At 37.7% G+C, this 1153433-nt stretch overlaps 8 protein-coding genes, 6 long non-coding RNA genes, 1 other non-coding gene and 2 pseudogenes across 37 annotated transcripts; 8 read left to right on the top strand and 9 right to left on the bottom strand.

Moving 5' to 3' along the window:
- Positions 1-116656: 116656 nt before the first annotated feature.
- Positions 116657-244869, bottom strand: MIB1 (MIB E3 ubiquitin protein ligase 1). The gene is made up of 21 exons (XM_011288075.4): positions 243921-244869; positions 222747-222918; positions 220820-220949; positions 218999-219103; positions 216109-216175; positions 214134-214338; positions 204807-204990; positions 195889-196033; positions 194222-194355; positions 190433-190540; positions 174260-174457; positions 172051-172202; positions 149498-149630; positions 146062-146148; positions 144289-144450; positions 142050-142231; positions 139696-139888; positions 135890-135968; positions 129948-130061; positions 127429-127529; positions 116657-123269 (listed from the first exon to the last, which is right to left on the bottom strand). The coding sequence occupies exons 1-21, from the start codon at positions 244147-244149 to the stop codon at positions 123129-123131; spliced, it is 3021 nt and encodes a 1006-aa protein (XP_011286377.2). The 5' UTR covers positions 244150-244869; the 3' UTR covers positions 116657-123128.
- On the top strand, positions 159132-165165 carry LOC102901775. Of its 2 annotated transcripts, XR_006587985.1 has the most exons (3): positions 159406-160295; positions 161422-161656; positions 163562-165165. It is a non-coding gene; the product is annotated as an uncharacterized LOC102901775 (long non-coding RNA). The 2 variants fall into 2 exon arrangements; XR_006587984.1 differs by having other exon boundaries at positions 159132-160295; positions 161422-165165.
- A 29312-nt stretch (positions 244870-274181) lies between the features above and the next one.
- ABHD3 (abhydrolase domain containing 3, phospholipase) lies at positions 274182-312780 on the top strand. 2 transcript variants are annotated; one of them, XM_011288076.3, is made up of 9 exons: positions 274183-274475; positions 275019-275182; positions 276463-276645; positions 288935-288980; positions 302183-302295; positions 306410-306583; positions 308113-308161; positions 308241-308406; positions 311922-312780. In XM_011288076.3, the coding sequence occupies exons 1-9, from the start codon at positions 274314-274316 to the stop codon at positions 312098-312100; spliced, it is 1236 nt and encodes a 411-aa protein (XP_011286378.2). In that variant the 5' UTR covers positions 274183-274313; the 3' UTR covers positions 312101-312780. The 2 variants fall into 2 exon arrangements, with proteins under 2 accessions (XP_044897684.1, XP_011286378.2); XM_045041749.1 differs by lacking the exon at positions 276463-276645 and having other exon boundaries at positions 274182-274475.
- LOC111557390 lies at positions 296939-297086 on the bottom strand. The gene has a single exon (XR_002737439.1). It is a non-coding gene; the product is annotated as a small nucleolar RNA SNORA62/SNORA6 family (small nucleolar RNA).
- A 2351-nt stretch (positions 312781-315131) lies between the features above and the next one.
- LOC123381248 lies at positions 315132-328021 on the bottom strand. The gene is made up of 3 exons (XR_006588073.1): positions 327213-328021; positions 327044-327138; positions 315132-315522 (listed from the first exon to the last, which is right to left on the bottom strand). It is a non-coding gene; the product is annotated as an uncharacterized LOC123381248 (long non-coding RNA).
- Positions 328022-329599: 1578 nt separating this feature from the next.
- LOC111557306 lies at positions 329600-332387 on the top strand. Its single transcript, XR_002737291.2, has 2 exons — positions 329600-330584; positions 331268-332387. It is a non-coding gene; the product is annotated as an uncharacterized LOC111557306 (long non-coding RNA).
- A 9654-nt stretch (positions 332388-342041) lies between these two features.
- SNRPD1 (small nuclear ribonucleoprotein D1 polypeptide) lies at positions 342042-355594 on the bottom strand. 3 transcript variants are annotated; one of them, XM_019815062.3, is made up of 4 exons: positions 355437-355594; positions 347538-347614; positions 345122-345190; positions 342042-342215 (listed from the first exon to the last, which is right to left on the bottom strand). In XM_019815062.3, the coding sequence occupies exons 1-4, from the start codon at positions 355448-355450 to the stop codon at positions 342139-342141; spliced, it is 237 nt and encodes a 78-aa protein (XP_019670621.1). In that variant the 5' UTR covers positions 355451-355594; the 3' UTR covers positions 342042-342138. The 3 variants fall into 3 exon arrangements, with proteins under 3 accessions (XP_019670621.1, XP_003995111.1, XP_006938870.1); XM_003995062.5 differs by having other exon boundaries at positions 345122-345313; positions 355437-355593; XM_006938808.5 differs by lacking the exon at positions 355437-355594 and adding an exon at positions 355130-355307 and having other exon boundaries at positions 345122-345313.
- A 5855-nt stretch (positions 355595-361449) lies between these two features.
- On the top strand, positions 361450-437165 carry ESCO1 (establishment of sister chromatid cohesion N-acetyltransferase 1). 5 transcript variants are annotated; one of them, XM_011288077.3, is made up of 13 exons: positions 361450-361578; positions 384629-384746; positions 387838-388107; positions 397754-397856; positions 398094-400228; positions 404738-404852; positions 407376-407436; positions 408733-408847; positions 411955-412086; positions 425549-425638; positions 428713-428856; positions 430639-430826; positions 435954-437165. In XM_011288077.3, exons 5-13 carry the CDS (start codon positions 398678-398680, stop codon positions 436099-436101), a joined length of 2544 nt encoding a protein of 847 aa, XP_011286379.2. In that variant the 5' UTR covers positions 361450-361578; positions 384629-384746; positions 387838-388107; positions 397754-397856; positions 398094-398677; the 3' UTR covers positions 436102-437165. The 5 variants fall into 5 exon arrangements, 4 of the variants coding, with proteins under 4 accessions (XP_011286379.2, XP_003995110.3, XP_019670618.2 ...); XM_019815059.3 differs by lacking the exon at positions 361450-361578 and adding an exon at positions 361789-361807; XM_003995061.5 differs by lacking the exon at positions 387838-388107.
- Positions 437166-440510: 3345 nt separating this feature from the next.
- On the bottom strand, positions 440511-728478 carry GREB1L (GREB1 like retinoic acid receptor coactivator). 12 transcript variants are annotated; one of them, XM_045041740.1, is made up of 36 exons: positions 728341-728478; positions 678108-678180; positions 622743-622845; positions 603310-603417; positions 589274-589433; positions 588866-589063; positions 579341-579517; positions 573694-573870; positions 570797-570919; positions 532492-532620; positions 529023-529139; positions 528304-528423; positions 527139-527276; positions 525319-525504; positions 521101-521427; positions 519929-520057; positions 519211-519345; positions 516820-517017; positions 493729-493909; positions 491085-491277; positions 475832-475965; positions 472594-472933; positions 467063-467178; positions 466226-466470; positions 462651-463234; positions 462356-462458; positions 459359-459514; positions 458947-459086; positions 456639-456800; positions 456281-456488; positions 450194-450359; positions 449055-449282; positions 447780-447921; positions 446744-446944; positions 444834-444972; positions 440511-443267 (listed from the first exon to the last, which is right to left on the bottom strand). In XM_045041740.1, exons 5-36 carry the CDS (start codon positions 589428-589430, stop codon positions 443104-443106), a joined length of 5913 nt encoding a protein of 1970 aa, XP_044897675.1. In that variant the 5' UTR covers positions 589431-589433; positions 603310-603417; positions 622743-622845; positions 678108-678180; positions 728341-728478; the 3' UTR covers positions 440511-443103. The 12 variants fall into 12 exon arrangements, with proteins under 12 accessions (XP_044897675.1, XP_044897678.1, XP_044897677.1 ...); XM_045041743.1 differs by lacking the exon at positions 678108-678180 and adding an exon at positions 605652-605932 and having other exon boundaries at positions 728341-728424; XM_045041742.1 differs by lacking the exons at positions 622743-622845; positions 678108-678180; positions 728341-728478 and adding exons at positions 604413-604435; positions 605652-605932; positions 607739-608075.
- LOC109493350 lies at positions 482284-485262 on the bottom strand (annotated as a pseudogene).
- A 13664-nt stretch (positions 728479-742142) lies between the features above and the next one.
- Positions 742143-797775, bottom strand: LOC109493348. The gene is made up of 5 exons (XR_002737289.2): positions 797716-797775; positions 787924-788048; positions 786411-786491; positions 772390-772598; positions 742143-742302 (listed from the first exon to the last, which is right to left on the bottom strand). It is a non-coding gene; the product is annotated as an uncharacterized LOC109493348 (long non-coding RNA).
- On the top strand, positions 783526-784051 carry LOC101092799 (annotated as a pseudogene).
- Positions 797776-806727: 8952 nt separating the features above from the next.
- On the top strand, positions 806728-831578 carry LOC109493349. Its single transcript, XR_006587981.1, has 6 exons — positions 806728-807153; positions 818653-818761; positions 829397-829561; positions 830152-830753; positions 830830-831039; positions 831520-831578. It is a non-coding gene; the product is annotated as an uncharacterized LOC109493349 (long non-coding RNA).
- Positions 831579-836759: 5181 nt separating this feature from the next.
- On the top strand, positions 836760-995208 carry ROCK1 (Rho associated coiled-coil containing protein kinase 1). 3 transcript variants are annotated; one of them, XM_023241802.2, is made up of 33 exons: positions 836760-836887; positions 874251-874332; positions 893320-893420; positions 894127-894264; positions 896915-897090; positions 897942-898026; positions 899270-899414; positions 899749-899887; positions 903244-903335; positions 914367-914526; positions 918066-918126; positions 923436-923521; positions 925527-925575; positions 930669-930804; positions 932170-932261; positions 932375-932621; positions 951129-951235; positions 952736-952886; positions 957286-957446; positions 959034-959218; positions 960775-960844; positions 964387-964481; positions 972563-972728; positions 973951-974044; positions 974491-974579; positions 977510-977698; positions 978549-978708; positions 985276-985346; positions 985547-985635; positions 990847-990925; positions 991080-991341; positions 992264-992471; positions 993667-995208. In XM_023241802.2, the coding sequence occupies exons 1-33, from the start codon at positions 836795-836797 to the stop codon at positions 993671-993673; spliced, it is 4065 nt and encodes a 1354-aa protein (XP_023097570.1). In that variant the 5' UTR covers positions 836760-836794; the 3' UTR covers positions 993674-995208. The 3 variants fall into 3 exon arrangements, with proteins under 3 accessions (XP_023097570.1, XP_023097569.1, XP_011286381.3); XM_023241801.2 differs by having other exon boundaries at positions 923433-923521; positions 993670-995208; XM_011288079.4 differs by having other exon boundaries at positions 923433-923521.
- Positions 892620-970571, bottom strand: LOC102901124. The gene is made up of 4 exons (XR_441562.5): positions 970183-970571; positions 926798-926825; positions 920403-920532; positions 892620-893576 (listed from the first exon to the last, which is right to left on the bottom strand). It is a non-coding gene; the product is annotated as an uncharacterized LOC102901124 (long non-coding RNA).
- A 30712-nt stretch (positions 995209-1025920) lies between the features above and the next one.
- On the top strand, positions 1025921-1078829 carry USP14 (ubiquitin specific peptidase 14). 2 transcript variants are annotated; one of them, XM_045041739.1, is made up of 16 exons: positions 1025921-1026001; positions 1034615-1034760; positions 1037887-1037919; positions 1050667-1050771; positions 1051487-1051590; positions 1060372-1060430; positions 1064218-1064348; positions 1065277-1065357; positions 1065730-1065815; positions 1067405-1067519; positions 1070940-1071005; positions 1071154-1071246; positions 1072833-1072961; positions 1076872-1076932; positions 1077324-1077431; positions 1078077-1078829. In XM_045041739.1, the coding sequence occupies exons 2-16, from the start codon at positions 1034677-1034679 to the stop codon at positions 1078226-1078228; spliced, it is 1407 nt and encodes a 468-aa protein (XP_044897674.1). In that variant the 5' UTR covers positions 1025921-1026001; positions 1034615-1034676; the 3' UTR covers positions 1078229-1078829. The 2 variants fall into 2 exon arrangements, with proteins under 2 accessions (XP_044897674.1, XP_003995106.1); XM_003995057.6 differs by lacking the exon at positions 1025921-1026001 and adding an exon at positions 1029216-1029380.
- On the bottom strand, positions 1078541-1133946 carry THOC1 (THO complex 1). Its single transcript, XM_011288080.4, has 21 exons — positions 1133802-1133946; positions 1131304-1131377; positions 1131148-1131208; positions 1129870-1129936; positions 1125882-1126000; positions 1124701-1124749; positions 1124198-1124293; positions 1116395-1116477; positions 1113525-1113598; positions 1104874-1104982; positions 1102610-1102741; positions 1093615-1093715; positions 1092103-1092169; positions 1091854-1091904; positions 1091692-1091762; positions 1090743-1090838; positions 1090107-1090172; positions 1086078-1086161; positions 1083021-1083168; positions 1082213-1082288; positions 1078541-1081478 (listed from the first exon to the last, which is right to left on the bottom strand). Exons 1-21 carry the CDS (start codon positions 1133853-1133855, stop codon positions 1081183-1081185), a joined length of 1974 nt encoding a protein of 657 aa, XP_011286382.1. The 5' UTR covers positions 1133856-1133946; the 3' UTR covers positions 1078541-1081182.
- Between the last annotated feature and the right edge of the window lie 19487 nt (positions 1133947-1153433).

Raw genomic sequence — 1153433 nt, 5'->3', positions numbered from 1 at the left:
TCTTGATAGAGGACAGGAAAACAAGAAGGCTGGCTTGCCCCAGCAGAGGTTTTCAAGTATCCATTTGGAAAATACGTGAAGTATTTCCAGAGGAGTCTGCCTGTCCGTTCCAAGTCCTATAGGACCCATGGTTAACACGGGGTACACTTCAGATTTTACTTTTCTGAGCCTTCGAACAAATAAGAGAAGATCCTACAAAGAACCTGTTAATAAATACTTTTTGGTAGTTTAAGGAGCTATTTTTGTCTTTTCCTTTAAAAAATGTGTTTTCCCAGAATGAATGAAAAAGAAACACAAAGCGTTATATACCAAAGGAGGGAACTAAATACAGCGTCTTCGCCCTTCCAACGTTTAATGTCGGCAAAGTTTATACACTTTCCATATTGGATTGTGAGATACCCGATTTACCTAAATTGTTTACACTCTCCAAATGTCCAGAAAGCACAGCAAACCAAATAAGAAATGCTAACAAAAAGCAAGAAACGGTCCTGGTGCCTTTACTTCATCTGTCATACCACCATCTTCCACCCATGTCCATCCCCAACCCTGGCTTCACTGGAAGAGACAAAGAGGGGTCTGGGCGTCGGATGAGATTCTGCCTTTATAACAGAGCAAATAGAGAAACACCTCCACCATCTGGGTCCTACCCAGAGACGTAATTGAGGTGCTTGTGCGATGCCCAGGTTCCCATTGGCCTCAGCAAACACTGCCTTATTCATCACCATGCTCGTGTGAGCAAAGGGAACAGAACCACTAGGATCCTCTGTTCCACGGGTGGAAAAACAAACAGAGTGGCAAGGAGCTGTGGCAAAGGTCACACCCACAGTTGGAAGCCCAAACTAGTGCCAGAGGGGCAGACTGCTATGGGCCCCGGGCGCATCCAGCATTTTCACTGTGAACATCTTTGCCACAAGCATTTTCACACCAAACATTTTTGCCACCTAACTAATTGGCTATGAGGCAGTTTTGCCGTAAGAGATAAAATCACGAAAAATAAAAGAGGGATATTCATCAAAATGGGCATAATGGAACATGAAAAATGAATAACAAAAGCAAAAAGACTTTATTGCAAAATACAAAATATTTTAATGCACTTAAAATGTGTGTAAATTCATGGTAATACTGCTCAAATAACCGATTTTATTTTGTGGATTGTACCTAAGCACGGTCTTCGACGTCTTTCATTCATTCATAATGTTACACATTTTTTGCTTGCTGATTTCTCTCTTCATTGGGCATCTTTCTCTCTCTCTTTTTTTTTTTCACTAAAATTTCTTCCCTCTTGGAGCATCTGGGTGGCTCAGTTGGTTGAGCATTGGACTCTTGATTTCAGCTTGTGTCGTGATCTCACGGTCGTGGAATGGAGCCCCACATCAGGCTCAGCACTGAATGTGGAGCCTGCATAAGATTCTCAATTTCTCTCTCTCTCTCTCTCTCTCTCCCTCTGCCCCTCTCCCTGGCTTGCATGTGCTCTCTCTCTCTAAAAATAAAAAATAAAATAAAAATAAATAAATAAATAAATAAATGAAATTTCTTCCCTCATCAAGGGAAGTATCAGTTTCCAATATCAGGATGCTTATTTATAAGTGAGCTTTGTATGGCGTTGTGAAAGCTTCCTACACTATCGTTTGTTCTTGGCATATTGTCACATGTTCATTAATGATTGCAAAGTTCGGTGGGAAATGTGCATTCAAACCTCTCTGCCACGGTATAGATCATGACGGTGGCTAAGATTTATATAAAAGTGGGAGTGTTGTGCCAATGGAGAGATGACACCCAACCGTCAGCCAGTTGATGAAACCAACAAACTGTCAAACCAAACGGTTAACCGTTTTTTTTTTTTTTTTCTATCTTTTATGGCAAAGTTGCATTACAGCCAATTCGTTATATGGCGAAAACATTTGTGGCAAAGATGCTTACGGCAAAACTCCCTAGAACCAGGTCTGGAACCCCAGGGAAGCTGGAACTGAAATGAGCGGTTGCTAGCAGCATGAACTCCTGTTACAAGTCCACACCTTGGGATTCATTGCTTGCTCCATTCCCTCAGTGATAAGGCAGCCCCGTTTCAGAGTGCCCATTAACCCAAAAGTACAGAAGGAAGAGAGGGAGGGAGAGAGGCACACTGGCATTTTTCTGCAAGCCTTTTAAATTTTCTCATGCCACAGGAAGCAAACATTTTGTGTAATTTTCCAGTGGCCTTGATTAAACACGTTTGTAATTCAATACAACTGTAGCTTGAAGAAATTAAAGGCCATGCCAGTCTTATCAAATGTTTGGTCCCAGCTAGAGATCCAGAAAGATTAAGCACTCAAGACGTGCCCAGCTTACTTCTGTGGAGTCTATTCTTTCAGAGTGTCCCCTCCTTTGTTTAGTACGCAAGGCCATTTATAATCTGTCCCTGATCTACCTTTCTCACTGTCCCCGTCACTTCCTGCTTACACATATCACTCATGCCAGCCATCCTCTGGTACAAGCCACAGACCTTCTGTGCAGCCTTCTGACCATTTCCAGCTCTCTCTCACATTCTCTGCTTATCTATATCTGGCTCCTTCTTCAGAATCTAACAGACACACTCCATCTTGAAGAAAACTTCCTTCACCATCTAGTCCTCTGAACTCCAAACATTTGTCCCAGTCCAGGTCAGGTCATTCGTGTAGGAATACATTCGGGCAGCACCCCTTGCCAGCCAGTGACTTGGGTGTGTCCTCGGCCTCTCTGAGCCCCTTCCTCCTTAACATGAAATCACATACCCTTCTCAATGGAGTTTTGTGAAGATGAAGCAAGGCGGTCTATGAAGGTGCCCGGTGCAGTGTCTGGAACACTGGTGGGCCCCTCGTGAACGCATTTTCCCACTGCCTGCGCCAGGCACAGCACTAGGCACAGGGAGAATGTGTGCCTGACGTTGCATATGGGCAATGAGTGGACTTGTGTAAATTTGAGCAAATTTTTAAATTTCTCTGTGTCTCACTGTCCTCATCTTGAAAACGGGGCGGTTGATAACATTTCCACGACAGCCTGTATTATAACCTTAAAGGAGTTAGTAGCCAGAAAGGGCTTAGAATGTTGCCTGGGGAGTAGTGAATGTTCAGTAAGTCTTAGCCATAATGCAGATGCAGGCAGAGGGAGTAGCATGGTGAACAAGACAGATGTGGATTCTGTCTTCATAGAGCGAGTAGAAGATAAGACACAAATACATTTGTGCTACAATACAACCCATTTGGTATTTGACATATGTTATCTTGAGTTGTTAGTTATCTATTTACATGTATGTCTTGTCCCCTATCAAGATGGCAAATTTATTGAGGGAGGAGGGCCTGGATCCAATTCTGCCACATCCCCTATGCTGTCCAGAGTGTCATGTATATGGCAGGCATTCGATAATATTTATTGCTAATTACCTAAAAGATTGATCTTTCCTCTGCAATAAAAACTTTATTATGAAGATCCTATTCATCAGTGAGGATCTATGGCTTTCTCTCTTAGTGTGTTCAAAGCAACGTGTGAAAAATTAACACATAATTACTCTCCTGTGGACCCCAGGACCTCCGAGTCTCTCCCACCTATAAATTCATCATCATGGGGTTGACACACCTAGAGCTCAGACACCATCAACCTGCAGTTAAAGCTGGTCACTGGTCCTCCAAACGGCATTTTTCCAATGAAGCAACAACAATAACAACACATTATCCCGCTTAACCCTGACAATACCCTATGAGGCAGGGACTGTTACCATCCACATTTAATAGGCGGGGAAATTGAAGCTTATAGAGCCAAGGTTATTTGCCCACAGCCACACGTGAGTGGTGGAGCTGAGATCTGAACCCAGGCAGTCTGGGGAGCATGCACCCCTATGCCAGACTGCCTGGGCTGGTGACAAAAAGACAGCTTGGCCTCTTCTAACAAGAAGGCGGCAACAGATAAGAACCAACGGCAAGCCCCCAAGGGAGGATCTTTATGGTGGAGACTTCTTTTCTCACAGCCATGGTCACAGGTGGCCATTTTCCCATGGGGCTTATGGCAGCTGGGCTGTTCCTACTGGTCTGGGAATCCTGTCCACGTCTCTTGCTTGGGGCCCCCACACAAAGCCCTCACCAAGAGTCCCAACCGGGGCCTCCCACCTAGGGCTCCCCACCCAGGGCCCTCACCAAGGTCCCCCACCCAGAGTTCCCCACCCAAGGCCTCCTATCCAGGACCCCCTTCCAAGGCCTCCCACCCACAGCCCCTCAGCCAGGGCCCCCCGCTCAGGGCCCTCTGGAACAGAAACAGTGATCCACCTCTTCCTTCCTTCCCTTTGTACCGTCTCTTCTTGGTAATTTTTTTTTTTTTAATTTATGATTTTCAGCCCAGCCGGTTGTTAGCCTGCTGTGTTTGGAAATGGTAGATGATTAAACCTCCCGACCAGGTGTAAATGCAACCTTTGTCATCCTGGAGGCTGGGAGAATTACCTTGTTGGGCTGCAACCTACCTCTGGCTCCAAACTTTCTGCCCTAGCAAGACCCTCTTACGGGCCAAGGTCTATGAGGCTCAGGTCTCCCAACTGATTTCCCTGCTCTGAGCCCAGTTCAGAAGCGAGACATTTCAGATGTACCACATAGCCACAAAAACACTGAAGAGAGCCAAAATTCAGGGGAAACATCAAGCCTTCGCTCTCTCTCTCTCTCTCTCTCTCTATCTCTCTTTAGGGAATTTTTGCCAGGTAAATAATAAAAATATGTAATCATTGACTAGGTCTTTATACCTGACCGAAGATACGTTTGTATTTCTGTTGCCGGTAAATATTCCCACCAGTCCCTTAGCCTCGGTAGCCACCCTGTGGCCCTCAGAGTCCTCTTGTCCACTCGTCCACTCAGATGTGGCTTCTGGCTTGAGTCCTAGGGAGCTACGGACAGATAGAGGGGCCAGAACAAGCCCCAAAGCAGCAGCTGAGGAGGCCACTCCTAGAAATGGGCTTACGAGCTCCCCTGCTCAAGGAAGCCCCTACAGTTAGCCGCAGGCCTTGGTTGTGGCCCTTGACGGGGAGAGACCAAGCCAGGATTCCCCTGCCATGCCATTGCTAAACCCACAACAGGAGTTCTGGACCTGTGTGCGTTAAGGGCATCGGTGGCCCCGTGCTCCTGCAGAATCAGCCAGAAGCTTTGTGTTGACTTTTTCAGGCCGAGTTCTCACCAACAGACATGGGCTTCAGGAAGGTTACTGCTGAACAAATAGCATGTAGTGAGTGCGTTTTCCATGCACGTTCCCAACGTGCTGAGCTTGGCTACTGCTCAAGGTGAGCCAAAGACAGCCAAACCTGTTCCCAGGCCGCTTTACTTTGTCAAAGTCCTCTTTCAGGAGCCTGGGGGCTGTCACTGGATTTCAGTATCATTTGGGCAGAGAAGTAAAATTCTACTTGGGAGTTCTCTAAGGGCAGTAAATAAATGTTTGTCAAAGACAGAATGAATAAATCAATAAATCAATTAACATGTGTTTAGTGAGCCGTCACCTTGAGCCTGGCCCCGAGTAACTCCCTGTGGAAGATTTGCCGACCCTCCAGTGGCAGCAGACAGATTGCAGGACAAAACCAACATCCACGGGATCACTCGAAGCCGCCCTACGACACACGACTACTCCTGCACTTAGAAATTTGCTTTCACTTTGTTCTAGTTCGGTCTTTGCAATTTACATTACAGGTCATGAAAGTCTTTGAATTTTGCAAAGGCTTTTGGTTGAAACCAATAGCATGTTAACCAGCAGCAGGGTTGTGATGTTCTGTAGCAACGGCAGGCATGTTCAGTGTGCAAGCAAAGCAGGAGATAAGAGAATGGGTTGGAGTGGCCTGTCGGTGAGCCTGGGTCACAGATGCAGGAAAGGAGACAGGATGGTCTCAGGCAGCACGGGGAGCAGCGAGAGGGAGGCTATCTGAGACTGCAGACAGCCCCAACACTGCGGTGAAGGGTTTTTCTCAGCGGGGGAGAAGGAGTCAATCCTAGAGATATCTTGAAGAAGCAAAGCCAGAACAGAGACAGAATGGCGATGGGCAGGACTTCCAAGACAGCGGGCAGGGGAAGGAGGTTGGCACACTGACTCTGTCCTGAGAGATGGGGTGGGGGTATGAACACAGTCAGGAGACATGGGAAGGGGTGACGACAAGCAGGAATGGGACCCTCACCGGAGGTCTACTGAAATCTCGGCCCCTGCTGTCCTCTGAGAGGCAGAAGACTGCCACACTCCACTGCTTTTGGCCTCAGGATCTCCTTTTCTCTTTGTTCTCAAATTAGCCTCATTTTAGCCCAGATTTATCTCCTACTCAGCCTTTCCTCCTCTTCTAATGACTGATTATTCATGTTTGAGGAAGAGATGATGTCGCTGAAAAAAAAGATACACTGATGAGATTTGTTCTCAACATGGAAAAGGCAGCCTCAGACACCATGGAGAGGTTGGTCTCTGAAAGTTTCGAGAATCCGTCTCCAAAAGGCCACTCCTCAGAGCACACCAGGTTTTTATACAGGTGATGTTTGAATGAAAAGATAGATAAGGGTGTTCTAAAAAAGGAAAGAAGGAGAAAAGAAATCACCTGAGGTGGTATTAGGAAGGAATGTGGGGCATCCATGGCAAGTAAGGGAGTGGCCATGATATAGGCTTGGCACAGTCCCCAAGAATGACTTCTGCCTGTAAAGTCCTTGTACTGGGTAGGAAGTAGATTAGGAACAACAGATACCAGCCTTGTAGTGGCTGATTGGATGGATGGATGGATGGATGATTGATGGACGGAGTGATTTTAACATTCATATATTGATTCAGGCGTATTTGTGCCAAGTACTGTGCTAGGGTAGGGGCACCCTTCAAGAAAAAGAAAACACAGTCACTGTGCTTTGGGGACCCAAAGTTTATGTGAAGAAACACAAGGACAAATAATCCCAACAATGTTAACTGTCCTGTAAAAAATGGTATGGTAACAAGGGACTGATTCTTCCTGGAGAAGGTGGGAAAATTCTGTGGATGAGGAGACATTTGAACAGAATCAAGGAGAGTAATAGTATGCATGTCGGTGTGCATACATGCACACACACACAAACGCACATATAAACACACACATATGCACATGCATAAGCATGCACACACACACAACACACACATATATACACATATAAACATACAACAAAGATTCACGCACATAAACACATGCATATGCACATAAACCCACACATGCATAAACACACCTACACACACAAATGCACACACACATATACACACACACACAGCAAAGATACATGTAGAACCCACCAAGTCAAGGGATTTTGGAAGCACAATGCAGGCCATAGGCTCGGTATGCGCAAAAGCAGGAGGGTATGACAGAGTCTGTGATGTTCTCAGAGAAATCAGAAAAGTTGTCAGAGGCTGGAACACGGTGTGTGATGGGAGAAAGTCAGGGAGGAGACAGGTGGTCCTGTGATGCCATTAACTGACATCAGGTACACAGGGGAAGAAACTTGTTGGCAAAATAATGAATCCTGTTTGGGACAGGCTTTTCCGTCACCACCTGTCTCCTCATCCTCCTCCCAAAGCAGCTGGAAAGACCCTTCCGAAGCCTTATCATTTGATCTACCACATTTTCCAGAGAGCAAAATGGACAATTGAGCATGAAACAGGATTGATCTCACCAGAGAGTTTCAGATGCCAGCATTTTAATTTACAGCCAGCCTTCACTTTGGGAAAGGACTGCAAAGTGGTCAGTAGTCAGTCCTGTCCTAAAAGGTAGCACTCCTAAGTCTTTTGTTTAAAATTATTAAGACACTCTGGCAAAGGGACAAGCTGACATTCTAATACATGCTATACATTTGACACGTGATGGTGGACATTAAACAAATGCTTATCAGATGAATGACTGTAATGACTTTGTGCCAGGCCCCGTGCAATATGCTACAAGGGAAGTACAGTCCCTGCCATCAAGCACTTCGCAGTCTAGTGAGGAGGACAGGTGTGTAAACAAATTGTTACAGTGAGATTGCTGCCATCTAGGAAAAAAAACAGACACAAAATAAGAGCTCTTTATTGCTGAGGTACAAGGGGCAAGAGGACGTGTGTCCCAAGACTTCAGCAGGGCCCAGGGTGCCAAGCTGAAGAGTCTGATCTTTATCAGGGAGGCAACACGGAGCCACAAAAGAGTTTTAAGCAGAGGAGTGACATTATCAAGACTGCATTCTGGAACGGTCACTTTGGTGGCTGCGCAGGCAATAGCTTAGCTAAAGAAGACTGGGGAGAAGATAGGCCAACAGGGAGGAGGTTATTTCATATGTACAGATGATAGACGTTGACTTTCTGAACCAAGGAGACACCAGGAGGGGACAAAAAGGAAGGCACACATTTGGGAGGTGTTTGGAAGGTAGGCACAATGGAGATTTGTGATGGATCTGATACAGGAGGTAAAGGAGAGGGTGTGTCAAGGGCCCCCCTGGTTTCCTGTTTGGGTAACCAGGTGGTTGGTAAAATACTACCAAGAGAGGAGATCAAGACAAAAGGCAATTTGAAGTGGGAAGGTGAGGATAAGAGGGAGAAGAAAGAATTCCAAATTGGACACGATGAGTTTGAGGAGCTGAGGGCCATGTCCATGTACATGGAGGGCCAGGGAAGTACCTGGGTATTCAAGACATCAGAAACAAAACAGGGCCAGTGGGACCCACTCACTGCATGACCTTGAGCCTCAGAGTCTTCATCTGAACAATGAAACAGCACACTTGTATGTGGCTCCAGGGAGCATGAAAAGTGCATCCCTGGGGTGCCAGTGGATGGCTACAAATGAGTGTTCGTTCACATCAGAGGGAGTGTTCCAGACCCATCAAAACTTTCTTGCACTGTGCCACATAGAAGAGTGTTTTCAACCATAACTTTCATGAGAAAGAGCCTCAAATGCCTGTTCCCAGGCCCCCAGAGTAGGCCTGAAGATAACACATCACTCAGGATGGCTCTGATGCCATCACTGGATCCCGATCTGGCCCCCAGAACCCCAAACATTGCTCACTCTCAGGTGCCATTTTTAATGAGCCCCTGAAAGGTGCCCTGTGTGGGAGTCCTCCCTCTCAGCATTCTCCAGGTAACAGCCTTCAGCAAGAGGAACGGTGGTGGGTGGGCTCAGGCTGACTTCTGTGGAGCCATAGCCTTTCAGCAGCCACTTCCAGGCCTCATGCCCTCTGGACTCAGGCAGAAATAATTCACATTCTTTACTGAATTATTAAGTATCAGACATCATAAGATATCTTCATGTTTCAACAAATAAAGCTGACACAATGGAATATCCATAAACAAAACAAAAACAAACAGACAAAAACTCAACCCATATCCATCCATCCCTTGCATCATATACAAAAGTTAACTTGATGTTTTTTAAATTATTTTATTTTATTTTATTTTATTATTTTGAGAGAGAGAGAGAGAGTACAAGTGGGGGAGAAGGGCAAAGGGGAGAGAGAGAGAGAGAGAGAGAGAGAGAGAGAGAGAGAGAACTTCAAGCAGGTTCTATGCTCAGCTTGGAGCCTGATACGGGGCTTGATCCTACAACCACAGGATTATGAGCTGAGCTGAAACCAAGAGCCATATGCTCAACCTATTGAGCCACCCAGATCCTCCCAAAAATTATTTTGAAAAGGATCATAAACCTAACTATAAAACCTTAAACTATAAAATTTCTAAAAGAAAACATAGTTGAAAATCCTGATGACTTGGGGTTACGCAAAAATTTCTTAGGCAGGACACTAAAAACGCTAACGATTTTTTTTTTTTTTAGGTCATCAGTTGAAACTTATCAAAATTTAAAATGCCCTTTCTTCCAAAGATGTGATTACGAAAATTAAAAGACAAGTTACGGACTGGGAGAAAATATTTGGAAAAGACATAGCTGATAATAAGAAAAAAAGTAACTTAATTTAAAAATGGGCAAAATATGTGAACAGTTTACCAAAGAAGATAGGTAAATAAACACATTAAAAGATGTTCAACATCAATAGTCATTAAGGAAATGCAAGTTAAAACCACAATGAGATAGCACCGCACACCTATTCAAATCGCTATACCAAAAAAAAAAAAAAAGAGAGAGAGAGAGAGAGAGAGAAAGAAAGAAAGAGAGAAAGGAAAAAACAAGGAAAGGAGGAAGGGGGGGAGTGAGGGAGGAAGGAAGTGAAGGAAGGAAGGAAGGAAGGAAGGAAGGAAGGAAGGAAGGGAGGGAGGAAGGGAAGGAGGATACACAAAATTAATGTAAAAACATGTACAGGTATTCACAACAGTAAAAAGCTAGAAATAATTTATTCAACTAGCGAATGGGTAAAAAACCTATGGCACATGAATGCTTACTTCCAGACCCCTTCCATCCCTACTGCTTAGCAGTAAAGAGGAACAAAATATGGATGCATGCAGCAAAATGATGAGTCTCAGATGCATTATGCTAAGTGAAAGAAATTGGACTCAGAAGACGACACACCACAAGATTCCATCTATGAACCATCTGGAAAAGACAAAACTACAGGACAGAACACAGATCAATAGTTGACCGGAGCTGGGGGTGGGGGTTTGATGACAAAAAGGCACAAAGGAACATTTAAGACTGATAGCGATGTCCTATATCCTTGGCTGTGGCGGTGGTTACACAGCTGTGTGTATGTATCAGACTTCATGGAACCACCTCTGAAATGGATGGATTTTATTGTAATGTAAAATAGATCTCAATAAACCTGACTTAAAGGGGTTGGATATGACAAAAAGTACATTTCTGGGATTTCCTCTTTCACGTCCAAGATAATGTGTTTATGTACATTCCTCACCAAACTCCCCAACATGATGTGGAACAGAGTTTGTTGTTGTTGTTGTTGTTTTTATTATTTTTAAGTTTATTTATTTTGAGAGAGCATGAGTGGGGGAGGGGTAGAGAGAGGGAGAGAGAATTCCAAGCAGGCTCCGTGCTGACACAGCACAGATCCTGACATGGGGCTGGAACCCACAAACTGTGAGATCATGACCTAAGCTGAACTCAAGAGTCAGACACTCAGTCGACTAAGCCACCCAGGCGCCCCGATTTGGAACAGAGTTTTATGCTTCTCTTCCCACAACAGGATGGACAAACTGAGAATGGAAGTGTAATAGCTGAACTCCAGCAGCTTGTTTCTCCTCGGTTTGTGCTTCACTTCAGCCAAACATTTTATGAAACTTCACATTTGTGTGTGTACGTACACACTTCCGACCACAAGGATTTGGACCCAACATCCTAGAGGGGTCTTCCTAGCTCCACTTGTGCACTGCTGTTGGAAATGTAAATGGATACAGGCTTTGTGGATGGCAATCTGTATTAAAAGTGCTAAAAAGGCTCACTTTTTTTTTCACCCTGAAGTTCCACTTTATCCTAGGGAATTAATCAGACAAGTAAGTATATAGGAAATAATAGTAATAGCTGTAAACAGTGGCAACTTACAAGGGTGATAGTTCATAATAGTTCATAGTTCATATCAAAATGCCTAGAAACACAGACTCAAGCTAAACTGGCTGGTTTGAATGCAACTTTGCCACTGTGTGACTTTGAGACAAGTTACTAAACTTCTCTGTGCCACAGTTTCATCATCTGTGAAATGGGGGTAATAATAGTACCTATATCTTAGGGTTGTTAAATGAGATAACATATGTAAAGGCCCATAGTAACCTTTCTAAAATATTAGCTGCTATTATGAGCTGAATTGTGTTCCTCAAAATTCATATATTGAAATCCTAACTCCGAGAACCTCAGAATGTGAGTATATTTGTGGATAGGGTCTTTAAAGAAGTAGTTAAGTGAGGGGCACCTGGGTGGCTCAGTCAGTTAAGTGTCCGACTTTGGTTCAGGTCATGCTCTCACGGTTTTTGAGTTCAAGCTCCGCATCAGGCTCTGTGCTAACAGCTTAGAGCCTGGAACCTGCTTTGGATTCTGTGTCTCCCTCTTTCTGCCCCTCCCCTGCTCACTCTCTGTCTTGCTCCAAAATAAATAAATATTTTAAAAATTAAAAAAAAAAAGAAGTAGTTAAGTGAAAATGAGGATATTAGGGTGGACCCTAATCCCATATGACTGGTGTCCTTACAAGAAGAGGAAATGTGAACACACACAGGAACAGAAGGAAGGCCACATGAAGACAGGAGAAGGCAGCCACTTATAAGCCAAAAAAGAGAGGCCTCTGGAGAAATCAGCCCTGCAGACACCTTCATCTCAGACATCCAGCCTCCAGAACTTGCCAGAAGAAAGAAATTCCTGCTGTTTACACCACCCAGTCTGTGGCACTTTGCTACAGCAACCCTAGCAAGCAAATGCAGCTTTTAAATCACCAAATAGGGGAACTGGTTAAGTACATTTACAACATCATATGATGATCTGCTATGCAGCCACTACCCACAATGCTCTTGGTTTATATTTACTGATCTATAAAATACTATTCACGTGAGGGAAAACTGGCTATACAATAGTATGTATAGAACAACACTTTTTTTTGTTTATATATGTGTGTGAATGTATAAGTAAATATGGGAAGCTTCATTATCTTTGAGAGGGAAAATCTCATGGCATTTCTTTTCTTTTTGCTTATTTGCAGTTGCTAATTTTCTATTATGAGCAAAGATTGCTTATACATTACAAGGAAAAATATAGGTACTTTTGGAGCCAATCACGCTGGAGCTGGCCCCAGCTGACATCATTCAACAGGCACCCCAGACAGGATGGAGGAATGTAGGAGTCAATGGGTCCGTGTCCAACTTCAGGTTGGAAGGGTGTGGGCAGGTCACCCCCACTGGAAAAACCCAAATCAATTCTGGAGAATTCGAGGTGCCTGTGTGGCTCAGTTGATTGAGCGTCCGACTTCGGCTCAGGTCATGATCTCCTGGTTTGCAAGTTCTAGCCCCACGTCGGGCTCTGTGCTGACAGCTCAGAGCCTGGAGCCTGCTTCGGATTCTGTGTCTTTCTCTCTCTCCACCCCTCCCCTGCTCATTCTCTCTCTCTCTCTCTCTCTCTCAAAAATAAACATTAACATATTTTTTTTAATTCTGGAGAATTCATTTCTGACCAAAGATTCCAGCACAGATTCAAAATAGAGCTCCCCACCATTCGTTCACTGCCCAGCTCCTCCCTCCCCCATTCCTGTCTTTCTGGAAAGCCCATGAGTTATAAACACAGTGTGCCAGGCTCCAGGGGCCAGGATCAGCCTGTAAGACATTTAGATTTGCCCCTGGGATTAATGACTTCAAGAAGCCTTTGCCAGGAACTCTTCAAAGTTGAAAACAGAAGCCCTGGAGCATTAAATATAAATAAATACTTAGTCGATTGGTTTCTTCCTTGCTTTTCAAAGGGCAATTTACTTCCTGGATTATCATTACAGTAGTCTGCTCTCTCCGGAAACCAAGATTATTCAAGGGCCACAGCTCAGGGTTGGGGAAAAAGAAAAAAAAAAAAAAAATCTAAAGATCACCTTGTTATATAGTTCTGCTGTGTGCTGTATTTCCTTGTAGTTAGTTGGTCTGCATCTGGAAAGGCAGAAGAAAAAGCATTATTGTGGTGTGTGCCCCACCTCAGGCATATTGTTTCTGACTACAGACGTGTATTTGTCTCCCTTCGAGGTATATTAACTCCATTTGAGGGAGGTTAAAAAATACTGCCCAGTTTCTCTATGTTAACAAGAAAGCAGGTGTCTGTCCCTGCAGCTCAGGTGGAGATTCAATTCAACAAACATTCAATGAGCTTCTAGAATGTGCCCGAAACTGTGTGGAGGCCACAGAGAGTGCTATGATTTAAGACCTGGTGCCCATTGTCAGAAAATCTGCCATCCATCATGAAAACTTGAATGACAGTACAAGGCCAAGGAGATAGTTATCACAACAGCATGGGTTTTTAACTGAGGCCAACAGACGGCCCCCTGGTCTGTGACCTGCAGATGCAGCTGCCAAAGTGCGCATGTGTGTGCCTAGAGACTTGCCCCCAGGAAGAGGGCCAGACAGTTCTTGCTTCTCACAGGGCTGTGGGACCCACAAGATAAGAGACTTCAGGAATAAAGGGGAGATGCACTCTGACACCTTCCCTTGCACCCTGCATCATTTTGTGGTGAGGTGGTGACCCTGAGACAGGATCGAGGGAGTGTGACCGTTCAATTCCGTTTCGGGAAGGGTTCTTCCATATTCTGAGAGACCCCCTCACATTATCACCTCCCCACAGGCAATCTTGGAGCTGACAACGTTAGGTCTTGTCCTCCTGGAAAAGCACCCATATTCATGTTGACAGATTTTGGGGTGTCTTCAAAAGTGTTCCAGACTTTGCATCACTTCCGCTGCTGTGAAAAGCCTCATCGCCTACCTTGCATCTGGTATTTCTCATGGGATTCTGACCCACGTGAAAAACCTGTTCCCAAAATCACAGAAGGGATAATTCACATAATCACATAATTCTAAGGTGTTTTTTCTTACCCCAAAGAACGTTCCTGAAAACTCTAAGTAAACTTTGCAGAGTGATACCAGAATTACCCTAACCATCTCACAGCTGCACTTTCCCAACCCTAAAGGGAGGTGCTGGTGACAGATTGGTTCTGTGATCTCATCGGCTAGAACGGGAGACAAACCACCCCAATGTTCATTTGGGGGCTTTGGACAAAGGAGAATTCTTGACCTTGAAAGTGTTGAAAAAACTGGCCTTCCCATCTCATCAATTCTGTTTTTCATTCTCCTTCCAGCAAACAAATACCTTTTATTTGGAGATTTTCCATATGCTATTTAATTTACTTAGAATGCCTTTTCTCTTTTTGATGACTATCAGCCACGTTTCCTTCAAAATCTGGTTCAGAATGTTCCCTCTTCACAAACACTCCAGTCAAACCCAGCCACCTCTGATCACTCCACTGCTTACATTCCTTGAAGGCCCGCTAGCACCAAATCCACCGTAGACAGCGATTCGGCAGGCCGTTCATGCGACGCACACATTATGTGCCACACACTGAAATGAGGAATTCCATTTAAATTCTACATCGATCCTGCAAAGTACAGTTATTTTTTTTAAGCTTATTTATTTTGAGAGGCAGGGAGGGGCAGAGAGAGAGGGAGAGACAGAGAACCCCAAGCAGAGATCAAGCCTTCTCAGAGCTTGGGCTCACCTAGCCCACTCTCAACCCCACGAGTTAGGGGATCAGCTTTTGGTGAACCATCCAGATGGAACCCATAATTTTTTTCTTTCTAGTTCATGTTAGCATATAGTAGCATTCCCTTTTTTTTTTTTTTTTTTTTTTTTTTTGAGGATTGTTGACACACAGTGTTCTGTTAGTTTCAGGTGATATCCCTCTTCTGTGCATGTAACTTGCCTGCTTCCCTTGGTAAGTGATAACATCCGCTTCCAAATCCCCAGGCTAGACCCATCTCTAGGCCCCAGGGGTCAGTCTCATGGGGATCTGGTCCAGACTCCTCACCATCATCACACCCAATGTCAGGTTCAGCAAGCTTGTCCTAAAATGTGCTTCCCCACCCCCAGTAATCTTTATTTTGGTAAAAGGCTTCACCCAGTCACCCCTTAGTGTTGGGGGGAGGCAGCCTCCACAGCTCTACACCCCCTCCCTTCTATTCCCCATATGCCCTCTGCCCACCCCTTCCCTGCACTCTCACCTCTGCCACCTTGGCTGAGGCTCTCAGCCCCTCTCCCCTCTCAACAGTGAGCCTGCCTTCCTCCCTGGTATTGGCTCTCAGAAGTAAGTCCAGACTCCTTAGTTTGGCAAAATTTTTTAAATAAAATAAAATTAAAAAGTCTCCAGGGCACACCTGGGTAGCTTAGTTGGTTAAGCAGCTGACTTCAGCTCAGATCATGATCTCAGGATTTGTGAGTTCGAGTCCCACAGTGGGCTGTCTGCTGTCAGTGCAGAGCCCACTTTGGATCTTCTGTCTCCTTCTCTCTCTGCCCCTTCCCCACTCATGTGTGTGCTCTCTCTTTCTCTCTCTCAAAAATAAACATTAAAAAAAATTTTTTAAGTCTCCATGACCCAACAACCCTGCTCAGACTTGAGATGCAGCATTTCAACAGAGTAGAAACAGGGAATTAAACTAAACTAGGAGGCTATCAGGGAAAAAGACTCACAAGTGTGCTGTGTTAAGGATGAAAAAATATAAGCTTATGCAGAACAAAATAAGAATAACTTGACTTAATGGCTATTCCCAAAAAACAACCACCCTAGGGTTTCTGACAACTGTAAATCCAATATGTGACAACAAGATGCTGTCACCATCCACAAAAATGCCGCTCCCTGGTCCTGCTCTGTGGGTGATACATTTTAAAGTGGAATGTTGGCCTCCTGGAGTTTTCCCAGAGGAGGATGGCTAAAGGCAGTGAGATTCTGCAGACCTAGCCAGGTACAGAAGTGTTCATTTGTTTGACTTTCATTCAATGAAATTGAGATGTGTCCTTGACCATCATAGGCCATGCTTTAAATCACAAAAGTAAGTTATGAAACCTAATAGAGCTTCAAGATCACTCTCTTCCCCCAAGACTCTAGATCCCCCTTACCCTGTTCCACATTTCCCCATTTTCAACAGCATTTATCTCTTTCTGACATACTATGTAATTTCCTTGTTTATTATGTTTTTTATTGTCTGTCTTCTCCTGCTAGTTCATCACCTCCAAAAAGGCAGAGATCTTGGTTGGCTTTATTCAGGGATGGCTCCCACGTGCCTGCAATAGTACCTGGCACATAGCAGGCACTCAATAGATAAAGGATAGAGATAGTGTGTGTGTGTATATATATATATATATATATATACTATATATGTATATATGTATATATATATGTATGTGTATATATATATATGTGTATACATATATATATACTATATATGTATACTATATATACATATATGTATATTATATGTATATATATAGTATATATATGTATATATATACTATATATATATATACTATATATACATATATATGTGTGTATATATATATATACACTACATAAATGATAGTCTAGTGGAGGCTTACATGGAATTCTGCCCATCAATTTTGTTTCTCTCCCTTTCAGCAAAATTGGAAAGTGTGCCTTCTATGTTTCCACCCAAACTGCTAATTTAATGTGCCTCCTATATTTTCACCCAAGTTGTTGGAAAGTGTGGGACTATAGGTATGCTGATGCATATGCCCCAAGACTGTGTACAAGGATATTCATGGTCACAGGGTCAGACAGAACAAAAGATTACCTGCCCCTGTCAACCGATAGAGCTCTGATATGCTCATGTAATAGACTATCATACAGGTTTGTTTTTTTCCCCCAAGTGATATGAAGGTACTTATTTATCAGATCTATGGGTACTGGTTTAACCTGATCTCCAAGATATATTATTAGATAAACAAAATGGATTTCTTTTTTTTTTTTTTTATGGCTGATTAAATCCTGCCTTTTGCAACAATATGGATGGATCTTGAGGGCGTTATGCTAAGTGAAAAAAGTCAGGTGGAGAAAGACAAATACCATATGATATCACTTATGTGTAGAATCTAAAAAAGTAGGGCTCCTAGAAACAGAGAATAAAATGATGGTACCAGGAGTTGGGGGATGAAGGAAACAAGAAGATGGTGGTCAAAAGTTACAAACCCAGTTACAAAGTGAATACGTTCTGGAGGTCTAATGCACAGCATGCTGACTATAGTTAACAATACTTTAATACTTTAATGTTGTATTATATACTTTAAAGTTGCTAAGAGAGTAGATCCTTTTTTTTATGCTAAGAGAGTAGATCTTAAATACTTTCACCACACACATGTGAGCTCACACACACACAAAAAGGTAATTATGTGAGGTGATAGAGATGTTAATTATCCTCACTGAGATAATCATTTCACAATTTATATGTGTATCAAATCATCACGTTGTACCCCATAAACCTACATGACATTATATGTCAGTTATATTTCAAGAAAGCTGGGGGAGGGTGCAAAGTGCATAACAGCATTTATTATCCTTCTGTGCCTTTTGTAATCTGAAAAAATTATTATATCAGCCTTGCCCCTGCTTTTGCTTTTTGCTTTGGTTTCTTTGCTTGGATTTTGGTGGTTGCATTAGTATTTATTTTATGGGTTTGTTTAGGAATAATTGAAGAGCCAAATATTAATCAAGCCCCACAGTATGTCAAGCAGGTGCTAGAACATTTAAATATGCTATTTCCTTTAATCCTAGGACGTAGTGATCACTATTTCTATTTCACAGTTGAAGAAATTGAGACTCAGTGGCTTGCCCAGGATCACATAGCTCCTGGATTCTGCTGGACCTCTCCCCTCCATCCCCACACCTCTGTCAGGGCACAGTCTGCCCATGCATTTCTCTGCATCTCATCCCAGTACACAGACTATGCCACGGGCCACTCCACTGGAGCATCATGGTCTTCAAGGCACTCTGTCTTCCTGGCTTGTAGGAGCCTGGTGCAGCCTGGCAGGCTCCTCCTCCCCCCTCCTCCCCCTATTGCAACCCCCCCCCCCCCCCCCCCCCGCAGAGATGTGGAATGAGGAGGCATTGCCACAGCCCAGTCCGAGAGCAGAAGTCTGGCAGTTTTGTCTCTCACCTGCCCAGGAAACAGAACCTTGCAGACATGCAAGTCTGCCCAACTGGGAGAACGGCCACCAGCCCTGCTATGACATGCAGGAGACCTGGTGCCTGCTCCTCCCACCAGCCTGCCTACCAGCAGTTGGGTTGCCTCGCCTACTTCAGGGCTACAGGGAGGAGAGAAGCCTCATGCCATCAGGGCAGCCTCAATATCAAGATGAGCTCTGTTATGTCTAAGGCAGAAGGCTGGAATTTAGTTAATTTTATCATTTTTAGGTAATACAACTGTTTTAATGAAAAGAGGTGACCTTGGGGCTGGTGGCGTCACAGATAAGGAGTGTGGACAGCAGCAGATGGGTGACCTTGTTCTGCTTATTAACGGCTTTCCTTCCCCTTTGCTCTTCCTTACCCCCTCCCTTGATTTCATTTTCTCGTCCAAGGTTTTAACACCAGGAGAGGAAGGAATAATTAGCACAGCCAAGCCTTGGGAAAATGCTGCTTCAGGGCAATCCACATGTGCTCCGCCAGATCCACGGCCTTCAAGCAGGGCCAGGCTCCCACAGGAGGAACGAGGCAGCCGGCCTGGCTCCCCCAGGGGCAGAGGATAAGGCCGTCTGCTGGGCCAGGCCGGCTGTCTGGGCTGAGGCACTCCGGGAAGTGTTAACCCAGGTGGCTCAGGAAGTGAGGGAGCACTGCTAATTCTCAGCTGTGCTAATTCAGTCTCATTGACAAACATTTATTGAGCGCCTGTTAGGCTAGGATTCGTAGTTAGGAGCAGGGGATTCAGAGAGAAGCGGCATCTGTCCCACCAGCCACCAAAGAACCAACCTGTGATTGTTTGGGTTGGTGGAGCCCAACGGGTGACCTGCCTAGGGATTGAAAGGAAATTACTGGAATAGACTAAGGCGAGAAATGAACCCAAGAACTGAGCCCAGAGCTGTCACTTGGCCCCGGGAAGCCCGCTCAGAAAATGGGAAGGAGCCACACCAGGCGAGGACAAGGAGAGGCTTGGAGGGTCCAAGGAAGTTCTACGTTGTAAATATTCCATCCCACTACCCCCTTAAGGACGTCTGTACTTCTCATCTTGTAGGTGCTAATTTGTGGCTTGAAAATATGTTTTCCTGAGATAAATGTCATGTGATAGGGTGTGCGTGAGTGTGTATGTGTGTGTGCTGTTAATGTGCTTGAACAGCTACTGCCTCTAACCAGTCCTGTCTCTGACTTACACCCTGAGATGTTCATTCACCACACACTTCCATGAATTCTACACATCTAATTGGAAAACCACTGTGTAAGGTTTTGACATATTTAAAACATGAGACAACTTCACTGGCTTATCCATAAGGAGATGATATGATGTACTCTAAATATCGTTCTCCAAAAACAATCTATCCCATGTGTAAATAACTTTTCAAGTCAATGTTGGGGTAAATCCCTGGAAGTTTTCAAATAGGGAAGTTTTATTTGTTTGGCATTATTAGTTTACATTCTGTTCCACATGAGTGCCTGCACAAAAACTGTTTTAGCTGAAATATGCCTTCTCGGAGCATGCTGTCTCTTCTCTGCCTTCTAAAATAGAGTGTGCTGAACATTTTCTCCATGGCTCAGGGTATTATTAATTATATAATGATAGCACTTGAACATTGTACAATACAATGCCTCCACGTGCTATTGAAGTGCATTGGGCGGTTTCCCTTTACACTGACACTGTTATTTATTATTTTTTAAATGTAAGCTTGTGTTCTTAATAATTTTTTTCCTCTTTCCCTCGATGTTAGGCTGTAACTGTTAAAAATTGCTTTTAGCATTCCAAATGTATATAGCACCCACTTTGTTGCCGATACTGATACCGATGACAGCAATGCTAACGTAAATAGCTATTTATTAGGCGGTTACCATGTACCTGGCACTGTGCTAAGCACTTCGGGAATATTTCTTCATTTAATCCTTGCAAGACTTGTATGAAGTATACTATTATTATCCAACATTTACAGATGAGGACACAGGCTTAGAGAGAGAAATTAACTTGCCCTTCTTCACACAGCTAGAGGCAATAGGGGAAGTTACACTGTCCAAATTCAGAGCTCATGCTGTTTACCACATTGCTATACTGACTCCTGCTGTGGCTTGGTCTACAAGCCAATTAAAATCAGTTACAAATATTTCTGGGGTGCCTGAGTGGCTCAGTCATTGGAGCATCTGACTTCAGCTTGGGTCATGATCTTGGGGTTCGTGGGTTTGAGCCCTGTCTCTGGCTCTGTGCTGACAGCTCAGAGCCTGGAGCCTGCTTTCAATTCTGTGTGTATCTCTCTCTCTGCCCCTTCCCTGCTCACACTGTCTCTGTCTCTGTCTCTGTCTCTCTCTTAAAAATAAATAGGGGCTCCTGGGTGGCTCAGTTAGTTAAGCGTCTGACTTCAGCTCAGGTCATGATCTCACAGTTCATAGGTTCAAGCCCCACGTCGGGCTCTGTGCTGACAGCTCAGAGCCTGGAGCCTGCTTCAGATTCTGTGTCTCCCTCTCTGCTCCTCCTGTGCTCACACTCTGTCTCTCTCTCTTTCTCAAAAATAAACATTTTAAAAAATTTTTTTAATAAAAATAAAAACAAATAAACATTAAAATAATTTTTAATTAAAAAAATCATTTATAAATATTTCTAAACTAAGAGTTCCTAGGCTCTAAGTGAGAATCTATGATATTCTCCAATTTGTAAAATCCCTGAGACTTCATAGATGTCCTTTCTTTTCTGATGTCTTTGTCCTTAAGCATAGTTCAAACAGCTAAAATTGCTAACAAATTGAAGCTGGCTAACTAAGGTGTTTTGTTTTGTTTTGTTTTTCTGGAATAACACCTTGTTTCTCTATTGCACAAATCCTAGAATTTGTTCAGAAACAGACATGTTGAACACCTTATTTATCTTTCCAACTTCTCTGAGATATGTTCTTGTTAGTTGGCATTGTTATGGCGGCTTTACAACTTTCAAAATGAAGTTAGGAACACCAAACACCAAAATGAGAATCCACAAGAATCGTGAATGTACACGCTCACCCCAACATTTCCTTGACCCATTGTCCCAAACTGTAGGACCACTTGGTCCCCAGAAGCCCCAGATCTGCTCAGATACCATTAGGCAAATATTTGCTCTCCTTTTCTGTTCTTTTCCACGTTTTTCCATTGCTTCCACGTTGCTTGTTGACGTGGGAGGCCCCACTCCAGGTGCCGAAGACAGCTTTCTTCCCTTCCGTTCCTTCATGCGTGTAGCTACTATAGAATCAGAGCGGGTGCAGACTTGGTGTCTGCGATGACTTTATCTCTTCACCTTCTCAGCAAATGGCTATTCATTCTATTCTTCCAGTTTCTCAGGCCAGAAGCCCTTAAAGCATTCCTGACTCCTCTCCTCCTCATACGTCACATCCAGTCCATCAAAAAATCCTGTCAACCCTACCCCTCAAAATACATCCAGAATCTGATTCCTTCTCACCCACCCCTGCTCACCACCTGGTCCCAGGCCATCCTCACCCTTCTACGTTGTGGCAGTGCCCTCCCAGGTAGCTCCCTGCTCCCAGCTGTGCCCCCGGTAGCCAGTTAAGTCAGACTGTGTCACTTTTGTGCTCAAAACCTGCCCATGGCCCCAGCTAACGCAGAAGAACACCCAAAGGCCCTTTGAAGGCCCGCCCCTGCCCACCCTCGTCTCCCCCACCCACTCTGTCACCCTCCCCTCTCCTGTCACAGTGGCCTCCTTTAGGGAACAGTTGTATATGTGTCCTTCCGGAGTTCAGGTTTTCGTTTTTGTTTTTTTAATCTCAAGCTTTCGACCTGAAAATGAACGCTGTAATACTGGAAAGAGGTGCCCAGTGGTCCTCAGAAGCCTTGGCGCCTGCTTGACTTTCCTCACGTGCCCAGCAAGGGGGCCTGAGCAGCCCCACCCCGGGGAACTGGACGGTGCCCCCCCACACCCCAAGCAAGCAGGTGTGCTCCACCCGCCAGCGCCCGCCCCTCCCCTGCAGGCCACAGCAAACACTGGTGGCGACAGTCAGGGCACACTTTCTTTTTCTGTTTGCTGTAGGTGGCAGACTGCCCAGGGCCGGCCCAGCACTGGCATTTCAGGGAGAAATTCCTGACTGAAGAGACACCTAGAGAACACGAGAGACGTGGAAATCCCTACAGGTTGCAACAGTTGTCCTTCAAAGCAGGCTGGAAACAGGGGAGGTTAACAGGAAGGCTTGAGGGCTAGTTCAGGCCCAAGCAAAGCCAAACCAGAGAGCTGGGCATCTGAAGGCAGGACTCCTTCATAGGCCAGCCCCTCCTAAGGGTCAGCTTCTGGGTGCCCACGCAGCCAAGGCCAAGTTCTTTCTCCTGCTTCACCACTGCTCGGCGTCCAGGGTCAGGAAGGGGTCAGCCAGCCGGCAGACAGGTTCTCCTCCAGTTTTCTCTCAGCGGCATCACACGGCACCTGCACACAGTAGATGTCCTGTGCGTGCCCGGCTGGGAAAGCAGTGAGTCAAAGCCAGCCCACTTCCTGCCCCCCTATTCTGACCCCCTTTTCTTTTGATTAGGAACCCAGAGGTCCCGCCCCTGTTGTTCTTAAGACCCATTCCTCAGGCTATACAAACGACTGTAATACTTCCCCTTCCGCCTTCCCGTCCTTTTGGAGGGACAAAGGGGCCCTGCTCCCAGAAACACTGTCTCCTGGAGTCGGGAGAATTCCTGGAATGGGCAGGGACCTCGCCTGAAAAAGAGAAAGGAGAACTGTAGGTAAAGGCAGAGGGGAGCAAGGGGGCAGATCAAAGAGAGCCTGGCCAGGGTCAGGAGAAGGGAGTGCTGGCAGGGAGACAAATGGGGCTCCCCGAGGGGTCAGCGGAGGGACAGGCGTGCCTACACTCAAATGCACAGTGACAGCGCAAGAGCTCTTCAGGGAAAGACAGTCATTGCAGAGACAATAGATGGAAAAGATAAGAGAAGGTGTAAATTAATGGAGAAAAGGGCCGGCCAGAGATAAGGGGATCTCCCTCTAATTAAAAACGTACAGCCTCCCCATCTCCAGGGTTGGTGGTGTCCCAGACTGTCCTGTGTCTGAGCTGGGGTGGGAGCTGAGGTAAAGGAGGGCAGAAATCGGGCCAGTTAATGATTAGCTCCTCGCTGAGGGCTTAGAAGCTGACTCAGCTTCGTCCACAGACAGGAGGAGTGAACCATCCAAAATTACCAGAGATGAAGTGAGCGACTCACCCAACTCTGGAAGAGCCCGGGGGAACCTCAGACCCCGCACAGGATCTTCACTTCTGAGGCTGGCCAGGACAAGTCTGTCTCTGATACTTCAGGCTTTTGTCATTGTTGGTTGGTTGGTTTCAATTCTGGTTCTAAGATTCTAAGCTCTGCCTCAAATACTGATTGAATTTGAACTTGATCTTGCCGGTTCCACACCCAAAAGGGGTGCTCAGTGGCAATTTCCGGCAAGATTCATCTGCTTATGGTCAGAGCTAATTAACTAGCAGAATGGGAGAGACGGTAGATTCTAGAGCCAGGCTGCCTGAGGTCACGTCCTGCCTTGTCCACTCACTAGCTGTATGACTTAGTACAAGATCCCTGACCTCTCAGAGGGTCCAGTGTGTGCTGGGCACCGAGTAAGCACTCAACAAATGCTAGCTGCCATCATCAGCATCATTTTAATCAGTACCATCTTTCTCCCCCAACCTGGAAGCAACGCCCTGATATAACTGCAAACCCCACTTCCCGTCTGAGCAGGCCACGGCCCTCCCGCTCCCTCAGCATGGATGCCTGTGGACATATCCTAGCATGGACAGTTCAGAGGATGAGACAAAGAAACCAGGAACTCAGATGTAAGTTGTGGGGGCAGGAGGAGGTGACTACGACACCAGGAATACTGTCTGTAAATTCCTGCATCTTCCCTCTCTCCTCACATCCAGTCCTTCACCAATCCAGTCTAGTGTACCTGCACAATCAACCCTGACTCCGTCCACTTCTCTCCACGTGCACGGCTCCCCGCTCCAGTCAAGGCCACCATCATCCTCCACCTAGACTGCTGCACTAGCCCTCTGACTGTCCCCCCGACTCTGACTCCTACCTGCACCCCCTAACCTGTTTTACACACAGCATGTACAGTGATGTTTTAAAAGCTATGACTGCAGAAACCACATCACTCTCCTGCGAGAGCCCCTAGCCCATCCCCGCCCACCCTCAATGGCTTCCCACTGCACTCCAGATAAAATCTCAAGTTCTTACTGGCCTAAAAGACCCTGTATGACTGGCCTCTGCCCACCTGTACAATCTCATTCAGCGCCACGCTCCTCCTTGTCTACCAGGCTCCAACTTCACTGGCTTCCTTTCAGCTCTTCAAACACCCTTTCCTCCTCTTCAAAGGCCCAACTCTTTTTCAGGTCTTAGGGTCAATGGCATTTCTTGAGAAAAGCCTTCCCTGCCTACCCTCTCTAAATACCTCCCCAACTCCTCCCTCTGACTCTCTTTCACAGCATCTTGCTCATTTTGTTCACTGTGTTTGATTCTGTAATTAGATATTTGGTTTTTCCTTTTTGTTTCGGTCATGGTGCTGTACCTATGTGAAAAAAGAGGCCTTGTGTGAACAATGAAGAAAGGAGGAATGGGAATAATTACATCTCCGGTATTAGAGATCCTGGCAGGAAGGAAGAGAAAGGAAGGAGACAGGGAAATAAAGCCATCAATTTTCAAAATTTTTATTCCAAGATGGCAGCGTAAAGACATTTCCATTCTCTGCTCTTTTCAAAATATATATTTTTTAATCCTAAAACACTGAAAACAAGAGACAAACACAAAATTAGAAATCCAATGCAAGTAAAAGATGTTTAACTTCAAACAAAAATATAAGAAGAACAAAACTGATGGACAAATGGTGAGTGACTCAGCACAAAGGAAGAAGGTCAAACACAAGTATTTTTTAGAGTGTGGCGTATGGGGTAGGCATCAGCAATCCCATTAATTTTGCAAAACCCCAGAAATGTTCAGATATTAGAGGCAGAAGTTGATATAGAGGATAAGGATAAGAGAGTATACTGAAAACAGAGGGATTGCTTGAAAGTCTGTGTCAGAAGCAGTCACTTCCTCACCTCTATACTGCAGTCAGGCAACTACTTCTGACCATCACCATTCCTTGACCCTGCATGTCCCCATAGTGAAACTACAGAGTCAATCTCTAGAGAAGTCAAACAGAGGAGCTTCTATCTAGGAAGTTCTACTTCCAAATACAAGAAATTCCAGAAATATATTAAAAAAGAAATTAGTTGTGTTATGGGCTGAATTGTGTCCCTTCGGAATCAATATGTTGAAATCTCAACTCCCAGTATTTCAAAATGACACCATTAGGGTGGGGCTCTAATCCAATATGACTGGTGTTCTCTATCAATGCCTTGATCTCAAACTTCTAGCCCCCAGAACTATGAGAAATACATTTTTATTGTTTAAGCTATCCAGCCTGTGGTATTTTCTTATGGCAGCCCTAACACACTAATACAGGGAGGCAGGTAATTATCCAAAAGAAAAGAACATAAGAAAACTTGAGGGCACCTGGCTGGCTCAGTTGGTAGAGCATACAAATCTTGATCTCGGGGTCATGAATTCAAGCCCACATTGGGTGTAGAGGAAGGAAAGGGTGTATTAGGTGTATTAGAAGGAAATAAGAGGAGCAGAGGGAAGGGAAGGGGAGGGGAGGGTAGAGGAAAGGGGGAGGGGAGGGGAGGGGAAAGGAGGGGAGGGGAAACTTGAAGGACAAACTAAGTCTCTGGATCCAAGCACAAAGAATGAAGACAAAGACACAGAGTCACCAAATATCACAAATGAATAGAATATTCTAAAAGCTTCCAGAAAGGAACTATATGTCATATTTAAGGGGTCATATGTGAGAATGGAATCAATTTTTTCAACACCATCATTGGATGCTAGAAGATAATGAGATAGTATCCTCAAAATTCTGAGTACAAATTATTTTCTACTTGGAATTTTATACCCAAACAGAAATCAAGTATGAAAGTAGAATAAAGACATATTTTTAGATATTTAAAGAAATTGAAAAAAACTGTACTCCCTAAACACTTTTTCAGGGAGGTACTAGAGAATATGTTCCACAAAAATGAAGTAAGTCAAAAGAGAATAAAACCTGGATCCGGCAAGCAGGGAATCCAGCAGAAAAGAGAAGAAATGAAATTCCTAAGATGACAGCAAAGAGGAGTTACATGACATCAGCTGTATAACCACAGGCCAACCAAGCAACCATTTCAGAGAGGTTGCCCGGCGACCTGTCATTGGCACAAATGTAAGTGCCAATGAGAGGCACTTAAATTTAAAAGTAAAGGAGCTACTGATGGGTGAAGGAAACTTCTCCATTAAAGAAAACTAAGTAGATAAAATAAATCGACCATTATTATCTCCAGGAAAAACAAAATTTAAACAGGAAAGGAAATATGATCAGAGTACAGAATTTGGTTTGGCCATAAATAAGATTTATAAATCTGTAATAATTAAAATTTGATTATGAGTGTAATCAGTATTGGGATATAATTATATTCTCAGAATAATAGAGGGAGAGAGGAATTTAAATGAGCTATTATTCCATAAGAGAAAGCCAGTGGTTTATGTCTAAAATTGATTGATCAAATATACCCATATTATTTTGAAATATGAATATAGGAGGCATCCTTCCATTTGACCACAATTGAATAATAAGTTTTGGACTTACTCTATAAATTTAAGCAGCTATGAAACTAAACAAAATATGTGAAGCAACTCTTTTTAGGCATCATACAAGAGCACAAGGTTGTGGTCATTGAGAGACGGGAAACACACAAAGAGAGCTCCACATCCATCCTAGTTTCCTGCTGGGAGTAACTCCCAAACCAAGGCAAAGGGAGGTAGAGCCAAATAGAAAGGAACAGTGTTCCTGAGTGAAAGAAAAAAAATTGATTTCAGGGCTACAAAGCCAACTCAAATTTGCATGGAAGGGTAATAGAGAGGAGGCAACTATGAAAAGAAGTTTCATAAATCTGCATGGGGGTCTCCCCGAGTCTTCAGCTAAATATTGTCATACATGCAGAGGAGATTCTGTGAAGTATAGCAGACAACATTTCTGGGAATATGTGAGGTGAACAGAGAGATTCTGGAGATTGGACAATGTTGGGAGAATTGGAGTTCTAACAAGCTGGACTGGAGAGGTCTTACTGAATATCCCAAGCATTCAGCTGAGACTACAGAAAGACCACTCTTGGAAAAAATGCGTGCTCTAGCTTAAGGCTTGGTTAGACCTACCCTAACAGAAACTTAAAATAAGCTTTCATATAATCCAACTGATTCCCCAGAAAAGTAACTACGTTCTAGAACAAAATTCAATGCATTTAAAAAGAAAACAACAGGGGCGCCTGGGTGGCGCAGTCGGTTGAGCATCCGACTTCAGCCAGGTCACGATCTCGCGGTCCGTGAGTTCGAGCCCCGCGTCAGGCTCTGGGCTGATGGCTCAGAGCCTGGAGCTTGTTTCTGATTCTGTGTCTCCCTCTCTCTCTGCCCCTCCCCCGTTCATGCTCTGTCTCTCTCTGTCCCCCCCCCCAAAAAATAAATAAACTTTGAAAAAAAAATTAAAAAAAAAAAAAAAAGAAAACAACAAATCTAGACTACCATAGAGTTCACCATGTCCAGTAAACTATCATGAAACATTAGACATGTGAAGAAGCAGAAGCAGGAAAGCATGACACCTAATCTGGGAGAGTCTATAGAAACAAACTCAGAGGTGACACAGATGTTGTAATTGGCAGGCAAATGCCTTAAAACAGTTATTATAAGTATGTTTAAACATTATAAACACAAAGATGGACACAATGATTGAACAGATAAGGGAAATCACTGCAGAAAAATTAAAAGTATGAAAAATAACCAATCAAAAATTCTAGAACTGAAATTAGTATCAATTTCAAAATGGAAACTTCACTGGAATACAGTGACAGAACAAATACAGAACACAGAGGAGAAAAAAAGACTAAAAAAACTGAACAAATCCTCAGTGACCTGTAGGACAATATCAAGTGATCTTACATATAGGTAATTGGAGTCTCAGCTGTAGAAGAGAGATCAAGACAGAAAAAATTTTGAATATGGAATGGCCAAAAACTTCCTAACTTTGATGAAAATACCAACCTACATATTCAAGAATCTTTACAAACCCCAACTGGGATAAAAAAAAAAGAAAATCACATGTAAGCACATCATGATCAACGTGCTGTAAACTGAAGATAAAGAGAAAATCTTAAAGGCAGCTGGGGGGTAGAATAGAATGGTACATGATAAACAAGGGAACAACAATTTATCATAAGAAATAAGGTGGGGAAAAAAAGAAAAAGAAATAAGGTGAGCCAGGAGACAATGAAATGGCATAAACTGCTCTTTATGACAAAGCCTAACAACTCAGAATTTTATATCCAGTGAAAATATCCTTGGGGCACTTGGGTAGCTCAGTCAGTTAAGCATCCGACTCTTAATTTCAGCCCAAGTCATGAAATCACTATTTGTGAATTCAAGCCCTGCATTGGGCTCTTCGCTGATGGTGCAGAGCCTGCTTTTTCAATTCTGTCTCTCTTTCTCTCTGCCCCTTGTGCTCTCTCTCTAAAAAAATAAATAAATAAACTTAAAAAAAAATATCCTTTTAAAGGATTGGTAAAATGAAGATATTTTCAGACAAACAAAAACTGAGAAAATTCATGACTAGCAGATTTATACTACAAGAAATATAAAAAGTTCTTCAGGTTGAAGGGAAATGATATCAGATGAAAACAATCTAGACTGAGGGATGAAAAGCTCTGAAAGTAGTAAATATAAAAGATTTTTATGTATATAAATATAAAATACTTTTTTCTTCATTTTTAAATTTCTTTAAAAGATAATTGGCCATTTAGTGCAAAAATAATGACAATGTCATGTGAATTTACAGCATATATAGAAGTAAAATATATGCCATTATATGCAGCAGATGTATGGTAAATAGCAACTGTATTATGTGGGTGTACCATGATCTATTTAACCAGATCCTTATCAATGGACATCCAGATTTTTTTGAAATTTTGCCATTTTAAATAATCCTACAAAGAATAGCCTCACACATGTGAATGTCCTTATAATTAATATTCTACAATTCTTACATTATACATGAGGTGGTACAATATTAATTAAAGGTACACATAAGTTAATGTTGCATAACAACCCCACTTTAAAAAAATAAAGATATAGCTAAAAAATCCAATGGAGGAGACAAAATGGGATTTTAGAATATATTTTAGTATTCCAAAAGAAGTAAGGAAAGAAGGATAAGAATAACAAAGAGGGGTGCCTCAGTAGTTCAGTTGGTTAAGCATCTGACTCTTGGTTTCATCTCAAGTCATGATCCTATAGTTGGTGGCATTGAGCCCCACATCAGGCTCTGCACTGACAGCACAGAGCCTGTTTAGGACTCTCTCCTCCCCTCTCTCTCTGTCCCTCTTACGCCTCAAAATAAATAGATAAACTTCAAAAAAAAGGAAAAGAAGAATAAAGAAAAGGGGCGCCTGGGTGGCGCAGTCGGTTAAGTGTCCGACTTCAGCCAGGTCACGATCTCGCGGTCCGTGAGTTCGAGCCCCACGTCAGGCTCTGGGCTGATGGCTCGGAGCCTGGAGCCTGTTTCCGATTCTGTGTCTCCCTCTCTCTCTGCTCCTCCCCTGTTCATGCTCTGTCTCTCTCTGTCCCAAAAATAAATAAAAACGTTGAAAAAAAAATTAAAAAAAAATAAAATTAAAAAAATAATAAAATAAAATAAAAGAATAAATGGGACAATTGGAAACAATAGCAAAATGTTAGGCTTAAACCCAGCCAAATCAATAATTACATTAAATGTAAATAGGCTTAACACTACAGTTAAAAGGCAGATATTAACAAACTGGATAGAAAAAGCAAGACTAACGGCATGCTGTTTACAAAATAGATATAAAATATAGAAACACAATGCAATTACCAGAAGAAAGAGAATAAAAAGTATAAAGTAGTTGCCTCAGAGAAGGGAGCAAGGAAAAGAAAAACCTACTGGCTTTTAGCATAAACTCTTTTAACACTATTTGTGCACTTAAACGATTTGCTTGTAATGCCTTGAAAAATAGTTTTAGAAACTGAAGGAATTGTTCTGAAAGCACTTTACAAGTTGGATCTTACCCTTTATGATTTTGGAGTGCATTTTGAAATTGCAGTGAGGTACAAAAACAGAGGAATAAAACCATTCTACCCAGAAAGGCAGATGAATCATGATTATGATGTTATTTGTTCATATTTCTAGGCAGAGAGGTGGAAGTACACCTTAACATAATGAGTTCACCAGAAGCACATAACCCCCCAAAACAGAAACCAGGAGTGTTCTTCTCCAGTTCCTCATGCCAGCAGGAATCCAATGGGGTCCAGACTGTAATCATAGGTGTTCATACTTAAGCCTAGCTACTCTAGTGGTGGTCAAGTCTTACAGACATTAGAGTATAGTTTTTGAATATCCATTACATGCAAGATCCTGGTCTAGGCATTACATAAGGGACACAAAATATGAGACATAGTCCTACTCTTTTCTCTTAGTGATGGAGCACAAAAATTCCTTTGCCAGTCATTAGATGATGCAGTAGATTGTTATATTAATGGCCCCCAAAGAATCATGCATCCCTGTGTCTGTATCTTTGTATGAGCTCCTTCTACATTGACTCTATGCTTGGATATGTGGTTTGCTTTGGCCAGTGGGACATTGGCAAACATAATATAAACAGAGGACTGAAAGGTACTCGTGCATTGAGATTTACACTCTCTTTCTTGCTGCTTTTGGAACACAGTAACTTATGAAGAAGCTCAAGATAGCCTGCTGGGGATACACAATCCAATCATCAACGAGCACTAACCATCAGACATAAGACTGAGGTTATTTTAACAACCTAGCTCCAGCCAAGCTGGTGAGTCAGCCTAGGTGAGACCAGCCACAGAACTGTCCCACTGGACCTAGCAAAACTTGCTGATGCACAGAATCGTGAGTAAATAAAATGGTGCCTGTGTTATATGAATAAATTTGGCAGGTTGGTGATGCCACAACAGTTAACTGATACAACTGTGATTGATGATCTTACTGTCACAGGAACAGAACAGCAGGCCTTGAAGCCCCATCTTTTCTCTTAAAAGATTCTAATTTCATATAAACTGAGCCATATGTGATTTCCAAAGGAGTTTGAAATCCAGGCTATTTTCCGTCAACACCTAACATGACCTGAATAGTAGGATTCAGTCCCAGACTTTTAAATCTCTATTTTAAAATTTAATTTAATTTTTGAATGGTAATGCATGAACATGTTGATAAATCTAGCAATTCTACTTTGAAGTTCAATCAGAGAAACAGAATCATTAGGATACACACACACACACACACACACACACACACACACACAGAGATTTGTTATATCTAATTGCAGGAGCTAGTTAAGTAATCTCTGTAGGCTATTGTCTTCACATCAGTTGCTACAGTTTGAAGTCCACAGGAAGATGGAGGTAAAGTGGGGAGAGCAAGGACAAGCATGAACCCACAAGGTTGTGCCAAAATCCATGAGGAGTAAGGGGTACCAGGGTGGCTCAGGTGGTTAAGTGTCCAACTCTTGGTTTCAACTCAGGCCATGATCTCACTGTTTGTGGGTTTAAGCCCCATGTCAGGCTCTGTGCTGTCAGTGCAGAGCCTGCTTGGCATTCTCTCTCTCCCTCTCTCTCTGTCCCTTCCCTGCTCTGTGTCTCAAAATAAATAAAGATTTACAAAATAAAAAGTACATTAAAAAATTAAAACATAAATTAAGGAAAAAAAACAACCCATGAGGATGTACTGAAATATGTATCAATTCTCACTGCCTCTGATGTTGATGTCCTGCAGGAGAGGCCAGTGCCCTCATCATACAACTAAACACAGAATTCAGAATTGGCCCAGAAGTCAGAAATGCTGAAAAAGGATCCACAGGAAGGGGAGCCATTGTGGACCTCACTGCGGCTTCACTCTAACAAGGGCGGCCACAGAGAAGCAACAACATACTGAGATACAAAATAGCTTCTACTTCACTTACACCATCCAAAGTTCACACAGTAATCTCTTTCAGGGCCTCCTCATACTGGAACGTACAAGAAAGAAAATTCTGGCAGATACAGTTCAGCCTAGCCATGCTGACACATAACAAAGCCGCCACCCATACAAAAAATTCACACTGAAAAATGTCCCCCTACTCCCCTTCTCTCTCAGTTCCCCTCCCCACCAAACAACCAGTTATCAGTCTCAGTTTCTTGTGTTTCCTTCCTGAAATATTCTATGCACATGTAAATATACACATATATCTAGTACTTGGTGCATTTTACACAAAAGATCATATACTATACACATTGATCAACACCTTCCTTTTTTTTTTTTTTTTAACTAAATGAGATACCTTGGAAATTTTTCCATAGCAACATAGGAATATTTGCCCTTTTTTCCTTTAGCAACTGCATACTGTACTGTGAGGGTATAGCATGATCTGTTTAACTAGACCCTTATCAATGAACATCCAGATTTTGTTGAAATTTGCTATTTTAAATAATCCTACAAAGAATAACCTCACAGATGTGTAAGTGTCTTTATAATTAATGTTCCTTGTCAACCTGGTATGGTACCAACCCAAGCAGGCCAGAATGAGAGACTAACGGGGCCAAACAGTACATATGGGCTGCAGCTACAATGAAGTGCCTTTCCCATACTCAGCCCACTTTAAGGTCCATCATTTGTAAATTCACTTTACACCTTCTGTGCATTTCTGACTTTTTCTGTCTCTGTCCTTGCAAGATCCTCTGCACCTTGAGCTACTGCTGAGATCGTTGTGTGAAGATCCTATAATCTAACCAGCAACTTAATATTGATGGGGTCACCCTCTAAAATGCTCATCAGTGGGGCACCTGGGTATCTCAGTCAGTTAAGTGTCTGACTCTTGATTTCTGCTTTGTCATGGTCTCACAGTTCGCGTGTTTAAGCCCCAAGTCAGGCTTGCATGAGTCTACTTAGGATTCTCTCTCCGCCTCCTCCTCCCCTCCTCTGCTCACTCGTACTCTCTCGTGCATGCATGCTCTCTCTGTCTCAAAAATTTAAAAATGAAGTAAAAACTTAAAAAATAAACTAAGATGCTCATCAGTGAAAATGCTCTTAATGATATAGATAAAATTATCAAAAACAAAGTAACATGGAAATCTACTGACAGATAAAACAAGTGGTTGACAAAGCTGAAAAATCATTTATTGTTCCACCATCTTAATGTTCCATTTTCCAATGGCAGAAATTGCAACCATCAGGTGGAAGACAGGCTGTTTGAGCAAAGAAACTTGAGACCCACAAAGAAAGAAATTGCCCAGTTTCTTTTCCTAAGAACACTTTCATTGATTTTTTTCCATTATTGAGTGTTTGCTTAAAGGCCCTTTCACCCTTCGTCCCCAAGGGTTTTATAAATATCACATTTGCTTCATTCATACTTTAAAGATCTGGCTTCTCTAGAGAGGAAATATTTTTCTTTTAGGAGTCATTGTTTTAAAACATAAGCATAGACTGTCTTGACTCATAGCATAATGGAGCGGAGGGGATAAGACATGTGCACAAAAGAAGAAAACTGGGCCGCTTGTAATAGTACATCTCAAAGCAGTTTGTTATGTTGTCCTAATAAAATCCCTCAAAGAGGGCACCTGGTTGGCTCAGTCAGTTACACATCTAACTTCCGCTCAAGTCATGATCTCACGGTTGGTGAGTTCGAGTCCTACATTGGGTGAGCACGAGACCCACTTTGGGTGAACACAAGCCCCGCTTCAGGTGAGCCCTGCTTCTCTCTCTCTCTCTCTCTCTCTCTCTCTCTCTCTCTCTCTCTCCCTCTTCTCTCTCTGCACCTCACTCACTTGCACCCTCTCTCCCTCTCTCCTTCAAAAAAAAAGAAAATCCCTCAAAGAGCAGTGAGAAATTGATGAGGGCAACCTATCTGTCCTGGAGCTTCCACCTGACCTCTTTCAGCCTTTTCTGATCCTCCAGATTCCTTCCATCCCCAACAGGCTGTGGCTTTAGGAGGCATTTACTGGACAGCATGGTAGAAGGTCCAGATTGCAGAGTCAAGATTTTTAGCCAGAAAGGAGAGCAGTCTCAAGAAATAGTGTGAAGTCCTTTCAGCCAGAACAAAATATAGTTGCATGAAAATAGGGAGAATGGATTGAAGTTGGATTGGAGAATCCCTGAAATGCCAGGTTTGCAAAAAGAGTGTAGTTATCTGTGCAAACATAGGCCCCAAAAGTGGCTCAATGGAAAATGCCTGATTAGGAAATATTAAGAACCATTTTATAAATGGATACACGCAAATCTGGATGAGGAATATTAGAACTGGTTCTTGAGAGTGGCGGGTTTCCAGGTCTGTGCTGAAGTGATCTAGTGAGCAGAGCTACTTAACAGAGCTCAAAAGATTTACAAACACATTTGGGGCTCAGCAGAGCCAAAAACCAGCGGTGCTCCCCAGTCCCAGGCTTGGGCTCCTTCATGGAAAGACTGCAACAAAACTGAACCCTTGGCTCCTGGCCATGTAATGAATCAACTAGAGTGAGAAAGCCTCATGAGCTGATTCCAAACAAGCTCCCCCTGGGGCCTCTAGACTGGCTCCTAATTAATAGGCTCTTGGCCCACAAGCAAGAGTAAAAATGTTTGCAACAATAAAAGGAAGACAGCACTCACAAGGGGGGAGGGGCTAACAAAGAAAGCAGAGGGGAAAATTACGATGGGAAGATGGATCCAGGTCTAAAGTTAGCTGGCTGAGCGATAACTCAAACCTTTATTTATTTGTTCAAGTCAGATGTGAATAACTACATAAATTTGATTCCTAGTTTGGAAATTCAGTCTACACAGCAGAATATGAGAAAACAACAATGTTGATAGGATTCAAAAATACAGACAAATCTCCATCAATTAATATTTTGGGAGTCTCATCTTAATGCATTCCTGGTGTAGGGACTGGGAGAGTCCACACAGAGGAAGGGGACACATGGTTGAGATTGAGAAGTGAGAAGTCCTGCCCTGGAAAGATGGCTTCTGAGCCCTAGAACTCTAAGATTTCCAAAGTTCGGAAGTCTTCTCTTTGCTTTTAGAGATGCAAGACAACAGACCAAAGAAGGCTTGGAGCTGTTGTCCAAAGTGCTGGCAGATTAGAAGTGAGGAAGCCAAGAGCAAGGAAGACAAGAGACTAATTTAGAATAATCAGGAATAAGACTTCAGAAAGTTTAGACTCTTCCATTTGTTTTTCCATTTGATGTGTTTTCCTGTTGCCCATCTTTTAGCATAAATTTTAGCTTCTCCAGCCTGATAACGCCCCTCATGTTCCAGAAAAAGTTGTAATAAGGAATGTTAGTCTTCAGAGACAGCAGTACAGTCAGTACAGACAGCAGCTCAGACTTCTGTCAACAATTGGCTGGTGTTCTTAAAATGTTTAAGTTGGGTTTTTGGAATCTATAACACTTCTTGTAATAGAAATAGTGTTACAAATGGAAATTAGGTCCTTGCACTAGATCATAAAGCTTATTTAATAAAGTTCCTAAATATCATGTGCTCATTTGCAGTGAAAAATATATAATATTGGAAATGACTTTTTGGCAAATGATGATGTTTTAACTATAGGTTACACTTGAAGTAAAATTACAAAGGCTACCCTGGGAAATTAACTTGTAAGAGTGTTTTTGAGGCAAAAGGTGTTCTGAATTCCATCTTACAACTTGGAACTTGGGAGAAAGTTACACACACACACACACATATACACACACCATGTGTGGCAGCAGAACATACCCACTCAGAGAATACTTCTTGTTCTGGGTGATTCCAGTAAGAAAAAAAAGCTGGTGGTTCTCATTTGTAGGATATTTCTATGTCAGGGTTTTTCAATTTAAAAAAAAAAGCCTATTTAATTTTTTAATTGGTAACATTCATATCTTTTTTACATTTCCTCCTAAATTCTATACCATTGGCATGTCAGCTAGGCTGACCCTTCTATCAGGAAAGATGCTGGGAGCCGTGCCTCTCAAGAGCTAGGTCCTGTTCCCCATTGAGTTCCTTACCAGCTGTGTGACTTTGAACGGGCAACCTCACTTCCCTGGGCCTTAATTCATTTAAATTAAAAATGAAGACAGCAACATCTGGTATCTCGTGCCTGTAGAGCTGCAGTGAGCACCAAATGAAATAACAATACTACCTTCTTTTTGTGTAATACTTTGACTTTTTTAACATGTTCACATGTTTTATTCTCGGGCTAACTCTGGAGAAAAAAATAACTCTTTAGATTTTAACATCCTCCATGAGGCCAAAATAGGAAAAAAATATGGAATAGTCCCAGGGCACTTGGTAACTCACACAGCCAACCACCACACCTCTGCCTTTTCCCACCGTTTATGCCCTAATATAAGCTGGTATCAAGAAAAACACTATTTTTTGTTTCTTCTTCACTCCTAGTGAACGTTCATAAAGGTTCTCCAATTTTTTATTGTGGGGAGCATTATGTAGCATATTATTCTCATTCAAGCACCTTTACAAATAAGTTTCCCTACATCTCCAGCAACACTCACAGGTTCTAACCCAGTTATACCCATCCAGGTATTATATGTGTTTAATGCATTCCTGTTGAAGAGCCCCTCTCCCTTCTGCCTGGTGACAACATACAGGATTGCCCTAATATCCATGATACATTAATTTCTTGCCTGAGTTTCTTTGTGGCCACTCTCAACTCACACTTCGATGGAGACGCACCAACTGCACAAAGAAGCCATGACTCAAACAGCAGTCAGTGAGACTAAACTCAACAGTGTAGCCACTTAGTTAATCATAAATCATCTTTATTTTCTCCTACTTCTTAGAACCAGAGTTCGCCCTTCCAAAGAAAGTCCACGTCCTTCCTTTGAGTAATGGGTTTGACAACCTCAACTCAAACACAAGCCTGCCCGGTGCACAGACTTATCAGAGCTGCTTGGAATGGACAAGGGAAGGTGCAGAGGGAGAGAACAATGGTGCCCTGACTGGAGAGGCAGGCGTTATCAGCCTGCCATCGGAACAGAGCCTGCACTTGTTTTTCTTTCTGTTGAGTGTGCGAGCTGGTTCCAGTGTACGGTACCAGGCAGTGTAAAAGGCTGCTGCTGGGCCTCTCTGTTTGTGAGAGCTGTTGACATAAGGTGGGGTCCAAGTGATATAGGTTAATTCCTGCCCTATTTTTCTGATAGCCATAAATGAAAGAAACCCTCTTGGGCAGGCCACTGTGCCCAGAGCTCGGGAGTTCCGTCTCTTTGGAGATGTTGTACATCCTAAGAAGAACGGTGGAATAATGTGCAAGGCCACCGGAGAGAGCACATTACAAAGAAAAGTTGCTTTCGTGAAGCATCACATACAACTGGTATCAAGGAGAAAAGGAAATAAGAACTTAAGAATGACTACAGAACTTGAACCTATGGCCCTCTGGCCAAACCATCTTCCAGTCATGAGCCCTACCAGACAGACTAAGGAAGGGCCTGACACCCACTCTTGACCTTAGCTTTAAGGCCAGAGTATGGCTTAAAATACTCCCCATTCCCCATAGTAATTCACATGACTGGTGGATTTGGGATGGATCCTCCTAGAAGTTATTTGGATTTTTCTGTGTTTAGCCTCTCTGGGAGTAATAAGTAATCCAGCTCAATTAAAGATGTTTACAGCCCACTTCACCCAATTCAGGGCCCTTTGGCATATATCTTAGTAACTAATCTTATTCCTAGCCTAAACTTCTTTTTCCTACCTCAACAATCTATTCTCTTACAGTTCAGTTGTGTATTTGTCAGCTACCTGAAATTCTGATTGGAAAGTGGTGAACCATAAGTCAAAAATATAATACTTCTAGAAAGGAGCTCTAGTGCCCTTCCAGGATGGGATTTCAGACCTTTTTTTTTTTTTTTTTTTTTTTTACCAAGTTCTTTTTTTAACGTTTATTTATTTTTGAGAGAGACAGAGCACGCGTGGGGGAGGGGCAGGGAGGGAGGGAGACACAGAATCCAAAGTAGGCTCCAGGCTCTGAGCTGTCAGCACAGAGCCCTATGTGGGGCTTGAACCCATGAACCTCCAAATCATGAACTGAGCCGAAGTAGGACTTAACCAACTGAGCCACCCAGGCACCCCCCGGATTTCAGGCAACCTTAGGGAACTTTTTTTCCAAACTGAAGACATGATGGAGGGCTTGGAAGTGGAACTAGGTTTTAGTGACTTTGGGAGCTTGGGGGGGGGTCTAATTTCCTTGAGGTACAAATACACATCCTAATTCCAGCTTTTTTCTGAGCTAGCTTGGGCTTTGGTCTCAGGCTGAAATCCCAGCTCCTTCACTTACAAACTTGTTGGACAAGCACTGAAGCTCTCTGAGCCTTAGTTGTGCCCTTGTGCACATGTAGTTCACATCCACAAAGATCCATGCACATTAATGAGTTCATGCATGTGACTGCCCTGGCCCAGCACACAGTGCGTCAGCGGGTGTTCCTCTCCTGCTTCCTTTCTTCTGTCTTCAAACTACTCTCTTCCTCATCCCACAGCAATGCTTTCTTTAGATGCTTTCTTTAAAATTTGGGTATCCCCTGCTTTTGGAAAGTTCATGTTATGTCACTTTGCTTTTATGAAAGACCTACATTAGTATTGCTTCTGCTAACCAAAAGAAATCCAGAGGATTTTCACTTTTACAAAAAAAGGCAAAAGCAAAAATAGCGTTCAGAGTTTATTTTGCAGGAAGCCGTTATAAGGCAGCGTGCACCCCAAACCTTGAGCAGTAGCGAGAGCAGCCCCGCCAGCCTTCTCCCAAACCACACTCAGCATCTCAGCATCTCAGCATCTCAGCATCAGGCTGTCGTGGCTTTGAACCGTCTGTGACCACCCGTGTTTCATCTTTTATTTAGTGCCTCCATTAGCAAGATGTGTCGTAAGGTATCAGGAAAGCCTAAGAGAGGTTGTTTTTTTTGGTTAAGGGAACACCCTCAGTTTTTCCCACGTAAATTAATGGCAATTGCTCCTTCACTTTACGCCATTTCAGCTGACAAAAGCTTTCATAGAAACGTTCTACCTTCGGGGATCGGGGGAAACCAGTATATCAGAGAATCAGGCCAGAAAACAAACCTCACATATGTTGCCACCAAATGGAAAGAATAGCTCGTGCTTTGGTTTTTCAGCATGGTGGCTAATGCAGTGGTTAAGGGAACCATTTGTGAAGCCAGCAGTTTTGTGTTCAGATTTCAGCTCCATTTATAAGCTCTGGGCCTTGTGCCAATTCCTAATCTCCCTAGGCCTCAGTTTCTTTTCTTTTTTTTTAATTTTTGTTATACATTTGTTTACTTTTGATAGAGAGAGACAGAGCACAAGTGGGGGAAGGGTCAGAGAGAGAAGGAGACACAGAATCTGAAACAGGCTCCAGGCTCCGAGCTGTCAGCACAGAGCCCGACGCAGAGCTCGAACCCACAAACCGCGAGATCATGACCTGAGCCGAAGTCAGACGCTTAACCGACTGAGCCACCCAGGCGCCCCAGGCCTCAGTTTCTTCATCTACAAACTGGGGGTAGTGCTGTGCTCATCATATGTGTTTTTAAAAATCAATGAGATAATCCAAATGAAATAATGATTTAACATGCTTGATACATAACAAGCACCCAGTTAATGGTAGCTATGGCCAATACCTATTACATCATCATTATTGTGGTGGTGATTATTGTTGATTTTATTATAGTTATTGTTACCATTATCCAGATTGGTATCAACAAGACATTAATCCAACTTCTTGAATCTCAAACTTGCAGTTTTAATATTTATTGATAGCAGCAGTATTAATAATGACCCCCCCTCTCTACCTCCTGTGGGTCATCAGCTGTGATGAAAGTATGGATTATTACTGAATTAGGATGAGGCCTGCACTAGGCACTTTCCATGCATGAACTCATTGAATCCTCATAACAGCCTATGAACTCAAGTACTTTTATTTTCCCATTTCACAGCCAAGAAGAAAAGGTGTACTGAGATGACTTCACCTAGATCACCCTGAAGTGGCACACGTGAGAAGTCCTGAAACTAGCTGGGCTTCAGGAACAAAAAGGGTCAGAACAACGACGACCCCTAAAATGATCCCTGCCAGCTCCAGCATCTATTTTCTAAACTGATCATAATTTTGCTTTATTACCATCTGCTGTATATGTGAATATATCCTATTGGACCAAGTCTAACTCATAAAGTTGTTGTGACTTTTATAAAAGTTTTTGCTCTAGCAAATTCTATGTATGTGGATTCATTGTCGCTTGTGTCTCTCCTCCCTTTGCTCCCAAAGCCTGTAGGAAACTGCTCCTCCACCTCAAGATCCTCACCTCTTTTCCAACAGTCCAGGACCGGCCACCCCCCACCCCCTCCCCACTCCCAGAACTGCCGCATTCCACCTGCCACCAAATCCTAAAGGCTATTTCTCTGAATGTTATCAGGACCCAATTCCAACCAGCAATACCGCTCTGAGACAAAGTCACTTCAAAAAGGCTGCAAAGAACACTACAAATCAAGAACTCATGCAAATGCGGCTTTTATCCTTTCCAAATAGATCCATACACTGATTCTTCCTTGAGAACACAGACTCCTGAAAGTTAACATGCCTGTGAATTATCAGGAAATCTTGTCAAATGCAGATCTGATTCGTGGGTCTGGGTTGGGGCCTGAGATTCTGCATTTCTACAAGCTCCCGGGGATGCTGCAGGTCCAGGCTGGGCCCTGACCACACACCTTATCTTGACTATGCCTCTCAACATCCCTTCAAGGAAGTCATGTGACTCACATCTTACAGATGAGAAATGGGCTAAGAGAGGTTAAAAGACAGACCCAAGGTCCCAGAGCAAGTGAGTAGTGAGGGAGGGATCTGAAACTAGCCAGATCTCTCTGACTCCATACAACAAAAAAGAAAAAGGAAAAATCACACACACACACACATACACACACACACACACACACAGAACTGTGTATATATATATGTGTGTGTGTGTATAATGATATTGAAGATATTTAATTGTCCATCTCATTTCAATAACATGAACACTCATAAATGACAGAAGAAAACTTTCAGTCAGGCACATTGTCAGAGCTTAGTAAAAATTAAATCTGTAGGTGTGAGTAGGAATGTATGGAGACCTGTTACATGGGAAGCCTGTTCCTTTCATTATGAGCAGGTCTCATGGAGGCCTTTCCAGAAGTTTTGCCTTGAGAATCCATACTTTGCTTATGTTACTGATTAAACTTATTGGCTCTAACACCTTCTTTTCCTCTAGCAATGCAATCCCATAGAGAACCTCGCAAATTAATTAATTAGGGCATTTCCTAATTAATTTGAATTATGAGAATGAGTGTGAATAATAGGGATCATTCACAGTGAGTCATTGCCATCTCATAAAGTAGGAGGAGGATGTTGTTAAGTCAGCAAGAAAGGGGGTGGAGCCTTTGCTTCCCCAAGGGGGAAAACCCTGTGCAGCAGCCACAAACTGGTCCAAAATGGATGCCTTCAAGGGCCCTGTAATTTAGTTGGAATATGTGTATGGGGTGGGAGGGAAGAATAGAGAGCTACAAATTAAACAGAAAATGCAGAGGACAAAGCAGCAAATACACAAAAGGTTAGCAGAGACCAGATGCCACAGGAGCCCAGAGGGTCAGCCCCTAGGAAGTGGACAGCAAGGCACGGTGGACAGGGCCCACGTTGCCAGCCATGAAGGAAGGATGGGATTTGGGGGGGATGGCATTTCAGACAGAGGCCCAGGGAACAGGGGAGGGGATCCAGGGTATTCTCAGGAAGGAGAGGAGTTGGGGAGTGGGACCCCCTGCCCAGGAGACAGAGTAGAGAAATCTGAGTGGCCCCCCTACCAAGGGGTGCGCTGATTACCTTGGGGTCTTTGCAAGCCAGGCCAGAGTGTGGTTGCCACACAGGAGGGACATGACTATGGAGAGGCAGCAGGCAGAAAAATAAGTATCTGCAGTCAGGAAAAGTGGCTATGGACCCCAGGCTTCACCATTTAACAGGTAAAAAAAATGGGAAGAATCACACCTATTTGAGCTTTAAGTACTTTCATCTGTAACTTGGGCATAATACTTGTTTTTCATAGTATTCTTTCTGCAAGCCCTGGTTTAAAATAATAATAATAATAAATAAAAGAACTAGGTGAAGGGGATGCTAATGGCACAAAGCAGTGGGTGATGGGCAGCTGGGCACCTGCCAGACTCTGAAACACTGGTCATTCTCAACTTGGTGATTCACATCCTGGTCCCAAGGTTAGTCAAGGGCACACTAGGTCAATGGCCCCATGTCCAGGATATCCCCAAGGGGTAGGGCGGGAAGAGGAGATAGAATAGTCTAGGACTGGGGCGCCTGGGTGGCGCAGTCGGTTAAGCGTCCGGCTTCAGCCAGGTCACGATCTCGCGGTCCGTGAGTTCGAGCCCCGCGTCAGGCTCTGGGCTGATGGCTCGGAGCCTGGAGCCTGTTTCCCAGTCTGTGTCTCCCTCTCTCTCTGCCCCTCCCCCGTTCATGCTCTGTCTCTCTCTGTCCCAAAAATAAATAAAAACGTTGAAAAAAAAAAAAAAAGAATAGTCTAGGACTTTCGTAGGGGGTCACAAGCTCTCCAGTGACAAGTTTGTCCCAGGGTATTCCTTGGACCCTGCCCGGAATAGGAGGGGAAGGAACCAAGTTCAAACGGGGCTGAAGAGGCAGAGATGCCAGCACCTCTCCCCAGGCACCCGGCCATTGTTCTCTGTCCAGGGCCTTCCAGAAGGGGCCCGGAGAAACACAACAGGCAGAGGGACCAGCTCCTATGGGCTGGACATTTCTTTGTGAAACATAAGTCAGGGGTCCAAGTGAAGGAAATTCAGTGTGTCTTTTTTGCTAACAGATTAGATGAACAAATAGCACAAGGTCTCCCAGAACAATGAGCCTAAAACATGGCCAGGCTAAAAAGGACGTGAGTGAGCCTGGGGCTCCTGCTCCTTAAGTACAAGGACCAAAGGCCACTTGGGTGGAAGTTCTGTGACCTAGCTGGGAGTGACCTGAAGGGGCTCAGTCCTACTCCTTCTGGGTGGATTTCAAAAGCTGCTCCAGGTTTCCAGGCTCAGAGGACTGTGAGCCTTCAATGAGTCATTATTCAGTAAGAAGTCAGATGCTGTTTAGAAAACAAACATTTCCTGCATATCTGTCCAAGTGGGACACGTTTGCATAATTACCCTACTTATCATCACAACAGCCCTGTCATGTAGGTATTTTTAATCCCCATTTTACAAATGAAGATATTAAGGCTCTCCATTCCAGGGTTCCATCCCCACTTTCCCTCATGCCCAGCCCACCATTTTTCCCAAGATGCTGCAGTCAAAGCTTTCTTGCTTCCTTTTTTTCATAGCCACAGGCAACATTTAGGAACTTGTACTGGCGTGTCCATTCCTGCTGTGTTAGCCCATCAGGACACACCTACCATTACCTCTTTGAACTGTCCCCTGTGCTATCCCCAAGGAGAAATATTACTGCTAATAGAAATACTGGCACATGACCACTACGCTAATAAAAATGGCTTTCATTTATTGAGTATCTACTGTGCTCAGCACATGAGTTTAGATATATGATCTCACTGAATTCTATAATTCTGATTATAGATACTGAAACATAGAAAGATAAGCCCACTTGCCCAACGTCATGCAGGTAGTAAGTGGTAAAAGTGGGAGTGCAACCCAGGAAACTTGAATCCAGAGCATGCACTTCTTTTTATGTTTGTTTATTTTTAAGAGAGAGAGAAAAAGCGCATTTGCGAGCGGGGGAGGGGCAGAGAGAGACAGAGAATCCTAAGCCGGCTCTGCACCCAGAGCCGAGCCCAATGTCGGGCTCAAAGTCTTGAACCATGAGATCATGACCTGAGCAGAGGTCAGAAGCTTAACTGACTGAGCCCCCCAGGCGCCCCAGAGCATGCACTTTTAAGCACACCCCAACCTGTCCTCCCCATTTCCTGTCTTGATCATTTTGGAAATGCTCATAAATGACAGAATGACATTCTGAAAATGATCAAAACAGGGAATAAACATGCGACAGATTAACTTGCCCCAGGGCCTTTCCTGGGAATGGGTTTCATCATCTGCCCAGTTGCTTTGGACCAGGTATCTGAGTCATCTTGATTCAGTATGTTTTTACATATCAGCATTATTTTCTGGTAACTATGAAACAGGCAGTGTCTCACTTACAGTAACCAGTGATTATTCCATGCAACAGAATTTGAATCTATTAAAATGGTGATTATTCTTCCTGAGCTGTAGCCATTAGTCTCCATTCAGGCTTTAGCCTTGAAACACATCATGCTAAATCTAATTCTCTGCTGACAAGCATCCGTTCTGTGAACAAGTGAACTATCCAGCCTAAATAAATAGAAACTTTTATGACTAGCCACATTGTTTTCACTTCTAAACAAACCTACAGGAAAGAATGCCCATTACCAACATATTTGTCAATTGTAAATTGCCATCATTAAAACCAACAAAGTTGAAACCTTTCAAATGTTTGGAATTTAGAATTTGGGGAGTCAAGATGGGGGTTGCGAGAGGAGGTAGCAATTTTTAAGAGTACAGAAGGAACCTCCATCTAAACTAAGAAAAAAAATTTTAACCTTTAAGGATCCATGTATACTTTAGTGAGAACAGCAGGATGCAAAATAAAATTTTTCTAGGGGCGTCTGGGCGGCTCAGTCGGTTAAGCGGCCGACTTCAGCTCAAGTCACAATTTCACGGTTTGTGGGCTCCAGTCCCGCATCAGGCTCTGTGCTGACAGCTCAGAGCCTGGACCCTGCTTCGGATTCTGTGTCTCCCTCTCTCTTTGCTCTTCTCCCATTCATGCTCTGTCTCTCTCTCAGAAATAAATAAACATTAAAATTTTTTTATTAAATAAATAAATAATAACATTATTATTCTAAAATGTATTGGCATGACATTTTTCACAGAAGGTGGGAGGAAAGAAATGGAAACTGACAGGCTTCCTAATCACCAGCTCAGATCCCTATATGGACAGTGGGGAGCGCGTTCCCACTGTCGGTGTGATTCCGGAGGCACATGGCTCAAAGCCAACAATGGTTCTCTACAGCAGCTCTCAGGGTCAGCCCCTCCTATGTCCCCAAGACTCACCCTCCACATCCTCTACAAAATGCACAGATTGATAAAAAGACACTGTCTGACCCTCCAGCACTCTCCTGCCAGCCTCGCCATGTTTACTTTTATTCATATTGTAAATATTCCCTTTACTTAGCTGAGACCTTTCATTTTAAAGTGTTTGAAGCCAGGCAGCCTTCCGGTGTCAAAGACCCGAAGTGCCAGAAGAAGCTACCAGCTTCCCCTGAAACAAGCGTGGTCATGGTTTGACTTTGCAAAGTTCTTTGACTCATAGTTTAAGAAGCCCTCCAAGCCTAGGAGCATGGAGTTGCCAAATAGAATAAAAACAGTGACTGTTCTGTGCTGTGACACTGCTGTTTGCTCTGTGGTTCGTTGTGCCCATGAAATGGTTGATACCCTCCACCTAGAGCAACAAAAGTCGCTGACCTTAAAGTCTGCACAAAACCAAGCTGCTCAGGACACACATAGAGCTCTTTTCTCTGAAAGCAATGTTTTAACGTATTCATCAACACACCGTCATGAATTTTTTTTAGCTTTGCAAAGCTTTTTTCATTTTATAGAGACGTCACGTTAACAGTGAAAGGGCTTCGCACTCTGTAAGGTGTTGCTTCACTAAACCCCTTACAAAATACTTAATTATAACTCCATTTGAAGGGGGTATAAGGGGCAAGCTCAAAAACCAACAGCCATCTTTAAAAAAAGAGAAAGATGACAAGGCTTTGGTCCACAAACAATCAGAAGATCAGCACGTTTTACAGATATTAACATTTCCATCCTTCCCTTAATGCTTGTTTATTTAGCTGAAGGCCTATACGTGTGATGTTCGTTAACATATCAAATGAGGGTTGTTTGTTTTTTAACTTGCATGGTGATGAATTCTATATTTTCATTCTTTGGGTGGAGGAATGGTGTTGTTTGAGGATGGTGTGGCGGAAAGAGGAAGGGTTTTGAAAACAGAAGGACTTGTCAACTTAATTCAAATTGTGGTTTGACCATTTCAGTCTCCATGGTCTGGGCAAGTTAATTTCACCCCTCTGAGCCACAGTCCATTTTTCTGCAAATTGATGCCACAGGGTTATAGTGGTGATGAAATAACATATGTTGGGGCCCACAGTGCTTCTTGTGGTAAGCATCCCTAATAAGTGGTCACACCTGGTTTTGGAGTCTCCCCATCACCCGCAAGAATCTGGTTCACGTGAGAGGCCTGATCACTCAGGGTGGTGCGGCCAGGCCCAGCATTGCAGACATTCCTTCTATTATTCCCAAATTCTTCTCATTTTTTAACACTCTCTGTCCTTTTCCCCAGGTCGAAAGAAGGGGTATGATCTCTACAATAAAAAAACAGACTTATTTTTTTCCATCAGCCTGTTGAATACTCCCTACTTGCCCCTCTGTGTCCCCCCAAAATGATGCAATAAACACCCCCAAGGAACTCCTCACCAACATTCTTATCTTTCTTGGATGAAACCGGGTTGGTCATTACAATTTTTGCAGGATAAAAAAAAACAGTAAGATCTGAAAACAAACAAATACCTATGTATTTGTGCTGTCCTTGGATTGTTATGGTTAAAAGGAGATTGGTAGTTTTAAGTTACATATTCCTTGTATTCTATCCACCTATCAAGTGCTAGCTTTGATATTTTATAGACTATGTGGTCTGACCTATTGACCTGGGTCCTGATGTGCCCATGGTCAAGCCGGAAGGGCCACCCTTCCCACTGGCTTTGCAATCAGGAGGCTGACAACCACCCAGCCGGCCACCCGTCAAAGTCCCTGCTGGTGACTCTCTCCCCCAGCAAGCTGCCTCCCTTCCCCCACTTTCCCAAATATCTTGGGCATCTCAAACAAACCAATTACACTCAGGTTGTTTAAACAAACAGCAGCACAATTCCCTGGCCCAGAGCCCCAGCTGAGGGATTCTCTCAGGTCCACTCTCACCACCTCTACCCCCCGCCCCAAACCTCTTTCAGGCAAGAGTAGCCCGAGCAGAGACAATGACTCTGCGTTAACAGTGGGCACTTTTGCGCGTCTAAATGTTTACAGACACTTGGTAAAGTGTCCCAGGCCAAGTTTCCAAAGGACAATACCTCCACACCGCGTTTGTTTAAGCAGGCAATCCCAGATAAGAGGGGGGTTGTCTCCCCTCTTCAAAAGCTAAGAATGCAAGACAGAGACTGGAGGCCATGCTGTGGGAGGTTGGGGCAAATTCCACTGGAACAGGGAATACCTGAGTCTCTCTCTCTATTTCTACTCTCCCTTCAAAAAATAGACTTACCCTACAGAGAATGGAAATCAGGGCATTGGGAGGATTTTTTAAAAGTATTTCCCAAATAAGACAACTAGGACAGGAAAGGTACAGTTTTCAATTCTGCAGCCGGGCTGACCTACAAGGTACATGGGTCCCTGCGGGACTCACTAGACCTCCCCCACTGGGCAGCCCATAACATGTGAAATCCCAGTCAATGCCCCATACCGCACACTTCCTGTTGGCCTGTAGAATAGAAAAAGAACCCATCATTCCTGTGTCCCAGGCTCTCCCGGCCCTTTCTGCAAGGGCTGCCCCCAAACCTATAGGGACCAGCTTGCAGTTGGATGAGTACTGTCTACAATTCATTTCCTCACCCAACAAATATTTCTAGATTACCTACTGAGACCAAATGCATAACAGTACAGAGGTGGGGAACAAAGGTGAAGTCTAGACTCTCACGTATGATAGAAAGTGAAACCCACCTTCAGAGAGGAGCAAACAAAGCTGCTGGGAGTTCAGAGAAGAGACAACTTCTGGTTGAGAAACAGTAAGCTGAGTGGAGAAAGCTTCACAAGGGAGGGGCTGCAGGAGTCCATTCGGAGCAGCTGCTGTCAGTGCAGATGGGAGTCAGCTCAGCAGTCTGGCTGTGGACAGGCTCTTCCCCACACAGTTGTACTTCTTGCTCCTTCATCCATTAAAAGAGAAGTTCTTATATTTTCTGAGTCACAGAGAATCTCAACTCCCTCCAGAAAAATGAACATGTGCCAAAATACAGCACACAATTTCCAAGGATGCCCAGATTTCTCCAGGAACCTCAGATTAAGAATCCTTACAATCGAGGGGTGCCTGGGTAGCTCAGTCGGTTAAGCGTCTGACTTGGTTTCAGCTCAGGTTCGTGATCTCACGGTTTGTGAATTCAAGCCCCGCTTCGGGCTCTGTGCTGACACTGCAGAGCCTGCTTGGGATTCTCTCTGTCTCCCTCTCTCTCTCTCTACCTCCCCCATGCACAAGCGCTCTCTCTCACTGAAAAAAAATAAACTTTAAAAAAAAAGAACCCTTATAATTGAATGTTGGTATTGACAGATTCATTTTTGACAGGAGTATTGAAAGGAAAACAAAATCTCCATTTATCTATCCTTTACATTTTCGTTCTTTTTTTTTTTTTTTTTTTTTTTAGTTAAACAATAGATGTGGTCTATAAAACCCTAAACAAGAAAAGAAAGGGCCTCTTCCCTTTCCATATCGTTTGAAAAGCCCATTGTTCTGAAGAGCGACACCTTGGGAGAAACCAGAGAGCCACCCCGACTTGAGGCTGTCATATTTCTCATACAAAAGCCTCTCTGACCTTTCGTACCTTCTTTGGGTTGCGAATCCTGAAGCAAGCTTTTCCAAAGCCCAAAAAACTGATGCTCTGAAAGTGAGTTTCACAAAGGAATCTAAATCAAACTTTAGCGTTTCTCTGCTGCAAAATCTGAGAGCCATGAATCCAGGTGGCTGACTTCCATTCCATCAAAATGGGGGAGCATGTGGCTCCTAGCCTTGCTCAGATCTGCACACCAAACATACTGTGTGCATGAAAAAAGTCAATAATTGGAGGAGTGGATGAGAGGTTTTATGACAGAACAAATGGGATACTTTATACTACATTTCCTTCCAGAACACTGCATGTAACTAAAAGAGATGTTTTAAAGATTAATTTGATTTACTACTTAAAATATACATACAAGGCAAGCCCATAATTTAAAGATATTAGATTCCAAATCCTGATAACACTGAAAACTACCTTTAACATTTTTTTATTTTTTTAAGTTTATTTATTTTGAGAGAGAGAGAGAGAGAGAGACAGTATGAGTGGGGGAGGGGAGAGAGACTCTCAAGCAGGCTCCACACCCTCAACACAGGTCCCAACGCAATACATGGCTCAAACTCACAAACCATGAGAACTATGAGATCATGACCTGAGCTGAAATCAAGAGTCAGATGCTTAACCAACTGAGCCACCCAAGCACCCTTAATTTAACGTTTAAGATAATTGTACATTCACATGCAGTTGTAAGAAATTGTAGAGAGATCTTGTGGACCCTCTACCCAATTTCCCTGACTGATAACATCTTACGAAACCATAGCGCAATCTCACAACCTGAATATTGACATTACTACAGTGAAGAAACTGAACAGATCTATCACCAGGATCACTCCTGTTGTTCATTTAACCACATGTGCTTGTCTTCTATCCCATCACCTCCTAAATGCCTGGTAATTACTAATCTCTTCTCCATGTCTATAATTTTGTCATTTCAAGCATGTTATTTAAATGGAATCATACAGTATATAACCTTTTGACTTTTTGGCTCTTTTTCAGCATAATGTCCTTCAGACCCATCCAAGTTGTTAGGTGTATCAGTCATCTGTTTCTTTTAATTATATTCCATGGTATGGATGTACCACAGTTTGTTCAATCATTCACATGTTGAAGGACATCGGGGTTGTTTCCAGGTTTGTGCTATTAGGAGTAAAGCCACTATTAGGGCATCTGGTTGGCTCAGTTGGTTAAACAACTGACTCTTGATTTCAGCTGTGGCTCAGGTCATGATCTCATGGTGGTTCATGAGTTTGAGCCCCTGTCAGGCTCCATGGTGCTCGGAGCCTGCTTGGGATTCTCTCTCTCCTCTCTCTCTACCTCTCCCCTGCTTGTGCACCTGCTCTCTCTCCCAAAATAAATAAACATTTTTTTAAAAATAAACATTTTTGGAGGCTCCTGGGTGGCTCAGTCAGGTAAGTGTCCAACTTTGCCTCAGGTCACGATCTTGCCTTTCCTGAGTTCGAGTTCGAACGTCTCATCAGGCTCTGTGCTGACAGCTCAGAGCCTGGAGCCTGCTTCAGATTCTTTGTCTCCCTCTTTCTGCCCTCCTCCGCTCACACCCTGTCTCTCTCAAGAATAAATAAACATTAAAAAAAATCTTTTAAAAATAAACATTTTTGTAAAAAAGGAATAAAGCCACTATAATCATCCACATATAGAGTTTTGTGTGAACATCAGGGTTGTTGTTGTTGTTAATGTTTATTTATTTATTTTGAGAGAGAGAGAACATGCACACACTCATTCATGCACATGAACGAGGAGGGGGATGGGAGGGGGCAGGGAGAGGGGCAGAGAGAGAGGGAGAAATAAACCCAGGCAGGGGATTCTCCTCCCTGACAGCACAGAGCCTGACCAACCATGAGATTATGACCTGAGCTGAAATCAACAGTCTGACACTTAAATGGGTGAGCCACCCATTTAAACCGAATATCAGTTTTCATTTCTCTGGGATGAATGCCCGGGAATGTAATTGTCAGGTCACATCATAGTTGCATATTTAGTTTTTTAAGAAACTTACAAACTGTGGGGCACCTGGGTGGCTTACTTGGTTGACTGTCTGACTTCAGTTCAGGTCATGATTTCACGGTTCTTGAGTTTGAGTCCCACTTGGGGCTCACTGTTGTCAGCACCACAGCCCTTTTTGGAACCTATCTCCCTCTCTCTGTCCCTCCCCTGCTTGCACACACACTCTCTCTCTCAAAAATAAATAAACCTTTAAACATGGGGGGAGGGGCACTTGGGTGGCTCAATCGTTAAGCATCTGACTTTGGCACAGGTCATGATCTCATGGTTCATGAGCTCAAGCCCCACATTGGGTGAGCACAGTCCTGCTTTGGGTGAACTTGAACCCCACTTTGGGTGAGCCCTCTCTCTCTCTCTCTCTCTCCCCTCGCTCATTTATGCCCTCCCTTTCAAAAAAAATTATTTTTAATAAATAAATAAATACAAACTGTTTCTGATTTCCAGAGCAGCTGTACCATATTACATTCCTGCCAGCTACATTTGCTGGTCTGCATGTCTTCACCAGCAGAAATAGTGTGGACACTACCTTTCATTTATCCATTCCAATAAGTATCTAGTGACATCTTATTGCGTTTTTAATTTGCATTTCCTCAATGGCTAATGAGTGATATTAACCTCTTTGCATGTGCTTATTTGCCATCTATGTGTCCTCTTCACTGAAATGCCCATTTTCTAATTGGATTGTTTGGTGTACTTACTGTTGAGTTTTTAGGGTTCTTTATATATTCTAGATACTAGTCCTTTGTCAGATATGTGCTTTGCAAATATTTTATCCCAAACCCTAATTTATTTCTTCATCCTCTTCATATGCTCTTTCATAGAGTGAAAGTTTTCAATTTTAATGGAGCACATCTTATCATTTTTTTAACAGATCGTGTTTTTGGTGTCAAGTCTAAGAACTCTTTGCCTAGCACTAGATCTTGAAGATTTTCTTCTGTACTTTTGCCTAAAATTTTTATTTTGTGAAATCTATGATCAATTTTGACTTAATTTTTGTATAATGTGTGAGACTTAGGTTGAGGTTCATTTTTTTTGCCTATGCAGTAGGCAAACCTTCAGACTTTTTATTGGATAAGGCTATTTTCCAAAGTAAGCAACTGATTCCTGGATTTGAAAGTCTTTTTCATCTGCAGTCTTAAAAACAAACAAAAAAAAATGTCATCAGCTCTAAACACATTGTTTGATGTTACCTCTTCCTGTACCAGTGAGACTGTCCTCCACATGAGAGAATTGGTGGATAAAATAGCATGACCCATGGAAAGGCAGGGGTCTTTACTTCACTAAATATCAACTAAGGAGGGTTATAATGCATACCCCCATTTTCACCTATGAATCTTAAAGAGCCAAGCCCAGGCAAAAAGAAAGTTTAGGATCTTCTCTAAAATAGTTCCCAGTTGGTAAGGGTTGTAAAGCTGAGGAAATATTTTCCAGGAAACCTGGTAAGATCAAGAAGAGGGACAGGGACAGAAAGAGTTCTCCATTCCTTCAATGGCGTTTCTAATTTTGATGACCACAATTTTGTAACAGTGATCTATTAATTCACAGTGAGCTTTGAAAATTCCTCGATTGATTCTGCAGCCCAGGTGAGCCAGCTCCACAGTGCATCCTGTGATCAGTATTTCCAAAAGAACTTGTTTGTTAACTCCAATAAAAAACAGAAGCCTGTGTCCATACCCTTTACTGGATTATTCAGAGTGGGATGGGTGCTGATTCATTTCCAAAGGCTCTGATGAGCAGGCCAGGGATGTTTTCCCAGTGGAGACCCACCCCTCAGCCCCCAGCCCCTCCTTCTCCTCCCCTCCCAGGATAAACACAAAGCAGAGACCAAGCTCCCAGCAGGATGACCTATAAGTGACCCTTGGACTGACCTAACACTCTGGTCACTCTCACCGACAGATTTGTTTATCTTGGAACCTCGGAGCCTCTGCACCCAAAAGCTTCAACTCTAGACTCCAAGTCCTCCCAAGTGAGCTGTCAGTCACAGCTTAAGTGCGTGTGGGACAGTTCACATGATAGCCCGAGTTTATTTACCAAAATCTGATGTTTATGCTGTCCAGCAACGAGTAGGGGCCATGGGCTGCTGCATTTAGTAATTGGGGAGCCAGCTAAATGTCTCCATCAGGCATTAGCTCTTACACTAAAGAATTATCAGTGGACTCTGACAGGGCATCTCCCCTTCAGAGATTAAACATCCCAGGGTGATCCAAATTTGGCATCTCCAAGGGAGGGGTCTGTGGTTAGGCCATTCCCCTAGAGCTTATTTTGCTGAAACATGAAGGGCAGAGCCACAACTGGGATGAGGGAGGAGTTTGGGCCACTCACCCTGGTTCATCACATTGGGTTTGTCTGATGGGACGACAAGGAAAGTTTACACGTGCTAGTGATACCTTGATATTTACCTAAAAAAGATATAGATGCTGTCTCTTGTTTGGGCACTGGATGGAGTGATCAACAAATTCAAAGTCAAAGACAGGTGGAAAAATTTTACTAAATTACTTTTTAATAGATTTTATTTTCCCAGATACGATCACTTAAGGAACCCCAACTGACACATAGAATCTGCGCTGCTGGTCATATTTCAGTGGTAATCAATCCCAAAGGGATTGAGTCTATTCAGAGGATTGCACTCACTCTTACTCAAGCCCACCCATACACAGTTTCTCTCCGGGTGCTATTTTCCAATGGTTAATAAGGCAAACGTGGAGAAATGAGGCCTCCTCTTTTGGAGAAACGAGGCCAAACCAAGAAAGATGACAAGGGTGATTACAGAAATGGGCTTTTTCCCCTCCTAGCAGAACATTTCATTTAGATCTGAATTGTCAAGGAATGCTTTTATTTGGAAGACCAGATGAGGAGAGGGAGAACAGTCCCTTCAGAGGGCAGTGCAGAAAGAGGGCTCTCCTCCCCTTTTATCCCATTAAGCCCTGCTGGTCAGTGACTGAGAAGGCCCCTCTATTATCAGCCTTGGCTTAAATAAACCTTCTGCCTCTGCACCCAGCCGCCCCCCTCCAAGCTGCAGGCCCATCCATCACTGTCACCTTTGCAGAGCGGCTGCCATGACAGTTCATGATCATTAACCAGCTCTGGTGTGCTTTGTGTTAAAGTTAAGACACATCAAACACAGAAACTCCGCAGTTCCTTAAAGTTACAGGAGACGTAGATGCGTTAGGGCAGACATCAGCCAAACTTGACACACAGCTTTGACAAAAGGTGAAAATGAGGCCTGGGTAAAAGTGCCTCAGTATCCCTTCTCATTTCCCACCCCCCACACACTCTGGCGTATGGGAAACTGTGAGCAAAAGACACAGGGACTTTTGAAACCATCGTTCCTGGTTGCCTTGTGAAGTGCCTCTTCTGTCAGGGTGCCTCCCCAATCCCCACAGCAGAAAGCCTGCTCCCAGAGAGAACACGCACAGGAAATTATCTCCCTGCTGTCCTTGGCACACTTATCTTCTGAGCCATTTCATAAACTTCTAACCCATGGGCTCGAATCCCTGAAGGCAATGTCGGGTAAACGGTGACTCTCTATTTCTTAAAAGGTTGTAATATATAAAGAACAGGGTGCACGAAAGACGTCTGTGTATTTGGGTGATCCTGCTTACATTTCATGATTTCTCTCTGGTCCCACTGTTTAATTAAGACATTTGCTTTTCTTATCATGACTTTTCTGCAACAAGGCCCAGCTTAGGGAAATGACCTTGAGAGGAAGTTTGAGAAGGCAAGGGAGCTGGCTCTGCCAGCCAGTATTTAAAAATTAAATAACAAAGAGAAATAAACAAGCAGCCCACAACCACCCAGCCATCAATGTGAAGGAATATGCATGTAATTCCTCTATGCCTTTCTTCATTCAAATGACATTTCTTCGGGGTCTCCTATGTGCCCCAGGGTTACAAGGAGCAAAAAAAGAGGGTTATAACTCTTAAGGAGCTTCGAGTCTATGAAGACAGACAAATATAATATCTACAGTGGAGATAGGCACTGGGGGAACTGAGAATGAAGAGGGTATCAGGACAGGATGCATCAAGAAGGACTTCCAGGGGGTGTGGCCAGCTGGCTGGGTCTTGAGGTATGAACAGAACAACAGAGAAGGGGGGGTATAACAGCACGCAAAAAGGTACAAAATTAATGATTGGTAGCATTTATTAAGCCCGTACTAAAATCCAGGCAGTACGCCCAGCGTGCTGTGCTATAGATCTGCACAGCAGCCATTGGCCACAGGCCGCTATTGAGCACTAGAAATTAGACTGGCGAACTGAGATGTGTCATAAGACTAAAATACACAGAGGATTTCAATAACAAAGTATGAAGAAAAGAATGTAGCATATCTCAGTAATAATTTCATATTGATTACATGTTGAAATGATAGTATGTTGGATAAAGTGGGTTAAATAAGATATATCATTAAAATTAACTTCACCTGTTCTTGTTTCTTTAAAGAGGCTACTGGAAAAAACAATTACATACATGACTCACATTTGTGGTTCATCTTCTCTTTCTATTGTAGATGGACTGTCTTTAATCTTCCCAACAACCGTGTGAGTTCTGTGCCCTGATGAAGTTCACTAATGTGCCTGCAGCACACAGCTGGTGAGTAGCAGGAAAGAGGTTTTCAAGGGTTCAGCACACATGGGCAGTGCTGGGGGGCTGGAGCATACCATGTGGGCCTAGAAGGGGAAGCGGAGGGAGTGAGAACCAACACAGCAAAGCAATTTCATTTGATATATTTGTGTGTGTTGTTGTTTAAAAATTCAAAAATATAAAGGAACAAAGTGACATGCAAGGATCCCTCAACCCCAACCCATTTGCCACCATTTTCTTCGTTTCCTTGAGTGGTACTCAAGGCATAACATTGATATATATTTGTATTATAGGGGCACCTGTGCGGCTTAGTCAGTTAAGCGTCTGACTTCGGCTCATGATTCATGAGTTCGAGCCCCACATTGGGCCCTGCTCTCAGCACAGAGCCCGCCTCAGATCTTCTCTCTCCCTCTCTCTCTGCCCCTCCCCTACTCATGTTCTTTCTCTCTCTCTCTCTCTCTCTCTCTCTCTCAAAAGTAAATAAACATTAAAAAATATAAACACATAACAAGCATATTTATACACACATATTTTGTATATGCATGTATATAAAATCTTCTGTCTTGTACAAATGGTATGGCTCCTCTTTTAGCTCTTTTGTGTACAGGGCTAATAAGATTTTGCTAAGGAAATTTCCTTAGCTTTAAAAACACTTTTTTGGGGCGCCTGGGTGGCTCAGTCGGTTAGACATCCAACTTCGACTCTGGTCATGATCTCCATGGCTCATAGGTTCAAGCCCTGCATTGCGCTCTCTGCTGACAGCTTGTTCAGAGCCTGGAGCCTGCTTTGGTTTCTGTGTCTCTTTCTCTCTCTGCCCTTCCCCCACTTGCACTCTGTCTCTCAAAAATAATAAATAAATGTAAAAAAAAATTTTTAATAAGAAAAATAAAAGCTTTTTTTTTGAATGTTTATTTATTGTTGAAGGAGAGAGAAAGCATGAGCAGGGGAGGCACAGAGAGAAAGGGAGACACAGAATCCAAGGTGGGCTCCAGGCTCTGAGCTGTCAGTACAGAGCCCGACGCTGGGCTCGAACTCACAAACTGCGAGATCATGACCTGAGCCAACGTCAGATACTTAACTGACTGAGCCACCCAGCTGCCCCAAAATAAAAACACTTTTGAAGCGACTTATTATATAGTGTCTGGGACCCCTCTGAGCTCAAAAATCCTTTGACTTTGGAGTATAATTTTATCATTTGGTCCTGCTCTTCCACCATATTATTGGTCACCAGTCTGATTCATTTGATGTGAAATTCTCCGCCAAGAACAAGGCCCTTCATTGCAGCATTGCTCCTATGGGAAAATAGGATTTCGCTTACAATAAGTCACTCTCAAATACAGAACAGTTCCCTTGAACATAAAATGTTCAGTTGCATAGCATTTTTGCCAAATGTATTAATGAATACAATGGAAATTGGACATTTAAACAAAATTATTTTTTCACTTAAAGAGAAGAATTAGTCTTCCATTTTACCCTGTGTATTGGTACGTTCAAATCCCAGCCCGAGTTTTTTAAGGGTTCAGGGGCCTTAGGTGAACTGTTTAACCTCTCCATGTTCATTTTCTCATTGAAAACATAGACAGAATAGTATCTACCTCATAGGATTAGGAAGAATAAGTGAAATAGTGTGTCTAAAGGTGCTTAGTTTAGCTCCCTGAATATAATAAACACTAAATAAATCTGATTTACTATAATTATTATTACTGCATAACTTGCATCTTGTGAACTATGACCTTTAAATTACTTTTTTAATGTTTTATTTATTTTTAAGAGAGAGCAAGAGTGCAAGCGGGGAAGGGGCAGAGAGGGAGACAGAGGATCCGAAGCAGGCTTTGCACTGACAGTAGTTACCGAGCTCGATGCAGGGCTCAAACCCATGAACCGTGAGGTCATGACCTGAGCCAAAGGCATCCGCTCAATCAACTGAGCCACTCAGGTGCCCCTAACCTTTAAATTATAATAGTATGATGTTATAGTTGTATACTTATAGTAATATAGTATCGTAAAATATAGTAGTGTAAAAATTAATTGTATTATCAAGCTTAAATTCTTAATGTTATTCTAAATGGTCGCTACTCTATGGGAGTATTCTAGCATCATGTTTGGCTTTTATGCTCATACAGGTGATATTTAATATATCAGATCAATGCTTAATAAATATACTAAAGGGTATACACAGCTTTTCCATGCCATTCAAAGTCCTCACGCACAGCATCTCCTTAATTAAAACATCATACCTAAGACCAGATCAATTCTGGACACTGTTTACAACTAGAGAAACCACAGCTACAGATCTATGGACATAATTTAAATCTTCAACAAGCTCCTCACCTAGACTTAGGAAAGTAGTCCTCGGATCCTGGTTCTAGTTTGTAAGTACCTCTAAAACAGCCTTCATGTGGCTCGCGGTGCTCCAGGGCAGAGCCTGGAGTAATTCAGGAAGTGAGCTGTGAGCCACAGCAGGCCAATGGTCCAGGCACGCCCTGAGAAGCCACCGCACAGCTCAGTGGCCTGTATGTCAACCTTGCCAAGAGTTATGTGGTGCAAAGTGGCTTACATAACTACTTCCTGACTTTGGGTATTATTATGTTTTTATTTACCAGCAGGGAAAAAATTACTATATTTTCTATTCACTGTATTTCTAAAGGACAAAACTAGAGCAAAGAACCAACTGCCCCAGGTTGGAGACTCCCAAGATATAGGGGCGGTGGGTCAATGTCACCCCTGCTTTCACACCACAAGGCTGTGCTAGGAGACTGGGTCTGGGAGGGGCTAAGACCTTGCTAAGGTCCAGGTGGGGGCTACTGGACAGCAGTTAGGCAGCACTAAGGATGTTTGCCCCAAAGTATTAATAAAATACTCCCCCAAGAGAGGCGTCATTCTGGTAAGCAAGACAGAACAACCTTGATAAAACTGTAAAAAGTGGGGCAAGGGGAAAGATCCTTTTCTATTCTGCCGTCACACTGCAAACACGGCCAAACAAATAAATATGAGTTTCAGGTGGAACATTGCAGGTGGCTTGAAACCAAACCCTGAGAAGTCTGTATCCAAAAGGAGAGACATCAAGTTTCTGAGTGACAAGGCTTTTATTGACACTGCGATGTTCTATTTTGAGGTCTCCCCCAGGGCCATTGTTTATGGAGTTGTACTTTCCGTGGACTTGTGTGAGTTTGCACCTTTCCTCCCAATGGGATTTTCACAAGTCCTAACAGCATCCCCCTGAGGCAGGTGAAGAGAAGTGCTCACACTGCTTCCCAGCACGAAGGCTCTGCTGGCGACCACAGGGACAGTGGGAAGGCAAAGGGGAGACACTGCTTCTACGATTGCCAGAGGGAATCACAAGCCTCCACCCGTTACCAGTTGGGACATGGAAGGGAGAGGTCAAAGGTCAGGAGGTGAGCGTTACCTCCCCAGTGTCCCCCCACACCCAGAACCATTCCTCCCACTGGACCAGCTCAGGGAAAACAAAGGAAGCCATAAAAAAACTTGGCTTTGTAACATAGCCAATCACACGCACTATAACACACTTTTGGTGGACCCGGAAAATAAATATAACCATTTTGGAGGCAATTTGGCAGGGGCTACCAAAATGTGAATAGGTGTTTCTTTTGAGTCAGCAGTTCTAGAAACTCACTCTACCAGCATACTTACCAGAGTATATGAAAATATTCCCCATGGCATTTATATTTACTGTAGTTTCTTTTTGTAAAAGTAAAAACTAAAAACAATCTAAATACTTATCAATAAAAGGATATACTTAAATAAATTATGGTGCCTATAAATCTATGCAGTCGTTACATGGATTGAAATTAACCTATACAGAAAGACATGGAAAGATAGTTGAGATTGTTCTAAAAAACACATTCAAGACTAATAAATCATACTCTGCCACTCCTGCTGTTACGTCATTTGCATGATAATAGAAGGCAAGGATGCCTGAAGCAAAAAGAAATGAGTCTTCTAGAGTGGAATGTGTGGATATCCCGGGGCTACAAGAGAAGCCTTAGTGGAGACAGATATTCCCATGGGAGGCAGAAGTCACCCAGTGGAGGGAGCCCATGTTCTGCTGACCCCTAAGGGAGGCTTCTTTGGTTGCTTGTGGGGTAAGGGAGCAAGGGTACCTCAGGAGAATAGTATCAGATTATGAATGAAGCCTAATCCTGTTTCATAACACTCTCTTCATTGCCTCATGCACCTGCTATTATTTGGTTAGTTTTTTTTTTTTAAATGTTTCTTTATTTTTGAGAGAGAGAACCCGATGTGGGGCTCGAACTCTTGAACCACGAGATCACGACCTGAACCAAAGTCGGATGCTCAACCGAGTGAGCCACCCAGGTGCCCCTGGTTAGTTATTTTTGATTTTTTTTTTATAAGCACCCTCCAAACCATAATCCAAAATAAATCAAGCAACTCGATGATAACTCTCATTTAACCAGATGACACGATTCTAGCCCCTTTACCTGCCCACCTGCACCCCTATCCACCATGCCCTCACTCTCCCGAAGAGTTGTATTGACTATGTATATTTTAAAGTATATACATTTATTTTAGTTTTTAATTACAAAAAAAGGAGTATTATGCTGTTTGTAATCTTTTGGAACTTACTGCTTCACTTACTATATGCTAAGATTCATTCACATTGGTATATTTGGTTCATACATTTGACTGCTGTACAATATTTGTCTACTCTCCTGGTGTTTCTAGGTTTTTGCTGTTGTAAACAGTACTGTTTGAGCATTCTTGTGCATTCCTGTTATTGTCATTGTTGTTTTATGTAAGAATCACTCCTTGGTATATACCATGGAGTGGAACTGCCTAGTCATAAAGTTTGTAAATGTCCCACGTTAGGAAATAATGCCAATCAAATTTTCAAAGTGGTTGTACCAATTTACACTCCCACTGGCCATGTATTAGAGATCCTTTCTCGAGATCTGCATCTTTCCGACATTTGGTTTTGTGAGATTTTCTATTTTTGCCAATTGAAACGATGTAAAATGTCCCATTTTACAGGTGTCACAGTGGACTTGATTTGCATTTTGCTGATTGCTGGGAATACTGGATCTCTCTCTCTCTCTTTTTATTGAGAGAGAGAGGGCACAAGTGAACAAAGGCAGAGAGAAAGAGAGAGACAAAGAATCCCACAAGGGGCAGAGAGAGAGAGAAGTGGGGCTCGATCTCACGAACCTTGAGATGATGGCCTGAGCCGAAGTCAGATGCCTAGCTGATTGAGCCACCCAGGCGCTTGGATGTCACTTTCATGTGTATGCCGACCACATGTATTTTCGTTTCTGTGAACTTCCCGGTTGTGTCTTTTGCATTCAAAGACACCAAGTCTTTGATTGGATTGTTTGTGGTCTAAGTAAATCTTGTTGGTGCCTGAAATGGGAATTCCAGGGGCAACATTTTTGAATGAAACTCGTTTTCCCCTTCCAAGAGACAGGGCCAGAGGGACACTCAGAATCCTAAGAAGCTGGTTTTGACAGAGTTCAGCTGAAGTCTGAGCATGAAATCCTAAACAGCCGGAGACAAAGGAGGTGAGTGGGGCTGGGAGGCTAGGCCAGCTACGTCAAATTCTTCCCCTTTCCTGCCTCACTACCTACAGCCGCTGCAACCCCCGGCACCCTGTGCCAGGGGCTTCCCTGCACTTTCCACAGCACCCTGCCAGGAGCCCTCAGCACCTACATGTTTGGTGTCGCTGCCGGTGGGAGCAGAACAGCAAGTTCAGATTTTTACCCAAGTCATTTGGCAACCAAAGCAATAGCTTCAGCGCGGCTCTCCAGCCATTAGGAAATGGATTTCCAGAGGTTTCTGAGTAGCAAGGGGAAGCACAACATACACAGACACAAATTTTCCAATCCATACACAGGAAACGGCAGATCCAGTTCTGTTAAGAAAAATAGATTGAAATTTAAGAGGAGATAAGAAAATAGGAAGCACAAAGCTCATTCCAGCTCTGCTCCAGACCGAGTCATTTTAAGCATCACAAATCACCCGCTGCAGCTCGTCCACACTGCCAGGAGCCCCGCAAAGCCGCCTGCGCAGCGGCTCTCGTTCGGATCACAAGGGGTCGACCAGCTGGCATCTTTGTTTAGTTATCAATTAATTTCCTCCTTATGACCGCCCAGGTCTGCCTCCTCATCCCAGTCCTGCAGACTCCCGTTCTCATTCCTCCCTGTTTTGCCAACACCTGACATCAGCCTCAGCCTGTCTTCTCTGGCCACAGGCGAGGTGAGGTCAGGGTGACCTGCCCTTGACTCAGTTCCTGTGCACTGTGTCAAAGAAGTCAAATGTTTCCTCTCACATACACACACAGTTACTATATGAGATAATGGTGGGAGTCCTTGCACAATGTGTACTTCTACGAAATCATTGCGTTGTATACTTTATTTATTTATTTCCTTTTAAAGATTTTATTTTTAAGTAATTTCTACACCCAACATGGGGCTGGAACCCACAACCCCGAGATCAAGGGTCACACTGCTCCACCGACGGAGCCAGGCAGGCGCCCAGTGTTGTATACCTTAAAAATATTACAGTTTCATTTGTTAATCATACCTCAATAAAGCTGAAAAGAAAATAAAAACCGAACAAAACAATGACAGCTTGGGAAGGACATGAGCTACCGAGAGGCAAAGGGAAGGTGAGGCTCAAATTGACGATGAAGGCTTTGGTTTTAAATAGAAATCATAAAAGAAAATACTTCGAGGAGTAGGGGAGGGGAGGGTGTGTGTGTGTGTGTGCACGCATGTTGTTTTTATTGTGGTAAAATATACATGACGTGGAATTTACCCTATTAACAATTTTAAGGATACAGTTCCGTGGCATTAAGTACATTCGCAGTGTTGTGCAGCCATTACTGCCATCCATCTCCAGAACTTTCTCATCATCCCAAACCGAAATTCTGTACCCATTAAACACTAACTCTCCACTCTCCCCTCCCCACAGCCCTGGGGAACCACCATTGCACTTTCTGTCTCTAGGAATCGGACTAATCTAGGTACTTCATGTCAGTGCAATCAGACAATATCTGTCATTTTGTGCCTGGCTTCTTTCACTTAGCAGAACGTTTCCCAGATTCATCTATGTTGTAGCATGCAGCAGAATTTCATTCTTTTTTAAGGCTGGATGATATTTCTTTGTACCTATATACCGTATCTTGTTTATCCACTCATCTGTTGATGGACCTTTGGTTTGTTCCCACCTTTGGCTAATTGTGAACAACACTGCTATGAACATCGTGTACAAGTATCTGTTTGATAAGCAGTTTTGAAACATTTAAAATCGTGTTTTCCTCCAATGCACAAACTACTGAGTACCTAAGTAAAAACTGACCACCAGACTAAGTTGCCCCACTGCAATGAGATCAGTTTTAAGATAGGAACCAAAGGACTGTGCACAGCCTGGGTTCTGCACAGTTCCTATAACGCTCAGCACCAGGGGATACATCCAATCAATATGGACCGCTGGGGACACAGGGTGTCACACGGGTGCCTGCTGAGTACTAGACCTCACAAGGGTCAGTGAGGCTCAGGTTATCAGTTCTTGCCACGGCCCTGCCTTATCAAAGGGTTATTTAGCCCTCGTTTTGATTAGTCAAGTACTTTATAATCATTTACTAATAGATCTTTTCCATCATCAACAGCCATCACCCAATATGTGGACATAGAGTATGTAGGGAAGGAGCCAATTTCAGTGGGGTTTATATGCAAATATGGATGAAATCACAGAGACCAAACCTGCTTTGTCCTTGGGAAATAGTGTTTCCATTTAGCCAAGCATAAATATTAAATTTGCTCTTTGGTTAGTGAAGGTGTAGTCGTGAGGCTGGCATGTGGTCATTGTACCTGATCATGGTATTAAGAACCCACTATCCAAAAGGATGGCATTAAGAGCCATGAGCCTGCACTGACTTTTCCCTATGCCCTCCCCAAAACTTCTTAGTTTAGAGCTTCTTTTGGTAAGAAGGCAGTAGAGTGAGGAGAACAACCCCATAAGAGCAGTTCCTCACTTGCTGAGCAACCTGCCCCAATGACCTCATACTATCATCTTCTCACTCACTAATGCCAATTATGGGGCTTTCAAATCGCCTTCAAAACTGCAATCTTCCCAGTGTTTTACTGCTCATTGGCATACGCAATTATACAGAGTTCTGAATCTATTTTCTAAAATGAGCACATGTTATATTTAAAATGAAATGAATGTAATACATTTTATCTGAATCATTATTAACATATAAAAATGACTTGTTGGGGCGCCTGGGTGGCTCAGTCGGTTGAGCGGCTGACTTCAGCTCAGGTCATGATCTCGCGGTCCGTGAGTTCAAGCCCCGTGTCAGGCTCTGTGCTGACGGCTCAGAGCCTGGAGCCTGTTTCAGATTCTGTGTCTCCCTCTCTCTGACCCTCCCCCGTTCATGCTCTGTCTCACTCTGTCTCAAAAATAAATAAAAATGTTTAAAAAATAAAAAAAATAAAAATGACTTGCATTGGTAATCATATTCATTTTTATGCCGCGTATATTACATTATGCATTTTATATGTATAAGATATTTCACAAACTTAAGAATTACTTTGCAGGTACTAGCTCTACTTATATTGTTATTTTTCCATTTTTTGGCTACAATATTCCCAATACACATTTCCATATCATACATGGAACTAGTGAATTTTCCTATGAATTCTATTTATACATTTCTGGCCTAAGGATTAGGATACCAGAAGGTAGCAAGCAGGTGCCAGAAAGTTCACTTATACAAAAATTATGAGATATTTTTCCACTATCTGAAATGGAAACTGAAAAGACAATAAAAGATAGTTACTTTGTAACCACGAATCTGCATTTTGCAGATTATGATCAGCTAAACTTTAATGACTTTATTCAATACATTCATTTGTTCATTAAGCAACTACTCAATGCCTTTTATGCATGAGGCAAGTTACCAAGATGAGTAAGAGCCCTGCCCCAAGGAACCTCACTGTCAAGTGATTCTATACACCAGCAGTTGGCAAACTTGGGCCCATGGTTCCAAATCCACCTCACATCTTGCTTTTGTAAATAAAGTTTTATTGGAACACAGGCACACCCATTGGTTTATGTATTATCTGTGATTGCTTTCATGCTATGACGCAAGGTCAAGTAGCTGCAAAAAAGACCATATGACCCATAAACATAAAATAATTACCATTTAGCCTTTTACAGAAAAAGTTTGCTAACTCCTGCTCTTGAAAGGACCAAAGTAACCTTAAATTTTGGAAAGTTCTGAGAAGACTTGGCCCCATTCCCAAATGCTCTGAAAACTCCAAGAAAATGCTCTTGCTACTCAAAGTGCTATCCACAGACCCACAGCATCAGCATCATCTAAGTACTTAGAAATGCAGAATCCCAGGTCCCACCCTGGAGCTACGGAATCAGAATCTGCAATTGAACAACATTTCCAGGGGATTCATATATACATTAGAGTTTGAGAAGCACGGTTCATGTTAGACAGGGTTCTCCAGAGAAATAGAACCAATAGGATGTGTGTGTGTGTATAGAGAGAGAGAGAGATTTATTGTAAGAAATTGGATCAAGTGATAGTGGGGGCTGGCAAGTCTAAAATCTGCAGAGCAGGAGGGCAGGCCAGAAATTCCTGCAGGAGTTGATGTTACAGTCTTGAGTGGAAGGCAGTCTGGAAACAAGATTCTTCTTTTTCTGGGGACATCAATCTTTTCTCTTTAGGGCTTCAACTGATTGGATGAGGCCCACCCCCATTATGGAGGAAATCTTTATTCTAAGTCTACTGATTCAAACATTAGTCACCCCTAAAGAATATCTTTGCAGCAATATCTGGACTGGTGTTTGACCAAATAATTCGACTCCATGGTCTAACCAAGTTGATACATAAAATTAACCATCATGCGTTTCTAGGTAGAAAACAGAGAATTTGAACCTCACTGCGTTATAGGTGGGAAACTTAGATGTCAGGGAAGAATAGGGGTAGATCTGTGACCCATATGTAGAATTGGTGAAAGTAGGTCTTTTGTCACCATCAAATACCCTCTCTTAGAATCTACCTCAGGCATACATGTCTCCTCCTAGGCCCCTACCAGGTCCCTCACATGTTAGAAAGAGATTAACACTGTATATACACACGCAGGGACTTAAAGAAGTAATTAGAGTTATATGAGATCATACAGGTGGGACCCTGATTTGATAGGACTAGTGTCCTTATAAGAGGAAGAGACACCAGGATGTTGGCACACAGAGAAAACCCCATGTGAGGACACAGAAAGAAGACAGCTGTCTACAAGCTAAGGAGCAAGTTCTTACCAGAAACCAAACCCTGCCAACATCTTGATCTTGGACTTCCGGTCTCCAAAAACTGAGAGAAAATAAATTACTGTTATTTAAACTACCCAATCCAGGGCATGTTGTTATAGAAACCCTAGTAGCCTAATATTCTACTTAAAGTGTGGTCCATGGACCAGCAGCATCAGGATCACCTGATAGCTTATTAGAAATACGGAATCTCAGACTCCATCCCAGACCGTTGGAACCAGACTCTGCATTTTCACAAGATCCGCAGGTGCTCTGAGGACCCCTGTTCTGGAGCACAGGATCCTTTCAGGAGGATGGGGACATTTGTAAGGGATTTCTAAGAGAAGGGATAAGGGATATAGGAGAGGTGTGTGGTGGGGTGGAGAAGTTAGGAGGCTTTGCCTGGGGGCCTCTGTCTCCTCTGGGAGATCAAACATCAGTAGATGATGCTGGAGAGAACCCTAGAATCAAAATACCCAGCCCAGAGGGCTTGTCTCTTTCTGACCCTAATGATTAGAATCAGCTTTTCAGAGCTGGAGGTGATCCTTCAGAAACTATGCAGTTCATATCCTTGAGGGGACACTATTCTTGAAGTCCGCTTCATGGAGATAAGAATGTGGCCTCCTCACTCCTAATCGAAAGCATGTTGCTACTGTTGAATCAGCATGAAAATTCTAGCAAATAATTACAATTCTAATAGCCCATGGGCAGAGTTGGTTTTTGTTGTTGTTGTTGTTGTTTGTGTGTGTGTGTGTGTGTGTGTGTGTGTGTGTGGTTTTGTTGTGGTGGTGGTGGTGGTGGTGGTTTCTAAATGCAGAGAAGCCAGTCCTGAGTTGGTCTTAGGGAAGCAGAGAAATCAGTCTGAGTCTCACGGACCTGAGGGGTGAACACACACTCTAATATCAACCACATGTTCTTTGCATGTCTGATAGGGATCCTGCACTTCTCACTGCAAGTTTTCTACTAAAGGTTACCATATGCCATAGGAATGTATCACCACCACGAATTGGCCATATAAGCGTAGAGCTTTAAATTACTGCACAGTCAGAGTGAGTTAATCTATGCCTTGATTATCTGTGTGTCTGGCTATCTAAAGACGTCCCTGGCGTGGAGCTGTAACTCATGACTGACTTGCTAATTTGAAATATAGATGCATGCCTCCCTTCCTATCCCCCTCCTTGCTTGGCGTGCACACACACACACACACATTCACACACTTCGATGTACATTACAACGGAATTTGCAAATGGATTGAATGTATTCTCAGATCTGTCCTCCATTAATTCCTATAGATATATTGCTGCCTGGGAATTACCATGCAGCTGAAAGTCAGAGAGGAAGCTTGTAGAAGGGAAAAGGGGGTGGAGAAGATGGTGGAGAAAGACAGATGAGAAGTAGGTGAAAATTAAGTAGCTGTTGCTTCAGTTGAAAACTTCAGCTGGACTGAAAGAAAGTTCTAGAGTGAGCGGCTCTACAGTCAAGTCTCAGCTTCACCTCTCCGTGAGTGAGAGAACCTAGGCAAGCCATTTAACCCCTGGGTCTCAGTTCACTCACCTGCAAAAATGGGAATAAGACTTTTCTTGTAGAATTCTTTCGAAAATTAAATGAGAAGATACAGAAAATGCACGTGGTAAGTTTTCAGTGTTGATTTTTTCTTTCTTTCTACCCTTCTACTGAAACTGAGATGTTTTCCACATACGATGCTGGCAAGGTGAGATTCTTTACACCTGCCCAGTGAAAGGAGCAAGTATGGACAGACACGATAAGATGTCTCAGGGACTTTGATTGCTTTGCCCTGATTGCTCTATTTAGCTGCTCAGTATTTTTCACGTTATCAGGAAACATAATTACCACAAGTAAACAAAGGAGATTTGTTAATAAAAAATAAAAGTGAAACAACAATAATATAATTGTTCCTTGTATACTGAAAATGTACGTGATCTTTGTAGCTGAATGTTTCATATACTTTGAATTTTTTTTTAATGTTTATCCAGAATGTTTCATGTACTTTGAATGGACATCTCAAGGTCTAGCTATTTCTGTTGACATAAATTTAGAAGGTAGGGGTGCCTGGGTGGCTCAGTCAGTTGAACATCCAACTTCAGCTCAGGTCATGATCTCACGGTCCGTGAGTTCAAGCCCCGCATCGGGCTCTGTGCTGACAGCTCAGAGCCTGGAGCCTGCTTCAGATTCTGTGTCTCCCTCTCTCTCTGCCCCTCCGCTACTCACACTTTCTCTCTGTCTCAAAAGTAAATAGACATTAAAAAATAATAATAAAAAAAAATTTAGAAGGTAGCACCTGCAGGTAACTTTAGAGTCAGTAGGAGATATTTTTTCTTAATATTTTCTTAATATTTTTCTTAATATTTTTTCTTAATATTTTTCTTAATATTTTTAGAGTGTCCTTGGCAAATAGGGCCTCTCCAAGTAGAGCAGGTTAAAATTTCCTCCATTATTTCAAGTGTCAAAGACACTTATATGAGAAATAAAGTCCCTCCCTGCGTGAGGGGATCATGCTGGCTCTTGGTCAGCTTTGTGGCTCTCTGAGTGGAGAATGAGTAGTCTAACTGGACCAAGAATGATGGCCAAAGCTGTCTGATTTGTCAGCTCATCCCTGGACTTCAGGACTTCGGAATCCCAGAGCCTCTCTCTCTCTGAGGAGCTGGAGTCAATAAAGACCCCAATTGAAATATACACATGCCTCTTTCCATCTACTTCTGCCAACTTGTTCCCTAAATCACCAGAAAATAAAAATAATACTATTTATTGGACCCTTAACTACATGCTGGAAATATGTGTTAACTCATTCAACCCTCAACCTTATGAGGTAGAAAATACTGTGTTTGTTACACAGGTTAAAAATTGAGACTCAGAGGGGTGCGTGGGCATGTGCGCGTTCTCTCTCTCTCTCTCTAAAAAAAAAAAAAAAAAAAAAAAGTAAACTCAGAGAAGTTAATTAACTTGCCCAAGCGCAGCCTGCTCCCCAGAACCATTTCCTCGGCTCCTTAGAGTTTTAATTTATACCTGTTTTACAAATTCATTATATTTCCTTGGTGTCTCCTTTTCCTTCAGATAAGAAGACATCCAGGATGCTTTTCAAAATAATATCCACATCTTCACCTAAATCAGAAATGACTACCCTCTTTAAGCTAAGGAACTTTAGTGATCTGTTCTATTTTGTAAACATTCTTGGATTTTTTTGGTACCTACATTTCATCTTCTTTCTTTCACTTCCCCAATCTCACAAAGCTGCCTCTGAGGCCACCATCTGCTATGAATTCACTCATTTGTTTGAATGTCCGCTGAGGGTCTACTCTGAGTCAGGCACTGTGTTCTTCCCTGGAAAGACAAATATTAACCAGTTCCCACTCTCAAGGTGCTCCCAATCTAGTGGGGACAGCAGTCATGCAAACAGACAATTTCAATGGAGTTTTATACGCTTGGAGCCACTATCATATGCTTTTATACACTCTTACACAGTTATGGTCCAAACTGGAGAAACACAGAGGATCCAGAAATGACATCAACTTGGAAGCATTAGCGAGTGGTTAACATTTCAGTTGGTTCATAATGGTTGAAAAGATGATGGCCAGCTATCAAGGTAGAGAGCAAGCATTTTAGTAGGAGGCATGATGAGAAGGCATGATAGGATCTGGAGTATTTCAGGGATCACCTGTGTGACTTTGGGACATGGGGAGCAGAAATGCATAGGTGATGGGGGAGGTGTTGTCCAGGCTGGGTATGGCAGGCCTTGTGTCCCTTGCTCAGCTCTATACTGTGAGCAAAGAGGTGCCACAGAGGTTTTACAAGGGGAGTAACATGATGAGATTCTTCTCTCTTTTTAAAATTTTTTTAAATGTTTATTTATTTCTGAGATAGAGAGATAGAGCACAGGCAGGGGAGGGGCAGAGAGAGGGAGACAAGAATTCCAAGCAGGCTCCACGCTGTCAGCACAGAGCCCCATGCAGGACTTGAACGCACAAATTGTGAGATCACAACCTGAGCCAAAATCAAGAGTCAGAGGCTTAACCAACTGAGCTACCCAGGCACCTTGAGATTCTTCTTTTAGGAAGATCCCCTGGTAGCCCTGAGAGCTATTGCCAAGAAGAGAGAAAGTGATGAGAGGGAAATTGAAGGCATGGTGATACAGTCATCCAGATGCAGGATGGGCTTGCTGAAAGGGGATGGAGGTGGGGGACATGTTTGAAGACATTTCTGAGTTAGCATCGGCAGGATGGAGTGTAGCCTGAATATGAAGGATTCAGGAGTCAAATTCAGGCCAACTCTGACATGTCTTACTTAGGAGTCTAGTGGATGGTGACAATATTGAATGAAATAAGGCATCTATTATAGGAAGAGTAGGTTTGGAGGGTTAGGGAATGGGGTATGGAGTGTGAAATAGAAAAGAAAAAAAAATAGGTACTGATGCCTGGGTCCTCCTCCCAGAGATTCTGGTGTAATTTGTCTGGGGGATAGCCTACATATTAGGATATTTTATTTCATCTTCCTAGGTGATTCTAACAAGAAACCAAGTTGAGAAGCACTGTTATGAAGACTGAAAAAGACAAGACAGAATTCTCAGAAACACCACAACTTAAAAGGCAAGTAGAATAGCACACCTGTCCATTTGTAAGGTGTTGATCAAATTCACTATGTGATTCCAAACTCAGCCCCAAGTTCCAGGTAAGATGGAGTAAGCATGCTCCACCCTGTCTCTCCCACTGAAAGCAGCCATAAACCCAGGGAGAATGCATGACCAGCAATTTGAGAACTCTGTGAGGTAAATAGTATCGGATGGATTGGAAGGGGAGACCAGAGGACAAAGTACCTCTGAATCCATGCTGAGTTTACCATATTGTTGGCTTTGGTGTTGCCCAGTCTAAACTTAAGATATCCTGAAACTGGAAATGGGCTCCAGAGAAACATTCTGGTTCTGGCTTAAGGAACAGGAAAGTGGTCTCCTAATGCTCCAAAGAATGGGAGAAAGTCCCTGTTTTCTTTCTGGTTTTTCTTCTACATGGAAGACTGAAAAGGGGACCCCAGGAACCAGAAAGTACTGGGACATGGTAGAGGGCAAAGACATTGGGAAAGAGACCTTATAAAATTGTTGATAAATCCCCTAAGTGGCACATGTATGAATCTGACCCTGAAGAGTATACCAATAGCTTCTAGATGGAACTATAAACTGAGATAGACCACCATCCACATCCCATACTGGCCACCAGGTGGCACACATGCAAGACAGATCTGAATAGCACTGCAAAGATTTTAAAAGCGGAATTGACTGTGGAAACCACAGCCCACAGAAGGCTGGTTGGAACTTACAATTGCTTTAAATTGTAAATTGCTTTTAATTTCTTACCAAAGTAAATAAATCCACATTTTTCATTGGATATAAATAAGACCCAGAGACTTGTAATATTCACAATGTCCAGAATCCAGTACAGAATTACTTGACATGAAGAACCAGAAAAATCTCAAGTTGCACGCTGAGATGATGCTGATGTTGGAATTACCTGTAGAAGACTTTAAAGCAGCTATTACACAAGTGACCTAACAAGTAGGGTCAAATTTCCTTTAAATTAATGGAAGATAGTCCCAGCAAAGAAGAGGAAAATATCAAGACCATCAAACAGAGTTTTTAGAACTAAAAATACAATAACTGAAACTTTTTTAAAAGATTTTAGTTTTAAGTCATCTCTACACCCAACATGGCACTCAAACCTACAACCTAGATCAAGAGTCACATGCTCTACTGACTGAGCCAGCCAGGCACTACCAGTCACTAAAATTCTAAAACTCACTCATGGGCTCAATGGCAGAATGGAGATGACAGAGGAAAGAGTCAGTGAATGTGAAGACAGATCGATAGAAATTCTGCAGTCTAAACAACAGAAAGAATAAAGATTTGGGGCAAAAATGAACAAGCCTCAGGAATGTGTGTGACAACATCAAAAGGCCTAACATTTGTTGAAATCTCACAGCCAAATGGAGAAAAACAACATATCACTTATAAGGAGCAATGACCCAAATAACTGCAGACACCTTTTCAGAAATGGAAACCAGAAGGAAGCAAAATAGCATTTTAACAATACTGAAAGGAAGGAATTGTCAACCCACAATTCTATATCCAGCTAAATATATGTCAGGAATGCAGGTATAACAAATAGAGTAGAATTTGTTGCCTACGGACCTTTTCTAAAAGTACATTCTTCAAATAGAAGAGCCATGATACCAGGTGGAAACTTGGTATTTCATCAGGAATGAAGGAAGAATAACAGATATGGTGAATGTATGGGTAAATATAAGAGAATTTCTTCTCTCAAGTTTTTAAAACTGGAACATGGTTGAAAACCAAAGGTATAACATTGTTTGACATTATATATGTAGGTGTAATATAGAAAACAACTATAAAATGAAGTCAAGAGAGGATAGGCACAATGAGGAGGCAGTTTCCACATTCCACTTGAAGTGGTAAAATACCATGAAAAGGTAAGGATGTATTTTGTAATTCCTAGAGCAACCTAGAACAAAAGATATTGTTTAAAGAGATACAGGGGCGCCTAGGTGGCTCAGTTGGTTAAGCATCTGACTTCAGCTCAGGCCATGATCTCACAGTCCATGAGTTCGAGGCCCGCATCGGGCTCTGTGCGACAGCTCAGAGCCTGGAGCCTGCTTCAGATTCTGTGTCTCCCTCTCTCTCTGCCCCTCCCCTGCTCATGCTCTGTCTCTCTCTGTCTCAAAAATAAATAAAAACATTAAAAAATTAAAAAAAAATAAAGAGATATAGCAGAACACACACACACAATAAATAAAATATAATACTAAAATGATTCAAATAACCCAAAGGAAAACATGAGATGGGAAAAAGAAGAACAAAAAACAGAGGGAAAAAAAAACCCAGAAAATAAATGATAGGCTTAAACCCAAACATATAACTACATTAAATGCAGTCTAAACAAAGCAATTGAAAGATATTGGCAGAATGGATTTTTTAAATCTGTTTTATAATAAAGTCACTTAAAATAGTATAGGAAGATTGAAAGCAAAAGGATGTAGCACTAATCTATCCCAGAAAAATGAAAACTCAGGTCCACAAAAAAACCTGTATGCAAATGGTTATAGCAGGGTTATTTATAATAGCCCCAAACTGGAAACAACCCAAAGGTTTTTCAACCAGTGAATGGTTACAAAACTATGGTACATCCATACCTTGGAATACTACTTAGCAATAAAAGGAATGAGCTACTGGCACAGCTTAAATAATGGAAATTTATTGTCTCCCAACTCTGAAGACTACAATGATGTAGATAAGTCTCAAGGGAATTATGTTGACTGAATAAAGCCCATCTCTAAAGGTTACATACTGTATGATTCCATTTATATAGCACTCTTGAAATGACAAAATTATAGAGTTGGAGATAGACTAGTAGTAGCCAGGGGTTAGGGAGTGGGATGGGAAGGAGGTGGCTGGGTCTAAGCCTAGCACAAAGGGTTTTTGTGGTGGTGGTCACATGCCTCTACATATGATAAAATTCCACAGAACTAAATACAAACACACACACACACACACACACACACACACACACACACACGACTGCATATAAAACTGGTAAAATCTGAAAAAGGTCAATGGATGATATTGACATCAATTTTCCAGTTAAGTAACATTGTAAGATGTTACCATTGGGTGGAACTGTGCTAAATTTATCAGTTTACTAGGCTGCTGTAACAAATTTCCACAGACTGGGCAGCTTAAATAATGGAAATTTATTGTCTCCTAGCTTTGAAGACTAGAAGTCCAAAATCAAGTTGAAAACAAGGTTGATTTCTTCTGAGGGCTATGAGGGCAAATCTGTTCTAGGTCTCGCTCTGTAGCTTATAGATGGCTGTCTTCTGTCTGTGTCTTTGTATCATCTTCCCTGTATATGTATCTCTGTGTTCACATTTTCCCCTTTTATGAGGACACCAGTCATACTGGATGAAGGACCACTCTAATGACCTCACTTTAACTTGATTACCTCTACAAAGACCCTATTTCCAAATCCTTATGTTCTAAGGTTCTGGGGGGTAGGACTTCAGCTTATGAATTTTGTAGGGAACACAGCTCAACTCATTATGGGTATACATACCTTTTTTTTTTTTTTTTTACTATTTCTTACAACTGTATCTGAATCTACAATTATTTCAAAATAAATAAGATAAAAACAGAGAGGGAGGCAAACCATAAGAGACTCTTAAATACAGAGAACAAACTGAGGGTTGCTGGAGAGGAGGTGCGTGAGGGGATGGGCTAAATGAGCGATGGGCATTAAGGAGGGCACTTGTTGGGATGAGCACTGGGTGTTATATGTAAGTGACAAATCACTGGGTTCTACTCCTGAAACCAATACTATACTGTATGTTAACTAACTTGAATTTAAACAAATAAATTTAAATAAATAAATAGGTATTGAAAAAAGAGAAAAGATGAAAAGAATTATAGTCCTACAAAACATTCTCTGATCATAATGAAATTAGACTAGAAATCAATGAAAGGAAAATATCTAAATACTCTGAAATTCAGTATCCTACTTCTACATAATTTTTTGGTCAAAGAGGTAGTTTCAGGGAAAAAAATATTTTGAAATGCGTGATAAGAAAAAATACAGCATGTCAAAATTTGTGGGATGCAGCTAAAGCAGTGCTTTGAGAGAAATGTGCAGCATTAAATGTTTATATGAAACATCTAAGCTGTGGGATATCACCAGATGTTAAAATATTGAAGATATAGAAAGACTCTATAGTATGTGTTATTAGATGTAAAACAGTGAAAAATCATATACAGTATGCTACTTTTAATGGGAAAGAGAGAAAAGTAGATTAAGTCACATCTGCTTGTTCCTGCTTAAAGAAACACTGGTAGGTTGGGGCGCCTGGGTGGCGCAGTCGGTTAAGCGTCCGACTTCAGCCAGGTCACAATCTCGCGGTCTGTGAGTTCGAGCCCCGCGTCCGGCTCTGGGCTGATGGCTCAGAGCCTGGAGCCAGTTTCCGATTCTGTCTCCCTCTCCCTCTCTCTCTGCCCCTCCCCCGTTCATGCTCTGTCTCTCTCTGTCCCAAAAATAAATAAACGTTGAAAAAAAGAAAAAAGAAAAAAAAAAAAAGAAACACTGGTAGGATGTGCAACAAGCTAATTAAAGTAGTTACCTATGTGGGTGGAGGAAAACGGAGCACATAGGGCAGAGGTAGGGAGTAAGATTTTTCTTTTTTTTTTTTTAATTTTTTTAAAATGTTTATTTATTTTTGAGACAGAGAGAGACAGAGCATGAACCGGGGAGGGTCAGAGAGAGAGGGAGACACAGAATCTGAAACAGGCTCAAGGCTCTGAGCTGTCAGCACAGAGCCCGAAGCGGGGTCGAACCCACCAACTGTGAGATCATGACCTGAGCTGAAGTCGGATGCTTAACTGACTGAGCCACCCAGGCACCCCAGATTTTTCAATGCATACCTTGTTTACTGCTTTCCACTTAAAAAAAAATGAGGTGAAATTCATATAACATGAAATCAACCACTATAAAGTGCACAACTCAGTGGCATTTAGTACATTCACAATATTGTCCAACACCACCTTTACCAAGTTCCAAAACATTTCATCACCCCCAAAAGAAAATCCTGTACCCATTCAGCAGTCATTCCCCATTCCCCCTTGTCCCCAGACCCTGGTAACCACCAAGCTGCTTCTATCCTCATGGAGTTCCCTATTCTGGGTATTTCATATAGATGGAATCATACAACATTTGTTTTGTGTGTGTGTCTAGCTTCTTTAATTTAGCATAATGTTTCCAAGCTTCATCCACATGTGGCAAGCATCAATACTTAATTCCTGTCTGTAACTGAATAGTATTCCATTGTATGTATATACTACATTTTGTTTATTTGTTTATCTGTTGATGGATCTTTTGTATATTGTGAACAATGCTACTATGAACATTCTTGTGCAAGTTTCTGTTTGAGTCTCTGCTCTCAATTCTTTTGGATATATAACTAGAAGAGGAATTGCTGGATCATATGCAATTCTATGTTTAACTTTTTGAGGAAACACCAAACCACCGTTTTCCACGGTGGCTGCACCATTTTACATCCTCATGGCAGTATACAGGGGTTCCAATTTCTCCACATATTTATCAAGATTGGGGCACCTGGGTGGCTCAGTTAGTTAAGCATCCAACTCTTGATTTCAGCTCAGGTCATGATCTCATAATTTGTGGGATGGAGCCCTATGTCAAGCTCTGTGCTGACAGCACGGAGCCTGCTTGGGATTCTCTCTCTCCTTCACTTCCTGCCCCTCCCTCACTCATTTTCTTTCTCTCTCTCAAATAAAAATAAACTTTTAAAAAGCCATTTATTTTAGCTGTATATTTTAGCCATCCTAGTGGTTTGTAAAGTGGTATCTCTCGGTTTTGATTTGCATTTTCCTAATAACTAATAATGTTGAGCATTTTTTCATGTGCCCATTGGTCATCTGTATATATTTCCTTGGTATTGTTTTCTTTTTGTGAACATACTACCTATTAGAAACAAAAAGTAGGGGTGCCTGGGTGGCTCAGTCGGTTAAGCATCTGACTTCAGCTCAGGTCATGATCTCACAGTTTGTGAGTTCGAACCCCGCATCAGGCTCTGTGCTGACAACTCAGAGCCTGGAGCCTGCTTCAGATTCTGTGTCTGCCTCTCTCTCTGCCCCTCCCCCACTCACACTCTGTCTCTCTGTCTCAAAAATAAATAAACATTAAAAAATAAAAAGGAAACAAAAAGTAAATCAGTTTTAAAGGTAAAAGGCAGAAGAGAAGGACAAACTAGACCACTATGGTAGACAGAATAATAGTCCCCAAAGATGTCCACATTCTAATTCCTGAAACTTGTAAATACGTCACTTTACCTGGCAAAAAGGAGCTCGCGGATGTGATTTGGTTAAGGATCTTACAATGGGGAGATTATCCTGGATTCTTGGGGTGGGATGATGTAATTACAAGGGACCTAATGAGGAGTGAGGCAGGAGGTCAGAGACAGAAAAGGAGATATGGTGATGCAAGCAGAGGTCAGAAAAAGACAGAGACAGAGAGACTTGAGGATGCTACACTGGGGTCATTGAAGATGGAGGAAGGGGGCCACAAGCCACGGAACGCAGGCAGCTTCTAGAAGTGGAAAAGGCAAGGAAACCGATTCTCTTCTGGAGTCTCCAGAAGGAATGCAGCCTGCCAACACACAAATTTTAAGACTTCTAACTACCAGAATTATAAGACAATATATTTGTGTTGTTTTAAGCCACTGAGTTTATGGTAATTTACTACAGCAGCCACAGGAAACTAGTACAACCACAAATGTCCTGCTCCTTCCAGAACAAAGTATCTCCTGAGCTTCCTCAACAATGTTTCACTGTCAGGAAACACAGCTGAGTCTCATGTGTCTGCTAAATCCCCGAGGGAAAAAATGAACCACAGAGGGCAAAGTTGCATTGTCCTATGAGGTGTGAAAGATGTCCGTAACAAAGCAACCCAAGATCTGTCTCCTACACATCTCCAGAGGGAACACTGAGCCCTAAGTCTTGTTGGATAACGTACATGACAGAAAGGACTCGAAAGTCTCATAAAAACTGTAAGAGATCATTACCCTTCACGGAGATTGAGCAAGACCCTCAGAAACCAAAGCCAGTGGACTCCTTTTCTATGCCCACCGGCAGTGTTATTACCTTCAGGTGGCAGCTGCAAGGCCAAGAAGTTTAAAAGCTTCCCTCCCTTTCATTCCACCTCCCTTCCCCTTTCCCAGAGCTCAGCTGTAACTGGCAGCACCTGCCCACCCACAGGTCATTCATCAGCTGAAATGTCTGCATGTGGTTTTGCTTCGTGTCCATCCTCTTCCAAAGCCCCAAATATGCTTCATATCTAATGCATGTAATATGTTCACTTCATGGAGTTGGCCCACAGAGGGTAACTCCACGTGATAAAAGGCCAATATCAGGTTGGGTGGCTGGTCCAAATAGCTGATGGCCTATAAATTTTTTCCAGCTCTTTCTGCTTCAGATGGATGAGGATACCACCATTACTATCACCACCTTCATAGAAAAGACAGTTTTGGATCTAGGCCAGCTACGACATAAAAATCCACTTAAAACTCATTGAAGAAGCACTTAAAGAATGTGCGTCTATGGCTAGGGGATGGGCCCGAATAAAACAATGTAATATTTCTTAGAAACCAAAAGGAAAGGGTTACTATTTATTGGGGGGGGGGGGGACTACTCAGTATCAGTCATAAGGAAACATTCTCCAGAATGTGGAATTTTGTTATTTAATAAGAACAATAACAATATTTATTAGGCACCTGCTGCACTAATCCTGTGACTGTCTCCACAGCATGAATTCCACACACCACCCCCTTCCAGACAGTATGTTTGGGTGGGATTTACCCACCCCCAGCTCAAGGTGGGAGCCCTGATTGGTTAGAGCCAATTCCTTATTTCATCACCTCTGACACAGTGATTGGTTCAGGGTTAAGCACCCAATGCAGACCTCAGCCAATCAACACTTGGCATTTCACAGCCATGGGTTTAGAGTATGGCAGCACATAAGGAAATGTAGCTTCATTAGAAGGAAGCCCAGAATTTCTGGTCCCCAGTTGAGGGAGAAACATTCTTTCTTTCTGTGATGGGGAAGCATGCAGTCCTGTACAGTGAGGGTCGCCATCTTGCAAGAAGGATGGAGGCAGTCTAATGTAAAGCCAGTATCTTGAAGGGCCGTGGCGATATGATTGGGTAACTAGATCAAAACAACTCTGAAGCCTGCCCTCTGAGTTTTCAATGACATGAAGCCATAAACTCTCTTTTATTTAGGCCAGTGTGTGTTAGGGTTTTCTCTGCTTCCAACTGACCTCATCTTAATTAATGCACTCACTCACTGTGTGTCAGGCACTTGAGTAAGGGGCTTTCACACATTCTGTCTCAATTCATCCTCAACATGGCCCAGTGATGGAGGTTTTATCATCCCCTTTTTCCAGATGTCAGGTGTTGTATGTAACTTCCAACTATTTTTTTTTTTACTTTTAATTTAATTTTTTTTTTAATTTACATCCAAATTAGTATATAGTGCCACAATGATTTCAGGAGTAGATTCCTTAGTGTCCCTTACCCATTTAGCCCATCCCCCCTCTCACAACCCCTCCAGTAACCCTCTGTTTGTTCTCCATGAGTCTCATGTTTTGTCCCCCTCCCTGTTTTTATTTTTGTTTCCCTTCCCTTATATTCATCTGTTTTGTCTCTTAAAGTCCTCATATGAGTGAAGTCATATGATATTTGTCTTTCTCTGACTAATTTCACTTAGCATAGTTTCTAAGTAGTGCAATTGCTGGGTCGTAGGGTAGTTCTATTTTTAGTTTTTTGAGGAATCTCCATACTGTTTTCCAGAGTGGCTGCACCAGCTTGCATTCCCATATAACTTCAAACTATTGATGAAGGGTGAAGGCAGTCAGGATTTTATCTCAGATCGTCTGTCCATTCAGACTTCTTTTTTTTTTTTTTTTTTAGGTGTTTCTCTCTTTTTTTTTTTTTAAGTTTATTTACTTTGACAGAGAGAGAGAGAGAGAGAGAGAGAGAGTAAGCAAGGGAGAGGATCTAAAGCAGGCTCCACACTGCAGCAGAGAGCCTGATACAGGGCTCGAACTCACACACTGAGAGATCATGACTTGAGCCGAAGTCAGACACCTAACTGACTGAGCCACCCAGGATCCCCTCATCACTCAGACTTCTGCTTTCCACCATGTTCTCTTGGCTCCTACTGTAATACCTGTGGGCACCGTATTTCGAGGAGACTCCCCAGCACCACCCTCTGCAATAACTCTACAGATAAGTCCTAGGAGAGATTGTTTCTACTGTCATTTAAGCTGTTATATATCATATCTGGCATCCTGTTTTAGTAGTTGGGTATTTCTTACAAGTGTTGATAATTCACTACACAAAATAGCAATTAATAAATCCCTCATTATAGAGGCACAGCAGGAAGATCTTTAACTCCAGATCCCCTTAACTTAAGCAGAACTTAACTCCAAGATCTCAAAAGTAAACCTCTAATATGAATGTTTCTAGCTCTATTTTTTTTTAAAGATTTATTTTTAAGTAATCTCTACACCCAATGTGGGGCCCAAACTTACAACCCAAGATCAAGAGTTGCATGTGCCACCAACTGAGCCAGCCAGGTGCCCCTCTCTAGTAAATATAAACCTGCTACATAAGAAGTCGCTTAAAATTGTTTTCCATTTGAAAATTGGGAGTTCGTGGGGCGCCTGGGTGGCGCAGTCGGTTAAGCGTCCGACTTCAGCCAGGTCACGATCTCGCGGTCCGTGAGTTCGAGCCCCGCGTCAGGCTCTGGGCTGATGGCTCGGAGCCTGGAGCCTGTTTCCGATTCTGTGTCTCCCTCTCTCTCTGCCCCTCCCCCGTTCATGCTCTGTCTCTCTCTGTCCCCCCAAAAATAAATAAACGTTGAAAAAAAATTATAAAAAAAAAAAAAAAGAAAAGAAAATTGGGAGTTCGTGACATGAATCTACTTCCAGTTCAGAAAGGTCTGTGAGTAGGATCAGACTTGGAGACAAATAACTTGAACAGAAGCTAAGGGCTCTGTTCTTTGCAATATGGGGCTGAAATCATACCTCAGTAATGATGAAACTAGCACTTCTTCCAATGGGGCTGATCCTGTCCTTGGATTGTTTAGCCACAGTTCCCAAAAGAAAAACAGATAAACTAAAACTTCTCACTGCAAAATGCACATACGTGCGTATAATTCTCTGAACGATAGCAAAGGAGGTTTTCAGCCTGCTCAGAAAGAAAAGGCTTCAGAGGACATTGATCCAAACCTTAGATCTACAACAAGCCCCACTCCCAGTTTCTACTTGGCCATCACCGCCGATAAGAAATGTGCCATGCTTCATGAGGCCCAACCCAATTTCAGACATTTTTATCTGATCCAAAGTGCCCTGTATGTTGAACCCAAATCTGTGTCTCCCCAGGAAGCAGTCTCTAAGTTAGACAGACTTGAGTTCAAATGACTGTTCTACCAATTCCTCCTGGGTGACCTTGGGCTGTTTCTCAATGCTTCCAAACTCCAGGCTCCCTAGCCATAAAAATGGAGATGGTAATTCCTACCTCCGACCATCAACATAAGGTTTTAAAGGGATAATACATATAAAATGCATGGCAACTATTCCTGGCCCAGTAAACCTCAACAAGTGACAGCTACTATGAGCGATCATGGAGCGCATGCCTGAGACTGAGTAGGCCTGCCAGTTGTAGTGAAAAAAATATATATATACAGAAAACCTTGGTGCGCCTGTGTAACTCAGTCAGTTAAGCATCTGACTCGTGATTTCAGCTTGGGTCATGATCTCGCGGTTTTTGAGTTCAAGTCCCATTAGGACCCAGCCTTGACATTTGAGGCAGAAGTGGATGACAACAGGCAGACTGAGGAGCGGGTAACGGAGGCCAGAGGCCCCTGGAGACGGGACGTATCTGTGATTTTCCCCAGGTTGTGGGTGTGGGTGTCAGATCCGAGTGTCAGGTCTCCTCTGTGGATCAGCTGGAATAATGAACGAGCTGACACCTTGGACCAGGGTGACAGTTCTTCAGAGGAAATGGAGGAGGCAGCCTGCCTCCCGTAGGAAGGAGCCTGGGTGACAGACACCTTTCAGAATTACCAGCACCAATGTGTGCTCACAACCACCTTTCCCAGAGAAGGCATCCAGCCCCGGAATTGGAAGGCTGGAGAGAGGCTAGGAAACTGGAGGCCCCTCATGAATTATTAGCTGGAAAGGCACGCCACTCCCCAGCCCTTCCCCGTCAGACACTGGCCCCATTGTTGACGAGCAATTTAGCAGTTACTCTAAAGTGGCTAAAATTTGGCACATCCTCCAAGGCCTTTCCTGGTCAGATCAGGTGACCATTTCCCTGAGCCCTGTAGAGAAAGAAAGGATTACCTGCCACCTCCCCACCCCCTCAGAGGCAGGTGAGAGAAAATCCATTTAACTGACCAGCCGCTGTCAGTTTACAAATAAAACATAAACTATAAAAGCCGCCTTTGTTCAACTGAGGCAGCCATCCTGGCGGGGAGGTTAGATTAGCAATTTGTCCTTTGTCAGAGGATTAGTAGAGCCTCATTGTTTTAATGTTTATTTATCAATTTGCATCTTCTAGCAGTTTCCGCCCAACTCAAGGCCCCAACTCCCCTGTGTCCCTGCTCATTTTACTTCAGCTGCCAAGGGGCTAACAAAGCCCTCACACCCTAACACGAAACTCCTTTACTTTACTTTTCTTTCTGCTCAGGTTCAAACTCCTTGGCCTTCTCCGGGCTGCAGAGCGGAAGTTACAGCCCTGGCAAAAGGGAAAAGATGATTCATCCAGACAGAGGGATCCTTCTCGTCACCTGTAAATGTGCCATCCCCAGCACAGGACTTTGCACGCCACCAATTCTGGGGATTACAGAGTCCCAGTTTTGATGCCAGTCGTCCTCAGGTGGTTGGACAGGTCTCACCACACCTGGGGGTTTCCTTTAGATTTGGCCAGGGTTCTGGGGGATCTGGGAGGGGTGGGGATGACCTCTGTGAAGCCAACAATACGCTGCACTGAGCTATCTGCAGAAGCTGACCAATTATTACCACATTCCTACCAAAAGAGGATTAAGTATGAAGCACCTAATGGTGCACGATTCTCTATAGGTAGAACTAGACCATCCCAATACCTTCTCACCTAGAATATTTTGGTCTGGACTTTAGCGTACCCCTTTGCTTTAAAAAAAAATAAAATAAGTTTTGGGTCACTTGGGTGGCTCAGTCAGTGAAACATCCAACTCTTGGTTTCAGCTCAGGTCATGATCTCACGGTTCATGGGGTTGAGCCCTGTGTCAGGCTCTATGCTGACAGCACAGAGCCTGCTTGAAATTCTCTCTCTCTCTCTCTCTCTCTCTCTGACCCTCCCCTGCTCTCCCTCTCTCTCTCTTTCTCTCAAAATAAATAAATAAACTTAAAAAAAAAAGATTTGTTAAAAAAATAAGTTTTTAAGCTCTACTTTTTTTTTTCAAAGCTGCAAAATTGTTTTTCCCAATGAATTGTTATGTAGGCCCAAACTGCATGAAATAAAATAAGCAAACTGTTCTCTCACGTTGGCCACCCCGAGGTATCTCAGAGGAGTGTGTTCATTTTGCAGGACACAGTTTGAAACTTCTGGATTAAATAAAGGGAGTCTATATGTTTTCCTCTGGCTCTCCCAAATCAGGCTGTGCCCTTTCCTTATCCATTTACCCAACCTGCCATGTGTCCCACCAGATACTAACCCTGGCCCTCCGTTCTATCCTCTTTCTTGCATTTTCTAAGCATCACCAGACATTCTGGAAAGATTTCTTTAACATTTTCATCATGTCACCTCTCCACCTTTGGTAAGACATTCAAAGCCCTTGACAACTTGGCCTTCATTTATATTTTAGTTTTATCCTTCGCAGACCCTTAAACAAAACCTTCAGCTCCTGCTAGTCTTAACGGCTATCCTTAAGCACAGCTTGCCAAGACCCACCTCCTTACCCTGGTGCAGGCTGATCTTCACACTGAGGACGCCAGCTTGTCCATTTGCAGCCAGACCTAGAACCACGTCAACCTTTAAAGTCCCACCCACCAAGTCTTCAAACTTTTCTGTCTGTGGCATCTTCCACAGACACTCCGTGTGCTGGTGCATGGCATAGTGTGTGTGTGTGTGTGTGTGTGTGTGTGTGTGTGTGTTGGGGACTTGAGATTGTGAGCTCATATTCTATGGGGCTTTGCCTGTGAATCCTGTGCAGCCAGGGATGACAGTACATTTCACCACATCCATTTTGCATTTGCTTCTACCAGGTGCCCCAGGAGTAATATCACTGAAGCACTATTTTTGCATTAGTCAGTTGGCTTGGGGTGGGGGCACTCCTGGACCACATCAGTAGCATGAGTTTAAACCCCAAACCCCTGTGAGGCATCTATAGTTACAAATTCTCACAGGACACATTTTATTCCACCTATTCTAAGCCAAGCTCCTCCTTGTCTTTCTTTGCTGGTGGGTTAATTTCTCTCTTCAATTCAATCATTTCATTGAAAGTATGGCCCCTGAGTGTCCCAGATTTATGCAGGTCCCCTCCAATCTTTGGGTAACAAAAGCCACACCTCTAGGTTAAGAAGACCACAAATCCTGTCTCAGGAGAACCCAAACATTAACTCAAATGCCAACCAGGTTGTTTTTTCAGTTTCCTCTGGTTTTTTGTTTTGTTTTGCTTTGTTTTGTTTTGTTTGGAACTTGGGGGTTTTCTTTACATTTTATGAGTTCATTTATGCAATTTAAAATATTGGGTTTTTTTAAATCCAGAATTTTCAAGTGTTTTACAGTGAGAAGGGGGCAGAGTTCAGGCTATTAAGTTTGTGATATGTATGTGATTGTTTCTTCAATCACAGTGTACATTCCCACGTGTGTTTCTTTGTATCACACACATAGCCTCTAAAACTGTGCCAAGCACATAGCAAATTAACAACAAATGTTTGACAAATTAATGAATCAATGAATGGCATTTTTGCTCTTTCATGGAGAAAAGGCACTGCTTTAGAGTCATGAGGATCGATCCTGACTCTTCCACTAACCAGCTATATAACTTTGGACAGATCGCTTCTCTGAACCTGATTCTCCTGTGCAAACTCGAGACAATGCCCACCCTACACGAGAGTAGGGAGGATTATTACGTATTTCGTTCAGTGCCTGCCTAGCACTCAGTTATCATGTGGGTCTGCAGGACGCTCACTGAATGTTTTCTACTTAGTGATAAAGGGTTAGTCTGATAATAATAATAAAAAAAAACAACCTTCTGTTATTCATTATGAAAGTCTCATCAACACTTGCAGCTCTAGATTGGAACCAAAGAAACAAATACTTAGGAATGTCTACCAAGAGCCATAACACATTTTCTAATTCCCTCGAAAGCCTGATCAATCAAAGTGGTTTTCTTCTCAGAAAACTTCAGAGAAGTTAAAACAACTTTCTGGGGTTTCTTAGTATGGCAGAAAGAAACATTTAAGCCTAGATCTATCTGACTCGTGTCAGTTACCATAAGCTGATTAGATTGTAGAAGGATGAGTATCACATATTCTGCAACAGCTTGATTAACTGGTCATAGGAGCAATTTAGAAATAAAGACCAAAGTTAAGCACCCAATCTCCTCTGCCATCCAAAGTCTCCACCAACCCCAGACAGCCTAACCATCACAAATGCCCACCTCCCTGAGCCATCCAGCCATCCTGAAGACCTCCAAAGCTGTGACTGAGATGTCGTCTCAGCTTCCACTTTTCTCCAAGATGTCGTCAAGGTATTTTGCCACCTGTGACGGGAGAATAAAGGTCATGGAAGATGAGAAAAATAGGGGTCTGTATTTCCCTCCGAATCCAGACTAAAAAAGAATCACATTAGTATGAGAAGAAGTAGTAGCAAACTGGTTAAGGGCAAGGCTGCAGATGCAGTCAGCTGTGGATTTGAATTCTGTCTCTACCACCTATTAGCAATTGATCCAAGTAAATTAGTGACCCTTAGTTTCCTTGCCTATAAAATGGGTATAAGGATATTCATCTCAGAAGGTCACTGTAAGGAATTAAATAAAATAACATGTGAGGGGCCCCTGGGTGGCTCCATCAGTTAAACATCCCCCTCTTGATATTGGCTGAGGTCATGATCTCATGATAATGAGATAGAGCCCTGCATGAGACTCTGCACTAAGTGTGGAGCCTGCTTGGAATTCTCTCTCTGCCCCTCCCCCGCATGGCTCTCTCTCTTTCTCTCTCTCTCTCTCTCAAAAAATAAACTTAAAAATAAAACCAAATAAATAAATAACATGTGAGATTCTCTTACTACTACCTGACACTTAGCAAGCATTCAATAAATGGTCGCTATACCACCAACAATAACAGAAATTTTAAGAACTTTGCATACATTACTGGGTGTTGTATGTAAGTGATGAATCACTGGGTTCTACTTCTGAAACCAATGCTACACTGTATGTTAACTAACTTGAATTTAAATTAAAAAAAAATTTTTAAATAAAATACTTTTATCAGCCAAATGGCATCTTTAAAAAAAAGAGCTTTGCATGCATTAACTTATAATTCTCCTATGAAATAGAAACCCTTATTCTGGTTTTACAAATGAAAAACTGAGGCACAGAGTGGTCAGACTACTTGCCTAAGTTCACACAACTAGGAAGCAACACAGACAGAATGTAAACAGACTAGGTAGTCTGCCCACAGAGTCCATACTACACTATTCTGCCTACAGAACCTAGTATGCTTCTTGCCATTATCATTATCATTATCAACGTCAATACCATTAAATGGTAGTGACACGGGGAATGCAGAGACCAATATAGGCAGGCAAACAAAACAAGAGCTCTAAGTTCATCTGCTAGGGGGTCCTCAGACTAAGCCAGGAGATCATCGTAGTGGGGGTGAAAATCTGGGCACACCCAACCAAGCTTACCCAGAGAGTTCAAAGCCTCTGAAGCTAGGAGGACACCTACTTGCCCACAAATGAGATCTATGCTCCAAAAGAAAATGAAACAGTTCCACGCTTTGGGGAGACTGCTGAACAGTCCCCAAGTCCTTGTGAACAAATGTATGTTAGGTGTTACGTTAAGCACCGTGTGAGGTTTCCAAACATGTATGGCCAGGAGCTTAAACCTTAGAAGGAAACATGCCAACACCCATTAAAGTCAGTGCTTGGAGAAAATCTCTTGGTGAACATTGGATTTGGCTGACCTTGAGGTTGAAGCAGTCGTGGACAAGTAAGAATGTTCAGGTCAAGGAGCACCTGGGTGGCTCAGCTGGTTAAGCATCAGACTTCAGCTCAGGTCATGATCTCCCATGTGGAGCTTTGTGCTGATAGCTCAGAGCCTGGAGCCTGCTTCCGATTCCGTGTCTCCCTCTCTCTCTGCCGTTCCCACTCTTGTGCACACTCTCTGTCTCTCAAAAATACATAAACATTTTTTTTTTAATGTTCAAAAGGACCCCTTTTGAACAGCCATCTCACTGGCTTCATTAAAAAAAACTGGTTCACAGAGTGGTCTACTCAAGGCGGCTGTGGCAAGAGATTACCCGCAAGCCATTCTGGGTCAGCCGAGTCACCTGGTCTGAAACAAACCAAATTTCTCACTTCCTTAAGAACATCACTGGGAAACACCAGGGTGAAAGGTTGATTTGGAAATAGCTGAGTTTCTGGCCCTGGAATTTTTCTGACAAGATGGATTCAGGAAAAATAAATTAATCTGTGCAGCAGGGTCAGCTGTGGAATTGTGAAAGAATGCTGGCCTTCACTGCAGGAAGGGAAAGTGCTCGCAAGCCCTTCAATGAGGGTGCAGGGCTCCAGGAAACGCTGTGTCCTGGCCTCTGCCCCACCCCCTCCACCGTGGGTAATTAAACTGGGATGGGGGGGGGGGGGAAGGAGGCCCTTCAGCTTTCTCTTCTGTGCTGCTCTGGACAGTGAATACTCTTGTTTACTCTCACAGAGAAATCTTGGTCTTATCTTAATGTAGAAAGAATTAAGGTTGGAGAGATTTTGTTTCAATGGAACTGAACCCAGATGCATCTTGGGAAATTCTAAATTCAACTTGGAGAAAATAGATTAAAATTATACTTGACTAAAGCAAGAACGTTAAACACTTTGAGAACAACTGCTCCAGTAGTCATTTGGTTTTTAAGTACATAATCATTTTATATTTCTTATAAACATCTATGTGTAATCAATATTTTTACTTTCCCTGCAAAATGTAAAGAATCTTAGAACTCTCCCCAATCCTTTCTCCCGTACGTTGATAGCAGTAAAGATTTTACTGATAGACTGTTTAATATATTATGCAACACAACAAAACCTTTCTGGAATTAATTAAAAGTTTTACTTCTTTGTTCACCAGCATTTTCTGTATCATAAGATATAATAATACAGACTATTAAAGGTACACTACTACATGAGTGGTTTTCTTTTTTAGATTCACTTCTAATTTAACAAAATTACTTCCTTGAATCTTTTTTTTTCAAAATGGGCTCATGGGTAGGACACAGGTATTTGCATTGTCTTAGTCCCTCTGTTAAGTTTTGATTATTTTAAAAATAAACTTTACTTTTTAGAACAGTCTTAGGTTTACAAAAATCATGAAGATATTACAGTTTCCTTATATCCTGCACCCAGTTTCCCCTATTATTAACATCTTACATTAATATGATAACGTTTGTTGGGAGCCTGGTTGGCTCAGCGTCCAACTTCAGCTCAGGTCGTGATGTCGCAGTTTATGGGTTCAAGCCCCACATCAGGCTCTGAGCTATCAGCACAGAGCCTGGAGCCTGCTTCCGATTGTCTCCCTCTCACTCTGTCCCTCCCCCGCTTGCGCTCTGTCTCTCTCTCAAAAATAAATAAACATTAAAAATAATTTTTTAATATGATAACATTTGTTATAATTAGTCAGCGAATATTGATACATTATTAATAACTAAACTCCATACGTATTCAGATTTCCTTAGTTTTTTTTTTTTTAATGTTTATTATTTTGAGAGAGAGTGTGTGTGCATGTGGGGGAGGAGCAGAGAGAGAGGGAGAATCCCATTCAGGCTCCACACTCAGTGCAGAGCCCAACCTGGGGCTCAATCTCATGACTGTGAGATCATGACGTGAGCTGAAATCAAGAGTCCCATACTTAACTGACTGAGCCACCCAAGCAACCTCAGGTTTCCTTAGTTTTAACTGATGTCCTTTCCTCCCCCACCCCAAAAAACGCAAGAAAATTAAAACAAACAAAGTAGTAATTTAGAGTCTAAGAACTAACCTCCTTTCCCTTTCATTTTAATTGAGAAAGAACCTAGGAAATGTGGGAAATGTTCATGCTTAACCAAAGTATTTCTCTATGTTAGAATTATATTTTTGTTTATTTAGTACTGGGTTCTTAATATGTGGTTTATCCAAACCCAACAGCAAGAAACAGACAGCATGTTCAGGGAAAATGAAAATCAGCTGCTTGCTCTGGAGTTAAGATGTCCTTGGAACCATTTACTAAGCCTTTCAGCCAGGCTGCTGTGAGCAGGATGATCACAATTCCTGAAGCAAAACCCAGGACCATCATCTGGAAGGGGGACGGAAGAATGGAACAATAAGTAATTTTCCTACCAGTTACATCTACATTTTCCCCTGGAATCTTCAGTAGAAACCAGAAACCCCAGAGAAAAGAAAGGAAACCCAGAAAGAACAATGAAGGACGTTCTAAGCTAAGAGTTGAGAGAGACTAACTCATTTCCTTTGGAAAAGTCGTTAGTTTGCAAGACAGAAAATAATCCCTAAAATGCACCAGAATGGCTAATTTAATGGGATTAAAGAAAAAAGATGGCCTATTGATTTATCTTTCAAATTTAATAAATTACCCGGGTCAGATTATTCAACATGCTCCTGAACTAAAGAGTCAGGGTTGAGTGGATACAAAGTTGGATATGAATATGCGGGCTCCTTTTGAAAGGTTCTCTCAGCTCGCTAAATGTTCTGCTCCCCCAGGGAAGAAAGGACTGGACACCACACACCCACGACCCAAGATTTTCCCTAACGTACAGCACAACTCAATGCGAATGCCAGAATGGAACTGACAAAATGTTGAAATTGGGCAGACACACCTCGTTGTTTCATATATATACATTAAAAGAATTTTTTGTAACGTTTATTTATTTTTGAGAGACAGAGCATGGGGCGGGGGGCGGGGGGTGTGGGCAGAGAGAGAGGGAGACACAGAATCTGCCTGCTCCCAGCTGTCCGCACAGAGTCCGATGTGGGGCTTGAACCTACCAATTGTGAGATCATGACCTGAGCTGAAGTGGAATGCTTAACCAACTGAGCTTAACCAACTGAGCCACCCAGGCACCTTCATTGGTTCTTTTATTTAAACAAGGATCATTATTTTCATTGAGAGAAAATTTGCATGCATTAAAATTGACCCTTCTTAGTGCACAGTTCTGTAACTTTCGTCAAATGTATCATGTAATCATATTACTTCTTCTACAATCAAAATATAGAACAGTTCCATCAGTCCAAAATACTTCCGCAGACCCTTTTGTACACAAACACTCCCTGTCCTCAGCCATCACAGCCATTGAGCTGTTTCCTGTTCATACAATTTTATCTTTCCCAGAAAGTCATAAAAATGAAATCATATGGTACATAACTTTTAAGCCCTGGCTTTTTATACTCAGCATAATGCACTTGAGATTCATCTATAGTAGTGTGTATATCAGGAGTTCATTTCTTTTTCTTGCTGAGTAGTTTTCCATGGGATGGATAATCCTTCGCTAGTTGAAGTACATTTGGGTTTTTTTTTTTCCAGTTGGGGGCAAACATTTACATAAAGGTTTTTGTGTGAACATAAGCTTTCACTTCATCTGTTAAATACCTGGAAGTGTGGTCGCTGAGTTGTACAGTAAACCTAAGTGTCACTTGATGAGAACTATGAAACCGTTTTTCCAAAGTGGCTGCACCAGTTTGCGTTCCCCCCAACATTGCATGAAAGTTCCAGTTGCTTCCCATCCTCACCAGCAGTTGGTACTGTCAGGGCTTTGGTTTGGTTTTCTAATTTTAGCCATTCTAATAGCTGTGATACTTCTTTGTGGCGTTAATTTACTAATGATGATGAACATCTTTTCATGTGCTCATTTGCCATCATAGATCTTCGGTAAAGAGTCCAAATCTTTTGCCTATTTTTTAAATTGGTTTGTTCATTTTCTTATCATTGAGTTTTGAGACTCTTTACGTATTCTGGATACAAATCTTTTATCAGACATGTGATTTGCAAAGATTTTTTCCCAGTCTGCGGCTTGTCTTTTCACTCTCCTAACTGTGTTAAACAAGGATCTTTTTACTTCAAGTTACATTAGGTTATGAAACAGCGTGAGCAATCAGTCATAAAAGGGTGTGTGGTTTGTGTTTGCTTTACTACATTCATGATAGAAACTAGAAGACTCAGTTGTCTTTCTCCTGTCACATCCTAGGAATATGCCCTGCTACATAGTGGACACTCAGTAGAGCTGTACTGAGTGAACGATGAATGAAGTGTGGCGTAACCGGGGAGCACAACAGCAGATGCAGGTGGAGGGGAAGGCAGGGACCAGAACTTACTTAACTACCAGGCTCAGAATTTTATTTTTTTTTCATTTTTGTTTTTTAAAATTTGTTCCAATGTGTATTTATTTTTGAGAGAGAGGGAGAGACACAGAGTGAGAGTGGGGGAGGGTCAGAGAGAGAGAGAGATAGACACAGAATCTGAAGCAGGCTCCAGGCTCTGAGCTGTCAGCACAGAGCCTGAAGTGAGGCTCCAACCCACAGACTGCGAGATCATGACCTGAGCCAAAGTCGGAGGCTAAACCCTAAACCGACTGAGCCACCCAGGCGCCCCCAGGCTAAGAATTTTGAACCTTAGCCTGTGGGCAGTTGGCAAGCACCAAAGGATTCCAAACAAGGATGTAATGGAATGGAATTTGCATTTTTGGAACTCTCATACTGGAGGCAGCATAGAAAATGGATAGTAAGAGGAGTGACACCAACAGGGAGACTAATGAGAAGACCTTTGAAATTTTCCAGGCAGGAGAGGGTGAATACCTAAGATACAGACTTAGCAGAAGGGACAGAAGGCAAGGGGCAGATACGTGAGATATTAAATCGACAGGATATAATTTTGTCCCAACAGCCTGTGAATTTGAAAAGCTCTGACCTATACTGTTATGAGAAAGAATGCAGCAATTTGTGGGGGACCCAATGTGCATCATATAATTTTTCCTCCTCGAGCCCATGCAAACTTATACACACCTCCTCCTAATTAGCTCCCCAGCCAAGTCTCTTTTCTAAACAACAACAACAAAAAAGTGTCCACTTGCTTTTTCTACTTCCTCACCTCCATTTTATGCCTTTTGAACTTGATGTGTGAATGAATCACAATTTACTTTGAATCAGAAACCCAAGTACATTCTACTAGGATAACAATATTATTGAAATTAAGTAGGTCATTTCAACACGAATGTATGAAACAAGTAATCCCCTCTTTGTGTGCTGCCTAATCAAATCCTGTATGTCACTTCTCTCTGATCTGTTCAGTCAACAACTGTCCAAATGCACACAAACATTGACATTTCAAGTGTCAGGACTCAGGGCATATAGAGTCGGGATGTTGCCTTGCAGACATCTAGTTTCAGCGGACTCTCCAAGAAAGCAACAGAAGATGTCAGGAGGTGGGTATTGCCCATAAATTATCATCTGGTATGACAGTAGGAAATCTTTAGGGAGACAATGATTATATTCCTAATTTAAGGGCTTTTGAGACAATGCCTTTGGCACTAGTCTTTCCTGCCAGCTATTGTTGATGGCCTGGTTCACTGTCAAGATAACAACACCTGGAGGTTCGACTGCTGGCACTGCTATTCATAACTCTGAAAAGTTACTTAATCCCCTGGTCCCAGCGTCACCATCTACAGATGAGATTGGACTAGAGCTAGATCATCTTTAAGGTTCCTGATTAAACAAGATTTTGGTTATAAACCTAACTTTAGGAGGAAACATCCTCATTTATAACCATTGACCTTAGTGAATTAGGGCAATAAATGTCTTTCTGAAGATTTAAAAGAGTGAATGCTCCTTTATTGTATCAATGGGGCAAATCAATACTTTTGTTGCTCCACTTACTACAGTTAATCGTCTGGAACAAAGAGGAAAAAATCTGGTGTCTGTTAACAAAGTCCCCGTTTTAAAAGAAATATCCAAATGTATATTTGCATGTCAGCCACAACTAAATATTTTGCTACCTAAAAGTCAAACAAAAGAACCCTAATTACTCTTAAATTCTCTTCAGCCATCATTCCACCCCATTACTTATTGAATGAAATTTCCAAAATCCCCTCTAAACGAAACTTCAACACACACACACACACACACACACACACACACACACACACAGAACTCAGAGTAGTATGAACTATGCAACTTTTTTCCTCATGATACTCTCCAATTAAGAATTGCTTATAGGGTCTGTTCAACTTCCAGACTATAGAAATGTGATTTCAAGAGACATAATCTTTAGACCAAAATCCCATTATAACTATATCTACAGTTATGTAGATGTAGATAGTTAGGTATAGTGATATACAGATATAGTTATGTAGACTTTGTAATAATAAGATTTCACCAGTACTCAACAGACAAAATCCAGGACCTGAACATTTATTTGACCTTAAGATGACATGCAGAAAAAAATTTTAGAGTTATCTGTGTCATATGGAGACACAAAGCTTTAAACATTTTTATAGATTTGTATCTGTTCACTTCTTCTCCCTTTATTATTTTCAGGTTTCCAACATTTCTTTAAAAATTTTTCCCAGTTCCAAAATTACATAAGTATTCTAAATTTTCTCATTATATTTTTATTTGTTTACATTTAAGTATTGTATCTGGAGCTTGTTTCTGTAGGCAACGTAACAAAGGAATAATACTTTTTGTCCCATATGGAAACTGCTACTTATGCCAGTATTATTTATGAAATAAATCATCTTGGGGCACCTGGCTGGCTCAGTCGGTGGAGCATGCAACTCTCTCTCTCTTTCTTTTTTATTTGAGAAAGAGAGAGAGCATGCACAAGTGGGGGACTGAGGCAGAGGGAGAGAGAAAGCATCTTAAGCAGACTCCATGCTCAACATGGAGCCCAACATAGGGCTCAGTCTCATGATTCTGGGATCACAAACTGAGCTGAAATCAAGAGTCAAACACTCAACCAACTGAGCCACCCAGGTGCCCCGAGCATATGACTCTTGATCTTGGGGTTGTCAGTTCAGACCCCCACGTTGGATGTAGAGATTACTTAAAAATAAAATCATAAAGAAATAAATAAATCATCTTTTCCTCACTGAATTTAAATATTACTTCTACGATATGTCAGATTGCTATATTTGTTGGACTATTTCTGGACTCCATCTATTGCATCTAACAGATCCAAGGATATTTGTTGCAGTGTTGTTTATATTTACAAAACCTGGGGGAAAAATCGCATGTCTGTCAGCAGAAGAATTGACTAATAAGTGATGGAATATCCATATCACAGAATAGTATTTACCTAGGAAAAAGTGAATTAATTTATAAATATCTGGACAGATTGCTATGAATACTATGCTTTCTTTTAAAACAACAGGTTGAGAATAATTATTTGATAGATAGAAACTTCTATAACAATATATTTGGGGAAAAAAGTGTTTCTATCAATTATTTCAGAGACTGATGATGAATAAATGAAGAATATGAAGTTTAGAGGTGTCTGAACTGCTTAATTTGTTGAAATAAGCAGGCGTACACTTTAAGTATATACATACATACCATAAACAAAATGTTACATATTTTGTTTTAAGTAAAACGTTAAAATAAAGCTTCATATTTCATTCATCTCCAAAGAGGTTAGCGGCAATAGCGCACACTGCCCCACGTTAGAATAGCAATATTCTCTGTGAATAATATTCTGTGTGAACAATATTCTCTGTGAGGTAGCACAGATGTCCTACTGGAATGAGGTACCGATAAAAACAGATCTGGACTGACGCCATGGCTAAGATACTACCAACTTAGGAAATTGGCTTTACCCAGTGCTGCTTATTTCTAAGAATAAAGAATTCCTGAAGCAGAGTTGCCTGGTAGAGATCATTCCTGAAAAAGGAACAATCAACAGTGGTTTTATGGTGCTCTATGCCATGGAGTTTACTATTCCCCTCTCCCTAATTCTTACAAAGAGGGACTTGTCCCATGGTCTGGTCTTCATACTTTACGCCAAACACATTACCAAAAACAGCAGCTATTTTCAGGTGTACACAAACTCACAAGCACAAATAGATACTTGAGAAGAACTTCTTTAATTGACAAATAGTAAGCTAAATAATATATACCAGGTAAAGCAGAATTGAAAAGAAAAACAGATGAAGAATTTAAAATGTGCATTATACCTATACATAAGGAAATAGTGGATTATATTAGAGCCATAAAATAAGAATTTAGTATCATAACATGAAGACGGCAGAAAAGTTAAATATAAAATACATAAAAATTGCAATAAGGAGCACAGTAGATAGAAAAAAATAACAGAAGAAAGAATTAGCAAAATTAAGTAGAGGAACTTTCCCAGTAGGCAACAGGAAAGGATAAAGACACATTTCAAGAAAGGTTAAGAAATTTCGCTTATTATTATTTGAGAGAGAGAGAGAGAGTGCACATGAGTGGGGGAGAGGGACAGAGGGGGAGAGGGAGAGAATCCCAAGCAGGCTCCCCACTCAGCACAGAGCACGATGTGGGGCTCCATCCCACAACCCTGGGATCATGACCTGGGCCAAAATCAAGAGTGGGATGCTCAACCGACTAAGCTACCCAGGTGCCCCAAGAAAAGTTAAAAGAGATTTAAAAGATAAAATATATGTCAATGTCTAATAAGAGGCCCAGAAGGAGAGAAGTTGTTTTAATGAAAAACAGGAAATATGTGAAGAAATAATGAAGATAAATACAGTAGAACTTAAAAAAAAATTAACTCACCAATTAAAAGACTCTAGGAGTAGATTTTAAAAATCAGGTTTAAAAATATGTTGGCTACAAGAGAGCTACTTAAAACAAAAAGACCCAGATATGTTGAAAAATAAAAAAAAAAAATAGATAAACACACGCTAAGAAAGTATGAACCAAGAAAAAAATGATGTAACCGTCTCATGCAAATATTGCATGACTCCACTTATATGAGGTATCTAAAATAGTCAAACTCATTGAAACAGAGTAAAATGGTGCTGACCAAGGGCTAGTGGGGAGAGAGATATCAGAAGCTATTGATAAATGGGTATAGAGTTTCAGATTTGCAAAATGAGAAATTCTGGAAATTGGTTGCACCACTGTCTGATATACTTAATATTACTGAGCTGTATATTTAAAAATGGTTAAGATAGTAAATATTATGGTATGTGTATTTTACCACAATTTAAAATAAAAATTTTAAAAAGCAACGGCACTTTTTTTTAATTAAAAAAATTTTTTTCAACGTTTATGTTTGAGAGAGGGGGGGACAGAGCGCCAGCAGGAGAGGGGTAGAGAGAAAGGGAGACACAGAATCTGAAACAGGCCCCAGGCTCTCAGCTGGCAGTACAGAGCCCAATGTGGGTCTCGAACCCATGAACCCGAGATCATGAACTGAGCCAAAGTCTCCCAACCAACTAAGCCACCCAGGTGCCCCTGGAACTTTTTGAACAGAGAGCAGGGAAGGGGGGGGGGGCAGGGCCTGAAGAGTTAAATCACTTCTTATCCTCGATTCTGCAATTCTGCCTCAGTGTTAATAAATAGAAAGTATATTGAATGAGCCACGGAGACAGTCCACATGCAAGGTGGGGGTCAACATCTGGCTCAGCATAGAGCAGTAACAAACCCACACAGTACAAAAGCTCTTCTAAGCAGGGACTATTTCTTATGCTTGTTTTATGCTCCCTGCGGCTCTGATTATGGATACACAATTATGGGTGAGTAAAGGTAATATGGGCAAGTTTGCTTTTTTTTTTTTTTAACAGAAGGAAAAAACTCATAGAAAGGGGGACTATGTAAAACATATTTGGTTAGAAATCTCTTATTAAAAAAAACGCTAAAGCAAATATCTTTCTTGTTATAATGATCCAGGAATACAAAAGGACACAAAATTAAAAGCACACAATGGCTTATTGGTGCACCTGAACCAAAGGTAGTGACGTTTATTGAATTATTAAAGAAGCACTTATGATAACCTACGGTATCAGAGACGGTGTTGTGTCTGTGAAGCCTCATGTGTTGTTCGCAGGGGAGCTGCCCTCCTTGCTGGCAAAAATGGATTTGACTACACAGATGAGCTTGTTCTCAAGTGCTACATTTAACAAAAGAACACGTATTTATTCCCAAAATTTTGTTAAAACAAAAACAAAAACAAACACCTTCGCATTTCCATTCCCGCCAGGGAATAGAGTTTTAATGAACACACGAAGCAACTAGGTGACATCTTTATCAGCCCTCATAAACCTTGATTGAACACACAGCGATAAGGCCTTGTTTAAACTATCCTCCTGATAACAGGCCTGGAGTCGGCACCGGCCTTAGCAACCAGCCTGGAAGAGAGGCCTCCCCCAAACCGAGTTCAGGCCGCTAGACCTAGGGAAGCTGCAAAAGTCCAAAAGCTCCAGGCAGCTGGCTTATTTGGGGGTGACAGTAGGGTGGTGAGTAGGCGGGTGCAGGCTGGTCCCCCTGGTTTTCTTGGAAGGTGATTCTCCCAAACCGGCTTTGGCACCTGGGGGTGAAGAGGAGGCTGGAGAGAAAAGGGTGCTTTAAGCCCTTAGTGACCTTTAGCACTTACATCTGCAAACCCAGAGGATTCCAGAGGGGCGGTTTTAAAGGTTTTGGGAATGGCCAGCTCTGGTTTTCTTTCCACCGGCGCCATAAATGAGTGAAAGGTACAGACATCTGAAAAGAGCTGGGAGCCACGGGACTTTTCTAATAAGCTGTAAGTCTGATTCCTACAGCCCTTTTCTTTTATGCTCTAGCACCTCTGATCACTCACTAGCTACTTGGAATCCCATCCGCTGGCCCTCCAGCCTTCCCAGGCCAGAGTCCGCAGCGACCCCGACAGGCTGCGGCAGCCAGCGCTATTGATGGGAGAAGCGGTGTTCTATGAAGCGGAAGGCCTGCCCAGCAGCCTCACCCACAGGACCTTCAGCACCCCACCCCCCAAGCAGGCTGAAGGCCCCCTTCAAAGGCATCAGTGGAAAACACTCTGCATCTCAGGATCCAGGGCACCTGGCTCTAGCCCCAGCCCTCTCCGACTAACTGGAAGTCCTTGGGTACAGCTTATAATTTCTGGAGTCAGTTGGACTGAAAAGTCTTTCAGAAACCTCAGGCCTATAATTAAATGATTCCATTTAAAAGCATTTTCCATATTTCCCTAAGCTCCCTCTCCCCCACTTTTTTGATAATATTTAATCACCACAATGGATTATCTTACAGGTCAGGACGAAGTATACGGTAGCTCATTTCCTACAACACTAAGATACCAATTTTCACAATAGGCTCCAGTACATGGATACTAGTAAAATTTCCCCTCTTCTCCCTCCCACTCCCCGCCATTAGACTTGTCGCCAATGAGGGCAACGTCAGACCCTGAAGATGCCTTCCTGAGGGTCAGTAACTAGAGCTTTGGCAGAACAGTAGTGGAAGGAAGTTGTACCAGCTGGTAAATTCCACTGTCCTATGGAAAACACCTGGCCTGTATGTGTTCGGGGACTTGTATCTTCAGATGGGTTTGCAAAGGAACTCAAGCTCTACTGACCCAGGAGGTCAATAGGAAGAAACTGGTTTAATACAGGAAACTGGTTTAACACATTATCTTTGGAGCTATACCTGCACATGTTCCTTGGCAGCAATTTCTCTCGAACATTTACATGGAATTTTATATTTGTGAAGTGGTTTCCTGTTACTTTGTCATAAATCTACATTCCCCACAACAAACAGTATGGTTAATATTATTTGTGATTTTTTTTTCTATGAAGAAGGGATTTTATGCACAGGGAGAGAGAACAAGCAAGGAACGTGACAAAACTAGTAAATACTGAGGAAAATATTTTGGTTTTATGTGTGATAATCTTACACACATCAGTACACTGAATATATTTTCCAAACTCAAAAGGAGCTCATGAGATGTGATGACCACGGATGTGCTTCTGAGGGGATGAGGCAGAGGAGCTGAAACCCCCAACTGTCTGAGGAAGTCTCAGGTAGTCACCAAACCTGCAGGAGATCCTGGGATGAGTCCCACAAAGCAGACACAGGGGCAGTCAGCACACACATGTACTGAACCATCATGATATTCATGCATCACAAGGGGGGAAAAAGTAGATGGCAACAGAGTACCAATTAATCTAATATTATTTCCTTATACACCTCCTTGCATTCAGAGAGCCAGCCTTTTTTTTTTTTTAATGTTTTATTTTTTGAGAGAGAGAGAGAGAGCATGAGTAGAGGAGGTGCAGAGAGGGGGACAGAGGATCTGAAGCAGGCTCTGTGCTGACAGGCTGACAGCAGCCAGCCTGACGTGGGGCTCAAACTCACAAACTGCGAGATCATGACCTGAGCCAAAGTCAGACACTCAACCGACAGAGCTACCGAGGTGCCTCTGCCTGCCTTTAAAAAAAAAAAGTGTTGGGGCGCCTGGGTGGCGCAGTCGATTAAGCGTCCGACTTCAGCCAGGTCACCATCTTGTGGTCCGTGAGTTCGAGCCCCGCTCGGGCTCTGGGCTGATGGCTCAGAGCCTGGAGCCTGTTTCCGATTCTGTGTCTCCCTCTCTCTCTGCCCCTCCCCCGTTCATGCTCTGTCTTTCTCTGTCCCAAAAATAAATAAAACGTTGAAAAAAAAAATTTTTTTTAATTAAAAAAAAATGTTTATTTATTTTGAGAGAGAGAGAGCACGAGTGGGTGAGGGGTAGAGGGAGAGGAAGAGAGAGAGAATCTCAAGCAAGCTCCATGTTCAGCATGGAGCTCAACACCAGGCTCGATCTCACAACTGTGAGATTATAATCTGAGCCGAAATGAAGAGCCAGATATTCGACTAACTGAGCCACCCACATGCCCTGTGAGCCTGCCTTTTCTTTTTTTTTTTTTTTTTTTTTTTTGACACAATTTCTAGATTTAGGGTGTTGATATAATTTTTCATCTAAACCAGGAATTTGAAAAGGGGACCATATTAATAATTACAAGTGGCATCAGCTAGGACAGGCCAAGGCAAGCAGGACATCTAGTCACCCTGTGTACACACCCGCGACACCAGTCCTATCCCTTAGAAGCCATGCCGCCCACAGCTCAACTGAGATTTTTTCATATTTTCCTCTTCTCTGTGAAAATGTAATATGTCAAGGTCAGGACTATTGTAGTTTTTATTTACTCCTTCCTTCAGCATATATTACTGATCTCCTACTATGTGGGAGGCAATGTGGTATCTGCTGGTCCCCTCAAGGAACTGATAGCACAGTGATGCATAGGTCAAGGTTAGAGCCCTGGCTTCACCTTATATACAGCACCTAGCATCTCTGAGTTTCAAGTGTCCTACTCCATCCGTTGGTGATAATAAAGTGACTACCACATAAGATTGTCATGAGGGTTAAATGAGTCCATGCATGTTAAGTGCCGGGCACAGAGGAAGCAGTATGTAAGGTTACTGTAATCAACAAAAGCACCTATTTCTGACTTAACCACTTCATTTATAATGAGTTTTCTCACCATAGATGTAGCTCAGTCCACAAAATACTCATTCATTCAGCTCGCTAAATGGCCACCAGATGCAGGACACCAGGGAAGATGCAATAAAGCATAAACAATGTAAAGCTCTGCGTCTTGGGAATTTTCCAGTGAATGGAGAAGACGTTCACAACTGGAAATGAAAAGAACCACATGAGTATATTTTTAAAAATCTGTGCTTTGTAATTCTGACTACACATTAGACTCATATGAAAAGCTCTTGAGAAGAAGCAGGGACTCAACCACTTCACTAAATGAGCTGCTCGAGGGGTGAAGCAAATAATGCTGAATCTTAATAAAAGAAGTGTTTCACCTGCCAGTGATTGGTGCGTGAGTAAGCTGTGAAGCCTTTGCAATATTCAGTAATAGACTATCAGTTAAGATCTCCCGAGTGTTTACTGTGTGCCAGGCATTGTACCAAGAGTTCCCTGGGTTGATTTGGGCCAAGACGGCCTTGTGGAGGAAGAGCTCAGTCTGGAACTGTGAAAGATAGTGGCATTCAGACAGAGAGAAAGAAGCACAGCTTTTTGTGATGCAAAGGAGAGAGTTTTGGTACTGCAGGTGGAGTGTGCATTTTTGCATTGGGGACAAACAGAAAAATAAACAAATTTAAAAGTAAAATAAGCGATTTTTATTTTATCTGTACACATGTCCTCTGTAGGTATTACTGTAGGTGTTACCGAAAGAGAACATTCATCCAAAAATCTTAAACTGCAAAAGGTATGGCTTACAGAGGCATAAACCAGAGGCCAATCTATATTCTGTCTTCACGGGGCTTTGTGTAACTGACTGTATGTATTCATAACACAGCTATAGGGAGACTCCATGAAAACAAAACAAGAGTAAATCTGAGTAAATTCTTTCCACTTTGCCCTTCCTATCTCCTGACCTCTGCTCTGTTCCCTACAAAACCAGTGGTGAGTTCTCAGGGATCAGCCTGGAAGCAGCACTTTGGAATCTTAAATTTGACTTTTGGATAAACAAAAATAAAAGAATCAGCAATCAGAGAGAGAGACAGAGACAGAGACAGAGACAGAGACAGAGAGACAGAGGGAGAGAAATTATTAGATTTTAAGTTATAAAAGTAAAATAAAGGCATGGCCTCGTGCAATGCAGACTCTCTCTCTAAGAGGAGTTGTATGAACTGGGGTGTTAGTTAGAAATGGAACAACTGTGAGAAAGCCAAGATTACACAGGCAGGAAATAAACCCTTCATGTCACACCATACGATTTTCAAGATAAAAATTCCTTATTGAGCCTTATTCCAGAAAAACCCAAATCCCCCTCCGCACCCTGAACACAAGGCTAGATTACACAGGTAGGCCTTTCTTGATTTGTGAGACAACAACTTTCCAGGCTCCTGCAATGTGTAAGACCCTATTCAAGGCAAGGGGCAGAGGGGAGGAGGGGAGCACAGGCCTCCCTGTGAGACAGTCTTAATTAAGGATTGGCATTTCTTCTGCGGCAGTCTGCTTTTTGTTTTCTATCATCTCACTTCGATTAAAGTATTTGGGGTAATCCTCAGGCAGTACAAGCCTTCATTTATTGCGAAAAGTCTATACTAATTCATAGATCGGCCTGAAGCCTCTACTAATAACCTGACACTGGAATTTTGTATCATGGACTACAATGTCTCTACGTGATCCTCCTGTAAGCAGCCTTATGAATTAACCATTACCAGCATCACCGTTTTACCTATAGGAAGACTGAGGGTCGGAACTTAAGTGGATAACTGAAGGCTATCAGTAAGTGTGGCACCAAGTTTCCATTGTAAATCCCACTTCTTATTCAACCCATTTGGGGGAGTATTCAATTTTCTCATGTGCCTTGGAGTGAGCAAGATGGAGAGAGAAGCCACGTTTCAGAAAGTTCCTTTTGTTACCATTTGTTGACTTCTACTGACATCTGTAACACCAGCACTCACAACTCAGGGGCATCTGAAAACTCTATCTGTGTGTTCATGCTTTCATGCTGTCCCTTCCTAGTGTGGAGGATTGTGTTGGCCCTGCTAGCTAATACTTAGTAACTCAAGCCGCCCAGGGTGGACCCTACAGAAGTGATCCCTCACCTCTCTCCACACAACGATGAATTGTCCCAGAAGTGCAGTAGACCAACTTCAGGAGCCAAAAGAACAAAATACAGCAAATTTAGTAATCCTGCAACAATCACAAAAAAAGCAAACTTCAAGTATTATCAAGGGCCTGGCCCAAGCGTGGAGACACTCCAGACTCTTTGGTGTGTTGGGATTCCCATTGAGACCTTCAGCCGTCCTCGCTGGCTTTTCAGTCTGTAATGTCTTACAGATTTCAGGGCTGGCCTCTGACAGCTCTGACATATCTGAACTAAGGCTAACCTCAGCCAGTTACTTGAAAGCCTGATAAGTTATACTGTACCTGTCAAAGCCTTTCTCCTCCGAGACTGTCTCTCCTTCTCCAATGGGACAACCAAAAAAACAAAAAAAAAAGGAAGAGGAAGAAGAAAATGTATCCTCCTCATTTGACTAGAATAAGGTCCTCAGCATAAATTGCTGTTATATTTTCCAAATCCTAATTCATAACCAAAAGAAAACATAGACCACTTAGTTGAAGGGAAAACATATCAACTCAATCTCCTCTGACTTTATAAGACTTGTTGGCCTCTCTTGGAATAAAATTCTAGATTTGAGCTGGGTAGGAGAGAGCTGAAGCAATGTCCACATTGTCAAGAAATAGAGACATATCAATTTGCCCCTTCAAAACTTCAACAAGTCTCTTTCTACCGTTCCCCAGAGTGGAAGTCATTCCTGCATATTGTCACTCTCTGTCACCCATGAGAGATAACCTGGAACGCTCACCCCAGGCCCCAACACCATTTTCGCGCTCGTGCCCATTGTTAGCCCCTGAGTCAGGGTCTCATAAGGAATGCAGAAAGTATCATGGCGAATCTTTCTGGGAGGGCCCTGGAAGAAAGATCCCACGTCTCCATCCATCTGTCCGCAGTTCTGACTAGTGAGGAGGTTTTACTTTAGGTTATAGAACAATTGAGGATCTAAGGACTTAACCCTTACAACAAGCATTCGTTAGATCAGCAAAGACTTGGAAAAGGAATACGTCACAAAAAAACTGAACTCATGAACGATTTCTCCTCTTTGCTAACTATTTGCTGTCATAAAGGCCTTCAAAAGATACTTTCTTTTTGTCACAATTCCTCACCTATAAAAAGAAGGGAAGTGTATACGTTTCTTTCAAGAGTACTGAAACAGGAAGGAATATATATAAGATCCACAATATAAGAATTGCATAAATGTCAAATAACAAATGATACTGTCAATGATTTATTTCTCAGCAAATAAAATTACTCCAGACAGGCAAATACAATTAGAAAAAGAAACTTGCAAAGAGGGCTTTCAGGTTAGGTCAGCACAAATATACTGACATGCCAGGGACATGGCGCTGTGGAAGACTTCCCTGCCCTCTGGAAGCTTTAACTCAAAGTCCCTCATTTTCATAATAATTTCTTATGTTTCTTATATGAATATAGTCTTATTTTAAAACTTCAACAGAAAAGTTTTTTAAAGCATCCCGTTTTGTCTCCTCCCACCCCTGTTCCTGCCCCCATTCCCCGCCCCCCAGCCCTATCTCTCTTCCAGAATGTAACTGCTGTTAGCTATTTGCTGTGTGACCTGCTGGGCCACGTTCAGGGCGTTTGCATGCATGTGTGTGTATATAGTACCAGGCTTTTAAATACACAGTTTATTACTCAAGGATTAAGGTATTGACCCGAGGCACTTAAATATTAATGTGAACCTCTGGATAACAATTTAATCTCTGCAGCTGGCGTGTGCCCTTTTTTTACACAGAAGCTAACTCCAGGGTAATTACAAAAGAAATCAGCATTATAGTTAACTCTCAATTATCCGGGGACTCGTTTTCTGGCCTGGGAACTCTTGAGGCCTCACTGCTTTTGCAAGCCTATTCGAGGGTCCACATCTTGACTATTTTATCTCTCATCAGCATCTCACCCAGAAAGCAAACGGGCTAGATTCAAGACTCCAGGTATAACAGTCGTTCCTTGTTATCCCTTTCATCGGTGCATTCAAAAGCAGAGAATTTGGGAATTATTTTTTCTCTGATTGTCTAAAATAAGATTTAGGTTTATCTGCAAATTCTACTTACTCACACCCCACAGCGTCTTTCTCCGCTGCCCACAGACACCACAGATAATCAAGGTTTGGCTTTGGCTGAGATTTATAGGGGAACATAGCTGGATTTCCCTCTCTGCCCTGGTCTGCTAATGTCCAGTTGGCTGATGTTCAGGGCAAGATGCCAGGCCTATATTTTGGGGAAGGATCATCCACAGAGATAGGGACGGATGTGATTTGGCAGCTGTGTGAGATCTGGCATGTGATTTTACGTGCTGTGGTGTTATGTTTCTTAAACTCAGTACATGCACTTAGAAGGCTGTTCATCATCATCATCACAGAATATCCAGGCAGCACCTACTTGGCACCAGAGGCCTCCGAATGTCTTTTTAAAATAATATTTTCGTGAGAGGCCCAGGAAATGCATAATGGAGTGGCACTGCTTGGTACTAACATGTTATGCTGATACTGGCATTTTATGGGAAATTAGGATATTTTCCCGTCTCTGCAATCAGAAAGAATTCTGGGGAAAAAACACATAAGATGCATTTTTATAATCGTTTTAAATGTATTCAGTGAAGACAATGGTAGGCACATATTTTGAAATAAAACAATATTGGGGCGCCTGGGTGGCTCAGTCGGTTGAGCATCCGACTTCGGCTCAGGTCGTGATCTCGCGGTCTGTGAGTTTGAGCCCCGCGTCGGGCTCTGTGCTGACAGCTCAGAGCCTGGAGTCTGTTTCAGATTCTGTGTCTCCCTCTCTCTGACCCTCCCCGTTCATGCTCTGTCTCTCCCTGTCTCAAAAATAAATAAACGTTAAAAAAATTTTTTTAAAGAAATAAAACAGTATTTCTAATAAAAACGAAGACAAAAAAGAAACTACTATTAGAACGTAGTCTTCAGTCTTTGCCTTTCTCACTTTCTTGTATAACTCACAGATGAGGAAGAACAGTTTTTACCTTCTCTTCTGAGCCAAGCTATCTTGCCTGCTGCTTGCAAAGCCTTCCAGGAATATTTTCCACTCGAGATCGGGATTTCTGATTTGTGATGATAGCTTCTGGCAGCAGGTTTTGGGAAGAGGCATCTCCATACTGTATACTGAAACCCCAGTGCTTCACGCAGCCAAATATGTTATTATCTTGCTGTCATCAGAACAGATGCCCGTGTATCACTCAAGAGAATAACGGGGTCCCTTATATTTTTAAAAGGATCCGACTGGGTTCAGTTTTGCAGGAAGAAGTCAACAAAAATCGAGCAAATGTGGCCCCTTGTCCCTGAAGATCATCAAGTAGCTCAACACATCAAGATACATCGACAGAGTATATGGTTCATCTTCTGATTTTGGACAAGATGTTTGGTTAAGAAAAGTCAAAAGGAACATGGTTCTATCAGGAAATTGCCTTGCAGGGGGCTGAATTTCCTCCTGTGTCAAAAGAAGAGGGCAGGCACATGACCTCGAGGCCAGTTCTCAGGCTGCCAGCGGGGTTTTCCCTCGTTGGCCTTTTTCCCAGCAATAAAGTTATTAGAAGATTAGGAGGGGAGAAGTGAGTGAAATGAGAGGTCAGTGTGTTTTCGAGAAGATAGTTCGCTTTACCCAGTATCTTGTCCTCATGCAGAGAGCAGCCCCGCTCACGGGGCCACTTTGAGGAAAGAAACAAGGCTGGCATAACCACTCGAGGTGTGGGTTTGTAGCATTTTAACCAGCTGGTAACTATTTTCCCTCTTCTCCATCAATATCTAAGTTACTAAGAAGATAATTTCTTTAACTAAAAAAATAAATAATGAGAGGTATTTCTCACACTGTTGTAAGGATGAAATGAGACACTAATCTTTGCTAAATATGGTGATTGGCTATAGGGAATGATCAATAAATGTTACTTAGCTATCAGTTGCATTGGTGACAGCTCCTTTTTGTATATTCCCTTTAATTTATGAAGCAATTTCAAAGGCTATTTCACTTAACCAAATCTTTCAACACATATTTAATGAATGCCTACTATGATGTGCCAGACACTTTTCTGAACACTAAGAATCCAAAAGTGACCAGGAGAGTCAAAGGCCCTGCCCTCAGAATTTATGTTCTGGATCGGGGAGAAAAACAGGAAACAAGAAAATATGATAGGGTGAGGGAACCAGGTAGGGATAGGGATCTGTTATACGACGACGTAGAGTCAGCTAGAAAGGCTTCTCCAGTAAGGAGACATTTGAGAAGATGCCTAAAAGAGGTGGGGGTGGAGGTGGGGGTGAGCCCTGTAGATATCCATGAGAAGGGCATTCTAGAGGGAGGGAGCAGCAAATGCAAAGGCCCTGGCGGTAGAAAGGTGTTTGGAACATTCAGTAAAGAGAAAGGAGTCCCAAGTGGTGTAGCCAGCGGATGGGGGTGGGGTTAGTGATGAGAGGGAGGATGCAGTGGGGCTGTTAGCATGGAATAATTCTGTTGTTTTTTATCTGAGTGAGATGCAAAGCTTTGGGAGGGCCCAAAGCACTAAAGACATTTAATCTGATTAAAAAGATCACTCTAGCAGTATTGTGAAGAACCGACTGAAATGGAGCAGCAGCAGAGGCCAGACAGATTAAGACTATTGTCATAATCCCAACAAGACGAGGTGGCTTTGTCCAGGTTAGCAGTAGGAGCAGGAAGGAGCAGTCAGATTCAATCATCAGGATTTGCTGACAGGTCAGAATTAAGGAAGGAGAAACAGAAAGAAATGAATCAAGGATAACCGACGCTGAGCTTTTGGATCTGGCAGTGGGAAGGTAGAGTTGTGTTTTATCAAGATGGTAAAGACATTTACTCAAAATTGTCAGACAGATATCAATATGCCCATTATATACTAGATAGATAGATAGATAGATAGATAGATAGATAGATAGATAGATATAGTGTGTGTGTATGTGTGTGTGTTTATCACTCTTCTTTATCCATTCACCCATCAGTGGACACTTGGGTCGCTTCCATATCTTGGCTATTGTAAATAATGCTGCAATGAACCTGGGGGTGAGTACTTTTTGAATTAGTGTTTTCATTTTCTTCAGATAAATATCCCAAGGGGAATTGCCGGATCCTGTAGTAGATCTATTTTCAATTTTTACAGGAATCTCCATCCGGTTTTCCATAGTGGATGCACCAATTGACAGGGACAGGATTTGGGAGACAGAGAAGAGAAACTGCACACAGAAAACTGAACTCCAACAGTCACCCAGAATCCTTGCATATATAAATTCCACAGCACCCCCCACCCCCCGCCCACCCCGCAGACATCGTGCGTTCTGTTAATGTCCTCAATTTCCAGAGGAGGAGAACAAGGCCGCAGGGAGGCAAGGGGACTCAGCCAAGGCCTCCCACAGCCTGTGAGGGCAGAAGCAGCACTGAAACCAGGTCAGAATAAGATTCAAGTCTGCGTTTCCTACATTGCCTCTCAGGACAAGTGAAGGTCAGAGGTGCCAGCATGTAGCATGAGTGCCTGCATTATGGGGTTCTGGTGTGGATCTGGGTTCCAGTGCCCTTGAACCTGGATACCTCACAAAGTAAGACATTGGGGGTACGAGTGGGCGGTTGGTAGCTAGATTTGGACTACCATCTTGTCAAAAGTCAAAATTTCTAACCAGTTTACTGGAGAAGAAAGGTTCCTTCAAATATGAGCTGCAGAGTATCTGAGAGCCCATTAGCAAAGTTGGGGGGAACTCCGTCTGAATTTCTTCAGGAGATAACTCTACCTTCTCCATCCAGTTAGGGAGTCTCCAGTCCAGCTCGGAGGCAGCTGCCAAGAGGTTTGGTCCTCAGAGAGGAGACAGAACTCCATCAATCAAATAAGTATTTATTCAGTGCTGACATACCCAGAGCTGTGATAGGCCAGGAAGGAACCCTGGTCCCTGTCACCATTTTGTTTATAATCTGGCTAAACAGAGATGGACTTTCGCAAAATGCTTTGTAAGCAATCCACTAAGATTTAACTGAAGGCTAGCCCAGAATGGGTACTTAACAAATATTTGTTGCAGGAATTGTTTGTTAAAACGTGTAGGAGATCAGATGGAGGAGAGGTCCGGGGGGCCTCAGAACTGCTGGGAAGTCTTCGTGACTCAGGGCCGGAATGTGGGATGTGTGCTGGAGAGAGAAGGTTTTAAACCAAGGCAAAAGTATGAGCAAAGCTTTTATCACCACTGAGTCTTGGGAAAAGTGGATGATTGACACAGGAGGCTGTATAATCTTCAGTCTCAGTGTACACTCTCTTCTGTTGTGCTGTGGATGTCCCCTGATCATTCTTACTGATACAAAGACCCAGGCCCTCCCCCCACAAATGCACTTTGTCCAAAGCAGAGACTGCAATACTAGGGGGTATGGAGAAATCGTGTGACTTGCCTGTCTACCACTGGAGAAGTCCTGTCACTGAATGAAGGTATTCTTGTCGGTACGGGGCTGCAATCATTTCTTTGCTGTGTGCTTTGAGCAGTCTATGAGACTGGGGCGTGGCTGAGTTTTCTAAGGAGGTATACAGGGGGATATACCCTAAAGTCAGAGAAGCTGACGCTGCAGGGCTCTCACTTAGGCAGGCCCCTTCCAACGACTGGGAAGCGTCCAACGGTGTGTTCATTGGGTCATGTTGTTTGTAAAATAGGCAAAAATAATACATTTTCACTGCAATCAGGTTAAGACCACTTTCTGCTTCCATTTCCACCTTTATTTTGTCTCTCTGCTTTGGGTGGCCATGGGGTTTTTGAGATGAGGGAGATGAGGATACATTAAAGACACATTTATTTAGGGTGCCTGGGTAGCTCAGTCGGTGAATTGTCCAACTTTGGCTCAAGTCATGATCTCAGGGCTGGCGAGTTCAAACCCCATGCTGGACTCTGTGCTGACAGCTCAGAGCCTGGAGCCTGCTTCAGATTCTGTGTCTCCCTCTCTCTCTGACCCTCCCCCACTTGTGCTCTGTCTGTCTCTCTCTCTCAACTATAAATAAACATTAAAAATCATTTTTTTTTAAGATGTTTATTTGGCATTTAGTTGGATACGTTGATGTGACTTGCAGTTACCTCTGTGTGTACTTAAGTTCTTGCAAAGTTGTCCTGGAATAGACATGGCTTCTAGGAGCATTCCCATCTCTCTGGCTGCCTCATACGAGCTGTGATGCACAGGGGCAGGACCAAAGGGGTATCACAATATGCTTGTGTCCTGCGGTGCCCGGCACCTGAAGTACATGGGGTGTGCAGGAGAAAATAGTTTGAAACAAATACAGCCAGAAGCTGGCTTGTGACAAATTCTTCCAGTCATCACACACATAAATGGAAAGGCAAAGAACACCTAGTCAAAATGGACGTTCTCTCCTGTCAAGACATGAGGGGAGAGCATTAGATATGTCAGGCAGTTCCTTCATGAAAATATGCCTTTTCCCCTAGATTTGGAGACGTTTGTAGTCTTTTTTCTAATTGATTTGTTGTGATTTATTTTCTCATTCTAAATAAAAATTTACTTTCATGTTTACATTTTTATTTACTGTTTTTCTAAAGAGGGTGCCCTAAATTATGGAAGTTCCACAGCCCCACAAGATCTTGAGCCATCTCTTCAATGTCCATATTGGCTTATACACCTGAAAATTACTCTTGCAGAACCATCAAAAACACTGATTTCTGTTTCTCTGGCAGAGAGGCAGGACATCACAATGATCGTAGGCAAGGACTCAGGCCAGACTGCCAGGGTTCAAATGTAACATAAAGCATAAACCAGAACGCCTTAGAAGGCACTTCCTAAGTGTTAAGGATATTGTTACTGCTTTACACCAGTCATCTCTTGTTGTAAATAGTTATTCAGATACCAGAATTACAAGACATAACATTTTAAGAAATAATTTGTACTCATACTTTATAATTAGTTATATAATCGTATTTTAGCAAGTTTTAACAAAAACATCACTTTAAACTAAAAGTAGAGAATGAATGGAGTCCCTTTGTGCCCATTGCATTTGTTTCACACCACATGGTAGCGTGAGGATAGAGTTCAGGTGTCAGATGACTCAGCTTGGAAAAAGCAGCATGATAAGGAAGAGAATATATGAAGGTCAGAGGTCTCTTCAATAAAGGGATGGTCCTTACTGCTCCACTGCTGAGCCGCGGAGCGGTTAGTGGCAGCAACAGGTCTTCAATTCACTAAGAGGATTTTACTGACCTCTTGTGGGAAAGAGAGGTTGCTGCACCCAGTGGTGACCCCAGTTTAGGGACCTTGTTTTACCGGAATTCTTCAGGGAAAAATTCAAGGAGCAGGTAGGTGAGGTATGCTACTAACTGCCCAGGTTCTTCTCATTCAACTTGAAATCCTCATTTCCAGTTCCTTCTCATATCAATTTTTTTCTGACACACTTCAGAGCTCTCATAGGAGGCAGGTGTTGCTGTCAGAAACATGGCCTTTGGTTGTTTAAAAAAAGGAAGAAAGGAAGGAAGGAAGGGAGGGAAAGACACAGGGAGGGAGGAAGGGAGAAAAGAAAAGAAAAAAACAATTTTGGGTTTTTTTGTGAGTTTTTTAAGTTTATTTATTTATTTTGAAAGAGAGAGACAGTGTGAGTGGGGAGGGGCAGAGAGAGAGGGAGAGAGAGAGAATCCCAAGCAGGCTCTGTGTGGCCAGCACAGAATCCCACCTGGGGCTTGAACTCACGAAACCGTGAGATCATGACCTGAGCTGAAACTAAGAGTCTGATGCGTAACCAACTGAGCCACCAAGGTGCCCCAGAGAAAACCAATTTTGGATCCTAACACAGCTACAAACTAAATGAAAAACTGTGAGAAATTTGTTTAATCTCTCTGAGCTCCCCATCCTCAGAGGTAAAATGAAACTAAAAGTGTTAGTGGTTAAATCAGACGATGTATATAAAGTGCCCGTGCATGGCACACATAGGTGCTAAATGAATGCTTATGTTGCTATCATTAAACGTAATGATGTCATATTTACTCATTATCCTGGACTTGTAGACAGTTCCCTGACACTACTTTACAGAACATCTTTTAAAAAGAGAGAGAGAATAGAATTTTCTCTTCAATGAGCAATTCTCTTAGTTGAAGCCAGGTTTGACACAATCTCTGACCATACACACAGATAAAAAAGACATTTTGTCCAGGATGCTTTCTTTCCCTTGTGCAAGCAAAATTCCACAGGAGGGAGGGGTTTGGAGGGGCACAGAGAACACCACTTCTCCTCCCCAGTGGAGCCAGCAGGACAGTTCTGGGCTCTGGTGTGTGTCTTCATTTATCTTCCCATAGGAAATGCCTAAGATCCCACTCAGAAGTAAATGCTCTTTGCTATGACTGGAAGGAAACAATCCTTATTTTCCCAACCTGCAGTTTTAGGTTCCTAATGTTTGGAGTAAAAAGCCCTCAGCATTCTTCAGAGGATGGGTTCTCCCAAGCAGGGAAGTAGTAAGATGGAAAGAAGGAACTTTGGATAAGCACTTAAGCTGACTTGCTTTTGCCCCACAGAGGGTACCTAGAGCTGGGCAACACCTCCTCACTCTTCTTTCCCTTTCTTTCCAGAGGAGGGGAGATGGGGGCTGAAGGATCACAGACACAAACTGGAGAGACTGGGTTAGAGGGAACCAATCAGTCTGGCTTGGAATAACTTGGCCAAGACCCTGGAAGGATCCTCACAACTTTCCGGACAACCTGGACCTTCCAACTCATCAAGCAGGGTAGCCCAGAATCGTGACTTTATAGACCACTCTCCCAAGGTGCCTAAGCTCTGGAATGATAAGCTCCTCTTCTTTTCTTTGTGTCTCTCTACAGAGGAATAGGGAAAAAAAGGTGTATAAAGTATTAAAAGTCATTATTAAAATATGAGGTTAGGTGGAGACTTCATACACAGTATGCATATTTGTGTTTTAAAAAAGAAACAGGGTGTCAATATATTCTATGTATTTCCTAATATTAAGATAAAAACAATGGAGAATAAACCATATTATTTACATGGGGAATGGAGGTTGGAAGGGACAGAGATGGAAGGCAGACTTCTTTGAATATATAATGTTTGGTTGAGCTCACTTTGGAATAGTGTACATATTTTACATAATTTAAAATCAAATTCAATAAAGGAATGAATAAAGCAATTCCTAATATCCAAAAGTAAAAGTAAACCTGTGTACCCAGTTGGCAGCATAACTACACAGAATGAGCTATTCCAGCAGGCTTAAAAAACACAGTTATTTGAGGGGCACCTGGGTGGCTCAGTTGGTTAAATGTTCGACTTCAGCTCGGATCATGATCTCACAGTCCTTGAGTTCAAGCCCCATGTCAGGCTCTGTGCTGACAGCTCAGAGCCTGGAGCCTGCTTCAGATTCTGTGTCTCCCTCTCTCTCTGACCCTCCCCTGCTCATGCTCTCTCTCTGTCTCAAAAATAAATAAGAACACTTTTTTAAATTAGCTTTAAAAAAACACAGTAATTTGAGTAAACATCCCTAGTGAGATACACACTAATAACAATTTCATAAAAAATTTTAACTGTTTTCAGAAGCCATATTGTTGGTGATAACATTGTTTCTGTGCAATAAAAAAATACATTTTTTAATGGTTGAAAAGAGATGTAGATATAAGATCAGTGAGGATAAATAGCCAGTAGTCCCAAATTGGAAGTTTGTTCGAACTCATGGTATATTTTTTTTCTTAAAAATGTTTCTAGCTCTTCCCATTGAAAAGGCCAAGAAACAAAGCTTTTGCCAGTATCACACTTGTCTTGATAACTTTAGCTTTATTGTAAGCCTTGTAACCAAGTAGTGTTTGTTCTATGACTTTGTTCTTCCTCAATATAGTGTTGGCTATTCTGGGTCTTTTGTCTTTCCATATAAAAGCTTCAGGATCAGTTTATAGCAAGGTTGCAAGATACAAATATACAAAAATTAACTTTTTTATATATCAACAATGAAAACTCAGAATTTGAAATTAAAAACAATATTATTTACATTAGCACCAAAACCTCTGAAATCCTTGGGTATGTATTATATAAAAAAATATGTACAAGAACCAAATGAGGAAAACTACAAAACCCTCATCAAAGAAATAAAAAATCTAAATAAATGGAGAGATATTCTATCTTAATAAAGACTCAATATTGTTAAGATGTCAGTTCTTCCCAATTGATCTATAGACTCAATGAAGTTTCAATCAAAATTCCAGCAAGTTATTTTATGGACATCAACATTTGCTTATTAGTTCCACAAGTTTTCTTGTCGATTCTTTGGCAATTTCTACATAAACAATCCTATCATCTGCAAATACAGTTTTGCTTTTTCCTTTCCTACATGTATACCTTTTATTTTCTTTATTTGTCTTGAGGTATTCACTGGGACTTTAGTATAATGCTAAATATGAGTGGTAAAGAGGCGATATCCTTTCCTCATTCCCAACTTTACAGGGAAAGCATCTAGTTTCTCACCATTAAGTGTGATGTTAGCTGTAGTATTTTTATAGGAGCTCTTTTATCATATTGAGTTTCTTCTCTACTCCTATTTTACTGAAATTTTTCATCATACGTTTTCTTTTATATCACAAATTGGGATTTTGTCCAATACTTTTTCTCATTCTACTGTTAGGGTGACTTTTTCCTCTAGCATATTGATGTGATGGATTTCATCAATTTTTGAATGTTAAATGAGATTTGTATACCTGGAATAAATTCCAATTGGTAGCAGTGTATAATTCTTTTTATATTTTATTGGATTCAATTTGCTAACATTGTGTTGCAAATTTTTAAATCTTATGTTCATGAGAGATATTGGGCTATGGTGTTCCTTTCTTGTAATGTCTTTGGTAATTAATTAAGGTAATGTTGGCTCTGCTTCTATTTTCTGGAAGAGATTGTAGAGTTGGTATAATTTCTCTTTTAAATGCTTGGTAGAACTCACCAGTGAATCCATCTGGGCCTGCTGCTTTTTGTTTTGAAAGGTAATTAATGCTTCGATTTCTTTAACAGAAACAGGTATATGCAGATTATTTCTCCTTGTGTGAGTTTTGGTATATTTTGTCTTAAGGAATTGTTCCATTTCATTTATCAAGTTTGCGGGCATTGAGTTATTATCCTTTTAATGTCCATGGGATTTGTAGTGATGGCACATCTTTCATTCCTAATATTAGTAATTTGTGGGGCGCCTGGGTGGCTCCGTCAGCTGAGTGTCCAACTCTTGGTTTTGACCCAGGTCACAATCTCCCATTTTGTGGGTTCGGGCCCTGAGTTGGGCTCTGTACTGACAGCGCTGACCCTGTTTGGGATTCTCTCACACTCCTCTCTCTGTGCCTCCCCGGCTTGTGCTCTCTCAAAATAAATAAGCCTAAAAAAATACCCCTAATATTAGTAATTTGCATCTTCTCTTTTTCTTAGATAATCTGGCTAGAGGTTTATTAATTTTATTGATTGATCTTTTCAAAGAATTAGCTTTTGGTTTTGATTTTTCTGTTGATTTTCTATTTCCAATTTCATTGATTTTTGTTTTCTTATTTCTTCTGGTTACTTTGGATTTAATTTGCTTTTCTTTTTCTAGTTTCCTAAGGTGGAAGCTTAGATGAACAATTTTATATCTTTTTCTAATGTATACAATTTTACAAGTTGCTTTGTAAGAGCTGCTTTCATGGCATCCCACAAATTCTGACAAGTTGTGTTTTCAAAACATTTTTATAATTTCTCTTGACACTTCTTTGACCCATGTCATTTAGAAGTGTATTGTTTAGGGGCGCCTGGGTGGCTCAGTCAGTTAAGCACCGACTTCGGCTCAGGTCATGATCTCGCGGTCCGTGAGTTCGAGCCCCGCGTCAGGCTCTGTGCTGACAGCTCAGAGCCTGGAGCCTGTTTCAGATTCTGTGTCTCCCTCTCTCCCTGACCCTCCCCTGTTCATGCTCTGTCTCTCTCTGTCTCAAAAATAAATAAACGTTAAATTAAAAAAAAAAAAAAAAAAAAAAGAAGTGTATTGTTTAATCTCCAAAAACTTTGGGATTTTCTGACTAGTATTCTGTCCAATCTCTGGCTTCCAGAACTGTAAGATCATAAGTTTCTGTTGTTTTAAGCCACTACACTCATGGTCATTTTTTTCCGGCAGCAATAGGAAACCACTATGATACTCTTGTACTATACTTGTATACTGACAGCATATAAACTTTTTGAATCTCAAGTCTTTTTTTCAGTACGGGTTGGCCATGGTCAGAGCTCTCTTATTTGGTTGCTTCCCTATTTCCCTATTAAATCAGGGTTAGCATCCCCTGTAAAAGCTTTTTCCAATCTGTATGTCAATGTTCCACTCAAGATGTTAATTGGTGTTCTGTAGGAAGGAAGAAAAGAACAGGAAGGGAGGGTAATACTCTTAAATATAAGAAAAGTAAAGAATGTTTATTTGACTTGAAAATTGGCCTTTCAGAAAGCTGCCATATTTGAGAATGCAAGGACCTGATATAAATAAGGTACCTAAAGCATGAATACACACATTTGATTAGAGCATTAGTGCAGAGGCAGCATTACCTAACAGTCTCATTGATATGTCACCAACTCAGTGATCAATGGCCTCTGTTCTGGATCTTGTCTTATCCTCTCATATTATGCTTATAAGGGGTGTGTGTGTGTGTGTGTGTGTGTGTGTGTGTGTGTGTGTGTGTATTTAACAAAATGAGTATCAACTAGTTTTGTTTAAAAGAAAAAAAAACCTATTTGCCAAATGATCGCTCTTCAGCAATTAACTTATCTGAAATAACTTCTGGTGTTCTACTTTAATCCATGCATTCATTCTATCTTACAAACTATCACTACTCTGTAATGCACCATTTAAAAGTTTTCACTGTCAGTACGTTTGGGAAATGCTACACTGTAAAACTAACAAATAATTTGAATTTCTGTGAAAGATGAATGACTATCAATGATAAAAAATATAAATCAGATTTTCTAAAATGTCTTTATTTTAAAAACCTATACAGTTTCAATTTAATAAAAAATATTGCCATGAAATATCTAATTATACAGCAACAGAAATACAGTTAGAGGTTATCCAAAAATAAATTCACAATTTTAGAGTTGGAATACAGATTTTTTTTCAAATAAACAGTTAAAAGATTTTGTTTCAGATGGTTTTCCTCTTGAACATGCCAGATACACATACTGAATTTCTGAACTAGAACCAGACAACCTCTCAATAACAAATAACTGCTTCTATTAACTTGAAAAATAAAATAACTCCAAACCATTCAAATTACTGATTTAGTCACAAAACACTAAGAAAGCCAAATAAATCATTGCTTTAAAATGTATATCTTTAGAACATGAAATCTACATCTGAATTTTGAAAAGGAATAAACTCTGTATAGAAAAAGTTGAGTCTTCCTGACTGGCTGACTTATTTTCTATCAAATTTATCCTATTCAGACTACTTTCACAATATCCTGAAAGAGTGTGAGGTGTTAAAATATGAAAAGCTTCTTTGGCCCTGTAGATAGAGGTACCTTAAATGTAAACAATTGCAGTGAGAGCCTTCCAGATGTGGGCACCTATGTCTTATGAATTGAGTTGGAGATGTATGTCCTTGTTTCTCAAAGACATGATAATTTCCTTTCCAATAACAGATTTGATACATTGAGATATGTCTTCAAATACCTTAAAAATTAAAATTCATACATACTTCTAAAAAGAATACTTCAAAAGATCAGAGAAAAGCATTATAGAATGATATTACATCATAAGTTTTATTAATGGTAAATGTTTGCATTAATTTTTAAAAGCTTAGTTCTTGCTAAGCATTTTTTTTTAACAAAAGCTAATAATAAGCAAGAATCATTTGCCATACAGAAACTCTATTCACGAGCAAGACTTTAATCAAGTGGGAGCTAAAAAACACTGGGAAAAACACAAAGCAAAAACACTGCTATGCGTCGATTAAATTGCTTTCTATCACACTGAATATATGGTATTTAGAATGACAAGCATACTGAAATTAACAGAAAAACAACTTTGTGGATTCAGGCTAAATAAGACTAGCATTAAGAAGAACATGCAATCCATTATTTCCCTTAAAAAAGTTGTTTTTTAAACCGAATCACGTGAACAAAAGTTCTTTTTTTCATTTGAGGGGAAGACAATCTGTGTTTACCAAACAGATCCTCTTTTCATTTTAAAACAGCAAACTGTATGAACCCTTGCTCTTCTTCCCAGATGCTACTTATACATGACTTTGCATAATGACTTACAGAATTATTTTTCTAGTAACAGTGTCATGGCCATAAATAATCAGTTTTTTAAAAAACAAATATCAAGTGCAAATCTAGAAAACTCCCTTTAAAGAATTACCCAAAGCCAGCACACATGCAGTATTGCTATCACACAAGCTAAGCAATACGCCGTATAAATGTGTGTGATGATACACGCACGCTAAAGACAGCCTTCTATAAAGTTTTAGTAGTGTTGCCAAGTTAATAATTCTTTCAAGGCACTGAAGAATTATGTAGATGGATTTTCCAAAATATAATTAACAATTGCTTAAACTTGTTACAAAGCCCTGAGTCAGAACTTTCAATAGCTTCCTGAAATTATAGATTTCAGACAAAATGGCATATTTGTTTCTTTTATAGAAAATTACAAGACCATTTTGCATTGTGTAGGAAAGAAGTCATGTTTATGAAACAAAGTCATGTAGACCACACAGGAGAAGTAAAACAGCCAGTAATATTATCTTTCTCACACATTTTGTACACGTCAATTACAACCAGTAATTATGGATTTTACGCACCAAAGTGACGTGACAGGTCACCCTTCCTGTACCTACTTGCTTCAATCTTCAACAAAATAAGAATCTCAATTTGAACCTCGGGTTCCCCTCTCCGCCTTAGTCACAAATAAGAATAAGAGCTGGAAAAGCAATACTCTGACAGAAAAGGAGGTAGAAAATGCTGATGTAGCAACTTACAATTTTAATTCATCAGCTCCCCTAACTCGTTCATATTTTTATATTCTAATTTCATCCACTACTAACCATTTACCAGTAAACTGAGTCTCAATCTAAAGGCTTCCCCCTCATTGTAGCAAAGCAATGTACAAATGAGACATCATTAAATAGTTTTTCCTCAAATTTAATGTTTTAAAGAAGTACAACTATGATTATTAATACTGCTATAGATAGATATATATATATATGTTAAAGTTCCAAGGCTATTATATGATTATCAAGTAGTATCAGTATGCATTCCTATCATTAATATTCAAGCAAATAAAATTAGGTTGAGTTTTTGAGAGAAAAAAACTATTTTGAGACCGTTACAAGGAGACTTAAAGACAACTGACATTTTCGACAAGGCACACATAGTCTGTGAAAATCTATTACCTTCCCAAATTCAGAGCTAACCTAATTCTAATGTTTAAAATGTGTTTCTCCCCTCCAGCTCCAAATGAAATAACAAACCCTTCCAATTAACAGACATTTAAAATCAACTCAATTATGATTTATAACAGTTGGGAGGAAGGGAAGAAATTCTGTCATCCCTCAAATTTTAAGGAACTTAGTATTAACCGTGACTTTAAATCTTGCAAACACAAACAATTAAGATAATTAAGGTTGTTCCTTGATTTATATTTAACCATAATGCTATTCCACTGGGGGGGGGGGGGGCTGGTGAAGAGAAAAGGGAATTATTGTTCAATGGGTATAGAGTTTCAATCCTGCAAGTGAGAAAGTTCTCCCAGATAGCCGTTTAACAACAATGTGAATATAGTTAACACTACTGACCTGTACACTTAAAAGATGGTGCAGATGGTAAATTTCATGTTATGTGTTTTTACCACAATTAAAAAAAATGTAAAAAAAATTCTATTCCAAATATCCAATTTTTACACAAATTATTACTATAACATTTTAGACACTCTGAGAGGATAGGCGCTTTTCCTTTGGCCTTTTTTTAAAGCCAGATGTATTAAACTGTATAGTTTACAAAGCAATTGTAAATTAAATGACACTAAAAACTGATTAAGAGACCTTTTTTATATTGTTCAATCAAATATACTCTCTCTGTTTACCGCTTTGATGAAATCTACATGACTTTCTTAAACCCCTTTTTTTTTTCTAAACTCAGATACTGACTTTTCTTGCTTGCTTGCTTGCTTGCAACTCCTTACTGTCTTCCTATCCTACCCCATCACTAAGGGTCCAAAATTCATAATAAACAAAGGAGAGCAACTGGGCAACACATAACAAGATTGTGTATTTCTACTATGTAAAAATGACCCAGCAAGTTTATACATTTGAGTTGGACTAGTCCTAAGCAGCATGCATTTCAACATGCTAAAATTTAGTTCCTACAGGCTAAAGCCATCAAAGATACAAATTTAAGAATGCTATTTTCAATATTATCAATTAATGTTACAGCTGGTCAATTTGCAATGTTTAAAATTACAAACACTTTGTCCAAACATGATTTGGTCAGCTAAGCACTGTCTAATATCATACCCTACACTAATACAAAGTGATCTTCACTTGAAAAGCCTTCTTGCTCCCAGAAAAATTCAATACATTAGTAATATAAGCAGTAAGAATGTTAAATTATGTGAACAAAAATGACTAGAATAGCACCATCTGGTAAGTTGTGTGTGTGTTTTGGGCAACAAAGCTGACAATCTTAGAGTAAAGGCGAAAATGTAGGAGAAAGGGGATACAGAGAGGGAATCCAAATGCTACTTTAAGACAACTCTTCTGAAACATTAGGAAGAAATGTTATCAGTACCTTTGGATCCCTTCTTGACTACCGAGTTCTTCAAATGTACAACTGCTGCATGATAGACTCAGTGTGTGCTAAATGCTGACCATTTTTCAATGTTGTATATCTAGCCCCTGAGGCCCAATAAATACATTTTTGAATGAATGTCTGCTGTGTTTTTTTTAAATGATTCTAGGAAAAGTAAAAGCTCTTCTGAGGCACAAGATGACGAGCTGATGAGAAGGAAACATACCTAATTGGGAAAGTACTGCTGAGAGACACTTAAGAGGTAGCAATTTCAGAGTTAGAAGACAGTCACTTAAACAACTCTGTTCTTAACCTTATTCTTGCTCACAAGCACGAAACAAATTTAAAATAATTTTTCAGGTGCTTGAAAACATGAAGAGAGAAACATTTTCTACTCATTAAACAAATTTCAGAGTGGTACAAATATAGAAAATGCACAAATACACAACACTATAATCACAGTGACCTTATATGACTTTTGTAATAGTTTATGTTATTGTATTTTTAATTTAGAAGAAATAAACTAGTCTGGAAAATGAAATTGCCCTTTAGGGATGTAAGTTTAAGCACAGCAAGCTCAAAAGACAAAAAAGATGTAAGTAGAGCTCTAGACAGAATTCACTAGCTGGCCAAACTGTGCATGAGTCAGCCAGGTGTTCCCTCCTCTCCAGCTGACCTAGTGGAAAAGAGATGGGCAGCCTATGGCATGGAAGGAAAAAAATCCCGACTGTTGCTATTTTCAAATCTGAAAGAAAATAAGTCTGTTTCTTTATGTGACATCATGTCAGATGCTCTTTTTATAACTTTGAAATATGGCTTAAAAAAATAGCCTCAGTGGCCCTTTATTAGATAACTGAATCCATACAAATTTTCAAATTCAAAACTTATAAAAATTTTACTATTCTAAATGCTAAATTACTTAGCTAAACACAGATACGGAATCACCAAGACTACAAAATCAGCCAGCAAAGCTCACCACTGTTTTCACCAGGACTTGCAAAAGCAGCAGCCATTAAATTGCCAGGAATATTCTTAAATTTAGTTGCCGAAATGAAAGAAACAGAAAGGAAGAAAGAAAGAAAAAGAAAGAAAGGGAAGAAAGGAGGGAGGGAAGGCAGGCAGGCAGGCAAGAAGGAAGGAAGGAAGGAATAACCAGAATCAAAAGAAAAAAAGAAAAGAAAAAGCTACAAGATAACTATCCTTAGGAGTAAGCTTATACACAGTATATAGTAGACACCATTGTAAACAGGTGATATTTTTATAATCTAGCAGCAATGACCTCAAAACACTTATTTATATGTATATTCATCCTAGACAGAGTAACACTACTCATTCAAAGGGCAGAAAATGATTAGATGCTCTAGAATCAAAAGTTTGAGTTAAAGGAAAAACTGCAGATAATCAGGCATATTTCTGTAAATGTCCTGGTCACTCTTTCTAAAGTATTTATTATTAGGTTACTTACTATGTCTTGGATACAGTTGGCAATTTAAATAATATCCTCATTTGTAGATAGAGAGTGTTTTCTTTATAACAAGTCTTAGCAACTGAAAGAAAATGGAAGGAGGGCTTACGATGTAGGTAGAACCAGTAACACTGTCAGAATCAACAGGAACAAAAAAAAGATTGTTGCCTTGAGACAATGCACTACCCTTCTCAGATCACTGGGGTACTACTCAGTACATGAGAAAAGCAACATGCAACCTCAGAGCCCAAATAGGGCAGTATCATTTCACTGGTCAGGTCAAGCCTGGATAAGTGACCACAGGGAAAACTGAGGTACACTTTTCATACACTTTTTTTTTTTTAAAGGCTGGCTAAACAGAACAGTGTATAAATTAATACAGGAAAGGCAACTGTTAATGGTCAGTTAAAAGGTACTCTTTCATTGGCCACTTTCCCCCACCTCAGTTCCCCACTGTGACTGCTTCTTCTTCCTTTTCATGTCAATCATTCTGAACCTGGCAATTTGATTCAAGTTTAACAATTTTCTTTTTAAGTCTATAAATTAAGCTAAATGCAAAGTCACTACTCTCTCATTCCATGCTTCCATTTACTCTAAGAATTCAGAAACAATCATTTGCATAACTTTTTATCTTAAAAAGATAATCCTCTCTTCAGATAATCTTATCTTCAATATTAACTATGTAAAACTCATATTATAATTTTGTCATTTAATATATGCGGCATAATGGTTTGACTTGCCCTGTTCACTTGATGCATGACTTTTCTGAGTACCTGTGTCAACTGTGTAAAATCACAATAAACTGAAGGACAGCTGATCATAAGGATCTACATTTCTTGAGGTCTAACAAATTTACAAACTATAAGAAAAATGCAATAAAAACAAAAATAACAGGACATTCTTAAAGGACTTTCCCCTTAGAAGTGACAAGTAAATTACCTATGAATTATATGGATTTGATGTTTCAAATTAAAAGAAACAAAAACAAAAACCACAACTTCAAACACTGTCTTATAGAGGTTTTTTTTTTTTGTTCTGATACATTTACAGTCTAATTACACTCTAGGAAAGAAACTATGATATTAAAAATTAGTTCATTAGAACATCCAACTAGCTTAACAGCTTCACTAAGAGCTCATGACCAAATACTTTAGCTAACAAAACACACTGAGTTTCTTAATTAATACAAAAGAATCCTTCGCTCAATAGCCTTGCGACAAATAGGACATTCACTCATTCGGTCTCCACAGAGCTGACACGTTCCATGGCCACAGAGGAAAATCATATTCTTCAAACGATCCAAACATACAGGGCACATGGTCTGGAATGGGAGATAACAAGGTAATAAATGCTGAGACATTTTATATTTTGACATTGTATATAACAACTTTGTAACATTTTCTTTTGTTGTTTTAATCTTTTGTTGCTTTAAAATGTTCGAGAAATTTTTTTTAATTTAAAAATTTTTAAATAGTTAAAGTTATCCCTTTATATAAAACAGAAATATCAGTTGTACTGTCATGTATAAAAGACACTTCATTAAATAAATACTATATAAAACAAAAAATGCAAATGTCAAAATCTAACAGGAAATGAATGAAAAATAGCCCCATTCAGTCTCATTCAGATTCCCCAACTCTGTGTACTATGCTGTTCTTGTATGAAAGTAACACAATACATCAGGCCTATGGGGGAGGGGGAGCAGTGTACAGATGTCCCTAAAGACACGTGCCACACACTATGATAATATCTCAGCCCTATTATCACTATCACTTTAAAAACGAGCAAACTGGGGCTTCGTGGGGCTAAACACCTCCCCACCACAGGCCATAATGTAAACTGGATCATATGGCCCCAGAGCTCTTGCTTTGAAACATCCTTCACTGGATTACTATTAATGTAGATCCCCTTCAATTAAAAACAATTAGCCTTACTTACATATTAACAAATGTAACTTCATGAACTCAGAAAAATTTAGAAGTACATTAGGTATACTTTGGTGAAAACACTCTAGAAAATCACATAATTTTTCACAAAAACACATTTTACGTTTTATTTTCAGAAAAACATTTTTTACCTTACTATACCACAATACTTCATATTATGAAGTCATTTCTATGTTATTTGGGAAAAGTATCCATGGAAAAGTATCCTAAATAACATAGAAATGACATAATCAAAAAGAATTTCTAGACTAATAAACTAGGCCTAAGGCCTATACGAAAATGTAATGATCAACTCTGACAATGATCACTGTGGCAGGGAGGGGGAAGGAACTACAAATCTAATTGTTAGCCCCACCCTTCCAAAGCAAATTTTCACATGTATCTATCTTAAAGCTTGAGAGACAAAGCTGTAGAAAATTGTATATACTTTTTTATTTTAAAAAGCCAAACCAGGGGCGCCTGGGTGGCTCAGTCAGTTAAGCTTCCGACTTTGGCTCAAGTCATGATCTCACAGTCTGTGAGTTCGAGCCCCGCGTTGGGCTCTGTGCTGACAGCTCAGAGCCTGGAGCCTGCTTCAGATTCTGTCTCCCTCTCTCTCTGTCCCTCCCCTGCTCATGCTCTGTTTGTCTCAAAAATAAATAGAAACATAAAAAAATTTAAAAAGCCAAACCAGCCTTTTAGTACCATTAAAATGGTTTCTTTCCCATTAAATTTCCAGGAGTTCTATGCAGTCAATTAGTAACTTCAGTTACTTTGAGATTAATATATTCTTAATAGCACGTGAAATTACACTGGAGTAAGAGAAAGATTGGAGATTTAAATTTTAAAAAGAGTTATTCAGATGCTTTGTCTTGGTTACCTCGACAAAAGTCAAGGACCAAGGTCCCTGCAAGAAATCCCATCAGTCCTCAGAATGAATTTTGTTACAACTGTTTAAATATATTTTTGTGATGAAATCTGGTCATGAATATTATTTAAGGGGGAAGAAACTTCTTTGGAGTGCTGAACTTGGGATAAAAGTAGAGCTGGATTATTTATTTATTTATTTTAGGTTTATTTGAGAGAGACAGAGGCAGAATGAGTGGGGGAGGAGCAGAGAGAGAGGGAGAATCCCAAGTGGGCTCCATGCTGCCAGCACAGAGCCCCACTTGGGGCTCGTACTCACGAAACTGTGAGATCATGACCTGAGCCAAAACCAAGAGTGGAATGCTTAACTGACTGAGCCACCCAGGCGCCCTAAGCTGAATTATTTTTTCAGGACCCATAATAGGGTTCAAAATTATCATTATTCACAATTAATTTTAATTCACAAATAGGAGATGAAATGCTTTTCAGAGAAGACTTGTTTAAAAATCAGTTTTACCTTTCTATAAGGGTCTTATGGGAAAGAAAATGAGATGCTAAGGAGCTTTAAGATTTAAAAAAAATTTTTTTTAATGTTTATTTTTGAGAGACAGAGAGTGAGCAGGGAAGGGGCAGAGAGAGCAGGAGACACAGAACCTGAAGCAGCTCCAGGCTCTGAGCTGTCAGCACAGAGCCTAACATGGGGCTCGAACTCACAAACCGTGAGGTCATGACCTGTGAAGTCAGACACTTAAGTGACTGAGCCTCCCAGGTGCCCCGGAGCTTTAAAAGATTTTTGAAACATTCTATTTTATATTAGAATGAGCTAAATATGTTCCTATTTTTATGTTGCTACATAAGAACTGGTAAATCCATGTTTATCTTTACTCAGTCACCATATAACAAGTATTACTAGGTACTAGATTTCGAAACAAAAGCTAGCCAAGTCATAGAGTTTTAATCTTTTCGGATGGGTGCTTAAATTCCTAATAAATACATATGCTTAATTCTTTAATAACTATCTACTATATTACTCTATCACAAGGGTCATTAGTTATCCTATTTATTGACTATATTACTTATAAACTCAGGTAGAAAAGACAAGTGATGACTAACAACTGCATGGCAACACTGATGTGATACCCAAACTAAAGAAATAACACCCTATGCTTCTCAATCTTTTGAATCAGATTTAATTGCTGGGTCAAATGATAAGGTGGGAAGGGAAAAAAGCAGACTTTCTTACTTACCATATATGTAACAAGTTTTAACTAGCTTCTTTATTTTACTGTTGCTGCTATGAAATATTGAGTAGATAAGAGAGGACGTCTGTTGGTATGTATAAGATATAAAGAACAATATAAACCACCACCCAGCTTAAAGCATGGAGTGCTACCCTTTCTTTTGAAGCCCCTCCATATATCTTCCCAAATCCTTTCCATCTACCCATCACTGAAACCCACTATTCTAAATACTGCATTTATCTTTCCCTTGCTTTCTGTTATGGTGTGCGTGACAGATTGAGAGTGAAAGAGAACATATATATTTTTCCTTTCTACTGAAGTATCACACTTATATAGAAATGTGCACAAATCATAAATGTACCATTTGATAAAAGTTCACAAATTGATCAAATGCACATAATGGGCACTTTATATCTCTCTATACAGAAACTTCCCTTGTGCCCCACCTTCCAGCCATCCCAGCCAAGAAAACCACTACCCTTGGTTTTAAACACCATCTGTACAATTTTTTCCAAATTTGCACTTCAAAATAATATCCTGCTTAGTTAATATTACAGTGACAAACTTTTCCAAAGTGTTTTTACTAATTTGTACTCCCGTATTCTAATACTGTGTACTGATCATTTCTTTCTTTTTCTTTTTTTTAAGCAGGCTTCACTCCCAGTGTGAAGTCCAACACAGGGCTTTAACTTACAACTGTGAGCTCGAGGCCAGAGCTGAGATCAAGAGTCATTCGCTTAACTGACTGAGACTCCCAGATGCCCCTATACTGACAATTTCTAACACAGAGTTTTCTACTCAGTCTGGTAGGGAGACAGGCACCTCACTGTAGTTTTCTTTTCTGTAATTTTCCTTTCTTCTACTTCCTCTTCTTTTTTTAATGTAAGCTCTATGCCCAAAGTGGGGCCTGAACTCACAACCCCAAGATCAAGAGTCACATGCTCTACTGACTAAGCCAGCCAGGCACCCCAATTTTCATTTCTTGATTACTAGTCTGGTTGAGCATTACTGGTCATCTGTTTGTTTCTTATTTTGGAAAAGGCCTGATTAAATCTTTTAATCATATTACGTTTTACAAACTATTCAAATACTATAAATGATACCCTAATGTGAATCCTACTTACTATGTAAAACACCAACAGCTTTATTTTTTTTTTTAATTATTTTTTTAAACGTTTATTTATTTTTGGGACAGAGAGAGACAGAGCATGAACAGGGGAGGGACAGGGAGAGAGGGAGACACAGAATCGGAAACAGGCTCCAGGCTCTGAGCCAACAGCCCAGAGCCCGACGCGGGGCTCGAACTCAGGGACCGCGAGATCGTGACCTGGCTGAAGTCAGACGCTTAACCGACTGCGCCACCCAGGCGCCCCATCCAACAGCTTTATAGAAAAATATTAAATGCCATCCTTAGAATCATCATTTACCATGAAGAGATCATCATTACCTGCTCCTTAATGTCCTGTAACTGCTGTTGCAACTTTTGCACATCTGCATTGACATTGGTATTATCCTTGTCCTTTTGTAACACAGGAATATTTCCACTTGCTATAATACAAATAAAATATTTTAATGTTATGACTGTTTTGACATAGCAATGATTTTTTTTTATTTCTAAAATTATTACTACTTTATTAAAAACCAGACTATTACTAGAATCCCCTTAAAATTTTTTTTTCACTCATGGACAACCAATACAGTAGTGACATTCACGTTATACTCCTTCATTTATAATCTTTAAAAAGAAACAGGTTTGCACATTATTTTCTAATTCTATTTAACTCAGCTAGACAACAAACTACACACAGACTTCTGAGTTCTCCGAGGCGCTTCTACTTGCTTCCTTTGGCAAGCTCACAAACACATTCTATGCTTGTTTTCTCTATTCCTGCATTTTACAAAGCCAAGATGGGAGGCAGCACAGCACTTTAGCCAGTTTGGGCAGCAATAATCATAAAGTCTCTTAGATGATGTTTAGGAGAACACACAAAAACCTAACCTCCTTCCTTTCTTCCCGGCCCTCCTTGTTACTGATTGGAGATGAGGAATTCCATGAAAGAAAAGATGTGATCAGTGGGTCTACTAAACGGAGGGAGCTTTTTTTTTTTTTTTTTTTTTTTTTGAGAGAGAGAGTGAGAGAAAGGGAGAGAACAAGCAGAGGAGAGGCAGAGGGAGAGAGAAAATTCAAGTAGGCTGCACGCCCAGTGTGGAGCCCGATGTGGGGCTCAATCTCACAACCCTGAGATCATGACCTGAGCCGAAATCAAGAGTTAAACCTTTAAATGAATGAGGCACCCAGGCGCCCCTAGAGGGAAATTTTTTATTGCACTTTTCCTACTCTTTAGACTTTTACTCTTTTACTCTAGTTAACTTGTTTCTGGGATTTTAATTCTGCTCTATCAGTGATAAAGACAAAGAGCCCTGAGCAGAATTGGCTACACTAATGTTCTTCCTCGTGCATACATAGAACAAAGAAATCAAAGGTACCATTCCAAGCTTCTATCTAGTGCAAAGATGAAAAATATTTTTATACAGCTATAGTACTGAAAAGGTTGAAAGTAGGGGGCGCCTGTGTGGCTCAGTCAGTTAAGGTTCTGACTCTTGGTTTCAGCTCAGGTCATGATCTCGATGTTTCATGGGTTTGAGCCCCCACACTGGGCTCTATGCTGGCAGCATGGAGCCTGCTTGGAATTCTCTCTCTTTCCCTCTCTCTTCCCCTCCCCCACTCACACCGTCTCTGTCTGTCTCATAATAAATAAATAAACTTTAAAAAAGAAAAGAAAAGAAAAGTGCTGGAGAGGATGCGGAGAAATGGGAACCCTCTTGCACTGTTGGTGGGAATGCAAACTGGTGCAGCCACTCTGGAAAACAGTGTGGAGGTTCCTCAAAAAAATTAAAAATAGATCTACCCTATGACCCAGCAATAGCACTGCTAGGAATTTACCCAAAGGATACAGGAGTGCTGATGCATAGGGGCACTTGTACCCCAATGTTTATAGCAGCACTTTCAACAACAGTCAAATTATGCAAAGAGCCTAAATGTCCATCAACTGATGAATGGATAAAGAAGATGTGGTTTATATATACAATGGAATACTACTTGGCAATGAGAAAGAATGAAATATGGCCTTTTGTAGCAACGTGGATGGAACTGAAGAGTGTTATGCTAAGTGAAATAAGTCATAGAGAGAAAGATACCGTATGTTCACTCTTATGTGGATCCTGAGAAACTTAACAGAAGACCATTGGGGAGGGGAAGGGGAAAAAAATAGTTACAGAGAGGGAAGGAGCCAAACTATAAGAGACTCTTAAAAACTGAGAATAAACTGAGGGTTGATGGGGTGTGGGGGAGAGGGGAAAGTGGGTGATGGGCACTGAAGAGGGCACCTGTTGGGATGAGCACTGAGTGTTGTATGGAAACCAATTTGACAATAAATTATATATAAAAAAATAAATTAAAAAAAAAATTTTAAAAGGTTGAAAGTAAATAATTTTTCATCTTTCCACTTCTTTACTGAGTTACATTTCAGTTTATCTACAGTTACTCTGTCCCGAATAAATGCTATTCTATAAAATACTGACATGCACTAGGTGAAATCTGCTACACCCAAGAATGAGATGTTAACACTTATATAACTGAAAAAATAATTTGTAATATGCTAATTCACCAAGATACTCTAAATTTAATGTTAAAAAAAAGCAAATTTTCTTTAAGCAAGAACACAACAATTTTCTTTATATTACACATGGAGGTTTCTTAAAAAACAAATGCTCAAAGTTCTATAATCATACTGCAAGCTAGAAAAACACAATCTCAAGTTTCCTGTGATAAGAACAAAACCCTATCTGTTCCTCTGTAGACTGAGGTCACGTACCTTGTGCTTCACAAGCCAACATTCTACTACACATGAGAAGAGATGTTCATGAAAGTCCCAACAAGACAGCGAAGTAAAAAAATACACTTACAGATGTCATCAGTGGCATCTTCTGAACTTTTCCCTCCACAACACATAATGAAAGGCACTCTTCGTTCAACTACTGCCCGGCACTGCACACACTTCTTCATCAGGCTAGCACAGTCTGGAAAACAGCAATAGGATACTTCTTACAAGAGACAACATGATAAGAGGGTTGGCCTTTTTTGTTCATTTTTAAATTTCACACTAAGATGGGGCACCTGGGTGGCTCAGTCAGTTAAGCTTCTGATGTCGGCTCAGGTCATGATCTTGCGGTTTGTGGGTTCGAGCCCCACGTCAGGCTCTGTGCTGACAGCTCAGAGCCTGGAGCCTGCTTCGATTCTGTGTCTCCCTCTCTCTGCCCCTCCCCTGCTCACGTACGCTCTCTCCCTCTCTCTCTCTCTCTCTCAAAAATAAACAAACTTAAAAAAAATTTAAGTTTCACATTAAGATAAACATTAAACAAGTTCTATGAATACACAATTCTATCTTCTTAAAATGTTATCATCTTACAAATGTATATTCTCTAGAGGCAGCCTCTAGAAGAGAGCACCCCTTGTCATGAAAATAATGACATTTTCTAGTAATATATTAGAATAAATTGTCAAAGTTGTTTTTCTGGGTTTTTAACTTTTTTTTTTTTTTTTTTGAGAGAGAGAGAGGGCATGTGTGAGCAGGGACAGGGCAGAGAGAGAGAGAGAAAGAGAGAGAAAATCCTAAGCAGGCTCTCTGCACTGTCAGAATCCCAAAGTGGGGCTTAATCTCACGACTGTGAGATCATGACCAGAGCTGAAATCAAGAGTCAGACAGACGTTCAACAGACTGAACCACCCAGTCACCACCCCCCTTTTTTTCCCACCTGCAAATAAGCACAATTTTATTTATCCCTTTTCAATATGTACACCTTTTATTTTTTTTTCATTTTTTATTTTTTTTCATGCCTTGTGCCCTAGCTAGTTTTTTTTTTTCAACATAATACTTAATTTTATTTTTTTTTAATTTACATCCAAGTTAGTTAGCATATAGTGAAACAATGATTTCAGGAGTAGATTCCTTAGTGCCCCTTACCCATTTAGCCCATCCTCCCTCCCACAACCCCTCCAGTAACCCCTAGTTTGTTCTCCATATTTATGAGTCTCTTCTGTTTTGTCCCCCTCCCTGTTTTTATATTATTTTTGTTTCCCTTCCCTTATGTTCATCTGTTTTGTCTCTTAAAGTCCTCATATCAGTAAAGTCATATGATATTTGTCTTTCTCTAATTTCACTTAGCATAATACCCTCCAGTTCCATCCACGTAGCTGCAAATGGCAAGATTTCATTCTTTTTGATTGCCGAGTAATACTCCATTGAATATATATACCACATCTTCTTTATCCATTCATCCATCGATGGACATTTGGGCTCTTTCCATACTTTGGCTATTGTTGATAGTGCTGCTATAAACATGGGGGTGCATGTGTCCCTTTGAAACAGCACACCTGTATTTCTTGGATAAATACCTAGTAGTGCAATTGCTGGGTTGTAGGGTAGTTCTATTTTTAGTTTTTTGAGGAACCTCCATACTGTTTTCCAGAGTGGCTGCACCAGCTTGCAGTCCCACCAACAAAGCAAAAGAGTCCCTCTTTCTCCACATCCTTGCCAACATCTGTTGTTGCCTGAGTTGTTAATGTTAGCCATTCTGACAGGTGTGAAGTGGTATCTCATCGTGGCTTTGATTTGCATTTCCCTGATGATGAGTGATATGGAGCATTTTTTCATCTGTCAGTTGGCCATCTGGATGTCTTCTTTGGAGAAGTGTCTATTCATGTCTTTTGCCCATTTCTTCACTGGATTATTTGTTTTTTGGGTGTTGAGTTTGATAAGTTCTTTATAGATTTTCAATACTAACCCTTTATCAGATATGTTGTTTGCAAATATCTTCTCCCATTCTGTCGGTTGCCTTTTAGTTTTGCTGACTGTTTCCTTCACTGTGCAAAATTTTTTTATTTTGATGAGGTCCCAGTAGTTCATTTTTGCTTTTGTTTCCCTTGCCTCCAGAGATGTGTTGAGTAAGAAGTTGCTGCGGCCAAGATCAAAGAGGTTTTTGCCTGCTTTCTCCTCGAGGATTTTGATGGCTTCCTGTCTTACATTGAGGTCTTTCATCCATTTTGAGTTTATTTTTGTGTTTGGTGTAAGAAAGTGGTCCAGGATGCTGTCCAGGTTGCTGTCCAGTTTTCCCAGCACCAGTTGCTGAAGAGACTGTCTTTATTTCCATTGGATATTCTTTCCTGCTTTGTCAAAGATTAGTTGGCCATACGTTTGTGGGTCCATTTCTGGGTTCTCTATTCTGTTCCATTGATCTGAATGTCTCTTCTTCTGTCAGTACCATACTATCTTGGTGATTATAGCTTTGTAATACAGATTGAAGTCTGGGACTGTGATGCCTCCTGCTTTGGTTTTCTTTTTCAAGATTGCTTTGGCTATTTGGGGTCTTTTCTGGTTCCATACAAATGTTAGGATTATTTGTTCTAGCTCTGTGAAGAATGATAGTGTCATGTTGATAAGGATTGCACTGAATATGTAGATTGCTTTGGGTAGTATCGACATTTTAACAATATTTGTTCTTACTATTCAAGAGCATGGAATCTTTTTGCATTTTTTGTGTGTCTTCTTCAATTTCTTTCGTAAGCTTTCTATAGTTTTCAGTGTATAGATTTTTCACCTCTTTGGTTAGATTTATTCCTAGGTATCTTATGGTTTTTGGTGCAACTGTAAATGGGATCAATTCCTTGATTTCTCTTCCTGTCGCTTCACTGTTTGGTGTATAGGAATGCAACCAATTTCTGTGCATTGATTTTATAACCTGCAACTATGCTGAATTCCTGAATCAGTTCTAACAGTGTTCTGGTGGAATCTTTTGGGTTTTCCATATAGAGTATCACGTCATCTGTGAAGAGTGAAAGTTTGACCTCCTCCTGGCTGATCTGGATGCCTTTTCTTTGTGTTGTGTGATTGCAGAGGCTAAGACTTCCAATACTATGTTGAACAAAAGTGGCGAGAGTGGACATCCCTGTCTTGTTCCTGACCTTAGGGGGAAAGCTCTCAGTTTTTCCAAGTTGAGGATGATATTAGCGTTGGGTAATTCATATATGGCTTTTATGATCTCAAAGTATGATCCCTCTATCCCTACTTTCTTGAGGGTTTTTATCAAGAAAGGATTCTGTATTTTGTCAAATGCTTTCTCTGCATCTGTTGAGAGAGTCATATGGTTCTTGTCCTTTCTTTTATTGATGTGATGAATCATGTTAATTGTTTTGCAGATATTGAACCAGCCCTGCATCCCAGGTATAAATCCCACTTGGTCATGATGAATAATTTTTTTAATGTATTGTTGGATCCAGTTGGCTAATACCTTGTTGAAGATTTTTGCATCCATGTTCATCAGGGAAATTGGTCTATAGTTCTCCTTTTTAGTAGGGCCCCCCTTTTTTTTTTAAATAAAAAATACTTCAAGATCTTAAGGCTTGAGAATAAAGAAGGAAGATACTTTTTATAAGTTTTAACTAATATAGAATTATAAGGTTGCTCACATAATTTTCTAAATGTACTTTCTATTGTAAACAGTTTGTCTCTAAAATTCCTAAAATATGTTGAACAATTCTCTTCCTTCTCTATCAAATTGATGTCATTTATTATGGAATTGTTTAGTAACTACTTGTTTAATGTAGTAGCCATGAAAATATCAAAAATATATCATAATGGGCTTTCTTATGTTATGTATCAGAGGAATGCTCTCCCATCCCAAGAGGAAATACCTAGGCAAAATTACAGGTCGTGGATTGTTAATTCTATATCTAAAGTTATTAACTAATTACAAAATAACATCCTGCAATATACCCTTCCTCATTAGCATGTATTATCAACGTATACTCCATATCTTAGTCTATGTACCAAGTGTCTTTATCGTCTCAAAAACAGGGGGGACAAAAAAAAACCCAGGAAAATTGTGACAGGTATCCAGGGATAATTTATGTAGACAAGATGGGGCGTACGCTCCTAATGGTGCTTGCACTGGTGGACAGAGAAGGATTATCAAGACCAATCTCATGTCAAGGCCCAGACAGAGCTGGGTCTGATGCTGGCCTATGCACGATGCACTAGGTAGGAGCAAATGCTAATAGAAATCTGGTTTGGGATTTGTCTTCAATCTGAGAGCACATTTTTTCCTTAAATTTAGTCGATTAAACTAATTAATTAATTTGATATGTAACAATTATTTGAAATTCTTTTAAGTTAGACTGTTATACTGTTTCTACAAAATCTTTCTTACTCCCCCCCAAAATGGATACAATCTCTCCTTCCTCTGGTCTGTCAAGGCATTTACACTCTTCAAGGCTTCAATACAATCTACTTCTTAGGGTTGTTGTGAAGATAAGTGAGGAAGTATTCTAAAAGAAATTAAAATGTCTGGTACCAGTCAAGAGCTTAATAAAAGTTAGCTATTCCTCTTGTTATAAAAGTTAGCTGTTACACTTGTTACATCTGAATACAAAGACAATGTAAGAACGTTGGGAAACTCCTGGGGAAAACACCACAATAAGGCCTGAGAATCTGTATTATCAACTACTCATTATAACCAGCTTTCAAGTCTCTTCTGTAGGTATCACTTTGTTCTATCACATGGGTCAGTAAACTACAGCCTACAGGCCAAACCCAACCAGGTCCCTGTTTTTATAAATAAAATTTTAAGGAAGAACAATCCCGCCTATTTATTTACATGCTGTCTATGGTTGTTTTTGCACTACAATGGCAGAGTTGAGCAATAGGAAAGAGTTAAGTACTTACTACGGAAACCATGTGGCCTATAGAGTCAAAAATATGATTTGACCCTTTACGGAAAAGGTTTGCTAGCCCCTAGACTATGAAAACTTAAGTAACCTGAGCTCTTTTTACTTAAGACAGAAATCTCTTTCCACAAGCCCTCTGACAGTTGATAACAGCCATTATACTAGTCTTTGGAAAACAAAACCAATTACTTGAGGCAGAATGTTATAGGAGGAAACCTTGATCCTTTATTTAGTTAATTCGCTGCCTATCAGAATGAAAAAAACCACCAAGGTTTAAAACAAATCTATGTCAACTAAATTAATCTATCATATAATCTGTGTATTACTTAAATATTACACTGAAAATCAATACCTATTGACTAAACTATTTTATAATAGGAAACACCATGCTTTACTTTGAGCTCATTTAAGTAAAGTATAAGTTGTTAAACTTGTTTAAAATCCTTCACTGACAAATGAAACCAGCAAAGGGAAGAGGAGAATGTTGAACAGTGCATGAATTTGAAAAGAACAAGAGGGGGATATAAAAAGGAAGGGACTCTGAGATAGTATGTTTAAAAGATATTTTAAAACATCATGAACTTTCAATATATCCTCCAAAACAGCTCTTTTAACATAACGACTAAGAAAGGTTAAGAAGGCCAGACAGTATAGCCCCAAATAGTTGCTGTGGGTGATTCAGTAGTGGGGGAAAAAAGTATGCAGGAGAGGCAATATTAAGGTGAAAACAAATGAAGATGTGCTAATTTTATATGTGAAAAGGCCTAGACTAAATGTTTCAAAATTCATTTTTGGAAATAAATTTCTATTGTGTGTGATAAGAGATCATTTTGTGCTGATACAAATGAAATCAAAATGTGAGCTGGTAGAACATAGCCTGTTCTGCCTTCTCTAACCTCAGAGCAAGGAGGGACATAGGTGACATTGTACATAGTACCGAGGAAGAGATGGAAGGTACTAGAAAGGCTGACCAATGTTTTTGCTCATGGGTTATATATATATAAAAACAAAACAAAACAAAACAAAAAACCAAAAAACAAACAAACAAAAAAAACCTCAAAGCTATACTTTGTTTCATTTTCTAGTTCTATAAAAACACCAAGGAAGTTCTGTACAGGCTACTTACTCTCACAAGCACACATGTGTCCACAAGGTTGAAAAAGAACAGCTGCTTTCTTGTCAGAGCATACCACACATTCTTCAATCTACAAAAAAAGAGGTTACAGCATAAGTGTGAACATGTACAGATAAATCTTGTAACTCTAACAGTTTCTTTTGTATCCAAGTGTATTTCCTCTATAAGGAAACACTCTTAGCACAGTGAAACTTCACACACTCTACTTCTCTGTCCCTGACTCTCTGGGTTGCTCATTTTTTCACCTTTATAAACTCTGGCCCTTCATAGGTTCTATTTCCATGTTAGTCTTCCTACCTATCCTAAAGAATGATAAAGAAAACTCCATTTCCTCTGTGGTCAGAAAGACCAGAATAGACTTTAATTCTCTTTTATTCAAAAATTACTTTGAAAGAAAAATAAAAAGAACAAATAAAGGAGTATAAAAATAAATCTAAGATAAGCTAGATTTCTAATATTAATAAAAAACCAGCCAGATTAGCAGACTGCTAGGGCCCAAGGGGAATTTTTCTATTTATCCACATCCAAGGAACTCTACCCAACATATCCTTTTCTGGGACCTAGTCAGTTCTCCCATGCTGGTGGGAGTCCATGGCTTTGGCCTGTTCTTTCTCTATAATCTCTAAAGGCACAAGTCTTCCACTATCTATTCATAATATTCCTTAATTTTACCTTCTCTTCATCTCCACTTCATCTGAGTTTTGAGTGTGTAACTATTTCTCAACCTTGGCTCTTGGTTTTTTTCAACCCCATCCCACCCCACTGCCCTTGCATTTTTCACTTGTTCTCCCCCCTTCTGACACACATTCACATTTACCCGTATCTTGTGACACTAATATTACTGCCCCAAAATGATGACCACCACTCATCTATAATTTCACCTAACTAACCAAATTTTGCATGTGCTCTCTCTATGGACTTTCCCAATGTGTACCTTGTTATGTACATAGAATTTCTAGAGTTGAATTAATAGGAGAAAGCAGTAAGATATGATTGGTTGGGACCTTTATATTTCTGGATTCAAATTCCAGTCCCAATAAGAACAAATTACCTAACACTGTTGAGCCAAAGTTTTTTTTTTTTTAAATCTAAATGATAAAGAACAAACCCTTCTTCACAGGGTGGTTAAACCAGATATTATGTATGGAGTGTTTAGTTAAAAAAATCTTTGTAGCCTTAACATTTTTCCCCCTTTGGATTTTTTTCCTCAGGTTACATTCCCAGGAATGAAATTACTAAATCAAAGCATGTTTATTGCAAAGGTTCACAAATACTGTCAGCATGGTCTCTCAAAAACATGAACCCATTTATTCAGCCTCCAGCAGTGTTTAAAAGAGTGTGCATTTTCCACTGTCCAGGATAGCATTTTTTGAATTTTATTTATGCTAATTTGATAGGAATGATTAATGGTAATTCATAATTTTTTATTTATATTTCCTTAACTGCTAAGGAGATAAAGCTTATTTACTCCCCCTTTCTCCAAATATTAGTTTTATAATTTGTTTTATCTTTAATGAAGATGTTCATTACTCTTTAACCACTTGGGGTCACTATTTCTTTATATTCAAAGCTCTGTCGCTAACCTGGCAAATCTGGTGGGTATGTTACTTTTTGTACTTTTCTGCAGGTTTGAAAATTTTATAACTTGAAAGTCAAACTGAAAGCCTACTGATTCTTGGAATTCAGAAATGGTCTAGAAAGGTATGACAGCACATTCCTCCCTCTCTACCTGCTCCATCAATTTTCCCTTTGTAGACACTCTTGTCTGTGTATCATCACATGGGGGAAAGAGCAGGGACTTAAGAATCATGAGACCTGCATTTGATTCTTTGAGTACACTTCTTTGAGCTTCAATTTTTCCAACTGTGAATCCTAGAGTTAGACAACCAGTAAGGGTTATTCAGTATCTGGGACTCCACTTCTGGCAACCTGGGGCTCTGAACTCTGAACTTTACATCTCTCTCAAAGCACCTACAACATCCTATATGGCAAAGTAGATTTTAATCTAAGTTTACCAGCACATTACCAGTTTTTAGCAGCTAATTATCATATTCATCTCTGTCCTGACTACAAAACATGTGCTCAATAAAGATTTGTTAAAATAAGGCTTAATCCAACACAAAAAGTTTCAGGCCCAACAACAGAATGCATAGATTAATCTAAAAAATAAGAGAATGGCTTGAATTTTTACCCTTTCAGATTCTTTCCCAAACTGTTGCTTAGTGAGCAGGTAACTAAAGCAAATTATAAATACCAAGTAGAATGATCTGCATTAATCTATTAAGCAGGGATGACCTAGATAGAATGCATATAAAATGCCAACACAGCACCTGCAGTTACGAGACTGTCTACACTTAACAGACAGTTAAGTGTTGTTAGTTCATCCTTCCCACCTTTACAAAGAGACTAAGCAGCTATACACACCTTACTACTCCAAAATCCTCTATTCAAAAATAACTTCCTTGTGCCAAAAATTTTACCAAAGATTTGTTCATTTGGATCACAGAAAACATCTAGTTTTAGAAGGCTCCCTATGAAAATGTACAAAGCACCAGCAATGTAACACCTTTTAAGTCATTGCCAGCTAATTCATTATAAGAATTAGTGCCAGCTCCTTTCTAATTAATGAAGGTTAATGAACAGCTTAAGAAACATCAAGGGAATAATGAAGAGAATAAAAAGAGAACAAAAAAAAGAGTATAAACTTTATAAATGAAACCAAAGAAAACCAAGAGATCTTTTGGTTTAAGCTACTCACCTTAAGAGAAATCATTTGTAAAAAACTTAAATCTCATTTTAACACACACACATGGAAAAACTAACAAGGAAAATCAATTATTTCAGTACAACCAAAATGGGTAAGACAATATAGTTATGATAGAGCACTAAGTTACACAGAAAAAGAATGAAACCAGAAACCTAGAAACGAGTAATACTTCTCAAAAAGTAGAGTCAGACAAGATAAAAAGTTCAGAGTGGATACAGAATTTGGCCCTTGCTAACAGCAAGATGACAGACAGACTTTATTTGCCTCTTGGTGGGACACAATACAAAGTGAGTACCACCATCTGTGAGAATTTCTTGCCAAAAATGTTTAAGCTGACCCTAATCAAGCTGTTAGATCTAACTTCCAGTTTACAGGAAACACAGAGGATAAAGAAACAAATTACACAACACTCTGATAAAACAATCAAATCCAGAATGTGTGACATTCTACAAAAAACAAACAAACAAACAAACAAACAACTGGTGTTTTATGAAGATGAATGCAAGAGAGTCCGTGTACTCAAAAAAGGTGCAATATATAATAACTACAATGAAAAATGGGATTAAGTACAGCTTTAGGTTATAAAAGCAAAATAGATTGATTTTTAACTTCTATAGTTTCTATATACAAAGAAGGAAACTCAAAATTGTTTTCTTGATAAATATATAAATTATACATTCTTAAATTTAAATCATCCTTTTTTTTTTTTTAAATGTTTATTTTTGAGACACAGAAAGAGCATGAACAGAGGAGGGGCAGAGAGAGAGGGAGACACAGAATCCAAAGCAGGCTCCAGACTCTGAGCTGTCAGCACAGAGCCTGATGCAGTGCTCAAACCCACGAACCGTGAAATCATAACCTGAGCCAAAGTCAGACACTTAACCTACTGAGCCACCCAGGCACCTCAAATTTAAATCATTCTTAGAACAAAGTTTAACAGACATATGGCATCATATAATCTTATTTATCATAATTTATAATCTCAAAGAACTTCATAAAATGATAAAATACTGTATTAAAAATATATTACCTTTGTCCTTGACTGAACTTGTTCTTTACAGATGAGGCATTTCTTGACTCGTGGAGAACACAAAGAACAGGTAGCAATATGTCCACATGGGCCAAAAAGAGTATCTCTCTTCATATCTGAGCACACCATGCACTCTTCTAAGGTTTCAGAATCATTACTAATCATGGAAGGACTTCGAGAACCCACTTGACCACTAATAAAAGAAAATACTTCTCATCAATCCTATCAGAATATTTATATTACAACTTCATTAAAATATTTTTAAAACATCTAGAGCATCATTCGTATACATAAAAACAGCTTTAGTTATATTAAAAAATTAAGCTTTAACATCTGTATATGAAACACTGCACACCATATTTTTCCATTTGTATACATCTCTGCATCTTTACAGGCTTCTGATACTATTTAAATTTCAAATTGAACAAATAGCGCACCCAATGGAAAAGGGTGAATCTTCTTCTAACAAAGAAACCAAAAACACTAGCTACAAAAAATTTAACATAAACAGTTTCACTCAGAATCTGTTACCTATAAAGAACCAGCAGAGAAGGGCATAGGAATAAAACACAAATTCTAGTTAGAGCCCACATTAGTTATCCTAACTACAGACAGAATGAAGCATCATTAGAGTCCACAACTGACAGGGCACTGTGGAAAATACGTCACTGCAGCTGCTGTTTTGACATTTCTTTAAATGTATCCTTAAGGGGCATAAAATTCTACTATGGAAAGACAGAACACATCTATAAATAATTGGATACAAGACACAGAAATACATATATATGACCAACTACAGCTATACAAAAGGGATACTCTGTTTCTACCATAATCTTCAGAAACTCATGAACATCCATACACACACACATACATACACACACACACACACACACACACACACACACTGGTTCCATCTTAGACCCCAGCATTAAAGTTACTACTACAGGAATTATAGCGCTTTATATCTATATTTTGAGATATGCTCTGTCCTGCTGTAATAGAATTTTATGTTCCTCAAGGACACACTTAAAGAAATGTATATACCTCATATGAATTTCTCCATTAACAGCTCAATGTATAGATTCCAAAGAGATGTCATTTCGTCTCCACACCCAAATTAAAAGAGAGGCAAGAGAACACAAAGTTAAGGGAAAACTACCAAAATGTTGAATGGCCAGAACCAGGTATAAACGGCAGTAATAGCTGCACAGCATTGTTGGGATAAAAAAAGGAACAAAATATACATACCTCTTTATATGTCTACAATATTTCATAATAAGAAAAGCAATTGTGTTATAAATAATTAAAATTACTGACATATTTTACTTTTAGAAAAAAAAAAAAGTGTGAAATCATTTTTAGAGAAAACCCCATCAGGAATCGGTTCCTTCATGTGTTCATTCTTTCAATCCTTCAGTGATACTTAGTGAGTGAGTGTCTGTCAGGCACTGTACAAGGTGCTAGAATTATTACAGACTTTGTGTGACATACACCCTACTGGTGAGCATGTACACTGCCTCTCTTATAAAAGTCTACCGAGCACCTGGGTGGCTCAGCTGGTTAAGTGTCTGACTCTGGATTTCGGCTCAGGTCATGATCTCATGGTTTTTGAGATCAAGCCCTGCATCGGGCTCTCCACTGACAGTGCAGAACCTGCTTAGGATTCTCTCACTCTCTCTCTCTCTCTCTGCCCCTTCCCCATTCGCATTTGTGCTCTTTCTCTCTCCCTCTCTCTCTCTCTCTCTCTCTCTCTCTCTCTCAGAATACATAAACATTTTTTTTAAGTCTATTAAAAATTTCAGGGCACTTGGGTGGCTGAGTCAGTTAAGTGTCCAACTCTTGATTTCCGCTCAGGTCATGATCTCATGGTTTGTGGGTTCAAGCCCCACACTGGGCTTTGCACTGACAGCATGAAGCCTGCTTGGGATTCTGTCTCCCTCTCTCTCTGCCCCTCCCTTGCTTGCTCTCTCTCTCTCTCTTTCAAAATAAATAAACATTTAAAAAAATAAAAGTCTATTACAATTTTGAATACATCTAACATTAATCACAGCAATTTCACTAGTACTTCTTCCTATAGATGAATTCCTCTAATGTATAGGAGCACTAGAAGATCAGGCTGGTTTAGAAAAGTTTCTTAGCACTTATTATGCATAAAGCATCATATTTAGTAATGCAGAGAATAGGATACTAAGTAAGAGACACAGTGTCTGGAAAAAAATTTTTAAGGAAGAAAGCATCAACACAAGGAAGATGAGCAAAGACCAAGACAGTCTCAAGTAATCAAGTCCTCCATTATGAAACCACATGGTGCTTTACAAAGAACAGTAAGTTTTATGACACAAAATGATACAAACCTGACTTTTTCCTTATGACACTTTGCCAGTGCTTTGCAGAGGCTTGGATCAGGACAGAGATCAAGCGGCGATTGACCTTTCTTATTTCGAATGCTAAGGTCAGCACCATTGGCAGCCAAAAAACAGGCAATAGATGCTGCACTCTTCTTCTCCGCCCCCTGGGTACCAAGTCCCATTATTAACTGAAATCAAATGAAAAGAGTCATTATTTTCCCCTTAAGAATCTGTTATCAGTTCTCACCCCTAAATGTGTGTGTGCACGTCTGAGTGTATATTATATAAAAATTATATAAAAATGTCTGGAAAGAACTCACAGCCTACACAAGTATGGTGGGCATTTATGAGCTGCAGTCCTAACATCCATTCCCCTTCACTCCAGTTTTCTCAGGAATATAGTATGAGGAATGATCCACTCTTTAGTTTTACAGGTGGACCAAAGAAGGCTGAGACCAGTCAGATATCCACTTCATCTAGGTAATTAGTTCAGGGATGACAAATCAGATCAATTAAGGTCAATAAAACTCAAGACCAGGACTTCTGATTCAAGATATTGAGGAAACAGTACTCTCATTTCTTTTTTTTTTAATTTTTTTCTTATGTTTTATATTTGAGAGAGAGGCAGAGAGCAAGTAGGGGAGGGGCAGAGAGACAGAGACAGAATCCAAAGCAGGCTCCAGGCTCTGAGCTGTCAGCACAGAGCCCTACGTGGGGCTCGAACTCACAAACCGTGAGACGGTGACCTGAGCTGAAGTCAGACACTTAACCGACTGAGCCACCCAGGCGCTCCAACAGTACTCTCCTTTGTACTCAATTTAGCTCTGGAGCTGTTAGCAACTGACATGAAATAGTAAGAGGAGAGACAACAGAGAAAAGAACCAACACCAAGGAAGTGAGCCAAGAAAAGGAGAAGGCAATTAATCAGGTTTTGATTTCATCTGAGCTACTGACTCAAACATGTTATCAAATATCTGTAGAGCATCTGTAACAGACCAAGTACTATTTTTAGCACTTTCCATGAATTAACTCATTTAATCTTTGTAACAACCTTATTTTGGAGTTAATTATTTCACTCCCTCCTTTTTACAGTGAGAAAAAGGAGGTACACAAAGGTTAGAGAATTTAGCTGTGGACATAGAGAAAGGTGGCAATTCTACAACACTTTGGTCTCAGACCCCCTTTGCAGTCTTAAAAATGATTCTAAAGTTTATATGGAATGGTCAAAGACTTAGAATAAGTCAAACAACTTTGAAAAAGAAGAAAAAAGTTGGGAAGACTTATACTACCTGAGTTGAATGTTTACAGTAATTAAGACAATAGGGTTGGCATTACATACCTAAAGACACAGATCAACAGAACAGAATACAGGATCTAGAAAGACTTCACATAATATGGTTTATCGATTTGGGACAAACGCACAGCAGGCAATTCAGTAGAAAAAGACAATCTTTTCAACAAATGGTGGTGGAATAACTGGAACATCCACAAGGAAAAAAATGAACCTTGATCCATACCTAATACTATATATAAAAATTAACTCAAAATGAATGGTAGTGCTAAATGTAACAGCTGAAACGTTATAAACTTCTAGTACAAAAGGGGAGAAAACCTTAGTGTCCTTGGGTTTGGCAAAGATTTTTCAGATAGGATACTACACAAAAAGCACAAACAATGACAGAAAAATTTATAAATTAGATCTCATCAAAATTAAGAACTTCTGCTCTTGCAAAAACACTATTAAAAGAATGAAAAGACAAGTCACAGACCGGGAAGAAATATGTGCAAATCCCATAAACTGATAGGGAACTTGAATTCAGACTCTCAAAACTCAACAGTAACAAAACAGCTCAACAAAAGAATGCACAAAAGATGGGAACAGACACTTCATCAAATATATGTTAAGTACAAGCAAATGAAAAGATGTTCAATATCAGGCAGTGGTCATTAGGGAAATGCAAATCAAAATCCCAGCATAGCACTACACACTCAACATGAATGGCTAAAGTTAAAAAAGAACAACCAAACAACTTTCAACTTTCACTAAGAATTTGAAGCAATGTAGTTAGAATTAGCTATTGCTTAGTTCATACACTATATTTCTACATATGCAGTTCTGAAAAAATATTTCATCAGATTAAATTAGCCATAAATTTAAGATCTTGCATTAAAAGATACTTCCAAAAAAAAAAAAAAAAAAAAAAGATTCTTCCAGTAGTACTGAATTAAAGATTAATTTACTCACTGTGTTTTTGGATGGCTCCCATGCAGCATCAACCTTCCCCACATCCTGCATATCTTGGAGTTGACGTAGCTGAGACAAGGTATGGTGCCTCAGAGCTTCGTGCAAAGGAGTATCCCCATCTTTATCCTGAATATCTAATTTGGCACCTGCACGGACCAAAAGCTAAAAGAGAAAGACATCTCATTTGCTAAGGTCTGTCTGGCCCACAAGAAATTACAACATATCTAAATAACAGTGACAGAGCCCTGGACCTACCTGAAGGGGTTTGCCACTAAAGCCAATTATTTTTATGTTTTCGCTTGCTACTCTCAAAACTCCTGTGTCTCCTTTACAAATAGTGATGAGCTCTGGTTACTCAAATATATCGAATCAGAGAAAACAGAAAGAAATGAGAACCAATTCACAGACTCCAAGATCAAGATAACTGGGAGAAATTGAAGACTTTTTTTCTCTTTTTCTTTCCTTCCTTCCTTCTCCTTTCTTCCTTTCTGCCTTCTCCTTCTTTCTCCTTCCTTCTTCCTTCCAGATTTTATTTTTTAAAGTAATCTTTAAAGTAATCTTCATAATAAATGTGAAGTGTTCACTAAACTACAACCTCTGATATAAAATGCATAATTGATATAGTTCAGTAGATGTTTTAAGTAGCAAATATAACTTTGTTGTTAAGGCTTTGCTTATGGTACTTTTTAACGATTTTCCTAATTCTTTCTACAAATGCTGTCAGAGTTTTAGAAAAACACCATAATCAATCTCAAGCATATGGTCTTACCTGTCTTGGCAAACGGCCATTTTTTGGTGGTGTTTTGTTTTTTGGGTTTTTTTTAATTTGTTCCCAGAAGTTTACATGAGATGTCACTCTCTGACAGTGTTTCTCAAATTTGAACATGCGTGAGAATTACCTGGTGGGCTTGTTAAAGCACAGAATGCTAGTTCCCACCCCTGCAGTTTCTGATTTACTCGGTCTGAGGAGCCCAAGAATTTTCTACCAAGGTCCCAGGTGATGCCGATGCTGCTGGCTCAGCTTCTAAGCTTTAAGAATCACTGCTCTACGGGGCACCTGGGTGGCGCAGTCGGTTAAGCGTCCGACTTCAGCCAGGTCACGATCTCACGGTCCCTGAGTTTGAGCCCCACGTCGGGCTCTGGGCTGATGGCTCAGAGCCTGGAGTCTGTTTCCGATTATGTGTCTCCCTCTCTCTCTGCCCCTCCCCCGTTCATGCTCTGTCTCTCTCCGTTCCAAAAATAAATAAACGTTGAAAAAAAAAAAAATTTAAAAAAAAAGAATCACTGCTCTACAAAAAAATTTTAAACTGATAATCTTTCAAATATTTTGTCTGGAATATCAGGTTAGTCAAATATGTATACATTTGTGGCAAACGTCCAGCCTAAGTTTTTAATTATAGTTCACTCTCAATTATACAACCCTGGGATCAGGACCCTAGCCAAAATCAAGAGTCAGACACTCAAACAACTGAGCTATCCAGGAGCCCCAGGAATGTACTTTTTAAAAAACTAATTTATATATTACTTTGAAATTCTCTGATTTAATATTTTGGCAACAAAATAGTCTGGCAACAAAATTACATAACAGACTTTGAATATCAGTTTTAAGATTTTCCCCATTATAAATTAAAACTCTCTGCCCAGTATTAGCCAAAACTCATAATTTGTTCATCTAACTATGCCTTCTGAAAAATCTATGTATCATTTTCAAGACCTTCTAGAAATCTATCTGGTAAAACACACTTGTAAGATTCTTGTTAGTAAATACTTTACCCTCACAATCTGGGTGTGCTGTCGTTCAACAGCAAGGTGAAGGGCAGTTTGCTGGTTCACATTCTGGATATCGAGGTTCGCATTACCCTGAACAAGAAGAACAAAGTTTATATACTCAACATTTGACAATCGTAAGCAACACTAAAACTATAACTCTTCATGAGAAATAAATAACACAAACACTGCTGACCACTTTCCTCTCTTCTAGCTACTGCAACAGTGTTCTCATAACAGTTGCTGGTAATACAGGAAGAACCAGATGGGGCAGCATCTTTCAGAGGCAGAAAAGCAAGCTTACAGTAATTATTTTTACTATAGTGACTCCATCCAGGAACAGTTAAATAACAAAGTTCAATACAGAGCTCAAACACAGCTCCTTCTCAAGCTCCATTATACGGCAACAGAGACAATTAGCTCCTTTCAACTGTAAATAGTATTTCCTAAAACGTTCTATTAATGAATCGTCATATTGGATTTAGATTTAAACTAATGACCTAATAAGGTCATGTACCCTTGCTGCATAACTGAGCTCTTATTCAGTGAAAAGGAACTTCACTTGAGGATGAGAAGACAATGTTTAATTAGTATATAAAAATACTTATTAAAGGGAAAGCAGAAAGCCCTACCAGGGTCCTGGGGTAGTCAAAGCCCTATATGAGAACAGCTGATGCCAAGGACAGAGGAAAGGAGCAAAAGTCCAGAACTTACTGGCACCAGGGGACCTAGAGCTTCAGGAACTTAAGCAAGCATTCCACCATCTCACACTCATTTCCTTGCTTCTAACATGGTGACAGTACAACCTACTACACAGGGTCAATGGGATTATGGGGTTCAGGGTGGGCTGCCCCTAAGTAACGCCACTTTGGCATACTAATTATTTTGAATTAAAGTTACTTAAACAGCTAGCCCAAGGACACTCAGACCTTCCTTTGTCTCCTGAAAGCAAGAAATAAATTCCCCATGTGAAGGCTATCTTCCTTGACCCTGGAGGGTAGAAGGCATCCTTATTGTCAGAGATAGGGAATTAAGGGCCAAGAATGGACTATATAAATAAACTTTGTTACTTCATTTATTTATTTGCTACCCCAAGCCCAAACCCCTTTGTGAATTCTCCACAAGTAACTGTTTGTGTAAAAGGTACAAAGGCTGCCTGCTTTGGTCACTTAGGAGAGTCTCATATCTGAGCTCCCATGTATGCAATATTGAACATGTTTTTCTCCTGTGGTTATGTCTCATGTCAGTTTAATTATTAGACCGGCCAAAGAAACGGGAAAGAAAAATTTTCTTTCCATCCGTAAGGATTAAGAAAAATAACATGTAAATTGCCTAACACAATGTCTTATATACTAATAATTTTAAAAATGGAACTAAGCAAAGGGCTACAGATTCAAAAGATACACTTTATCATTCTGTTTAGCCCTCTGATTACAACTCTGAAACCCACCTGTGCCCTTGCTTGGGTAGAGCTCAAACTCTACTAATACTATGACATTCTAGAAGATGGGAGTTTCTGATTTGTTTTTATTAGTTATGTTTCTCTGAGTGTAATTACAAGGAACTTGATCTTAGCTTGTTTTCTTATCATGCCTTGTTCTCATATAAATGCAGAAAGTGAGGGATTTTCTTTTTAAGTTTCCTAAACTTTCCATCATTAGATTTTCCTAGTATTAACCATATTCGTTGTATGAATGTACCATAATTCATTTATCTAGACACTAGCTGATGAACATCTGACTTGGTTCCAGTTAGAGGTTATTACAAATAAAGCTGCTACAAATGTTTAGTACAAGTATTTGCATGGAAATATGTCCTGAGTTCTCTTGGGTACATACCTAAAAGGGGGATTGCTGGGTTGTATAGTGAATACATGTTTAACTTTATTAAGAACTGCCAAATTGTTTTCAAAGTGGCTGCTTTGAAAAACACCAGCAATGTATGTGAATTCTAACTGTTCCACATCCTAACCAACATTTTGTTTTGTTGGCATTTTTAGTTTTAGCCATTTTCATTGGTGATCAGTATTTCATTGTGGTCACAATTTCTAATCCCCTCGTGATCTACGGTAATTTAAGCTAAATTGCAGGATATATGGTCCACATACAGAAAATACTTGTATTTCTGTATATTTGCAATATACAGTTAGAGACTGAAATTTTAAACAACTTACAATAGCATGAAAAAATTACTTAAAGATAAATCTAAAAAAAAAAAAGATAATTCTAAAATGTGCAGAACCAAATTGCCATGACTTTCTAATAGAAATAATCCAATTCTAAAATTTATATGGAAATTCAAAAGATCTTAAAGTAATTCTAAGAAAGAAGAACAAAGTTGGAGGGTTAACTAACTGATTTTAAGACTTACTAAAAAACAACAATTACCAAGACAGTGTAATGGTCAGTTATCTGTATCTTGAATTGAAAAGGAAATTATCCCAATTAACAATACTTTTATGGGCAGTAACTTCAATATTTAATAACCAAGGCTTACTAGTCAATGGTTCTGTAATAGTACCGTACGGTGACAGATGGTAGCTACGCTTGCGGTAAGCACAGCACAACAAGTAGCATTCAAGTTGTCAAACCACAGCATCATACACCTGAAGCAGATGCAACACCGAGTGCCAACTACACTTCAAAAAAGTAAGAATAAAGGTTTAAAATGGCAACTATTTCTTTATCTTAGCTTCTATAGTTCATGCAGTGTCTATCTTCTGATGTGGTACTTAATTATACACAATGAACTATTCGCTAAATTTGTCTGCTATTTCATCTTCTTCAGTAGCCTGTAAGCTCCTTGAAATCAGAGATCGTAAGTAATTCTTTGGTAACTTCAACGCTTCTATATGACATATGCTTGACTGAGATATTTAAAAGTTTTGCTGGAAAACCTAAAACATCATAAAACTACACGAACTAAGTTCCCCAAAAATCCAATACCATAAGAATGTAGCATTATGTTATCTCAGAGATGAATGGAATGACTGAAGTGAACCCGTACTGCTATCCAGTCAGTTTCCAGGAATCCAGCAGGAGTCATGAACTGAACCGCCAGATCCTGGCTGCAGTCTTGTTACTAGATGGCAACTGGCCACACTAGCTTTGATATCAACATGATGGTTCTTGGTCCTTGTACAACAGTGGTAGTGATTCTGGGGAATCTCTGTTCGTTGATACCTATTTCACTGGACTAATCCAGAACACTGTGGGAGGGAATACAAGGGGCTAAGGGAACCCCCCCAACCCTTACACACATATACACACCACCTCCCTCCATTTAAGAACCCATGTTAGGCAGAAGAATGAAAACGCACCATATCTGAATTTGCATCATCATGGGGTTTTACTGTAACCTACCAAGAGGTAGCTGATGAAGTAATAAGTACATAAATGGTAATGGTCCAAATTGTTAAAAATTATTGCACAGCTTTTCCTACCTGATGTACCAACAGTTCAGCCACTTCTACATGATTGTTAAGGGCAGCCAGATGCAAGGCAGTATAACCATCATCTTTCTTCTCATCCACAATCCATGGTCTTGGTAATTTAGACAGTAAAACACGCATTGCACTGAAAGTCAAATTTACATGATTTTGGTATTTATACAATCTGATATTTAAATTATTTTCTTTAAAAAATTATTCAAAAGAAACTTGAAGTCAAATAAAACTATTCTTCTTTAAAGAAAATTATGCCCTCAAAGACAAATGAAGTATCTTTTTTCTAAATCTCAAATATACAGCTTTTTCATGCTTTAAGAGGTAAAGAAACTATCACCATTTGGGGGACAGAATCAAAACAGAATGGGAGTGTTACAAGGGGAGAATATTATGAAAGGGAAGAAAAAAAAAAAAACCAAAGGGGTTTTTTTAAAAAAAGACAAACTTCATGTAACTGGCAGATTATCATGAATTGCAGCTAAAAATCTGATATATGGCATTTAGCAGTGATAAGTCTAGTTATATCAAAACATACAAAATAAATGGTAATTATAATTTAATATTTAAAATTTAAGTACCAATAACAAAATATTTCTAGAGTAAAAAAGTTATCTTAAAGACCATCAAAGAGTAAAGTATTAAAGAGCAAGAGAAGTAATTATCAAGAAGGGATGCTTCTTCATAAAATAAACTAATGGGAGAGGCACCTGGGTGGCTCAGTCAGTTAAGCGTCTGACTCCTGATTTTGGCTCAGGTCATGATCTCCTGGTTCCTAAGTTCAAGCCCCACATCAGGCTCCACACTGACAGCACGGAGCCTGCTTGGGATTCTCTCTCTCTGCCCCTCCCCCACTCACATGCATGCTCGCACATGCACTCTCTCTCAAAAATAAATAAACTTTTAAAAAGTGTATAAAAAATTAAACTTTTTTGACTACATTAAAATAAAAAGCTTTTGCACATCAAAGAGAACCATCAACAAAACAAAAAGGCCACTGACTCAATGGGAGAAAATACTTGCAAATGATATAGGTGATGAAGGGTTAATATCCAAAATACACAAAGAATTTACACAACTAAACACCAAAAAAAAAAACAAAAAAAAAACAAAAAAAAAAAACACACAAACAATCTGATTAAAAAATGGGCAGAGGAACTGAATACACATTTTTCCAAAGAAGACACAGAGATAGCCAACAGACACATGAAAAGATACTCAATATCATTAATCATCAGGGATATGTAAATCAAAACCACAATAAGATATCACTTTACACTTGTTAGAATGGCTAAAATAAGAGACAAGAAATAATGTGTTAGCGAGGAGGTGGAGGAAAAGGAACCCTACTATACTGCTGGTGGAAATATAAGTTGGTATAGCCACTGTAGAAAACAGTATGGAGGTTCCTCAAAAAACTAAAACTAAAAATATCATATGATCCAATAATTCTACTACCAGATATTTACCCAAAGAAAAGTTATATGCACTCCTGTTTACTGCATCATTATTGACAATAGCCAAGATATGGAAGCAATCCAGGTGTCCACTGATAAACGAACAGATAGAGAAGATGTGGTACATATATACAATGGAATATTACCCAGCATAAAAAGGATGAGCTCTTGCCATCTGTGACATCAGGAATGAACCTAGAGGATGCTACACTAAGTTAAATACATTAGAGAATGTGATTTAACTTACATGTGGAATCTAAAAAGCAAATGAATAAACAAACAAACAGCAGAATCAGACCTACGAATACAGAGAACAAACTGATGGTTGAAACAAACTGATGGTTGCCAGAAGAGAAGGGGACATGGGGTTGGGAAGTGGGAGATCTGGGCTTACAGTTATGGGATGAATGAGTCATAGAATGAAAGGTACAGCATAGACAATAGAGTCAATAATTAACAGCACCGTATGGGGACAGATGGTATCTTCACTTGTGGTGAACACAGCATAATGTATAGAGATGCTAAATCACCTGACAGTCATGTAACACTGTGTTTCATCTACACTCAAATAAAAAAAAAATTTAAAGAAATGATGTGTCGTAAAGAAAAACCTAGCCCACTCCCAAAAAAGAAAAGTAAAATTAGAAGTAACTTTTCTTGGGGCACCACGGGCTCAGTCGGTTCAGTGTCCAACTCCCGATTTCAGCTCCAGTCATGATCCCAGGGTTGTGGGATCAAGTCCCCTGCTGGGCTCTGTGCTGAGCATAGAGCCTGCTTAAGATTCTCTCTCTGCCCCTCTGCCCCACTCACACATGTGCACACACACTCTCTCTCAAAATTAAAAAAAAAAAAGTGATTTACTATATGGTAGTAACTTTTTTTTTAATGTTTGTTTATTTTGAGAGAGACAGAGAGTACACTTGCTTGTGTGTAAGTGAGAGAGAGGCAGAGAAAGAGAGACAGAGAGAATCTCAAGCAGGCTCTGCGCTGTCAATCCCACTAACCTTGAGATCACTGCCTGAGCTGAAATCAAAAATGGGATGCTTAAACAACTGAGCTACCCAGGTGCCTGCCAGTAATTTTTCTTAACAGAAAGATTTTATGTAGAAAACTCATAATTTGGAAAAACCCTCCCCTAATATATTTAGCCATTATTTTGTTTAAGACTGAGAAAATAACTGCTGCTATACAGTGCTGGACTTGGCATGGACACCATTGACACACACATTAGACTACAGATCTTTCCCCCTCCTAACAAAGAAAGTAAAAACAGAAACACTTTTAAAATTGTGCCAACAGAATATTAAAGGGCAAGAGATGATAGTAAGATACATATCGGGATAGTTCTTCCCAAGATGATATACATTAAAGATAAAAATCTGAAATACAAAAATGTTACAAACATACAGAAAAACAGGCTGAAGATACAGAATAAGAGTGTGTATAAAGGAAACTATAAGTCTCTAAAATAATGAGAATAAACCCTAACATGACCCAGGATATGTTTCCTTAATAGTAGCCATCTTTAGGGGTTCCTGGGGGGCTCAGTCAGTAAAGTGTCCAATTTCGGTTCAGGTCATTATCTCACGGCTTGTGAGTTCGAGTCCTGCATTGGGCTCCGTGCTGACAGCTCAGAGCCTGGAGCCTGCTTCAGATTTTGTGTCTCCTTCTTCTCTGCTCCTCCCCAACTCATGCATGCACACGCTCTCTCTCTCTCTCTCAAGAATAAATGAAACATTAAAAAAAAATTTTTTTTTTTTTTTTTAAAGGTAGCCGTCTTTGAATCCCATGTAGGAAGCCCAAGAAATCTCAGGACAGGCTGACAGGCTCTGGAGGATCCAAGATCTTCTAAAATTGTATTTAAATTTGGAAGTTTATAGCTCTTATCAGATTTTAAAACAGGTTTATAACCCAAAGTACATTGAGAATCATAGCTTAAAGACAGCTTTCAGTGGTTGTTACTGAAGTTGTATCATTGCTAAGGGGCGACAGAATTCTTTGGAAATCTATGGAAAACTATGGACTTCCTTCCAGAGAAATGCACATATATACATCTATCTACCTACAATTTTGAGAGAGTCTACAAACCCCTAAATCCCACTCACAAACCTCATACAAAGCTAAGGTTTCCTGCTGTCATTTGTTTACAGTAACTGTAAGGATTACGGGGGTGCCTGGGTGGCTCAGTTGGTTAAGCATCCAACTCTTGATTTCGGTTCAAGTCATGATCCCACAATTCATGAATTCAAGCCCTGCATCGGCTTTGTGCAGACAGCTCAGAGCCTTCTTGGGATTCTGCTTCCCTCTCTCTCTGCCCCTCCCCTGCTTGTGCTTTCTCTAAATAAATAAATAAACATTAAACATAAATCAATCAATCAATCAATCAATAAATAAATAATCCAACCTTCCTGATTTGGTGGATTAAAATAAGATACTACAACTCTCAACAATAGCCAAATTATGGAAAGAGCCTAAATGTTCATCAAGTGATGAATGGATAAAGAAATTGTGGTTTATATACACAATGGAGTATTACGTGGCAATGAGAAAGAATGAAATATGGTCCTATGCAGCAACATGGATGGAACTGGAGAGTGTTATGCTAAGTGAAATAAGCCATACAGAGAAAGACAGATACCATATGTTTTCACTCTTATGTGGATCCTGAGAAACTTGGCAGAAACCCATGGGGGAGGGGAAGGAAAAAAAAAAAAAAAAAAGAGGTTAGAGTGGGAGAGAGCCAAAGCATAAGGGACTCTTAAAAACTGAGAACAAACTGAGGGTTGAGGGGGGATGGGAGGGAGGGAGGGGGGGTGGGAGGGAGGGGAGGCTGGGTGGGTGATGGGTATTGAGGAGGGCACCTTTTGGGATGAGCACTGGGTGTTGTATGGAAACCAATTTGACAATAAATTTCATATACTGAAATAAATAAATAAATAAATAAATAAACCAGAAAAAAATAAAATAAAATAAAATAAGATACTACATACTGGGGCACCTGGCTGGCTCAGTTGGTAGAGTATGTGACTCTTGATCTCAGGGTTGTGAGTTCGAGCCCCACACTGGGTATAGAAATTACTTAAAAACAAACTCTTAAAAAAAAAAACAGATATTATGTAACTTTGACTCAGATTCTTAACTGGGAAAAGTACTGGTACCACATTATACTACTGAATGTTTAGATCTGGCATAATCATGATGCTAATACCAAACATCTAGTATGCTACACACATGACCATGTGAGAAACGGAATTTAAAAGGTTTTAGGATTCTTTTAGAGAGTTAAGAAGATACAAGTATAACGTGGGGGGAAAAAATTTTATTAAAAACAATACGTAATCATAAGACAATGTAAACACTTACTGATTTAAACAAAAGTTGTGATAGGACTATGTTGAGAGACATGAGGATAATAGACAATGTCAAGAGTTTTAAATCTTCTTTTTCCATGACATGAAATCAGCAGACAATGTCTACAATTGATAATTTAAGAAAACTGCAGGATCGGGGCGCCTGGGTGGCTCAGCTGGTTGAGCGTCCGACTTCGGTTCAGGTCATGATCTCATGGTTTGCGGGTTCGAGTCCGGCGTCGGACTCTGCGCTGGCAGCTCAGAGCCTGCAGCCTGCTTCCGATTCTGTGTCTCCCTCTCTCTGCCCCTCCCCCATTCACGCTCTGTCTCTCTCAAAATTAAACATTAAAAAAAAGAAAAAAAGAAAAAAAAAGAAAACTGCAGGATAAGCTGGAAGTTATTGGGTGGGGCGTAGACAAAGGGATGAAGAAGGATAAAGCAGAACACAGTTCCCTTTCATTATAAGCTTTGTAGTAGTATTTGACTTAACTACACATATACATTAGTTTGATTTTAAAAAGTCAAAACACTAAAATAATATTTAGGCTTACTATATTAAAATATTTTGTATTTTCTACCTTAGTTCTTATAGTCAATATATATAAATACGACATTAAGTTTTGCATTCCAAGGTGTGGTTTATGCTAATCTCATCAAGGTTTTTTTGGTTTGTTTTTAATGTTTAAGAGAGAGACAGAGTGCAAGCAAGGGAGGGGCAGAGAGAGAGGGAGACACAGAATTCCAAGCAGGCTCCAGGCTTTGAACTGTCAGCACAGAGCCCGAAGTGGGCTCAAACTCACAAACTGTGAGATCATGACCTGAGCCAAAGTCAGAAGCTTAACTAACTGAGCTACCCAGGTGCCCCTAATGAGGTTTATTTTTTTTCAAGTCACATTATTGACTAGATCTCCTTGAGAAGATGGTTCTTATGACACCATGTTTCCCACTGACTTGTATTCCTGTTTCAGAAGTACCTTCCCATATTATACTTCCAAAAACTCAAAGGAGAGAAAGGGAAAGAGGAGCAGTCCCTTCTCTGGGCATAAGCTATCCACTGAGATGGAACCATCACTAACTTGTTCTCCCAGGCTTGCACTTCCTCAGTGAAAGAACTGGAGAAAGCTGAAGTCTCTAAGAAATAAGAGCCAATGGCTCAGAAAAGTAGCGTGGTACTCAAACAGAAAGAGATACGTATTCTTGAAAGCCCACTGCCTCTCTCTCCTCCCTCACTCCCTTGTGTCTTTTTGCTTTTTCCTCTCAGTACAAAATGTATAACTGAACTGTGAGAACAAAAGAAGTTAAAAGTGCCAAAAATATTCCAGTCCCTTCTAGATCACATTCTACAAAGTAAACCAAATCCTAGTATTAAAATGCAAAATTTAGACTTTCAGAGAACAGTTTTCACTTCAGAACAAACCCATTCTCTGTTAATTAGTCCCACTTAAGTGGGGTGGACAATCTGAGGAGCCTACAATACAGCCAGGAAGGCCACTGCAGGTGTCCCCTGCAGCACTGTAGTTAATGAAGAGGAGACTTACACTACAATCACTGAGGTCCACAGAGCGGCAGAGATAAGAGTGTTACCAGTTCAATCCATCAGTAATTTTATTGGGGCACCTGGGTGGTTCAGTCAGTTAAGCATCCAGGCTCTTGGTTTCGGCTCAGGTCATGATCTCATGGTTGGGGAGTTCGAGCCCCATGTCAGGCTCCGTGCTGATTCTCTCTCTCCTTATCTCTCTGCCACCGCCCACAGATAAATAAACAAACTTAAAAAAATAATTTTATTGAGTCAACAGACTCTCACCTGTGGAGCACAGTATATGAGATTTGGAGGTATTTTTCCTGATGCCCAAACACTCTTCTTTACTTCTCAATCTGGTTGTTTTCCAAGAGGTTAAGGACATGGATGGTTTAAAGATAAGATCTTACGACCAGTTAAGCAGGCATTTGTGAATAGTGCCAAAGAAGCATTAAGTTCCGGAACAACTAATAGTGGTGCCTAGCATAATCCCTGGCACATGGTAATACTCAAACGTTTGCTGAATGATGAACAAATGAGTTCTAAGAAGTAGAGGGGACAAGCAGCTGTCCACATTGGTATGTAGCAGTCAAATGGCACTGGGTCCATTTTTAGGGCCTGCCATGCCTTACAATCTTTCTTCAGAGATAGGCGAACATTTTTCCAAACAAACAAAAGTAGCTAACCTATGGAGGCTTTACATGTTAATATTATTTAATGTAAAAAGACATTAGAGTAGCACTATAGCACATACTAGGTGTTCAATAAATGCTAAGTTAATGAACAACTCCTCAAATAATAAAACCAGTTGGTCCAGAATTCATAAAAGGAACCTACTAAAAAAGTTGATTGATCCCCAGCAGAAGTTCTTCAGGGCGAACTAAAAGCAGATTAGTACGTGACATTCTAAACATATTTTTGTTCATTACCCATCCCTATCTGAATGGATGCAGACAAGAAACCTAGGAGGATATATACCAAAATGCTACCCATGGGAATCACTTTAAAAAATTAGTATCGCTGGTTTTTATTTTCTCTTATCTAGCTGTAAGTAGAGGAAAGAACTACAGTGAATAGACATTACTTAGATGTTTTCAATTATTTTGGGGGGGTGGGCTTTTATTTTTTCCCCACAAACTCTTATTTTATGTATGCCACAATTAAAAGCTTCATTAATTTAACTTAATTTCATTAAGCAGGAATTTGGTACTGTAGTAAAATTTAGCTCAAAATGAGAAAGAGATATGTAACAATGCAGGCTGCATAAGAGTTGTATAGCTAAGTACTCAATCATTAAACACAACCAAAATTATCTCTTAAATGACCAGTTATTTCTCCTTCTATGTTTTAAGCCAGGGAAACCCGTTTTACTTAGCTTTTTATCTCCTTTGTATGCCTAATGTAAGGAGCTCAAAGTTTTGTTGAATGGAACAGAAGAAACAATCAAATGAATAATCATTTTCTGAATATAACAGAGACAAGGATATTAGTAACCTATTAAATTTTGGGTATACTCTCAAGTCCCCAAAAGTGGTAATTCATTAGAAATTACTTCATGATTACAAATCAGAGCAATAGCATGGCATGGTGGTAAAGAGCTCAAAGTTTGAAGCCAAACTATCTGGGTTCAAATTCTGGCAACTAGCAAGCTGAATGGATGATGACTTAAGTAGGTTACTTAACTTCTATGCCTCAGTTTCCTCATGTATAAAGTGTGAGAAAAATCACAAATCCTGTCTCAAAGAAGTTGTTATGAAAATTTGAAAGGGGTTAGAAGAGTTCCCAGCACTACAGGTGTTTGCTTAAAAAAAAAAAAAAAAAAAAAAGCTTTCACTGCTACAAAATGGTTAGAAAAAAATGAGGCAATTTAGAAACCTGAAAATTAACCTATCTTAAACTGAGACACGTATATCATCTTCTCTCAAGATGTGTAAAAGTATTCCAATATCTACAAAAACTGACTCTTTAAAATTACCAAATGTCTACAGAAGCATTCTTAATGTCACTATTTTATTTTTATTTTCTTAATATGAAATTTATTGTCAAATTGGTTTCCATACAATACCCAGTGCTCATCCCAACAGGTACCCTCCTCCATGCCCATCACCCACTTTCCCCTCCCTCCCACCCCCCATCAGCCCTCCGTTTATTCTCAGTTTTTAAGAGTGTCTTATGGTTTGCCTCCTTCCCTCTCTGTAACTTTTAACAGAATACCATGGGGGAGGGGAAGTGGGGAAAAAAATGTCACTATTTTAAAATAGCCATCCAAAATAATTCACCTGCTAAGGTATTAAATGCTAAAGACAAAAAGAATGTCAAGAACAAAATTTCCTTGTAGGAGGACGAGCTTAAAAAACTGGTAATAGTTTTTCTTGATTCTTAACTGAATAAATACTTAACAGAATATTATTTGAATTAGGAATAAGATATAGGTTTTGTTTAGGGAAGAACAAGGTTTCTCTTGGGCATTTTTAGGTTTGTAAAATCTTAAATTATATCTCTACAAGTTCATTAGATTTGATGTATAATATTTTTTCCCTCCTTGGTTAAAAAAATAAATTTCAACATTAAAATTTATTGTGAATATGCCATTAAAATTTAGAGCAAAAGTACTTTTCCTTTGAAGCATACACTGTGCGGCAATATTACAGATTAGGTTAATGACTATTTTATAATCTCTGATATGTAGAAATGATCATGCCTAAATGTTATTTCAGGAAATTTTAGAGGAATGGCAACGTCGACAGGAGGGGAGAAAAAAACACTTCACATTTGAAAATGAGATAGAATTAATAAAATGCATTTTAATAGTTCTATAGGTAAATATAATTTCAATATAAAAGTACACAATAACTCAAAAACATTCCAGACTATTTCTCATCTAAGCACTACAAAAAATTAACTAAAATTGACACTGAATTAAAAGTTTTAAGTAGCATTTTTCCAAGATTTCTTTTACACACTACTCTTTTCTTCCTTAATAATCTCTCTCCACCTTTAATATGTAAGTTCTACTTACCATTTCTACATATTTTCCATTCAAATATTATTCATTAAATGTAAAAAGCATGTGTAGCAACAACTAGCTCTAAAGATAACCCTGCAAAATCTCTTTAGGCCTTTAGTTATGTAAAATATCATCTTCCACAATATTTTTTACCAACAAAAAATTAGGTTATGAAATATATTTTGGCAGCAGAGGGATTTTACTTGTTCCAGATCTGTCTAAAGACTGTCTTGCAACTAGCCAGAGTAATATTTTTCCTCTTTCCTTTTTTCTCTTCAGTGCTTCTAAGTATAGTGACAGCCGCATCAGGCTTTCCTAGACTCAGCGCAAGCTCAGTGAAAATCTGGGAAATGTAAGTAGAAACATGAGAGACCGCTTTATTTGGCAGTGCTTTAAAAAAAAAAAAAAAAAAGGCAGAACAAATGGCAAAGCAGTGTTTGGACCGCAGGATGAACAATCAATAGGCAGAAAGCAAGATAGAGGCTTCCTCAGCTTTTGGATCGACAATCGACAGCTGAGAGACTATTTTTTGCTATGGTTGACTAAATATGGTCAGGGAAGAGAGAGGCACAAGAGAGCCTGTTTGCCTGGGAGTGCATGTTTCAAATGCTTAGCTGCCTATAAAGCTGTAACAGTTTAGCCCGTGGCCACTGAGGGAAGAATATAAGTTAACCTCTGTAGTGACCATGTGGAAGTCCTGACCTTGCTTGCAGACTTGACCTCTGGATATGACAAGGTGGCTTCAATACAGATCTACCAATTAATCTTGGAAACTAAAAACCAAAAAAAAAAAAAAAACCAAAAACAAAAAACAAACAAACAAACAAAAAACTTCACAGCAAGAAAGATACAGAATATTTCCTGCGAAGTCAGAAGAACCCAATGTATTCTGGTGGGCAAAGGAAAATAGGGTGAATGTTTAGTTACTTGGGGGGAGTGAGGTGTGTTTTGGTTTTGGTTTTTTGTCTTTTTTAGATTATAAAATTAACTTCTTCTGCAACTTTCTCCCCTCTTCTGAAGCATTTCATCTGAAAAATAAGCAAGGTTCATTTTCTTGGCCGTTACAGCAACCTTCCTTGGTTGCTTAACTTTCTGTACAGCAGATACAAGGTACTCCTATCTGTGCAATACTGGTAATATGACATTGCAAATCAAATGGCCAACTGCGATTCAATTTTATTGCAGTTTTGTTTTTTGGTTTTTTTTTAAGGTAAAGGCAAGGGAGAGGAAAAAGACAGCTTATTTTTTTGTTTGTTCGTTCATTTGTTTTTCAAATGTATCTTAAAAGGTGAGGTTCTGCATTCACTGATACAGCCCCCTTACTTCTCTCGGCTCCTGAAAAGAAGTGCTGAATCAGCGAACAGAGTGAAGGAACAATCAAGATGAAATGGCTGCTGCTGATGTGACTCTTTAGGTCACCATCTCTCTTCCTCCTGCAAATGCTGCATGGCACTAAGCTTACCAGGTAACAGAGCATGATGAGGTCTGCACTTTTAAGGATGCTTATGACTTTCTGCATGCTTACCTATTATTGGCTCAATACATGTTTCTATTGTTAAATTCTATCTGGGCATTGCCTAACTTCACAGTTCAAGTAGATAGTTTATGTAGTATAAAAAGAAATGTTGTTCAAATATCTTGACAGATAATTCTTGATCTCAAAAATGTACAAATCCATTACTATCACCTACATTACTAAAGATTGAGTCTTTCTTGTTTCAGATTAAACGATGATTTTGCATCCTTAGTAAATCCTGCTTGCAAAGTAGGCTACCCTTTAAAAACTACTAACTATTTCAAGGTTTAGTGAACCAAGAGACTTGGTAGATCACAAAATAGTTTTTAATGCTCACTTTGGGTTGGTCACAAAAATAAATCAGACCGTGCATGGTAAATTCTACTGCTGCGTTGCTGAAACTGCTACGGAGCAGGGCCATTTACTGCTGTGCTCTGACGTGCTCTCCAGGAGCTGCACTCGCTCTTTATCACAGGCTGCAGAAATTCTGTTTTCCCTGCATTCCCCAAATATGAACATTTCTTATGGTGTTCTTTACCACAATAATTAAAAGCAACTTACCAACCATAATGTCTTTTTAAGCTAAATGATGAAGCTCAAACCCAAGTGCTCACAGGCTAAGCACTAAGAACCTTTCAGTTCTTTTAAAAGTGAGACTTTAGAAAAGTTGACTGTTCCGGTAGTTTTCCTTTATATTAAAAAAAAAATTGAAGAATCAAAAGAATCAAACTCATCAAAATTAGATATTTATACATCTATTCAAATGGGTATTCAATTCAAAGCACCAAAACGCAAAATTCAGGGAAGTAACTAACAAAGGAATGACAAAGAAGTTTTCAAATAATCAAGAATTCTTATCTGTGACCTTAAAAAAAAAACTAACAAAAAATCATCACCTTTAAAAATTCAGTTCATTCACACTCTAAAAAGTTCTAGTTTTCTCCCTATTCTTTCAACTTTAGAGTCAATCAGAAGAAGTACTAATTGGTTAACTGGTTAAGTTTCAATAGTATCTAGTTTGTAATATCCAGTTTGTAAAAGAATTTGCACTGAATTCATTACTATCTACTTGTAGGATCTAGAAGCAAACTACAAAATAAGAAGAAATTCTCTCTGAAGACTATGAAGAAACATTAGGCTGATCTTCCCAATTTCTGAAGTATACTCTGTAAAAACTCCACTGATTCTATGAATCTCTGGCAAAAACAACCAGACCAGGACAAAGTTCAACAGATAACTGGTTAGTGTTTAGACATGTCTATGTCTACCAAGAACAAGGAACCATAAAAGGCACTAATGCTATGATTCAGGTAAATCTGTTATAGTTTAGTCTTTGATAGTCTCTGCAAATGATCTATTATTGCTCTGTATCAGTAAGCTCAATGTTTTACTAACAAATGGGAAAATAAAACATTTCATGTTTTTACAGCTAACAACTTAGTGAAACCTACTCAGAGTACATACTTCTTTATGTACCCATATGAACATACAATGCTATGGAATGTAAAGAAGTATGTATTTTTGGTAGGCAATAAACTGCCAAGAGGGAACTAAACTGCAGCTAAAAGAAGCCTTTGCTTCTTTCTATGTGAATGACCTTCATACGGTAAATTAACCTAGTATCAAAGAGATGACCTTTGACAATACTAACACCATAAAAATGTACCTACTACTTTTAGATGGAAACAAAATGCTGCTAAGATTTCTATTTTGTGAAGAAAAAAGAGTTTGAGGGAGATTTTAAATTATCATAAAACTCCTTTTAAATCTTTTAGGTTTAAAATATACTACCTTTTACATTTTTAAATTAAGTATGCACATGATAAAAATTTGAATACAGAAAAGAAACCAGTATTACTAGCAAAATGAATGAGGGATACATACACATGACCCAGTTTCTGTCTCCACAATTCGACCTTAACTGAAGTATATCATATCACATTAGTAGGATCAACTGATTTGTTAAGAAAAATAAGATATGACAAAAGCTTAACTCCATTACATTTCAACAACTGCTCTTCATATTTTGATTAATTTATAGTCTGCTAATATTAGAGGAATTTCTGAAGCAAGTTTTGTTATTTTAGGCTTTCTTTTTTTAAAACTACACAGTCATAATTCTAAAAGACTATCTTTTAAGTAACACATTCTACTCTCAAAAAAAAAAAAAAGTGGTGGTGTTAATCACCAAGTTAATCAGGTCCTTAACCCAGTCTTCACTTTAAATGCTAAATTATTGCTTAGAATAAATTAAAATATAAAATTTATGCAGGAAAAATGACATATCCTGGGCCACAGTTGTAAGTTAACAGGGCAAATTGGTAATAGATTGCCAAATATTTAAAAGAAATTAATTTATTATCTATACTATCCTTGAACTTGCTTTCTCCAAAGCAAATGAAAACACTATAGTTAAGAAATCAATTTACACAGAATAATCATCTTTTACTGGTACTATGCAACCGCAATTCAATTTTTACCAACATGATAGGCCCACTATTTATACTATGTTGGAGATATCAAAATACTTTTTTCGTATTTTACACAAAATTTATTTTATACAACTATTAATAAAAATCATAAAGCTGCTGGCAATACTTTATAAGCAGTACCTGTTTCAAGCTACTATGATAGACTTAGAAAAAAAAACCTAATATTTATATTCATGTATTCTAATCATTTCTTACTAAAAGTTATAATTTCAGACATATATGAAAAGCAAAATGATGTTTAAAATTTATACATGTCACAAGTTGAACAGAAATGGCTATGAGGTTTTAACTACGGTTAACTACAGTTAACTACTGAAAATATGTATGTCAAAAATACAGGTTCCTCTATAAAACTATTCAAAGGGTATTACTATACTCATGCTTTATAATGAACGATAATATTCATTATTCTATAGGTATACAAGTTTTTAATAATTATTTTGAAACAGCCCAGTGACTAAGACTCTCATTGCTATAATATTAAGAGTACGTAATCCTTAGGAAAAAAATGACAGCACCTGTTATTCACTTTAAAAAGTATGATTATATACTGATTCTAGTGCTTACAAGTTTAACTTAACATATCTAAGAGTATTTTCAATCACTCTAAAATGTCACATCCATCACTTAGATCAGCTGTTCATTTTTAACTGAGTACATAGTAAACTCTGGGCATCTGCTGACACTGGTGTAACTCAAACATTTCAACTGTCTCTCTGACAGGGATAACAGATGCTGACATTATCAAATGCCATGGCCTCTCCTTGCCCCGATATGGCCAGTATATGAAACTGCACTGCCATCCAAAAGCACACTTGAGCAACTGGATCTGCTAACCAGCTCCCATATAACCAGTAAAAATAGAAGTCAGTTTTATTGCTATCTTCAGCACTTAAGTCTACGCAATTTAACACCTGTTTCATTTCTATTAGAATAAATGGAAAGAGTCGTAGTTACATTAATTTCACCAGCAGCATGATACTTAACAACCAACAGATGCACAATATACGTAATATGAGAATTGTTTAAATATTGCCTGAATTAGTGTTGACCTTCTCCCAGTTTAGTTCAAAACATTAACTGTTTCTTTACTCTGCATTTCACTGAAAGTACTTAACTCATTACTTTATAGGCCAACTATAATTTCTCAAACTTTTATTTTTGCAAGTATATTTCAGAGGATATCCCCTCCCTGATTCTGAAATGCAACACTGAAATCACATTATAGCAAAAATCTGCTCTACTGACTTTTAAAGTATTACTTACCTGATTTTAATATTCAAGTTCACTGATTATAGCTGTACACCAAAAGTCAGTGTATTATTAAGCTGATAATGGAAGTAACTAGGCAATCTGTACGCAAAATGATAGAGAATTCCGCAGGGGAAACAGACTTGAAAAGGGTTACATTACTAACCTAGGATTAGTAACACTACATAAGCAAAAACAAAGAAAAAAGCTGGCATGCATGGTAGTGCCTTTCAACACAAGTCCAAGCAATACAGTGAATACACATGTGATCTATTTATAAACCAAAGGGCAGAGGTACTTTCTTAAGGCCACTCATATTCCTCCATCCCTTCCCTGTCAGCAACTTGCTATTAGTCCTCAAGTATAATACTGAAGGAGCCACAGTAGAAAGGTATGACTTTAGTGCTCTTCCCTATTAGCTTATTCACTTGGTTCAGTGCCTACAAACAGAAAATAGTACTCTGAAATACATCAAGGTCTATTTGTTCCTTTAAATGCTGTTGGTTTTAAAAACAGGTTATTGTCCACACTTAAGAATTACACAAAGGTGTACACTGATAATCCCTTAATACAACAACAAAACATGAAAGGGCAAAGACTTCTGTTCCATTCGAGTAGGAAGTAGGAAAAGTGCCTTCAAAATAGAAAAGTTCACATGTAATGACTGAACTACTACTGATAGGAGAATCTCTAACATTTGTAGAATGTCCATAACCATAATTATACAAATAAAAAACAGCTCTGCTGTTTTGTATCCCAAACTAGCAACACTGCAATGCTTTGCTAGAGCTGGTAAAATGGAACCAAATCGCCTCTTCAATGGATTTGGTCCCCTTCAACCAGCTGTAGCTATGCATTGATTACTACAGGACAGCCAACGTTTCACTGATAAATATCAATCACATGTAAATGAATTTCAGCTTATTTACATTATTTGGATTGTGGTTTCAATCAAATAATTTGTTACTGTTAATTCCCCTTGGAAGAACCATAGTGGTTAACAATGTTTATAAAATGTTTTATGAAAAATGTGTGGACAACTTAAGGATTGCAAATAAAATAATTTTATTTATTTATCCTCTCTTGGTGTCAAATTTCTTATCCTTCAGAAAAGAAACGGTAATGAAATGTAGCCTATGCTTCATGATAAAAGAAATGAAACTTCCTTCAAAGGAAGAAAAGAATTGGGAAGGTCACTCAAAACCTAACTGAAACTATAATGGGACACTACAGTGTGGTTCTCATGGACATGCACATATTCTAAATTAAAGAAAAATATAACATTAAATATAATAATACTCTAGAAATGTTGGGTCACTATCTTCCATAGGATTAGCATTTAATTTTACTGCTATTTACCTGAATATTGTTCAGTTAGGTGAAAAAGGAGATGACACTGCAGAGTATCTTGTGCAGAGACTGAAACAGTATCTAGCTCTTCCAACCCCAAAACAGAAGTTTTTAACCCTCAGAAAAGAAAGAAAATGCCAAGTATCATGTCTTTTTACTGTGTAGATATTCCAACTCTACATACTGGTTTCCTTAGTTGTAAAATGAGGATCTCTTCTAATAATAACATCTTATGACTCTCCTCACTCTTCTTTGTCCTTCACAAAAAAATACACATACAAGCCTCCCTCTCTCAGTGGAGAGAAAATGAAGAGAAAAATGACAAGTTATCCAACATCTCTTTGTTTTTCTTACTGACCACAATACAACCATAGATAATGTCATGTTCCTTAATACATGGAAACAAACATTTCAGGAGTTAATCAAGGGTTACTGATGTCCAAGTAGTAGTTTAAAACTCTACATGTTCACACAATCCTCAAGAGACTACTCCACTATTTCAAAGTGAAGACCATCCCTTAAAAGAATGGAGGCAAAGTGTGTGTGTGTGTCTGTAAATATATATATAAATATAAATTTTATCACTTCATTCAAGTTATTAGGCCTTCCTGCTCATATCAATCACATTTCAATTAGTCCATTAAATATATTTATGTATTACAAGGCACACAGTGTTTGAGACTGGATGCATAGCACATATAAGAGAAAATGGACACACTATAAGTATAGTCTCATTTAATAATACTCTCAGCTACATTTTATATAGCACCCAGAATATTCAAATTTTATTAAAAAAGAAAAATATTCAACACAAAGATATGGATTGGATTATCAAATCTTTATATATTCAACACAATATCATTCATTTATCACACCTGATTTCAGAATTTAAAAAGTTAAATGAAGGCATCATAATATTCTAGAGGGAAAATTATGAGTTGTTCACATATTCAGTAAGCCTTTCAGTAAGCCTTCAGTATGTGCCTTTGTTAGAATAAGCAGTAAGAAATGCCTGTGAAATTACCTTAGCACTAACCTGAAAACACAAGATTATTACATCATGTGGTCCATTTATATTTTACTGTTATTTCTCACACTCAATTTATATTAAAGAAAAATGTGTAAATAACATTATGTAAGGTAACTTCATAATACTATTAACAGTGCCTCCAAAATATCAATCTGGTATCAGTATCTCCAAAACACTTGGCTGGTTTTTGGCCAGCTCTGCAGAGACTATTGCTAATTTATTCTCATGCCTGAGAAAGAGCTCTAAAAACTTAAAGGAAGCTAAAAATGCAACACCTTCACAGAAAGTACCTAAGTAACGTGCTGATTAATACTAATTCAAAGAAATTTAGTTTTCATTTTCAACAACAGAAATGATTTCTGCTCTTCATTTAAATCTGAAATTTCGCCTGTATATAAGAAAAGATAATATGGCTAAACTCTATGGAAACTATCTCTATAATAATCAAAAATAAAAAAGCAGCATTGTTTTTAGTTAAGATTCCTGAAATTAAAAAAATACTATATTAAGACACATTGGAACTGCTATTCTACACTGCTCCAAATTTTATAAACCAGGATACTATAATATTCAGTGTCTCAGAGTAAAAACTTATATGGTCTCCCACAATTCTGAAAGAAAAGAAATGGCTTTATAACTCTCTTAATGTCTTTATATCAGTTACTGTTACATCATGAGGAAACATCAAGATTAGCTTTGAAATCTAGAATCTACATTGATCTGAAACTTTGAAATCCAGATTTTGTATTCTCCAAAATATATGACATCTAGACATATTTTTGATAACCAGGAATATCACACTTTATTTTTAAAAATCACTACCAATAATTAACTCTACTATATTATTAGCTAATTGCTGAAAAATTATTACTGCTTACTAAAGGCAAAGCTAAGGAATAGAATGCGACTTAAATCCCACATGTATATACACGCACATATAAATTTTGAAAACTTTTCCATACTATTAACCATAATAAATTGAAATAATTATCTGTGCTGGTATTAGGCTATATTCACAATGATGTAAATATTTTACTGTAGAACTAATATATACTAGTAAAAGAAAAACCTCAGAATTAGCTAAGAATTATACTAACTAAAGTACCATCCGTTGCAATTAAAATTGACTATACATGAAATCCAACAATTAAGCCAAGTATACGAAGAAGTATAACTATAATATAAAACAAAGATCACAAAGAAAAAAAATGTTATAATTCAAAGTAAGAGATTCATCAAGATATATAAATTATAAAACACAAGAAAGGGGGAAATGTTGACACATGCTAATCACATCTAATATTTTATTCAAAAATGCTAATTTCATCAGGTTCTGGAAATAATAATTTACTATAATCTGGTTTCCTCAAATAAATGTAAAGGCCAAAGACTTTTAAGATTTCTTTTTTAATGTTTGTTTTGAGACAGAAAGAGGGAGACACAGAATCTGAAGCAGGCTCCAGGCTCTGAGCTGTCAGCATAGAGCCTGATGCGGGGCTCAAACTCACAAATCATGAGATCATGGCCTAAGCCAAAGTCAGATGCTTAACTGACTGAAACACCCAGGCACCTGAAGGCCAAAGACTTTAGATAAAAATTCTAAGTACAACAGAAATGGCTCATCTGTCTTCTGATATCACTGACCAGTGCAAGGAAGAAAAGCAAATTTTAAGAATAAAAAATTTGATATGAAAAGCCTCAAAACAACCTCAGTTGTTTTTGCAATTTCAATTTCAATTTGCAATTTCAACTGATATATAAGTTGTGTCATCTTCTGATACTCTTCAGTGTCCAATTAAAATCACACTCTCTGGGGGGCGCGTAGGTGGCTCCGTCAGTTAAATGTCTGACTCTTAATTTCAGCTTAGGTCACAATTTCACAGTCCTGAGATGGAGCCCCATGTGGGGTTCTGTGTTAGGCATGGAGCCTGCTTAAGATTCTCTCTCTCCATCTTCCACTCCCTGCGACCCCTCCTTAAAAAAAAAGGAATCATACTCTTTATCTGGCAATCTAGAGTCACAACTGCATGAAATATCTTGAAGAAATAAGAATTTAAAAAGTCACGTAGTTCTAACTAAAGCATCACTTTACTGCAGAATAACAATGGCTTTTTTCCCTTTTATTAAATGTCACCTGACACCAATCATTTGGTTGGAAGAGTCACTGTACAAATTTTCAGCGGAACTCTCAAAATTTATACAAGAACTGAAGAAATGTTAAGTAGGATACTCTCTCTTTCTTGTATAGGCTTATTAGCACTATTAAATATACTACCCTACCCCCAGTAGAGTGAAATAATTCAAAATACTTAAAAGTCCCTCATTTCCTAAACACTTCAATTTTCAGTTTATCTTAAACTTTATGATTTAACCTATTGGGATGAGCACTGGGTGTTGTATGGAAACCAATTTGACAATAAGTTATATATATATAAAAACTTTATGATTTAATATAACCTAAATATCCTCAATAAAATCTCTTTTCAACCATTTTAATCTGAAATAATTGTTGTTTGACCTCTAACAGTTTCTCTACAGAATCTGTAACTAATCATATTAACATCTTGTGATATCTAGCGCTGTCATGGTTGTCAAATTAAGACTAACATTTATTAACTCCCTATCATAGTCAAAGCACTGTGGGAGATACACAGATGAATAGGCATGCTCACAATTTTAACAGAAACACAGAAATACCACACTAATAGACATAAAGTGAAATAAAATAAGAACAAAGAACAAGTTAGTGTAGGGCAAATAGAAAATAATTTCAATGATGTGATCTAGGAGCTCTGAAGGAAAAGATGCTTAAGATCAAGACAAAGGATAAGGGCACTCTCACTAAGGGAAATGCTTAAATAAATGAGGAAAGTAGACAAAATATTTTAGAAAAAGAGCATAGCATAATGTAGCTGAAGGGCAAGGTGGAAAAGGGGATTTAGTGGGAGATGAAGTTAGAAAGACAGGCTTAGGACACATCACAAATGAGTGTGAAGGCAAAGTTCAAGGTATATAAATTTTCTTCTATGTACAATAGGAAACAAATGAAGATTTGGGAACAGGGAAGGGGAGCCATTATGTCTTTAGAATGGTAAGTTGGCAATTAGATAAAAGTTCAATCAGAGATAAGACTGAAATCAGAGAAAACAATTAGAAAGATATTGTAATAGTTCAAGTAAAAGTGGTGAGTACTTAATTAGATCAGCAAAAATGGGAATAGGAAGAATGGAATAGATTGGAAAGCTGGGTACAATAAATGGAATTTTGAGAACTGAAGTTGAGAATTATTGACAGTGTAGTCAATGACAACCCTAAGCAAAGAGGCAGGAAGGGGGGTGATGTATTAATACATTCTTAGTTAAATCATTCTCTGTCCATGTGTTTCAGTCTTGCCTCATATACAGACCATAATACAGAAGTAACATAAGGTGGGTAAGACCTATGATTCTTAAGTCAGATTCTTGCTCAACTTCTAGCTACTCCACTAGTCACTATATCTTGAATAAATAATTTCATCTCTTTATAAGCTTCATATTCTTTATCTACAAAGAGAAGATATTAACACCTGCCTCAAAAAGCTGTTGAAAGGATTAAAGGAGATAATGCATGTAAACCACTTAGTGGAGGCCTTGCCTATGGTAAGTACTATCATCATCATCTTCTATTTAAAAGGCAGGGAAGGGGCGCCTGGGTGGCACAGTCGGTTAAGCGTCCGACTTCAGCCAGGTCACGATCTCGCGGTCCGTGGGTTCGAGCCCCGCGTCAGGCTATGGGCTGATGGCTCAGAGCCTGGAGCCTGTTTCCGATTCTGTGTCTCCCTCTCTCTCTGCCCCTCCCCCGTTCATGCTCTGTCTCTCTCTGTCCCAAAAATAAACGTCGAAAAAAAATTTTTTTTAATAAATAAATAAATAAATAAATAAATAAATAAATAAATAAATGGCAGGGAACATACCAGTTTGTCTCCTTCACAATGCCAAAGTACAAAGTGTTCAAATATTCGTAATTTGAAAAATCAAAACATAACATAAAATATGGTCATTTGCTTCATCCTACATTATATACCCCTCGTTAAGAGTACCAACAGGCAATAGCAATAAAATCCTCTTGTTCTCTGTGCTCACCCTCTAGTGGTGATTCTAAGAAACCAAAAAATAACAAAAACTAGAAGGAAACACAATATAAAAATACCATATGGAACCAAAGGATAAGAATTCATGGGGATGTAATATAGTTAGTAATACTGTATTGTGTATTTCAAAGTTGCTAAGTGAGTAAATCTTAAAAGTTCTTATCACAGGAAAAAAACATTTGTAACCACATGTGGTGAAGGATCTTAACCAGACTTATCGTGATAATCATTTCATAATATATACAGATTTCAAACTATTATGTTGTACAACTGAAACTAAAAATGTTATATGTCCATTATATCTCAACTTTAAAAAAGAATTTAGGATAGATTAAAGTGTCAAAATAAACTTGAAAGTGAACAGCTCCCTCAGTCAAGAAATGCAGGCTTAATTCAACTATAAACAGAGGACCTCTAATACCAAATTTTCTAAAATGCTTTTCGTGGTTAAGATGTTCCCCAAAATTTATTCATAGAAAGCTCTAGATTAAGCAAAACTAAGCTTTTTCCTATTCTCTGAGACAGTGCAGATCCTTCATGAGTTCTGTGACTTCCCAGAAGTTTTTTTTCAAACTATAACCAGCAAATACTTTTTTTTGGCAGACTGCCCATCACTATTGTTACAACAGCTGGGAATATCCTCACCAGAAGCATATATATTTATGTTATTAATATGGAGTTAGGTACTTAACAGTTATCTAGCCACATGTTAAAAATAATCATGCAAATGGATAAAAGGAGATGAGAGGACACATTGAGAACGATCTTAAAGAGACATAACTCTCAAGATGGAATGCATTTTAATTAAATCTTTAGATATAAGTATTCTTGATACTTTATATCCATACTTAATATATATTTCAGTAATCATTTCATAATATTTGTATTAATTTCTGTTTGTTTTTAGAAGGGGGGGTGCAAGTGAGCAAGGGGCAGAGAGAAAGAGAGAGAGAGAGAGAGAATCCCCCAAGGGGTGGAAGGGAGGAGGGGGGGGAAGGAAGAGGGAAGAAGGAAGGGGAAGAGAGGGAGAGAGGGAGAGCGGGAGAGCGAGAGAGCGAGAGAGCGAGAGAGCGAGAGAGCGAGAGAGCGAGAGAGCGAGAGAGCGAGAGAGCGAGAGAGCGAGAGCGAGAAGCAGGGCTCACCCAGGCCTCCTGTTTTTACCTGAAGCAGGGCTCGAGCTCACCCAATATGGGACTCAAACTCACCAACTGTGAGATCATGATCTGAGCCAAAGTCAGATGCTTAATGCTTGAGCCACCCAGGCAGTCCTTGCATTAGTTTAACAACCAAAATATAATATAATATTAATAGTGAAGACATAATTTCTACAGACCTTAAAATGATTTATAAAATACTAAAATAAGTCATTATTTCCTCATCAGTATCGGAAAAAGAGAACTAGCACTAGAAAAATATTTTTAAACTGCTAGAGTAAAAAGTGAGATCTTTTACCTGGGATTTCCTCTTAGTGCTGCATGGTGCAGAGCATTAAATCCATTATTGTTTGTAATGGTAACATCTGCTCCAGCTTCTAGAAGAACTGCCAGGATGTCATCACGTTTCTTACTTATTGCATCATGAAGAGGGGTATCACCTTCAGAATCCTTTTTTTAATTTAAAGAGACTTTCATCAGTTCTTGAACCAAACATCATATGTAATACTAATATATATACTGAACTACTAAACAGAAGCCATATCCAAAAACCATCAACAAAACATCCTATGTTAAATTTTAAGATGCAGGCAAGAGATATGAGCCTCATTATATTAAATAAATTCATACTCAATCTAAACACAATGAACACGTAGCCTACCAAAAAAAAAGGAAAAATAATCACGTTCAAGTATGATTCAGCTAATTATAAAAAGTGAGGTGAAAAAGCTGCCCTCAAAATTCATTAGTTTAAAATAGCCGGCTATACCCACTCCTACCAGTAATTGTTATGCCTGAAATTTCAAAACAAACTTACACCAGTCTTGGGGCCCTATAGAAATGAATTAAAAATCAGTAGTTCTCGATCTTGGCTGCACATTTAGAATCTATAGGGGAGCTCTTAAAAAGATACCAGGCTGTTCTCCAGACCAACTAAACCAGAATTTCTGGGAGTGAGACCCAAGCATTAGTTTTTCAGAGCTCCCCAGCTGTATATATTGTGTAGTCATGGGTGAAAATCATTAATCTAAATGTTTGCAAGGGGCAGAAAAGCAGTTAGTTAATCAAAACAGAAACAAATGTAAAAGAAAATTTAGCAGTCTCAGTCTTCCTCTTTTTTTCAAGCTACTTGTTTCATTAATCAACTTACTTAGCAGTAAGTTATTATTCATTTTCAGTTATCTGCATAAATGGGTAATTTAGACCGCATTCATCTCATAGTTCCATAAATGTTAAGTCATACCTATGGCATGTACCACGGTTGCTACATCCAGCCTGCCACCTGTTTTTGTCAATAGTTTTATTGGAACACGGCCACACACAGTCATTTATGTATTATCAATGGCTGCTTTCACGCTATAATTGGAGCACTGGATAGTCATTATAGAAACTATATGAAAGCCTAAATTATCATCTGGCCCTTTATAGAAAAAGTTGGCCAATCCCAGACATATACTCATGTACCCTCATAACAGATTCCTAACCCAAGTTCAATCCAACCGTCTACTTTCTGTCCTCCGATGCAGTGGCACTAAAAATTCATACTCAACTTCAGCTAGGCTCTTCACATGGTTGGAATAAGCTTCTACAGGCCCTGCTATGTCATACCTTCTGGTCCCCACAGTAGCTATTCCAAATATTCTATCACTCTTCTCAATTACCTTTTCTATACCTACTACTGGCCATTCACTCTCAACAGATGACTTTGCCTCCCATTTCAGACCAAATAAAATCAATAGGTATAAATTATCTCTCCTTCAACAGATTAACACTCTCTACTTCCTCCATCCTCCAATTCTGCCATCCACTTAGAGGGTCTAAGTTCCAAACCCTGTCAGTTCCAAAATGCTGTGCCTCAGATATATCAGTCTCTGATAACCATCTAGCTGAACAAAATCTCCAATTCTTTCAATTCTCAAACTTCCAGTCCCATACTCCTGTTTTTCCTCTTCATTACTTCTCTGACACTTATCCAATCTAATCCATCTGGTTGCTAAAACTGTGGAAGGAATCATCTCTTAGGTGATTCTTGCCTCAAAAATTAGGTCCTACTGTAAATTAACCCTAAAACCCTGTATATTTTCCAAAACAGAAAATCTTCCTGAACTAATGACTAGACTAAGACTCTAAGATAAATTAAGCTACAATTAAAATAATTCAGATAGTTATAAAGCATCATGAAATGTAGCCTATTACACTTCCTTAAGCTGCAGAAGCTCATCGTTATGATCAATAAAATTAAATCAATTCATTAGCTGATATATTTGCAAGAAGTCCCCATCCTCACCTTCTAATATAAAATTAATCTACGGACACTTTCTTTAAAAAGGCTTTTCTAAGAAGGAATAGCTGTCAATTTTATCATATTCTATGCCTTTGGGATCATTTCCTATGACCAAACATACACAATGAACTGGTAACAAAGGAATGCTTACCAGAGAACTTAGTACTTCGCTTTAACAGAATCCTAGCAATGCCTGCAGAATATTCTTCATGAAAGACTTTACCTGGAGACTAGGATGACAGCCGAAGTCCAATAAAGTCTTCACAACCTGAAGATGGCCCTTATTAACAGCAATATGAAGTGGTGTCTGTCGGCGCTTGTTGCGAGCATTCAAATCAGCACTGCCCCGGTGCAGTACTTCTATAACAGCACCTTCATCTCCAAAAGCTGCGTGGTGAACAGCTCGATCTCCATCTTTATCCTAAACATCATCATTGAAATCTGAATTAGTGAGTGAATTATTTTAGAAATAATAATAATACCTGAAGCTATAATAATTCATCAAGAACCAGATTAATGTGAGAAAAGGTTACAAAGAACAGAGCCAACAAAATAACTAGCAAGTCACTTGAACAGTGATTAACTCCAAACAGAAATGATGAACCTGGATCAATACACTATTTCACATATATAGTGGACCAATACTTTTATCAGAAGTTAACAGTGATGATGGTAAGCCAACATTAGGAAAATGTTAAATGATGAGACAACCATTTATAAACGTTTTTTCCATTCAAAAAATTTTACAAAGGCTTTTTAATGACATAAAAATTATATAAATATTAGTTGAGCAATTTAAAAAAGACAGGATGCCAAATTGAGATCTCAATTAACTTTGAGAGAAATATATCAATATATTAACATTGGTTATCTCTGGCTAGTGAGGATACATTCTTCTGTATATTCAAGAACACAAAAAATTTAAGTACTACCTGAAAAGATAAAAAAAATGACACACAAATCAGCATAACTTGACATATCCAAAACCCAAAATTATTTCAGAAAAATCCAGGAGGTATGCCTTACCTTTTTTTAAGTTCATTTATTTATTTGGCGGGGGTGGGGTGGGGAGGTATGCACAAGCAGGGTAGGGGCAGAGAGAGAAGGAGGGAGAGAACCCCAAGCAAGCTCTGCTAAATCAGCACAGAGTCCCACGTGGGGCCCAATCTCATGAATGGCGAGATCATGACCTGAGCCAAAATCAAGAGTTGATGCTTAACTGACTGAGCCACCCAGGTACCCCTAAAGTCTTACCTTTTATAACAGGCATATTTCTGGAGATGAGAGGCAGAGAAAGACCCAATTACTTATTTTTTCAAATATAAGAAACAACTTTTTAAAAAGGAAAAAAATGTCCAGACTGTACCATGAAGATAATATACATAGTCTACACTAAAAAAGAAGTCCCATCACTTTGCTCGATCCAGATGGAGATATGTATTATAAGGATACTATCTTTATTTCAGACATCTCAAATTCTGACACTCAGAAGTAAGCACGCTCTGAGACTTTCTCCAGAGCAATGATTCCCAACCCACAGTCCTTCCCTCTCATGGAGTCCAGTTTTAGCAAGTGGTTTGAAAATCCATATGGTACTCAGCATTATTTGAACTACTTTTCACAGATTTAAATTAAAAACAAAACAACAGGGGCGCCTGGGTGGCTCAGTCGGTTAAGCGGCCGACTTCGGCTCAGGTCATGATCTCACGGTCCGTGAGTTCGAGCCCCGCGTCGGGCTCTGTGCTGACAGCTCAGAGCCTGGAGCCTGTTTCAGATTCTGTGTCTCCCTCTCTCTGACCCTCCCCCGTTCATGCTCTGTCTCTCTCTGTCTCAAAAATAAACGTTAAAAAAAATTTTTTTAAAATAAATAAAAATTAAAAACAAAAAAACAAAACAACAGTTCAAAACAGTTGCTGAATTCAAAATAGTTTTTAGCCTTAGAATATTCTCAGATAAAAGTAAAACCGCTAATATAGGGGTTCACAACAATTTGACAACCTCCCTTGCAAAGGTAGGAAACTATAACTCAGCAGTACTTCTACCTTACTAATATGCCAACTAAGCCAAACTAGTTGTTACCTGTCAACCTTGAGCATAAAGGAACTAGCACGCTACCACGTGAAAGATTTGACTCAACTCATGTGTCTCTGAGCATTATATTTAAGCAACCCAGAGAAATCAGCTTTTTACAAAAGAAAATTCTAGATTTGTGTGTGTGTGTGTGTGTGTGTGTGTGTGTGTGTGTGTGTGAGACAAAGAGATGAAACCTCTCTAGTAGCATTATGTTTCAGAATCTTAGATTTAAGCTCTTCCTTCCCTGTAATTTGTTTAGATTTATTTTTTGTTATAATTTTTAAGGCAATCTAAGTGGTTCTTCTGTTAAAAATAACATCAATCCACTAACACTCGCCAAATAAAAACAGGAACTATTTATGAAATGTACCATATGTTTATGATTGTTAGAAAGCTGTTACTGAAACACTGTTATGCAGGTCCTGTCAACAATTTATTTACACAAAAAAAAAAAACCACTAAAAAATTAAAAACTCTTATATGTCAAAAGGATATATACATAAGAGAAACTTCAAGATTCTGGAAAATATATACAGTAGAAAACAATTACTTTGTTTTTCTTCAAAATAAAAAACCTCAGCTGCATAAAAACTTGAATAGGTTTTGTTGCTTTCTTCTGAATCCATTTGTAGTATCCAAATACACCTAATAGAAGCTCATTATTATGTCTCCCATCCTGGCACCAAATGAGATGTTGAGGGACAGGATCACAGCTGATCTCAATAAGGCTACCTGAAAGGATTTGTGCAGGGGCCTCAAATTAAACCTGATCTTGGGTCTTTCTACCCTCTTATCCCCCTCTTTCCTCTGAACTTTGCAAAATCTGCTCTCATTCCCTAGGTTAGCTGACAGAACCACAAACCATATGGTCAACAAAATCAGTATGTGTAAGTTATGCTCACCTACTTCCTCTCCCTGAGACACAAAATATACAAACACAAAATTCTATGCTTGTTACTCTTCAATTTACATTCAGATCTCTTCTCTCTTCTCTAGTCCTACCACGAATTAATTTAGGTCTTGATTCTCAGTCACCTAACTTATTGCCACAGCTTACCCTGCCTCCACTTTATTTTACCCCAATCTATTCTGCGCGCTCTCTTGCTCCCTCTCTCTCTCTCGCTCTCTCTCTCTCTCACACACACACACACACACAAATTCCCTCTGTAAAGTATAACATCTATGTTTAAAACTCTAATGTAACCCTACTATATAAATAACAAACCTCTTTTAAAACCTATTTCTGTGGACCATATCATATTCATCTGCTGCCATCATTGCTTCACATATAAAACTCTAACTTAACAACTTATTTGACCCCCTATGTTCATATACTTCACCCCAGATATCAATGCGTTGATTCCTCACCTTGTTAGCTTGAGAACAGATACCCTTTACAATTCAGCTCAGACAACCTCTCCCTCCCCTATGAAACATCCCCTCTCACAAAATCGTATTATCACTCTGTAGTATAATTATTTGTTTTCAAGTACATCATTTTTAAAATGTTTATTTTTATTTTTGAGAGAGAGTGAGAGTGCAAGCAAGGGGAGGAACAGAGAGAGAGAGAGAGAGAGAGAGAGAGAGAGAGAATCCCAAGAGGGCTCTGTGCTGCCAGCATAGAGCCTGATGCAGGGCTTGAACCATGAGATCATGATCTGAGCAGAAACCAAGAGTTGGTGCTTAACCAACTGAACCACTTAGGAACCCCTCCAAGTACATTATTCTTATTTGTGAGTTTCTTTTGGGCTACAACTGTATCTTTGTCATCTTTATCCCCAGGATGCACCACAGTACCTACTAGCTAGTAAGAACCAAAATGGGTACAGAGTTGAATCTTTAATATGCCTTAATTACAATCATGGGTTTTTTGGTTTTATTTTTTTCAAGAGACAGAGCATGTGCACACGTGAGGGGTAGGGGCAGAGCGAGAGTGGCAGTGGTGGGGGAGAAGGGGAGCGGGCGTAAGAGAGAGATCCTAAGCAGGCTCCAAGCTCAGCATGGATCCTGATGCGGGGCTTAATCTCACAAACATGAGATCATGACCTGAGCCAAAATCAAGAGTTGGACACTTAATTGACTGACCCACCAAGGCATCCCTACAATCATGTTTTTTTTTTTTTTAAGTTCATTTATTCATTTCGAGAGAGAGCAAGCATGAGCAGGGGATGGGCAAAGAGAGAAAGAATCCTAAGCAGGCTTTGTACTGTCAGTGCAGAGCCCAATGTGGGGCTTGAACCCACAAACCGTGAGAGCATGACCTAAGCTGAAACCAAGAGTCAGATGCTTAACCAACTGAGCCACACAGGTGCCCCTACAATCATGTTTTTTAAATGATTTTTTTTACTGTAAAATACAAGTAACATAAAATTTATCATCTTAACCATCTTTAAGTGTAAAATTCAGTGATATTAAACATATTCATATTGTTATGCACCCATCACCACCATCCATCTCCAGAACTCATCTTGTAAAACTAAAACTATACCTTTTACACAATAATTCTCCATTGTCCCTCTTCCCAACCCCTGGAAACCATTATTCTACTTTCTGTCTCTATGATTTTTGACTAGTCCAGGTACTTCACATAAATGGAAGCATACAGTATTTGTATTTTGCAATTGTCTTATTTCATTTAGCATCATGTCCTCAAGGTTCATCCACATTGTAGCATGAGGCAAAATTACCTTTCTTTTTAAGTAAATAATACTCCATTGTATGTATATACCACATTTTGTTTAGCCATTCATAAATCAAGAATACTTAGGTTGCTTCCAATTTTTAGCTACTTTGAATAATGATATGAACACTGTTCTTTCAATTCTTGTGGGTATATACCCAGAGATGGAATTGTTGGATCATACGGTAATTCTATTTTTAACAAATCACCATACTGTTTTCCACAGCAGCCATACAATTTTACATCCTCACCAACCTCCCCAAAGGGTTCCAATTTCTCCACATCCTCACATATTTTCTGTTTGGCTTTTTTTCTTTTTTTTTTTTTTTTTTTATAGTAGCCACCTGACTAGCTAGCTGTGAGGTGGTATCTCATTATGCTTTTGATTTACATTTCCCTAATGATTTGTGATGTTTAGCATCTTTTCAGGTGCTTATGAGCCATCCATATATGTTATTTGGAAAATGTCTATTCAAGTCCTTTGCCCAGTTTTGAATCAGGTTTTGTTATTGTTGTTAAGTTTTAAGTATTCTCCATATCCTGGACATCGACCCATTATCAGACATACAATTTGCCAGTATTGTCCCATATTCTGTAGGTTGCCTTTTCATGGTTGATAGTGTCCTTTGGTGCACAGAATTTTTCAATTTTCATGGAAGTCCAATTTGCCTATTTCTTCTTTTGCTGCATGTGCCAACAAATCACTGCCAAATCCAATGTTGTGAGCTTTCCCCAATGTTTTCTTCTAAGAGTTTTATACTTTTAGCTTTTGCATTTAAGTCTTTGACCTACTGAGTTAATTTCTGTAGATGATTTGAGGTAAGGGTCCACCTTCATTCTTTTGTACATAGATATCCTGTTTTCCCAGCACCATCTATTGAAAAGACTGTCCTTTCCTCACTGAATACTCTTGGCGCCCTTGTCAAAAATTATTTGACCATGTATGCAAGGATTAATGGACTCTTTATTCTGTTCCACTGAGTTATAGATCTGTCTTTATGCCAGTACCAAACTGTTTTGAGTATTGTACCTTTGCAGTAAATTTTGAAATCAGGAAGAATGAGTCTCCCAGATTTTTTATTCCTTTTCAAGATGGTTTTGGCTATCTCAGGGTATCTTGAGATGACATACTGAACTATAGAATGGATTTTTCCATTTCTGGAAAAAAAAATCACTAATATTTTGACAAGGTTTGCATTGAACATGTGGATTAGTTTGGACAGTACTGACATCATTATATAAATTCTTCCAATCCATGAACATGAAATAGGTTTCTATTTGCATATGTCTTCTATAATTTCTTTCAGCAGTATTTTGTAGTTTTCATTGTACAAGTCTTTCACCTCTTTGGTTAAATTAACTCCTAATTATTTTTGTTGCTATTGTAAATGGAGTTGTTTTCTTAATATCCCCTACTGATTGTTGATGGTTAGTGTACAGAAATACAGCTAGCTTTTGTACATTGACTTTGTATCCTGACACTTTGCTGAATATCTTAATTAGTTCTAAAAGTTTTTTGTGCGGAACTTTAGGGTTTTCTAGATAAAAGGATCACATAATCTGCAGAGATAATTTTACTTCTTCCTTTCCAAGGTCGATGCCTTTTATTTCTTTTTCATGCCTAATTACTCTGGCTAGGACTTCCAGTACCATGTTGAATGTGAGTGGAAAAGTCAGTATCCTTACCTTTTTCCTGATCCCAGAGGACAAATTTTCAGTTTTTCATATATGGTTTTTATTATGTCAAGGTTGTTTCCTTCCATTCCTAGTTTGCTGGGGGTTTTTTAATCATAAAAGGGTACTGAATTTAATCAAATGCTTCTACATCAATTGAGATGGTCACATGGTTTTCTCCCTTCATTCTGTTAATGTGATGCTATCACATTGATCGATTTTTGTATGCTAAACTTTCCTTAGTCCAAGAATAAATCCCACTTGGTCATGGTGTATAATCCTTTTAATATGCTGAATTTGGTTTGTTAGTATTTTGTTGAGGAACTTTATATCATTCTTCACAAAGGATATTGGTTTGTAGTTTTCTTATAGTAACTTTGTCTGGCTATGACATCAGGGTAAAGCAGGCTTCACAGAATGAGTTAGGAAGTGTTCTCTCCTCTGACATTTTTGAAAAATCTGAGAACAACTGGTATTAGCTCTTTAAATGTTTGGTAGAGTTCATCAGTGAATCAATCAGTTCCAGGGCTTTTCTTTGTCAGGGTATTTTTTTAAATTACTGATTCAATCTTCTTACTAGCTATAGGTCTATTCAGATTTCCTGTATCTTCATGATTCAGTCTTAGGTTTTGTGTTTCTAGGTATTTGTCCAGTTCATCTAGGTTATCCCATTTGTTGGCATACAACTCTTTAAAGTACTCACTTATACACCTTTCCATTTCTTTGGAATGGTAATGTCCCCACTTTCATTTCTGATTTTAGTACTCAGAGTCTTTTTTTAGTGTTTATTTTTGTTTACTATTTTGTTATTATTATTGTTTATTTATTAATGTTTATTTTAAGAGTGCATATACAAGCAGGGGAGGAGCAGAGAGAGAGAGGCAGAAAGAGTATCCCAAGCAGGTTCCATGCTGTGGAGCTCAATCTCACAACCCTGAGATCAGGACCTGAGCTGAAATCAAGAGTCGGACACTTAACAGACTGAACTACCCAGGCTCCCTGAAATTTTTTTTTTTTTTACTGTTTATTTATTTTTGAGAGAGAGACAAAGCCTTAGTTGGGAAGAAGCAGAGAAAGAGGGAGACACAGAATCTGAAGCAGGCTCCAGGCTCTGAGCTGTCAGCATAGAGCCCAACGTGGGGCTCAAACCCACAAACTGCAAGATCATGACCTGAGCCAAAGTCAGACACTTCTGACTGAGCCACCCAGGCACCCCTATCTGATCTATCTTTTAAATGTACCCATGTATAGCTATAAACTTCTCTTTCATACTGCTTTCACTACATCTCAGAGGTTTTAGTTATGTTCTGCTTTTGTTTTCATTCATCTCTAAGTATTGTCTTATTTCCCTTGCAATTTCTTTGATCCATTCATTGCTTAATTTTAATTTCCACAAATTTGTGAATTTTCCAGTTTTTCCTCTGTTATTGATTTGAAACTTCATCACATTGTGGTCAGAGAAGATACTCTGTAAGACATCTACCTTTTTAAATCTACTGAGCCTTAATATGCAACTTAACGTATGGTCTGTCCTGAAGAACGTACAAGGTGCACTTGCAAAGAATGTGCACGCTGTTGTTAAGTGGAGTGTTCCATAGATGTCTATTAGCTCTATCTGGCTTTATTGTGTTGTTCTATCCATTACTGACAGTAGGATACTGAAGTCTCAAGGTACTATTGTAAAAACGTTTATTTCTCCCGTCACTTCTGTCAATTTTTTTCATCTATTTGTTTGGTCTATTATTAAGTATATAAATATTTATAATTGTCATATCTTCTTGCTGTATTGAACTTTTAAAAAATAATGCCCATCTCTGTCTTTTATAACCTTCATGACTTAAATTCTATTCTGTCTAAAATTAGTGGAGCTACTCCTGCTCTCTTTTGGTTACTATTTGCATTAATATCTTTCTCCATCCTTTCACTTTAAACTTATGTATCTATGCACCTAAACTGAGTCTCTTATACAGAGAATATATTACATCATTTTTAATCCATTCTGCCAGTCTCTGTCTTTTATACTTTAATCCACCTACATTTGAAGTGATTATTGATAAGGAATAACTTACTGTTGTCATCTTCCTATATATTTTCTAGATACCATACAGCTTTTGTTGCCTCATTTTCCAAATTAATGTCCTCTTTTATATTTAATTGTTATTTTGAAGTGAAACATTTTAATTCCCTTCTCAGTTCCTTTCATGTATATTCTATATCTATTTTCTTTAGTCACCATGGGGGTTATATTTAACTTCCTAAAGTTATAATACTAATTTCAAATTTATACCAGCCTAACTTCAATAACCTACAAAAACTCATTAACAGGTCCATTCACAACACTTTCAGTTACTATCACCACAAAATTACAACTTTGTACATTGTGTGCCCAAAAATATAATTTTTTTAAATCCATCAGTTCTTAAATTATGCAGAAAACAAAATATAGATTTACAAACCAAAATTACAATAATACTAGATTTTAGACTAATAATTTTTTCATGTATTAGTCTCTTAAACCATGTGGGAAACAAAAGAAAGAATTATAGACAATATATTGTTAAAATAATGCTATCTTTTATAAATGCCTACATATTTTACCTTTACAGTGATTTTATTTCTTCTTATGGCTTCAAGTTACTACCTAAAACAACTCATTTCACCCTGCAGGACTCCTTTTGGGATTTCTTGCAAGGCAGGCATAGTGGTAACAAACTCCCTCAGTTTTAGGGAATGTCTTAATTTCTCTGCCATTTTTGAAGGAGAGTTTTACCAGACACAGGATTTTGGGTTGATGGTGTGTGTGTGTGTGTGTGTGTTCTTTTTAGCACCTTGAATACATCAGTCCACTATCTTCTGGACTCCAAAGTTTCTGATGAGAAATCTGAAAATCTTATGAGGATTCCTTATACGTGACAAGTCACCTCTGTTGCTGCTTTCAAGATTCTTTGGCCTTGGATCTTGAAGTTTGATGATATTGTGTGTGTCTCAGCATAGGTCTCTTTGAGTTCATCCTACTTGGAATTCACTGTGCTTCTTGGATGTTTGTAATCAGGTCTTTCATCAAATTTGGGAAGTTTTGGGCCACAGTTTCTTCAAATAATCTCTCAGCTCCTCCTTCCCTCCCTCCCCCCCCCCCCCCCCCCCCCCCCCCCGCCAATCTCTTCTCCTCAAACTCCCACAGCGCATATCATGGTCCACCTGATAGTGTCCCACAGGTCCCTAAGGCTCTGTTCATTTTTTCTTCAATCTTTTTTCCTTCTACTCCTCAGACTCCATAATTTTCATTGTCTTATCTTCCAGTTCACTGGGTCTTTCTTCTGTCTGGTTAAATCTGTCTTTGTATATCTCCATGAATTTTTCACTTCAGTTATCGTACTTTTCAACTTTAGAATTTCTTCTTGATTTCTTTTTAGGTTATCTTTGTGTTCACTGTTATTTCCATTTTGTTCATACATCATTTTCTTGACTTTCTTCTCATCTTCAGTTAGTTCTTGGAGCATCTTTAAGATAACTGTTTTAGAGTCTTTGTCTAGTAAGCCTATTTGGTTTTATCGCAAGCAGTTTCTGTTGCCTTATTTTTCTTCCTTTAAATGGATCATACTTTCCTATTTCTTTGTATGCCTTGTGATTTTTTTTGTTGAAATCTGGACATTTGATTCTAATAACACAGTAACTCTTAAAATCAGATGCTTCCCCTTTTGCAGGGTTTTTTCTGGGTTTTTTTTTTTTTTCCTGTTTTGTTTTTAATTGTTTTAGGCTTTCTTTGTGCTTATAGCCTAAGGTATAAAAAAGGTCTTTTCTGAACCTGCAACTTTCCTTGGGCATGTGCAGTGACCTTCTAGTTTCTCACAGTAGTTGCTTTTGGATGTCCTAGTCTTTAATGCCAGGCTCCCAGAAGGAGAAAAAGAAAAAAAGGGGGGGCGGGGGGAAGAGGGGGAGGGAGTACCAATCTTCAAATCTTCTGGAAGTCACTTCAGCAAAGGGGGAATGGCTTACAACAATGGGAGGGTACAACAACGGCGGCCCACCTCTGTGTCTCCACCTCCATGATCAGAAGCAGCAATCAGTGATCAGAACACAGATCCTGATGTTTGTAGAAAAGAGTCCTTGTTGCCCACCCTGGCTCCTGCAAGTTGATCTAGGAACATAAACACGGCTGCCTGCCACTGGGCTAAAGGTTGGCATATAGGTAGTTCCTGCTGAATTAAGAGCTAAAATTGACAACACTGACCACAATTAACCTCCAACCCTTCCCCTGGAAGTAGCAAGATTTCAACAGAATCCAGAGTTCTAAAATAGTTACATCAGAAAGAATTCTACAAGTACTGTTGTTATCTAGGTGGGGCGATGAATTTCTACTACTTCCTACATCACTATATTCCCAGAATCCTCTCAGTAACTACCATGATTTTTAACATCAATGAAATTAAACATTTCCTGAATATACTGATACTTTCGGTAAATTAGTTAAACTATTTTATTATCCCCAGATATAATTAATAGTATTTTACTTCATCTTTTTTTCCTAAAACTCATTCAATTCATCAAGATGCTGGTATTCTGATCATGCTAAAACTTCAACACAATTGTTTGGAAGTGGTGTATTCTGGTTGATTCATTCAGTGAGTATTTAATGGGTTCCTACTACAAGCTCAGTATTGTTCTGGATAGTGGTGATACAACAATGGACAAAATAAAGTTCCTACCCTCATAGAGTTTACATTCTAGTGGGGGAGATAGAATATTATCAACAAAATGAGTAAATAAAATGTAAATTTGAGGTAGTAAAAGGGCCATAGGGAAAATACTGGAGGGAAGAAGGATTAGATGACAGCCAAGGGATGGCCTCCCAGCCAAAGAATAGCTGAAGACGTGAGAGAGAGAAAGCTGTGAGGATATTTGGGGGAAGAAGTGTGAAGACTAGGATGGTAACAGCAGAAAGGATAAAAAAATGTTCAAATTCTGGATATATTTTGAAGAGCCAACAGGATTTACTGATGGTAATTACTCATTACCAGACAAGTAATATGAAAAAACAAAAGAGAAATCAGCGAGGATTCTTAAAACTCAACCTGAGCAACTAAAGGAATTTACAGATAAGGGAAGGCTAAAACTCTAGTGTGTCCCCTTGTAAAGCTTGACCTTTTTGTTTGGGCAATCTCAGATTTTGGCCTGCCTTCCTGTAAAAGCCAACTTAAAGACTGTTTTCTAAGTCTTACAAATCTAATCTTTTGTTGACATGCCACATTTTTAATAGTACCAGTTTTGTGGGCGTAGTGTGGAATAAGGAGGTAGGGAAGCCTCCATTCATAATCTAAATCAACATGGATCCTTCAGGAACTATGTATACCAATTCCTAGAGCCACTTTGAAGATTATTATCCTGAGCCCTAACTTGTTTTTAAGAAAAGAATTTCCTTAAACTGCCCAGTCTTGAAGCCCACTTGCCCTTTCCTTCTCAGTTTTACATTTACATAAACTGTTACTACAGTTTTGGTTTTTTTTTAACTTATTTACTTATTTTGAGAGAGAGAAAGGGCATGCACGTGCGTGGGGGAGGAGCAGAAAGACAGGGAGAGAGAGAATCCCAAGCAGGATCCACAGTGTCAGCGCTAAGCCCAAGGCAGGGCTTGATCCCACAAACCATGAGATCATGGTTCAAAACGATCTGAAACTGAGCCAAAATCAAGAGTTGGACACTTAACTGACTGAGCCACCCAGGTGCCCCTACAGTTTTGTTTTCATTACTAGACAAGCAGAATCGGACAGAATTAGTATCTACTTCTTGAGAAACTATACTGTCTACCTTCTGCCAGTTGGAAAGAAACAGTCAAACAAAGGCAATAATAACATCATAAATTCCTTTGGTGGTGATGTATACTATAAATAGTATCTTAATTATTTCCCTTACTCCACACCCCAACCCTTTGAGTTATTATCATAGATAAGGAAACTGAAGCTTATACCAATTAAAGTTTTCACCCAATATCTCTTTAGACAGCAACAATACCATTAAAACTTGGGTTTCCTGATAAAATTTAGTATTGTTCTTCTTCAGAATAGTTTTCATTAATCTTAAATGATAAAACCACCCCAAGTTTCCTGACAACTGCAGTATATATTTGTACTGCATTTGAAAACTAATTGTAAATGACACACTTTTTAGAACTGGTCTTCCATTCAATCCTTCACACCTTTAATATTATACTTCATCAGTGGAAAAAAAATACTTAGTCCCTGCAGGATCCAAAATTAGCTCCCTTATAAAAACATACCTAAGATGTCACAGTCCTCAGTGCCTTTACCTATACATTAAGGAGGTAACAGAATGTAATCCTACTGTACTTAGTAGGTTATGACCTACATGGAGACAACTTTTCAAAATAGCTGAGTTTTCCCTAAGAAAAAGAAATAGGAAAGAAATATAATCTTATCACATATCAGAAAGGTACAATATATATGAAATAATTAAGTGGTTACTTTTTCAAATTTTTATTTAAATTCTGGTTTGTTAACATATGGTGTAACATTGGCTTCAGGAGTATAATTTAGTGTAATGATAGCTTAAATCAACTGAAAAACAAAAAGCAACAGTCATCTATACTAGGGACTAGCAAACTTTTCTGTAAAGGCCCAGAAAGTATTTTAGATTTTACAAATCACACAGTATCTTGTCACAACTATTCAACTCTGCAGTTGCAATATGAAAGCAGCCATGCACAATAAATAAATGAATGAATGAATGAATGTGCTGTGTTCCAGTAATACTTAACAACATAAATGGAGGGCTGGATTTGGCCTGCAGGCTATAGTTTGCAACCCACTCACTTCCTAATACCCATGAAAAAAATGAAAGGTTACAGAATGAGATGACTAAAGAACAAAATATATTACTCTCTTTATTCTTCAGCTAACCTCAAAAGTTTTAATAAAATTAGTTTTTTAAAAACATTGTGGGCTCAGTCGATTAAGCATCCAACTTTGGTTCAGGTCATGATCTCATGGTTCATGAGTTTGAGCCCCGTATCGGGCTCTGTGCTGACAGCTCAGAGCCTGGAGCCTGCTTCGGATTCTGTGTCTGCCTCTCTCTCTCTCTGCCCTCCCCCACTCACACTCTCTCAAAAATAAAATGAACATTGAAAAAATAAAAATAAAAAATACTGTTAATTATTATTGCTTTTACACTTGGTAAAGGTATAATGAAGTTTAAAGCACTTATCTTTTAGGATACATACCAAAATATTTACAGATAAAATAATATATCTAGATCTGCTTCAGTATAATTCAGTAGGGGGAGCAGAGCGGGAACAGGGTACAGATAAATCAAAACTGGCCGTGAAAAACAACTGAAGTGAGGTAATGGGAACACAGGATTCATTATACTATTCTTTTATAAATATCTAAAATTTCCAATAAAAAAAGTTAATAATGACTAATGATGAACCACAAATTTAAGTGCATTTGTAAAATTAACTATTTTCTCCATCTTTTAAACCAGGGTTTCTCAATTTTGGACCTATTTACCTTTTGGGCCAGATAGTTCTTTGTTATGGGAGCTGTCCTATGTGCTATGGGATATTCAGTAGCATCCTTAGTTTCTACCCACTAGATGCCAGTAGTACCCAAACCACCACACCTCCTACCAGTTATGACAATCAAAAATGGTCCCAGACATTTCCAAATGTCCCCCATAGGACAAAAATGCCCCCACTTGAAAACCACTGTTGTAAAAAAAAATAAAATAAAATAACACTGCTGCTTCTAATAGAGTCTTAAATTCTAGAAAAATGAGACTTTGAGGATGTTTTTAGTCTTAGACGATGAATTGGCATTTATATTTTAACCCAATTTTTAAATTTGGTTTTTGTTTGCAATTGGTAAACTGTTATTAATTCACCTTCCTCACACTATTTTATAGAAATACATATAGAAATAATTTATAGAATCACATCTGCCTGCAATGGTTTTTAAAACAGAAAATGCACAAAATGGAAATCCAAATGAGGACGTATGGTTGAAGTCCAGATGTATCCCACTGATCTGGTGACATAGTTTTCAAACTCTCAAAGAAATTATTTGTAAACACTTAGCTTACTGAGCCACACTCCAATCTCATCAGGTTTAAGTATCAACTAACCATTTGTTGTATATTTGAGTTCAATAGAGGAACAGTGCCAACTTTGTTCCCAGTCCCACAACTGCACTCCCATTGTACACAACACCTAATGTGAACAAGAAGTCTTTAGAAACACAAATGGCTAGATAGTCCCACGTTGTCAGGTGTATTAATTAAATTCTGAATCAGAAAGCACACTTTATAAAAAACGAGGCAAAAAAATTTGGTTTGGGGCCTCTTGCCTTATTAGCTATAATCAGAAAGGCCTTGGTTTCTTAGTAGTTGTTGCTACTGTAGTTTCTGGATTCATTAAATTAAAAAATGGGATACTGAACTCAGAGAATTTCATTCTATCTCTCCAAGCCATGACACAATAAAGTAACTATCTCCCATTTACAAAACACTAAATTTAAATTGTCTTTCTTTCATTACCAAAAAAAAACCCCTGTGATACCGTGTTCCTAAATTCACAACTAAGAAAGAAGTGACTTAAAAATTGCTACTGTAAAAGCAAAATCAAATCATATAATCTCATTCATAAAAACATGACAATAATGAAACTATCATATAGTTCATAAACATCTACATGCTAATTTAAAATTCATGGGGCACCTGGGTGGCTCAGTCAGTTGAGCGAACAACTCATGATCTCGTGGTCCGTGAGTTCGAGCCCCATGTCAGGATCTGTGCTGACAGCTCAGAGCCTGGAGCCTGTTTCAGATTCTGTGGCTCCCTCTCTCTGACCCTCCCCCATTCATGCTCTGTCTCTCTGTGTCTCAAAAATAAATAAACGTTAAAAAAAAATTTTTTTATAAATAAATAAAATAAAATTCAAGTTCTTTTTAGACAACAGAAAATTACAGTATCAAAAATCACTTATTTACAACTACAACACCAATGATTCTTCATAGTTAGCTGTCAACTGTAAAAAAAACAGTAGCTGTCAAAATACATTCAATCTGAGAAAAATGCAAAAATAACTTAAGACTTCTCTTTTGAAATATGTGTCTTTAAAATGTTTTAATTAGTAAAAATAGGCTCGTCTACTAATTTAGCCCTCAGAAATCCAAGTCCTTATTAAGCTTCCTCAAATGGGAATATCATTTGGACAAAATTACAACATTCTACCTAGTCTAAATTTGATAGAATTGTACTTATTCCTAAATAATCTTCCACTAGACTAAAACAGATGTGATTTTAACATTTTTTCAATAATGAGGTTATAGTTAACTATAACAAAGGAAGCCATCCTTCACACCATATATAGATTCTCAACTAAAATTCCAATGATAGTAAAAAATATTCATTTCCTTTTTAAAAGAATATACTCTAAATTAATTTAAGCATACACACACACACACACACACACACACATAGTGATAAACACGCCGTGTAAAATTTTCAAAGATCCACATTAAAATCAAGAAACAATAAGACTAAACAAGTTCTAAATTACTGATTCCCTTATGAAAGGGAAAACAAAAAGCAAAGAAAGGCCTCTGAGTGTCACAGATCAGTAAAAATCTTGACCTACATGATCTATACATTCCCCTTCCCTCAACTTCCTCAGTATGATTTTTGGATGAATCCAATTCAGCCCCCAGCAGCATGGTGGTCCTACCATAGTAAAGGAAAACTCAATTCCTATCTTCACTTATGGTTATGGCTACAATATTGAAGAATCAAAAGAAAAACAAGAAATGCTTCATGTTATCTCTTGTCAAATTTTTCTTTTCAATCAGAAGAGCCTTAGGTGAAGATTAAACTTTAGGAATGAAAGCAATCCATCTTATAATATAGAAGTATAATTTCTAGGACATTAATTTTTACTTATGTTTCAAACAGTTTAATTACCTCTGCTTCTACATCCACATTTTGCTTCAAAAGTAACTTCAAAATGTCAACATGTCCATTCTGACTAGCAGCTTGCATAGCTGTGTGACCAGCACATTGTCCATTTACCTATACAAAAAAGAAAGGATGAAGGAATGTCACCAAGAGCCAATATATAATGTAGGTTTAAATCTAGCACATTGTAGGATTCTTTGAAAATAATTTAGGTTGGTTTTCCATATATCCTAGCACAGACCACCAGAAACTCTTCTGTAATTTAGAAGTGAGGCAGGCATTTTTTTGTTTGTTTGTTTTAAAGGTTAAAGTTCTACTGTTCAAAGAGCTATGAAAGAACTATTTTAGCCAATCTGAAAAGTTAAAAAAAGAAAGTAAGGGAGGGAGAAATGTCGTTTTAGTTTTGTATATTCACTTCTATTTGAATTAAAAAGCTCAGAGTATGTTTCAATGAAAAAAAAAAAATGAGGTGAATAAAAACTTTCAGAAAAGATGGCCTACTATATAAATAAATTCAATTTGACAAAGATACTGAATACTAACTATAAGCAAACTATCATGAGGAATACATAAATGAATTAGCAAGGTAGCCATATACAACTATTATATTATAAAGCAATAATTTCCAATCTTTTCTTCACTTCAGATGTTGAATAAATGCATAATTTCCCAATGACATACCCAAGGCTAAGTACAATTCCTTAATCCCACCCCATCCGCTCCCATCCATAAAACCATAAAAGATGGTTAAAAATGGTAGCCTGGTCACATGTTTATATCACATTTCTCCTCAGACTACACTAAAAAGACAGTAAAAAAATTAAAAACACAAAAAGACATAAAGACAAAGAGAAAGGAAGAGCTAACATCAGAAAACAATAAAAAGCAACACATTTTTGAAAGAGAGAAAGCAGACAGAAGTTCTGACTTTACAGACAAAAGAAACACAAAACCTAGGAACTTCAGACAAAGTCAAAGCCTGCAAAAACAAGCACATCACAGGGCTAAGAAGAAAAACCCCAGGCAGATGTCTGATGTGCAATGGCCACACTCCAGACCCTCTCCTCAAACTCAATGACAGAGCATTAGTTGCCATGCAAATAGACCCTAGACAGAAAAATGGTTTCTTCCCTTAAACAACTGAATAGCCATGAAGAACAGACCTCTACACGATAGCATTCAGAGACCCCAAAAGCTCCACATGCATAATCACCATAATGCAAAGGCAGTCACTAAGTTCTATCCAAGCAAAGAGAGCACCAAGTAGCTTAATGTCTTATTCAGAGATGAATGGACAAGCAAAGATCAGAGATTTGAGGAAGACCTCAAATTAAAAAAATAACTTAAAAAAACACATCTTTCTCCTATGTTATCATCTCTCAGAAGATGAAATGAATACATACCTGACATAACTAAGTGTCTTGGAAGATTAGTCAATTAGAAGTTTGGAAAAGACTTAACTATAACAATATAGATTACAAACAAATGAAAAAAACTTTATGTGTGAAGTTAAGAGGGACTGACTGGGAAAAACTACAAGTGAACTTTCTGGAATAAAGGAAAAGTCCTAGATCTTATTAGGGGTGTGAATTACATGGATGTTTGCATTTGTCAAAACTTTTCCATGTATTTCACAATATGTAAATTACACCTCAATTTTTTAAATAAAAAAAAATTATGAACATCAAGGAAAGCAAACAATTGTATAGGAAAATACAATCTAGAATCAGTCACAGCTCAGATATGAATGTCATTTAAATAATAACATGCACAGTCGATTTTAATCTTAACAAAGTTACAACACAACCTAACCACATAAAGAAACTGGGAGGAGCGTGTATGTGTGTGAAGGGAATGGGCTGGAAAGAAAGCTGAAACCTCATTTTCACAGTGAAGTATTGAAAGATAACTCCCCAACCATAAAAATCAAGAAAAAACAATAGATGTTACTGGAAGATATGGAGGCAAAATATATGAAGAAAATCAGCTGAGGGGCGCCTGGGTGGCGCAGTCGGTTAAGCGTCCGACTTCAGCCAGGTCACGATCTCGCGGTCCGTGAGTTCGAGCCCCGCGTCGGGCTCTGGGCTGATGGCTCGGAGCCTGGAGCCTGTTTCCGATTCTGTGTCTCCCTCTCTCTCTGCCCCTCGCCCGTTCATGCTCTGTCTCTCTCTGTCTCAAAAATAAATAAACGTTGAAAAAAAAATTAAAAAAAAAAAAAAAAAAAAAGAAAATCAGCTGAAAGACGTGAAAACAGCTGCCCCTAAAGGATGGGAAAACAGAGTTGAGAAGGAAATGATTTTTGTAACAAACCCTGTAGAACTATTTTTTCCCTTTAAATTTTTAGAATGTATATTGTTTTTTTAAAAAAAAAAACTAAATTAGTAATTAAATGAAGAAAAAATTAAGTATAATAAAATATAAATCTGCTTGGCTGAATATAAAAAAAATCTATCAAACACAAAAATCATTTGATACTTTAAACTTTGATAATTTACATAATTTTGATAATTTAAATAAATTATTTGTGATATCTGACAATAAAGAAGTCACTGTGCTGGGGCGCCTGGGTGGCTCAATCAGTTGAGCATCCAACTTCGGCTCAGGTCATCATTTCGCAGTTCCTGAGTTCAAGCCCTGCATCAGGCTCTGTGCTTGGTGTGGAGCCTGCTTGGGATTCTCTCTTTCCCTCTCTCTGCCCCTTCCCCACTTGCGCGTGCACGCACACGCGCTCTCTCTAGCTCTCTCTCTTTCTCTAAATAAACTTAAAAAAAAAAAAGGAATCACTGTGTTGTGCTGCTGCAACTGACATCTCCCTAATAAACATGAAATGCCACATGAGCTCCTGGGAATATGATGTTTATATCTTACAATTATAGATCAGATCTTCAAACTGTCTAGCATACTTAAATACAAAGGCAACAAACAGTGTCACAGAACAGTGACAATGACTCAAAGTGCCACTCCAACCACAATCTGGGCCAACATTGAACACTGTATTGGTGCTGACATGGGAGCAATGGCAAAGCCAATGAATGACTAAACTAGAGCCCAAATGGCCCACTTAAAATATGGTTTATGTGAATGGTAAAATACAATAAACTACTAAGATTTACAAAATGTATGACCTCTACTTCATCTGCATTCTAAACTGTAAGTCAATTCTCACAGGAAAAAAGTTTAAATGTTTTGAAAAGAGGGATAGAAAACTGCTTATAAAATTTACTACAATATATTTTAAAAACATGGTAAGATGACATCTCCATGAGAAGAATTCACTGAATTTCCCAAAAGGACACTAACCACTTAAAAACCTAAATGTAAAAATTATCAATTATAGGGGCGCCTGGATGGCTCAGTCGTTTAAGGGTCCGACTTCAGCTCAGGTCATGATCTCATGGTTTGTTGAGTTCAAGCCCCACATCAGGCTCTGTGCTGACAGCTCAGAGCCTGGAGCCTGTTTCAGATTCTGTGTCTCCCTCTCTCTCTGCCCGTCCCCTGCTCCTGCTCTTTCTCTATCTCTCAAAAATAAATAAATGTTAAAAAAAAATTGTTTTTTAATTATCAATCATAAATTTAGGAGGTCACAATGTTAAAATAAGAAAATGTCAAGATCTTTTAGAAAAGTACACTGAAGAATGATGTCCAGTGTCTTTAAAATACCTCAGAGAAAAAAGGAAGAAGGAATAGATGAAGCGCAGTTGGAAATTAATGGACTTAAATGAAATTACTGAACTCTAATGTTCATTATACTATTCTATTTTTGTGTATGCTTCAAATAATTTTTAAAATGCTCACATCCACATCTGGTCTTTTTAGCAAATCTTCCACTTTAGCAACATCTCCATTGGCAGCAGCCTTAACTAATTCTTCATTGAGGTCACCAGATTCTTGGGTTTCAAATAATTTCTTCAAGAGTTGGGAGAGTCTTTCTGTAAAGCATCAAATAAAGCTGCTAACATAGGAGGATCTCAAAGCTTAACTACTAACAGACAAGCATTACCCATACATCTAGAACACATACTTTTCCTTTTTTAATATTTCTATCATCAATGTTATTTTTGTACGCTACTACAGATAGTACCCAGGCAAGTTATAATTACTACCATAGAAAGCTGCATTAAATTCCAACCCATAAGTATTCCCAGCTTTCTCCAATTCATGTATTTCAAGTTATAACTTCAGAAAAAGTAGAGAGTTAGAGACAAGTAACAATTCAAGATTTAGAAGCCATACCAAAGATAATCACAAATAAAAACACTACAATGGGAGTATTATAACAATACAAACTTTCTTTCAGGTTTTAAGCATATCACATCAATTCTCAGATCTCAATGCTACAGACCTTAGAATAAATCAACAAATGAATGATTATGATTCAGAAGCAACGTACTCTCTATAATATTTGGGGAAACGTTTTAGGGACAAACCAATTTTCAGTTGAAAATGGTCATCTAAGTGCCAACAACATACATATTGGTATTGACTAACAAAAATGAACTAGGGGCATATTTATACAGACTCACTGTCATAAGATATTTTTTCTAAACAGCATTAATCAGTAGAGACATTACCCAGTACCATCCCTTAATTCTTAGATCTACTTAGTAAAAAGCAAAGAAATCACCAAGTGGACCACCACCAAGTACACATGATTTGAGTAGGATATTAACCATCCCTCGCTCTTTCAATTTGTAGTAGCCAGTTGGCTGTAATGCCACCTAACCAAAAGGTAAAAATAACACCACCTAATTTAAACTTTAAGTACACTAGCAAATTACAACAGGAAAGAAAAGACAGCAGTAGAGGAAGTAGAAAGCAGTACAAAATAAAACTGGAGGTCGCCCAATGTTTTCCTTTACTTTCTTATAATTTATAGTTATGGTTCTATCTTCTTTTCTGAATGCTAATACACAGTAATTTGTTTTAAAATGAATTGAGGTTATGTATATAAAGCTGGAGCACAGGAAGGAAAGACTTTGGGCATGAGTCTACCCGAGCATCCAGCTTATTCACATTTCAAAATGGTTTTCTACTTATTGTGGCATGTATAATAACTCTTATTAAACAGTAAGAAAGAAATATGGCCGATATGTAAAAATATCCAGGAAGAAAGCCATCAGCTAGCAATAACATTGAAAATAAAAAGAGAATAAAACAGTCTAAGAAAGCGATAAGTTCTGACTAAAGGGTACAATATTGAATTAACCCTTGATATAATATCCAAGAAAAAGCACCTACTTATGGAAATTTTCCAGGGCATACCTCAGCCAAAACAAAAACTGTTCACCATATGAAAAAAAGAAAAACAAAACAAAACAAAAAACACCTGTAGTGAAAATGCAGAAGTTAGTTGACATTCAAGTGAGGTTATCTATGACATTATCTGTACATGAGAACTGAGGAATTAGCAAAGGTTCTAATGTAAACCATATTACTTTTAAAGAAACACGATACAAACATACCACCAGATGCATTGCTAATGGCTGATCCAGCAGATGCCACCTTGGAAACTGCTGCTGGATTGTATGTCCAAGATGTTCCACAAACTTCCACCTTTAAATCACTGTCTGAATAAATCTGCTGTACTCGGCCAACTTTACCTAAAGTCTTAAAAAAAAAAAAAAAAAAAAAAATTAGTTCATGTTGTCAAGTCTAAAGTACGTACCGTAAAAATAGATCACCAGTTCTTACACGTTTAAAGTATTAATTTTTATTTTTTACTAAAGAAAAAACATTTAAAGGACAATCATTTTCAAATGGGTTATTTAAAAACTTTAAAGAGCATCCCTAAAAAACATTTTAATAAACAGGGCATCTGGGTGGCTCAGTCAGTTTAGTGTCCGACTTTGGCTCAGGTCATGATCTCATGGTTAGTGAGTTGGAGCCCTGCATGGGGATCACTGTTATCTGTGCTGAGCCTGCTTCGGATCCTCTGTCCCCCTCTCACTCTGCCCCTCCCCTCCTCACACTCACTCTGTCTCTCACTCTCAAAAATAAACATTAAAAAAAATTTTTAATAAACAAAACTACCATACTTCCACAAGAATATAAAAACAAGGGGGTCTGAGTGGCTGACTCAGTTGAGCATCCAACGCTTGATTTCAGCTCACATCATGATCTCATGGTCATGGGATCAAGCCCAGCACTGGGCTCCATGCTGACAGTTCGGAGCCTGTTTGGGATTCTCTCCCTCTTCTCTGCCCCTCCACCGCTCGTGCATGCACACGCTCTCTCTCTCTCTCTCTCTCTCTCTCAAAATAAACTTAAAAAAAAAAAAGAATATAAAATCAAAAATATCATGACAGTCTATCAATTATAAAAGTTCACAAAATTTTGCTTTTTGATATTCAACCTTTTAATCCCATAATCTTATGTTACATCTTGAGAATTTGTAAATTAAATAGTCTAAAATCCATCATTAATGTAGCCTAAAAAAAAAAACCTGATTTCTAAAACAAATTACTTACACCAAAATGGGATCAGTACTGATTCCAAGACAGAAGTAGGTAGAAATAACATGCTTATTAAATATACAGGGAAAGGGGCATTTGGGTTCAGAACACAATCAGCGGCAACTCTTACCATGTGGCAGATAGTATTCCAAGAGCTTTATACATATTGACTTACCTAATACATAAAATCCTGAAAATTAAGTACTATTAGCTCCATTTCAAACTCCAGTCCAAAACCCATTCTCTTCAACACAAGAGAATAGCAAATTACAATACTAGAAAATTAGTTTAGAATATTGACAATATCTGACTACTTCCTAACACAGAGTAAACTGCCCTTGATTGAGTGCTTTATTTTTTGATCTCTCCACAGCATTGGACCCTAGCTTCTTGAAACTATTCCTTTGATTTCTGAATGACAGTCTAACCTTTCTGCCTATTCCTTCTCTTTCTTCACTCACTGGCTCCTTGTCCATTTTCAGATCCCTAAATCTATTCATTCTTCCCCAAATTTTATTCCTTAGTTTTTTACTCTTCCTCCTTAAAAATGTAATCTACTCTGACAACTATCACCTTATTTCCAAAGACTCCAAAATATAATTCTATAGCCCCATTTATTCCTCTCTCTGCCCTCCAACACACACCAATTTTAACTTCTCATTACACATTTCCTCTTGGAATTTTCCATCCTCTCAAACTCTATGAGGCTGCATTCCTTGTTTTCCCCCTTAACCGCTTATTATAGAAAGTCTCAAACATACATAAGAAGACAATAGTATATTGAATCCCTGTATACCCATCAACTCTTAACAATTTTCAGCTCATGGCCAATCTTATTCTCCCCTACCTATTGTTAACTCCCTGTACTATTCATCACATAAACTTTTAAAAAAAACAAACCTGATACTACTACCAACCCTGCCAAAATTATCAACTCTGTAATAAAATAAAATACCAGTGTTCAAATTTCCAATTGCTTCATAAATGATAAAATTCTTCAGTATACTTAAATCAAGTTCCAATAAAGTCCAAAATAAAGTCCAATAAAGTCAGTATGCTTAAATCAAGTTCCAATAAAGTCCAAAAATATATGTATACATATATTTTTCTTTGCCAATTATTTGTTGAAGAAACAGGGTCAACTGTCCTATAAAGTTTCTTACAATCTGAATTTTGCTAATTGGTATAATTTAATAAATTCATCTTTCTCTGTATTTAATAAGAAACACTTCAAATTGGCTGCTAGATCCTTTTAACATGACCTAGAAATCTTTGATAGCTTCCTTGCTACCTGGTATGAGACTCATCTTGTTCACTTCCAAAGAGCTAGAATTAGCCATTTCTCCAAAGACTGGTTTCTATACAGAGGGAAAGGCTATTTCAAGACTGTAATCTGGGGGCACCTGGGTGGCTCAGTCGGTTAAGCGTCTGACGTCAGCTCAGGTCACGATCTCACGGTCCGTGAGTTCGAGCCCCGTGTCGGGCTCTGGGCTGATGGCTCAGAGCCTGGAGCCTGCTTCCGATTCTGTGTCTCCCTCTCTCTCTGTCCCTCCCCCATTCATGCTCTGTCTCTCTCTGTCTCAAAAATAAATAAACGTTAAAAAAAAATAAAAAAAAAAAAGACTGTAATCTGGGCACTAAGGTTGGTATTGTTATTAGAATGGTTACTGTTTCTAGGTCTTTTCATGGACAAAGCTAGGAAATAGTGGGGGGAAAGGGGAGGAGATGTTTTGTTTTAATGATAAAATAAATCATAAGTTCAAACATTCTTCCAATTCAAATTCAAGACTACGGGGTTTTTACTTAGCCTCTTCTATGTTACATTCATATCTCCTTTTCCCACTCTGATCATTCTGGTTCTCAAAGTCACTGGGGATAACAGAATTAAAATTATCATATAACTACTCATTTGTTTTGTTTTTTTGTCACATCACACATAAAACAATCTCAGGATAATAATATTAGCACTACCACAGAAAACAAGATCAATGAAAATTGTTAAAAATCCCTTTTTATAGGCAGTTCTTTAGTGTATATTCTTCCTAAAAAGATATAAAGACAAACAACTGTGTTAAAAATCACCTGTACTTTTCTCTGTACAGTTATGTCAACAGGAAACACATTTAGGTTCATTTATTTCATTTTATTTTCTACTTTCAGGAACTTCCTTTTTGAATTTAATTTTGCTTAATAATTGTATAAAAGATATATGTGGTTTTAAATCAAATCTATAAAACAAGATATATTCAAAGATGTCTCCTATCTACCTTTCTCCCTACACCATATTCCTTTTTTTAGATATGAAACATGTTTTTTTAACTTCACGGTTAATCCCTCCATTGTTTGCTTTTTGTCACATGAACTCTGCATTGTCCTAATTAGTTATATTTACAATAATACTAGTATTTTATACATATATATATATATATATATATATATATAAAACCTTAGTCCCTCTTCAAAAAAAAAAAAGAGAGACAGAGTGAGTCAATTGGTTCCCTAGTATGTACAACATTGAAATTAGTCATTCATGTTCTTACCCTTACCTTCTTTCTCCCTAATATTTTGGTTTAGAAAGACAAATATATGATTTCATTCATATATGTAATTTAAGAAACACAACAGATGAACATAGGGAAAAGGAAGGAAAAATAAGATAAAAACACAGAGGGAGGCAAACCATAATAGATTCTAAAATACAGAGAACTGAGGGGTACCAGAGGGGAGATGGGGGAAGGGGGATGGGCTAAATGGGTGATGGGCATTAAGGAGGGCACTTGTTGGGAGGCGCCTGGGTGGCCCAATCAGTAAGGCGTCCAACTTCAGCTCAGGTCATGATCTCATGGTTTGTGAGTTCTAGCCCCACATCGGGCTCTGTGCTAACAGCTCAAAGCCTGGAGTCTGCTTCAAATTCTGTTTCCTTCTCTCTCTGCCCCTCTCCCACTCATGCTCGCGCTCTCTCTCTCTCTCTCAAAAATAAAAACATTAAAAAAAAAAAAATTTAAAGGGGCATTAAGGAATCTACTCCTGAAATCATTGCTTCACTATATACTAATTTGGATGTAAATTATAAAAAATAAAAAACAAAGTTAAATTATTAAAAAAAAAAAAAAGAAAAAAAAAGGAAGGCACTTGTTGGGATGAGCACTGGGTGTTATTTGCAAATGATGAATCACTGGGTTCTATTCCTGAAACCAAGATGATACGGTATGTTCACTAACTTAAATTTAAATTTAAAAAAAAAAACATATATATATATATACATATATATATGTATATATATGTGTGTGTGTGTGTGTGTATATATATATATGTATATATATATATATATATATATATATATATATATATATATATATATATAGGTTTAAAATAGTAGTATTTAGTTCCACATAATAACTAAAAGGCAATCGAGCAGCTTGCTAAACTTTCCATATATGCTCTCTCCATTCCCACCCCATTTTTTGAGTTATACTCTATAAAGTTACATTTTATCTGTGTTGTTAGAGCATAAAACCATTATACAGACTCTACCTCTTCCTTTAACCATCATTTAATCTTAGTTCAACAAATAAATACATATTTAATGATCACTATCAGCTTTCAGTTGATATCTCTCATGTTGATTGTCTGAAACATTTTTCAGGAGATTAATCAGAAAAAGCTAATGGGAACAAGATTCTATAAACTCTTACATGTTCATAGCAACTTGTAGCTTTTATACTTGAAAGTCAGTTGGTTATATATAAAACTCTTAGCTTACATTTTTGTTCCTTGAGTACCTTAAATAAATGTTATTTCGCTGAGATCACAAAGCACAGAGATGTTTTTTTCCTTAACAATAATCTGATTTTCTTTTCTTTGTAAGTAAAACTTGACCTTTTTCCCTAGATACCCAAAGAATTGTTTTCTTTTCTTGAAGATTCAATTATTTACCAGAAAATGGCTCAGTGTTTGGGGTTCTCAGTTTTCCCAGCTATACAATGTATCCTTTTAATATTTAACTTTAAAGTTTTTAATTCAGGGGCATTTTTCCTGGAATTACAAATTTTAGTAGCTTTATAGTCCATTGCTTTGGCTTTTGTTTTTCCTTTTTTGCAAGGACTCCTAATACACATATATTAGGTAATCTATATTTGTCACTTTCCCTGAAATACTTTTTACCTTTTTTTATTTAAAAAATTTTCTTCCTGGGGCGCCTGGGTGGCGCAGTCGGTTAAGCGTCCGACTTCAGCCAGGTCACGATCTCGCGGTCCGTGAGTTCGAGCCCCGCGTCGGGCTCTGGGCTGATGGCTCAGAGCCTGGAGCCTGTCTCCGATTCTGTGTCTCCCTCTCTCTCTGCCCCTCCCCCATTCATGCTCTGTCTCTCTCTGTCCCAAAAATAAATAAATGTTGAAAAAAAAATTTTTTTTAAATAAAAAATAAAAAATAAAAATTTTCTTCCTTTTTACCTTGTTTCTCTTAAAGGCATTATGTTATATTTATTTGATGTGTTGCATCAAGCTTACTCCTCATTTCTGAAATTATCTTTCCTTTTCAATTCTTTCCTAAGTTCTATCACCTCATTTCTAATTATGATCCATTTCAGAGTGCCTGGGTGGCTCAGTCAGTTCAGTGTCTGACTCTTGATTTCAGCTCAGGTCATGATCTATGGTTCATGGGATCTAGCCCCGCCTCAGGCTCCATGCTTACAGCTCACAGAGCCTACTTGGGATTCTCTCTCTCTCCTCTCTCTCTCTCTCTGCACCTCCTCTCCACTCGTACCCTTTCTCTCTCTCAAAATAAATCAATAAACATTAAAAAAGTATGTAAGTTCTTTAAAAATAAATAAAAATTAAAAAATAATTATGATCCATTTCACTCATCTTTTATCATTTTAATTTGTTAGCTCATTTTGAATCATTAGATTTTAGTTTTCTGTGGTATCTTCTACTGTACTTTCGTTTGTCTGTAGAGAAGTTATGCTATTCCTTATTGTCTTTTTTCAACAATAATTTTGTATGGGGATTTGATTATGATCGCTTCAAACTTTTATCCTTCCTCTGTCCCTACTGTCTCTATCCTACTCAATTTAGTTTCTATTCCCAGCACCTTCTCCTTAATGGAGGGCTCTGCCCAGAAAGGGAGCTATGGCTGATTCACTCTGAGAGTTTACAGATTCAGGCTGCTCAAGCCCCTTCAAACTTTGGCATGGACCTATTACCCTCACCCCAAAATGAGGTCTGCAAAAGCCCTCCCAGGTTTAGCTGTTGTTTCCACATTCATCTACTATACTAGCCAATGAATACTTGTTAGCTATATTGGAGCTCCCTTGTTCTTGGGTCCATCTGATCCCCATTAATTCTCTCTGCTGCCAGACAAACAGATATAGACCCAGTAGCTGTCAGTGTTTTCTCACTACTCATTCATATTTTAGGGTTCAATTGGCTACTCTGTCACCTGGTTTTAATACAGATGCTTGCGCCTTTTTTTTTTTTGGTTATGCTAATCTAGTTGTTGACTATTTTTATCAAGACAATTTAGGAAAATTAAAATTCTACACCATCACCAGTGGAACCCAAGAATTCCCCTCTAGCTATAACCTACAGGTTTTGCTTATATGAAAGCTTACTATGGGAGATAGAGCACTTAGGCTTTGAAGTAAAACAGATTTGAGTTCAAACTTCAGTTCAGAAACTTAGCTCTGATTCCTCATCTTTAAAATAAAGATGCCAGGGCGCCTGGGTGGCTCAGTCGGTTGAGCGTCCGACTTCAGCTCAGGTCACGATCTCATGGTTCGTGAGTTCGAGCCCCGTGTCAGGCTCTGGGCTGATGGCTTGGAGCCTGCTTCCGATTCTGTGTCTCCCTCTCTCTCTGCCCCTCCCCCATTCATGCTCTGTCTCTCTCTGTCTCAAAAATAAACATTAAAAAAAAAAAATTTTTTTTTAAAAAAAGAAAAAGAAAAAAAAATAAAATAAAGATGCCATACAACCATCTGCTTATAATGCTCCTATGACAAAGTCTGTGTATGTGTTTGTGTGTGTACACATATCTGTGTGTGCACGTGTGTGTGTGTGTGTGTGTGTGTGTGTGTATATAATTTAGCACAGTGCTCAGAATAACTAGGCACACAAAAGACATACACTGCTATATATAAGCTGTCACTGCTAAGGGGAAAAACAAAAACATTTTGACTATAAAAAATCTTAAATAATATATGTATCTCATATAAAACATGTCAAAAGATTCCATTTAACTAACATAGGCTTAAAGTACATCAATACATTTTTTAACCAATGTTACTATCAAAAGCAAACAAAAGGCACATGGGTGGGTCAGTCAGTTGGGCAGCTGACTCTTGATTTCAGCTCAGGTCATGATCTCACGGTTTTGAGATCCAGACCTTCACTGGGCTCCTCACTGAGCATGGAGCCTGCTTGAGATTCTCTGTTTCCCTCTCTCTCTCTGCCCGTCCCCCACTAGTGCACATGCATGTACACTCTGTCTAAAAATAAACTTTAATAAAAGCAAACAAAAGATCATATGGAACTTAGTTTTTTGACACCAGAATTCTAAAATACAGCTCCTGCAACACAGACAATTATCACTTAGTCACTACCTACCTAAAACAATAAAAAAATGATGTCAGCAGCATCTGCAAACTATGAAATGTCTTGGAATGAAAACACCATAACAATAGATTTCTTTGTGTCTTGTTCACTACTAAATCTTTGAAGCCTAATAGGTACATTGTTTGTGCTAAAATATCTGCCAAGGGAGCAAGGCAGAAAGGAAGGATGGACTGATGGAAGGGCAGCACAACATGAAGGACAGGGAGGGGGTAATGGACAGGATGGGAGGAGGCAGAGGGCTAGACGAGATAGGAGATGGTGCTGGCCAGGACAGAGCACTAGACAATACAGGATAGGGGGATGAGACATGAAGAGAGATGGGAGGGGGGGTACACAGTAAAGGAAGGAAGCACTGAATGGGATGGGACTCGGGTGGGGGGTGGGGTGGCCAGGATAGGACAAATTTTGTGACTGGATGAGAAAGGAGTAGGGGTAGCAAAGTGGAGGGCTAAACACGAGGACACAGCAAAGTGGAAGGAAATGGGATATAGGGCAAGAAAGTATGGGGGGCAGCAGAACAGAACGGGTAGTAGTACAGAAGGAAGGGACAGAAGGTAAGAGCGAGGGACAGATGGAGAAAGAGGATGGATGCAAAAAGGGCAGAACAAACAAATTTTTCTGTTATTCCTGAACATTTGGTGAAAAATGTGTCGAATGAATAAGTTAAAAATTACACCATAACTCTTTGGGAGCAAAGGCAGCTCAGAAGGCACACATTCAGAGTTGCTCTTTCATACTCTAAGTTTTAGAGAGGCAGGCCCCCAACTAAGGCAAGCAGTGGTGGTCCAGCACTGCTAGCAACTGGATGAGCATCTCTCTCTCATTCTGGGATTAAGTATCAGGGAAGTCCCTGTTACCTTCCACCTACGTTACATTCTCCAGTAACAGCTCTTTAAAACACTACTAACTGTAGCCTTACATGGACCTTCCTGGGCTAATTTAACTGGAACAAATTAGACAATAAAAGACGTAAGTATGCCTAGCAGCCAATGAAAACAGAGAGAGGCACAGAGTGCAACTGAGGGAGGGACAGAGAGAGGGAGACACAGAATCTGAAGCAGGCTCCAGGCTCTGAGCTGTCAGCACAAAGCCCAATTTGGGGCTCAAACCCATGAACCGCAAGATCATGACCTCAGCTAAAGTTGGACGCTTAAACTGACTGAGCCACCCAGGTGCCCCCAAGTACAATTCTTGAAGAATTATGCTAATTTAGTTTCCAAACTTCAAATATTTTTTAAATCTACACACGTATAATGTAATTCCTAGTCTAAAACTGTTTTATTATTCCTAGTCTGAAACTATTTTAGATATACTTACTGGGAGCATAGCTTCAGCCCATTCTCCATGTCCTCTCTGTAGAAGTTTGATTCTTTCCAGATCATAACAAACTTGTACAAGATCACCCACTTGAAACTGTGAGGTACCTCCTTCTGCACCTTGAGCAGCATCCCCACTCCGGACAATGTTTGCTTTAGTGAGAACGGCAGGATTGAAGGTCCACCTAAAAATCAAAGCCAAAACTCAAAATAGGTAACTTTACTTAATTTTAACACAACATTCTTAAACATTGCAGGGCAAAAAAATTTTCTAACACATGAGCACAGTAAAGCAATCCTTTGCAATTATGTCCTGAACAATTTATTTTCCCTTTTATAATTACACATATTTAAGGAAAGACTTACCTGTAATCTCACACCCTAATACGATCCTTGTCTAGTTTCCCCTTACGTTTTAAAAATTGTTATAAAATACACTACTGTTAAATATTAAAACCTTTCAGAAACATATAAAGTGAAAGTGAAATTTCCATTTCACACAAACACACCTGGATCCCCATCCCCTATCCCATCCCCAAACCACTGTAAATATTCACTGTGTTGTCAACTATATACTTCAATTAAAAAAATCTAATGAAACTGGGACACAAACACTCCATTGTGTATCCCTGTGATCTTCTATTAGTGCACTGATAACTTCTAACATACAGAGTTGCTTCCTTTTTCATAAACAGATTTTATATATTTTATATTTATATGTATGTATATATACATATATACACATATGTACATATATATAAATAAAATTCTGGGACTTCTTTTTTCTCAGAGAATGTACTTTGGAAGATTTATTTTCAATGTCACAGAAATAGACCTACTTATTTCAATTCATGGCTACAGCAGTCCATTACATGGTTATACATTAATGCATTTAACCATTCTCCTACTATCTTTTAAAGTATTTCCAAATTTTCACTATTACAAACAATACTATAAAGAACATCATCGTATGTACATCTTTGTGCAAACAGGGTCAGTATTTCATTAGTGATTCTTAAAAAGCCACCTAATCACCATATGTATTTGTTTACAATTCCGACAGAGCCAAATTGGCTCTAGAGAGTGTACTATTTCTCCATACCATTAATAATCTCATGGATAAAAACAATATCTAGTTTTAATTTGTCATACATGGGTATTTCACATGACTGCAATCACTGCTACACATTCTTCTCTGCTACACATAAGCATTTTTCTTTTTTTTTTTCTTTTTTTTTTTAAAGTTTATTTTGTTTTGAGAGAGAGACAGAGTGCGATCGGGAGAGGGGCAGAGAGAGGAGACAACACAGAATCCGAAGTAAGCTCCAGGTTCTGAGCTGTCAGCACAGAGCCCAACGTGGGGCTCGAACTCACAAACCATGAGTTCATGACCTGTGTCAAAGTTGGACACTTTAACCGACTGAGCCACCCAGGCGCCCCCATTAAGCATTTTTCAATGCTGTTACCATTTCTGTTCCCCCAGTCCTATCTATCACTCCAAAGAAAAAAGGTTCCCTGAATAAGCTTTTACAATATGGCACTATTATATCCTCCTCTATTTAATTTAAATGAGAGGTCTTAACATATAAAAACCTGTTACTAACTTCCTGTAACCATGGAAATAAACTCTTCTTTCTAAAGCAACCACAAAGAGAAAGAAGTGTCTCTGACCAGTTAAGAATAAAAATCAGATATGCAAAGATTTCTTTCTAGGGGTGCCTGCGTGGCTCAGTCAGTTAAGCATCTGACTTCGGCTCAGGTCATGATCTTGCAGTGAGTTCGAGCCCCATGTCAGGCTCTGCACTGACAGCTCAGAGCATGGAGTCTGCTTCAGATTCTGTATCTCCCTGTCTCTCTCTGCCCTTCCCCTACTCACATTCTATCTCTCTTTCAAGAATAAAGATTTTTTAAAAACTAGTTTTTTAAGATTTCTTTCTAGCCTTACAATCAGTGCTTTTTTACCTTGCTCCCAATATTCCAAAATTTATTTGACCTATTACAGTGCTTGAAACACGGCAGTACTTACTCGAGTTGTTCCCTCTGCCTACAGCGCCTCCCTCCCTGGTGAAAACTGAGTCCATCTTTTAAGTTTACTCCAAAGGTAATTTTTTCTCTGAAGTTTTCTCTGATTTGCCTACCTGAAATGACCACTCTTTTTTTGTACCTTCAGAATACCCTGAATACCCACCTATCGCAATTACATTTTAATGCAGTTATTTGTGGTTTTATCCATCCAAACTAAAAAGGAAACCCATGCAAAGCAAGGGACCATGTCTTAATTGTCTTTGAAATCCCAGTGCTAATCACAGGGCTAATACAGGATAAGTACTTAATAAATCCTTGTTAAAAAAAACAGAACAGAAAAAAAGGTTATTTTCTAGAATTCATATTGTTACTGTTAACACTACTGCCCAAGTTCTGACCAAGAAAGAATTTGGCAAGTAATAATGCCAATTTAGCTTAACATTTCCAAACAACAAACAAGATAACACAAAATGTTAGTAAAAAGTAACACTAAATGTCAGTATGTACTAAACTGAACTTAAGATTTTCTCCTCTTTTTATTAAGAGCTTTGAGATAAAATTCACATTCCATACAGTTCCCTCATTTCAAGTGTTTAACTGGGTGGCTTTAGTACATTTATAGCCTTGTACCACCAAGCACTATCTAATTTCATTTTCATCACCATAGAAAAATACTCCATGACAAGTAGCAGTCAATCCACGTTCACCCCTCTCCCTGGTCCTCAATAATTAGTAAGATACTACATACTTGGTTATTCTGCATATTTTACAGAAATCACATAATACGTGACCTTTTGTGACTGGCTTCTTTCCAGCATAACATTTTCAAGATTTATCTATTTGCAGCATATGTCAGTATTCTGTTCTCCATTCCTTTTTATGGCTGAATAAGATTCCACTGTATGGATACATCATATTTTGTTTATCCATTCATCAGATGATAGACATTTGGGATGTTTCAAATTTTGGCTGTTATTAAGAATGCATCCACAAACATTCATGTACAGGTTTTCGTGTGGACACACTTTCAATTCTTTTTTTTTTTTTAATTTTTTTTAACGTTTATTCATTTTTGAGAGACAGAGAGACACAGACCATGAGTGGGGAAGGGGCAGAGAGAGAGGGAGACACAGAATCCGAAACAGGCTCAAGGCTCCGAGCTGTCAGCACAGAGCCCAACGCAGGGCTCAAGCCCATGAACTGCGAGATCATGACCTGAGCCGAAGTCAGATGCTCAACTGACTGAGCCACCCAGGCGCCCCTCAATTCTCTTGAGTGTAAACCTAAGAGTGGACCAGCTGAGTCATATGCTAACTATATTTTCAAAGCATCAAGACCAGTTCACATTCCTATTATCAGTGTACGAGGCTTTGGTTCTAATTTCTCCACACCCTCACCAACACTTGTAATTATATACTATTTTATTCTAGTATGTGATTTTGAATTACATTTCCCTACATTTACATTCCTCATTGTGATTCTGAATTACATTTCCCTACTAATTGCTAATAATGTTAAGCATCTTTCCGTAGGTATTAACTCCTAACTTCTACTGTGACTGTATTTGGAGACAGAGCCTTTAAGGAAATAACTAAAATTAAATGAGGTCAGAAAGGTGGGATGCTAATCCACCAAGACTGATGTCTTCATAAGAAAAGGAACAGATTGAGGAGATGTCATTCTCTGAGCATGCACAGAAAAAAGGCCATGGGAGAACATAGTGAGAAGGTAACCAACTATAAGCCAGGAAGTGGTCTCAACAGAAACCAACCCTAATGGAAACTTGAACTTGGACTTCCAGCCTCCAGAGCTGTAAGAAAATGAATTTCTGTTGTTTAAAAATCCTTTGTCCATATTTTAAATGGGTTAGTTGTCTTTTGTTGTTGAATTATAAGAGTTCTTTATATATTCTAGATACAAGTCCCAAGTCTGGCATATGATTTGCAAATATTTTCTCCCACTCAAAGCTTCCTTCAAAACACAATTTTTTAATTTTGATGATGTCCAATTTATTCACTTTTTCTTTGGTCCTTCTGCCTTGGGGGTCGTATGTAAGAAACCACTATCTAATCCAAGGTCACACAGTCTTATATTTTAGGATTTAAAAGTACATTTCATCGGGGCACCTGGGTGGGTCAATGGTTAAGCACCCAACCTTGGCTCAGGTCATGATCTCGAAGTTCTTGAGTTCAAGCCCTGCAGCGGGCTCTGGGCTGACAGCTCAGAGCCTGGAGCCTGCTTTGGATTCTGTGTCTCCCTCTCTCTCTGCCCCTCCCCCACTTGTGCACACTCACTCTTGCTCTCTCTCAAAAATAAACAAACGTTAAAAATGCATTTCATCGGAGCGCCTGGGTGGCTCAGTCGGTTAAGCGTCCGACGTCAGCTCAGGTCGTGATCTCGTGGTCCGTGAGTTTGAGCCCCGCGCTGAGCTCTGTGCTGACAGCTCAGAGCCTGGAGCCTGTTTCAGATTCTGTGTCTCCCTCTCTCTGACCCTCCCCCATTCACGCTCTGTCTCTCTCTGTCTCAAAAATAAATAAATGTTAAAAAAAAAAAAAAATACATTTCATTGGGGCACCTGGTTGGCTCAGTCAGTTAAGCATCCAACTCTTAATTTTGGCTCAGGTCATGATCTCATAATAGTGAGACCAAGCCCCACACTGGGTTCCGCACTGGGTGTGGAGCCTGCTTAAGATTTTCCCTCCCTCCCTCTCTCATTCCTGCCCCTCACCACTCACACTCTCTCTCAAAAAATTAAAAGGAAATAAAAAGTATATTTTCATAGGGTTATATCTACTGTAGATAGTGATTCCGCCAATGAACTGGGAAAAGTAAACTGAAAACCTTTGGGAGTGGATTCACCATTACAGATGTCATTGAGAACATTTGTGATTCATGGGAAAAGGTCAAAATATCAACTACTGTTGATCCTGTATATCCTGTATATCCTGTATATCCAACTACAGGAGTTTGGACGAAGTTGATTTGAATGTTTATGGATGACCCTGAGGGGTTCAAGACTTCAGTGGAGGAAGTAACTGCAGATTACTAGAATTAGGAGTGGACTAGAATTAAGAGTGGAGACTGAAGATATAACTCAATTACCATAACCCCATACTAAAACTTTTGAACAGATGAGGAGTTGCTTCTTACGGATGAGCAAAGAAAGTGGTTTCTTGAGAAGGAATTAATTCCAGGCAAAGATAGGGTGAAGACTGTTGAAATGAAAACAAGGATTTAGAATACTGCATAAACTTGGTTGATAGAGCAGAGGTAGGCTGTCAGAAGACTGACTCCAGTTCTGTTAAGAAGTTCTATTGTGAGTAAAATGCTATCCAACAGCACTGCATGCCACAGAGAAATCATTCATGAAAGGAAGAGTCAATCAAAGCAGCAAACATCACTGTTGTCACCAGAAATTGCCACAGCCACCCCAACTTTCAACAACCACCACTCTGATCAGGCAGCAGCCATCAACATTAATGTTGGCAGTAAAAAGTTTTCAACTCGCAAAAGAGCTCAGATTATAGTTAGCGTTTTTGGACAATATTTACAGTATAACTGCACATTTAATAGACTACAGTATTGTGTAAACATAATTTGTATACACAATGGGAAACAAAAACTTCATTTGACTCTCCTTATTACAGAGGTCTGGACCGAACCTGCAATATCTCCAAGGTATGCCTATATATATTGTCAGCATCATTTACTGAAAAGACTATTCTTTCCCCACTGAACTGTACTGAATCCTTGTCAAAAATTAAATGACTTTAAATGCAAGGGCTTATTCTCAGACTCTCAGTTCTGTTCCATTGATCTATACGTCCATCTTATGTCAATAATAGGCTGTCTTGATTACTATACCTTTATCATAAATTTTGAAATTAGGAAGTGTGAGTCCTCCAATTTTGTTTTTCTTTTTAAAATTGCTTTGGCTATTCTGGGTTACTTGAATTTCCATATGAACTACAGAAATAGATTGTCAATTTGTATAAAAAAGGTACTAGGGTTTTGATACAGATTGCATTAAATTTGTTGATTAGTTTGGGGGAAAACTGGCATCTGTTATAGGCTGAATTATGTCATCCAAAAAATATGTTGAACTCCTAATCCCCAATACCTCTGAATGGGACCATATTTAGAAACAGGGGTCATTGCAGATTTAATCCAGTTAAAATGAAGTCATACTGGATTAGAGTGGGCCCTAAATCCAATGATTAGTGTCCTTATAAGAAGGTCATGTGAAATCAGCTTTGGTCATTTTCTCTGTAAAAGATTTTAGAATTATCATGAGCTCAATTAACTTACTTCTATGTTTCCTCAGGGTTCTTTCCTCATGGATGGTTAAGCTGCACCAAAATAAAATATTGGGCTGGAGGACTGATCATATGGCTCTCAGTCTCAAACAGTCGATTTGAATGCATTTAAAATAAAATGTGTACCCCCCCCCTGCAAAAAAAGGAGGCCACGTGAAGACACAGGGACACACAGACTCACAGAGGAGAAGGCCATGTGAAGACAGAGGCAGAGAAATGAATGATGCATCTACAAGCCAAGGAACACCAAGGATTGCCAACAACCCCCAGAAGTTAAGAGAAGCATAGAACAGATTCTCCCTCAGAGCCTACACAAGGAACCAATCTCCCTAACACCTTGATTTTGGACTTCTAGCTTTCCAAAACTGTGAAAGAATAAGGTGCCATGGTTTGAGTCACCCAGTTTGTGGTAATTTGTTATGGCAACCCTAGGAAACTAATACACAATCTGAACAATATCAGATCTTCTGGTCCATAAATCTGAGATGTCTTTCCATTTATTTAGGTCTTCCTTAATTTCCTTCAACAATGTTTTGTAGTCTTCAGTGTACAAGTCTTGCAATTTTTTTTTTTAAATAATCTATACATCCAACATGGGGCTCAAACTCATGACCCCAAAATCAAGAGCTGCATGCTCTACAAACTGAGCCAGCAAGGCTCCCCAAGTCTTGCACTTCTTGGGCTGAACTGATTCTTAGGTATTTTATTCTTTGTGATGCTACTGTAAATGAAACTTTTCTTAATTTCATTTTCAAATTGCTCATTGCTAGTATACAAAAATACAATTGACTTTTCTACATTGATCTTGTATCTCTCAACTTTGCAGAACTCACTTATTAGTCCTAACAGTTTTCTGTGGATTCCTTAGGTTTTTCTATTCACAAGATCATGTCACCTATGAACAAAGACGGTTTAACTCCTTTTCTCTTACTTCTTCCTTTTATTTCTTTTTCTTGCCTAATTGCCCTGGCTAGACCCTCTAGAACAATGCTGAATAAAAGTGGGGAGGGCAGACATTTTTATTTTGTTCCTGATCTTAGGGGAAAAGCATTCAGTCTCTCACCAGTTGGGTATGATGTTAGCTGTGGGTTTATTTTATTCATTTTGTGTGTGTGTGTGTGTGTGTGTGTGTGTGTGTGTGTGTGTGTGTATGTGTGTGTGTGTATGAGAGGGAGAGAGAGAGAAAGAAAGAGAAGAGAAAGAGAGAGAGGGAGGGAGAGAGAGACAGAGAGAGAGAGAGAGAGCGAGCACACACAGGGAAGGAGAAAGAGAAGGAGAGAGACAGAATCCTAAGCAGGCTCTGCACTGTCGGTGTGGACCCCAATGCAGGGCTTGAACTCACCAAACACAAGATCATGACCTGAGCCAAAATCAAGAGCTGGATGTTTAGGGGCGCATGGGTGGCTCAGTCGGTTAAGCGTCCGACTTCGGCTCAGGTCATGATCTCACAGTCCCTGAGTTCGAGCCCCACGTCGGGCTCTGTGCTGACAGCTCAGAGCCTGGAGCCTGCTTCAGATTCTGTGTCTCCCTCTCTCTCTGACCCTCCCCCGTTCATGCTCTTTCTCTGTCTCAAAAATAAATAAACATTAAAAAAAAATTTTAGAATAAAAAAATAAAAAAAAGAAAGAGCTGGATGCTTAAATGACTGAGCCACCCAGGCACCCTAGGCTGTGGGTTTTCATAGATGTCCTTTACCAGCAAAGAAGTTCCCTTCCGTTACTACTTTATTTAGTGTTTTTATCATGAAAGGGACTTGGATTTTGTCAAACGCTATTTCTGTACCTCCTGGTATGACCACGTGTATCCTTCAGATTTGAACACAATTAGAGCTAATTCTATACACTGGGAAACAACTTAATGTTAATTTTCTTCATCCTATATATGACCCCTCCCCTAAGGAACCTCAACAAGTTTGTTTCTTTATGCATATATCAGTAACAAAGCTTTGACAATTGTTCAATTTGACTACTGCTTTTTCTTTAAAATACTATAAACGGGTGCATGGGTGATTCAGTGGGTGGGTTGAGCATCCAACTCTTGATTTCAGCTCAGGGTCATGGGAATGAGCCCCGTGTTGGGGTTCTTGGGATTCTCTCTCTCTCTCTCTCTCTCTCTCTCTCTCTCCACCCCTCCCCTGCTCTGTCTTTCTCTCTCCCTCTGCCCTCTCCCCTGCTCATGCACATTCTCTCTCTGTAAAATAAAAAATAAATAATTTTTTTAAAAAATAAAATAAAATACTATAAACATGCCAGTAAATTGAATATACTTTAGCCCCTAAGAGCAAATAAATCAAAGGCTCCAAGAAACTCACAACCTAGATGTAAAATAAATAACTATTTTCATATATAACAGGAGACCTACACATATGAATAGCATGTACATATACCAGGGATTGTGGAATAAGAGAGGAGGTTCCCAAAACATATAAGCTCAGTATTTACAGGATGCAGGAGTTAATCCAGGCAAAGAGGCAGAAAAGGAGAAAAGGGTATTCTGCATGGAAGAAGTAGTATGTACAAAGGTAGAGAGTGAAGAAATGCATGTAATTCTATGTTGCTAATAAGGACTGGTGTATTCACACGTCTGTGGCAAGAAAAAGCTATGGTACCAAGAGATGACTGGAGATATGGGCCAGAGTTCTAATTTTATTCTCATTCAGGGCAAACTGATATGGTCTATTATGAACAGAGAACTTTTTAGCTGTATTTGACCTAATACCAATACAATGTATTCTCCTCCTCCAGAAAAAAAAAGTGCACAGAACATTGTATCATAAGCATATTCATATAAATTCACATACATACCACACACACATTTATCATTTGTTCCGCTCCACTTTACCAACATATTCTGGATTTTTAGCTACTATCTTAAGAGCTAGCTTAAAGGAGTCTTTGATTATAGCACATTATTTGCTTTCTCTAAGGTTCTTTCTTCTATATACTAACTTTATTTGCCATTACTAAAAATCAAGAAATATCACCAACCTATTGCCACTTGGATACTGTACTACAATGTCATGATCTTCATCAATGCCACAAACAGTTCCAGTTGTAGTTAAAGTCTCAAACATGCCATCAGTCCATCCTCCATGACCGTGCTGCAAAGACTGTACAATTTCTAGGTCAAGATCTATATTCACCAGGTCACCAATCTGCAATCCACCAGGATTCCTGTTGCCATTCTGCTCACCTGTAATTGCAGAGGGAGTTGACAAAGGTAAAGGAAAACCCCTGCAATAGCATGCAACTGTATTATTTTTAAACAAGAGCAAGCTCTAGATATTTTAGTTTTAGTTACCCTCCAATTTTAAAATGTTTTGAGAATATATTGTAAGTATCAAATTCTGGAGCTAGGGAGCTTCAAAAATAAGAAGAAAAAAAACAATCAGACTCACAAATTGAAATAATGTGATGATTCATAACAACAACCGAACAATAACCCTATATCAAAGTACAAAGTTCTGGGTTTTTAAAATGTTCACTTTTCTGCCTGGATGACTTGTTCACTATTCCTGCAATAACTACAATTAGACAGTTATTGAGGTTCAGTAACAAACTACAGCCACCATAACCAGCTAGAGAATATGAAAGAGAATCTTAAAATTATTTTCTTCTCTGAAGTGCTTGGTACTATTTTTTTACCAAATGGCCCTTTTGATTTTTTTTCCTAAAGAGCATCTTTAGATATTTAAAAGCCCATTCCCTATATTATTCTCAAAGCTAGGTCTGGGATAGGGGCACCTGGGTGGCTCAGTCAATTAAGTGTCTGACTCTTGATTTAGGCTCAGGTCATGATCTCACAATTTATGGGTTCCCACCCCGCACTGGGCTCTAAGCACTGACAATGTGGAGCCTGCCTGGGAATCTGTCTCTCTCCCTCTCTCTGCCCCTCCCCTGCTCGCTCACTCTCAAAATAAATAAATTTTAAAATTAAAAAAGAAAAAAAGAAAAAAAAACCTAGCTCTGGGATAAAGGATTCATGATCATAAAACACTATGATGAGGGATCCAAAAAATATGTTGATTCTATACTTCTCTTGTGAAAGCAAGATCCAAAAGAAGGAAATTTCTGAAACATGGAAAAGGAATGATCTTGTCAAAATATAAGTACTTCTTCTACATTCCTTAAAAAAAAAAAGAAAAAGAAAATCAGGGTATGCTGCAAAAAAATAACACTTTTTGGCCAGAAGGGAAATCAAATGATTTTAAAAAAGGAACACAGAGCTCACATGAAAAGGCAAACATTCACAGACTAAAACCTTAATCTGAATACTGTGGTAAATGTTTACTGTGGCCACAATAAAGAATCTATAAAATAAAGAATTTGGTTTCCTTATCCCTTACTTTAATGGCACATGAAAAATTATATTTATTATATAACCTTAATCTTCAAACTATTTTTGTATTAAGAAGGCAATTTTAGGGGTGCCTGGGTGGCTCAGTCTGTTGAGCATCAGACTCTTGGTTTCAGCTCAGGTCATGATCTCATGGTTCGTGGATTAGAGGCCCAAGTCTGACTCCATGCTGACAGCTTGGAGCCTGCCTGGGATTCTCTCTCTCTCTCTTTCTCTTGCTCTGCCCCCTCCCCCCCTCAAATAAATAAAACTTTTTTTTTAAGGCAATTTTATAAAACTTCTAAGGAATTTATAAGCATTAAATTGTCAGATTCTATTCTCAATATGTAAGACATACTGATAATCTAACACAAAATTTTTCAACACTACGTTTATAACTAAAAGACAAAGTTTCAAATATGACATATAAATGGTATACCAATTTTTAAGACATGACAACATTTTCAGTCTAAATAAATTGATAAAAAAGAACAAATGCTTTAAAAAACAAAATAAAACCCAAAAAGTATCCCTTAAATAACTTTTTTTTAAAGTCCCATTTAAAGATTTCTGATTCCAAGAACCCTGACCTGCTAGTTAGTAATTTTCTCCAGTCTGCTGACTCACCTAGCACAGGGCAGTGATCTCTGTAGAAAGAACCTCCTTTGGCATCCTGGACACACTTGAGATCAGACTAAGAAGAAGAAAAAAAACCAGAAAAATCATGCTTGAAAACTTCAAGTATAGCTCAGTACCTAAAATAGGCAAAAATGTTCATTCAGAACATACCCTCAGCAAAAGTTAAGAGTAGCTCTAGGTTAACAGTAACACTAAACACTGCTTTCAAAAGCACTCATCAAAAATTAAAAGCCTGATCTCCAGATAGGCCATACTTTATTTACTTTTAGCTTTCCTTTAAAGTTCAAAATGAAAATGCCTAGATCTTCACCACTAAAATATTTTCAACACCACATATAGGCCCTCAACAAATACCTAGTATTTAAAATGTAACTAACACATTCTATTTTAAAAATACTTTTACAAAAAAGAACTCAATTCACTTACTCTTTTCAACCAATTTTATGACATATACAAGCCAGGTATTAACTCATTTAGTAAAGAAAAGTATCCAAAACTAAACAACCAGAAAAAAGAAAAGGATAGGACCAAATTTAGTCTTTTGGTTCCCGGCCAGGTAATTTTCCATTTACATAAACTTTAGTCCTTACTTCATAAATTGATTAACTCAAGTTCCTTCCCACTTAGTTTTTATAAGAAAACATACTATTATTTAAATATCTGAATGGGGAGGCAGTGATATAATCAAAAGTACAGAAAACATGAACTTAGAAGAACCTTGAAAGTTACTAGGAAAATTTAGATTTAAAAGTATCTAATAGTTCCTAACATACACATACACATACACATACACACACACACACACACACACACACACACAGACTCTCTTTTACAGCCTCCTTTCCCACCAGAGCATCACATTTAGCTCAGTCTCAGCCAAAGAGACATGGGTCAAATTATTTTAATGTGATACTTTAACCCAGCAATCCCACTTCTAGGAATCTATCCTAAAGAAATATACCCATAAATGTGCAAAGATATGTCTAAGGATGTTTACTGAAACAATGCTTACAACAATTAAAAAAAAAAATCTTGCAATAATTTTAAAAAATGGAGGTACCACCAACAGAAACCTCATTAAATAATGGCCTAATCATACAGAGAAGTACTACTCAACCATCAAAAAGGATCAATCTATATATACACTACTCATTAAATACCTCTGCACATACATCCTGTAAGGCTTCATCTGAAGCAAGTTAATAATCAGTCAGAATTCCCAGAAAAATCCACAATTTAAAAACAGGAGAAGGCATAAAAATACTAATAATACTAATACTAATGAAAAACTGATAACTAATGCAATATACAAGTATTAAAATTGGTAAATGAAGTATTTGCTTAGAGTCTATATTGCTGGCTTTTAAAAATAAATGGAATAAATTAAAGGCAAACAGACAGTGGGATATTTTTCCCCTCCTACCAAGGGCATATAAGAGTTGGGAAAAAATCCAATTTAAATTCTTTGAGGAGGAATGTATTCAAGATGGAAAAGATATGATAGGCATTAATGTTTTGGCATTAATATAGTTAGTTGTACTTCATAAATTAAATAGCCGAGGTCAACATTTAAACAGTTTTCCAGGAAATGCAGAAATATAGGGCAATCCATTGAATAAACCACTATTATTCTCCTAAGCACTTAAGTAATTTAAAGTGCTTCTAAGTCAATCATTTTCAATTACCAATACTACTCTTTAAAAAAGGAGGGGTGCCTGGGTGGCTCACTCGGTTAAGTGCCTGACTTGATTTCAGCTCAAGTCTTGATCTCAGGGTCATGAGTTCAAGCCCTGCATTAGGCCCCACGCTGGGCTTGGAGCCTACTTAAAAAAAAAATAAATAACCAGAATAAAAATTTTAAAAATAAATAAAAATAGAGGGGGAAAATCTCTTTAAAAACAACTTTAACATCTACTGTAATTTATACTTTTATTAGCTACTAGAGCCAGAATACAAACATCCCATAAAAACCTCATTATAATATTATACTCTGTGTCCATGCCAAGGAGCAGCCTTACAGATGATTCTAAATTTTTTTGAGATCGATTTTAATAAATAAGCCCCTAACTTGGATTCCTAAGGGATCAGCTCTACACAATCAATATATAGTAAGTTACCCAAATATTCACTGAGGGCAAAATCATATTTACTATTTTTTTCTTTCTTTTTTTTTTTTAAATTTAAATTTTAGTTAGTTAACAAACAGTGCAAAATTGGTGTCTGGAGTAGAATTCAGTGATTTATCACTTTCATACAATACCTAGTGCTCATCACAAGTGCCCTTCTTAATGACCATCACCCATTTATCCCATCCCCCTACTCATCTTCCTCTATCAACCCTCAGTTTGCTCTCTATTGTTAAGAGTCTCTTATGGTTTGTTTCCCTCTCTTCTCTTTCCACTTCCCGCCCCCCACTTTATGCTCTTCTGTTTCATTTCTTAAATCCACATATGAGTTACATCACGTGGTATCTGCCTTTCTCTGATTGACTTGTTTCGCTAAGCATTAAACATTCTAGCTGTATCCACTTTTTTGCAAATGGCAAGATTTTATTCTTTTTGATGGCTGAGTGATATTCCATTGTGTATATGTGTGTGTGTGTGTGTATACACACCACATCTTCTTTATCCATTCATTAGTCGATGGACAAGTGGGCATATTTACTATTACATACTTTAAGCAAGTGTACTAAAAATGTAGTTTTATTAAATCCTCACTTTACAGATTTTTCTCCTGTTGCATATTTTTATATGGCTATATTCTGACAATTCAGATGGCTATATTCTGACAAAAGCATATGACAGAAAAAAATACAATAAGGGCTATTTTTATTTTCATCTATCTAATATTTTTATCTTTTGTGATTCTTACTACTCACCATGCCCTCAAAGCCAACTCTGTAAAGGTTCTTAGCACCATTATCCCAGAGAACATATGCTGCACTATGTGGGCTTGATGCGCTCCAGTCCTGGATTTCCGTTACCTAAGGGAATTGTTGCAGAAAACAATTTTTAAAAGGGGAGGGGAGAAGTTAGTTCAGTTAATTATATTTAAAATCTTAAATACCATTTCAGCTATCATCCTCTGTAACAGGATCATGAAAAATACTATTTTGTCAACTAGGTCAATTCTAACATATAACTGAATTATAATTAGAGACATTTTTCCAGGAATTATAAGGTAATTCCAAAAATCATTGTAGAAATACTGAATTGGGAGGCTTGGTGATTATAGTAACAGATCATCAGAAAATACACAATTCAATATAAAATGTTAGATTTATATTCTTAAAGGGTTCCTTTTAAGAACAGTGTATTATTTTAAATCCATTATTCCTTACAAAATTTAAAATCTTTGGCCAGATCCTCAGAATGATTCAAGATAAACCGGCTCTCTAGGGGCACCTGGGTGGCTCAGTCGGTTAAGCATCTGACTTTGGCTCAGGTCATGATCTCGTGGTTTGTGAGTTCAAGCCCTGCATTGGGCTCTGTGCTGACAGCTCGGAGCCTGAATCCTGCTTCAGATTCTGTGTCTCCCTCTCTCTCTGCCCCTCCCCCACTCATGCTTGCTCCTGCTCTCTCTCTCTCTCTCTCTCTCAAAACTAAACATTAAAAAAAATTTTTTAAAGAGAGTTTTCAGATGACCAAGACTTTTAAGTTTATTTATTTATTTTGAGAGAGAGCGAGCATCTCTCTCTCTCTCTCTCTCACACACACACACACACACACACACACACACACACACACACACGAGCAAGAGAGGGGCAGAGAGAGAGAGAGGGAGACAGAGAATCTCAAGCAGGATCCACACTGTCAGTGCAGAGCCTGTTGCCGGGCTCAAGCCCACAAACTGTGAAATCATGACATGAGCCAAAATCAAGAGTTCTGATGCTCTTAAGAACGGAGCCATCCAGGTGCTCCAATGACAAAGACTTTAAAATCATCATTCACCAATGCTAAAAACAATTTTTTCAAGAAGGTAACAGTAGAATGAACGGATAGTGACTGACATCTAAGTCTCATACGTGAAATGTTACTCATTTCAGTACATCTAGCATCTAGCATAACACCAAACAATACATGTTCAAGATTAGTTGACTGACTGAATCAATGAATGAATAATCAGCAAAAGCAACATAAAATCCAAAATAAATGAAACCAACAACCCACTTACCCCAATATCTCTGGCTATCCCACCCCAATTAAACAGGCTATACAAAATTCTGCTCAGAATAACTGCTATAATTTGATTCCTGGACAATTTACCTGAGAAGGGCAACAGAGTTAAGTATACTGGATAACAAAAGTAGCTGCCTAGAAACAGGCCTTCAAGGGAATGAAATATAAAACAAGTAAATTCAAGTGAAATGTTAGTAACAAGATGTCAAAAGCATGACATACTGTTTAAGAAGGACTGGCCCAAACAGGATCCTCAGAAAAGCATTCTGGGCAACAAAATGGCAATATGAAGCCTAAAAGTGGAAAGGTAAAATCTACCCAACAACCTTCTCCATGAATGTCAATATTTACAACCGAGCAGGAACAATCTTTTTTCTTCCGGGAAAAAAAAGAAATGAAGATTTTAAAAAACTGTTAGTGACACAGGAAAAAATGGGCCAAGAAATTCAATTATAATAATAAAAATCTTCTGAACATACAATATTCTAGAATAACATGATGAATTAATAAAAAAGTTTCACCTTTCCCCTACGTCCATTTCCTCCATCCTGATCTTCCCACTGCCAGTCCACTCCTCGTACCACTCTGGCACCTGCAAAGATCCCTCTGGCTGTAATCTTCTTAGATTTTCTACGAGACTCTAACAGAACCCTAAAAATAAAATTATTTTTAAGTTATACAGAAATAGGCTAAAAAAAAAAGAAATAGGTTAACAGCAATTTATTTTTAAAAATAAAATTATAAAAAAGGTTACTTTAAAAATATAAAAGAGTTTTCTCTGTTCTAGTTAATACTTAATAGCATGATACATAAATACCTTTACATTCCACAGGTTATGATGATGATGACAGTAGTTAGAATAGTGATAATATCTAATATTTACTGAGCTTTTACCATAAGTGTAAAAGTCTGTTACACTCCTTAAGAGAAAGGTATTGTTATTTTATCCATTTCACAAATGAGGAAATAGAGTCTCAAAGAGGTAAGTGATTTACCCAAGGTCACAAAAGCTAAATAGTAATGGAATCAACATATGAATCCAGTCCAACCACTTCAGAGTATCACTATTTCCTTCACCACTTAAGAAGAGACAAATTCAAATCTCTAAAACCATCAGGAAAGTAACCTAAATTAAGGCCAAAGAAAGACAACAAACACCACAACAATGACAAATGCCAACTGGCACTTGACCCCACGCTCAGGAAGACAATAGGGAGTGGCAGGGACTTCGGTGAACTGAAGACCATGATTTGCCTAAAGGGTGCAGGTGGTACTCTGCTTCAGCCAACTGTTGCTGACCAGAGTTAAATGAATAAATGCAGGCCCACTGCTGACATTAGGGGTTAGGGGTTAGGGGTTAGGGATTTGGGTGTGTGTGGGGGGGGGGGGGTGTTCAAAAATTTAGAGCACAGTATGGACCAAGTAAAATACATCCATGGCCTGGATTTGACCTGACACTAACTTGCCTCCAAAGTATTAAATCCTTACAGCAGACTACAGGCCTTGAAAAAATTCTATACTCAAACAATCTGGACCAGCTTGGCTCTCCAAGACCATCTATCCCTTATTCTTCTATATCCTTCTTATTCATAAAATCAAAAAGGTTTGGGGTTTCTCTTTTGTTTTTCTACTTTTATCTCATTATTCTACTTATTTTTACAATGTCTTTATTGTACCCTAACTTTAAAAATTATAAACAAAAGTCAAAAATAAACAACTTGTTCAAAACCACTCAGTTAATAAATAGCAGGCCAAGGATTTGAACTGGGACAGGCTAATACCCAAATCCATTTTTCTACTACTGCTGCCTCCCTATGACTGGCTAGATTCTTGCTCCTATACACTATTCACATCTATGTAAAAAGACTCAATCACCTGAAATTCTGTACCACTTCGTGATATTCCTCTCTCTCTTTGCTAAAACACTTTAATGCTAATAATCTCTACATACAGTCCAAAACATCACATGATAATCATGTTGGTCAAATAATCCCTTAGTTTATGAACTCCTTAGGAATACTGTGTCTTCGTTTTCTTCAAATTCACATAAGCACAGTAGCTGCCACAAGTCTTAATAAATGCCTGTTGACTCAATCAATGGGCCCTAGTGTTCTTTTGGTAGTGATTAACAGAATAGAATGCACAGTGAGAAGAAAATAATCAGCCTTCTGGGCTGCCCTTGCATTTCCAAATATTGAGGGGTGCCAAGTCTCCATGCTAGAGATGAACAGCCCAGATTACCTTGGAAAAATATGTACAGCTCCATCTTCACAGAGCTCTTTTCTCACTATATGGCAGGCCTGCTCCACAACTAGCCTGTTATCTCCTACCTCTGGTACTAAACCAGCTGTCAGACACTATTTTTAAATCCTACTTTTAAGGCTCAATAGTATAAAAAGTTGAATACAAACAAGGAATTGCAACTGAAAAAAAAACTGTTTACTCTACCGCTCACTTCCTGGTGTAGTAATTCTATAAAAGCGATGTCTTAAATGATGTTTATCTCCATGATAACAAACAGTGCACAAATCATAATTTGTACATTCTGCACATTTCCATCGAATGCCAATGATTGGTTGCTGGCGGCAGGTATCACACATGGTTCCATCATGCTTGATGCCTATTAAAACATGGATACATGGTTACATTAACTGCAAGTATTATTCACTTGAATACTGCTCCCTGGGGGAAAAATAAGAACGGAGCATTTTACAAAGTTTCTCAATAAAGTAGGAAATAATATTTTAAATATACCACATATGTTTTCAAGACAACATATTTCAAGTATTTTAATCAATACAAATTATAGACTACACATTTTCTATCACTTCTTTCTTCATTAGTAAGAGCACTTCTTAGTAGCACATTCTATGCTGTCAAACTGAAACTTAGGTTCAATCTAGTGACAGAAAGAAGAATCATTTACCACCAAGATGTTTCAGACTTCAAACATTCAGATTCTTTTCAGGAATTTCAACCTACTCTCCACGCAAACAATTACTCCAAAAGAAGAAACAAGTTTATCCCCATGATTCACAGAGACAAACTATCAATTAACTTAAGCATTTATCCCTAGGCATTGACAAGCTCCCCACCCCAAACAAACTTCAGAAAACCATTACCAAGTAAATTTCCCAGTTTAAAAGGAAACAACATACTATAATTGAGTTTGCTGTTTGTTTTCCTTACAGAACAAGAAGTAATAAATTCTAGAAAAAGGAAATAAGCACTTGGCAATATGACCTCTACTAAAAATGTTCACATGAATGACACAGACGTTAGAACTATGAAAGGTACCACTATAAAGTAATGAAAATAACTAACATTTGAGAGTAACAAGACTGGGGATAATGTTCCTTTACTATTCTGTTATTCTTAGATCGCTTGATAAGTAAGTTAAAACTAGAAGCTTTTTAAACAATGTGTGGCCTGTGAACATCAGTGTCACTACTTTACAGTAGGAATGGTCAGGCCCAACACTGAACAGCAAGGGCTGTATTGTCCATTGAACGTGGACACTCTTCAAGATTCGAGTTCTGGCTTTCACCAGCTATCTTTGTGCCCTTGAAAAAGTCATTTTAACTGAAGTATTTACATATAAAATTATAGTATTTATTTCAAAATAATGGGGGGGGCAGGGAAGTAATGGGGGGTTTGGATGAAACAAGATCACTCATGTTGAAATTGGGTAACAGGAGGAGGTTCATTATATAATTCTCTATTTTGTGAAGTTTAGAAATTTCCCAAAATTAAATAAAAGGAGTCACTTTAGTTCTCAGAACTTCAGTTCCCTTTGGAGGAGGCATTATGTTTTTTAATGGTTAAGGATGTTCTAAGAATCAAATAAGAATGTGCTGTAGATGCAAGAATTAGAGCACAAAAGTAGTAAAGTTAAAACTAAACTCCAGAAGAACATACTATTGCTGCTTCCTGATAAGGGGGGGAAACCCGTATAATTCATTTTCTATATTCATGTTTAAAGTCCCATAAGGTAACCAGATTCTAAATAAAGAGCCAAACCTGAAGATAAACCTGTGCCTGAGGTGAGATGGTTAATAAAGAAGGGGTGGGAGGAAGAATAGAAGGAAGCTGGGATGCCTCATGAACTACAAAAGAACATGACACCCAATACCAAGTATGTTTGGTGTGCAATCCTTCCACAATCTCCTGCTACTCAAATGCTTGACTGCAGGGACAAGCAAGACAGCAGACATCAGTACCTTTTGATTCATTCAGTAACTATTTTACTGCTACTGCGGGCAGGCCCTCTGCTGCTTTCAAATATCACTCTAGGTGTAGTACGGAGAAGAGAATGGAAGAAAATTAAAGTAGCTAAAGAAAAGGAGTCAAATCATAAGAAGTTTCCACAACAGTTGAGAAGAAAATAATAGTTTAAGTAGGGATAAAGCTAGTAGAATTGGAGAGAAAATGGAAGCCAGAAGAGGTTTAGGACTTGGTGGCTGCAGGTTAGAAAACAAAAGATGTAAAAAGTAACTGAAAAAAGTATAAATGAGATCATTCAAAAGAAAACAAATAGGTAAGAGATATTTAGGAACAAACAGTGCAACAAACTGACATTTAGAACTGTTCTACTTAAAAAGAGAGAGAGAGAGAGAGAGAGAGAGAGAGAGAGAGAGAGAGAGAGAACCATGAACAAAAAAATAAATAAGCACATACTAATTTAAGATTGTAAGTCCAGGGGCGCCTGGGTGGCTCAGTCAGTTAAGCGTCCGACTTCGGCTCAGGTCATGATCTCGCGGTCCAGGAGTTCGAGCCCCGCGTCGGGCTCTGGGCTGATGGCTCAGAGCCCGGAGCCTGTTTCAGATTCTGTGTCTCCCTCTCTCTCTCTCTAACCCTCCCGCGTTCATGCTCTGTCTCTCTCTGTCTCAAAAATAAATAAACGTTAAAAAAAATTTTTTTTTAATTGTAAGTCCAGGCCTCCATTGATAGACACTCATCTAAGAAACAAAATGAAAAAAGAATGAGGACAAGTTTCCTGGAAGTGGTGGATAATGGACCTTTCACAGGAAGAAAGAAGAAAATCTCAGAAGAGCACAATGTGTGTTCAACAAACCAGGAGCAACTTCATTTTTTTGGCAGGAATCTGAAATACTGTCAGAGACAGAGATGAATTATAGTCAGGCTGGGAAATAACCACATAAGACATGATTTCTGATTTGCAGACTTAAATTGTTGCATTAATGGTAAAAACAAGGGTATGTGATTTAAGAAACTAGTTCTCTAACTTACTAGCTAGGTAATGTTCAGAATTAATTTAAACTACTCTGGGATCAATATTCTCATCTATAAGTTGAGAAAATACTTCCTTTCATAGGTGTTATGAGCTGAATGTGTTCCCCACCCCCAAAAATTCATGTGTTGAAGCCCTAACTCTCAAGATGCTGATATTTGGAGATGAAGTCTATAGGAGATAAGTAGGTTTAGAAGAGGAAATGAGGGTGGGGTCTCCACAATGAGATCAGTGTCCTTAAAAGAAGAGAAAGAGGCTAAGAGGTCTCCCTCTGCTGTATGAGCACATAGCCAGAAGGCAGCAAGCCAGGAAGACAGTCTCCAACAGGGTACTGAAATCAGCCAGCACCTGGATCTTGGACTGCCCAACCAATAAATAAATTCCTGTTGTTAAACCACATACTCTGTGGTAGTTTGCTATGGCAGCCCAAGCAGACAAAAACAATAATGGAAAGGGTCCTTATGAAGCAAAAGTGATATATAGAGGTAAAAACACTGAAAGATTTTAAAGCAAATTGCAAATAAAAAGAATTATACTGCACTTAATTTTTTTTTTTAACGTTTATTCATTTTTGAGACAGAGAGAGAGCATGAACGGGGGAGGGTCAGAGAGAGGGAGACACAGAATCTAAAACAGGCTCCAGGCTCTGAGCTGTCAGCACAGAGCCTGACGCGGGGCTCGAACTCACGGACCGCGAGCTCATGACCTGAGCTGAAGTCGGCCGCTTAACCGACTGAGCCACCCAGGCGCCCCTATACTGCACTTAATTTAATCTTAATATAGATTTGTTAAATGTACTATTTATCTATTTAAATAATTTGGTGATCAAAATCATCATATATCCCAAGCAAATTTGGCAACTTATGCAGAAAATCAAAGAACTTTTAGGGGCACCTGGGCAGCTCAGTTGGCTGAGCTTCTGACTCTTAATTTGGGCTCAGGTCATGATCCCAGCAGGTTGTGAGATCCCAGTATGTTGTCAGGCTCTGGGCTGAGTATGGAGCCTGCTTCAGACTGTGTCTCTGGGGGCGCCTGGGTGGCTCAGTCGGTTAAGCGGCCGACTTCGCTCAGGTCATGATCTCGCGGTTCGTGAGTTCGAGCCCCACGTCAGGCTCTGTGCTGATAGCTCGGAGCCTGGAGCCTGTTTCCGATTCTGTGGCTCCCTCTCTCTGACCCTCCCCCATTCATGCTCTGTCTCTCTCTGTCTCAAAAATAAATAAACATTAAAAAAAAATTTTTTTTTAAAAAGACTGTGTCTCTGTATCTCTCTGTCTCTCAAAAAACAAAACAAAAAACTTTTAAATTCTCAATTTCCCAGAGACTACACATACAAAACATTCAATTGTTCACACATGGAGACTGCTTAAGATTCTCTCTCTCTCCTTCTGCCCTTCCCCTGCTCATGCAAGTGAATGCTCTCTCAAAAAAAAGTTACATCCAAAGATACTAAGTTGTTTGTAAATACAAACAAAACTTAACCTATGTCAAAAATAGGGACTATGTATAAACTATGATAATCTATAAAGTGAAATTCTATGCAGTTATTAAACCATGTTGTAGAAGAAATATTACTGATATGGGAAAATACATTTTTTTAAAAACCCATTATTATTTTATAAAACAGTTTGCAAAGAACTGCAATATACCATCACAAAATACATAAAACACACACGTACAGAAAAACTAGAAAGATAGTCCCCAAAATGTACTGGTGGATTTACCCTTTGTGGGTTTCCAAATTTTCTATGCTGAGTGTGTATTAATTCTTTTAGCTAAGTGAATAGGGGCATTTAATATGAGAATATCACCAGAGATGTTGATGTATGTCACCTATAATTAAAAAGTAAAAATAAAAACATGATATTTATAGCAAATATTTACAGAAACCAACTTTCATATAGTTACTCTAGTAATAGAGTATGTAACTGCTACTTAGAAGTTTTTATTTCTCATAACCCTTATACTAACTGAGCTATTTTATGCTTATGTAAAGAAAACATACTTCATCTGTACACTCCTCACTGGCACATGCCCACAGTCACAGTCTAATCTGTCTTACCACAGGAAAGCACCGTGCCAAAACAACATAATCAATATCAAATGTCATACGTGCCTACTCAATGGTGAAGCTTCTGAACAGGTCTAATATAGGTGTCCTATCTCATCACAGAAAGTAAAATGCATTAAACTAATCAGAATCCACTATGCATTTAGAGGTTTATCCTTAACTATACAGCTCTTCAAATGAGAGTTGATGAAAGAAAGGCATAGGGAAAACGTATCCCAACTTCCCCATCTGATCAAAAAAAGAAAAGTCCAGTTTTTAGCTATTCTCCTACTGATATATTTTCATCTCTAAGTTCATTTTCCACAAAGCACAATGATAACATTCATGAGCTCATAATCTAAGTATAGGCTTTCTTTAAAAGGACCCATTTAAACACACAATGATAACTGGTAAAAAAAAAAAAAAAAAAACAACCCTACAATTCATGGTTTTAAAGAATACTTCAGGAAAACCATTAATGCACACAAAAGCACATCCAAATCCTTTTTGGTTCCCACAGTTCAAATGCCAACAAAGCTACTGAACAGCTGTGAAACAGACTAAGCCTGAGAATTGGAGAAAGTAAACAAAGCAGCCCACTCCACCATCAAAATGCACACTACAGAATTTTTAATGAGAATACAATTAATTAACCTTAGAACAAAAGCTGATATTTAGAGAAAACACAAAACAGGAGACCAACATTTTACTGATCTCTTACTTCAGCAGCTTTTTGTTTCCCCTTACTTTATCCACCCAATTCATTCCCATCTAAAACATTCCCTTCCAGTACAAACCTTCTTAGCCTTGGCAAGTGTTATTCCTTAAAATGTTCATTTCATAAAACTTAATTCCCTAACTAAACCTATTAGTCGTTTTTCTCCTTCCTATACAATATCATATTACCCTAGAGACTTAATGCTCTTTTCCTTTGCTACGCTTTATGAAGACATCTGCCACCGTTAAATGAACCACCTGATGATAGCTTTTGACTCATTCTACCAATACTCAAATGACCATCTGCTCTACATTTTAATGGCAGCTCGCCTAAATTCAAAAACTTAGAGAATTTACATAGCCTTAAGCTTTTTGTTAGAAAATTTTATGAGAGCAATAAAACATGCTAGTCAAGATCAATGACCACAGTTCTTAAGAGAGCCAATGAAAACGGCTCAAAATCACAAAGCACTGATTTGTTTAAATAAAATGTTAAATTTCTAGTGAGAAAAAAGTGACCAAGAGAACTAGAATTCTCACTACAAACAATTCACTCTACCAAACACTTCAACATGGAACAAGAATATCTAAATTATCATTTTGTATAATAGCAAAGGAAAAAAGTAAACAATATAACTATTCATTAACAAGAGAATAGAAACATATATTAAGTATACAATGGAATACCTAAAATTAATGTTCCTCATACGATTCAATATGAATGAATCCTTCAACCATAATGCTGAATTTTTTAATTATACAATACAAAATGTTACAAATAAAGTACTATATTTGCTTACATAAAAACACAGCACAAATGTTAAGAAAAAAAACATGAAAATGATAACAAATTTATAGATAATGGTTACCTTAGAAAAGGAGGGAAGGGAATGAAAATTGGACAGAAGTATACAGGATGTTTCAAATATATTAGTAATGTTTTGTTTCTAGATAGGTTCACAAGTATTTATTACTCATTAATCTCCCTGGATATCTTATATATTAAGTGATAAATTTTAAAACAATTTTAAAATTAAAAAAATCCTAATTAGACTAAAATGGTACCTAGTTAACCCTCTAAATTTGTTCCCTAATTGAAAGATTTCACCTAACATAAAAAAGTATTTACAAATCATTAACCGTTATTTAAATGTAATTACTTATTGTGGCAGAACTGTTTGTTGATGTCATTTAACCAGTCAAGAAATCCTATTTCTGAGTTAAGGATTCATTCAACTTTAACCCCAAATCAATGTGACAAAAACATTACAGAGATTAAAGAGGGCTAGCCACCTACAGTATGCATCCTATTCTCCCTGAAACTTTAAACTACTTAGTGGTTTAGAAATTGTCAACAATAATTAAAATTCCTAATGAGGGTAAGGCCTTTGTGACCTGCCAGCTGGTTGCTGTATTCTACATTCCTTTCTCTTGAGAAATACTAAATTAATGAAAATAAGATTGTTATTATTAATAATACTAGCCACTGTTCATTACCACATCAAGCTAATGAGACTTACACACATTTTAGTTTAACCTTCCCAACCATACTAAAAGGCAGGCATTATGATCCCCATTTATAAACGAAGATATTGAGGCTCAGAAGTAACCTATGTGAAGTCACACAACATTAGCAAATGCCAGGCTCAAATTCAAACCTAGGTGGGTGTGAGTACAAAGCTTGGCCCTGTTAAGCTCTTCACTCCACCAGGGTTTTTTCTCCATCTGATCTTATTTAAATAATTACATATCTAGAGCATCATGTTCCCCATTTAACCCACTAGATTCAAAATACTATGTTATCAAAAACCTATTCTAATATTCAAATAAATCTTAAAGAGATACACTTTAAAAATTGAGATTACTTTTTAATTTCACCAATGTAGTAGAGTGAAACATCACTACTTCCTAACCAACTCTTGGTACACACTAAGAAAATGTCCTTGAAGGCATTTCACCCAAAATCTCCCACTTCTTCGTCGTATCTTTCTGTTGGACAAGTTCTTCTCTCATCTATTTTTGCATCCTCTACTACTCTGCTGTATTACAAGTTTGCATAATAAAATTACAATCATGCCCCATACAGTCCAAAGAAAAGAAACAAGTTATCAAATTAGGCATACAATTGGGAATTTTAGTAGTATGTTTGTTATTTTTAAGCACTTGTTGCATAGAGGTAGAATGTGAATGAAGTCAAACAAAATTAAGAATTTTATCACTTTTTTTCCTGCTACCTGGTAGAAATTCACTATTTCATTTTAGAAGCAAAACATCTGTCTGTGTACCTTGACCTACTCCAACTTCATTTTACAAGTGAAGAACTAAGGCTCAAAAAGACTAATGTTATAAAGTTGAAAAAGTAAAGAAGTAAGACTGACAAACCCAGATTTGAATCTCCACCATGAACTTATTACTTGTGAAATCCTGGGCAAGTTAGTTCATTTCTCATAGCCTATTTTCTCATCAGTAAAATAAAGGCTATCAAATAATATTTTTTCAGGATTAAATGAAATAAAGTTTATAAAACACTTAGCACAGTGCCTGACACATAACTGGAGCTCATGAAATGTTAGTCCACTCCGTAGTTAACAGTCTCACTTGATAAAATATAGAATGAACAAATCCCTTAATTTCCCTACTAAGCTAGAGCATTTTCCACTACTGTATGAAAAGAGACTGGAAAAGGGGGTGAGCAAAACACCATAATGTTAGCTATGGCAATTCTAAGCTGTTATGATTTATTATCATTAGCCCTGCAAAACCTTTAAATATCAAATAATGACCTTTTTTTTTAAAATATAAAAACATTTCTATCCCATTGTTTGTCTTTTTAGAAACAAAATTATCATCAAGAAGATAAATATAGGGGTGCCTGGGTGGCTCAGTCAGTTAAGTGTCCAACTTCAGCTCCGGTCATGATCTCACAGTTTGTCAGTTTGACCCCACATCAGGCTCTGTGCTGACAGCTCAGAGCCTGGAGCCTGCTTCGGATTCTGTGCCTCCCTCTCTCTCTCTGTCCCTTCCCTGCTTGCATGCTCTCTGTCTCCCTCTCAAAAATGAACATTAAAAAAAGAAGAAGAAGATAAATCTACCCTGGAAAAAAATCAAATACTCATATCATGAGTATGTTTACAGAATATGAACTAATTCTAACCAAAGCAACTATCTACAAAGGGAAATACGCTTAAAAAAAAAATACTCCGAAACAACAAATGAATGTCTGGTCTATCTGCTGTGTTCCCCTACCTCCTGAACTAATTTAAATCCCCAAGATCTTAGTTGTGTTCTATAAATTCATTTATAAGCAAGCTGTATAGAATTCAGAACCCATTTTCTTTCCCAAAGTTTTAAATGTACCAGACTATTTCACAAGAACCTGTTTACACAGAACTATGGGCATACAAAGGTAAAAACTGTTAATTAAAATTGATAAAAACTCTCAACAAAGTGGGTTTAGAGGGAATACATCTCAACACAATAAAGGCCACATATGATAAACCCATAGCTAACATCATACTCAATGGTGAAAAGCTGAATGCTTTTCCTCTAAGATCAGGAACAAGACAAAAATCTACTCTTTCCACTTTTATTCAACACAGTACTGAAAGTCATAGCTGCAGCAATCAGACAAGAAAAAGACATAAAAGGCACCAACACTGGTAATGAAGAAGTACAACTGTCATTATTTGCAGATGTCATACCATTTATAGAAAACCTTAATGATACCACGAGAAAACTATTAGGATAATAAATGAATTCAGTAAAATTGCAGGATGCAAAATTAATATACAGAAACCTATTATACTAATAACACTAATAATGAAGTAGTAGAAAGATAAATTAAGAAAGCAATCCCACTTACAATTGTATCAAAAGGGATGAAATACCTGCAAATAAATTTAATCAAGGAGGTGAAAGACCTCTACTGTGAAAACTGTAAGATATTGATGAAAGAAACTGAAAATGATAGAAACAAATGGAAAGAAATACCATGCTCATAGACTGGAAGAATTAATATTGTTAAAATGTCTATACTACCCAAAGTAATCAACAGATTTAATGTAATCCTTAACCAAAATACCGACAGCATTTTTCAGAGGTAGAACAAATAATCCTAAAATCTGTATGGAACCACAGAAGATCCCAGATAGCCAGAGCAATCTTGAGAAAGAAGAAACAAAACTACAAGTATCACAATCCCAGACTTCAAGCCACACTACAAAGTTATAGTAATCAAAACAGTATAGTACTGGTATGAAAACAGACAAGATCGATGGAACATAATAGAAAATCAAGAAATAAACTCACACTTATATGGTCAATTAATCTACTACAAAAGACACCAAGAATATACAACAGAGAAAAGAAAAAGTCTCTTGAATAAATGGTGCTAGGAAAACTGAACAGCTACATGCAAAAGAATGAAACTGGACAACTTTCTTACACCATACATGAAAATAAATTCAAACTAGATTAAAAATCTAAATATAAGACCCCAAACCATTAGAATTTGTGGAAGAAAATGCAACATTTTTCTGTATTTGTCTTCTCAGGCAAAGGAAACATAAGCAAAAATAAACATCACACTAAATAAAAGGCTTTTACAGCAAAGAAAACCATCAACAAAATGAAAAGGCAACCTATGAATGAGAGAAGATATTTGCAAATGATACATCCAGTAAAGGGTTAATATCCAAACTATATAAAAAATACATCAAACTTAACATCAAAACAATACAATAAAAAAATAGGCAGAGGACCTAAAGAGACATTTTTCAAAAGAAGGCATACAGATGGTCAACAGACACATGAAAAGATGCTCAGCATCACTAATCATCCAGAAATGCAAATCAAAACAACAATCACACCAGTCAGAACGGCTAGTACCGAAAAGATAGGAAATAACAAGTGCTGGCAAGGATGTGATGAAAAGGGACTCTCATGCACTGTTGGTGGGAATGTAAGCTGGTGCAACCAGAATGGAAAACAGTATGGAGGTTCCTCAAAAAATTAAAACTAGAATTACCATATGATCCAGTAATTCCACTGTTGGGTATTACCCAAAGATGGCTCCTGGATGGCTCAGTAGGTTAAGCATCCAATTCTTGGTTTCAGCTCAATCACGATCTCATGTTTTGTGGGTTTGAGACCTGCATCAGGTTCTCCAATGGCAGCATGGAGCCAGCCTCGGATTCTCTCTCTCTCTCCCTCTCTGTCCCTCCCTGACTCATGCTGTGTCTCTCTCAAAATGAATAAACTTAAAAAAAAATTATTTGGGGCACCTGGGTGGCTCAGTCAGTTAAGCATCCGACTTCGGCTCAGGTCATGATCTTGTGGTTTGTGAGTTCAAGCCCCCTGTCCGGCTTTGCGCTGACAGCTCAAAGCCTTGAACCCAGTTCAGTTTCTGTGTCTCCCTTTCTCTCTGCCCCTCACCCGCTCATGCTCTGTCTCTCCCTCTCCTGCAAAAATAAACATTAAAAAACTAAATAAATAAAATTATTTTAAAAAGAAAAATGCAAACACTTACTAATACAAAAAGATACATGCACCCTTATTTTTACTGCAGCATTATTTACAATAGCCAATATATAGAAGCAACCTACATGTCTAATGATAGATGAATGTATAAACGTGATGTGGTAGATATGTACAATCAAAAACTACTAGGCCATAAAAAAGAATAAAGTCGCCATTCACAACAACATGGATGGATCTAGAGGGTATTATGCCAAGTGAAATAAGTCAGACCAAAAAAAGACAAATATCGTATGATCTCATTTATATATGAAACCTAAAAAAAAAAAAAAAAAAAGAATAAAAAACAACAACATAAAAGGGACACACACTCATACAGAACTAGTGGTTGCCAGAGGGAGAGGGGTAGGGGGATAGGCAAAATAGGTGAAGGGGTTTAAGAGGTACAAATTTCCAGTTATAAAATAAATAACTTAGAGATGAAAAGTACAGTATAGGGAATATAGTCAATAATGCAGTAATAACTTCGTATGATGACAATAACTACACTCACCATGGTGAGCATGAGTAACTACAGAATTGGTGAATCACTGTTGTACACCTGAAACTGATATAACACTATGTCAACTATATTTCAATTTAAAAAAAATAAAAATAAAGGAGCACCTGGGTGGCTCAGTTGGTTAAGCATCTGACTTTGACTCAGGTCATGATCTCGAAGTTCGTGGGTTTGAGCTCCACATCAGGCTCTGTGATGACAGCTCAGAGCCTGGAATCTGCTTCGGATTCTATGTCTCCCTGTCTCTGACTCTCCCCCACTCACGCTCTCTCACTCTCAATATTAAAGTAAAACATTAAAAAATAAATAAAAATCGTTGCTATGTTCCTAGTTCCAATGGAGGCAATGTTCTATCACTGTAATCCAGATAAAATGGTAGAAGAGGCAAGCTAAATGATGTAGGGACATATGAAAATGTGTGAGTAAAGAAATGAGTTTTAAGAAGGAGAAATGTTCTTGGGGCTCCTGGGTAGCTCAGTCAGTTAAGCCTCTGACTTTGGCTCAGGTCATGATCTTGCAGTTTGTGGGTTCGAGCCCCACATCGGGCTCTGTGCAGACAACTCAGAGCCTGGAGCCTGCTTCGGATTCTGTGTCTCCCTCTCTCTCTGACCCTCCCCTGCTCACACTCTGTCTCTGTCTCTCTCTGAAAAGTACATAAACATAAAAAATTAAAAAAAAAAAAAAAGGAGAAATGTTCTTAAAAACAAAAACAAAAAAAAAGGCCATTTTCCCATAGATACTTAAAATGCATAAGCTCTTGCTAGGTGACTTAGAGCAATGGTTTCCACAGTGAGGTACATGCTCAGGGTATATAGAACAAGATTCTGTGAAATGCAAGAGAAAATCGAAATCCACAATGTCTTATCTATAATGCCAAACTCCAAGTGTTTTTGTAAGTTAGCAGCAAACTCAGTTAGTCATAAACCCTGATCTGAACAAACAAGAGGCTATATATAGATGTAGTCTTTATCATCCCTGTAGTATAATTATTCATATGCTTCCCTGAAGAAATGTTAATTTATTTGATTACATGGTACTGCTGTGGACCTCAAAGTGGATGTTATGTACTATGTTGCACACATACCATATTATAGTTCTAAAATCCAGAAGTATACACTTGGTCCCAAGCATTCTGAAAAAAAGGGGGGGGGGGTTGGATTTCCACTGAAACTTTTATATTTATTTTTTCTCTAAAAATATTAAGATTGAGATTAAGTTTCACTAATTGTAAATCACTGAGCTGACACCAGCACCCTCAGGGAGTCCACACAAAAACTCACAACTCACACAGAGAACACAGGTGTCCTGGAGGTGAGGGGGTTTGAGAGCAACTGGTCCTAACAATGTTGCTCACCTCTGGCACATTAAGACATGCTGCAACTGTTTTGTGCCTACTTAAGCAGATTTGTCGAATGTATGCTAGTAACATAAAACAGTATGCTGTTGATTATCTTGAGACAAAGGGCTTAAAAGGCAAAATTAAGAATGAGTTCCATATTTTTCATTTACAAAATAAATAAATGAAAAATAAATGCTTCAAAATTGCACACCTTTTCTGTGATGAAAAGTAGGTGTTAGTGGTATGCTCCTTATAAGACTTTTTTTTTAACTACATCTATTTAATGTGTCCCAGGTAAAGATGACATGAGAAAATAAATGCTGTCCAAAAGAAACTAGAATAAGCAAAGTGAAAACTGGTGTTTAGAGAGGTTTCAAAACATCATTATATGGTCTTTAATACCAATGACGCATATCATGAATAAATTTTTATACCCACATCCTTAAAATAATATTTCACTTCATTTTAAATTCAGTAAATTCAGAATTCACTGATTCAAAATATAAAAGTAACACACCTTCTAATTCATATGTAAGAAATGACTAGCATCAGAAAAAACAAAATTACTAGCTAAATTTCAATTAAAAACTTTAACTGGTAAATGGAATAGAAAAATAAAATTGAGATTTAATGAAGATACTGTATTAGTTACAGTCCAGTAAGGAGACATAAACTACACCAATCCACCACTTCTAGAAATAGGGAAACAATGAAAAAAAATGGGATTACTAAAGGAGGGATTCTATAGGGGTAGGATCCAGACCTTTATAAAGGGGTTGTGACTGGCTGGTGCTGGTGTCACTGAGTGGGGACACACTGATGATGTTTCTGGTTATATTGGAAGTAACCTGGAATCAAATACTGATACTGAAATCCTGCTAGATGAGATGATGCCAAAAGAAAGCAAGAAAAACAAAACAGCAAGTTCCTTCTCCCACTTTAGCCTTCCAGTCTCCTTTGAGCGCCCCCTATTGGCAGAGCCAGCAAGGATCCAGCTGGCAAAAAAAATACATGCAGAAGCCATCCCAGCCTCACAGGGTAGAATACAGAGAGTGGGTTTGAAGCCAAGACATAAAAGCTTAAAAACCAGTATAATATACTCAGAAATGCACTTCATCGCTTCGGATTATCTATCTTTATGAGGTATCCTAAAAGCTAAAGCATCTAGCAAAATCAAGAATGGGATCAAACTGAATTTAGAATCAGACCTGATTTACTAATATATTAAACTAAGATTTTCTAAAACAATGAAGAAAAACCATACTGCTCTCCTTTTTAAAAACATTTTTTTAATTTTTTTTTTAACGTTTTATTTATTTTTGAGACAGAGAGAGACAGAGCATGAACGGGGGAGGGGCAGAGAGAGAGGGAGACACAGAATCCGAAGCAGGCTCCAGGCTCTGAGCCATCAGCCCAGAGCCTGATGCGGGGCTCAAACTCACGGACCGCAAGATCGTGATCTGAGCTGAAGTCGGACGCTTAACGACTGAGCCACCCAGGCGCCCCTAAAAACATTTTTTAAGTTTATTTTTATTTATTTTGAGAGAGAGATAGAGAGCAAGCAGGGGAGGGTCAGAAAGCAGGGGAGACAGAATCCCAAACAGGCTCTGCACTGTCAACACAGAGCCCGATGCAGGGTTCGAACCCACAAACCGGGAGATCATGACCTGAGCCCAAGTCAAGAGTCTGACGCTTAACAGACTGAGCCACCCAGGTGCCCCTTGCTCTCATTTAAAAAACAAAACAAAACAAAACAAAAAATTCTGAATATAAGCAAAATACCAAAATACCATGCTGAAGGCTGGATCCTTTCAGCCTAAGTGTTTATTTACCTTTTTTCCACATATATTTTTCCATAATTTTCAGTATTTAAATTTTACATATGAAGCACAGTATTATCTACAGTAATTCTTTGTGGTTTTTGGTTTTTTATATGTAATTTTGAGTCTGGTGTCTTTTTTTTAAGTTTTTTTTTTTTTAATTTATTGAGAGTGTACATGCACACACAAGCAGGTGAGAGGCAGAGAGAGAAAGGGAAAGAGAGAGAAAAGGAGAGAGAGAAAGGGAGAGAGAGAAAGGGAGAGGGAGAGAGAAAGGGAGGGAGAGAGAAAGGGAGGGAGAGAGAAAGGGAGGGAGAGAGAAAGGGAGGGGGAGAGAAAGGGAGGGGGAGAGAGAGAAAGGGAGGGGGAGAGAGAGAGAAAGGGAGGGGGAGAGAGAGAGAAAGGGAGGGGGAGAGAGAGAGAAAGGGAGGGGGAGAGAGAGAGAAAGGGAGGGGGAGAGAGAGAGAAAGGGAGGGGGAGAGAGAGAGAAAGGGAGGGGGAGAGAGAGAGAAAGGGAGGGGGAGAGAGAGAGAAAGGGAGGGGGAGAGAGAGAGAAAGGGAGGGGGAGAGAGTGAAAGGGAGGGGGAGAGAGTGAAAGGGAGGGGGAGAGAGAGGGAGAGAGAATCCCAAACTGACAGCACAGAGCCCCACTCCAGCTCAATCTCACGAACAGTGAGATCAAGACATGAGCTGAAATAAGGGTCAGACACTTATCCAACTGAGCCACCCAGGCACCCCTACAGTAATTCTTTGAAACCTACTTTTTTTTACTCAACATATAATTGGTAAATATACACTAATTTTTTTCATTTTAACTAATATTTTACTGTATGAGACTCATGTAACATTATATACAAATTACATATAAACTTTTAGTAGTTACCAAATTATTGGTTTTATAAATACTACAATGAATTTCTCTATACATAACCTCTTTACAGATTTGTGCCTGAGGATCTCATGGACATACACTTAAAAGATTTTCTCAGTTGCAGGATATGTGCGTTTGTAAAGTTTACAAGACTGCCAAATTGCTTCTCAAAGTGGTTGTATCTATTTTCTGTCCCACCAATAACCTGAGAGTTCTGATTTCCCCATATTCTTTATCAATACATACTACTTTTAGACTTTAAATTTTTGTCAGTCTGACTGGGGTGAGGTGAAAGATATCTTTTCTTAATTTACATTTCCAGGTTAGTTGAGTCAGCTATATAAATAGTTATTAGTTCTTTACTATTTACATCAAATCAAACTTTTAAAGCTAGAAGAAAATTTTTATTTAAATTGATCTAATCCATATATCTCATACATAAAGAAAAAAGTCAGCTAGCTGTCTTCTAACTTCTAACTGAAAATTTTCTCCCACACCTGGTAATGCAATTATCTATGTTGCCCCTAACCAATAAAACAAAAGTAGCTTTACATATATGAAGTAACTTTTCAGTAATTTGAATTTTGGGTAAGATCTGATAGTTTAGATATGACAATGTCATATCTCTGTCAACAGCAAAGCTTGGCTTCAACAGTATAGAATGACTGGAACTTTGAGCTGCTGTTTGGAACAAAGAAAACTCAAAACATTAAGAACCTTGATAAAGTGAAAAAATAGAAGAATAAAGACCGACAAGCTGGAGAATTTGACAGTTCATATGCAGCTCAATTACTATATGCAATGAGTGATCCTGGATTGGATCCTGGACCAGAAAAAAGACATTAGTAGGACAACTGATGAAATCTTAATAAGGTCTGTAGATTAGTTAATAGTATAATATTAATGTTATTTTTCTGGTTTCAGTAATTGTACTTTGTAAGCTGTTAACATCTGAAGAAGATGAGCAAGGGCAAAAAGGAAGTCTTTTTACTAATTTTATTATTTTTGTAAACCTGAAATTATTTCAAAAAGGTTAAATTTATTTTTAACTATTATGTAAATAAATATCAAGTACAATATAAATGTAATATTTAATAAATCTCAAGAATATAATAAAGTACCAACAGATATTAATTGTTAAATATTTTGAAGAAAAAAGAGAAAAAAAATTGAAAGTAGTATTATAGTCCTGGGGCAAAATTAGATCTAAGAACTTGTGATCTGTTCAATCCTTTAAGGAAAACAAAATAAAAGTGAAGAAATTAAATCATAGAAATTAAAATATTTCAACAGCACTGCATAAGAAGGCTAGCTATCCTGTATCTAGAAATGCTTTTTTTTAATTTTTTTTTTCTTAATGTTTTTATTTTTGAGACAGAGAGAGACAGAGCATGAGCAGGGAAGGGGCAGAGAGAGAGGGAGACACAGAATCGGAAGCAGGCTCCAGGCTCTGAGCCATCAGCACAGAGCCCGATGTGGGGCTCGAGCCCACAGACTGTGAGATCATGACCTGAGCTGAAGTCGGACGCTCAACCGACTGAGCCACCCAGGCGTCCCTAGAAATGCTTTTAAAATGTCTGCTAAAATAATCAGATGAACAAGATGAATTGTTACATATTACAAATTAAATGTATAAAGTCATGTAAATTAAACTGAGATTTTAAAAAAATTACCTCTAAAAACACCTGCTTTTATAAAAGATAATGAAACTATTTATGACAGATATACTCCATACCACAAAACACACAGACAACATTAACATCCCTTCAAAAACTGCTGTAGTATAGGATTTGTTACACTTTACCCTGGAAAGATATTTAAATTTCCCCATAAACCTGCAATTACTGATACCAAGATGCCTCCAAATTATTTAGTTGTGGTCAAACTTTAGCTTGAACTAGCATGATAAAATTTTAAGAGTGTGCAGAAACAGGTACATGCCTCATACAGTGTTGTTGAGAGTATAAAGTGGTAAAATGTCTTTAGACAGCAGTTAACGAACATCTATCAAAATGTTAAGTATGTGTACCCCTTGATCTAGCAATTCCACATTAGAAGTACTCAGCACTGGGGTGCCTGGGTGGCTTAGCCAGTTGAGTGTCCAATTTCGGCTCAGGTCATGATCTCTCAGTTCGCTGAGTTCAAGCCCTGCGTCCTGCTCTATGGCTGACAGCTCAGAGCCTGGAGCCTGCTTCAGGTTCTGTGTCTCCCTCTCTCTCTTCCCCTCCCCCACTCCCTCCCTCCCTCCCTCTCTCTCTCAAAAGTAAATAAACATTAAAAAAATGTTTTTTAAATTAAAAAAAGTACTCAGTACATATGCATAGGATTTATTCATTGCATCATTGTAAATAAGACCTGAAACAATATAAATGCCCATCAATAAAACACATTACATAAATTATTACATCCAGTCAACTGGTATACTATGCAGTTATGAAAGAATAAGGTAGACCTATATGTGCTAATAACATGGAACAATTCCCAATATGTACTATTAAGTGAAAGAAACAAAAATGCAGAAGAGAATATAGTGTACTACCATTTGTACCTTTAAAAGGCAGTAGATTTACAGTATATTAATAAATATGCTTGCAATAAATAGAGTATTATGTAAGAATACACAAGAAGGTGATATCAATAGCTATCCCTTTTTGTACTGTTGAATCTTTTCTTTGGGGCATGCATATTCATTCTTCTCAATGTTTAAAAAGCCAGCTAAGAAACACAATTTTATGAATTATCTGTTCAAAAAAACTGAGTTGGCCTGTGTTAGTTTCCTTTTTGTTGCTGCTAATAATAAATATAAACCCATTTCAGATTTGTTAAGCTTTGTCAAACTCAATCATCAAGCCGTAGAAGTAGCTTACTTATAAATTAACTCAAAATGTATTAAAGACTTTAGCATTAAGACATGAAACCATAAAACTCCTAGAAGAACACATAGGAAGTAAGCTCTTTAACAATGATTTTGGCAAAGAATTTGTTGGACTTGATGCCAAAAGCAACGAAAGCAAAAATGAACAAGTGAGAATACATCAAACTAAAAAGCCACTACACAGCAAAGGAAACAATCAACGAAAGGAAAGAGCAACTTACTGAATGGGAGAAAATACTTGCAAGTAATACATATAAGGGATTAATATCTAAAATACATAAAGAACCCGCACAATTCAACAGCAAAAAAAAAAAAAAAAATCTGATTAAAACATAGACAGAGAGGGTGCCTGGCTGGCTCAGTCGGGTTAAGTGTCTAACTTCAGCTCAGGTCATGATCTCACAGTTCGTGAGAACGAGCCCGGGTTGGGCTCTGCACTGATAGCACTGATAGCACAGAGCCCACTTGGGATTCTCTCTCTCTCTCCCTCTCTCCCTCTCTCTCTCTCTCTCTGCCCCTCCCCTGCTCACGCTCTCTTACTCAAAATAAATAAACTTAAAAAAAAAAATGGACAGGGGCGCCTGGGTGGCTCAGTCGGTTGAGCGTCCGACTTCGGCTCAGGTCATGATCTCGCGGTTCGTGAGTTCAAGCCCCACGTCGGGCTCTGTGCTGACAGCTCAGAGCCTGGAGCCTGTTTCAGATTCTGTGTCTCCCTCTCTCTCTGACTCTCCCCCATTCATGCTCTGTCTCTCTCTCTCTCAAAAATAAATAAACGTTAAAAAAAATTAAAAAAAAAAATGGACAGAGGATCTAAAGAGGCATTTTTTCAAAGACATACAGATGGCCAACAAGACACATGAAAAAATACTCAACATCACTAATCATCACAAAAATGCATATCAAAACCACAAATGAGGTATCACCTCACATTTGTTAGAACAGCTACTATCAAAAAGACAAGAAATAACAAGCATTGGCAAGGATATGGACAAAAACAAGGATGTTCTCTGTTAGTGGGAACATAAATGTGTGTAGCCAATATGGAAAAGTGCCTCAAAAGATTAAAAATAGAACTACTATAGGATCCAGCAATACTTCTGGGTAACTAATGGAAGAAAATGAAAACACTAATTCAAAATGATATATGCATTCCCATGTTCACTGCAACATTATTTACAATAGCCAAGACAAGGAAACAACCTAAATGTCCATCAATGGATGAAAGGATAAAGAAAATGTGCCATATATATATATGCCATATATGCATATATGGCATATATATATATGGCACATTTTCTTTATCCTTTACTTTCTTACATTTCTTTCCCTTTTATACACACACACACACACACACACACATATATATATATATATATATATATATATATATATATATATATATATATATATAATGAAACTACCTCTTGGTAGTTACCAGAGGTGAGTGAGAGTGGGTGAAATGGGTGATGGGTGTCAAAAGGTACAAACTTTCAGTCATAAAATAAATAAGTCATGGGATGTAAAGTGTACTTTACATGATGACTACAAGTAATAACACTGTAGTGAATATTTGAAACTTGCTAAGAGAGTAAATCTTACAAGTTCCCATTACAAAGGAAAAAAAATTTTACAACTATGGATGGTGACAGAGGTTAACTAAACTTACTGGGATGATCGTTTTGCAATATGTACAAATATCGAATCATTATGTATACATGTAAAACTAGTATGTCAATGATACCTCAATTTTTTTAAAGTAGCTTCTTTATGCATTCTGAAAAGTAACAAATTTTAAATTTGAATTATTTTCAACTAAATAGATATCATGGACAAATCTATAAATATAGCCTTGATTAAAATAATCCAATAAAATAAAGTTCAGTTTACCCCATTTCATAAAAATTCTAGAGTCAATAACAGATCCCTGAAATTCTGTGAATCAAACTGACTCCTGTGAATGGGTAAGTCTCTGACATAACCTTACACACAAAAAAATCTGGCGTCTAATCCACTTGGAAAAAGTCTTTAACACAAAGAAATGGTTCAGCAGCTTAGACTGTTTTTCCCTCTACTGGTAATGAACCAATTGAGGTGAAAAATCATTCTACAAAGTCCCAATTAACATCTGGCTACTTAATTCCAAGTCTGTCTTTCTATGTGTTACAGGAGGCCATACATACAAATGTACGTACGTTACGTACGTACATACATACATACATACATACATACATACATACATAATTGGCATTTCAACAATCCGAGGTACCAGAATCCCCTCGGCAATTGTAACCCGCCAACTAAAGACCATATGGCTAGGCAAGCCTCTCTTCAGACAGTTATCACTCGGTGGCTGATTAATTTCAATGGCTTATTAGACAGGCCTCTCCAGACCCTTTCCCTAGAGAAGGAGGAGGAGGGGAACGGTCTGTTGTTTTCCCGGTGCTTTGTGCCCTCCAGGCTTGAAAGCATCCTGGTGACGGTGCAGCCATCATTTCCCGTGGGGGCAGCGGTGTCTTTTCGGCAAGTTTTTGTTTACGAGGTACTGAACCCAAAATCCCTTTGGCTCTCTCCCTTTCCATCTCGGGCTTCTCCCAGGCGTCCCGACGCCCACCGGGCCTCGCCCGTTCCCCGCACGCGCGCAGACCCTGGGCCAGGGGCCAAGACTTACCCGTGGGCGCGCTATCCAGGATGCGCAGGTCGTAGGCCCCAGAGCAGCGGTAGTTGGCGGCGGTGCCGTTGTCCCACACCACCACCACCTCCTCGGGGCTCTCGAAGCTCCGGACCGTGCCCACATGGCCCTCGCCGCCGTCCTGCTTCCCCCACTTCCAGTCCGGGCCGCGCACCACCCGGGCCCCGACCCCTTCCACCATCACCCGGTTATTCCGGGAGTTACTCATCGGGGCCCGGGCGGTGGGCTCTGCCGCCGCCGCCGCCGCCGCCGCCGGTGGGCCCGTGAGGGAGTTGGGCCCGGGCCGGACTCTCGGCGCCGGCGGGAGCGGCAGCGAGCCCCGGGGGACGTGGGAATAACTCACGGGGGCGGCGGCGCGGTCCCCGACAAGCCCACAGCCGCTCTCCAGCCGTCGCCGCCGCCGCCGCGCCCCCCGCTCGGACTGGAGGCCGGACCGCAGCGGCTCAGAGGCGGCGGCGGCGGGCGGGCAGAGGGGAGGGGGCCGTGGGCGGGGACTCCCCCGCTTCCTCCGGGCTCCCCGGCCGGGCTACAGCGACGGCCGCCAGGAAACCACGCTCTCCCCCGGCCGGGAGCGCGGGGAGCGCAGGGGGCCGGGGGAGGCTAGCCCGGGGGGGACGGCGAGGGCAGCGGGGAGCAAGCTTAACTGTCGGCCTTTTTTCTCCCCCAGCCCCTCGATCCGGGGTGGGCGCCCGAGTGCCGGCGCCGTCTCCTCCCCCGTGGGCAGCGGTGGTACCTCCCAGCGTCCGGCGAGCGCCCGGGCCCACGGGCCCCCTTCTCTGTGCCCCCGCGCACGCCGCCGCGCTCCGCCCCGCCACAGAGTCCCCGCCGGGCGAGAGCGGCTCCACATCCGGATACTGACGCACTCAAGACTGGAACAACCCCTTCTCTCACTAGGAGGGGAATCCTCAGCAACAGTAGGGCGGAAAGGGTTTTGGAGAGTCGCGCGACTGGGGAAAGAAAGGAGAAGAAAATCGATCCCTAAGCGTCTCTCCAGGGCCCGATGAGAGTGCGCATGCGCCTGGCCCAAAAAAAAAAAAAAAAAAAAAAAAAGGGGGGGGGGGGCTAGACGGCCAGACCAGCCAGAGGCGCTGGGAGGGGCGGTAAATGGGGTTGTGGCCTACGGGTGGTGAGGCGCGCCCCATTGGTTGTGAGAAAAGGGGCGGAGCAAGAAATCCGTCCCACTGACCTGGAGGTGGGCTGGAGGAAATCGGAACCGAGATTGGGATCCGACCCGGGCGCTGAAACTGGGTAGCTATGAAGAGGTCAGTCTTAATTTTTAAATTCTAGTGTACCTCGGTGTAGAGTATGTGTTTGGGATTCCGTGTTGTTTTAGTCTTTTTTTAACAGGGTCGGAAATAGAATAGATTATAGCACAGATTAAGGGCGACCTGTATTTTTGTATGTGTAAATTGCAAACATTTCAAACCAGAGTGGGTGATTAAGGATGTACTTTTTGGGGGGGGAGGGGGGAGCGGGACAGAGGAAGAGAGAGACTCTTGCGAGGGGTGGGGCTCGATTCCTGAACCCTGGGATGAAATCAAAAGTCAGATGCTCAACAGGCTGAGTCACCCCAGCAACCCTAGGGATGTATTTTAACCATTCGGTAGAATGGTACCGAATGTGAGCAATGTACAAAGTCCTTTGGAAGGTGTGTCTTGTCTTCAAGTGGAGTCAGGGTGCTAAGTAGACTCCAAACAGTACAAGCTCCTGGGAGAGTTTACATGCACCTTGCCCATTGATAACTCCCATCATTCAGTCCCTGAATGCAAAAGACAACCTTGAAAGGAAAATAAGAGGACTGACTGTAAGAGTGGTTTCTGGCTATTACTTAAATAACATTATGGTGTGTAGGATTTTTGGGGCCCCTGGATGGCTCAGTTGGTTGAACATCCGACTTTGGCTCATGTCATGATCTCGCGGTCTGTGAGTTCGAACCCGCGTCGGGCTCTGTGCTGACAGCTCAGAGCCTGGAGCCTGCTGCTTCAATTCTGTGTCTCCCTCTCTCTCTGCCCCTCCCCCGTTAATGCTCTGTCTCTCTCTCTCTCTCTCTCTCAAAAATAAATAAACATTAAAAATAATAAAAAAAATAAAACTCTTGTTTTTCAGCCCAGCATAGAGGCATTGTTAGCGTAAATTATTGCTTTTCCTGAGAGTCATGGGAGCGGGAATACTCCCGCAGAATCAAATAATCAAAATCAAGTGGGCAGAAAGGGAGTGTAAAATGTGACCAATTAATTATCATGTAATCAAATAAAATATTCTTAATTTTTCACGTAAATAAAACTGAGGAAAATACAAATATGGAGTCCCAAAGTTCAAATAGAGCTAATTTGAGAGACTAAACAAAAGTTAAAATATTTGTTCAGAATAGGCCAACCAATTTCTAGTCCATTTCAAAATATTTTGACCCCAGAAATTTTATTTTTTAATGCTTATTTTTAAGAGAGAGAGAGAGAGAAAGAGTATGAGTGAGGGAGAAGCAGAGAGAGAGAGGGAGACACAGAATACAAAGCAGGCTCCAGGCTCTGAGCTGTCAGCACAGAGCCCAACAAGGGGCTCAATTTCAAGGACCACAGAGCCACCCAGGAGCCCAACCCCAGAAATTGTAGACATGCTATTGCCAGAGCTACTTAACTGCAGCTGTTCAATTAAGGGCACTATTAATTATTCCTGCCTACCAACTCTTCCTTCTCTCTCTGGGATCTTTTCTGGTTTCATTCTTTTCATGATGACCAGTTAGATTAATCATTTAAATTAATAAATTGATAAAACAACTTTGGAAAAAATATAGCTACGATACAAGTTATACTTATGGTTGACTTTGTAAAGTAAGTTGATTAAAGGCCAATTTGTAATAGTGCAACCTTACATTTTACATCAAGCACAGTATATTAATAATGGCTTTCCACATATTTAATTGTATTTACCTCACTGTGGAGTTTTATACTTATTAAGACATAATAATCTAATATTTAGAAAGACTTTTGTTATTGATACCAAAGATTAGTTATAATAACTTAGAATTTTATTTGCCCTTAAAATGAAAAAGATCTTAAGGAATGATCTAGCCTAGTGGTTTTCTTTTCTCTTCTCCCTAACTACTCCACAGACCCTATGTTCCTATCCTGTGCATTTGATCTATAAAGGGAGCTAGGTAGTGATACAATATAGCAAGGCTAGAGCTCACCTGTAGTTTTCCCTTCCTCTTACTTTGCAGGCCTCTACAGGAATTCATCAAAACCTCTGCAGTATAAGTAAGCATAAGTATGAAACCTCAAATTAGCCCATTCCCCATATTTGATAAGAAGAAAATGAGGCCAGTGGAGCGCCTGGGTGGCTCAGCGGACTTTGGCTCTGGTCGCCATCTCACCACTCATGGCTCTCAGCTGTCAGTGCCAAGCCTGCTTCAGTTCCTGTCCCCCTCTCTCTCTACCCCTCCCCAGCTGGTGCTTCCTCTCTGTCTCAAAAATAAATAAAAACATCAAAAAAAGTTTTTTTAATTAAAAATAATTTTTAAAAAAAGAAGAAGAAAATGAAGCCAGGACTGATTAAGTAGAAACTTGTCCAGTATTACAGAGGAAGTTAAGACATACAACTAAAACTATAATCTAATACTGAATGTATTTCTCTTTTTAATGAGGGAATTTTTTTCGTTTTTTTTTTAATGTTTATTTATTTATTTTGAGAGAGAGAGGCAAAGACAGAGGGAGAGAGAGAATCCCAAGCAGGATGCATAGTTCATAGATCATAGTTCATGAGATCATGACCTGAGCCGAAATCAAGAGTCAGTCACTTAACTGACTGAGCCACCCAGGAACCCTGTAGTATTTCTTTATGTTAAACACTGTCTTATCCATCCATCCTCTTATTAAATACATTGTGACTTTACAACACCATCATCTTGCTAATACTATTTCAAGATTACTCAATGCAGTTTGCCAATAGTCTCTAAATGGTTTTGATTATACATCCTTTTGGTTCAAAATTTTTGAACATGCACTTCTGATATATGTACTTATTTGTGTATAAATTATATATGTACTACCATGTTGTATGTGTAATATAATTTACTTAATTGAAATTACAGACATACCTCAGGGATATTGCGGGTTTGGTTCCAGACCACCAAATTAAGCAAGTATTGCAGTGAAGTGAGATAAATGAATTTTCGGCTTCCCCATGCATATAAAAGTTATGTTTATACTATACTGTAGACTTTTAAGTGTGCAATAGCATTATGTCTAAAAAAAGTACATACCTTGGGGCGCCTGGGTGGCGCAGTCGGTTAAGCGTCCGACTTCAGCCAGGTCACGATCTCGCGGTCTGTGAGTTCGAGCCCCGCGTCGGGCTCTGGGCTGATGGCTCGGAGCCTGGAGTCTGCTTCCGATTCTGTGTCTCCCTCTCTCTCTGCCCCTTCCCCGTTCATGCTCTGTCTCTTTCTGTCCCAAAAATAAAATAAACGTTGAAAAAAAAAATTAAAAAAAAAAAAAAAAGTACATACCTTAATTTAAAAAGTACTTTATTGCTAAAAAAAAAAAAATGCTCACCATCATCTGAGCTCTCAGGGAGTTGTAATCTTTTTGCTGGTGGAGGGTCTGGTCTCCATACTGAAATCTGCTGACTGATCAGGGTGGTGGTTGCTGAAGGTTCAGGTGGCTGTGGCAATTTCTTTTTTTTTTTTTTAATCTTTTTTAAGTTTATTTATAAGAGGTAGAGACAGCGCGAGTCGGGGAGGGGCAGAGAGAGAGGGAGACACAGAATCCAAAGCAGGCTCCAGGCTCCTAGCTGTCAGCACAGAGCCCATTTGGGGCTCTGGGGCTCAAAACCACGAAGTATTAGATCATCACCTGAGCGGAAGTCAGCTGCTAAACCTACTGAGTCACCTAGGCGCCTTGTGGCAATTTCTTAAAAGAAGACAACAATGAAGTTTTATGTATCTACTGACTCTTCTCTTTCACAAATGATTTCTCTGTAGCATGCAATTATGTTTGATAGCGTTTTACCCACTGAAGTTCTTTCAGAATTAGTCAATCCTCTCAAACTCTGCAGCTGCTTTGTCAATTCAAGTTGATGTAATATTCTAAATCCTTTTTTTTTGTCATTACAACAATCTTCACAGCATCTTCACCAGAAATAGATAGAAAATTCTAGTTCTCTTGCTATTTCTACCACATTTGCAGTGACTTCCTCCACTGAAGTCTGGAACTCCTCAAAGTCATCCATGAGGGTTGGAATCAGCTTCTTCTAAACTCCTGTCCATGTTGATATTTTGACCTCTTCCCATGAATTACAAATGGCATTCAGAATGGTGAATGTTTTCCAGAAGGTTTTCAACATACTTTGACCAAATCTATCAGGGTTATCACTATCTATGACAGATATAGCTTTATGAAACATATTTTTAATCATAAAACTTGAAAGTCTAAATTTTTCCTTGATCCATGAGCAACAAGATCGATGTTATGTTAGCAGGCACAAAAACAATATTAATCTCATTGTACATCTCCATCAGAGCCCTTGTATAACCATGTGCATTGTCAATGAGCAGCAATATTTTGAAAGGAATTTTTTTTCTGAGCAGTCAGCCTCAACAGTAGCCTTAAAATACTCAGTAAACCATGTTGTAAACAGATATGCTGTCATCCAGCCTTTGTTGTTCCATTTATACAGCACAGACAGAGTAGATTTAGAATCATTCTTCAGGGAGCTAGGATATTCAGAATGGTAAATGAGTATTGGCTTCAACTTAAAGTCTCCAGCTACATTAGCACATAACAAGAAAGTCAACCTTTCCTTTGAAGCTTTGAGGCTGAGCGTTGACCTCTGAATGAAAAGTCTGAATAGCATCTTCTTCCAATAGAAGGCTATTTTGTCTATATTGAAAATCTGTTGTTTAGTGTAGCCACCTTCAGTAATGATCTTACGAAGATCTGAACAACTTGCTGCAGCTTCCACAACAGCACTTACAACTTCACCTTGCACTTTGATGTCATGGAGACAGCTTCTCTCCTTAAACCTCATGAGACACCTTATGCTATCTTCAATTTTTTTTTTTTTCTGCAACTTCCTCACCTCTCTCAGCCTTCATAAAATTGAAGAGAGTCAGGACTTTGCTTAGGATTAGTCTTCAGTTTAAGGGAATATTGTGGGTGGCTTGATCTTCTATCCAGACCACAAAAACTTTCTCCATATCAGCAATAAAGTGGTTACACTTTCTTATCATTTATGTGTTCACTGGGTTAGCACCTTTAATTTCTTTCAGAAACTTTTCCTTTACATTCACAATTTGGCTAACTGGTGAAAAAAGCCTAGCTTTCAGCCTATCTCAGCTTTCCACCTGCCTTCCTCACTAAGATGAATCATTTCTAGCTTTTGATTTAAGTGAGAGGTATGTGACTCTTCCTTTCACTTGAACACTTAGAGGCCATTGTAGGGTAATTAACTGGCCTAATTTCAATATTGTTGTGTCTGGGGGGGAATACGGAGGCACCTAGTAGAGGGAGAGAAATGGAGGAACAGCTAGTCAGTGGAACAGTCAGAACACACACATCATTTATCGATTAAGTCCACTATCTATTTGGGTGTGGTCCATGTGGTAACATCAAAGGTCACTGATCACAGATTACCATAACACACAATAATGATGAGAAAGCTTGAAATATTGTGGGAAGTTCCAAAATGTGACACAGAGACATGAAGTGAGCAAATGATATTGGAAAAATGGCACCAAGGGACTTGCCCAGCATAGGTTGCCACAAACCTTCAATTGAAAAAAACAAAAAAACAAAAAAAAAGCATTATCTGTGAGGTGTAAAAAAGCGAAGTGCAATAAAACGAGGTATGCCTGTGTATGGGTATAAGATATATAATATATGGAAAATTTTTGCCTACTTTCTTTCCTCACTCCAATAGATCATCTTCTGTATCCCTAGATGTAAATTTTTTTAATGTTTTTATTTTATTTTTGAGACAGTGTGCGGGGGGGGGGGGGGGGGGCGGGGAGGGACAGCAAGCAAGGGAAACAGAGGATCTGAAGTGGGCTCTGTGCTGACAGCAAACAACCCAATATTCAAGAACTGCGAGAGCATGACCTGAAGTCAGATGCTTAACCAACTGAGCCACCTAGGCACCCCCACCCCCCGATATGTTTAAATTGGTATTCCTCAAAGTAGACACATTCCACTTTGGAGACCACTGTGTCATATATGTGTCTGCCATGTTTAGAACACAGTTATTTTGCATATATGTTTGTTTATCTGCCCATTTGTTCAGAAATACTTAGGGCCATTCAAAACTAGTAAGAATTTTATTCCAACCGTAAGTAAGATATAATAAGTAAATCCTTGCCCCAGAAATAAAGTGGTTTCATTATTCACCTATTATTCTACTACTATGAACGAATTTCTGGCTGCTTTACAAAGCCTACAAATATGTACAATATTTGGAGAGTAACTTTACTAGAGTAACACTGTCTGCTATAACAACTAGACCCAAAACTTATAAAGACTCTAATACAGTTAAGTTTTATTTCCCATTCAGGGGTGCCTGGGTGGCTCAGTCAGTTAAGCATCCAACTTCGGCTCAGGTCATGGTCTCACAGTTCGTGGGTTCGAGCCCCGCATCAGACTCTCAGCTGACAGCTTAGAGCCTGGAGCCTGCTTCAGATTCTGTGTTTCCCTGTCTCTCTCTTCCCCTCCCCCACGTGTACGGGCTCTCTCTCTCAAAAATAAATAAATATATTTTTAAAAAGTTTTATTTCCCATTCATGTAATAGTTTAACATTATCCTCCATGTGCTGATTTGGGGACTCGTGCTGCTGTTCCATGATCACCCTAAGGTTATCTCTGTATAGCTGAAGGAAGCAGGGAAAAGTGCAGAGAGGGTCATACTCACCTCTCAAAAGTTTTGGCCCCAAAATGGCACATATTACTCAGTTACATTCCATCATCTAGAATTCAGCCACATCTAATCAAAGGCGGGGGGAGTGGGGACTGTAGCCTAGCTGTGTATCCAAGAAGAAAAGTGTATCAGTATCCACTTAGGAAAACATAAATCACTCCAAATATTCAAACGGTAGGAATTTAATACAGCAAATTGTTTGCAAAAGTGTCAGAAAGGCTGCAGAAGCAAAGAGAAATTAATGACTATGGGAAAACATGACCTGCCTCCATAGGATTAAAGGAGAAAAAGAGAAAATGATATTACCTAGGACCTATAATCACTGTGCCCTTGAGCAGCTGATGTTGGAACTTCTGCTGTTTCACAGTAAGCCAGGAACCCACACTCACACTGAAGCTGCAGGAGACCAGCTACCCAATGTTGCCTACCACTGTCAAAGTCAGAGCTCCATGAGTGCAGGCAGGGCACACACTACTGCCGCAGCCTCTGGAATCACCCTGCCTGAGTAGGAACCCAGAAGCTGCAGGAAGCTCCAATAGAATCAAACAAAAAATGGCTTCTCCTCTCATCAGTTGGTCTGTCATTAGTCTCCCACAAATAACAGGAATATTCTACTCTTCTGGGGACTCAGCACCATTCTCACGGTTCCTCCATATTTAAACTTCACATAACAAAGAAATAACCATTGTGCATCTGCCTGGGAGAATGCAACTATGCCACTTAAAATGAAGACACATTCACCTTCTCTCTCTCCCATAAACAAAAGTCACAAAAGTCCTATTCATTACCACATACATATCTGGAAGATATTAATTCCGTTTCTGATTCAGCCACAATCTCTCCTGGATGCCCAATAACCTACTTTAAAGTTAACAACCACCAACAAAACTGACAGATGTTTTGCTAGACTGACCAAGAAAAAAAGAAGACTCAAACAACCACCAACACTCCATATATAAAATAATAGGAGAAAGGAGAAGGAGGAGTACAACTGATACTATGCATAATAAGTGCTCCATGTTGTATTATGTTCTCCAAAAGGATGTGTAGAAGTCCTAACTCGTGAAAAAAGACTCTTTGTAGATGCAGTCAAGTTAAGATGAAGCCATACTGGAAAAGATTGGGTCCTAAATCTAGTGACTGGTGTCCTTAAAAGAGAAGGGAGAAGTAAATTTGGACACAGACATAAGAAGGCCATAAGATAAAGAAGGCCAGATTTGAAGGGGTGCCCTATAGGACAAGAATGCCAAGGATTGGGATGCCTGGGTGCCTCAGTCAGTTGGGGAGCTCTTGATTTGAGCTCAGGTCATGATCTCATAGTTTCCTAGGTTCGAGCCCCACTTTGGGCTCCATGCTAACCACATCGAGCCTGCTTGAGATTCTCCCTCTCTCTCTGCCCCTCCCCTACTTGCACTCTCTCTCTGTCTCTTTCAAAATAAATAAAGAAACTTAAAAAAAAAAAAAAAGAATGCCAAAGATTGCCAGCAAACACAAGAACTAGAAAGAAGCAAAGAAGTCTTCCATGGAGACTTCAAACAGAAAGCATGGCCTTGCCAACACCTTGATTTTGGATTTCTAGCCTCCACAACTGTGAAGGAATTTCAGTTGTTTTAATCTACCAAATTTGTGGTAATTTCTTACAGCACTCCTAGAAAACTAACAGAAATAGAAAGAAAATAAGCATAGCTCTTACTGTCCTCATTTCTGTTACTGGTCATAAGGCCATAGTTGATATTTATAACTCTCTCTTTTCAATACAGAGCCAATATTTACTTTTCCCTCACCCAGCACATCAACTGATTGGAGTCCCATACCTGCCAGGTGGTCCAAACCTTTATTCCTGAAAGACTTTATTCTCAGTCCTTAGTGGGTTGTTGTAGTGTGATAGTTAATTTTGTGTGTCAACTTGACTGGGCTACAGATTACCAGACATTTGAGCAAACATTACTCTAAGTATATCTGTAAGATGTTTCTGCATGAGATTAACATTTGAATAGGTTATGAGATTAACATTTGAATAGGTAAACTCTAGGTAAAATATAGCAGATTGCTCACCCTAATGTTGGTGGGCCTTATCCAGTCAATGGAAGACCTAAATATAACAAAAAATCTGAATAAGAGAGCACTCTTCCTCCTCCCATTACTTGAGCTAGAACATTGTTTTGTTTTTCTGGCCTTTGGACTCGGCCTGAAACATCAGCTCTTCTTGAGTCTTCAATCTGTGTGCTTTGAGAATAGAATTTACATCATCATTTCTCCTGGTTCTCAGGCCTTTGGACTCAAACTTACACATCAGTTCTCTTGGGTCTCCATCTTGCCAACTGGAGATCTTAGGACATCTCCATAATTGTGTGAGCCAAATCCTTATGATAATTCCCTTTATACACACACACACACACACACACACACACACACACACACCCTGATGGTTTTGTTTGTCTGGGGAACCCTAACTAATGCATATAGTCTACCATTAAATTTTACTAGAACAATACTAAAATGAGCCCCATAGAATTTCCAGATTGCAAACACAGTCCTTTCTTAACCTTTTCTGTATCAGGAATCCCATTTCCACCTAATAATTGGGACCAATCACTCAATCAATACAGTAATTCTTTTCTTTGCCTGTTGGTTTAATAGCTTGAGAAATTTAGAATGTTCGTGGGGCCCCTGGGTGGCTCAGTTGGTTAAGTGTCCGACTTCAGCTCAAGCCATGATCTCACGGTTTGTGAGTTCGAGCCCTGTGTCGGGCTCTGTGCTGACAGCTCAGAGCCTGGAGCCTGCTTCAGATTCAGTGTCTTCCTCTCTCTCTGCCCTCCCCTGCTCACACTCTGTCTCTCTCTCTCAAAAATAAGCATTAAAAAATTTTTTAAATAAAAAATTTAAAAATTAAAAAAAATAAAATGTTCAAATGGCAGCCCCAACTACCAATTCACTGGAATTATTATCTCTATTGTCTGATGGAAACATTCCTCACTTGGAAAATACTTGCATTAAACTAGTAAAATATAAAGTTGTAAAGATAGAAATCAAAAAGCTTTCGTATGTCAACCACCCTTTGATTCCTGAATCTATCAATTCTGACTATGGGAATACCATATATTGGTCACCTGTTCAAAGCCTATATTTCAGTTGGTATTTCCTGGTCAGGAATTTAGTTTCAACCACAATTCAGGAGCAAACAGGAGCTATTTCTCAAAGGGAAAATAGTTATTGGTAGAAGAGGGGGGCATAATTTTCCTCTAAAATCCTAGAGTTTTGCACTGGGATTCTACTATTCGGCATTTGACTGGATCCATATAGTATATGTGTCACAGATATTAATAACATTGTCTGTCCTGGGTCATATGGCCCACATGGGCAGAGAAGCTTGCCCTGCAGCCTAGGCCTATTGCAGAATCTTCTCTTGCTTCGGGACCTACTTGAAACTGGTTTAAGGGACCGAGCAATACAAATGTGATATATCTTGCCTGTAAAATCCAAACAGGCCCAAGTGTTTTATTTCTTTCTTAGCACCTAAAGGTGCAGTTTGCCTCTTATTTCAGAAAGGATATTCTGATATGGTCCGTTACTACTGGACTCCTGGCAACTTCACCAAAGTGGTAAGACCTAAATTTTCTGGAAGAATATTTCCCATCCACTGGCATACATGTGTCTTACTACTACATCTAGGGTTCTTGACACTTCTAGCCCACCAAATCAAATCAATGTAATGTTACAATTGTAATGAAGCCTCTGCAAAGGATGACAGAGAACAGGAGACTTTACATAGCCCCAAGGAAAGACACTGAAAGTATGCTGCTGCTACTTCTAGGTGAAAACAATATGTTTGTGATGCTTTTTGTCAAGTGTTACTGAGAAAAAAGCACTTGCCAGACCAACAACTGCAAAAGCTAGAGCTGCATGTTGATATGCTCCATTAAAGAGGCCACATATAAAACATAAAAATAAAGAGGACACATCTACAACAGTAGCTATAATTTAGTCACTACCTGATTGCATTTACAATAACGTGTGTTTATAAAAATACACAAAAGCCATCATCCTTTACAGGCTAAATAGCAGGTTAAATAGGAAAGTGATAGGAATCACTATCTCTGTATCTTTCAAGTCTCTGATGTAGCTCTAATCTCTGCAATCCTTCCAGGAATGTGGTAATGCTTTTGGTTTATTTGTTGTGGTAAGAAAAGGCAGTTACAGAACTTCCATCAAGACTTTTTTTTTATCATTTATTTATTTTTGAGAGACAGAGAAAAACAGAGCATGAGCAGGGGAAGGGCAGAGAGAGAGGGAGACACAGAATCCGAAGCAGGCTCCAGGCTCTGAGCTGTCAACACAGACCCCGACACGGGGCTCAAACTCACAAACCATGAGATCATGACCTGAGCCGAAATCGGACACTTAACCAACTAGCCACTCAGGCACCTCTCCATTAAGAATTTTTACTATTATGTTTCACTCCATAGATCAGAGAGCCAATATGCATATTCTTCCGGTTGCCAGGTATGTCTGTTCCAACTACGCATTCAGAAATCATACAGTGTACTAGAGCCAAAACTGGATTAACCATGAGACCTTCATGACAACCACTCTGACCAATGGATTTTAATGGCTTGAGTGCCCACAGAGATTGGCATACTCATAGCTAATACATAGGAACTTCTAAAAGGGAAATTTCCTTTCTCTCATGCCTCTTAACTCTGGAAAATGTCAGCTGGTTCCTTTCGTGGAGGAAAAAAAGGGGGAGGAAGAGTTATAGGATAAAGTTTTAGCTGTGTCAGAGTCTATTCTCATGAAGACCCAACCTCCTCTTCATTCAAGGTCCTGGCTTCTATTCCTACACTGAATAAAAGTCTATGGCTCATGTGGTGACTCAAGGCAGGCCTCTGTCTACTAGAACTAGAGTTTTTCTGATTGTATAGATCAAAAATTACTTAAGTAAGATGCCCATCTATTTAATTCACCATGATTAATTGCCACTACCAAAGACCTATGTAAGTTAAAACATTCTGATTTCCGCTCTAGTCCTATTGCCCTTTTCAGTAACTGTATTCACCTAGTCTCTGATGGTTAAGCACTGACACCTGGCCTCTATTACTCTGGCATGAAATCCAGGAACCCATTCAATGGTGGACTCTCCTACCATCATCTGTGATATGCAGACAGCAGCTTGCAATGAGCTTTTTAATGATGCTGGTGATCCCCTCCTCAGAGCAGTTCTCAATGTCTTAGTGAAGAGTGTCCTCTGGGACAACTTTTCCTACTCCTGAAGCTTTTGGGTTCCTTCCTTGAAATTATACCAAGGAAAGTGACATCTAAACCTACTGAAAGTAAGCCATCATTCAGTCCATTTTTCAGTCATCCAAACTGCTGCTTGAGCTACACATTGTATCTGAAAACTCTGGTAAATGTTCCCCTGTTGATCATTTCAGCCCAGTCCAATGTTAAGTTCTGTTCAAAATCAGCACTTACAGAATTCATTCCCAAACATATTCTCATGTCTCTGACAATATAAATTTCCAAATTCTTGCATTTCGGGTGGGGGAGGTTATAATCTATCTTCTCCCAGATCAGACAAGGAACTGCTTGCGATGATTCACTACAGTGTCTTCGATCAAGGAGAAGCTAGTCTCCTCAGACATGGAAAGAAGGAGTGTTTTGGGTTGGCAAAGAAGTCTCAGGGGAATGAAATACTACTCTTCCATGAAAAAAGAACAAACTTATTGCACACAACAATTTGGATGGATCTCAAAGTGTTACATACTGTATAATTCCATTTATACAACTATTTTTGCAACTTATATGAGCCTTAAACTATCTTAAAATAAGAAAGAAAGAAAGAAAGAAAGAAAGAAAGAAAGAAAGAAAGAAAGAAAGAAAGAAAGAAAAGAGAGAAGAGAAGAGAAGAGAAGAGAAGAGAAGAGAAGAGAAGAGAAGAGAAGAGAAAAAGAAAGACTGGGAAGGAAGGAGACCCTAAGGTGGACATAGAGGTTCAAGTTTCTCAGATTTATCTGAATTCACCCAAATGCCTGCATTCTAAGTCTCAGAGCACCACTTTCTCCCAGTCTATGCCCCAGCTTTTGCATAGAGGAGATTCTGGGCCCTCAGTGATATCATTGCATGAGTTAACCAACCCTGATGCTTCCTTGCTTCTCTGCTGCTAGACTTGTTTTATGTAAAATAATATCCTCTTGTTTAGTTACCTTTGCTACTTGAAGCTGAGAGAAGTCCTGATTCAAACTCTTGACTCATAATTAGATATTTTTAATATATCCCAAATGCATAGGTTTGAGAAGTGCCAAAAGTTGGTGTCAAAGGAGTCACAGCAAACACCTGTGGCCAAACTTGTCAGAAATGCAAGCATATTGGAGGCCATAATCTTAGACGTGTGTGACAGTCTGGCTCTCGAAGGCACTCTGCACAGAAGTAGGGACAGTATCAGCCCCCCTATACCCCTTGCCTGTCAGAATCTATCTGGGAACTTGCATCATCAAGAAGTGACAAGCTTGTGTCTGCCCCACAAATTTGTACCAGCATCTCAGATCCCAACCAACAAATAGCACTTCTTTTCCTTGTCCTCCCAAATTAGATTCACCAACAGTAAGAACTTGAGTGATACAACAAGACTTGTGAAATCTTAGATTTGTTTTTTGTTTTTTACCATGAAGACTTTATAGAACGATTTTTCCCTTCTTGTTGGCATGTGGTCAGACACTCAACATACAAATTTCAGCAATTCCTCATGTTACCATAAACCTTGTGAATGCTCCCAGTCATTCCATCACAGAAAAAAAATGCGAATTGGCAGAGACCAATTATAATTCCTAGTGCCAAACTATACAAACTTACTTTCATCTATAACTTCTCTACTTCCAAGATCTGCCACACTTAACAACATTTCACTGAAATATTGTATCAAGAAGATGAAAAAGTTCTAGAGATGGATGGTAGTGATGGTTGCATACCAGTCTGAATGTAGTTAATGCCACTGAACTGCACACTTAAAAATGGTTAAAATTATAAATTTTATGTTATGTTTGGCCACCAAAAAAAAACAATAATTACAATCTAATTCAGCAATTCCATATATATATATATACATATATATATATATATATATATATATATATATCCCCCAAAGAAATGGGGAGAGGCTGTGGGGAGTTGGGCAAAATGGGTAAAGGAGAGTGGAAGATACAGACTTGCAGTTACAGAATGAATACGTCATGGGAAGAAAAGGCATAACATAAGGAATAGTCGATGATATTGCAATAGCAATGTATGGGGACACATGTGGTGTACACTTATGGTGACATAACATAATATATAAAATTGTGAAATCACTATGTTTTATACCTGATTGTAATGTAACATTGGGTCACAGGTAACATTTGTGCCAACTATACACAGATAACAAAAGAAAGAAAGAGGGGCGCTTGGGTGGCTTAGTCAGTTGAGTGTCTTGACTTCCACTCAGGTCAGGGTCCCGCGGTTCATGATTTCAAGCCCCACATCAGGCTCACTGCTGTCAGTGCAGAGCCGGCTTTGGATCCTCTGTTCCCCTTCTCTCCCCTCCCCCGCCCATGTTCTCTCTGTCTCAAAAATAAATAAACATTAAAAAAAAAACAGGGGTGCCTGGGTGGCTCAGTCGGTTAAGCGTCTGATTTTGGCTCAGGTCATGATCTCTCAGTTTAGGAGTTCGAGCCCCACATTGCGCTCTGTGCTGACAGCTCAGAGCTTGGAGCATGCTTCAGATTCTGTGTCTCCCTCTCTCTCTGCCCCTCCCCTGCTTGTGCTCTGTCTCTCTCTCTCAAAAGTAAATATTAAAAAAAAAATTTTTTTAAAGAAAGAAAGAAATTGGAAGCAGGCACTCAAATAGATATTTGTATGACAATGTTCATTATAGCATTATTCACAATAGCCAAAAAGTGGAAACAATGCAAGTGTTCATCAACAGATGAATGGATAAACAAAATATGATATATATGCACAATGGAATGTTATTTTGCCTTAAAAAGAAGTGAAGTTCTGATGCTACAACATGGATGAATCTTGAAGGCATTACAATAAGTTTATGCTGGACAGAAAAGGATAAATGTTGTATGGTTCCACTTATACTAGGTACCTATACTAGGTATAGGTAGACAGCAAGTAGATTAGAGATTAAAGTGGGGGTTGATGGGAAGGCAATGAGGAAATATTGCTCAATGATTACAGAGTTTCTGTTTGGGGTAATAAAAAAAGTTCTGAAATAAAAGTGGTGATGGTTGTATAACATTGTGAATGTAATTAATATCACTGAATTTTCTACTTAAAAATGGTTAAATTGACAAATTTTGTTATATGCATTCTGCAACATATGATACATATAACAAAATACCACACATATTTACTACATAAATAAATATGTATTTATTTATAGATTTTTAAAAAATTTATAATACAATACCCTAAAAACCATTGAATTGTACATTTTAAGCAGGTGAATTGTATAGCATGCAAACTATAACTCAGTAAAGCTATTTTTAAAAACAAGACAGAGGGGCACCTGGGTGGCTCCGCTGATTAAATGTCCGACTTCAGCTCAGGTCATGATCTCATGGTCCCTGGGTTCGAGTCCCGCGTTGGACTCTGTACTTACAGCTCAGAGCCTGGAGCCTGCTTCAGATTCCGTGTCTCCCTCTCTCTGTCTGCCCCTCTCCCACTTGCACTCTGTCTCTCTCTCCCTCAAAGATGAATTAACATTAAAAAAATAATTAAAATAAAAACAAGACAGAAAAAAAAACAAGACCGAGATAGCCAAATGGATTAAAAAGTAAGTTAAAAAAAAAACACATAAAAGATTCACTTAATTTTTTTATGTTTATTTATGGGGGGGAGGGCAGGCAGAGAGAGAGGGAGACAGAGAATCAATCCCAAGCAGGCTCTATGCTGTCAGTGTAGAGCCAGATGCGAGGCTCAACTTACAAATCAGAGACCATGACCTGAGCCAAAATCAAGAGTCAGACACTTAACCAACTGAGCTACCTAGGAACCCCAGCAAGAGATTCACTTTAGCATCAAAGACACAAATAAGTTGAAAGTAAAGGATGGAAAAATACATTCCAAGTGTACAAGTTCCCTATGACAAATCACCACACACTAAGTAGCTGAAAACAATGGAAACTCATTCTCTTGCAGTTCTAGAGACCAGAAGTCCAAAATAAAGGTGTCAGTCAGGTTAACTCCTTCTGGAGGTTGAGGGAGAACTCATCCCATGCCTCTCTCCTAGCTTCTGGTTGCTGCTGGCATCCTTGGCATTCTATAGCTTATAGGTACATTACTCCAATCCCCACCTCCGTCTTCACATGGCCTTCTTCTGTGTGTGTGTCTTTCAAATATCCCTTTTCTTTCTCTTACAAGGACGCCTACCATTGGATTTAAGACCCAACCTAAGACCAAGATGATCTCATCTCAAACTTAATTATGTCCATTAACTTAATTACATCTGCAGCAAAGACCCTATTTCCAAATAGGTATCAGAGTTAGGACTTAAATATATCTTTCTGTAGTCACTATTCAACCCCCTACAATATGCAGATAATAATCAAAGGAAAGCTGGGACAGCTAGACTAAAAGCAGACTAAATAAACTTTAAGTAAAAAATAATTACAAAAAACAAAGAATATATTGATAAGAAGGTCAATCCATCAAGATGTCACAACAGTTATAAACATATATCCACTTAACAACAAAGTCCCAAAATATATGAGACAAAAACTGGCAGAATTGAGAGATAAATAGACAATTCTACAATAATAGTTGAAGATTTCAATATGCAATTTCAGTAATGGATAGAACAACCACACAGAAGATCAATAAAGAAACAGAAGATTAAAACAACACTATAAGCCAACTAGACCTAATTGACATATATGGAACACCACACCCAACAACAATATACATTCTTCTCAACCGCACTGGAAATTTCTCCAGAATAGACCACATACCAGTCCACAAAGCAAGTCTCAATGAATTTTAAAAGACTGAAATCATACAAAGTATGTTATCTGCTACAATGAAATAAAGCTAGAAATCAATCACAGAAGGAAACTTGGAAAATTCACAAATATGTGGAAACAAAACAACACACTCTTAACTTGTGGGTCAAAGAACAAATTAAAAGAGAGATAAGAAGATAATTTCAAATGAATGAAAACAAAAACACAGCATACTCAAACTCATGCAATACATCAAAAGTAGTGCTCAGAGAGAAATTTGTAGCTGAAAATGCTTACATTAAAAAAAAGAAGAGCAATTCCTATCAAAATAACACCAGCATTCTTCACAGAGCTAGAACAAACAATCCTAAAATTTGTATGGAACCAGAAAAGATCCCAAATAGCCAAAGCAATCTTGAAAAAGAAAACCAAAACTGGAGGCATCACAATCCCAGACTTCAAGCTGTATTACAAAACTGAAATCATCAAGACAGTATGGTACTGGCACAAAAACAGACACTCAGATCAATGGAACAGAATAGAGATCCCAGAAATGGACCCACAAATGTATGGCCAACTAATCTTTGACAAAGCAGGAAAGAATATCCAATGGAATAAAGACAGTCTCTTCAGCAAATAGTGCTGGGAAAACTGGACAGCGACATGCAGAAAAATGAACCTGGACCACCTCACAAAAATAAACTTAAAATGGATGAAAGACCTAAATGCAAGACAGGAAGCCATCAAAATCCTAGAGAAGAAATCAAGCAAAAATCTTTTTGATCTTGGCCTCAGCAACTTCTCACTCAACATGTCTCCAGAGGCAAGGGAAACAAAAGCAAAATTGAACTATTGGGACCTCATCACAGTAAAAATCTTCCGCATAGCAAAGGAAACAATCAGCAAAATGAAAAGGCAACCAACGGAATGGGAGAAGATATTTGCAAATGACATATCAGATAAAGGGTTAGTATCGAAAATCTATAAAGAACTTATCAAACTCAACACCCAAAAAATGAATAATCCAGTCAAGAAATGGGCAAAAGACATGAATAGACACTTTTCCAAAGAAAACATCCAGATGGCCAACCAACACATGAAAAGATGCTCACCATCACTCATCATCAGGGAAATACAAATCAAAACCACAATGAGATGTCACCTCACACCTGTCAGAATGGCTATCATTAACAATTCAGGCAATAACCGAGGATGCAGAGAAAGAGGATCTTTTTTGCACTGCTGGTGGGAATGCAAACTGGTGTGGCCATTCTGGAAAACAATATGGAGGTTGCTCAAAAAACTAAAAATAGAACTACCCTACAACCCAGCAATTGCACTACTAGGTATTTATCTAAGGGATACAGGTGTGCTGTTTCGAAGGAACACATGCACCCCAATGTTTATAGCAGCACTATCAACAATAGCCAAAGTATGGAAAGAGTCTAAATGTCTAAATGTAGAGTCTAAATGTCTAAATGTCCATTGATGGATGAATGGATAAAGAAGATGTGATATCTATATATCTATATATCTATATATCTATATATCTATATATCTATATATCTATATATCTATATATCTATATATCTATATATCTATATATCTATATATCTATATATCTATATATCTATCTATATATATACACACACACAATGGAGTATTACTCAGCAATCAAAAAGAATGAAATCTTGCCATTTGCAACTATGTGGATGGAAATGGAGGGTATTGTGCTAAGTGAAATTAGTCAGTCAGAGAAAGACAAATACCATATGACTTCACTCATATGAGGAATTTAGGATACAAACAGATGAACATAAGGGAAGGGATGCAAAAATAATATGAAAACAGGGAGGGGGACAAAACATAAAAGACTCTTAAATATAGAGAACTAATAGAGGGTTACTGGAAGGGTTGTGGGAGGGGATTATAGGGGCACCCGGATGAACTTTGGCTCAGGTCATGATCCTGCAGTTCATGGGTTTGAGCCCTGTGTTGGGCTCTGTGCTGACAGTTCAGAGCCTGGAGCCTCCTTCGGATTACGTGTCTCCCTCTCTCTCTGCCCCTCCTGCACTCATGCTCTGTCTGTCTGTCTGTCTCTCTCCCTCTCTCCCTCCATCCCTCTCTCTCTCTCAAAAATAAATAAACATTAAAAAACCTTTTTAAAGATTATTATATAAAAAACACTATGAAGGGGCACTTGGGTGGCTCAGTTGGTTGAGCATCTGACTTCGGCTCATGATCTCACAGTTGGTGAGTTCAAGCCCCACATCAAGCTCTCTGCTGTCAGCATAGAGCCTGATTTAGAGCCTGCTTAAGAGCGTCTGTCCCCACCCCACCCCTGCCTCTCCCCCACTGTCTCTCTCTCTCCCTCTCTCTCTCAAAATAAACTTAAAAAAAAAATTACTGTGAACAATTGTAAACCAACAAATTAGATAATATAACTGAAATAGACAAACTTCTAGAAAAATACATACTATCAAAAGGCGCCTGGGTGGCTCAGTTGGTTAAGCAACCGACTTCGGGTCGGGTCATGATCTCACAGTTTGTGAGTTCGAGCCCCACACGGGCTCTGTGCTGACAGCTCAGAGCCTGGAGCCTACTTCAGATTCTGTGTCTCCCCCTCTCTCTGTCCCTCCCCTGCTCATGCTCTGTGTCTCTCTGTCTCTCAATAATAAATAAACGTTAAAAAATTTTTTTTAAACTGACTGAAGAACAAACACAAAAATTGAACAGACCTATAACAAGAGATTGAATCAGTAATCAAAAACCTTCCCCCTAACAAAGCCTAGGACCATAAGCTTTCATTGGTGAACTCTACCAAATGTTTAAAGAATTAATACCAATGCTTCTCAAACTCCTCCAAAGTATAAAAGTGAAAGAAGCACTTCCTGACTCATTCTATGACACCAGCGTTACCCTGATACCAAAGCCAGACAAAAACAACCCAAAGGGAAACTAGAGACAGCATACCTTATGAATATAGATGAGAAAAATCCTCAACAAAATACGAGCAAACCTAACCCAGCAGCACAGTAAGAGGATTATACCTCATGACTGAGTGGGATATATTCCAGAATGCAAGGGTGCTTCAGCATATGAAAATCAATCAGTGTACTATACCACATTACCAGAATAAAGGGGGAAAAATAACACATGTTCATCTCACTTAATACAGAAAAAGTATTTGAAAATATCTAACACCTTTTCGTGATGAAAATCCTGAACAAACTAAGAGCAAAAAGGAATTTCCTCAACATAATAAAGGGGATTTACAAAAAATCCAAAGCTAATACACTCAATAGCCATGGCTTTAGCTTTATCTGAAGTTCAGGGTCCTGTACCAAGTTCATATGGTTATTTGGAGAATTCATTTTCTTGCAGCTGTAGAACTTGTGGAGGATTGCTTCTTCTTATTTTTATTTGTTTTATTTTTCTTTGAGAGAGACAGAGAGAGACAGAGAGAGAGAGAGAGAGAGAGAGAGCATGTGCATGTGAGGGAGGGGCAGAAGAAGAAAGAGAGAATTCTTTTTTTTTTTTTTAACTCAAGTTAGTTAACATATAGTGTAGGATTGGTTTCAGGAGTAGAATTTAGTGACTCATCACTTACATGTAACACCCAGTACTCATCCCAGCAAGTGCCCTCCTTAATGTCCATCACTCATTTAACCCACCCCCCCACACACCTTCCCTCCAGCAGCCCTCAGTTTGTTCTCTGTATTCAAGAGTCCCTTATGGTTTGCCTCTCTCTCCATTTTTACCTTATTTTATTTTTTTCTTCCCTTCCCCTATGTTCATCTGTTTTGTTTCTTAAATTCCACGAGTGAAGTCATATAATATTTGTCTTTCTGACTTATTTTGCTTAGCATAACACACTCCAGTTCCATCCATATTGTTGCAAATGGCAAGATTTCATTCTTTTTGATCGCTGAGTAATATTCCAGTGTGTGTGTGTGTGTGTGTGTGTGTGTGTGTGTGTGTGTATGTATCTATACCACATCTTCTTTATCCATTCATCAGTCAGTGGACATTTGGGCTCTTTCCATAATTTGACTATTGTTGATAGTACTGTTATAAACATTGTGGTGCATTTTTGTATCCTTTGGATAAATACCTAGTAGTGCAATTGCTGGGCCATAGGATAGTTCTATTTTTAATTTCATACTGGAAACTTCATACTGTTTTCCAGAGTGGCTGTGCCAGTTTGCATTCCCACTAACAGTACAAAATGTTCCCCTTTCTCTGCATCCTCACTGAATCTGTTGATTCCTGAGTTGTTCATTTTAGTCTTTTTGGCAGGTATGAGGTGGTATCTCATTGTGGGTTGGATTTGTATTTCCCTAATGATGAGTGATGTTGAACATCTTCATGTGTCTGTTAGCCATCTGGATGTCTTCTTTGGAAAAGTGTCTATTTGTATCTTCTGGTCATTTCTTCACTGGATTATTTGTTTTTTGGGGGTGTTAGGTTTGATAAGTTCTTTACAGGTTTTGGATACTAATCCTTTATCCAACATGTCATTTGCAAACATCTTCTCCCATTCCATCGGTTACCTTTTAGTTTTGTTGATTGTTTCCTTCACTGCGCAGAAGCTTTTTATCTTGCTGAGGTCCCAATAGTTCATTTTTGCTTTTGTTTCCATTGCCTCCAGAGACATGTCTAGTAAGAAGTTGTTGTGGCCAAGATCAAAGCGGTTGCTGCCTATTTTCTCCTCTAGAATTTTGATGGTTTCCTGTCTCATATTTAGGTCTTGTAAATGGGATTGATTCCTCGATTTTTCTTTCTGCTGCTTATTATTGATGTATAGAAATGCAACCGATTTCTGTACATTGATTTTATATCCTGTGACTTTGCTGAATGCGTATATCAGTTCTAGCAGTTTTTTGGTGGAGTCTTTCAAGTTTTCCACATAGAGTATCATGTTGTCTGTGAAGAGTGAAAGCTTGACTTCTTCCTTTCTAATTTGTATGCATTGTCTGATTGCTGAGGCTAGGACTTTCCGTATTATATTGAACAACAGTGGTGAGAGTGGACATCCCTGTTGTGTTCCTGACCTTAGGGGAAAAGCTCTAAGTTTTTCCCCACTGAGGATGATATTAGCTGTGGGTTTTTGTATATGGCATTTTTTTAACATTTATTTATTTTTGAGACAGAGAGAGACAGAACATGAACAGGGGAGGGTCAGAGAAAGGGAGACACAGAATCCGAAACAGGCTCCAGGCTCTGAGCTGTCAGCACAGAGCCCGACGTGGGGCTCGAACTCACGGCCGTGAGATCATGACCTGAGCTGAAGTCGGCAGCTTAACTGACTGAGCCACCCAGGCACCCCTGTATATGGCATTTTTGATGTTGAGGGATGTTCCTTCAATTCCTACTTTCTTGAGGGTTTTTATAAAGAAAGGATGCTGTATTTTGTCAAATACCTTTTCTAAATCTATTGAGAGAATCATGTGGTTTGTATCCTTTCCTTTATTAATATGGTATATCACATTGGTTTTCAGATACTGAACCACCCCTGTAGCCCAGGAATAAATCCCACTTGATCATGGTGAATAATTCTTTTAATGTATTGTTGGGCTTGATGTCCTAATATCTTGTGGAGAATTTTTGCATCCATGTTCATCAGGGAAATTGGTCTATAGTTCTCCTTTTTAGTGAGGTCTTTGTCTGCTTTTGAAATCAAGGTACTGCTGGCCTCATAGAATGAGTTTGGAAGTTTCCCTTTCATTTCTTTCTTTCTTTTTCTTTTCTTTCCTTTTTTCTTTTTTTTTTTTTTTTTTTTTTTTTTTTTTGGTAACAACTTCAAAAGAATAAGTATTAACTCTTCTTTAAATGTTTGGTAGAATTCCCATGGGAAGCCATCTGGCCCTGGACTCTTGTTTGTTGGGTGATTTTTGATACTGATTCAATTTCTTTACTGGTTATGGGTCTGTTCAAATTTTCTATTTCTTCCTGTTTCAGTTTTCAGTTTATATGTTTCTAGGAATTTATCCATTTCTTCCAGATTGTCCAATTTGTTGGCATATAATTGCTCATAATATTCTCTTATTATTGTTTGTATTTCTGCAGTGTTGGTTGTGATCTCTCCTCTTTCATTCATGATTTTATTTATTTGGGTCCTTTCCTTTTTCTTTTTGACAAATCTGGCTGGGGTTTATCAATGTTAATTCTTTCAAAGAACCAACTCCTAATTTTATTGACCTGTTCTATTTTTTTTTTATTTCAATATCCTTGATTTCTGTTCTAATCTTTATTATTTCCCTTTTTCTGCTACTTTGGGGCTTTATTTGCTATTCTTTTTCCAGTTCCTTTAGGTGTAAGGTTAAGTCGTATATTTGAGATATTTCTTGAAGGAGAGAGAGAATCTTTAAAATTTTTTTTTAACGTTTATTTATTTTTGAGACAGAGAGAGACAGAGCATGAACGGGGGTGGGACAGAGAGAGAGGGAGACACAGAATCAGAAGCAGGCTCCAGGCTCTGAGCCATCAGCCCAGAGCCTGACGCGGGGCTCGAACTCACGGACTGCGAGATCATGACCTAAGCTGAAGTTGGACACTTAACCGACTGAGCCACCCAGGCGCTCCAAAGGAGAGAGAGAATCTTAAGCAGGCTCCACACTCAGCACAGAGGCTGACACAGGGCTCAATCTCAGGAGTGTGAGATCATGACCTGAGCTAAAATCAAGAGTCAAACACTTAACTAACTGAGCCATCCAGATACCTCAGACGCTTGCTTCTTAAAGGCCAGAAGAAGAAAGAGTCTCTGACTTCCTCCATGTCTGACCATTGGACTTTCTTTTAAAAGGCTCTCCTGATTAGATCAGGCCTACCCAAGAAATCTCCCTTTGTATTAACTCAGAGTCTACTAACTAGGGCCTTTCATTACATCTTCAAAATCACTTCATCTTTACTATGTAATGTAACATAATCCAGAAATGATATCCCATCATATTGATATGTCCCACGCACACTCAAATGTAGGGGATTATATAAGGGTGTGTACATCAGGGGGAGGAATCTTGAGAAGAGGACATCTCAGAATTCTGCCTACCATAGACTGTGACCTTTGATGAGGTAGAAAAGGGCATTGCCTTCACCTGTGTTTGGATCTCATTCCCATGCCACTCCCCGCCTGACTCCCACACACCTTTTCAAGGACTGTAGCCCATTAGTCACACCAGTGTGTATATACAGGTAAGTTTGGAGGTATACAACCAACTATTCTCTTTTCCATTTTGTTGTTGTTGTTCCTTAATGAGTTGTCTTAAGAACTGATTTTAGCATATTCTTGCAGCACTTTCACATGACCACTCCATACCTGTCTACTATGGGTACGTTTACTTGTAAATGAGTTATTTGGGAATGAACAGGGGAGCGTGTTTGCACAGATGTCAAGGTGGCCAAAAATATTTCTCTTTTCAGCTACATATAATGAGAGGGCTGCCTCTTTGCATGAAGAGGAATTAAATACTGTTAAGATAATTTTGATCTCATACATTTCAGTTGGAACCCATATGATGGTTTCTTTTTCTTTCTTTCTATCTGTCTGTCACTCTATATTACACAAAATAAGTTTTTGGCTTCTCCCTGGGGAAGGAGGAAGAGGAAGCATCAACTTTATGTTCCTCCAGTTATGTTAGTCTGTAAATTAATCCTCTCCACAGTGAGATGTTCCCAAATGACTCCAGTTACCTTGGAGGAAGCAGGTTAATTTATCTCCCTATTATGGCTACTACTTGGCTGCCATACCCTGAATCTAATAAACACAATTTAACCTTGAGGGAAGGTATAGGCAGATTTTTGCTCAAGACTCCAGTTGATAAGTGTAAACAGTACAGATTGGAAGTGGGGTCTCAGGACCACAAACTCATCTGCCCCCTTGACCACTTCTGAAGCCTTCTAAGAATTCAACTTGTTTCTTCCCCAGGCATCCACCAGGACCCCCACATGTACATTTCTCCTTTCCAACATGACTTTCTGCCAGCTACTAGAGCTCTTTCTTATTTAAATTACTTTTCTCATCCTGAAGTCCCTGGCCTCAGTTCCTAGGGTATATTATAGTCTCCTCCACCCTGCCCCCCAAATCAATCAGTTGGAAATCAGATGGCTAGTGCTAAGGTTGGGCTGTGTAGGGTTAGGGATTATTAATGCTAAAGATAGGGCTAGAGTAAGTATAATAATAAATATCAGAATTGAGGAGTTGGGGTCACAGTGGTTTACTAATAAATAATTTAGAGACATTCACAATTTTTTATAACAATCCATAGAGAACTATAATATTTATTTTAATTGTATATAATCTAAAATTTATGTTTCATTAAGTATGTATCTTATGGTTTTCAGTTCTGGCATTCTCTATAAGTATAAGCCATTTCTGTTGCTAATTTGTAATAGAATTGAGGAGGTTAAGGGAATAGGGTATTTCCTATTACAGATAGAATTTTGCTTTATCCAAAAATTAAAGAAAAACTTAAGTTACGAGGTTTAATTCCTCCTAAAAACCCTCAGGGAGTCCACATAAAAGAGCTCATATTTTTTCTTAACTCATCTTTAGCTTATTGTAAATACAGATGAATAGATACAAAAACAACTCTAGATACAGATACAGATACAGATATACACACACATGTGTTAGTATACATAGACATATTACCTAGCTCAGTCAGCTACCAGGGCCTACACACTAGAGCTCTTTCTAGTGTGTAGTATCTAGTATCTAGAGGCTACTCCAGTAGCAATGACCACACCCAGTGCCTGTATCTTGATTTCTAAATGCCATTCCTCAATAAAAAAAAACCCAGGGCATATTGCACACAAAATTTATGAAGGTGTCTTCCTATTTAAAACTTGTTTTCCAGGGGTGCCTGGGTGGCGCAGTCGGTTAAGCGTCTGACTTCAGCCAGGTCACGATCTCGCGGTCCGTGAGTTCGAGCCCCGCGTTGGGCTCTGGGCTGATGGCTCAGAGCCGGGAGCCTGCTTCTGATTCTGTGTCTCCCTCTCTCTCTGCCCCTTCCCCGTTCATGCTCTGTCTCTCTCTGTCCCAAAAATAAATAAACGTTGAAAAAAAAATTTTTAAAACTTGTTTTCCATTACATCTTAGAATGTTTTGGCCTTTCCTACTTTTAGTTATGTATCTTTTCACATGATTTGTTCCTTTACAATTAATTTTGTATGTTTTTAAATGACTTTTTTACTGTGTAAAAAGTAATAAATGTTCATTGTGACAAGTAATCAAAAAGGAGTATAAATAAAAATATTTAAAAATCTCTTAATGGGTTTCTTAACGTTGAATATTGATTGAAAGAGCTGAAATCTTTAACTTATTTAAAACATCCCTACAACAAATGCAGTTGACCCTTGAACAACATGCCACTTATACGAAGATTTTTTTTTTATAAATATGATATGGTACTGGGGTGCCTGGGTGGCTCAGACAGTTGAGCATCTAACTCTTGATTTCGGCTCAGGTCATGGTTCCAGGGTCATGGAATTGAACCCTGCGTCAGGCTCCGTGCTGAGCATGGAGCCTACTTAAGATTTTTTCTATCTCTCCCTTTGTCCCTCTCCCCAACTTGCATGCTCTCTCTAAAATAATAATTTAAAAACTGATATGGTACTGTGATTTTCTTCCTTATGATTTTCTTAATAATGTTTCTTTTCTCTAGCTTACTTTATCACAAGAATATAGTATATAATACATATAACATACAAAATACGTGTTAATCTATTGTTTGTGCTATCAGTAAGGCTTCCATCAACAATAGGCTATTAGTTAAGTTTTTGAAGAGTCAAAAGTTATACACAGATTTTTGCCCGTGCAGGGGTTGGCACCTCTAACCCCCATGCTGTTCAAGGGTCAACTGTATATTGATAGGCAAAAATGAGTCACTGATATTTATTAATATTTGAATGCTTTTGTAAGACCTTTTTATATTCTCTATTAGTTTTCTATTGCTGCATAACAAATTACCACAAATTTAGCACTTAAAATAACACTTTTACTATCTAACAGTTTCCGTGGATCAGAGGTCCAAGCACAGCCTAACTGGGGCTCTGCTCCAGGTCTCACAAGGCTATCATCAAAATGTTAGACAGGCTGTGTTTTCATCTGGAGGCTTGACTGAGGAAGAATCTGCTTCTAAGCTTATTTAGAGTGTTGGCAGAATTCATTTCCTTGCAGTTGTAGGATTAAAGTCCCCATCTTTTTGCTGGTTGTCAGCTACAGACACCCCTCCCCCTGAAAAATCCTGGAAGGTGCCACTAGTTCCCTGCTATGTGGTCCTCTCCATGAGTGGTTCATATGGCTGTCTGCTTCCTCAAGGTGGCAGGAAAGGCTTTAGCTCCAGTCTAGTAAGCTAGCGTCACATAAGATAATGTAATAACAGAAGTGGTGACATCTTCTCACTTTTACCATATTCTTTTGGTTAGCAATAATTCACTGGTCCTATCTGCACTCAAGGAGAAGGAATTATACACAGGCATGGACACCAGGTGGAAGAAGTCACTGGGGGTCATGGTGGGATATAAGCTCTCATTTCTTCATCTAAATTGGAATATTCTTTTTTGTTTGTTTGTTTGTTTGTTTGTTTGTTTTTGAGAGAGAAAGCCTGCATGCACACACAAGTGGGAGATGGGTAGAGAGAGATAGGGAGACACTGAATCCGAAGCAGGCTCCGGGCTCTGTCAGCACAGATCTGGACACAGGGCTTGAACCCACAAACTGTGAGATCATGCCCCTGAACTGAAGCTGGACCTCAAGCAACTGAACCACCCAGGTGCCCCTAAATTGGAATATTCTTATCTTAAGGAAGTTTGTGAATGTTCTTCTAACAGGAAAGAAAGTTTGGTATCTTCAATTTCAGCCATCTTATTTTACAGACAAGGAATTGAGGGTCCAAAAGACTAAATGGTTTGCCTAAGTTTGGTGGGTTCAGAGTTGTTTACTCCCAGGTCAGCATGCTTTCTACACACCATTATGCTAATGAAGCATTTTCAGTATTTTCACTTTAAACTTAAGCAAATGAAATATATATGTATTTATTGATGGGCGGGGCAGAAGAAGGTGGGTGCAGGCATTAAAAAGAATTTTGCATGTAAATTGTCAAATATGGCAACCAGCATGTGTTATGTGTTTTCTGGCTGTGCTCAGATGCAAGAGCCAGTGAATGAAAGAGAATTACTTATATTCAGCACATACATTACTTCATTCAGTCACATACATTACTTCATTCAGTCATCCCAAAGACTCTATAAAGTAGAAATTCTTATAATACAGATTAAAAAAAAAAAGGCAAAACAAAAAAACAACAGGCTCAGTGAACGCAACTAAATCATTCTGGGTATGGACAACCATCAAGTTACAGTGACCAAATCAAAGCCAAATAAATTGCTTACTTCTGGCCCATTCCATTTCTCTATCACTAATTTCTATAATTAATGAACAATACTGTGAAATTTTTCATGTCTATACAGCCCTTACCTTTTCCTTTTTGCCTGTTTAAGTCTTGCCACTCTTGTTACTTCTAAGTGGGAGGAGTTCATAATAACAGATTTTACATCTTCCAGCACTTTTATATGCCTGTATCTTCCAGCTTTAGTCATGTTGCCATAAATAAACCTAGGAAAACCTACTTCATTCATAAGTGGCTTCCTGTCCCTACGTTAGGTAACTGATTTTCTGTAAGTCTAGAAGCTCAAAGCACTAATGAACCACAAATAGGCTTTAAAATTTTTTGAATTCTAGTTCATTTTCTTGATCTTCTTATTTTAGGTAACCACTTCTCATTCAAGGCATACTTAACTAAAAGGATTCAGAGAGATTTAAATTATGAATGTCCTCACTATCGGACGTTTACAGAATATTTTTTCTCTTTTGATAGTCTTCAGGGGAAACACAACTTTCTGGGAGATGTAGCATTTTTCTTTCCACTACACAGCGCATTCTTCTAGCGTATCTTTGGCATTAACTCCCCCAATTTTTTAAGCTAAGGCACACTTCCTGGGCACTCTAAACCTCTAGTTTACAGTAAGGATTCACTGAGACCCACCACCGTGCGTAATCGTTCAAGGTCATTGGGGCTGCTGCCCGGCCCCGGCCCTGAATGCGCACTGCCAGGCCCATTTCCTTCTGCAAAGCCGATGCTTCCTTGCTCCCCACCCTTGGGGCGGGGGGAGGGGAGGGGGAAGCAGGGGAGGGTGTCGCCCGGAATGCCTGGACCAGACCGGGAGACCGGGTGCGCCACCGCACGGGGGCCGCGCTTGGTACCGCGCCTCTGGAAGGTTCCTGAGTGGCTGGCGGAGGGGGCGGTTCCAGGGAAGCCGGGGCGGAGCCGGCGGCGTCTGGCAGCTGTGTTACGCCTCCCGGGGCCGCTCGGCCGCGCCCGCTCGCGGAAGCTGCTTTCTGCCCGGTAAGAGACGCTCTGGTCGAGGGTCCGCCGCAGCCCCGCGCCGCTTTCGCTGGCTAGCCGGCTGGTTGGCCTCCCGCCACAGGGCCATGCAGCGCTTAGCTATGGACCTGCGGATGCTGTCCCGGGAGCTCTCTCTCTACTTGGAGCACCAAGTCCGGGTTGGGTTCTTCGGCTCGGGTGTGGGCTTATCCCTGATCCTGGGCTTCAGTGTCGCTTACGCCTTCTATTACCTGAGCAGCATTGCCAAGGTGAGCCGGGGGTTGGCGCGGGCGCCGGGGCGCAGGGCCTCGGGCAGCTCTGCTGGGAGGGACAGCAGCTGGTGAAGCTGGAGCTGCCGCTGGAGGGACGGGTGGCTGGGGTCGTCCTGGAGGCGAGAGTGCTGCTTGAGTTGTCGCCCTTTCCCCGGTATCTGATGGACGCCCTTTGAGCGCGCGCGGGAAAGCGGGCCAGCCCTTGTCGGCGTGCTGTGGGTTCCGCCGGGGTCCTCGGACTGCAGCCAGGACCCGGCTGACCTAGGCGCGGCGGGGCTGCCCTGTCACCATTCGCGGGGCTGGCAATGCTGTAGCACTTCTGACAAGGACTCCCTTATCTCAGCTCTCGCCTTCCCCTTCGAGAGTTTGGTAAACCTCCCTTTAAGTCCGTTGTGACTGCGAATTATTTTTGTCAGGCTTCTAGAAGAAGATGTAATCGGAGGGAACGTGCGGGCGAGGGACGAGTCTGCTCATTTCTGGTTTACGGTTGGCAGAAACTTTGTTCTAGACCCTTCATTATAACACCGGCTTTCCCCACAGAAGCCCCAGTTAGTGACGGGGGGTGAGAGTTTCAACCGCTTCCTTCAGGACCACTGTCCCGTGGTGACAGAAACGTACTACCCCACGGTCTGGTGCTGGGAGAGTCGAGGACAGACACTCCTGAGACCTTTCATCACTTCCAAACCCCCGGTGCAGTACAGGAAGTAAGTATATTTCCATTTTTCAGTCATTTCTGCAAAACCACCGGGTTTTTCCTGCATACTCCCGGTTCTTGGTTAACCTCTCGTTAGTAAACATATAGAAAAGAAAGGGCGAACGAAAGTGGAAGGTGTGCTCCCCGCCACACACACACAGCCGCAGGAAAATATTCAGGTATTGCCGTTCACCATTGTTTTTGTGTGTGCCTTGATGTAAATGGTTTATTTCTAGAGAAGTGTTTTTGAGTTACTCTTTTCTAGTTTGGCATGCGTCTGTCCCTAAGGACCTAGATCCTTTGATGATATGCACCAATTCATTGATGCTAGGAGTGGGGATGGGGTCGAGAAGGATGCCAATTAATTTGGATGTTGCCAAATCCTAATTAATGATGGACTCCTGTAGAAGGACTTCATATTAATAAGCAAATGGGTTCTTGATGATAATGTCCTTGAGGTGTTAAAGATAGGGTCCAGAATTTATCAGTAACCCGGAGATTTAGATGATGCCTAATATTAATTTCCCTGAGTCATCTAGTCCTTCTGGAGTTCCTTTTGTTGCCTGGAACTTGCACTATTTATTTGAGAAAAATCTTTAAGTTCATGCATACTATGTGAGAAATACTTTAAAATATTTAAGAAACAAATTTTATAATATACTCTGTGGGAGACTGCATTGTTAAGTCAAAGGACCAGAGCAGTGATCAGATCAGTATTTTACTTATTCATAATTCCCTACTGAATTATTTGGGTGACCTCAATCAAATAGGGGTTAAATGCTGGGTATTTTAGAGTAATGAGGAAATGATTAAGATAAATATTTGAAGTATTTAGCAGTTCATTTTTATATGCTACCTTTTTGTGATATTGCCGGAAATACTTTATGGTACTAATGTCATATCATTCTTGTAATAAGACAAAGGGATATAAGTGTGTGTGTTAGTGAATGCTGAAAAAAAAACTTCAGATGACCAAATCATGTCATATATTTATAAAATTAAGACACTAATATTGGGGCACCTGGGTGGTTCAGTTGGTTAAGCATCCAACTTCAGCTCAGGTCATGATCTCACGGTTTGTGAGTTTGAGACCCGTGTCAGACTCTGTGCTGACAGCTTGGAGCCTGGAGCCTGCTTCGGATTTCTGTGTCTCCTTCTCTCTCTGCCCCTCCCCTGCTCATGCTGTTTCTCTCTCTCTCACTCTCTCAAAAATAAACATTAAAAAAAAAAGACACTAATATTAAAGCATGACTTGAAACATTTAATGAGTATGTCCTCTATTTCTTCTAGTGAACTTATTAAAACTGCAGATGGAGGACAGATTTCACTGGACTGGTTTGATAATTGTAACAGTAAGTGTTATAGGGATGCCACCACCAGGCCTACTATCTTACTGTTGCCCGGCCTCACTGGAACAAGCAAGGAATCATATATCCTTCATATGATCCATCTTAGTGAAGAATTGGGATACAGGTACCAGTAAAAGATTTATTCCATTTTTTACTTAATTCATTCTAAATGAAGCACACATCTATCTACATGTTTGTTTCAGAAAAACTTGTTATTTCTTGCATGGATTAAGCATTTCCCTAGATTATTATTTTTCTCTGCTTCCTCTTTTGCCTTTTTTTTTTTTCCAGGAAGATGCATAACAATCATCTCACAGGAAATAGCATTTTGCATAGAAGGCACTCAGCAGATTTTGGTTGAATGAATGAATGAAATTAGTATCATCTAGGAATTGACATAGGACCCAGGTCTGAGGAGCAGTAGGCCCACTGAAGGGAGTGCTATGGAAAATAGCCATTACAAACCACTGAGAGAGTAGATGGTGACCCTCATGTTTCATTCCATATTTGAGCCCTGAATCTACTAATCTTATCTCATTGGCTTAGATCCCAAATGTAAAAAATACCCAAAATCGGCTTGTAGGTGATCTTTCTTTTTCCAAAGATGATCTATGCCTCTTCTGTCCATCTGAGTTTGTAGGTGCACATGACTAATGTCCAGTTGAGGATGCCACAGCATTTTTGAGTAGCCATTATTCAACTCAGTCACCAAGTACAATTTAATTTTTTGCAAGTGACTTAGCAACCTTAAGTTTCAGGTTCAGCTTTAATATCTTAAAGCAGAATCATTGTGAAAAGTACTGCTTTTTTGTGTCGCCTTTTTAAGCTGATAGTAGTTATGGTAATGGAACACTCTGAGGTGCATTTAAAGTGGAGTTGTGTCCTTTGTTAAACTTGAAACACTCTGTGTGAAAAATTGATGTGGAGTTTATATTAATAAAAACATTTTTGTATAAATGGGGAAATGCCATAAGAGCTAACTCAATTTTCACAAGTTAAGTCTGATCTTTTACAGATAAAGCCTATTTTGTCCATGAAATGACAATCTCTCAGATGTTTTGATAGGTGTTCTAGAATTATTGTTCCAGTGAAACTTGCACTAATATCAGGAATTCATCATTATTCCATGTTTAGCACCATCCAGTTAAGTGTGAGGCTTGATTCCAATTTTTTGCTAAAACTTAGTCATGCTTAAAAAGTATAGATCATAAAGCCTTCTGTGCATATTTAAATTGCTGATTCTGTACTTGGCCTGAGCTGTCTCTCAAGACTTAGGAAGTGCTTTTAAAAACAATGCAGTTGAAACTCAAGGACTAAATCTCATAAGCCCTGGAGTTGCCAGTCCACAAGGCTTTTTTCCACCCCTTGCAAAAGTTGCTAAATTTTATGACTATGACTATCATTACACTATGCTTCAAAGCTTCAAAGTTCTAACTCCCCTAAGGGTTAATATCTCTTCTACTGATTTGGACATTTTATTGTGAATCTATGATAAAAGGAAGGTTTTGTGCTAGATACAAAGAGTTGTGAGAAGTTGACCTTGCCACAAGGAGCCTAAGAGACGAGAAAGATAGACCAGGTCATTGTCAGCTGCTTGAAGACCCAGCTTATTTGGGTTTAGGGAACTCTAACAGTGAATTAGACTGGACTTGAAAATAACAGAGTACATGAATAAGCAGTGGTCAGTAAACTTTTCAGTGGCCTTTGGGCCTATCTCCATTTGTTTTTAATTAGGAGGGGTGGCTGAGAAGATGTATCAGTTAGCTTTTGCTGTATAACAAACTATCCCAAAACTTAGTAGCTAAAAACTACCACCATCCTGCTCACAATTCTGTGGCCCAAGAATTTGGGCTGGGCAAAGCTAGGTGGTTCTGGTCTTGGCTGGGATCATTTGTGCATTTGAGGTCAGCAGCGGGGACAACTCCCTGCATGGGGGCCCTCAGCAGGGATGACTCATCTCAGCTCCATGTGGCCTCTCATTCACCATCAGGCTCTGAGTTTGTTCATTTGGTGGCAGAGGGTTCCAAGAACAAAAGCAAAAGCTGCAAGGCTTATTGACACTCAGGCTAAGAACTCTCCTGATGTTGCTTCTGCCACATTCCAGTTAAAGCAAGTCTTGTGTGTCAGCCCAGAGTCAAAGGGTAGAGAAATAAACTCCATCTCTTGATAGGAAGGCCTACAAAATATTTTTGCATCATACCACAGATAGCAAGGTAGTGCCAAGGACCCCTGAAGTAAAAGAAAAGATCTGGAACTTTGCCATAAGGCTTGCATTGAGTCCTTTGAGACTGTATAATATAGTGGTGTGTGCAGGGTCTTTGGAGCTGGGCCTAGGTTCAAGTGTTGGAACTTCCACTTACTGAGAGACCTTTGCAATTAATTTTTAACTTCCCCAATTACAGCTTCTCACTTACTACAGAGAGTTTAAATGAATTAGAATGTATAAAGTACTTGGTTTAGTGACCTGAGCCAAAGTGGTCTTTCATAATGTTTCCCTAATCAGACTAGAACACTTTATAATTTAAAGAACAAGTACAAGCAAACCTACCTCTTGGGAAATATAAACACCTAGTTTCCTTACAGGAATGCTTGGATTGTGTCATTATGTGTCTTACACAATAGAATTTCATAGGCAGTATGAACACCCCAATACGGTGGGGGTATATTTGCCTTCAGGCCCCAGTTACTATCTTGTGGAAAGGTTGAGTTTGTAGGGAGACTCATGAATTTTGTCAGGTAGCCAGGGAACTGTTATTGCTTCACTGCTGAGATATGATTTAAACATTAGGGAGAACTTAACTCCTGGTGTATTGATAAGTGAAACATAAGGGTTTGCTATTGTTGCTGTTAAAAATTTTGTTTTTGGGGCGCCTGGGTGGCTCAGTCAGTTGAGCATCCGACTTCGGCTCAGGTCATGATCTCACAGGTTGTGGGTTTGAGCCATGCATCAAGCTGTATGCTGACAGAGCCTGCAGCCTGCTTCAGATTCTGTCTCCTTCTCTCTCTCTGCCCCTCCCCCCGCTCATGCTCTGTCTCTCTCTGTCTCTCAAAAATAAATAAATGTTAAAAAAAATTTTAAAAAAAAACTTTTTTTCCTGTGCCTGAAAACTGACAAAGACACAGAACTTTTAGGTTTCACCAATTCAGAATTAAGAATGGATGGGATAGGAACTAAGCTAAAGTTCATTTAAGATCACTGTGAGCAAAGGCTTTACTAACTAAGAAGTCAAATTGAATTGAAAAGGGAATACATAGTCTACCTGCCTGTTCATCTTCATGGGCCAAATGCAGTATGTATTCCTTGGATAAACTTGTCCTTGAGAGGAAGAAGAGAATTGCTGAGCCAGATAGCCCTAGTCATTCTTCCAAATTTTATCAATCAGATAAGCCCTCCATCTCCTGGAGAATGAGTAAAGTAAGCAAGGCCAGGAAGCCAGGAGTGTGTTTAGAGAAGCTTCTCTCATAGAAATCAGAGGACTGGAGAAAAAGTTACACCTCTATGATTGATAAAGTAGTTAGAAATCCCATTCATTCACTTAAGATTTGTTTTTTAAAAAACCTCTATTTGGTAACACTAATCGATATTTTATGTACCTGAATAATATCTGTTTTCTTAAGTCTTTTTCCCATTGTCTGAATTAATTTTTAGCATGACTACTAAAAAGAGGGAGTAAAACAGTAACTCTGAGAACATCTAAATCATCTTTTACTTTGGCCTCTTTTATTGAGAGCCTTCATCTACTATTTTGTTCCACCCCCAACTAGTATTAAAAAGAGTGGCCCATCCAGAATTATATCATAATAAGTCCATTGAAATCTAGGTCAGTCATTAAGTATTTTTATCAGAACCTATATTCCCAAAGAGCATACAGTCTAGCTGAAGCGATAAGGAGTATGTATGCAGTAGTTGGGAAGAAATGCATTAACGAGAACCAGGATTGACTACAAGTAAAAGAAAACTCAAAATAACAGTGATTTTAAAAAGATACAAGTTTATTTCTCTCTCATGAGAAGTTTATTTCTCTCTCTCTCTGAGAAGGTAGACCAGGGCTCTATAGCCTGTATCAGGAAGTGTTGCTTCATAACCTATGGCTGCTCTAGCTCCAGCCACCACAACTGTACCCCAACATCCAAGAAGGAGAAAAAAGACTAGAGAATGCACCATCTTCCTTTAAGGATGCTTTCCAGCAATTGTGCACACCACTCTTGCTTGTATCATATGGACCTGCTCTTCCTCAGCCACAAGGGAGGCTCGAAGTGAAATCGTTATTTTGAGCAGTCATATACTCAAGTGACACTAGGAGATTCTGTGACTGAGGAAGAAGAGGAGCATGGATACTGGGAGATAACTGGCAGTCTCTAGCACTTAGTGGTCAGTGTTGCAAGTGTGAGGACTCTGGAATATCAGACACCAAGTAAGACATTTTAAGCAGGGAAGGAACAGGTCAGAAGTGCCAGAGGCGAACAAAAGAGCAAGGAGAATGAGGACAGATAAAGCAGTACTGGAGAAGATTCAGCAGAGCAATGAGGAAGGAAGTCCAACTGCTGAGGGCTAAGAAGACCTCAGGAGAAAAGAGTGGGGTGGATCACATATCTTTTAAGTTTGACAGACGAAGGAGGGAAACAGGAGAGGATTTGGAAAAGAGCAGAAGGATTAATAGAGGGATTTTTCAAGATTGTGGGTGTTTGTTTTGAGAAATTTCTTTCTTACTGCATTTTTTATTACTATCTTCTTTTTGTTTTTCTTGCTACATTTTTCAAACTACTTACAGAAACCACTGACATTTTAATGTGGTTTAACAGGATTAAGATCTTTCAATGCAGGGCCACCTATTGGTAGCAAGGATGTCACTGTCCATCATTTATAGTTTTGAGAGGAACTTGAAGTGGGAGATGATTTAAAAGCGTTAAAATTTGACTAGTTTCTACATGTTCCTTTGCTTTCTAGTTTGGAGTTTGGATCTGTGCATTTTGATTTAGGTCAAGTATCACCAGTAGATAACTAAGCTTTAGGTGACACTTAGATTTTCCTGCAGTATCAGAAGGGCACTTGCAGGTCATCTACTGACTCTTCCTGAGGGAGGAAGGAAGGGGAGACTGAACTAAGGAAAATGAGGCATGGAACAAAAGGGCAAGTTCTGACTACTCCCCAGTGTAAAAGCAGTACCTTAGGTAAGAAGTCATTTCAAATTAACTCCAGAATGTTTTTATCTAAACATATTTTTGTAAGTTTTTGCTGTTGTTAAAACAATTTGGCTTTTAAAGTTTTGAAAATGAGTTCAGTTAACTGATTATTCATGAGACTGGCTAGATGAAATCATGCATAATAGAAAGCACTGGGTGAAGAGCTTAGCTTATTTAATGGTATTTATAGAAAAAGTTATAGTGGATACTGACAAGGAGTCTCATTCCCTAGGGAACTAATTGTTAGATATTCCATTATACAATGATTCACAAAGTTTTGGGGATAAAGCTTTATTTTACTTTATTTTTTTATCCGAGCTGGCATGCACTCAAAGGGTACTCTGTGTTCAGAGCACTCGCGCTCGTCTTTGGAAAAAGAGACTTTAATGTTACTAGCTTAGGTAGCCCAGGGCCTCTGAGTGGGATGGTTAAGTGGATTATTGAGTCAGGTCTGCTTGGATTCAAGTCCCAGTTCTGTCAAACACTTCCTGTGTATCCATGGCCAAATTACTCAATAACTCTGTACCTCAGTTTTCTCATCCATAAAGATAACTATACCTCATAGGATTGCCAGGATTACATGTATATATGTGAAGGTTTTTCCCCAGTGAACATTTTAAAAAGTAGTAGCTTTTTTTTAAAGAAGTATTTTTTTTTTAAATATTAGCTTTTTTTCTTTAAAGGAGTGAATTATGTTTTTGGTGTAGGGAAGAGTCATAGTCTTTTGGTCTGGTTAGGTAGAAATGAGGTACTTACTGCCTGGGCCCTATTACCAGGCAAGAAACCATCCCAGGAGAACCTGAGACAGCAGTGTGCCTGGCCAGACAGTGAGTGGTGCAGGGAGAGGGTAATGCCTAGCTAAGGTGGAGTGGCCACTGGAATCTATATCTTGGAACGCATACATGTTTCTTTTTTTTTTTTTTTTTTTTAATTTACATCCAAGTTGGTTAGCATATGGTGCAATAATGTTTCAGGAGTAGATTCCTTAATGCCCCTTACCCATTTAGCCCATCCACCCTCCCACAACCCCTACACATACATGTTTCTGACTCCAGTTTGGGTCATAAAGCTCCCAGCAGTGATCTGTGACACTGGAATGATTCCTATAAGTTCATACTATTAATGTAGAACACTTTTATTATTAAATAGTTCTTTAGTTGACAGAATCTACAGAAATACCAAAGAAACCCAGCTAGAATTCAAATGAGTAAGATAAAATCTGAGAACATCAAAAGCAACTGAGTAAATGTTAGGGAAGATGGGAGAGCTGGGGGCGGGGCAGTGGAGAAGATTCCAATAAAATATTATAAAAGAAAACTTAATGCTAGTTGTATAAGGTTTTCAGTGGCCTCACATGAAGGATAACTTTGACTCTTTTTTCCTCTTGTGGCTACTGGTTTTGAAATATTATACCTAAAAAGTGAATTGCACTAATTATGAACTTTTTTTTTTTAATTCATAGGACCACTCAGAGCTTATGACCAGCAAGAGATAACCAGAATTGCGATTTTGGTTTACTATTAATTAAATTTAGCTTTGTTGAGTGCCTGCCACATGATAGGCCCCATACCAGGTGCTATACTTAGGTTATCTTACTTAACATGTACCTAATTCCAAGAGCTGTATTATCATACTCATTTTACCAACCAAAAACAAAACTACAGTGTTCATAATTTCACCAAAGTTTGACAGTTAGTGTGTGACAAGGTTAAGCTTCAACTGTACAGCCTTGTTTCAGAGAAATGTATGATTGTTTTTTAGGCTCTTTGAAATATTGCTCATTCTTCAAAATTCTCCTTTACTCAGATGGCTCTTGGCTTGGGAAAATAGCTCCTCAAACCCCATGATTATTGCCTATCAGGATAATGTAGACCTATAATATCATAAGTGTTCATTTCATCAGAGAAATTCAAGACATGACAGGCAAACATATCATGTTTCCTACTCAGGGAATAGATTTTATAGGGAAAGAGTTGAAACAAGAGAATGGGGTTCTTAAATTATGGATTAAGTTTCACTATTCTCCATTACTATGTGGTGATCAGGAGTTGAATATGTAATACAGTCAATATATTTCTGTTAATTATCGTGTTTGATTTCTGATGCTTTACATTCTAGAAAAAGATACATGAGTTACATTCATCTGTTCTAATATCTTTATGACAGTAGTGAGGTCAGAAATGTTTAAGTGTTACCATTTTTTAAAAATAACGTGTATTGGGGTGCCTGGGTGGCTCAGTTGGTTAAGCGACCGACTTCGGCTCAGGTCATGATCTTGCAGTTTGTGAGTTCGAGCCCCACGTCAGGCTCTGTGCTGACAGCTTAGAGCCTGGAGCCTGCTTCGGATTCTGTGTCTCCCTCTCTCTCTGCCCCTCCCCTGCTCATGCTCTGTGTCTCTCTGTCTCTCAATAATAAACATTAAAAAAAATTTTTTTTTTAAATAATGTGTATTATGCTATTGGATATAATGCTGTATAAATGTAAATTAGGTTAAGATAGTTGATAGTGTGATTCAGATTCTTTATATCTTTCCTAACTTTTTTTTGATTGATAGAAGGATGTTGAAATCAACTATGATTATGGATTTTCTATTTCTCCCATTTAATTGTCATTTTTGCTTCATGTATTTGGAAGCTGTGTTATTAGTCATAGATATATTTATGGTTGTTAGTCTTGCTATGAATTAATTCTTTCACCATTATGAAATGTCTTTCTTTATCTCTGGTTGTGATGTCTATCTGATATTACTGTAGCTATACTAGCCTTCTTAAACTTACCATGTACATTTTTTTTTCAAACTTCAACTTTCAAAGTATCTGTATCTTTATATTTAAAGTATATTGCTTGTAGATAGCATATAGTTGGGCCTCGCCTTTTTTGTCCAGTCTGATAATTTCTTGATTTTAATAGGATTTTTAGTCCATTTACATTTAATGTAATTATTGATATGGTGGATATAGGTTTACCATTATAGTCTTTGCTTTCTGGCTTTTTGTTGTTTGTTGTTCCTTTATTTTCCTAGCATTTCTCTTTCTTTTTTTGAGACTCTGTGTTTTTTGTCTTATTATCAAACTTGGAAAAAGCTTGGCCATTATTTCTTCAAATATTTTTCTGCCCCATTCTCTCTCTCATCTTCTTCTGGAGCCACAGTTACATACATGTGTGTTAGATCTTTTGATAATGTACCACAAATCACCAGTGTTCTATTCATTTTTTTGAATCTTTATTTCTCTTTCATCTTTATGTTAGAACTGTAATTTACAAATCAAGTGAATTTGTTATTTCATATACTATATTTTTCTGACCTAGAATTTCCATTTTTAATAGGTTTTATTTCTCTGCTGAGATTTCCTATTTTTTTTTTATTCATTACAAGCTTATTTTCCTTTTATGTCCTTAAGCATAGTTATAATAGCTGCTTTAAATCACATCTACTGATTCTAACATGTGGACCATCTCAGGGTCAGTTACATTGATTATCTTATCTCTTGAGTATTGGCCATGTTTTCTTGTTTGCTTCCTGATCTAGTAATTTTGGCTTGTGTTGTAGACAGTTTGAATAATCCATTGTAGAGACTCTGGATTCTGTTATATTTTTCCAAATAGTACTGATTTTTGTTTGTTTGTTTGTTTGTTTGTTTGTCTTGTCAGGCAGACAATTTGTCTCAACTCAAACTTCAAACTGTCTCCTCTATGGTAGAAGCAGCTGAAATCTCTGTTCGGTTTTCTAGCCTTAATTTGATTGCTTGGAGTCTCACATATGTATAAAGGCTTAGCAGAGCTTTGGACCCAGTTTTTACCCAGAATTTAGGACTCTCCCTCTTTTGTGAGACTTTCTCCTCATTTTCTAACTGCTATAGTTGCACCAAAGTCTGTTTTCTGGTTTCTCAAGCCCATGAAATAGCATTTCTATCTGACTTTCATCCATCATTGAATAATAGAAACTGGTGCATCCCCTCAGGCAAAAAGCTGTTAAAAAAAAAGAAAAGAAAAGAAAAAGAAACTCATCCAATGCCATTTTCTTCTTACAAGTGTCAACTCTCATTTAGTTTCTACCTGCTTTGGTTGTTTTCCATTGACTTTATAATTTATCAAGACTTCATAGATATTATTCTTTGGAAGGATTCGCCTAATAGGATCTACTCTGACATGTTTGGAAGCAGAACCTTCTTGTCATCTTTTCTTTAACTGGTATTCAGAACTCTATACCTATTTTGGTCTTAACCTATTTTTTCCATCCTTACTTTCTATCGTTATACTCTAAATAGCCATGTTTCTGATAAGATGATATATTTTCTCATCCCTTAGAAAATTTCATACATTTCTACCTTATATCTTTGCTCCCCCTGCCCCCTCCAGCCCATATTATATCTCATACTTTCCTTCTTCTGAAATCTTTATCATTTTCCAAGTTTCATCATACTATTTATAGGTCTTTTCCATGAATTCTTTCCTGATCAATTTTGTCCAACCTGATCTCACAAAGCTTTATTATCTACACCATTCATTGGATATTGAACTGTATACTGCCTTATGTTACCACTTTTATTGTAGTCACTCAACTGAAAACATGATCTATTTCTTTTCAACCTAACTAGAGTATACCTCTCTTTGAGGCTAGGAACCTTATATTTATATTTGACTTTTCTCCTATAAGTTCTAACTCAATCTTTAGTTCAGTAAATGGTCTATTTAATAAATTTTTGAGTGAATGAATCATTCCAATATTAATATTTTTGTAAAGTACCTGGCATATAATAAACAATAATGTTTATCTGTTATTATTATCTGAAATCAGCTTAGTAATCTTGACTGTTCTTCCTACTCCACCCTCCAACTATTATTTCTGTTCTTATACTTAGAGACTTACATAATCCTAGAACTGGAAAATATTTAAGGTGATCTGGTAAAATGCCTTTATTCTGGAAGATCACTGGGCTTGAGCAGATTCAAGGCTATCTGGTCCATCTTACTGTAACAGTGGTTTTCAATCAAGGGGGCTTTAGACAGCTTCTCCTATTATTTGGTCCAAAATGTCCATAGCACTAAAGGTTGGGAAATCCTGTGCTATAGGTAGCTCTCTACCCTTTATTTAACCTTCTTTAAAGAAGTCTCACCTACTTTTCTAATTAATGTGTTCTAGTGTCACAGAAGGTTAATACCAAATGCATTCTCTATTTGATATTTATTTATATTTTCCCTATTTTGAGAGAACATTTAAATAGCTAAAATAAATACATAGGAAAAATAAGTTTTACAGAACAATTGTCCTCATATGCATAACCTTTAAAATTGTTTGGGAGAATTTGTAAAAATTATTTGGAAAGAGCCATTACAAAGATAACAGAAGCTTATCAAAGTCTTAGGAATAGTAGTTGTTTCACAACCAGCTCTTTTAGCTTCATGTGTAAAGTGTTCCCTGATAACTGTCAGGGCAGAAAAGGAGATTAGATGAAAAAAACTGGTTACTTGTCACCAACTGGAATGGGATAAAGGACAGAATGGCAGCCATCATTCTTCCTTTCTCTGTAGCTGCTTTGCTCCCTTATTCTTCCTTATCTTTCTGCCCAATTTCCGAGGCTTAGAAGTATATACAGTGATGACTGCTACTTATTGAACATTGTCAGGAACAAAGGCCTATGGAGAGGTCAGTACATTTCCTCCTCTAGCAAGAGATACCAGAGCTGTGATCCACTTTTGAAAGTTGCCTGAAGGAAAGTACAAATATCTCAGTCTGAGTTTGGAAGAAAATCCCAGATGTATATACTGCTTTTTCATGATTTTGCAGATCATCGTTTTCTTTGCCCTTACCAGTTCTATTCCCTTCTCTCAGTGGCAGTCACATGATGACATCTTGCCCGAGAAGCCATTTTTATCCTTATTTAGTGCTTGCTTTCTAAAAGTAGTTCTTTTCTGGATGACTAGGAGCTTCAAAGTTCAAGATCACAATTAACTTTAGCCCTGATTCTTGTGTAACCTAGGTGCTTATGCAAGTAAGTGCATGTGGCTAACTTAAATTTTGCTTATGTCCAGTCTGCATTGCCATTCTTTCTAGTGAGAAAAGATTAAGGCCACACTGATCCTACTCCAACTTTTCTGCATGTTTTCAAAGTATATTTAAGATCATTCTTTGACTAGTCAATAAAATGTAATATATCCAGCTGTATCTCACTTAAACACTTCCTTTTTTTCAGTTGGGCCTAACCCATACACTGATCAGCAACACACTGAAAGAAGGGAATTAGAACCTTAAATGGCCTTGATTGATTGGATAAGTAAACAGACAACACCAAAATGAATTTTAATCAACATGAATATAGATTCACTTACTCAAAGAGAATCCTTGCAGACCCGAGTCAGGATTTTGTTTGAGGATGGCAAAAAATACATATCTGGTGTTATGGTTGACTTAAAGTTAAATGAGAATTAAGCATTTTAAATACAAAATGGCTTTTTAAAGCTACCATGGCACCACAGCTACCATTGCTACTATTAGCTAACTTTCCTTGTGTACTTACAGTGAGCCAACACTGCTCTAAACCCTTAACATATGACCATTGACCCGGGAGAGACAAACAAGATAATAGGAAACACAGTTTGCCTTTCTTCCTCTAAGTCCACTGAACACCAAGCAGTAGCGTTGTGGGGGCCCTTCCTACCAGCTCAGGTGCCAGGTTCCTTGCAGCTCTACCTGTGGTCATGTTTTCACCTCAGGTAAAATTCCAGTCTCTGTGTTTGCTGAGCCTTGAGGGAAAAATAACTATTCCTGCCTTTCTTTTCTTTTTTTTTTTAACTAGCTATTTCTTAGAATAGGAATAGATACTTCATTAATGTTACAAAGAGAATAGGTAGAGGACTTTTTTTTTTTTTTTTAGTTTGAGGCAAAATCATTTAAATTTGATTTATATCTAGAATTGTTTTAATAACATGTGTTGAAAACCTACACATAGGTATAGGAAGAAGTTGTAAAATTTCTGCTTTTGGTAGGAAAATTTAACATCACTTCAATATACAATTTTCTGATTTGAACTCACATATTGAACTTAGAGAAGTGGAGTGTATTTTAGTGCATTTAAATAAAATTGTCAAACATTCTCATGTCTTTGGAACAGATTTTTAAAAATCTTTTAGTACCCTAAAACAGTGCCACTGAGATTATTTTAATATGTATTATATTGTGAGCAAGAATTGTGTGTAAAAATAATAAACATTACTTTCCTGGTTTTTAGATGTGTGGTTTTTAACAACAGAGGAGTGGCAGGGGAGAATCTCTTGGTAAGTAAACTTAAATTAATGACAACAGCTTAATTTTTAAAAGAATGATTTATAGGTTCATAATGAAAAGCACATTCTTTTTTATTTAAAATAACTGTGCATACAAGTTCATTGTGGAAAAATACAGATAAACAACAACAACAAAAAAATGAAATTTACAAGACTCATAATTATACAACCAGGGGAATCCCCTTGGTCTAGGTATATCCAGATCTTATATCATAAGTAAAATATATGTAATATATTTCTATTTTAATAGAAATTAAGGTTATATTTTAAAACTTTTATAGTTACTATATTTTAAAATCAATAGGTATTTACATTAGTTTTAATGGAAAACACATTTTCTTTAAAAATTAACTGTTAAAAATTAACAAATTAGCACAATGATGCTTTTTTTTCACTTAGAAATTTACTTTTGTCATGAAATGGATTGATGGTATGTTATATGCCTGTTTGCCAGTCAAAGTTCACATGGAAGAAATATTATTTAAATCTTTTTATTTAATCAGCCCTTTTTCCCTCTAGCCCCTAAAGTTTTTGTTAGAGGTTCTTCCACCTCTTAGAAAATCATCATTCAATCTGATGTTAAACCTGTGAGTTGGAGTGAGAACTCATATTCACTGAAATTTTTTTGAAGGTTTTCAACTGTCAATCCCTTACCACTCCAACAGGTCAAAGACAATTCTACCAAAACTGAAAGAAGCCTTTTTTGTGTGTGTTTTGAGTCATTAATAGCGAATGATATTAAGACTATAAATAATTAAGTCATGCTGGAAATAAATATAATCATGTCACCAATGTCAGTACTTTATGAGAACTTGGGGAAAAAAGGTCTCTTGCACTTTGCTTTACGAAGACTTGGGTCCTGGAGGGAATCAAGATCAATATGATTTCAAAAACTAAAATTATAAAATGTTTACATTCTTACTCAAGCACCTCATAGTAAATAGTTTGATGTGAAGATTCACATTTCCTCACTTAGTCCAGCCCTCTAGAAATCTTGTGGACAAATGACAGATGTTCTAAAGGGAAAGATTTGAATTTGTCTCTGTGGCCCTGGACCAACAAAATCATTTTTGAGCCGCTTTTGTCTGCTGTGTATCTATCCTTCTGGGTGTTTTCAGGGTACAAAAATGGGGAAGACATGGTCTGAGGCTCTTAATGAGATAATGTACTGCAAAGTAAAGTCCGTTAGGTCCCATAAAGTGAGGAACAAAGATCTGTTCATTCAGCAAAGCTGTGTTGTATGCCTGTTAAATTAGATACTGGACAAGGCAATAAGGTGAGGAATGTACTTGTTTTTAGATGCAACCTTAACCCTTAGGAGCTTTCACTTAAGTTGCAGGAGAGAGTTCAGATACTTGAAAATATATGCAATACAGTGCTAAGTGTAATTGTAAGAAGACATATAAAAATTGTAGAGTGTACAGAGAAGACATAACTAAGTGCTTGGGGGAGGTGAGAGAACATCAGAGCGGAGGTAAGTTTGAGTTGTATCTTGAAGGCTGTAGTACTAAACCAAGAGGGAATAGAGAAGCTTTTTCAGCATAAAGAGCAAAGTATTTAAGAGCATGGAACAGCAAGTACTTACTGGTGGAGGGATAATGATCATGATGATTTTATCAAATGTTTATTGAGTCCTTAGAATATATCAGTTATGTCTTTTTGTGCTTAATGTTCAGCAGTAGTAACAACGCAATGATTTGGGTAAGCATCGCCATCATCACTGCCATTTGCCAGATGAAGAAAGTGAGACACAAATAGGTTAAGAATTTGCCGAGCCAAGAAATTCAGAACCAGGATTCAGACCCATGTAGTCTGACTGTGTGCTTATATTCTTGAATATTATGCTATGCTCCCTCTCATTTAAGAAGTGGCAGGGATTCTTCTAGAGGGGGAGGGCCAGATTTTGAAGAGTCATGTATAGAATCCCAAGGAACCTGGTATTGAATCATTGACATTTAACATTTTTTCCAGCTTTATTGAGGTATAATTGACATATAAAATAATCTGATTATGTCCATGTTTCAGAGAGAGGACCATAGCAGCAATGTGTAGAAAAGAGATGGGAAGGAGTATGGAGGCTGGGAGGCCAGTTGGAAAGCAGTTACTATAGATTTACCTAGAGTTTAAAAATAGAGATAGGAGGGAGGAAGAGGAGAGAATGAGAATGAAGGGTATTCATGGGGCAGAAAGAATAATATTAATTAATTGCAGAAAGCAAAGAAAAGAGAGTCAAGGTTGACATTTCTAGCTTGGCTGCCGGTAAAAGACTCTTATGTTTGCTGAAATGGGAAATAGGGGAATTTATGAGATTTTTGGTGTAACAATAAAATAATTCAGTTTCAGATGTTTATGGTGCTTTGAGATCATCCAGGTGGAAATTTCTAGTAAACAGTTGGATATACTAGACAGGACCTCAGGAGAGATGTACGGCCTACAGAAAGAAAGGGATTGCCAGTGCACGAAGGGAAGCTGGAGCTCATAGTGGTTGAGATTGCTTCAGGATAATTTGAACAGCAAAAGGAGGAGAAGATGTATGGATAGAATCTTAGAACACAACAAATAGGAAGAAAGAGAGAAAAGGAAGAGCAAGAAAGTTGAAAAAACTTCTATCCTTACCATTGAAAGTTATTTGGAAATTTACTTTGAAAGAATGCAGCAACCCAGTAACCTTTAGCCATAACATTAATTGGTTTTTTGAAAACTCTCCAGAAACACCTTGAGTTCTTAGAAAGGGATAGGATCTACAGAAACATTTTTCAAATTTTATTTTATCAAACTTTTATTTTATTTTAAAAAATTTAGAATTCTAAGTGAGAGGGTAAGAGTAGCTTGGTCTCTAGAGTCTCATACAGAATATTAGGTTGAATTCTGATCAAATAGTACCTCCAGCAAATATTTGTATCACAAAGGCTAACGTAATCTAATTTTAGAAAGAATAAAGGGGCGCCTGGGTGGCTCAGTCAGTTAAATGTGCTACTCTAGATTTTGGCTCAGGTCATGATATCAGGGTTGTGAGTTCAAGCCCCAGGACCCTCCTCAGCGCTTGCACATGCGCACGTGCACTCTCTCTCTCAAAGTAAATAAACTAAAAAAAAGAATAAAGGTGTAAAATAACCAAAATATAGCTACAATTATATGCTTTAAAACGACTGCTTTAAAAAAAAGAAATTTAAGGGGCGCGCCTGGGTGCCTGAGTTGGTTAAGTGTCCGACTTCAGCTCAGGTCATGATCTCACAATCTGTGAGTTCGAGCCCTGTGTCAGGGCTCTGTGCTGACAGCTCAGACCCTGGAGCCTGCTTCTGATTCTGTGCCTCCCACTCTCTCTGCCCCTCCCCCACTCATGCTCTGTCTCACTCTCAAAAATGAATAAATGTTAAAAAAAAATTTAAATATGAAAAAAAAGAAATTTAAGGAGGAAATTAATTATAATTTAATATATACCTTTTGTACCCTAATGGATCACAAAAACAAGATGCCAATATTGATTATTAGAGCTAGCTTTATTTAGATCAAGGGATCTAAATAAGATCCCTTGATAATCCTTATTTCTGCCTTAGATCTATGAGCAATTTCTGTTTCAAACTAGAGGAACTCTGTGTATACTTACACCTCACCTTGTTCCAGAAAGGATTTAATGTAGTTCAGACCCAGAGTAAGTAAGAACTTCCTATAGGCATAAAAAAGAACAAAAGATGAATCAGCAAAGATCAAACAGGCACTGTCTCTAACTGAAATTAGCCCAAAAGAGCTAGCAAAGGTGAAATGGAATTTAGAGTAAGCAGTTCTGCCAGGAGCGGAAGAAATGCAAGAGGAAAAGTTTGCCGAAATATGTTGGTGATATACTTAGAATTCATAGGGATTACTATGACTCCTGCAGAGGAGAATGAGAAAGAAATTTTCCACTACCATGTTGTCCTCATTTCTAATTACACATTGTAGGGTTCTAGAAAAGGCAAAAGCCTTGCTCACTAGGAAATGACAAGCCTGCACATTGTCCTCCCTGGGGCTGCTAGCTATAGAAGACAGAGAGTCCTAGTCTCAGTAGATTGCGATTCAGATATTCCTGCAGGGTTCTTGGAGTCCCTGAAGTAGATAGTACCTTTTCTTGCTCTCTGCAGATGGATTTTCAAGGATAAGAATCCAGGAATCCAAGTTGTCCACAAACTCCCTAGTATTTGTAATTACTTTATGAAATATTATGTTTCCATTTTAGTTTAGGAATGATAATTTACAAAGCCAAAATTGAGTTTGTTGAAAGCTATATAGTGGCCCCATTTTTTGCTTTATGGGTCATACAGACTTCTGTGTCTCTAGGCACAATAGGAAAACAGCCACCTTGGAAAATAGTCTGGTACTTTCTCAAAAAGTTAAACATAGAATTACCATATGATGCAGCAATGCCACTCCTATGTATATAACCAAGAGAAATGAAAATATATGTTCACATAGTAACTTGTACGTGAATATTTATAGCAGCATTATTCATGTTAGCCAAAATGTAGAAAGAACACAGATGCCCATTGCTGGACAAATGGGTAAGGCAAATGTGGTATATCCATATCACTAGATATTGGTCAGCATTGAAAAAAGAATGAAGTACTTATACATGCTGTAACACGGATGAACCTTGAGAACATTACACAAAGTGAAAGGAGCTTGTCACACAAAATCACATGTTGTATATCCCATTTATATAAAATATTAAGAATAGGCAAATCAGTAGAGACACAGTATATTAGTGGTTGCCTAGAGCTGGGGGAGGGAGGGTGACTGCTAATGGTAGAGGGTTTCTTTTTGGGGTGATAAACATGTTCTGAAATTGTGGTGGTATTTGAACAGCTCTGAATATACTAAAACCCATGAATTGTACTATTTATTTATTTAGTTTATTTAAGTAATCTCTATACCTAATGTGGGGCTCGAATGTATGACCCTGAGGTCAAGAGCTGCACGCTCTTCCACTCTTCCAGCCAACCAGTCAGGAAGCCCCTACATTTTAAGTAGGTGAATTGTATCGCATGTGAATCTTGTCTCATAAGGCTTGAAAAAAGCCTTTGGGCACTTTCCAGTTCAAGTTAAAGCTCACTCTGCAGGTAAGGAAGAGCCAATGGCGGGGAGCAGAAGCTAGAAGATACTTTAAAGCAGGTTCTGCTCAAAGTGTAGTTTTGTGGATGAATTCCATTTCTCAAGTGTTCTGATACCAGCCCCTGACAAGACAAGGGACTGCGACAGAATGTAAACCACCTTCAGTTCCAAACACACTGCGGAAGTGAGCCGATTTTTTTTTTCCTCCTAGCAATACTCTTGGTGAGAGAAGCAGTGTGCTTATTTTACATTCTGACACCAGCACTTATCTCATCCCGGCCTGGCACTTTGAGCAGCTTTGCTTCAGAGATCCTCTAATCCTGAAAAGCTCATTTTTTAAATGAGCACACCTCTGGAAAAGTGGGGTGACAGGCCTGAGGTCATAAAACTGATTAGTGGTCTCAGGGCAGGAACTCAGGCTGTTTGTTGGAAGTCTTTACCTCTCAGCACTGACTTTAAGTCAAATCAGCCTGAAAATCTGGGGTTAGAGATAAAAGGAGTTTTCAACGAGAGGGTTCCTACCTCAACATCAGATAGTGGGTGGTTTATTAAAGGCTCAGATCTAGAGAAATCTGCTCTTGTTTCCTACTGAGCTTTACCACCTTTGCTTTTCATGGAGGCTAATGGGATGGGAGGGATGTAAGGCTCTCTCCCCTCCTGAGCCCTGTTTTCTGAAGGAGGCATTCAGAAGGGAGTAAGGACCTTCCTATGGTCTGATGGAGGAGGAACATATAGGGCAGGGCTGGTTAGGACACAGTTCAGTTGTCAGACTCATACCTTCAGACTCTGCCTTTCCTGTACTCAGTACCTTCCTGCTAAACTACATTGTGTCCCATCCAAGTCTGCTCTTTCCTAAATGCTCCAAAAATAACCTCTCTCTCCATCCTCCACCCCAATCAGAACAAGAAGACTCATCTCAGCCAGATGTGGGATGAATGCATTGAATCCTTTAGAATTTTTTCTTCACGTTGATAGGTCCAATTCAGCAATACCAACTGTTGTAAGTGGTGGGTACACAAAGGATTGTACAATTCTCTGTAGTTAAACAATTTTTCAAATAAAGAAAAATAATGTTTAACTAGGTGGCTCAGTCGGTTGAGCATCTGACACTTGAGTTTGGCTCAGGTCATGATCCCAGAGTCATGGGATCCAGCCCCAAGTTAGGCTCCATGCTCAGCATAGAGCCTGCTTAAGATTCTCTCTCTCTCTGGGCGCCTGGGTGGCTCAGTCGGTTAAGCGTCCTACTTCGGCTCAGGTCATGATCTCATGGTTCATGAGTTCAAGTTCCACATCGAGCTCTGTACTGACAACTCAGAGCCTGGAACCAGCTTCAGATTCTGTGTCTCCTTCTCTCTCTCTGCCCCTCCCCTGCTCACACTCTGTCTCTGTCTCAAAAATAAATAAACATTAAAAAAAATTTAAAAAAAAGATTCTCTCTCTCTCTCTCCCCTGCTCACATGCGTGCTCTCTCTCTCTCAAAAAAAAAAAAAAGTTTAAATAGTTAAAGAATTTCTAGGAATAATAACAGTAATTTAATAGCCACCATTTATTGAATGCTTAATATGTGCCAGGTGATCCTATAAGATATGCGATGTTTGACAGCACTTCCCTGTGCACTGCAAAGAATCCCTGTAGCACTAGATTTCCTTCTTCCCAAGTCGCTCTAGATCATTTTATCATTCTTGTCACTGCAGCCTCCTCCTCTCTTGGCTCAGCTCTCACCCTGTTTCTTTATTTTTCTGCTCTCACCCTTTTTCTTTATTCTCCTGCTCTTTGCAGTTGGTTCTCAGCCCTGGCTGCACATTAGAATCCTCTGGGAAGCCTTAAGAAACTACTGATCCCTGGACCCCATCCTCCCCTCCCAGATTCTGATTCATTTGGTCTGGGGTGGAGTCCAAGTGTCTGTGATTTGTCTTAACATTCCCCAGTGAGTCTAAAGTACAGGCAGGACTGCAAACTGCTGGACGGTGGCAGCAAACCCAGACAGGGCAGGGCGGGCATGGGTCTTGCTTCTTAGGAGTTTGGACCAAAGGTAACTCCTGTCCACCTGGCTGATCTGCTTTAAGCCACTTCATTTATTGGTATAACTGTGTAGCGTGACTGCATATGCATGTAGCCATGTAGAACATTAGTGGGAATGTGGCACAAAGGCTATCTTGACCTCAGAGGTGGCCAGGAGATTTTCTGGAGCCCTTTGTTTTGTGGCGAGTTATTTCAAGAAAGGATCCAAGCCCAGGCACTTTTAGACACTTGGTCATTTTATATGTCTGTCAGTGACTAGGTAAAATGATTATTCATTAAAGTACTGGTTTGATTTATGTATGCATACTGTTGTTTTCTCTGACTCCTTACTTAACAAACGCATCTTCCAAAAATAAAATCAATTTTCCTAACGACAATTTTAGCAAATGACTAGGTACTCATCCCAGGGTGGATGGAATGAAAACAAAACAGCAGCAACTACAAAAACATGCTGCAGAGATCAGTTAAGAAGCATGATTAGAAGCACCTGGGTGGCTCAGTCAGTTAGGTGTCTGACTCTTGATATCAGCTCAGGTCTTGATCTCAGGATTGTGAGTTCAAGCCCCACATTGGGCTCTGCACTGGGTGCAGAGCCTAGTTAAAAAAAAAACAAAACAAAAAACAAAACATGATTAGTACTCTTATGGAAGGATTATTTCTTCTGGGGGCCTACATGCATATAAGAGTTACAGAGTTCCTTTAAGCAACATCTTGTCCAATATTTTAGTACAGGAGAGGAAATACTTGACAGAGGAAGGCTGTGAAATGAAGTATTCTAAGCTCCTGATTATTATCAGACATTACAATAAAATAAAAGTGGAATTAAAATGATTTTTTCCCCTACTTTTAGCAAGTATTACTATCAAACTCCACTCATTGGGCCAGAGACCCTGTGGTTTGAGCAAAAGACTTGCCCCCATGTAGCACGCTACCTACACTTATGAGTTCATTGGCCAGCCAAAATTGAAATGATTTTTTAAAAGACACTTAAATATCTGTCTCAGTTTTCATTTTACTAGATGGAAAACTAAAATCTTAGCTGGCCAGTTCAGTATTAGATGTGTGGCAGCTCCAGCACTGAGGAAAGGGTCCTGGGTTATGGCTTCTACTGCAGATTAGCAAATTAATCTCCTCTCAGAATAGCTAGGGAGAGTCAGGCTACCTGATTAACAGGGTGAACTTTAATTCGTTTCTAGACCAGAAAAAAACCCGTTTTTAAATGAAATTTGTATTTTAAAACAAATGACTTCTAAACCAGGACAGGAAAATTCTCCTGCAGGTTAGGGAGAACTCAGTTGTCTATTTTTTGGAAGTTAATTAAGGATAGATTATATGTAGTCCATAGATAAATACAAAATATATGCTTTATTCTTTTCCCATCTGTTACATGTGAATAATTAAGAATTCATTTTACTTCATTATTCTCTTTAATGACTTGTTAAAACTAACCTCTAAAAGCCATTAAACAAATTACTATTGTTTCTCTGTGCTCATAGCAGCAGTTGAAAAATCTTGGTTTGTAATTATTTCAAGTTATTACAACTTATAAAATATTTATGCCTGAACATCTGCTGGAAGGTTATCTATCCTTTAGATTTTCTTCACTTTTCCAGAAAACCTTTCACATCCACATGTGAAGGGAGTTTTCACCATCCAGCTGAATCCTGTGAGGTCTCCCTTAATCCCTTTTCTCATTAGATATGGCTTACTTTACCTCTGTTCTGGAAGCATGGAAAAAGACAGGAATTACTGCAATAGGATTAGTTGCTGGTTGCATTAGTAGCCCTAGCAACTGAGAATTAACTAACGTTTTGTCTAAAAAGCCGCTAGTTATATTTTTAGACCTGAAGGAAATGTCTGCCAGCCCTGCCAATTCAATGTATTGGCCCCCTTAGTGTCTTTGCTGTGTACCCTGGATGAATCCTTTCTTTAGTGAGACTCAAGTCCTGTGACAAAAGAAGGGAAATGATATTTCCAATTGGAACCATCAAGTAGCAAAAGGTCTTGTGATATAACCACATAGTTTTGCGTATCAGAAGTTACTCATCAGGTCTTTTCATTTTTCAGTCCTGTGTATTTCAGTTCGGTTTGGACAAGTATTTTCTTGACTGTCAGAGATAGAGGCGAGTAAGATAGTAATAGTACGGACCAGGAGCAGACTGGCTGAGACAATTAGGGGTAGAATTGGGAACGGCTGTGAGGTCACTGGAGCCCAGGGGCCGAGTCTTTCCTTTTCTCTGACATTTAATCAACTCATGATTTCATGCCTTGACAGTGAAGGACACTTGGCAGATGAAGTTCACACAGGTAGTAAGGATAATATGAGGCCAGCAACAAGACAATAGTGGTGTCTCACTGACCTGAATTTGTACCTGTGAAGAAATAGGAAAAAACAGAGCTGGAAAAGCAGCTTGACATATTGTGGAGGGCCTTGAACACATGGCAGAAGAATTTGTCCTTCAGTCAGTCATCAGTGGAAAGCTAATGAAGAATTTTAAGCAAAAATACTGTCATGATTAGAGCTAGAAATGCTCTTTAGGAAGATTAATCCATCAGTGAGTGGGATATATGATAATGGATGGTTATGAGGAAAGACTGGGAGTTAACTACTGAAGAGGTTACTGCGGCAGTTCCAGTGAGAGGTGGAAAGTCCTGGTAGCCAAGACAGCAGGTACCATACCTTTGTCACATCCTCACCTTTATGGCACTTAACCATTCCCATGCACGGCTACCTGATGGCTTCTACCTGAAAGCACTCACATCTCTTTGACTGGGGCCTCTCTAGCTACTGGAGCCTGCTGGACTGTACTCCGGGCCAACCAGGAGTTAACAGCCTCCAGGAGCAGCCTTCAACCAGTGCCTGAAGGGAACTAGTGGAACCCATCTATCTCACCACTCATTTGGATAATTTTGAACCACATTCACACAGTCTGCCAAAGTGCCTCAGAGGATTGGGTCCCTGTTGCCCACAGCCACAAACTGTTTAGTCACATATGCTTTATTGACTTCCTACCTTCCCTGACACACTTCACCACTCCTCTACTGGTGCTCCCTGCTACCACCTTCCAAATAGATTGCTTGCACTCACATCCTGTCTCAGGGGCTCTTCTAAGGGAATCTAATATACCAGGCCTTTACTAGAGTGGAAAGAAGGGGTTTCTGGCATTTCCTGCAAAAGACACTGAGGAGGAAGAAACTAGAGGATTTGGCAGTTTACTGACTATAAGATTAAGGGAGAGGGAGAAGGCATTGCCACCGACAGTTTTAACTAGGAAAATATAGGTGTCATTTATTTTTAAAATGGGAAGTTAGGGGGCACCTGGGTAGCTCAGTTGGTTAAGTGTCCAACTTTTGATTTCAGCTCAGGTCATGATCTCACAGTTATGGGATCAAGCCCCACATTGGGCTCTGCACTGAGCATGGAGCTTGCTTAAAATTCTCCCTCTCTCTCCCTCACCTTCTTCCTCTCTCTCCCTCTTCCTGTCCTCTACTCAAGCACAGTCACACTTTCTCTCTAAAAAAAAAAAAAAAATGTTAAGGGGCGCCTGGATGGCTGAGTAGGTTAAGCGTCTGACTTCAGCTCAGGTCATGATCTCGTGGTCTGTGGGTTCAAGCTCTGCATGAATAGACTCATATGTAATAAAAATACCAAGGAAGGATTTCTTCACCTAAATTCTTGAGACAAATTGTGCAGTCACTATGAATGAGCATGGTAGTAGATTTATTCCATTTAGATTTTACAAATGCATTTAAATCAAAATATTTTTTAAAGTATCTCATCTTAGGGGTGCTTGGATGGCTCAGTCGGTTAAGCGCCTGACTTTGGCTTAGGTCATGATCTCATGGTCTGTGACTTCAAGCCCTGCATTGGGCTCTGTACTGACAGCTCAGAGCCTGGAACCTGCTTCAGATTCTGTGTCTCCCTCTCTCTCTCTCTGGCCCTTCCCTGCTCGTGTACTTTCTCTCTCAAAAATAAATAAATGTTACAAAGAATTTTTTTTACATAAATAAATAAAGTATCTCAGCTTAGCTGATATATTTATGATTTACATAAATAAATAAAGTATCTTGATTAGCTGATAAGGTATACCAGGAGTCATTTAACTTCTCTCAACTCAGTTTCCTGTATAAAGTAGACATAATAAGGGATCTTTCTCAGGGTTTTGTTTTGTTTTTTAAATAATTTTTTAGGGGCGCCTGGGTGGTGCAGTCAGTTAAGCGTCCGACTTCAGCCAGGTCACGATCTCGCAGTCCGTGAGTTCGAGCCCCGCGTCGGGCTCTGGGCTGATGGCTCAGAGCCTGGAGCCTGTTTCCGATTCTGTGTCTCCCTCTCTCTCTCTGCCCCTCTCAGAGTTCATGCTCTGTCTCTCTCTGTCCCAAAAATAAATAAACGTTGAAAAATAAATAAATAAATAAATAAATAAATAAATAAATAAATAAATAATTTTTTAATGTTTATTTTTGAGAGAGAAAGAGCACAAGCGGGCGAGGGGCAGAGAGCGAGGGAGACACAGAATCTGAAGCAGGCTCCAGGCTCTGAGCTGTCAGCACAGAGCTTGACGCAGGGCTCAAACCCACAAACTGTGAGATCATGACCTGAACTGAAATCAGAAGCCTAACTGACTGAGCCACCCACGTTCCCCTTCCTCAGGGTTTTGTAGACACAAATTTAATTATTTAATAATTGTTCACCATTGTAAATCTTGTTAGGTTAACTCTCTTGTTTGGAGAGTTTCATATTTGCAGACCTCAGAAAGATGATAGTAGGCAATGTGTAGTGTTTTAGGCTTGAGATTAGTTGGAGGAATCATTAAAAACTGTGGCTTTCTCAGGCTTCTCATTAACAGTTGAATGCTGAGCGAACATAGCCTTCCTATTCCGATCATGGTTTATTGGAATAGTAGAGTCAGGATGGTACAGGTAACTGTTTTTATTAAAGCAATGTTACCAGATTCCTCTCCATGTTATTCAGTTTCTAGTTGTTTGGTCTCACATATACACACACATATTCATATACACATTCTCATTTATTCTACAGAGAGGACTGCCCTCTCCTCCCACAGCTCAGACAAAGCATTTGTGAAGCTTTCCTGCTGGAAACAGAACCCTTATTGATGAAGTTCACATGAAAAACATTTGTTTCAATGCATCATGTATTGAGGCATAATCACCTTTACATAATATAACATTTTAAGTGTTCGTTGCAGTGTAGTGCAGCTGGTGCTATATGGATATATTATTGTAAAACAACATATTTAATAAATACAACTGGACATTCCTTTATCGAGAGTGAAGGCAGTGCCAGAAAACCACACTCACTCACTGGTAGACAACACTCAGGATAAAGAAAGCAGTTCCCGAGGCACCTGGGTGGCTCAGTTGGTTAAGCACCCGACTTCAGTCATGATCTCGCGGTTCGTGAGTTTGAACCCCACGTTGGGCTCTGTGCTGACAGCTCAGAGCCTGGAGCCTGCTTCAGCTCTCTGTCTCCCTCTCTCTCTGCCCCTTCCCCGCTCATGCTCTGTCTCTCTGTCTCTCAAAAGTAAATAAACATTGAAAACAAATGTAAAAAACAAAAAAAACAGTCCCCCAGTTAGAAAGCAGCCACAATTAAAAATTTTCGTGGCATTATTGTAAAGTCTCTTTTGTTTGTTTGCTTGTTTTTTTAATTAATCAATTACTTTGGTTTTGTCAGGCATAATTTTTTTTTTTTTTCGAAATTAAAGTGTAACTTTTCACTGTTTCTTTCTAAATTGATCCTGTTCTTGTTAAATTGGAGACACATTTGAGTTTGGTACTGTGTATTTTATTTAAAGGTATTTGTATCAGTCTTGCCCTATTTTTGTCAAGCCTTCCTTGCATGACCAAAGTCTTCTGGTCAGTGCCAACTCAGATCGTGTTGACTTTATATGGAATATGTGTGAACTGCAAGATATGAATATGATAAATTATTATTTTTCATAGTATGTGCAAACAAAGGTTATTTTCTCATGTTTATGTCTTCTTGATCTTTTTACATTTCTGCATTATGCAAATCATTAGCCTCATAATTTTAAATTTTGTGCTTTACCTGTCTCTGCTTACAGACACCAAGGACTTACTGTTGTGCTAACACTGAAGACTTGGAGACAGTTATTCACCACGTGCACAGTCTGTACCCTTCTGCTCCTTTCCTGGCAGCAGGGGTTTCAATGGGAGGGTAAGGTTTTTCCTTTCTAAAATGTCTGACAGGGGTAGCTCATTTGGTTAAGCTCCAACTTTTGGTTTCAGCTCAGGTCATGATCTCACAGTTTCACGAGTTCAAACCCCATGCCAAGCTCTGTGCTGAGAGCATGAAGCCTGCTTGGGATTCTCTCTCCCTCGCTCTCTCTCCCTCCCCCACTTGAACTCACTCTGCCTCTCTCAAAATAAATAAAATTTAAAAACATTTTTTTAATCAAACAAAATGTCTGAGAGAGAAGTGGACTTACAGACTGCTTCTTTCAGAACTCTATAAACTACATAGGCATTTAAAAATAAATGTTTGATTATTTTTGTCTTATTTCACCATGTACGGTTGAATGAATGAAGTAATTAATTCAGGTGACTTTTAATTTTTCCTTGGCAACCAGTCTCTGTGGTGAAAAGGATACAAGTATCTCCTTGGGATACTAGGATTTTGTGAGCCTGAAGGCTTATTGGAATCCCATGATGTTGATTCCCATCACTCGACAGCTGCCATGTTGACCTTCAGATTCCCTAATGTACTCCCAGCCATCCTTGTAAGTGCGTCCTCCAGCACCACACAGGAAGCTGACCTTGTAGTCTGACTTTCATCATTCCAGTCATAGAAGTAATCACTTCTTGCTCTCTCCAGCTGAAGAGACCTTCAAAACTGTTTTTCTCCAGGTGTGGTGTTTTTGTTTGTTTTGTTTTGTTGCTGGGCAGATGGACCTACCCTGGAATGCTCTCCTAGAAACTATGAAGTTTTATTGTTAACCCTACTCCAGCTGCTATTTTAAGCATATGAATATTATAATTTGTGCTTCTTGCAGTTACATTGAGGATTATTTGGAACATTTATGCCATGTTTACTCATTTCCACTAATAATTGTTTATCTTTTTTTGTTCTAGTGATTATGAACTTAATAATCTGGCAAAATTTTAATTATCTGGCATTTTACCATGCTTAGATTCCCTAAGCTCTTGTCCAGAAGTACTTTTTTAAATCAGCAAACACATGAGATAGAAAGTGTATTTTTTCTTAATTTTGTCATTGATTTATCTGCCATTTCAGTTTTCAGAACATCTTAGGAGTATATTTACCTGAAAATGAATAGGCTTTACAAATGATAGATTCCGAAAAATAGTCTGTAACCACAGCTTTTTAGATTCTGAAAAACATAAAACTAAGAAGAAAAGAATACATTTCTTACATTAGCATGGAAAGTCTGACTTGACCTACTAAAAAGGAAGAAATCTGAATCAGTGCAGAAAATCCAGGCAGAATCTGTGAATTGTGCTCAGTGTACTTCTCTTTCCTTTGCTCCATAATGTGAGCCATAGAGGACAGGGTGCCAGCTGAACTTTTTCCCTTAATCATATAAATTCTTGACTTTTTAAAGGCCAGACCTTACATAAACAGGCCCAGATTCTCTATTCAGAAGCTCCTGGGAAATGCCTATTCATGTCCCTTTGAAGCCTCAGTGCCTGAAGGCAGAACTTGACCATTAGCCTTTGCAGCTGATTGAATATTAATGTCTTGTAAATTGTTTGAAGGAAGCACCCTTTCTAGTTGCCTAGCACTGTGACACATTCCCAAGTGGGCTTACCACTTGGGGATGTTTTACAGCTTGACACATTTTTTTTTCTTTTGGAAATGCAACAGACAAAAATGTAGTCTGTTGAAGATCCTGACATCCAGTGCCCTTGTAGACTGGATTAATCCCCATACCTGTGATGCCTGTGACCCAGTAGGGGATTTAAGCCAGAACTGAGTCTAGCCAAGGAATTCATGTCATTCTAGACCCAGTCAAGTTTCAGTCTCCCAATGAGATGATAAACAAGCTTTAAAGAATGTATTTAAAATTCACATAAAAGTGAAGAGAATAATGATCTCCCATATATACTAATAAGCTGGTTTCAATAATAATCAACCTTCTTCATACAGCTTCAATAATTATCAACTCACAGATAATCTTGTTAATCAGTCTTACCCTCCATTCCTCCCCAATTCTAATTATCTTAAATAAATCTCATCTATCATGAGATTTATATCATTTATAAATATTTCAGTAGGTAATTTCTAAGAGGTGATTTCTCTTTAAAGCACACACACACACTGGTATCAGACCTGAACAAAACTAACAGTTTCTAAAAATCATCAAGTCAAATATTTTGTCAGTGTCACATTTCTTCGACTTTTGGTTGGTTGGTTTTACAGTTTGAGTTAAGAACCAGATAAGGTCCATAATTAGGGTTGATATGCCTCTTAATCTCTTAATTCTGGATTCTTTTCTCTCTCTCTCTCTCTCTCTCGCTCTCTCTCTGTCTCTTTTCTTTTGGTGAAAAAATGGAGTCCTTTTTCTGTCAAAGTAAAACAAACTGTTTTGGAGTAACATCTTGGTATTATTTTGCTCTTGAATAATAGCCAAGGAGTATCCTCCCCTACTTGGTCATGAATACTACCGATCCTTCCTACTCCTGAGAGCTTCCCTTCCAACCCTTCCAATTTGCCCATTATCTTACTGACATGCAGGCACTCTCTGACTTCAAAACAAAGAATAGGGCCACCAAAACTAAGACCCTAGAATGAACCCTTCACAGAAGAGTAAACATTATTCTTTAAATGACTTAGTGAACCACAGAACCTTATACCAGGAGTACAGTCATCATCATCATCATCATCATCATCGTATTATTATTATTATTATTATTATTATTATTTTAGGAGTACAGTCATTATTAAGAGTCATTTGCAAAAGCAAAACAAAAATCTCCACTTTTGACTTAAAACCTCATCACACTCACTCTGCAAGCCAGTTGGTTTGGGAAAGAGAATGAGACAATTTTTACCCATTTCTCCTATTTCACAACCTCGGCAATTGGAGAAATAAAGAATGGAAAATACAATGAGAAGCAGAATTTAGGCTGTCGTCCCTTTTTTAGTTGGCAATGGTAAACTTACATTTCTGACATTAGTGTTAGATTAAACCCCATTCTCGTTCCTTTTACCAAAATAGAACTAGATTAAAATTGGGAAAATTGATGGAACCAAAGGAAAAGTGGAAAATGTGTGATAGATAAGGACAAAGAATAGGAAAGAGTAGGAAGAGAAAATAAGTGATTTGGGGGCCAAAAGCTCTGCCATAACTCAGGAAGTCTAACTCTACACTAGGAAGCCCTTTGGAGACTTACTTTAGAGGGCAAGGGCTCAGAGGCAACCAGGATGCCCACACAGACCCATTACTCACAATCTCCAGGGCTAAACCCAGACATCTGTAATAGTTCTGAAAGCTCTGCAGGTGATTCCAATGTGCAGCCACATCTGAAAAACCACTCCTTCTTGCTCTCTCATCTATGCCAAGGGTTGGCAAACCATGGCTCGCAGGTCAGATCTGGCAATCTGTCTGTTTTTGTACAGTCCAAGAGCTAAGAATGGTTATTATATTTTTAGATGATTGAAAAAAAAAACAAAAGAAGAATAGTTCATGTCATGTGAAAATTATGTGAAATTTATTTAAATTTCATCCATGCAGAATGTTTTGTTGGAGCACAGCCATGTCCGTTCACCTATATATTGTCTACAGCTGCTTTTGCAGTACAATCACAGAGTTGGGTATTTGTGACAGAGACTGTATGGCCAGGAAGGCCTAAAATATTTACTGTGTGGCTAATTATAGAAAAGTTTGCCTGAAACACCCCTCACATACTAAAACTAAACATTCACCTAGAGACTGAGGTCCAAAGATTTGTATATTTTTAATCATTATCATTATCATTTTGTTATCAATATCATTTTGATAATCTATGTGGCCTGGACATTAGAAACATTCTGTTGGGAGCACCTGGGTAGCTCAGTTGATTAAGTGTCCGATTCTTGACTTCAGCTCAGGTCACCATCTCACAGTTTGTGAGTTCAAGCCCTCTGTCGGCCAATGCGCTGATAGTGCAAGCCTGCTCGGGATTCTGTCTCCCTCTTCCTTTGCCCCTCCCCCGCTTGTTCTCTATCTGTCTCTCAAAATAAATTAAATTAAGCTTTAAAAAAAAGAAATTAGATGTCTTGAGAGATACAACAAATTAATCACTAAGTTTCTTGTTTCTCCCCATTTTAGTATGCTGCTTTTGAATTACTTAGGCAAAATTGGGCCAAAAACTCCATTGAAGGCAGCTGCAACTTTTTCAGTTGGTTGGAATACTTTTGCTTGCTCTGAGTCATTGGAGAAACCACTCAACTGGCTGCTTTTTAATTACTATTTGACAACCTGCCTCCAGTCTTCAGTTAATAAGTGAGTCATCTTTTAACATCTGACATCTTCAAACTTTTTGGATTACATGCCCCAACAGAAAAAAGTTGTAAAGTATAACACTGCTAATACTTGTATATTTATGTTTGCATTATATGCATTTACTAACCCAAATATTCTTTGTTATAAATATATACAAAAAATAAATATTTTAAGTATAAGCTAAAAATATAGGTAAAAGTTATAATGTTTTCTTTCTGTATCCCAGTGCACTGTCTTGTACAACCTGTAGGGTATGTGTCCCCACTTTGAAGATCACTGTTCTAAATTATTCTAAAGGACTAAAAGCATTAGCATTGAATGTGTTGAGTAACATTATACTCTGTTTCCCTAGTTCTTCTACCTATTGCTAATCTTATCAGTACCGAATTCTTTCCTAGGTAGTAAGCAATGTTATTAAGTGTTATTAGTGCTGAATAATGTAGTTTCTTAAGCATATGCTTGCAAACATGTTATGTTTTAGAAGCTTAGGAAAATGCACTTGGGTATTCTCAGCCCACACATTTCTTAAGATTATCAGAACACTATGTTTGCATTAGTTTTTCTGGAATTGTTTGTGTATCTTCTAACATTTAAATTGGTGTGATAACAGAGAACAGAGGTGTCTCTGTTTCTATTTTGATGACTATTACCATCTATTTTTAGGTGAATTGATCAATGTAATATAAATGCTAAATAAAAAGTATAGTTAATTGGTACATGACTTCTTGAAAACCATAATTATCCCAAAAGTTGACATTAAACATTGGATTAAACTTAACCTACTTATTAAATTACAGATGTTGAGTATAAAATATTGATTAAAATATTTAAAAATTAGATCACTAATTACTCATCACTGAAATGGGGCACAGTAGTAAGAAAAGTGAATGATCTGAATTAAAGTATCAGTTATATAAGAAAAATGACCACTATTTAGGTTTGCCTGGCTGGCTCAGTCGGTAGAGCCTGCGACTGTTGTTCTCAGGGTCATGAGTTCAAGCCCCACAGTGGGTATAGAGCTTACTTAAAAATAAATAAATAAATAAATAAATAAATAAATAAATAAATAAAATATGTTTAAAAAGAAAGAAAAATGACCACCAGTTAAAAAATAATCACACAAAATATAACTTTTAATTTTCAATATAGCAACTTAAAAATAATGTCTTCAAGTGGTTTATCCAATTGAAAGCTTCTGGCTTAAGTAAGGCCTTTTTGGCCAAATTGATTTAACAGCAACAGTGTGTAGGTACAAGTTGTTATGAAACAATATTTACATTTATTATTACAAAACTAGTTATAATATCTTTCAGTAAAGAAAAAAGTACTCTTAAAAAATGTCTTTAGGATAAATATCAATGTACTTAAGTCTGATTAAGTAAATACTGAGTACCAACTTTGTGCCCTAACATAAAACAGTGTTAGACTATTTTGTTATTTATTATTATGTATTTTAGGTCTGATTGAGATAGCAATATCCTCAATTTTTTTTACCTTAATTTTTTACCTTTAAAATTATTTTGTTGCAGGCACCGGCATATGTTTGTAAAACAAATCGACATGGATCATGTCATGAAGGTAGGAGAGAAACTTTATTTAATATTTTTATTTCCTCTTTGGATTCCAGGAGTAGAAATAATCTGTTTTTATTTTTCAGGCTAAATCCATTAGAGAGTTTGATAAGAGATTCACTTCAGTCATGTTTGGATACCGAACAATCGATGATTATTATACTGACGCCAGCCCTAATCGTAGACTAAAATCAGTAGGAATTCCAGTGTTGTGTCTGAATTCTGTGGATGATGTTTTCTCACCAAGTCATGGTAAAATTAACTTATTTGTATACATTTTGACATGAATTAACCGGGTTCTTTTTAAATTTTAATTATTTTTGAGGGAGAGAGGGAGAAGGCACATGCACGCCAGGGCAGGGAAGGGCAAAGAGAGATGAGGACTGAGGATCCAAAGGGGGCTCTGTGCTGACAGCATCGAGTCTGATGCAGAACTCAAACCTGTGAACCATAAGATCATGACCTGAGCCGAAATTGGATGCTCAACTGATTTAGCCACCCAGGCACCCCTGAATTAACAGTTTTAAAATACTGTTCTCTTTAAGAAAATACAGTAATGAGAAGTAAAATATCAGACATATAAAATGTTTTCCACTGGAATAGAAAAAAATTACTAAATACTCATAATTTATATCTAAATTTCTGAGATCACTTTAAAAAGTTTCACAGACGCTTATCTAGTTAATTGTGAGAGGTTTAGAATCAATTATGACTGAAATATTTTGCTTGTTCTCATTTTTTATAACTTTTCCTTCTTTAATCTTTTTTTTTTTTTTAACATATATTTATTATTGAGAGACAGAGACAGAGCATGAGCAGGGGCGGGGCAGAGAGGGAGAGACACAGAATCCGAAGCAGGCTCTAGGCTCTGAGCTGTCAGCACAGAGCCTGACGTGGGGCTCGAACTCCTTGCCTTACAAGTCTATTGTCATCACTTGGCTTTTCTTCCTGAGCTTCTTAAGCAGAAGACTTTGACATTTTTTTCCCCCTTTTAACCTGGAAGAAAACTTGAGACCTTATAAACATGACGTCCTTGAATATCTCAATGAGTGTAGCACATTCGGTCCCATCTGAAAAGAAACAGTCTTTATTTTCCCCCTGGATACCGTATAAAAAAAAATGATGCCCAAATCAACTTTCTTGCCCTCTTAATTTAAGAAATATGGAATTTGGGGGGCGCCTGGGTGGCTCAGTCGGTTAAGTGTCCAACTTCGGCTCAGGTCATGATCTCACGGTTTGTGAGTTCTAGCCCCACATCAGGCTCTGTGCTGACAGCTCAGAGCCTGGAGCCTGCTTTGGATTCTGTGTCTCCCTCTCTCTGCCCCTCCCCTGTTCATGCTCTGTCTCTGTCTCAAAAATAAATAAAACATTAAAAAATTTTAAAAAAAGAAATATGAATTTGGTAGCAAAGATATATATGCATGGGCTGGTATACTGAAGCAATACAAGATGATTAGAAGTCATCATAAGGATCAGTAGACTCAATCTCTGATTTTTTTCTAATGAAATTTCACATAGCTTTTTATACATTTTTGTTCTCATTTCTCCCCTAAACACTTTAAAAACATATTCCCAAGTACTTCATTAAAAAAAAAAATTAATCTGATTACAAACAGCACATGTGTAGTGTCAAAATTTCAGAAAATCCCCAAAGTGTATAAAAATAAAAATCACCTATCATCTCTGCAGGAGATGTCATTTTTATATGTGATTTATGATTAATCACAAGTAATTTTAGATGGCTGGAACTTTTTGGCCTTTCACCACATACCAAGAAATGAAACAGTGAACTTTAGTATTAGTTGAATTGCATGGTGGTTATTTAGCCTATATTCATTGGATTAAGAAAGTCTACTATTTCTCTTTCTTTTTTAATATTTCACAGACCCTTCTTTTACCAACAAAAACTTCCCAGCATTTTAACCTGCCCCATTTGATTGAAATTTAAACTCATCATTTCCTATTCTTTCCCAAACCCTTAAGATAGTCTTGCCACATTGAAATAGGAGACAATTGTCTGCATTCTGAGAGCGCAGGCAGCCAGCATCTTTCACATGACTCAAACGTGGCACAGCCTTTTGTTCTTCTGGTATGTCTGTAACTATCGGTGTTATAAATTCCTGAGTGTATCCAGAGTGTGAAATTGGAGCTCATAATAATTTCATCAGAGGCAAATGAAGCATTCTAAATTGAAGCCTTTAATGTGAGGTGAAAAAGGAAAAACAAAAATAGTATGTCATTTCACCTGCCCCTCCCCTTAAGCTCACACACCTTATCCCAAGATAGGAAGTACTCTTCTTTAGGTGGGGCCGGCTAAGGATAAGAGTTCAGAACCCCTTTGGGCAAGGGCTTGGCTTGCCAGGCCTTGATTTAGAGTCTCTAAGTTTATTCTTCAGGGAGTGTTGTGAAGGTCAAACAGAGCATCATCTGAACAGGCAGTTTGGGCACAGCAGCAAGACCCTTGGAAGGGTCTCAGTTCTCCTAGAGTGTGTCAGCTTCCTTTCCTTCATTAGAAGGGTATGGGGGTAGGGAGATCTTACCTTTAATTAGCTAATTTACCTTTAAGACTCTACCCAAGATATGAAGGTCTAAATACTGCAACAACCACGTTACCTTAATTAAGGAGATAAGATTTAGCAGTATCTGAAATTAAAACACTTCTTATGCCAGGTAGTGATTCACTATAGATCTTAAATCAAAACAGTTTACTGAACTCCAAGTGTGGGAGAAAGAAATAAGAATAAAACAACTTTAATTCACACCCTTTAATAGATTTTGTAGAGTATATGAAAAGATTGTCATTGCGAGTGAATTATTTAAATATTGCAACTATATTTTCAAAATAAAATTTTTCTTTCTCCTTACTATGAATAGAAACTCAGACAAGGAAGAAAAAGAAAAATCACCAACGTTTAACCACCCAAATATAAACACTGTTATCACTTGGGAATATTTTATTCCACTCTTTTTTGCTATCTGTATATATTTTTACTACATAAATCGTTGTTTAATTTTGAGTCCTTAATATTGCCAACAATTGTATTGGCCCCTCAGGAATCTAACTTCATGTAAAATTAACCAAAGTCATACATAATGAATTTATAACTCTTACAAAGGTGAGAAGATTGTTGTTGCTTTTTTGTTTTTCCTGGTGTAATACCTAAATGGGAATCTTATAGCATAATGTAAGTATTCACCATTCCTTCCATTACCTTACTTTAATTTCTCAAAACAAGACTAGGCCTTTTTATACTTTTATGTTATGATTAAACACTTGGATTGATTCTTCCAAAAATGATGGTTCAGTACGTAACTGTAAACATGATCTGTTATAAGAATGCATATGGTTGTGGGGAGCCTGGGTGGCTCAGTCAGTTAAGACTTTGGCTCAGGTCATGATCTTGTGGTTCATGAGTTCGAGCCCTGTGTCAGGCTCTGTGCTGATAGCTTGAAGCCCTGGAGCCTGCTTCAGATTCGGTGTCTCCCTCTCTTTCTGCCCCTCCCTCCCTCAAAAATAAATAAATATTTAAAAAATTAAAAAAGAAAAAGAATGTAGATGGTTGATATAAAGTAGACTTATTCCATTAGCTGTACTAATTACAAATATTTATTTATGTAATGGTGTTTCAGTTTATAATGATTAGAAATGATAAAAGCATGTACTATTCCTAACAGGAACCAGTAATAATTATATATTTTCCTTTCTCCTTTCCTTCTCTGACCTCCCCCCTTCCCTTATCTTTTTTTTTTTTTTTTTTTTCCCCAAGCTATTCCAATTGAAACTGCCAAGCAAAACCCTAATGTTGCTTTGGTCCTTACTTCTTATGGAGGCCATATTGGTTTTCTGGAGGGAATCTGGCCAAGGCAGTCCACTTACATGGATCGAGTCTTCAAGCAGTTTGTTCAGGCCATGGTGGAGCATGGACATGAACTCTCTAGCATGTAGTTATTTAGGTGCATTTTGTCTGAACTACCATGTAAAGGCAGCTCAGCTTAGTGTACAAATCTTAACTACTGTATATAAAGCAGATATGCCAGCAGGTAGTGAAGAGGTCCAGAATGACTTGCAAAAACTTTTTTGGGGAAACAAAACAACTTTGTAGAAAGAAATGAAATATAGATTTAGACTGTAACTTATGTAGATTTTATTTTTACTATGCCTTACCAAGTATGACCTTAAATAAAGTAGTCAAACATGGAATCGCACTTAACCAAAACTATTGTGTAAAAAGATTTTAATTCCTCAGGGTTTTAATTTAGGCCAGTATTTTTTTAGATGACTCATTTTAGGTGATTTAATGGTACTTTAATAACTGTTAAGAGATTTGGGTTATTTGAATGTAAGTTATAAGTTGGCACATTCCTAAGGGTATTTATACCCAATGATGATAATGTGAAGACTGAAATAAGATAAAATACAATGCGCTATATCTTTTGTGTATTCTAACTTTGAAAGGCAGATGCAAAAATGTTAGATTGACTTCTATACATGCTCTTTTACTCTGATAATATTAAATTAAGGCTGACTTATGTTTTATAACAATTATACTTTACATGCTTATTTTTAAAATAGTATATGTGTATACATATATATCAATATATTAAAATAAATTCTATCATTTTAAATTGTTTCTTTGTAAGTCTTTATAAAAAAATAATCCCTAGAAATTAATTTATGATAATTTCATGAATGCATTAGTAAGAAATATTAAAACTGTTTTGTTTCACTGTTCCCAGAATATGGGGTTCACATCATTTGTACTAATTAAAAATACTTTTAGCTTCGGGAAACTTGTCTAACAGTGACTTAGGAATTATGATATTTAACTATCTTGCATTATTAAACCTCTTCAGGTAGACCAGGGCTGGTGTGTTACTGGTGTCATCAAGGACTCAGGCTTTTTCTGCCTCCTCTCCATCCTTAGCAGGGGGGCCAGTTCCTCCAGAACACAGGATGTCTGCTGCAGCTCAGCCATCAGGTTTGTGTGTTCAGAGAAGGAAAAGTGGGAAGGATGGGGCCAGACATATCAGATATAAGACTTGCACTTATATCCATTGGCTGGAACTGTGTCACATGGCCATCCTGGTTGAGAAGGAAGGTGGGAAATCAAGTATGTCAACTTTTCCATTTGCAATGTAGGCAAGCAAGGGAGAGGGGATTAGAAATGGTTGTTGGGCTAGCCAGCCCAGAGTGATAGCCTCCATACCATTCAATATCTTTTCTGGTTTTTTGGGTTTTGTTTTTTGTTTTTGTTTTTGTTTTTGTTTTTACTATTTCCACCTATTTGCCCAGGTATCACATTAAATGAGCCATGTACAAACAAGCATACTAACACAAAGTTGTTTCCTAGAAATGCCACTTTTTGGATAGTTCCTGATAATGTACTTGTAGACTCCCTTATAACTGTGTCTAGGATGATAGCACTGATAATACCAGAGCTTTGTTTGTCTGTACAACATATATTCTGATTCAATAGTAATAATTACTTTCAGTCTGTATGGTTCATGTGGAACTGATCCTGCCCTTCAGAGTTTTCTTCTAAATTTTAAACAAATTATATCAAGAAAATTGTCTACCCATTGGCCAGTGCTAGAATTGGGGAGGTAGCTCCTTACCTCCCTCTCCATACAAAAATTAATTCCAGCTAGATTAAAGAGTTAAACATTTTTTAATTCCATAAAAGTACTAGATGAAAACATGGGAGGTTATTTTTATTATTTTATTTTATTTATTTTAAATTTATTTATTTCAAGAGAGAGAGAGAGCACATTTGAGTGTGGGAGGGGCAGAGAGAGAGGGAGAGAGAATCCCAAGCAGGCTCTGTGCTGACTGCAAAGGGGCTCAGTCTCACAAACCATGAAATTATGACCTGAGCCAAAATCAAGAGTCAGTGGCTTAACCTGACTGGGCCACTCAGGTGCCCCTATTTTTATTATTTTAGAGTGGAACGGTCCTTCTGAAGCAAAATATAAAAATCAGAACCCACATGAAAAGAAGTGACAGATATGATTACATGAAACATGAAAACTTCAGTTCTATGGGGAGCCCGGGTGGCTCAGTCAGTTGAGCATCTGACTCTTGATTTCACCTCAGGTCATGATCCCAGGGTTGTGGAATCAAGCCCCATGTCAGGCCCTGTGCCGACAGCACAGAACCTGCTTGGGATTTTCTCTCTCTCTCTCTCTCTCTCCCCTTCCCCTACTCACTATCTCAAAATAAATAAACATTTTAAAAAAGAAAAAGAAAACTTCAGTTCTACATAAACCACCATGAGCAAAATTAGAATACAAATGACAGAGAAAAACATTTGCAATACACACTAGGTTAGTATCACAAAAAGCTAAGGAACTCTTAAAAATTGGTAATGAAACACGTGATAGAAAAATGGGCAAAGGATATACAAAGGACACTCACAGAATAATAGCCAATAAATTTATTTTTAAAAAGGTGGACAATCCCACTAATAGTTTAGGAAATGCAAAATTTAAAAACAAAGAGATTCATGACCTTGAGATGACAAATTTAATAACATACAGGATTAATAATATATAGTGTTGGTAATAGTATGGGGAAATACTTATTCAAATAGTTGACAAGTATGTAAATAAGCAACTTCTTGGAAGGCAAAACATTTTGACAGCATTAAAAGACAAGCAAACATCTAGAAATCCCAATTTGAAGAATCTATCCTATAGAAAAGCCAGCAAGGGTATGTAAAGATACAGGTTCATTGCAGCCTTACACACTTAGAATAACAACCTATTTAGTGGGAAATGAGTAAATTATGACATTCACCCTTACATAACCATGGAAAAGAAGGAGATAGCACTATATGCACTTATTTTTTTTTTATTTTTTTTAATGTTTATTTATTTTTGAAGGAGAGAGAGACAGCGTGAGCAGGGGAGGGGCAGAGAGAGAGGGAGACACAGAATCCGAGGCAGGCTCCAGGCTCTGAGCCATCAGCACAGAGTCCAATGTGGGGCTCGAACTCACAAGCTGTGAGATCTTGACCTAAGCCGAAGTCAGATGCTCAACTGACTGAGCCACCCAGATGCCCCTATATGTACTTATTTATAAAGATATTTCTGATACATTATCTAATGAAAAACAATTTGTTGGTTCATATGTATGGTATGATCTCATTAGTATAAAACAAAAATTAAACACAGCTATACAGACCTGTATGTGTGTGTTAGTTATAATGAGATGAGCATTTTCAAGTGTTGATTCTTTTACGTGGAGGATAGACTATTCTCTCCAGCTATCTCTCCAAACAACAGCAAACAACTCTCCAAACAACTTCTTTCTGAGAAAGAAGTGCTGTGCTGTATTTGTTTCTGCATCCCAACCACTTAGCATATTGCCTGAAACAGAGTAAGTTCTTAGTCAACATTAGTTGAGTAATAGTGTATAAGAATGAAAATACTACCTTATAAGCCAGCTCCCTGTTTTAAAAAGTTAACTTTATGAAAAAAAAAAAAAACAAACAACACAGTTAACTTTATACATATGTAATTTTCTTCTAGCTAGTTCCTCATGTTTCTGTTGCTTGTTGTCATTACCAAACATTTATCCAGAGCCTTCTTACACAGCACTGTACTCACTAATAGGAATATAAATGGATACGTCATTTTCCTTTCCTTTTTTTTTTTTTTTCACAGAATCCCATTCATTTTTTATATCTTTTTTATAAGACCTTTTTTTTTTTAATGTTTATTTATTTGGGGGAAGGGGGGTGGAGGAACAGAGAAAGAGGGAGAAAGAGAATCCCAAGCAGGCTCTGTGCTGTCAGCACAGAGCCCAATGTGGGGCTCAAACCCACAAACCATGAAATCATGACCTGAGCCAAAATCAAGAGTTGGACGTTTAACCAACTGAGCCACCCCGGTGCCCCCATTTTTTTATATCTTAAATTCAGTAAATACACACACAATTTTATGGAACAATAGTTTCTCTTACTATGTACAATATTCATAGTGTGATACACTCATATATTGTAGCCTATCCAGTTCTAGTCTGGTCTATCTTATCCTTTTAACTACCCCATTTTCATTTTTTTTCCAAGTAGGCTTCATGCCCAACATGGGGCTTGAACTCATGACCCTGAGATGTGAGTCACACGCTCTACCGACTGAGCCACTCAGGTACCCCTCCCGTTTTCTTTTTTAAAATGAAAGTAAGAAAATGAAAATCTTATTAATTCTTAAATCTGGAGGATAAGTGTACTGGGTTTACTATATTATTCTCTCTACTTTTGTGCATACATTTTTTTTATTACTTTTTAAAAATTACTCTAAAAATGCACTTTTAAGACCCACTAATGGGTTGTAACCTATAGTTTGGAAAAGACTGGAATTCTAGGAGTTACTAAAAGTTAAAGAAAGAAGTCACTAGTGTATATGATGTTGTCACACTTAGTTTTAACAGCTTCTTTACTTATTGGCTTTCCCCCAGCAATCTGTAAATACAGTGAAGACAGGAAACATATCTTCTTTACTCTCCATTTTATCCCCTGGGGCAACACAGTGACTGTCTCATATTAGGTTTATTTTTCTTTTTTAAATTTATTTTTGAGAGAGAGAGAGAGGAAGGGAGAGAATGAGCAGGGAAGGGGTAGAGAGAGGGACAGAGAGGATCCCAAGCAGGTTCCCTGCTGTCAGCACAGAGCCCTACATGGGGCTCGAAACCATGAGATCATGACCTGTGCCAAAATTAAGAGTCAGATGCCAACCTACTGAGCCACCCAGGTACCCCATTATTAGGTTTATTTTTTTTAATGTTTATTCATTTTTTTTTAATGTTACATGTCTTTTTTTTTTTTTTCAACATTTTTTATTTATTTTTGGGACAGAGAGAGACAGAGCATGAATGGGGGAGGGGCAGAGAGAGAGGGAGACACAGAATCAGAAACAGGCTCCAAGCTCCGAGCCATCAGCCCAGAGCCTGACGCGGGGCTCGAACTCACGGACCGCGAGATCGTGACCTGGCTGAAGTCGGACGCTTAACCGACTGCGCCACCCAGGCGCCCCAATGTTTATTCATTTTTGAGAGAGAGAGAGAGAGAGACTGAGCACTAGTGGGGGAAGGACAGAGAGAGAGGGAGACACAGAATCCAAGGCAGGATTCAGGCTCTGAACTGTCAGCACAGAGCCTGATGCAGGGTTTGAATCCACGAACCATGAGATCATGACCTGAGTTGAAGTCGGATGCTTAACCGACTGAGCCACCCAAGTGCCCTATTAGGTTTATTATTAATAATACTTAATAATACTTGAACCAGACCCTGACTGATGGAATAGTAGATTTTACATACAAATCAAAAGTAGGGAGAGGAGAGATTATTGCAACCACTCTCCACATTAGAACATCTGTTAAAGCAGCTTGTCCCCTACTGACATTATAGTCAAAATGGTAATTTTTAAAATTTCACAGTTGCTCTGAACCTAACAAAGCGCTGGTCACAAGGTAAGCACACAACTTTTTAGAACTTAATTTGGAATCAATGAGGACAATTTGCAAGGTCAGGTGATAAAGAATACTTAGGAAATTGGCTATTTTAACTCCAGTTCTCACTTAAAAGACAATATTTTGGACCTAACCTTTTCTGAAAACAAGTTAAGACAGACTAGAAACTGCCGTTCCTTCTCCTACAATACAAAATTGACACTAGCAATGATACCCAATGCAGTAAGAATCATTGTATATAACTGATTTTATTGTTTTGCTTTTAAATTTTATCTCTAAACAAAGAGACAGATGTTTATATATTCATGGGCTTTATGATAATAAAAATGATGTTTTATGCTTTCATTATATGCATTTTAAACCTGTGAATTATTCAACTGTGCTATTTATCTCTACCTTCAATACTGTAACTACAAGATACTTTTTCTGGCTTTATCCTTCAACCACCTAAATGTGGGGATTATTTTGAAAATAGTGAAAGGCAAGAATTTGACAAGAATAATTACCTCTCTGGATATCTCTTTTAAATAAAGGAAATTATTGGGGTCCCTGAGTGGCTCAGTCGGTTGAGCATCCCAACTTCAGCTCAGGTCATGATTTCATGGTTCGGGTGTTAGAGTCCCAGGATGGGCTTTGTGCTGACAGCTCAGAGCGTGGAGCCTCCTTCAGATTCTGTGTCTCCCTCTCTCTTTGCCCGTCCCCCACTTGCGCTCTCTCTTCCTCTCTCTCTCTCTCAAAAATAAAATAAACGTTAAAAATTTTTAAGTAAATAAATAAAGATAATTACTTGGATCAAGTAACAAACATTTCACTTTCAGTTAAGACCATGACTCAGTGTTAATTTATTACTGGACAATTGTGCATTTGCACTTTCTAGAAAGGGCTATCATCTTCTTCCCCACAATGAGTTAGATACTTGTACCCAAATTTTATAAACAGTACAATAATAGTATCTATCTTATTCATACTTCAGGTTTTATTGGTGATCATATTACTATGGACTCAATATCAGCTGGATATTAATAGATAGGCTAGCAGTATATTTACAGATAAGAATGATCACAGAAGAACATTATTCTGCTTTAAACTGTCAACCTATTGGTGCCTATAAATTTTATAGCCGGGTCTTTTTTTTTTAAGTTTATGTATTTTTTTAATGTTTATTTTTGAGAGAGAGAGAAAGAGAGAGAGAGAGTATGAGCAGAGGAGGGGCAGAAACAGAGGGGGACATAGGATCTGGAACAGGCTCTGTGCTGACAGCAGAAAGCCTGATGCAGGGTTCAAACTCACAAACCCTGAGATCACGACCTGAGCCGAAGTGGACACCTAACAACTGAGCCACCCAGGTGCCCCTACTTATTTTTTTTTTAAGTTTATTTTAAGAGAGAAAGAACATGAGTGGGGGAGGGGCAGAGAGAGAGAGAGAGAGACAGACAGAATCCCAAGCAGGCCCCGCACCAGCAGCACAGAGCCCAACCCCACAAACTATAAGATCATGACCTGAGCCAAAACCAAGAGTTGGACACTCAACCAACTGAGTCACCCAGGCGCCCCTTCATTTACTTGTTTTTAAGTAATCTCTACACCCAACATAGGGCTTAAACTCATGACCCTGAAATCAAGAGTCACACACTCTTATGACTGAGCAGACAGGGGTCCCTGTGCCTGTAAATTTCAAATACCCATATCATCTGCTTTACTTTGCCTATGAGCACACATAAGCATTTTAGAAAATTTTCTCTATTTTTTCCAAACTCAAAATGAAGCATGCAAAGTACTTAACTCCCATACTCTGATTATAGTTTGTTTCTCCTAATGCTATACAGTAGTAATTCAGTTTGGCCTCTGAAACCTCTAGGTTAAAAGAGACACTTTACCAGAGTTAAAGGGACACTTTGAGAAACAGGAGGTAGAGGGGTGCCTGGGTGGCTCAGTCAGTTAAGCATCTAACCTTTGATCTCGACTCAGGTCATGAACTCACAGTTTGTAAATTTGAGCCCCAACTTGGGCTTTGCACTGATGGCATGGAGCCTACTTGGGATTAAGTCTCTCCTCTCTGCCCCTCCCCTACTAGTGCTCTCTCTTTTTCAAAATAAATACATAAACTTAAAAAAAAAAAAACCATGATGTAGATATAACATATCTATTATTGTAAGTATTATATATATTTTCATGATGTATATTCTTGAATATATATAAAATTTTTAAATGCCTGTTATACTCTGTATTTACTTAAATCCATTTATAATCATTAATTATGGTTCCTAGTATTTTTTAAAATGTTTATTTATTTATTTTGAGAGAGAGAAAGAGAGCACTTGAGCATGCTCATGGTCTTGAGTGTGGGAGGGGCAGAAAGAGAGGGAGAAAGAGAATCACAAGCAGGCTCTATGTTTTCAGGGTGGAGCCTGCCGAGGGGCTCAATCCCACAAACTGTGAGATCATGACCTGAGCTGAAGTCAAGAGTCAGATGCTTAACTGGCTGAGCCACTCAGGCCAGTTAAGCACCCAGTCCCTAGTATTTTAAAATCATTTCTTGGAAAAGATATTTGGACTTGAATTCAGAGCATTTGTGCTGGATTCTTGGCTCTCCTACTAATTCACCATTTGACCTGAAGCAAATAATTTATCCTTTTTAGGCTTTAGTTTCTTCATCTATAAAATGCAGAAGGTGATGTCAATGTTCAGAGTTAGTATGAGGATTAAAGAGATAATATGTATGTGAAAGTGTTGTGTGAGCTATTAAGAGCTATAGAAATGTAAGAAGTGGCTATGAAAAGATGTGTATTATTATTAACCAAATCAAACCTAATGACATGTTAGTACTAATGTAGCTTTCTCTATCAAAAACACATTGGTGGGGCGTGACTCTTGATCTCGAGGTCACAAATTCGAGTCCCACCAACACATTGGGTTCAGTGTAGAAAAAAAGTGCATATTGATCTGAATGGTCACGTTAACTTGATTCCTTGGCTAGGGTGGTGATGCTGCTGGGGAGATACTTTGAGGCTATACAAATATCATGTTTCTGTTTTAACTTCTCTGCCCATTCTTTGGTGGATTTTGCCTGCAGAAATTACTGTGGTGTTCTTTTTTTTTTTTTTTTTTTTTAAGTAAATTATTTGTTTTTGAGACAGTGCAAGCAGGGGAGGGACAGGGAGAGAGGGACAGAGGATCTGAAGCAGGCTCTGTGCTGACAGCAGAGAGCCTGACATGAGGCTTGAACTTTCAAACCTTGAGATCATGACCTGAGCTGAAGTCGGATGCTCAACCGACTGAGCCACCCAGGTGTCCCCAAAGTAGTGTTCTGATGGTGATTTTCCATTCCCCATATTTCTTCTATGTTTAAATTTGGAATTCTTCAGAAAAGAAGAGCTGTTGCTTCTTTTTCCTCCAATGCCATTTCTTAATTCACTTACCGATATCAGTGGAGACTCATGGATATTTGTTTACCACTGCTAGATAATTTTCCCAAAAGAAATAAAAACATGTTCATACCAAAACCTGAAATTGCTTTATCTGTTTGTATGTTTATAGTAGCTTTATTCATAGTCACCAAGAATTGATGGTGTTATAATTTTTTGGGTTAGAATTCAGTACTATCATTATTTTAGTTGTTTCAGCTTGGTTTTTTTCTGGTTGATTTCTATGTGTCTTTGATATGCTGTTTTTGTTTGTTTTTAAGCACTCTGGTAGCACAAGATCTCTAGGCTCATCTTGTATTTCCACTACTCCAGCCCTGAAATCAATTAGTTCTCCAGGGAGCCCTGGTTCCTTTAAGAATAGGATTTAAAAGCTAAGACCTAGGGGTGCCTGGGTGGCTCAGTCGGTTAAGTGGCCGACTTCGGCTCACGTCATGATCTCAAGGTTCGCATGTTGAGGCTCCGTGTCTGGCTGTGTGCTGACAGCTCAGAGCCTGGAGCCTGCTTCGGATTCTGTGTCTTCCTCTCTCTGCCCCTCCCCTGCTCACCCTCTGTCTCTCTCTCTCTCTCAAAAATAAACATGAAAAAAAAAAAGCTGAAACCTAGATGATATGCTCATTGCTACTGGGGCCCCACTGCTTGTAGCCCCTCTCAATGGAGTTAGGAAAAAAATCCTATATAATACATACACATATACATCTAAATGTATCTATCATCTGTAAATAAACAAGAGTCCATATTGATACCTCTGACTCCAATTTAGCAACACAGAATTAATTCTAGCTTCCCACTCTTTCCTTATCTGTAACTCCTTTCTCCCAGTGAGAAATATGTCTCTGATTATCTGTAACATATTTACTTATTTGTTGAATACAAATAAAATAGATTATAAATAATATTATTATTAGTATTGGAAACCAGGATAGCAATTGTTACCCTTTGGGAGAGAATAGTGACTCATTTGTGATACATACGGTTTGTGTACTTATGGTTACATATGGTTACACATGGTTTGTATACTTTTCTGTATGTATGTTTACAGAAAAGTATAAATTCCTGACATTTAAGAATGGCAGGCTAAGAAAAAAAATATTGCCAACGGTCTGACCTTGTCTTCTATTTCATCTTTGGTTTCACAGGAATTAAATTAAGAGGAAACAAAAATTCTATTATGTTTTAAGAAATTATTTATAGTTGATTTTTGAACAATACAGGTTTGAATTGTGTAGGTCCACTTATATTCAGAGTTTTTACAGAACAGTATGTAAAGATATTATTTCTTCCTTATTATTTTCTTTAAAATTTTTTTTAATGTTTATTTATTTTTGAGAGAGAGAGAGAGAGAGAGAGAGAGACAAAGCATGAGCGGGGGAGGGGCAGAGACAGGGACACAGAATCCAAAGCAGGTTCCAGGGTCTCTGAGCTGTCAGCACAAGAGCCTAATGCAGGGCTCGAACTCACCCACTGTGAGATCATGACCTGAGCCAAAGTCAGATGCTTAACTGATTGAGCCACCCAGGTGCACCTTCCTTATTATTTTCTCAAAAACATTTTCTTTTCTCTAGCTTACTTTATTGTAAGAATACAGTAAATAATACATATAACATACAAAATACCTGTTAATCAACTTTATGTTATTGGTAAGGCTTTCACTCAACTGTATGCCATTAGTAGTTAAGTTTTCAAGAGTCAGAAGTTATATTCATATTTTTTACTGCTTGGAGAGTTGGGGGTCCTAACCCCTGACCCCCTTGTTCAAGTATCAACTGTATAGATCTTCAGCTACACTGAGAAAGTAATTATTAAGTGTAATGATTTTGTGAAGAAAATTGTAAAACTTCCTAAGAAAATAGAAAGAAGACTTGACTTCCATAAATTCAAATATATATACATATATATGTATATATATTCAAATATATATACATATATATGTATATATATTCAAATATATATATACATACATATATATTTGTATATATATGTACATATTCTTAAGCTTGTGGTGAATACAGTAATTTTCATTGACAAAATAAAACATTTGTTGCCTCTTTTGGAAAAAAAAAAGACTTGAATAAACCAAGAAACATGTTTCAGCATAACAAAAAAATGAATGTTGTACATTGTTTCCAAATTAATTTATAGTTTTAGTTAAATCCCAATTAAAATCAAAGTAGAATTTATTTAGAAATAAAGCAATTCTTGGGGCACCTGGGTGGCTCAGTCAGTAAGCATCTGACTTCAGCTCAGGTCATGATCTCGCGGTTCGTGGGTTTGAGCCCTGCATCGGGCTCTGTGCTGACAGCTCAGAGCCTGGAGCCTGCTTCAGATTCTGTGTCTCCCTCTCTGTCTGCTCCTCCCTGACTCACACTCTGTCTCTCTCTCAAAAATAAACATTAAAAAAAATTTTTTTTAAGAAATAAATAAAGCAATTCTAAAAGTTATCTACAAAAAGAAACAGAACAGTCAAAAATATTTTTCAAAGAAGGAAGATATGGTACCATCAGAATTGAAAGGTGAATTAGGTTACAGTTAAATAGTTATTGGTGCAAAATTTTTCAGATCACTAAAACAGAATGGAGAACTAGAAAGAGACCCTAATATATATTAGAATTTAAGTAACCAAAAGCGCAGTGAGGAAAATGGTCACAAGGCATGGATAAACAATTCACGTATACGTACACATATACAACAACACAAAGAGCTCTTACAATAACAATGTTTAACCACACTTGTAAATGGTAACTAAAACTATGAAATATTTTTAATCTATCAGATTGGCAACTATTTTGAAAAGTTTAATGCCATGTATTGGCAACAGTGAAAGGAACCAGACACTCTCATACACTGCTGCAAAATGTGTAAAGTGGTGGAAATCTTCCAACATTTTGATTCAGAAATCACTTCTAAGAATTTATCCTTCAGAAACACTGGCACATGTAAAATAACAAAATAAAAAAGGATAGAGTTATTTAATAAAACATTGCTTGTAATAGCAAAATATTGGAAACTATAAACACCATCAGGAGAAAGGTTAGATTAAGATCCATTCTCACAACAGAATAAAATGCAGCCTTAAATTAGAAACACTCTTGTGTACTCACATGAGGTGGTTTAGTAGAAGAAGATGTTGAAGAAGTAAGAATGGGATGACTGATGGATCTTAAGTCCCTGAAGGTGCAGAATAGAATGTGATCTAGACCAAAGATGCAGGATTTGGCTGAAGAAAGAAGTGGGGCACCCTTTACATTGTAAAGAAAGAAGAAAGAACCAAATGCAGAGCAAATAATAGAGCTTATTTTTCTCTCTTCACAAACCTCTTGGGCTTCACTGTAATCAATCCAGGGGTCTTCCTTTCCCTTCCCTTTCTGAAATTCCCAGTTCTCTAAATCTTCCAGGCTTCCAAAGCTTTTTATTGACATGTCCAGTCTCATACTATCCAAGAAGATACAACTAGGAATCATAATTTATATGTATTTACTGAGTTTCATGTGTGTGCAGAATATAGCATCAGGCTGTGATGGATACTAAGAACCATGATAATAGTGAAGTCGGACACATAAATACACACTAATTTACAAATGGTGAAATCAAGGCAGGTTTCTTTTTTTTTTTTTTTCTTTGAGAAGAGAGACATAGAGCGTGTGCAAGTGGGGGAGGGGCAGGGAGAGAGAGGGAGAGAGAGAATCCCAAGCAGGCTCCACACTGTCCACGAAGAGCCCAATGCAGAGGTCGAACTCACGAACCATGAGATCATGACCTGAGCCGAAATTGGACGCTTAACCGACTGAGCCACCAAGGTGTCCCTCAAGGCAAGTTTTGGTAATTATTATAGCAGATGTACAAAGTGCTTTGGGGATATAAAAGAGAGGAAATATAATTATGATGGGAGCAAGGATTAAAATGGGCTTCACTGTGGTGCCTGGGTGGCCTGGTCAGTTAAGCGTCTGACTCTTAATTTCAACTCAGGTCATGATCTCAGATTGAGCCCCATGTTGGGCTCGCTGGCAGCATGGAGCCTGCTTGGGATCCTCTTTCTCTCCTTCTCTCTCTGCCCCTCCCCACATCCCCCACACCCACATGCATCCATGTTCTTTCTCTCAAAATAAACTTTAAAAAGTAGTGGGGGTGGCACAAAAACAGACACATAGACCAATGGAATAGAATAGAAACCCCAGAACTAGACCCACAAACGTAGGGCCAACTCATCTTTGACAAAGCAGGAAAGAACATCCAATGGAAAAAAGACAGCCTCTTTAACAAATAGTGCTGGGAGAACTGGACAGCAACATGCAGAAGGTTGAAACTAGACCACTTTCTCACACCATTCACAAAAATAAACTCAAAATGGATAAAGGACCTAAATGTGAGACAGGAAACCATCAAAACCTTAGAGGAGAAAGCAGGAAAAGACCTCTCTGACCTCAGCCATAGCAATCTCTTACTCGACACATCCCCAAAGGCAAGGGAATTAAAAGCAAAAGTGAATTACTGGGACCTTATGAAGATAAAAAGCTTCTGCACAGCAAAGGAAACAACCAACAAAACTAAAAGGCAACCAACGGAATGGGAAAAGATATTCACAAATGACATATCGGACAAAGGGCTAGTATCCAAAATCTATAAAGAGCTCACCAAACTCCACACCCGAAAAACAAATAACCCAGTGAAGAAATGGGCAGAAAACATGAATAGACACTTCTCTAAAGAAGACATCCGGATGGCCAACAGGCACATGAAAAGATGTTCAGCGTCGCTCCTTATCAGGGAAATACAAATCAAAACCACACTCAGGTATCACCTCACGCCAGTCAGAGTGGCCAAAATGAACAAATCAGGAGACTATAGATGCTGGAGAGGATGTGGAGAAACGGGAACCCTCTTGCACTGTTGGTGGGAATGCAAATTGGTGCAGCTGCTCTGGAAAGCAGTGTGGAGGTTCCTCAGAAAATTAAAAATAGACCTACCCTATGACCCAGCAATAGCACTGCTAGGAATTTATCCAAGGGATACAGGAGGACTGATGCATAGGGCCACTTGTACCCCAATGTTCATAGCAGCACTCTCAACAATAGCCAAATTATGGAAAGAGCCTAAATGTCCATCAACTGATGAGTGGATAAAGAAATTGTGGTTTATATACACAATGGAATATTACGTGGCAATGAGAAAAAAAGAAATATGGCCTTTTGAAGCAACGTGGATGGAACAGGAGAGTGTGATGCTAAGTGAAATAAGCCATACAGAGAAAGACAGATACCATATGGTTTCACTCTTATGTGGATCCTGAGAAACTTAACAGGAACCCATGGGGGAGGGGAAGGAGAAAAAAAAAAAAAAAGAGGTTAGAGTGGAAGAGAGCCAAAGCATAAGAGACTGTTAAAAACTGAGAACAGGGGCGCCTGGGTGGCGCAGTCGGTTAGGCGTCCGACTTCAGCCAGGTCACGATCTCGCGGTCCGTGAGTTCGAGCCCCGCGTCAGGCTCTGGGCTGATGGCTCGGAGCCTGGAGCCTGTTTCCGATTCTGTGTCTCCCTGTCTCTCTGCCCCTCCCCCGTTCATGCTCTGTCTCTCTCTGTCCCAAAAATAAATAAACATTGAAAAAAAAAACTGAGAACAAACTGAGGGTTGATGGGGGGTGGGAGGGAGGAGAGGGTGGGTGATAGGTATTGAGGAGGGCACCTTTTGGGATGAGCACTGGGTGTTGTATGGAAACCAATTTGTCAATAAATTTCATATATAAAAAAATAAATAAATAATAAAAAAATAAAAAGTAGTGGGGGGGGGAGTGGGGGAAGGAGGGCTTCACAAAGAAGGTAATATTTAAATGAGACCTTAAAGGAAAGACACTAAAGATACTATTTTCTGAGGGGTACAGATGGAAGCAAAGGGATTCCATAAGGAATGTGTGAACTAAGTTACAGAAAAGAGGGAGAAAGCAAATTAAAGATAAATCCATTTAACTCATTTTCCTTCTGTAACAATTGTATTCTTCCAACTCACATGAGTTAATTATTCATCCAACTTGAGTTTTGGAGACAGGATGTTTCAATCTCAATCTCATGTCTCAGTGACCTCTGGGTGACTCTGCAGCTTCTCTGTTACAAAGAAGGAGGGAATGTAAATGAAATTCTAGTTCCTTGGAGTAATGGGGGGGGCGGGGAATGCATACCTTTGGAGAACCCTGAGCACAAGATTTAGTGAATCTCTCTGGAGACAGAAATTCATTTGTTGTAGTTTCTCATTAGTTCCCATTTGTCCTTCCTCTTATTCTACTAAAAATAGAATTAAAAAAAAAATTAGCAACCTAAATTGAAAGTGGACATGGTTGATACCAGTTGTAAAACATAACCAGGGCAAATTTTAAACAGCATTTGAAAATCATTGTGTATCTTCTCCTACTTCTAATTTCAAGACATGTCAGCAGAAAGAAGATAAAAACTAGCTGATGCTCCTGAGTTAATATTATAGGTATGTTTAAAGTACCCATAGTTCACTGTTCCATTGGCTATCTGTAATCATGGTTTACATCAACACTATTACTAGAGAAAACCAATCACCAGGAAGTGAGGGTGGGACAAAATGGTTCTCTGACTCATAAACTCATTAATATGATTTTTAGGTTTTTTACATTATAAATCGTGTCTTTTGCCCAAATTAAAGAGTATTTGGAACCCATGCATTTGCTTGAACCAAAGACAAACTACTGAAGTGAAGGGAATTAGGTTTTGACTGGTATGTTAGAATATTTTGCAGTTATGTATTTTGAGCCATTTACAAGCCATCTGGCAAATGGAGTTGGAAAAGCTGGCTTTTAGAAAGGTCCCTTCCCATCTCTAAACCTTAAGCTGAAACCGTTTTCAAGTTGATATTAAATAATTTATAATTTCAATTCATATTTCTGTAGACTTTTTTTTAAAGTTTATTTATTTTGAGAGAAGGAGCATGTGAGTGAGAGTGGGAGAAGGGCAGAGAGAGAACTCCAAGCAGGCTCCACACTGTCAGCACAGAGGCCAATGCAGGGCTTGAACCCATGAACTGTGAGATCATGACTCCAGCCTAAATGAGTAGGAAGTTTAACTGACTGAGCCACACAGGCATCCCTAGTTCTATAGACTTTCTACTCTACTTCTACTTTACTCTAATTAAGACGTGCTCTCATAAGAGAATCTGACATAGACAAAAGCAATGCCTACCCTTTGTATACATCCCTAACTGGAAATATTTCCCCATGTTTTCAGCTTACTTGACTCTTTGGGAGTGGGGCAGAAAGCAGTGGGAGGTGAACTGTTGTGGTTCTTTTTTTTTTTTTTTTTTAAAGAAACAGGGTTTTTTTTTTTTTATTTTTTATTTTTTTAACGTTTATTTATTTTTGAGACAGAGAGACAGAGCATGAACAGGGAGGGGCAGAGAGAGAGGGAGACACAGAATCTGAAACAGGCTCCAGGCTCGGAGCTGTCAGCACAGAGCCCGACAAGAGGCTCGAACTCATGGACCGTGAGATCATGACCTGAGCTGAAGTCGGACGCTTAACCGACCGAGCCACCCAGGCGCCCCAAACGGGGTTGTTTTTTTTTTTTAATGTTTATTCATTTTTGAGACAGAGAGAGACAGAGCATGAACGGTGCAGGGTCAGAGAGAGAGGGAGACAGAATCTGAAACAGGCTCCGGGCGAACTGTTGTGGTTCTCATGTTCTTGCCTCCATCCCAAAGTCCTCCAAAGTAAGTCAGAATAGCTAACCTGCAACCACCTCCAAGAGGAAAAAGCTTAGAAGCATCTGTTCAGAATTCAAAATAGCTCACTCAAAAGTGAGAGCTGGCCGAACCACCATCATATTCACCAGCCATGTTAGGAAGGCTGGGTATTTTGGAGAAGGGTCATATGATTCCACAGTTCCTGAAAACTCTCCATCATGGCCAAATATGCAGCAAAAAGGATTCATCAATTAGTTACTGCTGTCAATTCATTAGAATAGCATATTCTTTTTCTGAAAACAGTACGATAGTGTTGAAAAAAATTCTTGAGGTGCTTGGGTGGCTCATTCGGTTAGGAGTCTGACTCTTGATTTCAGCTCAGGTCATGATCTCATGGTTGTGAGATTGAACCCTGTGTGGAGTTCTGCACTGGGCATGGAGCCTGCTTGAAATTCTTGCTCTCCCTCTCCCTCTGCCTCTCCCCTGCTCATACTCTGTTTCTCTCTGTCTCTCAAAAATAAATATTTTTTAAAAAGAACACAAGAATGAAAATGAGTATGAATGCCACTTATGAAATATTTTTAACAAAAAATTAAACTTGAAGCATAACTGGATCAAAAACAGGAAATTCAGGGTACAGAGAGACATGTTAAAGGACAGATGAGATGCAAACAGGAAAATGCAGTTTATAAACTACAAAGAAAAAGCCAAAATGAAGTAAGAAAACATTAAGCAACTGCAAATATACCATTTATGAGGCAATTGGAGAAATTGAACCCTGCCCAGATATTTGATAGTTTTTTTTTTAACATGAGAATGATATTACGATTATATTTTTAAAATAGCCCTTATCTTTCAGAAATACATACTGAAATATTTATAGATGAAATACCTCAGATTTGCTTTGAAATAATTCAGTGGGTCATGGTGGGGGGGGAAGGGTGGGGAGATGGGTCATAGCACAGGTGAAAGAAATTTGTCCGGAAGTTGGTAACTTTTGAAGGTGGGTAATAATTATATGGGGGTTCAATGTGCTATTCTATTTTGCTGATGTCTGAAAGGTATTGCCCTAATGAAATGGCATATAATTCCACTGGTGGGTTCCTATTCTAGGGCAAATATAATTAATCAACTTTTACCAAACCACTTCAAAATCCTGTTAAGAGCTCAGTGCAGCAATATACCAAAAAGTATTAAGCAAGCAGATATCGAACACACCCCTGGTTTTTACAGATGCCTCATTCCTTACAGCTCGGGCAATGAACTGTCACAACCAACTTGTTCTACTATAAGCTCATGTGCTCTTTGACACATATTTGAAGGCTGGCAAAACTTGATTTAAACCTTTAATAGTACACACAAAGAATCATTATCTTAATGGTTCATCTTATCCCTACCAAGGTAGCTGAACAAACAGGATGGGCAGGAATAATATTATAGCACAGAGGTTAAGTGCTCTTTTCTATTAGAACTCAGTGGGGGCACCTGGCTGGCTCAGTCAGTAGAGCATGAGACTCTTGACCTTTCGGTTGTAAGTTTGAGGCCTGCATTGGGTATAGAGATTGCTTAAAAATAAAATCTTAACAAAAAGAAAAACAAAAAAAGAACCCACTGGCATTTGGCAACAGATAATAGAAAAATCAGCTTCCTAAAGTTTATTCAAAAGAAGTATTTTTTTCTTGCAGAACAAAAAGTTCAGAGAAAGACAAGTTGCTGGCATTGGCTCAACACATCAAGAATGTCAGGGTCTAGGTTTCTTGGACTTTTCCTCATTGATAAAACATAGCTGCTACATCTCCAGTCCTCTCATCTGTGATCCAGGGAGGAAGGCCAGGTACAGGATGGGCAGGTAAATAAAGCTTTGAAAGATAGACATATTTCTGTTTCCAACAAAATTGGGTTCTGTTGATAAGAGCAGAGAACGGATTTTGTGTGGGAGACTAGCGGTGTATGCTACAGAACCCATTTAACCTGAGGTCTCCAAAATTTTATATTTTCAATGTTCTGGCTCATAATTGACCTCAATACATCTTAAATATATTTTTAAATGTTTATTTATGTATTTTGAGAGAGAGGGTGAGCCAGCAAGCAAGTGGGGGAGGGGCAGAGAGAGGGAGAGAGAATCCCAAGCAGGCTCTGTGCCACCAGCAGAGAGCCCACCATGGGGCTCAGTCTCTCGAATGGTGAGATCATGACCTCAGTTGAAATCAACCTGAGTTGAAATCGTTAGATGCCTAACAAGCCACGCAGGCCCCCCAATCCATCTTTAAGTAAAGCACAAACCTACATAGACAGATAGATGTATGTATGCATATATGTCACAAATACGCATCAGGAATTTGTGACCACATTTATTTATTAGGATCCTATCTATATATTTTGATGTTTTGGGGTTTCAAAAGTGTCATCTCTGGGTTTTGAATCAAATTGATTAAGACAGGTGGAGTCACATTATCTACTTTGTTAGTGGTAAACTACATCAAAGAACAGTTTGGATTGGAAGATAAACTGGAATGCCTTTCTTCTTTCAAGGTACACTTTAGGACAGGTTTACGGGAAAAATTAAATGCACAGAGCACACTTACCCAATTTGTGAATCATACGCAAAACAGAAAGCCACATGGTGTGGAGAACCTCCATGCCTGCCTTTTAGCAGATGTTCCTGGGGAATGCCAATACAACCCAGGATTCCTTGGAAAGTGAGGTAAGCAAAATGACCAAAGCTCTGTGACCCTTAATATTTTATAAGCTCTGTTCTATTTTCTGGGCTCAGGAAGGAATGTGGAAAGAGACAGACATGTTGCCCCTATGTGAAAGATAACTTTTAGGTTAGCAATTTTCATGAATGTCCTGAGAGTTGTCATTTTATGAGAATAGTTAGTAAAGATTAGGAACCTGTGATAAAAGTATGAATGGGAAACACAAGCATGTTATTTCTTACTGAAATATAATCCACAATAAATCCAAAATAAGTAATCATCCAGAAAGACCTTGGTCTAAATAAACATGCTTCTCAATGAAGTACAATATGTTCTTAGCAGAATGTTTGCTTTTTCTCGGTTGGTTGCCAACAAAGCATCTACACACAGAGATTGTCAATGTTACACAAAAAATGTGTAAATATACATAGAAGATACACTCTGAAAGGGAAGATTGCAGTTTAGTGGGTGGAAGAAACTAGATCAGAGGTGAAGGTGACTGTGGTAAGATGTAGATAAGCAAGTGACAGAAGATGATCAAGATAGAAGATGTAAAGTATTGGTCCTTGTGATGGTTAATTTTACGTGTCAACTTGAATGGGTCACGGGATGAACATTATTTCTGGGTGTATCTATGAAGGTGCTTTTTTTTTTTGGATGAGATTAGCAACTGACTAAAGCAGATTGCTCAACCCAATTTGTGTGGACATCACCCAAGCCACTGGGGGCCTGAGAAGAAGGTGGAGGAAACCAGAATTTACTCTTTCAGATTGGGCTAAACATAGGTCTTCTGCCCTCAGACTGGAACTTACACCACCGCTTTCCCAGTTCCCCAGCCTTTGGATTTGGGCTCGCACCAGTGGTTCTCAGAACTTTGGGTTCAGATTGTAACTACACCACTGGCTTTCTTGGGTCTCCAGCTTGCAGGCGGCTGTTGTTAGAACTTCTCAGCCTCCATAACTGTGTGAGCCAATTCAGTAAAATAAATCCCTTTTTATGTGTAAGTATCTCCTATTGGTTCTGTTTCTTTGGAAAATCCTAATAAGGTTCCCCCAAAAGTTTATTGGTTTCCTTTAACCTGCAAGCACATGAATAGCCCAATTCCTCACATGATGTACATCATTGCCAGCAAGAAGAAACAAAAACAATCATCAAATGCTTTAATTATGAAGTTATTGGGGAACACAATAAAGACAAATGCCAGGCCCCTGGCTCACATCTTAAACTGCAGAGTAGAACCCAGATTCAGATTATGCAAAACTATAGATCAGTCTGACAATGGAAACAAAATATCCTCATTGAAATTGCAAAATCTCCTCCCTGACTTAAAGCTCTTGGGTACGACGGGGTGGGGGTGGGGGGGGCGGAAAGTAGCTGCTGAATGACCATTAAACTGCCCATGGATCAAGACACAAAGAAATCTGAAGCTCCAGTCTTAGAAATCCTTGTCAGTTGCCTTCCTATATTTTATTTTTACTTTGGTTTCCAGAATGGCAACATTTCCTTTTTGTGGAAAGGTTGTTTTGTTGTTGTTGTTTTGGGTTTTGTTTTGTTTTTTCCCCAGATGACTGAAATTAACCTAAGAGGTTCCCCAGAGTGAAAGGCTCAGGGACAGCCCTCTCCCTCAAATGCCCAGCTTTGTCACTATGAAGACTGTTTGTAGTGAACAGCCAGTCGACAAGAGGCAATTATCATGAGACTATGGCAGTGATTTGGAACACGAGCTTACAGGGAGGTCTTTGTTCTTGAAAACATACAGCTTGTTGAAATCGTATTTCAGTCATCAAGATACTGGAGGTCTTCTCACGTCCTCTCACAGGGACAGGCCTACCTAGTGTGGTCTTCACTGGAGTCCTCTTGAGGTAGATGTAGGTCTAAAAAGCTAATTGATGTTTAGTTTTCTTGAGCCTCATTTTATGCAGGTGGAAATGTCTTACAGTGACTTTAATATGATTGTCATGTTTTAAAATGTAGCAATGTTCTTGGAGAGAAAAATTGCCATTCAAAGCCGGCAGGTAGTGTTTAGTCTCTTTAATTTGGCACAATATGAATACTGTGTCTCCCATTGTTATGGCAATACAGGATAAAAAATTAAGATATTAATATTAAAAATAATTATCCAAGGATCTTAATTAAGTGCTGGTGATGCTGTGGAAATTGGAAAGTGTTTTTTAAATGCCGACTGACATTTATTGTTATTTTTAAGTTAATTTATTTATTTTGTGAGAGAGAAAGCAAGAGTGAGCATGGGGATCAGGTAGAGAGATAGGGAGAGAGAGAATCCCAAGCAGGTTCCAGCTGTCATGACCCAGAACTCAGTCCCACGAAATGTGAGATCGTGACCTGAGCCGAAATCAAGCTCTTAACCAACTAAGCCACCCAGGCGCCCCAGAAAAAATTAGAACTTTTATACATTTTATATGTTGTTGATGAGAATGTCAAATGTTACAGCCACTTTGGAAAATAGTCTAGCGGTTTCTCAAAAGGTTAAACATAATTACGATACAATCCAATAGTTCCATTCCTAGGTGTATACACAAGATTAAGTTGAAAACATGTTCACAGAAACTTGGACATGAATGTCCATAGCAGTATTACTCGTAACAGCCCAAAACAGAAATAACCAAAATGTTTGTCAACTGACGAACTATAAAGAAAATGTATATTCATATCATGGGATATTATTCAGCAACAAAAATAAATGAAGTGCTGACACATGCTACAACTTGGATGAACCTTGAAAATATGATGCCAAGTCAAAGAAGTCAGTCCCAAAGGACCAGACATTGTTATTCCATTTATACAAAACGTCCAGAATAGGCAAATTTAGAGAGACAAAAAGCAGATTGGTGGTTACCAAGGTTAGAGGTGGACAAGGGGAGATTGGAGGCTAGATAGGTAAGGAGATGGGATTTTTTTTTTTTTGGGGGGGGTTGGGTAATGAAATGCAGTGATGGATGCACAGCCCTGTAAATAAACTAAAAGTCACTGAATTGCAAACTTTAAATGGGTAAATTGTATGATATGTAAATTACATCTCCATAAAGCTGTTTATTAAAAGAACACCCAGGGGTGCCTGGGTGGCTCAGCTGGTTGAGAGTTCGACTCCTGATTTTAGCTCAGGTCATGATCCCAAGGTCATGGTATCAAGTCCTGCATCAGGCTCTGGGATTGAGCCCCATGTCAGGCTCCACGCTGAGCATAAAGCCTGCTTAATATTCTCGCCCCCTTTCCTTCTGCTCCTTTCCCCTGCTCATGCATGCATGCTCTTTCTGAAAGAAAGAAAGAAAGAAAGAAAGAAAGAAAGAAAGAAAGAAAGAAAGAAAGAAAGAAAGAAAAGAAAACCCAAATGTAACAATTCAAGCATATTCAAAGACTTAAAAATAAAATTTCAGAAAAAATAAGGCTTAGTATCTAATGGAAAAGGTTACCGTAAAATTACTTAGAATCATCTATTCTGGTATATTATCTTGAATTACAAAGTATGTTCCACCACTGACATAAATGTAATTTTTATACACCCAGTCAACTAATTTAGTTATCAACTGCAACAAGTTATCCCCAGAAAGAAATACTACTTAGAGGTCCACATTCTATGGGTTTTTATTGTCATTCATTCATAGATCCCCAGTGCCAATTCTCAAATGGCATTTCCCCACATTCTTCAGGAATGTGACTTCTAACATTTAATTAAAAATAACCATATTCAAACACAATTTCCAAATACTGCAAACATCTTGTTGTCATTCTGTACTTCAAGAGACAGGTCAATACTGACCTTGGTACACTTTCAACTTAACTGAAATGAAAGGTATTGTCTTTTGCTTTTCTGTTGCTAAAACAGGCAGCCAGAGGTAGCTAAGTGGGTAAAACTTGGAAGGTAGAGGCATTAAGAGGATGACAGCATAGGTTGCCTCCGAACAGATGATCTGTTTGGCCCAGGAAGTGAAGAAATGAGAACTGGCCAGAAACCTACAAATGCAGACCTTTTGAACAACTCAGAGCAGAGGGTTTTACTGGTTTCCATACCTGTCACTCAAACTCCCCTGCTTGCACTCTCTTTCAAAATAAACAAACATTTCAAAAAATGCATAAATACTAATATGAACCATATGAAAGTGATGTTTTTATGGGTCAAGACAATTAAGTATCGGCAATTTCCTATGTTTCAACCTAAGTCACCCATCACGCAGGTTAAGAAACAGAACGTTACCCAGTTAAAACTATCACACTCCCCTCCTTCCTTCCATTTGAGGTGACTGCTCCCTTGAACTTGTCGATCATTCTCGTGCATTTTTTTGTGTGCACATTTCTAAATCTTAACCACTTGTCAGCATCCTTAAAGGTTTATATGCCTCTTATATGGTGACATCAAGCTATATGTATTCTGCTACTTGCATTCTTTGCTCATTTTCATTGATGTATTTTACTATACACATGAACAATTTAACAACTTTTTCTGTTGGACATTTAGTTAGCGATTTTACTATTACAAAGAACACTATCACTTTCCTGAATATATCCCCTTGGGTGAATCGGCAGCACATTTTAAATTTTGCATTCTCTGATTCTAGGAACGTTAGACATTTCCCCCTACATTTTACTTAACTTTTCTCTTATGTGAATTGGCTACATTCTTTACTTTTCTATTGGACTGTCTCCCTTACTAATTTCAAGGAGGATTTTATAGATATTAATCCTTTATTGGTCATATGTTTTGCAAGTATCTTTTCCCAGTCAGTGGACTGTCGAAACACTTTTACAACAGCTTTATAATATATCTCAGTGGTTGGCAAACTACAGCCCGTGAGCCAAATCCAGCCCTCTGCCCATTTTTCGTAAAGTTTTGTTGGAACACAACCATGCCCATTCATTCACCTATTGCCTATAGCTGTATAGTTGAGACAGAGACCATATGGCCCTCAAAGCCTAGAATGTTAACTATCTGGCCCTTTACAGATAAAGTTCAGTAACTCCTGGTCTATTTCTTCAAGTAATTAACTGTTCCTCTAATTTTATACATACAGGGCTTCCTTTTCAATTAAAAAATTAATATGATGAACATCTTTATGACTAAATGTCAACTTTTTTTCCTTGGGGCTTTCAAATGGAATCCTGGATCAAAGTCAGAAAGAAAATGTAAGGCTTCTGAGATAACTTCACGACTTGCTTAAAGTTTTTCAATTTCCTTCCCATGACTATTAGACACACTCTTCTACCTTCCCAGCAATGAGCACTATTACAAAATTATTTGATCAGAAATGAAATCTGGCTGAAAATTACATGAGTACCAAGATAATTTCGTCTTATTTAATATTTTATATTTGGTATCTAATAAGGTTAAGTTCTCCCATTCTTTCCATTTTTCCCCCCTAGAAAAATGATGTATCTCCTACAGCCTCTTCATTCTTCAAAATGAACATGAGAATCAATACACTAATCAAGAACAAAGGTTCTTGGACAGACTTGCATCTAAATTCCAACTCTACTGTTAAAAACCATGGGACTTTAACCTAAATGTAAGACAGGAAGCCATCAAAATCCTCAAGGAGAAAGCAGGCAAAAACCTCTTTGATCTTGGCCGCAGCAACTTCTTACTCAACACGTCTCCAGAGGCAAGGGAAACAAAAGCAAAAATGAACTATTGGGACCTTACCAAAATAAAGCTTCTGCACAGCGAAGGAAACAATCAGCAAAACTAAAAGGCAACCGATGGAATGGTAGAGATATTTGCAAACGACATATCAGATAAAGGGTTAATATCCAAAATCTACAGAGAACTTATCAAACTCAACACCCAAAAAACAAATAATCCAGTCAAGAAATGGGCAGAAATGGACATCAATAGACGCTTCTCCAAAGAACACATCCAGATGGCCAACCAACACCATGAAAAAATGCTCCACATCACTCATCATCAGGGAAATACAAATCAAAACCACAATGAGATATCACCTCACACCTGTCAAAATGGCTAACATTAACAACTCAGGCAACAACAGATGCTGGTAAAGATGTGGAGAAAGACTATCTCTTTTGCACTGCTGGTGGGAATGCAAACAGGTGCAGCCACTGTGGCAAACAGTATAGAGGTTCCTCAAAAAACTAAAAACAGAATTACCTTACGACCCAGCAATTGCACTACTAGGTATTTATCCAAGGGATACAGGTATGTTGTTTTGAAGGGACACATGCACCCCAATGATAGCAGCACTATCAACAATAGCCAAAGTATGGAAAGACCCCAAATGTCCATTGATGGATGAATGGATAAAGAAGATGTGGTATATATATACAATGGAGTTATTACTCGGCAATCAAAAAGAATGAAATCTTGCCATTTGCAACTACATGGATGGAACTAGAGGGTATTCTGCTAAGCGAAATTAGAGAAAGACAAATATCATATGACTTTACTTATATGAGGACTTTAAGACATATAACACATGAACACAAGGGAAGGGAAGCAAAAAGAATATAAAAACAGGGAGGGAGACAAAACATAAGAGACTCTTAAATATGGAGAACAGAGGGTTACTGGAGGGGTTGTGGGAGGGGGATGGCCTAATGGGTAAGGGGCATTAAGGAATCTACTCCTGAAATCACTGTTCCACTATTTGCTAAATTGGATGTAAATTTAAAAACAAACAACAAAAAACAAAAAAACCCATGCAACTTTAAAATTGTTTAAAAACTAAGACCTAACACGTTTCTTTCTGAAAACAGCAAACACTGTCTGCTATATAGAATTGATCTGAAGGTTAAAAGTAGTAACATGTAAAGGGTTTAGCATAGAACCTCACAGATTAAGCACTCTGGTATTTGACAATAGTACTGTCCACTAAAAAAATTCCTTTGTGACAACTGCATTAGATCTATAAAACAGTAAGAAAAATCTGGCACAGAATTAGCATTAAGTATGTATCAGTTGATACACTATCAATAAAGAGGTTATTTAAAATTCACCACGATAGGGGCACCTGGCTGGCTCAGTCAATAAAGCATGCGACTCTATCTCAGGGTTAATTTGAGCCCTATGTTGGGTGTAGGAACTACTTAAAAATAAAATCTTAAAAAAGTCACCAGGACAATTGCATTAAACTTATAAATTAGGGAATTCACATCTTTACACTGGCTTTCCTACCCTGATATATGGCACTAGTTTTGGTTTTGAGACTCAGGAATTTTCTAAAAAACTAGAATGGAATGTTGTCCCCGTTCCCAAGCCCTTAAAGGGGAAAACGTTCTAGAAAACATGGAAAAATTTTAAAGACAAAGTGGTCGTAGTAACTCATGGGTTCTACTTGTCTTACACATCACACTATAATTTCCGTAGTTCATCAAATATAAAACATCTATTTTTAGTTGCACTTGTTATTTTACAAGGAAAAAAAAAACTTGATTTACGTTTGATACCAAACCTGAATTTATACCATAAAAGAAACATTTCAACTTCAGAAATAGTAAAACACACCTAATGATACACAAAATACTTTGGTATAATCTTAACAAAATGCTCTAAGTATGGTCAATCCTCATTATTCACGGGTTCTGTATTGGGGAAGTCACTTGCTAAAATTTATTTGTAACTCCAAAATTAATACTTATGGTGCTTTCCTGGTCATGCATGAACATGCATAGAGCAGCAAAACATTTTGTCACCTAAAATGAGTGTTCCCAGGTGAGGGTGAACAAAGCAATACTCTGGTTTCAATTCTTACTGTAAACAAATGTCCTTTTCATGGTCTGTGTAGTGCCACATTTTTTCTATTCTGTAATTTTGTTTAAAAGCCCCTAAGTTAGTACTCTTGTCTCCTAAGCACAAGGCTGTGATGTGGGGCCCCTAGCTGGCTCAGTCGGTATAGCATGTAACTACATCTCGGGGTTGTGAGTTGAAGCCCCACATCAGACATAGAGTTTTGCCTTTTGGAGGACTCTTCAGGCATGAGTTACGATGCTGTTGGTCATGAATTCAATGTAAGGGAAACAATATATATTAAATACAGAGTCTTTAAATAGATACACACATAAACCAAGGTTATGTACTAATCCTTTCATGAAAATGTGTCACATAGAAACCTAGCCCTGCATTTTCCCTAGAAGCAATGGTCAGTATTCACTATTTCACTTCTTTGTAACTTTATTACAACAGAACTACTGTAGTAAGAATCAACTGCATCTAGAAACTTTGGTGTTATTTTTCTAAAATGAATCACTAACATACTAACTTTATCCATGATATATGAAATAAAACTTTAAACCTTTACTGAAAAACGTGTTCAGAAAAATAGCACACTACCATGTTCCTAGACAGAAACTAGTAAATATTCCCATGAGAATTTTCACATTACATAACAAGGACCAGTATCAGGCATCCTTTTTTTTTTTTTTTCCCTTATAAAGTTTTTATTTTGAGACACACAGAAAGAGAAAGAGAGAGAGCGTGAGCAAACGGGAGGGGCAGAGAAAGAGAGAGAATCCCAAGCAGGCTCCATGCTGTCAGTGAGGAGCCAGACGTGGGGCTCAATACCACGAACCAGGAGAACCGGAGTCAAAGTCAAAAGTTGGACGCCCAACTGAGCCACCCAGGCACCCCCAGACATTCTTTTATGTTGCTATTTTAATTGGAGTATCTCTGGAAAATTTCTGCTATTGACTTAAGAATTTCTTCATCATGTTAAAGAATTATCTTTTAGTTTGTTTTCAGGAACAACTGCTGTTAAATATTATTCTGATATCTGTTATAGAGAATTATGTGGATTTTGTTTGCTGTCTATATTGATACATTTCTCTTTTTTAAGGGGGGGGGGGAAGATGGGTAGAGGGAGAGAGAGAATCCCAAGCAGGGATGAGGGGCTCAGTCCCATGACCCTGGGACATGATCTGAGCCGAAGTCATGAGCCAGACACTCTATGGACTGAGCCACCCAGGCACCCCTGTTATCAATACATTTCAAAACACTGAGCGATCCTGCATAACCCAACATAATCATAATAGATTAAAACATGCTATGAAATTTAATTTTCTATTATTTCACTTATGGTTTTCTAAACTCATTAATACATTTCATTAAGAAAACTTTCACAAATAAAACCTTAAGCTTTAAGAGACCATTTATGTGCAAAATGCAGAAACACTAGGATCCTATATACTGTCTTGGGGAAAAGGATCAAGGGAAGCCTATCACAGTCTGGTCTGTTTTCTATTCACTGCAGTGCTTCCTTTATAGCTAATAATGGCAATCAGTTCAAACAACTTTTTATTCAATTTCTTTTCACATAAAAATGAAACAATGACCTCTAGTGGAATAAACTCAATCTACACCAACTGTACTTTAGTCTTACATTTATATATTTTTTGATTGATTCATACCGTAAACACCTAAATGTTAATATTTCCACAAAAAAGTTTAAAATCTTTTGTTACTTTGGCATTTGACTTAAAATCAAAATGAACTTTCTATATAAACTTTTTAAAACAGACCAGGTTTTGTGAAGTACTCTATCACCAGAGCATTCGCAATTTGTAATTACCTACTGATATTTAACTCTGCTTCCCTTTTAGCCTAAAGCTCCATGAGGGCAGGAGTCAACTCATGTTTATTCACGTGTGCAAAGTCTGCTCTGACTGCCCCTTTAAAATCTGCTCTCCACCATGCAGTATCATTGGGCTCCCTTGCCTTCTATGTGCGGTTCAATAGGAGCACCACAGATCAAAGATGGAAAATCACTGAGACACACACAAAACACACAAATGCACTTCTCTCTCCCTCAATGTGAATAACCCTCTAATGGGACCTATACCTTCTTTTTAGAAAATCTGTGCAGAAAATTTCCTTCACATTTAGAAAATAAAACAAAACCCCATGTGCATGATTAAATGTAAATACAGATTTAGTCCCCCCCCCCCCCATTCTCAGGTGTTTTCCTTAGCATGTGAACAAATGGTAGGAAGCTCTACAAGGAACTGCATTTACTGTGACATATTCTTCTCTAAGCTTAACCAATTGCAACAATTGGAAAAAATTCAATTTTGTTGTCAAATAAAGTAGGTCTCTTTTTGTTCTTTAAGGACTTGTAAAAGTACTTGATAAAGGAGCACCAACAGGTACATTTCACATTAATAGGTTTTGACACTGCTCACAACTGATAATCTAGTAAATGTTATCTACAGTTTCAACTCAAGAGAATGTAAAACTATATTCTATTGAGATTAAAACAAAACAAAAACCCATTAACGAAGACAACTAAGTCTAAGACTCCTGAATTGGAAGTCTCCATAAAGTAAAACTCAGGAAAGGGGAATCAATTTCAGACTGAATCCAGAGAACGTTAATTTCTGAAGTACCAAAATGAACTTATTATTTCACTTGTAGGCAGGTTCTACAGAATGGAGTCAAAGTAAAACAATAAAATGCATATTCAGTGCATGTGAAATAGGTACATATTCTACATACATTCATACAAAAACTTTAGTTCAAAAATTAAAAGTCTGATCTAAGAATGAAATCAGTCTGTGACTGCCTAGTAGAAATGCTTAGCTTCTACTATGTAAATATCATGAATCTATATGAACTATTAAAATTTGACAGTCAATAGACAACTGTGTCCTACATTTATGTTTATTAAAAACTGACATAAACAAAGCCTGTACAAAAAATATTCCAAATCACATATCACTTTGAAATAGTAATCTTGAGAGACATTATCGCCTAGGACCCCCTCTTCCTCTACCCCGACCACGTCCTCTTCCTCTTCCTCGGCCTCGGCCTCTTCCTGCAACTAAGAAAAAAGAAAAACAAAGCAAGGTTAATTCTCTTCTGCAATGATGTTACCTAGGCCACCACAAACATCTAGAGGAAAGAAAACTTTAACCCAGCTTCTCTCAAATATGACCTCACAGCCATCCTTCCAATACATTATCATGCAGAACCCAAAGCTGCTGGCCTGCAAAGATAATTTTTATTTCATTTGATCTATGAGAAATTCACCAGGTTTATAAATATTTTTCTTTTTATCATGTCTCAACTTCACAAAATAAAATCCAAATGATCTGAACCTTACACAAGATGGAAGAGATATCCTATCAATGGAAAAGAACATGAACACCATGTGCCAGACTTTTCTGTTATTGTATAGAACCCAAGTTCAAAATTCAAAGCCAAGAAAGTCTAAAATACATTATATCAAACAACCTTATGACTCCAGAATCTTAAGTCATCTGATCCAATCATAACCAAGTACTTTAATCCTTACAGCAATATTCCTGTAGGCTGGTCATCCTAACCCTACTTGAATATTATAGTGACAAAAAACTCATTTCTCAAATGAACTTTTTCAATCTTCAGAGAGCGATGAATACTAAAAAAATCCTGACATGAAGTTCTAGTCAGTCACACTCTAAACTTCTACCCCTTGTTGCCAACCTTATCATTCAAAGAAGCAGAGTTAAGTCTAGGACTCCTGTTAAAACAAGGCAGATTAAGCACATTTATCTCCAATTCCTTCTGAAATACTACTCATGACAGGAAAGGAGTAAAAACAATAAATACCCATAAAGAGAAAAATGGAGGGAGGGAATACAGTGGTTGAAACATTTCAGAAAGTAGACTAAGAACTGTAAATGTTTAGTAAAGGAAGAACAACTCCTAGAAAACCTAGGACCTTAGAAGCCAAGGGTGAGATGAGGCAGGTGGCTGAAAACAAAATGGTTGACAATCATGTGGAGCAAGAAGACTGGCGAGTCTTCTCTACCACACCTTGCAAAGCTAATGATTATTTCCCTGACAGGTACATAGGAGAGAAAAGGTAAAGTAAACCTAAAGACATTGAAGCAGAAATCTTCAGATTTGAAAATATATGCAAAGTGGATAACAGCAAGAGGCACAGAACTGATGGGAAGGGAATGGGTATTAATTTAGCATTTTTCAAGCTATAGGCTGCAACCTAAAATCTTTCTGAACTAAAAGAGGACAGGAAACATACAGGTTTTTGCATGTATTAGAATTCAAGAATTCTGAGATTTTTGTTTCAGTTATATAAATGAATGATACAAAGTGTATTTCCTAGTGTGGGAGGAAGGCAAAAAAAGTCTCAAAATCAAGACCCTGTATTAAGTGAGGGTCTACAAAACACCCAGCCCCTTTCTCCTGCTTTGCTCCTATAATGCTGGCTACCAGGCATATATCCCCCACCGTAGATGACTGGAATCTTTTCATGAAAAAAAAAAACAAGCTCCAGAAACCACTCTAGATGATGAAATTTTGGGTCTCCTCAGTGAAGAGGTCAATTAACTCTTGAGCCACTCTATAGTGAGACCCGCCAATTCAGAAGTCCAGCCTCCCTTCCCAGAACTTGTCTTTTCAGGGTTCTTGTTAAATAATAGATGGCCAGGGACACCTGGGTGACTCAGTCTGTTAAGCATCTGACTTCCGCTCATGATCTCACGGTTCGTGTGTTCAAGCCCCTCACTGGGCTCTGCACTGACAGTGCGGAGCCTGCCTGGGATTCTCTTTGACAACCTCTCAAAAATAAATAGGTGGTTACCAAAGGAATGAGGGATGGGAGAATGGGTGAAATAGCTGATGGGATTAAGGAATGCACTCATCATGATGACCACAAGGCAACATATGGAATTGCTGAATCACTGTACTGCACACCTGAAACTAATATAATATTGTTATGTTAATTCACTGGAATTAAAAAAATAAATAAAAAAAATAAAAAGAGAAACCCAAGAATACAATGCCGAGTACAAAATAAAACTTAAAAAAAGAGAGGCACCTGGGTGGCTCAGTCGGTTGAGCGACCGACTTCAGCTCAGGTCATGATCTCACGGTCTGTGAGTTTGAGCCCTGCATTGGGCTCTGTGCCCACAGCTCAAAGCCTGGAGCCTGCTTCAGATTCTGTGCCTCCCTCTCTCTCTGCCCCTCCCCCACTCATGCTCTGCCTCTCTCTCTCTGTCAAAAATAGAAAAAACAGAAAAATAAGAGAAAAGACTTAGACAATCACTCAAAAGACCCAATTATTAAGAATTCCAGGAAAAAGAGGGGCTCCTGGGTGACTCAGTGAGTTAAGCGTCTGATTTTGGCTCAGGTCATGATCTTGTGGATGGTGGGTTCAAGCCCTACATCGGGCTCTGTGCTGACAGCTCAGAGCCTGGAGCCTACTTCAGATTCTGTGTCTCCCTCTCTCTCTGCCCCTCCACTGCTCACTCTCTCTCTCTCTCAAAAATAAATAAACATTAAAAAAATTAAAAAAAAAAAATCCAGGAAGAAAGAACAGTAAGTAAAGAGAAGACATTTATCAGAGCTACACATACCATTTCTTAGCTTGAAAGGCAAGAATACCCTATTGAAGGGGTCCACCAAACAGCCAAAACAACAAAATGGAGGAAACAATACAGAGAGCAAGCAAAGACCCTATGCCAAGTCATTAAGAAAGTTCAGAACAACAGGAATAGAGAGTTAAATCTCCAAATCTTCCAAAGTGTGTAAAGGGTCGGGGACTAGGATATGCAAAGGGACAAGAAGAATAGCATCAGTCTTTGGTATCAACACCAGAAACCATAATAAATACTATATGCATGCACAGCAAGTACAGGGAATCAAAACAAAATAAAAAAATCTGTGGTGTTTGCAAATGTTAAATACACATTCACAAAAACATTTATAATCTTTCAAACTTACCAGCTTCCCTTTTCTTAGATTTCACCTTCGGTTCAACATCCACAAGTAGTGTATCCAGAGGTAAGCTGTCTGGCAGAATAAAATATCGAATGTTATTTCCTCGAATACTCAGTGTTTCCAGTTGTACTGGTTCTCTATTCTTCAAAGTCATTTTCACTGCTTTAAGATGTGTATTCATGCTGACATCTACACCTAGAGGGGGAAAAAGAGGGCAATTATTAGCACAATAAAGAAGGCAACCAGTTTACCTATCAGGCCACAGTAAATACCAGAGAGTGCTATCTGTTCTGCTACAGCGCACATTTCTAAGATATAATTTAATACAATTAGTAAATGGGTGAATGTCAGTATAAACCAGAAATCCTTTCTTCAAAGATTATCCCCAGGACATTAATGTTTTGCACGGTTAGATATGCTTACAGATGTGAATGCAACAAGCTCTGGAGGAATGCGAGTGGTATCCATGACTCATTCTCACTGTGCCCAGGTATTCTTATCTCAGGGTGAGCAATGTTTATTGCATGTTCTCTGTCTCCATAACTTCCTTATACCCCATTCCACATTAGATTCATCCTTCTCTTAAATATAAAGTTCTATCTGTACTGCAGTATTTTTTGTTACTATGAATTTAACACGTCTTTTTTTTTTTAAAGGAACGTTACTGTTTTTGTTAGTATTTTAATTACCAAGTTGCCCAGGTTTTAAATGGTCTGCTTCAAACTATTTTTCCTATGTTTCCAGTTTGAGATTTTACAAAATAAAAACAATTTTCTAGAATGAATATATGGCAGTATAGTAGAAATACCCAATTACTGGAGCCTTTACCAATATAGCTGAACAAATGGGATAACTAAAGATCTAGTTAATTTTTATTAAATTGAGTTTATTTTTTTGAGACAGATAGCAAGCAAGGGAGGGGTAGAGACAAAGAGGGAGACAGAGAATCCTAAGCAGGCTCCATGCTGTCAGTGAAGAGCTTGATGCAGGGCTCGAACCCACAAACTGTGAGATCATGACCTGGGCTGAAATCAAGAGTCGGATGTCTAACTAACTCAGCCACCCAGGTACCCCAAGATCTAGTTAATTTCTGACCCTAGGCAGTTAGGCCAGAAACATGAATTCTTTCAACTTTCCCAACATCCATCTCAAATTTATTAGTTTTACTACTAATCTTTTCCTCCTTCTTTTGAAAAAGAAGAGATCCTCTTCTTTTCCAAAATTAATATACTTTTGAGATAGTCTATCTCCTTGGGGATCTTGATCCATCAAGGGAGAGGAAAAAATGAGATGTATGAGCGCTTTCTACGTGTTAGGAACTGCGTGTTAAAACGTTTTAACTTAATCCTCAATATTCTTGTTATGAGGACTAAAACACATATTCATATAGGATGCAAGAAACTTGTAACCTGTAACTTGTGTTACTGAGGGGAATAGAACAGATTTTCGTAAATTTTGCTCATCCTAGTAGCTGAAAATGGATATCGCTTATTAAGTACCTACTATACATGTTAGGCAAACCTTATGTTATGTTTTTTTGTGTCAAGCATCACTAGATTTTGAGTTCCTAAAAAGTGGGAAGAACACTCTCCTTCCTCCACCACATCTAATACAGAGTTCAGGAGAGAGCAAACTAAATCCTTACTTATGGAGTTTCAAAAGAATAGCAATTACTCTTCCTCAGATATGGTCACAGACCATATGGTATTGAAACTTTATACTGTACCAATTTCCTTTCAAAGCAATTCGTGTTGCAAATGTGAGTATATTCAAATATTATCACTATATTAACACCAATTAACACCATATATTTCTCTTGGTGTACTCAGATGCTGGAACTACACATTAAAAATTTATAGGGGCTCCTGGGTGACTTGCTCAGTTGAGCATCTGACTCTTGGTTCTGGCTCAGGTCACGAACCCAGGGTCATGGGATCGAGCCCCATGTTGGACTCCAGGCTGAGTGTGGAGCTTAAGATTCTCTCTCTCTCTGCTCCTCTCCCCTGCTTGTGTGCTCTAAAAAATAATAATAAATTAAATTATTTATAAACTTACAGTTTAAATATTTCAGAGACTGGGATCACATGCTAAGATAGCATTTTCATTCATTTGGCTCAGAAATTGTTTTGAAGTTTTGCAATCTTGGGGAGACCACCTACCATGAGTGAATATCCACCACGAGTGAAGAATCACAGTAGCCTTAAATATAAAACTACGCATACAATATTATTAAAGCAAAGAGTTAGACACATAAGAAAAAAACTAAAAGTAAATACTCCCAAATACTCTATTTCCCATATATATTTTCACCCAAGGTAATTAAACATGAAAAACCCATCCTCTATCTTCAAGGACTTACTGGTCTAAAAGGTGGAAGAGGTAGAAAAAAGTGTTATAAAAAGCCATCCTGTATCCATACCTGTGATTGTTCCATGGACCTGTGTTCCATTCTTTAATTCAATGGTTACAGTTTCATGACTCAATTTCATCAAAAATCTGTAAAAACGTGGAAATAAAACAACATATGTTCACCTTTAGCACCTTAAAATCTTTTGAGTGAAAGAGTGAAATTTCTAGATGTTCAAAATCTGCTGTAGATGCTACCTGCACCAATTCCTATTAATAATCTGCATGACAACTTCAGTTTTCCTTGAATTATACCTTTAATATTTATGAAGGAACGTAATACCAGAAACTGTTATTTGGACATTTCTGATTGTCTAAACCATTATACAGCTTTATCTCCAAGCCATGCATACAGGTCATAAAATCATTATAATTCACAAAAACTGAAAACAAGAAATTATATGAAGGTAGTGAAAAAGGTACGAACTTCCAGTTATAAGGTAAATTAAGTATTAGGAATGTGAGGTACAACATGCCTATAGTTAACACTGCTACATGGTACATTTGAAAGCTGCTAAGAGAGTAGATCCTAAAGTTCTCATCACAAGGAAAAAAACTTTTTTCCCCTCTTTTTTGGTGTCCATAACAGATGATGTATGTTAACTAAACTTACTGTGGTAATCATTTGGCAATATATGTAAGCCAAATCATTATGCTATATACCTTAAAACTTATATAGAATTATCCGTCAACTATCTCACTAAAATGGAAGAAAAAACAAATTATGATAGTAAAAAAAAAATTACATGCTTCCTGTATGTATAAACACTAAAATTCTCCCTTCATAACCCCCCCCCCATGTATATGGGGAGATTCTTTAGACCATTTTACATGCATTCATAAGCATACAGATGAAATGTTTTTATGCATAATGAGCCATAACTTTATTGACTTCTATACCTTGTAGTTCTCATTTAGCAGTTTAAAGACATTTAGAAATCACAAATCCATTTATGCAAATCCTTAGCAACACTAACTGTAACCGATCTTCTAAATTTTTGTCACTTCTACAGGGAAAAAAAGACAATGTGTTTTTCCTTATTATTTGTGAGATTAAACATCTTTTCATGAAGATGGGGAATTTGCATTTCTTCTATGAATTACCTATTCACATTATTCACACATGTTCAATTACGTCAAAAGTTTTTTTATTTTCTACCAGTTTGCCACAGCCATTCGTGTTTTGTTTGTGGTTTTCATTTTTATATTGTTAAATTTCTGAATCTTCCTCAGGTATTAATCTGTGTAAGACTATATTCCCTCCCCAAGACTGTAAAAAGTCTTATTTCTTCTACTTTTCTATTTTGAGTTTTCATCTACCTGGAATTAATCTCTTTTCCATGCAGCATGAGGTAGAAATCTACCTTTATTCTTGGCTCAAGTCATGATCTTGCGTTTCATGAGACTGAGCCCCATGTCAGGCTCTGTGCTCACAGGATGGAGCCTGCTTGGGACTGACTCTCTCTCTCTCTGCCCCTCCCCTGCTCACACTCTCTCTCTAAATAAATATTAAAAATAAATAAAATGTTCCCATTTATGTGGGTATGTCTCCACACAACTTACACTTTCATATCGTCTTCATCATGAATTTTTTCTTTTTTTTTTTTAATTTTTTTTTTCCAACGTTTTTATTTATTTTTGGGACAGAGAGAGACAGAGCATGAACGGGGGAGGGGCAGAGAGAGAGGGAGACACAGAATCTGAAACAGGCTCCAGGCTCCGAGCCATCAGCCCAGAGCCTGACGCAGGGCTCGAACTCCCGGACCGCGAGATCGTGACCTGGCTGAAGTCGGACGCTTAACCGACTGCGCCACCCAGGCGCCCCCATCATGAATTTTCTAATGAGGACATTCTCCTACGTAATCATAATACCACAATCACATGCAGGATGATGAACAATAATCCTTCACTATGATCCAATAATGTCCACATTCAAAATTTCTAATCTATAATATAGACTTTGTACACCCGATCATAGTATCACACTGAATGGTACATGTAGGATCACCTATTTTTCTCCCCCATTAGACTACTGCTTAGGGTAGGGATCAAGACCTTTACACCTAATCCTGGGTGGTCATGGGCACTAAATCAACAGTTCGCTGAAATGTTTCAATGACTAAAAAAGAAGACAATCTTAAAATACCACTTTTTTAGTGGCACTGCCAGCCATGGAAAAGGGGGGGATACTTGGATTGCGACATATTAAGTCTCAAATTTTAAAAAGTTAATCTGACTTGTATAAAGATCCATTATGTTGAATACTTCTCATATTTGCTGTCAAGGAAAGAAAGTCTCTCTCAATAAATTGTTAATGCTTTATTTCACTGGGTAAGAATTCTTTCATTTACCTCTACAATAATCACTTATAACTATATTAGCCTAGAATTTCATCTAATAGTTTCTTTCCATGATCAAACTTTGGTTTTCAAAAAATCTTTTATTTTGGGGCACCTGGCTGGCTCAGTAGGCAGAACAAGGAACTCTTGATCTCCGGGTCATGAGTTTGAGCCTCATGTTGGACACAGAGTTTACATAATTTAAAAAAAATAATTAATTGTCCCACTCAGTAATATTTAACTTTTAGAGAAGTCCAAATCATTTTTGAAAGTAGTATTAAAGTAAAAATAAAACCTTTTAGTAATCAATCTACCATATGGAAGGAAGTAAAAGGAAAACCAAAGTAAGCAAAATGGCTTCCGAAGGAAGCAAAATACATTTTAACAAGTCCAAGGATGTTTTTAAAATAATATTTATCATTCTTTTTTTATATATGAAATTTATTGACAAATTGGTTTCCATACAACACCCAGTGCTCATCCCAAAAGGTGCCCTCCTCAATACCCATCACCCACCCTCTCCTCCCTCCCACCCCCCATCAACCCTCAGTTTGTTCTCAGTTTACTTTTTTTTTTTTTTTCAACGTTTATTTATTTTTGGGACAGAGAGAGAGACAGAGCATGAACGGGGGAGGGGCAGAGAGAGAGGGAGACACAGAATCGGAAACAGGCTCCAGGCTCCGGGCCATCAGCCCAGAGCCTGACGCGGGGCTCGAACTCACGGACCGCGAGATCGTGACCTGGCTGAAGTCGGATGCTTAACCGACTGCGCCACCCAGGCGCCCCTGTTCTCAGTTTTTAACAGTCTCTTATGCTTTGGCTCTCTCCCACTCTAACCTCTTTTTTTTTTTTCCTTCCCCTCCCCCATGGGTTCAATAATATTTATCATTATATGTTATCTGGTAGTCCCTGTGCATGGCAATGAGGATTAAAAATGAGTAGGACTAGGCCTCCAAGGAGCTCAAACTCTAATAGAAAGGACAGACACATAAAAGATATTTTATTTTAAAGGTAACTAAATTTAAAATGAAATGGATGTAGGCACAGGCTTTTACGAGGAACATAATGTAGCATGGATAGGAGGGAGTCAGAACTTAGTGGACTTCTAGGAAGAAGTCTGAAAAGTTGGAAACACGCAGCAAAAAGAAACCAGAGCAAAGATTTGGGAATAAGAAATAGCACAATGCACAGAGAAATTACAGCTACACTACCAATGGAATGTTAAGTCCCAGAAAATGAGTAGGTAAGAGGTAGGTAATTTCCTTTCATGAGGAGCCCAAGCTGTTAAAGAGCTACTTGAGAATTTTCATCAATGGAGTACCACCAGGGTCATATTCACACTGGAAGACAATTTAGGTGGCTAGAGCAGTACATAGGTTAAAATTACAGTTATCAAGACACAGGAAAAACAAATAGATCAATGAAACAGAATAGAGTCCAGGAATGGACCCACATTTATATAGTTAATTTGGGGGGACCTGGTTGGCTCAGTCGGTTAAGCATCCAACTCTTGATTTTGGCTGAGGTCATGATCCCAGGGTTGCAGGGATCACCACAGGTTCAGTGTGGAGCCTGCTTAACATATTCTCTCTCTCTCTCTCTCTCTCTCTCCCCCCACCCCGCTGTCCCTCTCCCCCACTTGCTCTCTTTATATTTATATACTAAACATATACTATATACGTATACAAATATAAATAAATATATATGTATATATAAAATAATCTTCGGGGCGCCTGGGTGGCGCAGTCGGTTAAGCGTCCGACTTCAGCCAGGTCACGATCTCGCGGTCAGTGAGTTCGAGCCCCATGTCAGGCTCTGGGCTGATGGCTCAGAGCCTGGAGCCTGTTTCCGATTCTGTGTCTCCCTCTCTCTCTGCCCCTCCCCCGTTCATGATCTGTCTCTTTCTGTCCCAAAAATAAATAAACATTGAAAAAAATAAAATAAAAAAATAAAATAAAATAAAATAAAATAATCTTCTACAAAGGTGCCAATGGGACTGTCAAAGCACTCCAATGGGCAAAGGAAAACCTTTCCAACAAATGATACAATCTATGGTAATAGGGATTTACATTCCCTAAGAATATAGAATAATTAGAAATCTATACTGAAAAAAACAAACCTGGGCCCCTAATTCATTCCACTTACCAAAATTAATTCATGACAGATCACAGGCCTAAACATAAAAGTAAAATCATAAAGCTTTAAGAGGAAAACATAGGAGGGGCGCCTGGGTGGCTCAGTCAGTTAAGCGTCTGACTTCGGCTCAGGTCACGATCTCACGGTCCGTGAGTTCAAGCCCCGTGTCGGGCTCTGGGCTGATGGCTCAGAGCCTGGAGCCTGTTTCAGATTCTGTGTCTCCCTCTCTCTCTGCCCCTCCCCTGTTCATGCTCTGTCTCTCTCTGTCTCAAAAATAAATAAACGTTAAAAAAAAAAATTAAAAAAAAAAAAAGAGGAAAACATAGGAGAATAACTTTATGGTTTGAGGGTAGGCAAAAAAATTTCTTGACAGTACACAGATAATCACCATAAAAGGAAAAGCTGGTAAATTAAAACTTCCTCAAAATAAACTACTACTCACAAAAGACATTAAGGAAATGAACAAGCAAGTCAAACTGGGAATAGTTATACCTGACAAAGAACTAGTATGCAGGTTATATAAAGAAAATTCCTACAACTCAATAGAACAACACAATTAAAATGAAACACTTCACAAAGATACATGAATAGTCAATAAGCAGGTGAAAAAGTGTTCAACATCATTAGGCATTAGGAAAATGCAAGGGGAGCCTGGGTGGCTCAGTCAGTTAAGCTTAGGCTCAGGTCATCATCTCATGGTTTGTGAGTTTGAGCCCCACATGGGGCCCTGCAACGGACAGTGCTTGGGATTCTCTCTCTCTACCCCTCCCCCACCCCCCAGGCCTCCCCACACTCTCACTCTCTCTTTCTCAAAATAAATAAATTTAAAAGGCTTTTTTAAAAAAAGAAAAGAAAATGCAAATTAAAACCACAGTAAGACACTACTACACAAGCAATGAAATGGCTAAAATTAAACTGACTACAAATATTGTTAAGGGTGTGGAGCAATTGGAATTCTAATATACTGTTGGTGGGTGTGTAAAATGGTATACAACCGCTTGGGAAAATGATCTGGCATCTTCCTATAGAACTAAAGTATACACGATGCTATGATCCAGCAACTCCACTCCTAAATATCCATCGCCCAAAATGAAAAAAGACTTGCACAAGAATGTTCAAAGCAATTTTAAAGAAAATACACATGTTAAGTTTTAAATTTCTAAGATTAAGCAAACACCTAACGTGGGGGCTCACGTTTACAACCTCAAGATCAACTGAGCCAGCCGGGCGCACCCAAAACATTTAACTTTTAAACATACAATGAACTTATCTACTAATAAAATTAAACAAATTACTGATACAAGCCACAATGTGGATGAATCTCAAAAATATGCTGCATAAGACATTTTACACAAGAATGCATACTGCATAATTCCAAATACGTATATGAAATTCTACTGAAACCAAAACTAAGCAATGGTAGAAGAAACTGATTGCCAGGGGGGTTATGAGAACACAAGACTGACTGGGAAGGGCTTGAGGGAAATGAAGTTTTGGTAATGTTCCATATCTCAACAGGGGTTTGGGTTACAGAGGTGTGCAAATTTTTTTAAATTGGCAAATACATACTGTATTTCATAGCATGAGACAGTTAAAATCTTGGGTGGAAAAAAAAGAGCCTTTATGGCTTAGTGGTGTGACTGGAATGGTAGTGAAGGTATTGTGGCAGGAAAAATAGTTATCCCAGCCCAGGAACCAAACAGATTTGAATTATTTTCTGATGAATCCTTCACTATCTGAATTCTTTGTACTTACTGAAACTTAAATATCCAATTGATACAGTATCCTTTGGTATCCAAATCCACTATCAAAATTTTAAAAACCAAAGAAAATTGGGTAACAAGAGCTACTTTTAGGAGGTAGGTAAAATTGTGAAAACCTGTCAACTTATCAGTTTATTAAGAGGGAAAGATATCAAAAGACAACACCCAGATTTTTGGTTAAGGTGACAGTAAGGTGCCACCAACCCCTGTACAGAAATAAGTCAACTGAAAATGCAAACCAGTTAAACAACTACTCATTTTCTTGGCACAAAATACTCTCTCCAGTAAGAAGACATTTTACTTCTACAGTCTAATACACAGAATAAGATTCAGTACAGCTTGTAAATTTTTCAGGAAAACTGTCACAACCCACAATAACTTTAAATGAGATAAACTGATTCTAAAGAGCATTACACAAAAATTAACTATAAACAGATTCAGACTGACAGTTATCGACAAATTGTGAAAATACACTTTAAATTCTGGGGTGTTTTTCTCCAAAGCTAAATTCAAACAAAAATAGACTAAAAGTTAACCTTAAATGCCTTCTCTCTATAAACTCCACTCGAAATACATATTCAGGTTTTATATGTTATTTCAACCATACTAGAAATTATCTACTTGTCTGTCTTCACAAAACATAAAGTTCCCAAAAGGCAAGCATTCTGCCTTTAAAACATTAAAAAAAAAAAAAAAAAAAATCCATTACCAGTGCAGTGTAACAGGTGCCCAGTAACTGATCGCAATTGACAAACCTTGATTCAGACAAGAACTGACTAGCTGTTACACTTGTAACTGCTAACTTAATCAGAAACGTTTTCTATGTTCCAGGCCCTCTGCCTCAGGGAAAAACACCAAAACCAAATCTCTTTCCAAGCAGTTTATAATGAATTCCTCAAATCAGTAAACCAATAGGCTCAACTAACCGATCAAGTTTAAACACAGAAATAAAACAGAATGCGATTACCTGCATAAATCAGCCACAAATATGGAAAATGATTCTGCCTGAAGTTGGGAGATTTTTTTCCCCTGAATTAAAGAACTATCTTGAAAGGAAATCTTAGTTGAGTAACCTTAAATCGAAAAAGTTATCAAAAATAAACTAGAAAAAAGTAATGAAATCAGAAGTCCAACACTGATTTAAAACATTTCGGAAATGAGTTTCATTATTTCCAGATAGTCCTGCAGCTTCTAGATACTTTTTTAAAGTTCATTAATTTAACTCAACGCATAAAATTTTTGTGTCTCCCACGTTCTCAGAGAGCGAACACTTAGTTATATTTGCGGTTCCTGCAGGCAGAGAGGGACCAGAAAAGTAACCTAGACTAAGAGCAGACATTCCAATGAAATGAAAATCTTCAACTAACCGAAAATAAGAGCTTGTAAGCCTGGCGCTGCACCTTTAAAACCTCTTAGACACTAGATGGGACGAAACCGCCAGGCCTTTACGGCCACCTCTCGAAAGATACACGGGATCCGCACGCAATTCAGTCTGAAGCCCAGGCCCAGCGCCCGCGGCGGCGCGGTCAAGATGGGGCGGGAGCAGCGGGCGCGGGAGGCCGTTACCAGGCCGCGCGCGCACGCGGCTTTCGCGCCTTCCGTAATTAGGCAGCCCGGCCTGCCGCTCCCGGCTCAAATGGTCACAGCCCCGACCCGGCTGGGTCACCTCCTCACCTTACGAGCTTCATCCTAGCGGTGCCGGCACTCTTTCGGTCGGATAGCGCACAAAACGCGACCACCCAAGTCCAAAAAGCCTAGGAGTATGAATGGCCGGAAACGCCTACTCCCTGGGTACCGACGTAAAGAGCGCGAGAAGCGATGTGAACGCAAAGCGGAAACGCCGGGCCGCGCTGGACCGAATTCCCTTCCGGCCGCGCGGAACGCCACTGCGGCCTCTGGCGGCTGGGGGTGTGTCTTGCGACTGCTGAGGGCGTTTAGACCTGGTACAGGAGGAAATTCCCAGTAAGAGGTGGATTTGAGGATATCAAATCTAGTTAGTGCGCCTTTTGCCACGGCCGGAAGCCGTGTACTATGCAACACTAAATACACTCGTGAACAAAGGAAATTTCTGATAAAGCTCAAGAATTACGCTAATTCTTCTTCAACACCAGGAACCTCTGCACTACTTAATGTACCTGAAGGAAATCATATAGATTAACTGATTGTTTTTACTTTAAATTCTGATCACAAAGATACCCTACACTGTGGAGAGATTTTCTAATAAGCTCATAAACTGTTTCATACCTTCTGTCTTCTTTCCCTCTGAAACCTTTTATAGGCTCTCAAATCACTTTCTGCTAATATTTCCTACTGTGAGAAAACCAGAAGCCATCCTTCAGCTCTTCTTCCAGTTAGAAGGACAGAAGTATTGTTGCTCCTTTCCAAGGCAAATTCCTCTCCATTGTAGTCTGGATCCCATGTCTCACTTTCTCAAGAATTTCACTCCTTCAGTTATCTCCAAACTTAAATTATCAATTTCTCTCTCTATGGGATTTTTTTTATAAGCATACAAATTTATCTTAAAATTCTCCTCTGATGCAGCTCCAACTACTGTCAAATTTCTTTCACATAAAAACTTCTTGAATGAACTGTCTACACTTGTTTTATCACCTCTATTTCACTCTTTAAACTCACTGAAATTGCTTTTCTAAAAGTCATCAAAAACCTCCAAGACAAACCTCTATCTTCATCTTACTCAGTATTTCAGCTGTATTTAACACGAATACTACCCCTTTGAAACACGCTGCTCTCCAGATTTTCAGGATGCTAAGCTCACCTGGTTTTACTTCTATGCCACTAGTTACACTTTCTAGGTCTCAGCTGCCTCTTTCTCTACTGAGCCATTGCATGCTGGAGTGTATCAGGGCTTACCCTCCATGTACTCTTCATATGGATACTTTGTCCTTTAGCCTAGGTGATCTCTAAAACCATGGCTGTAATTTATATCTCCAGCCTGATCTTCATCCCTGATTATCAGAACTCTTGGATGTTGTAAGGCAATGGTCATCAAACTTTTAGGTGCATAGGACACACCTGAGGAAACTTTAGAATGAAAATTGTGGAGGCACCTGGGTGGCTCAGTAGGTAAAATGTGGGACTTTGGCTCAGGTCATGATTTCACGGTTCATGAATTCAAGCCCTGCATCAGGCTCTCTGCTGTCAGTACAGAGCCTGCTTTGGATTCTCTGTCCCCTTCTCTCTCTGCTCCTCCCCACTCACATTCTCTCTGACTCCTCTCTCAAAAATAAATATTAAAAACAGAGAAAATTCTAATTCAATTGGTTTGGGGGCTGAAATTCCATATTTCTAAAAGCCTTCAGTTCAGTTCAGCCTTCAGTTGATGAAGATGCCCCTAGTTTATGGACCATCATATGAGTAGCAAGACTGTTACTGTTCATTTGTGTGTTGCCTGCTCAATATCTATCCCTCTGTCTTCCCACCAGTTCCTAATAATCTCCTGATGATCTATGTATTCCCAAGGAAGCTGACTCTACCCTTATGTCAGTCATCACATTATATTACTTGTCCACAGTGGCCTTGGAATGCAGGCTGATCCAGTCAGACCTTTGCAGGGAATACTCTATCCTTTTGGATGTGAATGGACAGGCAGTAGAACCAAGTGAAGAATCAGTCTTAGGAGAGAGTTAAAAAAAAAAATCAAAACTCATGACCCATATTAAAAAGCCCATGGATTTAAAAAAAAATGCCTAAATGTGGCTATTTAAATTAAAGGTAAATAAAATTACAAAGTCAGTTCCTCAGTTGCAATACTCACATTTCACTCAAGAGGCATTTGTGGCTATGGCTACACTTTGGGACAGTGCAGATCTAGGGCATTTCCATCAGCACAGAAAGTTTGTTAGATACTGCTGCCCTGTTTATTACCATATTTATTTCCTTCTTTGCATTTAATTGTTATTTACCTATTTATTAACTAACTTGAAAATATACTATCTGAAGGCAGGAATTTGTATCTGTTCTGTTAATTTCTGCATACCCAGCATCTTGAATAGTGACTTTCACAGAACATACCCTCAATAAATATTTGTGAAATAATTGTCTTCTCCATTAGAATGTTTGCTGCATGAGGAAGGAGACCCTGCGTGTATTGCTCATTACAGTATATCTAAGTATTGAGCACAGGGTATTCCTCCCTGTTATCCTCAAGTTCCTTCCTACTTTGGCTCTGCCTACCTTTTAATCTCTTTTCCCCTCAATAGTATTGAAATGTTTGAGTTCTTGAAACTCATCAAGCTCACTCTCCTCTCCAGACTTTTGTAATTTAGTTCTTTAATTTGGCTAATACTTACTCATTCCTTCTCAAGTATGTGGGGCCAACATTATTACTTGTATGTGTAAGTAGTGAGTTTCCCAGAAAATGGCACATTGAAATGCCATTATCAGTTAATTTATACCAAATCAACTAGACTTTTTCTTTGTTTTTGTTTTCTAGACTGAAGTTGCTTAGAATTTTGACTCTCTCCTAGTAACTCTCTCAAAATGTCAAGAGTCTTGAAATAAAGTCAAGAGTGGACTAATAAAGAAAAAGGCTTTATTTGCTGCTAGCAGAAGGATCAGTCTGAAAGTGAGACTACTCTGTCTTCTGTGAGTTAGCAGAAGTTTTACAGGTTATAGGCATTTAGATTGGTCACAAGAAAAGGAACAAGGAAGTGAAAATATGATGTGTGGAACAATGCAACTGCTTCATTATTAGTTTAAAAACATTTTTTTAATGTTTATTTACCTTTGAGAGAGAGAGAGAGAGAGTGTGAGCACAAGCAGGTGAGAGGGAGAGAGACTGGGAGACACAGAATCCGTAGCAGGTTCCAGGTTCTGACCTGTCAGCACAGAGCCCGACACAGGGCTTGAACCCATGAACCATGAGATCATGACCTGAGCCAAAGTCGGATGCTCAACCAACTGAGCCACCCAGGTGCCCCCATTATTGGTTTTTAGAAGTAGCTATCCTCATGCAGAAAAGTACATTCTGCAATTTGGAATTAGAAAAGAAAACAATTTAAACAATTCTAGATTACATTCACAATTTTGAGTTTCTCAAGAGAATTTACAAGGAGGGGCTTGTAGTTCTTGGTGTAAGGATTATGCAAAAGACCTTCACAATTTACAGAACCATAATGTTGAGCACCAAGATGCATTATCTAGGCCACAGCATGTGTTTTCAGCATGTGTACATGGCAAAATGTGAATTAATAAGAGTTCCCCCCCAGAACTTTCTCAGGAGCTCTCAGGAATGGAGGCCTGTCTTTTTACTGGGATCAGTTTGCTGTGAGTTTCTGTAATTTTTGAAAGCTCAGTCAAGCAAGATAATTTATTCAGTTCATTATGATTTCTTTTAGTAGATAACCAAATTAAATAAACCAAATTCCAAAGTTCATAGACAGACTGCTCTCAATGAAAACCATTGATAGAAAGCAAGACAAATTTTGTCAAAAATGACATTACAGAATAATTAAGAATTTAACTACAAATTGAGACCTCTGGCATTAATAAATCAGAAGTGAGATATCTTTTAAAATAGTAAAGAGGGGTGCCTGGGTGGTTTAGTTGGTTAAGTGCTGGACTTCAGCTCAGGTCACGATTTCATGGTTCGTGGGTTCAAGCCTTGCAATGGGCTCTGCGCTGACAGAACAGGGCCTGCCTGGGATTCTCTCTCTCTCTCTCTCTCTCTCTCTCTCTCTCTCTCTCTCTCTGCTCCTCCCCCACTCTCTCTCTCTCAAAATAAGTAACTTTAAAAAATGATAAAGAATAGTGCTCAAGAAAGTTTATTTTTCCCATAAAACAAATTTTTAAACATTTTTATTGGTATATAATGGACATGAAATCATATAACCTGGGGCATCTGGGTGGGTCAGTCTATCAAGCATCTGACTTTGGCTCGGGTCATGATCTTGCAGTTTGTAGGTTCAAGCCCTGCGTTGGGCTCTGTGCTGACAGCTCAGAGCCTGGAGCCTGCTTCAGATTCTGTGTCTCCCTCTCTCTCTGCCTCTCCCCTGCTCATGCTCTCTCATTTTCTCAAAAATAAACGAACCAGAAAAAAGGTATACAGTGAGTTGATTAGATATGTTTATAGATTGCAATTATGGTTACCATCTTAGCTGACTCCTCTATCATGTCTCATAATTATTTGCTTTTTGTGGTGAGAATTATTAAGATCTAGTCTCTTAGCAACTTTGATGTGTATAATATGGTGTTATAGAAGAAACTATTTTATACTTTCATGGCATGTTTAAGAAGCTGACTATATTTGGTTTTAGAAGAGAAAATCTAGAAAATGGCAGACATGAATTATACATCAAATATGATTTACTTACATACTGAAATAGATACATATGAATTCACATGGCGTGACATTTGTAAGGATTCCTATGCTTCTGATGGTGACCAGTTCAACAAATAGAGTGGAATAGATTCCTCAGAAGCAGAGGCCTGTTTTGTGGGAAAGGAAACTTGTAAATATGGCAGAATTTGAGTTACTGAAAATAAAGTGGTTTAGATGTCTCACAATCTAAAGGTGAAGGCAGATATAGGTGAGATAGCCTGGTACATAAACCACTTCAATCAGGTTGGCAGTTTACTCCTGAGTCACCCCCCTATTAAAGCCATTTGGCATATGCCATTAATGTAACATTGTGTTCCCAAGTAACAAGGTATGGTGATGTGGACAATGGCCTCACCCATCAATACATCTGGTTGTGTTTTTTAAACCACAGACTCTTTCCAGACGAAACTGACAAGTAGCTCAATAAAGTTTTATGGAAAATGTATTGTCAGAAAATCAGTCTTGACACCAGGATTTACAAACTTAGAGCACATTTGGTTTTATTAAGTTCCAAAAAAGCAGGTCGGGGAGAACCCACGTGTGATCATGTCTTCAGATTCTCAAAAGCATGAGTACCGATTTTACCCAACCTCACAGTTCTGCAAATAAAATCAGCACAGTTAAGTGTGTTCAAAAGGATTGTGGGAACCATGAATCCTAGTGATAGAAACCTAGGCTCTAGCTTTAGAGGCTTCGAAGAGCCACAGTTTTGTCTGAACACCCGCCATGACTAAATCTAGTGGAACGTTCTACAATTTCTAGTCGACTCTTGCGCGCCCGCACACAAGAAAGAAACTGGGCAAAGACAAGAATGAAGCCCTGGATTTTTTGGAAGCGCTGGAGTGCAGTGTGGGGTAAGGAAAGAGAAGGGTCAACTGCCTTCCGGTTTTTTTTTTTCTTTACATTGCCCCATATCGAAGATTAAAGGTATTTGAAGGTCGCAGAGAGCAGTTCCCACAACCCACCGAGGGTTCGGCGGCGACGCATTACCAAGACAAACTACCACCGCTGGGGGCGTGAGTGGCTTTATTCCAAGAGACCTCCCCGGGAAGGGCCAGAAGCTGCCGCCTGGGGGCGCCGCCCCTTCCCGGCGAGGGGCCCACCCGCGGTGCGTGCACGCGAGGCCTCCCACCGCGCTTGCGCTGAGGGTGAACGCTGCCTTGCTTTTCCCCGACGCCCAGCGGTCCCGGCCGGGGTAAAAAACTGCGTGACACGCAGCGAGCGTGGCGGCCATCTTCCTCTTCTGGGCACGTCAGCTGAGCCTGTTACGGCTGAAGAGGAGCGTTGCGCAAGCGCGCCTCAGACGGTCACAGGTAACTCCCATCTGACGGGCGAGGCGTCGCCGTCGTCGCCGGAAGTTTGGCGTATCTGCGCCGCGGGAGAGGCGGCGGTCGCGGCAGAAGCGGCTGTCTCCTGATACCCGGATGTGAGGCGATTCGCTGGCTGGCATTGGACCCTCGGCCAGGAGTGAGGAAGGTACGCTAGCTTTCCGACTGTCCCCGCCGCCTACTGTCGTGCCGCCCGCGTCCTCACGTCCCTTTTGCCAGCTTCTCCGGAGAGGCTGGACGATCCTCCCCCCCCCCCCCCCCCCCCCTTGTCCCACATTCTGTGTCGTTTTGCATCGTACGCTTCTTGCTACTTCTCTGTTCCGGGCTCCTGGAGCCGCTGGGAGGGAGTGGGCGGCTCAGAGTCACTGTCGCCTGAGGTAGGCAATCAACCTGCGCGTCTCGGCTGCCCAGTCGACTCATCACCTGCTGCTGCTTGGTAGGCGGTCAGAGGTAATAAGGGGCCATGACCGAGGACCGGGTCAGGTCAGGGCTCCCAAGGCGGCCGCGAGGGCTTCCGGAGCCCCGAGGGCTTCCATTAAGACTACTGGGGCGGTGTCGCCGCTGGCCGGCGGGTAGCCCCCGGCCTCGTCCCCGCCCCTGGCGTCTTTCCTTCCCGGCGTTTTTCCCGAGCCAGCCTCACCAGGCATCGCGGATTTGCGGTTCCTGCAGCTTGCTCCCCTGCCTTCGCCACTGCCCGCTGACCCGACCTGAACCTTAAGGCCTCTGCAGGCTGTGATGTGGGGATCTTGGAGGGGAGCAGTGGCCTGGGTCCAAGGTCACAGAGTAATTTGGGTTGGACATGAGGGTCTGGACACAGGTAGGGCTGTTCTGGAGTAGAAATGGGTGCGTTGAGGGCCATAGTGAAGTTTGTAGGGATAGATGCGAGCAGAAGGGAATTGGGTCCTCTATTTTTGTCACTGTTCATAAGATTATTTACAACGGGGGTTTGTTTTACTCAGGCAGAGTAGAATAGCAACGCCAAAAATGAGAGAACTCTCCCACTCCTACACTCCCAGCCTCTTCCCATCCCCCACCTCTAAATGTTGAGTTCTGAAAACCCTGCTGCAGGTACTGTATTTTCCGGGAGAGGAGGGCACAGTGGGGGGAGAGGAAAGAATTAAATCGTTGTGATTTGAGAGGTACTGTGAACTTTGTTCTTTGTAGCCTTTAGAATTGAAATGGTATTCTTATACAGCAGGAAGTAATTGCAGCACCCAGTATTTAAATAGTATTATCACATGATATTTTAATAAATAGCCTTTGCAAAAACCAATAAAAGGGTACTACTTGGTGGAATAGTAAGATGTGGGTGGGTTTTGTTTTTTCCTCTTTAATTTTTAAAAAGCTGATAAAACACGGATTTCAATTTAAAACCTTCTTGTTGCAGTGGACTGTACTATATTCAGCCTTTGTATTAGGTCCTTAGTTTCTGCGTTACATAGGGCATCTACCACAATGGAACTGTTTTTAATTTGAAAAACTTAAAAATTCTTACTATGGAATTAGATATTAGAGTAGGATGAAAAGTGCTTGAAAAGCGGTTAATTTGGAAGCTGCAAATTCAGGCCTAGAAACGAGAAAACTCTAACAGACACTTCTCCCTTTCAGGCAGAATGAAGTGTATGCCCCCTTAGGTTAGATGTATGACTTAAGAAGTACCCTTCTTAGGACGAAGCTTCTGCCCACCTTACTCATTCCTGGCCAAGGAAAATTTTGCTGTTATTTCTCATTGAACAGTGTGAAAATTCTGTGGTGAACAATAATTTTTTTTTTTCAACGTTTATTTATTTTTGGGACAGAGAGAGACAGAGCATGAACGGGGGAGGGGCAGAGAGAGAGGGAGACACAGAATCGGAAACAGGCTCCAGGCTCCGAGCCATCAGCCCAGAGCCCGACGCGGGGCTCGAACTCACAGACCGCGAGATCGTGACCTGGCTGAAGTCGGACGCTTAACCGACTGCGCCACCCAGGCGCCCCAGTGAACAATAATTTTTTTAACATCAGCCTCATACAAGGTTTTGTACTAGGCATTTAAATTGATAAATTATGCTTCCAGAAGAAAGGGAAAAGGGCCCTAATTAATGAATGCCTTTATTCCCCCCCCCCCCCCACGATTGCTGGATAGAGTTTTTTAGCTTGGTATTTATATTATAGAACAAATTGATTGTATTTTTTAAAAATATTTTTTAAACTATTCATTTTGAGAGAGGGGTGGGGGAATAGGCAGAGAAAGGTAGAGCCCCATGCTGGGCTCAAAACACGGAACCATGAGATCACCAAACCAAGATGTACTGAAACCCAGCCCAACTGAGCCACCCAGTCACCCCACAAGTTGATTGTATTTATTGTAATAACGAAGGTAGCTAGCATTGCATAATTCAAAAGAATGGACTATTAAATAAGTAAATACTTTTTCGTGACTTCTTTTGGCAAATTTATGTTACATACAGAGTTCTTATTGAAGGTGATCAGAATTCAGATGGTAGTTTGAAATCAACTCCAGTAAAATTGTTGTTATAAGTAATTGACTTAAGAACTGTATTACCCCTTCTGCAGCCCCAATTTTTCTGTGCGTCCTTTTCTCGGCACAGTTGAAGTTCTTTGGCTCTATTTCTGTGTAAGTTGTGTATTACAACTGTATTATACTACTTTAGTTACTTTTGGTAAACGGATCATTCAGTTAACTTGGCCATCCTTTCTTTTTTTTTTTTTTTTTTTTCAACGTTTATTTATTTTTGGGGGGACAGAGAGAGACAGAGCATGAACGGGGGAGGGGCAGAGAGAGAGGGAGACACAGAATCGGAAACAGGCTCCAGGCTCCGAGCCATCAGCCCAGAGCCTGACGCGGGGCTCGAACTCACGGACCGCGAGATCGTGACCTGGCTGAAGTCGGACGCTTAACCGACTGTGCCACCCAGGCGCCCCATCCTTTCTTTTTTTTGAGGGGGCTGTATCTTATGCTTAATTGTGTTACAGTACATCTGAAGAAAGCAAGATTTATGTCCTCTGTTCTCTTCAGCTTACTTTAAACATTTATGGCTGCATATGGGGGATTCATAGAGATGAAGACTCAATATAAATAAAAGTGGGATATTAAGTATTACTTTAATGAAGTGGTTTTCAGAGTTTTTGGTTAGGATCCCTTTACACTCTTAAAAATTATGTAGGATTTCAAATAGCTTTTGTTTATATTGATAATTATTGTATTTTAAGTTAATATATTCATTAAAATAACTGATAAATTACAGGCTAATATAAATAACATTTTTTAATTTTGAAAAACAACCATTTTCCAAAACAATTAATTTTTTTCAACTTAAATTTTAGTTATAAAGCAAAAAACATTAGTGAAAGAATGGCAACTCTTCTACATTTTTGTAAATCTCCTCAATGTTTGGCCTAATAGAAGACAGCTAGATTCTCCTATCAGCTTTGCATTCAGTTATATGTTCTGGTTGAAGTATATGAAGAAAATTCAGTTTCACATCAATATGTTGGGAGGAGTGCTTTAGTAATCTTTTCAGATAATTGTGATATTCTTTGATTCTATAACAAAACTCAACAAATAGTAATATTTTTTTTAAACAAGTGGTAATTTCTTTTTTTTTTTAATTTTTTTTTTTAACGTTTATTTATTTTTGAGACAGAGAGAGACAGAGCATGAACGGGGGAGGGGCAGAGAGAGAGGGAGACACAGAATTGGAAGCAAGCTCCAGGCTCTGAGCCATCAGCCCAGAGCCCGACACGGGGCTCGAACTCACGGACTCATGGACTGTGAGATCGTGACCTGAGCTGAAGTCGGACGCTTAACCGACTGAGCCACCCAGGCGCCCCAGTGGTAATTTCTTAAAGGTTAGCTGCAACGTAGAATCTGAAACCATTTCTATATACTTTTTGTACAACGTTGTGTTAAAATTCATTGGTCTGTTTTGCACTTTGAGTTGATCTTTTACTCAAGAATGATTTGGAGCTAACGAATCTCCTGAAAGGATCCCTGGAATCCCCATGGTCCCACCTTGAGAACTGCTTTAGTGTAAATAATTGAATAGTTTAGAATTAACGTAGTTGTTAAAGTTGAAAGGGATAATGATAATATGGAAATGAAATTGTCCAGCAGTTAAGTGAAACCAGGAGTAACTAAGGTAAATGTTTTCTTTTTTATAGCAAATATTATTGTATCAGTAATATTCTTTTTTAAAATTTTTTTTTTTCAACGTTTATTTATTTTTGGGACAGAGAGAGACAGAGCATGAACGGGGGAGGGGCAGAGAGAGAGGGAGACACAGAATCGGAAACAGGCTCCAGGCTCCGAGCCATCAGCCCAGAGCCCGAGTGGGGCTCGAACTCATGGACCGCGAGATCGTGACCTGGCTGAAGTCGGATGCTTAACCGACTGCGCCACCCAGGCGCCCCTGTATCAGTAATATTCTTATAGTTATTATTATAGCTGATATTTAACAAGTGCTTATGATGTGCCAATTATTCTAAGGACTTTATATTAGGAAATGTTGCTTTTGTATCATCTTTATTGATGGTTAAGAGAAAGGCAAATATAATTAACTTTTTTTTTCCTGTAGATAGTATAGTTTTTCTGATAAATGTTATTCTTTATAATGCAGATATAATTCCATTTTATTTTATGTTTTTTTGTAAGCTCTAGGTCCCAATTTGGGGCTTGAACTAATGACCTAGAGATCAAGAATCACATGCTTTACCAACTTAGCCAAGTGCTATGTATTTTAATCTTTTATTATTGATTGATTGATTGAAGTAAGCTTCAGGTCCCAATGTGGGACTTGTACTCATGACCCAGTGGCTTAATCATTAAGCATCTGACTTTGGTTCAGGTCATGATCTCATGGTGTGTGAGCTTGAGCCCCGCTTCGGATGAAAAAAAAAACAACAACAAACCACAAACCAAACCACAAAGAAACAAGCCCTGCTTCTCTCCTTCTTCTCCCCCCCCCCCCCCGCCACCCCCCTCCCTTGTGGAATTCTCTCTCACTCTCTGCCCCTGGCTCACTTGTGCTCTCTCTTCCCCCTCCTTCCCCCCAAAAGAGTCACATATATAGTTCCAGATATGTACTGCTTAAATAATTTTCCTCCAAGGTATTTGAGGTTAGGGAATATGCCTAGCTCTATTATCTGTCACTGTATATATTTAAAATATAAAGTTTTAGGGGCGCCTGGGTGGCTCAGTCGGTTAGGCGTCCAACTTTGGCTGGGGTCATGATCTTGCGGTTGGTAAGTTTGAACCCCACTTGGGGCTCTGTGCTGACAGCTCAGAGCCTGGAGCCTGCTTTGGATTCTGTGTCTCCCTTTCCCTGCCCCTCTCCCATTTGCACTCTGTCACTTAAAAATAAATAAACATCAAAAAATATTTTTTTTAAATATATAAAGTTTTAGAATATTTTCACTCAGAAAATTCAGTTATTGAATAAAACAAATATTAGGAACTTTTAAGAAGATAATTTTGTTATTGTGAAAGTTTGAAGTTTATTTTGTTAAATCAGTTCAATTAATATTTGAAAGTTTGTTGTCACTAAGCGAAGTCACTAAGTGAGGCTTTTTTTCAAAAACAAAAAAAGATAATTTTCAAGACAAATTTAGGCTTACTTTAAATATTTGATGCATATTAAAATCCATATCATTTCATATTCACTTTTTGGTACAGCTTTATGGAGATGGTATATTAACAGAGTTGTACAACCATTGCCACTGTCTAATTTTACAATATTTTTATCATCCCCCCAAAATGCCTGTACTAGTATGTCACTCCTCATTTCCTTCCTAGCCCCTTACTACCACCAGTGTATCTGTTTTTATAGATTTGTCTGTTTTGGACATTTCATATAAATTGAATCATATAAACTACCTTCTTTTGCTTAGCATAATGTTAAGGTTAATCCATGTAGCTTGTATCAGTACTTTATAGCTAAATACAGTCTATTACATGTTATCAGTACTTTATAACTAAATACCATCTATTACATGTGTATACCACATTTTGTTTATCCATTCGTCAGTTGATGAACATTTAGATTGTGTCCACTTTTTGACTATTAAGAAAAATACTAAGAATGTTTGTGTACAAGTTATTGCATAGGTGTATTCAGATTCACTTTTGAGCTTTCCCAGTATATTTTACATCAATATAAACAGTATATAGTTTTTTACTTCACAGCTAATAAAGTGTGTTCATTTCTGATACGAAAGATTCAAAGATTGCATAAATATATAAGTAAAATGTGAAAGTATTCATTCTTTGTGTACCCTTTCATCTCCCAACTTTTACTGCTGTTGATGTTTTAATGTGTATTGTGTTTTGTCTGTTAGTACAGTGGTACATGACATTCATTTATCTCTTTCTTAGAAAATTATATGTAGCTATGCAGCTTTTATACCTTTTTTTTTTTTTATGTTTATTTACCTTTGAGAGAGAGAGAGAGAGTGTGCATACAGCAGAAAGACCGAGAGGGAGAGAATCCCAAGTAGGCTCTGCACCAGGCTCAACCCCACAAACTGTGAGATTATGACCTGAGCTGAAATCAAGAGTTGGATGTTTAACTGACTGAGTCACCCAGGTGCACTCCCCCACCCCCTTTTTTTTAAAAGTAAGTTCTGGGCGCCTGGGTGGCGCAGTCGGTTAAGCGTCCGACTTCAGCCAGGTCACGATCTCACGGTCCATGAGTTCGAGCCCTGCGTCAGGCTCTGGGCTGATGGCTCAGAGCCTGGAGCCTGTTTCTGATTCTGTGTCTCCCTCTCTCTCTGCCCCTCCCCCGTTCATGCTCTGTCTCTCTCTGTCCCAAAAATAAATAAACGTTGAAAAAAAAAAATTAAAAAAAAAAAAGTAAAAAAAAAAGTAAGTTCTATGTCCAGTGTGGGGCTTGAACTCACAACTCCAAGATCAAGAGTCACATGCTGTACTGAGGAACCAGATAGGTGCCCCACCCCCAACTTTTTAAAAAGTAAACTCTGTCCCCAACATAGAGCTCAAACTTAAGATCCTGAGATCAAGAGTCACATGCTCTTCTGACTGAGGTAGCCAGGCACCCCCATGTCTAACTTTTTTAGAAGTTTAATTAATGTTGAGTTTTACTGAATCACTATTACCAGTCTATTGAGAAAATTACAGGAATTTTGCAATTTGTTTTTCTATCAAGATGACTAATTCTGAGAACAGTTTTTACAGTGGTATTTCTGCTTTTCTTCTTAAGATAGAGCTTACTTGATGATAGTGGGTCTCTTGTTGCTAAAATATTATTTATTGGGGAGTACTTCCTAATTAAAAAAATTTTTTTCTTAAAGTTTTATTTATTTTTGAGAGGGTGCAAGAGAGAGAGAGAGAGACAGACAGACAGACAGAGGATCCAAAGCAGGCTCTGTGCTGACAGCAGAAAGCCTGATCTGGGGCTTGAACTGATGAACTGTGAGATCATGACCTGAGCTGAAGTCCAACGCTTAACTTAACCCACTGAGCCACCTGGGTGCCCTTGTTCTTCCTAAATTTTTGATTCCCAACCATATATGCCACTTAAAATGAGTTGAAGAGCATGTTTCCCACATATTTTGGAGCCATTTGTGTAATAGATTTAGGCTTTCAATGTTTGGAAAAATTTATTAGGGACAATATCTTGTGTTATTGTGTGTGTTTTCTGTTGCATTCTCTGTTAGTGGTCTTTTGTGGCTTCAGTTATGACACGTTATGTGTTTCTGGTTAGCAGTAATTGGCTTAAACTTTGTTATTTAATTTTTTTTAATGTTTATTTTTGAGAAAGAGAGACAGACAGAGCTTGAGCAGTGGAGGGGCAGAGAAAGAGGAAGACACAGAATCTGAAGCAGGCTCCAGGCCTGGAGCTGTCAGCAGTGAGCACAGAACCCGACATGGGGCTCAACCCACAAACTGCAAGATCATGACCTGAGCTGAAGTCGGACGCTTAACCGACTGAGCCACCCAGGGGCCCTTAAACTTTGTTACTTAAAACGTTTTTTTCATCTCTATTTTTGGGGTGTGTTTAGAATGTAAGAAATACTTGGATTACCTTAGATAGTGGGTGAGTGAATTGACACACACAGAAATAAGAAAGAGAAGACTCCATTTATAGAGCTGGATTTTGTGGAAGAAAATAGGAATCACCAAACACTAGGCCTCGAATATAGTGCAGGACTCAGAAAGTTGCTGAAAATAGTGTAGCTCCAGCATTTGGCTTACCCAGCAGATACTGCTACTAGAGGAATTAAAATAAGGTAAGCCAGGGCCTTCTGGGAGGCTCAGTTATTTGAGAGTCTGATTCTTGATTTCAGCTCAGGTCGATCTCATGGTCGTGGGATTGAGCCCTGCATTGGGCTCTGTGCTGAGCATGAAGCCCAATTCTCTCTCTCTCCTCCACTGCCTCTCCCCGGCTTGTGCGTGTGTGCGGGCATGCATGCACATGCTCTCTCTCTCTCTCTCTCAAATAAATAAACATTAAAATAAAGCCAGATGCTCACACGGGTGATTTTGTCTCCCAGAGGACCTTTGTGATTGCCTGAAGAATATTTGATTTTCAGAACTGAGAGTGGAATTGAGAGGTGTACTGAGTTGGATTTTACAGTAAATCTTTTGATGGAGTTAACTGCACTTTGACCTGGCTGGAAGTTTCCAGTGATGTTTGAAATACTAAGAGCAGATTAGGTAAAATAGTCCTAAGGCTGTGTAGAACAAAGCTGTTTTCATCTTATGAAGGTTTTTTTTTTTGTTTGTTTGTTTGTTTTGTTTTTTTTTTTTGGTGAAGGAGTTACATTGATGTGATAATTATTTTATTTGGCTGGTTGATGCCCTATAATAATAGAATTCTTAAAATTCAGTCATCTCTGTATCCTTCAATCAGTTTTACTTGGTACTAATAGACTGTGGCTATGCTCATGCTCTGTTAAAAATGCTAATTTGTTTTAATTTAGGCTTGTTACGGGGCTCCTGGGTGGCTCAGTGGTTAAGCATCTGGCTTTGGCTCAGGTCATGATCTCACGGTTTGTGAGTTCGAGCCCCATGTCGGGCTCTGTGCCGACCGCTCAGAGCCTGGACCCTGCTTTGGATTCTGTGTCTCCCTCTCTATTTGCCCCTCCCCTGCTCATGCTCTGTCTCAAAAATAAATAAAACATTAAAAAAAAATTTAGGCTTGTTACATCTTTTTTTGGTGTATGAATTGTGTGTGTGTGGTGCATGTGCATGTGTGTGTATACTACTTTTGGTAGCAAAACAAATTTTTGTATTTTGGGTAAGTTGTCTTTTGCTGCATTCTGGGACAAAAAATATATATATCAATTCCTTGAAAGCAGAGCTGTTTCCTTTGCCTGGAACACTTTTTAGCCTCAGGTGGGAACATGCTTAATGCATTTAAGAAATAATAGCAAGGGAACCAACCTAACTGGAGCAGAGTGAGTAGGGACAAAACCAGCAAGTAGTTAATAGTTAACATCAGCCTTTGCTTTTACTCTTGATTGAGATGAGAAGTCACTGAAGAGTTTTGAGCAGAGAAATAACAGCCTGACTTGAGTTTTAAAAGGATCATGTGGCTGTTCTGTGGAGAAGCTGAAGTGGGGAGGGAGGAGCAAAACTGAAGGCAGAGTTAGGAATTAGGAAGTTGTTGGTAAAAATCCAGGTGACAGATAAATGATGACCTGGACCTGGGTGGAAGTGGTAGAGATTTTAAGTGGTCACGTTATGGATGTGTTTTGAAGGTAGACAGGATTTGTTAATGACAAATTGCATAAGCTTAGGAGAAGAATTGGGAATGACTGCACAAAGTTTTATGTTGGACACTCAAGGATGAACCTGCCATTTACTGAGATGAGAGTTCTTTGAAAACTTTAGATTTAGGAGGCAAGATTAGGAGTTCAGGTGTTAAAGTTTCAGATGTTTAGTAGCCAATAAAAATCTCTCTGTGGGTAGTATTCCTATTAATTTAATTTTTTTGTACTTGAATTGTATTACATTCTCTTGCATTTCTAGACTTAAAAAAAATCTCATTTTCTTTGACTTGTTGAGTCGGGGTAAATAATTTTCAGGATTTCCATTTTGGTGAGATTTTAAAATAGATTGTGCACTCTAAATTTAAAAAATGGCTAAAACCTTTATACGTCAATAGAGGAGACCTGTTGGATGCCAGGATACACTGACAGAAATGAAATAAGAGTGGAGAACTTTTTCAGAACTTTCACAGTGAATCTTGTGTATTTTTAAGGTCAAATAGCACTAACAGCCTTACAATGACAAATCTCATTCCATTCCTAACCTTTCCCTATCCCCTAATACCTTTCTCCAGAAGCTACCACTTTTATTCTTCTAGCTGTTACTCTTAGTATCTAACTCCATATTTTTGGTGGTATGCAATAACTGCTGTATTTTGATTTATCAATTTCAGATGTTACTTACTTTCTGCCTTCTTAGTTAAAAATTTAGCTCTCCTGCTTCCTTCCCCATATCCCCTTAAAAGAGTTCTATTTCAATTGCTGGTTAAGCCAGTAGTGAGTGTTGTTATAACTATGTAAATGTTTTACTGCTGAGCTGAGTATTCTGAAACTATATCTCCCCCCCCCCCCTTTTACCCCTTGGAGTTAATAATTGCCTTGCTTTTTTTTTGCCTAATATTTTAAGGTGGTAGGGCAGGAGCGCGGGGGTGGCTCAGTCGTTTGAGTGTCTGACTTCAGCTCAGGTCATGATTTCATGGTTCGTGAGTTCAAGCCCCATCTTGGGCTTTGCGCTGACAACTTGGAGCCTGCTTCGGATTCTGTCTCCCTCTCTCTGCCCCTTCCCCACTTGCTTGCTCTCTCTCAAAAACAAATAAACGTTAAAAAAAAAAAAGGTGCTTGCACAGTTTCCCCCCCAAATGTCACATGCCTGACAGTCAGATTTTTCATACTTAAAATCCACTCCCTTTCCTGTGTGCACTCCCACTAGCCTCAAGGTTCCTTTTGGGATTCTTTAGCCATCTGTTTCATTATAGACTGGTTGCTCTTTTGACCTATTCTCCAAGGTGTTTGTATAATAGATACTGCTACCAGCAATATTTTACCTCACATTCTTTTTTTATTTTTTTATTTTTTAAGTTTATTTATTTTGAGAGCATGCACACATGTGAATGGGGGAGGGGTGGAGAGAGAGATAATGAATGAATGAATCCCAAACAGGCTCCATGCTGTCCGAGCAGAGCCAGATACTGGGCTTGATCCCACAAACCAGGAGATCATGATCTGAGCTGAAATCAAGAGACAGTCGCTTAACTGATTGAGCTACCCAGGTGCCCTTTTACCTCACATTCTTACCAATACTTTGTCTTCTTAAACTTTAAAATTTTAGCCATTGTGGTGTTTGTCCATTGCCCTATTGAGTTTCTCTCCTCTTCTCCCCCCTTCCTTCCTCCTCCTCCTTTTTGTGATGAACTTGTTTAAATTTCTTGTCCTTTTTTCCTTCAGTTGGCCGTTTAATTGATTTGTAGGATTTTAGAAAATATCATCTTTGTGTACTAATACTTTGTAAGTTTCACCTTTCACATTTTGTGTCTGTATTCAATTTGGCATTGACTTTAGTATATGGTACAAAGTAGGAAACCAGTTTTCCTCCCCCCCCCACTGTTTGTGTCAGCACTGTTTCTTTAAAAAATCTATTTTCCCAGCTGTAGTAGTATTTGTCTTAAAGCAGTTGACCGGGGCTCCGGGGTGGCTCAGTCAGTGGAGTGTCTGACTTCAGCTCAGGTCATGATCTCATGGTTCGTGGGTTCGAGCCCCATGTTGGGCTCTGTGCTGACAGCTCAGAGCCTGGAGCCTGCTTCTGATTCTATGTCTTCCTCTTTATCTGTCTCTCTGTCTCTCTCTCAAAAATTAAAAAAAAAAAAAAAAAATTAAAAAAAAAAAGCCGTTGACCATACATTCATGAGTCTGATTGTGGGCACTCTGCTTTGTGTCATTAGTCTGTTCCATTGTTCTATTTGTCCTTCAGTATAACACATTACTATGGCTTTACTGATTTTAATTAATTTTTAATGTTTATTCCTTTTTTGGGAGAGATGGAGAGTGAGTGGGGGAGGGGCAGAGAGACACACACACACACACACACACATACACACACACACACACACACACACACACACACACACAGAATCCGTAGCAGGCTCCAGACTCTGAGCCATCAGCACAGAGCCCGATGCGGGGCTCGAACCCATAATCTATGAGATCATAACCTGAGCCAAAGTTGGACGTCCAACCGACTGAGCCACCCAGGCACCCTGATTTTATTAATTGTTGATGTCTGGTAGGGTAAGTTCACGTATCTTGTGGTTTTTTAAAAGTATGTTTTCTTATGCTTTATGTAGAATAGATTTTCTTTCTTTTTTGTGTGTGATGTTTTTATTTTGAGAGAGAGAGAAAACGGAGGCAGGGCAGAGAGAGAGAGAGAGAGGGACAGAGGATCTGAAACAGGCTTGGTGCTGACAGCAGGGAACCTGACATGGGGCTCGAACTCATGAACCATGAGATCACGACCTGAGCAGAAGTTGGACACTGAACCGACTGAGCCATCCAGGTGCCTCATTTCTTTTTCTTTTTTTTTCTTTTTTTTTAAAGTTTATTTTTCAGAAAGAGAGAACGAGAGAGAGAGAGAGTACATGTGCACATGGGGTAGGAGTATAGAGAGGGAGAGAGAGAATCCCAAGCAGGCTTTTAAATATTTATTTATTTTGAGAGAGGGATAGAACGAGTAGAATAGGGGAGAGAGGAAGAGAGAGAATCCCAAGCAGGCTCCATGCTGTCAGAGTGGAGCTGTACACAGGGCTCAATCTCACAAACTGTAAGATCATCGTCTGAGCCAAAATCAAGAGTTGATCGCTTAACGGACTGAGTCACCCAGGCGCCCCTTGAGGCAACTATTCTTGAGGTATTTTGCAGTTTTCAAGAGTCTAATGCCAGTAGATAACAGGCTCTTCAGCTCTAAGATACCGTTTTTTTTTTTTTTTTTGTGGTCAAATCCATCATCTGTAGGTTGACAAATAATTACTGTTTGATAACTGGGGTGCAGAAATGATTTAGAGCGTTTATTATAGTGGAGGACATACATTATATAAGCATACTTCCTATATAACTGATAAATCCTGTATTAGAGGTATAATAAATATTTGTGCATTGAGTAAAGTGCTTGTTGGGAACATAAAAAAAGAAGGCACTGTTCTTCCCTGGAGGAACTGACTTTTGTTCCTGAGTACATGATATTTACATATCTGGTGTGAGTTTTGTTTGTTTGTTTTAAATTATTTTTTTATGGGAGTGCCGGGCTGGCTTAGTTGGTTGAGCATGCAACTCCTGATCTTAGGGTTGTAGGTTCAGACCCCATGTTGGGCATAGAACTTACTTAAAAAAAAGTAAGTTATTTTTTATGTACTGTATTTAATATGAAAATGCTTCCACTTGTTAGGTATTGATTTTGCTATTTTGTGAAGAGAAAAACTTGTTATTTATGAGTAAGTTATATTTAAAAGCCAATTAGTACTATATCAGATTTAATTGTAACTTTAAAAAGAACTTTTTTAAAAAGTTTTTTTTAATGTTTTTTTATTTATGAGAGAGAGAGAGAACATGAGCAGGGGAGGGGCAGAGAGAGGGAGACAAAGAATCTGAAGCAGTCTCCAGGCTCTGAGGTGTCAGCACAGAGCCCGACGTGGGGTTTGAACCCACCAGCCGTGAGATCATGACCTGAGCTGAAGTCAGATCCTTAACCGACTGAGCTACCCAGGCGCCCCAATATTTGTAGCTTCTTTTTTTTTTTTTTTTAATTTTTTTTTTTTTCAACGTTTATTTATTTTTGGGACAGAGAGAGACAGAGCATGAACGGGGGAGGGGCAGAGAGAGAGGGAGACACAGAATCGGAAACAGGCTCCAGGCTCTGAGCCATCAGCCCAGGGCCTGACGCGGGGCTCGAACTCACGGACCGCGAGATCATGACCTGGCTGAAGTCGGACGCTTAACCGACTGCGCCACCCAGGCGCCCCAATATTTGTAGCTTCTTAAAAAGATCTCCGACCCTGAAAGCCTCATAATTTTTTTTTTTTTTTTTTTTTTTTTTGCCAAATGGGTTTTTAAATGTGCATTTAGTATAATGCACAGTTTAAGACAGTAAAGTTTGATAAGTTTGGGCATATGAACACTGTGGAGCTAACACTCCAAGATAAAGGACATTTCCATCACCCCAAAAGGTCTCTTGGAATGTATTCAGGTATGTTCCTGACTCCCGGTAATCACTGTTGTGTTTTCTGTTATTATAGATGAGTTTTGCCTCTTCTAGAACCGCATATAAGTGGGATTATGCAGTGTTTGACTTCCTTCCCTTAACATAATGATTTTTAAAAATTTCGTTCATGTTGCATAAACAACATGCTTATGTTTGTTTTTTTCTCCTAAGTATTCCATTGCATGAAAATACCACAGTTTACTAGTAATTGATGCAGGGAGTTGCATCCACATTTTGGCTATTATGTGTAAAACTAATAGAAACATTTTTATATAGGTCTTTTTGTGGTCATATGCTTTTATTGTTTTTTCATATGTTTTTATTTTGGGTGGTAAATATTTAGGACTGGAATTTGAGTCACAGGGTACATGAAATTTAACTTTATAAGAAAGTACCAAATTTCCTAAGTGTTTATTTTATTTCATCCCAGCAGCATGTTCTTAGAGTTCTATATTCCACAACCTCACAAATACTGGATTTTGTCAGTCTTTTAAATTTTAGCCATTTTAATGTGTTTGTGGTGGTGTCTCATTGTGTTTTTAATTTGCATTTTCCTGATGACTGATGTAAAATACTTTGTGAGATCCTTATTGGCCATTTGTAAATTATCTTTGTGAGGTATATATTCAATTCTTTTGCACATTTTAAAATTTGGTGGTTTGTCTAAATGTGTCTATTTCTAGACTTTTTGTTCCATTGATTTGCCTTTTTTCACATTTTACACTCTTTATTATAGCTTTCATCTCTGTCATTTTCTCCCCCCTCCCCCTTTTTAAATTTAAATTTTAGTTAACATACAGTGCAGTATTGGTTTCAGGAGTAGAACTCAGTGATTCATTACTTACATACAACACCCAGTGCTCATCACAACAAGTGCCCTTCTTAGTACCCATCACCCATCTCACCCCTCTCCCATCTCACCCCTCTCCCATCTCACCCCTCTCCCATCAACCTATAGTTTTTTTCTCTATCATTAGGAGTCTCTTGTGGTTTGTTTCCCTCTCTTCTCTCCACACCTTCCCACATGTTCATCTGTTTTGTTTCTTAAATTCCACGTAAGAGTGAAATCATTGGGTATTTGTCTTTCTCTGATTGACTATGTTCTAGCTCCATCCACGTTGTTGCAAATGGCAGGGTTTCTTTTTGACGGCTGAGTAATATTCTGTTGTATATATACACCACATCTATGCATTTATCAGTCAGTGGACATTTGGGCTCTCTCCACAGTTTGGCTATTGTTGATAATGCTGCTATAAACACTGGGGTGCATGTACCCCTTCAAATCTGTATTTTTAAATCTTTTGGGGAAATACCTAACAGTGCAGTTGTTGGATTGCAGGATAGTTCTTTTTAGTTTCTTTTTAATTTTTTTAAAAGTTTGTTTATTCATTTTGAGAGAGACAGAGAGCAAGCGGGAGGGGGGGGCAGAAAGAGAGAGGGAGAGAGAGAGAGAATCTGAAGCAGGCTCCCAGCCATCAGCACAGAGCCCAACTCAGGGCTTGAAACCATGAAATGCGAGGTCATGACCTGAGCCAAAACCAAGAGTCAGTCGCTCAACCGACTGAGCCACCCAGGCGCCACTATTTTTGGTTTCTTGAAGAACCTCCATAGTGTTCTCCAGAGTGGCTGTACCAATTTGTATTCCCAGCAGTGCAAGAGGGTTTCCCTTTGCATCCTGTCAACACCTGTTGTTTGTTGTGTTGTTAATTTTAGCAATTGTGACAGGTATCAGGTGGTATCTCATTGTGTTTTTGGTTTGTATTTACTTAGTGATGATTGATGTTGAGTATCTTTTCCTATGTCTGTTAGCCATCTGGATGTCTTCTTTGGAAAAGTGTGTTCATGTCTTCTGCCCGTTTCTTAACTGGGTTATTTGCTTTTTGGGTATTGAGTGTGATTATATTATAGTAAATTTTATTATATATTATAAGATGTAGGTTTTTTTGTTAGAAACTTTTTACAAGATTGAAGAATTTTATTGTTGTGGTCAAGATAAATCAAGTTCTAGCTTTTTTTGATTTTATTCTAGAACCCTTAAATTTGTTAGTATTTCTGTTTGTCTTTAACCTTTTGATTATTTAGGGAACATTTTGATCTATTCATGAATGGATGGATGGATGCTATTGCCCCTATTTATTTATTTAACCTTCTGTTTTTTATGACTATAGTCATAGAAATGATCATGACTTCTTCAATACTAGGCACAAATCCAAGATGGTGACTGTAAGTCAAGGACAATCAGATTTTTTTTTTCCTCCTGTGAAAATTCCACTTCTTCCAAGTGCATCTTACACTTTGTGTTAGTGTAATGCCTGCTCTGTGTTCTGCCAGTTCTAAAGGATATAGAAATTGTAATTGGATGGTTTGTTAATAACAAGCATGAAGTTCTCAAGATAGAAACACAGGTCTCTGTGATTGGCAAAGCCCCCTTTGCCCCTTTTAGTGTTCATGGAGAAACCCAGGAAAAATGAAAAACTGGAAGCCTTGGATTGATACTTAATTCCTTCCTTTAGAAGCTACTCCACAGGACGCAGCTAGTTTACAGAGACTTTGCTACTGAAGAATGAGAGACATGGTAGTAGAAGGATGTAAATAGCTACTTCTTAAAGTTAGTGTTGTTCTTCTCTCTATGGATTTTGGACCACTATACAGGCTTGAGAAGTTTGGATGAAATGGACAAATTCCTAGAAAGAAACTGAGTCAAGAATATAACTCCGATACAAAAACTAGACAAGGACATCACAAGTAAAAGAAACTACAGATCAATATTTCTTATTACACAAAAAATCCTCAACTACATACATAGATACTGAATCAAAGAGCATATAAAAAGAATTATGCACCATGATGAAGTGGGATTTATCCCTGCAGTGCAAAGTTGGCTCAGCATATGACAAAGTAATACACTAGGTTGAAAGAATAAAGGGGGAAAAACTCACATGATCACCTTAGCGGATGTAGAGAAAGCATTTAACAAAATCCAGCGCCCTTCATGATTAAAAACACTCAACAAATGAAGACTAGAACAGCATCTGTGAAAAGCCTGTCTCTAACATTATACTTGATGGTGAAAGACTGAAGGTTTTACTCTTAAGTTCAGAAATAAGACAAGAATGTTTGCTTTTGCCACCTTTATTCAACATCGTGCCGGAGGTTCTAGCCAGGACAGTTAGGCAAGAAAAAGAAATAAAGACATCCAGATTGGAAAGGAATAAAATAATTTTTGTTTGCAGATGACATGACCTTAGATATAGAAAATTCTAAGGAATCCACAAAAAAAGCCCAAAGCTTGTTAGTACTAATATATGAATTCAACAAGGTTATATGTTACAAGATCATTGTACAAAAATCAGTTGTATTTCTAGACATGAACCATCTAAAAAGGAAATTAAGAAAAAAATTTCTTTTATAATATAATCAAAAGGAATAAAGTACTTAGGAATAGATTTAACAAAAGTATAAGACTTGTGCACTGAAAACTCTAAAACATATTTTGAAAAATTAAGAATGACTTAAATAAGTGAAAAACTATCTGTGTTCAAGAATTAGAAGACTTCATATTAAGATGATAGTATTCCTCAAAATGATCTACAGATTCAGCGCAATCCCTATCAAAATCCTAGCGACATTTTTGCAGAAATTGCTAAAATTAGTATTGTATAGCCAAAACAATCTTGAAAAAGAAAAAACAAAGCTGAGAGACTCACACTTCCTCATTTCAAAACTTAACTACAAAAGGACCCAAGAGTATACGATGAGGGAAATGACAATCTCCAATAAATGTTGATGGGAAAACTGGATAGCCACATACAAAAGAATGAAACTGGAACTCTATCTTAAATTATACACAAAAATTAACTCAAAATGGATTAAGGACTTGAGTGTAAGACCTGAAACCATGAAACTCCTGAACATAGGTGGTGAGTTTTTTGACATAGGTCTTGGTGATGATGTTGTTAATCTACACTAATAGAAAAAGCAACAAAAGCAAAAATAAACAAGTGGGACTACATCATACTAAGAACAGCTTCTGCATTGGCAAAAGAAACCATCAGCAAAATGAAAAGGCAGCCTACTGAATGGAAGAAAATATTGGCAAATTATGTGTCTGATGAGTGTTTAATATCCAAAATATATAAACAATCCAATTAAAAATGGGCAGAAGTTCTGAATAGACATTTTTTCAGAGAAGACATGGCCAATAGGTACATGGGAAGATACTCAACATTGCTAATCCCCAGGAAAGTGCAAATCAAAACCACAGTGAAATATCACCTTACACCTGTTAGAATGATTATTATCAAAAAGACAAGAAATAACAAATGTTGGCAAGGATGTAGAGAAAAGGAAACCCTTGTTCAGTGAGGATGGGTACAGCCAGCATTGAAAACAGTGTGAAGGTTCTTTAAAAAATAAAAAATAGAACCCAACAATACTTTGGGTATTTATCTGGAGAAAACAAAAACAAAATTTCAAAAAGATATATGCACCCATGTTCATTGTGGCATTACTTACAATAGCCAAGATAAGGAAACAATATGGCCATCGATAAATGACTGGATGAAGAAAATGTATATATACAATGTCCTGTATACACAATGTATATACAGTGGTTTTTACTCAGCCATAAAAAAATGAAATCTTAACCATTTGTGACAACATGGATGGACCTTGAGGGCATTATGCTAAGTGAAATAAGTTAGAGGAAGGCAAGTACTACATAATCTGACTGAAATGCGGAATCTACAAACAAAAATAAAAAACTAAGCTCATAGATACAGAATGGATTGGTGGTTGCCAGAGGTGGGGGGGGGGTGAAATGGGTAAAGGGGAAGAGGATTAAAAAGTACAAACTTCCAGTTATAAAATAAGTAAGTCATGGCCATGTAATATACAGCATGGTGACTATAGCTGATAATGTACATTTGGAAATTGCTAAGAGAGTAGATCTTAAAAATCTTCATAAGAAAAAAAGATTTTGGTAACTATGTATGGTGACACATTAACTAGGCTTATTGTGGTGATCATGTAGTAATGTATACAAATAACGCATTGTTTTGTTATATACCTGAAACTAACACAATAGGTCGATTATATCTCAACTGGAAAAAATTTACTTCAGAGCTACAGTAACTAAGACTTTGTGGTACTGACATAACCTCATATAGATCAGTGAACAGAATAGAGAGTCCAGAATTAAACCCATATGATTATGGGCAATTGATTTTTGATAGGATTACCAAGACAATTCAGTAGGTAAAGAATGGTCTTTAACAAATGGTGCTGTGACAGTTGGATATTCACCTGCAAAGAATGAAGGTTTTACTCCTACCTTGTACCATATATAAAATTAACTCAAGATGGAATGGAGATGTAAATGTAAGGTAAAACTGTAAAACTCATAGAAGAAAACAGATCTAAATCTTATGGTTTTGGATTAGGTAGTGGTTTCTTAGATATGACACATAATCACAAACAACCAAAGAAAAATAGATTCGTTGGACATAATCTTAAAGACTTGTGCATCGAAGGACTCTATCAAGAAAATGAAAAGATAAATGACAGAATTGGAGAAAATATCTGTAAGCCATGCATCTGCTAAGTCTCATATCCAGATAAAGAACTGTTACAACTCAATAATAAAAAGAAAAATGACCTAATTTAAAAAATGAGGAGGGGTGCCTGGCTGGCTCAGTTGGTTAAGTGTCCAACTTCGGCTCAGGTCATGTTCTCTGGGTCGTGGGTTTGAGCCCCATGTTGGCTTCAGTGCTGACAGCTTAGAGCCTGGAGCCTGCTTCAGACTCTGTGTCTTCTTCTCTCTCTGCCCCCCCCCCCCCAACTTGCGCTCCATCTCTGTCTGTCTCTCAAAAATAAATAAAAACGTTAAAAAAATAAAAATTAAAAAATATAAAAAATGAGGAAAGGATTTGAATATACATTTCTCCAGAAAAGAAATACAAATGGCCAATAAGGTCATGAAGAGATTCTCACCTGATTAGTCATTAGGAAGATGCAAATCAAAAGTACAATGCGATCACCACTTCACACCTAAAAGGATGACTAAAGTTAAAAAAGATGGTAATAAATGCTGACAAGGATGTGGAGAAATTTGAACCCTCATTCTTGGCTGCTGGAGATGTAAAATGATACAGCTGATTTGGACAACAGTCTCTAAAAGTTAAATACAGAGTTACCATATGGTCCATAAGTCATACTTCTTGGTATATAACCAAGAGACTTGAAACCTGTGTTCACACAAAAACTCATTAGAATTGTTCATAGCATTATTCATGATAGCCAAAAAGTAGGAACAATCTGTCAAACATTCATCAACTGATACTAAACAAAATGGTATATTCGTGCTACAGAATAGTATTCAGCCATAAAAAAACAAACAAACCAGGCATTACTGATACATGCTATAATGTTATTTGAACTTTGAAAACATGTTAAGTGAAAGAAGCCAGTCACAAGATGCCACATATTTTGTGATTCCATTTATATGAAACATTTAGAATAGTTAGATCCAGAGACACAGAAAGTAGATTTGTAGTTGCCAGGGGCTGGAAGAAGAGGAGAATGGTGAATGACTTTTAATGAGCCATGATTTTTTTGAAGTCATGAATATATTCTGGAATTCGATACTGGCAATTCTTACACATTCTGAATATACTAAAACCTACAGGGGCGCCTGGGTGGGTCACTTGGATGACCATCTGACCCTTGATTTTGGCTCAAGTCATAATCCCTGGGTTGTGGGATTGAGCCCTGTGTATTGGGCTCTGTGATGAATGTGGAGCTTGCTTAAGATTTTCTCTTTCTCTTTCTGCAACTGTCCCCTGCTTGTACTCAACGTGCTTTCTTTAACAAACCAACACAACTCCTCCCCCCCGCCCCCACTAAATTGTACACTCTAAAGAGGTGAATTTTATGGAAAGGAATTCTATCTCAATTCTGTTAAGTTTTTAAAAAAATGATTTTAGAGTTAAAATATATTGGATGATATACAATCCAAATATTTTTTCTTCTCTATTTAAAAATTAATTTTTTTTATTAGAATGCACACATGCTCACACATGGGAGCTGGGGAGGGGCAGAGAGAGAGGAAGAGAAAGAATCTTAAGCAGGCTCCATTCCCAGCATGGAGCCTGACATGGGGCTTGATCTCTTAACCCTGAGACCATGATCTGAGCCGAAATCAAAGATGCTTAACCAACTGAGCTGTCCAGGCGCCCCTTACACATTTTAATATAATCAAATGTCTTATTTTACTTACTTATTTCAAGTTTATGTATTTATTTTGAGAGAGAGTGCACACAGCAGAAAGGGGCAGAGAGGAGAGACAGAATCCCAAGCAGGCTCTCCCCATCTGCACAGAGCCCAGTGTGGGGTTTGAACTCCCATTCCGCAAGATCATGATCTGAGTTGAGATCAAGAGTTGGACGCTTAACCAGCTGAGCCACCAGGCACCCTCATAATCCAATATTAATGATTAAAACTTGAGTACATTTTATTATGAAGTACTTGTGGGGAATTGGATGTACTCTTAAAATTCTCAATTACTTTGTATCATGTCTTGTAAAATTGCTGTAGTAAAATATAAATGTTATTTTTGGTTTTTTGAAGTGGTCATTTTATATAAAGTTTAATTATTTTTGTTTTACTTCGATGTTGGTTTCATTAGGATTATATTAATAAGTTAGCTCTGCGTTGCAGGAGTAGTATTATCAATTTGTTAACAGATGAGAGGATACATTTCAGTTCTTGATGCAAGATTTTATTTAGGGGTTAAAAAGAAAGGGGGATTTATTAAGTTGTATGATGCTATAGTGATGATTTAGCACGAAAGGGAAACTAAAATTGAAGTGGTCCTTAGAACACTAAATGAGTGATTGACAGTTACTGTAGAGTTGTATATCAGTTTATCCCTTTTCTAAGGCAGGTCCCAACTGTCGAATGTATTAAGGTATTTAGAATTTGGGAGGAAGAGATGTAAAAGGAGATAATTCATCATTTTAAAAATTATAATTCTTAGTGCTAAAATAATAAAGGAATATAAATGAGCTTTATTATTTTTTTGTTATTATTATACTTCTGGGGTTTAATCTTTGGTAAGTTTGGAGCTTCTCAGAAAATAAAAATTAAGTACGGTATGTGTTAGCTATTCCTGTATAAGAAATTGTTCTAGGAAACCAGTTTGATGATAAATTATATTTTAAAAAAAAGGATAAGAGAAAGAAACTGCTCTAGAACTCAATGGCTTAATTATTCTTGAGTTAATTCTTGTTAATATTTAGTTAATTAATAGTTAATTATTCTTGATCACATATCTGTAGAGCAGCTATGGGTTAGGTGACTTAGGTTAGGCTTGCCTGGGCAGCTTTGGGTGTGGGTGGTCTTTATATCTCACTGTGGGTTGGGCTTAGCACCTCATGTGGAGTTAGGCTCACTTCTCCTCTTTGTGTTTATTCTGGGGTCTAGGCTGAAGGGTTGCCTTCATCTACCCGGTGAAACTCTTTTCATGGTGATGGCAGAGGTGCAAGAGGGCAAGCCCTGCTGCACAAAGAAATTTCAAACCACTGTTTGCATCATTTCTGCTAATGTTTCATCAGTCAAAGCAAGTTAGAGGGCTAAGGCTATGGGTGCAGGGAAGTATACTCTGCTCACCATGAGGCCAAAGGAAGGCATGTGGCCAGGCTCAGCATCAGTTGGGAAGGAAAATATACTCCTTCTATGGAGCGAAGGTTTGGAGACAGTGATTATATTTGAAGATAAACCTAATCTATTATATCTAATCTATTAAAAATGAGATATGTGATGCTTTGCATTGTCATTAGGCAGTTGTTTTATCTAGCTTAGTCTTAAGTTGTTTTAATAGATCAGTTAGTAGACAATAGTATTTTTTTATTCTCATGTGTTTTAATAGATTGTTTTATTTTAGTTATAGGATTTTTTTAAGATTAATTCCCAAACACAAGAAGTTATTAGAAGCATCATTCATTGGAAATATCATCATTCAATTTAAAGAAACAGTGATATGTGATTTCTGTCTCAATAAGGTAAGTGGCTTATACTTTCATAAATTAGTGCCTTCCGATATGAATTAGTGTGCCAAATATACTTTATATTTTCAAAGAAATATAACTTATATTTTAATTTTTTGACTAGGTTATACGTCTACATAGAAAACATTTGAGTAGGTGTATAGTGAAAAGTAAGCTTTTTTACACTTCTGACACTTGGTTTTGTAGTTTTCTTTCCCAGAAAGCTTTACTATTATATTTATTATTATATATTATTAATATTAATAATTATTAATAATATATAATTAATAATATATAATATTATTTCCATACCTATTATATACATAAGTAAGCATATGTTTCTATACATTTCCTTTCTCCTACTCTTCTAAAAAGCAGCTATTTTTACCCTGTTCAACATCTTGCTTTTTTTGGTTTAACAGTGTTTTTTGATTGTAGGTGTAGATCCATATCAGTTACTTACAGCACTGTTTTTTGGACAGTGTATATAGTTTATATACAGTAAATTTCACTCTCAACCTGTACAATTTGGTGGATTTTGACAGATGTACACATTGTTAGAACCACCATTACAGTCAAGACACAGAAGATTTCTGTCACTTCCAAAAGTCTGTTTCTCCCTCTATCCCTGACCCTAGGCAGTGACTCATTTACATTCTATTACTGTAGATTACAGTTGACCCTTGAACAACATGACTGGTGCCACTTATATGCGGATTTTTTTCAGTAAATACATTGAAAAATTTTTTTGAGATTTGTGGCACTTCAAAAAAACCCAGATGAACTATGTAGCCTAGAAATATTGAAAACATTAACAAAAAGGAGTCTTGTGAATGCATAAAATATATGTAAGTTATTTTATTATTTACTATCATAAAATATTGATATGTTATAAAAAGTTAAAATTTATTAAAACGTGCACGCACACACATACATTGTATCATTTGCTGTCAAAAGAAATGTAAACAAACAGAGATGCAGTATTAAATCATAACTGCATAAATACTGTATTACTGTAATAATTTCGTAGGCACCTCATGTTCCTGTTGTGGTGAGCTCAAGTGTTTGAGTCTGCTTTAAACATCGTGTGATGCTAATCATCTCTGTGTGATTAGTCTCTCCAGTAAGTTACGTATTACAGTAAAAAATGATCTCGATGGTTCTGGCATATTTTTCATCGTGTTTAGTGCAATACTGTAAACTTTGAATAACACCATGGGACCCATACAGAGTGCAACTAGTGATGCTGGAAGTGCTCCCAAGAAGCAAGGAGAAGTCATGACATTATAAGAAAAAATTGAATTGTTTGATGAGTACCATTGATTTGAGGCCTGCAGCTACAGTTGCCCTCCAGTTCAAGATAAAAGAATTTAGTGTAAGGACCATTGTAGGAAAAGAAAAGGAAATTCGTGAAGCTATTGCTGTAGTTATGCCAGAAGGCATAAAACCTTGTACTTTTTGAAATAACCTTTTTATCTCGTATTGAAAATGCAGCTTTTATGTGGGTGCAGGATTGCTATAAGAAAGGCATACCTATAGACTCTATCTAATATGATCTGAGAAAACGCAAAGTCATTATATGACAACTTAAAGGAAAAGGAAGGTGAAGATTCTAAAGCTGGAGAATTTAATGCTAGCAAAGGATGGCTTAATAATTTTTGAAAGAGGTTTGATTTTTAAAATGTCAAGACAATGGGAGAAGCTGCTTCTGCCAACCAGGAGGCAGCAGATAAGTTATCAGATGCCATTAAAATCACAGAGGAGAAAGGGTATCTGCCTGAACAGGTTTTTTAATGCAGACAAAAATGTCTTATTCTGGAAAAGAAAAATACCAACAAAGGACATTTATTACTAAGGAAGAGAAATGAGCTTCAGGATTTAAGGCATGAAGGGATAGGCTAACTCGTTTGTTTTGTGCAAATGCAATTTGGTTTATGATCAGGACTATCCTTACCTATAAAGCTGTTAATCTCCAAATCTTGAAGGGAAAAGAGAAACACTAGCTGCTGGACTTTTTTTTTTTTTTTTTTTTTTTTAAAGTGATCTCTACATCCAACATGAGGCTCAAACTCACAGCCCAAGATCAAGAGTCTCGTGCTCTACTGACTGAGCCAGCTAGGTGCCCCAGACTTTTGGTTTACAACAAAAAGTCCTGCCTGGATAATGAGAACCCTTTTTCTGGTTTGGTTCCATCAATACTTTGTCCCTTAAGTCAGGAAGTACCTTGATAGTAAGATACTGCTCTTTAAAGTTCTTTTGATCTTAGACAGTGTGCCTGGACACCCAGAACCTCCTGAGTTCAACACCAGAGGCATCAAAGTGGTCTGCTTGTCCCTAAACACAACATCTCTGATTCAGCCTCTAGATCAGCCTCTAGGACCTTTAAGGCTCATCACACATGATACTCTATATAGAGAATATTTAATGCTGTGGAAAAGAACCCTAATAGAACATTATGAAAGTCTGGAAGGATCACATCATTGAAGATGCCATTGTTGTTTATAGAAAAAGCCATGAAAACTATCAAGCCTGAAACAGTAAATTCCTGTGGGAAAAAAATGTGTCCAGAAGTTGCGCATGACTTCATAGAATTTACAACAGAGCCAATCAAGGAAATCATGAAAGACATTGTAGATATGGCAAAAAATGGTGGGGAGTGTGAAGGGTTTTAAGATACGGATCTTGGAGAAATTGAAGAGCTAATAGATGCTACACAAGAGGAGTTAACAGCTGACTTGTTAACAGAAGATAAACACATCTGAACCAATGCCAGAAAATGAAGATGTGGAAACAGTGCTGGAAAACAGATTGACATTAGACAGTTTGGTAGAAGCATTCCAGTTATTCAAGACTGCTTTTGACTTCTTATAGGATGTGGACCTTTCTATGATACAGGTACTGAAACTAAAGCAAATGGTAGAAGAAGGATTGGTATTGTATAGAAACATTTTTAAAGAGATGAGAAAACAAAAATGTCAGGCGGAAATTAGTGTATTGCTGTAAAGTTACACCAAGTGTGCATGCCTTTACTGCCTTCCCTTTCACCTTCACCTCTTCTGCTGTCCTTGAGACACCAAGACCAACCCCTCCTCTTCCTCCTCCTCAGCCTACTCATTGTGAAGAGTGAAAACAAGGATGAAGACATTTATGATGACCCACTTCCATTTAATCAATAGTAAATAATCATCATGGCATACAGTCAATAAACTTATCTGTTGTATGTTTGTCTTCCTGTGAAAATCTAATAACTTGTGGCAAGAACTGTATGAGACATTTTTCTTTCATCATCATCATCATTGCTTAAGTATTCATCGTATAGAAAATCATGTACAAGACTTGTATGGAAGTGGATAGCTTATCCTTACATAGGCATAAGGTGAGTGATATTTAATATGAAATTAATAATATGTTTTCTTACTGTTTTATAACTTTGCTTTCAAAGAATTACGTTATGTACTATATGCTTCTCTTATAATTGGAGAAACTGTATATTAGCCTATCATCACAAGTAAGTGATTTTTTAAAAAATGTGTTTGCAGTGTTATGATTGTAATACTGTATGACATAAAAATTGTATAATGATTCATTAGTGTATATGCTAGGCCAGCATGAAGCAGCCGATCAGTTATACTAGGCTACTGTAAAGCAATTATATTGCTGCCTCATTAGTACACGAATTGTTATACCTATAAATAAGTAGGAATTTCTTTTTCACATTATCTTTTCATTTTTGATGTCTAGTGTTAGTGATAGCACATAACATTTACAGTGTTTTGTATCCTTTAGGACAATATTGATGTAGGTTCTGACAGATGATTCATCTTGTAAAAGGATATAAACATATCAATAAATGCAGTACTGTAAATTTATTTTCTTAACATTTTATTTTCTCTAGTTTTATTGTAAGAGTACGGTATATAATACATACATATAACACAAAATATGTGTTAATTAACTATTATTGGTAAGGCTTCTCATCAACAGTAGGCTATATTAGTAGTTAAGTTTTGGGGTAGTCAGAAGTTATATGCAGATTCTTGACTGCACTGGGATTTGGCACTCCAACCCCTGTGGTGTTCAAGGGCCAACTATAGTCTACTTTTTCTAGAATTTCAAGTGGAATCCAACATAATGTACACTCTGGGTCAAGCTTTTTTCACTCACCATCATGGTTGTGAGGTTCATCATGTTCCAGAAGTTTGTTCTTTCTGTTGTAGAGTAATTTTCTATTATATATTGATATATCAGTCCATTCACATGACCTTTGGTGTTTTTTTTTTTTTTTTCCCTTCAGATTTTGGTTATTGTGCATAAAGCTGCTTTGAAAATTTTAGACCATGGGTTTTTACATGGTCATATGTAGAATGAATAGGATTCTTGCCTAGAAACCATCTTTGTCTACCTCAAAGATTTTGCCTTTGTTTTCTTCTTGAACTTTATAGTTTTGTACTCATTTCTGTGATCAATCTCAGATTATTTTTGTGGGTTGTGTGAGGTAAGGGTTGATGGTTTTTTTTTTTCCCCCCTTCTTTTCTATTTAGATATCCAGTAGTTCCAGCATCATTTTTTCAGCCTTTGTTTCCCCATGGATTTGTGTTGGCACTTTTGCTAAAATCAATTGATCATAAATGTATGGGTCTATTTTTGGATTCTCTATTCTATTGATCTCTGCTTCCTTTATCAGTATTACAGTGCCTTGATTACTGTAGATTTGTAAGTCTTGAAATTGGATAGTTATCGGTATTCAAGAAAATCTTTCTTAAAAAAGGCTTTGATCATAGTATATAGTTTCTACATTTCCATGTAAGGTTTAAAATCAGGTTGCCAATTTCTTTATAAAAAGACTGGGAATTTTGCTTGGACTTCAGTTGACGTGATTGCATGGTATTCTGTTGGGTGTATATAATTACATCAATTATGTAAGTAGCTTATACTGATGCCTGTTTGTTGGAGTGTTCAGTCTATTGATACAGTGTTGACAATTAATTTTATATTTATTTGTGTCTTTGAGCACTGGTGCATGTGTATCTGTTCTATAAAGTGCTGGAAATGGAATTGTTTGAAATTTAACATTTATAATTTTGATAGATACTGCTTGATTGTCTTGCATAGACATTGAATTATATGCAAGAATGTGAGACTACCTGTCACAAACCTTTGCCAAGACTGTGTTGTTAAACTTCCTGATCTTTGGCCTGATAGTTGAAAATTGGTATTTTGTCTTGGTTCTAGCTTACATTATTATGTTACTATCATACCAACCATGTGTGGTTTCTTTCCTGTGAATACATTGTGGTGATTACTGTTTCTTTTTCTTGCCGGAGTATTTCCCCAATTTCGTCTCTCAAACCTGTCTTCTGAATTTTGTGACAGGGTTTGAAAGTCTTTCCCACTGTGAAAATAAATATTATAATTTCCTACATTTAATCTGTTTATGTTTTAGTTCTTAATTAATTTTTAATGGTTAAATGTTTTCTGGACAATACCTCACTCTTAACCATAATTGCCCAGATGGTTTCCTAATTGTCTTGACACCAACCGTGTTATTTATTTATTTATTAACTAAGAAAAAAAAAAATTAATGTTCATTTAGTTTTGAGAGAGACAGAGACAGAGACAAAAAAAGACAAGAGTGTGAACAGGGAAGGGACAGAGAGATAGGGAAACACAGAATCTGAAGCAGACTCCGGGCTCTGAGCTGTCAGCACAGAACCTGACATGGGACTCAAACCCATGGACTGAGAGATGGTGACCTGAAGTCAGGCGTTTGACTGAGCCACCCAGGAGCTTCTGTCTGTCTGTCTGTCTGTCTATCTATCTATCTATCTATCTATCTATCATCTAAATTTTAGTTAGTTAAATACAGTGCAATATTGGTTTCAGGAGTAGAACTCAGTGACTCATCACTTATATAAAACACCCAGGGCTCATCGTAACAAGTGCCCTTCTTAGTACCCATCACCTATCTACCCCTCTCCCACCCATCTCCCTCCATCAACCTATAGTTCTCTATCATTAGGAGTCTCTTGTGATTTGTTTCCCTCTCTTCTCTCCCTGCTCCCCTTCCCATGTGTTCATCTGTTCATTTTTTTTAATGTTTGTTTATTTTTTGAGAAAGAGACAGAGTGTGAGTGGGGGAGGAGCAGAGAGAGGGGGGAGGCAGAATCCAAAGCACACTTTAGGCTCTGAGCTGTCAGCACAGAGCCCAGCACAGGGCTCGAACTCACTAACCCCAAGATCATGACCTGAGCTGAAGTTGGATGCTTAACCAACTGAGCCACCCAGGCATTCCTCATCTGTTTTGTTTCTTAAATTCCATGTATGAGTGAAATCATATGGTATTTATCTTTCTTTGATGGACTTACTTTATTTAACATACTATGTTGTAGCTCCATCCATGTCATTGCAAATAGCAAGGTTTCTTCTTTTTGATGGCTGAGTAATATTCCATTATATGTATACACCACATCTTCTTTTTTTTCCCCACCTTCATTTTTTTTATTCTGGGCATGTGCTTTGCTGTATCTGGACTTCTGGCATTGCAAGCAGTACTCAGTGCTCAGTACTCAGTTATGTGAAGATTGGAGCTGTTTCCTCTGGGATAATGGATTGTTTCTTAGCATTGAATAATTGGAAGGAAGTATAAGGTCATGGAATTCTAAACCATCCCATTCCTATCCCTCCAGTCTGACGCTAGATGATGGTTTCAGCACCTTGAACTTTCCCCCTCACTGAATTATATACATAATCCAGCTCCTCACATGTTGTGGAGTTTTTAGGATTGCCAGGTGAAATGTATGACTTTTATCTTCTTCATTTCTTTTGGTAATGCTGAGACCATGGGAAGAATATTTAAAATCCATGTTCATTTTATGTAGAAGTTCAAGAAGTTCACATTTAATATACATTTTCTTTGCACAGTCTTTATATGCAGAGCTGATTCCTAGTACTTTCAGGCCTCATACCATCTATTTTTATAACATCTGTACCTGGGTAAGGAAACAGCTTAGCACTGGTATGTTACTGTAAATCAGTAGGGGAAGTGGAGGTCGTTGTGAAATAGGATTCAAACTGAGTAGGTACTTGGAACATTAAAGTTCAGAATACTTAGTTTGGGGGGGAAAGACCATAGGTGCGTAATAAATTATGTACAGTCCATCTCTATTTTTCTGCTTTACATCCAATTACCAGTGATATTTTCCTCCCTTACATGCATTTACTTTAATAACTACCCTCATGTGTTTGTGCCTGTCCTTGAAAATATATTTACCCTTGTAAAATATGTAGCAAACTGAAACATAGAAATACACAGAGATATACAACATAGTACACAAAGTATTACTGAACAACTCAATGAATTAAAAAAAAATCCAAAAAACTTAGTAACTACCGTCCAGACCAAGATAGAGAATATTAACACCACAGAAATCTGTACTGTGCTCCATCTCAATTTTTACCTCCTACAGAGATAATTACTATATGACTTCTATTAACATTGATTGGTCTTTCTTTCTTTCTTTCTTTCTTTCTTTCTTTCTTTCTTTCTTTCTTTCTTTCTTTCTTTTCTTTTTTTTTAATTTAAACAAGTTGGATCTTCGTGTGTTTAATTTTTCTTATCTGGTTTCTCTCATTCAACATTGTAGTTATGAGGTTCACCTTTTGTTATATACAACAGCATTTTGTTCTTTATTCATTTCTGAATAGTATTCTAGCATATAAATTTATTTATTGAATCTAGTTTCAATTTTTGGCTATTGCAAATAATGCTGCTAGGAACATTCTTGTACTTGGATATAGTCATTTCAGTTTAAAAGTTAGCAATGGTTGGAATTGCAGGGCCATAGCTTAGGTCTATGTTCTGCTTTAAAAACATTTTTTTTAGAGAGAGAGAGACAGAGCATGAGCGGGGGAGGGGCAGAGAGAGACAGGGAGACACAGAATCCGAACCAGGCTCCAGGCTCTGAGCTGTCAGCACAGAGCCCGACACGGGGCTCGAACTCACAGACCATGAGATCATGACCTGAGCTGAAGTCGGACGCTCAGCTGACTGAGCCACCCAGGCGCCCCCTATGTTCTGCTTTAGTAGATACTGTCAAACAGTTTTTCAAAATGTTTGTACCAATATAAAGACCAAAAGCAGTGCTTAAGACTTTTTGTTGCCCCAACATCTTCTTTAAAAAAAAAAAAAAAATTTTTTTTTTAATGTTTATTTTCGAGAGAGACAGAGACAGAATGTGAGTGGGTTAGGTGCAGAGAGAGAGGGAGACACAGAATCCGAGCAGGCTCCAGGCTCTGAGCTGTCAGCACAGAGCCCGACACGGGGCTTGAACTCATGAACTGACTGAGCCACCCAGATGCCCCAGCACCACATCTTTATCCATTCATCAGTCAGTGGAGATTTGGGCTCTCTCCTCAGTTTGGCTATTGTTGATAATGCCACCCTAAACCTTGGGTTGCATACACCCCTTCAAATCTGTATTTTTGTATCCTTTGGATAAATACCTAACAATGCAGGTGTTGGATCGTAGGGTAGTTCTATTTTTAGTTTCTTGAGGAACCTCAGTGCTGTTCTCCAGAGTGACTGCACCAGTTTTCATTCCCACCAGCAGCCCAAGAGGTTTCCCCTTTCTCTGCATTCTCGTCAACACCTGTTTTTTCTTGTGTGGTTAATTTTAGCCATTGTGACAGGTATCAGGTGGTATCTCATTGTGGTTTTGATTGGTATTTACCTAGTGATGAATGATGATGAGCATCTCTTACTGTGTCTGTTAGCTGTCTGGATGTCTTCTCTGGAAACGAGTCTATCCATATCTTCTGCCCATTTCTTAACTGGATTATTTGTTTTGTGGGTGTTGAGTTTTGGTAAGTTCTTTATAGATTTTAGATACTAACCCTTCATCACATACATCAATTTGCAAATATCTTCTCCCATTCTTTAGGCTGCCTTTTAGTTTTATTGATTGTTTCCTTTGCTGTATAGAAGCCTGTTATCTTGATGAAGCCCCAGTAGTTCATGTTAGCTCTTGTTTCCCTTGCCTTTGGTGACACACCAAATGTTGAATCTTATCTTCATTAATTTGAAAGTAATTAGATTCATACTACTACCTTTGTATGTAATAACTTGCTTCATGCACTTGGGCCTATTTTTGGCGCAAATCTTGCATTACTCTCCTGTTTATTGATGTGTGGGAACTAAATTGTTTTTCTTTTTTAAAAACTTTTTTTTTAACGTTTATTCATTTTTTGAGAGACAGAGCATATGTGGGGAAGGAACAGAGAGAGAGGGAGAACACAGAATCTGAAGCAGGCTCCAGGCTCTGAACTGACAGCACAGAGCCCGATGCAGGGCTCGAACTCACAAACCATGAGATCATGACCTGAGCCGAAGTCGGATGCTCAACAGACTGAGCCACCCAGGTGTCTTGGAACTAAATTGTTAATTATTATAACTAAGTGGCACAAATCTACACCCATTACTTTTTTTTTTTAAGTGTTTGGAATTCTTTATTTTTAAGTTAATTTTTTGAGAGAGAGAGCACAAGTGGGGCAAGGGCAGAGAGAAGGAGAGACTGAATCCAAAGCAGGCTCCATGCCATCATTGCAGAGCTGGATGCAGGGCTCAATCTCACAAACTGCGATTTCATGACCTGAGCCGAGATCAAGAGTTGCTGCCCAACTGGGTCACCCAGGTGCCCCATACACCGCATTACTTTCTTTTTTTTTTTTTTTAATGTTTATTTTTTGAGAGAGAGAGAGAGAGAGAGAGAGAGAGGGACAGAGTGTGAGTGGGGGAGGGGCAGACAGAAGAGAGGGAGACAGAGAATCCAAAGCAGACTCCAGGCTCCGAGCTGTCAGAACAGAGCCCTATGTGGGGCTCAGACTCACAAGCTGTGAGATCATGACCTGAGCTGAATTCAGAAGCTCAACTGACTGAGCCACCCAGGCACCCCATACCCTATTACTTTCTAAGTTGATTTGTGTATATGTGTTGTTATAAACTGGTATGTGATATTTTCTTCTATTAGGTATTTCAGCTAATTGTTATTTAAAACTTTTTATTTAAAATTTTTTTATTCACCTTAATGAATTCACATACTAATAATTTTTTCTTTTTTTGCCCTGCAAGTAATAATTTGCATGTATAATATATATGTGGTCAAGATTTTTTCCCAGTCCCTAGAAGCTTGAGGGACATCTTTTTCTCCTCATGATATACTTTATAACATTCTTTTTAAATCCATTGTGCCAGGTGCTCTGGGCCCTTTTAATCTGGCAACTCATTTCTTTCTCTTTTTTTAATTATTAAAAAAATTTTTTTTAATGTTTATTTTTGAGAGACAGCGAGTGCAAGGGGGGGAGGGGCAGAGAGCGTGGGAGACACTGAATCTGAAGCAGGCTCTAGGCTCTGAGCTGTCAGCCCAGAGCCCAACACGGGGCTTGAGCCCACGAACTGTGAGATCATGACCTGAGCTGAAGTTGGATGCTTAACTAAACCATCCAGGTGCCCCTGTTTTTCTCTTTTCTTTTCTTTTTTTTGGGGGGGGGTGGAAGGAGGGAAGAGGAGATTATCCTGGTTTTTCCACGTGGCCCAAGGGTTCTTTTTTTATTATTATTTTTTAAATTTATATCCAAGTTAGTTAGCATATAGTGCAACAGTGATTTCAGTAGATTCCTTAATGCCCCTTACCCATTTAGCCCATCCCCCTCCCACAACCCCTCCAGTAACCCTTTGTTCTCCATGTTTAAGAATCTCTCTTGGGGCGCCTGGGTGGCGCAGTCGGTTAAGCGTCCGACTTCAGCCAGGTCATGATCTCGCGGTCCGTGAGTTCGAGCCCCGCGTCAGGCTCTGGGCTGATGGCTCAGAGCCTGGAAACTGTTTCCGATTCTGTGTCTCCCTCTCTCTCTGCCCCTCCCCCGTTCATGCTCTGTCTCTCTCTGTCCCAAAAATAAATAAATGTTGAAAAAAAATTAAAAGAAAAAAAAAGAATCTCTCATGTTTTGTCCCCCTCCCTGTTTTTATATTTTTGTTTCGCTTCCCTTGTGTTCATCTGTTCTGTGTCTTAAAGTCCTCATACGAGTGAAGTCATATGATATTTGTCTTTCTCTAATTTCACTTAGCATAATACCCTCTAGTTCCATCCACATAGTTGCAAATGGCAAGATTTCATTCTTTTTGATTGCTGAGTAATATATACATATGTTCATGCTTCTGCATGTCACTGTCCAGTTTTCCCAACACCATTTGCTGAAGAGACTTTTTTCCATTGGATATTCTTTCCTGCTTTGTCAAAGATTATTTGGCCATACGTTTGTGGGTCCATCTCTGGGTTGTCTATTCTGTTCCATTGATCTATATGTCTGTTCTTGTGCCAGTACCATACTGTCTTGATGATTACAGCTTTGTAATACATCTTGAAGTCTGGGATTGTGATGCCTCCAGCTTTGGTTTTCTTTTTCAAGATTGCTTTGGCTATTCAGGCTCTTTTTTAGTTTCATACAAATTTTAGGGTGGTTTGTTTTAGCTCTGTGAAGAATGCTGGTGTTATTTTGATACAGATTGCCTTTTAATTTTCTTCTTATATTTTGTCTCCTATTTGCCATATCTGTCTTTTTTGTTTGACTTTATATGAGATCTTCTTACTGTGATCTTCTAATGCTTTTATTGACTTTTTAAATTCTTTGGTAGTTTTAATTTTCATGTGTTCCTTTTTTTTTTTTTTTTTTTTTTTTTTTTACTGTGAATGTTCTTGTATATCTGTTTCATGGATGGATTGGCTTATTTTTAGTTTTTGGCTCTGCATAGTTTGTTTTTGCCAAGCTATTTATTTCGTTTTTTCATTTTAAGGTTTTTCTTATGTATATGGTTATTCTTGTTTATTTGCTCAGGGTTACAAGTGAGACACTAAAAACTGATTTGAAAGTTTTGTGTGTTTGGATGGTGGACGGGCTGGTAGTTTCTTGACTGTAGGGTGTGAGAGACAGAGAGAGGGTGCTTGTGCTTATGGACTATGGACTACTACAGACTGCAGGTCCTATCAGTATTTTTTTTGTATCTTTTATCTCTAGGCCTGTCAAATTCATTAGAAAACCATCTTCCCGGAAGGTACAGTCTTGGCTGCCTCCTCTAGGAGTCTCTTGAGTAGGCAAAAGAGAAGTTTAGGTGTAGGGAGTGGGTTTCAGCAATCACTGTGTGTACTCCTACTTATTCCTTCTATTGTCAGTATGATACTTCTTCCCTCAGCTGTCCTGAGTCCCCAGACCAAAGACCTTTCATTATACTCTTTCTAGACATATATACTACAGTCTTTAAGGATGCAGGGGTGGACAGTCTTCTGGGTGCTAGTAATTGGAATGGCAGTCTTGGAATCTTTCTGTGTTTTGATTTCTTTTTTCATCCTCATCTCTGGTGGAGCCTGATACTTCCAATTACTGAGTTTTTGGGGATTCTGTGGTTTTAAGTAGAGCTACTTCTCAGTTTCCCCATTTCTAGCTTAGGATTCAAGTTTTCTTGAGTCTGGAGGTTATTATTTATCATTCTTTGCAGCTTACATATTTTTATTTTCACCATTTGCTCTTTTATTTATTCTTTGGATTTCTTGTTTTGTCTTGTTTTAATCTATTGCTTTTTTAAAGTAGGTTTTACATGAGAGTAGAGGTAAATGTGTGTTTAAATCTGCCTTTTCAATTGTATATCGGTGTTTTTCTGTGTACAAGTAGTTATTTATGTGCACTCTTTTTCTTCAAAATAGGATTTTACTTTACCACTTTAACCTATTATATGTACATATTATGAATTGCATTTTTATTTTTAAACTTTTTTCCTACAGCATAAAATGGATAGTTTACCTCAGGTTAGAAATACTAAAGTTATTGGTATGTATAAAGTGAATTCTGAAGACTAATGGTAAGACAGGGTAAAATTGTGGAGTGTTGTATATAATGAGTGGTGAATGAATAATTTGCATATTTCCTTTGCACCTTTTAAACATTTTAAAATACACTTTCTTTTCCCCCCTCCTTAGGTGCTGTGTAATGTGTTAAGAGGATATTTTAAGGAATGATTTTGTCAAATTTTCATGAGTTATGGTGGCTGAAAGATCAGTTCTATCTTGTGGGAAAAGAATTGTAAGTAATATCAAGGAATAAACTGATTTTCGACTATTGTATATTTATATAAGACAAGTCATTGATTACTTGTAAGAATGTAGTTGGGATACTTTTTTCTATTAACTTTAAATTTATAGATTAATTAAAAAGGAGAAGTTAGATTTTACATAAATCAGATTATTTCTGTATAGTATTAGCATTGCCATATTTCTTGGATTGTACAAAATTTAATTTTAATTTTTTTTAATTTTTCAGAAATGGCAGCACAAAAGGAAATCTATATTAATAGAGTATTTTATTAAACTAAAAAGGTTAGATAAGAACTTTAAACTAACAGTCTCAGCAAACAAGGAGAGAAACCTACTAGCTGTAAGACATGTTTCAAATGAATCGAAGTCCAGTAACTGTAGACTTCAGAAGAAAAAAGTTTTCAAAATCTTTGTCAAAACAGGTCAGTGATAAATAACTCCTCCAGTAATAGGGCTAGGCCTGAAAACCATAATTAATTGAAAAATTAACAAAACAGTTTGAATCTGAATTAAGTTTTTTTCATAAAAAATTATAAAAATATCAAATTAGAATTAAATTTTCCTCAGATTTCTATTGCCTTGCCCAAAAGTAAAGCAAATATCTTTTAGCCTTCATACCAGCTTTTCTCATGTCCTAGGGATGACTGAAACCTTATTTGAAGCAAACTAGTATTTTTGTTGAAAATGTACATCAGCCTCAAAGTTGATTTTTAAGACCTTCTCAATAATACTAGACATTCAGCATTCACACCTACCAGGACACAAACATCCTCTCAAATACTACTGAGAAAAGGAGGACCTTACTCAGGAATGATGTCCATTCAGGAGAAATCAAAAGAAAATTCCTCCAGTGTTATTAAAAAAAGTGAAGATAAGAATTTAGAAACACAAATTCAAGGTTCTCAAACGAATCTGGCAAAAAAATCAGGCCCAAAGGAAACTATCAAATCACTGGTTAAATCTTCTAGTGAGAGTAAAATAAATCAATCTGAATTAGGAACATGCATGAGTACAAGGTCAGCAAAAGTGGCATCCAATGATAAAAAAGCTAGCAAGTCCATTAATAAAAATATGGTGACTGTGAAGGGACATTCACAACAAGAATCTACAAAAAAGAAAAAATTACCTCAGAAAAAGTCAGTGCATGGAACTCCTAAATCAAATGAACAGTTTAACCGGAGGTCACAGAGACTTCAACAGTTAACAGAAGTTTCAACAAGGTCTCTGCGTAATAGAGAAATTCAGGGTCAAGTTCAAGCAGCTAAACAGAGTTTGCCACCAAGAAAAGAGCACTGTAACAATACTCAAAGTAAATCTAATAAAGTTAAAACAAGTCAAAAACATGTGAAAAGAAAAGTACCGGAAATAAAGTCTGACACTAAAGAGGATGAAAATCTAGTAATTAATGAAGTAATAAATTCCCCCAAAGGAAAAAAACGCAAAGTAGAGCATCAGACAGCTTATACTTGTAATTCTCAGTGCATAAAAGGATCTGAAAAGTGTCTTCAGAAGAATACTAGAAAAGAGGAAACAAAATCTGTGCCTGTAACTTCTGAGATAAAAAGATCAAAAATGGTTACTTCAGCAGTCTCTAAAAAGAATGAGATGAAGAAGTCAGTTCATACGCAAGTGAATACTAGTGCAAAATCCCAAAAAAGTCCACAGCCATCAGTGCCTGAACAAAGTGTAGATAATGAGCTGGAGCAAGCAGGAAAGAGCAAACGGGGTAGTATTCTCCAGCTCTGTGAAGAAATTGCTGGTGAAATTGAGTCAGATACTGTAGAGGTAAAAAAGGAATCTTTACAAATGGAGAGTGTAAAGGAGGAGAAGCCTACAGAAATAAACTTGGAAGAGCCTAATAATGAAAGACAAATACTTCATCAGAAGGAAACAAATCAGGATGTTCAATGCAATCGTTTCTTTCCCAGTAGAAAAACAAAGCCTGTGAAATGTATATTAAATGGAATAAACAGCTCAACTAAAAAGAACTCCAACTGGACTAAAATTAAACTCTCAAAATTTAACTCTGTGCAGCAAAATAAGTTGGACTCTCAAGTTTCCCCTAAATTGGGCTTAATACGAACCAGTTTTTCACTACCAGCCTTAGAAATGCATCATCCAGCAACTCAAAGTACAGTTTTAGGGACAAAACCACATGATGACAAAAATATAGGTTGCCAGCAGGAAGAAACTAAAGAAATTAATTCTGAAGAAGTTAAAGTTAATGATGTTACAGTTGAAATTAATAAAACTACAAAAAGGGCTTCTGAAAATTGTCATTTGGATAATCAGATAAAACCACCTCCTGACCCACCGTTGGATAACCAGATGAAAGATTCTTTTGAATCAACACCAGATAAGGTAATTTATTTTTATTATGCACAGTAGAGTTGCAGGAGTACCTTCTTATTAAATAAGTTTTACAATGTATTTTAGCTTAAGAATCAAGTTGTAAAAGACAGGAATCATTTGTTAAGGTAGCCTATTCAATTTTAACTCAGTCTCGTAGTGAGTGAGACGGCTAACTTGACTCCTTTAGAGGTCTCACATTCGTGTAAATGCTTCTCATTGCTTTCTTATTTTCACTTTTCATTTTTATTTTATGTGAAGCATAAACCTGTTGAATTCTGGCTTTTTGGGTTTTTTTTGAGTATAATTGACACACCGTGTTATATTTGTTTCTGGTGTACAACATAGTGATTCAGTATCTCTTTATGTTCTGCTTTGCTCACCACAAGTTTAGTTATCACCTGTTACCATGCAATGCTATTATAATATTGTTGATTATATTCCCTATGCTCTACTTTTTATTCCCATGACTTCTTCATTCCATAATTGGAAACCTGTATCTCCCACTGCCCTTTACTCATTTTGCCCTTTCCCATTCCCCTAGCTTTTCTTTTTCATTTAACACACCGATTTGCTTTTTCTATTAATTACAACTACAGAAACTATGTTTCATAATGACTAAAATATAGAAATTAAAGTTGGGCCTTATTCTGACCAAATTGTTAAAATTAATTTCAGCTGGCACAAATCAGCCCCTTTTTTTCCACCTGATAAAATTTAAAAATTAAACATTTATTTCTGGTAGTAGGGAGTCTTTCAGTTTGACTTGTGTGACCATTTTGAACAGTTGGGCAAATAAAATGTCTGAAAGATGTAAATAATTCAGTCTTCAGTTTTAGAGTAAGATTGTAGTGGTGAAGAATTTTAAAAATGGTAAGTTGAAAACAATCTTGAAAAAAAGGAAAAACAATCTAATAGCTAGAAGAAACTTTAATGATTATCTGAGGAAGTAGTTTGAAACTATAAAAGCAGCTGAGCTGATTTTTCCTGCCAAATTAAATCATAGGTAAAATACCAATATATAAACCTATAAGAAATTTTTTATGTATAAAAAATGGAGCTTTATGATACATATGTGAAAAACTTCACTAATTTGTTTCAATTGTTTTGTGATGAGAAAACTTAGAGCAGCGGAGGAATGTAATTTAGGTCACATGTTTGGGGACACAAATAGGATTCAATTTTTAGGTGTTCTTCTCAGCCCAGCATTTTTTCTACAATTGCATACTTTGAACATTAGAGCACTTGAGAAAAAAGTCATCATGAGTAGAGGGAAAAGTCAAGTCATCCTAAGTTTTAGGAATGATTTAAAGTTCCTTTTGGAGGCATTTTGTTGTAGGAGCAAAGTTGAATGAATGAGGAATCTGGGCTTCTTGCCAGAAGCCATGAAAATAGATCATTGTCTATTCTCGTGGACTACAAATCAAATTAAAAAGGGAACAGATACCATATGGTACTCTTAGATTTTATTTTCTGAACAAATGGGAATGAAAGCATCAATTAGAAGATAATTATTCAAATAGTGACAGTAATTAGAAGTAAGTAGTGACTGGTGGTGGGTGTAACAAGGGTGGTTTACATCGGAGATGGAGTGGCTTTCTTTTCAGGGTATGTTTTGTCAGCAAATTGATAGCTATAGTCCAGGTGTATCTTCTCCTGGACTATATATATTCAGGAGTTTATCTTCTAACTCCTTGCTGCATAAATGCCTGTCAAAACTCAGTTTGTGGGATAAGTCATGAGAATAAAAGGTACAATATAGGGAATATATAGTTACTGGTATTGTAATAGTGTTGTATGATGATAGACGGTAGTTACACTTGTGGTGAGCATAGCATAATGTATAGAGAGGTGTTGAATCACTGTGTGTATACCTGACATTAATGTTAACATTGTGTGTCAATTAAAATAAAATTAAAAAGAAACCCTCAGTTTGTGGACAGTTATATCGAAGAATAAGAAATGTAATCCTTTGGAGTACTAGAATAGAGATGCTTACTTGGACCACATTATTTTGACCTGTAATACTGTTTTTATTGGAATGTGCTTTGGATTTATACAGTTCCTCTCAAGGTGCATTATGAGAAACTGTCCTATGAAACTTGTGTTAAAAATTGTATTTACGTTTATAAATTCTTGACTATATCAAACATTCAGAATACTATAGAAAGTTAACATTATACTCTTGTTTACCACCCAAATTTGAAAAAAAAACCCCAACATTTTATTGAATTCAGGTCTTTTAAAATAAGAAAAGTATGTTACAGATACAGGAAAAGACCTTATCTCCCTCTTCTTTCCATTCACCTCTCTTCCCAGAGTTAAAATGAGTTTGTGAAGTTGGTGTGGATCCTTTTTTGTTTTTATGATTTCACTATTTATGTATATCCATAAAGAATACTTAGCACTGTTTGTGTTTTAAATGTTTACATAAATGCTAGCATAGTTTGTGTATATATGTGTGTGGTTTTGTTTTTTGTTTTGTTTTTTGCTAACTTGGTTTTGTGCAAGTTGAAAGCACTTTTAGGTTGTTTCTCTTCTTTTCACCAATACCACTGATGCAATCACTTTCACAGAGTGATCAGGAATGTGGTAATCATGTTAGTTCATGACATAGTTGAGTGCCTGCTATGTCCAAGATTTTGTGCTAGGCTCCAGAAGACAAATGTGTTCTGCCTTTAAAGAATTTACATTGTAGCAGTCACTTAAGAGATTCCTCTTTATTCATAAGCACTAAGAATTGTGGCAGCTTTGTTCAACCATCACAGCAGCTTTTGGTTAATGACATAATAGCCTTTGGTTAACACTGCCTCTTTGTTAGTCAGAGGAGAGCTTCATAAAATTATCACTATAGTCTAAGCTATGGTTTCTATTATTATCTACATATTACAGGTGAGGGGAATGAGACTTAGGAATTTAAGTAACTTTTACCTGAGTGACATTTAAGTGGTAGAGCTAGGATTTAAACTGAGATTGTCTGGTTTCAGAATCTAGCCATTTTATACTTGGGGAGGAAGGAGAATATAAAAACAAACCCTGTATCATATGAAATCTTTTTCTATGGCTGCTTGTAATTTTGATGTCAGTTTCAGCAGTACTGAGAAATGACGATGTTTGATAGGGCTTCTCTGAATTCTTTGGGCTGAATTTAAATTATTTGAACTTTATGAATTTTAAAGCCCAATTATTTTGTGATTCTTTTTTTAAGCCAGTAACTTCCTAAATTCCTTCCTATTTAATGGAGATTAATTAGTCATTGCTCTTGTTTTTAATTTTTCTGCTTTGTCAGTGATAAAACTTGTTCACTTTTTCAAAAATATTCAAAATAATGTTACATAGTTGAGTGTAATAATCACAATACAGATACAGCCAATGTTGATAGAGCTTGGAATATTATTTTCTTTTGGTAGTTATTATCACCTTTGATAGTGTTCTGATTTAGGGGATTTGGGGAATACAAAAATGAATAGAATATCTTTGCTCTTAAGAGTTATAGAAGCTTGGGGTGCCTGGGTGGCTCAGTCGGTTAAGCGTCCGACTTCGGCTCAGGTTGTGATCTCGCAGTCCATGAGTTCGAGCCCTGTGTCAGGCTCTGTGCTGACAGCTCAGAGCCTGGAGCCTGTTTCAGATTCTGTGTCTCCCTCTGTCTCTGACCCTCCCCTGTTCATGCTCTGTCTCTCTGTCTCAAAAATACACTTGATCTTAGCCAAAAGGCCGAGAAGCGATCTCTGTCTCAAAAATAAATAAACGTTTAAAAAAAAGTTATAGAAGATGAATCAAAAACAACCAATTGAAAAGAGTAATAAGGACATGAAAGAGGTAGAGGTGAAGAAGATGGAAAATTATTCCAAACTTGGGAAAAGGGCATGGAGAAACTTGGCAAAGCTTCATAGAAGAGGTTAATATTTAAGTAATGGGTTGAATTTATACAGGGGGAGAGGTTCTAGATTAGCATTATCCAGTAGAAGTGTAATGTGAACCACATGATTTAAAATTTTCTGGTAGCCACGTTAAAAAAGAATGATAAACTGGTAAGATTAAAATATTTTATTTAACCTGTCATATAGAAATACTTTCATTTCAGCATATAATTTTAAAAGTAGACCTATTTTACTTTTTTGTAATAAGTCTTAAAAATCTGTGCTTTATATTGACAGTATAATCTCAAATCAGTCATACTAACTACATTTTAAGTGCTCAGTAGTCAGGTGAGGTAGTGGCTACTCTATTGGACAGTGCAGGTTTAGATGGATGAAACAGAAAAAGTATAGAACCAAAATATATCTGTGGGATTTGCAAGTTCTTCAGTGTAGCATGAAGGGGAATAATGGGAGCTGATGCGGAGAGGGTATTTGTGGGAGAGATCATGAAGAGACTCTTAAAGCATATCAGTGTGAATTACCCCAACTATGAAGTATTATCTTAAATTTTCTTAGTATGCATTCACTGAAAGTGTCTTGGGATGAGTCCCAAACATTGATATGAAAGCAAATAGTAACAATTTGAATGTTGTATGTTCAGAATTTCAGTCTGTGTTTGGAATCCAAGCTTCAAAACAATCCCGTGGGAAATACCTCTACTGTTTCAGCTTCACTCAATCAAGCAAAAGTTGATACAGGAGAGAATAAATTTCCAGGTAAAACTTTGAAACTATCATTTGGTTTTCTCAGTGTTCAGAGATATTTTTGTCAGTATGATAGGAAACAATATTGACTACCAAATAGGCCAGTTAAATCCTTCTGAACCATATTGCATATGTTTTTCAAATGTGTAATTATCACCATTCTTTTTTTGTTTTTTAAAAATCTTTATCACCATTCTTCGGGGCAGAATTGCTTCTCTTTCTTACCTTGTTTAAAGTACTTAAGTATGGGGGCACCTGGGTGGCTCAGTCAGTTGAGTGTCCAACTCTTGGTTTTGGCTTAGGTCATGATCTTAGGGTCATGGGATTGAACTCTGCATTGGGCTCTGCGCTGAGTGTGAAGCCTGCTTGAGATTCTCTCTCTCCCTGCTGTATCTGCCCCTCTCCCTTGCTCATGCTCTCTCTCTAAAATAAAGAAAAAACAAAGTACTTAAATATGACTCTTTGACTTGCTACCAGAAGGTCTTTATCTTAAATCTTTTATTTTGTTTGTAACTTACTTTCTGGAGAAGTATGTCTTTTTAAAAAAAAATTTTTTTTTCAACGTTTATTTATTTTTGGGACAGAGAGAGACAGAGCATGAACGGGGGAGGGGCAGAGAGAGAGGGAGACACAGAATCGGAAACAGGCTCCAGGCTCTGAGCCATCAGCCCAGAGCCCGACGCGGGGCTCGAACTCACGGACCGCGAGATCGTGACCTGGCTGAAGTCGGACGCTTAACCGACTGCGCCACCCAGGCGCCCCCAAGGAGAAGTATGTCTTAATGAATTGCCTAAGTTAGTGGTAGAAGCTTATTTCTCAAATACAGCTGATTATTTGTGCTTTTCCACTTTAGATTCTTATCTTCAATCCTGAGTTACTCAGTTTTCCATCTTAGTGATTTTGTTTTTGAAAGGATTTAACAAATGCTGCAGGGGCGCCTGACTGGCTCAGTTGGTAGAGCTTACTTAAAAAATAAAAAATTAAATAGATTCTGCAATTTGTGCAGTTATACCATACAAAGATTTTTTTCGTAACCTTGAAAACATCCTTGACAGTACATTATTTGAGTTGTTGGGTGAAGATTTGCTCACCATTATCAGATGAAGCACAAGGGCATATGGAAAGAAATTCCAAATTCCTCATTCTTGTTTCTCTCTGCTAAAGGAAATACTTAGAGTGGTATACTGAAGTCAGATAATTTCTTCTATTATGTATTATTTAAACTTTTTGTGGAGGAAGGGAAAGCACAATATAAATATGAGAAATGCAGTTATTTTTTAGAAAATAAAATGAATTATTGTGTTATTAATATTAAAACTTCAGAAACTATAATTTTAAAAATTACAGTATAATATACAGTTTTATATTAGTTTCAGGTGTATAATACAATGATTCAACAATTCTGTACATTACTCAGTGCTCATGATAAGTATACTCTTAATCTCCTTCACCTATTTCATCCATCCCTCACTCATCTCCCTTCTGGTAACCACCAGTTCTCTATATTTAAGAGTATTTGTTTCTTTTTTCCTTTGTTTTGTTTCTTAAATTCTTTCGTATGAGTGAGATCATATAGTACTCTATTTGTCTTTCTCTGACTGACTTATTTCACTTAGCATTGTACTCTAGCTCCATCCATGTTGCAAATGGCAAGATTTCATTCTTTTTGATGGCCGAGTAATATTCCATTGTATATATGCCACATTTTTAATCCATTCATCCATCAATGGACACTTGAGTTGTTTCCATAATTAGGCTATTATAGATAATTCTGCAATAAACATCTTTTTAAATTAGCATTTTGTATTCTTTGGTAAATAGTAGTGGAATGACTGGATCATATGGTAATTCTATTTTTTATTTTTTGAGGAACCTCCATACTGTTTTTTACAGTAGCTACACCAATTTGTATTCCCACCTGTCATGCATGAGGGTTTCTTTTTCTCCACATTCTTGCCAACACTTACTGTTTCTTGTGAGACTTCAGGGTTTTTTTAAACAAAGAGGTGTTCCCATTTATTTCCATGTAGAGATTATATAATTATATGGGCATTTATACAATTTCCTATGTTGTTCAGTGCTAGTAATTGGTGAAACTAGAGGCAAACTGTTAATCTACCATTGGATTTATTTGTGACTCTGTAGAACTTTTCTACTTCTGAAGAGTAATTTCTAGGAAGGGGGCCTAATTTTATCAAATGGTTTTATTAAAAAGAAAACATTTAGAGTTGCCTGGGTGGCTCAGCTGGTTAAACGTACGACTCTTGATTTCTGCTCAGGTAACGATCTCACGGTGTGTGAGATTGAGCCCCAACATGGGCTGACAGCATGGAGCTTGCTTGGGATTCTCTCTTTCCCTCTCTCACTCTTTGCCTATCCCCTTTCAGATGCTCTCTCTCTCTCAAAATAAGTAAATAAACTTAAAAAATAAAACATTTAGCGTATTCTCTTTTTTCTTCGTAATGATTTGCAACTATTAGATGGAGAGCTAGTACAAAGCTTAAGGTTTAACTCATCTTCTTGATTAAATTACAGGTTCAACTCCCAAACAACACACTATACTCAGTAACCAAACATCTAAGACCAGTGATAACAGGTAAGACATTAGTTTAATACAAGAGTAAATATAGGAACAATTGAAAGATAAACTGAGGCTTTTACAGTTTTTGTTTATTTGAAAATCAATTCAAATTGGGCAGCATTCAGTGTGGCAGATAGAAAGGAGCTGCAAGGAGCTATAACATGAAAGACTTATAGGCAGAAAGGAGTGGGGTTAAGGAAAGTTATAACTGGTGGAAAAAATGGGTTGATTATTGCAAAGTTACTTTCCTTTAGGGGGAATGGCAGATTATCATTAGGGCAAATTATCTAACTAGTGCTGATTAAATGATTCCTGATTGACTGGTTAAAGATTCCATTTCTAGAAGAGCCAAAACTAAGTCTTGATTTGGTAATGTGGGGCTTAGCATAAGCAACTACATTTTGGACCTGTTGTCTTGTTTTTAACAGAACTTTAGGATTTTATACTTCCAACTTTTGAGTTTCGGATATTTTTCCTTAAAAAGTTGTGCTAATAATCTGGTTTTTCACGTAGAAAGAAAATGATTTTCATAAGTTTTCATTTCATTTTACTTTTTCTGTGCCTATACATACGTTTTATAGTTTCCCCCCCCCCCCCCTTAGGGTAATATGGGCATCTTTTCTACCTTAATTACCTCATTCTTTTAAATCTGCATTAAATTTCATTGTGTGAATATTCCATTGTTTATTTAACAGTTCTCCACTTCATAGACATTTTGGTTGTTTCTTATTTCTGTCCAAAAAAGTTCTTTAATAAACATATGCATCTTTGCCCGTTTGTATTACTATATCTAGGATAAATTAATAGCTATGGGAATTATCCTGCATTGCCATATTTTTGTCCGATGTGTGTCTTTTTATACTTCCAGCAACAGTATTTTGAGAATGCACTTTTCTGCAAACCCTTTGAAGTACTGGTATAATCAACATGTAAAAGTGTTTTAAGTGTTTTAGAAGCACTTGGTTCTGTCTTTAATGTCAAAATTAAATTACATCTGACTTACTTTGCTTTACAGATTACTAAAAAATAGTATTTAGGACAAATTGTACTGACTCAGATGGCTAAAACTATGAAAAACTTGAAACTTACTCAAACTATAGTACAGCAGTTTTTTGTTTATTTGTTGAAAATCAGTAATTTTCTTGGGTGTTCTCCCCTTGATTTTTAAAATGTTATTTATACCCCCCCTTGGAATTGAGATTTGTGAGTGTCGTATAGGGAAAGTTTTTTTTTTTTTATTTTTAGTGCTTTGAAGTGATAATAGCTCTATAACATTTAATAGTGTGATTTTTTTTTTTTTTTTTTTTAAAGGGAGACACCACCAAATCATTCTTGGCCTAAGTGTAATTCCCATTTGGAGATAACAATTCCAAAGGACTTGAAACTAAAAGAAGCAGAGAAAGTTGATGAAAAACAGTTGATCATAGTAAGTATCCAACTTGACCTTTTTGATGAAGTATTGTTATAATCACCTTTCTTATGCACATTGTTAAAGAATAAATTCATTGCTTTTTTTTCAAAGAGGCTTGTCACCATAAATCGTCATTAGGGAAATATTCCTGGTATCATTAGAAATCCCCCAACTTGAACCCCAGTAGTGAGTTCCTCCTATCACAAATAAAAACTCAAATATCCATACTCTTAGTTTTATTTACAACAGATTGATACTTTATATTAAATTTGTTACTTTTTTTAAAAAAATTTTATTTATTTTTGAGAGAGAGAGAGAGGGAGGGAGGCACAGAATCTGAAGCAGGCTCCAGGTTCTAAGCTGTCAGCACAGAGCCTGATGCAGGACTCAAACCCACAAACCGTGAGATCATGACCTAAGCCAAAGTCGGATGTTTAACGGACTGAGCCACTCAGGAGCCCCAGATCTGTTACTTTCTTTAATATGTCGTTTGATGTACTTTGTTTTAGCTTAATACATAAAATGATTTTAAATATCTGTATTTTAGTGTATATTATAATTTTTAAACTGTGCTTTACAGGAAGATAAACCAGTAGTTAATTTGAAATAGAACTTAAATACAGTTTGGTGACAAGTTGAAAAAGAGATATTTTGATTGATGAAAAAACCTAATTTGAGTAAGCGAGCACACTATAAAAAAAAATGAAGGAACCCAAAATAATAGGAAAATTTAATGTACTTCCAGTCAACATTATCAGTAGGATTTGGTGGAGTAGACTATTGATTCTAACTTTAATATAGGAGAATAACTTTGTAAGAATTGTCTGCAAATTTTTGAGAAAGGTTAATCGGGAAAGTTTCATTAGAGTTAATAATGTTTCTGTTGTTAAATCAGTATGGTAGTGAAACAGGATTAGACTAGTAAAATATAGAGCAGCACTGTCCAATTTGGTAGCCACATGTAGCTGTTGAGTATTTGAAATGTGGCTCATTAGAATTGAGATATGTTGTAAGTGTAAATATAGTTACTGCATTTTAAAGACTAGTATAAAAAAGGGAATGTAAAGTATTTCACTGATAAGTTTTTTTTTCTATTTAGTACATGTTGAAGTTAAAGTATTTGGGATATGTTTTGTTGAATAAAATACTAACATTAATTTCACCTGTTTTTGCATTCTTTAACATGGCTACTGGAAAATTTAAAATTTGTGGATTGCATTTCTATTCAGTTCTGGTCTAGAGTTGATGAGAATGATGATGTTAATGGTCAGGATAGCAGCTAATACATTGTTCCATGTACTCCACTCATATTAACTTAGTTAGGCCTTAGTTTTTAAAGTATGAGGTAGGTACTAGTATTATCTCCCATTTACCAATTAGGAAACCAAGGAAGAAAAGTTTGCTCAATACTATGAAAACTGCTTGGTTGCAGAGATATTTGTACACTGGTATATCATTCATAATAGTCAAAGGGTGAAAGCAACCTAAGTGTCCATCAAGGATGAATGGATGAACAAAATGTGTATACATACAATGGAATATGATTCAGCTTTAAAAAAAGAAATTCTGACATGCTACAACATGGTTGAACCTTGAGGACATTAAGCTAAGTGAAATAAGTTAGTCACAGAAAGACAAATACTGTAAGATTTCACTGCTGTGAGTGTCTAGAGTACTCATACTCAGAGACAGAAAGTAGAATGGTGGTTTCTAGGAGCTGGGAAGGAAAGTAGATTGGGGACCAGTTGTTTAATTGGTTTAGAGTTTCAGTTTTGCAAAATGAAAAGACTTTTGAAGATTGGTTACAGAACAATGTGAATATAGTAAAACTACTGAGCTGTACACTTAAAAGTCATTAAGATAGTAGGGATGCCTAGGTGGCTCAGCTGGTTGAGTGTCTGACCCTTGATTTCAGGTGGGACAACGTGGATTGAGCCCCGCATTGGGCTCTGTGCTGAGCGTGGCGCCTGCTTGAGATTCTTTCTGTCCCTCTCTGCTCCTGTCCCTCATTTGTGTATTCCCCTCTCGCTCAGATTAAAAAAATAAATTAAGATGGCAAATATTGTTATATATATATTTTTTGCCACAGTTATAAAAAAAATTTTTTTAAGATTTATTTACTTATTTATTTTTGTAGAGAGAGAGAGAGAGAGAGAGAGAGTGAGCAGGGGAGAGGGGCAGAGGCAGAAGAGAGAGAATCCTAAGCAGGCTCCACACTTACTACGGAGCCCCCACACAGGGCTTGATCCCATGACTCTGGGATCACAACCTGCTCTGAAATCGAGAGTCGTACAGTCATGCAACTGAGCCACCAAGATACCCTTACTTGATCCTAGTTCTAAGACACTAGAGATGCTGTTATCTTAGATCTTTTTTTTTTTTTTTTTTTTAGTAATTCAAATTGTGCAGTTTTAGAATAGAAAGAGTAAAGGGATTATTAGTTTATTATTCTTAAATTTAGATCATATTGCTGAAAATTTCTTGTTGAATAAGGACAAGAAAGAAGACATTTTGTAAACAGTTATGGTTCTATAGCACAAGTGAATTACTGGAGAATGGATGATTGTACTTGTACTTAGTTAATATGAAAAAAATTATAAATTACTGTTAATAATTTTTAATAATTAACTGTTTTAATAGAAAAATTAATATTACCCTTTCTCATGAGTTTTTGGTAACATCAAAATATTCTTTCTAATATTTATAAACTAGAATAAAACCATTAAAGAGAACATACTTTTAAGACATTAAAAAAGGAGTCTGTGAAACACAGACTAAGCTTTAACAGTGTAATTATTGCAGATATAAAAATACATCTTCATTCTCATTTATAGAGTATTTCCTGTTGAGGGCTTTAGGACTAAGATTGTAGTGTTAAAAGATATTTCTCAGTTCTTCTTAGTTGCTATTAAATGCTGTGGAGTGAGTGGTCAGATTACTAAAATTAAGGACTTAATAAAATTACACATTGGATTTCACAATTTAACATCTTACTTGTTAATCAACACTGAACATTATTCATTGTAGATTAAATACTTCTCACTTGATGTTCCCGTTATAGCTTTAGAAGCTGAATTACTCCTTTGGGAGGGAAAAACCTTTTGTTTGTTTTTTATAAATAGGATGCAGGACAAAAAAGATTTGGAGCAGTTTCCTGTAATGTTTGTGGCATGCTCTACACAGCTTCAAATCCAGAAGATGAAACACAGCATCTGCTCTTCCACAACCAATTTATAAGTGCTGTAAAATATGTGGTAAGTGAAATTCATGACTTCTAAAATGCAGATAATTAGGTCAGCATCTTAAAGACATGAATTGCCAAATTTAAGTCATTGACAAATTTTTTAGGAAATAATAATGTATACAAAACCCTGGTAGTATGTATACTGGCTTATTTTAAAACAAAGCCGAACATAAAACCAGCTAACTTTATTCTGGCTGGCTTGTGTTGTGGGATTTTTTTTTATTTAAGGTACATATTTAAAGTAGTTATTATACCTCATCTCTTCTAACAAATAATGCTATTCAATTTGAGTATTTAAAAATTTTTCTTTAGTGATTATTATTAACTGTTGATAAGCCTTTTTAATAGTCATAATAGCTTGGCACAAGTTTTTATTTGAGGACTGATAGTGATATATATTATACCAAATAGATGGTTTTGCAATTTTTATTTACCTTCTTTTTGCTATCATGAGAGTTTTTCTTTATAAAATTAAAAAAAAAAATTTAAAGGTTAAGATCTCAGAATTTGTTGTATACTTAAAAAAAAAATCCCACAAAGCAAGTACATTTTAGTATATGTATTTTAGTGTATGTGTATTTGAGACACGATGGGTATTATTTAATAGTTTCTGGAAATTGCAAAGTTTTAATCATTTTGAACCATTTCAGATATCTTGTGAAATTAGTAATTTAATGTAATTGCCGTTTACCTATATCTGAAATGGAATCTATTTTTTTCCTATACATGTTACCTTCAGTACTGTACACTCACATTAATAAGACCTCCAGGATATCTGAACTGAGATCACCAATTCATTTCATGTAGATTTTTACATAAGCAACAGATGTTGGATTTTTTAAAAGATCTTTATTGGCTTCAGTTAAATTCTTACCCTTATCTTTGGTTGAAGGGTTCATGTTATTTCATTTATCCAATTAATTCTAGGCAAGATACGTAGAGTTTTCTTATCTTTTTTTTTTTTTTTCTTTTTGGGGTCTTTACTGTGGTGATTCTTTATATTCCTTATTTTATCTGCCATTGCCACACATACCCCCTTCTGTCACTTAACTAAATGCAGTATGAACTGTGTGGACGTGGAGTATCTATAGCTAGATACTGATTTATTGTTTGAAATTTGTACTTTTCCAATTTTACTATATTAATGCTCTTACAACTTGAGAAAAATAGTTCTATCAGTAGCTAAAGTATAGAATACTATGGGGCAAAAACATTTCATTTAATATACATAAGTCTCATAGAAGTTCTCATTTTACATCATCTGATTCTTGTAATTGCTTTTGTAAAATTATAAGAAGATAGGTTTAAAAGACTTAATTCCTCATCTTAAGGGAACTTCTTAATTTCTGAGAGAAAAAGTAAAGAAGTTAATCAGGAAATACGCACTCTGCGCTTCCACAGTACTAAGGGAAGCTGGTTTATGGAACAAGGTAGAGTCATTACCTTCTAAACAAATTCTGGCTCTTGAAAAGCTATCAAGCCATGTAGCAACTTAGGGAAGATTGATTCCTACCCCAGCCCTACCCCTCCTCCCACCCCACCACTTTGATGGGACAGAGCTATGGGTTATTTTATTATTTTTGAAATAAGCTCAAGAGAAGGAATTGAGTTTAGCAGTTGGCCGACCTTTGCTAACATCAAGATCAATATTTTTCTTTTGCTGTTTTCAAATGCAGATTATACATAATCTAAGACTATAGAAACTCCTCCAAAACATTGTAGCATTCTTATGTAGTGTATGGAGAGAGGATAAAAACATACCTGTTATGTTGAAGATGTTCTGCTGTGATCACAGCTCTCGATTTTGGATTGGGACATTAAACATTTATTGGGCACCTAGTATGGTGCTTTGCATTATTGTACACTTACAGGGCAGCTAGTGTTGGCTAGTGTTGTGTTTTTGCATCAAGCACTTTTTTTTCCTTTTTAAAAATTGAGTTATAATTGAAGTTTAATCACTTTTTAAGAGTTTGAGAAAACATCTGTTTGTTTTTTTTAATACTGATTTTATCTGTTTGTTTCCTGGAGAGAAGCACATAGAAAAGAAGTCATTTGGTGTTCTGGCTTTAATTAACTTTAAATGACAATATTTGGGGACTGGAAATAAAGTTTTGTTCTACTTAAGACCTTTTGAAAATAGAATAAGTTAGACCCAATGAGAGTTTTACTTTTTAAATTTTAATCAAATGTTTTTAAGGAAATAGCTTTTCCTTTGGGTAAAAATTTTCTCTTAGATATGGTAATAATCTGTGACAGTTAAGAAAGAATGGCTAAAGACCTTTACAAAAGATCAAAATGATATTTAAATTATTTAGTTATCATAGAAATTGATGCTCACAGAGCCTTATTTTTTTTATTTATTTATTTTTTTGGTTGGCAAAAATATTTTCTTTTTCTTTAACCTTTTTGGTTTGGGGGTAGGGGAAAGAATGATGATGCTCTCTATTCCGTACCCCATCTGCCTCATGGATACCATGTGAGGAAATTCATTTTATCTAACTTATTATAAGCTGTTTAGAAAGGAACTTGTTAATGCCTCAGGGGGAGCCTGGACTCTGGTTTACACTTAGAAACACTTCAATTTCCCTTCTTGAACTGAGGTACTCTTTACTAAAGGTGTGAAGAGAAAGCAGGAAAAATTCTTCCCAGAGCAGTGAGCAATGTTGCCAGGCCTGGAGCCTATCCAAAACTAAGTTATATTTTGAACTTTAAGGAATGTATTTGGGTTCTTTGCAGAGAAATTTCTAACTTAATCCTTTTGTCCTCTATCCTTCCTTATCTCCTTTGAATTAATTAACACCTGACTGAATGAATGCTCTGTGGAGGGTTCTACTCTCGGAGGTATATGATATGCCTTTGCCTTCAAGGTTAGGAGCAAAACCTGAAAGAAATGAAAAGTTAGCAAGAGATTTATGTAACTACTAAAGCAGTAAGTCAATATTAATTATTTAAATTCAGTTATAAATTAGCTTTGCAGTTCAGAAGTGATAATTTAGTAAAGCAGTGATCAGAAGAGGGGTTTGTTTTCATCGGTGAGGAAAAATTAAGACTTGAAAAATTTTTTTTTTAATTTTTTTTTCTTTTTTTTTCAATGTTTTTATTTATTTTTGGGACAGAGAGAGACAGAGCATGAACGGGGGAGGGGCAGAGAGAGAGGGAGACACAGAATCGGAAACAGGCTCCAGGCTCTGAGCCATCAGCCCAGAGCCCGACGCGGGGCTCGAACTCACGGACCGCGAGATCGTGACCTGGCTGAAGTCGGACGCTTAACCGACTGCGCCACCCAGGCGCCCCTGAAAATTTTTTTAAATGGACAAAAGGAGGTCATCTGTGATTGATGGCATAGTATAGCCAATGAGAAAGCTTAACATCTGTGTGGGGAATAATGAATAATTTTTGTTTGTTTGTTTTTACTGAATCAGATTTTTGTAGGTAGTAAGATAAGAAAAATGCATCAAATCAGATTGTGATACTTTGATTTTGATGCCCTTTGGCCTTTTTTCTTTCTGTTCTTTCAGATGTTGAAGAATTTTGAGAATTGTGAATGATACAGTTAAGTTTAAATAATGATCAAATAATATTTTGATAGAGTGTAGGGAGAGAAATAATATTTTAGTGACATATGAGGAGAGAGTAGTATGTGTTTGTGGTCTGTGTGGTGTTGGGTTATTAGGGCGTTCGTAGAAAAGGGGAAAATCGATGATCAGAACAACTGAAGGAAGATTTGACAGATTTTTGATCGGCTACAGAGCCACACTCTCCAGCATTGTAATACTAAACCATCAAAGTAAAAATGTTGTTCCTCTTCATGGGAGAGGATAAAAGTTACAGCAAAGGGAATAATAATGAATGGTATTGTAATAGTGTACGGTGACAGATAATAGCTACATTTGTGAAACTTGCATAATGTATAGAATGTATAGAATCGTTGCACCTGGGTGGCTCAGTCGCTTCATAAGGTAAGCCCTGTATCGGGCTCTGTGCTGACAGTTCAGAACCTGCTTGGGATGCTATCTCTCCTTCTCTTTCTGCCTCTCCCCTGCTCACATGCACTCTCTCTCAAATAAATAAACTTAAAAAAAGTTTTGGTTTTTTTTTTTAATTTTTTTTTCAATGTTTTTATTTATTTTTGGGACAGAGAGAGACAGAGCATGAACGGGGGAGGGGCAGAGAGAGAGGGAGACACAGAATCGGAAACAGGCTCTAGGCTCTGAGCCATCAGCCCAGAGCCCGACGCAGGGCTCGAACTCACGGACCGCGAGATCGTGACCTGGCTGAAGTCGGATGCTTAACCGACTGCGCCACCCAGGCGCCCCAAAAAAATAGTTTTTAAAAATTACCCAGTAACTCTTGCTGAGTCTTTAATTTTTTTTATGTGAAATTTGAATACATACTTATTTCTATATACTTTTTCTGTATTCCTTTTGAAGGTGATTAGGAAAGAGGACACTGGGTGTTAAAGAGAAGTAAATAGAGCAGGAATAGAGATTTTTAAATCTTGGGAATGGAAAAGGAATCTGAAGCAAAGTAGCACTGGCCCTTAGAACTGTACTGTGGCATCACTGGAATAGGGAGCAGGTATATTTGTAGGAGGGACTGAGAGGTCAGAGAATGGTCTGAGTTTCGTTGAGTGTCTCTGCTTAAAGATAAGGCTGTATATCAAGTTTGTTTCTCTCTTCTCTGATCCTGATTTTTAATTTTTCTACTTTGTTGCATCTTTTTAAAAAAACATTTTTTAAATGTTTATTTATTTTTGAGAGACAGAGAGAGAGAGAGACAGAGTGTGAGCAGGGGAGCGGCAGAGACAGAGAGGGAGACACAGAATCGGAAACAGGCTCTAGGCTCTGAGCTGTCAGAACAGAGCCTGATGCAGGGCTCAAACTCACGAACCATGAGATCATGACCTGAGCCGAAGTCGGATGCTAAACTGACTGAGCCACCCAGGCGCCCCCTACTTTGTTGCATCTTAAATAGAGTATTGTGGTATATAAATATAGGATGGGAGTGGGACTTCCAAATCTTAGAAAATAATTTTGCTTTGGAATGGAAGGCCACATAGTCCGATGTGGGACTTGATCCCACGACCCCGGGATCATGACCTGAGCCGAAGTCAAGAGTCAGACACTCAACTGAGCCACCCAGGCGCCCCCAGTTTTTCAGTTTTTAAAAAGAACTTATAAACTCTCAGGAGGGAGAATTTATAACGTATCTAGTGGCAAACATTTCTTTAATCTGTTCTTCTCTACTTTTTCCTATTTCCGGAAGTGGTGCCACCCTGTAACTCATTTCCTTAAACTGAAAACTTCTGAATAATCCTTCAGTTTTCTTTTTGCACTTCTTATACTCAACCCATTAGTAAATTTCACCTTCAAAATAGATTCCAAATCCTCCCACTCTGTCATGTCCATTGCTTCCTCTCAAAACCAAGCTGTCATCATTTGACCACTTGTGTAATGCTTTCCTAACTGGTTTCCCAGCTTCCAGTTTTGTTTCCCTACAGTCTTTCTCTATGGTGCCTACAGCCATCTTGTGAAACTTAAATCTGGGGACATGAAATATATTGTGTTATATTTGATACAAGTTAGGCAAAATAAAACTAGCAGTAATGTACCTCAGAATGTAAAAAGCAGTCCAAATTTGAATTCATTGTAGCGATTAAAGATTTGTTAACTAGGATTGCTTATAGAATATATACTTAATTAAATTTAGGTGCTAAAGTGGTTCATTCCTCATTTAAAAAAATAGTGAAAATAATTTAACTCTGTTTCTTACCATTTGTAAGACATTATTATGGATCATCATATACCAGTGAATTTTCTTCAGTTTGTATTTAAAATTCTCCATGAGATATATTCTACTTTATGCATATGAAGATAATTCTAATCCTTCTCTCACAGGATATACGTACATCTTTGGGAGTTTCATTTTCTCTATTGAAATCTTTTTCACCTAGTTTGTCCATCTTGTCCTTTAAAATCTTTAACATATTTATTACGGAAATTTTAAAGTTCTTCTATTTTTTAATTTTTCTTTTAGGTTTATTTATGTATTTTTAGAGAGAGAGCACGAGCAGGGGAGGGAATGAGAAAAAGGGGGATGGAGAGAATCCCAAGCAGTGCAGAGCCCCACGCAGGGTCTAAATGCACAAACTGCTAGATCATGACCCAAGCTGAAACCAAGAGTTGGACGCTTAACTGACTGAACCACCCAGGTGTCCTAAAATTTTAAAGTTTTTCTAATTCACATATGTGGGTCATCACTGAACCTGTTTCTATTGACTTTTTTCTTCCTGATTTTGGAATATCATTTCCTAATTCTGTTTATGGTCTTTTTTTTTTAATAGACTATTTTTTTTTTTAGATCCATTTTAGGTTTATAGTGAAATTGAGCAGAAAGTACAGAGACTTCCCATATATTAACCCCCACCCCATGTGTTCAGTATCCTCACACCAGTATGTTTGTTAAAATTGATGAACCTACACTGACACACCATTATTCAAAGTCCATAGTTTTTATTAGGGTTCACTCTTGGTGGTGTACATTCCTTGAGTTCTGAAAAATGTCTAATGACATATATCCACCATTATAGTATCATAGAGAATAGTTTCACTGCCCTGAAAATCCTCTGTTGTCTTCCTTTTTTATCCTTGCCTTCCTACTAACCCCTGGCAATTGCTGATCTTTTTTTACTGTCTTCATAGTTTTACCTTTTCCAGAATACTGTACAGTTGGAATCATACAGTATTTGTTTTTTTTTCATACTGAGTTCTTTCACTTAGTAATGTGCGCTTAAAGTTACTCCATATCTTTTCATGGCTTGATATAACTCATTTCTTTTTAAAAAGTGCTGAATAGTATTCCATTGTCTGCATGTACCATAGTTAATTTATCCATTCATCTACTGAAGGATATTTTGATTGCTTCCAAGTTGTGGCAGTTATGAATAAAGTTGCTATAAACATCCATGTACAGGTGCAGGCTTTTGTGTGGAGGTAAGTTTTCAACTCCTTTTCATAAATACTGAGTGTGATTGCTGGATTGTATGGTAAGAGTAAGTTTAGTTTTGTGAGACTGCCAAACTGTTTTCCACATTGGCTCTACTATTCCCACCAGCAATGAATGAGATTCCTTATTGCTCCACGTCCTTGCCAGAGTGTGGTATTGTCATTTTTCTGGGTTTTGGCCATTCTAATAGGTGTGTAGTGGTATCTTGTTTTCATTTGCATTTCCTAAATGACTTATGATGTGGAGCATTTTTCATATGCTTATTTGCCATCTCTATATCTTCTTTGGTAAGGTGTTTGTTCAGGTCTTTGGCCCACTTTTAGTTTGGGTGTGTTTTTTCTTGTTGTTTTAAGAATTCTTTGTATCATTTTGGATAGCAGCCCTTATCAGCTATTCATTTATATTATTTTCTCCCAGTCAATGGCTTGTCTTCTTATGCTCTTGATGGTGTCTTTTGCAGAGCAGAAGGTTTTAATTTTAATTTTAATCAAGTGCAGCTTATCAATTCTTTCTCCCATGGATTGTGCCTTTGATGTTGTATCTAAAAAGACATTGCCATTTGGAAGGTTATCTGGATTTCTTCTTTGTTATTTTCTAGGAGTTTTACAGTTTTGCTTTTTACATTTAGGTCTGTGATCCATTTTGAGTTAATTTTTGTGAAGGGTTTGAAGTATGGTATCTAGATCCTTTTTTTTTTTTTTTTTTTTTTGCATGTGGCTGTCCAATCATTCCAGCAACATTTGTTGAAAAGACTGTCTTGTCCCTGTTGTTGCTATTTTATCAAACATCAGTTGATTATATTTATGTAGGTTTATTTTAGGACTCTCTGTTCTGTTTCACTGCTATATTTGTTTCTTTTTTCACCAGTATCAGACTGTCTTGATTACTGTAGCTTTATAGTAAGTCTTCTTTTTTTTAATGTTTTATTTATTTTTGAGAGAGAAGGAGAGAGACAGTGTGAATGGGGGAGGGGCAGAGAGAGAGAGGGAGATACAGAATCCAAAGCAGGCTCCATGCTCTGAGCTGACAGCACAGAGCCCAGTGCATGGCTTGAACCTGCGAACTGTGAGATAACTCATGACCCGAGCTGAAGTTGGATGCTTAACTGACTGAGCCACCCAGGCGCCCCTGTAGTAAGTCTTTTTTTTTTAATGATTGATTTTTTTTTTTCGAAAGCTTATTCTCAAATGTACAATAGAATCTAAGAAACATTTCATTCTAACTGTAGATAGCAACAGCTGGTATGAAAAGGAATCCAGATGTTTAAACAGGGATAGAAATAAGTATCACCATTGCCACAGACACAAGGAACAGCTTACTTTTTGCCAGATTTCTTAATTCCACCTGTGGCCAGGAGACCCCCTCCCCACGGGCTTTGCTTTAGCTCCTTGAGTTTCTTGTACTCCTCTTTCTGTTTGAATGCCTTATCTCATCCATCTCCTTGACCTGCTTCAGGGACTGACTTCATGCCACCTTCATGGCTGGACATGGTGCCTGCCGCTCCTTTCCCAGACTGCCACTGGAAGGGGTCTGGATGTCAGGTAGCATCAGTCATCTGACTGTTCCTCTCCTTCAGTATCGTGTTGGCTGTTCTACCCTTTTTGCTTTTTCATATAAATTTTAGAATCATTTTGTCAGTATCCATAAAATAAATTGATGAGGTTTTTGATTGAGATTACATTGAATATGTAGATCAAATCAGGAAGAACTGACCTCTTGACGGTATTTAGCTTTCCTGTCTGATCTCAAAATTTTTTTATACACTGCATTGGAATTTCTGCAGTTTTCCAGCAGTTTTTTTTTTTTATACTTTATGCCTTGGGTAACTATCAAATGTAACTGAATTTTGACGGAGCTAATTTTAATTTTAATTTACTTTCATTTCTGAAGACTTATGATTTTGAAAAGAGATGGGTTTAAAAATTAATTATTTCAATACATAATAATTCTTAAACTTGGCTGTTGAAATGTTTTTTCAAATTGCTTTTGTACTTATTTTTAAAATTTTTATTGAAATACAACATGTAATCACTTCTCGGCCTTTTGGCTAAGATCAAATGAAATACAACATGTAAAAAAAAGTACACAAATAATGAATACACAGCTTAATATGGTGTTTTGACAAAGTCAACACCCATATGACAAGAAACATTACTGGCATCTCAAGCCCCTTTGTGCCCCTGTTGCATTCACTCCTTTTCCTTACCTTAGGTCTAACTGATATGCTGACTAGATTTGTTTTGCATTATTTTTCACTTGTTTTTTTTTTTAATGTTTATTTATTTTGAGAGAAAGCATATGCGCATGTGAGCAGGGGAGGTACAGAGAGAATCCCAAGCAGGCTCCGCGCTGTCTGCACAGAGCCTGACAGAGCTTGATCCCATGAACCGTGAGATCATAACCTGAGCTGAAAAATCAGGAGTCGGATGCTTGACTGACTGAGCTACCCACGCACCTCTATTTTTCACTTCTAAATAAATGATGCTTGAACAAGCCTTAGGCCATTGATAGTGTTTTGGCGATGGGTGGTTTGAATTTTCTAAAATAAAAAGTTTAATACAACACACACATACACTAATGAATGCCCATGTACTTATCATCCAGTGTTAATAATTAACAATTCACGGACAGTCTTCTTTCATCCAGCCTTCTAAGTTATTTTGAAACGAACCCCAGGTGTCACATTATCGTTTTGATAGATATTTTTAAATCTGTATTTCTAAAAGATGAAAAGATGACTATTTTTACCATAAAAGTTCATTTTTTTTTTTTAAGTTTGTGTATTTTGAGAGAGAACACACATGAATGGGTGAGGAGCAGAGAGAGAATCCCAAGCAGGCTCTGCACTACCAGCACAGGGCCCATCTCAGGGCTGGAACCCATGAACCGTGAGATCATGACCTGAGCTGAAGTCACGAGCTGGGTACTTAAACAACCAAGCTACCCAGGCACCTCACCATAGAAGTAATTTAAAGAATATACCTACACCTTTTTTTAATTTAAAAAAATAAAAAAAAAAATTTAATGTTTATTTTTGAGAGAGAGATAGAGAGCGAGCAGGGGGAGGGGCAGAGAGAAAGGGAGACAGAGGATCTGAAGCAGGCTCTGTGCTGACAGCAGAGCCTGATGCAGGGCTTGAATCCATGAGCCGTGAAATCATGATCAGAATCAAAGTCGGATGCTTAATGGACTGAGCCACCCAGGCGCGCAAAGATAACTGCACCTTTAAAGAAAAATCAGTTAATTCCTTACTATCAGAGATTCCCTTAGAGTTCAAAGCTCTCCAGATATAATTCTCTATACTGTTTATTTGTTTGAATTAAGATCCGTATATTGGCATTCGTTGTCACGTCCCTTAAGTCTCCTTTAATCTGAAGGTTCTCCCTGTTTTTTTTTTCTTGCTATATTGGTAATCTTTTCAAAAGCTGGTTGTTGTTTTTATTTCTCAAGGTATTTTTTTCATGGGTATTCTCCTTCAGCCTTTTTATGAACGTGATTAGTGTGAGGTTTGAAAATTGGGGTATAATTTACAAACAGTTAAATGCACAGATCTTGGTGAATTTTGGTAATTGTATAGATAGATCAGTGTTTCCACCACTTAATGTATATTGTTTTCAGTTAATACCCTTTTTATTTTTATTTATTTATTTATTTTTTTAATTTTTTTTTTCAACGTTTATTTATTTTTGGGACAGAGAGAGACAGAGCATGAACGGGGGAGGGGCAGAGAGAGAGGGAGACACAGAATCGGAAACAGGCTCCAGGCTCTGAGCCATCAGCCCAGAGCCTGACGCGGGGCTCGAACTCACGGACTGCGAGATCGTGACCTGGCTGAAGTCGGATGCTTAACCGACTGCGCCACCCAGGCGCCCCTTAATACCCTTTTTAAATGGAAAGAGAGGAGAAATCCTTTTCATTCTTTAGATTCTAAAGTTTAGAGTAAGTACAGTGGCAAGGAACAAAAAATAATCATTGATTGCTATTAGGAATATAAAGCTTTTTGCTTTTCACAGCCAGATAAGTGAATTAAGAAAATTTGGGGTTTGGAAAATATTACTTGCTACCAGAGGGATGTATGTAACATTTTAGAGCTAAAGGTGAGAAGTGTAAATGCACTGGGTTGGAATTTGCATCTTCGTGGAAAGCTGTGGCTGTTTGGTTATTCCTGTAAATTGTACGCACCCTTCCCCCACAACCTTCACCTCTGCCTCAGTTTCAGGCAACAATCTCCTCTAAACTTTTTAAAGTCAGGAAGATCATGTGGTTATTAACTCCAAGAAAGAGATAACTACAGTGGAGGCATATAAATGTCTTAAGTATGTTATTTGACAGACATTAGCCTACTTGGTTCTTTCATCTGTCTGTGGTTTGAATTTATTGTTTATTTAACTTTGGGGACTTTATTAATCAACTTGGGTTTTCTTAGAGTAGGGCACTGATCTTAGTTTGATATCATTATTAAGGTAGAATAGAAGTTACTGAGTGGCTACTCTGTGTGAGGAATTATCTTAAATACAACTCTCTTAATCAACTAAGTGATGGAGGTGATGACAGCCATTTTGTACATAGCCTAGATCTGGAAACAGAGAATTTGTGATTTGTACAAGTTATATAGCTAGTAACTACCAAGAACAGGGCTTTAAACCCTGAACTTTTACTCCAAAACCTTTGAACAGTTTTCACTAAAATACACTGTCTTCATGAGTATTAGAAACCTAAGAAATAGTAACTCTGCCCTTTGCAAATGCTTGCTGCTTATATGTATGTGAAGAAACAGTCATATATAAAACACAAAATTTTGTCAAATCCAATTGTGATAGAATTTCTGCATGAATGTGCAAGTCTCAAATTGTTTCAGGAGAAAGTTTTACACTAAAAAGTAAAACAAAATAATTTGTCTAGTGCTTATGGTGCAATATAATGACATTAGACCAATATTTTTGTTTTAAAGGTAATAGGTAAATTGATCAGATTTTCTTTAGATAATTCAGCTCAGGATATGACTTTTTTTAGAAGTGGGGGTTACTTAAATTTTCCAGTTCTTCATTGAATTTATAGTTTAACTTTTAAGATGAAAAGTCTGTTTTCATTTTATGGAAAGTGGATATATTTTAAAAAGCTTTTCCTAACTTAACATAGTAATATAAATTTGTTTTAAAAGAGGTAATGTCTTTTATACTCCTTAAAAATTGCTTACCTAAATTCAGATTTAATTTCTATTTTGAAAAAAAAAATGACTTCTGTGTCTATTGTTTCTGCTCCTTTTCAAATCTTGAGAACCTTTTAACCAATCATAATTACAATCAACTGAATTTTACTTTATCTTTGTGTGCTCTGTTTTTTAAACAAATTCTCATTTTAAATACTTCAAATTGTTACATTTACTAAGCTTATTACTAGACTTTTTGTCCCTAAGATCCTGCCCCTCTCCTAAAAAGCCATTCTAAATTTTTTAACAGAAAATCAGCTTCCTTTCAAACTTGCCATAGTATTAAAAAAAATGTAGTTGTCTTTTTCTTGGTTTTATTGAGCTTTCATAGTCTTAAAAGATTTCAGAAGATCATGGTTTTCTCTAATAGAAGTACATACTGCTTCTTGAAAGTTTTTTTTGTTTGTTTTTGTTTTTATTTTTGTTTTTGTTTTTTAAATGTAAAGTTGATTGGGTAAGGCAAATGGAACAACCAGTTAAGCTCATTCCTTCTGTACTTACTATTAACTTCAAAGCTCCTAGTTTTAACCTCTGGTTCAGTCCCATCTTACTAGATTTAAGTGGTTTTTGTTTTGTTTTTTTTTTCATGCAGGTTCTGCTCATTAATCACCACGAGTGTGGATCTGAAGAAGAGTTTATTACCTCTCTTTTTTTGAGTATGTTTAACTTCAGATACACACAACGTAGCTTCTCCTTCCCTATTAGATTCTTAGAAGGTAGTTATATTTTTATAGTCTCCTTCTTGTGACTTTGATAGTTGTGATCAATAAGAATAAAAACTATTCCTTACTACATACTGGGCTACTGCATGCAAATCAGTTCATTTAAAACCTCCTGGAGGTCTTTGGCATGCCAGACATAAAACCATGAGTGTTTGTTTGTGGAGGTAACCATGTTCCAAAGGAATTTAAGAGTTCTTTTATCAAGAAACTGGGAGAGTTATCTTTCAGGCTCTGGGAATCACTTCTTTTAAGGGGCTTGCTTTTGGTGTGTGATTTTCAAAATTAATTTAAAATGGGAAATGGTAAATTAAAAATATTCTTGTGGTATTAGACTTTTGAATGATTAGTATAGAGAAGTTAGCTTGCATTTTACCTATTGTATGCTTAACAAAATAGCTGATTGTATCATGTAAACATTAATGAGAATATTTTTCCATGTTTGCAACTTTTAGACACAGCAATATATTTTTCTTCTTGTACATGAATATGATAAATGAAATATGGTAACAAAATTCGTTCATGTTTTTTATATCTAGGGTTGGAAAAAAGAAAGAATTCTGGCTGAATATCCTGATGGCAGGATAATAATGGTTCTTCCTGAAGACCCAAAGTATGCTCTGAAAAAGGTAAATTTTCAGTGAAATTTCATGTAGAACGGATAATGTAATTTTGTAGCCACTTTTAACAGTGTAATGCATTATTGGCATAGCATATTTAAACACCAATTCTGAAAACAAGCAATAAGCATTTAAAGAATAAAGAATACAACCCAACTGAAAAATTGTGCTTTAAACTTGTAATGAGTTTGGGATATGTGAAATAAATTTTTAGTGAATTGATTACTGTCCCATATTATCAGTAAATTGAGTGATGATATAATAGGCATGCTAGTTTATGGTGCCACATAAGTGACTTTAAGAATCAGAATTATAATTAAAATGTGAATAACTTTGAAAATTAAAATGAACAATTTTAAAGTTTCATGTTGAGAGTAAGTTTTTATTTTTATTATTTTTATTTTTTGAAGTTTATTTATTTTGAGGGAGAGAGAGCGAGCAGGGGAGGGGCAGAGAGAGAGAAAGGGAGGGAGAGAATCCCAAGCAGCCTCTGCGCTGTCAGCGTGGAGCCCAATGTGGGTCTCGACCTCATGAACTGTGAGATCATGATATGAGCCAAAATCAAGAGTCAGATGCTTAACCGACCAAACCACCCAGGCACCCTGAGAGTAAATTTTTAAATAAAAGCTTATTGCAGAAGAGGATATAATAGTAGTAATTCTGAGATTAAGCATGGGGTAATCATATAATGTTAAGAGAAAAAAGATATATTCTGATTTATAGTTATAATGTAGAAAACCTAAAAAGATCCTCTTATCTAGTGTGAACCAGGTTTTATTCCAACTTAGAGTTCCATACTTTGAAGGTTCGGAGAAATAAACCAGAGAGATAATGAAGTCTGGAATCATTCTATTACATCAAGTATCTTTTTTTTTTTTTTTTTTTCCAATTTCCACATGCTTTTTCAGAAGTACCTTGTAATGTACAGCAATGGGTCCAGTTGTCTATATGTAAATCTTAATTTCACTGAGCTATGTCCAGAATGTCTAGAAAATGCAAGGAAAATGATTTATTTATGCTTATTTTTGGATTAACAATTGGACCTCTTTAAATTTAGGATAACTTAACCAATAGCTCAGTTGGTTAAACGTCTGACTTCGGCTCAGGTCATGGTCTCGCAGTTTATGAGTTTGAACCCCACATCAGGCTCTTCGCTGACCACACAGAGCCTGGAGCCTGCTTTGGAGTCTGTGTCTCCCTCCCTCTGTCCCTCCCCTCCTCACACACACTCTCTCTCTCTCTCTCTCTCAAAAATAAATAGCTATTAAAAACAATTTTTTTTTAAATTTAGGATAACTTCACTTGAAAGGGAGGTTGAAAGAAACATTTTAACCCTATCATTTGAAAGTATAGCTAACATTCTACTTTATCTTACTGTTTTTGACTTCAGATAACCCTGTATTATCTATGACGGGACAATCTCAGATAACCAAATAAGCCCCCATACTACACCACTGCCTAATAATATAGACAATAGCATTTAGAATGACACATAACTATGCCCCCTGTCTTATATTTGAAACATTGATCCTTGTCATAAAAACAAATATTTGTTAGTTAATATTGGATTAGTGATTGACTAAATGAAAATTATGTAGTTTTTGGAATTCCAGCCATTACCGTTTGGAAATGAACAGTTGCTACACCACCACATGTGGCATTTGGACTTTTCGTAACTAAGAATATTAAGTAAATATGAACATCCTCGTTTTGGTTTCTCAGGGCAGAATCTTAGTAACAATGCAGTATGTTACTAGTTAATATCCCATAATGGGTTAAAAATGAAAATCTAAGGAATTGTGAGTCATTTGCCTTTAGGAACTGAAATATGAGTTATATTATGGGCTCCGGTTCTAGGATTAAAAGGACTTGAGTTTTCATCCCTGAATAAAGGATTTATTACATGGTATTCTACATGTCAGAGGTATGAAGACTTAATGCTCTTAGGGGTTATTTTCATTTTAAACTTAGTAACACAAATGAGTATTTGTTGGACTGATTATTTGCATTTGCTAAGTGTTTGTTTATTTTTGAGAGAGCCTGAGCAGGGAAAGGGCAGAGAGAGAGGGGGAGAGAGAGAATCCGAAGCAGGCTCCATGCTGTCAGTGCAGAGCCAACCTGGGGCTCAATCCCATAAACTGTAACATCATGATCTAAGAAATCAAGAGTCAGGTGCTTAACCAAATGAGCCACGCAGGTGCCTCTTGAATTTTTTTTTTTTTAAACTGGGGAAAGAAGTAATGTTTGAGTACTTACAAAAACCTTTTAGTGCCTACAAGAGCTAGAGCTTGTATTTGACCTTGACCACAGTTCTAGGAGGTAAACTACAAGAAGCATGGTTTGATGTCATATTAGTATTTAAGGATTCAAATCTCTGCTCCTTGGTTTTCTAGATGTCAAGTATCTGACATGGGAAAGTTACCTTTGAATTTTCTTCCTTGCACATGTAAAGTGAGGAACCATAGACTTTGAAGAGATGTTGGACTTAAGTAAGATAATATCTGGCCAATGGTTGATAAGGAATAAACATGTGTTTCTTTCCTCTCACTTCCATTTTACTGATGAGAGTACTAATTAAGGCTTGGAAAGAAAAGTGGCTTGCCTGGCTAAGATTCCAGTGAAGCTCTCTCCAGTTCTCAAACCCGTGATGCTTCGAATGGGAAGCTTTAATGTTCTTATTGTCCGTTGTAGAAACTCTGTTTTTGTTCTTTAGACTGCTGGTCTTGGCATTACTGTCCATTTCTTACCTCATTTTGCACATTGTTCCACAGGCCTTGAAAAACAGGTCAGTAGGTCAGCATAATCATTCCAATTTTTTTAATTTAAATTTTTTTTTTATTTTTAGAGAGAGTAGGAACTGAGAGAGAGAGAGAATATCTTAAGTAGGTTCTCTTGCTCAGTGCAGAGCCTAACATGGGGCTTGATCCCTAGAGCCAACTGAGCCATCCAGGTGCCCCCCAAAGAACTCTTTAAACAATGTCCTGCTTCGAATAATATACTCAACTTACTGAACTGTAATAGTATATTTTTACATCTATACATTGCTTTTTTTGTTACAAAAAATACTGTTCTTTATTTGGCAGGTTGACGAGATTAGAGAGATGGTTGATAATGATTTAGGTTTCCAACAGGCTCCACTAATGTGCTATTCCAGAACTAAAACACTTCTGTTTATCTCTAATGACAAAAAAGTAGTTGGTTGCCTAATTGCGGAACATATCCAGTGGGTAAGTGACTTTTAAAGAGTGTTCATATGTAGTTTGGTGGCTAAAGCGTTTACTGTGTAAACTTGAATAACATAATCCTGGTAAATTTATCAACATTTGATGTAAGGAAGCATGTGAATGTCAGATTTCCTGTAATTTTTTATTAAGTGGAATTGTATCTTGCGTGAGAATTAGTTTCTCAAGTTAGTATATAAAATAAAAATTTTATAAATCAAAAGCACTGTAAAATTTTGTGTAGGAGGTTTCCATGTTGGAGACTAATGTAATGTATGCCTCAGTCGCTTGAGTACTGGAATGAAGCAAAGGTTGGCAAACTGTTGCCTGAGGACAAAACCCAGCCTGTTTTTGTAAATAAAATCTTACTGTAAAATAGTGATATCCTTTTGCTTACATATTGTCTGTGGCTGGTTTTCCACTACAAAGGCTGAGTTGAGTAGTTGCAGCAGAAGTCAGGTGGGCTACAAAGCCTTTCTTTATAAAAAGTTGCCCATCTCCAGAATAGACCACTTCTTTGGTTGAGTGCTAGGTAAGAATTTGGTTTGTATTTAGGAGCCAAATTGTACAAAAACTAAATAAAAGAATCGCAATAAAAGGTATATGCTCACATTGGGTAAGTTATGTACTAATAGACCAACTTAGGAGAACAGAAGATTCTGTTTATGCTCAAAGAAGGCATACCTTATTTAAATTGGCTTTTTTCAGCTGAGCTGTTGTTCATGAATTCAGTGCACATTGGATTTGACTTTTGTTCAGTTGGTATCTTTTAGTATATAAATAGTTGCCTGCAAATGTATATTTTACCATAAAGTTTTCTAACGAAACAAAGTCAAAACAAGTCTGCATGAACTAATTTCTGTATGTTAAAAAATTTCAGCCTTAAATTGTATAGCTTTATGAATCTTGCTGTCTATTTTCACAAAATTGATTTAAATGAATAGCTGATAAGGTGATTTGGGGATATAAATTTGATATGAAATGGCTTGCAGAGTTTGCCATATTGAAATTGAGTTAATTTTACATAGTGCAAACCCTTGTATTTTTTTCTCATTTCTGTTCTGCCTAGTTCCACAAATGATTTTTGCAGTGTTTAGAAGATAGTTATGTAATGGCTGTTTGTTGTTAATTCTTCATTGTATTGTCTGATTGTTTTAAGTTTTGTACCATGTCCCATCAGAAGGCTGGTTGTTGTCCAACTAGACTGGTAGAGGAGACATCATGCTTTTTAAAGCACTTTGGTGGTTTTTTTTTAAGTGACGGGAGTGTGGGGAAAGCAGCTTTTGAAACTCTTGATTCTTCTGCCATTCCTATTCCTAGTTCTTGCATAGCTGTGAACCCTAAAACTGTGGCAGCACACAGACAGTTGTTACGACCGCTGAGTTCTTCACATGTGCTTTGCTGGTCCTTGGAATGTGGGTAATAGAGGAAAAAAATAACATTCAGTTGCCATTATGGGCCAGCCATGATGGCAAGGTATTTTGTATGTATTACCTTATTTAATTTCTCAACAGTTTTCTGAAAGAGGTGATAAATATCTCTAGTTTATAGATGAGGATCTCAAATCTTAATTAGTTACCTCTCTCATGGTGACATAACTAGTAAGTGAATTAGAATAGAATGGAGATTCAGGTCTATTTCCTGCTAAAGTGGGAGTGAAAATATATGTGACTCCCATAGTTTAAGAAGCCAGACACATGTAGTGACCTCCTCACTAAGGTTAGTACTAGACAACTGATAATTAATATTCTTACTTTAAAATTTTTTCCTCTAATTTTGATATATTAGGGCTACAGAGTTATAGAAGAGAAACTTCCAGTTATCAGGTCAGAAGAAGAAAAAGTCAGATTTGAAAGGCAGAAAGCCTGGTGCTGCTCAACATTGCCAGAGCCTGCAATCTGTGGGATCAGTCGGATATGGGTATTCAGCATGATGCGTCGGAAGAAAATTGCCTCTCGCATGATTGAATGCCTAAGGTAACTTGAATGTAATGCTTCAAGTCATTTTCTGTTGTTCTAAGATTTCAGCAGATTTTTAGTATAAAGATTGGCATTTAATTAATCTTAAATGTATAATCTTTATCTTCTTAATTTAAAATTTGCGTAAGATTGTCAGCATATTGGATCTGTGTTTTTTATGTGAAGTTAATCTGAGGGGGGAGAAAGCACTATCAGTTAAATACTGGGAAACCATTTTTGCTTACTTGTAACTATATTAGGGCAAAATAACCCACTTATTTCAAACTGTGATCAATATCAGAGAATTTTAAAGAAAATCAGATCAGTGTGGGAAGTTTTTTGGGAATTTAGCTTTTAGGAAAATTTGTCTTAATTTAAGAATATTATTTGTAAATTATTTAAGTCTCTTACTAGTTTTTCTTTTTGCTTTTATTGCTTGATTTTAAATTAAAGGTATAGAGGAAAAGACTCAGATAAATTGCATGTTTTTTTTGTTGTTGTTCTTTTAAAGTACCTTTGCTAACAGATTAATGGAGGTTCAAATTAATCATGCAGATGAGGTTTTCATGTCAGTCTCTTGTTTTTGTTTATTCCTAAAATCCCTGTCTGCAATTACTGTAGGTATAGCTTTCAAAGTAATTCATCATTGTGAGGTCATAAGGCTCTAGAAATCTTAGAGCCTTAATGTGTTTCTGGTCTCTTCCCCCTTATTTTATTGTGAATAATGATCCAGGAGGGCTCAGGTCTACTCACACTTTTCATGATGAGTGCAGGCAGGTATATTTCTAGCTCTTTAAAAACTAAACCTGGAAAATGCAGCTGCTGAAATACTAGTCCTAAATATGAGGGCATTGCCCTTCCTTTGTTTTTTTAAATGAAAAGCAGTTTTATTTATCTTTAATTTTTTTTTTAAGTTTATTCACTTAGAGCAAGAGCGAGCACAAGTGGGGGAGGGGCAGAGAGAGAGAGACAGAGAGACAGAGAGAGAGAGAGAATCCCAAGCAGGCTCTTCACCATCAGCACAAAGCCGAAGTCAGATGCTTAACCAACTGAGCCACCCGGGCGCCCTGCCCCTCCTTTAAGATTACAGTGTGAAAATTCTAATAGTCTGTATCCTGGCTAATAAAAAAATTTTTTTTTGTTAAAAACAGCCGTATTGAGCTGTAATTACGTAGCATAAAATTCATCTATACAGTCAGTGGGTTTTAGTATATTCAGAAGGCTGTGCAACCATCATCACTTTCCAATTCCAGAACATTTCCATCACTGTCCTCCCACAACCCACACCTGTTAGAAATCACTCCCCATTTCCCTCTCCCCCACCTTCTTACAATCACTAATGTACTTTTCTATCTGAATGAATTTGCCTATTCTGAACATTTCATATAAATGGATTCCTATAATATATGACCTTTTGTGACTCGTTTATTTTACTAAGCATGTTTTCAAGGTTCATCCATGTTGTAGCATGTATCTGTGTGCTTCATCCTTTTTTTATTGCCAAATAATACCCCATTGTATGCATATACCACCACATTTCATTTATCCAGTCATCAGTTGATGGACATTGGGTTGGTTATACTTTCTGGCTGCTATGAATAATCTATGAACATTCATGTACAAATTTTTGTGTGTTTTTATTTCTTGGTAATTGGTTTGCACGTTTTTATTTCTCTTGGTATATACCTAGGAGTAGAATTGTTGGGCCATATGGTAACTGTTTGTGTAACATTTTGAGGAGCTGCCAAACTGTTCATTTATCAAAGCAGCTACACTGTTTTACAGTCCCTCCAGCCACATAACAGGCTCCATATCCTCACCAACACCTGTCATAATTTTAGCTATCCTAATGAGTGTGGAGTGGTATTTTGTTTTGGTTTTGATTTACATTTTCCTAATGACTAATGATGTTCACCATCTTTTCATGTGCTTATTGGCCATTTACATATATTTTTTAGAGAAATGCCTATTCAGATCCTGTGTCCATTGTTTTTCTTTTTCTTATTATAATAGTTCTTTATATATTCTGGAGACAAGTCCCTTATCAGATATATGATCTCCAAATTTTTTTTTTCAAATTTTTATTTAAATTTTAGTTAACATATAGTGTAGTATTGGTTTCAGGAGCAGAATTCAGTGATTCATCATTTACATATAATATCCAGTGCTCATCATAACAAGTGCTCTTCTTAATACCCATCCCCCACTAGCCCATCCCCCACCCTCCTCCCTCCATCAACCCTCAGTTTGTTCGCCATGTTTAAGAGTCTCTTATGGTTTGTTTTCCTTTCTCTCCCTCCTCCCATCCCCCCCCCCATATTTTTCTGTTTTGTTTCTTAAATTCAACATATGAGTGAAATCATATGGTATTTGTCTTTCTCTGACTGACTTATTTCATTCAGCACAGTACACTCTAGCTCCATCCACATTGTTGCAAATGGCAAGATTTTGTTCATTTAATAGCTAAGTAATGTTCCATTGTGTATATATACCACATCTTCTTTATCTCTTCATCCCAGTTGATGGACATGCAGGTATTTTCCACCATTTCATAGCTGTCTTTTCATCTTTTTTATGTGCTATGAAGCACAAAAGTCTTTAATTTTGAACTCCAAATTATATATCTTTTTCTACTGTCATTTGTGTTTTTGGCCTCCTAAGAAGCCATTTCCTAATGCAAGGCCACAAAGATCTATACCTATATTTTCCTCTAAGAGTTCATTAGTTTAATTCTTACATTTAGGTCTTTGATTCATTTTAAGTTAATTTTTGTGTATGATGTGAGATGAGATCCAACCTCATTCTTTTTTTTTTAATTTTTTTTTAACGTTTATTTTTGAGAGCATGAGCAGGGGAGAGGCACAGAAAGAGGGAGACATAGAATCTGGAGCAGGCTCCAGGTTCTGAGCTGTCTGCACAGAGCTCGACATGGGGCTCGATCTCACGGAACCGTGAGACCATGACCTGAGCTGAAGTTGGATGCTTACCTGAGGCACCCAGGAGCCCCCAAACTCATTTTTTTTTTTTTTTTATATGGATATCCAGTTGTCCCAGCACCATTTGTTAAATAGACTGGTCTTTTCCATCAAATGGTCTCTGCACCCATGTCTGAAATCATTGATTGTCAGGGTTTTATATCTGGAGTCTTCAATTCTATTCCATTGATCTGTTCTTATGCCAGTAGCACACTGTTTTCAATTCTGTAGCTTTGTAGTATGTTGTAAAATAAGGAAGTGTGACTTCTTCAGTTTTGTTCTTTTTTAAGATTCTTTTGACTATTCAATGACTTTTCCATTTCCATATGAGTTTTAGGACACCAGTTTGTTAATTTCTGCAAAAGCAGCCATAGATCTGATTCATAAACACGGGTTATCTTTCTCTTTATTTAAGTTTCCAGGTTTTACACTTCTTTTGTTAAACTTACTCCTGAGATAGTTAATTTCAGGTATATAGAAATCTAATTAATTAAAAAATTTTTTTTAATGTTTATTCATTTTTTGCACAAGCAGGGGAGGGGCAGAGAGGGAGACATAGAATCTGAAGCAGGCTCCAGTCTCTGAGCTGTCAGCACAGAGCCCAATGAGGGGCTCAAACTAAGAAACTACAAGATCATGACCTGAGCTGAGGTCAGATATTTAACGGACTGAGCCACCCAGGCGGCCCCAATTAATTTTTTTTTAATTTTATTAATGTTTACTTATTTTTGAGAGAGAGCGAGAGAGAGAGAGAGAGAGCAGGGGAGGGGCAGAGAGAGAGGGAAACACAGAATCAGAAGCAGGCTCCAGGCTCTGAGCTGTCAGCACAGAGCCTGATGTGGGGCTTGAACTCACGAGCCATGAGATCATGACCTGAGCCGAAGTCAGACGCTCAACTGACTGAGCCACCCAGGCACACCCCCAATTAATTTTTTAATCTTGATCTTGTATCCTGCAACCTTGCAGAACTCCTTTTTAATTAGATCTAGTATTTTTTGTGTGTGAATTCCTTAGGATTTTTGTATATATAAGATCATCCAAAAGTGTCCAAAAAGAGAGTTTTTTACTTCTTCCTTCCTGATCTGGTTTTTAGTTTCTTTTCCTTGCCTACTTGCCCTGACTAGAGCCTGCAGTTAAGTACACTATTGAATGGAAGAGGTGCAAACACAGATAGCCTTAACTTGTTCCTGATCTCTGGGGGACACTTTTCAGTCTTCACATTAACTTTAATGTTCTCTGATACTCTTTATCAGGTTGAGAAAGTTCCTTCTACTCTGATTTGTTGAGTGTTTTTATCATGAAAAGGTGTTGAGTAAATGTTTTTAAAACCGTTGTTGCTTTCCTAAAAAAATTTTTTTAATTTAATAAAGTTTTAAAATTTACATCCAAATCAGTTAGCATATAGGGCAACAATGATTTCAGGAGTAGATTCCTTAGTGCCCCTTACCCATTTAGCCCATCCCCCCCCACACACCCCTTGCTGTAACCCTCTGTCAGTTCTCCATATTTATGAGCCTCTTCTGTTTTGTCCCCCTCCCTGTTTTTATATTATTTTTGTTTCCCTTCCCTTATGTTCATCTGTTTTGTCTCTTAAAGTCCTCATATGAGTGAAGTCATGTGATTTTTGTCTTTCTCTAATTTCACTTAGCATAATACCCTCCAGTTCCATCCATGTAGTTGCAAATGACAAGATTTCATTCTTTTTGACTGCCGAGTAACACTCCATTGTATATAGGTACCACCTCTTCTTTATCCATTCATCCATCGATGGACATTTGGGCTCTTTCCATACTTTGGCTATTGTTGATAGTGCTGCTATAAACATTGGGGTGCATGTGTCCCTTCAAATCAGCATACCTGTATCCCTTGGATAAATACCTAGAGTGCAATTGCTGGGTCGTAGGGTAGTTCTATTTTTAGTTTTTTGAGGAACCTCCATACTATTTTCCACAATGGCTGCACTAGCTTGCATTCCCATCCTAAAAATTTTTTTACCTCACATTATTAATAATCTATGTGAACAGTTATTTTCAGTGATTTTTAGAACATAAACATTACCTGAAAAGTCTTTCTGGTCAAATTATATTTGACAGGTTTTTCCAATTTTAATGATAAAAATATTAATTTTTTTTTTTTACCCTTTCACACCCCCCCCCCTTTTTTTTAATAGGAGTAACTTTATATATGGCTCATATTTGAGTAAAGAAGAAATTGCTTTCTCAGATCCCACTCCTGATGGAAAACTCTTTGCAACACAGTACTGTGGCACTGGTCAGTTTCTGGTATATAATTTTATTAATGGACAAAATAACACTTAAAACAAATTCTTGCCTCTTGCTTGCAGTACTAGAAGACATCTACTGAAGAGAATGGATTGGTTGCTGACTTTAACCAGGAACTAGGGCCATTTTTATTACAATGAACTCAGGACTGGCAACAACCATAAGGTTGTTCCATTTTCATAAAATTGGAAACAATGCAGTAATAGCTTATTATTGTTTTGTTTTTTAAAGAAGATATTTTATTATCTTTTACAGAAATTTATGATTGATGTATTTTATCTATAGTTATTTAGACATGTTTACATGCAGCAGATAATTGTTCATAGTGGACTGAAAACTAATGCAAGGACTATGGTCTCAGTGATAAGTATATTTTGAAGTTCTTAATATGGAAATATACCAGTGTAGCTTGGTACTGTATTTTTTTATATTGATCTGCTGATACCAGTTATAGTTTTAAAGATTGTATTTTTACAGAGCGGAAAACAATGTTTTTGAGTTACTATTCAAGGAGGGTGCAATATTGCCTATTTAGGAATTCAAAGCTAATTGTTAAAGGGTCTGAAATACATTTTGAAGGAACCCCTGCAAAAAAGCAAAGTTCCAAATAAGCAGGAAGAATTTGGAATATTGAGCATTTTCTTCCATTTCTTTCTTTCCTATTCTCGATGCAGGAGGAAGTGGAAGGTGGTATAGAATAGAGGCTTTCCTTCTTGGAGAGCTTTATTGTAGTGACTAGAATTAGAAAATACCCTCTAAAGTTTATTATTCTTTCATTCTGGTTTTATTTCTTAAAATAAATGTTAATTGGGTACACTTAGGCTAGTAACAGATCCCAAAGAGGTTTTATAAAAACCTGTGGAATAGTTGTAAGCTAACTATGGATGACTTGGTATCTGCTTTGTTATTCCTCAGAAATACTACACTGAGTATATGCCTGCGTTACTGGACTTCATTTTGATACTTGTCTATCCTTCATAGTGCCCTCTACTTTAAAGGGTTTATATGTTGAAAAACTGCTGTGGCCTTTTATGACCTTGTATATAATGTAGAATAAAATAATAAAATACTTGATAGCTTTTTCTAAGTGATAAATGTGATGACAGTGTGTTGTCATTTGTGCTTTTTCAGGGAGTTAAATTTGATACCTTAAAATAGAATTAAAATAGTGGCTTCTTAAAAGTTTCACCATTTTGCCAAAGGATCAGTATGTCAGTAACAATTCTGAACTTGGTCTTCAAAAAGCAAAATCCTAACATGGAAATATTCTGATCTTTTGAAGAAAGAGCCATAGCCCAAGAATGAAGCACCACTATGGTCTAACATAGATTATTTTTATGAGCTGAAATGATAATCATATCTTCATTAAAAACAAGCTGAAATTTAGAGCTTTAAATTATCAGGTGTGTATTTTATCCCCCTATAGATGTATGCTTTTCACATTTATAGAGTGGTATAAGGCTCTGTACTCTTCTTTGTAGGGGTGTAAACATTTCCCTTTGACTCATCATAATGGTCTGACTTTTGACACTCCCTTGCCTTTGAACTTTAAACTCTTACAGTCACCCCTGGTGTCATCATTTGCCTGACAGGGACTGTAACTTTTTAAAAAGAGCATGCAATTTTCGTGTATAGTATAGATACTCTATTAACTGTTAATCTCATAATACAGATCCAGTTTGCATAGAAACATGGTATGCTGCTTTGGGGAGCCAGAGTTGGTGTTTTCTAGGGGACCTGGGAGTAGAGAATATATATCTTTTGGTTGGTTTAAATGTTACAATTACTAGGAAGACTGTTTTCATGTTTATATTGAAGAAACAGCCCCTCAAATAACTTTTACAATCTAGGTGTTTCTGTAAGAATAGTATTAGTAACATCTAACTTTTGAGTGTTTGCTATGTGTCACACCTTTAATATAGTGCTGCATTATTTTATTTAATTGTCATGACAACTCAAGTGAAGAATCTGGAATTTAGAGATTAAGAGACTGCTTTATAGGAGTCTGGGTGAAAAATGTTGAAACACTGAACTAAAGTTATGATGTGTTGATGAAGATGAGGAAACAGATAAACTTTGAGGAGACAAAATGGAAGAATCGAAAGAGTTGATAACTGGCCAGAGAAGGATCATGGCAAAGAATTTAGGGTAATTTGGAATTTTGAGTAACTGAATAGATGGATTGGCTCAGAAGGGAATACTGGAGAATTACTGGGAGAATTGGATTAGGAAGGATGAGCTCAATTTTGGTAAAGATTTTGACGTGGTTGCAGAATCTCCAAGGGGAGACACCTGTTTGGTATATAAATGGATATGTTGATCTAGAGTTTGAGAGAAGTTTGAACTAAGGAAATTTAATAATTATTCAGAGGTTTAGAGGAGATGTCCCCACCCTGAGGTTTGTAAAATGACATGGTAGGAGAGAGTTGTGAGGAATACCATCATTTAAGAGTCTTGAAGAAGAGTACCTGGGAAGAGGTCAGAGGATCAGAAGAGAGTGGTAGAAACCAAAGGAAGAGTTTCAAGAATCAAGAATGGTCAGCACTGTCATATCACAATTGAAGGCTGAAGAGTGACACTAGAAAAAGAAGAGTGGTCTTTTCAGAGTGGTGGCGGCAGTAATGGACACTGTGAGTATCCACTAATGGCCACAGTCAAACTTCAAAATAAGTTGATTCTGTAATTGTGATGATCTAAAGATGCCTATGAATTTGTCAGCTGCCCTTGAATAGTTGTTGGTTCATTATAAAAATACCTGCTGTATAGATATTCTAGAAACTACAAGTATAGACAGGAACCACAAGGTTTTATGGGTTATGCCCTTGTTTACAAGGACGTGCAGTGTTTTTATTTTGCAAGAATTATTAAAAAATCAGTATTTTACCATTGGGTGAAGTATGACTATCTTAAGGACAGTAAGTATAATAGACATGCATTGATATTTTAATTGTTCTTGCTTACATTGCGTGGCTGCCCAGCTAGGGTGTCTGGATAGGAACACAGATAGAGACCTGCCTAACCATATGTCACCAGGAGTTACGGTTGCTGATTTGATTTATGGAAGGTAGACATAGGTATGTCTTTGACCTATTCTCATGGCTCTTGGGCCTTTGGGCAGATAAAGGGAAGATAACTGTCTTATAATAACCCCTCCTCCTGCCATACCATTCTAGTAAAAATAAAATACACTGGACTACTTACAGAACAAAGAAGTGGTCAGAAAACAACTTGCTTTTTTTCTTAGAACTTATTTCATCTTTTGTCATAGTCACTGAAGTAGATGCTTTCCTTAGCTCAGCACTTGTTGAAAGTTAAGAGCAGAAGGAATTTATTGTGTGAATGAATGGCTTTAACCCTTGGCCTCAGAGGCCCTTACTGAAATATCTTTAGTGATGGTTTCTTTCAGTAAAACCAGGGTTTCAGTGCTAGGGCAGAATTCTCCTAGACCTGGAAAAAGCTTAAGGGCCAGTTTCCATGACTAAAGAGAGGCCTGAGGGATATTTGTTCCCTGGAATAAACTGAAAGTTATTCCAGCTTTAGGTAGTTGAATCCAAAGGAATAGCAATCAGATCCACAGCTTTAAGTCTTTGAATGGAGCAGCTGCTTTGGAGTATGTAGTGGATCTCTGGCAGTTTCTGCTTGCTCCCAAATCTGTCACCACACTCAACAAATGTTTATTATCGTCTCTCCTGAGGTAACAGCCAGGGGTCCTTGGCCTAGAAGAGTGTTTCTGTTTTGTTTTAAAGCTTGAGAGAGTGTGTTTTGTTTTGTTTTAAAGCTTGAGAGAGTGTGTGCAAGCAGGAGCAGGGGAAGGGGGGGGGGGGGAGAGAATCCCAAGCAGGCTCCACACTGTCAGTGCAGAGCCCGACCCAGGACTCGCTCTTACGAACTGTGAGTTCATGAGCCAAAATCAAGAGTTGGCCACTTAACTGAGCCACCCAGACACCCCTAGAAGAGAGTTTTCATGGTTCTGTAGCAAAGTCTACTATGCTAGCACTCTTTACTTAATAGAACTGAAAGCCATTTTTCTGAAATAACAAAGTTATTCTTTAGTTTGGAAATGGAGATGAACACCTCATGTCATACTACACAGTTCTAGCAACCCAAAGTTCTGTTTCTAAGGACACCAAAATGAATACAGTTGCCATCTATAAAAGATTGGGGTTATACTATGAATATTTCTAATGCTTCTTTAATAGTCATCATTTGTAGATCTGTCATCCATAATATGGAACTCTGCAAATGGGCATGATGTGTGGATACTTTATAGGTGTGTACATCTTCTTTGTATAAGCTACAGCTTTTCACTCAAGTATTTATTTAACACTTTCTTGAACTGTTAGGTGAGAATAGTTGAATCTTAGAGTCATCCAGCCTGTGATCTGTGGACTTCCAGTCTTTTTTGGACATACCAGAAAATCAGGGTAAAGAAAACACTTTTCCTGTTTAAGGGGATGGGAGAGAATTTTAATACATTCACCAAATTAAATGAAAAGACAACATACGGTAGACACAACTTAAAAGACAATTTAGAATCATAAACAAAATGTGAGGTAGACCGACTAGTGTAATTCACCAAATTTTGGTTAAGAAAATTTTACAGTAATAAGGTAACACAGGTGCTTCCTTTTCTAAGAATCACAAAAAGCAGTTGCATAAATTACAGCCAAAATAATTGAATACAACAATTCTTATTCTAATTTTAGTTTACATTCAGTATTAACCTGTGTGAACTGTCATACATGGCAAGGTTCAACAGGTCTATAGATCAATTATTATGCAGGCCTAGCAAACACATTCATACCACAATGTTTTAAAGGATGGCAAGGCTTGAAGCTGAACACACCAACGTATGTATTAACAAATCATGGTGTCCTGTGCTTGTGCAATTTTATCCTTAAAGGAGAAGGACCTAACGTTCTCTAAGGAATTATACTGATAAGATGATTTTAAAAGATCCAAACCTTAGTAAGATAGGCATTGAGAAGAATAGGCAGGTCAGTTTGAGTTCTCCATCTTTGGGGTGATGGTCTTTGGCTTTGTTCTGGCATTTTTCTTCCACAGGGTTTAATAGTATTTAAGAGATCACAATCATTTGATTTTTCAGAGTACAGCCCTAATATGGAGTACCTGCATCTAAGGTTACTACTTTAAAAAAACACACTTTATAAAGACTTTGAAGCCATAAAGCCAGAAGAAACCCTGAGAGGCCATCTGCCCCAGTTACAAGTGTTTTGGGATTATTTCAAGTATTTTATTTGCCCTATAAATATTGGAATATTGCACAGTGGGTTTCTTGATATCCTCTGCATTAGGCCCTTTGAACAAAACAGGAACAAATGAAATACATTCATATCTAAATCAACCTGCTTCAAAACGTACCTCTTTACCAAAAATTCTGTACTGAAATTATGAGTATTTTTAAAGTATACATAAGGCAGATCCTCGTTGAAGGAGAATTTAAAATGGGGTTTAAAGGAATTGTTCATTTCAAAATACATTTAAAGCATCGTAAGCTATATTAAAACCAAGAGATCTGCAAACCATTTTCAGATTAGTACATTCCATTTTTTCACTACTGTAAACTCCTTGTTATCACAAGCTAATAAAGCTGGTCAGTTAACGTTATTTGTTCTAAGTAAATGCAGGCTGAGTCAGCCACCTCTCAGTAGTTTCAGGCCATAAGTAAGACTTCAATTCAAGTAAAAATGGCCATTTTAAGTGGTATGTGTGGGCTCATGAGAAAAATGTCAAATTGTTGAATGATGAGAACTAGAGTAATTTAAGCATAAACTTCCAAAGGACTTCATTTGTTCTAGAACATTTTCTAAAAGTCTGGGTTTGATTAAAATACATGGTGAGAAACTTACACTGTTGGTACTGAAAAAACACCCCCTACCGATTTTAGTGAGTCAGAGACTTTTAATGGAATCTTTCTTACTCCTCACAAAAGAATCACTGGTAAGATTAAAACAGTGGTCTTTCTATGGCTCTGTTTCCCATTTCAGCAGTTTTTGTGTTGTTGTCTATATAAGGTAGCTGATATTTATTCAGTGTATTTTTTATTAAAGGAAGCTTTGCTTGAGGCCATGAAAAGAAACAAACTAGTTCCATTCCACACAGAACCAGAGCCTGACATTTAGCTTTGCTGGTGCCAACTGCTTAATCCCAACCAAACAGGGTGGGTATGGGGTGACTGCTGAAAGCTTCTTAATTGGCTCAACTACTGAATTAGGTTCTCCTTGTACAAGTTTAAACTCTGTTCCATATTCTCATAGACATAGTGTGCTTAGAGACTGGAAAGGTTTTTAAAGAATGAAAAAAACCAAAGGAATTTCAGCAAGGAGAAGCTGCATAAATGCATACAGTGCCTGCTCTGCATTTACTGATTTGTTTGTTCAGTTTAAATAGTAAACTTTTAACTCGTGTGGAAATTTTGCCAAAAGTTTCAATACATATAAGATTATAAATCTTAAACTAACACTGCACAGAGAAAGACAAAGCTACTTCTTTTTTTTTAAAATACAAATATCTTCTACATTCTATCATTTCAGACCCCTGAGTAGTACTGTACCAAAGTACAGATCTGAAGAGAAACTGAGGGTTCAGGCCTCAAACGTTAATCTTCATTTAATTCCACACCGGTGGTGTGAGTCTCATGTAACACATTCAGGCTAGCTAATGCTGAGAGTCCATTTTCCCCCTAACACAGTATAGTAGAAAAAACAATGCAAACTCCACGTTATTTCTCCAAAGTACACCCTCCTCAGGCTCCCATGGCAGACCATGTCTTAAGTAATTGCATAACTGCCTAGGGTGGAGTTAACCTGAATTGAAGGTCCCAAAAGTGGAACTGAAAGAGAGTGATACCCCAGAGACCTGCCTCAGATTGGGGTTGGAGGGGCGGATTTCTTTGGAGAACAAATATGTTGCACTTTGCTCCACAGTGATTGTACTTTAAAGGAAAAAAAATCCCAAATAAATGTCTGCCCCACCCCACCTAGGCATCCCTTTGCTATTTTTGGTGTCTCCGAAAGGTCATACGTGGCGGCCAGTAAGAAAGTAGAGGGGCTTGTCATCACTGCTGTTAGCAGTTTGAAACTCGTCTCGGAGGCGGAACTGCCACTCATCCTCCAGCTCTAAGCGGACAATTGTTTGGCGTAAGGAGCTTCTGTCTTGGCAGATGACACACAGGGTAGCACCTTCAGAAAAAAAGGCAGAAGTGCATCTTAGGTTCAGGGATTGAAATTACGAAGAGCCTATCATCTTTTTCTGATTATGTCCTCTAAGCTGACACATCTGAGAACCAACATATAGGTAAGTAACCTGTCACAACTGCTCATTATAATTTTCATCTTATTTGAGTTCAAAAATAAACTCAAGTTTTGAGTTATCAGATTCAAAAGTTAAGAGTGTAAAGTGAAAAATCTCCCCTTCCCCTGTGGTAACCGATGGTAAAACCAATGTTCTGTGTGTCTAGAGCAGGGGCTCTCCACCTCGGCACCACTGGATAATTCTGTTATGGGGGCTGTTCTGTTCTTATAGGATATTTTAGCAGCATCCTTGGCTTCTCTTTTACTCACTATATGCCAGCAGCACTTTCCAGTGTGATAGTCTGAAATGTCTCCAGATAATGCCAAATGTCCCCTGAGAGGCAACCTCCCTCCCTCACTGTTCCATATGTATTTTATGCATATGTAAATACACATGTTCATCTATTCTTAAATTCTACATGAGTGAAATCATACAGTATTTCTCTTACTTCACTTAGCATCATATACCCAGGTCCATCCATGCTGTTGCAAAAGCAAGACCTCCTTTTTAATGGCTGAGTAATATGCCATTATATACAAATACATCTTCCTTACTGATTCATCTATGGAGGGACACTTGGGTAGCTTACATATTTTGGCTATTGTAAATAATGCTGCAGTAAACATAGGGTTGCATATATCTTTTCAAATTAGGGCTTTTATTTTCTTTAAATACCCAGTAGTGGAATACTGGATAATATGTTTTTTTTTTTTTTTTTTTTAATGTTTATTTTTGAGAGAGTGATTGACAGCGTGTGAGCGGGGTAGAGGCAGAGAGAGGGAAGGAGGGACAGAATCCAAAGCAGGCTCCAGGCTCTGAGCTGTCAGCACAGAGCCCGACGCGGGGCTCAAACTCAAGAGCAGTGAGATCATGACCTGAGCCGAAGTCCAGTGCTCGGCTGACTGAGCCACCCAGGTGCCCCAATTCTATTTTAAATTTTTGAGGAACCTCTATACTGTTTTTCACAGTGGCCTGTGCACAGTATGGTGAATCATACTTTGTTCACCGACTTCAGAGGTCATCTTGTCAGGATTATTCATGATACATAATCTGCAGTTTGTCCTTGGGCAGATCTTTTTGTACAGTGCATACCTGTTGAAGCAACTTTAGCTTCTATACCAGAATCACATCTCATTAAGCTGAGTTTTATTACAATGAGATTATGTTGAAAAGCATTATTTCTCTTCTTGCACTGCATCATTCTTTTCTAGAATTAATGGTAAAAACATATTTAATGTGGTCACATTTCTGGCCATCTATCTGTATTTTGTCCTGGTATGATGGACTTGATTCCACCCACACCCCAGTTAAGAAAATCATGGCCCTCGTTTAAAATAAGCAGGGTATTCAGTTCACTGGCAAAAAAGATTATTAAAGTGCTTTTTGGCTCACTTCCCTATTTTGTTCAGCAGGAACAATGGCATTCACAAACAAAAGACACTAAATTTGTATACCTTTTAGAAACTTAAATTTCTTCAGAAGATCAGCACCTACAAAAGAGTCACAGAGGTACAAGAGAAGTCCACTGAAAAACACCCCTTCACAGTTGACATTGCTGGAGTGGGGTCTGGAGCTGATGTAGCATATGGCCACCTGGAATCATCAAGCAGACAGCACGGGCATTTCAAAAAGCAGGCAAAACATCTGCGCTTCAGCTGAATAAGTCAGTACCTGCCTATTTAGTTATTCCAGGGTAAGGTAAAGGACATACATTTTTTTAATTGAAACTGAAATAGGTTGGTTATTTAAATTCTGCACCTCTTTTATTTAGTGTGCCAAGTTTTAACCTATTTACATCTTGTTTCTCTTGATAAAGAACAGTTACGAGAGAATTAGTAGTAAGAAATGAAACAGGCCTCTCCACCTAAATGTCTTTGTAAAAATGAAAAATGGTCTTCCACAAAAAGGCACACTTGGGATGAAATTTAATTTTTTAAAATTCTCATCAATAAGGTAATCAGCTTTTCATTTAAATACACTTAAATTTTCAGACAGAAGCTTCAAGCAGTGCATAATTTTAAGTATTTAGTTCTGTATGGCTTTCATGTAAAGAAGATAGCTTTACAAAAATTGCACGGAGGTAAGATAGTTGGGAGACCTTGAGAACAGGGGCATGGCTTAATGACTGCACCTGACGGCTTGGATCCAAATACTGGTTCCTCTGCTTAGTAGCTGGGTAACACTGAGCGGCTTCCTTCATTTTGCCATACCTCAGTTTCTCTGTCTGGCGAAATAATAGTAGTACCTGTTTCATAGGACTGTTTTATGAAATAAACACTGTAAACCACTTAGTAGGTATTCACTGTTAGTTGCTGTTAATAGTAGTGTTGAGACTGTTGTCTAACATCTTGAACCCTGGACCCTGGGGTGGAGGAGTCTAGAGGCCTGGGTTAGACACATGACTTAGAGATACTAATGGTTTTTAAGGTAACTTCTACAACTCATGGTGTAGATTACATTTTCATTCTTATGAAATTTCAGTAAAATTGATTTAAAAATCAGTTTCCAGAATTGAATACATTTGGATTTCAGTCTGAAGATATTGTATATGTTAATACATACAAAGAAGAAAACCTAAGAGTTTTATACATACATAGAGGAATGTATGTATGTTTTAATACATACAAAGAGGAAAACCTAAAATACGGTTTACCAAAATGTTACTGTTCCCATTACAAGTGATTCTTTTTCTTTATACCTTTTAAGTTATTTACAGAGGATGTTAGTGAACAGTTAAATATTTTTAAAATATTACTAATAATTGTAGAGGAAAGCTTCGTGGCAGAAGCCCTTAAATAAAGTCCTGAAGGCCATCAGTGGTCAAAGGTGCAAGTGGCAAAAACTAACACTGATGGGGAATTTGAGACAAGAGAAAGAATGCAAAATAAGGAAACAATGGCAAAGAAAGAAATCCTAGAGTGGGAAGTGGTGAAGTGACAGCTACAAAGGTCTCCTGTGATACCCTAAATTGTCCAGCAGTCACTGAGCTTCTCTTTTGCCTAAAACAGTGGCTAAGACACTGTGTGCCTTTGAACTGTGTCTTGTGGAGAAGCATCATCACGTGATTATAATACGGTCTGATACGTTTTAGGACGGCAAGCAACTGCTTCTGTCCACAGTCACTGAGGTAGGCTCAGTGGAACTGACCTCTGAGCTAAGCTTTGCATATTCACTGGCTCACTGTGGACAGCAGAAGTAGGGATGGGGAGGGACAGTTGCCATCACATCTTGTGTGAGCCTTTTGCAGTATGAGTATGTCACAGGCTCCTTTTTTGTCTCCATTTAAGCTTTCAAATGGGAGCTAAAATGGGAAAGAAATTGATGGAAATGGGTAAAAGCACAATACCAGCCCTCTTCCCTTTACCTCTGGTCCAATGTTAAGGTAGCAGTCAATGGCCAACACAGGACTCTTGAAGTTATGGATGGCTTTGGGGAAGAGTTTGTAGGAAGCATGCTGAAGGAACTTCTCCAGGAGAAACTGCGCAGGGGCTGCCAGTAGTGTGTGTTCACTGTCGGGAGCACAGACATACTGAAGGGGCAAGATGGGTGCTAAGCTCTCTGACACCTGAAATCAGAGCCAAGATTATCATGGGAAATAGGTCTGTCACTGGATGAAACGGGCAAGGAAAAATGGCATTGCACGCTAACGGTCCCCAAATAGTAGTAGTAGCACAGTGACAGATGCTAGGCTCAGAGGTTAGTTTGTCCTTCTTGGGTTCTGGACTTTTTTCCCCCTTGGGAATAGGTTGGGTCTCACTTAATGCACAGCCAGGGCAGGAGAAAATGGAAATGTAGGCTTCTTTGACAGTTACTGCATTTAGCAACATTGTGAGGACCAACAGGAAGCCTTTCACAGTGCTGCTGGACGTGGACACGTTAAGTCCCAACCCAGCACATCCAAAAAATAAAAGTGAAGAGGCTTCTAAGCTGCACTGGGGAGTTCACATGTTATAAATTAAATTATTAAGACAGTAAATGTCTTAAACAGAAAAGGGTAGGTCCATGGAATTCACCCTCAATAAGTGTTGATTGGTCTTACTTTCTTAAAACAACAACAACAACAAAACTGGCAAAGGACCAGACAAGCATCTTAATTTACATTTCTCTTATGTATTAAAGAATGTAAAAATGTTAGTTTTGCCAGTTTATAAAGATAGAATGTTAAGTTTGAAACAAGATTTGATGGAGGAATTGTTAAGCCTTAAATCTAAAGAAATGTAAATCTGTTGAATTTTCAAATCTTTTGTTTTACTCTAGATGAATCCTCAGTAAGGAGACAGACTGCATATTTGGCATTAAGAACTGACTCCCTTGTGTTATCTCACTTTCCAGTCAAGTGGCAAGTACTTAATGCCAGTACCTAATAACAAAGAACAGTAGAATCAAGCTTGCAAACTTACCATAATCTTTGGTTTAATGATAAAGTCCCTTTGCCCTCCAACCTGAACATGTTTCTTCATGAGACTGAAGTTATTAAAGCGGCAGATGAGCAGGCCACTACTGTTTGTTCTCAGGTTAAAGTCAACATCTTCACAGAAATACCTAAATCATAATCACAATAATAGATCTCTGACTACCTGTCGCGTCCCAGCCATATTTGTGTTTTGTTTTGTTCTGAGACGGAGAGAGAGAATGAGAACATGGGAGTGAGCATCGAAGCAGGGCAGAGGGAGAGGGAATCTCAAGCAGGCTCCATGCTTAGTACAGAGCCTGATGCGGGCCTCGATCCCACGACCCTGGGATCACGACCTGAGCTGAAATCAAGAGTCAGACATTTAACCTACTGAGCCACCCAGGCGCCCCTACATCCCAGCCATGTTAATTACATACATAAAGTCTGTTAGGAGACAGACTCAGAATCAACTTTGCCTTCTCGTGAAGCTGACCCTCTTAACTCTGCTCAATTCAGGGGCTCACAGGCCAGAGTTAAAAGGAGGAGGAAGTGAGAGGACTTAGGACCCAGACATTCCATGAGGCCTTGGGTATTCCTGAGCTGAAACAGGACTGTCTGCACATTCTGTGTATTCTTGTGGGACAGAGATGCAGAGGTGCTCCCAGTTTAACAATCCTGGCTGCAAACAGGATGAAACATCATCTGCCATGAAATAGCTACAGAATATTCTAATAGCTACAGATTGGGGGTTGACGTACGAGGACTTTATGGTTCCTGACATTCCTCACTTGGCCATCTTGGATTTTCCAGGATGTGGACGTTATTTATTCAGGAGGCAAGACCAGGGCTAGTCTGCTTATTCCCACCTGTTGGCTTCTCCCTACAGGATCCAGATCTCTGGATCTTACTAACATTTAGGGGAAGGATTAACTTCTGATTTCTGAGGATGGAAGAGTTCACCTTCAATGGGTTAAGGACCCACCCACACTGATCTGTACTGATGTAATAGTTTTTGTCCCTCTTGTAGTTCTTGCTGAATACTGAGATGGCTAAAATACATTTTCTAAGCATTTCATGTTGTAATTATTACTATTTAAGGGTCCGGGTCAGTTTGAAGGAGGATGAAGGGGGGCTTTGGGGTTTGTGATCCCAGTTCTCCCTCCTTGTCCATAAAAAGAGATTCTCAGGTTTTCGAAGACAGAGGAGCAAACATATTATAGGGGTCATTGTTGGGTGGAAGCAAACGTGCCTGGAATGCTTGCACCCAGGAGGCCCGACTTACCTGTTGAAGTCATACTGCACATTCTGAGTCAAGTCTATGTTAAGGAGAATGAAGTCATGCACATGGCACCTAGAGAATGGGGCTTTCAGGCTCTGAGAAGTCAGCTTGCTGCTCCATTTCTGTATGCCAAGGATTGCGTAGTGGATGATTTTTGGTGTTGCTTCAATATGCTGCAAGACGCTCTTCAAGGACACATTCTTACTGGAAACTCCTGCTTCCATGGGCTGGCTATGAAATGTCAAGTTAGTTTATATAAGAGCAATAAATATTACCGGAGAGAGGATCATTTTTGAAGGGATAACACTACTATACACTATTAATATCCATAAAGATATAATTAGCTGGCTTACTTTATATTAGCCTGGAATGGAAAACGACGTCAAGCCTAGTTTTCATGATGCCTGTCACTGCTAACTTAAGGAAATGGTCTTTTGGGGGTGGGGCTTACCACTTTTAAGACAGAAAAAAACAGCCCAACTCAAAATGACTAATGAACAAGAAGTTACCAAAGAAAGGGAGCCAGAGGTTAGAAGCACACAAGTATACTTCCCAGTGTTGTAATTCTGGTATAGTAAAGGAGTATTTGAGAATGTCACTGGCTTCATATTCACAGTGGAAACATAGTGTGTGAGCTGGAAGGAAGGGCCGAGAGGTCATCAGTGGGGGTGCTACTGGTATTTAGGGACCATTTACTGCATAGGACTTTTCCAGGTTTAACATTCCCTGGTCCTCGTGGAGCCCCTTCACCAGGAGAACCACTGATTTGGGCCCAGCCCTAATTTTACAGATGACAGAATTGAGACAAAGAGATGAAATAACTTTTCCTTTTCATCCAGGCAGGTTACCAAGCAGAGCTGAGATTAAAAACCAGGTGTGATTCAGAAGCTAGTGGACTTTCTAAATCATAGCGCCTTTCAACAGACTTTATAGCAAACCAAAGCCATGATGCAGAAATAGTCCAGAAATTTAACGGCACAGTGAATATCTAAAGAAAAGTGCTAGTGAGGGTTGTCTTCTGGATAATTGCTCTGTAAAGCTGTCCCTCTCTCATTTACTTCCATGCATAATAAGCCAAGGAAAACATCTCCTTCATAGCATTAGGCCATACTCCCCTAGAACTGCTTGGCAAATACTACTACCTGGTCTGATCCTGAACACTGTGAATGTTCCATAGAACACACGAGTCGTCCATCACAACGATAAAAGGCCAGACACACTGGCGTTTAACTCCCAGTTCTTCCAGGCGGTTCCTCTCCAGTTCCAGATTGTGGTAGGACAGCTCCTTAATGAGAAACCTGGCAGCACCTGGAAGGCAACGTAGCCACAGCTGTACATCCTTCACCCAGGCCTGACCCAAACCCCACAGACAGCTCACATTCTCTCCGCAGGCATGCCTATTCACATGGTGGCCATGTGGGATGGGAGGGTCAACCAATTGTTCAGAGCAGTGGTTCTCAAATGAGTAAAAGTAAGAATCACTGAAGGAGTCTCTTTAAAATGCCAATTTCCGGAGCCCATCACCAGAGATTCACTTTAGGTTTGATAAGGGCCCAGAAACCAGAGCTGTCTTTGATGATGCAGATCATTCATGAAGTACACTTTGAGGGGAAAAGAATCCAGTTTCCTTGATGGGACAGAGGATACCACATAGAGGAAACACTTATTACTGGTTAGTTCTATAAAGTCAAGATAATATGTGCTCTCAGTCTTGGAAGCAGCCACTCACATGTCCTGCACTAGGGAGTAGCCAAGTTTGCAATAACCTACACTAAAGTATCCCCTGCTTTGGATACCTTTAGGAGATTGACAGCGATGTCTTCTTTGAAGAAGATTCTGGAAACTGGCATCCTTTCCTTAGACAGTCTTTTCCACCACACCTCCCCCCCCCCCCCCCCCCCCCCCACCCAGAGGCAATATGGTCTAGTAAAAGACTGGAGCCAAGCTGCCTACATTTAAATCCTGATACCGCCACTTTCTAGCTGTGAGTGAATGCCTTGGTTTCTCTACCTGTAAGAATGCAATGGTAATGTCCATCTCACAGGATTGTTGTGTGGTGCTCAAGACAGTGCCTAACGTGGTAAGTACTCAGTAATAGAGAATATTAAGATGATGTTCCTCAGATCCATCCATGTTGTTGCAAATGGTAAGATTTCATTCTTTTAATAGTGAACATTCCATTGTGTATATATGCCACATCTTCATCCTTTCATCTATTGATGCACACTTAGGTTGCTTCCATAATTTGGCTATTGTAAATAATGCTAAGTGAAATAAGCCAGTCAGAGAAAGACAAATACCGTATGATTTCACTTATATGTGGAATTTAAAAAACAAAACAAATGAAGAAAAAAGAGAGATAAACCAAAAAACAGACTCTTAACTATAGAGAAGAGATGGTTGGTTACAAGGGAGGTGGGAGGGTGCGAGGGGTGAAATGGGTAAAGGGGATTAAGAGTACACGTCTCATGATGAGCACTGAGTAATGTATAGAATTGTTGATTCACTATATTTTACACCTGAAACAAATATAAGACCGTATGTTTTACACTGGAATTAGAATTTTAAGAAAAGATCACATATTAGACACATTTTATTAGACAAATTTGCACATCCGAAAATGAAACAAAATGTAGGTAATGAAATGAAGAGGCTAAAAAAGCTATTGAATCTGTGGAGGAAAGAGAAAAATAGTTTGGAAGTAGGAAGGAAAATCTGCCTTACAACAGGATGTATGTAATACGTGTTCTCAATGTAGTAAGAACCGTATATGAAAAGCCCACAACTAACACTGTAATGGTAAGAGATGGAAAGCTTTTCCTCTAAGTTCAAGAACAAGACAAGGATGCCCACCTTTACCACTTTATTTAACATACTACTGGAAATTCTAGCCAGAGCAATTAGGCAAGAAGAAGAAATAAAAGGCACTCAGGTTGGAAAGGAAGAAGTAAAATTATCTGTTTGTAGGCAACATGACCTTCAATGTAGAGAACCGTAAAGATTACACACACACACACACACACACACACACACACACAGAGTTAGAAATAAGTGAATTCAGCAAAGTTGCAGATACAAAAACTAAAAAATCTTGCTCTCTCTATACACTAATAGTGATCTAAAAGGGAAATTAAAAAAAACTATTCCATTTACAATGGCATCAAAGAGAATAAAATACTTTGGAATAAATGTTTATTTAACCAAGCATGTGAAAGACTTGTACATGAAAAAGTACACAACATTTGCTGAAAGAAAGTAAAGATGATAAGTAAATGGAAAGACATCTGTGTTCATGGATTGGAAGATGTGATATTGTTGAGATGTCAATATTACCCAAAGTGATCTACAGATTTAATGCAATCCCTATCAAAATCCTAATGATATTTTTTTGGAGCAGAAATAAAAAAAACCCATCCTTAAATTCATATGGAATCTCAAGGGACCCTCAATAGCCAAAACAACCTTGAAAAAGAACAAAATTGGAGGTCTCACGGCTGATTTCAAAACTTACTACAAAACCACAGTAATCACAACAATGTGGTACCAATGGGATAAGAATACAGAGCCCAGCACTATGCCCTTGTGCTTCTGGTCCAGCCCTAAGGCCTACGGTCAAATGATTTTTGACAAAGGTGCCAAGACCACTGAATGGGAAAAGGACAGTCTCTTCAACAGATGGTATTGGAAAACTGGATATACACATGCAAAAAATGAAGTTGGATCTTTAACTTACACTACATAAAACTAACAGGGATCAAAGACCTAAATGCAAGAGCTAAAACTATAAAACTTTTAGAAGAATCAGGCAATCAGCAAACCTAAAGGCAACCATTGGAATGGGAGAAGATATCTGCAAATGATATATCAGACAAAGGGTTAGTATCCAAAATCTATAAAGAACTTACCAAACTCAATACCCAAAAAACAATCCAGTGAAGAAATGGGCAAAAGACACAAATAGACACTTTTCCAAAGAAGACATACAGGTGGCTAACAGACAAATGAAAAAAATGCTCAACATCACTCATCATCAGGGAAATATAAATCAAAACCGCAATGAGTTACCACCTTAACACCAGTCGGAATGGCTAACATTAACTCAGGCAACGACAGGTGTTGGTGAGGATGCGGAGAAAGAGGAACCCTTTTCCACCACTGATGGGAATGCAAACTGGTGCAGCCAGAAAACAGTATGGAGGTTTCTAAAAAAAGTTAAAAATAAAACTACCCCATGACCCAGCAATTGCACTACTAGGTATTTATCCAAGGGATACAGGTGTGTGGTTTCGAAGGGGCACATGCACCCCAACGTTTATAGCAGCACTATCAATGATTGCCAAAGTATGGAAAGAGCCCAGATGTCCACTAATGGATGCATGGATAAAGAAGATGTGGTGTGTGTGTATGTATATATGTATGTGTGTGTGTGTGTGTGTGTGTGTGTGTGTGTATATACACACACATACACAGTGGAGTATTACTTGGCAACCAAAAAGAATGAAATCTTGCCATTTGCAACAACGTGGATTGTATTATGCTAAGCGAAATTAGTCAAAGAAAGACCAATATCATATGACTTCACTCATATATGGAATTTAAGATACAAAATAGATGAACATAAGGGAAGGGAAGCAAAAATAATATAAAAATAGGGAGGGGGACAAAACATAAGAGACTCAAGTACAGAGAACAAACTGAGGGGTTGCTGAAGGGTTGGGTGGAGGGATCGGTTAAATGGGTAGGAGGCTTTAAGGAAGACACTTGTTGGGATGAGCACTGGGTGTTATACATAGGGGATGAATCACTGGAATCTCCTGAAATCATTGTTGCACTAAATGCTAACTAACTTGGATGTAAATTTAAGAAAAAGTATAAAGAAAAAAAATAAAGAAAACAGGCAAACAGCTTGCTACTGGATGTAACAATTATTTCTTGGATATGACACCAAAAGCACAGCCAACAATAGGAAAAAATAAATTGGACTGCATCAAAATTTAAAAGTTCTGTGCAAAGGATATAATTAACAGTGAAAAGCAACCCATGAAATGGGAGAAAACATTTACAAATCATTAGTAGGGGGTTAGCATCCAGAATACGTAAAGGACTCCTACAAATCAACAACAAAAAAGCCTAATTTTAAAATAGGAAAAGAACTTGAATAGATTGTCCAAAACAGATATATGAATGGCCAAGAAACAGACAACAAGATGCTCAACATAATTAATCATTAGGGAAATGCAAATCAAATCACAGTAAGATAGCATCTCTTACCCATTAGGATGGCTACAATCAAAAACAAGCAAACAAAAAAATCTCCCAAAACTCAAAAAACAGAAAATAAGTATTGGTGACGATGTGAAAAAACATTTTACACTGTTGAGAAGAATGTAAAATGGTATATGTACCATTATGGAAAACAGTTTGTCAATTCCTCAAAAAATTAAAAATAGAATTATCTTATGATTCAGCAATTCCACATGTAGGTATGTACTTAAAAGAACTGAAATCAGGGTTCTTGGAGATATATTTGTACATCTATGTTCATAGCAGCATTATTCACAATAGCCAAATGGTAGCAGCTCAAGTGTCCACAGGTGGATGAATGGATAAAGAAAATGTGTATACATACAATGGAATATTACTCAGCCTTAAAAGGGAAGGAAATTGACACGTGGACAACATAGGTGAACCTTGAGAACACTGTGCTAAGTGAATTCAGCTAGACACAAAAGGCAAATACTGTAAGATTAAACTTGAAGTACCTAAAGTCATGCAGAGACAGAAAGTAGAATGGTGGTTGCCAGGGAAAGGAGGAGAAGATTAAGGAGTTAATCTTCAGTAGTATGGTGTTTCAGTTTTGCAAGATGAAAAGAGTTCTGGAGATTAGTTGCAAAACAATGTGAATATATTGAACACTACTGAACCGTACACTTAAATGGCTAAGCTGGTAAATTTTATGTGTTTTTTAACAAATAAAAAATAATCTGCATTTCATTTGCATATATGTTAGCTTCTCCTCAAATTATTGCAGAAGTGGCAAAACTATAACTATGCAAATTCATCAGATCTGGGATGAGGAAAGTCACCTAATGATTGGTAAGGCATAGGAGGGGGTGATTTGAGGGTCATACTCCTATACAAAAAGATTTTAGTTAGTCTGGGGATATGTGGTTTTGGAGAGGACAAAGAACCAAAAATATGTAAAAGCCTTAATTCACTTGATATAAAGTGATAAACATGGAAACTAAAATTGTATTCAAATTTTTGAAAATATTTTAATTCTATATTTAAGGACATAAAAAGGAATGGAAGGGAGAACAAGAGGAAAGCTCTAAGAAGGAAGGGAGAGGGATAGACAGATCAGCAGAGGGAGAAACAGGCTGAGGGAGAAAAGAAGGGAAAGTGAGACCCGGGAGAGGAGGAGTGCAGAGTTAGGGAAACTACTCAGGTCTCATCTGTATTCACTCTAGTTCTGGACTGGGATGTTCCTACTTCCCTCTAATGTGTCAATTAGCAGCTTTTCGAACTTAAACTCTTCTGAGACTACACAGAGTCGGACTCCCACAGGAGCTGATTAGAGAAAGTGGTTAACAACTACCATACAAGAAGTGAGCAGACACACAGCTCTGAATCCAATTGGAGGTTTCCTGCCCCCCAACGTCTCTGTTCCATGCTGAAGAACCACATGCCCCTTTGACAAATCAGCCCATTGCTCTTACACTCCATGGGGGAAAAGCAAGCGAGACTTTTCCAGGCACTTTTAAGATGACTGCCATAGGCAGTAATGATACTTCCAATTTCCAGTTGGACAGAACCCCTTAGAACTTGCCATGTGCCTTTAAAATGATTAGCAATGGCTTAGGGACACCTCTAGATCCCTCTTGAACACAGTGAACTAGCTCCACCACCCCATTCCCCCCAAGACCATCCTTCTCACTGTTCTGTTCCTGCTGCAGCGGGCCCAGCCATCACTGGGAAGAATCCCAAACCCTTTCCGGGGCACTCAATGTACCAGTGACTTCTTTAGTCACTAGCCCTCAGAAGTTAAAAATTCTGCAAAGCAGCAGATAGAGGAAAAGGAAAACTCAAATTTAAAGAAAAATCAAAAGTCCTTTGGTCAGGGGGGCAGGACCCTTTTCAGGGGCTGGGGAACCTTTGAAAGTTTCATGTCCAGGCAATGAGCTCGTTTTATCTTTCAGCCCTTCTCCGTGTCCCAGGGGGCCCCTTACCCACGCCTGCATTATTGAACATGCCAGGAAGCACCAGCATGATGTGGTTGGGCCAGTACTTGCGGTACAGCGGCATCTCATATTCTTTGACCACCAGAAGATGCAGGTGGCTGATGCCCTCCATGGCGTGAAAAAGGTTTAGGAGTCCATGCTCATGGCGACCACTGGAAGGAGTGAAAATAGGGCTCTTGACTGCATTCAAATTCTGCTGAAAGGGGAAAAAAAAAGAAAAAAGAAAGAACCAGAGACCAAAAAGGGAAGTTAAAACCCTTAGATTGAAGAAGTTTAGAGACCCTGATCTAGTACCTTGGGCCTGTCAGTCTGAAAGCAGTGTTGGCATCCAGACACTGTCACCCACCTTGTCTGAAACCAGGGGCAGCCGCATGCTCTCCAGGTGTTTACCCTGCTTGCTGAAGACAAAATGACTCTCTTTGGATTTGGGAATGATGAAATAGAGCTGCACCTCTTCTCCCAGCATAGAGGATGAGAATGTGAATGCATGAAGGGTGGAGTCAGACATCTAGATTTGTAAAGAAGGAAGGAAGGGGATATAAGCTCATGGTTTGCAAACTTCTCGACCACTTGTTAACATTTTTAAGAGAGGCGAACTAACCTGAACTCATACATGCCATCAGACTTGGCTGTCCCTGAAATGTCGGAAGAGTTGGAAACGCAAACATTTCATCTTTTAGTAGCTGCCATTGACCTGAGAGCCAAGCCTCCTGCCCCTACACAGCCTCTCCACGGGTGAAGTTTCTGTTGCTTGACACTGTCTTTTGCATTCCTTATGTTCTTAGAACCACTACTCCTCAGTCTTATGCAGAGGTTAAATATTCCTGCTCGCTAAACATTTTCAAAGGTGCCCAAATATAGGGGAAAAAAATCATTTCCATCTGTGTGCATCAGGCTAAATGAGTATCATTTTTCTAAGTAAAATATTAGGGCCAACATCATTAAAATGCCTCCATGGTCCCATCTTTCCTGGCTACCGTGGAAGCTGAAGAAGTTTCAAAATCATTTAGCATAGAACTCTGGCTTCCAGGAGAGACCATCTGACTCACTGAAGCCAATTATAAATCTAACTTATTTTTAAAATTTCCAGAAAGTTGGGACACCTAGCTGGCTCAGTCAGTAGAGCATGTGACTCTTGATTTTAGGACCAGGAGTTCAAGCTGCACGTTAGGTACAGAGCTTACTTAAAAAAAAAAAAAAAGTGTTATAAAGTTCACATGCTTGCTCAGTAACCCAGCTCAATGAGTAATTACATAATTTATGTGCTTTACAATGCAGACAGTACTTGGCTTAATGAAAGGATAGCATCAATTTTCAGCAGCAACTAGAGTCCAGGTAGATTTCCTAAGATTTTTAACCTAAATATTATATTTCCTAGGAAAATAGTATAATTCTTCCCTTGAATTCTGATTCATTCTGCTTCACAAGCATTGGAATATACTAGTGAGTACAATGATCACAGAAACTATATAAACAGAGGATTTTTAATGTTATCTAGAAGCTTATGATTTGTAGACCAGGTACTTGAATCTTCTATATTCTGTAAAGCATCATGAGTGGTTTACAAATTGGCCCACCAAAAGCTTTCGGTTAACACCAAGAAAACAAATGGTACATAAAAGGTAATTTGTGTTACAAGAGCAGAATGACCAACCCAGTTTTTCAGTATATCGCTTCTAGCCCCTGTGGGAAAAGGGTGGAGACCTGATCCTTAAGAGCAGAAGCAAGTTTGGGTGAAGTCTAATCAGCATGTCCCATAGGAAGAGTTTTAGGTGTTCGGAACTAAGTCATAAAAATCAAGAAGCTAAAGTGGGAGAAAGCAACAGAGAACTTCCCCCCTACATAGGTTCTGGACCACTGTCACCTGCTGCCTTTACCATCTTGAGTGTTTACAGATGCTCTGGCCAAAAAGAAACAAAGACAGTGGGGTATTGGCTCACCTTCTGTGTTCCTTCCTCTCACTTCTCTAAATAAAAGATCAAATATTGACTCCTCTGTATGCCTAATGATCAAAACCACCCCACAATGGAGTAGGAATATGACTTGGTCAGTGCAAATCAGCTGACCTGTTTACAGCTCAAAGGGCACACCCTGTGCATGTTAGAGGTAAGAGCACCATTCCTGGGGCGCCTGGGTGGCTCAGTCTATTAAGTTTCTGACTTTGGCTCAGGTCGAGAGGTCAAGATCCCATGGTTCGTGAGTTCGAACCCCATGTTGGGCTCTGCCCCTGTCTACCTGCCCCCTCTCAAAATGAAATAAACTTAAAAAAAAAAAAATCTTAAAAAAAAGAGCACCATTCTCATCAACAACCCAAAGCAGGGGGTGAAAATAACCTTTCACCAAATATACTATAATATCCAGTTTTTTCAGGATTACAGAGAACATCCCAGGTAACCTAAACATGACACATGTAACCATTTCAATGAAGTGACTTCAGATACTAAAACGCAAGTTTCTTTCTCTCTTCCCCTCCCCCCAATCCTAATAAACCCAAAGTAATTTTAATTAATGGCTTCACACATTTTGCTCACAAATGAGTGGCCCCATCTCATAAATCAAGTACCCTCTATCTAGGGCCCGAAACTGGGAGCCGTATTTTTCATTCCATATATACAATACCATGCTGGGTAACAGGCAAGGACAGGGGGCCACACCTGGGAGGCAGAAGTGCAGTCCATGTACTGGTGACATTGCTCACAGTGGTGGAAGGTGTTGTAGGCCGCGTATTTGGTCAGCATCATGGACACGGTTCCTCGCTTCCTGGGCTCCTCAACTTTGGAATCCTTTATTGCTTCTGTGTATAAAGGAACAAAAACCTTGCCATGATGTGCATGAAGCCCCTACTCCTGGGAAGAAAGTCCCCCACTCCCTGCAGGACTCTTCTAAGGAGTCTATAATTTATGCTCTGAAAGTCAAGTATGAAAAGTAAAAGGTGATACACATGTGTACAAGAGAAAAGCAGAATTACTTTAAACTGCGCTCAAAGATTAAACTGCCCCAGGCCTCCTGCTCTGATTTGGCCCCTTGACCTTCAGAGGAGGTCCGCCTGGCTCTGCTTGCACTGACCTTGTTTGACCCCTGCCAGCTTCTCAGTATATACCAGGCTCATCAAACTGTACTTGGGATCATGCACGCTGACGTCAAAGGGCATTTTACTGAAGCTCTCGATGTCAGGCCAGGGCTCTCCCTCTGCCTGGCTGACTCCACTGCATTCACTGTGGTCTAGGACAAGAAGAAAGAAAGTGCGCAGAGCAGGCAGGCTGACTGGCCTCCCAGCCTCCCTCCCAAGTGTCAGGAATGAGAGGTTTTATGAAACATGAACCCCCAGATGGGAGGACAGAGACATTTCTGGAAGATGACCTGCCACGTCCCAGGGCAGAGGGGCCCAGAATTATCCCTTCAGGTCCATGCTGGGAGGGACGCATGCCCTCACTGGCTCCAGCATTACCCTCTACACATCTGGTCCACAAACTCCCACACTATGAGATCAACTGATCTCCCACCCCAGCCTCCCAAATTGCCTTCAAGCTTATTTAATTTTGGGTCATCTAAATTCTCCCTTACAGTTTTAGTTGTGGGGTTATAAAACACTGAAAGCCTAAGAGATTTGAGGGATGCATTGAGCAAGATACCCAGTGTCTGCTGCGTATGAGAATCACCTGGAGAGCTTGTAAAAAAAAAAATCCTGTGCTTAGGTTACCACCCCCACAATCTGCTTTAGTACCCAGGCACCCATCATGGCATTTAAAGCTGCTTAGGTCACTCCAATATGCAGTCAAGTTTGACAGCTAGTAGTCCTAGGTTTGAATTCAGACCACCCCCTACTACTCCACACCTGCAGGCACCACCCTTAACTCTCAGGGACCCTGGGAATTCCAGGAATTCCAGAATTCCAGATGGTGCATTTAAAGTGCTCAGGCAGTGAGGGATGCCTGGGTGGCTTGGTTGGTTAAGCATCTGACTTTGGCTCAGGTGATGATCTCATGATTCGTGGGTCCATGGGTTGGAGCTCCGCATCGGGCTCTGTGCTGTCAGCACACAGACCACTTCAGATCCTCTGTCTCTCTCTGCCTCTCCTTTGCTCATGCTCGCTCTCTCTCAAAAATAAACATTAAAACAATTTGTTTTAAAGGGCTCAGTGGCAGGCACGTGGTGAGTGTCTAATAGAGGATTTATTGTTATTAATAAAATTTATAAGATAAAAAAATTTAAGAATTTTCAAAGGGAGAAGATTTAAAAAATTTTTTTACTGTTTATTTTTGAGAGAAAGAGCGAGCATGAGTGGGGGAGGGGCAAAGAGAGAGGGAGACAGAATCCGAAGCAGGCTCCAGGCTCTGAGCTGTCAGCACAGAGTGCGACAGGGGCTCAAACTCATGAACCGTGAAATCATCACCTGAGCCGAAGTTGGACACTCAAGTGACTGAGCCACTCAGGCACCCCCAAAAGTTTTATTTTTTTAAAAAGCCTAAAGATTACAAGTACAGCTAATATCTTTTTAACACAATCATGTTTATTTTTTATAGCACTGAGCTAAAGTTTGCATTTTATTTACAACCTAAAGCTTATTCTAGATTTTTACAAAAATGTCAGTGTGCCTCTCCAAAGCACCATCACATTCACCTGCACTAAAATGAGGTGGAAGGAATAAAGCCAGCCTGATGGCACTTCTCACTACAAAGGCCAGGCTTGCCTGTTGCACCAGCTGTGGTAGATTCTCTCACAGATCATCACACAGATTAAAGTTCAGTGTGGTGGGATCCGAGGAGAAAATTACAGGCATCATCACTCTCTTGTGGAGCCCAGGGGCTTTGTGGGAAGGTTGCTGGGATGATGGGTCTCTCATTCCTGGTCTGCTTAGTTCTGCCTTTGCCCTCCTGGTCCCAGCCCCCCTCCAGGCAGCTATGAATGTTTCCAGGCCAACTTGGAGCTCTGGGTCCCCTCTTTGGTGGGCCTGGGGTCAGCTCAAGTGGGGACACAAACAAGGAGATGTCGGTGGGAAGACGGGATTGTGTGTGTGTCTGGAATCATGAATATGACCTGGTAAGGAGTGGAAATAGGGCTGAAGGTGATAATAAAATGATTCAATACAGCTGATCTTGCCTAGTCTTGCTCTAGACTGAACTAGTCTTTTGGACTTGTCATAGAACAGGTCCAACTACTTAGGAAAAGCAAGTGGGGTGAGATCTGAGGGCCAGTCTGACAGAAGATGCCAAGGCCTTTCCCTTTTCTGGACTCCTCTTTGAGGGGCTTAGAAGAGCTTCTAGCTGATTACCACTACTCCCCTGCCTCCATGGGTCTCTTCCAGCACAGGTGAATGCTCCAAGATGTGAAGCCACAGTTCGGAGGCCACATTGTCCTTAGCTATAGAGCTAAAGCTGGCTGATTCCTGCTCATGTTCTCTTTCTGGCCCTGCTGATTGGACTACAGTGGAACCCTCCCACAGGTGACAGCTGGGGGGAAGGGTTGGATACAGGAGGAGGAGGAGGAGGAGGCCAGAAGATGGTCTCTTTGAAAACCAGTCCCCACAACCCTGTCAAGCACTAGCTTCTGCATTTTACTGAATGTGAAGGGCTTTGGTTATGGCTCCAGGTTTCTGTTCTGCATGAGGTTTTAATTTCATTATAGGAATCCATATACCTTAGCTCACAGCCTGCAGTTAAAATAGAAGATACTTTCTGGGGCTCCTGGGTGGCTCAGTAAGTTAAGCATGGGACTGTATTTCAGCTCAGGTCATGATGTTACAGTTGGTGAGTTCAAGCCCTGCACTGGGCTCTGTGCTGACAGCAAAGGAGCCTGCTTGGGCTTCTCTCTCTCTCTCTCTCTCTCTCTCTCTCTCTCTCTCTCTCTCTCTCTCTCTCCCTCCCTCCCTCTCTCCCTCCCTCTCCCTCCCCTGCTCTCTCTCGCTCTCATCTCAAATAAAAACTTAAAAAAAAAAAAAAAAGAGTAAGATATTTTCTGACTAGCTAGCAAAGGCCTAGTATCCAGAATATCAACACTCGGTGTCAGTGTGTCTTCTACCTGGGCCCCCACTCCTCCCCGGCAATGCCGGGGTTCGGAACTCACCCGCGTTGATCTCTCCCTCGTCATACACATCCACCTCCAGGAGCCTGATGAGCATGCGGAAGAGGATCCTAAGGAACTGCAAATAGGAGCCCGTCTTTCCCACCTGGAGGAAGTATTTTTAATTGGAGAGGGGAAGAGAGGGAAGAAGAGAGACGAGATTTCACACCTGGGCTCTTGGATGTCTCCTGCCCCTGAGAGGCCTGAGTGAGGGCCTCATCGCTCTGGGTCACCCTCAGCCCACCCTGAGCCCCCCCCCCCTCCCCGGCTCCCTTCCTTCTTGCCACCCGGGGCCTACCTGGGGGGGCCCAGTCAGCAGCAGCCGCCGAGGGTGGCAGGCGCGGGCGCCGGAGGCGGGGTCTGGCTGGTTGCTGAAGTCGGCGTGGTGCTGACGAGCCGAGGTCCACTGCCGGTAGTAGAGGGACTGCTCCTCGCTGCTCATGTCCTTGTGTAGCAGCGGCCGCAGGGAGCTCACCCAGGCCACGTCGGCGTGTGGCAGCAGCGAGGAGGACGTGGGCGGCTTGCCTCCCCGCTGCGAGCCCAGCAGGCTATAGGCTGCTTTCGATAAGATCACGATGGGGGGCAGGGCGGCGTGCAGGCCCCTGCAGCCTTGGGGCAGCTGCCCGGGCCACGACACGGCCCGGGGTCCCGAGGAGGAGGAGGACGACGACGACGACGGCTTGGAGGTGGTGCTGCTGGCCATCTGGGGGCCCAGGGAATCACACTCCTGCTTCAGGGTCTCCCCGGCTCCCCCTGTGCCTGCGGAGACCCCTTCATCCAGGCCCATGCTGTTGGCCGGGCTCTGGAAGCTGGGGGTCAGCGACAGCTTCTGGGACCTATCAGCCGCGCTGGAAGAGCTCACCCCGTTCTCCATGATGGAGCCTGAAAGAGGACAACCCACCCGTGGCCATCAGCAGGATTCGGCTATTTATTCCCTGGCCCCCTCTCTGCACGGAGCCAGGCTGGACTGCCTTGTCTCCATGAGGGCTGCTCCCTCTCCTGGCGCCCCGGGGGGTAACTATACCTCCTTGTCCTTTTCTAATTCCTACCCCCAGCTGTGTAAAGCGTGTGATGTTATGAAACTCTCCTCTGTTACTTCGTTTGGCTATGTGGTCTGATTCATTCCAGATTCTGGACCAATACAAGCTCCCCAGCCAAGTCCTTCCTACTCCAGGGCACTTCCCTCCTCCTGGGGTCCAAGGGCCTCACACTTCTGGTTGTGGAGAAGTTCCCCAGGGGGTAGCCACGTCCATGGATGCCCAAACCAGTGTGGGGAACCGGCTCCATGTGGCAAGGATGGAAGGCATAATCTATGCTCAGTGAGGTCTTGCTTTCCCCCAGAGGTCCCTGTGGATTTGGCCAATTCAAATATGTTTTCCCCTCTGATAGGTCCCACTCTTTGGTTTGTGGACACATTCAGGACTGAAAGCCCTCTCTGACCTGGGGTTGGTGCTCCCCGGCATGTAGGTCATATCCCAACCTCAGGAGATCCTAGAGGAATAGCCAGTAACCGGAGGTCATTGCAACCAAGTCACTCCACTTGCTCATCTGACTTTCGTGTCTTTCCGTCTTGTCTGAGAGCTTACCTTTCCCCCCACGTCCCTGACCTTTACAGCCTGCACACTTGGGGCAGTGAGCCTCCCCAAGGACCCCCCAGAGTCCACCTAAGGCTGAGGGATGTGTGCTCAGTGGTGGGAGCATAGCCCTTAGCTCAGGTTGTCTTCAAAGGGAGGGAAACTCTAAGCAGCAGAAGGCAAGCCATTACCTTTGTGGTTAATGAGAGCAAGGCCAAGAATATGTGAGCCTTCTGGGGCAGCTCTGCAAGTGCAGGGAATGGAGGCATCTGATTATTTTATTTTTATTTAATTTTTTTCAAAAATGCTTTATTTATTTTTGAGGGAGAGTGACACACAGCATGAGTGAGGAGGGGCAGAGAAAGAGAGGGAGACACAGACTCTGAAACAGGCTCCAGGCTCTGAGCTGTCAGCACAGAACCCGACGGGCTCGACCTCAGGAATGGCAAGATCATGACCTGAGCCAAAGTCGGATGCTTAACCAGCTAAGCCACCCAGGTGCTCCAGGAGGAGTCTGATTAAAGAGCCATGATGGGGCGCCTGGGTGGCTCAGTCGGTTAAGCATCCAACTTCAGCTCAGGGCATGATCTCACAGTTCATGGGTTCAAGCCCTGCGTCGGGCTCTGTGCTGATAGCTCAGAGCCTGGAACCTTCTTTGGATTCCGCGTCTTCCTCTCTCTCTGCCCCTCCCCCACTCGTACTCTGCCTCTCTCTCTCTCTCTCAAAAGTAAATAAAACATTTTTAAAAAATTTAAAAAAGAAAGAGCCATGAGAACAACATAAACACCCCCTTGCCTCCCTGTCACTGATGCTGCTATCCACAAACTTTCAAATGTGCTATTTCCCCTTCTCTTCTGTTACTCTTTACTATTCCCTAAACCTGTTGGCTTTATTCTGAACTGTTCTTAGAGGAGCCTGGAGGGGGAGCCTGGAGCGATGAGGTGAGCGAAGGTGCAGTCCTGACCCCTGGCTGAGGCGAGCAGCTCATGCTCTTCCAGGCTGAGGGTCCCTCTCAAGACACAAAGCCCTGTAGATGACTGCCTCTTTGACTCCCACAGTCATCCTGCCAGAATGAACAGACACACTCATGCTGCTTTTGACATGAAGTCGCGCGCGTGTGTGTGTGTGTGTGTGTGTGTGTGTGTGTGTTTGCATGCATGTGTCATGGTGATGGAAGAGAGGAGATGTGGGAAAGAGGAATGTTCATGGTGGTCTTCTCTGGTAGAGAGGGGTTTTCATTTTCATTTTTTTTAATGTTTATTTATTTTTGAGAGAGAGAGAGTGACAGGGTGCAAGTGGGGAAGGGACAGAGAGAGAGGGAGACACAGAATCTGAAGCAGGCTCCAGGCTCCAAGCTGTCGGTACCGAGCCCGACATGGGGCTTGAAGTCACAGGCTATGAGATCATGACCTGAGCCGAAGTTGGATGCTTAACTGACTGAGCCACCCAGGGGCCCCAATTTATTTATTTTTTTAAGTAATTTCTACCCCCAACATGGGGCTCAAACTCATGACCCCCAGATCAAGAGTCACATGCTGTACTGACTGAGCCAGCCAGGCACCCCAGAGTTTTCACTTTTAATGTCCTCTTTATCCTTTGTTACATTCCCCAAGTTTTTTTCTTTTTTTACATTCTGCACGTTTTCTATATGGAGTTTTATTACTCTCCCAATCTGAAGAAAATGGAAATAGTGCTGCATTTGCTGTAATACAGTTTCTCAGAAGAAAATTCATGCCAGGCACTGCCACAGGCCATACAGTAATGCTCTGAAAGGGGATGGCGGGCTGCATGGTGGGTCTGCACAGGCAGTGGCCCCAGAGTATACAAACATTTGCCGTTAACTACTTATAAAAGTCATTCACTCATTCCTTCATTCAAACAGGTAAACACTGTGCCAGGTACTGAGCCAATTAACACAAAGTTACAGCTTTCAGATCTAGAAGGAAATGAGGGCTTTTGTGCAAATACCAGATGTATATTATCCTTGAGGTGATAAAGGGTAGAGAAGACTAGGGAAAGTGGTGCAGGTTAGGGTTTACAACATTTATTATACTTTGCTTATTACCAAGCTCTTCATTAAATGTTTACCCAGAGGAGAATTCTGTGACTGCTCTCAGTAGTTATGTTTTCCAAGTATCTTTGGATTGGGAACTGAGGTCTGGACAGGTTGCCGGAGTCCCTGAAGGCTCCTCTGACAGCCTTGAGAGGTGTGAGGGAGTAAATGCCTCTGCCTCCCCTATGTCTGTCCGCCTCCTCACTCCCATCCCTCACCCCTTGAGAGAGAAAAGGAAGCACTAACCTGAGGTTCCAGTGACAGCACTACTGTTGCTCTGTGGCCTCTCCAGGTCGATCAGCAACTCATCAGAGTCGTTCTCGCTGATGGTAGCTCTCTCCTGCTCCTTCCCACTAAGGTCCAGGGCAACAGCAGGCCCTCGGATGACCTCTTTGGAGACATAGCAGCAGGCCAGACCCACCTCCTGCTCTAAGGCTGTGCGAGTTAAATAGCTTGAGTCGATGAGCCGGAGGTCACAGTACTTCAAAGACCTACACAAAAGTAATGATGTTTTGGGTGAGTCCATCTGGCCTTGGTTTCAATCTCAGCTTTGTCACCTCCTAGCTGTTATGACCTCACAGCAGCCACTTCATTTTCTCCAAGTATAAAATAGAATAACAGTATTTGGCTCATATGGGTATTGTAAGGAATGAATGGATGGCACAGGTAAGGCATTTATAGCAATGCCTGACACACAGTGAGCATTCAACTCATGCTGTTATTATTGTTGTTGCTGCCTTCCTGTCTGCAGACCCTGGATTCTTAAAGGGGTTGGGAACAGCAGATTAAGAGACACTTCATCCAAATTAAAAAAATCCTGTTTGGGGGCACATGCTTTTCCTCTCTGCCTCTCTGTTTTGATGCATAAACACTTCTCACTGTGGCTATCTTCCATTCCCAAATTGCTAGGCAATCTCTGGAAAGTCAAAATAGTCAAGGCAGGCTATATTTCTTATATCTCTGAGGAAAATTATTCTCTTCCCCCTTGCTAAATGAATGAAATGGTTAAGCATCAGCCAAGTTTTAACCATCAGCTTAGCTGGATAACTAAGGAAAAACGAGAAATAATTATTCATAATGTACCTGGGAAAGGTTTCTCCAAGAGGATCTTTGCCAGTTAGTATCACAATACAAGGCAGACCTTCTAAATCTTGGTATGTCCGAGGGGTCCACTCTTCTGGTTCATTTCCTCTCCAGGTCTGTAGAAAGGGACCCATATGATAAAATTAAAACCTCTTATTTAAGTTTCCACCTCTTAAAAGATTTCTAGGTCCACATTCTATATGCATTTGTGGTTTCAAATGACTTCCAGTGTGTGTGTGTGTGTGTATCATATATGTGTGTGTATACTAAATTGCTACTACAAATTGGCATAATGAAGCACTCTAGAAGAATGTGACCTTTAGTTTTATCTCAGTAGGATAAAACAGAAGATCTTGGTATACATCATGCATTAGCCACACAAATCAAAGAAACATACAATGAAATACCCTGCCACTGATGCAAACCTTACAGAAACCCTGGTTAAACTACCTGCCTCAAGACTTTTAAATATATTTTCTTCATATAATGGACAGACTCTCGGGGCTGATTAACTGAAAAAGACAGTTTCAATTATGACTGACAAAAGCATCTCAACTCTATGAAAACAGATATTCACCAGAAAATCATCAAGTTAGCTACCCTTGATGGTTATTCCCACCCCCCCTCCCCCATACTGACTGTCAAAATAAGTGGCAAATAATAATTGGCTTGGGGCTCTTAGAAGTCTCTCTCAAGAAGGCTAAAAATATAACCAAATCTAGACCAATCAAAAAAACAACAACGCTGACCCTTACTTAGAAGAGGAATGCAATTAGTTTTATGGTTCCAGAAATAATCTATTAATCATCAGCTTTTGATACAGATTAACATATACACATATATACACATGTATATATATATATATCTTTAGTAAATGGAACGTCAATCAGTGGGAAGAAAAAAATCCCACCAACTTGAAAGATGTTCAAAAGTGAAAAGATCTTATAGATTTTTATTTTAGAGCAGAAGGAAAACAGACTATCTCTTAAGTAGATAAGATGGTTTCTACTACTTTTATAAAGTATCTAGTATCTATGCTTCATAACAGCTTTCTAGCAGGAATTATAGGAAATAGATTGACATTTCTGATAATGCTTTAGGGAACAAAGAGTAAGAAGTGAGGTTATTAAGTAATGCACACAATTTATTTTAAAAATAGGCTGGTACTTCCTTTGCCAAACACAAAAAGAGATAAAAAGAAATTTAATATGCAAGACATAAGGTAATAGGGTTTGATTAATGATTTGTTGATGTCTAAATAAAACAGTCTTTAGAAATAAATATACCCACAATTATTCAAATAAAGTATATATAATTTGTAAACCGGGAGGCATTCTGACCTTGTTGCCCAGTCTTTTATCATATATTTGCATACCAGGGGGAAATCAATGGACCTACACAGATTTACAAATTTGAGAGACTCTTCTTGTCTTAGAAAAACCAATCTATCAAAAATATATATATTTAAAAAATATTCATTTTTGAGAGAGCAAGCATGAGGGGGGAGGGGCAGAGAGAGAGATTGGGACAGAAGAGCCAAAGCGAGCTCTGTGCTGATAGCAAGCAGCAAGCCTGATGACAGGCTCAAAGTCACGAACCATGAGATAGTGACTCGAGCCGAAGTCAGACGCTAAACTGACTAAGCCACCCAGGCCCCCTATCAAAAATATTTTTTTTAATATTAAAAGAAAGGTATCTACAAGAATTCAGTTTTATATACACTGTCATGTCAAAATGAATAATAACATTATCTAATTTAAAATAAACAATTTTGGGAATAGGAATCATTTTACTTATAACCCTCACATTGGACTCATGATGTTCCTGACACTGAGGTTCTCCCTGAATGGATTTTCCTCCCAGAAACCATCCAGAGGTCATGGTTCCATCAACAATGAGGTCAAGTTATAATGATGGGATAAGGGATGTTTTACTCTACAAAAGGTTTATTTTCAAAAGATTATTAAAGAAATCTCATTTTTACTCTTGACCAATCAGAGCTAGCCAAACCACTACAACATGCTTTTCTGTCCCTCTGCTACTTCTGATGAATAATGGTCACAGTTCTTGGATGGAACATTTATTTATACTTTTTTTCATTTTCTTTATTTTAGAGAGAGAGAGAGCAGGAGTGGGGGGTGGGGAAGCAGAGGGAGAGAATCTTAAGCATGCTCCACGAAAGTGGAACCTGACGTGGGGCTCGATTCCACGACCCTGGGATTGTGACCTGAGCCAGAATCAAGAATCGGCTGCTCAACCAACTGAGCCACCCAGGCACCTCTTCACTGCAGAGCATTTAATACAAACACAAAAGACTGGGTGGGCACTGAGTTCCAAGGAAAAAATGGGGCTCAAGGCTAAAGAAATCTGATGAAAGCTTCACAAGCCTTCTGGAGAAACTGGCTTATTTAGATTTAAGCCTTGTATCCTTTCAAAATGCTTATCATACTTGTAAGTTAGTCATAATACATAACAGGATAATTAGAGGGAAGCACAGAAATAAGGCCATCCAATTGGAGAAGAAGCAGAGGATGTTACTCAAGGCTACAGATAAAAGGCACACCCAGCAACCCATGCCAACCCAACAATGGTAAGGGAGGTTGGTGACTTAGAAATAAACGTGTGAAGCAGAAATCACCTGGCAAGTGGCAGTTTTGCTTAGGATATGAACATTTCAATAGGAGTGCATATTTTCACTTCCACACAAAGAGAGAGTATAAACAGGATGCATTGATGTAGTCCAGCAGTTTTGAGAATACAAAAATCTCTTTTGTGTGGTTGGTACTGGCAGCTACTCATACAAATTGAGATATAACTTCTCTGAGAATTACTTGGGCCCCCCCTTAACGTATGGCATGCTCTCAGAACAGCGCTCGCAAAACAGCTGCTGTCTAAAAGCCCCAAAGGTAATTCTGATTGCTAGCAGCCAGTTAGGCCTCTTGACATTGGGGTTGTGAGTTCAAGCCCTACATTGGGCATAGAGATTACTTAAGGAAATAGGGAAGGGAAGGGAAGTGAAGGGAAGGGAAGGGAAGGGAAGGGAAGGGAAGGGAAGGGAAGGGAAGGGAAGGGAAGGGAAGGGAAGGGAAGGGAAGGGAAAGAAAAGAAAAGAAAAGAAAAGAAAAGAAAAGAAAAGAAAAGAAAAGAAAAGAAAAGAAAAGAAACCTGAGGTCTTGATTGTGGTTTTCAAACTATGACCCAGAGGCGCGAATTATTTAGGACCTGCTGATGTATACTGACTTAGTAATTGGCATTTCTGAAGACTGAACAAATGACCTAGACTATAAATAGCTATACTTGATTGGTGTCATGGAGGCCCAGAGAAGATTCTGCAGCCTCACATCCTTTTCAACCATCTCCCTGCAATAGGTTTGTGAGGCTTCACACAGTGGCACTGATTATTTGCCTTTCCAGATTTTCCAATCATTAGTATCATTCAAATTGTCTCAAGACATATGTCTCAATGAATTATACTGTAAGAATAGTTCAGGACTCTCATTTGTTATCCATCCTAGAAATTCCATAGTTATATGGTCTATAATCATCACTAAAAATTGTGAACACTAGGGGTGCCTGGGTAGCTCAGTTGGTTAAGCATCCAACTTTGGCTCAGGTCATGATCTCACGGTTTGTGAGTTCAAGCCCCGCATCAGGCTCTGTGTTGACAGCTCAGAGCCTGGAGCCTACTTTGGATTCTGTGTCTCCCTCTCTCTCTACCCCTCCCCATCTCTCTTTCTCTCTCTCAAAAATAAATAAATATTAAAAAAATAAAAAATAAAATAAAATTGTGAACACTGGGGTGCCTGGATGGTTCAGTTGGTTAAGCGTCCAACTTTGGCTCAGGTCATGATCTCCTGGTCTGTGGGTTCGAGCCCCACATCAGGCTTAGGTCATGATCTCACAGCTCATGAGTTCAAGCCCCTGTGCTGACAGCTCAGAGACCCTGGAACCTGCTTCGGATTCTGTGTCCCTGCTTCTCGCTCTGCTCCTCCCCCACTCATGCTCTGTCTCACTCCGTCCCTCAAAAATAAATATTAAAAACGTTGTGAACATTATATCAACATATGAAATATAAATTTTGTTATAATTTCCGTTAAATAAAGGGTTTCTATTTTTAGATTTATTTGTTCTAGTTGCTTATCAAGCTAATACAAGATATTTTGTTTGCATTTTGGATTATTCAATTTAGGTTAACTAATAGAATACAATAAAAGGTTTACATTTGCAAAATGCTTTATTTTTTTATTTCAATTTTAATTAATTAATTTTTTTAGAGAGAGAGAGCATGCACAAGAGCAGGAGAGGGGTAGAAGGAGAGAGACAGAGAAAGAGAGAGAATCCCAAGCAGTCTCCATGCTCAGCACAGAGCCTGATGTGGGGCTCGATCCCATGACCCTGGGATCAAGACTTGAGCATAAATCAAGAGTCAGACACTCAACCAAGTGAGCCATCCAGGTGCGCCGCAAAATGCTTTATGAACACGAAATAGTATCTTCAAATTAGAGCTCCTGGAGATCATACAATCCAACTCTCTCATTTTGCAGATGAGAAACTGAAGCCCAGGATGAAAATGAAAATTCCCCAAGACTATGTGCTTTCTTTTCATCAAATTTGTGCCAAACTGGATTTTTCTTAACCCGACTTAGCTCAGGTTTTAGTGTGCAGGGTACACATACCATGCCGGTCTAACTCAGACATACAGTACACTTAGCTTGGTGTCATACGTAGATAGATATGCAGTTGTTTTATTAAATGCTTCCTAATAGCTAGAGCACATTGGATTATAAAGGCCCCCAGAAAAACCTGAGCAGGGCATAAAGGAGGGAGTTAGGTTAGTTGATTTAGGAATTCTGGCCCACCCTCTCCATGCCTAACAGGAGGGTTTAGGAGAAGTAGTCAGTCCCGCTGCCATGCGAGGGGAGGGGGCCGTGCTCATGCACTAAGCCCTCTGTAGTAGGCTTAGAGAAGTCAGACCAGCAAGCCTCAGGGCTGCGTCAAAGCAAGTTCAATGAAACAACAAACTGTTGAAGAATCCACATGCAAGAGGGTGGGGAATAGCTCTATATGAGTACTAAAGATAAAACAAAATACTTTACCGACTCTAGACCTGAGATGACAGGCTAGGTAGACAGAAAAGAATTAGTGAATTGATGGTACCCACAGAGGTCTGAGAGAACAACTTACCTTTTTTTTCTGAGAAAACAGATGGCCGTGTGCTAGATGCATCTTGAACAAGGTCAATAAACATGGGGTCAAATTGGGTCATCTCATTTTTGCACCTGCAGTTGGAGAGCATGGAAGACCAACTGCATGCACATGATAAAAAGGGGGCTTGACAGAATCTTAATAAACTGGCTTCCCAATTTGGGAAGTGAACATGTCCCTTTGTTTAGTCTTAACATTGTCATGAAGATCAAACCAACACATGTGCAAAACTCTATTAAACTCAGGCCTCTGAGCCACCTATGTGGGATTTGTAGAAAACAGAAAAAAATGGTATTTCAAAGGAGAGATGTCTGACCATTGCTGACCTTTAATCGTGCCACAAAGTGAGTTGCAACACTGAGTTCAGAGGCAGGGTTCCCAAGGATGATCTCAAAGCGGTACTGCAGCCCCAGCTTGTCGCGCACCTCCTGCAGCCGCTCCTTGGCTAACATCGCCAGCTGCACAGAGGGCACCCTGATAATGAGCATGTGTCCCCGCCCACTTCTGGTTTTTCCTGGGGAGCTGATGAGGTCATCCATAATGCTGAGTGTTTCTGGTGTGCTGTGGTCTCGGAGTGACGCCATGGTGGTGAGGGCCATCAGAGCCTCTGAGTACTGCTGGATGAGAAGGTAGCAGCGGACGACCATGCTGTGTAGCCTGGGGTACCTTCAACAGAACACAGGGAGCTCGCACTCAGGCAGCAGGACCAGCTGAGACAGCAAGGTCTTTGTGGGAGAAATACAGGCTAAGCATGGTGGGAAGGGGTTACTGGTCAATGGAAGGCTTGAGCTCTAGCATGACCTTGGAACCCACATCACTAGAAGGAAAAGCTGAGCTTTCAACGCCTGTGAATCAGAACCTGTTGGGATAGGCACAGCAAGCTAAAGAGGCTTCGGGATGGTCTAGCAACCCCTAGCTTCCCTGAGTGTGGTCTATGGACCAGCAGCAGCAGCCAGTGGCAGTATCACCTGGGAGTTTGTTAGAAATGCCAAATTCCCCCACCCCAGATATCTGAATCAGAACTCACATCCTGACAAGATCCCCAGGTAGTTTATATACACATTAAATTTTGAGAAGCACTGGTCTTGTCAGGTTAATTGTTGACACAGTCATAATGGATCATTCCTGGATCCTAACCTCTTGGTGGCACTGAGTTAGCATGGTGGTATTGTCAGCTTATTTCTCTGATACTTGACTACAGTAAAGAAAATTGAGACATGTTTGAAAAATATCAGAAATACAAATAATAATTATTACTAATAATTACTAATTTCAGGGTAGCCACTCCACAGACAGCAGTTTATCTTCCAATAAAGAAGACAACTGCATCTTCCCATAAAGTGTACCTTGGTGCTGGAGAAAACTTGGAGCTGAGTGGGGAAATAGCATCCCCTAGTGGTGAAGCCTCCTATCACCTGAGCACTGCTTAGTCAAGGGAGCCTGGCAAATAGGGGTGTCCTTGAATCATCCCAATACCCATTGGTACCCCACCCCACCCTGCCTGGACTGCCAAGTAAGAGGGTCACTTTGTTCAAATTGGAACTTGTTACAATTACAGAGCAGGCAGAAAATAAATCTCTCATTTGTGTGTTACTCCTCAGAAAGCCAAGCCTGCTGGCAGTTAAGTACAAATGGACAAAGAGGACCCCCTTGCAGGCATGAAGAGGTGCTGGTCAAGAAAGGAGGTGCTGGCGAAATGAGGATGAGCCTGTGAACTTGCTTTCTGGTCGCCAGCTGGCAGCACATGCAGCTGGGTAGGCCATGGGGTGGTTTGCCTTTGTTCACGTTATAATTCTATTTAAAGTAAGACAAGTGGTCTGCCAGGCGTGCACAGAAAAACCCAGGGTCAAATACCAATTAGGGTCATCAAATGAATAGCGTGGTTTTGAAGTGCTTTAGAGCTGGAGAGGACCGTGGATGGCCTGGTTTTGACCAGTCCCCTTTCTACCAGAAGGAGGATGAGTTAAAAGGATGACAGAAACCTGGCTACTTGCCCAAGATCATGCAACTGGTCAGGGACAGAGCTGTGTCTGGATTCATTCCGGTCTCTGACAACATTTCCTTACATTGCAAGGATTTGGTAGATTGGGGAAAAGTGAAGAAATCCTTCAGTTTACTCAATGCTGGGCAAGTTCTTCAAACACTCAATAAACTATAGCTAGTATTAGTTTGAGTGACTGGGTTGGAAGAAGTGAGCACACAAGATCCATGTTTAAAGCTTAATGTTTTTTGATGGGCCAGGTAGGAAAGCCAAAGTTAGAATACATGGTAACTTTGATCTATAGGCATTTAGATCTCATACTCTGAAAGAAGTATGAATTTAGAAGTGAATAGTCTTCACAAGCTGTTATGTTTGCACTGAACTGTAATTGTTGTTTTGTAAGTATTACCAAGGTTGTAAGAGAAGTTGACAGGATTGACTCTGAATGATGTTACCAGAACAGAGAGTACGTTCCAAGCTGGTAGATGAAGCCAGTGGGTGGGAAACACTTAAAAGGGAGACTCATGGGATGATTCTGGAAAGTAAGATCACATGTGCTGTGGAAGGATTAATGTCACAGAGTCGGTTAAGTCTTCTTAAATCCCACAGCTGCAAAAACATAAAATCCTACTCCAAGGCTGTTCCTTTTCTTGACACAGTATAATAACTCTCTGGATAGGATGTATCTCCCTGTCCTCATTTTTAATCTTTCTTTTTTCTTAGCAAAGTTATAGGGCAGGTTGTTAAATAGGTGGCTTATGATCAACTGGGGCCAGTTTGAGGAATGAAAGCTACTAAAAATTACAATGTGCCTCATCAAAAAGAGTCCAACTGCCCCCATCACTGGAAGGTCAGACAGACTATTGCAGCGGAGGGCAGGGAGGGCCGTGTATTAGGTTATGTAAATTCTAATGCCTCTGTGATGCTTCAAGTCTATGATCCAAAATCAGAGAGAAAAAAATAGGAAAACTCTTTACTCTTCTGGAGTTTGACCTGGACTTGGGGAATAAAAAGAAAGCAGAAGAGACAGAAAAGTAATGATCTTTAACTCCCAAGGTCAGGGACTGAAGGAGACACCCTTGGAACTGAACTCACTTCAATGATCTAATTGCCCCTGATTTTCTCCAGTCTATACTCCCACTCTCATAGTAAAGTTCAGTTTTTACTGAATCATCTAAGGGTACTTGCCTGTGTGAATAGAGGAGGAAAGAGGGGAAAATGAAAAAGTGTAGGGTATACGGTGGGGGAGGCCACACCTCAGAGGAACTGGTCTTTAATTAGTAAATCCCTCTGCCCATCTAATCCCCTGGTAGTCACATGCTTGGGAGATGACTCAGAGCATGAAAAGTGGAGCATGATAAGTCCCACTTTGGGTTGCTAGTTTCCTTTGTTAGTCTTGGATGATCACAGAAAACCTATGTGAGTAAAAGGTCATCTTAGGTGATGTTATTTTTATTCTGCCTTTGCATGGGATCTGCACAGCCGGTGCTCCACCAAACTTCCTGTGACAGTGACATAAGAGACTTTCGGCTATTTTAGATACACAAGTATGGCTAAAGTAAAAGTTGAAGGTCCTTACTTACCTTTCCAAGAGTGTGTTCACCATTTTTTCAAAAGTCTCATCACATCTCAAAAGTGGACTTGTGATTCCCCACTGTAGAGACTTACTGTATTCATTCAGGCCAAAGTACAACTTCTCCTCACAGCTCATGTCCTCCTGATTCAAAACAGAGCAAAATCCAGTGAGGAGAGGATGCAATGTGTCTTGTTTTCTAGGGATGGAGAAATCCCTGCAATATATTATTTCCTGGAAGGTTAAAAAAATTGTGAACAAGTGATACTATATCAAACTAAAAAGCTTCTGCACAGCAAAAGAAGCCTCAACAAAATGAAAAGGCAACCTATAGTATAGTTGAAATACTTACAAATCATATATCTGATAAGGGGTTATATCCAAAATATATTTTAAAAACTCACATAACTCAATAGCAAAAAACCCAAACAATCCAATTTAAAGACAGGCAGAGGAACTGAATAGACATTTTTCTAAAGAAGACATGCCCATGGCCAGTAGGTACATGAATAGGTGCTCAACACCGCTAATCATCGGGGCAATGCAAATCAGAATGAGGATCTAATGTATAACAACTTGGTGACCACTGTAGTGAAATATCACCTCACACCTGTTCATTTTTTTTTTTTTTTAAGTAAGTTCTAGGCCCTACGTGGGGCTTGAACTCATGACTCCAAGATCAGGAGTCTCTTGCTCTACTGACTGACTGAGCCAGCCAGGCACCCCACCTCATACCTGTTGGAATAGCTGTTTATCAAAAGGAAAAAAGATAACAAATGTTGACAAGGATGTGGAGGAAAGCAAACGCTCATGCTTTGTTGGTGGGAGTGTAAGTTGGTACAGCCACCATGGGAAACAATATGGAGGTTCCTCAAATAAATTAAAAATTGAATCATTGATCAATAAATATCCACTTCTGGGTATTTACCCAAAGAAAATGAAAATAGGATATAGAAGAGATATATGCACTCCCATGTTCATTATTCACAATAGCCAGGATATGGAAGCAACTAAGTGTCTGTCAATGGATAAATGGATAAAAAAGATATAGTACGTATATGTATATGTCCACACAATGTAATATTATTCAGTCATGAGAAAGAAGGAAATCCTGACATTTGTAACAAATAGACCTTGAGAGCATAATGCTAAGTGAAATAAGTTAGAGAAAGACAAACACTGCATGGTTTCACTCAGATAAAGGATCTTAAAAAAAAAAGCCAAACTCATTAAAGCAGAGAGTAGAATAGTGGTTGCCACGGGTGGGGGGGCAGGGGGTAGGTGGGGGAAATAGGAAGAGGTTGGTAAAAGGGTATAAACTTTTAGCTATAAAATGAATAAGGTCTGAGGGTCTAATGTATAATATAGTGACTATAGTTGTTAACACTATAATATATAATTGGCATTTGCTAAGAGAGTAGAAACTAAATGTTCTTACTAAAAAATACACACATATTTATATGTATATATAAATATGTGAGATGATGGAGGTATTAATTAACTAGAAGGGAGCAGTCCTTTCACAATGTATGTGTATATGTATATCAAATCATCACAATGTACACTTTAAATATCTTACAATTTTACAATTACAAAATGAATGAGATTTTACAAAAAAAGAGAGAGGAATAGGAAAATCAAGAAACAGATTCTTTTTTTTTAATGTTTTTATTATTTATTTTTGAGACAGAGAGAGACAGAACATGAGCAGGGGAGGGACAGAGAGAGAGGGAGACACAGAATCTGAAGCAGGCTCCAGGCTCTGAGCTGACAGCACAGAGCCCAATGCAGGGCTCGAACTCATGGAGTGTGAGATCATGACCTGAGCTGAAGTTGGATGCTCAACCGACTGAGCCACCCAGGTGCCCCAAACAGATTCTTAAGTATAGAAAACAAACTGGTGGTTACTAGAGGGGAGGTGGGTGGGAGGATGGGTGAAATAGGTGATGGGGATTAAGGAGGGCACTTGTCGTGATGAACACGAGACGATGTATGTAAGTGTTATATTACTACATACACCTGAAATTAATATAACACTGTATGTTAACTAAAAATGGAATTCAAATAAAACTTAAAGTAAAAAAATGAGATCTTGCCATTTGCAACAACATAGATGGACCCAGAAGCTATAATGCTAAGTGAAACAAATCAGAGAAAGACAAATGCTATATGATTTCACTTACATGTAGAATCTAAAAAACAAAATAAATGAACAAAGAAACAAAGAGACAAACAAAAACCGAAGACTGTTAAATATAGAGAGAACGAATGAATGAATGAATGAATGGATGAATGACTAAAGCAAACTGGTTCATTGCCACAGGGAAGGGGGATGGAAGGATGGATGAAGTAGATAAAAGGGATTAGGAAGTACAAACTTCCAGTTACAAAACAGAGAAGTCACTGAGATGAAAAGTACTGAATAGGGAATATAGCCAATAATGTTGTAATACTGCTGCTTGGTAACAGATGGTGACTACACTAATGGTAAGCAGTGAGTAATGTATAGAATTGTTGAATCGTTATGTTGTACACCTGAAATTAACATAATACTGTATGTTAATTATAAATAAATTAAAAATAAATAAATAAACACAATAACCAATTGTTAAAATAAAATCAATATCTAATAATTTTATTTGTCAATTATACCTCAATAAAGCTGAAAAAACTGTATTTCATTATACAACCTGATATCAACTCCACAGTTATCTTGGGGACAGAAACCAAACTTCTTTTTCCCTTCAAATGAACTTAATATGTGGTTAATGTTGACCTGCTTTCTTAAGGCAGATGGTGACTTAACAGATGGTTTGTTTTCTCTTTGCTTTGTTCAGGCATGTTCTGAAGAATAGCATTTTTTAGGTTGGTACAGTCACAGGTCAGACTTTTCCCTCATGAAGCAATTCTCTATACTGATACATATGCTATATATAGAACTCTCCGGAGATTAACAAACTCAAAAATCCTATTACAAAAAACTTAACTTTTCTGATGTTATCTAATGATGGTAATTCAGAAAATCTTACTCTTTTACAAAAAAAAATATTTATTTAAAAATGGAATCTATGCTTTTCTGCCTTCATAAGCAGAATTCCCTGTATTTAATTTATCCCCCCTTCATGATGACTCAGTCATCACTGTGAAAATGAATAACTATTTTGGGATGTGACACAAAGATTCCCTCAGAGGATCCTGAGATGTATGACAAGATGTCCTTAAATGTAAATAGTCCCAAAATATTCAGCAAGCTTTTTGAGTTCATGCATCTGTGTTTTTTTAAACAATGGTTTTCTTTCCTCTTTTCTACATTAATTTTTCCCAGTCATTTCTCCTAGCTGTCGTGTGGCCCATGTGTTTTAGTCTCTATTTGTTATTTATTATGTATTGGTATTTTTCCTTTTTTAAAAATGTTTATTTTGAGAGAGAGAGCACGAGCAGGGGAGGGACAGAGAGAGAGAGAGAGAGAGAGAATCACAAACAGGCTGCATGCTGTCAGCACAGAGCCTTACTCAGGGCTCAATCCCATGAACCATGAGATTATGACATAAACTGAAGTTAAGAGTCAGATGCTTAACTGACTGACCCACATAGGTGCCGCTGGCATTTTTCTTTAAACACCCACAAACTCATTTCATAAAAGTAATACAGCATCTTAAATATAATAAATATAATAAATTACAAATAAATTAAGCAGTCAGAAGAAGAAAAAGCAAGGGTAAGAGAAATAAGATTGGGCCAGGGATGAAGCTAGTGCTCTCAAAAATGCACATTTTGTTAGAAGTGGGCTACAAATTTGTTTCTGAGCTCTTTGGTAACCCAAACAGATAAGCAACTGTGTAATTCAAAAGGCCCAAAAGATAGAAAATAAAGCAATATTTAATTGACAGCTTTTAATTATTTTTTCGTGGCCCCCCAAACCAGTTATTCCTTCTTGTTGGAATAGGATCTTCAAGAGTAAAAATGCTTTATTAGAGGACCAGAGTATGTTCTTCGAAACAGCAGAGCCTTAAAACATACATTGAGCAGCCTCTGTTTTGGAGGCTTGAAAGCCATTTTGTTTATTTGTTTGCTTCCTTCCTTCTGGGTTCTTGGTCGAGTTCTGGATAATTGTGTCAAATGAGTCATTTCAGGATGAAAAGTCATTCATCTGCATTCTCTCCTTATCCGGCTGTTGGCACAGAGTCCGTGGAAAAGCTTTCTCTTCTGTGTATGTGGTCTTCACTTTCCTTCTCGTCTTTGGTCCTGCTTCTTTGGGAAAATCTAAAATCCTACTCCAAGCCTGTTCTTGGAGCATTTTAATGCTCCATTTTAATGCTCTAAGTTAAAATGCAGCATTTTAACTTGCTGGATAGGATGCATCCACCTGTCCTCAGTGTAATTTCTTTCTTAGCAAAATTATGGGGTGGGTTATTAAACAGATGGCTTGTGATCAGTTGGAGCCAGTATTTTATTAATCTACAAAGACTTTGTAGATCAAGAGCTAGAGATACTAAAAATGGGAATTAGATGTGAAAACTTTCCCCAATCATTAAGTTTGCATTAAACTATAGCTCTAGTTTTGTATTATAAACCTTGTAATAGACGTCAATGGGACCACCCTTTTAAAATGTTACAAAACTCTGAATGATGTTATTCAAAAGAAACATGCATCCCGAGAGTCACAAATCACAAATCATACTGAATCACTATGTCTTTTGGAAAAATGTCCCTTCTCCTGCAAATAAATAAATAAATAAATATCCCTCCCCAAGTCCTGCCCTCCTAATGACCCTCATCCTGTAGCTCTCCCTGTCTTCTCCCTGCTATCCTTGCTTTTCCTCCAGCCAAATGCTCTGCTCTACAGACACTGTTACCTGGAAGGTCACCAAAGACTCCTGAGGCCAAATCCAGTGGTGTGTACCTGTCAGTCCTTGACCTCACTGCCCTTTAGGTAGTTCTCTTCATTGTCTATTTCAGTGATTTTATCCACACCAGCTGCTTCTGTGATCATTGTTCTTTTTTTTTTTAATATAATTTATTATTTTTTTAAAAATTTATATCCAAGTTAGTTAGCATAAACTGCAACAATGATTTTAGGAGCAGATTTCTTAAGGCCCCTTACCCGTTTAGCCCATCCCCCCTCCCACAATCCCTCCAGTAACCCTCTGTTTGTTCTCTATATTTAAGAGTCTCTTACATTTTGTTCCCTTCTCTTTTTATATTATTTTTGCTTCCCTTCCCTCATGTTCATCTGTTTTGTCTCTTAAAGTCCTTACACAAGTGAAGTCATATGATATTTGTCTTTCTCTAATTTTGCTTAGCATTAATACCCTCTAGTTCCATCCATGTAGTTGCAAATGGCAAGATTTCATTCTTTTTGATTGCCGAGTAATGCTCCATCGTAGGTACATATACTACATCGTTTTTATCCATTCATCTGTTGATGGACAGTTGGGCTCTTTCCATACTTTGCCTATTGTTGATAGAGCTGCTATAAACATTGGGGTGCACGTGCCCCTTCGAAACAGTACACCTGTATCCACTGGATAAATACCTAGTAGTGCAATTGCTGGGTCATAGGGTAGTTCTATTTTTAGTTTTTTGAGGAACCTCCATACTGGTTTCCAGAGTGGCCGCACCAGTTTGCATTCCCACCAGCAGTACAAAAGAGATCCTCTTTCTCCACATCATCACCAACATCTGTTGTTGCCTGAGTTGTTAATGCTAGCCATTCTGACAGGTGTGAGGTGGTATCTCATTGTGGTTTTGATTTGTATTTCCCTGATGATGAGTGATGTTGAGCATTTTTTTGTGTCAGTTGGTCATCTGGATATCTTCTTTGGGGAAGTGTCTATTCATGTCTTTTGCCCACTTCTTCACTGGATTGTTTTTCGGGTATTGAGTTTGATAAGTTCTTTATAGATTTTGGATGCTAACCCTTTATCTGATATGTCGCTTGCAAATATCTTCTCCCATTCTGTCGGTTGCCTTTTAGTTTTGCTGATTGTTTCCTTCGCTGTGCAGAAGCTTTTTATTTTGATGAGGTCCCAGTAGTTCATTTTTGCTTTTGTTTCCCTTGCCTCCAGAGACGGGTTGAGTAAGAAGTTGCTGCGGCCAAGATCAAAGAGGTTTTTGCCTGCTTTCTCCTCAAGGATTTTGATGGTTTCCTGTCTTATGTTTAGGTCTTTCATCCATTTTGAGTTTATGTAAGAAAGTGGTCCAAGTTCATTTTTCTGCATGTCGCTGTCCAGTTTTCCCAGCACCACTTGCTGAAGAAACTGTCTTTATTCCATTGGATATTCTTTCCTGCTTTATCAAAGATTAGTTGGCCATGTGTTTGTGGGTCCATTTCTGGGTTCTCTCTTCTGTTCCATTGATCTGAGTGTCTGTTTTTGTGCCAGTACCATACATGCTGATAATTTCAGCTTTGTAATACAGTTTAAAGTCCGGGATTGTGATGCCTCCAGCTTTGGTTTTATTTTTCAAGATTGCTTTGGCTATTTGGGGTCTTTTCTGGTTCCATACAAATTTTAGGATTATTTGTTCTAGCTCTGTGAAGAATGCTGGTGTTATTTTGATAGGGATTGCCGTGATCATTGTTCTTGACAAAATATTCCAAAACTATGTCATAAAGCGCCATAAAGTAGAAACTCCAAATGTGCATATGTGATAGTGCACTCATCTCAGCCTTAACTCATTCAAATTCCACCTCATCTGCTCTCCACAGATCATTGTTCCTCTTGAACTTTTTCTTCAACTAAAGGCATCACCTCAAAGACATCTCTGACTGCTGCCTCTTCCCCAATAAAGAAATCTTAGGGGAGGCGCCTGGGTGGCTCAGTCAGGTAGGCAATTAAGCATCTGGCTCTTGGGTTTGGCTCAGGTCATGATGTTCGTGGGATTGAGCCCCAAGGGCCCCACACATTGACAGTGTGCAGCCTGCTTGGGATTCTCTCTCTCTCTGCCCCTCCCCCATTAGCAAGCACACACACACTCTCTCTTTCTCAAGATAAATAAACTAAAAAAAAAATCCTAAAAAATTCACCATTTCTCCCATTCTTCTTCTTGCTAGGACCACTATGTATTTGTTAATTTTAATCTGAATGATCAGAAAAGTCAAATGACTGATCTCCCTATTTTTTAAAAAGTTTATTTATTTATTTTGATAGAGAAAGTGCAAACAGGAGAGGGGCAGAAAGAGAGGGAGAGAGAGAATCCCAAGCAGGCTCTGCACTGCCAGCTCAGAGCCCAATGTGGGGCTTGAGCTCACAAACCGTGAGCTGAAGTCGGACACTTAGACTGAGCCACCCAGGCACCCCAACTGATCTATTTTTAATCACTTTGATTTGACTTCTATCATTAATGAAGTGCCTTAAAATGCAACCTCTCAGCATCTCCTAAAGCTGAACATATGTGTTCATTCCCACATATACACCTGACAAAAATACATACCTGTGTCTACTAAAAGGCATGTGCTAGAATGTTTATAGCAGCACTATTTGAAATAAATGAGTGGGATGGATAAATGAATTGTGGTGTTCTCCCAGTGTAATCCATATATGGCAATAAGAATGTTTTATGACTCATGCGAAATAGAGAAGAATCTCACAAACAATGCTGAGTAAAAGAAGCTATATACAAAAGAATGCAAACTGCATGATTCCATTTTTTTCAAGTTCAAAACTGGGCAAACTAAATGTAGGGTGGAAGAGGCCAGAAGAGTGTTACCCTTTGGTGGGTAGTGCCTGTCTTCTGGGGGTAGTGGTAATGCTCTATTTTTTCATCTTGGGTGCTGATTTTTCATCTTGGGTGCTGAAAGTTGCTTTCAGTTTGTGAAAATTCATCAAGTTGTGCATTTACATTGTTAGTATAAGAATAAAAGAAATATGTGCATTCTGATAATACAATTGACTCTTGAACAACATAAGTTTGAACTGCATAGGTCCACTTACACAAGGTTTTGTTTTGTTTTCTGCAAAAAGCTTTGTTTCCATTCGGTGCAGGGCTTGGGGGAGGACTTCAGGGGGATTAAAAAGCTGCCTAGTGGCTGCAGGGAGAGGCTCAGGCAGAAGTCCTGACATCCAGTGGGATGCACATGGGTCCCTCAAAAGCCATTGAGCTCCAAAGGCTCTCAGCTATCATGCTTGAAAGTAAGCCTTTGGAAGAGATACTCATCCAGCCCAGCTTTGGGGGCCAGCCAGCCTGCAGAAGTGACTCAGGTGGTCATCCAACTTTTTGATGGGTTTCACTTCTTCATCTAGGAAGTGGTTCTCCAGGAAGTCACAGAGATGGGGATTTGTGTGGGCAGAACCCAGAACATGCAGATCCAGAAGGGCCTGCTTCGGATTCTTTTCCAAGACCATGGCATCCAGGATTTTACCCTACTCATCTTGACAGGGCTTCTGCACATCCTGAAAAAGGGCATGGCTGCCATGCTGATTTTGTATCTTCAAGAGACTCTCAGCCCTCCAGAGCCACATGGTTGAGGTTGGAATAGAAGCTCAGAGAGATGTAGGTGTTGGAGCCCTGCAGATGAATGTTGGCCAGGCAGTTGAAGGCGGCCTCTACCTTAATGGAATCATTCTGACAAATCCAGGAGCTCATGGTTGATTGGCAATAAGGAAGAAGCTAAGCTCAAAAACTGGTCCTAGCTACTCCTGGAGCCAGAAGGTGGTGAGAAGATGGTTCTGGAGGTTGTGACTGGAAAAGAGGTTGGAGGGCGGGTGGAGGGTGGAAGAAGGGGCATCCCTGGGTCTGTTATGTCTAAACACTGTTGAAGCAAGAGACAGATCTGCAGGACTGGCAGTCGCTCTGCCTATATGCAGATTCTTTACAGTATTGTGAATGTATTTTCTCTTCCTTACAACTTTCTTAATATTTTCTTTTCTCTAGCTTACTTTATTGTAATAATACATTATATAATAATATGACATACAAAATAGGTATTATGTTATCGGTAAGGCTTCTGGTCAACAGTAGCCCATTAGTAAAGTTTTGGGGGAGTCAAAATTATATGCAAATTTTCGACTGAGCAGGGGTGGGTCCTCCCGAACCCTGTGTTGTTCAAGGCTCAACCATATTTTTAATAATACTATGCCCTTACAAGAAAATCATTAATGCCTTTGTAATAAGTGTAAACTTTTCCAGCCTGGGACTTCAAGCTTCCGTGTATATATTCCCAAGTTTCTTTTCATCCTCCTAGTGTTCGCTGAAAAATCCCTGTTTCCTCCTCTGTGGTGCTGCCCGAGCTGTCTGCTGTCAGGAGAGCCCACACCTCAGTCTGTCTGCTCCTTCCTTCCTCTCTTGCAAGGCCCAGCCACTGTGCTCTCTCCATGTCGTGTTTCTAATGCTCTTAAGTGGGTGGGACTTCTCCCTCATTTCAATCCCCAGAGCATTTTGATTTTTTTTTTTTAAATTTTTTTTCAACGTTTTTTATTTATTTTTGGGACAGAGAGAGACAGAGCATGAACGGGGAAGGGGCAGAGAGAGAGGGAGACACAGAATCGGAAGCAGGCTCCAGGCTCTGAGCCATCAGCCCAGAGCCTGACGCGGGGCTCGAACTCACGGACCGCGAGATCGTGACCTGGCTGAAGTCGGACGCTTAACCAACTGCGCCACCCAGGCGCCCCAAGCATTTTGATATTTTAAAATTGTCTTATTCCAGGGGTGCCTGGGTGGCTCAGTTGGTTAAGCATCTGACTTTGGCTCAGGTCATTATCTCACAGTTCATGGCTTTGAGCCCGCGTTGGGCTATGTGCTGACAGCCCAGAGCCTGGAGCCCGCTTCGGATTGTGTCTCCCTCTCTCTCTGCCCCTCCCCCACTCATGCTCTGTCTCTCTTTGTCTTTCAAAAATAAATACACATTAAAAATTGTTTTTTAATTTATAAAATTGTTTTCTTCCAGTCTATTATTTTTGCAAATAAAAGTTGTATATATTTAAGGTACACAATGTGGTATTTTTTCTTTTTTTGAAATTGAGACATAACTGACATGTAACACTGTATTAGTTTTCAGGGGTACAGCAAAATGATTCTGTTTATATATAGGCATACCTTGGAGATTTGAGGGTTTGGATGCAGACCACCACAATAAACAGGCATTACAATCAAATGAGTCAAATGAATTTTTTGGTTTCCCTGTACATACAAAAGTTATGTTTACACTGTACTATAGTCTATTAAGTGTACAATAGCATTATGTTTAAAAAACAATGTACATACCTTAATTAAAAGATACTTTATTGCTTAAAAATGCTAACCATCATCTGAACTTTCAGCAAATCATAATCTTTTTGCCGGTGGAGGGTCTTGCCTTGATTTTGATGGCTATTGACTGATTTGGTTGGTGGTTGTAGAAGGCTGGGGTGCCTGTGACAATTTCTTAACACAAGACAACAATGAAGCTTGCCACATTGAATGACTCTTCCTTTCATGAGTGACTTCTCTGTAGCAAGTGATGCTGTTTGATAGCATTTTGCCCCCAGTAGAACTTCTTTCAAAATTGGAGTCAATCCTCTCAAACCCTGCCACTGCTTTATCAACTAAGTTCATGCAATATTCTAAATCCTTTGTTGTCATTTCAACAATCTCCACAGCATCTTCACCAGGAGTAGTTTCCTTCTCAAGACACCACTTTCTTTGTTCACCCGTCAGAAGCAACTCCTCATCCATTCAATTTTTATCATGAGATTGCAACAATTCAGTCTCATCTTCAGGTTCTACTTTTAATTTTAGTTCTCTTGCTATTTCCACCACATCTGCAGTGACTTCCTCCACTGAAGTCTTGAACCCCTCAAAGTCATCCACGGGGGTTGTAATCAACTTCTTCCAAACTCCTGGTAATGCTGATATTTTGACCTCTTCCCATGAATCATGAATGTTCTTAATCACCTAGAATGGTGAATCCTTTCCAGAATGTTTTCAACTAACTTTGCCCATTTCCATCAGAGGAATCACTGTCTATGGCAGCCATAGCCTAATGAAATGTATTTTCCTAAATCATAAGAAGTTACTCCTTGACCCATGTGCTGCATAATGGATGTTGTGTTAGTAGTCATGAAAACCACATTCATCTTATTGTACATCTCCATCAGAGCTCTTAGGTTAGCATATACATTGTCAATGAGCAGTAATATATTGAAAGGAATCTTTTTTTTCTGGGCAGTAGGTCTCATCAGTGGGCTTAAAATATTCAGTCAACCATGTTGTAAACAGATGTGCTGTCAACCAGGCTTTGTTGTTACATTTAGAGAACACAAACAAGAGTAGATTTAGCATAATTCTTCAGGGCCCTAGGATTTTCAGAATGCTCAATGAGCATTGGCTTCAACTTAAAGTCACCAGCTGCAGTAGCCCCTAACAAGACAGTCAGATTGTCCTTTGGAGCTTTGAAGGCAGTCATTGACTTCTCTCTAGCTATGAAAGACCTAGAAGACGTCTTCCAATAGATGGCTGTTCCATCTACATTGAAAATTTGTTTCACGTAGCCACCTTCATTAATAATCTAGGTCTTTTGGATAACTTGCTGCAGCTTCTATATCAGCACTTGCTGCACTTTAATGTTATGCAGAAGGCATAAGCTTTCTTAAGCTTTATGATCTAACCTCTGGTAGTTTCCAATCTTTCTTCTGCAGCTTCCTTACCTCTCTCAGTCTTCCCAGAATTGAAGACAGTTAGGGCCTTGGTCTGGATTAGGCTTTGGCTTAAGGGAACGTGGTGGCTGATAGGATCTTCTATCTAGATCATTCAGATCTTCTCCATATCAGCAATAAGGTGTTTTACTTTCTTATTATTCATGTGTTCACTGGGTTAGCACTTTTTTTGAGAGAGAGAGAGAGAGAGCAAGAGCGAGTGTTGGGGAGGGGCAGAGGGAGAGGGAAAGAGATTCTTAAGCAGTCTCCATGTCCAGCACAGAGCCCAATGCAGGGCTCAATCTCACAACCCTGAGATTGTGACCTGAGCTGAAATCAAGAGTCGGATGCTTAACTGACTAAGCCTGCCAGGTGCCTTTTAATTTCCTTCAAGAACTTTTCTTTTATATTCATAACATGGCTGTTTGGAGCAAGAGGCCTAGCTTTCAGCCTGTCTCAGCTATTGACTTGTCTTCCTCACTAAGCTTAATCATGTCTAGCTTTTGATTTAAAGTGAGAGATGTGCAACTCTTCCCATCACTTGAACACTTAGTGGCCATTGTAGGGTTATTGATTGGCCAAATTTCAATATTGGTGTGTATCCAGAAATAGGGGGGCCTAAGGAGAGGGAGAGAGAGGGGAATGGCCAGTTGGTGGAGCAGTTAGAACACACACACACTTTCATCGATTAAGTCCACGTTCTTACATAGGTGTGGTTTGTGGCACCGCAAAACAATTACAATAGTAACATCAAAGATCAATGATTATAGATCAGCATAACAAATACAATAATAATGAAAAAATTTTAAATATTGTGAGAATTACCAAAATGTGACATAGAGACCCAAAGTTAGTAAATGCTGTTTGAAAAAATGGCACCAATAGACTTCCTTGATACAGGATTGCCACAAATCTTCATTTGTAAAAATGAAATATCTGCAAAGTACAATAAAGCAAAGCACAACAAAACAAGGTATGCCTATATATGTGTGCAATATACATATATATATTGCAAAATGATCACCACAGGAAGTCCAGTTAACATCCATCAGCACATATAGTTATAATTCTTTTTCTCTGGTGATGTGATCTTCTAAGGCCTACTCTCTTAGCAACTTTCAAATATACCATACAGTATTAACTATAGCCATCATGCTGTACATTACATCCCCAGGACTTACTTGTTATTATTTTTATATAATTTACTGTCAAATTGGCTTACATACAACACCCAGTGCTCATCCCAACAAGCACCCTCCTCAATGCCCATCACCCATTTTTCCCCTCTCCCCCATCTTCCCAATCCCTCTCAGTCTGTTCTCTGTATTTAAGAGTCTCTTGTGGTTTGCCTCCCTCCCTCTCTGTAACTATTTTTTCCCCTTCCCTTCCCCCATGGTCTTCTGTTAAGTTTCTCAGATCCACATATGAGTGACAACATATGTTATCTGTCCTTCTCTGACTGACATATTTCACTCAGCATCATACCTTCTAGTTCCATCCATGTTGCTGCAAATGGCAGGATTTCATTCTTTCTCATTGCCAAGTAGTATTCCATTGTATATATACACTACATCTTTATCCATTCATCAGTTGATGGACATTTAGGCTCTTTCCATAATTTGGCTATTGTTGAAAGTGCTGCTATAAACATTGGGGTACAAGTGCCCCTATGCATCAGCACTCCTTTACCCCTCGGGTAAATTCCTAGTAGTGCTACTGTTGGATCATAGGGTAGTTCTATTTTTAATTTTTTGAGGATTAACTTATTTTATAACTGAACATTTGTATCTTTTGATCCCATTCACCCATTTCATCCACCCCACCCCTGCCTCTGGCAATCACTGATCTCTTTTCTCTATGTATATCTTATTCTACTTTGGATAACAGTGACTTTGATATGTACTTTGCTTTTTCCTTTAAATGGTCAGTTCTCTTTGTGTTCTTGGAAAGATCTAACACAAGCCCAACAAGTGCTTAGTATTCTTTTAATTGAATTACCCTGCTTTTTCCAATTTTTCCTTTTTGAGGACGTTGGTTTCAGGATAATGAAAGGAGGCTAATGGTTAGGAGCTTCTTCCCTAATGTGTAAGGGTGAGGGTGTAAGGGTGTAAATTAGAGTCAAGTTTGAAGTTTTTATCTTTTTTCTATGTTGATCTCAATTTCACAGTGATGATTTAAAAAAAAATTTTTTTTTTATTTTAGAGACAGAGAATGCAAGCAGTGGAGAGGGGCAAAGGGAGAGAGGGAGAGAATCCCAAGCAGACTCCACACTCAGAACAGAGCCTGACATGGGGCTCCATCTCATGACGCTGGTATCATGACATGAGCTGAAATCAAGAGTCTGATGCTCAACTGACTGAGCCACCCAGGCACCTCATAGGGATGATTTTTTTATGTGTGTATGTGTGTGTGTGTGTGTGTGTGTGTGTGTGTGTGTGTGTGTGTTTTGAGAGCAAGCATGAGCGGGGGAGGGCAGAAGGGGGGGTGGGGGACAGAGGATCTGAAGCTGGGTCTGTGCAGATAGCAGTAAGCCCAATGTGGGGCTCAAACCCACAAACTGCAAGATCATGACCTGAGCCAAAGTCAGATGCTCAACCGACTGAGCTACTCAGGCACCCCTGAATAAATGTTATTCTTACTTAAGACATATCTGTCATCTTTTACTTAAACATGCTTATTTTAAAATATACATTATGTTTAACATTTTTCATTTTTAATTTTTTTTAAAGTTTATTTATTTTGAGATAGAAAGAGTGCACAAGTAAGGGAGGGGTAGAGAGAGAGGGAGAGAGAAAGAATCCCTAGCAGGCTCTGCATTGTCAGCACAGAGCCCAATGTGGGACTCAAACCCACGAACCATGAGACCATGATCCAAGCAGAAACCAAGGGTCAGACGCTCAACTGATTGAGCCACCCAGGCGTTCCCACCATGTTTAATATTTTTTAAACAAAGGATCCATTGCTTAATGGCTAATCTTCTTTGTTTTTATGAAACACTTATTTCTTTTTTTTGGTAGTATGTTTGTCATGCATTGTATAGGTCATAGAAAATATTTTCCAGGTTTTAGGGACTGAAGCCAAAAAAAATATATAGTCTTGAATATGTACAACCTTGAGATGGTGCTCAACATATTAAGTGCTATTGAGTAATTTAAAGTAACAGTATCATAATCTTATGTTTTAACCAGAAGACTGAGAACTGATTAAAAGAAAAAAATCCAGTTGCTGGGGGAACATGAGCATAATTTATAGTCATACAGATCAATAAGACTTCAAAAGGATAATAAATTTCCAAGTCTCAGATTGAAATTAATGGTTTAAAAGCACAAAGATAGTCCAGGCTATTGGTGACTGTATAAAATAACATCACATTTTGGAGGGGGGGTACTATATAGGATGGACAATTTTGTATCTGTATGATAACCTTAAAAAGAACCATATAATTAGATTTATTCTGGACACACTCATTAGTTTTTAGTCTTATAATAATTGTAATTACATGGAACTTTTAGGAGATAAAGCTTTATGTTAGTTAGAGTTTTGAACTCTTACAGTATTTTACAAAGCCATGACCATATTTTATTACAAGATTCTGCTCCCGGGGGAACTGAGAATAATGACTGTGTATAAGAGAGCAGAATAGAGACTCACCATGTTGTCCAGCTGTATCCAGTGAACCTCATTGCTGGAGCTGATACGAGACTGTTGGGTCTGTAGTGTGTATGGGAATGAGCTAACCTGGAGCACCAGCAGGTTGAAAGCTTCCAGAACTTCTCTGCAGTTAATGACTCTATCAGCCAATCCATGACTAGGTTCACCATGTGACAAAGAGCCCGAAATGACACTGTAGAAATATTGAAAGTCACATTAATAATTTAACAGACTAGATTCAGAAACAGTCATCAAAATGGAGATAATGTTTTAGTTTTTATTTTTCTAGTTCTTTTTAACTGGGAGAAGGAGTAGAGGCAACCAACATTTAATTTGAAAGAGAAATAATTACACTCCTTCTTACCACTTTCAGACAGATTTCAAAGATATTTTTCCCCCCTTTTCAGTCTGCCCCTGAAATACCTCCAAGTGTAACTCAGTTCTACAGGCCAAGGATATCTAAATCTGTAGCTGAGATGGATCACTTTGGTCTGAAAGCTCATCTAAATGAGTTTCTCCATCAAAACATGATGCTTGTTAAGTGTGCAAAAATCGGTACCCCAGAGAGGCAAGGGATCCCCTCTATGTTAATGCTACTATTCTTCCTCCCTTGAGGATGTTAGACTATGAGGAGGTTACAAAGGGTCCTCCTACCCCTCAGTATGAACAAAATTTTTACATCTAAATCATTTTCAATTATGTTCAATTTGAATGTACTAGGCTGTTATGCAGCCTCAAAACCACATATTTTTTTTTTGTCAAAGAAATAATCTCAGTGCCCTGGGGAATTAAGTATAGAGAGATCCAATACACATCCTCACAGCTATTACTCCAAACTTTCAAACATGAGGTATATCAGGTCACTGAGTTATTTCTGCTCAAAGAACACTAGGAACAACTGAAGAGAATCTGGGCAAAGTCCTTCCTTCTTTCCTTCCTTCCTTCTTTCCTTCCTTCCTTCCTTCCTTCCTTCCTTCCTTCCTTCCTTCCTTCCCTCTCTCCTTCCTTCCTTCCTTCCTTCCTTCCTTCCTTCCTTCCTTCCTTCCCTACTCTCTCCCTCCCCCTCTCCTTCCTTCCTTCCCTCTCTCCTTCCTTCCTTTCTTCCTTCTCTCTCTCTCCCTCCTTCCTTCTTTCTTTCCTTCCTTCTCCCTTCTTTCCTTCTCTCCTTCCCTCCCTCCTTCTGCTTCTTTCTTTCTTTCTTTCTTTCTTTCTTTCTTTCTTTCTTCTAAAACTAACATCTTATTTATACCTACATATGGCTCTAGAGTTCAGATTGTGGAGTGCCAAATACATTTTGGCTTTTGCACAAGTGCTTTTGCAATTCTGATATTTCTACAACATACTACAAATCTTTGATATTCTCAACCTCAGTGTGTTCTGAAGAAAGGAAAATCTATAAACACTTGATGATGCTTGAAATTGCCTTTTAAACCCATAGGATCAAAGACATCCCTTAACAGATAATTACTGTAATTTGGTCAGGGGGCCAAACTGGCACCATCATGCCCCATTTACTCTTCTTTCACTGTAAGCCCACCTAAGAAATAGGATATTCTCGGGGCGCCTGGGTGGCTCAGTCGGTTAAGCGTCCGACTTTGGCTCAGGTCATGATCTCGCAGTCCTGAGTTCAAGCCCCGCATCAGGCTCTATGCTGACGGCTCAGAGCCTGGAGCCTGTTTCAGATTCTGTGTCTCCCTCTCTCTCTGACCCTCCCCCATTCATGCTCTGTCTCTCTCTGTCTCAAAAATAAATAAACGTTAAAAAAAAATTAAAAAAAAAAAAGAAATAGGATATTCTCTGTTTAAACCGGTAAATTGGGGAATGTTTCAGATATGCTCAGATTTCTAAATTGTTTTTTTAAGCTTATTTATTTATTTATTTAGTAGTCTCTACACCCAACGTGGGGCTCAAACTCACAACCCTAAGATCAAGAGTCATATGCTCCTCTGACTGAGCCAGCCAGGCACCCTGTTCTGAAATCTTTAAGTGACATCTTTACTGCTTAAAGTTATGTGGATAGAGAGAAAGGCATGGAAGAGGAGAAACAAAGAGAAGAGGAAGGAGGAAAAAAATGGTAAAGAACTGGGGAGGAGGAAGGACAGGGAAAGGAAAGCATATGGCTCTTCTTGGAGCTCATTAACCTCACTCTCCCTGCTGCTGCCCTTTCTCTGAGGCCGCTGAGTTCCACAATGCCCTGAAGACAGCTTTTTAACAGGGATTTTTAAAATGTTTATTTACTTTTGAGAGAGAGAGAGAGAGAGAGAGAGAGAGAGAGAGAGAGAGAGAGAACAAGTGGGGGAGGGGCACAGAGAATCCAAAGTGGGCTCTGAGCTGTCAGCATAGAGCCTGATGTGGGGCTTGAACTCACAAACAGTGAGATCATGACCTGAGCTGAAGTCAGTTGCTCAATTGACTGAGCTACCCAGGTGCCCCTTAATGGGGATTTATAAATTCACTCATAGTATAGTTAAAATGAAGTCAACACTAAATTGGTAGGGAAAGTTGAAAGAGCAGGGAAAGAGTAGGAATAAGTTACCAATAAGAAGACGCCAAGTGTTAGGGTCTCTGGGCTTTTCAGGAATTTTTGACAAAACCATTGCTGTGCTAGAAGAAACACTATATTTGCTCACTCTGAAGCAATCACCTCGTTAGTTCCACATGGGAGTTGTCATGAACTAGCACAAACAGTGTGTACGGGTTCTGTTTTACCCTTCTCATAAAAACTTCAAACTTGGTTTGAATCTCATTGTCTAGACGAACAACATATTTCTCTGCTCTTTGATAAGCTGTCCCATTTTCCTCCAGACCCAAGTCTACAAGGACACCTGCCAAGAAGAAAAAAAGAGTTTACCTTTTCACATACATATATATAAATGAGATAAGCTAAAGTTCAATGTCAACTGATATACTGGGTAGTGGCTGTATATAGAAATTTACAGAGCAGATATTTTTTCATTTTGCATACTCCCCACCACAATTTTGATGAGGAAATATCAGATTCTCTCTTCTTTAGAACACCTTAGCCCACTCCTACATGTCACACAAAGGACAACATGCAATGATCTGATACATTAAGTAGAAGCAGTCGAATGTATGAGGCGTCTAATTAAATCCTATTTATAGTGAAGTGCTGCTGCTAATAGCTACTATAGGTCACTTAGAGCTACAGCTCTTAGCCAAATTAATATATTCGCATAACCTTCTTTATCCCAAATTTAGCAACAAAACATAATATTAAAAAAGGATAATAACATAAGATGTCCAAATATACCACAACTACACTGTGGGCTCTTTTAGGTAGTATTTTACTCATTTTATATAGTGACAGTTTTGCACAGTATCTGAGTATGGGCAGTCTTCCATGAATGTTGGATTACATAACAAATTTATAAAATGAACTGAATTACCCAAAATTACTATATTCTCAAAATGTTAGAAATAGAAACTTCAGTACTGTATCATTCTATCTGTCTATAATATAATTACTTCCACATTCAAACATCTAAATAGTTTGAGGCACATGAAGGTGTTATTGGGATAATCAATTAAAACAACCAATCCTCTTTGAAAATGAAAATGAAAATGAAAATTATGTGAGGTGAAGGATGTGTTAACTAACCTGATTGTGATACACATTTCACAATATATACAGGTATCAAATTATCAAGGTGTGCACTGTATACCTTAAACTTACACAATGTTATATGGCAATTATTTCTCAATAAATCTGGGAGAAAGCCCCCCAAACCAAAGGCAACCCCCACCTCCAGACACTTAGCTGCATGGTGGGAGGGCTTAAGCCCCCTGAGATGAGAGAGCCTTGTGACCCAAGCCCATGGTCGGTCCTCCAACAAGGAGAAGGAACCAGAAGACTGATTTAGGGGTTAGATAAGCCACAGGGCCCTTGAGGACCAGCCTGGGCTCCAAGAGCTAGAGAATATATATTTAGCATCCAATATCAGCCACACCCACCAGCCACAACTATGTGAAAAAAAAATGAAAATTAAAAAGAAGAAACAAGTTAAATTAAAAGACTTTTATAAATTATGAGGACTTACTTTTGTTTATCTAGCTTTTCTTTTCAGATAGAATCAGCTCAATTAACAATTACATACAATTAGCATCTAGATGCTGTAATAGTAATAGCTCTAAACGGTATAAAAGAAAATAGGAAAAATGTTTTACCATATGAAAAATTCATCACACAAGATGAGGTGAGCAGAAAGTTCATTTTGTTTTTAAACATTTTTCATGAGAAGTATTTACCCAGACATTGATTTCAATTTCCACCCACATGAAGCCAAATGTTATTGTGACTATATCCAAAAGCAATCAGTCAAATATTTAATGTGGTGAGTTTCTGATTTTTTTTGAAAGTGGATTGCTTGCAAAATTCATTCAACATTCCATAGTGATTTATTGAGAATCCACTATGTATCAGGAACTATATCAGGTATTGTGCTAGGTGTAGGGATACACAGAAGAACAAGACAAAGATCTTAACCTTATGGAGTTTATGATGGAGAGGACAGATAATTTTGACAGGTGTCATGATGGGAGACAAGTACCATGGGATGGAGGAGGTGAACAGAAAAATAGAGAGAAAACCTACTTAATTGCTGGGGGGTTTCTGTTATCTTATCTGTATAATAGGGAGAGGAGTGCCAGTTGAAAATTAGTCTGCATTTCCTAAGTTTATCCCTAGGAAATAAGCAGTGCAAGTTAATAGTAACTCAATATGAAAAGGTCATAAATAATTCATAAAGAATAAAAATATTCCTTATGGATAATTAAGAATTGACTATACTTCAAAACAAATGAATAAAGACCTTTGACAGGTCAATTTCATACATGCTCTAATGTAAAGACAAAGTTCCATGAATCTAAGAGATTCTCTTAGATATAACACATGTATTAGTTCATGACTATACAACCATCTGGCTCTGCAGTGGTGAATCTTGGTGGGGAGCAGGCACATCAGAGGTACTTGAGTTTTAAATTTCTAACTGGGCATTTTTAGTAAGGAATCCTTACCTTTAAAGTTTGTTTTAGACTTGCTTTTATTTTTAAGTTTTGTTTCTTTCCTGGTTATGAAAGTGATAGATAGTCATCTTGGAAAAACTGGAAAGTATAGAGATATATTAAAAAGAAAAATTTATCCATAATTCTTTAACTCAAAATAAGCTGTGAACATTTCTTTGCATTCCTCCCTGTGTCTTTTCCTATGCATACTGTGCTACCTAGAATTTTGTGATTGTATATTCTGATATTTTTCACTTGTAACTATAAAATAAGAAACAAAACTATCATTATTTACTAATAATATGTCTGTGTAGAAAACACAAAATAATCCACAGATAAATAAATTAATAAAAATTTGATTAAAGTGATGGAGTCAGAATCACTTCATAAAAATTAGTTGCATTTCTATACACTGGCTGCAAACAGTTAAGAAATATATATATTTTAAAAAACATTTACAATAACATAAAAAATATTAAGTATCTAGAAATAGGTCTTATAAAAGGTATATAAGATCTTTATGAAGAAAGTGATGAAATTATTAATGACATTAAAGAAGACCTAAATAGCGCTATATTATAAAATATAGTTACAAATAAATTCTCAAATTTATCTAGAGATACAAAGTAATTCCAATAAAAATTCTAACAGTTTTTTTCACCTTGAAAAATTATTTTAAAAATGTATATGGCAGAATCAAGACAGTCCTAAAGTAGAAAAGGTGGGAGAGATTTTGCTTCCCAGAGACTAAGAATTATAGAGCTGTATTAATAAGACAAAGTGGTTTTGGCACAGGGATAGACCCCAGAAAGAGACCCCCATACATATGGAAACTTGCTTCATAATAAAACTTGCATTGCAGATCAGTGGTAAAAGCATGGGATCTTTAATAATTGGTGAAGAACCAAGAAATTATATTGAATCTTACCTTACCTAATATGCAAAAAAAAAAAAAAAAAGGTCAAGTGGATTAAAAACTTAAATGTAAAAGACAAAATTCTAAAACTTAAAAAAATTTTTTTTATGTTTATTTTATTAAAAAAAATTTTTTTTTCAACGTTTATTTATTTTTGGGACAGAGAGACACAGAGCATGAACGGGGGAGGGGCAGAGAGAGAGGGAGACACAGAATCGGAAACAGGCTCCAGGCTCTGAGCCATCAGCCCAGAGCCTGACGTGGGGCTCGAACTCACGGACCGCGAGATCGTGACCTGGCTGAAGTTGGATGCTTAACCGACTGCGCCACCCAGGCGCCCCTTTAATGTTTATTTTAGAGAGAGACAGAATGTGAGAGGTGGAGAGGCAGAGAGAGGAGACACAGAATCTGAAGCAGGGTCCAGGCTCTGAGCTGTCAGCACAAAGCCTGATGGGGGGGATCAAACTCACAACTGCGAGATCGTGACCTGAGCTGAAGTCAGACGCTTAACTAAGCCACCCAGGCGCCCCTGAACTCTGAAACTTTTAAATGAAAACATAGAGAAAACTGTATGAACTCATAGAGGACTTCTTAAGCACAAACCCCAGAGGATAGACAAATTAAACTTAAGAACTTCTCTTCATCAAAAACATTACAAATAAAACGACAAGACTCCTAAATCCATAACAAGTATTACTAATGAAGAATTTGTATTCAGAATACATACATTACTCCTACACACCCAAGAAAAAATGAGCAAAAATATTTAATGAATACTTCCTAAAAGAAAAAATCCAGAGGCTATTCAAAATATGAAAAGATATTCAACTTCATTAGTGATAAGAAAAATACAAATTAAAACCATAATGAAATGGAATAATATCAAATTAGTTAAAAATTTTAAAACAATATAAGTGTAAGAAAGAAGTTGATGGAAGAAAATCACATGTATCTCCTCCTTTCTGCAAAAGAAATGCAGAGGATAGACCAGAAACTAAAGAGATTGATTTCTTATAGGTGAGTAAGTGGAAAAGAGGCAGAAAGGAGAATGGGAACAGCGTAGGTATCAGGAGGGACAGAAGCTTCTCTGAATATACCATTTTGTATAGTTTTGGCTCTTAGAACCATAGCAATAAACAAAATCAACCAAGGATAAGGGCAGGGGGTGCAGAGACAGGCAAAATGGAACCCAAACAGTTACAAATGAAACCTAACATAACTACACTGAAGGGGATGAGGATGAAAAGAACAAACATAAGTAAAGCAAATCAGTGTTTTGGCTGGATACTACAATACTAAAGACTCAAAAACTTTAGTTAGCAAATCGGTTTCTCACAGGAGTGTGGGTTAGCAATTGTATAACTGCTAGAAAAAAAATCAAAGAAGTGAATATATTGTAGATAATGAGAACTAGGTTTACCCCATCAGAGAAAGAAGTTACAAATAAAGAAAGAGGAAAGACTAAAATGAACCCTGTGGTGTCCATATTTCAGTACAAACATATTTTAAAATATAGATATATAGGAAGACACAGAAATAAAGAAGTGTGTGTGTGTGTGTGTGTGCACGCGCACATAGGTTAATAAACATACATTTCCTACCTCTGTCTGAGTAAGTCCAGGGACAATGACACCCCAGTAACAATAAGCGCACTTAGCCTGGATTTTGCTTTCTAAATAGCATTCTTCAATAAGAGGAATCAGAGAGTTCCTCGGAGAAGAGTTTAACTTAAGGTTTGGGGCAAGGAAATTAAAAATAACTTTGGAAGATCTGTGGTTCCAAAAAATAAGTATACAAAAAGGGATCATAACATATTAAATGAACACTAGCAATGAAGCCACATTAATTATAACAAAAAGACACTCTGATGGGGAATGTTGATAATGGGAGATGCCTTGCATATGTGGGGGCTAGGAGTATGGGAAATCTCTGTACCTTCCCTTCAATTTGGCTGTGAACCTAAATCTGTTTAAAAACATAGTCTTTAAAAAAAGACAAAAAGACAAAAAAAAAAAAAAAAAAAAAAAGACACAAGCGCCTAGCCAACAGGTTCCCAGTGACCAAAACTAGAAAACTTGGGACCAAAATAAATAATGATAGTGTTGGAAATGACCCATAGAATAAAATAAATGTTCACAAATCCTTGCTGCTTTAAATAAAATTTGAGGAAGAGCTGCTTACAAAAGGACTCAATAAATAAATCCCACTAATAAGTGTAGGAAAAATGGTAGAAATGCAAAATCATCATTATGCAAATACCACAATAAGCTGCATGTAGAATCCACTGATGGATGCTAAAATTCATGACTGAAGGTATATTAGCAAAATGCCAGAGTATTCTCCCAATATTTTTTTATCAACTACCAAGAGCTACACGGTAATTTTATAGTGGAGAAACCTGGCAGACACCACCTTAATTAAGTGACCAAGGTTAACATCACCTATTAGACATATCGACATCAAGTTCTCCCCAATATCATGCCCTGAGAAGGACATAATACTATTTTTGTGGTCTTTTTGACAAATACACGTATCCTCAATCTAATTGTGAGAGAACATCAGACATTCCCAGATTGGAAGATTTTATACAAAACAACTGGATAGTATTTGCCAAAAGTGTTAACGTCATGCAAAACAATGAAAGAGTAAAGAAGTGTCCATTTGCAGGAGACTAAGAGGACACAATAATTGCATGCAACGTGGGATCCTGGATTAGATCCTGAAGGAGAAAAATGACATTAAGGGAAAACTGATGAGGTCTTTAGTTAAGAGTATTGTTCCAGGATTGATTTTCTCTTCTGATAACTGTACTGTAGTTATATAAGTTGTCAACTTTAAGTGAAGGTGGTGAAGGGTATACGTGAACTCCCTACTATTTTTAAGCAAATTTACTAAGATATAGTTCATATACAATTCACTCATTTATGATGTACATTTCAATAGATTTTGTATATTTGCAGACTTGTACAACAATCACCACAATCAATTTTAGAACATTTTCATGACTGCCAAATGAAAGCTCGTACCCTTTAACTATCACCCCCCAATTCCCCCTTGAGCCCCCCAGCCCTTTGGCAATCACCAACCTATTTTCTCAATAGATTTGCTTATTCTGAACATTTAATACTAATGGAATCATAACAATATATGATCTTGTGTGACTGTCCTCTTTCATTTGGAGTAATGTTTTCAAGTTTAATCCATGTAGCATGCATCAATACTTTATTTCTTTTTATTACTGAATAATATCCCATTGTATGGATTATCACATTTTACATTTCCATTCACCATGGACATAATGGACATTTGGACTCTTTCCACTTTTGGGCTATTGTCAATAATACTGCTATAAACTTCTGTGTATAGGTTTATATGTGGACATATGTTTTCACTTCTCTCTCATTTCATATCTAGGAGTGGAATTGCTATATTACATGGTTATTCTTTGTTTAACTAATTGAAGAAAGGCTAGACTGTTTTCTAAAGTGGCTATGCCAACCTATAACCAGCAAAGAAATTAAATAAGTAATCAAAAATCTTCCAACAAACAAGAGTCCTGGGCCAGACGGCTTCCCAGAGGATTCTACCAGACATTTAAAGAAGAGTTAATACCTGTTCTTCTCAAACTATCCCAAAAAATAGAAACAGAAGGAAAACTTCCAAACTCATTCTATGAAGCCAGTATTACCTTGATTCCAAAACCAAAGACCCCACTAAAAAAAATTACAGGCCAATATCTTTCATGAACATGAATGCAAAAATTCTCAATAAGGTATCAGCAAATCAAAATCAACAGTACATTAAAAGAATTATTCATCACAATCAAGTAGGATTTATTTTTGGTTACAAGGATGGTTCAATATTCACAAATCAATCAATGTGGTATACCGCATGAATAAAAGGAAGGATAATAACCATATGATCCTGTTAATAGATGCAGAAAAAGCATTTGACAAAATACAGCATCCATTCTTAATAAAAACCCTCGACAAAGTAGGGATAGATGGAACATACCTCAACATCATAAAGGCCATATATGAAAGACCCACAGCTAGTATCATCCTCAATGGGGAAAAACTGAGAGCCTTTCTCCTCTAAGGTCAGGAAGAAGACAAGAATGTCCACTCTCACCATTACTACTTAACATAGTATTGGAAGGCTTAGCCTCAGCATTCAGACAACAAAAAGAAATAAAGGGCATACAGATCAGCAAGGAAGAAGTCAAACTTGTTTGCAGACAACGTGATACTGTATGTAGAAAACCTAAAAGAATCCACCAAAAAACTGATAGAACTAATACATGAATTCAGCAAAGTCACAGGATATAAAATCAATGCAAAAATCAGTTGCATTTCTATACACCAATAACAAAGCAGCAGAAAAATAAATCAAGGAATCTACCCCATTTGCAATTGCACCAAAAAAAAATATGGCATCAAGGAATAAACCTAACCAAAGAGGTAAAAGGTCTATATGCTGAAAACTATAGAACACTTATGAAAGTAATTGAAGAAGCCACAAAGAAATGGAAAACATTCCATGCCAAGGACTGGAAGAAGAAACATTGTTAAAATGTCTTATGCAATCCCTATCAAAATACGACCAGCATTTTTCACAAAGGTAGAAAAAACAATCCTAAAATTGTATGGAATTTTCCATGGAACCACAAAAGACCCCTAATAGCCAAAGCAATCCTGAAAAAGAAAAATAAAACTGGAGGCATCACGATTCCAGCTTTCAAGCTATATTACAAAGCTGTAGTCATCAAGATAGTATGGTACTGCCACAAAAACAGACACATAGATCAATGGAACAAAATAGAAAACCCAGAAATGGACCCACAGCTATAGGGCCAACTAATCTTTGACAAAGCAGGAAAAAATATCCAATGGAAAAAAGAGTCTCTTCAGCAAATGGTGTTAGGAAAACTGTACAGTGACATGCAGAAGAATGAAACCGGGCAACTTTCTTACACCATACACAAAAATAAATTCAAAATGGATTAAAGACCTAAATGTGAAACAGGAAGCCACCAAAATCCTAGAGGAGAACACAAGCAGAAACTTCTGTGACCTTGGCTAGAGCAACGTGTTACTAGACATGTTGCCAAAGGCAGCAGAAACAAAAGCAAATATGAACTACTAGGACTTTATCAAAATAAAATCTTCTGCACAGTTAAAGAAATAATCAATGAAACTAAATGGTAGCCTATGGAATGGAAGAAGATATGTGCACATGATTTATCTGATAAAGGGTTAATATCTTAAATCTATAAAGAACTTAGCAAACTCAACACCCCCAAAAAACAAATAACCCAGTTAAGAAATGGGCAGAAGACATGAATAGACACTTTTCCAAAGAAGACATCTAGATGGCTAACAGACACATGAAAAGATGCTCAACATTATTCATCATCCGGGAAATACAAATCAAAACCATGATGAGATGCCACCTCACTTCTATCAGAATGGCTAAAATTAGCAACACAAGAAAACAATAGGTGGTGGTGAGGACACAGAGAAAGGGGAACCCTCTGGCACTGTTGGTTGGAATGCAAACTGCAGCCACTCTGGAGGACAGTATAGAAGTTCCTCAAAAAACTAAAAACTACCCTACAATCCAGCAATTGCACTATTCGATATTTACCCAAAGGATACAAAAATACAGAATCGATGAGGTGCATGCACCTCAGTGTTTACAGCAGCATTATCAACAATAGGCAAACTATGGAGAGAGCCCAAACGTCCATCAACTGATGAATGAATAAAGAAGATGTGGTTTATATATACAATGCAATACTACTTGGTAATGAGAAAGAATGAAATCCGGCCATTTGCAGCAATGTGGATGGAACTGGAGGGTATTATGCTAAGTGAAATAAGTCAGGCACAGAAAGACAGATACCATATGTTTTCACTTAAATGTGGATCTTGAGAAACTTAACAGAAGACCGTGGGGGAGGGGAAGGAGAAAAAAATGTTACAGAGAGGGAGGGAGGCAAACCATAAGAGACTCTTAAGGACTGAGAACAAACTGAGGATTGGGGAGTGGGGGAGAAGGGAAAGTGGGTGATGGGAATGGAAGAGAGCACTTGTTGGGATGAGCACTGGGTGTTGTATGGAAACCAATTTGACAATAAATTATATTTTTTACAAAATTGAACTACCGTATGACCCAGCAATTGCCCTATTAGGTATTTACCCAAAGAATACAAAAATACTAATTCAAAGGGATACATGCACCCCATTGTTTATACAGCATTACCTACAATAGAATAAAATTATAAATGCAGCTGAAGTGCCCATTGATTGATGAATGGATAAAGCTGTGGCATATACACACAATGGAATATCACTCAGCTATAAAAAGAATGAAGTCTTGCCATTTGCAACAACATGGATAGACCTAGACAGTATTACACTGAGTGAAATAAGTCAGTCAGAGAAAGACAAATACCATATCATTTCACTCATATGTGGAATTTAAGAAACAAAACAAATGAGCAAAGGGGAAGAAAAAGATGCAGAGAGACAACCAAGAAACAGACTCTTAACTGTAGACAACAAACTGATGGTTACCAGAGAGAGGCAGGTGGGGAGGGATGGGTTAAATAGGTGATGGGGATCTTTAGGACTGCACTTGTCATGATACACACCGGGTGATATATGAAAGTGTTGAATCACTATATTGTACACATGAAACTAGTATTACACTGCATTAACTAACTAGAATTTGAATAAAAACTTAAAAAAATAAAAAAAAATTCTCCCATTCTGAGGGTTTCCTTTTCACTTTGTTGATGGTGTCCTTTGAAACACAAATGTTTAAATTTTGATTGTGTTCAGTTTATTTTTTTTATTGTTTGTGGTTTCAGAGTCATATATAAGAAATTATTGCTTAATTCAAAATCATGGTTTTCATCCATGTTTTCTTCTAAGAATTTTTATACTTTTAGCTCTTATATTTAAGTCTTTGATACATTTTGAGTTACTTTTTGTGAGGTAGGGGTCCAAATTTATTCTTTTGCATATGGATATCTAGTTGCCCCACACCATTTCTTGAAAAGATTCTTTATTGAATAGTCTTGGCATCCTGGCCAAAATTCAGTTGACCACAAATAGGAGGGTTTACTTCTGGACTCTCAATTCTATCGCATTGATTTATAGGTCTATCCCTATGCCAGTGCCACAAAATGTTGATTACTTGAGCTTTGTATTGTATGAATTTTAGGGCCAGCTTGTTCATTTCTGCAAAGAAGCCATCTGGGCTTTTGATAGGGAATGCACTGAATCTGTAGATCCATTAAGGTACATTGCTATCTTAAAAATATTAATGCCTTCTAATTCATGACCATAGGATGCTGTTCTTTTTATTTAGGTCTTTATTTTCACTCAACAATGATTTCTAAGTTTTATACTTCTTTTGTCGAATATATTCCTAAGTGTTTTATTCTTTTTGATGCTGTTATAAATGGAATTGTTTTCTTAATTTCATTTTTGTATTACTTGTACAATTTTTGTGATTTTTCTGTAGATCTAAAATTATTTTAAAATTAAAAAAATTAAAAGAAGCATGACCATATCAAATATTTGCAACTGAAACACATACATTATTGGTGGGAGTGTAAATATAACCACTTAGGAAAAAAATTTAGCTTTATTTGGTAAAGTTTATATACATAACCTAGGCCACAACAATTCTACTCTCAGAGACACTCCTTTATTTGTGTATCAGCACTGTTTGAAAAAGTAAAAAAAAAACTAGAAACAACTCAAATTTATATCAGTAGTAAAATGAGTTTTTAAAATGTGTGATATATTCATGTAATAGAATACTACAAAGCAGTAAAATGAATGAATTAGTTATACATAACAACAGGATCAATCTCAGGGACATAATGTTGAATGTAAAAAGTAAATTACAGACAAATGCATAGAGTTCCATTTACAAAAAGGTCTAAATGATGTGAAATTTAACAATATATTGTTTAGGAGTTATATTGTTTATGTATATTAATTTAATTAATATAATATATTATTTAGGAGTTAGCAAAACTATAAATAAAACTAGAGAATAATGAATAGAAATTCAGAATAATAGTTACCTTTGAAAGAAGAGAAACATTAACATTAGGGAGGGAAACAAGAGTCTTCAGTGTTCCTTATTTAAAATTTTTTTTTTTAACGTTTATTTATTTTTGAGACAGAGAGAGACAAAGCATGAACGGGGGAGGGTCAGAGAGAGAGGGAGACACAGAATCTGAAACAGGCTCCAGGCTCTGAGCGGTCAGCACAGAGCCCAACGCAGGGCTTGAACTCAAGGACCGCGAGATCATGACCTGAGCCTAAGTCCGCCACTTAACCGACTGAGCCACCCAGGCGCCCCCGGTGTTCCTTATTTTAATGGGTACATAAATTTTTACTATCTTGTGATTTTTAATACCTTTTATAAATTTTATAAATTTGATTTACTCAATATTTAAAATTTCTTAAAATGGAAGAATGCAAATAACTATCCGTCTTTTAGAAACCATTTGAAAACATTAATAACTATACTAAATTCTATCTGATAGATATATCATCAATGAAATACAACTATTTTCTCTTCATTTTCTATTTTGAATATTATAGAAGAGTTTAAAGACTAGTGCAATACCCTTAAATTAGATTCACCAGTTGTTAATATTTTGCTGCATTTGCTTTTTCTCTTTATTGCCTTTTACTGTTATTGTTCGTGTTACTGCTGAATAATTTGGTAGTAACATATCATAATATTCACCCCTAAACACTTCATTAGGCAGTTCATAAAAGCAAAGGCAGTTTCCTACCTAACTTTATTACCTCCTAGGAATTAACCTAACACTGGTATAATATTCTCTAATACCTAGCCTACATTTGAGTTTCACTAATTGTCCCAGGGCTGTGTTTTTTCTTTTTCTTTTTAGATCTCAGATCCAATCAAGAATTAAGCATTGCGGGGCGCTTGGGTGGCGCAGTCGGTTAAGCGTCCGACTTCAGCCAGGTCACGATCTCGAGGTCCGTGAGTTCGAGCCCCGCGACGGGCTCTGGGCTGATGGCTCAGAGCCTGGAGCCTGTTTCCGATTCTGTGTCTCCCTCTCTCTCTGCTCCTCCCCGTTCATGCTCTGTCTCTCTCTGTCCCAAAAATAAATAAATGTTGAAAAAAAAATTAAAAAAAAAAAAAGAATTAAGCATTGCACTTGGTTTCTATGTTTCTTTATTCTTCATAATTAAAAAAGCCCCTGCCTTTTTTCTCATTGGTCTTCTCATTGATATTTTTTTAATGCAGGCTAATTGTTTTGTAGAATGCCATATAATCTGAATTTGTCTGGGAGTGTCCTTGTGATTAGATTCAGTTTAAACATTTTTAACAATGATACCTCGTAGGTGACATTGCTCATAATGTCTATCTGTCCCAGAACTGGAGAGGGCAAAGTTTGATCACTTGGTTATGGTAGTACCTATTGCCAAACTTTTCCATTGTAAAGATACATTTCCTTTGTGTAATTTTTAATATGTGGGATGACACTTTGTGACTGTGGGAATATTTGTTCCCAAAGGACATTTTACTTAATGTTTTTAGTATCCATTGATATTTGTTATAATCAATAATTACATTGGTAGTGCAAAACAGAGATGTTCTAATTCTATATATTTTCCTTACCTTCATTACCTGGTACTCTTTTGTAAAGGAGGGCTTGCCCCCAACCCCTCACATCTCCTGACCCTTTAATTTTTTTTTTTTAGTATTACTATGGGTTCATGGATTTAAAAAAATTCCATAGATTACAACCCATTAGCATCATTCCTTTTGATACTCAAAATTACTAAATTTGGATAGTAAATGCCCCTTCAAGTAGGCTGTTATGTTCTTTTGAAATGTCCTCACCAATCTTTGAGGACTTTAGCACTTTCTGATATGACAAGATTCCAGACTTCTCCCACCTCAGAGTTGAGACATTAGGATGGTATTTATAAGCCAAGATCCAGAGACTATGTGTACATACAGATACTGAGATTTCACTGTTTTTAAGACCTTTCAGTGCACAGTTAGGAAATATTTTTAATTTTTTTCAAATTGTAGGTTCGTACTTATATCCAATTTAAATCTAAAAGGAACTTTTCCCCATTCCATATTTGAGACTCCCTTCTCTCATGGGAGAAGCCTGGTGTTCAACAACATTAAAATATTTACTAATTTGCTCTACCCTGTGATATACACAAAATATTTTAAAATTATCACCACCACTCTCAACAACATACTGACTAAAATTCAAAATTTATTTGTAATTCCTTTTGCCCTTAGGATATATCATATTAAGGGTAAACACTAAACTGGGGCTCCTGGGTGGCTCAGTCAGTTAAGCGACCGACTTTAGCTCAGGGCATGATCTCGCAGTTTGAGCCCCACGTCTGGCTCTGTGCTGATAACTTGGAGCCTGGAACCTGCTTCAGATTCTGTATCTCCCTCTCTCTCTGCCCCTCTCCCACTCCCACTCTGTCTCTCTCTCTCTCAAAAATAAAATAAACATTAAAAAAAAGTATACACTAAGGAAACTGTGTTAAAAATACTTGAATTCATTCTTTTTGGTGTGTGGCTATATTATTTAAAAATATTTTTTTAATGTTTATTTATTTTTGGGAGAGAGACAGAGACAGAGCATGAGCAGGGGAGGGGCAGAGAGAGAGGGAGACACAGAATCTGAGGCAGGCTCCAGGCTCTGAGCTGTCAGCACAGAGGCTGAAGTGGGGCTTGAACTGATGAACTGCAAGATCATGACCTGAGTGGTCAGACACTTAACTGACTGAACCACCCAGACGCCCCTAATTTGATATGCAGTTAGTTTCATTTACTTTTGTTTGCATTCAATATTAAGTTTTTTCCCATTTTAATTAAAAAAAAAAGTAAGTTTATTTATTTTGAGAGAGTGTGTGTTCATATGAATGGGGGAGGGGCAGAGAGAGAGGGAGAGAGAGAGAATCACAAGCAGGCTCCATGCTGTCAGCACAGAGCCAGATGTGGGGCTCCATCCTACAACCCTGGGATCATGACCTGAGCCGAAATCAAGAGTCAGACACTCAACTGACTGAGCCACCTAAGTACTTCAAAAGTTAAAACACTATGAAAAGTTATACTCATCTCATCCCTATCTCTTCTACCTGATATAGATCAATGTTTTCATTAGCTTCTGGTTTAGCCTTCATGTTTTGTTTCATTTTTCAAAAATATGCACAGAAGTGTGAATCTGAAGATGGTCAGAACTGCTATGAAATGGCTGGTCTGAGAAAGGTCACTTTCTGTCTTGATAATTTCTTTATCACAGTTATATAGGATTAAATAAAAGTTTATACTCTAACAAATTATAAGCAAATCTGGCACATTTTTTCAAATCCACAGTAAAAATGAACATCAGCCGGGTCCACCTGGGGTACTGAAGGTGGCCCTGAGAGATTCAGGGTCATGTCTGCTTAAATAATAAGCCTTAGTCTTAGCATGAATGAAAATTTAGAAGGCATCAGTAACTCTTCTTATTTTATGACTTTTGCAACTCACTGAGTTATAGAACAGAGCCAGTGGTGATTGGAAATCACTGTGTTCCCTAAAGGTGATGAATCTGAAGTTGGGGGGCACCACAGGTGGTGCATCAGTCACAAACATCTTCCATGCAGATAACCAAGTTGAAAGGTCCCTGGAGAGGAAACTTCTTGGCTCGCCAAGGACTTCAAGCAGCTTGATTGTAGCCATTTGTGCCCCCTTCTCGTTACTGAAGGCTATAGCAGCCAAATGTGTTTAAGGAAAACCTGAGCACTGGCCTGTATTCCCTTCTCTGGGATTAAAGAGAAACAACATCATGTCTTCTGAGGCCATTACTCTAAAACCTTTAAAGAGGAAGCAGCAATTTTTCTACCATCTGAGAATAAAAGGGGGAGGGGAATAAAACCAAGAATCTATGTACCAAGTCCATAATACTTTATGAGCTCCAATGTCAAAGGCCTTTCCACAAAGATGGAAAAACTAATGAGTGGCCAGCACCCATCACTAGAAGGAGCTGATCAGCCTGAATAGCACATCAGACTGATAATGGTCAGGGAAATCTAAAATGTGCAGGTATCATTAAAGATGAGCCAGTACTCAAAACAATGTCCTACTACACTGCCTGTTGGTCTGGAGAGAACAATGCATCTGGTTTGTACATTCTTATCCCTTGACGTTTTTAAATGTTTTTTTTAAATGTTTATTTATTTATTTTGAGAGACAGAAAGAAAGCATGCATGCATGCGCGCAAGCAGGGGAGGGGCAGAGAGAGTGAGGGAGAAAGACAATTTTTGCACTGACAGTGCAGAACCTGATGTGGGGCTCGATCTCACAAACCTTTAGATCATGACCTGAGCTAAAATCAAGAGTTGGATACTTAATCAACTGAGCTACCCAGCCAAATCTTGATGGTTTTTAACAAAGAAGTTTATTTCTAAATTTTTTATTTCTAATTTTTAGTTCTTGCTCTTCTCATCAGGAAGATACGCCAAACAAAAATACAACTGCTCTCAGTTTTAGCTGTTTATCTTTTCTGTGGATGGAATTAATTTCTCCAAAGTTTTGGTATGCAAAAATATTCTACTGCTTAAGAGAAAATGAAAATCAAGAAAATGTTAAATCATTAGAGCATGCTGAGTTTTTAAGCGTTATGATAACAATGGGCATTCCTTCACCCTGGCAATCTCTTTCCAGCAGATAAATAATCTTGAATTGAAACAGCTGGTTAAAATCCCTGCTGATTGTTTCCAGGGCTCACTGCATTGGGTCCCTTTGTCTTTTGGTGGCCCAGCTGGCTCCCTTCTGTTCTCCTCTGGGACACGATTCTTTAATCTGTGTTTGGTGAAACTTGTCTGTGTGAGTCTTTACTACTGTGCAGTTTGAATGCAGCATTAGAACTGTACAAGAACAGCATTCTGAACACACAGATACAACTTCAGAGTCCTGAATGACTGGCAGACACACCTAATACACATACATTTAAGGCTTCTACTTGTAGCCAAAGTAGATTTCTGAAATATGGGTTTAATGACCAAATAAGATTTTGCCAAGAGGACTGCCAAATCTCAAATATTGCTTCTATGTCTTCCTCTTAGAACAGATTTCAACTTACAGTTCAATTCCACAAAATGTTACAAAAAATTCAGTTCAACAAATATTAAGTGTCTGCTGTGCCATCCATAAACAGAGATGTTCCCTGAATATTTTACTTTCTAGTTGTGGAGAAAGAACACTAATAAACACACAGCCATGACACAGTATTGAGTGCCACGGCTGGAGCACCACAGGGTGCAGATGAGCACTGAGTGCATGAACTGTGGAAGGAAAGCTGGGTAAGAATGTGTCCTGAAAGCCAAAGGAACTGCAGTGTTTAAACGAAGAAATGGAGGTCAACTGTGCTGGCCTGAAAAGGTCATTGGTAACATTGGTGAGTCCTAAAAGGGTGAGGGTGGGAAGTGGAGGCAAGTTTTCAGGGCATTGAGGAGTGAGTGGGGAGATGAGGAAATGAGATGACAATGGACGACTCTTTTTTTTTTTTTTAATGTTTATTTACTTTTGAGAGAGAGAGAGAGCATGAGTGGGAGAAGGCATAGAGAGAGGGAGAGAGAGAATCTCAAGAAGGCTCCATGCTGTCATGTAGGGTTTGAATCCACGAACTGTGAAATCATGACTTGAGCCAAAATCAAGAGTTGGAGGCTCAACCTACTGAGCCACCCAGGTGTCTCTGATTTTAAAAATTCTTTGTGTGTGTGTGTGTGTGTGTGTGTGTGTCATTCTTTTTTTTTTATTATATGAAATTTATTGTCAAATTAGTTTCCATACAACACCCAGTGCTCATCCCAAAAGATGCCCTCTTCAATGCCCGTCACCTACCCTCCCCTCCCTCCCACCCCCAATCAATTGTTTATTTATTTTTGAGAGAGAGAGAGAGAGAGAGAGAGAGAGAGAGAGAGAGAGAGAGAGACAGAGCATAGGCAGGGAAGGAACAGAGAGAGAGGGAGACACAGAATCCGAAGCAGGTTCCAGGCTTTGAGCTGTCAGAACAGAGCCCAATGTGGGGCTCGAACTCACAAACTGTGAGATCATGACCTAAGCCGAAGTCAGACACTCTACCAAGTGAGCCACCCAGGCACCCCAATGGATGACTCTCTTAACAACTTGGGCAGCTAACTAGAGGAGGGTGAGCTGGAGGGTTAGGTGGGATTAACAGAGGCTCATTTTGTCTTTGAGAGAGTGGGGGCAGGTTTAAATGGATGAAATGAACCCTAGGAAAGAAAGAAGTTGAAGGTGGCAATAAGTGAAGAGGTAATCAATTGTGTGAAGTCCATGAGAATGAGGAGGGATGCATATAAAATCAGGCTTAAGTAGAGCTCTTTCACTGATAGGAGGTAAGGGGAAAAGATAGGTGTGTATGCAGTTAGGTTTCTAGATCTGGAAGCAGGAAGTTCTAATTTTTATTATTTTTTTTTAACATTTATTTTTAAGAGACAGAGAGAGATAGAGCATAAGCAGGGTGCATCAGAGAGCAAGGGAGACAGAATCCTAAGTAGGCTCCAGGCTCTGAGCTATCAGCACAGAGCTCAATGAGGGGCTTAAACTCATGAACTGTGAGATCATGACCTGAACCGAAGTTGGCCACCCAGGCACCCCTGGAAGCAGGAAGTTTTTATCCAAAGTTTTCTTGGATTGGGGTTGGGGAAGGGAGAAGTACATGGCATGGTCATATGCTAAGAGAGAAGGGTGAAGACATAAGGGTTGGTGAAACAGAATCTATAATAGTCAGCCCTGTGAAGAATGGGAGAGAGATCCAACTAGAGAACCAAAGTATATGATGATATCAGGTGGAAGTGTTGACTTTTTTCCCCCTATAGTATCTAACATTGTGAATATGTAGGAAGAAATTTTGTGGACTGACACTGGGGATATTGGAATGCTGATTCCAGGATCCAGCAGGAACTGGGATGTGACTTGGGAACAGGCAGTTGAAGAGGACTGGGAATGAAGAGCTTAAGGTACAGAGAAGCTAGGATACTGGATGTATAGACAGTACCTCCAGATGATGGTGGGTTGGGAGGTGGAGCCTGTGAGCCAGGTGCCAACATCTTTTATAAACCAGGGTTGGGCACTGGGCAGCTAACTACTTGGTTGGAAATTGGTTTTAAGAATGTTAGCTTTAGGGGTGCCTAGGTGGCTCAGTCAGTTAAGCATCTGACTTCAGTTCAGGTCATGATCTCATGGCCTGTGGGTTTGAGCCCCACATGGGGCTCTGTGCTGACAGCTCAGAGCCTGGAGCCTGCTTCAGATTCTGTGTCTCCCCCTCTCTCTGCCCCTCTCCAACTTGAGCCTCTTTCTCTCTCTGTCAAAAATAAATAAAACATTTAAAATTTTTTCAAAAAAAAAAGAATGTTAACTTTAAGGGGGTACCTGGGTGGCTCAGTCAGTTAAGCGTCTGACCTCACCATTTGTGAGTTTGAGTCCCACATCAGGCTCTATGCTGTCAGCAGAGCTTCAGATCCTTTGTCCTTCTCTCTCTGCCCCTCCTCTCTCTGCCCTCTCTCTCTCTCTCCCTCTCAAAAAAACCAAACCAAAACAAACAAACAAACAAAAAAAACCTTAAAAAAAATAATGTTAACTTTAGGTACTTGATTCCCTGCTGCCTGTCACTGCCCAATAAATAGTTTTTTAAAATTTTAGGTGACTGACAAGGTGGTATGAAGTTGATGAGACCAAGAATATCTATTTAGAAAGCAAAAATGCCTTCCACTATCTCTTCACTCCCCTTCCTAATCTCTACCCTTTCCTTAAGATCTCCTTGCCTCCATATGGACAGAATAAGCTACTTTACATATCAGAGACAGAAGGTTTCTCTGTTTCTTTTATAATCAGGCATGTGTTGAGGCATCAACTTTGTATCAATTCCCTGAGCATGATAAAACTTCCTTGCCTTCCACTGCTCTCATTCACTGAGACCACCACAGACACCATTTTAAAAGCAGGGAGGAACAAAATATTTACGGTCACTAATATTTCCTGTTGTCATCCCAATCACCTTGAATTGAAAGTGGCTTGCATTTTGATCACACTGATACCCTAGTATTCCAAGTTATAGAATTTGGGGTCTCCTTAGAATTAAAAGAATTATGCTCCCACATCAAAAAATTTTTAAATGACATTACAACAGAAGTATTTCCTATAGTCTAAAAATTCCTTATGCTGCTTCTCCATTGATCATTCCAGCAGTTACAATCCATTTTGGTCAAACTTAAAAATGTTTAACCCCTTTAATTTCTTTTTTTACCTTCCAATTCTTTCCATGTTTTCTTTCTTTTTCTTTTTTCCTATCTGCCTCCCTTCCATAATTAGAATGTGAGTTGAGGTATCACATGCTTTGCTTTAGAGCTGAGTCTGCAACGATGTGATGGTTTCTATTTTCACCTTTTTCTTCACCCACACAAGGACTGCCAAGGATGTGGCCTTTCTGCATCCCCTGGCTGCTTCTCCCTGCCCGATGCTTTTCCTGGCCGACTAGCTGCTGAAATGCTTCCTTTAGGGAAAGGCAAATAGAACCAGAAAACAGAGCACTTGGACACTGTTTTCCCCTCTGTCTATCCCTCCCCTCTCTCCCTCCAGCCCTTCATTCAAACATTAGTTGGGCAGCTACTTGCACCTGGCTGGAGAGAGAAACAAGTGAGGCACAGGCCTGCAGAAATGAAAAAGCAGTTCTTGTCCCCAAGGCACTGTCCTCTGTGACCTTAGGCAAATGAAGCTCTTCTTGACTCATATGGTGAAACATGAGGAAACTGAACAAGATGATTTCTTGAGAATCCTTTCTGTTTTCATAGCTCTGATGTTTGAGTTGTTTTAGTGGATAATAGTTGTTTTAGTAGTGCTTACTACTCTGCTGTGGACAATTTCTCTTTATACCTTAAATGTGCTTGCTCTCATACAATCAGTTGTTATATGTTCCAAGAATATGAAGGTATTTAAATAGTAAAGCACATAAATGCTGGTGCCATCATGATATGGAATACTACATATTCATTAACAATGATGTTTACAAAAGCTTTTAATGATACAGAAAAATGTCATACTAAAATGTAAGGTGGAAAAACAGACAGAGGTAGAGAAGAAAGCCTGAAACACTAGGTATTAAGTCATTTGTTAACACCCAGATTGTAATACTAGTTATCCTTGAATAGTGGGATTATAAATGTTTAAAATTTCCTACTTTGATTCTTCTATTTTTAAAAAATAAAGAATGCAACTATTTTTTATAATAAAATGAACAAAGTTATTTTTAAATATATGGAAGTTATTGCTTTTGCAGCATAAAATTAAGTATGTATTCCAAAGCCAGATATGAATAATTTTAAAAATATGCTTTGCTTTGAATTTTCCACATTTGTCCATAACATTGGTTTTTCCAGATTCCAAGCTTATGTAATTGGTCAAATTCTGGTACCTTGCTGAGGTGTTATAGTCTTGAAATTCTCACTTTAAAAATCTGAGGACACTGAGAAGGGAAAAGGAAGGACCTATACAATTTCATCTCAAAAATGCAAGGTTTTATTTAGGGTCTTACATTTATTAAGAAAGGTGAAAATACAGGTCACCAAGAGGTTATTTTGGGAAAAGCCTCTGCAGAGAGCACAATTGCTGACCATGGGTGATTTCACCACTTGAAACAGGTGCTATGATGTGTTTGCTCAAGCATGATTTCGGATATCAGATCACAAACTCAGGAAGGCCACAAAGGCCAACTGGTACAAATAAAAGACATATAAGAGAAGGCATTCCCTCCATGGTAAGGAAGTGAAAAATCCATGAAAAAAAAAATCTGGTGACTGCTTGCTATGATTATAGCCCATCCATTTCCCACAATAGGAGCAGAAAGTAGTGCAGAAACGGCCAGTAGCTAAAGGGGCCTAGAACTCACTCTGGTTTCTGGCAGAGGTGTAAGAGAAGGCGTTTGACCTTCTCTGGCTAATCACCTATAAGTCAATATTTCCAACAGGTCATTTTGTAACTTGTCATTCAGAATTTTAGAGGCTGCAAAAAATATCATACTGTTGACCAGGCACTTGGGCCTCCAGAAGGCATGGAAAGTCACATGTAGAGTGTCAGTCACATGTAAAGAGGGGAAAATCTATTGTCATTCAGCTCGTTTAGCCCATGGAACGAACACTGAAAGATTTCTTATAGAGTGTGTTACTCAAAGAGTGGTCCTCCCACCAACAGCACTGGCATCCCCTGGGAGCACATTAGAAATGTTGAATCTGAAATAAGTCCGTCAGAGGAAGACAAATACCATACAGTCATACTTACATGTGGTATCTAAAAAACAAAACAAATAAGCAAACAAAAAACAACAACAAAAAGAAGCTCATAGATACTGAGAGGAAATTGGTGGTTGCTGGATGGGGTAGTGGGGAACAGGTGAAGGTTGTCAAAAGGTACAAACTTCCAACTGTAAAATAGATAAATCCCAGGCATGTAATGTACAGCATGCTGACTATAGTTAATAATACTATATTGCATGTTTTAAAGTTGCTAAGAGAGTAAATTTTAAAAGTCCTCCTCCCAAGGAAAGAAAAAGAACAAATTTCTGCAAGGATGTATGGTAACAGATGTTAACTAGACTTACTGTGGTGATCATTTCACAATATATACAATTATCGAATCATTATGTTGTACACCTGAAACTAATGCAAAGTTATATGTCAACTATACCTCAGTTGAAAAAAAAGAAATGAGCCCATCCAGAACCACTAAGAGGAATCTGCATTTTAATAAGATCCCCAGGTGATCTATATGAATACTAAAGTTTAAAGAGCACTGTATCATAGGCGTGAAACATAATAAACTACATTTTAATTTCCTGAATTTTTCTTCTTCTTACTTTTTTTCAACTATATTGAAAATCAAATTTTATTACTATGGCTAAAGATTCATCCTCCAGGTAAAATCTGCATGTGTATGTGTGTATGTATGTATGTGTTTCTCTCAGCTAAGGTACTCAGAAGCTTATAAAGATGACATTTATAATTTCCTTTTCAAACCTAGCTTACAAAGGCAAGCATTTTTTAGCTGCCCCAGTTTTCTGAATTATTTATTGCATCTTCTAATTCTAGGCAAATTTTATATTTGGAAGGGATACTATTTACCACAGACTTCTAAAATCTTTCCTTCCCATCTTTTTTCCATTTTCTGAGAAAAATATTTTTTCTTCCCTACTCATTCTCTTAAAGTCATTAGAAGAAATTCTAACTTTGTAGTTGTTTAAGGAGGTGTTATCATTGTTGACATGGGGGAATGGTGATCTGGTTTCCAGTTTGAAAATGTGCTGGAAGTGTGCTAAATATCTAAGAAGCCACCCATCCATGCCACAGAAGGGGCTCAGGTGGCATAGACCCCAGTGCCCCATGCAGGGTTATCCTTTGAGAAAATTTCTCTTCATAAATGAACGACCAGTTTCTAGTCCACCAATTACATCATGGACTTAACAGTATCAGGCAAACATGCACATCAATTTACCCTTGACCTAGGAGGGAAAAGGGTCAGAGTACTTTTGAGGTAAAACTTGCAGATAAATTTAAAATAATGTTTAAAGTGCTCTTATCATTTGTATTACTGTAAAAAAAAGGATGGAATTGTTCTATAAACATTTGGATTAAGCAAAAGCAAGAGGCAGAGGGAATCTAAGTGTGGATCTTCATAGGGTGTTCTTTGAAAGTTCAATCTCACCTGATTGTCGAATCCGTTGAAGAGTTTGCTGGACCAGAACCTCCGATCTTGGGACAATGATGATGAAGTCCACTTTGCTGAAGTGGCCGAGGTCCAGGCTCTGGCTGCCGCTGTCTGCTATAGCACACACCTGGGATAAGAGTTTTCTGGCAACCGTTAGCTGTGGTTGATAAATTTGGAAGGTTTCAATATCTAAATCTAAAATAAAAAAGTCATAAGAACAAGATTAATTCACTTCTGTTGATGGCCACTATGAATCCATACAGGGGACACACAACACACATACATGGTAAAGTAATGCTCTCTACCAAGCATTCTCACTGTCTAGTCTCACTCTCTGTTGAGTTTTAATAGATTTGCTTATTTTCCCTGAAAACCTGGCTGAAAGGATGTGTCCAAGAGTGAATGTGGTAACTGTACAAATGTATTCTTTTAAAATCAACTGATTGTCTCACAAATCACTACTCAACACCCCTCCCCCACCCAGAAATGTAGGGACAGACTACACTCTCTCAGCGAGAGCCAGGACTCTTCTCTGGAGAGGAGAAGCAAGAGTTTCCAGTTTTCTTGCGCACTATCAGCAAGGTCAGGTGCCCAAGCCCAGACCTCGTTCAGGGAAGGAGGTGATGCTGTAACCATAATAATGCTGAGTTCCTTTGAACTTTTCTGGATGGCACCACAGTACACATTTCCTCTCCAAGTCAGTTGCAACATGATTTGAAATTCTCCTCCCTGGGGAATGCATGACACAGGTCAAGAGATACTACCTTCACCTCTCTTCCCACTTGACTTGCCAGTGTTTGTGACCTGGCAATTGTAGGTGGTTGTGGTAAACTTCAATGCTGACGCCTGTACTATCTGAAGAGACCTGACTCATGACATGGCCAGCTGGCCACTCAAGAGGTGACGTATTAGAAAAACATTGCCCAAACACTCTAAACATGCCAGTAGCTTTTTATTACAAGTTATAACCAAGCAATCTCATACGTGCATGCATGCATACACAATGAACTCAAGCAGGCAACATTTAATACTTCTTTACGAGGCTGCTTTTTATTGGGAACACATGTGGAAGTCTCACTGAAACACACAAGGGCCCAATTAACCTGCACTAATTAATGTTTTCTCAAATCAAACTACAGTGCAGCCAAGGCAAAGACAGTAGTCACAGTACCCTACCCACATGGAACCCTGAGAGTGAGTGGAGATTTATACAGGTGGCTGAGAGAACCCACTAGAAAAGCCCAAAGCTGCAAACTTACAATAACAGAATGGTTTTTGACCTGCAAAGATTACCAATCAAAATAAATCTGTCTTTTGACAGGCTATTATTTCTTTCATGTCATAGGTTAAATAGATGGGTACTAGCACAGATGATAGCATAACTTTGTAGAATTTAACCTAGTAAATTTTGAAGTTTGAGGAAATCTAAAAATATCTTTAAGCAATGTTTCTTAAGCAGGGAATTGAGGATATGAACATGGAAATCTGTTAAGTACTTTAAGAGCTTTTAAATTCTAACTTTGTTAATAATTCAAAAACTATGAACATATTTTAGATCATCTGGGTGATCATTTTCTTACCAAATAACACGCAGAAGTAAGTAACTTTTATTGTGTGTGTTTGAATTTGTTTGTGTGACTGAGCCGATGCCAAGCCATGCTGCTTTTATTGCTGAGGCAATCCTAATATATAAATTATACATTCTTATCAAGTGAAGGCCAGAAGGCTGTCAGCAGCAGCTCTATGGTTCTGTTTCACGTCTACCCTTTGTCCTATCTTTTTTATCTCGGTTCTCTCCTATGTTGTCTTTGTCAAATAGGGAATTGGGAAAGGAATCTGAACATAAAGGAATCCAATTGAATGATGGAGCTCCTCAGTCCTGGTCCCACCATCCTCTCTTATGTCCTGGAGGCTTGCAGGGAAGATGGTGTGTTGGTATTGCTGAGCTATCTGCCAGGAACGCCTTGCAATCACTGAAATTATGTGTGTTTTACGTGTCAGAGAGTAAATGAAGGGGGTGGAGAGCCAGGAGTCCTGCACGGACTGCATTCCACACTCAAGCAGTTCTTTGTAAGCCTCAGATAACACTGAAAGCTCTCTGGGCATAGCTGGTGGAGCTAAGGAAAGTACCCCATGGACCCCAGAATTTTTCGAGGGAAAAAAAGAGTCTGCTTATAATAAAGTCTTTGATTTTAATTCTAGAAGACATTTACTAAGGACAAGGTGCTTGATCCAGGCCCCATAGTAAGACATTTTTAATTTGGACCCTATTTATCATGTAGACAATGAGGAAAAGCCTGTCATAGTCTGTGACTCTAAGACAAGACCTCAAAAATCCTCAGAATGACTTAGCTTCTATTTCCTCCTTTTGGTCTGAGGTGACGTTACCCAGGTTTTGCGTGGGAATCATAGCGGCAGCCTCCTGAGCTGACACACATTCGTGAAGGTCTCCGTTGAAGGGCGTAACCACACTCTCTCCTCTTCTTTGTTGCATTTTGTCTAGAAGCTTGTCCAGGTCATCGCCTATTACACAATAAAGCGAAGATAAGAAGATTACAAGGAATGATACATTTCTATCAGTCTCCAAATTGGGCACCTAAGCTGGGTTCTCATCAAGATTTGTCAGTCAGCCAGCTTTTCCTGTCTGGGTTTACTCAGCCAGCTTTTTATGTCTGAGTTTACACTTGGCCATGCCTGTAGAGTATCTCTATAGCCAGAGTTACTCTCATTTGTATTGTGCTTACAATTTGTATGCTTTCACATGGCATATCTCTCTTGACCTCCATAATACTCAAAGTGGGCAGGATGGGATCATTCTATCTCCATTTGACATATTAGAAAACAGATCTGGGGAGGCAGAATCTCTCCCAAGGTCACATCACTAAATAGTGGCTGAGCGGAGGCCCTCCATATTAGTGCCTGCATGCCTTCCTCTGGACCCCTTGTTGTGTCAGTAACAAAATACTGAGGATAAACCATTCCGAATGAGGGAAGGTCGGCTGGCAAGTTCAAGCTCCACACTCATCTCCTTGACAGGCTAAGATTTAAATTCAGAAAATCACATAGTTAGGGGCTGTCAGTGTTGCTGAATCCTACAACCACTCACCTAATGATGTGGTTTTGAAATGCGATGCCAGGAAACTGACCTTTCCTGTGATGAGCTCATAACTAATTTCTTTCAAAAACTCACTTGTGGTGAGCATACTCTCTGCCAGAGCTCTGGACTGATGCTGACCTGCAGAACAGAGGGAGAGGAGGTGATGCATCCGTGAACAAATACTCACTAAAATATGATTTGTAATAGCAAAAATTGGAAACAACTGAAGTAAGTAACTACAGAGACTTGGTTAAGGAAATTAGGGCACATAGAAAGATGGACAATTACTCAGCATTTAAAATGACAATTTTAAACAGAAAATGTTTATAATAAAATGTTAGATGATCAAGGGCAAAAATGATATACCTTATGTTTGTAACATAAGTGAAAACATACTGTACATGTGTTTAAAGACTAGGGGAGAATATGAAAAACCTTTAAGAACTGTGTTTGCATGGCTATTATGAATATCTGTATTAAAAATGTAAGTTTAAGACATTTAATTGTTTTCTCAAATGAAAATTAAAAAAAATAATGTATTATACTTTCTGAAAGAGATTTATGTCATATGTCATAGAGAGATGGGCAGGCAGGTTTTGCCAAAGTGAGGGCGCTTGGCTTCTTTAGTAGGAACAGGTGAGAGCCTTTCACTAGAGAGAAAAAAAGCAAATTTAATTCAGATGGCTGGCTACTCATGATGGTGCCTGACAGAAAATTGCACAAAGAACAAAAACACATTTTGTAATGTACCAACCTCCTGAACCTTTTCTTTAGAGTCAATGTTACAACATAAGTATCCTCTTTAGTGAGGAGGTGAATATATGAGCTAAGTTCCTGCCAAATTTGATTAACTGGCTTAGGCCACCTGTGGCAATGGCTTTATCACATGCTAGAGTGGTAACATTTCCAAAACCTTTTAAGAACAGAAGTTACTTGAGACAAGGGTATCTATTACTAGGGTATGCTTTGAAATAATGTTCTCACAACCAGCTGACAGGGACACCAGTCAAACTAAGGGCTACAAAAATCTGATCTGAGAAGAAAAACAAAAGTTAAAATTAGGAGGAAGAACTCAAGTTGGAGCAATTAGAGATTAATTACATGGATGCTTGAACACCCAATAAATGGACAGATGATTGAATGAACAGATTTAAAAAAAACCCTAAAAAAACATGACTCACCTAGTACTACCACACAAAATTCATTTCCTCTGATTTTCGATGCACAAATTGCCACGACATAATCTGGTAGTCTTTGATAGTGTCTCATTTCACTGAGAGTCCTCAACGTCTCTGAAATGCCCTCTGCCAAAGAGTTCTGGGTCACAATCACATGAACCAAGTCTTGAGATACACTGGCAATTAGTCTAGCCAGCCAGGGGAGCTGTCCTGGAGACACAGGTGCACACTGAGCACCCATCTGCAGGGCTCTCTCTCTCAGAGTAAATTCTTGCATAGCTTTCAGCATGATTTGCTCAAATTCTTCCCTGAGAGGTATCTGATCAGGACCTAAATTGAAGAGAATTACAGCTAGAATTTTAAAAATATCACGGCTAGAAAGGAGAGAAACACACACATATGTCCGTGTACGGTCCTTCCACCATACTCCAACTGGGCAAATGGGCTCTTTTTCCTGTTGGGGCCGCAAGTATGGACCCCAACTAACCATTTTCCATTGTGAAATTACCTTCTCTCTGCCTCAATATTAAAAAAAATGCAGGCTTCTGTTTTCCTTTATGCTATTCATGATATTTTTAAAAGAGGATATACTGAGAGAGAGAGAGAGAGTATCAATTCCTTAGGGGGTTGTCCCTGAAGGTGGTATATTCGTTGACCTGTTAAACGTGGTGTTACAGACATGGTTAATGACTCAGGAGGGAAGAAGCTATACTTTAGGTTTCACCCATTTCTCAGTTTTTTTATAGCTACTTTGAAAAACAGTTTAATGTATTGCATCTGTATCTAAGGCATACTGTCCTTAGGAAAATTAAGTTTAAGTGTTTTTTATTTTAGCTTATATTTAAGCAGCCACACACTTCCCCTAGATAGAAAATCTCACTGTCATATAGCTGTTCCCCCAGCATTCTGGATTGTTAAGAATGGTGTTTGGCCCTTTCCTCCAGCTGTGGTTATGATAGGCTAAATTTGTGTGGGTGACTGGCAGTCCCTGGAATGAGGGGTGTTTTGTTTCTCTGCTTCTCTTTAAAACTCAGCCAGTCTGTAGGACAAAGCAAGCAAGTCAATGTTTGGTATACAAGTGACTCAGATGAATTCCTATGCTCACTACCTCTCTTCAGTGATTTCTTTTGCTGTGCAGACCTGAGATTTGAAAGTCAGGCTCCAGTAGACAGATACAGATCCCTCAGTGTCTGTGACCCGAGATCAAGCAATAGCCTCAGAATCCAGTATTAAAATCCCCTTGGGAAAGAATACAGGTTTAAGGGACTGCACTTCTGTATGAGAAGAGGCACCTTGAATGAGTCAGAAATCTCTCCTTCCACTAATAGGGATTTAAGTTGCCTCCCAGGCCACCACCCATGTTCTCTGGGAAAGTAAGAAAATGAAGGTTTAGTAATATTTTAAGGATATGGAAAATTAAATCCTCACAGAGTTTTTTTAATGCTGTCCATGGAAAGAGGGCAAGAACACTGCAATGCATACATTATGTTAATGTTTCTTATGCCCTCCCCAATTGCTTGCTATAGGGAGGTGGATGCCATCTTATCACCTGGGAACCACCAAAGCTTCTATCTTCATTTTGCTTTATCAAATTAGCATCATGATTAGTGGTCATTAGGTACATAGTAGGTGGTGAGCTCAAGCGTATAGATTTGTATCAACTATACAAATGCACAGTACAAATGAGATGAAGGGAAGGTGGCTGTCTATTTAAAGCTTTCTTCCATCAGAATAAATGACAGCCCAAAAGCAAGTGGTTCTGTCTGCCATTCCCTACTGCCTCTCACAGACAGACAACCTGAAGGCTCAGAGGCTTGGTTCATAGGTGTGTCCATAAGATCCACTCCAAACCGTGATTGAGTAACATGTTCTATGAAGCAGTATAATTAATTTCAAATATAAAGGCATTCTGGGAAAATAAAATTATCAAACATGTTCATAGCATTCTCTACTGCCTTAAAATTCACTTTTACAGAGTTTCAAAGGAACTACTGTTAGGAATTGAGAAGTGGAGAAAAATGTACCAAAGTTTAAATGAGGTAAAAGAGCAAAATGCCTTGCTTCCAATCACCTCCCATCATTTCCTCATCCTCAGCCTTTATGGCCAAATTGCAGGAGCCTTTTCTCCACTTCCCACAAGCTTGATAATAGTAATTTTTTCCCATCAACTGCTGGTCTCCAGCAACTCAGCCTAAGCATCAGTTCTGATGGCTTTTTTTTTTTTTTGATGGCTTTTCAGATAGAGCTACCTTAAGAAAAGACAAGGTTCCAACAGACTCAGAGCCTTCCAATAATCACTGGATTTGCTGATTTCATTATCTACTTCAAAAGGTTTTCAGACTGTGAAATAACAGATGGATTTTTTTTTTTGAAGCGACTCTAGTGGAAAAACCTGTTCATTTCGAAGAATCTTGCTTTTCTCTTCTCTGTTACACCCACGTAGCTGAGCCATCAAAGTATTAGACCTGTTCTTCTAAAAGTTTGGATTAAAAAAAAAAAGTCTATAATCTACAGTATATATGAAAATGTTCTTGCTGCCTTCTTCAAAACCTTGAAGGCAAAACAAACAAACAAAAACTCAAGGGAGTTTTTGAGAAGAAGGGAGTTGTTGAGAATAGGTATCCTAACATGCAAAATTTAGATTAAAAAAAAAAAAAGAAATAGCCAGTCATGTTGCACATTGAGAGATATATTAATTGGCTGCCAGTAAAACTCCAGAAAGAACTGATCTTGCAAGGCAGACAAGAGGTCTGATTGAATGGAGATTTTTCTTTTCCTTTTTTTTTTAAGATAAGAGCTTTTATAGTAATTTGAGGGAAGCCATTTTGTCTTGACCATTTAGTTCATTTAATTAACTTGGACTTTGATAAATTGTTATTAAGATTGAAAAAAATGCTGTGCTGACTGGCTTGGCCTGCCAATAGAATTACTCTATGCAGGCTTGTTTTACTAATTCTGGATGCATTTGGAGGTCGCTCTTAGATCTTAGAACATAGCTAAAAGTCAGTGTATGCAGCAATTAAAATTATGACATCAAATGAGCTGCAGACAGAGGTGGTTTTTATAACTTTATTACCCACTAATCAACATGATTAGCAAGTCCTATGTTTACCATCAAAGTGATATCTGAAGCCTTCCACGTTTCAAAAGCCCATGTCAAAGCAGGCCTTCACTGTCAGGGTACCAACACTTACAGCCACAGGTGCTAGCTGATGCTCCAAAGACTGAATCCGGTTGGCTGAAGCTTTTGTTTTGTTTTTAGCATTGGTTAGCCGAGTATTTTTATTATTTAACACTTATATATTTTCAAACATTAAAATAATTCCTAAGAATGCAGATGGAAAATTTCTTCTATGTAATATTACATCTTGAACATTTTCCTAAGTAAATCAGTGGCTTGAAGTCCTGAGTGTATAATTAGGCTGCATATTAGATGACCTGCTGCAGTTTGCAAAATAAAGGACATTGCAATGTAAATGCTGCTGAGCCAGGACAGTATTGTCAGGACACCTGCACACACCCACTGTGGGCCTCTGGAGGATATACCAAAGAGAGGAAGTGAAGGGTTCATGACCTATGTATCTCCTTTACCCTACAACCTACAGAGCCTTCCAGGGAGGTCCACAGTTACTGCCTCAATGAAGGAAAACATGATGGGACTACATCAAAGGGGTGTAGCTGCAGAAGAAAAAAAAAATGGATGTAGGGACAGTGGATAAACAAGATAAAAAGGCTAAGTGGAAAACTGTAAAATAATTGTCTAAGACAATGGCTACATTTTCAGTCCAGATGATAGGTGCATTTTTGGAAAGGTGGCTTGGACAGACTCCCCAAGGGAGGAGGGTAACCATGGCCATAGCCCTTTGAGGTTCTGCCTATATTAACTACTCTGGAGACCTTAGGACCATCATGAAACTGGACACTAGGTGGAGCAATTTATCTCTTCTAGGACACAAGCAAAGCCAGAGGGTAGGGAGGTTAGGCAAGAGAGAAGTGGGGAAAAAAACAGGCAAGTGGCAGAAAGGAGAAGAAAAGAAACGGGAGAAGAAAGGGAATAGTCATAGAGAGTGGGGCGGAAGGAAAAGAATGTTAGAAATGAAAGGGAAAGTAAGAGATGGACAAATAGACAAATATGAGAAAGTGGGGAAAGAAAGGGAAAAAAACCATGTTGTGAAAAGAATAAAAATGGTCACCATCAAATAATTATTAAAAATTGCTTACCCAGTCGCACAAGATACTGTATCGTCAGAAGAATCATGTTTTCCACACTCAGGAGCTGGCTGCCAGTCAACCCTAAATGTTCCAAATCTTTGTTTTCCAACTGTGGAATCTTGTAGCAATTCACCAGCAGAGGACTCACAACAATGTCACCAACATTTCCATAGAAATAGGGTAAAGTGCCATAGCCTGCCCCAATAGAAGCAGGTCAATAAAGTTCAACATTTCTTTTTGAGGTCCAACCAGGTATACTTGCTCAACTAGGATTAAAGATGCTTAACAAAGTTTCCTGCCCTCTTAGGTGACTACCAAACAAATCACTCAAATATCCTAGGGAATTCACTCAGATGCTTCTCACTTATATTAAATCAGATGAACAGGAAGCAAAAGACTCAGATTATATTATCTCTGTTTCCCACAGAAAGGACATGTTAATATTATATCTGCCACAGAGAATTGATGAGAATTTGCAAAACATCTCTGTATCCTTTTGTAAAACTGCAATGATAAAATATTTCCCAATAAAATTCTTGATCAAGTTTCTTTCCACATAAGACGACAGAACACAAACTACAATAACATGTTTCATTTCCTGAGGTTTTCTTAAACATTTTAAAAAGCTAAACTCATTGATCACCAGCAATATTCTTCTAGTCACTGGTACTTGCAGGTTCCTACTCTTTGTGCTATCTTAGTTATTTTTATGTTCCCTTCTTAAATGTCCATAAACAGCCTCAAATTATCTTAGAAGTAGATAGGACAAAAATATGTTGAAATGTACCCTATTTTGGTGGTGTGGTAAAGAGCGTAGTCCCTCTGTAAGACCTTCTAAAAGGCAGACACCAAATGGTCCCATGTTCCAAATATCTTTCCAAGGCTTAGCTGCATTATGCATGCCATTCAGGTGTTCAATAAGAACTTCCTGACCATATGGAATTTAAACAACTGGGGTTCTCCCAGTGCCTATAGGCCCAAGAGCAGTGGATAGGGAAGCCTGATAAAGGACAGGGCTTGAAGCAAAACCATCCATGTCAGTAGGCTCCAGTCAACCAAAAGAAGCAGATAACACCTCACATAGACATACCCTAAAGATCCAGTGGAGCTTATACACCCTATCTGTTCAGTTCCAAAGGTAAAGCAGGTAGTCTCCTTCTGATCTAGGATAGCACCCAAATGAGGTGACTCTTGATGTGAGTCTGAAAAGCACTAAGTTAGTCCTGGAATCTAGAGACCTCCAAATGTCTGCACCTCTACTTATAGACATCTTGGAAACACTCAGACTCTATAAACATACTAATTCACAGATGCTTCTCCATGGTTCAGATATGCAACTCTGGGACTTCTTTGTTCTCCTGAATGGGGCCTGTTAGCTGGTTCGGCTTGTGTTTTCATTTCTCTGTGGTTTGGCTCCCTTTTCCCCACCTTGTCCACTCTTGCCAACCCTTCAGGAACTAACTGAAACATCACCTCTGAGAAGTCTTTTCAGACTCCCTCCAGGCAAAGTTAAGCTCTCTCTCCTCTGAGTTCTTGTAGTTCTTGGTTGTGAACCTGTACTAGCTCAAGTATCACACTGTTGTACTTATTTAAATGATAGACTCCCTACCTAACAGTATTCCCTGCAGGCAAATAGACTGCCTTATTTCCAACTTCTAGTCACATGTTTAATATAGCATGAGAGAGCTGGCCAATAAAAGCTGAAAGAATTAATAAATGGATAAATGAATACATGCATGAACAAATATGGATAAATATATGAAGAATGAAATGAAGAAACAGTACTAGATGCCAGCAGACACAGGCAATTTGGAATTCTTTCCCCTTACCTATCAGAATTACTGGTCTAACTCCTGAGTTAGTCAGCAGGTTTTCAGGAACAATTACAGTTTCCCCTGCAGGAATGGGTCGAGGTTGTAAAATTCCAGTTAATGGGGTCTGTGGAACTGGGGCAGATAAAAGGGACTCTGGAAAAAAAGTTGTTTGACAAGAAGGATTAGACATGAAAGCTAAGTGAAATACAACTGAAATCAACAGACTTAATACTTTTAATACAGAAGTTTTAGAAGTCTAATCGTCCATTGTTCTTTAATTAAAGTAATTCATGGTTTATTATATAAAATTATAAGTGACAAAAACAAAAGGAAAAAAAATCAACCATAAATCACATCATCTGGAGATAACTACTATTTAGCATTTTCATAGTTTTTCCTAGTTGTTTTTCCACATGCAATCTTTTGGATTCTGTTTCATAGTTAACTCCCCCACCTCCACTCCAATTATCGTGGCTTATCTGTTCATTATAGAGAATTGGAAAATTCCAAAAACAGTGAAGAAGGTCAAACTCATCACTAATCAGTACTATCTAGAGTCAAACACAGTAACATACAGGCATAATTCTTTGTATATATAGAATCTCTATGTAGTCTTTAAAACTAAACAAATTTTTGAAGAATCCCATCCATGTCTTAGAATTGGCATGTTTACATTTGTCTGTGCTTAATACAGCAAGGCAGACTAGTGTTTGAACATTTAACAGTAGGTACCCAATGGCTATGGCTTGGTTATTATAAAGGAGAACAAGTTGGGTTTTTTTGGGGGGTGGGAGTGGTTTCTAGACCAGAAATAATAGGTGCAGGTCACATAAGGAACCAGAGCTCAGGAGAACATATCTAATAGCACAACCGGCAAAACAAGTCCATTTGTGACCTGTGCTGGTGGGCTACTAGCATCATGCCGCATGTAAAGAATGGCTTATTGATACTGTGGGCCAAAACAAAGCCAGATGCTAACTTAAGATCCATTGTGATAACACATGTACTTTTAGGGAAGACAGATGTGATGGGGACAAAATATCAGCTACTATTAATTTCCTTACATAATACAGGACATAATGATTAAGGAAATTTATCTCCAATGGTTCAGGGAAAGAATAGAAGACACCTCTGCTAATTAAAAAAACAAACAAACAAAAAAACTTAAAACCCATCTTACCACTTCTTGAAAGAGGGCGAACTGTAGGAACAGGTACAACTAAACCAGGTTGGGGGACAGGTGACCCAGGATACCATCCCCGGTGTCGTTTCTTTGGTGGCCCAGAAATAAACATGGTAGCTGAAGGCAAAAAGAAAGATGAGCCTTGTCCTTACTAGTGGAAGAAAAAAGAGAATTCAGAGTAACATGGGGCCTTTAATTTGATTATACTCAGAAAGTCTAAGCCACTCTTCTAGAGGTAAAGATAAAATTAGAAAAAGTCACCCTAACAATACCACCTCACATTTGTATGCTGTTTTACAATTTACAGTTTTACCCAGATTATTTCATTTAATTCTGCCAACAACCCTGTGAAGTTGTAGGATAAGTATATTTTTATACCAATTTTGTAGGTGGTTAAAGGAAGGCTCAGATTTGCCCAGAGTCACACTATAGAGAAGAACCTTGAACTCTGTATCTTGGTCAGCAAGGCTCATGGTTTTTCAAGACATTTCCTTTTACATCTGTTTCAACACTATTTTATAGTGAGGCTCATCCTTGTAAATCACCAAGATATTTAATCATCATGGTTCACACCAATCATAAACCTTCAAAACTTTGGACGAGAAGCTAAGGAAAAACTGGGAGTGTACTGTCAGATAATTCATCACTCCAAACTCTATAGCACTTCTTCCATAATTTAGGTACATTCTTTCAAAACTCTAAGGTGGGTATTGTACCTTGGTCTCCTGATGCATAGCTAGGTCTTGGTGATAATGAATAATTTCCTGGGCGGGCTGGAGTAGAGCTGGAGGCACTGCTCTTCCCTCCATGGCTACTGTTTCCATTAGCAGCATCTGTACCACATGAGAGGAAGACTCAGAACAGAGGCTGAGCAGAACACTGCATTCTGTGACACTGAATTTTTCCACATGCAATCTTGATAAACCGCACACTGTAGGATTCAAAGACATCTCATGGACTGGACAGTACAGTTGTGTAAAACTGACTACAACCATAAGACTGGTACTTTCTTCAAAATGAAATGTCACCTAAAAATAATTTTCTGGGATCCTAAGAGATCTTTTACAATCATTTTCAGTGAAGCCTTTGGAGATGGTGGGTGGAAGAAAGAGAAAGTTGTTTTGTTTTTACTTTATATCTTGGGAATTTTCAAACATATACAAAAGTGGAGAAAATAGTATAATAAATTACATACCTATCACCCAGCTTCAACAGTTATCAACACATGGCCAATCTTGCTTTATCTATACTCCCTCTCCCTTCCCCCTCACCCAACAGACACACATACTTGCTCTAGATTATTTTGAAGCAAACTTATTTATATCATTTCATCCATAAATGTTTCTGTATGAGTTTCTAAAATAAAAGAACTCTTAAGAACATAACTGTAATAGGGGCACCTGGGTAGTTTAGTTGGTTAAGCGTCCAACTTGGGCTCAGGACATAATCTCACAGTTCTCAAGTTCAAAGCCCCGTGTTGGGCTCTATGGTGACAACTTAGAGCCTGGAGCCTGCTTCAGATTCTGTGTCTCCCTCTCTCTCTGCCTCTCCCCCACTTGTACTCTGTCTCTCCCTCTCTCACAAATAAATACACATTAAAAAAATTTAAGAACATAACTGTAATGTCATTATTATACTTAAAATTATCCATGATTAATAATTTCTTAATATCAAATATCCCATTAATATTCAAATTTCCCCCCAGTTATCTCAGAAATAGTTTTTTTTTTTTTACAGTGGACTTCCTCAAAAAGGAAGGTTCAAAAAGGATCTACACATTGTTTAGTTTTTATGTCCCTTAAACCTTTTTTTAAGTTCACAATTATTTATTCATATAATAAAAATACTCAGTGTTCACATTTCATGGATTGTCTCACAAATTTTAAGAATAATTAAAAAAAAAAGAATAATTTGTTTGAATCAGGGTAAGATCATACACTGCAAGTAGACTTAAGATTATGTAATTTTTGCTGAGTTTCCCAGACTCTTTAGGGTGTAAGTTATATCCTTCCCCCCCACCCCTCCTTCAACCTCCTTTAATCTACAGGATTCCCCTTCTTTTCTTTCTTCCAGTTAATTTGCTGAAAATCTGGCAGAATTTCTCATTTTCTGAATTTTGCTGATTGACTATCTATGGCATCATTTAATGTCCCCTCTTTCCTATATACGAATTGTTAGATACAGAGGTTGGCTCAGATTCAGGATTGAATTTTGGGGCAAGCGTATCTCATAAATAGTGTCATATTCTTCCATCAGCAGGCACATAATAACTGGCTTTCTCTCTTTTTGTCATGTTAAGAAAGAGCAGGGGGTTCAAGAGCTGTTATCTTAATCCTCAAATTATAAAGTTGTCCATCAAGGGGTGCCTGGGTGGCTCAGTTGGTTAAACATCTGATTTTGGCTTAGCTCACAGCTCGTGGGTTCAAGTCCCGCATCAGGCTCTGTGATGACAGCTCAGAGCCTGGAGCCTGCTTCAGGTCCTGAGTCTCCCTCTCTCTCTGCCCCTCCCCTGCTCATGCTTTGTCTCTGTCTCTCAAAAATGAATAAACATTAAAAAAAATTTTTTAAGTTGTCCATCAGTCCATCTGATGGTTTTAGCAACTATGCTGGTTTACTGCCAAGATCTATAATGTCACTAATTTTTAAAATATTGTAACAACTTGGACTCAGTTTGTTCAAGTCTGTAATCTAACCGGAAGGTAGATTCTACAAGAACTGTTGGAAAAGAATAAGAAACTTGTAAAGCTTCCAAGAATGATAAGCTCTCTTTCTTCTCATTCTTCCTCTACCTCTCTGACCATTTATTTTCCTTAAACACTGGAATTTTCGAAAATATTGTCCTTGTTAACAGCTTGCCTTCTCCTACCTTTCCCCTTAGCAGATACTATTTACCCTGGTGATTTTTTTTTTAGGTAGGCTCCAATATGGGGCTTGAACTCAGAACCTTGAGATCAAGACCCGAGCTGAGAACAAGAGTCAGACGCTTAACTGAATGAGCCACAGGCAAGCCCCCACCGGTGACTTTAACCTCATGTACAATAAATTAGATGACTGTTGAGCAGCTCCACTTGGATTATTCCACTTGGGCATTTCAAACTTAACATGTCCAAAGTTGAACTCACAATCTCCTCCTGGAGAACCTGCTCCTTCTTCTGTATTTTCTGTCTTAAGTAATTGCATCACCATTAGCAGAAAGATGGATGCAGACCCGAGACCCCTTCTTACACTTCATGCTTACATTAATCAGACAAATTCTGCTGATTTTACTTCCTGAGTAGTTCTTCAATATGTCTCTTCCTCTACAACCTATTATTATCCAGGTCAAGGACCTCGTTCACCTAGACTACTGAAATGACCTCCAACTAGTTTTCCTACCTTTTTTTTTTTTTTTTTTCTGCCCAAGTGATCTAACTCAAGTTCAAATCAGACCAGATCAACTGCTATGTTCCATAAGTTATAGAGTAAAATCCATTCTTCTTAGCTTGGCCTCTTGTGACCCTTTCCTTGCCCACTACTTGCTCCCCTCCTGCCACTCCCTGAGTTTTACGTTTTATGGTTCTAACAAGTCCAAACCAGTGGAAGTTCCTGCACACATCATGCTGCTTCTTTTCTTTCCTTTTCCTTTCAAGCTTTGATCTTGGATTTTCCCTGAATTTGAAGTATCTTTCCCCTACTCCTTTGTGCAGTGAATATCTCCTCATAGTTCAAGACCAAGCTCCTCCAAGAACTCATTCTTCATTACTCCCTAAAATGTTGGGCTAAAACTCTCCCTCCTTTGTGCTCCCCAAGCATATTGCTGTATTTACTGTAGTACACTGAAAATAACTTCCTATAGGTCTATCCCCCCAACTAGGTTATTAGTTCATTAGAGGTCAGGGATTGAGCATTATTTATATTTGTATCCTCAGTTCCTCAAAATAGCAGGTACCCAAGAAATGTTTGCTGAACAAAACCAACCTGCTCTGTCTTCCCATGTGCCAAATGTCATTCCTTGACTCTTCTGGTTGGAGCACAGAGAACACAAAGCTTTGTATAATAATACAATATTAGAGACAGCCCCACTTCTGTCTTCAGCTGGAAGGAAAAGAGCTTCTGTTTTCTTGTATTAAATTGTCAACTGGATTTCACATAAGTCTTTTATAGACTATGTATTTACCAAAGAAATATAAATGAGGAAAACATCACCTGCAGCAAAAGTCTTCCCTACAACCTGCAAAGATAAAGCCAGTGGCTTCACAACATTCTTATTCCGGGTCAGGTCCTGAGCTCCACTTAAATTGATTGCAGAATTAGCTGGACTGAGAATCGGTGAATCTTGAAAATGAAACAGGTTGTTCAAATTAGAAACTATTTTACATGCAGGAAGAAAGTTAATTCATCAAGAAAGAAATGAGAGAAAGCAGATTGTAAAATACCAGTTTTATCCTTGACCTATTTTAAGAAAGTCATTTTCTCTGTATTCAGGTTTCACTTTCTTTGTATGTATTTAACAAACACTATAAGTTACTATGTGCTGGGTACTAGTATATGTACTTTAAATATATCAATTCACTGAGTTCCTATAAAAACTCAATGAGATAGGTAGTATTACTTTAAGGAGTAGTAGTCATTTAACTTGGTCAAAGTCATATGACGTGGCATCAAGGATATCATTATGTGCCATATTAAAACTATCTCAGGGGTGCCTGGGTGGCTCAGTCGGCTTATGTCTGACTCTTGATTTCAGTTCAGGTCATGATCTCACAGTTCGTGAGAACGAGCCCCGAGGCAGGCTTAGTGCTGATAGTGTAGAACCTGGTTGGGATTCTCTCTCTCTCTCTCTCTCTCTCTCTCTCTCTCTCTCTCTCTCCCTCAATAAATAAATAAATAAATAAATAAACATTAAAAAAAATCTTCACAGTTCCCCTTAAAGTTGTATTTTAATTAAATATATTTAATTTTATTCAGATGAGTTTGTTATTTAAAAGTTGTTCTGCAAACTAAGTCATTGCAACGTAGGAAGAAGTACTTTCGCTGAAGGAGTTTGCTTTAACTTTTGGAATAAACTTGAATTAATTTACCTATATAATGCTAGGTACATCCAAAAGGTGGTTCCCATTTGGATTCAGAAAATAATGCAGCTCAGAAAAAACACATGCCATTTCAGAAACAGGCCATGGGGGATATAAAGACTAAAGCCAAATAGAGTTTTCCAAAATAAGTATAGACCCCCAATCAGTGACTCTACTCTACCAGAAAGCTTAATCAATTAGTACCAGCAAGGGTCAAAGGGATTGTGAAAATTTGAAAAGAAAAAAATGTTCTAAAGAACAGGATATTGATGGTACTACATTAGGAATTATCTAAAAGATAGTATTTGTACACAATGTGATTACTGATACATCTAATCAGTATTCCTCATAAGAACTCAAAAAGTTGAGTTTTGAATGGCTCAAAAAACTAAAAAACTAAAAAAAGTAAAAAAAAAAATTGAGTTTTCAACTGGCTTAAAAGAGTTAATGTGTCTCTCTGGGAGCCAGACTTACCACCCAGGAGCAATTTTAAGGTCTATAGGAAGAATAGAGACCAGCAACTGCATATGCATTACAACACTGCAGAAAACTGAAGACAGTTTTTAATGTCTTATAGGATAGGAATCCTAGAGGAGTTTGATGTGCTATTATATAGGTTAGTCATTATGTTTTGGGCCACAATTGTATTGTTTGGAACAAGGCTAGTAACTTACTATAGTGGTTTATACCTATAATTTTAGCATATTTCTAATAGTCCAGGTAAACATATAGGTGAAAAGTAGTTGATCAATTATGAAGGGTTGTGATTTACCTTATTTTTTCAAATCACTGAATGAAAATTAGCACAGACCAATATTTTTAAAATAATGAAAAGGAAAAAAATGAATGTACAAAAATCAGTCTTCATATATATAAACAACAATAAATAGATAAATGCCTAGGAATAAGCTTAATAAGAAATGTACAAAACTATATGGAGAAAACTTTACGAAACTTCTTAATATAATGTCCGGGATTTGTTTCATCTATTTGCTTATTTATTTATTTATTATCAAACCTGCTTTATTGCATGTTTTAGCACAATTGTTCCAAGCAAAAACCATCGTTTTATGTTAACCATATTGCATTCATTTGCACACCTAAAGTGTCATTTCTCCAGTTATTTTACCAGAGCCACGTTTACAATTATCTGTAAGGTCAAATCTATTTTTGTAATACATTTTAATTTATTTCTTATTATATATATAATATATAAATTATAAATATATATATAAATATAAATATATAAATTATATATATATAATTTATTGTCAAATTGGTTTCCATACAACACCCAGTGCTCATCCCAACAGGTGTCCTCCTCAATGCCCATCACCCACTTTCCTCTCTCCCTCACCCCTCATCAACCCTCAGTTTGTTTTCAGTATTCAAGAGTCTCTTATAGTTTGCCTCCTTCCCTCTCTGTAACTTTTTTTTTCCCCTTCCCCTCCCTGCTGGTCCTCTATTAAGTTTCTCAGGATCCACATAAGAGTGAAAACATATGGTATCTGTCCTTTTCCACCTGATTTATTTCACTTAGCATAATACTCTCCAGTTCCATTCACATTGCTACAAATGGCCAGATTTCATTCTTTCTCATCGCCAAGTAGTATTCCATTGTATATATAAACCATATCTTTTTTATCTGTTAGTCAGTTGATGGACATTTAGTCTCTTTCCATAATTTGGCTATTGTTGAAAGTGCTGCTATAAACATGGGGGTATAAGTGCCCTTATGCATCAGCACTCCTGTATCCCTTGGGTAAATTCCTAGCAGTGTTATTGCTGGGTCATAGGGTAGGTCTATTTTTAATTTTTTGAGGAACCTCCACACTGTTTTCCAGAGCGGCTACACCACTTTGCATTCCCACCAACAGTGCAACAAGGTTCCCATTTCTCCACATCCTTGCCAGCATCTATAGTCTCCTGATTTGTTCATTTTAGCCACTCTGACCAGTGTGAGGTGGTATCTCGGTGTGGTTTTGATTTGTATTTCCATGATGAGGAGTGACATTGAGCATCTTTTCATGTGCCTGTTGGCCATCTGGATGTCTTCTTTAGAGAAGCATCTATTCATGTCTTCTGCCCATTTCTTCATGGGATTATTTGTTTCTCGGGTGTGGAGTTTGGTGAGTTCTTTGTAGATTTTGGATACTAGCCCTTTATCCAATATGTCATTTGCAAATATCTCTTCCCATTCCTTCGGTTGCCTTTTAGTTTTGTTGGCTGTTTCCTTTGCAGTGCAGAAGCTTTTTATCTTGATGAGGTCCCAGTAGTTCATTTTTGCTTTTAATTCCCTTGCCTTTGGAGATGTGTCAAGTAAGAAATTGCTGCTGCTGAGGTCAGAGAGGTTTTTCCTGCTTCTCCTCTAGGGTTTTGATGGTTTCTTGTCTTACATTCAGGTCATTCATCCATTTTGAGTTTATTTTTGTGAATGGTGTAAGAAAGTGGTCTAGTTTCATTCTTCTGCATGTTGCTGTCGAGTTCTCCCAGCACCATTTGTTAAAGAGACTGTCTTTTTTTCCATTGGATATTCTTTCCTGCTTTATCAAAGATTAGTTGGCCCTACATTTGTGGGTCTAATTCTGGAGTCTCTATTCTATTCCATTGGTCTATGTGTCTGTTTTTGTGCCAATACCATACTGTCTTGATGATTACAACTTTGTAGTAGAGGCTAAAGTCTGGGATTGTGATGCCTCCTGCTTTGGTTTTCTTCTTCAATATTACTTTGGCTATTCGGGGTCTTTTGTGGTTCCATACAAATTTTAGGATTGCTTGTTCTAGCTTCAAGAAGAATGCTGGTGCAATTTTGACTGGGATTGCATTGAATGTGTAGATTACTTTGGGTAGTATTGACATTTTGGCAATATTTATTCTTCCAATCCATGAGCATGGAATGTTTTTCCATTTCTTTGTATTTTCTTCAATTTCCTTCATAAGATTTCTATAGTCAGGATTTGTTTTAAAATACTGATGGAAGAGGGGCACCTGGGTGGCTCAGTCAGGTAAGCGTCCAACTTCAGCTCAGGTCATGATCTCATGGTTCATGGGTTTAAGCCTCACATCAGGCTCTGTGCTGACAGCTTGGAGCCTGGAGCTTGCTTCAGATTCTGTCTGCCTTCAGATTCTGCCTCTCTCTCTGCCCTTCTTCCCCCACTTGCCCTCTGTCTCTCTCTCTCAAAAATAAATAAACATTAAAAAAAATTTAAAGTAAAATATTGAGGGAAGGAAGGGGAAAGGAAATAAGACTAAATAATACTGGCCATGTGCTCATAATTTTGCAGTCAAATGCTCTGCCACTCATGTGCTCATAATTTTAAAGCTTGGTCTATGGTTTTGGTTCATAATATTAGTCTATTTTTTTTAAGTTTTTATTTAAATTCCAGTTAGTTACAGACAGTGTAATATTAGTTTCAGGTGTACAATATAGTGATTCAACACTTCCATACGACCCCCAGTACTCATCAAAACATATGCACTCATTAATTCCCATCACCTATTTAACCCATTCCCCCACCCACCCACTTCTGGCAACCATTAGTTTGTTCTCTAGAGTTTAGAGTCTGTTTCTTGGTTTGCCTCTCTCTCTCTCTCTCTTTTTTTTTTCCCTTTACTTGTTTGCTTTGTTTCTTAAATTCCACATGAGTGAAATCATATGGTATTTGTCTTTCTCTGACTTACTTCATTAGGCATAATACTGGCCAGCTCCATCAATGTTATTGCAAATGGCAAAATTTCATTTTTTTAATCACTGAGTAATATTCTATTATATATATATCTATATCTATATATCTATATAGATATCGATATAGATAGATATATATCGATATAGATATATATCGATATATATATATATCTATATCGATATATATCTATCTATATCGATATCTATATAGATATAGATATAGATATAGATATATATCGATATATATAGATCTATATCTATATCTATATCTATATATATATATATCACATCATATCTTTTTTATTCATTCATCAGTTGATGGACACTTGGGCTGTTTCCATAATTTGGCTTTGGAGATGCTGCTGCTGTAAACACTGGGGTGCATGTATCTCTTTGTATTAGTATTTTTTTATTCTTTGGGTAAATACCTAGTAGTGTAATTACTGGATTTTAGGGTTGTTCAATTTATAACTTTTTGAGGAACCTCCATACTGTTTTCCACAGTGGCTGCACCAGTTTGCATTCCCACCAACAGTGCATGTGGGGTTCCCCTTTTTCACATCCTCACCAACACCTGTTGTTTCTTGTGTTGTTGATTTTACCCATTCTGACAGGTGTGAGGTGATATCTCATTGTAGTTTTGATTTGCATTTCCCTCATAATACATGATGATGAGCATCTTTTCATGTGTCTGTTGGCCACCTGTATATCTTCTTTGGAAAAATGTCTATTCATGTCTTCTGCCCATTTTTCAACTGGATTATTCATTTTTTAGATGTTTAATTTTATAAATTCTTTATATATTTTGGATACTGACCCTTTATCAGATATGTCCTTTGCAAATATCTTCTCCTATACCACAGGCTGCCTTTTAGTTTTGTTGATTGCTAGTCTATTTTTATATGTATTTTAACTTTTCATAATAAAGATTTCTAAAAATTAAAAAATATTTACTTCTGAATATCATGAAAATAGACTTGAACAAATGTCAAGATATACCAAGTTTCTGAGCAGGAACATTCAATGTCAAAAAGATTAAGTCATGGGGCAGCTGGATGGCTCGGTTGGTTAAGCATCTGACTCCTGATTTTGGCTCAGGTCATGCTCTCATGGTCTATGAGATCAAGCCTTGCATTGGGCCCAGTGCTGACAGCATGGAGCTGCTTGGGATTCTCTCTCTCCCTCTCTCTCTGCCCCTCTCCCATTCATGCATGCTTTCTCTTTCTCTTTCAAAATAAATAAACTTTAAAAAAGATGAAATCAAGCTAGGTTAATTTATGAATTTAGTGTGATCCTAGAAAAATACCAACGGGTTTAGATATTATTAGAATAACTACTAGAATTCTTAGAATGTTTATAAAGTAGGTAAATTGATGTAATGTTGATAAGGAAAAAAAAGAAACACACAAGGATAGCTGGAAACATTCTGAAAAATAAGAGAAATGAGGGGAGCCTAATATGATGACATAATAAGGCTTATAAAACCTCAGTCAATAAATACTGTAGTCTTGGTGCATTAGTAGACAAATAGAATAATATAACAAAAAAGGCAGTAAGAAATAGATGCAAATACACAAGAGAATTTATATAAGATAAAAGTAGCTCAAAGCCACAATGAAGATGAACCCATTCAATAAACTGTATTGAGGCCATTGGATATACAAGAAAAAAGTTAAGATGGACCCACATCTTAACACTAAACACCAAACAAAGTCAAATGGACAATAGATATAAATTCAAAAACTGAAGATATAGAAATAATAAGACACAACGTGGAAGAGTTATCACCTTAAAATGGAAAAGGGCAAACTATTGTTCAAAACACAGAACCCATTAGAAAAAGGTTTATATAGGGGTGCCTGGGTGGCTCAGTCGGTTAAGAAGCCGACTTTGGCTCAGGTCAAGATCTCGCGGTCCGTGAATTCGAGCCCCGCGTCGGGTTCCGTGCTGACCGCTCAGAGCCTGGAGCCTGTTTCAGATTCTGTGTCTCCCTCTCTCTCTGGCCCTCCCCCATTCATGCTCTGTCTCTGTCTCAAAAATAAATAAACGTAAAAAAATTTTTTTAATAAAAAAAATAAAAAAAGAAAAAGGTTTATATATATAATTCAGCTACATAAAAATTAAAAAAAATATGTATGACAAAGCATACTATATCCATGCAAACAATAGCTAGAGAGGACTGGAGTAGCCATACTAGTATCAGAAAAAAATAGACTTTAAGACAAGAATTGTTACTAGAGAAAAAGAAAGATATTTTATATTGATAAAAGGATTAATTAACTAGGAAGACATAAAAATTAAAAACATACATGCACCTAAAAAGAGCCCCAAATTCGTGAAGCAAAGACTGACAGAATTGAAGGGAGAAATAAGCAATTTAATAGTAATCAATTGAGACTATAATATGCCACTTTCAATAATGAATAGAAAAAGTAGGGAGGTGATCAACAAGGAAACAGAATACTTGAACAACACTATAAATCAACTAGACTTAACTGAAAGCAATAAAACATTCTCCCACCAAAAGCAGAATACATATTCTTCTCAAGTGCACAGAGAAAATTCTCGAGTATAGACAATATGTTAGATGATAAAATAAGCCTCAATAAACTTAAAGGAAATTACATCCTACAAACTACATTCTCTGACCTCAATGGCCTCAAATGAGCGATCAATTACAGAAGGAAATTTGAAAATTCACAAATATGTGGCAATTAAACAAGGTACACCTAAATAACCAATGAGTCAAAGAAGAAATCACAAGGGAAACTAGATATCACTTTAAGATAAATTAAAATGAGAGGTGCCTGGGTGGCTCAGTTGGTTAAGTGTCCAACTTCAGCTCGGATTATGATCTCACGGTTCATGAATTTGAGCCCTGCATGAGGCTCTGAACTGACAGCATGGAGCCTGCTTGGAATTCTCTCTCTCTCTTCTCTCTCTACCCCTCGCCAACTCTCTCTCTCTCTCTCAAGATAAATAAATGAACTTAAAAAAAAAAGATTGGCATGCTGGTGTGGTTCAGTCAGTTAAGCGTCTGACTTTGGCTCAGGTCATGATCTCGTGGTTCATGAGATGGAGCCCAGCATCAGGCTCTACTCTGGCAGAGCAGAGCCTGCTTGGGATTCTCTCTCTGTCCTCCCCCACTTGTGTGCATTCTCTCTCTCTCTCTCAAAATAAATAAATAAACATTTTTTAAAAAGATAAATGAAAATGAAAAAACAACATATGGAAACTTATGAGATGCCATTAAAGAAGTGCTCACAGGGAAATTTATCGTTGTGAGTGCCTATATCAAAACAGAAGAAAACTCTCAACTAACCTCTATCTTAAAAAACTAGAAAAGGAAGAGCAAACTAAACTCAAAAGTAAGCAGAAGAAAGGAAATAATAAAGGCTACAGCAGAAATGAGTGAAGTAGGGAACAGAGAAACAAGAGCAAAAATTAACAAAACCAAGTTTGTTTTTTGAGTAGACAAAGTTGACAAACTTTTAGCTAGATTGCCCAAGAAAAAGAAAAGATGCAAATTACTAAAATAAAAAATGAAAAAGAGGATATCACTGGCAACTTTCTATGCCATTATTACAGACTGAATTGTGTTCCCTCCCCCCAAAAACTCATATTTTGAAACCTTAATGCCTAGTACCTTTGAATGTGACAGTATTAGGGCACTTGAGTGGCTCAGCTGGTTGAGCATCTGACTCTTGATTTTGGATCATGTCATGATCCCAGGGTCATGGGATTGAGTCTTGTGTCAGGATTCATTCTCTCTCCCTCTACCCCTCTCCCTCTGCCTCTCTTCCTCTCTCTCTCTTTCTCTCTCAAATAAAAAATAGAGAATATATATATATAAAGAATGTGACAGAATTTGGAGATAGTATCTTTAAAGAGGTAATTAAGATTAAAGAAGGTCACGAGGGTTGGGTGTTCATCTGACTGGTGTTCTTATAAGAAGAGAAAGAGACACCAGGGATGTACACACACACAGAGGAAGGGCCATATGAAAATGTAGGAAGAAGGCAGCTATCTGCAAGCCAAGGAAAATCCAACCCTACTGTACCTTGATCTTGGACTTGCAGCCTCTAGAACTTTGAGAAAATAAATTTCTGTTGTTTAAGCCACTCAGTCTGTGATATTTTGTTATGGTAGCCCTGGCATACAGACATTTAATTATATAACTCAAATGAAGTGGATAAAAAAAAAATACTAAGGAATACACTACAAAACTACTAGGGTTAATAAATGAGTTCACCAAAATTGCAGGATAAAAGATCAAGATACATTCATCAACTGTATTCCATGCACTTGTAATAAACGATACAAAAGTAAAATTAAGAAAAAGCTTCTTCCATTTAAATAGCATCAGAAAAATTAAATACTTAGGAATAAATTTAATACAAGAACTATAAAACTTATACTAAGAAAACTATAAAACATTATCAATAATTTTTTTAAAGATTTTAAAAGAATTGAAAGACATCTCATGCTCATGGGTCAGAAGACTTATTATTGTTAAGATGGCAGTATTCCCCAAGCTCATCATAAAATCCATTTGGAAGTGCAAAGGACCCAGAATAGCAAAACAGTCTTGGAAAAGAAAGACAAAACTGGAGGATTCACACTTCATCATTTCAGAACTTCATATAAAGCTACAATTAACACACAGGGTGGCATTGACAAAAGGGTAGACATACAGATCAATGGAATAGCACTTAGGGTCCAGAAATAAGTCATTGCATATTATGGGTAATTAAATTTTTTTTAGGTTTATTTATTTTTAAGAGAGAGAGTGCACAAGGGGAGGAGGGGCAGAGAGAGAGAGGGAGACACAGAAATTAAAGCAGGTTCCAGGCTCTGAGCTGTCAGTGCAGAGACTGACGCGGGTTTCAAATCCATGAACTTCAAACCCACAAACTGTGAGATCATGACCTGGGCTGAAGTCAGACACTTAACTGACTGAGCCACCCAGGTACCCCAGGCAATTAAATTTTGGCAAGGGTGCCACAAAAATTCAATAGGTAAAAAAAACAGTCTTTTCATAAATGATTATGGGACAACTGGAAATCCCCATGCGAAAGAATAAACTTGGACCTCTTCTTCACACCATATACAGAAGTTAACCAAAAAATTAACCAAAAAACAACTAGATGTAAGAGCTAAAACTGTAACTCTCAGGGGCAGCTGGCTGGCTCAGTCAGTAGACTGTGCAACTCTTGATCTTAGGGTCGTGAGTTCAAGCTCCACATTGGGTGTAGATATTACTTAAATAAAAACTTAAAAAATAATAAAACTATAACACTCTCAGAAGGAAAATAAGAGTAAATGTTCATGGCCTTGGATTAGGCAATGGTTTCTTACATATGACACCAAAAGCACAAGCAACGAAAGAAAAAAATAAATGAACTGAACTTCACGAAAAAAAAATTGTGCTTCAAAGGACACCATCAAGAGAGTGAAAAGACTACCCATCAAGTGGGAGAAATATTTGCAACTCATATAGTTGATAAAGGACTTGTATCAAGTATGTATAGAAAACCCTTACAACTCAGAAAGATACATAACTCAACTAAAAAATGGGCAAATGATTTGTATAGACATTTCTCCAAAGAAGATGTACAAATGACCAACAAGTGCATGAAACAAATAACTCATGATTAGCCAATGGAGAAATACAAATCAATGAGGGGTGCCTGGGTGGCTGAATCAGTTCAGCAGCCAACTCTTGATTTCAGCCTCAGATCATGATCTCACAGTTGATGAGATTGAGCCCCACGTTAGTCTCTCAGCTGACAATGTGGAGCCTGCTTCAGATTTTCTCTTTCCCTCTCTTTCTAGCCCTCCCCCACTCATGCTCTCTCTCTCAAAATAAATAAATATTAAAAAAAATAATTAAAATGCTTTATAAAAAAAAGCCACAATGAGATATTACTTCATGCCCACTAGAATGCCTAAACTAAAAAAAAGACAGACAGTAAAGACTATTGGTGAGGATATGGAGAAATTGGAACCCTCACACATTGTTAGTAGGAATGTAAAATGGTACAGACATTTTGAAAACAGTTCCTCAAATGGATATATACAGTTACCATATGACCCAGAAATTCCACTCATAGGTAGGAAATGAGAAACAAGGGAAAATATATGTCTACACAAAAATCTGTGCACAAATGTTCATAGCAGCATCATTAATAATAGCCTCAAAGCAGAAACAATCCAAATGTCCATCAACTGATAAATGGATAAATAAAATATGGTATATCCATAAAATGGGATTTTTTTCAGCAGCAAAAAGGAATGAAGTACTGATACATACTGAACTATGGATGAACCTTGAAAACAATATGCCAAATTAAAGAAGCCAATCACAAAGGGCCATATGTTGCATGATTCCATTTATATGAAATGCCCAGAATAGACAAATTCATAAAAATAGTGGATTTGTAGTTCCCAGGGGCTGGGAGCAGAGGACTGAAATAGAGAATGACTGATAATGGATACAGGGTTTCTCTTGGATGAAAATATTCTGAAATTTATTGTGGTGATGGCTGTAAAATTCTGCAAATATACTAAAAACCATTAATTGTATACTTTTAATGGGTAAGTTGTAAGATATATGAATTATATCTCAATAAAGCTATTATTTTAAAAACAGTATAAGCAAAATTATAAACCAGGGGTAATATTTATAACTTACAATTACACTATGCTCCTATCAACAGAAGTCAATAAGAGAATAGATTACTGTTGGAGATACATTGTTGCCCCATACCACATCCCTGTGGCCCACCTTTGATTTCAGCAGGTGCTATGGTGGACAGTTCTATGTGAGCTCCAATTCCTGGGGCAGCATCTTACCTCAAGCTTCTATCTAGCTTCTTTGAGCTTTTTATCTCAAGGGCTTCTCCAAGGCCATCAAGCTCTGAGCCCTATGTTGTGGTCCAGAAGTGTGAAGAACTATGGCACCTCTGGGGCAGCCCTCAACTAATGAAGGACTAAGAATAAATGTCCTAGCCTTCCATTCTTTGGAAGGATAATTCTGGGAGGCATTCTGCATGCTTCTTAGAAAACCTGGTAGATTCCAACCCTCCTGGTTTATAGCAACAACACAGAAAATACACTCTTAGGTTGGCTTACTCCTGCTTGCAGGCATCACTTCCCAAATAAACCACTGGCACCCAAATCTTTTCTTTGGGCTATTATTCCAGTAGAACCCAAACTATGACACAAGTCAAGGTAAAGGAACTTTCAGTGCATAGAAAAAAGATGTAAATAGCTTTTAAAAAAATGTAAAGATGCTCGATGTCAACAAGGAAAATGCAAATTAAAACCACACTCAGATATTATTTTTCACCCATCAGATTGACAACATCCAGAAGTTCAATAATAAACTTTGTCAGTGAGCTGCTATGGAAATACAAACTGACACACATGTACTGGTAGAATCTCCATGGAAAGTAATTTACAGCATTTATAGGAATTACAAATGAGTACATGTTTGACCCAGTAATTCCTGGGTATTTATGTGCATGTGAGAAATAACACATGTTGAGGTTATTCATTGTTGCACTGTTTGAAAACAATATAAATGACCATCAATAGGGGATAGGTGAAATAAATTATGGCACACAGTATAACAGCTTGCAACAGTAAAAAATACGAAGGAAGCTCTTTATTGATTTGGAAAGATTTCTAAGAAACAGCAATATGAAAAAGTGAAGTGCAGAGCAGTATGCACAAAATGCTGCCTTCAGAATAAGAAATGTGTAAAAATAAGAATCTCTGTGCTTGCTTGAATAGATATAAAGACAATCTAGAAAGACACATGGTTACCTGTTTGGTGGAGGCATGCAGAAATGAGGGGGGATGGAAGAGAAACTTCACTGTGTATATATGGATATAGCAAATATGTATACATGTACATTTTTGAAAAGTGTAAATGTTTCAAAACAGTGTAATAATTGAATTTCTAAAATAAAGACAGAAAATAGCTACATGGAGACTGACAACTGGCATCAGAAGTATGGCTTAAATTGTACAAAGTGAGAATTTACTGCAGTATTAGATTACACACAGTGATTTAAAGGATAATCCAATTTCAATGAAACTGTTTTTGCCAAGCCACCAATGATTTAATTCCCAATCCAGAACACGTTTCAGTCCCTATCATACTGAATCTCACTGCTGTATTTATTTATGTATTTATTTATTTAACAATTATTTATTGAGCACTTACTATGTGTTAAGTAACTTGGTGGGATCTACGGGTAAAATGGTCAACAAGGCAAGCATCGTTCTTGTGCAAGTTTTCCTCTGTCTACTAAAGTATCGGTGTTCTAAACTCTTACTTATCTCAAGACAATGTGATCAGACTCCACGGTTTCATTTTTAATTTTTGAAAATTTGTTTCATATATATTCTTTATTTCATTTTATTAACATAAATTTTGGAACATACCAATTATAGAATAATCAGAAAGCATAGATGAGCATTAGATAAGGTCAGAGTAAACTCTTCAAAATGTAAATCCTATTATGTTATTTTCCTAATCTTTGCCACCTTGTATATGCTTCTATTCTTTAATTTATTGTGGATGGTGGACATTGGCATATTTAGCATTTAACACTAGTGGTTTTGATTATTTGGAAGTAGCCCCAAATTTCCAAACTGTGACAGCCTGTGGTGCTGCTCATGCTCAGGCAGGAATTCAAACCCTGGGCTGTTGTGTAGTACCTGGTGCTTAGCTTAGATAATGAGTAAGCAGCTGATTGCCTAATTTTCTCTACCAGTGATTTCACATCCATTAAAAGGAGGAACTTGTAAGCACTGGAGGAATCACAGACTTGGCAAGTTCCTTGAGCAAGTCACAGCTCTGGTCTCTATGTTGTGGTTTGTAACTTCTTGTTTCTCCCACTAGGTCATGAGCTCCTTGAGGCATTCCCAGCTCCTGGCTAAATGTCTGTCATATCGTGGCTAAAGAAATAAAATGGAAAAAAAAAAAAAGCCAAAACAATCTCCTTATCCTCTTTATGCAATAGTTCAAAAACTCTCTGTTAGCCCAAAATCCCTAGGGGGGAAATACTTTCTTTAAAAAAAAAGGAGCCATTTAAGTAGTAAGTAGAAAGAGTTTGAATTCTGATTTTGCCATTTACTAGCTCTTTTTGCCAAATACTAACCCTTTCTGAGATTGTTTCATAATCTGAAAAATGGCACATACCTACCTCACTGTAACAGTTATGTTTAGCACAGTGCCTAAAACACAGTAGATATTCAGTAAATATGTTTTGCTAAACCTTATTAACTTGTTTTTTATTTTTAATTTACATTCAAATTAGTTAGCATACAGTGCAACAATGATTTCAGGAGTAGATTCCTTAATGCCCCTTCCCCATTTAGCCCATCCCCCTTCCCCCAACCCCTCCCATAACCCTCAGTTTGTTCTCCATATTTATGAGTCTCTTCTGTTTTGTCCCCCTCCCTGTTTTTATATTATTTTTGCTTCCCTTCCCTTATGTTCATCTGTTTTGTCACTTAAGGTCTTCATATGAGTGAAGTCATATGATTTTTGTCTTTCTCTGACTAATTTCACTTAGCATAATACCCTCCAGTTCTATCCACATAGTTGCAAATGGCAAGATTTCATTCTTTTTGACTGCTGAGTAATACTCCATTATATATATACCACATTTTCTTTATCCGTTCATCCATCAATGGACATTTGGGCTCTTTCCATACTTTGGCTATTGTTGATAGTGCTGCTATAAACATGGGGGTGATGTGTCCCTTCGAAACAGCACACCTGTATCCCGTGGATAAATGCCTAGTAGTGCAATTGCTGGGTCGTAGGGTAGTTCTATTTTTAGTTTTTTGAGGAACCTCCATACTGTTTTCCAGAGTGGCTGCACCAGCTTGCATTCCCATAAACCTTATTTTTTTAAGAAGGCTCCACACTCAATGTGGGGCCCAAACTCACAAATCTGAAATCAAGAGTCACATGCTCTACTGAGTCAGTCAGGCGTCCCTGTTTTTGCTAAATCTTGTTAAGGATTTTCCAGATGATTGAGAACTTAAATCTTTACCATCTCTCTTTTTGCCCTTGACACCTGTATAAAATGTGGATTACATAATTTGCTTCTTTCCCAAGTAAAGTACACTGATCTATTTTCACATTCAGACTGCAATTAGAGTAACATTCTTCTAATAAGACACCATATTCCTATTTAATGCACTCTGCGGCTGCATTAATTACTTTTGTCAGCTGTGTTTTACTTTTGACTCAACTGAAACACAACTCCCCCTAAAATTAATATTAAATAAGATACCTCCCTAATCTGTTCTTATGCCTTTGATTTTTTAAACAGCTTTGAGTATAATTGACAATAAATGCATATACTTAAGGTAAACAATTTGGTAAGTTTTTACAAGTATATATATGTATATATATATATATATATATATATATATATATATATATATATATACATATATATACACACACACACACGCACACATACACACACACACACACACACATATACCTGAACCATCACCATAGTCAACATAGTGAACATATTTATCACCCCCAAATTTCTTTGCACCTCCTTGTAATCCCTCCCTCCTGTGTGTATTCCTTATTCACCAAGCCCCAAGCAATCACTCACCTGTTGTCACTATAGATTATTTGTTTCATATAAACAGACTAACACAATATTACTTTTTCTTTTGTCTGTCTTCTTTCACTCACCATAATTATTTTGAGATTCATCCATGTTGTTATGAGTATCAATAGCTCATTACTGTTCACTGAGTTGTATTACATTGCATGGACATATAAGAATTTCTTTATCCAGTCACCTGTATAAACATCCACCTGGATGGACATTTGGATTGTTTCTAGTTTTGGCTATTACAAATAAAGCTGCTATCAACATTTGTGCACAACTGTTTATATGGATATATATTTCTGTTCTCTTGCATAAATATCTAGGAATGGAATGGCTAGACTATATGATAGGTATATGTTTAACTTTTTAAGAAACTACCAAAGTGTTTCCCAAAGTGGTTTTTCTATTTTATGTTCTCAGCAGTGTATTAGAGTTCCAATTCCTCCACATCCTCATCAATGCATGGCATAGTCAGTCCTTCAATTTTAACTATTCTAATAAATGTGTAGATACCTCATTGTTTTATTTGCATTTTCTGATGACTAATGGTGCTAAGCATCTTTTCATGTGCTTACTTGCCATCCATATATCTTTTGTCCATTTAAAAAATGGATTATTTTCGGGGTGCCTGGGAGCTTAGTCAGCTAAGTGTCCAACTCTTGATTTCAGCTCAGTTCATGATCTCACAGTTTGTGAGTTTGAGCCCCGTGTCAGGCTCTGTGTTGACAGTGAGGAGCATTTTGAGATTCTCTCTCTCCCTGTCTCTCTGCCCCTCCCCTGCTCACATGTGCATGCTCTTTCTCTCTTTCTCTCTCTCTCTCAAACAAACAAACAAAAAACTTTAAAAATGGATGATTTTCGGAGGTTTGCAAGATGGCGGCTTAGGAGGACGCTGGGCTCACCGCGCGTCCTGCTGATCACTTAGATTCCACCTACACCTGCCTAAATAACCCAGAAAACCGCCAGAGGATTAGCAGAACGGAGTTGCTGGAGCCAAACGCAGACGAGAGGCCCACGGAAGAGGGTACGAAGGGCGGCGAGGCGGTGCGCGCTCCACGGACTGGCGGGAGGGAGCCGGGGCGGAGGGGCTGCTCGCCGGCCAAGCGGAGCCCCCGAGTCTGGCTTGCAAAAGCGGAGGGGCCTGACGGACTGTGTTCCCACAACAAGCGTGACTTAGCGTCTGGGAGGTCATAAGTTAACAGCTCTGCTCGGAAAGCGGGAAGGCTGGAGGACAAAGGGAGGGAGAGCTGCTGAGCCCCCTGACAACAGAGCTCAGTTTGGTGGGGAACAAAGGCGCTCGCCAGCGCCATCTCCCCCGCCCATCCCCCAGCCAAAATCCCAAAGAGAACCAGTTCCTGCCAGGGAACTTGCTCCCTCCGCGCAAACACCCAACTCTGTGCTTCTGCAGAGCCAAACCTCCGGCAGCGGATCTGACTCCCTCCCACTGCCACAGGGCCCCTCCTGAAGTGGATCACCTAAGGAGAAGCGATCTAAGCCTGCCCCTCCTGCCCCTGTGCACCTTGCCTACCCACCCCAGCTAATACGCCAGATCCCCAGCATCACAAGCCTGGCAGTGTGCAAGTAGCCCAGACGGGCCACACCACCCCACAGTGAATCCCGCCCCTAGGAGAGGGGAAGAGAAGGCACACACCAGTCTGACTGTGGCCCCAGCGGTGGGCTGGGGGCAGACATCAGGTCTGACTGCGGCCCCGCCCACCGACTCCAGTTGTACACCACAGCACAGAGGAAGTGCCCTGCAGGTCCTCATCACGCCAGGGACTATCCAAAATGACCAAGCGGAAGAATTCCCCTCAGAAGAATCTCCAGGAAATAACAACAGCTAATGAGCTGATCAAAAAGGATTTAAATAATATAACAGAAAGTGAATTTAGAATAATAGTCATAAAATTAATCGCTGGGCTTGAAAACAGTATACAGGACAGCAGAGAATCTCTTGCTACAGAGATCAAGGGACTAAGGAACAGTCACGAGGAGCTGAAAAACGCTTTAAACGAAATGCATGACAAAATGGAAACCACCACAGCTCGGCTTGAAGCGGCAGAGGAGAGAATAGGTGAACTAGAAGATAAAGTTACGGAAAAAGAGGAAGCTGAGAAAAAGAGAGATAAAAAAATCCAGGAGTATGAGGGGAAAATTAGAGAACTAAGTGATACACTAAAAAGAAATAATATACGCATAATTGGTATCCCAGAGGAGGAAGAGAGAGGGAAAGGTGCTGAAGGGGTACTTGAAGAAATAATAGCTGAGAACTTCCCTGAACTGGGGAAGGAAAAAGGCATTGAAATCCAAGAGGCACAGAGAACTCCCTTCAGACGTAACTTGAATCGATCTTCTGCACGACATATCAGAGTGAAACTGGCAAAATACAAGGATAAAGAGAAAATTCTGAAAGCAGCAAGGGGTAAACGTGCCCTCACATATAAAGGGAGACCTATAAGACTCGTGACTGATCTCTCTTTTGAAACTTGGCAGGCCAGAAAGAATTGGCACGAGATTTTCAGGGTGCTAGACAGAAAAAATATGCAGCCGAGAATCCTTTATCCAGCAAGTCTGTCATTTAGAATAGAAGGAGAGATAAAGGTCTTCCCAAACAAACAAAAACTGAAGGAATTTGTCACCACTAAACCAGCCCTACAAGAGATCCTAAGGGGGACCCTGTGAGACAAAGTCCCAGAGACATCACTACAAGCATAAAACATACAGACATCACAATGACTCTAAACCCGTATCTTTCTATAATAACACTGAATGTAAATGGATTAAATGCGCCAACCAAAAGACATAGGGTATCAGAATGGATAAAAAAACAAGACCCATCTATTTGCTGTCTACAAGAGACTCATTTTAGACCTGAGGACACCTTTAGATTGAGAGTGAGGGGATGGAGAACTATTTATCATGCGACTGGAAGCCAAAAGAAAGCTGGAGTAGCCATACTTATATCAGACAAACTAGACTTTAAATTAAAGGCTGTCACAAGAGATGAAGAAGGACATTATATAATAGTTACAGGGTCTATCCATCAGGAAGAGCTAACAATTATAAATGTCTATGCGCCGAATACCGGAGCCCCCAAATATATAAAACAATTACTCATAAACATAAGCAACCTTATTGATAAGAATGTGGTAATTGCAGGGGACTTTAACACCCCACTTACAGAAATGGACAGATCATCTAGACACACGGTCAATAAAGAAACAAGGGCCCTGAATGAGACATTGGATCAGATGGACTTGACAGATATATTTAGAACTCTGCATCCCAAAGCAACAGAATATACTTTCTTCTCGAGTGCACATGGAACATTCTCCAAGATAGATCATATACTGGGTCACAAAACAGCCCTTCATAAGTTTACAAGAATTGAAATTATACCATGCATACTTTCAGACCACAATGCTATGAAGCTTGAAATCAACCACAGAAAAAAGTCTGGAAAACCTCCAAAAGCATGGAGGTTAAAGAACACCCTACTAACGAATGAGTGGGTCAACCAGGCAATTAGAGAAGAAATTAAAAAATATATGGAAACAAACAAAAATTAAAATACAACAATCCAAACGCTTTGGGACGCAGCGAAGGCAGTCCTGAGAGGAAAATACATTGCAATCCAGGCCTATCTCAAGAAACAAGAAAAATCCCAAATACAAAATCTAACAGCACACCTAAAGGAACTAGAAGCAGAACAGCAAAGGCAGCCTAAACCCAGCAGAAGAAGAGAAATAATAAAGATCAGAGCAGAAATAAACAATATAGAATCTAAAAAAACTGTAGAGCAGATCAACGAAACCAAGAGTTGGTTTTTTGAAAAAATAAACAAAATTGACAAACCTCTAGCCAGGCTTCTCAAAAAGAAAAGGGAGATGACCCAAATAGATAAAATCATGAATGAAAATGGAATTATTACAACCAATCCCTCAGAGATATAAACAATTATTAGGGAATACTATGAAAAATTATATGCCAACAAATTGGACAACCTGGAAGAAATGGACAAATTCCTGAACACCAACACTCTTCCAAAACTCAATCAGGAGGAAACAGAAAGCTTGAACAGACCCATAACCAGCGAAGAGATTGAATCGGTTATCAAAAATCTCCCAACAAATAAGAGTCCAGGACCAGATGGCTTCCCAGGGGAGTTCTACCAGACGTTTAAAGCAGAGATAATACCTATCCTTCTCAAGCTATTCCAAGAAATAGAAAGGGAAGGAAAACTTCCAGACTCATTCTATGAAGCCAGTATTACTTTGATTCCTAAACCAGACAGAGACCCAGTAAAAAAAGAGAACTACAGGCCAATATCCCTGATGAATATGGATGCAAAAATTCTCAATAAGATACTAGCAAATCGAATTCAACGGCATATAAAAAGAATTATTCACCATGATCAAGTGGGATTCATTCCTGGGATGCAGGGCTGGTTCAACATTCGCAAATCAATCAACGTGATACATCACATTAACAAAAAAAAAGAGAAGAGCCATATGATCCTGTCAATCGATGCAGAAAAGGCCTTTGACAAAATCCAGCACCCTTTCTTAATAAAAACCCTTGAGAAAGTCGGAATAGAAGGAACATACTTAAAGATCATAAAAGCCATTTATGAAAAGCCCACAGCTAACATCATCCTCAACGGGGAAAAACTGAGAGCTTTTTCCCTGAGATCAGGAACACGACAAGGATGCCCACTCTCACCGCTGCTGTTTAACATAGTGCTGGAAGTTCTAGCATCAGCAATCAGACAACAAAAGGAAATCAAAGGCATCAAAATTGGCAAAGATGAAGTCAAGCTTTCGCTTTTTGCAGATGACATGATATTATACATGGAAAATCCGATAGACTCCACCAAAAGTCTGCTAGAACTGATACAGGAATTCAGCAAAGTTGCAGGATACAAAATCAATGTACAGAAATCAGTTGCATTCTTATATACTAACAATGAAGCAACAGAAAGACAAATAAAGAAACTGATCCCATTCACAATTGCACCAAGAAGCATAAAATACCTAGGAATAACTCTAACCAAAGATGTAAAGGATCTGTATGCTGAAAACTATAGAAAGCTTATGAAGGAAATTGAAGAAGATTTAAAGAAATGGAAAGACATTCCCTGTTCTTGGATTGGAAAAATAAATATTGTCAAAATGTCAATACTACCCAAAGCTATCTACACATTCAATGCAATCCCAATCAAAATTGCACCAGCATTCTTCTCGAAACTAGAACAAGCAATCCTAAAATTCATATGGAACCACAAAAGGCCCCGAATAGCCAAAGGAATTTTGAAGAAGAAGACCAAAGCAGGAGGCATCACAATCCCAGACTTTAGCCTCTACTACAAAGCTGTCATCATCAAGACAGCATGGTATTGGCACAAAAACAGACACATAGACCAATGGAATAGAATAGAAACCCCAGAACTAGACCCACAAACGTAGGGCCAACTCATCTTTGACAAAGCAGGAAAGAACATCCAATGGAAAAGAGACAGCCTCTTTAACAAATGGTGCTGGGAGAACTGGACAGCAACATGCAGAAGGCTGAAACTAGACCACTTTCTCACACCATTCACAAAAATAAACTCAAAATGGATAAAGGACCTAAATGTGAGACAGGAAACCATCAAAACCTTAGAGGAGAAAGCAGGAAAAGACCTCTCTGACCTCAGCCGTAGCAATTTCTTACTTGACACATCCCCAAAGGCAAGGGAATTAAAAGCAAAAGTGAATTACTGAGACCTTATGAAGATAAAAAGCTTCTGCACAGCAAAGGAAACAACCAACAAAACTAAAAGGCAACCAACGGAATGGGAAAAGATATTCGCAAATGACATATCGGACAAAGGGCTAGTATCCAAAATCTATAAAGAGCTCACCAAACTCCACACCCGAAAAACAAATAACCCAGTGAAGAAATGGGCAGAAAACATGAATAGACACTTCTCTAAAGAAGACATCCAGATGGCCAACAGGCACATGAAAAGATGTTCAGCGTCGCTCCTTATCAGGGAAATACAAATCAAAACCACACTCAGGTATCACCTCACGCCAGTCAGAGTGGCCAAAATGAACAAATCAGGAGACTATAGATGCTGGAGAGGATGTGGAGAAACGGGAACCCTCTTGCACTGTTGGTGGGAATGCAAATTGGTGCAGCCGCTCTGGAAAGCAGTGTGGAGGTTCCTCAGAAAATTAAAAATAGACCTACCCTATGACCCAGCAATAGCACTGCTAGGAATTTATCCAAGGGATACAGGAGTACTGATGCATAGGGCCACTTGTACCCCAATGTTCATAGCAGCACTCTCAACAATAGCCAAATTATGGAAACAGCCTAAATGTCCATCAACTGATGAATGGATAAAAAAATTGTGGTTTATATACACAATGGAGTACTACGTGGCAATGAGAAAAAATGAAATATGGCCTTTTGAAGCAACGTGGATGGAACTGGAGAGTGTGATGCTAAGTGAAATAAGCCATACAGAGAAAGACAGATACCATATGGTTTCACTCTTATGTGGATCCTGAGAAACTTAACAGGAACCCATGGGGGAGGGGAAGGAAAAAAAAAAAAAAAGAGGTTAGAGTGGGAGAGAGCCAAAGCATAAGAGACTGTTAAAAACTGAGAACAGGGGCGCCTGGTTGGCACAGTCGGTTAAGCGTCCGACTTCAGCCAGGTCACGATCTCGCAGTCCGTGAGTTCGAGCCCCGCGTCGGGCTCTGGGCTGATGGCTCGGAGCCTGGAGCCTGTTTCCGATTCTGTGTCTCCCTCTCTCTCTGCCCCTCTCCCGTTCATGCTCTGTCTCTCTCTGTCCCAAAAATGAATAAAAAACATTGAAAAAAAAATAAAAAAAACAAAACAAAACTGAGAACAAACTGAGGGTTGATGGGGGGTGGGAGGGAGGAGAGGGTGGGTGATGGGTATTGAGGAGGGCACCTTTTGGGATGAGCACTGGGTGTTGTATGGAAACCAATTTGTCAATAAATTTCATATATAAAAAATAAATAAATAAAAAAAATAAAAATGCAAAAAAAAAAATGGATGATTTTCAGGGTGCCTGGGTGGCCCAGTTGGTTAAGCATCCAACTCTTGATTTCAGCTCAGATCATGATCTCACAGTTTGTGAGTTCAAGCCCTATGTTGGGCTCCGCACTGACAGTATGGAGCCTGCTTGAGATACTCTCTCTCCCCACCTCTCTCTCTGCCCCTCTCCTGCTTGCTCTCTCTCTCTCTCTCTCTCTCAAAATAGGTAAGTATTAAAAAATGTATTACTTTCTTATTATTGAGTTATTTTTTTAAGTTTATTTGTTTTGAGAGAGAGCAAGAGCATAACAGCTTTCTTGTAGATTTCATTGAATTTTCTGCAAAGATCACCTGTGGTATATAAATAAGGACAGTTTTATGTCTTCCTTTCCAATATGAAAGCTTTTTATTTATTTTTCTTGCCTGACTCCACTGGCTAGAATCTGCAGCACAATTGGATAGAAGTGGTAAGAGCAGACATACCTGTCTTGTTCTTATCTTAAGCTAGCTGTGAGTTTTTGGTAGATGTTCATTACCAGGCTGAGGAAACACCCTTCTTTTTCTAGTTTGTTAAGAATCTTTATCAGGAATAAATATTGAGTTCTGTCAATGTTTTTTTCCTGTATCTACTGAGGTTTTACTTTTTAATTGGTTAACATGGTTAACATTGATATTCAAATGTTAAACATTGATATTCAAATGCATGGTTATGCATTCCTGGGATAAACCCCACTTGGTCATGCTATATTATCCTTAACATATTGTTGGATTCAATATACTAAAATTTCATTTAGAAATTTTGTATTTATTTCATGAGGAACATCGGTTTGAACTTTTATTTAATACCTTTGATCTTGGTATCAAGGTAATGCTAACTAGAATGAGTTGGGAAGTAGTCCCTTCTCTTCTATTATTTGAATGATTTGGTGTAGAGTTGGTATTATTTCTTTTTTAAAAGTTTGGTGGAATCTACCAATGGAGCTATCTGGACCTGGAGGTTTTTTTTTTTTTTTTCTAGGAAAGATATTAATCACATTAAAACAAATTTCAATGTTTATTTTTGAGAGAGAGAGAGTGTGTGTGAGAGTTGGGTCGGTGGGGGGGAGTGGGCAGAAAGAGAGAGAGACAGAGAATCCAAAGTGGGGCCATGAGATCATGACCTGAGCTGAAGTCAGACACTCAACTGACTGAGTCATTCAGGTGCCCTTATTAACCACATTTTAATGTATTTATGAGACATAGAGGTATTCAAGTTATCTATTTCTTTTCACATAAGCTTTTGTAATTTGTCTTTCAAGGAATCTGTTTATTTCATCTAAGTTGTCAATTTTTTTTGGTGTAAAATGTCCCTAACATTCCCTTATTATTCTTTTAATATCATTCAAATGGAGGGTGATGTCGCCTCTCTCAGTCCTAATATTAGTAATTTGTATCTTTTCTTTTTTTTTCCTGTTAGTGTGACTACAGGTTTATCAATTTTATTGATTTTCTCAAAGAATGAGTTTCTAGTTTTATTAATTTTTTTCTTTTTTTTGTTGTTGTTGTTTATTTCACTGCCACTTTGATCTTTATTACTTCACTTCTCCCTATTACTTTGGGGTTAATTTTCTTTTTCCTACTTTCTTAAGGTGGAAGCTGAGTTCACTGATTCAAGATCTCTCTTTTCTAATGTAGGTTTTGTGCTATAAATTTCCCTCAAAATAGTGCTTTAGTGTCATCCTCAAAATTTTGTTATGTTGTTTTTCATTTTCATCCAATTCAAAATATTGCTAATTTCCTTCTGGGTTTCTCTTTTGATCCATCAATTACTTAGAAGTGTATGATTTACTTTCCAAATATTTGGAGATTTTCCAGAGATTTTTCAGTTACTGATTTGTAATATAATTACATTTTAGGTAAAGAATATATTTCATATTATTTGAATCTTTTCAAATGTATCAAGACTTGTTTTATGAGCTTTTGTACAGCAAAGGAAACCATCAATGAAACAAAATGACAATCTACTGAATAGGAGAAGGTATTTGCAAATATATCTGATAAGGATTTAATATCCAAAATATATAAAGTACTTATACTACACACCCCCAAAAAACAACCCAATTTAAAAATGGACAGAGGACCCAAATAGACATTTTCCCAAAGAAAACATACAGATGGCCAACGCATGAAATGATGTTCAACATCACTAATTATCAGGGAAAAGCAAATAAAAATCACAACTAAAATGGCTAAAATAAAAAAGACAAGAAATAACAAGTGTCGGTGAGGATGTGGAAAAAAAGGAATCCTGTACCCTGTTGGTAGGAATGTAAATTGGTGCAGCCACTGTGGAAAACAGTATGGAGGTTCCTCAAAAAATTAAAATTATATAAGCGCCTGGGTGGCTCAGTCAGTTAAGCATCTATCTGACTCTTGATTTCAGCTCAGGTCATGATCTCATGGTTCATGAGATCGAGCCCTGTGTTGGGATCCACATTGACAGCATGGAGCCTGCTTAGGATTCTCTCTCTCCCTTTCTCTGTGCCCCTCCCATGCTTGCACACACACTCTCTCTCTCAAAATAAATAAATAAACTTAAAAAAATTAAATTGGAAATACCATAAGTAATTCTACAACTAGGTATTCTGTAATAATACCATAAGTAATACCATAAGTAATTCTACAACTAGTAATTCTACAACTAGGTATTTTCCTAAAGAAAATGAAAATATTAATTTGAAAAAATATATGCACCCTATGTGTATTGCAGCATTATTTATAATAGCCAAGACATGGAAGCAACCTAAGTGTTCATCAATAGATGAATAGCTAAGGAAGATATGGTGTGTGTGTGTGTGTGTGTGTGTGTGTGTGTGTGTGTGTGCATGCACATACACAATGGAATATTATGCAGCCCTAAAAACAATGAGATCATGCCATTTGAGACAACATGGATGGACCTAGAGGGTATTATGCTAAGTGAAATAAGTCCAACTGATAAAGGCAAATACTACATTTCACTCATAAGTGGAATCTAAAAAACAACAACAAAAACAAATGAATAAATAAAGCAGAATCAGACTTATAAATACAGAAAACAAACTGACAGTTGCCAGAAGAGGGGGGATGAAGGGCTGGGCAAAATGGGTGAAAGGGAGGGGGAGTTACAGGCTTCCAGTTATAGAATGAATGAATTGCAGAAATAAAAGGCACAGCTTAAGGAATATAGTCAATAATATTGTAATAGCAATGTATCAGGACAGATGGTAGCTACACTTGTGGTGAACACAGCATAATGTATAAACCTGTTGGATCACTATATTGTATATCTGAAACTAATGTAACATTGCATGTCAACTATACTAAAAAAAAAAAAAAGACTTATTCTATGGCCCATGAGCATGATAGCATGATTATTTTTATTCCTCTGTATGTAACATTTCTGTTTTCTTTGGCTTGGTAAGTGTTCTATGTGAACTTGAAGAGAATGTGTATCTTGTTGTTTGGTGGAATGTTCTATAAATAACAATTAGGTCAAGTTGGTTGATACTGTTCAAATATTTCATATCCTTTCTGTTTACCTGTTGTACCAATTACTGAGAGAAAGGTATTCAAATACCTGGCTATATTGTGGATTTGTGTATTTCTTAAAACAATTCTATTAGTTTTTTCTTCCTATATTTTGAAGCTCTCCCATTAGGTGCATAGATGTTTAAGATTGCTCTGTTCTCTTGATTACCTGACCCCTTTAATATTATGAAGTCACTTCCTTGATCTCTGGTAACATTCTTTTTTCTGAAATCTGTTTTTGCTGATGTTAATATAGCCACTTTCTTTTGAATGCTGTTAGCATGGTACATTTTTTAATACTTTTACCTTTAACTTATTTGTGCTTATATTTTAATTGAACTTCATGGTAGCAGCATAGAGTTAGATATTACTTCCCCCCAACCCCCAATCTCATAATATTTGCCTTTGAATTGGGGTGTTTAGATCATTTACATTTAATGTGATTCTTGATGTAATTAGGTCTGGGTCTTTCATCTTTCTATTTGTTGTTTTTTGAGGTTTATTTATTCATTTTGAGGGGGTAGGGTCAGAGAGAGAGGGAGAGAAAATCCCAAGCAGGCTCCGTGCTGTCAGCCCAAAGCCTGGTGCAGGGCTCAACCTTAGGAACCATGAGATCATGACCTGAGCCAAAACAACAGTCAGATGCTTAACCAACTGACTCACCCAGGTGTCCCTTTCTATTTGCTTTCTACCTGTCCTATTTATTCTTTGTCCCCCTTTTCCTCTTTTCAGCCTTTTTTGGATTATTTTTTATTATTCTATTTCATCTCCTTTGTTGCTTATTAACTATAACTCTTGGGGCTCTTTAGTGGTTGCCTCAGGATTTATAGAATATGTCTTATCATAGTCTAATCTTAAGTGATACTACACAACTTCACATATAGTACTAGAACTTTACAATAGTATACTTCCATATCTCCCTTCCTGGCTTTCATGTAGTTTACTTTTACATATTTTACAAATCTCACAATGTATTACTATATTTGTATAAGTCACCTATCACTTAAATAGATTTAAATAATAAGAAAAAATTATATACATTTACCCATGTAGTTATCACTTCTAGTGGTTTTCTTCCCTTCTTTTTTAAAGATTCAGATTCTCTTCTGTCTGGTATCATTGTCCATCCATCTAAATACTTCCTTTTCTTGTAGTGTGAAACTGCTGGTAGTAAATTCTTTCATATTCGGTATGTCTGAAAATATCTTTATTTCACCTTCAGTTTTGAAAGATATTTTTGCTGAGTACAGAATTCTAGATGTTGCTCCCCTATCTCCTTATGTATATTGTTCCTATTAGAAATATGAAATCATGCTTACTTGTGTTCCTGTGTGTGTGTCTTTTTCTCTTGCTGTGTTTAAGATATTCTCTTTTTGTTGGTCTAGGCAACTTTATTATGATGTGCTTTGGTGTAGTTTTCTACATGTTTATTCTGCTTGTGGTTCATTGAACTTCTTTGATCTGTGAATTTATAATTTTCATCAAGTTTGGGAGGCTTTTGGCCATTAGGTCTTCAAATATCTTTTCTCTCCCACACCCTCACCTCTTCAGGCACTCCACTAGCCAATATATTAGATTGCCTGAAGTTGTCCCACAGTTCACTGATGCTCTTTTTGTTTTCTTTTTATTTCTTTTCCATGTTTCATTGTAGACAGTTTCTATTATTATGCCTGCAGGCTACTAATCTTTTCTTCTGCAATGACTAATCCATTGTTAATCCTTATCAGTGTATTTTTCATTTCAAACACTGTACTTTTCATCTTTAGAAGTTTGATTTGGCTTTTTTTATGGATTCTATTTTTATTACTTATTATTATTATTTTAAAAATATTTTTATTTATTTTTGAGAGAGAGTGTATGTGAAGTGGGGAGGGACAGAGAGAGAGGGAGACATAGAATCCAAAGCAGGCTCCAGGCTCTGAGCTGTCAGCACAGAGCCCGATGCAGGGCTCAAGCTCACGAACTGTGAGATCATAACCTGAGACAAAGTCAGACGCTTAACCGACTGAGCCACCCAGGTGCCCCTATTACTTATTATTTTTTTATTTTTAAGTAATCTCTGCACCCAACATGGGGCTCAAACTCAAAACCCCAAGATCAAGAGTCACATGTTGTACTGACTGAGTCAGCCAGGCAGACTGGCTGTAAGTCAGATATCTTACATATCTACTTAACTTTTTGAACATACGATATATATTTATAATAACTGTCTTGATGTCCTTCTCTGCTAATACCAACATCTATGCCAGTTATTGGTTGGTTTGGTTGATTAGTCTTCTCAGTATTAATTGTGTTTTCTTCCCTCTTTGTGTGCCTGGTAATCTCCGTTTGGATGTCAGGTATTATTAATATTCTCTTGTTGGATGCTGGGTTATTTTTTTTTGAATTCCTATAAATATTCTTGAACTTGGTCCTGGAATGCAGTTAAGTTACTTGAAAATCCTTTGATCTTTTGAGGTTTTGTTTTTTGGCATTTTTAGGCAGGTCTGGAGCAGTCAGTATTCAGTCTACAACCAAGTATTCTCCCTCATGGGAATAAGACCTTTCTAAGTACTCTAGTCAATGCCTGATGAACTATGAGGTTTTCCTGTCTAGCCGGTGGAAATAGTCCCTGTTCTTGGCCCTGTGTAAATGCTGAGCAATGTTTCCTCTCATTATTTTGGAAGGTCCTTTTTACCAGCCTGGCATGGTATGCATCAATCAGTGCTGTGCTAAACATTTGAGGGAACCCTCTGCACATTCTCTCTCTCTGTTCATCTCTCTTTTCTGGTACGTGGTCCTATGAACTCTGGCTATTTTGGTCTCCCTGTGCTCTCTCAGTTCCTTCTACTTAACTTAGGGATCTACTAGGCCCCCCAAGAGTTCCCCCTCCCTGAATCATGGTCTGGAAACTCAAAGCACTAAGCTGAGGTGATGGTAAGACTCACATTATTTGTTTCTTGTCTCTCAGATACCAGTTTTTTGTTGCCTGATATAAAGTGTCTTCAAACTAATTTTTCATGTGTTTTTGTCTGGGTTTTTTTTTTTTCAGTTATTTCAGGTGGGAGGCCAAATTCAGTCCCTATTTATTCATTTTGGCCAGAAGCAAATATTAAGTTGATCTGCTATTGATTTTTCAACCTTAGTTCTTCCCCTCTTCTTCTGCTCCTCCTGTCTCTTACTCTTAAAATCTAAGACACAGGAAAATTTTACAGAATTCTAAGTAGAAATCAATATCATCTTGGGGCGCCTGGGTGGCGCAGTCGGTTAAGCGTCTGACTTCAGCCAGGTCACGATCTCGCGGCCCGTGAGTTCGAGCCCCGCGTCAGGCTCTGGGCTGATGGCTCAGAGCCTGGAGCCTGTTTCCGATTCTGTGTCTCACTCTCTCTCTGCCCCTCCCCCGTTCATGCTCTGTGTCTCTCTGTCCCAAAAATAAATAAACGTTGAAATCAATATCATCTTTACATTCCCAGATCCTAGTCCTTAGTAAATGATTAATAAAATTGTCAGTAGTGAGTAAAGAACGTTCAAATTCTGGTTTTGTTGCCTTCCAGCTGTATCTTGGACTTGTCTATGCTTAAATACCGGTCCTTTTCTCTACACATGCGTAGAAAGCTGCAGAAAGATCAGGAAAAGCAGATATTTTCTACTAAGCTATACATTTGGCTTAATCCTGAGAATTTAAAATTTTTAACTATTAAAAATATAAAATAAAAAATTGAAAAATAGAAACAAACATGCTAAAAATTTCACTTCTCCCACAAACCAGTGTTCTTTTCTGTCAGTATATACTCTTCTACATTTTATTTGCATATTATATTTTGTACATGATATAACAAAAAAAAACACTTTAATATTACTTTAGTTAACAGAATTACATTCTATGTGGCATAGTACCATAATTATATTTTTAAACATCTTTGTCATGTGAGCATGCTACAATGTACTCAGTTGTTTCTATATGAAGGTAACCTCTTTTTAGTTAGTATAAAAAATAACTTCAGTGACTATCTTGACCTCCATTTTAGGTTATTTTCTCAGCTAATCCCCTAAAGTGAGATTACTAGAGTAAAGGATATAAATATTTTTAATATTCTTGTTACATATTGCCAAACTGCTCTCTTGAAAGACTATACCACTGTTCACCTCTACCAGCCTAGCTAAGAGTGTCAACCTAGATAAGGATATCACTTAAAAGGAAATGTCGTGGCTAACATAATTAGTAAAAATGACTTTTCATTGTTATTACTTAGTTTCTTCATTTCTACAAAGTGGGCCAGATTCCTTCTACTTGCTATATAGTGGCATTTTCTTTATTAGAAAAGGAATTCTTTTGTAAATGGCTTTTTGCCCAACATGATGTTTGTAAGATTCTTCTATTGTGCTGCACGTAGGTATATTTTGTTCATTCTCATTGCCAAGTGATATTTCATTATATAAATGTGTTACAACTTATTTAACCATTCTATTGCTGACGAACATTGAGTTGTGTCCATTTTGAGCCAGTTGTGAAGAACACTGTTACGAACAGTCTTGTATATACCTCTTGGTGCACATGTGTAAGAGTTGCTTTATGGAGTAGAAGAGCTGGAAGACAGGATATGCACATTTTCTACTTGGCTATGTGTTGCAAATTACTTGCAAAGTGGTGGCACCAATTAACACTCCTACCACCAGGAGTGTTCTTGTTGCTTGAAATCTTGGCCAGCATTTACTGCTGTCATACTTCAACTTATTGCCAATTTGGTCTGTGTATAATGGTATCTCATTGTATTTTTAAAGTAACTTCCCTAATTACCAAAGTGGTTAATGATCTTTTCATGTATTTGCTGGCCCCTTGTATTTCCACTTTTGTGAAGACTTTGCTCATTTTTTCTGTTACTGTATCTTTTTCTTATTCATTCATAGGCATTCTTTACATACTCTTCATACTCGTCAGTTTTATGTTTTACATGGGTTCTCCTAGTTCATGGCTTGATTTTTCACTCTCTTCATGGTGTCTTTTAATAATTATAAGTTGCAATTTTAGGGGCACCTGGGTGGCTCAGTTGGTTAAGCATCCGACTTCAGGTCACGATCTCATGTTTGAGCCCCGCGTCAGACTCTGCACTGACAGCACAGAGCCCATTTGGGATTCTGTCCTTCTCTCTCTGTCCATCCCCTGCTCACTCTCTCTCTCCCTCAAAATAAATAAATAAACATTTTCTTTAAAAAGTTGTAATTTTAATGTAATGAAACAACAGTCTTTTCCTCTATGTGCCGTGCTTTTTGTCTCTGTTTTAAGATATCTATAATGCCTAAGATATTCTACAATATCTTATAAAAGCTTGGCAGTTTTGCCTTTCACATTTAGATTTTCTAACTACCTGGAATTGATTTTGTGTATCGTGGGAAATAGGGGTCCAGTTTTATTTTTCTTTCCACATAGGATATCCAGTTTCCGCACACCATTTATTGAAATAAAAGGTCCCACTGATCTTCAGGTCACCTCTGTTAAGTATGAAATACGTCATGTGAATCTGCTTTTTATACTTTCTACTCTGTTCTGTGGCTCTGTGTCTATTCCCGTTACAGGTCCACTCTGTCTTTATTAGGAAAGGTTCATGAGCTTCATACAATATAGGGCAAGTCCTTTCATTTGTTATTTAAAAAATATTTTTTTAATGTTTATTTTTGAGAGAGAGAGAGACAGAGCAGGAGTGGGGGAGGGACAAAGAAAGACGGAGACACAGAATCCAAAGCAGGCTCCAGGCTCCAAGCTGTCAGCACAGAGCCCAACGTGGGGCTCAAACCCATGAACTGTGAAATCATGACCTGAGCCGAAGTTGGACACTTAACCAACTGAGCCACCCATATTATTTTTAGTTCTTATAATATGCAAGAGTAAGACAGTAAGGGGCTTATGTTACTTTGGGCCTACCATGGTTCACAAAGAAGAAAAGCCCATTTCATGTATAATACCTCTGTCTCCAATAACAGGGCCAACTTCCCCATTAGACAAGAAGCCACCACTCTTTGGGTCCATAATACTTTTAGGGGCTCATGAAAATGTTTTAATTTATTTTAAAATCAGAAGAAAACAATGAGCTTTTGGCTGAAGGAAGTATTTTAGTATATAATACTAAATATTCCTTTTTATATTAACACAGTCATAAAACATTTAAATTTTTTTTTTTTACTATTTATTTATTTTTTATTAAAAAATTTTTTTTTCAACGTTTATTTATTTTTGGGACAGAGAGAGACAGAGCATGAATGGGGGAGGGGCAGAGAGAGAGGGAGACACAGAATCGGAAACAGGCTCCAGGCTCCGAGCCATCAGCCCAGAGCCCGACAAGGGGCTCGAACTCACGGACCGCGAGATCGTGACCTGGCTGAAGTCGGACGCTTAACTGACTGCGCCACCCAGGCGCCCCTACTATTTATTTATTTTTGAGAGAGAGACACAGAATGCAAGTGAGGGAGGGGCACAGAGGGAGACACAGAATCCCTAGCAGGCTCCAGGCTCTGAGCTGTCAGCACAGAGTCCAATGTGGGGCTCGAACACGTGAACCATGAGATCAAGACCTGAGCTGAAGTCAGACGCTTAACCAACTAAACCACCTTGGTGCCCCAAAACGTATTTTTAAATACTGTTCTAGGGAGAAAGGGCCCACATAAACAAATGTGCCCAAGGCCCATAAAGTGACCCTGCCTGAGGGGCACCTGGGTTGCTCAGTTGGTTAAGCCCCAACCTCGGTTCAGGTCATGATCTCGCAGTCTGTGGGTTTGAGCCTCACATCAGGCTCTGTGCTGACAGCTCAGAGCCTGGAGCCTGCTTCAAATTCTGTGTCTCCCTCTCTCTCTCTGCCCCTCCCCTGCTCACACTCTGTCTCTCAAAAATAAATAAATATTAAAAGAAAATTTTTTTAAATGGCCCTGTCTGATAGTGTTCTTAAAAATTATCCTATTAATCATAAGGGCAGAGATTAGGTGGCTTATCCATACACTGCCCTACAGGCTAGGGCATAAAAACATGTTTCCTCTTGATCATAGGTAAGTATATCATCTTCATTTGGGAAAATTGTACACACCAGTAAATTAATAATCCCCCAAAGGCTAACTTTAAATTTGAATAAAAAATAGAATTCAGATAATATTTCTATCCAGGCATTTGCCACGTACTAGGGGTTACAGGGATAAACAAATGAACATAGAGCTTCTAACATATAAGATGGTTAACAATTATAATTGGGAAGAATGTCATACAAATAGAAGTATGGTAGCAAGATTGAGTTAATCCTTAGTTGCAAAATAGGTGATGTTATTTTTGGTTTTTCAAACAAAGAAACCAAGGCACAGAACAACTGAATGGCTTATCCCAAGCATCAACAAATATACTCAGATGAAGTATTTGAATACCAGGACTTTGACTCCAGGTCTTGTGCTATTTACTACCTGGTCTGAAACAGTGTTCATTCCACAGTAGATATTCAATAAATTAGACTGTATTGCATTGAATAAGAAATAGTGCCACTCCAAAGGATTTCATCTTTCTCTCAGAGCAACTATTTAATCTTTTCCCCCACAACTTTATCAATGTATATTTTATATATCATAAAATTTACCCATTTCAAATGTGTAATTCAATTATTTTTAGCAACTTACCACATGGTGCAATCATCATCATAAATCAGTTTTAGAACATTTTCATTCTACCAATAAGAACTTGAATGCTTGTTTTTAATTAATTTCTATTCCTATCCCTTGTCCCAGGCAACCACTAATCTATATCCTGTCACCATAAATTTGCCTTTTCTGGACATTTCACATAAACAAAATCATACAGTATATGGTCTCTCTTGTCTGGTTTCTTTCACTTAGCACAGTGTTTTTGAGGTTCATCCATGATTCAGCATGTGTCAGCAGTTTGTTCTCTATTATTGCTGAATGGTATTCCCTTGTATGGATACACTACATTTTTGTCTATCTGTTCACAAGCTGACTGACATTTGGGTTGCTTCCAGTTTTCACCTATAATGAATAATGCTGCTATGAACATTTGCATGAAATTTTTTTGTGAGGATATGTCTTCATCTCTCTTGGGTAGATACTCAGAAGTGGAATTCCTGAGTTATATAATAGTTTATCTTTAACTTTTTTTGTTTACATTTTTATTTACTTTTGTTTTTACTTTTTTATTTACTTTTTTTTTTTTTTTTACTTTTTTACTTTTTATTTACTCTTTGAGAGACAGAGTGCAAGCAGGGGAGGAGCACAGAGAGAGGGAGACACAGAATCCAAAGCAGGCTTCAGGCTCTCAGCTTGTGAGCACAGAGCCCAGTGTGGGGCTTGAACCCACAAATGCGAAATCATTACCTGAGCTGAAGTCAGATGCTCAACCGACTGCCACCCAGGCACCCCTATATTTAACTTTTGAGAATCTGTCAAATTGTATTCTAAAGTGGCTGCCACATTTTACATTACTACCAGCAATGTATGGAGGGTTCCAATTTCTCCATATCCACAGACTCTTACTGTCATCTTTTTTGACTATGGTCATTCTAGTGGGTGGAAGTAGTATCTCATTGTGGTTTTGATTTGCATTTCCTTAGTGACGTTGAGCATCTGTTCATGTGTTTGTTAGCCATTTGTATATAGTCCATGAAAAGTGTCTATTCCAAATCCTTTGCTCATGTTTTGACTTATTGTCCTCTTAATACTGAGTTATAAGAGTTCTTTGTAAATTCTGGATACAAATTCTTTGTCAAATATGTGTTTCACACATTCCCCCCCCCCCCCATTCTGCCACTTGTCTTTCCATTTTCTTAATGTTGCCTTTTTAACTGTAAAAGTCATGAATTTTGATGAAGTCCATTTCATCCATTTTCCAGAAATAAATCCTTATATTTATGGTCAATTGATTTTTGACAAGTGCAATTCACTGACAAGAAGGTAGTTTGTTCAAAGATGGTAGTTTGTTCAAAGATAGGAACAATTGTATATCCACATGCAAAAAGATGAACTTAGATGCTCACTTCACGCTGTGCACAGAAATTAACTCAAAGTGGCTCATAGATTTCAATGCAAGAGATAAAACAACAAAACTTTCAGAAGAAAACATGGAAGATAAACTCAAGATCTTCAGGTAGGCAAGGGTTTTTTTTTTTTTATTGATTCTTGAATTCTTGTCTTGATTAAACACAAAATATATACGTGTGTATGTATTTATATGTGGTATGTGGGTATAGTATATGTAGGTAACTACACAGCCATCTTCAGCCACAATGAGAAACTGTTTTACTGGGATTGTTGACTAAAGTTTGAATTATCAATGACATAAATATGTTGAAAATAATATGCAAAGGAAAAGTGGCAAGCCAGCCAGAACATAAAATCCAGAGCTTGGCAGGTAGAATTCAAGACAAAACTGTGTAAATGGCACATTAATCCTTTCTTCAAATACTATGCAACGTGCCTACTTACATTTGAGGCTAAGAAATGTTGATTACAGGCAGTCATTGACTGCAGATTAAGAAACCAATCTTCTAGGGGCACCCAGGTGGCTCAGTTGGTTAAGTGTCTGACTTTGGCTCAGGTCATGATCTCACGGTTTGTGGGTTCAAGCCCTGCATCGGGCTCTGTGCTAATGGCTTGGAGCCTGGAACCTGCTTCATATTCTGTGTTTTCCTTCCTCTCTCTGCCCCTCCCTTGCTTGTGCGCTCTCTCTCTCTCTCTCTCTCTCTCTCTCTCTCAAAAAATAAACATTAAAAACATTTTTAAAAATAAGCCAATCTTCTATAGAAAGATGAATCTCTATTAGCTAAGGAGATGCTACATACTCTTATGATTGCAATGATTTCATAATACTAACATGAAAGTCTTAAAGCCTATTGCTTTCAACATGTGTAGGAAGAAAGAAATTATTGTTGAAGAGTCATAAACCTAATTTGTCAAGAAGAAAATTTTAGATACAAAGTCTCACTTTTAAAGCTACTTTCTTCTATTAAATTCTATGGATCTCACCTAAAATTGTTAACAGCTAATTTCATGGTCAAATCGCCACAAGGGATACTCAAGGATATGGGCATGAATCTTGGCCACTTGTATTCACTGTGAGGCAGTCAGTGCCTTGTCTGTGTCTCTTCATGGCAATTGATGGAGCTTTGCTAAAGCCTAAAACTTGATTTCCTCTATTTCAGAGCAGTATTTGTTTTCAAAATATATTTCCTAATATAATTAAAACTGCATTACTGCTTATTAGCATGTTAATATATTTTCATTGTTTTCAGGTACAACTGGTTATTTATATATCTACCTGTCCCTTTTAAGAAAGGTAACATGTTTTATTGTGCTTTTATCCCCTACATGAGTGGTTTTAAATCATCAGAGCCATTGGTCAAGTGTTGGAACCCTGCCTTCCAGTATGTGACAAGGGTTTTAGGACACAGTAAATATTTCATAAGTTTTTACTGTAATTAAGTAACTATTCATTTTTAATAGTGTAGTTTTAAAATTACATTTCAGTAGTCCCAAGGTCTAATGGAAGAAAATATACCATGGAATCAAACAAGTTACTAAAATAATATTCTAGCAAAGACGTATAGGTGTATAATTATTGTAATGAAGGCTAACTAATGTTTCAATGCCTAGAGCCAAGTGCCAACTTTTTTCTTTCTTGAATACCTAGTAACACAATGTTCTCTCATTTATTCTAAAGAGATATGCTCTCTTCTCTTAGACTAGAGCCTCTATCTAAATTTCTTGGACACTTTAAAAATCAGACCTTTTAAATCCAGGATGAGAGAGACTTAGCTGAGTACAGAAACATAGCTAGAAGAGCCCCAAATAAGGTTAGCCTTGTTACCATTGCTATTGTTGCAAATGCCTTCTAATAACTACTTACCTCTTGAAAGTAAGTAGAAAAAATTTATCAACTCATCAAAATTTCACATGAACTTGAAAGAGGAATGCTAAGTAGTGAAATAAATGAAGACAGCCTTCTTTTCAACTTGTGGGTAACGGGATGCTGGCAAAGCACATTATACTATGACATTTGCATATCAGATGAGAAAAATGATGCTTTACAAAAAACAAGTGAACTGGAAAACAATTCACAGATTCTTTTAAAATACCTTCCTTCTTGCCTAAGATATAACCTAGACTGGTTCTGAATAATTTTCTCTTTTTTTTTCTGATTTTATTTTATTTTTAATTTTATTTTTTAAATTTATATCCAAAAAAGTGTATAGTGCAACAATGATTTCAGGAGTAGATTCCTTACTGCCCCTTACTCATTTAGCCCATCCCCCCTCCCATAACCCCTCCAGTAACCCTCTGTTTGTTCTCCATATTTATGAGTCTCTTATGCTTTGTCCCTCTTCCTGTTATTATATTATTTTTGTTTCCCTTCCCTTATGTTCATCTGTTTTGTCTCTTAAAGTCCTCATATGAGTGAAGTCATATGATTTTTGTCTTTCTCTGACTAATTTCACTTAGCAAAATACCCTCCAGTTCTACCCACATATTTGCAAATGGCAACATTTCATTCTTTTTGATTGCCAAGTAATACTCCATCATATATATATACCACATCTTCTTTATCCATTTATCCATTGATGGACATTTGGGCTGTTTCCATACTTTGACTATTGTTGATAGCGCTGCATGGGGGTGCATGTGTCCCTTTGAAACAGTACACCCGTATCCCTTGGATAAATGTCTATTAGTGCAATTGCTGGGTTGTAGGGTAGTTCTATTTTTAGTTTTTTTGAGGGACCTCCATACTGTTTTCCAGAGTGGCTGCACCAGCTTGCATTCCATGAATAATTTTCTTAAATATTATCTGCAGTGATATTTTCAGTTACAGCCCTCCAGCCCTCCAGCCACCTGGAAACATTAAGTCCCACCTGGAGCCTTATCCTGTCCTTGGGGCCTGGGCTAGTACAACTCTCTACACTGGAGGAATTTTTAGAAGCCTTAGACTGGCAACTTATCTGTTCAGTATCAGCGTGGCCCTTCTGCTGATCCTGCCCTGATAGTATAACCTGGTTTCAGGCACTAAAATTTTATCTGGTTATTTGTAACCCAGCCTCCATCTTGAACCACTAGAAACTAGTGGATTCTTCCACTGTGATCCTCAACCCTACCTTGGGACCTTACTTAATATACCAGTTGGTGCAATACTCCCTGTAATGTTCTGTGGGCTTAGTTTAGAGCCCTACCCTAGAACTCCAGTCTTCATGAGTTATGTCCCCAGTATATGCCACCTGATAGCTATGAGACAGACTTTCCTCATGTTGGATTTCTACTTATTGCCCACTGTTAGACTTTTCTAGAGATAGGTCCTATGCTTGAGCTAAATTTCTTATCCACGAACTAACCCATCTCAGTGCTGACTTCTAACTCTAATAGTAAGTCAGGTAATACTTGTTTTAAGACATTTCTATTCAAACCAGCCAACAGTCATTTTTAAAGTGAACCACTAAACATACATCTGGCTGCTTGAAATTCCAAAAGAAAATATCCCATACCTGTCTGAATGAATCCTGATTTATATCCATTAGTTGTGCCATTTTCTGGTGTCACAGTTGATGATACTGAAGAGTTTGGTTTCATAGAGTGGCAAGTGGCAGAGGATTGTCGGCTTCTACATTCTGGGAAGGAGTAAGAATTATATTATGGGAGGAGACCAATACCCTGTCAAAGCAGGTGATGAGAACACAATCCATAAAATCTCTAAAATAAACTACCGTTCCTTAAGTAGCAACCATGTTCCTTATTGGCGGTTTCCCCTCCTCTAATCCTGACTCCAACAGAATGTTCAAGATGGTGAATTCACTTTGTCTTCCTAGGGCCAGATGTCATGTTTAGAAGGAAAAAAGAAAGAAAGAAAAAAGATCCGGCTTTTGTTCTTCACAGACTAGCTCCCAGGGGAAAAATTACTCATAACCAATATAATCATGCTAGTTTTATGGATAAGGCAGGCTAAAATATCAGTAATTTGTTTTAAAAAAAAAATAAGCTTTCAGGGCGCCTGGGTGGCGCAGTCGGTTAAGCGTCCGACTTCAGCCAGGTCACGATCTTGCGGTCTGTGAGTTCGAGCCCCGCGTCAGGCTCTGGGCTGATGGCTCGGAGCCTGGAGCCTGTTTCCGATTCTGTGTCTCCCTCTCTCTCTGCCCCTCGCCCGTTCATGCTCTGTCTCTCTCTGTCCCAAAAATAAATAAAAAACATTGAAAAAAAAAAAAAGCTTTCAAACACCAGTCAACCTCCCGTCAGGGATCAATTTAGTGTGGAACAGGAATCTATATAGGTTGTCTTCAATATTCTCACCTCAACTTTAATTTATGTCCAAAAGCTGAAGCAAAGAAAAATTTATAGTCAGAGGAGAAAAATTAGAAATGCTCAAATTCTTTTTTTTTAAGCCTACTTATTATTTTTAAGTGAGAAAGAACAGGGGAGGGGCAGGGAGAGAGAGGGATAGAAAATCCCAAGCAGACTTGATGCTGACAGCAGTGAGCCTGATGCAAGGCTTGAACTCATGAACAGATCATGACCTGAACCAAAGTCCAACGCTCAACCAACTAAGCTACCCAGGTGTCCCAGAAATGCTCAAATTCTTATTACTCTTAGTTTGTATCAAAGGAAATAGGTACACAATATTCTAGGTGATTTCTGATCATGCAACAACAAGCTTCATTTTAGGTAAGCCAATACTAATGGAGCTCTAACATGATACTTTAATAATACTTTGAACTGAGTCAAGTAGATAGCAAATACTAAGAAACCATGTAGGGCTATAACTTCTAACTAAATTATACTACACTTTACACTATGTTAGTTTTTAAAGGTAGCATGTGAAAAAGAAATATAAATGGTTGTAAATGACAGTTAATTATAGAGGGTCCTTTAGAGAGTTTCCAAGTTTATCAGATATATGCAAGGTTGGACACAGTTTTCTATGACCACCTTGGCTAGGATTTTCCTTGAAAAGCAATTGTACCTTGGCCTACAAGGATACCTCCACATTATGTGTATCGTATGTATACATTTATATTGATGTTCTATGTCTGCATATCTGCATATCTCCATATCTGCATATATGGATACATATGCATATACAATCTTAATTCTAAAATAGTAACTTCTATAAATGTGAGGCTTCAGACACCTGGCTGGCTCAGTTGGTAGAGTGTGTGACTCTTAATCTTGGGTTTGTGAGTTTGAGTCCCACATTGTGGGTACAGATTACTTAAAAATAAAATCTTTTAAAAGATTTTTTAAAAATGTGAACCTTCAAAAGCCATTCAGGATGATTGTGCCTGTCTTGGAACATGCAGCTATTTCCTAAGGAATTATATAATGTCATTTCAAATGCACCCAAGAGTAATTACAGTGGAAAACTCAGAGGAAAATCTGAAGTCATTTATAATTTGGATTTATTATGCTATTTCTTATGGTCAGGCCAAAATCTTGCACAGACAACAAATGGAAGCATTAAAGACAATTATTATATCATCTTTAATAATATAATAATATTGATAATTAAGAAAAATCTCAGCATCTAAGTAACTGCTCAAAAGAATAAGGATTAGATATTCCACTGCATTAGAACAATGAATAGAACTTGTGGTAAATCCTATCAACTACATGAAGATGTGAGATTTCAACTGGATTCAGATCCACAAATAAGTTAGTTAAGTTCTTCTACACTTAAAAAAAAAAAAAAAACAACTTTGCCAACTTAATAATGTGTTTCCCCCAGGTATTAAGGTATTATAAAGAAGCGTTATTTGTTCAAAGTATGCTTAGTTCTAATGAAAACAGAAAACTATATGCTTGAGAATTACCAAAGAACCTAAATAAAATATAAAGAGCATCTAACCAGAAAAATGACACTTCGAGGTCCTCTCTAAATGACAGGAAAGCTGAAAAGAGTCCTCCTGTACTCCACCCTCCCAAGAGACAACTATAAAGAGACATGCACTTTTTCTAAACCTGGATAGTCTCTATTGAAAATAGAAAGAAGTTGGGGCGCCTGGGTGGCTCGGTCAGTTAAGCGTCCGACTTTGGCTCAGGTCATGATCTCGCAGTCCGTGAGTTCAAGCCCTGCATCGGGCTCTGTGCTGACCGCTCAGAGCCTGGAGCCTGTTTCAGATTCTGTGTCTCCCTCTCTCTCTGACCCTCCCCCATTCACGTTCTGTCTCTCTCTGTCTCAAAAATAAACGTTAAAAAAAAAAATTAAAAAAAAAAAAGAAAGAAAGAAGCAAGTCAAATAACCTGCCAGAGAGCTTCACATCTTTGGATAGTCTTCTGAACTTGGGATGTTTACATACATCATACCTGATTCTGAACCTCAGAAGGCCACTTGTCCTTACTGTAACATCCTCATTCCTTTCCCTTCCCTTTCCCTCCCAGAAGTTGACGCTACCTTTCCAGCAGATAAGAGGTCCCTTCGACAGTACACCCTGGGAGCTTCTGACTAGGTAGTACTTTAAGTGCTTCTGCTTCTTTGGCTGGGTGGTGAGCTTCAAGTTAATATGGTTGGAAAATTCTGTGAAATACCGAAATCCTCTTTCTCCACAGCCGATACAGTTTCCAGAAAACCCTGAAAGAAGACAAACCAAAGTTACTGGTGGATTTGTAAACTGATACAATACTTTTACATATGAAAAGTATAGAAATATTCAGTGCTTTTGACCCAATAATTTCCTAACCTCAAGGAAAAACACCAATTTTTTTTAGCAGAGTTATTTTATAATAGTGGAAGACTGAAAGTAATTTAAATTCTGCTCTAAGTTTAATGGCTAAGAAAATAGAGTGGATAGTAGCATGTGATAGAATTCATACAGTTGACATAAAAATATGAAAAAGTTTGCTTCTAGAGATGCCCATGATTTCCTCCCCACACACTCCCTTCTTAGAGAACTTGCTGGCCCTGGTTCTCTGCCCTACCCACCATGTGCACTGTCACAGATGATTAGATTGTGCTAATATCAGACCCAGTTTGGGACAGTCAGAGTCTCTTTCATGGAATCTTATTTTATTTTATTTTTCAACTTAAAAATATTTTATTGTTTTTTTTTTAATTTTTTTTCAACGTTTATTTATTTTTGGGACAGAGAGAGACAGAGCATGAACGGGCGAGGGGCAGAGAGAGAGGGAGACACAGAATTGGAAACAGGATCCAGGCTCTGAGCCATCAGCCCAGAGCCTGACACGGGGCTCGAACTCACAGACCGCGAGATCGTGACCTGGCCAAAGTCGGACGCTTAACCGACTGCACCACCCAGGCGCCCCTATTATTTGTTTTTTATTTGAGAGGTGGTGGGCAGAGGGAGTGAGAACAAGAATCCCAAGCAGGCTCCACACCCAGCATGGAGCTCGATGCAGGGCTCAGGGCCACAATCCTGGGATCATGAAATCAAGAGTCAGATCCCCAAAGGACTGAGACACCCAAGTGCCCCTTTCCTGGAATTTTAAAATAAATACAAATAGAATCAGTCAGATGGAACTGGGCCCTAAATTTGTAAGGTTTTGTAAAATTGGAACCCAAGTTGGGGGTTATGTCCAACCACCTGTCAGCTAAGGGATGGGAGAGAATAAATTGGCAACTGTGAAGGTTGTCTGCAGAGAGGAGGGCATGGACAGTGATGGGCAAGCCCAGGTGCTGTCAACTTTCCAGTTCCTATGACAGCTAGCTGTAATTTCTCACACAGGTGCCCTGAGAGTCCCATTTCCTCTTTATTCACCCCCCCCCCATACTCAAACTAGCTTATTATCCCTTTAGATCAAACATCCAAACAATTCTCACTCAGATTATTCAAACAAAATAAAACTTTCAGTGACCTGCTTAGAGCAGGGGGCACAGAAAGAAGAAATGGAGGAGGCTAAGAGGATGTGAGGCTATCCTTTGCTTAATTGGAAATCAATCCCGTAATACACAGAGAAAAGTCACACAGAAATAATGTGAGTTCCTCTGGTTGTGACTGAGGAGGAAGCATCATATGTACTGCCATGTAGTGAACAAGGACAAGATAGGTGTAAATGAGAAAAGGCACTCCAAACTCCACACGTACAATCTCTCTCTATATAAATGACTAACTTAAAATCAATCCACTGATGAAGTGATACTCTTTTTAAACCCCTAAACCAACCTGTTATCTAATTAACAAAGATATAAAAGGAGAGAAGAGAAAGGCCACCAGGATTAAAGACAGAATATCTCACAACATACCAATCGCAGACAGTCAATTGTGACAATCAATAGAAATGGCAGTCCAATTTATTATTTTTTCAACAATTACTTACTGAGCATCCACCTATATACCAGGTATGATGCAAAACTGGAAAAACAGAGATAGTCATATCTTCTGATCGGTTACATAAAATTAGTAATTTATATAATTAGTTTATTACTGTTACTTTATAGAAATATAAACATAAATTATTTAAAATATATTCAAAGATGGACTGAATTTGAGAGCATTTGGCTATCTGTCCAATGCTTTATAGCTACAGGCCAAAACCAAAAAAAGAAAAAAAAAAAAAGCCAATTTTTTTCACCGAGTTCCCAAGCCACCTAATCATCCATTTCTCCATGCATCCATGCATCTAGCCAACAAATCCATCCATCCATCCAACAAATACTTATATACTCTACCATATGCTAGGCACTCTTTCAGGTACCAGGTTTTCAGCACGGAGCAAAGGAGACAAAACCACTGCCTCCATGTACTTACATTGTGGTGCGATTATCATGCCTTGACAGAAAAGTGCATGGCTTGCCAGGCAGATGTAGAACCCAGTAAAATAATATAAGAACATTTTAGTCAAAACAATTAAAGATGGTGCCTCCCAAAAGAGGCTTATCTGGTAGATCCAAGTAGTTCATAAAAGATCAGTGTGAGAATTAAAATTAACAAATTACTGAGGTGAGGTTTTATCTTTTTTCTTTTGCTTATTCTCTGAGGTGAAAAGCAAGAGAATATACAAAGGAAGAAAAGCAAAGGATCTGGACAATCTTCAAAGAACAGAGATGGCACATTAATGATGAGAACTGACAATATTAAAGACAAAGAATCCTACAGCTCATTTTTAAAACTCTGTACAGTTTCAGTATCAGTCTTTGTTCAAGAGAGATTTTATCTGCCCAAAGTTCTTGTTGTCATCATCACAAAAAATAATACCTCTTACAGCTAAATTACCTATCTAGTGTTTCTGTCAACCAAGTCTTCCAATTGCACAGTAGATTTGGGACACATGAATGAACTGCCAACTGGATTAATATATACTTTTTAATGTTTATTTATTTTGAAAGAGAGAAAGAGAGAGAGAATGAGTGGAGGAGGGGCAGAGAGAAAGGGGGAAAGAGAATCCCAAGCAGTCTCCATGCTTAGCACTCAGTGCAGAGTCCAATGCAGGACCAGATCCCACAACTGTGAGATCATGACCTGAGCCAAAATCAAAAGTCAGACACCGAGCGAACTGAGCCACCCAAATGCCCCCTCAATATATTTTTTAACCAATTCCTTCACTCACAGTCTTTTGAATCAGCATAATTTATATAAAAAGTTTATAAATTTATATTGGAGTTCACTGGGATTCTAACATATTCGAAGCTTAAAATTTTTCCCACTATACTTTAATGCATACTAAAATAATCTATCATCAGTAAGAAATGTTGGATGGATATTAACATATAAAAATCTCAACAACATGCTTATCTAAGAGAAAAGTTCTACCATCTTGCTGCACTACACTTTCACTTGGAAAGTGGTTACTAAAAAATTATGTCCATTCACAAGGCTAGAGAAAGCAAACAAACTTCCATTTCTATAAAGGTATTAATAAATATGACAGAATGGCAGAATAATAACCATTTAAAGAGCAAGTGCTCTGTGCCAGGCACTGTGCTTGATGGTTTGCCTTATAAACATCATCTCATTTGATCTTTACAACCCTGAAAGTTAGGCATCATTGGCCTCTTTTTATAGATGAGAAATCTGAGACCTCATGAGAATAAGTAGCTTGCCCCAGTTCTGAAAATACTAAGTGGCAAATCTGGGATTTTAATCCCAGTTCCAACTCCAATGACCAAGGTCTTTGATCTCATATTCATTATTATACACAATCATGAAATCTATTCTTCTTCTTCTTCTTCTTTCTCTTTTTAGAAACAGACAGAGCGTGTAAGTGGGGGAGAGTAGCAGAGGGAGAGAGAGAGAGGGAGAGAAGGAGAAGGAGAGAGAGAGAGAGAGAGAGAGAGAGAGAGAGAGAGAGAGAGAGAGAGAGAGAGAGAATCTTAAGCAGGTTCCATGCTCAGTGCAGAACCCAATGCAGGGCTTGATCCCATGACCCTGGGAACATGACCTGAGCCGAAATCAAGAGTCAGACGTTCAGCCGACTGAGACACCCTGAAAATCTATTATTCTGATGGTGTTTCTTGTATCCTTTCATGATGTATTCTAGGAGGATTCCTCTAGTCATGAAGAATCATTAAGCAAAAAGGCATCATGAGATATTTTTCTGTGTCTGTGGTTAGAGCCACATGTAAACTATTCCATCTGATGTCACGGTGATGCTTTTATTTATTTTTTAAAAGTTTGTTTGTTTATAGCAATCTCTACAACCAATGTGGGGCTAGAACTCATGACCCTGAGATCAAGAGCTGCATGCTTTTCTGACTGAGCCAGCCAGGCACCTCAACACTATGATGCTTTTAAAATGCTAAAAAGAAGTTTCCCAAAATTGTTATACCACAGCCAACTAGATTACTAGCTCTGTGTCTTAACATTTTTGTGCTCCCACAACACAGCCTAGTATGATTTTTGTCACATAGTACATTTTGAATAAAGTGTTGAATGAATGAGTGAACAGATACTTAGAAACTTCTTTGCTAATTTAGTCCAACTTATAAACTTTACCATTAGGCTTCTGTGTTAAACCATCTGCTCAATTTCACTAAAAGAAAATCATCATCTTTTTATGAAAGCCTATGGAAATTATCACTTCTTTTCCTATGAACCAAGAAAAAGCTTTGAATTATAAGTTAAGGAACTTTTATAAAGCATGGATAGGGTTACTTTCTAACTCAGGATACTGATGTATATATTTCCAGACTTTCTGATGACACTGTGTAACTAGGAAAAATGTACCAAACTAAACAAGTACAGCTTACGAACAATACAATTCTTGAATTCTTTGCCCTCTTTCCTTTCATTTTTATTATTTTCACTAAAGACATCTCATGTGCCATCTTGTCTTCTTAATTAAAAATAAATCCAGTCTTTATTTCCCATGATGTAAGGAAACTAGGTTGTGAAAAAAAAAAGTCCAGACTCAAAGTAAAGCCAGAGAATAAAACAATTCTGAGATACAGTAATACATTTTACATCATATGTATATTCCTAGTTACTTTGGTTGAACTAATGCTAAATATAACATGGGAATCACATCAATCAAATATAGCTAGGAATGATGGGTAGTATGGAGAAACTACCAAAAACTTACAAAGCAGATAATCTGCAGCTGAATAACTGAGAGTTGACTGGACATCAGGTCTAGATCAATAACTCTGTACAGAGTGAATCCTACTTTGCTTTACACAGAATTAATTTTTGATAAATCGCATGCCATCCTTTAGCTTGGCTTGAAAAGGCGGCCTCTTCAAGGAGGGTGTTTTGGGAATGAATAAAAAATAAAAGCTAATTTTTAAGAAGTTACTAAAAGAAAAAAAATGTTTCATACTTGAGTTAATTACAGAATTCCCAATTAATTCTGTGATCTAAAAAAAAATCTGTGATAATTTAACATGTTTTTTTAATTTTTGTTTTTTTATTTGAGAGAGAGAGCGAGCATTGGGCAAAGGGGCAGAAATAAAGAATCTTGAGCAGGCTCCATGCTCAGTACAGAGCCCCACGTGGGGCTTGATCCCACAACCCTAGGATCTTGACCTGAGTTGAAATCAAGAGTCAGACGCCCAACCAACTGAGTCACCTAGGCACCCCTATGATAATTTAAACTTGTAGTTTAACTCCTTCATCTTGGAAGGAATTTTATAGGTGTGAAATACTCACCTAAAAGTGCATTTTTCCCATGATCATCTGGTAGAAATCGCTTGTCTACAGCACACACGAGGATGTGTTCAGGCAGATTGGGAGACTTGGCCCCTACCAGGAGGAATCCTGCTGGGATGTCGATTTGTTCCATACAAAGAGATACCAAACGCAAATCCTTTCCTGCTTGACAAAAACCTAAAAATGGTAAAAAGGACACATTAAATGTTTAGAAAGGTCCTATCTCCTTATCACCCATCTGGAGAGTGGATTTGCCTATGGGAAATCCCATAAAGGATAATCCCATAAAAAATTAAGGAGTAGATTATTTTTTTATGTTTATTTATTTTTTGGAAGAGAGAGAGAGAGAGAAAGAGCAAGCTGGGGGAGGGGCAGAGAGAGAGGGAGAGAGAAATCCCAAGCAGGTTCTGCACTTTCAGTGCAGAGCCCGATGCGGGACTCAAACTCAGGAACTGTGAGATCATGACCTGAACTGAAACCAAGATTTGGCCGCTCAACCGACTGAGCCACCCAGGCACCCCAGGACTAAATTTAAAGTCCATATACTCCAACCTGAAGACAAATCTATCATACGTATCCCCTTCCCCCGAGTGGAGCTGGAAACACACAAAAAGGAGGTATTTCTGACAAGTTCAGCCAATATTTATGACTTTATATTTTCTGATCTACAAGTAAGCAAATGATAAATACACACAGAGCTTTGAAAAATGTATGTAATTTTTATGTGTATGTAGTACAATATTTTTATACTTTCAAAGCAAGTTCATATCTATAAATGGTGACTGTCATAGAAGAGAGAGGCTTCCATTTCACATAGGAAGAGTCTGCACTTCAGATGTGGTTCATAAATGAATGGGCCAGAACTAGAACTCAGAATTGTGAAGTCATTTTTGTAAGCTACAACAGAACAACACATAACAAAACCTTACATAACCACATTGTGTACCAAAACATATTACACTAACTAATTAGTTCATCATTTATTAAAAATCATTTGCAACAGATGCTACCCTAGGCCTGGGGATAGACTTGAACAAATATATCTTCCCCCAAGAACCTACATTATAGTCTAATTGGAAGAATGTATAAGGAACCAATAATCACAAAACAATATTACAGAGGACAGCTATTTTCTACTGCAAAGCACCTATTTCACATCTTCTGGGAGATAATCAAACCTCCTTGAACTCTAATCACGTGATTCCTCTGGAGAATGGGGATATTCTAGACTGACAGGAGGTAGCACCTGATCCAAGCTGGCCACTATAATATCCCACCTTTCCAGCCATAGTTGATCAGTCAGGGACACCTGACATAAACTGGGACAATCAAAGCCTTTTCTCAAGGAATTCCAAATATGGAGCCAGAAAGAGCATGACTTAGTTTGATCTGTGGCAGCTCAGTTCCTTGCCTTGTGAGAGAAGTCTGTCAGCAGACAGGAGGCTCAAAGGAAATGTTCCAGCAGTGTGTGGACCCCTGAAACCCAGCTGTATGTGCGTTTCCCAAGGTCGGATTGTGAAACCTTTTGCTTAGGAATTCTTTGAATAATATCTTCATTCTACCTAAAGCTAATTTCAGTTGGGTTGGGTTTCACCTGCAGCCAAAAGAGGGTAAATACAAGTATGAAAAATACTATTTCAGAGAGTTGCAGAAGGTAAACGATGGACACCTAAATCTCCACACACAAACCTGAGGAGACCATCATCACCCAATACAAAGTAGAGAAAGACCCTGCTAAATTCTTCCAGTATCAATTTATAGTATGATGTTCACCAAATGCCAACAAACAATTGGATGCAATCAGTTATTATAAGAGAAAAAAAATCCAAATATTGTATGAAGTTGTGGCGCACATAAATCTACCATGAATCTACTGCATGGTTGAGCTCATCAAACCTCAAAAGCAGACATAATGGAATTGGAGGAAGTCAACAGAAGAAAGAATAAAATGATAAAATAATGGGGTTCAACCATCTCAAGCTTATAGGCTCCCTTTAACACTAAAATAATTCAAATTTAACTTTTAGTGTTTGTTAATTGAAAAAAACAAAAGCAGAATATTATTGTGAATTAACAATTTTGAATGAATCTATATTTTATTAGTCACAATATCATCTATATTTATTTGAAAAATAGTCATTTATACATGCAGGTCATATTATTTATTCAGTTTACACACAGTTTTTGGAAGCTATGGATACATAAAAGCCCTAAAAAAATTCTGCTGCCCCCACCCCATTTAAGGGACAGAACTCAGGTTTGAAAGTGGGGAAATGATGATGATGGTATCAATGGCAGAAAAATTTATGGAGAACTTAATATAAGCCAGGCATGGTACTAACCATTGTACAGATTATTTTATTTAATCCTCTGAACAACTACCAACTCCTTTCCATAGATGGAGAAGTTGAGGCTCAGGAAGGTTAGGGAACTTGTGCAGTGTTATATAATGAGTTCAGTAATGTTCAGGATGTAAGACATGGTAAGTTTGCTATAAAAAGACAGATCAAGGGGTGCCTGGGTGGAGCCTATTTAAGATTCTCTCTCTCTCTTCTGCCCCTCCCCCACTTGTGGACATGCTCGCTCGCTCTCTCGCTCTCAAAAAAAGAAAAAGAAAAGAAATAACACCTTTATCATGACTTGCTCCAAAAGGCAGAACACGTATCTTCCCAAAAGATGCAGATAAATTCAGTGATGAGAAGTTCATGATTGTCTATTGACAAAAAACAGGATGCGTGGGGAACTATCTCTGTCACTAAGAAGTAGTAACAAACCTTTCTACGACTTTGACTCATACCATATTAGAAAGAGTGGACTAGATGAAATGATAGTCTGTGCCAATTTGTATGAATTTTCAAATTATTACCAGCTTTTTAGAACATCAGAGCTATATAGAACCTTAAGATTATCTGATATAGGATCTCTCAACAGGCAGTTATTAAACTCTCAGGGACTTACAGGTATTCCATGATACTTGAAGTTATAAGACAAAATCAAACAGTTACCAATTTCTAAAATCTAACAAATAATTATTCTAATATTAAAGAATGTTCTGAGTGCTTTCCCTGCTACACATAGAGCGAGAGTGGAAACCAGTTGAATGAATTCAGGACTCACTTGTTTGAACCCTGTATCAGTGTATGGCTTTGATTTTCACACAACTGTTTTTATTCTTAGCCATTTGTATTGATATTGTGCTTAATTTATACTCATCATACATTGTTGGTTAATGATAGGAAGCACTGATTGCGTTAATGAACACAGTAATGTTACAAATGTGTCTAAAGATGCTCTTGCTAGATTTATGAAAGTTAGATTCAATCCCAACCCCACTCATTAAATTATAAAATTATATAAAACGCACCAATATGTTTTTGGGCACCCCACCCCCAAAAGCAATGTCAAGGTAAAATTTTGGTGATTACAATCCAACTTGGCTTTTCACGTAGGAGAGAAAAGCCTACCTCATTTTGCAGCATATTCAGTAGCAGAAATTCTGCACACAGCAGCCTGAAATCTTTTCATCATATAGATGATGTAAAAATTATAAAAATAAACTAGCATATCCTTTTAATCCTAAAATTTCAAATTTTGGGTATTAAAAGTAGATTTTGATTTTCTTTTTATTTGATGCTGGAAAACATTTAAATATACTCAGCCCCCTGAAAAGCTATAATATTTTATTTTTGAATTTGTCAATAAAATATGCTTTTTCTTACACAACCGATTTTAAATACATTAAGTAGCAATTACTGAATGATAAAATGTTGACAATTTTTCTCATATGCATGAATAATATCAAAGAGTATATTAACATACTGGTCTAAAATAAATACTTTCTACTTAAAATCAATTCTTTATCATATGCCATGTAGTGACAGAATTAGGTTTTAAATTCCTAAAAAGTTCAAAAGACTATATATTAGTATAAAAGAAATTTGTGAGTCAAAGATTGGGTAACACTAATCTATTTAATATGTAAATGAGGACACTGGGGCCTATAAAGCTTAAGAAAATGGTCCAATTTTTAAAATATTCAGTAACTGGAGAAAGTGGGACTAAAACCCAAGTCTCCGGACTCCAAATTAGATACTCCTTCATCCTCATTAACATCTCTGACTCATATAATGCTTCACCTTCCCTCAGTCTGATGTAGGACACTCTCCTATTACTTCTTCCTTGCCTTTTTTTGGAGTCCTATTACCCAACTTTCTAAGTTGAATCTTTGGTCTATTGGCACTCACCTACTTCATACTTGCTGATGAGTCCTTAAAATTCATTATTTTTCTGATGAGTTTTCTTTTTTTAAAAAAGCTATTTATTTATTCTGAGAGAGACAGAGACAGTGCAAAGAAGGGCAGAGAGAGGGAGAATCCCGAGCAGGCTCTGTGCTGCCAGAGCATAGCCTGACGTGGGGCTGAAACCCATGAGGCCACAGGAACATAACTTGAGCCGAAACCAAGAGTCAGACACTTAACCAACTGAGCCACCGGGCACCCCTCTGATGAGATCTCTAAAAGCAATACATTGCAGCAAAAGGAGACCAAGGGGGAAAGTACAATTTTTGTTCTTGACTTAACAGAGATAGAGTCGAGAGGACTTAGTGTGGAGAATATCTGAAGAAAGCAGGATTTTCTGTAGAAGAGAGATAATTTCAGAGTGATTTCTGTGGCAAAAAAGGAGAAATACACAGTCCACTCAAATTAAGAAATACAGGGGCGCCTGGGTGGCGCAGTCAGTTAAGCATCCGACTTCAGCCAGGTCATGATCTCGCGGTCTGTGAGTTCAAGTCCCGCATCAGGCTCTGGGCTGATGGCTCAGAGCCTGGAGCCTGTTTCCGATTCTGTGTCTCCCTCTCTCTCTGCCCCTCCCCCGTTCATGCTCTGTCTCTCTCTGTCCCAAAAATAAATAAAAACGTTGAAAAAAAAAAAAAAAAAAAAAGAAATACAAATAGTTTTTACTACAGCCTTTAGTATGAGGACACCTAGAGGTCAAAAGTAATAATTATTCAACAATGACTGGATCCTCAGAGAAGCATGTTTTCTAGTCTCCTCCCCACAAAAATTTTAAGGGATGCTCATGACAATAAAAAGAGAAAATGTCCTATTTTATGCTAAAAAAAAAAAAGCTGCAATGATGAGAGTATGTAAAAGGGGTTCAGGAACCAACTGAAGGTGCTCCCAATGTCCAAAACCAGAACAATCTGAGCAGTGAGGTAAAGTAGTATTGACTTATAACTCAACATAAAATAAATATCCATGAGTACATAATAATATAAATAAATGAGTGAATAAATTAGTAAGTGGGGGGGGGGAGACAAATCCCCATACAGAATTTTAAATAACTTATGTAGATACTCTGCCCTCGAGAAGGTGGAGCATAATTCCCTGTTCCTAAAGTATAAGCTGAGCATAGTGACTTTCTCCCACAGTATGGCAAGTGGGGGAAAGAGTGGAGATCACACTACCTCGGCCGGATGATCTACATCAACATCAACCCTCATAAATCATGTTGACAGAATGTACCCTTGATACAATATGATGAAAATGGCAATTTACCTTTGTGATCTTTCTCCCCAAAACCCATAACCCCAGTCTAATTAGGAGAAAAATATCAAATTCCAGTAGAGGGTCACCTACAATATACCTGACCAATAATTCCTAAAACTGTCAGGGTCATCAGAAACAAGGAACGTCTAAGAAACTGTAACAGCCAAGAGAAGCCTAAAGAGACATAACAACTAACTCTATTTTAGTATCCTGAAGGGATTCTGGAAAAGAAAAGAGATATTAGGTAAAAACTAAGGAACCTAAATAAACTATGAACTTTAATTATTATTAAAATTAGTAATAATGTAAGATAATAATAGGAGAAACTGCAGGAATATATAGAAACTCTATACTACTGTCTCAATTTTTCTTTAAGTCTAAAACTGTTCTTAAAAAGTAAAGTCTATTTTTACAATGTCCAATTTTATCTTCTTGCCTTCATGTTACTCGCTAACACAAGCCACTCAGCCAATTTGATTAAGAGGAAAGAAAATAGGAGAGAAAGAGAAGGCAAAGCTGAGTCCAGCAACAGGGTAATTCAAGAAATAAATCAATTCAAGGCCAGAAATGGTGGCAACATCAAGAAAAAGTTCCTAAATTGAGTTTGTAATTATTCTGAGAATACACTCACCTGGCAAAGATTTGGCTTTTTGCTGTGACACCTTTTACCTGTCTTTTCTAAATCCTAATTTTGGGGGGGTGGGATTCAGATCAGCTAATTACATACAAAATATATTATGAGGGATCCCCAAGTAAGAAAAAACATTATGCAAAGAACAATATTTATTTTTTTAAGAATGAAAATAAGCTCTGTGTGTCTGTAAAGAAAAAAAGAGTGGGTAGCTAAAGAATCTATGAAATGTGATTATATTTGAAGGTCTGTAGGATCCAAATATCTAGTGTAACAGGTAGTTCTGGTCTCTAGAAATGTGTCAGATTATTAATATAATAAAGACCAACTACTCAATCTCAATTAAAACCTCAAACAAAATGAAAAGAAACCTTATTACAACCCTGTAGTGTGATTTTGAATCACATCTGAACTAATCCTGAAAGAAAGACAGAATCTTTTTTTAGGGGCTTCTGGAAGACCTGGGGGAAGAGTGCCCTAAGGAAGGATCTATGCCTGTTTACTGTATGCAAGTAAGGAAAGATAAGTTATCAATGTTGGCACACAAATAACAAACTTGTCCCTAAATAGCTTCATTTTCTGAGAATAATACTGAAATACTGCCTTAACCCCAAGACCTTTGCAGCAAATTATTTTAATTTAAAAAAAGGAATAATGGTAGAGGGCCCTTCTTTGTAAACTTCATCTGCATTTCCTTAAGAAAATAGCCAAGGTTTTCACTTCACAGAACCAGATTTGCATTCTCCAATTATCTCCAACTTGAAGGTTACAGAGTAATCTAAGCGGGGGGAGGGGAAAGTTTACTGAAACAGCTGTAAACACAAACTAAAGTAATCAAAGCAGTATTTGGAAGCCTCAAATTTGGTTGCCCTTCACCCCTTTAGACAATCAACTGCCTCCCAGCAGGGTGGGAACCTACACTATTCCAATAATTTACATAAGAAATTAGCAACCAAAATTTACATCTGAATGGTAACCCCCAGAAGCCCATCAGGTATTAAGTATCTGCTTATCTAAATTGCCTCTAAAAATAGCTTTACCTTCCTTTAAGTCTTAGGTAAATAGAGGATTTCCCATGAAGGGAAGGTGGTATGCTAAAACAAGTCCAGGCATTACATTGTCCTAATTCACTGTCATTTCTATAAGAAAAATTTCACAACTGTTCTGTCTTTGGGTGAGAGGGTTCTTAGAACTACCCTAGAATGAGCCAAATTGAAACAGCTATGGACAAACTTTAAACTATCAAATTATGAACTATGCTTTTTTGTTTTTAATGGCCACCTTGAGGTGAATTAAAGGGGAAAAAATATGGACATGCAATTAATTATAAGAAACCAAAGTAGCTGATGTAGGAATCTACGTCTATGACCTGTGTTTTCAGGTTGTCTTGGAATTTGAATTTATGCTTGGGTGCTATATTTGTTTTCCCCCCCCAGAAAAACTGCATCTCCAAATCTTTTTCCTTCATATCTAAAATTAATTATTACCCTTCCCTTACACTTTACATAATCGCCTCATGGTAAGAGTAGTGTTCTCATGTTTTAAAGTTCAAGAAATAGTTGCTCTCTGTTAGATCACTGAGTTTGTATCTTGGTGAACACTAAATATACCTGATTGTTAGTAATACCAGTGTCAGCACCCCAAAAGGCAAACTAAAACATATTTAGAGCACAGGAAAAACAGGAGAGCCCCTCCTCCATTTTTGGTATAAAATTTGATATTTCAGAATTATCCCCGAAAGCTTTGACTCTCGTTCTATTTAATGCTTAAATATAACAAGATTCTCAATGACAAGGCAACAATATTTTAAGCACAATTTCAATATTTGGTCATTAACTGTTAAGTATGACTTGACTGATAAATAAAAGGCACAAAAATGGATATAAAACAGCCAAGTGGAAACCTAACCCAGTCACTTGCTACACAACTACCTATCATACCAAGAATAATGAGTAAATTTAATGCATAATATTAAGTCTGGGCAAAATAAATCAATCACATCTGAAAGCAAATTTATAAGAAATAATGCAGATAGGATTAAGGATTTTGAGCTCTTTACAGCTTATCAAATTCTTGAAAGGAAGAAAAGGAAAGGAAAAGAAAAAGAAAAAAGAAAAGAGGGAGGGAAGGTAAAAGAGAAAGAGAAAAGAAAGTCAAGAAATAATAAAACTTCCAAGCAGTGCAAACTCATTTATCTGGATTTGCACATTTGAATCTTTAGTTTACCCCAAATTATTTACAATTCAAGCTGTGTAGGGAGAATGTCCTGAAATCTTACCCCTTTCCGCCTCACTCCTCATCCCTAGGATTTGCATGCATTGTAAACACCCTAGGTCCAAGTTAATCAGGGTATAAAAACTGCACTCTGGCTAATATGGATAAAGTAGAATCCACATACTGATTAGGTTGGGATTACCAGAAAATAGCACTGTAAATACTAAATGTAAGGAAGAGAGTATATTTTAAAGTTGTGACATCATCAAAACCATGAAATACTGAGAATATTTTATATTAGGATTTCCTTTTTAAAGTGTGGTTAAAGCCGTGGTGGAAGAGGAGGTTCACAAAATAAATAAAATGGGATTATCAAAATATGTACATTTTTATCTTCTACAGATAACACTATACTGCATGAGTGTTCAGAATAAATGAAAAAGGTAAATATAAAACATCTGATATCTCTATTAATGTTTTTGAGGTTGGAACAGAAAGAAGTAGGAAGACAGGACACTTAAAAAGTACCTGAGATAGTAGCATTCTTGCAGGAAAAGCCCTGACTTGGGCCTAGGCTTGCTTTTGCCACATATCATCTCAGAGAAGTCATTCAACTGCTGTGAATCTTACTTTCTTCATCTATAAGATGAAGCAATAATACCTGTCTTTCTTATAGACACCTGCTGTGAAGTCACAGAAGATAATGTCAGTGAGACCATAATCATTCCTCATTCCTTTCTGTAATTACTGGTTTCCAGCCTTCAGCACCACATGTAATGATTGAAAACTAGCCAGACAATAAAGAGGAATTGGTAAAAGAAAGAAAGAAAAGAAAAGAAAAGAAAAGAAAAGAAGGAAGGAAGGAAGGAAGGAAGGAAGGAAGGAAGGAAGGAAGGAAGGAAGGAAGGAAAGGAAAGAAAGAAAGAAAGAAAGAAAGAAAGAAAGAAAGAAAGAAAGAAAGAAAGAAAGAAAAGAAAAGAAAAGAAAAGAAAAGAAAAGAAAAGAAAAGAAAAGAAAGAAGGAAGGAAGGAAGGAAGGAAGGAAGGAAGGAAGGAAGGAAAGAAAGAAAGAAAGAAAGAAAGAAAGAAAGAAAGAAAGAAAGAAAGAAAGAAAGAAAGAAAAGAAACCCACCATCTGTAGTGCAAGACCCTTCTGGGGCAGGTTTTTGTGAATAGGGAATTGGTGGGCTATTTGAATCAGACATTTCTTCATCATCTTCGTCATCTTCCATTTCATTAACTGTTAGATTGTTAGAAAAATCCAGGCTTCCATTTTGAGTGTAGCGGTGTACCAAATCTTTATCCAGATCCTCCACCTTGGGTTTTACATCTGGGTGAGCAAATAAATTACAACTAATTTAATAAAAAGATGCTTATAGAAAAAATAACCAAAAGAAAAATTCATACTTCTGAAAGATATCAGAGGACAGGAAGACTAGCAATGTCTAATATTATATCAATTTATTTCAGAGGTCCCCAGATTTGGAATTTCTACTTCTTTTAAAAGAAATCTAGAAATGTGTGGGATTGAGAAACTTACCTGCAGATGAGAAAGGATGCTGGTCAGGGTCCAGGTACAGCTGGGAAAAAATTGGCCGTGGAACCACACTACTACATCTGAGAGAGGCTTCTATGGAGTTGTGGAGAGCTTCCTCAAATTGAGCAGATTTCAGTTGCCCAGCATATGAATTCCCCATGGTCTACACCACCCCCCCAAAGAAAAAGAGGAAGAAAGGAGAAAATTTATATAATTAGAGGACTCTATGACTGCAAAGTACACGTAGAGCTGATATAAACTATACCCATATATCTTGTTAAGATTCATATATGAACCCTACCTATATTTCCTAAGACAACCTGTTTTAAATTCTGTTACATAACTTTTGCTTTTTGTTTTCATAATCCAAATCCATTTCAAAAAGGCCCTTTAGAGGATCTTCTATCTGAGAATCAAACAGTAATAAATGCTTTAAGTCAAGGTTCTCTGACCAGTAAATCAAGATTGACCTGTCAATCATGAAGCCTAACATGATGACAATGGGGCCACTCCTCCTTAAAACTAGTGGGCTACCATGATCCCATTCCAACTCTATCAGTGCTTTCACAGTAAATATCTAGTTACTGCTCTCTCTACTAAGATCTTCTTACCCTGGCAGAATAGGGGGAAATTCTTCTCTTGGGGGAGAAAAAAAAGAAGAAGAAAGAAAGAAAGCTTTGTGATACTATATTTGACAAATTCCTGAAAGAAAGATTTGAGCCTTTTAAACCCAAAGAAGTCATTTATGCATAATTAGTATTTATTTAAAAAAAAACACAGTTTTTTTTTCCTTAATCTGAATCACAATCTTATTTGAGACCCTCTAGGAATGTATAGAGTAAGAAGTTTGAAAGCCATGGCCTTTACTTCTCATAACCGATATTTGTATAGTTCTTGCTAGTTACAAAAATCTCCATGAATATCAATAATAACTAAAATTCTTTGGGTGCTAACTACTGGCTATACCAACAATTCTCAAAGTATGTTCTGAGGTCACCAAGACCCTTTCTGGGGTCTATGAGATCAAAACTCTTTTCAAACTTATTACTAAGATAGTATTTGCCTTTTTTACTCTCATACGTGTACAGTAGGATTTTACAGAGGCTGCATGATGTGTAATATTGCAACAGGTTTAATTAGAAGCAGATAGATCACTTTTCTCACTAACTTTTTTTTGGAAAATATAGTTATTTTCCCCAAAATGTTATATATGTTGACATATAATGGGTTATAATTTTAACTTTTAAAGTTAATATATATTTTAAACATTTCTTACTCTTAGTTTCTAATAAATATAGTCTACATAAACAAAACTCAATTTTGATTCTGGGATCAAAAATGTGAGAGCTGTGGAGCTAGACAGTACCCTAAATATTTTATAAAAATTATTTTATTTAGGGCACCTGGGTGGCTCAGTTGATTAAGACTCCCGACTCTTGGTTTCAGCTCAGGTCATGATCCGCGGTTCTTGGGTTTGAGCCCCTCATCGGGCTCCATGCTGGCAGTGTGGAGCATGCCTGGAATTCTCTCTCTAACCCTCTCCCTCTCTGCCCTTCCCCAGCTTGTGCTCTCACATGCACTCTCTCTCTCTCAAAATAAATAAATAAACTTCAAAAATATATTTTATTTAATCCTTAGTATTCAGAAGTAGGTAGGACTTGTCTCACTTCATCAATGAAACAATTGGGGCTTGGAGAAGCCAAGTGACTTGCCCCCTATCACCCAGCTGGTAAAGGTCAGAACCAGAACTCAATATCTAGCTGTGTGAGGATAAATCCTATACTCCTACAGTATAGGCTCAATTTGGATAAATCTCATTTCAAGAAAGGCAGTTTGAAAATATCATAGCCCCACTTATCCCATCAAAGAGAGGGACAGATACTAAATTTCACCTGGAAAGCCAACTGTGATGGACTCTCTGAAGGGAGTCCCTAGAGGACTCGTTGAGAAGGACCCTAAGCATGCATCTGGGCTCAGCAGGAAAAGGAAGCCAAGATCCAGTCACTCCTAAGCAGGGAAGGGGTAATGCATACAACCTTACTATCAGGCTTCCCAGAGTTATATTCATGAGCTTCAAAGGATTTTGGTGGCTATGAGCTGCTGAGCTGCCTCTATATAGCAAAGAAGGCTGTTTACATGATTCTGGGTAGCAATGAGTAGTATTCAGAGATTTCCATCAGAGTGGCTGCATTTAGTAAAGCTTTGTTGGAGATTCTTATGATTTGGAGGAAAAGCTGGAATTATATTTTAGCAATCTTTCTCAAAATAGGTAATAAGAAACTAAATACCATGGGTTTAAATTAATAAATTCCTCTTTACAAGTAAAAGAAATTTTATAACTATATGAGGTGATGGATATCAACTAAACTTATATGTAGTAATCACTTTGCAAGATATACCTATATCAAATCATCATATTGTACACCTAAAACTTATACAATGTTATATGTCATTTTTATCTCAGTAAAACTAGAAAAAATAAACCAGATTTCTTCAATTATTAGGTTCCTTTCTTTCAAAAAGTACATACCCAAAAGTATATGTATGATACTCAATTAAAAGTTATAAGTAGAAGCAAAATCAACAAACTCTGTCAAATAAAGTTTTCCTGAAACACCAAGTTTTTGTCCAACCTTCTAAGACTCTCCATTAGGACAACTATAAACATTTAAATTTTCTAAAGCTCAAGACCACACATGATCAAAATAGGGTGAGTTTGCAGGAGAAATATGTTGTGTTACCATTTAATGCATCTAAGTCAAAATTCACTAGCCATTTCGCCTTTTTTTTTTCTTTTTTGCTGAAGGGAGAAAACTACCAGCACAGTCAACCATGGGATTTCTTAACCATAGAGAACAATGGAATAACTTCAAAGGTGGACCTTTCTCCAGAGCACCAAATGCCTGGAAATCTTGCCTCTTTTTAACTATTACCTGCTGAACAAATTACCTTCCTTTTATCATTGAGAACTATATTCTCTAAGAGATTTTTTTAGTTTAATAAAGAAATGCCCAATTGTACATGGAGGACTACATAATCTCAATCTCTTTGATTTATAGTTTAAGGAGCAATATAACAAATATGTATATGTAGGGCAAATAAATACTGTGCTGAATAAAAATATTAAATCAGCATAAAAATGGATAATCATGTTTCACCATCATAGAGGATATACATAATGCTATAAGAACATTAGCAATACTCAAGATGACAAAGGGAAGTACCCAGGAAACAGTTGGAAGAGTAAAAGGAAGAGACTGATTATTCCAGATGAAAACATAACTGGACATTTTAAAAACAACAATGATAATATGAAGAATTATAAAACTGACCCCAGACTTTTTTAGTGCTGAGTACAGAGTTCTTCCCTTTACAGTTCAAGTTCAATGCTACCCAATTTCCAGTTCAATGCTATCAAAAGAAGGGTAGAGTTCAAGGAAGCCTTTTTAGTGTAATGTATTCTTAATATCATATGCTATAAAGGGCACCTGGGTGGCTCAGTCAGTTGAACGTCTGATTTCGGCTCAGGTCATGATCTTATAGTTCCTGAGGTGGAGCCCCACATTGGGCTTAGTGCTGTCAGCATGGAGCCTGCTTTGGATCCTCTGTTCCTCATTCTCTCTGCCCCTCCCCTGCTCACTCTTTCTCTCTCCCAAAATAAACAAACATTTAAAAATAAAAAAATATATCATATGCTATATGATATAGGGTCACTGGGGGCACTTGGGTGGCTCAGTCGGTTAAGTATCTGACTTTGGCTAAGGTCATGATCTCGCAGTTTATGAGTTCGAGCCCTGCCTCAGGCTCTGTATGGACTGTTCAGAGCCTGGAGCCTACTTCAAATCCTCTGTCCCTCTCTCTCTCTCTGCCCCTCCCCTGCTTGCTCTTTCTCTTTCTCAAAAATAAACAATTAAAAAAATGTTTAATATCATATGCTATAATATTTAGGGTGACCTGATGGCTCAGTTGGTTGAGTGTCTGACTTCAGCTTAGGTCATGAGCTCACAGCTCGTGAGTTGGAGCCCTGTGTCGGGCTCTGTGCTGACAGCTTAGAGCCTGGAGCCTGCTTTGGATTCTGTGTCTCCCTCTCTCTGTGTCCCTCCCCACTCACACTGTCTCTCTCTCTCAAAAAAATAAATAAAAACATTAAAAAAATTAAAAAGATATTTAGGGTCACTGAAACTGTTGGCATTATCTACCTAGACTACTGGCCTTCCCTTCCTCTGAATCTCAAAGAGCCCCCAGTGGTTGAGATGGCATAACATACACTAAAAGTCAGTGTATAATAATTGTGATAGGCACTTCACACATAAAGTTAACATTTGAAAAATAAGACTATGTATTTTGAAGTCTTATCTGATGCTTTAATTGTAAGAAGTGTTTGGGAAGCAACTGAAAGGAACATTTCGTCCTGTGTCTTCTGTACTTGATAACTTCTATAAAAGTACTTACTACATTAATAATACAGTAACTATTAACCATGAAACATTTGACAAAAGGGAAATAAAAACATTGCAGATCAAGAAGCGGTTTCCCTCAAATTGTATTCCTTCTCCTTTCCATTTTCAATAGAAAAAGGAGAATTGGGGAAAGGCCATGGAGCCATTAGCAGGTACCAGTTTCCCAGGCTACTCTTTTCCTTACTTCTCCAGTCCCTATTCCTAAAACCTCCAGTGAATGAAGCTGCCTGTTCTATGCCAGCCCTTTTATCTTTCTGTAGAAAAGGGAAATGGCTAGAGCAGAAAGGCACCAAACCACAATGGTGTGGTGGTTTGTACTTGATCCCATTTGCATTTTGAGCAATTAATTAGTGGTGCAGAAAGAGCCCATATTGTATACCATCTCTTTCTTAGAGATTTCTGTAGTGTCACAAGAGTATTAGCATCTCAGCGTCTGTAGTCCTTAATGTCAGCCAGATATATAAAAGATACATATATATGTAGAAATTGCAAGTTTGCTTTCTTCTTGTATGTTGTACAACTCATTCTGCAAAGTAGTTCTACATTATCTGACCTGAAGTTGGATTTATTAGGTAATTGTGGTAATATTAGGTAATTGTGTTTCATGGTTAATAGTTACTGTATTATTAATGTAGTAATTACTTTTATAGAAGTTATCAAGTACAGAAGACACAGGACGAAAATGTTCCTTTCAGTTGCTTCCCAAACACTTCTTACAATTAAAGCATCAGATAAGACTTCAGAATACATAGTCTTATTTTTCAAATGTTAACTTTATGTGTGAAGTGCCTATCACAATGGTAGGCATCTAACAGGCAGATGATATAATAATAGTTGTTGCTGTCATTAATATTACTGGTGGTGGTGGTCCTTGCTGTCATTGTTAAGAAAAGTGAAAGGAAACATTCTACTTTGGACAATTACAATACTGGTAACATGGAGAACTTACTAATTGCCAGATAATACTCTATTGCCTCCTTTTAAGAGAATTGAGGCCTAGGAAAGTTAAGGAATTTGCCCAAGGACAAATAAAAGGAGATGGCAAAGACAGGAGTAGGATCTAGTCAGTTTGGCTACACAACAGCTCTCTTAGGCTATCTTAATCACTTAGACCATTAAGCTGTTTAACCACCTACTATAATGACCTAATTGGGTAAATGGGTATTCTATAAAGTATTACTAAATTGCCAAAACAAAACAAAACACCCACAAAAACACAAAACAGAACAACCCAAGGAAGAATTTTTTTGTTTGCTGATTTGTCCTTATCTGTATATGTCACAGTGGCAAGAAGACAAGGCTGAAAAAAGAGTTTTAGCATAAGATATGGGCTAATAGGCACAAAGCCGAGCAATAATTTTAAAAAGTCAAAACAAAATAAAACCGGGGCACCTGGGTGGCTAAGTTGGTTAAGCGTCTGGCTTTGGCTCAGGGCATGATCTCACAGTTCATGGGTTCGAGCCCCACGTTGGGCTCTGTGCTGATAGCTCAGAGCCTGAAGCCTGCTTCGGATTCTGTGTCTTCCTCCCTCTCTGCCCCTTCACCACTCACACTCTGTCTCTCTGTTTCTCAAAAATGAATAAACATTAAAAAAAAATTTTAAAGCAAAATAAAACTATCCCTCCCCTGAATAAAAAGACCCAAACCTCCCTGTATTAGATGAAAGGGAAAGATAAACAAAGGGTAAATTATTTAACAAAGAATAAATACACACATATAAGGAAGGAAGCATAGGCCCGCCCTTGGACTCCAAAGTATCTGATGCATGGGTTGTGTGTCCCCTGATTTTGAGAACTCTCTTGTCCATACCCTTTTTCTTCCCATTTCTTCCAATTTTGGAAGACTCAGTCATGTTTCATTAATCCATTATGTGGCAAGTCTAGAAATCAAAAACATTCTTATCAACTCCCTAAAATATTAGGAATATTTATATAACTTATTTCCCTCCAATATTTCCCCCTGTCTAAAAAAGTTTCTTCTTCTATTAAGGACAAGAAAAAGTTTCCTAAAACTCAAATGATAAAAAGAAAGAAGGAACCTGAGAGTATATCTTCCTTGACTTTCTTCTCAAATCAGTTTTTTAAAAAGTACTAGATTTGAGATATGGTCCAATATATTACTTTTGAAAAAGTAACACAATTTAATTTCTATTACCCTCTTCCATCTGAAGCAGACCACTTAATCCAGGTAGGTAGAAGAAAAAAAAAATCTGACCTTAATAATATGATATAAATTTACTGGAAATTTTATAAACACAACTTTTCTTGTGTTTATAAAAACACAAAAACCTGGGAAGTACACACAATAATCTATTAGTAATGTTTATCTATTGATACTGTGTAGTTTTTAAACTGTCTTTTTTGGGGGGCACCTGCCTGGTTCAATCAGTAGAGCATGTGACTCTTGATCTCAGGGTCCTGAGTTTGAGCCCCTCGTTAGGCAGAGCCTACTTAAAACAAACAAACAAAAACACAACAACAACAAACAAACAAAAAAACCTATCTTTTTTGTCTTATTAATGTCTTCTAATTTTTAAAGTAATGAACAGTATTATAGCATAATATAATAAAGGAAAAGGAAAATATCATATAGCACGTGAGCTAATCCCAACTCTATGACTATCCTTGAACACAAGCAGTTTAAAACAGGTTTATTACTTAATAGCTGGGTTTGCAAAGTGAACACTCTTCACCTTTTCCTGGTGCTTCAAGATTCCAGGGAAAATCCAGATCATTCCAGCACTTAGACTGACAACCTCTCATCAAGATTTGGAGTTTCCACTACTACTTTCTATCATAATTACTCCAAACTATTTCCCCCCAGTTTTGATATACTGGTATTGGCCCAACCATCTCCCTCAACAAGTTCCTCTTTTGACCACGAATAAATATTTTCAAGGTACTACACTTGGCTGTTTATAAAAGCTGACTTTTAATACCAATTATGTGGAGAAGATAAACATTAACTTTAAAATGTATGGGGGGAGGGGCACCTGGGTGGCTAGGTCAGGTAAGCATCGGACTCTTGATCTTGGCTCAGGTCATGATCTCACAGTTCGTGGGATTGAACCCCACATCAGAGACTGCTTGGGATTCTCTCTCTCTCTCTCTCTCTCTGTCTCTCTCTCTCTGCCCCTCCCCTCCTTGCTATCTCCCTCTCTCTCAAAATAAATAAATAAACATTAAAAAAATAAAATGTATGGGGGAAAAGGATCATTACAGTTAATGACAAGAAAGAACAAGAAAAACACTGATTTAAAAAAAAATCATGTACATGCTAAAAGAAAATCTAAGATACTACTTCAGGGTTAATCTAATTTTAACAGCAAGATAGTCTATGCAAAAGATAGATGGGTATATATATTTTTTAAACTAATAATTTATTTAAAAAATATTTTAGATTTGTATTTCCAAGAATTGTCTACTGAAGTCTGAGAAGCAATGACAATTCAGTAACAATAAGCACTTCCTAGTACCCTGATTGTGGTTTTCTACTACCATTCCCCACTGAAAAGCATCAAAGCTCCTTGAAGTTATAGCCAATTCCAGGTCTGACGCAGGAAATACACAAGAGGAGCCTTGAACAAAGAGCAAAGAAGCTATTGAGGGGTGATGGATCATGTCAAAAGACATGAGTCAATATGAAATGTCCCCATAGACCAAAGACTAGAGAAATTGAACATAAAAGAGAACTAATTCAATGGAGTGAAGCATATTTAAAATATGAAAACTCACAAATTAATTTTTGCTACTCAAGGTGAAGAAGAGAGCTCTGCTTGGGGAAAAATAACAACAACAATACAACCCAAATAAATCATCTAAGTGAATGCTTCAAAAAGGAAAAGGAAAGAAGGAAATATTTATTTTGCTCTTTCTGTATTTCAGAGTAACCAAATTGTCCTGGTTATGAGAGTTTTAATATTTTTAATGAAGAATTTCAGCTAATAAATGTGGAAAGAATGACAGAATTATAAAATTACCAATTTGCAACCCTTGATGCAAAATTCATTTACTCAATGATAATGGGGGAACTCTATAATAGAGGGGTCAGGCTGACATCTCCTGAGCTCACTGCTCAAGTTTAGTATCACTAATAGTCAAGCCATGAGACACCATGAGCCTCCCCATAAGAGAGAAAAGGAAGCACACACACTGTAGAAAGTACTTCTGCCAATGGGTGTAGTGAATATAGTCAACCCCCTATAGCTAACTTGCATTTATAGGATGAAGGAACAAGAAACCACATGGAAACAAGCAAACTCAGAACAAGGGACAGGTGGACAGAACAATTTATTTTTTGCAACAACCTAAGCTTATCTAGTTTATAAATGATAGAACTAGGATTCAAATTTAGACTAAAAACCCCATGTTTTTTTCCCCACTAAAACATGCTATTGGACATAGAAAAAAGGTGAGCATAAAAATGATACATTCTGTTTGTGGTGTGTGTGTATAGTTGGTTTTAGTTTGAGGTTTTTGCTTTTAAGGCCCAATTTATTGACTGCGTGCCAGACATAGTACTAAAAGGACAACTTCATGTAACTTGTCAGTTTTGTTACCTTTTTCTTTATAGATGTTGTCACCCCCTCTCTAAACTTTAACAGTTATCCACGCAGCCAGGCAACATTTATAGAAATCCTACAAGTGAAGTGGGTAAGCACATAGGCTGTAGAGTCAGATGACCTTAATTCAAATCCCACTCCCACTACCTCTATGATATTGGACAAGTTACTTGGTCATTTATTAAGAAATTTTACAGTCACATATATAAATTATTACTGTCCCTCACAGTTCTCAGATTCTTTGACTTTGTATAAGAAAACTACTGGTAGGGGCACCTCGGTGGCTCAATTGATTGAGCATTCGACTTTAGCTCAGGCCATGATCTCCCAGTTTGCAGGTTCGAGCTCCAGGTAGGGGTCTGTACTGACAGCGTAGAGCCTGCTTGGGATATTTTTTCTCCCTCTCTCTCTGCGCCTTCCCTGCTTGCATGTTGTGCTCGCTCGCTCTCTCTCTCTCTCTCTCTCAGAATAAATAAATAAATATTAAAAAATAAAAGAAAATTACTCGTAATGATGAATCACTAAATTCTACTCCTGAAACCAATGTTACACTATATATTAACTAGAATTTAATTTTTTTGTTTATTATTTTGAGAGAGAGAGTGTGAGAGAAAGGGGGGAGGGGCAGAGAGAGAGAGAGAGAGGGAGACACAGAATCTGAAGCAGGCTCCAGACTCTGAGCTGTCAGCACAGAGCCCAACGCGGGGCTCCAACTCATGAACCGTGAGATCATGGCTTGAGCTGAAGTTGGCTGCTCAACCGACTGAGCCATCCAGGCACCCCTAATTAACTAGAATTTAAATAAAAACTTGAAACATGAAAATAAAAAGAACATTACTTGTCATATAGCATTACTGTTCACATACATTTTCTCTATTAAAATATTTGCTGATGATAGTGATAATGACAAGGAAATCAAACATGGTTCTTGCAAGCTCTCACAATCTATATATAATCCAAAACTAAAAGCAAGCATATATTCACATTTCTCTTTTGTCTGTTTTTGCATTTCATTTAGTCTTTGAAATTGACATTTGTTGCTCTTGATTATAATTAGTTGGGTCTAGTGTCTGTCTGACTCCCCCATTAGACTGTGAGTTCTTAGGGGAAATATTTTGTTTAAAATTAGAATGAGTAAACAAACAAACAAACAAACAAAGAATACATTGAGCTTTTTGTGTGTCTAATCTAATTATACATTAAATGAATTTAAAGAGATATTATTGCTTCCCAAGCACATTTCAAAAAAGCACAAAGCTAATCATGCATTCAAAACAAAAGTGTTTTATTTCATTTTTATTCATCCTCTTTGCTGAAAACTTTGGAAAATGCAAATAGATTAAAAGATGAAATTTCCAACCATTTTAAACAGTTCTGTACATTTAAATCTAGATCAATCTCTTTTGACAGTTTCTGAAGCCAAAAGTATTTTAGGTACTGAAATAAAAACCCAGCCCTAGTAACTTTATTCTAAAATTAACCATTTTACCAATATACTTATGGATATGAAATATGTCTTAAATTGTTATGGAAATAATTACTGTAATATGCCAACTAATTTCACAATTATTAAAAAGTGTCATAATTAAAAGATAAAGTATGATGCTATTTTTTTCTTTGTAACAAAGAGTCACATGTTACTACTAGAAATCTTTACTTTCTTCCTTGAAATACCAGAAATTCTTCTGTAAAATAAACACATCTCATGGAGACTCTCTGGAACTAGTATAATTACCAGAGGCAATCCCTGTGTAAGATCAAAGAAGCAAAACAATAATAGGCAATGTGTGACCTCTACCATGTCACCAGAGACCAATTTTTCAACAGGGAGAAGAGTCAATAATCCAGAACAGAAAACATTAAATAACGAGAAATGCTTCCAAAGTGTGGTTTACCGCATCCATCAAGGCTGCCACACTCAGAGAGTTCAGTCTCTACGGTTTCAGAGAACAAACTTGTGTGGATTTATCACACCAATTATTCAAATCTACGTAAAACACCAGAGGCAAAAACCAATTTCTCAAATGCAGAGTAGAATTTCAAAAGATACCACAATAATTTTCCAAATTTCACTGGATGCGTTAAAAAGTATAATGGGAACAGTACAGATGACTAAATCTTTTTCATATAACATTCACCTAATTTCTCTTATTTCCAATCGCCACTTATTTTTCCCAAGAAGTTGTCTACAAAGTGGGCTATAAACATTAACCAGATAAATACATTCAGTAATAATACATTGAAGACTTCTGCAGGTTTTTGTTTTGTTTTGTTTTGGTAATACTGGGTCCCTGGATCCAGAAACAGGGCTTGCTTTGGTCTCTTTTGTAATGTATTGAGATGGCCAATAAGAATTATAAGGGTGCAAAGTAGGGTAATCCCACTCATGGTAATTACAGTACAACAGAAGTACATTTAAAAATGACTTCTAAAAAGCACCACACAGAAAATTGGGCTTCTTTAGAATCAGCAAAAGTTGATTGTTTTTAGATATGACCACCAAACAGCTATGTTCTTTCACAATTAGATGTGACTTAGGGACTGAACAAATATATCTGAATTTAATTTGCAAAACACCCATTCTGCTGCTAATTCATAGAGTAGTAAAAAGACTTAGCTTAGAAGAGACAGTGCTGGAAATTCAAAGCAACTGTGAACATTGGGTTCTTATATGGATTTGTTAACTCCTGCTACCTTCATCTTTCCACTCTGTCATCTGCCCATCTTTCCACCTTCTTATCTTATTAACATTGCTAATTGTATTTGTCAGTTTTGCCACAATTTCAATGCTACTTAAACAGCTGTGGGTTTTCTCTAGGCAATTATCAGTCACTACACTTAGGTTTCTAAATTAGTTGTTGAAAGGCACTTTAACCTTGAGAAAATAGACACTAAGCACACTAAGCCTTACATTTATGTATATGTTGCTCCAAAACGAGTAATTGTTAAAAGAAATTGAAAAAAAATCACAAATATTGTAAACTCACAAATTAGTAAGAAAATGCTTAACAAAGCCTGTTACACACTACTCATCATTTAATCTTTCTCTTACTATATATATAGTAACATATACTCTCTATGTGTTTGTACATGTATATAGCATATCAACTGGAACATCCAATACTGCCAAATTCCTCTAACAGTCCCCTTTTACTACCTGCCAGGTGGCCAAGACCTTTCAAAGGTACCCATAATCATGGAAATGGTATCTTGAGGTCCTGGGCTCTGGTAAGGAGAGCTCTCACAACATGCAGATTCCGCCCCCCAGCCCCCACTTTCCCATTTCCCTTCTAAGAGAAAAATCCTTTACTATATTTCTTTTCCCATTCTCTATTCTTGACTCTGACATTGATTTTCTTCTTTCTACTAAAATGGACAAGAAACACATTCAGGGAGAAACACAGGTTTATGATTATTCATCAACTGATACCCACTTCTATGAAATACAACTAAATTTTTAAAACATCTTCTGTAATCTAGAAACATATTTCATGTGTCATTTATTTTCTTTATACATTAAAATAAATTCTAAGGAAACTTTTTAGAGTTCACACGTCTTGGTGTTGTTAAAGGTATATAATATCCTGTTTATAGATCAGTCAAAATCTTGTTAGAATAATTTTTAAATTAATGTAGGCTCCACCTTACCCGTCTCCCTCCCACCCCCCCACTTTCAGTTCCGAGGAAAGAAAAGGGTGGTAATTCAACAGTGCAAAATTCTTCACTGAGAGACAAACATTAAAATGATAAACATTTTGGAAAGTGAAGTACACTTCAAACCCTCACTGTTCTTTCAGACCTATATTGACTCTTATACTAGTTGCCAACATTTGGTAAGGATTATCCTACCATTAGACAAAAGCAAGCATTCCTTAGATAAATCAGGAGTTTTTGCCATGAGACTCATAAAACCTTTTCACAACACAGATTTTCAAGAGAATCCTTTAAGGTTTTAGGAGGCTGCTCCTTTTACTGAGTAACAAAATACACCCCGTGGTGTCTCACTGACCCCACTCAGCTGTCCTTTGACCTCTTCAATTGTTGAAGCCTAACTCCAGGCCCACAGAATTTGCCTCCCATATCAAACAGGGGATGTTGCTAACTCCTAGCACCTGGTGTAACAAAACGCAACCGTTCTCCACTCTTCTGTCTCCTCTGCTCCTTCTCTGATCATTTTCCAGATGTTCCAGGCCCAAATGTTAAGCCAACACTAGGTTCCAGGGTCTGCATGGTCACGAAGGCACAAACAGGGACCACGCTGAAGTGGCAATGACCCTCTTGTTCTTTTTGGCCTCAAAAGGATTCAGCACGAGGAAAAGATCTTTGCCCTTTCTTGGAAATGCCAGGCTACTCAAACACATTGTGACGTACGAAAGGAAAGACAGTCTTGGGCTATGCCCTGATAGATAAGAGTTCCTTAAACAGCATCCCTAAATCCTTAATTCCAAGCCAACTTTTAATTTTCTTTGATGTAGGGAGAAAAAAAACAGTATTGCCTTTTCCTTTTCTAAATTAAAAGCCTCCTAAAAATAGGGGAAAAAAACCTTTTAAAACATATATCTCAGGATAGTGTTATATGATAATTTTTATACGGTCACTACATACCATTTGGGTTTTTCTGCAGATGCCAATAATCTAGATGTCTCTCTTATTAGACAACTTAAAAAAATAAAAACCACAGCAAAGAGGAATAAAAAACTGAATTCTTATATTAATTTAGGTATACAGGAAATACAACACAAAGGCTGTTGTCAGAAAAAAATAATTATCCAGCAATACTGAGTAAGCAAAAGCTTATTGCTGAATAAGGTTTTTTGCCCCCTTTTTTTGTGTGTGTGGAGAGGATGGGGGAGGGGAGAGGAAAGCAGAGGGGAGGAAATGGAAGAAGAGCTCATAGAAAATATCTCCTTAATCAGTTGAAGAACCAAATACAGTAACTTTATTTAAATTCTAAACATAACTTCCTAAAACAAATTTGATCTTGAAAAATTTGGGGGGATACTATAATTGTACAATACCTTGGTTTATTTATTAACATTTTTGAATCACGGTCATGATTAAGTTGGGCTGTCAATACTTCAGGGAGCCTGTTGTCTAGATTTTACTTGTTTAAAGCTTTTTTGCACCTGCAAAAACATAAAAAAAATAAAAATATATGTAAAGATATGAATTAATTTCCAAATTCATTACATTCCAGAAGAAAATTATTTAAATATTTACAATTCTACAAAAATTACAATTAGAAATGAATTATCAAAGTCTCATGTAACTCCATATACCTCATAACTGGCAAATACAGATTTCCTCCATCTTAAATATTCCCAAATAATCATTCTTAATTACATACACTCAAAAATAATTTCTCTTGTTCTTAATATTTCCCCCTCTTCATCCTACTAAATTGAATAAATCTGTCAAGTCTGCATTTTCGACAAGTGTTACCGCATGCTAAAAGCCCCACAGACTATTTTTATTTTAGGAATGAAAATAATGAAAAGCAGTTTTCTTATTCTAGGGAGTTTGAATTTCATAATCTCTGATTCTCGGCCAAAATTTATCTCCTCAAAGAACTATCAAAAATTGAAGACATAACTCATATTGCTTAAAATAATTTTTCTACTTTTTGAAACTAATGCTTTAATAATCTCTGAGAAAGAGAGACTGCAAGAAGAAAAAGAGCTACTGTTTTCTACCCTTTTGAGTAGTGTATTTCTAGAAGTAACTAAACTAAATAATTAAAATCACATATAACTGGTTGAAAATTATAGGGTACATATTATTCTCTCCTTTAAGTAGATTATGTTCAAAATAAACTATTGGGTGAAAAACAGGAAATACAGTTATAAAATATCAAGTGAAATAAAAACTATTTGTCAATGATTTTAATATGTAACTTAGAAATATTTCTGTTCCTGTGTTATTGTGTCTAAAGGAAAACAAAAGGGGACTTTCCTAAGAATATACTAATTTCAATATGCATATTTATAGCACTAAAATATTAAAAGTAATATTAACTTATGCTTTCTAAAGACAGTTTTCATTTTATTGTCCTTTTATTCCAACGTGAGAGAGAGGAAAGAGAAAACCATTTTAGATTTTGAAATAAAAATCTTTATCTTACCTCTCCTACTGTCAGAAGAATGTCTTCAGGCAAAAGAACAATTTAAAAAGACGCAAAAAAAAATATAAAAAATTTAAAAAAAAAGGGCAAGACGCAGATTTTCAAACTTATGTATCTCCCACCCACCCACCCACAAATAGACATCTTTTTGTAAGTCAGGAGTCTTGCTACCTACAACTAAACCCAAGATTACCCCATATGGTCAACAAGGTCAAACTGCATTACTGCCAATGAAACTATATGACTCCACAAGGACCTTAATGATTTTTAAAAAAGGTCAGTAATCCAATTCCAATAGCTTCAGAGTCTAAAATTGCTAATTTTTGGCCACGTGCTACACACTTCACCTGCTAGTAATGACATTTTTGTATTTTCTTCTAATTACACTCAAAGCTAAGACCTTTGGCCCTGGGCCACAGACCCCTATTCAGGCTGCACACATTCTCTTAAACGACCTGATCCTTTGTTGTCACTCTTACTCTTTCATCTATTATTTACACCCATAGAGAAGGAAGAGACTCTACCATTTGTATAGCTTAAAGCTTCTAATCATCTTAATTTCTTTGCCTTTCAACCTATGGTCTTTTTCATAGACTAATGCCAGAAAGTTTGACAAAATCATTTTTTTCAACCACATCCTCCCAGCTCCCCTTCCCCTTTCCTACTCCCTGGCCAACCTCTCTCCTGTTCCTTCTTTTACACAGGAATGATTCTGCATCAGTCCAAATTTACAAATTTTGACTTTCACCAACAAATTGAATTTCTAAGTATAATACAAAATTTCTATGTTGTTTTGACAGATCAATAACAATTATATTTCTTTCTTTCATCAAAGGACCATTAAATTAACTGGAAGTTTACTTAAAATATGCCCCCAGTCTCACTAAGTCATGAGCATAGATTTTTTCAGAATCCCCCGCAAAAATGTCAAAAAACTTAACAGTAAAGATGTTGGTTATGTGGTTATTACTTTTCCAACATTTTAATATCTACAGTTGCTCAAATGCTTACAAGAAAAAAAGGAAAGAAAGAAAAGCAAAAATATAAGGAAACTTTTTAAAGAAAACAAATTTCTTAAATAAAAAATTTTAAATCTTTACATTTTAAGACTACTAATTCTCAAACAGCAAAATTGTCACATAAAACAATGTATATCATTGCAATTTCCCAACATTTTCCCCCAGACTTTTTTTAACTGTCCAAATACATTTTGCAAATCCAAAGCACAGAATTGTTTACCATGATGCAGTCGTGCCCCTCAGATCACAGTAGCCACCAAAAGCCTCTGATTTCCAAGATGTTTATAAAATGACATATGATCCATCTTTGCTCTCTCTTTCTCTATTGCTCAGCTTACTCTTGATTTCTAACAGTGTTTCCTTGTTGTCTGTCCTTTCTGCAGACCCCGAAACCCCTTGTCTTTTCTTATTTTCACCATTTGCTTCAACCAGCAGTTCACTGGAGACCCATCCATCTTGTAATGCCTAAAGTGACAGATGCTCTCAGGAACCACCACACTGCTGAGTGAACAAAAGATAACATCACCTCTAGGAACTCCAGAGAGAAATACAACTACAACCTTAAGACAGGGGCTGACTTGACAGACACTGGACCATAAACCTCTTCTAAGTGAAAAAAAACAAAACAAAACAAAACAAAACAATTGCCACACGCACACACACACACACACACACACACACAATCTGACACAAATCAAAGGCAGAAAAGAGTGATTATTTGTGCATTGCCTTTTCACTCTGAGGCTCACTTTTCCCTCCCAACGCCTTTATATTGGGGCAATTCACTTGCCAAGAGGCAAGAGAAGTTCTTGGGAAAAAGAGCCTTTCTCAAGTATCTTCTTTTATTCAACCATATTTGAAGTGAAATTTATTCACGTGTGTGTTTCAGTAAAGCTAAGTCTTATGACAGAGCATTCGTAAGCCTGACCTGTCCTGCTTGCATAAAGCAATATCTGGACTCAGAAATGCTGACTCAATTCTACTGCTAGGCACAGGCATGCTTTGCAAATTAAAAACACATTTAGAAATTAAAAAGCAACGTGTGACACAATGTCAACAATATGTGTAGCTCATAAAAATGGCTCACCATTCATTCATCAGACAACTTCCAACTTGGGTTAAAAAGATAGTTAACAAGAGGATTCTGGGAAGGGCTACAGATCTCTTTTCTAACAAAGGAAGGGTTATATTAACATCTCCCAGCAACAAACTAATGACAGGGACGCTGTAGATACAGGGATGCTGCCTGATGCCATCTAGGGTTTTGTTTTTCGTTTTTTAAGCATCTTATTTAAAATCTTCATGCAGGAATAGGTAAATGCAAATTCTAACATTTAACTTTAGTTTAACTCTAAATTTACATAAATACAGCGAAGGGAAAATTTTGAAGAATAGAAAAACAAAACCTGACTTGAAGGTCACTTAAGAACATCATGTGATCAATGTCAATTACAGAGATTAACAACTGTTTTTTATAATAGGTATCAAGCAACAAGGAAGAAAAATCTCTGCTACAGCTAAATTATCATTTTCAAACCAGGTAAATGATACAAATATTTATGTTAAATCTAAAATAAAGAGTGAAATGCTTAAGAAAAGTTCTGTCAACTATACTTCTAAAAAGAAATGTAAGCATATGCCGTGGCATTTCTTTGATACAAGTATTTTAATTTTCCTTTAAAATTTTTGCACAAAAAGCCTTTAGTTACAATTATTTTTCTTTGAAGTCACTAGTGACTGTCCTCTCAGTCCCATTTTACTAAAAAAATATAAAACTTAAAAGATATTTTATCTCCGGGGTTTGAACTATTTGTGGGGTAACAGAAAAAAGTCCAACCTGATAAATCAACATATCTGTTTTTTTAAACATTTTTTTAATGTTTCTCTTATTTCCTCAAACATTTCAGTGTATCTGTACAAATAAGATACTACAAATATTTCAGAATCTCGGAATTTTCTGGTTTTTATTTTAATGCTGGCAAAACAGAATGCATACAAAATAATTTAATGAATATGCACAATTTATATAACTAAATGGGAAAAAGATTAAATAGAGACTGCTTATCAATATAAAAAGGACTTGTTCTAATATAAACTTGATCTTTAAACCAGATCATTTTGTTTTTTGTTTAACACACCATGATCCTAAGTAATTCACCCAGAATTACTGATCCAAAAGTACCATATCATTCAACACTTTCAAATTTTGGCATTAATACCAAAAAGAGAGACGTGACCTTGAAATGACAGTTCCATTGCAGAAGGCTCCCCCCCCCCCCCAAAAAAAAGCCCACTTAAATGACTTACTTTTAAACACAATAGGATCGATATGCATGCAGGAAAAGTACACCCCTGTGGAAAGTTCTTATTGCCTGATTGATCAAAAACAAAACAAAACTTTTCTTTTTTAAGGGCCCCTTCCAGATCACAGTCAGTGCCAGAAATCCACACAGGAAAAAAATCCATCAAAATGAAACCCTAAAAGGGTTTACCCTTCACCATCCTATTTGCACTTCAAAACCCTGTAAGTCCTTCAGTTAAACCCCAGGGCTGAACCATTTCAATAATAAGAGAGGTGGCCAGAGGTGATTTATCTCCCATTTGGCCTCTGGACAGAGGCTGTAATGTCTACGAAACTTCCCTTCCCTGAGTCGTACCCTCCCCCAAGTCTCAACCTTCATTTGTGCGGCTTTGGATCTGCAACCTTACAAACAACTCCTATGCCCCTTCCAATCAGATGCAAGAACGGTCTGTAACTCAAGATTTGGGTACATTTTCTTGGCAAAGCTTTCACAAAATGGAATGCTGCTGAGTAATTAGAGCTTTGAAAATACCAGGTTAAATTTCAGGTTCTCTTTGTTATAAGTGGGGGAAGAAAAGAAACTTTCTTTAGCTTCTCTCTTCTCACATATGTTAATTGTTGTCAGAACTTCTTAAACTTTTTCCAATTTATACTTTGATACTCAATGTTTCTGGCCACATCAGCCAACTTCCTGCAGTGATGTTCATCTAAATTTAAATCCTTGCATTGTAAAATATCTTATCCAACAAAGTACAGATTTCACAGGTCATACACTCCTGGGTCAAAAAGACCTTAAAAACAGATATCAGACCACTATGACTCAACTGATTTATCTTACCTACCCTTGTTATCAAATATGTACTATAACTGTCATCATACAATTTTCCTCTAGTGAAATAAACATCAAACAATGTCAACAGTTATTTACATAGAAATATAGGTCCCAGCAGTCATCAAATGTGAAACACAGTGAAGTTATTCCTTAAAAATGAAGGATATTTTGTCAGTATGCATGAATTCTCTATTTCAAAATTACATTCACATGCGTCTTAGTGTGGAAAGAGGATGAAATATATATGCAGTTTTCCCTGTTTTCTTTGTTGTTGTTTTTTTCGTTAAATGAGAAGTTTGTTTTTCTAATTGATTCTGATAAATTCCAATTGAATGCCACATTAACAACTTGCACTAAATGATTCCACTATAGTGATTTCATTTTTACAAGTTGAAACTTTCAAGCTATGTCACTAACTTCATATATTTAAAGACTCACAGGCAAATATATATTTCACTGAAACCTAAAATCAGTTAAGAAAAATTTTGAATAATGCAATTAAATATATGCTGATAGTTAAAAATACAAGAAAGACACATTTTTGTCAACTAAAAATTTTTTATGTTTTTGGAGATATTTATCAATAAAAATTATATTTCTGCCATTAAAAAATGTACCATCAACATCCTTATACCTCATTAGCAAATATTTTTCATTTTCAGAGCTCCAACTACCATGAATTCAAGAAAAAACAATCCTCACAGCAAATGACGTTATTGCATGCTACCAAGTCAATGAATCTCACACGTGTATTTGAGATAACATAATAATTCAAATTGCATAAATAAACCAGGAAAAATAGATGGCTAAAAAAAAAAACAACTAAGAAACATGGATTATATCACTGAAACAAACTTTGGCATTAGTAACAATATTCAGGAAAACAAATTTCTTAACCTACAGGACATAAAATAAAAACAAAAAAAAATGCTTTCTTCAGATAATCAACAAGAGTAAATTGATCCACCACAGAGGAAATATTCAATTTTCATTAAATATTTACTCAGTGCAATAGGTTGTTAGGTCTATGTAGACCTCAAAGAAAAAATAGTTCCTGTCTGGTAGGAATCAGGTCTTGGGAGAATTGAATGGAGATGAGAGGCAGTTTCTCAAGTCCTGACACTGTATTTCAAATTGACAATGCTAAAAACTGGAGATGTGCTATAAAACGTATAGTACTACTTTGAAATCTGATACAAAGAAAGTGATACTTATTATGATGAGCACTAAGTAATGTATAGAATTGTTAAATAACTATATTATACACCTGAAACTAGTATAACACTGTATGTTAACTATATTGGAATTAAAATAAAAAAACTTAATAAAAAATAGAAAACAAACAAAAAAAACAAAGAAAGTAATACTTAAGAGACTATTAATTTTAATAAAGTTTGACTGGATAAGCAACTTCATTTCCTATTGTAGCACAATAAAATTCAGATGTTCAAAATCTGCAGTCCCCAACTCTCCCACTCTATAACCATAGCCCAGTCACCGATATTCTCTGGGCCTCTTATCTATAAAATGGGGAATAAAGTAAATACATTTCTAGATTGAAAACATTATGGTGGTAATGGGGGAGGGGAAGAGATCCCATTCACAGTAGCAACAACAAAAATAATACCCAGGGATCAACTTAATAACAGATATATGATAACATTTTTTAAATTGCCAATCTTTATTTAGGTGATTTAAGTGAAATTTTACACACATAGAGGAATGTGCTACGTGTTTTATTTTTTTTTTTTTATTTTAAAATTACAGATTTAATCTCAGAGTGGTAGAGCAATTAATGTCATTCAACAATGTTTATTGAGTGTAAGGTAGAATTGAGGTTTTAATTTTTTTTTAATTCGTCATCTTTTTCATTATTTATTTATTTTTAAATTTACATCCAAGTTAGTTAGCATATAGTGCAATAATGATTTCAGGAGTAGAATCCAGTGATTCCCCTACATATAACACCCAGTGCTCATCCCAACAAGTGTCTTCCTTAATGCCCCTTGCGCATTTAGTCCATCCCCCAACCCACAACCCCTCCAGCAACCCTCAGTTTGTTCTCTGTATTTAAGACTCTCATATGTTATGTCCCCCTCCCTGTTTTTATATTATTTTTGCTTCCCTTCCCTCATGTTCATCTGTTTTGTATCTTAAATCTGTTTCACATATGAGTGAAGTCGTATGATATTTGTCTCTCTCTGACTAATGTTGCTTAATATAATACACTCTAGTTCTATCCACGTTGTTGCAAATGGCAAGATATCATTCTTTTTCATTGGTGGGTAATACTTCATTATATATATGTATACCATATCTTCCTTATCCATTCATCTGCTGATGGACATTTCGGCTCTTTCCATACCTTGGCTATTGTTGATAGCTCTGCTATAAACATTGGGGTGCATGTGCCCCTTTGAAACATGTGCTAGGTGTTTTAAAGAGAAACCTAATTGTTGTAAAAATATGCTTCTCAAACAAAATCATAAAGTTAACACAACTCCACTCAAAGTATCAAAGTTTTAGGGGAACATTATGAAAACATCCATAGGGATGTTAAAAGATTACTAAAAAAAAAAAGATGGGGAAAAAGTCTCTTCAATAAAAGTTATAAGGGGAGGTAAGTCAAAATAAATGTTAAATTATATCATGAGGAAAGAGCTTTCAGTCATTAAATCTATGTGACTAAATCCAATGAACATATTTTTGGCTCTCCTCTAACATGCCCTCTTGGTAGATTTCTTGAAATTTCCTTTTCTTCGGCTGGATTTCATCTGGTATTCTTCCTTCCCTAGCTGCTTCTCAGTTTCCTTTGCACTCCCACAATATACCACCCAGAAATGAAATGTTGGAGTTCCACAAGGTTTAGTCTTTGTAGCCATCTTCCAAGGTGGCTTAAATGATTCTTGTCTCCTGTGTATGCCCGCCCCCACACTGAATCAGGGTTGACTTGTGCGATCACTAAAATACCAAACAAATGACAGCCTGTGATTTCCAAGGTCATAAAAGATACTGCAGTTTCTGCCTTGACCTCTTGGATCACTTGCTCTAGGAGAAGGCAGTCACCATGCTATAAGGACACTCAAAACAGCTCTGGGGGTGGGACCTGAGGTTTCCTGCCAAGAGACAGCACGAACATACCTAATTGCTCTCCTTGCCTCCTGTCTGGTGCTCTCCAATCATTTCTCTGCATTACAGTGCAAATATAACCTGTCAATCCTTGCTAGAGCCCTTCATGGTTTTATATTACTCTGAGTATAAAAATCAATAGTGTAAATATCCCTGCCCATCTCTCTAGCCTTATCCTGAACTGTTCTCTTCCTAAATGTCGTGCTCCAGCAACACTGACCAGCCTTTAAACACCTATGTTCCCTCTGCCTGTAATTTCACCCATCTTATCTTTTAATTTTGCCAGTTTAAATCCCCTCATCCTTTAGATCTCAAGCATTGCTTCCTTGATCCCCTTAGTCCTTGCTAAAAGCTCCCATAGGACCTTATTCATATCCTTACCAGCATTTAATTCACTGATGAGCTATATAACTTGTGTATTAATGTTTGTCTTCCCTATTAAATTCTAAGTTACATGAAGGTAGGGACTATGTTTTTCTGTTTTTGCCTATTATTGATATCGCAGCACCTATTGTAGTGCCCTCCTACAGAGCAGGTACTCATAAATACTGTTTGAATAATTTAATAATTTAAAATGCAGGGCTAGCACAAGAATGAGAAGCTCATTAGAGACAGTCCAAGAAAACTTTATTATCGATAAGAATTATTATATGACACCCACAGCTAACATCATACTCAGTGGGGAAAAACTGAGAGCTTTTCTCCTAAGGTCGGGAACCAGACAAGGATGTCTACTCTCACCACTTTTATTCAACATGGTACTGGAAGTCCTAGCCATAACAATCAGACAATAAAAACAGATAAAAGGTGGGCACCTGGGTGACTCAGTTGGTTAAGCACCCGACACTTGGTTTGGGCTCATGATCTCACAGTTGGTGAGTTCAAGCCCCATGTTAGGCTCTATGCTGACAGTGCAGAGCCTGCTTGGGATTTCTCTCTCTCCCTCTCTCTCTCTGCCCTTCCCTCGCTCACTCACTCACTCACAAAATAAAATAAAATAAACATTTAAAAAAATTAAATTAAAAAAAACAAAAGGCATCCAAATTGGTAAGGAAGAAATAAAATTTTCACTATTTGCAGATGGTATTACTATACATAGAAAACCCTAAAGACTCCACCAAAAAACTACTAACACTGATAAATCAGTAAGGTTGGAGGATACAGAATCAATGTATGGAAATCCACTGCATTTCTATAATGAAGCAGCAAAAAGAGAAATTAAGAAAACAATCCCACAGGTGTGCTATTTTGAAGGGGCACATGCACCCCGATGTTTATAGCAGAGCTATCAATAATAGCCAAGGTATGGAAAGAGCCGAAATGTCCATCAGCAGATGAATGGATAAGGAAGATATGGTACACATATATATAATGAAGTATTACTCACCAATGAAAAAAAATTTGCAACAACGTGGATGGAACTAGAGTGTATTATACTAAGCAACATTAGTCAGAGAAAGACAAATATCATATGACTTCACTCATATGTGAAACAGATTTAAGATACAAAACAGATGAACATGAGGGAAGGGAAGCAAAAATAATATAAAAACAGGGAGGGGGACATAACATATGAGAGTCTTAAATACAGAGAACAAACTGAGGGTTGCTGGAGGGGTTGTGGGTTGGGGGATGGACTAAATGCGCAAGGGGCATTAAGGAAGACACTTGTTGGGATGAGCACTGGGTGTTATATGTAGGGGAATCACTGGATTCTACTCCTGAAATCATTATTGCACTATATGCTAACTAACTTGGATGTAAATTTAAAAACAAATGCATAAATAAAATGTAAAACAAGATCCCATTTACAATGGCACAAAGAAATAATAAAATACCCAGGAACAAACTTAATCAAAGAAGTGAAAGACCTGTACTCTAAAAGCTATAAAATACTGATGAAAGAAATTGATGATGACATCAACAAATAGAAAAACATTCCATACTTATGGGTTGGAAGAACAAATATTGTTAAAATGTCTATACTACCCAAAGTAATCTATAGATTTAATGCAATCCCTATCAAAACACCAACAGCATTTTTCACAGAAGAATCCTAAAATTTATATGGAATCACAAAAGATCCCAGATAGTAAAAGCAATCTTGAAAAAAGAAAAACAAAAGCAAAGGTATCACAATTCCAGATTTCAAGTTTATTACAAAGTGATGGTAATTAAAACATGACATGATGCTGGCATAAAAACAGACACATAGATCAACAGAATAGAATAGAAAGCCAAGAAATAAACCCACAATTATATGGTCAGTTAATCTTTGATAAAGGAAGAATGAATATACAATGGGAAAAAAGTCTCTCCAATACATGGTGATGGGAAAACTGGACAGCTACATGCAAAAAAATGAAACTAGACCACTTTCTTTCACTGTACACAAAAAATAAACTCAAAATGCATCAAGGATCTAAACATGAGACCTGAAACCATAAAAATCCTTGAAGAGACCACAGACAGCAATTTCTCTGACATTGGCTGTAATAACATCACTCTAGATATGTATCCTGAGGCACGGGGAACAAGAGCGAAAATAAACTATTGAGATTACATCAAAATAGCTTCTGCACAATGGAAACAATCAACAAACTAAAAGGTAACCTACTGAATGGGAGAAGATATTTGCAAATGACATATCTGATAAAGGGTTAGTATCCAAAATGTATGAAGAAGTTCTGCAACTCAACTCACCACCACCCCCGCCCCGCAAACAAATAATCCAATTTAAAAATGGGCAGAAGACATGAGCAGACATTTCCCCAAAGAAGACATGAATGGCCAAAAAATACATGAAAAGATGTTCAACATCACTTACTATCAGAGAAATACAAATCAAAACCACAATGAGATACCACCTCACACCTGGCAGAATGGCAAAAATAAAAAACAAGAAACAAGTGTTAGCGAGGATCTGGAGAAAAAGGAACCTTCGTGCACTGTTGGTGGGAATATAAACTGGGTGCAGCTACTGTGGAAGACATTTGGAGGTTCCTCAAAAAAAATAAAAATAGAACTGTCCCATGATCCAGGAATCGCATTACAGGGTATTTACCCCCAAAATACAAAAACATTAACTCAAAGGGATATATGCACCGTTATGTTTATTGCAGCATTGTCTACAACAGCCAAACTATGGAAGCAGCCTAAGTGTCCACTGATAGATGAAGGGATAAAGAAGATGTGAATATCATTCAGCCATAAAAAGAATGAAATATTTCCATTTGTAACAATATGGATGGATCTAGACAGTATTATGCTAAGTTTAATAAGTCAGAGAAAGGCAAACACCATATGATTTCATTCATATGTGGAATTTAAGAAACAAAACAAATCAGCAGAGGGGGAAAAAAAAGAGAGAGAGAGAAAGAGAGACAAACCAAGAAACAGACACTTAACTATAGACAACAAACTGATGGTTACCAGAAGGGAGGTGGGTAGAAAGATGGGGAAATAGGTGATGTGGATTAAAGAATACCCTTACCATAATGAAAAAATAATAATAAAAAATATTTTGGAGATATTTCTGTATAAACATGTAAAGATATTCCTCATTCTTTTTTGTGGCTGCAGAGAATTCCCTGGCATATATATACCATGATTATTTTAAGCTAGTCCCTTAATGATGGAAACTGAGTCAAAGGATATATGCAGTTTTAATTTTGTTAAATGTTGCCAAACTTCCCTGGTTTTGTTTTATCACACACAAAGCAGTCTTCATTTCTTCTACACATTAGAAACATTTTCAATTACAGTTCTGTTTCTCTAAGGTCCACATCAGATAGGAAACCGCCAAAAGCACAGAAAAGCTGGGTTGGAAAGAATCCCTGATAATTAGGTACCAAGTGAGAGTTGAACTAATCGTTGAACCAATTTACACTCCCGTTAGCAATTTATGGATCACCATACCTTCAACAGTGTAGAATATTATCTACTTTTGGATCTTTGTCAATCTGACAGATGAAAAATGGTATCTCAATGTAGTTTTAATCCGCATTTCTCTTACTATGGATGAAACTGAACATCTTTTCAAACATTTAAAAGCCCTTGAATTTTCTTCTCTGAAAAGTCCAGTCTTTATCCATTTTTATATTTGGTTGTTGGTTTCATTCTTGATTTGTAGAAGTTCTTTATACATTAAAGAATTTTGTCTTTTGTGTATGATATGGGGTGCAACATTTTCTGCCAGTTTTCCATTTTTCCTTTGCTTTTGGTGTTTGCTATTGTTTTTCCACCCCAAAAAAGGTTAATTTTTATGTAATCAAATTTATCAATTGTTAATATGTTAAAAAGTTGCATGGAAACACATAATTCACTTTACTTGTTTAATTAAATGATCTATGTAAGTGTTCACTTCCCAGAAGCATTAAGAAAGCAAAGGCGTGGAGTAGAGGGAGAGTAAGTTAAGAAAAAGAAATCTCAGGACACCTGGGTGGCTCAGTTAGTTGAATGTTTGACTCTTGATTTTGGCTCAGGTCATGATCCCAGGATTGTGGGATTGAGCCCTGTGTTGAACTGTGCGCTGAGCATAGAGCCTACTTAAGTTTCTCTCTCTCTCTCTCTCTCTCTCTCTCTCTCTCTCTCTCCCCTCCTCCCCTCCTTCTCTCTCTCTCCCTCTCTCCCCCTCTCTGCCTCTCCCCCTCTCCTTCAGCTCTCTCTCTCACACACATACACACACTCTCTCTCTCTCAAAATAAAAAATAAAAGAAAAAGAATCTAAATAAATAGAACCCCAAAGATGTTATTTTTCTATTTAAAAAAGTTTTTCAGTTTATTTATCATTTTTTAGGGGAAATAGATATTTCCACCTTACCTACTTCCTCTTGCTTTTGCAAAAGGGGCAGAAACACACACACACACACACATACACACACACACACACACACCACAAAAACAAGAGAGGTGGAGATGATGAATGGATAAGGGTTTGAAGTTGCCAACAGGAGCTTAGGATGAAAAGTTTGAATCAGTAGCTTCTTAGAAGAAAGAGAATGAACATCTTTAGATCCATTTATTTCTTGATTCTGGACTTGAAATTTGTGGAAGGGCTGCATACTTCTGGTAGAGGGGAGGATCCCAGGAAAAGCGTTAACTATGGTTTGTTTCTTTTTTCTAACAAGAGAATCCAACAATGGATTTTCTCCCTCATACCCCAAATTCTAACTCCCAACCCTTTCTCTACCTCCTATAAACTTTCTACCTTTCTTTAGTCCATAGTTGAAAAACATGAGAGCCAATTAGTGTTTGTTACCATCTTTGCTGGTAACTCCCACATCTACATCATTGGCCATAATATCTTTTCTGAGTTGCTGATCTCCACCCAAACTCATATGTCCAAAATTAGTATGTCCAAAACAAACCTCATAATTATTAGAGTAAAAGCTATTCCTTTTTCCTGATTTCATTTTTTCACCTAGAAAGTACTGTGAACTGTGCTGTTCCACTCACCACTCTATCAATGACACCCAATCCCATCTGCCACCTCTCCCATTTGGGGTCCAGAATTATGTTCTATCACTGGTCTACAGTGTGCCCTCTGTTCCAGCCTCCAGAAACTCGACTATAGGACCCCAACTTTGTTCCCATCACCTGCCTCCTGGATCTTCTTCCCCCTCACCAACTGACTGACTGTTGAATAGGAAACCTCTTCGGTGCTATTTCTTGTGCATGTGTCCTCCCAGCCCCGAGTACTGCCCTTGATTCCTGAGAGCCATGGAGCAGTTTTCTACCATTCTTTTCTTCTAGCTGCTTGTTTTAAGTCCTTTTTAAAAAAGTGTGTATTTATTTATTTTTAGAGAAAGAAGGAGAGAGAACAAGGGAGGAGAGAGACAGACAGAGAGAGAGAATCCTGAGCAGGCTCCATGCTTTCAGCGCGGAGCCCGATGTGGGGCTCAATCTCACAATTGTGAGATCATGACTGAGCTGAAACTAAGAGCCAGAGGCTTAACTGACAGCCGGCTAGGTGTTCCTTAAGTCCTTTTTATGTGATTCCCCCTCAGGTCCCCAATGCTGCCAGCTGCTCTGTGAGACTAACCAGGTTGTCTGACCTGGGGTCAATTCTGTATGACTCGTACAGAGTCACTCCCTGAAAGGCCACTTTCCCTACTTTCCAGATTTTGTAGTTTCTGCATCAGTCACACGAACCCCACTGCTCTGGTCTGTCATCACTGTGCTTTGTGAAACTGCATCTCCTCGTAGCCTTTCTCAGTGTCTGTGGCACTTTTGTAACCTCCTAATACTAGAGTAAGTTTTTTTTGCCAAAATGGTGCCCTCTAGATTTTCTGCACCTCTCAACCTGGGAGAATTGGGAAACTTTCTGCAAGACTGTCTCCCTGGTCCTCTACATTCTTCTCCTGATGTCAGTTTTTCTGGGTTTGACACAAGCCCATGAGACACCCTTTAAAGCCTCTGACAGGCTATGCCATGTCCTTTCCAGCCCACTTTAGTTAGACTACATCATTGTGAGGCCACCAGCTCTTCTGTTTGAATTCTGTCAATCTCCACCTGGCCCACTTCTGGGTGGAACCTGGACAGTATTGTCACCCTTTTCCTACCTTCTCCCCCCACATCCCTGGAACTGGCTGTTTTCTGTGAAAATGGCAATGAGCAGGTTCAGTTTTGAACTGGCCCTGAGGAGAGGGGTTAGGAGTTGTGTGGGCAAGAGGCAGGGATGACAGCCATTGGAGAAGTGAGAATAAATTTTCTTCTTTTGAATATTTTTTGTATAAGTAATAAATGCAGTGGAAACAAACAAAAAGTAGCTTGGAGGCAGTCTGTAAGGGAACTTATATGCCAAATTGGTAATTTGAATTTTGTCCCAGAAGCAGGAGAAAGCCAATGGAACCTTTCCAAAAAAAAAAAAAAAAAAAAAAAAAAAAAAAATTAACATAATTAGATTTTTAAAAATAGAAGGTAACTCTGGCAATAATGTGAAAGTTAGAGACCAGATAAAAGGTTTCTGAAGAATCTAGGAGGAGTTGATGGGGACTGTACATAATCAGGGCTGCCCTTTAGGTAGGGAGTTAGAAATTCAAGACTCAAGTTCAGGAATGAGAACTCAACAAACAGACCCTGGAGACAGACAGTTGCCACATGGAAAACTGTTGTCTGTACTGGGGAGATTACTAGGGACTGCCACTGTAGAGAAAGTATGTGGAGTAAGGGTCAAGGGCGGGGGGGAAGTCTGAGAAAACATCGTCACTTGAGAGTCAGTCAAAGGATAAGGAAAACCACTTTGCAGAAGGAGCAGTAGGAGAAGCAGGAAGGAAACCAGGAACCTGAAGGGTTTTGAAAACCAAAGGACAAGAGACTTTGGAAGAGTGGGAGGTGGTCAACAGTTTCAACAGGTAAGGAAGGTCAAATAGGATCAAGAATGAAAATCTGCCAGGTAGCAATTAGTCTTTCAAGAAGTGTGGTGAACTAGGATGGAAATCCGTTGGTAGCTGTTGGAAAGGTAGAATGGCAGGAAAGATACTAGAATGAGGGATCTTCACAGGATGAGTTTCTTCCCTCCAAGGAAATGGAGAGGTGGTGATACCGAAGAGAGGAGATGATTAATGGAATAAGGTGCTGGAGGGGTAGAGAAAGGAGAGAGGAACAGATGAAAGACATACATCAATGGCAGAACCACAGGACAGGAGCCTGGGTCCCTGATCATAGCAGAAATGTTTTACGAGCTATAGACAATTACCTCCAAACTCTGTTTATGTGGAAAAGAAATAAACTTCCAGCTTGGTATTTAATGCTTCCTGTCATAAGCAGACAAACGAACTCCTAACTGATACAGGAGAGAAGGGAGTTCAAAGAACAAGCAAGTACCTCTCACAAGCATGAAGACATGAAATAGCACAGTATGTTCTGAAGACAAGACCAGTCTGCAATTGCTAGACTATCAAATGTGAGAGAGGGAACAGTAGGAAAGGAAGACGAAAATGTAGACCCAGGCTGTGAGGAGTTGAGACTGGATCCTATGGATAAGAAGTAGCCACATGAAAGGATGTTAAACAAAGAAATGGCATGTCCCCCATTTCAGCTTTGGATAGATTCTTCTTATGGCAGTCTGGAAGGGGCTGATGTGGAGGCAAAACAGGATGTAGGGAGAGTGCTTAGAAACTTCTACTAATAGTCCTGGTGAGAGATCATGATGCCTGCACGGGTGCAGTTATGGAAGGGTTACAGAGGGATGGAGAGACCTGAGAAATACTCAGGAATTAAATCAATAGGAATTGGTGACCAATAGCATGGGCAAATGATTCAGGGTGAAGCCCAGGTCTCTATCTTACATTGCTTTTCTCCATCCTCACTGTTAGTATCTCAATTCAGGCATGCCACTACCTCATATATTCATTCAGTAGATATGTATTGAGTGCTTTCTCTGTGCCAGGTCCTGCAGATACAATGGTGAACAAGACAGAAATGGTCTTTGCTCTCCCAGATCTTAAACAGGAATACCACTGCTGAAAGCTTCATATGTGATATCTCATTTAATCCTCCAAATACCCTTTGATGTAAGAATTACTATGTTCCCATTTTTCAGATGAGATAACCCAGTCTTAGAAAGTTTAATGATTTGTTCAAGGTCATATGGCTAGCTGGTAAATGGTGGTGCCAGGAATCACATGCAGATCCACCTTACTTTAAGGCATGGTTTTATTTTGTTTTGTTTTGTTCTGTAGGCTCTACACCTAATGTGGGGCTTGAACTCACAACCCCAAGATCAAGAGTCACATGCTCTATGGACTGAGCCAGCCATGTGCCACCTAGAGCCATGTTTTTAATCACTTGACTATGTTCTTTCTCATGCAATTACAATGAATTGAATACTGTAACAAGAAGTATGGTGGTTTGGATCACTGCAGCCTCCCAACTGGACATTCTTTCTGCATTTGTATGTTTCTAAAGTGCAAACTGGGGAGAATGGTGGTACCTCCTCTAATTGAGGGCACTTGGAGGAAGAAGATGAGGCTCTGCATGGAAGGTGATAGATACATTCAGGCCTTAGATATATATTGATTTTGAGATGGCTCTGAAACATCCAAGTGGAGATACCCAGCAGTAATGTGACAGACAAGTCTGAAGTTTGGAGGGAAGCAGGGTTGGAGACGAAGCACTTGGCATCACTTGTACTTATAGGTCAGCTAAATTAAGGCAATTACTGGGACTCTTCAGGGGCTCCTAGAAGAGGAGCAGCCTGCTGAGAAAAGGGCAGGGTACAGGCTTAAAGAGAGTGGAGTAGATTTAGGATAATTGATTAGAGAAAAAAAGAATTCACCAAGGGTACTCAACTTAAGATAATTAAGTTGTATTTAGGGTTAGAGAGAATGAATTTATAGTTGATATCCATCTGCATGACTGAGGGATTTTCTCCAGCAGCAAATAACCAACTCAAGAATAGGAAGACTTGCCAAAATTTTATTATTTTACTAGTTCCTTTCTTTTGTCTCACTCTGATTCAAGACCTTGCCTGTGAGTTCCCAGAGCACCCTGATTTTACCTTTGATCTGCTAAGGAACACTTGACCTATCAGGTTCTATTTAAGTCCACCTCCCCTTTGGACTTTGAAATCCTCAAAGTTCTTTGAGACTTTGAGAACTCCAAAGTTATTTTCCTTTTGAAATCTGTTTTTTATTGTTTGTATTCCCTATTATGTACTTGTTTTATCTCCATGTTAGGCTGCAGAGTCTCTAAGGGGAGGGACTGTGATTTTGCACAGTTCTATAGGAGCATCACCGTAGTTCAATGCCTCAGACACAGTATTTTGTTAAACATTTGTGGGACTGGATTGACTTTAATCTGGAAGCTGCAGTGTGAAAACTAACCAACTACCTAATTCTATCAAGCAGCAATTTTTAAGACTTGGCAATTTTATTTAGACTTGGGATAAACAATCCCCTCGTCTCAGCCTTCATTCTCTGTCTCTCATTAAGAAGTAGCTAGGACACCTCCACCAGGTACATAACATTTTGTCTTTGGAGTTTGGACCCTACAGGCAGCTCTCTAGGCTCTTTGACCATGGATAAGCTACTCAGCATTTCTGGGTCTACTGAATCTCAGCAGTTTAATAAAACTCAGAGGATTGGATGTGATGATTGCAGATATCCCTTTCTGTTCTAAAATCCAAAGATTAAAAAAGAAGTGACCGGCACCAAAAAACAAGTAGATAAAAATCAAATCAAATCAAATCCAAAGATTTCATGACCCCCCCCCCCCAGAAGACCTTTAAACCACACTTAAGAATACTGCCTTATAAAGCACAATTAAAACATGGGTTCCAAGGGAAATAAGTCAGAGACACAAAAACCACTATGACTTAAAAAATATGTGGAATCTAAAAAAAAATAAATGAATGAACAAACAAAGAAACAAAAACTAGAAACAGACTCATAAATACAACTGAACAACAGAACAACTGATGGTTGCCAGAGGGGAGGTGGTTCGTGTGATGGGCAAAATAGGTGAAGGGGATTAAGAGATACAAACTTCCACCTATAAAATAGATAAGTTAAAGGGATGAATAGTACAGCATAGGAAATACAGTCAATAATATTGTAAGAACTTTGTATGATGACACATGGTAACTACACTTTTCATGGTGAGCATTTCATAACGTATGTAATGGTCAAATCACTATGTTGTACACCTGAAACTAATATAATACTATATGTCAACTATACTTAAATTAAAAAACACATGGGTGCCATGTTTCACAATTAGAAAATGTCAAACAAATCCTTATCTCTATAAAGTTGGGCTACAATGAACTTCCTTTAATCCTCACAGAGCACATTGCCTCTAAAATGAAGACACTGGCATTGTATATTTAATTATTGCTTTGACCACTGGTTAAAACATTTAATAGATGCAAGATGTTTTTCAGTGGTAGATTTATCCAAAAATCAAATAAAAGGGCACTGTTATTCACTTTGCTAGTAAAAAGACAAGAAGGCTAGAATGTGAAACACCATCTCAAATCTCATGTGTACCTTGGATAACATTTTCCTTTTTTTCAGATTAGAAATCAAAGAGTGGAAGTGACTTACTCAAGGTTATAGATGTACTAAATGGCAAGGCTGGTAGTAGAATCCAAGGCTTCCAGTCATATGCTTTTTTTTTTTTTAAACAACCAAATTGGTCAAAAATCTCCTGAAAGACAAAAACAGATGAAAGTGAAATGCCAGTTGATTGAGTTTAAACAGAGACCCCACTTTGTTCTTTCCAGGTTCAATAATAAACAATTCCAGTGATTAGCATGAAGGGCTGGCAGATGAAACATTTAACTCCTAAACAAAAATATTTGTATTTTTGCACTGAAGTTAGTAAATCAATTGTAAAAATTAAAGTAAATGGAAAATAAAGAGAATTAACAAACCCAGAATTCAATTTTCCTTCACTCTTTTGGAAGACAGAAAAAAAAAAAAAAATCCCTGCGGTTCCCTTCATTAGCAGGCAGGGTGGTGAGTCCCATTGTAAATCCCACTTATAAAGGCTCATGGCTACCTGCAGAGCCTAGGAGTACCAATCACATTAGTGAAGACACCAGATGACCAAAGGAAGCAGTGAGGGTCTGGGAAAGCTAGTAAACAAAAGGCAGCATTCCAAATGAATGCCATTGCTAGAGACTGCATTGTAAAATGCCTGGATTTGAGAACCCTAAAGCAGATTAGTTTAAGGCAACAAAAGATTCAAACAAGATACAAAGAACCCATTTTGACACATTAAGAAATTGTCTTCATTAGATCATCAGGTGCTTAAGTGTAATCATTAAAAAAATAATAATAATTCCATTTAAGTTGTGTTTCAAGAAGTTGTCCTGGAAGAACGGGGACTTAAACATGGTTCTTGAATATAACATGTTCATGACCAAAATTAATGAACTACATATGCTAGCCTTTTTCCCTTTTAATCTTCCTGACATTTTAAAGCCCTGTAATGACTTTAAAATTTGTTATACACACCATTTCAATGGACCACTCTGCCATGAGTACTGCTACTTTAAGCACCAACTAGAAAAACTTGAACCTTTCCAATCTTCCACGTTGTTGTAATACTTTTAAGTATGAATTGCCAAAATGAAAAGCAACAAAACATCAGGCCATGGTATAATTTCCTGGACATGTTCTATCACCTCCTGTGCTTATTTGGCTGTTGTCACAAAGTTTAGACTCAAATACAGTCTAGATGTTTAAATTTGAGAATGTGGAAGTAAAACCTTATTTACTTCCATGTGAAGAAGGCTGATATTTGCTGCTGTTTGTTTTCTTTTGTTTTGAGGGTGGAATTAGGGAATTATGTTCAATAAACTTAATAACTGCCAACATTGTTTGCCAGTTTTATTCACTAGATATCCATAGTGCTAGGCTTAATAATGCTGATGTGAGGTAGAATTACTTATTGAAAGTCCTGTAAGAAGACATGGTCACTGACAATATGTGTAATATTAGATCAAATGGCCTTCTATTCAACGTTAGACCATCAATCAGTCTGAAATTTTACAAATGTATTTAAAGACCCTCTATCAATAGCAGATAAGCAGACAGGCAAAAGTGGTTCTGATCATTTAAACAGTCCTAAAATTCTATAAGCCAAACTTGAGGTATAATAATGAGAACCTTTTCCCGTAACTTGTATTTGAAAATTAATTTCTCATCATACCTCAATTTGATAATCATCCCTCACCAAGAACAAAAGTAGTTCAGCTCCCACTTTCCCTTTAGAGGTACTCCCATTGTTTTGTCAAACCCTAATAGGGTCATAAGCAAGGCTTCACTGACACAGAAGGAAACAGTTCACAACTAATGAGCTGAGGTCACCTGCAGCTTTTAAGGCCAGGTGAAAACTTTGACTTCATTGATGTTCAAGTGGAAAAACATTGGAAAAGTACAGTGAGTATGAGCTAACAGTTTTCTGGCCTCACCTCTCCCCTAGGCTTAAAAATTATATAATGATAATAACATTATAATAAGATTAAAGTTTGTTCTACTATTTATTTAAAAATATAATCAATCACCCTTGTTTGACAGAGGCAAAATGAAGTAGAAAAATAAAGACACTGGTGGCTGAGCCACATTTCAAGTTTGCAATAGCAGATGAGGGGCACAACTCTCATTGCCCACTCCCTCAAACCCTCATAAATCTGTGGCTTCTCCAGCCTTTTCAGTTTTGTCACATCGACGGTGGCAGACATATGCCCTATCAAGTCAGTAACAGTATTTTCTCAGACAGCTCCTTATTTGCTGACTGCATTCATGGAGTGTCTCCTTTCATTGTCTCATCTATCCCTTCCCTCTCCCCTTGGCAGCTCAGAGACAGGACCAAGAACTGCCTGACTTGCGAGCCCCTAAAGCAGTGAAGACAAGTGGTGTGGGGGTGATAAATCTGAGTCAGATCATGCTCTAATACTTTGCAATCACGTGGCTTGAGGCTAGTTATTATCTATAAAATGAGAATAAGATTTCCTACCTCATCAGGTTATAGTAGATGGTGTATGCAGAGCACCTGGCATGTATTAGACATACAATAAATGTTAATACTCTTCCTTATAGAAATCCCTAACCACAGGAAGAATTATGCTTTTACAGAGTGTTCTTTCATGTATATTATCTCAGTTAATCTTTGTAAGATTACCACACTCAGAAGTAGCAAAGTACTCAAATGCATGTCCTCTGATGCCAGAACCAACTTTTTTTCTATTGGGCTACTATGTGAGGGGCTGTGGTGGTGGAGATCACATCATATTCCTATATCATCAATGCCTGTGGATAGGGATGTGGAGCATGGGCTGAACTGGGAGGGATCTTAGAAGTAAGTAAATGAAGCAAAAAAAAATACAATCAAACAAAACCATACCACTTGGTAGGGTAACTGCCAGAGAGAGAAACTGCCCTTAGTGTTTATCAATAAAGTATCCTTTATGGTAAAAAAAGAAAGAATGAAAGTGAAAAATAATTATAATGTCCTGGGTGCTAGATCTTTATAAGAATGTGATTATATTAAGTTGGTCAAAAAAAAAAAACTTATGAAAATAACAGACCTAAGAATATTATTTTAGTCTAAGGTTGAGAAAGCTTTCCTAATTGTCATTAGATGCAACCAATATCTAAATTAGTCAAAATTTCCTAAAGTACCTCAGAACTATGAGTTTTACTTTTATACACTTTTACTTCCTTTAATCCACACAATAACATCTTGAGATATACATTGTATTCATTATGAGAATACAGACAACAAAAGATTGAGTGACTTATTTGAGAAAGTTAGCACTGCTGTTACCCAGACCTACATCCTTTAAACCCTACATGTGTATTTTTCAAGCTAAGTCACATTATGTTCTCTGCAGTAACAGAAAAGAATATGTGAAATGGTCTAAACTGTAATCAAGATTGTTAATTAAAACTCATGAGAGGAGTAACAAATGTCAGGTTGGTTAAACATGAGTTTACATACACAGACTGTAAATATCCTACTTAGAGACTTCTGAGGTCAGAATGATATCCATTGTTTAGGTTTGAAAATAAATTTTTAAAGTCATTCCTGGCCTACTACGGAAGCCAGACTGAAAGAAAATGGGATTCCTAACTCATTCCAGTCTGATTATATACAATCATATTCTGACTTTACTATTTGCATTTTTTTAACTTAAAATTTTCTAAGAGAAATTTACAGCTTAAACCAGAATGACAACTTTTCACCCAAGGATATGATCTTCACTCTCTCTTATTACTTTTCATTCTATTACCTACCTAGAAAAATCTTTGCTGAGAATCAAAATATAAGGAAATTCCTAATTAATGGAGTTGAGATATATGAACCGATGGCATGTAAATTGAAAGACAAAGTGCTCTTTATTTGGGGATAAAAAGTGAATAAACTAAGAAGAACCCTAAAAAAATCTGCATGAAGAAACAAGTCACCAGAGCTATGGATGCAGATAGTCAACATTCAGGAGAGATGGAGTGGGTCAGTCCTGCCAGTTTGGGTGCTCAGAGAGGCTCTTTTTAAAGTCACTGCTAGTTGAATAGTAATGGTGGTGGTGGTAGAAAGTGCTGAATGATAAATCAGGACATCGTGAGGAAGAATGGAATGGAAGTTCCTATTTGTTTCAGCAACTGCTATAGCATGGGTTATATTTGACCTGAATGTAACTAAACAGAAAATCTGGCTGGAATTACTACTGATTTTTCTTGATGAAACCAAGGTGCCCATTGAGACACTGTTAAAGTTTCGCATCATTTACATCAGTGTTTCTCACAAAGTCTAGTTCAAGGACTGCATCTGAATCACTTGACGAATGGTACTCACCATGGAGATTCCTTATCCTCTCTCTCAGAGATTTACGAGTCACTAATTCTAGATAAGGACTCAGGAATCTGCATTTTGAATACCCCAGAAAGTGTTGCTAGATTTAGCAAATAGACAACGCGAGCCCCAGATGATTCTATGACATTACAGTTGGAAAATCACTTATTTGGAAAAAAGAGGGGGAGAGGATCAAAACTGTGTATGATTGTTAAATGGGATGCTTATTTATAACAATTAGCCATACATATTAAAAAGAAAAGAAAGAAACCTCACTGTCTGATCCTAGGACTGGCTCCTTGACTACTCTCTGCTTCAATCTCTTCCTTTGGAAAGTGGAAACAAACCAATGATGATTCCTACTAAGCCCCCTGCCACTCTGGTTATGCTCAAAGAAGGTACCTAAAAGCACAAGAGAGTTAGAAAGGCCATTTTGCCACGACAACAGCAACTTGTTACTGGGATGAGTACTGTGTACACCTCCACCACTGTTTAGATGCCTGTGGCATTTGACCTTTACCTCTTCCTCTGAGGCCGGCCCTAGCAGGGAACGAAAGCATCTAAAAAAATGGAACATTGCTTATCAACTAGGTTTTTAACTGTTAAACCTAACTTCTCTAGGTTTTACATTCCACTCCCCCTTCCCAAAAAGCTTCTAACCAAGCTTTAATGGTAATTGGATTCTGTGTTACATGACAAATGTGTATTAGAAGAACATTTAGAATGTTCAACTCTGTAATAAGAGGCATCAAGCCTGTGAATCCTGGGGTAAAGAAGACTGCAAATCATGCTCCCATTTCACAGAAAAGTTAAACAGAAAAATTGCAATATTATTACGTACAATTATTAAAGTAGTTCACTAGGGAAGAGATGTCAGAATGGAGGGGAGTTCTGAGAAAACGACACAGGAGCATAGAAGGGTGGAGGTAAGGATAGAAAGACATATGGGGAGTCTGCAAAGGTAAATTTTGACGATTAGTGGTATGCTGGTGGTTAGTAAATGCCAGTGTGCCTCAGAATCATGGTATGGCTGTCTGTGACATCCTTCTCTGTGTTTTCAAAGTCAGTGTATGCCATAAAGGAAAAGTGAAAAATTAGTCACATTAAGAAGAGCTCACACACAAATAAGTATAATCTGACTTGATGTAAGGAAGACCCAGCAGACTTTGTTTGCTTATTCAAGTTTTCTGCTGTATTGCTGGCATAAGGTCCTATTGTTTCTTTACTACTAACAGATATATGGGAGGCTGGGTCAAACATCATCTGATATCATTCTCAATATGAGGGCTTTGTTTCCATATAATGATGTTCTTGGGCTGTTAAAATCGGTCAGGGTCTTTCCTTATTATAGTTAGACAAGTCACTTTACCCAAGGAAGGAAGACACCTGATTCACATGACCAAGCATAGCAAAGGGAGCATGTGAACTTTCAACAAAAGAGGAAGCTTTATACCAGATGTGAAAAAGTAAAGTTTATTTTTCCATTTAGCTTGTTTATTTAAGTAAGAAGGAAGGAGACAGCGGCTGCTTCCCATTCCAAACTACTCAGGGAATTACTTTTCTTTCTTCTTTATAAATGAACAAAATTGGCTTACTGCAGTTTCCAGAGAGATCTGGAAAGGAACCAAGTCAGTAATGATTACATTTCATCTGTAGCTAGTTTAACCTTTGAAACCTGCCAATCAGCAGACAAGACCAACAGGGAAGGTCAATGCAGCCTTGCCCATCTAGCATTCTCTTAATGTTTAGATAGAAAACAATTTATTACAGAAATTATTTTAAGAAATACAAAGCACAGTATAGACTGTAATCAAGGCCCTTATAAAATTCATTTAGCAGCTGAGAAACCCTCAAGTCTTAGGTTAGTTTACTTTCCATTTTAATCATTGTGATTAGGCAGCACAATGATAGAACTTTTACATTTAAAACAAAATAACTGAAGGAAAACATCTTTTGTCCTTGATTCATCTATCTTTTCACATTATTTTGGTCTGACACATCATTTGTTTCTCAGCTGAAGATCTTCTTGGTATATATCCAAAGACAAACACTATCTTTTTCACAAATTGTTAAACATTCCTCTTAATCCTGAAGGTATTAAATGCTATAAAAATAATATAAAATATACCACAAAACAATCATTGATATTTTGATCATGTAATCATTAGCAAAAAGAAAAAAAACAGGCCACAAAATATTAAATGGCTTTTCCCTCTTCATTTACACATCCATTAAAAAAAATGCTTAACTCCTCTTCCTCCCCCATAATATCCTCTCATCCTGCTTCTTGCAGGAAAAAAGAGAACACCATCACTGAGATTAATGGAGCATTGGTAAAGTACTTTAGGTACAAATGACCCACTTTTATGTACTGCCAGAACAATTCAGCAAGGGTTTAGGAAGAAGAAAACCTCAAGTTCCTTTCCATTGAATCCATGCAGCTGGTGGTGATAAATTGATTGTTCTCCTTTAACAGCAGGGTCAGAAAGACAAAGAGAGAAACATTTTCTATAACTGGCTATATTTTTTATTAATTAGTAAACTTTTTTTCTTTAAGTGCCCTATGTCATCAAGAAGAATTACCTCCAGTTTTAATTAAAGCCCTCTCAAAGATAAACTCATCCTGCTAAAATGCAAGAGTGGCATAATGGGATGATTTTTCTTTGAGTAAGACAAAATGCAAGTGGTCCCTCTTTCTAAATGAAGGAGAAAAGGGATTGATCTACTTCTGGACTTCTATTTCCTGGGATTGTTTCTTAAATACTTTCTGTTTATCACTTTAGTTTATCATCTTTAAAAACAACCAAAAATAGAATTGGTAATATATCAAATTCTAGATACTGTGTGAAATTCAAGAATCCTAAATTTTGAACTTAAATCTGTTCTTCTAAGTATCACTATCAAGTGTGAGTTAAAGTAAGACTCACTTACTCATTTGGTCTTTGCTATGAACTCTCCACAAAGATCTGAATCTGGCCCTTCAACTACTATAGTTACTGCAAAAATTACAATTGCTAACATCAGCTAATATTTAATGCTCAGTTTGAAGATTTTTTCATGCATTCTAATAGTTTATTTTTATTTAAAACCAGGATGTAGCTACCATTTCATAGCAGTAGTGTTAGAGACCAGGAAAGGTAGGGAAGAGGTGCCTAGAGTGGGGTGGTTACTACAAGTCTATTCTCAAGGCTTAGATGTAAAAGCATGCTGGGATGTAAAAGATTCAGTATTCACAGAATCACTAAAATAATACATTGAACAGAGTATTAACATTTGATACGATTAGTAAATGAACACATTTATATGTGCATTTGTGTGCATGTGTGTGTGTGTGTGTACACAGTAAAGCCACCTTCCAGACATCAGATTTGTGGGAAACCTCAACTACCTATCCTTGAACCAGTCAGGCACCTAGAAATAAGAGGAAAACAAACTTTCACAGTGAAATAAAGAAATGTGACTAATTTGTATTGTAGGTGCAGACTCACCCTCAAGTATAACATAAAACAGCAGTTTACCAGCAACATGACACACTGGTTCCAGGGAGAAGTGATAACTCACCTAAAGAGAAGAGACTCCATATCTACAAAAGTAGACACACACACACACACACACACACACACACACACACACACAGGACTAAATACTCAGGATATTATAGAGGCAAATGACCCTATACTAAATACTTCAATAGTCACTGCAGGCAACGCTGTAATTCAGTGAACCCCAAAAGCAGATCTTTATAATTAGGACCCTGAGTCAGCAAATATGTGCTATTTAAAAGGCAGAATACATGGAAACCAATTTGACAATAAATTTCACATATTGAAAAAATAAAAAATAAAAAAAAATAAAAGGCAGAATACTAAGTAATGTATTATAGGAAAATCTTTCAATGAATTAACTGATTTTTTTTTGAGCCTTCAGTTACATGGAAAATAAAGTCATATGGAAAAACTTTACTATTGTTATGCTTTAGGCAATGTATTTTGCCTCTAACTTTCAAAGGTTTTTCTGAATACTCATTTGTTATGCTCAAAGAAGTTCCAAGGAATGTAAATATTTTAAATATTATCACTATTTACAACTAGATTAAATTATACAATTAAGAGTTGAATTTTTTAAAGGATGCCTTTTCCAATTATATTTGCCTTGTTAAAAATTGTGTTAATCAATTGTGTGTACAAGTTTTGGGTTGCACTGCAGTGTCTCTTCTTCCATATGACTGTAATAAGCTACCACTCCTGGCTAGTAATAAGTTATCACCTATACTATTATAATGTGATTTTAAAATCTGATGTACAGTCTTGGTTATTAAGACCTCTGAAGAGATTTGCATGAGGAACAGCAGGAGGAATTACTTAAAACTTGAAACAAAAATTCTTGATTCATTAATTACTTGTTAAACACCGCAATGTCATGGATGTAATCCAATGGTCCTGGAGGATGCTTAGAAAACAACAGAATAAGAAGATTTCAGATACTCTGAAATCTTTGACTCTCTTCCTTTGAAAAAAATCTTCTGTCACAAGTCAGAAGGATAATGTCTCTTTTCACCCAATGAGAAAGCTGTTCTCACACGAGCATAATTAATCTTCTGACACCATGACAAAGAAATTCCTTAAAAGGATTTCTCCGATTTCCTCTCAAGACAGAAGATTGTCTTTATCCATCATCTGTTCTTCCTGATCCCTTCTTTTTGAATATCCACATCAGCAGAATTGTCCATCAGAAGAGACAGCAGGAGGGAAATCTCTGCATGATTGATAGGGCCCTGATGCTCTGCAGGCTATTTAAGTGCAAGCATCTATTGTTGCAAACTTACTTTACAGCAGTTAAACAAATATAATAGTCACCAATTCAACCATTGTGCAGCTTAGACTTGACTAAAACTAGTAAGTGAAGTTTGCTAATGACAAGGCACTGATTTAAACTTTGCAGATAAGTCGTCCTGGTGCCTATTCAGAAAAAAAGAATATTCTCAAAGTCATGAAACAGTATATATGGTATATTAGAAAATGTTATACACTATACTGTATGTAGATGGACATTCCCATTAAAAAACAAGAAACATCTGAAACTTTATCTTAACAGTCACTCAGTACTTCTCACCTACATCATGGCTATTTAGGAAAACAAACAAACAAACAAAATTGCATTATGTTACCATCAAGAAAAATGAGATGTGTCAAAGAAGAAAGTGGTACCAATACTCCCTTAAAATTATTTTTTCAGATTCATCATAGTAAAGTTTTTCAAAGAGAGATTCTGGTATATTCAGGTGCTCTCACCCCCATCTGTGAAAGAAAATGGAAGGCTATTTGAGACTCCTTGTGAGGACCTGCTACTTCCTTGGGTGGAACTAATGAACAAGAAGAGCACTGTAGGTCAGTTTCAAGTGGAGGAGCAAAGCACACTGAGCAAAGGCCCAATCCCCAGAAAATGCAAGCCTGGCTCCATTTGCAAAGTAATCTATATGAAATGGAAACAAATCTAGAAATCTCACTAAGCTCTGGTAAAAGCACACCCAATATCAACAGTAGAGGTTACAGTATGCTCTGTGTTCTTTATAGATCCTGCCAAGAAAGGCCACTTGAGCCCAGACACTAGGACACACTGACACCATGTGTTCTGTTTGCACCACAATGACCTTGACTACTCAGTTCTGGACGCACCCTGTGAAAATATTTGTTTATGCTTCCAATCCCCAAACACTGAGGCCAGCCCCAGCTCACTGGTGCTTCCCTTTGTATCTTTAGAAGGACAGACTGTTGCTGCCTGACCTATCATGGGGCGTCTTCTCCAACTGACCTGCCTCCTCCGGCCAAGGAGAACGACTGATGGCTGGTCCACAGCCAGGACCCACGTGTTTTGCAATGAGCAGCTTAAAATGGTTTTTCTTAAATTGCAGAGTTATATTCAGGATTGATTACCCTTTGAAGATTTAGGGGAAAAGAATTAGATCCAGGATAAAGACCTAGAAAATCTTTGTGGATAATGAGGGACACTAACCAGTTTGAATGCAGAATTATCATAGAGTTTGAATTTAGAGAAGCTGGAAATCAATTGAGAATGAACTGGTAGTAAAAGTAACACAGGAGGAGGGCCAGATGGGGAACTCAGACATACAGCTCAGAAGGGACTTTGAAGCATTCCCTCACCAGCTAAGGACCCAGAAATCTGACCAGGACTCACATCACCAAGAGCTCCACATCGTTGGCTGACAGTTCTTTTGTGAATGGCTTGTCTTCCCAACAGGATTGTGTGTGCACTGGGACAGAGCAGGGTGGGTGGCAAGAACCAGTCCTTATCATTTTTGTTTGTCTATCATACATCATATAGCATCTTGTCAAGATAAATAAACACTTACTAGTTAGTTAGAATGGAAATTGATTAACAGGCTATTAGTTCTGCCCAAGGCCAGGTGTATAATACCTGAGAAGGGGACCTTGAGACTAAGTCCAAGTTCATGAGGAATTCTCTCTTGCCTATAATGATCCCCAGAGTTAAATCCTTGATGAGAAAAACCTACCAATGTATATGGGAAATCTCCGTACCTTCCTCTTAATTTTGCTATGAACCTAAAATTGCTCTAAAAAATTACATTAAAAAAAAAAAAAGCCCAAAACAAAATAAAACAAACCCTACCAGTACTCACAAAAACACAGGGGAAACCAAACATTTCATTCTTTTGCCCTTCAGAGATATCTTTGTAAGACAAGGATCAGTTGTAATGTGGTCCATCATGAATATTTAACACTAATTGTGTTCACAGAACCGACTCTGGATTAAGACAGGCATTTACTGGATTCTAGCTCCCCTGCTTCCATGGGTGCATATGGTTCAGTCTCTCTTTGCTTCAGTTACTTCATCTGTAAAGTGGAGATAATAATGGTGCCTATATATTATAAGGTGTTGTAAGGATTAAATGTAAATCCTGGCATTTGGCAAACACTCAGTACATACCAACAGATTATTATTCATTCCCTATTGCCCCCTTCCCCCCTCATTCATGCAACTCTCTTAATAGGTACATTCAGCTCTATTTCTGGGAGTTTATCACCCCCCCCCCACACACACACACTCTACCAGATTTTGGTGCTAAGAAAGGAGTAGGCCCAGTAAATTGAGCTAAATGGTCACTTCTGAATGACTGAGAAAAAAGAATGAGTAAATTAAGCAGAACAAGCAAAGAACAGAGCAGGCCAAGGTGACACAGGGGCTGGAAACAGACAATTTCTCTGAACTCTATCTGAACTATTGCAGGCCTGCGTGTGCCTCATTCTGCCTCATCCAGCTCAGCTTCACCACCTGGCTTCCTGGTTACCTTTACACTGTCTTCAAGTTGGGGTCTTACTGGAATACACAAAGCACATTCTGTACTTATTTTTATTTCTATTCAGTTCAATGCATACCTATTTTGTTCCTGTAGTTGCCAAGCATTGCTACATGCTGAGGATACATTTGTGAATAAGACTATAATTTAGAAATTCACAGTTCACTGAGGAGGGCACTTGTGGAGATGAGCATTGGGTGTTGTATGGAAACCAACTTGACAATAAATTATATTTAAAAAAAAAAAGAGGTTAATACCTCAGAGGGCCTTATATGACAACCTACATACACTGTAATACAGAGCACACATGGTGCAATAGAGTATAGTATAATAGAGAACATGTAGTGTAATAGGGAACATGAACGGTGTAATAGAGAATATACACAATGCAACAGAGAATATACATAGTGTACCAGAGAATATACATGATGTAATAGAGAGCATTCCAGTGCAATGGAGAACATAGTGTAATAGAGAACACACATAGTACAACAGAGGACATACATAGTGTAATAGAGAACATACATGGTATAACAGAGAACACACATAGTGCAATAGAGAGCATACATGGTATAACAGATAACAGGGAGCATATAGTACAACAGAGAATACACATGGTGCAACAGAGAATAAACATGATGTAATAAAGAACAGACATGATATAATAGAGAGTATACGTGGTATAATATAAAACATACACGGCGTGGGGCGCCTGGGTGGCGCAGTCGGTTAAGCGTCCGACTTCAGCCAGGTCACGATCTCGCGGTCCGTGAGTTCGAGCCCCGCGTCGGGCTCTGGGCTGATGGCTCAGAGCCTGGAGCCTGTTTCCGATTCTGTGTCTCCCTCTCTCTCTGCCCCTCGCCCGTTCATGCTCTGTCTCTCTCTGTCCCAAAAATAAATAAACGTTGAAAAAAAAAATTAAAAAAAAAACAACAACAAAAAAAAAACATACACGGCGTAATAGAGAACACGTGGTGCAACAGAGAACATACATGATGTAATACAGAACACACATGGTGTAACAAAGAACACACATAGTACAATAGAGAACAGACCTGATATAATATAGAGCATACATGGTGCAATAGAGAATATACATGGTATAATAGAGAATGCACATATTATAATAGCACACATAGTGCAACAGAGCACACGCATGGTGAAATAGAGAACATACATGGCATAACAGAGAACATACAAGAAGCCTAGGTGGGAGTGGCACTTAGGACTTAAAACATGAGGGGGAGTTTGCATGACAGAGAAAAGGTAGTGTTGAAGACATTCCACATAAAGAAAACAGTGGGGCCAAAGAAGTAGGTGTCACTTTTGTGTGTGTCTGAGTCCTAGAAAGCATGAAGGCAGAATGGCAGGAAGTTAGATTACAGAGTGAAGTGACATTAAGAAAGGCGATTAGGCTTTAAAAATTGTTTCCCCATATAAAGAGGAGTTTTTAAAGATTTTAGGTGAAAGAGTAACATGATAGAATTTGTTTTTCAAAAAGACAATTCATGGAACCAAATGGAAGACACGGGACTAGGAACAGGAAAAGGAGTCAAATGTCATAGCGCTTGGAAGGGGATGATTAAAATGGTCTGGCAAGAGGCAATGAGGAACTAAAAGGACAGTGGAGCTGCAATGTCATTTATTCAACTTTTGCAGGTTCCTGAATTGGCAGGGTTTTTTTTTTTTTTTTTTTTTCCAACGTTTATTTTTATTTTTGGGACAGAGAGAGACAGAGCATGAACGGGGGAGGGGCAGAGAGAGAGGGAGACACAGAATCGGAAACAGGCTCCAGGCTCTGAGCCATCAGCCCAGAGCCCGACGCGGCGCTCGAACTCACGGACCGCGAGATCGTGACCTGGCTGAAGTCGGACGCTTAACCGACTGCGCCACCCAGGCGCCCCTGAATTGGCAGGGTTTAGTGACACACTGGACGTGGGATGTGAGAGGGGAGGAAAAGCCTTCGATAACAGGGAAGTTTCTAGTTGGAGTAGTTGAGTAAATGCCATGCCATTAATTAGGATAGGGGTGGTAAAGGAAGTGTTGCCCTGTTTCTGTGTGTGTGAATTTGTAGAATCATGTGTCTGAAGGCCTTTTGTTTACCCTATGTCACTAACACCCGGACCCTCCAGAAGGGAATTTAAGAATAGATTGAAACCTTAGAAAAATACTATTTTCCAGTGGGTTTTTAATAAGGTATTCTTTTATTTCTACTTCCTTACCAAAGGAATCCTATGACACCTACTATAAATTCTAATTTTTAACAATTGTGCAAAATTCCGTTATTTACTCCATAAGCCGAATGGCTCAATGGATTTTGTGGCTAGACCTGTCTTTAAGTATGAGACAGAGAGGTGAAAAAAGAAAAAAAGAAGAGCAGACATCTGCCAAAAGGCTACATGTGCCAAATGGGAAATGAGAGCACATTTAGAGAAAGAGGAAGAAGAAGCAACAGGGGGGTTAAATACCCCTATTTTACTGCTAGGGAAAGTTTCTAAAGGGGAAGAACTTGTTTCATGATCAGTTTCATATATCCGAGGTCCACATCAAAGAGAACACAAGTCATTTTCAGAAGGTAGTAGCTGTCTTATTCTTCTATTACTGTTTTTGGGGCATCTATTATATCAGATTAAAAGATGGTTTTTATTAATGATTAACTACAGTGTTAACAAATATAAACAAAATTAATATGACATTTAATGAAAAGCAACTTGGTTTACTCACTAAACTACATGATTACCCAGCACATTCACCTTTAAAAAATATTATATTGTTATTTTATTTTATTATTTTTAAAATATTAATTCCAGTATAGTTAACATACAATGTTATATTATAGTGATTCAACACTTCCATACATCACCCTGTGCTCATCACAAGGGCACTCCCTAATCCCCTTCATCTATTTCACTCATCCCCCTACTCCCCTCCTCTCTGGTAACAGTTTGTGCTCTACAGTTAAGAATCTGCTTCACTTTTATAAAAAAATAAAATTACTACTGAGAATGGGGCAGGATTGTGGACAAGGTAGTTGGAGCTCAAGCAGGCAACTATCTTTTTTTTTAATTTTTTTAAATGTTTATTTATTTTTGAGAGAGAGACAGAGCATGAGTGGGGGAGAGGCAGAGAGAGAGAGATAAAGAGAGAGGAGACACAGAATCTGAAGCAGGCTCCAGGCTCCGAGCTGTCAGCACAGAGCCCGACATGGGACTCAAACCCACAAACTGCAGGATCATGACCTAAGCCAAAGTGGATGCTCAACTGACTGAGCCACTCAGGTGCCCCCCCCCTTTTTTTTTTTTAAGAAAACATATTTTTATGGGAACTTTTTTTTTTTTTTTAGTTTTAGTTTTAGAGAGAGACAGACAGACAGAGAGAGCACGAGCAGGGGAAAGGGGTAGAAGGAGAGAGAGAGAGAATGAGAAACTTAAGCAGGCTCCATGCTCAGTACGAATCCCGACACAATCCCGACTCAATCCCATGACCCTGGGATCATGACCTAAGCCCAAATCAAGAGTCAGAGGCTCAGCCAACTGAGCCACCCAGGCACCCCACCCCCCACTTTTTAAAAGTTTGTTTATTTATTTAAGTAATCTCTACATCCAACGTGGGGTTCAAATGCATGACCCCAAGACCATGAGTTACATGCTGTTCTAACTGAGCCAGCCAGGCACCCCAAGCAGTCAGCTTTCCTGGACCAGGAGGCATCTTCAGGAATGACAGCCACACACAGAGGAGCAAAAGACAGAAGGGGCCCAGGTCCCTGATATCATGTATCACAATCTCAGGCCTAGACTAGCTTATGCCAGAAATGGTCTCCTAGAGCAGAAAAGTGGAATAATTCCCCTTAGACACACTCTCAACAATAAGGGTTAAAACAAAAATTTGTTTTTTGGTTGGTTTTTAGAGAGACAAAATTTGCCAGTCACATAAAATTTCCAGTAACCTGTTATTTTATTATATGACTAATGCCTTTCATATTTAATCAAGATTTAATTTTCCCCTAGGAGCCAAATGACACTGAAGAAAGATACATCTGCATTCAACCTCCCACAAACTAAACTCTTATACAGCTTTTATTCTAATCCAAAATGATAGGATGATACAGTGCTCCTTCAGTTAGGTTCAGCAAACATGAATTGGACATCTATCTATGTGCTAGTGTTCAGTCATTTCATTAAACTGTATTAGCAAGAAGCATAAGTACGTATATGCCCAAATTTTCCAACAATTCAAGTACAGTAACAACTTCTCTCTCTAGGGGTCATTGACCCAGAATTCTCAACTACTGGAAACACAGATAAGCATACAAGCAGATAAGTATACAAACAGACACAACAGAGTGCACAAAGTTCACATTTTAAATGTATTTGCACTTCACTCAAGGGGAGCGAGCCATCAGGCACTCACCCAAACTTGTTTCCTCTCATTTAAGACACAGTTTGAGGGAATTTGGATATATGATTCTTAGCTTTGACAGATTAAAAGATGTGAGATCCAGGGGCAAGAACAATGACAATTAAAAAAAAGAAGTGAAACTTAAAATTGACACTGACAGTGAAGATAGAAAAATAACTTCAAAAAGGATACAGAGGAACTTAAAATATGCAACAATCAGGAGCCATTGAGTTTAGGAGTTCTATACATAGTTCTAGTATTTAGCTTGGTTCTAGTACATAGCAAGACATTGAAAATAACCAAAATCATCAGGATAAAGTTGGACTTATTAAACAATTAATAATCTATAGTAACTTTTTGAAAAACTTCTGTCAAATTATTCCTTTTTAAAATCTAAGCATTTCAGAGAATAAATTCTAGAGATCCCCTACAACTAAAAAATTCTCATGCACACATGAGCTGTGGATGGGCAGAGAGAGGGAGAGGAAAAGAATCCCAAGCAGGCTTCAAACTGTCAGTGAAGAGCATGATGTGGGGCTTGAACTCATGAACCATGAGATCATGACCTGAGCTGAAATCAAGGGTCAGATGCTCAACCAACTGAGTCACCCAGGCACCCCCAATGTACACATCTTAACTTAAAAATACTTTCTGGCTAAAAAATACTAACCATTATGTGAGCTTTCAACAGGTCATTAACTTTTTGCTGGGAGAGGGTCTTGCCTCCAAGTTGATGGCTACTAACTGATCTGGGTGGTGGTTGCTGAAGGTTGGAGTGGCTGTGGTACTTTCTTGACACAAGACAACAATGAAGTTTGCCATGGTGAATGACCCTTTCTTTCATGAGTGATTTCTCTGTGGCATGCAATGTTATTTGATAACATATTGCCCACAGTAGAACTTCTTTCAATATTGGAGTCAATCCTCTCAAACCCTGCCACTGTTTTATCAACTAAGTTCATGTAATATTCTAAGTCCTTTGTTGTCATTTCAACAATCTCCACAGCATCTTCATCAGGAGTAGTTTCCTTCTCAAGAAACCAATTTCTTTGCTCACCCATAAGAAGCAACTGCTCATTCATTAAAATTTTATCATGAGAATACCGCAATTCAGTCACATCTTCAGGCCCCATTTCTAATTATAGTTCTCTATTTCTACCACATCTGCAGTGATTTCCTCCACTGAAGTCTTGAACCCCTCAAAATCATCCATGAGGGTTGGAATCAACTTCTTTCAAACTCCTGGTTAGGTTGATATTTTGATCTCTTTTCATGAATCATAAATGTTCTTAATCACCTAGAACCTAGAATGGTGAATCCTTTCCAGAAGGTTTTCAATTTACTTTGCCAAGATTCATCAGAGGAGTCACTATCTATGGCAGCTATGGCCTTACAAAATATATTTCTTAAATCATAAGACTTGAAAGTCAAAATTACTCTATAATCTATGGGCTACAGAATGGATGTGGTGTTAACAGTCATGGAAAGCACATTCATCTCATTGTATATCCCCATCAGAGCCGTTAGGTGACCATATGCATTGTCACTAAGCAGTAATATTTTGAATGGAATCTTTTCTTCACAGCAGTAGACCTCAACAGTGGCCTTAAAATACTCAGTAAGCCATGTTGTAAACAGATGTGCTGTCATCCACGCTTTATTGTTCCATTTATAGAGCACAGGCAGAGTAGATTTAACATAATTCTTCAGGGCCCTAGGATTTTCAGAATGGTCAGTGAGCACTGGCTTCAACTTAAAGTCACCAGGTGCAGTAGCTCCTAGCAAGAGAGTCAGCCTACCCTTGAAGCTTTGAAGCCAAGCACTGACTTCTCCTCTCTAGCTGGGCAAGGCCTAGATGGCATGTTCTTCCAATAGAAGGCTGTTTCATCTACATTGAAAATGTCTTCTCCATTGTAGCCAACTTTAGGTCTTCGGGGTAACTTGCTGCAGCTTCTACATCAGCACTTGCTGCTTCACCTTGTACGTTGATGTTATAGAGACAGCTTCTTTCCTTAAACATTATGAACCACCCTCTGCTAGCCTCAGACTCTTCTTCTACAAGTCCTTACCTGTCTCAGCCTTCACAAAATTGAAGAGAGTTAGGGCTTTGCTCTAGATTAGGCTTTGGCTTAAGGGAATGTTATGGTTAGTTTGATCTCCTATCCGGATTACTCAAACTTTCTCCATATCAGCAATAACACTGTTACACTTTCTTATCATTTGTGTGTTCACTTGAGTAGCACTTTTAATTTCCTTCAAGAACTTTTTCTTTGCATTCACAACTAAGTTACACTTTTGTGTGTTCACTTGAGTAGCACTTTTAATTTCCTTCAAGAACTTTTCCTTTGCACTCACAACTTGGCTGTTTGACACAAGAGGCCTAGTTTTTAGCCTATCATGGCTTCTGACTGCCTTCTTCACTATTCATTTCCAGCTTCTGATTTAAAATAAGAGACATGCAGCTCCTCCTTTCACTTGAGCACTTAGAGGCTACTATAGAGTAATTATTAATTGGTCTAATTTCAATATTGCTGTATCTCAAAGAATAGTGAGGCCCAAGGAGAGGGGGAGAGATGGGGAAACAGCAGGTCAGTGGAGCAGTCAGATCACACACACCATTGATCCACTAAGTTCATGGTTTTATGTAAGCATAGTTCATCATGCCTCAATTGCAAGAGTAACATCAAAGATCACTAATCACACCATAACAAATCCAATAATAATGAAAAAATTTAAAATATTGCAAGAAGTACCAAAATGGACAGAGACATGAAGTGGACAAACGTTGTTGGAAAAATGGCACCAACAGACTTGCTCGATGCAAGGTTGCCACAAACCTTCAATTTGCAAAAAATGCAATACCTGTGAAGAGCAATAGAGTAAGGCACAATAAAAAAAGATATGCCTGTATGTAGAGTGAAAAGTATATAATACTTCTCCCTAGGGACAACTACTATTGCTAGTTTCTTGTTTATTCTTTTGAGAGAAGATGGAATGGAATTGCAATATAAATATACACGCATATACATGAATGTATGCATTACCACAAAAGGTTAGCATACAACAACACTCTTCTGTAGCTCACATTTTTCACTTCACAATAAATCTTGGAGATCTTTACATATCAGAATATAGAAAGCTTCCACATTCTTTCTTTCATGGCTATACAGCACTGTGTGGTTGATTTAACCAGTTCACTAGTGAGTATTCAACCTTTGGCTATTACCAAAAATGTCTGCCATGAGTAATTCTATACATAACCATCTCAAACATGTTATCTCAGTAGGATAAATTCCTATTCATGGAATTGCTAAGTATATGAATTTAAATTTTTGATAGATATTGTCAAGTTGCCCTTCATAGAAATTAATTTCTACCAACAATGTATAAGACAGCCTGTTTTACCATACCTTTACCCACAGAATCATAACTTTTATATTTTTGATTAATTGAAAATTAAATTGCAAAAACAGTATTATTTCACTGGAAACAGAAATTTAAAAATTTGGAAGAATAGTAGCTCATTACAGTTTTAATTTGTTTAATTATTCCTTAGTATGAATGAGGTTAAGCATCCTCTCAAGTTTAAGGATCACTTAAAGAACGTTAGAACTGATGTAACTAACTATCACAAACTAAGGAACTAGCCATTTTGTCCATGATAGGAGTTACAAATATTCTTCCAGTTTATCATTTGTCTTTGACTTTCAGCTACATTGTTATACAATTTTTAATTCTATGTGGTTGAATATATCAATCTTTTATTTTCAAACTGAAAAAGTAGTAAACATCCGGTTTACTACTATACTCTTTTATATTTAAATATTTAATTCACTTGCAATTTATTTTGTTACAAGACATGAACATGAATAACTTTGTTTTCCATTTGCATCTGATGAACTTAAGCTCATTTGCTGAATAATACATCTTTCTCCTTTTGATTTGAAAGGTCTCCTTTATTATATCTAAATTCCAGTAGGTATTTGGGTCTCTTAAATGACTTCAATGTTATATTTGTTAATATCTGACATATTAGGGGCGCCTGGGTGGCTCAGTCGGTTAAGAGTCCGACTTGGGCTCAGGTCATGATCTCATGGTTCATGGGCTCAAGCCCCAAGCTGGCCCTGTGTTGACAGCTTTGAGCCTGGAGCCTGCTTCAGATGATTTGTCTCCTCTCTCTCTGCCCCTCCCCCACTCGCACTCTGTCTCTGTCTGTCTGTCTCTCTTTCTCAAATATAAACATTTTTTTGAAAATCTGACAGATTGTTCTCCATACCATTACTGTCCTTACTTAGAATTTTCTTGAATTCCTTGTTTGATTTCATATATGAACTTTAGAATCAGATTTTCTGGTTCAAAAAAATCATTTTGTTATTTTTATTGAGATCTCATTAAATTTGTATATTAATTTAGGAAAAATTTATATATATTACCATTTTGGAGCTTCTTATCCAAGAAGGATTAGCCTTTCCCTATGGTCCTGAGTAGCATTTTAAAGCTTTATTTACCTATATCAGGCCTTTACAACCTCAGCATTATTGACACTGGACAATCAAAAATGTCTCTATATATTGCCAGATGTCCCATGGGTGACAAAATCAGCCTCAGCTGAGAACCACTGATCTAGATCAAGCATACTTCTCTTCAAGTTTAATATCAAGGTTTTTTGTTTTTTACCTTTTGTTTTGCTAATCTAAATGGTATCTTTTCCTTTAGTATATCACATAGTTAGTTGTTTGTATGTACAAACATTACTTATATTCACATATACGTATATCCATATATTACTCTCTGGATTCTCTTGTTTTTTTTTATAAAATTTTTTTTTCAACGTTTATTTATTTTTGGGACAGAGAGAGACAGAGTATAAACGGGGGAGGGGCAGAGAGAGAGGGAGACACAGAATCGGAAACAGGCTCCAGGCTCTGAGCCATCAGCCCAGAGCCTGACGCGGGGCTCAAACTCACGGACCGCGAGATCGTGACCTGGCTGAAGTCGGACGCTTAACCGACTGCGCCACCCAGGCGCCCCTCTCTTATTGTTTATAATAGCTTTTCAGTTGATTCTCATGTGTTTATGAGGTAATCACATCATCTGCAAAATTATAAAGTCACTTGCTTTTTTTAAATTAAAAAATGTTTAATCCCTTTCTAACTGCATTGTCTAGTAGCCCACAATGATGATAAATCAAGTTGGTAATAGTGAGTATCCTTATTTTGAATGCTTCTAATATTTCCCCATTTAACATGATGCTGGTTTGGGGTTGGACACATAGTGTACCATGCAAAAAAGGAATAGTGTGTTATGCAAAAAAGAAAAAGAAAGAAAGAAAGAAAGAAAGAAAGAACGAAAGAAAAAGAAAGGGAAATATCTATCTCTTGTTTTTTTGTTTTTGTTTTTGTTTTTTTTTTTTTTGGAGTTTTAACCAAGGGCAGATGTGAATTTATAAAGAACCTTTTCAACATCAATGAAGATAATCATATGCTTTTTCATTAACGCAGAAAATTATTTGAGCAACTCTAGAATTCTTAGAATAAACCTCACTTGGTAATAGTATATCATCATTTTAGAATGCTTTTGAATTATCTATAGTTTTTCATTTCGTGCTATTTTTGCTAGGTTTTTGATGCCATTGTCATGATAGCATCATAAAAAGAATTTTAATGCTTTCCCTCTTTCAAATAGTTTAAATAGAACTGAAACTTTTATTTCTTAGAAGGTTAGTAGAATTGTCCCATGAAAACATCTGGGATTGGTGCTTTTTTGGAGAGTTGCTCTTCAACATTTTTTTCTATTTTATTTATTGTGATTAGAGTTTAGATTCTCTTGATCTTCTGAGCTCAGTTTTGATAATTATATTTGCCAATAGATATAACTATTCCAGTATAGTCTAAAATTTCTTTGTATAGTTTATCAATATTGTCTCTTAGGATTCTTTTAACCAGCTCTTTTTTGTGTATGTTTGTTTCCTCATTAGCATTTATTTTGTGATTTATGCTTTCTTCCTCTTTTGTATGCTATTATCTGAAGTTTTATCGTCCTTCTAATCAAGTCCTTGCATTACTTTATTGGTGTTGCCATTTTTTGTGTTTTAATTAATTTATTTCTGTTTTTGCTTTTTTTATGCTTTGTTATGCTTTCCTTGGATTTATTTTGTTGTTCTGATTGCTCAACTCACTTATTTTTATTCTGTTTTGTTTAATAATAAACATGTCAGACAATAAATGTTTCTCTGAATGCTGCCTTAACTGTTTCTAGGGCTACACTGTACAGTGTTTAAGAACACAGGTTCTTAACTACCTGGATGCTAATCCTATTTACTTCACTTACAAGTTGTGAGATAGGAAGCAGTCACTATTCTTTGCCGTGACTCTATTTTCTCATCTATAAAATGTGGATAACAACAGGTCCTTGAATGAATAGTTATCATGAGGATTAAATGGATCAATACTGAGAGCAATGTCTGGTACATAGTAGGAGCTTAAGTGATTCCTGAATGAGTTTTTTAAGTTTATTTATTTATTTTGACAGCGAGAGAGTGTGTGCACACATGTGTGAGTGAGGCAGGGGCAGAGAAAGAAAGAGAGAGAGAAAATCCCAAGCAGAGTCCAGGTTGTTAGCATGGAGCCCAGAGCTGATGTGGGGCTCGAACCCACGAACCGCAAGATCATGACCTGAGCCTAAATCAAGGACTCTCAACTGAGAGTCACCCAGGTGCCCTGGTTCCTGAATGAATTAATTACATTATATATATGTTTAATTTTAACCTTAAATTAACCTTATTTATGTTTCACATTATGTTTTTATTGCTTCTTTCTTTTAAAAATAATGTTTCATGGGGGCACCTGGGTGGCTCAGTTGGTTAAGTGTCTGACTTCAGCTCAGGTCATGATCTCACTATTCATGAGTTCAAGCCCTGCCTCAGGCTCTGTGCTGATAGCTTAGATTCTGTGTCTCCCTCTCTCTCTGCCCCTCTCCCGCTTGTGCCGTCTCCTTCTCTTTCTCTCTCTTAAAAATAAACATTAAAAATTAAAAAAATTTTTTTTTTAAAACAAAAATAATCTTTTATGATGTGAGCTATCTTGCTTTCTGTGCATGTGTATGTTTCTTTTGGCAATTTTAAAGTGTTTTGTGTTTGTTTTGTGTTTGTATAACTTTACAGATTATATTTAATCTTCTATTTATATGACATCTACTGACTCCAAACTGTGAGTAATGACGAGTTTAGTACATGTGTCTTTCTTCCCATAATTTACTCTTCTACCTGATTTCAATATTTTTCTAGTTTTAATTATAGTTTTAATTATACTTCTCTATTCTTGACTTATCAGCTTTCTCTGCAAAAATGGCTCCCTACGCTCCACAGCTCTGCAGCTTTTCTTCCCCCCAGTTCACCTCTCCGCACCTTGTACCTGCCAAGTTCTGTGGCTCAAGTTATGCAGATTGTTGCACTAATCCTCAGATTAATTTCCTAGGTGTTCAAAATGGTTTGATGCGGATCTAGCTGTGTTTCAGGGACAAGACAAGCTCAGGGTCCCCATACTGCTCCACCATCTTAACTCCTCAAGCAACAATCACTGATTTATCAGCTTTAAATTATACCTTTTGACCATTAGCCATAAGAAATGAGGATTTCAGTGTTCTTTATTCATACACAACATTCTTTCTCTGTTTCCCCTGAATTCTTTTAAATATCATTGTTAGGTTTTTAAAAAAAATTTTTTTAATGTTTATTTATTTTTGAGACAGAGAGAGACAGAGCATGAATGGGGGAGGGTCAGAGAGAGGGAGACACAGAATCTGAAGCAGGCTCCAGGCTCTGAGCTGTCAGCACAGAGCCCGATGTGGGGCTTGAACTCACAGACCGTGAAATCATGACCTGAGCCGAAGTCAGACGCTTAACCGACTGAGCCACCCAGGCGCCCCTCATTGTTAGGTTTTTAAATTGATTTCTGTTCCCAAATATTTTAAAGTTGTAGTTCCACAATTTAACAGATTTAATGTGCTCCTCTAGTTGATTCTGTGACAGTTTATTGAATATTCACAAAACACTCTCAGGAGCTATATTCCTGTGTCCCTACATGTTTAAAAATATCTGCCTATTACTTTTGAGTTAAGTGATAGTTTGCTTGAGTATAAAATTGGGGGTAGGTAGTTATTCCCTGCAGATCTATATATATCATCTATCTTTTAGTCCTTTAGAATTGAATACTGCTCTTCAGAAGTCTCAGACTGGCCTGATTTTCCCCTTTATAGATGACTCGTTCCTTTTGCCTTTCTTGATCTTCAAAAACCATTCAGTTTATTAGGATATATCTTTATGTTTGTTACTGTGCTTTAATTGTTTTAAGCTAGGAAGCAGTGTTTCCAATCTGTTGATCAAATATTTGTTTAGTTTCTGATGAGGCTTCTTAAATACTACTTGTATTGTTTTCATTCTTTTTATTTTTTAAGATTTTATATATTTATTATTTCTATGACACACAACATTGTAATTAGAATGTTAAACAACAGCTTTACAATAAAGCTTTAGGGATTTCATATAATTTCTGTAACAGTTATAGCATTTACCCATACAGTACAACCTAAGGAGGTTTATCATCATTTGTTTGACAATGCTCCCCATTTAATATTTTATTTATTTATTTATTTATTTATTTTCATGTACTTTTTTTTAAAATATGAAATTTATTGTCAAATTTGTTTCCAAACAACACCTAGTGCTCATCCCAACAGGTGCCCTCCTCAAAACCCATCAATCTTCAGTTTGTTCTCAGTTTTTAAGAGTCTCTTATGTTTTGGCTCCCTCCTTCTCTAACCTCTTTTTTTTTTTTTTTCCTTCCCTTCCCTCATGGTCTTCTGTTAAGTTTCTCAGGATCCATATAAGAGTGAAAACATCTGGTATCTGTCTTTCTCTGTATGACTTATTTCACTTAGCATAACACTCTCCAGTTCTATCCATGTTGCTACAGAAGGCCATATTTCATTCTTTCTCATTGCCACGTAGTATTCCATTGTGTATATAAACCACAATTTCTTTATCCATTCATCAGTTGATAGTAATATTTTAAAGTAATCTCTGCACCCAACGTGGGGCTCAAACTTACAACATCAAGTTCAAGAGTAGCATGCTCTACCAACTGGGCCAGCCATTTTTATGATGTGCCCCTCTTTTTATTTTTATTTTAAATCTCCTTTAGGGGCATCAGTTACACGGATATCAATTTCTTTTTCCTATGTTCCATATTTATTATTTTCCCCATAATTCTTCTAGATTATTATTATTTTATTTTGCTTTCCCTTTCAATCCTTCTTCTTGTCCCTTCTTGTACTTTTAGAATGTCTTTTTTTTGGGGGGGGTGGGGTACTGTCAAGGCCTTTTTGCTAAAATAGTTTTATTTTTCTCCTCTGCTTCTTTTCTGAGTTTTACCATATTCATTCCTTCTCCTGACTTGCTATATAGTTCCTGAGCTCCTGTATCTTTGCTGAAACACTTGTTTTTTATCAGTGATTATAACCTTAAATAAATACGTACATATATTTAATGTATGGGTTGCTTGTTAACAACTTATGTATGTTCATCTGAGGCAATATTTTTTTTCTTCTCTTTGTTCTCTATCATTTTTCTCCCTTTTACTAATTATAACTTTGTACATATTCTGTGTAGTTTCCTTTTTGATTATTTTTCATTCTTAAATGAGATGAGTTCTTCTAGGATCAACAATTCATAAAAGATTCATATGGGAAAAGAACTAGGATCATATTTTGAGCTAGCAGGAATTTACACTTTGACACAATTTATGTGTCAAACTTTATGCTTTAACTTTTCCTTAATGAGAAGAGAGCAATAGTTAAGGCCTATTCAAATTATTGTCTCTTTTTACTCTGTCTCACTTGCAGACTGTTTTGTACAAATGTTATTTCCCTGGCATTCTTTGTTCAGCTACTTTTGTTTCTTTAGCCAAACCAGTTCCAGGGAAGCTCTTGCATCTGCTTGTATACCGGCTCTCATTGTTCCAAACAAAGAATTATTGGTTTTGCCCACAAGACTGTCCCACATACTTAACTGTTCAAACTGTTCTGTCAGCTTGGTTTCAGATCTGCAGCCATAGGGTCTTCCTAAGTATCTACCTATGCCCTAGTTTTACCTTCATTGTATTTGGCAATGCTTTCTCCTATATTGGAGTTAGGGGTTTCAGGTGTCTTCTAGGTTTGTCCAAGTTGGGAAATTTTTTTTCCTCTTAGTTGCCATTGTGGGATTTCTAAGAAAAGAGGGTAAAAAATACTAACTTTCCTCTATAACTAAAACTGGAAATCCTACCCAATAAATTAATTCTAAAACTATCTAATAATTCAAATTTTATCTGTTAATTCTGAAGATACAAGATTATAGGGCCTAAGGCATAATTTCCTAACATCACTTATCAACTTACTTAATTGTAGATGGCAGAGCTTATAATAGCAGGATGCCTCTTAATTTGGCATGACTAGGGACCATGATTGGTTGATTGACTGAAAGAATCAGTAAGTGGGTGTGCAAGATTGGGCTTTGCCAACTGGGTTATCTTAGAAAGTATGTCTCCCAGAGTCTCCTTCTCTGTATCGAGTTGGCAGATGTGGAGGAGGTTGGTGTGAGTTTGGGGAGGTGGAAGTGAGGAAACAGCCATTACCCTTGGAATGTCACTGCATTCAGAAGCAGCAACAGATGTTACAGGTACCAAAGTGGCTCTCTGCTTGTTCTTGCTCTCCTCTGCTCCTCATCTAAGCTTTTTGTCTGGACTGCTAGCCATTAGTGACTTCACGTCTGCCACTTGATTCTGGCTGTGGCTCCACAGAACAGCACAATGAGGCAACAGACTCTCCATGAGGTGAAGTACTGCTTTAAGAGCAACCCATGGTTGGTTTCCACCAGTTTCTATTTGCTCACGCATACCAGTGTTTCAGGATGACTGGTTAGTGACTCCATGAATCTCTACTCCTCCTTTCAGAACTTCATGTTCCCAGGCCCTCTACATTTGTGTAATTTCTAATTCCTAGGATAAATTCCTTTTTTCCTGTAACATTCATAGTGGCTCTGTTGCCCTGATTGAACCCTAACTGTAAAAAAGAAACCCTCTCACACACACACGCAAAGATCCATTTATACATTTAACTTGAAACATAAATATGAATTCATTTACCAATCTTTGAATGAAAGGAAAGGTCTTGTACTTTGGGTATGAGTCAACAGTTTGGTGGTTCCTCTGATGAACCACATCCTTCATGAATTATCTATACTTTCTAATTTCCATGTGTTTAGAGTGAAATAAGAATTCAAATACACTTATCAAATGATGTAAGTCCAGAACACTTCTAGATTTTTATGATTCTCCCTATCAAGACCTTTCACAGTACTTTCGCCACACCTGTTCAACAGGAATTGTTTTGGTAACTCACCTTTGTTGTGTCTGTCCAAATTGTTTAACCTAGTTTTCACAGACATAATAACTATTTTTTAAATTTATATTTTATTGGTTATTTACTGTGTAAATTGTGCACAATAACTAACAAATACATGCTTGGGAACAAACATACATAACACCTGGAAAGAGAAATTCCTGGACTACTAGGTAATAGCCATGATCATTCATTCAGCTATCAGTGTGCTATCTGTGGGCATCTGGCAAGCATGTTTTACATATGAGATGGAGAGCCTTGGTTACTCTTACAAGGTTAAAAGTATTATCACTATATTCTGAATCTGACACATCCCACATATTGCTTTTAGAATAAATCTCTGGCATTGGCATGCTAACTTATCATTTATTCCTTCTTCATGAAGGTAGAAAGCAGGATATGCTCAAAAAAGTATCTGAGTTTCATGTGCATTAGATTTACATTACTTTGAATTTTCTAAATTTTAGGTATTGGAACTGGAAACCAATTATAACTGGTTTTTACCCATACGTATGCATCTTCTAGTCAAGGTCACACTAGTTCTTGGAAGAATTTGGACCAGTTTAAGAGGCATACACTTACAAGAATGTAGAAAGGATAGGTAGAGTTTTTAAGGTCATTAGATGCCTATATCTTAGGGAAAAAACAAAAACAAAAAACCCACAAGACTCCCTATAGACCATGAAGTCTTCATCTGAATTTCAGGACTAGTACACCATTAGTTGTTTTAGCCTTAACTTCCTTCTTTTCCTGTGGCCTGATAAAACAGATTTAGATTCTCTAGATATTTGTTGAATACTTAATACATACTAAATTCTGAAAATAGCCATTTTCACAAGTATCATCTCATTTAATCCTTATACCAATCCTAGGGGACATGATTTAATCTCATTTTCTACATGAAGAAACAGATCAGCCAAGTTAGAGACTTAACCAAGGGTATTCAGATATAAACAGTCGAGCCTCAACTGCCTCCAGGTCTGCTCTCAGTGCTTTTCACTTCAGAGCTGGAAGGAATAGGAGTATGAAATCATAATCGTTAGTCCCATGAAATACACTCAATAAACTGATAATTGTTTTACTATTACAAAATTATTGTATAATGAGTTTGTGATTATTTTTTAAACATTACATAACTTGGGATAGGAGAATTTTAAAAATGTATTAGGAAAGAAGGTGTTTAATTCAACAAACTTATATCCAATTGCTAAGAAACAGTAATAAAAATCAATTTTTAAAAAGTCATAGTAATTAGTGATGGTAACAATAATGGCAATATAACTTTGCATTTCTATAGACACTCTCTTTTCAACAACTTAAAACAACTTCTGGAAACATTACTTATTATCTTTTATAAGAGCCCAGTAGCAAGGGGTGGTTATTACTGCCAGTAAACATGGGAGAAAGAAAGCTCAGGAAGTCCCAAGAACACAAAAGCCTGTGGATAAAGTGGGAATAATAATCTCTGTGCCTGGTGTTCTATCCATTAGTAGCGGCTTCATCTCTTCAGTCACCATCAAAATGAGTCACTGCTATTTGGTAGAGACAAAAAGATCTGGGAGACAAATTTCAGCTGTAATCTTAAGAGTGTTTTAAACATAATATTGTACCTTTTCCGATTTTCTATAATATGAAACAGAGCTCTCTTCCATCACTTAGACAAAGACTGGAACAAAAGGACATTGTTCATGCCCTAGTTTTGCTGATGCCTTCAATAACTCAAGTACTAAAAGAGGCAGATTTGTTTTTTGCCTGTCACAAATATATGCTTCTCTGGGTTACTGCCATAAGCAGACTATAGGTAGGAACTCACTCTACAGTAAAATTAATAGCTACATCCTCCACCCAGCCTCCAAGTGAATTTTGAAGAGATGTCTCTATTGTGTGTGCCTTTCTATCCAGTTAACAAATGTATCCAAGATCATGGAAACTCCAGTCATAGTCTCAGGGAGTTCTGGATTTAAACCTCGTTTAAGTTACCCTAACATAAATACATAAACATTTCTGTGTGTGTGTGAAACTGTCACAGGTTGCAGAAAAAATGAATTGCTGATGGGCCCCACCACCACTAGTCACAACCGTCTTTGTTTCACTCTTTGTACTTAGATTTTGTTTGAATACTGTTCTCTAGATGATCATTATAAGCTTTACATGTTATCTTTCCTGTTAATTTGCAAATGTCCTGAGAGAGCACTTCTATTTCTGCTGTGCCCTTAGCCCACAGGTCATAGAATGGGGGAGGGGCTGGTAAGGATAGCAAAGCAGCACAAGGGGCTTCCTGCACCCCAAGTCCTCCTCATATGCTATTACCATGACTCCCCACAAACATCTTATGATATAGCTATTATTACCCCCATTTTCCAAAAATGAAACTTGAGTCTTAGAGAAGGTAGAAGATTCCCTAATGTTACACAGCTAGTAAAAACTCAGGATGAGATCTAAACCAAAGAAAGGCAATAAATGCTACTTTAAAGGTCAAAAGGAGAGTGAAAAGTAAGCTTTTCCAGCCTCCTCAGAACTATGATAATGAAAAACAATTATTGTAGTACTCTACTGCATTTATTAAGACTCTTGGTCAAAATTTTAGGAAGCGTTTTATAAGCCATTTTCTCTGGATTATCAATGCAACACATACTCTTTATACGAAATATGGTGAGTAGAGGAACATTTCAAATACTTAAAAAGTCACCCTAACCTCAGGACTCAGAGACAATTACATTTAACATTTTAGCATGTTTCTTTCTAGTTCTACTTTTCTAGTTCTTTTTGTGTACATTTTCTCCACATAATTGAGATCAGTCTGAATATTTACCATTAAACCTCTTTCACATAAAACCATAGTGAAAACATTTCTCATGTTTTCATGTTACTAAATCATGTTACTAAAACCTTTTACTAAACATATGGACAGTAGTGCCCTTAAACCGGGTTGCCTGGGACCCTGTGTTTTACAGCAGCCCTGCTCAGGCCTTCCTCCAGCTTGAGATAAGGGGTTCATAGAAAAAGGAGGATGTATACACACAGAATCTATGTCAACCTTCTAGATTATTCTCAAGGTACTTGGAATCCTGGAATTCCATGACCAAAAGGCCCTGCTGAGACCTCTTCTCTAGTCTATCCCCTGAGGGCTGATTACATAGCACTATACACTCTAGACCTAAGGAGTAACCAAGTGGTCCAAGGGTGTTGATGGACTTTGGATGAGAGTTGAGTGTCCTCACAAGCATGTGTAAGTCTCTTCTTGGTGGGACTGAAACAGAACTAGAAGGAGTAGGGGGCTGGCTCTCCCCATGCCATATATTCTGGTATGGCATTCCAAAGAATCTGAGAATTCTAAATTTAAACCTGGCCTTCTAGGCCATTTAGAAGATGTATTTATCAAAGTAGGAGGATGAAACATTCTCTAAGAGTCTGTTAGCTTGATTTAAAACTTTTAAATATTTATTTAGACATGTTATGTGAGCCTCCATTTGTCCTCTAGCCCTGGGACCCAAAAATGTGGCAGGAGGCTGGTAATGATGTATTTTTGCATGAGGTATATCATAATATACCTAACTATTCTTCTAATATTGAGCATTTAAATGGTTCCTATAAATTTTTAAGTGATAATATGTTAAAGATTTGTACATGTTTACCTTAATTGCTGATTATTTACAATATAGTCTGAGAAGAAAAATTAGTGGGTCAAGGAATACCGACTCTTAACAACCAACCTCTTAAACTAATGAGTAGATTAATGGGACATCTCACTAAATGAAACCCTTACCTCTCTATCCTCTACCGACATGCTGAATCCATTGACCTATATTAATGATTATAGAGGCCATGTCTACTTTTAAAGACTTTTACATATGGTCATTTTGTTTCAAGATAGGAAACTGACTCACAAAGTATCTTTTTATTTAAATAACAGATTATTTATTTATTTTTAATTTTAGAGAGAGAGGGAGAGAGAGAGAATCTTAAGCCTTGCCAGGGGGCTCCATCCCATGACTCTGGGATCATGACCTGAACCAAAATCAAGAGTCGGATGCTTAACTGACTATCCAGGTGTCCCAGTATCTCCTTTTTAAAATTGAGGTATAAATGACATATAACATATTAGTTTCAGGTGTACAACATAATGATTCAATATTTGTATATGTTGCAAAATGATCACCACGATAAGTCCAGTTAATAACCACTAAGTATTTTTTTGATACATTTTTAAAAAGCCATTAACTTTCAATCCCTAAAATTAGGAGTAGGCAAACCATGGCCCTTGGCCCAAATCCAGCCTAATGCCTGTTTTTGTAAATAAAGTTTCATTGGAACACAGCCATGGTCCTTCATTTCCAAATTGTGTACATCTGCTTTCAGACTATAATAGGAGGGCTGAGTAATTGCAACAGAGACGACATATGGTTGACCCACAATGCCTGAAATATTTACTATCTGGCCTTTTAGAGAAAAAGTTTGCTGACTTTGATCTAAAATTATCACAGAATACAGGGGTGCCTGGGTGGCTCAGTCAGTTAAGCATCCGACTTTGGCTCAGGTCATGATCTCAGGGCTTGTGGGTTCGAGCCTTGTGTTGGACTCTGTGCTGACGGCTTGGAGCCTGCTCTGGATTCTGCGTGTCTCTCTCTGTCCCTTCCTTGCTCACATACTCTCTCTCTCAAAAATAAATGAATCAACATTAAAAAAATAAATAAAATTATCACAGAATACAAACCACGAAACAGGAAATTAGATACTGAGTAGTCATACATTTACAATACGTTCTCCCCCATTTCACAAATCAGATGCCCTGGCCTGACCAGGTTTGCTTTGGTATTCTTGAAGATCAAGCAGCTCATATTTCCTCTGCTTAACAAACATTTCCCAGGTGCCTACTATGTATCCAGCAGACCTTATACCAGGTGGTGAGAGCTTTTGCAAGGATAATTAATTATTTTTGTCTTAAAGATGTTGATAAATGTGCCTGTTATATGTCAAGGAGTTCTTATGCCAGGTTAACAGAATAATTCATTGTTTTTGGCCTCAAAGAGCTTACTGGTTTTCCAAGTGTGTGTGTCCAAGATTTCACAAAGCCAATGGGATCATTCCAGTCTTCCTATAACATCTCCTGTCACTTCTGAGATTCTAAAACTGGGTTGTGCAAAAAGCAAGTATTATAAAGAAACAGTGGCAGAGAGTGGAAGCACCTTTACTAAGGCAGCTTGGAGACTGAACCACAATAATTAGGCTATCTTGGTGAAAAATCACTGATGGCAGGTGCAGGAAGAGTAGGTAAAACAAATAATTCCAATGTATCAAGTAATCCCTCCTACAGAAATTTCCTTGATGTTTCAGCTTTAGCCAGTCAAGGAAAAAAATTGCCCACTTTCTGACACCAGGATGAGCAAAAGATTGGTAAATGGCTATTTGCTTACTTAAAAATTAAAATTCATATTTATGAGAAAAAGTCCACGCGTGTGTAGTGAGTAAAGAGAAATAAGTCATTGCTCTTGTTTTACTCTCCATAAAGATGGGACAATAACAGAGTAATTTGGCTTTGAGAGAAGATATAAGCCTGAGCCAACTATTTCAGAAGAAATGTGGTTTGGATCCAAGTGTGAGGAAAGTTTTTTTGTTTTTGTTTTTGTTTTTTTTTAGTTTTAGTGGAAAGATAAATGGGAGGAGAAATTATTTACAACCCAGATACTTTCTCACTTCTTCTTGGCACAATTAATGTTATAAAATTACATTAGAAAACTGCAAACCACAAGCAAATGTCTTGACTGCTCTGTCGTCTTGGATCATCCCTGGTACAACTATCCTATTGTCATTGGGGTAAAAGAGAAGATTCTTTGTCGATTTGCCCTTCTCTTCCTTCTCTTATAAGCTGAGCAACCTTGTGTAAGTTCCTCTACTTCTCAGAGCCTCATCCTCTGCAAAATGTTGATAATATCACTTACTTTGCTGGGTTCTTTCATGGACCAAAGGAGGTAACACACGTCAGCTCATAACACAGCTATTGGCATTTAGTCAATACTAAATAAAACATATTTTTGTAGTTGTTGTCATAATTTTACAATATATGTTAAAGCCCGCACAACATATTTCTCAGAGTTAGTGGGCTAGACACTTGCCTCTGTGGCTTGGCTTGGCAATTATCTGCCTGACTCCTATTTTTCTTTCACACTCACTAACATTCAAGTAATAAAGCTGTCTTCCCATGGCTATTGAAATCTTCTCTCCCACTGAGCAGCCAGCAAAAATGGATATGCCTCCAATGCTTGACATCTTAACATGTTATTAGCTGAGCTCTTTCCTGGGATTAGTGGTATCTAGCTGAGTCTAATGCCTTTAGAATAAAGTTCTTGTATTGAGGAGCACATGTGCCTGGAGGAGGGGAAGAAATATTTAGCAGACAAGTGGGTAGGTGCCACTTTAGGCATAATTTATCATTTTGCTGAGGTTTGTCTCCAATGGCTCATTTGCAGAAATATGCTCTTGTGCGAAGAGGAGTACTGCAAAAGGAGAGGCCAGTCCTGCCTGTTCATGCCAATTCAAAACCATTAGAATGACTTGTTCTGACCTACTTAAAATAAACAAAGCTCTACTCAAGTATTAACTATTTGTATTGCCTGATTCTGTTATAAAAACAGTTCTCAAAACAAAATATCTTTGTTTTGTTTATTTTGCTCTTGTAAGAGATATCAAAGATAACTAATGCTTGCATTGCTGATTGGTTTCTCTAAAGGGTCTTGATTATTCCATTCTTTTTTATTTATTTACTTATTTTGAGGGAGAGAGAGTGTGTGCAGGCACGTGCACACACATGCACATACACATACACACACGTGAGCTGGGGGTGGGGGGTGGGGCAGAGAGAGAGGAAGAGATAGAATCCCAAGCAGGCTCCATGCTGTCAGTGCAGAGCCCGATGTGGAGCTCAATCCCACGAACTGAACCGTGAAACCATGATCAGAGCCGAAATCAAGAGTCAGACCCTTAACCAAGTGAGCCACTTACCCCTGACTATTCCATTCTTTTCAAGGGCTTCAAATGTCTCTCTATCTAGTCCTTGCCTGACCAAGAAAATCAATAATTTGTCCTTCTGCCCCTCACCAAGCATCAGAGCAGTTTGTCTCTACTTCTTTACCCTCCACTCCTTGTAAACATTACTTATATATTATAAGGCTATTGCTTTCTCAGAATTTGACATTACAGGCCCTCTACTTATCAAACCCAGAGGCCTTATGTTCATCTTCATCCTTCACAACAACGTGTCTCTAAAGGATGTGTGCTATGCAATACAATACTTGGAGGACTTTTATTAATGTTTTAAATTTTAACCTTAAAACTTTTAATATGTATATTGTTTTACAACGTGTATAACATATTGAAAAAGTGGTTAATAACTACTCAAACTTATTAATATTATATGTAATCACTAGGGCACCTGGGTGGCACAGTTGGTTAAGCATCCGACTTTGGCTCAGGTCATGGTCTCACAGTTTGTGGGTTCAAGCCGCGCATCTGAGCTGTCAGCACAGAGCCTGGAGCCTGCTTCAGATTCTGTGTCTCCCTCTCTCTCTTTTCCCTCCTCCCCTTGTGCTCTCTCAACCTTTCTCAAAAATAAATAAGTAAACATTAAAAGACTATATGTAATCAATAAAATTTGGGGGCTCACTCCTAGAGCAGTAGTTCTCAAAGAATGATATAGGCACCTCTGGGGGTATCTGTAATCCTTTCAGGATGTCTGCAAGATTAAAACTGTTTTCATAATACTACTAAGATGGAACTTATCTTTTTTACTCATTCTCTCCCATATACAGTGGAGTCTTCCAGAGGCTATCTGACATGTGATATTGTAATAGATTGATGCAGAAGTAGATGTGAGAAGACACTTGTTCTCTGTTTGTAAAAAAATGTAAAACAATGTTCTTGTCATTACATTTCTTCTTTTGGAAGAGTTTTTCATAAAATTGCGTTATTTGTATTAGCATCTAATAAATTGTGTTATTTTCAAATGAAATAAGTAGTTTTAAATCTTAGTTTTAGATATCATTATGGTAAATATCAGTAGATATACAGTGGTGTGTTAGAGATGACTCCTGCCAGTTTTCAGAGAGCTGTCCATAGCCTGAAATAGTCCATGCTGGGAGTTTACACCACAGAAATTGGCAAACCCACAAATCAGGGCTTTCATTTTGGAGAATTGCTTTACCAGCACACCAGTGGATATAACTCACTTAAAAATTCTTTGGGATCCTCAATAATTTTTAAGAATGTAAAGAACTCCTAAGACCATAAAAATTGGGAACCTCTGCTTTACAGCATTTAATACTATTAATTGCTACATTCTCAAGACTCCCTCCACACCCCCACCTCCCTCTTCATACTTTAACTCTGCTACCTTTGGCTTGGCTAACATGGCATAGCACAGACTCTCCTTCTACTTATCTAATTCTTTTCTTTTTTTTAATGTTTATTCATTTTTGAGAGGCAGAGCATGCATAGGGCAGGGGCAGTGAGAGAGAGAGAGAGGGACAGAGTATCCAAAGTGGGCTCTGAGCTGACAGCAGTGAGTCCGATGCAGGGCTCAAACTTAGAAACTGTGAAATCATGACCTGAGCTGAAGTCAGACACAACTGACTGAGCCACCCAGGTGCCCTTACTTATCTAATTCTTATTCTTTACTCCTCCCATATTCCCCCTAGCCTAACAGAACACCAGAGATTCCCCTAATTTGATCTCTGAAACTTCTGTGGCTCCCTCCCCTAGCACCTTGGGTCTAGGAGTGATAAGAACACACCTCTGTGGCCAGCTTGGGGTCCTGTACTACCCCTTTGCTGCTCTACATTCTGCCTACACCTTCATAACTAGCCACTTTATGAACACAAACCATTCCAGTTTGAGCATGGCATGTGTTTCCTCCTGGAACCCTAAATGATATACCTGGCTACAAAAGAAGACAGAGGAGAAGGTAGAGGAGAGGGAGGGGAGAGGGAAGAGGAGGGGGAGGAGGAGAAAAAGAAGAGGAGGAGGAAGGGGAGGAGAAAAAGAAGAAAAATTTAGTGAAGCTAAATGGAGGAAAGGAGGAGGGAGTGGAGAATTGGTAACTAATTTTCTTCCACAAAGCTGCCCTTCACCTACCTGGTCCACATTTTTCTTCCATCTCCACTCCCAACATGGGTTATCTTTTCTCCTTTCACATCTCTTTATCCTCTTTCCTCATTACTTTGGCCACTTTCTTCTCTTCTCTCTCTCTCTCTCTCTCTCTCTATTTTTTTTATGCACTAACTTAAGTTTCTTCTTCCTTCTAGACAATTTATCCAACTCTCTGTCCATTCTGAAATAAATATGGGCTTAATCTTTCAAACACAAGGCACTACATGACTTTCTGGGCTCTGCCTCAGATAAATTTCCTGATGACAGGGCCCCTCTACACCTTCCGTCTTGTCCACCGGAGACCAAAACTGCCTTCAGAATCAGGGCTTTTTGGAAGACACTCCCCTTGCAGCTTCCGCTAAATTCCCTTATTGACCCTCCTGCTCTCAGGTACCACCATCTTCTGCTCATCATTTGTAAGCCAACATATTCAGACAGGAAACCCCTGGTCTAGATTTGCACTGTCTATTGTAACCTCTAGGTATTGTGTCACTAAAATAAAATTAAATTAAAAATTTAGTTCCTCAGTTTTATAATCCACAAATCAAATGTTCAATAGCCACAAAAAGTAATGAGTACTGTATAGAGCATTTCCATCATCACAGAAAGTTCTATTGAACAGATTAGAGTCTAGATTAGCATTTCTCAACCTTGGAACTATTAATGTTTGGGGCCAGAGGAGTCTTCATGGTGGCGGGGGGGGGGGGGGGGCTTTTCTGTGCATTGTAGGCTGTTTAGCAGCATCCCTGGCCTCTACGCACTGATGCCAGTAGCACTCTCCCGTTTGTGACAACCAAAAATGTCTCCAGATGTTCCCAGACCCTGGTTTAGATGAAACCACACAACTACAGATCATGTTTTGTTCACCCACAAAGAAAGAGCAAGATAAGTCAAGAAAAAAAAAAGAGTTGAGAAACACTTGGAACAGGAGGTAGAGTAACAAAAGGAGACTAGAGAGTAAAAGGTTTCCACAAAACCCTTGCACAGCCTATCACAACTTTTTCATCACAAGTCAGAGGAGCATGCAACTCTTGGTCTTGGGATTGTGAGTTTGAGCCCCATGTTAGGTATAGAGAGTACTTACAAATAAAATCTTCAAAACAAAACAAGCCCTAGTCCTTCAGGAAGGTGCAGTGAGTTTCCTTCTGGTGCCCCTATGGCACTTGGAATTTACTCAAACTAGGTCATCATAGGGTACAAAGCCCCCATCCCATCCCCAGAAATATCCAGAAGAACAGTGGCTGTCATGTAAATTGCTGATGTCTCCTGTTAGGAACACGAGGTACAGGGCTGCCTGAACATCATCACATGATGATGTTAAAGATGACCACAAGGCCTTACTAACTACACAGGGTCACTCATATGCATTCCTCCCCAGCACAGGATAGGAGTGCCACATCCTTCTTGACCTGCCTAATTCTGTGTCTTCTGACCCTTCCAGCTCTTCCGGGTTATTAGGCATGCAGGGAAAAATTACTACAACCTGAGGTTCTAGTGGAAACAACTCAATTACACAAAGCAAGTTTTCCCAAAATGCCCCAAAAGTCACCAGTCTTCTACAGTGAAGAAAATTTTTAAAGACAATTGCCCAAATCTATTTAATCATACACTCCTTCTTCCGAAGTGCTCCCAACCAAATATGTTGTACCCAATGCTAACATAAAGAAAAGACTTATACTCTACTGAAATCTTCTGTCTCTTTCCAGAAGGGTTTCCTTGACACTCTACAAGATTCCATTCAGAGAGATGAAGGCACAAAAGAGGTCCTGTTATGGGCTCAGGAAATAGTCATGCTTGAAAATCACAGAGGTCACTGTACAGAACTAAAGAGTTGGGAAGTAAGAACAGAACAGGTCAGGACCAAGCATCAGGCACGACCAGACAGGCTGGTGATTTTATACTTTCTTATCAAGCTCTCAAGTATTTCATAGTAAATACACAGTTAAAATAGAGATACACAGTAACAAAGATCAAACAGTGTTCACCTCTATATTTGCCTCAGATTCATATACCATGTCTGGTTTATAGCAGCTATTCAATAAATGTTGATTGAATACTGAATAAGGTAAAGGAGAAGCTTGTCTATCTCACATGATAGATCCCCCAGAAGGCAGACCTTTTCTTTTATTTTGTGTCTGCTCCACTGACTACTTAGGTGATCTCTGTATAGTATGTAATTGGTCAAAAATAGTTGCTAGTATCCAAAATCTAAGAAATGATAGCATTTGCATCAGACAGGGTCCCAACAGTAAACCAATGGCACATTCAAATAAGGATAATTTCCAGAGACTTATTTAAAAGGACAATTTGCAAAGCTATGGATCCATGTAGGGGAACTACAAGGGATACAGCTGTAATCTGGGGTTGGTAGCAGCAGAACTGTTACCACTCCTAAGGGAAAAGAGAGGAAGGATTGATTACAGGAACCCAAAAGGAGAAAAGTCATATAGTGAAGAACCATGACCTTAGGTCGAGGGGCACAGGCAGCCCAAGGCAACCCCACAAGGAGGGAACCAGGAGAATAATTAGCCTGACCTCATTCTCCTCCCTCCCTTGAATCTCCTGCTGGGACTCTGCCATTGGCGGAAGTCAGAGGGCACAGGAGCCCCTGTGTAGCCCTCACAGGCAGCCTCCTGGGTAGAAAGAGGGAGGGTAGAGAAGGGTGGAGAGGAGATCAGAAGGGGCAATAGGTGATTGCTATCCCTGCACTGGTAGTGTTTGGAAATCTTTAAGATGCCAATTCATGATCGATTTATCCATGATCTCATGAGAAAGAATCACTTTAAATTCATTATTGATGATTAAAATCTGAATGTTAGGATTACTGCACTAATTTAAAAATAAGATTTCATGTGGGTCAAAATCAAATCCCAATTAAAAGGAAAATTAAGCTCAAATTACAGAGATATTACACCTGAATTCTGCCAGACCTGAAGTTCAGCCACAACTTTAGACTCCCGGGAAAAGACGAAAATGGTGGTTCTTCCCACCAGGGGAATTGATCAAAGGATTATTGTACTGCTGCATATAACTAAAGCATCTCTTATTAGAGAACACAGCAGAAGTCAGTATTTGGGGTTTTGCCAGCGGAATGGAGGGAGGGAATCCAAAATTCCTAAAGGAAAAATTACTACCATGCAGAATAGACATTTGAAGACTAGAAAATTTATAAAGAAAGTCAGTGAGAAAAGCTCATCTTTACCATATTTTAATTTTGATGAGTCTATATGGCCTGTGGCCTACTGACATTTATTATCAAAATACAGCAAAGCAAAGAAAAATATCTCTGTTTTTTCCTGTCTTAATTATAGGCATACATCCAATTAATTATACTTGATTTGCAGAGATTTACATTCACAAAATAAATATGTATTTGTTATCTATATATTTATCAATTCCTGGAAAATAACTAAATATTCAGAACATGTACAATTAAATTTATTGCTGTTTACCAGACTCAATCTAGAATTTGATGTTTTCTTTCTTGAGAGAGACATATGCATGGCTATTGCTTGTTCAGTGCAAGCTGTTCTCATCATAATGAGTACTTACCACAATTTCAGACTCTTATCTACAAGGAGTACGCTTTGTACTGTTGTTCAAGCATACAACACTCACACCAAGTTACAAACAAAAGATATGCACAGCTGATAAATGATGTCCAGTTTATATGAACAGATACTGCAAGAAGGAAAGCCAACTGACTGTGATTGCCAATGTCTTCTGCCTTGTTCCAGATTACTAGAATAATTGGAAGAGAAAGCCATTCCCTTGCCTTTGGGCCACTTAATTACCATGAAAATATGACACAAACATTCTCACTAAAATATAATACATAATGATTTAGTAGCTTATATTCTTCATGGGCTTAAATATTCTTATTCACTAATTCAACCATTAAATATTTTTTAAATTAACTCCTTTTTTTTTTTTTAAGTTTATTTATTTATTTTGAGAGAGAGAGAGAGCACACACAAGCCGGGGAAGGGGGAAAAGAGGGAGAAAGAATCCCAAGCAGGCTCCACACCGTCAGCGGAGAGTCCAATGCAGGCCAAACTCAGAAACCATGCGGTCATGACCCAAGAGGAAATCAAGAGTCAGATGCTTAACCCACTGAAACACCCAGGTACCTCACAATAATAAATATTTATTGAGCACATACTGCGCATATCAGACAATGTTACACATACTGAGGATACATCAACAAACAAGACAGATAAGGGGTTCCTTGCCCTTGTGGAGCTTACATTCTAAGGGAGAGGGTGAACTACAATAAATAGGTAAATAAATAAGAACTTCAGATAATAATTTTTGCTGGGAATAAAATAAAATAGGTAGTGGGATGAAGAGTAACAGGGGAGAGAGGTACATAATTTAGATGAGATGTTCAAGAAGGCCTCTCTGAGGAGTTGACATTTTAGGTAAAGCTTGAATAGTAGGAAGGAGTCAGTCATGTGAAGACCTGGGGAAAGAGCATTCCAGGACAGAGAAGAGCTGAGGTAAAAGCCCTGAGGTGGGAATAGGCTGGGGATGCCTGAGGAATAGTAAGAAGGTCAGTATGTAAGAGGAAAGTGATAGGAGATAAGACAGCAGAGGTAGCCAGAAACCAGACCATGCTGGGCCTTGCAAAGGCAAGGAATTTGGATTTTTTTTCAGAGTGATGGGAAGTTGCTGTAGGCTTTTGAGACAGGGAGGATCTGATCTCTGCCTTAAAAGAATCACTCTGACTCTGAATAGAGAAGAGATTGTAGGAGGGAGAAGGCCATTGCAGATCACTCAAGTAAGAGAAGATGGTAGCTGCAACCATGATGGGGAAAATATTATGTGGGAAGATGAGTACAGACTGGGGACCTATTCTAGAGATATTCCTGCCAGCAGATTGAAAGAGGGGATATGTTCTAAGAAAGAAAAAAAATTAAAAAATAACTCCTAGGTTTTTGACTTGAGCAACTAGTCATTTTTATAAACTGAAGGGGTAAAAATGGGAGAAAGGAGGTATAAAGTTGGTGGGGTGGTTATGTTAAAAAAAAATCAAGAGCTGCATTTTGTATATATAATATTTGAGATACCTATTTAGATATTCAAATGGAAATATAAAGTAGACAGTTGTTATCTATTTTTCTGGAGTTCTGGGGAAAGGTCAGACATACTTTTTAATTTTTTTTTCATTTTTATTATTTTTATAAATGTTTACTTATTTTTGAGGGAGAGGGAGCATGAGCCAGGGAGAGGCAGAGAGGGGGACAGAGGATCCAAAGCTGGCTCTGCGTTGACAGCAGCAAGCCCCATGTGGGGCTTGAAATCCCAAACAGTGAGATCATGACCTGAGCCAAAGTCAGATGCCTAACCACTCAGGAGCCCCGATACTTTTTTTTTTTTTAATCCTAAATGAAAAATGTTATTGGAAACATACAGGCAAGGGCACCTGGGTGGCTTAGTCAGTTAAGCGTCCAGGTTTTGGTTTCAGCTCAGGTCATGATCTCACAGTTCATGAATTCGAGCCCCATGTCTGGTTCTGCTGACAGTGCAGAGCCTGCTTGGAATTCTGTCTCTGCCTCTCTTTCTGCCCTTCCCCTGCTCCCTCTCTCTCTCTCACTCTGCCATTCCCCCTCTCATGCTCTCTCTCTGTCTCTGTCTCTCTCTCAAAATGAATAAACTTTAAAAAAACAAAAAAGAAGCATACACTGGAGAAGTGGGGATTGTGTGTTCAAATTTATAGGCTATTGTGCCTCACTTACTGAAGTGCTGGAAAAAAAAAGACAAGATGATGTGAAGTAGTCATCATAAAACCAAAAACCAAAATATCACCTTTGATTTGTTTGCTTGATGCTCCTACCAACTTAGCTCAAGTATTCCTCCACCAAAACTATATGCCTGATAAATATTTGTTGCAGAGAACTACCACAGTGAGGAAAACAGTAATCCAGGCTTAGCTAATGAAGATTTGAAATACTTGACTGAGTCAGAACCAGATGCACTAGTTTGCTAGCTCAAGCCTGAACACAATAGTGGCTCACAGATGATATCTATGAAGTGGCATGCAGGAAAGGTCTATCAGTCCTGCTACATCAAAAGAAGACCAAATTCTATGAGGAGCAACTGACTCAAAGGTGTTAATAATGCTCCCCCTACCCCTTTGGCAGGGGAGTTATAGGTCAACAGAATTTCATAGAAATGTAAACATCTTCTAACTGGTCATTTCTCCACAGTGTCCTGGTTGATTGGCTCTTACTCCATAATTCACTGATCCACTATGAAAAGAAAGAAGCGAAAGGCATTTCAGCTCTCTTAAGAGGAACTCTGAAGTCTCAGTAAGTATTTCTTATAAATTGTACAATCAAACAGATTCAAATAAAAACCAAAAATGCTGAATATAATAGACATGCAAATATCAAGAATTTTTCCTTGGGCTGGTTTCTTTACAGTAAGGTCTAAATTTACAAAACCCGTTTGTAAGGACAATAGGGCAGGAAGTGGCAAAGTCATAATCAGTGACCTCAGATCTTTTTGAAGTGCAAAGAAGCAAAGTCACAGCCTACAGGGTAAAACTAACATCACACCTTCAAATCAGTAAGTGAAGAGAGAAAATCATTAACAGCTAACCTATTTTTAGTGAGAATTTCAAAACCAATTAGAAAGCCTCTGAAAAATAGTTTAGTTATTAAAATAGTTTAATAGTTTAGTCCTTTTATTTTCAATAAATTTCAGAATTTAAAAACTCCCACAGAACAGTAATTTCCATTGGAAACCTTTTTTTCTATTTTTAGTTTAATTCTGAGAGATAATTCGGTGGTTTCTGTATGAATCTAATACATGACAATACCTGCAAGTTTTACCTTCAAGGTATCCAGGTGATGGCCTAGACTTCAAGAACACACTGCATTCAAAAAGGCTTGGCCACACAGATGAAAAGTGATCATTAAAATCCTGTGAATAGAAAACTTCCATCTCTTTGAAAAAGCCTAACACTACAATTCATTCCAAAGACTTTCTTTGGGTGGTGAGGTATGTTTCTTCTGATCTACTCCCCTCCTTTCCCAGAAATAATTGTTCATCTTAGACCTTAGTCTGTTTTTCCTTAGTTTCAACAGACTTATACCCACATATGGAGGAGAGAAGGTTAAAAGAAGAAGAAGAAAAAGGAAGAAAGTAAAGGCCATCAATGCTCACTTTAATATGCCAGAGTTAAGAAGTGGTTAATGTTGCCAGAAGTTTCTAGTCTACCAGGGCATCTTAGCCTATCTTCTTGCAGCTTCTTTCTCTTATCTCTCCTTCTGTCTCTTCCCTTTAGCAACTTCCTCCCAGCCCCAGCCTCTGTGCCACCAGTGGCCACACCATGCAAAAGCAGACCAAAAATTAAATTGTGGATATGTTTCAACAATCTTAATAGATTAGTGAGCATATTAGAACTGGCCATTTTAAATATTTGGTAATTGGTGTGAACCAAGCTAAATAAGTATTCTAAATTAGTGACTGCTCATTCAACAAATGTGAAAAAAAGATGTGTTGTTTTTTCTAATCAGGTATCACAGCCAGCCATAAAAGACTGATAGGATTTAACTAAAACCAGGTAATCAAACTATGTCCCATGAACCATTCCTAGGCTTTCAGTAGAAAAAAGTGACCATAGGAGACCTAATTAATATTTCAGTTCTACCACTTCTAGGCTCTCTCCTAAAATGTCACCAGTGCCTGGGATTCTAGAACATGAAAGAGTTCAGACAACTCCAATACTTTCAATTTATTAGCCTAAAGTTCTTTGTGAACAATGCATACTCAGGTAACATTTGCTAAAAGAGGTGGTTGGGCTCTCAGGGGAATCTTCTATGAACTAAAATGTCTGTGTCAAAAGACAGCCTCTTGTCGGTTAGTTTTGCAGGCTTCCCTTCCAGGATACCAGCACCTCAAGTAAAGCCACCAAGGATGTGCTTGCTTCCTCCTGTTAAGTTCTACAAAGCAAACTAAATAACCTGTCGTCACCAACACTCCAACAATGCACACAGATAAGGGAGGTCAAAATTCCTTTAAGAACCAATAAAATAAATGGCAAATTTATCTCAATTACACTAAATGATTCTTAGGCAATCTGTAAGCACATTTACATTTTCTTTTCCAAACAGCATTCTGCCAGATATCACTCTCCAAATGCCAGCAAATGGACAGCATCATGCATACTGAGTTAAACGCAAGCTCTCCATTCCAAACATAAAGACAATACAGGAAAAACTCAAGCATCCTTTAAGCATACATTAGACCTGACTAGGTCTTGGGTAACCCTTACAGTGCCAGCAGGGCCTCCCTGAAAATAAGCTAGAGAATAATTTTCTAAGAGCAAGAGCCTAATTGTAGGATAATGTGGTAACATGACCTTATTCAAATAGGTAGCCTTCTTCCTCCCTACTCATGGATGTTGTGTGTTGGGGTGAGGGGTAATATTTCAAGAAAAAAGAGAAGAGGAAAAAATAGATAACAGCAAGAACACAGTGAAAATAGCACACAAAAGAAGTTTTCCACACCAGTTTTGTATAATGTCTGGCATGTAGGTGAACATATCAGTTGGAAATATGTTCCATTCTTTCTGCTTATTTTGGACTGATTTTATAGAACAAAACAATGTAATTACATCAAAGCATCTGCGAAGATAAAATCTAGGGAGTTTTCAAAACCAGAGAATGTTTGGAGAGGGGGAAGGGAAGAGGACAAGGTAACAGAAGCTAGAGCAGGATAAAACAGAGTTACAAAACTGGCTTTTGAACGAAAGAAAATAGGAGCATAAAGTATTTATAAGCATCTTCATTCATACTATTTCTTCCTAAATCAATTAAAACATTGGCTTATGGTAGATTTGATACCACAGTGAAACTCTTGACAACTTCAAAATCAACTTCATGTTTGGGTTCCATTCTTTCAGGTGATGAATAGTGAGAAACCAGTGAAGGAATGTCACTTGAAGTCAGTCATTTATCATGAACCAAAATGGCTAAGTGCCCCATAAACTGCAATGATCCATTTCCTATTAGCATCCCACAACAGAAGGCAGCCTCATCTGCATTAACAACTTTCATGACCTCCGTAGGCAGAGAGGCTAATGTTAGGAAATGGGTTATTTTTGTTCTGTTATAAATGTTCATTATTATACCATAAAAAATTCTTCAAGGATATAAACTACTGATTGATTCATTAAGGAATTCTTTAAAAAGGTTTTCCCCATCTTGGGATTTTTTTTTTTTTTTTTTAATTTCATCTTGGTATCTTGGTATAGCAGCTTCACTCTTTTTGGTCAAGCTCTAGCTGGTTTTCTATATGTAATGCACACTTCTTTTCCCATAATGTCAAGTATCATGATTGACTAGAATTAAAATAATTTCCCCCTCCCCCCAAAATTCAGGTGACACAATTTTTCAGCGTTCCAAGTTTCAAAATATAAATATGGCTTTTGAATTTGGGCAAGAAAATTCCAAGAAAAGGCATGAAAAAGCATGTCACAATTTGAAGCTAAACAAAATTGTTAAAGCACTTCTATTCAATAGACTTTCCATAAAATACACTCTGTTTAACTATGTTAGTGGGTCATATCCAGTAGTCACATGACTACTGACACTCTTGACTATAAACATGGCCAGGAACCTACAACAAATGGTATCACTTTCAAACAGAAAGAAAAAAGAAAAGGAAACCCAAATGGCAAGATGAGAAAAGCAACTAAGGAAAAATAGGCACCATATAAAAAGATTACAAAACCAGGCACCATATATACTAGGATACTATACTTCTATAATTTTTTAAAACCTCCTCTTTTGAAATGAATCACTAAAAATACAGAAAGATTCCAACATTTATCTAATAGTACTATTTTAGCTTAATTTTAAACTACAGAATATAGTTTAAAATGCACACTGCATGTTTACATATTTTGGAAGACTCTTTAGCCTTTTTTTTTTCTGAAGAATCATCAACAAATTTGGAAAACAAAGAAGTATGTGGCAAATTATTTTTAATTGTTCATATTCAATTATGAGCACCCATGAAAACAGATGTTTCATAAAGTCACAAATTCCCAGAAAAAACAAAGTAGAATTAGACATGGTCCATGTCCTCAAGGAGCTTATATTTTGTTTAGAGGGACAGGATACATTCATAAATACACATTCATAAATGAGAAAAATAAAATCAACCCTAAGTGAGTTGCTAGAAAAGAAGTACACACTACAGTACTTCTCAAGTATCAGGACTAAAAAATACACTTGTTGACTCATTAGAGAGAATTTTAGAAAATGAGAGAGAGAGAGAGAGAACAAGCCATAAACTGGCGTTACAAGGAGGAATTCATGGAAGGGAACAACTTAAGCTTGGCCTTGAAGAATAAGCAATTTATTGCACCAATAATTTAAACATTTTTTTTCACAAAATTATTCCTAGAATATCCAGGTTCCCCCATAAGTATTGTCCCAAATCAAATGTATGGCTCTGAGTCCCCCAATACAGCAAGTCTTTCATAGTTGGACTTTTAACCTCTCCATTTCCTGAAATCCTCCCTGGCTGCCTATTCACCAAATGATGACCATCATTGTTTTCCTTTCTCCTTTGAAATCACTAATAACCCTCAAGTCAGATGATCCCACCCACCAAGAACTAGGGGATCCTGCAGAGTGAGGGCTGAATGTTTATGACCTTATTTATGCCAAGTAGATTTTAATCATCAGAAACTTTCCTCAAGCTTTGGGAGAATGCCCCACAAGAAAAAATGGAAACAAAACAAAAAGTTACAAGGTGTCTCCAAAAAGGTACGAAAGAATCTTTGTAGTTCTTTCCAAGCTCTGAAGATTTGGGGATGGGTTTTAAAGTGTTATTCAAATTCCTAAACATAACCACACTCTTTACTCTTGTCCACTGTCACCTTGCATGTTGTCCTCTGTCCTCTCACCCTAGAGTACCCCTTCCCAGTCCATTCTATAGGTCTCTCTCAGGAAAATCTTCCTAGAACAAAAGGAGGTACACAAAACATCCTTTGATAAAAAATCTTCAGGGCATCTCCCACTACTGACAGAGTACAGTCCAGAACTAGCTGGTGATTCCCTGCCTTTTTTCCCTCAAGGCGCCCAGAGAAAATTCAAGAGTATTTGTGAAACACACTACAGATAACCAGAGGAGACTTCTTGCCAACAAGAAGTATACGCTTCCCTAATGGCTTGAGGGGAAAGCAACATCACTGCCCACCTATAATTCATTCCTAGCCCAGCACAGGGGCTGGGAAAATCTGGTTAGGTAATCTGTCACCTTCAACCGTATTTCTCACATTTTCTCTACAGCAGTATTTGTCAAACTTTACTGTGCATAGGGCCACCAGGGCTCCTGTAAAAATGTGAATTCCAATTCCCTGAGATTCATTCAGCATTTCTAACTAGCCTCCAGGTGGGGCAGGGTATGCTGGTTTGATGAGCACACTCAGAGTAAAGAGATTGTTGCAATGGTCTTCCATGGCAGCTGTACATTAAAATCACCTGTAAAACTTTAAAAAAATCTGGATGCCTAGGCTACCTCTCAGCTCAATCAGAATCTTTAGGGGAGTTTTTAAAGTTTTCCTTGCGATTTCTTTTCAAGTTTACTTAATTTTTTTAGTAATCTCCACAGCCAATGTGGGTCTCGAACTCACAACCCTGAGATCAAAGGTCACATACTCTTCCAACTGAGCCAGCCAGGAGCCCCTTCTCCATGTGATCTTAATCTGCCACCAGGGTTGCATTTTCTGTTTCAGCCAAACCATTCTTCCATGATTCCCTCTACTCCCTACCTTTGCCCAGGCAGTATTCCACATACAGACCACCCCTTCTCTGCTCAGGTAAGTTCTGCCCTTCTTGTAAGACCTGACGCCAGTCCCTCTTCCCCTGTGAAGCTGTCTCCACCCCTGGATATTGGCTATATCCTCTCAGATCCTCTAGTACTGCCTGTTCTATTCCTTAGTCTCTGTCCTGTGTTAGCAGTGGAGGGTGTGCCCCTTGAAGCAGATGCTATTTATTGCACTTCTTATTCTCCAGGCCTGGCAAGTATAAATGTATAAATGTTAGCTACACCTTGCTAAGACGTTGAGATGGACTTTTAGGGAAATTCAGCAAGTAACATCAAGTGAGTTCTTTCGAGTGTAAAAGGAAACAAAACAAAACAAAAACGTCCTTGCAGATCACAAGTACCTCCTCAGCCAGGAAGGGGTATTTTCAGGACATGACCATGCCTGCCAAACAGGTGCAGAGATCTAGCTCCTCTTGGTTAAGAAAAGCAAAGCCTCTACCGAGTCACTAAGATTCACTTTGAGGAAAGGGCAAAAAGAAAGAAAGAAGTCGGAGCCCAGGGTCATGACCTTTAGGGTAAGATGTGGAGAGGCTCAAATAACAAGCCATTTCCAACCTTCCCCACGGAAGGAAGAATTCTCTGGGCATGATGGTCATAGGAGCTCATTCAAATTTGGGCATGAATGGACTGGGTCCTCCAATTTAACTAATTCCCTAACCACCCCATTTTACGATATAAAAGGCTCCTAGTGCCATAAATATACTGAAAAAGAAGGGAAATCGTCAAGACAGCTATTTCCAAAACCCAAGCTTGTGAAATGCTTAGATATACAAACAAAATAGATATGTTATAACATCAGTCTCTTAGCCAGAAAAAATGTTAAATATGAAATCAGAATATTAAAGAAAAAATTTGTAGAAGACTTAGAGTGTGGTCTGAATGAATCATGGAAGGCATACCCAAGGAAATGCATCACAATTTCAAACTAAGAAAAATTTAAACTGTGAAATGTAGAGTCATTGATGGAGAGGATTGATCTCTGAAATCAAATAAGCCTGATTCAAATCCTAGCTCTTTCCATTCACTCTGTGTCCTCAGGCAAATTCCTTTACCTTTGTACGGCTCAGTTTTCTGTGAAATGAGGATCATAATGGCAATTTATGTATCTATTTTAAATGATAAATGTGGTAGCTTCTCTAACAATGTATACAACAAAATAAATGCCAAAAATGTTAAATTTGTTCTTAATCTGTTCAATTACACCTTTGCCATAGGGGCTATGTATGTCATATTGTGGTAACATTACAGTAACCTACAGTTAGCCTACCAAGCCACACACCTTTTCTTGAACTTGTATACACATTTTTAATGCCTCAATGTTTTTGCAGACTATGCCTTTTGCCTAGAATGAACCCACTCAACTTCTCCTCATCCTCTGACAAAATAATAATTATTGTTATTACTATTATTTTTATTTTGTTTTTAAGTCTCATTTTTCATGCTCCCTCCCCTTCCCTGGGTGTTTTCTCTGGTGTCTCTACCACCAGAGGCTGTGTTTTGAGCTTCTAGAACACTTTATTGAGCTTCTAGAACCTGTGTTGGAGCCACATCACACCATGAATTGTGAGCACTTGTGTTTCTTTCTCTCATTTGTGAATTTCTAGAGCAGTGCTGTCTAATGTGATAGCCATTAGCCTCATATGCCACTATTAATGTTTAATCAAAAATAAATAAAAATTAAAATTTAGTTCCTCAGTCTCATGAGCCACATTTCAAGTGTTTGAGATGCACATGTGGCTACTCTTGTATTGGACTACACAAAATATTGTCATTATCACAGAATGTTCTATTGAATAGCACTGTTCAATCTCTTGGGCAGGTACCATGTCTTATTCATTCCTAGAGCCTAGCACTCACTAAAGTGTTTACAAATGAATGACAATATAGACTAATTCAGTCATGTTTATACACACTCTTTTGGCTGAATGAGAAAGATGAACTATTCATTATTGTTTAAACCTACAAGAGAAAATACACACAAAATGCCTAGCATGAAGGTCATCACAAGGCAGGCAGTGAATAAAAGGTGCTTAATCATACAAGCAAGTTGGTTGAGAAGTCCTACTCCCTACCCTCCAATAATTCCTAATTATTCTGCCAGAATATCTTTAAAGAGATTTTAATCTAAGGACTGTCATGACAATGGTTAAATGGTCAGTCCTATTTGGTCGTTTGGTTGCATCTTACTTGCCTGGTCATGCCAAGTCTATCTTTTCTATAATCTCAGAACTGGAGCATATCCCCCTAACGTGAGAGCATGAAAATCTGCGCTGCAGTATTTCTGGTAGACTCAGTCAAGGCCAGAGGCATGGCCAACAAAAAACAATATTTCTCCTAAGGCCAAACCAGGGCTGAAAAACCACTCCTACTATGGATCCTGTCTTCTTCTCAATGACTTCCCTGGCCCCTCTTTATTCTTCCCCCACCCTAAGCAAAGACTGCTGAGATACCCAATTACTAAACTGCCCCTGTGTCATGATGCCACTCAATCCAGTGTTGGTTGCCTCTTCCCCAGTCCCTTCTAGAATCACTCAGCACAAGTCTAAACCCTATAAAAAGATTTTTGTCTTCCTGGATGCCCATAGTCCTGCTGCTGCGATCTCTCCCTTGCTGCATCAAGTTACTAAATCTATGATTACAGTAGCATTCGCACAGTCTTTCCCTATGACCAAGCTTTAGGTCCTATCCTGTAACAACATTCATTTCACTCCATAAAATTTTCCATAGCAGAAAGTTACAGAATGTATTTGGCTTTGATTTTTTATTTTAAAAAAAAACATGTTTTTCAATTCAGCCATAAGAAGGAATGAAATATTGATATATGCTCCAAATGGATGAACTTTGAAAACATTATACTCAGTGAAAGAAGCCAGATACAAAAGGTTACAGACCATATAAATCCATTTATATAAAGTGTCCAAAATAGGCAAATCCATAAAGATAGAAGATATGAGAGGCTGGTAGGAGGCAGGAATGGAGAGTGACTGTTAATGGAAATGGGGTTTCCTTGTGGGGTGGTGAAAATGTTCTGGAATTACCTGTGGTAATGGTTGTACAACTTCATGAATATATGAAAGGCCACTGAAAAGATTAATTTTATGGCACGTAAATTATATCTCAATTTAAAAAAGAACTAAAGTTATTTCCTTTGACTGGGAGTACAGTTTTCTGTACAAGTATCAGAGCCATCAAGGGAAAGCCTCTTAAAGGAAGTTCATTAAACTTATTTGGAGAGAGTTACTTTTTTAAAATTTATTTTTAATTTTTTTGTTTATTTTTGAGAGGGAGAGACAGTGTGCGAGGTGGGGAGGAGCAGAGAGAGAGGGAGACACAGAATCTGGCAGGCTCCAGGCTCTGAGCTGTCAGCACAGAGCCCGACGTGGTGCTCAAACCCATGGACTGGGAGATCATAACCTGAGCTGAAGTTGGACACTCAACTGACTGAGCCATCCAGGCACCCCTGGAGAGAGTTACTTATTGACCCTAGTGGCATCTAACAAGATTTCCCAAGTAAATCATTCTACTTTGTCTCTATTCATATCACACCTAGAGTTTGTTTTCTTCTCATTCTGTTGTTTCCATTGTGTCTTTAAAAATTTTGCCTTAAAACTTCCCTAGCAGAAATGCATATCAAAACTACAATGAGATATCACCTCACACTTGTCACAATGGCTAATATCAAAAACACGAGAAATAACAAGTGTTGTCAAGGATGTGGAGAAAAAGGAACGCTTGTGCACTGTTGGTAAAAATACAAATCGGTGCAGCCACTGTGGAAAACAGTATGGTGGCTCCCCGAAGGGTTAAAAATAGAACTACCCTTCAATCCAGTAATTGCACTATTAGGTATTTACCAAAAAAATACAAAACACTAATTCAAAGGGATACATGCACCCCTGTGTTTATAGCAGCATTATTTACAATAGCCAAATTATGGAAGCAGCCCTTGTCCATTGATAGATGAATGGATAAAGAGTGATATATATAATGAAATATTATTCAGTCATAAAAAGAATGAAATCCTTTTTGCAATGACATGTATGGAGCTAGAGGGTACAATGCAAAATGAAATAAGTCAGTCAGAGAAAGACAAATACCATATGATTTTATTCATATGTGAAATTTAAGAAACAAAACAAATGAGCAAAGGGGAAAAAAAAGAGAGAAAAAGAGAGCGGCACCTGAATGGCTTAGTCAGTTAAGCGTCCAACTTTGGCTCAGGTCATGATCTAATGGTTCGTGGGTTCGAAGCCCGCATCAGGCTCTGTGCTGACAGCTCAGAGCCAAGAGCCTGCTTTGGACTCTGTGTCTCCCTCTCTCTCTGCCCCTCCCCCACTCATGCTCTATCTCTCTATGTCTCAAAAATAAATAAAACATTAAAAAAATTTTTTTAAGGAAAAGAGAGAGATAAACCAAGAAACAGACTCTTAACTATAGAGAACAAACTGATAGTTACCAGAGGGGAAGTGGGGGCAGGGGAGATAGGTGAAATAGGTGACAGGGATTAAAGAGTACACTAATCATAGTGAGCACTGAGTAATGTATAGAATTGTTGAATCACTATTTGTACACCTGAAACTAATATAACACTGTATGTTGACTATAGTAGAATTAAAATTAAAAACTTAAAAAAAATCTGCCCAGCAGATAATATAACTCTTCAAATGTTGCTCCATAGTTAAAACCAATGTACAAATGTAGCTTCTCTGTTCCACTTGTCTCCACCATACCAAAAGACACATATCTCAAGATGGTATTGGGCATAGAAAATTCAAACAGGGATGCTCAGAAGCTACTGGTATTGGAGCAGAGCTAATGGTGCCAAGCAGGACATAATAAGATTTTATGCATTGGAGCGGGGGGATCCGCTTTCAACTGGAATTGGAAATAGAAAATGGCACTTCTCTCAAAAAGGGCTTAAAACACCCCTTATTGCCACAGTGCACAAAGCACGTTCATCTCACAGAAAAAAAAAAGGATCTAACCATGACACCACTGAAAAGAGAAAGGCAAAGAATGGCACCATTAACTGATAATGTGGACAACCAGCACTGGGCAAAGCATTTTTATGGAAATGACAGCTTTCTAGAGAAATCTAGTGTAAAGAAATGGTTTTTGAGACTGCTGTGAGCAAGGAAATCATTAAAAAGAAAGACTTTTCTACTTTTCTATGATTTGTAATTAAGACTCTCAAGCAGCAGATAACCCCACACAGAAGGCTTGAGAGTCAGTGGTGTGGACTGCAAAGACGGTTCAACCCAGATCATGACAGAGAATGTTCTCTGGCTACTCAGGGCTATCACCAGCTTCAGAGAAGAGAAACCGAAAATAACATCAAAATCTATCCTGGGTACTCTATAGTTCATATTATAGAAACATTTAGAGTAAACCACGTAGACCAGTGATTCTCACTTCACAGTATGGGTTCTGTTATTCTCAACAAATCTTTCAGACTTTTGGTGTCATTACATAGAAATATCTGCATACATGGGGTGTGGTTGTTTCAGGGCCCCCAGAAATTCCATACCTCACCCCCAAAAGTAGTCTATACTTAATTTATTCTCTTTCTTTTTAAAATTTTTTTAAACGTTTATTTATTTTTGAGACAGAGAGAGACAGAGCATGAACGGGGGAGGGTCAGAGAGAGAGGGAGACACAGAATCGGAAGCAGGCTCCAGGCTCCGAGCCATCAGCCCAGAGCCTGACGCGGGGCTCGAACTCACGGACCGCGAGATCGTGACCTGAGTTGAAGTCGGACACTCAACCGACTGAGCCACCCAGGCACCCCACTCTTTCTTTAAGGTTTTAGTCCCCAATGAGATGCATGAATTCAGTTTTACAAGGGAAGCTTAGGGAACCAGCTTCTTCACCTGCTTCACAGTTTTGTCTCAGGTTCATTGATTCATGATTTCAGTATGTTGTTTAATACAAAGCCATCATATTCACAGCATCTTCGAGTAACATGGGTTCCACCCTTCTTTCCTTCTTTAGCAATATAAAGGAATAAACAAAGTCTAAAAATGTTATGGGTTCTCAGCCTAAATATACACTGAGTACCTGGTATTGCACCAGGTGTTGGGAACACAAAAGAGAAAAAGAACCTACTCTGTAATGGTAAAACAGACACGTGCCCACCAGGGAAATACCTCGGATGTCCCTACAATGGGGATAAACTGTGTCAGAGAAGGCTTCGCCACAGAGCAACGCTGGAGCTGTACTAAGTCAGGCTTTCCTCAGGCAAACAGACCTGTGAGAGTAGGAGCAGAGAGCTCTTTCCAGGCCAGCAGAGGGGAGAGTGTGTGCGAAGTCACTGAGACATGAGAATGCTTGGGTTTCAAGAACAAGGGGGGCAAGTCCTCAGTGTAGCTAGGACATAGCCTGGGGGGTGGGAGAAAAGATGAAACAGGGACAGATTATGATGTATGATCACCTGGCTGAAGAACAGGATAGAATATTAGGCTAAAATTCATTTTTAATGACAATGGAGTGATAGAACTCATTGAGAGAATACATTGTTTGGCTGGAAAAAAAAATCCAACAACAAGACAAATGTTGCTCATTATAAAGCACTTTCAAAAGGGAAAGTCTCTTTATATGAATGGCAGCTATAAATGTTGACTTATATAGGGTTGCTAAGCATTGCATGCCCTGAGCCTAATAAAGCTTCACCATAAACTTGAGATGTTCTATTTTAACTGGATTTTTTTTTTTGGCAAATAAATAAATAAATAATCCAAATCACAATTTAGCAAGAGAAATAGAGCCATCTGCCCAGTAGTTAAGGATCAGATAAGCACTTACATAAGCTACAATTTTTTAAAGGAACAACATTTACATTAGATGAATGTGATATCAAGGTAAAACAAACTGGCTCAAATATGAAAAGACAGTGTATACATTTCATACAAAATATAAGCAACTGATCTGACAAATAAAGGTTAAAACAACTTACTTTATCCTTGAAAGGAGTGTGGGACTACCATTAGCATTCATGGAAGCTTGCCTCACTTCTTTTTTGGCTATATCTGGAAGGTAATTAAAACGATCCATTTGGTAGTTGAATGAAGAAGTAGGACAGGAAACCAGGCATTCATGCTACTATATTTTCCATGGAAATACTCCAAAGCCAAAGCCCATTTTACCTTTTGCATTTCCCGGAAGCCAGGTAGCGGCATATGCATTTGTCAGCAATCCCAGACAGGGCAATAAGTCACTAGTAAACTCTTCCAACCCATCTGTTTCAGTCACTGTAGCCAGGGAACTGTTGGTTCTGTATAAAGTAGCTCTGATACAGCCCCTTTTGTGTTTTCTATAAATACTATGCATTCTCAACAAGAAAACCTTCATACCCACATAATTCTAGAGGCAATTAGTGGCAACCAAGAATATAGCCCATTGCTATGGTAATGGCATACCACCACAAACTATCACCAAATATATACAACTTGGACTTAATCACCAAGGTAAAGCAGAAAACAAACCATATTATCATAGTGACTGTACTTTTATTATCCAGATAAACATGGATTGTTCCCCTTCCTATCCTAAATCAAGGACAAGACTAAATGCAAAGTAAACTGGAATCAACCTGCACAAAATAATTATGTAAGCCAGTATCAGCAAAGTGGTAATTTACATTGTATTCAAAGAGGTTCATGTATTTTTTTTTAATAGGTATGTGTATTAAGGTCAAGACTAAAAAGCAGATTTTGCTGAAGCTCCCTCTGGTGAATCTTTATCATTATAGTTCAGGGTAACTGAAGGAAAAAGAAATGGCAGTTTCCTTTCAGTTAATCAATGTCCCCTCAATGTATAGTCGGGTAGCTCAATCTCTGACCCAAGGGTGTGATGCACAATTTTCATCGTCTTCTCCTCAGCCCTGAGACAGTGAACAAGAAAGGGAAAGAAAGCATGGCAGCCTTACAAAATTCCACACCACTTGTTTCAATTCCTCAGTCAAGAAGTCACCATGAACTAAGTCTACACAAATCAATTATAGTGACTCCCTCTCTAACTGATAACATGAGTAATTTCTAAAGTCACAGCAAGCCTCTTTAATAGGGAGCTGTCCGCAAACTTCCCACCAGGAATGGACTTGGAAATGGGAAGTCAGAGAAGAAAGGGACCCATGTCCACTGCCCTCTGAAGAAGGAAAAATGACAAGGTGGGGATGAGTCTTTCTACTTGGGAAGCAGGACTCTTTCCTGTTGTATCTCAGACTTGCAGTCCCCCTGCTACCACATGGCCCCACCATCCTCATTACACCAGTCTCGGGACACACGGTGCATGGGTATATGTGTTTTCATCAAAGGCCAGGTTGCCACGATGACCACTGCTCCATTACAGATAAGCTGAGTTTTACTCTCGATGTCCGCATTTGAAAGTGGGATAGTAATATCTACCTCACATAGGTTGCTGTGAGGAATAACTTAGCATAAATCACTTTTTATAAAACACTGCCTCAAGTGTTATTTATGAGTGTAACGATGCCTTGGAACAGACATTTTGTTGTCACCTTATTAGCATTATACTTTATCAATCTCCCAGAGTACGCACTACAAAGTTAAACAGAACATTTCTGCATCCCTCCATTATTTTTAACTGCTTAAAAAAAAACTGCATGGGGGCGCCTGGGTGGCGCAGTCGGTTAAGCGTCCGACTTCAACCAGGTCACGATCTTGCGGTCCGTGAGTTCGAGCCCCGCATCAGGCTCTGGGCTGACGGCTCGGAGCCTGGAGCCTGTTTCCGATTCTGTGTCTCCCTCTCTCTCTGCCCCTCCCCTGTTCATGCTCTGTCTCTCTCTGTCCCAAAAATAAATAAAAAACGTTGAAAAAAAATTAAAAAAAATAAAAAAAAAACTGCATGGGGCTTATTATTGTTCATTTACATAAGTGCTATAATATTTACTGGCCAAAAAGTTGGCTCTTAACCACTACCTAAAGTTCTATTTTATAATTTAATTCACTCTGCTAAAGTCAAGATAGGTTAAAAGTCACCCAGAACAGGCCAGGGAAGTACAGTAAAGCTGCTTTTCTTAAATATAACTTCCCACATATCCTCACAATTCATCTAAAAATTGAACCTATACTATAGCTAAAAGGGCATTTTTAGCTCAGCTTTCAAAATTCTCCTAATATATGCTCAGAGACAAACCATGAAAACAATAATCATTCCAATTAATATGAAATATAGCCTTTTCATATTTATTTGTTGTTGCAAAGGAAAAAATAATCCCATTGGCATTTTTCAAAACTGAGCTTACCACCACTCATTAATATGCAGTGCTGACTAGTTAGCTCAGAGGAGTGTACTTGGTCTAAAAGCAGCAATCTGGCCACAGCCCTGCAGCAGCACAAACATGTTCACTGGAGAAATGAGGGACCTATAGAACTTCCCTCCACGGGGCGCCTGGGTGGCTAAGTCGGTTAAGCGGCCGACTTCGGCTCAGGCCATGATCTTGTGGTCCGTGAGTTCGAGCCCCGCATTGGGCTCTGTGCTGACAGCTCAGAACCTGGAGCCTGTTTCAGATTCTGTGTCTCCCTCTCTCTGACCCTCCCCCGTTCATGCTCTGTCTCTCTCTGTCTCAAAAATAAACGTTTAAAAAAAAAAAAAAGAAGTTCCCTCCACAGACAGACACACATCCATTTTCCCAAATGACAGAAAAACCATAGCATAGCTCTTTCTTTTCTGGATAGTCTTGCTCACCTGGGAGGTGGGGTGGGATTCTTTTGGGCTGTTTTCAACTAACATGACCCAAAATGTCTATGGAAAAAAAAAAAAAGGAACAATATTAAACTGGCTTTGAATAAGTTAAAGTAATTTTAACTGTCAAAGCCTATTACAGACTCTTCTTCCATTTCACTAGACTAACAATGTACCCAAAAAAAACACAGTAACTTTTTTTTTAATGTTTATATTTGAGAAAAGAGAAAGCATAAGCAGAGTAGGGGCAGAGAGAGAAGGAGACACAGAATCCGAAGCAGGCTCCAGGCTCCAGGCTCTGAGCTGTCAGCAATGAGCCTGATGCAGGGCTCGAACCAACAAACTGTGAGATCATGACATGGGCCGAAGCCAGATGCTTAACCAACTGAAACACCCAGGTGCCCCAAAACACAGTAACTTTTAAATCTCATGCTTGGCGTAGAAATATATTCAAGGGTAGGATTTCTCTTGTTAAAGGTAAGAATGGGTGGCCCAGTCGGTTAAGTGCCTGTCTTCAGCTCAGGTCATGATCTCATGGTTCGTGAGTTTGAGCCCCGATTCGGGCTCTGCACTGGTAGTATGAAACCTGCTTGGGATTCTCTCTCTTTCCCTCTCTCTCTCTCTCTGCCCCTGTCCCACTTGCACACACACACACACACACACACACACACACACTCTCTCTCTCTCTCTCTCTCTCTCTCTCTCTCTCTCTCTCTCTCAAAATAAATAAATAAACTTAAAGAAAAAAAGATAAGAATGACTCAAAAGGTACTTGGCTGTTACAGAGAACAAAAAATACTGGGCCTATATTTTAAATCAAAATTCATTTTTAGTAACATGTAGGAAAGGTAATTTCAACAAAGAACATAGGATATGTATGTAGGATATGAATGTAGGATAACAGACAATTGCAAATATTTGGCTCATTTATTAGGAATGTGTTTTTCTTTTCTTTTTTTTTTTTAATTTTTTTTCAACATTTATTTTTGGGACAGAGAGAGACAGAGCATGAACGGGGGAGGGGCAGAGAGAGAGGGAGACACAGAATCGGAAACAAGCTCCAGGCTCTGAGCCATCAGCCCAGAGCCTGACGCGGGGCTCGAACTCACGGACCGCGAGATCGTGACCTGGCTGAGGTCGGCCGCTTAACCGACCGCGCCACCCAGGCGCCCCAGGAATGTGTTTTTCAACTGGCAATGAACATTGTATTTTATTTTTTTTAAGTTTATTTATTTAGTTTGAGAGAGGGAGCGTGGAGGGGAGGCAGAGAGAGAGGGAGAGAGAGAATCCCTAACAGGCTCTGCACTGTTAGTGCAGAGCCAAATGCAGGGCTCGAACTGATGAACTGCGAGATCATGACCTGAGCTGAAATTAAGAGTCAGACATTTAACTGACTGAGCCACCCAAGCACCCAAAACATTGTATTCTGTTTTAATGAAAGACTTCCACTCTTCTCCAAGGAGTTACTATTTAACATTTATAGAGTGCCAATAGTGCATGGAGTATGCAGTCCTTTAGAACAATGTGTGCAAGTTGGGGCGCCTGGGTGGCGCAGTCGGTTAAACGTCCGACTTCAGCCAGGTCACGATCTCGCAGTCCGTGAGTTCGAGCCCCGCGTTGGGCTCTGGGCTGATGGCTCAGAGCCTGGAGCCTGTTTCCGATTCTGTGTCTCCCTCTCTCTCTGCCCCCTCCCCTGTTCACGCTCTGTCTCTCTCTGTCCCAAAAATAAATAAATGTTGAAAAAAAAAAGTTTTTTTAAAAAGAACAATGTGTGCAAGTTCTTATTCTACAATCTGGTGTGGGAAAAAAATAGTACATAATTACTATTCTATTTATTAAACAGAAAACTCACACTGAAAAGTTTCATAAAATTAATCTTTTAGAGGGTCGGTTTATTTAATTTAATTTTTTTATTTTTAAGTAATCTCTACACCCAATGGGGGACTCAAACTTACAACCCCAAGATTAAGAATCTCACACTCCACTGACTAAGCCAGCCAGGTGCCCAAAGGGTCAGCTTATTTTAAAAACCATGGCACCACCAGGACTTAAAGCAGCCTACATGAAATACTTTACCATGTGCAATGAAGACAGTAGAAAACTACATGATTAGAGTCAGATTTATAAAATGCCACCTAAAAATTAGAATTGAGCAGCTCTGCCCCAGTGTTAGCATCCACCCTAGATTTAATCCACTTCACAGGGTTATGTTGCTCCAATGATGGAGCAACCAGGTTGATCAGAATTAAGGCCAAATCTCCAAAAAAGTTCAGGCAAAGCAGTTGAAAGGCTGATAATAGTGGTTAACAGGCTATTTGGTATCAAAGGACAGTGATAGCTCTCAACTCAACAGCCCAAAATGTTAAGCAAGATTTGCAAAAGCACTGTATTTAGACAATTATTTAAGAACCTAACAAATCTGGGCTCTGGGTTACACATCACAACCATCTGAAAATCCTGGGACAAGTCATTCAACTTCTTGGAGCCCGTTTCCTCATCTGAAAAATGAGGTTAATAGTACTACCACAAAGGATTGTTGTCAAGATTAAATGAGCTAGCATATATATGTAAAGTGCTTATTGTGTACAATATTTAGGACATAAAAGAGGCTCAGTAAATACTTCCGCTACTGCTCCATTTTTACTTCCACAACCTCAGATCTGACCAGGGATTTACTGTTCACTTTTGCCTGAACTCTTAGGACTTATTTTTTTGGAAGTCTTACTGTTTCATCTTACCCCTACCAACAATCTTAAACCAAAATCATTAACCATACCATTTCAATTATATTACACCCTCTCCTTTATGCTTCAAGTCTTTTCACCCTACAGAATGAGGGATAAGCTCAATTTTTGACCTGGTCTCACCTCAAGACATAGCATTTTTTCCTATTATCCCTGAGCATTCATTTTTTATGTATGTATATATGTATTTTTTTTTAATTTTTTTTCAACGTTTATTTATTTTTGGGACAGAGAGAGAGACAGAGCATGAACGGGGGAGGGGCAGAGAGAGAGGGAGACACAGAATCGGAAACAGGCTCCAGGCTCTGAGCCATCAGCCCAGAGCCCGATGCCCTCACCGACCGCGAGATCGTGACCTGGCTGAAGTCGGACGCTTAACCGACTGCGCCACCCAGGTGCCCCTATATATGTATTTTTTTAATTTTGTTAATATATATATATATTTTTTTTTAAATGTTTATTCATTTTTTTGAGGGAGGGGAGAAGAGAGAGAATAAAAGAGAGAGAGAGAGAGAACAGAGAGAGGAGGGGACAGAGGATCCAAAGTGGGGCTTGAACTCATGAACCATGACATGATGATCTGAGCCAAAGTCGGATGCTTAACTAACTGAGCCACCCAGGAGCCCCTGTATGTATGTACGTTTAGATTTTATTTTTAAGTAATCTCTACACCCAACATAGGGCTTGAACTCACAACCCTGAGATGAAGAGTTGCATGTTCCACTGACTGATCCATCTAAGCACCGCTGCCCCACCCTGCTGAGCACTCATTTGGATCAAACAGACCTCCGAATTGAGTTAATGGACAGGCAATCTAAACCCTTATGTGGGCATATCAGGACAGTCCATCCTCTAAACCAGTGTTACTCAAAGTGTGGTCCATGGACTGGAGGTGTTCCCTGATCAGGTAAGTACAGAACAGCAATTTGACAGAATAATTTTATGTCTGTTGAATATAATATTTAAAAATTGGGGGTTGTGCTTTGCATGTCTTTTTAAATTTCATTTTTTAGTTTTTATGATTATTGTATTTTACAAAATTATTAATTACCTAAATTGCAAAGAAAATAAACTAGTGCTTCACCACAGACAGTTTAAGAAGCACTGCTCTATTAAATGCTATCTTCCTAGGCAACTAGGTCACAGCTAGTCCCCTACTCAATGTGGTGAATTCCAGCTAATCTGAACACTGAAGGCTACACTCAGCCATATAGAACCTACTCTATCTCAGGACAAATATAGTGATCTATTTACATACATGTGCTAGTTGTAATTTTGCCCGCTTGGATTTTGCTAAATGACCACTTTACTACGGCATGGAGTTTAGTATAACGTTAGCCCATTTACAGCCCCTTTCAAACATTCCCTAAGTTTTCAGTCACTCTTCTAATGAGATGCTGTAGCTAGAAATTAACTTCAGGCAAGTGTGTTAAAAGTATTGAAAGAAAAATATTTAAATAAGTGCTCCTGAGGACATTTTGAGAAGTTCTAGGTCATTTGTTCTTTTATTAGTAGCGCAGATTCATCAACATTATCTCTTTATCTGTAAAGGACTGTTACCTGTGTGTTTTACATGAATTATAAACCCCAGCACCCAGGTACAGAGCCAGTGTCCAGGTCAGGTGCTCAGGTACAGTAAGCTTCTGTTCAAGATTCTTGATGAGCTACCCCAGTCAAGTACAAAAAATGGCTGCCTGTTAAGTAGCTAGCCAAGTTCCTCCCATCTTGACCCAGAAATGTAATTTAACAAACATATTTAAACACTCACTGTATTCAACGAATTATATTAGGAGGTTAAGTTATAGCAAGATTAATAACACACACTTAAGCCTGGACTCTAGGAGCATACAACCTAGCAGGGGAATAATGTAAGTACACAAATAACTATTACACAAAGTGACATCTAGTAGGTGCTGTGAGAGATTTATAAACATCTGTTTATACAGAAGTTCAAAGAACACAATCCCGTATCTAGCTGGGAGGATCGGATAGGTTTTATGGAATAGAGTGCATTGAGAGAAGCTTAAGAGGATGATAAGACAATAAGTAGTAGGATTAAGAAGAGAATGAAAAAATGAGCATGAATTTAGTTACACACACAAACACAACTCATTAGTTTATTGCCTATGAATATCCTTCTCAAAGTCTGTAACATCAGTGCTAAAAACTATTACATCATTCATAAAAGTTGTAAACTGCTAAGGAAATCCATTCACTTACCACTGGATTATATTGTATTTTGTGATTGTTAACTCAAAAAGTGAATGTAAGAAATCAGTTTCCAATGCCGAGAAAAGGATAGTCCACTAAAAGAAAATTCCAGTTTACATTTTATAATATTAGCAAGGTCATTTAGTTATAAAATATTAACATCATCTTCTTCAGGTTGATCAGAGGTATAGAAGCCCAGATCTATATTCCAGAGTGAGAAATGACAACACAGAAGAGAATATGTCAGTATCACCTAGGATTATCATATTCTTGTGGAGGTGTCCAGACTGGACCACAGACTTACCTGGGTATTAAAGGGTGGGAACTCTCCCTCCAAGCTAGAGAACATGTGGATATTCAGGTTACAACAAAATTAACCAACACACATAATTTCTTCTACCTGATGCTTCACCTCAGCAGACCTCCCAGGTTCCCCTGTATCTGTCAGCTCCCAACTGGTTTTAAGTCATGAGCATCCTGGTCTACTAAGAATGAATATCTACTGAATTAAAAAAAAAAAAATCTGTCAGCTATTTCTTTACTTGGAGCCTAGAAATTATACTTTTTCCATTAAAGTTTTCTTAATAGAAATTTTCCTTTTTCCTACATATTGCAAAATTCCTCTTATTTTTTCTTTTTTTTAAATTTGATAGAGAGAGAAAGGGACGTAGAGAGAGAGAGAGAGAGAGAGAGAGAGAGAGAGAGAGAGAATATCTTAAGCAGGCTCCATGCTCAGTGCAGAGCCTGATGTGGGGCTGAATCTCACGAACTGAGATCATGACCTGAGCCAAAATCAAGAGTCAGATGCTCAACCAACTGAGCCACCCAGGTGCCCCAGCCTCTTATTTTCTGTTTTAATCTATCAAACACCTGTTGATATAATTGGAAGCACACTGGCTTTTGAGAATCAGACAGATGTGGATTTTTCTGAAGTTCAGATCATACCTGAGAGAACAGTGGGAGACGAGGTCAATGCATGAAGGATGTCAAGAATCAATCTCGATCCAAAGATGCCTAGGAGTATAATTGTTATTATTGTGGGTAACACTTATTGAGTGCTTGCTAGGTGCTTCAGATGGATTTTCCTATTTAATGTTCACAACATCCTTATGACATAAGTACACTTACTGACCTCATCTCACATCAGAATAAATGAAGGCAGAAAAAACACACTTAATTATGAATATTTATGAACAGATTCTTCCTTTTCTCTCAGGACTAAGAGCAATAATTACTCTGTCTTGTGGGAGAAGAACAAGGAAGGTACAGTCAGGAGGTACCATTTGGATGCTCAAAGCAATCACACAAAATAGGCCTTGAGATCCCCAAATCCAATGCAGTCCCTATCAAAACCCCAGTTGGTTTTTTAGCAGAAAGTAACATACAGATCCTAAAATTAATATAGACATTCAAAGGACCAAAAATAGCCAAAACAATCTTCAAAAAGAACAAAACTGGAGGACTTGCACTTCTAGTTTCAAAGCTTACTCCAAAGCTACAGTAATCATGACTGTGTGCTACTGGCATAAAAGTAGACATATAGATCAATGGAATACAATTGAGGGTTCAGAAAAAAACATTATCTTGGGGCGCCTGGTGGCTAGGTCGGTTAAGCATCTGACTTCAGCTCAGGTCATCTGACAGCAGCTCAGTCTGTGAGTTCGAGCCCCGTGTCGGGCTCTGTGCTGACAGCTCAGAGCCTGGAGCCTGCTTCAGGTCCTGGGTCTCCCTCTCTCTCTGCCCCTCCCCTGCTCACACTCTGTCTCTCTGTCTCTCTCTGTCTCTGTCTCTCTCTCTCAAAAATAAATAAAAACATTAAAAAATTTTTTTCAATAAAAACATCTTTATGGTCAATTGATTTTTTTTAATGTTTATTTATTCTTGAGAGAGAGAGAGAGAGAGAGAGAGAGAGCAAGCAGAGGAGGAGCCAAGAGAGAGGGAGACACAGAATATGACACAGGCACCAGGCTCTGAACTGTCAGCACAGAGCCAGACGTGGGGCTCAAACCCATAAACTGTGAGATCATGATCTCAGCTGAAGTCCCAAAGTCAGATGCTTAACCAACTGAGCCACCCAGGCATCCAATGGTCAGTTGTTATTTGATGATATCTAGATAATTGAGAAGGAATTACAACAAATGGTGCCCAAACAACTACATGTCCACATACAAAGAATGAATTTGGACCCCTACACTGTTCTATACATAAAAATTAACTCAAAATGGGTCATATACCTAAATGTAAAAGCAGAAACTACAAAAGCACAAATAACAAAATAATGAGCAGATAAACTTGAAATCATAAAAATTAAAAGCCTTTATGCTTCAAAAGATACCATCAAGAGAATGAAAAGACAGCTCACATAATGGGAGAAAACATTTGTAAATCATGTACATGATGAAGGCCTTGTATTCAGCATATATAAAGAATTCTTACAATTCAACATTAAAAAGACAACCCAATCAAAGATTTGAACAGATATTTTTCCAAAAAAGACATACAAGATGCTCAACATCATTAGCCATTAGGGTAATGTAAATCAAAACCACAATGAGATACCTCATATCCATTTGTATAGCTAAAATAAAAAAGAGAGACAATAACAAAAGTCAGAAAAATCGCAATCCTCATAGATTGTTGGTGGAAACATAAAATGATACAGCTACCTTGGAAAATAGTTTGACAATTCCTTAAAATGTTAAACATAGAGTTACCATATGACCTAGAAAATCCAGTCCTAGGTATATACCCCCAAAAAATGAAAACATACATCAAACAAAATTTTGTACAATTTTGTATAAAATTTTGTGTGTAGCAGCATTAAGCATTATTTATAATAGCTAAAAAGAGGAAACAACCCAAAATTCCCATCAACTGATGAATGGATAAAGAAAATGTGGTATAACCATACAAAATAATAGCATTTGGCAATAAAAAAAAATGAAGTATCAATGCATGCTACAATGTGGATGAACCTTGAAAACACTGTTCAGTGAAAGAAGACAGTCAAAGAGGTCACATATTACATGATTCCATTTATCTGAAATGTCTAGATTAGGCAAATCTATAGTAATAGAATATAGATTAGGGCTAGGAGATTTGGGGGGTGGAATGCAGCTAACTGATAATGAGTATGGGTTTCTTTTTTCAGGTGATGAAAGTGTTCTAGAATTGATTGTGGTAAGTGATAGTTGCACAACTCTGTGGAAATACTCAAAAGTATTTTGAATGAGTGGATTTTATGGTATGTGGATTAAGTCTCAATAAAGCTGTTAAAAAAAAAACTGGTCCTTGAATCAATTTGGGGGTAAAATGGGGATGAGAGGGTAAGGGCCTGATAGGTACCACACACACAAAGGGGTAGGAAATGGAATGCCCCTTGCCCTTGATGTTGGGTTTTCCTGGCCACCCAGGGACTAAGGAGAGGAGAGAAGGGGGAGTATGTGCCAAGGAGGGGGCTAGCTTTAATGTTTGAATAGTCTTTTAAAATTATCTTTGAAAGTGTTGGTGACAAGGTCCCAGTTGTCATGACCTGGTTATAGCACAGAGGGAAATGTAGGGAAGGTTATAAAAAGCATACATTGTTCCTTAGGAACTAACTTGACCTTGGGCTTCCTGAAATTCTACATCTAACTCATCCATTGAGCACAGTTTCCTAAAGCCAGTTAATTTAGTCTGTTGTGGCTGATCATTTCAGAAGAACAAAATCCGTAGACTGCCTGTCCCCAGTGACCTGAGTATGTGTAAGGTGTGTTTCCTGGATTCTAAGAACTCCTGGAGACTTCCCTAGAATGTCTAGTCACTTTCCTACTTGGTCATGTGGTAAGCCATAAATGCTAACTTAAAAATTTTTAACTAACATTTTGAGTTAAAAGAAGGCTTCTCAGCATGTATCCAGAAAAGCACAGCTGCAAATCAGTAATGAGACATCCCAATACAGACAATTATTTAAAGTGAATAGGCTTTAGAAATCTGAGGCCACCCAACCTAAAATTAGATTCTGTAGTTTGTATTATAAAATCCTCCATTTGTAAAGTTTAAATAGGATGAAAACACTATGAGGTTGCTGCTACCTTTCCACAAGAGACAACAGTATTGGGTTTCTTCACAGAATTCCTGCCTGTCTTCACTTCAAATAAGTATATCTGATTTTTTTTTTTTTTAAGTATGTTCAGGGCACCTGGGTTGCTCAGTCGGTTAAGACTCTGACTTCAGCTCAGGTCATGATCTCACGGTTTAGTCTGTGGGTTCGAGCCCCACGTTGGGCTCTGTGCTGACAGCTCAGAGCCTGGAGCCTGCTTTGGATTCTGTGTCTCCCTCCCTCTCTGCCACTCCCCCCCCCCAACTCACACTCTGTGTCTCTCTCTCTCTCTCTCTTAAAAATAAATAAAACCTTTAAAAAAAAGTATGTTCAGCAAAATATCAGAGGCCATAATATAGAACTTAAAAGGTAATAGTAACAAATGATAGGTTCTCCATATAAGGAATCCTCCAAAACACATCTAAAAGGAATTATATAAAAGCCAATTTTTTTTTAAAATTCTGAAGTTATTTGTGTTTATTTTAGTTCAAAAGCAGTAGAGGCTTTCTAGGACTTTATCCTAAGTAAAGAATTAAAAAAAGGAAAAAGGAAAGGAAAAGCTATATGCATAAAGTTATTATTATTATATCATTATTTTTAACAACAGAAATCCTGAAATAGCTCAAGACCCCCAAAACAGGGATATGGTAATTAGTGCATGACATATGTACCCTATGAAGGATTATGTAACTATCAACAATAATTATGTAACATATGAGGAAATGGCTAGAATAGTGTTTTATAACCACAGTGCTAAACTATGTAATAATGACAACTATGCATCAATATATAAATATATGAATAAGAATGTAAAAAGGCAAACAAAAAATGTACTATGAAAGTGGGATCTTCTATGATATTTGCAAGGTGAAGGGAAAAGATCTGGGAGAAACACATTTTGTTAATTATACAATTACAATTTTGTTTTATAGGTATAAATTTGTTGACATGAAAGCCGTCCATAATAAATTTTTTTTTCAACATTTATTTATTTTTGGGACAGAGAAAGACAGAGCATGAACGGGGGAGGGGCAGAGAGAGAGGGAGACACAGAATCGGAAACAGGCTCCAGGCTCTGAGCCATCAGCCCAGACCCGACGCGGGGCTCAAACTCACGGACCGTGAGATCGTGACCTGCCTGAAGTCGGACGCTTAACCGACTGCGCCACCCAGGCGCCCCCATAATAAATTTTTAAGTGAACAAAGATGTATGATATGGTCTGAGTAAATCATATTTTTGGTTTTTGCTGGTTAGTGTGGAATTTTTAAAACAAATCTATTGCTATAATTTATATGCCATAAAATATACCCATCAATAGTTCTTAGTAAATTTGTAGAGTTAAGCAACCATGACCACAATCCAGGTTTAGGACACCTCCATTACCCCTCCAAAGTTCCTTTATGTCTGTTTGCAGTCAATTCCTACTCACATCCTTTCTCCCTTCCCCACTGAACTGCTATCTCTGTAGACACAATTGTATTTTTTTATACAAGTGAAAAAATAATAAAAATAAATCAAATGTTTATGTATTCACACAGAAAAGTCATAATGGACAAGTACCAAAATTTTACGTGGTGGTCCATTTATAGATAATATTAACTAAAAATTTTTAAGATATTTTTTCTGAAAATTTTAACCAATTAACATCTATTGACTATAGAGAAGGATTTGGGTTTTGCTTTCTGGTTGGTTTTTTTTTTAATATTTTTATTTATTTTTGAGAGAGAGATAAAGAGAGAGAGAGAGAGAGAACAAGCAGGGGAGGGGCAGAGAGAGAGGGAGACACAGAATTCGAAGCAGGATCCAGGCTCTGAGCTGTCAGCACAGAACCTGATGCAGGGCTCAAACAAACATGAGATCATGACCTGAGCTGAAGTCAGAGGCTTAACCGACTGAGCCACCCAGGCACCCCTGATTTCTGTTTTAAAAGGATATATGAGAATTTCAAAGAACTATGGCAGATTGTGCAAATGCATTTACTTTCACTTCCTACCAAAACCTAACTAAAAGTATTGCACAGGATTTTTTAAAGGCATGAATTTGTAAGGACAAAGAAGAACAGAAGCAAGGGATCACCAACAAAATTTTCAAACTGGAAAGCAGATGGATAAGCAGATGACCTCACAGCATTGAGAAAGTTGAATCCCAAGTCAAGCTTAGAAACAACCAGTTTACACGGCAAACCACATATCTCCCCCAAAGGCACTGCCATATTAGGTTTCAGGTATGAGGATAAAGGTGACAGTAGAAACAGGAGGATTAACTGGAATTCTCTTTTAAGAATCAGATAAATCCTTAGATCCTTTCCCCAAGTCCAAGTAGGCAACTATATCTCCCTGATTCTTCAGAAAACTAGACATGCACAATTCAAAGTGGGGGTACCATTCTACAAACAGGGAAATTAGGTGAACATTTTGTTAACTGAAAGCAGGGTCCACCTACTTCCAAACCTCTTCTCCAACTCAGTTTCTAGAAAGATGGTAACCAGTCCTATACCATCAAGGGAGGAAGTCAGAAGATTTCACTCTGGAGAATCTAACCAGTCCAAGATGAAATATTTCACAGTGAGCTTTTCTTAGTGAAATGGCCCATAGGTAGCAAGTCTCACCATGGGATCACAGCTTCTTATCACCTTTATGGGGCACTGCTCTTAAATAAGAACAGGCAGCCAGAATCACCAAACAACCTCAGAACATCTCAAACACAGACTATAGTGATCAAAATAGACAAACAAAAAGCAACTTGGAGAAATAGAGACTCTGAAGGGAGAAAAAAGTGTGTTTAAACATTCATTTCATAAATATATTCAGAGATAGAATACATGCATAAAACAATAACAAGTGGCTATGAAAACATACTTTACTCAAATTAGTTCAAATTTATATCCACACAAAAAACCTGCACACAAATGTTTATAGCAGCTTTATTCACAATTGCCAAAACTAGAAGCAACCAAGATGTTCTTCAAAAGTTGAATGGATAAGCTGTGCTACATCCATACAATGTAATATTTATTCAATGATAAAAAGAAAAAGCTATCAATACATGGAGGAAACATAACTGCATATTGCTAAATGAAAGAAGCCAGTTTGAAAAGACTTCCTAACATATGATTCCAACTATATAACATTCGGGAAAAGGCAAAATTATACAGACAGTAAAAAGATCAGTGGTTTCCAGTGGCTTGTGGGATGGAAGGATGAATAAGTGGAGCATAGGAGATTTTTAGGGCAGGCAGACTATTTTGTATAATATGGTAATGGTAGATACATGACATTAAACATTGGTTAAAATGCATAGAACTCTGCGTTCTGCTGTGGGGAGCCATTGAGGACCAGCAGCCAGGGCTCTGCACTACCCTTGTTACCCTATGGCCATGGGCCTCAACAAGGGCCACAAGGTGACTAAGAACACGAGCAAGCCGAGGCCCAAACACTGCCCGGGGCGCCTCACCATGCACACCAAGTTCATGCAGGACATGGTCCAAGAGGTGTGCAGCTTTGCCCCATATGAGCAAGCAGCAAACCATGGAGCTGCTCAAGGTCTCTAAGGACAAGCACATTCTCAAGTTCATCAAGGAAAGGATGGGGACACACGTCCGTGCCAAGAGGAAGAGAGAGGAGCTGAGCAATGTCCTGGCAGCAATGAGGAAAGCAGCACCCAAGAAGGACCGAACCCCTCCCCTCTGTATGTAATAAGGCCTTTTTGGAACTTGGGGGGGGGGGAATCCATAGAACTGTAAGATACCGTGAATCATACTGTAAACTATGAACTTCAGTTAATGATAAGGTATCAATATTTATTCATCAATTGTAACAAATGTACTCCACTAAAGCAAGATGTTAATAATAGGGGAAACTACAGGGAAGGGTACAGAGGGATATCTTTGAACCCTCTGTACTTTCTGCTCCATTTTCTGTAAACCTAAAGCTGCTCTAAAAAAAATAGTCTGTTGTGTAAAACAAAATAGCCAATAAAGTATTCTTTTAAAATACTGCTAAATTAGCAATGAAATTGGTATTCTTACATTACAGGGGGAACTGTAAATTCAAAGATCTCCTTTGGGAGATCATTATGCTACTATGTCTTTAAAAGTAACTTTCAACTGAGCAATTTTACTTTTAGAAATCTACCATAAGAAAAAAGTACAAAGTATGGTGGGAAGGGTCTGTAAGCACCAAGTAAAACATTGCATCTCATCTAAATTATCCATTGGGTAAATGGTTAAGTAAATTATAGTATAGCATTAGGTGGCATCAGTCTGCTTTAAACAATTATAATCATAATTATTTAGTAGCACCACAGAAATACATTCATGAGAGAAACACTAATTTTATTTACTTCTTTTTTTTTTTTTTTTTTTTTTTTGAGAGAGAGAGAGAGAGCAGGAGTAGGGGAGGTACAGAGAGAGAGGGAGACACAGAATCTGAAGCAGGCTCCAGGCTCTGAGCTGTCAGCACAGAGCCCAATGCAAGGCTCGAACCCACTAACCACAAGATCATGACCTGAGCCAAAGTCATATGCTTAACCAACTGAGCCACCCAGGCACCTCTAATTTCATTTTTTAAAATGTTTATTTCTTTATTTTGACAGAGAGAGATAGAGAGTAAGCAGGGGGAGGGGCAGAGAGAGAAAGAGAGAGGGGGAGGGAGACAGAGAATCCCAAGCAGGTCCTGCACTGCCATTGTGGAGTCCGATGCAGGGCTCAAACTCATGAACCACAAGACTATGACCTAAGAGAAAACCAAGAATCGGACACTTAACCTACAGAACCACCCAGGCACCCCGACATACTAATTTTAAAAGCAGAACACAGGGGTGCCTGGATGGCTCAGTCAGAGGAGCATATGACTCTTGATCTCAGGGTTGTGAGTTTGAGCCCCAGGTTGGGTACAGAGATTACATAAAGGGAGGGTGGGAGGGAGGAAGGCAGGCAGGCAGGCAGGCAGGCAGGCAGGCAAGAAGGAAGGAAGGAAGGAAGGAAGGAAGGAAGGAAGGAAGGAAGGAAGGAAGGAAGGAAGGAAGATGGATAAATGCAGAATACAAAATTACATAATAATTACAATTATGAAAAAATATTTCTGCAGTGTGAAGTCAGTAGGATTATAGATTCCCTTTTTCTATACTTCCCAAATTTTCCAAAATGTTATATTTTATTTAAATAAGGAAAGGGTTTGAAGTGATGAGGCAAACTCTGTTGTTAGTATTATTTTAATTAAATATTGGATTTGGTAATATCTTAATGATACTTTTTTACCCAACGGAAGATGTAAACCTTGAATGATTTTTACAATAAAATATTTGTCAGAAAAATTTAGAAAAACATGGAGTTAGTTGTAGATAAGATTACTTTATAGGACATGTGTTCAGTTGCATAGGAAGTGACAGGCTATTTTAATGTTCATTAATTTTAAATTTCCAAAAGTCTTGACTTGACTTTTAAAAAAATAAAACATTGTTATTGGCATTAAGATAATCTGAATTTTAAACTATATAATTGAGGGGTACCTGGGTGGCTCAGTCGGTTAAGCATCTGACTTCAGCTCAGGTCATGATCTCACAGTTTATGGGTTCAAGCCCCTCATCAGGCTCTGTGCTGACAACCCAGAGCCTGGATCCTGCTTCAGATTCTGTGTCTCCCTCTTTCTCTGCCCCTCCTCTACTCACACTCTGTCTCTCTCAAAAATAAATAAACATTAAAAAAAACTAAACTATATAATTGGTCAGTTTCTGGTCCGAGCGTGACATACATTACCTTTTCCTTATGACATCTGATTGCCACTTTATTAATTCAAATCTGTACTTTGAAGACCATAATTTCTCTACTTTATAATACAGTGTGACAGGTGTTTTCTCTCTTGCATATTTTTGTAGCTGGTGTTGTGAATTGCTTGAGGATTAGTATTCTGACTTAAACACTTCAAGAACACTTGATACCAGAACATTTTACACCCAGAACATTTTGTACTAAGTGTTCTCAATGCCTCCAAGTACCAAGAATTCAGGTACTAGATGAAACTGTGCTCTGTGCTAAATGTAAAATTTCTGATGTTTATACTAAACTTCATATTTTGAGGAAAATGCTCTTGTAGTCTTAGTATCCTACAATCTACAAGCTTAAATGGTTTAAATACTGAATAAAAAGTCATCTGTCACAGCTACTTTGTCAGTTTCAACAGGACTCATGAATTTTTGTTGTGCTTTATCAACAGGCTCTAGAGTAAGGAGAATGTTTTTTGGTACTTCACCATCCAGCCAATTTCTTAGACTCAGTTCATTTCAGAAGATAATCTACTGATGGACTATTTATTATTTCTGCTAGGAACACCTGAATCCAAAATAAGTTTCATCCTTTCTTGTTTTCATTTATCTTTATTACTTCCATTCTCTCATACACTGACTCAACAAACTCAGTGTACTGAACACTGAAGATACAGAGATGAAACATGTGGTCCCTACTCTTAAGAAGCTCCAAATTAAATTGGGAAGACAGAGAAGTCACAGTGTATTATGGGACAGTGGTTCAGGTAGTATGACAGGGTACAGTATGGCACAGCATGGCAGGGGGTTATGGGGAGCTGAATTTTGCTATGTTCTAGTTTGAGATGACATTAGAACATTTAGATAGGTGGAAACTCTAGTAGGCACTTGATGGAGAAGTCTGCAAATAGATCTAGGCTGGGGATAGATATTTGTGAGCCATTAGCATAGAGATAATGAGATTGCCTAGGAAGAATATGTAATGGAAGACTGAGGATAGTCTTCTGTTGAAGAGGTGGGAAAATGACTGGCAGCATGCAAAGCACTTGAGGAAAAAGAAAGAGAAAAACCAGAAAAGGGTAAAATCAACAAAGAAAGTAAAGCAGGTTTTAAGAATGAATTGTAACAGTCAACTGTATCATAAGTTCAAATAAGTGCAACAGGATAGGAATGGAAAGAAAACACTGAGTGTAGCAACTTGGCCAGGGCACCTTCACAAGCCTCACAGGAGACTCAATCATATGACACTGTGAGGAAAGAGTGACAAGGAGAGAATGTGTTCAAAAATCTGGGCTGTGAAGGGAAAGAGAGATGTTCAGGGACAGCTGGTGAGGAGTATAAGGCCTAAAAATATGTCAAAGAGCTTTCTTTCTTCCTTTTCTTTCCTTTTTTCCTCCCTCCTTCCATCTCCTCTCTTTGTCTTTATCTCATTTGTCTTTTTCTTTCTTTCTTTCTCTCTCTTTCTTTCCTTCTTTATTTCTTTTCATCTCTTATTTTTCTCTTCCTGCCTCCTTCCTTTTCTTCTCTCTTTCATTTTTGTGGAAAGAATAGAAATTAATTTGTAAGCTATAAGAAAGAAAAACTGTTTAGAGGCAAAATGTTGAAGATAAAGCAGTATCACAGATGCCTTCCTCACTCTGAGGAATCAGAAGAGGTTGGGACCCAGTATTTACTTCAGGAAGGCCTCCTTTTCTTCTGTTAAGTAGAAGGCAAGTTCGTTTTCAGAGAGCTAGAAAGGGAACAGGAGTGCTGAAGTAAGAGAAGAAAGTTTAGGCAGGCCAGCTGTTAGATATAATTGGGGAGGAGCTGATTTAGGATCATGTAGGATTTTGTCCATGTAGGATCATGTCCTCACGAGGACACAGTTCCTCATAGAGATGAGAGACCATAAATGTACTGTTATCAATTGCCCTAGTTGTCTGAATTTCTCCAGCAAAAGTCAACAACAGGGATGAGAAAAGTGGATGGTTGGGGAGTCAAGTATTGATGAAAGCCAGAGAATGTGTCTTGAAAACACTGAAGACTCTAGGGTTTGTTTACCATGAAAGAGGTGGTGCCGTAGAGAAAGAAGAGAAAGATAGGAACACTGACTCAAAGGGAATAGGTACATAAGAAAAAAAAAAAAAAAAACAGATGCCTACAGGAACTCATGTGTAATAATTCAACCCAAGATGAGTTCAAAATGAAACAGAATGGAGTTAAGGGAGGGACCTCAAAAGACCAACTACTCCATTTTTTCACCTCCAATCAGGACATTCCAAACCTTCCAAGGAGAAGAGATTCTATATTATCTTTCAAGACCACTGAAAGTGGATGTTCCTCTACATCAAAAGTCAGAGAACTTTTTCTGTAAAGGACCAGATAGCAAACACTGCAGGTTTTGATGTCACAATTATTCAATTCTGGATTGTAGCTCAAAAGTGGCCACAGACAATATGTAAACAAACGAGCATTAAACAAATGAGCATGGCTGTACTCCAATAAAACTTTATTTTCCAAAAAGCTGGTGGGCTTTAGTCCAGGACCAGTCTGTTGACCTCTAGACCATTTTCTTTTGGGGAATTTGTTCTTTTTTATTGATCATAAGAATGCTTTATATACGAAGACTATTAACAGTCTATAATATACACTGCCAGTATTTTTTCTTCTTATTTATATTTTTTGTTTTGGATACTTGGGGGAAATGTAAAAGTTTAAATAAATATATTCAGGAGTGCCTGGGTGGCTCAATCAGTTAAGCGTCCGACTTCGGCTCAGGTCATGATCTGCTGGTTCCTAAGTTTGAGCCCCACATCAGGCTCTGTGCTGACAGCTCAGAGCCTGGAGCCTGGTTCCAATTCTGTGTCTCCCTCTCTCTCTGCCCCTCTCCTGCTCACACTCTGTCTCTTTCTCTCAAAAATAAATAAACATTAAAAACAAAACTAAATAAATATATTCAGGTAGTCAAATCTATCAATTTTTCCTTGCTTTTGGCTTTATAATGATGTTTAGAATGAACTTCTAAATATTTGATTAATATCAAATATTTACCTTTGTTTTTTCCTAGAACTTTTTGAGAGAATGTGTGTGTGATAAGAACACAGACACTGGAGCTAAAATGCCAAGGTTTATAGTGCCTATAGCACTACTCATTATCTCTCTAAGTGTCTATTGCCTTAAAATTGGGGGGAAAATAGCTCCTAATTTATAGGGCTGCTGTAAGGATGGAATGAGCAAAATGTGTACAATATAATAAAAAGTGCTTAAATCAGGGTTGGACATATAACACAAGCTAAACAAATGTTAGCTATTATTAGCTTAATATCTTTAAGTCATCTGGAAATTACTCTGATTTAAAAAGTGAGATGGAGCTAGAACTCCACCCCCCCACCCCCCACTTATTGAAAATCCATCGCCTACCACCTTTCTGTCAATGTTGGTTTTCATCCTTCCTTCATGAGGCATAACCAACAGTTTTAATTTTTTTTCATTATTGTTCCAAGAGTGGTATTTTTTAATAGGCTTTATTTTTATCATTTTTTTTTTGATGTTTATGTATTTTGAGAGAGAGAGAGTGAGGAGGAATGGGGGAGGGTCAGAGAGAGGAGAGAAAGAATCCCAATCAGGCTCCACACTGTCAGCGCAGAGCCACATGTGAGGCTCCATCTTACAAACCCGGCTCAGATCATGACCAGAATCAAAACCAAAAGTTGAACACTTAACGAACTGAGCCACTTAGGTTCCCCTAAGTGTTTTTTTTTTTTAATTTAAAAATAAAAATTGTATTTATATATTTGGTATTTATGTATTTTGTTCCAAAATGTTTCTCTCAGCTGAAACATTTATTACATGTTGCCATCTCAAACAGTACATTCTCTTTCTTTCCAAAGTCTTAACAGGGCCTTGAGATCCAGAAGCCTGGTCCTTGCCTACCTCTGTGCCTCTCCCCAGTCCCTTCCACAAGATGGCCCTGGCCTTCCTTCTCAACTCCTCCCACAGGTCAAGTACTCTCTCTCAGTGCCTTCACACACTGTGAAGTTCTCTTCCCCCAACTCTTCTCTACCTTTGTCTCACTCTTCCTTTCCATCTCAACACAGACAGTAACTCCTCAAAAACTTCCTTACATCTCCAGCATAAATTACGCACTCTGGATACTCTTTGACTTTCTAGCCCCCATCCTGGTTATTAAGTCATACAGTTATAGGGGTGCCTGGGTGGCTCAGTTGGTTAAGTGTCCAACTTGGGCTCAGGTCATGATCTTGCAGTCCGTGAGTTCGAGCCCCGCATCGGGCTCTGTGCTGACAGCTCAGAGCCTGGAGCCTGTTTCAGATTCTGTGTGTCTCTCTCTCTGACCCTCCCCCGTTCATGCTCTGTCTCTGTCTCAAAAATAAATAAACGTTAAAAAAAAATTTAAATCATACAGTTATATAATTATAGACTAGTGTGTGTATTTGTACCTTCTTTTTGAGTAGGAACTCACTGAATATTGGTTAATGAATAAAAAATTAATAAGTATACAAATACTACAAGTGAAATAAAAATCTCACTAACCTATTCTCCACATATGTGAAATTTAGGGTCACTCGGATTGAACTATATGCTTAATCTATTTATGAAACAAAATTTTAAGTTTTAATTTTAATTCCAGTTAGTTAATATACAGTTATATTTGAAAAAATGTTAAGGTTTTTGCCTTATAATCATTTATATATAACTAGATACTATGACTATATGTGTTACTTACTTGTGAGCAGCTAGTCAAATAATCATTTATGCTGCAGATAAAAACATATACTTAAGAGTACCTGAGTGGCTCAGTCAGTTAAGCGTCTGACTTCGGCTCAGGTCATAATCTCACAGTCCCTGAGTTTGAGCCCCATGTTGGGCTCTGTGCTGACAGCTCGGAGCCTGGAGTCTGCTTCAGATTCTCTGTCTCCCTCACTCTCTGCCTCTCCCCCGCTCACTCATCTCTCTCTCTCTCTCTCTCAAAAATAAACATTAAAAAATTTTAACATATTTTTATGAAAATTCTAAATTTTTATGAATTCAAAACCAGTTTTTTATCCTTTTAGTCTGAAGTTTTACTATTATTGATACATCATTCATGCATTTATCCATTTAATCAATCATTAATCACAAGTTTGTTGATTATCCTGTAGGCATTAAGTCCTGGTGACTGAAAGATAAATTGTACATGGTCTATGCCCTCTGAAAGCTTATAGCCAAGTGAGATACATGCCAACCAGTTATTGCAGCCAAGAAGCAGCACACAGAAGTAAATACAGAGGCTCCTTGTCATCTGAAGAGGTCAGGGAAGGTTTTTGGGAAATGATGGGTGTGAGACTTTATTATCCATAGTAAGCTGTCTATAAAGTAAACATAGTAAACTGTCTATAAAGAGGAATATTAGGTGAAATATCTTTAAGAAATAACAAAAGATAGTAAGTCTCATTTATTTATAACTTCCTGTGAACTCACTTCTCACATTTATAAAGAATCTCTTTATCCATTTGTCAACTGTTTCAAGACAACTAAATTTCACTCAACCATAGTGTGGCAGAGGCTGACAACATGCTCACCAAACCCACTTCCTCTCCCTGGAGACACGGCCAAACAGCATGTCCTAGTTCTCACAATGGAATGTGTCTGACATGATGGCCAAGACAGTTAAGTGTTGTGTGCCTTCCCTAAACTCTCATCCTTCTAGAGGGATCCTGGAGGCTGGAATTTGAAGATGCCAACAGAAGATGAAAGGAGCCTAGATCCCTGAGCAACTGCAAGAAGAAGCACTTCACCATGTTGGACTGCGGTGCAAACAAGTAGCTAATTAAGCCACTGATTTTTGGAAGATTTTGTTCAAGAAGTTAGCTTATCCTAATGAATCGTTCTACTGTGAGGGTAGGGTAGGCTGAGGGTAGTATGCAGTCAACCAGAATTTTATTTATTTATTTTTAATGTTTATTTATCTTGAGAGAGTGAGCGCGTGAACAGGGGAAGGGCAGACAGAGAGAATGGGAGAGAAGAATCCCAAGCAGTCTCCACGTTGTCAGCACAGGCCCAACACAGGGCTCAATCTCATGAACTGTGTGATCGTGACCTGACCCAAAATCAAGAGTTGGACACTTAGCCAACTAAGCCACCCAGGCGCCCATATAGTCAGTCAGAATTTTTAAGAACATGAGGATGACAAATACCCTTAGTCCCTTTTCAAGTACTCACACCCCCTTCTTCTTTACTGATAGGATCCAAATTTTGTTTGGGGTGCCAGTGCATACAGCTCCAGGTAAAGGAGTTTGACTGATCCGATCTAAGCGCACCATGAAAACCCTATTCCTTACCTTTCTAGCCTTCTCTGCAGTGAAGGATGGCCAAGCAGCCCAGTTCAAGCTCAGGAGACCTACAGGGAGTGTCCTGCAAGGATTTCTAGAAAACGTTTTCCTTTCCTAATAACAGGGGACCTGCATGGCTGGCATCATCCCTTCTTCCTCTTCTTTGACTCAAACTGGGGCTGCATTCTGAACTAATGTAACAAATTTGCCAATGCCATAAATTTGTGGGCTGATATAGAATATACATGAAAAGAACAGTACATGCCCTATCTAAAGGCATTCAAAGATAATTTTAATTTAAATATTGAAATGACAAAGGCCTCAATGGGTCCATGGATACTCAGTTCATGAGAGTTTAAATATAAAGGCCTACTAACACTAACTATTAATTTTTTGTCATTATCTATTGAACACAGAAAAACATGTTTATCTCTCATGCTTTCTTTTTTTCTTTTTTCTTTTTTCTCATACTTTCTTAATGTGCTTCTTTAAATCAGTACAATATATTGACTGAGAGCTTAGGCTTTGGGGTCAGACTTCCCAGATTCAGATCCCAGCTCTGGCATCTACAGTGTGAACTTAAATGATACTAAACTTCTGTCCATTTTTTTTTTTTCATTATTAAGTTAGAATAATAATAGCATATGCTAAGGATGGCAATAAGAACTAAATTACACAATCAGTATAAGTACTTAGTAAAGTATTTGGCACATAATCCTTAATAAATATACACTTTATGGACTTCAAGCTGTATTACAAAGCTGTAATCATCAAGACAGTATGGTACTGGCACAAAAACAGACACTCATATCAATGGAACAGAATAGAGAACACAGAAACGGACCGACAAACGCTTGGCCAACTAATCTTTGACCAAGCAGGAAAGAATATCCAATGGAATAATGACAGTCTCTTCAGCAAATGGTTCTGGGAAAACTGGACAGCGACATGCAGAAAAATGAACCTGGACCACTTTCTTACACCATACACAAAAATAAACTCAAAATGAATGAAGGACCTAAGTGTAAGACAGGAAGTCATCAAAATCATAGAGGAGAAAGCAGGCAAAAACCTCTTTGATCTTGGCCGCAGCAACTTCTTACTCAACACATCTCCAGACACAAGGGAAACAAAAGCAGAAATGAACTATTGGGACTTCATCAAAATAAAAAGCTTCTGCACAGCGAAGGAAACAATCAACAAAACTAAAAGGCAATTGACAGAATGGGAGAAGATATTTACAAATGACATATCAGATAGAGAGTTAGGATCCAAAATCTATAAAGAACTTATCAAACTCAACACCCAAAAAACAATCCAGTGAAGAAATGGACAAAGGACATGAATAGACACTTCCCCAAAGAAGATATCCACATGGCCAACTGACACATGAAAAAATGCTCAACATCACTCATCATCAGGGAAATACAAATCAAAACCACAATGAGATACCACCTCACACCTGTCAGAATGGCTAACATTAACAACTCAGGCAACAACAGATATTGGCGAGGATGTGGAGAAAGAGGATCTCTTTTGCACTGCTTGTGGGAATGCAGACTGGTGCGGTCACTCTGGAAAACAGTATGGAGGTTCCTCAAAGAATTAAAAATAGAACTACCCTTAGGACCCAGCAATTGCACTACTAGGTATTTATCCAATGGATACAGGTGTACTGTTTCGAAGGGGCATGTGCACCCTAATGTTTATAGCAGTGCTATCAACAATAGCCAAAGTATGGAAAGAGCCCAAATGTCCATCAACAGATAAATGGATAAAGAAGATGTAGTATACATACATACAATAGAGTATTACTCGGCAATCAAAAAGAATGAAATCTTGCCATTTGCTACTACATGGATGGAACTGGAGGGTATTATGCTAAGCAAAAATAGTAAGAGAAAGACAAATATCATATGACTTCACTCATATGAGGACTTTAAGAGATAAAACAGATGAACATAAAGGAAGGGAAACAAAAATAATATAAAAACAGGGAGGGGGACAAAACATAAGAGACTTAAATATGGAGAAAAAACAGGGGGTTACTGGAGGGATTGTGAGAGGGGGATGGGCTAAATGGGTAAGGGGCATTAAGGAATCTACTCCTGAAATCACTGTCGCACTATATGTTACCTTGATGTAAATTAAAAAAAATAAATTAAATTTAAAAATTTTAAATAAATATATACTTTTGTTGTTATGACCTCTAAATTTCAGCCATACTGCTTCAAGTACTGAAATAATACATTGTCTGTGAGAGGGTATCTTCTTCCTATGGTGTAATGTGCTTTATGTTCAGGGTCTCCTGGTAAGTAAATTAAAGAATAATTAAGATGCACAACAGCCTTTGGACTGCTTGGGTTTTAAGCAGGGTTAAAATAACATCACAGCTAAGTTGTGTTAAGTAAAGGATTACAGTCAATGACTAAGAGTCAAAGGCAGGATGTGAGGGGACACTAGAGGACACGATGGTCTGTGTGCCCTTTCCTACCCTGGGAACTCTTGGGCTTATGGACTCTGGAAGCTCCCTTCAGACAAAATGATAAAGACATGAGAGCTAGTAACGGCCAAGGTGGCCATTCCAGGAGCTGTAGTAGGCCAGGCTCCCTCTCAATACTCCATTCATCTTCCCTGTGCCTCTCCAAAATGGATTATTCACCATTACAAGGACATGGGCCATGTTTTTCTGCTTCCACATCTCTACTCATGCAATTCCCTTCCCTACAAACTCACCAGCCCATCTCTGCTCACCAAAACTCTATTCATTTCTCAGTCTAGAAATGAATACCTCCTCTTTCTACAAATACCTCCTCTTTCAAGATAGCATCTCTAGTTTTCCCTCTCAAATAGTCTGTCTGACATTTTTGAACCCTTATTGAGCTTCATTCATTCAAAAATGCATTTTCAAGTACCTACTATGACCTTGGAACCATCTCATTGTGCTGAGGGGCATGGTCTTGACTCTCTGGGAATAGTTTAATGTTTATAATAAATTGAATTTATTTGTACCTTCTCTCTTCCCCAACGGGATATGCACTGGCTCCAAGAAGAGATACTATGTAATAGAATAGCAAAAGAAAGTTCAGGTGCAGGAGAAAGAAGGAATCAAATATACTAACCATTAAACACAGTTCAGCATCAACTGTAGCACCTAGGGAACCAGGCTAAATAAAAAGGGAAACATAATGGTCTTTTATCACAACATTCTCTTAGCAGCACAGAAGAAGATACATACCAGTTCCTCAAAGCAAATAAAATTTATCTCTCACCCTAAAGTATCATATACTTCCACCCTTGGATTGTTACAGAGGTTTCAAATAATTACATTTCAATGTGGATACTGTTAAAACTAAGGCATGTATAATAGGATACAAACTAGGTCACTAAATTTCAAACTCCTTAAATATAACTAATGCATTTTATTAATAACAATAGAGACAATAATGCTATCTTGAAGGGTAACTTACCAAAACACCATCCTAGATTGCTTTTTCAGAATTAAACAAGCTGAAATAGGATTTAATAAGGATGGACAGTCACTGTGTACATCCTACAGAGATGAATGTAACGTCTGAGCAAAGTGATAAAAGTACACTTATTTTTACACTTGCCTATTAGGAAGTTACATTGCTACTAGCAAACAATTTCCTCCTAAAATGGAGGCTGATGCAAGTTCAGCTGAAGGAAAATACCTCACCTTCTTGTGTTGGAAGGTGGTACACTTAGAGGGAACAGCGTGGGCCTAATGGTACAGAGTTGGGGACATTGCCATACACAGTTCTAATTTCTTTCAAGAATTTTATTTAGTTCCATTCTTCCAAATACACACTTTAATCTGAATCTCTCCCATCATGTCACCTTAACCTAAAGTAAAATTCATCACCTGTCTCCCCAAAAACATGAATTGCTGTCTTCCCTGCTTCTGTCAATGGCACCATTTTTCTCCCTGGTAGTTGGGCTTGAAAATATGGAGTCATCAATCTTCCACTCTGTTTCCTTGACTCCAAAATACCACCAGCAATCATAGCTCTTTTCATTTTATTTATTTTGCATCTCTTTCTCTTTTATTGTCAACACTTATATTTAGTTCCTTTTTTCCCTAAGCCCACATTTAGACAATAGTTCAGATTCACCTTTCTAAAATACAATACTATCACATTCCTGTTCAGAAACTTTCAGTGGGCTCTTGTTACTCAATGTTGGCTGCACTTCAGAGCCTAAAATTCACCTACTCCATAACATGGCCTCAACTAACAGCTCTACTCCCTATCGACTTATTTCCTCCACTTCTGTACTGTTCTACCCACTGCATTCATTTCCAGTGTTCCTCAATGCCAAACTGCACTCTTTATCTCTCTTCCTTAGCAATCTAAGTTCGAATTTCAGGGCTTAGGTACAGTCATACCTCCTAAGTAAAATGTTCTTGGACTTCTCCACCCTTTGCTTAACTCATAGTTAAGCAAACTATGAGTTTGCCATAGTTGTCATCTACTGGGTTTATTCAATAACTGTTTGTAGCTTTGTGATAAGATTAATTTTGTCTCATGGAATTTTTCACATTTACACTGATGGTTCATATGTAAGCATATATTTTATCTTCCCAGCTAAAATGTAAGTTCCTTATATTTCCCTTTTGTCCCCAGTAGACACTAAAATATATTACAGAATCTGAGAGGGGGAGCCCTTGAGATCATGTATTGCCAACTCCCACCCAGGATGGGCATCCCTTTGACATTCCTCAGAGCTGATCCTCCAGCCTTTATTGAACACTCGAGTGATACTCCTCAGCTAAATCATGAGTTCCAGTGCTGAAGAGCACTAGTTAATAGAAAGGTTTCCATTAATCTCCAAAGTACAGCTAAGTGAGTAAAAATGCAAAGTATCAAACTCTATGTTCTGTTATGTATGCATACACTTGCCCAGAATATCTCAGGAAGGATATATAAGAAACTGGGGTTATTTCTGGACAGGGAATTTGGGTGGCTGGAAGATAGAGATAGAAAAAGACTTAATTTTCACTATTAGACTCTTTGGTATATTTAATGATAAACAAGTGAAATATGTTTTAAGTTCTTTCTTGTTATATACTTAAATCTTCCTGTTTTAAACTTTTATCTTGATCCTATTTATGGCTTCTGGAGCTGTTCAACATTACTCAATTATGCAGATTAACTGACATTTTAACGAACTGTTGCTAAGAATCTTGTAAATAGGCACATTCAACTAAGGTCTATTAAAGCCCTTAAAAATAACATATTCTCTTAAATGAGTTAAAAGTTGGCTGATATATGCTTTAATATGCTTAAACAATATTTTTTACATACACAATTTCCAAATCAGTTATCTTAATTGCCTCACATTGTTTCCATAGGTCTTCTATTCTATTTTCATCCAAAGCAGCATAAGATACTTGTTGCCTAAGACATGTTATCCTATATATTATATGAGCAGCTTTGTGACATTCTTAATACATGCAGTGCCCTCTTATTGCCTAAAGCTCTAAGACATGTTTAGCAGCTTTAAGGATATATTAACAGTTGCAGAATTCTATACAATCCCCAAATTTCAAAACAGCCTTGAGAAGACAGGTCATGCTTAAATATTATGAAAAATTTATACAATGGATAAAGATACACTCTCATTATTATGAATAAGTATCTATCTCAGGAATCAAATAACCTATATTCTAATCCTGGCTTTTAAGTACCTCTGGACACCCAATTCCTTCTCCATAAGTAACACAGGCATGGATATTAGACTGTTTTTGAAAGCCCTTACCCATCTAGCTTTCTGTTTAAGACATCTTCACCCCAATAGGTACTCAGATAGTATAACACACATATTTGAGATTTCCAACTACTCACCCAATGAAAGCATCCCACTCCCTGAGGGTATAGCAAGACTTCCTTAATGCTGGAATCATTACTAGCTCCAGGCATTCCCCTTGTCATTTATCAACAATGAACAACTTGGGCAGAGACCTTTCACAAGCCCATTTGCTTTCAGATGCCACCCCATTTGAACCGTAAGATATTAACATCATGAAACTTGTCCCTAAACTCAGGTCCTGAGTTTGGAGAAGTATGGTAGAGACTTCAAGTAATGATGAATACCATCACCAACAATGGTGTGCACTGAAACGGGTAATTGGCTTTGAAAGTCCCGTTAATAAAATTCAGCTCAATTTAATAAGTACTTCTTAAGTGTCCACTAGGCATAAGACAGTGCACCAGGAACTTAGAGAAACACTCCGCTTTTCCACCCACTACAAAGAGAAGAAATAGAAAAGGTCTCCTAAGCATGAAAGGGCTGTTTCAGATTACACTGTGCTCATCAAGCACCTGTCTGCCCCTATCAATTCTATCACAATTGCTGGATTTCAATTTTGTATCTGGAAATTTTTCCTATAATTCATACCCCCTTTTTTTTTAATTCATACCCTTTAATTCCAGTTCTCAACAACACCAAAATCAAATGAATCATAAAGCAAAAAATCCCTGAAGTCCAGGCTAATGATGTAATCCTTTTATAACACATTTCCCTATCTGCACTTGGGATACCTGGAAATTTCACTATGCCCTTCTATTGTGTCTCAGTTTCTCAATTTGGAGAGTTACGATTTCCACATTCTAGGTTTCACCTGTTAGACCTCAGGGGGTTTGGGGGAGGAGAAGGGAGAGGTCATGTTCACTTTTTCAGACACAGTAGTATTCTGGCCTTCTGGTCCAAAAAAAAAAAAAAAATCCAAAAAAACAAAAAAACACCAAAAGCTTATCTTAAATCTCCTTTGTCATTTCTACTATTCCCAGAGGGCAGAAAGCAATAGTGGAAAAAAAAAAAAAATCCCTGCAAATACCTTCCCTTATCACACTTTATGATTGGAAGAGGTCATAAGGCAATCAAGCATGTGCTTCTTGCAGTTATTTCTTGTATCTACAGGTATTTACTGAGCCCCTACATCTATGCTGGGATCTGAAGAATCCAAAAGCAGTTAAGACATTTTTCCTACTCTGGAGACCTATGATTTAATGGGCAGGTAGGGTTTACCCAAAAACCCAATTGAGAACAGCTAAGTATCAAATCATCTGATATTGACAATAAAAGAAGAAAGCAATTACACAATCTTAGAACTGAAGGAAACCTAAGGAAGAGAGGACCCAACCCAACCTCTCCTCATAGGCAAAAATCTTCCAAAATCCTTGTCAGGGGTCATTAAGCTTCTGATTAATGTGGAGCTCACATTTCACGTAATACTCCATTTAATTTTTTGAAGTCTCTTATAGCTAAAACATTTTATACTACATTAAATGCAAACTCTACCTTATTTATTATTCTATACAGCAATGATTTCAAAACCTTAAAGCAGTGTGATATGTCTTTAAAAGAAATATCAAGCACAAGCCCAATATATAAAGCAGTTGAAAGTAGAACTCTTCTGTTAGGGAGCTGCAAGGGGTCCTCAGTATGTCGCCTAGTACTCCCTGCTCTACCCTCCTCCAGCCCAAGGCACATCAAGAATGCCTACAGCTCTGCAGAACAAAATTTGAAAACCACTGCTTTAAAGGTAATCAGAGAAAATCTGATTCCAGCTGCACATATCAGCCCTTGAAAACAGCTATCTTGTCTCTCTCTAAATCTTCTGGGATTAAACTTGCCCCTTTCAAACTGTCTATTCCCTTTATGTAATTTTCTTCCAAATATCTCCCATCCTGGTCACTCTTCCTCTGAAAATGGAGAAACCATAATTTTTTAGATACTGTGACCAGCTAAGGATACTGTCTCTCTTGCTCTTGGGGCAGCAATGGAAGTTAAAGAGGGCTTAGTGAATGAAGAAGGACCTGAGCTGGACCTTGAGAAATGTAGATTTTAGGTAGAAAGAAGATAAAATTCCAACCTGGGAAGCCAGCATGAACAAAGATACCAAAAATTAAAATGAGAGTCTTCCTGACACACTCTGAATACTTCTCCTCCAGACTCTTAACTGGTTCTTTTCCACTCGGCCAGCTGCCCACTCTCTTATATTTCTCAGAAGAAAATTAAGCCAGATCTTATCTCCATGAATTTAGGCTTCTGTTGTGTTGATACCAAACGAGGAACATGATCTGGGCAGCACTAAAATTAGATCGTCTCAATATTGTAGTTATTGCCACAGGAGAGAAAGTACTTGGTGAAGATGTATGATTAAGTCTGAAAGGAAGTATGTCATCTTTCAATGAGTCAACATCTCAACAAGAAGATTCATAAGGGTTATAGTACTATTGAGGAGGATCCCTGAGGATTCTCAAATCTAAAGTCAACCCAAAGAACACCTTCTCTCTAAAAAATTATCTTTTACTTGTCACTTATCAAACCATAGGTGATACATGCCCCAAATGGTCTCCTGACTGTAAAAACAACAGCATTTTCATATATATGAGTGCTAACCCACCAAGGCAAAACATCCTGTGAAAACAAATATGAAAAGGCCACTTTTTTGTTAAATGTGTTCATCAAAGTCCATCTTTTCATGTTACTTAATTTTCCCATTTACAGACAGGAACTGAAGCACATCAGTGTTTCATATAATATGGTTTGTTATTCAAGAGGGAAGATCTTAAAGATAGGGTGTTCCAGTATCTCTTTCCCACAAAATGTATTCATTGGTGATTACATGAATATTTACTATTTCATATTATAGGAATGTGATTTTCACACATGCAGCCATTACAAACTTGGGGAAATTGAGATCTTATCCTAAATTTTAATATGTGCTATGAATCTAAAATTTTTAAGGTGTCAAAAAAAAAAAAAAAAAAAAGAAAACAAAACAAAACAGATCTTACTAGCATTCAGGGTAATTGATTCAGACATTTTATTTCCATTATTTTCTCTTTTCCTTCATCTCAAAAGGGGATAATCTGAATTGCTCTAATCTGAAAAACAACAATAAGTGTAGCAAATACTTGACAATGAAGATGGAAAGCCTCTAAAAATCTGTTACCTTAGTAACGGCAAGAATGTGGAAGAATAAGAATACACTGTCAGGACATCATTTCAGATTCCACAGATTTGAGACCTAAATACAGTCAGCTTTCATTAGCTTTTTGTTTTTCCCAGCAGGTCCTTGGACTTTGAAACAAAACCTGAATGACAGCTATGAGCAATTCCAGCCTGGCTCCTGATTAGCTATGCCAAACAAAACAACTCTCTGCAGTGTAAACTTTCCAGGCATCTGCAACCAAGCCTCTGTAGAGACTATAATTCCTCGGTGAGATTTGAAGGAGAGTCAGAGGTTGGGGGGTAAAGGGTGACCTGGAGGGGGGAGGGGGAGAAGGATAAGACCTTATCCTCTACCTCGAACTAGTTCCCTGAACTAGTCTGATTAAAGCAAGAGGGAAAATAAAGTAGAATTTGTCTTGGTGTGATTGTCATTGTCACTTTTTAACTCTGCCTATTCTAGATTTAACTAATTCTCTAAATCTGAACATGCTATTCCAATTAAAATCCATAATATCCTCATATTCCAAACCACTCATGCATTTAAGTCAAGCAAGCAATTCTGAGGTTCTACTAGTTTCAAATAGAGCAAACAGTCGATTAAAAAGATCTAAAAGAGAAGGAAAGCAATGTATATGAATAGACAGTGCTCCATATGAATGCAAACTAACATTTTGTGCCATTTGTTGTTATTCACCTTTCCTGCATGTGGACCTAAAATTACTTACATCAAATGACAGTGCACTGTGCTGTGTGCTCCCATCTGCTACATAATTAGATCCTTGTGGAACTATTAAGAAGCTTTTTTCTTACAATCAGTTCCCTTGATTTTACCTAAAGAACATTCCTAAATCTACACAAAAGAATTACAGATTAGATCTCAAAGCTGTCCATTTTGATCAGATGCTTAATTTCAAAGTTATAAGTAGTTTCAGAAAAAGTTGTCTGAAGAAAATTCTATATTAGAGTGCTAGCTGGCAATTCGGCTGTAAAGAGATGAGTTAAACTACAAATTGACTTAAACTCTGCCAATAATCCTTCTAAAATTTCAGAAGTAAAAACTACTATTTTTATACTTCTTGGCCACACAACAAGACAGTAGCACTAAAACGTCCTGTTGTCTTCTGGAAAAGTGACACACTTAACCACACTCTGATCTCTATTGCTTCTGAGATAACCTACAGAAACTGCAGTTGGCTTACTTAGAATGCTGGGCAACAAAGGTCCCTGCTTCTAGTCAATAACCTTTTTTTTTTTTTTTTTAACAGTCTCTGATGATTATGTAGAGTTTAAAGTGAGGAAAATAGCTTTAACACCCTAAGATGTAATTTGCAGATATATGACAACAGTTGTCATAGAAAACTTACCGTTTGCATAACCACACCATAAAAGCCTAACCCAGATTTAGAACAACATTAAATTTAAATCATCAAAGATTCAAGTGGAAAATTCAAGTTCAGACATAGAGAAGAGGCTATATAAAGATTTATCAAAAATCACAATCAGGGAGATATTAATTTTGGAAACCACGGACAAGGAAAATTTCAATGTTTGAGAAAGGCAATATCAAATCAGAAAGCTACTTTCCCAATTATTTTATTTCACTTGTCTGCAATCCCACCCCTCTATTAAACTATAGAAAACAACCTTAAGTACATGTTTATAATACCTGAAGACAAGAACAGTGATGTCAGAACAATAGAAAACCCCTCAATATGAGTCTATACTTGAAATCCCAAACCAAACCTGCTGATTCAGCACAAAGTCATCAACAGAGTTCTTATCTGTAAAAGGAACAATCCATTGTCTGGCTGAAACAAAGGGCAGTGCACAGGAAATCAGCCAAATCTGGGCCAGATGGTCACTGATTCAAGTTTCATTCTCCCCATCCCCCACCCTCCCTGGCACTACAAAAATAGATTCAGACATCATTTTCAGTTACAGGTAATAACCCTACATGTAAGGTATGAACCTTTTGCAATTACCTATACCACCTCCCACCTCAACACCATCTAATTTACTAAAATAGAATGTCCTTATAAAAAGTTAAATGAGGAAATTGCTACACAGCAGTTACTGAAAGGAAAATACCTCTGAAACCCAACATTTGTTTCTTAGTCATGGCATAGAGTTTTACCAAGTGGAATGATTAAAAATATTTACACTAATTTGTTCTCATTTACTGTTTTTTTCACAAACCATGAGATCAAATGAAATGAACCTAGAGAAAAGTTATTACACTAATTTTCTACAGATCCACCACTGACAACCTTGAAAAAGAGCTTTGTATAACCCAGACATGATTTTACCAATGACAAACTACCAACAAAATAATTACTGATTTTGATTATAAACCAATGTGTCTGACCTGATATCACAGAATCTATAAATTACGATACTGCTATAAATATACATTTCACACCCTTGCTATAAAACTCAGAGTTGAATTCTCAACAGCAACTGTTAATTAAAGCTAAAAGTACAGAACTATGTCTTAAAATCTGCAAGCACTCTATGGAAACATAGATATTAAAGAATGGCATAAATAAAAATTCAAGATCTCTCAATAAAAATATTTAGAAAATACTCCTTTACTTTTCCTAACTGTCTAAAAGAAAGATATTTGGGTTATAAACAAAGGTCTTTTCTTTGAAGAGAACCCTGACTCTATAGCAGTTGCTTGGAAATATTTACATTTATGTGACCTAAGTAAATTTTATCAACCAACAAAGAGTGATTCCTTTAGTAAACTGTATAATCCTTTTTATAATTACTTTGAAAATACCAGTGCAGGAGTACATTATTTTATGGGCATGCTATGAAGCTACTTTTCCAAAATTTACATATAGAAAGGTTAGTTAGGGTAGATCAAAGAGGTTTTTTTGTCTGTTTTTTGTTTTGTTTTGTTTTTTTACACAAGATAATCACAGGCTGGTAATGCAATGGCTAAAGACAAAAATGACTTCAAAATATGTAATCAACAGCAACTCACAGAAATGGTCTGTTTTATTGTGGGGAAGTAGAAAAAGCTGCTAAAGTCAATACAAGGTAACCCCCCTTAGGGGAGCATTCTAGCTTACACAACACCAACAAGAGAGTATAAAATTAAGCCAAATTAGAGCTTTGAATCTTGACCTTCTGTCTTAAGGGAATAGTGAAAAGTGGAAACTTTTTCAAAAACTTGCCCTCAGAAATTGTTCCTGAAAATTGATTCATAATTATGGTATCAGACTAAGTTTTAAGCAGTGGTTAAAAATATAATCTAAATATAAACATAGTATGCAGATATGTGCATGTGTGATACATGTCAGTATACTTCAGTTTTTTTTCAACATCTCAGATTTAATGATTTAAAATGTATTTCAAAAACCTGATTTCTTTTTAAAACACTATTGTTTTCCTTGACTACAAAATAAAACTCAGCATCATACTGGAAATTGTTGAACTGTTGTTATATTGTGCTTTTACAGCATCTAAATTAATTTTCTTTTAATATAATTACATAATCTTGGCAAAATTGCTAATGTGAAAAAATTAATAATCCATTAAGAACCTTTAAAGTAAGGTAGTTGAATTTTGGCTGCTTAACAAGCTTTCTCCTTTAGTATAAAATAAGGATTTATTTCAGTATTTGTGAAAAAAAGAAGAAAATGACTATTCAAATTAAAATTTTCTACTTTCTGAGCTCATCTTTAGAGTCTCTAAGATAAATTTGCATTTAAATGAAACACACACAAAGGCAGCTGGACTATCATAACCATCCCACACACATTAGTGTTTTCAGAGATTTAAATCTCTAATTCTTAGGAGAGAGAAAATTGTGACTACACAACTATTTTTAGTCTGTTTTATTTACACATCATTGTAATAGGATTTATATGCTAATGATTTAACTTAATATAAGAGTTAAGGGAACAGATCTAAAGAGATCAAAATAGAACTACTAACAAAAGTCAACACAGAACAGAGTTCTCATGCACATAAGTTTCTGGAAAACCAGGTTTTAGATAAGATAAAAACAAACACTGTATCAACAACAATAAATGACTAGATAAATGTAATGAGTTAAAATTCAGCATAGTAAATTATGATCTTGTTCTTTAATAAGCCCTAATATAAAAGAATGACAGAGTTTAAAGCTAAACTACTATAGATAGCATGGAGCTCTAGTAATCCTTTAAGTCTTTATTTTTTTTTCTTTCCTTAATACATATCTTCCTTTCTCTGGTATCCACAACTCAGGTATAAAATTCAATTCCATTCAAGTCAAAAGTATGGTAAATATAGTCCTGATTACTCTTATTTTTTATTACTGTATATAATAATAAGACACATATATCAAGAGCCAAGTTAGAGTGTGCATACCTTTCATTGATGAAAACTGATGAGAATCCAAATTTCTAAAGAGTGACTTGTATTTATAAGGGAATGCTTTTTGATCTTTAAATGTTTATTTCTCAATATAGTCTATATGCATTAATAAAATAGTAATATATCAATTTAGTAAGTAATCTCATATAACTGTAAATGTGCTTTAAACATAGACTGAAGGTCAAAATAAGCTTTTACTCATTGTCTCTCTAAATGATAATTTCTTATACCTTAAATTTACCATATAAAGAACACCCCAAAATGAGCTCATTTACTAAAATTAGTTTCTCCTCTATAAGACTAAAGAAAAAAAGATATGAGCTGAGTAGTGACCAAATTCATACACACACAAAATATGTATCACAGTTTTGGTTTTATTTATAGATACCTTAATGTCCATGAAGTGTCACTAACAAACTTAAGACTCACACCATGATTTCCTTGACATCGCCAGCACTCTTTCAAATTTTACATTCAATCCTTTACGAACAAAGTTAAAAATGTTTCTAATTTAAAAAATTAACGGATACTAAATCTCTGTTAGATATCAGTGCAATTGAATTCTTTCATAATTTTTGTATTTGGTAACAGAACAAATGGCACACTTACATATCATGTTATATAAATCTACTACATTAGTAATGGTTTCAGGAACACGGCTAAAACAAAATTAGATCTGAATCTACAAAACCACAAGCCACATAATTATGTTTTAACTAGATTGTTGGCTACCCTAAGGTCAGAGATAGTTCTTTATTTTCCTTTCTCTTTCTCTAATATCACAATTCTAATTATAGGTACTTGATAAAGACTTATTAAGTTGACTTTCATTGTTAATTTCCTGCCCAATGGAGAATTCTGAATATAAACATTTTGCTTAGGAAAACTATGAAGAGAAAAATTGTTTTTAAGGAAATGACAAATGTATTTGATGCAGTAATTACTTTTTATCCAAATGAACTGAGAGGAAGTTTGATATTATAATTGCTATTGCCAATTACTACTTCAAAGCCTTAAAAAAAAAAATCAGTACAGGTTAAACACAAACTTTACTCTAAGATAGAATTATGGTGCCTGTTTGCAATTCATGAACTTTAGCTTCCCAAGGGTAAACACCATACAGATGTCTGGTAATCTCCCTTGTAACAGTACCTAAAGTAAACCCATGCTACTTGATTTTAGAAATCTTATCAATTTGAAATCTAATGAGCAAAATTAATTGTAACATCTATACAGTACAAGAGATCTATCACATTTTTCAAAACATTTTTTCCAGACTTTTAAAACCATGACTCTATTCCATTATGTATTATTATCCTGAAAATAAATGGCTTTCAATTATTTTTTATTAACTAGGCCACTTCTTGGCAAATTTAAAGCCCATATTACCTAAAATATGTAGGTAACTTGTAAATAAGTAAATTTAGTGATAAACTGATCATGTATGAAGGATTACAAAGACATCATTTTGTAAAACTCAAAAAGAAGAGAAAATTAAATTCATCTCCATACATCTCTGCCACAGAATTGTTCTGGATTTATTTTTTTTCCTGTTAGCATCCTTTATGCAAAAGATAATGCTACTGACCTAGTTTCCACAGGGCCTGGGCTTCATTTCAGTATTTCCAATAGAGGTGATAAGCTTATGTTATTCTGTCTACCCTCCCTTCTCCCAGCTCCCTTGGAGTCAGTGGCTTAAGTATGAAAGAAGTTTGGCTCAAGTTAAGAATGGATTCCACAGCCATGGAAAAAAGGGAACATGTCCCTACAGAAGTCATTCACTGACTCAGTCATTCATTACCAAATATTCATTAAGGAACAATTATGTGCTTATTTTAGGTGTGGAGACAGAATAGTGGGCAAAAGAGACAAACTACTTGCACTCATGGAGTGTTCATTCACATTTTGTGAGTACATCCAAGATTTGACCCCCCACTACATTCCTTACCAACCAAGCTATAGCCCTGGTACAGTCTGTTTCTCCAAAATAAGGTGCTAACTGGTGCCCTGGTGCTCTGAAAGAGTTAATATGCCCATTAGCACCTTCTACACCACCTTCAGCAGGAGCAGCAACATTTGCCAAAAGTTATCTTTCTGGATAATACAAAACATAAGGTACAACTCCTGACATCCACATCTTACAATCTAGTTGAGTAATAAGACATTTACCCAAGAGTATGACTTAGAGGAAAGAACAAAGGCTGTGGAATCAGCCAGCCCTAGGTTTGAGTTCTGATCTTTCTACTTACTACCTATGCACTCTTGTGAAATTTACTTAAACTTTTCTGAGCCTTAGTTTTCTTAGCTGTAAAAATAAGAATCACAATGTCTACTTTAGAAGGCTGTTGTGAGGATTAGAAATTATATGTGCACAGTACCTGAAGTAGGGCACGTTAATTTTTATTAATTAAGTTACTGGATCAAATTCTTCATTCCTGCTATAAATTAAATGATTAAATAATAGGAAAGGACTAAGCAGAGAAGCATATATGAGTCTTAAACACTTTTATGGTTGTTTTTTTATTAAAGGCTATGTTTTATGCATACACACATTCTCTGATGTATACATACACTCTCTGAAATTCCAGATATGCCACCACTCCATGTATTACACTGTTCAGTCACAGTTCCTGCTCTGGAAGGAGAGGTTGAGATAAGGCATACCACAGACTCATGAGTTTTTATGATGACAAAAAACCTCAAACATTTAAAATATCTGAAACACCACAACCCAGACACTCTAACTTCCAGACTCCAACATAGCTTCAGTAGATTGTGCAAATGGTCCATTTAATGCATAGCAATATCAAACAACTTCTATACATCCTTCGACCAAAACACTATGAAAATACCATACCTGTTATTAGATTATTCCATTTATATGAACATGGAGGAGAAAAGTTGGTTTTTACATGGTCTAACTTTTCTAGAAAATAAAGAACTTGGTAATATTAGTGGAGAGGCAAACCAGTTAATATAAATTGCTACTCTCTGATGAAGTCGGGGGACTGCAATTCAGCAAGTCTGATGAGAAAAACAAAACAACAACAACAACAACAACAAAGCTAACATTTCCTGAGGGTCTATTTTGTACCAGGCATTGTGCTTAGTGTGTTGATCCATTATCTTGGAAATGTGACTGTTTTGGAATCAAATTATGAATCATCTGTCTCAGAGTCAAAACTATATCAAGAGTTTCAGAGGAAAATAGTTATGTGTTCAATAGAGATTTTATTTCTTAAATAAGAAATTAGATTGACTTTGTATTATAACATGATGAGCCTATCAGAAAATGCAGTTGTTTGTTTTCACATCTACCCATGGAATAATACAACCTGTGAAATTATGCACGAGAGAATGTAAAACATTTCTATATTAGTCCTAAGTGAAATGCTGCTGTTCTATTACTATTACTAGTAGTAATATTACTAGTCTACTTTGATCTTTCACGATGCCCCAACTTGTGAAGATATAGGTCTAGCCATTCTCTAATATGCCAAGACGTTAACCTCTGCTCCAAAAATTCTCAAGTGATTACTAAATCATCAGAGTGAACAACTACCTGGGATTCTCTAGTTCAGTTGCAACAGCAAGTTTCTCTATCAGCTTTGGCTCCAGAGGTTTGATTAGCTTATGTTCCACTAGATAATCAAGGGATCGGAGCACTTTTTAAAACAGCCATTAAAAAAAATGCTGCAAATCTAAACCTTATAGGGAATATCTTCACATAATATGTGTCAGAAATCTATGTAGAGTTTTCAGGTGTATTCTCAGCAAGTGAAATTGAGGAAGAATATTGTGGAAATATTCTTATCATATATCTTCCATATCCAATATTTCAGACAGTGTTATGATTTTTCAAAGAATTGCCAATTAAATATAAAATGTAGACTGTCAGTTCTGTAGAGTGTAATTAATCAGTGAATACTTTGTATTCACCATGCATCCAACACTGTATTAAACATTTTGGAAAACACAGACTATATAATGCCACAGTACCTCCTCTAAAGGGACCTACCCTCTTCAGTTTAACCTGAAGTAAATGAATGCTTTTCTGACTCTATAGTCAAAACTGTGTGAGACTACAGCAGTGCCTGGGTGGCTCAGTCGGTTGAGCATCCGACTTGAGCTCAGGTCATGATCTTACAGTTTGTGGGTTCAAGCCCCGCATCAGGCTCTGTGTTGACAGCTTGCTCGGAGCCTGCAGCCTGCTTCAGATTCTGTGTCTCCTTCTCTCTCTCTGCCCCTCCCCAGCTTATGCTCTGTCTCTCACTATCTCTCAAAAATAAATAAATGTTAAAAAAAAATTTTAAAGATATGACTACAGTTTTTTGCAAAACAGAATATTTATCCCATGATGTAAAATTATTTGTGTTGGTGAATATATATAAATATGCTTTGGGATGCATAAAAGAATTGCCACCAAAATGTTAATGGTATTTAACTTAGGAAGGTTAGATTTCAAGAAGGGAAGAAGAAACGAGGTTAAAAGAGAAGGAGAGAGAAATGAAGACATGGTAAAAAAAAAATCAAATAAATTTAAATTTGCCCTTTTGAAAAAACAGAACAGACTGGATGAGGGGGAGACAGACTTTCAAGTAGAAAGGTTCACCCACCCTCTGTGATGGATAAGAATGATGGTAACAGTCTCCTTGAATATTCCAATATAGATATAGACATAAATCTCTATGTCTGTAGACATAAGCATAAGTACTGTTGGTTTAATTGGTTTTAAAATGCAGGAAATAAATGAGACATTATACCAATTACATCTTCTTTCACATAGTGACCTCCACAGACATTAGAGGTCACAGTAGTGATAATTTTAGGCATACTTGTTCTACAGAAACTAAATGTCCAGGATGACAAATGTGAGGAGTGGTTCTAATACTTTTATGTCCATAAAACCACCTGAGAAGACTGTTAAAATGCACATTCCAGGGTCCCACCCCAGAAACTCTTATTCACTAGGTCAAGAGACCAATAATCCGCATTTAACAAGCACCCCAGGCGAATAAGGCAGGTGTTGACAGATCGCCCTGAAAAACAGTGAATTTAGGGACGTCTGATCTCTTTACAAACTGATTAACCAAAGAATTTGAGAAGTGTGGTACACTAGAGAGAACAAAGAATTTTAAAGTCAAAAAATCTAGATTACCTCTCTAACCTAATCCCCTACTCACTCCCTCACTTGCCTCTCCCCTTCAGTGGCATTGGCCTCCTAGCTAGCCCTCCCACAATAGGTGAGAACACTCTTCCTCTCAACTTTCCAATGATTCACACAGATTTCAGGTCTTCACTCAGGTGTCACTTCTCAGTGACACCTTGTAGAGAATCACAATGCCTATCTCACTTTCTACTTCCCCTTTGCTGCTTCATCTCCCTCTCTAGCACTTCTTGCAATCTAAACTACAACAGAGTTTACTCATATTCTCTTGTTTATTGTTTGATCGCCAAAAGAGCAGGAATATTCGTTAGTTTTCTTCTCTGTGGTTTCCACAGCACCTAGAATAGTACTTAGAGTTCAAGGAGATTTCACTTGGCCAAGATAAAACAAATAAAGCTTGAGACCTTCAGCAGTAGGAGGCAAATACAACCAGAAGGTGGACAGCTTGTTAATACAGATTCCTGGGCCCTACCAGAGATTCTGATGATACAGTAGGCTTGGACTAGGGCCTGAGATTCTGAATTTCTTTTCTTTTTTTTTTTCTTTTTTTTTTAAGCACAGAAGAAAATTTGAGATTCTGAATTTCTAACAGGAACCTGTGTGATACTGATAATGCCTGTGCCCATTTTTTAGTGAAAGGCAACCCATTCTACTGTATGAGAAGAGCTGCAGGCTGAAAGACAGAAAGCTTCATTCTACACATATGCCAGTCAGTAGGGAAAAATTGTTCTCCTACTCTCTATGTATCCAAGATATCTGTATCTAATAAATAAAATGAGTCTACAAGGATACTTTTTGCTTTACAATATATCATGAATATATACTATGACATACATATATATATATATATATATATATATATATATTAATTTTAGAGAGAGAGAAAGCATGAGTGGGGGAGAGAAGCAGAGGGAAAGAGACAATCTCAAGCAGGCTCCATGCCCAGCATAGAGCCCCATGTAGGGCTTGATCTCACAACCCTGGGATCACAACCCAAGCAAAAATCAAGAGTCAGACACTGAATTGAGCCACCCAGGAACCCCTACAACCTAATTTTTAATAAAAACATGATGCTTCATTTGTTTCTAAGTTTTTACTCTTATAAATAATGATGCTTTTGTTATATTCCTTTGTGCATGTGTCTAATTATTTCTTTCTAACAAATTCCTAGAAGGGAAATTTCTGGGTCAAAGAGTTGAACCAAAGCTGTCCACCAGAATTTTCACCAATGATGGAAATCTTCTATCTTCACAGTCCAATATGGTAGCCACTAACTACATGCTGGTATTAAGCACTTGAAATATGACTAGCACAACTGAGAAACTAAAGCTTTAGCTTTATATGATGTTAATTAATTTAAACTTAAATAACCACATGTGACAAGGAAGTACCATATTGGACAGGACAGGGATAGACATTTAAAGTCTTGATCCATGATGCCAAATTGCTTTTCAGAAAAGTTGTAAGTATTTGGCTTCATTCTTAGTATATAATAATAACCATTTCTTTACCCCATTGCCAACACTAGATGTTAATGATCTATTGAATCTTTATAATCTGAAAGTTTAAAAATGTGTGGTTTCATGCATTTCTTTATTAATAATGTTGAACAGGGCTGTTTCTTCTGCCATCATACTCATTCAAATGCAAATTATTTTCACCCATGTTAATTAACTCAGAGGTTGGAAATTATCTGGCTTCCAAATTTGTTTTGTTGGATCCATATGCTTTCTTACAAATTTCTTGCCAACATTTAAATGCATAACAAAATATGAATTCTCAGCTCCACTTGAAAAATGAAATGATCTGGCAACAGTGACACATACTCCCACAGAGCAAAATCAGTGAAGCCTTAGAAATTCTGCCACCTTCAGACTTCTTTGTCCACCAGAACCAATCAGCCCATATTATTTTACAGGTGTTCTGCTTCACTCACTCAGATTACCTACGTGACCCCTACAGGCACCTGAGTTTACAATTCCCCTGAGTTAACTTTTGAGCGATTAAAAGGCAACAGCAACTCATAATAATTAAATTTCATTTCATACGCTTATTTCATAGAAAGCAATGTTATGATATTTCTGGGTCATTTTATAGCTAATATTTAACTAGCAGAAGAATACTTTTCTAGTGGTTGTTGACATTTCTTACTCCCTAGAGCAGTGGTTCAGCACCAGAAAGGTTCTTAAAGTGCAGATTGGTGGGTCCTGCCCCCAGAGTGTCCGATTGAATAGGTTGGGTTGGGCCCCAAGAATTTTCATCTAACTCCAACCTGTGAGTGCAGCTCTACATTGAGGTGAGGTTTTCTCAAAATTGTGGACACTCCTAGAAGTGTAGTGATTGTGTGTAATTTTAACAACCTTTTTAAAATGAATTTGTACATCCTTTTTTCCCAAAACATGTCCACACTTATTTCATTTTATCTTCACAATAATCCTATGCAGAAAGTTGACAATTAGAGCAGTCATTGTTAGTTCCATTTTACATAAGAAAAGTAAGGCACGGGGTTAAGAATTTACCCAAACACATAAGAAATTAAAAGAGCTAGAACAAACATGTTTCCCACCTCCTAACCTGGGTAATACAGGCAAACACAGCAACCCAGGACACAACTGGAACTTACTTCTCCAGATTGGTACCATAAAAATAGAACCATGTCCAGGAAGGGAAAAGACCATACAAGGATAGTTCACAACAACAAACATTTATCAAGTGTTGATTATGTGTTAATCTATGTTAATCATGCCTATAGCCTCTACTCAGAAGACTGTTGAAGACATTCATAAAGCACAGAAAATTTGAAAAATAAAATCTGAAACCACAACCTTGAAAAGATACTGAATTCTCTATATCATAGGACAAAATCAAATATGCTGAAGGAGTAGGTAGTAAGAGTAAATACAGAGTTGGGTAAAAGAGAGGAGTTGCTGTGGGAGCTTCACATCTGGACTTGGAGGAGTTGCTATCACCAGTCAGTCAAGAATGGGAGGGAAGGAAGAGTACACAATAGGGAGCCCTCCTGGGGCTCAGCAGCACAAAGAGCTGCTGTTATCCACATTGGGTGTGTGTTTGCCAGAAATATCAGGGCTGCTGGAACTCCAGAATTTACAAGGGCATGCTTTTGTGTAGTCTAAATTACCTTGACTATATAAGAACTCGAGTCAGAGGGAATAACTTCATTATCCATTTGTAGCTAAAAGATACCACGATTAGAGCTCGTGAAACTTTCTCTCTGATTTTTTCCCCAAGTTTTGAGAAGCATTCCTAATAAAAATCCACCAAATTGTGATCACAATACTAATTATAAATCAGCCCTTCAATGGGGAAAAAAAAAGGACTGCATTTTCACTTAAGTAGAATTGATATATTACTAACCTTAACAGGTACTTTTCTAAGATTTAAAATAATAATAACTAATAACAATTAGTTATACTGATACATAGATGGCAAATACAAAAAAACAAACAACAGTACTATTAATTTGAAAGAACCTATTGGGACACTTGATTAGTGTTGTAACTGACCCGTCCTATATGCCTGTCTTATAGTCTAGTTCAAAATGACTGAGGCCATAAAATGTCTACCACTCCATTTAGAAAACTGTAGCAATACTGCTGAAAAAAAACCACCTCTAACTTTGCACAAGACCAAAGAAATACAAATCAAAACAAAGGGATACAATTTTACATTGATCAAATTAGTTGCAATAACATATATGTTTTACTACAACATAAGCACACACATAGATTGTTAATGACAGTATACATTTATAAAATCCTTTGGGAAAGTAATTTGGAAATTACCAGGAATCTGGAAATGTCCTGTTAAAAATAAGTGCTAACATTTACTTGTGTTTTCATCATGCTATTGCTTTTTATCTTCACAACTCTGTAGAATGCTACATAACTTAGGAAGCTAAAGTTTCAATAAAATAAGCTACTTGCCCAATTTTGCCAATAAGTGATGGGGCTATTTTTTGAATCCAGAACCTTTAATTTTAGAGCCCACTTATTTACAATACCATTACTCCCTCTCTAAAAAAATAATCCTAAAGAAGTTAAAATAAGAAGAAGAAGGAGAAGAAGGAGGGGAAGGGGAAGAAAAAGAAAGGTACCTTCATAAGGACAGTCATCATATTTTTTTAATGACTGGAAAATTCCCTAATAGAGGAAGGGCTAAGTAAATCATGGTACCTTAACTGGATAAACTATTATGGAATTACTACAAATAATAAGGAGTAAATTGTAAAAAAAATGTTTATGGAAAAAATCAGGGTAGAAATGTAACTATAGTATGATACGACATCCGTAAAAATATATATTTCATATGGCAAGACTGAGAAGGGAGCTGGAAGAAACAAAAACTATTACCATTTTAGAAGAACTTCACTGCTAGTACTTAATTTTCTTTTGTTTTTGTCAGTCTTGTCAATCGAGATTACTCTAAGCACCCTTACAAACTCATTCTTCCAACTTATATTCTTACCATCCCAAACATTCCTAAAACTTCACTAATAATGTATTCATATTACAGACTTATTCAAAATAATTCCATAATACTCCTTATTGGTGACTCTGAAGCTTTAAAGTATGAAACCTCCTTCTTAACATCTACGATTTTTGCAATCACCATTTACAGTGTACTTTTGAAACCCCTTAGTTGAGATCATATATAGCGACTAAAATCAACTAATTTTTTTTACTCTCATAACCTTGCAATCACTCTTCAGCTCCCTGCACCCATCAGGGATCATTTGCCCAGAGTTTGCAGGTATTTTAGAGATTAGAAAAGTTTCCTGTTAAGAACACGACCTCTAAGTGAATACTTACAACTAAAATAGTTATAAGAATATTCACATTCTAAATGCTTTTGAGAATTACTAATTAAATTATGTCAGCTTTCTTTGAAGTAGGTAAAAGAACTTCATTTCCACTTGCCAAAAAGAAAAGTTAGGAGTTTAGTAAGAGTAATTTCCCTAAAAATGGCACCATTTTTAGGGAAAAATTTCACTCTCCTTAGCCATACAAGGTGATACACAGAGGCCCATTCAGCGCAGAGTTCGGCCTCTATCAGTAACATAAACAGACATTTTGTGGGAAAGTGAAGTAGCTGTTCCTCAATGATATCAATCTCATAAGAACAGGAATGTAGTTTAAACACCTCTAACTTCCTTTTTATGAATCTACAAATCAGGATTTTTTTTGTGTGTCACTCTATTGTCTAATACACACAGGTCCAACTGGGTTATCCTTAGCTAGTCTTAGAACACCTGCAGAACTATTATTTTCATCACAAAATTTTGGATTAGAAGGACTCTTAGAAACCAAGTAGTTCACTTCATTTATTTAACTGAGGAGGGGGGGGAAAAAAGCATTTCCAAGAAAGTTATTTCATTTAGCTAGTTTAGGTAAATGCAAGCCTGGAACTAGATGTGACCAAATGTCTTAAACTTGGCCTCCGTATTTCTTTCTCCCTTACCATTAAGTTTTCATATTGTGCCAATGGGAGTGTATAGTTATGTCTTTTCAATGTCTAATAATACACTGCACTGGACAGAGTTAGCTACAGTGTTCATCCTTTACTTCATAAGGAGTTCCAAAATGGAGGGAAAAATTCAAAAAAGGTTATAAAAAACCAGTGTAGAGAATTTAGTGAGGGGGGGGGGGTAGGGGCAGGGATAATGGTTTAACAGTCCTGCTTTCCACAGTGTACATGTTTCAAGATTTTTAGCACTCTAACTGATCTTCGACTATAAGTGCCGTGGCCCAAATAAACGGTTCTAAAGTCATCATGAGTGGATGATCACATAGTCATCATCACTGATACGGAGGTTGGTCTCTACTTGTACTCCATTTCTTTTCAGCCTTTATTTCCATAACGTAATTCCATTTTAATAGAAGATTCACGGAAGAATATACAAAATTGGACAACCGTGGTTGCCTCTGGGAAGGAGGACATTGGGAGTATGGAGTGGGCGAGAGAAGACTTACTTTACACTGTTTGAAGTTCTTACCTTATGCATATTACTTTTCTTTTTTTTTTCAATATATGAAATTTATTGTCAAATTGGTTTCCATACTGCATATTACTTTTCAATATCCATTTAAAATTTTCCTTTAATGTGGATCCTGAGAAACTTAACAGGAACCCATGGGGGAGGGGAAGGAAAAAAAAAAAAAAAAAAGAGGTTAGAGTGGAAGAGAGCCAAAGCATAAGAGACTGTTAAAAACTGAGAACAAACTGAGGGTTGATGGGGGGTGGGAGGGAGGAGAGGGTGGGTGATGGGTATTGAGGAGGGCACCTTTTGGGATGAGCACTGGGTGTTGTATGGAAACCAATTTGACAATAAATTTCATATTAAAAAAATAAAAATAAATAAATAAATAAAATTTTCCTTTAAACACATGCCTATATCCATGGAATTCTATTACTAAGTATTTTCAACGAAACAATTATTTTATTTTTCTCTTTTACATAACATTTCAGCATTGCAACTTGTAGCATCACCTAGAAATATTCAGACGGAAAAAGAACCAGCACAGTCACAAAACTCAAAACGGAATTCCAGGATCCAAAGCATAAGAAAATGTACAGAGGGATGAGAGGTTTCTTAAGGGGGGGGGGGGCATTTAATTTTAAAGCTTTTTGCAGAAAAGCTCTTCCCCATATTTAAATGGCTAGGTTTTAAAATGAGGTTTAAGTGAGATTTCGGGGAGGGGAGCGGTTGTAAAGGTGTGAAAGGCAGAAACTGAAATTTGGTTTCTATCCTTTGGACAGGAGACAGAGGCTTAGGGTAGCGTGGATAAGGACCTTGCGACAGTCGCGTTCATACAGGAGAGGAGCGGGATGGAATGAGTTTCTGCAGGACCCGGTCACCTCAGCCGGAGGCAGCAGCTGTCCCCGCACCGATGAATCGCGCTCTGGCCCTCACGTGGGCTCCATTTACCTCAGAAGCCCCACGAACGAGGTCTGTACAGATAACTTTCTTTCACGCAGCTCGGAAGACGGACTGAGGGACTTGACGGACTTTAACAAGCCGCCTCATCCCCACCCTCGCAGGCCAGGGCACACACCTCACCTCGCTGTCTACTCGTGTCCGGGTCAGCTGTCAACACAACCCTTTGTGTCTCATTCGGGTTAAGAGTGGCCCTCCAGCACTCACAGAAAAATGGAAACGATGGCTGGAGCCGCGCGCGCGCTCGCGACGAAGTGACATCGGATGTGAGGAAAAGCAGCCCGTGGACGCGGAGCAACCGCGCAGCCACCGCCGGACGCTCTCGACTTCCCCAAGCTGAGCTCTCCCCATCCTCCTCCCCCCGCCGCCCCCCCCGTCGCCTCCACGCCTCCCCGCCCGAAGTCCACCCTCCGGGCGACCCCCTCACACGCCCCTTAGGCGCGGGGAGGCCGGTTCGCGGCGCGCCCCCGGCCGCCTCCGCCTCAGCGCTCCCCGCGGCGCCTCAGCCTCTCTCATCCCACTCTCGGGCTTCCTCGCTCCCGCCACAAAGGGAGCGAGAAGAGCCCGCGGTGACAGGCCTCCGGCCTCCGAGCGCGGACCGCACGGGCTGGGTCCCCTCAGCGGGCTGACGCGAGGCGGCGGGGAGAAGGGGTTCGGATCCCGGGCTGCCACTGGCGCCTGCCCTCGCCACACAAACACAGTGGCGCTCACACCCGCCGCTCCGCCTTCCCGGTCCTCCACAAAAAGTCAGCGGCAGCGCTTCCCTGCGCAGCCAGGGTGTCCACAGCCCGCCAAAGGGCAGCTCCTGCCCGGCAGAGGCGTGCGCTCGCGCCCGCCTCGCGACCTCTCGCCACCCCCCTCCCCCCCCCCCCGCCCCCGCGCCCCGCAGTCCCCGCAGCCGCTCACCTGGCCCTGGCGGGGCGCTAGGGCAGAGGACCAGGGGGTGGCCCTCGCCTCGGCCGGGGCTGGTCTCCCCACCCCCAGTCCGGGTCCCAGCGCTGCGCTGCGCTCGCTCCGGCCGCCCTCCTCCGAGGTGCTAGCGCCGCCGGTGGCTGGCGTCTCTCTGGCAGGCGCGCTCGCCGCGCGCTCAGTTCCCCGGGGCGGAGCGAGGCGGCGGCCGCCGAGGCCGGAGGCGGATTCCTCAGGTGCTGCCCCTCCCGCTTCCCCAGAACCTCCGCGGCGGGGACCCCCACCCCCCCCCACCCCGCCCCGCCCCTCGGCCTCCTGCAGCCCTCGCGCCCGCGAGTGGCCTTTAGGGCTCTCTTGCCCTCCTTGAGTGTAGCGGAGCACATTTCCCTCCCCGCCCCCTCCAAGGACGCCCCCACCCCTCCTCAGTCCCCTGTGCTCCCGCCTCCATTTCCAAACTCCGCGGCACGAATGATGTCTGTGGCCACTGTGGGGCGTGGAGGGTGGTGGCGTAAGGGGGTCTTCTGGGAAAGAGGGTCGCCCCCTAAAGTGCAGCTGACGCACTCAGCCAGGAAGAAAAATTATTTTCTCGCCGAGTCCGCGTTCATTCACAGAGTGCTCTCGCTTCATTACGCGATTGCTTTCTCTGTCCCAGGACGGCGGCTAAAGGGCCCTAAGTGTGAACTCGGCCTGGGCAATGGTGGGTCAAAAACCCTTGGCCTTTTGCACGAAGGGGGGTAGGGCGGGGGGCAGGACGCGGACAAAACCAAACAAACCCGGGAGCTCCCGGCCAGAGCCGACTTTTGCACCTCCCGAATGAGCCCGCCCTCCGGCCCGCGGACCCTGCGAGCGCAGGGGGGAGGCTGCCTGCTCGCCGGGGCTAGTCCTGAGCCTCCTCAGGGACCAGGAGGGATAGTCCGCCCCACCCGCAGCCACATCCAATGGGTCCTGGAGCATGAAGCGTGCTGCAGGAGCAAACGTTCTCAGGAGATGCTCGGCTGATAGTGACAGATTTAGCTCCACTTTTCACAGCTGGTGGTTCCTGTTACTAGAGATGTAGCTCCATTTAAAAAACTGTCGTTGCCAGAGATAGGCTACTAAACGCCTTTACTGAATTGCCCACACTCTGGAAGAAACGGCTCCATCCTGGAAGTGGTGGAAAAGTTTAGGTAAAAAAAAAGTTGATCTCTTTTTAGTGTCTTGGGGACAAGTATAGCCCTGGGTAGCTCAGCATGTTGGTGGACATAGGGAAGCTACAGCAGCGCCTGGTCTTGGGGCAGGTTGTTTATCAGTCTATTGTTGCTATACCATTGTCAATTATAGTTTAAAGACAGCTTCAATTCAAGTAGATCTCAAAAGATCTCTAAGTCTACGTTTTGTTTGCTTGTCTTTTTTTTTTTCGTTTTTTTTTTTTTTTTTTTTTAAAGAACCCAAGTGCAGTTTCCCCCCTTTCTCTTTTGGTCGATCCAGAGGGAATTGACTAGAAGTCTGGAATTACCAGAAAATAACTCAAGACATAGTTCAGTTATGACTCGCAAAAGCAAGCGATTTGTTTGTGGTTTAATTTGTCTTCTCTCCCTCCTGCACTGGAAAGACACACTCAACTGCCATTTCCTTTAAAATCATTGCATTCCTGGTGGTGATAAGAAGCAGAAATGGCTTTTTGTTTTGTTTTACAATCGAATCCCTATTGTCCGGCCTTTAAAATCACATAGAAACACTTTCATGTGCCAGGAAGGCAGGAGACATGGCTTTCTCAATCGCTGCTGTATACCCACAGTTCTGGATCTTGCATGCAATATAGGCTTAGTAAATGAAGTCAGCATGACTTTTAAATAACTACAACCTAGAAAGATGCAGGTGATTAACAATATAGCTCGACATATGGAAAAGGAATCCAAACTCACCATGAGAACTAGACATACATGTGGAAATGACAGTAGAAACCTGAGACTTCAAGTTGACCTTGTGAATACAAACTAAGCTCACAAAAGGTTAAAGCAGGTGACAGAGAATCTTTTGAAAAACTCAGTCCCTCACAAGGTCTGTAGAGTTGGGAGGGGGGATGCCATCCTCTTTAAAGATAAGGAAACTGGGAACAATGAGCAGCCTTCAAGTAAAACCACAGTGCAATTTTCTCTCAATTTAGTTCAAGGACCATTGTTTAGTGCCAACCATGCTAGACTCTGGAGATGTAAAGGCAAATTTGCCTTTACAATTGCTCAAGGACAAATTGCAAAGGACAATTGCTCAAGGACCTTAGATTTATATTATAGGACTCTGGTATTCATTCTTCATTCATTTAACAAATATTTATTGAGCACCTAGTGTAAGCCAGATTGTGTAGTAGAACTGATGATTCATCAATAAACCAGACAAGTCCCTAACAAGGTTAAAAGTTACTGATGCTAATCTATTTCTGGTAGATTGAAAACATTTTAATGTCTCCTTTATTAGATAATACATTCCTTTGCCTTGAATTTATTTGTTTATATATAAGCCCCTCCTGGGTTTATATATTCCTCATCATGCCCAATAGACTTTTGTGATTATAAAATGTGATAAGGTTGAGTGAGTACTCTGAATCCTGGCTCTAAGACTTACCCATTATGTAACATTGACCAAGTTCTTGACTCCACCTTAGTGTCCCCGTCTGTAAAATAACATCACAATAGTACATACCTCAGAGAGTAGCTAAGTGGACTGAGACAATGCACAGTGCCTGGCAAACTATAAAATGTTAACTGCTGCGAATCCCTCTACTCTTCCCCATAACAACGATTCCCAAATGCTCCTCCATAAATATTCTGCATCAGAATTCAAATTCAGTGAAAAATATGAGATTCACAGCAGTCAGGGGCCTTATAAATAATAGAATCCTTCCAAAGTGCTTATTGTGAAGATCCTGTGCCTCAGCAATGGGAGGCTATGATTATGTCTTGGCTCTGCTCTTAAGGATGACCACCCCTTTGCCTTAATTTCTGTAGCCTCTGTTCCACACTCTGGAAGACTCTTCCCTGTTCATTTTCGTTCATGGTCATATCTTAAGTGGGCACTGGGAAGTATGCCCTCCTTGGAGACTTCATGATTTTCATAGCCCATTTCCTGCTAGTACAAGTTTGGGGTCCTGAGAGGTTTTTTTTACAACTAAAGGTTTTTAAGGCCAGGCTTATAGCTTATCTGATCATACGGTTCTCTCAGACACTTAGTAGACTTCATATTTATTTGCTTCCATTGAGTTCCATGTGCCAATAGTCACACCCAAAGTTCTTTCCTGGGCATAGTTTTAAATATTTTGTTTTCTTCCGTCCTCACCCTCTACCTTTTTCTCTCAACTTAAGGTTTGAGGCTTGGTGGCTCAGCATCCTGTGCACCATCAACCATTATCTCCTAGGAGGAAAGGGAAAGCACTACTTTCCCACTCAGGGCCAATTGATTGACAGGAAACCAACTTCCAACCTAGCACCACCATCTGCAGAGGTTAAGACTCATCGTGAGGTATTGAACAGTGGTCTCTCTAATTTCAGATTGGGTGCCACTTACCAATGCTGAATGATCCAGATCTCCACATATTAATATGAACAGATAAAAAATATCACTAATCATAAAGAGAAAATTTACCACTTGAAAGAAGAGGGCCAAATTAAACCAGATATCACTCACTAAAATGGAGTTAATGCAGGAAAGTAGGAGAAAATATTTTTTTGAAGAATCTTATTCATGTTCTTAATGAAATTTAAAAAGTGATAAGGGCAAGTTGTCATGAAAATAGAGCCATCTGAGAACCAGAATGTCCTGATAAATAAAAAAAAGTACATGGATATTTTAGTTGAAAAGACTATAGAAGCAGTTAATAGAAGAAAAGATACTGCTAAAAGCTTAATTAATGAACTATAATACCATCTCAAAGAACCCTTCCAGAATGCAGAGCAAAAATAAATAAATTAAATAAGTAAATAAAGTAAGTAGAAATTATGGAAGAAAAGATAAAAAATATTTTACAATATATCCAGGACATCCAATATTTATATGTTGCAATTTTTAGAAGCAAAATGGAGTATTATTTCATTATATTATTATAAAATATTTATTATATTATAATATTAATTATATTTTATCATATTATTTATTATATATAGTAATATAATTGTAATATACAATGTCAGATGCTTAACTGATTGAGCCACCCAGGCATCCCTATTTTCTAATATACTACAAAACATCTTTATTTTTAAATTTTTTTTAACGTTTTATTTATTTTTGAGACAGCGAGAGACAGAGCATGAACAGGGGAGGGTCAGAGAGAGGGAGACACAGAATCTGAAGCAGGCTCCAGGCTCTGAGCTGTCAGCACAGAGCCCGACGCAGGGCTCGAACTCACGGATCGTGAGATCATGACCTGAGCCAAAGTCGGCCACTTAACCGACTGAGCCACCCAGGCGCCCCTACAAAACATCTTTAAAAGAAACTAAACAAGACCTAAATAAATGGAAAAACATTATGTGTTGTTGGAGTTGAAGACTTAATATTCTTAAGGTGGCAATACACTCCAAACTGATCTACAGATTCAATACAATCCTTATCAAAATTCCAGCTGGTTTTGTTTTGTCTTGTTTTGTTTTTATAGAAATTGACAGGCTGACCCTACAATTTGTATTGAAATGCAAGGGACACGGATTGTCAAAACAATTTTTTTTTTAATTAAGGTCTAAAGACTGCACTTCCCAATTTCAAATCTCATTACAAAGCTACAGTAATGAAGACAGAGTGGAACTGGCATAAACACAGAAATATAAACCAATGGAAGAGAATTAAGAGTCTAGGAGTGTGCCTGGTTGGCTCAGTCAGTTGAGCATACGACTTGATTTTTGCCATGGTCGTGATCTCAGGGTTGTGGGATAGAGCCCCGGGTTGGGGCATGGAGCCTGCTTGAGATTCTCTCTCTCACCCTCAGCCCCCTCCCCTGATCATATGCTCTCTCTTTCCCTACCCCCCAAAAAATTGAGAGTCGAGAAATGAACCCATATATCTATGGTTAATTGATTTTCAACAAGGGTGTCAAAATAATCTGCCTTCCAACAGATATAAAAATTCCTTAAAATGGATCTTAGATATGCTATAAAAACTGAAACTATAAAAGTCTGTTTATAGAGTTCTTTGATATTGGATTAGGCAATGACTCCTTTTGGGGGGGGGGATTCTTCTTTTTAATTTTTAAGTGATCTCTATAGCCAATGTGGGGCTCAAACTCACAACCCTGAGATCAAGAGTTGCATGCTCTACTGACTGAGCCAGCCAGGTGCCCCCAGATTAGGAAATGGCTTCCTAACAAGATACCAAAAGCATGAGCAACAAGGGAAAACTAAATAAGTTTATTCATAAAATTAAAAGCTTTTGTGCATCAAAGGCCAGTATCAAGACAGTGAAAAGACAACTCAGATGTGGGAAAAAATATTTGTAAATCATAGATCTGATAAATAAAAAATCTACTCTGCAGAATATGTAAAGAACTCTTACAACTCAACAATAAAAAAAAAAAAAACCTAAATCAAAGGGAAGATGGACAAAAGATTTGAACAGACATTTCTCCAGAGAAGATTGCCAAATGGCTAATAAGCACACAAAAAGGTGCTCAACATAATTAGCCACTAGGGAAATATAAATCAAAACCACAATAAGACATTACTTTATACCCATTAAAAGGCCATTAGAAAAACAAAACAAACCAAAAATAACAGAATACAAACAATGGAATGCGAGCCATCTTTAAAAAGGAAGGAAATTCTGACACATACAACAGCATGGATGAACCTTGAAGTCATCATGCTAGGTTAAATAAACCAGTCACAAAGGACAAATAGAATATAATTTGAGTTTTATGAGGTACCCAGAGTAGCCAAATTCATAGAGACAGAAAGTAGAATGGTGGTTGGGCTGGGGCCAAGGTTGGGGAGGTGATGGGGAGTTATTGTGTAATGGGTACAATTTGGGTTAAGGTTAGGGTAAGACATGAAAAATTGTCCTGGAGATGGATGATGGTGATAGATGCACAAAAATGTGAATGTACTTAATGCCACAAAACTATACAAAACTATATCCTTAAAACTGGTTAAGTTTTATGTTACATATAGTTCACCATAATAAAAAAGAAGCTCTAAAATTTTTTTTAAACATATAATAACAAATGTTAGCAAAGATGTGGAGAAACTGGAACCCTTATACACTGCTGGTAGGAATGTAAAATGGAATAACCACTGTGGAAAATGGTTCAGCAGTTCCTCAAAAAATTAAAGTTATAATATGACCCAGCATTTCCACTCCTAGATATACATACAAACGAATTTAATATATTCACACAAAAACTTGTACATAAATGTTCATAACAGCATTATCCATAGCAGTTAAAAAGTGGACACAACCCAAATGTGCATCAACCCATAAGTGGGCAAACAAGATGGGATAGCTATACAATGGAATTTTATTCAATCTTTTTTCTCTTTTTTAAAAAAGGAAGTACTGATACCTGCTCCAAAATGGATGAACCTTGAAAAGATTATGCTAAGTGAAAAAGGCCAGACATATTGTATGATTCCATTTATATGAAGTGTCTAGAGTAGGAAAATCCACAGAGATAGGAAGTAAATTAGTGGTTACCTAAGGGTAGGAGGTTTGGGGAGAAATAGAGAATTAAGTGCTAATGGGTATGTGTTTCTCTTTTGGGACAATGAAAATGTTTTTAAGCTGATTGTGGTGAGGGTTGCATAACCCTGTGAAATACTAAAAACCACTGGATTGTACTTTTTTGTTTTTAATATATGAAATTTATTGTCAAATTGGTTTCCATACAACACCCAGTGCTCATCCCAAAAGGTGCCCTCCTCAATACCCATCACCCACCTGGATTGTACTTTTTTAAAAGATGAATTTTATTGTAGGTGAATTATATCTCAATTTTAAAATGGAGAGGCAGTATTTATACTATATATATGCTATATAATAGAACATTTTCCAGAGATAAATATAAATTTGTGTATTCAGTGTGAAAGGGCAAGATTACTTGATACGCTTACACATATCCTTATGAAATTTCTGCTTTAGAGTTAAATAAAATTCTCTGGTATTTCAGATCTCCCATTAAAAATAATTATATCGTCATCTGACATGTCATCTGCAACAACACAAGAAAAAATATTTATAAGATGGGGCGCCTGGGTGGCTTAGTCGGTTGAGTGTCCAACTCTTGATTTCAGTCCAGGCCACGATCCCAGGGTAGTGAGATTGAGTCCTGCGTTGGGCTCTGAGCTGACAGTGCAGAGTCTGCTTGGCATTCTCGCTCTCCCTCTCTCTCTGTCCCTCTCCCCTGCTCTCTCTCTCTCTTTCAAATAAAAAATATACATATTTATAGGACTATGAAGGAAGGACTATGAAGGAACACCACATCAGTTTGAATTCCAAACACAGCTGTAGTACAGTTACCTCCCAAGCAAAACTTCACGCATTCGGTAATCGTTTGGTGAACAATATAATTTCCTTCCCCTTGCTCTAGTAATTGGATTAGGGATGGACCATAATATAGGTCTAAGCCAATGAGTACACATGGCATTTTCTTGCCACAAAGTTTGTTTTGATGTACTCCAATTAAAGTGAAGGGCAACTCTTTATTTAATGATTGGGGGTTCTCCCTTTCTCATTGTGTGATGTGCTTTTGTGAAGCCTAAATTGCTGCAACCATTCTGATGCCAGGAAGGAAGCTAACACAAGGAAGAAGACAGATTTGAGAAAATCAAAACTATAGTTAAAGCCCTCATCAAACTGTGTTGTTTTTAAAATGTTTTATTTATTTATTTATCCTGAAAGAGAGAGTAAGAGCAGGAAAGGGACAGAGAGAGAGAGAGGGAGAGAGACCATCCCAAGCAGCCTCTGTGCTGTTAGCTCAGAAACCAACACAGGGCTCCATCTCATGACCCTGGGATCATGACCTGGGCTGAAAACAAGTGTTGGGTGCTCAACCGACTGAGCCACCCAGGTGCCCCTCAAACTGTGTTTTAAATTTGCCTCAGAACTCTGTTAAATGAGCCAAAATTCTACTTATTATTAAGTTTCTTTATGATGCATTTGATGTTGCTTGTAATTAAATAAAAGACCCAATAAAAAGGAAATTAGAATACATAAAAAACACTGGAGAATAAAAACCCAGTAAAATATAAATAATTATTGATAATGCTTTCATAAAATCTAATGTACATATTAACACAGAGTTCATAACATAGTTTCCCATGTTCAAATTCCAGTTTATTTCAACAAATATGGGATATATGGGTCCCTGGAAGGAGAATTATAACTCTTAAAAGTCTCAACATGTCTGGGGGGAAGAATGGGGCATAAGGAATAGATACAGTATATATTGGTTCAATTTTTTTTAATTTAATGATAATGACCACAATTGATTGTAAAACATTCAAATAATTTGAAGGAAAAAACATACAAAGAAAACTTAACCAAAATCACAAATCAGGTAAAGAGGAAAAACAATAAAGCATAATAGAAAGAAAACAAGATGTATGAATACATTCTCAGCATTAATGACAATAAATCAAGCAGGCTAAATTTTCCTATAGAAAGACAAAAATCTCTGAGTGGAAAAAAAAAAAAGAAAATTTAACTCTATTCTCCTTATGATCAATACCTGAAACAAAACAACACAGAAAGATTGGAAATAAATGGGTGGCAAATAAAGTTACAAGAAAATGCAGACAAAAAGAAGCTATATAAAGTAGCAAAATAAAATCAAGTAAAAATAAAATCAAAATGAAATAAAACCAAAGTAAAATTCATGATTAAAAAGTAAGCATCAAGTAGGACAATAAAACTAATTTACTCTGATAAAAGGTACAATAAGAATAGTGAAATTTTATTTATTTAAAAACATTTTAAAATGTTTATTTATTTTTGAGAGAGATAAGGCATGAATGGGAGAAGGACAGAGAGAGAGGGAGTCACAGAATCCAAAGCAGGCTCCAGGCTCTGAGCTGTCAGCACAGAGTCCAATGTGGGGCTTGAAATCACAAACCATGAGATCATGACTTGAGCCAAAGTCGGATGCTTAGCTGACTGAGCCACAAAGGCACCCCGTGAATATTTATTGAACACTCACTCTATGCCAGCCACTTAACTGAGAATTTTCTCAAGTAATCCTCACAAGCTATGGAGTGACTGTAATTAACACTTACGCTTTGCAGATGCTGAACAAGGCTTTAGAGAGATTAGATGTCCTCAATATCATACAGTGTAGATGGTCATGGATCTCAAACCCTGATCTACGAATTCCAAAGTGCAAATACATAGTACCAAAATATTTTTTTAAAAAACTGATGGGAATAAAAGAATTTATTTTAAACATTTAAATCCCTTTCTCTAGAAATTTCACATATCTCATAGCTCAAAAATAAATAGAGAGGAAAAGATTTGGATAACACAACGAAACACATATGTGGTACATACAGATAACTTTGAACTCTAAAACCATAGCATATGCATTCTTTTCTATAAAGTCCAAAAATACCTAACAGTACAAAAATGTTCTAAGCCAGAAAGAAAATCTTATCAAATGCTGAAGAATGGAAATCTTAGGGCTGAGCCATAGTTTTTGACCCTAACATAGAAAAACTATAAATTAATTATAAAAGGATAAGTGAATCTACTTGATGATTTAAAAATCTTTCTAAATAAAGATAAATTTGGGGTGGCTGAGTGGCTCAGTCAGTTAAGCATCGGACACTTGATTGGGTCATGATCAGGACTCATGCTCAGGTCATGATCTCATGGTTCATGAATTCAAGCCCCACATCAGGCTCTGTGCTGACAGTGCAGAGCCTGCGTGGGATTCTCTCTCCCTCTCTCTCTCTGCCCATCCCCCATTTGTGTGCATGTGTGCTCTTTCTCTCTCTCAAAATAAATAAACATTTTTTAAATAAAAAAATAAAAATCTGATCACATTCCTACCCTGTTTATAATATATGTATGGCAATTTTTATATAGTCTCACAATATGTCAGGCACTCTTTTAAGCTCTTTTTATGTTTTACCTAATTTCATACTTTTTTTTAAACAAATCAACTTATTTTTTCATTATGAGAGAGGGAGAGAGCGAGAATCCCAAGCAGGCTCCGCACTATCAGCACAGAGCCTGAGGCAGGGCTTGAACTCACAAACTGTGAGATCATGATCTCAGTTGAAATCAAAAGTAGGAGACTTAACCAACTGAGCCACACTGGTGCCCCTTAACTAATTTCATTCTTATAATCTTGTGTGGTAACTACTATTTTTATCCTCATTTTACACAAAAGGAAACTAAGACACAAGTTAAATGATTTCTTTCCTGGTGCTACTGTTAATATGTTGTGTAGCTGAGATATGTGAACTGGGACAGTCTATCTCCAGAGTCTACTCTGCCTCCAAGAACATTTCAGTGGCTTCTCTTTGTCTTTAAGAAAGAGTACAGGGGGGCCTGGGTGGCGCAGTCGGTTAAGCGTCGGACTTCAGCCAGGTCACGATCTCGCGGTCCGGTCCGTGAGTTCGAGCCCCGCGTCGGGCTCTGGGTTGATGGCTCAGAGCCTGGAGCCTGTTTCCGATTCTGTGTCTCCCTCTCTCTCTGCCCCTCCCCCGTTCATGCTCTGTCTCTCTCTGTCCCAAAAATAAATAAACATTGAAAAAAAAAATTAAAAAAAAAAAAAAAAAAAGAAAGAGTACAAAATTAGCCTTACAGGATCTTAAGTCTTATATGTTAAAGGAGAGGCCATCTGGTGAACTATCTTCAGGGATAAGAAAATTGCAGAGGGAGGTTCTTATGGGTTCAATTATGTCCTCCAAAAATTCATATGTTGAAGTCCTAACCCCCAATACCTCAGAATGTGACCTTATTTTGAAATAGGATTGTTGTAGATGCAATTAAGTTAGGATGAGTTCAGACTGGATTAGGGTAGAGTTCTAATTCAATATGACTGAATTCCTTATAAAAAAGAAAAATATGGACACAAACATGCACACAGGGAGAACACCATATGAAGATATATGATTGGGTAATACATCTACAAATCAAAAAAACACCAAAAATTGCCAGCAAACCACCAGAAGCTAGCAGAGAGGAATGGAACAGGTTTTCCCTAACAACTTTTAGAAGGAACCAAACATGCTGACACTTTGATGTTGGATTTCCAGCAGAACTGTGAGACAATAAATTTCTGTTGTTTATGTTACCCGATCTGTGGTTACCCAATCTGTGGCAGCCTGAGCAAGCTAATACAGGGATTTCTCCCTGCTTCATGTCTATGACCATCTCAGGTACAGAGTCATATCTAAAATTGTTAAAAACTTTACGAATATTCTCTCTCTTTTTTTTGCCAATACAATTTTTTAAATTGAAGCATAATTGATAGACCTTAAATTTGTTTCAGATGTACAACAGAATGATTCATCATTTGTATATATTGCAAAATGATCACCACATAAATTTAGTTCATATCTGTCACCACATATCATTACAGATTATTTTTTCTTATGATGAGAACCTTTAAGATCTACTCTCTTGGCAACCTTCAAATATGCAATACATTATTATTTACTATAGTTGTCATGCTGTATATTACATCCCTGTGACTTATTTTATAGCTGGAAATGTGTATCTTTTGATTCCCTTTACCTATTTTGCCCTTACCCCCATCCCACCTCTGGCAACCACCAATTTGTTCTCTGTATCTTGAGCTTGTTTTTTTTTTTGGGGGGGGGGGGGGGCTGGGATTAGATTCCACATGTAAGTGAGAACATATAGTATTTCTCTTTCTATGTCTGACTTACTTCACTTAGCATGATGCTTTCAAAATCCATTCATGTTGTCACAGATGGCAAGATTTCATTCTTTTTATGGCTGAATAATATCCCATGGTTTATATATACCACATTTTCTTTATTCATCTGTCAGTGGACACTTGAAATATTTCCATACCTTGGCTATTGTAAATAATGCTGCAAAGAACATGGAGGTGTATGTATCTTTTTGAGTTGGTGTTTTCATTTTTTAAGATAAATACCCAAAAGTGGAATCGCTGGGTAATACGGTAGTTCTATTTTTAATTTTTTGAGGAACCTCCGTACTATTCTCCATAGTGGCTGCACCAATTTACAATCCCTTACACTGATAGTGTGTGAGGGCTCCCTTTTCTCTACATCTATGCCAGCATTTGTCAGCGCTTTTTCTGATAACAGCAATTCTGACATGTGTGAGGTGGTATCTCATTGTGGTTGTGATTTGCATTTCCCTGATGATTAGTGATGTTGACCACTTTTTCATGTACCTACTGGCCATCTGTATGTCTTCTTTGGGAAAATGTCTGTTCAGATTCTCTGCTCATTTTTTAATCAGATTGTGGGTGTTTTTGCTATTAAGTTGTATGAACACTTTATATTTTGGGATGTTAAGAATTTCTTCACTTTGTAACATCTCTATGTGTATTCGATTCTTTAGTGATTAATGATAAACTCGAAAAAAAAAAAAAACACCAAAACCCAAAAAACAACAAGGACCAGGTTTTTGCCTTTGGACATCTGAGGAAGAAGGAATTTATGGAAAGCAGACTTATCTCTACAGCTAGTCTTGTGAAAGAAAATTACAAAAGGATGTGGAGGCAATGGCAACATAAAAAACGGAAAGACAAGAAGGCTGCCCTTGGGGCCTGCCAAAAAAAGAGAGAGGGAGTGAGAGAGGATAGAGAGCCTAGAAACTTCTCTGGAATCCCAACACTTAACTTCTCGTCCAGAAAATTGCAGCAATCTCTTTGCAGGCTTCTTCTATCTCCTCTCTTTGCTCCTGACATTTCTCTAGCCTGAATGTTCACTTACCTCTTCTTTGAGTGCCAGAGCTGGGACTAGGGTGAGGCTAACAAGGCCCTGAGGGTGCAAAAGATAAGGAAACACTCACTCAGGTGCCAGCCCTGCATCTCCACTGCCCTGAGAGTGAGGGCCTCTCTAAATTGTGCACCCTACATGCCTGTTGAATCCAAGGATATTTACCCTTCAATGCTCATCTACACTCCCTTGATAATCCCAGTCAAAAGTAATTGCTTGTTGTATGTGCTGCCATAACACTTTGCTTATTTTTCTATGAACTTAAAGCACTCATATCATTCCATGTAAAAATCCAGAGTCATCCTTGATCCTTGCATTTTTTCAATATTTTTTAATGTTTATTTCTGAGAGAGAGAGAGAGAGAGAGAGATCCTGGTATGGACAGAGAGAGAGAGAGACACAGAATCCAAAGCAGGCTCCAGGCTCTGAGCTGACAGCATGGAGCCCAATGCAGGGCTTGAACTCATGAACTGAGAGATCGTGACCTCAGTTGAAGGCAGACGCTTAACCAACTGAGCCACCCAGGCGTCCCTGATCCTTACATTCATTCAAACCCACATTCAATCCATCAAGAAATCTTTTTGACTCTGCCTTAATAATATCCCCAATATGACCACTTCTCACTCCCTGTACTTTTACCACTTTGTGTTGAAACTGCTGGACATTTGCAATGGCCTCCTAGTTTCCACTCACTTGCCCTACCCAAGCCCCCTGCCCAGTCTGTACAGGCATACCTTAGAGATATTGCAGGTTTTGTTCCAGACCACAGCAATAAAGCAAATACTGCAATAAAGTGAGTCAAATAATTTTTTTCATTTCCCAGTATGTACAAAAGTTATCTTTACACTATATTATAGTCTATTAAGTGTGCAACAGTATTATGTCTAAAAAAAACAATGTACATACCTTAATTTAAAAATGTTTTATTGCTAAAAAATGTGAACCATCATTGGAGCTTTCAGTGAGTCAATCTTTTTCCTGGTTGAAGCTCTCACCTCCATGTTGATGACTGCTGACTCATCAGGGCAGTGGTTGTTGAAGGTGAAGGTGGCTGTGGCAATTTCTTAAAATAAGACAAGAAGTTTACTAGATTGAGTGACTCTTTTTTTCATGACCAATTTCTCTGTAGCCTGTGATGCTGTTTGATAGCATTCTGCCCACAGTAGAATGTCTTTCAAAATTGGAGTCAATTATCGCAAACCCTGCCACTGCCTTCACAACTGTTTTTGGAATATTTAGTTTTTAATATTTTTAATGTTTATTCATTCTTGGGAGAGAGATGGAGACAGAGTGTGAGCAGGGGAGGGACACAGATTGAGAGAGAGAGAGAGAGAGAGAGAGAGAGGGAAACACAGAATCTGTAGCAGGTTCCAGATCCAAGCTGTTAGCACTGAGCCTGATGCGGGGCTCAAATTCATGGACTGTGAGATCATGACCTGAGCCAAAGTCGGATGCTCAACCGACTGAGCCATCTAGGTGCCCCTTTTTTGGTTTTTTTTTGGTTTTTGTTTTGTTCTTTTTAATGTTTACTCTGGAATATTTAAAATCCTTTGTTGTCATTTCAATAATCCTCATGACATCTTAACCAGGAGTAGTTTCTATCTCAAGAAACAACTCTCTTTGCTCATCCATTAGAAGCAACTCCTGGGGTGCCTGGGTGGCTCAGTTGGTTGAGCATCTGACTCTTGATTTCAACTCAGGTCATGATCCCACTGTCATGGGATCGAGCCCCACATCAGGCTCCATGCTGATTCTCTCTCTCTCTCTCTCTCTCTCTGCTCCTCTCCCCCACTTACACTTTCTCTCTCTAAAATAAAAAATAATAACAATAAAATAAATAAAAATTAAAAAAAAGAAGCAACTCATCATCTTTGAAAGTTTTATCATGAGATTCAGCAATTTGGTCAGATCTTCAGGCTCTACTTCTAACTCTCATTCTCCTCCTATTTGCACCACGTCTGCAGTGTCTTACTCCACTGAAGTCTTGCACACCTAAAGTTATCTATGAAGGTTGGAATCAACTTCTTACAAACTCCTGGTAATTTTGATATTTTGATGTCTTCCTATGAATAATGAATGTTCTTATGGCATCTAGAACAGTAAACCCTTCCCAGAAGGTTTTCCATTGAATTTTCCCAGATCCATCAAAGAAATCACTGTCTATGGCAGCTATGGCCTTACAAAATGTATTTTCGTAAATAATAAGACTTGAAAGTCAAAATTACTGCTTGATCCCCAGGCTACAGAATGGATGTTGTGTTAGCAGGCATGAAAACCACATTCATCTTATTGTACATTTCCATAAGAGCTCTTGGGTGACCAGGTGCATTGTCAGTGAGCAGCAATATTTTGAAAGGAATCTTTTCTTCTCAGTGACTGTCTCAACAGTGGCCTTAAAATATACAGTAAACCATGTTGTAAACAGACATGCTATCATCCAGGCTTTGTTGTTCCATTTATAGAACACGGGAAGAGTAGATTTCACAGAATTCTTAAGGGACTTGGGACTTTCAGAAGGGCATTGGCTTCAACTTAAAGTCACCAACTACAGTAGCCCCTAACAAGAGAGTCAATTTGTCCTTTGAAGCTTTGAAGCCAGGCATTGACTTCTCACTAACTGTGAAAGGCCAAGATGGCATTTTCTTCTGATAGAAGGCTATTTCATCTGCACTGAAAACCTGTTGTTTAGTGTAGCCACCTTCAGTAATGATCTTAGTTAGATCTTCCAGATAACTTGCTATGGTTTCTACATCAGAATTTGTTGCTTCACCTTGCACCTTGATGTTATGGAAATGGCTTGTTTCCTTAAACCGTATGATCCAACCCTGCTCTCTTCCAACTTTTCTTCTGGGGCTTCCTCACCTCTCTCAGCCTTCTCAGAATTGATGAGAGTTATCCGTCTTGCTCTGGATTGGGCTGTGGCTTAAGGGAATGTTATGGCTGGTTTGGTCTTCTATCCAGACCACTCAAACTTTCTCCATATCAGCAATAACGCTGTTTCACTTTCTTATCATTGATGCATTCACTGGGTTAGCACTTTTAATGTCCTTCAAGAACCTTTCTTTGCATTCATAACATGGCTTACTATTTGGCATAAGACACCTAGCCTCTTGCCAACATGCCTTCCTCACTAAGCTTAATCATTTCTAGCTCTTGATTTAAGGTAAGAGACGTGTAGCTTTTCATTTCACTTGAACACTTAGAAGCCATTGTAGGATAGTTATTAATTGGTCTACTTTCAATATTGTTGTATCTCAGGGAATAGGGAGGCCCAAGGAGAGGGAGAGAGATGGGGGAATGGCCAGTGGGTGGAAGAGTCAGAGCACAAACATTTATCAATTAAGATCCCTGTCTTCTATGGGTGTTTTGTGACACTGCAAAACAATTACCATAGTAACATCACAGATCACTGATCACAGATCACCATAACAAATATAATAATGAAAAAGTTTGACATATTATGAGAATTACCAAAATGTGACACAGAGGCACAAAGTAAGCAAATGCTGTTGGAAAAATTGTGCTGATAGACTTACTCCATGCAAGGTTGCCACAAACCTTCAATCTGTTAAGAATGCAGTATCTGCAAATCTCAATAAAGTGAAGTGCAATAAAATGAGGTATGCCAGTCCTCCAAAAAAGCAGTCAAAGGGATCACCTCTTAAAATTTGAGATGGATCATATTACTCACCTATCAAAACCCCCAATTGGTTCTCTGTGTTACTTAGAATAAAAGCCAATCTCCTTACCAAAGCCTAAATAGTCCCACCAGAGCCCTGCTATCTCTCCAACCTGATTTCCTACCATGTCCTCCCTCAGCTCCAAGCGCATTCATCACCCTCCCTAGGATTCCTTTAAGCCCACTCCTGCCTCAGGGTCTTGGCCAGTTCAGTTAATCCTACCCTGAAATCTGTTCACCTCTTAATCTTTTTCAGTTCTCTGCTTAAACAACACTTTCTCTGAAAGGCTATATAAAATAGCATTCTTGTTACTGCTTTACAGTGCTTTATTCCTTGACATTTTTTTCAAGGTACTTAATTACTATTTATATTTTATTTTTCATTTATTTGTATATTATCTATCTTATCCCCTAGAAAGGGTGCTACATGAGGGTAAGGATTTTTGTCTGTTTTTTTCCCCCATGCTTTATCTTCAGCACCTAGAACCATGACTGGCATAGGGCAGGAGGAAAGTTAATATTCACTGGATGGATGATGGACAGATGGATTCTGCTCTGTTGCATAACTACTTTACATCATTGTTTTACCCGTGACAAGTCTTTGTGGTAACTGTCAAGATCTCACTCTGCTCTAAACTCCCAAAGCATCTAGCATCTAGCTTTGCATTTCATACCTACTCACTAAATGTTTGTTAAATTGAGTTAAACCTACCTCTTTATAACTTTTCCTCCCCACTATTATCCATCACACATAATTCTGCAAGATTAAGCCACCTAAAGTACAGGGAAGATCATGTCTCTCCCCTACTGTGAACTCACCCTGAATTTTTCATGAAGCTTTTGGGAAATCTTTTATTTACAAAATACAGATAGTTTGCATACATGTTACTTAATCCTCACAATTACCCTATAAGATAGTAATACTCTCTTCATTTGACAGGTGAGGAAACAGAACCTCAGAAAAGTTCAGTACTTTTCCCGGGGTCCATTACCTGCAAATTATCTGATCTACCTGATTCTAAGGATGTGGCTGTTCACACTACATTTTGGTATTATTTCCCCAGATTTCAAAGCCAGATAGAGACAGTATGGTCTCTATCTACTTTTTTTGGTATTGCCTCTTCATTATGGCAGAAACTATTATTAAATCTTAGAAGTATATTCTTCTTATGAAGCCTTGTGTAAAATAGTGGAAAATGAAAAGTAAGCCATCAGTCAATAATAGGAAAATAATTTTTAAATTATATTTCACTCCAAGGACTACCCATGAAATTAATATCTATAAGGTTACTTTGAAATGCATAAAGACTAAGATGGACTGATAAATGGAGAGAGATAAACAGCATCTAAGCTATGAGAATATGGTGTTCACAGTAAAATGTTTTCAACTCTTCCCATGCTTTAAAACTTTTATAATACAATCTGAGGATAATTTATTGAATACTAGGGAAAATCTTTATAACAATGTATTTTAAAACTTAGGAAATTATTTATGAAAATCATTACAAAATCATAAAAAAGAGACTGCCCCCCCTAAAAAAAAGCTAAGAGAAATTTACTAAATTATTAATAGCAGCTGTGTTTGAATAGTATCATCTGGGTAATTTTCCCTTTTTCCTTTTTGTACTTCTTAACATCTTACAAATGTTTAATGAGCATGTTATCCAATCAAATGAAAAAAAAGTTTTTTTGAAAAGTCAAAATGCGTAGTAAGCTGCACTTTATGATTCTATAGTAAAATTAGCAGGATTTATGGGAGAGAATGTGATAGAGGAAGGCAGATCAAATAGAGACTTGGCCGTGCAACTCCCCACCCCCCTTCCGCCTTGTTAACTATTACCTAAATTACTTATGGAACTGCAGCACTGACTCCTTTTACCAAAAGGCCTCTGCTATTAAAGTATGCCTATTTTCATTTTTCCTTAATGATCAAAAAGGCCATTTTTAGTGGAGCTCTTTCACACACTTCTAGGTCCTACTTCTTAAAGCTGACTCATATTCATGGATCCCATGATAGCCACCATCCACTATTAATCACTTTGTGTTAGTGGAGGCCTCTCAGTCTTGTGGAGCTGAAGATTTGGTAAATACATCTTGGGGCTTTTTGTAAGAATATTTCTGGAATTCTGGATCCCTACTGTTAAAATAAATAAATTCTCTACACCAGCATGTCAGAAGGGAGCTAGGCTTTAGAGCTAAGGTCAAGGGTAGGGTCAATCAGCAGGAGTTTTACAAAGCCTATGACATCTCAATGCAGGGTAAGTTTTTTCTAATGTAAAAGTGAGTGTTTGCAGATTCTTGAAACAAACAAGGGTAACTTGGCAACATTTTCCCCCCAATCTCTTAAAAAAAAACCTCCCCAGCAGTTATCAGATGGCAAAATCATAAATAAAGCTCTAGGTCTTATTTAATAAAAAGGTAACTTTTCTTAGACGTAACTATTGTTTTAATCAGGTAATTTTCCACCATGTATCAAACAGAGCCCATTTAATGGAAAAATTTAAGCACAAAAACTAATCTCTAAGGCAGTATCCTTAGAGAGAACACTAGAGAATCAAGAGGCTATATAATTAATACCCAAAACAGTTATTGATCTTCAGTCATGTACGTGGCACCATTTTGGTGTTTTAGTGTAATATGGATTTACCCATAACTGCATTTTAGCTTGGGCTACTTGAGGAAAAAAAATGAACATGTTCTTTACGTTTGCAATGTATAAAAATCATATGGTTCTTAACAATTCAAAGTGAAATTACACTAGCAAAATAATTAGGTTTTATATAGATCTACAAATATACATTCAATTTACAAATATGAAATGATAGCATTTTTTAATCCAGAAAAAGCATTCTTATTTCCTGAATGTAGTTTTCAGAACATAGTCTTACATGATGTTTCATGAAAAAGTTATTCAATAGTCAGATAAGTTTGGGAAATGGCTTATGCTCTATCCTCATCTTGAAAACTCATAATTCAATCATCATATTAAAAGCTGCAAGAAATTCTATAAGAAGCCAGTATAACTTTGTTTAACCCAATGTTTCTGAAACTTACATGATCAGAGAGACTTGTTTGTTTGTTTGTTTGTTTGCATTATGTTTATTAACATTTTGCAGAACCTCTTTGGGGAAACTTGCTCTAGACTAATGTCCTCATTTTTATAGAAAGTGAGAGCCCAGAGATAAAGTGATTTGCTTACAGAAATAGTCCTTTATTTATTTCGAGAGGTAGATAAACTACATGGTATTTTTATTTTCGAAATAGCTTCAACGATTTCTTCCTATTGAGACTTTATTTTGAAATATCAGTGATCATAGACCAAAACAACCTAGCCTTGCCTTGGTTTCTGCAGCTAGATTCTTAGTGAAAAATACTACACACTTCAGTCTTCCCTGACTCTTAAATTGGTTTATGTAAATCAAGTAACTAGGCATCTGATGTAAATTAAATTATTTGGGAGGGTAAGTTACCTGTTAATCACCTGGCTATGAAAATATCACTGTAAATAGCTCTTTCAAGGTTATTTAGGGTCTCCACTACCCTACAAAGTCTTCCCTGACAGCTCCCATTCACAGTGATTTTGCCCTTCCCAATCAATATGTAATCAAATTCTGTCTTCTATCGTTACTTACCTGTCCCTTGTGTATATCTTATCTCCCTAAACAGATTGCAAGCTCCAAGATTGCTAAAACTAATTCTTACTTGTCTTTCCAGTCACTTTAGACACATCACAGATTCTCAAGAAATATTTTTGAATGCCTCACAAGTGACCAGTTGAATGACCAGAGGGAAATGGTCAGCCTAAAAGATTAGGAAAGGAGCAGCTCCACTTTCCATCTTCTTTCTATCTTCAGTGCAGAATTTTCCCTCTCTCAGCTTTCATGGCTAGCACATGGCAGTCTTGTCCAGGAGTCCACAGTAAGCTAGGCTACCCTTGCTCAAAGGACTCTGCCTGAACCTGTCAGTGTTCCAGTGGATCAGTGAGAAGCTCATCAAATCAGCAGAACAAGTACCTGTCATGCTCCGAATCTGTTTGGAGATCAGACTGGTTTACTCAATAATAAAATGGAAGCCTGGTTTTATTCTACTAGTTTGGACTCAGATTAATTAGGTACATGACCCCAAATACAAAGCAGCTGCTTTCTAACACTCAAGTTAAATGATCTTTCTCAAAGAAAAGCTGACTCCTGGGGTGCCTGGGTGGCTCAGTTGGTTAAGTATCTGACTCTTGCTTTTGGTTCATGTCGTGATCTCAGTGTTCATGAGTTTGAGCCCCGCATTGGGCTCAGGGCTGACAGTGAACAGCCTGCTTGAGATTCTCTGTCTCCCTCTCCCTCTCTCTCTCTCTCTCTCAAAATAAATAAATGAACATTAGGAAAAAAAGAAAAAGAAAAGCTGATTCCAGAGTATGGATAGTTCTAATTATGTCTTAGCCTGTTTTATGGCAAGACCTGAGAAATATTGAAAAGGAAGAAAGGAAACTTCTATCCTTCCCTGTCATTGATGATCCAGGCTGACTTTAGTTAGAGAACAGGCCTATACTGAAAAGGTTTAAACAAACCCAGTACCCATAAAGTGGGATCTTCCATTGTTCCTAGGAATTACAATATATATATATATACATATATATATATATATACATATACATATATATATGTATATATATACATATATGTATATATATATACACACACATACATATATATGTATATATATATACACATATATATGTATATATATTCAAAAGTATATATATAGCATATACATATTTGTGTATATATACATATATATATATATATATATATATATATATATATATATATATATATGCCTTTGATTGATATGGACCAATATTGTCAGATTAACTCATTCTTTTGCCCACAAACCAATCAATGTGTGTTGATTGTATAGGTATCATGTTCTCAGCACTGCTGTAGGCACTGTGGGGTTATAGAAGCGTAAAGATATGGTTCCTCCCCTTGAGGGATTTATAACCTAATAAGGTGAGATAAGACTAACATTGAAAATAACTGTGAACAAAAAAAAAAAAGAAAGAAAATAACTGTGAACAATACAAGGCGATATATATGATCTAGTGTTGACCTGGAGGCCTTGGACTTTAACTGCAGCAAAAATTCAGTGAAAGGGGAAGTGTTACTGGAAGTTTCAGAGAAAAAAGAAGACTTCATGAAGACAATGGGATGGAGGTGAACACTATAGGAGGGACAGGACTGGAGGCAAAGAAGGTAGGCTGTCCATTCTAGTTTTAGGCAACATCATTTTGTTAATTCTTTGAGATGTCCCAATTCTTGATTACCATAAGGCAGAATATATATAAACAAGCACACTTTCAATCACTGAGCTATTACCTTTTCTAAAAATTACCCTTTTAAAAAATTAAAACTCAATAATATACTATTATTTTAGTGGTCTATAAATAAATTTGCTCAATTTTCCATTTCCCAGTTGGCAGAGTCAGGCTAATAATTTAACTTATTAGCTCTAAAGTTATCAGTTTTACATGCAAATAGTTTATTAAAAAATAAAACAAAGTGACGACTATGTGGTAGGCCCTTTGTTGGGTGCTGGGGTTAAAATGGTGCATAAGTCATTAAAGTGCCTGTCAAGTTTAAATGTGTTGGTGGAGACAGACGTGAAAAGAAAAACATGATTACAGGGGTGCCTGGGGGGCTCAGTTGGTTAAAAGTCCGACTTTGGCTCAGGTCATGACCTCATAGTTTGTGAGTTCGAGCCCCGCATACAGCTTTGTACTGACAGCTCAGAACCTGGAGCCTGCTTTGGATTCTGTGTGTCCCTCTCTCTCTGTTCCTCCCCTACTCATGCTCTTTCTTTCTCAAAAATAAATAAACATTTAAAAAATTAAAAAAGATACCCTATGACCCAGCAATAGCACTGCTAGGAATTTATCCAAGGGATACAGGAGTACTGATGCATAGGGCCACTTGTACCCCAATGTTCATAGCAGCACTCTCAACAATAGCCAAATTATGGAAAGAGCCTAAATGTCCATCAACTGATGAATGGATAAAGAAATTGTGGTTTATATACACAATGGAATATTACGTGGCAATGAGAAAAAATGAAATACGGCCTTTTGTAGCAACGTGGATGGAACTGGAGAGTGTGATGCTAAGTGAAATAAGCCATACAGAGAAAGACAGATACCATATGGTTTCACTCTTATGTGGATCCTGAGAAACTTAACAGGAACCCATGGGGGAGGGGAAGGAAAAAAAAAAAAACAGGTTAGAGTGGGAGAGAGCCAAAGCATAAGAGACTGTTAAAAACTGAGAACAAACTGAGGGTTGATGGGGGGTGGGAGGGAGGAGAGGGTGGGTGATGGGTTTTGAGGAGGGCACCTTTTGGGATGAGCACTGGGTGTTGTATGGAAACCAATTTGTCAATAAATCTCATATAAAAAAAAAAAAACAAATGTGCAGAATTAGATGTCCAGAGTAGTAATATGGGCAGTAAGTTAGTATTGGAAATATCAAACCCAAAGGATTTTGGAAAAGAATACAATGGATGACTGTACACCCCTCACACAGGTTTACTACTCTTAAAACCTTGCCATAATAGGTCAATTTCTCTCTGTCTCTCTGTGTGTATGTATATGTACATACATGTGACTGTGTGCATATGTTGGATCATACATGCCTTTTCCCAAACCTTTGAAAGTACCATGAAAATGTCTTGACATTTCTCCACTAAATATTTTAGAATGCATAACCCGAGTGCAAGAATACTTTTTGTTTTCTATATGGACACAATATCCATTGCCACAGCTATGAAAATCAACATTAACTCAATATCGCCATCCAACATGCAGTCCATCTACAAATTTCAATATTATCTCCAAATGTCCTTTTATTGCTCAATTTAATTTTAAAATAAAGATCTGACTAAGATATATACATAAAAAAAATTAAAAAAGAAAAAAACTTGATTACAATTATAGTATGTGTCATCAAAGAAAAATATAGAGAGCTATGAAAGCATGTATCAGGGAAGTCTAATCAAATTGGAGAAGCAGTGAAGCAAATTTCTTAAGAAATTGATAATTTAGGCTGAGCTCCGAAGTAGGTAGGAGTTAGGGGCGCCTAGGTGGCTCAGGCAGTTAAGCATTCAACTTTGGCTCAGGTCATGATCTCATGGTTTGTGTGCTTGAGCCCTGCATCAGGCTCTGTGCTGACAGCTTGGAGCCTGGACCCTGCTTTGGATTCTGTGTCCCTCTCTGTTCCAACCCCCACCTGCACTCTGTCTCTCTCTCTCTCTCTCTCTCTGTCTCTCAAAAATGAATAAACATTAAAAAAAAATTGAAGTAGATAGGAGTTAGAAGTAAGATGATAGGAACAGGATATTCTAGGAATAGAGAAGGCAATTAATGTGGTTAGAGAGTAGGGAGAGATAAGGCTGGACAAATAAGTAGAGCTGGATCATGTTTATCTATTTGATAAACAATTTATAAATTATAGCAAGCTGAAATATTTTGCAGTGGTGGCATTTAATTTTACTCTTTTATCACAAACTATGAGAGTTAAGTTGCTCTTATGGTAAAAACAATTTGAAAAGATAAACATAAAGCAAGAATGCCTTGTTATTTCATCCATGTTGCCTTCCATCCAGTAGGTATCTACAAGATACAAATGGAATTTTGGAATTACAGTTAAAATGATTACCTCTAAAATTACAAAACAGATTGAGAAAAAAACAGATCTCCAGGAGGCAACATAGTGAAGCAGTCAGGTGCATGGAATTTTGGAACCAGCCTTTGGGTTTGAATCCCAGCTCTTCTACTTACTCATTTTATGACATTAGGCAAATTGAACCTCAGTTTTCCTGCCTTTAAAATGGGTGTGGATTACACTAAAGCACAAGCAACAAAAGAAAAAATAAATACATCGGAATTCATCAAATTTAAAACCTTTCATGATTCAAAAGACAAAATTGAGGAAGTGAAAAGACAATTCACAGAATGGGAGAAAATACGTATTAATCATATATCTGATAAGGGACTTGTATCTAGAATATATAAAGAATTCTTAAAACTCAATAATAAAAAGATAAGTACCCCACTGAAAAATGAGCAAATGATATGAATAAGAATTTCTCCAAAGAAGATATACAAATAGCCAATAAAGCACATGAAAAGATGTTCAACATCATTAGCCATCAGTAAAATGCAAATCAAATAAGATACTACTTCACATCCACTAACATGGATGTAGTAAAAAAGACAAATAATAAATGTTGGTGAGAATGTGGATAAGTTAAAACCCTTACATACTGCTGGGAATGTAAAATGGTGCAGCCACTTTGAAAAAACAGTCTGGCGGTTCTTCAGACAATTAAACATAGGGTAATAGAGATTTCATCTCTTTTGTTCCCCAGTTCCTGGAATGTAGATGGCTCTGAAAAAATATTTGTAAATGAATAAATGATCTGGAGAAGTGTAATTTCTTTTTACAAATGCAATATAGACTCATAAACCCCACTTTCCCTCAAAAGCACATAAGGATGGGAAATGCCAGGTAAATATCTTCTCATTCCCTAATCCCACTCTGCAGCTATAACCAGTGATCCATGAGATTTTAACTAGAGCAATGAAGTCCAGACAACTAACTTCTTATTTGCAACAGCTAGAGCCACACCTGAACAGATCACTTTTTCCTCAGAAGCATCCTAGAATTTGGAGGTTAAGGAAGTCTAGAAAGATATGGTTAGGACCAGGGCCAGATATGTGTCCCCCCTCTATGTTGCAGTTTGCTCCCCAAATTTATTACTAAATCCAAACTAAAAAGCATACTTAGATAAATAGTTAATACTATAATATAAAGTATGGTCACTGGTGGCAAATAATCCCAAATTCAACGTTTAGTTTTGTACAAAAAAAAAAAAACAAAATAATATAGTTTTAGAGAGAATAGAATATTTCAAATAAAGTCAATTTATAGACAAAAATGACATGTTCAATTCATTCATTTATTTTGCATCCTATTGAAACCCTATTAAGAGAACACTAAAGGGATTTTTTTTTTTAGATAGAAATCCAAGGGCGCCTAGGTGGCTCAGTAGGTTGAGCATCCCACTCTTTGATTTCAACGTACATCATGATCCCATGGCCATGGCATCAAGCCCTGGGTCAAGCTCCTCATGGAGTCTGCTTAAGATTTTCCCTCTCTCTCTCAATCTCTCTCTAAAAAAATAAAAATTAAATTAAAATAAATAAATAATAACAATAAAAAATAAAGACAGAAATCCATAGGAACAGAAAGGAGACAATAGGAACAAAACTTTGGAAGCTGGAAAGAGATGGCTATATAGCAACTTCTCTAGAAGATCTAAGAAAACTAATTCCTAAGCTGGCAGTGGGGAAGGCAACTCAACTTAGAGGAAATTTCCAAGACTTGGGAATTTGTGGCATCAAGTAATGTTGGAAATTGGGGCTCAAAATAGGAAGCTAAGTTGAAAATCTGTGAAGCAGTTGAATTCCTAAATCTCCTCGATTCCTTATAGTAGGATGATTGTCTTCCCCCACAAGGCAAAATAAAGGAGGTATATTCTTTGAAGAGGGTGAATAGAGAGTTCCAGGCCTTGGATACACCGGGCATAACTGTAGGTGGGGGTATTATTTTGAAGACAAAGGCATTAAGTGAACACTTGTAAATTGTATGCTGAATCCTATAAGCCGTCTTTTCCCATTGAGGTCACAGAACAGTAGCATCCAGACATTAGGGAGGTGACTGGGAGAGCTTCTCTAAGGAAAGCTAACCATTCCAAGGGGAAGTATCTAAAAGTATTGATGGAGAAGTTCCTCAAATAATTGACCTAGCTAGATCATCCTATATTGCAACCATACCTGTGTGCTCATGGACTCCTGTTGACTTCTTAGTGCCCGTGCCCTTCTTAAATTTTTTTTTAACGTTTATTTATTTTTGAGACAGAGAGAGACAGAGCATGAACGGGGGAGGGTCAGAGAGAGAGGGAGACACAGAATCTGAAACGGGCTCCAGGCTCTGACCAGTCAGCACAGAGCCCGATGCAGGGCTCGAACTCACGGATCGCGAGATCATGACCTGAGCCGAAGTCGGACGCTTAACCGACTGAGCCACCCAGGTGCCCCACCCTTCTCTTAAATTTGAACTCATAACTAAGGACCAGCAGATATTGGAGAAAAGTCACTGACATGAAATATAAAAACAAAACAAATGAACTAAAAAAGAAACTTGGAGAAAACAAAGCTATGCATGGAGATGAAAATGTCAAAGAATTAATATTTCTAAAGATATTCTCTTAAATAAATAAAGAAACTGATCCCATTCATAATTGCACCAAGAAGCATAAAATACCTAGGGATAAATCTAACCAAAGATGTAAAAGATCTGTACGGTGAAAACTATAGAAAGCTTATGAAGGTAATTGAAGAAGATATAAAGAAATGGAAAAACATTCCATGATCATGGATTGGAAGAATAAATATTGTCAAAATGTCAATACTACCCAAAGCTATCTACACATTCAATGCAATTCCAATCAAAATCGCACAAGCATTCTTCTCGAAGCTAGAACAAGCAATCCTAAAACTCATATGGAACCACAAAAGGCCCCGAATAGCCAAAGGAATTTTGAAGAAGAAGACCAAAGCAGGAGGCATCATAATCCCAGACTTTAGCCTCTACTACAAAGCTGTCATCATCAAGACAGCATGGTATTGGCACAAAAACAGACACATATACCAATGGAATAGAATAGAAACCCCAGAACTAGACCCACAAACGTATGGCCAACTAATCTTTGACAAAGCAGGAAAGAACATCCAATGGAAAAAAGACAGTCTCTTTAACAAATAGTGCTGGGAGAACTGGACAGCAACATGCAGAAGATTGAAACTAGACCACTTTCTCACACCATTCACAAAAATACACTCAAAATGGATAAAGGACCTGAATGTGAGACAGGAAACCATCAAAACCCTAGAGGAGAAAGCAGGAAAAGACCTCTCTGACCTCAGCCGTAGCAATCTCTTACTTGACATATCCCCAAAGGCAAGGGAATTAAAAGCAAAAATGAACTACTGGGACCTTATGAAGATAAAAAGCTTCTGCACAGCAAAGGAAACAACCAACAAAACTAAAAGGCAACCAACGGAATGGGAAAAGATATTTGCAAATGACATATCGGACAAAGGGCTAGTATCCAAAATCTATAAAGAGCTTACCAAACTCCACACCCGAAAAACAAATAACCCAGTGAAGAAATGGGCAGAAAACATGAATAGACACTTCTCTAAAGAAGACATCCGGATGGCCAACAGGCACATGAAAAGATGCTCAACGTCGCTCCTCATCAGGGAAATACAAATCAAAACCACACTCAGATATCACCTCAAACAGTCAGAGTGGCCAAAATGAACAAATCAGGAAACTACAGATGCTGGCAAGGATGTGGAGAAACGGGAACCCTCTTGCACTGTTGGTGGGAATGCAAATTGGTGCAGCCACTCTGGAAATCAGTGTGGAGGTTCCTCAAAAAATTAAAAATAGACCTACCTTATGACCCAGCAGTAGCACTGCTAGGAATTTACCCAAGGGATACAGGAGTGCTAATGCATAGGGGCACTTGTACCCCAATGTTTATAGCAGCACTCTCAACAATAGCCAAATTATGGAAAGAGCCTAAATGTCCATCAACTGATGAATGGATAAAGAAATTGTGGTTTATATACACAATGGAGTACTACGTGGTAATGAGAAAGAATGAAATATGGTCCTTTGTAGCAACGTGGATGGAACTGGAGAGTGTGATGCTAAGTGAAATAAGCCATACAGAGAAAGACAGATACCATATGTTTTCACTCTTATGTGGATCCTGAGAAACTTAACAGAAACCCATGGGGGAGGGGAAGGAAAAAAAAAAAAAGAGGTTAGAGTGGGAGAGAGCCAAAGCATAAGAGACTCTTAAAAACTGAGAACAAACTGAGGGTTGATGGGGGTGGGAGGGAGGGGAGGGTGGGTGATAGGTATTGAGGAGGGCACCTTTGGGGATGAGCACTGGGTGTTGTATGGAAACCAATTTGACAATAAATTTCATATATTGAAAAAAATAAAAATAAATAAATAAATAAATATATAAATAAATAAATAAATAAAATAAAGATATTCTCTTAAGAGAAGATACTGAATATAGAAAAGAAGGGGATGATGTAAAGAGAGCTCTTAGAAATTGAAAATGTGATGGTATAAGTAAAATCTAAATAGAAAAACTGGAAAATAAAGTTTAGAAACTCTTCCAGAAAGTAGAACAAAAAGAGATGAAAAGTGCAAAATAAAAGTTAAGAAAAGTAGAAATCCAACAAACATCTAATAGGAGTTCCAGAAAGAGAACAAAGAAAATAGGAAGGAAATCATCAAAGAAATAATTCAAGAAAATTTTCTAGAAATGAAGGACATGCATTTTTTTAATTGAAAAGGGCCAACACTGTGAATAAATATTCTCTCAGCCCAAAGCATATCATTGAAAATTAAGCATAAAGAGAGGATTCTAAAAGCTATTGGAGAGAAAAAGAAACAGGTTTATGCAAAGAATCAAGAACCAGAATAGATTTAAACTTCTCAATAGCAATACTGAAATCTAGAAGACAATGGAGAAATGCCTTCATATTTTTGAAGGAAAATTATTTCCAAGTGATAATTCTAGATCCAGCTAAACTATCAAATGGGAAAATCAAATAAAGATATTGTCACTCATGTAAAGTCTCAAAGATTTACATGAGTATCCCAAGGTAATGCTTATCTACCAAGCATAGATAGAAATTGGTCCAATTTAGAACAAGCCAGAAAGCTCAAGAAAGGCTTTTTTTTTTCTTTCAAGAAGGCTTCTTAACATTAAACTGAGGGGTACCTGGGTGGCTCAGTTGGTTAAACATCCGACTTAGGCTCAGGTCATGATCTCGCAGTTTGTGGGTTTGAGCCCTGTGTCAGGCTCTGTGCTGAAAGCTCAGAGCCTGGAGCCTGCTTCACATCCTATGTCTCCCTCTCTCTCTTCCTCTCCCCTACTCTCTCTCTCTCTCTCAAAAATGAATAAACATTAAAAAAAAATTAATGATTAAATTGATTGAATATTTGGTGCATGTGAGTGTGTTTAAAAGATTTAGATAATTAGTGGTGACTTTGGCATTGAATCAGTGAAAACATATAGGAAACAAAACAAACAAAAGAAGCTATACAACGATTAATCCTAAAGAAACTAAGGAGTCATATGAAAAGAAATAGTTTCCTGGGGGCGGGGTGAAATAGAACTAAATCTTTGTCTTCCATAATGGAGTTCCATTCATAATGACTCAACCTGAAAAATCATTAAAAAAAAGTAGTGTAGGTGTATTATTTATATAGATAGAGGGTAAATAGCAAAATTGTTAGATAAGAGGGGAAGTAATGGAGTTAATTATTTTTCCTAATGAGCCTTATGAAACTATTTTTTGGCTCCTTCAACTATATGCATATATAATATTGACAAAAGTAAAAGTAAAGTTTATTCTGCTGCTCTGGAGGATAAAAAATGAATAAGATTTGGACCCTCAAATTGCTTATTGTCAAGCTGCAGGAAGAGAGATCCTCAGCTATCATGTATGAGAGTGCGAAGTTTGCCCTAAGGGGTTAAAACAAAATGCTATGGGAACCCTGAGGAGTGCAAAGGTACAGACCTTAGAGATAAACAATTTTCATGAAGGTTTTATGTTAGGTCTGAAAGAATATGGGGGAATTTTAGCAGGTAGAGATTAGTGTGGCAGGTATCAAGTAAAGGGATTGTGTGAGTAAAAGTAGACAAGAAGAAAAGCTGTTCTTTTGTTCAGGTAGGAAGACATAGGCTGATTTGACGGAGTGTGCAGTGCAAGAAAGATGTGCTGACAAATCAAGCTGGGGAGGGAAATTGAGGACAGACCTTTGGATGACCTTGAATTTTCCATTAAAGCTTTTGGAAGGCTATGGGAAATTGTTAAGTTTTTGGAGCAGGGAATTGATATGATCTAAGCTGTAATTTAGGAAGATTATCTGGCAGCAGTACATGAGTTAGATTGAAAAGAGAAAAAAAGAAGACAAGGAAATGAGAAGGAACCCAATTCAACAGCTCAGGGCAGAGGTATGAGGATCTGAACTTCAACAGAATTGGTGAAAATTGAAAGGCAGGAATGGATAGGAGATAGTTCAGAGACAACAGTTAAACCTGCTTTTAAAAAATTATTAATGGGGCACCTGGGTGGCGCAGTCGGTTAAGCGTCCGACTTCAGCCAGGTCACGATCTCGCGGTCTGGGAGTTCGAGCCCCGCGTCGGGCTCTGGGCTGATGATGGCTCAGAGCCTGGAGCCTGTTTCCGATTCTGTGTCTCCCTCTCTCTCTGCCCCTCCCCCGTTCATGCTCTGTCTCTCTCTGTCCCAAAAATAAATAAACGTTGAAAAAAAATTAAAAAAAAATTATTAATTTGCTCTTGCTTTTCTTCTGTTGGAAATTCTTCATAGGCACAGTGGCTTTAACTGGCTGATATAGGGAGACTGGAAGCCAAGTAAATCATGTTGATTTGTAGCTTATAGATATTTTAAAAGCTAACTAGTTAATAAGACTTAGAACATTTTGATCTTGGTACAAATGCCTGATGTGCTCATGCTTTCTAACATATTTCATTTCAATTGGGTCTTTCAAATGCATAGTTACTATATACCATTGACTATGGACTTCAAAAAGAACTTAAATCGTGCTTTACTTTTCATTATCTCATCATTCTTGTGAACCGATGTTATTTTAACATAAATAAGACACAAGCTCACAGCTAGTATCAGAGTCGGTATTAAAAAGCTAAAACTCTTCCTCTAAGATCAGAAATAAGACAAAAAAAAAAAAAGGAGTAAGACAAGGATGCCCATTCTTGCCACTTTTATTCAACATATTATTGGAAGTGCTAGCCAGAGCAATTAGGCAAGAAAAGAAATAAAAGGCATCCAAATTGGAAAGGAAGAAGCAAAACTGTCACTATTTGCAGAGGACATGATACTCTATATAGAAGAAAGACGTCATTAAAATACTGTTAGAACTAATAAATTCAGTAAAGTTGCAGGATACAAACTCAATGCACAAAGGTCTGTTGCATTTCTATACATCAATGATGAACTATCAGAAAAGCAATTAAGAAAATAGTCTTATTTATAAAAGAATAAAATACCTAGGAATACATTTAACCAAGGAGGTGAAATACCTCCTTATAAAATAAGTTAGCAAATCTCTTGTTTATTGTGGCTGCATCATTAGTAACACTGACCTCAGTCTCTCCCATATTCCTGATCTACCCATCATTCCCAATACCATCAGATAAATGTTTCTGCTTAATATTTAATCACTATTTCAAATTTATGTGGCGGTTCTCTAATGCCTGACCTAAAAAAAACTATAAATTGTCATTCAAGGCTCAGGACCTGGTCTCATTCACTTCTGCAGCTTTACTTTCAATGACTACTTTCTAGCACTCCACTCCACTCGAATCTAACTGATCTCTTTATTATACCCTACTCTCAACATACATGTTTGCATCTCAAAGTTTTGCTTTTCAGCTTTTCCTGGCTGGAATTCCCTCCCTTGACCTTTTCCCTAATTTAATTTCCTTCCTGTTCTTTAAAAATTTTTTTTCAACATTTATTTATTTATTTTTGGGACAGAGAGAGACAGAGCATGAAGGGGGGAGGGGCAGAGAGAGAGGGAGACACAGAATTGGAAACAGGCTCCAGGCTCTGAGCCATCAGCCCAGAGCCTGACGCGGGGCTTGAACTCATGGACCGCGAGATCGTGACCTGGCTGAAGTCGGACGCTTAACCGACTGCGCCACCCAGGCGCCCCCCTTCCTGTTCTTTAAAACTGACTAAGATTCTACCTTTCCCATTATCTTCTCTCTCAGGTATGTCAGAAAAAGTTGATTTCTGCATTTGCTAAAGTTATATAGCATTTGGAGTTTGCACCATATAATTTGGCTTTTGATTATCTGCTTTATTTTTATGTGTGCTGGCTATGACTCCTTTCCAAGCAGACTATCATTTCCTGGAGAACAGGTTAAGTCTATCATGTACGTCTCCTGATTCTCTCTACCTTTACTCTCTGCATTAGTTATGATTATTTTGGTTGCAAATGACAGAAACCCAATTCAAATTAGCTTAAACAAAAAAGGGATTATTTTACCTAATGTAAATAAAGAATCTATGGGTAGAATAGGATTTAGAAGCACATTTGAACGTGGGCGTTTAAACATCATCACAAATTGGTCTTTCACCATCTCTTGACCCTGCTTTCCTCTCAGAGAATTAGTTTAGGCATATCTTCCCAAGTATTAGCAAAGATGGCCAGTAGAAACTTGGAACTTACATCTGAAAAGCTTGGTAAACTCAGTAGAAAGAATGCATATTATTCTCCATTGTTCTAGAAAAAGACCCAAGCCTGACTCTCATTGAAGAGGGTGACATACTCACCATGGAATCAATCACAGCAACTTTTATTAATTAGGTCTGAGTCACATGATCAAGCTGTGAACTGGAGAGATGGTCTCCTGTGGGCACAGACCATGCCCACTAAGAATGGCACTGGGATACTTTTCCCAAAGAAGAATGTAGACATCATTACTTGAAGAAGAGGAAATGATTCTGGGCAGGTAAAAACAGCCAGTGTCTGCCATACACATCCCATCTCCCATGTCATTTAGAACATTATAAAAATCTCTTTCAAATACTCAAATAAGATAAAATTTCTTGAGCTGCTAAATTGTATTTTATTTTTGACATACTATGGTAAAGATGTGGATGGGCAAAATGTGGTCTCCAGAAGAGTGGAGAATCATCTTTTCATCCTCCTTATGTAAACATTGGAAATCAAGGCAAGCATAACTTGCAATAAAGTTATATCACCAAATGAATCCTCTTCAATCTTTGATTAGGCAGATTTGAAAGGGACTGTTAATGCACTATAAGGCATCTGAATTCAATGGACATTTTGTTCTTGTTTCCTGGGCTCTGTGTGAGATGCTGATGAACTTCAAGAATACAGACATTCATATGATGGAGAATTTGAAATAGACAACAAATTTAGTGATAAGTCATAATGACCTAGTTATAAAAACTGTCAATAATTTAGCTCTAATGTTTACTCACCATTATAGAACCAAACACTATTTTATTTCTATTCTCTTCAGATGTTGCCAGAATCCCTGTCCGCACTCTCGCCTCAGGAAATTAGCAGAAAGAAGATGGATTTTAAAAGAGAATAAACAAAAAGTTTAATGGGTTTTTGCAGAACCTGAGTTTTGGAAGGGGAATGGTAAAATAAAGGTTTCAGGAAAGGGGGAGGGTTCTCCAGTCTTCCATATCAAAGAGAAACCAATACTTCAAGCTCAGAGCCTGGAATTCTCTTGGGACTCTATACAGACCAGCATCTGCCACCATAATTACAAAAGGTGTCATCTGACCGACCTCAAGCTACAATGTTAGACTAGTGGTGTGAAACAAAACAAAATTTTACTTTCTTAACATCCTTTAAATAGGTGTTACTTCCCTTAATAGCACTGCTGTGCTTGGTGGGAGAAGGAAGGGAAACCTAAATCCTCACTCAATAGCTTTAATAATGTTCCAACTATTATTTTTAAGCCTATACATTCTTTTCCTCTAAAATCATCTAATCATCTAAGCAGGTCTTTCTTAAAGGCCTATAGTTTTATATGGTTTTTTTTTCCTTTTTCTTTGCTATTATTAGAAGTTCTTCACATCTTATCTGTGAAATTTAAATTTAAGTTGTCTTATAATCAGGACAAAATTAATTTCCCTTTAATTTGTATGGTACCTAGTTTCCAAGTATGTTTTGTTTTGTTTTGTTTTGTTTTGGTTGGGACTAAATATCACAGCTAATACAGTGAGGAAGAAAAGATATATTTTATGATCAAAGCTAAGTTTATAAAAAATGAAGTTATGCATAGTGATAATTCTGGCCACAAGTTAAATGGACAATATTTCAGTCTTCAGTGAAACTTTAATAACCAACATTTCTTAAATAAATAAAGCAAACCTCCTGGAAAATAACAGAATGTAAGAGGAAAGCCCTGCAAGTATAATAATGAATTAACTATTGCTAATTACATATATATGAGATTAAATATATATATATGATAATAGCTATAGTCATAAACTGACCTGATCATCCATCAGTGTAGTACCTCTTTGGGCCTAACATATGGTCCATTTACCTCACATGTCGTCATCTGTCCTTTGGCATTTAGTCATGTTGGGATCCTGAGTTGCTACTCCCAAAGCTTAAACTTTCATAGTTTTCCCTGGTAGTCTGAGTAGAGGATTAACAGCACTTGAGTCTTGTTAGGCTCTTAGAGATCTACAGGACTCTTCCATATCCCACTATAAAAATCAAATTCTCTACCAGATTGCAGCTCTTATATCAATTACTGTGGACACAGAATGTAAATAGTGGGTATTTTTTTTTATTACTAAAAAAAGGTACTTAGTTTCTCAGATTAATTTTGAGAGATGCTTTGTATGTGTTTCTTACTTTTGTTTAAAAAAAATTTAATGTTTATGCATTTTTGAGAGACAGAGAGACAGAGTGCGAGCAGGAGAGAGGCAGAGAGAGAGGGAGACACAGAATATGAAGCAGGCTCCAGTCTCTGAGCTGTCAGCACAGACCCTGACATGGGGCTCAAACCCACAAATCACAAGATCATGACCTGAGCTAAAATTGGCTGTTTAACTGACTGAGCCACCCAGGTGCCCCTTGTTTTTGTATTTTAAAAACAATCTAGTGAGTGCTTTCTAAAATTGTCCACATAAGTCCTCTATGTTTTGTTGCATGTTTCTTTTTCACCTTATTGAAAGGGACAGAAAATGCCAAAGATTTGAACTCTCCCAACACTTGAAGCTTGTGAGTTTTTCATGAGAGTATCTACTTGAAAGTATTTGGGGGCGGGGCGCCTGGGTGGCCCAGTTGGTTAAGCGGCCGACTTCGGCTCAGGTCATGATCTCACAGTCCGTGAGTTCGAGCCCCGCGTCGGGCTCTGTGCTGACAGCTCAGAGCCTGGAGCCTGTTTCAGACTCTGTGTCTCCCTCTCTCTGACCCTCCCCTGTTCATGCTCTGTCTCTCTCTGTCTCAAAAAAATAAATAAATATTAAAAAAAATTAAAAAAAATATTTGGGGGAAAAGGCATAAAATAGATTAAAAACAAACATACATACATACTTTGGGTCCAGAAAAAAAACTGGGTTAATACCTGTACAATGACATACTGGCTCTGCGCTTTTAGGTAGTTACTTAACATTACTGACCTCAAGTCTCTCAACTGTGAAACAGGATAGTAACACCTACCTCATAGGGTTGATGCAAAGACTAAATCAGTTAATGAGAAAACACAGAAAGTACCCAATTCAGCAACTGACAAATAGAATATATTCAATACATGGTAACCAATATAATGAAGAACATATTAAGTTAGGGAGGAAATATCTAAGGCAGATTCCTGTTTATAATGTAGGCTACTATAGTCCAGACAGTTGTCCCGTCTCTCCTCTATCCAATGTTGGGCAAAAAAATTTGGAGTAAGAATAAAAGCTTTTTGGTTCCTTCATAGTTTTACACAAATATTAGAAAACAAATTAATTTAAATTTGGAAACAAAACCCTTACACATTAACCATGATGCTTAAATATTACTTTCAGATAGTATATGTGTTTAATGTTCCTCCTCTGTGCTAAACAGAGAATGAAGGAAGATGTTAAATCAAAGAACATAGTGAGAAATAACTAGGATCAGAAGACTCTGAGAGATAAAGGAAAACTGAAGATGATAGGAATACTTCATTCCAGTCCCTTAAAATATGATTCTCAGTCTATCTGCTGGATCAGGCAGTGAAATACAAATGTTATTTAGCTGCAGGCTGAAAGTTGATCTGATAAATCAAGCTAAAAATAAATTTCCAGGAAAATTTAATAGAGTGGTCTACCCTATAATGTACTCAGTAAAGTTTATGTGAGAAATTACCCCTCTTTAAGGAAAGGAATAAAATGTGGCTGTTTCTATGTCAATCACTATAAAGGAGAGGCTTGTTAGATGTTCTCCAACAAAATGAATTACAAAGAGACTAAACTGTTTCATTAAAATAAGATAAAAGTTTCAATTATTTGCAGAAGCTACATTCACAGTATAACAAAAAGGATTATTGCCACAAGAGAAATACTTTCAAGACTCACTGTTCTTTCACCAATACAAATAACCCCATTTTGGCAGTTCTGATCATTTAGAAACCAACAAAGAGAAGAACATTGTCAGTAACATCTGCTATAACAGAGAGATAGCAATGTTGAATTCTCTTTCCTTGAAGCACTGATTTGGATGGCTATGTGATGTTCCTGAGATCACAGTGTGTCATAGTTCTTTTTGGTATGTAAACATTTTGTTTTGTTTTGTTTTTGTTTTTTTTGTTTTTTGCTTTTGAGAAAGTGTGCCTGCATGCGTGCTTGAGGGAGAGAAGCAGAAGGAGAGGGAGAGACAGAACCTTAAGCAGGCTCCACGCCCAGTGTGGAGCCCATCGTGGGACTCGATCTCACAATTGTGACATCATGACCGCAGCCAGAATCAAGAGCCAGATGCTTAACCCACTGAGCCACCCAGCCACCCCATATGTGAACTTCTTTAGATCAGTTCAACTTTGCAGGATGTTCTACCTGAGGTTGCTCCTTAAGGGCTCTATGTAGAATACATTTAAAATGGAGTTGCGGAGGCCCCTGGGGCGTCTCAGTCAGTTGAGCTTTGGACTTCCGCTCAGGTCCTCAGGTTGTGATCTCACGGTTGGTGAGTGAGCCCTGCATCCGTCTTACTGCTATCAGTGTAGGGCCCGCTTCAGGATCCTCTGTCCCCCGATCTCTTTCTGCTCCTCCCCCACTTGCGCCTGCCCACGTGCTCGCTCTCTTTCAAAAAATAAATAAAACATTTTTTAAAAATCAGTAAAATGGAGTTGGTCTTTTTCCCCTACAGAGTTGAGGGCTCCTAGTGGCCTAGCAGCTTGGGCAGAGAAGAAAAAAAGCTGCCTATTGGTGACAGCCAGTGGCGTGAAACCAGGGTGGTGGCAGAGGAGACAGAGAAGTAATAGATTAGAGATACATTTTGAAGTCAGAATCAAAAGACTTGGTCAAAGATTTGCATATAGAAGATGGGAGAAAAGGAAAAAAAAATCAAGAATGACCACCAAATTTTAGGTTAGCATAATTAGATGGGACTAGAGTCATTTACAAAGCTGGTAAGAAAATAGAAGTTAATATAATGTGAGTCTTCCTCTGTATAAGAAATATTTTTAAAGACTTTTTTAGAAAATTGAGCCACTATTAACACTTTGCTTTTTAAAGCATGTTCTAAATGTTTTCCCTGAGACAGTATCATTTTGGTATATTTCAGACCTCTTTTAAATTATTGAATATTTGAAGTTTCTGCAGATAATCACAATAAATCATAAAATATTTACTATTCTTATTGTAAAAGGTGAGAGTTTACCTTTTGTGAAGTTTAGAAAAAAAAGCCTTAAGCATTTTTTCAACCCTTTTCCAGGTTCCATGCTTTCAAAGATAAAATTAATTACATGCTTTTCAAAATTAATACATTTCTTTTGATAGTCAGCAAATACTTGCTGGGCAGGCCATGCTAAGCTAACTCATAAGAAATTGTTCAGCAGATTTTGTAAAAATTAATTAGCTTTTGTTTTGACACTTTAACATTTTGAATCTGCGTAAGTCTAAAAATTTGGTTAAAAGAAAATTTCAGGTTGACAGCATTTTTTAACCCGAAGATTTAACCAGGCAAAAGATAATTTTTAAAGATTGACTTTAGGGGTACCTGGGTGACTCAGTCAGTTAAGTGTCCAACTCTTGATTTTGGCTCAGGTCATACAGTTTGTGAGTTTGAGCCCCTCATAGGGCTCTGCATTGACAGTGCAGAGCTTCCTTGAGATTCTCTCTTTCCCCTCTCTCTCTGTCCCTACCCTGCTTGCTCTCTGTCTCGAAATAAATAAAAAAAAAAAAAAAACCCTTTTTTTAAAAATTTCATTTTAGAGGTAGAAACAGCATGGTATTATTTTTTCAAATGAAAGATCAGAGTGACATCTAGTGTTCAATGGAAGTATCTGCAACTGACTATATAGGCACACTGTCACACAAATCTATCAGCGCCATTTTTCTAACAGTAGTTGCTCACTCTCTGTCTCTGTGTCACATTTTGATAATTCTCATAATATTTCAAACTTTTTCATTATTATTATATTTATTATGGTGATCTGTGATCAATTATCTTTGATGTTACCATTGTAATTGTTTTAGGGCATCACGAACCACACCCATATAAGACATAGAACTTAATTGACAAACATTGTGTATGCTCTGAGTGCTTAACCTACCTGTAATTTCCCATGTCTATCCCTCTCCTCAGGACTTCCTATTCCCTAAGACACAACAATATTCCCTGAGACACAAGAGCCAACTAATAATCTACAATGGTCTCTAAATGTTCAAGAGAAATGAAGAGCCACATGTCTCATACTTTAAATCAAGAGCTAGAAATGATTAAGCTTAGTGAGGAAGGCATGTTGAAAGCAAAGACAGACCAAAAGTGAGGGCTCTTTCACCAAACAGTAAGCCATGTTATCAATGGAAAGGAAAAGTTCTTGAAGGAAATTGAAAGCGCTAATCCAGTGAACACACCAGTGATAAGAAAGTGAAACACTTCTATTGCCGATATGGAGAAAGTTTGAGCGGTCTGGATAGAAGATCAAACCAGCTGCAACATTCCCTTAAACCAAAGCCTAATCCAGAGCAAGGCCCTAACTCTCTTCAATTCTGGGAAGGCTGAGAGAGGTGAGGAAACTGCAGAAGAAAAGTGTGAAGCTAGCAGAGGTTGGTTCCTGAGGTTTAAGGAAAGAAGCCACCTCCATAACATCCAAGTGCAAGGGGAAGCAGCAGGTGCTGATGTAGCAGCTGCAGAAAGCTAGCTAGATCCTTACTGAAGGTGATTACACTAAACAACAGGTTTTCAATGGAGAAAAACGGCCTTCTATTTGAAGATGCTGACGAGGGCTTTCACAGCTAGAGAGGAGAAGTAATACCTGACTTCAAAGTTTCAGAGGACAAGCTGACTCTCCTGTTAGGGGCTACTCCAGCTGGTGACTTTAAGTTAAAGCCAATGCTCCTTTGCGCTTCTGAAAATCCAGGGCCCTTAAGAATTATGCAAAATCTGTTCTGCCTGTGTTCTATAAATGGAACAATAAAGCCTGGATGACAGCATGTCTGTTTACAACATGGTTTACTGTATATTTTAAGGCCACTGTTGAGACAGTCGCTGAGAAGAAAAGATTCCTTTCAAAATATTGCTGCTCACTGACAATGCACCTGGTCACCCAAGAGCTTTTATGGAGATATACAATGAGATTAATGTGGTTTTCATGCCTGCTAACACAACATCCATTCTGTAGCCTGGGGATCAAGCAGTAATTTTGACTTTCAAGTCTTATTATTTACAAAAACACATTTCAGAAGACCATAGCTGTCATAGACAGTGATTCCTCTGATGAATCTGGGCAAAGTTAGTGGAAAACCTTCTGGAATGGATTCACCATTCTAGATTCCATTAAGAACATTCATGATTCATGGGAAAAGGCCAAAATATCAACATTACTAGGAGTTTGGAAGAAGTTGATTCCAACCTTCATGGATGAGTTAGAGGGGTTCAAGACTTCAATGGAGGAAGTCACTGCAGATGTGGTGGAAATAGCAAGGTAACTAGAATTAGGAGTGGAGCCTGAAAATGTGACTGAATTGCTGCAATTTCATGATAAAATTTCAGTGGATGAGAAGTTGCTTCTTATGGATAAGCAAAGAAATTGGTTTTGGGGGAAGGAATCTACTCCTGGTGAAGATGCTATGAAGATTGTTGAAATGACAACAAAGCATTTAGAATATTCCATAAACATAGTTAATAAAGCAGTGGAAGAGTCTGAGAAGATTGACTACAATTTTTAAAGAAGTTCTACTGTGAGCAATATGCTATCAAACAGCAGCATGCTACAGAGAAATCAGTTATGAAGAATCACCCAATGTGGCAAACTTCATTGTCGCGTTAGGATTTTGCCACAGCCACTCCAGACTTCAACAGATGCTAATCACAGTAGCCATCAACATGGAGGCAAAACCCTCCACAGCAGAAAGATTATGGCTCCCTGAAAGCTCAGATGATGGCTAGCACTTTTTAACAACAGAGTATTGTTTGATTCAGCTATATACATTTTTTAGACATGATGCTATTGCACACTTAATAGACTGTAGTATAAGCTAAATATAACTTTTATATGTATTGGGAAACCAAAAAATTCATATGAATCACTGTACTGTGACTTTTTTTTTTTTTTTGCTTTATTGTGGTAGTCTAGAACCAAACCAGCAATATCTCTAAGGTATACCTATACTTTCATCATTTTACCCTGCCTACAAGATAGTGAATGCAGAATAAAAATGAATGAGAGGGAGACAAATGAAAAGGATCACTGTGATAATTATAATAATAATCAAAAATAGGTGCATCATTTATGAGAGTCTAGAGTCTCTAATGTGGTTTCAGAAATTCAGGAATAGTATTTTGAAGTAGTTCTTGCCTGAACTAATATGTAAGGAAAGGGGAAAAGTAACAGGTGACAAGCATGGGAAGAGTTCAAAAGAGACAGCAGCATGAGTCAAGGTAGAAAATCAAGTTACAGAATAATATTGTGGAACAAGTTCAATGGCTCCAGTGTAAATCAGGGGACACTAAGTATCTGGAAGGGAAATAGGAGAGGGAGGCAAAGCTGAGATCAAGAAGAGTTTGTCCTCACACTGGTCAGGGTGGATAAAATGAACAAATCAGGAGACTACAGATGCTGGAGAGGATGTGGACAAACGGGAACCCTCTTGCACTGTTGGTGGGAATGCAAACTGGTGCAGCTACTCTGGAAAACAGTGTGGAGGTTCCTCAAAAAATTAAAAATAGATCTACCCTGTGACCCAGCAATAGCACTGCTAGGAATTTACCCAAGGGATACAGGAGTGCTGATGCATAGGGGCACTTGGTTTATAGCAGCACTTTCAACAATAGCCAAATTATGGAAAGAGCCTAAATGTCCATCAACTGACGAATGGATAAAGAAGATGTGGTTTATATACACAATGGAATACTACTTGGCAATGAGAAAGAATGGAATGTGGCTATTTGTAGCAACGTGGATGGAATTGGAGAGTGTTATGCTAAGTGAAATAAGCCATACAGAGAAAGACAGATACCATATGTTTTCACTCTTATGTGGATCCTGAGAAACTTAACAGAAACCCATGGGGGAGGGGAAGGAAAAAAAAAGTTAGAGTGGGAGAGAGCCAAACCATAAGAGACTCTTAAAAACTGAGAATAAACTGAAGGCTGATGGAGGTTGGGAGGGAGAGGAGGGTGGAAGATGGGCATTGAGGAGGTCACCTGTTGGGATGAGCACTGGGTGTTGTATGGAAACCAATTTGACAATAAATTTCATATTTAAAAAAGAACTTAAAAGAAGAGTTTGTAATTTCTATGTAATAGGAAGCCACCTTAGAGATAGCCTTGCAATTTGAATAGAGCTGTGGCATAAGTGGGGAGTGTCTTGGGGGAGAGGTTGAGACTAAAATTGGATGTTACTAAAGTAGATGATGGTAGTAGTAAAGACAAGATAGATTTAATAAACAATTTGGAGACTAAATCAATAACTGGACTTGATGGCTTGGTTTTACGTAAAGGTAAAGGGCAAAAGTCAAGGATATCACCTTTTAGCGATCATGTAGATTCTATGTTCATTAATTAATATTGTTAAGTTATAAGAAAGCATGGTTAGTGAGAAAGGTGTTTAAGTTCATTTTGACAAGTTATCATTGAGGTACATGGGAAATAATGATATGTTCATGCCAAAAGGCAATTGAGTATCTGGTTCTTAATGTTCTAAGGTGAGGACTAAGCAAAACATGTGACATTAGTTTTATCAGCATAGAGGGAGTTGCTGAAATAATGGCAGTGAAAAAGATTACTCAGGAAGGGTATATAACATAAAACAGGAGCATGAATAGAAAAGGCACCATTGGGGCGCCTGGGTGGCTCAGTCGGTTAAGCGTCCGACTTCAGCTCAGGTCACGATCTCGCGGTCCGTGAGTTCGAGCCCCGCGTCGGGCCCTGAGCTGATGGCTCAGAGCCTGGATCCTGCTTATGATTCTGTGTCTCCCTCTCTCTCTGCCCCTCCCCCGTTCATGCTCTGTCTCTCTCTGTCTCAAAAATAAATAAACGTTAAAAAAAAATTAAAAAAAAAAAGAAAAGACACCATTAACGCTTAGTGGAAAAAAGTAATTTGGAGTTGGATTTGTCTAAAATATATTAGAAAGAAGAGATACAATTTCTTCAAGATCAAAATGTAATTCACTGAAAGGATCAATATTCTAGGCCTTTTGTGGCCTAGCTATACAAATACTATTGTAGTAACAAATGAATACATGTTATATTTATTAACTATATGAATCAGGGCTCCTTCAGCAAGAAATAGGAACTTTACCTAAACTGGCATGAATGAAAGACTTCATTACTATGTAACCTGATGTCTCAGGTCAGATCAAGAACAATACTATCTTAATTTTGTAATATATTGTGCTTGCTGGTGCTATTTTTATATGGTGAAGCAACAGCCTTGCAGGAAGATAAATAGTTTAATAATAAAACATTCAACTTCATTAAAAAATTTTTTTTAAGTTTGTCTAGATAAGAAATTGGTCTTTTTTCTTCTGTTAGGAAGTTGATGAAAAGTACTGGAATAATGACTAACAGATGGGGAATGTCAACAGACAAATGGAAACTATGAAAAAGAGCCAAACATATATTCAATAACTGGAAAGTATAATTTATGAAATGAAAACACTCATTGGTTGGGCTTAACAGTTATTGGAGATAGCAGAAGAAAGGGCCAATGTGTTAACCTGGCCCTTTTCAGAAGTAGACGCCAAGAAGGGATTAAACATGCAAGTGTTGTGTTACAGGAAGCACTTGGGAGAGAATATAGGGAGGTTGCTGGAAAAAGCCAGAGAGCCATCAGACTGGGATGTAAGTCTGATTCCAAGTGAAGGAGAGAGGAAAGGAAGGTTTGCTGGATGGACTGTCTGTGCAGTCTATGGAAGGTTTGGAGAGGGCAATGGAGAATCCTTGAGCCAAAGTCTGCCACCAGAAGGGTCTGTGTTTCCCAGGAGCAAGTTTGCCTTTGTTCCCTGCCACACTCATTTATGGCAAGTATACCCTTGACGCAAACACATCAATAGTTTTCAGAACACAGTCTGGATGTATGTCTGTATTATCTTACCTTTAACAACATTGCTTTCCACAGATATACTTTCCTAGTTCACCACCAGTAAAACCTTCAGCAGTTGAGCTGCAGCCTTCTGCCAGAGACTTTCCTCGTTCCATCCTTTTGGCCTGCCAGGTAGTAGGCAAGACAGTCTCAAATCCTCATCTTTCCATCCTGCTTTCTCAGAACACTCCTGATTTTACCTGTGTTATTCCAGGTACTCCCTAAAAGCAGACATTAAGAATGCGTTCAGGGAAATGCTTCTTACAGAAAATGGAAAAGGGACTGGGGGAGGCTGTGATAGCCATCATATCACAGTTCAAGTCTGACCTGGAGTGAAGGAGAGGAGGAAGGAACATTAGGTGTCATGTAGTCTAAGGAAAGTTCAGGAATGCCAACAAGGAGTCCTCAGGCCAACATGAGCCATCAGAGGATTCCTTAGTGTTTGACCAGGAGCAGCCCATGAGAACTTGTGGCCTAAGCACAAACAGTCACGGATTTCACAATATAACAACTTGGGCCCTCACTCAATTATGTTTCTGGTAGCTGGTGGCCTGGAAGGCAATTCTCAATATCAGTATAGTCAGAAAACATGAAGAAAGATTATTAGGAATCATATATTGTGGGCATACCTGGGTGGCTTAGTCAGTTGAGCGTCTGACTCTTGATCTCAGCTCAGGTCATGATCTCATAGTTCAAGAGACCACTAACAGCTCAGAGCCTTCTTGGATTCTCTCTCTCCTTCTCTCTGCTCCTCCCCAGCTTGTGCATGCACACACACACACACTCTCTCTCTCTCAAAATAAATAAAATGAATTTTTAAAAATAAAAAATAAAAAAAGAAATTATACATTCTGAAAATGGAAGGGATACAAGATTATAAATAATGAACACAACAAATGAACATTAAAAATAATGAACAAATAATGGGACATTTTAAGTGATCTAACAGATGTGCAAATTGAGTCTCAGAATGAGAAGAGAAAGAGAATGGAACCAAAAAAAGAGCGAGAGAAAAAAATAGTTGAAATTTCCACAAATTTGTGGAAATAATTTACTTACCTACCAAAGAAGCTCAACACACTCCAGGCAAGATAGATACAAGAAAAGCACAACTAAGTATATCGCAGTCCAACAACCAAAAACTAAAATAAAGAGATATTGGAAGTATCCAGAGAAAAACATTTCGTACAGAGGAGCAATGATATATGATGGTATTTCATCATGGAAATGATATTTCATGAGAAACAATAGATTCCAGAAGACAATGGAAAAACATTTTTAAAGTACAACTGGAAAATTCTTGGACATGGCCAAATAATAAACCATAAAACAAGTCTCATGAAATTTCAAAAATACTAAAATTTTACAGAGTATGTTCCCTGGCCACAATGGAATTAGAATAGAAAGGAAAACATAAAACTGTGTTTATTTACAAATGATATGATGGTTTATACAGAAACATCAAAATGAATGTACAAAGAACTAGTAGGTTTAATATGTGAATTTTAAAGGTCATAAAATAGAAGTTTAATATACAAAAATCGGGGTGCCTGGATGGCTCAGTCAGTTAAGCGTCTGGCTTTGGCTCAGGTCATGATTTCACAGTTTGTGAGTTCGAGCCCCATGTCGGGCTCTGTGCTGACAGCTCAGAGCCTGGAGCCTGCTTCAGATTTTGTGTCTCCCTCTCTCTCTACCCCTCCCCTACTCATGCTCTGTTTCTCTCTCTCTGTCTCTCAAAAATGAATAAACGTTAAAAAATTTTTTTAAATATATACAAAAATCAGTCATAGTTCTGTTTACCGGCAAATAATCAGAAGATGAAATTTTAAAACACCATTTACAATAGCATCAAAAATAAACTGCTAAAGGGGCGCCTGGGTGGCTCAGTCGATTGAGGGTTCAACTTCAGCTCAGATCTTGATCTCCAGGTTTGTGAGTTCAAGCCCCACATGGGGCTCTCTGCTGTCAGTGCAGAGCCTGCTTTGGATCCTCTGTTTCCCTCTCTCTCTGCCCCTCCCCCTGCTCTCTTCCCCATGTGCACATACTTTCTCTCAAAAATAAACATTAAAAAAAAAAAAAACTACTGGGGCACCTGGGTGTCTTAGTTGGTTGAATGTCTGACTTTGGCTCAGGTCATGAACTTGCAGTTAGTGAGTTTGAGCCCTGCATCAGGCTCTGTGCTGATAGCTCAGAGCCTGGAGCCTGCTTCGAGTTCTGTGTCTCCTTCTCTCTCTGACCCTCCCCTGCTTGTGCTCTCTCTCTCTCTCTCTCAAAAATAAATAAACATTAAAAAAATAAAATACTTAAAATTAAATTTACAAAAATTGTGTAACACTTCTACAGTGACAAATACAAAATATTGATAAGAAATATTAAAGAAAATCTAAATAAATGGAAAGTTATATCATGATCATGGAATAGAAGATACAGTATAATTAGATTAATAGTATTTCCAAAATGATCTTTATTTTTTTTTAATGTTTATTTATTTTTGAGAGAGAGAGCTTGCACGTGCACAAGTGGGAGAGGGCAGAGAGCAAGGGAGACACAGAATCTGAAGCAGGCTCCTGCTGTCAGTGCAAAGCCCACAGTCGGGCTTGAACCCATGAACCAAACTCATGACCTGAGCCAAAGTCAGACACTCAACTGACTAAGCCACCCAGGCACCCCCCAAAGTGATCTTTAAGTTCAACACAATTCCAATAAAAATCCTAACAGGCTTTTTTTTTTCTAGAAATAGACAAGCTGATTCTAAACATTTTCTGGAAGTAGAAAAGACCTAGAGTAACTGTCTTGAAGAAAGAACAAAACTGGAAGCCATAAGCCCCCTCATCGTAGGACTGTTTAAAGCTGGAGTAATTAAGATGCTTTGGTAATGATGTAATGATTGATAAATAAAGGGAACTGAAACTGAAAGCTGACTGACAACATAGCGACGAAGGTCATTTGATATGGAAAGTAAAGTCTTTTCAAGAACTGGTGCTGCACAAGTTCTCACTGCTTTGGCCTCCCCAAACTGCCATCTCTGTTCAGTTCAGTAAGACCTCTGGGATTTGTGTGCACGAAGCCTAGAAACTACTACAGGTAACCTGGGACAATCACAGGGTTCACCTGATTGTTTCCTCTCTCTCAGAGCTGACAGGACTGGGCTGCTAGTTGTCTAATGCCTGAAAGCAAGTATTAAATACATTTTGTCCAGTTTCTTGTTATGGGAGAAGGTGAATCCAGGCCCTGTTTCCACCATGACTGAAACAGAAGCTGATGTGCTTTTTTTTTTTTTTTTTTTTTTTTGCTAGCAGTCTTCATGCCTAGTGCTGGAGCTTGAACTCACCACTGTGAGATCCAGACCTGCACTGAGATCAAGAGTCTGACACTTAACCAACTGAGCCACCCAGGTGCCCCTGATGTCACTTTTAAAAGAGCTTCTGTCTGCTCTGTGAAGATAAATTGTCATGGAGCAAAAATGGAAGAAAGGAAAGCAGAGTCCATTCGGGAAGTATTTGTAGGAGTCCAAGTGAGAAACGGCAGTGCTTAAATTAGTGCAGCAGCCATCAGAACGGACACCAGTCAGCTGCTCAGTGCATGTCAGAGTTAGAGCTGGCGGTACCTACTGATAGGTTGGATTTAGAGCAGCAAGAAGAGTATAGACGTGGGCATTAAGAGTAATAGAAGTTTGGGGCCTGAAAATCTGCCTGGATGCCATTTACTGAGAGAAGACAGAGTATGAGAAGATTCAGGGGTTTTTTGATGGGGGTGGGAGGTAAGGAAGCAAAGAGTCTGAAGCCTCCTTTCTTTGTCTAGAAGTGTAAAAGATAAAATTCAGAAATTGATTTTTTAAATTTTTCTTAATGTTTAGTTTTGAGAGAGAGACAGAGACAGAATGCTAGTGGGGGAGGGGCAGAGAGAGGAGACACAGAATCCCAAGCAGGATCCAGGCTCTGAACTGTCAGCACAGAGCCCCACACAGGGCTCAAACCTACAAGCTGTGAGATCATGACCTGAGCCAAAGTTGGATGCTTAACCAACTGAGCCACCCAGGCACCCCAGGAATGGATTAAAAAAATTTTTTTCCTTGGGGATCCTGGCTGGCTCAATAGTGTTGCATGCAACTCTTCATCTGAGGGCCGTAGGTTCAAGCCCCATGTTGGGCATGGAGCCTACAAATAAATAAATAAATAAATAAATAAATAATAAAATTCCTCCCCCACTCATTCTCTCTCTCTCTCTCTCTCTCTCAAAAGAAAAATTTTTTTTAAGTGGGGGGACCTGGGTGGCTCAGTCGGTTAAGGGTCAGACTTCTGTTCTCACAGGTTCATGAGTTTCAGCCCCACATCCGGCTCTGTGCTGTCAGCACAGAGCCTGGTTGGGATCCTCTGTCCCCCTCTCTCTTTGCCCCTCCCCACTATTCCCTCTCTCTGTCTCTCTTTCTCTCTCTCAAAAAATAAACATTTAAAAAAATTAAAAATATTTTTTCTTACATTTTTATGGCATATTATACGTCTCTCTTCTCTAGACCATGAGTTCTCTGAAGAGTCATTGTCTTATTATTCTGATGTCACATACAATGCACACAGTAGTCCTTTAATGTGTGTGTGTCTGTATGAAACTGGGGGATTTGATCAACTTGATGTCAGGTGGAGAGCTGAGTGTTCTGGGTTACAGGAAGGCTAATACTGAATCCCCGGAAAAGATCTAGAATACTCTGTTATTCGTTCTTAGAAACCAACATAGCCCAGTAAGGATAAAAAATGTGTATGAAATCATAAATACGGTGTTTATATAACCTTAGATGGAAATAATTAGAGAAGATGCCTTGTGATTTTGATATCATTTGTTTCCACAAAGAATAAAAATCCTTCTTTGAATTGAAAATACAGAGGTGAAATGGAGAATGGGCTCAAGTATGTGTCTAATAACATGCCAAAATATCTAAATACACTGCTTAAAAGCTAGTCTTTCTCAACTGAGTGCTATAGTTTATAACGTAACTCCTGCAGAGCTTTTCATGGTCCTAAATGGCTTTATTTTTATGATCGTTAGCTGCAGTGTTAAAAATGCCAAATCAACGCTGCATTCTGTGGGAATGGATGGGAGGAGAAAGGTAACCCTAAATGGTAATAAAAGGCCCTGCTGCCTAAAACTTCAGTTGTATTCGAAATTTTCACTATCAGACTCACTATTTAGGGTAAAGTACTGCCTTAAAAAATAGCCATTAAAATTTGTTAAATGTCTTATTATGTGAGTTAACACAGTAAATATTTTCTAGTATAGGGAGAATGTATACAGTGGTTACAAGCTGTTGTACTATAGACCTTCTCTGACTTACCAGCCTAATGACCCTGGATAAGAGAGGTTTAACCTCTCTAGGCCTCAATTTATTAATCTATGAAATGGGACTAGTAATATCTACCACACTAGGTTGTCATAAGGATTAAATCAATAATGAAGGTAAAATTCCTCTAAATCAGTTCTTGTACCTTTAGTTAGCTAAGAAAGAACAGAGCATAATGAAATAAGACCCTGGACAGGTTATATTTTAATGCGGTGGATGGGACTGGAGAAGGCCTTAAGCATAGGGAGTCACCATGGAAGAAAAGAAAGGGTCTTGGCTGAGAATGTTAGTGAACAGAGGGCATGATGGGGATTCTCAGAGGCATCGGGGACACTCCAGAAGGAGGGATAGGGCATCATCACCAATAGAAGATTGGAAGCTGGTGCAAAAAAACCCATGGTTACTTGACAATTTTACTTAGGACAGATCCAAGTAAATACCTAATCTTAACATAGGACAAAGAGTTCTTAAGTTTGGAAACAAGGGAAGAAATAATATACACAAATTAATTATGTTTGACCACAAAAAAATCTTAACTTTTCTACTTTAAAAACATTTAAAGAATGTTTAAATGAATAGAAGCTTCATAAACAGAAATTATTTTCAAAGATCCCACCAGAGGCCTTCCAGGTAAAGACAGGCATCTACCTTTTCTTGCTCCTCTCACAACCCTACTAAACCAACAGTGAAGGGATTTGCATAAAGGCTTGCCCCCTCCCCCCCCCCCCCCCCCCCCCCCGATGAAGAGGAAAGAGAAAGGAGGCAACAGAAGCAAGATTTTGAAGCTATAAAACAGATGGCTTAGCAAACCCTGCAAAATAGAATCGTAAGTCAGGAAAGCTGACATTCATCTCAATTTACACTGCAGGATCTCCATGGGTTCAGATAGTGGCAGCCTCTGGCACCTCTGGAGGTAGGGAAGTGGAATAAGAAGAGGACATAGAAGTGGAATAAAAAGGACAGTTGGTTGAGAGTCTACTAAGAAATTGGACTCCAGGTCTTCTGCCTACTCTGAAGCTGGGCCGTCAGGGTGACCTTGTGAGACCATAAGGGTTTATTCTCGGGAGAGATTAGCACAGTTGACATCAGGCATAATTGCAAGTGGGGCATATAGTACTGAACACAGATCCCGAGACACCTTGGCCTCTTCTCCCAATCAGCAACTGGCAGCCTTGTTTTTATGAAAGGAGATCAGAAAAGTTTCCTTTAAGGAATTTGGCCAGCCCAATAAACCATATCTAAATATACTGACAGTAGTGGTCCCCAACTACCCCTTTGTGAATGTCCCTTTTCCCCTCCCCTCTTGGAGCCTATAAGCAGCTTTTTTTAGTTCCCTACTCTTGAGGAAATGAAAACAACCAGACATCCGAAGGAAGTTTCCAGTATGAAAGACAGAAACCAAAGAAATAAACAGAAAAAAAGCAACTTGGAGGAAACAAACCACATGAGAGAGAAGAACAATTTTTAAAAGAAATGCTGCCATTAATATTTTGAGAGAGATAAGAAAAGGTATTGCCAATTAATCAAGAATAGGATACTATTTTGAAAGGATGCAGAGGTCCCTCAAAAGAAAAAGAAAATCTCTTGAAACTAAAAACATGATGGCAAGAATAAAAACTCCATAAAGGGGCTGAGAAAATTGGCACCTGGGTGGCCCAGTTGGTTAAGCGCCAGACTTTGGCTCAGGTCATGATCTTCAGGTTCGTGAGCGCAAGCCCATGTCAGGCTCTGTGCTGACTCAGAGCCTGGATTCTGTGTCTCCCTCTCGCTCAGTCCCTCCCCCACTCACCCCTGTCTCTCTTCCAAAAAATAAACATTAAAAAAAATTTTTTTAATGGTTGAATGAAAAAATTAAGAAAAGTTTCCAGTAAGCAAGGTAAAGGCAGATGAAAAATGGTAAAAGTAGACAGAAACATTGGGAGACCAGCTAGAAATTGTGAAATCCTAATAATAGGAATCCAGAAATAGAAGAAAATGTATAAGAATGTTCAAAATAAAAAATCAATAAAATTTCTCAGAACTGGAGCACATGAGTCTACAGATTAAAAGAGTCCATTGAGAGCACAGTACAATGGATAAAAATAGGTCCACACCAAGGCACATGTGATGGTTGATTTTATGTGTCAACTTGGCTAGGCTGCAGGATGCCCAAGAATGGAGTCCTTATTTTACACTCATGGTGTCCTAAACTTTGAAACTATTTTATTTTATTCTTATGTAGTTATATTCTGGGATAAATGTGTTTTGGTTTTTTTTTCCCAATTAAGATGTTAGTGTTTGTATAGAAAAAAAAAGTGTATCTTTTAAAGAGGGTCATCAAATTGAAATTGAAGTATGGAAGAATAAAATTATTATCATGCTTTCTCTTAAAAACAGCTGTTATCATATTTTTTAAAACCATGAGCCTGTTGACTGTGTCAAAATACATAGAGACCTTTGGCATTTATTGTATCAAGGAGGACTTACTCCACCATATGGTGCCTGAGCTGATGACATCGATTTATATAATCCTGAGAGCGTTCCTTGTACATGTGTTAAGCATCAAGGTGAAGTGCTATGACTATCAAAGATAGCCAAATCAGGAGCCATAAGCAGCTGGAACCAGGAAAAGAATTGTGATACGTCGTTTTGCATACAAGCTTGTTTTTCTGCAATTACCTTTCTTACATATAGGTTATGCTACCACTAGATGGCAGCACAGTGGTGTTCTGGTGGTCTTTATATTACAAGTCAATGGGGTGCCTGGGTTGCTGTCTGTTGAGCGTCGCTCTGGGTTTTGGCTCAGGTAATGATCCCAGGGTAGACGCATTGACCTCCTCATGGGGCTCCACCAGAGCGTGGAGCCTGTTTAAAATACTCTTTCTCCCTCTCTCTCTGCCCCCTCCCGTGCTTGCACTCTCTCTAAAAAAATAAAAAATTAAAAAATTTAATTTAATTTAATTTAATGTAATTTAAATCAAAACTACTAGTCAAATCAGAACCAGGAAACTGGCTTGAGGACTCCCCATAAGCCTGACTGAAACTTAGAATTGAGACTCACTCACATTGCCTACATTCATCCATCTGCACATCCATCCATTCTTCCATTCAACAAATATTAAATGCTTTGAAAAAGAACTCTTAATAATGATGTAGTTGAATTTAAAACAATATTCCCAGAACCATATTTTAAAATAACTTAAGGAGACAGAGCTTCTGGGTGCCTCAGTAGATTAAGCCTCCGACTCTTGATTTCAGCTCAGGTTGTAATCTCATGGTTCGAAAGATCAAGCCCTGTGTCAGGCTCTGCGCTGACAGTGTGAAACCTGCTTGGGATTCTCTCTCTCCCTCTCTCTGCCCCTCCCCTACTCATACTCTGCCTCTCTCTCTCTCAAAAATAAATAAACATTAAAACAATTTTAAAAATAAAATAACTGAGGGAGACTAAACAGAAAAGAAACAGATTGAAGTACATTGTTCCTGACGGTTGATATAGGTGGCAAAGTCCAAAAGTAGGCACTGCATGTTTTTTGTTTTTTGTTTTGTGAAAACAAACAATTTTCTTTTATGTACAGAAAATTCAACAGTGTACACTTAGCCCAGTTTGGTGGCCAGTTCTTTAGCCTTTGCTTTTCCAGCTTGGTAATGCCAGCAACCCACTTTGGACCCAGGATGTTGCCTCCCCAGTGATGGCGTATGTCATCATATCTGTCATTGTAATTGGTCCTGATAGCTTCCACCAGCTTAGCCAGAGTTCCTTTGTCTTCTGAGTTAATGTGTGTGAAGGTGACAGTAGTGCAGGTCTTCCTGGTCTTCATGTGGACCACACACTCCAGGCTGGCCTTCCGCCTGATAATTCAGTAGGTAACCACCATCTAACAACACAGGGCATGCAGGAAGACAACCAGCTCAATGCGATCCACATCATGTGCAATCACTACCAGGTGAGCCTTCTTGTTTTCTACCAAGGTGGTGACATATAAACCATATAAACCCCAGCTCGAAGGACAGGAGGCATCTTAGTGGGGACACCCCTTTTGCCAGCAGCTTTCTTCTCAGCCTGAGCCAACAGTCTCTACTTCTCTTGCTTTGACCAGAGGTCTGTATTTGTGGGCCAGTATAAGCAGCTGAATAATTGTTTGGCAGTGCAAAGCTGGGTGACCTGCTTAATTGCAGGAGGAACTTTCAGACGTTTATAGGGAACAGCCCTTTGCTGCTGCAGCAGGATGTAGGTGGGGGGGGGGGCGGCATTTGACAAAGCAGGTGAGATCCCTTTTGGGCTCAATGTCCTGTCTGATGCCAAAATTCTTGGCCCTTTTCGCCAACAACGGATTGACCACCTTCTCAGCCTCCTGCTTCTTCATGACAGCAGGGACTGGGGCCACCCACTTCCCCTTAGCCTTCTTTCCATTCGACATTTTGGATGGCTGGAGGGGAGAGTGGCTCTGAGTGTTTTTAAACACAAGGAATCAAGCATTAGTTTTGACTCAATGAGGGAGCCTCAGGAGTCATTTCTTGAGATCAGAAATCCCAAATAATTCAAGGTCAAAACTTTGGAATGGGAATAACTAAATAGTCTTCAGAGTCAGGAATAAGGTTGTGTTGATGAATTATGGCAGCTACTCCTTGTGGATCCGGGAAGTTTTATAGAGCTGTCACACAAACAGCTGCTGACAGAGGCCATTTGATACTCAGCATATTGATTTTTAACTGCTATTATTTTCCTTCCACACTATTACTTTGCTTACACATTTGCCTCTTGTGTACTTTCTTCCTGCTCTGTTGTTCCTAGCCTAAATTTCATTACATTTGCTAAGAGTTTTACCTTTGCTAAGAGATCGTGGTATGACTCCTCCGATAGTAAGGAGACAAGTGGGTTAGTCTTACAATCCAACTTCTTTAATTCAAACTGCCTTTTCAAACACATCCTAAAGGGCAAAATTTGGCATCCTCTAATGGTCGAAAGTGTAACTTTATTCTTCCTGTATATAGAGAGAATAACATAGAGAATAGCTTTGTCCCCTAAAGTAATGGCTTTTAAACCTTTTGGAATTTGACCTTCGATCAGAAATGCGTTTTACTTCACAGCTATGCCAACCCTGGGACTGTTTGCTCTCAAATCCATTCCTTGCTCTTCCTCTGCCAAGTTTTAAGGATGCTGATCCCAAGAGGCTGTATTTCCACGGCTCCCACGTTATGTTAACTGACTTCTGGGTGGGTGCCACTCATGTGCAGTCCTGCCCTGACACTGGAGGGTGGGAGGAATGGGAAAGCCAGGATGATTCTCCCCATCTTTCTCTGCCTGCAGTGCATCTTTGACAGTGACTAGCTCTTCTCTGTGGCCCCAGCTCCAGCCAAAAATGTCCCTCTGCGATTTAAGCTTCTCCAGGATGACCCCAACTCTGGGACCCAGCAACACTGCTACTTCCCTTTATCCCTCCAGTCGAAAGGTATGTGGTTTCTGCCATTGCTGATCTCTGGGTTGTCTTATCTTCCCTTATTTGGCTTCTCTACCTATTCATCATTTGTGAAACAAGTTTCCTGTGTTAAATTCCCTCTGTTAAAAATACTCTGACCGTGGGGGTACCTGGGTGGCTCAGTGGGTTAAGCGTCCACGTCTAACTCTTAATTTTGGCTCAGGTCATGATCTCGTGTTTCATGAGTTCAAGCCCCACTAGGGCTCTGAGCTGACAGTGTGGAGCCTTTTTGGGATTCTTTCTTTCACCCTCTTTCTCTGCTGCTGCCATCCTCTCTTTCTCAAAATAAATAAACTTAAAAAGAGAACACTCTGACCATGATATCTTTTTCCTGATATTTAATTATATCACATACAGGGGAACCGCCACCTTCCAGTAATTCGCCAAAATGACCAACACAAAGGGAAAGAGGAGAGCTACTCGCTATATGTTCTCTAGGCCTTTTAGAAAACATGGAGTTGTTCCTTTGGCAACATACATGCGAATCTACAAGAAAGGTGATATTGTGGACATCAAGGGAATGGGCACTGTTCAAAAAGGAATGCCCCACAAATATTACCATGGCAAAACTAGAAGAGTCTACAATGTTACCCAGCATGCTGTTGGCATTGTTGTAAACAAACAAGTTAAGGGCAAGATTCTTGCTAAGAGAATTAATGTACGTATTGAGCACATTAAGCATTCAAAGAGCTGAGACAGCTTCCTGAAGCGTGTGAAGGAAAATGATCAGAAAAAGAAGGAAGCCAAGGAGAAAGGTACTTGGGTTCAACTGAAGCGCCAGCCTGCCCCACCCAGAGAAGCACACTTTGTGAGAACCAGTGGAAAGGAGCCTGAGCTGTTGGAACCCATTCCCTATGAATTCATGGCATGATAAGTGTAAAAAAAAAAAGACGTCAAGACTGTAAAAATAAAATAAATAATAATAATAATTATATCACATACATATATGGGAAACAGAAGTAAATGCTTCATTAACAATATTCCTTTTACTGCTTACAGACTCTGATATTCCTATTTTGTTCTATTGCACCTTTTAAAATGCCAATCACAACCTGTTAAATTGGGTTCATAACTCACTGATGGGTTGTATCTCATTAATGGAGATTTGGAAAACAATGTCTTAGAGACCATATTTATTCATTTTTACTTTTTAGAAAGCAGATTCACAGTAAACTTACCCTTTTAGGTGCACATCATAAGAATTTTGAAAATTATATATAAAATATTTTCATCAGCTCCAAAAGTTCCCTTGTTCTTTTTTGTAGTTAACCCCTCTCTCCATCCCTAGGCCCTAGTAACCACCAATGTATTTTTTTGTCCTTGTATTTTTATCTTCTCCAGAATGTCATATAAGTAAAATCATATACTATAAGGTCTCCTGAATATGTTTTTTTTTCACTCAGCACAATGCTTTTTAGATTCATTTGTATTTACCCCAAATTTGGAGGTAATTGGAGATTTGGAGGGGTACATCACCCTGATGTTTATAGCAGCATTATCAACAATAGCCAAACTATGGAAAGAGCCCAGATGTCCATCAGCTGATAAATGGATAAAGAAGATGTGGTATATATATACAATGGAATATTACTCAGCCATCAAAGAGAATGAAATCTTGCCATTTGCAATGACATGAATGGAGCTAGAAGGTATTATGCTAAGCAAAATAAGTCAGTCAGAGAAAGACAAATACCATATGATTTCACTCATATGTGGAATTTTAAAAACAAAACAGATGAACATATGGAACGGGGAAAAAGGGAGAGGGAAGCAAACCAAAGAGACTCTTAACTATGGAGAACAAACTGAGGGTTGGTGGAGGGAAGTGTGTGAGGGATGGACTAAATGGGTGATGGGTATTAAGGGGGGCACTTGTTGGGATGAGCACTGGGTATTATATGTAGGTGATGAATCACTAAATTCTATACCTGAAACCAATTTTACCATGTATGTTAGCTAGAATTTAAATAAAAACTTGGAAAGAAAATGAAGAGATTCATGTGTGTTTTTGCATGTATAAGTAGTTGATTCTTTTTATTGCTGAATGATATTCTATTATCACATTAAATCTTAGAGACGTCTTTTTTTAGCCTAAAATGCACATTTTACTTCTGCTATTTGTTTTGCAACGTTAGTCTGAACCCATGTAAAACCTTTGTGGATATCTTAACTGCTGGATGGAGGCATGGGGATGGGAGGTCATCACAGAACAGCCTCAACAATTTTCGTGTTCAAAGGCAAGAGACTAATAGCCTGAGATCTGGAATCTTAGTCTGTTGGTTAAATTCTTCATTTAACTTTTGCTACCTCCCGATCTCAAGCAAATTACTTAATCTCTCTTAAATTGTAGTTTCCTTGTCTGTAAAATAAGATGGTAGGAATGGTATATGTTTCACCGAATTTTTATGGAGATAAAGTAAAATGAGATAAAGTGTGTAAAACACTTAGTGCAATGATTGGGCACAGTAAGTACAAGTAAATTAGTGTATGTCATAGGAAAGATGGCTATAATTTAGCCAGTCTAAAAAGTCAAGAAGAACAATTTTTTTCAAGAATAGTTCACTTCCTTTAAACCCTTATCACTCACTTCCAAGTATCTGGGAGTAGTGTCATTGCCAACCAACGAGGAAAGGAGTCCATGAAGTCAGGAGGAAATGTCTGTGAAGCCCAAATTCAGGGACTACCCATTGACTCTGCCACCTAACATCATTAAGTTAGTTGGTCACTGGACTTGAAATCAACAGACATGAAGTGGGAGTGGAGAGTCTGCATCTCTTCTATAATTTCTTCAATTCATATTACATTGGACCTCCAAATGCATATCTTAAAAAGATGCAGACAGCATGGTACAATGGGAAGAATCCTAGATTTAAAGCCAGAATACTTTGGTAAGGTTGGATTTACCACTTTGTACTGATGTGATCTTGAACAAGTCACTTAGCATTTCTGTATCCTGGTTTATTCATCTGTAAATGGGTATATAATATGATTATGCCCCATAAGTCTTCCTAAATCAACTGTCACTTGTAATGATTTCAAAATTAACATTTTGTTATTATCTTATATAAAAATATATTTGATCATTCAAATGTGGCCATTCAGATTTGGATTATATGAACTCCATGATATGATGAGCATGAAGATTATTTCTGTGAAAGGATTTGTTATTGCTTCGAAATAAAGACGGATTGAGTTTATAAAACACTGTTCCACCTGACTCCTGAATGTCAGTGCTTAATACTCACCAGGCATGCACATTCTAACAGCCTTTGTGTTCATATAATGGACCAGTGAATTCTATTTGCTGCTGAGGATTCAGTCATATCCTACAAACAAAGATAGATTGTTTTGGATTAGTGTCTGCTGGGAAAAGATGTTCAATTGTTAAATTACTTTAGCTATGTGTGAGTTTTAATCAACTGGAGTATATTACTACTTTACAAATTGTATTTCTCTGTAGAATGAAATCTTTATGAATTAGATAAACTATTAATATAGTTCTATATATTTAAATCACACTTGCAGCATATATTGTCATTTTTAAAAAACACATTTTGGGACTTTCAGAAAGCCATCAAAATGTCACTATCCTAAAAGAGCAAAAAAGTACAACAACCAAGGCTTAAGGGTTTTCCACTAAATTTGTGAAGGGACATAAATCTACTATGTGTAACATCCATCCATCTTTTCTATTATAGACTATCTATTATATACTTGGATCGTGTTGCCTGAGGAATGCAAAGATGAATGAGTGAGAAGGTCATCTTTTCTCATCTTTTTTCATCTATTGAAAAAAGGACACAAATGAGTTATAATACAATACAAGGGGTACTGTAATTGAGATATTAATTCATCAGTAAACACTTTTTAATAAATTTAGTGTCAGCATGTGCCAGACCCTAACCTAGCTGTTAAGGATAAGGGTCACCTGAGTGGCTCCGTGGGTTAAGTGTCCAACTCTTGATTTCAGCTCAGTTCAGGATCTCGCTGTCATGAGATCAAGCCCTGCATTGGGCTCTGTGCTGAGAGCATGGAGCCTACTTGGAATTCTCTCTCTCTCCCTCTATCTCTGCCTCTTCCCCCACTCACATGCACATGTGTGCACCCATGCACACACTCTCTCTTTCTCTCTCAAAATAAGTAAACGTTTTTTAAAAATATTAAGAGTTAAGACTATGAGAGCTTATAGTGTGATAGAGGAGACTCACAAATACAGAAGAAATTATGAAAGAGTACCTAACCTGACCTTGTAGAATAGTGTAGGAAAATCTTCTCATAGGTAAAATTTAAACAGAGTACAGAAAAACTAATAGGAGGTAAGAGGAAGAAGAGGGCTAAGGACATTGTGGTCAGAAAAGCAACTTTTGCAAAGGTACAAAGATGAGGAAAACTGCAAATCATTTAGTATGTCTGGATCCTGGGATACATATTAGAAAGTGGGAAGAGATGCAGGCCGGGTGAATAGGGGCCAGGTAACGAGGGACTGTGTATGTTGTGCTATCCAAACCATTTTTTGTGGCTGTTGTTGTCCCACTTTTTGTTGGCCTCTTGGGTATCTTGATGAGATTTTTATTGTCTTTTGAACTGTTATTTCTTTATTGATAAAGTGTTGTTTCTCTTTCTGCTTGTGTGTTTGTTTTTCTTTCTTTGTCTATAGTCTTCAGATATTTGACTATGATATATCTTGGTGTAGATTTCTTTGGGTTTATCTCATATGGGTTTTACTCAGCTTCTTAAATCTGTAGGTTTGTATCTTACCCAGTTTGAGAAGTTTTCAGCCATAACTTCTTTGAGTACTTTTTCAGCTCCACCCTTTCTCCTCCTCTTCAGAGGCTCTAACAGGAACTTTAGATCTTTTGTTGTCCCACAGGTCCCTGAGGCTGCTTTCAATTAAAAAAAAATTGTTTTTAATAGATTTTAGTTTTTAGGGCAGCAAAACCATCGAAGGTGTTCCTGCAGAGAATATGTGTATGTGCACGCACACGCACACGCACGCACATGCCTACACACACACACACACACACATATTCATACACATATATGTGTATATGTGTTTTATTGAGATATAATTCACATATCATATGATTTTTAGTATATTCACTGAGTTGTGCTCCTACCATAATAATCAGTTTTAGGAGATTTCACCACTTCAAAAAGAAACTGTACTCAGTTGTAGGCAACCACCAGTCATTCTGTGCCTATAGATTTGCCTATTCTGGATGTTTTATATAAATGGAATCACGCAAGATGTAGGCATCTGTGACTGTATTCATTCATTTAGTTTAATGTTGTCAAAGTTTATCCATATTATAGCATGTATGAGTATTCGTTCCTTTTTATTGTGAGTAACATTCCATTTGTTTTAGTTTTCTATCACTATAACAATTTAATGCAAACTTAGTGACTTAAAATAATGCAAATTTATTATCTTACAGTTCTATAGGTCAGAAGTCTAGTATTAGTGTTGCTGGGCTAAAATCAAGGTGTTGTCAGGGAAGCACTCCTTTCTGGAAGCTCTAGTGGAGAATCTATTTCTGTACCTTTTTCAACCTCTAGTGGTTGCCCACATTTCTTGCCTGATGGTCCCTTCCTCCATCTTCAAAACCAACAACAACAGGCTAAGTCCTCTCACGTTACATAACTCCAATGTTCTGCCTTCCTCTTCCACCATTAGGAACGCTTGTGATTACATTGGGGCCCCATGAATAATCCAGAACAATCTCCCTATTCTAAGGTCAGCTGATTAGCGAACTTCACCTGCTACTTTAATTCTCCTTTGCCTTGTAATTTAACATATTCACAGATTCTGGGGTTTTAGATGTAGATATACAGTGGTTTGCCTACCACCTATAACAAGTACATAGTTTATTTATCTGTTCATCATTTGATGGATATTTGGGTTGTGTCCACTTTGGGGCTATTATGAATAATGCTGCTATGAACACTTCTGTATAAGGTTTTGAATGGATATATGTTTTCATTTCTCTTAGGTAAATACCTAAAAGTAGAACGGCAGGGTTGCAATATTTACTTTTTAGAAAGATCATTCTAGTTCAGAGTAGAGAATGGTTAGGGGTGATATATACTGAGTGTTATGTGAATATGAAGGAGGAACAAGGAACACTTGTTGGTGAAGGCCTCAGAGAGGAAACATTTGAGGTGGATCTTGTAAAGTTATATTATCATTTATTGGCTTTCTTTTAATTATGAAGGTAACAAATTCATTGTAGAGATTTTTTTCAGTGTAGAAAAGTCTCTAAAAAAGTTTAAAATTGGTGGGGGTACGTGGGTGGCTCAGTCAGTTGAGTGGCCAACTTTGGCTAAGGTCATGATCTCACAGTTTGTGAGTTCAAGCCTCCAATGGGCTCTGTGCTGACAGCTCGGAGCCTGGAGCCTGCTTTGAATTCTGTGTCTCCTCTCTCTCTGCTCCTCCCCCACTCACACTGTCTCTCTCCCTCAAAAATAAACATTTAAAAATTTTTTTAAAAATTTAAATCCCTTAATATCCCACCACCAATGAAAACTACTGTTAACATTCTGCAGTACTTTCTTTGTGTGTTTGCGTATGAATTGAGTTCATATTGTATGCATAGTTTTGTTGTTCGTTCTTTTCAATCAACATTATATCATAAGCATTTCCCCATGTCATTAGCCATCAAAAATAACAAAATGGCTACATAGTATTCTATAATAAGAAATTACTATCTGTTATTTAATTAGTCCTTTACTGTAGGATATTTAGGTTGATTTCCAACTTTCTATTATGGTAGATAATACTATAAGGAACATTCCGATACATACATCTTTTCTTTGAGTTGGATTTTGAAGAATGAATTACCTGGGAATAACTAGCAAGATAGTGGTTCCTCTGCTTTAAAATAACATAAGGGGTGCCTGGGTGGCTCAGTCGGTTAAGCCTCCAACTTCGGTTCAGGTCATGATCTCACAGTTCATGGGTTCAAGCCCTGTGTCAGGCTCTGTGCTGACAGCTTAGAGCCTAGAGCCTGCTTCCAATTCTGTGTCTCCCTCTCTCTGCCTTTCCCCGGCTCACACTCTATTTCTCTGTCTCTCTCTGTTTCTCTCTTTCAAAAATAAATATAAAAGAGGGGAGGGGCCAACATGGCGGATAAGTAGGGGGTCCTTACTTCCCATGTTTCTCAAACAAAGAAGTGCAGAAGCCAAAGGACTTTGAACACTAGAGCCTGGGAGGAAAAGAGACTGAATCTGCTAGGAAGAAAACGGGAAAGCTGGAAAAAAGATAGGTGGGTAACTGCGAACTGGGAGAGATTAAAAAAAAAAAAAAGGCCGCATGGGCATGGAGGGGAGGGACCCCTTCTGCGGAGAGACAAAGAGAAGAGAAAGAGCGGCTAGGAGAGTGTAGGACCAAATTTGGACAGGAGAAAGACCTTGGACTAAGACTGAGAGGGATCCAATCTCTAATTGCAGGGCTTTCTTCCGACTGGAACCAGCTCCCTGTTCGTGCACGTGGGGAGGAGGGGAGCCAGGGGCTTGGGTGCAGTGGTAGGTCAGGGGCTCAGTCCGCAGTTGGAGAAAGTGGTTCCCTCCCTGGAGGGCTACCTGATAGTACAAAGTCTGCCTGCTTCCGCCACCCCAGGGGGCTCGCAGAGAGGGCAGCGGCTCTCAGTCTGCATAGGAGAAGGCGGTCCTCCCTGAAGTGTGGCAGCACAGACAAAGCCAGCCAGGACCACATATTGGCCACACTGAGAGGCACTTCCCCAGAGCCAGAGCACACAGAGTAGGACTTTGAATCCTAAGCACAGGGTCAGGGGATTGGCAGAATGAGAAGAATAGCCCCGTCTGGCCTGCGGCACCATGAGGACGACTCAGAGTCCACCAGGTCCAGCTCCGTGGAGAAGAGACTAGGGGATCACCATTCCCTGACCCCTCCCCACACCATCACCAAGGCTGGGCCTCAGGGATCACTCCCAGGGCCCATAGTGGAGGTGGGTCCAGACTACACCAAACCATGCCCCTTCACACTGGGTAACTTCGTATCCACCTGAGCGGCACAGACCCTATGGAAAGCTCCTCCTGACAAGCGATGCAGCATTGCCTGGATTAACTCTAGGTCAATTCTGGATATATAGATATATTCTCCTCCCCCTCGTCATTTCTCTTCCTTATCTCTTCCCTACCCTAGGCTGGTTACTCTGGTTATTGGTCTATCTAAACATACATATTTAATCCATTATCCTGATACATGTTGTACACTTCCTCCTTTACACTGTTTTCTCTCTCTCTGGAATAATCAAGTCATGTAGTTTCTCTGTCTGGGTAACTTTATCTTCATTTCATTGTCCCTGCCTCCTTCTTTATTTTCCTTTCTCTCTCTCTGGATTAAGCCTTTTAGTCTCTCTGCCTAGTCAATGTTTATTTTTTCTTCTCTCCCACCCCCCACCCCACCCCCACCCCCGCTCCCTCTCCTGTAATTTCTCTCTTTGTATGTGCTGTTCCATCAGCACTGCCTCCACCCTCTTCTTTACTTGTAGTCAGTGTTTTTGGGTTTTTTGGTTTTAGTCTTTAGGTCTTTGTTTTTGTTTATTTGTTTGTTTGTGTTATTTGTTTGTGTGTTTGCATGTTTTTGTCTCCTGTTTGTCTATATTTTCCTTTACAAGGCTACTCCAAGGAACAAATCAAAGCACACCTGGTGGAAGGTCAAAAATATCACTATGAGTAGGGTAATAAAATAACCAAAGTCACAACAACAGAGAGCAAGTAACAATCTCCAAAAAAAAAACACCTCCTGAAGGGCCAGGCACTGGACAGTGTATGACCATCCTTTAATGTAGCAGTGCTCACAGGTGCAGAGCACACAACAAGCTTTTAAAATGCATAAGGGACAGAAAACTAGCCAAAAATGACAAAATGGAAGGGTTCTCCTCAAAAGAAATTCCAGGAAGTAGCGACAGCTAATGAATTGATCAAAACCTATTTAAGCAATAGAACTGAACAAGAATTTAGAATAGTAGTCATAAAAATTAATTGCTGGGCTTGAAAAAAGCATAGAGGACAGCAGAGAATCTATTGCTACAAAGATCAAGGGACTAAAAAATAGTCATGATGAATTAAAAAATGCTATAAATGAAATGCAAAATAAAATGGAGACACCCACAGCATGGATTGAAGAGGCAGAGGGAGAATAGCTGAATTAGAAGATAAAATTATGGAAAAAGAGGAAGCTGAGAAAAAGAGAGAGAGAAAAATCCAAGAATACAAGGGGAGAATTAGAGAACTAAGTGATGCAATCAATGGAAAAATATCCATATCATAGGAATTCTGGAAGAAGAAGAAGAAGAAGAAGAAGAAGAAGAAGAAGAAGAAGAAGAAGAAGAAAGAAAGGGGCTGAAGGTGTTCTTGAACAAATTATAGCTGAGAGCTTCCCCAATTTGGGGAAGGAAACAAGCATTAAAATCCAATAGGCACAGAGAACTCCCTTCAGACATAACTTGAATCAATCTTCTGCACAACATATCATAGTGAAACTGGCAAAATATAAGGATAAAGAGAGAATTCTGAAAGCAGGTAGGGATAAATAGGCCCTAACTTGCATAGGTAGATACATAAGAGTAGTAGCAGACCTATCTACTGAAACTTGGCAGGCCAGAAAGGAATGGCAGGAAATCTTCAATGTAATGAACAGAAAAAAATATGCAGCCAAGAATCCTTTACCCAGCAAATCTGTTATTCAGAATAGAAGGAGAGATAAAGATTTTCCCAAACAAACAAAAACTGAAGGAATTCATCACCACTAAACCATCCATGCAAGAGATCCTAAGGGGGACTCTGTGAGTGAAATGTTGCAAGGACCACAAAGTACCAGAGACACCACTACAAGCATGAAACCTACAGATATCACAATGACTGTAAACCCATATATTTTAATAATAACACTGAATGTAAGTGGACTCTACCCATCTCTACAAGAGATTCATTTTAGACCTGAGGACACCTTCAGATTGAAAGTGAGGGGATGGAGAACTGTCCATCATGCTACTGGAAGTCAAAAGAAAGCTGGAGTAGCCATACTCATATCAGACAAACTAGACTTTAAATTAAAGGCTGTAACAAGAGATAAAGAAGGGCATTATATAATAATTACAGTATCTATCCATCAGGAAGAGCTAACAATTATAAATGTCTATGCACCGAATTCGGAACACCCAAATATATAAAACAATTAATCACAAACATAAGCAATCTTACTGATGAGAATGTGGTAATTGCAGGCACTTTAATACTCCACTTACAACAATGGGTAGATCATCTAGACACAGAATCAATAAAGAAACAAGGGCCCTGAATGATACATTGGATCAGATGGACTTGGCAGATATATTTAGAACTCTGCATCCCAAAGCAATGGAATATACTTTCTTCTCGAGTGCACATGGAACATTCTCCAAGATAGAGCACATACTGGGTCACAAAACAGCCCTTCATAAGTATAAAAGAATTGAGATCACACCATGTACACTTTCAGGTCACAATGCTGTGAAACTTGAAATCAACCACAGGAAAAAGTCTGGAAAACCTCCAAAAGCATGGAGGTTAAAGAACACCCTACTAAAGAATGAATGGGTCAACCAGGCAATTAGAGAAGAGATTAAAAAATATATGGAAACAAATGAAAATGAACATACAACAATCTAAATGCTTTGGGGTGCAGCAAAGGCAGTCCTGAGAGGAAAATACATTGTAATCCAGGCCTATCTCAAGAAACAAGAAAAATCCCAAATACAAAATCTAACAGCACACCTAAAGGAACTAGAAGCAGAATAGCAAAGACACCCCAAGTCCAGCAGAAGAAGAGAAATAAACAATGTAGAATCTAAAAAAAACAGTAGAGCAGATCAATGCAACCAAGAGTTGGTTTTTTGAAAAAATAAACAAAATTGACAAACCTCTAGCCAGCCTTCTCAAAAGAAAAGGGAGATGACCCAAAGAGATAAAATCACAAATGAAAATGGAACTATTACAACCAATCCCTCAGAAATACAAGCAATTTTCAGGGAATACTATGAAACATTATATGCCAACAAACTGGACAACCTGAAAGAAATGGACAAATTCCTAAACACCCACACTCTTCTAAAACTCAAACAAGAAGAAATAGAAATTTTGAACAGACCATAACTAGTGAAGAAATTGAATCAGTAATAAAAAATCTCACAACAAATAAAGAGTCCAGGACCAGATGGCCTCCCTGGGAAATTCTACCAGACATCTAATTTTTTTTTTTTAACATTTATTTATTTTTGAGACAGAGAGAGAGCATGAACGGGGGAGGGGCAGAGAGAGAGGGAGACACAGAATCGGAAACAGGCTCCAGGCTCCGAGCCATCAGCCCAGAGCCTGACGCGGGGCTCGAACTCACAGACCGCGAGATCGTGACCTGGCTGAAGTCGGACGCTTAACCGACTGCGCCACCCAGGCGCCCCTCTACCAGACATTTAAAGCAAAGATAATACCTATCCTTCTCAAGCTGTTCCAAAAAAACATAAATGGAAGGAAAACTTCCAGACTCATTCTTTGAAGCCAGCATTACTTTGATTCCCAAACCAGACAGAGACCCAGCAAAAAAAGAGAACTACAGACCAATATACCTGATGAATATGGATGCAAAATTTCTCAATAAGATACTAGCAAATCGAATTCAACAGCATATAAAAAGAATTATTCACCATGATCAAGTGAGATTCATTCCTGGGATGCAGGGCTGGTTCAACATTCGCAAATCAATCAATGTGATACATCACATTAATAAAAGAAAAGATAAGAACCATATGATCCTGTTAATCGATACAGAAAAAGCATTTGACAAAATATAGCATCCTTTCTTAATAAAGACCCTCAAGAAAGTCAGGATAGAAGGAACATACTTAAACATCACAAAAGCCATTTATGAAAAGCCCACAGCTAACGTTATCCTCAATGGGGAAAAACTGAGAGCTTTTCCCCTGTGATCAGGAACACGGCAAGGATGTCCAGTCACCGCTGTTGTTTAATATAGTGTTGGAAGTTCTAGCATCAGCAATCAGGCAACAAAATGAAATCAAAGGCACCAAAATTGGCAAAGATGAAGTCACTTTTTGCAGATGACATGATACTATACATTGAAAATCTGATAGACTCCATCAAAAGTCTGCTAGAACTGATACATGAATTCAGCAAAGTCGCAGGATACAAAATTAATGTACAGAAATCAGTTGTACTTTTATACACCAATAATGAAGCAACAGAAAGACAAGTAAAGAAACTGATCCCATTCACAATTGCACCAAGAAGGATAAAATACCTAGGAATAAACCTAACCAAAGATGTAAAAGATCTATATGCTGAAAACTATAGAAAGCTTATGAAGGAAATTGAAGAAGATACAAAAAAATGGAAAAACATTCCATGATCATGGATTGGAAGAATAAATATTGTCAAAATGTCAATACTGCCCAAAGCTATCTACACATTCAATGCAATCCTAATCAAAATTGCACCAGCATTCTTCTCGAAGCTAGAATAAGCAATCCTAAAATTTCTACGGAACCATAAAAGACCCCGAATAGCCAAAGTAATATTGAAGAAGAAAACCAAAGCGGGAGGCATCACAATCCCAGACTTTAGCCTCTACTACAAAGCTGTAATCATCAAGACAGTATGGTATTGGCACAAAACAGACACATAGACCAATGGAATAGAATAGAGGCTCCAGAATTAGACCCACAAATGTAGGGCCAACTAATCTTTGATAAAGCAGGAAAGAATATCTAATGGAAAAAAGACAGTCTCTTTAACAAATGGTGCTGGGAGAACTGGACAGCAACATGCAGAAGAATGAAACTAGACCACTTTCTTACACCATTCACAAAAACAAACTCAAAATGGATGAAGGACCTGAAGACAAGAAACCATCAAAACCCTAGAGGAGAAAGCAGGAAAAGACCTCCCTGACCTCAGCAGCAGCAATTTCTTACTTGACACATCTCCAAAGGCAAGGGAATTAAAAGCAAAAATGAACTACTGGGACATCATCAGATAAAAAGCTTCTGCACTGCAAAGGAAACAATCAACAAAACTAAAAGGCAACGGACGGAATGGGAAAAGATATTTGCAAATGACATATTGGATAAAGGGCTAGTATCCAAAATCTACAAAGAACTCACCAAACTCCACACCCGAGAAACAAATAATCCCATGAAGAAATGGATCAGAAGACATGAATAGACACTTCTCTAAAGAAGACATCCAGATGGCCAACAGGCACATGAAAAGATGCTCAATGTCACTCCTCATCATGGAAATACAAATCAAAACCACACTGAGATACCACCTCACACTGGTCAGAGTGGCTAAAATGAACAAATCGGGAGACTATGGTTGCTGGCAAGGATGTGGAGAAATGGGAACCTTGTTGCACTATTGGTGGAAATGCAAACTAGTGCACCCACTCTGGAAAACAGTGTGGAGGTTCCTCAAAAAATTAAAAATAGACCTACCCTGTGACCCAGCAATAGCACTGCTAGGAATTTACCCAAGGGATACAGGAGTGCTGATGCATAAGGGCACTTATACCCCCATGTTTATAGCAGCACTTTCAACAATAGCCAAATTATGGAAAGAGCCTAAATGTTCATCAACTGATGAATGGATAAAGAAGATGTGGTTTATATATACAATGGAATATTACTTGGCAATGAGAAAGAATGAGATCTGGCCATTTGTAGCAATGTGAATGGAACTGGAGAGTATTATGCTAAGTGAAATAAGTCAGGCAGAGAAAGACAGATACCATATGTTTTCACTCATATGTGGATCCTGAGAAACTTAACAGAAGACCAGGGGGGAGGGGAAGGGTAGAAAAAGTTACAGAGAGGGAAGGAGGCAAACCATAAGAGACTCTTGAATACTGAGAACAAACTAAGGGTTGATGGGGGGGGGGGGAGAGGAAAGTGGGTGATGGGCATTGAGGAGGGCACCTGTTGGGATGAGCACTGGGTGTTGTATGGAAACGAATTTGACAATAAATTATATATTAAAATATAAATAAAATATATCTTACCATTAAAAAAATACATATAAAAATAAAAAATAAAATAACATAAAAAAAGATAGTGTTCCCCCAAGAGCACACCAACAGATGACTTTGTGCACAACTTCTGAAGGATATAGGAATTAAAGTGTTCAAACCAAGACTCACAAAATAAAAATTGGAATTTTCTTTCCTATATGTAAAATAAAATTCTTGATGATGCAAAATTTTATTCCAGCCATGATAATAATCCATCATTGTTAGTGGTAATGTGATACTACTAATCTAATGTTGGGCTGACCAAAATTTACTTTTCTTCTCGCATGAGTTGTTTTTGGTTTGTTTTTTTTTTAAACAGATTTCACAAAGTTAAAATAACAACAACAAACTTTATCACTGATAAAGTTATGTCAATTGATAGATACTACTTTACATTTCCAAACTACAGACTTAAGTCCCTATTTAGAATGGGATCTAATTCTTCAAAAAAATTATTCCAGGGGTACCTGGGTGGCTCAGTTGGTTGAGCATCCAACTCTTGGTTTCAGCTCAGGTCATGATCGATATCAGGGTTGTGGGATCGAGTCCCATGTTGGCTCTGCACTGAGCGTGGAGTCTAAGATTCTCTCTCTTTCTCTCTCTCTCTCCTTTTGCCCCTCTTCCGCGCTCATGCTTTCTTCCTCTCTGAAAAAAAGAAAATAAAAAATAATAAAAAAGAGAAAAGCAAACTATTCTATACTTAAGTTTGGTGTTATAAAAGCAGATCTGGCACTTCAATACCAACTACCCTGGCTTTAAACAGTGCCTGTCCTAATAAGGTTGTGACTTCTGTGTCAGGGACAAGCCACAGCTTCACATGCATACCTGTTAAAGAAATAGGCCCTCGGGGCGCCTGGGTGGCGCAGTCGGTTAAGCGTCCGACTTCAGCCAGGTCACGATCTCGCGGTCCGTGAGTTCGAGCCCCGCGTCAGGCCCTGGGCTGATGGCTCAGAGCCTGGAGCCTGTTTCCGATTCTGTGTCTCCCTCTCTCTCTGCCCCTCCCCCGTTCATGCTCTGTCTCTCTCTGTCCCAAAAATGCATAAACGTTGAAAAAAAAAATTAAAAAAAAAAAGAAATAGGCCCTCAATGCAACAGGTATTTCAAAATGTCCTAACAGACGCTCAGATACTGTTTTTACTACCAATGTGATGATATGCCTGAGGATGCAGTTAAGTCAAGAAAGACCATGGAAAGAAAACATAAGATGGTGATGACTGTGACGCCATATACGGAGCACACCTCACCTTGATGAAATACAAAAGTAGAAGCTGTTTTAAGCCCAGTGTGCTGAAATGGAGGACTCTACATCTTCTATGAAATGAAGTTTCAAGGTACCACATGCTTCTTATTTCAGATTTTAAAGACAGACCTTTTTAGTTAAATTAGTGGCAGTTTTTCATCAGGAGTCAAGCATAAAAAGTGAAATAGTTTCTTTAAAAGCTGAGAAGTGGCTTGCAGCCCCTAAAGTATAGATCCTAAGTTTGATCAGTGACTATGACTTAGCAGAAGAATGTCTAAAACAACAATAAATAATATAAATATTATTTTAATGTGAAGTAACCAGTCCCTTTTATAGTCACAAACTTCATAGCCTGAATATCTCAGTCAAGAATCTTTTGATCATAGTTGCTCTTTTTTTATTTTGAATTTACCTCAATTGCCTTTAGATCTTCTCTGACCTCCCATCTCCTCATCCCCTTTCTAAATTTTATTTGTTTAGTCTTTACTTGTTTCTCCATACCTTCAAGTTTCTCCCTATTCCTCCTAACTTGTAAAACCCCAAACTGAAGAAATTACATTTGGATTCCTGATAATATAGTCCAGCGTTATTTTAATGGTTTTACTACATACTCTGTGCACCTAATGTTCTGTGAGAAGTGTGTTTTCTTTCCTTCTAAAACATGTCTTCATTCTTCCATTACAAGTGCTAGAGTCACCTCTTCTCAGTGATAACATAACTCAGATCATTTTTCTAGTGTGTGGATGAGGCTGTCACGTGGAATGGAATCAAAGCCTCAAAGAGCAAATTTTATTGACTTGCCCTCCCATACAAGACCCAGAGGGAAGTTAAACTGCTTTCTTGTGGCTTGCATTCAGATGCACTGTGGCATAATACACTTTTTTGCCAACATATTTTCCTCTTTCCCATTTGAATGCATCTAAACATCTTACTCGGAAAGATAAACAAGCTTTTAAAAATATAAACAGACCTAAAAATTTTTAAGCAGTCTGTAAAACTCACAGAATTCTCATAAGACCAAAATAATCTAGCTAAATCTTATTCAGGATGTGGAGGGGGCAGTCTAGGCAAGAGCTCCGTGCGTGGGCATTCACAAACAAGTGTTTTTACTTCTACTCAGCAGAAGAAAAACTGTTCCTTCCCCAAACAGCTCCAGACAAATTTGTGAAGGGGTAATTTATATTTGACATCAAGAATCCCCCTTTCCCTTAGTCTTCATCCCCCACCCCCTTTTAGTTTGGTTAATTCCAACCATCTCTTCCCTTCTGTTCTCAGGAATATGTCAGATATATTCCCCCCAAAATACAAATGGCTAACATGACTTCCTATGTTCCTTCCCAGAGGTATCTACAAGGATCAAAGCCTAAACCTAAACTAATGGTAATCATATCACACATCACAGGAACTGGACAGGTGATGTCAATGAGCAAAGCATGTTGCATTTCAGGAATTGCCAGGGAAATGCAGGTAAATGATGGAGATGGAGCCAAAGGAGAGGCTTGGCCTCTCTCAGAGAAGGTGTCTAGCTCTTGTAGACTGTTGCCAAGTGGGTTTGTTGGCTTCAGTATTCCCAGATCTTCTGGCATTTGTTTCACAACTCAGGCTTTTGTGAGAAATCTCCCAAAGTATCAGAGTGTTTAAGCACTAAACATACCTGCAAGCTGCATTCATCTGTGGGCTACCTGTTTGTTTGTATCTTTGGATGAAAGGAAGACATGCTGACCACTGAAAGCCTATATGGACCAGTGGAAAGAATTTTGGAGAGCCCCAGACCTGTTGATATCCCAGTTTTGTCCCTAGTAGGGTTGAGTAAGCAAGTTATTTAATGTCACTGAGCTTGACTTCCTTTGTCTGTAAATTGGGAATAAATCATCTCTCTGCCTTCCAAAATTTCTAGGTTAAGTTATATAACATATATAACTTATGCAACCCTTCAAACACTTCATGAAGGGAGTCACCCGTCTGTATATAAGATCATTCCTACCTGTATGGTCTGATGTGGATAGTGTGAATATGGATGTGTTAAAGAATTCTGTGATTGTAGTTTATTGGACAGGTGACATGAGATCAAAATATATATTTCAGCAAAGAGGCAAGGTTGCTACATACACTGGAATCAATAGAGTAACATTAAAATCGTTTTTATTTTACCTGGGTTCTAGTTTTTAAAAATTTTAAAAATGTTTTTAACTTATTTTTGAGAGAGAGAGAGAGAGGCAGAGTGTGGTAAGGGGCGGAAAGAGAAGGAGACACAGAATCCGAAGCAGGCTCCAGGCTCTGAGCTGTCAGCACAGAGTCTGATGCAGGCTCGAACTCACAGACCGCAAGATTGTGCTCTGAGCCAAAGTCAGATGCTTGACTGAGTGAGCCACCCAGGCACCCTGGGTTTTAGTTTAAAAAACAAAAACAAAAACAAAAACAAAAACAAAAACAAAAACAAAAACAAAAACTGTTAGCCTTTAGCTTTTTTTTCAGTTTTGATATGTATATTATGCAAAATTTATAGTAAAACTTTATCTGCTTAATAATTCTGTGGAAAGAGAGAAATAAAAAGATGGAATAAAGGCGAACTGATACAAGAATGAATTATAGCACAAAAAAGAATGAATTATAGCATATTCCATATCTCATTATTTTAAGTCAGTGCATAGCATAATTAAGCCCTTGTAAATAAATGGAAAAATTGATTAAGTCCTAATAAGTAAAATAAGGAAAATACAATTCAAAATAACTTTATTGAAATAGGCTAGAATAGCCCCTTGTCCCATTTTTTCCTGAATTTCAGTCTGGATCCTGCCAAAACTTTAGCAACTTTACCATGGATCTCCCCCTTTAAAAATGTAAAGGAGAGGGGTGCCTGGGTGGCTCAGTCAGTTGAGTGTTTGACTCTTGATTTCGGTTCAGATCATGATCCCAGAGTCGTGGTATCAAACCCCTTGTCGGACTCCTCACTGAGTATGGAGCTTGCTTAAGATTTTCTCTCTCTTTCCCTCTTCCCCTCTCCTCCCTCATGCACTCTCTCTCTCTAAAAACAATAAAAGTGGGGCGCCTGGGTGGCTCAGTCGGTTGGGCGTCCGGCTTCGGCTCAGGTCACGATCTCGCGGTCCGTGAGTTCGAGCCCCGTGTCGGGCTCTGGGCTGATGGCTCAGAGCCTGGAGCCTGCTTCCGGTTCTGTGTCTCCCTCTCTCTCTGCCCCTCCCCCGTTCACGCTCTGTCTCTCTCTGTCTCAAAAATAAATAAAAAACATTTTAAAAAAATTAAAAAAAAAAAACAATAAAAGTAAAAAAAGTATTTTTTTTTTTTTAAAGTATAAGGCTAAGACTGGAAATGCCTAGGACAGAATAAGACAAAGCAGTTTGATGCCAGCCATGCTTATCCTGTTAGATGGTAAACAATGGTAATAAATATGAACTGGATAAGCGTGAAAACTGAGGACACTAGCACAGAGGTGTTGGGAGTACGATTTCTGACACATGTGGGTCCAATAAGTAGCACTGCTAAGTCATAATGCTTTGGGGTCAGTTTCCATGAAATGGATCTTCCAAATTTCTTTCATCAAGCTTCCTTTCAATTCTCTCTAGCTTTATTAGGTAACATCATTTCTAAAGTTCTGATAATCCCTTTAATAAGGTGAATTTGTTTATCCTTAGATGCGAGGAAGGGTATAGGGGAGAATAGAGACAGTGGCATATCAGAAGTTATTCTAAGTTAAAAAAAAATACGACTGTCAAAGGTATCATGACCATGATATCAAGATAGGTGACTGGTATTCTGTACAAATTTTAGACAGTGTTAGCTGGCATATGTGACCATCTGTTCACTACTTTAGGACAAGATTTGTTTGTTTTTGTGGCAGAACTAATTCTGTTTCAAAGGACTTTTGAAACAGTGCTTACTGTACACCAGTATAACTCGCAAGCAGATAAGTTTACCTTAAACCCACTTCAAAACATATTCTGACTGTGACAGCTCATATGATCTCCTCCACTCTTGCCTCCAATACATGTGTGGTTTTATTATCCTAATTAACTGAGGACTGATTATACCTGGGGGATATTGCACATTACAAGAAGAGATGAGGAGAATATATAATCAGACAGTGGAAATCTTAAAAAAAAAAAAAAACTTCATAGAAAGAGGATGACTTTAGTATCAAGAGATGGAAAGGACATTCCAGGGAAAGAATAGAATAAAGAAAACAGGCAGGAAAATGTAGAACAATGAATAGGTCAGTGAAAGTACAGGTTAGGGTTGGGAATGAGATTGTAAAAAGGTTTTTGAGCCTCAGGCTATAGGATTCAGATTTATTCTAAATGTGCTAAGGCGTAAGTCAACAAACTTTTTCTATTAAGATCCAGATAGCAAATACTTTGGGCTTTGCAGAGTAAGAGGCAAAATCAAGGGTATTATGTAAGTACTTACATGACAAGAGAGAAAACAAATTTTCACAATGAAATTCAAATATAATAATAATAATAGAGCACTTTTTTGAATACAGGCCTACAGTATGAAATTCTTTTGGGGATCACATTTTGCTTACGTAGGGTTCAAAGTTAGTGTACCCTACAACAAATGCATTACAAATGTTCACATGTAAAAACTATTCTTAGTTCACAAGCTGTACAAAAACAGGCAGCTGTATTGGATTCACAGGATGTAGTTTGTTGACCTCAGCATTAGGGAATCATTCCATGTTTTTGAGACAGGGAGACAATCTGATCATAATGTTGGTTGCATTAGATGAGACAAACTAAAGGCAGTGTAGTATAGGCAAGAGATAACGAGAATATAACTTATATATAATGTCATGGTTTTGAGTGGTCATGCTCAGGAAAGCAACTAAAGTAGAGCAAGAAAGAATCTTGGGTCAAGTCAAAGTCAGATAAGCAGCATTAACGACTTAGATGGATAAACCTTTATCCTAAGGAGAGGTTCACTTCCTTTTCTATACCTTGACATGTGTGGGACCTCTTACTTGTACTGGGAAAAGAGTCCAGATCTCTTTAGGCAAGTCTTGCCCCTGATTGAAGCAGAGTAAAAAAAAAGCTAAGAGAACCTCCAGAATAAAACATTTGAAAGACGAACTTACTGGGCAAGAAGAAGGGAAGCACTTTGAACTCTATTTTCAGGCACTGCAGAGACCCTTTGAAATCAGGAGAATAATCATTTCTCTATGAAGTGGTTTTGTAGCTACAGTGAGTCATCATATCTTTGCAATCCATGGTGTCAGTTATATAATCTTGTCAACCGGGTCAAACTATCAGTTATCCAGTAGATATACTAATAATAAGTTTTAATGCCATGTTACAGAGATACTGTATCAAGTGAGGATGCATTCTAAAGAGTAGAAATTATGTGCTGTTGAAGATTTATCTTGAACCCGAACCTTATTCACCTAGAATCCAAGCGAATATGTGCACATGCTTTAAGGAACAGTGTTAGGGCTGTGGAAGTCTATTTACATAGAATGACCAAGGATCCTGCTTGGATAGTCAGTGTTAGAAGAGAGGGATAGTTCTGAATAAAGCACTGTCTATTAATTAAATTGTTCTCCAGCCCAGTTCCCACAGACTTCTACTTCAGTCTTAAGGTAGTGGGACACAATAAAGGATGGCATCAAAACTGAACTGAGAGATTAAGAACCCTTGGAATTAGTGATTTCATCATTAGAAGGATAATTGCTCTTGACAAAGATCTTAGCACACTTGAATCAGGTATTTACTACCTTCGGGTAGATGTTGGCAGCATAGCACTTGCATGCCCCTGAAAACAGGGGCTTCCTTAATTTTTGTGCATAGGTGCCTTAGTTCCAGCCCTGGTTAGCAAGCATAGACAGCAATTTTGGTGACAACTAGATGCAAATAGCAGGGGGAAAATGGGGAGTTCCATTGGAAGCCATCACGTGTAGTCTTTGAAAAACTCATAGAAAGACAGTCACCCAATAAGCACTTGTAGAATGAATCTCGGGGTGACTTTGAAAGAATGTGTATTATTGCCTCACATCCTCTGTGGCACATGATGAGCTATAAATATAAAAATGATTCAGGGGCACCTGGGTGTCTCAGTTAGTTAAACGTCCAACTTCGGCTCAGGTCATGATCTCACAGTCCATAAGATCTAGCCCCATGTCAAGCTCTGCACTGACTGCTCAGAGCCTGGAGCTGCTTCAGATTCTGTGTCTCCCTCTCTCTCTGCCCCTCCCTTGCTTGTGCTCTGTCTGTCTGTCTGTCTATCTCTTTCTGGAAAATAAACATTAAAAAATTTTTTAAATGATTCAAACAATCACATAAACATTTTATCACATATGAAGACTTAGATATTGTATGGGTATGTGAATCCCCCTTCCACAAATCAAATTGAATTTGGTATATTACATTCCTCCTGGAAAGCTACAGAGAAGTTGCAGCCACACAGTTACGTTATTTCCCACTCAGTGTTTGCTTTATAATGAAGGAAAAATAAGCTATTTCTTAAGGAACAGGTGTAGTGCTAGTTAGTCAAGAGAATAGCAAACAGCAGTGGGTTGCTGCCCTGGAAACAGCCTGGTGTCCTAGCAACAAGCACGTTCGTTTGCTTGGACTGCCCTGTAGAGTTCTGTCAACATAGGTAAAGGGCTTACCTACAGCACTTAAGCGACAGCCTTTCTGTTTCAGAGTAAAGTGAGGCCCATATATGTAAACCTGGAAATGAAGGAGAAACCAGATTATTCTGCTAAGCAACCAATGGCTTAGAAGGTAAAAGGATAGCAATGTAGGGGTTAAATTTATTCAGATTTACTTTTCATCTAGAGGGGGCTGGAAGTAAGTTTCTTTCTTTAATTGTTGGCTCTCCTAAAGGAAGAATCAAAACTTTGGTGGCAGTGGCTAAGACTATGACCTATGACTCTGTTCTCCCTGCCTTCTTTGGGTTAAAAAGTGCAGTATTTTCCCAAAACTTCATTCGACCTCTGCCTCCATGAGTAGCCACAAAGAGTAGGCAAAAAAGGACAGGACCTATCCTGGTGGTGATTAAGTTGAAGCTCCCATTTTTCCACATATTTTAATTATAATCCTTAAATTCTATGAGAATACTTGAGATTTTTGATTTGGAAAATATTCAAAATATCTCATGAGACCCATAGGAAATCTCAATGATTGGAACTAGCTATAGTATAGCATATAGGGCAAATTTTCTGAGGCCAGGGCAAAAACTTGATAGGATTTGTATTTGGCCCTTTACACTCTTTTATTCTTTCTTTCTTCTTGAGTGAGAGAGAGCAAACACAGGGAGGAGAGGGGCAGGAAGAATCCCAAGCAAGCTCCACACTCAGCATGGAGCCCAATGTGGGGCTTGATCCCACCACCACGAGATCATGACCTGAGCCCAAATCAAGAGTCTGATGACCAACTGTCTGAGCCACCCAGGCATCCCATCCCTTACCCTCTTTTAAAAGATCCCTTCCACTTTGTCTTTTTCCATTTTTTCACCTTTCCACATTTATTTAATAGAGCCAGAAATTATTCTAATCATAGTGAATCATCATTGCCTTCTCTACAACTCTAGAGATGTACAAAAATAGTAGGTACCATACAAGCAAGTGATGAATTTCAATTCAGGAGTGGTATGTTCAATATTAGATCAAACATGTTTTTAGAGGGCTAGATGAATTGGAAATTTCAGTGTTGCCAGTTGAGAACCTATTACTTTTCAATACATTCTCAGTAAAATTGAACCTCAAAGAGATCTCTCCTAAAAGAACATCTACCTTCAAAATTTGGAATAAAGTATATTGAGAAACAGTATTTTTTTCCTCCTCATTTGTTTGTGTGTGTGTGTGTGTGTGTGTGTGTGTGTGTATGTATATAATTTTATTATTGCGTAGCAAGAAATAAAATACTTAAATAAAACATCTATCCCTTTTGAATGCCTTGACCTTGACCCTTTTATTGGTTGGTATAGCCTGGTAAGTCACACACACGCACACACACACACACACACACACACACACACACACACACAAAGTGTTTTTCAGTTTTGCATAACTAAATCACCAGAAGCGAAAGAAAGAAAGAAAGAAAGAAAGAAAGAAAGAAAGAAAGAAAGAAAGAAAGAAAGAAATCCCACTTTAATAATGAATCTCAGCTCTTAGTTTAGTTTCTAAAAAAATTCAGTTTTCATTTAGACTTAATATGATGATATTAGGTTCCAGGAATTGGTAAAAACTAACATAGGAGAGTAATGAAACAAATCATAAAATTAGTTTAAAAATTCAAGTGGATGCCTGAAAAATGTCTTTGGTAACTGTGGAGATAATTGTTCATAACAAAGAACATGTTGAGTAACTATATTGTTATCATTATGACAACAGGCTTTTAGAATGAAGTCTTAGAAGGAAATGATTTCCTGCTTCCAAGTTGGTGACCAATCTAGATATTAAAGCTACAAATGACTTATATTGTATTTGAGCAGATTACATTTAATTAATTAGTAAAAGGAAAACACAGATGAAAGACTTTTTCTGGAGTATGATTGACAAGGAAAAAACAAATGATACTGAGTGATGGTATGAGGGAACTTTCAGCAAAGCATACAGAGAGAAAGGAGGAAGTAATCACAGATAAAGCCAACCAATATAAAGGTAGAGTCTTGAAGAAGACAAGAACGTTTTTGTTAAAAGTGAATACAGGTATGTTGTACACCTGAAACTAACACATATTGTATGTAAACTATGCTTCAATTTTAAAAAAGTGAAAATAGAGAAAGTTATATATATGTACATTGCTGACAGCTTAGATAAGTGCCCAAATATATTTTATTTTAAGCAATGCCTTTAATTAAATGTAAACAGCAAATTCAGTCATTATGTCAACTTCTATTTTAGTAACATGTTTAAAGCAGATTACAAATCTCCTAGTAACCATGTAGTCACAGTTCTTCTTGAAAAAAAATTGTTTCTCGGCAGCAGTTGGTTCTGAAAGGCAATGTATTTGGTAGAAACAAACTTTTACACCGAGATGTATTATTTTGTAGGCAAGTATGTGAATTTTGACTTGCAGTATACTCATTGAAATGTATTTGGTTTTCTGAAGGATAGTTCCTCACAAAGTTAAACACAGGTTTAACAAAAGTTTTAAAGTCCTGTTAAGGATTTCCTAAGAGTTCTCATCTCACTTACTTCCATTTTACTTCTGCTTCTCTGTGGTCACTACTGCTGCGCAAGAAGCAATTTTGCAAGCATTTATATGGCTGTGAGCCATGTATGAGTCAATTAGATTGCCTATTTTTTAAATCTCTCTAACAGTTTATAGAACAGACTAACCCCTTCTCTCACACTGCATCAGGCCTGGATTCTGCCCTTTTGAGGAAGAATACATTAGACAAAAAAAAAAAAAAAAGAGCATCTCAACGAGATCAGAGCAGAAAGTATCAAACTCTTCTCCCTCTCCCCCTTTTAAAAATGATATACAAATGCCTCTTGAGATCTATTTGAAACACATGTGCAATGCTCAGAAAACAGTAATCCATCAGTAACAGGGTCTAACAGATTCCCCTATCCCTAGATACCCCCACCCCCAACCCCTTATTCTTCTAGATTTGTTTGTTCTAAATTCACTAAGCCATATTGCTTCTCAAAATTGCAATTAACTTCCCATGAGAAACCCACTGTCTATGAATTCAGGTCTCTGTAGGTAGAAGAGAATGTCAGCAATGTGAAACATAGTCTGTTTAATATCATCCTAGGCCAGTATTTAACTGAAATAAATATAATGGACTAATAAAAAGAGTAGCATGGATAATACATAAGAAAACAGGAGATAGAAAAAAAATGTTTTTAATTGTCTCTGGGGGCAACAGACTTGCTTTCCTTCCTCTTTACTTCCTTCCTTCTGCCCTTCATTTCTATGTGCTGATGAAACTTATATTAGCATTAGTTTGTATTCCTTAAGCACAGGGCAGATGCCTAGGCCACTGGTGATGAGAAGTAGGCTAATAGTGTGCTGAAGAAAAACTCAACCTGCAATTTCTACTTCATGTGTTTGCATCATAGGAAATACTTGGTTGCCTTGATAAGATAATTAGATGCTATTTTTTTCTACATATACATTCCATATTAGATAATACAGCAATTGATGTTGGCCATTAGCTACCAAGGGTTTGTACCTCTTTTTGCTCATCAGTACAGCCCAAGAATCTAGCAGAGCATGGCACAGAATAGGCACTCCATAAATATTGAGGGATAAAGTGGCTTTAGTTTACTTTTTCTAAACATTTACAAATGCTAAAACTATTTGCACTTATCCAAGCATACCAGGTTCTCCACATCTCTCTGGATTTTGACCCATTGATAACCCAGTGTAGAATTTCTTTTAATTAGCCTTTTACCTATAGATTCCTACTTAGCCCTCAAGTTTCAGATGGAGGAATAATGCTCCTGTGATGCTTAGGTGGACTCCTCTGTTTCGTGATGTTTCTTCCTACACATAGCACACAGCATCTTGTATATACTGTTCTCTTCTGGCACTGGGATTGCTTATTGGCTTAAGAGAATACCCTTTCTTTAGGCTACGAACTCTTTAATGGAACATATCTTTTCATCATTGTAGCCTCAACCCTAGCATGGGTCTGATTTGTTGGGATTCAGGCAATGTCAATTCAATGGAAGCCATTTCCTTTCATATCCTAAAAGGAAAAGTGAGATATCTACTCAAGCAGTTGGGATATAATCCGATGCATCTCAGAGTAGAAACATGATACAGTAAGGCCCATGGGAGCACAAAGGAGAGCATGGTTATTTATTACTGAATATCAGGATTAGATTCTATAGAGAAGGTGACATTTGACCTGTCCTTGGGATAATGAGGAGCTCACCAAGTGGATAAGGTAGAAGACAGAACACTGTGAGCAAAGACATCAAAATTTAAAAGTACACAGTGCAGCACTGTAATTCTGCTTCCAGCTAAGATGGAATAACAGGAACCAGATTTATCCTCTCACCTGAAGCAACTGGAAATTTCATATTTCATAAAATATATGAAATGATGGTTTCAAGATATTATACACAGGTAACAAAGGATAATGACAGATGCAAAGTGGAAAACAAGTAACATGAGCCTCATGATTGGCTCAACTTACCTAGAGAGAATTTCCAGGCCATGATTCAAGGAGAAAGAAACTTAGGCAGGGCCTGCTTGTTTCCCTGGGTTGAGGGGAGCCAGGAGTCTCAGGAGACCAGGTGCCTATTGTTTACAACAAAATATACTGGAGCTACAAAGAGAAAGAACTCCAGAGACTGAAAAGATTTTCCCCTGGAGTCTTCAGCTGAGTACTGATTAACATTTACATGTGAAGACACTATCTGAGGCTGGGGAAAGAACAACCAAAAGGTTTAAAGGGAATAATCCCTGGAGTTAATCCATTGATGGAAATACTTCCTTGTCCTGATTCCAGAGTAGAAATCCTCATAACTAACAGAATATTGGCCAGAAAGGTTTTGCCTCAGTAGTGGGACAAAATTAGCCATGGATTCAAAGCCGCTCTAGTTGGACCTACCAAAGCTCAAAAGCAAGATCTGTGTACCAGTTTTCTATTGCTGTGTAATAAACTGCCACACATTTAGCAGTTTAAAGCAAAACCAAATTTATCTCACAGTTCCGATGGATTAGGAGTCCTGGTATAGGTTAGCTGGTTTTTCTGCTCAGGACCTCACTGGGCAGAAATGAGGTGAGGGTGTTGGCTATGGCTATGGTTCTCACTTGAGGCTTGGAGTCCTCTTCCAAGATCATTCAAGCTGTTGGCAGAATTCACTTTCTTGTAGTTGTAAGACAGAGTCACTGTTTTCTTACTAGGTGTTGGTGTGGGACCACTTTAAGCTCCCCAAGGGCCCTCATAGGTAACAGACCAGTGGGAATGTTGTCTCTAATGTTTATCATCTGTATCTTCTTTCAAAGTCTCTTCTGATTTGGTCAGGCCTACCCTGGATGATATCTCAATGCCTGGTGTAGTTCTAAATGTATGTAGAGGAGGGGCGCCTGGGTAGGTCAGCTGGTTGTGTCCGACTTCAGCTTGGGTCATGATCTCATGGTTCATGGGTTTGAGCCCCATGTTGAGCTCTGTGCTAACAGCTCATAGCCTGGATCCTGCTTCGGACTCTGTCTTCCTGTCTCTCTGCCCTTCCCTGCTTGTGCTCTCTCTTTCTCCCTCTCTCAAAAATAAGTAAACATTAAAAAAAATTTTTTTTAATGTATGTAAAGGAAATATTTAAGACAATTGCATTAAAACTGGGAAGGTAAAAGGATATAAAAATAAGCATGGTTTCTGTACTTTTTTTGAACTGGTAAATTGTCAACACCAGTAAACTGTGAAAAGTTGTACACATATAAAATGTAATACCTAGAATAATCACTAAAAAAGCCTATACAAAGAGATATATGCAAAAAAATACCACACATACATAAAAATGGAATTATAAAAATTGTTCAAGTAACCCATTAGAAAGCAGGAAAAAAAGAACACAGAGAAGCAAAACAAAAAGACAATAAACACAAAACAAAAAATGAAATGGCACATTTAAGTCCTAAAATAACAATAATCACATTGAATGTAAATGATCTAAAACACAACTCAAGGATGCCTGGATGGCTCAGTCTGCTAAGCATCTGACTCCTGATTTCAGCTCAGGTCACAATCCCATGGTTGTGGGATCGAGAACCAGTCAGGCTCTGTACTGGGTGTACAGCCTGCTTAAGATCCACTTTCTCTCTCTCTCCTTCTCTCTCTCTCTCTCTCTCTCTTTGCTCCTCTGCCTCTCATTCCTGTTCTTGCTCTCTCTAAAAAACAATAAAACACCAACTATAGAGCTAAAATATCCAGTTTGGTACTGGTAGAAAAATAGACAAATGGATCAATGGAACAGAATAGAAAGCCCAAAAACATAGTCAACTGATCTTTGACAAGGGAGCAAAGGCAGTAAAATAGGAGCCATGATAGTCTTGTCAACAAATGGCCCTTGAACAACTGGAAATCCACACACACAAAAATGAATCTGGACACAGACTTTACACCTTTCATAAAAATTAACGCAAAAAGGTTCTTGTGTAGGGGCGTCTGAGTGGCTCAGTCAGTTAAGTGCCTGGCTCTTGACCTCGGCTCAGGGCATGATCTCATCGCTCATGAATTCAAGCCCCACATCAGGCTCTGTGCTGGTGGTGCAGAGTCTGCTTGGGATTCTCTCTCACCCCCTTCTCTTTGCTCCTCCCCTATGTGTGCTCTCTTTCTCTCTCAAAATAAATGAATAAACTTTAAAAAAAAGGATCTCATGTAAATATAAAATGTAAAATAACTATAAAATTCCTAGAAGGGAACAAAGGAGAAAATCAATGATCTTGGTATGGTAATGACTTTTTAGATAAGACACCAGAGGCATGATCCATGAAATGAATAATTGACAAGCTAGACTCCAGTGAAATTAAAAACTTCTACTCTGAGAAAGACAATGACAACAGAATGAGCAGACATGTCACAAAATGGAAGAAAATATTTGTAAAATATCTGCTAAAGGACTCTTACCCAAAATATACAAAGAATCCTTAAAACTCAACAGTAAGAAAGTGAACAATCCAATTAGAAAGTGAGCAAAAGACCTAAACAGACATCTCACCAAAGAAGATACACAGGTGGTAAATAAGTAAATGAAAAGATGCCCAACAGTGTATGTCAGTAGGCAATTGAAAATTGAAGAAATGATGAGATACCACCACACACCTGTTAAAATGGCCAAAATGTGGAATGCTGATGACATCAAATGCTGACGTGAATATAGATCAACAACGGCTCTCACTCACTGCTGGTGGAATGCAAATAGTACAGCCACTTTGGAAGACAGTTTGACAGTATCTTATAAAATTAAACATACTCAACATATAATCCAGTAATCACATTCCTTGGTATTCACCCAAAGGAGTTGAAAATTTATATCCACACAGATGCTTTTAGTAGTTTTATTCATGACTGTCAAAACTTGGAAGCAACCAATGTCTTTTAGTTGGTGAATAGATAAACAGTAGTACATCCAGGCAATGGAGTATTATTCAGCACTAAAAACAAAGAGCTATTAACCCATGAAAAGATATGGAGGTGAATTAAATGCATAGTACTAAGTGAAAGAAGCCAATCCAAAAAGGCTACATACTATGTGATTCCAACCATATGGCATTCTGGAAAAGGCAAAAATATGGAGGGGGACAGTAAAAATGTCAGTGATGTTAGTGGTTATGAGGGAGAGAGGCTTGAATAGGCATAACACAGAATTTTGAGGGCAGTGAAACTACTCTGTATGATACTATAATAGTGAATACATGTAATTATACATTTGTCCAAACCCATACAATGTAAAACATCAAGACAGAACCCTAATGTTAACCATGGACTTTGGGCGATAATGATGTGTCACTGTTGGTTCATCAATTGTAACAAATGTACTACTAGGGGTAGAGGTGTTAAGTGGAGGAACATCTGTATTTCAGAGGCAGGGATATAACTATAGGAACTTACTGTACTTTCCACTCATTTTTTCTGTGAATCTAAAACTGTTCTAAAAAATGAAATCTATCAAACTTTTTTCAAAAATGAAGATATTTAAAACTGCTATTGTGAGTTATTTAGTACGTTTTACGGCATGTCTGTATGTGATTTCTTAGCCACTGAAATGGTTTGGTTTTTCAAATTTTTCATACCTTTATAATGTTAGAGGATACCATACTTCTATTAAAATATCAGATAAGAATATTCCTTCAAGGCATAAGAACTATAAAAACATACATATACTCATGAGATATGCAGTATAACTATACACACCGTATATTTTTGAAAAACCCTAAAAATTATATAAATATTTGGTCCTTCATACTAGATACTAGAGGAAGGAAAATTTTTTTAGCTTCCTCTTTTAATACAACTGAAAATAGTACAGAGTCTTTACTTGTATATTAAGATAGAGACACATACACAAATACACTTAAACACAAGCAAATTCACAGACTATGAAGTCAGAGACCTTGTTCAAATTATGCTTCTGTCATATACTAGCTTCTTGACATGTATAAGTTAAATAATATTCTGCGGCTCAATGTGTCTTTATCTTCAAATGGAGATCTGTCAGAGGGTTATGATAATTAAAATGAGATAATCAGATAAAATTCTAGAAATATACAAGGTACATAATAAGGGCTTACTAAACTTTGATAAACATAATAAATATTCATTACAGTTACAAATATTAACTGTTATTACATTTATCCAACACCTTTCTGACATTTTATTCCATATAATTTATGAAGTTTAAAATAAATAATATATCTTAGTGAAAAACTTGTATTTGTCTCTTTACGAAAAAAGTTAAAAAGTACTTATAATTAAAATTTTTAATCTTTTGGAATGCTTCTATTTAGAAATCAGATAATTACATTTTAATAGTGAGAAACTCAATAGCGAAATGAACAATTCACTTATAAATAATTGTGTTTTTATTTTTCACAAATGCCAATTCTTGGTCATTATGAATGCATTCTCCCTTTCCTAATTACCTATTCAGTGAAAATGCATAAAACTCATTTATTTAGAGTGCAAGTAGTTGAGATAATCAAATAATCGAAAACATTTTACTCTTCATATTTGCAAAGAAAATCCCAATCAAAATTAATTCCAAATAGGCAAGCTGATTTGGAGAACTTTAAAATAAAAAAAATTTTTTGTTTAGATTATGCTTTCAACAGTGTTTCTTACAGATTCTATAAACAGGTGTTCATGTCAGTACATGGTGTTCAAAAATATGATGTTGAACCCACTAAAATCTTTAAGTTATTCTGAATAATGTAAGCAATTCATTATTTTTTTGTCAAACTCATATTTCAAAAAAACACATACACTGTATGTGCAGAGACTTTAAACTATGCTTTGCAGGGTAAAATAGGTGAAGCGGACTAAGAGGTACAAGCTTCTAGTAATAAAATAAGGAAGTCATGGGGATGTAATATATAGGATAGGGAATATAGTCAATAATATTTCAATAACTTTGTATGGTAACAGATAGTAACTAGATTTATCATGGGGATCATTTTGTAATGTGTAAAAAATACTGAATCACTATGCTGTACACCTGAAATTAATGGGATATTATGTGTCAATTATGCCGCAATAGAAAAAAAAGTACTATGGGTGGTGCCTGCATGGCTCAGTCAGTTGAATGTCTGACTCTTGATCTCAGCTCAGGTCTTAATCTCAGGGTCATGAGTTCAAGCCCTGCATTAGGCCCACTTTAGGAAAAATACTATGTTTTGCATAGACTAAAAATCTGTATTATACAGTAAGACTGTATTCTAGCTGGCCTTATCTGAAACAGAAGTTTTATACACATATATGCATGTGTATATATATATGTATATATATATATGTATATGTATATATATATGTATATATATATATGTATATGTATATATATGTATATATATATGTATATATATGTATATGTATATATATGTATATATATGTATATGTATATATATGTGTATATATATGTATATACGTATATGTGTATATATATACATATACATATATGTATGTATATATATATATATATATATATATATATATATATATATATATATATATCTTGGGCTATAGTGATGATTGAATATGAATTCTGAGAACTTGAAGACTGGTATATAGGGGTGACATATTTTAGAAATAGCTAAGGAAAGATATTTAGCTTTTCAAATTTAGTCTTTAAAAGATAAGATGTACCATGTATGTTCATGGAAATATTTTGTCTTCTTAAAATACCTTTAAGTGGACATAGATTCATTGAAAATGATATGGACAGATTGAATCATTTTGTTGAAAATAGAAAGCAGAGGCATTAATATAAAGGATAAAGGAGTTTTAAAAATAATTTGCTTATGGGGTGCCTGGGTGGCCTAGTCAGTTAAAAGTCCAACTCTTGATTTCAGCTCAAGTCATGATCTCATGGTTCCTGGGATTGGGCCTTCCTTGCCTTGGCTCGAGAGATGGAGCCCTGTGTCTGGCTACATGCTGACAGCACAGAGCCTGCTTGGGATTCTCTCTCTCCCTTTCTCTCTGCCCCTTGCTCTCTCTCTTTATCTCACAAAATAAATAGATAAACTTAAAAAATAATAGTAATAATTTGCTTGCAATATGTGTAAGTCAAATCATTTTGCTATATGCTCAAACTTATACAATACTATATACCAATCATATTTCAACAAAACTGAAAGAAAAAATTTGCTGAAATGCCAACTGCTTCTTTTCATAAAGTGAAAAAGGAATTTGAAAGAAATATAAGCTAAAGGAAGACATCATCTTTCCCAGTTAAAACTAGGTTATTAAGGTAATAAATCTTATTGGTACTATAAAAAGCAATATTAATAACCAATATTAGAGTTTTATAGTTTATTAAATTATTTCTTATCAATTATCTTATTTGTTTCTCACAGCAATATCTGAGGCAGGCATTATCATAATTCCCATATTCCAGATGAAAAATTTGAGACTCACAAAGGATACTCCCCATTTTCATCATTTAACTTTTCTGATGAATCACAAGAAAGATAATTTTCCCTTTCTCTAGGCAGTTAAGAGTTGTTTTCTGGGTTAGTGATTTTTTTAAAAGTCCCATGCTGGGGAAATAATGGTCATGTATAGGTGGCAAGGAGATACTATTTCCTACACATTGACACAGCAAACTATGATGGCCAATGCTGCCTTGTGAGGACTCAAACCAACCTTACAAAACTCTCCACTATTCTATAATCTGGAAATAGATATTAAGTCGATCCTGGCTCCCTCAGGAATTTAGCTTGGCATTTAGGGAGTGGGAATGTGTGTACTCTGGCATTAGGGGTCACTCTGATGCTCAGTCCCTCTGATGTTTACTAGAACATTAGTTAGGAGGGAATACAGGACAAGGAAACAGGCCAGAGGTCCCAAAATGTAAGATAAAACACAATAAGGTGTCCTAAATAGGATTTCAATTCATTCAATCTACTATTTCAAATAACCACCATAGAATGCTTTCTAAAATTTTTCTTTTGCTAATGTGAGATTACCTTGTATTTGGAGGGCATATGTTTCAGTTGCCACACAACTCTCAATTTGTTCTGCAAGCCAAATAGTTCTGTTTTTAGAAACATGTAAACTACTGTAGTTATCTCACAAAATCAGATTAAGATATATCACTGGGTGGAGCAGGGAAGATATGTGACTTGAGACTATGAGATGGAGTAATTCCAGTTTATGAATCTGGAGAGCTTATAATGAAGATTTGGAAAGATAAGTATTAGCAAGGATAATGAGAGACATTCCATAATCAGAAATGGATTACTCTGGGCACCTGGGTGGCTTAGTCGGCTGAGCATCCGAATCTTGATTTCAGCTCAGGTCATGTTCTTGGGATTGGTTCATGGGATTGAGAGCCCCATTGGGCTCTGTGCTGACAGCACATAGCCTACTTGGGATTCTTTCTCTTCTTCTGTCTCTGCCCCTCCCCTGCTCATGCTCTCTCTTTCTCTCTCAAAGTAAATAAATAAACATTAAAAAAAAAAAAGAAATAGGTAACTCATCAAAAAGATGTAACAATCCTAAATGTGTATGCACCTAACAAGAGGGCATCAAAATATATGAAGCAAAAACTAATAGAACTAAACGGAAAATTCCACATTTATATAAGGAGGTATCAATACTTCTTTCTTAGAAATCAATAGAACAATTTAATAAAAAACCAATAGAATATAAAAGAACAATACCATCAATCAACTTGATCCTATTTACATTTATAGAATATTCTACCATCAGCATAATAATTTTTTCAAATATATATGGAACATTTACCAAAATAGACCATAGTCTGGACCATAAAGCAAATCTTAACAAATTTAAAGAATTCAAACCATACAAGAACAGGCAAATTCATAGAGACAGAAAGTAGGCTAGAGTTGCAAGACACTGGGGGGAAGGAAGTTTTTATTTAATAGATTAAGAGTTTCTATTTGAAATAATTTTTAAAATTCTAGAAATAGACAGTGGTGATAGTTACATAGCATTGCAAATGTGTGTAAAGTCATTGAATTGTACACTTAAAAATTATTAAAATGGTAAAATTTTTTATGTATCTTTTACCACAGTAGATAAAATCAGTTGGAGAAAAATTCACATACACAGTATGTTAGCTGACCAGAACAAAATTAAGCAAGAAAACAATAGAAAGATATGAGTAAAATCCTCAAATATTTGGAAGTTAAACAACACATTTCTAAAATAAACCAAGTACCAGGGTGCCTGAGTGGCTCAGTCAGTTAAGCATCTGGCTCTTGATCCTGGCTCAGGTCATGATCTCACAGTTTGTGAGTTGGAGCCCCACATCAGGCTCTGCACTGACAGTATGGAGCTTGCTTGGGATTCTCTCTCTCTCTCTCTCTCTCTCTCTCTCTCTCTCAAAAATAAATATTTATTTATTTTAAATGTTTATTTATTTTGAGAGAGAGAGAGAGGCAGAGGGAGAGAGAGAGAGAGAGAGAGAGAGAGAGAAAATCCCAAGCAGACACCATGCTCAGAGTGGAACTCCACGTAGACTTTATCTCACTCTGTCTCTCTCTCTCTTAAAAACAAATAATAAACATTAAAAAATTCTTTTAAATCCTCAAAGATATATCAATTCCACACAAACTCTACCAGAAAATGGTAGAGAAAGGAAACCTTCCCAACTTATTGTATGAATCTAGCATTACCATGATAATAAAACAAGCAAAAAATATAAACAAAAGAGAAAAGGAAATAAACATAATATAAACATAGACACACACACACAAAAACCTTTAAAATATTTGTAAATTGAATCCAGCAATATGTAGAAAGGATAATACTTCATGATAAGTTTGGGATTTACCCAAGGAATGGAAAGTTGGTTAAATATTTTACATTCTATGTAATTTACCCATATAAATACAACACAAAAGAAAAACTACACAATCATCTCAAGAGATGCAGAAAAAACATCTATTCTTGAATTTTTAGAAAGCTTATCAAATAAAAAAAAAAAAAGAAACTTCCCATCTTAGTAGAGGATACCTGTAACTCACAAAATGATGAAAAACTGAATTCTTTTCTTTATGATAAGGTACAAGGGAAGGATGTCCACCTTCATTGCCTTTATCTAACATCGTACCAGAGGGCCAACCCAGTGCAATAAGACAAGAAAAAGAAATAATATAAATACATATTGAAAGGTAAGAAAGAAATCTCTCTCTATTGACCGACAGCAAATAGAGAATGCCAAAGAATGTACAAAACAGTTATTGGATCTAATGAGTGAATTTAGGAAAGTCATAAGATTATACTTTGCATATAATATGCAAACATTAATTCTACTTCTGTAAAGTAGCAAAAACTATTAGAAATTGAAATTTGAAAACTATATGATAGTATAAAAATATGAAATATTTAGGTATAATCTAACAACATATATGCTAAAAATTATAAATTATTGATGTAAGAAGTAAAAGGGGACCCAAATAAATAGAGAGTACACTGTATTCATGGATTGGAAGGCTTTTTAGAATATCAATTCTCCCCAAATTAATCTATAGTTTTAATGCAATCTCTATCAAAATCTCAGCAGAGTATTTTGCAGAGATTAGCAAGTTGATTCTAAAACTTCAGAAACAAAAGACCTACAATAGCCGAAACAATTTTGAAATGGGAAAACACACTATTTGATTCAAACTTACTATAAACCTACGGTTGTCTAAACAGTGTAATACTAGTAAAGGAAAAACATATAGATCCATTGAACAAAACAGAGAGTTTAGTTTCATACAAATTGGTCAATTGATTTTTGACAATGTTGCCAAAGAATTCAGTGGTGAATAGTTTTTCAGCAACTGGTGATCAAACAATTTGACACCCACATGCAAAACTAAAAGAAAATTATCTTTCTGTTGTTGATTTATAATACAATTTTATTATGGTTAATTAACATACTTTGTATTATTTTATTTAAATTTGTCACGATTAGTTTTTGCTTCATGTATTTTATGTAAAGTCTCCTTATTAGGTGTGTACCGTACCTGCTTAGGATTGTTATGTCTTCTTGGTAAGTGACCATCTTCTTAATCTCTAATGGCCTTTTTTATCCTAATAATATTCCTTGTTTTGAAGCTTACATTGTCTGATATTAAAATAGTCACTCTGGCTTCCTTTTGCTTATTGTTTGCATAATACATCCTTTTCTATCCTTTTACTTTTAACCCATATAAGTTTTTTTTTTTTTAATGTTTATTATTTTTGAGAGAGAGAGAGAGACAGAGAGAGAGAGCAAGCAGGGAAGGGGCAGAGAGAGGGAGACACAGAATCAGAAGCAGGCTCCAGGCTCTGAGCTGTCAGCACAGAGCCCGACGTGGGGCTCAAACCCACAGACTGCAAGATCATGACCTGAGCTGTTGTCAGCCACCCAACTGACTGAGCCATCAAGGCACCCCAGACCTATCTAAGTTTTTATATTTAAACCGGGTTTCTTGAGATGAACATGTAGTTGTTTTTTTTAATCCACTAGGACTACTTTGATCTTTTAATTGGTGTGTTTACTATTTACATTCAATATAATTATTGGTGTGGTTGATTTTAGGTTTACTATTTTGCTATGTATATTTTGTTCCCCTTTCCCCTCTTTTCTGCTTTCTTTTGGATAGTTTAAATAGTTTGAGTATTACACTCTACTTTATGTATTATATTTTGTTATTCTCTCTGTCTCCATTTCTATCTCTCTCTTTTTCTGTTTTTTTCTAGGGAAGAGTTTCTCAACAATAATACTATTGATATTTTGGACGAGATAATTCTTTGTTCTGTACAGCTGTTCTGTGCACTGTAGGACGTTTAGCAACATTTCTGGCCTCTACCCACCAGATGCCAGTTACACATTTCCCCCAGTGATGGCTGTCTCCAAACTGCCAATTGTCCCCTGATGGGCAAAACTATTGCAAGTTGAGAACCACTGCTCTCGATACTAGAGTAGAAATACTTAACATTTCAGAGTCTTCTTAAGTAATATTTTAATTTTAAGTAATATGAGAAATTTACAACCACATAAATCCCTTAATCTCTCCCCTTTATTGCATAGTTGTCGCTGTTCTAAATTAACATGCATTTAGAACCCCATCAGACATGAAAACTTTTCTTTCAATAATTACACATATTTTAAGGAACTTTTTAAAAAATGGTCTTCTAGGGGCGCCTGGGTGGCGCAGTCAGTTAAGCGTCCGACTTCAGCCAGGTGACGATCTCGCGGTCCGTGAGTTCGAGCCCCGCGTCAGGCTCTGGGTTGATGGCTCAGAGCCTGGAGCCTGTTTCGGATTCTGTGTCTCCCTCTCTCTCTGCCCCTCCCCTGTTCATGCTCTGTCTCTCTCTGTCCCAAAAATAAATAAACGTTGAAAAAAAAATTAAAAAAAAAATGGTCTTCTATGTTTACCCAGATATTACTGTTTTTATTCTTCTTTCATTCCTAAAGTTCCAGGTTTCACCTGGTATTATTTTCCTTCAGTCTGAAGAACTTCCTTTAACATTTCTTTTAGTTGGTCATGTGTTCTCTAACTTAGTTTATCTTTTTCTGAGAATGTCATTATGTCTCCTTCATTTCTGAAGGATATTTTGCTGAATGTAGAATGCTGGGTTAATGATTTTTTCCTATCATTTTAAAAATGTCATTCTATTGTCTTTTGGCCTCCATGGTTTCTGATGAGAAGTCTACCATCATTGTTAACATCATTGTTCTCCTATATGTGATATGTCATTTTTCCTTAGCTGCTTTTAAGATTTTTTCTGTATATATTTAACTTTCAGAAGTTTGATTATAATGTGTCTGGTTGTGGTTTTCCTTGAGTTTATTCTGTTTTTGTTAACTAAACTTCTTGAATATGCAAGTTAATGTCTCTCACCAAATTTAGGAACGTTTTAGCCTTTGGTTCCTCACTTTTTTTTTTCTGCACCAATTTCTTTATAGGACTCCATTGTTACAAATGTGAGACTTTTTTTTAAATATGAGATTTATTGTCAAATTGGTTTCCATACAACACCCTGTGCTCATCCTAACAGATGCCCTCCTCAATGCCCATCACCCACCCCCCCCCATCCCACCCCCCCTACCTCCCACCCCCCATCAACCCTCAGTTTATTCTCAGTTTTTAAGAGTCTCTTATGGTTTGGCTGTCTCCCTCTCTAACTTTTTTTTTTTCCCCCTTCCCCTCCCCCATGGTCTTCTGAGATGACCAACAGGCACATGAAAAGATGCTCAATGTCTCTCCTCATCAGGGAAATACAAATCAAAACCACACTGAGATATCACCTCACACCAGTCAGAGTGGCTAAAATGAACAAATCAGGAGACTACAGATGCTGGAGAGGATGTGGAAAAATAGGTACCCTCTTGTACTGTTGGTGGGAATACAAACTGGTGCAGCCACTCTGGAAAACAGCGTGGAGGTTCCTCAAAAAATTAAAAATAGATCTACCTTATGACCCAGCAATAACACTGCTAGGAATTTACCCAAGGGATACAGGAGTACTGATGCATAAGGGCACTTATACCCCCATGTTTATAGCAGCACTTTCAACAATAGCCAAATTATGGAAAGAGCCTACATGTCCATCAACTGATGAATGGATAAAGAAATTGTGGTTTATATACACAATAGAATACTACTTGGCAATGAGAAAGAATGATATATGGCCTTTTGTAGCAACGTGGATGGAATGGGAGAGCGTTATGCTAAGTGAAATAAGTCATACAGAGAAAGACAGATACAAATGTGAGACTTTTGATATAGTCCCATGACTCCCTGAAATTCAATTCCATTTTTTTCTCTTTGTTCTTCAGAATCTATCTTTAAGTCCACTCTTTTCTCTGTCATCTTCCTTCTGCTTTTGAGCTCAACCAGTAAAATTTAAATTTCAAAGATTGTATGTTTTAAAACTGTTTTGTTCTTTTTTTGTAATTTAATTTTTTTGCTGAGAACTTTACCTTTCAAAAATTTTATTTAATGTGTGTTTACCTTTACTTCACGGAGCTTATTTTAGTATCTCTTGTTTTAAAGTCTTTGTCTTATAATTTCAGCATCTGTGTCATCTTAGGGTTTGCACCTGTTCATTGTCTTTCCCTGAAGAATTGGTCACATTTCTTAGTTCTTTGCTTATCAGGTAATTTTGGAATGTATTCTGAACTTTTTAAATATTAAATTGTGTAGATATGAATACTGTTAAAATACTCTAAGGGATATCATCATCATTCATCATCATCATCATATGATTATCATCAAAGTTTTAGCAAGTGGTCAATCCAGTTAGCTTCAGAGTATAAGTTTTTAAAATCACTTTCTAGGCAGCAGGCAAACGACTAGGGTGTGCAACGTCTTGCTCAGAACTCTCCATCAAGAATGCAGATCTTTCATGCCCCCAGGAACTCCAGACTTCCCCATGCTGGAGTCTGAGCGTCTCTCAGTCCATGGCTGCTGGGCTGCCTGCACCAACTTCTTGTGCACTAGAAAGGGAATTCTACTGTTTGCTGAGATTATATTGTGCCAGGTGATTCTAATCTGGCTCAGCATCTCAACGCCAGGATACTCTTCTCTGTTGGTGGTTGAGATGGTCTGTGCTGAGATATTCTTTGTCATTTACATATGCGATCTACACACCAAGATACAGTTCATTCACTGGCCTTGGACTAATTTCTCCCGAGCCCTCATTGCAGCCATCCATTCTCTACCTGATCACCTCTATTGTTGTCCTTGTCGAGAGAGGAGATCAGTCTATAAATCATTGCAGGTTCACTGGGCCTCATCCCTACGTGCCCTTGAGGTAATAAAGACATACAGCAGCCCGAAATGACTGTGCAGATGTTCAGTGTCGGTGGACTCCCTTTATTTCTCTTTGATCTCTGGTTGGTGGTTTAATTCTTAGTTCAATTCTCAAAGCTTTTGCTATGCAGCCTTGGGTCTGTCCTATGCATATGCAGCTCAAGAATAAACTAGAATCCGGTATAGTTTTTTACACAGTATTAAGGCATGCTCTTCACTTCACCTCTTTCCAGGTTTCCTCCTATGCTTTCTGCCCCCACAGAGACCCCTTTTCCCAGTTCTTTTGTGCAGAAAGAGAGATTTCTTTTTAGAAGTTTAACTGCTTATATCACGGCTGCTGAGCATTTCTGCACATGGGGCCCACCCTTGGGACAAAGCCACTGGAAAAAGGGTGGGGGGAAGGGGCACATGGGTGGCTCAGTTGGTTAAGCCTTCGACTTTGGCTCAGGTCATGATCTCGAGGTCTATGAGTTTGAGCCCCACATTGGGCTCTGTGCTGACTGCTCAGATCCTGGAGCCTGCTTCAGATTCTGTGTCCCACTCTCTGTCCCTCCCCTGCTCTCACTCTGTCTTCCACTCTCTCAAAAATAAATTAATAGTAAAAAAATTTTTGAAAAGACAAAAGAAAGAAAAGGTGGGGAGGGAACAGAAAACTCATTCTCAAAGGTGTTGCTTCTCAAGTTTTGACTCCACTTCACAATCTGCCTGATTTCCATTTATGTTTAAGAGTCCTCATGGGGCGCCTGGGTGGCTCAGTTGGTTGAACGTCCGACTTCGGCTCAGATCATGATCTCATAGTTCGTGGGTTTGAGCCCTGCGTCTGGCTCTGTGCTGACAGCTCAGAGCCCGGAGCCTGCTTCCGATTCTGTGTCTCCCTCTCTCTGTGCCCCTCCCCCACTCACACTCTGTCTCTCTCTCCTTCAAAAATATAATAAACATTTAAAAAAAAATTTTTTTAAAAGAGTCCTCAGGTCATTGTTTTTGTGTATTTTGTCCAGAGCTTTTTAGTTGTAATCAGAGAGATAGGCCACAGTGGGTGCAGTCTCATTTGGTCAGAATTGGAAGCCACATTTTGAGAGTAGATGTAAGAAATACATTTCTTTAGGATGTTTGTAATGATATATACAATTAATATAATGGAAGAGTAAGGTCTTGGAGATCACACAGCCCAATGGAACTCCCTCAATAGTTGCCTGGGATAGGAAGAGGGTAAGAGTGCTAAGTATAGACAACACCAATCAAGTATATTCTTAAAATAACTGACCAAATCAGAATTCAAGCATTCTAGTTATGCTGAGACATCTTGATGCCCTTTCTCATACTCTTCTTCAGTGGGTAGTTTGCACAAACATCCTTTAGTGATGTCTAGGATAGTGATTTAGAAATTGTGCTATTCAGAGTTTTAGGCATTCCATAGAGCCTGTTCAAGGCCAAAGTAGTGGGGAGAGGGTATACTCTCTGAAACCACTCCCTGCTTCAATTAGAGCAGTACACTTTTATCTGTTTTTCATATTAGACTGTGTCATAACATGTCATAACAACTAAGATTTACATTGGTAAAAAGCAAAAAAAGAATCATAGAAAGCCACCAGTTTGTGGTAAAGATCCTGGGACTGATTAGCAGTTGGCCATAGGTAATGGTGCTTTCCAACTCTTCTCTGATGCTCCTCTAGATAGGAAGTACTGAGGACTTGTCAGGGATTGCCTGGGGCACTAGAGAGGGCTCCATGGTAAAGTGTTTCTGCTTCCCTAATTTAAAGTTGTGGTCTGAATCCTAGAAAATACTTTAGCTGTCATTAGCTTTTGTGCTTTTCTCTCACACTGCCATAGCAAACTAGCTTTGGTTGACAACTTAAAGTTATCAAACCAAGATGATACTGACCTATTTTATCCCTTTGGAGAATATTTGTGTTTCATGAGAATCTTGAGAATGGCAAATACTTAACACAAATTGTTTTAATACTTGCATTTAAGGTACCAGGCCAGTAGGGGAAGATACTCTTCCTCGGGTGTCTTATAATACCCAGGTTATATAAAGTAAGTCAAACAATCATGGACCCAAACCTCAGGGTTAGGAAAATGGCTGAGTAATAATAGCATTTAATAGTTCTTCTCCCAACTTTCTATTATTCACTAAGTAGTACCAAAAGATGAAAATGCACAACAAACTCCCAAAGACTAAAAGTCAATCATAAAAGACATTTCTGGAAATATTCCTATTATTAAATTTTCAATAGTGCCAAATTAAGAAACAGAATTGATATCTCAAGCACACAGCATCTTTTGAAGGAAAGAACAGCCAGAAAATAGGTAGAAAGAATTCTGTGTCATACTTCCCTATGATTTCCCTCACTACTGCCCATAGTTTGGGAACACAGAGCTTCACTGATGAGAAGGATAGGCAGCCATGGCCTTCACTGTGTGGAAACAGACTTCTGAACAGAGTCCCTTCCTTTCATAAGTGTCTCTCTTAATTAATTCAGTTTCTATAATCCCTAGCACACAGTAAAGCTAGGATAAAGAGAATCGATATCTTGGTATATTTAATCCTCTCAAAAGTAAAGAATTTCAGGTCAGGTAGAGGACCTGATATTCACCACTCAATGTCATTAAAGAGGAGTCAATACAGTTAAATTCTCTATGTTAAACATCCTCTTTCTAATAGAGAATCAGGAAGTGATTCTATTTCATTTCAGAGGAAACACACAAGATAAATGCCTGTTAAGCAATAAAAACTGGAATAGGCCTGTGCATACTGAATCACAGACTATTAGAGAAGGAGAGTCAATCAGTACCTAAGTTAGATGAGGGAAGTAAACAGCAAAACTCCTCACCTTATCTTTTTTCAAACTCTGGGCCTAGATATTTTTTCCCACCTCCAAGTTGAGAAAATTGTGAAAGGAGTGGGACCTATGGAATACATTAAAAAAAATTTTTTTTTAACGTTTATTTATTTTTGAGAAGAGAGAGACAGAGCATGAGCGGGGGAGGAGAGAGAAAGAGTGAGATACAGAATCTGAAACAGGCTCCAGGCTCTGAGTTGTCAGCACAGAGCCTGACACAGGGCTCGAACTCATGGACTGGGAGATCATGACCTGAGCCGAAGTCGGACGCTTAACCAACTGAGCCACCCTGGCACTCCACCCCATGGAATACATTTTTGCATGCAAGACAAGAGAAATAATCTAAGAGGTTTTAAAAAGTTTCATCTTCATCTACTACTGATTTACTACAGGAACAGGAAAAAATATTAGAAAGCTTTAAAAAAAAACATGTCCATTGAGAATGAATAGATAAACAAAATGAATATATATGTATATGAGTATATATGTATAATGAAATATTATTTAGCCTTAAAAAGGAATGACATTCTTACATATGGTACAATATAGATGAAGACATTATGTGAAGTGAAATAAGTCAGACACAAAAGAACTGATGTTACATGATTCCACTTGTATGAGGTACCTAGAATAGTTAAATTCACAGAGACAAAATGTAGAATAATGGTTTCCAGGGGCTCAGAGGATGAGGGAATGTGAAGTGGTTGTTTAATGGATATAGAATTTCAATTTGAAAAGATGGAAAGTTCTGGAGATGGATGGATGGTTGCACAACAATGTGAGTATACTTAATATCATTTTACTGTACACCTAAAAATGGTTAAAATGGGGGGTGCCTGGGTGGCTCAGTCAGTTAAGTGTCCAACTCTTAATTTTGGCTCAGGTCATGATCTCTCAGTTTGTGGGATTGAGCCCCACATCTGGGCTTGGGATTTTCTCTCTTCTCCTCTCTCTCTGCCCCTCCCCTGCTCTCTCTCTCTTAAAATAAACAAACATTTAAAAAAAATTTTAAGATTAAAATGTGAAATTTTATGTTATATATTTTACTACAATAAAAAATGTCACAAAATGTATAAAACTAAAGAAGTCAGTCACAAAAAAGTATGTACTATATGATTCCATTCCTGTGAAATTCTAAAACATGTAACCTAATCCTTTTTTTATAAGTTTTATCTATTTAAGAGAGAGAGCATGAGTGGGGGAGGGACAGAAAAAGAGAGAGAGAGAGAGAGAGAGAGAGAATCCCAAGTAGGCTCCATGCTTTCAGTGCAGAGCCTGATGTGTGCCTCAATCCCACAAATCATGAGATCATGACCTGAGCTGAAATTAAGTCAGTTGCTTAACTGATCGAGCCACCCAGGTGCCCCAACACATAACCTAACCCAATGGTAATAGAATTAGTCTATGGTGATCGAAATCAGAATATTAATTAACCTTGGTGAGGGATTTATGGATAGGGAGAATGAGGAAACAGTTGGGAGTGTTGAAAGTATTCTATAGTTAATTTGAGTATTGTTCACATGAGTGCATTTTATGTAAACTCTATTGAGTTGTACACACAATGTTTGTCCATTATACTAGATATGTTATGTCTTAAAAAAATCTGTGTCTATGAAATACAGGCTATTAAAAAATAGAGCAGGCCAAATTGAAATAAAAACAGATTAGGGTGAGAAGAAAACAAACTAGAAAAGGCTTCAAGGAACCCAAAATTTAGAAATGCAGTAACTCAAATAGAATCCATTCTGGAATCAGTATATAGCCGACTTCTTGGTGCAGAAAATCAAATCAGTGTTTCAGAATAAAAACTTGAGAAGCTTTCCCAGAATGTAGAAGACCAAAGAAATAGAGGTGAGGACAAAGATGAGATCCTAACTACCAAGAGTTGTTCCAAAAGAAGAAAATAAGATAAACGGAGCATGTGCAGTAAACTTAGACAAAAATTTTACTTTACTTGGGTAAAGAAAGACCTGAGTCTTTTAAGGTGTTCTCTTTTTCGGGAAAAATAAAATTATGACAAGAGATCCACCTCTAGAATTATCCCAGTGAAGGTTTTGAATTTCAGGAATCCTACAAGAGCTAAGTAAGAAAATGCTGCCAGTAGAGCACAAGACACAGGTTGGTCTTCTAATTTCCTCAGTAGCACTAAGTCTAAAAAAGTCTAAAAGAGTAAATCTAATTAATTTTTAAGGCAAAAATTTGTGGACCCAAAAAACTGCCTATCCATGTTTTCACTGATGTGTGAGGAACAACAGACATTGTTAGAGATATGCTAGATCTCACCTAAGTATTCTTCATTTTAAAATTATTTAAGGTTTTACTTTAGACCACTCAAAAATTAGTAAAAATTAAAATGCAAGAAAACAGATTCTCTACAAGGACTGGAAACAAATATAGAAGTCAAACATACAGAAATAAATCAAATTGTTAAAATGTAGTTACAAACCTGAAGATAATATTGTCAAACTTGAAAAAATGGATTGTAGTATTTTCAGAAAAGAAGGCGGAAAGATAAAGTTGGGCAGAAAATGTGCCAAATTTCCTGTGCAAATAGGAAGTTCTCAAAAGTTAGTTTTATTCTTAAAATCTGTAATCATAAAAATGCATACTCAGCATTATGTTTAAAGATAACTATTAGTAGACTAAAAATAAGAAATCTTTATTCCAAAATCCAAATCACTGCAGAAGCAAAAGGAAAAATAAGTTCAAGATTATATAGAAAAATATAGGAAGCAAAGACCATGACTAAGTAGGAAATTTAAAAAAGAAAAAATGAATGAAAGCCATGGTACCTATGAGACTTTCTTTTAAAAAAATATTGTAGAGACCATATAACTGAAAGAAGAATCAAAATAAATAGGAGGGACTTGTGTATGAAAGTATTAATTGCAGCATTGTTTGTAATAGCAAAAGATTGGTACCAACTTAAATGTGTATTAGTAAGGTACTAGTTAAATAAATTGTTGTGCATGTAACAAGTGAACTACTCTACAGCAGTTAAAAAGAATGAGTTTTATATTTACTGATACAGAACAAAATCTAAGGCACATTGTCAAGATGGGGTGGCGGGGGGGCGGGTGGGAAGCAAGGCAGAGAAAAGTCTATATAACAAATATGATTGTGTACCTATGGAAAGAATACAAGAAACTGAACAGCTGTTCCCTTTTGTGTTAAGGAACTAGTGGCTTCTGGACAGAGATGGGAGGAAGAATTACTTTTCATTATGTACCATGTTGTATCTTTTGGATTTATATGTCATATGCAAGTATTAACTATCCAAAAAATAATTATGTGAAATTTACAGAATATGGATTGAAATAAGAACTCCTTCTTGACCCCTGTAAGTACTTATATTCACTGTATGTGTATGATGCTGAAGTTGCTATATTTGGCTTAGGTACCGGGAGAAGTAGAAAAAAATCAGTTCATGGACAGAGGAAAAAGAATAAAATAGACCGACAAGAAGCAGAGATGAGAACCATTTTGGCTTGGAAAGACTAGAGAGTATCATTGGTTCCTCAGAGTTTCTCAATTCTTTTGTTCTATTTTATTTTTTCATATTTTCCAAAATTTTAAAAATAAGTATGTACTATTTTTATAATGAAAAGTATGATTGTTGCTTTTAAAGTCCTAGCCTATGCCCTAGGGAATGAATAAAGCAGCAATGACAAGAGCACATAAACCAAAACAAATGTATAAATTCAACTAGCAGAATATTTATACTGTCTGCAAAAGAAGGGGTGGGGGGTAAAGGGCATATATAGAGTGTATATGGGTAATATTTATATGTTGATGGGTGGGTATGAGGAATCAGTGCCTCTATTCCACTTACAGAGATTTTAGGGAACATGTTATATTTCAGGAGGGCTTGAAATGATGGAAGAGAGATAAAAATAGTGAAATGTCAGAAAGACATTTTTCTCTTTCTAGGTGTTTGGTATGGAAGTCAAAGTTGAGACTGAAGAGGAGTGATAAAAATTGTGACAAATAAAAAAGGGAAGTAAATATGGGATGATGAGCCTATTGATGCCAAAAAAGGCAATTCTCCAATTTAAGGGCACCAAAGAGGAAGATATAAGAACCTAAAAGGCAGTGGGTCAGAAAGCACACTTAAGTCTAAGGACTCAGTGGAGTGGTGCTGGGTAGGAGGGTGAAATTTGGATGGGAGGCTGTTGCAAAAAATGAGAAAGAGTATGTGACCATCTGTATGTATCTGTTATTATCTCCTTGATCTAAGCTTCCCTCTCTTACTGTGGTCATGCACCCACATCTCAAGGGTTCCACAAATGTAGCAGTCCCCGTCCTTGGAAAAAATTGTACTATCAGTTATTTGCATGCTTTAGCTTGTGAGTGTGGTATCAGTAGGGTCCCCAAGATGGCAATGACGCAGAGCAGGAAAGTAATTGTTTTACAGAAATCTGTTTCTTTCTATTTCTGCATTCTGTTTCTAGGGTCAATGCAAGTATATTTGCAGTTGAATGGAACAGAGCTTCTAGGAAATAAAAAACAGATGTTGGAGGAAGGCATTCAGGGTGAGTCAGGAGAAGCCCTTAAGGCACTCTGTGCTCACGGCTGGCCCTACACTTTTCCTTGCTTTTATCTCGATAGATGCTGGAATTCCCAACTCTGCCTAGGCTGCACCAAGGCTGTAGTGGATTTAAAAATGTCAAACTACACTGACTCCCAAGCCTGAATGTCCTGTGGAAAGAAAAGAATGGTTTGGCTGATCTCATAAAGAGTACCCTTAGGCAAAGGAACATATTCTTCCTGATTCACTTCTCAGATGTAGAGAAATATGGACATATAAACTACTTTGGGGTAAATATTAAGCATATAAAACCAAGTTCTTAAAACTGAACCTAAATTTTTACAACTTTCTGTTTATTAAAGTAGTTCAGAATCAAGTGAAATCATTTTACATTAAAGAAAATTTTAATGCTATTTTGGAAAGTTGTATTAAATATAGTAAGTATCAAACTTGTTTGGAAATTTTAGCTAAAGTTTCTATAGGAACTTAGCCACATCACATTCTTAACACATTTGTGGTATGCATTTTTGAAATTACTTGCAATTTACGGTACTGAATTATAATTGACATGCAATTTACACTATGTACCTGATTATTAGTACATTTTTTAGACAGCATAAGACATGATTACGCACTAAATTGAGAAAATATAAAAATACATGTAAAAATGTATTTATATGGGAATATCACTTCATAATACTTTTTAAAATCCAGAAGCATTCATTAATTTGTTTAAAAAGCCTTTACATTTTCTTTTTTTTAATGTTTAGTTATTTTTGAGAGGCGGGGGAGAGGCAGAGAGAGAGGGAGAGAGTGGATCCAAATGGGCTCTGCACTGACAGCAGACAGCCTGACGTGGGGCTTGGACTCACAAACTGCAAGATCATGACCTGAGCCAAAGTTGGACATAACCAACTGAGCCACCCAGGTGCCCCTACATTTCTTTTGAATAAAGGTTTTGTTGAAAACAGTAAACATGCGTTAATTGTCATTCTTTTACAATACTTCATTGTGGACAGCTTCCTTGTATCGTGGGAAATACAAAAAGTATGAAAGGTACTCCAAATACATATCTATATACATATTTATGAATGATTCTTTGCCTGAAACCCAACTGTTTGGTTATTTTTTGCTGACAAACAGCCCCAAAACTTAACGGCTGAAATTAGCAATCATTTTATTATTTCTTCATGATTCTACTGTGTGGGCAGTGGTTGGAGGGATTAGCTTGTTTCTGTTACATGTGGTGTCATCTGGGCCTTTCAGATGGCTAGGGGCTGATGGAATGGCTTGACTTGGGTCATAAGTCTGGAGTCTGTTTTCAGGGTCTGCTGGATTCCTGTTGCCCTCCATGTGATTTCTTCATGTGGTTAGTTAGCATGGGTTTCCTCACACCAAGATGAGCTCAGTTTAGTTGGATATCCCAGAGCACTAAACTGTTGGTTGCCAGGCAGACTCTCAAAGTTGGGCCTGATACTGGCACAATGCCATTTTTGCTGCATTCTGTTGGTTAGAACAGCTCACAAGGCCCCAGCCCAGATTCAGTGTAGGAGGTAACTCCAGGAGGCCATGCATCCTGGGAGACATGGTTCACTGGGGACCATCTTTGGAAGCTAGCTACCACATCAATGCTTATGAAAGAAATTCCAGAAACATAAAACTGAGTCTCTTTCCTACAAAATAACCAAAAGCAAAAGAATGCTGAACTTAACTGCCTTTCACTATTCACAAGTCTACACTCAAACCTTTCTGATTTTTCCATGATTTCTCCCAAATATGCCACAAATTGTTTCAGCACTACAGTCTCTTCATTGGGTCCTAGCATGAGTCTCGTCTAAATTAAATGTTTCCAGATGTTTGAATTCCCAAAACAGAAAAATTAAGATATAACTAGCTTTATGTGTTTCCATAGAGATGCTAACTCTGTAAGTTTAAATTTCCAAGTAAGAATACTAAAAACCATGCCATTTACTATTACTCTTGCTTCTTAAAGGAAAGGACATTTAATTAAAAAAAAAATAGTAAAGAATTTCAGACTGATTGACAGTCTTAAATTAGAAGTGCTTACTTTGTAAAACATATTATAATAATATGTCTTTATTCTCATTTTGTTGCATGCAGGTCAGGAAAACTCCACCAAGAAGTACCACTGGTTCTTGGACCCAGTGTTTAGAAACCTATAGTTAAGCCACTGTTATTGAACATTGTCAGGGTCCTTTTTATTCTGAACCTTGCTGAAATCATTTCACATTTTTGCCTAGGAACTATGATCATACTGCAAATTTTATTTACATAGAATCATTTAAATCTGTGCTAATGTAAATAATACAGTTGTGAAATACTTATTATTGTACTAGGATTGGATAGTGTTAGCATACTCAGCTGTTAAGAATGGGAACTCTGGAATTTGACTGCCTCTGTTCCAATCTGGATCTGTCATGATCTTGAGCAAGTAACAGATCTTTCTACACCTCAGTTTCCCCATCTATGATGTAGGTATAATCATAGCAGAATTCTTTTGAAGTTTTAATTAGATTCTATGTAAAAATACATAGAGTAACTCCTAGCACATGGAAATGCTCAGTATGTATAATATTATATTCTTATATATACAAATCAGTATTTTGCATTTGCACTTAGGATCTTAATATATACCTTTAAAAAAAATTTTTTTTTTTTAATGTTTATTTATTTTTGAGACAGAGAGAGACAGAGCATGAACGGGGGAGGGTCAGAGAGAGAGGGAGACACAGAATCTGAAGCAGGCTCCAGGCTCTGAGCTATCAGCACAGAGCTCGATACGGGGCTCGAACTCACGGAGTGTGAGATCATGACCTGAGCCTAAGTCGGACGCTCAACTGACTGAGCCACCCAGGCGCCCCTCTTAATATATACTTTAAGGATCACCTCAAATATCCACAACGCAGGGTACTTGGGTGGCTCAGTCAGTTAAGTGTCCAACTTTGGCTCAGGTCATGATCTGACAGCTTGTGGGTTTGAGCCCTGCTTCGGGCTCTGCACTGACAGCTCAGAGCCTGGAGCTGCTTCAGATTCTGTGTCTCCCTCTCTCTCTGCCCCTCCCCTGCTCATGCTCAGTCTCTCTCTCTTTCTCTCTCTCTCAAAAATAAATAAACGTTAAAAAAATAAAAAAAAATATATCCACAACGCTGTTGAAGATATTAGCCACAATTACACAATAGAATTTTGTTTTATTTCATTTAAATATTTATTTATTTATTCTGAGGTTGGGGAGGGGCAGAGAGAGAGAGAGAGAGAAAATCCCAAGCAGCCTCCACACTCAGCACAGAGTCTGACTCAAGGCTCGATCTCATGGCCTGAGCTGAGATCAAGAGTCAGAGGCTTAACGGACTGAGCCACCCAGGCGCTCCTACACAATAGAATTTTAAAGTTGGAAAGGAACTTTAATGTCATATGATTTCACCCTGTTATAGGTGAGGACTTTTATATTAAAAAAAAAACATATAGAATCCATCTATCTTCTGGTAAAAGACAACTAGTCAGGGGTTACAATCAGATTAACCTTATAGGGAAGTAAAATATATAGGCCCCACATATATTTCTAGTAGCTTTGCCAGATTGGTTTTAAATTCCACTTATATTTATCAGTGCCACTTATGTATTGTCTTAGCTACTTGTACTTTTTCATGTGTCCAATGGAAAGCAATATAATACTCACAGTTCTCCGAGAAACAACAAAATTCCAAAGAATACCTAAAAATGGTAATAAAAAAGGACAAGCAGAGTTTAGGAAATTTATTTTAGGGCAACTGCCAGATTTATTTTAAGCCCTCTGCTTAAAAATAAATTTAATTCACATGACCAGCTTAAAATACTGGATGAAGCCAAGAAGTCACTGCAAAAGCATTTAATAAAATACCTGAATTTGTTTAGTTGTCCTTTGTTATGATTTTTGTGAAGACTTACTTCCTATCTTGATTTGTACAATGGCTTTTATATCTAAATATTTCTTGTATGTAATAAAGTGAAAATAGACATTTTTCAAACAATGTAACATTTTCCTAACCTCTGACTCACTGCAGAAAGTTGGTGGGCCGATCCGATGCTGTACAATGTTTTTTTTTATATAGAAAGACAATAGGTTCATCTGTAGTATTTACCAGCGTGTGGTAAAATACCCACATTTTCTATTTCTAGCAATCTTTAATTTGACCTATGGGCAAAACTAAAGATTAGAAATAAATTAAAGTACATTTCCCACTGACAGCAGTGCAGAACTTTACTTTGCAGATTGAGTAACAAGTACCCTCTCACACCACAGTCAATGAAGCAATTGATTTAAGAGGAAATGCCCATAATTTTCATATTCTACAGGGTTCTGGTAAAATCACAATTTTAAATTTCACTGAACGCTTTGAAATTGAAAGGCAAGATCACACATCAAGAGAAATACAATGGGAATGATAATGGTGTGGGAGAACTAGTATGAATAACTTAAAAACATTGATTTTTTTCTATGAGATTTTTTAAAAAATAAAGTGAACTTGGCTTCTCTGAACTATATCATCCAGTTAATATTTTGGTGCTCCCCTGACACACACAGTCGGCTTATGGGACTGCTTCGTAATTTTCCCATGGAATCGCACACGGTTTAAACCTTGTGGTGTTCACGAAGGGCGGGGACGATACGGGCAACACTACTCTGCTGGTGCCAAAATGCTGCTGCCTGGTGGCGAAAAGGCATCTTGCCTTAAAAAAGAACCTATTTGCAAAATGACAATAACAAGCACACTTTCTTTCTTGTCAGAAAGCTCCGGACCGCTGTTGCAGCCCACAGGAAGCAGAAGTGAGGCAGCTGCCAGGACCCGACCAAAGGCAGCAAGAGCTCCGCTGCAACCCCGCCGGCTCACCCTCCTCTGGCCCCGACCTCTTCTACCGGTCCAAAGCTTTGCTGGGCTCCTCAGAGCCTGCCGGGGCGAAGGCGGGGCCGGCCGCCGCACCCAGTCCGCTCCTCCCAGCCCGCCTGAGAGGCCTCGGGCACGCCCCTCCTCCCGCCCCGCCCGGCCCTGCCCGGCCCGGCGGAGACGCCGGCGTGCGCGCGCGCGCGCGCGCGGCGCCGAGCCGATTCTCCTTCCGAGCGTCCGCGCCCCGCATGCGCACTCCGCGCTGGCGGTCTCCGTTTGTTTGAACAGGAAGGCGGACATATTAGTCCCTCACGGCCCCCCTCGCCCCACCCCCCCCCAGGCATTCGCCACCGCGACTCGCCCTCTCCGGAGCAGGGGACGCAGCCCCTCCCAGAAGCTCCCCCATCAAGCAGCGCCGGGACCCGACTCTCGTCTTCCTCACCGCGAGCTCTCTAGCCTTCCTCTCCTAAGTCTCCATCGGGCACCGACCTCGCCCTGCCCCGCCGGACACCGCGGTAGCAGCCCCAGCAGCGACGGACAAAATGGGAGAGTGAGGCTATCCCGTGGGGACCACCTCTTGGCTGAGTCGGATCGGTGCGTCGGGGCTGCGCCAAGTAAAGCCGGGGATGCGGGGCTAGACCGCCTACAGCACTTCAGAGTGGAGCGGGCCGGGCCCGTGGCCCAAGCGGCGGCGGCAGCTGGCACAGCTCCGCACCCGCCCTTCGTTTTCGCCTTTCCTCTTCTCCCTCCCCTGCTGCCCAAAGGAATCTCCACCCTGCTTCTCTTTCTCTCTCCCCTCCGACCCATCTCGGGACGGGGAACCCTCCATGGCGAAGGCGGCTGGGGCCCGCTAAGCTGAAGCACCTCGCCGGAGCGACAAGGCTGGTGGCGACGGCGCTGTCGGCTGTCGTGAGGGGCTGCCGGGTGGGATGCGACTTTGGGCGTCGGAGCGGCTGTGGGTCGCCGTTGCCCCCGGCCCGGGGTCTGGACAGCGGAGATCCCCTCAGTGAGGGGAAGGAGAGGGGACCGGGCGCACCTGGTGACCCTGAGGTTCCGGCTCCTCCGCCCCGCGGCTGCGAACCCACCGCTGGAGGAAGTTGGTTGAAATTGCTTTCCGCTGCTGGTGCTGCTGGTACGAAGGTATTGTCACAGTAGCAGCAACATGTCGACTGGGGACAGTTTTGAGACTCGGTTTGAAAAAATCGACAACCTGCTGCGGGATCCCAAATCGGAAGTGAATTCGGATTGTTTGCTGGTGAGTAGCACTGTTGTCTTTTGCTTGTCTGGGGTTCTGTATATATTTGCCTTCCTCTTGCATTCAGTCTAGTTATTTGCAAAAGAAAGTTTCAGGTGTGCATAATCTTGGAAAACATCAAAATCTGCCGTTTTTCCTGAAGAGCCTTTGGAGCACTACTAAAATCTCCCGTGTCCTTATTTATCATCGGACTGGCTCTGTGCTAACTACTCTCTGAACTCTTAGGTCTGACTCAGTTCATCATTATCCAAAAGATACTTATAAACCTCTATTTCAGGCATCACATAAAAAGTTACCACGTCAGTTATTGCGTATATAGTTTGTTGAATGATGATCTTAGTAGTATTAATCTTTTTGATCGGTTTGACAGTAATGCTGGAAAGACTACTTTCCACTTAGAGCGATTTAGCTCCTTAAGGGTTTAGTTTTTAGACTTGAAAGTGACAATGGAGAATCGATATTGAGGAAGTGATTTTTGAGCCAAAATGTCCTAGGTGACTTGAATCTGGAGGAACTTTTTGATGGACTATTAAGTGTAAAAACCTAAGGTAACTGATGATAGGTCATCACAATATGAACTCTTTTACAATATTGTTTATTACAAAAGTATCGCACAGATATTATAACTGCCTTTTTTGATGGTGGTGTGCTTAACCACTGTCACTTTTAAAACATTCTGAATAAGTTTTTATGCAATAAAAGGCAAAATTTTAAAGATTTCTCAGTAGTTGATAACATAGACAGTTATCTGTAGGTAGAATTTTTAAGTTTTGTCTGTTTTCCCTGATACTAATAGTTGCAAACTCTGCAAGCAAATTTCTTCTTTTACTTTGCTGAACAACTAGAAGTTATTTATAATTCTGTTTTAGTCCAAACAAAAACACATAATCTCTAAAGTTTCAGGGAGTATATCTATATGGATAGTTATTTACAGCCTCCTCAGAGAATTAATGTTAGATATGTACAATATTTGGGATTAAGATTAGCTGAACAAAATAATGCCATTCAGAGAAATCATATTTAAAAATCTCATGAATCAGGAAAATTATGTAGATCATTTAAAATTAACATGCATTTTAGTTACTCTAAATACCTGTGCAGATTTTTAAACGTGTACTGTTTTACAAGAAAGTTTCTCCCCAAAGTTTTCAGAATTACTCTAAGCATCCTTGACTGTGAAATGAAAGTCTTGTGGTTTATGTTTTTGAAATGTCTCACCCACGTTATGGATGCTCTTCATATTGAGAAACAGGATGGTGGATACTTAATACAGTTTAAAACATTTTATTGAATGAGAGAAGTGGAAGAAATTAGAACAACACATCTTTCTACTAGGAGTTTCTGTCTCTTTTAAGAAGTCCAAATTTTCTTTTAATATTTTACCCAATTTCCACATATCTTTGATTCTATTTTGCTTTTTGGTCTCCTTATTCCATGAAACAGTAGTATAGGGAGGGTTTAGTAGCTTTTTTTGTTGTTGTTGTCTTATAGTCTCTTGCCTCAGTTTCATTTAGGGGAACCTCACAGATTTATTGAAATGTGGGAAGATACAAAGAAGTAGAGGTCATGGATTCTTTACTTGAAAATTCAATCTATTTAGGAAAACCAAGACCTAAACTCACATACATATACAGAAACAAAACAGAACGCTTTAAAAATTGAAAAAAATGTGTGATGGATTTCAAATAATTGGTACAGGTAATACAAGCTCTTGGTTATTGAAAGGAAGAAATCACTGTGTGTTGAGAGGGCCAGAGTATGCTTTATGATGAGTGGATAGGATTTAGGTGGAGGGCATTCAGAGAGGGAGTAGAGGATAACATGAATAGAGGGTGGGGATGAATTGGCTATGAGATGTTTAGGGGAACCAAAGATAAAGTTGGAAATAACAGATTGGGGTTAGAGTGTGGAGGATTTTATTGCTAGGCTACAAGAGTTTAGATTTTCTTCAGTATGTTGTGTTTATTAAAATATTTGTAAATGAGACTGTTCCAGGATGAATGAAGATGAATCTGTTAGTTATATGCAGGATGCAGTGTGTGAAAAAAGACTGGAGATGGGTTGAGATTGGGGGCTTCTTAACAAATTAATAGTACAGAAATTATTGAAGCCCCAAATTGAGGAATTAAAATGGGAAAGGAAGAATTAATGGAACTTGATTGATTAGCAGGGTTGGAGAGAAGGGGGAACCAGAGCTAGAGAAGGTAGAGGATTCTAAAAATTTTGAAGGTAGGTTATAGGGAGACTGGTGATAACAAAGTTGGGTTTGGATATCTCTTGGGAAGAATAGGCAGTAGATAAGTTCGATTTTAGACTTGTGTTTTAGAGTATAGTGGGCTAATCACAAAGAAATGATCTGAAGACTATTGGAGATAGGAAACTGAGCTCATAATTAAAGATAACAATTTGGAAATCATTTGTGCAGAGATGCAAGTTGAAATTGATATAATGATTAAGGGTTAAAGATGAAAGTTGAAAAAAAGAGGAAGAGTCAAGAAAGTAGGCAATCAAGGCCTTTTCAGACTTAGGACAGCCTGGTATCTTGGAGCCCAAGACTTGTAAAATAACATTTTGAAAAAGAAAATAGTCAATGGACAGATTTTTTCCCCCTCCTGTAGTCTTACAATCTTGGCCCTTTTTTCTATTTGGTTTCATAATTGTTCATCGATAGTTATTGAAATTTTATTACCGTATTAATCTGAACTCGGTAAAGATTGAATTTTTCTTTGGAGACAAATCCTTTTTCCAGTTTTGTAGTATCTAGCCTGATTTTTTTTTTTTTTTTTTTTTTGGCATGGTATTTTATGTTTATCATTAAGTATTCATTCATTCATTCTACCACTCAGAATGACTTCTCAGGTAACTTCACCTTTTTTCAGTGAGTCTGTTCTTAACTCTTCTTCCCTGTCTGGACTTTGGACGTCTCTTGTATTGTAGGGAGGAAAGCCCTTTTAAACGAATTGCTTTTCTCTATTATTTTGGCCTTTGTTGATTTATTTAAGTGGTATTTATTGAGTATGTATTGTGTGCCATTTGCGGCACTCATGTTCTAGGGTTCTTATTTTTTTTTTGTAATATCAAAAAATAAAGTTACTGAATTATGTTTGTTCTGCACTTACTTGAATAGGTCCATTCTTCACAAAGTTCCCAAAACTTTTGGTTTCAAAAGAGTTTGCTGGCAGATCTCTTTTAAACCATCTTACAAAACAGCTTTTTTTGTTGAGGTCTTAATGATGAATATTAGTAGTTATAAAATAATGTAGCTGGAAAATGCCCTGTTAAGTGGCTATCCAACCTTTTCTTGAACACATATAATTTAAGAACTAGATAAGTCTGTTTTTCATACTGCAAATATGAATGCTTAAATAGTCTGCAGATCCTAAGATAATATGGTAACTATTCACTTATTTTCTAGAGCATCCAAATCACTCAACCTTGGTTTTCTGTAAGTCACATTCTTTCCAGTATCTTAACGGTTCTCTTACTGTCCATGTTAGAGTTTATAATGATTATCACGAGCTGTTTTCCTTTTTCCTGCTTTTTCTTTAAGCTTACAATTATTTTATCTAGGGCTTATTAACAATTTCTTAATGTTTTTGAGTACCTCTATTAAGTCTAAATTTCCAAAGGGGGAAAATGGATATGGTTTGTAAATTAAAAAAGAAAAACAAAGGTAGTTGGGTGGGAGCGTTAGGTTTATATTTGTCTTGAAGTGTGACATGCATTTCTTGAAAATACAGCTGTCTTGCCTTTAGCATGTTTAGCTTACTGCTTCCGGATGCAATTAAGAGCATAACCATTTTTTCCAGTTTTTGTTTGCTGGTGGAGGTACAGCAGTAGTGAGTAGAATGGAGGGAAGGGAACCAATATCAGTTGAACAGTGCATACTGAGTTCTAACACTGCTGTTCCCTTCCTACATACTTGTTACCACCATTTTTCATTAGTCAGTTTTTCAGAATGTGGGAGGCATACGTAAACAAAGTTTCAGGTGTTCGTTTTTGAGTTTTTCTTTAAATTGTCTTTTCTTTGGCTTCCTAACCTAGTACTACTTTCCTGTCTTTTCACTGCTGACTTCTTTTTCTGTCTTAATCTTTGGTCTTGTAATGCTTATCATTTTCTTCACTGTCTTGGAATTTCATCCATTCTTACAGCTTCAGCCACTGTCATCTCTATGCCCATGAGATCCAAGTCTTTATTTTTCAGTCTTTTTTCTGGTTTTAAATCCTCAGTGTCTGACTGTCCACTACGCACCTATACTTGGATGTCATGAAAATTCCTTATATTCTAAAATAAAATTTCTTCCATATACTTATTGGTCATTGACATCACTACTGTTTTTGTCACTCACCTGGAATTTTTGTTTTGAATTTAAACAGTCCTATGCCACATGTTGGATTATTTCAACAGATTTTGGCTAGCATTCCACAGTCTAGATTATTGCTCTCTAATCCCTCTGTGCATCCTACCAGTTGAATTGATCACATTTGGGGTTATATTAGTGAACTAAAAAGACCTGAGGTCATTAAATCTTTGAGCCTAAAACACTATGTCAGTGTTCATAATTTATGAGTTAATGGGTGTTATCAGTGTCAATTGCATATCTGCTTGGTTTGGACGAGACTGTTTTTAAAGTTCACTTATTTATTTTAAGAGGAGGGGCGCAGAGAGAGGGGGGGAGAGAGAATCCTAAACAGGATCTGCATTTTCAGTGCAGAGCCTGACATGGGGCTCACATCACAAACTGAAATCATGACTTGAGCCAAGATCGAGTCGGGCCCTTAACCGAGCCATGTAGGTGCCCCTTGACCGGACTGTTTTGATGTTAGTATGTCGCAAGAATTAAAAAAAAAAAAACAAAAACAAATTACACCATTCAGCGAATCTTTGGGTAGGCTCTTAAACTTGGATTCAAATGTAGGCTCTGCCATGTACTTGCTAGATGATTTTAGGTGAATTATTTTTACCTCCAGAGTTTATTTTATCTTTAGGAAAGTAGGGGGATAATACTACTAGATTGTTGTAAGGGTTAAATAATACAGACCAAACAATTATCAGAGCATATGGCATTTAGTAAGCATTTGTGAATTGGTAACTACTTCATCATATTTATAGTATTCCTGTTATATGTTACGGTGCTTAGGCTAGAAGTTGATATTTATTGTCTTCTGTAAGTACAGAGTAATGCTGGCACCTCAAGCCATACCCATAAATTCATAATCCAGCTGTACTTTACTGAAGTGTCTAAACCAGTTGTAACTGAAAATGGAGATATTTAAATGGGATTCTGTAGAATGGGGAGGGACTTTGGAGACTGTTTATTCATTTAGTCATGATTTATAACATACCTACTTTGTGCCAAGGGTTTATATTTATAAGAAAGGCAGTTTGGAGCTAGTTTATGGAGATTGAGTTGTTATCTTGTCCTCTTTCTGTGTCTGTTATACTTTCAGTATGCGCTCTGTAAATAGGCCCTCTTGCACTACAAGTAACCCTGTGGGTGTATAGAGAGGTGGCTCAGAGTAACAGCTGAGACATGAATTGGACCATTCATTAATCTCTTGAGTCAGAAATGTTTTTAATCCAGAACAAGCAACCACATAAAAAATTTTTGTAATGAACAAAGAGTAAATTCTCAGTTTTAGTTTTTGCATAACTTTTCAGTTTAGTTTTATTTCATAATTGTAAGTTTTGTTACTCTGTGTATATGGTAAAAACTATAGAGATTCTATTTTCACATATGACAGAAAACCCCACGTCAGGAAATATACACATGGAGTTCTTTCGCTGAAGATAGTCAAGTTGCTCTACTTCCCCATTCCCATCCTCACTGAAAAACAGGTACATCCATTTAGTTTAACTATAGAGCATAGCTGATGGATAACCACACTTGTGTATGTACAAGAAGATGAACAGATAGTGTTGCATTTCACAATGGAAAATGTTTTATATTGGAAAAAAAACCCTCTGGACTGAAAATTCAGAGCATTGTCATAAACTTGTTTTGCTCTTAATTCTCTGTGTGACCAAGTAAATCTTTTTTCTTATCTAGGTTTCAGTTTCCCCATTTGTAGAATGAAGAGTTGGGCCATATAGTTGCTGATACCCACTGTGTCTCTAAAACTTCTATGAGTCTTGATTATACTTCTATTAAAACTTTAAAAAGTTGTATCATTGATTACTTAAGAGATAGAATTTAAAAGTTAAATGGTGTTAGGGTAGAAATATAAGAATAGTAATTATCTTTGGTAAGTGCTATTTTTGCAACAAGTTTTATATAGCCATAGAAGATCATCCTAAACTAATTGTTAATTGTTATATTTGGCACTTTTTTATTTTTGCATTTGTGACTTGTGTTCATAACTTTATAGAGGTTTGTACTTTTTGAACAAAGAAGGTAGTAATTGAGTTACTTATTTGCATATCCATTAAATTGTATACATGTAGTTTATTTCTCTAATATACCTGCCCTCCCTGTTTGGGAATGTGAAATACAGAAGTACATTTTCACTGTAGTTTCTAAAGAGTTAGTGGATGTTAGATGTTCAAATTAATGTTCAAAATTGATGTCTCAGAGAAGTGAGAAGTTGTCTTACACTTTTTTAAATTTGTGTCTTATTTTAGAAGGTTTGCTAACCTGTGTCCCTTCTTTATTACTATGTTTGTTTATTTTTAAATTTTGTTTATTTATTTATTGAGAGGACGAGTGAGGGAGAGTGGCAGGGAGGGAGGGAGAGAGAGAGAGAGAGAAAGAAGGGGAGAGAGAGAGAGAGAGGGAGAAAAAGAGAGAATCTTAAGCAGGCTCCATGTAAAGTGTGGAGCCCAGTGCAGGTCTTGATCCCATGACCCTGGGATCGTGACCTGAGCCAAAATCAAGAGTCAGACAGTCCACCGACTAAGCCACCCGGGCACCCCTATTTTTGTTTATTTTATTTTTATTTTACTGTTATTCTCATACTTTATAGTCTTTACTCCATGCTCCTGTATCGACTTTTGGAAAGAAATTGACATTTTATCTTGGAAGAATTCATTTTGAAATAGTGCTCCTGAGTTTTAAGTCTTCCCTTTTCTCTTTGCTATTATTCATTCATTCAGCAAATGTTTATATGATGTACTGTGTACTAGGCACTCAGATGGGGACACCATGGTGAGTTCAAACAGGGATCCTGCTTTCATAGAACTGGTAGTCTCAGGAAATGGGTAAATTTTGAGCAGATAGGAGTGGGGTAAGGCTTAAAGGGGAGGTAAGAGGTATGATCACACCTTTCCTTTAAGGCTTGGGATATATTTAAAGACTTGTGGTAAAGTAGTCTACATGTATAATTCTCAGATATGTGTCTGTAGATTGTATCAGATTCACTCGAGAACTTGTTAAAAATGGAATCTGGGCCCATGCCCAGACAAACAAAATCAGAATTTTTTGGGATGAGTCCTAGGATCTTGCATGGGTTGTGGATTCTTAGACATATTCAAGTTTGGAAACTATCATTATAGTGGAAAGAACATTTATTTTTGTTTTATTTGGTAATTTTGTAAATGACAAATTTTAACATACACAGAAGTAGGGAAAATAGTATAGTGAACTCCCATTACCCAGATTCTCAGTTTTCAAAATTTTATCACACTTGCTTCAGCAATCACCCTTTTACTTGCCAAAATATTTTTTTTCTTGCCAAAATATTTTAAATTCCAGATTCTAGATACTAATCATTTCATTCACCCCTACATACTTTAGTAAGTATCTCTAAAAAAACAAAGAATGTTTTCTTCATTGACACCATGGCCATTATCATGTCTAACAAAATTAAAAGCTTCTTGGTACCATTGATTCCCAGTTTTATTCATATTTATCTGGTCATATAAAACAATGTGCTTTTTGCAGTCGCTTTATTAGAATCTGGATCCAAAGCCGACATGTTGCTTTTGTTGGTTAGGTCTTTCAAGTCTCTTTATTGTGTAGTTCAGTCTTTTCCCCCTCTGTCTTGTCTACCCCTCACCCCCACATTGTCTTGCTGAAAAAAACTGGGTCATTGGTACCGTACAGTGTTTAACATTCTGGATTTCTGTTGTTTTCTTGTAATGTGATTTAATTTGCTCCTGCATCTTCCATATTTCCTGTAAATTGGTAGTTAGATCTAAAGGCTTGATTTTAATTATTATAAATTTTTAGTCAAGAGTATTTCATAAATTATGTTTTCTTTTTTATTTTTAAAGTTTATTTATTTTGAGAGAGAGCAAGTATGGGACAGAGGTAGAGAGAGAGGGAGAGAGAGAATCCCAAGTGGGCTCCACGCTGTCAGTGCGGATCCTGATGTGGGGCTCGAACTCACCGTGAGATCATGACCAGAGCCAAAGTCGGACCCTTAACTGACTGAACCACCCAGGCGCCCCATAGATTGTGTTTTCTTTTGCTTCACATCAAGAGGCATATAATACCTGGTTGGCCCACCCTTAGTGATGCTAAGGTTGATTAATGTGTTCAGGTGGTAATAGCCTATAATAATTTCCTTTGTACAGTCCTTCATTATCCTTTTACCTAATGGTTCCATCCATTTGTGGTCTTCATTGAGTCAATTATTTCATTAAGGATAGCAAAATAATGACTTTCTAATTCTATCATTTCTTTTACATTTATTAGCTATAATTCTTCTGTTAAGAGAACTTATGTATTACTTTTTTTAATTTTATAATTTACATCCAAATTAGTTAGCATATAGTGCAACAATGATTTCAGGAGTAGATTCCTTAATCCCCCTTACCCATTTAGCCCATCCCCCCTCTCATAACCTCTCCAGTAACCCTCTGTTTGTTCCTGTTAAGAGAACTTATGAATTTAAGAACTTGCACTCATCATCAATTGGGCTATTTGCATACCATGAAATATCTGACAGGGGCTGTGATTTCAAATAGAGAGAAGCATGTTGATCTGGCAGTGAGAGAACCAGGAGAATACATCTCCTGCCTTTATTGACCTCCTACCTTATAGTCTCCTGCTGTGGTCTCCCATTGCCTGAAAAGCTAGTATGCAAAAGAACTCATTGAACCAGTCTCTCAGGGTCAGTAAACAAGATATTACCCAGTCAGCATCCCTCCCTCCATACATCCATCCATCTATTCCTCCCTCTGTTTTGTTTTTTATTTTTAGGATCATTATGGAAGACATTAAAAAAATTTGGTGTGTTTCAGTTGATTTTTGTCATCCTTATTTGATGCTCAGTTTGTCCTTTGACTAATGGGAGCCTCTACATTGGCTCCCATCTGATTTGTATATGACTCTAGTACTCTTTGGTAGAGCTTCCTTGTTTTTTGTATAATAAGATGCCCAGGCTCATATTGTACATTTCTTACCCCAGACTTGGAAGTCAGCCATTACTTTTCTTTTTAGTGGGGAATGATACTTTGAGACCACAATCTGGATTATAGGAGTATTCACTGCTACCGGGTTGAAATTGCTTCTTGTTCTTGTTTAATGAATAGAACTATGAAATTTTATTTTTGAAAAGAAGAAAACATTCTTTATACTGATAATTCCAATCTCAGTTTATCATCACTTTGAGTTTGTATTTCTTTTACATGAAAAATCTTTCTAACAATACTAACAGAATTACACATTTGTTTGATTTCTAAGAATGTGGGTATGATATAGTGAAAGAAAAACTGAGCTGAATGCGGTGGGGTTGGGGGAAATGATGCCTTAATTTGTATTCATCTAATTGACTCTGTACATTATAAATTGAAAAGTTGTATTGGCCTTGGACAGATAATACCCAGTCCCTGAACTTTAGTTTTCTTTAGGAGTATAATACAAAATTTACTAATTGAAATCCTGTCCAGATTAATTTGTCTATAGATACAAGTTTATTTAAATTTCCAATGTTATTAAGAAATTCTGTTTTAGATACACATTTCTATTTCTTCTTTCATTGATTGCTTACATTTCACTGTTCCTTTAGCATTGGGACAAAGAAAATGTTTTTCTAATTTTTATCATCCACTCTGAAAGTGTTTACTTATCTCAACCTAATTGCATTTCCTCTGCTTATTTCTAGTAATCTGTAATCATAGAGGCAGTATAGCCTAATGGTTAAGAGCATGCTCTGGAGTCAGACTGTCTGATTTTGAATCCTACTCAGGTCAGCCATTTATTAGCCTCGTGACTTGGGGTAAAGTTTTTTTTGTTTTTTTTTGTTTTTGTTTTTGTTTTTAATTTGAGCATAGTAGACACACAATTTTATATTAGTTTCAAGTGTACAACTTGGTGATTGTTGGGTAAAGTTCTTGACTTTTTTAAACCTCAAACACATCATCCTCAAATAAGATTAATCATAAACTCTTACAGGGCTGTTAAGAGTATTAAATCTGATAATGCATGTAACATGCTTTGCATAGTTCCCAGCATTTAGTAGATGTTAGCTATCATTATCATCATCATCATTGTCATCATTGTAAATCTTTATAATTTGTCCTGGGAAAGAAGACTTTTGTGCTGACCAAGTGTATTATTATCCACCTCCCTATACCACAGGCCAGCTTTTTATTTAGTTTTGTGATCTTGGACAAGTATCTAACTTTCTTATATTAAATCTGCAAAATGAAAATCATGATAATATTTACTTCATAGGTTTTACTTATGAGGATTAAATGAAATAATTTATATCCAGGTGTTAATAGTTACTTTTTTCTTTACCTTTATATTATAGATTTGATGACGTTTCCACTGTAGTTAGAAATACTGCTTATAAACTTGGGAGAACAGTAGAATGGGGTTCTTCATTTGAGGCATTTTTTGAGTCTTATCTTTGCTTTCTGTTATTGCTGCCCTACCCAAGTCCAGACTTTTAACCCAACATTCTTGTATTAGTGGGACATCCTAGCAGTTTGCCTATATAGTCCATACTATATCTTTCGTTTTCTTAACTTTAGTGCTTTTTGTCATGTGGTCTTAGCTTACCTATTTAGCTTACCTTACTTCCTGTTATTCTCCAAAATAGTCTGGTCCAGGTGGATTTTTTCACTTTCTACTTTCTACTGCTTTTCCCAACGTTTGTTCTCACAGTTCCAGGCCCTATCTTTCCTCTGTATTCTCCTCACCAATTTCCTTTCTCATTTTTATTGCCTAACATAAGTCATAACTATGTTATAATGTAGTTTTCTTTTTTGAACTCTTACAGTATTTGTAACTGTCTCATGTAGTTTATTTATTTTTCATTTTAGAGAGAGCATGAGTGGGGCCGAGGGACTAAGGGAGAGAGAATCTTAAGCAGGTGGGGCTCAATCTCCACAACTGTGAGATCATGACCTGAGCTGTAATCAAGAGTTGGATACTTAATCAGCTGAGCCACCCAGGCACCCCTGTCTTGTAGTTGATCACAGCTATCTTATATGAGTCTGCCTTGAGTGTTGTTCTTACCTCTCTAATCAGAATTTCAGGGCTAATCAGGGCTCAGTATAATTCTGGGCATTATTATTTAATTAATACTTGTTGATTTTTGTGGATGATTATCCCCTCATCCCTGTATTCCTATTCTTTCCCTCTGAATTAGTTAGGGCTCTGACAGTTATATACGATAGAACTCAACTTGAATTTTCCTAGGCAAGAAGAATTTATAGATTCAGGGAAACCTGATCTCAAAAGATTCAGTTGAGCTTCATGAAGTAAGAACTAGAACTTGGGCCTCAAATGCAATCATGGCTCTCTCCCTTTACTTTCTTATTCTTTCTTTGTGTTGTCATTCTCTCTGATTGTGTTAGTCACTTGTGGAAAATATGGCTGCCCAGAGCACTGGAGCTTTATATCTAACAGCTTCAGCTTTAACCACTGACTTCAGATCTTTAAATATCAAATCCAGACAGTTCTGAAGCAAGAGATTCATTAGTTTGGTTTGGGTCAGGGCCTATCCCTAGACTAACCACTTGTGATAAAGAGGGTAGGATCACTTGAGAACTATGAGAATGGGGAAGTAGTTTCCAGAAAAATGAGGGCAGTGGGACAGGGCAAACAATAAGAGATGTCCATTATACCATCCCTTCTCCCTTTCTTCTTTTCTTTGACCTTGGATCAGTCACTTAAACTCTTTACAACAGCCATTTCTTCAAACTATACAATGGAGTTAATGGAGTTAATAATAATTTACTTCAGGGGCTCCTGGGTGGCTCAGTCGGTTAAGCGTCTGACTTTGGCTCAGGTCATGATCTCACAGATCGGGGATTTGAGCCCTGCATCAGGCTCTGCGCTGACAGCTCAGACCCTGAGCCGCCTTCGGATTCTGTGTCTCCTTCTCTCTCTGCCCCTCCCCTGCTCATTCTCTGTCTCTCAAAAATAAATGTTAAAAAATAATTTACTTCATAAGGTAGTGGTGGGTATTAAATGTGATGATCTATAGAGTTTGAAATCTCATGAAAACAATACTGTAAGCTGATGATAAATGACTGCCCCTTGGTCCCTTTTACCTTCATTCCCTGTGCTCATCTGGCCCAAAGCTTTTTTGCCTATAGGAGCTTATCTTGCCACTCCAGGTTGTTAACTGGCTTTTTGGCATTACCCTATTCAACTCTGTGCCCGTAGTTTCTACCATCTTTCTGAGTCGAAGGAAGAAGTTATTAGTGTCAGATAGGTTTTCTTGGATAGTTTTAGAGTAAGTTATTTATTATAACTAAATGAATTATAATCTAAATAAAAGCAGTGGGCTTATTTTGTAATGGTAGCTTTGAAATTCAGCCCCTGCCCCTTTCTTCCTTCTTATAATAGTTTCAGAGTACTACTGGATTTTGTGAATTGAAGGTTAAGGGCCTATAGAGATTTCTACTCCTTTTTTTCTGTGTTAATCAGGAATCTTTTGATTCAAGTCAAATTAGGTTAAGCAATGAAGGACATTTATTGCCTCTGAATACTTCATAGGTAGATTCTAGCTTGAGGAATGTCTCTTTTTCAGGACTGAAATGATGTGATTGGGTGCTGGTTTTTCAGATCTGCTTCTTTAGTATGGTTTTTCTCCTGAGGTAGATAATTTATTTTGATTGTAGGATGATTGCCAGTAGCTTCCATCTCTATTTGTTCAGATGCAGTGGGAAGCAAAAATCTTTTCTTCTACCCTTCAAATAGAGTTTCTAACTGATTTAGCCAACTCAGATTATGTGCCCGTATATGAACCAATCACAATAGTCAGAAGAATAGTATCATCATAAGCTTAGGCTTTCATCATGTACTCCAGTCTCAGTTTGGGGGGGGTAAGACACCTTATATCAAGGTATATTAGAGTTGCATGAGGGAGGGGTAGAAATTGGAGGTCAGTTATCATGAGAAAGGGCAATGACATGCTGGGCAGTCCCAAATAGTCTCTACTACGTTAGGTAGAGATTCCTCATCAGAAGAATCCCAAGTAATGGTAGTTTATTCTTTAGATTTTTTGGAAATGAATTTTTTACTGAATTGTTAAGTTATCTGACACTAGACTTAAAATAAGTATTGCCAACTAGTTGCCAAAGACTGACAGCCTAAGACTACAACTGGGATAACATCTGATCCTTTGATGGAAGGATGCCTGTAAGGTGCTTTGCCTTTAATGTTAAATCTTTTTTTAATGTTTATTTATTTTTGAAGGAGAAAGAGATAGAGCATGAGCGTGGCAGGGGCAGAGAGAGAGTGAGGTACAGAATCCAAAACACAGAGCCTGATGCGGGACTCGGACCCACGAGTTGTGAGATCATGACCTGAGCCAAAGTCAGAAGCTTAACCGACTGAGCCACCCAGGCACCCCTAATGTTAAATCTTTGGGTGACATACTGAAAATTTTCCAAATTCCTGTTCATGGATCAGCCACATCAAAACCAAATACAGATTCTTGCAGGCTTCACCACAGCCCTGCCATATGAGAATTAGAGTTGGGAGATATAAGTATGCTGAAATTTGTGTTCTTGACAGGGCCTAGGTGATTGCATAGCCAGATTTGGGAAGAACTGAATAGTTGCCAAGTAGCCAGACATTATGCCTCCTGCATATATCTCATTTGGGTATCTACTGTGAGGAAAACAAAAATAAACCAAAGTAGGATTAGATAGAAACAGTTGCCTCCCATTTAAGAAATTATTTTCTCTTTTTTTTAAATAAGGCTTAAGAAAAAACAGGTTATATGAAGGAGAATGAGCATTTTCTGAAAAAGTTGGTTTTGTTTTTTCTGTTTTTGGGGGGAGGGGAAGAGAATCAAATTCGATAACGAATCCAAATGAAGTGTTACCCTCAATCATCATGGTAACTCCCTAGTACCTTGTCCCTTTGCCAGAAGGAAAGGACCTGCATTTTCTTAGGAACTTACGAAGAAATTGTTAGTTGTGAATAGGCTGTAAAAGAATAGTTTACTATACTTAAAAAACAGATTTTGTAGGGGGTGCCTCAGTGGCTCAGTCAGTTAAGTGACCGACTCTTGATTTTGACTCAGGCCATCATCTCACTGTTTGTGATTTCCAGCCCCTTTGTTGGGTTCTGCGCTGTGTTTTTAAGCTGTATCTATTCTAGGGGGATAACATAGTGGCTTGGATAAGCCCCGACACATGAATTTTGGATGAGGGACCAAAAGCCAGTAATAATCATTTTTATAAGACTTTGCACATTCAGAGGCACCTGGATGGCTCAGTCGGTTGGGTGTCCGACTCTTGATTTTGACTCAGGTCATGACCTCGTGGTTTGTGGGTTTGAGCCCCGCGTTGGGCTCTGCACTCACAGCACAGAGCCTGCTTAGGATTCTCTCTCCCTCTCTCTGTGCCTCTCTCTCTGTCTCTGTCTCTCAAATAAACATTAAAAACAAAAATTATTCCCACTTTGTAAATGAAATTAAACCTTAGAAGAGGTAAATGCATTTGCTTAACAGCACATAGCCAGTAAATGGCAAACTCCCTGTAGTATAGTGGAAACACCAGAGTTGTAGACACCAATGCCACAAAGAGAAGTGTTTCCATAGCACTTAGGAGGATATATATATATATGTATATATATATATATATATACATATATATATATATACATATATATATATGTAGAATACACTAAATGAAAAATATTTAAATTGAAATGTATGGGAATTGGTAAATAATGAAGTGGGAAAGATGAGATATGAAATAGTAGGGAAAAGATCTTAATAAGTATTTACTGACTGGTTTGGAGGGGAAAATAAGTCCTGTAAATTTTATCTTAGAAGCAGTGATCTGTAACTTGACTGGATGAGGGATGGGAGCCAGTTCTTTGACTAAACCTGCACTGTATTACAAGATTCAAATAGCTACCTGCTAAAATATATCTTTGTTGGATTTGACATGTCTGAAAAATGAGTGTTGGTAGGCAGTCTAAGCTGTGAAACATGTTGATCTGAAGTAGAATAAAGTGCATACTTACAGTGGTGTTGATTGATAACACTATTGTGTACATGATTTAACAGTAGACAGTAGTAATGTTTTCCTTAATTGATGTGAAATAATATATGGGATGACTTTGAGAAAATGTTAAAAAAAATTGATATCCCTGTGTTTGGATTACCGTCTTATAATGGAACTGAACACTTTTCAGGGGCTGAGATGGGATAAGGGAGGTGCAAGAGAACATTTAGGGTGATAGAAGTGTTCTATATCTTGATTGTGATGACAGTGGTGGTGTTTACACACTGTGTTTGCCAAGATTCATAGAACTATAAACCTGAAAAGGATGAATTTTACTTTACATGAATTATACTTCAATAAAACTGACTTTTAAGAAAGGGGAAAAAAAACTTGGTGAACGTATTAACCCGTGACAGAACTGCCATTTACTTGCTATATTCGGTAATATATGGCCTTTAAAATATGAAGGATGTGTGTCTATATTTGGCTTTACCTGTGTGTATGTGTGTGTCACTGGGGAAGGACCTGTGCTAACTGGACTTTGAAGTATAAAGGTTGGAAAACAACTGATAATATTTGTGACCAATGATAAAATTAGAGCTTTTAGGTGAAAGCTAAAAGAATTTTGGAAAGTTGTATCTGCCACCCTGACCTTGACAACTTCCCAGGGCCTAAAGACTTTTCTTGTGAGGTTGGTGATGACATTGATAAATGTGATTTTTCAATATTATATGATGAAATGTGTCAACATTTGGAAAAACTCATAATGCAGTGAGCCAATATTTTCTAAATGACCAATGCATGATGTTATAAAATCATTTATGAGTTAAAAAGATCTACTCAAAGTTCAAGATAGACCAATACATTTTAATGTTGCAAAATAAACATAAAAGATTTCAAATTGCAACTGACCTTTAGGAAATACCACTTGTCAAATTTGGTTTTGTAGCAAAGAATTTCCACAATTATCTGAAAATGCTGTAAAAATACTCTTGGGACACCTGGCTGGCTCAGTCAGTAGAGCATGACTTTTGTTCTCAGCGTTGTGAATCTGAGCCCCACATTTGGTGTAGAGATTACTTAAAAATAAAATCTTTTAAAAAATACTCTTTACTTCTTTAACTCATAGCTATGTGAAGTCAGATTTTCATACTTCTACCAAGACAGTGTATTCCAACAGATTAAATGCAGAATTAGTTGAGAGCTGTCTTCTAGTTAGCCAAAATAAATTTGTAAAAATGTAAAGCAATGACTTTCTTCTTATCAATTAAAAAAGTTTTCATGGGGTGTCTGGGTGGCTTAGTCAGTTAAGCATCTGACTCTTGATTTTGGCTCAGGTCAGTGATCTCACAGTTCCACGATTTCGAGCCCCACATTGGGCTCTGTGCTAACAGTGCAGAGCCTGCTTGGGATTCTGTCTCCCTCTCTCTCTGCCTGTAGCCCCCCCCCCCCCCCCCATCTCAAAAATAAATATAAATAAACTTTAAAAAAATCTTCAAGTTGTAATAAAAATGTTATTTTTATTAACATGTAATGGATTTAAGAAATCCATTCTGATGATCTTTTATGTTAAGTGTGCTAAGACTATTCACATTTAATGTAATTATTAATATGTTAGGGTTTTAAGTCTTTCATTTTATTGTTTTGTGCTTCTTTTCCTGTTCTGTGTTCCTGTTTTTTTCCTTCTTGCTTTCTTTTGGGTTATTTATATGTTTTTTTAGGATTCAATTTTACCTTTTGTGTTTTTTATTGTATCTTTTGTGTAGTTTTTTTAGTGGCTACTGTTCTAGGGATTTCAATATTCGTACTAACTTTTCAATCTGCTTGGAGTCAGTATGCTGCCACTTCATATGTAAAGTAAAAACCTTACCACCAGTTGGGCCCATTTATCCTCCTCTTTGTTGTAGTGTCTTACGTTATTGCAGCTATAGACGTTGAAAACCCCAACGGAAAATGTTATGATTTTTGCTTTCAGCTGTTAAACCTTTTAAAGAGCTCAATAGGAGAAGAACAGATGTCTTTCATTTCTGTTACTCTTCTTTCTTGCCTTATGTTCCAAGTTTCCTTCTATCATTTCCCCTCTGTCTAAAGAACTTCCTTTAGGAGTTTGTTTGTTTGTTTGTTTGTTTTCCCTCCAAGTGTAGCTCTTTTACAGCAGTCAGGTCAGCTGGCTGTGAGTTCTCATATTTTTCTTCCTGTTAGAATATTACTTCATTTTCATTCTTACAGGTTGTTTTCAACGGCTGTAGAATTCTGGGTTGACAGTTCTTTTAGCACTTTAAAAATGGTGTTCCACTTCGTTTTAGTTTTCACATAGTTTCAAGTGGGAAGTGAGAGTTACCCAGTTCAGTCTTCCCCTGTAAGTAATGTGCCATTTTTCTCTGGTAGTTCTCAAAGTATTTTTTTTTGTCTTTAGTTTTCAGCATGTGTCTAGAAGTGGATTCATTTGGGTTTATTCTGTTGTGGTGTTGTTAAGTTTCCTGAATCAGTAGGTTTGTGTCTTTCTGCAAATATAAGTTTCAACCTTTGTTTCTTCAAATATTTTTCCTGCACCATACTGTTCCTTCTGTTCTTTTGGGACTCTGATGACACAAATGTTCCCCCTTTTGGTGTCATTCCACAGGTTCTTAAGGCTTTGTTCATTTAAAACTTTTTTTTCTCACTGTTGTTAAGATTGCATAATTATCTTCAAGTATACAGAGTCATCTCCATGCTGCTGTCAAGCTTATCAAGTGTGTTTTTTATTATGGTTATTGTGTTTTTTCATTTTAAAATTTCCATTTAGTTCTTTCTTTATTGACTACACTGTCTATCTTTTCATTAATTCCAACAGTGTTTGGCCTTATTTTTTGGAGCATTTTAATAATAACTATTTTAAAAATCTTTGTGAGATCATTTTACTCTCTGTGTTATTTTGGCATTGTTATCTGTGTTTTTCTTTTTAACTTTTTGTTTTGAAAAAATTACAGATTCATAGGAAGTTGCAGAGAGGTCCAGCACAACCTTCACCTTTCCCCCATTGGTTACATTTTACATAACTGTAGTACAGTACCACAACCAGAAAATTGCAATTGATTCAGTGTGTGTTTATAGTTCTGAGCCATTTTTTTCACATGTGTAGATTTCTATAACCATTAGAAGACATAGAACTATTCCATTACTGCAGAGATCTCCCTTTTGTTACCTCTGCATAGTTATTACCCATCCCTTCCCCACCCCCCCCCAACCCTGGCAACCACTAATCTGTTAGTATAGAGATGGAGATCTCTATTTTATCATTTGACAAATGTTATTAGAATGAAATCATACAGTATGTGACCTTTGGAGATTGGTTTTCTCACTCATCATAATGAGGTGATTTTTCACTCATCACCTAACATACATTCAAGTTGTATCTTTCAGTAGTTCGTTATTTTTTATGACAGTATTATTCCATGGTATGGATAGATTATGGTTTGTTTAGTTTTTCACCTATTGAAAATATTTTAGTTGTTTGTCTTCTTTGGCTATTAGAAATAAAGCTGTTATGAGCAGTCATGTGCAGGATTTTCCACGGACAGGGTTTTCATTTCTTTAGGATAAATGCCCATGGGTACAAATGGTAGGCCATATAATATTTGCTGTTTTTCAGAGTGGCCCTACCATTTTATATATCCACCTGCCGTATATGAGAGTTCATCTATATCCTCATCAGCACTGGAATTGTAACTGTGTTTTCATATTAGTTGTACCAATGGATGTGTAATGATATCTCATAATGATTTTAATTTACATGTATTTAATGACTAATGAGGTATCTTTTCATGTGTTTATTTGCCATCAGTATATCCTCTTTGTGAAATGTCTGTTCATAACTTTTGCCCATTTCTGATCAGATAGTGTTTTATTGTTGAGCTTTGGGAGTTCTTTAAGTACTCTAGTATGTTTGGTTTACAAGTATTTTTTCACAGTATTTGCTTGTCCTTTCATCCTCTTACTTGGATCTTTGCAACAAAGCAAAAGTTGTTAAATTTGATAGTCATTTTATCAAAAATTTTTTTTCTTTTATGGATCATTCTTTTTTGGTCCTATCTCAGAAGTCTTCAGTAAATTGTGGGTATCAGATATTTTACCCTGTTTTGGTTTTTTCCCCTGAAAACCTACTGTTTAACTCAAGAAGATATGTGCACCCCTATGTGTATTGAAACATTTGCAGTAGCCACGATATTCAAGCAACCCAAGTGTCCATTGATAGATGAATAGATAAAGATGTGTGTACACACACACACACACACACACACACACACACACACACACACACTGGAATGTGACTCAGACATAAAAAAATGAAGTCTTGCTATTTGCAACAACATGGATAGTTCTAGAGGGTATAATGTTAAGTGAAATAAGTCAGTCAGAGAAAGACAAATACCATATGATTTCACTCATATGTGGAATTTAAGAAACAGAACAAACCAACAACAACAAAGACAAGAGACAAACCAAAAAACAGATGCTTAACTATAGAGAACAAACTCACCATTCCCAGAGGGGAGGTGGGTGGGGGGGTGAGTGAAATAGGTGAAGGGGATTAAGAGTACATTTAACCATGATAAGCACTGCATAATATATAGAATTGTTGCACTGTATTGTACACTGGAAACTAACACTGTTTGTTAACTCTACTGGAATTAAAATGGAAAAGAAAAACACTTAATGTTTAATGTTAAAATCTGTGATCCAATTTAGTTAAGGTTTTGTAGGAGTTATGAAGTTTAGGTTGAGGTTTATTTTTATGGATATTCAATTATTCAGCAACATTTGTTGAAGAGGCTACCTTCCTCCATTGAATTGCTTTTGTACCTTATCAAAAATCATTTGGCTGTACTTGGTGTGGGTCTATTTCTGAGCTTTCTGTTCCGTTCCATTGATCTATATGTCTGTCCTTCCATGAATAGCACATTGTTTTGTTTTGTTTTTTAAATTTTTCTTAATGTTTATTTATTTTTGACCAAGAGAGAAAGAGAGAGAGAGACAGAACATGAGTGGGGGAGGGGCAGAGAGAGGGAAACACAGAATCTGAAGCATGCTCCAGGCTCCCAGCTGTCAGCACAGAGTCCGATGCGGGGCTTGAACCCATGGACCACGAGATCATGACCTGAGCTGAAGTTGGACGCTCAACCGACTGAGCCACCCAGGCGCCCCACACATTGTTTTTTATTAGAGCTGTATAAGTCTTGAAACTTGGATGTAGTTTTTTTCCATGTTATTCTTTTATTTTTATTTTTTTATTTTTAGAGAGAACATAATTGGATCAGGGGGCAGAGGATGGGAGAAAGAGAATCTTAAGCAGGCTCAATGCTCAGCGCAGAGCCTGATGCAGAGCTCAAACCCATGACCCTGGGATCATGACCTGAGCTGAACTCGAGTTGACACTCAACCCAATGAGCCACCCAGGTGCCTCATCACATTATTCTTTCTAAAAATTGTTTTAGCTTTTCTAATAAAATTTTAGAAAAACTTGCCTGTATCTACACAAACCTGGGGTTTGATAGAAATTATGTTAAACCTCTGTCATTTTGGGGACAATATACCTTACAATATTGAGTCTGCCAATCCATGAACACCATGTCTCTCCATTTATTTAGATCTTTTTTGATTTCTTTCATCAGTGTTTTGTGGTTTTCAGCATAAGTCCTATATGTTTTGTTAGTTAGACTTGTACCTAAATATTCCCTTTTTTAAATTTAAGTTAAATGATATTGTATTTTTAATTTTGTTTTCTTCATGTTCATTGTTAATGTATAGAAATACAATTGATTTTTGCATGTTGATCTTGTCTTATGACCTTGTAGAACTTATTAATTAGTTCTAGGTGTTTTTTGTTTGTATGTTTTTGTTTTGTAGCATCTTTGGGACTTTCTGCATAAGTAATCATGTCATCTGTAAATATGGACAATTTTATTTTTTCCATTCTGATCTGTATGCCTTTTATTTCCCGTATTTGCATTATTGAACTGGCTATGAGTTCCGGAGCTGTGTTTAATAAGAGTGGTGAGATAGGACATCCTTGCCCTGTTCTTAATTTTTGAGAGAAAACATAATCTTTCACTTTTAAGTCTGATATTAATTTTAAGGATTTTTTTGTAAATTTTTTTCATAACTTGAGGAATTTACTTCTAGTCCTATTTTTCTGAGAGTTCTTCTCTCAAATAAGTATTGGATTTTCTCATTTTTTCTGTATCTGTTGATACCATGATTTTTTTCTTTAGTCTGTTCATGTAGTGAATTATATTTTCTTTTCACTTTTTAACAGTTGAGGTATAATTGACACATAACATTAGTTTCACGTGTATAACATAATAGTTCAGGTGTTTTTATTTTTATTTTTTTATTTTTTTATTATTTTTTTAATGTTTGTTTATTTTTGAGACAGAGCATGAACGGGGGGGGGGGGTCAGAGAGAGAGGGAGACACAGAATCCGAAGCAGGCTCCAGGCTCCGAGCTGTCAGCACAGAGCCTGATGCGGGGCTCGAACTCACGGACTGTCAGATCATGACCTGAGCTGAAGTCGGACGCTTAACCGACTGAGCCACCCAGGCGCCCCAGTTCAGGTGTTTTTATATACTGTATTGTGAAATGATCACATTAAGTCTAGTTAACATCCATCACCACACATAGAATTTTTTTTATGATTAGAACATTTAAGATATACTCTCTGAGCAACTTTGAATTTTTTTTAATGTTTATTATTTTTGAGAGAGAGAGAGATACCAGGGGAGGGGCAGAGAGAGAAGGAGACACAGAATGTGAAGCAGGCTCCAGGCTCTGAGCTGTCAGTGCAGAGTCTGATGTTGGGCTTGAATCCACGAACTGAGATCATGATCTGAGCCGAAGTCGGATGCTTAACCAGTTGAGCCACCCAGGTGCCCCAGTCTCTGAGCAACTTTCAAATATATAATACAGTACTATTAACTGTGGTCACTATGCTGTATATTACATCTCCATGACTTACATAACTGGAATTGGTATTTTTTTTTGCCACCTTCACCCATTTTGTCCACCCCCATCTCTTGTCTCTGGCAACCACTAATCTGTTCTCTGTGTCTATGGGGTTTTGTTTTTTAGATTCCACATATATGTAAGATAGTATATTTATCTTTCGCTGTCTGACTTATTTGACTTAGCATAATACCTTCAAGGTCCATCCATGTTGTTGCAAATGGCAAAATTCTTTTTAATGGTAGAATAATATTCCAGTGTGTGTGTGTGTGTGTGTGTGTGTGTGTGTGTGTGTATACACAAATAGACTTACCACATTTTCTTTATCCACTCATTCATTGATGGACACTTAAGTTGCTTCCATGTCTTGGCTATTGTAAATAATGCTGGTTGAGTTTTTAATATTGAATAGCTCTTGTATCTTTGTAATAAACCTTTGTTGGTTCTGGTGTATAATTGGTTTTATATATTGTTGAATTTTATTTGCTAATATTTTGTTAAGAACTTTTGTATCTATTCAAAAAAGATACTGGTCTGTAGTTTTTTTCTTTCATACTGACTTTGTCTGATCTGCTATCAGGGTATTATTAGCCGTGTAAATGAGTTTGAAAGTGTTCCCTCCTTTTCTGTTTTCTGGAGGAGATTGCATAGAATTGGTGTTAATTCTTCTTTAAACATTTCGTAGGGGTACTGGGTAGCTTAGTCTGTTAAGCATCTGACTTTTTTTTTTTTTTAATGTTTATTTTGAGAGAGACAGAAACAGCACAAGGGGGGAGGGGCAGAGAGAGGGAGAGAGAGAGAATCCCAAGCAGGCTCTGCACTGCCAGCACAGAGCCCAGTGCAGGGCTTGAACCCATGAAGCTGTGAGATCATGACCTGAGCTGAAACCAAGAATCAGACCCTTAACGTACTGAGCCACCCAGGCACCCCAAGCATCTAACTCTTGATCTGTGTTCGGGTCATAATCTCATGGTCCATGGATTCAAGCCCCACGATGGGCTCTGTGCTGACAGTGCAGAGCCTGCTTGGGATTCTCTCTCTCCCTTTATCTCTGCCCCACCCCCATTTCCTCTTGCTCTCTCTCTCTCTCAAAATAAATGAACATTAAAAAAAATTTTTTTGATAGACTTCTTCAGTGAAACCATCTTGGAGATTTCCTTTTTGGTGAGTGTTACATTATTAAAATTAATAGTACTATTCGAATTATCTTATTGATATTGGGTTAGTTGTGGTAGTTTGTGCTTTTTAAGGAATCATCCATTTTATTGAAGTCAAATTTGGATGTAGAGTTGTTCATAGTATTTCCTTATTACCATTTGTATAGCTGCAGGATCTTTATGATATTACCTATTTCACTTTTGATATTAGTAATTTGTGTCTTCTTTTGTCAGTCTTGCTAGAGGGTTGTCAATTTGATCTTGTCAAAGAACTGTCTTTGTTTTATTGAATTTTTGCTTTTTTCTTTCTGTGTTCAATTTTGTTGATTTTTTGTTGCCTTTATTGCTTCCTTTCTTATGGTTTGCTTTAGGTTTTTTGTGTTCTTCTAGTTTTTTGAGAAAGGAATGTAGGTTTTTCAAAATCATTTTGCCTTTCTAATCTAAGTATTTATATTTAGTGCTATACATTTCTCTTCCAGCATTGCTTTAGCGTGTTCCACAAATTTTGATAGGTTGTATTTTTATTTTCATTCAGTTCAGTGTGTATTTTTATTTCCCTTTAAGCTTTCTCTTTGACCATGGATTATTTAGAAATATTTTATTTAGTTTGTAAGTGTTTTGAGATTTACCTACTATCTTTCTATTATTTGCTTTAATTTGATTACATTTTAGTCAGAGAACACACTCTGTATGATTTTAATTTTTTTTTAATTTTTTTTTTTTTACGTTTATTTATTTTGAGACAGAGAGAGACAGAGCATGAACGGGGGAGGGTCAGAGAGAGAGGGAGACACAGAATCTGAAACAGGCTCCAGGCTCTGAGCTGTCAGCACAGAGCCTGATGCGGGGCTCAAACTCACGACTGCGAGATCATGACCTGAGCCGAAGTCGGTTGCCCAACCGACTGAGCCACCCAGACGCCCCAGTATGATTTTAATTCTTATATATTTGTTGAGGATTGAGGTATGGCACAGGATTTGGTCTATCTTGGTAAGTTTTCTATGAGCACTTATAAGGAATGTATATTTTGCTGCTGTTGGGTGGAATGTTCTAAAAATGTCAGTTAGATCCTGTTGGTTCATTGGTGGTGTTGAGTTCTTGCTGATTTTCTCAATATTTCTAACAATTGCGGAGGGAGGCATATAGAAGTGTTCAACTAAATTTATGAATTTTATATATCTTTTCATTTTTATCCACTTTTGCTTCACATATTTTGCAGCTGTCTTGTTTAGAACATACTCATTTAAGATTGCTATGCCTTCTTGATGGATTGTCTCTCTTATCATCATGTATTTTTCTGTTCTTAGTAATTCTCTTTGCTCTGAAGTCTAATTTATTTCACAATAATATATCCATCTCAGCTTTCTTTTGATTACTGTTTGCATGGTATATTTTTCTTATCTTTTTATTTTTAACCTACCTATACTGTTACATTTGAAGTGAATTTCATGTCTGGGATTGGTCATGTTTCGTTTATCAGTTCTGACAATCTGTCTTTTAACTTGAATTGTTGCTTCAGACCATTTATATTCAATATAATTGTTACTTTAGAGCTTAAATGTGCTGTTTTATTTTTTGTTTTCTGTTTAATCTCCCCTTTTTTTGTTTTTCTGTTTCCCTTTTTTGCCTTCCTGTGGACTAATTGAACATTTGCCATTTTATTTTGATTTACCTATAGCGCTTTTGTGTGTGTTTCTTTGTATAGCTTTTTAATTGGTTATTCCAGGTATTAAATTAGACATACACCGTGTCACATTTGATTGGTGTTGACATTTTACTATTTTGAGTGAAGGGTAGAAATCTTACCCACTTTATGTTCCCTTATTTTCCCTGTTTATAATCTTTAATATCACCTTATATACATTCAGAAACTAGGTAACATTATAATTGTTGCTTCAACTTTTAAGAAAATGAAAGCGTATTGTATTTTCCCATATTTTTACTCTTTTCATTTGTTCTTCCTTCCTGATAGCTCGAGATTCTTTCCTTTATCATTTTCTTTTTATTTAGAGAATTTATTTTAACTGTTATTTTAGGTCTACTCATAACAAATTGCTTAGTTTTCTGTCATCTCACAATATCTTTTTTTAAAAATACATTTTGTTAATTGAATTATAGTTGACACACAGTGTTACGTTAGTTTCAGGTGTACACAGCATAAGTGATTTGACCCAACTCTACGTTATGCTCACCATAAATGTAGTTACCATCTGTCACCATACAATGCTATTATTACATTCTATTTGACTATATTTCTTATGTTGTACGTTTTATCCCCATGACTTATTCATTCCATAACTGGAAGCCTGTATCTCCTTCCCTTCTTCTTTTTTCTTTTTGCCAGCTATAGAATTCTAGTCTGACGGTTTTTTGTTGGTTTGTTATTTCTTTGGATATATCTTGTTAGCTTCTTCAATTATATTAGGTTTATATGTTTTGCCAAATGTAGGAAATTTTTTGCCTTCATTTTCATCATTTTTAGTTATATTCTGTGTCTTTTCTCCTTCTGGCCTTCCAATAATACAAATGTTAAACCTTTTGTTACAATTCCACAGGTTTCTGAGTCTCAGTTCATTTTTCCCCTTATGATCGAGATCTAGTCTTATGAAAATTTTTACAGGAATTAAGAAGATAATATTAGGTATTTTTTAATGTTGTACTACTGCTAACTAAAGAACATATGATATCTATGTTTTTCCCCAAGGGGAAAATAAATCGGTCACTTAAAGGGTAATTTGAAAAACAGCAAACACTGTCTCCCAAAGCAATATCAAATCATCTGAACTCTTTCATTTATTCATACCAAGACAAAGTCTAGCTTGTGTTCATCCATACCTATACACCTGCTGCCTTTACTCATTTCCTCTTTGAAATTGTCCACGAGTGTTTCCATGGCTTACTAAGATATATCGTTTTCTTGTAACAGCTCTATGTAGTAGTTACTGTTATTATCCTTGTTTTACAGATGAGGGCATTGAGGCTTTGAGGGCTAATATAACATCTTAAGATCATGAGAGACTATTAAGTGTTCTAGAATGGAATATGGCTCCCCATGTCCTTCTGACAAGATACTGTTTACATAAAATATTTTTTTTTATTTTACAGGGTTAACATCTCAACTCTATTTTCATTCTGTTCTCCCTAACATTTCTTGGATCATTACTTAATCATTTATCTTCTATAAAACTATGTGTCTTCTACCTAGCAGTATTCCATCAAGTTTAGGTTCTAATCATGCAGGCTTCTAATCTTTCTCATCTCTTTTGGCCATTATTATTTTTTTTTAATATTTATTTTTTTTAAGTAATCCCTACACCCAACATGGGACTCGGATTCAGAACCGCAGGATCAAGAGTTGTGTGCTCCATCGACCGAGCCAGCCACACACTCCTTGGCCATTATTTTATTTATTCATTTTCATTAACTTTTCTTCCTACTGTAAGCTGGTTTTTGCCATTCTATTTAAGGTTGATAATGACCTTTTCTTTTTAATTTTCTGGAGAGTCTCATCCCTGTTTCTCCTCTGGGCTAGATGGTCTATTGTACCTTTCTGTTATAATCTCTTGTCTCAGGTGTCTATGGATATTATAGTTGTTTGGTATGTTTCATGACCAGTGCCCACTGCTTTTTCTGCCTGTGTTCCAAGTTATGGAAAACAGAGATGAGGGCCTTGCCTTAGTCTTTAAGGCATCCCCCAGACAGGTTACAACAGAGATCTACAATAACTTCCCAATATGATCTTACTCTGCTTCCTCTGATTCAAGATGGGGGAAGTGAGAACCCATCTGCTGCCTTTACTCATTTGGAAGAAGTGGGATAAGAGTGAGTGAAAATGTTGCAAAACTTTCTACCATTTGAAGATGGCTTTTACTTAACTGGACATTTGCTTGATTACTCTAAACCTTTGATTGTTTTTCTAAGCTGTTGCAAAGTTGGTTCAGAGAGCTTCTGGGATTTTTTGTTTTGTTTTGTTTTGTTTCTCTGGGGAATGAGAGCTTGGAGCTTCCTAGTCCACCATTTTGTTGGTGTCCGACAGTGACTTTTTAAAAACAACTGTGAAATATATATAAGTGAGACTTAGCATTTGAATTATTTCTGCATGTACAGTACATTATGTACGTTTACATCATTGTGCAGCCATCATCTGTAATATTTAATTACAAATTATTTGGCTTCTTTTGCATTTTTCATTCTGTTTGACTTTCTTATGGTATTTTACTCTGCTTTTAAGTTCTAGAGTTATCTCAGCTTTCATGATGCTATTATATCTTCCTTTCACCTCTCTGACTGCTTGTCAGCCATTTTTGCTCTGCTTACCTTTCAGATGTTTGTGTTTCCCACGGTGCTATTCTTTACTCTTTTTCCATTCTTCCATTGTTTATACTCACTGGGTAATTGAATCTGTTTTCTTGGATTTAAGTGTGTTTTTATGAAATACAAATCCATATCACAGTCCAGTCACTCTGTTGAACTCAAACTCATGTTTTCAACTGCCATCTCATTTACCATAAAATGGTATTCTGCAGGGACCTCAAATTCGTATATCTAAAATACTTATCTTCTCTTTCCAAAATATATTATCTGCCTTGGTTAATGAAGTCACTACTCACTTAAAATAGAAGATATATAATCATTTTTCTAATCACATTATCATTCTTAACCTTTCCTGTCTCTTTTAGTCACTCACTAGATTCTTTTGTTTTTAATGTTCCATTCCTGTTGCTCCAGTTCAGTTTAGACTTTTATCTTCTTGTGCTGGTATTACCACAGTTTCCTCCTAATTGCTCTTTTTTTTATACCTGTCTCTTCCTGTTCAAATTTATCATCTTTGTCATTGCCAGGCTTTAGTAAAATTAAAACCAGTTATGTCACTCTCTTTCCCCCCAAAATTCCTGTGGTTCCAAATGGATATCAGAATATAAATACTCAAATTCTTAACTTGGTATGTTATCCCTTTAATACACATTCTGTAACCCATCTTCACAACTTTGACTCCTATATGTCCTTCTTCTCACCCTTCCAGGACCAGAGCGTTCTCTTCTCATTTCTGAATTCTCCTTGCCTTTCCTCTCTCTAGATTGCCTTTCCCACCTCCATTTTATTCTTCCTAAATTCTGTTTTTAAGGACCAGATCAAATTTCATCTCTTCCATGAGACCCAAATTGGTTAAACTGCCCTTTCTCTGATCATGTAGTACCTAGTTATAACACTTCTATTATTTACTTCCAGATACAGGAAGTGTTTATTACTGTTGTTATTACTTCTGTTTTTCTATGGAGGAGGAGACAGACTTATAAATAATTATAATATAAATACAATAATTCCTATAATAGCACATAAGAAGTCTTTATTAATATTTTCTCAGACTGTTGGAGAAAGCAGCACAAAGTAAGCAACATTTGAGGCATTTGTATGTAAGTAATGTTCCCATTCCAGCTGGAGAAAAGAGCAGGTTTAAAGGCAGTGGGGTAGAGTGAGCATGACCATTTGGCATATAGCTGGAGCATACTGTGGCCCAAGCCTAGATGCTTGCATATGGAGAAAATGAGGCTGGAAAGGTATAGCTAGAGGCTGATTGGAAAGAGCTACTGTATGTTTTACTAAGTATATAGAATATATATGTTTTTTGTACTATAATTGTCTTAGGGAGTATGATGTATGTAGTAATGTCTCACTAGTTAACAGATTTTAATCACATTTACTATCAGAAGTTGTTAAAATTTCCTAAGGAAATTCTATTTTCATTTTCATATCACTGCTTAATTTTGCGAAATTCCTTCTCTTTTTATATAGTGAAGAGGGCAAAATATACCCATATATTTTCTTTAAGTGGTATATTTTCTGTTACCAAAACATCGTTTCCATCAAATAAATGGAAAGATACACCTCATGGATTGGAAGAATTAGTATTGTTAAAATGTTCACCCTACCAAAAGCAATCTGCAGATTTCAGTTCAGTCTCTCTCAAAATACCAAGAGCAGTTTTTGTTTTTTTTGTTTTTGTTTTTGCAGAACTAGAACAAATAATCCAAAAATTGGTATGGAACCACAAAAGACCTCAAATAGCCAAAGCAATCTTAAGAAGAACAAAGCTGGAGGTATTATAATCCCAGATTGCAAGATACATACGGCAAAACTATTGTAATCCACTGTAGTACTATGGCACAAAAATAGAAAGATCAGTGGAACAGATAGAAAGCCTAGAAATAAGGCCATGCCTGTGTGGTCAACTAATCAACAACTAAGGAAGCAAGAATATACAATGGGGAAAAGACAGTCTTTTCAATAAATGGTGCTGGGAAAACTGGACTGTTTTCTTACACTATCAAAAATATACTCAAAATGGATTAAAGACTAAAATGTGAGACTTGAAACCATAAAACTTCTAAAAGACAATATAGCCAGTAATGTCTTACACATTGGTCTTAGCATATTTATGGATGTCTCCTCAGGCAAGGGAAATAAAAGTAAAAATAAACTATTGGGGCTACACCAAAATAAAAAAGGAAAAGAAACCATCAACAAAACAAAAAGGCAAGCTAGTGAATGGAAGACGATATTTGTAAATGATATATCCAATAATGGGTTAATATCCAAAATATATAAAGAACATAAAAAAATCTGATTTAAAAAGGGGCAGAGAATGTAAATAGGTATTTTTCCAAAGAAGACATGCAGATGGCCAGCAGTCGCTAATCATCAGGGAAGTGTAATCAAAACTACAATGAAATACCACCTCACACTGGTCAGAATAGCCAGTATCAAATAAACAAGAAAAAATAAGTGTTGACAAGGATGTGGAGAAAAGAGAACCCTTGTGCACCGTTGGTGGGAATGTAAATTGGTACAGCCACTGTGGAAAGCAGTATGGAAATTCCTCAAAAAATTAAAAATACATATACCATATGATCCAGCAATTCTACTGTTGGGTATTTACTAAAGAAAAGGAAAACACTAATTTTTTAAAAATTTTTTATTTTTGAGAGAGACAGAGCATGAGCATGAGCAGGGGAGGGGCAGAGAGAGAGGCAGACACAGAATCTGAAGCAGGCTCCAGGCTCTGAGCTGTTAGCACAGAGCCCGACACGGGGCTCAAACCCACGAACCACCTGATCATGACCTGAGCTGAAGTCAGACTCTCAACTGACTGAGCCACCAGGTGCCCCTGAAAACACTAATTTGAAAAGATAAATGTACTCCTATGTTCACGGAATCCTTTTTTTTTGCAGTAGCCATGATATGGTAGCATCTCAAGTTTCCATTGGTAGATAAATGAATAAAGAAGATGTCACACACACACACACACACACACACACACACACACTGGTGTATTACTCAGCCGTTAAAAAGAATGAGATCTTGCCATTTGTGACAACATGGATGGACTTAGAGGGTACTATGCTAAGCAAAATAAGTCAAAGACAAACACTGTAATTTCACTCATGTGGAATCTGAAAAAGTGAATGAAAAAACACTCAAGTACGGAGAACAAGCTAGTGGATTAAGAGGTACAGATTTCTAGTTATAAAGCAAGTCAGAGAGATAAAAATTACAGCATAGGGAATTAAGAAAAAAGTTTGACATCAATTTTTTTTTTTTTTTTGAAAGAGAGCATGAGCAGGGGAGGGTAAGAGAGAGAGGGAGAGAGAGTGAAGGAGAGAGAATCCCAAGCAGGCTCTGTCCTGTCAGCACAGAGCCTAACATGAGGCTAGAACCCACAAACCATGAGATCATGACCTGAGCAGACGCTCAACTGACTGAGCCACCCAGACTCCAATCAATCTTTTAATACCAAGGGTTAGCCTGTTTTAGAAGTAGTTTGGTTTTCAGAGAACCTGGTTTTACTGCCAGCGTTTTAATGTGTTTTTGGTAGTTTCTAAAAAAATGTCTAGGTCTAGAATGGTAACCAGTTAAATTTTAAACTTTTACTTAAAAGTGAATGTTTTTTATATATAGTATATCTTCTTTCCTACTGCCATTATATTCTCATTTTTAAAAAATATTTATATATTTTGAGGAAGAGAGAGCAAGCATGTGAACCGGGGAGGGGCAGAGAGAGGGGAGAGAGGGAATCCCAAGCAGGTTCCTCACTCATTGTGGAGCCTGATGCAGGGCTCAGTGTCCGGCACCATGAGATCCATGACCTGAGCCAAAAATCAAGAATTGGAGGTTTAACCGACTGAGCCACCCAGGGGCCCCTATATTCTCGTATCTTAAATATATTATTACTGATGGATTTAATCTTAAATGATATTATGCATAGGATTCTTATTTTTTGTAGAGAACAAAAATTTGTAAAAATGTTTAGTTGAATAATTTTCTCCTGCTTCTTTTGCTTAAGTTTTGTTATACGATCTTTTGCTCATAATAACAGTGCATCTTAGGAAATGTGAAATGTTCATTCTTTGGATATTCTTTTAAAATGTTATATTTGTAATTAATTATACTTGCCTTTATGTGTTTATGTGAAAGTACTTCCCCAATGTGACTAGCTTCTTTGAAAATATACTGCTGTATCATTGTTAAGCTATGAGTAGCAAAGAATTTAATTATTGTAATTCTTTGACATTGGTTCCTCTTTTATGTATCCTCTCTTCTTCAGATCTTAAATTGATGATTAAACTATATATGATGGGCATGTTGTGGAAAGCAGAGGGTAGCTTTTCTTCATGCCTAAATAATAAAGTGAAGGAGCAGTAGGACTACATGTTTTGGCTGTTATGTCTTGTAAATTGTTTTTGTACTTGGGGGAATGTTAATTTCTGTTAAGGTCTTGAGTTCTGATACTAGAATATGGACTGTAGGAAGTGGGGAAGTCTTACTTGTTATTTACAGATAACAAGTCAGATTTACAGATTTACAAGTCTTACTTGCTATTTATTAAAGGCATATAAATTTTGCTTATGGACAATCCTGAAAAGCCATATACCATCTCAAATTACTATAAAATTAAAAGTGTAGGGTTTAGGTCCAAACACCTACTCACCATATAATTAGTGGAGACAGCTGATTTTCCATAAACAAAAGTATGATCAAATTCTGTGGCCAAGCAAAAGTGAGATACCCAATGTTAAAAAAAAAAAAAAAAAAGGCAGGATTATGATGTTGGAGAAGGGTTTATAGCACAGTGACCTAAGATTTACTCTTAGGGTTTTATGACCACATGACTAAAATGTCTGTTTTTCTCTTTATGTCACTTCTGGCAGTAGTGAGACTAATATGTAGAACTTTCAAATGTCGGGGAAATAAAGCAAAGAGAGGGAAGTAGGACTCTTAACGGACACTTTACATACTTATTTAATTCTCACAAATCCATTATGAGTTGTAGGTAGTTACTATTCTCATTTTACAGAGGAGAAAACAGGCTCAGAAAGTTTATGTGACTTGTCCTCCCAACGGTAGCATGCAAATATACTGGTTTTTTTTTCTTCAAAATGCTTTTGATTTATTTGAATTCTTTTGACCCATCTGGAATTCATTTTATTATGAAGCATGACTCAAAAATCCTTCATCTGCATAGTTCTGTTCAGTTATACAAACATTTACCAAAGAGTGACACTTTTGTCAGCCCCATCTTTCCCCTGTCTTGACTATTAAATGGGCAGTTCTCTTGCCCTTTCAGTGCAAGAAGTCCTATAGCTCATGCATTGGTTAATTGTATTTCAGTGCAGTGACATTTATTGAACCCCTGCTATTAAGTATTTCAGCGAGGATGCTTTAAGTTATAAGAAATAGAAAATCCGATGCACGCTGAGTCAGACAATTCATTCTCAGGTATGTGTAGACTGGCTCCAGAGTAGGTTAATTCAGTGATTCAACAAACATCATCAGGGACCCAGGTTCCTTCCATTCTTTGGCTCTATCATTATCATTGTGTTTGGCTTTGTCCTCTGCCAACTTCCCTTGAGGCTGCAAGATGGCTGCTGTTATTTGATGTGTCACGTACAGACATGATATTTTCTCATGAAAGGAAGATATTTCTTTTTAAAAAATTTTTTTAATGTTTATTTTTGAGAGACAGTGGGACAGAGCACAAATGGGGGAGGAGGGGCAGAGAGAGAGGGAGACACAGAATCCAAAACAAGTTCCAGGCTCTGAGCTGTCAGCACATTCGAGCAGGGCTCAAACTTACGACCTGAGCTTAAGTTGGACACTTCACAGACTGAGCCACCCAGGCACCCCTAGATATTTCTTACATGTATCACTTTCAAGAGAGAAGAAATTTTCCCCAGAATCCTTCTGAAGACTTTCCCTCATGTTTCAGGTGCCAGCTTATTACCATCTTCCTGTATTTAAAGTGAACATTGGCAAGAGTAATGGGCCACCATTTTGGTTTAGATTACACTAATCAGAACCATCCTCCTGATGCTGAGGAACATCTCCCTACTTCTGGGAGCTCATAGTCTTGTGGAGGAAGTTGGGTGGCTTGAACAAAATTGAAGTTAAATTAGGAAGGTAGAAGGGGGAAATAATTGTTGAGGTAGGAGAACCAATAGTCTTACTATCTACTGTGTTATCAGTAAAATGTGATGCTCAGTTCTGGGGCTTAGCTTACTCAAAGCACTTGAAATCTAGCTTGAAGATTGAAGTAAAAAATAAGACAAGGGGAACTGTCAGTTTTTATAGGTAGTTTAGTGAAGGTCATGCAGAAGAAAGAGTAGGAGAAAGAGTAGTAGAGAAAACAAGTTTGAATCCTAGCCAGACACCTTTCTAGTTATAATTAGAAGAATGATTTGTGGTTTTCTGTTAATTTTTTAACAATACAGCTTGAGTTTAAATATACATATTCTCAATTCCTAATTTCATTTTTGAGATATTCAGGATTTTTTCAATCATATTTTTATCATGGTCATGTTATATTTATAAGTAGTAAACTAGGAGTTAACATTTTGATTCTGATACAGGTTGCTGGCTAGTATTGGACAAGTCAGTATTTCTGATTGCTATTTGTCCTGGCTATAAGATGAAGTGGTTCAACAAGGCAATTTTTGAGATTTTTTTGTGCCTAACATTTAGTAAAAAAAACCAAAAAAAAAACCCTTAAAAACAACAACAACAACAACAACAAAAAACTTATATGGAGTAAGATTGGAAGCAGTTGCTTTAATATATTTACCAAAGAGAGCATATGAGTAAAATTTAATGTACATTTCCCACATTTTTTAATGTTTCATGTGGTAGTAAAAAAACAATTTAAGCTATTATAATTTAGTTCTGAATCTTTTAAAATTGGCAAGTATCTTTGGAAGTAGATGTTTACTATAAACTATTAAAATAATAGTTATTATAAAATATGTTGAGATTATTGCTTTATATGTACAGGCATTTTCCAGACAACTTTAAGGTACTAGAATATTGCCTAAAATTTTTATTGTGTAGTCAGGAGTACTTGGACTACTCTATAGATTAATTTTGGGGAGTAACCCGATGCACTGACATTTAGTATCTAATCTGAGAAAAGTATTTCTTGAATAATGTAATACCTTTGCTGTTGAGCATAAAAATCACTGGCTTAAATGTACATTTTATGCCTACTTGTTCAGGTCATTCTGCAAGGTGCTGTGGGAGAAAACAAGATATTAACTGTGGTTTCTGCCTTAACTTAAAAGTCTTTTTATTGAATTCATGTTTGTCTTTTCCTAGAAAATAGTGAATTCACATACTTATTGGTTTGGCTTTTCAGTTTAGATTAGACCAAGCATCAGCTGGTCTTTCTAAAAATCATGTTTCCATATAAAGGTTCTGTCTTTTTTTTTTTTTCTGTAAAAAGAATTACCAGAAATATTCAAATTGCTTAGAAGAGTCTAGGATATGTATTTTTTTTTGACACCCATAGTTTTCTTTTCTTTTCTTTTCTTTTTTAATTTAAACCCAAGTTAGTTAACATATAGTGTAATAATGGTTTCAGGAGTAAAATTAGTGATTCATCACTTACATATAACACCCAGTGCTCATCCCAACAAGTACCCTTCTTAATGCTCATATTCATTTAGCCCATCCCCCCACTCACCTCCCCTCCAGCAACACTCAATTTGTTATGTGTATTTAAGAGTTTCTTATGATTTGCTCAGGTTTGTTTGTTTTTTTCAATCTTCTTTTTCCTTCCCTTCCCCTGTGTTCATCTGTTTTGTTTCTTAAATACCACATATGAGTGAAATCATATTTGTCTTTCTCTGATGCTGCTTATCATAATACTTTCTAGCTCTATCCATGTTTTTGCAAATGGCAAGATTTCATTCTTTTTGATCACCAAGTAATATTCCATTACACACACACACACACACACACACACACACACACGCACATCTTTTTAATTCATCAGTCAATGGACATTTGGGCTCTTTCCATAATTTGTCTATTGTTGATGGCACTGCTATAAACAGTTTATTTCAAGATACAGGGCATATGCCCTCTCAAGTCAGCATTTTTGTATTCTTGGGATAAATACATAGTAGTGCAATTGCTGGGTCATAGGGTAGGTCTGTTTTTAATTTTTTGAGGAACCTGTTCTCCAGAGTGGCTGCATCGGTTTGCATTCCCACCAGCAGTGCAAAAGTGTTCCCCTTTCACCACATTCTCACCAACATCTGTTGTTTCCTGAGTTGTTAATTTTAGCCATTCTGAGAGGTGTGAGGTGATATCTCATTGTCATTTTGATTTGTATTTCCCTGATGCTGAGTGATGTTGAGCATCTTTTTATGTGTCTGTTAGCCATTAGGAGGAAATGTATCTTGAAGATAGATGAATTTGCATTAGTGAAGGAGCTTTTTCTTCAGATCTGCACAAACCTGTATATTTTGAAAAGCCAGTATCAAATGGATTGGTCTTTTTAAGCAGTCAACAGCATTGGTATTATTACCTGTTTTTTCCATGTTCAGTTTCCAACTTATGCAATGATATATTTTAAAGTGTGTGTAAATTTGACTCTGCTTTCTGGTTTCTTAACGAAATATTTTAAGTAGTTGTGTTCTAAAATAGCTGAGTGATCACACCTGTGGCTTAACACAAAGTATAAAGTCTGCATATCCTCTGACTTTAATTTTTCCTTCAACCTTTTATGAACATGACTGTACAGGGTCTGCAGAAGGTGTGTCTTCCCTTGTTGCTTTTGTTTTTATTCTTGGGCTCCGCTAAATTTCCCCAGCTAAATAAAATGAAGATTACTTGGGATTATCTGAATATTCCTCTTGCTCCTGCCACAAGATGGATATAACCCGAATAGATGTGTTCCCACTTGAGCATTGATTGGTACACCTTCACACTGCTCTGCACTTGCTGAGATAATGTTTAAAAATCCACCTAAAAGTAAAAGCCTTTGTCCTTTACTAATGGTTGTCCTATAAAGTGCTTCACAGAAAGAGAACTCTTATGAAAATGCAATATATTTTTATAATTAAAAATTTATCTAAATGCAGAATTTATTTTATACCAAACAGTCACTGTTTAGTTACTATCTTGTCAAAGATTTATAGTCACAAATGTACACCATTTGTTTTTGATGAGTATCTCAAATAAAGATAAATGTAGGAAGGGGGAGTGAAAGTACAATTTCATGGGAAATGGAATTTCAATTTCAAAGGGAAAGGGCATGAGTTGAAGTTTTATGTAGTGAGTTTATAGTGATTTTGCTGCTTCTCAGACTGGGAGAGTTAGAAGGTAAAAAATCTATATGTGAAATAAATAAAAACAATTTTTTTCTTCTTCCCAGCGCCCATGTAATCTTGTGAAAGGTGTTGAATGCAAGATGTATGAGAGAGGACAAACAAAATGTTTGTGTTGTGTGTTATTCTTTACTCATAAAAAAGGAAAGTGTTCATAGTATGATCCCAAAACTAACTGTTTGTTTGTTTATTTGTTTAGGATGGATTGGATGCTTTGGTATATGATTTGGATTTTCCTGCCTTAAGAAAAAACAAAAATATTGACAACTTTTTAAGCAGATGTAAGTAATTTTTTGTGGAGGTTAATGACAGACTCTATATAATGAAATATTAGATAATTCAGGCCAATATTTTTTTTCTTCTGTGTACTCTTTGGTTATTTCATCAGTAATTCCTACATAAAATAATAGGAAATAAGAAAGAAACTTTATTAGTTTATTAATATGAATGCCTAACAGGAGAATATTTTATAATATTTTATAAAATATTTTGCAGAAAAGGGAACGAAAAGTAAATGGCTAAAATAAGTAAGTTAAAATAATCATATACATACATGCATATTGAATATCAATAGTGTTATATTTATTCTTTATTTTTCTTTTGTAAATTATTAGCTGTTTCAATACCTGCAGGTAAGAACAGATTGCATATGAAAAGCTCTCCTACCAATGAGATAATGAGAATTTTCTCCATGGAAGGTGGCTTATATATTAGGTTTTACAGATTTTTTTTTCTAAAAACTTTTTTGGATTTTAATATTAGATTTAATCAATTAAAACTTGATTAAAGAATTTATTAAGATAGTTTTAAACTTTAATCTTAAAAAATGACAATAAGATTTGGATATATAATATTCCCACTCCATTTTTTTATTTCTTTTCTGTACATAGTGATACATTTGGGGTAGGCTGGTTTTAAAATATGTTAAAATTCAATTTTAGTTATATATGTTTTGTTAGAAAATTTTATTTTTCTAAGTAGTAAAATCTTTTTACTTCGTTCTATTTCTATATCGTTTTTACACTTTGAAATCTTGCCTCAGAATTTTAATTTTTTTAAATCAGTTAATCAATTTAATTTTTTTAAGTTTCTTCTTTATAAAAATATCCAGTCTGATTTAATTTTGTAATTGGTGCCAGAGTCTGAATTGGGAACTTTTTAAGTATAAGTTTTCTTAATTTCTCACATCTTACTGAAGTTACAGGACCATTTTATTACTGTTACATTTGCTTATCAACCTAATATACTCAAAAATAGAGCAAAAAAACTTAAAAAGTGGAGAATCTGGACCATTTCTTATTTGATGGGAGGCATAGAATAAATGCTTATTAGTACAAGGGGGTGGTGCTGTATGATTTTGTAAAATAGGCTAGCAAAGATTGGAACGCATGCTTTCTTAAGCTATTACTCATTTTACTATACAATATTATTACTTTCATAATAGTAAATATGCCTTTATATTACATATTTTTATAAATAGAAATATCATAAGCCACAGTAGAAATAAGTAAAATAAAGTGAAAGTATAAAGCCTAAAGTAAATTTTTAACTGATAAACTTAAATAGTTTAGTTTTTAAATTGGAGAAAAGTACAGAGTAACATAACAAAATTTTAGCAAATTGGATCTAGCATTATGTAAAAATTGTGATAAAGAAGGGTGTATACCAGGATTACACTGTAAAATTTAAGGTTCAAAAATCAATTAGTGTAATTTACCATAGTAATGTATTAAAAAAGAAAATCCATAATATCATTCAGGAAATGCAGAAAATGCATTTGATAAGATTAGGTATCCATTCATGATTTAAAAATATCTCTCTGAAAACTAAGGAAACTTCCTTACCCTGATAAAAAGAATCCACAAAAAAACCTACAGTTAGATTGTATTTAGTTGTGTATGACCAAATGCTTTCCTCGTAAGATCATGAAGAGGCAAGTCTGTCTGCTCTTACCACTTTCATTCAACATTGTCCTGGAAGTTCTAGACAGTACAGTAAGGTAAAATTAAAAAAAATCATATAGATTAAAAAGGAAGAAGTAAAAATTCAGACAACATGCTTTTGTATACATAAAAATCTCAAGATTCTACCAAAAAACCTACAAGAACTAATTAAGTTCAACAAAGCTGCAAATTAGAAGATTAATATGCAAAAAGCAATTCTATTTCTTTTTTTTTTTTTTTTTTCAACGTTTATTTATTTTTGGGACAGAGAGAGACAGAGCATGAACGGGGGAGGGGCAGAGAGAGAGGGAGACACAGAATCGGAAACAGGCTCCAGGCTCTGAGCCATCAGCCCAGAGCCCGACGCGGGGCTCGAACCCACGGACCGCGAGGTCATGACCTGGCTGAAGTCGGACGCTTAACCGACTGCGCCACCCAGACGCCCCTCTATTTCTTTATATTAGCAATAACCGATTTGAAATTGACATAACAAATATAGCGTTGTTTATAATAGAAGCAAAAACATGGCTGATTTAAGGATAAATTTGACAAAATCTGTATCAGACTTGTATACTGAAAACTACATATTACTGAGAAATTACAGAAGACCAAAAAAAAAAAAAAAGAATGTATATTCAGTGTTCATGGATTGGACAATTCAATAATAATATGTTAAGAGTCCTCATATTAACTGATAAATAGAATCCTTTATTCTCAGAACCTGAGAAGCCTTTTTTTTTCTCTAAAGTGACCAGCAGTTCTAAAATTCATATGAAAATGTGAAGGATCTGGAATAGCCAAAGCAATTTTGGAAAGTAAGAGCCAGGTTGGAGAACTAATACTACAGGATTTCAAGATCAAGACAGTATATATTAATGAAAGAATAAATACATAAAATAAATAGAACAAAATAGAGACTTCAGAAATACATAACCATCGATTTATTTTTGACAAGGTAATTCAAATGCAAGCCTTACTTCACACCATATATAAAAATTAACTCAAAATTTTTCATAGACCTAGATTTAAAAGCTAAAATAGCACTTCTGGAAGAAAACACAGAAAATATTTGTGACTGGTTAGGCAATAATTTTTTAGATGGGACACAAATAGCACAGACTACTTTTAAAAGAAGATAGATGAGACTTCATCAAAATTCAAACTTTTTCTCTTCAGAAGACATTGCTAGGAAAATGAAAATAAGAGCCATAGACTAGGAGAAAATAGTTGCAAAACCTGTGAAAAGGGAAAGAATGGTCTTTCAACAAATGGTGCTCAGACAACTGGTTATCTATAGTTAAAAGAATGAAGTTGGACTCTTAACTCACACCATATAGAAAAGTCATTCAGAATGTAAGAACCAAACTATGAAACTCTCTGTAAAGGAAAACATTGGCATAAATCTTCATGGTCTTGGATTAGTCAGTTTCTTAGATATAATACCTAAAGTTTAAGCAACTAAAGAAACAATAAAAAGACAACCCAATTTAAAAATAGGCAAGTCAATTGAATAGACATTTCTCCAGAGAAGACATACAGTTGGCCAGTATGCAACATTGTTTAGTCATTGGGCAGTTCCAAATTACGGCCACAGTGAGATACCATAACACATCTATAAGAATAACTAAAATTTTAAAGCTGACAATATCAAGAATATATGAAAATGTGGAGCAATTGAACTCTGGCATGTTGCTGGGTGGTTTGTAAAATGGTAAGGCGCTCTGGAAAACAGTTGGCATTTTTCTTATAAAATTATACATGCATTTACCTTACGACCCAGGAATCCCACTTCTGGGTATTTATCCAAGAGAAATGAAACCAAATGTACACACAGAGACCTCTATGAGAATGTTTAAGGTGGCTTTATTCAAAATTGCTGTAAACTGGAAGCTGCTCAAATGCCCATCAGTTGGTAAATGGGTAAACAAATTGTGGTATATCCATATAATGGAATACTCAGTAGTAAACAGGAGTAAATTAAAGTAAATTAAATTAAGTAAATTCTGATATGTGCAACAACGTCAGTAAATCTCAAGAACATTGTAGTAAGTGGAAAATATGTAAATTCTAACTGTGCAACAACGTCAGTAAATCTCAAGAACATTGTAGTAAGTGGAAAAGGCCAGGCACAAAAGGGTACACTGTATCATTCTGTCTGTATGACATAACATCCCCCTTTAATTCAAGTTGTATTTCACACAGAGTAATAGATCTTCAGGGGATGATCATATTTTACATTATGCAATTATATGGATATTTATAGCTTTTGTTATTGAGTACATCAAAATTTTTTACTAAAGGTGAATGTTTAAATTGGTTTTTGTTGACAGTTATCATATATAGTGATCTAAAAATATACCTGGAATATGGGATAAAATCATTCTCTTCAGTAATTCAGCTAAAGTCTTACTAGAGTGTAACAACTTTAAAGTATAGCAGTTTGAAATATTTTAAACTTCAGGCCTAATTATATTACAAGCTGTTAATTTTCATCCCTTTGTATTGAAGAATGTTTACAGACTAAAAGGGAAACAATCTGACCATTTAACTGAATAATTAGTTAAATATAAAGATTTGCTTTTCTGGACTCTGGTGTATGATACCTGAATGACTCTTTTCTGGACTCTGGTGTATGATACCTGAATGAAAAGGACTACAAAGAAAATGTTTATCATCCTCACATAACTAAGAAATATTTTAAGGTGAATTTTAAGTCAGGGTTAGAGATCCAAATAAAATGATGGGAGTTAGTCACATTTTAGAAGAAACATGTTTAGGGGAGTGCATTGGGAGGAGGAGAAAGAGAAAATTTGGGAACAGTGATTATGACTATATATTTGTAAACCATTATGAATGCCACTGAGACTTGGGGTATAAGATTGTTAATTATGTTAGTAGAAAAGCAAACTTATTAAACAAATCTAACAGTCTAAAAAAAGATTATAGAGGAGGGAAGAGCAGTGTGTGAGAAATTCCATGAACCTGAGAGTAAAAATATGATAGAGAGCATTTGTTTGGATAAAAACAAACAAAAAAACCCTAGAAATGATACTTAATGGTAACATACTATAGCTTTTCTGTTCAGTTCATTTTACACCAGTGTTTCTAGTCTAAAGTGGCACTGTTGGCAGGAGGGGCTGTCCTTTGCATTGTATGATGTTTACCAGTCAGTATCCCTGGCCTCTACCTTCTAGATGCCAATTGCATGCTCTTTTCCTTCCCTCAGTTGTGACTGCAAATTGCTTAAGTCAAATCTCACTCCCAGCCTTTCATACAGTTTGCTATATAACCTTTCAAGTTACATTTTTTAAAAAAAATTTTTAATGTTTATTTTTTGAGAGAGAAAGAGGCAGAGAACAAGCAGGGGATGGGCAGAGAGAGAGGGAGACACAGAATCTGAAGCAGGCTCCAGGCTCTGAGCTGTCAGCACAGAGCCTGCCCCGGGCTCAAACTCACAAACTGTGAGATCATGACCTGAGCCAAAGTTGGAGGCTTAACCGACTGAGACACCCAGGCGCCCCCAAGTTACATTCTTATGTGTACTGCTACTCCTTGTTTCCTTACACCTCCACCATACAGCTTACATTTACTTTTTAGAAGATACTTTGGTATCATCTCCACAGTACTTTTCAGTGTTGCCCTCCTCCTTCTAAAATTCCTTCTAACCCCATCCAACTTAAGAGTCATCCTTTAAATTTCAAATTAGGCTTCACTTTAGTTTCCTAGCCCCTTGTGCTAGGTCAGATATACTGCTGCTAGGCATGTGCTTTCATGGCATCTTGTGCACTTATCACAGTTAGGTTATATTTATTTTTGTGATTATTTGATTAGTATCCATTCCTCTTCTCCTTCCCTCATCAGTAGATTGAAAGTGTCATGAAACCCGGGGCATTTGTATTTGTATAGCAAAACCTGACTGAATGTTAGTTACTCATTAAATATTTGTTAATGTATTAGAGCTTAAATGCTGGCTTGTTAGAGATGATCTAAAAAGTATCCTTTTGTTAGTAGAGTTTGGATATGATCATTGTCTTTTTAAATTGTTTTTTATTACCACATATTTCAAATGAATTGATGATAATACAATACATATCTACATGTCCATGATCATGAATAAGTTAGTAGTTAATTCTTTGCCCTATTTGCTTTTGATCTTTTGTTCAAAATAAGATGTTAAGTTACACCCTAAGCTTTGGGCCTCATGTCTTCCTCTTCCAGATGTGAACGCTAGCCTAGAATTGATATACGTATTTAGTCCTTGTTAAACTTTCTCAGAATAGTGATTTCTAAAAAGAAAGCCACCCACATAAAATCATCCAAATCAAAAACAAGCATACAGAAAGATCAACAAACAAGCCACATATGACAAGAACAAAATAATTTTGGTTGAGATGTAGAAAATAAATTTCTTTCAGAAGTTTCTGTTATTTTAAGGTGTAAATCATTGTATGTATCATTATATTAAATTATTATATCAAAGGATAATTTACATTTATCATTGTAAAAGGGTTGTATCTTAAGTTTTTATTTTTCCAAGTAATTATATTTTGTAACCAATCATACAATATTTTAATGTTTCATAAAATGGAGTTTAACTTCTGTTTTCTCTTTTCCTTCCAAAAATGAGGTTAAACATCAAATTAGGTATTTGTTTATATGCAAACAAGCATAAATGATCATTAGAAAGTTTGTTCCTCCTTCCCCTGTCTTGAAGTTTTAATATGTCTTTACTCTGGCATGTTTTAAAACATAAAATGCTTTTTTTCCATGCTTTTAAGATTTGTAAAATCATGAAACCTTTCTGCTTCTTAAATGATTATTATGGTAACCGAATGTTACTGTTACCTTTAAATTAGCTATTCATTGCCTGGTGATCAAAATCAGTAAGCAGTTATCTTGTATTAAAAAACATGAAGGAGAAATAAATTATTTTCAGTTCAGCATATTATGCTGATATTGTCAGTGAATCCATTGTTCATCTAAAGAAGTAAAAACAACTTGACTGTTTGCCTTAGCTGCTTGTAGAATTACACAAAAGGTACATATTGCTCAATAGAAAAAGGAAAACTTTTTCTCTTATATATTTCTCTTATAATAATAATTAAAACAAAGCATCACACATTTTTATGACTTGTAGAAAACCCCTTATTTTAATGTTGGTGGTTAGTTTCTCCTAAGAGTATCTCATTATATTTGTAAAATCATGTACTATAATATTGAAGATGAGTATTACATTATCTATAGTAAAATTAAAGACTGTTTTATCTACTTTGAATACAAAGTTTGATGTAGTTAGAGATGTATACTTTTTGGGGAATTCTAAGGAGCAACAATGATAAAAACAATTTATGTACTACCTATATATGCTATTCTACATTTAAGAAGGATAAATGTGAGAAGAAGAAGATATAAATACATAATATTGATCATGTGTTGTGATTAGCATACAATTCCATTTTCAGGTTCTTCTGATAAAAATGTAAAACTACCATTTGGTAGTGGCATTTAAAAACTCCACTGCTAAGTATGAAGGTATAAAAATGAGCATGCATTAATGTGGGACATATTTCAGCCAGAAGGCATTGAAATGTACTAAGATTTTGACAAGTTTGATTGTGTGTGTGTGTGTGTGTGTCTGTGTGTGTCTGTGTATGTGTCTGTGTATTAGGTCTATAAATGGCTTACATATTTTGGTAACTCTAGCATGTGAATGGTGAATGTATCTCTGTTTTGGGGAGATGGGAACAGGATTGTAGTCTTAATATATTGGGATTAATTCTTCAACTGTATACTGAAATATAAGAAAAATAGTAATTTTTGAAGGAAATGAACCAAAAGAGAGTCCAGAAGCATACTTTTTAATTACATGAAAATTTGAAGTAAACTTAACATGACACTTAGTGTCATTGGGAAAAAGGTAGATTGTTCAGTAATTTATATTCGATATCCATATGAAGAGAAAATGAATTTCAGTCTCAAATGTAAAGACATAAGGTACTAGATGAATTTAAATGTATTATATTTATAGTCTTCAAGTAAGGAATGTCTTTTTTTGGGGGGGGGGGGAATGTCTTTTTTTAAAAGCAAGATCTGAGGACTAGCAACTGTAAAGGAAACATTGACAGATTTTTGCCTTATCAAAACTATATAAGGAAAGAAATATTTAAAGAACACTAATAAACTGAAAGAATTATAATGTATTAATAGAATTATATTTCTAATATAGGAAGAGATCCTTCTAATCAATAAGAAAAAAATTTTTTTAAATGGACACAGTAACTGAATATGTAGTATAAAGGAGAAAATCTGTAAATGACAACTGAGTAGTTAACAGTTGAACAAATCCATTAATATTTCAACAAATATGGGTTAAAATAAGAAATAGGCTCCCCTACCCCCCACATCTGAATGAGAAAAATAAGAAAGAATAATACCTAGGATTGGTGACTGTTAAGTGAGAGTGAAAATTGGTGCAGTCATTTTGAAGGGCAGTTGGACAGTGTATTTTAAAACTAATAATGTTCATGAGCATAACCTAATCTTTTACTTAAATATATCCTGCAAAAACAGCTCTATAAGTGTATAGGAATGTTCATCATAGCAAATCTGTGTTGTTGTTAGGTCAAAAAGTTAGAACACAAACATAAATCAATGGGTGAAATCTTTCAGCTATCCACAGTGTGATACTTTCCATGAAAAGTAAGTTGCAAAATAGTTTCTATGTCAATAAATATAGATAATACATTTTTAAAAATGAATATGTGTATTCCATTTAATGAATCTATCTTAATTTAAAAAAACTGTTTCTGTAATGGTGGACGCTTAGGGTCCTTCCGGTTTTTCACTATTATAAATAAGGCTGTGATGAAAGTTCTTGTACATACAGTTTGATGTGTACTTGCTGCTCCTTTCTTTGGAGTGAGTCCAGGAATTGTTGAGTCAAAAGTTATATCCAGTTTGCATTTTGATACTTAGTGCCAAATGCAGTTTTATACCAGAAGGTGGTATAAAAGTTGGAATTTTTTATTTTTTTATTTTTTTTTATTTTTGGGACAGAGAGAGACAGAGCATGAACGGGGGAGGGGCAGAGAGAGAGGGAGACACAGAATCGGAAACAGGCTCCAGGCTCTGAGCCATCAGCCCAGAGCCCGACGCGGGGCTCGAACTCATGGACCGCGAGATTGTGACCTGGCTGAAGTCGGACGCTTAACCGACTGCGCCACCCAGGCGCCCCAAAAGTTGGAATTTTAAAAATAGCCATAAAATTGAATAAACTATGCAGTGTGACCTAGTATATTACAAAAGTTTGTTTGAAGCTATTACAAATAAAATAACACTAAATTAGATTTTTTAAAAAGAAATGTTAAGTATCCTCTTTATTTATTTTTAAAATAAATTATGTTATAATAAACTTATGGAAGAGTTGCAAAAATAGAAATTCCTGTATGTCCTTACCCTAACGTTAGTATCTCCTGTAACCATGGCTCATTGGCAAAAATAACAAATTAAATTGATATATTACTGTTAACTAGTTAAATACTTAAATACCAGTTTTTTCACTAAGCTCTTGGTTCCAGAATCCAATCTAGAGTATTACATTGTATTTAGTTTTCATTTCTTCTTAGTCTCCTCTAGTCTGTGATAGTTTCTCAGTCTTTGCTTATTTAAAAAAATTTTTTTTAATGTTTATTTTTGAGAGAGAGCATGAGTGGTGGAGGGGCAGAGAGAAAGGGAAACAGAATCTGAAGCAGGCTCCAGGCTCTGAGCTGTCAGCACAGACCCCGACCTGGTACTTGAACTCATGAGCCGCAAGATCATAACCTGAGCCAAAGTTGGATGCTTAACTGACTGAGCCACCCAGGCACCCCAGTCTTTGCTTATTTTTTATGACCTTTTTTTATGACAGTTTTGAAGATTACTGATCAGGTATTTTGTAGTCAATTTGTGTTTGTCTGATGTTAGACTGGGGTTCTGGTTCTGTGATAGCATCATGATTTATCACTGGTAATGTTAACTTTCATCACTTGGTTTCAAATAGTGTCTGTCAGGCTGGAAAATTACCATTTTCCCTTTCCAAAACCTGTCGTTTGCAATCTGGTTACTTGTTCTGCCCATACTTATGGTCAGGGTGATCAGTAAGCTCCACCTCCAGACTCAAAAGGTTGTATGTAGTCTTTCACACAGAAGTTTTTTATTTTGAAAGTCTGATTTATCAATTATTTCTGTTATGGATTGTGCTTTTGGTGTTGTGCATAAAAATCATTGCCAAACCCAAGATTGATTCATTAAATAGCTTTATTGAGATGTAATTTATATTCTGTAAAATTCATTCATTTAAAGTGTACAATTCATTGTTTTGTGTGTATTTTTAGTTGTGTAGCCATTACTAGTCACTTTTAGAACATTTCATAACCTCATAAACCCCATACACATTAGCAGTCACTCCACATTTTCCCCTAATTTCCCCAGCCCTAAGCAAGGACTAATCTATTTTATGTCTATTTAGTTTCCTATAGGTAATAAACATTACCTACAGATGGAATTATATGTGGTCTTTTGTGACATTTTTTGGACTTAGCATGATTTATTCAATGTATTATCTATGTTGTAGCATGTATTCTTTTTAATTGCCAAATAATATTCCATTGAATAAATATACCTACCACATTTTGTGTATCTGTTTATCTGTTGATGACCATTTGTATTGTTTCTACTTTCTGTCTACCATGAATAATCCTGCTATGACTGTGAACAAGTATTTGTAGACTTGTGTTTTCATTTCTCTGGGGTAGATACCTAGAAGTGGAATTGCTGGGTCATATGGTAATTCTATGAGAAATACAAGATTGATTTTTAAAATATATACTTTTATTATTTTGGAGTAAATATGTGTGACTTTTCTTTTGTTCCTGAGTAGGTAAAAGCTGCATGTAGTTGATTGTCTCCATTTATATCATTAAATGTTTTTAATGTTTCAGTATCATTGAGTATATATGTACATCAGGGACGTATCCACGAATGAAGTGTGGTCTCTATCCTTAAGGAAATGGGAATGTATTATATGTACTATATACTAGAAAAAACATAGCTATATAAGCGATTTCAGTCCAGATTGATAGATGAAATAATCAAGTAGTAGTGGTGTCTCAGAGGAGAGGGATTTATTCTATCTGCTTGAGAGGATCAGCAATGGCTGAAGAGGAGATACATACAGAATTAGATATTATTTGATAGTAACTTGGTCAGATAAAGTAGGACAGGTCACTTCAGGCTGATGATCAGTGTCTGCAAATGTATGGAGATGTGAACCAGTATGGTAATGTGGGAAATTGCAAGTGACTGGACATTGGTAGAGCATACTGGGGGAAATAGAAATAAAAGACTGGAGAATCAGACAGTGACAAGGTCTAAAAGCCATTTTATACTGTGTTAAGGAGTTTGGGTTTATCTTCCTTCCCCATCTATTTCTCAAACTGGATTACTCTGTGTATGTGTGTGCTTGTGGGTGTGTACACTGGCAAAACACGGCACATCTTCCTGGAGTTTGAATTTTGTTCAAAGATTTGGGCATAAAATAATTTTTGCATTGAAATGATCAGATTTTTATAGAATTGAATATTACATTGTAGATTTTATAGATAAGTTTTATGTAATTTTAGAGCCTTTTAGAAATGCTTTGTTTGACTACTTCAAAAGTATAAAGGTATACTGGTTTCTTTAGGCAAAGAGTAGCAGTATTTTGGTCAGTGTATTATGCATAGCTTTTATTACCATATTTCATCCTGACATTTTATTTATTTTTTTATGTTTATTTATTTTTGAGAGAGAGAGAGAGAGAGACAGCATGAGGGGGAGGGGCAGAGAGAGAGGGAGACACTGAATCCAATGCAGGCTCCAGGCTCGACACTGTCAGCACAGAGCTGGATACAGGGCTCGAACTCATGATCTGCAAGATCATGACCTGGAGCCAACGTCGGACACTTAACCAATTGAGCCACCCAGGTGCCCCCGTCCTGACATTAAAAAAAACTTATTTAGCAATTGGGATGTGTCTTACAGTCTGTAGCGGTACATAAAATTATGGTGCAGTTTATAATCTTGGATCCTAGACTAAGCAAATATGTCTTTTTCTCAGTAGAAAGCAATAGTAATTATAGAAAACTTGAAATATGTGAGTAATAAAATACTCTGAAATCACACTGCACTCAGAAGTGACTATAATTTTTGTTTTGGTGTAGTTCCTTCTGGTCTTTTCTGTTTACACATACCGATTATGTATTTGTGTTTATATATTTGTGCAGTTGTTTATTGTTTCATTGCTCAACATTGTATGTTGACTATTGTTCTATATGATTATTCTTTTAACAACACAATTTTAAATGTCACCTGATACTCCATTATATGTATGTAAAATTATTTAATATTTAGATTTTAAAAAACATTGTAAAAATCTTGGTTCCACATTATATCTAATTTCCTTAGGGCAAATTTCTAGTAGAATTCACTGGATATGAAGCATGGTCTTTTTTTTTTTTTTTTTAAGATCCTTAAGAAAAATCATCCATTTGATTGCTAGAAAGTTAGATTGAAGACTGTATAAGATTGAAATCTTTTTGAATTGTTGGAACCCTGAAACTATAAATTATAAAACTTTCTGTCTCTTTTGGCAACTTGTGATTATGTACAGACGGATTAGCTAGTTAGTGGCCTGTCAAGATTTATGGTGTGTATTTGTGACTCAATTTGCCTATTTCATTTTTTGCTTACTGTGCTGTGGAGCAATATTTCACTTCTCTGAATCTTAGCTTTCTGCCAGCATCACTTGACTCAACACAGTAGACAATCAGATATTGGTAAAAGGGTCTAATGGTTACATAATCCTATTTATTGGTCTTAGAATTAATGTGGGCTTACCAAACTTATAATTTTATATGAAATAAATTCAGTAAAGAACAAAGAAGTTGATATTTATTATAGGAAAAAATAGAACACTGTAAGAAGGACTGGAAGTTTTGAGACTTTTGCAGTTTTAGATAAGGTAACTAGAGTGGTATTCACTAAAAAATGACATTTGAGAAAATCATTGAAGTACTTGAGAGAACTAACCAAGCAGATGTTTGAGGGAAGGGCATGATATACAGAGGAATAGCCAGTGTGAAGGCTTTAAGAGCGGAATATACCTGACATGTTTGAGAAGCAGCAAGGAAGAAGCCATTGTGGCTGGAGAGGATTGAGCAAGTAAGAGAATAGTAGGATAATGTCAGAGAAGTAAGGAAATAGGTAGGCTGGGTCATGTAGAGTCTTGTAAGATCTTTGACTTTTGCTCTGACTGAGATGGCAAGACATTAGAGAGTTTTGAGCAGAGGAGTGACAAGCTCTGACTTGTGTTTTTAAGAATATCACCCAGGGTTAAGAATAAACTATGGAGAGGCAAGGAAAGACACAGGGAAATCAGTTAAGAAGCAATTATAGTAATCCGAGGAAGAGATGATAGTGGCTTAGTCCAGCATGTTAGCAAGCAGTATAGACAGTGAAAAGTTGGAGATAATGTTTCAAAGGTAGAGCTAGCATATTTTTCTGATGATAGGATGTGGTATGTAAGGAAAAAAAGGAGTCAAGAATGCGCTATCTAGGCTTTAGCAAAATTGAACTATCAGTGGAAATAGGAAGATCACAAGTAGAGGTTTTGGATCAAACCATCTCTTCAAGTTTCATGCACATTAAATTTGAGAGGTGTGTTACCCAAGTAGATATGTTTTGTAAGCAATTTGAATATATAATTCTGAAGCTTAAGAGAGACATCTGGACTACCAATCAATAAATCAATAAAAATTTGTTGACATGTAGATGGCTTTTAAAGCCCCCCAAAGAAATAAATATAGAGAAGAAAACACTATGAAAGACTGGGCCTTGAAATGCTCAGTGTTAAGAACTCTGGGAGAGGAGGAAGAGCCAGCAAAGGCAACTGAGATGTAGCCATTGAGTTTGAAAAAACATCCGTAGTGTTATTGGAAGAATGTGGAAGTTGAGTAAAAAAAGTAAACCAGCAGAGATGGACCAAACTGTCAAAAGCTGCCGTTACGTCAGGGTGAGGACTGAGAATTTGTCATTGGATTTAACAACATGTTGGTAGTCTGTGACTTTGACGAGCAGCTTTGATAGAAAGGTAATGGCCATAGCCCACCTAGAGTGGATTTAAGAGCAAATATGAAGAAAGATTTAGAAACTGAGAGGAGAGACAACATTTGAGGGTATTTGCTGTAGTGGAGTTGAATAATGGGACAGTAGCTGGTGAGAGAAATGGGATGAGATTTAAGATGAGAATGAAAGTAGCATGATCTAACCATAGGATCTTGTTAGGAAGGCGGAAACTTAATGATTCAAGAGAAAAAGGGTAGTATTGCTGAAGCAATGTCCCTGAACTAGTGAAAAAGAGTGTGACATCACTGGTGAAGAGATTGGTATAAAATAACAGTATTCTCCTGTAGTAAAGGTGCCCAAATATATGAGTGCCCATGCTGACATTTAAATATATAGGTGTGTGTGTGGTGACAAATCTGTGGCAGTTTTCTTGATGGTTTCATTTGCTTCAGAGTGGTAGCCAAAAAGGTCTTATCTATGAATGAGGATCAATGGGAGAGCTGTGTGAGGTTTGAGAAGAGGGAAGAAAATGTAAAATATGGTCTCTAGCAGAATGGGAGAGTGAACAGACTAGTAAAGTGTGAATGCCAAGCAGAATTAGGGGCCAGCTTTATGTTTGTGATTGTGAATTTAAAGTGGGATCAGTCAATATGATTTTATGTATTCATCCAGACTTAACTGCGTGGGTACTAACAAGAGTTAGTTGGAGAATTGGATTTAACTAGGATTATGATTTTGACAAACTAAGGACAGTGAAGCAGAAGAGAGCCAAGAAGGCATTAAAGATGTATGCAAGTGAGTGATTGTAATAAATGACCATGTAATGTAATTTGGGGAGATAAGAAAGAGAAGCTGTCTGTATATAGTGTATGTATATGTGTATGTATATATATATATACATAGTAAAGGAGAGAAGTTTAAAGGTATTGAGAGGCCAGGTTATTAGAAGTGTCATCTATGGAAATATTAAAATCTTAGGAATTAAAACCGGTGAATGTTGGAGAGGTCAGTAAACCAGGAACTAAAATTGTCTAGCAATGAGATTGATGACCCAAGAGAGGTAGCTTACATCAGTAATGAGAGGTAGTGAGAGATATAACCTAACATATAACATGAAAATCAAAGCTGGCAGATTTAGGGTGGGAGATGTAGAGATAGCAGTTCTTCTGTTCCATCTTCAGGGCCAGGGGTATAAGACATGTGTGGGGGAGGATAAAGGTCACCACTTGAGAGCTGCAAGGGAAGCATTGTTCTTAGTGGGGAGCTGGGTTTCTATTAGAGCACTGGTTGGCAGACTATAGCTCACAGGAAAAATCTGGCCCACCACCTGTTTTTGTATGCCCCATGAGGTAAGAATATTTTTTATATTTTTTAAATGATTGATAAAAGTTCAAAAGAAGGAAAATATGACATACACAAATTGTATGAAATTCAGATTTCAGTGCCCATAAAATAAAGTTTTATTGGGACATAGCCACATTCATTCTTTTTTGTATTATCTGTGACTGTTTTTGTGCTACAGTGTCTGAATTGAGTAGTCCAGACAGGATTCCTACAGGACATTGTTATTGCTTCACATGGCTACTCAGCTAAATCACAGTGATACAATTACAGCTGAACAGAGTTTAATATGTATCACCATACGACAGCATTTTATTTTATTTTTTACCAGTGCATACCCCATTGTGTCAAAAAAGAGAAAAGTGAACTTTGAATGTTACCATTTTGAGGCACAGTCAAGTGTGGATTATTTTGTGAAGTTAAATGGCAAAGCATTGTTTATTATGCAGTGATACTGTAGCTGTGCTGAAATTATATATAATGACATTACCAGAGTCAGCCCTTATCGTCATATTCCCAAATCACAGGAAAGCAAAAATAGTCAGAAAAAAAAAGAAAATTTGAAATGGAATATCTAATTACAGAATTTTATTCACATAAATAAAAAGGAATGAGGCTGTGACCTTACATTAGTCTATGAGTGGCTTGTTAGCCAAACAGGGAAAGCTGTTCACCAATGGTGAGTGTTTGCAGCAGCAAAAAAAATAAAAAATAAAAATATTGTATAGAGAGAAAAATTTCCTTAAGACTATTAGCTTTTTGGCAAGAACACTTGCTCAAAGAATTGAGGTCATTGAGAGCAACATCAATAGTCAATTAAAAAATAAGACGAACAATTCTGAGTGATTTTCCTTGATTCGTGTTTATTTTAGGAGTCAGTGCTGAGTTTGGAGTAACTAAAGAATTATCCTCTCTGTGTAGTCTGCATGGAACAAGTATAGGCAAGAATATTTTTAAAGAAAGATGAGAAAATAACAGGTACAGTTTGAAATGGAGTCTGCTAAGGTGTGTTACAAGTGATAGTAGTTAAAATTACGTATGGTACAGAAAAAGGCTTAGTTGGACAAATTGACAAAGCTTGTGCAAACAGCAAGGTGGTTGAAGCCTATATTTATTTATTTTATTATACATCAGCAGGTACTTTGTGGAAAATATCTGAATCTATCATATGTTATTTTACCACAGTGTAAGTGGTACATCATTCTTTCTTGTGGACTTACATCATCAATTCTGTAAATTTTTGTTAGAAATTGGAACTGAACATCCAATTTATCTTAGTATAAAGCAAGTTGATTGCTTAGCAGTGGTGATGTTTAGTTGTGATTTTTTTAAAAAGATTGTTACAGACTAAATTTTGTGTAGTCCCATTCCCCCCCACCCCCCCTGCTTTTGTCAAAGCCTTAAACCCCAATGGCTGTATTTGGAGATAGGGCCGATAAGGAGGCAATTAAGGTTAAATGAGGCCATTAGGGTGGGGCTCTGTTAAGATAGGTTGGTGTCCTTAACCTTGTCTCACACATGAGATCAAGTGAACACACAGAAATGGCAGCTGCCAACAAACGAAGAAGAGAGGCCTCACCAGAAATTACACGTTGGTCCCCTGATCTTGGACTTCCAGCCTTTAGAACTGTGAGAAAATAAATGAATGTTTAAAGCACCCAGTCTATGGTATTTTGTATGGTAGTATGAGCTATCTAAGACAAAGACAAGATGAAGGTTTTTCTAAGTGAGAAGAGCCATGTTCAATTGTCACTGTGTTTCCATTAAACACTGATTAATTTTGGAAGTTAGTTTTTGTCCCAGACTTGGTAATGTTTCTTAATGAATACAACCTAAAATTAACAGGCAAAACAGCGCTTATTATGCCATACGTAAATTAATAAAGTCATTCTGACAACTAATGTTGTTTGAATCATGAATCAAGCTGCTTTATATACTTCCTGTGCTGTCAGAAGTTAAAACAGGAAGCAAGATCATCATTCCCATATAAATTTGCAGCAGATATATTTTCTGAGCTCCAGCAACAGACTTTGTAGCCTTTTTATCGCTCTAAACCTCATATAACCGGAGCTAGGGATCCTTTCTCAATTCCACAGCCTATTATATAACACATCCTGGTTCAGAATTTTTCTTTCATCTGGAGCATTACAGTACTCTTAAAATTTTATCCACTTCCAGTATTGTCCTTATCCAGTTCATCTTTTTACATATTTTCCAGAGTGGGTTAGCTGAAATGTAAATTTAACTGTGTTTATCTGCCTTATTTCCTTTCATGATGTTTCTCCGCTCCCAACAGATCCCACAGGACTCTCAGGGACTGCATTATGGAAGAATTCAAAGTAGATGAGGCTCCAGCCCCTCTCTGATATCCCCACCACCACACCACTACCCTCCTGAAGCAGGGCACTTTCTTTTATCTATTTTACATATTGAGTTGCTTTAAATTTTATTGTGAGAAGGATTTTTGATGATTAAAGTTTTATAGCTACTGGTCTACAGGTGAAGTTCAAGCTCCTTAAGCAGTTTGGGGTTCTACAGTGCCTCCTTTGAACCCTTGCCACAAACTTGATACTTAAGCAACACAGAACTTTCTTCTATGTAGTTCCTCTGTGCCTTTGCTTATATTACCCACCTGCCTATAGTATTCTTTCTTTTCTTCTCCCCACCTGGCTAATGGCATTGCTTCATTTTAGACTTGTTTCAGGTGTTATCTCCAGAAAGTCCTTTCTAGCCACCTCCCTCCCAGGCAGGTTGGGGTTAGGCATCTTTCTTAGTGCTCTACAAACTGCTTATCCTCCTTACAGCTTTTTTGTTGTTGTTTGTACTTTTTTTCCATTGTTTATTTCTGTTTCATTTGCTAGAGGTTGGACTCCTTAAGAGGAGGAAATATGTTTTAAAGTCATCCTTCTATATCTACAGTGATTCTAAAGAGCCTGTATGGTAGACATAAATAATTGTGCAGTATATTTGATTACTGCCTGTATCTTTCTGATGCATCTTGCAGTAGATATGTAACCTAAAATTAAATGTACTTATGTTATCCCTGTGTAAAAATTTGGTTTCTGTTGCATGTGTTTATTGGTCATAATGTACACAAACACTTGAGTTTAAATGTGCATTTAAAAAGAAAGATGAGAATATCATATGGAGTTTTTATTAAGAACTAGAACTTCACTTTAATAGCTGTTCTGTATTTGTACACGTTGAAATGTGAAGCTTTTCCATGTAATCTCATGCCAGTGTTGACCCATGTGGATTAAAATAGCCCTATTTTAATCTATGACCAAATTAGGAATTAGAATATCTATCCAGTGGGGATTTGTAAATTATTGTAGTTTGTAGCATGACAGGTTTATATAAATAATTGCAGAGATTCCCACTGTGTTTTAAGTTAAAAACTAAATTCAAATAGAGAATTCACATAGAGAAATGTATTGATATAAGTGATTTTTTTTTTGCATGTTTTTCTTGGATATCTTATTTACATCTTCTTGGATCATCAAAACTTACTTGATAAAAAGAAAATTTTATTTCATTAATCTAAAGTATTTACTTGTGATCCCTCAATTCAAATTTGTTGTGTACTTAACTAATTTTCCTTAGTGTGTGTTAGTAGTATATTTATTTTCTGAAACATTTCTTAAGTTAGATTTTAATGAAAATATTTTAATAGAATGAAGTCATTTCAGAATTTATTTAAAACAATCCTTAATACATTGAACATTGCTCTTTTATAAGTTTACATTTTACTATAAAATAGTTCTCAATGAATTTTTTTGTTTTTCAAGAACTTGCCTGTAATGCTTCAATGATTTAAAATTATAAACTTTTCTTTTCATACAGATAAAGACACAATAAATAAAATTAGAGATTTACGAATGAAAGCTGAAGATTATGAAGTAGTGAAGGTGATTGGTAGAGGTGCATTTGGAGAAGTTCAATTGGTAGGTTATTTTAATGAAATTAAAAACCAATAACTTTAGGGACGCCTGGGTGGCTCAGTCAGTTGAGCATCCAACTCTTGATCCCAGCTCAGGTCTCATCCCAGTTGTACTCCGTGCTGGGCTCCATGCTGGGCTCTGTGTTGGATGTGAAACCTACTTTAAAAACAAAACAAAACGATAACTTTAAAATTAAAAAATCCATTTGTGTGTTTAACATATATTATTTGGGATGGTATTTTTTTTTATAAAATTGTTGCTTTAAATTATTTTGGATAGTCTTGCCAAAGATGTGAAAAAGCCTAGAGTCAAGTACAGCAGATAATATGAAATATTTTCCCCAAGCATCCATGTGTAGAGAAGAGGTTTCAGACATCAGAAGAGAAATCTATACTAATAATATTAGACTTCTAAAATGCTGTGGAATCATAAGTTTTATAAATAGAAAGCAGCATGCATAACCGGGTAGAGGAGATGGAGTGTGTCATAATGTAGGGAATAAAGATTTTTTCTAACATGACTTGCTTCTGGTAATTGAAGCCTTGAGATTATCTAATTGGGATAATTCAGCAGAAGAGACAAAATAAAAGTAGCTAGAACAATAATATTATTTAACAAGTTGTTAAAATAATTTGGTAAATTGTTCTGGTAAATCCTGAGCTTTAATTGTTAACAAAAGGGTTATTATTTTCCATTTTTAATTTTAAAGGTAAGGCATAAATCTACCAGGAAGGTATATGCTATGAAGCTTCTTAGTAAATTTGAAATGATTAAGAGATCTGATTCTGCTTTTTTCTGGGAAGAAAGAGACATCATGGCTTTTGCTAACAGTCCTTGGGTCGTTCAGGTATGATTTTGCTTCTACTTCATTATTGCTTTATGAACTTGTAACTAAACGTATGTGAGAAGCTTAGATTGGTTTTTTTGGAAGAGTAATAGAGAATTTATTATTGATTACAGAATTGTCTAATGTATCATTTTTTAATCATAAAATTTAATTTTATTGGGTTGTCTCTAGGAAGAAAAGCCAAAGCAAAATAATTATGTGCCTATAGACTTTAAATATTAGAAAACTTAACTAATCTGCTTTGATTTGGGGGAAGTCGTACATTATTATCTTATAAGAGGATACTTTTATTTAATATTGAAATTTAAGTTTGTTCCCCAAATATGAGATCCTTTTCTTTTATTTAACCATCTGTTCCTCTATTTGTTTCTCTTACTTTGTGGAGAGGAAGGAATGGGAAAATGAAGGAAAGGTGAGTTAAGGTGGGCCTTCAAATAATCTTGTATTGGCTGTAGGGTTTTCAGTAGAAAGAAAAATACAGTAGAAGTCAGTAGTTATAGGTTCTAGTCTTAACTGTCAAAGACCTGTCTATGAAGCTGTGGCCAAGATATACATCTCTGGGCCTCAATTCCCTTGGTCAAAAATGTGGAAATTGCCTTAGATTGTTTTTTCCAACTATGGAGATACCTCAGGTGAAGTCATGGGGACAAGCAGGAATTTGGGTAGGTTATAATTCTGGGTTTTCTGTTTCTACCTCAACTAGAGTGACTCCATATTTTTTTTGTCTTATGTATCGGGGGTTCTTATGTAAAGACATATGGGGTAAGTAAATCATCTTCTGGTTTTAAAAAAAGAAAAACTGCTGGTAGACTAATCATTTCTAAATTACTAATATGAATTTTGTGATTTATTAATTTACAGTATATAGTGGAGTATCCTAAAGAAGCATACTAGTAATTGGAATAAAGAGAATATGGAAAATGTTTAAGATTTACATGTGACTTTTTATGCCTGAAATGTCTGCTCTATTTTTATCAGTTGTATGGAGCAGGGATTTTCAGGCTCAGTATTATTGACATTTTGGGCCAGATAGTCTTTCGTTGTTGGGGCTGTCCTGTACATGATCAGATTTTTAGCAGCATCCCTGGCTTCTACCCAGGTGCTGCCAGTAGCAGCCCTCCCCAGCCCACATACCATTTGCAACAACAGAAATTGTGTTTAGATACTGTTGAATGTTTACTTGGGTGGTAGTGTGGGGGGGTGGGGGGTGGTGTCAGAAGACAGTTATTTCCTCTGGTTGAGAACCACTGCTACCAAATCAACATTGTTTCTTTAATTATGGTACCCAAATGACAAATTGTATCCTTTAATTTGGGATAGCCATGAGATGCCACTTAGTTTCTTATCCTTCCCTAAAATATCTTTTTAAATTAAAATAACTAAATTGGTAACTAAAATCATTAAACACTACTGAAAAAACGAAACAGATTTTAAGTCAAACGTCTGTGTAAATAAGGTATCATTTTCTCTAGGGCTTTATTTTTAGTTTGATTCTAATCTTCTTGTGTTTACTCATTTAAAATGTTCTTTTGTAAATTTGCTCTTTTTTTAACTTCAGCGCTGGTCAAATAAGAAATTATATTTATGCTTGGTACTCTTGTGAATTTTATATCAATGGACCTCACTCTTCCTGCTTAACTCTAGCTGTTGTCCTCTTCCTGCTTGTTAGTTGTTACTGCTCCTCCTCTTATTGACTGCTCTTACTTATTGAGCATCTGTTGTACCGATTATGTTCTACATTCAGTAATCTTTTTAACAACTCTGAAAGGTAGTTAATCCTTATTGATATGCCTCCAATTTATAGATTAATTTATGCTTCTCTTCATTAGACATTTTTAAGCACTTACAAACTGCCACTGCTAGGTCCAGTCTTTGACCTAGCAGCAGGTATAAAAGTCAAACAAGTTTATATAGTCCCTTAAATTTTTCTGGAAGAGATTGTAGTGACAGAGACTTAAGGAGGTTAAACAGATTGCCCGTCACACAGCTAATGGACAGCTGAGGCTGTAATAGTTTTTTTAGACTTCTTGAGAATTGTGGTATTAGTATAAATTTAGCAGTAGACCTCACCAAAGCACATGTTAAGTCAGAATCACGATATTTCTTTGCTTAGGAGACTTGAAAGTATTATAATTTTTAAAAAATTCTCTCTGTATAAAATTTAATTAGTATAGCAACATATAGAGAAAAAAGTTTCAACTCCTTAATAACCACAGTTAGGGGTGCCTGGGTGGCTCAGTCAGTTGAGTGTCCGACTTCGGCTCGGGTCATGATCTCACACTCTGTGGGTTCAAGCCCTGCATCGGGCTCTGTGCTGACAGCTCAGAGCCTGGAGCCTGCTTCGGATTCTGTGTCTCCCCCTCTATCCACCCCTCCCCTGCTCATGCTCTGTCTCTGTCTCAAAAATAAATAAAAACATTTAAAAAATTAAAAAAAAAATAATCACAGTTAATAGTTCCTTTGAATATGCAAGGGTCTTTGTGGTATTTATGCTTGTGTGTGTCTTTTTTTTTTTTTTAATTTTTTTTGTCTTTTTTTTAAAGAGCACTATAATTACTGCAATTTGATTATTTTAATTAAATCTTAGTATTTTTGCCATTTTTTTAATGAAACAGTTTTGCTTAATGATTTTTTTTCTGTATTTGAATAGCTTTTTTATGCATTCCAAGATGATCGTTATCTCTACATGGTGATGGAGTACATGCCTGGTGGAGATCTTGTAAACTTAATGAGCAACTATGATGTGCCTGAAAAATGGGCACGATTCTACACTGCAGAAGTAGTTCTTGCATTGGATGCAATCCATTCCATGGGTTTCATTCATAGGTAAAGATAAAAATGCTTTAAATTTTTTCATTTGTTGAAGGGGGAGGCTGAAAATTACTTAAACTTAATTTGATTAGCATTTCCTACTTGAAATCCACCTCTTCCCCTCTCATGTGACATAAGTGGTATTTCAGAATTTAAAACTTTGAAATTCATTGTTATTATTTCAGCTTAGTGTTGATATAAATGTATTCTTTTATGTCCCTTAATCTGATTACATAGCTTTTATCTGGCGTTCTGAAAAATAAAATTACAAGCTGGTTTTCTGAGGTATGTGCCAGAGAGTTAAACACTTTAAATTTTGTACACAAATTAAATTGCTTTTGATTAGTTTTTTATGCAAAATTTTAAATATATAAATCAATTTGCTTTTAAGTAGTGAATAAATCATATTTATTTGTTAGAAGAACAATTTCATTTCTGCAAACACTGCTTGAATCCAATGCAGTTGCTGTGCCAAGTGCTAGTGATAACAAAAATGAGCATGATTTAGACCGAGTCCTGGGGTTATTTATATATTTATGTTGAAAAATGTGTTTCAGTTACTTTTATGTCTGAGTGTAATGTTTTTTATGGTTATTCTCTCTCATGGTTTGCCTTCTGCTTTGTAAGAATCAAATTCAAATTTTAATAAAAGGGAATATTAAATGTCCTTCTCTGAGGCATTAACATGTAAAGGAGTTTCCCTCCTGAAGTTCAATTTATAGATGTGATAGAAACACCTAGGGATCAGAAATGGCCTTATCTATAATGAGTAAAGATACATGGCCTAAAATAACTGCCTCATAAAATTTTGATCAGTGTCTGACCAGTTTTAGAAACACTCTACTGTTTTTGTTTTCCCCCCTCAGAGATGTGAAGCCTGATAACATGCTGCTGGATAAATCTGGACATTTGAAGTTAGCAGATTTTGGTACTTGTATGAAGATGAATAAGGTTAAATAATTAGATTTTAATTTAGTTTTTGCCATTTCAAGATAGATGCTTTTTAGAAAAATGCTATAAGAATGTACTAACCGTAGCTGGTCTTGTACAGAATTGGTGTGACCTGTCTTAATTGTTGAAATAGATGCATGGTTTCTATTTTGTATTAGTAACTTGTAAGTGATTTATATTTTTCTCTGTATTTAAGGTAAGTGTTCATTGCCAGGTTTATTAAACCCTTTATAACAACTCTGTAATATACACTACTACTGGTAACTAGAAATGGAATTAGTCACTAAATACTAAGACCAGTGTTAAAATTAGACTTTCATAAAAATTGGATATCAGTGATATGTGTATTTTTTAGTGTTTTACTTAGCCTTCTGAGAACATGTAAAAGATCTTACTACCTATTTTGGGAGTCAATCTTTAAAGATACCATCCTCATTACTTACATAATAAATAACATATTTATAGCTGAAGTAGCAAGTATGCTTACTTTGTTTCAGTTGAAACAGTTTATATTCTTTGAAACTTAACACAGAACAATATCAAAAAATCATATTATTTCAAAAGGAGAATTATTTTGGTTAGAAGAAAATACTACATTTAATTGTAATTCTGTTGTGTTAATACCAGCTAAAATAAGTAACAGATATGTATAGTTTTTGCATTTAGTTTTGGGGGGGGGGGTTTGGAGAGTTAAAATGCATATTAAGTAGATATTCAGTGTGCTCAATGCTGTTGCACCCTTTTCTTTTACACGTGCTTCCCCATTTTATATTTGTACAGTCAATTCTTGAATGTTTTCTTCACAGTTTCAAGCAGAATTAAATTGAACAACTATTTTAGCAAAAAAATATATATAATTAAATCAACCTTTATATATTAATGTTATCAAATGATCATCCTATCAGTTCCTCAATCTGTTTGCATTGGCTTATATAGTTCTCTGTTTTTAAGATGAAGTCATTATATTAGCACAACTGTTTGGCAGTGTGTCTTCCTAGTGAGTATTATTACAAAGTAAAAATCACTGATGTATCCATACATACGCATATTACAAATATATTACATATATAATATGTATATGTGATTAGAGTGTGTTCATTTTTATCAAGTTTGCATTAGGTTTTAATATATCTTATAGCCCAAAGATTTAGAATTCTACAGGTTTTATTAGGAAAGTCCTTTTAAATAATTGAGGCTTTATATTTGTATCCTAATTCAAAAGTTGAACTGCCACTCTTTTTAGGAAGGTATGGTACGATGTGATACAGCAGTTGGAACACCCGATTACATTTCCCCTGAAGTATTAAAATCTCAAGGTGGTGATGGTTATTATGGACGAGAATGTGACTGGTGGTCAGTTGGGGTATTTTTATATGAAATGCTTGTAGGTGAGTAAAGGAGAATTTTGTGTACCTCTAACATAGTTGTTCATTCCAAAACTTAGCCATTTTGCTTCTTCTAATAAAATATTTGTTACATTAAGCAATATTAATTTTGTTTGTAGAAAGCAAACTGATCCAAACTTGCTTTGTATGTTTTTAAAAGCTATTTAGAAGCTTAAAGCAACTTTGTGATATGTTTTCTTTTATGTATATATATTAAGTATGTCTTTAATGCATATGTAGTAATTCTTATACAGGTAATATCGACTCTTTTCCTTTGAAACTGATTTTTTTAATGTATCTTATTTATTTTTCTTTTGTTTCCCTATCAATTTTTCAGGTGATACACCTTTTTATGCAGATTCTCTGGTTGGAACTTATAGTAAGATTATGAACCATAAAAATTCACTTACTTTCCCTGATGATAATGATATATCAAAAGAAGCAAAAAATCTTATTTGTGCCTTCCTTACTGACAGGTAAATAGTCTTAACACTGAATTTTATTCTAAGGAAATTCTCATTTTGCTGCTCAATATTTGAGGTCTGTATCTGAGCTCCTATATTTGAACTATTGAAATAAAAATATAACCATTCCCCAAATCATTCATGACAGTGAAATCTAATATTTTATGATATTCTAGATGGCTTTTCTGGATCTCAAGTCACTTGTGTTACCTCAGAATTTGAAATTATGCTCTTTTCTGATGGCTAGACTAGATGATTTTTTTACATTTCATTGTTGAATTTTTAACTTGGTTAAGTATAAAAATTATATTTTCTTGAGTCTGAGGGTTTTTTTTTTAATTTTTTTTTTTAACGTTTATTTATTTTTGAGACAGAGAGAGACAGAGCATGAATGGGGCAGGGGCAGAGAGAGAGGGAGACACAGAATCGGAAGCAGGCTCCAGGCTCTGAGCCATCAGCCCAGAGCCCGACGCGGGGCTCAAACTCACGAACCGTGAGATCGTGACCTGAGCTGAAGTCGGAAGCTTAACCGACTGAGCCACCCAGGCGCCCCCTGAGCGTTTTTTAAATACATGTTAACATCTCTGAAATTAGAATACATCTTCTAGTCAATGGCATATATTAATTTAATTAGGAACATTTATTTCTTAGTGATGGGAAAATGATGCATCTTCCATTTGATACTGTTTAAGATAATGCAGTATTGTATAGTTGAAATCTGCTAAGAGAGTAGAATTTAAATGTTCTCACCCCCCCCTCCCCCCCCACCCCACCAAAGGGTAAATATGTGAAGTGGTAGATGTATTAATTAACTCAATGGGAGAGTTCTTTCACAATGTCAAAACATCACTTTATACTCTACATATCTTAAGATTTTGCCAAATGTACCTCAGAGCTGGAAAAAAAGATTTAATTATGTATGACTGTATATTTGTTGAAATTAAGTAAATAGTGCAAAGCTATAAAGAAGTATGTATTTCCTACCTCCTTTCCTCTAGAGATGGTCATTGGTATGATGTCTTTCTGATTCAGTAAGCCTTTTTATAAATGTATATGCATGTATGTGTTTTAGAAACAAAAATGGCATATTTTGTGTACCCTTATGGTATACTTTTTTAAGCATGAACCAAATGACTTACTAAGATTATGTTTGATATTTATGTTTATATATTGTTAATTTAAATATTTGGGAGGCCTAGTGCTTTTCGATATGTTTCAATTTTAAATTCATTATAATTAAAATAAACTTACTGTCCTTCATTTTTTCCTTTAGAGCTTGAAATGTACAGTCTTTCAAATTTTTACATTTAATATATGTACTCTACAAATATAAGTACTATGCTGTACGTTAGGTGCTAGGGATAAAGAAATGAAAAAGATATACATCCACTGTTCACTACCTCATAGTCCTTTGGAGGAAATAGACAAGCGAATGAGACATTTATTGTACAGAGAGATAAGTACTCTGAGTTTAGTACTGTTTATATGCCATAGAACCATGGACAGTTTCCCTGATCTGGCCTGGGGGAGTCAGTGAAACCTTTTTTTAGAAAACAATTTTTTTTAATGTTTATTTATTTTTTAAAAAAAATTTTGAGGTTTATTTCTGAGACAGAGCATGAGTGGGGGAGGGGCAGAGAGACAGGGAGACACACAATCCAAGGCAGGCTCCAAACTCTGAGCTGTCAGCACAGAGCCTGACGCGTGGATCTGAGTTTAATACTGTTTATGTGCCATACAACCATGGAGAAGTTTCCTGATCCAGCCTGGGAGAGTCAGTGAAAGCTTCTTTTAAAAAAAAAATTTTTTTTTTAATTCTTGAGAGAGAGAGAGAGAGAGAGAGAGAAAGAGAGAGAAAGAAACAGAATTTGAGGCAGGCTCCGGACTCCCAAGCCATCAGCACAGAGCCCAACGCAGGGCTCAAACCCACAAACTGCAAGATCATGACCTGAGCAAAAGTTAGACTGTCAACCGACTGAGCCACCCAGGCACCCCATGTTTATTTATTTTTGAGAGACAGAGAGACAAAGTGTGAGCAGGGGAGGGGCAGAGAGAGAGGGAGACACAGAATCCAAAGCAGATTCTAGGCTCTGAGCTATCAGCACAGAGTCTGACGTGGGGCTTGAATCTACGAACTGGGAGATCATGACCTGAGCCGAAGTCAGAGGCTTACCTGACTGAGCCACCCAGGCACCCCAGTGAAAGCTTCTTAAAAAGATGTCACATTATATCAAAAGCAATTTATCTTTTAACTCATGAAAAATTTTGGAATTCGGGGTATTCTTGTTTATAAGCACTCTAGTAGAGAACAGAAGTTGTTGAGTTCTCCTTTCCAAATCAGCTAAAGGCACATTTTTAAACATTTTATCTCTGTGTACACCTAAGAGGCCAGGAGTCAGTAATTTGTCCCATTAAAACTCAGTTTTGTAGTAATGTCAAAAATTAGTTGTCATTGGTTTTTGACTGGTCACAAATATTTATAATAGGGTATTAAATGGAAATTTTAAATTTAAGATGTCTTTCTGAGCTCTTGGTGTAAAGTTCTTGGTTGCAAAAAATGTATAACTACCACTGTTTTGAAAATCTATCAAGAAAATTCACTGTATTATGGGGCACCTGGGTGAACTAGTTGGTTGGGCACCCGACTTTGGCTTAGGTCATGATCTCGCAGTTTGTGAGTTCTAGCCCATGTCGGGCTCTGTGCTGACAGCTCAGAGTTTGGAGTGTGCTTTGGATTCCCTGTCTCCCTTTCTGCCTGCCCCTCCCCTGCTCATGCTCTGTCTGTCTCTCTCTCTAAAAAATGAATAACATTAAAAAAAAGAAAATGCACTGTTTTATTCATGATACTAATGAAGCAAGGCAAGTGATTTATCAGTATTTTTGTTGTCAATAGAAAAGTCATCGAGTATCAACAAGTCTGTGTTTTTCATATATATATATATATATATATATATATATATATATATATATATATGAATTTTTAAGTTTATTTTGAGAGAGAGAGCACAAGCAGGGGAGGGGCAGAGAGAGAATCCCAAGCTGACAGCACAGAGCCCAATGCAGGGCTTGAACCCACCAACCGTGAGATCATTACCTGAGTTGAGCCAAAATCAAGAGCTGGACACTTAACCGACTGAGCCGCCCAGACACCCCCTCATACATATTTTTAAAACTTCTTCAGGATTCTGTCTTCAACTAGTTTTTAAATTTCAGCTGAAAATTACACTGACAACCAATGTAATTTCAAGGTGACATAAAACTATTTTTATCATCATGCACAGATTTTAGCATTATGTCCACAAAGATATCTGGACAGGTTATAATAATATCTTAAATGATTAGTAACTTTTTTCTCTCCCTCTATTCAGAGAGGTGAGATTAGGACGAAATGGTGTGGAAGAAATCAAACGACATCTTTTCTTCAAAAATGATCAGTGGGCTTGGGAAACACTCAGAGACAGTAAGTTATTTTTTTTCTTGAACAATACAGTGGATATTCAAAAGTAGTTGTAGTAAATAATCTGTTGAAACTTCCATGCTAATATATGTGTATAATAAAAATCTAAAGTACACAGATGTGGTTATGTATATTATCCTACCCTAATTAGAGAGAGACTATTTGATAATATTGGGAAAATAGTACTGCTACTTCTTTTATATCCCATTAGAGATACCAAGATGAAATATTATATAAATGAGGTGGAATTAGGCTCAGCAGTCATGCTTTGATATTTGATCTTTGTTCAATTGCCTTTTGTCTTAGTATTAAAATATCTCATTGTGAAGAAAGTTAATAAAGGGTAATTTAAATTAAAATATATTTCCTGTGAAAGGACAAGTTATCTTGTTTTTACTAAACTTAAAATATAAAATATAAAGTTCTATTATTGATAAATACCAGAATTTAATTTGTATATAGATACAGGAAATTACAGTATACTTGATTCCATCAGATTTGCAGCTTGCAGTTCAGAAATGAAAATATGTAGTGTGCAAGAAGTTCATTTTCAGTCAGGTTAGGACATTGCCCTACTTAAAAAAAAAAGTTAAAATTATAAATGATTCACAGAAAACCTTGTTTAACATAATGGACTAAAAATTATAATGGTGCCAAAGTTGACCAACATCTTTTTGTGGATTTGGAAGGCCAAGCATTCATCTTTTTCCTGTTGAAGTCTCAGGAATTTTTTCCCTGTTCACAGAAAGGATAATATATACCAGTTCCTAACTTCCTGCTGTAGCAGTAACAGTAAACAGTAATAATGGAAATAAATTCAGCTGTGTGGTTTTAGAAACAGTTACAAATTAAATAGGTAGTACATACTTGTCTTAATGACTCCCTGTGTAGTTGAGACTGTGAGGGAAAGCTTAGAAGAAATGAATCTTGTTAATTTTGAAGAAGCAGTTTGTAGTTTTGCCAACATTAGTGAAATATCCTAGTTATCAAATATTTTTAAAGTAACAGTTATATTGCCTTCAGGTACAGCACATACACTATATACAGGCTATACAGTTGACTGAGAGGGAAAAGGGGAAATAAATTCTTGGAGGAATTAAAAAAATTATACTACTACAAAGAATGACACTGAACGACCTGCTATGTGGAAAAGCTACAGGCGCATCTTGACCCTCAGAATTTATTAATAGTTATATACTGGGAAATAGAGAACTTCCTCCTCCTGACAAGTAAATGTGACATGATTATTGTCTTTACGCTGCATGAGAAGCTGATGTAAAGACCAGGATGAAGACAGTGGGATGATGAATCGTTGCACTGAAAAATTTTGTGGGTTTTTTTTTCAAGCTATGCTCTTAGAAGTTTAAGAAAGCTGAAAGCTTACAGATACAATTATAATCTGAAGAAAATTTAAAAGGCGATTGAAGAAAATAACAAAGTATCTTTCATATTGGTTTAAATTATTTTTCAGAGTGAAACGCATAAATAACCATAGAATAACCACGGAGTAAATCGCTCTAAACAGTAGGGAGGACATATTTCATTTAGTGTACTGAAAAACTGGTATTAATTAGGAGAGGGGGTAACCTAGTCAACAAATACTGAACATCTGCTATATTCTGAGTACTATTCTATTTCAGGCATTAGGAAAACATCAGTGGTCAAACCAACAAAAGTTCTTCTAGTGGAATTGGGGAGTCCAAATCAATGGCATTTTATGATATTGTTATACCTCCTTAATGTAACTGTTTATATTAATTTAAAGAACAGGTAAAATGAATTACTTTATTGATTTAAATCAAACTTTAAAGAATTTCTATAATTAGGTAATTTTATTAGTATTAGTGTTATTTCTCTATCTTTTTTAAAAATTTTTTTAATGTTTATTTTTGAGAGATAGAGACAGAGCATCAGCGGGGGAGGGGCAGAGAGAGAGGGAGACACAGAATCCAAAGCAGGCTCCAGGCTCTGAGCTGTCAGCACAGAGCACGATGCAGGGCTCAAACCCACAAACCGTGAGATCATGACCTGAGCTGAAGTCAGACGCTTAACCGACTGAGCCACCCAGGCGCCCCTCTCTATCTTTTTAAAAATCTATATTATCTGTGATTTTGCTATGGTGTACTTAGATTTAACATAAACACTTTGCTATCTTTTCCTAATCCTAATGGCTCCTATTTTATAGTTATTGTTGAAAAAAAAAAAAGAGGAAAGAAAGAAAAATTGAAGTCTGTAGAACTTATTGTTCTCTGCTTCCCTTTCCCTCTTCCTACCCCTTCTTTACTTCCCACCCCTAAAATACCAAGAATACTTTTATTGTGAACTGACCTCTCTGACCTGCTAAGCTTTTAAAAATTATATAATAGTTATAATTCTTTTTAACTTTTTTGACACTCCAATTTTCTTTGGCAGTATTGCATACCTTTTCCAAATAATACTTCTTTTCGTAGTTTTACCACTTACATATCTACAAGTTATAATGGCAATTAATCTTCACCATCTCTTCCTTGATGGTGTGGTCGCAGGGTACAAAATAGCTTGAATTTTGGCAGATATTCCATGAGCTTCCTGATCTTATTCACTCTTTGTAAAAGGTTGGTAATTGTGTCCCTACTTTCATTTCTTTTTTTTTCCTTCTGCTCTAAAACTTTTTTTTGTTTGTTTTTTGTTTTTATTTAATTTATTTTTTTTAATTTACATCCAAGTTAGCAAATAGTGCAACAATATTTCAGGAGTAGATTCTTTAAAATGCCCCTTACCCATTTAGCCCATCCCTCTTCCCATACTGCCTCCAGTAACCCTCTGTCTGTTCTCCATATTTAAGAGTCTCTTATGTTTTTGTCCTCCTCCCTGTTTTATATTATTTTTGTTTCCCTTCCCTTATGTTCATCTGTTTTGTCTCTTAAGGTCCTCATATGAGTGAATTCATATGATATTTGTCTTTCTCTAATTTCGCTTAGCATAATACCCTCTAGCTCCATCCACGTAGTTGCAAATGGAAGATTTCATTCTTTTGATTGCCGAGTAATACTCCATTGTATATATATACCACCTCTTCTTTATCCATTCATCCATCGATGGATATTTGGGTTCTTTCCATACTTTGGCTATTGTTGATAGTGCTGCTATAAACATTGGGATGCATGTGCCCCTTTGAAACAGCATGCCCATATCTCTTGGATAAATACCTGGTAGTGCAGTTGTTGGATCATAGGGTACTTCTATTTTTAACTTTCTGAGGAACCTCCATACTGTTTTCCAGAGTGGCTGCACCAGTTTGCATTCCCACCAGCAGTGCAAAAAGAGATCCTCTTTCTCCGCATCCTCACCAACATCTATTGTTGCCTGAGTTATTAATGTTAGCCATTCTGACAGGTGTGAGGTGGTATCTCATTGTGGTTTTGATTTGTATTTCCCTGATGATGAGTGATGTGGAGCATTTTTTCATGTGTTGGTTGGCCATGTGGATGTAGTCTTTGGAGAAGTGTCTATTCATGTCTTTTGCCCATTTCTTCACTGGATATTTTTTTGGGGGGTGGATGTTGAGTTTGATAAGTTCTTTATAGATTTTGGATACTCACTCTTTATCTGATATGTCGTTTGCAAATATCTTCTCCCATTCCGTTGGTTGCCTTATAGTTTTGCTGATTGTTTCCTTCACTGTGCAGAAGCGCTTTATTTTTTGAGGTCCCAATAATTGATTTTTGCTTTTGTTTCCCTTGACTCCAGAGACATGTTGAGTAAGAAGTTGCTGTGGCCAAGGTTAAGGAGGTTTTGGCTTCGTGGATTTTGATGGCTTCCTGTCTTACATTTAGGTCTTTCATCCATCTTGAGTTTATTTTTGTGTGTGGTGTGAGGAAGTAGTCCAGGTTCATTTTTCTGCATGTTGCTGTCCAGTTTTCCCAGCACCACTTCCTGAAGAGACTGTCTTTATTCCATTGAACATTCTTTCCGGCTTTGTCAAAGATTAGTTGGCCATACATTTGTGGGTCCATTTCTGGATTCTCTATTTTGTTCCATTGATCTGAGTGTCTGTTTTTGTGCCAGTACTGTACTGTCTTGATGATTATAGCTTAGGACTACAGCTTGAAGTTTGACTACTTTCATTTCTGATTTGTGTCTTCTGTTTGTTCCCCTTAGTCTGCTAAAAGATTTGTTGTCAGTTTTGTTGATTCTTTTTTAAAAAGTAGTTATTGGTTTTGTTAATTTCACTATTAATTTTCTATTCTTAATTTTGTTTATCTGCTACTGTAATCTCTGTTGTTTCTTTCCTTACGGTTGTTTCTTTCCAAACTAAGCTCTGGGCTTAGTTTGCTCTTTTTTCCTAGTTCCTTAGGGTGACAGCTGGGCTATTGATTTGAGACCTTTCTCTTTCTCTCTTTTTAAGTTTGTTTATTTATTTTGAAAGAGAGAACACAAGAGGGAAAGGGGCAGAGAGGAAGAGAGACAGAATCCCAAGTGGGCTCTGCACCATTAGCACAGAGTCCAATGTGGGACTCGAACTTGAACTACAAGATCATGACCTGAGCTAGGATCAAGAGTTGGATGCTTATGGGGTGCCTGGGTGGCTCAGTCAGTAAGCGACAGACTTTGGCTCAGGTTATGATCTTGCAGTTTACAAGCTGGAGCCTGACATTGGCTCTGTGCTGACAGTTTGGAGCCTGGAGCCTGTTTCCGATTCTGTGTCTTCCTCTCTCTGTGTGCCCCTCTCCCTGCTTGTTTTCTCTTGTTCTCTCTCTCTCTCTCTCTCTCTCTCTCTCTCTCTCTCTCTCTCTCTCTCTGTCTCGCTCTCTCAATTAAATAAAACATTGAAAAAAAAAAGTCAGATCCCCCAAGAGATCTTTCTCCTTTTTTTACATAGGCATTTACAACTAAAATTTTTCTGACTACTGCTTTTGCAAAATCCTTTAAGTTTTGGTTGTTCATTTTTATTTGTCTCAATGCATTTTTTCTAATCTCCCTTGTGATTTCTTCTTTGACTCCTTGTTTGTTTGTTTGTTTGTTTGTTTTAAAGAATATGTTATTTTAATCTCTTTGACATCAACTGTAGCAACTTCTTACTAGATACATCTCTGGAGGCAAGGGAAACAAAAGCAAAAATGAACTATTGAGACTTTATCAAGATAAAAAGCTTCTGCACAGCAAAGGAAGTAGTCAACAAAACTAAAAGACAGTCTTTAGAATGGGAGAAGATATTTGCGAATGACATATCCAACAAAGGATTAGTATCTAAAATCTATAGTGAACTTATCAAACTCAACACCCAAAAAACAAATAATCCAGTTAATAAATGAGCAGAAGACATGAATAGACATTTTTCCAATGAAGACATCCAGATGGCTAACAGACACATGAAAAGATGCTCAACATCACTCATCATCAAGGAAATACACATCAAAACTACAATGAGATACCACCTCACACCTGTCAGAATGGCTCAGACTAACAACACTGGAAACAAAAGATGTTGTCAAGGAAGTGGAGAAGGGGGAACCTTCTTACACTGTTGGTAGGAATGCAAACTGGTGCAGCCACTCTGGAACACAGTATGGAGTTTGCTCAGAAGGTTAAAGATACAACTACCCTATGACCCAGCCATTACACTACTAGGTATTTTCCCAAAGGATGCAAAAATACTGCTTCAAAGGAATATATGCAGCCTGATGTTTACAGCAGCCTTATCAACAGTAGCCAAATTGTGGAAAGAACCCCATGTACATCAACTGATGAATGGAAAAGGAAGATATCACACACACACAGTGGAATATTATTCAGCCACCAAAATGAATGAAATCTTTGGGTGTTTGGCTGGCTCAGTCAGAAGAGCATGTGGACTTTTGATCTCAGGGTCATGAGTTCGAGCCGCACGTGGGGTGTAGAGATTATTTAAATAAATAAATAACTTTTTTTTAATGAAATTTGCTATTTGCAATGACATGGATGGAGCTAGAATATATTATGCTAAGTGGAATAAGTCCGAGAAAGACACATACCATATGATTTCACTCATATGTGGAATTTAAGAAACACAACAAACGAAGAAAAAAAGAGAAACAGACCAAGAAACAGAGTCTTACCTATAGAGAATGAACTGAGGGTTGCTGGATGGGATGTGGGTGGGTGATGGGTTAGATGGGTGATGGGTATTAAGGAGGGCACTTGTTGTGATGAGCATTGGGTGTTATATGTAAGTGATGAATCACTAAATTCTACTCCTGAAACTAATACTATACTGTATATAAACTAACCGGAATTTAAATAAAAACTTAACAAAAAAGAAAGCATATTATTTTCAACATACTTGTGAACCTTCTGGTGTTTCTATTATTGATCTTGTTTCATTCCATAGTGGCTGGTTTGTATGATTTCATTCTCTCTAAATTGCTTAAGTTGTTTTTTTGATCTAACATATAGTTCTGGAGAATGTGTCATGTGCAGTTTGTAATCTGCTCTTGGTGGTGGAGTGAGCTTTGTACGTCTGTTACATCTAATTCATTTATGATGTTGCTCAAGTCTTGCATTTTCTTATTCATCTCCTGTTTGTTTAGTTCATTTATTGAAAGTGGGTTATTGATGACCCCATTATTTTAGAACTGTTTCTCCATTTATGTCATTTTTTACTACAAATATTTTGGAGCTGTGTTGTTAATGTGTTGTTTATAATTGTTGCACCTTCTTGATGAGTTGACCGTTTTATCAATGTCATCAATATGTCCTGTTTTTCTTTGTCTCTTCTAACCATTTTACTGATTTTGTCTGATGTTAGTATAGCCACGTCAGCTCTTTTTTCCATGGAATATCTTTCATTCTTTTAACATTTTTATGTCTGTGGATCTAAAGTGAGTGTCTGTACACTGCATATAATTGGATCAATTTTATTAATCCATTTTTCAGATCTCTACGTTTTATTAGTGACTAATTCGTTTACATTTAAAGTGAATACTGTATGTAAAGACATCTGCCATTGTTCTATTTTCTGTATGTCTGATTTTTTTCTGTTCCTCATCTCCTACATCATTGCCTTCTTTTGTATTTAATGCATTGTTTTATAGTGTACTGTTTTGATTCCCTCTCTTAATTCCTTTTCCATATATTGTCATTTTCTTATTGTCATCATCCTGGGGATTATATTTAACATCCTAAACTGATAACAGTCTAGGTTGAATTGATACAGTTTACTGTCAGAAGCATACAAAAATTGCTTCTATACAGGTCTATTTTCTTCTATGTTGTTGTCACAGATTGTATCTGTATATATTCTGTGCTCATTAACATAAATTTATAATTATTTTACCCATTTTATTTTAAGTCATATAGGGGGAAAAGTGGATTTATTTTTTTTAAGTAGATTATATAACAAAAATATATAAAGCTGGCTCTTACATTTATCAGTGTAGTTACTTTTATTTCTTTATTTCTTTGTAAAGGTTTGAGTTAGTGTCTAGTGTCCTTTCATTTAAACCTTAAAAACTCTAACATTTCTTGCCAGACAGGTTTACTAGCAACAAACTGCTCTTTCTTTTATCTGGGGATATCTTAATTTCCCTGCATTTTTGAAGATAATTTTGCTGGATATAGAATTCTTGCTTGACTCTTGTTTTCTTTCAGCACTTTAAAATATGTCATTCCACTGCCTTCTGACCCTCAATGTTTTTGCTTAGAAATAGGTTCTTGATCTTATTGAGGATTTCTGATGTATGATAAGTCAGTTTTCTGTTGTTTTCAAGATTCTTTGTCTTTTCAATGTTTATTATAACATGTCATGGTGTAGATCTGAATTTCTTACTTGGAGTTCTTAAATGTATAGATTCTTAAATTTCATCAGTTGGTTAGTTTGGAGCCATTATTTCTTTAAATATTCTTTCTGCCCCTTTCTCTACTTCCCTGGGACTTTCCTAATGTATATGTTGGTATGATTTATGGTGCCCCAAAAGTTGACTTTTTCAATGTTTGCTTCTTTTCCTCTACTTGATAATTTCAGTGGTCCTATCTTTAAGTTCACCGGTTCCTCTGCCTACTCAGATCTGCTGTTGAACCCTTGTACATTTTTACTTTTAGCTATTGTACTTTTCAGTACCAGAATTTCTATTTGGTTCCCTCTTTTTCCTTTTTGGTATGTTCTGTTTGTTAAGATACCATACTCCTCAGTTAGTTTTTGTCCATGGTTTCCTTGAGCACATTTAAGACAATTTATTTAAAGTCTTTGTTTAATAAATCTAATACCTGGGTTTCCTCAGAGATTTTTCTGTCATTTTCTGTGAATAGGCCTTACTTTTTCTGTTTCTTAATATGCTTTGTAACTTTTTATTAAAAACTGGACATAATAAATATTACAGTGTTATAAACTCTGGAAATCCAATTTCTCCCCTTCCAGGTTTGCTATTATTGCCTGCTGTGGGCTTCAGTCATCCATTTGTTTAGTGACTTTTCCAGACTGTTTTTACAAAGTCTGTATTCTTTGTCATGTGTGACCCCTGAAGTTCCTTTCCCATTATTATCTCATTGGTCAGCCAGTTACAGTTGCCGGAATGCCAACATTTACTAGCTTCTCTCTTCATTAAGCATTCCCCTGCTTGTTGCAAGTCTTTTCTTAGATTTCAGAGTTATGAAAAAGTTGCTTATGATAATTTTTGCCTGCATAATAGTTATTTCAGTGGAAAGGTAGCTTCTTAGAGTTCCTTACTCTGCCATGTTTTTATGGCGTCACCTGGATTCTTTCTTATAAAACATGGTTCCTATATTCCCAGTTATTTATTGAAAGGTAAATTTTTATAGATAGACTACTGTATATATCAATGGTAACTCTGTAAAGCTATCTTTATACTTACTCTTATTTATTCTGAAGTGATTATATGGTATCTATAAACCCTAAATGTTTTACTTTGAAAGTAGAAGAAATATTACTTTTATAATTCTCCCAGGATTTCCCCTACTTGTACCTCAAAATTTAAACAGAATTTGTCCCATTTTAAAACTGTTCTGAAATGGCATGTTATCTGTATTTCCTTATTTATTTATTAATGTTTGAGAGAGAGCACATGTGAGCAGGGGATAAGGACAGAGGGAACAAGAGAGAGAATCTTAAGCAGGCTCCACGCTCAGTGCGGAGCCTGATACAGGGCTCAGTCTCATGGGCATGAGATCACAACCTGAACTGAAATCAAGAGTAAGGCGCTTAACTGAGTCACCGAGGTGCCCCTACTGTGTTATCTATGAAAAGACTAGATACATCTGAAACAGCAAGAAAAAAATCACCAAGCATGCTCTGCTTCCTTTTAAAATCATTCTTATATGATAATTTTCAAGTAGGGTTTTTAGCCTCAACACTAGACCAGATAAGTCTTTTTGTGTGTGGCTTACCCTGAACTTTCTTGGATGTTTAGTGGTTCCCTGGTCTCTACCCACTAGATGCCAGGAGCATACCTCCCTCAGTTATAAGAGCTCAGTCATTGCCAAATGTCCCACAGGGGGGCAAAGTTGTTTTAAAAATGAGAACCACTGTTTAAAAGTACAATTTATGCCAAGACCATAATTGGCTTACATACTTTATAAGAAGAAGCAACTTTCCTCCCACTTCATTTTACAAATTAGGCAGTTAGTAGTATTAGGAAACTAGAATTGTCTAGTCAGGACTGCAGTTCTCCTGGTCATTAAGAAGAGAGAATGGTGGAAAAGGTCTTTTCTCATTCATTTTTAGTTAATATTATAGCTTCTTTGGGTTAAATATGTTTCATTCTCAGATTCATCAGATATTTCACTGTATCTGTGATGCGCATCAATAGTTATTTCTTGCCTGGAATACCCAGATAATTCGTTAGAAAAATGATTCCTTTATATAAAAGATTAAGACTGTGAAACCAGGTCAATTATTTTTTGTTGCTCATCTTCATCTTTTTTAAAGAAACATGAGATGATTATATCTAAAATAATTATTCAATGTTTAGTTGATATTTCCATAATGTTTTATTAATACTACTGTATCTTTAAAAAGCTTTTTCTCTAAAATGTATTTTTACGTGTATTCTCTGTAGCCTATTCAAGTTCCAAAATAAAATAGTGGTAATATTAGTTTCATGTTATTTTCTCCCATATTATGACGATTTAAGCATTGCCGTATATACTTATTAGATGAGGGGCCTGGGTGGCTTTGTTGGCTGAGTGTCTGACTCTTGGTTTCAGTTCAGGTGATGATCTCACAGATCCTGGGTTTGAGCCCCATGTTGGTGTCTGTGCTGCTGGTATGCAGATTGCTTGGGATTCTCTCTCTTTGCCCCTCGCCCACTTGTGAGTGCACGAGCACACGCTCTCTCTCTGTCTCTCAAAATAAATAAACTTAAAAAAATTTTTTATGAGTCTTGCTCTCCATCACACTTATAACTCTTGAAGATTCTGTGTACATGTTTTGTATCTCTACCCTCTTTTCCTAACAGCCATTTCATAAATACCTCATGGAGTCATCATTTAATGACTTGATTCAGGGAAGGTAGCTAGACTGAAAATAAAATTCAAAATACATTGCTCCTTGTGACTTAGTCTTATAGAGATATTGAGTTGTGGGGAAGGGTGGTTACTAACCATCTAAATTCTAGATTAATAAATATATTTCAGTACCAAATGTTATATCCAGGACTACTAAGAGGTAGGTAACCTTGATTTCTAGTTTGTTTCATTTGAAATCAATCAGTTTTGAGTACAATTTATTATGCTGTGGTTTCTGCAAAGTCTTTTGTAGAGTCCTGACTGTTTTTGCATATTTATATTATGGTATATTCTAAAATCTTTATACTTGCAATATTCAAATTAAACTTGAAGTATAGATGATAATTATAGGAGATGATTGTTTCATAGAATTGTAATGGTCAATATCAGTTGATTAATAGCCCTAATAAAATTGGGTGAAATAGGATTCAACCCATTTGGAATTTGGTTTGCAACTTATTTGTATGTAAGAAACTTAGTAGTTGGTATGGAATCTTTGCTTCACTTTATTTTTATATTAAATTTGAAGTAAACTAATTTTGTTTCCATTTTTAGCTGTAGCGCCAGTTGTACCTGATTTAAGTAGCGACATTGATACAAGTAATTTTGATGACTTGGAAGAAGATAAAGGAGATGAAGAAACATTCCCTATACCTAAAGCTTTTGTTGGCAATCAGTTACCTTTTGTAGGATTTACGTATTATAGCAATCGTAGGTAAGTATGCTAAACATTGATTTTAGGGGTAAGTACTAATTTTGTAGTCTATTATTTTCTTAGGGATATCTCAAAGTCACTTTAAGAACATTTAATGGTATATGAAGAGATAATATGCCATATTTCAGTGATGTATGATACTTGTATTATTCCATATTTCATTTCTTTTAGACTCATCCATGATCAGGATATTGTGTTTCAGAAATCATTTACTGAATGATGCACTATATATGTGTTAAAGTTACAGCAATTGGGGCGCCTGGGTGGCTCAGTCGGTTAAGCGGCCGACTTCGGCTCAGGTCATGATCTCGCGGTCCGTGAGTTCGAGCCCCGCGTCGGGCTCTGTGCTGACAGCTCAGAGCCTGGAGTCTGTTTCAGATTCTGTGTCTCCCTCTCTCTGACTCTCCCCCGTTCATGCTCTGTCTCTCTCTGTCTCAAAAATAAATAAACATTAAAAAAAAAAAAGTTACAGTAATTAATAAAAGATTCTATTAATACTTATATTTTAGTTAATCTTGTTATCCAAAGAATTCTGGTTTTATGATACACTTTGGAAGAACATATAGTTTTCTAGCATTATCATCACTATATTGATGTTACAAAGGCCTGTAAGCTTTAGTAATTCAAAAATTAAGTGATCCCTCCCCAGAAACCACTAAATGAATTCACCATATCTTACAGCATTTAGACCTTGTGACCTTGGGCAAATAACTTCAACCTTTTGTGCTTCCATTTTCTCAAAAATAGGGATGGTGATGATGATGATGACGATGATACTTGTCTCATAGGATTATTGTAAGGGTTCATTATATCAATACAGTAGAACAGAACAATGCTTTGCATGGAATAAGCACTCAGTGTTAGCTGTTATTAGTATGAGCTAATGTTAGCTTTAGTCTTCAAATCGATATGAGAAACAAATTAAACATTTAACATAATTTCAGTATGTTGAGCATTCATTCATTCATTCAAACAAACATATTTGCCAACTTATTTTTTGTCAGGGAGACAAAGATGAATAAGTACGCAGGGAGAAAGATGAATAAGATATAGTTATTGGTACCTTCTCTTAAGATGCTCGTACACTAGTGAGGAAATGGATATATTTTCAAGTGTAGCATTTTGTCATTTGAGTCAAAACTTTTTTATAAGACCCTATTCAGGCCAAGTTTAGAAAACAGGAAGGCAGATTAGTCCTGCCTTATGAGATTTCTCCAATAATACAACTTTAAGATAGTACTGAACACTTTTTGTTGTATCACCAACCAGGCAGGTAGTACTTGACTTTGATTCTAAGAAAAGTCCAGTATTTTAATCCTTTTCCCACAATATTCATGAATATGACATTGTAGCTATTTTATATTGAAATACACAGAGGAAAAAAAAATACACAGACAAGTTTTTCAGAGTGGTTTTTGCTAAAGAGTTCTTTCTTTCTGTCTTCCTGTCTGTCTATATTTTTGTACCTTTTATCAGTTATCCTCTGGCTTGCTTTCTGAACAGTTGTAATGTTGATATAAATACCCCCCCCCCCAGTGTTTTTGGATTTTATGTAGTTATATCAGTTAATCACTTTTTTTAGGTTTATTGATATAAAAGTAATCTTGAATTAAATAAACATTATACATACTATTTGTAGTACATTGTCACATACTTGATTATGTTCTCTAGTTTTTCCTGGCATCCATATGTTGCATATTCCAAACTAATTTCTGAGTTTCTCAAAAACACACATTGTACTCTGTTCTTCAGTACCACCACCTTATTGCATAATATAGTGTTGTTTAGTAATTGTTTATAACATGGTTGAAGGTGTGGTTGATCTTAAAGAATCAGCAAAATACTGATTAGCCTTAGTATAAAATGTAAGTATAATTTGAGTTATTGGCATGAAATAGAAAACTTCTGAAATTCTTACTCCTGAAATCCAAACATACTTTCAGTTACCAAGGGTAGAGATCTTTATTGCTGAAATACAGCGAAATGAACAAAGATTGTTAATAGTCTAAAGGTTAAACTTCTAGCTACATTTGTAATAATCTAAAACCTCTCATAAAGAGCTATCTAAATGACCAGATTCTATATGGAAGCAACAATGTAATATACAAAAGAACTTTGGGGGGGGGGGTGGAGTGAAAGAATGAATGGATGCGTACATTTGGTGTCCTTAATTTCCAGTGCTGCATTTTGAGAAAGTTATATTATTAACTTTGCAGAGGCTAAATATTAACTTCAACTTATATAGCATATTAAAATTTAGAAGATCTCTTAGAAAATGGTCTGATTTCCTATCTAATTCAGATTCTACTGGCATTGCCATGTGCTTTTATTTACATCACATAATGTGGAATCTCACACTGAATTTCTGAGACAGTAGTTAATGGAATGAAATTGTACTACATCTAGAATTTGTCATTTGTTACGTGAGACCTTTTTTCTACAAACCTGCTACACAGTGCCTAAAAACTGTCTTCTGATTATTTTATTCTCTAGTTGATCTGAATAATTTTCCAAGGAAAACATAAAAATGGCATATTTTCCTTTTTTTTTTTAGAACACTCTTAAAGGAACTTATCTTCTGTTTTTTACTAGTAGTGAATATGTAGTGCATTATCAGTTGCCCTAAAACAGCTAGGAAGTATATGGAGCTATTTGATATCTTTTTGAGAGTGTTCTACTGATTGACCACGGTGGCAACTATAGTGGTGGTGATGGTAGAAGTATTAATAGTGCTAGTTGTAGCATGGTAGAGGAAGTAGCAGAAGCAGTAGAAAAGGCAGCACTAGTACCTTACCTTTATATAACATTTGAGAGCTTAGAAAATCTTTTTCATATGATCTATTTAGATGTGTTTAAAAATCTCATAAGATATCTAAAGACTTCTAAAGATCACTACTATCTTATATGTTGCCTACCTTTATAGTGAATATAAAGCCATGGAGTCTCAAAAGGTTAGCAAGACATCACCAGAACTTAGGTTATGTTAACTATTTAGGCAAAAACTCTTTTTTTGCCCAGAAAGGCAATATCATTCTTGGCTGAAGAGTAATTTGGGGCAGAGAGAAAAGCTGTGCACATTTCTGTAGAAATCAACAATTCCTTATCCCCAATCCCTATTGCAAAAAGCTCTAAAAACTTTAAATACTTTGGTGATTTGTTTGGTGGCAAAAGCTGCCATAGCCTGCTCTCATGGCCGAAAACCTAATCTGAACTAACTCGAGACTATTTATAGTTTTTATTTATCCTACTTGGTATGAATAGTCATATGTGTGGCTGCAGGGATAGTAAGGTATATAATTACAGAGTGCTGCTCTGACCTAACTGGGGGTTTTATTTCATGTATGTATCACTTTTATATATATGTATCTTTACATAAAATCTTTATATAAAATAAGGAGTCATGAACTTGTACTCAATTTTTCAAAAGCAGAACAAGCACAATACTAAACCAAAAAATAAGTATGTAGTATATGTTACTGGTTATTGAATATTGAAGAGGTTTTTGGTTCTTTTAGTTCTAAAAACTCTTTTTCTCTCAGATACTTATCTTCAGCAAATCCTAATGATAACCGAAGTAGCCCCAATGTGGATAAAAGCTTGGTAGGTATTTTTTTCTTATTTTTTAAAAAGTTATTTTGTGGACAGTGTGTTTTGTGTGCATGATATTAAGTAAACATTAAGTAAGTAAACATATTTCTTTTGATTGTGTAGTTAGTGAACTTAAATTTTGATAGTATTTTTTAACCTACTATCTCCTTCCAATTTGATTTCTTGCCTGAATATCAAATGGGATATTTTATGTGGAGATAATTAATAAACTATAAATTGCTACACAAATTGACAGTGGCAGTCTTTCTAATCTTTAGATTAGGAATTTATGGTAAATCAAGGTATCAGTACGGGTCTTGACAAGAAAACAGGTAACATAAACAAAAGACTTAACTAAAGAGAGTGTTGTATATATGATGAAATATACATAACATAAAATTTATCATTTTAGCCATTTTTAGGTGTATAGTTCTGTGGTAATGGGGGCGCCTGGGTGGTTCAGTCAGTTAAGTGTCTGACTTCGGCTTAGGTCATACTCTTACGGTTTGTGGGTTCAAGCTCTGTGTCAGGCTCTGTGCTGATAGCTCAGAGCCTGGAGCCTGCTTTGGATTCTGTGTCTCCCTCTCTCTCTGCCCCTCTCCCACTTGTGCTCTGTCTCTCTCAAAAATAAATTTAAAAACACTAAAAAAAAACAACCACCTTCACATTGACCACCATCTATCTCCAGAATTTTTCTTCATCCCAAACTAAAACTTTGTGCACATTAAACTCTTTATTCCACTACCCCCAGCCCTGAGTAATCACTATCCTACTTTCTCTGTCTGTATGAATTTGACTATTCTAGACACCTCATGTAAGTGGAATCGTACAATATTTGACCTTTTGTTATTGGGTTATTTCACTTAGCCATGGTTTCTCCATGTTGTAACATGTTTCAGAATTTGATTCCTTTTTAAGGCTGAATATATCACATTCTGTGTATATACCACATTTTGTTCGTTCATTAAAAGAGAGTTTAGTGAAAGGACTATTTACAGTGCCATGAGCAGGATCAAGAGGAGCAATAAATAAAGGCTGTGAAAATACCCATTGATCAACAATAGTGGGAAACTATTGTCCCTAGTTTGAAAGGACAGGGAGAGACAGGTATTGTTGCCATAGTTCAGAAAAACCTAGCATCATCAAAGAGGAACATAGAATGTAGAACACTGCTATCACCACAGTAAGGCAATAAAAAGGTGGGGAGAATGAACACTTTCATTATCCCACCTTTTGATTTCCTACTGGTGTCTCCCATTTATTAAAGTAGAACAGTAAACCCAGGTAATACAATCTATAGATTTCAAGCCAAAGGAAGGATTGATTTCAAGGAGCATGGATTTCATGGCTAGAAAAGAGAGAAAGCAAATGGGAGAATAACCAGTATAGTCAGCACCATCTAATTTGTCCACTGAAAATTACTGGTATAAGTAATTATTAGAGACAAGAGTCCTTTTTATTGTCCATTTAGCTCATGTTCATGGGACAGAGGTTAAAAAATCTTACTTAGATTTGAGAAGGTCCTTTAGAGTTGACCAAGACTTTTCTTAAAAATACTAAAAACAGTTGGGGCACCTGGTTGGCTCAGTTGGTAGAGCATGAGACTCTCAATCTTGGGGTCTTGAGGTCAAGCCCCATGTTGGGCATAGAGCTTACTTAAAAAAATATGTTAGAAATAATTATTTGGCCATCCTTGGAGAGTTCTTTGAACTCTGTGTATTGTGGCCTACATATTATTAACTGAGGAGGGGAGTGTAAGTAGCAATCATGTTTTAAAAGCTGATGTAATTCTCTTGCTTCTTAATATATTTACTCTTAAATGTAAGATTGAACAGGTGATGTGAAGGGAAAGTGGAAAAAGGGAGAGTGAACTGTGTGAGTACCTGTTAGCTGTTTTGACCATCTATGTCTTTAAAAAAAATTTTTTTTTAATGTTTATTTATTTTTGAGACAGAGAGAGACAGAGCATGAAGGGGGGAGGGGCAGAGAGAGAAGGAGACACAGAATCGGAAGCAGGCTCCAGGCTCTGAGCCATCAGCCCAGAGCCTGACGCGGGGCTCGAACTCACGGACCGCGAGATCGTGACCTGAGCTGAAGTCGGACGCTTAACCGACTGCGCCACCCAGGCGCCCCATTGACCATCTATGTCTTTTAAATTCTCATCCTATTAGAGCTATTCAAGTTACATAGTTAACAACGGCTCAGAAATCTTTAAAGTTAAAGAATCTTTGACCTGGGGAATGTGACAATAAGGCGCTGCTGTAACCCAGCTCTCACTTATTACTTACCTGTGGGATTAGTGGTACATCGGGCTTCAAAGAATATTTAGTGGAATTGTGTTTTCTTTGGGCTGATCTTGTTCAGTGGTGATTGCCAGAAGTTTCTGTCGGTGGCTGCTGCTACCTTTTATCTTTTGCTCTGGTAAGAAAGATCACAAGGGAAGAAGAAAAATTTGATGTGCCTACTATTTCTGTTAACAGCTAAATACAAAAGTCAGCTGATGTAATTTTCAACTCTTCCTTGAAAGCCTTCCAGCAAATGCTAATGAACAGCTTTGCAATTGACAAATATAATGAATAATTTTCATTCCTATCTTATTTTTCTTTTTTGCTGCAAATGACACTGATTAATTAGTTCCTCCTTCTTTGAACTTTTGTAACCCTTTCATGTTCCCTTTCTTTCTTTTTTTCTTCCCACCTGTGTAGATTTTATTTTCCATCCCTTTGGCAGGATCTCTTCCCCCTTCTCCTCTTCTCTCCTCTTCTTCTCTCCCTCCCCTTTAATTATTAAATGTTTCTCAGGATGATTCTGATCTTGGCTCTCTGCTCATTTTTTGTAGCTAATCTCGTGTGTGCAGCTTGCTCCTGTGAACTCCAAAGCTGTATCTCTCTTGTCTGTCTCTCTCTCTCTTTTCTCTCTCCTCGCCTCTTCCTCTCTCTCTCTCTCTCTCTCTCTCTCTCTCTCTCTCTCTCTCATTCTCTCATTGGATTTCCTTTCCTGTCCTTCTGTCAGGCACAAGCACTTCATCCTATGCCAGAGCTAAACTCATCCTCTCTCTGTCCCCTCCCAAGCAGCTCTTATGTGTTCCATATCTTTTGTAATGGTACTCTGTTCTTTCTCTTTCTTTCTTTCTTTCTTTCTTTCTTTCTTTCTTTCTTTCTTTCTTTCTTTCTTTCTTCTGTTGACTTTTTTTTTCAGAATCCCACTTTTTAATTTTTTTTTTTTCAACGTTTATTTATTTTTGGGACAGAGAGAGACAGAGCATGAACGGGCGAGGGGCAGAGAGAGAGGGAGACACAGAATCGGAAACAGGCTCCAGGCTCTGAGCCATCAGCCCAGAGCCCGACGCGGGGCTCGAACTCACGGACCGCGAGATCATGACCTGGCTGAAGTCGGACGCTTAACCGACTGCGCCACCCAGGCGCCCCTTTAATTTTTTAATTAGTTTTGAAAAACGTTTATTTTTGAGACAGAGGGAGAATGAACAGAGGAGGGGCAGAGAGAGAGGGGGACAGAGCATCCGAAGGAAGCTCTGTGCTGACAGCAGAAAGCGTAATCTGGGGCCTGAACTCATGAACCATGAGATCATGACCTGAGCCGAAGTCAGATGCTTAACCGACTGAACCACCCAGGTGCCCCATCCCACTTTGATTTTTAAAACATTTGTATTATTGAAGTACAGTTGAAAGCAGAAAGCGTAATCTGGGGCCTGAACTCATGAACCATGAGATCATGACCTGAGCCGAAGTCAGATGCTTAACCGACTGAGCCACCCAGGTGCCCCATCCCACTTTGATTTTTAAAACATTTGTAGTATTGAAGTACAGTTGAAAGCAGAAAGCGTAATCTGGGGCCTGAACTCATGAACCATGAGATCATGACCTGAGCCGAAGTCAGATGCTTAACCGACTGAGCCACCCAGGTGCCCCATCCCACTTTGATTTTTAAAACATTTGTATTATTGAAGTACAGTTGACCTACAATGATACATTAGTTTCAGGTGTACAATATAGTGACTTGACAATTCTATACATTACTCGATGCTCACTATAATAAGTGTAGTTATCAACTGTCATCATACATGTTATTATGTTATTGACTATTCCCTATGCTGTACTTTTTTGTCTCTTATTTTTAATCAGTTATTAGGTTAATTCTGCCTTCTGAATGACACAGTTATCCATTTCCTCCTCTTCATTCCTACAGCCTCTGCCTCATATCAAACCTATATGCTTTTTTGCTTGAACTGTCTCAAAAGCCTGTTAACTGGTTACTTTGAATAGAATTTCTCTTCCCTCTATTCTTTTCACCTTATTGTTACTGAAGTGGCATTTCTAAAATGCAGAAACTAATAATAATGATAATAATAATGTTGCCTAGGTGACTCTGTCAGTTAGGTGTCCAGCTTTTTATTTCGGCTCAGGTCATGGCCCTAAGGTTGTGGGATTGAGCCCTATGCTCAACGTAGAGCCTACTTGAGATTTTCTCTCTCTGTCTCTCTCTGTCTCTCTCTGTCTCTCTCTCTCTCTCTGTCTTCCGCCCCACCGTCTCTCTCTGTCCCCCTCCCCTTGCTCCTCTCCCCCCCTTGCATTCTCTCTGTCTCTCTAAAGTAAAATGCAGTTACTATATTGTTTCCCTTTTTAAAATGCTTATAGGTTAAAGTCCCTAACTCCTATTTTTGCATACAAGAATCATGGCCTCACTCACCTTTTCAGATTTTATGTGACTCATTCTCTCTGTTCTGGGCTCTGCCTATATTTGATTTCTTCCCATTTCCAAAATATATCATGTTTTCTTTTACCTCTCTACTTTTGGACTCATTCATTCTGGCTAAAATGCCTTTCTTCTACCACCTTTTCTGCTTAGTAAATATCTCTCATATTTTAAGTCTCATTTCAAACATTACATTTTCATGGCAGAATTAGACATGACCTCTTCCCTCCTTTGGAACACCTCATATATAACTTTATCATCACTACATTATATTGTAATATTTGTGTGTATGTCTTTGGATTATTGTAGGTTCTTTTCATCCTCCTATTCTTCTGTGCCTCTCTGTTTAACTCTTAGCTTCATAAGCACAGGGACCAAATCTTTTTAATTTTTTGTATTACTCATGTCTGCCACAGTGCCTGACATATTTGTAGGTGTTGAAAAAATGCTTATTAAATTAATAATAAATTCGGATTGAAAGGAAAGGGGTAAGATTGAACCAAATAATTTATTCTTGAGTAGGTATAGAATAACATAAACTTGTTATTTTTAAGTTCTCTATGAATATTCTTGTAGGATGAGTTTTGTTTTGTTTTTGATTAAAGCAGGAAAATTTGCAAAAAACAATTTATAAGCTGGAAGAACAACTGCATAATGAAATGCAATTAAAAGATGAAATGGAGCAGAAGTGCAGGTGAGAATATACTTTGTATGTTAACATTAAAGGTTGTACAGCAAATACTTTTTTTAAAACTTGCCTTCTATAAAACAGTTGAAAATTAATTGGAAATAAGATGGCGATATACGGTTACTGCTTATGTACATTCAATGAAGAATGTCTTGCCTAGAATTGGAAAGTAATATTTATGTTGGCATTAGTTATAGACATATTGTCCTCAGAATATTTAAAGTGTATTTGTTCCTGGAAGTCTTTATTAAAAAACTATAGTGCCTATTCACTTAGTGCTTGATTTATTACTTTTTTCCTCCCATTTTAAGTAGCTGACTGAAAAGGCAAATTAGATTACATTAAATGAGGTGCTTTTTAAAATGTAAATGTTAAATATTAAAATTCACTAAATCTAATAAGAGCCTGTATATTTATGAAATATGTAATGATGAATATTATTTAAAATAACCTGGCACAATGCTGAGTTACTTATTAACTACAAACAATAACTTTATATTTTTTGTGGAAACTATTGAGTAAATAAGTAACACATTCAACAATAGGTAACATTCAACAAATGGCATTGGAAAACTGGCATTTTTGTGATTGGGCCAAAGAGGAAACAAGTACAACTCTTATTGCATACCATTCCTGATAGACTAAATACATTAGTATATAGTGCAAACTTTTTTCAGAAAAGCACTTACATATTAGGAAATAATTAACTGATCTCAGGATTTGGAAGGAATTTCTAAGTATAAAATATGGAAATGCATAAATGTTGAGAAGTTTCTGCATCCAAAATTAAACTAATGATAGTGGCAATGGAAATCAATTTGAGGAAGTAATAGGAATGGCCAAAGTGGTCTGTAATGATAGGAAAATGTTAGAGGAGAGGAATGGGGGTGGAAAGATAAACAGAATGTAGATCTTGGTGGACTTTGTTTTTAACAAGCTAAGAAATTTGGAACTTATCCTAAGATGATGGAAAAACATTGAAAGTTATTAAGCTTAAAAAATTGATCAAATTTGCTTTTTAAAAAGAACACTCTAATTAGTTGGCAGCACTTGACATTTATTCAACTAAATGGGAATGAAGGAGGAAGATGAGTCAAGGATGGTTCCTAGGTCATGTCCTTTCTTAGGGACACTTACAGTAGGAAGAAATTAATATTATAGGTAAGAGTGTGGAGCAGAGGAAGTAACATTTTGGGCGTGCTGAGTGACGTATTTGATGAAACATACATGTGAAACATTGCATATGCAGATTTGAAGCTCAGAATTCTGTTCAGAGCCAAAGAAAACAAAATGTGATGGAGATAATACACTCTTAGTTTATCTCAACTTTTCACCTTACTTGTTAAGTGGTATATTTACTGATCCATATATGCCACCTTTCTCTTCACTATGTAATCTTGTATAAAGGTTAAGTGGCTAATTTTTGTTTATTAGCAAGTATTGCATTAGGAAGTTCAGGGATCCTTAACCTAGAATCCATAGGGTCCATCCCACAAAGGGTCTATGGATGAATTCAAGGTCCTTAAACTTGGATGAGAAAAAGTATTTTCCCTAACTTATAACTGATATTCAACATTTCCTTCCACTATGAACAAAAGCAGTAATCTACATCTATTAGCAGTAGCTGAATTTTTTTATTGCTAATAGATACTACAAATATTTTTATTTATTATAGTTATCTCTATCATTTGTGCTCATCACTACTTTGAAATTACTGCTGCTAGATCTTGTGATTTAATATATTAATAAAGAAGCCACACATATTCCTGAAACACATTTTTTTTAAAAAGACTATATTTAATATATTTTCGGCTTTTTTAATCCTTTTTTGCTTTAAAATATATTATTCTGAGAAAAACCCACAGGCTTTACCAGAGTGCCAAAGGGGATCCACAGCACAAAAACAGTTAAGACATCTTAGTTAAACAGAAAAGTAAAGAATGTGGTGTTGCACCCCTGAGCAATAAAAAGATAAACATATTTCTAATCTATATTGCTTTTGTTTTTACAGAACTTCAAACATAAAACTAGACAAGATAATGAAAGAATTGGATGAAGAGGTACTTTTGTTTTCTAATCAGAAGTTTCCCTGTTTGAGAGTTTTTCCTCTTTCAGATTGTTTTGTTTTCTAAGAAAATTGCATTGGAACTTTATAGGTTTAAATACAGAACAAAGTCAGAGAACTATGATGAAAGCCTCACTTTGGAGCTGTAGGTTCAAGTGATACAGATTAGATTAAACTTCAGTTTCCTTTGTGTAGTTTTATGCTAGAACCATGTTGAAATCTTAGTACATAAATTTCATTTCAGTTGTTCTTACTTAACATTTAAAAAGTGAGAAAGGAAAAGAGAATCAAATGGGATCCGAACTACATCAGAAAGAGACCGACAAATAGGAAGGAGGAAAGAATACAATTTAAAAAGGACTGACATTAACATAAGTTTATGTGATCAAATGAGTAATATATTGATTTTAGAATCATTCATGTTTTGTATGGTCACCTAGCAAGAAGTTTTTGTTATCAGGGAAAAGTTTCATGATTCAGATGTTTGTTTGCAAATATATAATACATTGTCATTCCTTTTGATAAGCTTATAGATATCTTTCTACTCTGTGTATAAAGAGTACCCTTCAAAGAAATATACTTTCTATGGCCTTCTTATTGATTACTTCCTTTGTTGTTGTTGTTTTGTTTTGGGGGTTTTTTTGTTTGTTTTTTTTTAGTTAATCTTTCTGGTGGTTTTTGTGCTATCTTAATTTTCTCTTGAGGAATAGTATCTGTCAGTTTTTTTTTTTTCATTTGTAGCTTTGTATATGCATATTTATGTAATACATATACATGTTATGCATATATGTATAATGTTTTGCCAACTTGCCATTGGTCAGTGTATAATTAGTACTATTTATTTAAGTCTCTTTAAGAAATCCATTTTGCAAATCCTCAGCTTTGGGTATTTCATTTCTAAAAAACAGGTAAAATTCAAGTATGCTAAGTTTAAGATCAGTCCACTAAGAAAATAATAGTATTCATAAATTTGTATCTGCCAAACAGACCTACAAAATATGTGAAGTAAAAGCCAATAAAACTGAAAAGATGAATAGACAGATCCATTATTATCGTTGGAGACTTCAATATCTATCACTCTCTAGACAGAGAATCCACAAACCTATAGGAAAGCTCAACCACACCATCAACCAACAAGATATGTTTAACATTTGTAGAATCCTCTGCCTGACAACAGCAAAATATACATTCTTTTCAAGCATTCAAGGAATACATACCAACATAGACCATATCCTGAGCAAACTTCTGCAAAAAAAAAAAAAAAAAAAATTATACAGAATGTGTTCTCTGACCAAAATGTAATCAAACTAGAATGACTAATATATCAAGCAATTCTGCAAACATATGGAAACTAAACAACACAGTTCTAACTAATCCATAGGACAAAGAATACTTCTAAACGGGAATGAAAAGTTATGTTGGAATGTTAATTACATCTCATTACATTAGAGTTATGGCACTTATTAAAAAAAAAATGAAATCTTGCCATTTGCAACAACCTATATGGGCCCAGAGGGTTATATGCTAAGTGAAATAAGACAGGCAGAGAAAGACAGTTACCATATAATTTCACTTATATATGGAATTTGGAAAACAAACAAAAAAACAGACTCAAATACAGAGAACAAACTGATGGTTGCTGGTGATATGGGTAAAATTGGTGAAGAGGTGCAAACTTCTAGTTACAAAATCATGGAGATGAAATGCACAGCATAGGAAATATAGTCAGTAATATTGTAATAACATTGTATGGTGACTAAACTTACATGGTGAGCATGCATAGAACTGTCATATCACTGTGCTGTACATCTGAAACTAATATAACATTGTGTGTCAACTATACAATAATAAAATAAGTTATGGCTCTTCATCTTTAAAAAAAAATGTGAACAATGAAAATGAAAGTAGAACATCAAAATTTGTGGGATGCAGCTAACATAGTGTTCTAAGATAAATTTATGCAGTAAAGGCATACATTAGAAAAGACAAAAAATCTCAAATCAGTCATCTAAGCACCTACCTCAAGAACTTAGAAGAGTAAAATCAAAGCAAAAAGAAGGGAAGAGAAATAAAGATACTAGTAGAGATCAGTGGAATTGAAAATAGAAAAACAATAGAGAAAATCAATGAAAACAGAAAGCCAGCTATTTGGAAAATTGACAGACCTTTAGCAAGATTGATAAAGGAAAAAGAGGATACAAATGATCAGTATCAGGAATAAAACAGGGCAAGCATATCACTATAGTCCCTCCAGATACCAAAAGGATCATAAAGGAATACTATAAACAATTCTAAACATGTAAGTGTGAAATCTAGGTGGAATGTAATAATTCTGCCAAAAATACAAATTACCACAACTCACACAATGTGAAATAGATTAGTTGAATAGTCCTATATAACTATTAAAGTGAATTCATAATTTAAAAGTTTCCCAAAAAGTAATCTTCCAGGACCAGGTGGTTTTACTAGAGAGTTCCACCAAATGTTTTAAAAAGAATTAATACCCATTCTACACTATCTCTTCCAGAAAATATAAGAGAAGGGAACATTCCCCAGTGAGTTTTATGAGACTAGAATTACCCAGATGACAAAATCTAACAAAGACAGTACTACGAAGAAAATCATAAATCAGTGTCTCTCATTTACAGCCAACTGATTTTTTTACAAAGGTGTAAAAGCAATTTAATGGAGGAAAGAGTCTTTTTTAACAAGTGGTGCTGGAGCAATTAGATATTCATAGACCAAGACATGAACCTCAACTTAAGTCTCATACTTTATGCAAAAATTAATTCAAGATGGGTCATATTTAAAGGTAAACATGAAAATATAAAACTTTTAGGAAAAAAAAAATAAGTGAAAACCCTAGGGACCTACAGCTTGGTGAAAAGTTCTTAGACATGACACCACAAACATGATCCACATGAGGAAAAATATTCAACAATTTGGACTTCATGAGAATTAACAATATTTGTTCTGTGAAAGAACATGATAAGAGGATGAAATGACAAGAAATAGATTGGGAAAAAATATTTGCAAACTATGTATATCACAAAGGACTCTATCTAGAATAAAGAACTCTAAAGCTCAGCAGTTGAATAAACAAATAATCCCATTTGAAAATTTGCAGAAGACATGTCACTTATCAGAGTGAATGACAAACACATGAAGAGATGCTCAACATCATTAGCCATGAGGGAAATGCAAATTAAAACTACCATGAGAAATCACTTTATAATCATTAGAGCAAGTAAAATAAAAAATAGCATCAATACCAAAACTGGCAAGAATATAGAAAAACTATCATTCATGCATTGCAAATGGGAATTTAAAATTGTACAGCCAATCTGGAAAATACTGCTGCAGTTTCCTAAAATACTAAGCATGCATCTACCAGGCGACCCAGCAATTGCACTTGTGGGCATTTATCCTAGGGAAAAAAAAAAAACAAAAACTTATATCCTTAAAAAACCTGTATACTGTTGTTCATAATAGCCTTATTTGTAATGCCAAAAACTAGAAATAATCAAAATGTCCTACCATGGGTGAATGGTTGAACCAACTTTGATACATTTATACCATGGAGTACTACTCAGCAACAAAAAGGCATGAACTATTGATACACACAACAACTTGGATGGATCTTGTGGGCATTATATCGAGTGTAAAAAGCCATTCCCAAAAGGTCCATACTGTGTGATTCCATTAATATCGTATTCTCAAAGAAAGTCAAAATTACACACACGGAGAACCTATTACTGGTTGCCAGGAATGTGGGTGGTGGGAGAAGGGCAGCTTCTAAGCTCTTAAGTAGTGGCTGGCTGGAAGGAGATCTTGTGCCAATGGAACAGTTCTGTATCTTGATTGCGATGGTGGTTCCATGAATCTACACATAAGCTAAAATAACAGAAACATACATACCTTATACCAGTATCAATTTCCTGATTTTGTTACTGTGCTGATGTTACATAAAATGTATCTATTAGGGGAAACTGAGTGGAAGAGTACAAGAAACCTCTCTGTGGTATCTTTGCAACTTCCTGAAATCAAAATTTAAAAATGAAAAGAATTAAAAGTTAGAATGATAAAATCTCAGAATTAGAAAGATCTTGGATGATCTCTGCAAATTTTACTAAACCTAACAGCATCGTCCTTAAAACATGAGTTTTGCTTAATGATGGGAAAGCCCAGAAAAACACTATAACGGAGATTTTCCCAGTGTGGAGTCTTAAAAAAATGAAGCTTCAAAAGCACAATATGGAAGTGGTAACTCAGAAAAAAAAGATAAATTTTTAAGTTGTGAAGGTTTGGCTGTTTTTTTTTCTTTAACCCTCTCCTCCCCTGCAGTTTTATTTTCTAAAGTAAGTGTCTCCTTCATTACTTTTTAAATATGCGTTAGTGGGTAGATACATAGAACATTTTAGAAAAGGTAAGTTGTTGAGACAGGAAGAGGACTAAAGGAGACACATAGGGACTAGTGAACTTACTACACACACTAGCATTTGGTACCATTTGAGTTTTGCACCATTTAATTATCAAATGTGTAATTATTATCTTTCATATTTATATCTTTAATTTAGGATTATAAATAAACCAAAATATTGGTAATGGAATGCAGTGTGGTCATCTTAAACTAATAAAGCAGCTTTCTGATAAGATTCATAGTTTTTTATATTCATGGATTTAAAAATCTGAAAATTTTCCATATCTAGTTTGAATAAGGGGATTCTCTCAGTCTTCCTATAAAGCAAGCTAATTCTATTTTTAGAAAGTTGTCGTTACAGGTACTTTCTGATTTTGAAACAAAAAAAAATCCATCTTAAGTCTTCTTTTTTTTAAATTTATTTATTTATTTTGAGAGAAAGAGAGGGAAGGAGGGAGAGAATCCCAAGCTGACAGCACAGAGTCTGACACAGGTCTCAATCTCATGAACCGGAAGATCATGGCCTGAGCCAAAATCAAGAGTCAGATGCTTAACCAACTGAGCCACCCAGGCACCCCATTGTGTGTTTTATTTTAAAAGAATATAGTATTCCTCTAAATAAATAAAGAGTTTAATTGCAGTGGTGACTTTTATCATTATGTTTACAGGGAAATCAAAGAAGAAACCTAGAGTCTACAGTGTCTCAGATTGAGAAAGAGAAAATGTTGCTACAGCATAGAATTAATGAGTACCAAAGAAAAGTAGAACAGGAAAATGAGAAGAGGAGAAATGTAGAAAATGAAGGTAAACTGTTTCTACTTTTGAAAAACACTGAAATTTCTGGCTAACACTATACTTGAGGTCTTTGTCATGAGGTGTCTTAAGGTTAGGGCCTTTGATAATATTTTTGAAGTCACAGTCCTAGGACACCTCATGACTTAATTAACCATGTTCCAAGATAAATGTATAACATATTAAAGTCAGTAGTCCTATTTTAGCTAAAAGAGTGATTTTCATCCTTGTATGCATATTGGAGTCTCTTGGGAAGCTTTAAAGAATACTAATTTCATGCCTAACCTCTGAAATTCTAATTGAATTGATCTAAACATGTGGCCTGGGCCTTGGTATTTTTTATAAGCTCTCTAGGCAATTTCTTACAAGCAGCAATTTGAGAATTATTAACTAAAATTTCATGTTTTTTTTCATATTAGTGTTAAAAATACATTTAAAATATATTTCTATACCCTTGATCCAGTGATTCATTTCTAGGAATTAATTTATGTATACACTTGTGCACATGCACACTGATATATAAACAAGGTATTCATTGTAGCATTATGGCTAAGATGTACTTTTAAGTGAAAAAAATAGTATTGTTTAAAATGAGAGTGCTTGTCTGTATATGCTTAAGTGTGTGTGTAGATGTGGAAAAATATATATTTTGTGTGTTTTTATGTATGAGGGTATGGACACATACACTGTCTTATGAAGCATATGCAAGAAATTAGTAATAGCTGTTGCTTGGGAGGAGAACCAGAAGGACTGGGAAACTATGGAGGGAGGAAAGCTTATCCTACACTAAGACCATTTGGTACTTTTGAATTTCGAACTGTTTTTTAGATCTTTAGATATTCAAAGATTTATGCTATTCAAAAATAAATAATACTAGAACTAGCTTTATTATATTTCACTAGTAGATTGAGCTTATTAATAGAATAAAGAATTTAAATATTGAGGCACCTGGGTGGCTCAGTCAGTTGAGTGTCCGACTTAGGTTCAGGTCATGATTTCACGGTTCATGAATTCGAGCCCTGTTTTGGGCTGTGTGCTAACATCTCAGAGCCTGGAGCCTGCTTCAGATTCTGTGTCTCCGTCTCTCTCTGCCCCTCCCCAGCTCATGCTCTGTTTCTCTCTCTCTCTCAAAAGTAAACATTAAAAAAAAAAAAAAGAATTTAATTATTACAAGGCTGAAAACAAATCTGTTGTGGTCTATATTGTAAAACAATGCTGTACTTTTTGTTGAATTTAAATATAAGTACTTCCATGATGAAATATGACTTTGGGAGTGGACCTATTGTAGCTGACTATGGCTACAATAGTTTTTTAAGGTACTTACATGTTTCCTCTATAATAACTTTCTAATTTCTACATTTTTTCTTCATTTTCTAGTTTCTACATTAAAGGATCAGTTAGAAGACTTAAAGAAAGTAAGTCAAAATTCACAGCTTGCTAATGAGAAGCTGACACAGTTACAAAAGCAGGTGAGTTTTTTAACTAAGCTGTTGAAAATTATAATTAATTAAAGTAAATTTGATTGTATTTTGGTCAACAACCTATTTTCTTGCTCTCACTATTTTTTTTTTTTTTTTAATAGCTAGAAGAAGCCAATGACTTACTTAGGACAGAATCAGACACAGCTGTAAGATTAAGGAAGAGTCACACAGAGATGAGTAAGTCAATTAGTCAGCTAGAGTCCTTAAACAGAGAATTGCAGGAGAGAAATAGAATTTTAGAGAATTCCAAGACACAAATGGACAAGGACTATTACCAGCTGCAAGCTGTGTTAGAAGCTGAACGAAGAGACAGAGGTCATGATTCTGAGATGATTGGAGACCTTCAAGGTAATATTTTTTCTTGTGGTAAAATTTACTGGTTTAGCCATTTTTAAGTGTACACCTCGGTAGCATAAAGTCCATTTTTATGCAACCACAGCTACTATTCATCTCCAGAACCTTTTTATCATCCCAAACTAAAACACTATACCCATGAAACAATAACTTGCCATTCTCCAGTCCTTCCAGTTGCTGGTAACCACTATTCTACTCTATTAATTTGACTGCCTCATAAAAGAGGAGCCATACAATATTTATCCTTTTGTATCTGTCTTATTTCTCTTAGAATAATGTCTTCAAGATTCATCCATGTTGTAGCATGTATCAGAATTTCCTTCTTTTTTAGATGTGAAGAAGAAGGATCCCTTGTGCACTTCCCATCTATTGGTAGGACTGAAAATCAGTGCAATTACTGTGGAAAACAGTATGGATGTTCCCCCAAAAATTAAAAATAGAATTACCATATGACCCAGTAATTCCACTACTGGGTATTTACCCAAAGAATACAAAAGCACTAATTTGAAAAAGAGGAGTGCACCCCTTTGTTTAATGTAGCATTATTTATAGTAGCCAAAATATGGAAGGAACCCAGGTGTCCCTCCATAGATGAATGGATAAAGAAGTAACATGTACAATATGTATGTGTATATATACATATACTGTATATTATATAAAGAAGTAATATATATGTGTATACATTGTGTGTATATACACAGTGGAATATTACACAGCCATAAAAAAAGAATGAAATCTCGCCATTTGCAACAACATGACCAAACCTAGAGGGTATAATGCTAATTGAAATAAATCAGAGAAGGACAAATACCATATGATTTTACTCACATGTGGAACTTAGGAAACAAAAGAACAAACAAAAAGAGACAAAAAACAGGATCTTAAATACAGAGAACAAACTGGTGGTTGCCACGGATAGCTGGGTGAAATTAGGTAAAGGGGATTAAGAACACACTTACCAGTGAACATTGAGTAATGTATAGAATTGTAGAATCATTGTATTGTATACATGAAACTATTATAACACTTAATTATACTTGAATTTAAAAAATTAAAATTTGGGGGCGCCTTGGTGGCTCAGTCGGTTGAGCATCCGACTTCGGCTGAGGTCATGATCTCGTGGTTCACGAGTTCGAGCTCCATGTTAGGCTGTGTGCTGACAGCTGAGAGCCTGGAGCCTGCTTTGGAGTCTATGTCTCCCTCTGTCTGCCCCTCCCCAGCTTGTACTCTTGTACATAATAAAAAAATAAATAAAAATAAAAATAATAAAACTTAAAACTTAAATTTTTAAAAAGAAATAAGAATTTTCTTCCCTTTTAAGTGTGAATAATGTTCCATTATATGTATATACGTATTTTGTTTATCAAAGGAAGGTAATTTTTAAAAATTTATTTTTAATTGTGGCTAAAAACATATTAATCATTTTTAAGTGTAAAGTAATATATTTTTTATCATATTGCTCTCATAAACAAAATAACTTTGGTGAAATTGGAAGTGATTAGCATTCTTTCTCTTTCAGGATAATTCCTACTTTTCTGTCACATTGTAATTTCTTCACTCTCACAGGCACCCCTGTGAGGTCAGTAATGTATTTCTAATTTTACAGCCAGAATACTGAAAACTTAATTTTAAAACATGCCTAATTCACAAAAGCCTTACTCAAAGTGGGACTAATCAAAAGAAGATTATAACTATTAAAACCTGGGAATTCCTTGTGCATTGTTGGCAGAAATAGAAACTGAATTACAGAAATAGAATCCCATTGCTAATAAAGAACTATGTTCTTAGGAAGGTTAGGATTACAGATATCAGCTGTCTTTATAAATCTAAAAGGAAAAAATTGAGTGTAACAGTAAAGAAACAGTTTTGGTAATGGAAATATAATCAATTTGTTTTCAAAATGATTCCTGTCTCTACCCACTTCTCACATATTTTTCTATTTTCTGTTCCTATTAGCAAAAGGATCCATACTACATAATCAAAACAGATACGCATAGAAGTTGCCAGATGTCTCAGGGGAAAGCTGGAGGAGGGGTAGTCCTTTTAACCTTAGTCACAGGATGGGAACATAGTTTGGGTTCTCATGGGGCTTGATGACTAGCTATAATTCTGTGGAGAGAGGTCAGGGTCAGTTTTTGTGACTATGGAAACGGAAATTAAGATCTCCTGTTGGTTTTTAGCTGAGGAGCGTTGTGCAATCTTATTTCTCAGGGACTAGACTTAAAATAGATTTGAATGTAACCAAGAAAGTAACTTCATTATATGCGTTAAAAAAACCTCCTAGTTCACTTCCTTAAATTGCTTCTCTAGGTCTTTTTATGTACAGCTTATTACCTGTGTGAAAGTCACTTCACCTGCTTTCTGTATATATAAACCAAGGAGATTAGAATAGGTGACCCTTATAATCACTCCAATTTTAAAATTATTTAAGTCTGTGATCTGCTGGATATGATGACTGAGCCTTGAAGTGCTTTTGCTTTCAAGGAAGAGACCATCGTATGTTCATCAACAGTGGTTTTAACTGAATCTAATATTTAGATATAGGTGAAGGTAAGGAAAATATATAGCATGCTTTATTGTTGATGTTTATCCTTTTTCAATGCTTCATGAATCAAAAAGCTCATATACATTTAAAATGCACACAACTTGGGGCGCCTGGGTGGCTCAGTCAGTTGAGCATCTGACTCTTGATTTCAGCTCAGGTCATGGTCTCATGGTTTGTGCGTTTCTGCCCTACATCAGGCTCTGTGCTGACCTCGCAGAGCCTGCTTCAGATTCTCTCTTCTCCATTTCTCTCTTCCCCTTCCCCACTTGCTGTCTCTCAAAAATAAATACACATTTTTTTTAATGCACACAACTTGGGGTGCCTGGGTGGCTCAGTCAGTTAAGTGTTCGACTCAGGATTTCAGCTTAGGTCATGATCTCATGGTTTGTGAGATCAAGCCCTGGGTCAGGCTCCACACTGACAGCAATTCTCTCTTTCTCTGCCCTTCCTCCTCCACACTCCTGCATGCGCTCTGTCTCTGTCTCAACATGTAAATAAACTTTTAAAAAATGTACGCAATTTATATGAGGCTCAATATACGTATTAAAGATTCATCGTGGTAAAAAAAACCCACAGATCTTACATTAATCTTCTGTGGTTCATAGGAATTTCAGGTCCCTCAGGTATAAATTTCTCATAGTTTGTGATGCTGGGCTTCTGACAGGGTCATGATTATTTCCTAGTTAAATGTCTTCCATGTATCCATAATGGGCAGAAGCTTCTTTGTTGTGTATGGGAAATGACTTCCCAAACATAACTGGTTAATATTTTAGCCTTTGTGGGCTACATACTGTTGCTTTTACGTATTCTTTTTTACCTTTCACAACCCTTTAAAAATGAAAAAGCATTCTTAGCTTCATGTCTATAGAGAAGCAGGCTGAGGGCTTGAAGTTTGCCAACACTTGGACTAGTATTTCAAGGCTGCTGTAACAGACAAAAGCTAGCTTCTAAAAGTCTAGGAGATAGAGGCTTAAACAAAAAGAATGGATACAGATCAAAATGTCATTAAGGAATGAAAATTTTAAATGAAATGATAAGCTTGTCATCCAGTAACTTTGTGATTCTTAGATTGAAATGCAAAGAGAAATTTTTTTAATTAACCATTTGAAAAAGTTTTGTTAAAAACCATTTTTTAGTTGGTTTCTTCAACTTTGAATTTTGGAAAATTTCATACATATACCACAGTAGAATATTATAATGATCTCCTTGTGTGTACTCATCATCCAACTTCAGTAATCTTCATCTAGCAGCCAGTCATGTTTTGTTTATACCCCCACCTCCCTTTCCCAAACCTGACACTGAATTCTTTTGAAGCAAATCTCAGGCATTACTTTGTTTAATTTGTAAATATTTCAGTATCTCTTAAAGCTAAGGACTTTGTGGGTTTTTTGTTTTTGTTTTTAACAATACTGCATAAACTTTATTTTTTTAACTGCTGGATTTTTTTTTTAATTTATTTTTTAATTTACATCCATTTTAGTTAGCATATAGTGCAACAATGATTTCAGGAGTAGGTTCCTTAATGCCCCTTACCCATTTAGCCCATCCTCCTCCCACAACCCCTCCAGTAACCCTCTGTTTGTTCTTTGTATTTAAGAGTCTCTTATGTTTTGTCCCCCTCCCTGTTTTTATATTATTTTTGCTTCCCTTCCCTTGTGTTAGTTAATCTGTTCTGTGTCTTAAAGTCCTCATATGAGTGAAGTCATACAATACTTGTCTTTTCTGTAATTTCACTTAGCATAATACCCTCTAGTTCCGTCCATATAGTTGCAAATGGCAAGATTGCATTCTTTTTGGTTGCCGAGTAATACTCCATTATATATATATACCACCTCTTCTTTAACCATTCATCCATCGATGGACATTTGGGCTCTTTCCATACTTTGGCTATTGTTGATAGTGCTGCTATAAACATTGGGGTGCATGTGCCCCTTCGAAACAGCATCCCTGCATCTCTTGGATAAATATCTAATAGTGCAGTTGCTGGGTCATAGGGTAGTTCTATTTTTAATTTTTTGAGGAACCTCCACACTTTTCCAGAGTAGCACCAGTTTGCATTCCCAAGGACTTTTTTTTTTTTTTTTATGTTTTATTTATTTTGAGAGAGAGAACTAGCATGAGCAGGAGAGGGGCAGAGAGAGAGGGAGAGAAAAAGAATCCCAAGCAGGCTCCACACTGCCAACGCAGAGGCCAACGTGGATCTCTATCCCATGAACTGTGAGATCACGAGTCAGATGCTTAACCAACTGAGCCACCCAGGCACCCCAAAGATAAGGACTTGAAAAAGAATAATAACCATAATATCATCAAACCTGGAAAAAAGATAACAATATTGTAAAATATCTAGTCAGCGTTCACATTCCTCAAGTAGTCCCATAATCTGTTGTTTTTGTTGTATTTATTTAGCTTCAGTTAGGATCCTGTCAAGCTCTGTACATTGCATTTCATTAATGTGTCCTTTAGGTTTCTTTTATCTATAGGTTTCTTCTCCCTTTTTTGTTCTTTGAAGTTTGTTTTTACTGTTATTTGAAGAAACTAGCAAACATGTTGCTCTGTCCCTTGTAGTACTTTAAACTGGTGCGTCTAGAGGCTTGATCTATTTCAGATAGGGCTTTGACAGAATTTTTGAATTACTTTGAAAGAATATTTTGTTTACAAGCTTATACTTGTAAGCGGTATTATTTAGGTACCAGGAAGCAAATAAAGTCTGGCTATCTTGTTTTGTGATGTTAGCAGCTATTGAATATCATTGCCTAGATCCTGTATCTATTTAGGAGTTTTCAACTATGATGATCTATTTGTATCATTCTTCATTCATTTGTTAATTGGAATACTACTATTCAATTAAATAGTTATAATGAGGTACAGCTTATAAAATAAAGTCTGACTAAATATTTATTCTTTTAGTATATTTCAGAACAGTAAGTCATTTCCCCTCCATCCTCCAAAGATGACCAACGACGTTTTTAAATATATTTATGAACTTCTGGATTTTAATATATTTGATATCCGTTAGCCCATTGCAGTATTTTTACTGATGCTTATTTGAGGCCAGTGAGAATCTCTTCAAATTTACTGCTCCTTTTCTTTTTGTTATGCATAATATATTTTCTAGAATTATTTTCTCTACCAGACCTGGAGTTACCAGTTTTCTAAGGAACAGTAGTCATTTTTTGTGGCATATGGCATTCAGAGACTGAAGCCTGGGTACTGTGGGTACTTAGTACTAATGGGTAGATAAATGTTTGGAAGACTTATTAATGGACAAAAGTAGGAAATACTTATTTCCCATTATAATTGTTAATTTCTTAATTTATGGTATTGTCATCAGAAACTATTAGCAGGTTTTTACTTCTTCTGAAATGTTTAATGATTTTCTTTTTGTTTTTAGTTCATAATAATTTTTGTTTTGTTTTTAATTGTTACATGGGAACTTGAAAATTGTATAGGTTTTTTTACTTACTATGGTTTTAGGGTTGCTTTTTGGAAGAAAAAACAACATCCATTTTCTAATCAGTGAGTTTTCTCACCCCTTGGTGACTTAGTTCTAAGATTCCATTTATTCTTTGTGTCTTTAGTCTGCCAGTTTTTTTTTTTTTTTTTCTGAAGTGTAATTAACATACGGTATTATACTAATTTCAGTATACAATATGATTCAACAATTCTGTGAATTTGTTGTTGTTCATTAAGATAACTGTACTCTTGGGGCACCTGGATGGCTCAGTCAGTTAAGCGTTCAACTTCGTCTCAGGTCATGATCTCATGGTTCGTGAGTTGTAGCCCCACGTTGAGCTCTCTGCTGTCAGCTCAGAGGCTGCTTCAGATCTTCTGTCTGCACCACCCATCCCCCACTCTCTGTCTCAAAAATAAATAAACATTTTTTAAAAAAGATAAGTATACTCAATCTCCTTTGTTTTTGTGCCTGTCCCCCCACCCACCTTTTCTCTCGGAACCACCAGTTTTCTGTATTTAAAAGTCTATTTTTGTTTGTTTCTTTTCTTTGTTCGTTTGGTTTCTTAAATTCCACATATGAGTGAAATCACATGGTATTTGTCTTTCTCAGACTGACTTATTTCACTTAGCATAATACCCTCTAACTCCATCCTTATTGTTGTAAATGATAAGATTTCGTTCACATTTATGGCTGAGTAACATTCTGTTGTGTATATGTATACCACATCTTCTTCACCCTTTTATTAATAGACACTTAGGTTGCTTCCATATCCTGGCTATTGTAACTAATGCTACCATAAACACAGGGGTGCACTTAACTTCTCAAACTAGTGTTTGTGGGTTTTTTTAGGTAAATACCCACTAGTGGAATTATGGATTGTATGGTAATTCTATTTTTAGTTTTGGGGGGGAACCTCCATACTATTTTCCACTGTGGCTGCACCAATTTGCATTCCTATTAACAGTGCATGAAAGTTCCTTTTTCTCCACATCCTCATCAACACTTATTATTTCTTGTGTTTTTGATTTAGCCATTCTCCCAGATGTAAAGTGATAGCTCATTGAAGTTTGATTGGCATGTCCCTGTTGATTAGAGATGTTGAGCATCTTATCTCAACATTGGAAAAATGTCTCTTCAGGCATTCTGCCCATTTTTAAATAAGATTATTTGTGGGGTTTTTTGGTATTAAGTTGTATAAATTCTTTAGATGTTTTGGATATTAACCTCTTATCAATAAGTCATTTGTACATATCTTCTCACATTCACTAGGTTGCCTATTTGTTTTGTTGATGCTTTTCCCTGTGCAAAAGCCTATAATTTTGGTGTAGTCCCAATAGCTTCCTTTTGCTTTTATTTCCCTGGTCAGTGGAGACATATCCAGAAAAATGTTTCTGTGGCTAACATCAAAGAGATTACTACCTATGTTTTCTTCTAGGAGTTTTATGGTTTCATGTGTCACATTTAGGTTTTCAATCCATTTTGAGTTTATTTTTGTGTATGATATAAGAAAGTAGTCCACTTTCATTCTCCTGCATGTAGTTTTCCCAGCCCCATTTGTTGAAGAGACTGTCTTTTCCTCATTTTATACTCTTTCCTCCTCTGTTATAGATTAATTGACCACATAAATGTGGGGTTATTTCTGGACTCTTTATTCTGTTCCTTTGATCCATCTGTGTTTTTGTGCCAATACCATACTGTTTTGATTACTACAGCTTTGTAGATCTGGAAATCTGGGATTGTGATACCTCCAGCTTTGTTCATTTTTTTTCAAGATTGCTTTGGTTATTCAGGTCTTTTAAGGTTTCATACAAATTTTAAGATTATTCTAGTTCTGTGAAAAATGCTGTTGATATTTAGATAGAGATTATGTTAAATCTATAGATTGTTTTGAGTAGTATGGGTATTTTAATAATATTGGTTCGTCTAATCCATGAGCATGGAATATTTTTCCATTTGTCTGTGTCATCTTCAGTTTCTTTCACCAGTGTTTTAGTTTTTGGAGTACAGGTCTTTCACCTCCTTGGTTAAGTTATTTCTAAGTATTTTATTATTTTTAGTGTAATTGCACATGAGGTTTTCATAATTTCTCTTTCTGCTACTTCATTATTAGTATATAGAAATGCAACAAATTTATGTATGTTAACTTTGTATCCTGGAGCTTTACTGAATTCATATATTCATTTTAATGGTTTTTTGGTGAAGTCTTTAGGGTTTTCTATATATAGTATCATATCATCAGCAAATAGCAAAAGTTTTACTTTTCCCTTACCAATTTGGATGCATTTTATTTCTTTTTCTTGTCTGATGGCTGTGCCTAGGACTTCTAGTACCATGTTGAATAAAAGTGGTGAGAGTGGACATCTTTTTCTGTTCCTGATCTTAGTGGAAAAGCTCTGCTTTTCCCCATGAGTATGATGTTCACTGTGGGTTTCTCATATATGGTCTTTATTATGTTGAGGTATGTTTCCTCTAAACCTACTTTGTTGAGAGTTTTTATCGTGAATGGATGTTGTTTTGTCAGATGCTTTTTCTGTAAAAGCATGTGGTTTTTATTCTTTGTCTTGTTAATGTGTTTTATGACTCTGATTGATTTGCAAATATTGAATCACCCTTGCCTCCTGGGAATAAATCCCATTTGATCATGGTGAATGATTTTCCAGTGTATTGGTGGATTCAGTTTGCTAATATTATGTTGAGAATTTTTGCATCTGTGTTCACCAGAGAAATTAGCCTATAGGTTTCCTTTTTTTGTAGTGTCTGGCTAATGTGTCCTTATAGCATTTTTCCTTCTTCCTCCATTTTGTGGAATAATTTGAGAATAGGTATTAACTCTTCTTTAAATGTTTGTCACATTCACTTGTGGTGCCGTCTGGTCCTGGGCTTATGTTTGTTGGGAATTTTTAAATTACTGATTTCAGTTTCATTGCTAGTAATCAGTCTGTTCAAATTTTCTATTTCTTTCTGATTCAGTTTTTAAGAATGTATTTCTTCTAGGTTGTCTAACTTGTTGGCATATAATTTTTCATAATATCCTCTTATAATCCTCTGTATTTCAGTGATGTCCGTTTTTATTTCTCCTCCTTCACTGCTGATTTACTTATTTGAGTCCTTTCTTCTTTTCTTGATAAATCTGGCTATATGTTTATCAGTCTTCATCTTTTCAAAGAACCAACTCCTTATTTCATTGATCTGTTCTATTATATTTTTAGTTTCTGTTGAATTTATTTCTTTTCTCATCTTTATTTCCTTCTTTGTACTGCCTTTGAGCTTTGTTCTTTTTCTAGTTTCCTTAGGCATAAGGTGAGTTTACTTGAGATTTTTCTTGCTTCATCATGACATAGTCCTGTATTGCTATAATCTTCCCTTTTAAAAAAAAATGTTTATTTTTGAGGGAGGGAGAGAGGGAGGGAAGGAGAGTGCATGCGTTCGCGTGAGCAGGTAAGGCAGAGAAAGACACAGCATCCGAAGCTGGCTTCAGGCTCTGAGCTGTCAGCACAGAGCCCGATGCAGGGCTTGAGCCCATGGACCGGGAGATCATGACCTGAGCCCAAGTCTGATGCATATGACTGCCCTTAGCCCATATACCTCAGTTGAGGTCACAACTTAGCCCATAGCCCATATACCTCAGTTGAGGTCAGGGAGAGGCTTTCTTTGGCGGTTAAGACCTGCAGTCAAATCAGATGCCTGACCCCATTCTGTCTATTGGGGCTGCCAACAGTAGTGCCAGTCTGTAGGGTGTTCTCCCTGCCTTGTCCCCAAGAAGCTTATGTTGGTGGGTATGGCCAGCCGTCAGACCCATTTCCTACCCCTAGTCCATATGTTCAGGCTGGAGTTGCACTGCTATGTGTGGTTATCTTCCCCTCTCCCCAAGTCAGGAGTTGCTTTGAAGTTGTGTGAGTCCCTGTCAGGGCTACTTGCAGTGTGTTTCTCTGGCAGAAGCTGCTTTGGAGTGAGGCAAGTTGGATGGCGTGGATCTGCAGAAGAATGTGTCAGGCAGTCTAGGCTGAGCCATGGGGAGACATTGTCACCTGCCAGCTCTTAGCCTTTTGTTCTTGGCGAAGTCTCCTAAAGATCCCTGGCCCTCCAGTGTACATTCTGAGATTAATGAATCATCTTCCCATATACTCCAGGAATTTTTCAAATTGCAGCTTCTATGCTGTATTTTAGCAGGGTTGTTTATTATGGTGGCTCTTTAGGGGCAGTAACTCAGTTTCCTGTTGCCCTCCAACTCTCCCAGAGCTGAGCCAACTCATTTTTAAAGTACCCAGAGTTAAGCCCTTCTGATTATAAAAACTCACAAAGTTAAAGCCCACTGGTTTTCAAAGCCTAATGTTATGGGGACTTGCCTTCCCAGTGCAGGTTCCCCATACCTGGTGTGCCTGAGGGAGGGTTTGCTCCTCTTCTTTCTTCATGCTTATGGTGTCCCTCCCCTTTCTGGGTAGTCACCATGGAGTTTCATTTCTGACTGCATTTCCACCTCTCATACCCTTCTCAGTGGGGCTTCCTCTCTATGATTAGCTGTTGAAGTCTGTTCTGCCAGTCTTTCGGTCTTTTTCCGAATTAGTTGCACTGATGTGGCTGTTACCAAGGTGTGTCCATAGCAAACTTAGTTTCTTCCTGCTGCACCATCTTCCCTGTAAATGTGTTTAATCTCCCCAATTTTTTTAAATTTTTATTTATTTTTTATTTTTAATATGAAATTTATTGTCAAATTGGTTTCTATACAACACCCAGTGCTCATCCCAACAGGTGCCCTCCTTCAATGCCCATCACCTACTTTCCCCTCCCTCCCACCCCCCATCAACTAGTCTCCCAAATTTTGAAACATGTTTTAAAAGTTACCGCTATGATTGTGGCTTTTTTTTTTTTATAGCTCCCTTGTATTTCTAACAGCTTTGCTTTGTATATTTTTTTTATTGAGGTGAAATTCATGTTACAAAAAAAATTTAACTGTGCAATTTAGTGTCATTTAATGCATTCTTAATGTTGTGCAATCACCTCCTTTATCTAGTTCCAAAATTTTCATTATCCCAAAAGAAAACCTTGTACTTATTAAATTATCCATCCCTATATCCCCCTCCACCTAGTGCCCGGCAGCCAACTTCTGCTTTGTATCTCTGAATTTAGCTATTCTGGATATTTCAGTTAAATGACATTATACAACGCGTGACCTTTTTTATGTCAGACTTCTTAGGATATTTTTAAGATTCATCCATGTTGTAGCATGAATCAGTACTTCATTTATATCCGAGTAATATCTAGTGTGTGTATATACCATATTTATTTAACCATTCATCTGTGGATGGACATTTGAGTTTCTACCTTTTGATTATTGTGGATAACACTGCTGTGAACATTCATGTATTTATTAGAATACTTGTTTTCAGATCTTCTGGGAATATCTAGGAATGGAAATGCTGGGTTATATGATAATTCTGTGTTTAACATTTGAGGAACTATCAACTGTTTTCCACAACAGCTATACCATTTTATATTTCCACCAGTGATTTAGGAGTGTTTCAGTTTCTCCATATCCTTGCTAATGCTTGTTATTTAAGTGAGTTTGGTTATAGTCACCCTAGTGGCTGCAAAGTGGTATCTCATTGTGGTATTGATTTTCATTCCTCTAATGACTAATGATGTTGAACATATCTTTATGTGCTTACTTGCACATAAAATATATGTACATTAGGTATATGATTTACTAATATTTATTCCCATTCTATAGTTTGTCTTGAAAATGTCCTTTGATATACAGAAGTTAATTTTGATGAAATCCTATTCATCTGTATATATGTTGCTTATGTTTTTGGTGTCATATCTTGGAATACATTGCCAACTCTAGTATCATCAAGAGTTACCCCTATATCTTCTTCTAAAAGTTTTATGGTTTTAGCACTTATATTTAGGTCTTTGACCTAAGTTGAGTTAATTTTTGTTAATTTTAATGGCATGATGTAGGGGTCCAACTTCATTCTTTTGTGTCAAAATATTAATTTGTTCCAGTACCCCTCATTGAATAACCTTGTCATCCTTGTTGAAAGTCAGTTGGCTGTATTTATATGGGTTTGTTTCTGGATTCTTAGTTCTTTCCAGTGTTCTGTAGATCTTTCCTTATGCCAGTGCCACACCATCTTAATCTCTGTAGCTTTGTAGCACATTTTGAAATTGGGATGTTTGAGTCCTTGAACTTTATTATTCTCTTACAATATTGCCTTAGCTCTTTTCAAGGCTCATTGCAGTGCCATATGAATCTGATGGTATGCTTTTCCATTTCTACATTAAAGATCTTTGGAATTTTGATGGAGATTATATTGAATTTATAAATCATTTTTGGTAGGATTGCCATCTTAACATGTTAAGTCTTCCAGTCCATGAACGCAGGCTGTATTTCTGTTTATCTGGGTTTTTTTTTTAATTAATTTCAACAGTGTTTTTTAGTTTTCAGTACACAAGTCTTGTAACTTTTAGACTAAATTATTCCCAGGTATCTTTTAGATGCTATTTCAAATGAAATTGTCTTAATTTTTTTTTAATTCTTTTTAACGTTTATTTATTATTGAGAGACAGAGCATGAGCAGGGGAGGGGCAGAGGGAGAGAGAGACACAGAATCTGAAGCAGACTCCAGGCTCTGAGCTGTCAGCACAGAGCCCGACGTGGGGCTCGAACCCACAAACCACGAGATCATGACCTGAGCCAAAGTCAGACGCCAAACCGACTGAGACACCCAGGCGCCCCTTAATTTTTTTTCATATTATTTCTTGAGTGGTGTTAGCTGTGGGTATTTCATAAATACCATACTTTGTATATTTTTAATACAGTGTTGTTTAGTGTGTTAAGGTTTTATGACATATCTTCTTACTGGATTAGAATTTATTATTATAAATGATATTAAATGCGTCTGAGCTTGAGGGTTGTTCACCTTAATGTGCAATTTCTAATTACCCATGTATTTATTTTTAAGATTTATGTGTAGTTGATGGGCCTCAAGGTTAAGGGGTAGATTTCATATTTGGGGATTTTAAGAAATTTAGATTTCTTTTTTAAGTGCATTTTTTTGTTGAAATTTAACATGTAGCACATACCATAATACATAAAAAATACTCATCTGGAGAAATTTTCACAACACGAACACACCCTCATAACAAAAATTGAGATTGTGAAATTGCACACTGCTAGCAACCCAGAAGTCCCCCTTTGTTTCCTTTTAGTCACTAACCCCTTTCTTCCCAAGTAATCATTGTTCTGACTTTTAACAGTATAAATTAATGTTGCTTGTTTTTGAATTTTATGAATAGAATCATGCAGCAAACACTCCTTTGTATCTGGTTTGTTTCATTACCCTTATGTTTAAAATTTTCATCTGTATTGTTGTATATGGCAATAGGTTTTTCTTGCTATGTAGGATTCCATTTATTATGTATGGCCACAGCAGTTTATTATTCATTCTGTGGTGAATGGATACTGCAATTATTTCCATTTGGGGGCTATTATGATTAGTGTTTATAGGTATTTTCTTGTACATGTTTTTTTGGTAAACATTCCTGTGCATTTTGTTAGTATACACTTAGGAATGGCAGAGCCATACAGTTTGTTTACCTTTTGTAAATACATCCCAGGTATAGTCATACCACATTTTATACACTGTGCTTTATTGCACTTCACTGATACTGCATTTTTTTTACAAATTGAACATTTGTGGCAGCCCTGCATTGAGTGAGTCTTTAAGCACCATTTTTCCAACAGCATTTGTTTATTTCATGTTCTCTGTGTCACATTATTATATTTATTATGGTGATCTCTGATCAGTGATCTTTGGTGTTACTATTGTAATTGTTTGGGGGTGCCGTGAACCACACCTATGTAAGACCACAAACTTAATAAGTGAGTGTGTTCTGACTACCCCACCTTCCAGCCATTCTCCTATATCTCTCCTCCTCCTTCTCTTTGGGCCTCTCTATTCTTTGAGACATGGCAATATTGAAATTAGGCCAATTAATAATTACCCTGTAGTGGCCTCATAAGTGTTCAGTGGGAAGGAAAAGTCACATATCTCTCACTTTAAATCAAGAAGCAGGAATGATTACAATTAGTGAGGAAGGCATTTCGAAAGCCATGATGACTGAAAGCTGTCATGTAACTGTAAGCCATGTTGTGAGTGCAAAGGAAAAGATCTTGAAGGAAATTAAAAGTGCTACTCCAGTGAATACATGACAGCCTTTTGCTCAAACAGAAAAAGTCTTAGTGGTCTGGATAGAAAATCAAACCAGCCACAACATTCCCTTAAGCCAAAGCCTAATCCAGAGCAAGACCCAAACTCTCTTCAATTCTGTGAAGGCTGAGAGATGTTAGGAAGCCGCAGAAGAAAAGTTGGAAGCTAGCAGAGTTCTAAGGGAAGAAGCCATCTCCATTACATTAAAGAGCCAAGGTGAAGCAGCAAGTTATCCAGATCTAGCTAGGATCATTACTTGAGATGGCTACACTAAACAACAGATTTTCAATAGAGGTGAAATGACTTTTCTCGTACAATCCATCTAGTCTTTTCACAGCTAGAGAGAAGTCACTGCCTGGCTTTAAAGCTTCAGAGATTCTCTTGTTAGGGGCTAATACAGCTGCTGACTTTAAGTTGAAGCCAGTGCTCATTTGCCATCCTGAAAATCATAGAGCCCAGAAGAATTATGCTAAATCTGCTCTGCCTGTGGTCTACAAATGGAACAGCAAAGCCTGATGACAGCAATCTGTTTATACCATGGTTTACTGAATATTTTAAGCCCATTGTTGAGACCTACTGCTAAGAATAAAAGACTGGTTTCAAAATATTACTGCTTATTGACAACGCACCTGGTCACCCAAGAGCTCTGATAGAGATGTACAATGAGATGAATGTTGTTTTCAATACAACATCCATTCTGCAGTCTGGGGATCAAGGAGTAATTTTGACTTTCAAGTCTTACTATTTAAGAAATAATTTTGTGAGGCTGTTTAACTGCCATACATAGTGATTCCTATGATGGATCTGGGCAAAGTCAGTGGAAAACCTTCTGGAAAGGATTCACCATTCTAGGTGCCATTAAGAATATTCATGATTCATGGGGAAGAGGCCAAAATATCAGTATTAACAGGAGTTTGGAAAGAAGATTCCAGTGCCCATGGATGACTTTGAGGGATTTAAAACTTCAGTGGAAGAAGTCACTGAAGATGTGACTGATTTGCTGTGATCTCATGATAAAAATTGGATGAGGGGTTGCTTCTAATGGATGAGCAAGGAAAGTGGTTTCTTGAGATAGAATCTACTGGTGAAGATGCTGTGGAAATTGATGAAATGACAACAAAGGATTTAGAATATTATGCAAACTTAGTAGATAAAGCAGCAGCAGGGTTTGAGAGGATTGACTCCAGTTTGGAAAGAAGTCCTGTGGGTAAAATGGTTTCAAACAGCATCACTTGCTACAGAGAAATTGTTTGTGAAAGGAAGATTTGATCCATGTGGCAAGCTTTGTTATTGTCTTATTTTAAGAAATTACCAGTCACCCAACCTTCAGCAATCACTACCCTGATCAGTCATCAGCCAAAACATGGAGGCAAGACCCCTCCACCCAGCCAAGGATTATGACTCGCTGAACCTCAAATGACGTTTATTAGTATTTTTTAACAATGACGTATTTTTAGTTTTTTAAAAAAAAATTTTAATTTTATTTTTGAGAGATAGTGAGAGCAGGGAAGGGACAGGGAGAGAGGGAGACACAGAATCTGAAGCAGGCTCCAGCCTCTGAGCTGTCAGCACAGAGCCTGACGTGGAGCTCGAACTCAAGAACCATGAAATCATGACTTGAGCCGAAGTCAGACGCTTAACTGACTGAGCCACCCAGGTGCCCCACATGAAGTATTTTTAAATTAAGTTTTGTACATTTTTTAGGCACAATGCTATTGTGCTCTTGATAGGCTATACTATAGTATAAATATAACTTTTATATGTACCAGGAAACCAAAAAGTTCATTTGATTCACTTTATTGCTATATTCACTTTATTAGTGTGGTCTGGACCTCAACCTGCAGTATCTCCAAGGTATGCCTGTATATCAAAGTAGCTGCCCCAGTTTATATTCACTAGGAGTGTATGAGAGTTCTGGTGGGTCCGCAACCTCATTAAGGACAGTACTGCTCCCCATTTGAGATTTGTCAGCATTGATGTTTTAGCCATTCTAATCGTATATGATGGTATTTCCTTGTGGACTAATTTGCATTTCCCTGGTGTCTAAGATTGAGCAACTTTTCACATGTTTAGTGGCAGTTTGCGATGTGTTGTTCGAGTCTTTTGCCTCTTTTTTTTTTTTTTTTTTTTTTGGATAGTTTGCCTTTTTCTTATTGGTTTGTATGAGCATTAGGTATTAGTCCTCTGTCAAATACATGTGTCATAGTTGTTTTCTCCCTGTCTCTTTTGCCTTTTCACATTTAAATGCTGTCTGCCAATGAACAAGAGGTCTCACCTTTGTTGTTATTAATGTAGTCCAATTTATATTTTTTTCCTTTATGGTTAGTACTGTATTTATTGTGGCCTGTTGAATAGTTTGATTAGATCATGAAGGTGTTCTTGTTTTCCTCCAGAAGCTTTATTGTTTTAATCAATTTGGGTTCTGATACCTGATTTTTGGTTCTTATTCCTTTTCACTATTTCTATAAATTTTGGTATATGAGGTTGTTTTGTTTTTATGTATTATACAGACGAGTTATAGTTTCTTTATATATATTTTATATATTTTCTTTACCTTTTATTCTTAGGAGTTGGTTTATATAAGCTTATTCCACGTGAAAAATACAGCTTAATCTGTATTTACTATCTTTATACAGATTTTTAAAGCCTGTTTACTTTAAATACAGAAAGAAGAATTTTTTACTAGTACTGCAACATTTAAACATATCACCATATTTCCTTTTCTCTGTCCATATAAACACACACATAATTTGTATTTTTGTTCAGCCATTTGAAAGAAACTGGCAGGTAGTTCTTTCTCCTATGTGAACATATCTCCTATGTGAATGTAATGCCAGTATTGTCTGTAAATTTGTGTGTAAATAAATTTGTTTCATTGCTCTCTGGATCCTAGAACTAGCCCAGCAGACAAGCATTATCGGGTACCAAAGATTTAATATTCATTTATCCATCAAAGAACTAATTCAGGAGGTGCCTGGGTGGCTCTGTTAGTTAAGTGCCCAACTCTTGATTTCAAGTCAGGTCATGTTATCATGATTCATGAGTTCGAGCCCCGCCTCGGACTCTGCACCGACAGCACAACACCTGCTTGGAATTCTCTCTCTTCTTTCTCTGCCCCTCCCCTGCTTGTACACACTCTTATCTCAAAATAAATAAAAGAAACTTAAAAAAAAAAAAAAGCTAATTCAGAAACACTAAAATACAGAGGCAGCTAGAGTGCACTGAAGTCTGTGGCAGGTCCAATAAGTTAAACATTGAAGTTTGAAAAGTACAGGATTGTTCCTGGTCCTTCTGGGGCACTTTATCCATTTCCTTACCAAATCCTAGGTTACTTTGAATTACAAAATAAGAAAATAGATTCTTACTTACAATATAATTATATTCATTAATGTTAGATTCTGTGTTTATGTATTAAATTTGTGTGTTTGTTAAATATTTATGCATTAAAAATCTATAAGCCTAAAGCATGTTTTAGAGTATGGTTTCACTAAGTTTAAGAGTAATTAAACACTGGGAGGGAGGATGGGCTAAATGGGTAAGGGGCATTGAGGAATCTACTCCTAAAAATCATTGTTGCACTATATGCTAACTTGGATGTAAATTAAAAAAATAAAGTTATACTAAAAAAAAGTAGGGGCTCCTGGGTGGCGCAGTCGGTTAAGTGTCCGACTTCAACCAGGTCACGATCTCGCGGTCCATGAGTTCGAGCCCCGTGTCAGGCTCTGGGCTGATGGCTCAGAGCCTGGAGGCTGTTTCCGATTCTGTGTCTCCCTCTTTCTCTGCCCCTCCCCCGTTCATGCTCTGTCTCTCTCTGTCCCAAAAATAAATAAACGTTGAAAAAAAAAAAAATTAAAAAAAAAAAAGTAAACACTTTTCAGAATGTCTGGCCCATAAAGAAAACTTAAATACTTGCCTCAATTAACTAAAGATTCTTATTCTTAACATGGTGAAAAAGAACACTGAATAAGGACTCATATCTAATTTCGGAATAAAGCTCAAGCTTCATCTCTTTGACCATTTGTGAAGTTAGGAATATGTACTGAATGGTCTCCAATTAGCAGTAACATATTTACTACTATATATTGTAGTTATTATATATATTACAAAATATTCTTAAATTAATGAATTATAAAATTTTAGTATTTAATAATTTATAATTTTAATATTTTATAATTTAATAAATTCAGCCTAATCAGGAAATTTAAAACTTTTTTATCTTAATGGTCATGCTGAAAAAAAGACATTTCTTTTGATGGCTTTGTGACTTGAACTTTTTTCTCACTTGATAGCTCGAATTACATCTTTACAAGAAGAGGTAAAGCATCTCAAGCATAATCTTGAAAGAGTGGAAGGAGAAAGAAAAGAAGCTCAAGACATGCTTAATCACTCAGAAAAGGTAAATGACTTAACGTGTACCAATTTTGAGATATATGTGCTTGGCTACCAAATACTATAACATGTTTTTATAAAATAGCCTTCATTCCTGATGTTATATACTTGCTTTTTTTTTGAGAGAGAGAGCGAGAGCATGTGTACATGAACAGGGGAGAGGGGCAGAAGGATGGAGGGAGGGAGGGAGGGAGACAGAGAGAGAGAGAGAGAGAGAGAGAGAGAGAAAGAAAGAAAAAGAAAAAGAAAAAGAAAAAGAAAAAGAAAAAGAAAAAGAAAAAGAAAAAGAAAGAAAGAATGAATCTTAAGCAGGCTTCACACCCAGTGAGGAGCCTGCTGTGGGGCTCGATCTCATGACCATGAGATAATGATCTGAGTGAGCCAAATCAAGAATCGGACCTTTTACTGACCGAGCCACCCAGCCACACCTATATACTTGCATTTCTAAAAATTTTTATGATCAGTAGTGGTTTTGTGGGAGTGTGTGTATGTGTCTTACTTAGGGCTTTTTATTGTGTTATTTTTGTTTGTTTTTAACTTTGAAGGGTATTAGATGTTTCCTATTATCGAATCATCACAAATTACTTTCGTTTGGAAATATCTTTTCATGTAGAATTTTTTCCCCCAGTTTTTTGTACTTGGGTAAAATGAAGATGCTGAATGTTACTAGCCTTATGAAGAAGGAAAACAAAGGATAGGTATATGGTAGACCATGTGTGCTTTTTCCATTTTGTTGGTAAGAGTTAGCAAAATAGAAAATAGCATAAAGTGATTGGCCCTTGCGTATAGTTTTCTTACCAGTCAAAAACTGTCATTGGTTATCCTCTGTCCTTACCTTGCTAAGAAAAGTATTAAATAGATAATATGTAGATCTAACTTTCACTTTTTCACTTTCTCCCTAAATGTGGGTTTACTAGATCCTCAGATAAATGATCAGAAAATGTACCACTTATCTGTCCTTTGGACATGTTTTGTAATAGAGTAGTATGTCTAAGCCTGGTATAACTGTGGATGTAGGATGAAAGAAAGAAGAGAAGAAGATGCACCCAAACAAATGGAATACATTTTGACTTGTCCTTTAGTCAAGGCAGTGTAAATCTGGGTGTACATTTAATTTAACTGTAAATTAATAGTTTTAAATCTGAATTTAATTTTTTGTAAGCGGCAGCAAAAATGTTTTAATGAATTAAAGAATTGTCCTATTCATTTCTGATTCTAGCAGTGAACCCTCCTGAATACAACTACCACCAAAACCCTTCTGGGGGAAGGAGGTGGTGATATTTTGCTTTTAATTATATGTGCTTATCATGATTTTTAAAGTAAGACATAATAATGTGAAATATACAAGAAAGTATAAATGTTCTAAATAAAAATATTTAAGTAAATACAGTATCACATTTCAGGCCAGTGTGATTCATATATTGTCTCTTATGGAATATTACATAATGTAAGATTTAATAATGTGTCTTTTGCTTAGTGTATTACATAAGTCATTTTCATTTTACAGGAAAAGAATAATTTAGAGATAGATTTAAACTATAAGCTTAAATCATTACAACAAAGGTTAGAACAAGAGGTAAATGAACATAAAGTAACCAAAGCTCGTTTAACTGACAAACATCAGTCTATTGAAGAGGCAAAGTCTGTTGCAATGTGTGGTAAGTGTTGGTTTTCATATTTTCTACATGAGTAATTTTTAAATAATGCCTACCAAAAAAATTGGTTTTGTTTAAAATCTCACTTTATAGTAGTATAAACACTTAAAAATTATAAATTGTCATTCAGTAAAAGGATTCTCCCTTTTTCACTTTGGATACCTTCCATTTTTTTAAATCACAATTTTACCTTCTATTTCCCTCACTCTATTATCCTCCATTCTCTATCAATATCAGTAGAATCTCTCTTTTCTCCCAGTTTTTATTAGCCCTTTCCTTTATTTTCTTCCTGATCCATTCTGAAAATCATTGTCTGTTCATCTTCTTTCTTGTTTAGTACCCTCAATTTTCCAATTCCTTTGTGTTTCCACTTTACTATGACTCTAAACACAACCCTAGATCAAACTAATGAGTTCCTTTCTTCACATCAGATAAGTTCTTCAGAGAGGGTTAGCCCAATGCATTATCTCCAACCTCAGGCGAGCTGTTAGTTTTTTAGTATATCACTCACTGTTTTCCTTCTCTCAGACTTTTACTTCTGTTCTCAAGCTTTGTATGTCATTTCTTTATCCATCTACTTTTAGGTGAACTTTTCTCCTATTTGAAAAAGAAATCATGAAAGCATAGGTGTGAACGCCTCAAAGTCTTGTTCTCTTACTTAATCAATCTACCCTACTTCTTTACCCATCTTCATTTTCTTTCCTCTCAGAAGATATTGATCCTCGGGGCACCTGGGTGGCTCAGTCGGTTAAGTATCTGACTTCTGCTCAGGTCATGGTCTCACAGTTTATGGGTTCAAGCCCTGTGTCAGGCTCTGCTGACAGCTCAGAGCCTGGAACCTGCTTGGGATTCTGTGTCTCCCTTTTTCTGCCCCTCCCCTGCTTGCGCTCTGTCTCTCTCAAAAGTAAATAAACATTAAAAAAAAATTGTTTTAAGATATTAACCGTCTTCTTGTTTGACTAATACGTGCTAGCTGTACTCAGATCTAGCCTCATCTTATCTCATCTTAACTATCTTTTTTTTTTCTTCATCCTTAACCTTTTCTCTTCCACTGAATCCTTTCTTGTTGTGAACATGTGCAAGTCTCTTCCATTATACATAGATAGATAGATAGATACATAGATACATAGATAAAATTTTTTGAGCATGTGGGATGCCTGGGTAGCTCAGTCAGATAAGCATCCAACTTACCTTCAGGTCATGATCTCGTGGTTTATAAGTTAGAGCCCCACGTCAGGCTCTGTGCTGACAGCTCAGAACCTGGAATCTGCTTCAGATTCTGTGTCTCCATCTCTCTCTGCCCCTCCCCCGCTCAACGCTCTGTGTGTGTGTGTGTGTGTGTGTGTGTGTGTGTGTGTGTGTCTCAAAAATAAACATTAGAAAAATTTTTTTTTAATTTTGTGAGCATGTGCAAGTCTCTTCCTTTATAAACAAACAAATAAATAGACAAACCCTTGCAGTAATCTCTGATCCTTACTAACTGCCACTGTTTTATTCCATTTCTTTATAGCCAAACTTTTAAAAAGAAGAGTTTGCCTTTTTTCACCTTGCACTTACTTTGTAACCTGCTACAATCTGGAAGTGTCACTTAACACTTTAAATTCTGCTCATTCAAGGGGAAACTTAGGATCCTATCTGTCAGACCTGCTTTAATCTCTTATTCTCATGATCCTAGTTAATGACTGTATAGTTTTTAGCAGCCCAGGCTTGGAATCAAACAAATCTGTTTTGCCTCTTACCTACTCTGTGATTATTAAAAAGACATTAGATGGAAAAAATGCATATAAAGTACCTGTACATAGAAGGCTTTTAAAATGGGAAATACTGTTATGGCTAAGGGTGGTGGTATTTAGCATCCAGGTATCCAAGCCAGAAATCTGGGAATCATTCAGCAATTCTACTTCCAAATGATATATACAATATATTCCTCCTTTCCTTTTCTCTTTTAGTTCATGGTGACATCATCATTTGCTTGATCTGTTTAATTATTACTCTGCCAGTTGTTCTGCTCATCAATCTATTGTTCTCATTTAAGCCAGAATGATCCTTTTGAAATTTAAATCTTACTGTGCCAGTCCTTTGTGGCTTTTCATTGTTTACAAGGCACCCGTCAAACTCCTCAGGACATAAAGAACCTTTGAGTTGGCACTTACCCATCTTTATAGTCTTACTACTCTGCACTTTGTTATGTGTACTTCACATAACTGGTGTGCTTCAGCCATATTAAACTACTTTTCTTTCTTTCACGTACATTACTTGTTGACTGCCTACTATAGGCCAGGCACACCTGGGAATATATAGCATAGAATAAGACAAGAATCCTTCCTCTTAGAGATTATTTTCTGATGGTAGAGATAATCAAAAAAAGCAAATAAATTAAAATCAGTGCAGATTGTAATCATTAATATGAAGAAAATACATACAGTGTGATAGTTTCTAAGTATTGCTATGTTAGATGGGGTTCTGAGGAAAGGCCTCTCTGAACTAATAATATTTGAGGCAAAGTGAACCGTCCAGGAGAAAGTATGTTCCAGGCAGAAGAGATGATAAGTTCAATACTCTTATTCTAAGAATAGTGGGAAGCCATTGTAGTGTTTTGAGCTGTGCTGGCATGTGTAACATATGTTTTTGAAAGACCACTCCTGCTGTATGGAGAATGCTTTTGAGAGAGAACAGTTTAAAAATGGAGATCAACTAGAAGGCTATATAGTGTGTAGGGATTAGTGGTAGTAGAGCATGAAAGAAATGTAGATACAAAGGGTAAGAGGGTAAGAGTTGGTGATGAATTGGATGGAAATTTAAAAAAGGAACCAAGAAAGGCTCTGGCTCTTTTTTTATGGGGGGAGGGGGGGTGCTTTTTAATTTTAACAACTGGATGGATGTTAATATGTTTTGACATTGAGATGACTGGGATGGGATGAGTGGTTTGCGATGGGAGGGAAATAAAGGTGTCTATTTTAGAAATGTTAACTTTGAAAAGCATGTTAGATATCTAGGTGGAGATGTCAAATATATATGAGTCTGGAGCTCAGAGGAGAGCAGGAGTTATACAGTCATGCACAGAACCTCCTAAGGGGAAATAGGGCAGAATAGAAATGGAATCATATCAGAGCCCTTGGGTAGTCTAACATTTTCCAAATGTTACAAAGGAAACCAATAACAGTCAAAGGGGGTTGCAGGAATACCAAGTAAGTATGGTGTTAGAATTTCAAAGAGTAAAATATTGAAAAAAAAATGAGGAAGTTATTCAATATACAGAATTCTATTAAGGTCAGTAAAGATGAAGACCCAGACATTTGTGTGTCTTCTGAATTTTGCAGGATGGGCCTCACTCACTGGTTATCATACAAAGCAGTTTCAGTGGAATGGTGGAGATGGAGGCCAAAAGGGAAAGTAGTAAATGTATAGTAGATGAGGCACTGGAGACAGTAAGTGGAGGCACTGGAGACAGGAAGTTCTTCCAGAAGTTTCTGAACAGAGATGGAATAGTAGCTAAAGAGGAATGTGAGAGCAGTAGAGGATATTTTAGGAAGGGAGATAATAAATGAGATTATTATGTTGGTGAGAATGATTCAGTTAGGAGAAGGAAATTGTTGAGGCAGGGAAGAAATGAAATAATTGAAGGAACAAAGTCCAGAACAGAAGTGGATGATTTGTGTTTGATTAGAGATGGGAATTAAGAGGCAATGATTACTGGTTTGGCTAAGTTTGTAGGTTTGGAGGGAAAGATGAGGAAGTTCCATTCTAATGGTTTCTATTTTGTTACCTAGAGGGCAGTCTCCAAGAATGGAAAAGCAGACTTACTAAGTTTGAATCATGTCTGTACAACTTAATAGTTGCAGGACCTTGGAAAATTGAATGTTTCAGAACCTTAGTTACCATATCTCAAAAAAGGAGCCTCACTATAGACTTTTATCTTTTGATAATAATTAAAGTGGGTACTATACTACCGTGGAATCTTGTTTGTCTGAATTGCAAAAATTAGAATTCCTATCAGCCTTAAGTCCCTTGAAACTTTTCTGGAACAATGTAAGGTATAGATTAATAACCACAGCCTTATTTCTCTGCTTTTATCTGAACTACCTCCATTTTTCTTTTTAGTTACTTCATTTTTTTTTTCTAGTTATATTTTCACCTTCTGGTCTAGAAATGGCACTTAATAATTTCTCATAACATTGGGCGTGGGCTGGATTTAGAAGGTTTTATTCTACTTTATTTTATAACTCCTTTCATTTAGAGATCCTACTATGCAAATAATTCAAATGACATTGGGACTTCTGTAATAAATTGTTCCATTAGAATCCCAGGATAAAAACAGTAGGGATTTTTGACACCAGTTTGTCTTATAGAGCCCATGCAAGTGAAAGTATGTATGTCTGTAACTTTTTTTTTTTCCTCACAGAAATGGAAAAGAAGCTGAAGGAAGAGAGAGAAGCTCGAGAGAAGGCTGAAAATAGAGTTGTTCAGATTGAGAAACAGTGTTCAATGCTAGATGTTGATCTGAAACAATCTCAGCAGAAGCTTGAGCATTTGACTGAAAATAAAGAAAGGATGGAGGATGAAGTAAGAAAAATAGTATTGATTTTGTTGATCTTATAAAAGAGAAGTAATCATAAATTATAAGTGAAATGTTATCTATAATTTAAAAAACATGGAGGAGATTTGAATAAAATAACCTGTATGTGTATGTGTTTACTGCTATAAAGCCACCACTGTATCCTTCCTTCCTAGGATTTTTATCTACAGATAGTTGCTGAACAGTCACACCATAGGATTTATACTATTTTGCACTATGACAGTTCAACTCTATAGAAGTGTCATAGCTCCTCTTCTGAAGAAATTGCCATCTGCTTTTTAAAAACACACACACACACAAGTTTATTGTAAAGTTCTCTTGTAATCCCAAAGAGGAGAAATTGCTCTTAGATCTCAAGAAAAATGTTAACTACAGAGTCTTGACTGGCTTAGATTGATGGAAAACACAGGGTACACATTTACAAAGCAATAAATAAAAGATAAAATGCCATTATATCCTTGTGGTTATTTATATGTATTTTAAAAATCACTTATAAGACTGGAAGGAATCAGTCTGCATATATGTTAGAAAAGGGAGAGAGAGAAAACCAGAATAATCAGGAAAGACTTCTTACAGGAGGAATGAGATATTTCCATTATTTAAAGATTGAGTAAGACCTCAAAAGTTCACAGTTTGAGAGTCAGAAGCTAGAGTTGATAGAGAGGGAACATTATCAATAATGATGATAATAAAAGAGTGATCAGTGAATGAAGATAGGTAAGTGAAAGACAAGGACTTGATCTGACCAGAGAAGAAAAGACATATTGTATAGTCATGGGAAACTTGGGAACCAAAGTATTGATAATGATTTAAACTTAAAATGGGAGGCTGTAGGTGAAAATACTCTTTTAGAAAATAAAATTAGTCTGGTAGTGTTCTATAGAATGAACAAGAAAGAAAAGAGATTTAGCAGATACCTGTTATAGCCAACATGCAGGAAGAAAGTATGTTGAAAATTTGGAAGACCATACTCAGTCATTTCAAAATGTAATTTTTGAGCACCTTTTATCTTCCCGGCTCTGCTGGGAGTTGGATTACTGCGTAAGATAGATACGTTCTTGACTTTTGTGGAACTTCGAGCCCAGAAGGAAAGACAGATATTAAGATCAAAATTACAAGCATGACATTTATTTAAAGAGGAAGTACTGAATGCTGTAGGAGTGTTATGAGTAATTACATCCAGGGGTTAAGGAAGGCCTCACTAAACTTCAGAGGGTTATAGACCAGAGCACAAACATTTATGAATCAGAAAAGGTGAATTTAAATACCCCTTATGTCCCTCCAAAAGTGGCTTTTATAGCCATTCTCTACTCTAAAATTTCTGTACATGTTGGGACCGAAAGAAACCAGACTTTTTCCTCCAAGATCTCATATCTGAAATTTGGGGATTAATTTGACTTAATAGTAAGTTCTATAGTTATAAATAACATGTCAACAATGGAGACTCTTTAGAATACTAATATTCTCTGTATAAGGCAGTATAGCACATTTGAGATTTGATTGATATTCTTTCAAATAATGTTTACTAAATTATTAGTGAGATTTAAGACTGCAATTATTTTTCTTATTCATAGGTTAAGAATCTATCCCTGCAACTGGAGCAGGAATCAAATAAGCGAGTATTGTTACAGAATGAATTGAAGACTCAAGCATTTGAAGCGGACAATTTAAAAGGTCTAGAAAAGCAGATGAAACAGGAAATAAATACTTTATTGGAAGCAAAGAGATTATTAGAATTTGAGTTAGCTCAGCTTACAAAGTAAGTCTCAAAAATAACATTTTTTTGTTTCTTTTTTGTGTTCTGCATTTGCTTATGTTTGATATTTTATATGTGTAGAAATAATATGTTTGCAATTTGTGAAAGGAAGACTTAGGAAAAAAGCATTTAGAAAAAAGAATTTACTTGCAAAGGTTTGCAAGGGAGCCTTACTGAATAAAAAGTAGAGACCTTTAAAGGGAGAAAAAAGGAGATTATCAAGGCCACTGACTTTACAGTAAGTCCATTTACGGTGGAAAATTAGTTTTCTCATGATTTTCATACCGACAAAAGGCCTGTTTCTTCACACTAGAATTACAAAAATCAGGAATAAACTTTTTTATTAAGTATTCAGTGTCTCATGGGAAATGTTCAGTATTTCTTTATTTTAGAAACTAGAGTTAGACATGATGACCCTATGTTTTGTTTTGTTCCTTTGGTTCATCTCAGAATGCAAAGTACCTTTTTTCTTCTACTCTGAAATGTGATGTGTCCACTTATTTGAAGTGGAGATGATGCAAGGTTTCATTATTGCTTTCAGAATTTGTATAAAGACATGCTTCAAAAATTTAATGTCAAAGATTAGTATATTTTATACCAAGTCACGTGTTTTTATTTCCTCTAGATTTATATGATAATACCTTCATTTGCCAGCTTCATTTACATCATAGTAATTCTTGGGTAAAATTGTCAGTTTTTGTTTTGTTGGATTTATATTGGCAAAATTCTTTTCCCCCTTTTAGAGCCTTCATTTGCGCATTATGTGTTCTGTAGTTTTCTTCTCCCAGAATAACTTTCACTTAGCATTCAGTGAACACTTATTATGTCCTTTTATCAACTATATGCCTTGTTAGATGCTGAAAATACAAATCTATCACTATCTAAAATGAAAACCCAGCAGATGCAGATGGAATTGTTTATCCTTGAAAATATGTAACCGGGAGTTACATTGTGTTTCTGTCTTGTCTGTTTCTTTGTGAATTGTGTTCATGTGTGTATTATATATATGTAGGTGTGTCTGTGTTCCTCCTCCTTTGTCATGTCATTGTTCTTGCCTTCTTTCTTGTTCCTTACTGGTTTTTTATTTCCAGCCCCACCTCCATGCTTCATTGGCCATAATGTATGGTATTATATGTATATATAATGTATGGTATGTATAATATTATTTGTGAATATTTTCGTGTGCCTTGTTTTTAATCACTTACTATACTACATGTGACATTTAAGGTTTATTCCTAAGGATGCTTTTCTCTACTAAAACTTATAAAATATCATTTTTATTTTTGCAACTTGGATTAATCCACAATTAATATTCTCCTGAAAGTGACGTTCAGTAAAAAACAGTTCCCTCTACTTTGTATAGTAGGAGCAAAATAGAATGAGACAGTGTGGCCTGACCAAATATGAATATTAAAGTAATACTGTATAGTGAATTATGACTTTTAAAAACAAAGGTCATTTTAGTAAACGTTTTTATTTTTAGCAACTTTAATAAATAAAGAATAATACAAAGTATAGTATAAATAGCATTCATTTATTATTTTCTCTTTTACCTGAAGACAGTATAGAGGAAATGAAGGACAGATGCGGGAGCTACAAGATCAGCTTGAAGCAGAGCAATATTTTTCGGTAAGAATCATTTTTAACACTTGGCTTAAAATTAGGTATTTAGATTTTTAATGTGAACTGACTTTTTTTCAAATGACCGTGGAATGGTTTTCCCTCCCTTTTCGTGTCCCCATCGCTACATTTCATTTCTGATTCTGAGTTCGTGCTCTATGTAAGTTGTAAAGAAACTTAACGTTTTTGTGAAACATTTCTAAAATTGCCATCAAACTAAAGCTGTATGTAGGACTTTGTTAAGGGTTTTGTTTGCCTGTTAGCAAACTTGGGTATTTTCATATGTGGTTTATGTATGCATGTTCCATTTGCAGGTATAACTGCATACAGTTATAGATATAACTATGCTCAAAAGGGTTGTTTTTTTTTTTTTTTTTTTTGGTTTTAGCTCTTTTTATTCACTTCATGTATCTATTTTGCTTTTTTTTCCATAGAAGTCATTCTAACTCTTATTTGCTGCAGGCCAGGTTATTTTCACTACTAGTATTGATTAACATTCATAGCTAATTCTTTGAGATTTGAAGGTAGTGAAGGTTCTGCAGTGTTATTTCTTTTGGTTGCCAAGTTTATATCCTACCATTTCTTTAAAAAAAATTTTTTTTTCAACGTTTATTTTTTTTGAGACAGAGAGAGACAGAGCCTGAACGGGGGAGGGGCAGAGAGAGAGGGAGACACGGAATCGGAAACAGGCTCCAGGCTCTGAGCCATCAGCCCAGAGCCTGACGCGGGGCTCGAACTCACGGACCACGAGATCGTGACCTGGCTGAAGTCGGACACTTAACCGACTGCGCCACCCAGGCGCCCCTATATGCTACCATTTCAACTTGACATTTACCTAGCTTCTCCATTACTGTTACACCTGGCAGCCACTTTTCCTACAAGTTTTAGTGCAGTTAAATTAGAGAGTTCTAGTTATGCTAGTGAACATGCCCTAGAAACCAAGTGAACAGTATTGGAACTAATGATTTATTAATGAATTAATAAAGAATCTGAATACCAGGGCACCTGGATGGCTCACTTGGTTAAGCCTCCCACTCTTGATTTAGGCTCAGGTCATGATCTCACAGTGCTGAGATTGAGCCATGGGTCAGGCTCAGCAAGGAATGCAGAACCTGCTTGGGATTCTCTTTCCCTCTTTGCCCCTCCCCCACTCATGCTCACAAGCACGCTTTCTCAAATAAATAAATAAACTCAAAAAGGAAATTTTTTGCATCTGAACACCATTAGAGCTCTACAGAACTTTCCCATGTTTAGAGCTTCATGCTGTACTCTGCTCATCTCCTACTTTGACTTGTTAGACTATCACTGAAATAATGTTTTTAAATTTAAAAAATTTCAGTATTATTGAAAATCTTTCCCTGGGTAGAGATTAACCTTAATTGTTCAAAGTGTGTAGTACTGACTTCTGCAAAATGGTCTATAACATCATGCACACTTTCTTGTCCATATACTTTCACAAAGTAATCATCCAATGCCTCCACATTTTGGGATGGATGTCAGATGACTTGTGGTGTTCCTATGGATTCTTAAATTTGTCTGTATAAAGTAATATAAAACTTGACACTGTCTCTTCTTTCTGATTTAGTTCATTACTTGTGAGGATTGAGTTAAGTATCAGTAAATTTGATAAACTATTATGACCAGATATAAGATATTCTTTAATCTGGTCTTTCAAATCAGAGTATTTTTTTTCTATTTATCCTTTCATTGATTATACATACAGATTTCAGTATCAGAAGTCAAAGAGATAGGAATTTTGATTCCGAAAGGCAAAATGAATTACTTCTTTTTAGAAATTGTGACCACTTACAAACTAAAGCAAGCTATCAGTCCTCTTTTATTTACATTTCCATTGAAATAAATGTATCTTTGGGGTACCTGCGTGACTCAGTCAGTTTAGTGTCTGACTCTTGGTTTCAGTTCAGGTCATGATCTTGTGGTTCATGAGTTCAAGCCCCACATCTAGTCCTGCACTGACAGCACAGAGCCTGCTTAGGATTCTCTGTATCCTTCTGTCTCTCTGCCCTTCCCCTGCTTGCTCTCTGTTTCTGGTAGGTAGGTAGGTAGGTAGGTAGGTAGGTAGGTAAATGATAGATAAGAAATGTATGTATTTTTCTCCTAGAGAAGTGCTATTTCTTAGAAGGATAGTTCTCGACAGCTGTTTTCTGGTCCTTACTATTTTTTTCCTTATCTTTTATACTAAAAGGGATAGTTTAAAAAAGGACTGCAGAACTAGAAGTTTACTCTGTAACCACAGCACCCTAACACAATATAGGTCTAACACTTATACCTGTTAAATATTTGTTGTTAGAAGGGCACCTGGATGGTTCAGTTGGTTAAACATCTGCCTTTGGCTCAGGTCATGATCTCACAGTTCATGGGTTTGAGCCTCACATTGGGCTCTCTGCTCTCTGAGCAGAGCCCGCTTCAGATCCTCTGTCCTTCTTTCTCTCTGCCCCTCCCCTGCTTGTGCACTCTCTCTCTCTCAAAAAAAAATTAATATTTGTTGATAGAGTTGGCAGAAGCCGAATGAATTTTGTAAGTATCATTGTTTTATAATAAATATATATTATTTGTGTGTTAACAGAATGTTTGATAAATCTTGTTTGTGGGTATTTTATGTACATCTCTCAACCATCCACTCAATCCCACCCACCCAAAAGAGAAGTGGTTTCTCTAGCATTATTCACTTCAAGAATTGATCTTTTAGGGGTGCCTGGGTGGCTCAGTTGGTTGGGCGTCCGACTTCGGCTCAGGTCACGATCTCACGGTCCGTGAGTTCGAGCCCCGCGTCGGGCTCTGGGCTGATGGCTCAGAGCCTGGAGCCTGCTTCCGATTCTGTGTCTCCCTCTCTCTCTGCCCCTTCCCCGTTCATGCTCTGTCTCTCTCTGTCTCAAAAATAAATAAACGTTAAAAAAAATTAAAAAAAAAAAAAAAAAAGAATTGATCTTTTAAATGAGTAAGCTTGCTAAGTTTCTTTATAATGTTTTCCCAAACCAATATAACTTTTAATGTTTTTGAGATATAATTTCTATATACTTCATTGTAACCATTATAAGTGTATGTGTTGATGAGTTTTGACAAATCTGTATGCTGTGTTACCACCACAACAATCAACATATAAAACTTTTCCTTCACCATAAATTCCTAGTGGCCTTTTGTAGTCAATCTGCTCCACTTGCCTCTATCTGCAAGTAACCGCTTAGTTGCTTTCTGTCACAATTGATTATTGTCACCTGTTCTAGGGTTGCATGTACATGGAATCATGCAACATGTACTTTTTAGCACCTGGTTTCTTTCAGCAAAATATTTTTTAGGTTTATCATGTTGTGTGTATCAGTAGTAATTCTTTTTTATTGCATTCATCTGTTTACAATTTGAAATAAAGCTGCTGTGAAAATTCATTGACAAGATTTTATATAGATACATATTTGCATTTGTCTTGGGTAAATACTTGGGAGTGGAATTGTTGGATCATATGTTGTTTAACTTTATAAGAAACTACCAAACTCCTCATAAACACTTATTTCTTATAATCACTTGTTTTGCAGACACTTTATAAAACCCAAGTAAAGGAACTTAAGGAAGAAATTGAAGAAAAAAACAGAGAAAATTTAAAGAAAATACAGGAACTACAAAATGAAAAGTATGTCCATTTTTCTTTAGAACAAGAGTCACTACTACATCATAGCATTCTTTAAGTTGTTTTTTTTTTAATATGATATTTATTGTCAAATTGGTTTCCATACAACACCCAGTGCTCCTCCCAACAGGTGCTCTCCTCAGTGCCCATCACCCACCCTTCACTCCCTCACACTTCCCATCAATCCTCAGTTTATTCTCAGTTTTTAAGAGTCTCTTATGGTTTGGCTCTCTCCCTCTCTAACTTTTTTTTTCCCTTCCCCTCCCCTATGGTCTTCTGTTAAGTTTCTGAGGATCCACATAAGAGTGAAAACATAGCAATGAGAGAGAATGAAATATGGCCTTTTGTAGCAACATGGATGGAACTGGAGAGTGCTATGCTAAGTGAAATAAGTCATACAGGGAAAGACAGCTACCATATGTTTTCACTCTTATGTGTATCCTTGAGAAACTTAGCATTCTTTAAGTTTAAAGGTAGAGAGTAGATGTGCCTTTATTCTGATAGAAGTGGTATAGCAAATCTTATTGGGCTAATTCAGAACAAATAAAACTAAATTTAGGCTAAAATTTCCTTTCATGTTGAAAAAATAATTTAATATGTTAATACTATGGCAATTGTGTAGAGATTCACTAAACTGACAATAAATTGTTTTCAAGGGTCTCAATCTTTAAACATCTATTTGTATATAAATCGTTCATGCTGTATTTGCACATCATTATTTTATGCTAGGTAAAGGTATTTAGGGTCTTCCTCTTAGTATTCTTAGGTTAAGTTCCGTGTGTGCATGTGTGCTTAGGGCCTAAGAAGGAGAAGACCTAAAGCTATTTAAGTGTTAACAACTTCTCATAGCTAGAGGGAACAGACATTAGAACTAGTTTTCTGACATTTTTATATTCTCTTTCCATATAGGAATTGTAAAAGTCTAACCATTTTATTATTGAACAAATACATTAAATATTAAAACATGTACAGTTTTATGAATTATAAATTATTATGATACTATAATACCACCCATGAAAGAGACAGAACCTTGCTATCCACTTGAGAAGCCCACTGTATTCCCCCTCCTCATTATGCCTTCTTCCCTCCCCACCACTAGGGTAATCACTATCCTGACACTTGTTGAAGGAACTGGATCATTTTTCCTGTGTATTTTCCTCAGTTGTGATTTTATTGATTCCATTTCCATATTAGTTGAACATTTTTGTCCTCCTTCTGTGCTTCATGGTTAAATCTAAAGCTGCGCTGTCCAACATGGTAGCCCCTAGTCTTATATAGCCATTTAAATTCAAGCTTTAGTGTATTTAAATGAAGTTTAAATTTTAGTTTCTCAGGTGTACTAGCCACATTTCAGGTGCTCAACAGTTAACATGTGGCTAGCATCTACCATATTAGCACAGGTATATAGAATTTTTCTTTTTTTTTTTTTAATGTTTATTTTTGAGAGAGAGACAGAGTGCAAGTGGGAGAGAGGCGGAGAGAGAGGGAGACACAGAATCCGAAGTAGGCTTTAGGCTCTGAGCTATACCCAGAGCCTGACGCAGGGCTCAGACTCACAAAGCATGATAAAATCATCACCTGAACCGAAGTCTGAAGCTTAACTGACTGAGTCACCCAGGAGCCCCAAGAACATTTCTATCCTCATAGAAAGTTTTATTGGACATTCCCAATCTGGAGTATTAGTCATATTCAAATCCGATTGGTAGAAAGGTGAAGACTACCTTGTACCTTGTACTGTCCGGTTGCCTCCTTGTGTTGTTAGCAACTATGGACACTCAGTGCTTACATACTTAATATTTTTAGTGGAATCTAAGGTAGGAGCGAAGATACTTTTTTCCTGGTTAATCTCTGGGACAGTGGTAGACCCCTATTATATAATCTATTGTCTATCATTTGTATGGTATCTACAGTGTACTGTACAATCCCAGGTTGTGTGCATTCACTATGAAGGGTGTCCAGATATATTGTTTCATGGGGTTGATATATTTGTTCTTGTTTGATCTATTTAACAGAAACATATTGGTAACCGGTATTGTGCTAAGTACTATGATTCATGTGAGTGATATAATTATTAGTAAGTTACAGTTCTTACCCTCCAGTACTTCAGAATCTAGTCAGAAGACAGCTATAATTAAGTTAGGTGTCTATGACAAATTGCTAGGGATTGACAAGGTGGTAATTTAAAAAGTTTCACTCTTTAGAGAATGGATTAGAGTGAGGCAAAACTGGTGGATACAGGAAGTTGAATTATGTAGCCATTGGAAAATCTAGATGTAAAACTTAATTAATGTTTGTTTATTTTGAGAGAGTGTGTGTGGGGGCAGGGGAGGGGCAGAGAAAGAAGCATGGAGCCCAACATGGGGCTCAATCTCACGAACCTGAGCCAGAGTCAGGAATCGGACACTTAACTGACTGAGCCACCCAGGCATCCCTAGATGTAAAATTATAGTGGAAATTGACAGTAAAGGGGAGGCAAGTACATGGGAAAAATAGAAGTAGAAGCAATAGGACCTGTAGATATGGGAGTATGGGGATAAAAGTTGGGGAAATTTTCAGGTGGGTACTCAAGTTTCTGACCAAGGCATTTGGGTTGATGGTAGCACTAATCCCTGAGTTAAAGAATGCCAGGTTTATGAAATGAGGGGAGATAAGATTATTTCCATTTCAGACCAATTGAGTTTGAGGTGCCTATGGGATATCCAAAGAATGGATTCCAAGCACTTGGGTTTATTGCATCAGAGCTCAGAAGAAAGGTAAGGACTTGAAGCTGATTTGACATTCATTGTATACTGAAACAGAGATATACTGAGACAGAGATAGATGAGATTTGTTAAGGTGATTGTATAAACTCATGAACCTATGGTACCATACATGTAACTGATTTGAAGCTAGTTGGGTACTAGCTCATTTTGTGAGTTGTGAATATTATAACAAACTGAGGAGTTCATATCAGTTCTAACCACTTGCTGCCACAAAATCTAGTTTTTCAAGAGAAACCAGAAATCTGAATTTTTATGTAAAATGTTGGCCCAGATTTAATTGTTGTGTGTCTGGAGGGAGTTGGAGGAACACTTATGTGGACTCATTTGACCCTCTCAGGTACTAAGTTGTAACCCCTAGTGTAGGATGATGAGAAGACATAAAAGCTAAGAACAGACTTCTAGTGCCTATACTTATAAGGAATGGGCAAAGGAAGAGAAAGTAAATCACCAGTAATACAAGAAGACAAGCAGATAAGGTATCACAAAAGCTAAGGGAAATAGAATATTTCAAAGAAGAGAAAGTGATTTAAAGTGCCAAATACTCAAAAAGGTCAAGTTAAAAATATATTGTCCATTATATTTAAGGTTGTTAGTTATCTTATTGAGAACAGTTCCTAAATAGTAATGAGAATGGATACTAAAGTAGATTGAGACATTAATGGTAAGGGTAGAAGTAGAGACAGAATGTAGACAATAGCCACATTACCTCCTTACAATTCAACAAACTAGTCAGTTACTCTCCTGCCTCAGGGCTTCTTGACTTGCTCTCCCCTCCACCTGGAACATTTTCTCTGAATATCCACACAGCCTGCCTCTTCACCCTCTCTGGGTCTAGGTCTGACTGTCATCTCAGAGAGGCCTTCCCTAAATAATCCTTAAAATTGCAAACATCCCCTACCCCATTACCTTGCTACCTTCAGTACTTCCTTCCCTGTTTTATTTTTCTCTGCAGTACTTATCCCTTCCCAGTATATTATAGAATTTGCTTACTTATTTTATTTTACTTGCTGTTTTTATCTTTCTGCTAGAATTTAGCAGTGAAGAAAGGAATTTTCAAATGTTTTGTCCTTAACTCTGATTCACTGCTATATGTGTAGCACCTGGAATTGTACCTAGAACATTGTAGATGGTCAGTAAATATTTGTTAAATTTAAAAATTCAATGCGCTTGGGTGGCTCAGTCAGTTGAGCATCCGACTCGTGATTTTGGCTCAGGTCATGATCTCACAGTTTGTGGGTTTGAGCCCCATGTGAGGCTCTGAGCTGAGACTGTGGAGCCTGCTTTGGATTCTCTTTCTCCTCTCTCTCTGCCTCTCCCCGTCCCCTGCTCACATGCGCACACACACTCTCTCTCCTTCTGTCTTAAAATAAATAAATTTTTTTTAATTTAAGAAATGTGGGTGTTAAGGCAAGGAGATAGAGATGGAGCCCTAACTGGAGGAGAAGGTGAAAGAGAGCCATCTCTTTTTAAAGATAGTAGAAATTTGAGCATATTTAAAGACATGGAAAGGAAATCAGAATGAGAAAAGTTACACCTCTATCCATTGATTGAAACAAAATTTCTAAGCACTTTTTTATGGGCCAGAGACTTTTCTGGGCATTTGGAATACAGCAGTGAACAAGAACAAAGTCCCTGCTTATAATCTTACATCCTAGAAGAAAAAGAAGTTGTTAATTGATTTCATTAAGGAAACGGGAGAATAAAGGTGATAGATTGGCCGTAGGAGTCAGTAAAGACAGGTCTTTCATTATGGAGAGCTGTGAAGGAAGTCTGGATGGTTGTAGTTGTGGACAATTTTACCCTGAACCATCTCATTGTTTCTTGCTTTCTCTTGCACAGTTGCATAGCCAGGGATAGGACTATAATTTGGGATAAATAGGTTCTCTGGAATTTTAAATTATAACTTACTTTTATTTGAATTTAATACAAAGCAGTAAGCTCAGATAAGAGTGTTACCAGTCTGAAGCCCTGTGTATAATAGTGCAGAACCACCGCTAGGATCATAGACTTACCATTGGCAGTACTTCGCGTCTTTTCCTAACATACTAACTTCCCTATGCTTTGAGACACGTATTTCATATCTTCTCCTTCCTCCTAGATCTTCAACAACCTGTCCTCATCCTCACACTCAACAAATGGTCTTGCTTCCTGGAAGTCAGAGAACTTCTACTGTCTTCTACCCTCACAACCTACTAATCTGTCTGCATCTGTACCAATAAACCCTGCCTTCCTTCTGATTGATGTAAATGGACAAAATGTGCTTTTAACTAAGGCAGCCCCTTGATCCCATCCCTTTCTGCCTACTTAAGAAGATAACTCCAGTAATCTTCACCTTTCCTACATCAATTTTTTCCTTTCTGTAGTCATTTTTATTGCATACAGGTAAACGTCTCTGTAAAAAATAACCATCTTTTGAGCACATATTCACTTCCACCTGCCATCATATTGTTCTGCTTCCTTTTGTGGCAAACTTATTTGAAAAGTGACATACCGGGGGCGCCTGGGTGACTCAGTCAGTTGAGCATCCGACTTTGGCTGAGGTCATGATCTCACCGTTTGTGAATTTGAGCCCTGCATGGGGCTGTCTCCTGTCAGCACGGAGCCTACTTCAGATCCTCTGTCCTCCTCTCTCTCTACCTCTCTCTCTCTCTCTCTCTCTCTCTCTCTCTCTCTCTCTCAAAAATAAATATTTTTTAAGTTAAATAAATAGATAAATTTTTTTAAAAAGTTACATGCCTGGGCACCTGGGTAGCTCAGTCAGTTAAGCATTGGATTCTTGATTTCACCTCAGGTCATGATCTCACGGAAATCATAGTGCAGAGCCTGCTTGGGGTTCTCTCTGCCTCTTTCTGACCCTTCCCTGCTCATGCTTTCTCTCTCTCTCTCTCTCAAAATAAATAAATAAAACTTTAAAAAAGAGAAAAGAAAGAAAAGTGACATACCATTTATCTTCAGGTTCTCTTCTCCCTTTCTCTCTCCAGCTCATTCCAGTCAAACTTTTGCATTCGTCGCTCTATCAAAATAACCCTTCTCAAGGTTACTGATGACTTCCTAATAGTTAAAGACAATTGTCCGTTCTCAGTCTTTATCTTATTTAACAGTAGCAGTTGACATAGTCCATTACTCTCTCTATGAAATTTCTTCATTTGGCTTCTCGGACCACCACATGGTATTTTTGTTATTGAACTGGCTACTCTTAACCTCCTTTGCTCCTTTGTCCCTTCCCCTCTCTGAGACCTTTAAAGTTTGGAGGGCCCAAGGGATCACTCCCTCCTTGTTTTCATCCAGTCTCATGGCTTTAAATAGCATCAGTGTGTAAGCACATTCTCCCCTGAATTCCAGACTTGTATGTCCAGCCATCTATTTGACATCTCCACTTGAGTGTTTAATAAGCATTTCATTTGTAACATGTCCAGAAAAAATTCTTGATTCCTTTACTCTGCCAACCTGCTGCTCCCTGTTTTCCCCATTTTGGTATTAGCAATCCTATTATTTCCCGTTGTTTAAATAAAAAACTTGGAAGTTATTCTAGACTCTTTTTTCTTCTTATACTCTACATGCAATCCATTAATAAGTCTTCCTAGCTATAATTTGAAATCATATTCAGAATCTGATCATTTCTCATGACTTGTACCATTTACCAGCCTGATCCAGACCATCTCCAATCTTGATAATTTCAGTAGCCTCCTAACTAATACCCCTACTTCTGCCATTGTCCCCCTACAGTCTGATCTTAATACAGCAACCAGAATGATCTTTTTTTTTTTAATTTTTTTTTTAACGTTTATTTATTTTTGACACAGAGAAAGACAGAGCATGAATGGGGGAGGGTCAGAGAGAGGGAGACACAGAATCTGAAACAGGCTCCAGGCTCTGAGGTGTCAGCACAGAGCCTGACACGGGTCTCGAACTCACGGACCATGAGATCATGACCTGAGCCGAAGTCAGCCGCTTAACCGACTGAGCCACCCAGGCGCCCCCAGAATGATCTTTTAAAAACAGAATATTCAGAGTAAAACCAAAGTTCCATATACTGTTTTAGAAAGCCTTGTAAGATCTTTATCTCTTCCAACTTCTTTTAATACATTTCTCACAACTTTCCTCTATCTCCCACTTCACATACACTAACTTCTTTCAGACCAAACTTAGGGCATTTCTCATTAGATGTTTCTTCCACCTTACCACTTTTGAGATAACGCGTAGCTCATTCCCTTCCTTCATATTTCTTCTCACATGTCTTCTTAGCAGAGAGGCCTCCTTGATCACCCTATATAAAATACCACATTCACAGCTTCTTCTACCTTTTTCATTTTATTGTGTTCCCTATGGATACTGTATATTACTTGCTCATTTTTTAAATTGACCATTTTCACCCCACTAATGTATGCTTCCTGAGGGCAGAGACTTTGTTACTACTGTATGTCTTACTTAGTACAACCATGTTTAGCACATAGTAACCATTTAGGTAAATGTTTTTTGGACAAATGAATGAATGTTCTTTTTTTTTTTTTCTGTAGTTAGTATATATCTCCCTCTTGAGAGAGGCTTGAGACAGAAAATTTCATTTGTATTATTCCCTTAGTAAAAAGTAGTTGGAAGTCATTTATTCACTTAGCAAACATTTTTTGAGCACCTACTGTATATAGGGGGGTACATTTATGACCAAGATAGCTTCTTCAGGAAGAGCAAGCAAACTGGAATGATTTGGTCCTGGTCTGAATGTCAATTCCAAAAAAGCTTTAAAGTGTTATTCCCAAGGAGCATTCTTGGAACAGTTTATAGTGGTTTAAATATCTGTTTATAAGTCTTCATAATCTCATTAAATTTCCGAACTGGAAGGGACCTCAAAAATCATTTAGCTTAACTCTCATTTTACAGATTTGATTAAATTGAGCTCTAGGAAATGTAAGAAATTTGCCCAGGGTCCTTGCCCAATTAGTTAGTGATAGAATAGGGATAAGGGTCTAGGTCTGGCCTCCTGGTTTACAAGACTATTATTTTTCTCCTGTGCCATGCTACCTTCCATTCTAATCCACAATAGTTTCCTTTTCAAAAGTAGACTACTTGCCATTGCTTTATTAACTTTTCTTAGTTAAGCACAATAGCAGATACAAAATTAAAGAGTTCTTTACATTTATAGTTTTTCAGAGTCTGAGAGGTTAAATTTATTATTTATATAGAACTTTTCAAGTGGATTCAAGTAATAGATTTTATTTAAGCAATGAATTATTATTTAAATATAGTTGTCTTTTTAAGCATATCATTAAGTTGAAAGAATAACTGAATTTCTTTATATCCATTTCTCTTATAAATCTGTTGCAGAGAAACTCTTACTACTCAGTTGGATCTAGCAGAAACAAAAGCCGAGTCTGAGCAGTTGGCTCGAGGGCTTCTGGAAGAACAGTATTTTGAATTGACCCAAGAAAGCAAGAAAGCTGCCTCAAGAAATAGACAGGAGATTACAGATAAAGATCACACTGTTAGTCGGGTAAGTGTGGTTTTCACGTAAGGTTTATGACTAAAATTAAATAAAAATAGGCCACATCCTAAAGTGTTAGGGTAAGGTGAATATGTATGCATGTGTATTTACTTTGACTTTACTTATACACAGTGGTCAGTCTGTACTCCTGTGTAAAATAGTTCATATAATCCAAAACCATTGCTAATGACTGAAATTCTTTTTCGGTGTAATATACTTTTTCTCTTTCTGGCTATAGATCTTAATATATTTTATGTAAGGAAATGCTTAGCTTAAATTCATTTGTTGTATTATCTTAATACATTGCAGCTGGTTTTATGGCCAGAATTCTGTAAAGTTCAGAGAAACTATTTGGGGATGAGAAATTCTTTATGGATATTTACAAATTAATTATAGAAAACCAATACTACAATTAACTATTCCTGAAATTTATACTGTTCTCTATATAGATGATGGGAATGGGAGGGGGAGTTAGATTTTTCTTCTTTTGAAGTTACCATCAAGTGCTCTGGTGTAGATAGTCCTGGGTTTAAATCTTAGCTTTGCCTTTAAGAAGTTACATGGTCTTGGCAATGTGCATTAACTTCTCTAAGCCTCAGATTCTTCATCTATAAAATAGAAATAATATTTGGGGTGCATGGCTGGCTCAATCAGTAGAGCATACAACTCTTGATCTCAGGGTTGTGAGTTCAAGCCCCACATTGGGCATAGGGTTTACTTAAAAAAAAGGAAAAAGAAATAATACCTATTCCACAAGATTCTTATGAACATTAAATGAAATAATATACATAGAATGGTGAATAAGTAGTACATTACTGAAAGTAAAATGTTTTTAATTGTCGTTTTCATCATCATTATTCAGATGAAGGAATTGAGGCCCATAAGCATTGTGACTGACTTGCTAAGAATCACAGAGCTAGAAACCTAAATTTAAATTTCCCAAGTTTGTAGTCGTTCTCCTTCCATTACATTTTTTTCTTCCTTTCACAAAAACACACACACATACACACCAGCTGAAATAATTTTTAGAAGCTAACAATTGTTTTAAAATATTTTGAATTTAATTATATCCACATATGTTAAACCGGAAACCAGGCATTTTCATAATAAAGCAGCGTTTGACCTGTCCTCATCTATGGAGAATGTGAAGTTTTTTTTTTTTTGAAGTTACTGTTTTAAATAAGAGACTAGCAAAGTGAATGTAACTTAAACCTTTGTGTGTTTTGTTAAGCTTGAAGAAACAAACAGCATGCTAACCAAAGATCTTGAATTATTAAGAAAAGAAAATGAAGAGCTAACTGATAAAATGAGGAGGACAGAGGAAGGTATGTAAGGTTTTTTGTTTTGTTTTGTTTTAATTATGTTTAATCAAGTTCAGAGGTAAATCTTAGCTATTTATATTGTGTATTAGGTTTTTGAAATATTTGTTTTCATATGTTAAATAGCTTCTGTAGCCTTAAGAATTATCTTAGTAGAACTTAAATGTTCTCATCTCAGAAAATGGTAAATATGTGAGGTGATGGATATGTTAATGAACTTGATGGGAGAATCCTTTCACAATGTTTACATCTATCAAATTATCATATTGTATAACTTAAATATCTTACAAATTTATTTGTCAATTATACCTCAATAAAACAACAAAAAAGAATTATCTTAATGAAGTTATTAAAGGTTATGATGTATAAACTAATTTGCATAATTAAGAGCATTAATTTTGAATGCAGAAATTTAATGTCATGTAATAACACTTTATATAATTTGCTAACAGAATATAAACTGAAGAAAGAGGAAGAGATCAATAATCTTAAGGCTACCTATGAAAAGAATATCAGTACAGAAAGAACCCTTAAAACACAGGTATACATTCTCTCTCAGCCTTTTCCATATGTTTGTATTGGAGTATCATATATTCAGAAGGTAACATTTGCTCTTTGTGAACTTTTTCTTAAAACTTAGGTTGTAATGTTCAGTCTTTTCACTGGAACAAATAATGTAATACTCTTTCTTCATTAAATATAGAAGTCTTTTTCAGGAAATTGGATTTTAATTGAGTTCAGAAAGTAGCTTGTCTAGTCATTTGACTAGTAAGAACATGTTTTAGATTGTACAGAAGACCTATAATTAATTGACAGTAGGAAAACTTAATGAAGAGAAAATACTTGACTAAAGCCAAGAGAGAAGAACTAGGAGTAAGTAAGAAACTATAGGGGTGACTGTATCATTTTGCTATATATTTAATGATGCAGTTCACATTTTTACTAAAACTTGGTATCTTGTCATTTTACTAACTTATACAGTAGTTTAAATTCTTCATAAGGTACTGTGTACCCCAGTTGATTTTTATGGTAAAATAAGTATTTTTTACTTTTTATTAAATGATTATATTAGCTTTTTTACCACTTATCTACTCTCCCTCTCAGCAGTTTTTCATGTTGCAACTAGATTAATCCTTCAAAAATGTATTTAATACCTGTTGAAAATCCTTCAGTAGAAGGATTGTTCTTACTTTTACATCAAAACATAGACCATGAAGAAAAGGATTGACATTTATTACATAAAAATTCAGGTCTGCGGAGCCCAAAACAACATAAGTTGAAAGAAAACAAACTAAGAATATTTACAACAAATGTAGAGAAATACAAATAAAAGAGGGTCTACAAATAAAAAGACAATCTTCTATGAAAAAAAAGTAAGAGACATTTGAGAAAAAAAGAATTTTAAAAAGCTAACCCATTACCATAAACCAAGAAATAAAAATTAAACCAATAATGAGGTATCTTTTTGACAAATGGGCACATTTGAGTGAGAGAGATATAATACTCCTCTTTAGCAAGAACATAGGGAAATTTATTTGTGTAGTTTTTGAGGGAGTAAACTATGAGAACAATTAACAGAATAACATATTTTAATGTGCATATTCTTCGATCCAGTAACTGCACACTTAGGAATTTATCCTGTATACATAACTCCATAAATGCTCAAAAGAAACACATACAAATGTAATTACAGCAACAACTTTAAAAATTTTTTTAACGTTTATTCATTTTTGAGAGACAGAGACAGATCGTGAGTGGGGGGGAGGGCAGAGAGACGGAGACACAGAATCCAAAGCAGGCTCCAGGCTCTGAGCCATGACGGACCGACTGAGCCACCCAGGCGCCCCTACAGCAACAACATTTTTTTTTTGTAATGTTTATTTTTGAGAGAGAGAGAGAGAGAGAGAGAGAGAGAGAGAGAGAGGGAAAGTGCAAGTGGGGAGGTCCAGAGAGAAAGGGAGATACAGATTCTGAAGCAGGCTCCAGGCTCTGAGCGGTCAGCACAGAGCCCGATACGGGCTCGAACTCACGGACCACGAGATCATGACCTGAGCTGAAGTCAGACTCTTAATGAGCCACCCAGGCACCCCACAACATTATTTTTAACGGTGAAAAATAAAAATAACCCAACCACCCATCAGCATAGTATTGATAAATCATAATATATCCATACAATACAGAGCAAAGGAGCCATTAAAAATAAATGAAATAGACATATATGTAATGACATGGGGAAATTGTATTTCCCATGATATATGATATAGTATTAAATTTAAAAAGCGAGTTGCAGCACAGAATGTATAGCATGATCCCATTTTCTAATTTAAATATCCATGTAATCAGCTTATATACATAAGGAAAAGTTTAGAAGGATACACACCCAGCAGATTGAAAAAAGAGACTTTAGCAGAGGTACTCTTTGATGGGTGATACTACAAGAGCTTTTCACTTTCTTCATAATGTAGTTCTTTTATTTTTCTTTTAATATGTTAGATTTACTGTTAGAAAAATAACAATATGCATTATGAGTTCAATGAAATAAGCATTTACTCCATTAAAATATGTATATGGGCTCCTCATCCTAGATAGGACTAAATGTACATGGAAATGATGGTAGTTGGGCTTTTTTTCTGTTTTAATGGAAAAATCTTCGGTTTCTTTTAAACATAATTGCAGAAAATACCATGACTTATGTTTTAGTTTATGTAGCTTAATTTCACATGCTTTTAACACTTCTCAATTTGAATATGTTCTTTCCTTCTGGCAAAAGGGATTAACCTCAACTGTTCTCTCTTACATTCAAAAGGGCCTCAGTATGGCCTGGTAGATACCGTCTCCTTACTTACCTACTTGTCCCAAGGAAAAAAATTATCTTGGGCCTTTTTGCCTGTGTGTGGTTTCATCTGATTATAATGCCATCTCCTTGGTTCTTCTCTTTAATACTATTTCTTCTTTGCTTATCCAACTCTTATTTGTCTTTTTAAGAAACATATGTGGACACATGTGCAGGTACACCAGGAAGCCACCCCTGACTTCCCCAGGTCTCAGTTAGGTACTGCTCCCATAGCACCATTGTTAGCCTCTTTTCTTTTAACTCCCCACTCTGTACTATAATGCGTGCTTGTCTGGCTCCTCCATCAGACTATGATACCTTTGAGGCATAACTCTATTTTTTGTCTTTATATCTAGTACCTATCAAAGTGCCTACGTACAGTATATTGCTGAATAAGTATTGAACAGTAAATGAATTTTTACAAGACTTAATCTGGTTCTTAAATTTGAACAATGAGATAAAACAGTAATAGTTACTTGTGCTACCAGTTATGTTCCAACCTTTATTAGGTTCTTCTGATTTTCCCACACAAAATAGTCCTTCCTGATTTTGAGGAAGAAAATACATTTTTAGTGGAGATTCAAATCAGATGGTTCCAACATAGATCCTTATTTAATAATATTTTAATATTTGAACAGGCTGTTAACAAGTTGGCAGAAATAATGAATCGGAAAGATTTTAAAATTGATAGAAAGAAAGCTAATACACAGGATTTGAGAAAGAAAGAAAAGGAAAATCGAAAGCTTCAACTGGAACTCAACCAAGAAAGAGAGAAATTCAACCAGATGGTGGTGAAACATCAGAAGGAACTGAATGACATGCAAGCGGTAAGGTTTGTGTGTGTGTAGGATTATTTTCTTAATTTGTTATGTCTGTTTATACCTATTATCTATTGATCTTCTCTAGATATTTTTAGCATAAAAATGCATATTCAGGTTTATACTCTCCACAGTTTGATCATTATTACTCTAATATGAACCATGATGTTGAAAAACTAGAAAGATACTCCATTTCTTATTAACCATGATAATTTTTACCCATTAGCATTTGCTTGATTAGAGATGCTCCTTTGAGAGAATCAAAAAGAAGTTTTGCCTTTTTGGTTTTTGATTAAAATTGAGATACGACTGGTATAATACTACAGTTAAGTTAGAGGATTTGAAGTATTGTATATTTTTTTGTTTTCTCTAATCAGGACTCACTTTTCTGAAATCAAAATATCAAACTTAATTTTTTTTTATACTTCCTGGCCTGTAAATAGCACAAAATTGAGAACTGGTCTCTGGTCCTAGATTGACTTGGATACAAGCACTGACTCTCTATCATTTATGGTTTTACCATCCTGAGAAGCTTTCCATATTTTTTAAACTGTTTCATTTGAAGCCATAAAAGCATTTCCTACTGTTTTAACAGGTGTTTGATTTTTGTGTTTTGATGCTTTATATTTAAAAAATATAAACAAAATTTGTTGAAAGCAAGGAGAAAAGGAGTTTACCAAGCAATGTATTAATGAGGAAGAGAACTTGCATTTTTTACAATTGTATCAAAATCTGTGGTAGTAAACATTCATGAAGTTTATACTAATTTTTTGGTATTAGTTTTAGATTCTTCATAGTTCCATTAATTCTTAATTTTTAATTTGAAAATTTGATTTTGATTTCTTTATTTCAAAAATAGCAATTGGTAGAAGAATGTACACATAGGAATGAGCTTCAGATGCAATTGGCTAGCAAAGAGAGTGATATTGAGCAATTGCGTGCTAAACTTTTGGACCTTTCGGATTCTACAAGTGTTGCTAGTTTTCCTAGTGCTGATGAAACTGATGGAAACCTTCCAGGTAAGAACATTTCTTTTACTTCATTCAGGTTTGCTTCATTCATGGAAATTAACGTATGTTACTTTCATTTAGCTTTCTACCTCTTTGTCATTTTATTTTTCCCATGGATCCTTAAGAAGAAATTTATGCTTCTGTTAGCCAAAGTCTGATTATGTTTGCATTTTATAGAATAAAAGCAGTCAAAAGAAATTTTAGGCTATTAAAATAAATTTGAGAGGCTCTACCTGAATAGAAATCTGAAAAAGGTTTTGAACCAAAACAGCCTAACTGCATGGTGAAAGCTGAAGCTGCTTATACCTCTCACTATTTAAAGAAAATTATTATATGTGTTTTCATGAGTAGCAGCTCTTTAATGTACTGTGGGTTTTTTTGTTTTTATGTATTTCTGTGCAAAAACTAAGAACTGTACTTAATAATCAGAACCATAGCAGCCTATGTATAGACCTTTCTAAAGTAGTAGAGATAAACTCCAGTCAGACTTTAAGTTTTGAATTTAGAGAAATAGATAAAAGGGATTGAGAGATGCAGTTAGGGGGCAGAGAGTCAAGTAAAGGCAAAAGTGAGAGTATCTAGGATTTCAGACTTTTCCGATGTCTTTTTTTTTTCTCCCAGTTGAGAATCAATTAAAATTCTTGCATTTACTGTAGGGTAAGTTATAGTACATTTATGTCTTTTTAACAGAGATAAGCAATACACATAATACACGTTCAGTTTAGAAGTGAATAGGTTATAAATATTAAAACATGCATTACAAATTTTAAAGATATAAATGTTTACATACACACACAAACTTGACATACTGCTGCTTATCATTTTTTTTTAATGTTTATTTTTGAGAGAGGGAGGGGCAGAGTGTGAGCAGGGGTGGGGCAGGGAGAAAGAGGGAGATACAGAATCTGAAGCAGGTTCCAGGCTCTAAGCTGTCAGCACAGAACCCGATGCGGGGCTCAAACCCGTGAACCGTGAGATCATGACCTGAGTTGAAGTCAAGACACTTAACCAACTGAGCCTACCTGAGTGGCCCCTACATACTACTGCATATTATTAGTTCAAGGTTTTGGAAGTCTTGTTTACATGGCCATAAACTTGAAAATTGATTTTAATTTGTGTATTTCCTGTGTAATGTGTTAATAGATATTTATGAAGTAGCACATTTTATATTATAGTGATTCTATTTTAACATACTGTTTTTTGAGAATTTGATATAAAAAACTTAATAGACTACTTAGAAAATGGTATTATTGTTCTTGGTCAAGAAAGTGGGACTCAAAGTGAAAAGTGAATTCAACTCTTACTTATATACCATGTAATCCCTGCCCTCCTTCTTTTGTGTGTTTTCTAGCCCAAAATCAGATCTCTTAGAAGGGCATGGAGTAAAATTTCTTATTATAGTGGTCAAGGAATTCCTTCGCTTTTCCCATGTTTGGTTTTCTGAAACCTTCTGCCTCTTGAGAATCTTGTAGGTGCATGTCCTTTATCAGAGAATCACTTTGGATTTAACAAGAACCTCTTGCTTCAGCTGTTGTTTAAAAACTTTCAAAAGTTAGATTTAATCATCAGTATGACTTTTAGGGGTGTTTGGCTACATTCTTTCAATTGTTGAACTGAAATTGTAGCTTAGAGTCCAGGAATTCTTTCTATTTAGATAAAGTTAAATATCCTGTCCAGGTTTTTTGTCTTTATTCCACCCCTTTCCCTTTAACTTTGGTTATAATGTCTTATTATGTGTATCTTGGTTTTCTTTTTATTAGGTTAAACATTTCAGTCAATCCACTATTGGTAAATACTATTCAGAAAAAATTTGAATTGAATGATGAGTTTGAGGGACATCTAAAGAGGAGGAAGGTGATGAGTTTTGTCCTCCATTCTGGCTTATTCAGGAAAACTAAACTCAGAGGACGATCAGATGGTTTGATTCGCTGACTTAAGTTAGGGATCCATTTAGATTTCAGAATCCTGACCTAATAAATACACTTAGAATCAGTCAGCAGAGGGGTGCATGGGTAGCTCAGTTGGTTAAGTGTCCAACTTTGGCTTAGGTCATCATCTCATGGCTCCTGAGTTCAAGGCCCCACGTCGGACTCTGTGCTGACAACTCAGCCTGGAGCCTGCTTCAGATTCTGTCTCCATCTCGCTCTCTGCCCCTCCCCTATTTGCACTCTGTCCCTCTCTCAAAAATAACATTTTTTTTTTTAATTTTAGAAAATTAAACTACAGACTGAAAAAGGAAGAACTTTGAATGGAATACATTTACTCAAAAGTTAAAATAAAGGCCTTTTGAAATATGGATCATATTTTTTAGTTCAGTGAGATGGGTGTTTATAGGTAGTTGGGTGGATGAACTGATAATATAACTTAGTTTTAGATTTCATCATTCAATATAAAGATTCTCATTTAATTATCTTGTATATCTAGAGCTCAGTCTCTACTTGTCCTTAAGTAGATAAAATCTCTCCTGTTTCCCAATTCTAAAAAGCTTAGAAAAAAAATTATCTGTTATACAACCTTCTGAAGTTCTTAAATTACTTTTATTCTAATTCTTTTATGTTTTCATCCTCCTTTTGGTTCTGTAGCAGGTTGTGGCATAGCACACTGTGTAAATATAAAGATTACACTTGAGTTAAGATTTTCCTATTGCCTCAGTGACAAAAAGACAACGTGATAACTCCCTTATTCTTTCTCTTTCCTTCTTTTGGAACTATTGACCTAATAATCTGAAAAGAATGTAAAAGTAGATGAAGCACTAGGAAAAACACTTGGTATCAATATTCTAATATTCATTATCTCTTGTGGATTATCTGCCTCATTCTCTTTCCATCTAACTTTATGTCTCTCAGTCTTTGAAATTTAAACCTGTAAATGGTGGATTTCTTGGTGTGTTTCCAAGTATTTAAGTATATGAGAACTTCCAGCTTGCCCAAATCTAATCAATGATTTGGAGATGATGCATCTGAATTCTTGAACATTAATTTCATTTTTATATCACTTCTGAATATAATTAAAATATTTGGCAATGGTTCCATAGCTCTGTTTCTTAAGCAGTATGTGTTTATGCAAGTAAACTTTGATAGTCTTCAGCAGTTAACTTTGATATTTAAATTCGCTGTATTAGATATTGATTTATATATAGTCTCTGTGTCTCTTATTTGGGTAAAGGAATCAATTGCTGATTTTCATGGTACATACATAAATTTTTTATAAGTTAAAATTGCTTTACAAATACATAAAACCTGGAGCCAAGTTGTATTTGTACTTTGTACTTTTGTAGCATATTATTGATGATAATGTAGAGTTAGGAGTCCTCAACATTTTTTAATCTGGAGAAGCTGATTTCTGTGTTTGTGATGGAAAAGATGGAATTTAAAACATTTTACTTTCAGATTGCTACATATGTCACAAGTTGTCATGGTTTTAAAGGAGGTTTATGTATACACACACACACACACACACACACACACACACACACACACACTAATATGTTAACTTGTATGTAAGACATGAGTAAGTAAACAGAGGAGAAGCTAGTATGTAGTTTTTAATTTGTCCCTGAGCTTAGTTCACCTGCTTTTGTGAAGGGAATGCACCGGAAGGAAAAACTAAAATTCTCTCCTGTAACCCTGTTGTTTTAAATTGGTGAAAACCTGGGGCTCCTGGTTGGCTCAGTTGGTTAAGTGTCCAACTTCGGCTCAGGTCATGATCTGACAGCTTGTGGGTTTGGGCCCCGCATCCGGCTCTGTGCTGATAGCTCAGAGCCTGGAACCTGCTTCAAATTCTGTGTCTCCCTCTCTCTCTGCCTCTCCCCCACTTGCACTCTGTCTGTTTTAAAAATAAATACAGGGGCGCCTGGGTGGCTCAGTCGGTTAAGCGTCCGACTCTGGCTCAGGTCATGATCTCGCGGTCCGTGAGTTTGAGCCCCGCATCGGGCTCTGTGCTGACAGCTCAGAGCCTGGAGCCTGTTTCAGATTCTGTGTCTCCCTCTCTCTCTGACCCTCTCCCGTTCATGCTCTGTCTCTCCCTGTCTCAAAAATAAATAAACGTTAAAAAAAATTTTTTTAAATTAAAAAATAATAATAAAAATAAATACACATTTAAAAAATCTAAAAAAATATATTATTATAAATTGATGAAGACCTTCACATATCCTCAGCACCTTTTTTTGAGTTCCAAATTTCATTTAATTTAAATGGGAACAAATAAAAAAGGGCTTATTTAATTCATAAAATGTCTTTGATGTACAAAATTTCTTAAGAAACACTGAAATGACAGATAAAGTCATAACCTACAACAATCCATTGAAAATACATTAAAGAAAACACTGGCAGATAATCCAAACCTAGAGTCATAAAGCATAAATATTTTTGGCATATATTCTCATAGGAGAAATAACTTGAGTGTGGGGTATTTTGGCATACACAATTTTGTGTAAAGGTCAAATTTCGGTGGCTTTCACATATTTTCTGTGAGGAATTACTGGTAGTAACTTGGAGGAGTAAACGAGCTGCAATTTGGAGCACACCGAAGGAAAATTTTCCTAACAATAACTTGATGCTTTTGTAAGAATATTTGTGAGTGATTAGCAACCTTCTGCGTGTTGTTTAATGTAAAACTGCCCTTTGGTTTTTTTTTTTAATGTTTATTTTTGAGGGAGCGGAAGCAGGGGAGGGGCAGAAAGAGGGGGACCCAAGATCCAAAGAGGACTTTGCCCTGATAGGCTGATAGCAGTGAGCCTGCCGGGCTCAAACTCAAGAAATGTGAGATCATGACCTGAGCCGAAGTTGGACACTTAACCGACTGAGCCACCCAGGTGCCCCTAAAACTGCCCTTTGGTTTTTAAACCATCATTTATAAAGGGTAGCTGTAACTGGCTAATTCAGGGGGGAAAAGCAGAACTGTAAAATAATCAAAATATATACCTACTCTGTGTGTCAGATGCCTTGAAATATATAAAAATAGTGTCAGGATATGGTCCCTGATCTTACAAAACTTACTAAGGAACTACTTAAGGAGACAAAACAATTATTGATGAACTAAGAAGTTGCTGGGAGTAGTTGGGAGAAGAGGATTGTTTTGAGCTGAGTTTTCTCATTATTTTCTCCACCTTAACAACTATAATTTAGATGAAGAGGAGTAACAAAAGCAAAAGACAGGTACATGGAAGAAGTTGGTACAAGAAGAATATTCAATTCAATTAACTGCAAAGCTTTTTAGTTAAGGACAGAATAGCATGGTGTTCTAGGAACACAAGCTCAGAAATTAGCCTGCCAGGGTAAACTCTATAGCTTTGACAGTTACTGAGAGAGTATACCCTTGGACAAGTCAGTTTACCTTCTAAGCTTTGGTGTTCTTCATTTGTAAATGGAGGATGATTGTAGAATCTATCCTATCCTATATTCATAGGAATATAATATACATTCATGGGATAATATACATAGATTAAATGTGACATTACTTGGAAAGCACATGTCAAACAAGTGTTCGGTAAATGTTACCTATTGTTACGATTACTTTAAGACTTAGATGTTTTACAGCTTTTATATGTGGGGAAAGGCATTATATATTCCTGTTAGGGTCATGATTTAAGCATTGTACTTGAAAATTGCTTACTTTTTTATTTTTTTGTGTTTTAAATCATAAGACAGATATAGAAAAAAATACTCTTATCTCTAACCTGATATAAAATAATGATTTCTGATAATCATCTTTTTCCTTCAGATATTTCTCATAAACATTAATTATATTTAAACAGTAATAATATTTATTTTTAAATGCCCTGATTGTATTAGTCAAGGAATTTCGGGTATGCACAAACTGTTTAAAGTAATAGCTGACCAACTCAATGCTATGTTTTTTGGCTATTTATTAAGTTCTGGTATCACATACTTAAAAGTCTTTATTTATACCTCTTTAGTTTGAAAAGAATTACAATTGGACTTTAACACTAGAATTAAGTACCCCCTCAACCAGATTTTAGCAATTTTATTGAAATTATTATAGGTGTTTTACCAAAAAGTTTATCAGAATATTGTGCTAAGAAAACAAATAAAATGCTTGTCTCTTATTCTTTGTATCTAGTTGATTCTGCCTGCATTCCTTATTTATTTATCTTCTATTCTTATCTTCTGTGAGTAATAGGACACCTCTCTGTACTTTTGCTTGCTCTTTCTTGTGTAAATCATCGCTCTGATTTGTTCCACTTGCTGCATTTTTTATTTTGCTAAATAGTTTTATAAGTGTTAAATGATATTTAAAGTCTTCTGTATCATATCCCATTTAAGCCGCAATCCATTCCAGTCTTGCCTGGCTCTAAAGGGTATTGTTTTACTTCATACTTTTATAATTAAGTACTAAATGTTAATTTTATGGGAAAAGTGGCTTGGAATTTTTTTCTGCAATATTTGTATGGCCATTACAGTTGATTTGTGTGATTGAAGCATGGAAGAGCAAATTGTAGCACTTATTCATTTAGCTGTGTTCAAATGCCTGTTGCTGCATGCCATCAAACAACTTGTAATAGCTTTCCTCTTACTACTACTTAAGGCTGAATACTATATATTCTTTTGCTCCTAGAGTCAAGAATTGAAGGCTGGCTTTCAATACCAAACAGAGGAAATATCAAACGATATGGCTGGAAGAAACAGGTATATATGCCTTGTTTTTTCTAATTGATAATCTGTTACATATTTTACTTTTAAAACATACAACTTGTATTAATTGCTGTTATTAGCATTGATCTTAGATTAATACAGTATACTTTAGACATAAATGACAAGTATTGTGCTTATTTTAAACCACATTAATGTTGGTCTTATATATCTTCCTCTTTTTTTCCTCATTTCAGTATGTTGTAGTAAGCAGCAAAAAAATTTTGTTCTATAACGATGAGCAAGATAAGGAACAATCCAATCCATCCATGGTATTGGACATAGAGTAAGTTGCCTTTCGTTGAATTTTAAATCATCAGGGTGATAATTTATGATAATTATTTTTAGACATACAATTTAGTTTATGTTTTGTTATTTAAATGATATTGCCTACTTTTCCTAACAAATTTTAAAACTTCATATTCGGGGCACCTGGGTGGCTCAGTTGGTTGAGCATCCGACTCTTGATTTCAGCTCAGATCATGATCTCACAGTTCGTGGGTTCAAGCCCCACATCAGGCTCTGCACTGACAGTGTGGAGCCTGCTTGGGATTATCTCTCTCCCCCTCTCTCTGTCCCTCCCCCACTCTCTCTATCTTTCAAAATAAATAAACTTGAAAAAATTTTTTAAATAAAAAATAGAACTCCATATTAAATCTAACTTTAGCAAAATGTAAGGGGGAAGATTTTGCAAAGCTGATAAATGTATTCTAAAGACAAATTTTTTATTTCAAATGTTTATTAGTTTTAGGTTCAGAGAGCATCTCCAAAAGTGCTGTATATGATTATGCTGTCATTGTTAAGGATATACAAATACATCTTTTGCTTTTAGTAGTAGATCACAGAGGCCTTTAATAAGCTTAGGATTTTTCCTTGTATTCGTTCTAAAACCATTTCTTAAGCACTGCTGTCTGTATCATCGTGAGTGCTATAGATTGTACAAAGGTGAGTAAGACAGTTCCATATTTAAGGAGCTTACATACAAGTAGTAGAAAAGGTAAAACATGCAACAAAATATAAATTCAAAGTGAGATGTGGTGGGTGCTATTCATGAAAAATATAAACTTAAAATGAAGTGTTGGCATTCGTTTGGAATTAAACATTTGTGAAATCAATTATATCTAGAATGTAAAAAGAATTGAGCAGCTACCAGAGCGTTCTGAAATTTTATTTCCCATTTTTCTCCTTTTTTCAATTATAGTTAACATACAGGGTTATATTAGTTTCAGGTGTACAATATAGTGAGCCAACAATTCCATATTTACTCAGTGCTCATCACAATAAGTGTAATCTTAATCCCCTTCACCTATTTTACCCACCCCCCCACCCACCTCCCTTCTGGTAACCATCAGTTTGTTCTCTAAGAGTCTGTTGTTTTTTTGTCTCTTTTTTTTTCTTTGTTCATTTGTTTCTTAAATTTCACTTACGAGTGAAATAGGGTATTTATCTTTCCCTGACTGACTTATTTCATGTAACATTATACCCTCTAGGTCCAAGGTCCATCTATGTTGTTGGAAATGGCAAGGTTTCATTCTTTTTTATGGCTAATACTCTATTCACCCATATCTTGGCTATTATAAATAATGCTGGAATAAACATAGGGGTTGTATATATCTCTTCAAATTAGTGTTTCCGTATTCTTTGAATAAATACCTGGTAGTGGAATTACTGGATCATATGGTAATTCTATTTTTAACTTTTTGAAAAACCTTTGTACTGTTTTCCTTAGTGGCTGCACCAGCATGCATTCCCAACAGTGCACAAGGGTTCCTTTTTCTCCTATCCTTGCCAACACTTGTTGTTTCTTATATTTTTAATTCTAGCTATTCTGACAGGTATGAGGTGTTATCTCATTGTTGTTTCAATTTGCATTTCCCTGATGGTTACTGATGTTGAGCATCTTTCAATGTGTCTGTTGGCCATCTGTGCGTCTTCTTTGGAAAAATGTCTATTCGTGTCCTCTGCCCATTCTTAAATTGGATTCTTTGGGAGTTTTTTGGTGTTGAATTATATAAGTTCTTTATATATTTTTTATATTAACCCCTTATCGCATACATCATTTGCAAATATCTTCTCCCACTCAGTAGGTTGATGGCTTGTTCTGTTGATGGTTTTTTTGCTGTGCAAAAAGCTTTTTATTTTGGTGTAGTCCTAATAGTTTAATTTTGATTTAGTTTCCCTTGCCAAAGGAGACATATCTAGAAAAATTCTTTGACCTTATCAAAGAGATTACCACTTATGTTTTCTTCTAGAAGTTTTATGGCTTCAGATCTCACGTTTAGGTCTTTAATCCATTTTGAGTTTATTTTTGTGTATGGTGTAAGAAAGTAGTCCAGTTTTATTTTTTTGCATGTAGCTATCTAGTAATTTTCCCAGCACCATTTGTTGAAGAGACATTTTTCTGTTTTGTATTTTTGCTTTCTTTGTTGCAGATTAATTAATCATAAAAACATGGGTTTATTTCTGGGCTCTCTATGCTGTTCTATTGATCTATGTGTTTGTTTTTGTACCAGTACCATACTGTTTTGATATCCTAATTCTTTGAAGAAGCATTGGTTGTAAAAATTTAAGTGTTCAACCTAAATGGAATAATACATAAATACTAATATTAGAGAAATCATCTTTCAACTAACTTAAATGCTTTCAGATTGATGAAAGTTTGTCTTACCTTTTTATTGAAGTATAATTTTTATAAAATGCCTAAATCATAAGTGTTCTGTTCTTTTGACAGTTATAAACACCCATGTAATCATTACCCATAACAAGATAAAGAATATTTCCATCAGGGCGCCTGGGTGGCTCAGTCGGTTAAGCGGCCGACTTCAGCTCAGGTCATGATCTCGCGGTCAGTGAGTTCAAGCCCCGCATCGGGCTCTGTGCTGACAGCTCAGAGCCTGGAGCCTGTTTCAGATTCTGTGTTTCCCTCTCTCTGACCCTCCCCTGTTCCTGCTCTGTCTCTCTCTGTCTCAAAAATAAATAAACGTTAAAAAAAAAAAAAAAGAATATTTCCATCATCCTAGAAAGCCCACTTATACCATTTTCTCAGGGGGAAAAAAAACATCTGAATTCTGTTACTGAGTTTTGCCTATTCTAGAACTTCATATAAATGGAATCATATGATATGTATTCTTTTGTGCCTGGCATCTTTCACCCAGCATAGTGTTTTGCTATGTGTATCAATTGCTGAATATATTCAGCAATTCCTTTTATTACTGAATAATATTCCATCAAATTAATATATCTCAATTTGTTTATCCATTCTTCTGTTGAGGAACATTTGGCTTGCTTTCAATTTGGGGTTGTTATAAATAAGACTGTTATGAACATTCTTTTGGTGGATTTATGTTTTCATTTTTCATGTGTAATTACTTAGTGGAATCCTGGGTATTGAGTAAGTCTGTGTTTAATCTTTTAAAAATCTACCAAATAGTCCCCAGAAATAGTTACACTTTGTTATGCTCACCAGCAGTATATGAGTTACAGTTGTTCCATGTTTTCACCATCATATGGTGCTGTCAGTCTTTGATTTATGCTGTTCTTTTATTTTATTTTTATTATTTTTAAGTTTTTAATTTTAATACCAGTGTAGTTAACATTTTAGCTATTCTAATGAAGATGAAATGCTGTCTCATTATTGTCTTAACTTGTATTTTCCCCATGACTAATGATACCAAAATTTTTTTCAGATGTTTATTGGCCATTTGTATATCTTAAATATCTCCATGTCTTTTGCCCATTTTTAATTGGATTACTTACCTTTTTTAAGATAGATTTGTAAATCTTTTTTTTTTTTTTAATGTTTTTTAAATTTACTTTTGAGAGAGAGACAGAGTACAAGCAGGGGAGGGGCAGAGAGAGAAGGAGACACAAATCTGAAGCAGGCTCCAGGCTCTGAGCTGTCAGCACAGAGCCCGATGCGGGGCTCAAACTTGTGAACTGCGAGATCATGACCTAAGCTGAAGTTGGAAGCTTAACCGACTGAGCCACCCAGGTGTCCCTGTAAAAGTTCTGTATATATATTCTGGATATGGGTTCTATATCAGAAACATGCAGTGCAAATATTTCCTAATCTGTGGCTTGCCTATTCATTTTCTTTATGGTGTCTTTTAATGGAAACAAATTTATTAATTTTTTAAAAGATAGCTTTTTGTAGTCTGTCCAAGAAATTTTGCTTCTCCAAAAATTGTGAAAGTATTCTGTGTTTTCTTTTAGGAGCTTTCTATTTCTAGGCTTTACATTTAAGTTCTGATTTAAAAAAATTTTTTTAATGTTTATTTATTTTAGAGAGAGACACAGAACGTGAATGGGGCTGGGGGCAGGGGGAGGGTGCAGAGAGAGAGGGAGACACAGAATCTGAAGCGGGCTCCAGGCTCCGAGCTGTCAGCAGAGAGCACATCACGGGCTTGAACTCACAAACTACAAGATCATGACCTGAGCCAAAGTCAGACACTTAACTGACTGAGCCACCCAGCCACCCCTTAAGTTATGATTAATCTCAGAATTTATTTTTGTGTTTGGTAAGAGGTTGCAGTTAAAGTTACTTTTGTATGTGCGTGTATATTTTCCATGTGGATATCTGGTTATTCCAGTACTATTTATTTTTATATATTCATCTTGAATCCTCTAATCTTGTTTATTTACTAGTTTTATTGGGTTTTCCACAGGGGTTTTCTACAAATACAATCACATCATCTCCAAATAATGATAGTTTTATCTCTTTCCAGTCTGTTATGCCTTTATCACATAAATGGATTCATATGATCACCACCAAATACAGAGCAGTTCCATCACAGGGAACCATCATGCTACCCTTTTATAGCCATAACAAGTACCATTTCTGCTCCCACCTGTAATCCTGTTCTCCATCTCCATAATTTTGTGTTTTTAAGCATGGTCATGTAGGTGGAATCAAATAGTTTATAACCTTTGAGATTGTCTCTTTTCATTCAGCATAATTCTCTTGAGATTCATTCAAGTTACCATTTGTTTCTCTTTATTGTTGAGTAGTATTCCATGGTATGAATGTACCAGTGTTTAACCATTCATTTGGGCTGTTTTCAGCTTTGGGCTATATATGAACATTCATATACAAGTTTTTTTATAAATATAAATGTTCATTTCTATGGAATAAAGGCCCAGGAATTCAGTTGCTGGGTCATATGTTAAGCATATGTTTGTTTCATTTTGTAAGAAACAGCCATGCTGTTTTTCAAAGTGGCTCTGCAGTTTTTACATTTCTACCACAATTATATGAGTGATCTAGTTTCTCTGCATCTTCGTTACCATTTGGTGTTGTTATTGTTTTTACTTTTTAAAGTCTGATAGGTGTACAGTGATGCCTACGGTGATTTTAATTTGCATTTCTCTAATGACTAATGATGTTGAACATCATTTCATGTGCTTATTTGCCACCTGTTTGTCCTCTTCAATGAAATGTTCATTTGTCTTTTACTGTAAATGAGTTTAATAGTTTATGTCCTGTTTATTTTCATCTTAGTAAATTGTTTCATGTTCGACCTGTAACCCAAGGAGATGTTTACAGAGCTGAAACTGAAGAAATTCCTAAAATATTCCAGGTGAAAACCTTAAATTCTAATTTTAGAAAATCTTTTATTTAATGACTAAATGCACTTTGTGAAGTATGCAAAAACACCAATGTTTTTTATAATTTGAAACTTATGTGTACAAATTAAGACTTTAAAATCTTCCTTTTACCATTCCTGAATGTAGATACTATATGCAAATGAAGGTGAATGTAGAAAAGATGTAGAGATGGAACCAGTACAGCAAGCTGAAAAGACTAATTTTCAAAACCACAAAGGCCATGAGTTCATTCCTACACTCTACCACTTTCCCGCCAACTGTGAGGCCTGTGCCAAACCTCTCTGGCATGTTTTTAAGCCACCTCCTGCCCTAGAATGTCGAAGATGCCATGTTAAGTGCCACAGAGATCACTTAGATAAGAAAGAGGACTTAATTTCTCCATGTAAAGGTAAGGCATAAAAATTACTTTTACAGTTTATAACAAATTAGAAAATTAAGTCCCATTAAAATAATTTCTTCAAGCGTAGCATTTTCTATACCAAGTTGAAAAGAGATTATAAGAAGTAGTATTTTGACACTAGAGGAGCAACATGTAGCTGTGATTTCACAGCTACAAATCTAGCTTTGAACATAATGTTTTTAAAGAGAATTGCCGCCTTATAAAAAAACTTACCTTTAAGAAATTACTCTAAATTGGAGAGAAGAGCTATAGGTGAGTTCCACTATATTATTTCTCCTTGAATTTTTGCCTCCTGCTTGTTTTCTTTTTGTTCGGTTTTCACTGCCTGGACCAACATGCAGGGTCATAAACAAATGTCTTCTAGTTTAGCAAGGGTAGCTTGAGGAAAAGAATATAGACGATAGCTATTTTAAGATAAGAAACTTAAGTTCTACAAATACATTAGTTTCACTTCTGCTTTTTTAAATTTTTTTTTTTTGCTTTATCTTTCTTAGTAGTTTGTGATTAATGTCTCCTTTTTAAATTTTCAGCCTTAATTAAGGAGAGATATTGTCCAAACTTAAGCATAGTAAATCTTTTAAAATTTTAAGAACTTACAAAATTATACATTCAGTGGGACCATTTTAGGTACTTACTGTATGACTTTATTTTTTCTATTTTTTAAAATGTTTATTTCTTTCTTCTGAGACATAGAGCACATGTGCACGCAAGCCCGGGAGGGGCAGAGAGAGAGGGAGAGAGAGAGAATCCCAAGCAGACTCTGCACTGTTAGCATGAAGCCCAGTGCACAGTTCAGTCTCACGAACCATGAGATCAAGACCTGAGCTGAAATCAAGAGTCTGATGTTTAGTTGACTGAGCCACCCAGATGCCCCTGTAAGACTTTGTGTCTTTTTTTTTTTTTTAAACAGTCAGTTATGATGTAACATCAGCAAGAGATATGCTGCTGTTAGCATGTTCTCAGGATGAACAAAAAAAATGGGTAACACATTTGGTGAAGAAGATCCCTAAGAATCCACCATCTGGTTTTGTTCGTGCATCCCCTCGAACACTTTCTACAAGATCCACTGCAAATCAGTCTTTCCGAAAAGTCGTCAAAAATACATCTGCAAAAACTAGGTAAGGATTGCAGTGTTAACCTTTTTGACAAAATGTGAAAGTGATTGGTTAATATCTATTAAAATCTAAAATCTAATTGTTCTTTTCCCCATAGAGGGCATCATTTGTAGTTAAGTATTTATATATGACATGAAATGACTTTACAAATTAGTTTGATTCCTGTTTGAAATTAATATGAAATTTATAAATTTCATATTTTATTCCAAGTCCATATCAGATTTCACTATCTTGGTTGGTGTACATGGCACATACTTAGCCCTTAAAGTTTTAAACAAATTGTGGTGGTTTTTCAATCACAATTATTTGGTATTATCAGTGAAAATGGTGTTGCAAATAAACTTCCCAGTTAAATATCCCTCTCCTCTTTTTTTTTAACTGATTTTGATAGAATTTTTTCAAAATATTTATATGATATAATAAACAACTGCAGGGCATAATTAAACCCTTTCCTGAAAAGAGGTAATAATGTCTTATTAAGTTCTCGTTTTATACATTTTTATACATAAATGAGGCTCAGAGGAATCAAGCCTCTTGGGCAAGATTACACAATGAGTTAGTGGCATTGTCAGGGTTGAAACCTATTTTTATTTTTATCCAATTCTGAAGCCTATGTTTTTTCTCCTATACCAAATACTGACTTTGCTAGAGTGTAACCCCTGTATTAAGAGGAACATTTTAATCTAGAAGCTGAGACCTAACACTGATTTGCATCTCTGCTAATGTCACTCAAGTCATCCAAGCAGACTTAAAACCATTTTTAATTCAACCATTTCTTCACTCCCTATTATTAATAACCAAGTCTATTCTTTGAAAATGCCTAAATAGTTAAGCATTACACCTTCTGTATTCTTCACCCACCATACTACTCTAGTGTATTATCACCTGACTCCTGACTTATTTCTGTAAAATCCTGTATGACTGTATAGGACAAAGCTAGATCTAAAACTATGTAAAATTGAGTTATAGTTTTGTAAAAAACAAAAGAACACCATGTGTTTGAAATAGAGTAGAAGCAAAAAGAAGACAATACAAAGTGTATTTTTCCTTTTCCTATTTTCCAAATTGTGTGTATTAATCACATATAAAAATAATATTTATTTACCTTTCTCTCTAAATTTGTTTCTTGAATTTTTAAACTGAATATATTTCTTAAATTACAATTTTTTCTTTTTTTGTCCCCCACCCCCCACCCCAGCAGTTAACCACGTGACCTAACGCCTTGTGGAATCATGTGGAATGCTACCTGATAAACCAGGCTTCTTTAACCATGCAGAGCAGACAGGCTGTTCCTTTGACACAAATATCACAGGCTTCAGGGTTAAGATTGCTGTTATTCTGTCCTTGCTTTGGCACAAAAGCACACTGAGGGTTTTTTTTGTTTTTTGTTTTAATTGCGGGTTTGCCTACAGGTAGATTAGATTAATTATTACTGTGTAATGCAAGTACAATTGGGGGAAAGCTTAGGTAGATATATTTTTTTAAAAAGGTGCTGCCTTTTTAAATTTCTAAGAAAACGCCTGTCAATCATGATAGAACACAGTTTTCCTCATATGAGTGAGAGGAAGGGACTTTCACTTTCAAGTGGAATGGCCAATCACTATGAAGATCAGCTCATGGAAGGAGTAAAGAAAATATCTCAAAATGAGACAACTGAAATTCTTTTAAATGACTTCAGTCTTTGTGCTCTTGCAAGACTATACAAAACTATTTTAAGAAAGCAGTGACATCACTTGACTTCAGTGCCCTCACTGTAGAATTTAAAAGCCTCACTTTTGATTGCCCATGGTGGACTTACGGAGAATAAATATTTTACATTATGCTTTACAAAATACTGTATGTGTTTGAGCACGTTTATAGATTGAGGAATGGGAGAAGGCGAAAAAACATTTTTTTTTTTACATTTAATCTATGCATTTTTGCCAAGCCATATTGAGTTATTTTACTACTAGAGACATTAGGAACTAACTGTACAAAAGAACCAAGTTTTAAAAGCATTTTGTGGGGTACATCATTTCTGTAATTGTATAATGTATTTCTTTGTGGTTTTAAGTGATAAAGACATTAAGTTAACAAACATATAAGAAATGTATGCACTGTTTGAAATGTAAATTATTCTTAGAACACTTTCAATGGGAGTTGCATTGTCCTTTTAGTGCCTTAATTTGAAAGAATTATTTTACTGCCATGACTAAATATAGAAATTTCAAAAGAACATATTTTCAAAAAATTATATGTCAGTGGGTTTTTCATTGATAATTGGTTTAATTTAAAATATTTAGAGGTTTGTTGGACTTTCATAAATTGAGTACAATCTTTGCATTAAACTACCTGCTACAATAATGAATGACTTTATAAAATTCTGCAAACTATGTAGGTTATATCAATATAAAATTATGACAATACATCTGTGATGTTTTCCAGTTAACATAGGAATTACCAGATAAATACTGTTAAACTCTTGTCCTATACAAGAGTTGATTCATATGGGCAGTATGATTTATTGTTTATTTTTTTAACCAAATACCTCCTCAATAATTTATAATGGCTTTGCAGTAATGTGTATCAAATAAGAAGCACTGGAAAACTGATTCGTCTCTAGGATGATATGCATGTTTCAAGTGGTATTGAAAGCCGCACTGATGGATATGTAATAATAAACATATCTGTTATTAATATGCTAATGACTCTGTGCTCATTTAATGAGAAATAAAAGTAATTTATGGATGGATACCTTTAATAATGACTGGTGTTTTCTCATGGCTGAAATGAATAGAAACCATGTTATAAATTAGTCCCTGACTGTATACCAATGTTTGTTAAATTCCATGCCTAGATTAAAGTGAGTTTTTAAAAGAAAATATCGTTTGGGCTTTAAAACAAGTTGTTACAGTTGAAATGAAAAGTCGGCTAATGTCTGTTGGGAAGCAATTTTCTGTAAGTCCCTTGCATTTCTCCACATCTTGTGACCAGTGGCTCTGACAGCCTTAGTTCTGGACTATCTTTACCAAAGATATTTGTATAGTGAACAGCCTTGGACAATATCATGTGTCTGTCAAGAGAAAAGCAGGTTGTTTACAGCCCAGTATAATAAAAGGTAATGTCTCCCTCCCGAGCAAAAGTTGGAATATTTTCTTGTACTCCTTAAAAAAGATTCAGATACCCTAAACTTCAGATTCCTCAGCTGTAATGCAAACCCACTGCGTGCTCAGCACCCCCTGGGCCACTCTGTATTTTTGGGGGGAGCATAGGAGAACTGACAGGAATGTGAAGCTCATGCTGCTTGCTGTATTGTTAGTATACAATTGTTTGGCTCTGTAAGGTCCTATAAAGTGCAAAGAACAGTTAATTCTAATTAGTTTAAGGAGACGTGAGCATGGAACTCTTGAGAACTGACAGAGGCATGCCACAATGTGGAATCAGGTCAGCCAGCCAAGAGAGCTCCTTCTCTTCTGAGTTCAAAAAAACCACTCAATCCCAAAGTATACCAACATGGCAAGAACCAGGAGAGTGCCATGATCAGGAAGGCACACTACTGCTAATTCTTCACAGTATTTTGTTATGTCTGCTACAGTTCACACCAAGTTAGATGTTTTACAGTTCCTGTTGTCACTTAATGAACCTTGTGTCCAGACACTGGAATCTCTGTCGACACTGCCTCAGAAAATCACTTTCATCATCTCACTTCTGCCTTCTATGGATACATCTGCTTTTCCAAAACTAAACCACATCCAGAATTCCAACTGCAAGGAAATCAGGGAAATGTACTTTCAATTTTCTGGCCACTTTATTACAGGGAGATACACTAAGAGGTTCAGCATCAAGCCTGCCCACTCACCACTCCTGCAAGCCTGAATTGAGACCAGGGACGCTGGGCTAGAAAGAAAACAGTCACTGTCCTTATTCACAGGCTGGAAACTATGGGTCACTTGCCATTCCTTGAAGTTTTAATTGGAACTGCATTCAACCTATAGATCAATTTGGGGAAAATTAACCTCTTTAAAATTTTATCTCTAGTCTATGAACGTGGTAAGTCACTGTACAGAAATAAAACTGAGATATTTGCAGATGTCCTAATTTCATATGTAGAAGTCTAAAAATACAGCATTCATATTCAGTGAATGTTCAAAGGCCACTGGAAACAAGATAAATGTACAAAAATAAGGTTTTTTTCTGTATACTAGCAACAATTACTGAAATGTTTTTAATATTTACAAGAAAATAAAAACCACTTGAAAGATTGTATAAAGACATCCAAGAAAATTGTAAACCATTCACAGAAATTAAGGGAAGAACCTATATAAGTATAATGATTGTTGAGTATTTTCACATAAGATTATTAAAATAAATGGTCATATTCTGAGGATCTATTTAATGAGTTTTCTTTTTAATCCACAACTAGAAATCTTAACCACAATTGTTTTATGTTTACTGCACAAATCAACTTCTAGTTGTATATGTCTGTGTAAAGCTTCACTCAGTGCTCTAGGTATATTTTATCTCAAATATCTTGTAGCATTATTTTTTTTTAGCAATCTTTGCAATGAGCAATCTCTGCTGATTGTAATAAATTAAAGAAATGCAAAAGTGCATATAGTTGTCTGCCCTTCTTAAACCTCACCCCTACCCCACCAATTCCTTAGTAGGTTATCTTAAGAATATGTGTAACTTGGACTTTTGTGAATTATGGAAAGACTAACAATTCTACTTAACATGAAGAAATCCCTGAAGTACACAGAAATTAAATATCTCGTCTTTTTCATCAAATGTTAATTAATTGTTGGAATATACTTAACCAAGGAGAGGAAAGATCTATACCCAAGCTATAAAGAACTGATGAAAGAAATTGAAGAAACAAATGGAAGGATATACCAACCTCATGGATTGGAAGGATTAATATTGTTAAAATGTTCATACTACCCAAAGCTATCTAGAGATTTAAAGCAATTCCTATCAAAATACCAACAGAAGTTTTCAGAGAACTAGAACAAATAATACTAAAATTTGTATGGAAACACAAAGACTCCACCCCAACCCCCAAATAGCCAAAACAATCTTGGGAAAGAACAAAATGGGAGGTATCACAGTTCCAATACATACTACAAAGTTGTGGTAATCAAAACAGTATGGTCTTGGCACAAAAATCAATACATAGATCAGTAGAACAGAATAGAGCCCTGAAATGAAACCATGCTTATATGCTCAATTAGTCTATGACAGTGGAGGCAAGAATATAATGGAGAAAAGTCTTTTCAACAGATAGGAAAACTGGACACTTTCTTACACTATACACACAAAATTAAAAACTCAAAATGGATTAAAGACTTAAATGTGAGACCTGAAACCATAAAAATCTTAGAAGAAAATGTAGGCAGTAATTTTTTTTTTTTTTTTTTTTTTACATCTACCATAGCAGTGTGTGGATAAGTCTCCTCAGGCAAAGGAAACAAAAGCAAAAATTAACTGTTGAGACTATACCAAAATAAAAAGCTTTTGCATAGCAAAGGAAATTGTTAACAAAATGAAAGGCATCCCACTTAATGGGAGAAGACATTTGCAAATGATGTATCCAATAAGGGGTTAATATCCAAAAAATATAAAGAACTTCTACAACACAACCAAGAAACAGTCTGATTAAAAAATGGACAGAGGACCTGAACAGACATTTCTTCAAAGAAAACATACATGCAGATGGCCAACAGACACATGAAAAGCTGCTCAACATCACTAATCATCAAGGAAATGCAAATCAAAACTACAATGAGACATCATCTTACACCTGTCAGAATGGCTAGAATCAAAAAGACAACAAGTGTTGGTCAGAATGTAGAGGAAAAAAGAACTTTTGTACGTTGGTGGCAGCTACTGTGAAAAACAGTATGAAAGTTGCTCAAAATAATTAAAAATAAAATTACTATATGATCCAATTATTTCACTACTGGGTATTTACTAACCAATAGTTAAAAAGAAGGAGGAGGAGGAAAAAAGGAGGAAGGGGAGGCAAAAGGAGAAGGAGAAATCCAAAAAGATAAAAACAGCATTATTTACTATAGCCAAGATACGGAAGAAACCCAAGTATCCATCCATAGATGAATGGATAAAAGGTTTGTGTGTGGGGGGGGGTGGTGGAATATTGCTTGGCCATAAAAAAGAATGAAATCTTTACATTTGCAACAACACAGATGACCTAGAGAGTATTATGCTAAGTGAAATAAGTTAAAGACAAATACCATATTGTTTCACTTATATGTGGAATCTAAAAACAGAACAAAAAGAAAACAAAAAACTCTTAAATAGAGAACTGGTGGTTGCCATAGGGTTAGGTGGGTGAGGGGATGGGTGAAATAAATAAAAGAAGATTAAGAGGTACAAACTTCCAGTTATAAATAAATCACAGAAATGAAATATACAGTATAGGGAATATAGTCAATGATAATGTATTAATGTTGAATGACGACAGATGTTGACTATACTTATGAGCACTAAGTAATGTATAGAATTGCTGAGTCAGTATTTACACCTGAAACTAACTTTGTGTGTTAATTTTACTTCATTAAAAACATTATGAATTGTCATATGAGAACATGACACTATTCCCCGAGCCATCTTCTTTCCCATAAAGTACTTTGAGACATTGAAGTTATAAGGAGAAAAAGTGAAAATGTTTAGAAATGTATGATTTAAAGCTCTTGAATACGGTAGTATTTATATGTTGTTTAATCCTGTATCTGTATATTTCTATCTCTATATCTCTATATCCATATTTATATCTGTAGGTTTACACAAATTACTGTATAGAATGATTTAGCCATTAAATTGAATACAATGGTGGGGGGGGGTGCGGTCTGGGTGGCTCAGTCAGTTGAGCTTCCAGCTTTGGCTCAGGTCATGATCTCACAGTTGATGAGTTCAAGCCCCATGTCAGGCTTTGTGCTGACAGCTCAGAGCCTGGAGCCTGCTTCAGATTCTGTGTCTCCCTCTATCTCTGCCCCTTCCCTGCTCGTGCTCTCTCTCAAAAATAAATAAACATTAAAATAATAATAATAAAAGAGGCTCACTTTAGATTCACATATAAGACACACATAGGTTAAAAATGAAGGGATGAAAAATTATATCCCATGAAGATAATAACCAAATAAGAGCAGAGGTTTCTATATTTATATCAGACAAATAGACTGTAAGTCAAAGCTATAACAAGAGACAAAGATGGTCATTATCATTATATAATGATAAAAAGATCAATAGAAAGATATAACAATTATGAGTATATATGCACCCAACATCAAAGCACTTAAATATATAAAGCAAACATTAACAAATGTGAAGGGAGAAATAGCAATACAGTGATAGTAGGAGACTTCAGTACCCCCACTTTGATTTATGGGTAAAACATCCAGACAAAAAATAATAGATAGGGGCTCCTGGATGGCTCAGTTGGTTAAGTGGCCAACTCTTGATTTCAGCTCAGGTCATGATCTCACAGTTCATGAGATTATATAACATTATGGATCCAATGGGCCTAATAGATGTATACAGAACACTTCATCTAACAGCAGCAGAATACACATTCTTCTCAAGCACACATAGAACATTCTCCAGGATAGTTCATATTCTAAGAGAGAAAACAAGTCTAACAAGACTTAACAATTTAGCAAGATTAAAATCATCCCAAACATCTTTTCTAAACACAATGGAATGGAACTAGAAATTAAAATGCAAGAAGATGAAAAAATTCATAAATACATGGAAATTAACACATTCTTGTGGGGTGGCTGGGTGGCTCGGTTGACCATCTGACTCTTGATTTCACCTCAGGTCATGATCTCAGGGTCATGGAATCAAACCCATGCTCATTGTGGAGCCTGCTTAAGATTCTCCCTTTCTCTTTCTCTCTCTCTCTCTCTCTCTCTCTCTCTCTCTCTCTCTCTCTGCCTCTCTCTCTCTCCCTCCCTCTCTCTCTCTCCCCCTCCCTCCCTCCCTTCCTCTCCCTCTCTCCCTCTGCCTTTCTCCCCTGCTTATGTGCTCTCTCTCTTTCTAAAATAAAAAATAAAATTAAAAAATAAAATGTCTAAAAAATAAATGAATAACCCACTCTTGAATAACCATTGGGCCAAAGAAGAAATTAAAGAGAAATTAGAAAACAAAAATAAAACACAACCTACCAAAAATGGGATACAACAAAAGTAGTAAGAGGGAATTTTATAGTGATAAATTCCTACATTAAAAAAGAAGAAAAATCTGAAATAACAAGCCAACTTTACACCTCAAGGAACATATAAAAAAGGAAGAACCGAAGCCCAATTAGAAGTAAAGAAATAATAAAGACTAGAACAGAAATAAATGGAAAAAAATTTTTTAAATAAAATGGAAACTAGAAATTAGAACATTTTACAAAACCAAGAGTTTTCTGAAAATGCTCATAAAGATAAGCCTTTAGTGGGGCACCTGGCTGGCTAGGTCAGTAGAGCATAAAGTTCTTGATCTCTGGGTTATGAGTTTGAGCCCCACATTCGATGTAGAGTTTACTTTAAAAGAAAAACCTTTAAAAAAAGGACAAGCCCTTAGGTAGACTAAGAAAAAAGAGAATACTCAAATAAAATTGGAAATGAAAGAGGATATATTACAACTAATGCCCCAAATTTAAAAAAAAAAAAAATCAGGGACAATTATTTGTAACAAACTGGATGATCTAGAAGAAATAGACAAGTTCCTAGAGACAAACTATGTACCAAGACTGAATCAAGAAGAAATGGTAGCCTGGAAGAGACCAATAACAAATAAGAAGATTGAATCAGTAATAAAAAACCTCCCCCCAAAAAACTCCGAGTACCAGATGGCTTCACAGTTTAATTCTACCAGGTATTTAAAGAATTAATATTAATCCATCTTAAACTGTTGGTTCCAAAACATTGAACAGGGGGAAGGCTTCCAAACTTACAAAGCCAGCATTACCCTGATACCAAAGCCAGTCAAAGACACCACAAGAAAAGAAAATTAAAAGCCAATATCCCTGATGAATATAGATTCAAAAATCTTTAACAAAATATTAGCAAATTGAATTCAATAGCACATTAAAAAGATATATATAATTTATCCTTGGGATGCAAGGATATTCAACATATGCAAATCAATCAATGTGATACACAAAATTAAGAGAATAAAGGATAAAAATCACATGACCATCTCAATAGATGCAAAGTATTTGACCAAACTCAATGCCCTTTTATGATAAAAGCTCACATTGAGTAAGTTACTTCACTGAATAAGAAATTTACTTCAACACAGAAAAGGCCATATATGAAAAGTCCACTGCTAACATCATATTCAATGGTAAAAAACTGAAAGCATTTCCTCTAAGATCAAGATAAAACAAGGATGTCTTCTCAGTGTAGAGCCTGATGCAGGGCTCAATGCCGGGCTTGATCCCATAACCCTGGGCTCATCACCTGAGCTGAAATCAAGAGTCAGATGCTCAACCAACTGAGCCACCCACTCTTGACACATCTCTTCAACATAGTAGCAGAAATTTTAACCAGAGAAATTAGTCAAGAAAAAGAAAAAAAATCTCTAAATCAAAACAGTCCTATTTACAAAAGCATCAAAAAGAATAAAATATTTAGAAATAAAACTTAACCAAGGAGGTGAAAGATTTGTACACTGAAAACTGTAATACATTGATAAAAGAAATTTTAAAAGACACAAATAAATGAAAACACATTCTATGGGGCATCTGGGTGGCTCAGTCGGTTAAGTGTTCGACTTCGGCTCAGGTCATGATCTCGCGGTCCGTAGGTTCGAGCCCCGCGTCGGGCTCTGTGCTGACAGCTCAGAGCCTGGAGCCTGCTTCAGATTCTGTGTCTCCCTCTTTCTCTGACCCTCCCCTGTTCATGCTCTCTCTCTGTCTCAAAAATAAATAAATGTTAAAAAAAAAATTAAAAAAAAAAAAGAAAACACACTCTATGTTCATGGATTGGAAGATTTGGTATTGTTAAAATGTATATCAAATCCAAAACAATCTACATATTCAATCAATGACTATCAAAATACTAAAAATATTTCCTATAGAATTAGAAAAAGCAATCCTAAAATTCACATGGAGTCACAAAAGACCTCAAATAGCCACAGCAATTTGAGCAAGAAGACAAAACTAGAGGAATCACACTTCCTGATTTCAAAATATGTTACAAAGCCAAAAAATTATGTCTATATCTATCTATCTATCTATCTATCTATCTATCTATCTATCTATATCTCCAGTAATCAAAACTGGTGCAAGCATACTGGTACAAGTATGGTAAAAACATAAAAATAGACATATAAACCAATGGAGCAGAATAGAGCCCAGAAATAAATCCATGCATATATGGTTGGCTGATGTACGATAAGGATGCCAAAGATGTATAATGAGGAAAGATTGTCTCTTCGATAAATGGTGTTGGGAAAACTGCATATCCATATGCAAAAGAATGAAATTGAACTCAATTTACACCACATATAAAAACTCAAATTGGATTAAAGACTTACACATAACTAAAACTATAAAACTCTTAGATGAAAATAAGTAAGTTTCTTAACATTGGCCTTGGCACTGATTATTTTGGATATGACAACAAAAGCACAGGCAACAAAAGCAAAAAGAGACAAATGGGATTACATCAAACTAAAGCTTCTGCATGGGAAAGGAGACAACCAACGAAGTGAAAAACAACCTATGGAATGAAAGAAAATATTTGCAAACTATCTGACGAAGGGTTAATATTCAAAAAATATATAAAGAACTCATACAATAGTGAAAAAAACAACTTGTTTTTATTTTTTTAATGTTTATTTATTCTGAGACAGAGAGATAGAGTGGGGGGGGGGGGTGCTGCAGAGGGAGAGGAAAAGAGAGAAGCCCAAGCAGGCTACTCACTGTCAGCACAGAGCCTGAAGTGGAGCTCAATCCTATGAACTGTGAGATCACGACCTGAGCCGAAATCAAGAGTTGGATGCTCAACAAACTGAGCAAACCAGGTGCCTCACAAGTAACTTGATTTTAAAAATGGGCAAAGGGCCTGAATAGACGTTACTCTAAAGAAGATATATAAATGGCCAATAGGTGGGGCGCCTGGATGACTCAGTGGGTTAAGCGTCCGACTTCGGCTCCGGTCATGAACTCACCGTTGAGCCCTGAGTTGGGCTTTGTGCTGACAGCTCAGAGCCTGGAGCCTGCTTCAGATTCTGTGTCTCCCTCTCTCTGCCCCTTCCCTGCTCACACTCTGTCTCTGTCTCTGTCTCTGTCTCTGTCTCTGTCTCTCTCTCTCAAAAAATAAACAAACATTAAAAAAAGTAAAAATAAAAAAAAGATAACAAGTGTCAGTGAGGATGTGGAGAAAAGGGAAACTTTGTACACTGTTAGTAGGAGTGTAAATTAGTGAAGCCACTATAAAAACAGGTATGGAGTTTCCTCAAAAAATTAAAGATAGAACTACCAAATGATCCAGCAATCCTGCTTCTGGTATATATCCAAAGGAATTTATATCATTATCTTGAAGAGGTATATTGTTCATAATAGTGAAGACATGGAAGCAACCAAAATGTCAGTCAATAGATGAATGGATAAAGAAAATGTCATATGTACCTGTAATGGAATATTGTTCAGCCATGAAAAAGAAAGAAATCCTGCCATTTGTGACAACATGGATGAACCTGAAGAAAATTACGGTAGGTGAAATAAGCCAGACACCGGAGAACAAATACTACATGATCCCATTTATATGAGGAATCTAAAGTAAACTTGTAGAAGCAGAGAATAGGATGATGGCTACCAGAGTCTAAGGAAGGAGGAAATGGGGAAATGTTGGCCAAAGGGTATAAAGTTGCAGTTATGCAAGATAAATATATCCTAGAAATCAGAATAGTGCTTATAGTTAACAAAACTGAACTGTATACTTAAAAATTTGCCAACACGGTAAATATTATGATGTTCTTATGACACATACAATAAGTAAAGAAAGACGGTAGGAGGACTCTTCTGGAGGTGAACAATGTGTTTATGGCATTGTAGCATTAATTGTGGTAATGGTTTCATGTATGTATACTCTCCGAATTCATCAAGTTGTATACATTAAATATATACAGCTTTTTCTATGTCAATCACACCTCAATATAGTGGCTTAAAATATATATGTACCTTTTGATAGGGAATTTCACTTCTATCAATCTCATTGAAATGTTTACACATATGCACCAACATATACATGTATAAGGAGATGCAGTGTAAAAGTACAGTACCAAGATATTAGTGTCCCTCATCATTATATTTGTGTTTCAGGGCCCCCTAGAACATTTCTCCAACCCAGGCTTTATCTTGACTGGTCTGTGTCCCTAAAAGAAAATTCAGTGTTAGATGGTATAAAGGATAAGCAAAGAGAGTTGGTCTTCTAAATTAAGGGAGGTTGAGGGTCGTCTAAACCAATATTGGGAAGGAAGGTGGGGAGGGTGAGAAGGAGCCTGCAGAGGGTCCAAGACCCCATGGGGATCTTGTATAGGGATTGTACAGGGATGGCTGTGTGAGTACCAAAGATGACTGGCCATTGAGAGCTCAGGCTCTGGGGATAGTTTGAATGGTAGCATCTAATCTAGGTAACAGAAGAATTAGCAGTATTAGGGGCAATCACTGTGGATTAAATTCCAGATTCCCTCCCATTTTTCTGGATCAAGATAAGTTCCTGGATTCCAGTGCCACCTAGTGGAGATAGGCAAAGACCCCAAATAATGACTGATATTAGAGTGACCCTAAGTATTTTTTAAATGTTTATTTTTATTTTTTTTTTTTTGAGAGAGAGAGCACACACGAGAGTGGGGTTGGGAAGAGAGAGAAGGAGAAAGAGAATTCCAAGAAGGCTCCATACTCAGCGAGGAGCCCTATGTGGGGCTCAATCTCACAACCGTGAGATCATAACCTGAGCCAAAATCAAGAGTCCGATGCTTAACCGACTAAGCCACCCAGGTGCCCCAGGAGTGACCCTACATTTTTATTGTACAAGCTGGGATACCTTTGAAAGAGAAAGGGAGTTATACCAAGACAATCAGTGTAAACTGATCATACTATCAGTATCATCATAGTAATAATAAATGTCTTATCTACTTTGGAAAATAGGAAAAATAGGGGAATTTATACAGGCATACCTCTTTGTATTGCACTTCACAGACACTGCATTTTCTACAAATTGAAAGTTTGTGGCAACTCTGCATCAAGCAATTCTATCCATGTCATTGTTCTAACATTTTCTCACTTCATGTCTCTGTCACATTTTGGTAATTGTCACACATTATATATTTTTTTCATTAGTATTATATTTGTCATGGTGATTTGTGATGTGATTTTTTTTAAGTTTACTTATTTATTTTGAGAGAGAGAGAGAGAGAGAGTGCATGAGCAGGCAGGGGCAGGGGTAGGGGTTGTGCAGAGAGAGAGGGAAAGAGAATTCCAAGCAGGTTCTGTGCTGACCATGCAGAGTCTGACACAGGGCTTGATCTCACAAACCATGAGATCATAACCTGAGCCAATATCAAGAGTAAGAAGCTCACCCAACTGAGCCACACAGGTGCCCCGTGATTTCCTTTCAGTGATTTTTTGATGTTACTATTGTAATTGTTTGGGGGCACCATGAATTGCCCATATAATATGGCCAACTTAATCAATGTGTGTGTTTGGGGCACCTGGCTGGCTCAGTCAGTAGAGCATTGCGACTCTTGCTCTTGGGGTCCTGAGTTTGAGCCCCACGTTGTGGGTAGAGATTATTTAAAAATAATAAGTGAATAAAATAAATGTGTGTGTTCTGACTGTTTCACTAACTGGCCTTCTCCTCATTTCTCTCCCTGTTCTCAGACCTCCCTATTCCCTGAGACACAATAATATTGAAATTAGGCTAATTCATAACCTACAATGGTTTCTAAGTGATCAAGTGATGAGAACAGTTGCACATCTCTCACTTTATTTTTTTTTTAATTTTTTTTTTCAACGTTTATTTATTTTGGGGACAGAGAGAGACAGAGCATGAACGGGGGAGGGGCAGAGAGAGAGGGAGACACAGAATCGGAAACAGGCTCCAGGCTCTGAGCCATCAGCCCAGAGCCCGATGCGGGGCTTGAATTCACGGACCGCGAGATCGTGACCTGGCTGAAGTCGGACGCTTAACCGACTGTGCCACCCAGGCGCCCCGCACATCTCTCACTTTAAATCAAAAGCTTAAAATGATTAAGTTCAGGGAGGAAGACATGTCAACAGCAGACATAGGCTGAAAGTAGGCCTCTTGCACCAAACAGCCAAGTTGTGAATGCAAAGGAAAAGTTCTTGAAGGAAATTAAAAGTGCTACTCAAGTGAACACATGAATCGTAAGAAAGCATAATAGCCTTATTGCTGACATGGAGAACGTTTGAGTGGTTTGGACAGAAGATCAAACCAGCCACAACATTCCCTTACAGAGTCTAATCTAGAGCAAGGCCCTAATTCTCTTCCATTCTGGGAAAGCTGAATGAAGTGAGAAGGCTGCAGAAGAAAAGCTGGAAGCGAGCAGAGGTTGGTTCATGAGGTTTAAGGAAAGACACCATCTCCATAACATCAACGTACAAGGGGAAGCAGCAAGTGCTGATGTAGAAGCCACCGCAAGTCATCTGGAAGATCTAGCTAGATCCTTACTGAAGGTGGTTACACTAAACAACAGGTTTTCAATGTGGACAAAACAGCTTTCTATTGGAAGAAGATGCCCTAGTCTTTTCATAGCTAGACAGGAGAATGCCTGGCTTTAATGCTTCAAAGGATAGACTGTTAAGGACTAATGCAACTGGTGACTTTAAGTTGAAGTCAATGTTTTCTTGCCATTTTGAAAATCCCAGAGCTCTTAAGAATTACGCTAAATCTACTTTGCCTGTTCTCTACAAATGGAACAACAAAGGCCGAATGACAGCACATCTGTTTACAAATGACTGACTGGCTATTTTAAGCCCACTGCTGAAACCTACTGCTTAGAAAAAAAGACTGCTTTCAAAATAATACTACATTGACAATGCATATGGTCACCCACGAGCTCTGATAGAGATGTACAACGAGATGAATGTTGTTTTCATGGCAGCTAACACAATATTCATTCTGCAGCCCATACGTTGAAGAGTAATTTTGTCTTTCAAGGCTTATGATTTAAGAAATATATTTCATAAGGCCATAGCTTCCACAGATTGAATTTTTCTGATGGATCTGGGCAAAGTCAACTTAATAATCTTCTGGAAAGGATTCACCATTCTAGATGCCATTAAGAACATACATGATTCATGGGAAGAGATAAAAATATTGGGGCGCCTGGGTGGCGCAGTCGGTTAAGCGTCCGACTTGAGCCAGGTCGCGATCTCGCGGTCCATGAGTTTGAGCCCCGCGTCGGGCTCTGGGCTGATGGCTCGGAGCCTGGAGCCTGTTTCCGATTCTGTGTCTCCCTCTCTCTCTGGCCCTCCCCCGTTCATGCTCTGTCTCTCTCTGTCCCAAAAAATAAAAAATAAAAAATAAAAATATCAACATTACCAGAAATTTAGAAGAAGTTAATTCCAATCCTCCTAGATGATTTTGAGGGGTTCAAGACTTCAGTGAGGAAAGTCACTGCAGATTCGGTGGAAACAGCAAGAGAACTAGAATTAGAAGTGGAGCCTGAAAATGTGACGGAATTGCTGGAATCTCATGATAACACTTGAACAGATGAGTTGCTTCTTATGGATGAGCAAAAAAGTGGTTTCTTGAGATGGAATCTACTCCTGGTGAAGATGGTATGAAGATTGTTGAAATGGCAATAAAGGATTTAGAATATCTCATAAACTTGGTTGAGAATGCAGTGGCAGGGTTTCACAGGATTGACTGCAATTTAGAAAGAAGTTCTGTGGGTAAAATGCTATCAAACAGCATTCATACTACAGAGAGATTGCTCATAGAAGGAAGAGTCAATTGATGGGACAAACTTTATTTTTGTCTTATGGTAGGACATTGCCACAGCCACCCCACCCTTCAGCAACCACCACCCTGATCAATCAGCAGCCAAAAACATGTAGGCAAGACCCTCCACCATCAAAAAGATGATATCTCACTGAAAGTTCAGATGATGGTCAGTATTTTTTAGCAATAACGAATTTTGAAATTAAGGTATGTACATTGCTTTTTCAGACATAATGCTATTGTGCACTTAATAGACTACAGTATGATGTAAATGTAAGTTTTATATGCACAAGAAACCAAAACATTCATTTGACTTACTTTATTGCAATATTGGCTTTATTACAGCATTCTGGAACTGAACCTGCAAGATCTCCGAGGTATACCTGTATGTAGATGTTATTGTATATAGAAAAACAAATGTTATATTTCTTATAGTTTGAGTGTCATGGGACAATTTATATCATTACCTTTGTCATAGAAAAAATTAAAAATAAAAATATCTCAATTTATTAACATCTGAATTATAAAATTCTGTATATGCATGATAAAAAATAGAAATATATTTTTATGTACAGACATGGAAAGATAAGTAAAATATAAGAAAATTTTTAAAGGTTTCCTGTGGTTTTCTGTTGTGTCAACCTGGTTTTTTACTGGAACTATGGTTTCCATAGTTCCATGCCCTTATGATATTAGATTAGAGTTGGCCAAAAAAGAAATGTATTTCAGAGTTAGTTAGGAAGTAGTTAGGAAGAGTTAGTTAGTGGAAGTAGTGCATCAGACATTACTCTCTGAAGGTCCTTATTGTTAGATAGGGTGTCTAAAATTATTACTAATTTTAAGATTCTAATTTAGAAATCCTAGCCCGCCATTAATTATATTTCAATATTCATGTTATATTTTTTCAAGGAAAATATTTTCAAAATCACCAGACACCAATGCTGTAAAAAGAACAAAACAAAAACAAAAAACCCTCCTTCACTATGGGATAACCTCCATTATTGCCTTCAAAGCATTTTTCTTTGCAAGCTCCCTCAGAGTCTTGTTTTCAGTATAGTATACTCCCTACCTCAGATCACGGCACATAAAATTGCCCTCAATCAGTAACTCATCCCTTAATAATGCCCCTCACAAAAGTAATCTCTATTTTCATTGGCCTAGTATTTGTTTTTAATTTTTTAGGTTTATTTCTTTATTTATTTTGAGAGAGACAGAAACAGTGTGAGTGGGGGAGGGGCAGGGAGAGGGGAGAGAAAGAGAATCCCCAACAGGCTCCGCATTGCTAGAGCAGAGCTCAATGCGGGGCTCGAACTCATGAAACTGTGAGATCATGACCTGAGCTGAAACTGCGAGTCACTTAACCAACTGAGCCACCGAGGTACCCCTTTGTTTTTTAATTTTTTTAACATATTCTTTTAAAAAAATTGTTTTTTAAGGTTTTTATTTATTTTTGAGACAGAGAGAGACAGAGCATGAGCAGGGGAGGGGCAGAGAGAGAGGGAGACAAAGAATCTGAAGCAGTCTCCAGGCTCTGAGGTGTCAGCACAGAGCCCGACACGGGGCTCGAACCCATGGACAGTGCGATCATGACCTGAGCTGAAGTTGGATGCTTAACCAAATGAGTCACCCAGATGCCCCCAAATTTTTTTTAAGTTGATTTATCATTGGCCTCAAGTGTATTAATTGCATGTGTTCAATATATTCTTTTAAAATCTAAAAGAAAATTACAATTAAATTTTACACACAATTAAGAATACAATTTATTATTGCTTCAGGTGTTACTGTACTTTTGTCTAGAGGGCATTTTTAACCTCTTTTCCAATATCTAAGGGAATTTATACAGTCATTTATGGTTTAAGTCTCTGGATTTCAGTTTCCACATAACTATCAGTCTCATTTTAAAAAAATCATTATTTCTTGGAGCACCTGGGTAGTTAGTCAGTTAAGCGTCTGACTTCAGCTCAGGTCGTGATCTCAGCATTTGTGAGTTCGAGTCCCACTTTGGGCTCTGTACTGACAGCTTGAAGCCTGGAGCGTGCTTCAGATTCTGTCTCCCTCTCTCTCTGCCCCTCCCCCACTTGTGCGTGTGCTCTCTCTCTCAAAAACAAATAAACATTAATAAAATAAAATAAATAATTATTTCTTACTTCAACCATAATTTCCTTTCACATAAAATCACTTCAGGCTTCAAGTAACTTCCTGTTACTGAATTTCTATATATGTGGCTCCTTTATGATTCTGGCACTATTGCAGGCCATACATTTTTACTATTAAGTAATACAATTGACATCTAATCAACTGATTTTAGAAACACTTGGAGGGGCGCCTGGGTGGCTCAGTCGGTTAGGCGTCCGACTTCGGCTCAGGTCGTGATCTCGCGATCCGTGGGTTTGAGCCCCGTGTCGGGCTCTGTGCTGACAGCTCAGAGCCTGGAGCCTATTTCAGATTCTGTGTCTCCCTCTTTCTCTGACCCTCCCCTGTTCATGCTCTCTCTCTGTCTCAAAAATAAATAGATGTTATAAAAAAAAAAAAAAAAAGAAACACTTGGAGAAAAAAATAATTGTATGAGTTTCCCATATAATACAGTGCTAGCCTCAATCTTAGTCATGATTACATTATGATTACCTGGACTCTATGTTATATACATAGAACAAATCAAGCTTTTATGAATGTGGTTTACAATCTTTAGAATCTGCATAACCACCTTAATACAGCTTTGCTTAGTCATCATGACACCATTAGTCAAGAGAGGCTGGATTATACTGTGGTATCAAACAATTCCCCAAATCACAGTGGCTTACAAAAACAAAGGTGTATTTTTCTCTCACACCACATGTCCATTATGGGCCAGCAGCAGCTTTGTTCCATGTCCTATTCACTCTGGAACCCTGGGTGATGGAGCACCTCCGTCTGAAACATTGCTGATCATCATGGCAAAGGAAAAGAGAACAGGTGACCCACAAGCTAACTCTTCTGTCCGGACACAACAGGTGTCTCCATTCATATCTCATGCCAAAGCAAGTGTAAGGCCAAACCTGCCATTAGGGGGTGAAGATACATAATATTTCAATAGGGAAAGGCAGGAAATAGTGGGGAACAATAATGTATCCTACCACAGTTTCTTTTTTTTTTTAAGTTTTTTTAATGTTTATTTATTTTTGAGACTGAGTGGGGAAGGGGCAGAGAGAGAGGGAGACACAGAATCCAAAGCAAGCTCCAGGCTCCAAACTGCCAGCACAGAGCCCCATGCGGGGCTCGAACCCACGAACCGTGAGATCATGACCTGAGCCGAAGTTGGACACTTAACTGACTGAGCCACCCAGGCGCCCCACACAGTTTCTTTCTTTAACCAACAAATCAAGTTTTTATGCATGAACCCCTCAACTTAATCTGCAGTTTTACTGAAAGAAAAGTGTTTTTTTTCTTATCTATTTCCTCTTATTTAGTATAATATTTTCCATTTTTCCCCTCCCGGCTATATTTCATAGAGTGACAAAATTTTTATGTTGGAAGTGAACTTACAGACAGTCAAATCAAGCTACTTGTTGTATCATTATCCAGGGAGGAAATTGCAACATATTCATGTCCTAAATTGCAATTAGACACAAACTAGGATAGAATTCAAGTGTCACAGCTCATAAATGAATGCTTTTCTGATTGGGTTATATCACGGTCATGTGAGGTCAGACCCACACAAACCATACATTAAAAAAAAAAAAAAAAAACTGAGTAAAAAACCATGAAATGGATTTGATAAATAGGTGTATGTTGGAAAACATGGGAATGATTACTACAAGAAATTAGAGCATAAACATGGTGACCTTTTCTGTGGTATCAAATAAATCTGAATGTGAGGATCAAAAACAAACTGGGAATGAAAATATATGATTAAAAGAGTCTGTTTTTCTTTGGGAAGTGTCTACATATTTTTCTCCTGTTTCCCTCCCAAACACACCGCCCACCACCAATCTTTGTTAAAATATGTGTAGGTTTTGCAGAGGAGAAAAATTTCCCCTTTCGTTGCTATGGTTCCCCGGTGAATTGCTAGTAGGAAAACAGCACCACCGTTATTTTTCTTTTCTTTTTTTTTTTTTTCTTCCCAACTTTTTTTATTTATTTTTTGGGACAGAGAGAGACAGAGCATGAACAGGGGAGGGGCAGAGAGAGAGGGAGACACAGAATCGGAAACAGGCTCCAGGCTCTGAGCCATCAGCCCAGAGCCTGACGCGGGGCTCGAACTCACGGACCGTGAGATCGTGACCTGGCTGAAGTAGGACGCTTAACCGACCTGCGCCACCCAGGCGCCCCTCACCGTTATTTTTCAACAGCATATCCTGTCATACTAAGAAAACCCTGAGAGCACACAAGCAATTTCTAAAAATTCTTTTTAATGTTTTTTTCTTTTTCTTGACACAGAGAGAGCATGAGAAGGGAAGGGGCAGAGAGAGAGGGAGACACAGAATCCGAAGCAGGTTCCAGGCTCCAGGCTGTCAGCACAGAGCCCTTCGCATAGGGCTCAAACCCACGAACTGTGAGATCATGACCTGAGCCAAAGTCGGACGCTTAAGCAACTGAACCACCCAGGCACCCTAGCACACAAGCAATTTTAAACCACTGCTTCTGTCATTACCACCCAATTTTCCACTTTAATTTTCTGCTTCAGTGTTCCAAAAACCTTGCTCCAAATTACATGATGTGCAAATCATCATTTATTGTATTGTCTATTTGTTAAAGAGAATACAGAAAAATTTATACTTTCAGGTATACTACTCAATCAATGAAATGAACTTCAGGATGTATATTGATACTTAAAACAGAAAAAAAGTGACCAAAGTAAAAGTACCTTACATCTTGTTTCTTGAGGATATTTCCAACTTGGAAGTTTACAAGACTCTCAGCCTTTTGTTTCTACCTAGTCTACAGAAAGCATAGACATTCCTATCCTGGGATAATGAAATGTTTCTTCCTTAGTCACCTGATTTCTTTTCCAGAACAAAATAGATGGACCTTACCTCAGTGTAAGAGCTATGAAAACAGGGGCGCCTGGGTGGCTCAGTCGGTTAAGCATCCGACTTCAGCTCAGGTCACGATCTCGCGGTCCGTGAGTTTGAGCCCCGCATTGGGCTCTGGGCTGATGGCTCGGAGCCTGGAGCCTACTTCTGATTCTGTGTCTCCCTCTCTCTCTGCCCCTCCCCCATTCATGCTCTGTCTCTCTCTGTCTCAAAAATAAATAAACGTTAAAAAAAATTTAAAAAAAAGCTGTGAAAACAAATTTCAATTTCAGAAATTCAGTGGATGCCTTCTCACATTTAAAAATCAAGCTATACTAGATAGCCTAAAACTTTAATATGTTAAACAAGTAAATATGTATGGGCAGTTTTAAGTTTAAAGGGATACCCAAATAATTATTCTTTTGTTTACTTTTTAAAAAATGTTTATGTATTTATTTTGAGAGGGGGTGAGGGGCAGAGAGAGAGAGAGAGAGAGAGAGAGAGAGAGAGAATCCCAAGCAGGCTCCATGCTGTCAGTGCAAAGCCTGACTCAGGGCTCGGTATCAAGAACCATGAGATCATGACCTGAACCAAAATCAAGTGTTGAACGCTTAACTGACTGAGCCACCCAGGTAGCCCTGCATAATTATTCTTGAGTAAAACCTTATCAAAAGTAGTTTGCTTATGAGTATAATACCAGGATATCATACTTAAATATTGTTTATATAATTAAAAATGAGTAACAAAGGAGAAGGAGCTGGGATTGTAGTAATAAGTGATTGAAGGATGTTTTTCTCTTTCCATAGTAATGGTACTGTTAGACTTGTCTAATATCAATATCCTTGAAGGCAACATGTTTTTGACCAATTTTACATGCTTTTGCAGAAAAAAGTGTTGGTGAAGATTTGGAGTTATTTTAGTCTCTTTTGATCAAGGCCAAAAACTCACTCTAAGGATCATGTATCATTTTTTTAATGTTTATTTATTTTTGAGAGAGAGAGAGACAGAGCTTGAGAAGGGAAGAGCCAGAGAGAGAGGGAGGCACAGAATCTGAAGTAGGATCCAGGGCTCTGAGCTATCAGCACAGAGCCCAACGTGGGGCTTGAACTCACTAACCGTGAGATCATGACTTGAGCCAAAGTTGGACTCAACCGACTGAGCCACCTAGGCACCCCAGGATCATGTATTATTTTGCCTCCAACAGCCATTTTCCTTTCTTCTGGTTTCAGCATCCCAATTTTTTGAGGGGTGGGAGGTACTTCCTTTCTGCTACTGTGTTCTGTTTTGACTGTCAATAAAGGCAACTCCTCTAATTAAGTCATGATTTTTGGTATACTAGTTGTGATGGTTAGTTATACACACACACACACACACACACACACACACACACACATACACACACACACTCTCTCTCTCTCTCTCTCTCTCTCTCTCTCTAGGTCCTATTTCTCTGGATAACCCTAACACACTAGTGAGCCAGGACATCCGTGTTGAATCACTGCTTTACTTTATATATCTTTTCTCTCTTTCATAGAAAAAAGTATTGGCTTGCTATGACCATTCATGGTATCCTTTACCCTCCACACCTCCTTTTATTTATACCTTTGCATTAGTCAGCTTTTGCTATAGTAATGAATAACCTGAATTTCTCAGGGGCTTACACTTATTTTATTTCTTATTCCCATTAACAGAGGGCTGCAAGTCAACTGCAGCTGTGGTAAATTTTGCTGGACTCTGAGGGCCTCAACAAGTTTTCCCACTTGATAACCCAGGCTGAAAGAGTAGCTACTCTTTACAAGATGCTGTTTTCATGAACGACAGCAGGAGCGAGAAAAACAACCAAACCACATAGGAAAATATAAAGCCTCTGCTCTGACATGGTATACATCATGTACCTATTTTCATTGGCCAAATCTAGTTACATGGGCAAGCCCAAAGTTGATTAGGTGGGAAAGAACACTACCTACAGGGAAGCACTGTAAAGATGGAAATGAAACAAATGATTGGGCCAAGTAATAATTTATCACAAATATTTCTGTTAAAGTGTTTCCTCAGTATAAATTCAAATTCCTGAGAACTTCAGATTGGCTGCTCTTATCTGTTTGAGGCTAGCCAACCCATAGGTCACTAGCTAGCCCAAAGAATAATTGCCCTTTGAGTAAGTGCTCACTCTTGTCCAATCAGCTGTACTTGGGGCAAATTCATGTAGTTTGAATAGGGCATTCTTCAGCAGGATTAGCAAGACAGAATATTCTTAGAATCTTTTTTTGGGGGGGCGCCTGGGTGGCTCAGTCGGTTGAGCGTCCGACTTCAGCTCAAGTCATGATCTCACGGTCTGTGAGTTCGAGCACCGAGTTGGGCTCTGTGCCGACAGCTCAGAGCCTGGAGCCTGCTTCTGATTCTGTGTCTCCCTCTCTCTCTGCCCCTTCCCCGTTCATGCTCTGTCTCAAAAAACTAAATAAATATTTTAAAAAAAAAGAATCTTTTTTTTAATTTTTAAAAAATGTTTTATTCATTTTTGAGAGAGAGAAAGACAGAGAGCAAGCAGGGGAGGGGCAGACAGAGAGGGAGACACAGAATCCAAAGCAGGCTCCAGGCTCCGAGCCTCCAGCACAGAGCCTGACGTGGGACTTGAACCCATGAACTACAAGATCAATACCTGAGCCAAAGTTGGACGTTCAACCGACTGAGCCACCCAGGCACCCCTATTTTTCTTACAATCTTAAACTTTAATTCAAATCTCTAGTATAGGGCTTGGGCATCAGCATCATGGTTCAGTAAAGCTTCTCTTGTTTGTGTCCTTCCCCTCAACAACAATAATCTGGCATCCATTTATACACAAAAGTGGTTTTGTGGGATCTGTGGGAACCAACACCATATACCAAGGGACCTGAGAGGGGTCTTGCACACCTGTGTATTAGATAATAAGTATACAGACCTCAGTTGCAGCTATGGACCTCACAGTGGCCTGAGAACTGGCTCCAACCCATTTTGGCTGTGGTCCAAGAGCCCCTGAAAAATACTTTCTTAGGCAATTACCCATGGATGAGAAAGTCTTTATTGAAGTCCATGTTTGCAGCAGAGAAGTTCCAGCACACCAATGGAAGGGGGAAAAAAAGAAGTTTGGATGCATTGGAGAAGGAAGTGAAAGTTTAACTTACATCACCCCCTTGCTACCCCAAGGCAGCACAGCTTAGAGCCATGGAAGACCTCCCTCAGCCCATGAATTCTCCTATGGGGGAAAGTGAGTGAGCACTCAGTTTCCCCAGTTGGACATCAAAAGGAATAAAATACTTATAAATTTAGCCCAAGAGGTGAAAGATCTGCACAACAAAAACTATAAGATGCCAATGAAAGACTTTGAAGAAGACATGAATAAATAGATCTCCATGTTCCTGAATTGGAAGACTTAATTACTGTTAAAATGTTCATACTAACCACAACCAGCTATAGATTCAATGCGATACCTCTCAAAATTCCAATGGCATTTTTCACAGAAATAGAAAACAACCCTAAAAATGTATATGAAACCAGAGAAGACTTAAATAGCCAAAGCAATGTTGAGCAGGAAGACCAAATCTGGAGACACTACACTTTCTGGTCTCAAACTATACTGCAAAGCTATAATAATCAGAACGGTTTTGTACTGGCATAAAAATAGGCACATAGACCAATGGAATAGAATAGAGACTCAGAAATAAACCTTTACATAAATGGTCAACTAATGTTTGACAAGGGAGCCAAGAATAGTCAATGGGAAAAGAATAGTGTCTTCAATAACTGGTGCTGGAGAAACTGGATAATCACATACAGAAGAATTAAATTGGACCCCTCTCTTACACCACTCACAAAAATAAACTAAAAATGAACTAAGGACTGATACATAAGACCTGAAGCTACAAAACTCTGAGAAGAAAAAAAAGGAAAAAGTCCCTTGGGGTGCCCGGGTTGGGTAAGTTTCCGACTTTGGTTCAGGTCATGGTGTCACAGTTTGTGAGTTCTGGCCCCTCGTCAGGCTCTCTGCTGTCAACTCTGAGTCTGCTTTGGATCCTCTGTCTCCCTCTCTCTCTGCTCTTCCCCCCATTTCTGTCTCTCAAAAATAAATAAATAAATAAATAAATAAATAAATAAATAAATAAATAAATAAATATTTTTTAAAAAGACAGGAGGCAAGTGTTGGCAAGTGGGGGAAAGGGAACATTTGTGCACTGTTGGTGCGAATGTAAATTACTATAGATGCTATGGAAAACAGTATGGCAGTCCTTCAAAAAATGGAAAACAGAAATACCATATGATCCAGCATTACCACGTCTGGGTATACATCCAAGGAAATAAAACCAGGATCTTGAAAAGATATCTGCATTCGTATGTTTACTGCAGCAGTAATCACAATAGCCAAGATATGGAAACAACCTAAACGTCCATCTAGATGAATGGATAAAGAAAATATGGTATATATACACAGTGGAATGTTATTCAGCCATGAGAAAGAAGGAAATACTACCATTTGTGATAACATGGATGGACCTTGAAGGCATTAGGCTAAGTGAGATAAGTTAGAGAAAGAAATATACCATATATTCATTACTTGTATGTGGGATCTAAACAAGCTGAACTCATAGAAAAAGAGATTGGAATTGTGGTTGCCAGGGCAGAGGGATGGGGGAAATGGGGAGATGTTGGTCAAAGGATATAAACTTCCAGTTATAAGATGAATAAGTTTGGGGGATCAATATGGTGATTATAGTTAACAATACTGTATTCTATACTTACAAGTTGTTAACAGAGTAGATCTTAACTGTCCTCACCACAGAAAGTAATGGTTGATATGTAGTAATCATTTTATAATATATAACTGAATAAAATAAACCTGCTATATGCCGTAAACCTACATAATATTATATGTCATTATATCTCAATAAGCTGGTAAAAATAGAAGCTGCTCAGTAAATGATTATTGAATGAATTTAATGAACAGAGATTACCAGAAAACTCTATAATGCCTCAGATGGAAAGTACATGTAGAAAAACATCCACAAAAGAACATGTATAATGTAGTTTTCACATACTTCTTACACTTACATACTTAATGTTTTGTTACTTTTACATTGATTTTCACTTATTTTTTTATCAGCTTTGGCATTTTTATTGAATAAAATGCATTCCTCCCCCTCAAAATAACCCCCACAAATCTTTAGAAAATTGACCTTAAAAACATGAGAAATGGGACAGGATTAAGCTTGAGTTTTGGAAATGTATAAGCAATTCTCAATAGAAATCAGTTTCAGAGAAAATTTCTTGATGAATAAACAAAGAAAAAATGATAAAAGCGATTGTATATATGAAATGATATAAGACCATTTCATTTGACCAGAATTTAATTAAGCCTCTAGAGCTAATTTCTTTTTACGAAAACTATGAGGTAAAAAGGAAAACAAATTAAGTGATACCACTAAGAAGCAAACCAACAACTCTAGAATATGGGGCATATTATAGTAGGGAACAATTTACCTGGCTTTTAAAGAAGTCAGTAGACAAAAGTAAAGGGAGGGAGGGGTAAGTGGGAGCTGCTTTATTTGAAAAGAAACTTAGGAGAAAAAAACCAATGTAATATAAGGATTTCAGCTGGATCCTGATTCTAGAAAGAACAAAATAGATAAAACAAAGAAACAACAATGAAAAACATTTTATCAAACAGACTCCACATCGTTAGGGCAGAGCCTGATGCAGGGCTCGATCTCATGAACTATGAGATCATGACCTGAGCCGAAATCAAGAGTTGGACACTTAACCAACTCAGCCACCCAGGTGCCCCCCCCAAACACTTTAAAGTTAACTGTGGAAGTTTGATTATGGTCTCCCTATTAGATGATTCCAAGAAATTATTGTTATTTTGTTAAGTGACACTGTGGTTATATATGACATTGTGGTTATATAAGAAAATAACCCACATATTTTTAAAGATGCCTAACTGAGGTTCTTTAGCAAGGAAATAAGGAGGAGAAAAGGTAGACTAAGCAATTAAGCAAATTTTGAATTTTTGTTAGGTCTGGATACTGTACTACAGAGGTCCATCGTACTATCCTCTACACAACTAGCACTATGATTCTATTCTAGATGAATTTAATTTTATATAAAAGCCTTTAAAGACTTTACAATTAGGATGAGGAATTGTTTGAGATTAAAGAGCATAACACTAAATGCAATGCATGACCCTGGATTGGATTCTGGACTAGAAAAAATTGCTTATAAAGGACATTTTACACAATTTGAAAAAAGTCTATGCATTAGTTAATAGTATTATTGTATTAATGTTGAATATCTTGATTTTGGTAATTGTCCTATTGGTATTTAAGTGAGTGTCCCTGTTCTTAGGGAACATATACTGAAGTATTCAGGGCTTTAGAGACGTCATATCTGCAACTTACTCTCAAGTGATTCAGAAAAATCATGTAAGTGTATTTAGATGATTGATAGGTGGATAAAGCAATATGACAAAATGTTAACAATTGATGAATCTGAGAAAAAGGGTGAACAGGAGTTTTCTGTGTCAGTCTTCTAAATTTACTGTAAATTTGAAATTATTTCAAAATAATAAATTGCCATTAAAATAGTAATGACAACAAAAGAATTAGTATGAGTGAAAGAATCCTATCTTCTTTCAAATGACTAACAGGAGCATCTTGGTGGCTCAGTTGCTTAAGCATCTGAGTCTTGATTTGGGCTCAGGTCATGATCTCATGGTTCTTGAGATCAAGCCCTGCGTCAGGCTCTGTGCTGACAGCTTGGAGCCTGCTTGGGATTCTCTCACTCCCTCTCTCTCTGCCCCTCCCCTCCTCATGCACTCACACTCTCTCAAAATAAATAAACAAACATTTTTAAAATAAAATAAAAATACCAATAAATTATGGAAACAGAATAGGCAGGGGCACCTGGGTGGCTCAGTCAGTTGAGTGTCTGACTCTTGGTATCAGCTCAGGTTATGATCTCACAATGTTGTGGGTTCGAGCCCCAAGCCGGCTCTGCGCTGACAGTGTGGAGCCTGCCTGGGGTCTCTCTCTCACCCTCTTTCTGCCCCTCCCCCACTCATGCTGTCTTTGCCTCTTTCAAAATAAATAAATAAATAAACTTTAAAAATTATAAAAAGTATAAAATAGAAAACAAACTAGGCAAATATTACAGAAGTCAAGATAAAAAATAATGAAAAAAACCCTAAAAAGCAATCCTGAAAATGCAAAATATAATCATTAAAATATAAAATAATAGATGGGAGAAACTGTAGACTAGACACAATTAAAGAAAGAACAAATGATTCAGAAGGTAGTACTGAGTATTTAGATATACTTTACCACAGAGAGATAAAGAGATTAAAAATATTAAAGACCAAATAAGAGAAATGAAGGGTACAGAATTTTCAACAAAACTACTATTGTAATTCCAAAAGAGAGAATGGGTAATATCAAAAAATATAAGTCCTTAGTTCAAAAGTTCACCCCTAGTATTGAGAAGGATAAATTAAAAGAAATACACACCCAGAGGTATCATAATGAAACTGCATAATATGAAGAACAAGAGTAAATTTTAAGCATTATCGGAAAGAAAAGACAATACTTACAAAATAACAACAATTAAACTAAAAAATAAAGTCTCATTGGCAATACTAGATGATAGAAGACAATGAAAAAATATCTTCAAAATGCTGAGGGAAAATTACTGTCAATTTGCTAATTCCAAGTCAGCGAAGATATTATCAAGAATAAAATTAAAATAAAGATATTTGGAGCCAAATATAGAACAAAAGAGTTCACCATTCTCAGAAACTCACTGAAAAAAAATATTAAAGTTGCACACTACTTAAGTAAGAGAGTTCATCACCTACATAGTGGTGGTGGAGATGATATAGTTTAGTGGACACAAAGAATTATTGAGTTGATATTAAAACATGATGAAAGAATTAACTCATCTGAGTAGCATCATCTTGAGCAGACTCATTGCCATCACCTCTTTCTTGTTCCCTAGCCCCCTGAGGCTACCCCCCGTTTTTGTCCATTTCTTGTTGATGCCATAATATTCGTTGTTTCTGTTGTTGATAATCTTTTACTGTGTAAGAGTGTGGTATGGCTTGAAAATGTTAGAATGTGAAAAAGGAGATACAAAGGGAAAGTAGAAGCCAGAAGTTCTACTTTCCTTATCTTGTATAGTTGCAGTCAAGAAATGGTCTAAGGTCTCATGGAACAAGAAATGAAGGTTTAAGTAGATTACAGATTTTATTTATTTTCTTTAAATGTTTATTTTTGAGAGAGTGTAAGTGGGGGAGGGACAGAGAGAGGGGGACAGAGGATCTCTGAAGTGGGATCTGTGCTGACAGTAGGGAGCCAGATGTGGGGCTTTAACTCAGGAACAGTGACATCATGACCTGAGCTGGACTCTCAACCAACGGAGCCACCCAGGTGCCCCAGTAGGTTACAGATTTTATTTTATTATTTTTTTTTATTTAAAAAAAATTTTTTTTTCCAACATTTATTTATTTTTGGGACAGAGAGAGACAGAACATGAACGGGGGAGGGGCAGAGAGAGAGGGAGACACAGAATCAGAAACAGGCTCCAGGCTCTGAGCCATCAGCCCAGAGCCTGACGTGGGGCTCGAACTCCCGGGCCGCGAGATCGTGACCTGGCTGAAGTCGGACGCTTAACCGACTGTGCCACCCAGGCGCCCCTGCAGATTTTAAAGTAACCAATAAAATAACTAAAACTTTTAACCATAAACAATCGGGAGAAGGAGGGAGAAGGGGAAGAAGAGCTACAAAAAGCTACATCCTAATATTTTATAGTGGGGATTCAAGAGGCATTGCTTAAACTTGATAAATAAACAAATAGGATTATAAGCATATTATTTAGAATTACAGAGGTGACCAACAGAAGTTCTAAAATCACAAAAGGCTGAATGAAGTTAGTTGCCTGTGAGAAACCAGTATGGGGATGGAGTGGGAAAAGTTGGAGTTTTATTCTTCTTTAAATATTTTCCTGCTACTGTTGGAATTTTAAACCTTGTATATGTATTACTTTACTAATTGTAAGAGTAAAAATACTGAAGTGACTTTTCTGCCTTGACACACAGGAATCCTTGCTTTGAAAGGAGAGATAATTTGGGGAAGTCTGTCATATAAAAATTTCAATATTACTTTTCTAGTTTGTGTTGACCAGTGGCTTTAAGAAGATAGAAAATCCCACTTAACTGAAACTAAATTTTTTATCCTGGCACCAGGCTCTCTATAATTATATCCCATATTACCTACCTCACATTGTCTATTGACGCTGTACAGCCCTTTGCATATGTCTTCTGCTCTATTCTAGTTTGTCTGCTTCCTATCCTCACAGTTACTACTTATTTTAATATTTTTTCTACATTTTCTGATAGACTATGAGCTCCTGCAATGCAGGGTCCATGAGTAGACAATCAACAAATAATTGTTAAATTAATGAATTTGATTGCTTTGAGGTTTTGCTTTTGCTTTTTCTCTAGAATCTTTCTGTCCCCAACTGCCTCCCACTTGCTGCAATTTCTTTCTTCTCAGAATTCCTATCATCAACACATGTAATCCATTATTGAGCAAATACATAAGATGCCTACTCTGTGCTGGGTCTGTACCAGACCTAGGGCACACAGAGATGAATAAGATGGCTATAGTTGTTTTCCAGACACCAAGTAGATAAGACCCAGAGAGTGATCTAATTATTTCAGAGTACAATATAATCCTGAATTCTCTAATTGAATTAACTATCCCATATTTCTTTATTTTAAAAAAATGTTTATTTCTGAGGGAGGAGAGAGAGAGTATGAGTGGGGAAGGGACAGAGAGAGAGGGAGACACAGAATCTGAAGCAGTCTCTGACAGCTCAGAGCCTGACACGGGGCTCAAACTCACAAATGGTGAGATCATGACCTTAAGCAGCCAAAGTCAGCTGCTTAACTGACTGAACCACCCAGGTGCCCCCGCTATAACATATTTCTTAACGGAAGTACAAAGTAGTCACAACTTAGATGGAAGGATAAAATATATGTGTTATGTATATACGTAAAGAAGACCGTAAATATTAAATGAATGATGCAAAAAGCAATTGCTCAAAGAGACTGAAAACTTTGCAGTTTGTGAAGTTTAGAAATGTATCATGGGGTGAGATGTAAGTGGAAAGGAAGTGGGGAGAACTTGATTCCAAGGTAGGGAAAGGGGACAAAAAACAGAAGGCAACTAAGCACGCTATATTCAAGCATAATCAAATTTAATTGCAGTAGAATAGATAGGTGGGGAAATATTGAGCCAGAACTGTTTGTGTGTCTGGTTATGGAGATTTTTGTTTTTGAAAGAAAGTTTTTGAGGGTGAAGATTACAAATCATTTGCTTCTTCTGATTTCGGTTCATTAATTGAAACTTCTGGAATTGAACTTAGCCTAGGAGGTAAATGTATAAACATATCAGTGCACCTGGTATTTGCTCTGTTCTAAATCAGCTCTATTTGGTCATTATTCCCAACACATATGCACTCAACTAGTGATTTAAATCTTACAACAATGAGAGCATTCAGAGACAGAATATAATTTTCATTTTACAGGCAAGAAAACTAAACTAATATGGGGAACAAATGCAAAAGAAAAGATTAAATTACTTTACAGCTTACAGCCCTTAACAAGTCCTTGAAATAGGCAGAGTGACCTTCTTCTAGGAACTCAGCTGCCTCAATGTTAATACTTTGCCAAGGGCAAAAGGCAATCTTTAGCTTAACATTATTCTGACCTACAGGATACTGGAAGTCTACTTTAACTTGTAGAAATTCCTTTGGAAACTTCCTTTATCTCTACTCCCCAATATATATGTTAGCAATAATATTCCAAGCATACGGCCCACTTATATACATCTGAAGGGTCTCATGACTGAGGTTTTATTAGACAGTAATAAATGACCTTTTCCTAACAATAGCTAGCCCCCTCAAGGTCCTGGAAAACTTGCTTCCAAAATTCCTTAGAGACTTATGCTATCCCTACCCCCTTCCAAGTTGAAAGTATATAATCAATTGCTTCTCACAACCCCAGTGCAGCTCTTTCTGACCACTGAGTCCTGTTTTTAATAAAACCACCTTTTTGCAACAAAGACATCTCAAGAATTCTCTCTTGGCTGTCAGTTCTGAACCCCAACATTTCCACATCATAAATAACCAGGAATTTTGTCACGTGTTTTAAGAAAATTTTCCAAGCTTGGAGCTTACTTACAAAAGAATCCAACATTTGCATGGCAGAGATTGCTGGTCTCCTTCTTGCATAATAGTAGAGTGTAAGGCTGAGTAATACCCCTGTCCTGTTAGAGACTACATTTCCCAGACTTCCATGCAGCTAGGCTATACAACTGTTTTCACCAATGAAATGTGAATTGGAAGTGATTTATATACATCCCTCCCATTCTTCTGGCTTAAAAGGAATGGCTGCCCTGTGTTTTTCCCTTCTATTTCTTCTTCCTGGGAGCTGAAACCCAGATGTGCCTGCAATCCAACTTCAACCAAGTAGAAAAAGACAAGTCCCTTAATGCCTGGCTGCTCAAAAGGGTGATTCCCTAAAACCTGTTAGTATCTCAAGTTTCATCCAGGACCTACTGAACCAGAATCTGCATTTTAACAAGCTCTCAGGTGATTTACATTTGCATTAAGCTTTGAGAAGCGCTATTTTTGGGGACAGCAGATGAACATTATGGATGGAATGATGGTCTTTGAACAACCTCATAAAGTAGAGCCATTGCTCTCCCTCCCTTCGCCCCTCCCCCCACCCCTGTCGTCCCCTTCCATAACCTGTTGTCTTCTTAAAGCTATTGAATTTTGCGGCCTCTTTGTTTAAGTAGCATAAATTCACACTAATACAATTTGCCTCATCTGTTGACCCAAAAGCAGGGCATGCATTCATTTAGGAAATACCTGCTGAACACATTTTATAGGCAAAGTACTGTTCAGGATATATTTATAGGTATAAATATATAAAAATACATGAAACATTATATATGTATACATATTGGATTGATAGAAATAATTTGGATTTTATGCATATGTAAATATATTTATATAAAAATAAATAATTTGGATAATATATATTTATTCCCAAATTATTTAAGGCTTAGATTTTTTCCCTTGAGTTTATAATTTAGTAGAGGAAAAAGACCCAGGAATATAAAAATTATGGATGCTATAAGAAAGTGTATTGGATATTTGCTAGTTTTAGTGGGGTTTTTTGGAAGTCTGTGGTAGAGAGAATAATGCTCCCCCAAAGATATCCATGTTCTAATCTCCTGAACCCGTGAATATGTTACCTTATATGCCAAAAGGAACTTTGCAGATGTGATTAAGTAAAGGATTTTAAGATGAGAAGATTACCCTAGATTATCCAGGTGGTACCAATGTAATCACAGGGCCCTTATAAAGAAGAAGACAGAGGCTTAGAGTTACAGGCAGAGCTATGAGGATGGAAGCAGGAGTTGGATGGATGCTGTTGCTGAAAGGGCTCAGTGAGACAAAGAATGCGGATATTCTCTAGAATCTGGAAAAGGTAAAAACTGGTTTCACCCCTAGAGCTTCCAGAAAGAGTACAGTCTTAATTTTTTTTTTTTTTTTACATTTGTTTACTTTTGAGAGCTAGATAGAGACAGAGCACAAGTGGGGGAGAAGCAGAGAGGGAGACACAGAATCCAAAGCAGGCTCCAGGCTCTGAGCTGTCAGCACAGAGCCTGACGCAGGGCTCGAACCCATGGACTGTGAGATCATGACCCGTGCTGAAGTCGGGCACTTGACCGACTGAGCCACCCAGGCACCCATAGTACCTTATGACTGAGACCATTCTTGGTCTCTGTCCACCAGAACTGTAAGGTGATACATTTGTTTTGTCTTAAACCACTAAATTTGTGATAATCTGTTACAGTAGCAATAGAAAACAAATATACAACTCTTCCATTTGGGGCAGCCATATCCTATACCCCAGTATATATAAGTGGGAGGCAGAACCAGGCATTCCTTTCCTCATTATTGGCCAGTTATATACTTTTGCTCAGGATGTAGAACCTCGAGGGATTGAGGCAGACAAGGAATTAGAAATTACTCATGGGTGGGCACCTGGGTGGCTCAGTTGGTTGAGCATTGGACTCTTGATTTTGGCTTAGGTCACGATCTCATGGTTCATGAGTTCGAGCCCTGCGTTGGGCTCTGGGCTGACAGTGCAGAGCCTGTTTGGGATTCTCTCTCTCCCATTCTCTCTGCCCCTCCCCTGCTTACGCTCACTGTCTCAAAATAAATAAATAATAAACTTAAACAAAAATTGGTGGCAGGAGTGGCCAGACTGTTTCTGTAACATGACCTTGCCTGTGAAACCAGGCCAGAAGTTAGTTTTACCAAAGCAGGGGTCAGTGCGAGTTGAAAACAGAATTGTTCTAGAAAACTCTCTGGGCATGTGTAGGAATGAGTAAGTTCAAAATAGGTTGCTCTCACATCCAGTTCTCACAGCATCAGATAATTCCAGAATGACTACTGGACAGCCACAATTCCTGTTTATAATCTGGTAGTGGAATACAGACATTAAAGAAACAAAAAAATTTTTTTTAAAGTAACTTTTTTTTTAATTTTTTTTAACGTTTATTTATTTTTGAGACAGAGACAGAGCATGAACAGGGGAGGGTCAGAGAGAGAGGGAGACACAGAATCTGAAACAGGCTCCAGGCTCTGAGCGGTCAGCACAGAGCCCGATGCGGGGCTCGAACTCACCGACCGCGAGATCGTGACCTGAGCCGAAGTCGGACGCTTAACCGACTGAGTCACCCAGGCGCCCCTAAAGAAACAAATGTTTGATTAAAGTTACCGGAGGGAAAACAGAGTACACAATCAGAGTACAGTATAGAGGTGATTTGCAGGGACATCCTTCCATCTTTAGGCCTCCCTTACTGTGAACTTCATACAGGGCAACACAATTTTCTCATAGAGCATCTATCCAATATATATATATATATATATATATATATATATATATATTTTTTTTTTTTTTTTTTTTTTTTTTAAATTTTATTTATTTATTTTTTGAGAGAGAGACAGCAAGCTGGGGAGGGGCAGAGAGAGAGAGGGAGACACAGAATCCAAAGCAGGCTCCAGGCTCTGAGCTGTCAGCACAGAGCCCGATGCAGGACTCGAGCTCACGAACTGTAAGATCATGACCTGAGCTGAAGTCGGATGCCCAACTGACTGAGCCACCCAGGCACCCATATCCAATATATTTTTAAAGCTACATTTCAGAAAAAAGAGAGAGACAAGCCAAGAAACAGACTCTTAACTATAGAGAACAAAGTAATAGTTACCAGAGGGGAGGGGGGTCGGGAGTGGGTGAAATAGGTGGTGGGGATCAAGGAGTGCACTTGTGATGAGCAGTGTGTGCTATATGGAATTGCTGACTCACTATATTGTACATTTAAAACTAACATAACACTGTATGTTAATATACTGGAATTAAAATGAGATAAACAGGTATATTTTATAAAACTATATGACTAAACATTTGGAAAATAGAGAATAAAACTACCAATAGATTACTACTCTAACCATACCATACAAATTCCCTCTTCAGTTTTTATTGTATAATCTGTAATAGATATTTGTGGTGTACTAGGTACAATGCACGCTGCTAAGCATCTTCTGTATATGATCTTATTTAATTCTCATAACAATCCTATAATGTAGATATTATTCCCTTGATTTCATAGAGGAGGAAACTGAGATTCAGAGAGGTCACACAGCTAGTAACAACTGGATTCAAACAAGTCTTTATGACCATTAATCTTATGTACTTAAAATCATGCTCAATAAATTTGTCATAATCTTTCCGCTTAATGTTACAGACATCATTTTTATGTTTTGCAATATGGACAGTTTAAACACTTTTTCAGAATTTGGGGTCATTATAAAGTCCCTGTTACCTCAAGAAGTACCTCAAATATAATTCGAATTTCTTTGAAATTTCTCCTTTCATTTACAGGGCTTCTTCTCATCTAGAAAGCTTGAATTTCCCTCTCCCAGGATAATTTAGAGTTTGAAGAGGCCTCAGAAACCATGTATTCAAATTCTCTCTGTTTCCTGGGGGAACAGGTCCAAGACCAATAAGTGGAGGGCTACAGGTAACTCCCGACTATCTTAGGGCATTTTTTCTATCTTACTGGATCCAACCTAGGGTCTGAAACGGTTGTTAAAAACAACAGTAATACGTTACAATCAAGGCTGACCTATCTCCGCAGTATGCAAAGCTTTTTGACACGCATTTGTCACAAAATCCAGAGAGGGAGAGTTGGATATTTTTATTAATAAGCAGACAGACTCAGGTGAGGGGCGGAGCGAGGACTCTCTCAGCTCTTCTCCCGCCTATATTAACAAGAAAAAAAATGCCCGTCTCGAGCCGAACCACTCTTTCAAAAAAAGAGAGAAAGACTTTTTAAAAAAGACAGCCGCCAGAAAACCAACTTTGCACTCCGGCGGGGACCAGGCAGGGCGAGGCCAGGCCCACTTTGAGGTGGGCGCTGGGCAGCGGCGTGCATTGCGCAGGCGTGCACCTGTACTGGTGCAGGGGCCACAGGCTCGCGTTTGCCCGCCCCCGCCTCGCGCGCCCCCGCCTCTCCGGGCTTTCCATCCAGTAGGCCCCGCCTCGCCGGCTCTGCGCCGGGTCTTCTCCTGCAGTTGCCCTGTGGCTCCGTGGGCGGGTAAACTGCGTGTTGCTGCGTCATCGTCAGTGGCCGGTTTGAATGAGACTCTCGTCGCACCCGTGCTGCCGCCACTACCGCGCCTCCGCCTTGGCCGCCGCCACAGCTTCATCGCGTCCCTTTCCCTTCGACGCCCTTGCCAGGCCCAGCCTTCCTGCGCCGCCGCCGCCGCCCTTTGTGCCGCCATGCCGCTTTATTCAGGTGAGCTCTCTGCTCGCCCTGCGGTTCCGTTCTGTGCTAGGCCTCTGAGTAGGCCTGGCCTTCAGGCCGGGCACCCGGCTGAGCACGGGACGGGGGAGGGGATCGGGAAGGCGTGCGTCGGGGTGACTGCGGCGTGGCGATGACCCTGGCCCCTTTCTCTCTGCCCGCTATTTCTGAGCTCTGCAGCTTGAGGGACTGCTGCCCCTCCTGGCCCTGGGTGGGTGGGGGAGTGGAGATGGGGAGCGCAAGTCAGCCACTTGGAGTGGTGACTCTGCAGAATAGTTTCTGTCGCTGTCCTAGTGAACCGGGAGAGGTGAGGGTGTGTCCTGAGGCACCCGGGAGCAGGCTAGAGGTGTAGCGGGGCTTTTCTTGGGTTCATTAGTGGTAGCTGTGGAAGGGAGGGGTAAGGGCGGGATGAAGGACCGGAGATGGAAGGTTAGCTTTCATCGTGCTTGGGGTTTCTGTCAGTAGCTTCCCATAGCTTACCCTTTGCAGCCTTTGGCTCAGGCACCCTTTTTATACCAATTTCAGTTTTATCCTGAGGCATACTGCGAACTTTTTGCTTTGCTTTCATTTCATCAGACGTTACATTGGGCTTCTGTGTCTGAAGCATAGCGTTAGTGTTTTGACTTAGATGAATACAGATATCCACAGGAGTCATTGCCTTTTAAATGGCGTTTGTAAATGACAGTTTTTGTTTTATTTTATTTTGCTCCAAGGTATTGGCCAGGGATCACATTTTCACTTAGTTAATGGCCCTTGCTGTTTCTTAGTCTTATTCAAAATGGCACCTGAAATGTATGTAGTGGCTTCGGTTAGCTATGGATGTGTGATTCATTGGCCATTCCTGACTTTATCATGATTCCTTTATTGAAGATTCAGCATTTTCAAAGAATGGTATGAAACAAAGGAATAATGTTTAATCTCGAGGTTGATTCTTGATGTTCTAGAATCTTGAATGCTTTAATGATTGTGCTCTATGTCTTTCTAAAGCCATGATTAACAGTAGAATGGTACTTGAAATATTCTATTTATGCAATGTAGAACTGAGGGGTTATCAATTAAGTAATGGCAATAAATACCAGTGCATGCTAATATGTAAACACACTACCAACATCTCTCTGTTCCCCTCAAAAATACTTAATATTCACCAAACTTTCTATCTTAAACATTAAGTTCTATCTTAAATATTTAATCATATCTTTTCCTTATTTCCAAAATGGGAGAATTGGGGTAGATTTCCAAGGTTTCTTCCTTTGCTCCATTTTGAGATTCTGTATATCAGGTTCTGCAAAAACCTCTATATTAAAATGAGAACGTTTTAAGTACCATTTCATAAGTTTTAGTAAAAAATTAAATATCCAGATTTGTATATGGGTAAGGATAAGTGCCATAAAAATTAATATGTATACCTGGCACAAAGCTAGTGTTTTTATAACGTTGCTTTGTTTCAATCTTCAACATAATCCTGTGATACTGGTAGGATTCTCTTTGATGGGTGAGCAAAAAATTAAAGTAACTTGTTCATGGTGACACAGCTAAGTCAATTTCAGATGGGTTCTTCATTATTTCTTAAATTTTTTTTTTAATTATTTTTGAGAGAGAGAGAGAGACAAGGCATGAGCAGGGGAGGGGCAGAGAGTGAGGGAGACACAGAATCTGAAGAAGGCTGCAGGCTCTGAGCTGTCAGCACAGAGCCAGACATGGGGCTTGAGCTCACAAACCGTGAGATCATGACCTGAGCCAAGTCGCACGCTCAACCAACTGAGCCACCCAGGTGCCCCTCTTCTTCATTATTTCTAATACTGTTTTGGTTTTGTCCTGTTTTTTTCTTGTGCTATTGTTCTATGTTCCTTGCTTATTTCAAGATTACAGTTGTGCCCTCTTCAAACCCATTTCCCCACCTGCTGCTAGAGTGATAACAATGTTCAAAATAGACTGAAGTGGCCTTTAAAAAAACCTTTCAGGAATTTTACATTTCTATAACATAAAGCCCAACGCCTGTATGTTTTAGCATGACTTATTTATCTTTCTTGACTTGATCCTTGGCCAGTTTCCAGTTCCAGCTTCTTACCCCTCTGGGAATTACTTAAATCTCAGAACACATAATGCAGTTTTATGCTTTTGGTGTTTTTCTTATCTTTTCCAGGAATGCTTATATATCCAAAGTGTCTGGATAACGTCTAATTTTTTCTTTGAGACTCAACTCAAAGTTGATAGCCAAAGGCACCCCTATAACTATTAGTTAAGCATCTGACTCTTGATTGCAGCTCAGGTCATGATCTCATGGCTTATGAGATCAAGTCCCTCATTGGGCTCTGTGCAGCTGGCGTGGAGGCTGCTTGGGATTCTCGCCCTCTCTGTCTGCCCCTCCCCGGCTTGTGTGTGTGCTGTCTCTCAAAAATAAATAAATAAACATGTTAAAAAAAAAAAAAGTTGTGGGCACCTGGGTGGCTCAGTCGGTTGAGCATCCGACTTCAGCTCAGGTCATGATCTCGCACTCTGTGAGTTTGAGTCCCGCGTAGGGCTCTGTGCTGACAGCTCAGAGCCTGGAGCCTGCTTTGGAGTCTGTGTCTCCCTCTCTCTCTGCCCCTCCCCTGCTCATGCTCTGTCTCTCCCTGTCTCAAAAATAAACATTAAAAAAAAAAATTAAAAAAAGTTGATAGTTGTAACTAAAAGTTATCACTTTTTCCAGGAAATTGTTCTTCACTCATGAAGCTTTCCTTTGTGATCTTGGAGCATTTATAATATTTATATGGTATCGTTAATTATTTTAACTTTTTCTCCTCCAGTCTCTCTTCTTACTAGATTCAAGGTTCATAGAGTCTCCCAAATACTTGTTACTGGGCTTATTGAATGAATGCTAAACACATTAATTGAATTGGTGAAAGAATTGGGATTTATAGTAAGGATTAGTTCATATTTTGGTCTTACAGGAAAACAGACAACTATTGTGAGATTTTCACTTGAATAGGTGTGAAGTTTTCAGTGGAAACCAACTATTCTTATGTACTTTAATTTTTTTTAATGTTTATTAATTTTTGACAGAGACAGAGCGTGAGTGGGGGAGGGGTAGAGAGAAAGAGAGGGAGACACAGAATCCGAAGCAGGCTCCAGGCTCTGAGCTGCCAGCACAGAGCCCGATGTGCGGCTCAAACTCCGGGACCGTGAGATCATGACCCAAGCCAAAGTCAGACGCCTAACCGACTGAGCCACCCAGGCCCCCCTCTTTTTATGTATTTTAAAAGTTAGCTCTTTTTTGAGGCAGATTGACATTTTTTTATCATATGATAAATATATGTAACATAAAATACTATTTTAAAAAATGTTTATTAAACATTTTTTTTTTTACCATTTTAATTTATTTCTGAGAGCTAGAGACAGAATGTGAGTGGGGTAGGGGTAGAGAGAGAGAGGGAGACCACAGAATCCAAAGCAGGCTCCAGGCTCTGAGTTGTGAGCACAGAGCCCGATGTGGCGCCAGAACCCACAAACCATGAGATCATGACCTGAGCTGAAGTCAGACGCCCTACTGACTGAGCCACCCAGGCACCCCTAAAAAATATTTTTTTTTGGGAGAGAAGAGTGTGTGCACATGCACAACATTGGGGGGAGAGTTGGGGACAGAGGATCCAAAGCAGCAGGCTCTGCACTGACAGTATAGAGCCTGATGCAGGGCTTGAACTCATAAACCATGAGATCTTGACCTGAGCCCAAGTCGGATACTTAAGCGACTGAGCCACCCAGGTGCCCCTATTTTAACCATTTTTAAGTGTACCTTTTTTTTTGGCATTAAGTACATTCACATTGTTGTGTGACCATCATCACTGTCTACCTTCAGAACTTTTTCATGTTCCTAGACTGAAACTCTGTACCTTTTAAAAATAACTCTGCATTTCCCCTCACCCACAACTCCTGGCAGCCTCCATTCTACTTTCTGTCTCTATGAATTTGACTACTGTAGGTACCTTACATAAGGGAAATCATAGTATTTGTCCTTTTGTATCTGGCTTATTTTGCTTAGTGTATCATCCATGTTGTATAGCAGGTGTAAGAATTTCATTACTTTTAATTTTTTTTATTTTAGAGTACGTGCATATACAAGGTGGGGAGAGGGGTAGAGGGACAGAGAAAGAATCATAGGTAGGCTCCACGCTCAGCAGGGAGCCTGATCTGGGGCTCAGTCCTATGACCCTGGGATATGACTTGAGCCTAAATCAAGGGTCACATGCTCAACTGACTGAGTCACCTAGGCACCCCTGAATTTCATTACTTTTTAAAGCTGAATACTGTCCATTGTATGTCTGTACCGTATTTTGTTCATCTGTTGATGGACACTTGGATTGCTCACATCTTTTAGGTTATTCAGAATAATGTGCTGTAAACACTGGGTGTACAAATATTCATTTGAGTCCTTGCTTTACACTTTTGGGTATATATTTAGAAATGGAATTGCTGGATCACATGGTAAGTTTAATTTTTTGAAGACCCTCCATACCTTTTCCACAGTGGCTGTACTGTATTTTATATTCCCATCAGGAATATAAAGGGTTCTAGTTTATTTACATCCTCAGCAGCACTTGGTATTTTCTTTCTCTTCTTCTTTTTTAATAGCCATCCAAATGATTAAAGTAGGATTTTTTAATAATTTAATTGTATCTTTGGATTTTTCTTAATATTTGACCACTTCTGGCTTAGGAACCACACCTTTCAATTCTCCCATGGAGCTTTTCTTATAATCCAGAATCTGTATTCCTTGACCTGTTTTAAATATGCTTTATTTTTACAAGCATTTTTTTCTTCTCTCAAATTATCTTTCTAAACTTTCTTTTTCTATTCCAGTTGTATGTACTAATTTTAATAGTTGCTTAGTTAAACATATTTTGAAGTCCTTGAACCTCATTCTGGGAAGTATTTCAGTGTGATCATATTTTGCTGAGATTATTAGGGTAGGATTCAGAAGACTTGAATATTTACTATTTTGTGATGTTAGTGAATCAGTCATGTTAAGACCCCATTTCTGTGTCAAGTAGGAAGTTGGGTTAGATTCATTTAAATTTTTATTCAGGACCTACTGCATTCACATCATTCCTGATAAGGTAGGCATTGTGAGCATATTAAGAGGAATGACAGGCTAGTTCTTGAAAGCCAAACTAATAGTTTCTGGGGATCTTCTAAATCTAAAGTCCTGTTATTTTATAAATTAAAAAAGTAAATTATGGTTTTATTTCCAGTTACTGTGAAATGGGGAAAGGAGAAGTTTGAAGGTGTAGAATTGAACACTGATGAACCTCCAATGGTGTTCAAGGCTCAGCTTTTTGCACTGACTGGAGTCCAGCCGGCCAGACAGAAAGTTATGGTGAAAGGAGGAACGTTGAAGGTAAAGTCCAAATTTTCATTATATGATATTATATAATGACTGGAAAGACCAGAAAATGCAGCAGTTGAGGTATTTTATTTGGTGAGAGTATATAGTCTATGAGATTAAAGTGGTTTTATTCATGTTAGTGTAGGAAAGAACATTAAAGCATCATCAAAATTTTTATTTTAAAATGCATTGTATCAGAATACTCCTGGGGCGTCAGAGGAGTGTGGAACTTTCCATGTATCTCTGTTTGGATTTTTTTCCTGTGAGGGTGTGTTAAAAGTATTTTGTTTAGACAAATACAAAAATCTATGTATATATCCTTAGTAATTTTCTGTTATAGGAGTGGAGAAAATTTTATCTCTGTTAGAAATATGGAAGTTGCTTAAAAGGAAAAGACCACAAGGTATTTTTGTACATACATTCAAATGTTGTAAATCAAAGTATTACAACATCTTTACCAAAGCCCCAGTTCTGGAATACTGGAAAACTGTTAATTGTTTCTTTTGGCCTGTTTTGCATTCTACTCATTAAAAAGGAGCTCCTATCACTTAAGAGTAATTACTATCTAACACCTACTTGGTGACAACAAATTTTGCTTAAAAAGAGCAGGGAACATAATTTTCCCTTGGAATGATCACACTGACTACAATTACGAGTTTAAGCCTACTGGCATCATTGGTGATGGGCCACTAAAAGATGCAAGTATCATTGTTTGTAATACTATGTAAGTATAGTTTTAAAAAGGTACTATCCTCAAGAGTTAGGTATGAAATACTGAAGAGCTGTAGGTAACTATAGAGATAGGGCTTGGTTGCCCCTGTAAGCTGGGCAGTAAGAGATGTTGGTGAAGAAAACATTGTTTTCCCTCCAAGTTACAGTATGAGCTTTTGGTCATTAGGGAGGTTGGTGACCTAATTTGTGATGAGCTGTATACTGGTGGTGTACTGTGGAGAATTACAGAAAAATGGTAATTAAATGAAACTGACTACTAATAGTTATCACTTACTGAATACTTACTCTGTTCCAGGCTTTTATTTTCTTTAATTCTCACCTATATGTATTTTAAAAATGAGAATAAATGTGTTTTATAATTTCATAAATGAGAAAACTTAGCATCAGAGAGATTATTATTATTTTAAGTGTTTATTTTTGAGAGGGAAGGAGGAAGGAGCAAAAAGAGAGGGAGACAGAGGATCCAGAAGTGGGCTCTGTACTCATAGTAGAGAGCCTGATGCGGGACTCGAACTCGAACCGTGAGATCATGACCTGAGCTCATGTCCATCTTTAACAAGCTGAGCCTCCCAGGTGCCCCAGTGTCGGAGAGATTTAAGTAATATATAGTAAGGCACCAGAAGATTTACAAGTCAGACAGATCTGGGTTCGTTTTCCAATTTTGTGTGAGCTCCGATAACTAAGTGATCTGAGGGAGCATATATAGTTACCATTCCTTATGATTTGTAGTAATAACCCTTAAACTGAGAAGGGCATTTAGGAAGTTACTGTTGTGCTTTGAAGCAGGGTGTCCAGAGAGCTAATTAGTGGCACCATCAAAGGGAAGCATATTGAGTGCCTGGCATCTTCAGTAAAAGGGAAGGAGTAACATATGTGGAGTTTAAGAAACAAAATAGATGAACATAGGTGAAGGGAAGAAAAAATAAAATAATAAAAACAGAGGGAGGCAAACCATAAGAGTTTCTTCACTTTAGAGAACAAACTGAGGGTTGTAGGAGGGGAGGTTCGTGGGAGGGTTGGGCTAAATGGGTAATGGGCATTAAGGAGGTGCTTGTGGTGAGCACTGGGTGTTGTATATAAATGATAAATGAATCACTAAATTTACTCCTGAAACCAATACTACACTTTATGTTAACTAGAGTTTAAATAAGTCTCGGAAGAAAAAAAAAAAAGGAAAAGTACTGAGGTTAGGCAAAATACCTGTGGGCCAATCATGGCATGAAAAAAAATACCTGGTTTTAATTGAATATATTGAGGTGAAAGTATTTAATTGCTTCATAGATGTGAAATTTAGGATTTGAAAAACATTTGTAGACACAGCAGATATTATTAAGGGTTAGTTTGCCTTTGGTAATCCTGGTATAATTTTTTCTTAATGTTTATTTATTTTTGGGGGAGAGAGTGTGAGTGGGGGAGGTGCTGAGAGGAAGAGGGACAGAGGGTCTGAAGTGGGCTCTGCACTGACAACAGAGAGCCTGATGTGGGGCTCAAACTCATGAATTGAGCCAAAGTTGGAAGTTAGACACTTAACCAACTGAGCTACCCAGGCACCCCCCTGGTATAATTTTTAATAGCACTTTGATTCCTAAGAATCTCCTACTTTTGGTAATAAATTATATAATTGTTCTAATTATGTAGATCTTATTTTATAAATTACTCTTCATTCCTGTCCTGTAAGCTAGTTATTAGCTTTGCTAGTTGCATACATGCAACAAACATGCAAAAAAATTAGTATCTGTCATCAATTAAATGTTTTTTAGTCTTTTTGGAACTCTTAGGTTTATTGTCTTTTAGATTGTGGCTTTTGTAGTTTAAGCAATTGTTACACTTACTGGCTTTAAGACTGTGCATGTGTGCCCTTGTGTGTGAGAGTGGAGGAGGGGCAGAGAGAGAGGGAGACTGAGAATCCCAAGCAGGCTCCCACTGTCAGTGCAGAGCCCGAAGTGGGGCCCCCATCCCAGGAACTGTGAGATCATGACTTGAACTGAAATCAAGAGTTGGGATGCTCAACCCACTAAGCCAGCCAGGTGCCACCCCCCCCCCCCCCGCCCCAAGTATTTTTGATTATAGTAATTTTAAGTAAAATGTACATAAAGAAAAAACTGTTTTGGAGTAGCTTTTTTTGTTTGTTTTTTAAAGTATATTTCTTTTGAGAGAGAGTGGGGGAGGGGCAGAGAGAGAAGAGAGAGAGAATCCCAAGTAGGTTCCACACTGTCAGTGCAGAGCCCAGCATGGGGCTTGAATCCATCAACTGTGAGATCATGACCTGAGCTGAAGTCAAGAGTCAGACAGTTAACTGACTGAGCCACCCAGGTGCCCCTGGATACCTTTAAAATTAGTTGATTATTAGAATATGTTCAATTTATACAGCCGTGGTTAAATGTTTTTTATTTGTCTTTAAAACAGGATGATGATTGGGGAAACATCAAAATAAAAAATGTAAGTATTATCATAACACTTATTATAATGCAATTTCTTAATTATTATACCAAAATACATTCTAAATGCCTTTTTCCATATATATGTATGTATATGTTCCAGCACTATCTGTTGAAAATACTTTCCTTTTCCCGTTGACTCATCTTGGAGTCTTTCTTGAAAATCACTTGGAGTTTTATTTTTGGACTCCTGTGTCATTGATACATTTGATTACAACTTAGTTACTAAAATTTCTAAGTCTTGAAATGAGATTAAGTTCTCCAACCTCTGCCAGAATATTTTAGCTTCTTTGCATTTTCTTATAATTTTAGAATAAGTCTGTTAATTTTTACAAACGGACTCCTGGAATTTTGAGATTGTATTGGTTCTGTAGTTCATTTTGGGGAGAATGGGCATCTTCCTATTGAGTATTAAAATGCTTAACTATGATGTACTCTATTTAGGCCTTTATATTCTCTTAGAATTGTGTAGCTTCTCTGTGTAGATAGAGATCTTCATGGTTTTTGTTAGATTCTTGGAATGTAGTGTTTCTTGGCTGTTGAAAATGATATTTAAAAAAAATTTTGTTTTCTAGTTCATGAGTAGATCGGTTTATTTTTATCCTGACCTTACTAAATTCACTTAATACTTTGAGTAGTTACTTTCTAGATCCCCTTGGGGCTTTTTATGTACATATGCATGTTTTCTGCAAATAGAGTTATTTTTACTTCTTCCTTTCCAGTCTTTAAGATTTGTTTCTTTTTATTGCCTTCTAACACATTTCTTTTTATTGACTTCTAACACATTGTTGAATAGAAAGTGATGAAAATGGGCATCTTTGTTTTATCCTAGCTCACTCATTTCATGAAGACCTTTTAAATTATGAATGGCTGTTGAATTTTGTTAAGTGCTTTTTGTGGTTATTAAAAAGGTCATATGACTTTCCTACTTTATTCTGATAATCTGGTTAGTCTTCTTGATTTTTAATTGTTAAACCTGGCATTCCTGGGATGTGTGGCTTTCATACTTTTTGGTGTTTGTGACCCCATTTATACTCTATTATTATTTCTAAACCCCAAAGAGTTTTATATATGTGAGTTATATCTATTGATATATTAGAAATTAAAACTGAGGGGCGCCTGGGTGGCGCAGTCGGTTAAGCGTCCGACTTCAGCCAGGTCACGATCTCGTGGTCCGTGAGTTCGAGCCCCGCGTCAGGCTCTGGGCTGATGGCTCAGAGCCTGGAGCCTGTTTCCGATTCTGTGTCTCCCTCTCTCTCTGCCCCTCCCCCGTTCATGCTCTGTCTCTCTCTGTCCCAAAAATAAATAAACGTTGAAAAAAAAAAAGTTTAAAAAAAAAAATACTGTATCGCATATTTAAAAAAAAAAAAAAAAGAAATTAAAACTGAAATTAAACTATTTAGAAATAACAATAACAGACGCATTACATGTTAATTGTTTTTTAATGTTTTCCAAAAAATACATGAAATGACTGGCAGTGTTCTATGTTTTTGCAAATCTCTTTAAAAGCTAGCTTAATTAGAAGATAATTGAACTCTCATATTTGTTTCTGCATTCAGTATGTTGTGATATGTTGTTTTGGTTGAAGTATTTATAAGAAATCTGGCCTCACATAGTCAAATAGTGGGAAAAGGGAGTGGTCTTTTAAGATAAAATTGTGAACATTCTTCTTTCCTAGTACACCAGAACTTAACATGTGATAGTTTATAATTGGTTAGTTTGTGGTAGAAACCACATCAGTGACCTTTCCAACATAAATATCTATTTGTCTGTTTTGCACTTACAATGGATCTTAATTCTTGTGCATGATTTTGTAACATCATGTATTGGTCATTGGGAAAATACTCGTTTCCTAAGTTTTTTAGATCTTACATATGTTAATGTATTTTAATATACAATACCAAAAAATGGCATTCATTAATATCACTACCAACCTCAACAGTACATAGAGCTGCCAAGTACCTAGTGACAGATGTAACATTCTAATTTTCACTCAGAAGCTCTAATTTTGTCATCAACTATAGTCAGTTTTTCCTAAGGCATCAAGCTCACTTCATTTATTTTTGAGAAAATATTGGCTAAATAGTCAAGTATAAAAACCCATAATTTGTAGTTATAAGTAAAAATGGTATTTCATTACAAAAGCAACTACTCCAGGGGTGCCTGGGTGGCTCAGTCGGTTAACCATCCAACTTTGGCTCAGGTTATGATCTCACGGTTCATGAGTTCCAGCCCTGCATCGGGCTATGTGCTGACAGCTCAGAGTCTAGAGCCTGCTTTGGAATCTGTGTCTCCCTCCCTCTCTGCCCCTCCCCCCTCCTCTCTGTCTCTTTCTGTCTCTCTCTCTCTCTCAAAAATAAACATTAAAAAAAATTAAAAAGAAAGCAACGAACTAGTTGCTAGAACTAGTTTGCAACTCAGACGTTTATGAAAGCTTATCCTGAAGAAAATAATCATACTTTGGTATGCAGATGTGTTGTTTTCATTGATTTTATTTTTTAAGTAGATTTTGTTTTTTAGAACAGTTTTAGGTTCATAGCAAAAACTAAGTGGAAGATACAAAGCTTTCCCACATATCCTCCTCCTTACACATGCAGAGCCTTCTCCATTACCAACATCCCCTACACATAATTTGGCACATTTGTTGTAATTGATCAGCATGCATTGACACATCATTGGTACCCAAATCCATGGTTTACATTAGGTTTCACTCTTGGTTTTGCACATCCTGTGTGTTTGGACAAATGTATAATGACATGTATTCCCTAATATGGTATCATTACAGAATAGTTTTACTGTCCCCCCCCCCCCTCCCAAATTCTGTATGCTGTGCCTGATCCCTTCTTCCCTTCAACCCTCTGATAACCATTGATATTTTCATTGTCTCATGGTTTGGCCTTTTTCCAGAATGTCCCATATTGGAATCCTACAGTATGTGGACTTTTCAGATTGACTTCTTTCACTTAGTAATCTACATTTAAGTTTCCTTCATGTCTTTTCATGGCTTTGATAGTTAAGTTCTTTTTGGCGATGAATAATAGTCCATTTTCAGGAGTTTATTCACCTCCTGAAGGAGATCTTGGTTGCCAGAAGTTAAGTTTTTTTTTTTTTTTTAATTTTTTTTATTGGATGCTTTCCATTCCATAGCACAGAATATGAAAAAGGAATGTACTCAAAGGTTGAGATTTAATAATCATTTTTACCAGTTCATTTGATGTCATTACTTTGATATGTGTTAAACTATTAAAATTTTTTGCACTATTAGTGCAAGTGTCTGCACAATGAACAAGGGACAGTAACTTCCTTGGTATTATGAAAACAGCTTTGATTGTGTTGACTCTGTGAAAGAATTTTAGAGGGGTTGACAAACACTTGGAGAACAGGACAAATCCATTAAATCATGTATTTATCTCATTTATATATTGCTGGATTTTATTTTCTCATTTTTAAATTACTACTATTTTTTTAATGTTTATTTTTGAGAGAGAGCGCAAGTGGGAGGGGAGCGGAGAGAGAGGGAGATACAGAACCTGAAGCAGCTCCAGCTCTGAGCTGTTAGCACAAAGCCTGACTCCGGCCTCAAACTCACAGACCATGAGATCATGACCTGAGCTCATGTTGGATGCTCAACCAACAGAGCCATCCAGGCGTCCTTCATTTTTTTAAAAAGGATATTCATATATATGTTCATGAGGAATATTAGTATTTTTATTTGGGGATGTATTCCCTCCCCTTTCTTTTCTAAATGAGTTTGTGTAAGATTAGTATTATTTCTGTAAGTACTTGATAGAATTCATGGATAAATTATCTGGACCTGGATTTTCTATGTTGGAATTTGATTAATACTCAGTCTCTTTAATAGATACAGGGTATTTAGATTTTCTCTTTTTTATGTCCATTTTGGTGATTTTTCTCTTCGAGAAAATTTGTTTAAATACATGGAATTTATTGGCATAATAGTCATTGCCAGAATAATCATTAATTATTCTTTTGTATTTGTCTTTATTTGTTGATATTCCCCCTCTTCATTCCTGATACTAATGTGTCTTTGCTTTTTTGGGGGGGAGGGTGGTTAGTGTTGCTAAGGATTTATCAGTTAATCTTTTCAATTTTTGACTTTGTTGATATATTACCTATTTTCTATTTTATTGATACCTACTTTTTAAAAAAATTTTTTTTTCAATGTTTTTATTTATTTTTGGGACAGAGAGACAGAGCATGAACGGGGGAGGGGCAGAGAGAGAGGGAGACACAGAATCGGAAACAGGCTCCAGGCTCCGAGCCATCAGCCCAGAGCCTGACGCGGGGCTCGAACTCACGGACCGCGAGATCGTGACCTGGCTGAAGTCGGACGCTTAACCGACTGCGCCACCCAGGCGCCCCGATACCTACTTTTTAAATTATTTCCATTTTTCCTACCTTGGATTTACATTGCTTCATTTTATTGCTTTTTAAGGTGTGTGCTTAAATCATGGACTTTTTTTTATATCTTCTTTGTTCATGTAGACACTTAAAATTATTTATCTTTAATTACTTGTGGTTGTATCCACAACTTTTGGTATACTATGTTTTTATTATGCAGTTAAATATTTTCTTATTTCTGTTTTTTTTGACTGATTGTTTAGAACTATGTTGTTTCATCTCCAGTTATTTGGGCCTTTTTCTAGTATATTTGTGTTATTCATTTCTAATTTGATTCTGTTACAGTCCCATAACATACCAATATTATTTCGGTCCTCTGAAATTCATTGACCCTTGTTGTATGGGCTGTGTATGGCCCAGAAAGCCTACAATATTTATTGTATAGCCCTTAATAGGAAAAGTTTGCTGCCTCTTAGTATAAAGAGTCCTAAGATGATGTTTTTGAACTGCTGCTCTAGGGTTTATATTACATATCTTTAACTTATCTGCCTTAAATAACAAATGACTTCAAGTATAATGTAAGATTTTTCTGATAGTATACTTCCATTTTTCTGGTCTTTGCTGCTATTGTCATACAATTTATTTCTACATGTTAGAAATCTTATACTTGATTCCTATTTTTGCTTTAAATAGTTATCATTTAAAGAGGTTGAAAATGTATAAAAGTCATATTTACCATTTTTGTCATTCTTTCCCTTGGATCCAAATATAAATTTCCAGCAGATACCATTTTCTCCTGCCTGAAGAACCTCTACATTTCTTGCAGAGCATATCTATGAATTTTTCTCATAGCTCATTTTGTTTTTCTGAAGAGCTCTTTCTTTATGTCACCTTCATTTTGAAAGACATTTTTGATAGGTATAGAATTCTAGATTAACACTTTTTCAGTACATGAAAACTTTTCTGATTTGCATAGTTGGTGTCATTCTTTTGTTCCTTTGCATGTAATGGTTCTAGTTTTCCTGATGCTTTTGAGATTTTTCTCATTGTTGCTTTTCAGCAATTACGTGTTTTGGAGAGGTTTTCTTTATGTTCTGTTTGAGCTTATTGAATTTGTGGGTTTTTAGTTTTTATTACATTTGGAAAAGTTTCAGCTGTTTCTTTAAGTATGTTTTCTGTGTGCCCTTCCTTCACTCTTTTTCTTTTTTTAATGCTTATTTATTTTGAGAGAGAGAGTGAGAGAGACAGAATCTCAAGCAGGTTTCCCACTGTCACCGTGGAGGAGCCCCATGTAGGGCTCGAACCCATAAACTGAGATCATGACCCCAGCTGAAATAAGAGACGCTCAACCAACTGAGCCACCCAGGTGCCCCTCTCCTTTTTTGAGACTACAGTTAAACATATATTGGGTAGCTTTGCCCATTATACAGTTTTGGTTCCTTGGATTTGTGTGTGTGTGTGTGTGTGTGTGTGTGTGTGTGTGTGTGTGTGTGTGTGTATCCATCTTTCTCTCTTTTTTTTAAATGTTCATTTATTTTGAGAGAGAGAGGGTGCATGTGTATGAGGGAGGGCAGAGAGGGAGAGAGAGGATCCCGGGCAGGTTCCACACTCAGCACAGAGCCTAATGCGGGGCTCTATCTCAGGAACTGTGAGATCATGACTTGAGGTGAAACCAAGAGTTGGACCCCTAACCGACACAGCCACCCAGGTGCCCTGTATCTTTTCCTCTCTTGATGGATATTTGTGTTTATACTTTTTGACTATTATGAACAAAACTGCAGTGAACCTTCATTTTCCTTGAGTAAATACCTACGAGTGATGCATATTTTCATTTTCCTTGAGTAAATACCTAAGAGTGAAATTGCTGGATCATGTGGTTAAGCTATATATTTAACTTTGTAAGAAACTGCCAAATACTTTCCATAGTGGTGGTTGTACCATCGTACATTCCTGTGAACAATGTATGATGGATCCAGTTGTTCTGCATCATCACAGCATTTGATTGTTGTCAGTCATTTTTCTTTTCACCTTTGTGGTGGGTGTATAGTGATGCTTTCTTGTGGTTTTAGTTTACATTTATGTGATGACTAATGATATTGAACAGATTTCATGAGCTTATGGGCAACTTGTTTATCTTCTGTTTGTGAAACATCTGTTCAAATCTTGACCTATTTTTAGTTGGATTATTTTCTTAATTGCATTTTGTATATTCTTTAAAAAAATTTTTTTTAATGTTTATTCATTTTTGAGAGACAGTGACAGAGCTTGAGTGGGTGAGCGGCAGAGAGAGAGGGAGACACAGAATCTGAAGCAGGCTTCAGGCTCTGAGCTGTCAGCACAGAGCCTGATGGGAGGCTTGAACTCATGATGTGGGATCATGACCTGAGCCAAAGTCAGACGTCCAACTGACTGAGCCACTCAGGCGCCCCCCCCCTTTTTAAATCTCTTTGCATTTTGTATATTCTTTATGTATATTGGAATCAAGTCTTTTGTGAGATACATGTGCTGTGATATTTTCTCCTAGTTTGTGTTTTTTAGTCTTTTATCTTAACATGTTTTGTTGAGTAGTTTTAAATTTTGTTGAAGTATAATTTATCAGTTTCTTTTATGGTTTTGACTCTTTGTGTCCCATCTAAGAAGTCTTTGCATGTGTCAAGGTCACAAGAGACTTCTGTTTTCTAAAACTTTTACAAGTTTTAGCTTTTATATTTAGGTATATCGTCTGTTTTGAGCAAACTCTTGTGTTTGTTGTTAACTAATGGTTGGCGGTTTATTTTTTTTTCCCATATGAGTGTTCACTGGTGAGAGCACATGTAAGTCTGTTTCTGGATTCTATTCTGTTGGTGTGTGTATATGTACCTTTATACCAATATTCACTTCCCACAGTCTTGATTATTCAAGACATGAAATCCAGTAATATTGTTCTTCTTTTTCAAAACTATTGGCTATTCTAAGATCTTTGCATGTCCTTTGCACTTTTTAGATTCAGCTTATTTTCTAAGAGTCTGCTGGGAGTTTGATTGGAATTACGTTGATACTATATATCAAATTGGGACTTTTTTTTTTTTAAGCTTATTATTTTGAGAGAGAGAGTGGGGAGGGGTGAGAGAGAGGGTGAGAGAGAATTCCCATTAACAGTGGGACCATGACCTGAGCCAAAATCAAGAGTCAGATGCTTCACTGACTGAGCTACCCAGGCACCCCTCAAATTGGGACATCTTAATATCAAGTCTTCTAGTTTACAAGCAAGGTATATACCTCTCCATTATTTAGATCTTAAAATTTCTCAAAACAGTGTTTTATATTTTCAATATAGGGTCTTATACATGTTTTGTTAAATGTCAGTAAGTATTTCATGGTTTGATGCTATCATAAAGGTGTTTTTCAAATGTCATCTTTCAGCTTATTGCTAATATATAGAGGTAGAATTAATTATTGTACATGGATCTTGTGTCCTGTGATTTTGCTGATTTTTACATATTGGGGTTTAGGATAATGTAGGTTGGTATACAGTCATGTTGCAAATAAGAATGGTTTTATTTTTTCCTTTTCAATTTCCCCTTTTATTTCTCTTTTTTTCTTTGCTTTATTTCACTGGTTAGGATTTTCAGCAGTGTTGAGTAGAAGTGGTTGATAGTAGACATCATTGCTTTTTCCCTGAATCTTAGGAGAAAAATCTCCAGTCTTGGCTGGAGTTGTTTTACAGATGTTCACCATTAGTTTGAAGAAATTCTTTTCTGAAAGATTTTTTACACGTTTCATAGAATTCTCTAGTGAAGCTTGGAGCTTTCTTTGTGGGAAGACTTTTAGTTAAGATTTAGTGTATTTAATAAATATGGGACTGTTCAGATGGTAAATTTTCTTTTACATGAGTTTTGGCAATTAGTATTTTTTAAGGAATTGGTCCATTTAATTTACAGTTTAAATTGTTGACTTGATTGGCATAATATACTCTTAATATCCTTTAATTCTAGGGTTTGTAGTGCTATTTTCTCTCTCTCTCTCTCTCTCTCTCTCTCTCTCTCTCTCTCTTTTTTTTCTCTTGTATTGGCAAATTGTGGTTTCTCTCACTTTTTTCATTATCTACCCAGAGGTTTGTGTCAATTTCATTGATAACCCCGCCTCCACAGAAGAATCAACTTTGCTTGTTCACTTATTTTAATGTTTTCACTTCTTTGCTTCATTTCCTTCTTTTACTTTTTTAAAAATTTATTTGTTTTGAGAAAGAGACAGCATGCGCAGGGGAGGGATAGAGGGAGGGAGGGAAAGAGAGAGAAAGAGAGAGAGAAAGAAAACCCCAAGTTGACTCTGCGCTGTCAGCACAGAGCCCAAAGTGGGGCTCCGTCTCACAAACTGTGAGATCATGATCTGAGACAAAATCAAGAGTTGGACGCTTAACTGACTGAACCACTCAGGGGCCCTTACTTTGGTTTTAATGTATGCTTTTTCTAGCTTAATTTATTATTAATTTATTTTAAGCCTTTTGCTTGTTTAACATTTATCTCTTTTGCCCAATTTTTTTTATTGTGTGTTTGCCTTACTGATTTTTTTTTAGGTGCTTTTTTATAGTGTAATTTTTTTTTCTAGTTTTTCCTTTTAAATTTTGACTGGTAATTTAAACTTGGAAGTTTTCAAGATTTTTGCAGTCAGTGACATTAGTTCTTTCATCTTTTATGTCAATTTTAGAAAATCTTCCAGGAAAGCAAGATATATTTTGGATTCACTTATATGTTTGTGTAATTATTTCATTTTTTGCATCTTTACTTTGTAATTCATTTCGGGTATGGCATACCATGAGGTGAGAACTGATTTTTTTTTTTCTAAATTATTGTTTAGTTTTCCTCAACATTCTTTGCATAATCTATTTTCTTTAGTCTTTATTCTTTAGAAATTTCTTACCTATTATGTGTATAAACTTGCTACATGAATGAATCCTTTTGTAAAGTTTCAGAAAGAAATAATTTGGAATCACATCTTTACAGTACTGTTTCCAGTTTAGAAATTGGATAGTGCTGTGAAAATGTTGGGGTTCAGGAGTGATAGGTCATGAATGAATTCTTTACATGTCTTTGATACAGAAGGGGTGGTTTTATTAAAGCACAGGGCAAGATCTGTGGGCAGAGAGAGCTGCACTGAGATGGTGAGGAGTGACAGATATATACTTTGAAGTTGCGAGGGGTTTAGGGATAGTATAAGTCTCTAAGGAATTTGGAAGCAAGGCTTCTAGGACCGTAAGGGGCTGTTAGGATAAGGTTTTTCACTACTGTCTAGTAAAACTTGGTCATGAGACTCTTGAGATGTATATCAGTGGGCTACACGCTTGGAAGATGATTGCTAACATATAGCTTGGGAGGGGGGTAGAGAGAAAGGAAGATTACGAAGGAATTTCTTTATAGGATCCTGGAGGTCAGGCTAATGTCAAGCTAAGGTTGCCTTTTGCCTATAGCAATGTATAAACACTGAGGCAGCTAATAAGCTCCTTGAGGAAGGTTCCTCTTACTGTCTCGGGTACTTGTCAGTGGGCTATAAATTGTAAGCAATTTTAATTTTTTTCTATATTTCTTTTTAACTTTGTTCTCTACATCAATCATTACCTTCAGTTTATTATTTAGGTATGGTTTTTGTTTTTGTTTTTGTATCTCTAAAGCTTTATAGGTTTTTTTTTTTAAATTAAAGTAGTACATATATCTTGTTAGGTTTACTTTTTTAAATATTTTTTTCTTTTCCATTATATTTCTAAAATTATTGCAAGTATATTCTTTAAGTATTTGGTTTTCTTAGGATAGTTGTCTTTGGAAAAAGATTCTTTAGTGATGGTTTAGTATTGCTTGGCCATTATCTTACAGAAAGCTTAAGTTAAAAATAACAGGTGATGGAGTTTAGGTTATTGGAGTTCAACATAGGTACTATGAAGACTGAGTTTGTTAACTTTATTAATTTTCTTTCTTTGTATTTCTTTTAAGTTTATTTTTTATTTTTTTTAATTTACATCCAAATTAGTTAGCATATAGTGCAACAATGATTTCAGGAGTAGATTCCTTAGTGCCCCTTCCCCATTTAGCCCATCCCCCCTCCCAAAATCCCTCCAGTAACCCTCAGTTTGTTCTCCATATTTATGAGTCTCTTATGTTTTATCCCCCTCCCTGTTTTTATATTATTTTTGTTTCCCTTCTCTTATGTTCACCTGTTTTGTCTCTTAAAGTCCTCATCTGAGTGAAGTCATATGATTTTTGTCTTTCTCTGACTAATTGCACTTAGCATAATACCCTCTAGTTCCATCCACGTAGTTGCAAATGGCAAGATTTCATTCTTTCCGATTGCTGAGTAATACTCCATTTTGTGTGTGTGTGTGTGTGTGTGTGTGTGTGTGTGTGTGTGTACACACACACACACACACACACACACCACATCTTCTTTATCCATTCATCCGTTGATGGACATTTGGGCTCTTTCCATACTTTGGCTATTGTTGATAGTGCTGCTATAAACATGGGGGTGCATGTGTCCCTTTGATACAGCACACCTGTATCCCTTGGATAAATGCCTAGTAATGCAATTGCTGTGTTGTAGGGTAGTTCTGTTTTTAGTTTTTTGAGGAACCTCCATACTGTTTTCCAAAGTGGCTGCACAAGCTTGCATTCCCAACTTTATTAATTTTCTTAAAGGCTTTATTTTTAACTTACATACCCAACATGGGTCTCAAACTCACAGTCCCGAGATCAAGAGTTGCATGCTCCACTGACTGAGCCAGCTAGGTGCCCCAGCCTTATTAATTTTCTAATTTTAATCCTCATGTAGAAATATTCATCTTCTTTTTTTCTAACTTCTACTTCTGGCTTTTTTTTAAAAAAAAAATTTTTTTTTTTACATTTATTTATTTTTTGAGAGACCTAGAGAGACAGCACAAGTTGGGGAGGGGCAGAGAGAGAAGGAGACACAGAATCTGAAGGAGGCTCCAGACTCTGAGCTGTCAGCACAGAGCCCAACGCGGGGCTTGAACTCACAAACCGTGAGATCATGACCTGAGCTGAAGTCGGATGCCCAACCGACTGAGCCACTCAGGTGCCTTCCTTTTTTTTTTTTTTTTCTTTTTTTTTTTTCTTTTTTTTTTTTTTTTTTTTTTTTCTTTTTTTTTTCTTTTTTTTTTCTTTTTTTTTTTTCTTTTTTTTTTCTTTTTTTTTTCTTTTTTTTTTTCTTTTTTTTTTTCTTTTTTTTTTTTTCTTAAAATCTCCCTACTCTTCTTATGCACTCATGTCTTCTGTAGTAAGACATTGTTCACATTTCAGGATTACGAGATTTGAGGGGATATTGTTCTTATTGTATGGAATGTTACATATTATTGAATATAAATGTTCCCTTAGGCTGACGATGTAGAATTATAAAATTGGATATTTTGAACTAACTTATGTGTTTGATGATTTTTAATAATGGAGGGTTTGATGCTCTCAAAATAATTCTATTCAAATGTAAATAATTGTTACAGTTAGAAATAGACATTTACAGAAAGAATCTTACCTGTGCTTAGTTTGTTATGGGGAGAAATGATTCCACTAAATGAGCATTTCAAGAATTCCGTCCACTCCAGTATTGTAAACATTCTCACCTGTCTTAATGTTTATTTTTGAGAGAGAGAGAGAGAGAGAGAGAGAGAGAGAGAGAGAGAGAGACAGTGTGAGCGGGGGAGGGCCAGAGAGAGAGGGAGACACAGCCTCTGAAGCAGGCTCCAGGCTCTGAGCTTTCAGCACAGAGCTGAATGCAGGGTTTGAACTTATGGACAGTGAGATCATGACCTGAGCCGAAGTTGGGCGTTTAACCAACTGAGCCACCCAGGTGCCCCCATTCTCACCTGTCTTTATGACAGTGTTTATTTTTCCCCTAGCTTCATTGAGGCATAATTGATTGATATGGATTAAAATTCACCTGTAAAATTTTAGTGTACAGTTTGAATTTGGTTAATTTTATAGAGCCCTGTAACCACCACCACAATTAAGATACAGATGTTCCACCATTCTGGTTTCTTCACTCCCCTTTGCAGATAAGCAGGTGACCTCTGGTCTGAAGCAGCCAGCTCAGAATTTTTTTTTTTTAATAACTCAGTAATTTTTAGTATATTGATGAGAGTTGTGTAACTTTCACTACAGTCTAATTTTAGAACATTCCATCACCCTTGGAAAAAATGGGTGTGTGTTAAAAGTCACTCCCTCTTTCTACCTTTTAGCCCTAGCAACCACTAGTCTACTTGGTGTCTCTGTAGATTTACCTTTTCTGGCAAATACAAGCATGCAGTATGTGTTTTTTTTTTTTTTTTTGTACCTGTTTTCTTTTATTGGATATACACATCATTTGAGCATCTTTATGAAATTAAATTTTTTTGTTTTAAAAATAGGGAATGACTCTCCTAATGATGGGGTCAGCAGATGCTCTTCCTGAGGAGCCCTCAGCTAAGACTGTCTTTGTAGAAGACATGACTGAAGAACAGTTAGCATCTGCGGTAAGACATACCACGTTTTATATATTTGATTGCTACAGTTACTAGGATGCCTTTCAGAAAGTAGCATCTAAATGTTTTAAAGATTTAATTGTTAATATTAAGATGCATGTTTTTAGTAGTAAAAGGTTTTATTTTTGAAACTGGCTTGAGGAGTCCTTGTATAATTGGGTAATTCAATGCAAAGTCAATAGTATCTTTAATAAGTGTTATGCTAACTGCTATTATTTTATGGGAAAACAGGCTTAAAGACGATAAGTAGTTTAAATGCTGGATTGTTCAAATTCTTAAAATTTTCCTTGTTGAAAATACATACAATGTATCCTAAATTGCAATATTGTTTTAAAAAAACTGGTTAACACAAACTTGTCAAATGTTATTTTTTTTATCATTGAGCATTTTTATAGTGTTATTTTTTTTTTTTTAAGTGTTTCTATGTATACTTTGTTACCCCATTCTAATGATAAGCCTGCAAAGGTGGGCAAGACGGATAGGATTGTTCTCTTATTATTTTCAAGAAGGGAGTTAAAAACACAATATTAGTCAGCATGTTGCAAGTACACATTTCTATTGTGGGATATAAGACATTGTTACTTCCGGGTGAAGGTGGAATATAAATTGGTATGAGTTGGTAAATTGTACTTCAAAGTGTAAATTTTAGGGATTTTATACATGCTATGTCATTTTATAAAAATGAATTAATCCTTTTCTTTATCAGATGGAATTGCCATGTGGATTGACAAACCTTGGTAACACTTGTTACATGAATGCCACAGTTCAGTGTATTCGTTCCGTGCCTGAACTCAAAGATGCCCTTAAAAGGTAAGACAGAAGAGAAATGCTGTAATCCTGTTGGTAGGTAAGGGAGGTTCACATTTGGGTGAGTAGTGTTTAGTGTATCATTGTGTGTATAGTTTTTTTAGCAGCTTTATTTGAGATGCTCATTTATTGTACAATTCATCTGTTTAAAGTATTTGATTAAATCGTCTTTATTATATTCACAAGATTGTACAGCCATTATCACAGTCTAATTTTAGATTATTTTCTTCCTTCCTGAAAGAAACGTATTCCTGAGCAGTCACTCCTTTTACCTTTCCCACCTCCAGCTCTAGGCAACCATTTATCTACTTTCTATATTATCCCTTTGCCTATTCTGGACATTTGATATAAATGGAATCATACAGTAAGTAATTTTTTGTGATTGGTTTCTTTTACTTAGCATAATATATTTTCTGGGTTTATTCATGTTGTAGTATATGTCAGTACTTCATTCCTTTTTATGGCTGAATATTCAGCTCTATGGACATACCATATTATGTTAATCTGTTCATCTGTTGATAAACATTTGATTAGTTTCCATCTTGAGGCTGTTATAATAATGTTACCTACCATGAACATTCAGGGAGAAGTTGTTGTGCAGACCAGTTTTCATTTCTTTTGATTATGAGTGGTTTACTTGGTCATGTAGTAACTCTTTGTTAAACAGCATTTTGTGGAACTGCCAAACTGCTTGGCACCATTTTCTCTTCTGACCAGCAATGTAAGAGAGTTCGAATTTCTCCACCTCCATGCCAGTCTTTTTATTCAAATGTCTTTGATTATAGTCATCCTAAATGTAAAATGGTATCTCATTGTAGTTGTTGTTTGTAATTACCTAATGACTAGTGATGATCATCTTTTCATGTATTTATTGGCTTGTATATCTTCTTTGGAGAAACGTCTGTTCAAATTCTTTGCCTGTGTTTTATTTTTTTTAACTCTAATCTTTTTTTTTAAATGTTTATTTTTGAGAGAGAGCGAGAGTGCATGTGTGCGTGTGGGTAGGGGAGGGGCAGAGAGAGAGGGAGACAGAAGATCTGAAGCTGGCTCTGTGCTGACAGCAGTGAGCCCCACATGAGGCTCACAAATAGCGAGATCATGACCTGAGCTGAGTTGGACACTCAACCCAGGTGCCCCCTTTGCCTGTGTTTTAAATGGTTTGTCTTTTGATGGTTCAGTTACAAGTGTGTAAGTTACATGTTCTGGATGTAAGTCCTTTTTCAGATAATTTGCAGATATTTTCTTTCATTTTGTGAGTTGTCTTCACTTTCTTGATGTTACTGTTTTGTAACACAAGAGGTTTTAATTTTGATGTAGTTTAATTTTGTGTGTGTGTGTGTGTGTGTGTGTGTGTGTGTGTGTGTGTGTATCTTACATGTGAAACAGTTGCCTCATCCTAGGTCACAAATATTTAATCCTATATTTTAAGAGCTTCATAATTTTAACTCTTAAATTTAGGTCTCTAATCTATTTTTAGTTAATTTTTATGTATGGTGGGAAGTTGATATCTCATTCTTGTGCAAATGGATATCCTGTTTTTTGAGTTCCATTTGCTGAAGACTCTTTCCTTGATGAATTGCCCTAGCACCTTTATTGAAAATCAGTTGACCATGATGTATGTAATAAGATTTATTTCAGAACTGTCAGTTCTAGTCTAGAAATAAATACCTTTATTTGTATTGATTTGTCCTTATGCTGGTGAATAATTTTTATACCACTATACAAAAGAAAAAAGAGTAAACAGTTACCTGTGTTTTGACAGCCTGTGAAATAGTCTGTAAATGAAGATCCTTTCTCCTCAGTGAATATAAAGGTATAACTTAAAAAATATGTCACTTGGGGCGCCTGGGTGGCGCAGTCGGTTAAGCGTCCGACTTCAGCCAGGTCACGATCTCGCGGTCTGTGAGTTCGAGCCCCGCGTCAGGCTCTGGGCTGATGGCTCAGAGCCTGGAGCCTGTTTCCGATTCTGTGTCTCCCTCTCTCTCTGCCCCTCCCCTGTTCATGCTCTGTCTCTCTCTGTCCCAAAAATAAATAAACGTTGAAAAAAATATGTCACTTAATTCTCACTAAATTTATTACAACTGTCTTGGTATATACATTGCCGCTTGTTAATGTAGGATAGAATTCTAAATTGCAATTTGAATTCTTAGCCAGCTTTATGAATATTGATTTTTTTTTTTCTTCTTCTTTTTTCCTTAGTGGCTTGTGAAATGCTTTGATAGAACTGGGCAATAGAGAGGAGAGAGGATTATACAGAAACCTGAGAGTAACAGAAGGTTTTCTAAATTTCTCTGAAGTGAATACTTGTCAGGTATTTATGAAGTTGTCTAGCTTATAGCTGGTGTAGTCATTAGTGAACAAGACATAGTACCTATCTTCCAGGCACTTAGAGTCTTGATTGAGAAAGGCTGCCATGTTTGGTACTGTTTCAGAACTGCTTTGATGGGAAATGTTAAAGTCATTGTGCTTTTTCCCCAGAGGTTTGTAGTTACTTTTCCACTATTTTTGTGTGCCCACAGATATGAGAGATCTAATATCAGTCTCATTTCTTATTCTTTTCTGTTAATAATTTTTAAGGTTTTCTTTTTCTTTTTGTTTTTCAGAGTTTTCTAATAGGGTAGGTGTGGGGTTTTATTTACCTTATTTAGTGCTGAGTGAGCACTTTTAGTGTAAGGACTCTTGTCCTAAACTTTGGACATTCTTGGCTGTTATTTCTTCAGATAATTTCTCCTTTGTTTTATCTGGCTTCCCTTATATTCAGAATAATAGTTTCTGGATCTGTTTTTCATGTCTCTTTTTTTTTCTGCACTTCTGATTTTTTATTTTATGTGCTGTCTTCTGGGAGAGTGCCTCAGTTCTATTTTACATTTCACTGATTTATGCATTAGCTTTGTTTCACAGTTGCTTATCACAACTTTCTTTTCTTTAATCTCATGTTCTTAATTTTGGATACGAATTCTGCTTTTCTTTCTTCGAGGCTCTGAAGTATTCTTATTTCAAGGTCTTTTTCCCCGCCTTGTTTGGACCTTTTTAATTTAAACTCTGTTTTCCTTAGATGTAAGGATTGATCTCTCGTTTGTGTTGAGATTGTGTAGTTATCTTATGTACCCATGTTCTCTTGCTTATGTTTCATTTCCAAATGAGCTGAATGAGCAGCTTATTGGGCAGCTCTCTGCCCTAAAAACTGGCTACTGGGAGCAGACTTGTCTTACTTCCAAGACTTCTTTGTATTTTGTTCATCTCGGATATCTTCCAGGCTCTATTCCAAGGAGAAGTCCTTCATGTTTTGGGGTTATTTCTCTGAGTTTTATATAAGCAGGGGAGATTTCATTCTGTTGATTTCAGTTTTCTTGACCAGATGAAATACTTTTTGAATGCTAAGTTTTTACAGGTCAGAAGCCTTTGTACTTAACTAACTTACTACAAGAGGACATGGATGGGGTTGTATGTCTTTGGAAAAATGGCACTCAATGATAAAATAGGAATGAAAGAAGAGAGAGAAACTTCCATGGGAGGTGTTTTAAAACTGGCAGTCTGAAGCTCATCCTTAAATTCTTAAGAATTTTTATTTGGCAGATTCTGGGGAGTGAAGTATATATTGCTAAAGGCTAGAAGGGAAATAGACTGGGTTAGTTGAAGAGGCAATGAGGGCCAAGAACCAGAGCTACAGGTAGAACCTAGTTTGCTTGATGCTGCTCATTAGTGGAACCTCATGATAAGTAGGAATTCTAAATTTAGAACTTAAAGTGAAAAGTATAATATAAAAAATTACCCTTAAATTCTATGAGTTACTTACAAAAGACTGTATCTCATGGCCATATTTTTATCTTACTGGAGATTGGCAAGACATGTCTTGGTAAGTACCACATAGTTTTTTTTCATTAGCAGTTACTAGGTTGTTATTTTACTTATATTTTACTTACATTTTCAAAGTTGTATAGGAATGGTCTATTCTTTTTTTTTAATTTTTTAAATCTTTATTTTTGAGAAAGAGACAGAGTGTGAGCAGGGGAGGAGCAGAGAGAGAGGGAGACAGAGAATCTGAAGCAGGCTCCAGGTCCCGAGCCGTCAGCACAGAGCCCAACGTGGGGCTCGAACTCCTGAATCATGAGATCATGACCTGAGCCGAAGTCGGATGCTCAACCGACTGAGCCACCCAGAGGCCCCAGGAATAATCTATTCTTAATAGAACTTAACTATAAAATTGGCTGAACCAAACCTTTTTCTTTGGGGGGGGGGGCATTTTAAATGTACATTTTCTGTGTCTTTTGGGTAAGTTTTGGTAATTTATGTTTTCCTATGAATTTGTCCTTATGTCTTTAAGATATTTTAGCATAAGAATTATCTATTTTTGGACCTGTATTTCCCCTCATTTTCATTTTTATTTGTTATGTATTTTTTCCCTTGATTATCTTGCCAGAGGTTTGTATATTTTATTTTTCAAAGAATCAGCTGTTAGATTTATTCAGTCACTTTTTTTGATTGATTCATCCTACTTTTCTTTGTATTATTTCTATTTTCCTTTGGCTTGTTTTATTTTCTGATTTCTTAAGTTGTACGCTTAGATCATTTATTCTTGTGTAGTAATGACAGTATGGTATTTGTATTTAGTTCTGAGTTTTGGTTGCTGTTCTCCATTAGATGAGGCTGTTCACATGTTTTTGAAAAAAAAAACTATAAAATCTTCCTTTTGACTCTGAATTCATTTATAACTATTAAATTTTAACATACAGAAAAGTATATGAATGAATTATCTCCATGAACACATCTGTGTAACCAACACAGACAAACAGAATCCCATCAGCCTCTAAATATTCCCTCGTGACTCTCCCTTCCTGATGGCTGCCTCTACTTTGTGTTCAGAATGGTTAATGATAATGTGACTTCTAACCTCATGGATTAACTTTGCCTATTTGGAACTCTTTATAAGCAGAAACATGGATTGTGTTCATTTGGGTCTGGCTCATTAGTTTTGGCTTAACCTTGTGTGTGTAGTTGTAGTTTATGATGTTCATGCTGTGTACTATGCCACCGTATGGATCTACTACACAATATCTATTTTTCTGTTGATGAATGTTTGGGGTTAGCTGATGTATGATTGATTCTTGTATATCACAGATGATAGAAAAGTCAAAACGTCCTTTTTTTTTTTTTTGTAGGTGATAAAGTATAAAGTATAATAGACTAAAGCTTATTAATTACATTTGGATTTTCTATATCATGTAGTGTTTTTTTTTAAATTTTTTTTAACGTTTATTATTGAAAGACAGAGACAGAGCGAGAGCAGGGGAGGGGCAGAGAGAGAGGGAGACACAGAATCTGAAGCAGGCTTCAGGCTCTAAACTGTCAGCACAGAGCCCGAGGCAGGGCTGGAACCCACAAACCACGAGATCATGACCTGAGCCGAAGTCGGACACTTAACTGGCTGAGCCACCCAGGCACCCCTCATTTGTTGTTTTTTTTTAATTTATTGACTTGGTAAAGACTGTCTTAGAAAAGGTACTCTTTTATTTTTTATCTTCTGTAAAACCTCTTAGTGTTTTCTGTTACATCTCTCTGTACTCTTGTCAGTTTTTCCTTTTATTTTCTAACAGTTTTTCTTTGTAAAGTTCAACTGTTAATGTTATTTGGCTTATTGGATGGTTTTACCTTAATTAGAAATTAAACGTTTTCTTGGTAGGGGCACCTGGGTGGCTCAGTCCATTAAGTGTCTGACTTCAGCTTAGGTCATGATCTCATGGTTCATGAGTTCTAGCCCCACATCGGGCTCTGTGCTGACAGCTCAGAGGCTGGAGCCTGCCTCAGATTTTGTGTCTCCTTCTCTCTGTCCCTCCTCTGCTCATGCTCATGCTTTGTCTCTCTCTCAAAAATAAATAAACATCAAAAAATTTTTATTTTTATTTTTTGGTATAATGAGAGGTTTGTGTGGGGAGATAGTATTAAATTATGCTTTTCTTCTTCTTAGTGACTTAAAAGATAATTCATTAGTATAGCCTTTGCCATAAATGTAGGGATAGTTAGCAATGTTGTCCTGTAACTAGAAGTAAAATTCACTAACAACATGTTGTTATAAACTTGACTGATGTTTTGGGATACACTTGCTTTATTAGTACATTATTTTAACTTCAGAAGTGCCTTTTAAGAAGTTATAAACTAAGAGGGAAGCTATTATGATTTTCACTTTTTAAAATGAATATATATAATTTAGACATGGTTATGAATTGTGTACTGAAAAACTTAAAAACTTGAGTCATAGCAATTTCCAAAATATCTAAATTAACAACTTTTCAGTTGGATATAATTTGACATTTTCTGTGACCTCTTTGATTGTTTACATAAGCACAGAAATTTTTTTACTTTATTTTTTTATTTTAGAGAAAGTACGCACATGAGCATGGGAGGGGGCAGAGGGGGTGGAGATAGAGAAAGAAAGAAAAAGAAAGAAAGAAAGGGAAAATCTTAATCAGTCTCCATGTTCAGCATGGAGCCTGACACAGGACTCAATCCCATAACCCTGGGATCAGCCAAAATCAAGTCAGATGGGTCAACTGAATGAGAGACCCAGGTGCCCCAAAGTTTTTTTTTTTTTATTTTTAAATAGAAATGTAATTTACATCGAGTAAATATCTTGTGTTTGGTGTGATCAGTTTTGATAAATGCAAATATCTGTAACCCATTTTACAAATTAAGAACATTTCCCTCATCCCAGGAAGTTTTTATATTTCTACCTTTTCCTAGTCCTCATTCCCACCCACTACCCAACTCTGCAAGCAGCTACTGATCTCATATTAGTTTTGTGCATTCAGGAACTTAAATGTACAGAATGTATTTTTGGTTTGGCTTAGTTTAGTTAGCATAGTTTTTGAAATTCATCCATGTTACTGATGGTATTGATGGTTCTTATGGCTCTACATTCTTGCCAATCTTGGTTGATATCATTCTTTTTCATTTTAGTCCCTTCAGTGGGTGTGTGGTACATGAACATAGTTTTAATCATAGTGAATAGGCAGTCATTCTCTTGCCCCTCGGTGTTTGATATATGAATGATCATTTCTGATTCTGTGTCATAAGATGTATGAATAAATACTAGTTTATTTCCTTTGAATGGCCAGTCCTTTGTGCTGTTATAAATTCACTGAGAATTATAAATTGAAAGTGAATTTAGAAATTATTTAATAGAAACACCTCATTTTATAGGTAAGCAGACAGACTTGAAAATTAAAGGGACTTATTTGTTACATAGAAAGTTAATGCTGGGGCGCCTGGGTGGTGCAGTCGGTTAAGCAGTCCGACTTCAGCCAGGTCACAATCTCGCGGTCCGTGAGTTCGAGCCCCGCGTTGGGCTCTGGGCTGATGGCTCAGAGCCTGGAGCCTGTTTCCGATTCTGTGTCTCCCTCTCTCTCTGCCCCTCCCCCGTTCATGCTCTGTCTCTCTCTGTCCCAAAAATAAATAAACGTTGAAAAAAAAAAATTAAAAAAAAAAAAGAAAGTTAATGCTGAATGTAGGTATATTGACTTTGATTTAATGTTTTTGATGTAATGCTTTTTTTTCTTTATTATTTCTGAAATTGTGTTTTATTTTCTTTGGAATGGATATTACACGTGTACTTTTTTGTTTTGCAATGTTTTCAGGAAATGTTTTTTTTTTTAATTTTTAAAGTTTATTTATTTTGAGATAGAGGAGAGAATTCCAAGCAGGCCCTGCACTGTCAACGCTGAGCTCAACGTGGGGCTCAAAACTCACAAAATGTGAGATCATGAGCTGAGCCAAAACTAAGAGTTGGTTGCTTAACGGACTGAGCCACTAGGTGCCCCGGGAAATGTTTTTTTTAAAAGTAATTGTTGGCAGGGAGGGGCGCCTGGGTGGCTCCGTTGGTTAAGCATTGGACTTCTGCTCAGTTCATGATCTCATGGTTTGTGAGTTCAAACCCCGCATTGGGCTCTGTGCTGGCAGCTGAGAACCTGGAGCCTGCTTTGGATTCTGGGTCTCCCTCTCTGTCTGCCCCTCCCCTGCTCATGCTTTGTCTCTCTCTCTCTGTCTCAGAAATAAACATTAAAATAAATAAATAAATAAATAGTTAAGAGAAAGAATTTAAAAGTAGTCTTCATTCATCTAATTCTTTTTTTCTTTAAAACAAACATTAAAAAAAGTTTTTTTTTTTTTTTTTTTTTTTTTTTTTTTTTTTTTTTTTTTTTTTTTTTGAGAGAGAGATAAGAGCATGAGCTGAGGGGAGGGGCAGAGAAAGGAGACACAGAATCTGAAGCAGGCTCCAGGCTCTGAGAGGTCAGCACAGAGCCTGACGTGGGTCTTGAACCCACAAACTATGAGAGCATGACTGGAGCTGAAGTCAGATGCTTAACTCAATGAGCCACATGGGCACCCCTTTTTTTCCCTTTTTGAAATGTTTATTTTGGGAGCAGTGCATGGGGGAGGGGCAAGGAGAGGGGGAGAGAGAGAATCCCAAGCAGGCTCTATGCTGTCAGCGCAGAGCCTGGTGGAGGGCTCGATATCATGAACCGTGAGATCATGACCTGAGCCAAAACCAAGAGTCAGAGGCTCAACCGACTGAGCCACCCAGGCACCCCTAAATTCCCTTTTTCCTTAGTGTTCCTTTTTGTACATATAATTGTTAATGTAACAAGACCAAAAGAGGAGGAAATATAAAGGTGGGAACAACTCTGATAAATTTGCAGTTGAAGGTGTCATAAGCTCTTTTAACTAGTTTCTTCTCATTTGAGTTTCAGAATGAATCGAATCCTATTTAATTCTGCCTAATGTTCCTAGGTATGCAGGTGCCTTGAGAGCTTCAGGGGAAATGGCTTCAGCACAGTACATTACTGCAGGTCAGTATCTAAAAACTCCTTTTTTGAGAGGGCAGTGTAGTATTCAATAAGTTATTTTTCACTCAATTTGTTTAGTAGCTTTCAATTTAAAAAATTGTTTTGTAAAACCTCATCTCATTAAAATCGGAGTACTTATACTTACATTTTATTTTATTATCCAGATTATAAACCTTTGATGTCTGTCTTTTCTCACTAAGAGTCTTTCAGTTTTTTGGATTAAATTTAATTTTGGCTTTAGGTTCTATTAGTAAGACCTATCTCTGAGGATAGCAAGAGGTAGGTTTTATTATAGTTGATGCAGTCATTACAAGAGAGTCTAGTGTTAGTGTAAGGAAATGGTATATGAAATATGAGGAGAAACAAATTCTTAAAGCATGGGAATAACATTTCTTCATTACATGAGACCATGTATTCTGTCCCCATTCATTTTGGGACAGTTTTACAAGTGAATACTTTCTTAAGTCATTGGGTTAGATTGATAAGGTATTCTTACGGCTGCCTTTTTGTTTGTAACAGCTTTAACTAGATACAATTCCCATTCCATACAATTTATGCACTTAAAGTGCACAATTCGTTGTCTTTTAGTATACTGAGGGTTGTGCAGCCATCACCACAGGTTCATTTTAGAACATTTCATCGCTTTGAAAAAGAAACTCTGTAACCTTTCGCAGTCACCCTGTTTTCTGGTCTCCACCCCCAGCCCTGTACAGCCACTCACCTACTGTCAGTCTCCATAAATTTGCCTATTCTGGACTTTTGACAAAAATGGAATTTACAATATGTGGTCTTTTTAGAGTGGCTTCTTTCACTATTTTCAAGGTTCATCCAGATTGTAGTATGTATGAGTGCTTGATTCCTTATTGCTGAAAAAGATGCTGTTGTAGGCATATATTGTATTTCCTTTGTCCTTTTATCAATGATAGACATTTGGGTGGTTTCCACTTTTGACTATTGTAGTATTGCTATTGTAAGTATTGCTAAAAACTTGTTCAAGGATTTCTGTGGACATGTTTTTATTTCTCTTGGGTATATATCTGTGAGTGGAATTGCTGGGTCGTATGGTAACTATACTTTAACTTTTTGAGGAATGCCAGACTGTTTTCCAAAGCAGCTGCATCATTTTATATTTCTCCCAGCATGAATAAGGGTTCCCATTTCTCTGTATTGTTGATAATACTTGGTATTGTCTGTTTTTGATTATAGCTAGCCTAGGGGTGTGAAGTGGTATCTCATTGTGGTCAGCTGTTAATTTGTAATACTATAAAAACAGTATGTTTCTTTGTGTCATTTGTAGTTAGAGGTTTTTCCTTTGACCATTTTTTTCCTGAAAGATTTATTGGAAGTTTTTAATGAGAAAAATATCATTTATATCTAGTTTACTTGTTTGCTTTTGTATCTAAGAGTAACTTGGAATTTCAGCAACTTCTCCAGTATCCTCTAAGAAGCTTGTAGTATTGAGGAGATGAAAGATACTGTTTTTCATTTTTAAATTTTATATTGTGCTAATTTTTAAAAAAAAAAATTTTTTTTTTCAACGTTTATTTATTTTTGGGACAGAGAGAGACAGAACATGAACGGGGGAGGGGCAGAGAGAGAGGGAGACACAGAATCGGAAACAGGCTCCAGGCTCTGAGCCATCAGCCCAGAGCCCGACGCGGGGCTCAAACTCACGGACCGCGAGATCGTGACCTGGCTGAAGTCGGACGCTTAACCAACTGCGCCACCCAGGCGCCCCTGTGCTATTTTTTTTTAATGTTTATTTTTAAAAGAGACTGAGTGTGTGCAGGGGAGGGGCAGAGAGAGAGGGAGACAAAGATTCTGAAGCAGGCTCCAGGCTATAACATGTTAGCGCAGAGCCTGACACAGGGCTCAGACTCAGAGCCACGAGATCATGACCTGAGCCAATATCAGGTGCTTAACCACCTGAGCCACCAGGTGCCCCTGTGCTAATTTTTTAAAATGTTTATTTATTTATTTTGAGAAAGAGAGTGTGTGAGCGGGGGAGGGCCAGAGAGAGAGGAGGGAGTGAGAAGCCCAAGCAGGCTCCTCACTGTCAGCACAGAGCCCGATATGGGGCTCGAACCCATGAAATGTGAGATCATGACCTGAGCTGAAACCAAGAGTCAGGTGCTTAACTGACTGAGCCACCCAGGCACCCCTGTTTTGTGCTAAATTTAAATTTATAGAACAGTTACAAGAATTCACCAATTATTAACTTTTGATACCTGGCTCATCATTCTCTGTAACCATGTTTTTTTTTGTTTTGTTTTGTTGTTTTTTTTTTTTTTTGAACCTTCAAGAGTAAGGTATAGACATCACAGTTTATTCCTGAATACTTCAGTATGTATTTCCCAAGAATAAGGACATTCATAATCACAAGACAATTACCATTTTTCAAAATCTAGTGGTTTAACATGGATGAAGTACTCTAAAGTACAGATTACTTAAATTTCGGCAGTTGATCCAGTATTGCCATTATAAAGTTCTTTGCTTTGGGAGCCAGTTTGGGATCATACATTGTATTCAATTTTCATGTTTTACTAGTCTCTTTTAATGTATAGTGCATTTTTGATCTTTTTCTTTCAAACTAGTGAAATACTTTGAGATGCTCTGTTTATGGTATATATTAAATCTTAAACCATTGTTTGAGTAATGCGTACTTTATTAAAGTGTGCTATAATTTAGATTTTTTCTTTTAAAAATCATTAGCTTGGTAGTAATGATTAATTTTTGCTGTCTCTTGGAAAAACATTTTTAAACACCACGTTGTTTTATTCGGGAACATTTTATTGCACACTGGCTTTGTGCTTAGTATTTTCTGGGCTTCGGTTTGTATATACTAATGGTAGATAACATTTCACATGTTAGTTAACGAAACGAGTCAAGATAGGCTAGACTAGCATTTTGCTGTACATGAAGTAAGAAGGGCAAGGTATGATAGCCAGGGAGTCGGCAGAGCAGGAGTGTTCTGAACTCCCAGAGCAGGGCTCAGTCTGCCATGACCATGAGATTTTATGAAAGTGAAAGAGGATAGCAGAGGAAAGATTTTGAAGAAGGCAAATTAGTTTTGGTTCTTAACTATTCAGTAGAGTTAGGATGTATGTTAAACATATTTTATTTAATATTTAGGAGTTGAGTAGTTGGGAACTAAGTACGGGCTTAAGGGGAGGTCGGTTGGGAGTGGTGGCCTGACAGTGGCATAGTACCAAAACAGTAACATCAGCCTGTTTGATCCCTAGACAAAGGTTATGTGTTCTCTGTGTTGAATGAATATACCGTGCTTTGTTTTGGAAGACAAAGGCTGGCAAGGAGAGAGAGACAGAGGGGCAGGGCCCAGAAGTTGTTTATAGTTAGTGCATTATAAAGTCTTCGGGTCAATTCTTTAAGATTTAAAAACAAATCTTTTTCTTATTGGGAATCTGAAAACTACAAGAAGAGTAGATATACTTAAAAGTACTCAGCAGTTTTGTGTTTGTATTAATCTAGAATTAATTTAAATTTTTTTTTCAACATTTATTTATTTTTGGGACAGAGAGAGACAGAGCATGAACGGGGGAGGGGCAGAGAGAGAGGGAGACACAGAATCAGAAACAGGCTCCAGGCTCCGAGCCATCAGCCCAGAGCTGATGCGGGGCTCGAACTCACGGACCGCGAGATCGTGACCTGGCTGAAGTCGGACGCTTAACCGACTGCGCCACCCAGGCGCCCCAGTCTAGAATTAATTTATAGTAACATGTATTAAATGTGTCACTGTTTTACTAAAGCAGTGTTTGCTTTGCTTTTTAAGCCCTTAGAGATTTGTTTGATTCCATGGATAAAACGTCTTCTAGTATTCCACCTATTATCCTACTGCAGTTTTTACACATGGCTTTCCCACAGTTTGCGGAGAAGGGTGAACAAGGACAGTATCTTCAACAGGTAAACAGGGCAAGGTTCTGGGGTTTTCGTTGTGTAAATGTAAAACTTAGATGTTATACACTTACCATATGTATTTGCATTTCCAAATACACTCCAGTTATCAGTCCTCTGTGGTTCATACTATCATTATCTTTTGCCTGGAGTGGTCTGGTAATTGATCATCTCACTTCTGCTTTTGTCCGTCTTTTTGCGGGTTTCTCCACACAACCTTTTAGAGTCCTTAAACTGTTACTAAGGAATAATCCTTGGTCCCTTGTTGATTGCCTCTTAGTGATTTTCTATCCCAGTCCTGAATAATCTTATTCCTGGCTACCTCCCTGAGCTCATCATGTACCACTCTCACCCTTGCTTACTTTGGCTCTCCTGTACACTCACTGGCTTCCTTGCTATTTTTTAAACCCTCCACATACCCTCTTTCTGCAGGGTCTTTGCTCTTCTTTCTTTAGCTTACAGATAAGTGCATGGCTTGCTTCCTCATATCGTTTGGGTCTTCCGGCTCAAATGTCAAGGCATCAGAGAAGCTTTCTTGACTATCCTATTGAAATAGCACACTTCCTTTCACCTCATCACTTTCTGCTCCCATATATTTTTTTCTTCTTCATAACTTCTCTTTAGGTGAATTTATGTTATATTTTATTTATATCCCCCTTGAGAACTTCTTCTGTTTTGGTCACGGCTGTGTTTATTCTTAGTGTCTAAAACAGTGTTTAGCATAAGGAAGAGATCAGTGAACCTCTCTTGAATGAATGAATGTTCTGGAGTTCTTTGCTTTGAAGATCATATAATATCTCATTTGACTTAATATTTTTAAATAAAAAAAATAGCTTTATTCCCCTTCCCTAAGGAAACAGTACTTCTTTTGGAAGACTCTTATAGGTAAAACACTGTCACAGCCAGGATTATTTACTGTGTCATTTTTAAATTACAGGATGCTAATGAATGTTGGATACAAATGATGCGAGTATTGCAACAGAAATTGGAAGCTATAGAAGACGATTCTGTTAAAGAGGTGACAAATCTATTTGTGCTTATAGACTTCCATTATACCTTGATTTCCCCCTACTCACCAATCCCAAAGGCTTGAAATAAATTCATCTTAATAGATACACATGTACTTGAATACTTTAACATGCTCAGTCTGTAGTTGGAATTTGAAAGCTTGCATTTGACACTTGAATTCAGTGTATTATTTATTAAACATAGAAGATATTATTGAGCATCTGTAGTTTTTTGGTGATGTTTTTGAATAGAAGGATTTTACAGAAGGGGCTTACATTTTAAAAAGCTTAAATATGTATTTACTAAATTGGGTTATGTGGGAAGAAATACACACTAGTATCTATATAAAGTAAATTTGGAATTTTTGTTTTAATTTTTGCAGACAGATTCTTCATCTGCATCAGCAGTGACACCTTCTAAAAAGAAAAGCTTAATTGATCAGTTCTTTGGAGTTGAGTTTGAAACTACGTATCCTTATGAGCCAAGATTTGTAGAGGCTGTACTCATAACTTACTAGAAGTAGATGGGTATCAGTAGCATTGTTGACTGATTGGAGTGGTGGGTGGGGTATGAAGAAAAATTCTTCAGAGGCTTTATGCCTGAAAAATATGGTGAAACTTAGGAATTTGGAAAAATATCCCCATTAGAGTAATCCTAATGTTTAGGTAAGTATATACTTTAATAAGGATATTCATTATTTTTTCCTAAGTATATGTTTAGCGGAGTCAACCTCATTAATTCACTTCATAGAGAATTTTTTTTTCTTTTTTTTACTTCATAGGGAATGAATTTTTTAATTATATGAAACAATGTATCAGCCAAATTGTATACATGAGATTGAGCCAATAAAACATGAATTCATGAATTTAGGGAAGGCCTATTTTCTAGGTCATGGGTAGAAACTTAATGATTTCTGTTTATGTACCTTAGTGTTAAAACCATTCAATACTATGAGTACCAATGTATATTTGTTGAGAGTTTATCCTTTTATACACTCATTACTCATATTGTTGGTAAGTGAATGGAGCACTTTTAAGTATGTTGAAATGAATCTACTTGGAAACCAAAATGTTTTAAATACCAGTGTATGATGCTATTTTTTTTAAATTCCAGTATAGTTATAACATACAATGTTATATTAGTTTTAAGTGTATAATAAAGTGATTCAGCAGTTCTACACATTACTCAGTGCTCATTTTCCTATTTCACCCACCTCCCCTCTAGTAACCATCAGTTTGTTCTCTATAGCTAAGAAGAGTCTGTTTCTTGGTTTGTCTCTTTGTTCATTTGATTTTGTTTCTTAAATTCCACGAGTGAGAGTGAAATCATACAGTATGTGTCTTTTTCTGACTGACTTATTTCACTTAACGTACTACCCTCTAGCTCCATTCATGTTGTTGCAGATTGCAAGATATCAGTCTTTTTTTTTTTTTTTGTGGATGAATAATATTCCATTGTGTATATATAACACATCTTTATCCATCCATCAATGGACACTTGGGCAGTTTCCATAATTTTGCTATTGTAAATAATGCAATAAACATGGGGGTGCCTATATGTCTTTTCAAATTAGCGTTTCCATATTCTGTGGATAAATACCTAGTAGTGGAATTCCTGGATCATATGGTTGTTCTGTACTGTGTTCCACAGTGGCTGCACCTGTTTGCATTTCCACCAGCAGTTCTGAGAGTTCCTTTTTCTTCACATTCTTGCCAGCACTTGTCATTTTAGCCATTCTGACAGATGTGAGGTGATATTGTGGGTTTGATTTGCATTCTCCTGATGATTAGTGATGCTGAACATCTTTTCATGTGTTGGCTGTCTGTATATCTGCTTTGGAGAAATGTCTATGTCTTCTGCCCATTTTTAATTGAATTATTATTATTTTTTGGTGTTGTATAAGTTCTTCATATGTTTTGGATACTAACCCTTTATCGGATTTGTCATTTGCAAATAGTGATGCTATTAATTTTAATAGCATTAGGATAATTTATTATATTCAGGATTATGTAACAAAGTGAATGCCTGTTGGTATATTCCTTATCTTATTTCTCAAGCATGAAATGTACAGAATCTGAAGAAGAAGAAGTCACTAAAGGGAAGGAAAATCAGCTTCAGCTTAGCTGTTTTATCAATCAAGAAGTCAAGTATCTTTTTACAGGACTTAAATTGGTAAGTTCAGTTACAGTTGATCTTAATTGTAAATGGATTCTCTATTTGCAGATACACCTACTTAACTAAAATTTATTTATACCTCTAATATCAATACTTGTGGTGCTTTCATAGTCATTTGTAGACATGTTCCATAGTGGCAAAAATTTTGAGTTAATGGACACAGTCTCACCTGAGGTCCAAAAAGGTGATGCTCTGTCTTCTAGTTTCAACTCATGAAATAAGCAAGTGTCCTTTTGCAGTAATTTTAGTACCACAAATTTTTTTTTTTTTTTTTTTTTTTTTTGCATTTTGTGCTTTTTGTTGGTGATGTGCTGTTTAGAGTGGCCTTGAGCCAAAGTGCTGAAGTGCTGTCTAGTGTTCTGAGGCCAAGAAGACTGTGTGTGAATGTTTGTTAGATAAGCCTTAAGGAGAAAATAATGTTTGTTAGATAAGCTTTGTTTAGGGATGAATTAGAGTGTAGTTGGCTGTGAAGACGATAATGTGTCAACATATCATTTAATGGAAACACACATAACCACAAGGTTGTGTATTATGTGCGTGATAGGTTGACAAAAATGTTGTGACCAGAGGCTTGTAGGAGGCCTCTGAGGGTATTATGATGAGGGTGTGTTAGTAATGATGAGTATAAACTGGGATTTTACTGTTCAAATCAGGCCATGTGGGTCCTCTGCCACTGCACCAGTATTACAGTTGAGGCCCCAGAATGTAAGTGACTTAATTGGTTTGTGGCAGAACCGGGTCTAGAACTTGATACTGTCATTATCCAGTTAGTACTCTTTCACCATTTCCATATTATAGAATGTATGCTTTAATGAGAAGATTGATAAAATTTAACAGTTTTGCTTGCTAATTTAGTACTTTGATTTGGTTTGGGAAATATGTACATGTCTTGAAGATAGGCAATGAATTGAGGCAGGGATTGCATTGATAAACAAGATCATTTGTCATCAGGGAGTTCCCATCTATAGTTTGGGATGAGATTGGCTAGGGAAGGGGTTGGTAAATGGGGACATAAGAGGCAAATACTAATATTCTCTGCTCTGTGATACTGAAGGGGAGTTGTAATGAGGCCTAATGGCTTTTAAGAGAAGTTTATTTTAAAAGCTTACAAATAATAGCTGACTCCTAAGAGTCCTATAATAAATCATGATGTGCAAGTTTCAAGGCATCAAATGAAGTATAAATGTAATTGGAGAGTGTAGAAGGGAATGGAATGTTTTGGCAGGAACTCTCCAGGATGATATTTTCTTCATAATTTTATAAAATTCTGGAAAAGCTAAATGTACTTGGCTCTTCTAGATGATAGTGGATTGATAATTCATATAGCTTACCTGATGAATAACATCATGCCAGATATGCTTTCTTGAAAAGCATGTATTTTTCAGATACTGTATTGTCTTGCCCATTTTTATAATAATTTCTAAAAAATGTGTATTTATTTATTGAGAGAGAGAGAGGCGGAGAGAGGGAGACAGAATTCCAAGCAGGCTTCGCACTACCAGCACAGAGCCTGACATAGGGCTCAAACCCACGAACCATGAGATCATGATCTGAGCTGAAATTAAGAGTCAGATGCTTAACCAACTGAGCCACTCAGGCGCCCCATGTTGCCTGTTTTTTAGATGCTTTATTATCGTTTGTTCTGATTATTCTAGAGTAATTTGGCTCCATATTTCTTTACCATTTTTGCTGATGAACAAACTTGATTAAGTGTTAAAAAGCTACATGGTGATTCCTTTTGTAATACGATTAGTAATGTTTAAAAATTAAGAAAATATTTTACATAAGTAATTTTATAGTAAACATTAACAGTAAATTGTTTTAACTTAAATGTCTTGTATATTAAATGTTCTTATGAAGCAGAGCACGTTAGTGTTTTTTTTTGATCTGAACAATAATGGTAACTAATGTTTATTGAACATAGAATATATGCCAAATGGTTGTGCATGTTTACACATTCTGACTCATGTAATTCTAACAGCACTATGATATATATGTGGTTGTTGTTATCATTTCCATATGATGTGCAGAGGGGTAGCTGCCTTGCTGAGCATCACATAGGCTGTAAGAAATGGAAAAGCAGACATGATAGTTAAGATATGTCAAGTGGCTTTCCACATATGTTAGATTAACAGGTTTTCTCTGTGATGACTTTTCTCATATTTAATAGTAATTGGTTCTGGAAGGTTTTTATACATAAAGCATAAAGAACAAGGATTCTCTACATTTTCTTAATTGTCCTTTAATAGGAGTATTCTGATTGTATGTAGACAGAAGCCATAAAAGGCTTTTTTATATTATATAAAATACAGTGTAAACTCAATATGAGCAACATTTGGGTCACATTTTAAAAACTTCAAACGTTATTTACATTCTGAGGAGTTCACACTAGTATAAATTATTTGATGCCTTTTCAGAACTGAACCAAATCTAAAGGCTTTCGTACATTGCTTTCATTTAGATAATTTTTCGGTGGTATAAATCCATGTTCATATGTTGTCTAACAGAATTAAAAGTAGGGGCGCCTGGGTGGCTCAGTCGGTTGAGCGGCCGACTTCGGCTCAAGTCATGATCTCGCAGTCCGTGAGGGTCCGTGAGTTCGAGCCCCGCGTTGGGCTCTGTGGTGACAGCTCAGAGCCTGGAGCCTGTTTCGGATTCTGTGTCTCCTTCTCCCTGACCCTCCCCTGTTCATGCTCTGTCTCTCCCTGTCTCAAAAATAAATAAAACGTTAAAAAAAATTAAAAAAAAAAAAGTTGATTTCAGGGGTGCCTGGCTGGCATGTGATTCTTTTTTTTTTTTTTTTTTTTTTAGGGGCACCTGGGTGGCTCAGTCAGTTGGGAGTCCGACTTCGGCTCAGGTCATGATCTCCCGCTCTGTGAGTTCTAGCCCCACGTCGGGCTCTGTCCTGACAGCTCAGAGCCTGGAGCCTGCTTCAGATTTTGTGTCTCCCTCTCTCTCTGGCCCTCTCCCGTTCATGCTCTGTCTCTCTCTGTCTCAAAAATAAAAGAAAAATAAATGTTTAAAAAAAAATTAAAAAAAAAAATTTTTTTTTAACGTTTGTTTGTTATTGAGAGACAGAGACAGAGTGTGAGCAGGGGAGGGGCAGAGAGAGAGGGAGACACAGAATCTGAAGCAGCCTCCAGGCCCTGAGCTATCAGCACAGAGCCCGACGTGGGGCTTGAACTCACAAACTGTGAGATCATGACCTGAGCCAAAGTCTTATGCTTAACCGACTGAACCACCCAGTCACCCCTGGCATGTGATTCTGGATCCCCAAGGTCACGAGTTCAGTTCCCACTTTGGGCATAGAACTTATTTAAAAAAAAAAAGTGTGATTCTATATTGCAGAAAAAAAATTTTAAAACTAAAAATGTTTGGTCTTCTGTTATGTTCCTTTTTTTTTTTTTTTCCTTATAGCGACTTCAGGAAGAAATCACCAAACAGTCTCCGACATTGCAAAGAAATGCTTTATACATCAAATCTGTAAGTTGTGCATTCCTTTTGAAATTGAATCCATTTTGATGAAAGGTTTCCAGTTAATTAATGTTACCCAGTCTTTGTACCAAACCAAGGAATTAAAAACTTGTGTGTTATTTGCATGTGATAGGATTTCTTTATTTTTTCTCCTCAGTCTAAGATCAGCCGACTACCTGCTTACTTGACGATTCAGATGGTTCGATTTTTTTATAAAGAGAAGGAATCTGTGAATGCTAAAGTTCTTAAGGTTAGTAATAAGCTTCAGTATAATAAAATATTGTAATTCTTTGATAGAAATCCCTGACTTAAAGGTTTCTTTATTCCTTTAGGGATAAACTTCAAAATACTGTAAGGGAAGTTATTAACATTACATAAGTGGTTCTTAATTAACCAAGACTGTGTATTGGAATTATCTATTGTCCTTTTTCTTAAAGAAATTTTTTTTGTGTGTTTATTTATATTTTTGAGGGAGAGAGAGACAGAGCGTGAGTGTGGGAGGGGCAGAAAAAGAGGGAGACACAGAATTGAAGCAGGCTCCAGGCTCCGAGTTGTCAGCACAGAGCCTGACACGGGGCTTGACCCGTGAACCTTGAGATCATGACCTGAGCTGAAGTTGGACACTCAACCGACTGAGCCACCCAAGCGCCCCTATCCTTTTTCTTTTAAATCATTCATACACATGCCTGATTTTTACCACCAGCACCCATAGCATTTGATTGAAGTAGGCCCTGAGGTCTTACAATTTTTTGAAAGATTCCCAGTTAATTCTGATGGTTGCCCTTCACTCTCCCAGAAACACTGCTCTAGAGCAGATCCTCAACTCCATAGATACTGACCCAGCAGTATTATAACACACTACACTCTCTAGTGCAGTAATTATAATCTCTTCAGTAAGAGCCAGCCTTAAGAACTGTTTTATGGAACTGTAGCTCTGCTACATATCCACAGTCCTTGATCCTTGGGAGACGGCTGAAATTCTTAATACAATTTTAGATATACTTAGTGTTACATGATAGGGTCAAATGTAGTTGGAAGTATTTACTAGTGTTAACTATAAATATGTATTAATATTTAGTTATTAAACTGTACCACTTATTTCTGTGTAAAGGAATATTTCAAGTTACAAAGAGTCATTAAGTGACCCCATTTGTAAATTGATTTCCATTGTCCATTATAAGTGTCAATTATTTTCACAGCAACTGATCTAATTTTTTTTTTTTTTTTAAGTTTATTTTGAGAGAGCAAGAGCACGCACAAGCAGGGGAGGGGCAGAGAGAGGGAGAAACACAATCAAAGCAGGCTCCAGGCTCTGAGCTGTCAGCGTAGAACCTGATGTAGGGCTCAAATCCACAAATCGTGAGATTATAACCTGAGCTGAAGTTGGACGCGTAACTGACTGAGCCGTCCAGGTGCCCCTGATCTAATGTTTTTGAAATGCTTCTTTTGTCATGTAAATTTTGGTAACTCCTCTGTGGTTAATGTTATGGGTTAGAATATTGGGGGGAAAAAAGTAAAAATTTTTTTTTTTACCTTAAAAAGTTAGGACCCAGGTGCCTGGCTGGCTTAGTTGGTAGAGCATGTGACTCTTGATTTTAGCATCCTGCATTCAAGCCCCAAGTTAGGCATGGAGCCTATTTAAAAAGGAAAATTAGGACCAGATTGAAAATAAGCACTGTGATGTTTTCAGCTGCATAGGTTTGCAGGTGATTTTTATAAATTTTATTTTCAACTTCTTTTGATTATGAAAGTACTACTATAAAAGTGTTATAGATATTTTTAATAACTACCTTTATAAGTGTGTTTACACATTTTTTTTTCTTGGTTTGTATATAGGATGTTAAATTTCCTCTTATGTTGGACGTGTACGAACTATGTACACCAGAACTTCAGGAGAAAATGGTCTCTTTTCGATCAAAATTCAAGGATCTAGAAGATAAAAAAGTGAATCAGCAGCCAAAGACAGTAGGTTCTTATTGCTGATTTTCTCATTTTGATATTTTAATCTTTAATCTGTTCAACAATTACTTTGTTATCGTTAATCTCTTAGTAGAAATGGATGAACCTCTATTTTCTCTATTCATAAAAGTTTTGGGTATATTTTAGTGTAAGAAAAAGAACTCTAGTTATGGTGTGTGGGCCCTTTATGGTAGAATAAGCCCTAATATTTTTTCCCTGTAATATGTAGCTTAAGCTTAAAGTTCTTTTATCACCTCAAAGTACTTTACATAAAATCTTGCCTAGTGTTTTTAGTGTATTTTATTGTTTTCCTTGTAAGTCATGGAATTATCTCTATTTTAAGATGGAATTCATGTTGTAGAGTATTGGCTCATTTATGCCTACTGTGACAACTAAGTTGTATCTTTTAGGTGCTGCTGGTGTGCCTGCCTTTAACTGCTAAAATCACAATCTTAGGAGACTTTGTATTTAATAAGTTGTATTATTTTAGGTTCAGATAAGGTACAGCTGAACTGTGTGTTGGATTCTTTTTTTTTTTTTCATTATGAAAAACATCTTTCCTGGTAACGAGATATTTCTAGTGTGATATTGTATATCAAGTTTAAAATTAAATTCTTCTACAAATTACTACTGTATGTGTATTAAATGCTTTTATTTTTAAACATTAAGCTTTATTTTGAGATAATTGTAGAATCACATGCAGTTAAAAGAAGTAATACGAAGAGATCCAAATACCTTTTACCAAGTTTCCCCTGTGGTAACATCTTTCAAAACGATAATACAGTATCATAACCTGGAAATTGACATTAATACAGTCTAGATGCAGTACATTTTCATCAACCAAAGTTTCTGCATACTTGCCCCCTTGTGGCCAAACCCACTTTCCCTTGGCCCCTACCTCCTCAATTCCTGGCAACTGTTGACTTTTCTCCATTCCTGTAATTTTGTCATTTCAAGATCATTATATAAATGGAATCATGTAGTATGTAACCTTTGAGATTTTCTTTTCTCAGCATAATTCTTTGGAAATTAGTCCAGGTCATTTTGTAGAGTTGCTGAAGAGTATTCCATGGTATGCGTATACCACAGTTTAACTATTGATAGCTGGGTTGTTTATTGTGAATAAAGCTACCATAAGCATTCCTGTACCAGTTTCAGTGTGAAGATAAATTTTCATTTCTCTAGGAATAATTACCCAGGAGCACAGTTGCTGGATTGCATGGTAGTTGTACATTTCGTTTTTTAAGAAACTCAAATGTTTTCCCTAGAGGCTGTACCATTTTAGATGCCTATCAATAGCATATGACTGAATTTGGTGGTGTCACTATTCTTTATTTTAGCCATTTGTGTAGGTTTGCAGCAATACCTCATTGTGGCTTTTAATTTTTTTTTTTCAACTTTTTAATTTATTTTTGGGACAGAGAGAGACAGAGCATGAATGGGGGAGGGGCAGAGAGAGAGGGAGACACAGAATTGGAAACAGGCTCCAGGCTCCGAGCCATTAGCCCAGAGCCTGACGCGGGGCTCGAACTCACGGACCGCGAGATCGTGACCTGGCTGAAGTTGGACGCTTAACCGACTGTGCCACCCAGGCGCCCCTCATTGTGGCTTTTAATTTGCATTTTCCTAAGGGCTGATATTGACTGTGTCTTCATGTATTTATTTGCTATCTGTATTTCCTCTTTGGTGAAAAGTCTTTTCATGTCTTCTCATTTTCTAATTGTGCTATTTTTTACTCTTGAATTTTGAGAGTTCTTTATGTATAGGTGTGTGTGGTGTGTGTATAAAAAAAATTTTTTTTAACATTTATTTTTGAGAGAGGGAGAGACAGTAAGTGGGGGAGGGGCAGAGAGAGGGGGACACAAAATCCAAAGCAGGCTCCAGGCTCTGAGCTGTCAGCACAGAGCCCAATGCAGGGCTCAGAAATCACAAGATCATGACCTGAACTGAAGTCAGATGCTCAACTCAGCCACCCAGGTGCCCTGTATATATGGTTTTTAATGTTTACTTATTTATTTTGAGAGAGGGAGCACAAGCAGAGGAGAGGCAGACGGAGAGAGGGGGGAGTGAGAATCCCAAGCAGGCTCTGTGCTGTCAGTCCAGAGCCTGATTTAGGGCTCGATCTCATGAACCATGAGATCATGACCTGAGACAAAATCAAGAGTCAGACGCTTAGCTGACTGAACCACCCAGACGCTCTGGGAGTTCTTTATATAATAGATATGAATATGAATTGTTTGTCAGATACATGGCTTCCAAAAATTTCTCCCTCCCTTTAGCTATGATATATATTCCATGGGTACTTGAAAAACAATTTGCATTCTGTTGTTGTTGAATGGAATGTGTTCTTTGGATGTTCATTAGATTCAGTTGGTTGATGGTGATGTTGCTCTATCAATTGTTGAGAGTGAGGAAGCTAAAATTGTGGTTTTATGTGTTTCTCCAGTTCTGTCAGCTTTTGATGTGCAGGTTTTGTAGCTCTGTTATTTGGTGCCTGCACTTTAGGATTGCTAAGTATTCTTGGTGGAGTGACCCCTTTATATTATGCACTGTCACTTTCTGCCCCTGGTAATTTTCTTTGCTCTGAAGTCTACTTTATCTGACAGTACTATTGCCACCGTTGCTTTGTTTTTGTTAATGTTTGCATGATATCTTTTCTTTTACTTTAAATTTGCCTATATAGTTATATTTGAGGAGTTTCTTGTAGACACCATAGAGTTAGTTGGGTCATGTTTTTTTAAGACACTCTGCTAATCTCTTCTTATTGGTATATTTAGACCATTTACATTAAAACATTTTTTTAAAGTTTATTTTTGAGAGAGAGCACAAGCACAGGGGAGGGGCAGAGAGAGAGAGGGAGACAGAGGATCTGAGCAGGCTCTGTTGTCATGCAGAGCCTAATGCAGGACTCGAACTCACTGTGAGTTCATGACCTGAGCCAAAGTCTGACGCTTAACCAACTGAGCCACCCAGCCGCCTCTAGACCATTTACATTTAATATAATTATTGATTTCTTAAATCTGTTATATTTTGCTTTCTCTTTGTTCTGTTTTTCATTTCCCTTTATTGCCTTGTGGTTACGTGAACATATGATAGATTTCTAATTTAGCTATAACTTAAAAAATGATTTTCTATAGCTTTTCCTATGGTTACTCTCAATATTAAATTTTAATTATATTAAAAGGAATGGTTGACCTAATTGCCACTTTTTTGTTGTAGGATCCTTTGACTTCTTGTTGTTCCACCTATCTTTAAACTGCTTGCATTGTGTTCATTAGCATTACAGTTTTCAAGAAATGTGTGTCCATATGCCTAGATAAATTTAATTTTTGTATTACACACTGAAATGGGCTGAGGCAGGGAGAGTTCCCACTACAAACCTTTGTCTAAAGTAGTAAATCCTGTGTTTTGATATTAGGTAAATATTTGCTGAATTAAAGAGCTTAGTTCATTTAAACTAAGATTCAGTTCATTTGAGCAGGTGATCATGTCTTAGTAGCTTTAATGTTGCAGCAATTTGACTTTCCTGTTTTATTGATATAACCATTTTTTTTTTCTTATCCTATGTGGTTTGATAGTATTTTGATTAAAATATAGACTTGGGTTTTCCTTCTGTGTTCTAGAACAGTTTATCTGTAATGCTCTATTCACTGCTGTGCTCTAGGTTTAGTGGCTTATAGTTGGTCAGAGGGTCTGTTACTATACATACAAGATTGTATTGCTGGAGTGTAGATTCTTTGGGTTTACAGTTTTATGTTAACTATAGTTATATCGTTTTAGTAAATTGTAAGGTAGACTACATTTTGTCTTTGTTTTGTATTGTAGTCAGTAAATATTTGTGGAAATGAATACTTATTAGAGAATATAAATTTTATTTCCAATATCATGATTTAAAGTTAAATTTTTTTCTCCTCAGAGTGACAAAAAGAGTAGTCCCCAGAAAGAAGTTAAATATGAACCTTTTTCTTTTGCTGATGGTAAGTGGAAAAAATAACTTCAGTTGAGTTACTACTGTGTTGTGTGTGTGTGTGTGTGTGTGTGTGTGTGTGTGTGTGTGTGTGTGTGTTGAAGGTAAAATTATTGTATTGGCACTTAGGAATTTTTTCAGATAGCATGCTTTAAAAAAAGTCAGATTTCTTAAAATGTGCCTTAGACACAGTAAAAATCAGTCTTTTGGCATTAGTTCTGTGAATACTACCATATTTCATAAAATATCTTTCATAAATCCTTAATTTTGAACAGTAGTGTCTTACTGAATTCTAATAATAGAGTAGTACTTCTCTAGACTAACCATCAGACTTCTTGCTTGCTTACCTAGCTTGAGAAAGCACCTATTCATTGTCTAATGTTGGATTTACGTTTTTTTAGATATTGGCTCCAATAATTGTGGATACTATGATTTGCAAGCAGTGTTAACACATCAGGGAAGGTCTAGCTCTTCAGGCCATTATGTATCATGGGTAAAAAGGAAACAAGGTAAGGATTGTTGTTGTTTTTTTGTTTTCCCAGTTGTTAATTATGTTAACAGTTTATTTAGTACAAATTTTGTAACCCACTGGTTTTTAAACTTTTTGGTTTTAGAACCCTTTTACATTCTTAATTTTTGAGGTCCACAAAGAGCTTTTGCTTTTAAGGATTCTCCTAATATTTACTGAGAAATTAATTCAGTGAAAACTGACAGTAATAAAAAAAACATATCACACAAATAACCTAAAAATAACTATTTTCCAAAACAAAAAATAGCAAGAGAAATAGTACTGATTTGATTTTGTAGGTCTGTTTTGTCTGGCTTGATAGGAGACAGCTGGATCCTCTTAACTGTTTCTGCATTTTGTCTGTTGCTTTATCACACATCTTCTGTGACTTCTGGAAAATTCCAAAGCACACTTGAGAGAATGAGGGCAAAACGGCAACTAATGCTTTAATAGTGTTACGACAATAATTATGACTTTTATGGTATCGCTGAAAATGAACCAGAGTAGTCCCTGGACTACACTTGGAAAACTGTTAGTATGATAGATGGAATACTACTTAGCCTAAAATTACTCAGTACTTTTTTTTGAAATGAAACTGAGAAAATCCTCTAGGATATTAATTTCATTTTCTTCTCTTGTTCTTCAGATGAGTGGATTAAGTTTGATGATGATAAGGTCAGCATCGTGACACCAGAGGATATCTTGCGGCTTTCTGGTGGTGGAGACTGGCATATAGCATATGTATTACTGTATGGGCCTCGCAGAGTTGAAATAATGGAAGAGGAAAGTGAACAGTAATTTTAGCTATTTATGTTTAGGTGTGAAATAAATGTTATTTGTTGATCATTTCTATAATCCAGAGCTTTAGCAGAAGCTATTTAGGTGGTTTTATGTGTATCCCCTCGTGTGGAACAAAAGAGGGTGGAAGCAGACCACTCTGTGGATCAACCTAAAAAAAATTACAGAATAAAGAAAATTGCCTTTGGACTGTGCTCCCCTGTATAAAGGTTGCAGGAAGATATTTTTTAAAAGCTTATTTCTTGCATTAATTTTTAAAAATTCTCATCTGAAAATGCCTTTCAACCATTACCTTCTGTGATAAATTTTTTCTCCCTTTTTCAGCCCAGGATTCAGCAATCAGATGTTTATTGCACACCTATTACTCTTTGTTGTTGTTCTTGCATGGTTCAAACCACCGGTGATTCATAGCTGCCCATCCTTTGCCTTATCTAACAAAAATTTTACCAGGAAGGTAGAAAGGAAGTAAGTGTTTTTCTCATTGTGTTACTCAGTGCTGCTGCCCACATCCCATGGAAACATGGGTACAATCAAGTATTTGTCCAGCCTGACTGTTGCTGGCTTTTCATGACTTTAAAATAAATTGTGATCAGTAATAGTACATTTGATTATACATTTATTACTGTGTCTCTCTGTACTATGGTTTGTATATTTAACTTTGCAATGGTTTTGTAGTCATCAACCTTTAAAAAAAAAAGTTGACAAGCTCTGGTTGCTTATTTTTAGAAAATGAGGATATTTAATAAAAAAAAAAAAAAAAGGAGGGACTAACAGCTTCTGACCTCAAGTCTTTTGTCTACTGAGTGTTGGAGCTTGGGTTGAGTTTAGGTAATATGTAATACTATACAGTTTCTGCAGATGGTTAGTCTTATTCTGCTGTTAAGCATCCATTTAAAAAATGTTATCTTTTTTTTGCCTCCTCACATTATATTGTTTAAAAGAAATATAAAGTTGTAAAAGTAATGGAGTTCTTTGGATGCTGACTGCAATGACGTTTATTGCTCTTTTCCTTGGCTCAATTGTTTTTACTTTCATCTGTTCCCAAAATCTCCATATCTATCTCAGAATTTAATAGTGACTTTTAAAGTGATGGTAAAAATACCAAGAATATGTGGTGTTTCAGTATGGTAGGTTTCTTACGTTTTAACACATTCTAATTAGTTCCTCATCTTGATTGATTGCTAGACAAAGATAGAAAATTAGCCAATTTGTCTCTGATTTTGAGTTAGGTATGTAAAATGAAGTTTGGGGGATTATCATGAAATGTCCGATCTTAGGCTGTTTTAATGCTCTGCAGAGCACAGCACCGATAACTACTAGTTTCCTAGAGAATAATGGCCATTTTCCTCTAAACTTTGAACAATATGATAAAATCAGAGACGGGATAAAATAAGCGTTTCAGGGAAACTTACTTGTAAATAGCTTCTTCAGCTAAATGGTAATTATTAGCAGTCATTATTCCCTTTGCCTTGGAAGAGGGTACAGACTAGAATGGGGAGGAGGAGACCATATACCATAAGAATGGTAAGGATTCCTAGATATTGCCATGAGGCTTGTGACTGCAGTTTTTATTCTGTCTTGGTCTGAACAATTTTGAGGACATAAATTTAGCAATTAGAATTCACATTTCTGATTTGCAGGATGCTGTAAGCTACTGGATCAGGTGAGGTAGGTTTAGAACAAAGTAGGTCTTGTATGGAGTTAGAATTTTAAAATTGTAATTCCTTAATTGTTATAAAATTGATTTCATCTTACTTGATCCAAATAAGCATTATTCCAAAGATTTTTTTAAGTATAAGAAATTGGGACTTATATCAGTGTTTTAAGTAAGGCTATTTTAGAGTTCAGCCTTGCATATAAGGTTTTTGAGAAGGGAGAGTAGACCAGAAAATGTCTTCATTGTTGAGTGTGCCTTGTATACTGTGCCATGAGCACTGAGGCCCTTTTGATAGTACAGCTGTGCTGTATCACTGTCAGGACGAGCTAGGGACGTTAAGCCCAAGCAAGAACATTTATGGTGTAATAAGCACTTAGTAGCCTTTCAGGATTCAAAACAAATGAACAGTGATGACCTAATACTTACGTGGGAAATAGATGGTAGTAACTATCTTTCTGGTTGCTAGTAACTAATAGATAGTAGTAACTCCAGCCATTACTACATAGTGCTTTGCTGTTTATAGATTGCATTCACATAATACATCTCAAACTTCACAATAGTCCCTGAAGTATAAATCTCTATTTTAAGGACTTAAAGAGGTTAAATAATTTTTGTAAAGCTAAAAAGACTAGGTTTTAGACTTTGCCAACCTCCAACTTTAAAAGAAATAAGGTAAACATTTTCTGTAATGGGTAGGGTGGATGGTAAATTATTTTAGGTTTTGCAGGCCATAATCTTTGTTGTGGCTACTTAACTGTGTTGTAGCATGAAAGGAGCCTTAGGTCATACTTAAAGGAATCTGCATCTGTGCTAATGAAATTTTACTTGTAAAAACAGGTGGAAAATGGACCATTGTTTGCTGATCCTTTGCTTTAAAGCACAAATGAATGAGAATAGAGCAGTCATATGGTTTCACAAAGTCATTCTGGGATTTTCAGAACAGCACATTAAATTTTGTAACTACTAATGGCATGCAGGAATCTAATCTGGCATATAAGGAAACACCATGCTCCCTAAATATTGCTTACTGACTTCATTATAAATATTTAACAAAGATACTTGACCTTGAGGTCACTTTATTTTGGCCATTTCCCAACCTACTCCCTTCTGAAACCCTGAGGTCAGTCATCAAGAGCCAATGTGTTCTTTTGTTCTTGGAGCACCAGCCAACTGTACAACAACTGTTATAAAAATGTTTATTGTTTACCAAAACCATTGGACCTCTTATCAAATGCTGCTTGGTAACAAAATCTTATCACAGTTTTAATAAAAAAAAAAAAAATGAAGGAAAAAGAAGCTAACTATTTGTCTCATTGTCATTAGTTAGACTTTCTGCAAGGTCACTTAATCCGGACTTGTTCAGTGCATTCATCAGATTCTCAGGCGTTGCATGTACTCCCTCTTGATCTTGCCAGGCGACTAGTAGCTGCTTAGCTCTCATCTTCATATCTTCGCTGTCACACTCAATCTGTCTAATTTCCGAGTCTTTCATTTCCAAGTAGGGAGCCAGGATCTTCCATTGTTCGCCCAGCTTGTTGGCAAATACTTCTATTTGTTCCCCTGTCACAGGTTTGTCTCGCCGGACATCAGGGCCTAGAAAACACACAAAATGTAAATTATGTACAAAGTATGAGGACATGTACAATTCAAAGTACAACAGAACTGGGAAGTTACGGGGCCACTGAAATATTAATCACCTTTCATAAGCTTTGTTTTTAAAAGTAAAACAATTCCTTTCTATATTTTCTGTGGGTTGAATATTGTTCTTACAGTCATGATCACTAGGAAATCAGTATTTTATTTTTTTAAATTTTAGAGAGTGGACAGAAAAAGCACAAGCAGGGGAGAGGGGCAGAGAGCATCTCAAGCAGGCTCCATGCTCAACGTGGAGCCTGACACAGGGCTCGATCGCATGACCCTAGGGTCATGACCTGAGCCTAATTCAAGAGTCAGATGCTGAAGCCACTGAGCCACCCAGGCGCCCCTCAATACTTCTTTTAAAGCTAAAGCTGTTGCCTCTAGTGTAATTATGAAGGCCTCCCCTGAAACCAGGTGCTCCCTTCTAACCACCCCCATCCCTGTCAAAATTAACAAGTATGGGTCGCCTTCAAATGTAAGTACCTTCCTTCCCGTCACTTCCACATTTTTATTGCATAAAATGTAATATTTGAATTACAAGTTGTCAAACAATGTTTAAAATTCCTCACTATAAGAAACAGCTGAGATAAGTGGTAGAAGTTGAGAAGTAGATCAAATAACGTACCTCTCAACAAAGAACCCCAATCTTTTCCAATTTTGTAAAATAGCCAAGAAAATTCAATTCTTACTTTCATTTTCCTTCAGTAAAGCATCATTATCTTCCTCATCTTCATCCTCACCTGTTTTTATTTCTTCAGAAGGAGGCTAAAATGAGGAAGAAGAATGTTTCAAAGAATGCTGACTTGTAAAATACCTGGGGATACTTTCAGGTTAGACAGGAATGGTTGAGTTTCCAAATAGAGGACCCAGAACTTTATCCTTGAGCATATTAAATGGGAATGGCAGGTGAGGATCACAAATGGGATGGTGGTAACTTGGAGTGGACGGTAAGATCTGAGAATGAGAAAGACTCCCCCTGCCCCCAACCTGGGAAGAAGGAAGCCAATAAAAAGTATAATGATTTGTAAATATCTTAGTACAGTTAACAGTGGGCTGGGGAAAACCTGGGGAGCAACCGTGTTCTTAAAAATTTTTGAGTTGTAGTAATATGAGAAACTTGTATTAGAAAAGAGAACAGAGTAAAAAGATAGGCCAAGATGCCTACTGCTACCCTCAGATCCTGTTTGATAAAAGGGCATTGGCAAACAGGAAAAATTTCATGTCTGAGTTTACAGGTGGAATAATAGTTTAACCAAAGTATTATGGACTTTAATAAATTTTTTATACAGCATGTAATTTAGGATACTTTATCAATTTATGTTCTTCCTATAAATATATACTCATATTTTTCCTTATTCTAAAAATGGGGGTTTGTTTGTAGATCATTATTTTTTTCCACATGATAAGCGGTATATTCAGCTTCTTTGCTCAAATCGTGATAATCATTTTAGATAACATCACCTAAAGAATATGAAAAAATTCATCTGTATTACTTACTGGTAATTCCTTTGCTAGCTTTATTACCATGTTTTCAAGATATTCTGGCAAACTTTTAAACTGCTGGTTGGTTGGCTGGAAGAAGTGAGGGCTTCTCCGTGCTAGTAGTCTCAGGGCTCTCCAACCATAATTTGAATTGTTCACAGCCCTATGAAAAGAGATGTCCATCTTATAATGTTTTTTTATTTCTATATGCCTTCTAATTAATATAACTTACCATGTGAAATTCTATACTCTAAATAGCTGAAGGCACCATTCTTTTCATTTTGATCTTATTCCTAAGGACCTTCTCAGTATGCAGTTCATTTATAATACTAGAAACCAGCAGAATCCGATGAGACAGGTTCATATGCAGCAAACACATTTGAAAAGTTTATACACATTTTACTTAAGATTAAGTCAATTTGTATAGTAATAACTAGATGTTCTATGTGCCGGACAGTAATCATCTACCTATTTAGGAAAAAAAATTCACAAAAGGTTTACTGTGTTCAGTAAATTGATGTCCATACTGTCAATGCCACCTACAGGTGTGAATTTCAGAATATTTTATAAATTCAGCGGCTGAGTTTTGACCACATAAACTTAATCTGTTATTTTCCATTTATATAACATCTGAGTTTTAGTTTGCTTAATACCAAACCCAGTGAAGAAAAATGGCTCCAAAACTAAAAGGGAAACCTTGAACAGCCAACACAATAAGCAATGATGCAAGAAGAGAATCCATGAACTGTTACGAAGCACAGCAGTGGGTGGTACACAGTAAGGTGAGAAATGGAAACCTCAAATTCTAAAGATAATGTTCCAGAAACAGCCAAGCTGCAGAAGAATCTAGAACACAAATGTATTCTGGTTGTGAGTTTTTGCAAGTTATTTGGCATATCCCCCCCCAAGTTCTTAAGAGTAGCAAGCTGATTTCTTTAGTCCTCTTACAAATGAGCCTCTACTTTTAACATGTGCTGGTACTTGCAAAGCTACTCCTATACCATGGTCTTGCTAAGTTAATGCCATGCTAACAGGGCTCTGCCTGAACAGGGAACCAGTCTACTTCTCGGACACATTCCCATTTAAACAATTTGAATCTTTTACACATTTTCAAAATCCTGCCAGTCATAAATACAAACTTTATTCTCCAGAAATCCATACATACCATTGAGGTTCTTAAGGTTCTTGGAGAACTATCACATTCATTCATTCAACAAATACTTGAACTCGGCACTCAGGGTCACAGAGCCCTCAAGACACTAGTGCTGCAGTTAAAGGCAGGGCCCTGAGGCCAGAGTGATTTTCCTGGCTCTGTCATTTACTAGATAAGAACTTCAATACATTATTCAATGTATTCAATACACGCTTCGCCTCACTTTCTTTAACTGTAAAACGGAGAGAAGAGCAGTTTCTACTTTAGAGGTATATATGTTAAGTGCCTAGGGAGTACCTGACACACAGTAAATGTGAATGCATCATTATTATTGATAAACACAAGGTGTAAGAATCTCAGACAGTGGTAAGGATGAGAAAACCAAGAAAAGTGAGAATTTCTGATGGGGGGGTGGAGCTTCTGGGCCAGGGAAAACTGCCCTGAGGCAGTAATCTGAGAAGAGATATGAAATAAGACCACAAGCCATGGGAATACCTGGGGGAGAAGTTTCAAGCAAACATAATAGCAAGTGCAAAGGCCCTGAGATAGAAAAACCTTTGAGGTGAAGAACAGAACCCTGGTTGGTATGGTTAGAACAGAGAGAAAATGAGGAGGAGTCAGACTGAAGTCTTTTAGATCCAGGTAAGGAATTTGGATTTCATCCTAATTTTATTTAAAAAAAAAAAATTTTTTTTTCAATGTTTATTTATTTTTGGGACAGAGAGAGACAGAGCATGAACGGGGGAGGGGCAGAGAGAGAGGGAGACACAGAATCGGAAACAGGCTCCAGGCTCCAAGCCATCAGCCCAGAGCCTGATGCGGGGCTCGAACTCCCGGACCGAGAGATCGTGACCTGGCTGAAGTCGGACGCTTAACCGACTGCGCCACCCAGGCGCCCCTCATCCTAATTTTAATATGCAGTCATGGGAAAATTTTAAGCAGGAGTTTAAAGATCACAATTCTTCTGAAGAACTGACCGGAACATCACTAGTTAAGAGATTACAGTAACTAACTCGTTAACTAGTCATAAGGTCACGTCAGCTACAGCACTCTATTTACTGTGTGCTAAATACATGACCTGTGTGGTTCAAAGTGAACCATTTTATTTAATCGTCAGAATAACCCTGTAGAGTGGGTATTATTACTATTTAACAATGAGGACACAGGCAGAGGGGTGCTATAGTGGCTGTAGCAGCCTAGCCAGTAGGAGACACTGTCTTGGGATAGGAACCCAGACAGTCTGACACGAGGGTCCTTGCCCTTAAATCATGACACCAAAGTGCCGATTTAAAACCACAGTGCTGTGTGGTATTGCCTAGATTTACATGATGGAGCCATGACTGAGTCCTGAAGTTACTCCAAAATTTGTGAGTTAGGTAGAGGATGGGGAGCCAGGTGAGATGCAGGGAGGCAGGAAGGAAAACAGGCAGGAGTGGAGTTTGCTGGATGTCCAGAGAAGAACACACTATAGGGAGGGAGAGACCAGTGGTGAATGCTGCTGGGAGGTCAAAACAAGACACCGTGACCTCGACGAGTGATTTCAGTGGAGGGACAGGGAGACAGCCCAGCAGCAGTGAGCTGACAAGGGAATGGGAGGTGAGGAAATGAAGCAACGGTTATCTACGCCTCTTGGGAGACTCTGATTTGAAGGGGAACAAAGAAAAGAGGATGGTTGAAGGGAGGTGGGGGGGTCCAAAGGGATTGTGCTTATTTTCTGAAACAGGTATGATTCTGTGTCTTGCTTGTTAGTGGGCATGGTCATTGAAATCAGGATGTGTGCTAATGTGAACTTGGCACGTAAACTCCCCTATGAGGAAAAGTACTGCCCTACCAGCCATGTCTCTTAATTAGTGTTCTGGTGTACTTACAATTCCTAAAAAAATACTGTGGAAAGTTAGCTCATGAGGAACATTACTTACTTGTATTCATTTTCAACCATGTTTTCAGGGTCTGCCTGTTCAATGGCTTCTTCAAAGAATTCCTCCAAAGTTGGCATGTATTCCCTAGGTGTTATAAAAATACCTAGTGAGGATCATGTGTGTTCTTAATAATAAATGATCATAAAATGATGGCAATGAAAGATTCTCATATTACCCACACTTGTGTTAGTTATATTACTTAGGAACTCAGATTAAAAAAATTTTTTTTTTAATATTTATTTTTGAAGGAGAGAGAGAGAGCATGAGAGAGGGAGGGGTAGGGAGAGAGGGAGACATGGAACCTGAAGCAGGCTCAGGCTCCGAGCTGTCAGCACAGAGCCCAACGCTGGGTGCAAACCCACAAACCGTGAGATCGTGACCTGAGCCGAAGTTGGACACTTAACCAACTGGGCCACATAGGCACCCCAGGAACTCATATTTTTAAGGAGGTAAAGGACTCTGGGCACCTGAGTGGCTCAGTCGTTTAAGTGTCTGCCTCTCGGGTTCAGCTCAAGTCGTGATCTCGCAGTTCATGGGAATGAGCCCCGCAGTTCATGGGAATGAGCTCTGTGAGCACAGAGCCTGCTTGCGATTCTCTCTGCTCCTCTCCTGCTCACGCACATGTGTACACTCTCAAGATAAACTTAAAAAAAAGGTAAATGACTCAAAACTAAACTTCTCAAAGAGGATAATAAAGAGGGGCAGTGTGGTATTGCAATGTTACCATATACTGTATTCCATCTAACACAGTCACTGGACTCTGCACTGTAATGTTACTAGTCACAGGGGGAGCCTGGGGTTTAATAACATTTGAATTTCCCCAGCAAGGAGGAAAATTTCACATCCAAATGTCCATATCCAAAGATGTTTTTTCCTTAAACCAGAATTAATAAAACCCACACTAATAACCATACCATACTAAAATTTGAAGAGTTTAACTTTGAGCTTATTTTAGATAGTTACCATGATAGCATGGTTGGTTTTTAATGGCATCTTTCTTGAATTTGTTAAAAATTTTGTTCTAATGTTTATTTTTGAGAGAGAGAGAGAGACACACACACACAGAACCTGAAGCAGGCTCCAGGCTCTGAGGTGTCAGCACAGAGCCCAATGTGGGTCTTGAACTCACAAACTTGTGAGATCATGACTTGAGCCGAAATCAGATGCTCAACTGAATGAGCCACCCAGGTGCCCCACTGAATTTGTTTTTAGAAGTAAGATTTTGATAGTCAAGCAAATAAGATTCAAGGGTCTGATTAGAACACATCTTAAAAAAAAAATTTTTTTTTAATGTTTATTTCTGAGACAGAGCAAATTGAGATCATAACCTGAGCCAAAGTCGGACACTTAACTGACTGAGCCACCCAGGCACCCCCATTGCTGGATTCTTAATTTTCAGTTAATTCTGAGTTAAATTTCAGATTTTTAAAAAACTATAAACATTTAAGGTCGTAAATTTCTATTTTCTATTTCTCCAAAGTTTAAATCTATAATACTTTTTACCATTTAATTCTGTGTTTTCTAATTTACGTTATGATTTCTTCTTTGATTCTGGAGTTATTAAAAAGTATGTGAAAGCTTTTAAAATACATTTTGTTATTCACATATAATTTAAATGCATTTGTGTTTTCTGTAAGACTAAGCTTGCTATAACTGTCTTGTTAAATCCAAAGTTTTTCTTACCCTTCTTATTAAATACTGAAAGTAGTTAGTATCAAAATTCTAGTAAAACATTTTGTAGAAGTGTCAAAATGAAGCGTCAAGATTGTGAGCTGGTTAATCCTTATTTAGACTTATTTCTTTAGAAACAAGGTTTAGAAGATCTATGTATTTCTGATGCATTTTTTACCTTTATGCAGTGATTGTCGTTATTTTTAATAATGCTTTCTGCCTTTAAAACTCTGATATCCATATAACTGTCATTTGTCATACATCATACATATATTTTTTAGTTTCAACCCTTCCATATCCTTATGTTTAAGGTGTTTCTTATAAACAACATATAGATGGACTTTTAAAATAGAATACTAACTTCTAGGGGTGCCTGGATGGCTCTTTTGGTTAAGCATCTAACTTTGGCTTAGGTCATGATCTCGCAGTTCTGGCTCCACCTGCTTGGGATTCTCTCTCTCCCTCTTTCTCTGCCCTACCAATCGCCCGCCCCCCCCCCCCCCCCCACCAACTTGCTGTTTCTCTCTCTCTCAAAATAATAAAAAATATATACTGACTAATATCTTTGAACTAGGAAGTCCATTTCCATTTATTGTTCTATGTGAATTTCTTTTAACTGTATAATTTTATGCTTTCCATTACGTGTTTCTTATGTGGCTTTTCCTCCTTGCCTATTTTTATTTGATTGCTTGAATCTTCTATATTTCCTTGTATCGTCATTTCAAAGTTACACATTCTATTTGTTTTACATACTTAACAAGCATGTTTTACTGGAAGTCTAGTTACTATCTCTATCTTCATCTGTAACATTCTTTAATTCTTCTGATCAATCCCTGTTACTTTTATCAAATGTTAGTTCTACTTTTTAAAATAATCCCCAAATAGTAATTACTACTGTTTTATACAGTGAATTCTTGATGAGATTTATTCATGTTTACCAATGTCCTTGAATAGCAATCCTTCTTGTAATTTACTCAGTGTTTCTGGGTTCCATTTCCTGACAGCTTTTTTAGTAAGGACTGTTGATAATATATTGTTTTAATCTGAAAGTAACTTTACTTCTCAATCACTCCTTCCTGATTGATCTACTGTAACTTATTACAGAATTCTGGGTTGATACCTTCTCAACACTCATTCTAGTTTCTTTTGTTCTTAAAGTCAGCTGTCAGTCTAATTTTGTTTTTTTGCAGGTAGTCTGGTTTTTCTCTTGGGTGATTTTACAACAATATGTAGAAATATGGATTTATTTTGTTTATCCTACTTAAGACTTGTACTTGAACCTAAGAATTTATGCCTATTCTCAGTTCTGAAAAATCCTCAGTCATTATCTTGATTATGGTCTCTTTCTCATTCTCTATTTCCTCATTCTGTGGTTGATTTTTATTCTTTCGTATTTTCTAACTCTTGATCCCTTTTACTGTTCTGGGTGATTTCTTAATCATTAATTCTTATTTCCACCTGTGTCTATTGCTAGATTATTTGTTTTTTCAAATTTGCTTGGTCCTTTTTCAGAGTGTCATGTTCCTTTTTAAAATTTTTAATTCCTTCTTTTATGTCTTTAGCTATCTTAAATATACTTATTTTAAGCTGTATTTACCTGATGGTTTTATTACCTGAAGTGCTTGTCTAAGTTCTGTTGTTCTATCTGCTGATTCTTTCTCATGGTAGGTTTTTTTCTCGAATGTTTTAAGTGTGGATGGTTATCTTATCAGACTTTATCTGGAGGATCCTTGTATGGCTTAGGTTGAAGGTGTGACCTCCAGAAAGATTTTTATCATCAGACTGAGACATTTTAATTCACCCTTAACTTGGGGGTTCCTTTGAACTGCAGGTAGGATAAATTTAAATTGTAGGACTGCATGACAGTAGACTTGTTATAATTTCTCAGGGAGTACTTTTTCCTTTTTACCCACACCCCAGGGAGAAATGGACAAGCTTGTTCCTGTGCCAGTGAGCAAATCCTTCTTCCTTAATTTGTTCTTTTACGTTCAGTGCAGTGCTTCAAAGGCCTGAAATTTATTCAAGGGAAACTCAGTTGCAAATGTGTGCCGGCCTAAGGCCTTACCTTCTGTCGTTCTGTAGCTCTTACAACCCAAGTTCCCTGGCTCCCCAAAGTGGAAATCATTTGCAAATTTCTCAGCTAGAAGCAACCATATTAGCTCATACTTCGGTTTTCAGTTCCCTCTTCTTTTATGCATTTGTATTGCCTTGTGATTTCTAAAATTATTCTGCCAGTGCTTCTAGGTGTTTCATGATGGGAAACCATACTCTGCTGTGCCAAAGTCAATACAATAAATTCATTTCATTCACTTGACATGTGAGAAAAGCAATACTTCATGTGAAACATTTTAAACTTGCCTTGTCTCTGATTTGCAAGCTTCCATGTTATCAGGACAGAGATTCCAAAGCCTTGTTAACTCCTCACTACAAAACAGACACATAAATACATTTTTTTATGGACATCATCCTCATATGCCTTAAAATTGTAAAAAATACTTAAACAGTGAATTTTTAGGTGGTGACAGAATGAGTTTTAATTTCTTTGTTAAATTTTGCTATTTAGCAAATTTTCTATATAAGCATATATTTAATGATTACAATCGTTTGTTTTTTCTAAAAATATTCGAGTATAAAGCAATGAATAATTAACTGGAAAGTAACAGAAACTGAAGGATTGTGGTACCTTACAGCAGCTGAAAATGAGCTGGATCATTCTAACAGCGACTGTATTGTCTATGACATGGAAAAAAATGGCATAGCCTAGAGCCATGGATTTTGGGAGCAAGAAACAAAATGGAAGCTTATCTATCTGCATGAGTCCATGTAATGGGCCATCGAGATTGACAGTGTGTGGTCTGCTTTAGTCATCTATGTATGCACCAAACACAAAAAACTTGAAAAACACAAAAACTGGAGAGTGCTTACAGTAACATCTTCAAAATATAAAAAAACTAATACCATCCCACATAGGAGATGGTATTAAGGTTAACCTACTTTCCCATTAGAATCTTTCTGTTGGGTCCTTTCCCTAGGAAGTCCTCTGGTGCCGTTCTCTTGCGAGCTACTCTTGTTGGCTTGGTGTCTGATGTTCTGTGGTGAACAAAACACACTGGACTTACAAATGGATAGCACACATAAAAGTGTTTAATGTAAAAGAAAATTCAGTTCTTGTTTTCTTCCCATAAAAACATCAAAGCTTCATATTATTATAAAACAATCATTAGAAGACAAAAATCCCACACCAGGGAACAAATTGCAAGGAGTGGATATAGATAGCATTTTAAAAATAATAATAATAATTTGTTCTGGGAACTTAATGACAAGAAATCTAAGGTGAAAAATTCAACTAGAAGTAAATCAGGGGTAACTGCAAAGCTCAGTACGTTAAGCATGTGACTCTAGATTTCAGCTCGGGTCATGATCTCATGGTTTCTGGGTTCATGTTGAGCTCTGTGCTGACACAGCTGGGATTCTCTCTCTCCCTCCCTGCCCCTCCCCTGCCTGCTCATGCTCTGACTCTCTCCCTCAAAACAAAAATAAATTAAAAAAAGAAATCAAAATGATTATATTCTTGTTAATTCATTTATTTATTTCAATAAATATGTATTTGAGAGAGAGAGAGAGAGAGAGACAGAGCATGAGCAGGGGAGGGAAAGAGCGAGAGTGAGACACAGAATCCAAAGCAGGCTCCAGGCTCTGAGCTGTTAGCACAGAGCCTGATGTGGGGCCCAAATTCATGAGCCGTGAGATTATGACCTGAACCAAAGTCGGACCCTTAAGTGACTGAACTACTCAGATGCCCCAAAATGGTTGTGTTCTTATACAGTTCTACTTACACTTTTTAATATGTAATACACATATACATATATCCATAATGTGAAATAATGTCAAATGATATTTTGAAATACCTTTCTCATATTGCTTGAGATGCGTATATATTTACCTTTCTTTCACAAAACTTGGGCAGCCTTCATTTTTCCATGAGTTCCAGTTTTCTTCAGTGTTTAATATATGCTGGGAAAAACAAAGAAATTATATTTATATAATGAAGACCTTTGAAATTCTATTTGGTGCTACGAAGACTATGTAAATATAAAACACATACCTCTACCATCTTTGAAAATCTTTCTCCATCGGGGGGGTTTTCAGATAGTAGCTGTGATTAGAAAGAATATACTAAGCTTTCAACAACTTTCTGCATCATAGGTGTGGTTTGTAGGCAGGGAACCAAGAAGTGTTTGTGATCTTGTACCTGAGCTTAACTTTATCCTTATTTTCCTATTTGGGGCTGAAACAAAGAAAATTCTAAATTTCCATTTTGTTCAATCATGGGTTTGTTGCATGTTGAACTTACTTGATAAACTGATTTTGTAGTATCTTCAATCCACAGTGATTGCTCATCAGTTAAAACATAGTTTGAACTAGGAAACAAAGCAATAAAAGCACACTTAAGTTACAGCAATGTGTATTCAATTTTAAGGCTTATATACTATCTTGTAAAAACCCAAGGCCTATAACAGATAAGTTAACCAGACTGTAAACAGTGTCAGAAGTTACCAAGATATGAATAGGATTATAAGAGAAAATTCTTGCACTTCACTTAAGATGATCAGAATTGAAGACGTGAAGGTGTATAAAGGAGAACACTCAATCTGATTAACTATGAACGGAGCAATGAAGGTTTCCTAAAATAAATTTAATGTGGAATGAAAACCTCTGAGACAATATTAACATATTCTTCTACATGGTGCACATCCAGATAAAGCATGCTACATTTCTTTAAAAGGCAATCAAAACACAATGAATAAAAAAAAAAAAACCCACCCCTAGAGAAGGGTGAAGGCAGACTCAAAGTGTTAATGGGTGCCATTAATTAGGCTCTCACTATGCACCAGGTGCTTTACTGCCAGCCAGTAAATAGTGGTAAGACTACTGTGCCAGGATCTGAGCACTTTACACACATTATTCATTTAATTCTAGAATGAGGATGTGTGTGTATTCAACAGAGGCCATAAAGGCTCAGTGATTTGCCCAAGACAACAAAGCTTGAATTCAAACCTAGGTCTGGCTCCAAAGTCCTTGATCTTTCCACCAAACTATATTAAAACTCAACAATAGCAGGATAAAAAAAATAACGTTTTTGAGTACTTGCTCTTTGTTATATTAAAATCAAAAGCCTGAAAGGGCTGAACTGCACATAGTGATTGATGAAAGCGGGATTCAAAGCCAGCAGGTAGTGAAGACACAGTCTTCACACAACTAATAAATACAACACTGCTTTGCAGCTTAGAAGTGCCACTGAGTAATGATGAACTCTACTTGAGTTATGGATAGGACAAGAGGAAGTGGTCTGTGCTGCAGGTGGAGGCACTCAGGAAGTAGAGGAACCGATCAGGTTTTCTGAAACTCCAAAGAAACTGGAACTCCTCTGTGCTTCAAAGATTTACTTTATTCTTTTGAGTTCTAAAGGCTTAAGACAGCTCCACATCTTGTGAGAGAAGTATTATGGATTTACTCTGCAAATCAGGCTTGGAGAAGGTCTGAATGAGGTGAAAGGGGAACAGTGGATGTCTGGAACAGAGAGACCTGCACCCACACAACTGGGGGACCCCTAGGAAGCCCTGGCGCTCATCAGGAGAGACTTACACTGATAGTAGATCCAGTCAATACCTTTCTCTAAAACAAATATCCTAACATCTTGTATCTCTAACAAAAGCGTCTGATTATCTAGTGTTGCCGCAAAAGGAAGGTTTCAGGGATGTGACGCTTATAAATTAAATGAGTCTGACACATAGGAAAAATACATCAGTAAGTCCTCTTTTAGAAAGGACTATTTGGAAATCATTTACTACTCCCATTAACTTACCTTTTGAATTTGACTTGCCCCTTGAGATACTGGAATAAAATGAGGTATTGCAACAGGATGTGTCGGCGAAAGTTACTGTCACTCAGTTGTAAATCCATCAACTAGTTGAAAAACAAAACACACAACACAAAACACATTAAATTCAAGTTCTGCCTAAAGGTACAGGTTATTCTACTACAGAAATGAAAGATTTTAATTAAAAAAATATTTACTGAGGGCTCACTGAATGAATATGAGGCATTACTGCACAAGCCCTAGGACAGAGGAGCAAAGGCTTCAGATTTTTAAACTATTTTATGCCATGAGATATTTATTTCGGTAGATAGCACTGTTACATCTGTGGTTCTGAAGATACAGCAAACCAGAAATATAAAAAGGTAAAAATAAGACTACCACTTTCTCACATATAAAGAAATAATGGCTAAAGAGTGATCCATATACAGATAATAACAAGGGATGGTGCTCATTTCCGTAGCCCTACAAAATGCCTATGACAGAGCTGGTGCTCAGTAATAAACAAGGAAGTAAGAGTGAAGAATCATCTGGGAATTAAGTGGACTATTATAGAGAAAACTGTATCATACTTGTATTATCACACAATCTGCATTAGAAAGGAGATGAAGGTCACTCACAAGGATGTTCTTCAACAACCCTGTCCTGAGGGTGGTCTATAAGAATGACCTCCAATGATGAAGGCAGTCATTCTGATTATGTCCCTAGAGTATTGAAGGAATGCTGAGAGCTTGTTTGGGGATTCTAGCAGAGAAGTGCAGCTACTTGTATACCCTTGACCGAAGAACAGTCCTCCTCTATTGGGTAAGGTTGTCCTCTTCGACTGAGCGCACAGCTTCGGGAGGACACACATGGAGCAGTGAGGGAGGAAGGGGACACCCGCCTCACCAGCTACATCAGCCAAATCAATCCTGGCAATCAATGGGGTGACAGATGTTGCAGCCAGATCACCCTCATATCCAAGGAATATGGAAACCTGTATCCACAAACTTGTGCTGCTTCAGCCTTCTAGAGCTAAAGCAACAATGGGGAGCTGCCTTATTTAATTACATTAATTAATTTATTATTTAAAAAAATTTTAATGTTTATTAAAAAAAATTTTTTTTTTCAACGTTTATTTATTTTTGGGACAGAGAGAGACAGAGCATGAACGGGGGAGGGGCAGAGAGAGAGGGAGACACAGAATCAGAAACAGGCTCCAGGCTCCGAGCCATCAGCCCAGAGCCTGACGCGGGGCTCGAACTCATGGACCGCGAGATCGTGACCTGGCTGAAGTCGGACGCTTAACCCACTGCGCCACCCAGGCGCCCCTGTTTATTTATTTTTGAGAGAGAACACAAGCTGGGGAGGGGCAGAGAGAGAGAGACACAGAATCCGAAGCAGGCTCCAGACTCCTAGCTGTCAGCCCAGAGCCTGATGCGGGGCTCAAACCCATGAACCGTGAGATCATGACCTGAGCCGAAGTCAGACACTGAACGGACTGAGTCCCCCAGGCGCCCTGGGAGCTGCCTTATTTTAAATGGATAACCAACCAAGAAGACACCTGAAAGCCCGAGGAATGGAATCCAGTTGAAGGTCCCAGGTTCCTTTGGCTATGCTTCCATCTACCTAACATTCACTAGCCACTTCCTCCTTTCTAAACATGAGTGGCCTTCCAATCCTCACCTTTAGGTATTGAACCTTTTATTCTATTATTTATCCTATTAAATATCTCAACCCAAATTGAATGGCACAGTCTCTTGACTTCCTTTCCTCTCCTAGATGACCTCACCATCCCTACCCAGGCTCTCAAGTTCCTTGACCTCAGCTCCACGGACAGGCATAGCTCTGCTGTGGCCCCACTGCTATGGACAAAAGCTGGAGCCGGTTATTACTCACAGCTACCCCAGCTCTGAAACCCTCAATTCACAATCCTCTCACCATAGCCTCTGATTCTTCCAGTCTCTCACTCAGTTGTCCCAGGACCTGACTGAGACCTTAAGTCCTTTGAATCATCTATTTTTTGCCTGTTAGTCCCATTCTGTTTTTATAGTAATCCTATTTTGATTAAGATAAGGGGTCAGCAAACCTTCTTTAGATGGTAAATATTTTAGGCTAAGTGAGCCAAGAGGCATATTATATTATGTAGGTACTTATGTAAACATATTAAAATATAAAATAAAACAAGCAGTGGGTCAGATTTAGCCTGTGGCTATAGCTGGCTGAGTCCTGGTCCTGACTTTCTGGTTTCTCTCTTCAACCATTTTCTTGCCAACTTCCTCAACACCTTTGTGCCATACTTCTGTCACATCTACTGGGCAAAACAGCAACACCAGATCGAACCAAGTTACTCACCTTCCCTCTATCAACACGAAGGCTTCCCATGGAGGTTGCAGATGGAGCTACTTGAAAGAAAATACAAACCACATAGCTCTGCAGATGGTATCCCCCTATGCTACTGCCTCTAACTTAAAATTCTGGTCTCTAATCAGTGATCTTTCTTTATTCTCCAAGGCTGTAATTCTTTCCTCTTCTCCACAGCAATTACTGCAAACCCTTTCAACATATTACAAGCATTACTTAACTACCCTTCCACTCTCAGTACATCAACTACCTCCACCTTCAATGAAAATATTTCAATAAATTGGAAGCTTCACCCACATCCTTGTTTTCACCTTTTTTCTTCTGTCTCAACATCTTCATTGCTAAAGGTAATTCTTCCATTTGGAAGTTCCAATCTCCCTAAGTTAACTGAGTCCCATCAGTTAACCCCCCTTTCTTCAACCCTTTCTTCTTTCCAAGCTCCTTTCTATTAAGTAACTTCTCTCAAAGAGATCCTCAGCCTCCCCTCATATTCCCTAACAGCCAAACTTCTTGAAAGAACTGTTTCCAATTCACCCCTCAACCTGCACAATCTGTGGCTTTCTGTTTACCAATTTACTGTTTTTGCCAAGATCACCAATGACTTACTTGTTGTTAAATCCAATGAACTGTGTCCCCCCCACCCGCCCACAATGAACATTTTTTTCAGAGTCCTCATCCTACTTGATATGCTTGGCTTCCACAAGGTCACACTTCTCTAGTTTTTCTCCAATTTTACTGGCTACTCTTCAAGCTTCTTCCTCTCCCGGACTCCCCCGCCCCTTAAATGTTGATTTTCTTCAGGATTCTGCATGATGCTGCGTAATGTTTTCTTCTCTCTCCAGTCTGTATTTTCCTTTAATTACTACATACAGCTGGTAACTATACCATATACCAAATCTATACTCTCATCCTAGACCCTGTTGCTAAACTCCAAATCTGTATACTTACAAAGCTACTACATATCTACTTGAATGTTCAACTGACACTTGATCAGATTTCATGTCCAAAGTAAAACACACTTATTTTGCCCATGAAACCCGCTTTTCTCCAGTGAGAGGTTCCACCCTCCATCTATTTGCCTAAGCAACTTGAGGAAGACTGCCTGGAAACAGCACAACTATAAACTATAGGAGCAAATCTTGAGTTGGAGAGTATGTGACAAGAAAGAAAACAGGAGGTACCAAGACTCTAAGTCCAGTAAAAGACTCGTCTGTTTGAAGACCTTAAGTAGTTCAGCCAGTCGGGAATACAAACAAGCCTCCTGGCTTGGAGAGATGAATTGAAATGGCTAGCGTTGTGTACAAACTCTTCATCTATCTTGGGCTTTTGGTCTCCCTCGTTTCTTTTTTAAATTTTATTATTTATTTTATTTTATTTTATTTTATTTTATTTTATTTTATTTTATTTTATTTTATTTTATTTTATTTTAATTTAATTTAGAGAGAGACAAAGACAGCGTGAGCAGGGGAGGGGCAGAGACAGAGAGGGAGACAAGAATGTGAAGCAGGCTCCAGGCTCTGAGCTGTCAGCACAGAGCCTGACGGCTTGAACTCACAAAACTGTGAGGTCATGACCTGAACCGAAGTCGGACACTTAACCTACTAAGCCATCCAGGCACCCCTCCCACATTTATTTTTTATGCTAGAATATAGTTTTTGATGGAAATAGTGGACTGAAAACAGGAGTCAACAAGACATTGAATCGGAGGTGGGAAGGGACCAGTACGATCAGTCAAGCTAACTGCTTCACACTATGCTTATGGAAACTATAAGCTCTGAAAGATCACACAGCTAGTGACAGAACTGAGACTAAAAGTGACACGCTCAAGTGCATTATTTCTTCCTTAATGTATATTTTCTAGTTCTACTTTTCTTTGGTTATTTAGAAAATTACACCATTTACATCATGGAATGGGTCAAATATTTCTTTGTTTTGTTTCTTGAACAAAGGGTCTTTTTATCATCCTTAGCTTTTACTGCACATCTCAGCTCAGGCCTTTCAGCCTTCCTGATTCTTATTCTAAACCTAAAAAGGATCATGCTATTCTTATTTATCTTTATGTGCCTTTCTGTCAATAAACTGTACATGTAAATAATATTCCTGGTAAAATTAAACTGAAGTATGAAATATCCCATTTCTATCATTTATACAAAGTACTTTAAAAATCTGTGCTAGAAAAAAAATTAAGAGCATTCTCATTAAAATCTTAATTTGTCATCATTAACACATTAGCTGATATCAAATTATCTAATTTTTAAATTATGAAAAATTTTAAATGTCAAAAAGGTACAGTTAAGTAATATAACATTCATGTCCCTCTATCCAGTGACATGTCAAATCCTAACATTTTTACCTGTTCCACATTTGTTAAAGAAATAGATATTATCGAAACTGTTAAGCCCTCCTCTGTAGCCTCCCTCTTCTGCTCCCCTCTCCCTCTTCTATTGTAAGCACTACCATGTATTTGGTGTTTATGATTCTAATGCAGATTTCACATTATTGCTACATAAGTAGTCATCTATAAATAACATATTGAGGTATTTTGCATGTTTTCAAATTCTATACATATTATTCTACAATAAACTATTTTCACACGACATTATAACTGAAATTTATACAACTTAATACATGTAACATAATTCGGGGGTTGGCAAATTTCAGTTAAGGGCCAATTAGTAAATTATTTTAGGCTTTGTGGATGATACAGTCTTCATTACAACTACGACTTTCTGCTGTGGCAGTACAAATCAGCCATAGACAACAGGTGGATGTTATAGCATGGGTGTGAGGCAATAAAACTGATTTATAAAAACAGGTGGCAAGCTAGATTTGCAAATCTCTGCTCCAGTTAACCCACTTTGAGTGCTTTGTGGAACTCTACTGCATAAATTTACCGTAATTTACCAGCCTCCTGCTTATGAACATTTAGATTGTTTCCAAACTTCCACCTACAAACACAATTTACAAACAATGAGTCTTCTTAATTATTTCCTTGTGCATGTGCGTGATTCTCTAGGGGCCACATCTAGGAACAGAAGTTTTAATTTTGCTAGTTATAAAATTGCTCTGCAAAGTGGTTGAATCAATTTATACTTCAACCAGTATGTATGAAAGTGTCCTTTCCCACACCTTTGCAAATACCATTTGTTGTTAGGCTTTTCTGCTTGTCAATTTGGTGTGAAACGACTGCCTCATCATTTTAATTCCTTTGGCTATTAGAGATGGTTAGCATCTTTTATAAGCTTATCAGTGATTTAGGTTTCTGTATGTGCAATCTACCTGCACATACCATCTTTCCAGTTTTCCACTGGCTTGTCTTTTTATTGACAGAATGTTCAGAATATTAATCTTCTTCAGTTATACAGGTGATGAGTATCTTCCAGTTTGTGGCTGTTTTTTCACTTTGGTATGGTTTTTTCTATGGTATCTTTTAAAAAAAATTTTTTTTTAATGTTTATTTATTTTTGACAGAGAGAGAAAGAGCATGAACAGGAGAGGGGCAGAGAGAAAGGGAGACACAGAATCCGAAGCAGGCCCCAGGCTCTGAGCCATCAGCACAGAGCCCAATGCAAGGCTCGAACTCACAGACCGCGAGATCATGAACTGAGCTGAAGTCGGACACTCAACCGACTGAGCCACCCAGGCGCCCCTCTATGGTATCTTTTACTATTCAAACTTTTATGTTTTCACATTAACTATATTGGTATTTTCCCTCATGACTGGTGCTGTGACTTGAGAAATCTTTCCCTGCTCCGAATGTACACATTTTATATATATATTTAAATGTTTCAGTTCTGCTTTTCTCATTTAGACTTAAGAATTTTTTTAATGTTTATTTTTGAGAGACAGAGAGAGGGAGGGAGGGAGGGAGGAAGAGAGAGAGAGAGGGGAGGGGTGGGGAGTGGCAAAGAGAGGAAGACACAGAATCTGAAGCAGGCTCCGGGCTCTGAACTGTCTGACAGAGTCTGACATGGAGCCTGAACTCACGAATCGTGAGATCATGACCTGAGCCGAAGTCGGACGCTTAACTGAGTCACCCAGGTGCCCCTCTCCTTTAGACTTTTAATTAAGCTGGAATTCAGCTTTGTGCATGTAATAAGGTATGAATTGAATTGTATTTTTTTCCATATGAGTGAGCTGTCCAAGCAACATTTATTAAGAATAATCCATCTTGGGGTGCCTGGGTGGCTCAGTTGGTTAAGCATCCAATTCTTGGTTTCAGGTCAGGCCATGATCTCACAGTTTGTGAGTTCGAGCTCCATGTGGGGCTCTGTGCTAGCAGCATGGAGCCTGCTTGGGATTCTGTCTCCCTCTCTGTCCCTCCCCCCAGCCCTCTCTCTCTCAAAAAAAAAATAAACATTAAAAAAAGGAATAATCCATATTTTCCTCACTAATCTGTAATGTAACTTTTGTATCTCAAACTTCAGTTTGTGCTTTCTATTTTTCTAGTTTTTTTTTCCTTCTTTATACCTGTACTAATAATTGCTTTACTGTTTCAATTACTAGAGCATTACAGGTCTTAATATCTGATAGGGCAATTGTTTCCAATTTCTTCCAATTTTTCTTGGTACTCGTGGCTTTTCAGAAGAACTTTAATATCAACTTTTCCTTCTTCCTAGAGAATACCCTTTAGAAGTTTTTCTTTTTTTTTTATTTTTAAAAAAAAAATTTTTTTTTTTCAACGTTTATTTATTTTTGGGACAGAGAGAGACAGAGCATGAACGGGGGAGGGACAGAGAGAGAGGGAGACACAGAATCAGAAACAGGCTCCAGGCTCTGAGCCATCAGCCCAGAGCCCGACATGGGGCTCGAACTCACAGACCGCGAGATCGTGACCAGGCTGAAGTCGGACGCTTAACCGACTGCGCCACCCAGGCGCCCCTAGAAGTTTTTCAAAAAGAAGGTCTTAGAGAAGTATGTTTTCCTGGTCTTTCAATGAGAATGTCTATTTTGTCCATAGTCTTGAATGCATTTAGCTGGATATAAAATTCTAGATTGATAGGTTTTCTTCTTTACAACTATAGCATTTCACCACTATCTTCTGGTATCTGTTAACTGTTAGAAATTGGCTAACAAACAGCTGTTCCTTTCTAGTATATTTGTCTTTTTTTTTTTTCCCCTTTAGTGGCTTTTAAGGTTGTCTCTTGTCTCTGCAGTTATAGCATGATGTACTGAAGTATTATTTGTAGCACACATTTAATCTTCGAACTTGGTATTACCTTTAATTCTTTTCAATATACTTTTCCCTCTATTTTGTTCTTTAATAGTTGCTGAAATCTCTCAGTCAACCACACATTGCTCTCAACTGCTCTTTCACATTAACAAGCTAAAAAACCCTGTCTCTGTGTCTTCTGGGTAAACTTAACATTACCTAACATTCATTAGTTCTCTTTTCATCTATGTTCAATCTATAGTTTAATTTTGTGTGTTCTGCTTTGGTTTTGATGATCACATTTTTCATTCCTAAGTCTCTCACTTAGTTGTCATATTGAACCATTCTGTTTCATTTCTGCCTGTTTCAGTTTCACAATTTTTTATTTAGTCTCAATGGATGCTATATAATCAATTATCTCTTTGATTATCCAAAACATGTATTTTTAAAGTCACGATCAGGCTGTGTATCTGGAATAAATACATGTGTATCCCAACAGTTGATTTGGTTGGTGGTATTTCCTAGTATTGAATTTCTTTATAAATTTTGTGAATCATATTGTAATATAATTGTAATTTATCAGAGATTTGCATGAGAAGCTTTTGTTTTGGAATGTTTGTTTACTTTCCCTTCTTTCTCTGTATATCCTTTCTTGTCTAGGAGTTTTCCATTTGATTCCATGAGGGTCCCTGGAACCAAGTCTAGAAAAAGTCTTAAGATGAATTCTTGGAGCAACTATTTTATTAGTATATTGAAGATATCACATATTTAGTCACAAAGCTAGCAGACATAAAGCTTGACACAAATCTGTGTCTTTGTTATCCCTAGACCCAGAGTCTCCTATGAATCCATTGCCCTTGGCAGAATACTATTAATATTTTGTCTTAGCTTCTTTTTAAAAGAAGGTAAATTTCAACCTCAGTCCCTGGCTTCAAGCAGTGAATCTGGCTCTGGCCCCTGGTCCCACATGAAACATATCTGGTGTCTACCACTCGTAGCCAAACTCCTGGCTACCACCTGTAGTCAAACTCCTTGTAGCCAAACTCCTAATACAATTATCACGGTATTTGTAGTCAAATGCTCTACCCCTGAGCTATACCCCCCTTAGCACTGCATTTGAATTATTAAGCTGTACAAATAAGATTACAGAGAATGTTTAAACACCTTATTTGTACCTAAGGGACAAACTAATTACAAAATATTATCTTCAATAATGCAAATTAAATCCTAACTTGAGGTTCAAAATATATGCACTTGAAAGTAATTAAACTGCAAAATAAGCCTACAAAACAGAAAATGCAGAACTGCTTTCACTTCTGAAATCAAATTAGTCTTACTTGTGGAAGGAAGACACAAGATTCTTAAACTAATACTTACCAGCTTTAACCAAAAATAAAGAAACATTTCTATTAAACTTAAAAACAAGATCAGCTAAATAGAAAAAAAGATGAGTACTTATTATGCTTAGTGAAAAAGAAAAATTTGTACCTTTTCACTTGTTAAAAATTTTGCAAAATACACATGTTCTCCTCCTGCTTTTAATTCTTCCATCTTTTTCCTGGAGGCCTGAGTATCATCTAATTTATAACTCTTAAAAACAGCTAGAACTTCTTCAGAATACTGCGAAGTAAAAATACCAATTAGTTTTATTTGACATTGTGGCCCAATAATTTTTTAAGTGCTTTTCTATATCAAAACACCTAGAATTTACTCACAGTTATCCATGAATGCATATTGTAAAGCATATTAAACAAGAAAAACCATGACGGGAAAATGGGAGTAAAACTACTTGTTATGAGATTTCATGGTATTGTAAAAGTTGGGATAAACCCTCTACTCCTGAAGAAATATCATTTCTTATATAGTTTGTGTAAGGGGCAAATAGAGAAAGTAATGCTTTGAGATTATACAGAAATTTACCATTGAAATTAGCTGTTTAACCAGCTGTGGAAAACATTCAAGCATTTCTTGTGCTAAAATGCTGTGACCAAATAAGACAATGATGTTGAATCCTATCTAGTAACAATTCCAGATGATTTCTCACTCACCACTTAATCTGAACACACACCATGCCACTTTTAAGAGCTACGCATTCACCTTGGATTTTGACTACAACTGAAAAGGACAACTGATCTTTAAGCAGCCAACAAAAAGAAATATAGAGAATTCTTTTTAAAAAAAATTTTTTTTTAATGTTTATTTATTTTTGAGACAGAGACAGACAGGGCATGAACGATGGAGGGTCAGAGAGAGAGGGAGACACAGAATCTGAAGCAGGCTCCAGGCTCTGAGCTGTCAGCACAGAGCCCGACGCGGGGCTCGAACTCACGGACTGTGAGATCATGACCTGAGCCGAAGTCGGCCGCTCAACCGACTGAGCCACCCAGGCGCCCCCAGAGAATTCTTATAAAACAAAGGCTAGCTGTTTTTTTCTGATAGTTTGTAAACCTTTAAAAAATTTTTTTGTTTAAGTTTATTTTGAGAGGGAGAGAGAGAGAGAGCACCTGTGGGAGCAGGGGAGGGGCAGAGAGAGAGAGGTGGAGAGAGAATCCCAAGCAGGCTCTGTGCTGCCAGTGCAGTGACTGACATAGGGCTTTAACTTATGAACCGTGACATCATGATCTGAATCCAGATCAAGAGTCTGATGCTTAACAGAATGAGTCACCCAGGTGCTCCAACTTAAAAAAAATTTTTTTTTGTTAAGATTTTATTTTTAAGTAGTCTTTACACTCAAAGTGGTCAAGAGTTGCATGCTCTACTCAACCGGCAAGGCACCCCTAAGCTTGTTTACCTTAAAAATAAAACTGCCAGTTATTTTACCAGCAAAAAAAAAAAAGAAAAGAAAAAGAGTTTATTTGGGAATAGCTGAGAATTGCAATCTGGGACTAGCAAACTACCCACAAAGCCAGACACAAATTTTGGGAGAACAAAGTAGAAGAATGCTCTTTTACAGAATAAAGGAGGAGTTCTGAGGGGCTGTTATAAACTAAAAGTCCACTGGAATAAACTGGGAGTTCAAAGTATAGTGGTTTCTCATTGGCTAAACTGTCGCTATCTCTCACTGGCTGGGCTGTTGCTGGGAGAGGAAGAAATCTTCATGCTGCTGGGACAGTAAAATAGTAGACTGAAAAGGTCTATCTCTTCCAGCTGGGTCTGAAATTAACAACTAGTGCTGAGTGTAAGAGTTCCCCCTGTTGGTTTCCTGATTCTTCCATTCTAAATGAGGTTTCCTTTTATTAATTTTCACAGGCTATGTGGCTCATGCGGTCTCAGTCACACTACTCAAGTCTGCCATTACGGCACACAAACAGCCATAAGTAATACATAAATGAATGAGTGTGGCTGTGTGCCAATATAACTACGAAAACAAAGAGAAGACTGGATCTGGCCCATGGCCATAGTTTGCAACCCTTGTTCTAACAGGATACTTGAAATAATTTTGTGCAAAGTAAAGACAACATATTTGGCAAATATTCATCAATTTGTGTTGATAATACTATGTAAAAAAAAAATCAAACCCCAAGGCTGTAATTGCTAACTTTGAAATCCCTAACTCATTTATAAACAACTCCACAAAATTGGCAGTTTAAATACTAATTTACAATTTAGCTTCTGCATTATATTATAAAATAGGCATAAAAACCTAAGAGGTAAAATTATACAACAAAAAGTATGCTGGACAAGAGTCAAGTTTTGCCTCTGCCATAGCTGTAAAACATTGACTTTTGGGTAGTATGTAACTGGCAACTCACCTTAAGAAAAGTTTTCCATGAAATCTTCTCATAGCATTGCACAGGGTTCCTGAAGTAATCTTGAAGTGACCAGAATTTTCGATACAGGTTGTAATCAATTGGAATGGAGCTAATAAAATAAATGTTATATTAAATAAATCATTTAAATTTTTTAAGAAATATCTAAGTGCTCCTAAATTTTCTTAGGTCATAAATCCCTTTAAGAAGCTGATGACAGCTAAGCCCCTTTACCCAGAAAAGTGCATGTTCATACTTAAACTTTTATAAACAATTTCAGGGGATTCATAGACTCTAACAGATCCACTTTACAGTAGCAGAATGCCTGAATTTTGGCCCAATACATGATTATTCAGAATTAAAGACTATGTTTCCTAACCTCTCTTGCAGCTATGTGTGGCCATGTGGTTAATTTCTGGCTATTTGGGAGAAGTCATATGTGCAATTTTGGGGCCATGTTTTACCATTTTCCTATTTCTCTTTCTGCTGGCCATAATGCAGATATGATGATGAGCCACATGGACTATAGGGAAAAAAAGGAAACACCAAGATATGGTGGGATAAGAAGTTAGGAGGAACATAGGTCCCTAGACAATCTTCCTGAGAAATGATATTCTACCAGCTCTGAACTGCCTGTCTCCAGACTTTTACATAAGAAATAAATCAACTTCCATGTTGTTTAAACTAATGTCACTTTGAACCTATGCTAAAAGACATGGCATCAGACAAGTACATATCAACTCAGTACTACAAAAGTAGGCATTTTCTTTAGTGTTTTTATTATGGCATTACTAATTCAACCTGTAATTTGTTACAATCTGCAGTGTCAATACACATTATATTAATTTTTAAATTAACAAAAATTACACTATGTTTTAATTTTAGAAGTTAAACATTTCAGGGGTGCCTGGGTAGCTCAGTCGGTTGAGCGTCCAGCTTCGGCTCAGGTCACAATCTCACTGTGAGTTTGAGCCCCGCATCAGGCTCTGTGCTGACAGCTCAGAGCCTGGAACCTGTTTCAGATTCTGTGTCTCCCTCTCTCTCTGTTCCTCCCCTGCTGATGCTCTGTCTCTCTCTCTCAAAAATAAATAAACATTAAAAAATTGAAAAAAAAAAAAGTTAAACATTTCAGACTTTTTTATCTAAGAGATTTTTGTTTTAACAAAATCCTCTATATCATTCAAAATAGCCATTATATAATGTAAAAAAATGCTTGAGGTATGAACTATTTCATATCCTCAAATATCCACACAAATTTTCAACATCACCTCTGTAAAATTAATTTTGTGTGTACTACCTTACTCCATTCTTTCTAAATAAACCTTAATAAATTGAACCTATGGATTATAGTTAGTATTTTCTCTAAGCTTGATGGCCATACAAATATTCCAAGGAAGATTGTAATTTTATGTGCAGAACAGGAAGGGGGGCTTAGTGATCCACAAAGTCTTATGATCTTAAGAGTCTTGCATTCTCTATTCTGGGCAATAATAGAACGTTAATCTTCCACTCTTCATTTTTGACATGGATATATTAAAAATTACTTTTTTGATGACAAGGGAGTGACAGGGACAATATTATAAAGCATTTTAAAGGATTATAGTAAAATAAAATGAGTATAATTTTCATTATGTACTTTAAGAAGTTTTTTGGGAGGGGTAGGGTAATATTTAAAAGACTGAAAAGTGTCTTACTTCCTTTTTATACAAGGATAGAGTAGAAAAGTAAAAAATAATTTGCTAGTGTAAAAATCAGTTTTCTGCAGAAATGTCTGAAAAGGCATTAGTTTTCTAAGAATGACAAAGGGAAAAGTATTTTATGTGGAAGCACATTTGATGAAGATTCTACCATAGTACTTTAATTCATATGATTAAGATTACAAACTACAAGTCAGTATCATAAAATACTTGTCTAAAGAATTTCATTAAGTTTAAATCAATTGGCACATCAATTAAAACAACCACATACAGTAACAGATTACTTATCTTATAGTCACACTTCTGACAACTCTAACTGTATGGAACAAAGGTGTGAACTTGGAAATAATTGAAAAAAGTCCTTGGTCTGCAAGGAAACAGCAGTCACAAAGTGCATGCACTTCATTTTACAAAAGAGGCTGAAATTATGCTTGAATTATGCTTACCCAGATTACAACGGCTTTGAATTATGTATAAAGGTTAATAATTTAGCAAGCTAGCTAATTTTGATAAAAGAATGCTAACTTGGTAGAGCGACTACTAGTATTTGAAATATGTGGACCTTGCTTCAAATCAATAATGAAGAATACTGGCAACTTTTAATTGACCAATAGCCAGCTCCTGCCAAAAGTTTTATCAAGAACTGGCAGTGTTCAAAAGAATCTAATGGGCATGTTAACTTTTACTCTTTCTACATTCTTTCCTAGTAACTTTGAAAACAGGAAAACAATGATCTGAACATCAACTGACATCAACTGTTTTCTATAACTGAAGCAATTTCATTGATTTACAAGATTGTAAGTCTGGGTTTTCTACATATCAAGTTAAAAAAAAAAAAAAAGGCCACAAAAGGAACATTTTCCAAAATGTGCAATTGGAAAAAAGAAAAGCCATGTATAAAATAAATTATTTATATTCCTCAAATAATACTATAACCAGTATTTGTGTAGTTCCATACACTTAATAAATAAGTTTTTTGAAACAAAATGGCTTTTGAAGATTTTATATAGTTTTATATATAGTTATATGCACACACACACAATGTTACTCAGTTACCACATATAAGAATATAATAAATGCCTCTTGAAATGCAGTACAAGGAAAGTTTGCCCTTAAGAAATGGGAGACTACCAGATACACAACCTAACCTTACACCTTAAAGAGCTTGAAAAAGAAGAGCAAATAAAACCCAAAACAGCAGAAGACAGAAAATAATAAAGATTAGAGCAGAAATTAATGCTATCAAAACCAAAAAAACAGTAAAACAGATCAATGAAACCAGAAGCTGTTTCTTTGAAAGAATTAACAAAATTGATAAACCACTAGCCAGTCTGATCAAAAATAAAAGGAAAGGACCCAAATAAATAAAATCAAGAATGAAAGAGGAGAGATCACAACCAACACAGCAGAAATAAAAACAATAAGAGGAATATTATGAGCAATTATACACTAATAAAATGGGTAATCTGGAAGAAATGGACAAATTCCTAAAAACATATCTACAAAAACTGTAACAGGAAGAAACAGAAAATTTGAACAGACCCATAACCAGTAAAGAAACCGAATTAGTAATCAAAAATCTCCCCAAAAAAACAAGAGTCCAGGTCCAGACGGCTTTCCAGGAGAATTCTACCAAACATTTAAGGAAGAGTTAACACCTATTCTCTTGAAGCTGTTCCAAAAATAGAAATGGAAGGAAAAATTCCAAACTCTTTCTGTGAAGCCAGCATTGCCTTGACTCTGAAACCAGACAAAGACCCCACTAAAAAGGAGAACTATAGACCAATTTCCCTGATGAACACAGATGCAAAAATCCTCAACAAGATATTAGCCAACTGGATCCAACAACAATACATTAAAAAAATTATTCACCACGACCACGTGGGATTTATACCTGGGATGCAGGGCTGGTTCAATATCCGCAAAACAATCAATGTGATCCATCATGTCAATAAAAGAAAGGACAAGAACCATATGATCCTCTCAACAGATGCAGAGAAAGCATTTGACAAAATGCAGTATCCTTTCTTGATAAAAAACTCTCAAGAAAGTAGGGATAGAAGGATCATACCTCGAGATCATAAAAGCCATATACGAAAGACCCAACGCTAATATCATCTTCAATGGGGAAAAACAGAGCTTTCCCCTTAAGGTCAGGAACAAGACAGGGATGTCCACTCTCACCACTATTATTCAACATAGTATCAGGAAGTCTTAGCCTCAGCAATCAGACAAGACAAAGAAATAAAAGACATCCAAATTGGCCAGGAGGAGGTCAAACTTTCACTCTTCGCAGATGACATGATACTCTACATGGAAAACCCAAAAGATTCCACCAAAACACTGCTAGAACTGATTCATGAATTCAGCAAAGTTGCAGGATACAAAATCAATGCACAGAAATTAGTTGCATTTCTATATACCAACAATGAAGCAACAGAAAGAGAAATCAAGGAATTGATCCCATTTACAATTGCACCAAAAACCCTAAAATACCTAGGAATAAATCTAACCAAAGAGGTTAAAAATCTGTACGCTGAAAACTATAGAAAGTTTATAAAAGAAACTGAAGAAGACACACACACACACACACACACACACACACACACACACACACACAAATGGAAAAATATCCCATGCTCCTGGATAGGAAGAACAAATATGGTTAAAATGTCAATACTACCCAAAGCAATCTACATATTCAATGTAATCCCTATCAAAATAACACTAGCACAGGTCTAGAACAAACAATCCTAAAATTTGTATGGAACCAGAAAATACCCCAAATAGCCAAAGCAATCTTGAAAAAGGAAACCAAAGCAGGAGGCAACGCCAGACTTCAAGCTGTATTACAAAGCTGTTATCATCAAGACAGTATGGTAATGGCATGAGAACGGACACTCAGATCAATGGCACGGAATACAGAACCCAGAAATGGACCCACAAACGTATGGCTAACTAATCTTTGACAAAGCAAGAAAGAATATTCAGTGGAATACAGTGTTTTCAGCAAGTGGTGCTGGGAAAACTGGACAGCAACATGCAGAAAAATGAACCTGGACCACTTTCTTATACCATACACAAAAATAAACTCAAGATGGGTGAAAGACCTAAATGTAAGACAGGAAGCCATCAAAATCCTCGAGGAGAAAGCAGGCAAAAACCTCTGTGATCTTGGCCACAGCAACTTCTTACTCAACATGTCTCCAGAGGCGAGGGAAACAAAAGGAAAAATGAACTATTGGGACCTCATCAAAATAAAAAGCTTCTGCACAGTGAAGTTAAGAATTAGCAAAACTAAAAGGCAACTGACAGGGCGGGGGGGGGGGGGGCGCCTGGGTGGCTCAGTCAGTTAAGCGTCTGACATCGACTCAGGTCATCATCTCGTGGCTTGTGGGTTCGAGCCCCGTGTCAGGCTCTGTGCTGGCAGCTCAGAGCCTAGAGCCTGGAGCCTGCTTTGGATTCTGTGTCTCCCTCTCTCTGCTTCTTTCCCAGCTCACACTCTGTCTCTCTCAAAAATAAATAAACATTAAAAAAAAATTTAAAAGGCAACTGACAGAATGGGAGAAGATATTTGCAAACAACATATCAGATAAAGGGTTAGTATCCAAAATCTATAAAGAACTTATCAAACTCAACACCCCCCTCCCTCAAAAAAAAAACAATCCAGTGAAGAAATGGGCAAAAGACGTGAATAGACACTTCTCCAAAGAAGACATCCAGATGGCCAACCGAGACATGAAAAAAAGGCTCACCATCACTCATCATCAGGGAAATACAAATCAAAACCACAATGAGATACCAGAGATCTGTCAGAATGGCTAACACTAACAACTCAGGCAACAACAGATGTTGGTGAGGATGTGGAGAAAGAGGATCTCTTTTGCACTGCTGGTGGGAATGCAAACTGGTGCAGCCACTCTGGAAAACAGTATGGGGGTTCCTCAACAAATTAAAAATAGAACTACCCTACGACCCAACAATTGCTCTACTAGGTATTTATCCAAGAGATACAGGTATGCTGTTTTGAAGGGACACATGCACCCCCATGTTTATAGCAGCACTATCAATAATAGCCAAAGTATGGAAAGAGCCCAAATGTCCCTTGATGGATGAATGGATAAAGAAGAGGTGGTGTGTGTGTGGAGTATTACCCAGCAATCAAAAAGAATGAAATCTTGCCATCTGCAACTACGTGGATGGAACTAGAGGGTACTATGCTAAGTGAAATTAGTCAGAGAAAGATAAATAGCATATGATTTCACTCATATGAGGACTTTAAGACACAGAACAGATTAACACAAGGGAAGGGAAGCAAAAATAATATAAAAACAGGGAGGGGGACAAAACATAAAAGACTCTTAAATATGGAGAACAGAGGATTACTAGAGGGTTTGTGGGGGGGGGGATGGGTTAAATGGGTAAGGAGCATTAAGGAATCTACTCCTGAAATCATTGTTGCACTGTAGGCTAACTAACTTGGATGTAAATTTAAAAAATTAAATTAAAAAAAAAAAAAAAAAAAAGAAATGGGAGACTACATTTAATCAGAGAATGAGAATTATGTAACCATCGTATGTTCCTTTATTGTTTCAGTTGCCAGAAACCTCACCTCTTAATTAATGCTTGATAGCAACAACAATCTTATTCCAAGTTGCTAATTATAATCTCCTACCTGTAAAAGCTTCTGATCTTTTATTTTTAGTTGGCCTGGTATTTACTGAGGTGCCTCATAGAAGAAATTTTAAAGTAGTATTAATATATGACTACTAAAACATTTTTACAGTTGAGGCACTAAAAGTAAAAAAAATCCTCTCCTCTCAAAGTTCCATTCCATGCTGTCCCTCTCTTTTCCTTCAGGGCTAAACATAGAAAGAGTGGTCTACACTCAATGTCGCCATTTCCTTACCTTCCTTTCATGTTTTGACCCACTGCAATTTGCTTTCTAACTTCACCATTCCACAGATACTTTTGGATTCTATATCCAAACAAAGCAAATGTAACTACTTATTATGTATGCAAACCATAACAAATTAGAGGTGAGAGTTACTATCTAAAATAGAATGTTCTGTAACTATTTTAACCAAGATGTTTTGTAACTTGACATATCTTTTAAATGTTGAGCTGATGATTTTATAGAATGTTACACTTATATTTTTTTAATACAAAATTCTTTATTGGTGTATTTAGCCAAATCTGAAATGGACTTCATACTGTAGATATATGGGTAATGTGTTCTTTGTAAATTGCAGTGCCTAAGACAATCTGGTGATACAGTTGGTCACAAAGTAATTCCCCAAACGATCTCTTCCTCCATTCAAAAAATAGTGAAGGGGATTAAAAGGTATAAACTTGCAGTTTTAAAATAAGTAAGTCACTGGGATATAAAGTACGGCACAGGGAATACAGACAACAATATTGTAACAACTTTGTATGGTTGACAGAGGATAGTTAGATTTATACTGGTGATCACTTCATAATGTATATAAATGTTGAATCACTATGTATCCACCTGAAACTAATGTAATAATGCATGTCAACTACATTTCAATAAAAAAGAAAAAGGGTTAGAAGAGTATGATTGTGACAGACTGAGAGGCAGCTGAGTATTGAATCCTTGTACCTGTGGCTACTTCAACATAACCAAAGGGGATGACTTGTCTATACAGGCTGAGTTTAACTGGACAAAACTACACTGGACAGTTTGTCTTTGGGGGCTCTTTTTACATTTCAGGCTCCTATTATGTTGGAGACTACTACCTTGGCCTTTTAAATTCGATGTTCAGGCAAGACCCCAAAAGTATACTATCCATAATGTCCACGAACAAATAGATGTCTAAAAAAAACCCCAAAATACAACTATAGCTAATAATAAATACTGAATAAACACTGTTCTAAGTTTTCCATATATCACTATAGATAACATCAGCAAGTATGACAACAAGGATAGCCACTGTGTATCTTTATAGAACATGTCCAAGCAGCATCTTCTTCAATACTCTCAATGAGCAGGTAGGTGGCATTACTACATTTTAAAGATACTGAAACTGAGTTGCAGGGAAGTTAAGTAACTTGCTTAAGGTTCTACGACTAGGATTGGAATTAAGCCTGGAGCCACACTACTTTCAATGCTTCTTTGGAGATATATGTTTGAATCTGAAATCTGGGATGCCAGGAATATGTCTCCCTGTGTGGATACTGGAAACTCTTCCTGACCTTTTGGAAATTTAATTGCAATTAATGATATCTTTTGTCACTGCAGATACCTGGATGTGAAAGTTTTCCTTCCCACCTCCCTTTTCTCTTCTTCATTGCTTCTAACCATCATTAGGAAGAAATAATTTGGAAAGAAAGTAAAGAGTTAGCATATGAGATAAGAAACAAGAGATGGAGCAGGAAGGGGAGAAGAAGGGAAGGCTTCTTATTTCTCCTACTTCATCAAAAAGTCAGCCCATTATCCATAGGCCCTATCCACAGGTCCACAAAGTTAAATGGAAGGAAAAAGAGAGGAGTGCCTAAGTTGCCCATTGTTGGCTTTCCAAATTTTAGGCATATGCATAAAGTAGGCCATGTAAATAATGAACTGTCCACATGCAATTCAGAAACCAACTAAAAGAGCCTATTAGTGATTTAAAATTTGTAACTTTAATATACATAAAAATTACAAATAAATCTATAAGCAGGATTTCCTTCCTTGTCTACATCTTGATGGTTGCTACTGAATAAACACTGTTCTAAGCACTTTCCATATATCACTATACATAACATCAATGAGTATGGTGACAATAGGATAACTACTGTGTATCTTAATAGACCATATCCAAGCAGCATCTCCTATAATACTCTCAATGAGCAGGTAGGTGGCATTACTACATTCTAAAGACAATGTAACTTGACTTACTTAGTCATTAAGGTGTTAGCTTTATAGATCAAGAAACTTGAACTTCAAAAACTCACCAAGTTGTTGGAGCTTCATCATCTCCCATTTCACCTTCTTCTACATCCATTCCTTCTTCTCTATCCTCAGTATGCTAAATTTAAAAACATGCATAGCCTGTCATGAAGCAGTTGTCAGGCAGAAGGCAAATACTAGAATAACATCATTCATACACTGCTAGACAAACACTGTTAGAAGTCTAGCTGCACTTCTGCCTAGACCTACAGTTAATCTTTAAGGCAACAGGAATTCTATGTGACAGGGATCTGAGAACTCAGAAGCAGTATGACAATGATATAAGATAGCTATGAAGATACAGTAAAGTTTTAAGACAGTATTTTTCCACACATGGTTTCTAGATTCTCTTTGCAAAGAAAGGGCCTACGGCTAAATACATTTTAGAAATATATACAATGACCTTTTAGAGAACTGAGAAGACCATTAGTATATTAAGGACTCTAAGAATCGTAGTAAATAACTGTGTTTTTGTCCCCAGCTTTAGTTTGACCAAATAAATCCTCCCCCAACTGCACAGAGAACTCTTATTATTGGGGAATACTTTAGGGTATGCTGAGTGCCTAGCTCTATATTGAGAAATTCAAAATAACAAGTTTACAGAGAATAGTTCAAGAAGTACTGAAAGATATATGAAGGCGAGAGACAAGATTTTAAAAAATCTTAAGTCAACATCACTTCCAAATTGATAATAATTACATTTAACAAATTATATAAGGTAGTCTAATTTACAGTGAGATGTTAGTTATATCTAATTGATATTTTTTAAAGATTTATAACTTGTTCCTAAATTAAGAATCGGTGCTGAATGTACAGAAATTTACCAGAAATCTGGACTATCTTCTGGATATATCATAAATAATCTTAAAAGGGGCGCCTGGGTGGCTCAGTCGATTAAGCAGCTGACTCTTGGTTTCAGGTCAGGTCATGATCTCATGGTTCGTGAGCTTGAGCCCCACATTGGGCTGCACTGACAGCGTGGAGGCTGCTTGAGATTCTCTCCTTCCCCCTCTCTCTGCCCCTACTCCACTCACACTCTATCTCTCTCTCTCAAAAATAAACATTAAAAAAAAAAAAGCTAAAAAAAAAACCTTTAAAAATAAAGTTGATTATACCTGATGTCTTTTAAAAAATCAGTGGGCATGGGGTGCCTGGGTGGCGCAGTCGGTTAAGCGTCCGACTTCAACCAGGTCACGATCTCGTGGTCCGTGAGTTCGAGCCCCGCGTCAGGCTCTGGGCTGATGGCTCAGAGCCTGGAGCCTGTTTCCGATTCTGTGTCTCCCTCTCTCTTTGCCCCTCCCCCGTTCATGCTCTGTCTCTCTCTGTCCCAAAAATAAATAAACGTTGAAAAAAAAAATTAAAAAAAAAAAATCAGTGGGCAAATGTGGATTATTTAACAAATGGTTCTAATTATACTTGGAAAAAATAAAATTATAACTCAGTTTATTCCATACTCCAACATTCATGCTGGATTAAAGATTTACAAGAAAAATTAAATCATAAAAGCATCAAAGAAAACAAAGGGACTTCTATAATCTGCAGAGTAGAAGCCTTTAGCATTTGCACAAGGCCAGAAACAATAAAACAAAAAGACCAAAAACATTAATATTACATCCAGATTTAAAAGTTCTACACAGGGGTGCCTGGGTGGCTCAGTCGGTTAAGCATCCGACTTCAGCTCAGGTCATGATCTTGCGGTTTGTGAGTTCGAGTCCCGCATCAGGCTCTGTGCTCGGAGCTCGGAGCCTGGAGCCTGCTTCGGATTCTGTGTCTCCTTCTCTCTCTGCCCCTCCCCCACTTGTCCTCTGTCCGTCTCTATCAAAAATAAATAAAATGTAAAAAAACCCAAAAATTAAAAGTTCTACACAGCAAAGGCACCATAAGTAAAGTTATAAGAAAAACAATAAACAGGAAAAAAAAATCAACAAAATGAGAGGCAATGAATTAGTAATATTCTGTCTGAGTACAACTACACAGCAGTAAGAAAAAGACATTTCAACAGTAAAATGGGCAAATGGCAAGAATAGGTAATTCTCTTCCTCACTGCTTCTAATTGTCATGGAAGAAAAATAAATTCCAATAAACATACAGCAAATCCCTCAACTTCATTAATGACCAAGCAATGTAAGTTAAAACAAAGAGGATTTACTTTTTAAGTATATTATCAATTAAGCAAAGTTTTTTAAAAATTGATTAATTCCCAGGGGTGGTGTGTGGCTGTGGGTACACATTCTCTATGTATCAATGGTGATAGTATAAATTTGGGTATAACCTTTCTGAGAAGTAATTGAGTGCAGCTATCGAAATGTGATATATGCATATATTCTGACACAGCAATTTCACTTATTGGAATTTATCCCTAAAGAGACACCTGGATAATTTAGCAATGATATACACAATACTATTCACTGTAATGCTGTTAACAATTATCCACCGTTAGAAATTATCTAAATGCCTACTGACAGCATTGTAATATATATCCACTTGAAAGACTCATCATGAACCATTAAAAAGACACAGATCCAAATGTACTGATGCAGAAATGCATCCATTTTATACTGTCCAAAGAAGAAAATGGACTGCAGAACAATATGTATTATATGATCTCATTTTTGGAATAAAACTACACACACAATAAGTCCTGTAAGGACAGACAGAGAATGCTAAGAGTGGTTATCTTTGGGCCTTGGATTATGGGGTAGCCATACTTTCTATTTTAAATATTTCTACCTGATTTGCATTTTTTGCATAGAACATACATTATGTCTATAAATTAGAAATAAAGGTTTTAAAATTTTTGGTGACTTAGAAGATCCAGTCACAGGATTTATCTTAGTAACAAACTTATGTTTGTTAAATTTTGTATCAGCCTCACCTTCTGACCCAGGGTGCTTTCCTGCTCATTGGTATTGAAAACAGTGACATTTTCCAGATTAAACTGACTCTGCAAGTTAAGACCTATTAAAAAGAAAAAAAAAAAAAGATTTTCAACGCAAATCCACCAACACCTAAATGTGTTTAAGAATATAACTTTGTTGTCACATAACCAAAACAAAGAAAATGATAAATCCATAATTAAACAAAAGATCAAGTCAGACCCACACCTGGTTTTCAAATCCTTTCCAAAATTCATTTCTTTAAGGTGCCTTTAGAGTATCCAGAATTCTACATATATAACAAATACAGTTGTCTCTGTTATTACTGAAAAATCTAGAGCAATTTTACAGAGTGCAATATGCAGTAATTTATAGTTTTGCTAAAGCACAAATAAAAATTGTATTAAACAAAAAGTGAGCATGTATAACAACATATATAATAAATACGCTGCAGCTAATGAGAGCCAGGTTTCTCACTGTCAAAGAAAGAACTTATAAATAAGAAGGAATATTGGTACTGGATTGAACTCAGAAGTATCAGTATGATCTCATGGTTTTTGTTGTTGGTCATTTAAAAATACATACATAGACACATATTAATATAGATGTGTGTGCATATAGATCTTTCCTAGGTCTGTCCACCAAGTGAACCCAGAGCAGTGATACTCTTAGATATCTAGGGCCCAGATCTTGGCTTCTAAATACCATTCTTAAATAAAAGGAATCAGGCTCTTTGGAGAAGTGGGTGATTCTAGGGTTGGGGTAGGGAAAACACAGATGAGCTCTATTTTCTCATACCAGAAAAACATGAAAGAGCTCCCTCCAATGGGCAAAACCAGAACAATCTAACTAAGAAATTAATTACACTATGGGATTATAATCCAGACAATAAAATATCCACAAATTCACACTGAAACAGATGACTGAATTAATAAGTAAATAAGGGAGAGCAGACAACTCTTCTGCATGGAAGAATCCCAAGTAATAGATGTAGAAGGAATAAAAGAAATAGAAAACCAACAACAGGACAACCTAAAAATCATTGCTGTAGGCAAATTCACTGATGAAAACTAAAATTAGTGGGTAAAGATCTAAGGAGAAAAAGAGTATGTGCACAGCCTCAAAGTATTTCCCTTCAAATATTAACTACAAAGGCAAAGACAGTAACTTAGCAACAAAAAAATATGATGACCAAGGATACCACCACCAGTAATAGTATATATCAACATCATGTTGAAATGATGCCGTGAGAAGGCCACATCACCTCTGTGGTCTTCCCCTAAATCCGTATCCTCAATCTAATTACGAAAAAAAATCAGACAAAGTTAAATTGAAGGACATTCTGCAAAATACCTGATCAGTACTCTTCAAAAGTATCAAGGTCATGAAAAAAATAAGCAAAGAAATAAGAACTGTCACTGACTGGGAAGAGTAAAGCAACATAGCAACTAAATGGAAAATGGGATGCTGGGTTGGATCCCTGGACAGAAGAAAGAAAAATAGTGATAAAATTGGTAAAATCCAAATAAAGTCTTAGCGTAGTTAATAATGCTGTACCAATGTTGATTTTTTAGTTTTGGCAACTATATTGTGATCATGTAAGAGGCTAACATTAGGTGAAGGTTGTTAATTCAGGTACTCTCTGTATTTTCTTCGCAACTCTTCTTTAAAGTTATTTCAGTACAAAAGTGAAAGTGGAAAAAACTATGCTAGATCAAGTCATTAAGCTAGTGAATGAATCTGGTTGCCCATTTAGCACTGACTACTTAAAATACATTTGTCTATTCTCTATTTATTATTCAATATAGTACATGCCATAATTCTCATTAAATCAATAATTTCAGTCAGACTTCACTACATGCTAAACTACATGTTAAACTGGCTTTTTGAAGGTCTTGGGATATACTCCAGTGAATGTCAAGCATCTACAAATGTTTAACATAGATACTATGAGAAAATATCCCCAAATGCCAACCTCCCTTATGTTAGTGGTAAGATTAATTACACACAGCTTTTTCCTTCATTTTTCAAATTTTCTGAAAAAAGTTATTTTTATAATTTAAAAATTAAATTTAAAAACATTACTTATTAAAAGATGCATAATGTTTAAAGCTATATATTAGCAATATATTATTAGTCTTTCAACCAGTCAATAAGGGAAAGAAAAGAATGGTTTTTCTATGTCTTGTTAATTTAGTAATGCTGTACACTGGAAGAGAGGTCTAAAATGTTCTTTAAAATATGATGAGATCTACAAATAAAGGGGATTAAGAGTACACTTATCTTGGGGCGCCTGGGTGGCTTAGTCAGTTAAGCGTCTCCTGACATTGGCACAGGTCATGATCTCACGGTTTGTGAGCCTGCTTGGGATTCTCTCTCCCTCTGTCTCTCTCTCCCACTAGCATACCCTCTCTCTCTCAAAATAAATAAACATTTTAAAACATTAATACCAAAAAGCACGTATGCTTATCTTGATGAGCACTGAGAAACATACAGAATCACTGAATCATTATGTTGTACACTTGAAACAAACATAACACTGTATGTTAATTATACTTCAACTATAAAAAAGAAAAAATAGAAAAAAAAGAAATGCAACAAATAGCATCCTATAAATACATTTGAAATTTTAATTATTTTTAAAATTTTATTTTAGAGAGAGAATGGGAGAGAGGGGCAGAGAAGAGTGGGGAAGACTGGACTAGAGTAGGGGAGACAGGGGGAGAAAATCTTAAGCAGGTTCCACACCGAGCACGGAACCTGATGTGGGGCTTGATCCCACAACCCTGGGATCATGACCTGAGCTGAAATCAACAGTTGGATGCTCAATCGTATGAGTCGCCCAGGTGCTGCAATACATTTGAAATTTTAGATAATACTCACAAATTCCCAGGAAAAAGGAAGTTACCAAAACTGTCTCAAGAAAAAAATGAAAAGTCTGAATAGTCCCAAATCCATTACATAAATCCAGTTTAAAACATTCCCACAAAATTCTATTGTTGCTAACTGCTTCCTTTGTAAAGCTTACCAAACATTCAAGAAAGAAAGAATACAAAATTACTCCAACATTTCCCGAAAAGAAGAAAAATAGGAAAATTTACAATTCATTTTATGAATCTGGTACGAAAATCTAATATCATTATAGGGAAGGAAATTTACAGGCCACTCTCCTTCCTGAACTAAATTCACATTATCTCTAAAAAAATAACATTCAAAATCCAGCTATATTTTAAGAGGAGGCCCTATTACAACTAAATTTGAATTATATAATGTAAAAAAAACTGATGAGAGTGGAGGCTGGAAATAACCAAGAAGGACAAAATTATGGCTGAGAATTGAAACCTTGTTCTTATGTCTTCTATAACGTCCAGCAAAGAAACTACAAATTAGTTCTTATGAAGGGGCATACTTCATTTCACAAAAAAGAGACTTCATTTATCACAGATTTAAATGGCAACTAGGTGTCTGGCACCGTTCTAGGCACAGAGAACACAGAAGTAAACAACATACACACTGAAAATGACAGATAGTGCTAAATACTAAGAAGAGATTTGAAATTAGGTGGTGATAATGAGGGACTGTGCTGGCAGGTTTAGAATAGATGCTGAAAGAGAGACTCCCTGAGGAAGTAAAATTGAGACTAACAGCTAAAGTCGGTAGTGTGACAATAATGAACAGGAGGGTCATAGAGGGAAGACAGTGCCAAGGCCCCAAGGTTCAACTGACCCTGGTGTTTTGAAGGCAGAAAGAAGGCAAAATGCCAATTCAATGGGCAAAGAATAGTTTTTTCAATAAATGGTGCTGGGACAACTGGTTATTAATATACACAAAAATGAAACTGAACTCCCACCTCATACGACATACAAAAATTAACTCAAAATGGACCACAGAGCTAAATCTCTTATAAGAGAACACAAGAATAAATCTTTGTAACCTGGGATTAGATGATGATTTCTTACATATGACATCAAGAGCACAAGCAACAAAGGAAAAAATTGCTATATTTCACCAAAATATAAAACTTTTGTGTTATAAACAATACTACCAAGAAAGTGAAAGGAAATCTGCAGAATGGAAGAAAACATTTGCAAATTACATATCTGATAAGAGTCTAGCATATAGAATATAATGAGAACTCATATAACTACTTAATAAAAAGACAACTCAAAAATTGGGCAAATAAAATAAATAGCCATTTCTTTAAGGAAGACGTACAAATGACCACTAAGCAAATGAAAAGATGTGCAGCGCCTGGGTGGCTCGGTCAGTTAAGCGGCCGACTTCGGCTCAGGTCATGATCTCGTGGTCCGTGAGTTTGAGCCCCGCGTCGGGCTCTGTGCTGACAGCTCACAGCCTAGAGTCTGTTTCAGATTCTGTGTCTCCCTCTCTCTGGCCCTCCCCCGTTCATGCTCTGTCTCTCCCTGTCTCAAAAATAAACGTTAAAAAAAAAAAAAAAAAAAAAAGAAAAGATGTTTAACATATCTAGTCATTAGGAAAATACCAATCAAAACCACAATGAAATACCACTGTATACCTACTCAGGTGACTATTAAAAAAAAAAAAAGGCAGAATTAGTAAGTACTAGCCAGGATGTAGAGAAATTGGAATCCATGTGCATGGATGACAGGACTGTAAAATGGTGCAGCTTTTTCACAAAAGAGTTTGGTAGTTCAAGAATTTTTTTTTTTTTTAAGCACTGATTATTTGAGAGAGACAGAGAGTACATGAATGAGGGAAAGGGGCAGGAGGAGAGGGGGGAGGGAGGGGGGCTCAGCACGGAGCCCAATGTGGGGCTCAATCCCATGATTCTAGGATCATGACCTGAGCCGAAATCAAGGGTTGGATACTCAACCAACTGAGCCACCCAGGCACCCCTCCTCAAGAATTTAAATTTAATTACCATATGACTTAGTAATTCCATTCTAGGTATATGCCAAAGAGAAGTTAAAATATACATCCAAACAAAAACTTGTAAACAAAAGTTCACAGCAGCACTGTTCATAATAAACAAAAAGCAGAAACAACCCAAATGTTCATCAACTGACGAATGGGTAAACAAAATGTGGTATATCTATACTGATAATATTATTTGGCTATAAAAAAATGAAATACTGATACATGCTATAAAATATATAAATCTTGAAAATGTTATGTAAGCTAAGTTAAAAAAAGCTCATCAATAAAAGACCACATATTTCATTATTCTATTTTTTTAATGTCCAGAATAGGAAAATGTACAGAGAACAAGGAGATTATTGGTTGTTTAGGGCTTGGAAGAGAGGGTAAGAATGATGATGAGTGAGGCAGGGGTGCAAGTTACTGGGTACAGGGTAGAAAAAATACTCAAAAATCAGACTGCAGTGATGGTTGCACAACCTTGTAAATATGCTAAAAAAAACCCCAGTGAATTGTATACTTTAAATGGTGAATTGTATAAGTGAATTCACATGTTGAAAGCTATTAAATAAAATAAAAAAGCTATTAAAAAAGTAATAGAAAAGGTGAGTTTCCAGTAACAGGTCAATTAATTCCATAAAAATTTACAGAGAATAAACCATGTTCACAGCAGTGTTCCAGATAATGAAGTACAAAAATGGTTCTCTTAAAACCAGTAAAGAGCTGACAAGAAAGTAAGGGATATGTGGCAAACATCCAGAAGAAAAGTAAGGTAAGCAATGCATCATCAATATTTAAAGCCACTTTTGTCTTGAGGACATTTGCCAAACAAGACAATCAGTTGTAAAATTGAGCTACTCTTTTCATAGCTTCCCAAAGCTAGAATGTTAAAAGTAAATCAGGGCCCCAAAATGATGGGCCCACCCAACTATTTTCAAGGCTGGAAACCTGTAGCACTATAATCTCAGGTTAAAATAAACCAAAGTACAGCCCAGCACCAAGTCTTCTCAATGATCTAAGGAATTATAGGCCTTAAAGCGGGCTGGATTAAGGTAACCCTGGACTGGTGATAGCTTCCTTCTAAAGGCTCCTGGCAAAAGCAATGAAAACTCTATCTGGAGAAAACTATCCATCCTAGGCCTCAAAATCCCTCAATATTTTCTCAAATATAATACCCAATACTAACCAGATACACAGATAAGAAATCCTGAGAAACAGTAGAACAAACCCACAAAGACTTCAGATACTAGAATGATCAGACACAGACTATAAAATAGAAATACTTATCCTGGTTAAAAAACTAAAGAAAAAGTTTGAAACTATGAGCAGGGAATAAGAGACTAGAAAGTGATATAGCAGACTTAAAAAAGACCTTCAACAAATGAAAAATAAAATACAACAGAATGAAAACAGTAACAAATTAAAAATTAATTTAGGAGCTGATCTTTCATAGCTGAAGAAAGAAATAGTGAACCAGAAAACCATTCTGAAGAAATTATTCAGAATGTGATACAAAAAGACAAGTAGATAAAAATATAGAAAGAATGAGAGACAGAGGATATAGTGACAAGGTATAACAATGTTCCCTGGAGTTCAGAAAGAAAAGAAAGAGACATACACAGTATTTGATGAGATAATGGCTGAAATTTTTACAAACTGGACAAAAGACATTAATCCACAGATTTAAGATTTCTACAGAATCCCAAGCATGATAAATAAAAAGAAATCCACAATAAGACACATGACAGTAAAACCGAAAAAGCCTGAAAACAAAGATAAAAAATCTTAAGAGCAAAAACAAAAAAACATTTAGATTATCTTCAAAGAAGTTAGACTGACATTTGTGTTGTCTAGAGAACATGGAAGATAGAAGATAAAGTAATGATTATCTCCTGTGTCTAGTGCCAACTTAGAATCTTTTATCTACTGAAATCATTCTTCAAGAATAATGATTTTCAGACAAAATACAGACCTTCACTAAAGAAAAGTTTAATAGGGAAATTTTCCACAGATAGAAGGACAGAAATACAAGCAGTAAATACAATGGTAATCTAAATTAATCTTGATCACATTAAGTAGGAAAGAAAAAAACAACACAGATCTAGCATGACAAGAAAGAAAACACACTGAAACCATTGCCAACATATACTATGGGTCTCTTTATGTGCAGGCACTGTTGTAAGTGCTTCACATATTTTAATTCATTTAATCCTCACAACAACATATGAAGTAGGTGGTATAACAGCCTGATATTAAGGAAAGGAAGACTGAGGGAAAGAGGTATTAAAATCTGGCATATTTGAACAGATTGTAAAAGGCTCTGGAGAACTGGTTATATTTCATTTCTGGATTCTGCCAGTAGTTACACAAGTAATTGATTCAGAATAATTATAGTATACATTTATTTTATGCACTTTTCTATATGAGTGCTGTATTTCACAATGAAAAATGGTAAAAGAAATGAGAGGACATAATTGTGTCTAAATGGTAATGACTGAGGGAGAAAATGGAAGTGGAAAAATCAGCATGCATTATAAATGAAATACAGACATGGTAATTCATATCTACATACATGTGATTCAACTGCACATTTTTATGATTAATAAGCTTGGAACTTAAAAAGAATTACTATGTAATTCTTGATCATCATAGTAATTACAAATTACCATGTTGTACATCTGAAACTAATATACTATGTCAACTACACAAAAAAGAAATCAGTGACTTCAAGCATTACCTATATGATGCATTAGGAACAGTATAATTACCCAGTAAAAGAAAATAAAGTGACAATTTCCTATTAAACTTGTGAGAACTATTTTTCTTATTACCATCACAACAGCTTCTGAATTAAAAACTGAGAAAGATTCCCCTTCAAAACATTTATTTAATGCATAAAAACTTACCTGATTTCTCAGATAAAGGGAAAAGCCTGGCCAAAAAGAGTTGAATTCGTCCACAGAAGACTGTATTCTGGGATTTTGATAATCTTCTTAGGAGATCTAACAATATATGGAAATGAAGGTTATAGGAGATCATTCTATGTTTATTATAACTATACCCAAATTTGTTAACCAGCCTGTCAAGAGCATTTCCCTAAAGCAATAGTTCTCAAAACTGGGGTACAAACTATTGTCATAAAAAAAAGCACTAAAAAATTAGGAATGAAATGAGTTTAGCATGGACAAGATAAATTTTACTAATTTTTTTTTTTTTTGGTTTTAAGTTTATACCCCAAACAAGAACAGTTTAATTTAAAGTGAATGATCAGTTTTAACAAATCAGTCTGTTATAAAAATGATGGTACTAATCTATTTTTAAAAATTTTATCACTTGTGTTTAATTCAACCACTTGTTTCTCTAACCACATTTATGTTTTAACACGATCATTTACTAATTAATTACTTACCATTGCACATACGTAGTAGATAATTTTTCCCAGCAGAATAGAATGTATTCTGAAATTAAGACAGAAATTATTACTACTGTTCAGAAGTTGTTGCACACTCTTTGATGATAAGTTACAGGAAAGAAGGTATTAAAGAATACTAACATGGGATTGTAAGCTGGTGCAGCCACTCTGGAAAACAGTATGGAGGTTCCTCAAAAAAACTAAAAATAGAACTACCCTACGACTCAGCAATTGCACTACTAGGTATTTATCCAAGGGATACAGGTGTGCTGTTTCGAAAGGACACATGCACCCCTATGTTTATAGCAGCACTATCGACAATAGCCAAAGTATGGAAAGACCCCAAATGTCCATCGATGGATGAATGGATAAAGAAGTGGTATATATATACAATGGAATATTACTCGGCAATCAAAAAGAATGAAATCTTGCCATTTGCAACTACGTGGATGGAACTGGAGGGTATTATGCTAAGTGAAATTAGTCAGTCAGAGAAAGACAAATATCATATGACTTCACTCATATGAGGACTTTAAGAGACAAAACAGATGAACATAGGGAAGGGAAGCAAAAATAATATAAAAACAGGGAGGGGGACAAAACATAAGAGACTCATAAATATGGAGAACAAACAGAGGGTTACTGGAGGGGGTGTGGGAGTGGGGATGGGCTAAATGGGTAAGGAGCACTAAGGAATCTACTCCTGAAATCATTGTTGCACTATATGCTAATTCATCTGTATGTAAATTTAAAAAATAAAATTAAAAAAAAAAGAACACTAACATGCACTGAGTTTACAATGCCACTTTTACTTTTTCCCCCTCAAACATTTTAAGCGAAATAGATATTTTCACATATATAACAAAACATGTTACTGAGTAACTGTTTTAAATATGAAAAGTGTGCATTTTCCAGTTAATTGTTACTACTCAGTCAAATTTTGTTAAACTTTTTCTTCCCACATGCTTCTTAACTTGGCTCCCCAAGTAAGACAGTGTAATTCCCTCATAAGGACAAACTTTTCAGCAGTCACCAATATTAAAAATAAGCAAAAAAAAAAAAAAAACAAAAAAAAACAAACAAAAAACAAAACCCCAAAAACAAAAAAAAAAACTATCCTCTGAACTCTGAATCTGTAGAAACATAATGTAAGCATAAAAAGAAACTAAGGCACTTACTGATTTCCAAGTAGCAACATTTTTTTCCACAAAAGTGAATATCGTGTCACACTGATCCAAAGGAAGACAATCCAAAACATCTCCCAATAATACAAAAGGTGTAGATGCGGTACAAATACCTTCAAGTGGAGCACAAGCCAATTTAAAAATTTAAAAAACTGTACAGTAAAATAGCCCATGCAAAATAATTCTGAAGAATATCTTAACAGTATACTCTCTCACCCCTAACAAATTTTTTAAAAGACAAGAAATGGAAGCAACCTAAAAGTCCCCAATATGGGACATATTTAAGTAATTTTTGGTATGTGCACTCAATAATGATGATGATAATAATTCTTGATAATACTTCTAGAGCATTTACTATATGTCAGGCACGCTAAGTAAATACTTTATGTATACTAACACATTTAATCCTTATAACCCTATGAGGTAGATAATATTACCTCCAGAATGGGAAAACTGAGACACAGAGAAGTTAAATAACTTGCCCAAGGCCATAGAGCCAGTAAGTGGTAGAGCTGGGATACGAACCCAGGCAGTCTGGCTCCACAGTCTGTTTTCTTCACCACTAAGCTATTCAAAAGAATATAATGCAGCCAATTAAAAACGATGGTTACGACGACTATAACTTGGAAAATGCTTATAATGTTAAGTGAAAAAGGCAGGATTCAAAACTGTACGTATTATATGGTTACAATAATAAAAGTTTTAAAAAAGACTAGAGAAACTAAAAACATATACCAAAATGAATGGTAGTTTTTTAAAGTAGAGGAATTATGAATAGTATTTTCCATTTCCTCATTTCCAAATGTTCCATAGTGTTGTTAAATATCATTCTGATTTGAAAAGATGACCTTCAAAAAAGATAATAAAAAAAAGTTTCATACTGATGTCAACTATTATTAAACATTTAAAATAAAAGCATTGTTTGAAGGGAAAAGATGGTATAGTAAAAGGCTGTTTATTTCAAAATTCAATGTTATTTAACTACAGCAATAAATTTAAAAACTTTTTAAAGAAAAGGTCACTTGCACTAGCTAAGAATACTTTAATCTTGCTGCTCATTCTTCCTTCTCTCTTAAGGAAACACTTACTAGCACTTGTTAAATGTTTTAAAAAAGTAGCCATTTAAGCACAGTATGCAAACAACATATCTAGGGAGCACCGTAAGCCCAAAACGCTGCAATTGATACAGTATGTTCAATTCAAAAGAAAGTATTATTTCCAGCTCTACTCTGCACTGGTATGATGCCATCTGCAATGTGATGTGAGGGATACTGGCCAAGAACCAGTGGGTGGCATAAGGCAGCAGATTTCAACTCAATACAAGGGAAACCTGACAAAACTAAGAGAAATCAAATTAGTAAGCTCTATCAATGGGCGTATAGGCTGGATGACCACCTGCCAGGGATGTTATGGGGGGTGGGGTGGGGGCGGAGAGGCCAGAGATGGACTAGATAACTAGAAAACTGCCACAGTGCCTTACCACTTTAGATCCTGAGAAACAATATGCTCTGTACACCCAAGAGCTCTGAGAGGCATATTCCCTGCCCATAGCTGCAGTGTAGTTTGACATGAGTTAACTCACGTTTAATTACAGAACTTAAGAAAATTACCTAGATTCCACTCCTGAAGGTTCTGATTCAGTAAAACTAAGTGAGGCCTTGCAATCTCATTTAAAAACAGAGATTCAGTGGTGATTCTGACGAACTGGACTATAGCATGATCCCCTAGAACTTTCACAACCTGTGTCTTAGCCTTTCTACACCGCATTCTTTGCTTCACCTTAACCTTGGCCACAGATTCCCTCTTCTCAATTCCCAGACACTTTGCTATATTGATACTTCCATGGTTTTGTTTTCAATGCTTTTCTCTGCCTAGTTTTCCTCTTCTCATGTGGCAAATTTCTGCTCCATCTTTCAAAGCACATGACAAATATCCATGAACCTAAAAAACTCCTGATACCTTTGAACAGGCCACCCCATCTATACTTCTAAAGCACAGTATAGATAAATTATAGTATTTATCATACATTATTTTTAAGCAGACTATGAGCTTTTTAAGGGTAGGCATTTTTGTACATTTTAATCAGTAAAGTGTCTGATGATAAAGAGAAGCTCAAAAAGTATCTGCTGAGTTGAATGTAACAAAACATATTTATGGACAATTTGAAAACACGCCACATAAAGAATAATAATCTCTGTCAAGAAGGACTTTTCCCCATCCAATTAAATTAAAAAAGCATCTAAGACTTTATTTTCGGTGTAACTAAGTTCATAAGTTCTTATCTTTCTCAAAGTTCTAAATATAGACTTTGTATAACTTCAACTGTTAAACATATTACTAGTCTACCAGAGTTAACACATCAAGGTAATCAATGAATTAAGGAGACACAGCTGTTTGACAGAAACTGGGGAAGGAACACTCCATTGCAGAACTCATTTAGGTATGCTGAATGAATGAATGAATGAATGAATGAATGAATGAATGAATATCCTGTATAAAAGTTTAATGTGTGTCAAGGTGCCTGGGTGGCTCAGTCTGTTAAGTGACCAAGTCTTAATTTCGGCTCAAGTCATGAACCCACAGTTCGTGGGATTGAGTCCCACTTTAGGCTCTGGGCTGACAGCATGGGGATTTTCTGCTTGGGATTTTCTCTCTCTCTCAAAATAATTAAAGAAATATAAATAAAAGTTTAATGTGTGAAGTCAGAATTTATGAACTATGCTTAAGTTCACAGAATAGCTTGCTGCTGCACTAGAAGATCACTTTTACCTTGAATAGTCTAGTTTTTGTAGGAATAGGTATCAAAACAATGTGAATAATGCTTTACGGATTAAAAGGCACTTTTCACATAAATTATCTGAATTAATGAGTATTTCAATTAAATTTGTTAAAAGACTACTGATGAACTAGTTTTTCACTGCTTCTTTCTGCAAACATTTAATGAGCTCCCACTTACGTGTCAGACACTGCGTACTTCCTTTTTCTAATTTAAAAATTTTTTTTAAGTTTATTCATTTTGAGAGAGACAGAGAGAGCAAGTCAGGGAGGGGCAGAGAGAGAGAGGGAGACAGAGAATCCCAAGTAGGCTCTGCACTGTCAGTACCCGGCCTGATGTGGGGCTCGAACTCATGAAATGTGAGATCACGACCTGATCCGAAACCAAGAGGCGGATGCTTAACTGACTGAGCCACGCAGGCACCTCGACATTGTGTACTTCCTAAATGCCTTTTTTAGTCTTGAAACCATCCCCCAACATCACTGCCCCATTTTAACAGTCCCCTACTTTTCCTGCCAACAGTCTCTCCCAATCCAACTCTTCCACCATAGCTCCTTGTTAGCTTAGTATACAAAACCCTTAACAAAGAACCCTAAGCTACCTCTGCTGCTTCTTTCCTCACCATTGTCATCATCCTCTCACCCCTCTGCTCAACACAATTCTTTAGCCAGGCTGAACTTGGCCTTTTCGTAGCTGTGTATTCCTTTCCCTTCCTGCCTGACAAATCCATCATCCCTCACATCCCAGCTCCTGTTACAGCTTCCCTTCTAAGACCTTCCTTATTCCTTTAGAGTTTAGAGAATCACTCCAACCACACTTCATTCCTACTTCACAGTAATTAGACCATAGTAAGAAACTTACACATTTGTTTCCCCCATTAGCCACTAGGCTCCTTATGGGCAGGGATAGGTTTTCTGTACCATTGAATCTTCTAGTCCTGGCTCAGTACCAGGCACATAGTAGATGCTCAATAAATATTTACTGAATGAACGAAACAACTGGAGAACAAAGAAAGTGCCAAAATGTGTGCTGCATACTAGAGACGAGAAGTGTGAGCTAATTTCATTGGGATAACATCGAGGCAAAGGTAGTAGGGAGAATTTGAAAAACGAACAAAATCAAATAGATGAGAGGTAGGAGGAGAGTAAGTTTTAAATAAAGCATGTCACGTCCATGATTACTTAAAAAAAACAAAACCGTACTTACCTTCAGTTACTCCCCCAATAGCAAGAGAAATAATAGCTAAAACGTTTTCACATGATGAGTGATTTATCTACCAACAGAGGAGAAAACAATTTAATTTAGGGGCCAGGGGCCAGGCTAGTTTGATAAGAATAAAAACATATTTTCTGACATCAAATTATCAGAAATACAAGATAAACACATTTCTTACATATAATAAAATTACTAAGATAAAAATACAAAAAATGAAAAATAGTAATAGAATCATTAATTGTCAAAGTAGATCAAGTAAATAATAATCAAGGTGATTCACTTAAAATACAATGGTCTCAGGAAAATGGTTATATTACCATGACTATGGCAACAAGCTAATCAAGTACAGAAGCAGAGGCCATAACTCAATCAATGGCACAGGGCAAAGACAGGGCCAGGGTAATCAGTTGTACTGGTGTATCAATATGCCTGAGGGTTTTAATAGAAGGGAGGTAATGCTCAGGTTCAATAACATCATAGAAACTAGCATTTTTTGAGTGCTCGTTAAGTGTTTTATACAACAGCCTTGAAAGAATATTATTTCCCCTCTTACAAATGAAATTGAGCCTCAGTAAAGCAAAGTAACTTGTCCAATGCCTCACAAGGTGTATGTGACTAGGTCTGAAGAAGAGAAAAAAAAAATGAGTTTTGATACAGAATTGTTCAAAAGAAAGGGACACTGTATTATGGTCATTAGAAAAGGATCCAGCTTCTTGAGACACAAACTTTACTTAACCAAGAATAAACTGCTGAAAGTTTTCCTTTCCTTTGGGTGCCCCACTAATGGTAAATAAATTCAATTTTCATGTTTAGGTTAAATTTCTCTACTGAAGTTGGATAGGCTCTAGTTATTTTTGTATGCTTACTGATGAAGTCATCATAGGAAAATGAGGTCATGGAATCCCAGTACTCATGCTGAACATCCTTGGACTAGACCTTTCATGTTACTGAAGGATGTCACTGTTTCTAGAGCAAAGTGAAAGGGCCGATCTAAAATTCTAGTTCTTGCTCAGAAACACCTCATATCAACTTTTCTTCTATTCACTTGGAGAGCTCATTTGTTAAACCAAACCCTTAAATTTCACTTGTGCTGTCAAAATCCTGAACAATTACATAATCCCTATATTGTGATCAAGTCAGCTTTCACAAAGTAGCAAGTTCACTATAGAAAAAAATAATTGTAAATATCTATTGAGATAAAAGCAATTTCAAAAATAACATTTATTAATTTATCAGCAAAATTTTAACAATAAAGAAAAACATACTTACAATTTCTTCTTCTAGAACACCTCTGAAAGCTTGGTCAAGGGTACATTTTTTTTCATTTTCACTATTAAAAACAAAAGACACTTGAATTTTTTTAAACAGCTCAAGGTAAGTATAGCGATCTTGCCAAGTGATATTTCATGGATATCAATGCCTTACCTGCCAGGTAATTGGCTGAAGGTATTCAACAACGGCTTTATATTTTTGTTGTTCAGGGCCTCTCTAGTAGACTTCTAAAAAGTAAAAATAGCATGTAAGTGGAAATATTTTTGCTTATTATTTACTGAAAAACATTACTCATCAATAGTCTGTCTAGCTGGAAATGCTTATGCGTGGGAAAAATTACCTATCAGTCATTCCATCAGTAATTCTTTATTTTTTTAAGTTTATTTTTTTTTTTTTTGAGAGAGAGAGAGAGTGAGAGCGAGAGCAAGTGAGCAAGTGCGAGCCCAAGCAGAGGAGGGGCAGAGAGAGAGGGAGAGAGAAACTCCCAAGCAGGCTGCATACTGTCAGTGTACATGAGATCATGATCTGAGCCGAAATCAAGAGTTGGATGCCCAAGTGGCTGAGCCACCCAGGTGCCAATGATACACACTCTAATCACTGTGAACTTAACAAGAGCTTCCCAAGTAGACTTTCTCATTCTAGGTGTTCCCACCTACCATTTCTTAAAATATCACATACATGAGAGTATACTGTTTTTTTTTTTTTAATCTCCAAATGGCTCCTTATTTATAGGCTTTCATTTTAAAATTTCACAGCCCCCTCTCAAGTCCTTTATATTATCTCCCTCAACCCATCCAACCTTATTTCCCACTACAACTTAACATATACTCTCCACTAAGGTCTAGCCATTTTTTCATTATTTTCTGTCAAGCTCATTCTAGTGTTTTCATTTATGTTGTTCTTCCCACCAGCTCATGCACATTCTATCCATTCTTCAAGACCCATCTCAAGTCCTACCTTCTCTAGTTTGCTCAGCACAGTCCCTGACACATAGTCAACACTGAATACCTGCTAATTGTCTTAAACTAGCCATAATTTGAAAGACAAAAAAGCAGGGGGTGGGATTTGGCTCAGTTGGTAGAGCATGCAACTGTAAGTCTCAAGTTGTAAGTTTAACCCCTGCACTGGGTATAGAGATTACTTAAAAATAAAACTTAAAAAAACAAAAAAGAAGTATCAAAGACAAAAATACTGCAAAGTCATTCACTCTGTGAAAATCCACATACACTTGGAAAGTCATCTCTTTACCCCCAGGAGTTAGATTTACACTGGAAATGTCCATTCCTGACTCTGCCAAAAGGAGACTGTGTTATCTTGGACATATCTCCTTGTTTCTTTGTGTTTCAATTTCTTCACCAGTTAAATAAGGGGGTTGTTGTAGATGCTTATTACTATTAGCGGCAGAGGCACCACGTGGGAACTTGTTAGAAACGCACACTTTCAGGCTCCATTCCAGACCTACTGAACCAGTCTACATTTAACAAGATCTCCAAGTGATCCCACTGCACACTGAACCTTTAGAAGTACTGGACCAGATGATCTCCAATTAAATGGTCCCCTCTGCGACTAATACGATATTGGATATTGCTAACAGTTACTGTTAGCAGAATTTCAGAGCACCTGGGATTACAGCAAAATACACAGAAAGAAAACGATTCTGAAGACATAACTAAGATATAACCTGATTAACAAATAAACCCTCATTGTATGGGAAAAAAATAACCTGCACACAAGAAAACTGACTACAAAGAATCAATTTTCTTTCACAGAATTTTTATTCTGCCGTCACTATAACTAGGTAAGCACAGTTAAATATGTCAGTAGTTGAATCATGATTTGAAATACTGGCTCAAATGCTAAAGACAAATATAGGCAAACAACTTAGGACAGGGTTCTTCATGCTGTGATGGGCAACATAAAAAGAATCCTGGGTCCGAAGTCAGAAACACCAGGGAAGTACATCACCTAACTCTGGCAGGGGGGTGGTCTCCAATCTACCAGGCTTAACAGAACTTTGCCTACTTCACAGTGCTAAGAGTTAAATAAGCTAACAAAAACGCTCTGTAAGGCGCTCCCCAAATGCTCAAAGTACTCCTCCTCATTTTGTAAGAATAAAAAGACATCTGGCAACAATTCCCAAGCTGATCTCTGTTTTCCTGCTTTGGATCTCCTCGTTAATCTCTTAGGAGAGAGATATGGTAGGTTAAAGGGTGGTGAATAAGCGGCCAGAACCACCACCACCCGCAGCTTAGGGGGCGGGGCGGGAGCCAGTTCTCTGGGCTAAAACCACTCCCGCCTTCACCCTTAAGCAATTTTGGAGACACCTGCCCAGCTAAGCGAGCACCGCACGGGAGCTCGACCGCACTGGAGGGAGTCTGCGGATAAACCCTCCACGCAGGGCACAAAGGCGCCCAGAACGCGGAGTTCAGAGACCTGCCTGCAGAAGGACGGAGGCGGACAGCTCAGGACGCACGGAAGAGGCAAGTAATGCGTCTTTCCCACCTCCCAACCCCCGACGGGGCCGGGAGCCGACACCGCGCCTTACACACCTCCGTCCCCGCTTTACCCCAGAGCAAAATTCGAGTGTTTTCAGGAAGAGGAGGAAAAAGATAGAGCCGGGTTAGGGCCACACTCTCCCACGGTCCGCTCACCGTAAACCGCGTCCGCGCTTCAGGCAAACTGAAGAGTGGCGGCGTCGGAGACATCTTCTCGGCTGCGCGTGCCCGCCACCGCGCTGCGGCGCTCGCGGATGACGTCAAGCGGGAGTAACGAGATTGCTGCCTCCGTGTTCGGCTAGAGCGGCCTGTGAGCCTAGGGGTGGGTCGGCTGGCTGCTGGCCGCTTCCGCGGTGACTTGAATTCAGCGGGGCGTTGGAAGGCTGAGTCAGCCACACCATGTCTAGTCCGGTTTCGTAGGGAACTGTTGGGGTGACGGTATATGAGGGGCCTCGCCCTGTAAGCTCGGCGCTGCTCGTCGGGGAATAGGCCGGGACCCGCGCAATTGTGGTGGTTTTCCTGCTTTGGGGAAACCGGGTGAATGGCGGGTAGTAAGGCTCTCTGGGTCGCGCTGGAAGGTAACCGCTGCCCGGGAATCCAGAGCAGGTGGGTTATCTGGGAGTGCCCCAGGCTGGGGAAGTTGTTGGCAGTGCCTGTGATCTCCGGACCGTAGTCGTTCTCCGGAGGGAGTGGTCTCAGCTACGGCCTTGCTGAGTAGTTCGTGGGCCTTTATAGTTCATGGGCTCTGTAGCTTAGGAGCAGTTCCCTTTTATGTGAAATAGAAAAAAAAAGGGGGGGGGAGGGTGGCGCCTGGGTGGCTCTGTCGGTTAAGCGTCCGACTTCGGCTCAGGTTATGATCTCACGGTACATGGGTTCGAGCCCCGCGTCGGGCTCTGTGCTGACAGCTTGGAACCTGGAGCCTGCTTCGGATTCTGCGTCTCCCTCTCTCTCTCTCTACCCCTCCCCGCTCGCACTCTGTCTCTCTCAAAAATAAATAAAATGTTTTTTTTTTAAAAAAAAGCCTGTATCACAAGTCTGTCGAAAAGCTCAAATGAAACAAAGCAAATGTGGCTTGTAATGGGAATATGAGCATCATTGTCAATATCTTGGTATCAGTTAACTTTGCTGCACATAGAGGTGTCTACTGAAAGAGACCGAAGAGGAATGCAAAACTCGAGGCTCGTTGGAAAATGGATGGCACTGCATCCAGGGTAGAGACCCCAGTTGCAAAACCCTTAGTCCTCACAGGGGAGGCTTGGCCAATGAAAGGCCAAGGGGCACTTTCTCTGTTGGACTTAAATGCTGTGGGGAAAGCAGCACTGACCCAAATGGGAGGAACTTCCCTAACGATCTTAGACCGTTCCATGTGTACCTTGTTTCCTTCTTTGGCTTCTAACAAGAATACAGGAAGCTAACCAAAGGATAATTTTGCATAATCTTGCCCCTAAGTGGGAATTGTGAACAATGGTGGCTACCCGGAGCATTGCAGTCTTTTTTTAGCATCAACAGAATCCGGGCGCCTGGGTGGCTCAGTCGGTTAAGCGTCTGACTTCGGCTCAGGTCATGATCTCCCGGTCTCGCCATCGGGCTCTATGCTGACAGCTCAGAGCCTGGAGGCTGATTCGGATTCGGATTCTCCCCCACTCTGCCCCTCCCTCACTCATGCTCTGTCTCTGTCTCTCAGTAATAAATAGGCGTTAAAGAAAACTTAGAATCAACGGAATTACTCATGTTTGAGTGTATGACTTAAATTTACAAGTTGACTAAATAAACTGGTATTAGCTGATGTAATAGGATTATTATTATATTACAGATAATTATTAACTATCTGGAGTACAACTAAGACATGAGAGGTAAATTAAAAAAAATTTTTTTTTTACAAGAATTCAAACATAAGAACTAGAGTGTATTATTCACCAAAGCCCCATGACTTAGAATTCTATTTGTTTATTTGACAAACATCTGTTAGGCACTTGTATACAGTGGACAGTATTTGTTGAATAAATAATAACTATTTGAACAAATGATTGAACAAAATAATATAGCTTAATTCTTTTTTGAGGAACTCTATTTGACATAAAGGAAAACTATACAATTTCTATCAGTAATTTAGGTAATAGTTGCTATAAGTGATCAAAAGAGAATCAATACCACATGTGGTCAAGGAACCTTCATGCATTCCTCTTCGATCTTTCTCTTTCAGTACACACTGAATAGGAGAGATCTTCCAAATAGAATGGTATGAGCAGAAGTGTGGAAGGGAGAAGGCACAGTGAAAGATAGCTGTTTATTTTTACTTTAACATTGGCTTCTGCACAGAAATAGGGCTCAAGCGTCCAGCTGGAACCAGATTGTATTGATGTTTGCGGCCAAAGAATGTTATGGGTTTAAAAATGGCTTTTACAGCAGGTTATTACTGGCAGTTTATTTTGGAGTGAAGGAGAGAAATAAGTCATTTTGCTGCTAATGAGTGAGGCAACACCAGATGAACGTGTAGGAAAAAACGTAATCAGGTGACAATGGGGAGTTATTGTTTAATGAGTACAGATTTTAGCTTGGGAAGATGACAAATTTCTGAAATGGATAGTCGTAATGATTGTGCAATAATATGAATGTACTTATGTCACTGAATTGTACACTTAAAATGATTAAAATACTAAGTTTTATGTATGTTTTACCACAATAAAAATTTAAAAAGAAAACCTATTTTTAAAAAGGCAGCAATCTGATGCTAAATACCTTAAAGACAAACATCAAAGACATTGGTATGATCTTGAGAACTCAAGGTAAGATTATATTCATTCAATAAGGCCAAGAAGTAGAGAATGCATTTTTAAAAGGTGTCCATCAAAAATCACTACAGTAAAATATTTAAGCATTTAAATATTTAAGCATGTTAATAAATGTTTTATAATTCTGAGTGCACTTGACATTGTAGTACCTCATTTGATCCTCTATGTGATATTTTGAGGTGGGTAATACAATTATCTTACAATTATTTCATCCATGAGGAAGCAAACTCAAAGAAATAGGGTTCTTGATATCGGGAATCAGCAAAATAAGACAACCCAGGAGTTTTGATTCCAAAATTTGTGCTCATTACTGTCATGATAGTATGTTATATTGTCATGGGTAATGGTCAAGTTTTAATGACCACCACCTTATGACACTTTCTTGTAGTATTTCTATACCTTACAACAACATTGTGCATAGTTCTATAACAGTGAGGAAAAGTTTCAGCTGTCCTAGCTCACATGGCTAGAGAAAGCTAGTTTGGGAATTGAGCCTACCTTTAGTACCAAAGCCTGTATTTTTCTAAAGTCTTAACTCTTGAATCATTACCAAGCCATAGGCCTAATTAATATCCCATAATTATTTCCTTACAGTTAGATATGGGTGAGGATCCCACTGTCATCAATAACATGTGAATTTTCAAAAGTATGTAATAAAGGGCAGGCATCCAATGCACATAACATCTTCACTTACAGTTACTGAGCACCTGTTTTTCCTAGCAAGGTAAGGTGGACCAGGGACTGCCTCTCTTAGGAAATACCCTCCATGGGGAATTCTAGGCTGAGTGGTTTAGATCAGTTCTAAGCATTCACATCATTATTCTTTTTCTTTGGAGTACTCTCACTTGGATTCAAGTTACCATTGGAGTAATAACAGAAAAGGACCAAGGAGGAAGCTTAGTCTGCTTTTGTTCTGGTGTTTATCCTCTGGTCCAGGCCAAAGGAAACTTTTTGTTCTGTGATCACCAGCTACGTTAGGATGTTGGATTGCAGCTTTTGCTGGTTCAGGTTCTGGGCCCTTAGCCATCTTTCCCTTTCTCTCTGTCACTTGAGTGGATTGAAATAATTATATTGATAGGGAGTTGATGTTTGAGAAGCAAAGCTGAGAAAAAAGAATGAGACTCCTACATTTGGAGAGAAGTGGAACTGCAAAGAATAAGAATGGAAGAGAGATGGCACTTTGTGTATATTTTGGGACTTAATTTTTGTGGAAAAAGAGGAATTATATGAAAACTGTGGGTACTATATTTTTTATAGGGTGGTGGCAATTTTCAAGCATTTTATATTGTTATTATTGTAATGTTCTTTCAGTACATATTTACTGAGTGCCTACTATCTACCAGGCACAAATACAATATTATTGGCTTATGTATGCAGTATTATGTTTTATTACATTTTAAGTACTGTAAATGTCATTGTCTAATGTACATTGTAAAATCATGAGCTTGGTTGAACCACACAGATTGAGTGTAATTCAAGGTGAGAATAGAAGTCACAGAAATGGATGACTTCTTGCCCTAGTAAGCCTAACTTCCCTCCAGGGTTAAGCAGAGATTTTTACCTGAAACTGTACCATTGCTTGGTTTATTCCTGTTCTCTATCCTGATTCTCCCTCTCCCTTACTGGCTTCTCCTGACAGCACCTAAATCATTTGCTCACAAATTCTCACTTCAGGGTTTGTTTCTGAAGGTTCTGATTGTGTTAGTTTGGGTCTACCAATAAGCAGACACCAACAAGAATTTGTTATGGAGGGAGCAGGAGCGGGCAGAAAGCTGATGGACCACAACACAGGACTGATACCTGTGGGAGGAGAGAAGAAAGGAAGGAGGGCTAGGTAGGAAGTTTCTGAGTGAAACACAGCTCCAGGAAAGGTATGACTCTGCCAATGAGGAGTCCTCAGGTGAAACTTCTTGTCAGAAGACTCTTGCAGTTTGCCAGAATGAGCCTGAACTAGGACTTCTGCCATGCTCAGTCATTGACTAGAAATAGCCCTCGGAAAGCCTGGCCTCCGTGCCAATGTAGTGGATCCAGAGGTTAACAGCTAGGGCTGTCAGTCATTTTTGCTCCCTACAAGCAAAAATATCTGGGTGGAGCATTTTCAGGGCTGCTACAGTATCCTAGGGTATTCATATAATAACATTTTATTCATTCACTTTTGGAAAATATTTTCATTTGTTTATTCTCAAAAATATATATGAACCTGGCACTGTGAGCAGACGAGTTCTTGCCCTCATGGAGTTTTGTTTTTGTTTTTGTTTTTGTTTTTTTTCAACGTTTTTTATTTATTTTTGGGACAGAGAGAGACAGAGCATGAACGGGGGAGGGGCAGAGAGAGAGGGAGACACAGAATCAGAAACAGGCTCCAGGCTCTGAGCCATCAGCCCAGAGCCCGACGCGGGGCTCGAACCCACGGACCGCGAGATCGTGACCTGGCTGAAGTCGGACGCTTAACCGACTGCGCCACCCAGGCGCCCCAACATGGAGTTTTTATATAACAGAATTTCATTGTGTGATAAATGCTGTGCAGGAAATAATAATATCTATTGAGTGCTGTTGTGTTCTTGAATTCTAAGTGCTTTACATGTATAAGCTCCTTAATCATCCCAGCAAACTTATAAAATTGACTCTTGGGGTGCCTGGGTGGCTCAGTTGGTAAAGCATCCTACTTCGGCTCAGGTCATGATCTTGCAGCTTGTGAGTTCGAGCCATGTGTCAGGCTCTTTGCTGTCAGCTTGGAGACTGGAGTCTGCTTCTGATTCTGTCTCCCTATCTCTCTGCTCCTACCCTGTTCATGCTCTGTCTGTCTTTCTCTCTCAAAAATAAATAAACATTAAAAAAAATAAAAAAAGTTTACTCTTTATTATTCCCAGTTTGCAGGTGTAGAACTTGAACAGTGCTGAAGTAACCTAGCCCTAAGGTCACTTGAAATCAGAGTGAGAGACTCAGGGAGACTGCTAGGGCAGTATGTAAATAGAGTTGTCAAGGAAAGACTTCTCTGAGGGAGTGATATTTAAGCTAAAACTTACAGGATGGAAAGGGATTCGTTGTGTATTTGTGAGGGTGGGATTTGGCAGGGGAAGGTAATAAAGAACATCCCAGGTAGAACGAATAGCATGTACAATGGCTTGTGTTAGGAAGGACATCAGCATATTTGAGAACTGAAAGAAGGCTTCATGAGCAAGATAGAAAGCAGCAGACAATGAGGTTGGACAAATGGACAGAGCCAGATTGTTCAGGACCTTGTCCTTCATTGGGGTTTCATTCTCCTCTATGGTATGCTATAGCTCTCTGGAATCTCACTGAGCACACAAAAGTTTGTTTTAAACATTCTCTATTTTTTGCATAAACTGTTTCTGAGGAGAGTCATTTGCTTTTATTGGCCACCTTGCTTCCACTCTGGAGAGCTTCTGCTCTCCATGTTACTGGAGATTTTTCATTATGTATTCATGTTTATAAATGGAGGTCAAGATTGCTCAGTCCTAAGAGCTATTGCAGGGGTTATTCAGCACATTTCCCACTCCTCACTTGGCATTCCCACCCCACTTCATCCCATTCTTGTAACAGACAAAACAGTGGTGGGCATATGACTGGGCCTAGCTATCAGTAAGTTTTTGAAATTTTTCTTCTGTGTCTGGAAAATATGACTGCTATTAGAGTTCTTTTTTTATAAACAATAGAAATCTTCTCTGGTTAGTGTTTTGTAAAGCAAGCTATTTGGAGGGTATTCGGAAGCTTATACGACAAAGGCTAGAGATAAAGCTTGGGCAGGCTTCATGGGAAGCAAGACATAGCATCAGTCTTAAGATGCCCCTGATAACATAATCTCCAATGGCTTGTCTCTGTTCCTGGTTTCTGATCTCTGTGGACATTTGTCATCACATCACTGAACACTCATCACCACACCATGCTGCTGCAGCTATCCTTGCATCATCTCCAGCCCTAAAATTTTGCACCTCTTCCTCTAGGTATGAGATCATGGCTGGGAGTATCTGATTGGCTATCCTTAGGACTTGTGTTCATGCTGTAGCTTCCAGAGTACAGGAAAAGTGATAACCATCCCTTCTTGCTTTCAGCTTCTGTAATGAGCCCCGTTTGGGATTTTCCTTCAGTTGGAAAGGGTCTTTGGATGCCGAGCAGTCAGTAAGAAAATATCCATTGGCCAAACTGGCTGCCCAGTACAATTCTCTGTTGTCTCAGGGGCTGTGATGAATTTTGACCTAACGTTGCCATCTTCCCCATCACTTGGATTAAGCCCATCTACAGAAAGAGAAAATGAGCCCAACACACAGAAACAGTGTTGAACGATGGGCTATAGACAATGAAAAGAGGAGGAGAAATATATTAATTAGGTGGGGAGGAGAGATGCAGGGGGAGAGAGCAATGGGAGAGTGTTGGGAAGAGTTAACTGCAGAGAAGTTGGAGCACTAGGCTTTTTCATGTGAGGTGACTACTTCAGGGCATCTTCTAAAACAAACCATTCCCTTTTATAATAACTTAATGCTCTTTGGAGTTGGATTTCTTTTGTTTGGCATCAAAGAGTCCCAATTAATGCAGGAGCTGAGGTAGGTTTAATTTCCTTTTCATTTCTGAATCCCACAAAGTGGAGATGGGGCTACCCCATTGTGATGTTCTGAATGGGGTAGATTGACTTTTAAATGATCCAGTGCACTGGAGATTATGGTCTAGCAGGTGTGTACCTGTATTACCTCCTGTGAGCCAGGTGAAGTCTAATTGGATTTTGCTTCTGAGCAGTGATAGATCTTTTTCTCAATGCACAGGAAAGTAGCAGGAATGCCTCCTCTTGGGTAAGGCATGACTTGAATGACTGTAGACATGAATATGAGCCTATCATTACATGACCAGTAAATGATCTGATAAATACGATTCCTTTTCTATGGTAATAGTGACATTAAGACCTCAATTTATGTCAACAAAGCTTGGGAAGTTTTGGAGCAAAATGGAAGAAGAGTGTTTTAGTTTGGATTACCACCCTCCCCCCTCCCCCCCAGTAAATTAAAGACTTAATTTATTTGAAAAGTGATCCAAGGAAGCAGTGGAAGTAGGGAGAATGAAACAGAGGAGGAAAAGCCTTTACAAAGGTACCTTATAGTACCGGTCACTGCTATGAGTGAATGGAGCTCAATGGCACTGGAATCTTTTGAGAAGCTGTATATAATGTGCCTCAAAAGTGCCTGCCCAAAGAAAGGGGAGGAAAGCATTTATGCATTGACTTTGAATCCCTATTCATCAAAAGCTGACTTATGGGAGATCATTGTTGTGCATGCAGGAGCACATAGAGAGTTCCCATGGGATTTTGCAATAGCACAATATTAGAGAAGCCTTGGGGCAAAAAAAACCCAGGTGTATGATGCAACTGAGGTGAATCTGGCTGTGTGGAGCTGGCTGTCAACAGTGGCTAGAATAAAAAGTGGGCCCAAGGGATGTGAGGCAGGGCCAAGGGATGTCTAATATAAGGGGAGGAAATGTGCTGAATTCTTAATCATACATAAGGGGAACCAAAATAAACTCTTTAGTGGCGTCTTAGGTAAGCACAAAAAGTATAGATTAAAGCATATAGATTTTAAAAACATAAGTGATAAACATCAATAGAATCTAAAATAATATGTATACCCCCAAGATCACTGTAGATAATAAGAAAAAAATAAGTTCATATAACAAGAGTTAGAAGACAGGAAAACTGCAAAATCTCTTTCTCTCTCTCTCTCTCTCTCTCTCTCTCTCGTGTGTGCGTGTGTGTGTGTGTGTGTGTTTAGATGGAGAAAGAGGGCATATGTATATCTAGTAAATTAAAGATTATGATTGTAGAAACAAAAGCAGACACACATCAAAGGAGGGATGGATCTAGCCTGAAGTTTATACAATTTGGGAGGGGTTGTCTTTAAGAAGAATAACAAAATTGTAAATACAAAATAAGATATGAAGTGAATATTTATTTGGAATGAGAAAAGAAAGGCAATCCATTACAAATGTCACAAGCATCGTGAAATTCAAAGTAATGTTAACTCTCTGATATCCCTCCATAATGCTTTCTCCTACATTTTTGACTGCATATTCTCTGATTACCTTGTCATAATACAGTATTTATATAATATTTTTATTAAAAAGAATAGAAAGCTAACTCAGCCTTTTACTTAGCATAGTGGATATTTGTTAATATTGGTAGTTTAGAGATTTTTCAGCCACACAACCCCTTATTGGGTATACCACATCTGTGATTTCCTCTGCAATTTCTTGCGCAGGTGATGTTTATTGCTCTAAGAACTTCAGTTCTTTAATTTCTCTTGGTATTAAGTCTATGTAATAGTTTATGTAAGAAAAAAAAGAAAAAAAAAGTTTATGTAAGGTAGGAAAATTAGTGGAAAGTTGGTGAGAGGTATTCAGGAGCTGTCTATAGTATTTTTGCAACTTTTCTATAAATCTAAAGTTATTCCAAAATAGAATTTTTATTAAAAAATGTTAATAGACTATCAAATAAAGATCATGTCATTCTGGATCAAAAAAAGCAAGACTCAACTATATGCTGATGGTAAGAATACACTTTAAAAATAAGATCAGATAGATTTAAAGTAAAAGGATGGAAAAATACTTGTACAATCACTAATGATGAAAAATATAGCCTTACTATATTAATTTTGTAAAATTGGAGAAATGAAAAAAAGTATTACTAGAAATAAAGAAGTTTCTTTCATAATTAAATGATACTTTCATTATGAAAATAATAATCTTTTTTAAATTTTATTTTATTTTATTTTTTTATTTTTTGAGAGACAGAGACAGAGCATGAGCAGGGGAGGAGCAGAGAGAGAGGGAAACACAGAATCTGAAGCAGGCTCTAAGCTCTGAGCTATCAGCACAGAGCACGAAATGGGGCTCAAACTCACTAATGGGAGATCATGACCTGAACCGAAGTCGGAGGCTCAACTAACTGAGCCACCCAGGCGCCCCTGGAAAATCATAATCTTTAATGTGTGTGCATCTCAAAACAAAACCTCATAATACATGAAGCAGAAATTGGCAGAGCTAAAAGAATAAATAGAAAAATACATCATCATAGTTGGAGATCTTAATACTATCTATCTCGGTAATTGATAGAATAAGCAGGAAAAAAAATGAGTAAAGCAAAGAATATTTGAATAACACTGCTTTCCAACTTGACACAATTGATACTTGTAAAATGCTACATCCAAGAAATGCAGAATGAATTTTCTCTTCAAGTGCACCTTAGTCATTACCAAAATGGACCATATGCTTAGCCATAAAGCAAGGGCGAAAACTTTGAAAGGGTTAAAATAGAATGTGTTCTCTGACAATAATGGAATTTAAAAATCAATAACAAAAGAGTATCTAGCAAAATCACTAAATATTTGGAAATTAAGAAACAAAATTCTGAATCGTGTACCAATTATGGTATATTTTGGTATTGTGTACCAATAATAACAAAAACACAATTTACTGATATTTATGAATATAGCTAGAGTAATACTTGGAGGAAAATCTATAGCTTGAATATGTTGTGTTATATATTTTATATAGCTTGTAATCATTAGAAAAAAGAAAGAGTTAAAAATCAATGATATAAATTTCCATCTCAAGAAGTGAGCAAAAGAAGGGCAAATTAAACCCTAAGAAAGTAGAAAAGTAAATAATGAATATAAAGGCAACAAAATAGAAAATGAACAGTAGGCAAATGAAGAAAACCAAAGCTGGTTCTATGAAGAGAGAAGTGAAATTGGTTTACCTTTAATAAGATAATCAAGAATGAGAAGAAAACTCAGATTGTCATTATGAGAAATGAAAAAGAGAACATCATTACAGATCCTACAGGCACTAAAAAGATAATAGGGCAGTATTTAAAATTTTTAAGGCAATAAATCTGACAACTTAAAAAAAAATTTTTTTTTAATTTTGGAGACTTTTTGTGAAACACAATTTACCAAAACTGACAAAGAAGAAATCGGACATATGAAAAGTGCTATTTCTGTTAAAGAAATTGGATGTGTAATGAAAACCTTTCCAGAGAGCAAACTCCAAGTCTAGATAGCTCCACTGGTAAATTCTATTATAGAAGTAATAGTAATTTTACATAAGGTTTTTTTTGAGAATAAGCCATGAGTGGACATTTACCAACTTGTTTTAAGAGCCTCGCATAATTCTGATTTCACAATCTTAAAAGTACATTATAAGAAAATAAAATTACAGACTAATGTCCCTATGAACTTAGGTATAAAAGTACCAAAAGAAAAAACTTAGATCCAGCCATATATTAAAAAGTTAGTAGATCATGACCAAGTAAGGTTTATCTCAGGAATAGAAGTTTGGTTTAATATGTTATTCACCATGTTATCAGAATAAAGGAGAAAAATATAAATATAAGCATCTCAATGGATACAGGAGAAGTGATAAAACTCAGCACCCATTCATAATTTTTAAAAAGAAACTCGGAATAAAAAGGACTTTTTCAATCTGGTAAAAAGTATCTTAAAAAATCTTCAGCTAGGGGCGCCTGGGTGGCTCAGTCGGTTAAGCGTCCGACTTCAGCTCAGGTCACGATCTCGCGGTCCGTGAGTTCGAGCCCCACGTCGGGCTCTGGGCTGATGGCTCAGAGCTTGGAGCCTGCTTCAGATTCTGTGTCTCCCTCTCTCTCTGCCCCTCCCCCGTTCATGCTCTGTCTCTCTCTGTCTCAAAAATAAATAAACATTAAAACAATTAAAAAAAAAAATCTTCGGCTAACATAATAAATTTTGAAATCTTTGCCCCTAAAATCTGGAAGAAGATAAGGATATTTATATTCATCACTTAAAAATTTTTTTTTTTAATGTTTATTTTTGACAGAGAGCGGGTGAGCTGGGGAGGGGCAGAGAGAGGGAGACACAGAATTCGAAGCAGGCTCCAGGTTCCAGGCTGTTAGCACAGAGCCTGACGCAGGGCTTGAACCCATGAACCATGAAATCATGACCTGAGCCGAAGTTGAATGTTTAACCAACTGAGCCACCCAGGCACCCCCATATTCATCACTTTTATTCAACATTATAATGACGGTCCTAGGCAATGAATTAACACAAGAAAACAAAAACAAAGAATTCAAAAGTGTCTTTATTTGCAAATGGAATGATTTTTTAATGTAGGAAATGCAAAGGTATAAAAAAAGTATCTAAAAATGAACTATTTGTACTAATAAGTGAATTTAGCAAGATTATAGGATACAAGATCAATCAATCTATAGTTTTATTTCTTTGTGGTAATTCTAGAAATTTGGAAAATAGAGTTTAAAAAATAAATACTGTTTATAATAGCATAAACCACAACAAATACCTATGAGTGATTTTTTTTAAATGTAAAAGAATTTTAAAACAACCCTGAGATAAAGATGACATGAATAAGTGGAAAGGCAAATGATGTTTATGGATTTGAAGATTCAGTATTGAAAAGGTGTAAATTTTTCCCCAGTTGATCTATAGATTCAATAGAATCTTAATTTAAAAAACACCAGCAAACTTTTTATAGAAATTGGCAAGCATATTTTAAAATTTACAAAGACATGCAAAGGACTTAAAATAGCTAAGATGATCTTGAAGAAGAACAAAGGAATTACACTACTAGATTTTCTACAAAGCTATTATAATAACATCATTAAAATAATAAGGGTAAAAAAGTAGACCAAAGGAACAGAAGAGAATCTAAAAATAGACTCAGACACTTGATCACATGGTTTTTGATAAAGGTGTAAATGAAATTCAGTATGGAAAAGGAAGATCTTTTTAATAAATAGTGCTGGAGCAATTGACTATTCACATGGGGTAAGAAAAAAACCTGACTCCTACTTTTCATCATGTACAAAAATGACTTTGAAATTGAGTGAAATAGGGGTGCCTGGGTGGCTTAGTCGGTTGAGTGTCAAACTCTTGATTTTGGCTCAGGTCATGATCTCAGGGTTATGAGATCAAACCCTGTGTTGGGCTCCATGCTGAGTGTGGGGCTTGCTTGGGATTCTCTCTCCTCTCTGCCCTTCCCTTATGTATGCATGTGTTCTCTCTCTCTCTCTCTCTCTCTCTCTCTCTCTCTCTCCAAAAAAAAAAAAAAAAAAAAAAAAGAAATAGTAGAAAAACAGTGAAACTAAGAGTAGGTTTTTAAAAAAGATAAAAATTGGCAGGCTCTTAGCTAGTCAAAAAAAAAAAAGACAAAATCAAATTAATGAAAGAGAAGACGTTGCAATTGATGTCACAGAAATAAAAAGGATCATGAGACTTCTATGAACAATAATATACCACCAAACTTGATAACTCATAAGAAATGAGTAAATTACTAGAAACATACAACTAATCAAGAATGAATCATGAGGAAATAAAGACTGATTAGATCTAACTAGTGAGGAGATTAAATCAGTAATCAGAAACTTCCCAACAGACAAAAATCCCAGGGCCAGATAGTTTTATTGAATTCTACCAAACATGTAAAGAATGAATGCCAAATAATTGAAGAAGAGGAAGCACTTCCAAATGAGGCCAGCATTACCTTGATATCAAAGCCAGAGGAAGAACCACAAGAAGGAAAATTACGGGCTAGTATCCTTGATGAAGATAGGTGCAAAGAATCCTCCACAAAATACTAGCAAACCAAATTCAATAGCATGTTAAAAGGATTATACATTGGGGTGCCTGACTCTTGATTTCGACTTAGGTCATGATCTCCTGGTTTGTTGGTTCGAGACTCATGTTGGGCTAATGCTTGGGATTCTCCTTCTCTCCCTAGCTCTCTTCCCCTCCCTCCTCTCTCTAAATAGATAGATAGATAGATAGATAGATAGATAGATAGATAGATAAAACAAACACCACAACCAAGTGGGATTTATTCCTGGAATACAAGGATAGTTCAACATATGCAAATCAATAAATGTAATAAATTGACCACGTTAATAGAATGAAGTATAACAATCACGTGATGATTTCCATAGATGCAGAAAAAAAATTCAACAGTCAAAAATTAAGTATACTTCATGATAAAAATCTCTCAACAAATTAGGTATAGAAGGAATTTGCCTCAGCATAATAAAGGTCATATATGAAAAGCCCACAGCTAATTATACTCAGTGGCAAAAAGCTGACAACCTTTCTTCTAAGCTCAGGAACAAGACAAGGATGCCTGCTGGTTCACAAACTCCTCAGGAGCTTCCCAGTTGTAATCTGAAACTGCCTCCCCCCCACCCCCCGACCTTGCACACCACACATAGAGGACAGGAAAAGACTGAAGAAAGAGGCAGGCCACTCCAGATCGGTGGGTAGCAGGGTTAATAAGCAAGAGAACTTACATCTGAAGCTTGTTTTGGATGGCAGCAAGAAAAGTTAATCTCTATTCCTGTTCACTGAATCTTCAAAGTTTATATAAAGGCCTTACTTAACTGGGTCCAGTCACATATACTGACCAGATAGTTTTGACTTCACATCACTATCAGGAAGCTATGTCTTTGGGACACGCTCAGGGAGCAGAATCCATATTCCGTGGACAGAGCAGAGGGTGAGAAGCCTCTGATTGCTAGGTCTAGCTCATGGGTCAACTGGCTGTTATGTCCTCTTGATGACCTACCCCGAAACTTCACCCCTTGTGATTGGCTTTTGCAAACCCACATGCCCTCCTTTTCTGCAGTGGGCCCTGAGAAGTTGGCAAGATGTTTCAAGACATTGGAAGTGGCTATCTGGCTGCATTAGAGACAGATGCCACAGCAACAATACAGGCACATGTAAGAGAAAATACAGAATAAGACAATAATTTTCAAAGTCAGTGACAATTTTTTTTCACCAGAAACCCAGTGATCTGCCTGATTTATTAAGTTCCCTAAGCTAGAGGGTCAGATCACAGAGGGCATTTATTTGTGTCCTCATAGGATTTAAATAAAGATGACACGTTAGCAGACTCATCAGGTATGAGCACACAACATTTTGTTTGGATAATGGCACACGTGCCTCTCGTGAGACAGCAATAATCTCCAAGTCTGTTTTGGAGGACAGCTTTTTTCATTAGAGACATTTCAGTGTTCAGTAAGGACAGGCTTTGTTGGCTGTCATCAAGGATTGTTGAGTGAATTTAGAAAGAGCTTCTTTCTATATGTGCCATAACATCCTTCAGGTCAATGGAAGGAACAAAGATGGTGGCCAAATGATCCTAACGGTGGGAAACAAAACGTGCCTACCTGGCAGTGAGGAGAGGGAGTTTGGCGGTTTTAGGAAATTGACCTAGTTGTTCATACCATACATGTTGGCTGGGGGAGATAGTACTGTCAGGTGTGAGGAGATGGACTGGGGGTGGGATATACCAGACCAGGACCCCCACCTTCTCTGCTCTTTCAATGGTGCATGTTCCATTCTAGGAGGAGTGTATTTCAGCAGGTCCAACTTGCAACAAGACAATAGGATCCCAAGGGAGATTGAGTAATTTCTCTTTACCCAAGTGTGTGAAGTTACCCGTTACAGTGGGACGTCCCATTGCAAATTTTAGTAGATAACGCCTTTGACAGTTGTGATGTGGCAGCATAGCATGTTGATCCATGGTGAGAGCCAGGGAAATGACTGTTTCCCATGATTTTCATGCCTTTACGATATTGGGTACATTGGCAGGAGTCCCCAATCTAGCATATGGGACAACAGGCCCTAATGTTGATCATTCAGATGATTAAGCCTGGAACAGTACTTTAGGTCATCTGTCCAAGGTAATTACTTGTTAGTGTTTAATCCACTGCTTTAATATTCTATTTTTTTCTTTTTACCAACCCTATTTGTGGGGAGATGGAACTTCTGTTTAATGTCATATTTTTTTGCCCAGTCTGATACTTGATGACTTTTGAAATATGACTCCTGATCACTGTCTAGTTGATGAGGGTATCCATACATGGTACTCAGCTTCTCTAAACCTCTAGTGATGGAAGCCTGGTTTTCATGGTGACTGGGAAAACCTTGGGTTAGGCCAGATGTGGTATCAACACAAACCAAGATGTATTTAGAATCCTCACTCAGAGGGAGGGAGCCCATATAATCCATTTACCAATCCCTCACCGGCTGGGAAATCTGGTGGATGGCCCTAGAATCTTTTAGCACTTGCCTTGGGTGTTGTTTAGAACACACAGGACATGCTGCTACCACGTTAACCAAGTCACCATACTTCAAGGGCAATTCATCATCCTTGGCAGTATGTCATTCTACCTGAGCTCTGAGGTGGCCACTCTTTCTATGCATCCAATCTGCTGTAACTTCTGAAGGGTCATTTGCTAGGGCTTGTACCCGCACTAGGGCATCAGCTTCTTGATTGCCAGGTAGTGTCAGTGCCTTATGAGCTGGAACATGGAAGACAGTGAGGACCAGGCTCTTGCAGGTGGACCCAAATGCCACCCCACACAAGCTGTTGCTCTATGGGGATATATTAGATTTCTGTTCCTTTCCAGAGCCAGGAACAGCATTCTAGGGGCACTCTGCCTTTCTTTTGTCTCTGTCACAGCGCCTGACCCATATCTCCCAGAATCACAGACACATGTAACTCTAATGGTAGCCCTGCTTGGGAGATGCCCAGGGCTTTAATTGACTATACTAGTATTTTTTTTTTTTTTTTATACTAGTATTTTTGTCTTCTCAAAGGCGGTTTGCTGCTCTGATCCCCACCCCCACATGTGCTCTTTCTTTTCCAGGTAATACAAGGGACAGATACTGTGTCAGATCATGAATAAAATTCTTCCAACCCCCAAAATCTTTACAAAAACTTACACCTTTTTCATAATTTTAGGGGTTAGATAGGCTTGCACCTTACCAATCACAGCTTCTGGGACAATCCAAATCTTACTGAACCAAATGACTCACAAAACCTTATGAGCCTTGAGTTTTCTGGGGGTTCATTGCCCATCCTATCTCTTGTAGATGCTCTAGCAAAGCCTGTAGGGTGTCCCACAGTGGAGGCAAATCTTCACATGTTAGCATTATATCATCAAAGTAATGGCCCATTTTACTGATGTGGGCTAAAGGAGAATGAGGACAGGTGTCAAGCGACCATCCCATGAGATATGGTGGGGCCATGTGAGTAGCTTTGGGGAGAAGCACTTGAAAGGTTTATTATGTGTCCCTCCTACATGAATGCAAATTGATCTTAGTTATTAAAATAAAAGTCTTTTCCAGAAATCTCCTCACAGATGAAGCACTTTTATAAGAACACTTTTTTTTTTTTTTTTTAGGTCAAAGCATCAGAGTAAAACAATAACTGTAAATCACAAAGACTTAAGAAATGACTATGGTTAAAGATCTGATGAGAATTCATTTTAATGTAATTGACAAGGGATTTTGGTTATTGCTGTGGCAGACATTTTAAAATTATGACTGAGAACATTGTACCAGGACATATCAGATTTTTAGGAATTTCATACAAATAAACTTTAGCATCACTTATTTGACAGCACTTTCCATGAGATTTAATGAATACAAAGTCACATAGTTATATAAAAAAACTTAGCTCCTTTAATAGAGAAGACACCATTTTCTTAAAAATTCAAGGCTTGATAAAAGGCAAAACAGAATTTTTTTTCTTGGCAGATTACATTAAGGGTAGAAATGACTTTTACAATTTCTTATTAAGAGCAGACCAATAATCTAAGAAACCTTTGTCCTTTTAGTGAAGACAAAACCAAATTCTAATTTTGCACTAGTGTACTTTTAGTATTAATTTTTTTTTCTTTTTAACCTTGTGGGCAGTGTTTTGGTTATTTCCTGGGGTTTTACATTTCAAAGATATGATAAAATTTACAATCTCAAGGGACAGAGAAGAGAAAGAATGTAAGTTTTCCTCTAAGAGTTTTTTGGTAATTTCAATTTAAAAATTTCCTTTGGGGATCAGTTGGTTTGGGCATTCATCAATTTCCTCATCAATCACCACATCTTCTTTCTTCTCATCACTTCCCTGGGGATTCTCCCTCTTAGCATCCTAATCAGGCTTTATCCAAAGCATATTGTGCCCTCCTAGCTTTGCAAAACACTCATAAAATAAAGTCTCCAACTTATTACCCTGCTCTCCCATTTTGTCTGCCATCCCCAAAGCTAGCAGACCAGTGGACACTTACATGTCCTACTCTAACCTTAGCTGTTCTGACTTTCTAACTTGAGCGTCAGCCTTGAGCTAGGCGTAGTGGCCAGTTTAACTGCCCACAGTAGAGGCCAGCCCACTGTGAAAGCCATGTGTTTCCCTTTTTCACTGCAGTGTGCTATGTGCAGTTTCTCAAACAAGCTCATTAAAGCAGCCAGTATTTTTGGGGTATCCCTGAACCGACATGGTGGTCTGCAAGCATCTGATATGCATGCTACTCCAACCCACAGAGTGGTCAATGGCCAACCTGGGATTTCCCCCATGATGCCTTTTTCCTAGGGTGCATTTTTTTGGTTTCCTGGCTGGCTCACCAATTGTTGGTTCATAAGCTCCTTGGGAGCTTCCCAGGTATAATCTGAAGCTGACTCTCCTATATGGAGGGCAAGGAGAGACCAAAGAAAGAGGCCAGCCAGTTGAGATTGGTAGGTAGTAGGTTTAATAAACAAGGGAACTAAAGTGTGAGGCTTGTCTTTGGTGGCTGCAAGAAGAGTAGATCTCTGCACCTGCCTGCCAAGTCTTAAGTTTATACAGAGGTCTTAACTGGGTTCAGTCATATAAATCATCCAGATGATCTCAACATCACATCACTATCATAAGGCTGTGTCTTTGGGGCAGCCTCTAAGAGTGGAGAAGGCAAGCAGAATACACATTCCATGGACAGGGGAGGGGTGAGAAGCCTCCAAGTACTGGGTCCAGCTCACGGATCAACCAGTGGTCACAGCTTCTCGATGACCACTCCCAACAATGCCTGCTCTCACCATTCCTGTGCAGTGTAGTACTGGAAGTCCTAGCCAGAGCAATAGGAAAGGAAAAGAAATAAAAGATGCCCAAATTGGAGAGGAAGAAGTAAAATTATTTCTGTTGCAAATGACACAATTTTGTATACCGAAAACTCAAAAGACTCGACCATAAAAACTGTTAGCACTAATAAATGATTTTAGTAAAGTTGCAAGATACAAAATCAATATACAAAAATCAGTTGTATTTCTATACAGTAGTACTAAACTATCTGAAAAAGAAACTAAGTAAATAATCCCATTTTCAATAAAAGAAAAAGGAATAATATTTCAGAATAAACAACTACAGAGGTGAAAGACTTGTACATTGAAATTATAAAACATTGGTGAGAGAAAATTAAAAAGACACATATGAAGATGCCCATGTTTATGTGTTGGAAGAATTAATATAATATGCATATTACCCAAAGTGATCTGCAGATTCAATATAATACCAATCAAAATTCCAATGTCTTTTTTCACTGAAATAGAAAAAAATCCTAAAATTCAAATGGAACCATGAAAGACCTCAAGTAGCCAAAGCAATCTTGAGCAAGAACAAAACTGAAGGCCTCACACTTACTGATTTTAAAATATATTACAAAGTTCAATCAAAACAATATGGCATTGGCATAAAAAAGCCAAATAGGCCAATTGAACAGAATGGAGAGCCCCAAAATAAACTAGGCATACATGGTCAACTGATCTTTTTTTTTTTTTTTTCATTTTTAATGTTTATTTTTGAAAGAGAGAGAAAGCGAGTGCACAGCTGGGGAGGGGCAGAGAGAGAGGGAGACATAGAATCCGAAGCAGGCTCCAGGCTCTGAGCTGTCAGCACAGAGCCTGATACAGGACTAGAATTCAGGAGCCGTGAGATCCTGACCTGAGCCAAAGTCAGATGCTTAACTGACTGAGCCACCTAGGTGCCCTTGATCTTTAACAGAGATGCCCAAGGTACACAATTGGGAAAGAATGGTCTCTTCCATAAATGATGTTGGGAAAACTGTATATCCATATGCAGAAGAATGAAATTGAACCCTTATCTCACACCATATATACAAACTAAGTCAAAATGGATTAAAGACTTAAAT

This window comes from Felis catus, chromosome D3 (genome assembly GCF_018350175.1).
Source record: "Felis catus isolate Fca126 chromosome D3, F.catus_Fca126_mat1.0, whole genome shotgun sequence".
Lineage (NCBI taxonomy): Eukaryota > Metazoa > Chordata > Mammalia > Carnivora > Felidae > Felis > Felis catus.
The sequence above is the reverse complement of the archived record's forward strand: the minus strand, read 5'-3'. Positions and strand labels throughout refer to the sequence as shown.

Excerpts from the sequence above, each read along its gene's own strand:
- MIB1 (XM_011288075.4), bottom strand. The coding sequence starts at position 244,149 with ATGAGTAACTCCCGGAATAACCGGGTGATGGTGGAAGGGGTCGGGGCC. Across the intron at positions 220,950-222,746 it reads ACTACACCAGGAAGTGAGCG|GGTTCTGTTAGAGTCTCGTA; the intron begins GTAGAGTAAACA and ends TTTTATTTTTAG. Across the intron at positions 216,176-218,998 it reads GAGTTGGCTTTGAGGGCATG|TCTGATCTCAAGTGTGTCCA; the intron begins GTGAGTAGTAAG and ends TCTTCTTCTTAG.
- ABHD3 (XM_011288076.3), top strand. The coding sequence starts at position 274,314 with ATGCAGCGCTTAGCTATGGACCTGCGGATGCTGTCCCGGGAGCTCTCT. Across the intron at positions 275,183-276,462 it reads CCCCCGGTGCAGTACAGGAA|TGAACTTATTAAAACTGCAG; the intron begins GTAAGTATATTT and ends TATTTCTTCTAG. Across the intron at positions 306,584-308,112 it reads CTCCAGTCTTCAGTTAATAA|GCACCGGCATATGTTTGTAA; the intron begins GTGAGTCATCTT and ends ATTTTGTTGCAG.
- SNRPD1 (XM_003995062.5), bottom strand. Across the intron at positions 345,314-347,537 it reads GGTCCATGGAACAATCACAG|GTGTAGATGTCAGCATGAAT; the intron begins GTATGGATACAG and ends TTCCCCCTCTAG. Across the intron at positions 342,216-345,121 it reads ATCTAAGAAAAGGGAAGCTG|TTGCAGGAAGAGGCCGAGGC; the intron begins GTAAGTTTGAAA and ends CTTTTTTCTTAG.
- ESCO1 (XM_003995061.5), top strand. The coding sequence starts at position 398,678 with ATGATGTCCATTCAGGAGAAATCAAAAGAAAATTCCTCCAGTGTTATT. Across the intron at positions 408,848-411,954 it reads ATGAAAAACAGTTGATCATA|GATGCAGGACAAAAAAGATT; the intron begins GTAAGTATCCAA and ends TTTTATAAATAG. Across the intron at positions 412,087-425,548 it reads TAAGTGCTGTAAAATATGTG|GGTTGGAAAAAAGAAAGAAT; the intron begins GTAAGTGAAATT and ends TTTTATATCTAG.
- GREB1L (XM_045041740.1), bottom strand. The coding sequence starts at position 589,430 with ATGGGGAATTCATATGCTGGGCAACTGAAATCTGCTCAATTTGAGGAA. Across the intron at positions 589,064-589,273 it reads GCATCCTTTCTCATCTGCAG|ATGTAAAACCCAAGGTGGAG; the intron begins GTAAGTTTCTCA and ends TTGCTCACCCAG. Across the intron at positions 525,505-527,138 it reads TAGACCAGTAATTCTGATAG|GCTATGGCACTTTACCCTAT; the intron begins GTAAGGGGAAAG and ends CTATTGGGGCAG.
- ROCK1 (XM_011288079.4), top strand. The coding sequence starts at position 836,795 with ATGTCGACTGGGGACAGTTTTGAGACTCGGTTTGAAAAAATCGACAAC. Across the intron at positions 978,709-985,275 it reads AACTGATGGAAACCTTCCAG|AGTCAAGAATTGAAGGCTGG; the intron begins GTAAGAACATTT and ends TTTTGCTCCTAG. Across the intron at positions 990,926-991,079 it reads AAATTCCTAAAATATTCCAG|ATACTATATGCAAATGAAGG; the intron begins GTGAAAACCTTA and ends TCCTGAATGTAG.
- USP14 (XM_003995057.6), top strand. Across the intron at positions 1,034,761-1,037,886 it reads TGAAAGGAGGAACGTTGAAG|GATGATGATTGGGGAAACAT; the intron begins GTAAAGTCCAAA and ends TCTTTAAAACAG. Across the intron at positions 1,037,920-1,050,666 it reads GAAACATCAAAATAAAAAAT|GGAATGACTCTCCTAATGAT; the intron begins GTAAGTATTATC and ends TTTTAAAAATAG.
- THOC1 (XM_011288080.4), bottom strand. The coding sequence starts at position 1,133,855 with ATGTCTCCGACGCCGCCACTCTTCAGTTTGCCTGAAGCGCGGACGCGG. Across the intron at positions 1,124,294-1,124,700 it reads TCTACTACGTATGTGCAATG|ATCTCCTAAGAAGATTATCA; the intron begins GTAAGTAATTAA and ends ATATATTGTTAG. Across the intron at positions 1,093,716-1,102,609 it reads AATTTTTAACAAGTGAAAAG|TTGATGGATTTACAACTGAG; the intron begins GTACAAATTTTT and ends TTTTTCAACTAG.